General features: G+C 39.2%; 28 protein-coding genes, 1 long non-coding RNA gene and 1 pseudogene across 73 annotated transcripts; 17 read left to right on the forward strand and 13 right to left on the reverse strand.

Annotated features, from left to right (window-relative positions):
- Positions 1-1704: 1704 nt before the first annotated feature.
- Positions 1705-6889, forward strand: LOC122401611. Its single transcript, XM_043403847.1, has 3 exons — positions 1705-2022; positions 5486-5719; positions 6069-6889. Exons 1-3 carry the CDS (start codon positions 1962-1964, stop codon positions 6299-6301), a joined length of 528 nt encoding a protein of 175 aa, XP_043259782.1. The 5' UTR covers positions 1705-1961; the 3' UTR covers positions 6302-6889.
- A 5333-nt stretch (positions 6890-12222) lies between these two features.
- Positions 12223-17491, forward strand: LOC122401577. The gene is made up of 3 exons (XM_043403795.1): positions 12223-12577; positions 14121-14279; positions 16043-17491. The coding sequence occupies exons 1-3, from the start codon at positions 12517-12519 to the stop codon at positions 16282-16284; spliced, it is 462 nt and encodes a 153-aa protein (XP_043259730.1). The 5' UTR covers positions 12223-12516; the 3' UTR covers positions 16285-17491.
- Positions 17492-18260: 769 nt separating this feature from the next.
- LOC122401607 (protein spaetzle 3) lies at positions 18261-36159 on the reverse strand. 2 transcript variants are annotated; one of them, XM_043403838.1, is made up of 7 exons: positions 36019-36159; positions 33607-34090; positions 30781-31012; positions 20230-20354; positions 19667-19960; positions 19242-19367; positions 18261-18838 (listed from the first exon to the last, which is right to left on the reverse strand). In XM_043403838.1, the coding sequence occupies exons 2-7, from the start codon at positions 34074-34076 to the stop codon at positions 18646-18648; spliced, it is 1440 nt and encodes a 479-aa protein (XP_043259773.1). In that variant the 5' UTR covers positions 34077-34090; positions 36019-36159; the 3' UTR covers positions 18261-18645. The 2 variants fall into 2 exon arrangements, with proteins under 2 accessions (XP_043259773.1, XP_043259774.1); XM_043403839.1 differs by lacking the exon at positions 36019-36159 and adding an exon at positions 34197-34234.
- Positions 36160-40510: 4351 nt separating this feature from the next.
- On the forward strand, positions 40511-42076 carry LOC122401588 (annotated as a pseudogene).
- Positions 42077-46234: 4158 nt separating this feature from the next.
- Positions 46235-48499, reverse strand: LOC122401628. The gene has a single exon (XM_043403866.1). It carries the CDS (start codon positions 48371-48373, stop codon positions 46877-46879), a length of 1497 nt encoding a protein of 498 aa, XP_043259801.1. The 5' UTR covers positions 48374-48499; the 3' UTR covers positions 46235-46876.
- On the reverse strand, positions 48491-52029 carry LOC122401627 (ring canal kelch homolog). Its single transcript, XM_043403865.1, has 9 exons — positions 51655-52029; positions 51368-51514; positions 50762-51166; positions 50434-50687; positions 50111-50338; positions 49859-50031; positions 49647-49787; positions 49135-49390; positions 48491-48681 (listed from the first exon to the last, which is right to left on the reverse strand). Exons 1-9 carry the CDS (start codon positions 51723-51725, stop codon positions 48491-48493), a joined length of 1866 nt encoding a protein of 621 aa, XP_043259800.1. The 5' UTR covers positions 51726-52029.
- A 1042-nt stretch (positions 52030-53071) lies between these two features.
- LOC122401629 (dual 3',5'-cyclic-AMP and -GMP phosphodiesterase 11) lies at positions 53072-147787 on the forward strand. Of its 2 annotated transcripts, XM_043403868.1 has the most exons (16): positions 53072-53476; positions 88889-88993; positions 139270-139510; positions 140384-140756; positions 141254-141652; positions 142597-142845; positions 143547-143657; positions 143804-143901; positions 144007-144070; positions 144237-144472; positions 144545-144644; positions 144820-145074; positions 145428-145537; positions 145749-146154; positions 146511-146594; positions 146925-147787. In XM_043403868.1, exons 3-16 carry the CDS (start codon positions 139302-139304, stop codon positions 147096-147098), a joined length of 2868 nt encoding a protein of 955 aa, XP_043259803.1. In that variant the 5' UTR covers positions 53072-53476; positions 88889-88993; positions 139270-139301; the 3' UTR covers positions 147099-147787. The 2 variants fall into 2 exon arrangements, with proteins under 2 accessions (XP_043259803.1, XP_043259802.1); XM_043403867.1 differs by lacking the exons at positions 53072-53476; positions 88889-88993 and adding an exon at positions 98815-101954.
- A 12989-nt stretch (positions 147788-160776) lies between these two features.
- On the forward strand, positions 160777-193319 carry LOC122401659 (probable G-protein coupled receptor CG31760). Of its 7 annotated transcripts, none has more exons than XM_043403926.1 (19): positions 160777-160956; positions 174757-174914; positions 177510-177677; positions 177849-178053; positions 183452-183686; positions 186215-186349; positions 186858-187008; positions 187408-187540; positions 187616-187748; positions 188650-188803; positions 188883-188992; positions 189142-189356; positions 190121-190259; positions 190337-190442; positions 190579-190722; positions 190804-190986; positions 191346-191777; positions 191958-192003; positions 192499-193319. In XM_043403926.1, exons 3-17 carry the CDS (start codon positions 177531-177533, stop codon positions 191754-191756), a joined length of 2601 nt encoding a protein of 866 aa, XP_043259861.1. In that variant the 5' UTR covers positions 160777-160956; positions 174757-174914; positions 177510-177530; the 3' UTR covers positions 191757-191777; positions 191958-192003; positions 192499-193319. The 7 variants fall into 7 exon arrangements, with proteins under 7 accessions (XP_043259861.1, XP_043259865.1, XP_043259867.1 ...); XM_043403930.1 differs by having other exon boundaries at positions 191349-191777; XM_043403932.1 differs by having other exon boundaries at positions 186257-186349.
- Positions 193320-202667: 9348 nt separating this feature from the next.
- Positions 202668-222109, reverse strand: LOC122401610 (protein tramtrack, beta isoform-like). Of its 4 annotated transcripts, none has more exons than XM_043403846.1 (6): positions 221308-222109; positions 211539-211779; positions 210573-210964; positions 208664-208882; positions 207627-208016; positions 202668-207078 (listed from the first exon to the last, which is right to left on the reverse strand). In XM_043403846.1, the coding sequence occupies exons 2-6, from the start codon at positions 211756-211758 to the stop codon at positions 206815-206817; spliced, it is 1485 nt and encodes a 494-aa protein (XP_043259781.1). In that variant the 5' UTR covers positions 211759-211779; positions 221308-222109; the 3' UTR covers positions 202668-206814. The 4 variants fall into 4 exon arrangements, with proteins under 4 accessions (XP_043259781.1, XP_043259778.1, XP_043259779.1 ...); XM_043403843.1 differs by lacking the exon at positions 221308-222109 and adding an exon at positions 220085-220184 and having other exon boundaries at positions 208613-208882; XM_043403844.1 differs by lacking the exon at positions 221308-222109 and adding an exon at positions 214200-214266 and having other exon boundaries at positions 208613-208882.
- Positions 222110-223988: 1879 nt separating this feature from the next.
- LOC122401613 (protein downstream neighbor of son homolog) lies at positions 223989-226442 on the reverse strand. The gene is made up of 7 exons (XM_043403849.1): positions 226306-226442; positions 225439-226071; positions 225027-225355; positions 224747-224967; positions 224486-224689; positions 224241-224427; positions 223989-224164 (listed from the first exon to the last, which is right to left on the reverse strand). The coding sequence occupies exons 2-7, from the start codon at positions 226068-226070 to the stop codon at positions 223989-223991; spliced, it is 1749 nt and encodes a 582-aa protein (XP_043259784.1). The 5' UTR covers position 226071; positions 226306-226442.
- Positions 226443-228860: 2418 nt separating this feature from the next.
- Positions 228861-330319, reverse strand: LOC122401596 (lachesin-like). The gene is made up of 9 exons (XM_043403821.1): positions 329568-330319; positions 259846-259958; positions 253927-254215; positions 243540-243701; positions 235242-235391; positions 231457-231607; positions 230968-231116; positions 229543-229602; positions 228861-229426 (listed from the first exon to the last, which is right to left on the reverse strand). The coding sequence occupies exons 1-9, from the start codon at positions 329722-329724 to the stop codon at positions 229299-229301; spliced, it is 1359 nt and encodes a 452-aa protein (XP_043259756.1). The 5' UTR covers positions 329725-330319; the 3' UTR covers positions 228861-229298.
- Positions 330320-376551: 46232 nt separating this feature from the next.
- On the reverse strand, positions 376552-403623 carry LOC122401566 (serine/threonine-protein kinase mig-15). 11 transcript variants are annotated; one of them, XM_043403773.1, is made up of 21 exons: positions 402978-403623; positions 401955-402020; positions 398861-398917; positions 398744-398788; positions 398380-398662; positions 398053-398264; positions 397723-397951; positions 397387-397647; positions 397075-397253; positions 396558-396578; positions 395611-395796; positions 395229-395332; positions 394530-394609; positions 394187-394260; positions 392491-393276; positions 385965-386114; positions 381274-381487; positions 380943-381163; positions 380549-380866; positions 379964-380263; positions 376552-379886 (listed from the first exon to the last, which is right to left on the reverse strand). In XM_043403773.1, the coding sequence occupies exons 1-21, from the start codon at positions 403041-403043 to the stop codon at positions 379803-379805; spliced, it is 3936 nt and encodes a 1311-aa protein (XP_043259708.1). In that variant the 5' UTR covers positions 403044-403623; the 3' UTR covers positions 376552-379802. The 11 variants fall into 11 exon arrangements, with proteins under 11 accessions (XP_043259708.1, XP_043259713.1, XP_043259712.1 ...); XM_043403778.1 differs by having other exon boundaries at positions 376553-379886; positions 395611-395748; positions 397075-397256; positions 402978-403622; XM_043403777.1 differs by having other exon boundaries at positions 376553-379886; positions 381274-381442; positions 397075-397256; positions 402978-403622.
- Positions 403624-404115: 492 nt separating this feature from the next.
- On the reverse strand, positions 404116-411845 carry LOC122401564 (PHD finger protein 20). Of its 4 annotated transcripts, XM_043403766.1 has the most exons (15): positions 411282-411845; positions 410391-410907; positions 410162-410296; positions 409924-409950; positions 409179-409279; positions 408950-409035; positions 408073-408478; positions 407587-407988; positions 406624-407349; positions 406343-406474; positions 406103-406186; positions 405447-405870; positions 404969-405369; positions 404662-404898; positions 404116-404589 (listed from the first exon to the last, which is right to left on the reverse strand). In XM_043403766.1, the coding sequence occupies exons 1-15, from the start codon at positions 411616-411618 to the stop codon at positions 404465-404467; spliced, it is 4140 nt and encodes a 1379-aa protein (XP_043259701.1). In that variant the 5' UTR covers positions 411619-411845; the 3' UTR covers positions 404116-404464. The 4 variants fall into 4 exon arrangements, with proteins under 4 accessions (XP_043259701.1, XP_043259702.1, XP_043259703.1 ...); XM_043403767.1 differs by lacking the exon at positions 409924-409950; XM_043403768.1 differs by lacking the exon at positions 406103-406186.
- Positions 411846-414087: 2242 nt separating this feature from the next.
- On the forward strand, positions 414088-424901 carry LOC122401589. The gene is made up of 17 exons (XM_043403812.1): positions 414088-414320; positions 414401-414510; positions 414614-414796; positions 414863-414990; positions 415077-415257; positions 415472-415607; positions 415694-415841; positions 416081-416357; positions 416464-416612; positions 421839-422019; positions 422075-422223; positions 422450-422758; positions 422822-422924; positions 422985-423271; positions 423371-423709; positions 423837-424218; positions 424307-424901. The coding sequence occupies exons 1-17, from the start codon at positions 414248-414250 to the stop codon at positions 424589-424591; spliced, it is 3420 nt and encodes a 1139-aa protein (XP_043259747.1). The 5' UTR covers positions 414088-414247; the 3' UTR covers positions 424592-424901.
- On the reverse strand, positions 416899-425981 carry LOC122401598 (peroxisomal acyl-coenzyme A oxidase 3-like). 4 transcript variants are annotated; one of them, XM_043403827.1, is made up of 13 exons: positions 425910-425981; positions 425578-425715; positions 419860-420006; positions 419672-419794; positions 419442-419600; positions 419187-419334; positions 418819-419109; positions 418582-418745; positions 418267-418510; positions 417830-418063; positions 417596-417750; positions 417229-417522; positions 416899-417056 (listed from the first exon to the last, which is right to left on the reverse strand). In XM_043403827.1, the coding sequence occupies exons 3-13, from the start codon at positions 419983-419985 to the stop codon at positions 416964-416966; spliced, it is 2031 nt and encodes a 676-aa protein (XP_043259762.1). In that variant the 5' UTR covers positions 419986-420006; positions 425578-425715; positions 425910-425981; the 3' UTR covers positions 416899-416963. The 4 variants fall into 4 exon arrangements, with proteins under 4 accessions (XP_043259762.1, XP_043259763.1, XP_043259764.1 ...); XM_043403828.1 differs by lacking the exon at positions 425910-425981 and having other exon boundaries at positions 425578-425783; XM_043403829.1 differs by lacking the exons at positions 425578-425715; positions 425910-425981 and adding an exon at positions 420518-420539.
- Positions 425982-426151: 170 nt separating this feature from the next.
- LOC122401601 lies at positions 426152-437019 on the forward strand. The gene is made up of 5 exons (XR_006259447.1): positions 426152-426288; positions 426487-426760; positions 426887-427054; positions 435419-435577; positions 436913-437019. It is a non-coding gene; the product is annotated as an uncharacterized LOC122401601 (long non-coding RNA).
- LOC122401597 (furin-like protease 2) lies at positions 432325-884058 on the reverse strand. Of its 5 annotated transcripts, none has more exons than XM_043403823.1 (18): positions 883987-884058; positions 873931-874024; positions 872974-873851; positions 857080-857581; positions 449825-449929; positions 447033-447236; positions 444077-444371; positions 441394-441566; positions 439753-440418; positions 438796-439012; positions 436821-437286; positions 435388-435575; positions 434858-435106; positions 434197-434665; positions 433533-433732; positions 433125-433406; positions 432788-433005; positions 432325-432678 (listed from the first exon to the last, which is right to left on the reverse strand). In XM_043403823.1, exons 4-18 carry the CDS (start codon positions 857260-857262, stop codon positions 432571-432573), a joined length of 4023 nt encoding a protein of 1340 aa, XP_043259758.1. In that variant the 5' UTR covers positions 857263-857581; positions 872974-873851; positions 873931-874024; positions 883987-884058; the 3' UTR covers positions 432325-432570. The 5 variants fall into 5 exon arrangements, with proteins under 5 accessions (XP_043259758.1, XP_043259759.1, XP_043259757.1 ...); XM_043403824.1 differs by lacking the exon at positions 883987-884058 and having other exon boundaries at positions 436821-437092; positions 437207-437286; positions 873931-874067; XM_043403822.1 differs by lacking the exon at positions 883987-884058 and having other exon boundaries at positions 873931-874067.
- LOC122401600 (40S ribosomal protein S17) lies at positions 874253-875207 on the forward strand. Its single transcript, XM_043403833.1, has 3 exons — positions 874253-874332; positions 874627-874778; positions 874898-875207. The coding sequence occupies exons 1-3, from the start codon at positions 874330-874332 to the stop codon at positions 875136-875138; spliced, it is 396 nt and encodes a 131-aa protein (XP_043259768.1). The 5' UTR covers positions 874253-874329; the 3' UTR covers positions 875139-875207.
- Positions 876133-885536, forward strand: LOC122401599 (ubiquitin carboxyl-terminal hydrolase 3-like). The gene is made up of 6 exons (XM_043403832.1): positions 876133-876622; positions 880206-880353; positions 881932-882724; positions 882933-883175; positions 883250-883443; positions 884004-885536. The coding sequence occupies exons 1-6, from the start codon at positions 876532-876534 to the stop codon at positions 884164-884166; spliced, it is 1632 nt and encodes a 543-aa protein (XP_043259767.1). The 5' UTR covers positions 876133-876531; the 3' UTR covers positions 884167-885536.
- Positions 885537-928541: 43005 nt separating this feature from the next.
- Positions 928542-929765, reverse strand: LOC122401621 (fork head domain-containing protein FD4-like). Its single transcript, XM_043403858.1, has one exon. The coding sequence runs from the start codon at positions 929763-929765 to the stop codon at positions 928542-928544; it is 1224 nt and encodes a 407-aa protein (XP_043259793.1).
- An 11292-nt stretch (positions 929766-941057) lies between these two features.
- On the forward strand, positions 941058-943189 carry LOC122401590 (mitochondrial import inner membrane translocase subunit Tim17-A-like). The gene is made up of 2 exons (XM_043403814.1): positions 941058-941150; positions 942695-943189. Exons 1-2 carry the CDS (start codon positions 941058-941060, stop codon positions 943187-943189), a joined length of 588 nt encoding a protein of 195 aa, XP_043259749.1.
- Positions 943190-959560: 16371 nt separating this feature from the next.
- On the forward strand, positions 959561-974152 carry LOC122401658. 2 transcript variants are annotated; one of them, XM_043403924.1, is made up of 6 exons: positions 959561-959663; positions 964642-964719; positions 967568-967904; positions 968002-968158; positions 968234-968591; positions 968675-974152. In XM_043403924.1, exons 3-6 carry the CDS (start codon positions 967568-967570, stop codon positions 970865-970867), a joined length of 3045 nt encoding a protein of 1014 aa, XP_043259859.1. In that variant the 5' UTR covers positions 959561-959663; positions 964642-964719; the 3' UTR covers positions 970868-974152. The 2 variants fall into 2 exon arrangements, with proteins under 2 accessions (XP_043259859.1, XP_043259860.1); XM_043403925.1 differs by lacking the exon at positions 959561-959663 and adding an exon at positions 959713-959842.
- A 1660-nt stretch (positions 974153-975812) lies between these two features.
- Positions 975813-991450, forward strand: LOC122401656 (GTPase-activating Rap/Ran-GAP domain-like protein 3). 4 transcript variants are annotated; one of them, XM_043403917.1, is made up of 17 exons: positions 975813-976432; positions 984857-984923; positions 985444-985527; positions 986165-986246; positions 986366-986484; positions 986716-986780; positions 986853-986919; positions 986987-987089; positions 987156-987254; positions 987400-987612; positions 987730-988001; positions 988184-988469; positions 988553-988998; positions 989060-989396; positions 989466-989552; positions 989983-990252; positions 990386-991450. In XM_043403917.1, the coding sequence occupies exons 1-17, from the start codon at positions 976185-976187 to the stop codon at positions 990631-990633; spliced, it is 3093 nt and encodes a 1030-aa protein (XP_043259852.1). In that variant the 5' UTR covers positions 975813-976184; the 3' UTR covers positions 990634-991450. The 4 variants fall into 4 exon arrangements, with proteins under 4 accessions (XP_043259852.1, XP_043259850.1, XP_043259851.1 ...); XM_043403915.1 differs by lacking the exon at positions 975813-976432 and adding an exon at positions 983625-983987; XM_043403916.1 differs by lacking the exon at positions 975813-976432 and adding an exon at positions 983625-983987 and having other exon boundaries at positions 988223-988469.
- A 3924-nt stretch (positions 991451-995374) lies between these two features.
- On the forward strand, positions 995375-1015918 carry LOC122401648 (nuclear hormone receptor FTZ-F1 beta). The gene is made up of 8 exons (XM_043403897.1): positions 995375-995784; positions 1007054-1007602; positions 1007800-1008224; positions 1008367-1008729; positions 1008854-1009535; positions 1009885-1010762; positions 1011003-1011293; positions 1011554-1015918. The coding sequence occupies exons 2-7, from the start codon at positions 1007263-1007265 to the stop codon at positions 1011267-1011269; spliced, it is 2955 nt and encodes a 984-aa protein (XP_043259832.1). The 5' UTR covers positions 995375-995784; positions 1007054-1007262; the 3' UTR covers positions 1011270-1011293; positions 1011554-1015918.
- An 807-nt stretch (positions 1015919-1016725) lies between these two features.
- LOC122401649 (V-type proton ATPase subunit H) lies at positions 1016726-1024666 on the forward strand. Of its 6 annotated transcripts, none has more exons than XM_043403902.1 (11): positions 1016726-1016876; positions 1017199-1017280; positions 1017441-1017630; positions 1017711-1017929; positions 1020649-1020744; positions 1021110-1021315; positions 1021384-1021468; positions 1021525-1021931; positions 1022018-1022131; positions 1022225-1022342; positions 1024533-1024666. In XM_043403902.1, the coding sequence occupies exons 1-10, from the start codon at positions 1016813-1016815 to the stop codon at positions 1022316-1022318; spliced, it is 1557 nt and encodes a 518-aa protein (XP_043259837.1). In that variant the 5' UTR covers positions 1016726-1016812; the 3' UTR covers positions 1022319-1022342; positions 1024533-1024666. The 6 variants fall into 6 exon arrangements, with proteins under 6 accessions (XP_043259837.1, XP_043259834.1, XP_043259835.1 ...); XM_043403899.1 differs by lacking the exon at positions 1024533-1024666 and adding an exon at positions 1022833-1022943; XM_043403900.1 differs by lacking the exon at positions 1024533-1024666 and adding an exon at positions 1022488-1022627.
- On the reverse strand, positions 1022694-1027431 carry LOC122401647 (DNA-directed RNA polymerase I subunit RPA2). Its single transcript, XM_043403896.1, has 15 exons — positions 1027354-1027431; positions 1026937-1027269; positions 1026613-1026852; positions 1026213-1026535; positions 1025613-1025872; positions 1025288-1025530; positions 1024941-1025218; positions 1024674-1024871; positions 1024496-1024603; positions 1024252-1024428; positions 1023963-1024177; positions 1023745-1023883; positions 1023259-1023669; positions 1023023-1023187; positions 1022694-1022944 (listed from the first exon to the last, which is right to left on the reverse strand). Exons 1-15 carry the CDS (start codon positions 1027420-1027422, stop codon positions 1022735-1022737), a joined length of 3369 nt encoding a protein of 1122 aa, XP_043259831.1. The 5' UTR covers positions 1027423-1027431; the 3' UTR covers positions 1022694-1022734.
- A 788-nt stretch (positions 1027432-1028219) lies between these two features.
- On the forward strand, positions 1028220-1039871 carry LOC122401645 (CD109 antigen-like). Of its 4 annotated transcripts, none has more exons than XM_043403890.1 (29): positions 1028228-1028286; positions 1029295-1029617; positions 1031576-1031651; positions 1031785-1031977; positions 1032050-1032274; positions 1032369-1032619; positions 1032814-1032972; positions 1033052-1033223; positions 1033305-1033496; positions 1033585-1033686; positions 1033830-1033963; positions 1034057-1034177; positions 1034257-1034400; positions 1034482-1034601; positions 1034680-1034734; positions 1035553-1035775; positions 1036324-1036441; positions 1036520-1036706; positions 1036798-1036958; positions 1037067-1037205; positions 1037324-1037442; positions 1037530-1037669; positions 1037748-1037967; positions 1038046-1038423; positions 1038496-1038648; positions 1038708-1038883; positions 1038961-1039132; positions 1039240-1039342; positions 1039474-1039871. In XM_043403890.1, exons 3-29 carry the CDS (start codon positions 1031587-1031589, stop codon positions 1039674-1039676), a joined length of 4425 nt encoding a protein of 1474 aa, XP_043259825.1. In that variant the 5' UTR covers positions 1028228-1028286; positions 1029295-1029617; positions 1031576-1031586; the 3' UTR covers positions 1039677-1039871. The 4 variants fall into 4 exon arrangements, with proteins under 4 accessions (XP_043259828.1, XP_043259825.1, XP_043259829.1 ...); XM_043403894.1 differs by lacking the exon at positions 1035553-1035775 and adding an exon at positions 1034982-1035117 and having other exon boundaries at positions 1039474-1039870; XM_043403893.1 differs by lacking the exon at positions 1029295-1029617 and having other exon boundaries at positions 1028220-1028286.
- A 1883-nt stretch (positions 1039872-1041754) lies between these two features.
- Positions 1041755-1043819, reverse strand: LOC122401642 (transmembrane protein 43 homolog). The gene is made up of 6 exons (XM_043403888.1): positions 1043603-1043819; positions 1043200-1043382; positions 1042896-1043128; positions 1042521-1042821; positions 1042253-1042458; positions 1041755-1042190 (listed from the first exon to the last, which is right to left on the reverse strand). The coding sequence occupies exons 1-6, from the start codon at positions 1043615-1043617 to the stop codon at positions 1041908-1041910; spliced, it is 1221 nt and encodes a 406-aa protein (XP_043259823.1). The 5' UTR covers positions 1043618-1043819; the 3' UTR covers positions 1041755-1041907.
- A 678-nt stretch (positions 1043820-1044497) lies between these two features.
- Positions 1044498-1047213, forward strand: LOC122401640 (thiamine transporter 2-like). 2 transcript variants are annotated; one of them, XM_043403886.1, is made up of 6 exons: positions 1044498-1044786; positions 1044992-1045395; positions 1045572-1045979; positions 1046346-1046538; positions 1046625-1046763; positions 1046829-1047213. In XM_043403886.1, exons 1-6 carry the CDS (start codon positions 1044779-1044781, stop codon positions 1047009-1047011), a joined length of 1335 nt encoding a protein of 444 aa, XP_043259821.1. In that variant the 5' UTR covers positions 1044498-1044778; the 3' UTR covers positions 1047012-1047213. The 2 variants fall into 2 exon arrangements, with proteins under 2 accessions (XP_043259821.1, XP_043259820.1); XM_043403885.1 differs by having other exon boundaries at positions 1045011-1045395.
- Positions 1047214-1055457: 8244 nt separating this feature from the next.
- On the forward strand, positions 1055458-1063884 carry LOC122401641 (serine protease inhibitor 88Ea-like). The gene is made up of 4 exons (XM_043403887.1): positions 1055458-1055882; positions 1060619-1060972; positions 1061368-1061743; positions 1062853-1063884. The coding sequence occupies exons 1-4, from the start codon at positions 1055868-1055870 to the stop codon at positions 1063449-1063451; spliced, it is 1344 nt and encodes a 447-aa protein (XP_043259822.1). The 5' UTR covers positions 1055458-1055867; the 3' UTR covers positions 1063452-1063884.
- Positions 1063885-1153433: the final 89549 nt, after the last annotated feature.

The following is a 1153433-nucleotide window of genomic DNA, read 5'->3' on the forward strand; positions in this document are numbered from 1 at the left end:
TTTTTAATGCGCATTAATAGGCTTCTGTAAGGCTGACAGAGAGATCATAGTAGAATTCAAAAAATTGCCGCTTCATTTAAATTACGATATCTCGAAAACGGAAAGTCGGATCGTCAAAAACCAAAAACCGTTTTAAAGGGGAGGCCTTGCCCTTTCTAACAGTGTCTCAATTTTGAAAAAAACACTAGCAGTTTCGGAACTACATGCGTGTAAATTTTAACTATTTTTAATACGTATTGTTAGATTTTTAAGACAGTGGAAATAGAAGATTCTCCCCTTTCATCTTTCCTATATATTTCCTATTTTCATTGGAAGCTAACCAGACTTTTATATCGAATTTTATCCGATTTGTTACAAAAAAATATGAATCGTTCAACCGGTTAGGTGACCGGACAGACTAGATATTTTTTTCAGAAAACAAACAGTAAGAACAGAAGTGAATATTGAAAAATGGCAGTAAAATAACATTGTATGTTAAAAATTTAAAAAACGATCATTCGACCGGTCGTGGAAGGTGCAGTGTTAAATACCTAAAATAAACTGCACTTTGTAAATAGTATGGTTTAAATTAAATGTGGTTTCTGGCACTGAAAGCTTGATATCTCAGCGAATAATTGCAAAGTCGCTTCTAAGATTGGGATTTAAATTTTAAAAACTCTAATTGTTCCTTAGCCTCGGGCCTGAAGACCTTAATTCGGCACTGCTCCAGGATACAAATAACACACCTGGCATCAATGCGCGAATCTAAGTTCTAAATATAATGTTACTATAGAATCTATTCGTCGTATATTGCATAACAATCGGATATATCCATACCATATTACTCGCGTGCAGAAAATCTTCTGAAAAACGACAATGCTCAGCGAACGAATTTTTTATTTCATGGCGTGACGAATCTTCTACACGAGATGACGTTTTTGAGATCTATAATATGCATTGATGGTCAATCGAACGTCTTTGTATTTCAAGAAAGATGTGCCATTTCGTGGACTGAATCAATAGATAATCAAATTGTAGGACGTATTATACTTTATCCAACCAAATCAATCTGTTATATTAAACATCCTCTGTGATACAGTAAATGTAAACAGCCACAAAATTCTAAATGATTTGCAATACCGTACATTTGTGTAAAAGGATCAATATTCCCATATGTCGAGATGTATAGTTTAGATTCGAACGGAGGGAAACTTCGCGGCGTTCTCGGGGGAGCGTTTAGCCTTATCTGACCCAAGATAGGAGGCCGAGCAGGAGATAATTCTACATGGAAGAAACAAATCGAGAATAAAGAATAAAATTTCAGGAAATCGAGTTTCAAAATCTATCGTCCACGCAATAAAGTACAAATTTTTAAATTCAATCATCTCGAAAACGAAGCGTTATTTTAAAAAATTCTATTCCTCGTTTTCGACTTATTTCCCCCTGTAGAATTATCATTAACGCTTTTTATTATTTATAAAGCGAGTTACGATGATAGAAAGAAGGGACAAAGCGCGTAGATTGGGGCTCGTTGCGATTCTAGGCAGCAGGGAGCCGCGCGTGAAACGTAAAATTAGTACGTTTCAGAAAATTGGCGACCATTCTGACGGCGTGTTTTCAAGCGCGGAACGTAAACACGTATAGAGGGAGTTCGTGAAATACGGTGGGACGGTGAACGCGCCGCGTTGATCCGCACCCAACGATCCAGCGAGAGATTCACCAAGCGGGCGAAATCTACGCGCCTTGCGCGAGTACGCGAGCCGCGTTGGCGGGGGTGAGAAACGTTACGGTGGAAATAGGAGAGGAGTGGCGTGGTGAGTGGCGAATCTCGCAATCTCGTACTCGCGATCAGGCCGTGGACTCGACGACAACCCTTCACGGAGCCAGTGCTTTGCTCTCCGTCACGCATCGCAGTCGCGTTCCGTTCGCCGACCACGAATTTATTCCGACGAAAAGGGAAACCGTCGCACGCAACCGCCAGCATGAATCGAAGGATCCCAGTGCTAATCGTCGGTTTCGCGCTCGTCTTGGTAGTTCGTTCAGGTGAATATTCTATGAATACGCTTTCCGCGCAGAGAATGACCAAACGCGGATAGCTTTTCTTCCCTCTTAAATTTTGTTTTTCTTTCTCACGTTCAGTGAGATATTAGTGAAAGCGAAAAAGAAAGTTTGCTCTCCTAGAGTGACGAAATTATCAGGTTCGATTATCAGTGATTTTACCAACTGTCAAAGTGACACGAAGAGTGTTTTTTTTTTTTAAATTTTTTAGACTCGTAGTAGGTTATTTTCGATTATCAATTTCGTTGAGTTTTCGATGTTTTGTACGAACAATGGTTCTTTGATGAAATGAACTCAGCGCCACTTTGAACGTAAACACGAAAGCGCACGAGGGGTCAGAGGGTGTAATACACGTATGTAATTGGAAGTCCCAGTGTATGTCGGAGAGAATTGCACGTTTAAGCAGGACAAAGTAAAAGATTTTACGCAAATAATAAAATGGATTCCCGAGTATTAATTATAATGTTATTGTAGTTGTACTTTTTATTTTACGTACGAATTCGATTGCTGGGAACATTTTTCGGTCGAACATTTTTACGTCTGTTCCCGAGAAAAAGTTATCCGCGAAACGAGTTGAAATAACTGCAACAAGTTACCCACCGTCCGACATAGCAAATGCATTACTACTTTCGTTCCAGTGAAACTTACGGCATTTTCGCTATCGTAATAATTTTCACTCTTGAGCGACCAAAGATATATTCCCCTATTCATTTTCATATATTTCGAACATGTATTTTGTAAAATTTCATAGAAATATAGTTCAAATTTACTACTTTAACTACGATTAGCAATTTCTACTTGTTTTCAGTAACATTTGCCTTTGCATTTATAATACATCTTAGATTTTGTTGAACTAGTGAAATTTAGTTTTTTTAAATATAGTTTAACATTTATTTAACGTTGATTACTTGTTGTCAATATACTGGAATTAATCACAGTTTTTAATTTTTAAATATATCTGTTTTAGTAACTACTGTATATATTATTATGATACAATTTGACGTTTGCTCGATACACTTTAGTAAACTGTAAGGACGTTTCGATATTATACTTGCTGATTGCCCGATTAGGATCGTGGGTAGTGATGTCTGTAATTTTGAAGATCATTGAAATTTTCGGTCGTTTTCGAATAGCTTCAAAACAGAAGAATAGTAGGTTAACTGCAGTTTGTCGAACTGCGATTGGCTGAAGCTTACCAGCGTGAGTAGCGTCTCGACTCGCGGCGCCACGACGCCGCGACCCAAATAATAACTACGCACTGTGGCTCTCCAACGTAAGAGAGTACTTCCACAGAAAAATCTTCGATCACGATATACGTAAATTAACCTCCTCAAGGACGATTTTTTTTTCTTTTTTTGGACCTATTTATTATTTACAGTAACTATAATTATAAAAAAAAAACGTCCACATATGTGGCCAAGGGCGTGAAGAGGTTAAACTAAACTGTTCGATACGGCATATAAAATAATATATTTCATGTTGTCTTTGAAGATATCAAAAAAGAAATTAAGCTTATTTACATTTTGCAGGCGTTAGTTTCGAAAAAACGTTCGTGCAACAATTTTCTGCCTTCGTTATAACCAACAATGATAATTACGAAACTAGTTTTGACCTCCAACCCCCGAGTGGATCTTACGGAACTCTAGAACTCCGTTGAGCACCCTTTGAAAAAAGCTGCTTAAAATGATCGTCACGTCGGAAATAAAAATCACGTAACGACCCAAATTTCTCTGCGCTCTTTTTAAAATTTCGCCTCAGAACGTGTAGGTACGCGTCATAAAATATAAAAGATCGCAATAAAGTTCGTGTTTCGATGCATGACTGAAAAATCATCAGGTTCGTTCAAATTAAATTTCTTTCTCGCCACCGACGATGACTTAACATAATTTCGATAAAAATACTCTCAATCTCGATTTACGTTTCCTTTGGTGAACATCTGTCTTCTTTCTTCCCGGGCATCCTCGAGTTTTTAAAGCTGATTTCATTTCACGTCGAGGAACACGAAGATTTCTTGCGATACTTTGGTAAACAGTACTTTTCGAAACATATAAATTGCGCTCGTTTCTTATATCGTTTATAGTTTTCGTAGAGTTGGGAACTGTTCGAAGCAATTTACGCTCGTATTGTGGCAAGAGCATCTTGGGACGTTCCGCGCGTTACCTTTCACCATAATTTCCGAGTTTGGTAGCAAACTCTGCAACAGCACTCTTCGAACGTCCAAGTCTTTTTGCTGCTGTCTTCGATCGTAATTCTTTTTTTCTCTCGAAAAGTTGTTTCTCACATTTCTGGATAAAACTATCGCAATCAACGATGCTAACTATTACCGAAACAAAATAAAAAGTAACCTACCGTGAGTAATAATAAATATAAAAAAAGAAAACGGTGTTTATATTCATATTAATATGAAATAAGCAACGGATTAAAGAATGAAATTGAACATTTTATTTGTTAACGTTCTCGATTTTTCTGTTGCGTCGTTGTACATAGATATACGTTATAATGCATATCTGTATTCAGCATAGAGCGAAAAGAGACGCTGGGAAGTTACTCGCGACCATAAACATTCTTACGACGCGAAAGCACACTCCATTGGTTAGTTAGAATTATGTGATGGTCGAAAGGGACACGGCGTCGTGGGGGCGTCTACCAGGCGCCAGAGGGAACAGATTATTTACTTCTTTCGGGGAACTTCCGTGATAAGCTGTTATAAAATATTACCACGAATCGTTTAAAATACCGTCCTTTGAAAATTTGTTACAATTATAAAGGTGTATACTAATTTTAGTATCTTCAATTTTCGAGCAACTTTTTAATCGTGATAGAGTGATAAAACCGAGAAATAGTTCCGCCCTAATATTCAATTGTATCCTCTCATCGCGATAACTCGACGGGCACTGAGAACGGAATAATTTAGTAAGCCTGGTAGGATGGAAATTATGCCACTGACAACGTGTACAAGCACAAGAAGCGGTAAAAATAATGAATTCTGGAGAGATATATTAGCCAAGTCATAGCAGTGTGTACGAATACGAGAATGAAAAACTTCCTTTTCGCACGTACGACTTATTTTTATCGCGAATAGTCGTTATTCTTTTTTGTTCCAACTTGCCCCCTATTTTGATCGTAATTACTGCTATCGTACGAACAATTTGGATATAAAAATTTCAGCAAGAACATTTTTTTATTTATTTTGCGACCGGCCAATGACTTGGTTCCCAATATTGTTTACTATTTAATATGAAATTCTTTACAAGACAAATTATATTTGGCTTACGGAAGTAATTTCAATTTAAATAAACGTATTTTAAAAGTTTTCCGTTCGACGGAATTTTTTAAACCGTCGCGTCAAAGTTAAATCGTTCTCCCGTGATATTAATGCAATATCGACACGTTGTTTCTGCTAGCGTGAATGTCGAAACACGTTACGCTAGGATCTTTCATTTTTCAGACGAAAAATTGAAGTGCTACATGTGCACTTCGCTCACGAACGAGGGCTGTGACACTGATCCAAAAGCACACGACATCAAACCTGTCGAATGTACTATGAAGAATATGGTCGACTGGCAACTGAACGTTCAACAGTATGGAGCTTTAAGCGCAATATCTCGCATTTTCGAGGTCGACAATTCGCAGCAGTACCAGACTGCTGCGCCAATGGCCTGCGCGAAGATGGTTCTTATGGGTAAATTTTTAATCAAATCGTTCACGGTGGACGAATTTAAACAAAATTCTCGATGTTTTCGTAATTTACGCTTCCAACCCAATACCGTTTATATTAATTTGATCAAACGTTTCTGCGTTGCTTTATACAAGATCTCTAAGTACATACTAACATCATCAGTCCTTTTATTTACCAAAATGTAACATTCCATATCACGATTAAATACAAAATTCATCGATCGATCCATCCATTAAGATTACATTTAGTATTTCACACGTTGCTCACGCATCTTTGCCGCTCAACGAGAGTCGAGAGACGAGGCTTATCGTCCGACAAACATCGTTAAACGCTCGAATCTTTCTGTTATCAGTGGACAAACAGGAGGTCACGGTGAGGAACTGCCAGACAGCGAAGACGGAGACCATCGATCCGTGCAGAGCGATACAAGGAAAGTTTTCCTCCGACTTGTACCGTCTGGAGCACTGCGATCTTTGCACGCACGACGCCTGCAACAGTTCGGTCGCCATTTCCGCCAGGATTTTCCTCGTTCTATTGTCGTTGGTCGGGTCTGTAATTTTCGGCGGTCTTTACAATAGAGCGTAACCCTCCGCTAACGTGTACACAGATTTAATTGCGATCGAATACGCGTTACGATCGTTCCACAGCGCATTCTAAAACTCGAACACCATATACACATTGTTCATCGATGTTCCATGTTGTGTCATGTTCACAAAACTGCACGCGGCGGACAACCCTTGCGTTACGAAACCGGAAATCGAGATCGAGTTCCAACATTTGCCGTTGTTGTTCTATAAAATTTTTTAATTCTTCGGTGAATCGGGCCACGTTGATATTTTTTTTCTTTTTTTTTGTACGCAGCACTTCCGGATCCCTCGGCCGAAAGAACGTTAAACGGATCGTTGAGTCTCCGCGAAATCACGGGGCGGACGGAGCGAAATTTCTGGAGCAAACATTACGGGGGAGTTCGCAACGTAATTTTCTGGCTAATTCCTTCGTTAAATTCGGTTTAGGGCCGTTTATATCTCGCCTCTGCCTCGCCTCGACGCAAAGTGGGACGCGTGAAATAATTAGAAACGGAAATGTGACATTCTGCTCGATTTCGTTTCGGGACTACGGACCGCCGAATTATTGCGTATTCGAATGCTCGATAAATATTATTTCCAATACTGTTCAAACATTCTTGAGCATTCGAACGTTTTTATTATTTTAATAATTTCTCGTTTCAATGATATGTAAATACTGTATCGTTCAAATGATAATGTCGTTTCTTATTTCAATAATATTTTATTGAAATAAAAATATCAAAACACTTTCTTGCGTTTGCAGTAATGTTTGAATAATGATATTTAAGTACTTATTTATGTTCGTAGTGATAATGGAATACTTTCTTGCGCGAATAATATTGTTCGAATATTGAATTATTCGAGCGGTCCAAGGCCCTGTTCGAGACTGAACTCGAAACGAGGTCTATATAGTTGCATACAACGATCAAAACCATTCCCGACGATCGCGTGGCCGCGTTCCCCGCAAATGAAAATTTGAATATTATTGTATTCGTTAAAGTGCATTCGCGAATCGATGGTTCGAACGAGGCTCGACGCTGCAAGCATAAATTTATTAAATACAATTATATGCGTACGTATGTGTGTCGCGCAGACGGGAGGGCTTAACAAATGTGACTTTCGAATGGGAACGTCTGCACAGAGAAATTATGCTATCGAGCTTCTCAAGGACAAATAAAATATTATTACACGAAGATTATAACGAGCAATAAAATGTATATTGAACGATTCCGTCGTATTGTCGTTAAAGCAACATCCAGAATTCCGTGAAAAAGGATTTTTCAAACTACAGGCACAGAAATACTTATAAAACGTATAACACGAATCGTTTAATAAGCCTTCCTATCCTTCTTTAATTTCATTTAAGTAACGCAAAATTAAATTAAGAAAATATTGCTGCTCACTTATATATACATGTATATTGATCACTTGATATCTTTATGTTTATTTTTGTTTGTTTTAAAAAGAAAGCTTCGAAAGCAATGTTATCAGGATATTAATCAGAGTCTATTAATCACACGCAGTATCACTAAGGTGTTTACATATTGTAATTATTAAAACAAGGTAAAGCAAGATCTGAACATTGTTGGAAGCAGTAACGGTGAATACAATTTTTTTTTTTACGCAAACTGTTTCACCGCGATTCGATCGATCCAGTGCAGCACCAACACCCACGATACTTAACACTGTTAACGTTTATATTTCGTTGCATAAACGAAAGGCCATACGTACATTTTCTACAGTGGCATGCTAGTTCTTGCTTTTATTGCGAGAGATAAGATAACAGGTAACGAGGAGATTTGAGACGTAGATCTCAAGGTGGAACCACCATGGTTGGACAGCACAGTTTAACGATAGCGATCATTTTAATGAGTTTCGGTAAGTAGATTTTCTGATTTGTAATTTTTACTACCGCTATCGGACAATTATTACACGAATGTGCCTGATCGTGCAATTTAGTACAATCGTTGAGTGTCTACATTGGTAAATTGTTCGAGATTAATTTCTCCAACTACCTGTAACGTTTGTTAACCGTTTATGTAGCTTACAGACGTTTATTGAAAATATACCGATAAGCTGTTGTAACTAATTTTACTCAGAGAAAAGTTCAAATATAAGATTAAATAATTAACGCAAGATAATATAAACCTTGACACGCTTTTAAAGTATAAATTGATCAAAACGATAAGGAATAAAGTTTCTTAGAGTAAAATCAATAACGTTGGTGTAGTTGTGACGAAAAGAAGAACAGAAAAAAGTGTGTGTTCAAGTAAGTAATAATTAGATTCATTTTATTTATCCTCAAAAATATTCAAATGGCTCGTTAATTAGCCAACCGCAACCAACGTCGTAATTCGATTGTTTTTATTGACCGTTGTAATCCCGTCGATTAACTTCTCAAACAGGTTGATTAAACGATTTCATTTATTACCGAGTAAATTTATTCTGCGATTAATTGGGCTACCGTGACGAATCGGAATACAACAAAGCTCGAGAATTCCTTTAAAAATTCCCCCCAAATTAAACTCTCACAGTAAACACGGCGAATAATTTTTAAAAGATATATTAAACAACGTTATTCTTTTTTAATATTTTCGTACACGATTAAGAACGATGGATACAGCGGCGAATCGCGTTGCAAAGTGGAATTATTATCGCGAAAGACTCTTAATGAGAAAAGTGCCTCCGCTTTGGTTCTTACGGTAACTGTGTCGCATCTGAAGAAAGGGAGGAAACAACTTGTTAAATGTGCCTGGCAAAATGTCCTCTAAGTAACGTTCTTCCGTGTAACGCAGCTTCTTTCGTGAAATTTTAAAGTTATCTCCTCATGTATATAGAAAACAAAACAAATGAATCGAAATGAAATTAGTTGGACGTTAAGAATAAAGTTGGCTAATTCGAAAGGGAAAATATGGCAATGATGAAGGAATTCGTTAGTTTTTGTTCGTTATTTGAAAACCATGCTGTTGGTTAACAGAGTATGCAAGTGGAGGGACCTTATGGTGTTATGGCTGCAACACTGATTTAAGGGATGGCCACACGACGGAGTGCAATGACCCGTACAACCCAACGCCTCGTTTCGACTTAGTTGCTTGTCCTCAAAATGGCAGTCATCATTGTGTCAAAAGCGTCATTCTTTGTGCGTATACTGCATAACTAATAAGAGGAGGGGAGGTACAACTGGGGACGAGCACTTTTACGATGCAACAGAACTCAAAATGGAACAGATATAAAGTTCATTTTCTTTCCAAACGCTATAAACGTTTCGATTTTTTATTTTTTGACAGGTGCTACACGAGGTTAACAAGATTCTACGTATGTAATGAATAATAGACACAAATTTTAGAGCTGTTGCACGGGAATCTTCCCTTTAAATTTGATTTAAATCAAAAAGTGCTCGTCCCGTTTGTATTTTCACACGTAACACTAGATTGCTCCTGCGTGCGATGACCTTTATTACGTACGTGCACGCATCGCGTCCTCGTGCGCGCTTACGCCAACGTCGATTGCATTTGTCCACATACGCGGTAGCCTAATCGTCGGAACGCACAAACGAATTTGAACGAGGCACGTTAACGACAGAAAAATTCCTTGATATTGACGCGAAGCGTATCGAGAACACTGTCGTAAACCGTCGAAGATATAACTGGTCTTGTACAACGTTTCTCAAACTTAACCTTTCCACGAATTCTCTCAATAATAGAACATTTTTTTAAAAACTCATTAAACATCGTTGTAAGATAAAGTCTATCATAAAAATACAGGTCTCTATTTTAAACAAAGTTCAAATAACCTTGAAACTGAGAAACTTTGCTATTTAATATTTAGATTAAAAATTTGTTAATTTTACACCGAATTGCAAATATTTCTTAAAAGAAATGGGCCACTATTTTTTTTTTTTTCATTTCACGGATCACAGAGAGCACGTTTGGAATTCGACCTTAAAATTCCTTGGCGGTCTCAGATCGCGCGATAAGCAACAGCTCTGTTTCTTGCCGTATTAATTTTCGTCGAATTTATAGCTTCGAGTTTTTGCAATTAAAATGTTGCCTTGAAAGTGGCGGGGCTATGAAGCAACTATTTCCTTAATGATGCAGATAGGGACGTCCTGGTGACGGTGCGAGGTTGCGTGCCGTCACGCGAAATCGATGGATACTGCCAGCACGAGGAATATTTTCCCAAGTCCAGCATCATGTGTTCCTTCTGCAACAATTATGCTTGCAACGGTCAAGGATCCTATTATTTATTTATACCGTGGCATTCGATACACCTTTTTCTCTTAATTTCTCTATCAACGTATCTCTTATAATGTTTACCTCCTGCTCTAATCGTTCTTCCAACTGTTTACGAACAAACAACTAAACTACACGTACAACTATTATAAATTACAGTTGTACGTTACATAAATTTCTACACTTTGTTATCCTACTCGTATCATCCAATGCTATAAAGAATTTTGTAAAATGTAACTAATAAAGCTTTTCCTCCGACGAGTGCAAATATTTTTTTTCGTTCGTATATAATAAAAAGAAGGTTAATTTATTATTCGAAGTGGAGCCAAAGCTTGCTACCGCGTTGATGAGGGAAGTTTGTTTTTCAGTTATCGAATCGAAAGGAAAGACGATGACGTCGCGCGGCCGGAAACGGCTGTTGACTTCCAAGGCAGAAATTAAATGGCTTTATGAATGAACAGGGAGACATAGCCCGTTTGATGCAAGCTTCGCGTAGATGGTAGTAACTTTTAACTCGGAATACATTAAAACGTGCGTTCGTGGTTGCACACGTACCCGCGCGTACGTTCGTACGATCGAAGAGAAAGGGTCAAATGCTCGAGTCAATTTGGTAATGCCTTCTGGGGTTAACTGGTCTCCTGACCCCTGGCAAGACCTTCTTAACGAGTCGGCAGGCCTCACTTTGTAATCCTGCGTTTAGAGATCTGTGAGTAACTCGAACGATTGCAAATTCAAATTCAATGATGCGCCATTACATCACTATCCAATTCGAAAGTGCAGACTATTGGAGCAACAATTGAATAAAACTAAAAAAAACAGACAGAGAAGATAGATCGGAGGGAATCGGATTAAACAAATAGATGGTGTTCGATGCAACGATCTCGTAAACAAGGTAGCAGGGAATCCATCTCCGTCGCGTACTCAGTCAGCCAGAACGTCGGTACAGAGTAATGTGATTGAATTTGCAAGAACCGGTAGGAAACGCAAAGATACGAGTTTTGGATACGCTGGATAAAAGAGGATGGTCGGGGGGAAAGACAGGGACCATAAACCACGTTAGAATGATCGAGTCAGGGAGATCGTGGACGATTGGAAAAAGCGTTACGAGTTTCCACTGATATTGTGACTCGTAAACAGTCTGTATAAAATGTGGCTCGTGACTGGCCTCGGCTTCGTCGCGTGTCGCGATCGAAATTTTTGTAACGTGTTCGTTGAGAGTTGCACGATTGGTAATAATGGGACGGAAATAGCATCGGGCGCCATTTTGTACCTGTCATGTAACGAAACGTTCAAAACAATGCGTCAATGACTTTACATTTACTTCGTAGTTACGTGTATATTAGTACGGCAATTTTAATAAAAATAGCTAACGTTCGCGTATTTAGAGAGCAGGGATCATGGTATGTGAAACGTCTGTGCAATTCGAGTGCCCACGTAGACGAAACGAACGCTTACTCTAGTTTTGAGCATATACTCTGGTTTCCACCTCGAAAGATCCCAGAGCGTTCGACGAGCCCGTAATTATTCTAATGAGACCAATGAGGGCCGCGAGTAATGTCGGTCTCTGTCTCTCCCTTCCCCTATCCGCCATTATTGTTTCGTCTCTCGTGTTCTCTCGAAAGCCTCCTTCGGTTGTTTGCTCTTGACTCCTACTTCCTGACAGTTACATCGTCCGCGGAGGGGTTACGGGGTTATTAGGCACGACACGCGTTATTACGTTGGTCCACGTTAGCCGCGTGCCCGAGCGAAGAAACCAGAGAGAGGGAGCCAGGGAAAAAGGAGACTGTGCGTACGCTCTCGGCAAAAAGGGGGTGTTGCCTCTTCAGTATCGTAGTGAACACGTTCCGTGACGCCTGGTCAGCTCCTTTCCGTCTATTTCACCACGACAATTACGTATCGTTTTCTGGCCCATCGAGGAACCGCGTCGTTTGCGATCCGTGTCGACAACGATCGATCGAATTCGATTGGGAAAAGCGTTGAAATCTCCGAGTGACCCGTCAGAATGTCTTCCAGATTCGAGTGGATGCTCCTGGCTCTCGGGCTGGTCGTTCTTGCACGGTCAGGTGAGTCGAAAATCCTGTCCACGTTACGGAGAATACCCCTTGGATGTTCCGTGCGTTTGAAATAAATTTCTCTTTTCGAGTGTGAATAGAATTATCGTTTATTGAGAACTCGCGATCAATGAAGAAGCAACCATCTGAATTCCAACTGGGGATATTCTTTGTAGCTTTTTCGGTGTACATAGAAGTTAGAACGCTGGAATATATATTTTTGTATCGATAATTTCTTGGAAAGCGCAGAATTTTTGCAGAGAATATATTTTTAAATTAATCGAAGAATGAACTGAAAGGTAAATATAGAAAATAGCTGATGATAGTGATGTCTAGACTGCGGATGTTTATGCATTTATGGGGAATTTTAATTCTTAAGAGACTACAGAATGCACTTAATATGCAAAAATATAAGAAATACTTAAAGTAAGATACGAATTATTATATTTAAGGGTTGAGACAATCATCTACAAAGCTCCCATTTTATTAATTCTATTAATAAAAATATGAATTTGCATAAAGATCCGCAGTCTAGTGATGACAATTAACTTTCGTAATCAATTGTAATACAGTCCTTTCGATAATTGACAATTTTAAAATTGTAACTTATAAATGAAATTTTGTTATTACATGCTTCTGTTAATTTCGAGAATATTTAGACATTAGACGTGACTCATTGAATAACCGGTTGCTAGAGCATGAGTAAACCTAAGTACGTAATTTCTTTATTAAAATCTCCATTTGTATTCTCTTACTCAAGTTATTATTCTTTATTGCTGGTTTTATTGTCTCGTTACGTGACATTATTATCATTTTGTCAGACGTATTGTTACCACCTATTGTCATAATTTGCTTAACACCAATAATAATAATTTCCATAACAATTGTCCGAATGCAATCGCGATTAAAATTAATTACAACGATTTTCGTTACGTTTTACACAGTTTTTATATTTATTTCGTACTTGCAAAACAACGAAGATCGTTCGATTGTTGATGCGAAGTAACCAGTTACGTAATTATTGCATTCTTTCGAGTTTCCGTGATTCGCGATAGAGTATAAAATGAGTAATCTTTCAAGAATGAGATAGATTATGATATTATTACAGTTCTCAAGAAACGTGTTCAAACGTTACGTAAGCAATTCTTGCAAAAATTCTATCGCAAGAAACGTGATACAAAAAACTCAATAAACGCAAGTAAAGTATAAATACAAATTAAAAAATAATTTAATCCGATATAAGTATTTCAAATTTTTTGATCATTCTTTCAGTAATTCTTTGACACAGAGTAGTTTTTATTTTAACTAAATATTGTATCATATATTCTATATAAAACATAATTTTTATATTAAACACCTTTTCATGGAACGCACACTTTAATAGTTATTCTGGGTAGACAAGTTACGTAACTCACCCTGTATATTTAATCTTGCACTCGTGTTGTGCTAAATTATATTTTGATTTGTATGCATAATACGACGCGACAGTGATCGTGATTGAAATAGGAATAAGAAAATTATTGTATAAGGAAATAATTCGTAATGCATCCGATAGGTTCGGCTTTAAAATGCTGGGATTGTGCATCCAATATGAACGCTTTGTGCGGTGACCCAATGAATATCACGGAACATCAATCGACTTTTCATACGAAAATATGTGAAAGTGGCTACTTTGAAACATCGAAGCCGATATGCCGAAAAATCGTGAAAAGAGGTAAAAGAATTTACTTTGTAAATATTCAAACGATCAGGAAAGTCAACAAATCCCTTGTTCCCACATTATTTGATGTTGTTTCCTGAAAAATATTACTATTGACTTCGAAGTCCCATTACGATTTCAAATTCCATTATTCTGATGTATAAATCTGTTTACGAATGAAACGTGTATAGAACTTTGTTTATAATATTGTTTATAATAGTTAAGGAATTGTTTTTTTTTTAGATGTATTATGACAATCACTGTTCTTTCTTTCTTTTATTAATTTTTATAACAGATCAAACTCAAGCGGTAAAACTTAGTAAAAAGATTTTTTGTGCATCGATTCCAATCGACTGTGTTTGTTGGAATTTGTTTGCAGCCAAGGTTTCTTGGCATCAGTCATAAAATTAACGATACGCTGCAGGATCGTGAGCAAGATCCTTACGTGTACGATGACGCATTCGTTGCGTGAAATCGTCGCATCACCCCGTGATCATCGTCTTCGAACCGATTGTTGTGGCGCGCAGTGTCGCGCCCGTGAGTCATGGCGCTCGCTCCTTTGCCATAATTGCGATAATCGTCTGCCATCAAGGTTGAAACCACACCCGCGTTAGAGAAAAATCACTCGCCGGTGTAGGCTCATGAATATTGAGGTTAATCGTGTTAACGTGACTGGAATTACGGGATTAACGACGCACGTATTCACGTATGTGGAAACAAAACAAGCGGAATATTACTGCCCACGATACCATTTCAGTCTATTCCATCATCGATTAATTTTATTAAAATCACGCGTTAACGTTCTTTCTATTTTATGGTGTGCCAAGGAGGTCCCCATTGGAACGAATAAATAAATAAATTGTCGGAGTATGCATAATTCAGTTAAGAATAATTATACGACACAAAGGAAAGCAAACGTTTCGCAGTAATTGATGCATAGTGTACTGCAAGAAGATATGCAAAATTTCCTATGCAAAAAAAGGTTTTTTAAAAATGTTTCGTCAAAATTAAATTCAATGAATTATATTTTCCACGAAGAAATTAGAACAGTAATCATGTTTAAAATGTTAATTCAAAGAAAGTGGCTCCAATTACTTGTTGTTTCTACTAATCAGCCATCTTAAGTTACGGAACGATATTTACCTGCGTCGTTCCTCGTTATCGTTCTAGAATTTCTGTAAACGATCGCCGGCGGTGCGTGTGTTTCACATTATTAATCACTATACAAAAGAACCAGGTTTTATTTGCATGCACAATGCCATAATTACTTCCGGAGAATCTTGGTACACTTTGAATCACGAGCGTTACACAACCTGTTGCGCTATATCGTTCAAACAATGCCTTATTCCGGTACAAGCCAGAAACATTGCGTTGCGCAGCCGATTGCGCATTTTAACCGGAAATTGTGAATGGACCATTCCACGCCAACCGAAGATAAGGATTTCCCCGTGTAGGCGATAATTGTCCTGCATTTATTAAACAGGCTCGGTACTGGCAAACCTGCTTCTGAAATGTTATTCGAAACAACTAAACAGATGGTACAAATACAAAAAGAAAATGTGGAAAACTTAATAATATAGCTAGTCGATTTTCTCTGATAAATAGAATCCCAAGAAGAACAGATGCTATCTTGAAAGCAAAAGGCAGTTATACGAAATGCTATCTACGAACCAAATCAAGTCACGCAATTGTTTTTCTATTATTTCGATTGTTAACAGCCTCGTGTTAACGAATGCATGAATCACTTTGCATCGAAACTGACTGATTTTCTTCTCCAGAAAATGGCGAACGAGTGGTAATACGTCAGTGCTCTACTCCGAACGTCGACGAAGCTGACATCACCGACGGTTCCTGCAGCGCAATGGCGATTTCCGGTCGCAGCATGATCGAGTCCTGCCACATCTGCAGCACCGATCTCTGCAACTCGGCGACGAGTGCATCGATCGTGCAGTCTCTTTACATCGCCGCTCTGGCCATCGTCGGTTTCCGTTTCTTCCAACCAAAGTACAACGTTCTTTAATGTCGCGAGTTCCCGTCGCGCGAATAAAAAAAAATCGTGTTCAAAAGGGGCGTGATTTCGAAAGCAGTAAAGGCAAACTGGTCGTTTAGAATCGTCGCGGGTCGAAATCTGTATCACGGAAGTCTCTTTCGCGCCAGTTTTGCGGTGGTTATCGGTTAATAAAGATTGTTACTCCGGCGACGTTATGTTAATAATCGTTTTACAGGGTCGGGACGAACTCGTTAGTGTTTTATAGTTAGGTACCTTGTAAGTTGCGTACTAAGTAGAATCCATTCGAGGCGCGTTTCCTTAGTTACGCTAACGCGTTAAAAGCTTTACTTAATTTAATCCTCCAGACACTTTCGCGAAAAAATTATTCGATACGAGGTGTTTACTTTTGTACCATATTATATATGTATATAGATTTGATACGTGATGACGTGGTTGTACAATAAAGGGAAACTGTTAATTCGGATTGCCTCGTAGTTACGGTAGCCGTGATTCTTTGGCGAACGTCACGTCACGATTCGTTTAATTCTTGGTCGATCAATTGATACGCGTTTAATACCGCACGCTGTTGTAGATAGTAACCCCTTTCCCTCGATTTCGACGCTCTTTTTTATCTGACTGATGGGATCTCTCGGTACTGTACTGTTTCATCAACGTGCAAATTTCGTACAATTTTTAATTCGAACGAAATAAGAAATGCACAATATTTCATTAAAGTAATGAAAGATAAATTACAAACTGTACCATCTAGTCTAAGAATATTTTTAAAATAGAGCCACGAACGAAATTACACATCACGAATTATTGGTGAGGACTAGAATTCTCAAAAATTTTTTTTAAATTTGTTTTAAAAAAATTAGGGGACTGTACTGAGATTTCCCTCGTTCTCTCTTTCTCTTTTTTCTACATTATCTCTTATATTGCGAAATTACTTTAAAAGGCAAAAATAAACGGAAAGTATAGCTTATCAGATATCCGTCCAACGCTTAGGTTAACGTGAAATTTTCTCTAACGATGCTTCGCGGCCAGCGAATGTCTGCGTTTCGTTTCAGTAGCATTTCGTTATAATTGTTTGAAATTCTATTGATCTTTAATGTAGATTAGATTCCTCTCTGCGAACAGTCAATCGCTTCGTTGCTATGTTTTTCTCCCTTAGAATAAAGCACAATCGTCGCGATATGTACTTTGTAAAATTTATTAAATTTATTGTATATCCGAATCGAAACATTTCTTGTCCCCTTTGCGTGTGTCTTTATTTTATTTCCACCTTAGCAAACATTTCCATTCGATTACTTACTTAAAATGTAACAAGATGAATTATAGTTTTATTCGTTGGAATATTATTATTTCTCTTGAAAAATTTTGCAGCTTTTAACGAGCGTGTTTAATTATCATATTTTCTTATTTAAATTGGTTTTCTTCCCATTACGCGTCGACAAAAATGGAAACTTTATTGTGATCCGTTGTGGCAAGGTCAGAACGTTCAAAGATGGCGGTCTCGCGGTTCTTTGTAGCATCAGAATCTCTGCAGAGGTTGCCAGACACGCGGAAGTGCATTCCATTCGATTGCACGCGTGTCTACTTAAATTAAGAAAGAAACAAAAACGACGAGCAAATACAAAGGACGAAATTCGAAGGTTGCGGCGCCGGAGGAGCCTTTTTTCGCCCGTAATTAAATTATGCCACTGAAAGATACCGCCAGACGAGATTTTCCAGTTTCTGACATTGGGATCGTTCGACGCCTCGTTTCACGAAGATTTATACGGTTGTTAAAAATATTTTCGAGGGCGACGAACAAACCGGGGAACTGGAAACAACGTCCTTGGATGGAATTCAGAATTTTTGGGAAAGGTTCGTTTCTCTATTAAGATAAACTAATGATCGATAGTGTGTACTATTGTCGTGGATATTTAGGACAGAAACAAGCAAAATTTTATTCGAATAATTTTATGAACTAACAATATAAAAGAAATATTTATATCAAGGACATGCTAAATAAATGGTAAAAATCTAGAACGGATCGATCGATGATGACTTTTCAACGTCCATCAACGTTTTCTCGATCGTTGTAGCCACTTTAAAGTATAGTCGTAGGATCGATCGGTAAAATTGACTGATAATAGAGGAAAAGTGTAATAATATGACGGCACTGCGACGGATTAGAAAAGCCCTGGAGAGCAACAAACAGTATTTGGGTGAAATTCGATTCCCTTTTTCACGCGCGCACCACTCGAACGGAAATACGAAACTGATCCCCGCGATCCGACGGAAGTTACGTTCGTGCGCGGCACTGCCATCCCCACGGCTACTGCAATTGAATTTCAAATGCAACGATAGAGTCCTAGAAAACACTCGAGCTCCAGAGAAATCATTTCAATTTCGACTACTCGACGTGGAAAATTTGTTGGCGATCGGATCGCATCTGCAGACGCAGCAAGAGGGAAACAGGAACCAGTCCATGAAGATTCCTTTGCAGTCGTTATCGGGGTCGTACGCGAGTAATCTGTGCCATTTGTACTTCTGCTCGCAGCCGCAATCCCCGCTGCAACGGTTCGTTTGCGTTTTTCTGAAACAGAAACGTCACTTTCTGGAGCCTGCGTGTTGTTGTTTCAATTTTTTACACCCAACTCAAGCACAAACATACGTAATACCGTTACAATGTGTTGAAAAATGGACGTACAGGGTGTTCAACATTTACGATAACAGATTTTAGTTTTCTTCCAATTGAATTTTGTAATTCTTCCGTCGGGAAGATGAAAGAAGCAATGTTAGAAGAGAAAACTGCCATGTTTACCACCATTTGAACTCGCAGAAGCTGTTAGCGGGTAAAATAAGGGGAAATAAGTTCGAGAAAAGTTAATTCGACGACATTGGGACTGGTCTTCGAAAGCATTGCGTTGGTCGTAAAAGGGTTGATGCACGTCTGAAGTTTTGTTTGTCCGCGGAGCGATATTCCGAGGTATACTTACGAGCAAACTTCTCGGTGAATGGCCTGTTCAAAGTGCTGCGTATTTACGATGGCACGAATTTTCCCGGCGCTATTGCTGGCCCAGTATGGCGTCACGATTTCCACTTTGGACTCGCACGCGTCCACTCTGAAAAAAACGTTCAACGCTCGATGTTTCGAGATGGAACTTTTCGTGGTGGTACAACTATCATTTTCTCGGGGTGAAAAGCCAACCGAAAATGGGATGATTCTTCGTCGAGAAAATGAACGAATAATTTTGGAAACTTGTTCAGATAAATTGAAGTCTAGAAATGGTCTACGTTAGCTCTGGGTTACGTTTCGTTGGATTTCCAGACTCGAAAGTGCTTTCGTGTGTCTTCGTCGAGTACGACCAGAAAATGGAAGGAAAGTTTTTAAAAAAGTTTTATCATTTGTGTAATCGCGTACCTTCCGCTCTCGTTGTTTCGATTCTTTCCGGGAGACTGTCTAGGATTCCTGGTCTTCCTGACATTACCAAAAAATGAGTCGCCATTAACCTCGATATCCGGATCCAATTCGTCCCGAAAACTAGGACCGCCATCTGGAACGTCGTGTTTCCTAGCTTCCCTGCTTTTTCTTCTTCTGCGCGTTCGATGGCCGGGTTCTCTGGTCGGTGAACCGTATCCCGAGCTCATCTCAAAGTCACCGTACATTCTCTTCATTAACGCTTTATTTTCGTCGATAAAACGTTCTATCCGCTCTCTAAAACCATTTTATTACGTCGATTTTACTACACGCCAGCCGTTCCACGGTCGTTCGCGATGAAAATCGTCCACCGTTTCTCGGTTTAACCATTAATATTAGAAGAACACGCGACGTGCAGAGTGCACCAGTCGAAACTAAACTTTTGGACAAATGTTAAATGGCTTCCAGGGGGGTTCAAATAAGTGTAAAAATATATTGTCCATTAAAACATTGGAACGTAACGTTGGAAAAAATGTATTGCTTGTTATTATACTTAGAATAATTACATTGGGTATGCATTTCCGGCTGTTGGACAGAAGAGCTGATGATATTTTTTAATGCATGGTACACCGCGTATTAAGTCTCCTTTCACTTCAACGCCCAGAGCAACGGAAAGAGCGGTCCAAAGAATCTGCAATGAATAGAAAACATAATTTAACAATTCAATAATTCAAATAAAATTATCAAAATAATCAATAAATGTATTCACAGGTTATACTAGCCACCTCTGTACCTAATGTATACTTATTTTAATTCTATACATTTGTTTTCATCTTTTGATTTCCTGAAACTCAATGGTCGTTAAATGGAACTCAAATTTTTAGAATTTATTTAAAAGCGTATACTGATACATTTTCTATACAAATCACTTCGTAACGATTCAATATATAGAAATACATATTTCATAAGCAATAATCATAGAAATCTCAAAAAAGAAAGAAAAGGTTATGGACAAAAATTCTGCACAAGTCGGGACCCAAACCCACGTTCCACAGGCGTCTGAAACGACCATCCAGCTAACCCAGACAGGATCGTGGGTAGGACAACTCGAGCTTATGGCTTTCCGCGACATTACTATAAGAAAGAATTTCCTCCTTCTGCGTGCAGTCTGTTATTGTTTATTTCAGAAGTCTTTCGGCGCAAAATTCTTAAAAATTCCGAAGCAACCAGAAAATACAGTGACTCGCGAATCGGTTACACTTTATACTCAATTTACTGCACAGAGACACATTTGCGAATTTAAATGTTTGCAAATATTAAAAGTCAAAATTTTACATCGAAAGAATTGATTAGACATTTTTGTTTTCGATCACTCTACGTTGCAGAAGCGATCGAATTTCGCATACCTGTCCTTCAGAGTAGCGCTACGGTCTCGATCGGGAAATGTTTGAAAGTTCAGAGATAGACCGGTAACAAAAGTTACGATATCTTAGTGGAAAATCACGGGACTGTGAAAACGCGAGGCACGCAGGGAAGGTTCCTCGATAAAACGATCCTTGGAGCGGATGAACGATCGATATCGAGCAACCACGCCTCGTCGGAGCCCAAGGCATACGTGACCGTTTCGAACTATATTTGCATTGTACACGCGAGGCGAGCGAATGTGCCAAAGAACGAACGTGCAAGCATACGGAACCTGTACAACCCATCGACGAGAGACGATACCTCGAACCAGGGCCGTAGCAAACAGGGACAAAAGAACGTACAAAGAGACATTCGAGTTTTATGAAACTTGGTACACTGACAGAGCATTGAAAAACATTAAACATGTATTTTTTTGTTGGGTTGATTTTACCTATCGAGTTGCTTTTTCAAAATTTCGTCTACCAATAATGCAAGACAAAGTGATTTTAAATAAATAGAGAAGATACTGTACTGATCGATAAACCAGGAAATGATTAAATTATTACGAAGCGTGTAAATATTTTTATATCTTATTCAACGCGTATTAATTCCATTTATTTCCAATTAGTGGCACGAATTGGAGTGGGACGTCTAATTTGAAAATTGCATCGGGGCGTTGGTAATTCCAACGTTGACCTAGCGAGCATGTGTACCCAATGCAAAGTAAGTTGACGGAGGACACTGTATTCCACTGTTGTCTCTGGCACCAGAACATATAGGCACGGTCCTGCCCTCGGCGAGACATAGGGTTCAATTCCACCTACGCGATATATGAACGATAAGAGGCCCACGCGCACCTATTATTTCGGAAATTATTACTTTACAATTTATGTTTATGTTTATTGGCAATTTCATTCGAAACAGCTATGCAATTCAAGATGAAGTAAAAAATTACAGAGAATTAACAGAGAAGTTTCCTACCATGTGTGTCACGAATACAGGAAACGTGTTTGAAACACCAGTTTGTTCAAGATAAATAAAAAATTAATTTGGAAGATGGGAACAAATAACTCGGTACGATCGACAGTTATAAAAATAGCAAACGATCTGTATTTTTTAAAGAAATTCGACCTCAACAAAATAATAACTTAAACCCCTTCTAATATCGTGTGGACCACTTTGTGCTTTGATTTCGTTAAAATCAATCGATTCGAATCTGATCGATTCGATGCAGAATGGAAGTCTTCACAATCAAACTTTGCTCCACATTTTCGATTCATTTTTGAAGAACGAATTATTTCGTGTACCATGGATTACAGGACACCGTGTATACGATGGGGTTTAGCAACGTTCCCTGGACACCTACGATCGACCGCAAGGACGTTTCCAACGAGGAAACAATCGTTTCGTAGGAAGACTGACACGGCGGTTAACGCTGAACTCAAAAGGAGTAATCGGAATGTGTACGAATGAAAACAACAAACGCGTATCGTAGGATTGTAATTTTTTAATATTTTCTTTCCTCTATTAATAGTCAATTGCTTCGTTTTAAAGAGATGAGTCACGAAATTGATCAGATACTTCTCTTTATTATCTATATTATACTTAAAATGATTTTAAAATTACTGGTTCAGTATTTTAAATTAATAATTAGTTTTAAAATTATTTCTTTATCACGAACTGTTCAATTATACCTGTTTCAACGACGAGCGCATAATTTAAATAGTTTTGATGATAGAACTGTGGATGGAAGAGCGATTTTCATTATTGCAAACTGCCGCAGAGGTCATCGCACAACGTTCGCGGTCAACGTCGGGAACATTCACGTAATTGCGGAATTGCCTATAACCGGAAGTCGGCACCGTTAACGACCGTCGTCCTACACGCGTGTCTCCGTGGCAGCAGACGGTAGGCGTCATTCACCGACTCGACTGAGTCGTATACGCGAGAAAAGTAATGAGCATTGCCCGCCAGAAATGAATCATGCTGCGTGTCCACGCGAGTCAATCGCAATTTCTCGTACGAATTGAATACAAAGATCAACTTGCATGTCACGGGCTTATAACTGAAATAGAGCAACGCTCCCAGTTGCAAATTGTTCCACTCGCGGTACCTAAATTCATTTTTCTTCGTCGAATTTTTACAGTGGACCAAGCTTGTATAGAAACGTCATAATTTACTGTAAAAAAATTCATTCGTTTTATGCATTTTCAGAAACTTCGTTACTATTAGTCAATTTCATCAATTTACTCATGGTATCTCATTTCATTTTTCTTTGTCGAATTTTTATAGTGGATGAATTTCTATAGGGACACCATGATTTACCAAAAAAATTCATTCGTTTTATGCATTTTCAGAAACTTCGTTACTATTAGTCAATTTCATCAATTTACTCATGGTATCTCATTTCATTTTTCTTCGTCGAATTTTTACAGTGGACCAAGCTTGTATAGAAACGTCATAATTTACTGTAAAAAAATTCATTCGTTTTATGCATGTTCAGAAACTTCGTTACTATTAGTCAATTTCATCAATTTACTCATGGTATCTCATTTCATTTTTCTTTGTCGAATTTTTATAGTGGATGAATTTCTATAGGGACACCATGATTTACCAAAAAACTTCATTCGTTCCATACATTTTCAGAAACCTCGTTACTATTAATCAATTTTATCAATTACTCATGGTGTCTCAATTCATTTTTCTTTGTCGAATTTTTATAGTGGATGAATTTCTATAGGGACACCATGATTTACCAAAAAACTTCATTCGTTCCATACATTTTCAGAAACCTCGTTACTATTAATCAATTTTATCAATTTACTCATGGTGTCTCAATTCATTTTTCTTTGTCGAATTTTTATAGTGGATGAATTTCTATAGGGACACCATGATTTACCAAAGAACTTCATTCGTTCCATACATTTTCAGAAACTTCGTTACTATTAATCAATTTCATCAATTTACTCATGGTATCTCATTTCATTTTTCTTTGTCGAATTTTTATAGTGGATGAATTTGTATAGGGACACCATGATTTACCAAAAAACTTCATTTGTTCCATACATTTTCAGAAACTTCGTCAATATTAATCAATTTTATCAATTTACTCATGGTATCTTAATTCACTTTTGTTCGTCGAATTTTTATAGTGGATGAATTTGTATAGGGATGTCATGATTTACCAAAAAACTTTATTCGTTCCATACATTTTCAGGAACTTCGTTACTATTAATCAATTTCATCAATTTACTCATGGTATCTCATTTCATTTTTCTTTGTCGAATTTTTATAGTGGATGAATTTCTATAGGGACACCATGATTTACCAAAGAACTTCATTCGTTCCATACATTTTCAGAAACTTCGTTACTATTAATCAATTTCATCAATTTACTCATGGTATCTTAATTCACTTTTGTTCGTCGAATTTTTATAGTGGATGAATTTGTATAGGGATGTCATGATTTACCAAAAAACTTTATTCGTTCCATACATTTTCAGGAACTTCGTTACTATTAATCAATTTCATCAATTTACTCATGGTATCTCATTTCATTTTTCTTTGTCGAATTTTTATAGTGGATGAATTTCTATAGGGACACCATGATTTACCAAAAAACTTCATTCGTTCCATACATTTTCAGAAACTTCGTTACTATTAATCAATTTCATCAATTTACTCATGGTATCTCATTTCATTTTTCTTTGTCGAATTTTTATAGTGGATGAATTTCTATAGGGACACCATGATTTACCAAAAAACTTCATTCGTTCCATACATTTTCAGAAACTTCGTTACTATTAATCAATTTCATCAATTTACTCATGGTATCTCATTTCATTTTTCTTTGTCGAATTTTTATAGTGGATGAATTTGTATAGGGACACCATGATTTACCAAAAAACTTCATTTGTTCCATACATTTTCAGAAACTTCGTCAATATTAATCAATTTTATCAATTTACTCATGGTATCTTAATTCACTTTTGTTCGTCGAATTTTTATAGTGGATGAATTTGTATAGGGATGTCATGATTTACCAAAAAACTTTATTCGTTCCATACATTTTCAGAAATTTCGTCAATATTAATTCCTTTTTTTTCGTCCAATTTTTATAGTGGATGAATTTGTATAGGGATACCATGATTTACCAAAAAACTTCATTCGTTCCATACATTTTCAGAAACTTCGTTAAAATTAATTAATTTTTCGTCGTCGACAAGCAGTAAATTTCCAGCGTTGGAACTGAAGTCTACAGAGACGAATAGACTTTTTTCGACGAATTCATCCCATTACAATAATCACGGAATGGGTTGAACGATCGTTTGATGGAATTAATATAATCCTGACGATGTCGCAAGAAACAAATGTGACACGTTTCGTTTGACCTCGGTGTTCGGGAATTTTTCGACGGATTAAAAACACACATTTCAGTATACCGCCTATGACCAAACACACATAAGATCGATAAATCTGAAACACATGAAGTAATTTATTTTCATCGAACGTATCACGTGGCCCAGTCTACATATCGTACATTGAAATGATAATAATAATTAAGAATTTTAATATTTTTATCTCCAACTCAACCCTAGGCTAATTCAGACATAAAATTATTTTAAACATATATAGAGAAAAAATCTTCATAATAGTGACCTTGACAACATATTTCAAGGTGATCGAACTTGGTGATGAATCGCTAAAGTAAATAATTACCAAATAACGTTTCGAGCCGTAACTATTTATTAAAACGATTGGAATCCTCTCTGGATCCACGAGACGACGCGTAATCGGTCCCATTGAAAGCGTTCGCGCGATGTTCGAATCGGTTCGACTGAAAATAATCTCGTTAGCCATTACGGATCGTCGATATTCGCGCGAAGACGACAACTACGTACAGCGGCTGGGTGAAAGGAGCAATCATTGGCGCGAAACAGTTCCTAAGCTCGGACCAGAATCGACATTGAACCGATTAAACGATCTCTGGCGCTAATGGAAATCAATGGCCACGCGCGGACGTCTTTCGAAATCGTTCGCGACGCCGTTTTCGATTCCCGTGGCAAATTTACGAGAATACATCCGCGAGCCAGCGACGAATAACCATTTTCCTGCCCCGTGATTTTGGATTCAGGCGCGGTTCGCGGATAGAATAACAAAATGTAGCGCGAGGTTTCGCCGTGAATTATGATGTAACGGATATTTCGTTCGCGACGTAAGAAGTGAAATGTAGCGAAGATTCGGCGATTCAACTAGGTCATATATTCTATTCATCGACGTGTACAGCGCGTTTCATATTTGCAAGACGACTTATTGTTGCCTCCAACCACAATTTCGAATAGGACCTGTACAAGAGACAACCGTGTGTCTCCTGGACTTTCCTTTCGTACGGATCGGGGACATCGGTTCGGAACCGATCCGATGTTTCGATTCTGTTGGTCGTCGTTGTGTCGTAACGCCTTGCAAATCGAACGAACGATTCGATGCGTTCGCGTAAAGTTCACTCGGTCGAAAAATGTTGAAACGCATGCCCGTGTATAGACTGTGTCTGCCACGAGAACCCTTTTGTCGCACGCTGTATTCCCTCGTTAAAACGTCGCGTTCGTACCTCGATAAAACGCGCCGAGCCATCTCCCCCTTTCGATATTTATCTTCGCAAAATCATGTGTGGGACAATTGGATAGTCATAAATAACATTATTATTTGATAGGGAATACCAAGGTGTGTCAATAAAGTTAATCTTTCCACTAGTCCACGAGTTTTCAAGATCAAAATAATGAAATCACTCGTAAAAGACTTTTGTTCATCGCGACCAGGAAGTCTCGAAAAGTAATTCGTTAAAGCTAGCTATAGACTAAATTCAATTTTCATACGTTCCTTTTTACACGAACGGAGCACAATAATTTTATGCGCGTTCATCCTAATGGAGAACCAGGTTTTCTTCAATCGCGTGTGCACGTGCACTGCTTTTACGCAGCATGGCAACGCCATTAATATTAATTTACTTGTCACTTTCTCAAGTGGAATCATTTAAATAGACCAGAAAACGAAACTTTTTATTATGCTAAAACGCGTTATTGCGATTTGCATGCTGTTGCGTGTAATTACGACTGGTCACGCACGATCGACTACACAGGAAACTGGCAATACACTACTGGTCAACAGTATGGCATCGATCCTTACGTTTCAAAACATTCTACAAATCATTTTTATAGAAAAATGTCATAAAACGATCGTGGCTCCTAAACAGGAGTAGCAAAGAACAAACCTAGTAAATTCATTGTGTCTTAAAACACGTTATTAACCCTAAAGTTGGTGATCATTTGAAAATTTATGTAATCCTCTATTAGTTATTATTAATATTATTTTAGTTATTATTTTTAATTTTTTAATTTAGCATTATTTTTTAAATGCTTCAAGGTAAAGTTGATTTCCATTTACCAATTTGGTAAAAATCGACATTAAGTAAAATAATTCACTCGAGATTGAGAGTCTTGAGAGGGAAAGAATATTTGTTACTTAGAAAATTCTTCCATTTTTTTAACGTTGTCCTTTCCTATTTAGAATTCAAGTTGTCCTTCAAGGTAAAGTTGATTTCCATTTACCAATTTGGTAAAAATCAACATTAAGTAAAATAATGCACTCGAGATTAAGAAAAAACAAAATAACTAACTAACTGCAAACAAACTATCTAACTGACAAACTAACTAATTTACTGCAAAATAACTAACAAACGGCAAACGATCTAACTAACTGCAAACTAACTGATTATCTGACAAACTAACTGACTAACTGCAAACTAACAAACTAACCAATTTACTGCAAAATAACGAACTAACTGCAAACTGACTAACTATCTGCATACTAACTAACTGACAAATTGACTAACTAACAGCAATTTAGCTAAATAACTGACAAACTAACTAATATAATGCAAACACACTAACTAACTGACAAACTAAGTAATTAACTGCATACTAACAAACTAACTACAAACTAACTAACTAGCTGACAAACTAACTAGTTTGCTGCAGACTAACTAACTAACTGACAAACTAACTAACTAACTGCAAACTAACTAACTAACTGACAAACTAAGTAATTTACTGCAAACTAACTAACTAACTGCAAACTAACTAACTATCAAACTAACTATCTAACATAGTAACTAATTAACACCAAACTAACTAACTAACTCATATACGAACTAACTAACTGCACACTAAGGAACTAACTGACAAAATAAAGAACTAACTGCAAATAAACTAACTAACTGCAAACAAACTATCTAACTGGCACACTAACTAACTAACTGCAAACTAACTAACGAACTTACAATCTAACTGACTAACTTCAAACTAACTAACTAACTGATAAACTTACTAATTTAATGCAAACTAACTAACTAACTAACTGCAAACTATCTAACTAACTGCAAACTAAGTAACTAACTATCAAACTAACTATCTAACTGACAAACTAACTAATTGCAAACTAACTAACTAACTAACAAACTAACTATTTTACTGCAAACTAACTCTTGATTGCAAACTAGTCTTGAGAGAGAAAGAATATTTGTTAATTAAAAAATTCTCCCATTTTTTTAACGTTGTCCTTCAAGGTAAAGTTGATTTCCATTTACCAATTTTTAAAAATCAACATTAAGTAAAATAATTCACTCGAGATTAAGAGTCTTGAGAGAGAAAGAATATTTGTTACTTAAAAAATTCTTCCATTTTTTTAACGTTGTCCTTTCCTACGTAGAATTCAAGTTGTCTACTTCGCGACGGGTTAGAGCTTTCCGGTGAGGTCAAAAGGTTACCGTTTCAATGCCGGGTGTCCCCGTTGACCCGACGACGGCGGTGTCGTGCCAGGAATTTCCGTCGTCGCGAGAAATAAACGGCGAGAATGGTAAAAGGGAACGCGATCGGGACACCTGGGCGAGCGTAACCGAGGCACCCGGTGCTACAGCTGATCGAGCGTTCGCGAGATCCTAGGGAAGATACTCCCGGGGTCACCGGGAAATGTCAACGCCAGTGATACAGACTTTGAACGTTCCTGTAGCCCCACGGCCGCGTTCGATCACCTTTCGAACGATCCACGAACGCGCGCTATGGTCTTTCAAGTACGAGACTCCGCTCACGACGTATTCGAGGAACATAAATATCCACGGAGAACTCCTGTACCCCAGCTGTCGCTAGATGCCACGATAAACTCAACGACGCGAACTTGGTTTATCCGAACAGGTAACTCGGTTAGTCCGCGGGAACTTTCGGCGAGCAAAACGACGGGGGAAATTAATTCAACGTCGGGAACGAGCACTTCGTTTCGCCTTAAATCCCTATTTTAACCTTTTCTCGCTGACTCGATCCGTCCAACGATCGTTCTTTTTCTTTCTTTTACTTTTCAGTACGGGACAGTAGCGATATCTTTAAAGTGTGAAACAATAGTAGGGATAGAGTAAACAATGATCAAGTTTCACCATACAGCTAAAAAAATCAGTCGATTGTCTAATTAAAAGCTAGTGTTTTCTACAAATTCTAAACTGTACCTCTCAATTTTCGTAATGAAAAAACGCGTGAATGGTATTGTTATATCTTTTGGTAAGCACTTGTTTAATCACTTCCCCTAGTAATTTTGCTTTCTCATTGTTTGGGGTCGCTTGGACGTCTCGATTTCTTTGCTCGGGCCTTTGACGCTGCGAAACAGACACCGATGGAGCTCGAGTAGGAGGTTCTCAGACGCCCAGCGTATTCTCCGGACCTGGCCCCAGGCGATTACCATCTGTTTCGATCGATGCAACACGCTTTGGAAGATACACATTTCCATAATTACGGAGAAGTCGGAAATTGGGTTGCTAAATGGATTGGCTCGGAAGACAGAGAGCGTTCTTTCGTCGTGGAATTCAACTTCTGGCAGAAAAATGGGTAAACGTCGCAACTCTCGAAGGTAAATGCTTTGTTATTGAAATAAACGTTCCACGGAAGGCGAGAAAAAATATATTTTTTAAATTTAATTACAGCTCTACGATATGTTTGGTAAATTCTTTTATTATATGTATCAAATTCCTTTTTTGGCTACCAGTAACTGAAATGAGAGAGATTTCATTTAGAAAACTAACTTTCGGAAGGTTTGTTGAAAATTTTCCGCTGTGATCGTGATCTTGATACACAGGATCCAGACTTGACGAAATCTACTTGTGTATTCTTAGATCGTTGCTTGTGTGCGAATAGCACGGTATACTTTCTACTGACAATTCTTCCGCTCTAACAGCCTATGAGTCACACCATTGTTACTCAGCGTTTGTAAGAATTGCATGTACAAAATAGCATTAAAGAATCCGCAGTGTCACGGCTCTGAACGACTGCAATTGCCGACGGTGCGTATGTGCGTAGAACTTCGAGATAATATCGCACTTCGCGAAGTCGCTTTGCATATATCAAATGCAAATCTCGTGAGTAATTGTTGCTACGTCGCACAGTGGTTCGAAACGAGAAATAACTCTAGTGTTTCCAACGTCCAGGAAATAACTTTTCCTTATTACAGTTTCAATAAAGGAATTCACTAACTGCGGATGTTAAAAAATGTAAGGTATCGCGTTCAATTGATCATTCGCTGAAAGTGAAACTTGCACGAACGTCAGAACGTTTGACGGCGCATAATCAATCGAAATGCAAAGATATCGAAAGTTCTAAATGTCGTTGCGTACTTACCGGTATTTGTACGAACGTGCCATTGTTCAACTGAGGGTAAGAGTACAATGGTACCACGGGAACGGAGCCATTTTTCAAAAAAATTGGTCCTTGAATGGGCGTGACGTGAGCGTCCCTTGGTATCTCTTGGTCGTCGTCGTAATAGTCCTCGAAATCGTCGTCGTAATCCAGGACAGCGTGGACCGAAGTTTTCGTATCCGAACCGCCATCTTGACCGTGAACTCTCGTGAACCTTGGACGAAAAAAAACGATTCGCCATGTAAATTTTTAATTAAAAACAGAAATTTCAGAGATTTTCTTCCAGATTTGGACGAGTTGATTATTCTTACAGAGGTATCGTAATTAAAAGTAAAAATATTACTTCTTTGTGAATTAATAGAGTTGAAATGAAAATTGTTTTCTCGATCGTGAGCGATACGCACGATTAACAACAGTTACGTAATAATGGGCGACGATTAAGGGCGTAAATCACACGCAAAAAGAAGCATTAAAGAGTAAAGAATGTACGGAAGAATTCGAATTTAACATCGACGCAGAAATCGATGGAATACGACGTGACGTACAGTTATCCAGGACGAAAAACGAGACATTAAACGAAGGTCTTTAACGATAATTGTCTGTCATTTGGACAAAAACGACGCCTCGGTGGATGATCGAAGTACATTCGCGCGAAATGACGCGTGACGAAAGAAACGGCATCGTAGAGATCGGTGATATAATTGCCAGCTCGTAGGAATGATCCAGACGTTCGTCAGAAATTCATTAGGAATGCATGACGCGTAAGAAAAAAACCGTTGAACCGATCGTTACATAAATAATTGCTCGATTAACGCTACTGTGCGAACCACTTTCTCTGCTTCGACGATGGAATCATCAAGACACGCGGGAAAACAATTTTTTAGCGGGTAATTAAACGTGTCAAAATAACACAAAAGTAAAAATTGATGTTGCTGACGTTCGAGACTCTTTTAATCCTCGACGAATACGAAGGGTATTTTATTTTTAGTTTTTTTTTCGTTTATTTTTAGTATAATAGTTATTTTCTTTGAAAGCTATAATTCACCCGTTGCGGGTCCAATCTTTGAATCACCTTATCCGAGCAATGGCACACTTTTTGAACGGGAGCTGATTCAATAATGATGACGACATCAAACGCAGATGCGCGTAGTCTTTTGCATCCAAAGAACCGACATGGTATTGCAGAGGAATGCAATTGCTTTCAGAATGGTGGCAAAAGATCATAGATCATCGTGCTTACAATTATGTTTTGTTGTAGTTATCACATCATAAATTAACGTCTTCGAGTGTGCAATATGTCCTGGGATGCGTTGATACAGTGGTTCTTAACCTTTTTTAAGAAATGTCTGACACAGAAAATAAAATATCAATAATTGGCCATTTTGTGTGTTTCATATCGTGGCCAAAGAAAAACATACGAATCTTCTAGATTTATCAGAAAATAATAATAATAAAAGCACAAGTCCTAAATTATTTAATTTTCAGAACATAAAAATCTACGTCATCGTGGGATAGAATTAAAAAAGCAGAGAAAGTTGACTAAAATGGCATACATTAATTCGATTAAGTAAATGAGTTATTAAGAAATAATGAGGTTCCCTAATAGTCCTCACGCGGTCGTCTAAAGGTTAACGTTTACTTTATGATCTTAAAAGCCTTTTTCTACGTTCATTTGAATATATATCCTTGTATCAATTTTTATTTGGAAATCCATTTAGAAAGCCCCAGAAAATTATTGCTTCAGCACCTTTTATTTCTAATAGAATTTTCCTACAAATAGTCAAATAGCTCTACAAAACTCAGTCATATTTACACAGAGACTTTAATGAGAATGAAATTATATACTTCACTGAGATATCGTTGTATATCGGTAAAAAGTAGTTAATTTTGAGCAATTCTTGTTAATAATAACGTGTACTATAGTGTCCTAGAAATGACACCTTTATTGCTAGAAAATTCTGGCCTTCCAACGACTGCGTGCATTTCTAGCGTCTTATTGCCGCGTCCTCGATAACGATTGACGTATCGTAAACCTACGATGCAACGACCATGCAAAATCTACGACAACGGGCCCAACTTCCTGCGTCCTTTCCGTTCGCACGCGACACGATGGGCGACAGTCGTCGTTTTGGGCAGACAGCCACACGAAGGAATTCGAAACACCTATTTGCCAATCGTGTCGCCAACTATTAGACCATTCCATACTTAACAATCGCCTGACAGCATTCTCCAAAACCTTTCGAACGTTTCAACACCCGGGATACTCAAGTTTTCGAACCTCGAAGGCTCCAAAAACTTTACAGACTTCCGTACTCCCGGTAGATCTATCGTTACTTCTCTCATTTATTGTTATTTATATAGAGTTATCCAAATTGAGTGTCACATATTTAAATCGAAATGGAACACATTTCAGGTTTCACTATATTAATGTAAAGTTCACCCAATGAGTTTTAGTTTTGGAGTTTGTTTTACCCAATTTTCTACTACACTATTACATAATTGGGGTTCTATTTCATTAATGGAGGCTACCGTTTGTGACTTTTTGACATAAACTTTACTTTTTAAAAACCCCCATTGGGGACCAGTTGATGTCCCCTCCTCGAGAAATTAGTCGAAAACAAGCTCGAACAGAACTTGAATGTTCATAGTAATTTTCAACAATTCTTACACGATCTTGAACAGTGTAGCATTCCATGAGAATTTGTTTATATTTAGTAATAACGTAGTTTAAATATAACAAAGAAGATAGCAGTGTCAATTGTTGAAAGATGTGACGTTCAATTTGGATAACCCTGTAGAAACGTTTACCCATTCGGTCTCTCAGGATAACTCTCCTGTTCCGGGACTCTGGAGTTCCTGAGATTATCCTGATCCCTCTCCGCCTGGGCTCGTTGTTGCTGCGATTGTTGCAACTGTTGCGACTGCTGGGGCGGCGGTCTCAGTTGCTGTTGCTGTCTCGGCTGAGTCCTCCTGAAATCTTGATTGTAATTCGCGTATCTGGTGTCCTGGGTGGAGGAGAAGGACGTTTGCTCGACGAACGCGTTCGAGCTCTGTCGATTGAACGTCGGTTGATGCTGTCTCTGTTGTTGGTAGCCAGCTGGCGGTATGTACGGCTCATTTTGGAAGGATTCTCGGTCGTTGAAATTTGGGGCGGGCGCAGGCGGAAGTACCGCGTTCAGGCGAAGGTTGTTCGCCGTCGAGTGTCCTCCGTTCTGACCGTAGAAGAACGGCGTGGGCGTCGCCGACTGATACGGCAAGGTGAAATTGACCAGCGACATGTCTACCGTTGCGTCTGCAAACAAAAAAAAATACGCATTGTTCTCGAAGACACGCTGTGAAAATTAGCAAAAAGGACACGGCGCTGTAGAAAGTTTTCTCGGAAATTACCGTACGGATACTTTTTACGCTGTTTGCCTCTCGCGAGGATCTCGTAATTGCAGATACGTGACGAGTGGCGAGGAACGTGTTAAAAGTATGACTGCACGCACGAGGTCTCGAACCGATCGGATTTACGGTTAAAAAAAAATAAAATCGTTAAAGTATCCTGTTTGCACGGGATGCAAAGGTGAAAGTCCCTTTAACGCGTTCGCTACTATTGACGTATGCGTTGCGTTCGGATAATTGCTTTAATAATGCTGCTTGCGCAACTGTTATGTTTTCGTAGCCGACGAAAAAGTTCCGAAAGACAAAGGCGACAGTGACTAATGACGTTTAAGCAAACACGACTGCTCGAGAGAAGTATATTTTTTATAAAAAAAATAAATCCATTGAGAGAAAGAAGGGATAATTGCTTGAGAAACGACGAGTGAATTAAGATGGCGGTCCCAATTAAAGAGATTTTTAAAAAAGTATTAAATTGGGTATATATTAATCTTAATGATTATTTATTATCGAGGTACATCGATACCTGTACAATATTAAATTTAAATATCTATAATTTATAATTTAAATTCTTCCAAAATTATTTAAATGCAGTTCTTCGAAGGAAAACAATCTTAAATATCCATTTTGACCCAAAAGAAAATAAGTATAATTTAAAAGTGAGGAAATGGCGATTAACGGCTCTGTAAAAGAAGTCATCGTACGTGAACGCGTCAGAGATTTGCGCGTGTGTACACCACGTGCCACCGGAAGATATTCATTGAATGCTGAAGCGACGTCGATTGCATCTGTCTACCCGCGTGTCGATAAAATCCGCCCATGGACGAACGAGTTTGGTCGCTCGTCACTTTCGCCCACCGAATTACTTTCTTCGAAGACGTGGTATGTAAAATGTGCTTTCACCGAAAACGAACTCGAGTACCCTCGGCCCCCTCTGCTAAAACGACTGTCTGCCTTATAAAAATCGAAATATCGAGACACCGGTACGATGGTACGTCGAATCTTTTGTTAAAATTTGGGCGAAATACCAATTAATTTCTGTAACTCCTTCGTTTTGGAGTTCTACATCCGGAACGTATGATGTAATTTATCGAGGACGAGATAGTGCTACCAAAATTAAAATTGTGGAGGCATAGTCAGATCGCCACGGTAAAAAGATACTCTCTAAAAACAATTCCTTTTAATTATCAATAATGGAGTCGTCGAGGAACGACGTCGTAAGAAATGGCGAAAAAAGGTCGGTTTACGAGATATTTGAAATTATTATAGCCGTCGAAGATGCTAAAATGCTTCTCCGTTACATTGTACAGATTTCATAGAAACATCAGCATTCGTTTATTGTAATAATTACACAAATTTTCTGGGTTAATATACCGTTATATAAAGTCGTTTAAATTAATTTCGTAGTATTGCTGTAAATTAAAAATTTTAGATACTCGAAATGATTGCTGTGACTTTTCAAACATAATAGTTTCTAAACTAACAGCAAAATTGTTAATAAGAAATTGCAATAATGAAAATTGACCAAAAATATTTTATTTAATAAAAAATCAAGATCTATCTCAATTCATTAAACGAAGCTGTATATTTTTGTATACATTAACCTCCTTAAAATATTATTAAGGATCTTGGGTCGAAAATTGATTAGTTTAGAAGTTATTTTCAGAAAAAGACTACCATAATTGTTTTTGTTTGGGACACTCAAACTGTCGTTAAGGATTGCAAACGTATATAACTAGCGATATCCCCGATTTATCAATCACTCGATCGCTCAACATCCTCGACTTTGTTTATTAGAAAAATTTCATCGACCCTTGTTTTACCAGAGGGTGGACTTACCGGATTCAACGATCCATTCTTCGCGTTATGGTTTACGCGTGGTCTGGACAGATTCGGCGGAAGTCACGGTCACATGCACCGAACCAAAAGTCTCCTCTCTCGCTTTCACTTTCGGTCGAAGCGATCCTCCGGCGGCGAAGACGAAATTTACAAGAAACAACACGAGCACGAGTGGGGGGAAAAAAGAAAAAAATTATACGCGATTCGCGACTCGCAAGATAAGGGCGAATTCGCGGTGCAAACCCGGTCGCCGAGTACGGAACACGTGCTCGTCCGTTGCGCGAAACGCGAGCAGCTCGTTGAAATCACCGGGACGCGTGCGTCACGACGCGCGGAACGCTACGTTGGCGAGCGACAACTGAAAGAGACGCGTTTTAACCGACTGTACAGAATGGGGATAAAGAGAGGTGTCCCTCGATCGTGAAGAGTAGCGTGACCCGCGGGTCTCTCTCTCACTTTCCGCTCCTTCTGTGTTCTACTCCTCTCACACGTTGCCCCCTACCATCGATCCCGATCGTCGCTGTACCCTTTTTCTCTCGAAGGATCGTTCAACGCTTCGCGGATCGACGCAAATTCGATCGAGACTGCCTACTTCACCTCGTGTTTTTCCTACAAATTTTCTTTGGGGACTAAACTCTCAAGCTATCAATTTAAAATACCTTTCTTAACCCTAACACATTGCACCTAGCAGATTATTTTCTCAGATTGGAGTCCTTCAAGTTTGAAGTTCTGTCAAAATTCACCGAACGAAATTTTCTACCCGGTTTACTGAACTGCTGGATTTCAGTTACCCGAACCGTCACACCAGGTACAAATATTTATCAAAAAGAAAACGAGCACGTTTACGTTGTGTTGTTACTAATATCTTGTGTTGTTACTAAAAAAGATTTATGGAAAATTTAAATGTACATAATGTGCAAAAATATAAGAAATACGTAAGATACGAATAATTGTATTTAGGGGTTGAAACAACCCTCTACAGAGCTTCCATTTCGTTAATTCTATTAATAAAAATATTAATTTGCATAAAGATCCACAGTCTATTATATTCGAAGAAGCTTCTAAACTAACTGAAACTAACTACAGTAAAGTTACTCTAACATCAATGTTATCTAGGTATTAATCGAGACGATTTATTAATTTTTATATTACGTATTATTCGAATAAAATTTTAGCTAGCCATGGAGCACTCTTTTAAAATGAAAAAGGCGAAGATCCAGTATCGAACCGTATCGCAACGAGCGATTATTGCGCTTCCATCACGTGGCCACGGTCGTTCTATCCGTCTTTTTTCATTCTCCTGATACTCTTCGAGCGACATTTTTATCGTCTTCGAGGTGCCTTCTCCGCTCGAATCCCTATGTGCACCGCGCTCCGGAACCTTTCATTTCGCTGCACCGTGGAACGTGTATAACTGTATCGAGATCTCCTGGAGGTCCACCTACGTTCACCTTCTTCGTCGGAAGGTACGTACCTTGATCCATGGATCCCCAATGGTCTTTGTTGGCTTCGCGATCTTTTCAGCCTCGTGCGTACCAAGAAGAGTGTTTACAGATTTAAAGTTATGCGATATCCGGTTCTGCTACGTGCAGAGTGTCCCCCTGGATTCTGTAAAAAATTTCCAAACGTAGATGTGGATTTAATTGAAAATTTAAACCTGTGGGACACCTTGTACGTGGAATCGAACGCGACATTCCATGCATAGCTTCTCATTCGCGATCTTCTTACGCGTATGCAATTATTTCTCGGATTATTAAAGATATTTAAACTAATTCGAGAAATGTACAATATTTAGACAGAAATGAGTGAACATTATTGGACAGAACTCGCGTGTTCTTGGTCGTTAGCTATGGTAAACGATACGAATTGAAATCTATTTAACCGTTGCCCGTTATTATTACAAAACCTAGTATAATGTGTGAAACTGTCTGACAGTGAGAAAGTTAACGCGTTGCACATATTTCAAGAGTGCAGTGGAAGTGCTCGAAAGGCTGCGATCCTGTACACGGACCGATATTCGAATGTGAATCACCCTTTCGCAATATTGAACTTTACGTGCAAATGAAAAATTTCAAGACGGATATATGGAATATTGGCAATTTTGAATACTCGTTTGCATGAACCTTCGTGAATCGTGTAACGTAGAAAAGTAAATCGACAGATTAACGACGTAACGAGGCAAATTGTCGAGGACGCGTGTCAGCGAATCGATCAATTTTCATGATCGTTGACGATTTTCGAGAAAGTTTCGAGATCGCGCGGTCGATTTCGGAGCACGAAAGGCACCTCGATAAGGATCGACCGCTGTCGATGACCAAAGAACTTCCTGTCCATTCTTGCTCCACCCACTCGACAAGGACTTTGCCTGCCTAAGGCGTGTCTATTGCAGGAAACTACGAGCGTGCAAACGGAAAAAAACGATCGTTATTCGATCGGGCGTTATCGCGTCGATCTGATAACCATTTAATAACTCGATCGTTATACGAATCCGACGAATAGTAGTTTTTTGCTCGATAAATTGTGCAAGATCGAATACCCAAAATGGCAACAGAGACTGTTTAATTCGAGCCAAGGTAGAATAATACGCAAAGGCTCGTAAAGTGTATCAAAATCGGAGGGGAAGAAACACTCGAACCGATCTGTGCAACGCAAATGTGCGACGTAGTTGCGACATTGCTTCTTAACAATTGAAAGTTGAATTAGCAACCACAGCTGCAGACCACCCTGATCGCGAACGTATACCGTTAAGTCCGCAGTTAGATACGAAGCAACAGATAAATCGGTCTCTCGAGTAATTACACGCGATGGTAATTTGTCTTTGAGGAATTCAATTTCAAAGGTTCGACCGATCGACGATCTCGAAATAGCGCGGATCGAGGGTTTCGAATTTATTAAATTTATTAAACTTGTTAAATTGGTAGTCCAGGAGAGGGTTTTTTTCTTTTCTTCTTTATCTACAATCCTATATTCTAAAAAAATATTGTTTGATGGACATTGTTATTAGGTATTTTAGTTGCAATTAATCGCTGTAGAAATATTCTTTACACCCACCATGACTATTTTGACATTAGAGAACTTTTTACTTATTTTAATGTACAGTAATCTTCCCTATAACACGGTACACTTATAACGCGTTTTCATATTACGCGATTTCATGTCCCTCATATAACACGTGTTTTCTTAAAGTCTATGTATTTCTGAGACAACCCTGTAGAGCCAGTGGCGCCGTAGGGGGTGACTTTGGATATTTTAGGATAGAGAATTGTATTGCATTCACGTTTGTTTATTCGACGTGTCTATTTGTGTCAGAACTTGATTGACAATTACGCCGGGGGGCATCGGAAACCTCCGATGCGTTGAAGTGGAACAGAATCTGGAAAAGGTTGGGGAACACTGCCGCGGAGTGTGGAGTGTTGGCTTTGTAGATGTTGAGGTAGCAACAATGCGGCAATAAAACACGGTCGTGAATGTAGTATGCGTCAAGTGCATCGAAAACGCTCGAACCAGGAACGTGCACGCCGCGTGAATGGACACACGCCAGTGAACCCAAAGAAAAGGCTGACAATGAAAGGGGGTCAGATCTATGCCACACGCGCAATACGGAATAATTTTTCCCTGTTTACTTCTGAACTTCCTATTGTCGATTCGATGAACAATTAAATCCGCGATAAAGCCGGATAAAATCGAACGATCCGGGGTTGCGTGGCGCGAGAAACGAGAAAACGAATGACCGTGTTGCTCGGTGACTTCTGAGACGCCGGTAATTAATTTCATAAATATTTAATATTTGCTCGATGATGACGACGGAATAAGTGTGAATTAACCGACAAGATGGAAAGAAAGGGGAGCTCATAAACTTTTGTATTTTAAGCTTTTAAAAAATAAACTTCTATCTTTAATATATAGTTTCGAATTACAGTATTCGAACGACTAGAATGTTAAATGATTCAAGTAGTCCCAACTATATGGCAACCAAAGTGTGGTGACAGTAAAATTGATCGAAAATTACGCAACCGATACTGCCATTTCTTCCGCTATTTAACGCGATAAAATCGTGCGATATAAACCGGTATTATGAAAAGTGTCAACAATATCGATCTATACGTTTCTTGCGCAACGTATTTTATATTGTAGCCAAGGTTTCGTTATTTTTACGTTCCCGTGCCGTGAACTCTGCAGCCAAGAGTCGCGTGAGTGGACCACAAGTTTGCATTGATACATAAACGACTTGTCGAAAGGATACCTAACCACGTACGAGCGTCAGAGTTATAAACGATATATCCTTCAATTAGGAGTAACGTATCATTACGAACCGTTGAATTTAACCTATTAACAGCTATTCCAAGGAGAACTTTTTGCTTTTCTTTTATGCTTTAACGTGCACCTCTACGCAATAAAAGCGTATTATCATTATATTATTCTCGTTGGAAGATATTTGCATTATAGCAATGTTAATTGTTATTTGATTAAACTCGATAGAGTTCAGATACTTATGGACGGTAGTGTACATACATACGTCTCGCGGTTTCTTCTGCAATCAACAATAAGCGAACGGTTGCAATTGTTGCAATATAGTACGAGAGGAACACGTGCATGCACCTTTCTCTACCCTTGGAAAAAGGAAGCCTCAGAACGGGATTGAGAATTATTGCGAGCACTTTCCAAGTAAGCAAAACGCGAATGCAGCAGTGGGTTTACCACACTTTTCACGAGAACGCACGTCAGTGCTAAAAAATCAATATTTATTATTGAATCTACGAAAGTACGTCAACACAGTTTGCATTTTTATTTTTGCGTTAAAATCCACCAACGTGAAAAAATGCAGAAATTTTCCGTTCGAATCGATAAAACTGAATCTGAAATGCAAATTTCGAGAGAAATGAATCATCGATTTTCATGTGTATCGCGGATCCCGGAGTTTCCCGGTTTAGCTGCCCTATCCCGGTACAATTAACCGGTCGCCGGTGCATAGTAAACGCAGCCGGAACCAGAGCCTCATTAAAAGCGAATAAAAAAGAAAAAAGGCGCGCACGTGGCACAACGGCTGAAGATTTCGTAATTCCTTCGTAACACGTTACACTTGCACGACAATTCCGTGATTCACGCATGGTTATGCACGCGTAACGGTAGCGATAAATTATTATCCTACACCTATACGATCTTTTATTATCCTTCGCTGGGTGATTTTAATGAATGCATAAGGATCCTTATAACTCTTCCATCCCGCGATCGCCGATTCGCGGATGAAAGGAATACTGCCGTGCGATATACAGTATTGGCCAAAAGAAAGCTCGAAAACCGAACGTTATCAATTCTACGATTTTTCAAGAAGGAATTACATTTCACAACAATGATACATCGACTTTATTAGACGATACGAAATAAAAAAATTAAAGCGAAAGAGTACAGATATGGTCATAACGCTCGCCATTTTGTACTTAATATGACTGTTTCGCCGAGTTTTATTACAACTCCCATTTTCGATCCTCATCAATCAACTAAAAAAGATATATAATGTTAATTTTATTAAAGTAATTAACCAAAATGCTACCATGTTGTATAGACGATTGTTTTGCGAAAGGTAACGTTGAAAGTTCACATTTTTGTACTAAAGGGAACCGAAGTTTATCGAGCAAGCAAACTAAGTTCGATAGCATTCTGTGAAAGTTGAGCAGAAAATAATAGTGTGGCGCCGTAGGGACTTCGTGAAAAAAAACGTTGTGGCGGTCAACGCGTCAACGGCCATCAACTTCCGTTGAACCGTACACGGACAGCCACGATCGATCCTCCGGCTACCATTCTGTTATTTTCTCCTTTGTTTGCGTCTATTCATAGTAAATCGTTCAAGTATTTTTTTTTTTTCGTCTATTTCAAACCGATCGGAATTCGAAGGTGACAAGCACAGGACCAACGCCCACATACTTCGAGTATCGTTCCGGCCATCGATCATAATAAATTAGCGATTCTGACGCAACAATGTTCTGCGTCCTTTTTGCTGCAAATATCAAACGTCCGCGGTACAGGAAGTACAGTGTTCGATCGTAGACGCGCTCGATGAACTTTATTCGCTTTCTACCCTTTCCAAACAACACGATCGATAAATATTTGATCCGGTAAATTTGCTCTTCGAAGTGCGTGCGTGTACATCTCCGTGCATCAAAAGCTCATTCCTCCGTCGTCTGTTTTTCCATGCACGTACGAGGACAGGCAACTTCGATGTCTTAAAATTCCTAATAGTATTATAAATATCAACTATACTGAACGATGCAACTAAATACAAAATTAAGTCGTTGGGTTTAAAAGGTGTGCAAACGTAGCTAAGGTAGAACTAAATTTCTTGTTGCTTTTTATAAATGTATATATTCGCACGTTGAACTCCTATCGCTGAAAAAAGGAATACACGCGGAATAAATTCGACAAAACCAGCGAAGTAAGGTTCGTAATTCTCGCGAGTGTATCTGGCCGTGAGGACCACGCCCGTGATACTTGAATACCCGCGGTGTCAAGATAAGTTCCTACGAACGTGTGCTGGTACTTTGCGGCGGCGGGAACACAATGGCGTTTATCGTCGCTCCAGCATTTACATTGCTCGTGCAACAACGTGAAATATTTGTCGTTCCTGCGGGTCGTGTTCGTTGTCGGCGCGCGAAAAGACAATCGTCCCGAGGATGGCCGTGGCAAACTCGTTTTCGAGCAAATATGCGCGTTCCCAAAGTATTTCTAACGCCAACCCGTGCTAACAAGGAGAGAGCAAGGCCTTCGGGTCACCGATTTTATTGAAGCTCTGCACGTTTGTGGATCTAGTGTTCATAAATATACAGCATTATGGGGACACGTAACCAACGAAGAGATAAGGGTTCAGTTTTTTAACCGTTTGTTTCTCAATGTGTATTCGAGCATTGGCCTATATACAAACTATTTTTCAAAACGTCATCGACCTCTTGGGGGAAACTTTGTCATTTTTGCGAATTTTTCTTTAATATTTTAGGGGCTCGTTCTTAAACCCCTAAGCATTGAAAAGAGGGTTCTTTTTTTTAACCGTTCCTTTCTCAACGTGTATTCGAGCATTGTCCTATATACAAACTATTTTTCTAAATTTTCTAAACGTCATCAACCTTTTGGGGGAAACTATGTCATTTTTGCGAATTTTTTTTTAATATTTTAGGGCCTCGTTCTTAAAATCCCAAGCATTGAAAAGAGGGTTCATTTTTTTAACCGTTTGTTTTTCAACGTGTACTCGAGCATTGGACTATACACAAACTATTTTTCTAACTCTAAATTTTCTAAACGTCATCGACCTCTTGGGGGAAACTTTGTCATTTTTGCGAATTTTTCTTTAATATTTTAGGGCCTCGTTCATAACCCTTTGCACTCCTTTGTCGAGTTCCACTCGACATTTTTTCAGGTCCAAACCAAAGAGATATCACACACTTGAAAATTACAAAATATAACGATAGTGTAAATAAAACAGATATTTAATTGAATTTGTTTGTTCCTTTATTTGTTTAAACTGCCCTACTTTTTAGTTAACATTTTCAAATGAAACACTCAAAAGCGTTGGGAGCTGCTGGTAACAAAATTCAAATATAATTCAGAGTGCAAAGGGTTAAAACCCCAAGCATTGAAAAGAGATAAAAAAAGAATTTCAATTTTTTCAATCCGTCACAGCGGTTTCTTCCCTTAACAAAGGGGTGAATAACTTCTCCACCGGAAGCCACATTCCCCCACTACCAGCCAAACGATTCTTCCGCCATCATGTTCCATGTTAATATCACCGCTTGAACGGAACAGGAAAGTAGAAGAAGGAGTCACAATTTATTCGCGAGTCACCACACCTGCACTAAAAACATCATTAATAATCAATATTATATCATTTCATTTACTGAAACGTAATAGAATTTTTATAAATTTCTCTTAAATATAATATAACTTTACAAAATCAAACTATTACTAGATTCAAATGTTTATCATAATACTGACCGTTTATTTATTTTTATTATATAATATGTGCAAAACTTGATCAGCTAATTTAACATAATAATACTCTATCAAAGATTAACCCTTTGCACTCGAGGGCTCCGGAGCGGAGCCATTTAAAAGTCTTCAAACTCGAGGACTCCACTATGGAGACAATGCAAATAATTTTCAGTTCATAACATAAGGAGAAAGACAAATAATAATAATAATTTTATAATTTTTTGTTTTTTTATATATCATAACATTTGTATCTATAATTAATTAAAAAAATAATAACATACAACGATGACTTTTCTTTTAATGCGCATATCACTTATTTATTATGTAAATATGATCTTTTCACTAAAATTGCTTCGAGTTGCTGGTAATATGAATGAAAAAAAACTTCGAGTGCAAAGGGTTAAAGATCCTACCCAATTGTTACAAAAATATTCGAACGTAACACAGAAATAAAAATTTGCGCATCGTGTATAATGTTTGTGCTTTTAATATTCAGTGGCATAACCGTTTTCTTTTCTCACGCGTTTCAGTTACTTAGCCTCATCTTTTGCATCACTGAGCAATGACATTACTTTCACTTCCGGTCGGTGATACACTTTTCCCATACGCAATTATTTCATTGCACCTTAACGATCACGATACTCTGTTTTGAAACATTTGGAAAATGCCACGTTAAAAAACAACGCGTATAGTAGAAAGACAAAAGACAAAGAATTATTAATAGACTCGATAGAAAGATAGTACAGAGATTTAACGACACGAATGTGTGCACTGCAACAACATGCTGATATTAGGGCCATTATACCACCAAAGTGATAGCTGTTGGCCTTCGCTCATGGGGGAGTGATCAACTTTTCTCAAAGTGGGCATAAGTGTATCGATAGTAGAGGCATTTCCTCTTGCAAAAGCGTTACGAGGTACATAATTGTGTTGCGGCTCGAAACCGACACAAAGCCCGCCATTTACGTGCTAATAAATTATTATCAGCTAATACCGACGGATTAACGGGCATTTTTATTCAACGTTTCGGGTCATAAAAATAATCACAACTCGTAAACCCGTGAGAAATAAAACATGTAAATAAGTAACACTTGGGAATTTTTGTATTTATAGAAATTCTTACAGACGAAGACCGCCCGGAAATATCCGACAAAATGGCTACACAGTCTAAGTGAAACACGAAGACAACGATGCCTCTGATTAAAATCTCGATACTCGAGTCGTCTGGAAAAAAGGACAATCTTTGCATAAGATCCTCTACGGTAACATTTTTTTATTCGGTTGAACATTGTTCAGAGTGTATATAATACGAACTAGTAAATACAAAAAATAAATATACATTTCGCAAATCCATCGAGTTCCATCGAACTAGCCTAACGCATGCCTTCTTAGAATTTAGACAGGTGGCTCGAAACATTCCGTTCTGTCGTAAATCTTACGTACGGATTAATTCCTAAGTCATAACGTGTGTAAGGATATGTTCGTATCTGTCCTTATAAGTTCGAGCACTACGCTTCGCTTCAAACAACCGAGTCTATTTAAATTATCGATCGGAACAAAGATCATTATATATTTGTACAATTCATGAGTTCGAGATTAGAATTGTAGAAAAATGAAATATTCTATCTACGAGCCGAAACATTATAAGGACAATTTAATACTGACTAATAGTATACACGCACAGTGTTTAAATATTACAAGTTAACATTGTATTTCGTTCTCCGCGACGTGAATCGCGTGCATGAATGGAGCGTGGTTGCTATACTCGTGTCAAAATCAATCGACCACTCAAGAACGTTATTTTGACTCTCAATTTGGAAAGATGGGGTTCGAAGTCCTTGGTGACCTTAAGCGGTCAGTTCATTTTGAACCGATAGTAGTATTTAATGTCGTTCACAAAGGATAGTTGCTACTAACTTGTATTTACAATAATTAACACGTTTTGAACGAAAACTTGTCGTAATTCGATATATACACAATCGCTGTTAAAAAAAATGATAAATCTCAAACGTTTCGTAAAACCGACGAATACTGCTTTTAATATTTGTCATGCAACTATTTTGTAAAAAAACATATTTATCTTTTATCTTGTTTAGAGATCTTTATTACTAAAATTGCAAAAATATGCTAGAAACAATGATGAATCAGTGATGAATTATAAAAATTACAATTTCTATACATCTTATATTGTTATTCGATAGAACACACATCTCCTAAAGTTAGTCTATGATACACGTAGTCTCTTATAACGATAATTAACAGGATAAATTGGCGACTTTTCGTACCGTATATTAAAACAATCGATAATTATTGTAAAAGAATAAAAAAATCATTAGTTCAAATAGTTTCTAAGTTTCTTCGAAGTATTAAATTATTCGTACGCTTAATCGAAACCATACTTACAAACGTATGACCGTAATTCGTGTTTATTTAACCTTCAAGTATATTATATCTGTGAATATCAGAGCACATATAAAGCGATCTTATTGTCAATACATGCACGAACTCTTCTTAAATATTTACGATGCCTCTAAAAAAATCGTTTCAATCTCATCGGGGCTCAGAAATTATTTGTCTGTCGATTTTCAATTCATTCCGTAAGAAACTATATATATTCGTCGTTATATAAAAAAAAAACAAACAATTCAACGTAGTATCGTCGATACAACTTGTCTATCGCGTATGGAGAAGTATATATTATTTTATCAAATATCACAAATTGCAACAATTTTATTATCGTATTTTCGTTAAAAATAAAGGGACACGGATATTGAGTCCAGTATTGTTCAAAGAGTCTCGATACAGAAATATCATTGGCGTTCGAATAATAAAACATCGATATCTGATGACTGCATTTAGGTTAGGTTAAACCCCCTCGAGTTTAAGCTTCGTCGCTATCACTATCGTGCTGGTTACGGGATTCTTCTTCCATCGCGGGAACGGCGTCCATATTCCTGTCAAAATTATTAGGATTCCAAGATGGCAACCATTTGTTGACGACCCACCAGTGCACGGATAGTCTGCTGTGGTTGCATTCCGCTCTCTCGCACCTGCCGAAAAACTGGCAAATGCCAGCCACGCTTCCGCTCTGGTTTCTGATGCACGAATCGTCGCACGTGTGTTGTCGCTCGGTGGCGCGATTAGCAGAGCAAACGGAAGCGCGCGAAGTGGAAGGATTGTTCGGGGAGAACATCGGTCTGACGTTCGAGGACGTACCAGGCTCGTTGGCTACGGACGCAGACGCAGACGCAGACGCGTTCGACGTGGAAGCACCAGGTTCCACGCTGTTTCCTCCGTTGGCCGCATTCCCAAGAGCCGAGACACAAGGTCTGCCAATGTGGATTGTAGCGTAAAGCGGATTGTTAACCGACGGTCCAGATCTGTTGATCCAATCGAGATATCTACCGACTTGGGTGGTAGAATTACAGTTGGCCAGAACCTTGCATCTGCAAGAACAATTGCTAGGATTTCTACAGTGGCATTCCATCCTCCAGGGTTCGGCAGATCGACAGGAAGTAACGGGCAGTTTCACGTAGGAGTATTCACCGCGACAAAAGGGGCACCTGCAGTTCCTCGGCAACTGATATATATAATGTCTAGAATTGCCAGCCAGTCCATCCTGATAGCGTAGTCGGTTGTGTAGATTATGGCAATGTTGGCACAAATACCTACTGTCCAAGTGTCTGCAGAACGAACACATGCAACTGTAACCAAGCGGGTAAACGGTACGTCCGGTGGACGCATAAGCAATGTTTTCGGTGGAGAAACAGTTGCGGCCCAGTCTGCCCAACCGATTCTGACAGAATTGACTGGACAATCGGGACGAGTCCAGATATATTTGCCTCGGTTGATCGTATTGATTCGAGCTTCTGGGCTCCACGTCGTTCAAGAAATTCGGCACGGCGATGTGATTCAAAATATGATATTTGTAGCAACGAGAATACATTCTGTTGGCGCAAGAATAACGATCGTCTATTCTCTCGTACGTGTGGTCGCCTAGGTTGTTCTGATTCTGTGCCACGGGCTCGTTGCGACCAACTTCCCGGTTGTCCGCGTTCTCGTCGTCGTCGTCGTTGTCCAATCTCTCGTAAATATTTTCCTCGGGCTCTTGCGGTTGTCGGTTCCGATTATAATTACGAACGATGTCCACCGGATTTTGATAATTTGGATTTAGGTTAGGGTACACCTGTACCGAGCCACCGAGTCGATTTTGAAAGGCCCGCGAACCACGGCTCACGTTCTGATAACTGTCGTCCCTCTCTTGGTTGCTTCTGTTTTGATTCATGACCACGGCTGCCAGCTCTCCGTTCTCGTACCTTTGGCACACGCAACGCGGCCCTTGACAATTGTGACCAACGCCGCGATATTGCTGAAGCATATTCTGATCTTGATTCTGGACTTGCACACCGCTGGGCCCGGATTCCCGTGTTTGATCCGACGTCTCGGCACTCGGGTCCGTGTTCTGCTCCGTCACATGCCCAGCGGATTGCAATCCTCACATCGATGTCGTAGACGGCATTGGCTTGTCGATTATCGCTACCCCAGCATAGCTACGGCCAATTCCCATGCAAGTTTGAAGCGTCGTCCAGGTGTCGGTCCTCGGCGAATACACTTCGACGGATGCCAGACTCGACACACCGTCGTCGCCCCCCACCACGTACAGAAGTCCATTTAGCGCGACAACGCCTATCAAGAAAATATTTATCTCCTTTACAATTTACAAATCACAGTAACTGCATTCTTTAATATGCAGGATCTTAACGCTCCAACGAGTGCACAATAGGTTATGTATCCACTACGCACCTATGCTTTCACCAATGTGCATTCACGTGTCGCGATATGTGGACGCGTGCTTTAATTGAGATTTAAACAGCGCGCCCGAAAGTCGGATCTATGAATTTCAACTATCGATATCTCGAACACTAAATTCCGAATAGCAAAATGGTAACGGACTTTTCGATTCATATTCCTTTGGATGATTTCGCATATTCGGTAGGTTACATACATTATATCACGAATAAATAGAATAACTGTCGTACTATTCGAACGGAAATAAAATCGTAATAATTGACTACGAGAGAAAATAATTGCATTTTCAGACGTGACGGTTGAATTTTAAATAAAAACACAATTAGTTACCTGCATTTCTGCGGCAAAGAGCCATGTCGTTGACCGGACTCCATTGATTGCTATCTGGATTAAAAGCTTCCACACTTTTCCTAACCAAAGGACCATCATGACCTCCCACAGCATACAGAATCCCATCCAAAACGCCAACACCGGCGCCGCTGCGACGTGCAGACATATCAGGTACTGGTTTCCATTGATCTTTCTCCGGATTGTAACACTCGACGCTGGAAAGACATTGTCGCGATGCTCCGTCGTAACCGCCAACCTGTAGAGACACAGTTTTATATTTTGAACATCGCAATATAAATTTTTCAAGATATTCCAGATTTTTACAGCCTGGGAATTTCAAATTAATATTATATCACGTTTCCGGGTGTAATTTTTATTTTACCAACACTCCGACCAGCTTTATCAGAGATTAGTTTATCTGATAACGTACTACTACGGTTCACACCCGGGACCTTCGAACAATATTGTCTGTAGATTCTCAAAATTTTTAGAAATTATATTATCAAGCTTACCGCGTATAGTAATCCTTTAACGACACCGACACCAACGCTACTTCTACGCGTCGACATCGGAGCTATTACTCTCCATTCGTGAGTCCTTGGATCGTACACTTCGGCAGAATTTAGACCAGTTGAACCGTCGAATCCACCGACCTATTTTTCATACGTAAATATTTAACGATAAAATTATAGAAGAAAATAAAGTTTTATAATATCAAACGTACCGCGTAAATGCAATTTCCAAGAACAGCCACACCAAGCGTGGATCTTCTTGCTTCCATTTCTGGACAAGGTGACCACTGATCGGTAGCTGCGTCGTATATGTCGACTGTACGTACTCTGAGAGATCCATTAAATCCACCAACAGCATACACTCGTCCAGCAAGGACGGATAAACCTTTAGAATATAACATAATGCTATGTAATGCATAGTTGTATGTTATAATAGTTTAATTGAAAATGCGAGTATTACTCACCAGCTCTACAACGACGCGTAGGTAATTCCGATACCTGGTACCATTTTTCTTCCTTAAAATCGTAACATTCGACGCTTCTAATTGCTTTTGGTGCTTGTCCACCAACCACTAACAACACTTTAGGTAATCCCCTTGGTTGTCTAGGTTTTGTACGAGGTGTTTTAAACAATGACTTTTGTTCTCCTTTAAGTAAATGATACTTCAGAGCTTCGATCAAGAAATCCTTACCTGGATATATTATTAACAGAAATACCATTTTTAATTCTCTTACGTTAAATCATGGCACACATATGACATATAAGGGCATATGTTTGATCATTTACATTGTAAGTTTGCTTTAAGAAGCGGTTCTTCTTCCACACGTTGTACTAAATATTCCTGCGATAGCAAAGGTAAACGCACATGTTCCATTAACTGAGCTAAATGAGCTTGTCTCTTCTCCAAATCATGATGTACCCAAGATATCACACATTCAAATACTTTTTCTTCCGAGGGTACCATTAAACGATCACTGCAAATTAATTTGGCAACTTGCTGTGGTGCTAATGTTAAAAATTCATCGCCATCCACCACTTCCCTATATTTAATAATAAAACTTTTACTATCAAGACAAATATATCGACGAATAGAGATAAAAATGTCTTGGCTTACGAAAAATGTTGTTCTATGTAACTATCCGCGTGTGACAACAATTCTAAACAACCATGGAGATCGGCAAATGCACGAATTCCTAGGCAATTTGATGGGTGTAACTGAGCTTGCAAAAAGTCACAACACGCATCACGTACGTCAGTCAATTGCAAAAGATTTGCTGCAGGTAACAGCACTTGTACATTATCTTCGGTCACATGTACTTCTGCAGAATATACATAATCTACCAGTAACTCTAGTGCAGAGTAATCTACACCTTGCAATGTTATTCTTTCTTGATCTCGTTCTTCAAAACTTGTAAACATAGCATAAAAATAAGGACTACAGGCAGCAAGAACCATTTTATGCGCAGGTACTTCCATACCTCCATCCGCTACCAAAATTACGTCGCACAACAAATTTTTCCTGTTGAACGATTACTTTACTTAATATCATATTTCTAACATTAACATTATTAATCTAGATGATCCAAAAAGAGACTAGTAACACAGTTCTCTCTGTTTTGGACATGTACACGTTACATATTCGTGACAGAATAATTTTTCATTTTAAAATAAAATAAGATATTTACAAGATAACAAAAGAGTTATATCTTTCATTTCATACTTTCGCATTTCATTGATAACATCAAAGGCCTGATTTGTATGATGATGATTTCTATAAGGTGGTTTGTCCCTTCCACTTTCTCGGGGTACATGTTTCTGCGAACTCTCATCCAAAGAATTCTGACTAGCATATCGAAGTAGCAAGCAACTGAAAGGAAACAAAGCATATATGTTTATTAATTATCGATATTGTGTAAATCGTACAATTAAAACTTTCAAATATACTGCAAAATCGATAAAAATTAAGTAAAGTAAAATAAATTAATTTCATATAATATAGAACCTCACCTTCCCTTGTTTTCAGAATTATCGGTATTATTCGAGGAATTTTGTACCTGACCCTGTCCCGCCGACTCCATTTCGATTGATTGGCAAAGCCTTTGCAAACGCCGGTTAATATGTTTCAATTCAATTTGAATTAATAATACTGAAAGTCGTTTGACTTATTTGTTTGCATAAACATCCTTTCACTACAGATATCAGCTGTGCGAAAGAAACGAAAATGACGCTACCGACTTCACGTTATCCGTCAGATGCGTTGCGGTGTTACAACGATAAACGCGCTGTTTGATATTGAATCGAAAAAATGAAACAAAAGTTTTGTAACGAACACTGTAAACTACATAAATGCCAATGATAATACTTTGCCAATGTGGGTAGAGACTACACGATACGATGTTTCTTTCTTATTTGATTTCCGAACGTCATTTATTCTTTCTCGCTGCTTTCGTTACACACGTCGCTACTGACACCTGCTGGATATCATACGAGTTATTCTGTCCCTTTAAATATTAATTTAGTATCTGTTTTTGACGTATCATTGCATTGTTTAGTGCTTAAGTGCAACAAGTACTCGCTAGAATTTAAAACTAGTCATTCTGTGTAGTTTTTAGAAATTGCTAGAGTTGCAATAAGAACTTCACAAGTAATTAATTATGTTCGATTCATACATATAGACATACATCTCTGGTTCAATAATTTTGAAAAGCACTTGAACTTGTTTGAAAAATTAAATTTAATCGATGAAAGTCATTAGAAAAAACGTATTTAACTTTACGTGAATTCATTCCATATTTTGTTAGCTTGTTGGCAAGATTTTAGTTTCATTTTTACATTCCACACAAAACTTTAAATGTTCCGCGTAAAATACTTCCAAAGCTGTTCGAGCAATTTAATTCTCACGCTAGAATCTAATGCCTACGTACTAGTTACATAAGAGCTTGTAACGTATTTCGTCGCGAAGCAAAGTACAAACTTATGTCATCGTTCTACAGTATACCTACGTGTCTCGTACTGTAAAATGTAGCACGAGAATTTTAACTACATAGTCAGAAAATTTCATTGCGCTATTCGCGTTCATCCATTTAACCTAACTTACTACGTCATTTGTATATTTACATTGAGTTTTAACTCCTTGACGCATATAACATTTGCAGCGAGTACAAATTATTAAACATAATACATTATTATATAAAATGGAGTTTGTAGCACTATAAAATAGCGCAAAATTGAAATATATTTACACAAATGTAATGGGGTTCAATAGGGGGCAAATACATATATTAATAATGTTGCTAATATGTTATCAACGTTGCAGCAATATTCCTGAAACGGTCTGTGTCGTGTAAGTCAATGAATTATTCCAAAATTACGAAGTTTCGGGCATTCAAGTGACAGGTGTTCTCGGATGGCACGTCTTTGGAATTAGAAGTGTTTCGAAGTTCGGGGCGCCAGGTGTCGCGGTTTCAGTGCTGGCCAATAGGCGCGATACCGCTCGTCAGTCATCCGGCAGCCCGCTGTGGAAGCGTTTCGTCGCGCCACGATTGGCGTCGATGCGTTCTCATTCAATTTTTTCGTTCTCATTCTCGCCTTCGTGCCGCGAGAATCGGCGCGTCTCGAATTTCGAAATTCGAACTACCGCGAGGACGAACCTGTACGCGCAGTGTATGGTCGACCGGGCACCACCGACGCAGGAGAAAATACCGAGAAACCGAGGAAGAAGGAATTTCGCGTTGATCGTGAAAGTCGATCCGGTCTTCCTGACGCAGAATCCTATCGGCGAGGAGCAGCTTCTACACCGTAACTTTCCTCGATTTCGTTTCTTCGAAAGGTATGTCGATTTCAAGCAACACGTCCTTATTGCGATCTCTCGGTTCCTTTGTTTACTTTGTGTTCGAGGTGCAACGCACTTCCTCGTGCTCTCTCGCGGCTTTCAGTTAAGGCTGGTTATTTCTTATCAAATTTTTCAATACTCGATTATTTCTGCGATTCCAATATTCGGCGATTATCATTAGAATACTCGAACTGGCTGGATGGTAAAACCGTGAAGTACAAGTAAATTGCTATATTTATTAACGTTATATTCTTCGTCTACGATCGGTCTCGATCACACGCGATTCTCTATTTGCTGTGCGTTGCACCTGACCACGATTAAAATAGTAATCGTAATTTTGTGTACGTAGTTGTGGCTAAGTAATCCACAAATAAATTTTTATACGTATGTAAAATTGGAGTACACGAATAGTCGAATAATAATGTTTCGAAATTAATTCCTAATTCGAGTATTTTTAGAAATATTCATGTTCGCTTTAGTTCGTCATTTGACACTGAGAAATACGAAAACTGTATAGCTGGACGCTGGAAAAATATATCGTTCACGAATGGTGCCCCGTTGCTTCTATTTGAATTTATACAGTTGACACTTATGTGTTCCAATCGATTTCTACTATTTTTCATCGGCGATTAATCGACTGAAACGAACGTGATAATTCTCAATTGCGTACGATTCCGATACGACGATGGCCGTGAGACGTGCTGGTTGCAAATATATGTGTGCACGATGTGCGTGTGTGTGTGTATGTTTTTTTTTAAACGCAACTCGGGGAACTTCGATTCGCTTTGCACTTTTGTGGAACTACACGTGGTTCGAAGTTGCATCGCGCGGAGAGCAGCGCTATCTCTTGGAACCTGGAGTTTATTTTATTTGCACTCTTCGTCGCTATAACCGAGCATCTATTATCATAGTATTCCGAGTATGTTCTCGTTTCCCTAATGCACGTTGCTTAAAAGGAACCTCGAAAGTTATTCGTTGCTATATTAGAGGCTTCTTCTAGAAACTTAAACGTTTCGACATTCCTCTACGGTGCTCTTCAGGTTTACGAAATGAAACCGACAAGCTCGTAGCAGAAACATATCGATTATTGTTTATGGATTATAGTCGGTACAAATTATTTTCTAACAGTGCATCGCGTTTTAACGTTGTTTTTGTAAATTATTAATAATAACAGTTTCCTCTGCACGCAGTAGAACTGCACGGTCCAAGCAAACGATGCTTTCTGACTTTAAATGCAGATGTTTCGCGGAAGCTGTTATCGCTTAACGATACAACCGAGAGATTATGGATAAATTTTTATCTATTCGTCGATCGGCATTGAAAAGATCCATAATTGCTTCTCGCGAGGATCTTCGTTTGCAAAACGTACACAATTCGAAGACCATTTATAAAATGCAAATTCAGTGAATTGTAAGTTATAAATATTTTCTTCACTGACACTGTGCAACTATAAATCAAGTTCTCCGGCTATAAACATGAACTGTGAATCACGTTCTTTAAAGAAGAAATAACTCAAATTGTGTATCCTGAGACTATTTATTATTATAACGTTTACGATCACAGTGAGTGCTTTCTGCAGAAATGATATTTCAAATTCTAGGAATCAAAAACATTGTTTCTGAAGGGGTTTATAGTGATCAAAAACATTAAAATAAATACTGCAACGCTACACGGTTTTTAAACTTTATTCTTATTTAATAATGGAGTACTCTAATTTTGGAAATTTGTTCGTAGCATGTAATATCTGGAAAGTATATAATGTATTAACTGCGGAGTACCTAACCTTAGTAACGCCTACCTAAATTATTTATAGGAAAATGACGTATTATCGGTATTCCATTCCATGCATAATTATTGGAGTCGTTCTTCTTTGACACTAGAACTACCAAACCAGTCAAAATGACCCATTTGTAATTTCAAATAAAACCTGTAAAAAATTTACTTACCTGAATTTTTGAAAGTTTACTGTTATTTTCTATATGAGAATGAATAAACACTTATTTCTATTGCATCATACTTTTTTTCATATGTCTATCGTTTTAATTTCTTTGGTTCAAATAAACACACTATAATTGTCGATAGTGCTGGTGATAATCTTGTGGTTTCAAAAAAAATTATTAAATAATAAAAAAAAAATTAATTTTAAAATTAAAACGGCGTCTAAAGTTTCAGTCGATTCAAAAATATTGTTTTACGTTTCCGTGATCGTAGATACGGTCGAATATATTGCGCGATTATTTTTGCAAGACTCGAAACCCAATTAAAGATATATGCAAGTCTCGTCTTGATCGTGAGTCGGTTAAAAATAAATTAAGCGATATCGGTCTGCGATTGAAATTAACCGTTAGCTTAATTGTATTTGAAACTGAAACCCACGACATTAAAAAAAAAAAATTGACTCATTTATCTCGTTTCGTAATTACTTTAAAAGTACGTATTACTCGTTCCAGTTTCATCGATTACACTTTTACCTCTCGCGTTATCTCAACCAAGTTATCTGACATTTCAAAATATACGTGTTTTAAGATACAGTGTGTACATACAACATAACCGTTGACTTGCCTCGCCAAATCGCAGGTACTCCAAATTCGCGAAAATCGTTAAATCGTTAAAGCACAGTAAATGTATTCTTCGATAGTTTCGCTCCGTTCGTTTCTCTTTTTCTGAACATTTTCCTTGTCAATATTTATAAAGCTAAAAATACGCGTGCTGACGAGCTGGGTTGGGACTATTTCTCGAGTTTTCCGTGTTCGAATATTCGAATAATGAGTTGAATATTCGGCGAACATAATTGAATCAGTGAGTTCGAAAACGGAGCAAGTTTGGAAACCATATTTGAAAATGGCTAGTTTTGGAGTTGTATTGTTCTTAATAGTGAAACACTGGAAGGTTGAATTATTTAAATACTTCCAACTCCAGTGAATAAAAAAAATAGATCTTTAACACTAGAACTATCGACAATTATAGTGTGTTTATTTGTACCAAGAAAATTGAAACGATAGGTGCGTGAAGAAATGTATAATGCAATGGAAATAAGTGTTTATTCATTTTCATATAGAAAATTACGGTAAATTTCCAAAAATTCGAGTAAATTTTTTACAGGTTTTATTTGAAATTACAAATGGGTCATTTTGACTGGTTTGGTAGTTCTAGTGTTAAGATACGAAGAATACGTAACACGCATACGTAATTGATCGGGATTTCTTACTGGTACCTTGCAGTCTGCGCGATAATAATTAATCACGTGTCTCTTACAATCTCGATCCATGTAACGTGTAAACATTTTCGAGCAAATTATGATCGATTTAGTTAATTCAACTTCGGAATTATACATTGTATAAATCACAACGTAAATAGTAGAGTAATTTGTTTATCAATGATTTTTGGTATTCTTTCGATTTTATTCTACAAATTGGATCAACTGTTATAGGTAAACAAAAAACGAGGAACTACGTTATTAACATTTTTATTATTATACACTTTGTAGTGTGCATTTCAGACGAATATTTTGTATTTGTACAGGTTGTATTACCTAATTCGATCATTTTAGAAAAATCTAATTGTTTGTTTGGGAGGGGCAAATGCCCCATAGAAATCATTTGTTCATTCAACACCTCGTTGGTGTAATTCCGCAATGTGTATGAGAAGACTGCTAACGAATTCGACAAAATACCTGGAATATTTGAAAGATTGTGAAACTCTGTGACGTAACATTTGCAGGCTTGTATTTGGGCCGAAGGTGGCCATTTGAGCGCTTCCCGCGAAGGTAAACAACTGGACGTTGTTGGAGGACAAAAATATTCATGGTCGATTACGATCGAAGTTCAAAAATCACAGACGATCGTTGCTTATTACTCTGTTAATGTAATCGAACGATCGAGCCAGATAAAAAGGTGTTGTCGTATAACGCGTGATTTCTGCAAGCGAATTATCGAAAAACAAAATCAGATATTTCGTCCACGGATTCAACGAATTATTTCGTTCGTAATCGTTTCAAAATTCCGAATCGATATTTGTTACGGGAAGCTTCGTTACACTTTGGGATTAAAATGTTATTGTTTTACAAATAAAAGCTATCGGTGAGTTTCGTTTGGTGCCAAGTACAGCGGTGTTGGATACGTTTAGCGGATCCATGGAACTGAAATTTATATAACGTATACCTGTGCAGCTATTCCATTTTTAGCAGGACGATCAAAATGAGAATTTGCAGAGTGGAAATAGACGTAGTCGTGGAACGATGAAACGCGCCGACAGCGAGGAAGAACGTGTTCCTGGTGTATGTGCACCATTGTTACAAGTGCAAGGTTACACGCAACGTGCATTGTGTATCTGGACGATTATTTCCCCACTGTAAACGATCGACGATTCGCTGTTTGCACAATATGAACGGTTCTTTCCAGACTGTCGCCTTTCGGTTTCAAGTTTCGACTAACGTCAAAATCGCGCGAGTAACGTTTTTATCGCGACGATGCACGTAATCAGCCGCGTAAACCACATTCCAACGCGTGCATTTGCATCTTCGAATTTATCCATACGCGAATTTCTTCGATTCACCACTTAAACGCAGGGGAAATTGGTCTAATTCATAATTTTAAAATAATAATCGCTCGTCTTTGTGTCCAACCTCGTAACAATGGACGATACTCAAGCAAGGTAAATTAATACTTGTAGTTCGTGTAAATGGTTAAATTTAATTTCATTGAACAGAGAAACGTTCTTGGTGATATTTATATTTCAAATATTTACACGTGAAGTGTAATATTAACCAAAATGGAGGGTTGATTCATATTGTATTTTGGTAATAGAACAATTAGAAAATGCTGTTTGCAAGAATAACTCGAAGAGAATGCACGATTGGTGGTTTTGATACTAACCAAAATGGAGGGTTGATTCATATTGCATTTTGGTAACAGAACAATTAGAAAATACTGTTTGCAGGAATAACTCGAGAGAATGTACGATTGGTGGTTTTGGTTAAAAATTAGATCAACCGTGGATGGGAAAATTGACGAAGATATTTCGAAAAAAGCTATTTCGTCGCTCGCGAATTTGCTTCACGCGTTTACCTCTATTTTAGCAAACTGGCATTTTTATGCACGTTTCAAATCTATTATATTATATATTAAAATTCAAAGAGGCAGAAATATGATTGCTGTACTCTACATTGACGTCAGGTACACGCGTTACGATAAAATGGCATGTAACAATGATAAAACAACGTCACTCGAAGGAAGGGAGGGCTGAGAACATCGTTAGATACTATTATCGATATCCTTTATGCGATTAATCAGCTTTAATTTCCAAGGGAGTGACGTCATGATTCTGTTTAAGTTACCTCGACTCGGAATTAACGTAATCTGATTTTCGCTGCTGGATAAAACGATAAGACATCTCGCTAAATTTTCATAGACACATTTATCAGTAGATTCGAGAGGAAGAGAACCAAAATCAAAATAATTGTTAAAAGATATTTGAACAATAGACAAAGTTATCATAGTGAAAAAGCCTTGCAGAATTGTATTGGAACGTTGCCAAAAAAAAGCTATTTAAATAAATAAAACAAGCAGGTTTGACAGGATATAATCGTAATGGATAGATCGAAATAGAAAATGTCAAGGAAAATCAGCTCGATTCGTGTCGCCTGATATTTTTTCGATTCCTTATTTATTCATCTACATCAGTCACTAAATGTATCATAATATTTGTATTAGCATGAATTGTGCCATACTCGCGTTTACCTTGCAATTAAGCCGCAATTAAATCGTATTTATTCATTTTTCATGTCACACGGTCCCCGAAGCTAAACTGTAAATCTGTCAATATACTATTTAACAGAATGGATTTTAATACGTTATCATTTTTATCTCGTCTAAAAAATTTCTAACAAAAATGAAAGAAATCTGTTCCCTCGACTCCCCGTGTATCGATATAATCTTTTAAACTTCGTAAACTCTACGGTAGTTCTATCGCTGATAAGACACTCGAGTCAATTTGTTGTAAAAATCTATTGTGTATATCTGTTCGAGTACTCTTATTTAACTGGCTAAAAATTGTGAATAAAAATGATAGATGATTTTCTTGGCAAGGGGACGTGAAAATTGAATAAAATATAAATCGAGTGTATTTTACGTGTTAAAAAACTTGACGAATCATCGGTACAGTGTCGTCCTCGACGTGGTTCGGTGACCACGAAACCATCGGAAACGAAAGTCGGACGATTTGATTTACGACGCCACTGTGAAATTTCTAATACGTATACGTACTTACGTGCGATGCGTGCAGACGACGAAATCCGACACTTTAGGTGGTTGCACGTATTTGGCAAAAAACCAGTGGCGTAAACGAATATTCTGGTACCCTGTGAATTGATACAATGATTATTTAGAAAAGTAACAATTACAGCAGGGAACATTAATATAAAATACATCGCATATTTCTATATTTTCTATGTTTAAAAGAAGATTTTCGTGGTCTATATTCTTGTCCAACATTAATGTTTCCAAAGAACAGTGTTTGGTGTTTCGTCGACGCATCGCACGAATACATTATCGGTATCTATTTGCGATTACATAAATTCTGTTTTTGTTTGCATAATCTAAGGCAACCGTACCAAACGGAATCCATTCGTGTCAACACAAGCATATTCCACGAGCAAAGTTACAAACTTGAGAAAATGGTATACATTTCTGGAAACGTACAGTTATCATTATGGTTGATTTGTAATATCCACGGCTGATGGTCTTGTGGAATGAAGAGAATTCGAAGAAACAGCATTTTCAGAATATTTAATTAACAATTTAGAAGTCGATACCCATTGCAAATCTAATACAGAAATGTAAGTGTGAAGAAGAAGGAAAAGATGGAGGGTAAATCAACCCATAGTGTCGTTTCCAAATTGATCCTTTATTATAGTCTAGCCATTAGGAGAAACCGTAATTCGATAAAATCACGAGAAGAAACCTGCGTGGGTCACATATTAGCATACATATTCCCTCCACTGATACCAATCCACTCCATTACTCTGAAGGAGAGGAAAGTTGGTCCGGAGTGGCAATGATCAGAAACAAAGGATGATTCTGATTCTTTTCAATATCTCGCCTCTGAACGATGCTCTGTTCTCTAAATCTCGTTTGATTTATGTGTATGTGATAAATAGACTGCGGATCTTCATGCAAATTCATATTTTTGTTAATAAAATTAATGAAATTGGAGCTTTGTAGAGGGTTGTCTCAACCCCTAGATATAATAATTCGTACCTTATTTTAAGTATTTCTTATATTCTTGCATATTAACTAAATTCTGTAGTTTTTTGAAAATTAAAATTTCCCATAAATGCATAAACATCCGCAGTCTAGTGTTAAATTATTTATTTGTTTATTTATTCACGGCATTAGTAAAGAAAGGGATACGAGTATAGAATATAGTTACATAACAAAAATAAAAAAAAAAACTTGTTAAAAAATAAAATGTTATGAGGTATGAGACTGACTGTGAATAATTACAAGATGCCAAGTAAAGAACATTTAAATGACAGAATTGCATGATTAAAAACATCGATCAAACCATGTGCAGTATTAATGATAAATTAATGATAAATTCACCACAGCTAAGTACAGTAAAACTACTAAAAGAAAATTTATACCACTCTGCTGCCAAAATCTATTTCGAAAACAATCATTTTAGGCCTCAATATCCCCTCGAGTAATATTGTATCATTACGGGGCCTTTCTACTTTGTGGGATTATAAAAATTGTATTTTTTTGTGCATTTTCTTTTAGTTTGTTCCTTTTAGTATGTTTCCTTTGCGTATGTGATAACAAAAAAACTATTCAAGATATCAACATGAAATTTATACAGTATCTTTAGAACTGGTCTTCCTATAGCATGCACTAGGATAATTGCGATATATGCAATACTTTTTCATTTATTAACAAAAAAGCAACCGAATATATGAAAATATTCAGTATTTTTTCTTAAAATAGCTTCTATTTTGCTTTTTTTTGTTTTTTTGAAAAGATCCTAGTTCATGCTATAACCACACTCATCTATATTAAGAATATCTTTGATTTTTGGATTTCGGATAACTTGTTTGCAAGATATCACATACGAAATCGGGCGCCGTTCGTAAAAATTGTTGTTTGTTGATCAACAAAAACAGCGTAATCAATAGATATTATGTGTTGCAAAAATTCGTAAATATAGCTAAATATGTAATAAATGTATGTACAAAACCCGGAATTAATCGCTCTTTAGTAGCCCGCAAAAAAAAATCACAAAGAAACACGTATTTTTCATGACTACAAGGTAGAATGGCCCCTTAAGAGCGGCCATATTGGTTTTGATCCTGGATGGTCAACGTCACTGAAACGAACCAAAGAAGTTTCCAATGATTAATAGTTAACGATCGCGTTTCGATACGATGGAAATTCTAACGAACGTGTTTGATTTTGGTGAATCATTGTACGCCGACAACGACACCGTCGAACACGGAAACTCGGTGGCAGAAGGTGAGTGGACGAGTGCAGCGAACTCGTGGTAAAGGCACTTTAGATAATACTGGATAGGACGCGTATCGTTATCAGTCGTCGTCGCGGTCGTTATCGGGCGAATTCGGGGCCGAAAGTTCCGTGTAATCGCGTTTATGAACAGCTCGAAAACATCGCCGTGGCCACGCATCCGTTTCTTTTCTGCGCGCCACTTCGGTTTCCTTTCCTGCCGGAAACGCACAGTGGCCCGTTTATTGCACAGGAAATTCGCCCCGGGTGCACGGTATAAATGAATGCATTGACTTCGCCCGTTCCATGTTTCGATTGTGGATCGCGGACGCGAGCAGCTGATAAAATTGGCGATCCCCGGCTCGGTGCACCTTTCTTGGCCGGATCGATCAGTGAGTCATCTTTTCAAATTCATTATCGAGTTTCCTGTCGCGTCCGGTTATGTCGGTCGACCGACGAATGGCCATTGAATTCTCGACGTCACGGAAATTCCATATGTCGTGTCGCTACGTCAGATCGTAATTAGCAATCGAGCCGTGCCGTACCGCGGCTCATTATAATAATCGAAAGAAAAACGGCGCTTATGAATATACAGGCTCTTTCACGACGAATGCAAATAAAACAATGAGATAGGAACGCGCGTAGATTCTATTTTTACGCGGTTTTCTTTATGTTGCATCGACCTTAGGATGCGAAATGCTGTTTGAAATCTGCGATGTGCCTCGAGAGCTAAACGAATTTTGATTTCGATGGGGTATTTCTATTAAAATAGAAATTTATCTTAAACGATACAGTCATTTTTATTATGTGAAAATAGCAACATTTTTATAAATATTTTATTATTGTTTAGGATATTACGTTTGCCTAACCGTTTAATTATTAAAAAGTCAGAGGAAAAATACTGATGTATATCAGATGGTAAAACGTTTCAGAATTTCTTCGTTGTATTTTTATCGCGAATATGTATAATAATTCTTATACATGTATTATGGTTTAAATTGTCGAAATAAAATATTGTACTTCGTTACGAACTTTGAAAATAAAAACGTTTGGTAAAGTAACTAGCAGAGACTCAGATATTAGCTTCCTAGCGGATTTCGAAATTATTATAGCGTCTTTGAGCGTCCGCTTCGCGCAGCTGCACACGCTATCAAGCGTCTCAGGTGAAAATGGGAAAAAGGGTAATCTTTTGAAGCGGCACAAATCCGCCAAGTAGGGTGTTCGCACACTTTTTTCTCTCAAACAAAGAGGTTGGTACGGCGTAAAAGTAGGAGCGTGATTCACTGTAAATTCCATGATCGTAGAGGTGATCTTGGGTAGGAAATAGCGTACGTCGACAATTTTTTTTACGTACAGTAGTTTGATAATGTCATTTAGATCGTGGAAGCGTACTTGCGAGCTTGCATAACACTCGTCATTTTACCAACGACGCAATGCAGTAGATAGCAATTTTTATTTCACTGTGAGATCGATGTGGTCTGAGCCAGAAACGGGGAAAAATTCTTATTTGTCTCAATAAATTGCTACACGTTCGATCGGTTATCTATTATACAAATAGAATTGTATCCGTTTCTCTAGTTGCTTGATTCTGTGATTGCAAATATTCGAATTATAAAAATTTCAAAAATCTTAAATACAATAGACGAGAACAACCGAATGAAATTTTATTTTACACGAACGTGCAGATTTTTAATTAGATATTGCTAATTTTCAATCGTTTCGACTTTAAATCAAGGATCGAATCGTCGATACAATAGAATTGCATTCGCAAAAGGGGAGGTTGAACAAGGTTGGGAACCGCTGGCTTAGACAATTAAACCATCATCGCTAATAACCACCTAGGCGCAGTGTATGCGACGTTAAACATATACTGCTCGAAGCAAAAAAGAAAAATGGAAAAAAGTATTCGTCGATCAACGAGCCGAACGCGGAAGTTTCCGGAAAAATATTATCCCAGAACAAATGCTGTTTACTCGGAGTGTGTGTTCCCTCGCGTTTATTGTGCTCATTGTAAATTACGATTGCCTATTATGTTCTGCAAATTACCGGTCGTAGAATAGTTATCCGCGAGCAGTCGCTTTAATGCAAAGTTACTTGGTATCGATCGGCTCGCCGGTTTCAGTGTGCAGAAATGCTCATTCGAGGCACTCGTAACTTCCTCGGTAATGATCCCGAGTGATTATCGATATATCCGCAAACTTGTTCCCGGTGTAATTGTACGCTTATATAATTTCTGGCGTTTACGGTGCTAAACAAATAATGGCTCGCGGGTAGTCTCGCGAAAATTGCTACGCGCGCAAGCTGGAAATTTCGTGTTTCATCGTGACATTTCTCAGAGTTCGCGATCGGAACGAACGGATACACGGCTGATTAACCACTCGTACAAAGCCACTACACGAGATTTCCTCGAGAATTTCCTTCGCCGCTCTGTTTCAATTTCCTTTGTTCCGGGAGCGAATCCTCGCCGATATTAAAATCGAAACTAATTCGCGATATTAGCTCGTGGTTTCAAACGTTCCTTTTAAACTTATTAAGAAACGTTTGCTTCGACGTGGAAAACAAATTAAATATTCAAGTATGGAAATTCAAATTCAAATTAAAACTCAGTTGACTGAATTTTACCCTTAATTTAAGGGGCCATTCTACCTTGTAGCCGCGAAAAATACATGTTTCTTTGTGATTTTTTTTTGCGGGCTATTAAAGAGCGATTAATTCCAGGTTTTGTAGATACATTTATTATATATTTAGCTATGTTTATGAATTTTTGCAACGCAGAATATCTATTGATTACGCTGTTTTTCTTGATCGACGAACAACAGTTTTTACGAACGACGCTCGATTGCGTATGTGATATCTTGCGAACAAGTTATCCGAAATCCAAAAACCAACGATATTTTTAATATAGATGAGTGTGGTTAGAGTTCGCTGCACTCATCCACTCACCTTCTGCCATCGAGTTTCCGTGTTCGACGATGTCGCTGTTGGCGTACAATGATTCAACAAAATCAAACACGTTCGTTAGAATTTTCATCGTATCGAAACGCGATCGTTGTCTATTAATCATTGGAAACTTCTTTGGTTCGTTCCAGTGACGTTGACCATCCAGGAGCAAAACCAATATGGCCGCTCTTAAGGGGCGATTCTACCTTGTAGGCGCGAAAAATACATGTTTCTTTGTGATTTTTTTTTGCGGGCTATTAAAGAGCGATTAATTCCAGGTTTTGTAGATACATTTATTATATATTTAGCTATGTTTATGAATTTTTGCAACACAGAATATCTATTGATTACGCTGTTTTTCTTGATCGACGAACAACAGTTTTTACGAACGACGCTCGATTGCGTATGTGATATCTTGCGAACAAGTTATCCGAAATCCAAAAACCAAAGATATTCTTAATATAGATGAGTGTGGTTGTAGCATGAACTAGGATTTTTTCAAAAAAACAAAAAATAGCAAAATTGCAGCTGTTTTACGAAAAAATACTGAATATTTTCATATATTCGGTTGCTTTTTTTGTTAATAAAAGAAAAAGTATTGCATATATCGCAATTATCCTAGTTCATGCTACAGGGAGATCAGTTCTAAAGATACTGTATAAATTTCATGTTGATATATTGAATAGTTTTTTAGTTATCACATACGCGGTGCAGACAAATGTAGTTTCGAGAAAAACAGTTTTAACACTAAATTTACGAGCATTGATCGCTCGTATATTTATTGATACTTTTCATGTGGACGATAACCTTAAAATACAATTTTTCTTTTCATTGCATCAAACAAATGCAACATAAGTTGTTAAAAAATAATATTTAGCCGTTCTGCAATTTTAAATATGGAATTTGACATCCGTGAAATTGACGGCTTCCGTAAATCTAGTGTTAAAGTTTCACGTTCATTTGTTATACCTGCGCGTGGTACATTTCAGCAGGCTATAACTTCGTCAGTTTTCCGAATTTCAATTTAATATTTGGTAGATATATTTTCGAGGCTATATACTGAAAGACACTGCAAAAAAAATTCGATTTTTTAAATCGCACAAAGTAGAAAGGCCCCTTAATAATTGCGTTTGTACAGTGGCATTCATAGTGGAAATATCAAATATATGGAAGTTAATAATTCGATTGCTTGATGATTTAAATAGAAACTAATTCGCGATATTAGTTCGAGGTAATTGCGTACTAAGTAAATTTAATTCAATTACTCATCATTTACTTTGAAGAATCAAAGCAACAATAAACGATGATTATAATTTTGGATGATTTTAAGATTGAACATATGAAAATCGTGTAGTTGTATCAAAAATCGACAAATGATAAAAAAAATCATACTAAATCTTGGCCCATGTGTCCCATTAGCTATTAGTAAATCATTATTTCATTCTGGGTATATTTGTATAAAACCACTTTTTACCGCGTTTGACGTGCAATGGTCCCACTGTGCGTCGTGGAAAACAAATTAAATATTCTAGTATGAAAATTCAAATTCAAATTAAAACTCAGTTAACTGAATTTTACCCTTAATTTAATACTTGCGTTTATACAGTGGCATTCATAGTGGAAATATCAAATATATGGAAGTTAATAATTCGATTGCTTGACGATTTAAATCGAAACTAATTCGCGATATTGGCTCGTGGTTTCAAACTAATTAAGAAACGTTTGCCTCGACGTGGAAAACAAATGAAATATTCTAGAACATATGAAAATTCAACTTAAAATGCAGCTAACAGAATTTTACCCGTAATTTAATAATTACATTTATACAGTGGCATTTGCAGTGGAAATTTCGAATATAGTTAATAATTCGAATGCTTGACGATTTAAATCAAAACTAATTCGTGATATTGGTTCGTGGTTTCAAACTAATTAAGAAACGTTTGTCTCGACGTGGAAAATAAATGAAATATTCTAGAACATAATTCATAAATTCAAATTAAAATGCAGTTAACAGAATTTTACCCTTAATTTAATAATTGCATTTATACAGTGTCATTTGTAGTGGAAATTTCGAATATAGTTAAAAATTCGATTGCTTGACCGTTTAAATACTCGTACGATCGAAACGAGGAAATTCGTAGTATTTTAATGGCGCGATGCGTACGCGTTGTTGGGAATGGGAAGATCTCGATCAGAAATTTCGTATTCGTTCGGCACGTAGGGAATCTCCCTTTTACGTGAAAAGGAGTCCAGCGCATGCAGAGTGTTTACTGTTTAGTCGTCGTTGTGGAGAAATCAGTGAAACAGGGAGAGCGAGAGGGAAAGAGAAACGGGAGGAAACAGAGGCGACCGAGAGCGGCGCCAATGAGTCTTATTCATTATGTATGATGACGTTTTTCTTTCTCCGGGCAGTGTTCTCTCTCGTTTTATTCGCGCGAGTGTCTCGAGTCGATAAATCAATCAGCCTGAAGATCGATCAGTTCTGGCAAATGGACGTGTACCCGCGATAAAATGTGGGAACGCGACACAGTCACGTATCTTTGGGATGCAAAAAACGCGGTGCACGTTGCATCCTCTCTGGATGACTTTATACCGTCGTCCGCCGGCACTCTGTCGCGATTTTACAGACTAAGGGCCAATTCACACCAGCGACCAAAAATCAAATCGATCGAAAAGGTAAAAAAGGATCTTCTTTTTCAAAAATACCATTCTCGTTTCCTTTCTCTCAATAGTAAATAAAACGTGTAATTTTAATTATGTGCTTGTGTCTAACACCTAGACAAATGCAGATTTTAAAATCTAAATTTTTCATTTTGTATTCGCGATAAACAACATCCGATAATCGATGTTTTCCTGTTTTCGTTTTCGATCGAACTACGTATGCACATCGAGACCTGATAAATCAACGTGTTCGATCGTTTCTGCCATTAGTATAAAAGACATGAGCGTTAGAAGTTATGCGCCATGCGTGGTAGAACGTATCAGGCGTGACTGGAGAACTATTTCGAGGAAAGTTTCCCCGAAAATATCGGTGAAACCCGGAAGCGTATATTCTTGTTATTCTATCCTATTTTCATTCTACCCTCCATCTTTTACGATTTACGATCTTATACAAATTTTTTCTTGTTAAGTATAGAATTAGTCGATTCTCTAGTTCTTCCTCTGAACCGCTGTTAAAACCTGAAATGAAGCGTTTTTTTGCAATTTGTTTTTTTGGATGGATGGAAAAGTAAGAGGATAATAATATTCAAGAATGTTATTAACCATGTCGTTAAGTGTTAAAAAAATATTCATTCAAAAATAGTGCAAAATGACGACGCTGGAGCCATTCTCGTGATGCATGTTTTGAATTTGAGGCACGCAGTGTAACTGACGCAAATTTGTATCTGGAAAAAAACAAAAAATTTTCTCTCAATCTACATAGCTAGAGAAATACGTAGGGGATCTTCGATAACTTAATTTTAACATTATTTATTGACAAACGATTGCCCCATTTTTGTACGAAATTGAACTTTCTACTTCAAATGCTCGCCAATCACACAAAAATTACTGTTTCAAAAATCCCCTACGTATTTCTCTATCTATACTCATGTAGATCAAGAGAAAATTTTTTGTTTTTTTCCAGGTACAAATCTACGTCAAATTCAAAACGCGCCTCGTGAGAATGGCTTCACCATCGTTATTTTACAATATTTTTTTTTAATACTTAACAACATGGTTGATAACATTCTTGAATATTATTATCCTCTTATTTTTGCATCTATCTAAAAAAAAATCGCAAAAAAACGCTTTATTTCAGGTTTCTACAGTGGTCTTACCCCTTAAATAGAAAGATGGGAGGAGAGAAAATGGTGGGAAATGTGGAACGATCGATTTATTTCTATCATTTGTATTTTTCGAAACCTCGTCAACGAATAATTTTAAATAAGTAAAACCAAGAAATTAACTTTTTTACAATGTCTGCAGAAGGTTCGAAAAATGTATAAAATTGACGAGGGTTAAGAACCATCTTTGGAGGATAATCGCTCAAAAAAGTCGTCGGTTGACAGTGTGTATTGACGGAAGACAAACCTCCGGACATTCGTAATGGATAACCGTCGGAAGTGGTGCTATCGGTTTCCCTGTTAGCATAAGTTCGGGCCAACAAAAGAACACGACACTTGCCACGAAATTCTTCGTTACGGTTGACGGTTCATAGACGAAATGATCGATCGTAATAATGGATAAGCGAGGCGACGTCTCGATTTACATGATCGTCAAATCGATTAAGCAGCTGGGAAGGGGGAATAGCCGATAAACGTATGGGACTGATGGCTAGTACTCTAATTAATTGCGTTGTAATTTCAAGAGAACATGTGTAGAAGAAACACGCCAGGTCACGTTGGCACGTAAGTTCGCAGTTAGGCAGTTTTCCGTACAGCAAAGTATAGATCTTGTCGGGGATAAACGCGTTCAGCGAAGTCTATTTACATAATTCGAACTGTTTTATCGTTTATTCGCACGAAGCGATCAAAGTTTTGTTTTTTCAATATTTTTGAATAACATTTGCTCCCTATAGGATGTATCAAACTCATACTATTAAAAAAAAAAACAGAATAGCATATATTAGGTGTAAAATAATTTAATGATGTAATTAAATGTAAAAATCAGCTAGTAGATTTTTTAGTAGACTTAATATTGTAAAAGATAAGCTTCATGGCTCCTTTTAATATTTGTTACGTGAAGTGTGTGTCAAGCTTTCGAAATTCAACGAGAAGGGAAATCGATAGTAAACTCGGTAAGTGGAAATTTGTCGTCGTCGAGGTCTGTTTTAGCGAAAAGTCGATGGTCACGAAAAATATTCTCCGACGAAAGGAGACGAAAATTTGAAGATAGGTGGTCACGGAGACGAAAGTCACAGGTAGATGGAACCGGCGCGAGAAAGTTCAATTCTCTTTTGGGATGGAAACGTGGGCTGCAAGGTGGATCGTTTATTGCCTGTATTCCGAACACATCGTTGTTTTTCCCCGTATCGTAAACGATGGGGAAAGATCGACTCGAATAACCCATTCATAATTTTACTATTCACAGAACAAATATAAAGGGTGTTCGGCCACTCCTGGGAATAATTTTAATGGAAGATTTTAGGGGCCAAAATGAAACGAAAATCAAGAATACCAATTTGTTGACGGAGGCTTCCTCAAAAAGTTATTAACAATTACATTAAAAAATTTCAAATCGCTCTGGAAAAATTATTTTCGATTGCGGGGGTCAATTACAATCATTTTTGGTCATTACACATACCTCCGAAATCCTATCCACTTTCGAGAAAAAAATTCGAGAAGGTATGAAATTTTTTGACGGAAAAAAAAGTTTCAAATCGTTCTGGAAAAATTATTTTCGGTTGCAGGGATCAATTACAATCATTTTTGATGAATAGACATACCCTCGAAATCCTACCCATTTTCGAGAAAAAAATTCGAGAAGGTGTGAAATTTTTCAACGGAAAAAAAAGATTTCAAACCGTTTTGGAAAAATTATTTCCGATTGCAGGGTTCAATTATAATCATTTTTGGTGAACAGACATACCTCCGAAATCTTGCGCATTTTCGAGAAAAAAATTCGAGAAGGTGTGAAATTTTTTGACGGAAAAAAACAGTTTCAAATCGTTCTGGAAAAATTATTTTCTGTTGCGGGGGTCAATTACAATCATTTTTTGTGAATAGACATACTCTCGAAATCCTGCCCACTTTCTAGAAAAAAATTCGAGAAGGTGTGAAACTTTTTGACGGAAAAAAAAAGTTTCAAATCGTTTTGGAAAAATTATTTTCGGTTGCAGGGTTCAATTATAATCATTTTTGGTGAATAGACATACCCCCGAAATCTTGCGCATTTTCCAGAAAAAAATTCAGTACAGGCGAAACTTTAAACGTTAATAACTTTTTAACGAAGCCTCCATCAATAAATTGGTATTCTTGATTTTCGTCATTTTGGCCTCTAGAATCTCCCATTAAAATTTTTCCCAGGGGTGGTCGAACATCCTTTATATTAAAAATATTTTAAAAATTTAAATGTTCTGCAAATGTGAACAAATTTCATTGACAAATCACTTTAACTAAAGATAAGAAATTTACTTGTTTTATATTCAAATAGAATACGTGAAATCGTTTTCGAATTCTACTACAAGTTTTGCCAATATCGTTCTGGCCGCACGTGGGTGAGCTTCACCGAAGTTCCTTCGCTCGTGATGTTTGTTTTTCCAGCAAAGCTGCATTTAATCTGCCAAGTTGTCGACCGTAGATGTCAGCTGCAATAGTTTGGCTCGGTTTAAAAAGTTCGAAATGAATCGCGTCTACCACCGTCGAGCAGCGTCTGTAGTTGCATTAATGTTTTTAAACTCGTATTGCAACGAAATGAAATTTGTCGACATACGAGCCGGTTATTATGAAATTGGTCTAAGTCACGAATCCAAAACAATTGAGATTTTCATTCAGTATCGTATCGTATCGACTATATTTCATTATTACGAAAGAATTTCTCTCAGACTTTATTTTATCAAAGCTTTTTACGAAATTGTCATTTTCTTTATCTGCTGCATTTCTGTGTTTATTTTTATAGTGGCGTAGAACATTGTTTTCTCTATACAAAACGTAATTTTATCAGAAATAGTACGATATTTTTTTTCTCGGCCAAGAAATAGAACAAAAATAGTGATATTTCGAAATAGACGAAAAAGAATTTAATCTCATCGGGAAAGATATTTCACAATTGCGCGGTGGGAAGTTTAAATGAAAGCTGCAACGTGGCTCTGCTCTTTAGCGAAAAGTTTTAAAAGAATTACAAGATAAGAGCACCTCATCGTTTAAGATTAATTTAATTAAACTACGTTTTAATGAAGAAAGAGCGGAGAAAACCTCCTTCGGGGGAAAGAAAGTTAGGGCAACGGCATTTCTAGACGACAGTGACGATAATTTGCGAGGAATTTCAAAACCCCGTGTTTGAAATTCTCATAAGGAAAAAAAAAAATATTAAAATAAAAAATAAAGTAGACTCGTAAAGCGTTAATACAATAAAATTGTTATACTTTTATTTTAAAGGTTGCAGGGGTCAATTACGATCATTTTTTATGAATACACATATCTTCGAAATCCTATCCACTTTCTAGAAAAAAATTTGAGAAGGTGTGACATTTTTTGACGGAAAAAAAAGTTTCAAATCGTTCTGGAAAAATTATTTTCGGTTGCAGCGGTCAATTACAATCATTTTTGGTGAACAGACATACCCCCGAAATCCTACCCACTTTCTAGAAAAAAATTCGAGGTGTGAAATTTTTTGACGGAAAAAAAAAATTTCAAATCGTTCTGGAAAAATTATTTTCGGTTGCAGCGGTCAATTACAATCATTTTTGGTGAACAGACATACCCCCGAAATCCTACCCACTTTCTAGAAAAAAATTCGTAAAGCGTTAATGCAATAAAATTGTTATTTATTTTAAAGGATAACACGTTTTCGCGTTGGTCTCATTACCAATTACGTTTATCCGTCAATAAACGGACAGCTCGAACGATTATCTACGTGCAACGCACATTATCTACATCAACTATTCCTGTGATATACTCGCGTGCTTCAACTGCGTGTTATTTGCAAAACGAAGGCGTTATTTGTCGGAAGGAGGATCGATACGGTAGTGTCAATAAGTAACTATGTTGCTCTACTTTGTTCCTCTGGGTTTTCCGTTCCACGGTGATCGAAATAGTGGCCAGTTCCTTCGTTTTCTTTCGTCCATTCTTTCTCCAATCACATTATTTTCCCGATCGTTAGCCATTCCCTTGGAACACTTTTTAGATTCAAAATGGGGCTCGTAATAAATCACGTTATATACGTTGCATGTCCAATTTCAGTGTGTAACCAAATTACTTGTTATTCGAATCGAAACTGATTTTCCCTCTGTTTTATTCCCTCTTTTATCTTTATCGTATTTTTCATATTTTTCTCCACTCATTACCAGACAAACTTCTAGGTGCTTATCTGTTTTTATTAATATTATTGGGTAAGGACAGGATTGCATTTGCGTTTGAATATGTATTATTTTTATTTTTTTCATCTTTGTAAATTTTGTTTTTGGTTTAAACTCTAAAATCGTTTTAATTGGTACGATTTTTTCAACCCATTTGTAAATGGAAATTAATTAAATTTGTAAATTTAAAGTAAAAATATAGATAAATTTCATTTTCATGTAATTTTATTCGATAAACAATTTTGTTTCTGACAAAAATAATTGCTTATTGGAAAGGGAAGCTTGTGTTGGAAATTGTTTTAAAAGGGCTCTACAGTATCGAAACGTCGAATTACCTTCCCTTTACGTAATTTCACGTGTCAAACAAAAAACAAGCAATTATATAATTTAATCATAACTTGTTACATATTAATTCCAATAAAACCTGTTTCGTTTGGAATGCGTTGCACTCAACGAGGTTCGCAAAACCTCATTTAGAACATTTTACTTTTGTTGTGCCGTGTATTTACCAAGATATCAAGTTGACCCTGAATTTTTTAAACAGTACCGTGAGTGTGTGTTTTTTTTTTCCACTGCGTTACAGTCGATAAGAACATGAATTCAATGGCCTCTAACAAATTGACCTTGATGGGACTTCGATAAGTTGTAACAAACGATAAGCAAAGAGAGCTAATCGTTATTTTTTAAAACCCCCCAGATCGATTCACAAGCATAAGAGTTAGCGATATAATAATGAAGATAGTTTCTCTTTTCTTTTCTAAGGAGCAACTGTTTTGTCAAAAACTAAAATATTGTTACATTAACAAACCTTTTTAAAAATGAAATTTGTGTATACTTACATTTTTAGTTAAAAAAATAATATCAAATTGTCCTATTCGAAATAAACAAAACGTCTAACTGTGCTATTTCGTAGTGAAATTTAATTACAATTTAATGGACGACTTCCATGTTACGATAAAGTAAAACCTCGATCACTGCAGGAAATCGTAGCTAAGAATTCTTGCAATAATCGAGGTAATCAATAGAACGAATAACACAGTCCATTTCCACTGCTATATCCGACATTACTTGTTTAGCAAACGATGAGTTTCGAGCGATTTACGGAACAATGCAAGCAGCTCACGATCAATTGCAATTGGTCCACGATAAGTTTCAAATGATCCACAACAAGTGTCAAGTGATCCACGATAAACTGCGATTCATAAACAATGAGTTTCTAGCGTCGCGTGGCATGTTTCGAGCCACTGAGTTGAGAACATTATATGTTTAGTTGATTTTTACGTTCCGACGAAAAGTATAGGCTACTTAATTTGCATGTGGGAGTTTCTCTTAACGAACCGGTATTTTCTCACGGTCAGCTCTACGCTGCCTTATCTCGTTCAAGAAACCAAAACAATGTTAGAGTTTCTATTGCTCGAAGATAACGAGACAGACTTTCAACAAATCGTAGAATTTTTCATTCTCATCCAAATCTGAATTTTATAATACCGTATTCCCGGTAGAATTTTACTTGAATTTTTATATTAATTTGTAAATTTTTTATTTCATATCGTCGTTAATTTTAAAAGCTAGCTTGCTATCGTTATTATTATTTATTAAAAACTAGCACTCGAGTGAAAGCTTTTTTATTTGAACATTACTGTTTCAAATAATTTCGTAATATTTATTTGCTATTTTCTGTTTCTAATATCTACTGACTTGTTCGAATGATCGATACTGTTAAATCAGTACAGTTAGAGTAGGCGAGTTATCATTTTTTGATAAAGGATAACAACGTCCTGTAGTTTCGGAGAACACCGCTGGGGCGCGTTACCTGTCGACTGTCAGAGAACGAAAAATTGTCCGCCAACCTGCGCTGATAATGCAGATCTCTCTGGCTCGAAATTTAAATTAGTTTCCGTTGATGTTTATCTCGCCTATGCAACGTAAACTAAAACGCACTAAATATTGATAATTGCAACCTGTACTCTAATTTTCAATTATAACTCGTGCATTCTCTAAATATTAATAAGTAAAAGATAACACGAAACGCAACAGCGAGAATGGATCATTGCCTTATCGATCACTTTTGTACATGTCAGGGATTTCGTTCAAATTGAAATACGTTGCAGTTTACGCGATATTAGGTGTGGGGTTAAGTCATAATTTTGCTGTTTTCGAAATCGTTCAAAAAACACGCGACCTCAAAATTGGTAGTTTTTAATTTTTTTTTCATATTTCTAGTTTTTATAGCAAACGATTGCCTTTTTGGACAATTTTTAATTAATTTCTATACTGTGGTGTTCAAATAACGGTATTTGAAATGGTGAAATTTGTAGGTAATACAGTTTGAATATTTAAATAATCGATGATTTATTCGTAGCGTTCGAGTACGTAGGAAATATTGGAGCATTAAATTATTCGAATAGTCGCAGTTCCGAGCGTAGACGCAAAGCGAAAAACGATCGGGTCGCGGTTGGTTTCACCCTCGGTAGCCTTCCAGGATAGTCATTTCATGGCACGTGGAGAGGGAACAAACCGTAGTATTTCTTTACGGGGGTTTTATATAGCGTGTAGACTATATAGACTGTACAGTACGATACACACGGTCGTGTGACGGAGAATAGCTTGCCGCGTAGTCTAGACTGTCGCGTTGCAGCCAGGGGCGGCTCAACCATCGACACCCTGCATAATAATGCACCGAGATATAATTAACCTTACACTGGACTTCTATAATTAGCTGCCTTCCTGTCTTCGACTGTAACTCGAATATCAATGCAAGGGCGAATAAAAATTCTTGCAAATAATTTCACTTCCCTTGAAATTTAATTTTTCGCCTCGTCTATACACGATGCAAAATATGGTCAGAGTTAATTTTACAAAATACCTTCCATTTTCTAAAATCTAAGAAGCCCTTTTTCATTAAACCCTTTTTCATCCTTTTTTAATTAAAAAAAGAACGAATATAGTCGATTTATTCCATTCAGTTATCTTCGAGTTCGAGCTCTGACAAAGCGTGTATTGCGTTTGAAAAAAGAATCTCGCTCGCATTGGAGGCAGTTGGTCATACGTTTCGATAATAACAGTCGTTTCTCGGCGATATTTATGTTCATCGTTTATACATGCATCGTAGCGCCGAGTCATCCGATCCGTAACTGCATCGTCGTTCATAACTTTCCAACGTTCGTCTCATTATGCAAGACGCAACAATGTAACTGGCAGCGGGTGAGATAGCAAGATACCTCTTTGTGGGCCTACATATCCCAGTAAATCATTATTCTTGCAGATTATTCTTCAAACATGCAGAATTATTCATCCGTAATGTAAATGTAGATTGCAACAGCGCGAACATATCGTAAAATAGGCTTTGGAGAACTGGATGTTGCGTTCTACAACACGATTTATATTATAAACCATAACAAGCTTTGTACGAACGATTCAGTATTTTCTTTGCAAGTACATCGACAACTAAGTGTTTTCGGAACGGTGACCAACGATTTTGCAAATATTTATTCAGGGGGGAACGTACTTTAAAATAGCATTTTCTAAAGCAGAACGGGGGTGTGTACACTAATGACCGCTTAAGTGACCACGAATCTGGTCCGCTCACATGACCAACGTCATCCCCACCATTTCTCGCGTACGACAGTGTGGACTGTAGCAAAATTTTACTAGACACCAGTTTATCAGTAGAACCAGGAAATAAATGAAAAAATACAGTGGTTACGCCTATGAAAACACACGAAAGCATCGAGAGATCACGAACGATCGTTACGTCAATGGGTCCAAATGCAGCATCCTTAAAAAAAACTTACTACGCGCTGCGGTTAAACGTTTTTCTCTGTCGGCACTTTTTTTCTATCGCTCATACTAGCTTCAGCTTTTTCCTTAATCTTTTTCCTCGTCGCCGTAGTAGTACTCGTGCGTATTTTTTTAGGAATTTATGTTCATTCACTCGAACTTTGAACGGCACGTGAATTTTTACGTCGCGTTCGACGAACCGTTCCCAGAGCCATTTTATCGGGACTTTTGAAATTGTTTACATTTTTCGCGGCCCGCCCGAAAATTCCGCGCGACTCGAAACCGTGCTATAAATTTTTTCCCGTCGAGCTCGAACGCCGTGTCCCTTTAACGCCACCCGTGAAGTACAACCGTTAGTCTTCTAGCTGGTTCAACGATTATTTTTGTTTTCCCTGCGTACCATATGTACCTATGAAATATTACGCGATAAAGTGGCTCACTGTACAAAGTTAACGTCAATCTGTACTTTAGTTATCTCTTTATCGTTTCTCTCTATAAACCCTAGCATTATCAATCATACTGTATTGTTTGACTGACAGTCGCGCTAGAGATGTTGATTTACGAGGAACCAGTTGCGCTCGGATATCGCGGTACAAAATCGTTGCGGATTAACCGAACCTGAAATCCGTTACGTTCATTGAATATCGAGTGCAAAAATTCGACCGTAATTTTGGTAAGCCAAAACTCCACAAATATCTATGTAAAACATTTAAGGGAACTTTACATTTTATGCAGGGTGTTCGACAACCCCTGGGAAAAGTTTTAATGGGGGATTCTAGAGGCCAAAATAAGACGAAAATCAAGAATACTAATTTGTTGATGGAGACTTCCTTAAAAAGTTATTAACGTTCAAAGTTCCGTCTGTACTAAATTTTTTGCTCGAAAATGCGCAGGATTTCGGGGGTATGTCTATTGACCAAAAATGATTGTAATTGACCCCTGCAACCAAAAATAATTTTTTTAGAACGATTTGAAATTTTTTAACTTTTTCTAAAAATTTCACACTTTCTCGAATTTTTTTCTAGAAAGTAGGTAGGATTTCGGGGGTATGTCTATTGACCAAAAATTAGTGTAATTGACCTCTGCAACCGAAAATAATTTTTTTAGAACGATTTAAGAAATTTTTGTTTTCGCTGAAAAAAGACACCTATCTGAATTTTTTTCTCGAAAGTGCGTAGGAATTCGAGGGTGTGTCTACTCACTAAAAATGCTTATAATTGACCCCCGCAACCAAAAATAATTTTTTCAGAACGATTTGAAATTGTTGAATTTAATTGTTAATAACTTTTCAACGAAGCCTCCATCAACAAATTGGTATTCTTGATTTTCGCCTTATTTTGGCCTCTAGAATCTCCCATAAAAATTTTTCCCAGGGTTAGCCGAACGTCATGTATAATTTAAAAATATAAGAAACTCTCGTGAAGCTCTGCATCGAAATACTACATTCTTGTAGTGGTCAAAAATGCTATTAGATAGTTTAAACGAGGAAAATCAAAATTTTGAAGCGTTAGAATTGCTGATAGATTTCCAACGCGAAGAAAATTCAACTACAAGTGGGACCGTATAATTCCAATTGAAAAAGAATATTTTAAATTTCGAATACAATTGCAAGGTTAAAAATTGCAGGGATTCTTTCTATTTCCCTTTATCGTACGACATATTAGTTTAAACAAAGAATCTCTTCCTCTCGTTACGCTAAACACTGCGACGAAGTGAATTGGAAAAATCGACGATGCTGACTCGTTGGAAAGAACAGACACAATAAAGTGAACTGGAAGTTTCGCAAGAATAGAAACTGTCCACGAAAAAGACGTCGATCGAACGCTGCACTTCCTGGTTGAATCGTTTAGAAGCATGTGTGAAAGAGAGTGCTCAGTACCGGAAGTCGTGAATTCACGACAATTCAGTCATCCGTGTTTCTTTGTGAAAGTGCACAACGGTAAATAACGTAATTATTAATTATTTCCTAGTCCATTTTGCGCAGACCTCTTCTTACTAAAAATTGTCTCTGTTTCACTGTTCCCTTTTCGAATCAGTGTTTGCTCGATTCTCTCAGAGACGAGACTTGGTAACGGACTGGTAGGAATCAATCGAGTCCTTGTTAATGCAGTCTCTCTGTGGTCGTACATTTGCTCAACTCTGATTGACTGGTTTTAGTTCGAATCGCGTGGGGCGACCTTAACGTCGATGCAAATACAATTTCGAACGATGCGTCGTTCCTTGCTGGGCAAACCTAACGTTTGCACAATCCCGTTCGCAATTGTAACGAAGACTGACCGCGAATCTGCGTTGATCCTTTCGTGCGTACAGCCGGGGGATCAGTTGTGCATCAGAGCGTATTGACAAAAGGAATAGTAACACCATTCACGCGTTTTTTCATTACAAAAATTGAGAAACATAGTAGTTTAGAATTTGTACGATACACGAGACAACTTGATCATTGTTTATTCTATCCCTACTATCGTTTCGCACTTTACAGAAATCGCTACTGTCCTGTTTTAGGGGAACTCCTCCTAATGTAAAATAATCACTCTCTCTCGATTCTATTAAAATTGCTTGAGATGAAGAAACAGCTAGCTCGAGCCTTCTTTAGGAGCGAAAGATTCGATTGGAGGAATTCCCTGTCGCGGAGACCGTTACTCAGGTTCGCGAAGTTTCCCCCAATCCTCTCGAGGGAATAATAATTTTTGCCGCTCGGTCGATTCCTAGCATTTCCTGCCACCCCCGGTTCCGTTTTCCCCCTTAAATTATGAGCATTCTCGTTACGGGGGAATTCCGCGTACTTTAAAACGAGATCATTAGCGCGGGTTCGAGACGGTGTCGTGTGTAAGTACACGGGTATTCCGTGCGTTTGAAAGGAACGGTGTAGCGTTTCGTAACGAACGGTTCGTCACACTCGCGGCGTCGGTTGTGCAACTCGTTACACGAAACAAACTAATTAATAATAATTGCAGCCCTGATTATCAACGCCGGGACCCCGCGATCTTTTCAGCCGCGACACGACCAGCGTACGCGTCATCGAGCGAGCCGGTTTTTCGCGAACGACCGTGCCGAGGGGAAGATTAGCGAACATCCGCGGCAACGGATTGTTATTTCAGCTGTAATTACACGGAAACGTGCAATTTCAGGTAGACCATTACTTTCTAGACGTCCGTGCCCGATGCTCTGTTCCTTGCACTCGACCGCGACGAAAAGTCCCCAGTGCGGTGAACGACCGAAACAAGTTGAATTTCAGGTCGATGATTTTACTCAGTTTTGGGGATCAAGTTCAACGTGTACGGCTGTTTCAATGTTTTTGTACGATTAAACGTCTTTGATGATATTTTGTGTGGAAAACTTATCAGTTCGTGGGTTCGAGAACGATTATTGGATTATGATGTTTGACCAGTTCCCAACTACCACCTACTCTTTTGCACTCTGTATTGAACAAGTCTTGATGCCCTCATGTGGAAGTGAAACGAGTGAATTGCTCCACGCAAAGCTACCATCAAAGTACTGGCCTAGGAATAGGAGAATCAGTTTAAATGGAGGTTTTTAAACTGCTAGAAGCTAGAAAGTCTCTCTTCAGATTCAGAGTACCAAGATTTGCGTCTATAATCTCAAAGATTCAAAGATTTCTAAGCATGGATACTCACTCCTTGGCTCCACCAACTGCCACAGTCTAAGATCAAGAACTATTAGCTCTTTCAAGGTTTCCCACATCATCGATGTACCTGTCGACTCATCTTAACTCGAAGTTGACTGCTCCAAAGAAGCTTCACTGTTTGAATTCTGGTCGAGTCTGATTCTCATCACTTCCAGGTCATCCAATCCACCAGTAACGGATAAACGGTTACTTGTCTTCGTTATTGGAAATCTTCGTCAGTGTCTTCTGTCTTCGAACATGACTGACTGATAATAAGAACGTTCAAAGAGCAACAAGAGCATACAGCGTATTAGCAACGACAGAGTATAGATTATCACTCTTTACTCTATTCCGCGTATCCTATCTTGTAAACCCAGCAGTTGTTGCTCGACATACTCGCGACACGCTCGGCCCCGTCGCTAGAAGCGATAATTAAATGTTAGCAGAACGAATGTCTCGGGTGCAGTGCAATTAACCGTCACCGGGTAACGCCGCTTTCACCCGAATAGCAACAAAACGCAGACGCTTTTATTGTCGGGTGAAAGCAGTCGGTTCGCCAGAGTTTTTGCAACTTTAATTTTGCAACGTCGCCGGCGTTTCGTTTTTTCCCCCCTCCCCTCGTTAACGTCGTTTCTGGACGGACGACAAGTCGGCGGCGATAATTGATATTACGACGATAAATAATAGTCGATCGCGAGCAGATCACGGCTCGAGATCGTTCCCCGTTAGGTTTATTGATAATCGGTACCCGGTGGATCGCGTACAACCTGTCCCGATCGCAGACGACTCGTTGGGGAGTTCTTTTGCTCGCGTGCGCGAATCCGCCGCGGAACACGAGCCGCTTCGTAACGAGTCGTCTCTAATCTATCGGTAATTTAACAGTCCCGATAAGAGTTTTAACGCGACCGATTCGATGAATATTTATCGGGTACTTTGCGCGGCGAGATGGCGACAGCGAAAGCGAAAGGGAAAACCCGAAGCACCTATCAGCGAGATAAGAAACCTGAGAACTTGTCGAGCCGTCGGGAACGCAAACCGAAAACTGGATGCGCGATCTAGCACCGCGTCGATCCGCGTACCCCGTCGCTTTCGATAACTGACGTAGAAAAAATTTCATTCGCAGATGATGGAATAAAAATGTCGGGGGACCCGCTCGTAAGCTTCTGTTCACGTTCACTTGAAATCCATGGACTTTTCAGTTATTCGAGCAAATCCAGTAAGACGTTTCCTTGAAGTTAATTTGAGTTAATGTGTGGTATTTTCTTCCTTGAATGTCCAGGTTTATTCACTCTACCTTAATTCGTATATTGGTGATTTGCAATAAGTAAAAAGAAAATTTGTTTTTTATGAATCGAGTCGTTGAAACTGGAAGTCAATGTTTTCATACATTGACATATTCAAAGGTATTTATACAAATTAAATACAAAATTTATCGATAGTCTACGTTGATACGTTGGAGATACGGCTGTCGTGTGATCAGCGAGGTGCAGCTGCATTGGGCGCGGTTGAGTCCCGCAGTACTTTTGGGATTGGTGACCGCTCCGGAAAAAAACCACCACGTATTGTGTTGATATTTGTATACTGTGTTTATATTATTATTGAAGCTCACTATCCGGTTTGTAATTAGCCTAATTACTAGCTCATTATTAATAAAAAAAACTAAATTTATAAATAGAAGTAAATAAAATGGTAATAAACAACTAATTACTAGCTCATTATTAATAAAAAAAACTAAATTTATAAATAGAAGTAAATAAAATGGTAATAAACAACATTTGGTTATAAAAATAAATTGAAAAGTAAATTTCGATGTTCCCACCATAGTACAAAATGGTGTAAAATAGTTTGATTACATTTGATTGTGTTCGTAGGTCTTGTAAAATCACAGTTAATATTTGGCAATAATAAAGTTTTTGAGGTTTTCAATTGAAAGGTAAATTTCGATATTCCCACCATAGTAATGCAAGATGGTATAAACTAGTTTGATTATATTTGATTTGTGTTCGTAATTCTTGTAAAATCACAGTAGATAATAAAGTTGAGTAATTTGTTTGAAACTGGTCACGATACGAAAGTGGAAAAATTCATAGTTGGCGCCCACGCATTCACGGGGTTCGAGGTATCGGGTCGATCATGCAAAATGTATGTAAAACAACCGATGGCAATCCCTGTTGGTACCTTCCTATTTTGGATGAACCGATTTTCTCCGTTCGAGAGTGGCGTGTTTAAGTAGACACGCGGAGCAGCGTGCACATTCGTGAATAAGCTAGTGTCAAGGTCTCGTTTGACGATGAATCGTTTTACGTCGCGGCGCTGATCGTTGAGCATGGTAATGGCAATGGTAATGGCCGAATCTTGTCCTCCATTGTTGGCTTCTCAAGCCTTTTGAATTCGTCGAATAACGACTGATACGCAGCCACGCGGATACAGCGTGTATCGCTTTCGCCTCGATGGCTAGCGACGCGCGTTTGTTTCGCGTAGAATTCGGTATTCTACGACGACGCCGCGCGTCAAATTAATCTCGCGTGATCGATGAAGAACGATCAATGATTTTACGTGCAACGTACACAAAATTGCATCACTTTGTTTTGGTAACAAAACAAAAATTCGAGATACGTAAAGTACAACAATGTCTGAGATTTTTTAACATCGCTGATGAGTACAGAAATCGGTATTTTTGCTTTCAACGAAATATTGGAATTATTTGTGTCACCCACTCTTTGGTAAATTTAAAATTCACGAACGGAATGATTAAAAAATAGAAAATTGTCGAATTTGTAACATGAAATAATAACGACAGAGCGTGAAAATTTAAAATAATTGTATCGTTACGCTTTAAAAATATAATTTACGCCGCGTTCGAGTGCCAGGAATTACGACGACGTTCCATCCGGTTTTTCTCGAAAAATCCAACGCTACACGAGCAACGAGCATTCAGCCGTCATAAGTTCTTTCCAGGAAGTAACCCAGAGTCGTGTCACGTTGCTTGCGAAATTGCTTGTCGGCTCGTTGAAGTTTCGCTCGAAACTTCTTTATTAGAATTTTTCACGGAAGCAAAATTTTACTCGTCGTAATTTATTCCTCGCGATTCGTTCCAGGTACCGATTGCTCAATTACGAAACTGACACTTTGCAAGGAAAATCTTCGAAATGACGTTCCCCAACAGCGATACTTCCGAAACTTTCTGTCGTACGAATCACACTGGACCATTTGCTGCATTAACATTGGTACAAATTGCTCGTTGGGACTTATTCATAGGGGTTCCAGATATTTCGTTAAAACCAAAACACTTAAAATTTTATATTGTGCTTTGACGAGACCTATTCTAGAATATGGCAGTATAATTTGGTCTGCTTATCACAAAACGTACATAAATGACATTGAGAGAGTTCAACACAAATTTCTTCGTATCGTTGCTAGACATAGTGGGAGACCCATGCCTCTCGAGTCTCATAATTATGATAACTTATTAATACTAACCTCCAAACACTGCATAGTAGAAGAAGAATTGCAGATATCATGTTTGTAAGTAAACTAATCAAACTTTTGGGTCATATTTCGTGTTCAACAATTATTCAATTGTTTCCTTTGTATATACCATCTAGATATTTAAGAAATCACTTTTTATTTTCTCAGAATTGTGTAAATAGAATGATTACTAATGCAAATTTTGTACACACTAAAACAGATTTAATTGAACAATCCATTGGAAAGTCTAAGATTATCCTTGCAACATATTGTAAATTAATTTATTTTGTTACATTCACTAAGCGATAATGTTTGACTATGTAAATCCACATCTGTAGTTTCTTGCATATTACATCTTTGTACTAAAGGGTTTAATACCCGTTAATAAATGAATGAATAAATGAAAAATTTTAATAAAAGCAAAACAGTTGAAAAAATACTAAAGTATAAAAAAAGAAGGTCGTTAAGCTATATTCGCGTTACAACGTTTAATAAAAGTACCGAGGTTTTAAATGGAATTTATCTCGAAGTTGTCAGTTACGCGTGTGTCCGAATTTCCGTCCATTCCGCGGTAACAAAAGCTCTCGTGAATCCGTCGTAGCCACGAAATGGGGAAATATCATCTCGAAGGACGCCAGTTAGCGTCTACCTGCGCTTCCTCGTAATCAGGAACTATTCGTTCGGTCAGTACATCCTGCCTCGAACGGCGAACTCTGCGGAGTCGATGCCGAAAATAGGATTCTCGGCCACCAGCCGGTAATTTCAATTGCGGCCATTAGCTTGATGAACTCGGCAACTGGACCCGGAATCGTAGGACGTTCGCGTTTTCGAACGATCGTATTATACTTGGGGGAACAAATATAGGCGATCTCGTAAAAGCAACAAACCACCAAGATAGTAATACGCCATTGATTGCGGCTCGTCGTTAATTCAGGGACGGTTTAGAAACATTCTTTTAGACGGAAATAGGCAAAAAAGAACGTTTCGAACAACGCATAAAGGATGAGGAATTTTATGTGACTTTTATTATTAGGTACTTTATATGTCTTTCAACAGGTTGAGTTATACAAAATTCATTTAGTAATTTTATCTATCGATCTCAAATATATGAGGACAACAATAATCCTTATTGGCGCCATGAGCAACGTAAAACACGCGCGACAGTCAACGCGTCAGCTAAGAAGCTCGAGCTATAGCGAGTTTTCTCGCAGTTCCGGCGTCGACCACCAGGGGTCCCTCTGCTCGTAAGTAGATCGGTACTATTTATTCCGGAAAGTGTGCTCGTCTGCCGCGGCGAGGCACCGCGAGGTCAAAGCACAAGCTCGACATCGATATCGTGTCCCGGAGACGGCAAGTTGGCAGACGTGGGAGGATGGTCGGATGAGAAATCGTGTCGAGGCACGCACATCCGCTCTTCGTTTCCACTTAATACTCGTCGCGGAACCGGGCGTAGCGAATTCGCCCGATAGTTCCACCTTCTTCCTAGTCCAGGTCGCGTCCTCGTCGTTCACCCTCTTCGGCCCTCGATCGAACTGGACGCGACGCGTCGACGATCGCCATGGCAGTCGGTCGACAGGGTCGTTGCCGGATCGGTCGTGACTCCGGGAGGAGGCTCTTCTGCATCTGCACCTGCAGCTACACCGCGGCCTCGAGTCCCGACAACGACGATAATATTCACTCTTTTCGTAAGTCCCGTTATCACGACGTCGGTGTCTTCTTCGCTCGGTGTCTCGCGCGCGTTTCGGCGTAACGGTGCCCCGATAGATTTTTCGCGCGCGTACGCGTAATCGCTGGCCTCCGCGATGCAAATTGAGTTTTTGCCGGCTCGTACGGATCCGCAGGGAATCTCATAACGCGTGGAATCAGCCTCGATGGCGAACAGGAACGAAATATGTCTGCGCAAACGTGTGCTCCGAAACTTTGCACGTTTGCAGTATCATAGGTGTGGATATTCGATGGTTATTGCGATATTAAAATTGTTCTATCGTCGATTTTTATGCGTAACTTTTTTAAAAAAATGCAGAATTTTATTCATCGAAGCGTTTGATTGCAATTTATTGCGTGGACTTTGCTGCGGTTCCGCGAGATCCTGGAAATTTTTTTTCCAGGTCGTACCGCTAACATCCGAAGACCGTAATCGAGTTTCTGATACCGCAGAACTGGAAACCATAAATGTTTCGTTGATAAACGACGTAACCTACATGCGCCGAGCGATTCGTTCGATGCGTGTTTCTTGGAAGTACGCTTTCCTGCGCTTCGGTGGAAAGATTATAATAATAATTCCGATACACGAATTTGTGTAATTAATTTCAAAATGTATTGTTCGAGTGAAAGTACCAAGATCGATAGAAGCGTTATTAGTTGGATGAAAAGGTATTAAAAACGAGAGATAGGAGGCAGCGATCACGGGGTATATTATAACAGGAAATTATGTCTCGAGGTGGCTGTGGCCAGTTTATAATCGAATTTCTTTCGACTCGAGATAACGCGTACGGAACAATGGAGGTTAACGATTTTTATTCGTTCGAGTAATATATCGCAGTTATAGTGCGGTTTACGACAATCTTAAGCTACAACCGCGGATAATTACGCGATTAGTTTTGTGTACATTCGCCGTAGGTAATCACAGCGGCTTTACTCTCTGCATCGTATTTATCGCTCGCGAAGCTGCACCTGCATCACGCTGGACCGCACGTTGAGACCAATCTCCTACGAAGCATGATAGCAGCCATTCCACACAGAGATTGGTCTCAAGTTTCTTCTGTCAAAACTTCACGGGCACACGGCAACAGCTCCAACTTTCCACTTATCGCCTCCACCACAATTATTCTCGTCTATGTTCTACTCCAGAACGCCGCGAGTTTGTCAATATCGGTTACAAAACGAAAGAGAAAAAGCCACTTAATCCCTTAACGCTCATATTTTTCGGGTTAACCAAGAATGATCAGTTTTCTTTATTGGATTTGTTTCTAAAAATGCGGTTTTTATTAATTACAATGTTGTATCCAACGTATAATTTGAACGAAAACAAATATCATCATCCCTTAAACCATTAGATTAAACAAATATCGTTTTTCAAAGCAGTCAGACTCGGGCATGAATGTTAAGGGATTAAGAAACGACAACACTTTGTCGTTTGACCCTCGATTTTTTAACTCGTTATTTTTGTGAGCTAGTGAGACTATAAAAATCACGAGATGGTAAATTATCGTCACTGTGACAAATTTTGTGTCAGTCGGTCAAGGAGCTTGACCTACAGTTTTGAGAAAAATAATTAAATAAATGGGAAACTGTTTCACGACTAGTTTCGTCATCGACGTTCTGGCCTCAAAAAATAATCCACGAAAGGAAAATACGCGGTTATTACCGTAATAACCGTGTACGTGGCTTGTTCGAAAAGCAACGAGACTGCTCGCCATGTAACTCGGATTGATAGTCGAAAACCAAATAAACTACGATCCGCGAGTTTCATTAAAGTATTCATGGTGTATATATATTAATCAATTCGGCTGATGCAGAGTTATTGGTAAATAAATAACAGTATCTCGTACGAGCGCGTCGTAAAACATAAAACTTCAAAAAAATGGAGCAACGGCGCGCTATAAAATTTTGAGCGAAACGCAAGGAAGGTGCTTTCGAAACTTATAAAAGGTTGAAATAGATGTGTAGAGAGGAAACATTGTCACGCGAACAAGTTTATCGATGTCATAAAGCGTTAGGAGAAGGACGAGGAATTGCTGAAGGCGAACCACGTTCTGGAAAACCAGTTACAAACGCGAACGCATGAAAATGCCTGGACAGTAAAATTTCTGTTCTAGTTTGACGAAAAATTGCTTCTGAATTAATGTATTCGTCGGTTAATTGAAATGTACAGAAATAATTTAGCTCGAGAATATATTTCTATGCGAATTAAAATTTATAGAAATGCTGGAACATACTGCTAGAATCGAGGGTTAAATAAGCGAATGGGGGGTAAGGTTGAGTTGGAATCAACGTTGGCGCTTGTAAAACGATATTTGTTACGTAACCACCGTCGAATTTATCGATGAATTTTAAAGACAGCGCCACGACGCTTTATGTATTTTGTTTATCGTCTACAGCTGCGGGACGATAAGAAAAAAATTCGGTAACACGATCGCGGTGCCATCGAAAATGAATCGCTAATCTTCACGGTAGACCACCGGTGTCACGGCGATTATCGATGGTTCATTAAAGCGAATGTCAGACGACGTAATCCAACACATTGTCTCGTGTCCCGTTTCACTATCAAGAATGATAAACGGATAATCGTTGCATACGAAGCGCGGCTGCACCCGTTTGTCTCTGCCGGATCACTTTTCATAATACGGTAGAGGAAAATGTGGGTCGGACGACGCTGTTAGAGAAAAACAAAAAACAAAGAAATATGGAAGCTGCTGTTGCAAGATTCGAACAAACGATTGTTATTTCTCAACGTGAAGTAATTTTCTTGCAATTATTGTCAGCGTACGATCACTTTAAAATAAATACATTCTGTTAAGGGGTGGTTAATTTGAATGCATAATATTAAAAGACACGATGTTTTTTTATTTCGATTGCGTTACTGACGTGAGATTTGTTATAGTCTGTTCAAAGTCGTCCTCGAGTGTAATTACAGGGTGTTGGATTATTAATAAATAATTACCAGTGAGAAACACTGTCGATTGTCTGCATACGAAGACCGTATTGGCACCATCGGGCCTAAGGGCCTGGGTCTGTTTGTCGTCGATGGCCAGGAAAATAAACATGATGCAGGCAATGGTTTCCTTCCTTTTTAAGTGGACGCCAGATTTTCTTTTAGGGGATCTGAGCGTCGCCTCACTTCTTGATCAGTTTTAACAGAGTAAAGACGTCCATCCAAACCACAGAATAAAGTTTCATTTTTACTTACAAAGTGTACTGCTTTTTCACCCAATTCCAATACAGGGTGAATCTCGTTGGTTGTTTTCTTTCGAACGAGAACGAATCAATGGTTTATTAAATGCGTAGGTGTTTGATTTATCAGGGCGTATTTTGTTACGACCGGCGGGGAGAAAAAGTTATCGGTGGTTTAATCGCATACGACAATGAATTTTCTTTTGTTTCAGGTACGCGGAACGCAGTCAAGCTGGCTGCCTCCGCCGGTAACCCCTCCGCTGCCGTCGCCGCCTCCGCGCATCCTCCTGTGCTTTGGAGCTCGCGCAGGAAGCCGGGTGAGTCCACCATTAATCTACTATCACAGCCCCTAGGGCACCACGCAATTCTCCATTTTCAATCGACACGATCCTACCCCGTAAACCACGATTTTTAATATTTTCCACAACGCAACGAATCTTGCGATCGACGCAAAACTTGCGACATCCACCATATACCGGATGCCACGAGATCTCGAATATCCACCGATTATAATTTTAATCATATCCAACATACTATCGAGCACCATGTACTAAACGTTTTATATTTCAAATTAGAATTCAATACATCGTTTAATCACAGACAAGGTATACAGGTAGACCTTACATTCAATGTATTTTTCCAACAGGTTACAGAAATGAACACAAGAGGAAGTGAGACAGAGAATGAAATTACACAAATTCTATTGTTTTTTAACAGAATGAAAGCTGTGCATACGCGTTGTTCCCATTTTGAAACATTAAAATCCTCCAATCCGTCCATACGCATGAAATTTTGCAGGAACATTTACTGATCTCACAATATACGTTCGGTACAGAATTTTTTTCTCGAAAGCGCGTAGGATTTCGAGGATATGTCTATTCACTAAAAATGATTGTAATTGCCCCCCGTAGCTAAAAATAATTTTTTCAAAATGATTTAAAATTCTTTTTTGGAAGCGTCGTTATCGTGTTCTAAATTAAATGGCGGTGCTCCCTTATCCAGTCCTCTGTTACTTTTTAATCTAAAGCTCGCGAAAATGTTTTCCACTTTGTGGATCCACCAACATGGTAGAATTATAAGGACATTTCGAATCTCTGCTTTACTGTCCGCACGACAATTGTTAAAGGATTCGACCATGATTTCTCTTATTGCACAAACAGATCCTGGTTGTACTTCGTTCGAAGTTGAAATTGAAGCTAACGTACGCGCGAACCTTTGGCACTTTGGCCTTCCCGCGCATCTGGCAGGGCTGGGGACGCGTACCATGCAATTGCCCCGAGGGTTAATTTCTCCGCGACCTACTAATTCGATACGAGTCGCGCTCGTTTGACCCGCGCTTATTGTCCCCGGTCAGTCAATTCTGAACCTCCGGGTAGAGGTCTTTTGGGATTGCAGCACGAAACGCTCGAATATTTTATATGGTTTAATAATAGAGCCCACGAAGGTACCGATTCGCGGGTGACGTCATTGGGGCAGCTTATGCGCGTTTCGAGCATAATTGTCGCGGTTTTGATGAAAGCTCCGGTTAAACCAGATCTCGTAATTACTTTGTTACACAGAACGTTTTGGTTCGCTGAAACGAGCGAACGCCGCACCGTATTATTGGAATTTCATGGCGAGTGGAAAGCCAAATGTGTGTGCAAGCACCGACACGCAACGTCTGCACGTATAATTACTGCTCGATGTCCAGAGATGGTTATTAATTTGAACGATAACTTTGGATTTTTTCCATCGATACTCGATGGGAGGACCTCGGTTTGAGAAACGCTGAATGACAGTATAATCTGCGAAGGATGATCGATCGCGATACGAGGAGATCGCCGTGACCTTATCGAGTCGAGCAATAAAATGAAATTAAGACGCGTTCGCGCGGCATTGACATCGTTGACAATGCCAACGGGGCAGGTCCGATTTTAAGCACGCTACGGATCTTTTCTTTCTTTCTCCCGCCTTTTCTTCTCCTTTCGTCTTCCGTTATATCTCGCGTTCCAAACGAGTTATTATTACTTTGGCCCGTACGTGGGCCGAGAGCGGAAGGTCGCAACCTCCGTGAATTAGCGGCGTCCTAATTGACGTATCCGTTGGAGCGTTTTCAGCTCGAAGAAGCGCAGCTGCGAGGATCAAAGTCGGCGGCAGAGGAAGGATCTCGTTGATGGCGAAAACGTGGAACAAGGAATTCCGACGGTTTCACCTAGGCACGACAGGACGTTGTTTCGATCTCGAGGGGATGAAGTTCCGGAAAGGGGTTGAAAGATGAAAATATTAACCCGAGGAAGTGTTTCGCGCTTTAAAACTTTCATTTATTACACGACGTCTGCAACGAAACGTAATTTCAAGCGCGGCGATTTATGGTCTCGCGTCGTCGTTCCGAAAGTAATTGCATTCTTCGCCGATAGCGTGCTCGTTCCTTTGGACACAACAAATTTCACACGTTTTGTTTTTTTTTCGTTTTTTTTACGCGCGTACCGGTAACCCGTCGAACGTTTCGCGATAAAACTTTTATCCTCGAACGTCTCGGGGATCGCGTTTCGAAACGCCGCGATCGTTGGCAGCGCGGTGGTTCGTACGCGGCTTTTGTTCGAAATTGTTTCGTTTCACGGCGGCGACGTCAAAGTCCCGCGTTGGAAGAAGCGATCATTAATAGCCGGCCGGAGAGATGCAACGTCTGCGAAAGTTAAGAAACGAAATGTGACTCACGGACGCGAAGTGCGAATGGACGGATGGCAGCGAGACGGGGGAGAAAACGATCCGCGGGTTAATTACGAGATCGTTGCTAAGAGAATTCCTTAGCGACTACCTGGACGGTTAGAGAGTTGCGACTGCCGGTCATGAGGTAATGGTCGTGAAACGCGCGACTTTAGAGGAGAAATCTTCTCCTTTTCTATCTTACTCTTTCGTCTTGGCACCTCGAACGCGCGCATTAAATCGGGGAATAGAATTATTCCATATTAGAAATTATTACCGAGTTTGGACACTACGGAGGGAAAAACGGAATAGAAATTGGGGGAAATTTTAATCCAGAATGGACGAAAATGCTATTGATTATTAGGAGGTTATCTTTTTTTTTTTATTATTGCACCACTAAATTTACGATCAATTCCATTGGAGAATTTTTAGTAAATATGTTAAATATTATATAATAATTATTAAAATATATTAAATATTATTTTTTAACAACTTATGTTGAATTTGATTGATGCACTGGTGTGAATACATATTCTAATTAAAAGAAAAATCGTATTGTAAGGTAATCGTCAACATGGAAAGTATCAATAAATATACGTGCGATCAATGCCCGTAAATCTAGTGTTAAATAGTGTACTGGTGAATATATGGGGTGAAATATTAAATTAAATAAGAAGGGTGAAAAGAAAAGGGAATTTCCAACAAATCCAAAAAAATTTCTCACAAAGTATAGAATATTTTCAGAATTCTTTCCTTATTTTTTAAACGTTGTTTCTTTTCAAAATTTGCTTTTTATTTAAATACAGTATTAGATATCATTGCACGCTTCGTCGTGGTGGAACTGTTGGCAAGTTTGTCCACTTTTTTCCTGCTTTGCGTAGCCGTCGAGGAAGGACGTGCAAGAGGTTGTGTTAATGCATCGTTTCCTGAAACATGAGGTAATTCTCGATCTGCAGCCGACGTTTCTCGTACGACTGGGCAACGACGCCCGCGTGTCCAGCCGTTTTTCATTATTCCAGTCGTCAAAAGCGACGACATCCGCGACAATGTAATAAATTACGTCATTCCGGTTCCCCGCTCATTCTTCGCGTACTCGGAACTCTTTTCAATTTTATATTGCTAGTCGTTAGTCGTCAATGCTGGTACACAGAAAAATGGTTGGAGTCAAACTATCAATATCTCAGTTTTTAATCCGCAAAATTACAGTTTCTCGAATAGACTCTGCAATTAGAGCCTCCGTTACGAATGTTCGTCAGCCAGCGAGAATCGTTCGAATTTCCCGCGGGGGCCCAAATTCAATTTTTCGAACTTTAATATTTGAACTGACATCGAAACGATCAGATATATATAGTATTACAAAGGCAAACCATTTTAAGTGAAATTTAAAAATTTCTCATTATATCTCCGTATGTACATTTTATATCCACACGTATCCCATTAAAATTGTTACAAACTACTTGCAAAATCTAACTCAACCGTGACGAAGAAGGCCCACCCATAAGTCACCCCCAAAATAGCCGTCGCCCAGACGCGGCGTTGAACGCGTTAAACGTGTATAATTTTCTTTATTTATATCGTATGATTCAAAGGTAAGGCACTCGGATTTAAATCTCGATTTAAATCTTGGAGGTCCACGACAAAAAAAAAAAATGATTTAAAGGTTCGAAATATTATTGCAAGCGTTTCCGTTGATGAAATGCTGCGTCGGAGATAGCAACGGACTGTTGATCGGTGCACGGGCACGATACCTCGAACGCTAACTCATCAGTTACATAATCCGACAGACTCGTGTAGGTACGCGACTGGGAACCACCTGGCAGGTTATGTGTGTGCACGTACATCGTGCGCTTACCGCGCGAAAACGTGACAGACTATATAGTCGATCGGTCGTCTTTCTCTTTCTTCGTTTCTCTAGCGTTGTTTTTCGTCGGATTTTCCATCCTTTGCCCGCGAACGATCGGTTTCGTCGATCCCTCGCGCTCGTACGGCCAAGAAGACGCAGAAACGTCGCGCGCGTGGCCGATATCACGATTCTTTACGAGCTACTTGTTCCTCGCGGTATCGTCATCCACCTTCTTGGTGTCTCTCGAGGTGACTTCGTTCTTGTCCGCGATATCCGTTCGATCCGTACGACGTCGATGCTTCGGGAACGTCTTCGTTGCCATAACACGCGCGACCAGCGACGATAACGTTTGGCTTACGGGGCACATCTATTATTTTTCTTGACACGACCGCTCTCGTTGCCACGGAAAGGAATACAGTATTTCACCGACTCGCTTGTAACGAATTTCGAAAAATATGTATCCGGTCGTTTATACGCTAAATATTTTGCACGTAAAGGTTTACGTATCGAATTAATTTTTGCTCGTGAAAAGTATATTTTTTTACTTCGAAGATCTAACAATTCCAAAACTTGGTGATACATAAGGCATATGTAAGGTTATTTTAAGGGATAGAAATTGATCCTAAAATATTTGGCTATTTTTAATTCTACTGTAATTCGCGAACTGCACAAGAGAGATATTTTCAAATAAAAGTTACTTTTTTAAGCTTTGAAACCAATCGAATGGGTTTGAAATCTCTAGTACGAATGACTGACTTACTCGAGATTACGGTTTAACACATGGAGATACGTACGTATGTATAAAATGAGACACGCCTCTGATTAATCTTTAGCGTGTCCTCGATGTGTCTGCAGGTTGTCTGGAGCTATTGTTGAATCATACTTTGAACACCAGCAACGTTCTCGTAAACCCTTCCGCTGTCGATCAGGATGGATCACCTTCTAATCAGAATCATTGTTCTCAAAATCTTTGTGCCGTTTTTTACACGGTTGCAAAATAATTATCAGTTTAAACTATTTTCATCGTGACGTTTCATGCAACTGGGAAAAGCTGTATCCCTGTAACGGTTAGAAATGCAACAAAATTTCATTCGTTTCATTTATTTCTATGCGTCTGTATTTATAGAATCGTATTTGTATACCGTAGTGAAAATAATTGAAGATTTTTAATTAAAATAGTAATTTTAGTTGTAAAATAATTACACGTTCGCAGTCTGCGACACGGTAGCAAAATGCAAATTGGCTCCTGTGCCAACATGTGTTTAGCATGCTTGCTCCACATAGTTTACAACTTAATTTTATACAACACTCGACGCCCAGCGAACAAAAATATTTAAAATTACTTTCACGCGCCCTAAAAGTCTTCCTTGTTCGATACAATTTATTTGACACGTTCGAACATTGTTCGTTCGCGAAGTTTTCGGCCGATTGGCTAAAATAAAATGATGCACCGTCACGCGTAAACCGCTTGTGACGTACACCTAATGGAACTTCTTTCAGTAACTCGTGCAATTGATTACTCAAGAAATTTACATAAGCTTGACCTGTTAATCTCCTATCAGGAAAAACAGGTTCGATTACATTATCGCCAATTATCGCTGTCCGTACATTTACACTGATTTGTTGTTTGTGACTTGATCGAAAAATGGTGATTTTTTTTTTGTATCTTAATGGCGAGTATCATGAAAGTTGATTATTTGTTTGTAGCAAATTCAGTCTTTGTCGGTGAATGAAATAGTGGAAAATGTCGATCGACGGTAGACGTCCGCAATAATCAAGTTAAATTAACTTAATTTCTTATTTACGACAATTCGGTGGCGAATAACGTATAAAAACAAGCGTTTCTCTGTTAATCTAAAAATATAATAATTTAAGAATGCATGGCAGTATCGACAGGACCCAGTGAATTCAAATTAATCGCGTTAAAATAAAATCTGATAGCAATTCTCTTCTCCAAAACTTCTCTAATCGCTTCGATCGTGCTTGTTGAGCGTGTCGTTGGATGTAACGAGTTATAAATTCGACACTGTAGTGTTTTGTATCTGTATATGAGCACAAACACACTTACTCTATTATATGTTACTATAATAGAGCCGCGTTGTGGTGACTTACGCACGGTTAAAAATAATGGAGTCTCGAAAATTGGTTTAAACTGCTTATTAGGGCTGTGGCTCGAATACGGAAGTGGATGGACAACAGTGGTTCGCTATAAATTAAACGTGAATAACTATGAATGGGGGAAAAAATATTGTTTCTTATGAATTGAGTTGTTTTTTAAACTGGTCTATTCTTTGTTCATACGTTGATATATTTAGGGGTTTAAATTAGGGAGGAAAGTTGTCGAGGGTGGCTCGTTGGAGACATGGGTTCTCGAGTGGTCAGCACATGGAAAACAAATACAAAACCACTACATGTGTTTCAGAATAAATGCTTACGGGTAATGTTAAATAGAATCAGCTATGAAAGAATCATAATTCTTCATGAAGCATCAGAATTTAAACATCCTTCAATTATTTTCATAGATAGATACTTTTTAACACTTTCTGACACTTTTAGATGTGTCTTTGTAACGTTAATATTTTGCAAAACATTATTTGATGTGAAATAGCTAAAATGTGACCTACGCCACTATGTCTCTCAACCCACCATTTTCGAAACAGTGGAATAAGTCCATCTCACTCCAGAACTTAACCATCCTCCAATTTTTATATACAGACATTTCATAAGACGTTTCTAAGCTTGTAGAAATATAACTTTAATATGTATCTGAATTTTTTAAAACAACGAACGCAAAGCATCCGCCATACGGTACCAACGAACATGTTCCTAATCGCTTAATAGGTTTAGTGCGTTAAAGTGTTTATAAATTTAGTGAAATAATTGTATATTAGCGGTCAGGGACGTGGTAGGAAGGTGAGAAACGAATTTGACGCGGCTGTCCTGCGCAGCAGCCACGGCCAGCTAACCCTCAAATGGCGTTTGACCCGGTCCAACCGTGTCTGGTAGCCGGAGATGGTTCGAACGTACGCCTAGGGATTATTTCTGGTGCGTGAAACGGTCGAGCTACATTCGATTTCGCTCGTACGCGTACACGGGACGCGCTCGTTAACCCAGAAAAATCGACTTGGCTTGTAAGCGATCCGCGGGCGACTCTTCCTCTTGTCGCGCGCGCTCGTTCGCGAAAGGTCAGAAGATTTCGCAGGCCAGAATCGCGGCACTTCTGTCGCGAGGGCACTCGACGGGATGACTAATCGTCGGTGACATTATTTCGGCCCACGATGGCGCGGGATTTGTTGGTTAGAATTCATTGAAAACTCTCGGTCCCGCGCGTCCGCAGTGTTTGTTTCGTCACGCGTAAGTAAGCGTCCAATTAACTCGCCCACGCGGGGCGGCGCAATTTGCTTGAAACGCGCGGCGCGAGCGGAAGAAGGAAAAGGAAAGAGACTCGCATAGAAAAAAAACCCGTTATTAACTCGTTAAATTGATATTTACGAATCGCCTCGATATCTTTGCTAATTTCGAGAAACTGATCCGCGGTCGACTAATTGAACGGGTTGTCGGCGAAATTTTCGTTACAATCGATGTTATTTATTTACTTGTTGAACGGCTCGACGGTTTCAAACGTTCCGCGAGCATTAATATTCGAATGCTCGACTGGACAAATATTTAACTACGGTTGAAGGAAGAATGTTTCGACGAGGTCGTCGCTTAACAAAGTTATAAAAATTTCTCCGATTCTGTAGTGAAATCACGCTCGTTTACGCAACGAAGTACAAACGTAAAATTTAATTGTGCTTGAGAGAAACGCGTACACACGTTTCACCGGGCGACAATTACGGATTTCCTGGATGGAAAGAAGTGGCGAAAGGTCGATTGTCGAAGCAAATTGGTCGTCTTTATTCTTGAGAATCTACGGTGGACCGAAACACTCGATCTAGAAACGAATGTACGGTTGCAGGCTCGAGTCTTGCTCGTAAACCTCGTTCATTGCGTTGACAATTTGTACGTCACTTAGTCAAATAGTTTAATATTCTAATGTAGAAGTGTCCAGGTACTTGAAAATACAAGTCGAGTTCAGGCAATTTTTAATATCCAAGCAAACTTGATTGGGCGAAGTTAGATCCTGTTTGGACTTATTTTGACAATTCTCTTAAAAAGATATAATAAATTGTATCGACAGTGCATTGACTATGATGACCAGCATGGTTCTCAAAATTATACAGGGTGTTCGGTCACCCCAAAATAAGACGAAAATCAAGAATACCAATTTGTTGATGGAGGCTTCGTTAAAAAGTTATTAACGTTTAAAGTTCCACCCTTACTGAATTTTTTTCTCCAAAATGCGCAAGATTTCAGGGGTATATCTATTCGCCAAAAATGATTGCAATTGACCCCTGCAACCGAAAATAATTTTTCCATAACGATTTTGAAATTTTTTTTCCGTCGAAAAATTTCACACCTTCTCGAATTTTTATCTAGAAAGTGGGTAGGATTTCGAGAGTATGTCTATTCACAAAAAATGATTGTAATTGACCCCCGCAACAGAAAATAATTTTTCCAGAACGATTTAAAATTTTTGAATTTAATTCTTAATAACTTTTTAACGAAGCTTTCATTAACAAATTGGTATTCTTGATTTTCGTCTTATTTTGGTCTCCAGAATCCTCCATTAAAATTTTTCCCAGGGGTGGTCGAACACCGTGTATAGTAAAAGTGTAATACTGTTAAAAGAAACGAGCCATTTACGACGCGAGAGATCAAATTAATGTAAAGAAAAAGAAGGAAAAAAAAAGGTGAAGGCGGAATGCGTATTTACGAACGTGCATTTAGATAAAACGTACTGATATCACGATCACGTAATGCGAATTTTAGTTAGAATTGGCGAACCGTTTATCGAGTGCGTTAGCGAAAAGATAAAATCTTGGTGTACGTACAACGTTGGCGATAACTCGTTAAAATATTAATTCGCGGAATAAAATAATTCGCGTCTAATTGTGAGGTTATCGTTCAATAAAATTAACAATGAGAACACGTTATTGTCGCACGAACAAACGCGAGTGCACATTGCACCGAGAAGTTCTTAAGTTACTTGGACGCCACCGTAATCGTCGATTGCATATTACTCGACATCACGTGGTTATGCAGATTATCTCGCGCCACGCGTCTTTCGTTTTCCATTGAATCACGGTTTCGTGAACCGCGGTCGTAAACGTTAGACGAAATATTCGCGGAAAAACAACGTGCGTGCCAACCGCTGTAAGCTACGAGATCGTGGAATCGTAGAGACCGGAATATTCAGCACGCATCGTGGGAAAATACGAGAGTAGATTTGGAAATGAGGAATTTCGTGATATCGCTGGAAACGACATTAGCGCGTATCTTATGAGATAGCCTTTTCAAAGTACAGTCCACGGTCCATTTACGGGCTCTATGGACTTTTCTATGGTGCGCCAAATCGACGCGATCGAACGGTCACGCTCGATTTTCCCGAGAATTTACACAATCTCTGGCAAAAAGCTTTCGATCGTACGCGTAAAAATAAAGTTTACGAACAGTTATACTCTCGAATTGTAAAATATTATTACACGTAATTGTAACTCGTCTAAAATGTCTCTAAGAAACTATGGCTAACTACTAATATAGTTAAGTGTTTCTATCTCGTACCATTTTCTCGTTAAAAGGTACGCGGTGGGTTTCAACGCAAGACGAACCTCGAATGGTGATCATCGTCGATACTTGTACATCTATCGAGGAGGTTCGGTATACGATTCGAGCACTCGTCGCGCGTTTTTCGTGGAAAGAGAACAGAGTATAGTCAGCTCGAATCCGTCTCGTTTCTACCACCAGCATCGTCTCTCGCGTATACTTACGTAAATGGACGAATGACCGCGTGGTTATCAGACGAAAGCCGATGTAAGCACATACTCGACGGCCAACGAAACAGATAACAATTTTTATCTGACCACCCGTCTTCGAACCATCATTCTCTTTCGCCTTCGGGACGCCAATACACTTTGCCATTTCGTCGGTAGCCTGATTTTCAGCTTTCTACCGCGACACGGTATCCGGAAGCTCGTACACGCTTCTAATCGGTATACTTTTTATCGCGTAATTATACACGTATCCATACGTTCTCGTTAGAAAAACCGCAAAAACATTTTCTCGAGAGTTGCTTCGATATATGGACGCAATATTAAGTAGGCGAGTAGTCAAGCAGGCGATATATTTTGCAAGCTTAAAAATGGAAGATACACGCAACGTATCAAAGCCAACAACAATGTCTTTAAATGGAGCTCTTTCGTATACGCGAGAATCTCCTTACAAGGAACGTCGTGCAAGCGTTATACTCCAATTTTGATGAAACTTGGTATAACGACAGAACATTAAAATATATTAAACACGTATTTCTTTTCAGATATTCGTGTGTAGGGGGTGTTTTCCACCCTCCAAATATATCTCGGAGGCCAATGCAGGTAGAACAAAATATTCAAAATAAGAAACGTATGGTTTTTCGTGGGCAATAAGATGGTGTAAATGAAAATATCGAAAAGTCATAGGTGGCTCTACTGTTTTTGCTTTTGCAAATATTTTTCATCAGATTTCTCTTAACTGGCAATTAATCAAATTAATCGACAGACACTTTTCCAATTTTAGAGTTTGCATAATAATGAGAAAAATATAAAATTTTATTACACACTTGCACATCTAATCCCTTCTCCCTAAATACGAATATATGCCAGTTATACCAAGTTTCATCAAAATCGGAGTACAACGCTGGAGTAACGTTCCTTATTAGCAGATAAATAAATACGCATTTTGCAAGAAAAAAAAAAAAAAAAAGAAAGAGAGGTTGAAAATTTCTCGTTGTTGCCCGAGACTACCGGTACCTGCCATTTCGCGTTCTTTGTTGCGTCCGCCTTTGTCTCCAAATCTTCTGTTTGTTCTCTCTTTCTCCGATTCGTAACGTTCCCCTCCCGTTTCAACTCGCGGTTTCTAAAATCTTTCTTCCTCCTCGTCGACTGTGAAATCTTCCCTCTCTCGATCTTGCACTCTTTCTGCCTAGCCGCAGCTGTTTCCGTCTGTTATCTCCCTCTCTCTCTCTGACTGTCTCGTACTCCCCTCCCCCCCCTCGACCCTCTGCTCGGCTCCCCCCTTCAGCAACCTCGCTCGGTTCGAGCCCGCAAGAGAGTAACTCGACTCGACTCGGCAGTCGCGGTTAAACTCGCGCGGGAGACGTTTCGCGCGTGATTTGTGCGACGCGTGCATTATTCATACGCGACCGTTGTGGAAAAAAAGTGTCGCTTCCGTCGTAACGGTCAGCTTTTTCGTTCGAACACCATACCGTGGTTCGTTGCTGGCGCGAAACTACGAAACAGGCGCGAACTTGATCGAGATCGGATCGCCTTGCACGCAACCGCGTCCACATCGAATATCAGCGAACTGTTTACTACGCGCCATCGAGCAAACGGTCGGGATCTCGCCGCGATAAAAGATGCTCCGACAGATATTCGCGACGCGGGTTCCGCCATAGCGCACACGCTACGGTATCCGTCGAGCCTCGCGCGATCTCTCGACGTTGATCGATGCCCGTTCGATCTCGAATCGAAGTCTGGTGACACAGAAGAGAAGGTAAACAAGAGGCGCGTGAGCGCGCGCGCGCAACCGCGAATGCACGTTTCGTGAAATCGTGCCGGATGTCGGGTGACATCGATCGACCGGGTCCACGAAATCGAACCGTCGGAAGAAGACACGGCTCTTTTCTCTTTCGGATGGAAAAAAGCCTCCACGCCGGGCGGAGGGGGATGCTCCGTAAATCAGAGCTTCCCGTTCGTACCCTTTGTCGGATAATAATTCGACCGGAAACGGAGTAGCGCGGTACAGTTTCGAAGTCAGCTGTTCGAGCACGGTCGATGGTTCTGCGAAACGATTTTACGAACGCGATCAAGTAGCGTGTTCGAACGATCGTCGAAGAGACGGAGGATTCTGCGAGGTGTTGATAATTAGTGCCACGTCTACGATAGAACGGTTCGATCGGTCGTTGAACATTCTCTACGACTAACGATCGTCGCCGCGATGAACGAGTGACGCGCGTCGAGGGAGGCGCGCAGTTATCGGATGGATCAGCGGGACGTCGGTTTCCGTCGGTCTCCGTTGAAGTCTCCGTCGCGGACGGTTAGTCGTCGCCGCGGCCACGTGGGTGTCGTAGCGAATTTGCGTCGAGAAATCCGACCGCGTACGTGGGAGCGATCGTAGGAAACGGGTTCGTTCGTCGTGCGAATTCCACGGCGGGCCGGAAGTGACGAGAACGACCGCTTCCTCGAGAGACGCGACGTCGACGTTTCCCTGCGAGGCGAGTCGCGCTCCAGGCCGACCGCACCGGACCCCCGGGTACCCGGACTCCCGGCGACCCGTTGCCTCGACGTACGACAAAACAGGAGGGGGAGGAGGACGGAGGAAACGGCAGAACGAGGAACGAGGATGACGCGGTCGCGGTGTGGAATCGCGGCCTGTCGGCCGACCGAGTGTCCCGCGAGACGCGCGATCGGTCCTTGAAGGACGCCGTTTTCGCGTCCCCGGAGGATGAATTGTTCTCGAAACGACGTGTTCCGCGCGAAACGAGCCACGCTCGGTTCTTACACGACGACGATATTGGTTATGTACGTGATTGCTCCACTTCATCGAGGCGCCTCGCCACGGTCAGCGCACGATTATGCAGCTGAAGAAAGCGATGCTTAAGATATTCGATCAATGTGAGTCGACAATTTTTACGTTCCTTTCCCCCCGTTCTTTCCACCGGCTACCTCTCTCTCTTCTCTCGTCTCTTCGTTTGGTTTTTTTTTTATTTTCGTTTTTTTCGTCACGGATTATTGTTTCCCGCCTGACCGCGTTAAAACCGATTTCTGACGGGTGAAAGTTCCACCGGGAGTTTCGCTCGACTGTCGCGTTTTCTACGTACGCCGGCGAGGTATCGTTCGTGATAAACGACCGTGGAATAGGACTTATTCGAGGGGGGAAACCACCACGACTGCTGAAAATAAAGGCAATTTTCAAGAATTTTTTGGCTGTAATCATGAAACTTTTTCGGAATAATATTTCATGTTTTGGAAAGTATGTTTCTTGAACTATTTCATGTAAAAATTTCGTATGCAAATATTAATTATTACGGCCGTGATAGGAACCAGCGTGTGAAAAATTTGTTGGAAACTAGCAGACGTGTAATTTTTCACTGAAAGTTGTGAAACAAGAGGGAATTTTCTTAAACTATTGAATTTACTACCTTTCATCTAGAATAAAAAATCGAATTACATTTTGTTCGTAATAGTACTAAGCGTTATTTGGAATAGGACTTATTTGAGGGGGGGAAACCACTATGACGCTTGAAAATAAAGGCAATTTTCAAGAATTTTTTGAGTGTGATCATGAAACTTTTTCCGAATAATGCTTTATGTTTCCAAAAGTATGTTTCTTGAACTATTTCTTGTAAAAATTTCGTATGCAAATATTAATTATTACAGCCGTGATAGGAACCAGCGTGGGAGGCCTCCAAAAATTTGTTGGAAACGGGGCAGACGTGTAATTTTTTACTGCGAGTTGTGAAACAAGAAATCAGGCAATTTTCTTAAACTAGTGAATTTAGTACCTTTGATCTGGAATAAAAAATCCAATGACATTTTGTTCGTAATAGTACTACATGTCATGTGAACTAAAATCCTCCTTAAAAAATGCAAAATTGTCGAAGATACACGGCCCTGAACACAAAAAAATGATTCTTGCAGTAAACTTCTAATTTAATTATGCAACATAGTTTAAATAGTAGCACTATTATGAACAAAATATTTTTTATTCTAGATTAAAGGTCAACATAAGGAATAACATTTATTATTTCATCCAAAGTCGTTAAAACGTAACGAAAAAAAAATATCTGTATCTTGAAATGTTAAACAATATATGTGGAAACTGACGAAAAGTTTCATCAGAGCCTTATGCTTTCAAAAAATTGTCAGATATCTTCACCCCTAAATATCAGACTATTTTATAAATATTCGAAAATAACGAAATAGGTATACCAGCGTTCGAATATCGTTATACGAAGCCGTCTGTATAATAATTATTATTGAATCATCGGTCGATCGTTAAAAAGAGCACGATGGAACTTGGCGAATTCGAGAACTATAATTCCGTTAAGAAACACGTGGGAGAGAGTTCGGAATCAACTGTTAAGACTAATGACGTTAAAATCATAGTCTACTCCGTGTTTTTGCGTCATGTGTATATCGTGTTTATTTTTTTCTTCACTAACAGGTATCATGTTCGATAATTTTTTGCTGCTGAAACGTCGTACTTGAAGATCGACCTAATTCGAAAGCTATGATCGAGAGACCAAGGTTCGCGAGAATCAATATTTCATATGGATTTTTCTTTTTCGGACAATTAACTTGTTCGAATGACTGGAAACGGTGCCATTTGTCACATATATTAATTTCGAATAACGAGTTTAGCCTAATTTTACTTATCGCTGTGCTTCGTATATCTGCGTAATTAATGACCCGAATTCAGACGGAACGTAAATCGCCGCGTTTTCTCGTTAAGGCCACGCCGATTATTATTTTATTCATAAACGCGGGCCTGAATTTTTCACCGCGCCCCGGACGTTTTATATTCTTTTCTCTCTCTCCTTGTTAACACAGTATTCCACAACGACCAGAAAGAATCTGATCGGGACAACGTAATACGAAACTTGCACAGTGCGTGCCGTTCGCACATTAATAATGGGTATCTGAAAACGTGTGCTGCTAATTGCTGTAAAAGTAAAGTAACTAGTCCTGAAGTTGGAAAGTGGTGAGAGTACTGTGTAATTAGCCACGTATCTTGTCTTGGGGAGGTATTATTAGCGACATTAAAAATGTAATTATCGATTAAAAATCTTCGAGGCACGGTGTATTACAAGGATGGCTCCGAGTACACGAGACAAAGTGAATCTAATATTTTTAAAAATGAATTAACCCAGTAAAACTTCGAGATATTATTTATATTCTTTGATACGTATTACATTTCCATTCTGTTTTTTCGTCAAAGGTCAGAAATTAAAGTGAAAATTGTTTATAATAACTATGATATTTAACAGCATAAAAGTCTCACGCTATTCTTATTACGTTCGTATGGTATCGATAAATCCTTCGTTTTAATAATAGCTTGGTGTCTATGTGACATTGGATCGACTAACTTCGTACACTTATCCATTAGCCCTTGAAACCATAGCTTCGTGATTTCTTGAAATAATTCATTTTTATTAGCGAGCAACCGTGAACCCAACAGTCGTTTTATGTAATCCCATAGACGTAGCATGGCAGTGTTTCTCCAACTCCGTTTTCTCACAGATCATCCAAAGTGGAATTAAATCTTTATCTTATCAATCAAATTTTAAACTGTTTCAAAGAACGTGTACAATACTCTAGATAGATCTAAATAGTTTCAGATTTGTTTAGATTTTGTATGATGACGTTAAAACGTGGATCAAAGATAGCCTTTTTAACGTTTTAATAAAAATATGCTTTTGTATTTTGGCACTATGTTCTAGTATATTCTACTGTTTAGAGCAATATTGTAATAATTATAACGTGTTATGATACAGTCCATCGTGCTTTTTTCCATTTGTTGGGTTATTATTTATGGTAACTTGTGTAAATCTGAAGTTTCTTAACTCTTGCCCGTAAGTGTATATCAACGCCGCGCTCGAATAATAAATTATTCGTGTAATCTCGGCTGTGGAACGAAGTAATACTTACGCGGAGCACACTGTTCGAAGCTGCGCTCTTATCTCGCGCCTATCGTTTCCTCAATTTCCTCTCTCCGGAAGGCGAAATCTAGCCGGGTCAGTGGAATGAGCCGCGACGGAGGCTGCATTCCTCAAAGCAGCGATTTCCAAACTTTTTGGTAGCATTCCCCTGTAGAAAAACGAGAATTTACACTCTGCACTGCGAATACGTAACGCGTACATAAATATAGAATCGCAAAAATCCGCATCCCGTAACGTATTCCAGTAATTTCCTTAAACTAAAACACAGTCGAGAGGAGCGTTTATTAAACGAAATAAATGAAATGTTTAAAATTATAAGGTAATGGGTATCGAAAGAAGGTCATGTTACAGGTCGTTGAACTTGCCTTGGTGTCGATTGCAACGTCTCATTGTAACAAACAGGTGTTGATATGGAGAAAATGATGACCATAGAATAACCTTTTGGACGACTTCGAAGGGATCTTTTTTAAAGTTGTAAATCAGGATCATCTCTCGATAATATTTTTCCAAGTCAATTGAAAGTAACTGATTGTATATTGAAAATAGTACATTTCGTTGTGTCAGTTAGCAATTGTCTAAACAAGTAATTATAAATTGCATAGTAAATGTCTTACGCGCAAAACGAAGTGTTTAAACACGCGTAATAACAACACGAAAAGTAAATAAAAATGATTAACGCTTTAATGGCCACACGTATCACGCGAAGACCCGTTGTTCGTAGTGATATTGTAGACGAAAGTGAGATACACGAAGATGCTAGGAATATTATTATAAGGAATTATAAATGTATGATGAAATGGTGGCTGATACAGTAGATCACGCAAAGGTGACAGTGGCCAAAGTCTGCTAGCTCACAAACTCACGTGTTCGTGACAGCGGCCGTCAAAGTGTTAAAAAATTTATTTTGTATTCCCAAAGGATAGTTGAGTAAACCACGAAAATGAATTGTAGCGCTGGGTGTAACGTTTGCTTAAAAAAAATTAACAAATACGGTTAAATTTTGCAAACGTTTACGCGAGACTGCCCCCTTGAGCGTCACGCGATCTTAGAGAATGTACGATAAGCGAATAACCGTCGAACAGGTACGCTATCGATAGGTCGATGCGCGATCGAACGGGCAATAAATCGAATCGCGGAGGTGCAGGAGCGTCGTCGTCCCCGCGCGAGAAAAAAGGAGAAAGAAAGCACGCGTCAGCGTCGTCGTCGCGTACCGATTGAAAAGTTTCGTGCGTTCGAGCGGAGGAACGGAGGCGTATCACGGCCCGCTGGAAATGCAGCAGCTTGCTCGAATGTCACGTACGAAAGTATTGTATTTCGTATAACCGTTTCTTCCCCCGCGCGGAACGACCGCCTCGTGTGCAATAAAACGCGCGCGCGGCGCATGGACGAGCGTTTCTGAGCGGACGAGGCGCGTGCACACGAGGGACTTTTCAGCTGGCACGCATGCGTGCGTAACGTGATTCCTTCGTGCACAGCATGGGCCCCATTAATGGCCCCCAGGTCGTAATAGCGTAATAGCTCGACAGGTTACCAGAAGGTATCACGAATACCCATAATCCCTTTCGGATAACTCGCTCCCCCGTTACGACTTCGAGATTAGCTGGTCGCGACCAACCTTCCAGGCCCATCTTAACTTTTCCACCGTCCTACCAACGCGTGCCAATTTCGACGATTTCAGCCGCCATTTTTTCCATCGATTCCCATATAAGATCTTGAACGGGGAAATATTAAAAAGTAATATGTGTTTCATACGTTCGATAGCTATTTATCTTTTAAACTTTTTAAATTTCATTGCAATGAAAATAAATTTGTTGTTGTTAACTATTTCTTTAACATTGTATTAAAGAATAAGATTTATAGCATCTTGGCAAAAGAATTACATAGGTAAAGGTTTTTTGTATTGTTGAAGTACAAAGTTTACATGTATAACTTGTATTTTAAGGACAAAATGATTTAAATATGTTTGTTTGTTAAACATGCTACAAGTTTCAGGGCGATAAGACGCACGAAATTTTATCAGCTTTGAATGTCTATACAGGGTGTTCGGCTACCTCTGGGAAAAATGTTAATGGAAAATTCTAGAAGCCAAAAGAAGACGAAAATCAAGAATACCAATTTGTAGATGGAGGCTTCGTTAAAAAGTTATTAACGTTTAAAGTTCCGCCCGTACTGAATTTTTTTCTCGAAAATGCGCAGGATTTCGGGGGTACGCCTATTCACCAAAAATAATTATAATTGACCCCTGCAACCGAAAATAATTTTTTTAGAACGATTTGAAATTTTTTTTTTCGCTGAAAAATGTAGGCACCTATTTGAATTTTTTTCTCGAAAGTGCGTAGGAATTCGAGGTTACGCCTATTCACCAAAAATGATTATAATTGACCCCCGCAACCAAAAATAATTTTTTCTGAATGATTGGAAATTTTTTAATTTAATTTTTTAATAACTTTTTAACGAAGCCTCAGTGAAGAAATTGATATTCTTGATTTTCGCCTTATTTTGGCCTCTGGAATCTCCCATTAAAATTTTTCCCAGGGGTCGCCGAACACCCTGTTGCATATCAGTAACCGCTCTTTATATTTAAAAATTTCAAGCGGCATTTGATGCTCTGATACGTATACAATAAATGTGTCATAGGGCAAGGAGCTCATTTATATTTCAAAAATTGAAGATTTTTAAAAAAATAACAGTTATTGAACTAACGAACGATCGAGAATAGGGTTTTAGCTGCTCCAAGCGACGTGTAGTGCCAGATAAAAATTGTTCTATAACAAAATAAGGCGATATAGGGTTTCATATTTCCTTCGAAATCTCCTCGAGATGTTCTTTTGATCTTGCGCGATGCTTTCGTATTCGTTATTCGAACTCCCAACGTACGAACTCAATCGGATTTAGGTCAGGTGATTGTGAGAAAGTGGCTAACGTAAGGGGAATATTATACAGGGGCCAGTGATGCACTATCAAAACATATGTATGTAATTTAAATCACTGTTCCGGTTAAAAATTATAGGTATTTTCTGATCCCAATTCGTTGACATTTACTTGCAAATATACAGTGACGAACATATACTTACAAACATACCAATAATCATATTTTCATTGTCTTTATTATGGTATCAACAATGATTATACTCATACGTTTGAAGTATACTCCAACTAGACAAATTTTGATCCAGAATACTTCTTGATATTACAATTTATGCATACCGTATGATTATACAGACCTTCTCATTTTTATTTTGAATTTTTATCGATTCCTCCTTGCCTTGCAACGCATAAAAACAAATAAAAGATCGTACGATGCATTAAAAGTTTTAGAAACTTTAGAAGATTGGTTAATTAAGGGGTTGCTGCAATTATACCTTCTTTTATCATTCTTTTCGAGTCATCTTTAATTCCCCCCAGAATGTTCGTAAGCCGCTGCTCCGCGACGAGAGACAAAAGCGATAATAAAATACTAAGTAGGTTTGTTTGAAGCGAAACTTTTAGCAAGTATTATATAAGCTATGCACTGATAGGTTCCTTTAAAGTATACCCTTGCTGATAATATTCAGTTGCACCAAAGTTCTAAGCACTTTTGAAAACATTGCTGAAAGTCTTCTAATGAGAGGCTGTTGAGCTCCCCGGGCACGTTCGCATTAATTGCGCCAACGTCATCAAATATTCTTCCTTTCAGCTCAATTTTGATTCTGGGGAATAGAAGGAAGTCATGAGAGGGAGCTAGATCAGGGGAATACGGAGTTAGAAATTCGAAAAGACGTTGCACAAAGATTTTCGGTCAAACGACAATAAACAATGATCCTTTGTAAAGTTTTTTATAAACTCAATTAAAATCCATATTATTCGAGATAGTTTCAGTCCACGTTACACACCTACTGTAACAAAAACGTGCACATTAAGAAACCAGATATTTTCATCAAAACCAAGCAACGAATAACAGATAACAATACGAAACAACAAATCATTTATTCCGCGAAGTTGCGAACGAAACGTTTAATCGAAAATGCATTTATTAACCTTTCGAAATACTCGGTGGAACAGTGTTGCTCGAAAACCAATTAAAATAATTTAATACGAAAATTTCTCGCAATGTCTTCTGTAAGGGCACAACTATAGATAAACTTTGTTCAAACGACTTGCATCGTTCGATTTACGCAGTTAGTCTGTGTTTACGTTTAAGAGAAGGCACGACTGCGAAGAAAAGTGAGTTATCTACGTTCGCGCGAGATAAAATTATTTTCCTGCGTAAACGCGGCGAGAGCTATCGAAATATCGGTAAAACTTGCATTTCTCCACAGTGAGGAATATAATAAAAAAAAGTATGAATATTCTAGTTAACCACAGTTCACCCTCTCATACGTAAATAGATAAACAGAGGTTCGACTCGAGCGAAGGTATTCCAACGTGGTGGGGATTGCTCGTGGTCATATAAGCGGACAGATTCGCGGTCACTTAAGCGGACACTACTGTACTGACAATAAGAAAGCAACGATATATACTAAGGGAAGCGAGAAAACGTTGTTTTGCTGGTTGTTACTAGTTATTTACTAGACCGTGCGTATCGCGTGATTTTTACTTTGGTCGCGACGCTCCCGGAAACGTTTCAATTTCTATTCGCGACTCCGTCTGCCGGAAGAGTCGTCATTTTCGTCTGCAGCAACGATGCACCGTCGTTTATCATTTCGCGGCGAAGAACAAAATATTTGCTCCCTGTCAACAGAGCCGACGAGTTCCCCAACAATCGATGCACAATTGCGATCTCGTCTCGCTTTTCGGCCCGATTCCGTGACGATTCGGTAAACAATTCGATCGTTCGTAACATAGTTTTCGCACGTTCGTTTCTCGATTCGTTCCCTCGCGAAGAGAGCTCGACGAAGCTCGAATTAAACGGTTCTGTTGCGCGTGTTTGATCTCACGATCCTCGAACCTAACTAATTTATCGTTGGCAAGTATACTCGTGGAGCAGTTTTCGATGCTTTGAAAAGAACGTCGAGGCTTTTTGAATACGTTTGCTATCAGTACAGTCTTCTAGGTGATTTTCACAATATATAATAATTAAAAAAAGATTAATTATGCATACGCGTGATGTGCTTCGATGACGATGGGTCAATAGTTTGATTGACCTAGAAGTTCAATGTTCTCGAACAATTTCGATGCAATATATGCAATTTAAAGCAACTATTTTCACTTGTATATTCTCCGGGCTATAATGAAATTTCAAAATTAATCTTGGAGCGACAACTAAGATGCGTAATTAGGGGAGGGAATGCCGCATTCGTAATTGGGCACGCGGCGATATTTCATAATCTTCCAAGTTACGCTCAAGGTGGAACGATACGCTAAAAAGGAATGAAATAACTCGAATAGTATCAAAATACACACGATAACGGATACATAATATTTATTCGTACGCATAACGATAACATCCTGTCAATTACGAGTGTCTCATTTAATCCATATCTTTTTACAACAGATTGGTTTTATGTTTTTACAACTTCGAGTGGAATGCAAACATTTTTTGTTTGCCTCTGCTTTAACTTTCACAATTTCGTGCATAATCGACCCAATTGCAACGATCGATCACTGGACAAAATCACAAATTTATTTCTTGTTTGTTTACTCGCAAAAATAATAAAAAGTTGAATAAAAGGAGAGATATTCTTAAATATATTCTCGTAATTGCTTCGAAATGTTTAAAAATTGTTTTTGTTTAGATTATCGAATGCACGATTTGAGTGCCATGTAAATCGAGGATTTAGGAGTATCGACGAACGATTGCTGGTCAAAATCGTAATAAAGTACAGTGGCGAGGTCTCGGTGCTTCGCGTAATCGATGTTGTTACGCAATGGTATAGCGACGGTTACCTTGGGCAATACAAATACGCGACGTTATTCGTCTAGAATGCTGGTTGTCTCAACGACCAATCACGTGTGACTACGGACGTAAATTTTCAAACGTTGTGCACGCAGCGTCTTATGGTTTTTCATTAACGTTATCGTCGGGCTCGTTGTTGCGTTATTTAATTCAGCGCGATACGAGCAACCGAACCGTACGGAACGATAAGACCGATCGATGCGTGTCGATCGAACCTTTCGCTTATTTTAATTCAAATTTATCATTTAGTCGCACGAACCCACGGAATTTCTTTCCTCCGTAATATCGTGAAACATTAATACTTAGTCGTACGAATAAAACTTTTAATATTTAAACAGTCCAATATCAGTACAAATAAGGAAAGTAAAAGTGTAAATAATTGTCGTTCCGCGTATCGTGGATGAAACGATTTTTAATCAAATTGTCAAATAATTGAGAATATATTTCGGTAGAATTATTCAGGAAAAAATTCTGCACGTTATTTTTACTGTTTTAAATATACGAACACTGGTGACATCTTCGTACATTAGTCGATTATCAGGTGCATACAGATAAAAAGTAGGAGTGAGTCAAGATTGAAAAATGTCCGGATCGATGATTCCCAGAAGATGATCAATAATAATCTCCATGGATTATAAATATGTATACATGAATATTCTCTTACTTCATCGTTTCGATTTCTGGCTCCTTCGCAAACAACAGATTTTTAATTTACGGTAGACAGTGTACAGCGATACGAGATAATTTTATTACAGAATATAATAACACAGCAATTACAGAATTATTTATACTGGTGGTTGTATTGTTCTCAACGAAAACAGTTGCCCCTCGAACAACACGGTTTTTTTCTCGTAATTTAATTAAATAACTAAGGATTCCTCCTCGAGCACTTCCTGCAACGTTGAACTTTACATAGAATACATTATAAAATACGTTACTAAAATTAGATAGTTTTAGAAATCTGCTCAACACCCACGTGCAAGGCATTTAGGTGTTTCACATTGTCGAATCAAGATAAGAAACTCACATTACCTTACGAAATGAGTTATGTTCCATCCCGCAAAACAACGAGCATTGTAATCACAGAGTAGTTCTTTCGAACTGAAAAATCTTTCGCGCATTGGCCTGCAGCGAGTACAAGCTGCTAGATACAATTCGAGTTCGTCCTGTAATTTCGATGTACCGTTGTCTACCGTTCTTACTCGCAGAACAATATGATCGTAAACCGTCACCAGCGCTAGACACTGTCTCATACTTCTTGGAATTAGCCACTTTAATTAACGCAGAAGTTTCCGTTAGAAATCTTCGTTCCGGAAGAGACACCTCCCTCTTCTCCTAGGACTTTGGTTTAAGAAATTTCCCCAGGAATTCACTGTTCAAAATGCATTTCAGTTTTAGAAGCACGAGAAATTAAAAACTACAAATTCTGACGTTTAAAACGAAACAGATTTTTCTTCCGTTTTTCAACTCGAGGCACTTGGAAACATCGAGAAACGCGTAAACGATATATCTCTTCGCCTTTACGTTCGAGGGAATAAAATAAAAACTGCGAGGAACAACAATTCGTTCGTGATCCGCAGCATGCGTTCCGACAGTAGCTATGATTCATTGTCGAAGCGCGGAATAAATTTAAATTCGCAATTTCGAGAACGCTCTTTCGTCGAACGTTCCTCGAAATTACGATCTTTCGGCGCGACGAGGAGTCTGAAAATCGAAACGCTCGTTGTATCCGGCGTGTACGATTTTGGATCGCGGTAAACATTTAATCTTAATTTCGGGTCCATATGCCCTGATAATCTGGAAACGTTCCAACTGTTTTGTAATTCCAAATTTTGGATCGTTCACGGAAATCGCTGACCGTAGATTCTGTACACGTAGATCGATCTACGTTTCGCAGGTGATACGATATTGAAGAATGGCCGACGAAGGACAATAAATAATCGGAGAATGGGATTCCATCTCGCTGGGGGGCTCCGGTCTGATCGTTCTTTGCTTCCTGAGGACTCCCGTATTCTTTCTTGGGAGTCGTGTTCCTTTTTCTCGCGAACTAGTTCGACGATTTGGAAACCGACCAAAGAAGTTCGACGCTGGAAGATTTCATAGAGCGTCCCGCGGATCAGAAAAGTTGCCTCTATCTTGTTATTTCCGAGACGCGTCTCGGATTTCGAACTTACGAAAGTTGCGCGCAAGAAACATTGTGAAACGCAAACTGAATTATTCTTCTTTTATTAATTGGTATTTCGTGACAAATTGGTCCGTTTCAGGGGCTCTTAGAGAGGAAGTATCCTTATAAATTATGTAGATCAATTTTGAATTGTCGTAAATCGATTAAATTTACCAGGAATTAAATAATAAAGAAATAACGCAAACGATTAACAAACATCAGTTTTACGTTATAATTTACGTGATTTCGCGATGTCGGTTCGTTCTTATTCTGAATTTGCTAAGTGTCCGGCGGCTTAAGGACGAGAGTGTACATATGGAATATTGATCATCTTCTAGGAATCATCGATTTCGCTCGGTGCAACGGTTCATCGATATACGTGATCCGATAATCGGTGATGAGGGTGTGTAATATTTAAGAGGTTATTTCACCGAGGGAATTTGTAACAATACTATACGCCTAATCGAAACGCATTTATTTCCCATAAATAATACATACGGATAAGCTTTCAAAAAATATTTTTTGTACTTGCATTGAACGGTGGAAAAGAGAATTATTCTTATATCTACTCTAACGGAGTATGGGAACGAATCGAGTCTTTGTAGCAATTTCCGTGGGCGTGGTGTTACTCGATTATTATGAATGATTATAGTTTCAACGCGTTCAATGGGCCAGAAAATAGTTGTTCCTCCAACTAGTAGCGCCGCCAGTGGAGAAACGACGAAACACAACTACTATATGCGCAATAGATCTCTCGCGCAGATATAGTAGTCGTGTTTCATCGTTTCTCCGCTCGCGGCGGTAGTAGTAGGGAGGGCAACTATTTTCTAACTTATTGGTACACGGAAGGGCATCGAATCACGAGGTTAGGCTTAGATTCTAATAATCGAGTCAAATATATCAGTAACCATCGGTAATCACGTTATGCAACTATGTATTCCTGGTTAGAATAATAATATTTAATGGAGTTCTCAACTATTCGAATATCTATAAAATATTCGAGTAGTCACTTGAAATTGTCATGTCCTTCGAGGGCATCCTTGGGCCACGAATATTTATTTAAATCACAGCGTGGAAATGATATGATTTTTAATAGATAAACGAAGTATTTGGTATTTTATTATATTCCCAGTGACATTGGCGTTACTTAGAACCGTCGAAGCAGTAGTTTATTTCTGGTAAACGTTTCTAAAGAAGCATCGTATGTTCGAGGCATCGTGAACATCGCGACATGGCGTGAATAGGAAGTCGAGTGTCGGACACCAGTAACCGACGAGCCACCGAACCGAACGTGTTAATGTTTCACCCCTAACTGGTATCCTGAAGTATTCCAACATTTCTCAATTACCGACCTAAATATCATACGTTCCAGTATTTGCTAAAGTATTGCTAATAACGAACCCACAAAAAGGTTTCAAGCGATCGTTTATATCAACCCTTAAAGGTTCAATATTATTAAAATATATATATATATATTAAATGGATCGTTAAGGGTTAATTGCAAAAGTAACCGATGGAAACCATGCATACAATACACAATAAAACATTTTCCACAAACACACCGAGTTCCAATATCACCCAAATTTCACCACGAATATTTCGAACGTTCCCAATGTTTATAAAAATGTTATTATCCACGATAGAAATAGTATCGAGTTGCCGTGTCTCCCGTTAATTTTTCAAGCCTGCACTCTGGGGTAGTCGGGGGTGGAAACGTCGATAAGTCGTCGAGATGAACAGAATCGGTTTTGTCGAAGGCGTGGGAAGATATCGAAGTTTCGTAAACGATCGCGAAATTGATCGGTCGGGGATCGGTGTCGTCGTAAAAATTCGCGACACGCGGTGCAATTTCAACCCTCTCGCGGCTCCGTAGCGCTGATTTACGGTCCCCGCGTGCTGGCGGCGCGGTATGGAATTCGGTTCCGCGGAATTTTCGCATCGCGGAGAGAAATCGGGAGCGTTTGCGAGCGGAGGGAACGCGGTTGACCCGGAGTTAAACGAGAAAGCCAGCAGCCCGGTGCTTGCGAAGCTTACGAGCAGCTTACGCACGCACACCGACTGTCGACCGAGTTTAATATAGCCGCGTGTCGTGCCGCGTTCTCCTCTTGCATACCGAAAGTGGACCTCGACGACGGGCCACCGGGACTCCTGCCTTTACTTCGTCCGTGCTCTACGCGTTTATTTTTCCCTTGTCGATTCCGTCGTGCTAGACGGTACGTCGGCGTTGGAATTAAAACGGGAGATGTCTCGGTACGATGTCGCGCCTATGCGAACCAGATGCGTTTCACGCCGTGATTTTACCGCGGAGACGCCTCGGGACAACCCGTGGCTCGTTGACCAATCGTAAAAATTCAACAAAATATCGTTCGCACCGATAAATTCACGGACTTTGGACGCCCGGGTTTCGAGCAAACTTTTTCTGAAATTAATTAGAGTCGTGTTCGAGCGTTCGTGCGAATTGACTTTGTTCATAAAGATATTTAATTCTGAAGCTTCGTCGAATTGGAAGGCGCGGTTATCGGTAAAGGATCGAAAAAAATCTCGAACAGTGCAATAGCCGTGATCCTTCGATCCTTCTACGAGGGTTTACATCTTTTTTCTCGTAAAAAATTCTATTTTTGTGAAAATTATCACACATACGTTATTCAGTTACAATTTTTAAGTTATATGTGTCTGCAGAAGCATTTATAATTCTCAATCCTAATGTAAACAGTGGAGTGTTTATTTTCTCAATTCGAAGAAATAAGGATTATTGCATATGTTTTATCTGCAACTAATTCTTCTACGAATAAACGATAACGTTGCTCGTTTTCAACGAATTTGCAATTCACACCCAGATATAAAAGTTCGATTTCGAAGAATTTTTATTCCAAAGTGTCAGGTCGGATCAACGTTTCCGCGAGGTTTCATCAAAATCAGAGAGTTTGACAGTTCTGCATTGTTTCCCTGTTTCCCAGGCGCGGTTAACCGTTATTAAAACTTAATTTCATAACACGACGCGTAGATGGTTTCGTACCCGTGTTGCTTTTTAGTCGCGTTCCGTCGCAGTCTGCATTCTCAGCAGGACTCTACATTTTACGGGTAAACTTATTATTCCTCGCGACGGCGCGATTCGATAAGACTGAAAGGAATTTCAAAGACACGCGTTGAAAGTCCACGCTGAGAATGTTTAGAATACTAATTGCAGGCTTGAATGAAAATTCCATCGCAACGTGAACAAACGCGGCCTCGCGTTTCCGCCACTCTTTCTACAAATGTACGTATTCCGGGGTTCGTTTGCAGTAAAACTGTTTTTTCTTCTTTTTTTAAAACAGAGATTACGGGAGCTGTCCCTGTGCCGTTTCGCGCGAATGTAACATTGTTAAGAACCGAATTACAATAACGGTCTCGACGAGTTGCATGAAACTACGATTTAATTAAAATTAGGCAAATAGAAAGAGCTCGTGCAGTAAATAAAATTGTATATCAGTATGCACGATGACTATGTATTTAACAAATATCTTGGCGCCACGTTTCCGTAACCTCCCGACGACGCCGCTCCGGATCACCGGTAGGCCGTTGTGATAACTCTCGTGTTAGACAGCGCACGATTGCACGAGCAAAAAGAAACGAAAAAGAGGAAAGACAAACATGCACGCTCCAAGAAATGTATAACGGCACCGCCTTGTCGACAACGACACCCGTTTAGCGAGCAAACCGAGCATCAAAATTACGTTATTTATATCGCAAGTTTGACATTTCGACGATATTAATTTATCGCTCAGATTTTTGCATACCACGGTTATTTAACGAGCAAGAAGGCGAACTCTTTGGTCCAGATAACGTTGAAACGAGGATTCCTATACTCTTAACATCATTATTGGGTCTATCAATTTTTTTGTTCGCCGTGGTGGTGGTCACTGAGTAGACAAGGAGTATCGAGTTTAGTTTAACAAATAATTCGATTTCTTCTCTTCTCATTTCTTTTTTTAACAAAAGTTATGGTATTCAAAAATCAAAGTGTTACTGGTGGTTCCAGTTTTCTATAATGATACGAATGATGTTAGATCTAGAAATGCAAAAAAAAAGAAAGATGGAGACCGGAAAGAGGAACGACGCATAAAATTTCTGGATTCGGTTTCCGGCGCGCGCCATTTAAATGTCAGATTACCGTGCGCATGCATATGCACGCAGTCGTACGAGAGAAACGCGAGTGGATGCAATGCTCGCATACGTTGTACCGTTAACGGTAAGCGATCTAATACATTTTCAAGGTTCTCAAACGCATATTTTCGCCGATCTCATAGAACGTCTAACGCGCCAAAAATTACAACCGCCTTTTACTTTCACGTTCTTATTATACAAATGATACATAACCATACTATGCGTGTTACTTTTACGCGTGGAAACTTATCGAAACACTTGGCACGATTAATCGCGATAGCGTTCGGATACCATTGATAGTGGGTGGTCACGGGTAAGCATACGAATGACGTGTGCGTTTAATACCGTGCTTACTTTAGAATGGCAAATATAGCACTACTCGATAGGGTTTCAGATAGATACGTTAGGTTAACGGGGAACGGACAAGACGTTCGATCAATTTTCTGGCGAACGAACTGTAGGTAAAAATAATAAACAGATTCCAACGCTGCGAACCAGCCGTTTAAGCTTGAAAATCATTTCGTTAAAATGATTGGTAACAGTATGGTAGAAATGTCATATTTTTAGTAAATTATATTCTTTATATATACTTATTGATATTGACACGATTCTTCAGTAGGCAGCTAGAAAAATTAATTCTCAAGATTGCATGTCGAAGACAATAAATCTAGATAGGGGTCTTGAATTTTAACGAGACTGTAAAACTAAGTTCTATATCAAATTGCAAGTATGCTAGTTTCCAATTGTCTAAAAACAAAGTATTTCGTGGACAATTTGAGGGGTTTGAACTGGGTTCTGGCAGTCGATGCGTATTTATACAGGATGTTCAGCCACCCTTGGGAAAAATTTTAATGGGAGATTCTGGAGGCAAAAATAAGACGAAAATCAAGAATACTAATTTGTTGATGGAAGTTTCGTTAAAAAGTTATTAACGTTTAAAGTTCCGCTCGTTCTGAATTTTTTTCTAGAAAGAGGGTAGGATTTCGGGGGTATGTGTATTGACCAAAAATGATTGTAATTGATCTCCGCATCCAAAAATAATTTTTCCAGAACGATTTGAAATTTTTTAATTTTTTCTAAAAATTTCACATATTCGCGAATTTTTTTCTAGAAAATGGATAGGATTTCGGGGGTATGTCTATTCACCAAAAATGATTGTAATTGACCCCCGTAACTGAGAATAATTTTTCCAGAACGATTTGAAATTTTTTTTTTCCATTGAAAAATTTTACACCTTCTCAAATTTTTTTATCAAAAATGGGTAGGATTTCGAGGATATGTCTAATGACCAAAAGTGATTGTAATTGACCCCCGCAACCGAAAATAATTTTTCCAGAACGATTTGAAATCTTTTTTTTCCGGCGAAAAATTTCACACCTTCTCGAATTTTTTTCTCAAAAATGGGTAGGATTTCGAGGATATGTCTAATGACCAAAAATGATTGTAATTAATCCCTGCATGCGACAATAATTTTTCCAGAACGATTTGCAATTTTAAATTTAATTGTTAATAACTTTTTAATGAAGGCTCAGTTAAGAAATTGGTATCCTTGATTTTTGTCTTATTTTAGCCTCTAGAATCTCCCATTAAAATTTTTCCCAGCGTTGGCCGACAAAGTATGTGACAAAAGACAGTTGTGCATAGAAACGCTAAAATCAGTATTGCAACTTAACAATACAAGTGATAATGTACAAATATACATAACATGCGACAAATAATGCTTTGAGATCGTCAGTGAAAGTGATTTGTCACCTTTGTTGGCCGCTAGAATATTTTCACGAGTCGGTCAAGTGATTTTGGGGGGTGGACGAGCGTCCCCAGGTTTCTGTATGATCCGGTGTATCGTTAAGGGTTGAAAGCAGAGTCCACGCGAGACGATAGCGGAAAGAAATTGGTCAATTTGCGACGCGTTGGCAGGATTCGAATGGCAGAACGCTCCGCCACTCGAACGAACGCTTTCTTCTCGAATCGTCTCGTTTCGATTTGCTTCGATTCTGCATTTGGCCGGGCGTCGTGAGCGTGCACGCACGACTACGTACGCGGACAGCGAATCACAGGCAGAAAGAGATTATGTTAGTCGATAGTACGGCAGCTGCTCAGCTGGCTACCAGTGACGTACGAAAGGGGGCTTTGACGCACGGTAGCCACTCCGGAAAAACAGAGACCGCCAAAGAAGAAGACTCGCGTAGTCGACCGTAGGAAGTCGCGAATACGGAACCGATGGAGGAACGGAGGACTCAAGGGAGCAACAGTGAAGAAATTTAACAGGCGAGCAGGAAAGATACAGAGTCACGCGAAAAATTTCTCAATTGAATCGTACTCGAAGGAAACTTGGTGATTTTAAAAAAATGATCACCGAGCAAAACTTGAAGATTTGAGAGTGAATATTGAAGGCGATAAGATGCAAAATCAGGGAAGACTGGAAACGTAGGATTTAATTGAAGAGATGAAAAGGAAAATGCATAGTCAAGCTCTCTCGAAAATGAATAAAAACAACGCACGACAATTTGTTTGCAATGTTTATCCGATCAACTGGTTAGTCAAGATCTCATTTGTTCAACTCGAAATACGATGGTAGGATTCAAATTTAAAAATTTGCATTTGTCCATTGCAACTTACGAAGATCTAACTTTGCTATCATATGAAACGAGACGATTTTAAAAAAATAAAATGTTTTATGAGATTTCGATGGAAGGAGTTCGTGTAACTTAGTAAGAAGCGTGGAACGGATGTATGGTATAGTTTTTCATTTACGAGCTTTCGAAAAGGTCCTCGTTTTTCCGTGTTCGAGCTAGAATAGCCCCTTTTAATCGAGACATAGCGGCCTGGTCGGAGGAAGGAGGTAACGAGTCAAAGAAACGGACAAGAAGGGAGCAAGATACGAAAAAACGGTAGCACTGAACTTGACACGACGACGAAGTACCGTGGCCTTTGCGGGAGAAGAAGAGGACCGGTACTACCGGGGCCACGAAGAGGAGGGGTGGAGACGTTGAGGGCGACCGGTCGAAAAGCAGGTTTTTCGGTGGCCTGTTCGTATAAATTCGAAGGTTGGGTGGGGGGCCCCCAACGGATACGAAAAGAGATCGACGCACGAGACGCAATAAATCCTCCTTCGTCCGTTCGTTCCGCTTTTCTGTCCTTTCCAATCCCTTCGACCTTGGCGTGATCGCAGTTATACGATCGACGTTGGGAATTAACATGACGCGACCCAACTTCCGGGTCCTAGGCAGCTTCTTCCAGGAAATACACAACCGATTCCTGCGGTCCAAAACGATCAAATTCTCGTCACGATCGTACAATTTTCTCTGCAGAATTTATTATTTAGATATTAATCTAATCTTTTGTTCGTTAAACAAGTTCAACACTTCGGAATGCTTTCGTTGACATGTGGACTTAATGTAAACTTGTTATTTATATATTTTATTTTATTTCATATCAAAGTAATATGACAACTGAGAACCATGTTGCAACGTATAGTGTACATTGGGCAAAATCGAAATATGGAAATGGTAATAACGTGACGTTGCCGGATTTTGAAATTGGAATTTATGTATTCATTTCTTTAGTTTTGAAAACCAGAAGAATGAAACAAAGAACGTAACGTGCTGTTTTTATCGATTTCTTTGGCGCAAAATTCAAAGTATTCGGGTGCTCGATAATTTTTTCTACGTTGTACGAGAATATATGAATGCATGAATTCGAAGCAGAGTATTATCCAACGGTATAAGCGAGAAAAATCTCAAATTTAATCGATATTCCCGTATAACAAACAAAATCAGGCTCGAATGGCTTTTTTCTGAAAATTCTCGAGCGTTAAATAAATTCAACGATCGGATTTAAATTCGTCGTGATAAAATCTATGAGAGTCGAGGGAGCAATTACATGGATAAAGGTCGTTAGAAAATGTTCAGCGTAGATTCTCAAGGCAAACCTGGAAGAAGTAGAATGGAATACGGAAGGAAAGATGTTGAGAGTAAGAAGGGTGTGCATAATTTATGAAGAAAAAAGTAGGTCGACGAATAAAAACAGAACAAACAGTAATAGGGTAATGCAAGCGGTCGTGGACTTGACACGAAATTAACTTGATAAAATCTTTAACGGGCCAGATAGTTGTTTGTACCATTTTTAAGTTTGAAACAGGCCATTCGAATAATTTGCTTACTTTTGACGATAGTAAAAATGTATTATTATCACGGTACACAACAAATTTATCATTTTTAATAATTTATAATTTGTTGTACCACTTCAACATTTTACACCGTCGATATTGTCCAGATCCACCGTCCGTACGTGCAATTATTTTCATCGACAGTGTTTTCGTACGAATATCGAATAAAAATAATGAAATATTAAAAAAATAATAGGTCAAACTTGCCGAAAACAAAACGATTTTACATTTGCAGGCCAAGAGCATACATTGTCGTCCCCCAATAAAGAACGAACGTGTAATCATTATGCGTTACGTTTGCCTTTGTAGTCGATACCTTTGGGCATGAGACATTGGCTTCGCAGCTCACATTAGCAGCGATTAAGATTTTATTACCAGCCATTGAGTACCTACGAAGTGGTATACCACCTTGGAGACTAAAAACGGGTTAATATTTGGGTATTGGTTTTCAAGGATGTCTAATAAGAAAGTTGTGGACTGTTAAACAAACAAAATGGGTCTCTTTGAGGAATGGGGTCTGTGACTGCAGCTTCCTGTAGCATTAGAAATTTATTGCGAAGAAAGTATCGAACTAAGTATTTTCAAATTTCCACAGAACCAGAACTATCGAAACTATCCTAAATATACTAACTCTATATGTAACCCTCGTGCAATCTTCGGGTCTTTTCTGACCCAAGACGTCCTTATATATTCAAAAACAGCAGTTATGGACAAGACTATACTGAAATTTATTTTTGTTTATAAAAACAACCCTCATCTGGGTAAACATACTATCAATTACATGAGTTTTTAAGCAATCAATGGTCGAAAAAGACCCATCAAACGGTTCCAAGTGGTGATCCTGTACCTCGTTCCTCGTTCTCTGTTTCGATACAGTTCGCGAAGGGTTAATTCCAATCGTTGGATCGAGAGGGTCAGGAAAATGCGCGGCAGAACGCAGACAGCAAGAAACCGATTCCTCGGGGCAACGAAACAGCATGTGTATAAGAGGCAATTGATGGACCTAGTGTGCACGCACGAGAAAAAGAAGTCGGTTATGCGAGGTTGGCGCGATTACGCGGCGCATCGTACTCGAATCGTTCGAGGCACGCACACGTGAGTACCGCGGGTACCTACGATACACGGTGAAAAACATGGTTGCGCGAGCACGTCTGCACTTTCCTGCGAAGCAGCCAGTCGAGCAAGGCGAGCCGATGCGAGGCGAGTTGTGTTGGTAGAACAGATAGGTCAGCTTGGCGCCACCAGGCCGAGGCGAACCGAGTGAAGGCCGGTCGGTTGCATGCTCTTGTTGCTGGCTTACTGTTCTTCGATACCCAGCCACCGCTATCAGCCGAACCCGCGCATTGTCACTGTCACTGAAACGAACCGCGACGGACTAATGTTTCATTTAGCTCCCGAAACTCCATATTTCGAACGCCCAAATTGTTCTGTTCGCCAAAATTCCGCATTCGGAGGACAACGTTGCAATCTTTTCGGGTTCTTCTTCAGCATCTGAGAAGTGCTACCAAGTGAGACGTTTTTACCACCAGATGTTTTATTATTTAAATATGATACCAATTGTTGAAACTCTGCATACCCACGAGTTTTCGTAGAACTCATTTTTATAGCACCCTTGCAATTCAAGAGTCATATCTATATTTCGACTGCCAGAACCCAGACCAAACGCATCAAATTGTCCACGAACACACTACTTTGTTTTTAGACAATTGGAAACTAGTATACCTGCAATTTCAATCGCTCAAATTGGTTCGCCAAAATTCCCCATTCAGAGGACAACGTTGCAATCTTTCCGAGTTGTTCTTCAACATCTGAGAAGGTCTTTAACACTTTGCTACCAATTGAGACGTTTTTGCCACCAGACGTTTTATTATTTAAATATGATACCAATTGTTGAAACTCTGCATACCCACGAGTTTTCGTAGAACTCATTTTTATAGCACCCTTGCAATTCAAGAGTCATATCTATATTTCGACTGCCAGAACCCAGACCAAACGCATCAAATTGTCCACGAACACACTACTTTGTTTTTAGACAATTGGAAACTAGTATACCTGCAATTTCAATCACTCAAATTGGTTCGCCAAAATTCCCCATTCAGAGGACAACGTTGCTATCTTTTCGGGTTGTTCTTCAACATCTGAGAAGGTCTTTAACACTTTGCTACCAAGTGTGACGTTTTTGCCACCAGACGTTTTATTATTTAAATATGATACCAATTGTTGAAACTCTGCATACCCGCGAGTTTTCGTAGAACTCATTTTTATAGCACCCTTGCAATTCAAGAGTCATATCTATATTTCGACTACCAGAACCCAGACCAAACCCATCCAATTATCCACGAAGACACTACCTTGTTTTTAGACGATTGGAAACTAGTATACCTGCAATTTCAATCACTCAAATTGGTTTGTTCGCCAAAATTCCCCATTCGGAGGACAACGTTGCAATCTTTTCGGATTGTTCTTTAACATCTGAGAAGATCTTTAACACTTTGCTACCAAGTGAGATCCACCAGACGTTTTATTACTTAAATATGATACCATTTGTTGAAACTTTGCATCACGTGTGTTCTCTGAATCTGAGAACGAGTCACAGTCAGGGGACGAGGGTTGCACAGTTGGTAGAAAAATTTTGTTAGAGTAGTGGTGCTATCAAATATGGGCGGGCCTTATCAAGTCTCACGGTTTTCGAATATGTGGACTTGGTGCGTAGGAACATTCCGTTATATGCTCCATTCGCTCTTACACCCCATAGGACACGATCAGCGTCGATCCCGCCCTCTCAATCGTACGCCATGATCACCATTTGCTTCGCTTCGATGTTCGACCATCGTGAAATTAACAGCGTTAATTAAACGGTGCTTCGGTCCAAAGTTGATTCACAAAAGTTCCATAACAATAGTTTCAAAATTCAACACACTATAACTTACAACTTTTTTTTTTTAAATCAATCACTCCTACAGGTAAATTCTAAACTATCAAAAAATGAATTGTTCGAAGATTGGCAAGATTTGAACTCTAACAAAAACAATGTTCCGTAGTAGACTGATGCACAGTGCCAAAGACACCGGAAGCGCTGCCACCACGTGGAGTTGCTACGTTGAAGAGGAACGATCATTGTTGTTATTCTCGAGGAAATCGACGCGATCAGGCTGGGCAACCGCGCTGGTGGAACAGATAGGTCAGCTTGGCGCCACCAAGCCGAGTCGCGGTGAACGAAGGCCGCTCGGTTGCACGCTTTTGCTGTTACTTTACTATTCCTTGCCACTCAACACCGGCAGCACCATAATGCGACCGGCACTGTCATCATTAGCGGTAACGGGCAGTGCTTGGATTCCACGCAACCGACCGACGAATCCGACGATCGCGTTAAAAGTCCACCGAGAATAACGATCTAGAGACGTCCGCCATTTTAGTTTCTTTTTTAACCCCTCGACGCACAACTTAATACCAAATAATTTTGTTTAAATTTGCTCGTACAAGGAATGGCCACGAAAAAGAATATTTTATATTTTAAAAGAATGTAAAAATGTTCGTGAATGTAAAAATGTGTTGATCTTAATATAATAAGACTCGATGACGAGTGAACAGCCTCGTGATTGTGAAACTTGACAACTTGTAACGAGTCAGACTCGTCATTGTAGGGTAAAGGGTTAAACATGAAACAGGAAAGTGTCCTTTGGTATATTGAAACTACTCAATCCCAAAAATGTATATTAAAACATTTTAACCAGTTGAAACTCATTGTAATTTATCCCTTTGATTTGGTTCTGACAGCAAATCCATACAAGAGTCTGTTCTCCAAGAAATTCATTCTGTTTAGTACTTACAATGAAGACTTAATCTGGTAATCAATCTATTAAAATGACCCAGAGGCAATTCTGAAAGATTCATTATAATATCTCGGGAAGCATTATTCAAAAATTGAGCTTCTAAAACATAGGCGTGTAGAGATTAAAAACGAACCCTTGTTTGTTCAATTTTGATCTAAATATAATTAAAAAAATAATTCATTTTATATATCACATATAAAACCGAATTCAAATTCGACCTAAAATTTGTAGAAATAATTTAATTACAAGATTTTAAGAATGAAATTGAACAAAATAGAATTTTTAAAAGCATTCTTCTGTACTCGTAAACAAATCTACAAGGTACACTTTGTTCTAACGAGTTCGAATTTATTTACGCGATATTTTATCGATCAAATCCGAACGGAAGAGCAAGGTTAACATCCTCCTTTGTATTGGTAATTAGTGAATGAAATTTGCTCGTCCGCGTTCGTACCCCGGTCAGACGAATCCAAACGTATTTGAGAGCGTTTATATTACGAACAAATAAATCTTTCGCGTACTCTTAAAACGTCGCGTGTACGTACACGTACGTATTCGTCATCGACCGTTATCGAAATCGTAATTCCCTCTATTCATCTTCATTAAGTTCGACGTGTTCGTGCACTCGCGACGCACCAACAGCACCGTGTCGAGCCGAACATGCGAACGAGCTCGTCGCGGAATGTGTTCGTGGCTGTAGGATCTGTAAAACAGTGTGCTCCATTAATTGTGACTAACGCGCATCTCCGTTATTAATTACGATTAGCGATCGGTTGCATTAACCTCGCTGCATATATTCCTCGTCGCGCGGAAACCACCGAACGTGCCTTCCACTGTGCAACAATGTTTGATCTATAAATTGGCGCAAGAACAACCGACTGGTTTCCCTTTTCAATTAATTAATTATCTGTACGCGTACGGTGCACAATCAAGATTCTCGATTTATATATTTTACGTGCAAATTCATCGTTTTATGATTTAATTTCTTTTAAGTAAGCATGATTGATGGACGTTGTAGTTCTATTTATTTACAGAATTTTGTTTACAAACTACATTCTTCCCTGTCTTCCCTGAGTATTTAGAGTATAATAAAGATTCTAATACCTTGTCGATACCCATGAAAATACCGGTTTGTTAAGAAAAACTTCCATATGCAAATTAAGTAGCAAGTAGTAAAGTTTCATCCGAATTCGACAGAAACAGTAGAAGTTATAGCGAAATCACAAACATACAGACTTTGAATTCTATATTAATAATAATAAATATCAAATACGACTAATAAAATGATTTTCGATTTCAGTGGAAATTCTTCTGTCTGAATTGCTTGAAGCAGTTTCTTCGATATATAAATTATCACCGTTAAACAAATACAACGATTTTAATTGTGGTTATTATTCAACGCAAACACTGTCGTATTTGGAAAACGAACATTAGAGATGTTTCTGTTTCCTTTCAATCTACGATAGAACAATATATATACACGATGGAGTACTTTTGTTTATAAATTAGCAAACGACGATGATAATGGAATTTTTGCACAGAGATTTTTACCGTCGACGATAATGAATCATAAATCCTATCTATCGGTTTGTTTATCGGTTCTTTGCTAACACTGTCTTCGTTCTGTGTCATGGAAAGTTACGGGATCGCGTAATGCAACGATGTATAATATCTCATTAAAAAGTTGTTCACCCGTTCGCTGGTTCGAGTACATGGACATTTGAGTTTTCACTTCCTTCTGGCGCTGACCGTAATAAACGATACGCGAGTTTGTATATATTAATGGGAAAGTTGTCTGCTTTTCTCGATAAAACACGTCGCTAGAAGTGAACAGAATGTTTATGCTAGTCAGGGGGAGGGGGGAGAATAAATTTAATTTGACTGACGGTCAAGTGTTACCAATTGCTGTCGCGATTAACTTCGGATCGTTAAACATTTTTTAACAAATTTTTTCTAGCCATCCCGCGAACAGTCTTTCGTGTAAAACAAATCTCATTTAAAAATGAGTCGACTTTTTTATCTAAATTGCAAACAAATGTCTTTGAAACGATAAAAGTGACATTTAATAAAATTAAGATTCCAAGATTTCGCTGTAGGATATTATAATTTATGCACAGCACATCATCGTTAATAATCACGTTATTTCGTTAGATTCTCGACACTTATTATAAAGAAAAATATTGTAATACTTGCTAATTTTGGTCGTGCAAGTAATCGTTTATTCATTAACACGTAAGTGCTAAGGTTTTAAATGTGTTAAAATGTTTTAATTTTTTGTTTCGGTCAGTCGCTATATCTTATTATCACTCGATTGTTATTTGCTTAAATTATTCAACTTGATGAATATTAACATTATCCACAAATTAAAAATTTCTAAATTCCACTAAATTGCTGATTTCTATTATTATGTTTGTTTTTTCCGATATCAAATGAAAATAAAGCAACTTTTCACGTTTAATGAAAGTCACTTCTGAAGTTTGAAGCAGTTCGTCTCCGAGTCGATTACGGCGCAAAATGTTTCGATTTTATGGGCAAGAAAACCACTGGTTCGTCATAAACATTTTTACTATTCGTCGTCTGCCCCATTACACACCATCTTGGATTATTTCCAAAACTATTACCGCAGGTGGTCGGTGGCAATTGCATGATAATGAAGTGGAGCGCTAATCGACGTTTATTTTGAATCGCGGAAACCGTAGAAATGAAATTCTCCTAGGCAGAAAGCAGCTTTGGTTGTGCAATCAATTTGTTCGACTTAATATGCTTGCCAGTTTCTCGCCGCGGCTCGTTTCCGCTGAACAATTTGGTCATTGACGCTAAGATCGTCTAATGCAAACGTCACGTCGCATAATTGTCAAAATGCGAGACAGAGGGTAAGAGACCATAAAACAAAAAATAAAACCATGCACAGTAGCGGTGCACAACCATTTCTATTATTATTAATATAAAATAAAATAATATTTTCGATGGATTTTCTGTGTAAGGGCTGAGGGACGCAACCTTAGACGCTCTTTAAAAAATAGAAAATCATTGATAATAATTACGAATCGTGAAAAGAAACTAAACGAATCATCGTTTCAGATTCCATACTTAAAGTTGCAAATTATTTGTTAGCAATTTATATTGAATTTCATGGTCAGGTTAAATAAATTAAGTAACACTTAAACTTGAATTGCTGCACTTTCAACTATAAATCGAGCATTCTGGTCATACTCCGTCGTAAACAGGAACTGTTTGCGTTTCGGAGGACGAATTTCCGGGGGCCATGTTTATGCAATCATCCTCCATCCTCGAGATAAGTAGAGTGCACTTTAAAAGTCCGTAGGAATATTTTTTTTTCTTTCGTTGTGCGCGACGCGAGGCAGCAAACGCGTTAAACGTTCAATTTATAGATGACGCCACCGCGGCCCCAGCGTCGTGACAAAATGGCGCGCGAAGTACCGCGTAGGAAATTTGGAAATGGCCGAGGCATTACGCGTACGCGGAACACGAGTAATTCGATCAATAAATATTGAACTTTGTACGCGAGCAATGCGACGCAGACCGTCCTCGGCGATGCGACCGTACGATGAATGACGTTACACGGTTTTCCTCTGATGTGCAATATCCGCTTGCGTTCGTACGTGCGCGCTGTGCGTGCACCACGCGCGTGCAAAGAGAAGCAGAGGGGGGAAAAAAGTGTACGCGCGACAAGATATTCCGATTATTGTTCCTGCAGTTCCACAGCAACTTACGCTTGGGGGGCTACTCGTCGAATAATACTCGAATATGATACGGTTACACGATCGTTCGAATATTAAAATATTTGAATGCAATTTGAGTACCAAATAAAAATAATTTATATTGTTTGCAAGATTTAAAAGAGCATTTGCAAAATCCTTAACCAGTTAACTGTGGCACGCTCGTTTGAGAGCGCGCACCGTTTTGTGTCGCCAGAATCGAGCCATGACGAGTATACTCGTCAATCACAGAGTAAGTTGCGCTGGTAAGATATTGGATCAAAAAGATGGGTTTATTTTATAAAATTGACAATTTTATTAGTAATATTTACTTATTTGTTTAACATACACATATATTACATACATATTAAACTAAACACGCAATAAAAACCCACTCGATAGCTAGATATCTTCGGGCCAGTAGGTATCAATAGGCTCAGCGCCTGGTCGGTGTCACGCATTTGTCCCATGACTGACCATACCTGAAGGAACCCTATTATAAATCAACTTTCTGACTTTTGCCTTTGCCCCTTTTAGGCTAACATCTAAAAAACGTTATCATTGCACATAAATAAATTCGTTATGCGAACTGGTAAGCTGTTTCAGCCGGTGCATACGGGGATGCATAAGTTCATCTCAAATTATTTATATTTTTTATTTGCTTGTTTTATTCCGCCATGGCCTCAAAATATTCTAAACATCTTGAAATTTAAGAATATGTTTTGTTTTTCTCAAAAATTACAATTTAAATAGTCAATGGTAACTACTTTATAGGCATGACGAGTATACTCGTCAATACACAAAATCGTGCCACTTCTCCATGACGAGTATACTCGTCAATCACAGTTAACTGGTTAAAGGAATATAATTCTTTTTAAAAATTGACGAAATTATAATGACGTTTAAAGAAGTAAAGAAGCCCTCAAGAATGGAGTATGTAATAAATCTGTAATATGTGTAAATGCAAATAGTAACTGTAGTTACTGACCTTTCGAGTCGAATCAATTTTAATGAGAATCGAATAAAAAGAAAAGTAATTTCCAAGTTCATAAATATTGTAATATAGCTATATTCCGATGGATGAGCTGTTAAATCCACTTACCCGAACAAGAACTCCGTGCGAACGAGAAAAGTTTTAATTAGCGGGGATAATCGGTTCGAGCCTGCCCGGTTATAAGAACTGCACGTTCCCCGTTTAGTTCGCGTAAATGAAGTTTTACCGTACTAGGTAGCAACGCCATCTGGCGATTCGATCGTGCGACGATTGCGAAAAAGTCACGTGGCTGTGATCGGTGTCACCGGGTATACACGTGCGTCCGACAGACTTTTGCAATCGGGAAAAACGCCCGTCCGTTAACACCCCGCTGATTAAGAATTACGTTGTCGAATGTTTACAAATGCGTGGCCTTCGATCGTTGTGTAGATTGTCGATCTACTAATCTTGATCGTTCGATAAAAATGATTAATAATTTTACAACTCGGAAAGCCCCAGAGTTCCAAACAATGGTATTAGGAGGCTCTCGTACGTTGATTTTACCCGCGCAATATATCATTTTATTCAAGATTTATCGATAACCTCGACAATACGTACTTTCGATGATCGAATTCGTGAAACGTAGAACTTCAGGCGGTAATTCTTTTCTTTTCTTTTTTTACGCGTGAAAATGCCAAGACACGAGTTTTTAAAATAGAAAAAGTTCCAAGCTGCTCGAAAATTCTATTTCAATATACAGGGTGTTCGGCCACCCCTGGGAAAAATTTTAATAGAAGATTCTGGAGGCCAAAATAAGACGAAAATCAAGAATAAATCAAGATTAACGTTTAAAGTTCCGTATTGAATTTTTTTCTCGAAAATGTGCAGGATTTTGGGGGTATGCCTGTCAACCAAAAATGATTATAATTGACCCTCGCAACCGAAAGTAATTTTTTCAGAACGATTAAAAAATTTTTCTTTTTCGCAGCTACCCCACCTTGTCGATTTTTCTTAAAAATTCGTTTTTCATTTTTAATAAATTTGTTCGATGTTCTACGGAAATTTTGTTTAGTACTTTTTTGTAGGTACCCGCGAGCTCTACTTTAGAAAATAGTTTCATTTAAATATATTCACTATTGTAGGAGTTATGGCTGTTTGAAAATTGGACCATTTTTATGGGGTTTTTCTCAATTTACGTGGTCCAGGATCAACTTTTTCAATATTGTTAGAATTTATACATATTCTTCACTAAAATACGCGTTGTTTGCCGTTTGAAACATTCAAATCCTCCAATCCGTTCAGACGTTATGACATTTTAAAGATTCGCATGAAATTTTCGAGAAGCCTCACATTAGATTTTCGGTAAGGAATTTTTTCTCTCGAAAATGTGTTTGATTTCGGGGGTATGTGTAATGACCAAAAATGATTGTAATCGACCGTTGCAACCGAAAATAATTTTTTTAAAACGATTTGAAATCTTTTAATTTTGTTGAAGAATTTCATATCTTCTCGAATTTTTTTCTCGAAAGTGAGTAGGATTTCAGAGGGATCTGTATTCACCAAAAATTATTGTGATTAACCCCACTAGTTAAAAATAATTTTTTTAGAACGATTTGAAATTTTTCTTTTGTCGAAAAATTTCAGCACCTACTCGAATTTTTTTCTCGAAAATGCGTAGAAATTCTGGGGTATGTCTAATCACCAAAAATGCTTCTAATTGTCCCCCAAAACCAAATATAATTTTTTCAGAAATTTTTTCAATAATTTGAAATTTTTTAATAACTTTTTAACGAAGCCTCGGTCCAGAAATTGATATTTTTGATTTTCGTCTTATTTTGGCCTCTAGAATCCCAAGGGTGACCGAACACCCTGTGTAACGATAGGATTGTTTCAATTATATTTTCCCTCCTCTGTATTTTTAGCAATTTTAATTTTTCGTCGGTTGAAAAATATCCCACCGCGTGTACCATAGTATCGAAAAAAAGGTGGAAGATTTTTTAACCCTCCACGCGTTGAAGAGTCGAAACGACGGAAGAAAGGAATCGCGACCATTACAGTATTGACTGCAGCGTCAGCGGAGTCGTCGAAACTCGTGGAAAAATACGGACACAGCTTACCGGGTAAAATTCCTACGTGGCTGGCTTGTCTCCACTGCAAAAAAAGTCCCATGCTAATTCAGCGTTGAACGCTCGGTCTCATAACGGATGAGTTAGCACGCTTCATGATTCTCCGCAACGTCGAGCACTGGATCCCGATTATACCGCGAGGGGGATGTACCGGCGGTAATAAACTTCCATGGTCTTTGTATCGGACCAAACCGACCACCAGCATAATTCTTCTCTCCTTTTTCTTTTTCCTCTGGAAATTTCGAAATTCGTAAATACGATTTAAATGGGCTTGCGTTGTAGCGGTTTCCAAAGTTTCGAGGACCGTCTCCGTCCATCGTTAAAGGGTATAGCCGAATAAGGGGGTCAAATGTGCCCTTGAACGAAATGTGACATACGATAGATCCATCGATAGAGCATCAAGAAAAAACGTTCTGTGCCAAATTTTAACCCTCTATCTTGTTTGGAAGGGTAGTTATTGAGAAAATTCGGATTAACGAATTTCTGCCTATTTCCCCTATTTAATCGAGTAGAAAAATTATGAAAAAAATCTGGTGCATTGCGACTATTGAGATACGTGTTTGAGAATTTTTTCCGATTTTTCAATTTCAAATCCTAGGTGTGAAAAATTAAAAACGCAAAAAAACGCAGAAAAATACCGATTTCGTATTGAAGCTTTCGAGACACTAGATTTATATAATTACTGTAAATGCATATTGTCATTGGTTATGTCCCTGAATTTTTTCAGATTTTTTGGCAGGGTGCGCCGTAGTAGCAAAAATGAAAAACCGATTTTTTCGGCGTTTTTCGCGTGAAAAAGCAACTTATACTTTGAATTTTTGTATTCCCTTTAATAGATAATTATATTCTGTGGTTTTAAAACATTTCCATGTTGAGTAAAACAGTGTATACAAGAAGAAAAGCAAAAATAAGTCAAGAAAAAAAACGTGCTATGCGCGTTGTATTCAGAAGTATCAGCATTATTTCCAAGAGCTGCGATGGTGCAGTAAGATGCTTGGCTGCGAAACTGCTGCAAACTTTTTGACGCGCGTTCGCGCCCTGCTACGGTACATTTTTTTTTATTATATTAATTTTTTATTTTCAATTTCTAACTAAACGACAATGAAAAACTATTAGTTTATTAATATTTAAAAAATATTTTTACCTAAAATATACGCAAAAACAATTATGGAGCAGTTTCTATTCCATCATTTCTCTAGTCGTATATTTGCTTAAATACCCTACTGTTTCATTTTTTCTACGTTAAATGAATATACGTACTTAGTTTTAAAATCGCATACCTTTAATAACTTTGAATAGTGGAAGAAGATTTCTTCAATAAAAAGAACATTAGCAGTCTTTGCATATAGTTACGGATATCATGATGACAAGATTTATGATGTGCAAGGTTTATGAATGTTTACGTCTATTGGCAGTCTAAATTACTTATTTTAGACGAGAAATTGTTCTCTTATTATCCATTTCCGTTACACATGTCCACATTTCAACAAAGGCGAATATATGTACCGTCAAAAATAAGTGCTAGCTGGTCTGTTATATTATACAACTGTTTAGCAATAAGGGACCTTTCATTTTCTATTAAATGTTGACGAGAAAAAGCCGCGACTCCGAAATGATATGGTAAAATATCTTTTTCAAACGAGTTCCTAACTGCTTTACAAAAATCGGATACCTGTTGTTCGCGCTCTAACCCAAAAATTGAAGCTATCATACTATTCGAATTTCCAGTACGCAATTTAAATAAAAAGACAACAATAGTCTGTGTCACAGCTCGTTTTTCCGTATTTCTCATGGACTTCATCATTTCTCTAAGTTGAATTAGATTTTCCCAAGTTAATCCCGTGAATATTTTAAGACGTTCTTCTGATAATATAAAATCACCTATTTTATCTTTAATACTAGAATCACTACTAACTGCAAGGTATTCGAGTAAGAGAAATAAGTAATTTAGACTGCCAATAGACGTAAACATTCATAAACCTTGCACATCATAAATCTTGTCATCATAAATCTTGTCATCATGATATCCGTAACTATATGCAAAGACTGCTAATGTTCTTTTTATTGAAGAAATCTTCTTCCACTATTCAAAGTTATTAAAGGTATGCGATTTTAAAACTAAGTACGTATATTCATTTAACGTAGAAAAAATGAAACAGTAGGGTATTTAAGCAAATATACGACTAGAGAAATGATGGAATAGAAACTGCTCCATAATTGTTTTTGCGTATATTTTAGGTAAAAATATTTTTTAAATATTAATAAACTAATAGTTTTTCATTGTCGTTTAGTTAGAAATTGAAAATAAAAAATTAATATAATAAAAAAAAATGTACCGTAGCAGGGCGCGAACGCGCGTCAAAAAGTTTGCAGCAGTTTCGCAGCCAAGCATCTTACTCACTGCACCATCGCAGCTCTTGGAAATAATGCTGATACTTCTGAATACAACGCGCATAGCACGTTTTTTTTCTTGACTTATTTTTGCTTTTCTTCTTGTATACACTGTTTTACTCAACATGGAAATGTTTAAAACCACAGAATATAATTATCTATTAAAGGGAATACAAAAATTCAAAGTATAAGTTGCTTTTTCACGCGAAAAACGCCGAAAAAATCGGTTTTTCATTTTTGCTACTACGGCGCACCCTGCCAAAAAATCTGAAAAAATTCAGGGACATAACCAATGACAATATGCATTTACAGTAATTATATAAATCTAGTGTCTCGAAAGCTTCAATACGAAATCGGTATTTTTCTGCGTTTTTTTGCGTTTTTAATTTTTCACACCTAGGATTTGAAATCGAAAAATCGGAAAAAATTCTCAAACACGTATCTCAATAGTCGCAATGCACCAGATTTTTTTCATAATTTTTCTACTCGATTAAATAGGGGAAATAGGCAGAAATTCGTTAATCCGAATTTTCTCAATAACTACCCTTCCAAACAAGATAGAGGGTTAAAATTTGGCACAGAACGTTTTTTCTTGTTGCTCTATCGATGGATCTATCGTATGTCACATTTCGTTCAAGGGCACATTTAACCCCCTTATTCGGCTATACCCTTTAGTTTCGCGAAGTTGTTCGCTGGTTTCGCACGAATTCTGTTAGCTGCACAGAACACTGACCAGATTTTTCATGATCATAAAACGAAATTATAAAATGAATACGTGCCTTCATATATGTTGATTTATCAACGTATTAAACGAAGAGCAACTATGCGTTTATTCTATATCGCGAATATGAATTGTAAATAGGGGTGATACTATTTGTCAAAATTTTAGTAGAAACATTTCGTCGGGTCTGCCACGAAAGGAAACTTATTCACACTCGATTATTAGATAAATTTGCCAGTCGATAATCGACCAAAGACAAGGTGTAATATTTAACTGATTTGTGCCTAAAGTAAAAATTTGAGGCATTGTGAAAAGTGTAAATTTCAATATTTGGACAAGTCCGATGTTAACGTTGAACGAAACTGTCGCCTCTAGGACGTAAATAATACTGATTACTTTATCAACAAAGATTCTCTATGTATGCACAAGTTCTGTATCCGGCAAACAAATCACTCGATCGGTTCATTTTCCATACGAAATACTTGACGAAGTAATAGTGTCACTTCGAAATAGTGTGTCACGGTGAAAATTAATTTAAAAATAATTAAAATTCCTCGAACGACTTCTCCACGTTACTGTTTGAACATTGTCGTAACAATTTTAACTAGTAAACGAGGTTACACTGGGATCGCCAGATTTGTGTGTTCGAGAAGATGTTGGTCCGTTGCACACGGCGATGTTAACGAAGAATTTTCTGTTATATAACGCTCCTCACCAATTAAATTTTGTACCGCAATCTGCAGTTCTGAATTCTATAGAGGGACGGATATAACGAGCAAAGGTACCCTCGACACTAGATTTACGGAACTCAGATTTCATACTTAAAAGTACAGGATTTATAAATGCTATTCATTAGCAGTTTATACATAGAAAAATAAAAAAGTCTTCGATGCAATTTCTTCATTCTCGATTCTCATATTTTAGCAAGTAGTCAAATACCCCGTACATTTACAAACTATTAAAATAATGCTCCGTTTTTAAATTGTACAGTGATCTCCACACAGATTCAAATCAAATCATCAAATCGTGCTACTCGACGCGCAACTGGAACCCACGTGCGTTTGACAGCTGCGCAAGACAGATGCGCAGTATCACTGTGTCATCAACCGGCAGGACTAATCACTCGAGTTTTCCAAAATATCTAACTCATATGCACACTTAAACTTTTAAATCGTTACCCATACATTTCGAACATAATCTATAATAAATACCATACAAGAATCATTAATCGTGATTGACAAACGTAACGTACATCGAACGAAGAAATTATTCTCGTACGAACTAACGATCACTGAGTGAAAATGGAATGTACGAGCGAGAAGATATCGTTCACAGTCAATTTTTTCAAGATCTTCTCGCAGCAGTAACGTTTCTTCCCCAGTAAATATTGCGTTTACTCTCATAATCGTACCATATTATGTTTGCTGTTTAAGAAGAAAAATTAATTTTATCGATAATACTATACCGCCGCCTTTATCTAAAACGCATATCATTATCTACAATCGTTATCGCGAATCGTTATCAGCACTGTTGATGTTCCTTCGAGCGATCGTAAACATTCTACAGTCGAGAGAGAGGCACCCGGGTGATCCAACTTCCGAGACTTCTGTCTGCAACGCAAGACCTTTTCGAACGACTCCTGGACGCGCGTCGAATGGCAAATAATCGTTTATATAAATGATCGATTGTCCAGGAACGATAGAATACATTAACTGCGTACGCAAACCATCGAAGGCAACGTAATTTGCATCTCTCGCCCGTACGCCATATTGTAAACACAATAATGCTAATGATCCGTGCGTGAATTCGAGAAAACAAAGAAAATTATCATTAACTTTCGCTGTTAAATCCTCTGTTCAAGGCTGAAATTTCGCCCAGAGTGTCTGTTTCTTTAATCATCGTCGCTGTTATATCGTACAACGCATCATTAAATTGCGTGATAAACATTTTTAGAACCTTAAGAATGTTTCGAAGGTTGATAACTCGAAGCTGATTGACTTTTAAAACAGCATACAGCTGGATTAGAGAATTAAGGAGGGTCCTGATATAAACAATGACCGTCATGGGTGGGCGCCAAATGACTTCAAGTCACGAAACACAAATAAATTGAGGAAAATCGAGAATCATAAATAAGGAAATAGTGGGGACGCTATGTGCCAACGTGAACCTTAAGAATGTTTCCAAGGTTGATAACTCGAAGCTAATTGACTTTTAAACAGCATACAGCTGGATTAGAAAATTAAGGGCGGGTCCTGACATAAACAATGACCGTCATGGGTGGGCGCCAAGCGACTTCAAGTCACGTAGCTATCGAGTGTCATGCGATCGATTGTCTAAAGTACTCTTGGACGTTTTGAGAGAGTGCTTTACTTGCAATCTTTCAATCCCAGATAAGCATTACGTAAGGAATTCGTGCGAGTCCCAAAGTTTGCTTTCTCAAAACTAGAGTCTCGCATGAGAAAACGTTACGCCAGATTTTCGATTTGCTTTTAAACTTAAAATCGTTCCATTTCGGATTTCGCCAGTCACGACGGAACACACGGTATATTACAAGAAGAAACAATCGCCCGTGATCGAACTAATTGATCGTGGAAACAGATTGAGTCACAGACATTGCTCTCCTGTTATCGAACCGTGAAATCCCTCCATACACGTTGCGTTTTCCGATGTTGGTACGACTCTTTAGCGAGGCCTCTGACTAACTGCGTACAACGACACGCTTGGGTATTTGTCAAAGAACGACGAAAAGAACGCTTAAAAGTTTCAGGCCTATCTTTCCTTGCGAAGCTACCTCGTAGCTGCGCGTACAGTTGCTCGCGAAAGTATCGAAACGCTCGACTACCGAACTGTTAATAAATAAAATACACGCTTTGAAATCGAAGAAATTAAGGTTTGAGAGCTGGTGAATTTAGGAAAACTTACATATTAAAAAATAAAATAATACAAATATTCAGTTCTATAGAGAATAATGTAATGTAAACATAGGCACAGAGCATCAAAAGTCGACTGAATATAATTAATGCTAAGCGCGGTGGAACTGAATATTAACGTACAATAATATAGAAATAATTCATTGTAAAATAACCCCATGAAAATTGAATTTTCCTCTAATTTTTCCCATCCTTCGGTTAGAATATTATTTCGAAAGCTCGAGTTTAGAACGCGTCTTTTATTTGTTAAGAATTTCGCGAGTAACGGTATCTGTACTTACGTGTCTCGCTGACTGGGCAAACTTCGAGAGTCACGAGACGTGTAACTACTTAAACGTATGTGCGCCGGAGCGTTTTGTCTTCCACTTTCTTCTTTCCTCCCCGCGGAACATTATGAAATTCTTTGATGACTAATATACGATTACCAAACTTCTTTCCTTTCAAAGGAGCCTGACGATGCACGACTTGCTCGCGAACTTTCCCGATATTGGTGCTCTCAGCATTTTCCTCGCGAAGGTTTCAGAAGAAAATGAAAAAGAGAGAAGCTCCGTCTATTACGAAACATTAGAAATGGAACTTTTTATAATCGGTTTTTAAGGTTCTCGTTCTCGGTATAATTAGCTATTTTCATCGCGAAGTTTCTTGTCGTGTATAAACTAATGCGCATTTAAGCACGACGAACGGTTCTTATTATGACCCGCTCTAATCGTTGAAACAGGCTTCAATTACTCGGCAGTTTATTACATTAGTACATAATTAGTTTGGTCGGACTGTTCAAACGATTAAGAGCGTCGCTTTTAAGGCAGGATCTGCTAGATCAGCCCTAGCGAAAAAGCTGACTATCAAATCTAGGATGAAAAGGCCCGATAATATTATTTCTTGTACCAAGAATATTAAGTATTTATTACCAAATTACGAACTGATTTATTTCGTTCTCTATTTTGTAAATTCAATTTTCTGAATTTTTTTGGCTATCGAAGGTGCAAAGTCCGAATTGAATAATTCCAAGGAAACAACATCGCCTTAAAATAAAACATTATTCACATCGAACTCGAATCTTGTGTTCAACGGTAATAGTAACAAAATTTCGTGAACTACTGTGCGTACATAAATATTTAACGTGGACGAGGATTCACGAAGTTAAAAAATTCGAGATTTTGATTTGTAATCGGCGAATCGAGACGTATAATTCTGTTTAATAACGAGTCGTTTGTCCGTCAAGTAGGTCTGCACTTGCGGAGCATCGAGGAGCCGAGGATGACGGCGGAGACGGCAGCTCCTTGTGTACAGGGGGTGCAAGGGGTGCAGAACGTAATGGCAGGACAGGGCACGTTGCAACAGGTGCAAGATGGAAAGTCCTCCGGCGGTTACTATTCCTCGACTTCCGCCATGTACAATCCGGAATACGCCCGCATGGAAGCCTGGCTCGACGAACATCCTGATTTCGTCAACGATTACTTTCTCAGGTTGTTATCACGACTAATACCGCGACTTTTGTTACGCGAAATTATGTATATTACTCGACCAGCCCGATAAAATAATCCTAAAAACCGTTTGGTAAGCACCGTGCAGCGATAAGCTCGTAAGGTCACCCGACGTGAATCGTAACATTTTCTCCAAACAAAATTTTAAGAACGTTTTGTTCCTTCTAACGATTTTTTCTTTCTTGCAAGCACGATCTCCAGGCCCCTCGATCCAATACGTTGCATTAGGGCGCTCGACAGCTGCGCATATCGAATTTACAAGCGGAACTAACCTATCTACGTGCGATGAATTCCGTGAATCGTTATGAAATAACAATGCTTTGCGATATAGCTGCGTCAATTAATTAATACTACAGTCGATTCTACGCGCGTGTTCCAAGAACGGTCGCAATTACATCCAATTCTCTAGTATTCCGTATCGGGCGATTAAAACCAATCAACTTTCATCCCATTCGGCGCGTTCGATCGAATCTCACTACCGACTTTTATTATTCGTTGTTTCTGCGGTGAATATTGCATATCAAATTTGCCATTTTGTTTATATCGTACTCTTCCTTCATTCAATAAAAAATAGTTGCTTTACTTTACTACGTAGAAGAAAGTAATATTCGGTTAACGATGATATGACCTATATGCCAAATGGTCTACACGCAATTTGTATATTATATTCGTCCACAACTATATAAAATTTAAAATTTCCCAACAATAAATTTACATTTCTGAACGTGTCTGAGCAATATAGGGTTTTACGCGGGAAAATTTAAACCAAGCTAACTTCGAGGACGTTTCAGTACTAATTTTCTACGAGGACGAGCGCAGGGACGAATTGACAGTCGTATGATTTTCCATCGACAGGAAAGTGACGAGACAGACCGTCGACATGTGGCTAGTGTCGCACGCGACGCCGACGTCCTCGTCGAGCAGCTGCGTGGAGCTGTCGAGCCCGATCCACGCGGGTGGCGGATCCTCTTCCGGTCGGGGCGGTTCCGGCGGTTCCGGCGCCACGACGCCCGTTCGCAAAATTTCTGCCCACGAGTTCGAGCGCGGCGGTCTGTTGAAACCGATCGTCAACACGATCGACGGGACGCCGACGTTCCTGAGCGTCTCGCCGGGCGATTCGGGCCAGCCAGGAAGCCAACCAGTCGGTTCCGGAAACTCTGGCAGACCCCAAAGGCGATCGAGACACGAACTGAGGCATCTCGATGAAACGGATCTTATCTTCGAATTGGTACGATCTCTCGATCAGACTTACCATTAATCACGATAATCGAGTTGTACATGATCGTATGATTTTTCTCTAATGGTTACACTATCTGACGAAATATTTGATTGCTCAATGCAACATTCAATTTTTCAAATTAAGATCCCTTTTGGGATCTTAGATTTTCTGTTGGATTACTATGCAAATTGCATACGAAATATCAGCTCCTATCTAAAATTTAATTTAATTCCTATTTAATTGAGGTGATCTTGACAAAGAAAATATTTTCTTTTGGAATACTATGCAAATTGCATACGAAATATCAGCTCCTATCTAAAATTTAATTGAGGTGATCTTGACAGAGAAAATATTTTTTTGCAATTTTTCTTTTGGGATACTATATAAATTGCACACGAAATATTTACTATCTCCTATTTAAGTCCCGTTTGTGGGACGTAGATGTGATTGTGTGAAAAGTTGTGACCGTAAGAGGGGTAGTTCCTGATCAATCGGTTTAACCGTAGGTCAAGGATATCTGTAACGAGCTGGACGTGAGGTCCTTGTGTCACAAGATCTTGCAGAACGTAAGCACCCTGCTACACGCCGATCGTGGTTCCCTGTTTCTCGTTCAAGGGGAGAGGGGTGGCGGTTGCATGCCCTCCTCGCAAAATCACGACTCTTCGTCGGGCAACCCCGGCAGCATCCTGAGTCCGGGTAAAACGGGCAACGGGCGCTCCGAGCGACGCGAAAAGGGATATTATTCTAGAAGCAGATGCCTGGTCTCGAAGCTATTCGACGTGTGCTCGAGATCGACGCTGATCGAGATGGAGAAAAAGGACGAGATCAAAATTCCCTGGGGCACGGGAATCGTCGGATACGTCGCCGAGAGCGGGGAACCTGTCAACATACCGGATGCTTACAAGGCAAGGATCCGTTGGTCTTTTTAATTTTCATTTCTACGGTTCGTTTTTTGCTCGAGATATTGTTTGGAACAACGGTTCTTTATCGTTTCTCTTCCCCGCGTCCTATTTGATCAATGTATCGTCGAGCATCACTTTATAAGTGTCTAGTACAGATCGAATAATTTTAGCTCGAAAGCATTAACATGCTTTGACATTTCCTTGTTAAATGTTGCTAAGATCGTTGTATAAATAGTACAGTAAATTATGGCGACATTGCCAATTCGTGTTCAGAGTCTGCTAAATCGGCTCCTCTATATTTAAACGAAATATCACGAATCGCAAATAGTTATTGGCTAAACAACAGTTTATGGATACGCTCGGGATCAGTTCGCAATATATAAATAATAGGTTGCAGTACGTCGAACGCTAAAAATAATTGATAGGAGAAGAAGCAAATAATTGAATTATTACGAGTAATGGATTTTGTTCTCGATCGTTCTCGGGAACCTCGATAGTTCTGTTCTTTAGTTAGTCGAACAAAAGATGAGTTTAAGTGTACTCGAACTTGCCTCGAACTTATTTCGTTAAAATTTCGAACTTCCGAGTATCGAAGAAGTTCACTTACGATTAATTGCTGATCGACAGCCCAATTTCAATTACAAACTTTAAATAGGTTTTCGATAGACGTTGTTTCCCGACATTTTCGACGAATTGTAAATTCAAATGTCCTATATGAGAATTCTTATTCTTATTTTGTAAATAACGTCATCGTTGGGACTCTTGCAAGTTTTTAATATCTCAAATGATAAACGAACGTAAGAAAGATTTACGAGGAATGTAAATTAAAATAAAATTTTAGTAACAATATTATATCTAACGTTTTAGGCGCGCCATTTTGGTCTCAAGACGGTTTTAAAGCGATTCGAGAGTCCACGTTTGTTAAAAAAATGTTTTTATGGTTGCAGGATTCGAGGTTCAACCGTGAAATCGACGCGTTAACCGGATACAGAACTCGAGCCCTTTTGTGCATGCCAATAAAAGACTGCAATGGGGATGTCATTGGGGTTGCGCAAGTGATCAACAAACTCGGCGGCGAAGGTCAGTTCACGGCGCAAGACGAGAAAGTTTTCGCTGGATATTTGCAATTCTGCGGAATTGGCCTGAGGAACGCGCAACTTTACGAGAAAAGTCAATTAGAAGTGAAAAGGAATCAGGTTAGTAGACGAATGAAATTCCAAACATACGTTAGATCGTGATAAGTGCTATTACGCAATCTCAACGTGCTGGGTAAGTAGAAACACGTTCAAACGTATAAAAAATTAAAGTAACAAAAAGAAAAATCCATCCACCACGGAATATTTGCGAAAGATTTTTAAGTTAACAGCATCGTAGACATATAGTATCTTCTTTAATCAAATTCAAGTCTTTAGTCATTTAAATTTGAAAGGAATATAATAAAGCACAACTGCCAATCTGCTGTATACATTTTGTAAGAAGAGTTTAAGAAATTATTTTGAAGGTAACAGATGGTCTCCGGCGACCCTCTTCGATGGCACACGTTTAATGAATATGCAAATGAGAATCAAAACAAAGTTTCTTATACATATATATACTAACTTTTAAAGTTCTTTGTTACTTCTTATTCAGCTAATAATACAATAAGTCCCGTGTATTTACATATTCATTAAATTTATACCCCCGAAGAGAACCGAAGAAGTTGGCCGAAAAGTTGGTCTGCAATTCGGTTATTCTAATTCGCCAAAGAACATTTCAACTCTCGAACTCTTTAACTCCCGATTCTTAACTGTACGATTCCAGTTTGTAATCGATTTGCACGTTGAGAAAAAAGTTAAAGTTATTTACTCAACGTTCGATCGGTAAAAGACTCCGAACATGCATCGATTCATTATTGCAGGTTCTCCTGGATTTGGCTAGAATGATTTTCGAGGAACAGAGCACGATAGAACACATGGTGTTGAGGATTTTAACGCACACTCAGTCCCTGATACAGTGTCTACGAGTACAGGTATGTCGTTTTTCTTCCGGGGTTTCCAGCCTCTAAAAACTTCGGCACTATATATTATTGTAGCAACAAAACGACTCAGGCGATGCAAACTCGCGTGGTCAGTATCATGCGATGATGATGCATGTAATAGGAAATATTCTCTTCAGGTTCTCCTAGTGCACAAAGCGTCGAAGGGCAGTTTCTCACGAGTCTTTGACTTCGAGGCGAACGACCTCGCTGGCGAGGATTCCGATTCTCGCACTAGGTGAATGAAGTTTGTAATTACGTTCTTGTTTTTCTTCATTCAATTACCATCAATAATTCGATTTCCTCGGAAACCTTACATGTGTATTCGGTTTTGTTCACGCAGTCCATTCGAGAGCAGATTCCCTATAAATGTCGGTATCACCGGTTACGTTGCTACGACTGGTGAGGTGAGCAACATTGATTAACAATAGTTTCAAACTTTTTTTTTGTTTTGTTTCTTTTTCTTTTTCTTTTTTCTATATTCCCAGTTTCGTTATTAATGGAATTATATAACGTAACGCGACGTTTAGTCACGGTATTACGATGAACCGCGCCGTGCTGAATTTTTCGTAGACGGTGAACATACCGAACGCCTACGAGGATCCAAGATTCGACCCTTCGGTGGATGATGGTACCGGTTTCAAACATCGCACCATTCTCTGCATGCCCATCAAGAACTCGTCGGGTCAGATCATCGGCGTCATCCAACTGATCAATAAGTTCGACGACCTCGCCTTCACGAAGAACGACGAGAATTTCGTCGAGGCGTTTGCTATTTTCTGCGGCATGGGCATTCACAATACGCACATGTGAGTGTACGACGCGAAACGGCGGTGACGTTTCGTCGTTTCGAGCGAGTTTTCATTTCTTCTTGCCAACAGGTACGAGAAGGCTGTGATAGCGATGGCCAAACAAAGCGTCACGTTAGAAGTGCTGAGTTATCACGCTTCCGCTTCGTTGGAGGACGCACAAAGACTGAGGGTTGGTTTCGCTTTCGAGACGATCGTTATTATTAATCTTATTTCATTAAATAATGCATTGATACGTATACTTTGTTCTTTAGACATTCAAAATGTACAATATATTTAGTCAGACGATTTGAGTCTACTCTTCAAATTGCTTTTTTATTTGAGTCTTTTCTTGATTCTGATTTCAGGGCTTAAGAGTGCCTTCGTCGGCGCATTTTCAGCTACACGATTTTAAATTCGACGACATTCACATGGAGGACGTCGAGACGCTGACGGCGTGTCTCAGAATGTTTTTGGATCTCGATTTCGTCGAACGGTTCCACATCGATTACGATGTGTTGTGCCGTTGGCTTCTTAGCGTGAAGAAAAATTATCGGAACGTCATCTACCATAATTGGCGCCACGCTTTCAACGTTGCGCAAATGATGTTCGCGATTTTGACCGTGAGCACATTTTTTAGCGAATAAATTGCGTCTAAGGTGTCCCCCGAGTCAAACGATCGAGCTGTGATAATTTATTAAAATAATTTCAATAAAAGTTAATTTCATGACTAGAGCTAAATAAGCACGATACGTCCATCTTTGTTGATCAAATCAAAATTTCAAATAGTTAATAGAACTAGAATGAGGATTAAATAATATAGTAATACAGCAAACCAATTGTTAATTTAATTGTTTTCGTACAATTTTATCTTATTTGCATTTATAAAACACGCTGTTATCAGTTCTATCGTTCATCTTGAGGATACCCTTGTAGAAAAGTGTCGAAAATAAGCAACAAGATTGTTACGTTTCAGGCCACGCAGTGGTGGAAAATTTTTGGGGAGATCGAGTGTCTTGCATTAATCATCGCTTGCTTGTGTCACGATCTGGATCACCGAGGCACAAACAACTCCTTCCAAATCAAGTGAGTAAACATTTGATATTTGACGATAATCTAAACTTGAATCCTAAAAATTCTGAACTCATTATCATCGACGCGTTATCCACGTAAGTGGTATTGATTTTGTTATGTTTAAAGCGAATTGTGTCACGAATTCGTGAAGTGAAAAGATCAAAGCACGACGAGTGCGTGAAAAATAGAAATTTTTTATTAGAAACGAATCTGATGCTTGCAGAGCATCCTCGCCGCTGGCACAGCTTTACTCGACATCGACGATGGAGCATCATCATTTCGATCAGTGTCTGATGATTTTAAGTAGCCAAGGGAATCAAATTTTATCGAACCTGTCCCCGGAGGAATATTCACGCGTGGTAAAAGTTCTCGAAGAAGCGATCCTCTCTACGGACCTGGCGGTTTACTTTAGGAAAAGAGGGGCTTTCCTTAGTTTGGCGCATGGCGGTGGCTACAATTGGGCTTACAGTGATCATCGAGAACTGTTGAGAGGAATGTTAATGACCGTCTGTGATTTAGCTGCTATAACTAAACCGTGGGATGTCGAAAAGAGAGTGGCGGAATTAGTCAGCAGTGAATTCTTTGAACAAGGGGACATTGAAAGGCGGACTCTTAATATTACCCCCATTGTAAGTATTACAGAAATCTGGATATATAATCATAGTGTACAGCAATAGCTGGATAATAAGTAAATTGATGAAAGTAATAATTATATTCGAGTGTTGAGATATTCAAAGTTTGTTCGTAGCATTCGAATATTTGTAAAATTCAGTCTCATTTGTAGTCGTACCAATAATATGTGATAAAAAAGAATTGAGTTTCTATCAGCAACGTACCAACTATTACAACCTTAACATTATTTCTTGTATTAATATTGCTTTTGTCTTTTCCTTTGAAATATACGGTTTAAATGTTGTATATATGTACATACAAATGCAATCGTCTAGAACCAGAAAATAACAACACTACTCCTTTGGTATTGCAGGACATTATGAACCGAGAAAAAGAGGATCAACTGCCTATGATGCAAGTTGGTTTCATCGATTCAATCTGCCTTCCCATTTACGAGGTAACTTTCTACGATATCGACAATAGAAAAGTGTTACTGAAATCGTATTTGTTTAAATTAAGATCATTCGATGATTTCAATATCCGATCGATTCATAAGTATTTGAATGCTATGAATAAATTTTGAATATACTGTTCAAGCACGAGGAATATTCAACGTAGTTTTCTTACTCCGAAATATTTATCTCGAGTCGAAGCGTCGATGCAGATAAAACGTTTATCTCTCTCAGAACCAAATCTACATTGATCCTACTCTGTTTGTAAATAAAATTCGAGCAGAGGAACAGCGATTGTACGTTTTAAATTCCGTGTACGTTCTCTTTTTGCGCAGGCATTCGCTTTATTGTCGGATAAATTGGAGCCGTTGGTCGATGGCGTCAGAAAGAATAAACAGCATTGGTTGGAGATCGCGGAGTTCAAGTGTAAGACAGACAATTGCACGAATCACGACAGGATGCCGTCGATATCCGACAACGAAGAGACCAGTGAGCAGGCGGACCAATAGTCATTATTACAAAACGCGATACAAGCAAGTAGAGAAAATATATTGGGATAGGTGTTGTTTCACCTGTTCGCGGGACGAAGAACGCTGCTCCGTGAAATCTGGAACGTTCTGCAACTTCGTCTCGATACTAGGTATTACAAGCATTGCGAGTTAATTTATTAATTTATATTAATCACTACGGAACATTGTCGGTACCAATGAGATGCGATTATAATTGCGGTTAGGAGTTCTTCAGATACGTTCACGAACGTTTCAGATTCCGATGGGTCGCGAGTAACGTCCACGAAGCGCACCCTCCGTTTTCGTGTAATTTATTTCACACGCTAAACTTATAAAACGACAAGACTGAAAATCTGACACAAATGTTCTTAAGTTTTTTTCTTATAGCAGTAATAATCGACTGCCGTATCATAACATGTCCAGTAAGTCTTTAACGAGGTTTCATGTTTGTATCTTTATTGAATTCAATTTACTTCATTCCCCCTGAGATCATAGGATCACGTTCATTTTTGGATATTAAAGGTCTTTCCACGCCTATCGATTGAAATTGTTTATGGCTTTTGAGCGGATAATCGCTACAAAAGCTTAATACAACTGAAATATTTGAAAAGACAATATAATTTACTATTTTAATTTTACCAATATAAAGGGTGTTCGGCCACACCTGCGAAAAATTTTAATGGGAGATTCTGGAGGTAAAAATAAGACGAAAATCAAGAATGCCAATTTGTTGATTGAGATTTCGTTAAAAAGTTATTAACGTTTAAAGTTCCGCCCGTACTGAATTTTTTTCTGGAAAGAGGGTAGGATTTCGGGGGTAGGTCTATTCACCAAAAATTATTGTAATTGACGTCCGCAACCGAAAATAATTTTTCCAAATCGATTTGAAATTTTTTTTTCGCCGAAAAATGTCAGTACGTATTCAAATTTTTTTCTCGAAAATGGTTAGGATTTCGGAGGTATGTCTATTCACGAAAAATTATTGTAATTGGCTCCACTAGTTAAAAATAATTTTTTTAGAATAATTTGAAATTTTTTTTTCGCCGAAAAATTTCAGTACCTGCTCGAATTTTTTTCTCGAAAATGGTTAGGATTTCGGGGGTATGTCTATTCACCAAAAATTATTGTGATTGATCCCACTAATTAAAAATCTCTCAATCAATAAATTAGCATCCTTGATTTTCGTCTTATTTATAACACCCTATAACACCCCAAAAACGATAAATATTGCCAGACTTATATGCGTATCAATGTACTTTCTTGGTGCATATGCTACAATATTCGCGTCAAAAACCATAAAGAATTTGTTTGAAAGACTGCCTTGTACATCCAATAATTTTCCAGATAATCGTCGTATCGCCCCTCGACTCGAGTTACCACATCTACAAAGAATACGTAGAGCTTTTTCCACTCTACGAGCCTGCAATTTCATAAAAATCGAAAGGGGAAGTAGTGCACTTGGTGGACGTTGCTCGTCAGTCTCGATTGTTCATGAGTTCTGTACTCGCATGACTCGCGGTTCACATTTAGCGCGAATAAATTATTACTCGATCAATTCGAACGTCTTAAAGAAGAATATCGCGGTCGACGAGATTATCCTGTGAATTTTACGTTCGTCGTTGAATGCACAGGAGACCCGAAGAGACCGAAGACGATTAGTTTAAGACGATCGGGAAGCTTCGTCCTCTCTTTGGAAATAAAATAGATCAACCCAGAGATGCTACTCTTGTACCTGATCGTATTGTACGTATACTTACTATGGCAGAAACTTTGATATCGAGAGAGGACGAAGAAGAAGGGACGAAAGAGTACGTGAAATTCGAAGGGAATCGCGAACCTGATCTTCCTAGCATAGAAGCTCCTCGTTACGAATTGAAGACTCGTGGCTGGTCGTGTCTTGAGCATACTTATTCAAATTTTTATTATCAAATCTTTTTGTAAGAGTCAACGTTTGGAAAACACGTAAAATGATAGTATACTAGAATTTATTTTTAATCTAATAATAGAGAAATACTCTTTTTCGATTCATGAGTATTTTCTCTGTTAGTGGCGATAATTCATCGTTTTCCTCTTAACTACAATTATTATCTATGCAAATGACTATAAATTCTTTACTTTTGCTGAATTTTAATCAAAAGAAGTTAACGGTCAATTAAAGAACAATGTTTCAACAAGAAATGTTTCTTCCATCTAATGTTCCTCTGTTTTATACACAATATAAGCTCCTAATAGCTTTTCTGTAATATGGTATGCAGTACGATGTTGATAAAGACTTACAAAGTTTCCAGTTTATATCTGCAGGGGTTGAAACTGCTCTACATTCTGCCACGATAATATCTTTCCAATATTCTTCTCATCTAAGCTTCTTGATGAACCGTGAAGTTCTATTTCTCTCTCTCTTGATTCAAAGTCCTACAAACAGGCGGGCATCTTCCATTTGATTCTCAAACTCTTGCTCTAAATATTGATTCAATTAGTTTTGTTTGTAGAGCAAAGTATTCCACCATCAACATATAGTTTGGATATTGTTTCAATGTCTTCAGTTACTGAGTAGTAAGTACATGATCTTGTCATAATCTTTTGTAGTTTACAGATTCTATTCCAGCCATCCTGGTAACCTTCAGGTTGTTTCATACATGATCAAATGGCTCCATGATACTCTTCGTCTATTCTCGATGGAATTATTAACCTCCCGTTAGCGTGGAACCTTTTCCACGTATTTTAGTAGCTTCAAAAGGTAACTGTCTAATACCATTCACGATATCCAGAAGATCGTTCGATCCTAATGTCGCTATCGTATAAAATTTCCATCTTTGATTTGTCTTTTGCGAGGGTGGGTAAATTGGTTAACAGTTTCTCAGCCATTTCTTATAAACACTTTTGACCACTGTCGCAAAATTATCTGTACAACTTCTTCAGCACAATTTTGAACTGGGTTCGTGGCCTCTTGGGTTTTATGTATTTAGACAAACAACTTAAATTTATTATAACATACAGGGATAATACACGTGGCGTCTGTGGAACAATAGGAAAAGCGAAGTAGACGCGCGGAAGTGCGCGCTAGTTGTAGTTATAGCGGAAACGAGCCCATAGTAGATGGCGCTGTTTAAAATTGTGAGAAGGATCATTATTTTCAACAAACAGTATCTGTTTAATTACAGAATTAATTCCAAATGGCTGAGTTTCTACAGTAATTTTGTTATTTGACACTATAGCCCGGTCTTCAATCAACGAGTCAGAGAATTCCCGAACAATTACGTATGTGTAAGTTAAGGGTAGTTAGCTATGTCTTGGAATCGCGTTTTGCACCGGAAGTTCTCTCCATTGTACGAACTCGTACAAACAGGAATCGAATCATGCGTGTAATTAGATAATGTATTCGTAAACCAAAGTGTACGTTTATACATCAAGGTTAATCGTGATCTTTGTTATTCGATACGGCAATGAGTTTAATTGTCTGTTGTAACGTGCTAATTAGTTGTTAGAAACAACGGGAGCAAATGAGAATATCTATGTACGTTGTGTATCTTGCTTTTTATTACTCTGAACGTTTCGTAATATCGTTTGGATTCGGATGATCGTTCTCCTCTTCGCACAAGGCTGTTTCTTCGGAATACGGAAAACAAGATTCAGTAAAGGTTCGGGAAGAGAAATTGTTCCTTTTACAATCACGCTGAATGTTGCTTAAAATTGTCAAGAAAACAAATGATAAACATATCATTCTTTTAAATGTCGTAGTTTTGCGGTTTGTCGATAATTTGTATAAGTGATTGTACGATAGTTATAATTAACAATCGGTTTGAGTAAAGAATTTAAGTATTATAAAAATTTGTAAAAATATTAAGAATCGTGGATATCGTTTTATATCGTTTAAAAATTACTTGCTTCTTTCGAAAACGTTTCTCGATTTCGTTGATCTTTTCGGTGCCGAGGTTCGAACGATTGGCACGCATCGCGTGCGGAATCTTGATAGTCGCGTTTGTTGGACGTACGCGCGGAACGCCCATGGGCGTTCAACGCACGGACCATACCGATACTTTTACACGCGTTTCTAAATAGCTACTGCACCGAAGAGATTAAACGATACATCGACTTATCGACTATGCTTGAAGCGGAGACTTGGCTTTGCGAAGACGGAAAAGCAGTCAGGCATTCGTCCGCGTGTGATCGTTACTTGTAATAATAGTCCGTATCTTGCGTATGTTCCTTTTAATCCTTCAAGAGTCTTTTTCATTTTTAATTATCGAATCGTCTCCTGTCAATTTTATTGATTCCATGGACGGGAGATACGGTGTAAGAAGTGTGATAAAAAAATGTCTGTGTGCGTGTGTCGCCGTTGTGGGTGAATGGTGCGAGGCAAGAAAGCGTTACAAGTGTACAGTTATCGTGTAAATTATTGATACGTCAAAATGAAAATGTTTAGCGTGTATGTCGTTTACCTTTACGATTAGCATATAGTATGAGAGTCATATATTATACCGAACAATATCTAATATATTAAAGCGAGACTAAATTATGTGATATATGTATTGTCTTTCATTTATTTTACTCACCAGCTTTTCTATCTTATCCTCAGCATATACCTAAATCCTATCCTACAATTAATGATCTCGAATCTCAATTAATTATGTTGCCAGTTCGAACAAAATCTCTATTATTATTATTAAATCGTAATCGTCGATCGTGAAGTCTATTGAATTTTTTCCCAACAAACGCAAAGTAATATTTTATTCGTTCGTTTTCTATTTCACCGAAGCGCTAAGCTGTTCTAAGAGTTTCGGTCCGTCGTTTAATCGAGGCGGCTAACTGCATTTTAAACGACGCTTTAAGAGGCCGATGACTCATTGCCAGAGAATACACGATCGCAGAAGAGGCCGGATCAATAGTTGACAAATTGTATTTTGCAATATAGGTCAATCGGCGACGGACAACGACAACATGGTGTTGCAAGCTGACCTCGACGGACCTTGATTACCACTGCCAAATCCATCATGAAAAACGGCCAATAAATAACAATGTTCGCGTCCGGAACAAATTACACGCGTCTTCGTGTCGCGTTGCATTTTGAAGGCTTAGTATGCCGTGCAAATACCTTCTCGTTGCCAAAACTTTCATTCAACGAAACAGTTTCGTCCTTATAGTAAACTTTTACTAAAAGAAATAACACAACGGTGTTTACATCGACTGTGGAATTATTTGTAAAATTGAAATTGTAAACAGTTTCTATTCGTGTTCCATTAAAAGATATTTAGTCCCTATTTTTTAGATATTTATTTTTCCTCCGTTGCTCGAAACTTTTATCTAAAATAAAAATTTTGCTAGTTTCAGGTATCGAGATTCAGGAAATTATCGAGGTAACCAATCCATCAAGGACCTCTAGTTACACGGTATAGCCACTACCTATGATTACTGCTACCTGTTACTTCTACCTCCAACTTCATTCGTTGCTAAGTGATCATTCCTTCCACTTGTCAACATACTGCAACGAACGTAGTTCTCGTGCAATTAGTGATTGTGCTCGAGAATCCTATCACGAGATTTCTTGAGATTTCCAAACGATATTTCGTCCCTGTTTCTCGATGAAATTATGCGCACGCTTAAACAGGTTGTCCATTCGGTAGACTTTGGAATATTTTAAATAACAAAAAATTACAATACACACACGCAAACATCGTTGGAAAATACTAGTAGGTATTGATACTTCGTTCATAATATATCTTTTCACGTCTGGATCACTGATTCAATTACGTCTAAGATAAAATATTACGAAGCCATTCGAGTAATACATACGTGTTTTATTTACATATCGTATTTAAAATTGTACAGTCATATCGTTCGTAGAAACATTTTCGAGCGAGTACATAGGCGCGCAGCGAAGAAGAAGGAAATGGTGGACGGAAGGAACGCGTCATTCTTGTTTAATGGTCCGTTCGAATTTCAGATTTCGTAGAACGTTTAACGTGAATTCGTTTCCGGCTTTGACCAGACGATCGTGAACATCGCAGTGTCTCAGGTGCTGTACGGTCTCCCCGTTTACTTTAAAGACCACATCACCGGCTTTCACGCCAGCTTGATCTGCCAAGCCTCCAAGAGCCACCTTTGCAAAAGAAAAGAAAATACACTTCGATACATCGTACCACGACAGCACACAGGCTTCTCGATACGAAACTTTTCGACTAATTCGTTTCAATATCATTGCAGGGAAATTGAGTCAGAGGATTCGCCTTAACCTCCCCGAATCTACTCCCCGATTGCCCACAATTATCAACTCTCTGGACGCTCTATCACCGAGGAAAGGTACTCGAACGACCCAATCTTGACTCCAAGTTCGTTCTAAGACGTTTTCTCTTGGGTCTCTTCTATCAAACCCGGAAGCATTCGAACGTTTCTGTATTCGTGTTACTATTTTTAGCGAGATAAAAAGTAGAGAAGGCGTCGAAGCGAACCAAGGACAATGGCCAGAGCTTGGCTGCAAAGAGAAATCACGAGAGCGCGGCATCGTTTCATCTGCGATTCGATTAATAACTTTGTTTTTTTTTTTCCTTTTTTTCCTTCCTTTCAGATCGATATTCGGCCAGACCGACCGTAGTTTCAGGATTCAGGCCGCACGGGAAACGGGGTCACGCGATCCGATACGAGTGCAGCGGCGATAAAAATCTCTAAAGCGGAAAATCCGAATATTTCATGGGACAATTTTTCGGTGCACGCGAAATTACCGCCGCGCCCCGCCGTTTCGAATTCAAAACGAAAACGTGCCCGGGCGTCGGCGGCGAAACGTTCCCTTACTTTCACGGCAATCGAATTCCAATATGGAGGAGGAAAAGGACAGTTCGATAACGTGTCTTCGGTGTGTTATCCCTCGTTGGCCGAGAAATGACCAGAAAAACTGGCTGAAAAACGAGGTAAGTTATAGATTCTTTTTTTCTACGAAGACAAAAGTGTATGTTTATCCACTACTAATCAAATTTTTTGCAAATGTTCGAAAGTATATTTTGTGGATATTTTTATATTTAGGATTCTAATGATATTCGAGTGTCTGCTGTTAACATTAATATATTTTTAATAGAGATTTCAAGGGGAATCGATATATTTTTTCGACTACTTGGGCTATAAAGAGTTTTGAAGAAGTTTCTATGGAAACAGAGGGTTCTCGTTTGAAAGGGGTTTTACAGGTTGACGATGGACTCGATTGATAAGGCTGATTCAGCAGTGCCTTAGGCGCGATTAGATGTTTTGAACGAGTCCTATATGACAGAATCGTTTGTTTATTGAACCTGAGAGAATAATTATTTTCAATATCGACACGTAATTATTAAACGTCTACGTTTGTTAGTTCTTCGAGTCTTTCTCGGTTATCTCTTTATGTACGATCTTTATATCCTGTATTTTACTTTTATATGTATATACAATACCTGCATATGCATGGAATGTATATACTGTTGAATTACATTATTTCCTTTTTAATACGTGCAATATATCTGTACGTAATATATTTTTAATATAATATATATATACTATATACGTTACCCTGACAACGGTTAAGGGAAAGCAGAAATCAACCCCTCCAGACAGACGAAAGCCCCAAGGTTGGTTGTCACTTCTCGAGAGTTTTACGACAACTTCCATAGTAGAGATTAAATGACTGGGAAAAGGATACTGAAAACAGAGATACCAATTTCATTTAATAATTGCAATAAAAAATATATTCCTTACAGATACAATAATGTAGTTTTAACGAAGGTTCGGGCTACAGTTTACAAAAAGACTGTAAAAGCGTTGACACATTAAAAATAATTTCGTTGGAACAATCTTCTTTAACATTGTCACGATTTTTCTGCAGTACTTTTCTTAACTTTTCCCTCGAATTTATGGCAGTTTCTCGAATTTTTAGGAAGGATTCGTCCCATAAATTTTCGATGGGATTCAGGTCAGGTGTTGGCGGAGGTGGGCGTTTGTAAAGCGGTATAACAAAAATTCTTGCGCAGTCCGTGATTTCTGGTTTGATAGTCCCGATAAGACTCGAATCTTTTTCTGACCCTTCGTATTAGCAATAATCTTGATCAGAGGGGCCATTGGTATTCCAGTACCTGCTTCTCAAATTTTTGATCGTTTGATTTCTATCCCCGTCGATTGTAAATAAATCCAGAAATTCGTCTCCCCTTATTATTTCTATCTGACGTCCCGCTGCAGTTTAAAAATTAAATCAGCATCGATCGTATATCGTATGTTATTCAGCCAATCGTCGTTCCGTTTCGATTTCAACATTAAAATCGTCAACTGTTTTTTCTCAGTATTACATTCGTCTTTCTTCGAGTATCAGCTGCCAAATTATTTCACTTGACAAAAAGAGTCCATTTTAAGCACCGTCTTCTTATGTATCATAAATCGAATTTTGCACCTCGCGTAGTTAGTATACTTCAGACGCACTTTCGTCGGATTTCTGCTTCTCGAAAAATTAATTCCGTCTCGCACGAGTGCTTTCTGTTGTCCTCCGATGGGAACACGTAGAACGACAAAGAGGGAATTCCCTTTACTCACCCTAAGTAGATCGGCGATCCGAAGAATTCCTCGAATTTCGTCGGAACAGGATGAACTCCCGGGAAGCTCGATCGGGCAGCGAGCAAGAGATCGCGGGAACAGATATCCGTCGATAGCGTGCTCGGCATTTAACGACGAGCGCGTGCACGAAAGTAAACGACGGCCAATGTCCGAACATTGATCATGACTTCGCGCGCTTCATCAATGCCGACGCTATTCTAGAGCGAACGCTTCAGGTACAATACCTTGGCCGTCCACGAATTTTCATCTATAGACGCGCATTACCCTACATACCATTCGAAACGCAGCGTGCAACGCAAGGCTGCGTGGTAACGTGCCCCTGAAACGAGGCAAACTTCCTATACAGACCGCCTCGTAACATTGGCGTCGAACTATGACCGGGATTCGTCGAATTATTTCTTCGTCGAACGTCCAAATACTTTCAGACGGCCAAGTGGTTGCACCAAACGAGCGGTACCTTCGCGAATTTTTTACAGAAAATGTGTGCGTTTGCTTGAAACGATCCATTCACCATGTACGAAGTATTTCTTGCACTTTTGAAAACAATTTTTTTTAAGCGGCCATGTTTATTTATAACGGAAACAATGGCGTCATTATGAGTCATGTTGTTGCACACGATAACTCGAGAACTGATCGACGAAACTTAATGAAAGTGCATATATTCTCGATAACATTTGAGACGTTTAATAATTGTTTGTGTATGTTATTTTCTCTATTATTAGGAAAAAATATTAGCTTTTTAACGATCTTGTACAGAGGCAGTAAAGCTCGCAAATAATTGTCAAGTTGCTTTCAGAAATGTTGACATTTATTTAATATGTCATATGACGCGCGAAAACGAGCAAACTTTCCTATAACGTGATACTTATTGCCTCTTTGAATTTTCGGAGATAATTAGAGCATCATTGAGTAGTCCCATCGCGTCTTAGGTACAGCATCTCATTAAAATACTGAAGTATGCGAGTACCCAATATTTATTTTTAAGAAGCAGCCGTATAAAGTGGAGCATGGCACATTTCGTCGATCAAATTAACGAGAGAATTCGTGTTTTTTATAGACAGTGGCTGGGTGAAGCAGATATCATTTAATCCTACGTACTCCAGGTCGTTAGATAATTTAAACATTGGTGATTGGTGATTTTTGATATTCGTTATTGAAGGTTCCTCAGGATTCTTGTAACTATATCCATACTTCTTAAACGTACGTATAAAATTTCTGAAAAACATTTTTGGCTACAAATTATATTTTCGGTAAGGAATTTTTTTCTCAAAAACGCGTAGGATTTCGAGGGTATATCTCTTCACCCAAAATGATTTTAATTGACTTCTGCAACCAAAAATAATTTTTTTAGAACGATTTGAAATTTTTGAAAAATTTGTCCACCTTGAATTTTTTTCTCAAAATCGCGTAGGAATTCGAGGGTATGTCTCTTCACCAAAAATGCTAGTAATTGACCTCCGTAGCCAAAAATAATTTTTTCGGAATGATTTCAAATTTTTTATTCCCCCAAAAATTTCTCTACCTTTACTCTTTAAATAATCTTTCACATTCGAGTAAGAAATTCAACTAATCGATATCGATAAGAACAACTTAATTTTAAATTAATTAAAATAAAGTAATACGTTTTTCTTTACAAACTTCGAATGTAATTGTTCCCTCCTCTTCTGTTAAAAGTATTCCTTCAAGAAAGTTTGTAAATTACTAGTAGTTAAATTTTCATTTTTAATTAGAAGAGCACGCCTAAGCGTCCCATTTAATTTCGTTTAAAGGCGAAGACTGCGGTGCCGGCTTCGAACAGTGTTTTTTTCGCACTCGAACGAACGAAACAGGATGGAACCAACGTCATCGCGCCGGATAAACTTTGCTCAGAAATTATTTCACGGGGCGGAAATCATAGAAAGTTCTGATGCAATTAGAGCCGGCAATTGTTTCTTAGGGGCTACGCGAGCACTCTTCGCTTTCGTCTTTCATCTTCGCGGGGAACTGTAAAAGCTACGAATACCGAGCACCCTTAAGAGTAAACAGTGCTTGGGCGAGCAAGTCGGTTCTACTTCTACAGAGAGTGGAACATTAAAAATAGCACGCCCGTACGAAATTGTTATCATTGGTACGACCGACGTTTGCATCGTTTGCCAATAGATAATGCAGTAAATTAATTCTGTCGTTTTTTCAAAACGCTTTAAATACGAAGCTCGGAATGTTCCACCCCTGTATTTGGGGCTCGACCCCATCGAAAAGTATTCGTAACCGTCACGACCGATAAGAATTATTCTCGTCCCTTCGTCCTTAATCGTACATATCGGATAGACAAAGCCAGGGGATCGAAGGCTGCGAGATTTATCGTCCCCGTCCTTCGTTTCTTTTTACCCCCGAAGGAAAGTGGAGCCGATCGATGAATACAATTCGTACGAGCTATTGCATCTGGGGCTATTGATTTGAACTGGTTATCCGAGAATATCCGGGTGTCCGAGTGCCCGTGAGATATACGAGAAGACAAAGACTTGTTGGACACGCTGTTGAGAACTCGGGCGAACTGTTCCGCGAGGGGTACCACGAGGTAATTGGGAACACTTCTCGCCTCCAGCTATGGATTTCCCTTAGTCCGGCACCGGTGGTTGTACGCCACCAAGGAGCAGAAATTCTGAGACCCCGAGTATCGCTTAATTGCGTGCATCGCGAATATCGGGACGCGAGCCAATAAGGAAGCCTCCTATCCTTCGGTGAATATTTTTTTGTTTGCTACCAACCGGTGCTTAAACACTCGAGAGTCCTGTATCTGTTTTATCAGATGTAATCCGATAGAGTGGAACTACGTACTCAAACTGGATATCAACGGATAAACGCGTGGGTGCTATCTATATTAGGACCCGGAACTATTCGAATAATTCAACCGATCGCCACCGCGCGTCACATATTTCGTGACAAGGGGGTTAATCCCCTGCAATTGAGTGACGAGTCTGACGAGTTATATTAGGTCGTGTGTTCCGAGTTTTGTACTGGAACAATATTTTAAACATGTAAATGGAATTTTATGAAAATGTTGTTCGATGCTTATCATTAAAACATTGACATTTTGAAATTGTTTAGCCAGTAATGGGCCTGGAGTTGTATTTTATTTTTTATAAATAGACTGCTGATCTTTGTGGAAATTCATATGTTTGTTAATGGAATTAATGAAATGGGAGCTTTGTAGAGGGTTGTATCGACCCCTACATATAATAATTCGTGTCTTTAAGTATTTTTTATATTTTTGCATATTATTTTGCATATCAAGTTCTTGATGCCAAGTTTCACAATTATGAGGCCACTCGCCATCGAGTCTCATATATTAAAATCAACACACTTTTATTCGTAAAACAAATCTATTATATTGTACTATTATAGTATACAGGGTGTTCTAGAGGCCAAAATAAGACGAAAATCAAGAATATTAATTTCTTGACTGAGGCTTTATTAAAAACTTATTAAAAAATTAAATTAAAAAGTTTCAAATCATTCTGAAAAAATTATTTTTAACTAGTAGGGTCAATCACAATAATTTTTGGTGAATACAGATACCTCCGAAATCTTACTCACTTTCGAGAAAAAAATTCGAGAAGATATGAAATTCTTCAACAAAATTAAAAAATTTCAAATCGTTCTAAAAAAATTATTTTTGGGCGTGGAGCTCAATTACAATCATGTTTTGTCAATACACATACCCTCGATATCCTACACACTTTCGAGAAAAAAATTCTTTAACAAAAATCTAATGCGAGACCAGAAATGCTCCCCTGAAATTTCATACGAATCTTTAAAATGTCATAACTCCTGAACGGATTGGAGGATTTTAATATTTCAAAAAGCATTCGATGCGTATTTTAGTGAAGAATATACAGAAATTCTAAAATTTTTGGGAAAGTTATTTCTTGACTCCACCAAATGAGAAAAACCCCATAAAAATGGTCCAATTTTCAAACAGCCATAACTCCTACAATAGTGAATATATTTCAATGAAACTTTTTTCTGAATTAGAGCTCATTGGTACCTATAAAAAAGTATTAGACTACTTTTCTGTAAGGCGTCAAACAAAATGACTAAAAATCAGAAACCGACAGGGGGTAGGTGCCTAAATTTTTCGACAAAATTAAAAAATTTCAAATCCTTCTAAAAAAATTATTTTCGGTTGCGGAGGTCAATTACAATAATTTTTGGTGAATAGACCTACCCCCGAAATCCTACCCTCTTTCTAGAAAAAAATTCATTACGAGCAGAACTTTAAACGTTAATAACTTTTTAACGAAGCCTCCATCAACAAATTGATATTCTTGATTTTCGTCTTATTTTGGCCTCTACAATCTCCCATTAAAATTTTTTTAAACATTCTGTATATTGTACAAGTTTGAAAAATGATTTGAACTTAAATCGTATATCAAGGGGTTTAGTGCATTTTGTGATCTTTTATATAATATCCACAGTCCACTTATAAGATTCGGTTTTATTACATGCTAATAAAAATATTCGTGCAATCAGGCTCAAAAATTTCATTCTTGGACCAGTGTAGATTCCAAACTTCGAGTTTTGACACAATAACTATTTCATTCAAATTTCTACGAATGATGTTGATATATTTAAAATTTCGATATCTCCTGAATTAACAAATTTTGTTTGCCCTCTATTAAATTACAAATTTTATCTACGTCTAATATTAGGTCGTCCCATAATTTACAATAAACATACCACGAAATTTTCTTCGACTTCTCGTCAGAGTTTCGCGTAGCCCTAAAAATTCGAGAATTAATTTCTTTAGCTCCACAGTGAGTCAAAGCGTCGTGGTTCGCGAGGGATTTTGGTTCGTCGTTGAGGAATACAAATTTAAATAAAAATCCTGTTGCATTTGATTGTTTAAAATATTGGAGATCGTTCCAGTTCCGTTCCGACGGACGGGTCCACGAGTAACGGTGGAGAAAAAGCACATCGTAGGCTCGGTACGCGCGCGGTGCAGAGCCTGTATCCGTGGTGGATTTCCTCGAGTGGAGGCAAAGTTTGATTTTGCGGAGGGCGCACGCCCCGCTCCCAGCTGCACAACCGACTGGTCTTTAAGCAGTCACGAACGAGCCTTCGTTCGTCGCAGCCGCAGGAGACGTCGCGATCCTATTTTTCCTCCGTCGTTCCTCTCGTTTCCCCAGTGTCTGAAAGACTATACAGGCTCGTACGCGAATTACGCGTGTGTCTCCTCGAGCGTTCAGTGCCAGTGCTCGTCGCCACGCACCTGTCGAGATCCTTTTTTTGGGGGAGTGGAGGACCAGGGCTGTCTCACGTAAGTCCGCGCACACTATTGCTCGACGATGTTTTCGGAGCTAGCGAGGGTTGGACCGTCGACTGCTTAATTGACCGAGAAACGAGGCGATACATCCAAGGACGCGCGAGTTTATTATAAATTTCCGGATTCGGGGCTCTGGGGCCGCCAGGTTAGCAGCGAATCGCGGCCCAGTTCGACGGGGTAGCTCGCGATTCGCGTTTCGAACAGATTTTAACGCTACCCCCGTTGGGCAAAGGTTTGAAAATTGGAGCTTGTTTGCACGGGATTGATACGTAAAGTTGTTTGAGGAAAGGTGATGGAAGTTGACGATATTCAGCGAGGACGTGTCTGTCCTCGCGAGAAGCGATGATCGATGGAATAGAATGTTGCACGATCTTTGTGGAATAAAAGATAAAGTGGACACGATGGGAGAACAGAATGTGGGAATTGTAGTAAATCGTTTCGACCGTACCGGTGGTGTTGCTAAGTGAGCATTTTGTGGTTGTTGGACGATCGTTTGTCGCTCGAGATCATTTTCTAAATCTGTACCTATGCATCGATTAACGCGAGATTAAGTATAAATATATGGGAGTTTCGTGTGTTCGGTAGTTGCTACTAATCTCGACGCGATCCTGGGAATTATTGGGGGACTAAACTGGGGAAAAGCTTATGGTTCGTACGATTGTTTGCCCCCAGGAATCTCGATACGCGTAAAACTAGTTTTACGGACCGTTCGTTAATTAGACAAAGCGATTAAACAGTAAGAACGTTACAGGGAGCAACAAAGTTTGCAGGTTTGATATTTATCGGCCATCGTAAAACAACTCTGTCGAATTTCATGTGTAATGCGTGTGGCATTAATAATAACACCGAAGTTTTTGTACTGGGTCTGTTCGATGGTGCGTAAATCCATTTTGATCGGTTGTAATATACAGGACACCGTGACTAATGTGACATTAGCTCGTGGATGTCTATTTGATTGCATGGTCAACGATCCAAAGGTTGTAAACGTGTTCGATATCGTCTGTCTACGTCTGCCTAAGTGCATTTAAATATTAATTAGAAATTATTCAAACGAATGTCATCGTTTCTGCACAATGTGAACGTTTCCTTTTGTTATTTATCAGCTTTCCAGTGATATCAGAAATATTTACAGTACGCGTATATAAACATATATAGTGTGTTTGGCGTAATGGTCGTCACGATTTTCCAAACACACTTTATATCATAAATAATAACATAGAGTGCATATTTGAAATTTAATTAAATCCTTTATTATTGTGATTTTGAAACAAATCGCCTGCAAGAAATCAATATGCAACTATTTTACCGTATCTTTTTTCCAGAAAGCAAACATAATACGATAGTGGCTCGAGTGTCACCATATAATATTTCCTTCCAGTTTCTTTCCCTCGGTAACTTGCTTAGAAAGTCGATCTCGGATGTAACAATGTTCTCTATTAGAGGGTAAGACAACCATTAACGAACTCCAGTGATACTTTGCGACCCAGTGTAAACAGTAAACATACACTGTCGCAGACGCAGCTCCTTGTACATGGCGCGTAATCGTATTATTATCGAACAGTTATTAAGTGCTCGAATTGCTTGCTGCTTCCTCCAAGCAAAGTCTCGATCTTTTCCCTAAATTTCGATACGTGGAAGCCAATTAATCTCGAGAGTCGAGGGTCGAACGAAAAAAATCAAAATTGTGTCTGTTACCTAAGAGCAAACAAAATTTATTCCTTTAAATTCGATTTACGAATGCTGGTTTCAGTCAAAACAATTTATTGATACCTTTCATGTTGACGATTACCTTAAAATATGATTTTTCTTTTAATTAGACTATGTATTCGTGCCATTGCATCAAACAAATTCAACATGAGTTGTTAAAAAATAATATTTACGCGTTCTGCAATTTTAAATATGGAATCTGACATCCGTAAAATTGACGACTTCCGTAAATCTAGTGATAGTAATATATAAAGATTTGTGTTTATATCGCACTGTTGAAAAAATCGAGTAAAATCAGAAATTAAGAATATGATAATTAGAAATTACGACGCGTGCCAATGATTTGCAGCTGTTATCGAGTAAATATCGCATCGTAGAATATTGATGGTTCTGGGTCGGAGTGCACCGGGCGGTCAAAGGGCTGAAGAATCATATTAATCGTTCTATGTTCCCGCCGTACCTATCGATGGTTATTACGCGTGTGTTATTTTCCCCCCCACCCTGGCGGGTTTAAATATACAGTGGAACTCGACTCGATAAAAATTTGTTCAGTTCGTTCGGTAGTTGATATTTGGATTTTTCATCTCGTATCAAAGCACTTTACTAAAAGCGAATTTAATTTCGCTAACACTTCGCTCAGCTTTAAAATTTAATCCCGGATGCAGCAGCAACCAATCGCAAAAATATAGTTTTCGACGCGGTGCTGAAATAATACTGATTGCTGGAAACGTCGTTTGCTATTCCCCGTTTCTTTATTTACGTTTCGACGTTTCGAACCAGAATTGTTGCATCTCGAAAGAGCTGTTTCAAAAGTAGAATTTCCACGTACACTTTATTGTTAGTCTAATCAATACGTAAACAACAGTCTGAAATTCGTGTTAATGTTAATTTGTATGTGTTCCTATTAATTAAAAAAGTAGAAAAGGAAATCTAAGAAAGTTTCGTAGGACTTGTACTACTGTAAATAATATTTGTACACATATGTGTGTACATAGTGACGAGAAGGTTGTCTGAAAACTAAGATTGTAGCGTTAAAAGTTTGGAAACGAACCGGTTCGCGTAATTGAGTCCAATTCACGTGCAAGGATTAAGCTCCGGGGTGGCTTTAATGCAACAAAGTGACTAATCCTTGTAATTTTAGTGTGGTTGGGAAAAGAGTTTCGAAAATCCCCTTTAATCTCCAAATCCTTTTAAATATTGTCCGTCCATGTTCCAATATCGTTAAAAAAATTCTACGTAAGGATCGAGGAACAAGCTGATCGGATCGAGCAAAAGTTGTGAATTATTATTTGTTTGTCGATGATTAGAAACAGACTGTAAAAATTATTTTGACAAAAAGTTACGTTAAACGTTCAAATTCACGGTTTACGGAAACGAGTTCGAATAAAATTTGTTCGACTTCGTCTACGAAAGAACGAAAGGAATGACGTTTAAAATATTTCAACCAGACATTTCGAATAAAGTCGAGCACGTCTTTGGAACGAAAACAGACATTCGTGTCTTCTTTATATGCACTGTGGCTTTAGGTGAAGATAATGAACAGAATTTTAAAAAAAGGCTTACCCCGTTCTTGTATGCAGCCCTTGATTGTCAACAGGCCGATATTCATCGAGGGTCGTTCTATCCGGTCTATCGATTTTTCCTGAAATCCGTTGTTGACCTTAATAGCTGGCTGTCGACGCTATTTCATTCCAGCTTGTCTTTGAACGGCCAGGATTTCTTCAAACGCATTGGACACGAACATTTTTCATACGAGTAAAATGATCCCGGACGTTCATATGAAATACCAAACGTCGCGACGCGCATTTCGCGAATTGTTCCACAGTTATTCGAACCAGACCCAATTCGACAAAAATATAACAAAATAACCTTGAATTAAAAAAGTAAAATTGACATTGAAATCTCTGAAAGACTGTCAAAAAATTATTATTATTTTTGTTATCAAAATTTTGTTGCATCTCTGAAAATAACTTGTAATAACTTGGTATTGCCTCGCTCGGTACAGAGAAATTTTAATAATGCAAGGAATAATTTTTGTGTACGTGTATATTTCTAATCTAAATTTAAATTATATTCCACACGTCAGAAGCATGTCAATGTTTAAAATTATTTTCGTTGTATTTTTCCTACGTGAACATTTTTTGCAGAATTTATTTCGTTATCGTTTACGTTTGCAAATGAATGTTAAATATTTGGGAGTTTGTTGGGCAAAAAATAATTACGTCGAATTTTCTAATGATTTTATCCCTCGGAAAATGGAAGTTAATAAGGATCTTCGTTAATTATCTGCGCTCGGTTCTGGGATGAAATTAGAAATTGTTACGCCATCGTGTATCGAATTAATTACGATACACATAGCTAAGTTCAATACGTGTAATCGATTGCCGGGGCAATCCATATGGTCGTGAAACTGCTAAATTGAATAAAGGAAAAATACTGACGATGAGAAGCAATATGTAACGAACAGTGGAAAATTTATTAAGGAGCTTATAGTATTAATTTTTAATATATAATAAATTTTCTAAAGTTGGATACTTTTTCGCCTCCATTACGGAAGAGTTCCCTGATGGTGATCTTATTAAAAATTAAGACTGTTCGAACCACCCGTGCCAACAATATTGACGATATCGATCAACAAGTTTGGCACATTTTTATAGAACAGACTGGAATTCGACGATAAACTTTTTAATTTTCAAATCAATTCGAACGCAAATACATTTGTCGTAGAGCTTCGCGAAAAAGCGCGATCTTAATCAGAAGGAAGATCGAGAACGTGCACTGATTCACGGTTAATCTCGAGGTATCCATTCACGTGGCCATCAGGATTCTCAACGAAATCTGAGGAAAACTCGAGACGCTACAAATTCTTACCAACTACTTGAATACGGAGAAAAGTTTGATACTTCACGACACGACACTTTAATACTATTTTAATCAAAGGACAATGTTTCGTGAATAGATTGCAATATTTATACTACTATTAATGGTTTCTTCTTGCAATGAATTATATTTCATTTAATTCTGTATTTATTAATAGAAAATATAATTGTCTCTATGACTGATTTAAAACACATTTTAGAATTTTATAAATATATTGGAAGACTAGCAAGAGATATCCATTTTTGTCTTGAGATAAAAATATAGAAATATGATACTACTTTAATACTACATTAATTAAAGGACAATGTTTCGTGAATAGATTGCAATATTTATACTACTATTAATGGTTTCTTCTTGCAATGAATTATATTTCATTTAACTCTGTATTTATTAATAGAAAATATAATTGTCTCTATGACTGATTTATAACACATTTTAGAATTTTATAAATATATTGGAAGACTAGCAAGAGATATCCATTTTTGTCTTGAGATAAAAATATAGAAATATGATACTACTTTAATACTACATTAATTAAAGGACAATGTTTCGTGAATAGATTGCAATATTTATACTACTATTAATGGTTTCTTCTTGCAATGAATTATATTTCATTTAACTCTGTATTTATTAATAGAAAATATAATTGTCTCTATGACTGATTTAAAACACATTTTAGAATTTTATAAATATATTGGAAGACTAGCAAGAGATATCCATTTTTGTCTTGAGATAAAAATATAGAAATATGATACTACTTTAATACTACATTAATTAAAGGACAATGTTTCGTGAATAGATTGCAATATTTATACTACTATTAATGGTTTCTTCTTGCAATGAATAATATTTCATTTAACTCTGTATTTATTATAGAAGATTAATAATAAAAATAAATTAGATTAATAATATTAAAAATAAATAATAATTGCCCCTAAGATTGATTTGTAACATATTTTAGAATTTTCTAAATATATTGGAAGACCAGCAGGTGATATCCATTTTTATCTTGAGATAAAAATACAGAAATATGATAATTGAAATTTTTAAATATTTTTCGCCAAAGTAGAAATTTTTTTCGAAATATTTTTCGATTACATCGTAGTCTTTGCATATTGGCCAACATTTGGTCGAACTACCATAATTGCAATTCGAAAAATTAAAGGTAGCGTATGGTAACATTTCGTTTTGGGGGGTTGTATATTGTTTGCCCCTATAATGTTGACATTGGACGTGAACTCGATAGAAATACAGCGACCCCACGCTGGCTGCCAATTTGTGGAACGCCAGTTCAATAGTTAGGCGATGTACTGAAACGGTAAAAGAACAACGACCACCCTGCTGCGATCAGAAGTCCATTTTCAGCATTAAGTGTATCGAAACTTCGTGGGACGCATCGAATTGCCTCGAGGTCCTGGATGCTACCCGATAGTCGCTCTGTATTAGATCAAATACGATAGGTGACCACAATTTCGCCAACGTTTAAAGCGTTTTATAATATTAAACACCCATTCAGTGAAACTATCAATTATTTCATCGAGTTTAGGATCTCACCCCTGGAAGAAACTATACAAAATGGGATTTTTAATTAATTTAAAAGAAAAATGCTAAAGAAAACTCTGTGAGTTTATCTGTCAAAGAGGGGTTGATAGTCCTATTAGCGAATTTGCATACAAGTTATACGAGATTTAAAAAATACTGTGCTCAACACACGTAAAAAGTATAATTATGTAAATTCTTACAAATCTCTCGTTGTATTTTTAATTTTAGAAAATAGCCTTTTTCTATTTCTTGTTTTTTAAAGGTTTCACGCTTCTTGCACGGCGCGTTTCTTCGTTTTTCTCTCAGTGTGTGGCAACGTACCGAGTATATAGTACCTACTGAATAACCAACTCTACAAACAGCAAAGAGTTAAGATGCTTAATATTTTATGGTATTACCAACGTCGTTACGCTGCAACAGTTTACACGTCGTTTTAAAGCCGATGCAGTAACTCTAAGTCTCTTTTCCAACGGGCTTGAAGTTATTACATCGATATTATAACTTTGTCGTAAAATAGCGTTTACATGGCATCTAATGTCGCGCATTGATCTGGAACAGTGCTTCTCAATCTCCTTGAAACGCGATCCAAAATTACGCGATGGTATTTTAATTGTACGTAATATTATAAGTGATGTTCAAGATTTCATTAATTATATTAGAAACAGTGATTTCGTTCCACTCGAATAAGAATCGTGTCGTCGTCGTGGGAATGATAGAGTAAGAACGATGGTTTATTACGAAATTTTAATCAGTTTTACTTTATCGAGTTTACGTTATATTGGATAAAATACTGCAACCGCCTATATCCCTTTTATTTTTCAAATATATCGATATCCGTCGAGGGTATTTTTCGAACAAATTAGCGTATCAAGTTTCGCGATATCCATCGTCGATAATATTTTACAGCGCGGTTTTGTAACGGAAAAAGCAAACGAGCTGCTCGGGGGCCGCGAAGTACGCGGCAATAATCAGTTTATATCGCAAAGCAGCTTGTCACTGTATTCGTGTCCAGCAGTAAATTTGCGTGACTAGGCCACGTTTCGCTCAATCGTAACTTAATTGAGGCAGACAGTACAAGTAGCCGTATTACTAGCTAGCGCTCAATTTGCGCCACCCAAGTTCCACAGTTTCTTTCTTTCTTTCTTTTCCCGTCGCGCCTAATCTTCATGGACCTCCAAAAATAGAAATTAAACGAGGATAAGTGTCTCACTCCTTGGAGAAATCAGCGAAATATTTTAACCGTTTTATCAAAATAGAAATGATATATGGAACAATTGACCTACCAAAGATAAGATTTAAAATAACAAAATTCGAATATTATGAATATCCAGTTACTAGATCATAAAATATTCCAATTTGAACAGTATTCAAAAGACATTCTCAGACTTCTGTGAGTCGAAGCTGAGATAAAATGAAAAATGTTTCGAGTCGCAGAAGTTTATCGAGATTCCAATGTACGGAAGTTAAAAAGTAAGCAAAATTGCGGCTCATAAAGGAACCTGAGGAAAACGAATGCAGTTACAACTGTAAGTTCGTTAAGCCCGTAGATTCCATACTTTCTTCCCGTTCTTAAGATTAAAGTCGTTTCAACTGTTGGAAAGTGATTATTGGCACCGACAGATGACTAAACCGACTTATTGCGATTAACAACTTCGGTAATTTTGGTTGCCTTAAAATTCTCCTGAATTTCTGTACTCCAAAATTATTTGTACAAGTAGTGCAAAGTAACAAGAATGCAAATCGTTCGAATTTTGAATCGTAATGTGGAATCGAATGTTCGAGAATTGGAACACCTTCGTATAATTACTTCGTCGACTGGAATTGGTTTTGTCTGTCTGACTTTCGAATCGTAAGTACAGTAATATCCTTCAGACCGTTACAAATTTTGTCCCCCAGGTTGTTAGAAAGTTAACCCTTCCTGGAACTATTCGTGTTATCAAATGCACCAAACAGTGAGGAAAATTCTTATCTAGACAAAAATGTCGAATAACGAATAAAAGATAAATAAAGTAATTAAATTTAAAATATAAGTTACTGTAAAGTTCCTACAGTTTGAAAAAAATTGCCATGAAACTGGTGTGTTCGCTAACTCGCTGCACTCGTTGATTTTACAGCAAAAATCTACATAGTAGAAGTTTTAGAAAACCTTTTTGGGGCATACAAATATTCGATAGAATCGATAGCAACCGGTGTACACTTTCTGCCTTTAATAATGTACGAAGTTTTGTTTATTTGTGTACTTGCACCACATCGGATAATTCGTTTAAAAATTTATAGTTTTCCTAATTTCTCGTACGATATTATGATAATATATTTAGTAAATACAATCTGAAAGTTCAATCAAATATAGCTGCCAGTATATTGTAGTTTTCTGTTTACTTGTCGAGGTAATTGAACACTGTTGACATATCGATCGTGCATTTTGCGTGACATGCAGTGCACGGTTTATCGACTTATTCAAGATATAAAATAATTGTTTATGTAGCCTAGATGATGCGGTATAAATTAAATAAACATCGTGGTCGATAAAAAATGGTCACATAGTTTTCAGCGGATGGAAAATAAAATGACTTGTAAACAATTTGAATATCCAGCATCGAGAGGCACACGGAAATTGAGGAAACAAAGTGGAAAGGACAAGGGAGAGGAAAAAGCGCGCAACGTAAGAAGCGAGGGAAGGCTGAAACGCGTCGAGAAAATGGCATTACATGCCGTGGAAGGGAAGAAAATGCGTTCATCGCATAAAATATCACAGAAAAAGAAAATAGGTTAAATCGAGTAGCGAGAAAACAGGAAGCGTGAGTGAAATGCAGTAGGCTGAGAGGAAAATGGCGCAAGAAGACCCCGGGGAAGGATAGATAAAGAAGCGCTTGAGACGCGATACGGGATTATTGGAGCAGAAATGGTGCGTGCGAGATGCGTAGGAGTGGACGAGACAAAGGATCAAAAGATAAAAAACCGACGCGAATAAACGCGAAGTTACACGTGAAAACAAACAACGTATTAAACGGAATTAAGCTCCCCGTTGATAGGTTTTTTTTCGATTCTCGGCGCGGCGTTGTGCGCGGAAATCCCGCTATCACATTTGCGTGAACGCCTTTCGGCGTTTTCCGCACGAGATGAGATTAAAATTGCGATGGGACTGTTCGATGGATGTTCGAATGTTATTCTAGTACTGTCATTCGAATATTATTACGTGATTTGAATAAATCAGTGATGTATTTAAAAATAGAAAAAATTTTAATTAACCGAGTTCGATTATTGGGTACGCGCACTGTCCAAAGATAAGGTGGTTAGCCTGTTTATTTATAGTATGATCCACTTCTTATAGGTTTAGCCTTCTCGGGTTTATAGGAAGGAGATTATGCTACCAATCAGACCCGATGACCAACTCATCGTTGCACAGCAGTTATAACCATGCATTTCTTTCGTGTAATCGATCGAGTAGGCAATTAGTGGCGACAGTCTTCTCTTTCAAGCCAATCTGTCGAGGCATGACCCAATCTGCGACAGCAATCTTTTAGATGTGACCATCAGCGGAGCCACTAATAAGCTGCTTCGTTTTTGTCGTTAAATACGTAGGGTATTTCTAAACTTTCCTTTTCAATTATTCAAATTATATCCAACGTGTATTTATAGCTCGACGTTTCCTTCAGATTCCTATAATAATTTTTTTATTTGAAATGCTTACTTAGATAAAAATTTTTCCCGTCTCTGACTATGTTTTTTCACCCATCAAACAGGGTCTTATGGTGTTACAAAAAATATGAAAATATTTTGACTAAAGTTAAAAGTATTTATATGAAAAAATTGCTTCGCAAGCACACAGTGCCGGACAAATAAAATTAACGTCTCGTCTACGGGCGAACAAATTTTTTGAAACCCAATATGGACGTAGCGGCGAACAAAAATCTAATTTACGAAAGACTCTAAAAATTCGTGTCCGTTGTTGGCGAATGAAATTTGCAACGGGTCTAATCACCGAATCGTTTAAAAGCTGGTTAAATAGCAATTTTTATCTCAAGCTGAGACCCAGCCACACGTAAACCGTCGAACGAGGAACGCGAACGGAATGCAACGGGGGCGAGCGAAACAGAATGACAGCGAGCGAGACTCGCATTAGACGCTCTCGTTGGCAGAAATATCAAAGGGATGTCGTCCGGGTATCACTGTCATACCAGAAACGCGAAATAAAAACTCCCGTACCGATATAGCCCCCAGAAATTCGTAAATAAGTAGACGAATGAAAAAACTGCGACGCGACGGTCGAGCCCTTAGTCGTGCACAGGGGTTGAAAACGGCTATAGCATCGAAATAAACATTACGACTGTTACGGACGTATTGGTTCTGGTTTAATTCATATCACATCGGTTCCTGTAACTGTTCGATAATTATTGACATCGTCTTTTCCTACCCCAAGAAAAATATTTATTTGGAGACGAACGCAATTAATGTTTTCCTTTCCCCGACGGTGTATTTTTGTTTATTTATATCATATTTGCTCTCGAAGATCGCGTATAGCGGAACAGAGGGTCGAAGGTGTCATTACCAAGAAACGGCGGCGATCTTGAAACATTAACGCGTCGTGTTCTTTGCAATTACAACATTTTCAATGAGCCGACGGTGAAGGAGACACAAAGCGGAGTGGTTGCCCCACCCCGTGCACGAAACGCTTACAATTTAAAGCGTCGTTCCGGAGGTCAGAAGGGAAAGGATGCTGGTAGCGAGGCGGGCAAGTCAAAAGAAAAATAGAAAACAGGGTGGCGGGATGAAAATGGAGGGAAAGTAGCACGATGTGCAACAGAGATACAGAGATGCCACGAGCAAGGGAGGAGAGACAGAGGAGAAGAGGCAGGGAAGTACGATCTGGGGGTGGCTGGTTGTGCCGGTTGCTGCATCGATCGCCCCTAGTGCGCTGTAGAGCTGTCCTTGTGCGAACGATGCGACCTCCGTTCCTGAAAAATATTATAAGTCCCGATAACGAGCCATTATTTCAATTAGTCGGTCCTTTATTTCTTTCGTTTCGCTGATAAAACGCGGTCCCTGCGCATCTGCGCCCCTCGAAACGGACACTACGGTGCACAGGGGGATGATTATAGGGGAAGGCAGGGTGAAATCGATCGCGTTTTTGTTGCGTGAAAAAAAAAATCTCAGGGCTAACAAGATTTTACGAAGCATGAGCCAGTCTCGAGCGAGCCTCGCACAATCGGAAAATTGAGACTCAGAAAACACATTATCGAGGAAAATAAGATGTTCTTTATGAACTGTTTGAAACCTTGTGGAACTTAGTGTACACGGAATATCGTTATTTCAGCGTAGATTAAACTTTTGATTTGAAATTTATAGCTCGTTAAAAAATATACGTGATTTTCTTCCCCCGAAGTTGAGCGCTGTGAAATTGAGAACGACGATTTCAATTTAATAAACGTGGTATTTCGTGTTTACGCGCGACACGAAATATCGTCGAGTTTGTTATTGTTTCCCGAAATTCAAGTTTCGAGATCGCTGGAATGGCATGTACAGAGCAAGATCGTTGATATGATTTTAATATTGGCGGAACGTCGCGGAAATTGCAAACAAGCGGCACGGCGATATCACGGAAGATACCTAAACGTCGTCGCGAGATATGTACGTATGGTTGTCAGGGACATTTATCGAGGAATGTCAACCGAGTACCATCAGATACAGAGAAACGTCGCAGTTAGTAATTCAGAATCCTAATATTAGCACCAATTTCTCATAACAAAAAATACTCCAAACCATATAAAAGTTCAAGAATACTGAGATAATATTGAAGTTTCGATTAAAATTCGGATAACATAGACCTTTTGGATCAACGAGAGGAAAGCTGAAATTAATTTCCTCGACGTTTACTTTCGAGAATAAGGAATTGCAAGGTTTTCACTATCTCAGATTATTTTAACATTTGCATAAATTTTTACCAAGAATGCAGAAGTAATGCTAGTCCCAGCGTGTCAATAAATTTCCACAGGCACGCTGAAAAGAGTCTGGCAGTAAGGTAGCAAAAGTTGGGCAGAATTTTGTTCGAATAATAGATGACGTTGCTTGGAATATTTAAAAAGCTCGGTAGGGAAAGGAATTTCATTCGTTGGCCGCTATTTTCGAAAATTCACGAGTATGTTTTCTTACTTGATATTATTCTAATAGTTTCAACCCTGCTCGAAACTTTGTAAATCCGGCTTCATTGAGACAGGAATAAAACCATTAAGAATGTAACTAGAACTGCGTTTAAAACTCCTCGACACGACGAATCAAGTTATGTTCCCTGTAATGGAATAATTTCCATAATTCTTTATTTATATCTTCTTTGACTCGGTACGCTTTGCATGCTTCCCTCGCAATCAATGGGCAAGGTTCTCACGATAAAGGTCTATTTGATGAACATTCCTCGACACAGGACCTCGAACTACTTTCGTTGCCCTCAGGAATCCTGACCGTGACCAAGCTCACTATAAAATGGTCTTGTGTCCCGTTGCCTATTGCATATTTAAAATTTTTCGATATAAACAGAAGACGTCTCGTTTTACTCCTCGAGACTCATTTGTAAAGAGTAAATAATTTTATGATATAAAAGTTATTTACACAGAATTTATTTCAAATTAAATTCTGCCCCCATTGCTTATATGCATGTTTGTACGCTGGTCTTTATAAATATTGTGTTTGATTTTGTTTGGTCGTCCAGCAAAATATTCTGGAAATACCAGTTTGCCAGGTCCACGTTGCTCGTCGCGTGGCAAATAAAACTATTTCGACGCTGCAACGAAACTAAATGTTTTTTTAAATAAAGTAGCCCGTGATTGGATCTTTTGAGAGTCCCTCTGTGATTCGTATTGCGACGAAAATGCGCTACGCGGTGAATTCCCTCTTCGTTTGCGCTTTGCAAACCGTCGAAATGGAGTTATCGTTAATTACGGTACCATCAAGAATTCGACGAACATTTAATAAAACAAGCATCGACGTCATCGAATCGTTGAAATTTAATAACTTTTATCAAGTAATCCTGTGAAGATCGATTAATATCGAATACAATGATTACTAGTATTTATTTTGTTCGATTTTAGTTTTCAGTGATCCCTAATTGAAGTGAAGCCTATTATTCTCTGAAACTGGTAACAAAATTTGTCGACGACAATGTAGACAACGACGAAAAATTAAAAAGCAAGTTAATCAGGAAAATTGATTAAATTGCAGTACCTTTATCGTTAATTACGGTACCATCAAGAATTCGACGAACATTTAATAAATTTACAAGCATCGACGTCATCGAATCGTTGAAATTTAATAACTTTTATCAAGTAATCCTGTGAAGATCGATTAATATCGAATACAATGATTACTAGTATTTATTTTGTTCGATTTTAGTTTTCAGTGATCCCTAATTGAAGTGAAGCCTATTATTCTCTGAAACTGGTAACAAAATTTGTCGACGACAATGTAGACAACGACGAAAAATTAAGAAGCAAGTTAATCAGGAAAATTGATTAAATTGCAGTACCTTTACCTTAAAGTGGACAGGTGTCCACTCAATTTTGCCCCTGACTGTAATTTAAAAGTCATTTTAGCTGGTCATCTTAAGTGCCCTCTCTCCCGTAATAATTCATAAAAGTATAAAAAAAAAATACCCTTTTCTTCTCGTTTTAACAGGACCGTTTCTTCGCCATGAATGATCGCTGAAAGTGGCAGATAATCAAGGCAAAGTAAAAGAACCATCGCGCAAAATGTCGAGAATATTGGAGGGAGTGGATGAACGCCCCATGGACCCGGGGCTCAAACTCGGCACCACTTGAATGCGAAAGAAAAAGGTTGGTTCGAACGTGATATGGAACTTTTAATACCGTTAAGTAACCACGTACATATCTATATTAAAACTTGCGTTAGAGTGTTTGTGTCGCTATCTTTGCACGGATCCGCTTGGGATCGTAAAGCTCAAGATTATCCTTCTCGGGGGCCTCGACCAAGACGATCGTCCATTAAATTAATGCAGACCATATAAAAAAAAATAGAGTGTATCTAAGGTTCTACGCGACCGTGGATCTGACGAATCGCGTCGATTGTCTGCTGTCTTAAAAATTAAACTAACGAGGAACCTTCGCGAACGGTCAGGCTTCGATTTTGGTGAAACTTTGTACACTTGTAAAACAGCCAAAAATAATCGATACGTATTTTTTTTAGCTACTGTAACTCGAGTTTAAGGGATGAATCCACCCCTTGAAGTTTTGGCCGGAAACGGCTGTCTCGAAAACGGAGAAACGGAATTTTTAAATATTATCTACCAATGGATTTGGAATAAAATGTTCGTCATTTCAATAAAAGGAAAAATTGTATTTTGTTCAATTTTTTAACACCATGTTATTGTACATAAAAAAACATTAATAATATTTTCGAATGTCTTTCCGTTTTCGAGATAGCCGTTTCGAGCGAAAACTTCAAGGGGTGGTTTCACCCCTTAAGCTCGAGTTATCGTAGCTAAAAAATGAATTTTGGTTTTCATCAAAATCGAAGCCTTTCCTTGTAAGAAACATTTGAAAAAGAGCAATTTCGTTTATCAGATATCCAATCTGTAACGTCACAGAGAATTCTAACATCTTTCAGTCGATCTTTAAAAAATCTGTGATTTGTAAATTTGCATTTTTTCCCAGCTACCGTTCAGTTTTGCAATCGTGATTAGAATGTAACAAAGATTTAAAGTGAGAGGTTTAGAGAAAATTTGTATTATAGAATATTTAGGGTCATCACATATAATTTTCCTCTACGACATTTTAGGTATCATCGCGTCTAATAACGAGATCGTAATTTTCACCCTTCGAGCTTGCACCGTCACGAAATTCGTAATTAATTTATGAATCACGAAACTGTCCAAAATATAATCTCGTACAGTATAGACGAGACTGTTTAATTTGCCTGTAACACGAACGTAAATAATTTTTAATTATTACGAATGCTACCCTGTCGATGAGCCACCCTCGTGCAACGAACACATTGTACGCACGAGGCGATCCTGGTCACGATGGGAACAGCACACATAATTAATACGTGCCATCCACGTCCTTCCTCGTACGACTGTCGGAAGTAATTAATCAGAAAATTGCTTGGAAGGGTGAAAGAAACAAATCATTAAACCGATGTTACAAAGTAAAATTATGCTTATTTCAAAGGGTTTATTATCGATCGTTAAATAGTTTTTTTCCGTAAAAGAAATTATCTTCAAAACATTCTACGATCACGATACTCATCAATGTTCATTCTGTGTTCTTTGAATCGGAATAGCTTTTTCGAAATTTTCCGCGACACTTGCGTTCCTTATAGGTCGTAAAATGGAAAGATCGATACGATCGATTCTTTCTGAAAGCAGGCAAACGAAGGTCGTACCACGGAATCACTTCATAAAAACGCAGATATCCGTAATCGAGTGTTTACACAACTGGTGGATGCACCGTTTTATTGCTGCACTTGGAATTGCCTCCGCGTTATGGAAACGTTTAAACGCATTATTGCAATTTGTTCGTCGCGTTCTACGAGTCCGTATTGCACGGTGATATATCCCGTCTATCTCGTGAAAATTGCATCTATATTTTTGGAAGATTGACATATTTATTTGTACATAAAAAATGTATAAATCGAACACGCAGGTATAATAACTGTGTTCGTTATAAATTCTCCACGTTGATTAAATAACTATAGTATCTCGATTCTTTTGGGTGTACAGATGCACGTATCGTATGTGGTAGAGTGGAAACACACGCGTGAGTTCGTGGGATCCGACTGACACGAAACGTCAGGAAGACATCCGACAATGTCGAGCCACGAATCTCACCTAACTCAGACATGTACAACAGCACGTTAGGAGAGTTGCCTTAATTGAACAGTCGCCGATGTTACATCAGTATTGTAATTTGGGATTTGGGGAAAATTTGTCTAATTTAATTGGCAACACATGCTCTCTACCTACGAGCAAACCAGAGACGAGAAAGTATTCTCAAGCAATAGAAATAATCGTTACATTAAAACTGTGATATTTTATCGAGGTTGCATTATTTAGTTGAGTTGCTTAGGTTTTATCGTAAAATGTTCACTGCAGATACGATACAGAAACCAAGTGAATAAATGCTTAATTAAACAAATTTCTTAAACGAACTGGAATATTTTTCTCATATCAAAATCCAGACAGTTGTTACTTAAATTGCAACACGAAGGACTTGGAGAAAAGCTAACTGTGTCTAATGTTGTGTTTAATATCATTTTATTTGACGATGAATGGTTCGAATATAAAACACCATTGTTTAAATCGTTTTTAAATCGCTTGTATACGAGACGATGTCAAACAGAGAAATAGTATTTCACGGATGGTATCGCAAATCGATAGTAACTAAATTGATACGAACATGTTTGCCTCCAAGTACAAATGAGCAGGACGCGGGATGGGCAAATCTTGGCTCTTGGTCCTGTTTCCTGCGACGATGACGACAATGACAATGATGGCGTACTTCACCGTAACGACGGCCACTCCAACCTCGGCGTCGTCCCTCTCGACAACCACCAACAACGACGTTGTCGATACGAAAAAGGTAAATATCCGCTCCGATTGAAATTTCAATCAATTTTCCCTCGTCGAGACTAAATAATAATTATTCTTCAAAGAATCCCTAAAATGCTGCTATCCAAAGATTTCGTTCAAACGTTCGTTTTCAAGGGAGACACGTATTGTAATATTTTGAATAAAATGCTTTGCTTTAAAGTTGGATATCGAGGAAGCGTTGGATGTGATAGAAGCGGCGTCGACCGGATCATTGGGGGAATACTGTGCCGCGACTGCTGGATTTAAGTCTTTGCCAGCTGCTGCAGCCCTTGATCCACGACGTTACGACACTGCACGCCAGAAAGCCGACATGACTGCTCTGACGCTCCAAAATTCTGGCACTATCGGACCATCGAGGCACAACGGTGAGTCGGGAATAACGATCTGGAAATTGCAACGCGAACGAAACAGGTTTTAATCAAAGAACACTCGAATCTGCAAACTGTCAACGCAATTAACGAATACGTAGCGATTTTATTATTTGGAAGAGCTTGTTTTTTTATTCCTCCGAAAGCTGTTTCGACGAGAAACGTCTGAAACGTTTCCATCGAGTTTACCCGTGCAGAATCGATATCCAATCGTACGCGTATCGCGTACAAGTCGCCCAAAACTACCCCAAGGACTATATCCTTGTTCTTTGAGCTACGCTGGGATCGTTCGAGTAATTATTTCTGGGAATTAATGGGGAGAAAATGATCGTATCAAGGTATCTGAAGAAACTAGGTCTCTTCTGTCACAGTAGAGATCAGAGGGGCCTTAAGTAACGACCGAAACGCGAGAATCTTAGAATAAAAGTAACGACTGGGGGAGATAGACGGCTTACAGCCCTAGACATTCAGGCAAATATGAATACTGCTCCGGAAACTCCATTATCCGCGAGCACGGTGAAGGGTAGATTAGCAGCTGCTGGATTGCATGGTCGAATCGTAGCACGGAAACCGCTCTCGAGACGTGCTCACAGTGGCCGGAGGAGCACGAAAATTAAACGTTTGAAACGTGGAGAAATGTTTTACGGACCGACGAGACTAAGTTCCAATTGTTTGAAAAATTCTGAATCGTTAATGGAGGCTCGATTCTCGAGGCAACGATAATTAGAGACAAACTCGTGGTCGAATCGGTTTCGTTCGACGATTCTTACGGCGCAGGAAAGTTAGAAAATTTACGTATAATACTTTGCGCGTATACATATTCATTTTATGGAATATTTTCATTCCGAGAACATTTCAGAATAGGTTTCTGTATACGTATTCTCTTTCATGTCGGAATTAATATGCCCTCCATATTCATTTATGCCGTGATCGGAGTCAGCAACGGGATTGGTGGACGGGAGAGCTGTAGAAGCTACGTCTAGGGGTACAATTTTATTCAAATAATAGACAACGAACGAGAAATCAATGTACAGCAATTTATTTGTTCGATCGGTTCGTTGAATTTTTATTCCCGAATAGTGAAATATTTTATTTTATCAAAGATCAGACACTCAGAATGGATCAACTATACAGGGTGTCTCAGCGTCAGAAAGGAGGTGATTTTGCATGAAGAAACAAATTTAAAATAGAGAATAAAATTATTTCATTTGAGATTTCGTTGTCCAGAAAATCAACTTTGAATATTCACCTGAGTATAGCTATGGCTTAGATAAAGAGATTTCGATACTTTTATTATGTTCTTTGTACTTCTGTACACTCATGTTGACATGATTTCCTGAGCACGTATCGTAATTTTATTTGTTGTCTTAGTATGTTATTCAATTATGACTAATCATGTTAAAACAGACGAGTATAAGAAGACTGTTTTATGCACTCCTCAATTAAAAGCGAGAATCATTTGGCATTTGAAGAATTGAAGATACAGAATACGTTAGAATCCATTAGTTCATACAAATCTAATTTAGAGAGTTGTATGTGTAGCACGATGAGCAATTTTTAACAATTTTTGTATGTATTAAGTTAGTTTAACAGGTTGACTGCCAGACCAAACGCCTCAAATTGTCTACGAAAACGATACTCTTTTTGGACAATTGAAAACTAGAAACAATTTGTCGTGGAACTGATCTTTACAGGCTCTTTAAAATTTAAGTGTCCAATTAAGATTTACTTTTTTTTAACATCTAATCTTAAGAAATCATTGTTTTACCTTATCAGTGAAAATTTGTAGCACCCATATATGACAGTCAATGTGTTAATAAGTAAATTGCATGACTCATTTTCATTTAAATCTACTTTAAATCCATAAACAGAGGTAACACAGTACATCATGTTGATACTAATGATATTGGTGCTTATTGTATCGAGATCAATTCACAATTGATTTTCTCGACAACGAAAACTTAAATGAAAAAATTTCATTCTTTATTTTCTCATCTAGAATCACTCTTTCCGATGCAAGGACACCCTGTATATTTAACTAATTTTTTAACAACGTTAGTGCCATTGAACTGTTGAATATTTTGTGTTTTTCACATAAATTTCTTAGGAATTGTCAATTGCATCCCCAAAACACTGAAAACGTGTATTTATACGACACCATCTTGACTGGAAAACGATTTCTTCTGGGTATTTTCGTTTTAAATCGAGTTAATCTGACACTTTTTCCGCGCGAGCAACATGTGCCATACTCGCTTATCCCGAGCGAATGTATCGCGAGCCCCGTGCTCGCCAAATAATTTACATATCACGGTTCTTTCCTGCACCTGTTGCACGTCAATCCGTGCCAAAGTTTTACCTTTTTTCTAATTTATTCGGGTCACTACGTCTTGCACTTAACTAAAATACATATTAATTTTTAATCCGCCCCCAGCAACGCGTTCCAACGTCAGCCAAACCATACGAGACGAAGCTTTTTCGCTTCAGATTTACTCTGCTTCGTATTAAATTTTATTCGACCATTCAGAAAAACTTTATTGGTCTAATTATCCATCGTGTCAAAGAAACTGGTATTTAAAATGTGGGAAAATGGTCAAAATGATGTTCATTAACGTCGAGAACGATAAAAGATTCCCTGGGACACTTAAGGTGCTCGAGTTAAGCAAAAGACAGCCCTTAAAGCTCCACGCGAAACGAAGATCGTGAATAAATTACTTATCCCTGCATTATTACGCTCTTCCGCGAAAGCTCATCGTTTCGTGATTCTTTCTCGCGGAAATTTCCCGTGCACTTTTCGAAAGTCGTCGCGGGTAATGACAAACGGTGTTCGAAAATGGCAGAAATCTCCTTCGATGTTATCGAATTCACGTTCGTTCCGCGGCAATCCACTGGGCAGACGTAAAATCGATTTTACCAATAATCTGCGCGTGATGACGAACCACATTGTCAACAGTCCAATTTGTACAGGGCCTGGTATATCATCGCCTAACCGAATTCCATCGGCTGAAATGGTAACGAGAATATGCGCGCCATAGGGACGCATCGATCGTAGTTGCACAGCTTGGCAGTTACACGTGCAGCCTAATATTGCAAACGGCTCGTAAATTGTTCCAAACGCACGCCAACGAACGGTTCGACTCTAAACAAATCCATTTGCAAACTAGACAACTCTCATTCAACGGTTTAAAAACATATAAGCGTTGCTAGCTCGTCGATTCCAAATGTTTAACACGACTGCCAGACCAAATCCCTTCAAATTGTCTACGAAAACTATACTCTTTTCTTGGACAGTTGGAAGAAAATGTAAAGGGTATAGCCGAATAAGGGGGTCAAATGTGCCCCCAAACCGAATGGAACGAGCCACGGGTCATTCGATAGCAAAAAAAAAATAACCCCTGTGTGCAAATTTTTAACTTGAAATCTCGACCGTGGGGGTAGTAATGGGGTGAAAACGAAAATCATGTTTTTGAATTATTTCTCTTGACCTATTGAGTAAAAAAATGTAAAAAAATTCAGAGACATTTTGGGTACCGGGGCACATACTTTGGGAGATTTTCAGATTTTTTGATTGAAGAACCAGGTAGTGAAAAATAAAAAACAGCAAAAAATGCCGAAAAATGCCGATTACGTATTGAAGGAGGCCCGGAACTACTTTTATACTTTTACAGTAAACAGGTATTACTATTACTATTATTCTCAATTTTTTTCAGATTTTTCATTTTGGTGCGCCGCAGTAAAAAAAAATAAAAACCGAGTTTTTCCGCATTTTCTGCGTATTAGAGTAACTTACACGTTGAATTTTTATGCATCCTTCAATATATAAGTGTTTTGTAGACTGTTTAATGTTTCTACACTAAGCAGAATTACATGACAATTGAAACAAATAAAATAAAGCCAACCATTGGGTGTATATATCCTAAAAAATCAACGATATTTTCAACGGCGTCGATGGCGCAGCGTTAGAGTGTCCGACTGCTGAACCGCTGGAAGTTTTTTACCGTAGGTTCGAGTCTCTCTTCTGGACTTAGTATTTTTTTTTCTTCATTATTTTTTTTTTCAAATTCTAACTATATAACAATGCTTTATATTTATTTATAAATGTTCTGATAGCATTTTACAAATATTTTAACCTGAAATATGTATAAATATAGTCTTCAAGTGTTTTTTGCGTTTTTATTTTTTTTGTTAACCACGATTATTGTTTAACATCTCTTACACTGAAATTAATGTGAAATGTTAGTTTTCAAATCTCTTACCTTTGACTATTGTGAATGGATCGGAGCAGAAAATTGTACATTGGCTTACTATTACTTCTTCTCGCCCTTCGATCAAGCAGATCTTTCCTTCTCGTTCTCTTTCTTTGATAAATATGAATGTTTGCTGCGGCTTTAGTATCTAACGTCCAGAAGAGAGACTCGAACCTACGGTAAAAAACTTCCAGCGATTCAGCAGTCGGACACTCTAACGCTGCGCCGTCGACGCCGTTGAAAATATCGTTGATTTTTTAGGATATATACACCCAATGGTTGGCTTTATTTTATTTGTTTCAATTGTCATGTAATTCTGCTTAGTGTAGAAACATTAAACAGTCTACAAAACACTTATATATTGAAGGATGCATAAAAATTCAACGTGTAAGTTACTCTAATACGCAGAAAATGCGGAAAAACTCGGTTTTTATTTTTTTTCACTGCGGCGCACCAAAATGAAAAATCTGAAAAAAATTGAGAATAATAGTAATAGTAATACCTGTTTACTGTAAAAGTATAAAAGTAGTTCCGGGCCTCCTTCAATACGTAATCGGCATTTTTCGGCATTTTTTGCTGTTTTTTATTTTTCACTACCTGGTTCTTCAATCAAAAAATCTGAAAATCTCCCAAAGTATGTGCCCCGGTACCCGAAATGTCTCTGAATTTTTTTACATTTTTTTACTCAATAGGTCAAGAGAAATAATTCAAAAACATGATTTTCGTTTTCACCCCATTACTACCCCCACGGTCGAGATTTCAAGTTAAAAATTTGCACACAGGGGTTATTTTTTTTTTTGCTATCGAATGACCCGTGGCTCGTTCCATTCGGTTTGGGGGCACATTTGACCCCCTTATTCGGCTATACCCTTTGGTACACACGTTGTTAACCCCTTAACGATCATGCCCGAGTCTGACTGCTTTGAAAAACAATATTTGTTTAATCCAACGGTTTAAGGGATGATAATATTTGTTTTCCTTCAAATTATACGTTAGATACAACATTGTAATTAAAAAAACCATATTTTTAGAAACAAATCCAATAAACAAAACTGATCATTGTTGGTTAACCCGAAAAATATGAGCGTTAAGGGGTTTGATTTGTACAATTTGTGGAAATTGAAAAGTGGCTTATATGGAAGATTGGTTAGTGTTTTTAGATGCTTTGGCGAAGTCTCTGCTGATGTCGGTGAACGACGCCGTGGAGACGAGGGTGATCGCGCTGAACATGTCCACGGGGACTGTGATCAACGCGGTTCGGTTGGAAAGGAGCCCAGGTAGCGTCGGTGAACCCTCAAAGGTCGAGAGCCACGAGCTCCAGCCAGGATCTACACCTGATCCAACTTTACCGTGGTTCGAGAATGCGGGTGCCACCACGGGGTTAAGGTTCGATTAATCTGTCACGTCGTTTTCAACATCCGATGCACATCGGTGTGTCAAATGCACCCTCTCATAATATTCTGCATGCGCCACATCTTTCGAGCTATAATACCTCGAGAAAGCGACTCTTCGCATTCAATACTCTGATCGATTCGAAAAGTCACTGATTCTTCGGAGAAATGCAGGACAAATTCAACTTTCGATATCTGTTTGTTCGACGTTTAAAAAATCGATGAAACATCACTTCTTTTTAATGTACAATGGTATCAAGAGTACAGAGTTTCGTGTGTTTATTAAAGATCTCGACTCTTCGTATTTTTGAGCTTTCTACGATAAAATATATTTTGTCAAGAGAGAATCGTGAAACGTTAACAGAAATTTTTGCAGAATTTAATATTTCTTGTCTGCATGGTGATAATTTGAAGCATGTTGCGATGTTGGCAAAAATATCGTGTTTTTTACGTTACTGCAAATAAAACAGAGCACTAGAAGGAAATCTATTATCTTTGGTATCGTATGAAATAACAATAGTGGAACAATATAAAATGCTTCTGAGTAAAATAAATATCGAAACTGTCGTGAAAAGTTACTATAAACCAAGTCTCATACTTTTAGTCGGTTTTTATTAACAAATGGTTACATATTCGCACGTTGCTTTTTAAACGACAACCACCTGCACGCACGCATACGTACTATAGTTAGGACAAAATCAATTCATCGCTCGAAGCCACTAAAGCAGTGGTTTCCAAACTATACAAGATTTCCAATGTTTTATAATTTTCTTTTGTTTTATAATATTATAAACAGTGGTCCACATAAGACAGAACACCTGAACGATATTCTTACTATTAATTTTACCAGTAATAAAAAAATATACTGTACTTGTCATTGTAAATACATAATTTCCATCCATATGTTTACGTAGTGATTTATTTTAAGTTTTATTAATCGATATACTCAAAGTATAAACTTCCTTTACTATCGTTGTGTTTCCTGATTTTTTCTATAATCTGACATTAATCACTCTCGATATATTTTACCTTTTTAGGTATTCTGATCAACAGTCTGTTTTTTCACAAACGTGTAGATTGTTGCCCCCTGTCTTTTGAACGACAAAATACGGTGCATGTTTGGCGCGATTCACAGTGGGGGAAAATAACCTTGAGCGATCAATTGAGTTTTATCCGACTGTATGAAACACCTTTCTGTTCTGCACATCACCCTTCATACATGATTTTTATTTTCCCTTCCCGGTAAAAAGACGATTTCTACATGGTGGATGATTAACCATTTCGCTGCTCAATTAATCATAGGTTAAGCCTTTGTGACTCGAGCATCGTGTTTGATATTATTATTTTTGATTAAATTGCTATTATTATTTTAACGAAACGCGTTAATTGCTGTTTTCGTTCAAACAGACGCGATATCTCTTCGAAGTATATAACTTTCGTTGGAGCACAGCAACGACCAGCATTTTTACCGGGAGGAGAGCATTTTTTAGGCGCTCCACGATCATTCATCATCCTTCATCATCCCGTACGAGCGTCAAGTCATAGAAACTCGATTCGCGAAAATGCAGAAACGGTGCGCGATTTCAGGTTTGGCCTTCAAATTCGACGGAAAAGTCGCGGTCATTCTGAACGTCGTAACGTCTGAATGTTTCAAAGTTCGAAGATTTACGACAACGTTACTAACGATCAAAATATAGTCGAATTTGATCAACTTTACATCCGTTTGTCTTAGAAAAAATAAGACAATAAATAATTTTAACAGAGTACTCGCCGTGTCACCGTGGCAATTACGCTAATAAATAATCGTAAATCATCCTGTTGGGTAATTACGATCGAGAGAGTCAGCAACAAAGTGTTCTACGCACGGAACACGAACATGATTTTCAGTTTGAAAGGGGATATAAACGCTTAAACAGACATCCGCGATAATCAATACGCTATCGGTGTACCCTTAGAAGCTTTTTAATATACATATATCAACGTACATGTGAGAATATTTATAGCGTGCATCGTAGAACTGTCGAATACAGTGTAGAACGATTATTCCGGGCACGAATACGTAAAATATATACAGTTTGGGTGAACTCCTATCGACTGTTAATATTTATTAAAACGAACAAGAATTCTGACCACATTTTAGGCGTAATATATTTTAAATTTCGACGAGGAAGGCCTGAATCTATGGTCGAAACATTTATTAAAAATTCTAATATGCTTCGTGCACGGTGGTTTGCCAGCTCGAGCTTTGATTTTAATCAACCTACGGGGAATTAATACGTTCGCGTTAATATGTGGCCCGTGCTATTTAACGGGTAGCTAAATCCTCGAACGTGGATGCATTCAGACGATAATTGCGAACGCGTTGGAAACTCGATTAATTTTCGTCTATCGAATGACCGTGAAGTGCCACAGGACCACGAAATTTAAGGGAAGGCAACTTATATTGATGGTTGCACGAATCTCGCGTGCGCCAAAAGGTCGAAGTTTCTATGGCGGTTTTGTGGCGTTTGCGTGTTATCCCAGGTCACCGAAATTCATGCAGTCACCGGCGATTGAATCCTACAGGGGTTGGTGGACCATCCCGTATTTCTCTTGCAAAAGTCATCGCTGGTTGATCTCCTACAGCGTTAATATACTACCACTGGACTCACGACACGGGTTTGTAAACATTCTATTCACGATAAATTAAAATAATACGATTCCCGATCGCATCCCGAGAGCAATCTCCCGTTTATCAAATACATTTAGGAAAATGCGTTTACCAGGGATTAATAAAATTACTCTTCGCGTTATTCGTTTAAGCGACGAACTTCCGATAAACTTCGATATTTTATCGCTCCTGGCTGAGAAGTTAGGCGAATTTTCCTTTCCCTATATTCGCCGCCAAATGGCCGTTGTTAATACCTTTAGTTCGTTACTGAAAGTTCGACTCGCAAACTCTAAAGCCAGGGTAAAATTTAACTGCGTTTAAAGCAAGCTTCGCCGACGAATCCATCAGCGTCGCCATGACCTGAACGCTAACTTTTACTTTTTGTTAACCTTCCCGCTCGGTGTTCCAAAAACGTGGAATCGTTTACTTGAAAATTTAAACCAATGCAAAGAGCGAAGAAAAAGTATTTTGTGTTTCCGTCACGACAAATGGTAACAAGATTGCAATTTGTTGAAGGGTTCGAGAATTTTTAAGCGTGGACATCGACATTAGCGGATTAGAAGTGAACCAGTGCGACGTATCGTCGCAAGATACCGACAATGAAGCGCTAAACAATCAAATAGCATCTTTTAAAGGGACGCACAAGTGTCATAATGACACTACACAGGTAACTATTGCACAGGAAATTTCTAAAAGAACATATTCCAATTGTAATTAATCGTGGATCACAGTGTATTTGTAAATTTGAATTAATTCCAATACTCGAAGTTAAACTCTAAAACGAGCACACTAGACAAATTTTATATAATAACTATTTAATAGAAAAATTCAAACGAGCTTGAGAATAATAAAATAGTATTATCGTTTTCATAACCACTATTTACTCTATTTTTTAGTTATTACTCCCCTTCTTAGTTCTTCTAGGGGCATATATTAATTTCAGAATCCGTATAATTTGCATTACGTTTATTACACAGACCCCTAAGCTTCCTAAGCCTCGACTGTATGGATCATGCATATTTAAACGGTTCAAATGGTTTTGGTACGATTTTGGTATGGTTTTCAGTGCGAATATCAAAGTCCATATAATGTCGGTGTCGGTGGTAGATGGGCAAAGGGTGCATATGTATGTAAATGTCGAAAGGGCTATTACAGCACGAGTCAACATCGATCTGGTTTTGATGGGATTCTCGTTGAAGGTCAGTGGCGAACATTCTGCTATGGGAATTACATTCGTAACGTTCTCTAACTCACGCAGGGCGTAAATGTTTCAGCCGCCTGGAAAGAAATGCAAGAAAACGTAAGCGATTCTTACGCAAAGGTGTTTCATTGCTTGCGTTGCGCACCCGGCTGCGCTAAGTGCAAAGGACCCGAGCCTTGCTTGGCCACGTACAACTGGCCGTTTAGGTACGAGTGAAATGGAGAAATATTTTTTAATCGTTCTAAATATCTCCTCTTTGCGACATTTATCTATTGCGAATTTGAAAGATTCGAGTATCTCGCATAATTGAAATTTAACCCTTTGCACTTGGTTGTACTCTGTTTGGGAACATCTTAAATTCAGTGAACGACGTATTGTACGACAGAATAAATAAATAATTAGAAAACATCAACTGATGGTACGTAAGCTTTCATGCTTCTTTGCAACAAAATAAAATTCTATAAAAAGTTCTCCTTTTATGTAACATAATACTTGTACGTTCAAATAGAAAAAAATGACCAATTATTATAGCGTTACTCATTCCAATTATCGAAAATTGTTTCAAACGTTGTCGTATAAAAGAGAAATGTAAGGCGTGAAAGTTTGTTTTTCCTTTTTTCGATCGAATAAAATAATCGTTTCCAATGATATACAATTTAATTTGAGGTGTAGTATTAGGTAATAAGAGAAAAGTATCCGAGTGCAAAAGGTTAAAAATACTCTGCCTTTTAACTGAACGAAATAACTGAAGAATATTTCTTTCAACGAATAGACTTATGAATCGTCTTTTAAGGGGGAATTCTTATTAAGAAGCTGATTAATTAGGTAATTATTCAAATTTCTCTTAACGAAAAGTTTTAAACGTATTCTTCAGTTAGATAGTTAGGATGGGTCCACACGACCGAATACCTTGAATTCTTAATTTCGAAGACAAACGACAATAATGATCTTCCAGAAGAATGTGCAAAATATATTCGTGCATTCACGTTACATTGAATTCGTTAAATAAAATAAATACAGCCCTCTGTGCAAATTTCGTTAATTTCCGAAATACAAAATTGTGAATTCATTTCAGGCTTTGCCAACTAATCGAACCTGTGTTTTCAGAATCACCCTTCTATCGTTTTCTATTTTCTGTGTGTTCGGTACCATCATCCTCGTGGCCTATATGTATAAACACCGCAAGCTCAAAGTGTTCAAGGTTGCTTCGCCGATATTCCTGTCCATCACACTTTTAGGTTGTGCAATTATGTACCTCGAGGTACGTATAACATTTCTTATCACTACTCTTGCATCGAGAACAATAACATAACGAAATCGTCGTTTCATATTTCGTTCAGATGGCCGCCATATTTCCCGTATTGGACATGTACTCCTGCATCGCCACGAAATGGACGAGACACCTCGGTTTCTGCATCTCTTACACGGCGTTGTTGATGAAAACGTGGCGGTAATTTTGAATTTGATATTATCAAAATTCATATTAACGACCCCCGTTTTAATACGCCATCCACTGTATTGAATTTGCTATTTTTAGTTCGAACCTCGAAGCATGATTTGCTCAGAAATTAAAATTTAAAGAAAATCTTTTCCCCGCAGAGTTTCCCTCACGTACCGTGTGAAAAGCGCGCACAAGGTCAAACTCACGGACAAACAGCTGCTGCAATGGATGGTCCCGATATTATTAGTGATGTTAATATACCTTGGCACGTGGACGTTAAGTGCGCCGCCATCCGCCGAGGTGATAGCCGACAACTATGGTCTCAAGTTTTATCAATGTTCGTTCAATTGGTGGGACCATAGTTTAGCAATCGGTAATGATACTTTACAAATTACACAACGATATTAACACTAAACCAACCACGAAAAAACTCGGAAATATGTAGCAAAGATGAAAGGAGAGAATCTTCAATGTCTCACAACAGACTTAGAACGCGTGTTATACAGTTCCGAAACTACTATTGTTTTATTAGTAATTGAACTATTGTTAGAAGCGGTAAAGTCTCCCCTTTAAAATGGCTTTTGGTTTTTGTCGATCGGACTTTTCGTTTTCGAGATATCGCAATTTATGTGAAAGGTAATTTTTTCAATTCGACTATCTCTGTCTTTGTCTAGCGGAGTCGGACCTCTTTGTCTTACGTACGTGACTGTCGTGACCCAGTTCCGGCGTAGTATTTCCAAGAATTTACTACGCACTGTTTACTATCGACGCGCGCGAGATCAATGAACTCGCGCGAGCGCAACTTTGAAACGTAAACAAACCTTATCTCCGAAACTAGCCACCGCATCGACTTGAAACTAAAATCGCTATATCTCCAGAACTAATAAAGCTATCGACTCGTACGAACGCTCATTTTAAAGGGCATTTCATCCCCTATCCGATGACCATATCAACTATTATTTTTTATGCTGTCTTCTGTGTTTGTTTTAACATTTACTTTAACATTATATACCTAAAGAATATTTAGCAATTCCTACTGGTCATTTGACTGATCATGGTAGGAATAGATATAACGAAGTGTCGGTAGGTTTAGTGTTAACGAAAGAAATCGTAATTTTAATCGACACGTTCTTACAGGAGAGATTATGTTCCTTGCGTGGGGCATCAAAGTGTGTTACAACGTCCGCAACGCAGAGAGTCTCTTCAACGAGGCCCGTTTAATAAGCTATGCAATTTACAACATAGCTGCTGTGAATATAACCATGATAGCCATTCAGTATGAATTTTCATTTCTGAAATATTCAACCCCGACGTTGTCAGTTTAAAATGTAATATTGCTTCGTTTCTTTGCAGCCTTTTCATTTTCCCTCACGCTGGGCCAGATATCAAGTATTTACTGGGCTTCCTGCGCACGCAACTTTCCACTTCCGTAACTGTGTTTCTCGTGTTCGGGCCCAAGGTAACCCATATCGCTTTAATAAATTTTCTATTCGATAAAGAACACCGTCTTCTTTATTGTTAAAATTTCAAACACACATTTGTAGGAGTCGTGTACTGTTTAAGTAAATATTCGAATATATTTTGCATGATTTCAGGTAATTCGAGTTTTACGAGGCCATGGAGATCAATGGGATAGTCGTGCTAGGGCTCGTGGCATTACAGCGAGCTTCTCGTTAAATGGAACAGGTCTGGTACCAGAGGAAACCACAGACTTGATTCAAGAAAATGAAGAACTTAAGGTGATTAAATTATCTGTTGTTTGATTTCCCTATATTTATCTTAAATAAACTGGTATTCCAAACGTGCTGGCGCTTCTGTAGGAGGAAATCCAGAAGCTAGCGGCGCAGATCGAATTCATGAAAATCGTTCACATGGAGATGTACAATCGTCACATAAAACCGAAAGCTGGCGGGTACTTTAGTACTCACGGCCACGGTCACGTCCATCCGTCCTCGGCGCAGAGTCCCATTGCCAAGAGTTCAACGGCCAGTTTTATATTGAAAGTATGTACCTAAGCTGCTCTAACCCAGACGCGTTTAAGGTAAATGTTCCAGTGATCGGATACGTCCCTGCTGTAAATATTTATTGATATCAAGCTTTCCATAAACATAAAAAAAAGTTAATTAATTAAAAAGAGTCATTATTACCAAAAAAAAAAAGCGAGGTAGCGTTGGGTCAGCGAGCAGGACAACTAGCTGGTAATCCAAAGATCGCGGGTTCGAAACCTCCAGTGTGTGTCCAAATTTTTCTTTAATATTAAAATAATGATAATTTCCCAACCACTGGGACGTTTACTTAATTTTCCGTGTAATCTGTTCCACGGTGAGAACATATTGAAAATACAGTGAAGTAAATTATTGAGCAGACAGCCGTGGAGCGAGGAGCGAGCGCGGCCGCGGCTGCCGCGGTCGAGGATTCGACTTTTCCTTCCGGGAGCTTGCACAGGGCACGCAGGATGGAGATCCTGAAGGAACGGAAAGCAGAGAGGGAGAGGGAACGAGAACGTGAAAGGGAGAAGGAAAGGGACAGGGAAAAGGAAAAGGAAAAAGAAAAGGAGAAGGAGAAGGAAAGAGAAAAGGAAAAGGACAAGGAAAAGGAAAAGCAGAAGGGGAAGGAACAAGAGAAGGAAAAGGAGCAGCAACAGATTGAAAAGGTGGAAGAGTCGAAGCAGGAAAAGCAGGAAAAGCAGGAGGAAAAGGAAAAGGAGAAGGAAGTGGAGAAGCTAGAGAAAACGCAACAAAAAAATGCAGAACCAAGCGGAGAAAACGTCTGACTAGTACTACATAGCAAAGAGGTGAGACGATTTGCTTGTTGCTCAGGTCGAAGGAAAAATCAACGTTCCCCGTCATAAAGGAATCGATTCTTCCTTCAGCCTTGCAACAATTATTTAGAATGATATAACAGAAAAATCGTAGGTTAAGAAAACATCTGTGAAACAAACATTCATGCGGTTATCGGTTTTTATCCTTTTTAGAATCTTGGGTCTTTAAAGTGATTCTTTTCCTACTACTGATTACTGGGTACGTTATATGCATCGTTCAGAATGATTAAAGCTTCTTGTCCCAAGTAGTAGCAGTATTAACATAGATATACAGGGTGTTAAAAAATAAATACTTAGTAGGTACTGATGTAGCACTAGTCGATCCCTAGACTCGAATCCTCTGGATTTCTTTTTTAGGATTGAACATGCATGTGTATACCAAACACGGAAAGAATATTTGAAAGTGTACGTCCATTCGTGGGTGTCGACATTCTTGTATCGAGATGAAAGGCAAACACAGCGAATGTCTTTACAAATGTGAAACCAAAGTTCTGCTTTTTATTTTTGTAGGATTGATTAAGTATTGTTTTTTCGTTTCAGCGAGCACTACAAGCCCCATAAAACCTTAGACCCTTTCTTTCAACACCCTGTATAATACATGACACACGAAATAATACTGAGCAATATTAACAAACAAAAGTTTGTAATTTAGATATATTTATAATAACGATGTTTATATTATTATCGTTCGCAGATATGGTTGTGACGAATGCAGCGCGGTAAGAAGAATGGAAGAAACCAGGGGTGTGCAAATCGTGCGAATAAAAAACATAAAAGGAGAAGTAAAATTAAATTTACTTTCGTAAACGTTATACCGAGATGTCCATTACGAAGAAACGACAAGGATCGTACATACTAGCTATCGCAGTTATTATCCTGGTGATTCGCGTCGAGGAAATCGTAAATTAGACGTTATTTCTAACTCCTACTAGAGGCAGCTTATAGTTCGTTGTTTTGCAAAATCAATTATTTTGGTACGTTATTTTTTAACGAACAATTAACTGACAGAGGAGAAGGAATTCTTAAATATAATTATGGCGTCCGGTACGTTCCAATGAATGCTTTAACGATACGTGCCATTTTTTTAATTAATTACGACAAACAAGAACGGAGAAAACCAAAGGTTGTAATAGTAACTGTTATTTTACAGTCCGGTTAATGTATTGCTTTTCGTCGTTAAAGGCACAAGTTGAGTGTTCGTTTCTTTCGTAAAAAGACGTCTAGATAAATGTTTCTAAATCCATTTGTTACGAAATTTCTATCGTTAACGCGCGGAGCTTTTTGACACAATTGTAAATAAATATTTGTCGGTGCTGTACACGGTAACATTCGAATAATGTAAAACTCCGAAGGTGATGGAGCTTTTCTCGCTCTATGTCCCGTTACGATATGAGTCAGTGTAGCTTAATCATTTTTTATGTTACAGAACATAGTCTCCGGAAGTATATAATTCGTACAAAGAAACGTATGGAATACTTTAAAAAATAATTCACGAGTCTTATAGTTTTCCAAGGTCGTCTTAATTCCAAGAATACATTAATTTCTTGACTTTCTTATACAGGGTGTCTGGCCAACCCTGAAAAAAATTTTAATGAGAGATTCTAGAGGCCAAAATAAGAGGAAAATCAAGAATACCAATTTGTTAATTGAGGCTTCGTTAAAAAGTTATTAACAAAATTATTGCTAAAAAATTATTAATAAAATTTTCCCACATACACAAATTTTGTTCTCGAAAGTGGTTAGGATTTCGGAGGTATGTCTATCCACCAAAAATAATTGCAATTGATCCCCGCAATTGAAAATAATTTTTTCAGAACGATTTGAGATTTTTTATTTGTCGAAAAATTTGTCCATCTACACGAATTTTTTTCTAGAAAATGGTTAGGAATTCCAGGGTATGTCTATTCACCAAAAATAATTGCAATTGATCCCCGCAATTGAAAGTAATTTTTCCAGAACGATTTGAGATTTTTTAATTTTGTCGAAGAATTTGCCCACCTAGACGAATTTTTTTCTCGAAAGTGGTTAGGATTTCGGAGGTATGTCTATTCACCAAAAATTATTGTAATTGCCCCCACTAGTTAAAAATAATTTTTTTAGAACGATTTGAAATTTTTTAATTTTGTTGAACAATTTCATATCTTCGCGAATTTTTTTCTCGAAAGTGAGTAAGATTTCGGAGGTATCTGTATTCACTAAAAATTATTGTGATTGTCCTCACTAGTTAAAAATAATTTTTGTAGAACGATTTGAAATTTTTTAATTTTGTTGAACAATTTCATATCTTCTCGAATTTTTTTCTCGAAAGTGAGTAGGATTTCAGGGTTACGTGTACTCACCAAAAATGATTGTAATTGAGCCCCACAACCAACAATAATTTTTTCAGAATAATTTGAAATTTTTTAATTTAATTTTTTAATAACTTTTTAATGAAGCCTCAATCAACAAATTGCTATTCTCGATTTTCGTCTTATTTTGGCCTCCAGATTCTCCCATTCAAATTTTTCCCAGAGATGGCCTAACATCCTGTATAGAATACTCTGCTTTTCTTTACAGATATTATAGCTGTTGCAAAATGGAATTAAATAACCTAAGATGTCACAATCGCGAGCAAACTTTGAACCCAAATTAATAGTATATTCAACGTTCGGTTGTTGTTCTAATGAAATACGGTGCACAAAGCGAGCCCAAAGCCGGGCTGGGTCTATTGGTCGAATTTTTCTGCAGACTCAAACCTACGAATAATTCGAATATTTTGTGCACGATCGAGTGTATGAATATAATGTAGTATTCAAATAGAGTACTTTCTTACTCGAATAGTAATATTCAAATATACAAATATTCGAGTACTCAAACATTTGAGTAAATACATTCGAATAACAAGAAGTTTAGTCGTAACGTTCGAATACCAATAAAATATTCGAATAGTCCCAGCCCTAAACGAAGGCCATTCTCACCTTGGAGCGCACTAGACGATGAATTACGTTATAAATAATTTCATCCTCGAGCGATGTCTCCTGCGCATGCGTGAATCCTACGTGAACCTGCGTGGACGAATGAAAATCATATCACAGTACGTGTAAGGATTGCAATTATCAATTATACACTTTATCGATAGCGTTACTTAACCCTTTACTTGGCAACTGTTCCGAAAGCACAACAGTTGCTTCGCGACGTCACGGTGGCGCTCGAACGAAAGGAACATTAACAAAAAATATTTTATGCGCTCGAAAACCGATCGACTTGTTGCACTTGCATGCGTCGAATCAAACGTGTGCTTTTTATGCCGCACCAAATAAAATTCAAGGAATTCCCCTTTCTGTACCAAAGATGCAGGAGAACTGAAAGCAAATCTGAAAGTACTCGTCCCAATTAACGCGACACGTTGGCGCGAATCCATTTACAAGCAATAGTTCCGACTAAAGGGTTAAATATTGTACGTCGAACACAATCTGAAATAATCTCGAGAAACGATTGGGACGGTATCGACGATCAAATCTGTCGACCTGCTGTAATCCTCGTCGACCTTCGAAATAAAAATCACTCGAAAACAGGAATTACCGTACCGACGACAGTCACGAATCAATGGTACAAGGATCGGTTCAGCAGTGAAAATTAATTCGTATCAACGGCCATTTTCTACGCGAGAGATACTTGTTTCACTTTCTCAACGTCCCTTTCCGTCGAACGACAGAAATTTTTTCTACAATTCCCGCGACTCTTCGCTTTCTATTTTCGCCTCGATCGCGACACGAGAAACGAAACGCAATGATTTCGCCTACTTTTTACACGCCCGAACGGACAAACATCGCGAACGACGTTCGAACTGAAAGTAAACAATGCAATTCGATCCGGATTCACTCGATTTGCTTTCGATATTATTATTTACACGTACGGAATTTATGTCGATGTAAACTAGGGGTGCACGGTGGGAGGGGGGAGGGGGAGGGAGGTACGCGACAGTTGAAAGTACATAAAGACTAAGAAAAAAAATCGTTGTATCGCACAAAGTATCGATAAGTAACGAGCACGTAAAGCATTTTATTATATGATTGGAGCGTAAAATTAAATTGGAAATACGTCATAAAGAAACGCGCATTTTATACGACAATAAGATAAAATCTAAGATATTTTCTCGTTACTGATAATTCAAGGAGCTCACGATTCGTCATCGCCGGAACAATTCGTTGTGGGAAGCTTTCGTTCCGATCACTGAGAGGTTTCGCGAACCGTTGTTTAAATAACGACGCGCCCGTTGCGAAAAATTTGTTAGGTGCTCCTGTGTGTGGCAACTTTGTACTTTTATATCGTCCAAGTTGAACGAATCGTTGCTATTGTTTGGGATTAAATTGTACATAACGCGGTACGTTATAAATAATATAAAAAAAGAAACGTACTGTTCACGTAAATACACGATACGATCGAGTTTGTTTTTTATAGAATCGGTTTTGCAATATTTCTGAACAGATGAAACGAAGTTATTATGAATTCGCGGACAAAATTGCTACACGGAGGGGTTAATTGTTAAATAATGATAAATAGTAATCATATATCATGTTAAAACGTACGCTAGAATCTCGCAATGTTCAACATTATTCGTACGAGCCTGTCGAACTTAAAAAACATGTATAGATCGAGAGCAACGACCGGACGATCGATCGTTGCGATCGTTATATCGCGAATCAATTTACATACCAAACTACTCGACATCATTTTAGAAGTTCACGTTCTCGATGTGGATGTCATTACAATAGGGCGACCGATCGCGGCCAACAAATATCGCTGTCTGTGTCTAAGGTATTTATCGTATACATCGTCATTGTTAAATATGTGACTAACCGACGCGCGTAAATACGTCACCTGTAATTAAGGTAATCTCTGTCGAAGTCAATCGATATAACGGAAAGAACGTTTTTCTATTTTCCTTGGTCGTATTCTCATTTGAAATCAACATCTCACGATCTCAGACGCAATTCGTGGCAAAGTACTTTCGGAACAGAGTGGTCAAATTCGCCTACTTTTGGCGATAGAGAAACATACGTTGTTTCAAAAGGACAAGCATTTTGGCAAACAATTTTTATTAAGATATTTTTTAAAATGGGACTACGATCACGATTACTTTCATCTTATTTCAAACGAGCATCTTGTATACGTATAATGGTATGATCGACTATTTTTCAGCAATAATTTATCAGAATTTACGCGCACGAAACGCGACCGAAGGAAAATGGAAAGAAATGTCAGTGTTTGGGGATCGTCTCGATCGAGTTTGTCCCGAGATGTAGAAATAATTTGCAATGCAAATGCTAGCTGCGTTTGCCCGCGAGCTCGAAGTAGTTTCACAGTAGGGTCATTCCATGCGAAATCGGACACTTTTCGGAGTACCATGTCGGATTTTGTTCTACTTTGAATATGTTGTAGTCTTTAGTGATATATAAACGTATCTCGAAGGATTTTTAAAAATTTTAAAAATTGTTGGTTTTACATCTGTTTGAAATATAGAGCTCACTTTTTTTCAATAAATAATAGCTGCTAAAGTAAGGAAGTTATAAAAATGAAATTTTAGGTACTTGTAGCAGACCCATGGGAGTATCAAATAAAAATTATTTCAATTAAAAAAAAAATTTTTTTAACTATTTATTTTGCAATTGTTTACAACAAATGTCATTTTTTTATAGCGGGGACATATTTAAAAATCTGAAAAAAAATGGGCATATAGTCCTGTTTGTCCCCTTCACGGACCAAGTTTTAAAAATACGGACACTTTAAAATTGGCCTTATAAAAATTAATTGAATGGAACGCTGCGTCGCGTAGTGACATGCTGGCTCGACCGGCCAAGTCGCGCAGTGCCTGCAACCGCCAAGCGCCTATACCTGCTATTGTTATACATAGGGTGTTGGACTGCTGGAAAATGTAACAGTTATTGGACACTCACTCTTTGTCAATGACACTTAGCATTATACACATTTATGTTGTCAATATTCAATGGGATAGGATGTTCAATGTTCTAGTGGGATAGGATATGATGGGATGTGATGGGATTAGGTTCTGGTTAAGAAATAATGGTTGGATTGTACCAATGATCATCTACCGGATTAAATTGTTTGTTATAAAATTACTTACCTCATAACAGCTACAACTGTTGATTTTTCACTGTCTGAATAAATTCGGGCAGTTAAATGCGTTACTTCTTTAGTTGGTGTAAATAAGTGAAAATTGTGTGTTCCACAGATTGTTGTAGCCAGTCCACGCCTTTCCAGCAAGAATTCCGAATGTTTCTTATATTCTTCTGTTGAGCTGAATTGCAAATGTATGTTTTTAATATTGGCAGTTGCCCAATCAAATAATTTTTGTGGTGTCGTTATCTGGTCTTCCAACGGTCTTTGTAAACTAGCTCGAGCAGCAAGACGTTTTAAAGAACCACCAGTACCATTTCATGCATTTTTGCCATGCGATGTTGCAAAGTAATGCCATTCGGCGTTGATTCCAAAGTCTTCAAAATGGAAATTGAGAATTAATAAATTATATTTATTTTTGTACTGTGATGATGCTCCGTTAGAAAAATATTTGATTTCCTTGATAGTTGTGCCATGTGTTTCCTTCAAAAATTCCACTAATTTCTTCTGGTATAAATGGACTGCAGTGCTGTCATGTTGGAGACAATCCGAAATAATTACAAAGTTTTCATGGTTTAAACAAATATCCACCTGATAATATGCAATGAATGTGTGTATTGTCGCCTGTTTGTTGGACCAATGATAATTTTGGATTTCGTCTTGGATAGCGAAGGAATAATTTTCCGCAAAATCGCCGACGACAACAAATTCATCAGGTCCTACATTTTCTTTAGAATATTTAAAAAAGCTGCTTTGACTTCTTGCAATAAAATCGTGAATTTGCAACTTTGGTAATCGGATTTCTAATTCATCTACAAACTGTGTTGCTGTTAAAAATGTACATTTTGAATTCAACTCAAAAGAAGAATATAAGGAACATTCGGAATTCTTGCTGGAAAGGCGTGGACTGGCTACAACAATCTGTGGAACACACAATTTTCACTTATTTACACCAACTAAAGAAGTAACGCATTTAACTGCCCGAATTTTTTCAGACAGTGAAAAATCAACAATTGTAGCTGTTATGAGGTAAGTAATTTTATAACAAACAATTTAATCCGGTAGATGATCATTGGTACAATCCAACCATTATTTCTTAACCAGAACCTAATCCCATCACATCCCATCATATCCTATCCCACTAGAACATTGAACATCCTATCCCATTGAATATTGACAACATAAATGTGTATAATGCTAAGTGTCATTGACAAAGAGTGAGTGTCCAATAACTGTTACATTTTCCAGCAGTCCAACACCCTATGTATAACAATAGCAGGTATAGCCGCTTGGCGGTTGCAGGCACTGCGCGACTTGGCCGGTCGAGCCAGCATGTCACGACGCGACGCAGCGTTCCATTCAATTAATTTTTATAAGGCCAATTTTAAAGTGTCCGTATTTTTAAAACTTGGTCCGTGAAGGGGACAAACAGGACTATATGCCCATTTTTTTTCAGATTTTTAAATATGTCCCCGCTATAAAAAAATGACATTTGTTGTAAACAATTGCAAAATAAATAGTTAAAAAAATTTTTTTTTTAATTGAAATAATTTTTATTTGATACTCCCATGGGTCTGCTACAAGTACCTAAAATTTCATTTTTATAACTTCCTTACTTTAGCAGCTATTATTTATTGAAAAAAAGTGAGCTCTATATTTCAAACAGATGTAAAACCAACAATTTTTAAAATTTTTAAAAATCCTTCGAGATACGTTTATATATCACTAAAGACTACAACATATTCAAAGTAGAACAAAATCCGACATGGTACTCCGAAAAGTGTCCCATTTCGCATGGAATGACCCAGTAGGGAAACATTAATCGAGAGTAGCCAAGTTGTTGCTTAAGACATTTAGGATAGACTTAACGCTAAAGTTGGTCGAATCGATAAAAAGCTTCCAGCGAAGAACAAACGAATTCGAGATGCAAAGTATTCAAATATCGAATTCACTAGGACTGAAACTACTTGTAGAATTGTTCTATATTCGAACGTTTCAACGATTCGAATACTAGACTGAAAATTGTTCGAATATTTCGAATCGCGTGGCGTGGAACGAAGTTCTTTAATTTGGAAAAGATAATTTCAATTAGTTTATTGCTCCTTTGATAATACGTGATAAGATTAGTTGGTTGGACCTCGTAAAGAAGCTTAATTTAAGCCACAGCGAAATATTCGAAAAATAATATTCGAACAGTGATATTTGAAGATTTAAATATTCGAAGTTTATCCGTAACGTTCGAATACCTGCACAATATTCAAATAATCCTAACCCTAGTTAATACGTGAATGATAAACTACAGAAATAGAAAAAAGGAGAAGCTTCTTGCAAGATACTGGGTGGGCCAAGAACACATCAGGCAAAGTACTTAATTACACGCGTACTCGATGAATTTTCGAAATCGATTTTATCGAGAACGAAGCTACGTGTAAAATGATATTCCACATTCTCGACTTACGAATTTTGGCCCACTCTATATAAGTACTTCGTTGGGACTACTCGAACTTTTCTATATCCGGATATTCGAACATCGTGTATACTTCGAATATCATTCAAATATTTTATACTATAAATCATACGTAAACAGCTGTGCATACTAAATTTGTGTATGTTTATACAGGGTGTTTGGCCATCCCTGGGAAAAATTTTAATGGAAGATTCTACAGGCCAAAATAAGACGAAAATCAAGAATGCTAATTTGTTGATTGAGATTTCGTTAAACGGTTATTAACGTTTAAAGTTCCGTTCGTACTGAATTTTCTTCTAGAAAATGGGTAGGATTTCTGGGGTACGTCTATTCACCAAAAATTATTGTAATTGACCTCCGCAACCAAAAATAATTTTTTTAGAAAGATATGACATTTTTTAATTTTGTTGAAGAATTTCATATCTTCTCGAATTTTGTTCTCGAAAGTGAGTAGGATTTCGGAGGTATCTGCATTCACCAAAAATGATTGCAATTGACTCCTGCAATCGAAAATAATTTTTCCAGAGTGATTTGAAACTTTTCAATTTTACCGAAAAATTTTGGCACCTACACCCTTGTCGATTTTCCTTAAAAATTAGTTTTTCATTTTTAATAAATTTGTTTGACACTCTACGGGAAAGTTGTCTAATACTTTTTTGTAGGTACCCATGGGCTCTGCTTCAGAAAAAAGTTTCATTGAAATATATTCACTATTGTGGGAGTTATGGCTGTTTGAAAATTGGACCATTTTTATGGAGTTTTTCTCATTTTGTGGAGTCAAGGAATAACTTTTCCAAAAATTTTAGAATTTCTACATATTCTTCACTAAAATATGCGTCGTTTGCTTTTTGAAACATTAAAATCTTTCAATCCGTTCAGGAGTTATGACATTTTAAAGATTTTTCAGGGGAGCATTTCTAGCCTCACATTAGATTTTTGTTAAAGAATTTTTTTCTCGAAAGTGCGTGGGTTTCGGGGGTATGTCTATTCACCAAAAATGCTTGTAATTGACCCCTGTAACTAAATATAATTTTTTTAGTATGATTTGAAATTTTTTCATTTCGTCTAAAAATTTCAGTATCTACTCGAATTTTTTTCTCGAAAGTGGGTAGGATTTCAGGGTTACGTATATTCACAAAAAATGATTGTAATTGAGCCCCGCAACCAAAAATAATTTTTTCAGAATAATTTGAAATTTTTTAATTTAATTTTTTAATAACTTTTTAATGAAGCCTCAATCAACAAATTGCTATTCTCGATTTTCGTCTTATTTTGGCCTCTAGAATTTCCCATTAAAATGTATACAACTGTATTTGTATGTATTTATATGAGCGTAGATTATTAATCGTCGTTTAGGAACAACGACAAGATGCATTGTTTAACTCTGCGCTAGAATTATTTTCTCAATTTGTTCTTGGTCTCCTCTGATTTAATTTGTTCTTGTTTGAATATCTCAGGCCAGGACAAATTGTACGCAATTATTTTAAACGCAAATTTTCATTACAAAAAATTTGTTACAATTATTTATATTTTGTTGAATGTGTAGTTTCATACACTTTCTTTTCAAACGACGATATTCGAATACTTAAATACAAATATTAGACGATTCGAGTAGTCTCCAGCCTTGTTCGATACTTGTCGCAGAAAATGGCAAAGTTTCAAAGCAGTCGCGAGTTCATCGATTCCTCCATGAAAATGTAAGTAAAATCTAGACGATAGTAATAAATCGAAGAGGATGAAAGGTATCTGCATGAATTCAGGTAAAAAAGTAAGATCCTATCCGCTAGAGAGTCGTACGCAATCTATTCTTTTGTCAACTAGAACGTTCGTTAAAGTTATCCGCGCCGTGTTCTGTGGTGCAACTATGTAAATTGCAATCAATAGACAGAAAATGGAGTGGAAGACGAGAAACAATGCTTTCGATGTTGCCGTTGTAACTCGACATAATAATGTTAGTGGAAAAAAAAAGGAAACCTTTCAAAGCGAAACTGTGTCATGAAACATATATATTATATATAACCGGTTCATCGAAAGATCGCGTTCGATGATCGATTCTATAACCGACATCTCTCGAGGCCGATTTCGATCTCAGACGATCCTTCGTTCGTGATTCCTTGCTACTGGCATCGGAAGTGTCGAAACTAATTGTAAGATACGTTTTGGCATTACGTAAATCGCGATGAAGTATATGATTATGCTGAACGGAGAAAACAATCCGCCACGTTCTCACCTGACACCTACAAAAAGTCTGTGTATAAGCGAAACCTAATTTGTAAAGATGTAATGTATATGTAATTTGTAAAGATATAATGTACAATGTAACATATAATGTCGATGAATATAATGATAACTGCGATTAACGTGAAAGAAAGGAAGGCCCTTTAGTCTCAACTAATTTCCAATTTTCTTTGCTTGCTAACTCTTTAACACCAGAGTTTCATTTTGTTATTCGTTAACAACGAACAATAAGAAAAGGTACCAATTAAAGAAGACGTTGATTTTACAGTTTATTTACACAGGCTACACAATTTACACTATGAGAGATATGAAGACTCGCATGCGACCATTCTGGACGCTCTAAAAGATTGCACGAAATTCACTTGCAGCTTGCCGTGGCAGATCAAATCATCGTATCATTGAAAAAATTGCACATCGCCATGACGGAAGTTATAATATAACGCTGTATAGGTCGTGTAACAAGAACTTAACGAAACAAAATATAGTTTGTACAACAACAACAACAATGTTACAGAAAAAACACGATTCGCGTGGCACTTACGCGTACTATGCAAATATACGCTTATGTTATTCTAGAAACCGAACAGAACTGCTCGTAAACGTAATCGAAATTGATAATTCGATAAAACACAAAACATTCGATCCGTCGATTCGATGGAATCGATTCGATTTTCGTCCCCTGCACGCCATCGTCGACGAAGATGGGAAAAATTCTCAAATAAAAATAATTATCCGAAGTGCACAATGAAATATCTCGCAACGATTAAATAAAATTTTAACAGTTCGCTGTTATTTATTATTCTGATAAAATTTTACCCATCTCCGGAAACACGTACGATAGAAATTGAATTAAAAAAAAAAGAAATTAAAGAAAAAGGATACTTTTAATTTTTAAAAGCAGCGTTATAAAATTGTTGGCGTGCAAGGGATTTAATTATAGAATCATAAATTCTTTCTTTAAAGAAATAAAAATTGAGAATCGATTCCGAGAAAACAACGACGTGATTACCAATAATAGCGAAAACGAAAATCAGCAAACGTAAATACGTTGTTCGATGCTTGGAGCATCGAATCGTTTCGTTCCTTTAGAATCGATGATTACGGGCTACTTATAAAATCGCAAAGGAAAACAAGAACATCGAGAGCATTAGTCAACCAGGGATGGTACAAGAAGCTATGCTGTTCGTAGAAAAAGAAAGGAAACCGTATCAACGAACGTTCGTTTGCGCAAACGACGGCACACGAACGCGATACACGCGTATGCTGATTCTTTCGTTTTTTTTTTTTATACGACAGGCACGCACACTTACGTACAGGTATACTCTAATATTTGGACATTTGTACTTGACGTATTTTCAATCGCGTGTATAACAAAATATTCGAAGCTACATTTCTTTCTTGGCTCCGAGGATCGTTGAGCCGCTTTATACGCGGGTATAGTTTGCACTGTCGTGCATCCGGACTGCACGGTTTTCGTAGTAACAAACGTGGTATAACCATGACACGAAATTAGCTTCAAGATCATGACTGTCTTACGTTCACCTACTGCACGAAGATGTAAAGATTACCCCCAGAGGAATTAAAAAATAAACAATTAACGTGGACTTGACTATTTAGGTTACTATTGTATCAAAATATTAATCAACAAATTATAAAAAAGTTTCAAAAATATTCTTTCACTTCTGAATCGCTACTCCTATTGCTCAATTAAAATAGAAGTAAAAACATAACAAAGTAAGTAAAAACCATCGTCTAGGAGAGAAACCATTACTTTCGTTTCTTATTTATTATCAACCAATAGTGAAATAATTTTTTCTTCGATGATTCTGATCTCTGAATCTGAACTCCATTCAGGGGCAATCCTTCCAACTTCCTGCTATAGAAATTCGAGAAGAAACGGAGATACGCTACTCGTCCGATAAAATATAGTCGAACATTCGAAGTTATTTAGGCGTACAAGTAATTCGAATATTTATTAGGTCCACGTTTAAATCTGCTCGTTAAAAAACACGAACCAGCTTCGTTAGCTAGTCGAAAGAAGTAACTTGGACTCGATGAAAGTTTGTTCGAAATACAGCAGAAACTCCATTGCCCGATTCGTCGTTATCCGAATTCTCTAAATGAAACTTCAGTTGTACATTCAGTGGCAAGATCTCGTGTAGTTACCTAATATTTTTAGCTACTATAGTATATACAATAATGGGGTCATGGCGGATGCGTGTAGTACTAACGTTCATGATAACGCAAGATATGGTGTCAGTAGTACAGAAATGTTTCTAACATTTTCTATATGTTCCAAATGAGTTTTTAAACTTTTAAAATATCAAAATATTTTAATCTAAAATTGTTTACTTTTATAACAAATCATTCTACAAAAATTTATGCAATTTAACAATCAAACGATTAAATTAAAAAAAATACATTTCCTTCCTACGCATCAATTGCGTACTTTTATGTATTATTTATATATATATAAATCTTTTCATTTTCTTCAAAACAGTGAACTTTCTGTTATACGAACATTTTAATCGCGTCTACCTATTCGGGCAACGAAGGTTCTGCCATACTTATAGTATTGCAAAGTTTTTCAAGTAAATTTCGATACAGGAGATAACATTATCGGTTAATAGAACCGACCCAAGTATCAACAGAGTATAAGTTTGCATCAACATACATCCTATATTAAATAATGCGCGAAGAATGTCACGCGGAAGAAGTCCATAATTTAAGCTTTGGTCAGTCGAGTAGTTTCACAATGCAAACCATACCACCAGTCTTCAAGCTAAAGTAATTTGGTCGAGTTTTCAACGTAAAGTTCCTTTCCCTAATCTTATCGTTCGACATAAATTTCGTCCGTACGACGGTGGATCGTAGTATACTTCGATTTATCAGTAGGCTAAATAGTCGTCACGGACTTTTTATCATTTCTCTATATGGCCTGTCTTCACCCTCAATTACTTAGTTAATACGTAATAACATGGGTGCCTCAGGTACTCTTTCGAACGAATTCGCGTCGAATCTACAACAAGGATGTCTTGAACCTCAATAAATAAATAAATACCAGAACCGTGATAGAATCGATCACAAAGTTGTTCCGCATCTCCGGCCAGGTCGAATGGAGATGACGCGAAACGAGGGGTCTCTCAAACGAAAATCGAAAGAATTATAGTATCTCCGTTGAAGATCACTTACGCTGAGCAAGCAATCGTTGATGTAATTGAATTATTACGACATCATCGAATAATTTCATTCGTTTACGTTCGATGCGCTAAGACGTATAAAAATTTATTTCGTTTCATTTATTTATAAAGTTCACTTCTGTTTCAAACCCGTTGAATACCGTGAATTCTGTCGGACATTGAATCGATGATCCGAGTAAATTGTTCTATCGTAAATCACGTACGTAAATGAAATCAGTTTCCAAGTTCCAGCGAAATCTGTTTTACGATAACCGTACAAGGTATAGTGTAACCTCGTGGTGTAATTCCTCGTGAAAAGAAAAAGTAACAAATTTTACGTTAAATTGCTTCGTGCTAAGACAGGAGATTTGAATAGTCAGGTATTCAAATGATATTTTCGAAGCGAGTTTACATTATTTCGTACCTCCGACTAGATTTTCACGAGAAATTGTCTCGTTCGTGCCACGACTTACGCCCTACCCTGTATAGTTCGTTCGACTACTCGTTCGTACGTTCATATCGAGAACTCGACTCCGAAACAGTAGTTTATAATTAGCATCGCCGATAGCTAAAATATTTCTACTACGAGTTCACGGACAGTCATTCTATAAACTTTTACTTATTGTTACAATTCATTATAATCGTACGAATTTCGATACCTACGATCAAAGGAACCACATCTTAAATCTCAAACGATAAATATCCAGAGGCAACAAACCGAATCCCAAAATATTATCAATTAACGAATATACCGAGGTTAATCGATCTCCAGCCCACAAAAATATCCAATTCTATAATATTCAGCGCGGATATTTGGACGATGTATTCCTCTGTGCCGTTAAAAACTGTCACCCGTTATAGCGACTAAAAAAAATTCAGAAAAAAGTACCTGGATCGCGTCATCGATCGAAGAAAGTTCGACATTTTCCCGCATTCTCTAAACACGAGTTACGGTAGATACTCTCGCTCGTAGACAAACGCTTCTTCCGGAGTTATCGAAGGTAATCGATTAAACGTTATCGTCTTGGCCATTTCCGCTCTGATCGCCGTAATTATCCTTATCCTTGTCCGTGTCTGTATCCATGTCCTTCTCTATATCCTCGTCCCTCTCGTCGGCGCCATCTTCTTTCCGACTTTCCACCTTCTCCTCTTTAACGTTGGCCGTGTAATCGTCGCTTTTATCCGTCGAATTCGCCGAATGAGATTTGTTCAGTAACGAACTGAATTCACCGAATTTCAATATTTCCTCCATGGCCGATTGTTCCAAGTTTACCTGCCGCAAGCACGTAAATTCTCGTTTAATTACATTTATCTTGCCTCCACTGAGCTATGGCCTCTCAAAGGCTCGTTTCGTTTATTCAAAATACTAATAATCATTCGTTACGATCCTCCTTTTTGCAAACACCATAACTCACATTTTCTATACAGCTCATGGCAGCGGTGGATAAAAATAGAATGACTGACAAACAGGACCGGATCAAGACCGACCGATGCACCCTTTAATTGCTTAAATTGAATAAGAGTTCTTTTCATTGCAGTTACATCAAGATACCAGGGGCCATTACATCCAAAACTAGCTTAACTTATAGAGTTGAAGATATATGGGCCCTTCGATGCTACAACGATATTTATGGATACTTTAGTAATATTTTATTTTTTTTTGTGACTCTGTAAACAGCACTGGGAAAACTCTATGGTGCCCCAATGTGCTTATTTTGCTTATCGGTCGATCGAGTCCTGGTAATGGGGAACAGGACCTCGAAAGAAACCTTGTATTGACAAAATTACTTACAGAAACCCTTTCTGTACAATAATATCTACCTTTCGCGGTCTGCCTCTCTTCCCTTTGCCAGATGGAGCCACAGTCGGTTGGCAACTCGTACTCGACATGCTGCTCTTCCTCTTCGGCCATTGCATGTGCGAGTCCACGTGCTGTTTCAGCTTGTCCTGCCTGGCGAACATCTTGGGACAAATGCTGCAGGCGAATGGCCTCTCGCCCGTGTGGACCCTCCTGTGTCTAGCTAAATGAGAAGCCCTCGTGAACGCGAGAGTGCAAAGGTCGCAGGAGAAGGGTTTGTATTGCGCCCTCTCGGATTTAACCAGTATGGGCCTAGTCTCCTTTCCATCGTTCAGTCCTGTCCTCTTCGAGGGACCGTCGCTCTTTTTCTTCAACGATAACCTAGAGCTCTCGTCCGCGCTCTTCGACGAGTCCTACAAGTAGAAAAGAGAGTATAACGCGAACGGTAGGCTGCAAGGACGACGGTTATGAACTTACAAGAACGATCGAAAGGATTAATACGACGCTTGGTGAAGCAATGTTAGGCGAATCGGACATTAATGTTGGTAGAAGTTAATATGTAGCTCACACGTTTCTATTTCTTTCACGAGGAAACGAAGGAACTCTTGGACACCGATGCACAGGAAACCTTGCATCAACGTTCATATTTTGTCTTTGATGGAAAAGCAACCCCTTATACTATTTTATTTATCTTAAATTGCAACAAATAGTTCATCTTTGAGAGATTTTTATTTTTAGTTTGCTTCGAAATATCTTTTGTAATTTAAAAGTTGTATTATGAATAAAACGAGTGATTCTGATATAGAGGGTGGCTTCTGCCTTCCACTAAAAAAGTAGCAATCACGATGGTTCTTTAATTATTTCGAATGAACGTTTCTGCAATGTTTCACAGAGATCAGAGTCTGACAGTTCACGAGTCCTCCCTTATCGAATCAACGTGTGCATTCGTGGAGGACGGATGTTAAAATACAGATGAGGATCAATCTCAATTGTGACCATCATTTCGTACCAGACTCTCTGCTCGTTCTTGTAAGTCGTCGTTCATCTCAATGTCCGGTACCGTGGGATCTGTGGATCTGTTGTTGAAATTCGATTCGAATTTAATCGCATTTGGCAAATCCTCGTAGCTTTCATCCCTTGCGGAGTCGCCTCTCGAGGCCGCGCGTTCCTTCGATTTGTATTCCATTGACTCACTGCTCCTCGAGGTACGTCCGACCGAGACTCTTTTCTGGCCTTTGAATCTGGTTTCCCTTTGGAAAATTGGCGGTGGCATGCGCCTCTAAACGATTCAGAGACATTTAGAAAACTGATACACGTACCACCGATCGAATATTAAATTAACTCTTTGCTCTGGAATTCGTTACAGCCGCCTCTAACTCTGAACGAATTTTCTTACCATATACCAACGAACTTGCAACACGGTAGAATAATGTTTGGTAAAACAACGTCACCTTACTATGTTTTCTATGAAATCGAACTTCTAATCAATTCTTTTCTATTTAAAAAAAGATGTTTTGGCGTAAACATTTTTAACGCGAAATATCGAACGATATTTTAAACTATTAAATTGGCCATCGACCGCAGATTCTGCAGCGGAAGGATTAACATCAACGGAACGCGGAGTATTGAAATTAGTAAAACTAAAAACTTTTTTATGAAAACTTAACTAGTTCATCCGTGTCACGTACATTTTGGACTAACTTCCGTTAATTGAACTAAACTTACGATTCTATGCACCGGGGCCGGGAACTTTTCAAGACGCGTCGCTGCTCCCAGTGATCAAAGGGGACGAAACGAGCTCGTGTTTTTTTTTTTTTTCTTACCTCGGTCTTGATTAATTATTAGACGACGTCGAGAGGGGACGATAAAACGAATGGAAAAAACGTCTCGATTAAGTCGGCGCTTCTCGTTCGCTTTCAAAGAAAGTTCAACTATGTGTCGCCTTATGAATACTTGCGGATCCTCAGCGATCGGCAGAAACAACGAGGTTACGCTTCGACACAGATTTCCTATTTCAAACGAAATCGAACATCCAACATAGTGAGACGATGGTTTTCGAAAAAATGTCGAAAAACCAGCCTCCTGTTTGTTACTTTTGAGAACTCGAAGCTTCAGAGCTTGAAAATGACTGACTTTAAAGAATATTGCTAAAATAATCCTAAAAGACTTTTGTGTTTACTTTTTTTCAAGCATAAAAAATAACGCGCAAAACTTATGAAACGACTTAATAATATAGCTTCTCGCGTTTCCCAGTGGCTACCAGGTTATTCCGGAAGCGCAGTCGTATCTTATCGCAGTTTAAAAAAGTAGAAAGCCTCGTTTATGCTGCGTGCACAAGGATGTGAAAATAAATATATTATCGCGAGCAATACTATCATCTTTTGGCGAGTAGAGAATGCTCGTTGAGATTCTGTTGTCACCACAGTTATTCGTGCAATAAAAAATTAAAAATTTATATAAGGGTCCCTGTAAATACGTGTGCACGGTTCGTTAGATGCACTGCTTCGAAATGTCCCCGGGTCGATCGAACATCGCAGAAAGGGAGAAATTGTTAACGCAGGAATCATCTTCCCCGTTACGTGACTAGCTTTATTTACAGTATTTGCACGAAATTTCCACCTCCGGTTTGTACACACTATTGCAGTCTATTATTATCATTTAACACGATGGTGCTCCGCCTCATTATGTATTAATAGCCTCGATGCAGCTAAACGATACGTTCCCAAATCGATGAATAGGGCGTGGTGGAACAATAAATTGGTTAACAAGGTCGCTGTACTTGACATCGCTAGATTATTTGGGGACAGGGGCGGATCTACCATGGACCTAATAAAGCTTCAACCTCGGAACCCTGCGTGGAGGGGCCCCCCAAGAGTCCCAAGAGTCCCTTATTTGTCTCTTTTCATTTACGTTCTCGGAAAGAGTTAATGCTACTTTTAATTCCGCTCGATCAGTTTGTTCCAACTTACGATTTGCGTTTCCGAAGTTCGCAGGGGTTCGTCCAATGAGTCCTCGTGTCCATCGATCACCATAGGATCGTCCTCCACCTCGATTTCTTCCACTCTGATGTGTTCCTCCAACGATTCCACGGAAGACTGTTTCGGTAAGTAAGGAATGACCGACGGTTCCTTCATGTATTCGGTCGTGTGGACCCTGGTCTCTATGTGACGCCATTGCATTCGCGTCTCGACTCTGGTGTATGGGCTACGGTTGTTCTCTTGGCTCCTCTGGTCGCCCGAAAGGCCACGGACTTCTAGATCCGTCGCGGTCTTTATCAACGAAGGCAAATGTTCCTCCGCGACATCGATGGAACCTCGATACATGAAGTCCAGAAGACACTCCATTTCCTCCACCGCCACGCCTGTTATTTGAAATTCATTACACGATTATAAACATCCTCTGCTACTTGGTAACACTTTTGTATTTCGAACGACCAAACGATCTTTGGGGAATTTGAAAATTTATTTCTAGAGATTATCGTTGGCGTTGGCCTTTTTACAATTTGATGAAGTCCTTTACGTCTTTAAGTCCTTACATTTTGAAATACAAACTGCTTCTTCTTCTTACTTGAGGCGTTCAAGTCTTAAGGTAAGACAAAAATAAGGCCACCGAAAATACTTTTGGGCACCTCACCGTTACACTCTAAATCTATTCCGACACATTTCGTTACAATCTGTTAAATTGTTGCGTATGAAAATAACTCAAACGCGTAACGTTGTTTACAATCTTGTAACCATGATTAATATCAGATATATCAATTCAAAATTAGCTGGAAACGATGAGACAGATGTTTCATCCATTGTTTTGATCTAGTACAGTTATGTAACGCTCAGAGGTAAATAAGCTGGTATAACGTAATCGGCTCTGATAGACAGTTTTATAAATAGCTTCGTATTAGATCCTTAGTGTGGATTTATTAGGAACTATTAACTCACCTTTTAAAATAAGAATCGGCTGCTCGCCATAATGTTCTTTGAAAACTCTTTCGAAGTAAGGACTGCACGCTGCCAAGACTAATCTGTGTGCTCTCAGCATGCCACCCTGACAAGCTAAGGTCGTGTCAGTTAAGGAACCACTTTTGTACAGCCCCTCGAACAATCCGGACAAGTTCGCCAGGTGATTGTTCCAAGTAAGATTGAACGTCTTCTCGCCCATTCTTACAGTAATTCGGGTCACCTTTGGCAAAAATACAATCGATTTAGCTACTCGAAGCAGCGAATTAAACCATATTTATTAAAAATATCGATCGTGATCTGTTTACGAGGTAACGAAACGTTCATAGGGGTGGTTCGCCCCGTATAAAGTTCGACGAAACGAACGGCCAAATATTTTTCATTGCTCGTTGGTACATATATTTTTCAATTGTTTCACTTGCATCGATCGCGCGTTTCTATGCGGAACAGCAAAATCGACCTGCGACACACCCAGCTTTGGACCCCTGCGGTTTCACCACCGCACAACGTTTTTGGGTCGATATAAATAAATACACGAATCTTTCGGCAACGTACGCTAAAACGACGCGAATACGATATATTTATTTACAATTTAATTCTTTTTAAAAGAAAAATCGACTTTTTTTACCCTTAACGCGTTGACTGTCGCGGGGGTCACTGGTGACCGGCGCTTCAAGCGTCAAAAGACGCTTGTAATAAATGAGAATTTATTGTACAGTAGATTTTTGAATAACGTCATTGTCATTAGAAACAGTTTGAGAACCCCTTTTGCAATGCATGTCTGTCAGAATGTATAATTTTGCAAAATTGTTAATATCATGGTACAAGAAACAACGTTCAAATAAAATAACATATACAGTGGCTCACGAAAGTGTTCGAACGCATGCAAGAAATAAATGAAACGAAAGAGATATTTATGTTAGAGTTCAGTTTCGAAGATAACATCTTAATAGCTATTAGACACAAGTATCAGGATAATATGTGCAAAATTTCAACTCAATCCAACAGTGTATATAGAAATTAAGAAGCATTTATTATACAAACGTACTGCATGAGGGTCACGAAAGTGTTCGAACGCCTGGAATTTATTGAAGTAAACATTGTTTTGCTTCAAAATATGTAAACATTTGTAAGTTGATTCCGTCTCTAGGCATCCTATGGTAAATTGTATGTCGTTAGTTGTCGATTATCGTGTGTTCAGTGACAATGAATTCAAAGAGAACAGAAACGCAAATATGCGAAAGGGAAATTATAGTGAGGATACACAAAGATGGAAAATCGTATCGAGAAATAGCTAAGTGTGTAGGTAAAAGTGTGTCTACAGTCCACTATATTATAAAAAAGTTAAAAACTGAAGGTACAGTGATAAACAAACAGCGTGCAGGCCGGCCGAGCAAGTTAAGTGCAAGGGAACAGAAGATTGTTGTTCGCGAAATTAAAAAAGATCCGACTATTTCGGCAACAAGACTTGCTCAAATGGTTAGTGAGGATCTTGGAAAAATTGTTCACCCTGAATTATGCCGCAGAATACTGCGGAAAAATAATTTTAGTGGTAGAGTACCAAGGAAGAAGCCATTCATCGGTAAAGCGAATAAAGCTAAACGATTAAAGTTTGCAAAAGAATACGAAAGTAAAGATTGTAACTTTTGGAACAGAGTTATTTTTTCCGACGAAAGTAAATTTAACATATTTGGGTCGGATGGACAGCGATATGTGTGGAGAAAACCGAATACAGAAATGAATATGAGAAATTTACGCCCAACTGTGAAACACGGAGGAGGTTCGGTTATGGTTTGGGGGTGTATGGCAGCAAGCGGGGTAGGAAATCTTGTATTTATAGACGGTATTCCAGACAAGGCCAAATATTGACATATTTTAAAAGACAATTTAAAAGAAAGTGCTGTCAAATTAGGCCTGTTAGAAAATTTTTACTTTCAGCAAGATAACGACCTAAGTACAAAGCCAAGATTGTGCAAGAGTGGCTATTATATAATACACCACATATGCTGCATACACTAGCTCAAAGCCCAGACATGAACCCCATCGAGCATTTGTAGGCCGAAATCGGTAGAAGATTAAAAAACCACAATATTTCATCAAAGGATGGATTAAAACAAAAAATATTATAAATATGGAATTCCATTGAACCCACAGTGACGGAAAACTTGGTGCACAGCATGGGACGACGTCTAAGTGAAGTAATTAAGGCAAAAGGAGGTCCAACCAAATACTAACATAGCGAAAAATGTAAATTATTTCTTCCGTTCGAACACTTTCGTGACCCTCATGCAGTACGTTTGTATAATAAATGCTTCTTAATTTCTATATACACTGTTGGATTGAGTTGAAATTTTGCACATATTATCCTGATACTTGTGTCTAATAGCTATTAAGATGTTATCTTCGAAACTGAACTCTAACATAAATATCTCTTTCGTTTCATTTATTTCTTGCATGCGTTCGAACACTTTCGTGAGCCACTGTACCAGCGATGTGTAGTAATCAACGATGGTATATTTTCTACCTTACCTATAATTGTTACATCATAATTGAAACACACAGTGATACCGGCGAAACGTCACCGTAATTGACACGTTACGTACAATTATTCTAATCGTCTACGTCGAGATGTGCATATAATACCTGACAGCCAACGATTGCACGCAAGTCGCAGAACTTGATGCCGCTGTGTAAACATCCGAATATGATGATCGTCTAACTACTTTTGGACGGTGTTTGAAGTAGAGCTTCGTGTCAACTTAACTACTTTATTACTAACGGGGATAATTACCCAGATGTTAGATTAGTTTTGAAAGAAATAACAGCTGGAAGCACTTGGAAATCAGTGTGAACGTTTGATAGTCATTGGATAAGTAATGCCAGTCTGTCAGGAGCAGTTTCAATGGATACAAATGACTGTTTCTTTCAGTAATTTGTAGAGAGGAGACACGAGTCTCAATTTCGATAAAACTTTTCTCGATCTTTCTTTGCTTCTCCACATAAATATTGTTAATATTGGATTATTAATAAATAACAGAGAAACACTGCATACGAAGACCGTATTGGTACCATTGGGCCTTGGGGGCCTGGGACTGTTTTGTCGTAGAGGGCCAGGGAAACAAGCATGGTACAGGCAATGGTTTCTTTCTTCTTTAAATGGACGGCGGATTTTCCTTTCGGGGATCTAAGCGTCACCTCACTTCTCGTTATGTTTCACTTTTAAATTATGAGAGAGTACTGCTTTTTCACCCACCCCCAATAGTTAATAAGGGGCTGTTCAGAACTGTACAAATTCTACTGAAAAAATAGAAGAATTGGGGAGCTTGATAGTCGTGCCCCAAAACAGAACTCTCCTACTAATGCTTTCCAAAAATAATATGTAACATTTCAGGATTATTCGATAATAATAATTTACCAAAGTTCGAATTTAATACCAGAGAAAGGGTGCTTCATAAATAGTCCCAAAGGACAAGCTACCATGGTAATTACTCCAAGTTTACCCCCTTCCCACCTGCGATAATTTCTCGGTGTACTCGGCCAGATTTGCGGAACACTACGAGAACGTTAAATGGAAAATTCGCCAACGTGATTACAAGGATGCCGTATTCGACGAGGCTGTATAATGTACGAAGGAAAAGAAAGAAACAGAAGGGGGGTGGATATGGGGGCAGGAGTTAGCCAAATACGTACGAACACGATGCTGGGGGCGGAAGGGGGGGGGTGGTTGTACATACACGAGCAGGGGGTGAAAAGCAGAACGAAGAAGGGCAGAGCGATTCGGCGATGATCATGCGCAGACGCAATATCTAGGCCCGATCCATAATTTCGTTGGTGGACCCCATCACGCATTACCAAAGGGCTTTACGTTCGCGTACCGACTGCACGCACCCTTTTTTTCCTACGGTTTCACGGCAGCTACGTCACTGCCGAGAGGGGGGGAGATAGGAACCACGAAAATCGACGACTATCGGAAGAGGACCCCCCTCGTGACGTCGCGGAGCCGTCTTGACGCTGATCGTCGCACGGGATCGCTTGATGGAAAAAGCACGCGTCGTTTCCCGGCCACGTGGAACACTGTAAGTGTGGACGGAAACGATATCGTGATGGGGGCGTCACGAAATTGCTTCGAATTCCCCCCTACTATTAGATGCGCGGCTTAAATTTATGAATCCCGTTTTCAAGTTCTGTCGTCGAACGAAACTTCGAGCCAGTTCGCACCGGAGAGGGGCACAACGCTTTATTCGAACGATAAATTATTTATTCGATTTGTTCTTATTCCCCCCATTACGAAAGATTTCGATTTATAATACAAATTCGAATTTTCACTTAACGCGGTTGTTCATCTATTTGTTACTTGAAAATTGGTCTGTGGAAGGTGTACTGGAACCAAAATGGCTTCCGTAAATCTAGTGTTAACGTTACGGAGAAGACAAATTAATTAATTTGAGAATTTCTGAATTATTGTATAGAAATTTTGGGTCTCTATTTTCTGCAGTAACCATGTACTCTACCGTATCTCTGACAAACAATTCCCTCGTTAAGTTTCTTTCCCGCGTTGCGTAACATGTAAACTTTCGTAAGACCGAATAACGTAGTAAATAAACACGTAACATATCTTTCAGGAATCCATTTCCATATATCTTTGAGGAAATGTCAGATAAGACGATGTGTACCCTGGGTATTTATTTGTATCTTATTGCTGACTTTTGTGAGATCGATTTCGCGTGTGCAAACGTTGCCGTCGTTTTGTAAAATCGTAGTTGATCCTAACCGTTTTAATCCGTGTATTAAAAAGGAGTACAAAGTAAAATAAGTCTTTATTAGAACGCCCAGTTACCGGTTAATTCTCTGCGGTCCAATGATACCATTTAAACGGTCGCGGAAAAAGCAAGGTAATTTAGATTCGAAGTTGGAACTTTGCAATTCTGAACTTTGAGATTATAATTTTACTGCCGGACAACTTGCGCGCCGAAGGTGAACAGAAAAGACGAGAAAGAAAAATTACGTTGCTAGGTGACGACGAACGTTTCGCTTCGAGGTTAAATTTTGTACTTTGATACGCGAATCAAAAATGGCTGCTACGTCGTGTTTGAATAAAGTTACCGAGTTAAAGACGGAGGACAGAATTGCTCTCTCGCGTGGATCGAGTTTTAAACGATACGATTCGACATTCTTTTCAAATGTATGATCTTTTATTAAAAGATATTTAAAATTTTCTCTACATGTATATCATAGAGGTCTGGGTTAGCTACGATCAAAAAATCCCATAAACAAACGACAATTAGATGTAAATGAAAGTGTGTTCAATTTAATACGTTTACCGATTTACTCCATGTGAAAAATATGGTTGTAACGCATCGAGAGTAAACGCGATAACAAAGTATGTTTCGTCCAAATAAAAATGTCCACGCTCTGTACGAATTGATGAAGATCAATTGTTATTTAATTTGTCGTCGTAAGGATTATAGTTCATCGTCGCAATCAACCATAATCGTTCGCTTTAATTAAGGTTGCAGCTTCAAGATCAATGTCCTCTGTATAAATAAAAAGGTCGCGGTTGCATTCGAGAATACGCGTAGCGAAATTTTCGACGCGCCGCGCTCGATAACTTAATTCCTTTGTGATACAAAGTTTGTACAGACACGCAGGGAATTTCTATACCAATTGTAATTTATCGTCGCCGTTGCAGAGCGCTGGGAAGCATTAAAGGGACAGGATTTATTCAATTTTACCAAAGTATCGGTTACAGTCGAGTTAAACCAGTTTGATTTACGTTCGCTCGGCCCGTTCAAAATTCTCTAGACACGAATCGCGATAAGGGGTAATCTCGGTGGCTGAGAATTCGTTTTAATAATAAAAATAAATGCTCCCACGCTTGAAGGTTAAAAGATATCGCGATACGTTTCGTTCCGAGTCACAATTCAATGCACAACGGTCACGTATTTACGAAAGATAAATAGAAAAGATACACTATCGCGAATCGAACGACTATTACCAAAAAATACAATAAACAAAGTAAAACTAGTTGTTTATCGCGTCGATTCATTCCCAAGGGTATTTCAAATATTGATAGGCGCAGGGTTACGTAACGTTTCGTAACTATTTCCACAAAACGCCACAACATTGCCCAACTTATTCTTGTGGTTTCATGTTTTTCTTTACCTCATTATACTCGCGAAATGTTCCTGAAACCTTATTCTACCGCCGTTAAACGCATATAGATTGTTCCATTAGTTAAATGATGAACGTTACTCAATGATATAATTGGAACGTAAAACGTTACCGAGACTGTTTACATAAGCATCGGAGAGAAAAATATAATAATCTTTACCATTAGACGTTCCATTATGTCGTTTTTCTTTCTTACAGTACAATAGTGTTGTACGATTACGTTTCTCATCGTGGCAGGAAAAAGGAGCTTATTTCGATGTCGCCTTCTTACCGCGTGCAGGTAACATAAAACGTCTGAATTTTTCATTCCAACACGAATCGTGTTCCTACATATCGTAACATAAACTTTATATATATTTTATTTATGTTATCGTTCGATTTTCTTTACCATATATTGGATGTCAGAGTCGAGATTAGAGTTAGTCGAGATGGTGCTTCGATTACATTTAGCGCCAGTAATCCAAGCTCTCGATTGTTGTCGTTAATATAAACATTCTAGCAAACGGTACGAGGAAACGACTTTGAAAGGTGACGCAAGAGCACGCTGATACATTTGGCAGATTGGAATGCCGCGACTTCGACGCTGATACAAGCCGACTGTTGTCAATCATAATTTGACATTGCTCTCGCTATCGCGCAGAGGAGGCGGATCTTTCGACGTCGCTAGGACGCCCATCGACGTTATGGGTCACAATGCTACGAGGAGCTTAACGAGCGTACCTCCACGTGGGAGGCTACGCGATGCTTTATTTCTGAAAATCAATTCCTCGCCTCGGCGGAGGCCACAGTCTCGAAATCTCAACGAGACAAGGTCCTTTCTTCGTTACCGTTGTTCTTCCGCGTATGTAAATCCTTTACGGCGTTTGCTCGATCTCGTTACGTTCGAACCGATGCTAATACTGGAATAATGCGGAGCAAAATTACGTCGAAGCCGCGGCGACGATATAATTTATGGCAGTACGCTCAACGTGACACGTGCGGAGGCCAAAGCGAAGAGACACACGCAGGTGAAGCGAAGTAAATACAGGCCGAGATGAGCGTCGCTGTAGAAGTATAATTGATGCGTTATGCTAGGTCTGCACTTGAGAGTTTTACTCTTGAGAGTTGGTATAGGGAATAAAAGCTCTTTCACACGGGCAACCGTGGCATGCCTACGTATTGGCATTTATTCAATATTTCCCTGTACATTGTCGTACAATGCACCTGACTTACGAGCTCTGTAACGATCCGCGGCGTAATGTTAATCTAACAGTGCCGCGGTTTTGATAAAGAAATGATCGATACGAAATGTACGCGATCATCGTTACAGATATGTGTACGCAACGGAGATAAAGTTATCAGAAACCGTGGTGCACGGCCGATATTAAAAACAGACACTCCTGACACAAACTCCAATGTAATTCGACGTCGATGAATGGTCTTTTGTTTGAAACTCAAAGTCCCTGCGTGAAAACTGAAACAAATATTATGACAAATGTAGTTTGGATTTAAATAATAATAACGTAAGTTAGCAGTCACATGATGAATAATAACTTAAAGAATTTTTCTGAAATTGATACATATTTAGGATCAATTATCGGGCCGTAAATTGTATATACGGTGTTATCGAAACAACGATCTAAGTAAAAGAAATTGATTTCGTTTACCACGTATTATCGTCCTCGGTGTTGCTTTGTTCTATGCAGCATTATTGCTCGCATACGTGCGTACAATGCACAGCAACCAAGGTATGAAATAACGTTTCTAATAAAAGACTCTTATTACTTGTAAGATTCCCGAAGGCAAGCTTCATTCACACTCGAATGTCGCAGCTATCTTCGAACGTACCATCTGTGTCCTCGTGTAAGTAAAATAAACGTACAAGCTCTATCCACTCGACAAGCGACCAAAATAACAGCGTAAGGACCGCACATTTTATTGGTATTGAATTTTCTTAACCTTCCATCACCCACGTAAAATATTCACAAATTCTACTTTCCTTAAAAGTTTCAAACAGAAGGAAATTAAATATTTCTCTCTCTTCTACTTCTTCTTAAATTTCCAAGCAACGGGAAAAAAAGTTTACAACTTTGGAAACAGAACGCTTCTTTTGTCGTCGTTTACAGCAGGAATAAAAATGGGACATTGGATAATTCTATTTTGTTAAATGTACTTCTGTTTGCTCCAATTACCGACTCCAATTCCCAACAGCGTGAAAACGAAAAACGAAATCTCGCGATACAGTGCATTTCGTATTTATTTTACTTTCGAACCAATAATACGTCTTTATTTTGCCAAGATTGTGTACGAAAAAGGAAAACAAAATAATCTATGGAAATAATAATAAGTATACGTTCGGTACAAAATTAAAAACCTACACGCCGTTATTAACCTAAAATCTAATTAAACGAAACGTGTGACGGAAACGATTAGTAAAAGAACCGCGAAAAATGACGAATTTTTCCAAATGACGTATCGAGGTCGCTTATTCGCGTGACTAAGATATCCAAGAATGCGCAAGATCTCCCGTGGCTGGTTAGAGCGCTCTAGAACATCGAAGATCAAGAGAGCAGAGTTGGTTTAAACCGTGTGTGCTTCGTCCCAGCGTCGACTCTATTAATACCCGCGCCTCGTCGTCGCGCCTTAAAAACGTACGCATCGATATAGAGACGTATGTATGTACAGACGTGGCGGACCTTTGGTGAAAAATCGTCTCGCTCCCGATTGAGGTAAGCAAACGTAAAAGAAACCGACGCGTTCGACAGTTCTACGAATCTATTTTCACGGGAACGACGGGGGAACAAGCGAGAAGAGGAAATAAATCAGCGAGCGAATGAAAAATGTTATCTGCGACGGGAAGGAAGACTCGGGTAACATTCCGAGAATCGTTCGTGCTATCGAAACGAAAACACGGAAAAACTGGTGTCGCGTCAGTCGTAAACGAGGCGGTCGTAAACGTCGAAAGGCAGACACAGCTGGCTCGATTTCAATTAGACCGGCGCGAAGAGTCACGAACTACGCTGTATTGTAAAACGAAATACAGTAAAACCGTTTCTACGTCGAGCAGCGCGTTATCGCAGCAACGCCCGCGAACGAGAAGCGTAAAACGGACGAGAGACCGAGAAAATAAGGTGCTACTGTTCCGAGCAGTACACATCGTGCATGTACGAGTGCAATTCGCAGTCAATTACACGACCGGCATTTCCATCGCGAGGCTATCGAGAACGAATTAATGGTATCGTCGCCATCGGTCCAATTTAGGAACACCGGGTTATCATCGTAAACAGAACGAGGAAAAGGCAGGCACTGTTGCAGTTCCAACGGAACAGCCCACAGATGTCGTACGAGGTCTTAAGTCCGATACGAGTCAGCGCAAATACCCAATCGTCGCTTTAAACGGCGTCGTGCTTCGCGGTAACAAATTTTCACGCGAACACGAAGGTAAATACGTCGCGGGATTACCATGCACGGGCTCCCGATCGAACCTCCGAGCCCAGAAATCGGATATTTCCGCCGCAGGTGAACGCACGTCTGTGAACCTGACTTTCACCGCGCCACGATTACACCCTAGGCGAAAGCCATTTCCCCCAAAATCACTCACCTTTTATTTGTCCAATGGTAAATGTTTATAAAAAAAAAAGTCTCGACGTCACGGGGCCACCGGGATCAACCAGTGAGCACGATCCGAAAACGGGGTAGCCGAACGTGCACCGTGTCAACGTTTCTTGTTCCTTCCGCACGTCCACCGTACACCCTTTCTGCCCCCCAGAACAGCGAGTCTCGAGCGATAACGCGCACCGACGAGAAAAGCGAACGTGAACGTAGAGCGAGTGGACGATCGAGCAAACGAGCTGGGCACACTCTGCAAGGGGCACGCGCGTGCTGGGGCTCCCTCGACCGAGTCGCGACTGATATCATTTCCAGCGGGGGACTGTGGGGTCGGCAGCCAGAACCCCACCAGGGGGTCTTCATGCAACCCCCACACGGTGTCGTAGTAGTCGTGTTCGCCGTCGTGGTTGTGGCTCGTTGTCGTCGTGGCTCCACCGTTGCTGGTCTCTCGAAACCCCCTTCGCACGCACGGGGAATAAGGGACCAGGATGTGTACGCGTATCATGGGGAGAGACTTCTCTGTCTCGCTTTCTACGTATCTCTCTTGCTCCTTCGCGCCATGATCCTACGTACGTCTTTCACTCTTGCTCTCACGGTTTCTATCCCCGTTCTACCCACACTTTTACCGCTCGCTTCTCCGTTCCACGACGAGCCTCTCTTTCCATCCGAATTCCCGTCCTTGTTTCGCTCGTCGCGCTACACCAAAACGTCTGTCCTCTCGTCATTCTCTTTCTAACCTAACTGTTCCAAGTGTACAACACACACGCGCGCGCGACACAGTCGTAGACTCCCCCTCCCCCTGCATTCGTTGGCACCCTCCCTGGCCGCGAACCCCTTACCGCCCGCGTACCCAGCAGCTTTATCCACCCTGAACCCTCCCGTTTACAAGGGGTTGCTTCTCGGTAGCCTGATCGGACGTTCGCGAGAAGAAGGGACCTTCTCTTTTGCCCCTCCGCGCCGTCCTTACCCTGCTTTTTTTCGCATTTCAGGTTCGACATTGTTTTATTTTCGAGAGAAATTTTATCCAACGCGTGAAATCTCGGAATCGCGCTTCGAGGCGTTTGAATTCAGCGCCCTAAAAATATTTCGAACATCATTGGTACGAATAACAGCTGTAATCCGCTTTAGAAGATGTTAATGCTTTCTTAAATTAAAATTTTAATTATACAGAAATTTGTTAATAATTCACCTTCGTTATAATTTACAAGAATTAAAAGTAAAGTTTTAAAATTTAAACTCTATCTACGATACGTCATCATGATTGTTTCGAGATACAATCAATTCGACTTCTCGATCTTGTTCGTGTTCATTCACTTTATTCTCGATTCGTAGCAAAGGCTCTACCGTTCAACCATCTTTTTGAACGATATCGGCCACAATAGTATCGCAAAGGAATCTTGGCTCCTCGGTCGGGAAAGCCCAATTTTCAAATGGAAACCTGAGAAAATTCCTGATACGAAAGTATCGCTCTAAGCAAGGCCCGAGGGGGCAATATTACCAGTGCATTGTTCGACGACGAAAAGTGAACTCGCATAAAAGACCTTGGAACATGAAACTGCTCGTTGAAGAGTGTCGCAATACGATGAGCACAGACTGCAACGGGTACTGACGTAATCATCACATGGGTACGTGTATATTTATGACCGTGCTCGGTGTAGATACACGTGTGCACGCGAATCGTAATAGATCGTACTACTCCAATTCATACCGCGTCAACAAAGTTTTTTAGAAGCTGTTTCTTACATCGGGTAGACACGATAATTTGCAATTTTAATTTGAAACTGGAAAATTTTATTTACTTGGCCGAGGAACATAATCGTAATTAATCCGACGTTCGTTAAAGAAATATGAGAAAAATTCGTTCTTACAATAAACTGATTGTTCGCGTACGAGGTGACCGGCCGACGATTCGGGGGCAGTGAGCGAATATCGATTCGTTATTTTTAGGGGCAGTCCATCCGTGGACCCCACCTTCGCCACTGGCGAGTTCGAAAATTTATCTTTAATGAATTTTCGTTATGCATACTTTTCGCGTGCTTGGTTTGTTTCATTAAAATTTAGGCGACAAAGGAAACTAAAATTAAAAGAACGAACGATGGATGTTAACAAATTTTATTTATAATTTCGGTATAAATTTCATTTAATTTTCGAACGATATAAAACACCTTCGAAATATTTAACAATAAGTATCAGAGTTATTGTCACAAATAACGAACACGTGTATCGTCTACCGGAGCAATACAAATAATAATGTTTTGTGATTACACCAAAAATAAGGCAAACATGATTTATTTCATTACTTTCCTAGAATCTATGTTAGTACCTCATTATTATTGTTCCGAAGGAAAAACTAAACTTCGGGTTACTGTTTAGTATTGAATATACTCAAGAACTTGTCACAATGCATTGTCATAACATATAAAAAAATATCGATAATTATGATGCCGATAATAATTAATTATAATGATGATAATAATACTTAAATATATACTTGATTTCATTTAATTACGTTAGCGATACTTTTAATCTGTAAAAAAATATTATGCAAATAGCACTGATTGTTAAATAAATAATGTCGTCATTGTGTTCAAACTTTCTATAAAAATAATTCTTAAATTAAGTTTCAAGCATTACCGTTTAAAATATTACTAATAAAATTAATAAAACTTTTTGTCAAGACCACGTATACAAATTATTCGAAAATTTAATATTTTCTAAAATTTGAATATGTGTTGAATCTGGGCTGCAAAAATGTTTTAATAATTCGTCGTTGAATCCGCAATCGCTCAAATTCTCTTTACCGAATACATTTGGTGGCTTCTTGGTCGCATTTTCTGATTCTGTTCCTTCTGTAAAATCACGAACTTGGTGCTCGTATTATTATCACACAAGTGATCGTAAATATAGAAAAAAAAAACAATTTACCGAGTCCATCTTTTGCTGCTGAAAATGGAGTTGTTGTGTATAATTGAGCACAGCTTGCAGAAAATTGTTCTAACTGACTAGATTTCATTAAAGAGCAAAGAGAAGGTAATACATGCGGTAAAAGGGCTCCTTTCAGTTCCAACGAAAAATACCTTTCGTTCTCTACGCGTACTATGCTCTCTTTAACCTTTAAAATGTAAAAGTAGCTTGCATTTTGTATTATATAAGTAGACTTAAATACATACCTTAATTGGTTTTAATGTAGCACCATGAAAAGCTATGGGTGCTAAAAGAGTTGGTGGCACTCCAGCTAAAGGGCCAGTTATTGTAATAGCAGATTTACAGTTAATTAGAAAATTAAATAAACCTTGTGCCTCTACTCCTTTGACGAAAATAAGAGAGTGTTTCAAATTGTCTACTTCAGTTTCTTTTTCTAACGTCATTCGCACCTACAATAAAATGTCGTAAGCGATCAAATACGAACAAATAAAGTATTACAGTATTACCTGAGAATTACTAATTCTAAGGATTTCGGAATTTTCAACTCCTAAACTCTGTAACCATTCATCTTGCGTTTCATCCTCGTCGTCCTCGGGAGTTTCGTTTTCTACGTTCTTTGATTGTGTTGTGGAACATGATGTAGTAGAATCCAAGGTTTCACACCCTGAATCAGTTGTACCTGATCTCCTTTTAAAATCCTTACTAAGAGGCATTGAATATTCTATTTCTAAAAAAAATTATAAAATATTATAAATGTTCACGCAACTTACCTGACTTCTTATGTACCTTCTTGTTTTAACAATTGTCGAAAACCCCGTGTAGTAGGAGTCAAAAATGCATGAGCTTCGGATATTCCACAAATTCCGCCGGCACGAAATAATACAGTAAAGTTATTTGCACAAACATAAAAGTATGGACATTGTTGAGCTCTTAATAAATGGAAGAGCGACCTAAAGCTCTCGCTCCAGTCTTTATATAAAGCATCTCTGACAAGTACATTATTCATTATTGACAAATTACTCGTTAAGTTAGCACCCACTTTGCCAGCAGAGCGAGGAAATAATTCTAACCATGGTAACGAAGGATGTTGCCATGTTAAACAACATTTGTGCAGCCTATCCAAAACAAATTTTTTTTAATTATTATTCGAATAAATATTTCTACTAAATTAGAATGCGCAAAACATTGTAAAAGGCACCTTGCATTTGGACTAGTATCTAAGGTTGAATGTTGTTCACTGATATCCAAACATCTTACAAAACCAGTCGTACCAGAAGCTTCTTCGCTAGTTTTTAATTTAGAATTCCATGGGAATGGTTTTGGAGACATAAATCTCATTTTGGTCTTTAAAGTCCAGTCTACCGGAATATATTTTTCACCTTTTGGTGTTTCTAGATTTGGAACAGTCTTGTTTCCTTCTAACTTTGAAAGTACATTACAAAATGTCAAAGGAGAGTCAGCTATCGAATTTTCTACCGTTTCTTTTTTTGGAGCTTGAATTTTCAATAATTCAAACAATGTATTATCACTACTAGTTTCTAGGTCTGAGGATGATATAGCAATTCTTTTATTTGTTTCTTCTTGCGCAAAAGGATTTTTACGTTTTTCAGTTACATAGTTACTAGAATTAAGGTTGCATTTCTTAGGTACAAATGTAGATTCCAATTGCAAAATTTCTCTATTAATAGGTATGTTGTTTATGCGTGCTTGAAGCGCACGCTTTTTCACTTTTAAGCGATGTAACTGCATTACTTGATCCGGCCTCTTCCATTCCGATGCGTGTAAATTTTCTGGATCCGTCATTGGCGAGTGTAGAATAGGTTTCGACATGCTGGTATTATAAAAAACAGAGATAACATTTTGAATAATACAACGAAAGGATAACAGTAATATTTCCATAGAAATGTAAACTTTTATGACAGTTATCATTTATCATTTCAAAAATTTTCTTTACGGTTTGGAATGATAGGTTAAAGTTCCAAATCATTTAAATTTCGCACAATTTAAAAGTTCCAAACATTTTTCACCAATATTTACAGAAAATCATACATTCAATGATACACACCGTTATTTAAAATGTTGTTATCATATCGGGTTGTCAGTCAAATAAACTTTTTTTAACCCGCCAATAAAAGTAAGATGCACGTACACCGTACACCAATGTTATTAGATCGGGCACCGGGTGCATCCAGAGATGCCAGAAAAGCACCGTCGGGTGCAACTCACAAATGCCAAATACGCGTACGTGAGCTCGTGGAGTTTCGGAAAGTCGACAAAGGCAAACTGACGCATGCCCTCTTTCTCGATTCTCCGAAGCTGCCCGAAGTAATTTCGGGCCATCTCGTGGGAGTCGAGAGAGGAAGGCTCATTTGCCTTCTCGCACTTGAACAACTGAAATTCGACCTCACGTCGACGCCATACGATTCCAAGTCTCGACTGGCCAGGTATTTTTTATTTTCCGACCTCTGTATGTAGACGAACATAAGCAAGGTACTATAATGAAATGATCTGGCATGTGTGAGTAGGGCACCAAGGTGCTTTTCTGGCACCTCTGATCATGTGTACGTACGTGAACTCGTAAAGTTTCGTAGAGTCGAGGAAGATGAACTGACACTCGTCCTCTTCCTTGACTCACCGAAGATGTGGCACTTTCGTTAATTTCGAAGAGTAAAGAAAGAAGACAAATGTCGCGTCAACGCTATACGATTTCGAATCTCGATTTATTTCATGTAAGCGAACTGTCTGTACCAAGTAAAAAATTCATATTAAAATGCCAATGTTATCTTTTACAGATTTGATGGCTCCATTGAAATTAAAAGGCAATTTATTATACTGTGTATAATTATCTGTTGGTAACGTCGCTCGAAGCAGTCTCTCGGAGAGAGCGCGGTAGGTGCTGCCATTCCAGCGGGTATGTACTTCCAGAAATAAAATTTTATACCAGGAAACAGTGTAAGCTTTAAATTCTTTGCACACCACCGACGCCACTACGAATACAACCATAAATAGAGAAATACTTATTTTGAAACTCAACTATCTGCGATTTCATAGATCTTGTTTTCATTTGTTTATGCAAGATGCTATTTCAAACTAGGCTCTGTAGACTTTCAAGGGTCTAAGGAAGATGTAAAAGAAATGCGATAATTTCTAACATATTAAAATTTGGTTATTCAAGGGTTTTTCCATATAACAAATAAATAGTATTATTTTTCTATTGATATTTAAAACTTTTTATAATAGCAGCTATTTCATAATCTATATTAGAAAATAGTACATAAAATAAATTTCTGGTTAATCTTTCTTTCTCTCCGTAATACACTCGGTGTACAATCTTTGCTACCCAAAGTTAATTAAAATTAAACAGACCCATCCGTACTCCAGCATGGAAAAGTAAATTGAAGAAAAGCAAACTTTATTTTATATGTAAATAGATACAAGCATACTAAATTTATGCAAAGATGCGGGCAAGTTTACTTAACCGCGTATCTATGATACTGTGTAACTCGAGCACTCGTTGCATCAGTAATTGATGACTTAAATAAGTACAACGAGTGCTTAACAAATAATGAGAAGATGGGGAAGTTCTTTCCATAGGAATATGATAGGACTGGGTTAATAGATAAATACTTTTCCGTTTGGATGAGCGTATTACGTTCAAATATTCTTCATAGTCGCACAAGTTACAACACTCGTGGTTAGACTAATTGGTAAGTCAGGACTCCTGGAGCGTAGCTGGCCGCATATGGCATCATTGATGGCCACAGAGGGGGGCAAAGGGTTTGAGTCACATGCATTCCCATGTTAAAGAAGACTATTGCTTGTTTAAATTTCGTTAATTTTTTATTTAGTGATTCTAGTTTAATAGCACTCAAAAACTATTTCTCAGATTAAAATTATTTGCATATGTGACTCTATTGCAAGTTTTCGTTTGTTCTTCATGGACCATTATACTTTGATTTTCAACTATTGAAAATGTACGCACTTACCTCGTAGTTTTGGACTCGTCTTCCGCAATGTTTCGGCAACACGTTTAATATCTCCGTAACATTTGTCGTGTTATGGCACTGCAAAAGGATCGCAGCACCTCGTTCGTACTACTTAAAACTTCCTCGGCAGGAACGAACACGTGCACAAGTTTCGACTGTAATTACCATACTGACAAACAGAAACTAAGAGACCAAGAAACTCCCATCCTCGGTGAAGCAGGAACCAATCCAAGTGGATAGGGTGAATTGGAACCCAGATTCCGACGCTTAATCATTCCAACGGTTAATGCAATCGACAAAGAATGAGCTACTAAACGCGTTACAAAGAAGTTTCATTCGTAGTGGATTAATCTGCAAATATAATCGATGCAATCTTCCTATTGCCGTTATCTGAAATTTTAGAAAATCGTCATCAGTTAATACTTCTGATTCGACTGATATTTAAGAATTTTATGACGAGGGATGTAGAAATGATTGACGACAGGTAGCGTACAACGTTTGATCTCATACTTTTATTTCGAAACATCGAGTTCCCTGACATCTAAACGTCCGTAACGCTTATACCAATGACAAAACGATCGTGACTTAATATTATTGACGACTTGTCAAGCATCGTTAGGAAGGGCCAAGCTGCTCGCGCGCTTCCGGTTCTTGTCTCTATCAGTCGCGCGTCGATCCGACGATCGATGCCCAACCAAACGGATTTAAACGGGCGCGTACATTGACAACATTCATTGATCTAAAAATGTTTTCGACACTCGGAAGTAGGGAAGGGGAAAATAGGAAGATGTAGAGAACGCGAGCCTCCGATTTATTTTATTTTTTCTCTTCGTTTTGTATCGTTTTTTTTGGTTCGCCGTTTCAACATTCATACGCACGTTCAAACGATCCCGTTGCTCTTTACAGGCAAGATCGCTCTTCCATTCCCCGCGTGCACGTTCGCGATCACGCGCACACCTGGATCTCTCCATACACACGCATACATACACAAGCATTCTCGCATCAATTCTTGTCCTTTGGCACAAAGTTATCCGGCACTCAGCTTAGCGGTAACCAACAGCGTATGCCTTCTTCACCGCGGCCAGAGAAACACCGGTATGAAGAGAAACATCAACACGATATGCGACAATTTGTTGCTATATCCCATGAACCCTCTGCTGCCGTTGTTAGCACCTGAACTTTGTGCGGCCTCGGCTAAACCTAAACGAACAATTCAATTTTACGTTTATCGTTTCCACTCGTCTTCTGACGTTACGATCCTCCGGCGATCGTTCTTCTCGTACTTTTATAGCGGAACGCGAATGATTTCCACTTACCACCGATGATGGACACTTGATTCTTGCCACGCGACGTTCCGTCGAAGCCGATCTTAATTACTGTGAACAGACCACGGTGAAAATCAGTCACTGAAATTATAGAATAACCGTAAAACAAAATCACGAGCAGCGGTGGAATCATCTCGGTTAATTAGCCGCTTCGATCGAGTACAAAATCAAGTTCAACGCGTCAAATCGGTTTCTAGCAGTTGTTGATGCAACGATAATGTGGTACGGCCGATATTGGCGTAGCTATAATATTCGATGGACCGAACTGCGACTCATTCTGCTATCTCTTGCTATTTGCCGAATACTGGGCCCTGGGTTTGTAGTAACTGCAGTCAATACAGTAATCGTATCATCATTTGTTACGAACTTCCTTCCGTTTCGTGGTCCGTAACAGGAACAATATAATAATTATGATATTCAAAATCCGCTTCCCTCGCGAAAACGTGTCGCAACTTTCACTCAAATTATCATTCTTTAAAATACTGGTCCAGCTCTACGTGTAGATTTTTTATCCGAACAAGAAGTTAGCCCATCTCTGCTAGTTGACATTCTCAAACTGACCGTTCTCAAATCCCTATTCGCGCTGCAGGAACACCGATAACTATCTGTTGTGCTGTCGAACTAAGCTAACCGACAAACTAACTGGAATAATCAACATTCGCGTAATCGACGGAAACAATGTTTGCAAATAGACTTGGACCACTACGGATGCGGTCTCCGTTTAAAGCGATTATCGTTTCGTGTTAAATTTCTCTGGAAACTGTTTTTCGTTCTGACTCTTTAACCGCGAGAAACGTAAAGAAACATTTCGTACGAACGTTGTTGGAAACTGGACGTGCTATTCAGAGCTCCGAACTTTGTGTGTCAGTCTGTTGAAGAATGTGATGAGACAAACCCCCCTCGCCCGTCCTCCTGAGAGGTTCGACAGTGGTAGCGGGCTCAAACTGGATCAAATTGCTTCGAATCTTTGAGGTCAGATTCGAATCCAGACGGTCCTCAAAGTCTTGATCGGTCTTAAAGTCTTGATAGGTCTTGGAGTTTCTATTGGTCTTAAAAGTTTCGGTCGGTCTTCAAATAAATGAATGCATTCATAGAATCATAAAGATTCCTATTAAATTTTGTTCCCAGAAATCCATTAAACGCACTTCGGCAGCTGTTGCACAAGGCTAGGCCATCTAACTCTAATGTGAATATTTTTAATAAATTTTTTATAAAAGAATTCTCTGATTCTCTAATCTTCGAAACTTTCAATATGCACGTACGAAGAATTCAAGTCCAATCAAGACCTCACGAATGGATTTGAATAAAGAAATTATACTGATATTAGCAGCATGACTTCGTTCTGACTTTTTGGAGCGTAACAGTCGTCGAACTTCCCTCGTAAGTGCTTTCCTAACGAGGTTCCACAGAACTTACCGTACAGCCTTAAAGTGCCATCGGCCATCCCAAGACTGTTCTTCGACACGCATTTGTAGCTGCCCGTATCCTGTTCGGTAAATCCTTTGATTAACAGCGTCATCAGAACTGTGTATCCGGATCGTTCTTCTCGCACGTTATACTTCTGCCTGTGCAATCCAATGGCAATAAGTCTCGCTAACTATCGAGAAACAGATCAACATTTAACCCTCGTACGACTACCACTCCGATCGTTTCGACCCTAAGCTTGCGGAATGTCAGACTTCGCTACTCGATACACGATACTTTAGTCCTCTAACGACATTAAAGCCACGATATTAATTATTCTCAATTATATCCCAAAGAAAATGTTCAGTTACTTGTTTAGACCTCGTTGAAATCTCGTATGTATTTATATAATTTGTGTAATATTTACGAAAGATAAATACAATAGGAAAAATTAAGCTTCGTCCGTTCGAGGGTTAAAATTAAGATTGGGGATTGTCTCACCCGTCGATCAGCAATTCATCCTCTGACCCTCGTCGGTTCTTCACCCAGTAATTAACAGTATTTGGAAATGCCTCGACGTAACACTCCAACTGCACGTTCGTGCCCAAAGGTGCTCCCAACAGCTGATTAGGTGCTTTGACGACAGGTGCAACTGTGAAAGCGGTTTCAAATTAATTGCCCGATTTATCGCAATACACACGGTCCACCAAGATTTTGATTAATGTTCTGCCCCGTAGAATATAGACACCTATAATTTGTCGCAATTACATATCCTCTGTGCACGGTTTTCTCAACAGTGGGTATGTGTGATTTAATGCAACAATTAATCCAACGGTTGCAAATGTTTGAACTTTAACGAGCGTATGTGAATAGTTAACCCTTAGAACCCCCGTGTGCTGGGATTGCCTTTGGCTAAGTTGTAACGATACTATTTTGGGATGGAAAATTATTTGGAAATCCCTACGTTTTCATTTGATGATAATAAAGGTAAAATTTGGAAAGAACATTCTTTGGAAATATATCTCACACGATAAATTCTTAAAAAATTGTAGATATTAGGTTGTTAGGATGTTCTAAGGTTAACATAGACGGATAGAGGATGTTACGGTTTTCTTTCAAGTTTCATCCATTTTCCGTCATATTGCATTTCCGTTGAAAGAACCCTGTATATAGAAAATATCGATGAAAATGTTTTGCACATTTATGAAAACATTGGAAACGTGGAAAGAGGATTTAGCTTGAAACGACAAGTTCATAGAATAAATGAAAAATGACTGGAGAGCCAAAGCAGCGAGGATACGGTTTCGCTGTTAGTCGATACCGTCATATTTACGAACACGCGAGGTTTGTTTGTCAACGGAAGCTTGATGTGGCTCGTTACCCTCGTTGTCTTTATATAATCGTGTTTTCGCAACTCCACTATTTTTATCGTTGAACAGGCAACATTCTAAAGAAATACAATGCCGCTTGTTGATTAAAACACAACAATTTAAACGATTTATGGATTACGATGGGATTCGCGTAGATTCAAAAATTAAATCTGTCCTCACAGAGGGCTTAGATATTTTCAAACTAATCTTATCATTCATCGTAGTCTCTAAATAGAATTCATAATTGTTGCACTATCTGTCGTTTTTTTTTTAATATTTAGAGTATTCTACGAAGTTATTCCAAAGCGAACTTTTTATTTAGATGGAAAAGTTGATACGAGTAAAACGCGTATCGTGATTTTTATAACCAGAAAAAAAAATATCCACGCGAATCCCATTCTAATATTTTTTAAAATTCCGACAGAACGATAAACTATTTTGTAGTCGATTTATGATTTGTCGAACTCGCTGTTACGAATTCGCGAAGTGTATAATACGTTTTTTTATTCCTTCGAAAAGTTCGACAACTTTTGGAACACCGGGCATTAATATTTCAACGGGCATGTAATAACGATTATAGTTTCATACAGGCTTCCCCGCTGGAATACACATTCGGAAATCAATACTTCCGGTTCTGGTATTACATTTGCCAGCGTCGTTAAAAGTATGGCCACTGTTAAAATAGAGCGACGTGCGCGATTATTAGCTCCCGCGTGCCGGTACAAAACTATGAAATATGTAATGCGTAAACGAGAACCTGACCGTAATCAATTCTCAGCCAATATCTATTGTGTTCGAATAATTGATGCTGATTAATCGTTATGTACGCAAATCGCTGCGGATCGACACAAATTATTTTATATTCGAACGAACGCGGCTCCCAACAGTATCGAAATATTCTGTACAGTGACATAATGAAATAAATATCTGACGTGCAACATCCGCGAAGTTTTCGTGTCAATTTTTAGGGAAGTATTTGCAAAATTTAAGAATACAATTATCTTCCAACGTTTCACCATGTTCAAATAATTTTGCTTAATGATGAATTAAAATACGATTTTTCTTTTAATTAGAATATGTATTAATGCCATTGCATCAATCAAATTCAACATAAGTTGTTAAAGAATAATATTTACGCGTTTTGCAATTTTAAATATGGAACCAGATATCCGTCAAATTGACGGCTTCCGTAAAATTCCTTTCACATTTTTAGCTTTTTATAAATTCACTTACAAATATTTAATTTCTAAGATACTACGTGTCTGAAATAGTTGAAACTAGTAAAAACTAGCTGTTAGAGTCAGACAAAAAAATTGGAAATGTTTAAAATGATCTGAATCTCGAGTTTCCAATATGCTTTCGCGAATTTCTACTTGTTTCGTCAGAGCAAACGAAGTTACTGAATGAATTAAATATTCCTGCACCTGGTCGAAGCCTGATATCTCGTCAGAAAGGCTCCCAACGTTCCCGTGGACGTAATCTTTGCCGATGTGTATTCCAATCAATTATCTTTTCCCAAGCATTGTTAAAATTCAGACCAAGTTTCCATTCTATTCCGCCGTCTATTGTTCGCGGTTAAAGGTACGAAAGCGTTTCTGTCTCGGGTATAAACGTTATTGCGCCGAGCGATAAATTCGCGAACAACCTGCTGCGCTTTTTCTCCATCGTTCGCTTTAATTCGCCGCGATTGCGGCCGATAAGTAATCTAAAATCTCTTTCGTTGCATCGCGACGCGACGAAGCGAAGACACGAGCACGAGCTCGAGTGGTTCTTCCGAAAATGAGATCTAGCACGCTGACATCGGTCCGCCGGATCGCGGAAAGGACACAGCGTCTACTCTCCCGCTATCTCTTTCCACCCAAATCGCTTTAATTCATGGTAATAGATCGATCGATTGTTTTCGACTTACAAAGGGAACTTCCCGGGTGTAACTCTCACTTTTGAACGAGCTTTCGCGACGCGATGCTCTTTGAAACATTGGGTCGTTAAGAAACTCTTGCAACAATAGTATCGAAACTCTTGTTGAAACAATTACCACGATTATCTATCGTGTGTCTCTATCAGAATGTGATACTCTGACAGAATAAGAGCACAGTATATTGTAACAAAAAAATGCAAAATGGAAGAGAACGAAAAATATAGAAACTGATGATAGTTTTCGAGATATTTAACGTTAAAAATTAGGCACGAATTTATTTTCTAAAGCACGACTATGCATCACTGCGACGTAAAATTAATTTTATAACTCGTGACTCGAGCAACAAGATAAACGCCATCCGGGGAAAATTCTCGAACGACGCTCGAATCTAGGCTAAAATCGGCCCAGCAAGCAAAGCGTCTTATACACGACGATGCTCTCATCTTCAAAGTAGAGTCATACTTTGGACGATACACGTGCACCTGAGCTTTAACGTTAAATTAAAACATGAAGAACGCTTAAGCATTAATTAAAAGGAATTTTAAATTTGTTGGTAATTCGAGCAAACCGGCGATGTACTGGTTTGAGGAATTACGTACACGTGCATATGCTTTTGACGGTTTCGACCTACATCGCGGAGTCGAGCGCTGCGACGAGGCTTTCGTGGGTCAGAGTAGACCCAAGCACGGTTAACAAACGCGTTGATGTAAAATATCTACTTAAATTATTTGATCCTTTTTCGAAAGAGAATTTCGCGGGAACTTTGAAAGTAAATCGTAAGTCGCTGGTTGCTGGAATGCTCGGTGAAAACTGGCTCGATCTTGGCGGTTCACCGACAACGACAGAGACCGTAAAAGCCGGGCGGCCGCGTCAACGGCCGTAGCGATTCGTCACCGTGGAGCGTAGTGTTACGTCAACGACGGATACCGTCGCGTTTTGTCGTCGACGGGAGCCTTTCTGCTGGATACAATCAGGGATTAGGAGGGAAACGAGCTTACAATTCACGGCGAGTGTCACTCGCTTGCTAACTGCGGGCGGCACGTCGTTGCTGGCGATGCAGAGATATGCCCCCATTTGTCGCCTCTCGACGCGATGGAATTGCAGCAGCGAACCGTTGTAGGTGTCGTACTTCTCGAAAGTGCTACCACCTGTGTGCAGAGAAAACGTATTCTATCTTAGATATTTTCTTGCAAGTCGAACGCCCAAAAGCCATGCTACGGGGGTGGATCGAGCATCCAAATATATTTTTCAATCTTCTTTCGCGCGATTTTGAAAAATTCAAGATAACACAAGATGTACGAGAATGGGATAAATTCGAGTCTCACCACAGATCAATGACGAATATTTTAACTTCACTAAACAGATTCTACGTAAAGGTCAGCATTAAAGTTTAAGGTTTAAAGCCTGCTCGAATTTCTCTTGGCTCTGATACCGAACAACATCGTGTAACGGCTTGAATTATACTCGAAACCGCGAAGAACTTTCTAAATTGTACTTCGAATCTACCGTACTTTACAATTAGTTTTTAATTGCACCGGTATCGTTCGCTGGAGGCACGAGCAACGTAAACAAGTCTCAGTCTCATTAATTTCAAGCAGAGAGAAGTCAACCGGATGGACGATCAAATTAGGCCGTTCATTCATATTCCCCGTTATTTTCAACGTCATTTAGCGCAACAAGTTACTTTAGATTGAACGAGTAATTAGCTTTGAAGATCTGGATGTGACGTTAATGCACACACGATAGCTGGCTCAACTATTTACAGTAACTGAAACACATTCAATTATTCATTGTCACGTGCCAGTTAATGGAAATTACCTCAGATGGTGCTACAAATTGTCTACCGTGAAATATTTAATCGTCGGAAGTGCTCCCGGCATCATGCAATCGATCCGGCGCATTTTAAAATTATCCCTAGCTTTGCTTCAATCACGTGACTGGAAACAAGGAACGTGAATACGAAGATGTATCAAATTTAAAATGTATTTTATCGTTTTCATACCCGTGAAATATTTTTGAATGAAATCGAATTTCGTTGTTTGTTGTCTATAAAAATCCCAGCCGCGCGTAAATTCTTTCCTTCGGAGGGGGTGTAGTTGAAAACGTTGGGGAGCCAGTGCTGCGCGGGGTCGTTAAATCGGTTCAGGGACGTCAGTTTTCGAAATTGGATACATTTCTCGAGCGTTCCACGCGCGGTAGGCAACAAGTGAAAATAGAATTATTAAATGAAAGCAACGCAAGCCGAGAGCGCTCGAGTGGCAAGCCGTAGCAGCGGCGCAGGATAAAAGATTGCCTACGGAGGGTGACGAAATGGGAAGAACATATCTCGGGACAAGAAGTTACAACTTTCGTGGACGGGGCTCCGATCTAAACGAATCCACGGTGGAACTTTTAACCAGGTCGAAACCGCAGACTAATGCGATTGAACGAAGAAACTGCCTTCGAAGTAGAATGGGGAAAGCGAAGGCACGCCGCGCGTGAAACAAGGGAGAACCGAACAGAGGGGGCCGGGGAAAGGGGAGGGAAGTGGGATGGAGAAAGTCGAAAGCTCGATGCACACAACGTTGTAAGCGAAAGAAAAGATGAGAAGATATATGCTTAATTCACTACTTAGGTAGCTAACGAGTTCCTTAAGTGAGCGAACGCTAACGAGTTTGCAAAGCTCGTAAGAAAAGCGCTATCGTCGGTTGGAACAGTAACGGAAGATGCATGCGAGAGATGGTTTTCAGGCTTCAAAAGAAACGCACCGATATAGACAGCGTTTGCAAGAAACCCTGCACAATTTACACTTTGCTAATTCTTGCTTATTGGCAGTCAGGTTACGCCACTTTCGATTAGCGGGACGCTTTACAATTGTTTTTGCGCGACAAAGGAAATTTGTAACCTGAATCCTTCGAAAGTTACTTTCACCTTCGTCAGAGTCAAATTATTTAAATCACGTTTTCATTAAACTTTGAAGAAACGCATAATTATCCACGATGGAAATAAACTTTCTTCGTTGTATAAAGTTTGTCTTTTAAAGCGTGTTTACCTGGGCGAGCTATATTTTAGGTGATTCTAGATGTCAAAATAATTTTTGTTTGAGAGGGTGTTTTGGCTATTATTTGAGGACTGTTTGAGGAGCATTTTCTTTACTCGTTCGTAGCACTTTTTAGTCGTTTTAGCGCGTGAATTTTAAGTGTTTACATGCATTCTTTAAACGCCACGGATACTGTTGAGGAACAACGAATCTCATATTATTTTCCAGGTAAGCACGAGTGCACCTCGATTAACGGGAATTCGATTTAACGGTACCTCGATTATCCGCGGTTCTATTATCCGAGATCTCTATTGTTCGATGCATCAAAGCTGTGGTATTACGAGATTATGTTATACGATGCGCTTGTTTATAAATAATGTTCATTGTTTCTAAAACGATTCACCGTCGCATCATTCGATCGAGTTCAACGATGGACCCGTTATTAAATTCCACCGAAACTGCCAAGATACGAGAATTCTTAACGATACAAAGAACGTTGATTATAATTTACGAGATAAAAACAAAGGACTAACGGTTATCGTAACGCGGAATTAAATTTACGGAAACGTCGGGCGCTTTTCGAGCGTTCGAAGATCCGATTACTTTTTCTATTGCTTAATTTTACAGCTTGATATCCGGGGAATATGTTCGGTAAGTCTGATGGCAATATTCCAAAAATTGGCCGAGATACAGACCACAATCACGGCGAAAGTGCCGGGGAAAATAGAGATAGACGGCGTGCTCGAAATGTTTGCGAGCGCTGAGGAGTTGCACGGCTCGGAATATAAAACGTACATCGGGGACAGGCATACCGGAACATCCAAAGCTTTATTAGAACAGGGCCAGGAAGTGCAGGGAAAAAGAGCAGCCTCGATCACGGAACAGAACGGGTGCGAGAATCGGAGACTCGAGTAACCGAATAACGATATCGGAGAAGGTAGCAATTTCTAAACACCTAAAAAGATCAACTCAAATTGTGGATAGTTCTAAAATGTTCAAAAACAAGGTTTCGATTTCGTGGAGTCAATTCGAGAGGCAGTGATCGTCTCTGTCAGCAAGGTCGTCGATGGAGAAGCAAGTTTTCGTAAATAATTATCTGCTATAACACGGAACGGTTGATCGAAGCGCCATTGTACCGTTAAAGAACCGCGATTAATCATTCTAATGAAACCACACTCACGTTCGCCCCATTAATCCTCGAGCACGGACACGTCTACTCGTGTATTCAAGTAAATCTTAATGGCGGTCTCCGGCGACGACAATCGTTAACTACCACGGACGAGGAAAAATACCTACATTCAAAAAGACAAATACGCTCAGCTTTGAGCGTTTCAGCCGCATCTGAGAGTACGAAGGGAGGGTGAGGCGAGGGGGGCGTATGCGCGCGGCGGCGCAACTACGTCGACCAAAGTTTTGCCAACTCCGGGCCTCTGCAGCAGAAACTACACCACCCTGTTACCCGCGATGTACGTGCAAACACAGTTGCAGCGTAACAGCGTGCTCCGGTGTACTTCCTCCCTTGGTTTTCTGAGTGTAAGCCCCGGCGGTTGGTACCACGTGTCGCTACGGTCATACGTACACGGCCTTAAGTCCCGTCGCGGTTGTGTGCGTGAACGCAAGATACCATGAAGAGAATTCTCATCCTCTGTTTCTTTACACGGCGCACCCGCTATTCCTGTCTTCGAGTTCAAAAGGTGAAACTTGTTTCAACGACCCGCCTCGTTATACCCACTCTACCCGTGTTCTTACGCCCAATCTGTGTGCTCACGTCCGAAAATTTCACGGCTCTTGACTTTCCACTCTCTCCCAGCCTTGGTAACCTACGGTACACGTATTATCGATAGCGAAAGGGATTAACTTTTACCTGCCAATCGAATTAACGTAACCAATTTTATCGACCACGATCCTCCGCACCTTTTTCTTTTGGGAAACGAAAATGAAAGTTATTTGGGTTCGATTCATTGATATGACTTCATTGTACTACGTTGTATATTATATCAAACGTACAACAAACTCATATCTGTGCGTGGAAAGTCACTAGTAAAATGATTTCGCGCGGAACAACCGGTGAAACCGGGGTTCACATCCACGGAAAATATTGTCCCCGCGTGCGGTTGGACGCGGAAAGAAAAATCCATTTCACGGCTGCGGAAGCTCGATCGATCGGTAACTGGAACGATCGTGGACCACAATCGACCTAATTTATTTAACAGAAAACGTATTTTCTTTCGTCGCGATAACGCCCGGCCGCGAGCAGTGAATTCCACGGTACAAAAAATTTCTCATCTAAAAATTCACTTTCCTTGCTCCTCCGACGTGTCCTCATCGTATTATTACTTATTCAGAAGTTTGCAAAACCACTTCTCCGGAATGGAGTTCAGAAGTATTGACGGTGCAGTCAGAACGTGCTCGATTGAATTCTTTTCATAAAAAATCAATGAACTTTTATGAAAGATTGATGGAAAAATTAGTAGATAATTCGTTGTAGACTACGAACGATTAACGATCAACGAATTTATTTCATTATAATGAATTTAGTCCCGAACAGAGTAAGTTTTTATTTAGTAAATATAATTTTCTTCTGGACAGTCCAACAGTACCGTTTTATTTGATATTTTCGCGACACGATTGTTCCTTCTTTGGAATACATTTGACAAACAACGTTTCACCGGTGAAACGAATATTATTATTTTCTTTTTAATTTGATATTCTTGTGTACGCCGAGAACAACAGGCGTCGACCGCGAGAGCTGGCGGGTAAAACAACGATGGACGAGATTAATATTTCCATACATTTAAATCCAACTTTATCGTACAGAATGCGCCGAAACTATGTTTCAAGCGTGGAAATTCTGTAACGTGTAAATGTAAATGCAACGCGCACACAATCGTACCCCGCCCGAAATTTTACGGTGAACAAATGTTACAATTACGTAGCTCGCTTCGGTAAACAGCGACTGAAATTTTATGCGAGCCCGTCTTTGTAGAAATGTTGCAAATCTCGCGTACAGAATACGAAGGCTCCCTTCCTAGTTAATTAACGGAATAAGGTTAATAGACGCGGTATGAAAAATCCCTGAAATATAAAAAGAAACGTGACGGGACTATGTAAACGAAACTTTCACATGTTACGTTAAGAAAAAAGAAAAAAAAAAAGAAGAAATTTTTCCGAGCGCTTTTCCACTGACGCAATTCCGGTACGAACGTTTCTTTCATTCGATGCGACGGAGGGTGGAAATCATATTTTCCCGTAACGCTGTAAGTGGATTTTACAACACTAATTATATCAGAACCGCAGGAATTTCGCAGCTTTCATGCTTCTGTTTTGTGTAAAGTGGATACTATGCAATTATTTAATCCACGGCCGGGCAAGAAAAGAAACGGAACGTAACATAGTAACGCGCCTTTAAGCACTACTGCGATATACCAACGAGTAGTTTCCTCGCTGTACAGTTTTCATTTTAACGAAAGATTCGACCTACATTTCAAACTGGCGAATTTCATTTTATTTTCCCCAATCGATTTCACGATTTTTCTAAGACCAGTGCAAGAAACGAGGCTCTCGTTTGATCGTCGAAGTTGCATTAAATCGAGACTCCACTTTCTTTCGCTACACTGTTTCGAAATACTGTATCTTAAAATGGAGCTACATATTTTGATCAGTCGTGACCTCGGAAACGAAGAAAAAAGAACTCTGCGGGGAAGTGATTCGATGCTTTTGCAAACGTCCGACCGCGAAAAGATGGTTCCAATCGCCATTCGCGATCTTTTATGGGAACAAGCGTCCGATGAATAAGATTTCAAGGCGTCCCGATTCGTAGGAGCTCGACTTCCACGGAAGCGAAATTCGTACGATGGAATTTTAATCCAGACTTTCGACATGCTCCTTTCCAGCGGGCTCGTTTCCTTGTCGGTTCTGCTATGAATTACGTCCTGGCCCGTGGAGCCATATTATTATAGTAAATCCCTCCTCTTTACGCGAAGAGAACTTCAACATAACTAGGATATTAGGGCCGCCTAATTACCCTATTAATACCGAATTAATGTAGGGTCATATAGCGGTGAATAGCGAATATTCTTTGGTAGTTACGACAACGAACAACCCGGTAGTTAAACTTTGAACGACATGCATACCATCTAGCATTAATTAACGACGGATCATACACATGTACAGACAACCTATGTTTGTACTAACGAAAACTACCATTCAACTTTAACCATACGACGTTTGCCTTACCTTCGAGTCTTCAACTTTATGAATGAAATTACAATTTTTCGTCGTTTAAGGGTGTTTGCAATTTTTATAGAACTGGTACTTTCTTAAAAAAGATTAGACCAATTATTTAACTTCATTGCAAATATTTTAAACGAAGATTAAAGAATAATCATAGGAATATTTTCGTAAATATATTTTAGCATTTATGGTGTATTTCTTTTACATTTGACATCTATATTGTCACAAGCACGTGCCCTAAAGTGAACAAGTGAAATTAACAATCAGCCTTCGTTGAATCTATGCCAACGTAAACACACATATCTATGAATACGAAATCAATAAAATTTATCTTGAGAAAAAAAAATTAGTACTACTAATTACCAGTTACGTACCAAAGGTTTACTGCTGTATAATGGAAAAAGCAATTACCTACCTGAAGGGCGTAAAAGTTTCGAGCGAATAGAACGTACAGATTCTTCAACAGCGAGTGCTCGTAGAATGCTGTAAATTTACTATTAAAGTGTATATTGCGATACACGGTACGGCGGACGGGTATTATTAAATACGTGCAGATAAATAACGTAATATTACGGGGGCTGACCTGAAAATATTTCACACTTTGACGGTGAAAATATTATTGTTACAAGTTTATAAAGCCATATGTTCGAATATAGAATTTCGTAAAATAACACGTGGCAAAGCGGGACAACTAAAATAGGAGGTAATATTCAGCGCGACAGCAAACGTTGGTACACAGTTTCGATATTAAGAGCGTAAAGTACTACTGGAAACGTACGATTTTAAGTACACTCAATTCTCGTTTTCACGCGGTTTTCGATTCCGGTGCATGATCCAGAAAAAAAAAATGAATCGATCCTCGTTTTTTTTTGTACGAATTTTTTGCTTTCGACGCAATCGTGAAACTCAAGCTGTTTGAGAATATTTTCAATCGATGCTTTTTATGGTTTGACCTTTGGGCACTTTAAATTGTTATTTAGTGTGAAATTTAAATGTCTAAATAGATAGATTAAAAAACATACAAAACGTCTTAGACTTGGAGTCTTACTCACACGAATGAATGAAACAATAAATCGAGTAATGTATAAATCTATGTGAAATGTTTAACAAAAGGTGTTCTCGCGAAATAATATTAGACAGTTTCTCTTTTATTTAATTTCGAAAAGCTATTAAAAATGTCAGGTTACGCGTCTTTAAATAAGGTAATTTGATCGTCATCAATTTACGTGTAATTTTCGAGTGTCGAAAAACAGAGGTCGAGATCTCGTTGATGTTAAATAATATAATTCGGATAGCTCTTTAAAATCAATGGATTTAAATTGTTTGTACTCCGAGTCTATCCAATCGGTTCGAAAAGAGCAAAAACTCTTGTCGCATTTATTTGGTAGAATAGTATTACAAGTATCCTTTTCCACGAATTGTAAAATACCTTGTTACTTTATAAAAGGCGAAACACAGTAAATTAATTAATAGATTGCAGAGTAAAAATTAAAAATTATGGGAACAACGAGTAAAATGATTTATGTAAAAATTGTGAACCGATTCGACTTGAAATCTGGCGCCAAACCACCGTTGGAAAAGATTAAAATTCACGGTTAAATTACATAAAGAAGCATACGGGAATCGACGAGGAGAAATTCTTTTTTTTTCTTCGTGAGAATTTCTACATTACCATAAACGATACGTTTTTTTGTTGGTACAGTATTCTTTGTTACGCAACTGCCGTGCAAAATGAAAAGAATAACGTAGAAGAAATCACAGATGCTGGTCATATCACATTCCGCTATCGACGTCCAGCGACATAAAGCATCAAAGCAGCGATTACTGGTTATAAGTATTGTAATAAAGCTCCGTTCGCGTAGCACGGCGGCGTAAGTGAAGGAGAAAAACTGAGGGGGTGGTGACGGGGACACGAACAAAGGCAGTAACGGGTAGCAAACGAAATTAAACCACCGCCGTCGTCTCTCCGCCTTTTTTACGAAGCAGCGAGTGAAAGAGGTCTGTCCGCGGAGATATCCACGAGTTTTATAGTGTCATTATGTACCGGCAGAAGAGGCCCTTATAAGAATGGGTTCTCCGTCTTCCCTTCGCCAGGACACTCTTGGGGTTGGTCTTCCCGTCGCACTGCAGCTCAGAGTCGCGTTGTCGCATTCCGAGACTGCCAAGTCGGCGCTGGTATCACCCCCGGAAACGATATCCGGTGAAACTGTCGGACAAACAATGATAAAAGGATAACGGTCACTCACGATCAAAATTACCATCTAACGAAATACGTTCGTTCGCACAAATCGTACTTATAGTTATACGAGACAACTTTCCTAACGGGGGTTATTCTACTATGGGACCTTAGAACGAAATTCAGAGAATACGGCCGGTTTTACAGCCCAATTCGACTCAATCGTAACTTGGCCCTCCGTCGACCGACAAAAACTGGGGCAGTTGCACCTAAAAAGCGGAAGGAAAACATCTAACGTCTAAAATCTTATATAGTCGGTATATAAAATACAAAAATCAAACAAAATTGAAACCTTAGAATATTAAAACAATTATGGAAATAATATTTCTAAGTTAAAATGCGTATTAAGCGAATGAGATCGACGCTCGAGCCTCGATAATTACTGTCAGAATTAGTTTTACCTTTGTTTGGCGCCTCGTTTCATCGTCGTTATTCGTTTCACCGGGCTGATCAAAAGATACCTTAGGCTCTCTGAGGGAGAACACGATCTCCGAGGCTGTTTTTCATACCGCGCGAACAGGGTGTAAACTACTTCTGACAGGATCTTACGAAATAAGGAGCATGTGTAACGGATACTCGTTGAAACTGTTCTTGAAGTTTTCCCAGCGAAAACTTTCGAGGCCTTTGTACGTTCCTGGAGCTTTCCCGGATAATTGATCAATAAGGTAAGTACGCTAATTATACTTTAGATACAGTTTCGCTATCTTGTGACAGTGAGATCTCTTAAATACGAGGGTTGGAATGATTTGCAACTGAATATTTCAGGTTGAACGTCTCTCTCTCTCTCTCTGAGAGTTGCATTTTCCATTTTGTAAAACGCTGGGTTAATTGTCCAATTTCTATTCTATCGTCAATGGTGAAATATCTCTGCATCCTATGTTAGACGACTGTAGTGCAATAATGCCCATATTTCTGTTGCTCGCTTGGGACTCTCTGGATGGACATGGAACTGATTCTGTTCCACGAACCACCACTCGGGGTCGAGAGTATGAAACGGAGACCAGAGTGGGATACGGTTACATGCTGCTTAAATAATAACTCGCAAGGGACCGTCGCGAAGAGATAATCGGCGCTTTTAAGGCAACAGTAGCAATTAGTACGAAACCTATTTGCTCGAACATCGAGGAAATCAAAACTATAAAAGGTTAAAAGGCAGGGTAAAAGTTAAAATATGAAATGTGTATTACTCAGCTACGTAAAAAGTGTTTAGACAAATTCATTTATTTAATCAGAAGAATATTAATAAGTTTTATTTAATTGCGTAGAGAACTCTTTCTAAAATAACAATATATTTAGCTCGCTTAAAATAGACTTCGATTCCGACAATTCCCTTGCGAACTTTGTGTCTCGCAAACTTTCGCGAACTTATCATGAAAACTCTGTCGATTTTCCGACCATACTGCAGTTTTAAACTTTCGACACGCTCGTGTCACGTGCTACCAAGCACCCTGATCACGGGGTGCATTCTTAGAATTCATTCACTCCCTTCTCGCAGCCGATATAAACACAGGGTGTTCGGCCACCCCTGGGAAAAATTGTAATGGGAGATTCTAGAGGCCAAAATAGGACGAAAATCAAGAATACCAATTTGTTGATGGAGGCCATGTTAAAAAGTTATTAACGTTTAAAGTTCCGCCAGTATTGAATTTTTTTCTAAAAAATCTGCAGGAATTCGTGGGTATGTGTATTGACAAAAAATGATTGTAATTGACCCATGCAACCAAAAATAATTTTTTTAGAACGATTTGAAATTTTTTAATTTTGTTGAAGAATTTCATAACTTCTCGAATTTTTTTCTCGTAAGTGAGTAGAAATTCGTAGGTATCTGTATTCACCAAAAATGATTGCAATTGACCCCCACAACCAAAAATAATTTTTTTAGAACAATTTGAAATTTCTTAATTTTGTCGAAAAATTTCATACCTTCTCGATTTTTTTCTAGAATGTGGGTAGGATTTCGGGGGTATGTCTATTCACCAAAAATGATTATAATTGACCCCCGAAACCAAAAATGATTTTTTCAGAATGATTTAAAATTTTTTAATAACCTTTTAACTAAGCCTCAGACAAGAAATTGATATTTTTGATTTACATCTTATTTTGGCCTCTAGAATCTCCCATCAAAATTATCCCAGGGATAGTCGAACACCCTGTATAATAAGTAGAGCTGGTTAAGATTAAAAGAAGAAATAAAATATTAAAGTAGAAGCGTAATTTCGACAAACAAACTATTTCTGGTACGGCAATCCGAAGATTAAAATGAAATATTTAATTCTAATTTTCTAATTATATTTCTAATAAAATAATTTAGAAATGTACGAAAAATGAACATTTCTAATTAAGGAGTCGCGCTCGATGGCCACGGACGTTAATAATTTGCGCCCGTTGGAAATATTAGAACGAACAAATATTTTTCTCGCGCACGTTCGTATATACTTGAACGAAATCGCAGGAAAATAATTCACGCGGTGCAATTATAAAACTGTCATCCGCACGCGTTTCTTTGTGAAATCCAAATAATTTAATTTCGAGCTGAAATAAATTGAACTTGTCGTTGCATCGCTAAGAATTAACGATATCAAATGGATGACTGCTGCTCTAAATCCTTGCTTACTTACATTCGATATTGGCTAACCGGACACGTTTAATTCTTTTATTGACGACCTATTAATTCGCACTATATACGTGAGGACTGCCGTGTCCGCCATTATTTCAACTCTTGGAAATAAAAGCACATAACCCCTGTCGATATTTCTTAAAAATTCGTTTCTGATTTTTAATCAATTTGTTTGATGGCGTGTGGAAATGTATAATACTTCTTTATAAGTATCCATGAGCTCTACTTCATAAATAAATTTCATTGAAATATAGTAGTTATGATCGTTTGAAAAGTAGACCACTTTTACGTGATTTTCTCATTTTACGTGGTTAAGACACAACTTTTCCAACATTCTTAGAATTTGTACATATTCTACACTAAAATACGCGTTGTTTGCATTTTAAAACTTTAAAATCCTCCAATCCGTTCAGGAGTTATGATATTTTAAACATACGCATGAAATGTCAGGCCAGAGATTATGTCTTTAGTAATGAATTTTTTTCTCGAAAGTGAGTAGGATTACGGGGATATATGTATTGACCAAAAATGATTGTGATTGACCTCTGCAATTGAAAATAATTTTTCCAGAATGATTTAAAATTTTTCAATTTCGCCGGAAAATTCAGGCACCTAACTCCCGACACTCGACAAGGAAAATTCAATTTAATTCAAATATTAAAGACTATTCTGGTCTATGGGATTTAGAAAATCGATTGTTAGATTATTACATTTTCTTAAAGTTTAGAGTCTTGGAAATATGGCGGTAAAATATAAAAGCGACGTTCGTAAAATGGCCACAGATACGGAGGTTTGAAGGCTTAGTAGCTATAAAGTTTATAGAGATATATCCTGAGCTTTTTTTTACTTCCTCAGGTATCAAAACACACGTTATTTGCGAAAAATATCAGAGATATTCCTTTCGAGGTATCTTGTGTCCACGGATCGAATATAGCAAATTAGAGAATAGTAAAAAACTATACTTTTTCTTTGTACGAACCAAAATTCAAAGTTAGTTTATAAATCAATCTAGTCGCGAATTGAATTTGCCAAAGAGAAAATTGTCAAAGATCGCTTCGAAAAGGCTCGTTTCGGCCCTTTGACTCCCTTAAAATATTCGAAAGATCGTTCCATAAGTACAACCCCTGTCAGGGGGCATCGTAATTAGGTGGCCTTTAATGTTTAGTCGGTATAATTAAACGCGATTTAGGGTCTGGGAGATAGGAACAGAGCAAGAAATTGCTAATGTCCAAGAACGTCGGGAACATAATAATTATCCTTCCCAAGAACGCCCCTCGATAATAAGTCCCTTGGTGGAAAGAAAAGAGGAACGATGAGGGGGTGGGGTAAAAAGAGAAAGATGTACGCTCGTTATAATAGATTACGTTCCACAAAAAGTATTGAATGTAACGTTCCATATAAATGCAAATGGTGTACGGGATTCAGAAAAAGGTGGACAGAAATTGATAAATGATTCATGCTTGCGTGTAAGAATAAAAGATGTATCTAGTCCTGACGTAAATTTGGTTACCAATCGTTCGCGATTCTTCCGTTACAAGTATCGGAGTATCGCGAAAAAAATTTAAAAAAAAAAAACACATTTTTATAAAGAAATTGTAAATCAATTAAATCGATCGAATAATGATTTAATTATGATAAAATTAAATAAAGCGAGATATCGTAATTCTCGCTTTCCATATTGTAATTTTTTAATCATAATCACGATAATTATTTTTATATTCTTCTCTTTTCATAGATTCGTATTAATACAATTTCATTTTTAAGCAAGGACCCGAAACGAAATGTGAAACATTTGTTCTATTTAGCTCGTTGAGACCTAACCTTTTATTTCATTCTGTCTTGGAAGCATATCAATAATTTAATCAATTTATCGTTTCGGGAACATTTCACGTTTATTAAAGGAAGAAATGGCACTTTAACTTGGAACTGCGAGTATTAATACTTCTTTGCATGTATTCATTTCCTTAATCACGGCGGATAACGTAGTCGAGATTATATCAAATATGTCTATTCAACAACACGTCGTATTTAATTATTCAACGCCCTGTCCTGACAATGAAACCTTATTATACTTTAATGCTCGGGGCAGAATCTGTCTCGTAACCGCGGACAGAAGTTTATCCAATTGCATCGACCATTTTACCGACGATAATTAACTACAAACAGTATTGCAGCTAGGTTTGCCAAACGAAATATTTGATTTAGAAACGCGCACGGTGTTCGAAAACAAATTCACCAATTTTTCGATCGCTCCATTCCGCACACGAGTAACCCAGTTTTCTTGAAGCTCTAAACACCCGTAATTTTATTCTGGACAACGTACAATTACTTATAATAATTAAGACGCGTATAATGATAAAAAAAAAACCAATAAAATATAATAGGATTAAATGTAAAAATAGTAGGTTTATCGCCAGGGGAATATCATCGTCTCTCTGGACGTTTGAATCGTGTTCACAATTCCAAGTATTTACGAAACAGTCAACGTGTTAATCTGCGTAACGGACAGGAAAAGAATGCCCATGTCTGTGTAATTACCGTAAAACGGCGTTTAAAAGAGAATAATGTTTCCTGGCCGAGTGCTTTACTGAAACCTCTGTTATCAGAAGGACGCGTCGACGAATGAATGGCATGGGTTCAGAATAATATTGACCATGAGCAGAGTGATGTCATTTTCGCGAATGAGCCTCCGCTGTGGACACTGCTTCTTGAATGGAAATCTTAATTTTCCTACAAAATTGCAGTGATCTACAAGAAATGTCACTCGACGTTTACGTAAGATAATTTGTTTACTCGTCACTGGCTTTGCAGCAACCTTTGTTCCATTCAGTTACATTCTATTTTCTAACCCAAACCTTGAAAAAATGTTTTCCCTGTAAGAGGGATCATGGTTAAAATAACGACAAATAGCTGGCATCCAGTGGCTAAATTGAACCGGCGACTCCCAGCCAAATGGAATAAATTTGAATATTTGATCTTTATTAACACCAATCTTACATAGTTCGTGTACTGTATAAACAGAACCCAACGATGGTTCATGTTTGTGGTTGTTTCAATTCCCACGGTCCCGCCACTCTGTACGCGTTTACTGGCACTTCCAAGTATCTCACGATCAAATTATACGAAATGGGTTCGTTATGCAAAAATAGTTTGCTCGCGATTGTGTGGATCGTACGTTTCGAAAATCTAACGATCGAAAACACTCAGCCGTAAGTACGTCCGTTCGGAGACACCGTGTATTATGCTGTATGCGTCAGAAGACGGCCAAACCAGAATCGCGAACACAGATAGACAAATAGATGGATGGATTTGTTGGCAGAGGCCCAATGACTCTGCTCTTGCTTTGTTTTCAGGCATGGAAGTCGTGTCTCGCGAACCACCGCAGAGAAATATTTCTCTCGCGACTTCGAGAGAAGGAGATCGGGGGTTTTCCTTAGAACGGAGAACAATGCGGCATAGCATGAGCCTATGACGGGCCGTAATGCGCGGAAAAACGAATCCTGCTGATTGCGTTATTAAATTCCCCGTCAGGAAATCGCTACCGTCCCTCCCGGGAGATTATTTCAGTTAAGAGTCCACTCAGCTCTTTCGATTGTTGATCCGGTAGCAGTTTGATGAGCCTCTCGCAATATGGAAAAAAGCAATATTTGTACAGCGTACTCGAGGATCGTTCCACGGCGCGGAAATATCACGGGTTTCCTCAAGCTCGGATGATAGAAAAATATGGCTACGGGGTACCGGTTACTTTCTCGTAAAATGTTATACGTATAACGAGCGCGCGTGTTTGTACGTCGAAAACCAGGAATCGCCGGATCTGGATCTGGATCTCGGCTCTCGCGATTATTACATGTATTTTTAAGCGACACGTCAAGTTTCGCCAGTTTATCCGAGGTTTCGAGAACGTACAACGCGCGCGAACAATTTTTCAAAATATCGATTATTTGTCTATTAAAATGATAGCTTTTTCAAATTACAAACGAAACCTAAAATTTATATTTTCGTTTCTTGCATCGAAGTCTGTAATTCAAATTTTAGTTTGCTCCAACGTAGGCGCGCCTCGATGGGAATTTCGAAGCTTGCATTGTAAAAAGTTATCAATGGTCTGAAATTCGGTAATTGGGGGGTATACGAGTGCCCGTGTGTACATTTCAGAGATTTTCGATGCTACGAACGATATTCCGGAACTCGAAAGTCCGTGAGAAGCACAGAAATGGCATTATACGATGAAATGTACGGTAGAAAAAGCTTCGGTAAATTGGTTGGGAGCACGGTAGTAAACGCTGCAATTTATTCGCGTTCCGTATGCATCTAGTTCGGTGTAGTCTACTTACGAGGGAAGATTTCAAACACGGAAATTCGAAAAATGATGAAGCTCCGGGAACGTGCACGTACAGAGTATTTTGATAAGTAATACTGTCTATTATTTCGCTGCTCGAATTCCCCCCGAAGAGATGAAATCGAGCTTCGAAATTTGAACCGTATATCCTTTTATCGTGTATGGATGTACGTTGACTTTTACTTTGCTTTATATATTAGTTGTTTATTTTCTGATATCTGATGTTATTCAATTTTCCAAAAGATAAATTCGAATTTCTAACAGCGGAAATGAATATTTCAGTGTATAATTAAAATTCTAATTTTATTTTAAAATGTAAGGCAAATGAATAGAACTGTTTCTTTGGTTCGAACGTGTAAAGGTAATGAGCATTAAAATTCAGGGCAACAACAACCGTAATATTCAGACGCAAGTACATGGAATAATTTGTACCACGTCAACGTTACACCATGTATACACACTTCCCGTTTGCTTATTATCTATTTGGCTGCCTCCGTGTTTGTACCATGAAGTAAATACCTCATACGTTACAACGATACATGGCTTTCATAATATTTCATAAGTATTCTGTTTCTCTGGGGTAAATTCTGTTTGGTATTATAACTCAGCTCGTCTTACATTTTTCTTCCTTCTTACGTAAATCTTAAATATCTTCGTTTCGTGTAAATGTGTTTCTCCAATTTCATATCAAACAAAACTATATTTATTATGATACATATTGCAGAGAAGTCACGCTCCAGCAGGTTTATAGTTCTATTAATGTTCAACAATTATTTATACGACTACAGATAATTTATAACGTACACAAGTATATTGTTACCATAACTATCTCGGTTTTGTGGCCGCTGCTTTGAAACATTAACCTGCGGTACTGCTCTGAAACATTAACCTGAATATCTGTGCATATCTCTACATATAATTACCCTTAATGATTATGGTGCTCTTCAATGAAATGTTTCGAGCAAAAAAATTTGTTACACCACGTGCAGCGTACGGACAATGTAACTATCGTATTATGGATTACAAACATTATTCGCTCGGAGAGAATTTTCAGTTTCCATTGTCTTTGATCAGTCCAACAACGTGTATTAAAAATAGTTAAACTTTCCACGCGTACAATTCCGAAATTACTAATGCTTTATCCATAATTGAGCCACTGTTAGAAGAGGCAAGGCCTCCCCTTTAAAATGGTTTTTGGTTTGTGTCGATCGGACTTTCCGCTTAGGAGATATCATCGTGTAAAGAAAAGCGTAATTTTTAAAATTCCGCTCTCCGCCTTACGAAAGCCCATTAACGCGTATTAAAAATAGTCGAACTTTCGACGCGTGTAATTCCTAAACTACTAGTGTTTTATTAGAAATTGAACTATTGTTAGAAGCGGTAAGGTCTCCCCTTTAAAATGGTTTTTAGTTTTTGTCGATCGGACTTTCCGTTTTCGAGATATCGCAATTTATGTAAAAGGTAATTTTTTTAAATTCGACTATCTCTGTCTCCGTCTTACGCGTCGGGCCTCTCGCTCTCTCAGGCACGTGAGTCGCGACAGTCGTGATTGAGTGACGTCACGTTTACTATTTACTACGATCACGCGACGCCAATGGCCTCGCGACGTAAACAATGAAACGTAAACAAACGCTTCGAACCCTTATATCTCCGGAACTAGCCACCGCATCGACTCGAAATTAAAATCATCATATCTCCGGAGCTAATAAAGCTATCGACTCGTACAAACGCTCATTTTAAAGGGCATTTTATACTCTATCGGATGAATATAACAACTATTATAATTTATGCCGTCTTCTATGTTTATTTTGAAATTTACTTTGACTCTACACACCCAAAAAATTTTCAGCAATTCCTACTGGTCATTTAACCGGTACATAAAGTGTGAATTTGAAATTTTTGACTAACTATTAGTAAACGACAAAATTTTCTTTCCCTTCCACAGAGACTCGCCTATCATTCGTTTACTTATCACTGGAATATTTTTACTTTTTAGTAATGCTAATATTCGTTGAACAGTCGCGAGAGATCTGCTTTAAGTACGTTTTCGAATAGAAAAAGTTTGACGCGTAAGAAAGTTTGAAGAGCTCTGGAAGTAACGATTGGCAATAGGGTAAAACGGGGTATTCATTGTTTAAGTACTTTCGAAGATTCACCCACGGAAGGATTTAACGAACGAGTAACCGGTCATCGAGAATTTCTCCGAGCTTCGACGGGGACGATTTAATGTCGCCGCGATTCGAACTACGCTCGTGCTCGAATAGAAAGATGAAATGCCCGATTACCATATTAACCCGCTGTCACTCCGTAGGGTAACATTTATTACAGCGACCGCTAATTGCTGTTATATTTCATCGTGGGCGCAATCTATGTATAATTTGTACGATTTAAAATCTGTCCGATCGTATTGCGCGCAATTACCAACGTGAAAAATCGAGGAACGGCCTGTACCGTTCGTAAACTAAAAACTGAATACGAATTTGTCAAATTGATAATGCCGGGTGTCGTTCGCTAAATCATAAAGCTTTATGCCCCCGACGCCGGGCGACGTATGCGTCCCCGGGATCTCTCGACGTGTAAAATGTAAATTTAGAACGCGAATAGAAATTTTTAAAATAGATATCTCCGGTGTCGTTTGGTAAATCACGAATAATTCACGGAACGTTCCGTGCCGCGATGCGTTTTCAAATAATTTTATCGAACGTGAAATATAAATTTCAAACAAGCGAGAATAAATTTTTGAAACTGAAAACCTTTGATACCATTTTGCAATATTCCATGATGATTTATAGAACGTATCCTGCAGTTTTGTATTTCTTGCAATTTCTCAAAATTTCCAATAGAGATTGTCGCTCGGATGGAAAATTTTTATTAAAAATTTTGATTAAAAAAAAATAGCAATAGTAACTTGTACTATATTTTTTTAAATCGCCTATCATCATTATATCCTAATGCAGACTAGCTAAATACCTGCACGATTTTTACTGTGATACTTGTTGCATCTCTAACCTCGACAACGTGGTCAACACATAATCTCTTTACCTGACTGTGAATATTCTTTCACAATTGTGTTCACAAAAAATTGTTAGGCACACTGAAAGTTGATAAGTAAGAAAAAAAATCATCATCGATCTCTCCTAATGTTTCCAACCAGGATATCTTGAGATAAAAATAATTTTTTTCTCCGATATTCGTGTTGGTTCGAACGATATAAAATTATGGTGGATAAGAAGTGTCCTTACCGAGTATGTCCAGACATCCGATTTCGGATATCATCGGGCTGGTGTTAATTTGGCACATATAACAATCCCTATCCGACTCCTTTAAATTACGAATGTGGAGCCGCCACGTGCCGTTGACGACTTCCTCCGTGGCTTGGCTGCTTCCTGTCACCCCCAAGGCGTTACCGGATACCGCACCGGACCCGGAACTTCCGTCGGTCTCGTACGAGACCGAGATACGTGCATTATGCGTTACCGTCCTCATGTGGATCGAGAGAATCGTCTGGTCCGAGGCACGTAGCCAGCCAACCTGGAAAATCCATTGTCATTTCTCTGGCCTTGCTGTGTCCAACGACCGACTCGTTACCGCGACAGAAATTTCCATGTAGTTGCTCAGATAGCCTTAACGATTCCTCAAAGCATCCCCTCGAAAACGACGAGATTTTCGTTCCAATAAATATTCGCGGGGATATTTGAAATCTGATTCGCGGGAAATTGGTAGCTTTAAAGTTTCGTACCTAACGTGGGGAAATGAAAGGAGGGTGGAAAGTCAGACTCGAGCAATGGTCGGTAGTCGGGTGGATCAAAAGGGTATGATCGAATTGGAGCTATCTGGATTCACTTAACATAGAAAAGAGAACATTATATGTCACTTGTAAAGGGTACTCCAAGCAGACGCCGTCATACATACGTAACCAACCTTGCTCTTTGATGAAGAGGCAAGGAATAGGAATGGCCTAATATGCTCCGACAGCCAACCATGTCTCCGAGCAGTGCAAAAGTGTAGCTTCTGGTCAAAGTTAGTAACGAACTCTGCGGATCATGGATGTCTGGCCTTTTGGTTTATCTAGGCCGCCCTGAGCTAACAGAAATTGTTCTATACTGCATATCAAATATACCGTCTGGTCCGGATTAAGTGTTGCAGGTTCTTTTTTCAGAAATTTAGCTATCGAATTTTTTCTTTTAACAACTAATCGTCTCGTTTGTAATAAATTATGCTGTAGAAAGATTTTAAAAAATAGAAGGTGGTATTATTTGTTTGTTGTTTGGCTAGCTGTTATCAAATTGAATAATATTTGTATGGCGAACAGAATCTAAACAGATTAGAATTAACTTGCATTTTCTATGTTTATATACTCTCTAACTATTCTTAAATATTTAGAGTGACTTGAATATCAATCGATTTTCAATAACCTCGTAACTAAAATTTAGTTATATATTACATGCGTCGAATGATATAATCTAAAATCTAAAATACTCAGTAACTTATTTCTACTTAATTTACGTATTTATTCGAATATACGAGTGAAACTAGGTCGAGAAAATTAAGCACACGTTGCACTAGTGAATAGTAATAATTGGCAATAATTGAATCCAACCTGTTATTCTTGATAGGATATTAACGCGTCACTCTTACGTCGATTTATTCGGTAATTAATTAAACGAACTATTGGAATAAGCTCCATTCGATATTGTACAAACTGTAAGAAATTGTTTAGAAAACTAGATTGTAATAAACTACATATATTTTTCAATTTTCTTTCTTATAGTCAGTTTGTTCTAATGTATAATTTAATGCTCGTATCTTAAATATGTTACAATTTTTCTATTTTTAATTCAGACCAACTAATTATTCCGATAAGCAGGAAGTCAGGCAGGAGATGGTTCGTACGTGGCTTCGTTTTTGATAAAATCAATAATCTATTCATTATGAATAGATTTATCTTTATTTCGAGCTATAAAAGGTTTAGCGTTTCAATCGACTGATAAATATTGATAAACGCTAATTGACTCGCATGCTTTTTGTGACCATTAATAAGTAAAAAACATACAGATATTATATTCTGCGAAGAAGCATACATTTTTAGTGATTATAACAATTTGTGTAAATTAATTTTTATAGTACCTCTTCATTGGTTATTATTTTTACCTTTGTTCGTGTTTCTAAATATTGTCAACGGTTTGGTAAGGAGAGAAAGATCAGTGGAAGAAATTGATGATCGTATTGGGTCAGACATTTTGATTCCGTAAGGCCTGCGACCGAAGAAAAGGCTGATCTTTGTTTTTCTTTATGGATTTTCTCTGTCAATCAAACAGTGCTTTAACAGAAACTTGGAAATTGATTTCCTTGGAATGTTATTTCAAAACGAACCTTTCGAAACGAGGCTACGTACGACAAAATCTTATTCCACATTTTCGACTGGTTTCCACCCACTTCCACAGCCTCCAAACGTCCCGTACATTCGATACGAAACTTCGTTCGTTTAGCAAAGGGTAAAAGAAACTTTACCCGTAGAATCGAAGGGAAATAAATAAGAAAACTCCTATAATTAATCGCACGATATAAGAAAGAACGTTTCCAACTATCATGAATTATTGCTCGGCGAATCGAGCACGAGCGCAACGAAAACAACAATCGAATGGATCGTAAAGTGGAACCGGCTCGTTTGCTCGTTCGTTGTCACTTTTCTTCCCCGTATGGGCGGAGACGAACAAGGTACGCCTCGGCGGGAAAAAAAGAGAAAAATCGAAAGGCAGAAAGTTCAGAACGCGATGAGAAATAAGCTACTCCTTTATCCCGAGTAAATTGCAATCTAGTTATTCCCACGGCACCGAAGCTGAAAAACGAAATTAAAGTAAAACATCGTTCGTGAGTTTGGCTAGTATTTTCTCCCAGAAAAGATCCCTGGAAACTATTTGGACTCGACGGAGGCCGAGCTTATCTTAATCCATCCCTGCCTGCCAAGCTGCCTTGAGTGGCTTTCTATAGACCGAATATTTCATCTCGGTGGATACTTTACGGTAGGACCTGTCGCTAGAGAAAATGTGTCTCCTTCGTCTCCTACTTTCGCCACAATCTCCCCCACCCTATCACCCCTTTCTTTTTCTCCTTCGCCCCCTTACTCTTCACTGTGCTGTTCGAACCACCTCCCCTTCTCGTTCATCCTTCATCCTTGGAATATACAGGGTGTATCCTAGCAGGACTCACTTTGTCGGTGGATTGGGAACACGAAGAATATAAAAAAACAACAAGTTCCAATAAACATATGCTCTATTCGATTCGAGTTTAGTTGCACTTTAGACACCCGAAGGGCTGTTACTGTGATTTTCCCGACTGCTGAGTTTGATCTAAAGGCTCTACGTACGGAAGAGGACTCTCAACTGGTAGACAGGATCCTCTAGAATAGCCTTTACGAAGGTCCTCTAGCGGATTTGGGACGGAAAGTCACAATACCGGTGCTCTCAAGACCAAGAATATAAATTTCTACGAAGAGCAAATCGATTTAATTCATTTTTAAACCTCCCTCTATTGCACGATATTGCAATAAATATAGTTTAGTCACTGGGAACGACTGCTATCAAGATTTATCTCGATGCTGAGTTTAATGTAATGGCTCTGCACATTTTTCAACTAATACGTCTAAATCGTTGGGAAAAATCCTGGGTCATTTGAGCCCCGTGAAGGATTTAAACAACCCTCAAAGAAAATTCAGTTGTTATCTTTGACGTGTCAAGAGTGTATTGCAATAAGAATATCGTATTGTGGCCAAATTGTGAGCAAATCGATTTAATTCATTTTTAAACCTCCCTCTATTGCACGATATTGCAATAAATATAGTTTAGTCACTGGGAACGACTGCTATCAAGATTTATCTCGATGCTGAGTTTAATGTAATGGCTCTGCACATTTTTCAACTAATACGTCTAAATCGTTGGGAAAAATCCTGGGTCATTTGAGCCCCGTGAAGGATTTAAACAACCCTCAAAGAAAATTCAGTTGTTATCTTTGACGTGTCAAGAGTGTATTGCAATAAGAATATCGTATTGTGGCCAAATTGTGAGCAAATCGATTTAATTAATTTTTCAATCCTCCCTCTATTGCACGATATTACAATAAATATAGTTTAGTCACTGGGAACGACTGCTATCAAGATTTATCTCGCTGCTGAGTTTAATATAATGGCTCTGCACATTTTTTAATTAATACGTCTAAATCGTTGGGAAAAATCCTGGGTCATTTGAGCCCCGTGAAGGCTTTAAACAACCCTCAAAGAAAATTCAGTTGTTATCTTTGACATTCCAAGAGTGTATTTCAATAAGAATTGTGGCCACGAGGATACACCTTGTATAGATTCCGATCGGAAAACTTATAACTAAATATAGCCATCGTTGAGGGGAAGGCTGCTCCCGGTCGGATTAGGACGGAGAAGCAGCTGAAATGGGGAAGAATTTTCCGCAAACACGTATACAAACGCAGAACCGGAATGCGGACGAAATTACTCTTCCTTCCGTTTCCTTTCCTGTTTTTCTTTTCGCGTGGCGTGTGAGCGATTTAAGTCGAATCGACCGCGATCCGTTTGACTTTCGCGCGATTGCGCGACCACGTACCCGTTGTACATATGAAGATTAAAGAGCTCCTCTATTCTGGTCGTAATAAAAAAGTCATTTTATTCTCTTGAAAGCTCAGGCGTTAGAAATGTATTGAAACTTGTGAATTTTTTAAATTTGCTCCGAACGTTTGGGTCAGTCGAGTTTTCAATCATTTGGAAGAATATTGGATGCAATAATTTGGACTTGCATTAATTTCTCTGGAACGAATTCCTAATGAAAATTTTTGTTTCGAAGGAATTTGATCGTCTGTAGATTTGCTTGGTTTTATTTTTTACAATCTGATTTTTTTCGCTACTACGTGGCCTCGTGATTGTCGTAGGAAGATTAAGTGATCGTTGATGTTAGGGAATGCGAGGTGGAGAGGAACAAAGAGCAGGGAAAGCGTCAATTTTTCGGTTCCTGGTGATTCAATTTCGCCGCGTATCTGTCACCATCAAATACTTGAGTGGCGTTTTTTAATCGTTTCCCTTGTTTGCCCGCGTCGATCGAAATGCCGCGCGAGATTACCGATCGCCCAATATTGTTGGACTCCTTCGCGTTAAAAGTTTGCTTTCGAAATCGCGGCGGATGAAAATCCATTTTAGGAGACGAATATTCAATTACCTTTCCCGTCGCACGAATCGAATAAAAACATAGTGAAAAAGTTTTCGATCGCAGCGTGCCCCTGCCTTAATCCCTAAATGCAGATTTTTCCAAAGAATTCATTAAAAATTATTTTATTCACTTGTAAAAGTTCTGTTTTCCTTCTATGTTTTTTTTTTTTATTTCAAACAGTAGATTCGTTTGCTATATGTATTTGATAAGGTTTAGGTCAGTTGATGGAGTTGACCACGAAAAGACTATCTCACTATTTTTACGGTGTGTTTCGGATTATTGTCACGTTGGGAAACCCAATTAGGCGGCATAGTTCTCTTTGTATGTGACAGAATATTTTCCTTCACTTTATTCTTATAGCCACCACTTTTCATGATGCCGTCAATTAGTGCTAAGGGTCCAACCCCTCGTGCAGATAATGCACCCTAAACCATCGCGTTCCCTTCATCGTGTTTAACTATTGGAACTCGTTCGTATTCTCAACATATAAAAGAGCTAAGAAAATAAATCGATACTTTTCCCACACAAAGATATTTACTAATAATAATTACCCATTTCCATATTTATTTCATTCGATCCATACGATGATGAATAAATACTCTGTTACGTGTATTATATTAGCAATAAATAGTTAAGCGATACCCAAAAAAGTTACCATTTTTGGATTAATATTTTCATAAAATATAAAACATGTACTGTTCAATTTTATCGACATTTCACACTTTTCGTTTAAATAAGAATAAAGAAGACCGAATTGGCCGAGGCTGAATTATTAAATACACTTTCCCAGTATCTCGAAATCTAAATTATTAAATAAAGTTTCACGGTGCTCAAATGCGGATAGTCGTGAATTATTCAAGTCTCATATCTACATGCAGCGACACTGGCAAATATATGGAAATCTCATCGTCGTATTTAATTTCGATTCGTACTGACAATTTCCTACTTTGTTACCTTGTATTTTCCTATGTTGCGAACGCTGCACGAAAAAACGACATCGCGGCTAATCGCGGCTGTCTGATTGCCAACCGGGGAGATGAATACTGGTACTGTGGCAGAACTCGAATCTGTAAAAAAATAACACAGACGTTAGTCGAGTTTCTTAAACAGAAACACATTCATTTTCCTCGAATTTCTCAAAAATTAAAACGGAATTAATTTCATTTGTCTAGGGGCTAATCTTCAGTTTTATCATTATTCCATACACGAACGTATGGTACTACTGCAGGAAAAATTTATTATGAACAGAGGAATATACTAATAACAAGTAAAAATTATTATCGAAATTATACCTGTAATACAAGACGGATTATTCGCAATATTTTTGCTCGAATTTCTCAAAAATTAAAATGGGATTAATTTCATTTGTCTAGAGACTAATCTTCAGTTTTATCATTATTTCATACACAAACGTATGGTACTACTGCAGGAAAAATGTATTATGAACAGAGGAATATACTAATAACAAGTAAAAATTATTATCGAAATTCTACCTGTAATACAAGGCGGATTATTCGCAATATTGGATAAAATATCACTTGTAATGCGTAAGGTAAATACATACAGTTTAATGAGGATCAAATATACACGTACGTATACATATGTGTACACGTAACCAACAAAAGAACAACAGGGGAATCTATCCCCTGATCTGTACTAATAAGTGGATTATAACGAGTTAAAGTACGCAATATCAGAGTTGCGGTAAACTTCGGCAAAGAGTTAAGAAACTTCGTAATTTGGTTATGGGTGAAATTGTGAATCGAGATACATAGTCGAAACCTCTGCTGAAATTTTTATTCTCAACACTGTGTTCCTCCTGTTCGCGTTAACGTAGTTAGTTGTTATTCAATATTTATCGAATCCTTGGGAAAACTCAATTTCTTACTATCTAATACAGTAGTTACTCAGAGATGTATTAAACGTCTACAAAAGCGTGTTTATCGTAGACTTGACTCAAATGCATTTTAATCCCAAATGTTTCAAAATATTTTGGAAGACGTTTAAAAGAAATTCATTTACATTTAACGTGAATCGTTATAGTTAACCCTTTGCACTCCTATGTCGAATGTAACTCGACAGCAGTTTTCATCTGAGAAGCTCCTTCGTCGAGTCCCACTCGATCTTTTTTCAAGTTCAAACCAAAGACATACACTTGAAAATTACAAAATACAGCAATAGTGTAAATAAAACAGATATTCGATTGAATTTATTTGTTCCTCTGTTTGTTTAAATTGCTCTATTTTTTAGTTAACGTAAATTTCAAATAAAACAAAATTGAAATATAATTCGGAGTGCAAAGGGTTAAATTAGTAGTATATTGGTTAATTTTGAAAAATGACGTGAACATAATAAATAATAACACAAATCTACCGTGATTATATTACAAAATATTAATTTCTGTGATAGTGATAAAATAAAGAGAAATATACAACACTGTTTCTACAAAATAATCGGACGTTTAAAAGAAATTCATTTGCATTTAACGTGAATCGTTTTAGTTAAATTAGTAGTATATTGGTTAATTTTAAAAAATGACGTATACATAATAAATAATAATACAAATCTATCGTGATTATATTACGAAATATTAATTTCTGTGATAGTGATGAAATAAAGAGAAATATACAACACTGTTGATACAAAATAATCGGACGGTAATTAAAAGTATCTGAAATAAAGCATTAATATGCGGAGTTTATTGAAAAAATTTGTACCGAACAGCTTTCTTTGGAGGTAATGGTAGTAATTAAAAGTATCTAAAATAAAGGGTTAATATGTAGACTTCGATTGAATAAAATCGAATAGCTTTCTTTGGAGGTAGTGGTAATGGTAGTAATTAAAAGTATCTAAAATAAAGGATTAATATGTACAGTTTATTGACTAAATTTGTACCGAACAGCTTTCTTTATTTCGTTTGGATTCTTTCGAAGCAGTCGATCTCTCAAGTTCCGGGGGCTCGATCATTCGAGTAACGCTCGAGTAGTGTGTTTGCGAGTGGTTGAACAGCCCCTGGGTAGGCATCGCCTAAAGCCCAACCGGAAGGGTGCATGGTTTATGTCGAGTCCCCATTCAGAGCAGTCATGAATTCACCCGAAAGCGAAACACCGTCAGTCTATCTGACTTCGAAACATTCTTAAAACACGTTGACTCTGCCTTGCACGCGAGCACTTCCGTGTGCTGAAACGATGACAGACCAAACGTCAGATGGGCACGAGAGAGGAGGCACACGTTTATTAAAGCCGCTAAATCGCTGCATCGACACGTCCCCCGTCTTTTCGCAACGTGGGAAAATATTTCCCGAGCGTTAACGGGACAGCGGGACATTTCTCTTATCTCGTTCGCTTCGGGCCGAGATTTTTCCGTCTTCCGCTCGCGCACCTCCATTTCTATGTGTCTCCATCCGCCAGCGCCTTCACGTTTCCACCATTTCTTTTCTCTCGTCGAGCGGGCGGGTTGTGTTTCATTCTTTCAATCCTTTTTCCTGGAACGACGATATCCTTCCTTGGCATTCGAGTGCCGGAAAACTCGACCCGACGCGAATATTATTCGAATTGCTTAGGCGACTTTAATATCCCCGGGCGTGTTGTCGGATGACAAACGGAGGATATCAAACTATACGGTCTATTTACACTCGGTCAAAGACCGGGTCCGTTCGTTCCTCTAATAACCACTCCAGCCAACCAGTTAAACAATTTATGTTTTACCAGAAAATGTAATAAACTACGGAATATCTGCCATTAGAAAAATATAAAAACTTCCAGCGTGTTTCTACATCAATTCTGTCAAAAAATACAAATAAAAGAACTTGATTTTTCACAGTGGTTTATTTAAGTCGTCGAGGATAAAGTTAAGATAGGACTAGGTACATATTTTTATTGATATTAATGCCTTGTTATATACTTAAATTTTATGAGAAGTTACTACGTTCTCACAATGGCGCTCAATGCGAATTTTGCATGTCTATCATTATACTTTTCACAAGAAACACAAATTTTTCTTCTGCTCAATGACGTAAATAATTTGTCACCTTATTTTCAGCAAATAAATTCTTTTTTTACAGGTATGTAAAGTAACACAAATTGCTATTGAAAAATCTCCAATTTTCTCAAACACCAGAAACATTTTCTAACGAAATTGGAACCAATTCTTACCGTTCCATTTTGACTAGCAAATCTTCTTAATTATGATTGGTCCCGTGGCAAAGATTTAAATCGTGCACCCGCGGTTTGGAGCAACCCCGTGACATTGAAACGTCGTACGTTCAGCGATGGCGGAACCCACGGGCACCGGAAACGATACGACGCTATTCGTTCTTTTCTCCGGTGTCGTGTTTCCTCGAGTGAAAGACCTTCTGTTTTTACAGCCGTTTCCAATTGCGCGGCTTTCTAGCTCGCCCTGCGTTACATTTTTTTCTTTTTTTCACTCCCACTCTCGCCCTTCCACTTTCGTTTATTCCCGCACACGGGACTTTCGCGAGCTGTTTTTCCCCCTTCATTCGTCGTTACTCGTTTCTCGCGCTACTCGGTCGGATAGCGGAGAACCACTCTCGACCTAAGTAATATCTAAATTGTTTCCGTGGTTTTAATCTTTTTGACTCCCCCCGAGGACGAATTGGGTGAAATTAGGAGACCAGGGGGAGCTTGATACGTCCCATAGCATTTTTCACGATTAATTTCTTTTTTCATACTCGAAGACTATTCGAACAAATTAGTTTTCGAATAGTAACATTTTTCTTATATTCAAAAGTTGAATCTTTCATAACAATATACCTATTCTTTCTTAATATTAAGCGGATAGTATAGCTAAATAAAAATAAAATGCTCAGTGTGAAGGATGAAATTTAGAATGTTTCAAATTATAATTATATTGGCAGACCGAACATGATTAACCAGCTGTGCTCTAAAGGCTATTTCCCTCCGTACACGATTGATGCTTTCCTTTTTCAACCACTTATACCTCCTATGATGGTTATATTTAAAGTCCTTAAGAAACATGATTTTCATTTGTAATTTCATTCTACGTATTGTATAAGTAGCAACTAAGTTCACTATCTCATGTATTTTATTTTGTAAATTCTTTTCTTTTTTTCTATGTAAACTTGTGATAATAATTCCGTAAGGGGTTACAGCGTAATAAATAAAAAAAAAAATAAAAATTATTCAGATTGAAATATTTACCACGTGACATTCAAACCAATTTATAAATACTCCTATTAGTCTCGTTTTTAACGTTAAGTAGACAGTATAACTAAATAAAAATAAATTGCTCGGTGTGAAGGTCGAGATTTAAAATGCTCCAAATTATAATTATTCAGATTATTATCTTTCTCTGGTTCGTTGAAATATTTACCACGTGACACTCAAACCAATTTATAAATATACCTATCGTTTCTTAATATTAAACTGATAGCCTAGCTAAATAAAAAGTAAAATGCTTGGGGTGAAGAACGAGATTTAAAATGTTTCAAATAATAATTATTCAGATTATCATGCACTAATCGCGTCTTAATCGTCGAGACGTCGCGTGCCGTTTGGACCCAGTTTGAAATTAATTTAAGCATCCCCGTTCGCGACGTACGTATTTCTAGCTGTCTCTCGCCCCTCTTCCACCCCTCTCCTGGCACCGTCCTTCCGGGCCAGTAAAAGTCACATCCGATGTAGGCGATATCGAAATTGCCTCCGCGGAATTTAACGTTACTCGTGCTCCTGCGGGACAAATCGTCGCGGAAATGAAACGGACTGCCCGATTAGAAAAGTACCAGAGCACGTCGTTCGTCATCGCTCGGGGAAGAAAACGAACGCCATCGCGGCGGAACGTAGAGCGGCGGGCATTCGTTACCGAAACGATGAGATTTGTTATTACGCGACAACTGGTCGTTCCGGAAGCATCGAAACAATCGACGCGTAAATTCGTTCTCGTTCGTTCGCGTTTCTGGCGTGTCAAGTACACCGGAAATCGAATATGGCGGGGTCGACAAAGGACTTTGCATCGATACGTTCACCTCTCTGCTTGATACGTAATCGTTTTGGAATTATAGTTTCGTTTCGAGTTCGAGTCTCACATTAAAAAAATTGTTTTCCATTTTATTTCAGAATTTGTTTCGTAAGATTCAACCTAATGTAACTGTTTATATTAAAAACTACGCAGGATTTCGATATTTTCATTTACTCCAAAATCAGTGTAATTAACCAGAGCTCGCGAATTGAGAAAATAAATCCGTGCCGCAGGTTTATCATTTTATTTCACAGGTTGACTGCAACATCATGCATATATGTATGACACTAATGTTCCGGTTACCGTGGCTTCATCTTTAAAGCATGACATTCAGATACGAATAACTTTGTGTAGAAATCTAACGGGGGTCTGAAAGTATTCAGGAATATATCGGGTCAAAGGTGTAAATTACGAAATTATCTAGAACAGTGTCCAGCGACAGTGCGCGGAAAATTGTTTTCGTAAAATTAAAAGATTGAAATATACGTCTCGCGGGCGATATTAATTCGTCGTCTAACGATTTAAGACTCCGCGATGTAACACAATACATATTCATTAACGCCTATCCCCGTGCAACGCGCTCGCGTTATAAGGAAGGTGATTAACCGGTTAACGCTCGTGTCCAAGTACACGGCGCATACATATATTGAATTTTCCGATAATCCCGGGGTTAAGCTGGGAATTTGAAAATACCGCCGATGCCAGAGCCACGGGGACAAACAGAAATTAGAGCAACAAAAGAATTTATATCAACGGCGCAAAGAAAGAATCGCAAAAAACCGTACGTACGATCGTCCGTACAGTTTTCATTATAAGGGAACACGTGAACCATTAATAGGGGCTCGTTTGTCAGAAAATTTCGTCGATTAATCCCCAGAGCGAGAGTATAATTGAGAACTTTTCTTATCCCGCCATTGTTACCGCGAGTTACGTTACAGCTGCCATTTTAGCGTTACGTGGAATTGCACGCAACGCCCGGGAAGGGAATTAACGCCGCGGCGAGAGTTTGTTCAACGTTACTTTCAGTAAAGAATGGGTTTAGGAATGGGCGAATGGGATGATCGAAGGCGGAAAATTGCGAGATATAGGTGGTGGGGGGGATGATTGATTGTTTTCCGTTGGTAATCCACGGGCAGCCGCGAGACGCAAAAAAAGGGAGAGGAAGAGGGGCCAAAGTACATTATTATTCGATCTGCTCGAGACTTGTCAAAGTAACCGGGTACCGGGGAATGAGGATGTCTGAAAAATAATAAGGCCAACGTTTTCTCGTCTGGTAGCAAAACGATCCGGTGATACGTGTCGTCGATAGAGTTGATGTTAATTGCGGTATCATTACGAAAATCGGCGACGCGTAACGACTGTCCCATTTCCTCTTCGACGGCCCGGAGGCCTCGTGGCAACACCTACAACCGCGTCGAGTTCATGTAAGGAAGATAAATGTGTACCTTTACGAAAAACATACCATTCGAATCGATTTTACCATTAAAGTAATCAGGTCTTCGGCCGGGACGCAGATGTTATCGATACCCGCGGCCGCCATTGGGAATAAATACCGACCAGCACTTTAATTAATTTTTTCCACTCGACGTATTAGATTAATTTTCATATGCTTTCACGGGTATCGCGGTCGAGCTTGAAACCTCGATGTTGTACCCGACTGAATTAACCGGGCTGGGGAATACTGATTGGGAAATGTTAATATTATTTCAGAACACCCTAAGTGAAACTTTTCAAGACGCGTGTCGAAAGGGAGAAAAAACTCATCGATGTTTCGGTTACGACGAGATATATCGAAAATGTATGTGTGTGTTGGGGGACATAAAAATTTCCAAATTTCATTCTCTGCGAGTTCGGTTATATTCGTTCTCGTTCTAAATGCATTTTTAAGCGAGATACGCGGACGTTTCTTCGAATCTTGTTGGAAATTGCTTTGCTTCGAGCGATATAAAGTGTTACAGGTTTTTATACTTTTGAAGCAAATTAGACTTTTACAAAAATATAACACAGGATCGATAGTTCTTTTCTAAATATTTCTTGTTTATTTACAATGCCAAAGAAATGATTGTAGTTTTATTTAAAATTGTATTTTATGTTTATGATCCAATGATTATATCCATTTTTATATTTTAGACGATCCCAAAGCTTCGATCTGACAAAGTCAATTTGACGGATGTTAGATTCCATATTTAAAATTGCAGAACGCGTAAATAATACTTTTTAACAACTTATGTTGACTTCGTTTGATGCAATGGCATGAATACATATTCTAATAAAACGAAAAATCGTATTTTAAGGTAATCGTCAACATGAAAGGTATCAATAAATATACGTGCGATCAATGCCCGTAAATCTAGTGTTAAAAATCGCAGTATTCGAAAAAGAGTCGTTTAAATTGTATTTTTTCGACAGATCGTCAATAAATCGTTGGATACAGGTAGTTATTTGTTACTTGTTTACAATGCCAAAGAAGTGACTACAGTTTTATTTAAAATTGTATTTTATGTTTATAATCCAATAATTATATAATAGTTATATCGCAAATTGTTTCTTTGCGACTGAGAGTGAATAAATCGTTGGATGCCAAAGAAGTAACTACAGTTTTATTTAAAATTGTATTTTATGTTTATAAGCCAATAATTATATCCACTTTTATATTTGAGACGATCCCAAAGCGTCGATCTGACAAAGTCTTCGTTTAACACTAGATTTACGGATACCATCTATTTGACAGCTGTTAGATTCCATATTTAAAATTGGAGAACACGTAAATAATACTTTTTAACAACTTATGTTGACTTCGTTTGATGCAATGGCATGAATACATATTCTAATAAAAAAAAATAATCGTATTTTAAGGTAATCGTCAACATGAAAAGTATCAATAAATATACGTGCGATCAATGTCCGTAGATCTAGTGTTAAAAATCGCAGTATTCGAAAAAGAGTCGTTTAAATCGTTTCTTTCCGCCTGAGCGTGAATAAATCGTCGGATACGTGTAGTTTTCTACAGTAATGGCGAGTGTCCGTGGGTCAACATTAGAAAGTAACAGGATCCCCAGGTCTCGAAGCAGCCGATCAAAGATTACCGCCATTACGACTAACGGGGGGGTGGGTTAGGTAGTATCAGCTACAAGAGATTCATTTTTCACGAGGGTTGGAAAAAAGGCGGCCATATCGTCCTTAATCATTGAAACGATCCCCCGGTACACGGCGTCGCACCTTTACCAACGACTCTCAGCCCGTGTCTCCTTCATATTATTTTTTTTTTTCTATTTTCTGAAATGCGGACAAGGGACAGGAAGGCTACACGAACGCCGTTGACTATATAAGAAGGAGGGGGGGGAAAGGGAAGACGGGAATGATGGGGGAGAAAAGTTTAGGTCGGTGGGGCAGAAGGAAATCCCCTTTCGGGAATTCCTTGTTTCCGACCTCGATCGATTTTTTCCCTCGTGAGCTGCAGCCCGACGTAGCTACACATCTTCTGCTCGGAATGAGATCGGTCCTGAAGGCAGAATATGAATACGGGACTGCGCGAAATGAACGGCATATGCGCCTGTGTTCCACGAAAACTCGAAATTATTACCGGTCTTAGCAACGCGCCAGAAAATACATCGAAATCATCTCTCACTATCCTCCCAGTATCATTCTCAATTTTTCTTCGAGCAATTATTATTGCTGTACGTCGTTTCCTAACCTTTTCCACGAGAACTCGAAAGTATCAGTGTTTGGGGGTGCATAAAAAAACATTCCACGTTTCAAAATTTTTTACAAATCGAAAAAGTTTTTAAATTTAATTTTTAGAGATCGTTTATTGTTTTCTTTCTAAGTATGTAAACGTAAAGAGAAAAGCGCAGAATATTTTTAATTTTTAGTTAAAGCGAACCGTGATTTTGAAGACCCGTGGATACACCCACACAGGGTCGGAGGATTTTACGTGAAGCGTTTTGCTGATTGCAAAAATCTAGGATTACGTGACGATCAGGGCGGCAGTCTTTTACCTGTTGCAATCGATTGGATTCCGGGATAAACGCGTAAGGGGCGAACGAAGGGGGACAGAGACTCGTGGAGGGCGCGGAGAAAAAAAAAAAAAAATTAGTCACGTGCCTGTTATGTATGCGCGGCAACGATATCTGGCGCATTCTACCAATTTCTGAACAAATGAGTAAGGGAAGCCGTGACGATTTTAAATACAATACTCCCTTAAATGAAACCGGTACGTGACTGGGTTCCTCTCCTCTTCTCTCGCGAAGGTATAATTTTATGACGCTGCAGCACGGGGGGGAGTTTGTGACAAGAAACTGGAATCCAGCTACGAAATTATCGGGCTACCACGTTTAAGTAATACGTGATTGTAAAATTCGCGTGGAAAGGCGCACGGAAATTTACAGAAATTCAGACTGTTATCGTCGACCTAAGAATTCACTGCTAAATGCAACCGGTGTGGGTACACCGAAGCTACAGAAAATGCTTTTGGATGTATTTTGGTCTTAATTAAGGTTGAATTTTTAAAAAATGTTATTTTAAATGTATTTCATTCTTGTCGCATTGAGAACGTTACTGAATTTTTAATAACACGTAGAAACTAGTTGATCATGATGCTTTCGTATTTATCAAGGTTTTCTTTATTTAGTGAGTTTATTCTGAATGATTTTTTTTGTACACTCCGTATATGTTCAATCTTGGGCCATCGATTTTAGCACATCCTGTATAGGGATTCGGTGACGTCCTCGGTTACACTGCTATCAGAATTCACATGGTTCAGCAATAACAGTCGCCATTACAGCGGACCCTTGCATTAATCAAAATGTCAAACCCCAGAATTCGTATGATTAAAGATGTTTCGCTATATGACGCAAAAGGCAAATGTAACATCGACTGGGAAATGGTGGACGCTAAAAAATGGAGGCAAAAAATTGAATATTTGATCGTAGAGCCCCAAAAAACCTCAAGTCGAATAAAATATTGAATACAATTGCTTTGAAAAGCTAAATGAATGTGCTTAAAGAGTAACGAATTTTCAGTTTCAATTATCCTGAAAAGTACATTTCATATATTTAAAGAATAACGTAGGTTCCACGTTTTGGAAATTGATAGAAACAAAATTACCTTAAACGCGACAGTGGCTTTGAATTTTGTCTGCGTTCGAAGCAGACATTTCCATGCGTCCAATATATATTATTTGCTTCGAAAGGAAGCAAGAATGGAAGATAATATACGGCAATGGTCGTGCAGGAAAGTTTCATTCGCGTGCGCAATTACCTGGGCGAATACGAGACTCGCAAAACTTCGCGTCGAATTCTGTATAACTCGAGATTGCAGTTATTGTTATGATTATTGTTATTATTACTATTAGCATTATTATTGTTTCAAGTATCCAGCGACAAACGTAACGAAAATACGCGTACGTGCCATTTTTATGGCGTACAAACATTTCGATAGAGAAACATAAACGTGGCCCCTGAAACATTTCGACGGGACTTAAGATAAAAATAAAATTTTTTCTTTCGATAATAACTGTGTATCTATAGTATCACAGATTAAATTCTTTTAACGTCAGTTTTGTAAATTACAACCGATCTCAAACTTGAACAGTCTTCTACTTATTCTGTGCATAATTGTCTTAGTTTACATTGCTTGTTAGCTACATTAATTAAATGATTCGCTTTGATTTGGTTCACTGTTAAAAATTCAGTTTGAATATATCTGTTCTATAATTACTTGCATACATATTGGAATGTACTTTTTTATATACGTTTTATATGCACTACAATTATGTACAAAAGCCAGAATGCATTAGCTTTTAGAATTTTCGTAATTATCGTGATCATTCCCATCCATTAGTTGCAATCTTTCCCATTCTCTTCTAACTGTACAATTTCATGTTTACCATTTGTGTTACAAATTTAAAAAAAATTATATAAAAATAGTTATTAGTTTGAATTTTAACTATTCATAAACACACCTCCCGACCCCTAGATTCATCCCTTGGCTGTAGGATCTCTTTTCGATGATAAAACACTCCATTACGAAACGTTTTATCCTCGAAATTAGCCAGCAACGTTTTTTATTTTTCAAACTAGCGAGCCATTCGCGTCCAGACCGTTCGTTTCCGGCGGTATTGTATTTATTAAGCTCGAAAGCGTCCGTAAGCTCGTTAAAGGAGCTCTCGATGAACTGCGCGCGAACCAACGCATTCAGGAACTTCCGGAATTCGTTGTACAAGCTACGTATCGAGGTACACGGAACGCGTTTGATTTATGATCTTCACGGTTGCTCTCTCGATTTGGGCACCGATCGAACTTTTCGTTTCGTTGTTTGCAACGGTCGAAAATTCTTGCCAGGATCGCGATGTTTCGCGCAACGATCGAAACAGTCCAACGGGAAGGGATCCCACATACACGGACCATCTTCATTACCTATGGTCGCTACCAACCAGTTTATATCCTCTCTAACCTGATTCCTTGCTAAGTGAACCCTTCCACAATAATGATCTACCAGCGAACGCGATGTAACCAGCGAGATTCTCGTGCAATAATCGGGGTTCTGATCTACGTGGAATTTTCCACGTAAATGGATACCACCTATCGCCAGTTTTCCTAACATCAAGACTAATGAAAAGAGTTACACGAATCTAAATATTATAGAAATTCTCCGTTCGAAATTTTATACGCAGATAAGAATTCTACTCGTCTCTGGTTCGAACAACATTGTTGCAATAAATGCACGAAATGGATTCCATTCGAAGATTGCCAACCGCAACGTAAATGCAACCATACCGGCCCGGTCGAAGGTCACATCCCCGCGAGACGACATCGTTTACCGTCGGTTTCACGCAGAACAGAAAAATTCCTACATATTTGTTCCCTCGGTATTTTCCTTTTCTCCCGCGTACACCCAGGAACCGTTTTCCTCCCGCGTGTCTCTTTCACCGTTCCGTTGCATTCTTTCACCCGCCGGACATTTTTCTCCAGAGAACACTAAAGAATATCGTGTATCAGGAAACACCAACCATATCGCAAAGTATGATGAAGCAGAACGCTACATATTGTTGCCGGAGTACATCTCGGACCGATAAAACACGTGTACTGTTATCTCCTTCAAAATGTTATAAGATTTCCTCTCTCGAAACATATATTTATAATTATATTACGAATCTGTTATATTGATAGAGAACATTTTGTCGAGTTAGTGTTTTTTACGTTTAAATTTCCCGCGGTTAATTCACGAACTAAGACGAAGATTTTACTAAAAATAGTAAAAGTTTACACACGTGCAGTTTCGAAACTACTAGTGCTTTATCCAAAATTGAACCATTGTTAGAAGCGGCAGGGCTTTCCCTTTAAAATGGTTTTTGGTTTTTGTCGATCGGACTTCCTGTTTTCGAGATATCGCAATTTATGTAAAAGGTAATTTTTTTAATTCGACTATATCTGTCTCCGTCTTACGCGTCGGACCTCTCGCTCTCTCAGGCACGTGAGTCGCGACAGTCGTGACTGAGTGACGTCACGTTTACTATTTACTACGATCACGCGACGCCAATGGCCTCGCGACGTAAACAATGAAACGTAAACAAACGCTTCGAACCCTTATATCTCCGGAACTAGCCACCGCATCGACTCGAAACTAAAATCGTCATATCTCCGGAACTAATAACGCTATCGACTCGTACAAACGCTCATTTTAAAGGGCTTTTCATCCTCTATCCAATGACCATATCAACTATTATTTTTTATGCTGTCTTCTGTGTTTATTTTCACATTTACTTTGACTCTACACACCCAAAGTATTTTCAGTAATTCCTACTGGTCATTTAATCGATCATGATAGGAACATATACACATAAAGTGTCGATTTAGTGTTAATGTGTCACATCATGGCGGGGCAGTGGGAATTCAATAAAACAGGTATTTCTACTCGTATCAATGTTCGAGTTGCACTTTGTCGGAATCTTTTTTCAGCTTCTTTTTATCGGAAGTCAAAGGGAGAATTCCATCGGGTTTTGTCGGGAAACCAGTTCGCGTGAAACGCACCTCTTGATGCATCCGATCTCCCGCAGCAAAATTCGTTCTCCACTCCACAGGTGCGGGTAATTCGAAACTCATTGTAATCCCGAGAAATCCATCCGACGTGTCCATTTTACGCTCGACGCTGCGCGGTAACGGAGGTAAACATCTGAGCATCGAGCATGTTCGATGGCAGTCAGACCAAATTATCGCAAGGGGTTTACAGTCAGGATTTAATTACCCGACTGGCCGAATGGGATGATCTTCTTACGACGTCATTGCTGCTTTTACTGCTCCCGTGTCCCACGAAAACCGAGAGAAACTTCGAACTCTGACGAATACCTGTTGCAAACTAGGATCGTTTGATCGTTCAAACGCGTATATATGTATAGGGTGGACACAATTCTCTTTTAGTTTTATTTCATCGTTTTAACTTTCCGCCTCGCGATCGAGACGAATTTCTAAATAACGTTTTAGCTGAGAAAAATATTTTTTTAATTGCGTAGAAGGTGTAAGAAAATATGTAACAAACATTTAATCGCACTCTTTTTACGTTGAACGAAAAGATCAAGAGCAAATTTCGTATCGTAGTATTGATTTTCATTTTTATTTACTCTGCAGAATTTGCTAACTGTTATTGAAAGTGACGAAGAACGTAATTGCGTACCTGCGGGAACAATGAAAATGTATAAAAGCACAAGTGAACGAGATTTTTAATATAAAAGGTTCATTGCTTTATATTTATATTCCGTAACATAAATCTCTACTTTTTGTGTTTTCATATTGTTTCGCCCTTCGATACAAAAGATTTATTTTTAGTATTATCGTAATTAAAATAATATGTATACGCTCGTAACGTTATATTCGGCTTCGCGATTTTCCGCGGAAATGCGGATAAAGAGGCCGTAGTAACGGTTTTTGTTGAAATAAATTTAGCCAATATTAGTATCGTCGTGCCAATCGGTGCAACAATTTCTCTGATTTACCGTGCATTTTTCTGTTTTCGAACTTCCGATAAATTTTGTTATTTGTTTTGACACGTATTCCTCTTATTGGTTCAAATTTGGTTAGCTATACAATTAATGTCCATTTTCATTGGAATTTTACACTTCGAACTCTGTTATTCTTTGATCAATTGTTTTTACATTTTACGTTTGATTTTCATTTAGTACAATTAGTATTTGTAACTATGTTTTCATACTATGTGTTACGAGGTATGAAACAATTCTTTCACGCTCGGAATAATCTAGAATTTGTAAATTTTTGGGTTCAGTTTAGCTGACAGAAGTGCTCGACGAATAATACGGAACGTATTGTGGACATCGAGCTGATCCGAGCAGCGTAGTGACTACGTTGAGCGATCCCAGGCAAGGAATACGACCCTAATCGGCGAACGTGTGTCGAGGACAGATAAGAAAGACGTCCGAAATCGCGAACGTATATCCAGTATGGGGAGAGAAGACATCTCTAGTGGCGGACGAGCGTGTGCTAGGGCGAGCTATTGCGCAGAGTCGGTAGAAAGGTCTCTCATTCTGTGTATTTGTTGCGAGCCTTGTGTCGGCGGCTATAAATTGCACTTTTATTATCTCTTTTCTTTCCATTTATCTGTCCTGCCCTTTCGCTACTGCAGTGTCCGGTCGAAAAGCGCCCATGCAGCACCTGACGCTAGTAGCACGCGGCCACGTAAATAAAGCAGCAATTTAACATCCTCAGGAACAAATTACTTTGTTCGAACGGAACAAAAATCCAAACTGTTATTGACCTGTCATATTCGTCTCCACCGTAGCAGGATTCAACAGCGCCTTGGACAATAATTTCCAAGCCCCACACTAATATACAAATAACTTTTCCATCGTGACGTTAAAATTATTTAACACGTCGATTGTCAGAACAAGTATGATTATCTAGAAAACTTAAATATATTGATTTTAATTTTCTCGTTAAAATTCATAAAATTTATTTTTTCAATCTGAAAGTGACAAAGGAAATGTAATTAAAATGATTAAAATGCAATCTAATACAGGATGGGGAGGAAATCAAACGATTCAATTTCTTATACACGTTTTAATGTTTCCATTAATTTTTGTACGCGGATATGGGAATTAAATTCCTTTTAAATCGCGAATAAATTTATTTTTATTCCGTTGATGGGGTATTCAGTTTTTTTCAAGTTTAATTATAAAACGCTTCGCCCGCATCAAACAGCACATAATCCATTCCAGTGGGGTCTGCTGTAACCCCGCGCGCCTACTGAAGGGTTAATACCCATAGGATTACCCAAACTCTCGTATTGCCTATAATATCGCGAGTTATACGATGTATGTAGACTTTTACGACTAGCTGCATGGAATTGCGGATAATATAGTTATAGAGTTTATTCTATGAAATAAAAAAAAACGTAGTACGACTGGAACAGCTAATATCGTAGATATATCTTGTGTAGCGAGGTTGCATGGACAATATGAATTTTATTTGTATTCCTCGAGCATATAATCTGACGTAAACTAATTATGCTCGTTTTATTGGTTCTATATATTTGACTATTAGTGTCTCGAGCACCTTAAACGTTTCTTAATCAACGCCCCTCGCATACTCTGAAATTACTTAGGGGTAAAAATAGTTCCCTTTTCTTTCCTTCGCTGAAGTTGGGGGATTCACGATGACTCAGGTCATAGTGGAAGTCGGAACCGTTCGACTGGCTGAGTGTCTTGGTGCCAAATAGGCTCGTGAGCGCTCATGCAGTTTACCAATCGAACGTCCAGAGTCTGGGAGCAGGCACTGTTAGCTCGTCTAACCGGAGTCAACTGACATCTTTGCCAGGAACGTCCCCCTTTATACGGTTTTTGGTAGAGTCCACCGCCTAATCGATGTTTCCCGGGCGCCGCGTACGGGGTTTTATTGCCCTCCATACTTGGCGGGTCCCGGGCTGCGTCGTTTGCCTCGCACTATACCCCTGTTTATAAAAATAGCACTGCTCGCCGCATATTTTGCAAATTAACGCGCCGCGGGTCTCGCCTTTCGGTCGTTGTGGTCGCAAAAAAAAATACACAAAATAGATATTTCGGTCATTATCGACGCCATATTCGTCATCACTAAGATATACATATACGCGTTGAAATCGTTAAAATTCTTCGATTTAGTGAAAGAATTCGGAAGCCACTGGATTCGGTTGCTCGATCGAGTAACAATTTGGGAGACAAACACAAAATATACGATTAAAATCGATGCTTTGGAAAGCTGTTAACCGAATTCTGATAGATTCTTCAATTATTATCGACGCCACATTCGTCATCACTAATTGTAAGATATATACGCGTTGAAATCATTAAAATTTATTATTAAAAATATAATGAGGGATTCTACAGGCCAAACTAAGACGAAAATCAAGAATACCAATTTGTTGACGGAGCCTTCGTTAAAAAGTTACCACAAAGTTACAACAATTAAATACAAAAATTTCAAATCGTTCTGGAAAAATTATTTTCGGTTACGGAGGTTAATTACAATCATATGTGGTGAATACACATACCTCCGAAATCCTATCCCCTTTCGAGAAAAAAAATCGGGTAGGTGAAATTTTTCAACGAAAAAGAAAACTTTCAAATCGTTCTGGAAAAATTATTTTCGGTTGCGGGGGTTAATTACAATCATATGTGGTGAATACACATACCTCCGAAATCCTATCCCCTTTCGAGAAAAAAAATCGGGTAGGTGAAATTTTTCAACGAAAAAGAAGACTTTCAAATCGTTCTGTAAAAATTATTTTTGGTTGCGGAGGTTAATTACAATCATATGTGGTGAATACACATACCTCCGAAATCCTATCCCCTTTCGAGAAAAAAAATCGGGTAGGTGAAATTCTTCAACAAAATTAAAAAATTTCAAATTTTTCTAAAAAAATTATTTTTGGATGTGGGGCTCAATTGCAATCATCTTTTGTCAATGCACATACCCTCGATATCCTACGCACTTTCAAGAAAGAAATTCCTTACCGAAAATATCGTGTGAGGCCAAAAATGGTTCCTGAAAATTTCATGCATATCTTTAAAACATCATAACTACTGAACGGATTGGAGGATTTTAATGTTTCAAAAAGCAATCAACGCGTATTTTAGTGAAGAATATGTAGAAATTCTAAAAATTTTGGAAAAGTTAATCCTTGACTCCACAAAATGAGAAAAACTCCATAAAAATGGTCCAATTTTCAAACAGCCATAACTCCTACAATAGTGAATATATTTCAATGAAACTTTTTTCTGAATTAGAGCTCATTGGTACCTATAAAAAAGTATTAGACTACTTTTCTGTAGGGCGTCAAACAAAATTACTAAAAATCAGAAACGAATTTTTAAGGAAAATCGACAGGGTAGGTGCCTAAATTTTTCGGCAAAATTGAAAAGTTTCAAATCACTCTGGAAAAATTATTTTCGATTGCAGGGGTCAATTGCAATAATTTTTGGTGAATACAGATACCCCCAAAATCCTATCCATTTTCTAGAAAAAAATTCGGGAAGGTGTGAAATTTTTCGACGGAAAAAGAAAATTTCAAATCGATCTGGAAAAATTATTTTCGGTTGCGGGGGTCAATTACAATCATTTTTGGTGAATAGACATACCCCCGAAATCCTGCGCATTTTCGAGAAAAAAATTCAGTATGGGCGGATTTTTAAACGTTAATAACTTTTTAACAAAGCCTCCATCAACAAATTGGTATTCTTGATTTTCGTCTTATTTTGGCCTCTAGAATACCCCATTAAAATTTTTCCTAGGGATAGCCGAACACCCTGTATACGTGTTGAAATTATTAAAGTTTATTATTAAAATTGTTACTCGATTCTAACAGCGATTTAGTGAATGAATTCGGAAGCCACTGAGTTTGGTTGTTCGATCGAGTAACGATTTCATAGATAAACACAAAATATACGATTTAAGTCGATTTAAGTGCTTCGAAAAGCTGTTTTCGTAGATAAATTTTTACGCTCCTCCCAAAACACAGTCGCGCACTTGCGTATTCGGAGTGAATTTAATTTAAAACGATACCAAGCGTTTAATGAAGTTATAGCGTCGCCTCGCTAGCGCAATTTTCACATTACTTTCGGGTACTTGTTAGATCACGTGGGTGAGCAAGTCCGTGTATATATTACGAGGAGAAACTTTAACGATCTGCTATTTTCATTTATTGTTACTTTCAGTATTATCATTGTACATTAACTGGATAATCCTTTAGTCATGGTAGACAATAATGATAGGCACTATGTCACGATATAATCCTCGTTGACCTGATTTAGACAATCCTGTGCTATTGTAATGATAACCGTAAGCTATTCAATATTTTCTCAGCTTCGTGCGACCAATTTAAAAAAAATAGAAAATCGTTTGCAATAGCTTCGTGGAGTTTAACATTATTTCTCAATACAGACTAAATTAATTTATTGAAATATATCATACATTATATAAAAACGCCGTGATAACGTAGCTGGGAAATTCTCGAATAATTTATCTAACATTCCGTGTTAAAATATTTGATTTATTCTTTACACGATACTTTAATTCGTAGCTCGAAATGTCTTAATTTACAGTTTCATGAATGTTACACTAGAAATGTATGTTGCTCGAATTCAATACTTTCCATGCTCGCAAATGGAAAAGTAAAAAATAGTCTTAATTAGTACAGTCTCATTGTTCCGGACTACACGTGTATTCATTGTTGTCATTTTCGATTTACACCAAACGTGAAATACTGTACACGACTGCGAATGTTCGAGCTTCGAAAGAGTACGAACAACCGAGTGAAAAATTTACCACCAGCCATTTTAATTAATACCTCTTTTATCACGCCGTGTATAATAGGTACGATGCGTTGATCACCGCGTGAAAATTTTGCTACAATAATACGCGGCGGACGGTTTTGCAAAATTAACTATCGTACGAAAAAATCGATTTCCACAGCAAACGAAACGTTGGCCGTTAGAGTGTATGAAAATAAATTGTATTTTTTTTTTTTATTTCGCGGTCGAAGCTCTTGACGGAACAAAATTATTTTACAATCGCCGCCTGTGTATATTCGTTTTTAACAGCTCCGAGCACTCTGTAGAATTTATGCACCATGACAATTATCCGCGCGTGCAATTTATGCGCTACATGTTTTGGTATATTTATGACCGATTTAGCAAAACTTCCTCACATTTGCCCGTGAATTTTCTACACGTTTCGGGCTCCGTTGTACGAAATTTCGTGTACGTTGACGCATAAACTGCCGGCGACCAACGCTGTCGTACCAGCGAGTTATGCGTCAAACGCGAACAGATTAAATTCTACGCCTATTTACGCCGCATAACGTGGACTCCCGCAAAAGTGAAAAAAAAAAACATTTTCTCTCGAAGTTCGAGGAACACAAATCGTTTTGCGATAATTACGATACACGGGCCACGAACCCGGTTAATCTGAAATTCTATTGCATCGTATGCGTGTGCATTTATTTTACGAGCAATTGTATCTCGGTGCGTGCCATTCGTAATATCTTATTTTACATAGCAGAATCGCGTTGGTAAGTCCATTTCCGAGTAAAGTAATTTATGTACGAATTAAAACGACCGATAAAAACTGGTTAACGCGTTGACTGCCACGTCGTCCATACAGGGACGATAAAAATTTCTATCAAAGAGCTAGAATTTAATGAAAATAAACGTAGTCGGGATTTTAAATTCCTCTCGAATCGTCTGGAAACAAAATGTTGATTTTATGGTGAATTTTACGGATTTGGTCTGACAGTGAACGCGTTGAGAAGACTGTTGTGCACGTACACAGCTTGCGTACGACAATTCGTATCGCGACGATAGCGGGATAATACTCTGAGCAGATGGAATACTCTCTAGTAGGTTCTTCCTGTTGAAAGTACTCAAAACACACGCTCCACCGCGTCAGGACCACACTATGTTCTTAACACTAAAACGACCAGTTGAATGCACGCCTAATTTTACGACATTTGTCAATTTAACGGTTGCTCGAGGTAATGTTTTAATTTTCGATCGCGAAGATATTTATTATCGAAGATCTCTGTCCTTATTAAGATAAAAATATTTGATATTGACGCGTCTAATAATTTTTTTGTTAAAAAACGTGAAACATCATTTTTGAAGTCCAAATTGGACAGACTTTGTAGCGATCGAATATCGCGTTCGTTCGATAATCACACTAGAAGCCGATATCTATTTTATCGAAAAGCTAGTTTCGTTGATTGGGCCTTCGTTCGACGGTGCTTTTAGAATTTTTTAGAATTTTTACTTCCGCGCGTATCTATGTTCGAGAGTAGGTCAACATTCATCATTCGAATGCAATATTTTTAACATTTCGGCCACCGATCGACGGGCACGGGTTGTTAATCCCTTAAAAATCATGACAAATATTTGAGCTCTATATTTACATTTTCTACGTATCAATAAACGCTACTTTTCGAAAGTATTCCATCCTGCCTCGAGTGCAACAAATATTTATATTTATAAAAAAAAATATATAATTGCAAGCTGAAAGCTCGAATTAAAAAGTTTATTCGGTTTTGGAAATGGAGAATTTCGGAATTTTACTCGAACTTGTTTAAATTTCTACGAGCTGGGTGTTGAAAAATTTTATAGAGTATTACTTTTCTGATTGATCGAATTTCACCCCTCCTAGCTGAACCCCCGGAGTCATCCCTAACGTTATCATTATTTACTCAGCGAGAGCGAGTTGTTGGCGACACAGATAAAGCACAAACCTGGGATTGAATTTCACGCGGTGGAGAAAATTAAATTTTTTATATTTTGCATCTTTCTATCGAAAAACACTTCCGTTGCTCGCTGTTTTTACAGAATAAATATCTCCGCAGTATTTAAAAATTTATTCGACTCTCACTATACGGTTTTCCAAAAACTTAAGGGACCTTTCTACTTTGTGGGATTTAACACTAAAACTACCGACAATTATAGTTTGTTGATTTTTATCAAGGAAATTGAAACGATAAGTACGTGAAGAAATGTACAATGCAATGGAAATAAGTGTTTATATATTCTCTTATAGAAAATTACGATAAATTTTCAAAAATTCAGTCGAGTAAATTTTTTACAAGTTTTATTAGAAATTACGAATGGGTCATTTTGACTGGTTTGGTAGTTCTAGTGTTAAAAAATCAATTTTTTTTGCATTTTCTTTTAGTATATAGTCACGAAAATATATCTACCAAATATTAAATTGAAATTCTGAAAATCTAACGAAGCTATAGTCTGCTGAAATGTATCGCGCGCAGGTATAACAATTGGACATTAAACTTTAAGTTGTTTTTTTACTTTGTGGGGTTTAAAAAATTGAATTTTTTTTGTATTTTCTTTTAGTATGTAGTCTCGAAAATATATCTACCAAATATTAAATTGAAATTCTGAAAATCTAACGAAGCTATAGTCTGCTGAAATGTATCGCGCGCAGGTATAAGAATTGGACATTAAACTTTAAGTTGTTTTTTTACTTTGTGGGGTTTAAAAAATTGATTTTTTTCGCGTTTTCTTTTAGTATATAGTCACGAAAATATATCTACCAAATATTAAATTGAAATTCTGAAAATCTAACGAAGCTATAGTCTGCTGAAATGTATCGCGCGCAGGTATAACAATTGAACATTAAACTTTAAGTTGTTTTTTTACTTTGTGGGGTTTAAAAAATTGAATTTTTTTTTGTATTTTCTTTTAGCATGTAGTCTCTAAAATATATCTACCAAATATTAAATTGAAATTTGTAAAACTAACGATGCTATAGTCTGCTGAAATGTACCACGCGCAGGTACAACAATTAGACATTAAACTTTAAGTTATTTTTTTACTTTGTGGGGTTTAAAAAATTGATTTTTTTCGCGTTTTCTTTTAGTATATAGTCACGAAAATATATCTACCAAATATTAAATTGAAATTCTGAAAATCTAACGAAGCTATAGTCTGCTGAAATGTATCGCGCGCAGGTATAACAATTGAACATTAAACTTTAAGTTGTTTTTTTACTTTGTGGGGTTTAAAAAATTGAATTTTTTTTTGTATTTTCTTTTAGTATGTAGTCACGAAAATATATCTACCAAATATTAAATTGAAATTCTGAAAATCTAACGAAGCTATAGTCTGCTGAAATGTACCACGTGCAGGTATAACAATTTGATGTGAAACTTTAAAGCTATTTTTCTGGAACATTTTTCGACACTGCATATGTGTTTAGAACTGGTCTCCCTGTAGCATGAACTAGGATAATTGCGATATATGCAATACTTTTTCTTTTATTAACAAAAAAGCAACCAAATATGTGAAAATATTCAGTATTTTTTCGTAAAATAGCTGCCATTTTGCCATTTTTTGTTTTTTTTTTAAGTAGTTTATGCTAGTAGTTCTTGCTATAACCACACTCATCTATATTAAGAATATCGTTGGTTTTTGGATTTCGGATAATTTGTTCGCAAGCTATCACATACAAACAGCGTAATCAATAGATATTATGAATTGAAAAAAATTGGAAAAAGTAGCTAAATATATAATAAACGTATCTACAAAACTCGAAATTAATCGCTCTTTAGTAGCCCGCAAAAAAAATCACAAAGAAACAAGGTAGAATGGCCCCTCAAATTAAAAACAGGATTATTTGTACCAAAAAGAGAAAATTAAAATTTGAACGAAAAAACATATCAATACGTACAGTATCCCTATGTTAAAACTGCAATTTGTAAATATGATTTTCGATAATTTTATTCCTATTAACAGATTACATTGCTACACGAAGCACTCTCAAAAGTAAAACTAAAACACAAGCATAATTGACCCAACAATTTTGCTAAAATTAATAAGCACTGTGGTTGAATTTCGAACGGATATACGAACCGAATTAATCTCACGTATCTCGACTTTTGTACCTCGACTTGTTCTCAATGTTGCTAGTTTCCTACGCGAGGGAACGATCGATCATCGCGAGTACATGAAACAAGATCGACAGGCAAAACCTCTTTCGAGTGTTTGCCCCGTAAATGATTTGTTGGGGCTAGATTTCGCATTCGTGCGAACGTAACGACGCGCGAAGGTACGAAAAAAGGAAAAAATCTGGGGTGTAACGAGCGCGTTCGAAGGTACGAAGGTGCAACGGAAACTGCGGAGAACAGTATAAGAACAATAGAATACCAGCGAAGCACGAAACCGCTGAAAGAGTGAAAGACGCTCCGAAGCTACGTGACAAGAAACGAAAATTTTCTCCCGATCAGCTAAAAGGATCCCGCGCTGCCGGGGAAATTGAAACCTGTAAGCGATTACGTTTCCGTTTCTTCTTTTCCTTTTTTTTTTCTTTCGCCCGGACAGATTTATTTCGCGAACGAAATTTCTTCCGCGGCCGGGGAAAGGAGCGACGGAAGAATACGCAGCATTCTATGTGCATTCGGCCGAAAATCGACGGGAGAAACCAACCGGCAGTGCCCCGGAACAAAAAGCGTAGAGAATGTCGCAGAAACAATGGCGGACTGTAAAGAAGCAAAGCAGCGAACAGACGATTCTGTGTGGTTTGATTTAAAAGCTGAAAACGTGGAAGTTCGTTCGAAGGGTCTCTGTACGCACGAGAAAATCGACGACCGCGACTAAAAGGAATCTACAGGTGCACGACAACAAAATCCTTTGTGCGACTCTTTTCTCCGTCCCTCGCTGTTGTCGTTTCACCGCGAGGGGTGAATCTATAACAGGGGTGCACAACTTGAATCTTCTCGCGAACCGAATAAATCGTAATCGTAACTCCACAACAGTGAACCACTGTCTTTTAATAGTTTGCTTCGTCGAAAGAAAAATAACACCCGATATACAATATTCCCCGCGTGAGTGAAGCAATTTCCATTACACCTCTGATCAAGCAAACTTTATTCTGAATGAGGAACGAAGAATGAAAAATAAGAGATTTATTAGCGAATATAGAATAAAAATTAGAATTATTATCAATTATTCAATATTTCGTATTTTAAAAATTTTATATTTTTGTTGTATGCTCAATAAATTAGTATATACAATATTTTCCTCGTGAGTGAAGCAATTTCCATTGCAGCTCTGATCAAGCAAACTTTATTCTGAATGAGGAACGAAGAATGAAAAATAAGAGATTTATTAGCGAATATAGAATAAAAATTAGAATTATTATCAATTATTGAGTAGATGTTTCGTATTTTTAAAATTTTATATTTTTGTTGTATGCTCAGTAAATTAGTATATTTGATGAATGTTTCGGTACACAATGGATACAATGGATAGCGTAAGACAATCCAAGTTAGATTGACAGAATTTGCTTCGTCAGCTCGGGTTCCTCTGCTCTGATCGGTTAGGTTACGATGCATTGTCGACAGGTCTACCAACCTCGACGTTTCGAGGGAAACTGAGAATGTCGTTTTTTTTATTTTTGGATATTATAATACATCGAAGCAATCTTGAATTTTCTAAACGTATTTATGATATAAAACTACCTGCGGATATCTATGGTCCACAAAGTGAAAAGTCTAATGAAAATAACGTTATAAAAAACAATATTTGTATCTTGAAGTGTTAAAGAATATATATAGAAAGTGGCGAAAGGTTTCAACAAACCCTTATGCTGTAAAGAAATTGTCAAATATGGCTTTTCGTTTTACCATTTTACATGAGTCTCCCTTCATAAATTTGAATTTATGTTTTATTTAAATTATATTTAAAGCTTGGAAAATTCCCATTGGGTGTTACTTTGAACATAAGAAGATACTAAAAATACATTTTTATTAACATTGGTATACTGATTGATCAGAAAAAAATTAACAAAAATTTCGATCTTAATGGAGATCAATAATTCCAAACTTTTGGTCTCTAATAGTGTCCGGATTGGAGAAGCTGGTATACCGTGTTCGCTATAAATTATTTCCTGTGCAGATAGTTGGAAATTCACGAGTGTGCGTAGCTCCGAATATCCATTATTTGGAGTTGTTGACGAGTGTTGCATAATTAACGGAATCGAAAACCTTCTGGAAATCGATGTGTATAACGTCGACTTGTTATATTAATAACTTCCAATCTAAACACGCCTATATTGGATCCCATTGAAACGACTGTCACTGATTTCACCCGACCAGAATTCGCCGATACCAGTTTTGACCGACTGTAGTATTAACCAACGACATTATTAATCAACGTCAGCAATAATGATCGAGATATATCTTCCCTACTCTTCTCGTTTCCAGCCCCCTCGTCCATGCAAGCACACAATAAAGTTTCCTTAAATAAGATAATTGCAAACGATTTAATTTAATCATGCTCAACTGTTTTAAAATCACAGCATGTTGTACAGTGCGTATACAGGGTGTTCAGCCAATCCTGGGAAAAATTTTAATGAGGGGTTCTAGAGGACAAAATAAGAATAAATTCAAAAATTTCAAACCGTTCTGGAAAAATTATTTTCGGTTGCAGGGATCAATTACAATCATTTTTGGTCATTACACATACCCCCAAAATCCTATCCATTTTCTAGAAAAAAATTCGAGTAGGTGTAAAATTTTTCGGCGAACAAAAAATTTCAAATCGTTCTAAAAAAATTATCTTCAGTTGCAGGGGTCAATTACAATCATTTTAGGTGAATAGACATAGCCCCGAAATCCTACCCATTTTGAAGAAAAAAATTCGAAAAGGTGTGAAATTTTTTGACGGGAAAAAAAAATTTCAAATCGATCTGGAAAAATTATTTTCGGTTGCGGGGGTCAATTATAATCATTTTTTGTCATTACACATACCCCCGAAATCCTATGCATTTTCGAGAAAAAAATTCAGTATGGGCGGAATTTTAAACGTTAATAACTTTTTAACAAAGCCTCCATCTACAAATTGGTATTCTTGATTTTCGTCTTATTTTGGCCTCTAGAATCCCCCATTAAAATTTTTCCCAGGGTTGACCGAACACCCTGTATATGAAAAGCTGTTTCAACCCCTAAATATAATAATTCCTATCTTACTTCAAATATTTCTTGTATTTTCGAGAATTAAAATTTCCCACGAATATATTATGCAATTATAACTGATCGTGTTTGAAAAGGGTTAATGACTCGGTTGTCGCGGAATCGCTCGATGACTGAAAACAATTCGCGATTCGAAAAGTTCGTCGGAAGGACTTTTTAAAAAAAAAGAGGTCTCTGTACGATTTTCTGGTCGGTTTGAAACGCAACTCGGCCTAAGCTACAGTCGAGTGGCCAAGCTCGCATGTGCGCGGAAAATAAGAGTTTTCCCCGGAATTGTTGGCCGGTCAGTAAATACAGAGCTAACCCGTAAATAACTTTAACCGCACTAAACAGCGCGGCCGTCAAAAGCCGACCCTAAAACTTTTTTCCGCGAAAAATGAAGCTGTCGGAAATATTTTACGTTTCCCCGTTCCACGGCGGATTTTCATCCAGCTTTTCAGATTTAAGAAACGGGGGGATTCTCGTTTACCGGTACGCGAATATCTTATTAATATTCGAGAGCTTACGTTTTAGAATCGACCCCTTCCAGGCTGGGGCGGGGGGGAAAAAATGGAATTTATTAAATCTCGATAATATTCTTTTTCCCGTGCTCGTTATGGATCGACCATTATAACGACGGTCGATCTTCGACATCTTTTTAACGAACCTCGAGTAGGAAATAATCAGGAAGTCGAAACGACCACCCTATATAATTGCAGAAACCGGATACGACACCGAGGCGACTCTCCCCGAACGAAGAAACGTTCAGGATTATCCCTTTTACGGATCAGCCCTCCCGAAGTTTCACAAGTGATCCGTGTTACGTGGAAGAGAACCGGAGGTAATATGGCCGTAGTTGAGTTTATTCTCCTTGCAATCATCGCGTCTAACTCGATTATCACGGGGAAGAGTCGCCTACACTTCGTCACTTGCTACGGTTTATCTTGTATATGGTACTAATTCGTACGCAAATTCGTAGTAAGAAATCTAGCTTGACTTTTTGAAACACCTATTATCCCACGATGAAATTTATTGGAAATAGGTGGTGGAATAAAAAAAACAATTAGGACGATATAACTTTTAACTAAGCTTAGAAACACTTGGAAGGCACGTCTGCACGGTTTGAAAGAAACATACAGAATGAAAAGGTCCTATACTTTGTCTAAACAAGCCAAGTAAGGGACACAGCTGCACCCTCTTGTATCGAAACGCGAAACGCAACATACGCGTCGATGGTTTTTGTCACACAAAGAAAACTTTCTCTTTTAAAAGAGAAAAACTAACAAAATTAATTTATTATGGGACTCTTTTAATGGATATTAATGTCACAACAGAGAGAAGAAATAACTGGAAGCTTCTTCAGGACACTTTGATAAAGTTATTAAGGACGTCGTTTTGAGCACCTTTTCAAGACGTCAGCCACCGAATTCTGATAGATTTTTCGATCATTATCGATGCCATATTCGTCATCACTAATTGTAAGATATATACGCGTTGAAATCGTTAAAATTTATTATTAAAATTCTTAGTCGATTCTAACAACGATTTAGTGAAAGAATTCGGAAGCCACTGGATTCGGTTGCTCGATCGAGTAACAATTTGAGAGACAAACACAAAATATACGATTAAAATCGATGCTTTGGAAAGCTGTTAACCGAATTCTGATAGATTCTTCAATTATTATCGACGCCATATTTGTCATCACTAAGATATATAAGCGTTGAATACGTTAAAATTTATTATTAAAAATTTAATGAGGGATTCTACAGGCCAAAATAAGACGAAAATCAAGAATACCAATTTGTTGATAGAGGTTTCGTTAAAAAGTTAACACAAAGTTACAACAATTAAATTCAAAAATTTCAAATCGTTCTGGAAAAATTATTATCGGTTGCGGGAATCAATTATAATCATTTTTGGTGAACAGACATACCCCCGAATTCCTACCCACTTTCTAGAAAAAATTCGAGAAAGTGTAAAATTATTCGACCGAAAAAAAAAATTTCAAATCGAACTGGAAAAATTATTTCCGGTTGCTGGTGTTAATTACAATCATTTTAGGTCAATAGACATACCCTCGAAATCCTACCCACTTTCTAGAAAAAAATTCGAGAAGGTGTGAAATTATTCGACGGAAAAAATGAATTCCAAATCGATCTGGAAAAATTATTTTCGGTTGCAGGGGTCAATTACAATCATTTTTGGTCATTACAGTTACCCCCGAAATCCTACGCGCTTTCGAGAAAAAAATTCCTTACCGAAAATCTAGTGTGAGGCCAAAAATTGGTCATAACTCCTGAACGGATTGGAGGATTTTAATGTTTCAAAAAGCAATCAACGCGTATTTTAGTGAAGAATATGTAGAAATTCTGAAAAAAACAATTAGGACGATATAACTTTTAACTAAGCTTAGAAACACTTGGAAGGCACGTCTGCACGGTTTGAAAGAAACATACAGAATGAAATGGTCCTATACTTTGTCTAAACAAGCCAAGTAAGGGACACAGCTGCACCCTCTTGTATCTCGAAACGCGAAACGCAACATACGCGTCGATGGTTTTTGTCACACAAAGAAAACTTTCTCTTTTAAAAGAGAAAAACTAACAAAATTAATTTATTATGGGACTCTTTTAATGGATATTAATGTCACAACAGAGAGAAGAAATAACTGGAAGCTTCTTCAGGACAGTTTAATAAAGTTATTAAGGACGTCGTTTTGAGCACCTTTTCAAAAATTTAGCACGCAAAATATTTTAGGCTTCCACGGTTGAAGCTTCCATATAAATAAAAGTTACGTCCTATGGGAAAAGTGTTCCAACGTTTTGCCAGCTACTTCAGCGACCAAACGACACATTGACACTGACGTGTGTCGCGGTAGTTTAGATCTATTTAAGTTACCTGTGTTCATGTCATGGATCATTGGTCACCGATCACGGAACTCGTGTCATGGGTCACCTATACTACTATATCGCGGTCATAACGTCGATTAAAGGTTAACTTGCAAAAGTTTCATCGCGGATCCACTAACAAACAATAAATTAGTTATATCGTTTCTATTTTGCAATTTCATTTTGATAATGTACCTATATGTAAGAAAGTTCAAAAGTTTCGAAAAGTCACCTAATCTGCGTACGTATGTAATTATTACAATCTTCATGAGTGATAATAAATAATTTTTTGAAAATACTTCAGCCGAGAGAAACAGTATATTTTTATGATTTTTCTATCGATGAACACAACAAGACACTTTCGTTAAAACTATGCAATATTAAATGAATTTTAGAAGATGTTTCGTGAGTAAATAATCAAGTTGTGCAACAACGAGTCTAGACACGTCCCATTGTCCGAGAATTTTCGTCGGGTCCGCGTGTCGACGGGCCGGCTAAACGTAAACCCTTAATTAGTTTTCAGCGCGTGGCCTTAATTAATCCACGCGATTGAAAGGAAATTCGAAATCAAAGGAGTGCAGCTTGTAACTTGTTTATTGAATTCCTACGTCGTACTGCGGCTAAATGCGAGAGAATGTTTAAACTCGCAGAAGTGAATTAAGAGTATCGAGTAACCGAAGGAAGTTTCAGAGTTTCAAGAAATTAGCAAAGTTTGCACCGCGAACGGCCCCCCGCCGCACCCCCTTGAAACCCCAGATCCTCGTCGAACCTGAGAGATATCGCGGTTCCGTGCTTCCAAATAAGGCCAACTCGAGGCAGATAAAATTTCCTTGTTGCCTACTGCGCACGGAGTACCTGTACGAATGTAATATTTTCTCCAATTACAGCCTGTGGAATATATTAGCCTTACGGTCGTGCATGATACGCTGCTTGATATGCAATGTCGGTCAGCTACTTAAAACCGTTATATAAACGCGTTCGTTGTCATCGTATATGTGCGACAACAATGAAATATTTACGCTCGAATGGTGGAGAAAAATCATTTCTTCAAAGTATCTTTAGAACGAAACAGTTTTACGTTAATAGTTGATTGAACATGTATAGATTTTCTTTTTACTGTTTGTTCATTGCTTCGAAATAGCTGATCTACAAATCGTCGTTTGTAATTTTTTTACTTTTTTTATATTAAACGAGGAGTACAATTATTTTTGGCTTATACCTAACTTAACACATTGAGGATTTTTGGAACAGTATTGCTTCTTTTAAATTGTGCAATGTTTAATGCATTAAAAAATGTTTACATGTTGTTGGTGCGGTGATCAATGTATTAATATATTTAATTTTCATTGCATTTTTCAATTACGAATTTAATGGAACGTATCGTTATACAATTTTCAATGTACAAATGAATTTCACGAGTGAAAAATGAAATGTTCGAACGCGTTTGTTTCGCAAAATATGAAAATAGAAAGTCGGTGCGAGTGATTTCACCATTCGCTATTCAGTACTGCGCGAGGACCAACTAAGCTGTGCAAACTGCATATTCAGTAGGAGTACTATTATACCGATCAAACTAATTAGAAGAGCACTTCTCAACTGACTTTGCTGGTTAGAAATCTCTGGCACGTTAAATACTGCTACAGGTACTATATCAGTGCCCTGGAATAATGACTCGAGCCACGCGAGCTTCAAATTCGGTATGATTAAATTCGAAGTTGATTCCCGGTAAATAAACAATGCGTAAGCGGGCAATTGGACGCGAATATTGACATTTTGGCGAACGCGTACGATTGCGATCATGTTCGAGCCTTTGCCTTTTTCTAATCGATTTTAGTTCACTTCTTGCGCTTAACGGTCTAAGCTGGTTTACGAGAAGATAATCATCAACGACAAAAAATACGAAACGCAATTGCAGAAAACGGAAACAGTGGGAACATACTTTCCACGGTATAATATTATTAATTGGAACGTGTTAACGAGTTGACAGGAACTGCTTCCATTAACACGTGCCGTGATATTGAAATTATAACCTGAAAATTATTACCCTGGACGTACACACAAATGAATATTCAAACTAACCGAAATTCACTAACGACGAACAATGAAACGGCACTTTCGCTATCGAATGTAAACCGAAATTATATAAGTACCCGCGCATTCGTTAATTAAATTAGTGAACACGTTTACTGACTTTACGCTTTAACGGTAACGTATACGCGAAATGTTGTTGAAAACAAGGCAGATACAATTAATACTCGATAACTCATTAGCAATCCGAGACACGAAGGAAGGAATTTTTTGACTTTCATTTTTTTTCTCCTAGCTTCCTTGACTCGATCACCAAATCTAAATCTCGCTATTAGAAGCGTTCCTTTTATTTCCCATCCTTCTCTGTGCAAGCTATCAGCCCCAATTTTACATTCTTTCATATACGCGCAAAGTACGACGATTTTCGGCGCGAAATTAATATTTACGAATATATATAACCCGTTCCACTCGTCTCCACTCTTTTCCCACCTCGTTCTCGAAGTACTCGAGGCACTCGTAAAACGAATAAAAATTGTAGCGCGGCGCAACGCCGGATAAACGTTTCCTTCCTCTTTTTTTTTTTTTTACTGCTTTTCTCCGATAACTGGAACTCATTCAGCTCTTCTGTCGAGAGTTCACTAATATGTATAGGCTCCACTAAATTATTGGCCGGGGAAACTCGAGTAGATAAACGCAGCGCAGAATCAGTAATTGGAAAAAAAAACAAACCAAAAAGGTAAACGAGGTAAACAGGGTGAGCACGTTTGAAATTGAGCAGTGGCATGTGAAAATAAAATTCGTCCGTTCCCCCGGATCTGTTATTATATGTAGGGAACTATATATTACGCGAACTGCCGGATGAATTTCTGTTTCATTGACATTCGCATTTAAAACATACACGGTATCTTCGCTAAACGTTTCATCCAATTAATTCCAAACTTTCGATACTGTCAGTCATAGAGTTGTTTCGTACCCTTTGAATTTTTAATTTAAAACGACCTGTAACAGATAACTCGTGTTATAAATTATATAACAGCTATCCTTAAAATCTTGTACCTCGTCTGCTCCGAAAATATTTTTTTAATTTCATGTTAGCCTTTTGTGTATCATCTATTCGATGTTTGTTATCGTTCAAAAGAGAATCGATAAATATGTTTCATCATCCACTCCTCGTGTTTGGCTTTACATTTCTCACGTCGTGCTTTGCTGAATTTCGCATCGTGCACGTTATAACGCGACCATCTGAATTAAATAATACAATAGAGCAAGCTTTCATCCGACGACGGATCTTGCTTCCGTGACGTCTGAATTTCAAATAAAAATGTTTTCATTATACGACGTTTCTTTCAGAATCGCTTAACCTTTGTACCAAACTCTGTTTCGCGTTTCACCGAACACGGCAAAATAGATATTCTCAACGTAGTATAATGCAGTGAAATAATTATTTTAGAATTTCGTAGCAGGTATCGAGATATGAAATATGTTATGAATTCTGCAATAATGGTTCGAATACAAGAGTTCACGGATCGCGGATATTTTTGCGACCAGCTGTACATCGAGAGCACGCATCAATCGTTGGAACCGCATTTCAACGCGAAGCAAACACAGTTTTTCATAAATATTAAATGACTTTGTTATTTCGAGGCACAGGGGGATCCTTGCACCTGTGCGCGGCAATGCATAACGTTCGATGTACATATGTGCAAAAATTAAAAACTTTGCGTTCGTTCCGCGGGACTGATGCACCGCGTGCGGGTAAATATTTTACGTACGCTGGTGTAGGCGTGTAAATTCGCGGGACCAGCGTACGTTTATAAAACGGATGTTTATTTCGACATCACGTTTTATGGAAGTTTTCAGAGTATGCTACGACCGAAAAAAAGAAAGAACCATGAAATACAGCTGCACGGATCTACGCGTTACAACGCCTGGTATCGGAAAGACGTAAAATTATTACGAATATTTCCGTTTTCTTCGAACGTACTCGTTGTGTAAAATATACTGCGCGTAGCCGTGGAATCTGTTCGATTTTAGGGCCAATCGCGTGTACGTGTATTTTTTTTTTTTTTTTTTTTATGAAAATTCATAGGGGGAAAGACAGGTTAAATGGTATTGAACGATCATTGAACGTCGAATTATCTGTTTGCACGCGCGGGAAGTAACAATAAATAAACCGATCGAGGCTATTGCAAATAATATCTTAATTACACACTCTGCTAAGCGTACGCGGTCCTATAAAGGGAAATCTTGTGAATGTAGAATATAATAAAGCAGCTAATGAATGCTCGTATTATAAATAATGAAATAACTTTTGATTCGCGATTAAATCATATATTAATTTCAAACGCGTTTCTACGTTTAATCATCGTCAAGCATAAATGATCCGATCGCAGTGTACAGAATGAACATTTGTACGGTTATCTGTGCAAAAACAAGCTTAATGGATTATCAGAATGGCGCACTTTTAATGAAATTGTTTTTACGATTTCGTTCCATTTTTCTGTGAAGTATTTTTCGGCGTACGTGATAATTTTTAAATTTAAATTTACGATCATTCATGCCAATTTATTTACTTACCGGTAATAACTGATTTAATCTCGATCGTAGCTACGATTCTATTATCGTCGAACAATAAATAAATTGGCTAGAACGACTGTCAATTTTAAAATTTATTTAAAACATGTACGAGCCGAAGAATTTATCAATTTCAGTATCGAAAGTAAGTTTCTTGTTTGTCGTTGGTAAATAAAAGGGACGAAGGAATTACATTGTTTCTAAGCATGAAAGGCAAAGCTTGATCCTCGTCATTCTGGTCTCTAACAACTGCGCAGACACTCCAAATACGCTACTCTGCAAACACTTCCAAACACTTCGCATCAATTAACAGCGGAATAAGGGCGAAAAATGTGTGGAACACTGTGAAAAGGTTTGCGTGGACAAACACGGCTGCGAGTCATTAATTGATGCGGAAGCTTCGAGGAGATTAACGATCGCGAAAGCGCGTTTCGTGCTTTTCAGAGGAAGCTGCTTCCTTTCCTGAGAAATAAAAGGTACGCTTTACAACAGGGATTCTGAAGCGTAACCCAAACCCGATTCGGTCCTCGGCATCGCAGTGTAACCCCGTCTAACCCGCTTTTGCAACGGATTACTCTATAGCTGACTCGCTTTTTCGAAAGTTGTTATTTACGAAAATATTCTGGCTAATAATTACACAAACATATTTGTATACAAGATTCATTTTCAATTACATAAACAATCTATGATCCAGCTGAAAGTTCTTTGGGTGCGCAGAGTCAAAGTAAATTTCAAAATAAACACAGAAGACGGCATAAATTATAATAGTTGTTATATTCATTGGATAGGGGATGAAATGCTCTTTAAAATGAGCGTTCGTACGAGTCGATAGCGTTATTAGTTCCGGAGATATGACGATTTTAGTTTCGAGTCGATGCGGTGGCTAGTTCCGGAGATATAAGGGTTCGAAGCGTTTGTTTACCTTTCATTGGGGCCATTGACCTCGCGTGGTCGTAGTAAATAGTAAACGTGACGTCACTCAGTCACGACAGTCGCGACTCACGTGCCTGAGAGAGCGAGAGGTCCGACGCGTAAGACGGAGACAGAGATAGTCGAATTAAAAAAATTACCTTTTACATAAATTACGATATCTCCGAAACGGTAAGTCGGATCGACAAAAACCAAAAACCATTTTAAAGGGGAGGCCTTACCCCTTTCAACAATCGCTTAATTATTGATAAAGCATTAGTAGTTTCTGAACTGCACGCGTGTAAACTTGAACTATTTTTAATGCACTTTTAGATTGTCATAAGACAGTGGAAACTTCAAGCTACAGTGTTTTTCACCTTTCATAGTAATTCTATTACTAATCTTTCGTGTCTCTATTCGCGAGGGTAACAAAAATTGGAGTTACGATATGTCGTTAGGAAACGTCCTCGTGAATCAGTACAGGAGGACTCTAGGTTGGATCATCGGATCTTGAAACCCTTCCACTCTATTCGCCGCAGCTAATTGCCTCCTCCGTGAGAGCCCTTAAATCAGCAATTAGCAGTTCTCTGGTCCTGATCAAGAAATCTAACTATTTTGATCGACCGTGTCGTCGCGCAAAGGATCAAACGTGCGCCGATAGCGTCTGTGTCTACTCGTTCCCATCTCCGACGACAAATTAATGGCGGTGAAGAAGATTTAGGTCTGGGCAAGATTTGGAATTAAGAGATATCCGGTTGCTTCCTATGTTTACACCAGTGGCGCGCAACCTTCTTTGCCCGGAGGCCTAAATAAACTAATACGGGCGACGCTGGAGGTCCAATCCGTGTCTTTCCTGTTTATCCAGGCTAGAAAAATAATTTTAAAACTCTGCACTGAAGATGAAAAGGGTCAGTACACGGATTATACTCCGTGATTGCAACACTTTTAAATTATGTTACTTCCCAAACATGAAGAGCATTTCGAAGCACACAACTCTTAGATGGATAATTCTTTCAAGACTGGTAAAACATCTTGAAACAGTAAATAAAATGCTTCTTTTGTATCAATTTATAAGTACAAAATCACGAACGAAGGAAATTAAGTTTCAGGTATAACAATAAGTACATCTTCGTATCATTTGCAAAAAAAAATTTTAATCTCCTTTCAATCTTTATTTCACGAGGCCAATAAACTTAACGAAAGAGCGAATTTAACTCGAAGGCTGAACTTTGTACATCCCTGTTCTACACAGAGTTTAATTGAAATTGGTAGTCAAACTTTAGAAGCGGAGTCTGCTTATCTTAAGTCCAACAAAAGATTATACAAACATGGATCTGAAGATTTCCAATTCTCAGATACACGGAAACTGCTCGATAAAAGTTCAGATTTCGAGGAGAATTCGAGTTTCACGGATTTTAAAATCCAGCTTCGATCGATCCCTAATTATTACTGATTGCGAATTCGAAATAAGAATAAGTAGCTTCCCTGTCTGTACGATAGCAATTTCCATAAAAGAAAGTTTGAACGAATCTTTGTATTTATAATTTTCGAGATAGAAAGATGAAACCTTGCAAAGTAATTTCGTCGCTTAAACCGGAGTCTGTACAGGTAAAAACTATCGGCTGTTTATTTTCGTCCGCGCTACGAACCAGCGAAGTTTTGTCAAAATTGGCGTCGGACAGTTGGCGAATATTTCTTATCCGATGAAAAAGATACTAAAAACCTTCGTCGTTCGCGCCGTCGTAATTTACTTCCCGTTGAATTACAGAGGTAGACGAAAGAAAAGTTCCAGTTTGAGAGAAGGCAAAAGCAGATAAGCGCGATCTTGATTTATTAGCTGGAAAACTTGGAAGAAACGATGACAAGACCAGGGACCAAAAATAACGGTTTTCTTAAAAATTTCTACAAAAAAAAAGGAAGTTGTTTACTTCCTAAATTAAGACGAACAGTTGTTATTCGCAACAGAAATTTTTGTTGCATTTATAGAGCAAAGGTGGTTCCTCCCAAGCAATCTCAAGATTAATAAAGCTCGAATATCGGTGAATAAATATCCTTTAAAGAAACCAATTGTCACGTTCTCCTATTAGAAATCTGTTCGGGTTTTCGTGGATCGATTATCGGAAAATTCGTTTATCGGGAATGTTTTGTCACGCTATTGTTCTCGATAATCGATGTTCTACTCTACTAAATGTCGAAGAAGGCAGACAAGAAAGCAAAAGAATGCCGTCAGTTAATGAAAGTTATATATTTCCAGGATTTAAAGAGAAGTACGTCGAGAAACGAAAACGAAATCACAGACGCCCTACGAGCGGTTGTAGCCATATTTTATTCAATCGACGAAGAAAACGGAAAGAGGAAAGAGGAAAGCGCATACAGGCTAACAGATTCCGTATAAGCGCGCGTTTTAAATAGGCGAACGCAATACGTATAATTTGTCGATCCAACGCACCATGGACTGTTCGTACAGTTGCGTACGAAATGTTTCACGACCATCGAATAAAAAGCAAAAACGTGTAGCGCGAAAATACGTGCCGTAAAATTCGCATTAAACAACAAAATAACAACAATATACGCGCAAGAGGTGGAACGAAATGTTCTGTCGCGTAGCGCGCGAGAAAAATATAACTCCGTTGGGCAGAAAGATCGAATAAGACTTTGGAACAAAAACGAGCTCGTCAATCACTTCTGCCGAACGATTTTTACGAAACTGAAAATAACCGAACAATGCTTCATAGAAATGTGAATAATTCATGATTACTGGCTCCAAGTAAATTCTAAGCGATTTCGACGTCGACGATCGTTTAGACATTTGAAACGCGTCCATAAAGTACACACAGGAAGAATTTACACGATATGTACTGAAAAATCAAACTAAAATTTATGTTGATATACAGAGTGTTCCGCCACTGCTGGGAAAAATTTTAATGGGGGATTCTAGAAGCCAAAATAAGACGAAAATCAAGAATACCAATTTGTTCATGGAGGCTTCGTTAAAAAGTTATTAACAATTAAATTCAAAAACTTCAAATCGTTCTAAAAAAATTATCTTCAGTTTCAGGACTCAATTACAATAATTTTTGGTCATTACACATACCCCCGAAATCCTTTGCACTTTCTAGAAAAAAATTCGAGAAGGTGTGAAATTTTTCGACGGAAAAACAAAATTTCAAATCGATCTGGAAAAATTATTTTCGGTTGCGGGGGTCAATTACAACTATTTTTGGTGAATAGATATACGCCCGAAATTTTTCGCATTTTCGAGAAAAAAATTCAGTACTGACGGAACTTTAAACGTTAATAACTTTTTAACAAAGCCTCCATCAACAAATTTGTATTTTTGATTTTCGTCTTATTTTGGCCTCTAGAGTCTCCCAAATATTTTTCCCAGGGGTCACTGAACACACTGTATAACATATCAAATGACAACTAAATAGTTATTTTCACGTCTAAAAATTTCACGTTACGAAACTATAAACCTTAACAGGACTGAGCGATGAAAAATCATGATTTTCAAATTAAGAAGAGCACGTGATTCGCTTCTGTTTACGATCGTGGATAAATTCGCCTAGAATTTGAGAGGTTAGTGATACTATTCGCTAAAGGGCGTTTCTCCTTTGACTCCGTTGCGTTAAAATACGTTGAAAACAAATTCGTGCGGCGTGGTAATTAATCGCGAATTTCCGGTATAAATTTAATCACGAAGTTTCGTCAGTCGCGGGGCCAGAGTATCAGGTAAGTGTCTTTTTAAGGTGCCGTAAAGGCCAAAGCGACGAGTGAACTTAAAGATATGGAGTAGAGGATGCCAGCACCTTAATCTTTCCTAAGGAAAAGTTTCTCTCGTCGCAAATCTTCCCTCGCACTTCGTCTTTTACTCCCACCGTGCCGTCACCCCGGGGGAATACAGGAACGAGCGTGTAAATCAGGAAACATTCGACTTTTTAAACAGATTACGCTCTTTTCAAGGGGGCCAGGAGTATACCGTTTCGCGAGTCCTCCATCGTGTTCGAGAAACTGAAAGATTTTCTTTAATGGCGCACATATTTCCACTTCACACTTCTCGGCACGTTTAATTCTTCGATCCTTTATTTCTTGTCTCGAAAACCGATAAAAACAAACTTCGAGGCGAACGGAGGCTCTTGAAATTTTCTTGACATTTTCTTTAAATTTCTGTGCCTGAATCGCTCAAGCTTTTATTCAACCGTGCTTTACAATTGATATATTTGATCATGGAAACGTAATTCCCGTTATCGTAGGGGTACGTAAATACAAAATTTTAGTTTAGCGGCGCGGAGTAAGAATTAATACGTATTCACAGATTTGAACATTCAGATAACAATAATATTTTATTCAATAATTCTATATACACAGCCATATGACTACAGCGGGGACGAAAGGATTAATAATGCGTATTGGGCGTACAAATCCGATATTGGCGATCCAAAGCCAATACTCGTTTTGCATTATTCATAATGTTACATTGCTCGATTTATCAGTACTTAAACTTATCCCTCATTCAAAATTACGATACGATTAAATCTTCGTTTTTAAAATCTCCACCGTCGTTTGCTTAGAAAATCGAGACTGTTTAATGCTTGTTCGGGAACCTTTGAAAATCATGTTCCGTAATTTCGTTAATATCAGATTGTTTCGGGATCGGGAACTTTCCGTGTCAGAAAACTTGGTGGCGACCAGATTTCCAATAGTTAGTCACGCAGCTGCCAAGAGACAATCTGTACACCCGGAAGCATTTGGGTTACCGTCGGTTGGAAATTATTAAACAATAAGAGGGGCACTCTGCCCTCGGTTAGCAACAGTCAGTTTTCGAACCACACGGACATCGAACAGTTTAAGGGACCGATTAAGCTCCATTAATTAGTTAGCTTTGGCAAATCGAACGCAAAGTCTCTTCAAAGAGCTCTGATTATTACAAAATCATATTGGGGACTTTTTCAACACTATTTTAGGAATAATTCAGTGCTCGAGAATTGTTTATTCATCTTTGACGGACTTTAAAAGAACCATAGATACATTTGGAATAATTTGTATATACAACAGTTATAGAAAGCTCTGACTACTTATCTTCCCAAGAAGAAACTCCGTGACAACTGACTGTCAGCTGAAAGTTCCTTTGCTAATTACGTTTGACACTTCTGCGTTCGCCAGCAACTGGCCGCAAACGACCGTATTTCAGTTTGTTATAAATATCATAGTGCTCGACTAATCTCGATCGAATATCCGACTGACATTTAATAGCAAACTGATGAACAATTCAACAGGTATAGACAGCAGTATACGATCAATTGCCATGACTGCACCGATACTCATAGGTTTTCCATTACGGTATTTTTATGTATTTTAAGGGAAAGATCGAAGTGGTTCGATCGAAGTCGGTGCGATAACGAATCCCCAACTTTATACTTTACGCGAAATACCGGTGTTACACGGAACAGGGGATTTAAAGTTTCATAAGAATAAAAGTACTATCGAATGAGATAAGCCAGTGGGATCTGGAATTTCATTATTTTAAGCAGCCATTGTAATATGCAAAGCCTGAAACAGCCTTAAAGGAGGGATTAGGAGGGATAGTCTGCTATGCGCTCCTCATAAACTCGGCATACCGGTCACTTCATACCAGGTACTCTAAAGTACCAAGTACCTAACCCAAACTTCCCTCGACTACTAGTATTTTGCACGGTAATTCTACGCGAGGCCATCTTTTCCAAGAAGCATTATATTTTACCGGAGTTCTCAAATTTTCTCAAGTTTACATTACGTTACGACCACAACTCCCACACACACGCGCTACTTAACCGTATCAACTTTCAATTTTATGTAGTAAAGACTTTTCTAAACACGTGGTGTACACAATACGTTTTCCAGCTTCCTTCTTTCGCGAGATTCGAAATTTATTTCTACTATAAATGAATAGTATACTAGTATTTAGTAATACTTTTCTCAAATAAACAATTATGGTGCATTTATTTGTACATTTGTATATTTTTGAGCTTCCTTCTTTGGCGAGATTCGAAATTTATTTGCACTATAAATGAATAGTATGATAGTATTTAGTAATACTTTTTAAATTTCTCAAATAAATAATCATGGTGCATTTGTATATTTTTGAACTTCCTTCTTTCGAAGAGATTCGAAATTTATTTGTACTATACATGAGTAGTATAATAGTATATAGTAATACTTTTTAAATTTCTCAAATAATCAATTATGGTGGATTTATTTGTACATTTGTATATTTTCGAGCTTCCTTCTTTCGCGAGATTCGAAATTTATTTGCACTATAAATAAATAGTATAATAATATTTAGTAATAATTTTCAAAAATCCAGTGAACTTTCTATAATTTTTATTAGGAATTGCGAACGATCGATTTCGACCTCTTCAAACGTTAACATCGCTGATAAATATAAAATCGGAGGCGAGAGGATTTCGTCGTTAGAAAATCTCCGGGCGACAGGTTAAAAGTAATCCGTACTTGTTCGATGGAGAAAACGAAGGGAAGAAGTCGTAGATAGGGAAATCCTTCTAAAACGGGCGGTACCTCGGAGGATTTCTCAATTACCAGAATGGAATGTGTGATGAACTGAAGAACCGAGATGCCAGAAGGACGGATGAGCGAGCGAACCGAAAGTAGAGAAGTGACAAGCAGCCCGACGGGATTTTAAGCTCAAGACGTCACGAGAGTTTAGTGAAACGGTTAAAGGAGCGACCTAACGAGAAGTCCCTTTGTCCCAAAGGATAACCTTCCTCTCCATTAACCGGTCCACGCGATAGAGTCTCTGATGTATCCGAGAATCCCTTAAGAACGAATTAGCCGAATCCTACCTTAGATCAAGCCTCGCTGCTACATCCGGGACCGGTTCCACGGTCATCCAATGAATAATTTTAACCCCGAGCGTCTTTGATCTTTAATGTCCTCGCGAGCGTTATTATTCGCGACTATCGGGGGGCGCAATAACATCGATGCGACGCAGAAAATTACAAGAACGTCGAGCGGGAGTAACGGTCCCGCGGGACATTAACGATCTTGTTAAATTGTACTTCAAGGAATACTCGTCCTCGTGACGTCTTTCGCGGCGCTCGTTAAACTTCTTAACTAGATTCTTACAACTATTACAATCGCGAGACTTTATTTGCAGAAAAGGTACACCACGATGAGCACTCCGTGCAAACGTGCAACGGGGAAACGTCGATATTCTCTCCCGATAACGAAATTTTTTTTCGCTCGACGTCTCTGCGATCGAAACTTTGAATTTTTATGTTTTCTCATCTTGCGGATCGGTGAAATTTAATCCAAGTTTAACGATTGTGTATAGAACGATGGGCTTCTTTTTTATTTCGAACCCTTCGAGGAAATTAACTAGAGAGAGAGATGGAACAATCAACGGAGCTCGGATTGCATAACGAAATAAAAATTTTTTTGCTTCTTATTGTGTTTTTGTGAAAAATATTTCGAACAGAATTTTAATCGTGCTTGTCGATTTCTGAAAAGTTCACGACTACGTTGAATTAAAAATAGGTCGTACTAATTTCATAATTGAGTTAACGTCGCTTCATAATAGATGGTTAAAAATTTGTTGTGTGAAATATAATATTGAATTTGGAAAACAAAAGGTAACCTTTCAGCCTAGTTTATTAAAAATTTTAATGGTAGATTCTAGAGGTCAAAATAAGACGAAAATCAAGAATATCAATTTCTTTTTGTCGGCGAAAAAAAAATTTCAAATCGTTCTAAAAAAATTATCTTCAGTTGCAGGGGCCAATTACAATCATTTTTGGTCAATAGACATACCCTCGAAATCCTATCCCCTTACGAGAAAAAAATTCGAGTAGGTGTAAAATTTTTCTGCGAAAAGAAAATTTCAAATCGTTCTAAAAAAATTATCTTCAGTTGCAGGGGTCAATTATAATTATTTTTAGTCAATAGTCATACCCTCGAAATCCTACTCCTTTTCGAGAAAAAAATTCGAGAAGGTGTGAAATTTTTCGATGGGAAAAACAAATTTCAAATCGATCTAAAAAAATTACCTTCAGTTTCGAACTTCAATTACAAACATTTTTGGTCAATAGATATACCCTCGAAATTCTACCCTCATTCTAGAAAAAATTCGAGAAGATGTGAATTTTTCGACGGAAAAAAAAAATTTCAAATTGATCTGGAAAAATTATTTTCAATTGCGGGTGTCAATTACAGTCATTTTTTATCAATAGACATACCCTCGAAATCCTACCTCCTTTCGAGAAAAAATTTGAATATGTGTAAAATTTTTCGATGAAAAAAAAATTTCAAATCGTTCTAAAAAAATTATCTTAAGTTGCAGGGGTCAATTACAATCATTTTTGGTCAATAGACACACCCTCGAAATCCTACCCCCTTTCGGGGAAAAAAATACTTTACCGAAAATATACTGTATGACCGGAAATTTTTCTATAATTTTTTAACGATGCCTCAATCAACAAATTAATATCCTTGATTTTCGTCTTATTTTAACCTCTAGAATTTCCCATTAAAATTGTTTCCAAGGGTGGCCTGTGTATAAAAAGTGATGAAGAACAGTAACGATAAATGTAAAGTATATTATGGTCCATCAACAAGAAGCTCGACGAGTAAATGCGAGTGTAAGATAATAGGGTCGCAGGGAGTTCGCGTGGAGAAGCGTTGAACGGTTCTTTCCATTAATCCATCCACGTGGTGTAGCCATCGGACCTATCAGAGAGTCCTTGAAGAAGGAATTAGGCAGGTCTCGGAGTAAACGTCCGGAGATTATCGCGGAGCACGGAAACATCAGATAAGGACGTGCATCTGTCCTCTATTTCAACTATTTCGAGCTTCCCCGGATTCCGTATTTTCCCGTCTCGCCGTAACTTTTCCGCTCTCTTTTGTTCATTTTCTTCCATTTTACCCGGCTACTTTCCCCGTTACCTCGGTTGTTTATACAAGCTATCTTACAGTTTCTGTTGTATCGCGTTCTAATCGACGTATGACTTCTCACCCGCAAACATTGCATCGATCGGGCATTTTTATTTATTTTTATTTTTCGTTCAACGTCTTCGTCACTCGAAACGCAAAGGCAAACGCAGACGTTCCTTCGTAAATATTTTACATGAATAAAGTAAAGGACGATAAGATATTCCGAACGCTGATTTTACCAAACTATTTCCAAAATTGAAACATGTGGTATTTAGTAGATTCAGTCGTCGCAAATAGCTTTCCCCGTTCTGCAGATAAATTTATAGATCCCTGCAGGGTGATATTATGAATTTTGAACTACTCTGCCTAATATAACGTATCAAATACCGTAGAATTGCGTTGTCAAAGAGGAATCTTTGATACTCTTGTTTTCTTTTTGCTACTTTGTCTCTGAGCTTCGTTTCATGCTGCTTATTGTGCCCCGTTTCTTTCATCCTCAGCTTACTTTATTTTATTTTATTTTATTGTACCTCACTCTCTTCTTTCTTATTCTATAATTATTTTTAATATTCTTGAAGTTGATAAAATAATATCCAGTTTTTGTATCCACGTGTACACCTTGTACTATTTACATGATTCTAATTTCTTAAAATTCACAAATGTAATAAAATGAATTAGAGAAAGAAAGATATTTCAAGACATTATATGACATTTGGTTAATACCAGTTAATATCTCCATCGACATTCAACCATTGTATCGGTACCAATTCATTTCTAGGTCAACGTCCAACTAATTGCATCCCCCTCAATGCAGCCCTTCAGCTTCGGTTCTAAATTCGAGTCGCTCCATTACCGAGTCATTTTGTCAACATCTGTCCCAATTGTTCAATTTCCAACGGATCGTACGAAACGAGTGAAAAAAAAAAAGAGATAATATAAAATTCGTTGTGGAAAAAAGTCTTTTAAAAATTTCTCTCTCGCGCGATCGAGCAGCATTAAAATGTACGGAGAGAAATTGGCGAATCCTCCATCGGAGACAAAGAGGGAACAATGTAAGCCCGTTTAACGGTATACGGTCTCTCAAGCTCGTCTCTCTTTTTTCCTATTTTCGCACCCTTTTTGCTCCCGCAGTGTCGGTTTTCTCTACAATCGCAACGTTTTCGAACAATTTTCTCTCTCTTCTCCCTCCTTGTCGCGGTGGCTGAAGATCGTCGTTCGCTGGCGCAAAAATTCACCATCTCCAGCGATCCAACCCCCCCTCGTGCGGGAACGCGGGAGAGAGGGGCGCCATTATATTTTCCGCTCGAATAAACGCAGGCATCCGTCTAAGCGGCTCCCGGAGCCAAGGGGACAGCACGAAAGAAGACACGAAATTAATTTTGATGCTGTCAGTTTCACCTCACCCCTCCCCCCTTCCCCCCTGAAGCGTGGCTCAGTTATAATTTACTATCGTGCCGAGTGCTAAGCGAACGGCTAAGGTCGATGAAAGTACGAATCGGAGTGCAGTATTTTAAACTGACCTGGATTCCCTCTGCCTCGCCGATGGAACGGGCACCTTCATTTGATGGCCCCGGCGTTTACAAGTGACTAATGGAAAACTTAAATGAATGAAAACTGACAACCGGGCTAAGAGTAATTCAGTTTCCAAAGTGTATGTAGCGCCGAGACAACGAGATACCGTGCATCGAGTAATTTATTTGGACATTATTAATGGGCACCCGGAGCTTACAGTCTCCGAGAAACGACTTGATACCGAGCAATTGATAATGCAACAATGACATTTTAACGTTAACTCTACGGAGACCTCGGCTAGCTCGTTTTCAGATTACGTGAAGTCTGAAAATAAGATGTCGGACACGAGGATGTTTATCACGAGTTCGGTAAGGTAGTTCCAACGATAGGTGGACCGTTTATTTTGAAAGTGGCGTAAGTCCATTTTCTTTTGTTTCGAGAAAATTAAAGGTTAACATATCTGTTAATTGAAAAATTTAGGCAAATTATATGAATCTGGCAATGTTTCTACTGTTTTATCAATATGTAATTTGGTTGTATAAATTTGTTTTAGGCGTATTTTACTAAACTGATGTATACTTACGGGCTGCAAATGGACTTACACCACTTTCAAAATTAGACAATTGTAAAACTCGTTTAATTTCAATTTTGAAAAATCAAATATCACTTAAAATATACTTCATGTTAATCCAATTTTGTTTACAAATAATGACTCGACGTAAAATAGAAGTAATATTTTTAATTTTAGACGCTAATTACATTGTAATAAAAATAAAAATAAAAATTGTTCGAAAAAACTCTCGACTTGGTCGTTCATTTTTAGATTATGTGAAGTTTAAAAATAAGATGTCGGACACGTTAACGTTTGCTAAAAGTTTGATAAGGTACTTTTGACGATAAATATATGAAGAATTTTAAATATTATATAACGGAACGAAAAATAAAAATTGTTCGAAAGAACTCTCGACTTGGTCGTTCATTTTTAGATTATGTGAAGTTTAAAAATGAGATGTCAGACACGTTAACGTTTGTTTCGAGTTTGGTAAGGTAGTTTCGACGATGAATATATGTGGAATTTTAAATATTATATAACGAAAAGAAAAGAAAAATAAAAATTGTCCGAACGAATGAACATCGTAAATTTTTACACGTTTGCTCTATCGATTATTTATTATTCGAAGGTTTGCCTCGCATCTGTTGACTATTAACGTATTATCGACTGCCAGCTCAATTACTTTACCACTGTCTACACTTCGTAAACCCCGGCACAAATCTCGGACATAAATCCAATAAGGTATGTTTGAAATGAAATGGAAAAAACGAATCAGAAAGCAGTATGTATCGAGGAAAACTAAAATGAAGAACGTACTTTTACAAGATTGGACTAATATCGATCCAGACTGTCCTAAAGAAGCGGTTCGCTCGACCATTAGAAAGGCTGAAAGGGTTTTCGAAATGGAATTAACAAGGTATTAATAAAAAATTTGTTTTCCACTTTACGTGGATATTATTGATATTATTTTGTGAATAATTGATACGTGGAATTTGCGATGCGACGTTTGTCGTAAATATTTCGATGACATTTATTAATTTACTGAATGAGTAGCCCCGCGAAGGGACGAAAATAGACGAGTGATCGTAAACACTCGTTCGATCGAGTCTATCCCGATATAATTTGCTAAACCCGTTGGAACAATTTTAATCGCGCACGGGGAAACGGCGCGGGCCAACAATCAATCATGGCGAAAGTCACAATTAGACGCGCGAGATCGATGGCCGCTGTAAATTCATAAACGTCACTCTAAATGCGACGAATTTTAACACTGACTGTTAGAAACGACAACGAAACGGCCGGGCAATTTTTGTCCACAGTCGTTGCTGTACGGATCACGCGCGATTTTCAATGATTTAGTGTCGTCCTCTCGCTAGAAATTAATACCCAAACACAAACACAGTTTACTCGTACGAACATACAGAATGATTTCGAAATTAGAAACGAACAAAAAGGGCATATTCAGTGATTGTTAAACCGATCGAAAGGTACGAGAAAATTAAATATAGAATAAAAATTGTTTCGCAGGGGACCTTATTTTTGAGAAAATTTACTCTAAAAATTCATCCGGTGCGCGATAAAGCAAGTAGAAAGAGCGAGTAATGGACAAACGCGACGAATTGTATTCAATCGCACGCGTATCCGACGAATTTTCAAATTCAATTATCCCGAAACTGGCGCATTGTACCGAAAAATTTTTATCTCGCATTCTTTACCTTTCTTTTTTTTAGAATCGTCCTCTTCCCAATTGTACCATAATTGCTGGGTCAGTCACTATTATCAAAAATTGTATCTTATTCTGTTTTTATTCTTTTATATAAACTACGGTCACATTACCCCAACTTCTATGCACTTAAGGAAAAAAGAAAACTAAATTTTTAAAATGTCTTATATAGAAATTTCGTGAATTTCTAATGAAAATTCTAAAAAATTAACTCGACTGGATTTTCGCAAATTTACCTATAAAAGACTGAATAAAAATTTATTCTCATCTGTCCTTTCGATGTCTTCGGTATAAATAAATAATCGTTAGTTCCAGCGTCGAAGAAAAATATTCCATCAGCGGTCCATTTGTCTGTTCATATCGTTTCGCGAGTGGAAAAGTTTTCAATATTTCGAGGCCTCGAGTCGAGCCACCGTGTTGCGAAACGTGCAAAACGGATACAGGTTCGCGGGGATCGGTCCCGCGATAATGCTCGTCGTTATCGTCGCTGCAAATAGACCGACGCAATGAGGCTTTTCTAAAATTTCAGTGACAACGTAACCCAAATCAGTCAGTACTGCAATCGCGTGGGCGATGCCGATGGCTGTGAATCGCGGAGGAAGGGGCGACAGACGATCGCGGGACGACGAGAGGGAGAAAGAAGCAACGAAGAGAAAGGAAAGGAACGTGGAAAGGCAGAGCGTGTACGAGGGAGGAACGTTGCATATACGAGGGAGAGAGAAAAGACGGGGGAAAAAGTGGGAACACCTCGGGGCGAAACATCACGTTCGACCTCATATGGAACCAGAAAGTTGTATGCCGCGCAAAACAGTCTCGAACCAATTTTTTTTTTGCAACCCTTCCTTCCGCCAACCCCTCGTCCTGCCTCTACCTTGTTCCAAATATATATTTTCCATTGCTACCGTGACAACTTATGGACGAGCATCGAAACGAGCATGTACTCGATCGTGTTTGACTGTTTTCGTTTATGGTCTGGGATCGATATTATAGAACGGAGTCTGGAAAAATCCGATTAACTTTTAAATAAACAGAAAACTCATTCTGAACAAGTTTTTCTTATTGTATAACCTGCGCGTTGGTTTACGAGATATTTGAATTTGCAATTTAATTTTATTCATTGTTTTTATAAACGCTTTAATATGGATAAATACAACGTCCAGGCAGCGTTTGTTGGCGATTTGAACGCTGAATAAAGAGTGTCGACGAAAGTCGGTGTCAATAATATAATTGAATTTCAAAATAACAGTTCGTAGGGACGGTATAATTAATCGAAAAACACCACGCAACGCGTTTCCAATCAGTTTTAATCATTATGAATTTTCGGTGTTAATTTTTGTAACAAACGAACCCCCCGGAACTCATTATTATTAAAATCGATGGGATGATTACACTTTCGGCGTGAAAATTTTCGATTAATTATGAACATTGGAGTAGCGACGGTCTATACGCGCGTCTCGTCGTTAAAATATTTGAATAAAATTCGATAACTAATCTATCGTAAGTTAATAAAGTAAAGAAAATTTATTCCGGCGGAATTTGAATTTGGGTCAAAAAATTGGCACGCAGCCTACGCTGCCATTACGCTACGAACGCTTTTGTTGAAACAGTACGGTTACTAGCCCATACTGACCAACCGGAATTTCCTAAATTTTTATCCCTTTTATCTCTTTTTTTTGCCAAAAGTTTATGAACATATTCGGCTAATATTATATCTACGGTTTCTATAGATACAGAACCACCGACGCGGTATCAATTTCATCGAAATCGGTGTTCTTTTACGAACAATGACCAAACCCGCATTTATTCGCGACACAGATTCGATTCAACTCAGCCGAGTTATCAAATACGACAGTTCGCGAGAAATAGTCACCGCAGTAGACGCGTTAGAAATAAACGCTAGAAAGCATTGGTTATTCATTCGTATCAAATATTTCAACGCTTAATTTCGTAAAGACGATGAAAATTCTATCGGTTAATAATTCATCGCTGATAACGTATTCGATTTCCATCCGATATAACAGCTCCTTGATTAAATATAACGCGCGTAATGTAAATGGAGAAATAACGCGTATAATTTATTTTACGAAACAACGAACGATTTTATTCTAGCAAAGATATCGGTGATCATTCTTAATTTCATTCGCATTCTATTTCGACATTATCGATCCGGAGAAAATGCACGCTAATATAGAACGTAATTATCCGTAAATTTTGCCGCAACGAAACGCTCATCGCGTGTTTATCGCTACGCGTGGGATTAGGCTTCACTCGTTATTTGCAGTTACGTACACGGTCGCAAAATGCTTGTGCAACACACGCCGTTATTTAATAACAACGGCGACACATTTGGTGCATTCGTTGCTACCGGATACACTTTACACGAAAATACAATTATGAGAAATTTGTGATTTTTACCTTTCGAACACCGTGTTTTTCTTTGGCTATATTTACACACGTAATAAAATAAAAAAGTTGAAAATTAAACAATCTACCATGAGAATACTATTTATACGTTTGGTTGAAAAGTTCTATGAATTAGAATATGTGCAGAGGGGTTGCAAATTGCCAGTACTTGCAGTTCGCGATTCAGTCGTTAAGGGTCAAAAGTTCAAGTTCTTACGCTAAGAGCTAAAATTAATATTGAACGAACTAGTCTATATTCACCCTCTAAAATATTCTCGAAAGGTTACAAGTAAAGGCGGTAGCGCAAGAACACCAGCGCGAAATTTTTAGAGCGGTTACGTAAATTTCCTATAAGCTTCGTACTACTTGGATCGAGCAGGTATACGCAAAGTTTCACGTGTCCTTCGTTCGGGACGTTGGCTCGCGTTTCTTCCGACAGCTTTCAAAATCTGGCGCTCGTGCGAGTCTATGGGTACGTCAATCGCTATCGAGAATGGTGGCGGTACTGATACCATTAGGGATCGATGATAGCAATTCAATAACGCGGTACTTAACCGTTTGACCTCGTCGATTGCTTCGACAACGAACCAAACGAACAATGTTCGAAAACGATCCACCCTTCAATCTGAAACGTTCTTTCAAATTTAAATGTAATCATACTTCCATTTTCAATTTTAATATCTTTAATATAGGAAGTTTTCGAGGAACTTGAATTATACTTCTACTAATTTAAAAGTTCAATTTATTAACGCATGAATTAATTGTAATTAACTACGAGTTTGTCTTCTCAAGCTCGCTATAAAATAATTAATTTTTTAGGTCTTTAAAAGGCACAGTGAAAATGTTTGTGTTTCCAAAATAGAGAAACTCTCGTGTGCTCGTCGATCACGTTGTCGTAGATTTTTCTATTTTCAGGAAGCAGAGAACGCGATTGTACGTAAATCCGAAATAAATGAAACCTGTCGGTGGATTTGTACTTTTTCTTTCGCCTAGTTGCTCCGTTTTGCACGTCCCGCGTCCGATACAATTCAATGCAAATTGAATTATTGTGCACAATGGCTACAATAGACGTCGACAAACCAGCAACCGGGGCGGTAAAGAATTTTAACGACTCGCATGATCACTCTTAAGCGTGCCAATTTTTCAAGAAGTCTAATTACACAAAATCAAGGAAATAATCTATTTCTGTTTTCATTATTAATTTACCAGTTTAAAACTAGCTTCGTTCGCTCGTTTATTAAATTATTAAACTATTGGACTTTGTTTCGAGAAGTTGTTATATTACAGCACCAAATTCTCAAGCTCATAGTTTCGGATATAATACAAATTAATTTAAGTAATAAAATGATCGAATCTCCTAGAAATTCCAGTTGTCATTTCGTTATAATTTAATTCAATTTCACGGGGCAGCCGTATTATGCACCGTGCTTGAAAAGTACGCGTCGTCGTCTCCTCGTTTTAACGACACAACGTAGGTACACACTTTTAAAATAGGTCTACGCAGCCACCACGGGCTTTGTATGCGTAACAACAATCAGCAAATTGAAGTCGGGAGATATAAACACCAACCAGGGCTGTTGTCTTGCTCGCTAATTGAATTCCAGGCGTCCATTGTTTACCCCCGTAATATTGACAAATACAAAACAAAAAAGGTTGCACGTGGCTGCAGAAGGGAGAACAGCTTTTGCGTGTGGTTTTTAATATGTGCGGTGTGGTTTGGAATATTTCAACACGCGGAATCAAACACTGTTGTTTAACGGGTACACCAAAAAGAAAAAATTAATTGAAATTTCTTGACTCCTATCAACTTTCTCTCAAATTGGCAGAAGTAGTACAACGTAAGAGAAAACGGTTCCCCCTTAAAAAAGGTGGCTATATCGCGGGCAAAAGTTTAAAGATATTTAAGCAAAGCCAGAGCGCCGGATTCAAATAACACCGTGTCGAAACTTCGCGGCGATTGATTTAATCGAAAACTTGTCGGGGAACGCACTGAATTCCCAATACTGTTCGTACCGCCGGTACCATTACTAATGAATCATTTCCAACTTTGAACACAACGGCGAACGGGAACATAGACGAATGTTCCAGTTACCATTGCCGATCGTACAATTTCGCTGGCTGGGGGAAAAAAAAGAAAAATATATGATCGATCGACGACGGGGGTCCGCGGCGCGCTCAGAACGACGAAAATAAATTTGGCAAACGGTCCATTTCCCTCGAGGAACCCGAGATATTCATACTACGGGTGGGTCCCGCGTTCAAGTTTTCTTAATAACGGAATCTGGAATCCCATATGCTTTGGCGAAGTATGCACAACCACCGTTCGTGCAATTCCTGCCTCTGCGATTTGCCGCGCGACAAGCGACTTTGAACCGTATGAAACTTCTTCGCCACGATTTTCATTATACAAACTGACCCGGTTCGGGGTAGCAGACGTTTCATTAGACGTTCTCTTAAAAACGTTCGAAAATTTTCATAACTCGCGATCCTTAAAACGGGACCAACCGAAACGATTTACTTTTGTAAAACGATTCTACCCCGATGGCAACAAAAAAATTAATCAAACCGAGGATCTCGAGTTATTTTTCATACGACGACGTCACTCTGACATGATATTATAGAATGAGCCCGGGGCTAAGGGCTGGAATATTATCGAAATTGCTGGTTATATCGAAAAAGACTTCGTGGTTGTAATTAATATTTATATACGTGGATGGTATTTAAATATCGAATTTTGTTTGGTACAGAATTTTTATGAGAAAGTATCGAGTAACGTTTTGGGAGATATTTTAATTTAAACGTCGCTAAGTATAACTTTTCTTGCGTGGAGGGGGCAAGTAACTTGGTTTAACGGGACTTGGACGAGTTCTGCACAAGGGAATAGAAACACATCGACGAGCAGGGTCAAAGTGATTGTTCGCCCAAAGTCGATATTTTCTTCGACGTTCCGGGAGCTCTCAATCAATTAAAGCGTGGCGTTGTTTCATTATATGAAACCCTGTAATATAATACTTATCCGTGAGCTGTACTACGTGCTGTTTCCCAGTCTTGTGCTACATCCAAGGGAATTACTTTCAAAGCCAAAAGGTTGGTTCCTCGAAAACCCATAAAAACACAATATACATGTTTATTTTTTAATCATCTGTAATAGAATCGAAGATATTGAAAAACTGAAAAGAACAGAACGACCTAAATCTAAGTAAACATGGAGACAAGACTTTTCTAATAATAACTTAAGGGAGGATACTCATGTAAAAGAAAAGAAGTGATATTTTACAATTTTTTTACAGCATAAGGGTTTGATTAAATTTTTTGTCATTCTCTGTATATAATATATTCTTTGACATTTCAAGATACAAATATTTTGTTTTCGTTACGTTTTATCGACTTTGGATGAAATAATAAATGTTATTCCTTAAGTCGTCGTTAGCATTTTTTTCCTTTGATCTAGAATAAAAAATCGAAACACATTTTGTTCATAATAGTACTACGTGTCGTATGAACTAAAATCCTCCTTAAAAAATGTAAAATTATCGAAGATACACGGCTCTGAACACAAAATAATGATTCTTGCATCAAATTTCTAATTTAATGATGCAATAAACATAATTTAAATAATTATTATTATGAAGAATGTTACTTCATACGACACGTAGTATTATTATAAACAAAATGTGTTTCGATTTTTTATTCTAGATCAAAAGAAAAAAATGTTAACGACGACGTGAGGAATAACGTTTAAAGTCGATAAAACGTGACGAAAAAAAAATATTTGTATCCTCAAATGTTAAAGAATACACGTGGAAAGTGGCAAAAAGTTACATAAAAACCTTATACTGTAAAAAAATTACCAAATATCGCTTCTCGTTTTACCATTTTACGCGAGTCTCCCCGCTTATTAAATGCGTTAGATAGCTGCATAACGATTCTTGCATATTTTATGATACAAATTCCTGAAGATCGCCGGAGGAATGACGCGTGGAACGAGAATGGCGGGAAAGGTGATCGAGCACGATATTCGATAAATGAAATCTCTTCGACGAAGTTTCAATTAACCGAATTGGCCCGATGGAATTGTTCGTCTCGAGTGAATTTTATCCGAGGGAAATCAGGCCTCCGCCGGGTCGCGCGGCACGTGCATTTTCAATTTAAAAAAGAAATCGATGTCGCTAAATTCGAAGCCGCGGGTAATTAAATTTCACGGGCATATTTGCCCTCGTAGTAATTTGCCCGGGTTTATTTGCTCGGTCGCTCTCTTGCAGAGACGCGTATTATTCTACGTACACAACCGTGCGCGGTACGCGTTAACACAATAACTGTCTCACCAGTCAGTCATTTCATTCGGCAATCTATATTTTGAGGTTAGAACGTAATCGGGGCCGGAACGTGATCGGAAACGTTGTTTCGACATTTTATTGGATATAATTTGATTGCTTTCATCGATCATTTCTACAGGTACGATCGAGCTCCGACACGGCTTGATTCACTCGACGCGATCGATCACTAAATATCACCTATTTACTTTTAAATTACTCTAAATAACAATATATAATTTGATTACTTTCGTTGATCATTAAATCCATTCGTTTTTAGATAACTTCAAATAATAAATAAGCATAAGTCGTGACTATACGAGAACAACTATAATACAAGTTTCTTTTTTTGCCCCCCTCCCCATGCATTAGTTTCTTTTTCTTTAGCTTTAGGTTCGCGTAAAAATGCTCACGAACTACTATGCGATCACTAAATATTACCTAGTTACTTTTAAATTACTTTAAACAACAATATATAATTTGATTGCTTTCGTTGATCATTAAACAATCTCCATTCGTTTTTAAATAACTTTAAATAATAAATAAGCATAAGCCGTGACTATACGAGAACAACTATAATACAAGTTTCTTTTTTTGTCCCCCTCCCCATGCATTAGTTTCTTTTTCTTTAGCTTTAGGTTCGCGTAAAAGTGCTCACGAACTGCTATGCAATCACTATATGTTACCTATTTATTTTTAAATTACTCTAAATAACAATATATAATTTGATTACTTTCGTTGATCATTAAATCCATTCGTTTTTAGATAACTTCAAATAATAAATAAGCATAAGTCGTGACTATGCGAGAACAACTATAATACAAATTTCTCTTTTTACCCCCATTCCATGCATTAGTTTCTTTGCCTTTGGCTTTAGGTTCGCGTAAAAATGCTTATTCCTTCCATGAATCATACTGAAGAGGATCTAAACGTCGAGTAGAAAGATTATGTTAACGAACTACGCGAACACTACATTCTCGATCTAATTTTTTAAACGCAACCACGCGTTACGCGTTTAAATATTTTAGTCGACTCGAACGTAATTATGTCCTTTCCTTGGTTAGAAAATTCCTTCGAGTTTAATTGTCATTTTGTTGGTACGGAATTGCGCGGTTAATACGGCACGTTTTATATCGCGCTAAAAGAAACCTACTTTACGTATAGAGTATGAATAATGCAAATGCTGGAAGAAACGCACGGAGTAAAAAAAGAAAAAAAGTGGGGGGGGGGAAAAAAAATAATGCAAAGGGAAACGTAAATCTCAAGCCTGATGAAACACAGAAACTCGCAACAGCGTGTAATATAAGACCTTTTCTTCCTCTCCTATCTTTTCGTTCTCGTTCTCAAAGGGTGAGGGGCATAAAATTGTTACGAGAACTCCGCGGAAGTGTTGCTTTATTAGTTTCGAGATATTAAAAAATATATATTCGCGCGAAATTCACAATAGCCCGGGACATCCTTGTCAAACCGAGAAGTTTGGAATTCCTTGTAACTTAGCTCATCGCCCGGAAAACTTTCCCTCCCCCTCCCCACCCCCCATCTCCCTCTCGAACGAAGAAACGAAGTCAGCCGACGTAAAATTATGCGATTTGTCCGGAATGCCGGTAGTAAATTCGAAAACGGATAGAGTTTTGCTCGCGGAGGTGCAAAGTTCGCGCCTTCGGGACGCTCCCCGGGAAATATTCCTCGTTCCCTGAACCGTGATACAACTTCCAAGTATAAATAATTAATTTACGTTTGTCTGAGCTGCGGCGATATTGCTTAACGAGCGACGAAACGGTTCAAAGGAAACGGCGAAGCAACGGAATTCGACGAGCAACGATACAACAATGCGCGTCACGAATTTTTTCTCTAGAATTTTCTCTTTTTTTTCGACTCGTTCGCTATAAAACATTTAAATATTAAATTGCCCGAACGGTTTCACGGACGGTCGGGGGCTTAATATCTCGTCTCGTCTCGTATTAGAAAGTCGCAGGAAACGCGAAGATGTACTTTCCGCGACTTATTGTGTTGACGGTGGGACTTAAACGTCCGTCGGAAACTTCAATAAAATTTTCCCGACGGAATTAATAAAGCGAAACTGATTACCAGAGGGGTACACAGAATCCGCGTTATCTTTAACGTGCAATCCCGCGAACAAGGTCCTTTTGTATGTAGGTGGACCGTAATATCGAGCGATATTAAATTTCCTCGCGAAGATTCTCATTAAACAGTCGATCTTCAATCGCGAATTAGTCGATACTGGGACGTGGAAAAGATTTGTATGCAGATCGCGACGTTGAACAACGACGACGGATTTCAGAGATGCAGATAGCTGATTCGGGATACCGTATCGCGAATAGTAATTAAATTCAATTTTAATTCGCGTAGATATTGATTACCGGTAGCGACCACTGATCGGTTGATTATCACAATCAGACGGAACTCGAGGAAGCTGATGGATTCTGGTAAATTAAACTTTCCGCAGTAAGGAGCCCCGGTTCCCGGCGAACAAAACTTCCCTCGATCGACGAACTTCTGGCACTACGCGCGCCCGGGAAATTTCCGATTTTTTCGCGAAAAAGAGAGAAAAAAAAAGACGCGACGGAGTCTGGCCGCGCGACACAAATAAATTTGACAACCTCGACTGCTCCTGCCCCTCTTCCTCCCTTCGTTTGCAGCGTTCCCAGGGACCTCGGAAAATTCATATCGACGATCAACGCCCAAAGTTTTCTCAAGTGGTTCCCCTACTGTGGACGTACGTACGTACGAGAAGCGATATTTAGAAAATTTTTCTTTTTTTAAGACATCGAGTTAATAATAAATTCAAATTGATGGGTTTAATTCGTGATAGTTGTACTGGCTTTTGGCTGGATTGTATAAAATATGTTAGATTTATATTATAGAGATTATAGAGCAAGTGTGTTATCCAAATTTAAAGATGTTAAATGGAATTCATCGTACGATGAAATTTGTAAATTTATTTAAGGGTTAAACATGAAGACTATGAAAATTATAAACGAGTACTGTGATAAAACGCTAGATGTAGATTTTCATCTATTTTGATAGAAGCTATTTCTTCGTTGTGATACATGAGAAATGATTAATATGGTTTACAATTTTTTATATACAATTTACACGTAGGTACGTACGATCCAAACGTGACTATCCTGTTAGAGGGAGCATATGCAGCTTAAATGATAATTAAAAGTTAAAAATGATACAGTAACCACTCATATTGATCATGGTCCAGTAAAAGGAATAATGTTGCATAGACAAAATCTATTTCTTCGTTGTAATACGTAACAAATTGCTAATACAGACGAAGATTGTTCCATCAATTTAACACTAGAACTACCAAACCAGTCAAAATGACCCATTCGTAATTTCTAATAAAACTTGTAAAAAATTTACTCGACTGAATTTTTGAAAATTTATCGTAATTTTCTATAAGAGAATATATAAACACTTATTTCCATTGCATTATATATTTCTTCGCGTATCTGTCGGTTCAATTTCTTTGGTACAAATAAACACACTGTAATTGTCGGTAGTTCTAGTGTTAAAATAGAAGTAATTTACAATTTTTTATGTACGATTTACACGTTGGTACGTACGATTCAAGCATGACTATCCTATTAGTGGAAGCATATAAAGTTTAAAAATGACACTGTAACCACTCTTATCGACCATGGTCGAGTAAAAGGATCAATGTTGCATCAATAGAAGCTATTTCTTATGTTTCATATAGACAAAGGTTATTCCATCAATTTACAACTTTTTATACATGATTTACACGTAAGTACGTACGATCCGAACGCGACTATCCTGTTAGAGGGAGCATATGCAGATTAAATGATAATTAAAAGTTAAAAATGATACAGTAACCACTCATACTGATCATACCAGTAAAAGGACCATAGGATAAAGGTTACATAGACAAAATGTATTTCTTCGTTGTAAAACGTAACAAATTACTAATACAGACGAAGATTGTTCCATCAATTTAAAATAGAAGTAATTTACAATTTTTTATACATGATTTACACGTAGGTACGTACGATCAAAACGCGACTATCCTGTTAGTGGAAGCATATAAAGATTAAAAATGATATAGTAACCACTCATATTGATCATGGTCCAGTAAAAGGACTAATGTTAAAATAGAAGTAATTTACAATTTTTTATACATGATTTACACGTAGGTACGTACGATCAAAATGCGACTATCCTGTTAGTGGAAGCACATAAAGTTTAAAAATGACACTGCAACCACTCCTATCGACCATGGCCCAGCAAAAGGACTAATGTTGCATCGACAAAGGCTGGAAATAAATTTGTCGACCCCGAATAAAACTCGCCGTCCAATTTCTACAGCCGCGAGTTATCGTCGTGAAATCTGGAAAAATTCATACCGCCGTCCAGCGGGGAAGTTTTCTTAATAACGAATCCCGAATTCCGGCTGTTCCTCGAAGTAGGTCGCGTTGCACGCGATTTCCCGCGGTTACGTCGCGCGCTTAGCCCTCTTTTCCGGTGCCCCTTCGCCGTCGTTCGCAGCCTCTTCAATCCTGTACCATCGTCGCTTCCAGCAGCGATTTCTGTAACGCGGCAAGATAAACCGCTGTCTTACCATGCAACTTGTTCGCGCGCGCGCGAAGTTGCACGCGTTTAGAAATGCTCGAGAAAAGAGAGACGCTGCGCGCTTCCCTCGCGTATGGAAAAACGACCGGGGAAAAAATACATATTACATGCGACCTGCGACTGTGCGCTGGTCGAATGAAAAGGGGGATGTGTCCCCGCGTGTAGAACGACCGCCAGGCGTGTTTCAGTTTTGCATGCGATTTGGGAATTCGCTGGGAAATATTCCGCCGCGCCCCGTTTGTCGAAGAAAGCAACACGTAGTGCCCCGGCCATTTGTAATTAACATTGTCGCGACTACGTTGAATTTTGAATGCACCCTCTACGCCTTCCGCGAAAACAACGACACGAACTTATTAGTCGCTTTGTACTCGACGGCGTGAAAACATTTAATAATAAGAACGAGTCAAAGGGTATAGCCGAATAAGGGGGTCAAATGTGCCCCCAAACCGAATGGAACGAGCCACGGGTCATTCGATAGCAAAAAAAAAATAACCCCTGTGTGCAAATTTTTAACTTGAAATCTCGACCGTGGGGGTAGTAATGGGGTGAAAACGAAAATCATGTTTTTGAATTATTTCTCTTGACCTATTGAGTAAAAAAATGTAAAAAAATTCAGAGACATTTCGGGTACCGGGGCACATACTTTGGGAGATTTTCAGATTTTTTGATTGAAGAACCAGGTAGTGAAAAATAAAAAACAGCAAAAAATGCCGAAAAATGCCGATTACGTATTGAAGGAGGCCCGGAACTACTTTTATACTTTTACAGTAAACAGGTATTACTATTACTATTACTCTCAATTTTTTTCAGATTTTTCATTTTGGTGCGCCGCAGTGAAAAAAAATAAAAACCGAGTTTTTCCTCGTTTTCTGCGTATTAGAGTAACTTACACGTTGAATTTTTATGCATCCTTCAATATATAAGTGTTTTGTAGACTGTTTAATGTTTCTACACTAAGCAGAATTACATGACAATTGAAACAAATAAAATAAAGCCACCCATTGGGTTTATATATCCTAAAAAATCAACGATATTTTCAACGGCGTCGATGGCGCAGCGTTAGAGTGTCCGAATGCTGAACCGCTGGAAGTTTTTTTACCGTAGGTTCGAGTCTCTCTTCTGGACTTAGTATTTTTTTTTTCAAATTCTAACTATATAACAATGCTTTATATTTATTTATAAATGTTCTGATAGCATTTTACAAATATTTTAACCTGAAATATGTATAAATATAGTCTTGAAGTGTTTTTTGCGTTTTTATTTTTTTTGTTAACCACGATTATTGTTTAACATCTCTTACACTGAAATTAATGTGAAATGTTAGTTTTCAAATCTCTTACCTTTGACTATTGTGAATGGATCGGAGCAGAAGATTGTACATTGGCTTACTATTACTTCTTCTCGCCCTTCGATCAAGCAGATCTTTCCTTCTCGTTCTCTTTCTTTGATAAATATGAATGTTTGCTGCGGCTTTAGTATCTAACGTAGACATGTAAGGGCCATTCCACGCCAAATCTATTAACCCACTCTCTGCCAATGATACTTTTTTCTAATAAACCCATTTTTAAGTACCAGTTTGATCGTTTCATGCTTATTTTTGAATGAAGTATCATTGCTCGATGGAAACCACGGGGAAAAATGATTAATTGTCCTACCTGCGTTACGAAGGAAATAAAGGTTCGTTGGGTGAGGGCCCAGACCGTTCAGGTCAATGGGTGATTGTCGCGTTCGGGTTTCACAATGTATTTTTTAATTACTCAGTTCAAGCTACTGTATGCGATGGGATTTATACATAATTACTTGGCATGGTCCGTAGAGGTTGGTCCTACAAGTGTTTTCATTATCTTTAAAACCAGCAGTAAGGAAAGGATAATAACCCTTACATGTCTACGTTAGATACTAAAGCCGCAGCAAACATTCATATTTATCAAAGAAAGAGAACGAGAAGGAAAGATCTGCTTGATCGAAGGGCGAGAAGAAGTAATAGTAAGCCAATGTACAATCTTCTGCTCCGATCCATTCACAATAGTCAAAGGTAAGAGATTTGAAAACTAACATTTCACATTAATTTCAGTGTAAGAGATGTTAAACAATAATCGTGGTTAACAAAAAAAATAAAAACGCAAAAAACACTTCAAGACTATATTTATACATATTTCAGGTTAAAATATTTGTAAAATGCTATCAGAACATTTATAAATAAATATAAAGCATTGTTATATAGTTAGAATTTGAAAAAAAAAATACTAAGTCCAGAAGAGAGACTCGAACCTACGGTAAAAAAACTTCCAGCGGTTCAGCATTCGGACACTCTAACGCTGCGCCATCGACGCCGTTGAAAATATCGTTGATTTTTTAGGATATATAAACCCAATGGGTGGCTTTATTTTATTTGTTTCAATTGTCATGTAATTCTGCTTAGTGTAGAAACATTAAACAGTCTACAAAACACTTATATATTGAAGGATGCATAAAAATTCAACGTGTAAGTTACTCTAATACGCAGAAAACGAGGAAAAACTCGGTTTTTATTTTTTTTCACTGCGGCGCACCAAAATGAAAAATCTGAAAAAAATTGAGAGTAATAGTAATAGTAATACCTGTTTACTGTAAAAGTATAAAAGTAGTTCCGGGCCTCCTTCAATACGTAATCGGCATTTTTCGGCATTTTTTGCTGTTTTTTATTTTTCACTACCTGGTTCTTCAATCAAAAAATCTGAAAATCTCCCAAAGTATGTGCCCCGGTACCCGAAATGTCTCTGAATTTTTTTACATTTTTTTACTCAATAGGTCAAGAGAAATAATTCAAAAACATGATTTTCGTTTTCACCCCATTACTACCCCCACGGTCGAGATTTCAAGTTAAAAATTTGCACACAGGGGTTATTTTTTTTTTGCTATCGAATGACCCGTGGCTCGTTCCATTCGGTTTGGGGGCACATTTGACCCCCTTATTCGGCTATACCCTTTAGTGATAATAAAAGAAAATATTGTACGCGGAAAAAAGTTGTGGACTTTGCTACAATATTAGCTCTGTCAAAACGTACCATTTTACAAAATAGGAAATTTTGCATTTTACGAATGCATTCAATAGTTTTCCACGTTGAAACATAGAAATAATTTTTATGGAAAAGAAAGTGGGTTTGAACAGGGGATACAAAATCAACGAAAAAGGTTCATATTGATATACAAACATAGACAATACAACTCATTCTACCGAAACTCGTATTATATTACTACGAACGTGGTTGTTTCAGTAATTGTGTACTGTTACTACTGACTGCAAACTATCACTTGTGTAATCAGTGAATGTTGATTTAAATTGTAGTTTGGTTCCATTGCATTTCATTACTTAGCGATTGTTTAAAGTTTCTAGTGTTTACTATTTTCGTTTTGGCGAACGTATGTATATTTATTTCGTTTCGAAAATCGTGAAATTTTTTTGCCCAACGTTTCAGAGTTACACTTCTATTTCAATTAGTTTATTCGTTGTTTTTGCTATAACCTCTCCAACTGAAACAATTACTTTCGCAATGGACCGAATTGGTCTAGTTGTTTCGGTTGTCTGCTCGGAGACATTAAAACGGTCATTGACGACGAGTAGCTGGAGTACACTTTCGCTAGAAAATGAGAACTGAAAACGTTAAAGTACACATTTACTTATAAAATTAGCGAAAGTAAACGCTCGACAGAAAGTATGTATGTACATATACTAACCATCCACTTTCACGGTAACATACACAACGCTCGAGAACTTCTTGCTATCTCTCGACCTTGTTGACTATTCTGTTTCTCCAGTCAACCTGGTTCATTTTCTCGAGAAAAGCGCTTGATAATTCGTTAATTTTTATTTTTACTATATATGCATTTATATTAAGAGGACGATACAATTATATTGATTTGAAAAGACTAGAAAAATAATAATCGACTGTTCGAATTCACTGAATTCTCACTTTTATACATATTTTGATAATTGTTTATTTAGTTAGGGTATGGAACGAGGGAGCCAAAAATTTCGACAAACGGTGTCTTTGTAGAAGAAGTCTATGACACCATGGCTGCGAGGTTCCATTCAGACGGAATGTGGCCATTTTAAGCACTTCCTATAAAAGTAAGCAGCTATACTGGAGCACGAGAATGACTATAACTCGGGAAAAAGGTTAAATAGGACACATGTTTATATGAACTTTTTTCATTGTCTTTATATCCTTTGTCCAACATTGAAGCAGAAACCGCACGTTATGAAACACCTTACGTGGATTTCGCATTTAATTGTTTCTATTTTAACAAATTTAATGCATCGAATTTATTTTTAGAATTAACAAATGTATTCAAAAGATATTCAATTTCTTTCAACGTCACTTTCTTTTTTTTTTTTTATTGAATGCTGTATAACCCTCTACAGGATTATTAGCAATGCATATAAATGCGTAATACAATTAGGCTATATACCTACATTGAGATTATCTGAATACACTTATCAATAACAAATTATAAATTACAGAAAATCAGCAACTGATTTAGATTAAATATATATACAATGTTTCTCTAGGAATTTAAAAATAACCATTAGCGAGGAGATACTTGGTCGAAAAAGAAAAGTGTTATTCAACGTCACTTGACGACGACATAATTTCAATAATAAATAATAAATAACGGCTCACATCGAATCCGTTATAGTCCACGTAATTCCCGCTTACGAGTGTCAATTTTGACATCGATTCACGCGAAAGCAGTCGCAAGCTCGATCCTAACTACCCCCGATTCGAAATAAAAATTGCTACCCTGCTTTCAAGTGGTCAATTAGCGATCCCCATTGTGTCACTCGAAAGTGGAACTTACTGTGTATAATATAAAATAACGCGAACGCTCTCCGTAATTAGGTCCTCGTTTTTTTATTTCCTTCCGCGCGACACTGCCGCTCGAAAGCGTTTGATCGTTCGTCCGATGCGGTCAAAATTTATATTTACTTAACAGTCGTCCACGTAAATCCAAATACGCTTTTATTAGAAATATTTACTTTCGTGAAAACAGCAGAGAATATAAAACATGATTTTTTTCGTACGATACTTTCGAGAAAATTAATTCTTACATTCGTAGGATACGACTTAGCGAACGCGTCTGATCATTACTCGTTATTTCCACTTGCATAGAATTATTAAACACTTATTTTGGTATAATAATATATTATTTATTTCTCGTTGATATTATTGTGTTTAACTAGTTACAATCAGTTGAAATACATAATATTGAATCAACACCAATGCTTATGAACACGAAAACAAGTGAAAATATCGAGCAATGGGGAGAGACGTTAAGTAAGTCATACTTTCTCGCGTATCCAGCGAATTTTCAACGTCAGTTACTTTGGAAAAGTGTATTATTATTGCAATTTATAGAAAATTAACATTGAATATTCTCAGATGCTCTTAATTACAGTCGAACGAATCTCGATGCAGGGACCATTATTTAATTTCCCATTTACGTACAACCGTATTGACACGATGTCGTATGCACTTGATACAGTGTCATAACCTATTGTCTTATTATGCTATTATCTTTTGGTTTCGACTACCAGTTTCCATCAATCCGTCACAGTGATAAGATACAGCAGTCGAGAATACGTGAATATGCTTCTTGCATTGGGTTGCGTGTAGTGGTCACGCATCTATCGAAGGAATCAACATCGTATATGATATTAATGGTCCATATCGAGATCCACGACACGTTCAACCACGACATAATTTCGGAGAGTATTGAAAGTCGAATCTCTTAAAAACAAGGTCTCGTAACAGAAAAATTGTATTTTCCAAAGAAAGTAATAAATACTACCGATAGTGTCCTTATTATTCAATTACAAAATTCACAGAACTTCGAACACAACATTTCATCGCGGAGAAGAGGCTACAAGACATAACAGTAGATTTTCTCAACGGAATTGTTTAACTCCGCGTCCAGTTTCTGCTTAATTACCGAACTGGATGCAGAAGTTGTACAAAGAATAAAATAAACGAGCATAAATACGAGCAGATCCGCGCAGTTCAGGGAACGGATAAATAGGATATGCAACCAATAAGACCTGCCTAGTAAGAACTTGAACTGCTACTGAAAACTTTACAATAGGACTTCTCGAATCGACTTTGAGAAACCTAGTTTTCCGTAAAAGTTTCTTGACAAGTTAACTTTCCTTTAGTATTGCCTTCTCGCGTATATATTAATCGTAGGATTAGATGGGACACTTTTGTTGGAATGTGCTTTTAGCTCGATTTCGAGTACAGTCGACGTAGCAAGCTTCCCGATTACATCTTGATCCCTGTATTTTAGACTTACTTTTGTACGGAGAACACGTCCTTTATACAACTACATAATATTTTCTTTCCTCTAAAAAATTCTGTAGTAATTCTTTCTGTCAACGATTCGATTTAGAAAATCTACGGTAACTAAAATCGTTAATTATAAAAATGTCAATCTGTGATATATTTATTGATATCTTTCATGTTGACGGTTACCTTACAATGTGATTTTTTTTTTAATTAGAATTCATGCCATTGCATCCATCAAATTCAACATAAGTTGTTAAAAAGTATTATTTACGCGTTCTGCAATTTTAAATATGGAATCAAACATCCGTAAAATAGACAGGTTCCGTAAATCTAGCGTTAAATTCGAGAATATTGCAAAAGTATCGAATTTTAAATCTTAATAACTGGACGAGTGGAAGTTCGATAAATCGAAAACGATTAAAGAGCGAGACAAAGCGTAAGAGTAAAAGTAGACGAGGCGAAACGAGTATCCCCGCGACGAGATCATGAATGAAAAAGATCTATTAACGCGGGGACCGGATCGCGTAGAGCCGAAGACAATAGAAGGGTCGCAGCTGTGAACGAAGAACAACGTCTCCAGACTTTGAAAGAGACTGTGAAAGCTGTCGCCAAGGTTACACGGTGCTCCGTACTAATCACTCCTCCGCGACAAACTAAAAAGACAAACGGAACAAAGAGTCGCTTAGTTATGAATTGGAATGTCCCCGAGTACGCGTCGCAGCCGCCGACTGTCGTCTATTTCGTTGGCCGCGGAAACGGTAAAGCGCGTGCAGCCGACAGAGATACAAGCGGACGATGTAAATCGCGCCCGGGGTTTACGCGTTCTCGAAACAGGAAGCGGAAAAGGGGAGTGGAGGACGGCGGGGAAAAATAAAAATAAGCGTAGACAAAAAGATGTTCGAGGGGGTGCTAAACTACGCGAAATACGGTAAGCAGCCGCGGCACATGGCTACCGTTCTCGCTGCTCGACGATAGAAAAAACTGTACCGGGGCTGTGAAACGTCTTTTTTGCCGGAGGGCAGGAAACGACGAGAGGTTCAACGATCGCCCCCGGCGAGGAGTACATTTTGGGTCTTTTTTTCGGGGCGCCGGTTGACCTTACGTATTAAGGGGCGAGAGTTCGAATCATTCGTTAAGCCGCGCGTTTACGTGGATCATGACACTTCCACGGCTCGCAATTTTCCGCGCGCTTTTTCTTTCCGCCGTGGCCGCTATTTGCTCTTAATTAACGGCGAACCCCGCGCCGGTTTTCCTTCCCCGACGAAATGCAACGTAGTACGTCCGCTCGTTCCGCTGCCCGTTTACCGGACCGATCGTTACGTTTCCACCGATCCAAGATTAGGGCAGCTAATTGCCGCGCGGTTCCCTCCGTTCGAATATTCCAACGGTTCGGTGGATTCGAACGTTCCCGTTATCTTGGCGTATTCTTCGCGGCGCCGGTTCGGGACCTCGGGTCGCCGACTTAACCTTTAATTACTCGCGCGGGCAGGTCATTGCAATCTCCGAGTATTGTACGTGTAAATCGCGCCTGGTGATGTCAACTTCCGGTGCGGCTGCCTAAATCCACCATTGTGGAACCATTATGTATGTCTAAAACGTTCTTGAGAACTGTGTAATACTTGATACAAATTGATAGTTAGAAAGTCTTATGATAGTCACTTTTTGTAGGTTTTTCGTTCCCTTAATATGTGTTTATGAATAATAATAATTTTAAAAAATGTTTTAAATAAATCTCGGAGAGAATTAAATTCTGTGTAAAATGATACACGAGTATCATTAGATACGCAACTCTATCTCCTCTGCGAGAGAAAAATCTGAATAAAATATGTGTTTCCTCTCGTTCTTTCAGCAAGTAATAACTCTGATACGAAGTTTTATTTTTGGCTATAGAATTAACTCCTGGAGGGATTAACATTATTAAACATTCTCTATATATACTGTTGCAATAGGGGATGCTGATGTCGATATCTTTGGAAGATAATATCGTGATAAGACTTTGAATAAGCATAATTTCGATTCTCAAGTTGAATCCACATAAGACTAAGCAACGGGTGATTTCACGTGTAAAAATATGTAGGAAAGTAAAGAAAGTTTCCCAGAAAATTGATTTTGAAAAATGATCTGGTAAACGTACAATAGAATACGACTTGGACGTCAGCGCAAGTAGAAATAATGATTAATGGTCAGACGCGCCAGGCAAATCTTCGAACTCGATTGTCTCGAAAACGAAGTCTCCAAGGGAAGAAAATCATTTCTTATCTTTCGACCATCTCGACACGTAAACTTTTATAAATATTTTTACCCCTCAAGTATTTTTTATTTACCCAAAAAATGATTCCTCAAAAGTCCATTCATTTTTCAATATTATTCTCTCCCTTGTGCATCTATAATTACTTTATATTGAATTTTCACTGATTCTAGACTACCAAGACTGAATCTATATTCCATATTAATTACTGAAGCTGATTTTCAAAATATTTCTGCCTTTTTTTAAACCATTATTCACTAAAAAAACGCATAAGACAATCCTGTCGATAATAAAATCGGTTGTTTCAATTACTTTCTGGGAAATGGAACACTATTTTCTCTCATCTGTCCGATTAATGATTTACACTACTTTCCTTAGGGCTGGAACTACTTTTCCCAATCAAACAACATTCAAATACAAATATCCAGATGCTTAATGGTTACGCAGCAATTTTGGAATACTCGAACAGTATTTCCAGCATTCGAATACCCGCAAAGTATGTGAATATTAAATTATTCGAGCAGAGCCCCATCCCTGTTTAGGATACGCTCGATTTTGTCAAACGTGTTTCTTTGTGTCGCGCGCGCTGTAACGCGCGTATTAATTCGATGAAACGCACGTTCCCTGCACGTTTCGAATATGAATCGTGTATGGTTGGCGAACATAGCACGTAATACGTTACGCGAAAAACAATTGCGGCCTGATGTTTTGATGCGGAGGGTAGGATGTTCGTTGCGAGGCAAGTGTAAACCGCGGCGGTATAAATAGGAATTTTTAGCCCTGTTTTACACGCTAGCCCATTGAAGCGTTGTCGAATTGGTTTAGGTGCGATAGACATTCACGGGTGGTGTGTCAAAAATTTGTTTTTTAGCTGTCGATACGCGTTATCGTGCACGGCCCGCGCGCGTACTCGGTACTCGCGAGTTATAGGCGACTTTTCACTGGGAACGAAAGTGTTCCGCTTGTTACGACAAAAAATAGACGTCCCTAACGCGAACAACATCTTCAAAGTTCGGTCTTACGATTACAATAACGATCACAATGTCGTGCTTGCGTTTCTTGTGTCGCGTTCCGTGGTTCGGAAAAAGTGGAGATCTTGAAACATTTAATGCTAGAGTTTATTTATGCGAGATCCCAACGTGGACGCAGGTTACGAGCCCTAATGGTTCAAGGTATGCGAAGATCGATCCTGAAACACGTAGTACTAGAGTCTATCTACTCTAATAAGAAGTTATTCTGACGTAAGCCCACGTTGAGGAAGGGAGAAGACACTGGAATGTGTAATACCATTTATTTATGTAGAAATTGAACCTGTACCAACGTGGGGTTACACATTTTAATGGTCAACGAAAAGAAAACATCGGTCTTGGAATACCCTTGGAATACCTCGAGTTTATTTACTTACGCGAGAACCTATCTAGCGCTGTTTATTTGCCTGGGCAAGGATATTTGCTTGTTTCGATGTGAGCCTAGCTTAAAGATCCTAACGCTCAGAGAAAATAGACCGTTTAGGAAACACACGATTCCAGAATTTATTCATATGTTTATAAAAAAGGGGATAAAACTATCAGTTTTATGATTCTAGTATTTCTTGGACCACCGTACGATTTATGTTAAAAATTTATGTTTGTTTAAATCACCAAGAACCTAACACTAACGATCCAAGAAAAATCTGTGCCGGAGCACCTTAATCTTTCTCGTGTTTATTTACTGGAACAAGTACCTGTAATAACGTAGACACATGTTACAGGGCCTAATGATCCAGGAAAGGAAGATCGATCCTGGAACATCGATCACCGCGCGAGAGCAGGACCCGGGGTCATTCTTTCTCGGGACGGCGAACACAGCAGATTTTAGAAAGCGATTTGTTGTACTAATATACGAGACACGTTCGTGAAATTTCGATCCCCAACACTTGTACTTTTTCTCTTTTATCGTTCGACCGTGAAAGCCTCCAAAACAGTTGCAAATTTGTGCATGCGATACGCTAACTTTAATTTCTATTAATAATAGCCTCTATATTTGGCCTTTTATCTAAACATCTCTCGTGGTGGTAATTTTTAAACGTATTTTTACCCTAACGATATTTCATTAAATAAAATGGAAAATGAAATTTTAATTTACTTCCTTCCTTCGTAATCGTTCGATTACACATGCGACGATCGAGATTTTTTATTTTCACCGCCTATCACGACCGACGCATACATTCCCTTTTATGCGTTTTCATCACGCTATTAAAACTGCACGAATATCTTAAAACAATCTCTCACGTGGCGATTAATAACAGCTCTAACGCTACGTTATCATGCGCTGATAGATCGTTGATCCACGTCAATCAATCCGCCCCCGAGCAACGGTGTCTATTAAATACAACGACGTCCAACAATTTACAGGTAATATCTCTCTCTCCAACAAAAAAAAAAAAAAAAACCGAGATAAAGTTTAGTATTATCGTACGAACAAATGCGAAATGATCATCGTTTAAAATAAATCCACGTCGAACGAATTTAATCCTGTGTCGCTCGCGTGACTCCGTAGCACGGAATTACTCGCGCGGTACGGCTCCACGCACCGACGAAACACGGACCTATTTACACTCTCGTTCCTGCCAAAATTAACAATCAAAATAAACTCATTTCCAAAAAAGAAAAAAACGAACTTGATTCGCAACTTACCCTGTCGATGGTTCGCAGCGCGGTCAGCATCGTGTCCACTCGCGTGTCCCATGCTGTCGAATCCAAGAAACATCAACAGAAACGTCAGCAAACCGATCATCGAGATCGTCCTCGATGCGTGAACGGCACGACCGGTCATTCCTGCTTGTCGTTTCATTAGACGATGATCGACCCGGATAAGTGAAACGTCGTGAAACTCGTGGTGCAAGCACACGTTACTCTCGCGGGATGATTATCAGCGTTCGATTTCTCGTTTCTATCGCAGATCTGTCTTCGATTAACGCACCTGATGCCGCTCGGAGCGCCTTCTGCGTGCGAGGCACGTGCTCCGAGCAGTCCCCGGCCAAACGACTGCGTTCATCTCCGCTTCTTGTTCCTCTTCGGCCTCTTCTTCCCTTACCGCTGATCGGCTGCGTTCTCCTCCCCCTCTCCGCTCTGGTAACGTTAACGATCACACAAGCGTGGAATCTCTATCGGGATGCCTCTCTCCGTGAATGCACTGGCTCCGCGCGAACGTCCCCGAAGACCGATCCTCGTCACCGTTTTGCAAAGTCCGGCCTCGAGTTCGGGCCAACAAAAAAAAAATACCCCGTTCCAAAGTCCGTGGAACTTTCAAGGGCAACCGACACTCGAAAATACGTAACTCGCACGTATCGATAGGAAGAGGGTCCACGACGAGCTCTCACCCCCCGAGGCTGGTCCTGGTCCCTCTGTCCCGGGCCGTAGACTGTCTGCTGCCTGGAAATCCTCGGTGTACGGAGTATGCTCCTGCTTTCACCTCCACCTCCACCGTCCATCTACAACCCCACCTCCGAAGGCACCACTTCCACCCACCGCCACTCGCCGCCGATAAACTTCCTACGGGCACCCTCCGACATCCACCTCCCTCGCTTCTCTCTACCCTCTGCCGCCTGCAGCCCGCACCAGGAACCGTCTACCGGTCGGCGCTTGCGCCTAGCGAACTGTGCCCTGATGCCCGGGCATTGCTGCTGCCACTGCTGGTACCTCTGCTGCTTTCTCGTACCTTCACAAATCTCTCCTCCTCCGCCCCAACCATCGCTTCGACCACCCCCTAAAAGGGGGCTGCCTCTTTCTCTCTATCCGATGGATCTCTTTCTCTTGCTCTCTGCGCGCTCTCGGGGTTCTTCTTCGCCATCCCCCTTTTTCTTCCTTCGTTTCTTTCTCTGTCGGTGTGTGTCTATGCCTCGACTCACCATCCCCGCCGCCCCCACCGTCGACCCTCCCCCTCGCGCTCACCCCCGCGCGTTCTCGTCTTTCTCCTTCCTAAGCTACGTAGGTGGAAGCCTTCTTCCCTAGCCTTCGTCTCTCCTCGAACTCGTGCTGTTTGAGTTCCTGTTTCTTTCTTCGTTACAGCTGCTCGGTCGACCGGCTCTCGCCGCATCCCTGTTACCTGCTGGATGTCCCTGGTACCAGGTAACGAGTTTCGTTCCAGCGACTTCCGGGCCATCGTAATCGCTGACATGGCGTGCCTATGATACCCGGTTAATTTTCATCGCGTCACGTACAAAAGCAGAGGATACGTTTCGGGCTCCAGTCCTGGCTAGAAACGAAAGAGGAATATAGAGAGATCGTATGTTTGTGCGTTTATGGGGAATTTTTATTCGAGAAAAACTAGAGAATGCTGTTAATCCGTCCCATAAAATGACGAGTCCGGCATGTCGCAAGTTCTTTATATTTAATATTCTATATATTAAAATCAATACATTTTTACGTTCACGAGGTTTTCGCGGAACGAATCTTTTTCGTGGCCATTCTACGAACAAATTTAAACAAAATCGAATAGTTTGAAGTATTATTTGGAATCGAATCGTTCGTCAAAGGGTTAATATACAAAAATATAAGAATTATTACCCTCTACAAAGCAATTAATTCTATTAATCTATGAATTTGCTTAAAAATTAAGAGGATTACTATTAACTTCCTTTGTTCTACCGATATACAAAATTATCGAGTAATTTGAAATATCAGAAATCTCAGTAACGAATTGCCTGGTCTGTGTAAATGTAATAAAAGGAGAATTAGAGAATGTTTTTTCTTTTCATTTATGATATACGTAACTTTGAACGTCGGAAATTATTGACGAGTCAATTTATCTTTCCTGGAAAATGTATCAATCCACACGTTACCGAATCAACGGTATCGCGTATCGAAAATTTACATTTCATGAATTCGATAATTTCCGGGTAGGGATCCACGGAAGAAAAATTTTAAACAATTTAGAAACAAATTGTTTGTCGATCTTTTCGTACGAACGCAGAGAAGGACGCGAAGCTAAAAAAAGGAGGGGAACGATCGCGAAAATATGCGTGAAAGTAGAAAAGGGAACAATTTGTTTTTAATTTACGGATACGTGTAATTGTCATTTCAAACGTCGAAAATTGTTAACAAACCAATTTAGTTTTTCTAAAGGATTTAATATTCGACGTGCCGTGTCTGCGTGTCGTTTATCTGTACAAGTAATTTTAACATCGACGCGACTAATTGTTTACGAGAATTGAAGATGACTTCAAAGTTCCGCGAAAATTTGTGCTATCGCTTTGTGCGGCGGCGTTTTACGATATAAGAGTAATTAATTGCTCATTGAGTGCGAATCCAGTAAAGGTAACAAACAAATTAGAGAAACAACGTCGGTTTAAATATTTCGAACTTGAACCGTTTGGGGCCATTTCAACGTTATTAAGGTTAAAGAAAGAAAACAGAAGAAAAAAAATCAGCCTACGTCTGATAATTACATTAAATATATTTCCTTGACATAGCTAACCTCGATCATACCTATTTCTGATTCTGAACTAAATTTATTTCCTTACAACATATAGAGACCCAATTCTAACAACGTCTGTTCTAACTTTAAATTTATTTTAGAAAGGAGTTGCAAAACGTTGTTCATTATTTAAAGTGTCATTGTGTTGACGAGGTATTTATAAATTTTTCCATTGAGAGAAAGATCCTATGCAAGAAGGCGTGATTAAATATAAAAATGCTTATTAATCGACGTCCCAAGTAGGACGATCGTAATTGTCTTTTGTTATATCGTTGATCAATCTCTGTCCTTTTCTCTGCGGCGTCGCGGTTAGATAGCCTGTTCTGTTTCTAGACACGAGATAACGAGTTTCGTTGCGACAATTCCACGCATCCAGGAGAAGATCACGACCTACTGCTAGGAAGCTACGCGACGAGTACGAAGAAGGTAAGTCGGAGCGGTCTGGGTTGACATTATGAGAATACGGGAGGCGGAATTTAGAATGATGGAAGTGATTGTTCGAAAATTACGAGGTACGATCCCCTGCCCTCGTTAGTAAGTTCAAAAGTCCACGATATGTAACACGAGCTACGAAGGGAGGATAATTGACCTTGAGTTACCTCGATAAGGGGTATTCTGCTTAGTTATTTGAACGACGCTCTTAACGTAACTATTGCAGACGTTCCTCCGAGACCATCCGTGTAAACGTTTATTCAAATTCTTGTTTCTCGCCAATATACGTTTAAATAGTTTTTAAAAACAGATTGGATACATTTTTACCCGAAACGGATGCATTAAAACATGTCTGAAATAAGCTTGGAACGTGTACGGAATATACATTCGTGGAATGTGCGTTGGAAATTTCAAAAATAGTATAATGACATTTTCCATATTTAACACAGATAAAAAATATAGATATCGGTTTAAGTTAAGATATCTCTGAGAAAAGAAATAGTCGAGTTTTAAAGCTTGAAACTTCTTTAATATAAATTGAACATGTACGGAATATACGTATATGGAATGAGCGTTGGAAATTTCAAAAATAGTATAATGACCTTTTCCATGTTTAACACACATAAAAAATATAGATATCACTTTAAATTAAGATATCTCTGAGAAAAGAAATAGATCGAGTTTTAAAGCTTGATACTCCTTTAATATAAATTGAAGACAAAATTGTTTTAATTCCGTAAATAAGCTCAAAGTTGCGGTTTTAAACGATTTGGTACGATCCGCCTGGGAAAACATCGTCCGAGAAATTACTCAATAGGATTAGTAATCCGAGGCTTCGAGCTTTCAAATGTTATTTTGTAATGGTTATTTTTTGTACAAATTTCTAACTTCGTTATTTTTCAGGCAATTATATCCTTTAATTTATGGGAAAAATTACATTCCCACTTTTCTTATGGTTCGTAATGATTTATATTCTCGGGACTGAAGTCTGCAAGCAATCTTAAGAATCGATCCCACGGATGTTCAGTGAGTTTTAAATCGAGAAATTGCCAATCGAAGTATTTGAAATTCGGGCTTCCACTACCATTATTTTGTTATCTTTAAAATTAAATATTTCCTACATTATTTTATAATATATTAACGCTGGGTAGTATTCATATATTATGAATATTATTTCACCCATCATACAACCCGAATAATATTTTTTGCCATAATTATAAGAGTTGTAGAGAAGTACCTCGCGTGTAATATTTCGTTTGACCCTTTTCAAACCCATGTTTTGACGTCCAAATATTTCAACTCGGCTTCCATCGGACCAAAATTCCTCTGTACAATTTTCATACTTTTTTTGCCAATTTTAATCACCAATGCATTCTTCCGTAAATGGTAGTTCTTTGACTAAGCTTCGATCTTTTCGTTCCAGCTTTCCTTAACATCCGCTGAACTTTTGTTTGTTTGCAAAACAGCTTTATGCGGTGAACCTCGCCCTTTCATCCTGCTTGGTATACCTCTCTATGTAAATTTTACTCTTTTTGTTTCTATTTGCTTAATAAAGTTGTTAAAAAAAAAATTCCTTCTACTTAATATGCAAATTATTAAAAGCTCTTAGAGCTCTCTATATCAGCGCAGAATTATCAGCTCTAAGAAATTCATTTCTGCATTTTATAAATTAAAACAATTAAATTGGTCGATTCTATTTCAAAGATATTAAGCGTTCTATTCGATAGAACTAATTGAAAGGAGCAACTTTTATTCGGAAAATTTGTTGTCTATCTTTTAGAAATTTGCAAAACAAGTGTTTTCATGCTCACGCGAGATATTGTTTTACAATCGAAAAGAGGATGGCCCATCCTAGGAGAATACGTCGAGTGAAATATGTTTTATGAACGTACGTAAGTTGTGCGTATCATATTTTCCGAGTTATAGAAAATTGAAGGAAACACTCGGTGCCCGTCTTTTGCTTCAGTGCCTGATAGAATCACCATCTTTACCTCATCCAATATTTACAAACAATCTTGTTATCTTTGAGGTATAGCATCAGACAGTCCGCGTACGCGCCAATCTAACGGTGTTCTAGAATTGATGAAACGACTAAATAAACTTATAGCGAAATGGTGGACATATATTTAATGTATGGCGTCGTCTATACCAGGAGTGTTCTACGAGTCGTAGTGGTTTCGAACCGTACAGCCTTTCTTCTATCGATTGATACCTCGGAGAACTTGGTAATTCAACTTCCGAATTAAAGTTCGAATTAATAGAATATTTTATAGACATTGGGAATACTTCAAATAATCGAGTATCTCAATATTATTATTATCATCGTTGTTTCACGTTTCCCATCTATGCGGTTTAGAAGTGAAATTTTAATCTTATCAAATGTGAAAATTTAACTGATAAATAATATGTCGCGCTGCTGGCTAAGGTTAGAATCTTGGAATCATCAGTAAAAGGCTTTCTAACAGGCCCTGCCTTAGACGACTGGAATATTGTCGAGCGCTTGTGAGAGCGCGAGCCCTCTGGTGGCGAGCATGGGAAGCAACGCCACAAATATAGAAATAGATCGCGCAAAGATGTGTATTTTCATTAGCAAATAAAGTTTGTTCCTTCGAGATTAGTTGTTCGCGTTGAATGCATGCAAAGAATGATGGGGATTATTCCGTTTCTTGAATTCAAAAAATTGTTACTATAAACGAGGATTACTGTATATATACCATAGCAGACGGACAGTTCTATATTTATTCGTCGACTGTTAATATTGACGTTCGATCCATTTCATCGTCTGAGAGTTACGTGGCCAGAAAATAAATAATATATCGGTTAGAGTTAAACAATGATTATTCTTTAAAAAAAGATGAGAATGTCCTTATTAGCGCCATCTATTGGGTTCCATAGGAGGCATTTTTATTATTCACTTTTATTTTATTATGTACATGTAGCTAAAAATAAATTTTGTAATCCGAAAAATTTCTGAAATTATTGGAGCCAAGCAGCTTAAATAACGTCGTAATTTTAACAAACAAAATGGAATATTCGTTATGAAGAAAAAAAGTGCATTTGTACTTTGCATCGCATCGGTGCGTCTCTGTAAATATTTCACCGTAACGTCATATCTCTCGCATTAACCTTATCAATGTAAATAAATTATAGATTAATAACGCGGGTGTCATTTTATTCGATAATGAAGCACATGATATTTCTCCTCGTTAATAAAACAATATGTAATGGAAAATGCATTTTTAATTTCCGTCTGATCCTGAAGAGAATACTCGGGGGCGTTGTAAATCGAAAATGTAACATTTTCCACCATTGAATACATTTCCGTGGAACAACAACCGCAAATACCTTCATTTAATAAAGTTTAATAATGATATTCTTCATTTGTATTAATGATGCGACCCTACATAGCACGAAACGATATTAGCGTTACGTGTCGCAAAACCGACAAACTCTTTTCGCCAGTGTCAAATTGCACGCGAGGAAAGGCTATTAATTAAAAATTAAACTGAAAAAGTACGCCGAACTACGAAGTTTAATTCACTTTTTAATCGCGCGGAACAAAATAACAACTTCGTTCGGAAATTCATTCGAATTGTTCTGGTGAATGGTAATGATGCAATTTCAATATAAATACGGATGAAAACGTTATAAATGTGATAACAATGCTTGTAATATTTAGACGGTAGAAAATGAAATATTAAACTTACGTAAATTGGGATATAAGAGAGGAAATCTTTTATCTATATAAAATTGAAAGAACCATATGCATATTATTTTATAATCTACTATTTAACTCTACGAGCACCAATAATAAATTCTAGAGACTACCAAAGTGTTCCATGATTTTAGAGAAATTTATCTGCATTATTATAAGAATCTAACGATTCCATCTTATCGTAGAAAGGATGAAAACCACGAGTTCGATCATTTCTCCATAATCATCCGTGCATTGTGTTTTCGTCCGTTAATATTCGATCGGAACAATCGAAAGGAATATTAACTCGTTAAATAGCGCCTTTCAACGACGCTTGCACGCGTAAGAGTGAATTTATGCAAACATAATTCGCTTAAAAAAATGCATCCCCTTCCTTCCAGCAGCCTGTCGGATTATTTCGGAAAGTAAATTTAGAATTTATTCCGGGAATCATAATACGCGTTACGTAATTATAGAAATAACCAAGCGAACAGAATTAAATCGCGTTTTTGCGTATATCACGCGCAGTCTCGTTCCCAGTTACGTTGCAAAAAGAAAAAGTAACAAAGAAGGAAGAGAGAAAGAAAAAAAAAATTACTTAAGCTAAATGAATTCAGATACACAAACGGGGAAACGTTAACAAGTGTATAGTACGAATATGCTTATATCCCGTGCTTGCAGTCGACAAACGGAACGGGGGAATGCCAGGAGAACGAGAAACGGAGATAAATGCATCGTAGCCAGGTCGGATATCAATTCATAATAAGGCACTAATTGCAAGCCGTTTCATGCGTTTGAAATTCATTCTTGCAGGGATTATACGTGTATCGGGATATGTGTGCGCCTTCGGTGCTTGTAAATTAAGTCCAGGTTCACGGAACAATAACTCATCTTTGCACCCAATGATTTAGTATCGCCAGGCTTCGTTCGCGGACTCGGTGCACCGTGCAGACGTTTCGTACTTCAACGTCAACCTCGCGTATGCGACAATTTCCAAAGCATTGACGTTTATAATTTATTCCGCGGATATATTTTCTATTTATTTTTCCGACGTAAAATCACCGTCGAACGATGGGTAATGTATTTGGAATATTTTAATATCATCATTACACGCGATGCAAATAATGTTTACGCGTGAAAGAATACAATTGAACGCGAGAAAAATACGAATTTAAATAACTGTGCAATAAATTTACCACGAGCGTATGTGTGATAGTTCGGGGCTCGTTCTTAAAAATCTTGCTGCTGCTCGACAAACTTTCGACACTGCTGGTTTAATTGTTTCGTGACACTGGCAGTGTTTGGCCTTTCGGAAGGAACAACTTAAGACTGCTACTGGAGAGACGTCAGAAATTGCTGTTTTGGCTGAAGTAGCGAACGCTTTCCAGATGAATTGTCGACAAATTGAACATCGTTTTGGTGTTCCGGGGACAAGTGTTTTGACAAATACTTCCTCGTCAGAAATTCAAACTGTTTCATATTTATTTGCACGAGAAATTTCATGGTTTCGGGATTCAAAATTGCGTTAATAACATAATTTTTGGATAAGGACTCGTACACGTATACGATTGTCTTCGAAATGAAAGATACAATTCGTTGTATTAAATGAATACGGTGGAATTTTTAAAACTTTCTTCGAACATCTCACCTCCAATACACCAGAAATGAATTTTCCTCGAAACGTTTCTCTCAAACTTAAGTTAGCAAAGTTAAGTTTTTTACTATTCCAGGAACCTTCGAAGCTACGTTCGAGTCGGAGTTTTCGCGATATTTCCTTGCGCGTGGCGGGAATATTGTCCGAAAAAGTGGAAAACTTACAGCATGTATGATTCCTATTCGGTCACTAGCTTAGAAACTCGATAGTTTGATTAATATTAATCTTGTATCCAAGGCGCCTTGTTTCTCGCTCTTCGGCAGTATCTGGCTCGTTCGAATCGTTCAATTCCTCGAACACCAACTTCCCTCGGCCGACACTGTGCGTCGTACCGTCAACAACGTCCCCATAACCACAACACGAGCAACGCTAACAAGATGTCTCCGTCTGATTTACTCGTGAGTGACAATGAGAGACGTCGGTACAATACCAATCACACTTGATCGATTAAATTGTCTTCGACAATAAACGTACGCATTTGCAAAAGTCCTCGTTACGAATCACTCAAATCCTCCCACTCGCCAAAGAATCCCCTCCAAAATTATCCTATTTGCATATCTGCACATTCACATTGTCAATTTTAAAAATCTTAGATAAACATCCAAGTATATCGACGAATTTTGGAGGACAGAAAATATTGCAATGACATTTGGACTGAAAGAATCACTGAGTTGAGTGATGGAAGAAATAAAAATCCTCCCTCATCAAGAATTTTCCCATTTGTACATTTATATATTTACAAATTGGAAATGTGCAAAGCATTTCATTCATAATTCTCGGAACTGATAATCCGAAAAATTAAACCCCTTTGCCAAGATTCCGCGACAGTAAAGAGCTTTGTTTCGATTAATTCCCGGCGAAACTTTCCCCGTTTTAATAAGCGTCGAACTTCTCTATTCGCGGTTTAACGGCCGCGAGAAATTGCACGCCACCGTTCGTGCACGCAATATCGTTTCTTGTCAATTTCTACTTTCGTCTAGAAGCAGAGAGATTCCCGTGCTTTATGGGCGGTTGTCTGGTATCGGACCGGGCGAACCGCTGTTTGCGCGAATGAAAAGACGCTCGCCTTATAATGGAGGCAAAAAAAGATCCCCGTCGCGGACAAAAGGGAAGAATTAAAAGAGATGCGTTAAAATATTAAACCGACAGCGTGGCTCGGTGAAAGAATAGTGGGAGGAAGAGGTGGGGGAGTGAAACAACGTTTCGCGAGTAGCAACATAAACGATTCAAAAGGGAGACCCGGGTATAAACGGAGAGCGTGTATTAACTCATAACGCGAGCGTTAATTCCGAAACGCTTCGCGGTTGAATTTCCTTCTCGTAACAATCGTGTATTCCGATATGTTTGTATCTCGACCAATCGTAAACTCGATTACGTATTCGCATAATACAACGAGCATATAATTAACAGAGGTCGGGGGCGAAGGCCGGCAACGGCGAAACGTGTGAAAGTAATTAATTGCGCCTGTCACGCGTGACGAGGAAACAGACCAATTAACCTTCAGCCGTTCACCAGCCAAGGCAAAAGTGTTTAATTTCTAATTGTTTCCCACGCGCTTAATAGCCGCGTCAATATTCGATACCTCGCCGTTAACGAGTTTCGTTAACGACGCGCCGCGACGCTCGATTGGTTGGTCGATATGCTGGTTATTACGACGTTTATCGTGCTAAATGCTTTTTTCCGCCCGTCTCCGATCCGCGTTTTCTTTCCCACGTGTCCCTGCAGTCCGAAGCGCTTGTAAAATTAACGCGTTTATCGAGTCCTAACAACGAAACGATAAACGTTCTCGATCCTTAAGGGGACGAGGCAATTGCTTCGAAATAGTCTTCTTTGATTTCAGCGTCACCGACAATCCTGAATATTCTGTTTATGTTAAAATAGAACTGCTATACTTAGAAAAAATCCAAGTTTCCTTACGTTACTTTAAGGGGGAAGTCTCGTGTGAATGATAGAAAATTGAACCATTTTTCTTAATTTTTTTTTAGGAAATGTTACATCTGACGATGTGATTCTTTTTTGCAGTTTACTTAGCTATCTTTTGGGAATATAAGGTAATTTTTTTATTAATTTTTATTAACTTTTAATGTTGTTTAATGTTTAATGTTACTGGCGTAGGTGATTGCAGCTTTTAAGGTTGACTAAATCGAAAAAATCAAAAAGATTTTTATTCGGTAGGTTTACAGTTATCGTCCGTACCAAAATAATTAATTTATGTCGCAAATTGACAAAATGGTGGAAGCTTGAAGTAAAATTTGCAAAATTTCGACGTTTCTTTTGCAACTTTTTAATAAAAAGGATTTGATAAACTCTTTATAACAATTTGATTTTGGTAAGGGCGAGAACTGTTAGTATGTAGAACAACGTGTAAAAATTTCAAAGCAATCGAACGTATAGTTTTTGAGATTTTATCTACGCCAGTTAAGAAAGTAACGTTTCGAGAGAAACGCATTTAAAGTCTGCAAGATCAAACTCATCAATCTCAGCTCCATATAGAATTCCTTCCAGAATATTGCCACTTAGATGAAAAAAAACGCTCAAATTTCAACTTTTAGCAGATGTCTCTTGACCCTGTCGTAAACATTTCGAAACAGTAATTTCTGGGCTGTAATTACCACGAGGGCTATACAAAAAATGTTCTACAACCCACAATACTTGACATTTATCTCTCAAAATTTAACAGTACATTCTTAAATATATATAATTTCAAAAAATGAAGTGAAAAAAAATTGATTAAAAACGGAAATAGAATTAAAATGAATTGATTTTGTTACTGTCTTAGTTCTTTTGAAGGTGGCTTTTATCTACAAAAGGGTCATGTTTAGTAATTTTTCCTTGTTTAAATCATTCGGTGGTTCATTTCCATGTTTTCCGGGTATATTTATTCATCCTCCCAATTTGCATGCACAGTTTTTAAAGGGAAAATAGACGATAAATTAGATTGTTAGGATCGGGCTAGTTTCTCGTCACCGTGCAGAGAAATATTCATTCGAACGATCGAGCTGAAGGAATTAATGCATTTTGACAGCACGAGAACGGTACAAAAGTAATTATTTCGCTGGGATGTTCGAACGACAAATTCCATTTGAAATTTTTAAACTGTTCTATATTGTGATTAACACTTTGTTGGCTTTCGAAAGTCGCGCAGATAGGATCCCCGCGAGACCAGGACTAGACCAAATAAGATATTTCAGGCTTTCACGGTTCGTGTCCTTCGAGAAAAGTGTTCCGATGTTTCGCCAATATTGCAGCTACCTTCTTTAGGGATCAAATGTCACGTTGGAAACTGTGTGTGCGTATAATTCGGGTCTATTTAAGGTGCCTGTGCTTATGCCACGGATCATTGGTTACCAATCACCAAGCTCATGTCATGGGTCACTGGTCGCCAATCAGAGATGTTTCAATTATTCAGCTGAATATGATACAAACTCTACGATTGGTAACCAATGACCCATGACATGAGCACAGGCACCTTAAGTACACTCAAACTACACGAAACACATCAATATCAATATATTTGATCAAAAAACACAAATTGAGAACTCAATACAATTAAGTTAGTTTATTTTTTTTGTAAATTTCCCATTCGATGCTTTAAACTCGATACGAATAGTATCATTGTGCCTCCTGCATTCTATATTAGAATCTTTTCATTTTTAATTTAGTAATTAAGCACAATGATACTATTCATATCGGGTTTAAAGCATCGAATGGGAAATTTAAAAAAAAATAAATTGATTTAATTGTATTGAGTTCTCAATTGATGTGTTTCGTGCAGTTTGAGTCTACTTAAGGGGTTGTTCGATGTTATTTCGTTGGCTCCAATTGCCTTTTTAATTAATAAATTAAAAATGTAACAGTCTTCGAAACTGTATTATCCTTATTGGAAATACTGAGAGGCAATTGGAGCCAACGAAATAACATCGAACAACCCCTGCTTTGGCATTACATACAAAATAATAATAAAATATATACGGAGTGCGTACGCGAACAAGAAGAGAGGTACGGATAAAAATTACAAATCTATGCAAATAAAAGCAACCGCGATATTTACATGAAAGCCTCGTTTGTTGCGTCTCGTTGACAACTGGAACGTCAGTTAGCAACGAGTTGGCGAGGGACAGGAACAGAAATTATAGGGAAAAAGAGAATGACTAGCTTCGGGTTAAGAAGGATGTTGTACTTACTATGAGTAAGGGGAATACGGACAGCGTTTGCTTATTATTAGTCGCTCTGATTATAACCGTCTCGCGAGGGGAAATTGTATTTTACGCGAAAACATTACTCCTCTATAACCTGAATCATGTTTGACTTGCGAAAATAATTAATTAACTTATAATTGATATACAATTAAAGGATAAACATGAGATATAAATTGAAAGGTAAACTAAAATTAACACAAATTTCCAACTGTATCCTGGTAAAATATTTATCTAGGAAAATGTAAATAATGGGTGACTCAAATAAACTATTCTTATTTAGTCTCTAAGAAAGCAAAGAATAATAGAAATTCGTTATATATAAAAATAGAAATTAATTTTCTAGTTTCTCGTTATTAAATTTCAATTAACACTTTCCAACTGTATCCTGATAAAATATTTATCCACAAAAATGTAAATAATGGGCGACTCAAATAAATTACTTTTAGTTTGTTTCTAAAAAAGAAAAGAATAAAAGAAATTCGTTATACATGAAAATAGAAATTAATTTTCTTGTTTTTTGTTATTAAATTTCAATTAACACAAATTTCCAACTGTATCCTGGTAAAATATTTATCAACAAAAATGTGAATAATGGGTGACTCCAATAAACTATTTTTATTTAGTCTCTAAAAAAGAAAAGACAAAAGAAATTCGTTACATGAGAATATAAATTAATTTTCTAGTTTTTCGTTATTAAATTTCAATTAACACAAATTTCCAACTGAATCCTGGTAAAATATTTATCCACAAAAATGTAATAATTATATATTATATAATTATTATTATACAGGGTGTTCGGCCACCTCTAGCAAAAATTTTAATGGGCGATAGTAGAGGCCAAAATAAGACGAAAATCAAGAATACTAATTTGTTGGTGGAAGCTTCGTTAAAAAGTTATTAACGTTTAAAGTGCCGCTCTTACTGAATTTTTTTCTCGAAAATGCGCAAGATTTCGGGGGTATGTCTATTCACCAAAAATGACTGTAATTGAACCCTACAACCGAAAATAATTTTTCTACAACGATTTGCAATTTTTTAATTTTCTCGAATAATTTCACACCTTCTCTACTTTTTTTCTCGAAAGTGGGCAGGATTTCGTGGGTATGTCTAATGACAAAAACTGATTGTAATTGACCCCCGCAACCGAAAATAATTTTTCCACAACGATTTGCAATTTTTTTTCTCCGTTTAAAAATTTAGGCACCTAATTGGATTTTCAGTAAGGAATTTTTTTCTCGAAAGTGCGTACGATTTCGGAGGTATGTGTAATGATAAAAAATGATTGTAATTGATCCCCGCAACCGAAAATAATTTTTTTAAAACGATTTGAAAAATTTTTTTTCGCCGAAAAATTTCAGCACCTACTCGATTTTTTTTCTCGAAAGTAGATAGGATTTCGGAGGTATGTGTACTCACCAAAAATGATTGTAGTTGACCCCCGCAACCGAAAATAATTTCTCCAGAACGATTTGAAATTTTTGAATTTAATTGTTAATAACTTTTTAACGAAGCTTCCATCAACAAATTAGTATTCTTGATTTTCGTCTTATTTTGGCCTCTACTATCGCTCATTAAAATTTTTGCTAGAGGTGGCCGAACACCCTGTATAATATAATATAATATAATATGTGACTCAATCACATAATGGGTGACTCAAATAAACTATTTTTATTTTGTCCCTAAAAAAGCATAGAATAAAAGAAATTCGTTATATGAAAATAGAAATTAATTTTCTAGTTTCTCGTTATTAAAATTTAAATTTTAGCACAGCGAACGAAAATAGAGCTTGAGAACAAAAAATAACGTTGAAGAACTTTGGTGCGGGTCATGGTACGAACTTTTCCAGCGCAGAATGGAACTTGGTTTAAATTATGGTCGATGCACAACGTCTAATGGTACGTTAATTTGCTGGGAATGTCCACAGAATCGAACGGAGAAGCTTCAATTTCGCTAAATTTATTACCAGGGAGCTCACTTCAGTTCCAATTTTCAAATGGAGTACACGGTCTGTTCAAAGATCCCAATGACAGGCACGACACATGCAAGACGTTCTCTAATTATTTAATTAATAATGCGCGCAACGTCCAGCCGAGTTTGCCAGCCAGTAGAATCGAAACGAGGTTTACATAGGATCGTCGAGTGGGTCCATCGTCGTCGACAACGACAACGAGCTCTCCATTTCCGTCCGTAGGTAATCACGATAGGGAACCCGCGCAAGGTATACGGCTTAAAGCGAACACCTTGCCGATAGTTAATTATTGCCGAGCAGAACTGATTTGCAAGTACGTCGTTTATAATCCACTTAAGTTCTAATCGAATCCTGACCGGACCCGCCAACAAGAGACAATCGAATCCTACGATCCGCCGCGAATCGAACCCCGTGGATCGAATGCACTTACTTGTTCCGTTTATAGTATACCGCTCTTATGAAAACCGACGATCGCTTTCCGTGGATGATATTCCATTGTACAGCGCCGTGGGACAAATCGATACCACACTTTATACACTTTCCCACAAAAGTGTTCCGCCCAAAAGTTTTCGACCTCGTCCACGCGACGTTGGGCGACAAGACCCTCGCGCTTTGAAACTAAAACAATCAATTCTCACGGCGAAACGTTAAATAAATTTGAACGAGATCCGTGAATTTCAACGAGATTACGGAACTAAGAAGACAAATTTTAATTCACGTACGTAGCTTGCGGTCTAAAGATACGTATATTCGGTTAAAAAAAAAAAAAAGTGTTCTTAACGATTCCGCTCAAAAGTTATTTTCCACGGAAATTTTGACGACGAATTCGACCAATTTAGCTTGTCTCGTTCGACTTGCTTTCGAAGATAAATGTATTCAACGATTAAACCGGATCACTCTGTATATGAAATGGCTAAATATGGAGAACAATTTTTGGCCTTACATTGCATGTGCGTTGGGAACAGATTTTTCGTGACGGCACGATACGTGCTGCAAAAGCCCCGCTTTGGAGTATGCAATTTCATGCGAGAATGGATAGGAGTGTACAAAAACACGTCAGGTGGAATTCGTTTTGATATCGTTACCGCGAAAGGAGTCTTTGTCGTTGCTTGTTCTTCGTTTTTCCCCTCGAAAAGCTCTCAGCCCTTTAAAGCACATAATTCCCGACGAGCGTAATTGAATAACCGAATCCAACAAGACGGACGCGTCGAACTCATTCTCTGCAAAATTATTTTCCGTTAAAACAATCCAAAACAAAACGATAATTTTCACCCAATGATTAATATATAAAAAGACATGCATGAAAAAATATTGTCCGATGCAGAACATTATTTTATAAACTCAACTACCAGATAATCTGACTTATCGATCGCTAAATAAAAGGATATTAAACTCCTTTTATTATCATCAAAGTATTCGAGCAGATAATTTTGTGGCTGCCTGTAATTCGCCAATATAATCTCGAACAGCCCCTGCAGCGGGGTTTTATAAACGACGAACGATGACTTTTAAGAACAATTGATGAGGGAGGACGGAAAAAAACTCTGTATTATATTCATGAAACGGAGAATATCGAAGGAAAAAAAGTCAACACACTGGCGGAAGCAGTCTGAGAGAATTGAAAATAGTTCAGTGGCCAATTACGGTTGGAATTTTTACGGACGATTTAACGCCGCTTACCTTCGTCTTGCGAGCGGGTTTCCATGGTGCTCCCCTCCTCCCCCCCTTTGGAAATCAACAAAGAAAGCAGAAAGAAGCGGAGGGCAGGAAATAAAAGAGAGAGACAGGAAAAATTAGCTCGGGATCCCGTGGAAATCTCGTGTCCTGATATTTGCATGTGATCTCTCACCGCGGGATTCAGCAAGAAGGAACGAGCTTCGCGGGAACGGAGAGAAATGCCAAGGTCCGTCGACCTTCCCTTTTTCGTTCATTTTTGTAGCTAAATTTGCTCGAAAGTGGCAGAAAATGCACCGATATCGAAACCGTATAAATTGCAGGGTAAACCACCCCTGGCAAGTTGCGGAGTTTTTGTACAGGGAACTGTAAAAATTAAAGGTGAAAAACACGAAAACTCCGGAGGGAAACCGGGAGATTTAGTACGCGTGTTTAGCAACGAAATTTTGTACGCTAAAATGGCTGTTCTGGGTAGCTACACGGTACCAAAACGTGCGAGAATCACAGGAAAACTGCTGAAAAAACGAGTAAACAACTTAGAAAAGTGTGCAACAGAGATATTTACCCTAGTAAAGTAGAACGAATTAATCCAACACAGAGGAGATCTCGAACAATTTTTGTACTACCGAAAAATTGACTAATAAAATACTTCAGAATATATACGGCTATAGTCTTTACACTAGCAAGCAATATTAATCTGAGGAATCATAAAGCATCGCGGGAAGGAAAAATACAAAGAAGATTCGCCTTCGAGCCACCAGTAATTTCTCGGGAATAAAATGAACGAAACATAGCGAATTAATGCTCGACTCTAACCGTTATGTTATTATCTGTCTCTGCAAAATACCTACGAATATTGTAAGAGAGATATTAAAAAGGTTGCTCGAGGACGAAGCAAGGAGGAAAACGAATCCCAGAACTTTTGTATAATGTGCGTACCTAAGTTCCTTACTGTCGGCTTCATATTGCCTTTATATTACGGTAAGATATAAATTAGATCGACATTGCTCGTGGAACATAAAGAACTCTCCCTCAAACAGTAGCATAAAAAAAAAGGAAAGTAAAATGAAAATTAATTTGAAGCTTGAGAGAACCTTTCGCTTTAAAATGACTATGTAAACTCTTACAGTGGAAGTTAAATGGATCTATACGTTCGCAGAGAATGCTGAAAGGAGAATAGAATATCCTGTCTTTTGTGTGCACCTAAAGAGATCCGTGCAACAATCTTTCTTTATCGCATAGAACTGAAATAGGATTCTCGGAAAACGGATTTGACATTTTATACGATCTACACATTTTTTTATCTGTTTTTACAAATAATACCGAGGCTGTTTGCATCGATCGACAAGTTCGAATATATGAATCGCAGTCGACGCGATTGAAACAGTGATACGAGAACAAGAATACAGCGAATTGGGCCCTGTAACGGATAGGTGTACCAAACAATCGTAAACAAATTTATCAGGTACAAAATGTGGCTGAAATTACGGGATGAATACTCGAGATAATTGTTATGGTTGTAAGCATATAGGACTTCGCGATTAGTGTCGATAAAATGCGAGGTACGATCGAAAATATTGAGGAACTTAGAAAGAAATATTTTTCACTTTCTCATTTATTTTTACGCGAAGAATCGCCTCCTTTTTATTTGTATTCCCACCTTGTGCGTGCCATGATCTGAGACATTAACAATAAACCTATCGAGACTGATCAAATGACTATTAGGAAATGTTGAAACTTCTTTGGGTGCATAGTGCCAAAGTAAATGTTAAAATAAACATAGAAGACAACATAAATAATAATAGTTGATATGGTCATCGGATAGGGGATGAAATGCCCTTTAAAATGAGCGTTCGTACGAGTCGATAGCTTCATTAGTTCCGGAGATATAGCGATTTTAGTTTCAAGTCGATCGGATGGCTAGTTTCGGAGATAGGGTTTGTTTACATTTCGTTGTGCGCTCGCGAGTTCATTGATCTCGCGCGCGCGACAATAGTAAACAGTGCGTAGTAAGTAAGTTCTTGGAAATACTACGACTTCCTGGTCACGTGACTGTCTCGACTCACGCGCGAGAGAGAGCAACGACGCGACGCGTCAGACGGAGACAGAGATAGTCGAATTAAAAAAATTACCCCTTTACATAAATTACGATATCTCGAAAACGGAAAGTCGGATCGTCAAAAACCAAAAACCATTTCAAAGAGGAAGGATTACCGCTTCCTGCAATGGCTTAATAAATTATTAAAACACTAGTAGTTTCGGAGCCGCACGCGTCTAAAGTTTTTAGTACTTTTAATACGCGTTAATAGGCTTGCGTAAGGCGGACCGTCAGGCGTAGCGGAATTTTAAAAATTACGATTGTCTTTACACGACGATATCTCGAAAACGGAAAGTCGGTTCGCCAAAAACCAAAAACCATTTTAAAGGGGAAGGTTTACCGCTTCCAACGATAGCTCAATAATTATTAAAATACTAGTAGTTTCGGAACACCACGCGTCTAAAGTTTTTAGTACTTTTAATACGCGTTAATAGGCTTACGTAAGACGGAGAATGGAATTTTAAAAATTATCCTTTCATTTAAATTACGATATCTCCAAAACGGAAAGTCGAATCTATATAAACAAAAAACCATTTTAAAGAGGAAACTTAACCGCTTCTAACGATAGCTCATTTATGGATAAAACGCTGGTAGTTTTAGAACTACACATGTCTAAACTTCGACTATTTTTAATGTGCAGTTAGACTGTTCTAAAACAGTGGAAACTGAATATTCTCTCCTTTCATATTTGCTATTTATTCCTCGTTATGGCAATGGACATTGCATCCCTGTATTTCTGTCATTTCATACTAGTATCAAAGTTTGGATCATGCGGTCGTTGAACGTGGTGGCAGAGCATTTCGCCAGAATCTCTGTTAAACGAAAATTCACAGTATCAGTCAACTAACCGTCCATTGAAACATTCTTCAATGGTTTTGCGTGGAGGTATTCACAGTGTCTATCACGCTATCGTCTGACGGCCTCTTTGAAGAATATTTTGATGGACAGTCGACGTGCGGTTATCTGAAGAATACCGTGAATCTAGATTTATCGTGCGTTACAAAATAAAGTTAGATTCACACCAACCTTTGGGTAACCACACGTCGACTGTCCGTCAAAGAGATCAGCAGACGAAACCTGTGGCGGGCAGTGCGAATACCTCCACGCGAATCCCATTGAAAAATATTTGCATGGACGGTTGGCTGACTGATAGTATGAATTCGCCTTTAACGGAGGTTCTGATGAAACGCGGCAACGTTTCGGTGACCGAATGATCTACGATACTCGTAGCAACACGAATTAATCAAGTTTTCGGCGAAGGAAATTCAAACGATTTTATTAATAATTTCGACGAGGATAAGGAAAAACGAAACTTTAAGATTTTCTTGTTAATAGAACCTGATCAACTGAAATAGTTACTTAATGTTAAATGAACTGTAAATTAACTACAATGAATATGAGTCGTTTAATCTCACCGATTACGATTAATACTTTTCGTTATTGTTTAAAAAAACGAGCGCATTTAGAGCACGACATAAATTAAAGTAAAAATCGTAAAAAACAGAGGAAACATTAGAGACAGTAAGATGTATTATTATTATACGGTATTCGATGATGATCGATCGTAAAACTTTAGTGTCACAAAGAACGAACGGAAGGGAACGGAAAATGAAAGATGCAGACAAAGAAGGGAAGAAATCAATTTGATTCCATGGCGCATCTGCTGTCGGGAATTTGCATGTAAATTCTTGTCTGAAGATTTAAGAGAAACAGACATTTTCCAGCGGAAGGGAAATATAGTTCGATCCTCGGCCACACGCGTGCCAATCGAATATTTTTCTAGATTGTGAATTACATGTAAGAAGTGTACAACTCTGAGGAAGTTCTTCGCGTATATTTATCAATAAACATCAATGGGAACACGTAACGCAAAGGGGGAAAGTAACGTCTCGAAATACAGAGAAGGAAAAACTAGGCGTGATTCCGCGCTGAACGCAAGCATCTAAAATTTGCATGTAAATTCTTACCGCGGTATTTACGAGAAAGAGACATCGTTGAAAGGGATAGAGGGAAAAGGAAAAAATGCAGCTCGTTCTCTCTTTCCGTGCACGTGCCACTAGAATATACGAGAAAATACCAGGGAAAGAGGGAGCTTTACAAAATGACATAAAAGTGTCGTGTGATTTTTGTGATTGAGAACGGGAATCCTATTAGAATATTGGAAAGATAGAAATTTCCTGGAGTACACTATCGATTCCCCAGACGGATTACCAATTTACGAATTACCATTTTCATATTTATTAATCGTATGGAATAATGGTCGCGAATTATCCGCGATAATATACACGACGTTTCTCGTTTTTCGATCAAGAGCATCTCGAATATCTCTGTTTCTTTTAAATATAGAGAAAAATCACGATTGTAAGAAATAATAATTAAATGTATTTTATTCCCAAGAAAAATTAATTTCTGGGCAGAACTTTAGGCGGAATACAAACAAGTGGAGATTGGAGACAGCTCGACTTCGTACTGGGATCTTGCATCTCGAAATTTGCACAGATATTTGCTTTGTAATATTTATGGAAGAGGGACAATATTAGCATCGAGTAATGAAAAAGTAGAAACATACATCCTTTACCTGCACATATATATATTGTCCGTCTTCCTTGCTAATTTTTTTTTATTCAATTTTGAAATTATGACGACGATGAATAGAAAAGAAGAATCAAAGGTGAGAAAATGATCAATGTACAAAAGTAAGATGGAATGGTGCTTTCGAAGTTCCAATATCTCGAAACGAGAAAATGTTAGACTTTGAAGGAAAATATAGTTTAAACTGTCTTTGATAAATATATGCATATTTAAAGAAGAAAAATATCGGCAATAAATATAAAATAGCAAACATGTAAGGACGGAAAATTCAGAAATCCAATTCACCAAGCATCGTCTCAAAGCCCTTCGCACAAAATGTAGCCTTCCGAAATTTCCATATGAATTCTTAGCTTAGAATTTAAGAGAAGGCGAAGGCTGGAGCAACCAAGAGTGATGGGATAGAATCCTGACCTCGTTTCTGCGCGTCTATCACATGCTTACAATAATTTCCCAACTATACGCCTAAGAAAAGAGATTCTGACAATAATTAAATGAACAGCCGTCGATTCGAGTTTTAACCAGAACTTGTTACCCCGTCTTTTACATCGTGGAAAACAAGACCGAGTAGAAACGTAAGATTTCGCAGCAATTTTGTAAATTATAAAGCAGCGAGAATAATATTTATTAAATTTTTATTCAAACGTGTTATCTCTAGCTGGTTAGCCTCTTGATAAAACGCAACATTTGAAAATATACAGTGGCTCGTAACCGAATCTACATGAAAAAATAAGTCGAAAATATGGAGTACCATTTTTTCGTACGAAACTGTCGAACAAATCGACGTTGAAGATTTATCGAGCGCATGCAGCTCGTTTTTGTTGCGTTCGTATTCATAAACATTACAAATGTCGTGTTATCGTTTCCGATCCCGACTCTCAGTCTCTGTTATTCCATCGATGTGTCTATAGTTTCATCTGCCCTACGGAATTCCGTTCGATTCGCGTTTATTTCGTAATGACTCTTCGAGTAGCCAAAGCTATCCCTTCGAAAGGACTCAAGTGAAATGCAGAAATGTAAAGGATCAAAAATACGAATACTTTCGTGGGCAAACGGCGATAAGACGCTGTTCGAATCGCGTTTAATTCGATACCAGTCGCCACGACGGACGAGAAACGTGTGTAATACGGTGGAAGGTTGCCACTGGCCAGCAACGCGAGAACGAACTCGAATTTTAAAGAACGCTACTCCGCCCGAGTAAAAGGTGTCCCCCTTTCAAGAAGCGGAACAATCTCTGAAGCAGAAACTCACCCGCCCACCGACTCCAGAACCGCAAGAGCAGTTGATCGCTACTGGAGACCAAGGCGGGTTTGTCGTCTTCGCTCGGCCTGACAGTGAGTTCCAATCTTCGATTTATCGACAACCGTCGACGCGAGATTCGACCGCCGCGATCGATTTTAAACTCCCCCCCTCTAAACTTCTTTTCGCCCGTCTTTCGTTCTTCGTCACCTCTTCACAAACACTCCGCGCAGTTTTACCCAAGAACTAGATTCGCAAAACGAGGCTTTCCACCAAAGCTTTCATTGAGATTCCTTCCGCCAACTTGCCTCGAAAAATACGCGACTCTCTCGCTATAATGATACCTACTCGACGGAAACGCGTTCGAGTTTAATATTTCTTTCAATTAACAACACATTCAATGAATAAAATTTTTGTACGAAACGATAATTCAAAATTTCAATTCTACCATGTTCATCGAAGATACCCGAGCTTTCGAATATTTACATTTTGATGAACTAAAATTTGATTGATTCTGAGTACAGGCATTCTTCGAAATAAATACCGAATGCAAGTGACCTTTATAATGTTGCTACGCCCACACTTTCAGCGAGCTTTACGATTGTCTTCTTTTCATATTCAACGATCCAATATATCCTAGCGAGGTATAAGAATAAGCCCAAAACACCCTGGTACGGGATAAGAATAGAAGTATCCTGAATTTTGAAGAATATCCGGGTTCGGTAAGAATGGGCTCCCCTCCTTTTGAGGATCGAAACAAGCTTTACGGCTCAAGCTTCCCTTTTTGAACGACTTCACTTCCGATCATCGATCGAAATCTCTCGGATAAACCGAGCCTGTTTTGTAGGCCGCTATTGGCTGAATGTTTTGTCGTTCGAATAAGAATCGGCCATTCGAACGCAGGAAACGAGCATCGATTAATTAATGGAGACTTCCGAATGACCAACAGGTCTCGTTCCAAGAAGTTACGAACTTTATAAATTCGATAATACCAAAGGAAATTAGAGGAAGAATACAGAGTGAGCTTAACTGATATAACCAAAGTAAAGTTACAATTCATTGTTAATTTGCTCGACTAAAATGTTTTCACCGATCCGATCGATTCTTTTAATTTCTTGTAATTGTTTCCAAATTTATCAACTTCGATGCTATCATATCTGGATAAAATTCGATGCAAAACGATAAATAAGAATTCGTGAAACACCCCGATGCAGGGGACAAATTTATGCATTAAAACTGTAGTCCTTAGAATACGAAGTGATAGAACCTAAAAATATTGCGAGACCGTGGGGACAAGAGGATCGAGCTGAATCGTAAAGGATGCTCCGCTCCCTGTTAAGGGAAAAGACTTTTCGAGGATCGGGACTGGCATTAAGGATTCTAACATTCAACCCAACTCATTGACTGCGCGAAAAAGCTGATTGCACGGAAAAAACCAAGGTAAGTTTGTTTTCGTCGGTCGCTTAAGAGCGACGCTAGAATTATTCCAATATTTTTCTTTCCATTCTAGTGCTGTGGATATAAAATTTGAACGCTCGAATCTCGAATATCAAACGAACGTAAAAGCTTTGCAAACAAATGACCAGCCCAAAAATATTATAATTGCACTTCGAGAAGGAATACCGTCATTCATACTTTTATTTTTTTCGCGATAATTCTCTGGCATCTTATACTTTCTATACTCGTTTCTCCTGCGTCTTTCCTTTCAATACCACCATTTAACGTATCCTCTCTTTTCATCCCATACTTTCACCCGGTATTCGCGTTCTCGTTTTACCTATTCATTCTTTGTATCCTCCCCCGTTTCTTTCTTTTTTCGATTCACAATACGTTCCTTCTTCCTCCGCCTTTCGTCCCTTCGTCTCCTTAAACCTTTTCCCAATTGTCTTGCTGTGGCTTTCAACAACCACCAGAAGGAAGCTTCCACTTTCTTCGCGATCTTCGAACAATCTCCCCTTTCGGAATTTTGATGCGAACTCACCCCGGGAATTTAGAAAGCTCCTGTAAGTTTCCAACAGCACTTTTACCCCGACCGATTCCGATGGAATTTACGAAATCTCGATAGAAGTCGGGACCAATTACTACTATTTATTCGTACACGAGCCAGTACGGAACGATAAACATCGAACAAACCCTTTTTTTTTTTATTAAAACGCTGTAATTTCGTATTATTCCGACAAACTTGATATACGCGATAAAATAAAAACCAATACGGTCGGCTGTTCAACAACGCGGGTTCGAAAAACGTAGGCTCGATCGTACGCAGATTTTTTTTATTTTTTTTATTTGGTAACAATTTTCGTTGGACAAAACTGTCAACAAGTTGAAAACAGATGTACATAACTTTGCAAGGTTTTACGACCGCCGGTAGAACTCCAAACGTTCTACTTGGATTTCGTCGATTTTATTTTTCGCAACAAACTAGTTTAAATAAACTAATCGCCGTGACCTGGTTTCTACCGCTATATCGAGGGATTTTATCGAAGAAGTCGCTGCTACAGGCGGGTCACCCAACGTCCCAAGACGTAACACTATCTTCAAGCATCTGTTCGAAGTCATGTTGAATATTAATAGATTGAGACGCTTTGGGATGTTGTTTCTTGTGTGTTTGAATATTAAATCATTTCTCTGTATAGAACTCTGCCAAAGTGCACAGTGAATTTCTACTCGAGGGCGCGAAACGTTAACGTTTGTTCGTTCGAATCCAATTTTATTACGTTAAAAAGTTCGATGTCAATACCTCTACCAACACATTTTATTATATTTTATAAATCGGTCAGATATTTAAATAATTCGATTGCCTACTTTGTAGTACTTTGCCTATCCTAAACATTGTTTTTAAAAACGGCGTTTAGACTATTCCACTCCTGAATATCTAATCTAATCTAATACTCCTGGCTATTATTAACATTCGCTTTTCCCTAACCCATATATCGGTCAGAATAGTTCTTCCTGAGAGTCCCTGACCCATATATAGGTCAGGACAGCTTTGACTCAGGAGCCTTATCGCCTCCCGGGACGTATGAGTGACAACGATTCCTGCTGATGGGAAAAGTGAACGCTGTAAGTATATGCAATGTCATTTGCATTCGTCACTGATCTGTCTTTCCGGTTGATTTTCGTTTCGAGCCGCAAGCTGGCGATAAAACAGCAAGTTGGACAAACCACTCGCGCTGAAAGAGATCGTTGATCCGCTCCCGCAGTTTGTAAAACACAAATTTAAATCCAATTTGGCGACGAGTTTATATTACTACGGTTTTGGTAAACGGTCGAAGCTACCTCAAACATCATAGCGATCGTGACAATCGAACGTCCAGCGTGCGTAAAATTAAAGCACCGTTGTCGGGTGCGTTAATGGGAATTTGTTCAGCGGGCATGCAATCAAGAGAAAGTGCGGGTCACAGCTGCGGAAAAATTCAATTACAATTCTTTCTGCTTCATTATCGTAATTAATTAAAATCGATTTGCACGCTCGTTACAGCTGATCGATCGACCCTTGGTTATTTCTAGGTAAGCGCATTTAATCGCATTGTCCGGTCACGTGATAATCAGCGTCTCAATTACACTTAATTGGCGTGCCAGCTGAAAAGTACTCCGTCCAGTGCACTTACTTTACGTCGATACAACTCCACGATCTTCGTTCAACGGGGGATGAAAATTAGCAATGCAGCTTTCAGACGTGTTGAATATTTTAAAGGACGAGGAAACGATTGTAACGAAATTATCACGTTGGAACGACAACGCGTCTTCTCTTATTTCCGATTTATTCGTGGAAACATACTCGACGCGGAGACAGTAGCGCGAGAGTCGATTCGAGGATGGTTAAAAATAGGAACTTTGAGAATTCCTTAAATTTCAATCGTTACGAGCGATTTTTGTTTCTAAATTTTCGGGGGAAAAAGATTTCGAATTCGTTCGTAGCTCCGGGCACGCATGGTTGCGATTTCAATCGAACGGAAAAAAAAGGGGAACAATATTTTTCGAAATTTTTATGAAATTGTTTGAACTCCGTTTCCATTTGCCTCCCTTTGCGTTTCTTGTTTCGAAAATCGAATACTTTTTTTTTTTTGGTAACAGATTTACTTCGTATTTCGAGCTTTTCAGTTTGCATTCGAATTCGCAACAATCCGATTCGCGTGTATCACTTCGACGTAAATTCATCTGTCTGCAGATAACAATTCCGAAACAAATCAACGGTGACGGATTTTCTGATGGCGCTGTTCTGTGACGGATACACCGTGAGCGCGATCTGCCTCGCTGAAGTAACTGCCAATTCCGACGAAACATCGTACATTCCGTATCGTCCCCCGAGAAAATATTTCCGACGGTATTAAAAACACGTTGCATTTTATCTATTATGCAACTTTTGATCGCGTTCAACGACGCGGAACGCATACCCCGACGATTGAAAATTTCCCGTTTCTCTTAGTGGACCAGAAACATTACAAAAATTCTTTTGGGATTCGTCAAAATAAATTATCATTCGCTCGATCATTCTATTTCGCTATTTGCATCGACGCTTTTTCGTAATTGAAGTGACAGTGTCGCGAGTTGTTGGATTCGTCTTGACCTGGGCTATCAGAAGACCTCGAAAAATAATATAAGGTGTGACAGACTACGTGAAAAACGCAAACGCAAGTGAGATCAAATTACTTGTACCTGTCTCTGATAAGTGTCACGATTCTGACGCAAAGGACGCTTTGACAGGATTCATTGTATACAGTTTTCCCAACGCGATGGTATGATTGGATGGGTGCACACCTGGGTACATGATGAGGGATGAAACGAACAGATGACAGGTAAGAGCGAGAGCAGGGAGGAGAGCGTTGAGAATGGCGATGAGGCCAAGAGAAGAGGGGGGGAGGTGAGATTGCGAGGAGTTGCTGGGAGAAAATTAAAAGGAGAACGAATGATCGGTTGAAGGGGGACGGAGGGAGGGAAAGCTTCTATGAGCAGCGTCGAAAGCAGAGGGAAGGGAAAAGGAGGTTATGGAAATGGAGGGACAAAGAAATACAAGAATAGGGGAGGGAGGTTAGGATTAAGAGGGTAGAGGGTAGCACTACGTAACATAAAAACGCAGAGGGTTTTCGAAGGAGAGGAACGGAAAGTTGATAACGAGATTTAGACAGAGTATCGGGTGAGCGAGGAAATACGTACAGAAAACGTGGAAATTAGCTAGACTGTAGGAATAGTTGATAAGTAGAATATTCTCTAAAATGAATTTTTTTGTCCAGATCCCTTTCCAATTCTCTCACTGTATGTTAACAAGTCTTGCACGTCAATGGAAACCGAAAGATCAAATGGCTATCGGTTTCTTTGCAAGGGTTTTCTTTCATCTTGGCAAAGTTGATCGTCTCTAAGATTGAGATAGAAGTATAAATTAAAACGATGGGCAATTTCAATGGGTTGATTCAATAGGGGAATTCATTTCGCGAGCAATACCCTAATCGAAGGATTCGCGATCGGAGAACGATACTACGAATAGAAAGAAGCCTTTTGGAAAATGGTCCTTTTCAACCACGTCGACGAGATTGTGGTCGTGGAAGTTTTGTCGAAGATTCTTGGAGACGTTTATAACAATTCTAGACTCGTCAGGTTCGAGGTATAACGTATATTAAGACGATTTTAAATATATTTGTTCAATATTTTACTTTTTTTGTGAATTAAATGAGCGAGAACGAACAGTGGTAATGGTAAATTTTAATGGAGAAACATTTTATTTCAATTAGACCTCGTCCGAGTTATGATTTCAGTCTCGATGCGGTAGCAACAAGTCGCACGAAATATTTTTCAAAACATTTCGTTTCGTTTTCACTATTAAAATTGTATATTCCTTTGGAATGCTTTCAAGATCTACGCGCGCGAGCGCTCGCGAGCAAATTGGCGCCTTCGGTGCGCGTTGACCCATTAAGGGAACCTTTTTCAAGTGCCTCGAGTGTGCTCTGCACCGCGCATTGCTTGCGCGGAAACGAAGCTTAACCACAGCTTAACCTTAAACATCGTTAAATGAAAAGCCAAACGCGTAATTTTAAGCTTTCTCATTAACACTGTATATAATTGTCACTCTTATATTTTATTGTTATTATTGCCAGTAATTATTACGTTGCACGTACATCGTCGCTCGCTCTATTTACCTCTACTTTCCTCTCTTTTCCTCATTTTCAATATTCTATTTCATAGTGCATACGATCTTGGTACAATAAAAACAATTATTTAAAAAGGTTGCATCCAATATTTGTACCACATTCATACAAGAATTCTGCTGCATTTGATATTATCAAAATTAGATTTCAACAATTGCACTTCTAAACACGAAAACTAATTACAGATCGCACTATAATAACAACTGTGGAAACGCATTCAATAAATGAGGTAATTGTATTAATATCAGCTATTTATCAACGCAATCCAATTACGAGCTCCCTTTACGCGCGCGACCTAATTCAAATGAAAATTTTTACATGTTTCTATTGTTCGCGATTATATAGAAAAAACACACCAGAGAAGAAAGTTAAACTGTTTGACGAGGCGAATACACTGACGAAATAAAATTTTTATGAAAACTATATTTTTGAAATTTCAAGATTATTTTTTTAAAACGAAGTTCTACATTTTTGTCAACATTGTTATTTACAAAAAACGAGCCAACAACGCTTCTCAATTTCCTCTATATGTATAAGACTCCCACGTGTATGTACGTGTCCTAACGAAGTCCAATAATTTTCATTAGAAGAAGCTGACCATCCGATTAAAATAAATTTAAATGCAAACTTAATTGTTTCTTCGTGTATGGATACTAATGGAGTAACCTTTACCGGGGGTGCATCGAGGCAGCGTTCCCTTCTTTATTATGGAAAACTCGAAAATGGAATCACAATGGCGCAGTACGTATTTCCGTTCCGGGCGCGAAGTCTGGACGGAAAAAAAAAGCGACGACAAAAACAAATAGACAGATACGTGTGGTTAGTTCCAGCTAAAGTTAGCAAATCTCTGGCATTGGTTCGATCGATATCGAGAATTAAATTACCTGGTAATTTATAAGTTTCCAACTACCGCAATTATCGGTTGAATCAGTCTCACCCGACGTTAATCGAAATTCAGAGTAACTCTTAATTAACCTAAATGTACTCCCGCGCAAATCGATGTCGAAAATTTAGTTTCTACGGTAAATTCTATGCGTGAAATTAGCTATCCTTATCGAAACGATATAAACTCTACTTTGGATACAATATTTATGCACTTCGGGTTAATCGACGCGTAATAAACCTCGACGTAGCCGCCATTAAACGATTCCGGTAAATATTTCTATTTGCAGATAGTTCATTAACGAGCCAATGATTTTTGCACGTAAACTCTCGTCGGAAAAAAATGGCGAGATCTGGTCCCTAAATCTCTAGTATTTTAAATCCAGAATTGAGGTTCTCCGAGAACACCGAATGCTGTACTATTTAACGAGATCACTGTAAGTTGAACGAGTTCTATCACGATTCTAGAAATAATGCACGCACGCATAGTTAACCCGAATCGAATTGACCTGAAAATCATGCAAATCGTTTCCTTTAACCATAACTTCGTTACGCGAGGAAAGAATAAACGTTGGGAAAGTATCGTACGTCGGAGTGGATTTAACCCAATCCATGAACGATTTTCAATCGACAATCGCTCGGGTACGTGCCTCGTCCAAACACGGCGGAAAAGAACGGGTGAACCGGGGCTGAAAATGGAATATAGAAACTGTACGGCCATCGTGACTTCCGCGGTGGCTCGAACCGAGTAGTTGAGTGGCTTTATCAGGCCTCGTTACTGAGCTAAATCCATGGCACGAGTGGAGGAACATTCTCGTGACGGACGTAAAACCCGAAATGAACTTCCTCGCTTACGGGGATTGCCGTTTTGGCCCGCGAAAGAGGGGCAAGTGGGCTGCCTGGTCCAACCGCCGAATACATACAATATACAGGCGTGTCCCATTTTAATCTCCAAGTGTACCTCAACTGCTATCGATCATAACAGTCGCTGATTCGAAACGATAAAAATAATGCGAAATATCGCGACGACGAAGAACTTCGACCCCCTTGGGAGTTGCGATTCATAGTTTACGAAGTTCCGTTGTAATCATCGCTGGGGGTCTGCGTCGGTGAGCACTTCACTTCCTGGCAGGTGCTATGTGTTCGAGGATTAGTTCAGGATGTGGGACTAGTCTAAATGTATCCACGTTCCAAGGTCTGAGGCACAGTGCCGAGGGCTACGCGACTCCAGAGATGTTAAACAATCGAGTTTCAAAACCCTTTGAGGTACCTGTACTCTCCTTGAGTATACGGACTTGACCGGATATAGGGGACTGCTCGCAGTAATTACATCACTTATGCTGTATCGTTATTAAACCTGATAACACTCACAAGTAACACTACCCAAGTGATACTCACCGATTTGAATAAAATTTAACACACTTATTAAACTCCGAAAAATATTAAATACGTGTTTTTTTGTTTCGGCTAAATACGCTTTTTAGGGGTAGAAAGCACCCCTCAACCTCTGGAGATGGAAACGTTTGTGGCTAATTATTTCTTAAAGGATACAGTTTCTGAAACAAGTACTAGATCCAGAGTTGTATAGTTCAGAGTGATGCTCTTGATGGTGTCCTTGAAATTGACCTTCAAGTCGATTTTCAAGGTCAATTAAATTTGGAAATAATAAGTCGGACTGACCGGATTTAGCAGTTGCCGGACCTTGAACGCATCCTGTATTTATAATCAGTAATTTTATGCGATGACTCTAATCTGTCTTCAGAATTGATTTGTTGCGTTATTTTCCCAAAAAAGGAACAATCAGACGGTATGGGAAAATAGGCTCATAGAATAAATATGAAGGAGAAAAAAAGTTTTGTAAGTAACTTCGGAATAGAAGTAAAGATAAGAAAACATGAAATGTCACTCTAATTGTAAATTGAACGTTACATTCATGCTATATTAGAAATTTTCATTTTTTTTTAACAGATTTCGAAAAGGGGGAGGTTACTATACAGGGTGTTCGGCTACCTATAGTAAAAATTTTAATGAGCGATAGTAGAGGCCAACATAAGACGAAAATCAAGAATACCAATTTGTTTATGGAGGCTTCGTTAAAAAGTTATTAACGTTTAAAGTTCCGCTCGTACTGAATTTTTTTCTCGAAAATGCGCAAGATTTCGGGGATATGTCCATTCACCAAAAATTATTGTAATTGATCCCCGCAACCGAAAATAATTTTTCCAGAATGAAAATATAATTTGAAAATATAGACAAGGATAATTAAGAAGTAAAAATCCTTACAATTCCTGCGGGAACAACTGGCTTCATTCAACCATTGGATGTCTACGTATTCAGACCGTGGAAAAACTTCCTGAAACAATTATCGGACTTAATTCTCTTATACAATTATAATATTAACCTACATTTGAGGAATAACATCCTCAAAATTCAATCATTAATCCACACTCAATTTTCGTCACCCCGATTCCAAAACATGATTAAATATGCCTGGTGGAAAAGTGGATATATTCAAGAAAAACCAGATAGATGTGAAACGCCTGTCGATTTCTGTTTAAAGAATTGCGGTACAGTCTGCAAAATCTGCAATAACATTGCAGTAATAAAATGTGCGTGGTGTACTAACTCTCTGTGTATGGAGCATTTTTTTGCCATAGAAGATACAGCTATTCCTCATTATTGTCATGAATATAAAGAATAATGCCAATTACCATGGAATTTATATTCATAGACATATGTGAAAAGAAATTATGAAATCGCCTTCACTGGCTGGATCTCGATCACACATCTTACCTTATTTGAATGAATAATCAACTTTTAATTTCTTTATTAATCGAATTATTACTACTCTTGCCTTAATTGGTTGAATCAATAAACAATTTTAAATTACAGAAACTTGTTTCATTTACAAACCACCAATGCTCTGGCAATGAATGTAAAATTTTACGCTCTATCGATTCTCGGGGTGAAAAGCAAAATACTCCCTTTGATAAACGAAATGATTTTCAAATGACCTTGAAAATCGACCTCAAGGTCGATTTCAAGGACGCCATCAAGTGTATCACTTTAAACTGTACAACTCTGGATCTAGTACTTTTTACAGAAACTGTAATCTTTAAAAAATAATTAGCCACAAACGTTTCCATCTCCAGAGGTTGCGGGGTACTTTCTACCCCTAAAAAGCGTATTTAGCCGAAACAAAAAAACACGTATTTAATATTTTTCGGTGTTTAATAAGTACGTCAAATTTCATTCAAATCAGTGAGTATCAGTTGGGTAGGTTTGTCAGTCTACAGGAAAATGTGAGTCGCGAGACAATCGAAATTGACATTACAAAAAAAAATATTAAATATAGTCGTGATGCAAGGCTCTCTAAATGCAACCAATTTTACAGAGTTCAAAAACATTTGGATCGATAAACTAAATTGTTTGCCACGACCGAAATTTCAGTTGTTCGTACGTCTTCAAACCACTGAAAACAGTGTTGGAGGTCAAGATTAAAAATTACTTTTCAGAATCATCTTACATTCGATCCTCTCAAAATCGTTTCGAAAATGAATCAAGGAGCTAAATCGTCGGACAGGATGGAAATTTCACTTGTCCGAACGTCTTCGAACCACTGAAAACAGTGTTGGAGGTCAAGATTAAAAATGACTTTTCAGAATCGTCTTACATTCGATCCTCTCAAAATCGTTTCGAAAATGAATCAACGAGCTAAATCGTCAGATACGACGGAAATTTCACTCGTTCGAACGTCTTCGAACTACTGAGAACAGTGTTTGAGATCAAGATTTAAAATACAACATCGTATCTTCTTATATTCGTCTTCTATTCGAACCTTAAATTTCTCCCGAGACGCAAAGTTGTTTACCTCGATGCACGGTTTTTACGAATCGCTTGGTGCAATTTCCAAGGTCTCTCTAAACAAACCGTTCCCCGCAGAACCGTGTTTCGCTAAGGGCTTATCAGTACGCTTATCTACGCGCAAAGTCTATAAACTTTTCCATAGCAGGAGTCTCACGGCCGTGTGTTTGTGTTTCACCGCACACATTGCTTACCTGCACAACGTACCGTGCAAACGTATTTCTGCGTACAACGTCCCTCTATTCTCGCGCGTCGCGCGAAAGTACACGGCCGCCATTGTGGAGGATATATATCCGCTGCGATCCGTTGTGTTAAATGTACCCACATGCGCGTGGATGAACCGAATTCGAGTGTTACGGGAGGGGGCTACAAAGGGGATAGAAGGACGACGTCACGCTTCGACTGACTCTCCGTGAGATTGCACACCGTGACCAACAAACTACCACGGTTTACGTGCTGTAACTCGTGCGAAGAACGAACTCGAAAAGGTGGGGGAACGCTGGAGAAAGCCGAAGAAAATAAAGAAAACCGAAAAGAATGGGGCAGCTACGTGCGAACAGGGGCTAGTAAGGCGGATGTCGAAAGGAGTCGAAAGGAGAATCGAAGAACGAGAAAGGGGTGGAAAATATGACGCCTCGTGGCTTCCGGTTATAGAAATTTTAGACGAAAGACCATGACTTTGCAACGTTAATACTTTCTATCAGAGCTACGTCAATTAATTCTGCCAAAAATGTTGAGAACACCGATCCATTAGTATTTAACGACTAACAATAATTCGACGTTGTTATTAAACCTAGCAGACTATATTCCTTTGTTTTCCCGGGTAATCGTCCGTCTTGGTTATGCGGCTGCATAAGTGACAGAACACGAGTCGTTAGGTTTCTTAATCATTGTTCCGATAATTTGAGTGCTTCTTCTGGCACTCCGCGGGCTCGCATCCAGAGCCATTACCTTTTCTCGTTCTCGTCAACGATCTTGCAAGCAATTTTTCTTATGGAAATGCCAGGCCGTATGCCGATTATTTAAAATTATTCCTGAAATTTAGACGACGAGACCGACGCTCAAATGCTCCAATTCGATTTACATAAACTCGAAACCTGGTACAGAGTCAATAACCTCGAACCGAACGTATCCAAGTGCCCTGTAATGAGATTCTTCCGTAATCTACCCCTACGCCATCGTTGCCATATCCTTTATACAATGCACGTAAACATTAATATTATTTTTAGACGTGGAATAACAAATTTCTTAAGAACGATCCGTAGATTTATTCGAACAAATTAAATAACGGGAAATCGTGAGGAATTCTCTCGAGCGTCGCACCGAATGCAACAGAGAACGTTCTTTGCGTATTTCTTTGATAATAAGAACCGTCGATGATTAAAATAATTCAAGTACCGATAGCCATTGTCGCGGTGGATGAAAAATTTATTTCGCGGAAAAGGAAAGAATGCAGCGTACGGGAGGACCGTAAAATGGAAATACTAAAACGGAAAGCAGAGAACGATTACGATGCTTGTCCTATCTGCACGGTGGTCCGCACTACAATGGTAGAAATGCTTTCGCGGTCTCTTAGGGGGACCCGTGTCGAAACCGTTCCACGTCGAGTTCCTTTCTGTATTACACGGTTTATCAGAGAAGCCAACCTCGGCCAAGGATGGGACGCATTCACAACCGACACTGGACTCGGGGAACCATCGATCGATCGATGGATTTTACTTCTTCGTCTCCTCGACTAACCGAAACGTGCCTTTTGTACCGAAGAAAACGTGTACCCGATCGGCCCGCGCGACATGTACTCGAACAAAGCTCGATTTATCGATTTTACGTCCATTCGATTTTCTTATCTCCCTTCCACACTAATAACACCCTTTGCATGGGGCGACGCTTAATCAAAAACGAAAAAAGAGGGATTAACGCGACGGTCCAATCGAACGTACAATTTCACGTGAGAATTCTGACGAAAATATTTAGACCCTTATAACTTTCTGCAGAGACAAAGTTTTGGACAAAGTTTTGGTAAAATTTTTTTACAACACGATCGCCCACGAGCCTAATCCCAAAATCACCTCTCCATTGTTCTGATCATTTGCACTGATAATATGAATTGTAACATTTATCGCATTATTCATGCAATTCGTAATGTTTCATTTTTTACATATAAAATGAAACAATGTAATAAATGTTCGAATATATATTATTAGCGAAAGTTTCTACGGGCAGGTAACAGCGTGTGTGTACATTTTAATGCTAAAATTCGAACAATGAAGTAACGAAAAACAAACCATATTAACTAAAATCCAGCAGTCACGAACGTAGCAAAATTGATGATAACATGCAGTGGCTTTTGAAATAACGTTTAGTTTGACGATATAACATGAAAATGTCGTATAAACTTGTACGGAAAAACCACGTGAAAGTACAGTACATTTGTTAATGCAACAGTGATCAAACCATAAAAACCCGAAAGAAATATATCTACGGAAACGGGCGGTTTCTTTGGTTTTGAATTGTTAATCGACTTTTCGTACTGTTCTTTCATCAGAAAATGGAACGTGTCCTCGTTATCTCGCGCGTATTATTGCGCTATGCACAAGAATACACCGAAACAACCTAAACGTATCAACGACAAAACAAACGAACATTTAGCACACAATCAGAGCGGTGAGAAATAGCTTTGAAAATGGAATGAAGCCACATAATGTGAACTGGAATGGCTGCTATTTGAAGCTACGACTGTACTGCGACGAAATCAAGTAAATATGCAGTTTTGAAGACTTGATGCAATATCCTCGACACAATGACATTTAGAAATGGCAGTAGGGCATTGCAGGAAGCATTAAAAATTGTTATTACTAAGCATCCTGTCGATAAAAATTAAATAACTTTGACCGTAGTTTCGATTCTCCTCGTAATTAAATTTCGAAGTATCTGTATACAAAGCTAAAGTAATATTAACAAACGTAAACACGTACGTATGTATGTGCAATTCTTATACAAAATTTTCAATGGAAAATTGGTCGAAAAATTTCATTCGGTTCCTCTCGTAACAAGTTCCACGTTTCCACCTTCAGCCATAAATTAGTCTCGTAAGTTGTGAAATGTTTCCCAACGTTTGGAACATTTTCGAAACATTCACAGGCGTGTCTTCGACCAACAGCGCTGGGAATTAGGATGCAGATGGTAACGCACACTCTGTACGAAACTCGGGAACGGCACACGGGCAGAAGAAGAAAAGCAATATCGTGCGTAATGACAGGAACTGATGAGAGAAAAAGGAAGGTGGCGAGGAAAGTTAAGGCGGAAGAAAATACTTTTGGAGCGTCTTAACGCGCCGCGCCGCGTACGTATTCTGAATTTTCGAGAGGGCCAACGCGCGCACGGAACGCGCGTTACGGTTTCTTCTACCAACATCCGGCATGAATTTAGTTCTTGAAAGGACACGATACTAAGAGGAAGAAACGGAAGAAGAGACGTCAGAACTGCAAGGGAGTAGTAGCACGGGGAACGAGCACGGGAAGAAGGAAGAGAGGAGGGCAGCTGATGGCTTGACGATATCTCGGACTCTCGAAACTTACCAGATAGACGAACTCCGTGAAACTTTCCTGCCGCTTTCCTGCTCCGGCTCCATGATAGTTAAAAGTTTGCACGGGGGTTGGTGTTGATCTACTTCACCTGCGCTCGGATTAATCGTGATTCCGTATAACGGAGTGACTTAAGGGACCGCCGGCTGCAATGTAGAAACGATGGCATAAGGTAAATTGAAATAAAAAGAAAATAGAACCGAGATAAACCGACCGTCCACGCGTTCGAATTCACGATACTCACCGGCACCGGCTGGGCCAATCACTGAATCATTAATTTCAGCACTCCAAAGTCTCGAACAGTCGCGTTCGAGTCCTCCGGAAGAGTCGGAGATGTCCTGCAACATACACTATTTTTTAAGTAATAAGAAACAAAGTTTCATGAAAGTATATTGGTAAATATTAGAAACCTACAGATTTCTTCTATAATTCCTGTTGATGCAATTGTGTTCGGTAGAAACGTTCGAAATTTTCCCTGATATATCGAACGAATGCTAATGAACGACGAATTAAATCTAAGAGCGTGCTGCAGCAGTATCGCTGTGAAAGAAAAAAAGAAAGAAGGTTAACCGTGCTCGCGAAAAGTTCGGGTTCATTATACCGGGGGCTCGTTTCCAGCATAAGACATTATCAGAAATCGGATGTTTATCTGGAGTGCAGGGGCGAAAGTAAGCTAATCCTCCTGTTTATATCTCGGAATTGAGCAGCCGCCCAAAGAAAATATACAATGGTAACGAAAGAAATTAGTGTGTTCTTGCCGTGGACTATCTAACTAAGGGAGGGAGTAAAAAGAATTGGAACCGAGTGGACGGAGGGTAAGGCGGGCGAGAAAATTATAGTACAGAATTAGAGATAGATAGATGAAGAGAGAGAGAGTGAGAGAGAGAGCGGGATTAAGGTTGTTGGGAGGCGAGGAAGGACGAAACGGTATACTGGGTTAAATTCATTTGCATGGCCCCCTCGTGTCTCTTTCGAACTGCAATACAAGTCATTGGGTTCCCCGGTGTCAACGGGCATGTACACACCTGTGTTTGTGCCAGTTTGCGCGTGTGTGTGTTCGCGAGGCTAGTTGGTTTTTCCGGTCGACGTAAAAGGAACCTGGGCGGGCCCCTAAGAGAGGCACATCGGCTAATCCGATTCCGTCTGTGTGCGACCGGCTCGCGTCTACTTCTCTTTCTCTTACGTCCGCCGTTTTTATTCCGTTTCCTTCACGTGTACAATCGTCCCGTCCTTCTTCCACCCGACGAATTTTCCCCGTCCGTCGAACGGCGCAGAATTTATTTTCCCCGTACAGAGAGCTCGAGACCTGCCGGGGATTTAAGCATGCCTGCTAAGATCTCCGTCTTTCCTCTCTTTTTCTCCCTCTCGTCTTCGATTTTCTTCTCTGCTTTTTGTTCGCGCCTCTTGCTCATTCTTGCCCACGCTTCCCCGATGCCAACGAAACTATAAAACGCAGAGAAACGACGTCAAGCACGAATCCAAGCAGTATCCTCCATTGATTTTTACGGGAATAAAATTATTTGTTCCGATTCGTCGCAATTGCTATAGACATTGTAGAATCATTTTACCGGAGTAATAACGTTTGACCAATTATTTTAGGAATCTCCAGTACAACATGTTATAACGTACTGATATCTGACCATCGTGGCCACCACCTTGGCTTAGTCATGCACAATTAATAACAGCCGAACTCGCCCACCCGTTATTAATGTCGTTCGGTATTCTAATTGAAGTCGAGGCTATCGATTTCTGGATTAATACTAATTACATATCATGAGAAACAAAGCGCGGTACCCTCGCCGAATCGCGCCAAGACAATGAAATCGTGTTATTGTAATTAATTAAAAGATTACTATGTGCAAATTCGTGGGCTGTAAGATCCGTCTCTTCTGTAGAATACATCGTTGGTCTCTTCGTGGTGTTTGGAATATCTGGAAAATATTAAAATAACGTTAATATTATCAAAAATAAAGAGCAAATTTTGCACTGGACACCTCATAAGTATCCTTTGTCAGCAGGACCATTTAAAAAGGGTCCTGAATAACTGGATTTGGTAATCATTGGTGTCCCGTGCGAATAAAGTTCTATCCGTGGTAACGTTTCATAATTGAAAATGTAAATAAACGCCGCAGTCACGCACTTTGGGCAACAAAACGACCAAGCAAGAGTCAAGTGGATAGAAAAGGGGAAGTAGCGGATAAATCCAAAGGAACGAAGGATCAGAGAGGAAAAACGAAAAGGGAACATTGCGACGCTTCGATTGCGCCTGGCTGCTTCGACGTTCTCCAAGCGGCTTGACGAGCGATTTCTTTGACTGGCTGGAAGCTTATGAACGAGCAACGAGGAAATGCAGTCGACATTACCCAATATCAAAGGTGAACGAACAAAAATGAACTTTGAACGAAAGTGTAGTTTGGCAGAGACAGTCGCCAGTGTGTACACTGGAAAGGCTAACGACGGAGCAATTTGTTTTCGTTAAATTAGCTGTCGTCTAAGTATCTGAACTGTGGCTCAAAGAACGTTTCGGTAAGTACGTGCACTCGACTCGGTACCACAGTCACTTTTCTTTGAATTCGAATACGGTTTATTTACAAATTCGCTAACAATGGAATAATCTAAGCTGAATATAAAAGTAACAATCAAATTGGGGGTGACTACCAAAATTCCCTAAGTCCGTTGTTTTTGTAAGGCGAATAAAGAGTGAAATTAATTTATACTATCGGTAAATGTTGCGAATCAGAGAAAGAAATTGTTTATTGCGAGACGCGTAAAACTCGAGGCGGAATTGATAAAATATACGATAGTATGTACGATCCCGTTGCAAGTATTGGATAGCAAAAGTCGTAAACGAGTAGCGTGGAGCAGAAGCAAGAGATTGGCATCAAAAGAAGCTGGGAAAACGGAGGGAAAGGTGATAGGGAGGAACAGGAGGATGATTCCGGGGAGACGTAAAGGCGAGAGGAAGACTTTGCGAGCAGAACTACTAGCAGATGGATGAGGAGGAACGTGAAAAGAGGTACGGGGGATAAAGGAAAAAGGGAAGCGGAAGGTGAGCCCGAGAATGAGGAGTTAGAATCGATTCGAGTGTTTCGTGTACGTAGGGGATGCAACGTTCCGCGTTCGGCTGTGATCCCTCAATCGGAAACGACGCAATTTACATGAGGAATCGGAGTAAGGCGTCTCAAATGTAAGTAGCTAAGCTACAGACACGTACATAATTTCGATATCGACCGATCGATATGTGCCACGGGGTCCTACGTATCGTTCTGTTTACAGATCTTCTCGGGAGTCGACTAGCGGCGGAAACGCTTAAAGGGATTCAAAGGAACCGGGGCGCCCTGAACTTCCATAAAAATAAATCCATCGTTCCGCTGTAATTTCCATTTTCGATTATAAATAGCATTGCGATCACATTGTTTAAACGTTTGCTTAATTAAAGCAGAGTGAGAGCCGACGTATATCATTCCGAAAACGATAGAGGAATTTGCTACGAGGTATTGGTGTCGCGAAAGGATGGAATTTATATCCGAACAAGTAATGAAAATAGCTTTGACACAGATGCGGAGATTGTTCACGTTGTACCGCGGAGAAAAATGCGATCGTATCGATAGATCGATATAAAGTACCGCTACATATTTCCTTCTTTCCTTCGTATCAATATACCCCCCTCGAAAAACGAGTTGTAAACATAGTTATTGGAATTATCGAGCGACACACCGTGGCGTGTCTCACAGACACCGGCTTTGATTTCAGCAGCTTCCGCGCTCGCTAAATTCGAGTAAAGAGAACACCGAAGCTTCAAGGTTTAATTTTGTCGGGTGTGCCTATCAAACGACGAAACATCAACGAACCTACGGGGCATAACCATACGATATATGCTCTGCCCGAAATGGATGCGGAGCCGTTAGCATCCGGATAAATCGAGTACACGGGGGGTCAAGGAATATCATACTTTGCAGCGCGATCGTTGTATCGCGCAATAAACGAATTAGCGTTCCTTCCATCGATAACGAGGTCGTTCCAACGAAAAGTTGAATCGACCAAACGGTTTGAATATGTATGGAAGACGTAGATTTATAGAGCGCCGGTATCGTTATCGGCGAACTTGCATGTTAATATAACGTGTACGCGTCGGAATGGTCGAGCAAGCGGCGCAGAAACGTCACAGGAAGTATCCTATCTACCAGCGGGGGCGACCGATCGGCAGATACCATCATTGTTAAGTAACAATCGGCCGAACGGTAACGTCGAATAATATTAAGTTACGAATTCCGCTGGGTAATGCCGCACTGACAGTGAAAATCGATTTCCGCAACAACTAGTTTCTACTTCGTATTTCCCCTTCGACCGAAGCCCAGTCCAACCTCGATTCGTACGAGGCTCCCCTGCCACTGTACAAACTCGACGACCCCCTTTTTCCTGCGCAGTCGGCCGGGATTCCTGCCGTTTCGGCTCATAAAAGAGTAAAGTCTTCGTGATTCGTTAATTGCAACGACGACAAGAAGAGGGACCCCCCTCGGTTCGAGACCATACCGCGAAATCGATAGACATTTCCCTGATTTCCGACGAAAGGAAAACGCTCGACGAATTTCAGTTTCATTAATTTCGCAGATCTCGCCGAGGGTCCTGCAACACGCCACTTGAACATTGTCGTCGACCGAACAAGTGCCCACTTGAAAATTCCAATCACACCCGTTACCGATCAGATCCGAGAAAAAGAACATTTTCTTCGCGACATTTAATCGGAACTATTCGATGAATCCAAATCGGGGAGAAGAGTCTGCTACCATCGAACTAGGAGATTCTCGGACTGTGTACCGTCGCGTCCGGAGGAAACGCAACGGAGCAATTACGCCCCCGCTCGTGCTAAAATGTCCATTTTTTGATCGTTACAATTTCGTTGCGCGATGGTGCAAATTTTTCTTACGTCTCTGGATAATAATCTCCAAGGACTAATTTTAGCGCTGGACGCGGCTCCAGCTCCGTCCATTGTCGTTCCGGCGGGATGTTTAATTGATTAAAAGTAATTTTCATCACCGTGTACGTATCTTTTCCGGTGGTAGTTTTCTCAGGTGAAATTAAACGTGGAAATTCTTCAGTGATGTCGAAGCAAGAATTCGTTCCTCTAAAAAAAAAAATAGCAAGTTGTGTCGAGATTATATTTGCGAAGAAAGAAAAAAAATTTGGAAAAATAAGTTTTAAAAAATACCTATGCAATTCGCGGTAAAATTAAAATTGTTGATTACGTTCCTGGTAACATTTATGAAGACTTTACTTGCACCATTCTGTATCTTTCTTCTTCGTAGATTAAACATTAGGAAAATGTGTACATTGATATGAAATTTCGATTCTCTGACATGCTAGAGATGAATAGTTCACATCGGATGATGGATCCATTTGGGGTAACTGCAGTTGGTTTGGACATCGCGTTACAGAAATGCAGGATAATTTAACAGCTTAAGATAGATTGCTAAAGAAAGTGCCCGGGGTGCTAATAAAATTGAAGAAAGAATTTTCTTGCATCGCCGTTTCAATATTGTGAACAGAGGGATTACAAGCGTTGCAATAATATAAGGTGCTTTTAAACGATACAACCTGAAATATTCTGACATTATTTAGAACAGTAATTCCGTAGAATAGCACAAAGGAATCAAGGTGAGAGGATGAGATTCAACAAATTATTACATCATGATATCTAAAAACTAAAAATGTCCATTAAAAACTCGACAGTTTATGTTATTTGTTGTAACGTAGAAACGCGTACATATACTCGACATCGTTTAAACAGTTTGTACAATGATATATGAATGTGCATTGCAAAATGCAGAGTAAAAGCGATACAGCGTTTGCGTTACGCTTTTGTCGGCCATTTGGTTATCCGATAAATGCACTATTCAGATCATACATCGACGTGTCAGTTGAAGCTCGAAAAGGGCATAATTCGTTGAAAATACTGACTCCGTTTCTGACCTCATAATATAAATTTATAAGTACTATTAATCATTATCTTTCCTAATATCGTTAAAATACTAAAGTACGTATTTCATGGATCAATCTAACAAAATATTCTCCCACTTCTTATATCCAGAGTTATTTATTTAACATAAATATTCTAACAAGTTATTCTGCACAGTAACTCTAAACGTACGTTACACACAACATTCAGTGAGCGATATTTGTGTACACGAGCGAGAGAAGTACGATCGAGAGCTCTTTACATATGCGACCAAGGATGTACACACATAAGCGTCGATTTGTGTGCACGGGCGCTATATTTCGCCGATAACGATATTGACAGTGATTAGAACATTCGATTAGAACTGCATCGTACCAGCGAAATCGATTGTTATTTCTGCCCACGATGTGTTCATTCCTTGGAACTTCGGTTGAATTTATTAGGTATACGTACGTTCTTGCAACAATAAGTGATTTTTCTTTCTTAACCATCCGCACACGTTCGAACGAAAACAAGATAAGAGCAACGGCACTCCTCACCCCCCCTGCGGTACGAACAATAGATATCACGATTGCATCAGCAAAACTTCAAATCGATCTCGACGGACAAGGCTTTCAACGAGGGAATAAGGCAAAAGGGCCAAGACGACGAAAAGGAAAGAGCGTACGGGCAGAGCCAGAAAATTGTAGGTAGGAACGTGGGAACCGAAAGAATCGAAAAGAATTCGGAGGAAGAACAAAGATGATAAAATGTCGACAGGAGCGTGCAATCAATCAAGGATACGTACAGTCAAGGTCACGTTTCGAGCCTCGAACGTACATAAAAATTTATCACAAAAAAATTAAAACAAAGAATAATCATTAATTTAAAATTAAACATCTGTAGGTTTTTCTACCATTTCTGTCCAATCTCTATGAACGACGCGCCAATGCAATATTTTGTCGGCCACAAGAGATTAGGTGATTGCGACGCGGAGCAATAATGTGTTAACACAATATTTACGAGCTCCTCTTGTATCTCAACTCGAAGGGGCTAATGCCGCGTGAAAGAAGGGATTAGACCGGAATTTATGAAAAAGAACGAGCACGGGTCAAAGAATCGAGAAGAGGGACGGAAAACGGAGGCTCGGATGAAAGAAAGTTACGACTGACAATTTGCAGACGCGTGGACAGCAAGAATGGCGGATCGAGGGGTCTTCGATGAGGCTATAGAAAAGCACGGACGAGCATCAGGAGTAAGTAGAAGAGCAAAGGATACCTCCACAGGTGAAAAGAAAGGCAGTGGCAGTTACAGCGATGGGTGATAGCGGCGTGGGATATCGATGGTGGTGAGTTAAGGTTAGGTTCAAGTGTGTGCAGAAGCGAGGCAGGACGCTACTCGTTTGCAGGATACCGACGGCGTGTGTGCCAACGATGGTGAACGCGCCCGGACATCGATACAGCTCCGCCGCCACTTTGCCCCTGATCCTCTCTGACCCTCTCTGATTCCCGCCACCCTCTTGCACACGCACGTATATACACCACAATCACAGTCTCGTATACTCGTTCGCGTACCATTAACTCCAGCAACAGAACCTACCTCTATCTTGTTCTGTCTCTGCTTCATCCATATTCGTTTACCTTTCTCTCTAACTGTCTCTGTCACCAGCGCACGGTAAACGAGCGTGCCGTGCACCTTCTCCTTTCGCCTTCTGTTTCTCGATAGCTCCGTCGATCTGCTATCTTTCCCAGTTACTTGTCCCTTAATCCGTGTGTTGATCAAAATGTTCACGATCGTTAAAAAACCGGGGTTTCCGGGTGTTCCAAGTGTTCTGTTTTCATCGATCAAAAGCATAGGGATTTCTTCTTGTTATTTATATATTTGAGAATTTTGAGAGCGACTGGCACACCTAAAACAATTTTTTACCAGATTATTAATACTCCAATTACTGTCAGGACAAAAGACTCAACTACTGTACTCAAACTCGACAATACTACATGCTTCTACAAATGAAAACGTATTATACAGAGTGTTCGACCACCCCTGGGAAAAATTTTAATGGGAGATTCTGGAGGTAAAAATAAGACGAAAATCAAGAATGCCAATATGTTGATTGAGACTTCGTTAAAAAGTTATTAACGTTTAAAGTTACGCCTGTAGAACGGCAACCTGCGAACAGTTGCGTACACGCGACAGTGGTTCTCACTCAAAAAACTGTAAGACTGTCGATGAGTCAGTAAGTAGAGTTTCTCATGCTGAGTAAGGACCACTATCGCATGCGCGCAGATTGCCGTTCTACAGGCGTAACTTTAAACGTTAATAACTTTTTAACGAAGCCTCCATCAACAAATTGACATTCTTAATTTTCGTCTTATTTTTACCTCCAGAATCTCCCATTAAAATGTCTCCCAGGGGTGGTCGAACACCCTGTATACTGTAGTGTTACAAATACAATGTATAATGGCTTTGTTTCGAGCCGTTTAATACACAACGTCGTTACTTTCTACGAGTATCTGCGTAAGTACGCTTGGAAAATAGATGTATAGGGAACTGCTTACAGCAGTGGCGAACCAATGCAGTAATCCGTTGTTGTACTCTCTTTATACGTGTCATACAGAAATTCACTGTATAATAGCGATACGCCGATATTCCAGGAAACTCCCCGAGCATCGTTATCTCCGCGAGCATGGATTTTCTATCCTATGATCGTTTAATATCCCTCAAGTGCCTATATAACTGGTACTCGTGGCTCATTGTCCTGAATAAACGGCAGATCGAACGTGGTTTCGACGTAAGCTTCGGTAATTCGATCCGGCGACTTTGTACGTCAACTCGTTAAGCCGTCTTAAAGCATTGTTTTAGGTGGATAGAGCGACGGCTTTTCGGTTCGTAACCGCAACTTACTTTCAACCTCGCTGCACCACACGGAATTCTTTCGATTTTCATCGTTTTTTATTACAAAGAAGCACGATTTACGCCTAGCAGTCGTATCACAATAATGTATTTGATGAATTTCAGACTGGTTGGTTTTGAAATTGTTTTACGAATAAATACCCACCTGGAGCACTTGTAGACACCCACTGGAATGTAGAAGAATATGCACTTACAACCACCTAAAGAAAAAGTAGAAAAAAGATCATAAAATAATCAACTTTTATTAAAACTTTGGGGTTCCATATAATGTAACTAAACTCAGTGAAAACTGAACAAGAAACGAAGAAAATACTTTCTTTTTTTATTTATCCCATTATCCAGGGTACAGAATACAGAACCAATATACGACGTAACCAGATCCTTTTGGGTAATACGAACTAGTGTAATATAAATCTGAAATTCAACAAGCAGTGTTGAAAACAAATTGTATGAATGCATATTTTAAATATATACTCACATTTTATCCTAGACGACGGAGTGCAAAACCAATAAATAGTCTTGTTTACTATTGTGAGCTGAGACGTTGGTAGTCGGTACGGTCGCGGGAGTAAAATGAGCAATGGCTTGCTCTGCTTGTCCCTACCTTTGACGCTTTCGAAACCTCCAAACATGACAGACGTTTATATAGTAGACTTCTAATATCTTCTAAATACGAAAATCCTACAAATATGATTATTTTCAATTATGTCTCATAAAATTGAGCGAGGCACAAATATGAAAAGATGAATTTACTTTTCTCCGAGAAAATAACAACGTTCCACTACGGATGGTTATTTCCGGCAGAGACCCGAGAGTTTCGTAAACGGCAAAGTAGACAGAGAGGTCGGAAATTGGTAAACGATTAAACCCAGCTGCATTTGCGTAATGCACACAAAGCATTCAGAGATTTTATCGTTCAGGAAATACGTGTACGGACCGTAGATAGATATCTGAGAGTCCGTGAACTTGCACGTAGAAATTTTAAATATTCATTGCATATACATTAAACTAAAATAAATATCGTAGAAATTGCAAGCTTTCTCAGCTAAACTGTTGATATAGAAGAGAAACGTAGAAGTTTGAGGTATTTGAAAACTTTCAGATGCTGATAGTTGTACTTTGCTAAGGCTTCGTTGAAATCCAAAATTCTCTAGCGATATCCTTCTTAAGAAACACATTTTTTCAAACACCTGAAAACACAGAACTCTTAACAATTATTTTTTTTTTATTTCGATGACAAACAGTATATGTATCCACGTATCTATATATATAAGTTGCGATAGGACGACGAAGAAATGACTGCCGCATCAATTACAAATTGTCTGTATATTTGACTTTACTAATAATAATGATAGTAGTAATCTTAATCATTATAATCATAATACACCGCATGATGATGGTCATAATGACATACGGATAGATATAATAATCGCAATCATAAACTACAGCAATAATAATTATTATAATATTAAGAAATCATCACTACCATCTTTGGGAAATAATGTGCAAGACGATCAAGTAAAGATAATGGATGGAACATAGAAGTACGCAAAGGAACCGAAAGAGACGAAGGAATAAGAAAAATTCTTGCACAAAAAATTAATTCGTGAATCTGTTTAAGATAGTAATTAGTATTACTGTTATAATATTAGAGTTCGTGTCATTCGTAAATAATCGTCCATACTTGTAGTTCATTCGCCGAATATTCTCCCTCTCTTTTATTCACACACGCGCGCGCACTCGAAGCTCGCTTCTTGATCTAGGTTCTTTTTTTTTTTCTTCTATTTCAGCAGAATAGAAATCTTTTTCTCATTCAAAAAACAGTCTTTCATTGCACTTGTAGGACGTCCTCCTCTTTGCACCTACTTGAACCGAATCTATTTTACTACGTCTTACCGTTCAAAATATTGCAAATTATTATAGCATCTGTAAATTAACCATTCTATTTTAATATATCCGTAAAAAGCTTTGAAACGCATGCTTGAGAACAAATGAGCATGTCGTATTATCCGTTTATCACATATCACGTCATATATTTATATACAAATAAATAAATGAGTGCACATCACGTATTTATTTAAAAAATTCGAAAATCACTTTCGTTAACGTATTATTGCTACAAATTTCTTACTCCTTATTTCCAACGATATACGGACAAACATGTATTCGATAAGTTTTTTTGGTATAAAAAAGAGAAAATGTGACTTGTAATTCGTACTCAAAAATTATTCAACAATTTTCTACAACTAATTGTTCATGATTGTACAACATTTTAAATTGCAAATATGAACTATTTTTGTCTAATATACATGGTACAATACGCAATTCATAATATATTTAAAATTTACATGAATCGTAAAAACACAATTATAGGGAGCATATGGCCTTGAAAAATGCAATTTAAATTGGATTATTATTACAATGCAAAATATCTTGAGAAATATCTTCAGACTATATGTTGAACAGTTCAAACTAAAATTATATTTAGCAGAAAGTTCTGTGAAAATCTTACGACCATTCATAGTAGTATGTGTTGCTAAATAGTAAATAAGTCAGAACGTTAACAACTTCTTCAAATACGCTAGAATTTGTTCCTATGCTCTGTTTTAGTTATAAATCTCGCGAGTCAAATCTAGTCAGTCATAAGATAGTCCAACACAATCGGCAAGACTATTCTATTACGAGTTAAGTTTTAATGCATTGATATGCGAAATTATAAATTTTTTTTTGATTCGCATACGTCATTAAATGAATAAGAAGTAGGAAGAGGAAGACCATCCTTTTCCTGTGCGCATTGCCTTATCAAGTTATAAATTCTTTATAAAAGCTGAAGGCGTTTTTGCGTTCGCCTACATTAATCGTCAAGAATAAACGACGCCATGACTATACCAGTACGAACATCTTTCGCAAAGAAGAAAGTGTAAAATAAACGTACGATATATACTTGTAAATACCTTAAAAATGAAAATGTTTTTTTTTTTTTTGCATTCTTATCATTATACGTGTCAAAAAATCTTAATATAAATCTATTAATTGTAATAATGCAATTTATCCGACGCCATGCATTATATCGCCATATCATCATCGTCATCTCGAATTGCAGGAATCAACGTATAAGTCCTTTGACTACTATGAACTATACAATTAATAACATCAGCAATTATTCCCCTCATCTTTAATTTCAGTTCACCGCTATTTTCTTTCGATACCTTGTCATCAAAGAAAGAAAAGAAACGAACGAACATTCTTCACTCAGAAGACTCTCCTAACGAAAACATCATGCGATAACATACGTAATTACAATTAACTGTATTCCATGGAAGCGATCACTTTCAAATAAATTGAAATTACGTCCAATGCCTTTATAAAAAAATACAAGATTCAATGGAAAATAATTTTAAAAAACATACACTGTACATTCTCCATTAATCTCGCTTTCACTCACGTGCGCGCGCTTTCTCTATAATATCTTTTTCAGTGCAAAACGCAAACATTCATTCATATCATATTTTGCACGCGCGTCTGTGCTTGGAGCAACCAAGACATTTAATGTAGTTACTGTTATGATAAAAAAGTTTAGTCACTTATTAAAAACTTATTTCGGAAGGTCTTCTTGTTTATACAAATCAAATCATCGATATTGCGCAAGTCCTTGCGTCTACAATAACAATACGGTACAACGATATTGTCACGATTCGCTGGCAATTAGTCATCTACGCGTACTTGGCCAAGAAATTATTGTTTCGCATTAAAAATTGGATTTAACACGACCAATTCATTATTACTTTTAAAATGTCATACTGTTTTAATGCTTTCTCGCGAAATTGACAAACCTTCCAAGACTTAAGATCAAATACATAGTGTTGAAAATACTCGGGCAATGATAAAATGATAATAGATCTTATCAAAAAAGTGTAACTGAATTTTGTGCATATACTTCGATCCTACTTTATATTCTCTTTTATGAAAAGGGACATCGGTGTGAGGAAGGAACCATCGTTTAAAAAAATCTACGTGCGTTTTCACACGCTAAACTGTATTACGAATAATAAACGGTTAAAAAAGCACAGAAATTTCTTTACAAGAAGATTTACAAATATCAGTGTCCCTTGTGTACTCTGCAAAAATTGTTGAAAAATTCTGTCGGGATTCCTCGCCATAGGTTACGTTTTCCTGAATTAATGTATAATTACTCGAGCAAAAATGTTGATACAGACCATAATGATCTTGCCGAAGGAAACGATGATGGTCGTGGTGGTGATGGTGATGGTACTGATGATGATGTCGATGACGATAACAATGTCATTGGCGGAGCCGGTGACGGTGACGATGACGATGATGGTGACGATGCCGATGATGATGATAGCGACAATGTTGACGACAATGGCGAAGATGACGACGGCGACTATAATAAAATTGAGAATGATATTGACTCCGCTGAAAACATTTTCTGTTTTCCATGGCGTTGTTTAATCTTGGCAGTGAAGAACGAGTTATCAAAGATATATATCCTGATACACGCAATAGATTTTGTATCATTATACGCGAAGATAATGTTGGGGCCAGATTTGGCCACATTCGGGATCACCAGTTAGCCATGCCAGGTTTATTTAATGTCATGAAGTAAATCTGGCACGAACTTCCGCCTTTTGCTGACGAGAAAAATACCTGGAAATAATAATAAGACAATGCAAAAATGCATATAAAATACATAAATTAACTTGAACGTGTCAATCTGCACAAACCTTATCATTACGCTCGCAAAGGAACTTGAGCCGTTGAGCTTTCTTGTGCATGAATACACCATCGAGGTGACCACTTTCTACGCTCCTAATCTCAATCGCTTTATTGCCCCAGCCCATTATTTGTCCTGTACCAATATAGGCAACACTCGTGGGCATTTCACCCCATTGAAGGACCATCGTCTTGGAAACTCTACCATAAGTGTTCACATATACACCTTCGTTATCATAGCACAACAGTAGCTGCATTCCATTACTGTTGGGTAATGCGACAATGCAATGTGGACAAATAGGACCCTGAGTCTATAATTGAAATAGTCATTTTTACTGTTAGCGCGTGGCATCAGTAACTATTTCAACCCTTTGCACTCCACATCGTGAGTTCAATCAGGGTCGTCAAAAGTCCAAGAAAAAATACCGGTGTCAAAAATATCCATCTTTGTTGACTTGTCACTTATTGCACAACTCAATCTATTATACAGATCAATTTAAAATTCAAGTTTCATTTAAAACAGACAAAAGAATACTTGATTTTTAAAACTCTCGGAGTGCAAAGGGTTTACGATCTTATCGTTGATACGCCCTTACATGTTTTGGTAGATAAATATCGTAAACCGTTGCAGAATCCAAATCAACAGCGTGAAAGCCATCAGCGCTGCCATAGATGACTTTCAATCGTGTACCTTCCTCTATGGTAAGATCCACGAGAAGTGGTCTGTGCGCTAGTTCGCCGAACGATTTGAAAGCCATGAATTTATGATAAGGTTTCGGTGCCCATGCATAAATTTCTATGGAGTCCTTCAGCGCGATAACGAGAAACTTTATTCTCTCGTATTTGACTATTTTGAAGTGTACCGCCCCTTGGAGATCGCCAACGTTGATCCAACCGTTACGTCGTTCCACTTGCTGTGTAACGTACAGGGTTCAACGCGTTAAACCTATTTTAACAAGTACCATATCGTTCGAAAAATGCAATACTTACGTCGCTGTGTCCGTCAGTTCGTAAAATCTTGCTCTTGAGCCACGAAAGATAATACACTCGTACCCGGTTCTTCTTTCCGCTAATTGTGACCAAAATGTTTTGACCCTCGAGGACCTCCATTTGTTGAAATCGTCTTCTACTTATCAACTGATAAACTTTACCCTGACCACTTCTATCTAGCAGCATAAGGCCATTCTCGGTGCCAATTAATAGATTTACTCCTGTAACAATTTAAATGGGCAACATTTTTAGTTTTGCAAAGTATATGCAAGAAAAATAAGGTAACACGCCTGCGTTGCTTAGGAATTGTACACTTTTGTGATGTACCTACCCCACAGTGCAGCGCAGAGTATTTCGCTGTTGAAACGTTTTTTATATTTGCGTATTTCGGGCGTGTCGGATGCCAGGTCGTGGCTGGTCGGCGTTACGTTAACGTTCACGTGAGATTCCCTCCTGGCCGGACCAGCTCCGAATCCAAACGTGAGAAAAGATCTCTGCTTCTGTTGAAGCGCAAACGGAGGTGGTGATTTAACCGCTTGCCGATACTGCAACAAAATTTATTTTAAGATTCGGCTCCGACAAAAACGGAGCGACATAAATTGTACCGTCGAGGAGATGTGTATGTTACTGTAACTAACAATACGAAAACAACCAAAGTATTATGACTGATAGGTAGTAGTGGAACGGTTTAAGAAGAAATTAGAAGAAACAACAAAATGTACAGAGGAACATGCAATGGAAGAAAGTACAAGATTCGTAAAAAAAAAATTTAGAAAGTGTAAAAGAATTTTTGCGTCAAACGGTAAAGTGATATGCACATTACATACACCGCAAACAAATATTGCATAAACATAAAAACTTTCAAGTGACAAACGTAAATTCGCAAGCCGAGGCACAGTAATTTAACAAAGAGTCTAGGATACATTTTACAAAGAACAAACGTAATATGCATGTATCAACGCTAATATGCTTCTGATTTTTATTTTTTTTTTTTTTGTTATTAAATCTAAGTGATGAACAAACGATCATGAATTTTTCATGAAATTTATATTTTTCTTGTTCCTACGTAATTGCCGAGTATAAGAAATCATTAAAGTTGAAAAGAAGGGGATGCATGTGTGCGAATTTCTCTCTCACTCTCCCTTTCTCTCTTGTATCTGTCGCATGTGTGAGCTAATAAAAGCAGTATAATTGCGATCGTGCTGAGAACTTTTCGTTTATACCAAAGAAAGAGCCTAGAAACCAAAAGGAGGGTAGAAAGATTTTGCATACAGAAATATATGGCATTCATCGTGCTGCACACGAGAATAAAACGAGAAGAAACCAAACGTTAAGAGAAAAAGAAAGGATATTATTTGTGTTTTCTTTCGTCTGTACACGATAGGAACATTCTGGTAAGAAGGAAACAGAAGCGACACTGAATTATAAATGGATAAATGAATACTTACATTGCAATTAGTATTGGGATTGGAATGGTCAGTAGAAAGGGTCCTGCCCTTCGGATTAGAGCTCCCACGTGTCCCACAACACACAACAGAATCCTGAATTAGTCACGCTGACAACCGAATGTGACCGCTTTGCGCGGATTCTCGCGTAAATATAAAGGGGCACGATACGTAACAATTTATTATTAAACAACCGTTTTCGATGCATGGATTAAAATTATCCGAGCACACGGAAAGATTCTTTCTGTAGCAGGGCGAATATATTTGAATCGGTCCGATCGAACGATCTCAGTAGCTCGAATTAATTAAAAGTTTCGCATAATTCAATTGTCCAAGTAATTGAACACGTTTAACCGAAATAATGGATTCCTAATTTCCTCGAGCTACCAGAAAGATATTTACATTAATACAATCTGATACATTGGAGACCTTAAATTAGTATAGAACTACATAAATGTCCTTTTATGTAGCTTGACAAATTTGAATTGTTTTGATTCAAGTTCTTCAAGTATGTCAACTATTCAAATTATTTTGGACATCTATAAAAAAACAAAAATATTACTATTCTCATTTTTAACGTTTCATGTTTATAGATTTTTATTTAGTTGTAAGGACCAAAATTGTAATTGGAAACGTTATTAATAAATATCAAGCTTGCAGAAATTATGAATTTTCATAATTGTTCACATAATTATGTTGTGGTAAAAAACATGAATGAAATTGAATGATGAGACTATTCCTCTGTCTTAGTTGACACACTAACCAAAGAAGACAATCAAAACGAAAGTATATATTACTTTCCATGTCTGTCAACAGAGATAATCCAACTATCTAATCTCGAAATAAAGAAAAACCATGTTTTTTCTAATGATGAAATGAGGATCACGTGAAAGGAATAAACCAACGAGTGAAAGAGGTACACTTTTGAGATATTACTAGACCACCACAATACAAAATCTATCTAGTATCTATCAAAAGAAAAACTAAAAGTCAATAGAGAATATTTTTATTCTCTGAAGTGATGCTTCGACACTATTATACTCATTGGAAATCTAAAAATGAAGTGGTTCCGTGCGTCCTTTTATTAACATTAATTTTTGATGCAAATGATCAGTACTTTACCTAGAAAATAATATGTACAAAAAAGACATTGTGCCACTCTAATGATTTTAATTTTATCGTTTTGTTGTCTTCGAACCTTTCTTCCTATTGTGAAGTACCACACTATGGAAATGTACAAAAATGTACATTCTATATTCTACAGATTATGTTTTCTTATCTTTGCAATACTGTCTACATATTGACACGTACCATGTATAATAATTACTTTTTAAGAAGTTTCCTATTTATTCGTAAATTATTTTCCTTAAAACTACTAGAACACTACGTGTCTACGTAATATATAATTCAGATTTGCTGCACTAAAACAACAATTACAAGTACCGTGAACTGAGTACCATGTTCGCTTCAACAAGTTATCAGACGTAGAAAACTATAAGCAAAGCATTCACAAGGTACTGACACAAAGCAAAAGGCGTCCTATGTGCAAACCCTCAAACTTGACAACGTAAATCGTTATGTTTGCTTCACGTTGCTATTACATTACATTTCTTATCGCCGGTGTTATCGAAAGCGATTGCAAATACGTAAACCGTGTCCGTTCAAGTTCGTGGGTTAACACAGTAACATACACGTACATATCTACGCACGTATTTATTGGCTCCGTTCTTCGAACCGTTGCTTTTTACCATGCTTGTATTTCGTTTCCTAAATGCTTTTTCTATTCGTTATTTTTTGCGCTTATTCAATTCATACTCGACCAATGGAACAGGTCATTTGCACTGTACAAACAATAAAGAGTTTAATAACGAGTATTAAACCGATAAACGCAGCCAATAATTGAGAATAGATCATGACGTTTAGGAAATCCGTATCTCGATAAAAACACATATTTAAATATATCGAGTGCCACGAAGAAAGAAAAATGGTCTGGGAAAGGGTGTATTGTTGGAAAGAGAAATGTGCACTCGCACGCACTATTGAAGTTCTGTCATGGAAAGATTGCAATACTGTTATTAACACGTTCGGTGCCGCGAGAATCATGACAATCTGTTATTAATTACTTTATGCACTTGCGCTCTCGTTGTAACTGATATCAATATGAAAACATTTAATTGCTCAACAGTGTATTCCGTATTTACGTCTGTAGCTCATGTTAGTAATCATGTTCATAAATTCCCAGAAACGCCTATACAGGGTGTTCGGCAACCTTGGGAAAAATTTTAATGGGGGAATCTAAAGGCCAAAATAAGACGAAAATCAAGAATACCAATTTGTTGATGGAGGCTTTGTTAAAAAGTTATTAATCTTTAAAGTTCCGCTCGTATTGAATTTTTTTCTCGAAAATGCGCAGGATTTCGGGGATATGTCTGTTCACCAAAAATGATTGTAATTGACCCCCACAACCGAAAATAATTTTTTTAGAACGATTTGAAAAAAGTTTTTTCCGCCGAAAAATTTCAGCACCTACACCCTTATCGATTTTTCTTAAAAACTTGTTTTTCATTTTTAATAAATTTGTTTGACGCTCTACAGAAAAGTTGTCTAATACTTTTTTGTAGGTAGCCATAAGCTCAACTTCAGAAAAAAGTTTCATTGAAATATATTTATTATTGTAAGAGTTATGGCTGTTTGAAAATTTGACCATTTTTATGGGGTTTTTTTCTTATTTTACGGGGTCAAGGATCAATTTTTCGAATATTTTTAGAATTTCTACATATTCTCCACCAAAATACGCGTTGTTTGCCATTCGAAACATTAAAATCGTCCAATCCGTTCAGAAGTTATGATGATTTAAAGGTACACATGAAATTTCAGGGACATAAACCAATATATGGTCAGACATTAGATTTTCGGTAAAGAATTTTTTTTCTCGAAAGTGCGTAGGATATCGAGGGTATATGTATTGACAAAAAATGATTGTAATTGAGCCCCACACTCAAAAATAATTTTTTTAGAACGATTTGAAATTTTTTAATTTTGTTGAAGAATTTCATATCTTTTCGAATTTTTTTCTCGAAACTGAGTAGGATTTCGGAGGTATCTGTATTCACCAATAATGATTGCAATTTACCCTTGCAATCGAAAATAATTTTTCCAGAGTGATTTGAAACTTTTCAATTTTGCTGAAAAATTTCGTACCTTCTCGATTTTTTTCTAGAATGTGGGTAGGATTTCGGGGGTATGTCTATTTACCAAAAATGATTATAATTGACCCCCGCAACTAAAAATAATTTTTCCAGAACGATTTGAATTTTTTTAATTTAATTGTTAATAACTTTTTAACGAAGCCTCAAATGAAAAATTGATATTCTTGATTTTCGTCTTATTTTGGCCTCTACAATCTCCCATTAAAATTTTTCCCTGGGGTGGCCGAACACCCTGTATAAGTTCAACGACACCGACCATCAATGATTCACGTGGCGCCAAACATGTTAAACATGATTAGATGTATGCGAATACGCGCACTGGCGTCTACGGTCGAAAACAAAGTGAACAATGTTGATGCATATCTAACCTCCTCGCTGGTTGACTTGTCCTGTCGTTGACTCGGGGACGAAGTGAGAAGATCCGGCAGAACAGAGCTTGGCCGTGACCCTGGCGATGAGTCTGACCTCTGGAAATCACCTCCGCCGCCGCCTCTTGGCCGATCGCCACCTTCTCGGTTCTGCAAAACAATCGTTCGACAATTAATGGGATTGCCAGTGCGACAAACAGGTGCCAAACATAAAAGGTAACAAGAACTGCTAAAGGATGAAGACCTGAACTTTTTCATACTGTAACCTGTGGCCAAGAAACGAAACGACGAAGTAGCACGTACACTTCCCAAATACATATTTTGCGCAAGCACGATTTCTTCTTTGACCGTTCTGTTTTCAATTCACCTCATTGATAATAGTATAGATTCAGATATCATTTGCTCTTTCGATTATATCTAACAACAATTGGAAACATAAGAGTTAATTATTTGTTAGCTACGTTTCAGTCATCAGGTTGCACAGTCCTCAATTATACGCAAATCTTGAATTAAACACATAGATTAATAAATATGAAATAAAAATTTCAAACAATGTGAGTATTGACAGTGTTTACGTTTCGTTCAACGTGATGATCGAAACTGTAGCTGGTAAATAATTAGCCGTACGTTTCCTGTTGTTTCTCGATATAACAAAAGACAATTCTAACATCGCGTAAGAATTATATACATGTTTTAAATAGCCAACTTCTTATTACTTACATAAATTCAGGCCTTGATACCATAGAACAGATTAAAATTAAGTAAATAAGTCGTAAGAGGACAAATCGAAAACTCGTGTAAAGGAACACAAGACGGAAATGGAGGGAGTACGATGAAACGAAGGAGTACGAGGAACTGGACATTAGAATAGCATTGGAGAACAAAAAAAAAACTCAAGCAAGGTATGAACAAACGCAAAAAAGAAACCGAAGAATGGTGCAAAAAAGCAATTAAAAGAATAATTACCGAACAAAATTTAAATAACGCGATCAAGTTTAACACGCCTATACCTATATCGGTAATAAGCCTAAGAAAAATTTTGGACGTTTGTTTTTCGCATACGCATACGGTAAAGAAACAACTTATACTTAAATACACAATACGATGCAAAACATAAATGAAATGAGCGCATGCAAAATGTGGATTAATTAACAAAAAGAAAAAAAAAAGATCGCTTCAACTTTCGTTTCGTCAGTCTACTACGCAAAACATATAATGATACAAACATTCGAAAGTAACAACGGATGCAGATTATTATGTAACTTGAGACTCAAGTTCTATTTTACGTTTATAACATTGGGGAAACGTGCAACATTGTAAAATATAAAATATCTTACGCAAGTATCGCATTGTACATCGACTTATATAAACGCACCAGTCTGCGACGGCTACATTCATAGTTCAAACCTTTCGCATTACATTCTGTTTTAGAATTTCCTCGAACGATCAGTACTCTACTACCGTCCATGTATCATTCTGTTGTAAAAATGTACTCGAACGAAACGAAAGTAGTGACTTTGACTGGGTTGGTTGCAATCAAGATAGCAAGGAACAGATAACTATTTTTTTTTTAAGTAATATTATTAACGTTACCAGTAAGAATTATGTCTGCTTAGACTTAAAGGAGAGTTATTCGAAAATTATCCACGATAGTCCGTTGCGACAAACGATATTAAAAATACATGTGATCTTCGATCGAAAGTGCTGAAAATGCCGTTGTGATCATTCGTCACCGCATACTTAAAAAAAAAATTAACTACGCACAATGTTTCAATAAATAAACAATACGGAACAAGCGCAACTGAAGGTACATGTCTATTATATATCTTAACACAAACAATTCTACTTTCAAGCATCAGTTTCTAACACAAGTATGAAAATGTTCAGCTTTTTTTTTTATCATACAGTAATTTTAAGAATAAAAAAAAAGACACAAATTAGCAATTCGTACCATGACCAAAGGTACACACATATTAAAGCATGCCTGGCACATGCTGCGATATGGCAATACAAGTAATACGTCACACACATTGTGCACGCTATAAGCGTCATGCAAAACAATGAATTTCGGTCATAGTATACAACTCCGTACGCTCTCGCGAAAGGAGAGGATCCAACAGTAATCGTTGATTGCTCTGTGTACATATTATATATGTATATACATATACATATACATACACATACACGTGTATACATAAATATAAATATACATATAATATGTTATATATTTATATATAATCCCTTTTATCTCAATATAGCTCTTTTCGACGTTATCCTGGGTTCTACTGTCGCACTTCTTTTCCTTTCTATACTCTATTTCTCCGTGAGTATTTATTTCCGTAGACATGTTACTCACTTTGAACGTTCTTCATTCATGGCCGTGCAATTTTCAAGCAGATGATATTAAAATCTGGTTAACACAGGACACACGCACACACTCCGTATCGATAATCAATCGTTTCCATTTTTATTTCCTTTTCTCTCTCATAAGATGTAAGAATTTCAGTCGATATAAAAAGTGCGCCTGAGAAAGTAGCTTCATGAAAGATCACGAGGGGATTATGAGATGATCCGCGTCAATGCGAAGTCGTTGTTTCTTCTCAAACACGAGACCAGAAAACTTTTGAACAAACATGCATTAGATAAGGCTATCAGATTAATCACACACCTATCGTTTGTGTAAACATAGAAGTCATGGTGAACAGTCGTGTAGAGGTATTACAAAGCAACCATTAGTACGTCACAACAATATTGTTAAACACCAAAGAAAAAGCGTGTCGATCTTCTCAGAATTTGAATCAAAGATTTGTGCATACAACAACTTTTAATAGAAACTCAATATTTGCATTGGTATAAATGTTATTTAATAAAAAAAAAAAAAAGAATAAAAATTTCAAAGCAGTTGTACTACATTCATCTCTACGTGAATTAATTCATTCCAGACAAATTGACTTTGGACTCTTCTATAACAAGGAGTGACAAATCGTTAGTATACACACAATGTTTTAAAATGAAGGAACAATCCAAAACACACAAATTCCTATCTGAAGAAAAATTGAAAAGTCCTTTATCTATTTTTCAATCCTTCTTTTCTTGTGATCTCGATAAAGGACGTTTCAATCTTTTTGCATGAGAAATTTCTATATCTCGGATCGTCCCATCGTTTTGAAACAACCCTGCATGTACCATCCACCCACACACGCATCTGCACGCACAGATACACGCAAGGAAGCTATCGAGTAATGTTGAGATACAAGCACACGTAAAATTCAGCAAAAGTGTTAGTCTAAAAATGAATTCTCATGATCGTTCTCGCGCCGGTCACTTTAACATCACAAAGTGTCTTACGCAGAAATGTTTTACGATCGAATCTGAAATCTGATTGTTCTGTTACCGGTACCCGGTTAACGGAACGAATGCATGCCACTTTGGTTGCTCTGTTTACGTTAAACGGTAAAGAAGCTTTACTGGAATTATCGCTGAACCTGCGTAGAGATCCGTGACGTGAACGTAACGGGTACGACATCATATGAGACACACTTTCACAAATCTTTAACCGCTCATTTCTCGAGTCCCGCGATGTTTTGTTGCGATGATCGCAGCAACACTAGCAGTTTTCCCCTCATACGATGGTGTTACGTAGAAACAAGACGAATATCCTCAAAGAAATTCCATGCGGTTAATCCTCCTCTTAGGCTCGGAATTCGAAATGACGATAAATGTTGTCGTAGAAGTAATGTCTGACATTTTCTGCATAGAAAGTAATATGCATCACTCGAAAGGATGGAGAGGATTAGTGCCAGAAGAAACGGAATTTGTAGCGATAGTATTAGAAAACGATAGCGATGTAACAAAAGGTTAGCGGTTGTGGTGATGATTATGTAGTAGCAATCGCACGTTCGATCTATGCCTTCGGTTAACGGAAATTAGGATTCCTGGAAGTGAGGACACCTGATTCGCGTAAGTTGACGACCTTGAAGAGGGCATATACACCTAGAAGATTGAAAAAAAAAAAAAAATTGAAGTTAATAAAAAACTAACGAAGTTATACGGTGCTCTATTTGACTATAATAAACATGACAATATCAAAATTTATAAACATCTAATAAACGAATAATCAATTTACTCTTACAATATGTACTTGTAAACAACCAAAATCCTGAATTTCTATATTTAATTGTTTAGCCACGATAAAATTGTAAACAATTACCTATACTTTTTATAAGTGTATATGACCCCTTAAATTATTATAACCCGTACATTCTACCAAAACCTGCTTCAAACCAGCTGAAACAACATGTTCTTTGAACTTAACGTCGGTAGATCAACCCCTTCGTTCCTACACTTGAATATAAGAAATGTAATTTCTTTTTTTGATACGTATCAATTTGTTTAAAACTATAACGAAGTTGTATAAAAAAAAAGTAGCATTGTAAGTAACGTCGAGACGAATTCAACGATCAATTGTTACTATTTTTCAAAATATCAAAATATTGATATTTCATATTACGGTCAACAATTTGCATAACCAAATGTTCCTACACGACAGTCTATCCATATTTTATTAAAAAAAGAATATATTAAGTTTTAATCTGTTACTTAAATAAAGAAAGTGATCCTCCATTTTTTGATGTAGGAAAAGAAGATGTATTCCTCTTCAAAGGAAACACAAACTTTTTTTCTACATCAAGAAATAAAGATTATCAATTCAGACCACTAATATTTTATAAATGAATTGTTCATCATTGTAAAATACGCAACTTTCATATCTATGGGGGATACAAGTACGTATAAAGCATTCGAACAATGCTAGCCTTGATCAGAAGTCGTTATTAGGATCTATCATTTTTCTGGGTTGTAACTTAAAAGAGCCTCACCTTTCCCAATTAGTATCGAAACTCAAAGATAATTCGTTAGTAATAGTAATTTAGTATTAGTGATAATGGTAATAGTACTAGTAACAATAATAGTGACAGCAGCTATTAAAGTAGTAGTAATAATGGCAATAATAATAGTAATGATAAAATAATACGTCGGTATATAAGTTTAAAAAAAAAAATGTTAAACCTTTGCAGGTCACTTTTTAACACGATATTTATATCACGATAACTACACAATATTTTTAAACATCTTATTGATCGAGCTATATTTATAAAACGGGACAAAAAATATACTCTATTCCTCCACATTTCATTCTTTCGAAAGATAGAAATTATGTTTTCTGTCCTGTGTTATGTATATTCATTTACATCAATAATTTATGGGGGGCTTGAAATCATAAATGCATTTCCCCATACACGCGACTATGTAGCTCTTTGTGAGAAATTGTTGAGTAATTTGTCATGTGTGTTCATATTACAACTGACTACACAAAAATGAACCTGCTAATGCAGGCACATTATCGTCGTCAGCAAAAAGTCAAATTGGATCCAGTGATGAATAGAATGCGAAAATATTAAAGGCAGTAAAGTGTTAAATATTAGCAAAAAGTAATAAACAAAGAATAAAGTAAATGTTATTTGAAATTATTCACTATGCGATAGCGTGTCGTTCTCGTTTTATAAGTTTCTGTTCACAATGTAGTGGAAAAAATGTGCAAGAATAGTTTTGTTAATTGTGTAAAAATTTCCCCATCCTTACTCCGAATAATAACAAAACATACTATTAGTAATAACGAGTCGTTGTTGATACTATACCAAAGTATAAATTAATGATATACCAACATTTCTCTATGAATCTTTATGCAACTCTGTCTCAAGGAACGATCTAGTAAAATAGAAGAGAAGATAATAGTAATACTGATAATAGAATAATACTGATAGCACTAATAGTCATGTATCGTTCCTACTCATATCTGTAAATGTTAAAGAAAATAATGAAGACAAGGTATAGGAAATTGGGAAATGCGCCTAAAATTCGAGCGTAGCTGACTAGCTTTCTATATTGATTTTTGTATGCTGTTAGATATCGGAATATGGATGTAAGAGTTCGGTGGGAAAAATGTCTGTCAATATTCTTTTTGAATATGTTAAAAATTCACACAAGTACGAATACTAAATTTATGTTCAATTGCCTATCCAAAGACTTCAAATGAGATTTTCTTCTTAGTACATCTTTCAACTTGCATTTTACTTTTCTACTGTACTGTATACATATATTATGATATTTAAAACGATATAAAGATATGAAATGATATAAAGAATTATTCAGCCTGGATTTCACAGAAATCTACATCGAACCATACAGTAAATTCATCTGCAACACGTTAACTATGTATTTAATTGCACAAATTCATCGAGTCACAAATTTGAGCTTATTTGTAAAGAAATGACGCGTGGTTTACTAAAATAGATACACTGAGAAAGTATATCAATATATCGACAGACATCTGGGGATGCACGGATGTCGTGGAATTTGAAATTGATGAAGATACAGACCGAAGGTATAGACAAAAGGTAACGTGGTAGGTATTTCTCAGGCAAGCACACAGGCAGGGCTGATAAGGGGAAGGGGGGCGGGGACTGACCTGAGTGACAATGGGGCTGTACTCGCTAGCCGTTGTACTGGCCGTAGATTTAATAGTTCCTGCTTCGTCAACTGCGGCAGAAACCGCATCTGATGGTCTACAACTGCGTCTCCTCGTTGTGTCATCTTTATCGCGTCCAAAGTCGAACCTTCTGGTCCCGTGTCTCCTAACGATCTCGCTCTCTGTCTTTTCTCTTCTAGGCCTCTGAAGACCATCACAGTCGAAAGAGAAGTCTGTAAGAACCGGTTCGCCGGTACTGACAGCATTGCCCTTTTTACCAGCGATACCGGCAACGCTTATCTCACTTCCGCGGCGATTGCCACTTGCGAATATACTCGACCTTGAAGAATCCGACTTCTGTAAATATGCAGAGTGTCTCGCGGAAGGAAAAAAATCTGAATTCTCACGGCGAAAAGCACGTGCAAAAGCGCTGGACGTATTGCCAAGCTTCGAATCGCTTTCTTGTCGCCTGTGCGCCGGCTTTAACTGCTGTTGCTGTTTCTGATGATGCTGCGGTTCTTGCTGATGGTTTTCGTACTTCCTACGCGACAACTGTTGCTGTCTCTTCAACGTTCTCTCGGTAGACGACGAAGAGAGATCCTCGCTACCGGACTTATTCGTATCGGCCGCCTCTTGCGGATGTTCTTGTTTCATCTTATCCAACCTTTCGTTAAAACCCTGGAAGAAGCGGGTGAAATCCCACTCCTTCAGGAGAAGCTGCTCGTCTGCCTCGGAGCGCCGGTTGCTGCTAGCCGCTGCGCGATCGTCTGACATCTGACTAAGTTTCTAAAGAGCGCGCACGAGAATAATAATATGGTAACAAAAAAAAAAAAAAAAATAACACAAAAGCGAGAAAAAGAAATGCGTGCGGCGATACATAACGTGAGGTAGCTGTGATGGCAGTGCAATGCAATAATTAAGTTAATGTAATTGCATTTGCAACGGTGGCGATGCTATAACCAATAAAGTGAGCAATAAAGTTGCGTAATAACTTTGATATTATACAGTTATTATCTCTGGTATTGTTTCTTTCTTGAGCAAAAACCTATTCGTTTACGGATTATAGCGAAACAATACTTTTGTACGTTCGCGAATACATGTTTCCCGTTCTTTGTAACAAACTTTTGTTCTTCGTTTATTGTTTTAACATTTCATAGAGATTTCACCACCGTAGCAACAGTACCTATGATGACACATACTCGTCAGTTGTATACAACTGTGTGGAAATGTACCGTGTAACAGCAAATGTACAGACAACGCACCATGGTGCCTCGTAATTGCACAAGATTCAATTACAACAAGAATTTGTAATGAATACACATAGGTGAACAAATATTACTGACTTATCTCTGGTTACCAATAAGCACACAATATAGATACATAAAATGAACAAATATATATAATGCAATCGCTTGTATTCCCTTCCCTTCTTTCGTTCGTAATTAAATCGGATCTTAATGTTAAGAAGACTTACGAAACGGAAAAAGTAAAGAAAAATACAACGACTGCTCTATCGAAACATAATTAAATAACATAAGAGAGGAGGTTACATTCAGTCAGTACATGGAGATATCGATTCATGTCGTTATTAAGAAATGTAAATAAATCTCACATAACATTCAAAAAACGATAGTATCAGAATGAGACTAAAACAGTGGACCTCTGCTTGCATTATATACACGAATAGAGTACTTACCCGTTTCATGACTAGTGTACGATCTGATTCTTCCTCATCAGGCGTTGGCGGAAGTGGTCGATTTGGTGCACCGCCTAAAGAGAACATTTGCAATTTAACATCTCGAATAAACTCATTGATAAGTTATAGCAGAATGCACGTCAAGTCAAATACACGATTTGTTCCAAAAGTAACCAAACTTTAAATTAATTAAAATCGTTTAATTACTGAAAATTGAAGAGCAACAGAAAGTTGCGAAAAACTAAAGAAGAAAAAAAATAAAAATTCATTTTCATATCGAGCGTGATGTATTTGTATCCAGAAGAGAAAAAATTCCTGTTTCATGTCCTACCTTTAGACTTACCTTGGTGGTGTGAGTTCTGAACATTATGCGAAGACATCGACGACGGATCTGTAGATGGTCTGAAAGGAGAAAATTCGGGTCTGCAGCAACGGATATAGAAATGTGGAGACACGTGATGGCGTACGAAGAATACGGAATGCGTTGCGTACGTTGTGTGGCGATGCGACGAAGACGTCAATGCGAAGCGATATGTTGAAGCGTAATGAAAGATGAAACGAAATGACATTAGTATGATTAATTTAAGAACCACATGTAGAAAACATGTTTACAATGATAACTATGGAATACTCTTCCTTCGAGTATCGTATTAAATGTTTATTTTTAATTGAATATTAAATTAGTGATTTCTGGGTCTCTGGGTGTTAATGTAAGGAAACTTTTCCCAATAACTATTAGAACAGTAACCGAACGGAAGACGTAATTCTTTTTTAGTACATTAGAGTTAATTAAAAGATTAATTAAATGTGCATGATCTCGCAAAGGGCACAGCAGACATTTTTGCAATTCTAGATGGTTCTCTTCAAAGTACAGTAACACTTGTTTGAAATATTTTGTAGTTTAATTAACAAATAATTAACATACGTATTCAGCGGAAATTCGTAACGAACATTTAATATTATTTTCCCAGAGACCAACATAAAAGAAGTTTATAATTCAATTAATTACAGTGAATGTTTGACAACTCAAATTTCTACTCACAAAGGTTTCGGTGGGTCGCTTGCAAGCAGAGTACCATCGTTCCTCACATTGTTTCCACCTGCATCTTCGAGATCGTCGTCGCTATCACTTTCAACAGACAAAGCCTGTAGCAAATGTATTTATTTTTATTTAAACAACACACTGTAAAATGAAACGCATTAACAATTACATACACTCTGATTTAACTTCGAAATACTGCACATGTTTTACACGAAGAAAAAACAAATACATAGTAAAAATACATAATAAACAACGGATTAAACAATTGTGTAAAAGAAAGGGTTATTTACTTTAGGAGAAACTTCTCGAAATTGACGAGATGTTCTCTAAAATAAATATTTACCAAAGAAAGGAAAAAAAGTCCTGTAATTGTAACACTTACTTGATCAAGAATACTAGAAGACTGCGGCATCTGTTTGTTGTTTTGATCGTTACTGCTTGCCGGTTGAACAGAGTTCAATGTTGATGATGCAGCAGGGCCCTTATGCTGTCTGTTTGGCCTTGGCGGGGCCTCTGGGCCCTGTGACACACCAAGCTCGTTGAGTTGAGCGGCCAGCATGTCCAAGTCCTACCACCCACACGCACACACGCACAACCCCGTTAGTCACTGTTTCGAGACACCTCCAAAAATGTTCTAAAAGCCACCACCGAACAACAGCCAGGCAAGGCGAAACGAGAAAAATTGTGGCAGAAAAAACAGAATCTGTCACTTAAGTGACGTTATTGACACTCAAATGTTGATCAGTATTGTAGAAATGATCATGATCATGAATAACATATCCGATGTGGTAGACATTAATTGATATAAACTTGTATAAAACGCTTAAATGCACGTTTATACAATATCGAAGTCATGAAAGTATATCATAGTCTCTAGTAAGTAGATCAAGTTCGATATACATTAGAATCTGATAAAACTATAAGGAGTACATTTCTCAAAACATGGAGAAACATGTTGTGTTTACACATCTAAATGCTGTATAATTGTACCAAAGTGAGAACATACATTCAGGTGATTTTAGTGAAGCATACCAAAATGTAATATTGTGCTCAAGCGATAACACTGAGAAAATGGTGATGGATGAACTTGTTAGACAGAAACTTTAAAAATCGATTAGTATTCTGCGTGAAATTAAAACAAGCGAATTGCATGTGGTAAAATGAAATGATTGCTCTACGGCTTATGTAGAGTGATTGTTTCGTAAATTACCTGTACACATAATTTGCAATGTTACGTGTAAAAAGAGAAGTGAGTGTGATTGATCGTATGTTTAAATTCAAGGTTAAGAATGTAACATGTAGAGAAAAAATTAAGTGTTGTGTTCTTACCTCCGGCCTCCTTGGCGGCAGCTACGGTACGTGTGAACATGGAAAAAAAAATAAAAACCGAATAATTTCAAATTCGAGTGCTAGGCGCGCGCGCGTGCATTGTTTCTTTTTTTTGTCGTGGGTGTAGGTGTGTGTACGTGTGTCTGAGCGCACTAAGAAATAATTGTGCGTCTGTACTTGCGCGTCTATAAACGTGCATGTCATAATGGCAAAATAGAACGAAATTTCGCGTGCAATCTCAAGTATAAGAATACAGCAAAAAAGGAGACACAAGAGTTTATACATAACAAAATGTATTACACAGAAGTGAGTTGGATCAGTGAGAGATAGCAAGATGGCAAAGTAAAACAAAACTAGCATTTGCCTTTCTACAATTGTCATAATCCAATGTAGTTTTCAGACTACATATATTAGTTTTTTTATTGGCACAAGGTAAAATGCCGAAGAGAAGTTACGATATGAAAGACAGAAACAGATATAGAGTTTCTTCGCGTAAACAACAGTGAAAGAGGCCTACCATTGGTTTAAACACGTGACTGTTTCTTTGAGAGGCGGATTGTCCACCAGAGCTTCCACTACCGCTGACAGCAACGGGTGGTTGATGATTGGAAGGCGGCGTAGAAACTTTATGCGGTTGTCGTGGATCGTCTCTGGGTGTCGGTGGTAATGGCCGAGACGGTGGTTGAGGATCTGGAACTACTATAAAACACGGAAAAGGAATTGTAAGAAATTCACGATAAACAGTAAACTGTTTCGTTGCAATAATTTTAAGAACAGTTTCATTTAGGGCAAAAGAGCAAATAGATACTAGATACACTATTAGACGCACCGATTAGTCTGTGAGGAATGGCAGGTCGTGCAGGTGGCCCTGGTTCAGGTATATCTCTTTGAGATCTGCCACTCGGTTTTTCCTTAGCAGCAGGTGGTTGAGGAACTACTTCTTGTGTTAGAGTCCTACCCTCCTGAATTTGCTGGAAATTTCTACGCAATGTATCGCCACCAGGAGCTTGAACGATAGACGACGGTTCGCCAGCCAATGCTGGCTCATCTTCTTCATTCTCGCTTCCGCTGTATCGATAATCGTCCCTTTCTACGACAACGAGGAAAGAATATAATGATAACTCGTTTAAAAATTCTTCGTTAGATCTCTCGCAATTTTTCGTACCTTTTTCTTGTTTACGTTTTTTACAACGATCAATATGATCTTTGAGTTGTATCCTGACTTGTCGTTCGGTTGGTTGGTCCCGGATAAAAGGATGTTTAAGAAGCTGTTCCGTATACGGTCGTTGATGATAATCTTTTACTAGCACTGTTTCGATAAAACCGTGGAATTTCTTTGCCCATTTTTTCGACTTCAGTCTCGGTGGCGGGTTACGTGGGATCAGAAATAAAGCCTTTTGTGCGAATAAAAACGATAATCAAACATTTTCATCTTTATATACAATAGCAATAACATACCGTGGAAAAAGAATTCGCAAAAATTTTAAATAGTTACCCGCATCGGATGGAGGTCACAAAGCGGAGGTTGTGATTCAGCCATTTCTAAAGCAGTGATACCGAGTGACCAAAGATCACTTCTATTGTCATATGTGGCATCCGGATTTTCATCGCAGGCTATGACTTCTGGAGCCATCCAATACGGTGTTCCAATAAATGTATTTCTTCTACCTATTGTCCTGTCTAACTGTGCACTAACGCCAAAATCAACTGTAATACAAAATACCGATTTAATAATTCATGGTTTACTAATACAAGTATCCACATCATAGACCATTAAAACATGATCAAAATGATATATATTATGTAAGAAAAAATATTGCACCTAGCTTAACTTCAGCATTATCGGTTAACAGGACATTCTGCCCTTTGATATCCCTGTGAATAACTTTATTGCTATGAAGATAACTAAGTCCCCTCAATATTTCTCGTGATATATAAGCAATCCATTCCTCTTTTAAACTCTGGCCCTTTGTTGACTTGACAAGATCCGTAACGGAGCCAGCTCCGCAATACTCCATAACCAACCATAACTGATCATCTTTTCCAGGTGATGACTTCTTCACGAAGGCACCATAATACGTTGCTATATTTCTGTGGTTCGAATACTGCAACAGGAACGACGAATATCATTTTATTTTCAACGCGACGTTTTTCTACTCGAAAACGATTTAAGTACCAATACACACCCGTTTTAATACATTTATTTCTAATTTGATTTCTTCCTCTTCATCCTGAAATAAACAAAATTACATTATAAGCAAATAATAATCGGTACTAGTAATTACAAATTATAATCAACTCACTTCTGTAACATCCATAACTTTAATGGCTGCCAACTGACCGGTCTTGGTATGTCGACCCTAAAAAATAGAAAATTATGTCGTTATCATAAATAACGGCAGTGCGCCACAACGTAATATTCAATGATTCGATCACACGGAAATGAAGTTTATTTCGATTTTTCGTATAATCGGGGACTTAAATACCGATTGCACGGGCACAAGTTAATCGATATCTCGTTAAGTCTTGAATTTTAGACCCACATTGCTCGATACTTTATTACTTACTTTTACATACTCTTTCCAATAGCAGAGTCGAATTTTATACATTATGAGTAAAAAATTTAAAATGACCTTCGCAACTCGATAAAAAAAGGGAATGTAAGTACGTGGCGCGTTATCTTCCTTCAAGATTACGTGATCTCCGATAGAGAGTTATTTCCCGCTGGATGTTCTCCATTTGCGGTATGCGTTCAATTGGTCGATGTATTCTTTGTGCCATCTTGCCCAGAAATGCTGTTTCACCCTTTGTATACGTTGCCACATTGACAATCTATTAACGTCTATTTGCAGCAAATCTTTCTCCGGCATGCTCATTAATGAATCACCTATTATGAGATGTGCAGGAGTCGAGGCGTTTGTGTCATTAGGATCGGATGAAATAGGAGTTACTGGCCGGGAGTTTAATATCGCCTTGATCTTAATTATATACGTACTTAACCGCTCGTACGTGAATGATTAACAACAGACCGAATCAAACGATGTTTGAACGATTTTACAAGAGCCTTCCATGAACCATCGTTTCGCAGGATTTCTACAGATTTGATCGGCGCTACGCGTGATTTTCATGCAACTAATCGAACTATGATTAGGCCATCGGGGCTACGTGATCGAACACATACGCATGCGCCATATGTTTTCTCACTGGCATCGTAAAATCCATCAGAACATCTGATCCACTTTATCAAACGAACGATACGATTCCTTAATTTTTTCTTTTCAACATTTATCGCAGACGAATCTAATGAATCGCTCAAAGAGCTTCGGATACGCGTTAATTGCGCTTTCGCGTATGTGCATCGACATTTGAGATTTTTAATTTCTTCTGCGATGATTTCTCAACGATGTTAACGAAAAGGATTTATGCACGAGGATTGAGATAGAGAGCGTACTAAGATTCAGATTACCAAGCGTCGATATACCAACAACTTTCATCGGATATGCTGCGATGATTAATGCAAAAATCTGGATTTCCGTTTAGATGCCAGTCGAAGGAATCTGGATGTAGCAATTCCCCAAACTACTGCCTCGTGGTTCATTTCCAATGGTATCGCGGTGACTCTGCGTCACGACTCAGGTGTTCACACCGGAAATCGACAATGCAATATTGCCAGGAATTGTCACGGATCATATAAGCGCTTGTGAACCGTCAGAATGAAATATCACTTGGACGAATAATTCGTTATCCCTTCGGTCGTCCCGAAGAGAGTCTGTGTCCAATATTACTCGATGACATCGTTGAATTCCACGTGGATGAGGAGTTGCTACTCTCCAAATTGATTCAGAGGAGGTATGTGGCTCATAGTTGCGTTTCTTCTTCTGGCGGAATGCGTGGAACTCTTTGCTGATATCCGGCTCGGATGGCCAAAATGTTTTATACAAACTCACGTTATTTTCCATCTTACGCGAATCGATTGTAAAAATAAAATTTTACGATCTATGGTTTTAGATCTTGGTATTTCTTTAAAAGTTTTTTTTTGTAAAAGTTTTGCTGTATCAGTGCTTGGTATCACAGTTGCCCAAAAGAAGTTCGCCATGGGCGTGACCAAGGTCGTGGAAGGAAGTATTAATGTTTGATTGATTTGCAAGGTTGTATGGTGGGAAAGTTACATATTTATTTCAACATGACATTGATTTTTGTTAAGTTAAAAGCAAAACTGAAGTTTAGTGTTTGATGGGCTATATGATCGCGTATCGTTAAATCTCAAAAAATGATTTTTACATTAAAAGGTCAAGGTCAGTTTGACCTTTTCAAATGACACAACAGTATACCACACTATGACCTTGAAACGACTTTGAACTCAAAAATGTTGTAGAAATGTAGTATTAATGATCCATGTTCTATGATACAGAGCCTCACTCTGTGTATTAGGATTTTCGTTGTTGCTATAATTAGGCTGCCTTGATCTGTGTTTACTTTCATTGCTTCCCATGTTACATATATGTTTATCACATAGGCTTCAATATCATCAGTAATTTATTATACCATAGATTCAATCAGTTTATTAGCAGTATTACTAATTTCAGGATTAAAGCATATATCTATGAAAGATGTTTCATTTTTTTCTGGTTGATATTCTCAATCTTTTATATACACAACTGTTTTTCAATGGTTGTCCATTTAAGGACAACTTTGTTAAGAATGTTTTCAAGGTGAATCACAGTCTCCTTTAATCTCAACTTCAGATGAGACTAGATACTTTTTAATCCTTGTACTCGACTAATATGAGAATGTGTCTGTGTACATGAATAAAAGTACATATATGTACAAATATTGTTTACACATTTCATACTACACAATGTGCTCATGTGTATTACTAGAAAACTCTGTATATGCACATTGTAATAATCAAAGGCAAAAATTGTAAAAGTATAGAAGTATCAAAGAATTATTAGATTATTAAATTGTACCATAAATAATAGAAAGCATGTGTAATTATAACTCATTAGATACAAAAATGTTAAACATGTAAACTGGAAGTCATCCTAAGTCTACACAACAAGGATTAAATAAATAAATAATAATAAATATACAACATTATATATAACATTCATTATAAAGTAATTAATACTTCTATAGATTGCTTTTCTGCTGATTCCCACAAGTTCAATAAATACCAAAAATTAGAACTTTCAGAATCACAGACTAATTCAGTGGAATTATTACCATAGATTGTTATCATCATTATCATTTATTCAAAATTTATCAAAACACATTTCACTGTTAAAATAATTTCATTTTCCCTATTATTAAATTGTTAACTTCCTATTAAACATTACTAACAAAATGAAGGAACAATACTCATAAATTCAGTATTAATAAAATTTATGCACTTACTTTATAAACTTGACCGTATGTTCCATTACCAACTACTTCAATCAGCTCAAAGATACCTGCAGGTTCCTATAACATGAAAATACAAATTCATTTCTGAAATATAATGTATGTGCATAAGATATTATAATGTACATAGACCTAGCATATATATTATTATACGTAGTATATTATAATACACAGTTAGGCACACACACATATTTATACAAATCCAAACTTCTGAAACATTAATATTCATAGAAAAATATATATAAAAGAAAGTGCATTTAAATCCTATCTTTATTATTTTGTCATAAATTCATGCATTTTGTAACATTCTTAATAAATTATATAAATATGGAATCCATTAATATTATACTGAAATAGACATTAATGAATAAAATGTTGTAATTAAAAGTGACAGAAGTTTTAATGATTGCATTTCTGATAGAAAATAATGCATCAAATACAATCATTTTTCTTAAATCTATAAAAAAGTTTTGGTAAATACAGTATACACATAGTCTTCAAAATGAACAATGAAACTTTAATAACTATGTACAATATGTTCTATATATGACATGACAACTATTAAAACAAATTTACGAAAGTTACTGATAAATCTGTAATTCCCATGATTTCAATGATGCTCGTTCTTAATATAATTATACCTATTTAAGAATGGATATTTTAAACAAAAATTGTACGCTATAGTACCTATTTAGAATATTATACGTCAACGAGTTTAACGATGTATATATAAATCACTTCCGAAATGATTGTCAGTAAAATATAAAGCACATCCGCAACGTGTACAGGTTTTTCCATTTTATCAAACACAATATTAATGACAGAAAAATTCAAGGAGAACTTCTCCCTCCCGTTGTTCTACCGAGAAGAAATAGTCATCGTCTGTCTTACGAGGTTAATTACCGAACATTAGACTTATTTAAAGTGCACGAAGAACTGCCGTATTCAGAGTCATCGGGTATCAAATATAAAATCCCTATACGACAAGATGAATGAAAGTAATACATATTTACGTACCTTCAAAGCGTTTAGATCAATGTCGTCGAGCGAACAGTTGACGCTCGGTGCCAAATTATGCGCCATCTTGATACACCACTTGCGCTCCTCGCGTTATCTCTTGTATTAGAGCTCGCAGAATTCGCCGTCTATCCTTTTTTCTACGTCTCCCGTTGTTGTTCACGTTCTGGCTCTCGATACAAGCAGGACCAAAAATGCAGAGGTGGTGAAAGAGAAATGTATCTTCCCACAATTACACTGTCATGAAACACTATGATCACAAGTGATAATTCTTGTTTAAACGATCCAGCGATATTTTTATGGAAATTTAACCGAGAATAGTCCAGAGAGAGAAGAAACGCGCGTGGCAATAGCACATGGCGTACGGGAACTCTTAACGATCAACGATGAATCAATTCACCAATTAAATTCGAAAACCATGTAGACCTCCATCACGTTTTTTCTGGATTTTTCATAAAATATAGTCACGTCAGTTACGCATAATCACAAACAACTTATTGCCCGGTCACAGCGCCAAGCGCTGGATAGTATCGTCATAACGGAAGCGGCAGAACCGAGCCGAGCCCAAACACAACGGCAACGGCCGTTCTACGTCCTGTCTTACTGCTTACTGCACGCCTCTTTTCTCCCCCCTTACCACTCTCTCGTCTCGCTTTATCTTCTTCGTTCTTAAGCGTGCGCACACATATTTTTCTTTTCTCTCTTCTTTATGCAGAACAAATATTTTCACCGTCTTTGTTTTTCGTGCGCTGCGAGATTGCACACCGCTACTCCTTGACGTCACCGGCCGGGCTAGACCATGATGGCGGCGAGTTTCCCCTTCCTAATTTTCTTATAGTTAGGTATATAAAGCGAACCAAAAATCAACTTTGTCGTTACTACGTTAAATTCTCTGATTGAAAACAAACGTGTTAATACATACTGTTTTCATTCTATGTGCAATTTAAAATCTTTTTAAACACGATTACATATTTTTTTAAGTATGATCACGCGTATATAAAAATGACTGATTACCGGTTTCATATATATTTTTTTTTCACAATAAACTAAATAATCAAATATTAATAAAGACAATAAATTTATTCTCATAAATAAATATATTTTATAAAAACAATACTATCGTTTCTAACTTCCCGTTGCGTTACATTTGTTTTTTTTTACGCACCTGGTTTCCTTCATTTACATGAAAGACGCCTACATGTTATTACAACGAATTTTGTTGTAATAATAACATAATTATAAATAATATTATAATGAATTCAGTCGTAATTTATACTTAAATAGAATTAAATATCGTTTTATAGTACAGTAACTTATTATTCACATTCTATAACCGTAACTATGAATTATGTATATTCGCTATATGTACACTATAAAATACGACCGTATGACATTTGCTATTGTGGATTTTAAATAAAAATAGATTTTAATAAAAAATAGATTGTATTGATCTAACTCGTGTAAAAAATTTTCACGAGCATAGTTATTTAACACAAAGCAGCTAATTTTCGAACTATATTTAAATCTCGAAGAAGCATTTGAACTGTTTGTTTAGTTCGAGGCTGAACATCTGGGATAGGTACAACATCTTCAGGATCCATGGCTTCTAATGCTGCAAGAATATATTAAACATTAAACATCGATTTCTGACATATGCAATGTACAAACGAAGAAATGTACACACCGCAAACTTGTGCTTCAATGGATGTTAATTTTGCGTCTATGTGATTTTGAAAATGCTCTATATGTTCTAATAATCGCATTCGACATTCTCCTGGATCAATTGGTGCTTCTGGTTGCGGTATAAAAGGCTGTAATGTTGATATTTCGTGCTCATTTAATTCTTCGTGGATTTGATTCGCTGATATAGTTGTTTCAGATACATCGTTATCGGACACATCCGTTTGATTTGATAATAAATCTATATATGAAAAATGTAAAATCATATTTTTTCCTGTTATTAAGAAAACATAATTTACGCCCTTTGTTACCTGTATCTACTTTCTCGTCCGAGGTTACTGAAGTGTTACACTTCTCCCCTGAAGTAGTACTTTTTGTGAGAGCATTGAGAAGAATGTGACTCTTATTTTGATTCGTTGAATCTTCTTTCTTAGAGAGAACTTTAGATTCATCGTTAGTTGTATTATCTTCTTCCAAAATTTTCATTAATTCTGAATCCGAAGCTATTGATTTTTCATCATGATCATCTTTTACGGTAAACTTGGTTTCCGTCTTTACTTCAACTCTACGAGATGCATCAGTTACGGTGTCCACAGAATCGTTCGTTACTTTCGTGATTTCTATAATTGGTATTGGCGTTACGTCTGGTTTTTGTATTTCCATCTTCTCCCAGTTTTTTGCCCAAAGATATAATTTTGGATGATCTTTTTTTCTACAATGTACATTTTTTTAGTTTTAGTAACAGTTCCATGTTCTGCAATTCATTTGCAACAGTATTCTAATACTTACTGAGCTACGTTAACTTTTATTCTCAAACTGTGCAGTACTTGTTGTATCTGCAAGAGAGCTGCAACTAAATCATAAGAACGCTTTAACATAGCTGTCCTTTGATTAATTGTATATTGATTTTTTGTTCGGTTAGGTAATGTGGGTAGTTTGCCCTCCTTCATCCAATCTTGATCGTGAAAATACATTTTGGATGGTCGCTGTCGATATGGATTCCGACAAATATAACAAACATATTTTTCGGGAACATCTTTTTCTTTCTCTATTGCATTACAATGACCATGTTGCCAACACAGACAAAGATCACATTGTATCATTAAGCCGTCTTCTTCCATAAATCCACAGGTACAATTTATTATTTCTTCTCTACGTAGTTGTTCCACCTTTATCATTTCACCGTTAATCATCATCATAATTCCTTCATTTTCTAAAAATACAATTTATGTATTGTCAGAAAGAAGGAACTTTATCTTATTAATAAAACCAGAATACATATGTAAATATTTCTTCTAATTCAAAACATTATGAAACATATATTATTGAAATATTAAGCATAAGAAAACAAACAAGTTCTAAATACAAAATCATTGAGCGATATAAATCAATATTTAATAAAACGAAATTAAGAAAAAGATACAAAAAAAAAATAAAGAATATACCTTCCCCATCATTATTTGTATCTCTTTTAGTAATCTCCCCTTTCGAGGGATCATCTTTTTCAAGATGAGAATCGTTTAGTTGACCTAAAGCATAATGAAATAATAAAATAGTAAGCTATTACGTGTTTTACACTGAAGAGAAATTAATGATTTATAAATACACAAAATTAAAAGATATAACAAATATATTACAAAACTATTTACACTGAAATTTATATACCGATCATTAAAAAAACTTACTACTTTGACTATTTTCATCGCTTCTTGAATCTGATTTTCGACGACTATATCTATACACAAGCGTTGTCGGTCCTTCAGTATCCATAGCACTGTCGTCTAGATCGCCATAATCATCTGTAATGTCTTGCATACCTATTATAAAGTAATAATTATTGCGAAATAGTTCCCTTAACCACTGGCGTATAAGAATCAACGAAGTAAAATAATTATAGCACACATTTCTTTATACAGTGAATTAAATGAATTTTACAATAATTTAAAAATACCAAATGTATTATTACCGTGTCGCCTTTTACCCCTACTTGGAACGTCGGAACTATACTCTGATAATTGTCGTTTTCTTTGACCTTTCATTCTATCGATGTGAATACTCTCATCCAACGATTTCGATCTATCGATTCTCTGTATTTCTGACGACGTAGTCGGCCTCACTGGAAGAAGAGTTTTAATACCACTTTGCGTTTTTTCTTCTCTAATTTTCATATCAAATAATGTTCCAGGTGACATTGCACACGAATCTTCTCGTTTTTTCTCATTTTCATCATCCATATCTATACTATGACTAGAAACGGGAGAAATTCTTTCTATCTTAACCTCTTCTGCTTGTACTTCGTTACATTGCTCTATTTGGTCCAATTCGTCCTCTACTTCTGAGACTGTTGGCAAAACTATTGGAGATGCAGGTTGAGTAGAACTTGTTACTGATAGCGATGCAGCATAAAGTGGTTTATCTTGAATAGACTTTTTCTTTGCTAATTTATTATATTTTTCTAATGAATTATTTGATTTTCTCGGAATAATATCATCGATAGATTCTCCAATTGTTCTCGCGTAAGCCAAGTCCGCAACATTTGGAGTAGATCCCAAAAATTTTGAATATTCCGGATGATAATGTTTTATGTGCATTTGTAAAAGATTTTCCTTCCTAAATGTTTTATTACATCCTTGTTTCGGACATTTGTAAGCACTATCCTCCATTTCTACACGTAACCCGCCAATAAAAACAGCTGTTTGAAAATAAAAAAAACCGGCCTTGTTAATGATAAAGAAAGAATTTATACAATGATATTTTTCAGATGCAGCTGCCCACTAAAATCTATTTATTTTAAATTATAATATTTCCGAAACTTTTTGCTAACACTTACAATAAATTGCTCCTAATGTAGATAAGCATGAAAAAGTAAGAAGCCTAATAAAGTAATTAACATATTGAAATAATAAAAAGAAGGAATGTAAAATCTCACCGCCATCCGTAATTGACGTTGTTGGTGCAGGTACTACGGTTGTAACTGATGTATTTGCTGATATAAGCAACGAATCCATTACTGGTGTTGTCTTTGTTTTCGGTAATAAGGTCTTAATTTTTTTGGGTACATCTGTGACAATTTCTTGTTTTAATTTATGCCCATAGCTTCTCTTTTTTCGATGAATACAAAAATCAAATTTTTCTGGATCGAAGTCAAATTGTCCCTGATTTTCCATGAAAGCCCTGATATCATTTCGCGACCTGAACTTCTTCCCGCTTGATTTATGGAGAAATAAGACATCCCATTTGCCCGCGGATGTACCAGCTTTTCTTTGAGTAAAATGTTTCTGCCATCCAGGCGGTAATCTTTTATCCGCGACTATTATTGAGCGACGTGGTCCTATAAACACATTCATGTATGTTCACAAAAATGTGCAACTTACATTTACACCTTAAATAAAATCTTTTATTTTGTTCAATATACCATCATTTCCATCTACTATATAAGATTCAGTGCCCTGAGGCTCTCCATCTATCCATTCAGGTCCTACATCTTCCTCCTGGTCTATTTCATATTTATTAGATATTTCTTTCTTATTCTTTTTTACATAAGTTTTCACTTTTGATACGTTAGTATCAAATCCTCGCAACAAATCTGTGCCTGGATCATAACATGGACCAAACAAAGTACCATCTAAATCAATTTTATTTTCTTGAAAGCAATCACCATTTTCATTCATTACGACTCCTTCCTTTTTTGTTAATTTATCTGCTTCATTTTTTAACCGTTTACGAGAGTGTGTATGAAACAACTCCATTACTATATGCTTCCGTTTCTTATCTCTTCTTTCTTGTTTACTTCCTATGTACTCTTCAGTTTGAGACAGTTGCTATTAAAATAAACTTCTACTTTATATTCCATACTATTATTTCTACTAAAAGTTAATGCCATAATTCAGTTTCCAAACTATTATTGTAATTACAACATAATTTATCATATTGAATCTTTATATTTCAATTACCATGAAAATCACAACATTAAAATTATATAAATTATAAAGAAAAAAAAAATTCATTTAAGCTTATAAATTGTGAAAGTTCATAATGCTATGAAATACTTCAGTAATAAATATTAAAACATTTGTAAAATACATTTCTAATTACTTTTATGATAATTGCAAGTCCATGAAAAAATGACTTTTAATGAATACTTTGTTCACTATTTAAATTAATAAATCAAATCAACTTTGTTTATATTTTAAAACATTGTAAAAGTAACGTACAAAAAAAATGATTAAACATAATTTGTTAAATCTTATATTAATGATAGTACAACATAACCTCACAAACTAAATTTATACCTTTGTGGATGTTGCAGCGATTTTTGTCATTTTTGACGATTTAACAGTTTTTGTGTATCCATCGTCAAACAGTACATCGTATCTATCTGTAAAAATAATTAATTTTACATTAAAAAAGCACTAGTCGTCGATTAAAAAATATCCTGCCAGAAGTAAGAAATGTCAAACTAGTAATGTAGGGAACAGTCTGTTTCTTTCACACGTACATAGTTAAGGTTAGGTCGCTTACCATTTCCTAACACCGCATTTACTTTCGCTGGATATTTTCTCCCGTCGGCCCACGTAGCGAGAATCCTTTCTCCCACTGAAAAACCTTTCATTTTCGTTTCCCTAAAGGTATTAAATCTTTTCATTATCATTCGCGAAAATATTTTGTCAGCCATTATGATAAATATTAAATAAAAACATTAAAGAAACAATTTTTTTCTGTAACCAATAATTTTGTTTCATGAAATGAAATTGCTTTGCAAAAATAAGGTATTTACAAAATTTTAACATACACATATTCTATTTTATATTTCGTTTTTCCAGATGTATGACGTTAATACCAATTATATGTATTATACTTTGTTTTTTGCTACTATAAAAAGGGAACCCAATAAAAAAAATGGCTCTTCAAAAACTCTTCTTACATTTACATTGAATTAACTATTATATTAATATATTTCATGAAAAAAATAGTTTGAACATCTCAATTTGCGTGTATATGTGCATGGATAGTTTTATACATATAAATAATTTGAAAATAAAATGTAGGTTACTATGTAAACAAAATCATTTTTGTTTCTATTTTAAATAGTTTGACAAATATTTCTTTCGTAACTAAATATGATAGAAATGCACAGATTTAAATACAAAGGTAAGAAAAGAACAGAGCTTTTTAAAATCCTATAAAGAACAAAATAGTTTAGCAAAGTTTACCCTTAAAGATACAAATTTTTCACTCATTTGATAATTATGCAATACCTACTTACGGAGATGGTAGATCCCAAGTTTGTTCGCTTTAAAAAAAATAAATAAATAAATAAAAAAAAGAAGAAACAACACACAATCAAGTTATAGAAAGTATACCTTAACTTATAAAATAAATTAGTCTACAAAACATTTCTATTGGAATCTTTTTATTACTTTCTTTCTTTTTATCAAGTTAAATAACTTTATTCAGATTTTCACAAATTAATATGATTAGTAAATCCTTAACTGTCTACTCACTTTGACTGTGATTGTAACACACGTAATCTAGAACTATCCATAGGTATCCATTCGTCAAATCTTGAGCTCCACTTGTCAAAATGTATCAAGACTTCTCTTTCTTCCCAATCAGTTTCAACTACTTTAGCCGAATACCTACAACATAAGAACAACAATCATTTATACAATCTGCTTTCGATATTTATGAAAAAGAAACATAATTAAATTATCAATTACTAATGATACTTACCATTTTTCATTGAAATCTTTTGCTTCTAATTTAGCTCCAGGAAAAAACGTTAATCCATCACGATTTAATATCTTTGCCTTTAAGTCTTCTGATTTACCAAATGTTTTCTCATCTTCTATTTTAATATGTTTTAACTCTTCTTTAATAGCCAATTCTTTGTGTATATGTTTCATTGCTACATCTGATTCTACAATTCCTAATTGAACAGCCATAGTATTTACTTCCATTTCTAAATTTTCATGTATTTCTTTCTTTATGGAAGACATAGTTTCTACTTTTGCAGTTAAAGCTTTGCAGTCGTTATCAACTATTTCTGTTGGGTCTATCAAGTTGAGAATGGCAGCAGACGAATCCGGTTGAGAAGAGCATATTTCTTCACAGCTACCTGATTTTGGTGTTCTTGCTTCAGATAATTGCGGCAAAATAGATTGTTCTAAGTTTAAAATTTCAGAATTAATAAGATCTAGATCTTCCTGTGCATACGAAGTTGATGATTTCACAGACATAATCACGGGATCTGTAAAAACAAACCTAAACATCAAGTAATTGAAAAGTTAAAAAAAAAAATAAATATATTTGAGTGACAATATTTTCGATTAGTTTAATGTTTAATAAACTCCGTTAAGTAAAAAATGAAAATTTTTTCTATGAGCACATGTGCATAAGTGTACACTCATAAATTGGTAAATTTAAAAATACCGCGTGTAAATGGAACACGATGTATGATACTAAATAGAAACAGTCAATAAGAAAGCAAGGTAGGATACAAGGAAGGTAAGAAAGTGGTTTGTAGATGTACAGAATACTCTAACAGAGTCTTTGTATTTGACAATACTGTGTACTTCCTTTGTAAAGAATAAAGAGTATCGAATTTATATATGCTGTACGTACCCGGATGATTATCATAATCTGCAAAAACCGATGGAACACTGCCTTTACGTAGAAGTAACTTATGCCCCTTAGCGGCTTCGTAATCAGCTCGTTTAAAATGTCTATGGCAGACAACCTGACCCGGTGAAGGTTTGAAACTCGCTTCAAATCCACCACTGGTCAACCACCTGCTCCTTAGAGCAATATCCTTTGGAAATTTATGAAGCGGTAACCCCTTAGCACGCGCTTCTTGTACATCAGCCTCGCAGCTACGCACACAACATTTGCGCGCCATTCTCATCGCCCCCACAGGCGGTATTCTTTTACCACGCGACCGCGGTATACGCCGCCGCTTCATTTACACCGGTACTACATAGCAACGTATCACAAGAAAACATTTGCCAAGTTACGCGTCGTAAGAATAAGATGTGGCCGCAAGACGAACAAATTGCGTGCTCGATTGCCTTGACACGCACCCTTCTGACTTGGAAGAAACTCGAATACTTAGTCGATTTGTAACGTTCACAAAACCACTAGAATCACTGATGCAACTACGGACACCGTACTAATCGATTCACACGTTCAAGCAACGTCGACTCGAATGTATTTCGATGTCGCTGCGAGAAATCGAGTATATACGCATAAGTTACTCATTAAATAAATTTCTGGTCATATAGCGCCCTCTTTTGATTTTCATGAAAACAAACTTATATATTTTACAATAGCGAAACATTAATATGTCTTCTATTTATGTTATTGCATAATAATATATTCGTTAAACTATAATACTTTTCATATTATACTAATTTATTCTTGATAAAAGTATTGAAACACGTAACTGAAATACAAAATTTCAAATAAAACAGTTTTGCATAGGTATTTCGACCAATGAAAATATGAACTCAAATAAACAAAACCACGTGATTGCGACAGAATCAATTATTGGCCCGCTATTGGTCCGCTGTGTCTGGCCAGGAATATATTGTACAATAGATACGACGAATAGTCGATAATTATGTAATAAATATATTTTATTTGATATCTTTATGTATTTTCTCTTATTGATTATTATACATAAATAGTAACTTATATAACTTCTGTATTTATTCGAAAAACAGCTTTTTAGTTTTATCTCAAACCACGTGACCCTATTTGACTAACTTTTCTTTTCTTTGAACAAAATATAATTGAACTCTTTAACTATACTACGCTCAACACTGACTTCATGTAAATAAAACCACATAGTTGCAAGAGAAAATTTCATTGATCTGCTGTGTTTTTAACCAGGATTATATCATGGTTCGACCTTAAGACTATATATATGTAATATATATATATGTATATATATATATAATACGCAATTACTGCGCAATTAATCTAAATATATAACTTTTATTTAAAAAAAACAACTAATCAACGCTAACTTCCATTAACTAAAGTCCACAAGTTCTAGATAGTTCACACCACCCTGAGTTAAGTTCCCTTCCTCGATGATGTTGCGCGTCCGGCGGCGTATTTCCGAAACTTCGTAGGGAATGCGGCGGGGAACGCTGCCCGTGGAGTGCTAAGGCACTCTGCTCCTTGGACGCGGGAGTTTCAAACGGAGATCGCTAGATAAGGAAAATAATAAATGGATACAACGATTTTAACACACGTAAATAGAACTTTAATTATTCAATAAAGGAATATAAAACAAAACAACCAAGATTTCGCAGGAATCTTGTAACCCGTTCGTACACTTCCGCTCTCTTAATTCAAGATGCTTCTCTCTTTGCCGATTCAACTCTATTAACTAACTCAAATAATACAAGTACGATCTCGCTTATGTTACAATGCTACGTCCGTTCACTTTCGATCTCCGGATTCAAGTGTCGCTCTCCGTTCGGTCGAGGCCCAGCCCACACGTAGGCCCCTCCAGACCGTCCCTTCCTTTATTCGGGCCTGGCGCAAAACTCTCGCACGCGCGTTCCTCGGCATACCCCCCGATCCCTCGAGAACGGTCCTCTACGGCACGTGGCCGTTATCGGCTTTTGCACGCAGCTCGTTTCCGGCAATCGATAGCGCACGGCCCAAGTTCCTGGAATTACACACCTAGGAGAAGGGATCAAAGGGGAGCTCACGACTATCCAAACATCCGTCTCCAATAAATTATTGGCTAATCTATAACCCGAAGTGAAGTCATTAAAAGAATCTCTAACTACTTTTAAACCGTAGAATTGGCGCGGACTCCACCTTGTCTCCCTTTCCTATTACATTCGTGTAATCTGATTTAAACCTCGCGCCCCCCAGAGCTTCTGCTACACGGCGCCAGGCGGCGGCCGCAACAATGAATACCATTAAAAAATAAAGGAAAGTTTCCTGAATATCTCTAGGTATATGTGGTTATTAAGTTTTTGATTCTGAATTTCTGAAACGTTGTGAAACTTGTTGCGAATGATTATCAAAGTTTGAAAAAGTGCTGAAGTACAAAGGTAGTCGATAAGTAGCATTTTGAAGAAAAGTTCGTTAACCAGCACGAAATCTATAATGTATATGTTAACATATATATGTAGATAATAGAAAGATAATATGTAATCCCTTTAATGTTTTAATTAAATAAATATGAATATAAATTACGTATATTATTACTTCTGCAATGAGTATCAAAAATGGCTCGGTTACCCAGCCCATTTTTTTTACCTTATTAATTAGTACCGAAAAGGTTAACGGAAATTTCAATATTAATTTTGTACACCAGGTTTCATTTTTAAACACTGTTCTAAACAATGTTGAAGTTTCATGTGCTTTTCGAATTAATTTATTTATAAAAATAAGGTAAACATAAAACAGTAACAGTAAAGTAACAAAGGCGACTGTATAATATGTATTTGTTGTAAACGAAAAGGAAGATTCACCATGATGATCTAAAACATCTAAATATCTATTTTCTAATGTTTCATTCAAAATTTTAGGACTACATTGAGTAATCTATATTTATTTTAAGGACAATGTCTTTCACACATATTGTATATACAATACTTTTTGTATTATGTCTTGGTAAGGCAGACACAAATAGTTTAAGTAAGTTGTGTCTGTTTTTTTCAAAAAGATAATTGTATAATTTTGTATAAATGAGGTATATGTACCATGTTTCCATGTAGATCCTAGCGACATAGTAATTGTGATATTAAGTCAAAAGGAAGGCTATCATGCAGCACATGCTGATATTTTAAAGAAGGGTATTTTGGAACAGTCTGATATCCTTGATAAAGTATGTGTAATACATACGTATTTTATATTTATGTTATTTGAACAACTTTTTATCACATTCCACCAATGTTTAGTATATTAAATATAATTTATCTTTATATTAGGATCCACCAAAAATTTTATTGTCTCATGAATTAAATATTAATGGGTCGTGGACAATAATACCATTACTAAATCATTTATTAGATACATATTCAACTTCAAGGTGGTTTTTCTTTTGTCTGGAGAACACTGTAATTAGACTGAGTAAACTGTTGAGTACTTTGTCTAAATACAAGGAGAATAAAGTATGTTATTACAACACGAAATGTATTAATTTTATGAGCAATTATTTTAGCAATTTCTTATTGTAGAATATATGGATTGGTCATGCACTGTATGATCATGAACCAACTATCATACATCATTTTGCAGACCACAAAAAATTTAAATATCCACATATTGCATCAGGTTTTGCAATAACATCAACTTTGGGAAACAGGTACATTACACAAGAATACTTTATCACATATTTTGTGCTTTATACGTTTTATTTGAATAATGAACATGAAATGTTTTCTTTTTCAGTTTAGTGAAAAAAATTGATGAAGGTGAAAGACCCAAAGATGACTTTTCAATCGATGCATCATATGAGTTTGCATCTTTTGTTTTAAAAGTCGATAAAGGGGTACGATTAACGCATGCATCTGAACTGTGTATTGTATCCAGTACAAATTGTGCCACGTATCCAAGATATTTTCATCCATGTGTAAGTCAATATTTTTATATACACTATTTATAGAGCTTGTCAATTTAGAAAAAATCTAGCAAATGACCAAAATATAATAGAACAAGAGAACTATATCAAATATGGTTCTATCAAAATGATCACTTAAATAAACAGTGATATTATGTTATATGAAATCTTTTCTAAGTTACTGAATTATATTATTCTACTGAATATTATGTTATTCTAAACGAAGCTTTCGTCCGTGTCTTCCGAAAACGTATATTTTGCTGTAAAAACCTGTGCAAAATATCACGTCGAGAGGGTTTCAGTTATTAAGAAGACATGGGCAAAATATACTAAAAACATCAGATATTTTAGCGACGTTACTGGTACGATAAATTTTATTATACGGCTAATTAAACAATGTGTTGCGTGTATTGATCATTGTTAAGTGATGTGCCTTTTTCTAGTATAGACAAACATTTACCCGAAGCTTTCGTTGTGCCAAACACAACACACGGACACTGTGAAAAGACTTATAATATTCTAGTAGAGGTGGACAAAATATTAGAGAAAAAAGATTTGAGTTGGTTGATAATTAGCGACGACGATACAATTTTTAGGTAAATTATTTCGTTATGTAGCACGTAGGGCGAATTCTTCGTGCAAAATTATATCGAAAGTTTGAAATGAAATTTTTCAATATGTCCCAAAGAGTTGATTCAAGTACAGAAAGATGCAGTTCTATTGAGAAAAACGCATTTGCACTCTTTAGTGCTCTTTAAACTATTCCTGTTGCGAGACTCGATTTATATATCAAACAATGTACGATTTTAATAGCATATTGTTTATTTAATATTAGCGTAGCGCGGTTGTTACGTTTACTGACATGCTACAACCCAAAAACACCAATTGCAATTGGGGAACGATACGGTTTCCGATTGTGGGATAATCTTTATGGGTACGAATACCTAACGAGCGGGGCTGGTCTTGCCTTGTCCAGATCTTTAGTTCGTGAAATGATACAACCAGGCAGGTGTGATTGTCCAACATCTACAACCCCGGATGATATGTATCTGTTTGGTATATGTTTAGCACGAATTGGAGTACAACCTGTACATTCACCATTGTTCCATCAAGTACGTCGTAATTATTGATAGACGTGATAGATTGTGTTACGATTATAAAATTACACAAAAGATGGGACCACGGAAAATATTTTGTAGCATAATATAATTTTTACAGGCGCGTCCTTTAGATTATGCAACTGCCTATCTTGCTTCGCAAGAACCTGTATCTTTCCACAAGTTTTGGATGCTTGAGCCAGAAACGGTTTACGACGAATGGTTCGCAGAAGCAGACAAATCGTTAATCACAAGTAAAACACACACGGAGTTATGATGTCAGTTACGATGTTGATACGTTATTATATAATCAGTACTTAATAACAGTACTGTACGGGGTATTTTAATTTAGACGTCAATTTTTTTTTTTTAAGATTCTAGACTAGAATACCCCCTTAAGAATACAAAAAAAAAATACGATTATTCGGAAGTAGTACTAAACAATGCAAATAAAAGCATTTATTTTACCTTACTTTCTCGAGGCTGTCGCGCGCGGACTAAGACTTTTTATAAATTTTGTACGAACGTTATAGTAAAATAGTTTTTTATTGTCCCGATGTATCGATATAACATAAAAATATTAAAAATATAATAAAAAAATTAATTATACGTATATACATGTTATAAATTCGATCGTATTATTTCTTTCCACCATGATGGCCGTTCGAAGTTTTCTTTGTCTTTGAAAATCCACTCTTTGATATGTTTATACACCTATGTAGAAAATAATATTAGCAAACGAGCGGATTAACACATTGACTGTCAGACAATATTTACATTAATTTTTATAGCTGAATTCTTTCATGTATTTATCATTTATAATAATATAATAGATAAATGTCAATCGATGTGTTAAACAATGAAAGATAAATAGATATCAACGTACCTCGCCATCGGCCATTCCTAACGGTGAATTTAGGATAAAATCTGGTGGCGCCAAAACATCGACTAGAGCCACAGCTTCTGGAACCAATTCTCTGCACAAGGTCACGATGCCTTCTCGTACTAAGTTATCCATGTTACTTTTAGGCGTTGCATAACCACCCGCATAAAAGTCCCCTAATCTCTTTTCCACTGCAACTGCTCCGTAAAGTGAACACAATTTTGTTAACACATTGCGCTCCTCTGGTCTCCACGCGGAATTCCGTGTGGACTCTATGAAGTATTCCATTATGGAATGCTGCAAAATAAATCCCAATGAAACATATCAGATATACAGCAGACAGTTTCTGATGCTGAGAATAAAATATTACCTGTCCATACAATAGAGACGAAGTCTGCGCGAAGAATACTTGCGTATTGTTTCTAATTTCGAAATCATTAAAACCTTTGCTTCTTAAATTTTGTACGTGTTCGTGCGTTCTTTTTAAGTAGTAGCATATTAGCCATTTGCAGGATAAAGATAAATCTGTAGGGAATAAATCATAGCGAGCATAGCATTGAGAAATCTCTGATAAACGTTTGGAAAAGTACAGATGGTTACGTACTTTCTGGTTTTAACGTTTCATGAATTGTCGTACAAGAGAATTTTTGCAGTAAAATGTCTTTGGCATCGTTTAGGAAATCTATTGACCTAAGAGGACAATTTATGGGCTTTCCATTGAGCATGTTCGACCATTGGTTCAGCAACCAATTACTGGATTGTTGAATTAATACGTTGTTCTCTCCCTCGTAGGTACAGTTTGCATCGTTTTCAGCTCTTAAATCACCCAGACGCGACACTAGCAACGATAAGTAAAAACTAAATGACGTAACAGACTCGTAAAATGTTTTAGAGTATAACCGAGCTAGGAGCGATTCTACGCGAAAAAATAAGTCGGAAACAAAATTCAAATTTTTTCATTCGAGCTACCCGAACTGTTAGAAGAATTACCACTGTCTATTGTTCATAACAGTAACTATATTTGTTTCATGGTTTACATACTTTTCAAGTATCCGTGCCCGCCGCAGGATTCTCTGCAATCCTGAATAATATCTCTGCTAGTCCATGAACACAGCGGTTTGGACGCAGAAGACAATGCATGAATTTCCATACCTTCGCTATCGATCTGATCATGGTTTTCCGGATTCACGAGTTTCATTTGAAACTCAAACATCTGTTGCACAAATTTGGCGGAAAATATTTTTATCGCGTACGTCTCCGCCAAGTGAGGGAACAGTCGCCATTGCTGCACGATTACATTAAAGTTTTATTATTTCGTTTTATTTGCCGGGCTTTTAATACGACGCGTTTAAATACCTGCGCTTGATATTCGATAACCGGCCATTCCTCGGATTCTGACGGTCCAAATTGTTTCCTTACCGCGCAATAACGAATAGCGATAACTATAGCAACGGAGGCTAAATTTGCGCATATAGACGTGATCGTGACTCGGCCAGAAGACAATGCACCCAACGACGCGCCTACACGAATTAAAATCAATTTTTACAATAAAACTACGAATCGACCGGCACACTTTTCGTTTCGGATTCTCACCAAATCTTTTGTTTTTATTCTTTACGGCCGACACGTAATTTCCATCCTCCGTGACTTCTGCCGTTCGATTCAACAAAGAATTACGAGGGATACGGTAGTTATTGAACATTATGAATCCATTGTCCACGCCGTTCATCGCTATTTTTTCACCCATATCGCCGACAGTAACGCCGGGTAGAGGCATATGTGTCTCTGGATTACGGATAGGCACGATGAAAGTGTGAAGGCCATGATTTCTACCATCCGGCGTGATCAATTGTGCAAAGACGACAGAGTGCGTTGCAGTTTTTCCTAAAGATATCAAACTTACTTTGCTCGTCCGAAAACGTTACTTGGCGCGCTATAAAGATTAGTTTCATTCTATTCACCTAAACCACCGGCCCAACATTTAGCAGCTTCAAAGTCGGGGGAGTGTAAAATGAAGCTTTTTGAATTCGGATCGTACGTTGCCGTGGTTCTTATGCCTTTTGCGTTTGTTCCGTGGGATATCTCCGTTAACGCGAAACAGCACATGTACTGAAGGAAATAGCGTTAGGCGTTATGCGGTAGACGAAATTTCTTCAGGATTCTTCGGTCGAAAAATGGCAAACGCGATTAACAGATTCACTTTCCTGCGTGCTTACCTTCCCATCTTCAATCTTCTCTGCGACGTCATACTGATCTTTAGAACCTAAAGCGATAAATGTGGTTGGCACCAGGCCTTGCATTATACCTACTTTAATCGGTATCGAGGCGTCATATTGGAAGAGAATATTGAACCAGTGCATATGGGTGATTGGATTCTGTAAAAAACTTGCATACAATCGAAACCTTAATATTTCCTTAATCAGTAATAATGATAATAACTATTTACTGTAATATTGTTATCTCTCAGCGCCCTGATTCGAGCATTGCAAAGCTTTCGTTCCTCGTCCAACGTATGACAAACGCGTCTTTGAAATATCGGTGATTTTTTAATAAAATCCCACAGACTGTTCTGAAATTATACCGGATTGATACCGAAGATTATCTACGATTATAATGGAATCGTTTATGACGTACCTGATAGTACACAAACTCCTCTCCTTCTAAATTGAGTTTTAGTAATTTCCAGTCGAACGTTGCACGTTTTCTGTAAGAATCCAACCGACCCTTCGGAAAGTCAGCGATCAGAGATTTCATCTTCATCGAGTTTATGTTTCGGAATACCTACACATTAAAGCTAACGTAAAATTAACGCAGATATTAATGTTCTGATTGACAAGACTCGTCGCGGAGTTTGGACCGATTTTATCGCGAATTCGATAAGAGATACGAAAAAAAAGCAGTAGAGAGAAAAGTTTTACTTTTTCCATGAGAATAAAAAATAAAGCCGAATGGTTACAGCGGAACGCGAGTTAGTTATTCATTACTGTAACAATGGAGAAAGTTGTAGTGAAATTTCAAAAATTGTTGGCGGAAACAAGAGTACGATTCAGTGTATAATTAAAAGTTAAAAAAAATACGATCGTGTATCGAACAAACTAAAAATAATATCGGGCAAAAAGTTGAATGCACGAAACGAACGGTGTACCAAAATTGGCAGATGAAATTTCAAAATATTTTTTATAAAAATAAGCGAATCTACTGCCAGAAGAAAGAATTATTGTTAATAATATGGAATATTATTTGTTTCTTTCTAAGAATGATTTTTTTCTTATCGTAAAAAACTTTTTTTAACCGTTACGAAGTAGCAGCTTATTCGAAAGTATACTGAATACTATGTGTATCAGTCTATTTAGTTTGCATCGAAAGTTCGTTCACGTATGCATAATACATAAACTGATAATGGACGCGACTTAACGAACTCGTCACTTCATTAATAGTCGATTAATTTGAGGAAAGCGATGTATCATCAGAGTTTTATCTAACAATATTTACTGAACCCTTTTCATTCAGTTTCCTCATCCTGTTTCATAAGTCCATGATAATCATCGTGTCTAAGTACTCATTTGATAGTAGTTTCGCTTATTCGTATATCTAAATATTTTTCAATTTTATCTACTAATTAGCTGGTCGGTTAAGAGAGATTCAACTGTAATTTATTCCTGACTCCTTATTTATTTTCATAATCCGTGTAAAATGAAACTATGTTAAGGGGCCATTCTATCTTGTTGGCAAAATACATGTTTCTTTGTGATTTTTTTTGCGGGCTATTAAAGAGCAATTAATTTCCGGATGTTGTAGATACATTTATTATATATTTAGCTATATTTACGAATTTTTGCAACGCATAATATCTATTGATTACGCTGTCTTTGTTGATCAACAAACAACAAGAAAAATGTAGTTTCACGTCCAGTTGTTATACCTGCGCGCGGTACATTTCACCAGGCTATACCTTCGTTAGTTTTTCAAATTTCAATTTAATATTTGGTAGACATATTTTCGAGACTACATACTAAAAGAAAATGCAAAAAAAAATTCAATTTTTTAAACCCCACAAAGTAGAAAGGCAACTTAAAGTTTAACGTCCAATTATACCTGCGCGTGGTACATTACAGCAGGCTATAACTTCATTAGTTTTCAGAATTTCATACCAAAAGAAAACGTAAAAAAAGAAATTCGATTTTTTAAATCCCACAAAGTAGAAAGGCCCCGTAAGTTACACGATAAAGTATTCAACGGGTCGTAAGGTCGTTTTACAATTTGAAATAAGAATGAATATGACCCATGACCTCCTCGAAACTTACACGAACGATACCATTAAACTCCATTGTATTATTGATTGCATCGCTTATGCGACTTAATTTGCCTGGAAACGAGATTCCTAAATAATTCCATTTACTCAATCGATAGAACAAATTAAAAAGGTCATCGAGAGTCGATACATATTGGGGCACGTTGCCTCAAAAGTTTTATTCGAGTCTGAACAATGATCCTCGTTGTTCTGTTCCTTCAAATCGCCTTCGTGTTTGGGATAAGGTACTGTCAACCATAAAATCTGTCTTAAAATCGTCGTAACAAAGAACGTTTAGTTAACTGGAATTTTTATTGTACAGTGGATTCCATAGAGAGTATCAATGCGCGAGAAACGACGAAAACTTGAAATCCGTCATCGAAAAGATAATAGAAGAAATCATGGAGAAATCTAGTTGCATTGTTTTTCTAACCGATTCTACTTATCGAACGCTCGTGGACATTCCCCGCGTCCAGGGTTCTTCATTTGTATCCAAATACGAGGTAAGGCTAATTCAAATGTTATGCAAATTCTTCCTATATAAGCGTTTATTTATAGATAATACTGCGCGACAATGAGCAATTTTCCAGACCGAGAAAACGAATTAAAAAAATTTTAATCGACAGCAAAATGATCGGTTGCAACGCGTACGTTATACTGATCGCCAATGGTTTCTTGGCGTCTGAATTTTTGCTATATACAGAAAGGTGTATAAACAGTATTACTATTTATTAATATACGATATTTAGTTAACAGAATTAGCTATTTGGTGAACCTTTTTAGGATTGTTGTGCAATTGTTCTAAATTCGGATTTATCTTTCTCTTGTTTTAATACGTGGAGAAACACTCAGCTTAACTAAGTGTAATTAAAATACGGTGATATGAATTTATGCTAACAAACAAAGAAATCTATCATCGTTTCTCGGTTTTAGCGAACGTCTGATCAACACTCGAGGGCTGTTCCTGTTCTTATACGATTACCGTCTGTTTCAACCAAATTTGCATCACATATGGAACAGAATAATCAACGTGGTTTTCGTGCGTCAATACGACGCGTACAATCATCGATCCGGGGAAAAAGTATACAATGAAAAAATCGATCTTGACACTGTCTACTTCCCAGCTATCAGGAAGACATTTACTGCGACTAAATGCATAGACACTTGGTATCGAGGAAAATTGCGCCACGGTACCAATCATTTCATAGAGAAAATAAGAAATCTACAAAAGAAGAGCTTACGGTTAGCGTGAAAAAAATTAATTGCAATTTCAAGACGTTGTTAAAGCTTTCACTTCAATTTTAGAATTGCTGTTTTCGAGCACATCCCGGCAGTGACGGAGAAATCAAGAGCTTATTATGATAATCGACCGAGCGAAAGAACGGAAGCTCTGGGAATAGAATTCGAAGTATGTACTGTACGAAACATTTATCGTTCCACGTTTCGTATCGGTAATAGTTAATTTCAGTTGATACAGATTATATCGAAGGCGATGAACTTCAAACCAAAGTACTATATGCCACCGAACATAACTTCCGAGAAATGGGGTGTCAAGAGTGACAATCAAACGTACACGGGTCTCATAAGCGAGGCCGTAGAAGGGAAAGCTGCGTTTTATTTGGGCGATTTGCATTACACGTTGCGTCATTTGAATTATTTTGATTTAACTATACCGTACAACACGGAATGTCTCACTTTTCTAACGCCAGAATCACTGACTGAAAATTCATGGAAACTTCTGATACTTCCGTTCAAGTACGAGAGTAAACAGAAATTAATTGTTTCTATAATTGTAAATGTTTGTACAGCGCTACAGATATAAATGTAACAAAAATATATTTATTTTTTTTTCAGATTGTACACTTGGATCGCGATTATCTTCACTTTACTTTTTGGAAGCGTTGCAGTTTACTTCTTATCACTGTCCTACAAGAAACATATAATTTTTTACAACAATAAAACGTGCATTCAGACTAAGTCGACGAAGAAGAACATTAAGGGACTGTATTTGTTTACAGAAATACAAAATAGTATGTTATATACTTATAGCATGCTGTTTCAAGTTTCTTTACCCAAATTGCCAAACCCTTGGGCCGTACGAGTATTTATTGCGTGGTGGTGGATTTATAGTATTCTGGTTGCAGTGGCCTATCGCGCTAGCATGACTGCCGCCCTTGCAAATCCAGTAACCAGGTAAAAATTAATTTTTAACATATTCGGGGATGAGAGAAAGAAGGTGAACGCGAACGTCTTTACATTTTTTTTTTGAAACAACCACTGGTCAATTGAACTAATGAAATCGATTATAACTTCCATATAGAGTTACCATCGATACATTGGCTCAACTTGCGAAGAGTTCGATCGGAGTTGGAGGATGGAACGAAGACAGTAAAGATTTCTTCCTAATATCGTCGGATCTCAGTAGTCAAAAAATTGGTGGTAAGTTTCAATTCGTCAAAAACGAGGAAGAAGCTATCGAGAAAGTTGTAAATGGATCATTCTGTTACTACGAGAACTCTTATTTGCTTCGGCATGCTCGCGTAAAAAGGCAAATAATCAAGGAACAAGAGAAGGAAAATAAAACTACAGAGAATTTATGGTTGAAACATAATCTACACATCATGGAGGAATGTGCTATTAAAATGCCCATAGCTATTGGCATGGAAAAGAATTCGCCGTTAAAACCACGCGTCGATGCTTTGGTACATTTTATTTTTTATTAAGAATTATAATAAAATTAAAAAATGAGATTATTTAACACCAATGTTTTTTTATATAAAATGGATCCAGGTAAGGCATGCAATAGAAACTGGTTTGGTCGAGAAATGGTTAAGCGATGTTACGGAATGGTCGAAAATAACGGAGACACGACAAGAAACCAAATCTGAAAAAGCATTGGTTAACCTTCACAAACTTCAAGGTGCTTTCATTGCTATCGCGACAGGTTATATGTTAGCTTTCGTAGTATTAATAGGAGAAATTTTATACTGGAAACATGTTGTTTTGAAGGATCCAAAGTTCGACAAATATCATTTGGATGTATTCTATAATATTCCTGTTAATCCTAAAATCTAAGCAAATAATTCAAATGACACTCTGTTCTATAATGTCCAAATTCATGTAATATGTTTCTGTTTCAAAGAGTGAAGCAAAACAGTGCATGAAGGAAGTATCTTTCGATAGAATGAGCTTGTTCATAAATGCTAATGTAAGATGCAAATGTACTCTTCATTGAAGACAGAGTATAACATCTGGTACTTTCTTGTCTTTGATGATATAAATTATTCTAATACAAAGCACCATCAATGTAATATATTGGAATTGGATCCAACAGAGCTTTTTCAATATCCGATTGGAAAATTATATATTCTAATGGTGAATAAACTTTTAATCCCAAAGTCACAATAACAACGAAAATATTAATTTCGAATTTCATGTAATAACACAAACAGTGCCAAATAAATAATCCTGGCTGAAATGTCTAGTATCTTCAAAGATTTGCATCAAGTTAGGTTAGGTTTTCGCCAATTTTAAAACAATTATGTCTCGAGTCACAGGTAAGTCCAATAAAAAGCAATTACATATACGGATACAACACAACAAAATTAACGTTATGTGTTCTGTGAATTTATCATACGTTTTTATACATGTCGAACGCCCTTGAAGGTTATTCTTAACATTTGTTCAAATTATGTAAGGATTACAAATATTTGACAGTTTGATTTTTAATTTTTTATAGTATTCCTAATGATATTAACGTTACTTAGCAATTTACGAGTATTAGAGTTTATTAACGGTAAATATTTTAAGATTCGTGTGTCACCAGTGACCGACACGGCCTAAACAGAATGATTAAGTGATACCGGTATCAATTGCGGTACTTAACATGTCAAAAATGACCTTTTAAAAGACGTAAAGCTAGACTAGAATTCTTATAACAAGTTTCATTTGTTTATAGATTATATACGCGTAATCAACGTAACTACTGCAATATAGTTAGTATTTACGAACATATCTAAGAATTCATAAGTCGTTTCTATAATAATGCAAAAATTACGTACCAAATTACAAGTAGAACTGTATGTATTCTTCTTCTGTTATTTATGTCACTTACAATGAAACAGTTACTGATGCTATAAATCACTTGACGGAAGCATTATAACACGTCAAACGTACGTCCTTTTACTTCGTAAAAATTTCTATAAATCACAACAAAAACGAGATCTATCTTATGTAAACCAAACGTCATTTGCTACAACTAAATAACATCCTAAATATATTTCTCTTTTTATTGTTCTACTCGATCTTTTTATATATTTTTTCTTATCGACTTTTTCATTACAGAACTGTAATTATTGTACGTAAATCGTAATTCTATAAGATAAATACATACCGATTTAAAATTTATATTCATTATTCGTTAATAAAATTTGCTTAATTTTGTTGAAAGTATTAACTCTGAAAGTGAAATATTAAAGAACATAAATCTGGATAGAATGTATAAATTTTGATAAGGCTATAGAGATAGATATTATAACAAATTTTAAATTACGTAGTTTTTAATTGTCTAAAAATTAAATTTTAGCCTCGTAGAAAATTTTACAGGTATTTGCCTGGCAATCAACGTGTTACAACGTTAGATGGCGAATCATAGCAACGCTTTTAGTAATATAATTAGTGAAATTTTACAAGTTAAAAGCTACGAGCAGTATGCTTTGCTGAATCACGAACACAATACGCAACCAACAATACTTGATCTCCACGATCAACAGGTAGGTGTCACGACTAAAACGAAGTTTGTAAATTTTTGTACACTATTCTCTTACTGTACACTTAAAATAATACAAGAATTATATAAAACTATGTTTTGTTATACAAGTATACCACGAAATAACAAACTTTAACGTGTGTACTTTCTTTCTTTTTATTTCTATCTATATATTGTTTTTCGTTCCATATGCATCGGTTAGATGTCGCCCTGATGCAGTTCATAAAGAAGGCGGCTGTGGAGTCGCCACGGACTCTCAAAAACAAACCGGTGTACCGTAGTTGTTACGAATTAGCGTGGTCGCAAGTTTCTTCTGCCATCAAAACGTCGATTTTGCGTATAGTGTGAACAAGTATTTACAAAGGGACTCGACTTTCGGTGTGAGGTTGGCCTGTTAACGATTCTACGACACAATCCACGATTTTTCCTGAGAACCGCCAGTTGAGGTTGTTTTTGTTATGAACACGAGGCTCTGGGTAGGTAACCGTACTAAGCTGTGCTTGTTGAGAGATGGTAATTCATTGTCGCGTTGAACATGAGCACATAATGGTAAGTGAATAAAGTAAATAAAGTTCTTATCTGCGTCTGTTTATGTCACTTAGCTTGTTTCGGCAGTCGATACGTATTTCTTTTGGAAAGAAGATCTCTACACGTAACAGCGTGACAGACCACAGACGAGGTATATGAATAAACCTTTTACGTCGCTGATGACTTCGCTGATGACTCCTACTAGGCGACATCGTCGCCCGGGTGCTTGAATTCTACAGTTGGTGAGTCGCATGCTATTTTATTTCCTCTGGTCCCCAACCATGTTGTAGGATGAAATATCCGAATCAACACGGGTGACCAGTTGTATACTTAGTATTTTTGGCGAATATAGTGATCGCGGGTATTTTTTGTACCCAAGCGTAGGAACATATACATATATGCCTACATAGGTCGGAAAGTAAAAAATGTCTGGGCATTCGAGATTATGCGAGTTCGAATTTCAGCTGTGTTGAGAGCAATAAGGATAGACTCACATTCGCCGCCTTTCTCGAATCCTCGAAGCTATACTTTTGCAATCCCTCCCATAGTCAACTCACATGTATTTACGCACACATTCAGCTGGCTGCCCATTAATACTAATTCAGTGCCTAGTTTCTCAACTGACCGCCATCCATGAGGAGAGGCCGCTAAAATCACCTCCGAATTTTCAGGTCGGTATGGCAGTCAGATTCGGCCGCGAAAGTCCATAAGGTGAAAGGTCTATTCATGTACCTCGTCTGTGTGACAGACTTTGCAGTTGTTATCTAGTGTCCGTGAGTACTATTCTCATTAAAACGTAATACCAATTTTAGTAATTATTTAATAGGCGTACGAAAATTAAATAGAACAAATGAATATATACATATATAGGTTGGTTACGGTGTTATTAGCCACAGATTTTCAAGTGAATCTACGGTCGACATAATACTTTCAGCAGCATACATTCTTCTTTCCCAAGAGTTTTGAAAACCACAATCTTAATCTGTTCCAAGAATGGAATCTTAAAACGTAATACGTAATATGTAATAGGCGTTCGAAAATTAAATAGAACAAATGAATATATACATATATAGGTTGGTTACGGTGTTATTAGCCACAGATTTTCAAGTGAATCTACGGTCGACATAATACTTTCAGCAGCATACATTCTTCTTTCCCAAGAGTTTTGAAAACCACAATCTTAATCCGTTCCAAGAACGGAATCGTAAAACGTGTCCGTGTCTCCGATCTGCGCGAAATTCTTGCAATTGAAATGCAATTGTAAAAAAATATACATGAATTCCGAGTTCATTCGATAAGAACGAGCATTCCGGAAGTCATACTTTCGGCGAAAGAATTTAAACGGCCGCATTATCGTACATGCGGCCAATAATACTCCGCAACCTTTTACCGCTAACTTCTGTAACGTGCACGGGAGCTTGAATGCTCGCCGCTTTTATTGCCCCCCGTGCTTATTTCGTATCTCCTAAAGTTGTTTTCGATTTGATCGCATTCGCTTCCTTCCCCGTCCCCGTTTTTGCTTGCTGCAAATTCCGTGGTGCTCTTTCGAGTCGTTTCCGTTCGATACTGCCCTAATAAAGCGCATAATTTTCCTTTTACGCGAGCCCGTCTTATCGGGTTCTACGTTTTATACCGCATAATCGAATATTAGGAGGAAACGGAGGATAAAATTTTAGAACGTGTAGGAAGTGCTTCGCGAATATCGATGGTACATATGACTTTGGTTCAATGGATTTGGACTTGCAATTAGACTGCGGATCTTTGTGCAAATTCATATTTTTATTAATAAAATTAATGAAATGGGGGCTTCGTAGAGGCTTGTCTCAACCCCTAAGTATTTCTTATATTTTTGCATACTAAATGGATTCTGTAGTTTTTCGAGAATTAAAATTTCCCATAAATGCATAAACATTGACTTTCAATTTCATATTATTTAGATTGAATCATGGTAACTTTATTTCTTTTATACTTAGAAAGATTCCTCTTTTTGTATCACTATATTATAAATACATAATAGACACGTTTATAATAATTCGTTTTTTATATTATCCGTGAACATTTTTCATCCGTTTCAATTGTCAAATAATTGTTTCATTTATATCACTACATTATAAATACATAATAGACACATTCGTAATAATTTTTCTTTTATATCAACCATAAGCATTTTTCATCTGTTTCAACCGCAAAATAATTGTTTCATTATTCGAATTTAGAACATTAAGCTATGGAAAAGTAATTGAGAATTTTGTAGATCGACATTTTTTGGTTCAAACTAATTTCTTCTCGCTTTGATCCTTCAAAAATTGTAAAAAAACGGTACAGAGAATTATCGCGCGTGTTATAATTACAGAGATAACGCGATAAAACCGCTGCACATGCTGAAGGGAGATTTACCTTCGCGAATTTACGATATCCGCTTACGTTACGACATCCAGACTGATAAAAGTAGGGCCGAGCGAATTATCGTTTGCCAAATTTATCGGTTATACCGTTATCTCGATCGGTATATCGTCACAGCCTGTATCACGACCGCGTTTCGAGTAACTTTATCGCTATTTGTTCCGTCATTGTGTCGTTTTTCAGTGTTAAAACGTATTATCTAGAAGCAAGCAAGCGCCAGAGACTCGAAGAATAAAAGTCAAGATTATCGAGGCACCAAGAGGCTTTTTATTGCTCGAATAACATAGTGAATAGAGTATCGTTGGGCTCAGACGATCGTTCTTGCAAAACTGTTCGCGATTTCTCCACTTATGCGGATTTTTCGTTCCTCGATTAAACGAAAGGACCATAATCTTTACTGAATTTAATCTTTAATGAAATTGTTTGATCAACTTTGTTAATTTTGCGAAGTAATATCCTAGATTGGAATACTCCTCGAAGCGTCAAATTCGACGTTTTGTTCCGAGCGAAGATAGGGTAATGATTAATGCACGAAGATATTTTCCGTGCAATGACGAAATACTGGTAAAATCTAGCAGACGGTGAACCCATGACGGCACACGATAAATCATGGCTTTGCTAGCAGTATAATCCTCGATTTTTCACTCGTTTCAACAGCTTCTTCATGCATTGGAAAACGCAAAGAAGGGCTGCGTCTTCCCTTCGGTAAGATTCGATAAATCACGATTTTTATCATATTTCAATTCCGGTAGCATACGACACACTTGAAAAATTACGTGTTTCGCGAGCTAGCAGAAAATTAATTCGCGAACGTCGAATGAATAGGAGATTTCACGGCGGGCCGGGATTTCGTATCCACGGCTCAAAGTCCAGATAAATCTTCGCGAGTAACGAACTATCGCGTGTTCGTATCGTTTATAATATTTGTTTGCTTCGTGAGAAAATTTTCGTTAGAAATGGTATCTCTTCCATTTTTTTCCCCAAACTATCACCAAAATCCCAGATAAGAACTTACCGATAGAAAAATTTCAAAGAATACAATTGAATATTGATGATAGCTTGAACAAAAAAATTCATAAATATCGGTTACTTTTGGAGCTGTTACGCGAGAATCCCCTCTTCAGTAATTGTTGGAAGCTGGTTACTTACCTTGACCGGCGATCGTCGCAGTAGGATGATTAGAACGGCTCTGTAAGAAGATAGTTACGCAAGAGAGACTTAATTTGTGGGAATAGAAATGTTATACAATTTAATAATAATATTTCAATGGGAACACGAACTCAGAATATATTTAAACGCCTGAGTATGTGTATATATAGATATATATATATATGTATATGTATATGTATACATATATTTATAATCGCGTTCATCATAAAAGTACAATAATAGCTTTATATCAAATCACGAGGAGAAATTCAATATTCACACGGTAGGCGCGGACAGTAGCTCTTAAAGGTACCGATTTACCGAGGACTGTTTTCGTGTGTTCTATTTTTTTTTTTTCGCGTCATATGTTTCTTCGTTTTATCCAACGGTCCAATTGCTTATGTAAACGTTAACGTTTGGTATTTTTTTTCATTTCTACAACAAACAATACGAACGAAGCGAAGGATCAACGCGGAAAAAATACACTATGTTACTAAACAAAACAAAAAAATACATTGACGATGCAGCAATAACAACAAACAGTTAGAAAAAAAAAAATGCAGTTGGCTGTCGACTGGTTGAAAATGACGGAATGACTGATAACACGCGCCGGATTATCTGGAAATCATTGTTGGTTTTCGTATCTCACGGGTCGGGTGGGGTGGGTGGGGGATTGATGTCGTTTCGTTGCACGAAAACGAAGCTGTACAAACCTTCTCGCGGAGAATAGAAATTCTCGGTTCGCTTCTATTTTCTATCGGTTTCATTCTCTCTTTCGTCGTTAAGCTTCCTATTTACTTCTTTCGTCTGCCCCCCTTCCTTTATACGTTTCCGCCCGCCGTCGTCGCGAATTCATAATCGCCGTGTTGTTCGCGTAAATATTTTACAATGACACTTTATTATAATATGCACTTGTTGTTACAATTCAACTGGTCCATAATTCAAATCAACACATCGAGGCGACTACAAAATTCGACGATACACGTTACGAGTAAAAATTTCTCGGATCACCCGATCGAGCAGTCGATTTCGACCTTCGAGTTTTTTTATTGACAATGATCAGGGGTCGAGCAGGTTCTGGAAACGACCGTTTCAAATATCTTCGAAACTGTGGATGAGATTGGAACATTTTCGGGACTAAAATTGAACGGTTTCGAGGTTCTATAAACGTCTTTTTAAATGGAATCATATATTTTTTAATACACCATTTAATACACAGTGGAAAATAATCGGTTCGGAAGATATTTGAATGTAAACATTGAAGCTTTTAATGGCTTTTTGGCGATATTGATAATTGCACGATCCTAAACACAGGAATGAGCTAATTAAATGTTGTCATAGTGCGATCTGTCTGAATTTCCAAATTTCGTTTTCTCGAAAACGAGGCCGCAAAGAAATAAATTGTTGTCAACGATATTATCGATGTATCGTTAGGTGTCGTTAGGATATCGATGATCGATAGCAACGCCTTCAGGTTAAAGGGAACGTTGGCGTCGGGGGTTGAGGCGAGAAAAAGGGCAGACGGAAGAGCGGTGTCAAAGGGCGTTATAAATCAGGCACTTTATAATGTCCGTCACCCTTTTTGTTCTTGTTAACTTCCCATTAAAGTTATTACACACTAGTGCATGCGCACTCGAAAGAATCAGCGACGCGCCTAACCGTTAATAAAAAGTATACCTAAACACCTCGTTCACCGCCATTCACACGACGCGCACACGCAACCGCACTATCAATAAAGTGAACAACAGTCACGCTTCTCTCCCGTACAGTGCGCCCAATAAACAAAAAAAAAATAAAAATAAAGAGTCTTTACTATCACGTTTTGAACGAATTTTCTTGTTCCATTGTCCCCTTTCCGTTTTAATTCCTAGTCATTTCTCTTCACCACTCCCGTTTCTTCCCCCGGATTCCTTCTCTTCCTCCAATCGTGTACTTATATTTTGCTCTATCTTTTTTTCCCCCGTTTTTCTTTTTGTCTTCTTTTTATCGTGTGTGAGTATGTTTTTTTTCTTTTTTTTTTGTGTTGTTGTTCCTTTGATCTCGAACCACTCTGGATCTGAACGGAGCGCAGCTGTTCTCGGCTCTAACCGTCACACGTTTCTAATACCACGCAAACACATGATCTATCGTGATCGAGACTCGGGGTCGACCTTCGTCAAACTTTTCGACGATAGGTCCTGTCATTGGTTGGCTCGATTTAATGGGTCTAGGTCATCAGCTCCGTTGTGTCGTCCGCGTCAACGTCGTCCGGAGGTTCCACCCCCATAGCCAACTGCGTGTAACCCTTGTTCGCTTCCCTTCTTCTCGACATGGCCTGCGAATACAATTATTGTTTCGTTTTATTAACGCGGTAGTCAGACTCGTCATTGCACGAGGAGGGTCTAACATCCCAATTTCACACTAAGTTTCGCGCCGTATCGTACCTGAAGCGCGATGAATATTGTTGCAAACAGAGCTACCGACACCAGACAAATGGCGACGGCTATGGTTGTAGTCGCCGTTATGGCCAGCGACGCTGAATCATTTTTGTCAGTCACTCCCTCGTAATTCGCGTACACTTCCGAAATGGCAGTGTCGGCCGAGGCAAACTCTGTTCCAGGTACTCTTCTTTTACCAGCCGGTGAGCTGTTCCTGCAGCCACCTAAAATTGTCAAAAAAAAAAAAAGGAAAAGGAAAAACAGAAACGCTCATAGAAACTTTGCAATTCTTCGACCTTCAAACTCTATGTAATCATTGTGAAGTTATGGTGTATTATCTTACCACTTTCCGGGTCGCACAGACAGCATTCTTCCGCTTGCGGACCCTTCTCGGTGCCCGTGCAACAAGGCACGCACTGGTTGTTGAGTTTGTCCAGGTGCAACGGCGGCGTACAGGCCGCGCAACTGAATTTACCAGGCCCGGTGCACCTTCGACAATCGGTGTGGCAATTCTTGCAAAGTTGCGTCAAAGAGTCGTAATACTGTGCACCCAGACACTCCATACACAATCCACCCTCTAGCATCGAGTGTGGTGGACAGGAAGTGCATTCCAATGGCCCCTCGCCTGTAACGCATTCGATTATTACAAATATTTTACTTTTTCTATTGGAAAGGCTATTCTCGTAGGTTGTTCTCGTAGAAATTTCGTATTACTAAAAGGGTTACACGTGGAACGTATGACGCTCTTTACCTTTGCACGTGCGACAGTAGTGGTGACACTTCTGGCATCCGAAGTTGGACTTGAAGAATCCCTCGGGACACTCCGGGTGACACTCTCCCGCTGCCAGTTGCCAACCTCGAGGACACGTTACGCACTGATCCCTTCTAGGCCCGGAACACGTGTTACACGACAAGTAACATTTGGCACATTGACCCCTATCGCTGTAATACCTGCTCGAACAAAGAATTACTTCTCTCGATTAGAATTATTACTCTCGATAACATTTTCTGATACAACAAATACACTGTCGTAACCAGACTGCGGACATCTATGCGAATTCATATTTTTATTAATGAAATGGGAGCTTCGTAGAGGGTTGCCCCCCTAAATGTAATAATTCGTATCTTATTTCAAGTCTTTCGTATATTTTTGCATATTGAGTGCATACTATACTTTTTTGAGAATTAAAAGCCACTTTAATTCTCAAGTAGACTCTCAATTTCAACTGAATTATTTCACTTAATGTTGAGTTTTACCAAATTGGTAAATGAAAATCAACTTTCCTCTAAAATTATATTACACAATATTAGTTTAAACTCGTGGAGGGCCTCGATAATCCACTTAAGGGTTAAAATGTTCAGTTTTGATATGTTCGTGTTATATTCTGCGTTTTGAATAAAAGAAAAACACTCACCCTCGAGCGCAAGACGACCTGCATTCTCCGCTTTGCAGCTGCAATCCGTCCTGGCAGGCGGTGCAGTTCAATCGGGACACGCAAGTCTTGCAAGTATGCAAACAAGGCACACAAACGGGTCTCGTCGGCTGCGCCGTGGAATAATAACCGTCGTCGCATTGGTAGACGCAACGTTTCCCCTGTAGCAGCAGGGAATTTTGACAGGAGATGCAATAGTCCTCCGTAGGACCCGCGCAAGTCCTGCACGACGTATGGCACGGTTTGCACAGTTCGTTATCGTAATATTGTGAGGTTTCGCACCGATCGCGGTGCTCCGGGGCACACAATCCCTCTTCGTTCAAATTCCAACCGTCGATGCAGCTCGTGCAAATCGATGTCGTGCAAGTCGCGCATCCTGGGGGACACGGCATGCATTCTCGTCGCCTTCTGTCCGCGCTGTATCCGGCTGGACAAGCCGCCAGACACGTTCCTACCGGTTAGAAAAAGCAATTATTATGCACAAATCCACTGTTGAGCCTCGTCATTGGGTCCACTTTGACCCCGAATCTGAATTTTATTATTTTACTTTTACTTTCGTCCAGCTGGAAAACAGTATTTTTCTGAATAATCGTAACAATTTGGTAAATTGCTCTCGTAGCGTTATTTTTTCGTGTTTGCGTACCGTTCAGGGCGCACAATCCTGGTTTACAGGTGATGCATTGGTTCTCGGCGGTGCCGTTGCAAGTCTCGCACGTAGAATGACACGTCGCGCAGCTATAGTCCTGCGTCTCGTACGTGTCGAGGGGACAGGCCGCGTAACACTTGTTCTTGAACATAACCAGATGATGCTCGCAACTGGTGCATTTGTCCGGCCTGTCTTGGCAACCGGCGCAATTCGCCTCGCAAGGCACGCACGTGCTGTTCTCCGAGTCTGAAAACACGAAAGCGTCTCGTCTAACCTTTGACCCCCTCGAATCGAAGCGATCGATCGTCGGGATCGACACTTTCACTGTCTACGGTGTGTCCGTTTCGTTTCGCATGCTACAAAAGCAATTTAACACCCACCACGACTACGTTTTTATGAAAATAATCGTACAGGGTTATTGGATTGAATCTTCTGTTTGTAAACGAAGAAGACAGTGTTCGATCGTTGGTGTAACAGATAGAATAATCGAATATGCTCTCATTATTAGATTTATTCGTTTCACTTACTCTCGTAATATCCTTCTGGACATTGTTGCAGACATACTGCTAAATCGGTGACGCGAAGATGAGCGGGCGCGCAGGACAGACAAGAGTCCTGGCCAGCTCCTGCGCAAATTTCGCAGGACTCGTGGCAGGGCCAGCAGACTCCACCTTGATTCGGGAAGCTCCTCGGAGGGCATCGACTCACGCAAGTACTGTAAGTGCAGTTTCGTAAATAAAAACTACTCTCCACTACAACAGAGTTAGGGAAACTTTATTCGCGAATAACAAGTACGAATTTTCGAGATCGTTATTCGAGAACAAAATTTGCCCACCTCTGACTCCAATCTTTATTTTTACCGTTTGATCGATTATTAGTTGAATATCAGTAGTTTGCAACGATTAATATTTAAATTTTCATTTATATCTGTAAATATTTTGTTAAATGTAAATATCGTTCCGGGGCAGTTTTTTTTATCCATCAGGAAAAAAGGTATCAAAGCCTTTTGTTGTATTTTTATGTAAAAAGTATCACTCTAAATAACGGTCTGCGGCAAATGGTTGCGACACGCGATGAATATGGTGCAATGTATCGTGAAACGAAATAAATCGCAACAGCGACGGTTAGTAAGTTTTCAAGGTTTAGCAGTGCTTTTTTTGGGGAATTTAAAATGACATCTTTATTTTAAAAAAAAAGTACTGTATTCAGCGTTTCATACTCTATGCAAAAATCGAAGCGTGGAGGCTGCTACAGCTAAAGCATCATTACCGCTAAATGTACGTTAAAACTAAATATTTAAATATTTACACGGTATAATGGAGATGTTTCGGATTAAAGGTTCGCAAAAATACGAATCAATATGGTATAAATACTTACTGTGCTGTGAATAATTATAAACCCAAACATATTTTTCCATGTGCAAGGGAAAAAATTTATAGACAACTTATAATTTAAATCTTGAAATATTCGTTCGTCTAAAGCAATTGGAATTTAGTAAATGGGATTACATAATTGTTTTTTTTGAAAGGGGTATAAGTCCATTTTCTGTAATCTATGAAACGAAATAATAGTCGCTAGAAGATCGCAAAAAGTAGCATTTCGTTGCTTGAAATATTTACAAAATAACTGGAAAACACGTGACAGCATACATTGACGAGTACACCGATAAAAATCGAAATATAAAAATGGCAATATGGTGCCTGAAAATTGTCTAATTTTTTGGAAACAAACGTAGACATTACTGATCATATGCACACATAATACAGAGGCTTAAGTATCTTAAACAAGTTTTAACACAACACAGACTGTGCCAACACTTTTCTTCTGATAAAAATCTCTTATCGCCTACACTTACTGTTATTACTAACCGATCGTTCGTTTCACCTGGTTTTTGCACGCACAATTTAAAAGTTTGAGCAAGTAAAGTTAAGCACAGGAAAGAGTAGAAGGGATCGCTTACTTGTCGAGTCGATAGTTTTTGCATGCGATGCATTGCGTGGGTCCGTTTCCGTAGCAACCCTGAGAATCGCACTGTGGATCACAGTCGTGTAGAATTTTTCTAGTGGTGTCGAGGGAGTCGTCGCCGACTTGCGACGAGGACGACGGGGAATCGAAAGCCGACGACGTATCACCGGGAAGTCGATTGGTCAGGATGGGGGCCGACGAGCCGTCCAGGCTGGCCACGGACGCCTGGATGTTGGAACCAGCGCCAACGTACGGGCCCTGGTAGCCCTGAAAGGTAGACGAAGGAAAGAAGTCGACGTCGCCGCGATGGCCCAGTGCTATTAGTTCATCGTCTACTGTGAATGGGTATTGCACGGAGGCGTACGAAGAATGCGCTTGTACCGGGTTAAATTGACGTGTTCGTATCCTGATGGGATTCGTCGCGGTTCCGTAAAAGATCAGCTGCCACTTCTTTAGGATCCCTGTAACAACAGATGTCACAAGCAAGAATAAACAAAACAGTCCTTTCGTATTACACAGGGCAAGCTAGTTTTCTGAAGGGCCACATACTATACAGGACCACCTAACTCGACCAATTTATTTCATAACTAATAGTTTTATTTGTCGTTGGAATCTACTTTTGCTTCTCACTATTAGAGGAACTTTTTAGCAACCTTTTAATCCTCTACGATACGCCATTCTTTGGGAAACGTAAATACCACGACACAGAACCAATTTCATTAAGTATCAGAATATTATATTTTGAACATCGTCGATACGTTCCATTAATTTTGTATATCCGCGTTAAGAAAAAACAAGTTTTGTCTACTCGTTCGCCATTTTTATCCTGTTACATAGTTGCACGATGATGCGAACGCGAATTACACCCGATCCCTGAAAAAATAAATATCAAATTAAAAAAAAGAACGTTTAATCGATACCCGGTACGTATTTCGAAACCCTCCAACCTGTGTATAACATAACATTGATAACTACATTTATTGTAATTGTTATTACAAGTTTTAGTCGACAGAGTGTTATTTCAATTGTTAGAACGTATTGTTACAGCTTGCATAGTTATGAGAACATAGAATTATTTGGAAAAAGAATTTTCAATCAAGAAATAAAGAACGTAAGATCAATTTAAATATTCGCGATGTATCAATTGACACTATTCGAAATAAATTTCGCCCAGGTCTGAAGAATTCAAAACCGATCTAGAAATAATGATATCGTTCTTGAAAAAAACGTTAACCGCAAAAGAACGGAAAAAGAAAGTTCCGTGACAAAAGAGTAAAGGTGTGAACCTAACCCAGATACATTACGCGAACTCCTGTACCCAACAGCCAGCTTTCCAGTGTATAGAAACACAATTTGGTCGCTTGTATCCAGCAAAAGGGTATCACTTAACGGACCACTCGAGTGTGTCTCGAGTACCTCGCTGTATTTGCTTCATACACCATAGCGTGTACTCGGAGGAAGGAATATAATGAGATACACTCGAGTTACACTCAAGTGTTATGTAAAGCGATATCCTTGAAAGTCCCCGACCGCCAAATGTTTTTCGTCGCTCGTTATAGGATTTCACTTATCCGGGACACTTAACCCTCTTCGTGCGTTACTTACAAGGAGAATGTCAGACCCGATCCCCACCGATTTTAATGACACGTTACAGGCTTGTAGATTCGTATATACAACAATCGTAACCGAGACTATAGCCGTAGATGGTCAGTTAGTTATGAAAAAAATTTGGAAAAATCGCTTAGTCAGATATATTCTAGTAATGGATACATTCAAGGATTTCGAAGCCTAGAATTCTGTTTTCATTTCTTTTAGTCCACAAATTTTTAGAGTGTTATTTAGACACGTGTAAATAAATCTTGTAAATTAGAAAAGATTGCTCAAAGATTGTTTACGATTACTAGAATACCTCCTCAAGCGACGATCAGACAGTCGAGATTTTCGCGGTGTAAAAGAGCGTCAAGACTTGCCTGGCGAGTTGACGTGACGATTTCCGGCGTTAATGATCTGCAACGTCCATCGACCGTCCGCTTTCTCGCCCCAGAAGTGCACGCTGAGGAAGGGCCAGTCGTCGAAGTTTGAGCTGAGAATGTCCCGCGGTCTCTCGAACAGCAAAGTCGATGTAGTGCCCATCGGCGAAGTCAACAGTAATCTCAAATTTCCTCGCGGGAAGAACCTTAACGAAACCTGCGCGAGAAATGTTTGACGTCTTCTTAAAAAATGTTTGTCGTTTCTCGGGGGGGAGGGGGGAGAAGCGTCTGTCAACACCTCGGCGGCTGACAGTACGATAACATTATTCTTTTTAGCCTTTATGGACTTACGTTTCTCTTCTCTTTTTATGCTTCTTTGTCGAGTCGATAACGGAGTTTTTTTTTTATACACGGTGACCCCTAATGGACGGTAAATTCACTCTTCGTCGGAGGGCGAGTCGAAAATGTTGTCGCGGGAGACATTAAAATTTTGACCGTAGTAAAAAATAGTATCAATATTTGGTACAAAGATTATTTATAGACACGTAGTTCTCTATGCTGACAGAGAGAGTACAGGACCTTTGGATCACCGATTTCATTGAGATTTTGAGCGCTACCTCATTTACAAATGTATAAGGTTAGATCGAATATTGGGTATCCTATGGTATATGTTTGTAAATGCGGTAGCAAGATCTACTAGTGCTCAAAATCTCAACGAAATCGGTGACCCGAAGGTCCTGCATTCTCCTTGTGAGTAGACTACAAAATAAAGACTCTGAAAAAAGTGGTCAATTCTCCTATTACTAGCCACTACAAGACATTTTTCTCCATCCTAAATCTTGGAAAAATTGATGAAAATTGATCATTCCTCGGTTTGAATACCTTCCTGAGTGGTGCAATACAGGGAACTTTTATCGGGGTAGGAAGTAGCGATCATTAACGAGGGACGATTGTTACCTTGCACTGCACGTGTTCCAAGAACCGAACCTCGTTGAAGGACCCTGCGCAACCGGTGACGTCCATGTAGACGCTGAGCGTGTAACCGTAGGTCGGATCGATGCGTCTCTCCTCGTTGATCTCGTCGGACTTGCAGATATGTTGAGGCGGCACGTTGGTCCACTGCTCGGCGAGGCTGACCATGGCCCCGGCGTCCATCAGCCCGTAACCGAATTTGTGGGATACCTTCCTCTTCACCCCGTTCAGTATCCATCCGGGCTCCTTCTCGAGGGGCCCGGATCTCGAGGTGAGGACCACCAGGTATTGCATGTCCCTCCAGGTGAGGCTCGGGTTCGCCTCGAGGGCCAGGGCGGCGATCCCCGCCGCCAGTGGCGCCGACGCCGAGGTTCCGGTGTGTTCGACCGTGCAAATATGATCAGGTCGCAACTTGGCGTCCATGTCCACCGTCGCGACGCTCTTGTCGTTGCCCGGCGTCCCCGAGGAGTAAGTCGAGGCGAGGGTGGAGCTGCATTCCTCGAGGTACCACGGCTTGTAGCCGCCTTGCGTGGCGCTCGATATGGACAGGGTGAAAATGCTGTTCGTGTAGCCGTCGCAGTTGCAGGAGTCCGTATGACGGCCCCCGTTGCCCGACGCCCACACGAAGATCGAGCCCTTTCCCTTTCGACCCTTCGCAGCGTTTATTTAAACAGCGTTAGTGCCACGAACCGGTCCTGCTCTGAGGGCTGGTTTCTTACAAATATTTGTAGCTCGGTCGCGATCAATGGCCACCGTTCTTGCATCGACTTTTACCTTTGCCCGAGACGTTTGCGCGACGTGTTTTGCGTAAATTTGGATTTTCCGATCTAGACGAGCCTCCGCGGGGGAAACCACGGCGAAACTTTGGATAACTTTTTATTTTCTCGGTTATCTCGATTTACGGAGGAAATAGAAGAGGTTTTGAATTTGTGTTATACACGAATCTGGTAGATTTCTTTATCGGTTAAAATGTTTTTATAAAATGGTTGGTTTTACTGACGATAGCAAGATGAATAATGTTTTACTTTATCAGATTCACAAAAATTGGTCCATTGTAAACAGTTAAATTGTTCTCGAAATAACCTTGACTTCAGACGGAATATTTTCTTGCAACCTGTTCTCTCATACTTGTTTAAGTTTCGGAAATACCTCGATCGATCAATTTCTGCGAATCACCCCGTATAGAAATACGAGAGGAAAACTTTGGTAACACGCGTAGCACTTTGAGGCGTGTTTTCATTCCATCAGATTGGATTTCTTCGGGAACGGAATGGCTTTTTATAAGTATATTTTTATATTCTTTTACAAACAAGTTCCCCAATATAATCTCGTCGAAATCGGAATGTTTAGATTGGCAAACTACTTTTTATTGGTGTTCTTAAAGGAACTCTGATCGAGATTTAATTTAACGCGTACCAGGAATATCCCGGAACACATTTAACACGCTTGTTCACGTTCAAAACTTACTTCGTCTAAATCCATGAAACAATTAAGTATGCAGTCAATGAGTTAAATAAGAATGGGATACATTGGTTTGCTCGAGACACGCCGGAAGTTGTAGCGAACAAGATCCTCGCGGAGACAGAGAAATCAGATAGAAAAATTGAAGTGAGTTATGCAACTTACGCTTGTGACGCCATAAATAAACGCCCTTCTGGCAAGAGCGCCAGGACCGTCGACAGTTTTACCATCGTCCTCGGGGCCCCATGAAGCGCTATATATATCGATGTGATCAGGATTCAATCCCAGTGCTCTGGCTTCGACGGCATCGTTTACCGGGCCATCGAGCATTCGCACGCCTGAGAACACGGAAGGTATGAGCGTCAGATAGCTTTCCTTCTCGTTGCAAATGCGTCGTGATTTTCACGAGAACCTCAGCTTCTAAGTGGTTCAAACTTTTTAAGACTATGGAGATTCGTATCGTTTCCAAAAAGCCAAGTGTCCCCATTAGCGACCCCTTACTTATTACACTGATGGACAAATCTCAAATTCGAAGTAAATACGACACAAAAGCCAAAACCTGCAATTTTTTATTATTCAACTATCAAAACTATCACTCTCAAATCTATACAGATTTTCCAGATGCAATTTAAGATATTCGAGACCGTCGAGATTCGTATCTTCAAAGTCTTGAAAGCTCAGAAATATTTTAAAGCCGAGATTGGAACAGGCGATCGGTATCCAGAGGCATGGCGGAACTCTTTAAATCGTACGCGGATCGTTAACACGCATTTTAATGAAAACGAGCCTGTAAAATTATCGGAACTCGATATTCCGACGAGAAACAGTCCGCTGGTGGAACGACTTATAAGGATCCCCACTCCGGGGCTCGCACATGATTGACGTTTTAATAATTGTCACGGTAAAGGGAAAATTGAAAATAAAAATGAACCGATAGGAAGAACGTCGCGACGGAGATTAAGTTGTCGACGCGCAATTAAACGGCGCGAATGGAACGAAAGAGCGATGATTGAAATTTGTTGAAAGCAATGGGAGAATTAATAATTCCGAAGTAGGAAAGCGGTGGCTAAATACGCACGGGAAGCTATTAAGTTTCGTATTCGGTTATGCCGCGGAAAGGAAAGAAAAATTGTTCGCGTTACCGACCGGACCTATAATTACCAAATCATTGACCCTTCGTACTTTGTTAACAGACTGTGGATGTTTATGCACCTATAATATGTTGAAATATGAAAAATACGACTATACAGGGTGTTTGGCCACTCTTAGAAAAAATTTTAATGGTAGATTCTAGTCAAAATAAGACGAAAATCAAGAATATCAATTTCTTGACTGAGGCTTCATTAAAAAGTTATTAAAAAATTAAATTGAAAAATTTCAAATCACTCTGAAAAATTATATTTAGTTACAGGGATCAATTACAAGCATTTTTGGTGAATACACATACCTCGAAATCCTACCCACTTTCGAGAAAATAATTCGAGAAAGGGTGAAATTTTTCGACAAGATTAACAAATTTCAAATCGTTCTGGAAAAATTATTTTCGGTTACAGGGGTCAATTACAATAATTTTTGATGAATAGACCTACCCCCGAAATCCTACCCACTTTCTAGAAAAAAATTCAGTACGGGCGGAACGTTAAACATTAATAACCTTTTAACGAACCCCCCGTCAACAAATTAGTGTTCTTGATTTTCGTCTTATTTTGGCCTCTAGAATCTCATATTAAAATTTTTTCCAGGGGTGGTCGAACACCCTGTATATACAAAGAGTATATCAGTCATAGAGTTCGTGGTTATAATTTAAGTTATAATGAACCACAAGAATTTATTCTATATTAGAGAAATTTTAGCAACTTGTGATAAGTAAAATCAATAATATTCGATAGTTAGATGGTATACTTGTTATTGCATAATGTTCCTAATAACCCTAGAATTATTTAAAAAATATTTAAAAGAATCGTTGCGAGTTTGGAGCGCCGGTCACCAGTGACCACCATGCTAGTCAACCATTCACTGAAATATGAAAAAAATATTGATTAATCCATCTCAGAGCGTTAGATAACAAACAATGTTCGTTTCAAGTTTAACCGAATATTAATGGAATTTTTAAAGTTCAAACGAGTTTCAAGTAGCTTTCAAGCAGTTGAAAGCAAGTCGAGAACTACTTTCAGATTTTTTTAACTAGCTCTAACGCAGTTATAATTAAGAAATTACCGAGTTAAATTAAACAACGTTGCACGTCGTTTCGAAATAATTTTACACCGCCTCGTTAGAAATGTTTAACGCGTTTACAAAATCCTGGGACCGTATTGTTGTAATGCGTCGCGTTGCTAACGAAAATATAAAACAGTGCACGATAGTTTGCAATGGACCGTAATTAATGCGATTGAACCAGCGCGTAATTATATTAACATGGTTTAATGAATATGTCATTGTGAGGTAGTAACGTGCTTAAACGAAGTAATTACAGAAACAGTCTAGTGTGATATTTACTTACTCGAATAAATACATTATCGTTACACCCTTCTTTTACGCAGCGAAAGCGTTCGAGTAAAACAAAATCGTGTAAAATATGTCATACGAACACTGATCGATAGAAATCTGTAAAACTTGTTTCGGAGGATGCAAACTGTACGAAGACTAATTTAAAACATAGAAATTAAAATATAAAATTATTGCAGTATCTAACGGTATAGCTTATTATCGAATCAATGCAATAAAGCGACGGAAAAGAATTGTTTCGGTAATTTATACTCGTTATTTTTGATAAAAAATTTGATTTCCTTCGTATTGGTTGTAACAGTTACGGTGTCTGTCGGTCGTTGGAAAGATCGCAATTTCTTACCGCCGATGCTGGCGTTGTAGGCGACGCCGACGCCGCAGTATTGGTTGAAAGCGACTGCAGCTACCTCGCCGGCGCATCGGGTTCCATGCTTGTTGTCACCGTTGTCCCTTGGCATCGGGTCGTTGTCGTTGCCGTTGATATCCCAGCTGGCCTGGTGATCGTAATTCAACGCCAGGTCCGGATGATTCGTTTGTATGCCGTCGTCGAGGATCGACACGACAACACCCTTCCCGGTGTAACCCTTCTGCCACGCCGGGCCAAGATTCATATCGTAACCATCCTTCGCCCCTCCGTTCTGCGCATAAACCGTTACGCGATCAGATAAACGATCGAGAGCTTTCAAAAATTGTAAAATCATTTTTCTTTTCATTCGAGAGCTCCGTACTAAAATATTTTCATGTTAGTCCAATCAAATTAAATTAATCGTTAAGCATCACGCTTATAGAATCGTTGCTCGTGAAATATTCTTGACAAATCCAATCTTTTACGACGGAGTTTTCCGTCACGACGCTTATAATCGCTCGATCATCGCGAAACGTCTCTACTCGAATGTTTACGCTCGCATCGTAAATTCGTACGAACAACGAGCGGCGATGAGAACGTATCCTCGATGGCCATTCGTCACTCGAGCACGCATTTTATTAAAATCATCTCGAAAAGTTCCAACAGTATCGTAGAATAATTTATTGATCCGACGGCCGCGCGGAGGGATTTATTGTTATTGCTGGAGTTCCACGCGTCGAAGGAATCGCGTCACGTTGGTGTGCGCTTATTAAAGGGGTTAATTAATTTCGACCACTGCGAACACGATGTCTCATTTTTATGGAAATGTTCCTGTAACATTTATATTTTTAGGCATTCTTTGTTATTTTGCAAACAGAAAACCGTAGACTGTTTTGCATTGGGATTTTTTCCAAGTAAAAATAATAAAAATTGCATAAAAATCCATTTAAGAAAAAGTATCTTCGCTAGAAAGTGCATAGTTATGGTACAAATCACGGAGAAATCAAAATTTCGATAAATAAACAAATGGTGGAACTTCGAAGTTCATATTTGTAAAGTGAATAAATATATCAGCGAAATTTCAGTGCAAAGCAGCTTATCTATCATTAAAAAGAAAATAAAAAGGCCTGGAAATTGCATGCCTAGACCGGAAATTCTCCCTTAATCGGCCTTTCAATAGAGGAAGTCGAACCTTTCTCGCGCCCTGTTGTACATAATTCTCTACGCGTCGCCTCGAACGATCATTTTCGGGTATAGACAACGGCGATCGCTGCTCTTGTCGTTTCTAGGATTAACGGCGGAACAAGATATACGAGCACGGTATTAATAATGAGATGTTTTTCATTCGCAAACAGGATTTTGGGCTCGAAACAAGCACGCCCTTCGGGATAATCCCACTGTACGCGTACGTCTGTCGTATCGTTATTCGATGATTTAGTCGTTTAAAGCGTTGATACTTAACGAACCGTACAATCGCACGAGCAATTGGGTATGAGTGGACGTTCTCGAATGACGAACGACCGTTTAATCGCTCTGCTGGAAGCAGATTTTCCAAAAATAGTTTCGATACTAAAACAGACCTCGTTATAATCGGAATGTTGCGATCGAATTTTCTTCTCTCACGATCTGAAATTTGCTTACAACTTATTTACCAATATTTCGATAATCGAAACTCGTTTATTAATTATTTATACAAGTGCAAACTCGATAAAAGTCTGGTTAAGTGAGGCCAGTAAATAATCGTTGTTCTTTTATATAAAAATAGGAAAAAAGTTTCCAATTGTAAACGTCTAAAATTGTAGGTTTTAGAATATTAATAAAAGTAGTACAGGAACAATGTTCCGACGGAGAAAAGCATTCTTCAAAAATTCATTCACCGTGCCGCAGTAATATGTTCGATAAAAATTCACGTTAAAAAGGACTTCCTTTGTCGCTTCATTTAATTTCCTATTTTATTGTCAATATTCGATCGCGAGCGCAAAGCCAACCCTTTCAGAGACAACGTCCTGTACTTAAATAAGGTAACGCGAATTTTTAGGTTCCGTTTCAAATATTCAACCGCGAGCTGAACATTTTATCTGACGTTGAGCACGGTAAAATATTCAAACCCGCGTTGTCTAAAAGTGGGTGACACCTGTTTCCGTTCGACGTCGTAAAAAAAAGAATAATGAAACAATTACTATAGAGGAGAATTCACGATTGTCCGATTTTTAGTGCCCGTGCTAAATTTTACCACCGAATAAAAGAAAAAAAATGCATGAGGAAATCTTAAAAGAAACCGAGTTCGGTCCAAGTACAGTACCGAGCAAAAATGTAAGACACTTTTTGGGTGATCATTTCTTAGAGGATGTTTCTGTCGTGTGTGATATACAACATGTGGGAAATGAATTCTACACAAGAAGACAATAACAAAAATTCATATTACCTTCATAATAGGTGTTCTGTTTAAAGTGTGTACATATCTTTACACTTTAGATTGAGTCTATGATTGATTTCTGTGTTTTGTACGATGGTGGAATAGAAGATTGTAATCGTGTGGGTGGGGTTCTGTGACTTGTTGTTAGATTCTTAGAAAAACGTCGATAGCCATTGCGATGTAACATCGCCACTGTCCCAAATTCACAAATTACCGTCTGATTTGCACGTGGTACGAAACTTTTGAACGGCTGTGTCCCGCTGAAACCTTCACGTGGCCGTCAATGTGTTATTCAGTCACGTGTGGCTATCGATCGTAATTCCCGCAGACGTCGATTCGAGACGACACGTACACCGTCCAAGTGCGAGTAAAATCGGGAGGAATCGAAATGGCACAAAATGGTAGGAACTGGATCCCGAATACGTTATAACCGTTATCGGATGTCATTAAGTCCGCCGGCGTCGGTGATGCAGTCGCATCACGTATGTAGTTCGTTTTGGTTGGTTCGAAGGCAGTAGAATCGAAAGGCCCACTTACCAGGTACCACTGTTCCTTGAAGAGCGGATCCGTGAACAGGTTCTGGAAGGGTATTCCTCTATTTCTTTGACGATGGTACGAGGCTTGTCGGGGTTGTGGGCCAAACTCGTCGAAAAACGATGGATAATCGCCGAACGCGTACGACGTGGGTGCGAAGTCCCTTTTCTTGCGCTTCTTCTCGTGCTGCTGCTGGAACCATCGCACCTGGAACAACAATAGTGTCTCTCTAAACAATAGACACTCGTATTTGTGACAAAATACGACTATACGCTCTTTAATCGTCTAACTGATGAGACATTACTATTTAACCCTTTTCACTCGGAGACTTTTCTTTGACCATCTACTGCTAACTCAACTACACTTTCATACGAAATATTTTTTTTTAAAACAGTAATATCGTTGTGTTCTCTTCAGAGGGGACAGCCGAGTGCAAAGCGTTAATGAGCGCCAAATCGAACTTAGTATTTCAGAAACTGTTAAATACCCGTGGCTGAAATTTTATATTCACCATTTATTCTTCCTCCCCTCCGAATCCTCGAAATTTCATGTCGATCGATCGCGGATGCCATTCGGAAGAACAGCCAAAAACGTAACCCGTTCGCGGTCACTTTTCGCGGCCGGATGGATCTTGGAACGATCCCTGTACGCGGGCGAGATCGGTCCGCGATTTATCGTGGAATATTCACGAGCGAATCGTCGACGAAACGAAAATTTCGCGAGTACGGATTTTCCCGTATGGCGCCTTGTAAATTGTGCCATCAACGAGAAACGTTTTCGCGGCCGGGCTTCGACTCGGCCGAGCGTGAAACGCGCGACGCCTCGGTCATCGTTTCATTCATATCGTCGAACAGACTCGACGTTAAAGCCTCACGGATGGGAAATTCACGGGCCTTGCACTCTGGCCAGCCTCCAAAATCCCTAGGCTCGTCCGCGTTCCGCGTCGATAAGTGTCACGGCCGTGCACGCCACGTGCGTCGCGACGCACGGTGCCGCGGATAACCGGAAAACGCGATAAAAAACCACGCTCGACGATTCCGCGTTTTTTCGTTCACCCTTTGCGGTACCGAGACATTTTTGTTATTTCATTTCTGCGGATGACAATTCCTCTATTCCCCGCTTATACGAGCGCACGAAAGTATTCGAACGACTATATTTATATAAATAAAATGCACATGGAATTAAAACGAACATCGCATCGAGGAGCTCGATAATTTCTTATTAGTTTAGCATCGTTAATGAATTGCTTCGAAAGAGTCTATTAGCGATTGGTTTCTAGAACACTGACACTTTTATTTTAAACAAAAATTCCTAGTGACTTTTTTATCATTCTCTGTGCTTTTACACGTATTCTCTGGCCTTTAGCTTCTTTTAGGGTATTTGTCGAAGAAACCTTTTGAGTCTAGTTTTATCGAAAGTTGAGGTGCTTTATCGCCGAGAAAAGACAGCAGCCTGGAAAGATGGGTCAAGCACAATATTATCTCCGAAAACAGGGTGATAGTCTTCCGTGTTTTTGCTTGCAGTGAAAGCTTCTATCGGAAGTCTCGAATGGTTACTTGACGAATACATTATTCGTTCCATGTACTAAATATTATTTATTATGTATATCGATCTTATCAAAATTCTAATCACAAATTAAATTACATAGTTGAAGCCACACATCAATATTTTTTATTACTATATTTAATTATAAGTTTTGCTGTGTAAAACATTAGTTTGTGCTAATTGACGAAACGTTGGCGTGTTTAAAACTCGACCAATGAACGTACATACACTTACGATAAAATCTCTGCAATCTAATCAGATTTACCGTCAAATAGCAAATCATTTAACGTCATTACACGCTTGACTTATAATAACTTCTGTCACGCGTTGGCAATTTGCGTGACACGCGCGCGCAACCCCTTTTAAATTAGATATTTCACTTAACGGGATGTAATTTTGTGGCAGTCAAACGCTTGTCGATCACTGGGACCGAGCACGCACATTCGCGGAAATTCTGCTTGTCAGAATGAATCATTGCTTCCTGAATATTTTATGATTATTGATCTGGGAAATGGTAAACTATAATAGAAGTTCGTTTCAATCGTTTTTTGTCAAATTTGCTTTACATTTTACGCAATTTTACACAACTGAAAACTCCTTCGTCAGAATTTCATTAATTCTTTAAAGTAGTTGTTGGTTCATAATTGGATTCTACAATAGTTAATTTGTATGTGACGCTTTGTACATACAAGAACAGTTGACAGGTGTTTGCAACGCAAGGCATTCAAATATCGCAACCTTGCTAATTAATAGTTTACTTTGTATTGCCAATTAATATTGTTTCCTTGCTTTTAACGTACAAATGATTATTACACGTGTGTGCAAATTTCGTTTAGACTACGATAGAATTTCAATTTTAACAAAAATGATACCTAACGTGGAAAGCATACAAATCAAGTTCAGTCTTCAGAAAGATCTTTTAAATATAAAAAATGTAGAGTTACGCGTCTAATATTTTTGTCCACCAGTGTGTAATTGTTCACGGTGTCGTGCTCTTGTTGAATTACACCAGCACACGTACGACATTATGTAACTGCGTGAGTTCGTCGTTTGTTTCAAGAAGCACCGGTGCCATTATTCGTGAACGGTAGAAAATTAGAATGCCAAGTAAACAATGCGCGTTGCACCATAACAGACACCGTGAAATTACGTGGCTTCTGTGTTTTGCACCTGTGCCTGGGCTTTGCATTTGCCGTTAGAGTTTGATGAGCGCGCCTTAACCCTCAGACACCGAAGATGGAATCACTTACCCGCGGTTCATCCCTTAGCGTCTTATGGTGCGATTCGCTGGTGGAGAGGGATCTCTTGTGAAGTCGTTTGTCAGCAAACAGGAAGTACTCCTTCAGTGCTCCAATCTGCAAATAAACAGAAGCTCCTGTTAATTTCTTGCTTTCCACGTGCGCCAATTTTTGAACAGTATTATCGTAACGCCGCTACAATTTTACTTGGACGGTTCGAGACGTTTATATATAATTGAAATATTAATGTTCCATATTTAAAAACACTTGCAAGAGTATCTACTACAATTATGGTTATTGTACCACGGACTTTTTAAAAAGAAAAGAAAGTTCGAAATTTACCGTTTGCAAATACACAGAGCAGATTATATTTATTTTTGCCTTTCGTTTCCAATCGAACATCGAATATATGTTTTGCCGACGCGTTAAAATATTTCTAATATTCCGTTCTTCTTGAGCGTTCTTCCGCGCGCGTATCGCCGCTTGCATTATTTGCGAATGCATTTCAAATGTTTCCCGCGATTCCGTACCAATTAATGCCAGACTGCAAACCCGGTAATTTTCCACGCGAGAGACATTTGAATATTTTAATAGCCGGATAGTAATTCGGCGAATCGAAACAATTTCGAATTATATTGCGACGTTGACGGCATCGCTGTCACCTCATTAATTCTGAATCGACTTTAAAGAAGCTTTCGAGACAACTGTCGAAAATTCACGCTGCTCGATGAAACGTCGATAATTTGTGCAAATTTCACGAGCGTCGATTTGTGGAAATTCCTTCTACGTTTGATTTTTGGTTGTTTAACATAAAACGACAGCAGAAGCATCGGAAAGAAATATTTTAGAAATTTTCCCTGTTCGACGGGGGAAGTTTTTTTTGGGCGAGAAACGACTCCAAAATACGTTCAAATTGAAGACATACAAAGATATTTACCGAGACTTCCCGATGCGAAAACTGTTCCGCTTCTTAGATGGAATATCGTACAAATATTTGCAAGGGAAGTTTACTTTCGGAGACATCTGATAAATCTTGCTAGTTCCCCTTCGAAGCAATATTCTATCAGTTATGAAATACTTGAGCAGTTAGATTTATGGATGACCGTAAGGAAGTGTTCGTGGAATATTCTCCGCGGCTTTGTAATTCTGTTACACTCTACCAGTGAATTATTTGCCAATAAAGTTGTCGATATTTGTCGACGACCCTCCAAAAATGATCGCGCAAAGAAGATAATGTTCGTTCACCTGAACGAGGTCTTCGTAGAAACAAACAGTCGTTGAGTTTAAATTTAATAAATCGTGGAGGTGAAAGTTTCGAGGTAATTATTCCCAAACACGGTTAAGTTTCGTATCAAGGGATTTTAAAAAATTTACCATACGTGTTTACTTTGTTTCCTTTTAATATTTTCGCAAATTAAACACCTCAGTCTGCATCTTTCTGTAGAAACTGTACGCTCCGTAATGTGTTAACAAGAAAAATAATAGAAAAATACGTAACAAAATTTTAAAGAGCCAGGAAAATAACGAGCGTGCATAAAAATATAAAAATTGTGAAAAAAGTCAGAGAAACGTGTAATTTAGTTTCAAGAGTCAAAAACTATTTCTCGCGTTACGTTTTTTCACGCGTGTAATAAAACTAACTGAAATTACACTCCTGTTCGTTTAAATTTTGCCTCGCGATACAGTAGGCTGCACGTCCACTTCTTGTTTACCCTGTTACCATTCCGTAGCATTAAATTCGTCGTCGGGTGCGTGGTAAGTAAGTATGTACAACAGTACATATTAATCCAGCGGAGATTAGAAGCCCAGGCAAAATCAATTGGCCGCTCAAGGCAACCGAAGGACTATCCCCGCCATAACATTTACCCAATGTTACCTAAATCCGCGCAAATATGTCTCAAAGCGTAGATGGGGGACAAAGCCTCTTAAGTGGTTCCAGCTATAAACAGCACTGTCTTAAACCAAACATCTATTTTCCTAAACCAGAAACGTAATAGAGATATGTTGCTGAAATCGTTAAACCTGGTTTGTTGAGTGTCGGTACCGCGAAGATGAAGCTGATGCGATTACCAACGCTGTGGTATAATGTGAGATGTTGCGGCCATGCATTGTCCTAAATTAATGCGATAGACCTGCGTCGGGAAGATAGAGATATGTTAGGCGCGAGTAGAAGGAGGAATAATCTAGATGTACGGTTTTCAACTCTACGTTACGAAAATTACAACATAATTAACAATAAACGTCCAACAATACCATCGTGCCACTGAATTTTGGTGTTTGAATCGTGCATGCTCGACTAACTTAAAATTTATCCAAATGTCTAACAAAAATGTCAACTCTTTTACCTTTCTCGTTATTTTTCTCGTTATCAGATTACAAACTGTTATCGTTCGTTTAGGTTCGTTGGAAATCCTTTTCTCGCTCGATACGTAATATTTTCAAGTCTCTATTTGATAAGAAAATAGATCTGGAAGTAATAACCTTTTGCTACCTTTGAGAAAATGCAGAAGAAACGAGATTCTTATTACATCGCTGTAATTTTGCTATGTATTGGTTCAACCTACAATCGTTTGGAGCGTCGTCATAATCGTTACTGTAAGCCCGGAAAATGGCGGAGGGTCGGTCGAGGAAGCAGGAAGAAAAATGGAAAACGAGGGAAAAGATAAGGGCGCGGAAAAGGCAGGAAAGGAAAAGGAAAGAATTTGAATTTCCCTTATCTTGCGATTTTTACAGACTTTGATAGGGCACGTTTCGCTGGTAATGCTACGATATAGTTTCAATTCCGGAAGATTCGTTGGCACGTTTCCGTGTATCGCAGATAATTTTTACATCCAACCTTCGATGCTTTCTCATCATGAGAGATTTTTGAAATACGTTATTTGAACAATAATCTATTTCGAAATGCACTTAATGAATCATAATAAATTTTCAACGACACGTAGATCGCGAAAGCGTTCGTCGCGTTCCTCAATGGATCCTAATGGTACGTTTGAGGGATCTCGAGGTTTGTTTGCGACTTTCTTAAGTAGCAAAATAGGGAATATCATATGGAATAGTACTTTAAAAGGTATATCCATTCTCTTTTCCGCTAGTGGTTCGAGAACTCAATATTATTGACTACGGAACAAAAGACAACAATGAAAATGTCTTGTATCAACATTCGTATTCCTCGACAAGTGTCTATCCTATTTGAAACGTAGTTGGTCGAGGACATTCCTCTTTACTTCCGGGTTCGAGTGCTTCCTTTGTAGCGCGTCATATTTACTCGACCGGTAACATTCTAAGAACCGAAGATCGTATTGGGAACCAATAAAAAGTTTTATAAATATCTAGTCCAATTTTCGAGGAGGCTTGACTCTAAAATATTCGGTGAGCCGCGAAAAAATCGAGCATTTTGGCCAAAATAAATGATAACTTTGAATAATAGGTTCACTCATTACGCGTGGGATAATATTAACTGTTTTATATCGAAAATATGCATCTTGCAATAGATCTAGTAAATCCAGAAAAATTCTGTTCCCTGATATAGGGAAACTGGTGCATACTGTAAATGTTTCGTGATTTGCAGATATTTCTAAACATTTAAATCGGATCTACGGATTCGTTAGAGCTCGGTAACTAACATGTTGGTCGTTTACCTCGGCTATGGATTACAGCTTCATTCTCTTTGTTCCTCAAACTAACAATGCAGTCGGAATTATTGATTATTCGTTAGCTTGATTGTCCGAGCCCGATATCCTCTCTCCTAATTCATTTTCAGATTTCCTTCTGCTGAATATTATATAATTCCGAATAAATAAGTTCTCCAACGTTTAGAGAGACCATTTACCGTTTACTGTAACCGGGAATTTACCAGATTGTCAAATTTAACAAGAAAATCATTCAATATTTATTTCTTTGCAATAGTTGAAACTCGAACAAAGCAACTTCTTTAACACTAGAAATATTTTCACAAATTCAATAAAAATTGATTGAATTCACCACAGAAATATAATCACAGTTAATATAGTAACAGTTGGAATTTTTTCGTAATAGCTGTTCGAACTTAGATATATGTATAACAGTTCAGAACCAATTATTTTCGTAACCGTTTGGACCGTTTCGCTGTTTAGAAACGAACGAGATACTTTTATTCTTTATTTGCGAATAAAATTTGCCCGACCCTGTTCTTGCGGTCGGAGTTTAACCGGCCTGGCTTAGAGCGGTTTCGATGGGACTTGGCTAGTTACGGGGTCGAAGTCGTTACACGTTTTTGCACGACCGGATCGATTCGGTGGCGGGCTCGAAGTAAAAAGCTAACCCAATATACCGTGGCCGTTGCAAGTTGCCGGCTTGATTTCCCAACGTGCACGGGAATCCGTTTCACGAGTGAACGCAGCCTCTGACAAAACGCCGATATTGTTTACGCTTCGACACGTTGATTTAAGGCACTTCGGGTACGCGGGGCTCTCCTCGAATCTTCGAATCTCGGTGGCTTTTCGGCAACGACCATCCACGCCTCGACGACCAGGTAATCTCGGACGGATATTCGCGCTGGAGGAAGACGTCCGTCGAAAGAACGGAACGGGGACAATAAAAGCGGGGGAAATAAAAGACGGACGAAGGACGCGGTATAAAGCGACCGGGGGAAAATTGTAGAAAACGAAAAGAGCCGGGCAGAGAGTAAAAGAGAAGCTTATAATTTCGACGATATACAGTTCCTCTCGCCGAGTGTTCCCGTCGGTTTTAAAAGAAACTTTTCGCGACAAATTCTCGGGAAGTCAGGGACGGCACAAATTGGGCAAATTTTATTCGCGAACAACGAATAAATGTTTTAGATTCTTCCGTCGACTGGCTTCTGCTGGTTCACATTTAAAATAAAACGTAAATGGAACAGCAGAATTTGGCAAATTTTATTTGAATATATATGTTTAAGTTTGACCAAAACGTTCGAAATATATTTGTGTTGTACCATTGGTAACTCGAAAGCATGACATAAAAGATCACATAAAAATAGTCCACAGAAAGAAAGTTCAATCCCCTCCAATTCTAAAATATTCCCTTTAGTTTAAAAAATTTAAAAAATTTTTCTATTCACTTTTTCTATTCAGCGTCGAAACCACGCAAGACCTGCTTTCGATAACTAAACGCATCGGTCTTCGGGACCGAAAAACGGTGTCGATCGCGACCAAAGGTGGTTGTATTTAGAGAGAGAACAAAAGCAAAAATACGGTGTTCTGTTCGCGATTCTTTGAAACGTTTCGGGGCGTATCGATTACCGGGTCGCCGCGTTTCGTTCGAAGGATCATGATTCCGGTCGATATCGAATCTGTCGTTGTTGATATTTTTACTTTTAGTGACACGCTTTGCCGCGCTGGTGGTCGCGGTTCTATGCTCCCGTATCGACAGAAGTGACCTATCACGAGCGCCTCTTCGAAACAACAATACCGTGGGACAGTTTGCGTTTGTCGTTTATTGCATCCATTGTTGCAGCTGGTGTACGCTTATGAATCGCACGGCCTTAATTGAAAAATATACACACGGTGCCCTATTTCAGGCATAACCGTCAATCGGACGTTTTCCCATTCGGAAATAAGCAGAGAGTAACATTCGTTCGCACGATCGAACAAGATCGCCGTAAGTAGAAATACCACGTATTGATCAGACACCGAGCCAAGCGATACGGTCAGAGTTGGGCACATTCGCGATCAACGAATATAAATTTTGCATTAACTCTTTTACGACAACTACATTCAAAATACAATACAAAAATTAAATACAAAATACAAGTATAAAATACAAAAATTAGTTCACGAACGAATCTAAAATCAAATTTGGCTGGCTCCGACATCTTTGTTATGTCCACCAGAGGATTTTTCGAACGCAAGTCAAAATTATTGCCAATCTCATTCACAAAAATCAATGAGTTTCCAGTAATCACGAATCTTAATATTTTCTATTAATTTTCCTCGGTGAAAAGCCGTACCGGGGCTCTAGTGGCGCTAGTTATAGGTCGCCCTGTAGATCGAAGATATCGATCGTGTCCGCCATAACAGGATAAAGGACGAAAACGACAAAGCATTCGAAGGCATCCGCAAAATTTACTTAATTTTCGACGATAACGAAGCGTTTGTCGGCAACAACTTCGTCATCGGTTCGCGTTTAATTCGAAACCGCGATCGTCGGTTTTCCCTCTCCGCAATGCTGAACACGTAGTACCGATATCATGGCCTCACCCTCTTCGTCGGACCGGATATAGGCAACGGATGCCCAGCATTCGCGTTTCTCCAACCGCGTGGCTCGATACATCGAGAAACGAGGAGCGTGCTGACTGCCTGGAATAAAACCGTACCTCTGCGTTGATCGGTAGACCATCCCCTGCATGTTCCATGCGAAAACACAAACGCCACGGACTGGCGTAAAGCTGGATCCACACTTGCAAGCTGAACATGTTTGGGGTATCGTTGTTTGGACTTCCAAACCTGTGTTTACGGTAGGATCGCCCGATTCGCGGCTCTTTTCATTGTTTCCTACCATCTGCAAGTAGGAGATTACGGCCAAAGAAGTTGCTTTATTGCCGTGGAAATTTCCACATCCGACGATCGCGTACACATTTTCTTTAATCGTCGTAACTCGAAAACTTTGGAGTATAGGATGTGTGTTTAGATACGCGTTGATTCGTGGACGTATATTTATGAATCGCCCTGTATATCCAGGGATTTTAAAAGATAAGAAAAGCGTACGCTAATCATTTTCCAGACTTATTTATCATATTTGCATAAAAGTTTTCACCCTTTGATGGAAAAATTGCATTCGCGACTTACTCGTGACGAGTGAATATTTTAGAGCGTAAAAAATTCTTTAATGGCGGAAACAGATGGTACCGTGTCAGAGGAATACAGCGGATGATTAATTACATCTCAACGTCGGTCATGAGTCATTTTTTCGAGCGACGATGCGGTCAGACACTATCTTGTAACCTTTGATTCCCGCGGAAGGTGAAATTGAACTTACTAATTGGAATCTTTCTGTTTCCATAGAATAATTTTAGATCGAAACCGATATTTTCGAGTGAAATTATGTTCAAACGTCGAAAGAATGAAATTACGACAGATTAATAATTATCCTCTTTTGTCCATTTCTTGCTATTTTTATACGATTATTGCGCAGGTTCGAGCGACTGTTTACAGAGCAAACACGAAATCAAAGAAATCTATGAACAATGAAACGTTGAATAGTAACGCGATCGGAATTGAAAGGTTTTTGCGACTGGGGGAATGTTGTAGCAGAACAAATGACATTGCAATGAAAAAAAAACCGTACAAATTATATTATTCCTTTTTCAATGCCGCTATTACTGTATCAGTATAGCGTTCCAGTTTCGCTTCCTGTTTTAATTCCGTTTTGACGTTGCAAAAATATAACAGTCGCGATAAGAAGAATGCAATATATTAGTGTAAATAAAATGGTAATCTCACAAGCGCACTAACTCAGTTAGTTAGCTTTGCCTTTTATTATTTATGGCGCGCGATTTATTTGGACGGAGGTTTTATTTAACCTTTTCTTTTAAAAGTTTCGTGTGGATAGAAATTTTTGCTATCTCCGGCGAGTATCCAGTTATTTGCAGAAACCGATCGCGTCAAGAGCCTCGACTACGAAACTGACACAAAATCTCGAAAATATATTTCTGCTCGCGACTGCTCGGATAACCAAGGCTTTTAAAATCTCGAATCGAGATTCGAGTATCGAAGCTTCGCAGAATTCCGAATCAACATAACGCTGACCTTTTATCTACGAAAATTCTTTTTTATAGTCACGTACAACTGGGTCAAAAAATTTCAAATAACAAATATATGCAAGTTAAGTTAATCCTTGAATAAAAGTACAAACATTGTTCGATCGAATGAAGGTCTAGAATACCTCAAGCGAAAACGAATTTAATTTTTACTTATAATTTTAGTTTTAGTTCGACTTCGTCATCCTGTTTTCGATCGAAAGTGGATACTTTAAGGAGCCACCCAGTGCGTTCCAAGCTTGTCCGCGAATTTCAGCGAAGCCATCCGAGTACCTTATGGCGCCTCGCTTAAGTGTACGGTACTTAACGGAAATTCTGTTCCCATCCTCAGGCCTTAAACTCCAAGCTATTGTGGGCCTCTCGAATTACCTTAATTCGGTCCTGTCCTAGGACGATAATGCAGGTAAAGCGTCTAGGCGAAGGACGCCAGCTAACCAACAGACCGATGACCCATGGTATGCTGGAGGTTATCGTAAGGCATTCTTGGCTGGTTTGATTTAGTAGTTCCTCCCTAGTTGTGGTAACTTACCCCGTTATCTGTTACGGTATCCACCCTATATTCACGTCTCCCCACTTGGACTCGTTTTCCACCTACACTCCATAAGTTGAGGGGTTGTGGTATCCTTGAAAATCTTCTAGCACGATCAAATATCTTTGTCTCCAATAGATCATTTTCAAGTAGCATAGATGCAATCTGGGGTGTCCCTCAATTTTCTCTCCTTTTCATTACATTCGTTAATATGTGAGGAAATTATTTATTTAATCCTTCTCTAGTAAGTTTAGAATGACTTTCAGTTTGTTTGAGTTAACATAAAAGAGGGTGTCGAAATCCACTCAGTGTACTAATTATTTTACGAAACAATTGTACAAACTGAGTAGAACTCCCCAGAATTTTTCGAACGAAACGAAGGAAAATGGACTTACTATCTGTCCACTTTTATTATAATAACGATATTCGTTAAAAAGTTAGTGAAACCTAAGTGTTACACGAATTACGAACACTTTGTATACCATGTTTAAGCGTCCTACGCACGCGTTGTACACAACTACGAGCGCCTGAGCACCGGTTTCTGCAGTTAATATAATAATAACTGGGTTACAAATTTAAGTGACAGCATAAGGCGATCATGTTCGTTCGCGTTCGTTGTAACAGACTAGAGGGAACGATGAAAGTAACGATACTTGTGCCGTTATCGTGGCACAAAGACCGGAGGGCTTACTTTATAATGAGTTAATGCATTTTTCGCTGCGCTTATTAACACGAATGGCATTATGGCGTGACCGCGTGAAACTTAATATCCGCAACGAGAACATTTTTCTACGCGGGAAAGGTTAATTCGCGTTAAAATCGTTCATAAATATTACTATCCGCGAACAGACGACGTACGTTAATTATTATTTACGGTTTGTTTACAGGAGCAATGCTTTCTTCGATTTTCGGTTCTCGGTACACTGTTGGTAAATAAGAATATTGTGTTTCCTAAATCGTAAATTAATAATTAAATCTAGTGTTTGGTTTTGATTGAAATGCTAAATATTCTATTATCACGACCCTACAGGGACCAGAACCATGTATTTTCACACTTCGTGCGACGTGTAAGTCTCGCATGACATGGTTCCTTGTGTAACCTCTGTGTTATACGGTGGTCTGCTGTTTTAGAACGAATGTAAACAAGCTGTTCCGACATGGTCTCGGGTAAAAACTCTCCAGGAATTACAGAAACGAGTAGACAATACATGCAATTGAATTTGAAATCAGCCAGGACTGTTCGAACGCGAGCGACAGTCAATGATGCACTGTATCGACGCGCGTGTGGATGTGTGTGGTCAAATAAAACCACTTCGAACACCTACTACAGAGTATTGCAATAACTTAAAGTGGTCTCCGAAGCCTGAGCGAGAGAAACGCGTGTCCGACAAATTTTCGAATTCAATTATCTCAACAATCAAGTATCGCACGAAAAAGTGGTAAAATTAATCTCTTCTGGGTTGAACCAAGATTACTGGGACATCAACCATATCATGGAAAATAATTTACAAAGTATAGTTATGAGAAAAACGCGTTAAACGTTATTTAACAAAATATAAAACATTCTTAGGAGACAAAGAAAGAGAAAAGCGTGCATTGAAAAGCTTCGTACATTTTTTAAATGCTTCTACACGCTTGGTTTTAGCGTATAGGAAATCCAGTATTGTTAGAAGCTTTTATTTCAAATAATAGGGATTGTTTCTCAAAAATGGATAATCTGCGACGTATACCTTTATTGCCTTTTCTTTCCGTTTCACCGAGCAGGATTACAATTTTGTAGAACAGTTTCGATTCTGTTAAAGTATCGTTATTTCTACTCGTCGCATCGAATTAATTAATTTTTAGATATTCCAGAATCTCCACTAATACCTTCGACCGCGAATTCTTGGGGATTTCGTTTTCTCTGCCGTTACGGTTTTACTATACAGTCGTTAAATATAATTTTGAACGTTTTCATGGACCGAGAATAGTTACTCCATCGTTGAACGCGCGTAAGATTTAGCCCGTGCAAGACAAACATGTCTAGTACTAAATATTTTCGTATCCTGTCGCTCTATTTTACTGACTGCTCCATATCCTGTCTCGATTGCGTTAGAGCACGTGAAAGTTGTGTGTCTAAAATGGAAGATGACGCAGGTTAGCCCCTGGGAGCACGCCGAACCAGAATTTGATATATGAAAGACAGTTCTAACTGGAGTTGCTCTCGCAGTTCATTTCTTCGCATTTCGTGGCTTCGAATATCGATAAAAATGTAAGACAAAAGGTATTTCAGTAAAATCGGCAGACCAATGAATAAAAACGCAATTACTCGGGTTATAAAATTATTCATCCGAGGTACAGAATCTTTTTGAAACTTTTGATCGAATTCAAACGAATTCGTTAGAAGGTTTAATAGACTATTACGATAATGCATTTATTGTTAATCAGAGATGACGACTGAATCCAAATAATAAATCTGATGAGACCATCTTTCGTCCCTTTGCGGATAAACCGAGGAAGATCGAGAAGCATTTCATCCTTTTAGATCTTCTCCTCGCCATCGGGTAAACTCCTTACCGTTGAAGTAAATGAGAACTATGGAAATAAAATAACCGTAAATACTTTACTTATGTTCGTTTACGACTAAATGCAAGGAATCGAATGCTCTGCTCATTTATGTCTTCGCTAAAAAAGGGATTTCAAATAAGAACGATCAAATCGAGTAGTGGTTCTTTACCTTTCCTTTCTGCGGGATCCTTCTTCACAATTTAATGGAACTCGAGGGCCATTTTCCACAAAATAACGTTCTTAAATATTAATTAAATCAATCAATAAATTGTGCAACGAAAATAAATATCAACAATTTCCATGAGCAAAATGGCGGATCCCCCCCAGTTATAATATTTATTTTCGTTCCCCTTGGAATTTTTGGTTGATTTAATTAAAATAATAAAAAAAGGAACAAAACCTCAGGTTTGGAAAGGAATGTATATTGCGATTTCCGCCCAAACGGGTCCAATATGAAAGGGTCGATTTATTCAGCGACGATCCTTTCAAAAATTTCTGGAACGACATATCCAGGGAACATTTTTCCACGAAAAGTGTTCCAGCCGGAAAAAATGTTCTTTCCAGTTAAATTACAGGGAATATAAAATTCTCCTGGCGGGCGTACATTCGGCAAATAACCTGCTCGATTACGAAATGGACCTGCCATTATTTTCTATACCATTAAAATATTTACGTAACGCTCCTTTTAGATTTACGGCTAAAATATTTTCGCTGTTTAATAGAAACGAAGCACATACGTAACTGCTTTATAGAGGCGATAACTTTTGATACCGATACGTTCGATAGGTTCGGTCTACTCGTTCAAGAGTAAGATGGCTTTAAAATAGGCAAACATGATTCGAAAACAAGTTTCTTTCGATTTTATTGTACAACGATCGTGAATCTATCAAAACCTTCAATAGTTCCAAGCTTCGAATCACAAGACACGTGTCAGAATTGCGTCAGGAATTATAATTAAAAACTGTCAAATGTGTGTCTTATTAAATATCAAAACTCTCTAAAAAACGTAGCCAGACAGTGTTTTATCGCTTCTGCAATAACAAGTGAAAAGATGGCGGATCCGTGGATTCGTATAACGAAAAACCGTCGAGGCGTAACTACTTCTCTCCGTACGAACAGAAAATATCGATCAGCCACGTAACAAATAAGCTGACGATGAGTTCTGTTTCGAATCGGCGAAATCCGAACCGCACGAAGAGACCAGATAAGCAGTCTAAGAGGAAACGGTTAGAATTGCTGGGAAAGAGGGCACCGGAAGCGGCTGAAAGGGAAGAGGAAAGGAAATTGCGGTTCGAGAATTCGAGATACCCGCTCCAGACTTCGCGCTGCACTCGCGATTATGTTCGCGAATAATACAGTGACGTATCGAAGCTCGATCCTCCGCAGACCCGGGTCTGTTTCGACCCACCTCGTATCGGAATTGAAGAACACATTATTTCGCGTCAGATCATTTTATAAGTTTATTTAATACAAAATTGAAGTACGGAACAATTTTTAATAATCGGTTGTTGATTCATTCTCAATTTTTTCTGATTCATAACTGCTATTTGTAACTCTTAGCGACAATCAGAACGTTGCATACAAACGTCGTTTATAAAACAGATATTTGTCTCTCGTACGGCAGATTTCGCACTTGCATCGGACAAAGAGCCGCGCATCCGTTGTGCAAAAACTCCCCGCGAAACCGTGAGCACTTAATTTGTTAAAAGTATTGAATGCTGCTGGAAAAAAGGCGCGTCCCTTGCTAACGATCCCCCATTCTCTTCGTCTGTCTTTCACCGCACGAGCGTACGGGATCTAATGACCGGAAATGCACGGCTGCTCGAAGACGCACATCTTATTCCGCGGGGTAAGTTCCTTTCTTCGTCGAGGGCGAACGCCGCGAATTGAAAGTCGTGCGCGAGAAGACGGGTCGTAAAAATGTTTCCAGCTGTCGCATAAAGGGCGTGGTCATTAAACGCGCGCATGTACATTTTCCACGGGGAAAGTAGGCGGCGGTGCTAGCGAGAAAACTTGGGCGAGAGAGGAGTAACGTTTTCTTTTGATATTTCATTTCCAGACAAAGAAACATTTTAACGGACCCCCGGCAGCCGAGCAGAAACACGGAAACGACATTAGGCCGCGCGTGTGCGTATGTACACAGAATATTGTGTCGCTGCTGCCTCGCGTTTGTCTCCTATTTCCGCGCGAGCGTAGTGTGTATGATTTTATACGGCCTGGAACAGAACCTCCGGGGCGAAAGTTTGTAAAAAGGGTAAAAACCGGTTGAAAATTGTGAAACGGGACCGTGCTAATTCCACGATAAACCCCTTTTTATTTAGGAAACTGGAACTGGGTGTAATTGGACCGGCAATTAGGGCCGCGTTCTGGTCCGGAAGTTTGAAACAATCGTTTTCTTTACGTATCCGACGAATTTATTGCTTCCCCCACTTTCAATTTCTTTTAATGTTTCGTTGGTGCTTGGCGTTGAAGTTGACGGAGCTTTTGATTAGTAAATATATACAATAAATCTGCAGAATGAAAGTTTAAATTAACAGTCTTCGACTTGTCGAAGTTTTATTAAAACGTTTCCACGCACCTAGTATTATTGCAAAAAGCCCCGATGAAATGTTTCACGAAATAAACAAACGAACAAATTCAGAAAAGAGCGAAAAATAAAGCGATGTCGTTCCGTTCGTGTCGGTGTAGTAAGCAATAAACTGCAACGCGGCATCGTGTAATTAATTACTCGTTCCCTCTGTCGAATGGAAACGAAATGCCTCGAAACGTTGTCGCCGATTGTCTGAATTTAATTAAAAATAAATTACCGGCCTGTTCTTCCATTACTTCGGCGTATCCTTTGATATCGCCAAAGACCTCCTGCTTTTCGCGACTGTTACGTCCCCGATTCGAATTTTCCCGCGCGATTCCACGTCGGAGAGCCATCAGACGCAAAACCGTGCGTAATCCGTCGCACACGTTCCTATTTGATCTGCTTCCGCGCGGCGGGTAATTCCATAAATCAGAGAAACTCGGTTAGAACGAAATTGCGAGCATTTGACTACTTTTGGACATTCCACAGATTCTTCGGATTGAAACAAGCTCAAACACGACGTAAATCAGACCACGATCGATCATAAAAATGATATTGTTTTGTTTCTATCTTTGCCTGTTTCTATAGATTGAAATTAGAAATAAACAAAACGCAGGAGAAAAATACTGATAATGTAATATGATAAAAAATGTTTTGAATCGGTTAGGATCCCTTATCATCTGATAACTTTTGATGTATATTGTATGTAAATAAGAATAAATAAATTAGTCTTCCGTGCTGTCATCCGTCCGTCGTACGAACTCAATAATTCTTTCGTCTCTGGTATCGATTTTAATTAAAGCGAATCGATATTTCTAGCAGCACGTCGAATGAAGTTTCCGTTGACTGGAGATTGGCTGTCTCGTATGATTGTTCGCACGACGATTCATCTTGTATACCTGAAAGCAAGGGAGACGCGCTCGTTTACGCGGAAACGGTCATTCCGTTCCTTTCCAGCGGAGTATCTTTTCACGTAGCTCCTCCATTTTGCGAATCGTATCCTCGTAATTACGTCCCCGTGTATGGTAAAGATGAAAAAGAAGCTAAACAATCTCTGTTTCAAGATTTTTAAAGAAATACCATAGCAAAGAGGACTTGAAAATTTATTTACATTGGAATACCCCTTTAAAGTGACTTTCTTTAATTTTTATAATTTTTACTTGAAAAAAATACTGTGTGTTCTCGAAACGCCAGTAAATAGAAAGCAGTGTACGGTTTTCCTTTTAAAAAATAGCAAAGAAAGCCTAAAAATTGCACGTCTAGAAACGCCCCCGCATTGTCCAGCGTCTAATTATCTTTTCAGTACGAAGCGATGGTTCCAGCGTGCGTTTTAGCGTTTCATCCGGGTTTAATCGCTTTCCAGCCATTTTCCGGCCATCGTACAATGTCCACTTTTTGCCGCGCGTCACTATTTGTTTCAGAAATGGATTATTTTCATTGCACGCTGGCAACGAGTTGCAAATTCCACGCCGCGTTATGGTTCGCGCGTTTATGGAACTTTTTCCCATTCACCATCAGTTTCAAATGATCGGCAACGATTGTTTTTTATGCGTTGAGTGCACCTGCAGCATCCTTCGTCGATTGACGCCGATCAGCCCCGACTTGCCTCGTCAAAACACCATTTTACACCGGGGATTTTCGACTTCGTTTTACTCGGTCTTTCGGTGGAAAATCACCTTCGTCGACATTTTTCGTTCGCTTCGCTGTTTCTTCTTGCCACGCTTTATTTATATTATCCGTTTTTTAACTCGAAGTTAGTTTACAGTTTCTCCAGTAAGAACATTACGGTAAATCATGCCTTACTCTGCTTTCTATTATTTTAACAACATAACAGTCGACAATTTTCGATTTACAATTACGACGTGTAAGGTAAATCGAGAACAGTGATATTATCTGTAGTAACAGCATTGATAAATAAAAAGTTGGCGTTAAATTATATATAAATTTTTTCCCCCAAAAGAATCGAACGCAACCGCTCTCAAAATAAACGGTCCACCCATCGGAGTCACGTTTCCCTCGAGGTTTTTGATGTTTGTACGCGTCGAGGAATTCCATTTTGCATTTCGCGATCCGTGTTCAGCATGTATAGCATATTCGGCCGCGACGAACTAGCAACCCCCAAACTAAATCCAAGTTCTTGACGCCGGTTAGCAACAAATAATTCATTCTGTCTTACAGACGGATTAGGTGTTACGAACTTTAATAATAAACTTCCACGGTATTACGACGGTACGGATCCCTAACCAGAGTCTGTTCTTCGTCGACTCGAACGTGAATGTTGGACTTGGATTGCTAATCCTTGTTTATGATGACCTAAGAGCTCACGGTGACTCGTGCTGCTTGTCTTCCAAAATGTTTCCAAAGGACTGTCCCCCTTGGAAACTTCCACTTCGAGACCTAGTTTTCCTATTTTTCTCGCGACCGTATAATAAACGTCCTCGCCTTGTAGGAGCCACTCGTTTGTATAACAAACTTACGTAGCAGTGTTATAAATAAAAAAAGTTAATATATTTCTGCAAGTTTCTCAGAGGTTCTTTATCACGAGCTGAAATGAAACGAGAACGTTCACTTTTAACTATTTCTGAAGCAGATATCTTTGAATTATTTAAAATTTTTTGTAAAACTAGTATCGAGTTGGATCGCAAAATATTTTCGCCATGCGTCAGCTTTTCAAACAAGTTAATTTGTATAAAAACTGCGTTTATAATGGACATTGCGTGTTTACAAAATCGTTATGTTTGCTCGCACGTTTCACCTTGAAATTTTAACAAACACGTCCGCGACTATTAGAGAGGAAATTGAGTAAGCGTTTAAACGACTCCAGGTACAAACTGGATCCATTGGAGCGTTCGTGCGTAACAACAAACCAACTGCAACGTTTAATAGAGCGCGACGCGTTCGACATGTTTTATAGGCCACGTCTAGCAATCTTTAACGACGCGACGCTTGATTTGTATTTCGATATCAGATAACCCGGCCTCCAATAACGCTCGACAGAGCTTGCAACGGGTGAAAGGTTACAAACTAGGACGACGAATAGGCGAATAAAATTTCCGAAACACGAAAGTAACCGGCGATTTTCAATCGAAAACGTGGAACCTTGTAACTGTAGTTTGTCCCGCTTCGAAAACCAATTTCGAACTATCATTTTCTCCTTTCTCGCCTCTCTCTTTCTTTCACGAAAGAGGCATCATTTTCGCTGGTATTAATACTTTAACAAATTCCTGGATACCGAAGGAAATGTTGAATTTTTTTTATTCTAAAAGAAGGGTAGCTTTTAAATTAGGCATTTCATATGTATCGTTTGCTCTAGTTGTCGCACATTAGAAAAAATATAATACTTTGATTTTTCTTTCGCATTTATAAGATCGTAAAAAGAATATAACTGGTTCCAACGCTTTAATTAGAAACTATTCGTTCGCCAGTGGGTTGTAAGAAAGCGTGCGTGTTGGTGGGCGATCCGAGTGAACAGTATTAATAAAGAAATCTGTAAAAACGGAGGGAAAGTTTCGCGTATCCCCTAACGGAATATAATGTTTCAATTTCCGTGAAATCCCGGCGATCGATCGTAAAAAGCGATCGTGCGACCCAGATCTTGTCGGGTGACCCGATACGGAATGAAATCGGTTGCTCCGCTCCCCGGTGCCACGGCCGGTCTCTTTCGAAGTCGCATCAAATTGAGCGCGAGCGAACAAATGGCAGAACGGAGCGAGGAATCGTGAAGCAAAGTCGGCGGGGAAGGCTAAAGTAAATAGATAAAGGACGAACTCAATCGCAGAGACGGTATCCGGGACGACGTCGGCCGATCAGTCTTCGTCGTCGCGCTCGTATACTCGAACGTAACGGAGTACATTATGTGTGCTACCGGTACATAGGTATGGCGCATGATATATGTACGTTCGACGCAGGACGGTCTCGAGTAACTGCTGAGGTAATCGTTCCAAATGATTCGGAATCCCTCAAGTATCTTCCGGCGGAGCTCCGAGGCCCGCACCGTTCTGATCCTTTTGCCATCCCTCGAGTTTAAGCGTGCCGCGAGCACTTCTATCTGCATGGATTTTCATGCGAGGTAACCTTGTCGGGAGGGGGGTTACGGTTGCATACGTTCCGCCATATTTCGAGACCTTTTGCTCGCCCGTCTCTCACCGATCGGTTCGACGCGAAGAATTTACGGCTGGATCCCATTTTTCGAGCATCAGATTTTTTCCTTTTTGAGACACAGCGTCGAATCGAACTGTTAAGAGTGACTATAAACTACGTATTAACGTCGATAATATACGTTGACGAATCATGAAGAAAAAAACTGTTTCCCTAAATTGGGCATACTTAGTGCTTTAACTAGATACAGAAAATTTACAAATTACGTCGAAATTTTCATTGGATAGAGGATATAGTTAGTTCCGGAGAAAAGAATTGTCCTGTATATAAATTTAAATTCATTCTCAATTAAATAAGCAATTTATAATCCAGTTTCAAAGTAAATTGCAAAATAAACATAGAATACAGAGTAAAAAATAATACTTGTTATGTGCATCGGATAGAGGATAAAATGCCCTTTAAAATGAGCGTTCGAACCAGTCGATAGCGTTATTAGTTCCGGAGATATGACGATTTTAGTTTCAAGTCGATGCGGTGGCTAGTTCCGGAGATATAAGGGTCCGAAGTCTTTGTTTACGTTTCATTGACGCGAGGTGAATGAACTCGCGCGCGCGTAGATAGTAAACAATGCGTAGTAAATTCTTGGAAATACTACGACTTCCGCGTCACGCGACTGTCTCGACTCACGCGCGAGAGAGAGCAACGACGCGACGCGTCAGACGGAGACAGAGATAGTCGAATTAAGAAAAATACCCTTTTACATAAATTACGATATCTCGAAAACGGAAAGTCGAATCGCCAAAAACCAAAAACCATTTCAAAGAGGAAGGTTTACCGCTTCCAACGATGGCTCAATAATTAATAAAACACTAGTAGTTTTGGAACTGCAAGTAATTAAAGTTTTAGTAATTTCAATACGCGTTAGTAGCCTGTTTTAACATGGAAAGAGCCATACTAGAACTTTCAAAAAATTACTCCTTCATTTAAATTACGATATCTCGAAAACGGAAAGTCGGATCGTCAAAAACCAAAAGCCATTTTAAAGGGGAGGCTTTGCCGCTTCTAACAGTGGCTGAATTTTGGATAAAACACTAGTAGTTTTGTAACTACACGCCTCTAAAGTTTAGCTATTTTTAATACGCGTTGTTAGACTGTTGTAAGACAGTGGTTGAAGATTCTCTGCTTTTATTTTTTATACCAAATTTTGTCCGGGTTTTTTACAAAAAAATGTAAACCGTTCAACCTGTTAGGTAGTTTTCGCAAAAAACAAACAATAAGAATACAAATGAATATTGAAAAATTGTACGTTTACTACAAGAAATTCTAAACGATTTTTAAAAAACGGTCATTTGATCGTAGTAGGTTTAGTGTTAATATCGCTCCCTCTTAATTATAAATTTGCACGGAACTCCAGCGAACGGGTATTGAATTTTAGGCGGGGGTGGAAAAAAAGCAATTCGACCCGATCTCCTCCATAACAATTTCGCTCCTCGTTGCCGATTCTCCAAGATTCGAGAATATCCCGCGCGGTATTCAGATAGTTCCGCAGGCCGCGAAAACAATTGGAAAGCGGCGTGGAATCGCTTAGGTCGGATTCGGGTGGACAGTTTTTCCCGTTCCTCGTTCTTTTTTCATTCTCGTTTTCGGCTTTGAGCGAAAATACGAGGCTGTCGAACCCGCGATCGCGGAGAAACGTTCGTCGAATCCGGAACTGGTCGACCAATAAAAATTTACGACGAATCCTTGATAACCCCGGGGTACTCTCGTAAATGGAAACGCGGTTTCCAGCGTTAAGCGAGGTTCGTGATGTTTTTTACGCGGTCCACGTGTCTAACGTTGCCCGCGACCGCCAACTAACGCTCGCTGCATTCTTTCCGCACTATTTCATCCCAACCGAGCGTGAATCGTAAAAAATAGAAATTGATTTCTGTCGTAGCCCTCCTCCCCCCATCCTTTGTAGGATCAACTTTCTGTCTAACGAGATCTATGGATCCGAAATGGCCTATTCGAACAGTGATTCCTAATCCAGAATCCACGAACTTTTTATCTGTTTTATACTTCCATAGCTATTGAACTAAAATAGATTACGAAGATAAATTAGCCGTGCTCTAAATTGAAGAATTGAATTTCGACCCATCGGTTGCGGAAACGAATAATTAAATATTGAACTGGCCGACGACAAGCCAGCTGATCACGTTTAAGATGGTCGATCTTGGGGCTTATAACCCCCAAGAGAATTTAATCAGAAATCCCCCCGGTTTGCCTGTGACGCATCTATAATTCCTGTATTTGAGCGGTTTGCCATTAACGCGTCAAATGGAAACTATAGCAGCTCGTGCGAGAAATCGCATTTACGACTCTTGGCCGAAAAATAAATCGAAGCGATTCACAGTGCAATTAAAGATTCATAGAAACGAATACGTCGCTCTCTCAACAACTTTACAAAACTTAGGTAATAAAATTATTTTCGAAATTTTTTCAAAGCATGTTATATCCTCCGTATTTTTCAACGTTACACAACGCATTTTCAAGATAAGTAACTACTATAAGAAGACTTTAGATACGTCGAGTTGTCCGTTTCCCCGACGACTCGTTGGAACAAGAAGATAATCGAAACAGACAAGAAAATTGCCGCGATACGCGAGCTCGAATGTCCGTTTCCTTAACAGACGGTCGTATTTATATATAATGTTCGCATCAAATCCTTGTTTTCCGTTTCGTTTACCGGAAATTGATTTTCGATCTCGCATTCTGGAAGTGACACGCATCGTGAGCATCGCTCGTCTTCGTTGGAGGGGGGGCGGGCGGGCGCCTCTCGAAGGAAATTGTCTGCCGTGCACCCGAAGCTATATCGTTTTATCTTGTATGCTCGCAGCGAGCTTATTCACGCGTGGCCCTTCAAGAATTCTCGATTCGCGGCTCAGCCCCTTCCATCTTTAAAAACGACGCAGGAGAAAACCGGGGCTGGTTCTCACAAAATTTAAATTTTTATTTTTGACACAGTATCTGGTAGCTTGGTCACTGAATATAATAATAATAAACAACTCCATGGCTCCATTCGTCTTACGAATTTAGGCTCTGATTAAAAGGGAAACGTCGACGCGACGCGTTTCGATTAGAAATGTGTGTCAAAAATCCCCGTAGATCTAACGTCGTGGATCAATTTCCGCTCCGTTTCACGAGCCCGTCCGAATAACGACGATTTGGAAATAGTTGCTTGTAATACTCCCAGCCATTGCCGTAGAATTTCCATCACAAGCTCCTAACGCAAACAGCATGTGTACGTACTCGCGTTTGCTTCGTGATAGCTTGGCTGATAGAAACAGACCAACGGTAGACGTAACAGACACTACGATCGAGGCCAGAGTGTAAACATTACCACTGTTTATCAACATGAAAGCTCGAGCAGAAGTAACAATTTCCAGGAAATTCATCAACACGTTGATTGCCGTGTCAGCGTTTCGGGTTTAAGAACATCCGTAACGCAAAAATACAGCCGCCAGCAAAATTAAAGCACCGATAATTATATTGGCCGATAGCAAATATTCTAGTCCCCGTTTTGTAATTACGAAAGTGGAAGTCACATTAAAATGTTGGCTACTGTTCTCCTGGCACACTGCAACACGCGATTTGTATATTCTCTTTTATCTTACTGTCTACTGTACTTTAGCACCTATCGTTCTCTGTCATCAAGCTAGCAGTAAATAGCAAACTCCAAATCAGTTAAATGCTACAAATATGTACTACATATAATGAAAGTCGAGAAATTACAAAATAGAAACGAACTATTTGAAATGTCACAACAGAAGTAAAGACATTTAAAACTTTTTGAACATTTAATTTTCGTCGATATTAAAAATAACGACATATGTATCGTCCCTTCTTCTATGCATTGGTTAAGTAATATATTACGTATTGTATTTCATACTGAAATTATAAATAAGGTTTGCACAAGTACCGTAAGTTAGAATCGCGTTTACAGAAGGGCGAATAATTAAATTTGTTTGCGGCAGTTTACTGAACCGTTCGTTCCTAATTAAGGAGTCGTCGAAGAGGCGAAAGAAGTCTTTTGCGAGGGGGTAAGAAGTTTCCAGGGATACCAACAAAATGACCGCAACTTCCTTACGAATTCCTTTTGCTTTGTGATCGAGGGACTCGCGGGCGCATGAAATTCTTAGGGGAGAATGAAATCTCCTTCTCTCTCTTTACCAATTGCGAGCCGCGGCCCTTTCCGGCCCTTTCTTCTGTCCAATTGTCAGGAAGATCAAGGTATATTTCTTTGACAACATTGGATTTCGGTTTTAATTGCCGGAAGATTCAAAGTAAATAATTATAACGCCCGGTACACGTTGCGTAATTATTTTAATTATTAACTGTGTTCGTTAACGGGTTAGGTCAGGGATCGATAACCTGCAGTCGAACGGAGGATCATGATTGGCTAGGTACGAAAGCGTTGCTGGTAAATGTTACTAAATTTTTCAATTCTTCCGAAAGTTATTATACGAGAGTAGTTTAACTGTTATTTGATATATCGATAAGTCTGCGAAAGACATTGTGAGAACCAAGACAGAGTTCCGTTTATAGCCGTAATAACACCGGGCATTTTCAATGATAATTAAACGACGGTAAAGTGCAACGTTTATAAATACTTTAAACCATTCTTCAGTTTCAATTCATTGCGCTTTCAACTCTACTTTCATTTTGTACTCTTTACTTTCTTAGCTTTACTTGCTCTCAGACTTTTATAAACTTTAATAAACCCTGTCATCGACCCCACGGGCGCGTTCAGAGCAGTGTTTCTCAACGTGGGGCCCACGTCCCACAGGGGAGGCAATTTTAAATATTTTGGGGGTTCATTGGAAAATTATATCGCACTCATTTTTTTCATTTCTTTTTATCTATATTATACTTTCTCAGAACGTGATTTTGAATATTGTATTAACACCTTGACTGCCACGTCACCCATATATGGGTGACAGGAATTATCATTATGATACTAGAAAAATTAATTCTCAAATTAAGACGTTCAGGGAAATAAGTTTAGAATAGAATTTATAAATTTCAACAAGGTTACGATAATAACTGCTGAAACAAATTTTAGGTTATGTAGCTTACAATGGTCTAAAATCAACATTTCACTTTTGCAGAATATTATACGGTTTTGATCTGGCAGTGAACGTGTTAAGAGAGGGGGAGACATATGTATTTCAAATATCGATGATCAACCAAGACTATTACCACACTGTAAATAATAACAATAATAAAAGCGATACGCCAAGGGGGGATGGCGGAGATGAAAAGGGTAGAAAGAAAAGGGTGGCGAGAGGTATCAAAGCTCGTCCACGTATGGAAATCTATCTCAGTAGAGGGCACGGGGGTGCAATTCCGCCGGGCTCGGAGGGCAATCGTATGAAAATGAATTTAATTATTAGAATAGCCGGGACCGTTGGTCGAGCGTTCTTGGGACACGAGGTACCTATTAAATTTCGCGTCCGAAATCTACCCCGGGTGCACTGGAACCGCCGCCCCCCTCCCTCCCCCACTATCGTTTGCCGGTCTCCGGGGCACCGAGGAATATGAGGGGGCCCGCGGGAAATCTTCCATCGTCTCGATGGTTGAATACGAGCGGGCATGCGCTACCACGGATGCAACGAGATAACAAGGACGAGGCGGAGATTGCTTCATTAGCTGAAACGCGTAATTGCACCGTCTATTTGCCCTTACGCTTATCGCCGGGGAAAATGTTTGCGCAAAGGACGCTCATAATTCGTTCATCGTACTCCGGACGAACGCAGCACGGCTTTTTGAATAGACTCGCCATGGGTGTTGCAAGGGGTGGAGAGGGGGCGGAGGGGGGAGGGGGTTGACTGAGTTTCGTCCACGCTTTCAACCGGTAGAAAAAGCAAACTTTCTCGCTGACGGGATCGCCGATTGATTTTGTCGACGAAATGAATATTTTCGTCCGGGAAATGGGCGAGCGCGATCGTTGGTTGGAATAACTGAAAAAAATCGTACAGAAATTGGAAGACCGACGTATTAATTTTCCGCTATCGGGAACAGTCGATCTTCGTTGATCTTTCATCCGCGGAACTGGGAAAAATTTGGGGCTGAGAAACGCTGAGGAAACGTATGGCTTATCGTAGCTTAAAATGCTCGTCGATGTACGTAGATTTTAATACTGTTTGGAGTTTCTATTGATTTAATTTGTTCAGTATCAAAAATAGTGCTGAAAATTTATTTGATTTTTGTCATTGTTTGGTAACTAAGAGTATCCAGTATTAGGATTGCATTCTAAAGGAAGTTGTTTAGAAAAATCAAAGAATCTAATCCCAGGCGTAGAACGGCAGTGATTCGCATCCGAATCCGTATTGTGAGGGCGTGCGAAATCTGCCTGTTACGGGACTGGGGCGACAGTAGTGCTAATTACAAGTGTCGAGGGATTATGTGGAAGAGATTAACTGAGATGTTCGGGTGTAAGGTGTCTAGGAACGCAAGCAGGCGTTGAAGTGGCTGAGTGGCGGCTTTCAGTGTGTGTGTGATTCTATGTGTACGTGTGCGAGAGTGAGAGTCCTTAAGGATGGTCAGTAGAGGGAACGGTGCAGTCTGTTAGGGTTCATCTAGAGTCGAGTCAAGCCTTGAATCCAGCCACTTAAAGGCACACTCCCACTTGATTCGATTCTTCTAACAAAAGAGGGTTGGCCAAAATGACAGATACTTATCAGAATATTTGATGTAGCTTAAATAGTTGACAGTACGACATTATAAGAGACGATAAAAGCGTTTGCTCGAATTTTTGAATTCGAAATCCGAGGAAAGAATTAGTCTACCTAGAATTTTGACTTGCCATAGAACTAGGTTTGAAGAACCCTGGTAACGCAGTGCCATAGTAGCAACGATAAAGTGATGATCGTCTAGCAGATTTTGCACGGATGGATTATCGACCGCATCGATGGAGCGTTATCCTTGCCAAAATGGATTATTGGAAATTACTGGAGACCTCCTATATCGACTGTAACCATTACCACGAAGCAACCACTTACGCGCTCCATCGAGAACCGACTGATAGCGCGGAACAGTTGGTTAAGATTGACGTTCGATCGCAATGGACACTCGCAAACTTTACAGTACGACAAACAGGGATGGATTACATTTGCTTGCAAACTTTTCAATGGCATTGTCTTCTTTCGAATTATCCTGTTCCTTTTTATTTGCAGTTTTATTGTCGAGGAACAAAATATTCTTTTCTCTAACGTGTGCTCGGTTTGTAGAACCTTCCACGATATTTCAGATTAACGTTAGCGAAAGATTGAAAGGAGAATTCATAAGCTGTTCGACTTTGAAAGTTCGATATTCCGTCTCGTCGATGCAGTCAGTCAGAACTCAACAATGAAAATCACTCCTTTAGCGGAAGTAAATTGGCTCGTTTTTTTGGTATCACGCGATAAGACGAGCAGAATGCAACGCAACATCGCGCGTGACAACGCGGAGAATCGTATTCCTTCGCGACGACGATCACAATGAAAGCCTAAGCTTCGAGAATACGTTTAAGGGCGACAGAATTTCATACGCCTATATTGCTCGAACATTCGCGGAGTTAAGATCTCCGTTCGAAAGGCTTTCTCGTAAATCGTGCATCGTTCGATATACCCCACGCGAGAAACGCAATAAAACGGAATAAAATATATATTCCATCCATTGGAGAAGTTTAAGGACGATTTGAACAAAAAAATTATGAAAGAAATAAAATTTCTCAACGATCCCGTGTACCTGTCGATCTCCATAAAATTTGGAAACAGACTCGCGTCTGCTTGTTAGGGAGATATTTTATTTCGTCGAGACGAAGTAAAGAAATCTGTAAAATCAATCCATGAGACGTCAAAGCGAGTATCTTCGACTGGTATATTTGGAATTGTCTCTTAGACACAGGTAGAATGTTCCGTTCGCGGTCTTCCCTTTGTAGTTTGTGCGCTCACATCTGGCTGAGGTTATACAGTTGCTGTGTAATGCACAGAAAACGTTTGTCTCATTTGCTTATGCACACAAAGGCCCTGCGTATAAAACCGCACGCGTGTACCCGGCGGAAATGCGAATACGGAAAGGAGGTGAAATCGTAACCCGACGTGGATTGTTACTAGTGCTCTGGAACGCAACACCACGTTCAATTAAAGCGAAATGAAATTCCGGTTTCGAAGCTACGATAGTCGCTTGTTACGTCGTCGACAACCTCCCCTCACGCGTGGATTCGATCTTCGTAACGACGTTAAAGTAACTGGGAATTATGTGGCCGATTAAACGTTTAAGCGCTCTCGTCCGTAAAACGTTTGCGAATTTAAAACGTCGTGAGAAATAATTTTACCGGGCACCGTTTGCATCGTACGTTTACTTAGGGTCCCAAATTTATTTCTTACTCTTCTACAGAAATCTCGTTTTGCAGCATAATTATTCCACGAAACATTGTTGACTAACGTTACAGCGTCGGCGATACTGTGTACAGTGACAGGTCTTTTGCATCGCGTAGTCCACATAACATTGAAAGGATTAAGTGGTATGCACTGCAACAATGACAATGGGATTAAAGGAGTTGCAATTTAAACGACGGATTTACGTTAAACCGTCGTATTTGTAACTAAGCTGCGTCTACATCTGATTAATTCGTCACGATACTGTATACAATGCTAGATGTATCCGTAATATACAACAGGATATGAAGTTGCTCTTAGGGCCTAAGTACGAACGATTAAACTCGACTGATTTGCTAGACGTTATGGTTCCACAGATAAATGGAATTAACTTGATCGTTGCATACGTAAATCAGTTGGATGTTTGAGGCTCTCAAGAATCGATCGAGCAGTATTAATTCGGGTCACAAACTGTGGTCCAAGGACCAAATATGATAAAAAAAAGTCTATTTGGACCATCTTTTAAACCTTCAGTACCATTCGAAGATCGGGAAAACGGAACAAATGAGAACCCCAGGCAGAAATTTATCAACGTCGTGAATAAAATAAATTAATAATATATTAATTTCGAGGATCACGCTTATTAAATTTCATACCCAAAAATTGGGTAGCTCTTACTATCACGCGCGCAAGGTAAATGATTGTTACGAATGCAAGGTGCGTTTTGCAATTTAAATTTCGTCGATAAACGACGCTACATTACATTTACAAAATCGACGATAAATTAGCAACGAATGTACTGGAAGCATCAATCGAAAATTCATTTCATTTAATACAAATTACATTCACCGATTGCGCGTGCACGTTTAAATCGTCGAAATGATAATTCATGATTCGTTTCTGTCGCGATTTATGAATGATACCGGACACCACACGAACATCTTCGTTTGTAAATAAATTGTTTTTTCCCCCCGTTCGATCGTAACAGTCTATATGATTTTTTGTCGACAAGCTCGTCTAAAAATAAACTATTGTTTACGAAGAAAGAAAATACGTGTCAGGTTTATTAGCAGCGAAGACGAGCTTTGGCTTCTTACATCGCTCCTGTAGCCATGAGCTTTTATACGGTATAATAAAGACGATATTGTTATTACCTATGGGCAAGATTTCTGCTTCTTCTTCTTTATAGCGAGCTCTAGGATTCCTCCGAGTAACAGTAAAAACGAATCATTGGTCATTTCTAGCGTGCACCTGGTCCTCGAACGAAGAATCCCAGGTTATGATGGTTGCAGGGGAATAGAAACTCCTGGAAAAGTCTTTTCCAGTCATCGTCCCCGATTTCACGATAGTATTCGAAAGTATCGAGTGTCAAAGCTTTTTTCGAGTCTCGTGTCCATCGTTGATCATAGTTAGAAACGTATAAATGGACTTGGAATTGTCACAATGCCTGACAGTCGATCCAACTATTTTAACCAAAATTTTAGACACATTTCCAGCCCCCATTTAGCGGACAAAACAAAATCTCAGGTTTCGAGTTTAGGTTAAAACTCCCGAATACTTATTTATTTGAAAAAGATTTCAAGGACCTTGATCGTTAGATGTTTAAGGTATATAATACGTCTAAAAGTTTTACGGCACGATTCCAACCTCAGCCGGGTATAATACATAAAATATCATTTTATGCCCTGGTAGACTATTACTTAATAAACTCCTGAAACAGTGTTTTACGTTTCGCCATATTTCACGAGCAATCTCCAGTTAATAACGACACTAATATCCCGTTGAAAATCTATAAACGCTTCAGGTTGTATACAACCGAGCGTCGCATATTTCTGAAGAGCATTTTTACTGCAAAACGAACGCGAGACAACGCTCTCATCAAACTGCCAATAAATATGCACCTGACGTTCATACGCGCGCGGATGTCCGATCGAAATTCGATCCTCATCCGAACATTCGCGTTGTCCCTAGTTGGCAGAGTTCCTGTCGCGGGGATGGAAGAAATAAAATTCAGGACGCGCCAATGGGATTTATGCAAAATCGGGATTGCTCCACAACCTCCATTATCCTGGCTTCTACGGTGGCTAGATGGAACACAGCTAGCGACAAAACACACGCACAGGAGGTTAATTGGTGCCGATAGATCGCCGCGGGTATTTGTTAACAAACACCCATACACACCCCGGCGGAAAAACGGTGTCGTTTCAATACAAAATAATTTTGTAAAAACGGATTCCCGAAACAGACGAGCCACTGATGAGTCCTTCAGCTATTGGTCGCGTACGGCTGATCGATCTTCTCTCCCTATGCATTAATTTCGTCCTTTTTTTTTTCTACGCGTTTGCAGCCATGAAATTCATCGACATTCATTCGAATCGAGTACTTGGTATTAATCCGTAAAACATTCGATAATTTTTTCAGTGTCTGAATAATTCAACCATTTAAATTCTTTCAAATGTTTCGAACATTAAACTTTAATTCAGTGGAATTGTTCGATAAACCGACCTCCGTTTGAATATTTTCAAATTGTTCGATTTACTTCAATTTTGTCGCTTTATGGTCATCTGAATACCTGAATTTGTTCGATCAATTTGGAACCGTTCGAAGAATTCTGTTCGAATTCTTTCAAGTTCGAGGAACAAGTTCTGCTCGAGGAGCACACATCCGATGACCTCGAGCCGACTTACTCGAAAGTTTCGACTACTCAAATAACTGTAACTAATTGCGAGTGTCTACCGAGTGACATTCGCATTGAGTCCCACGTCGATTTTGATGAAACTTCGCAGTTCCATAGAGCAGCTGTATATAATGGTCACGTATTTGTTTAACTCCAGTAACCCAAGTTCAGGGGACGAAATTACCCGTTCGAAGTTTCCACTGATATTATCTCGAAAACTATCGGGGTTACGAACAAGTTTCTCAGACGAATATTCTTTTGTAAACATTTTTCCCACTTCGTCTATTGCTTTCTATCGTTTCAAGTTCGTCCACGAAGAAAGTCGATGACGACTTTCTGGCCTCAAGCGGCGCATATTCAACGATTACGATCTCTAATGTCAAATCGTTGTCAGGGGTTAGTTTCCATCCGTTGAATGGCGTAATTGAAACGGCGCGAAACGACCGCAAAAGTGTTAACGGTTACAAACGATTTACAATTCGCAAAGGACAGGACACGGGGCCAGGACCGTTAAAGGGCGAACCGGACGAAACGAAACTCGTAAGTGGAATATGTGCTTGGTAGTCGGACGGTGTCGCCGACGGGGCGGCCAACCGAACGGTCGCGATCCATTTTGCGTTTCCGTCGGGGGAAAATCAACCAGCCGGTTCTCGCGAGTTTCGCCCGGACTCGTGTCACCGACATTAATGTTCATGAGGGCGCGAAATGGCGCGATCTAATTGAGAAACTCCGGGCGCAATCCCATAGCTCGCGGCATCCTCAGAAAATCGACTAACGAACGCCTGGGAGCAAACAAGAGACACTGTCGAGCCAACAAGCCATCGGACAAACGCTTTTTGTCCTGTAATTTCACAATACGTATTATACGCGTCGAATTTTCCATCGCATTAGGAATTAAATTCGCCCGTTCCAACCAAATGAGAAACCTAATCCGCGAGTTAGATCATCCTGTTCCAAGCACAGTGTATATCGTAACGAATATAAAATTCAATTAAAGACAACACGACGAAAATTCATCTCACGCTTCAGTATCGTCATTAAATTATTTTCTAAATGTTTTGCACGATTTGAAAATATCTGAGTTTATATTATCAAGATAGATTGAAAATAAAGCTGATGTCTATCGATCTTGATTGAGAACTGTTAAGTTTCTTCCTAAATACTCGAATAGCGTTTCGAAACTGCGACCGATGGCCGTAATATGGGAAGAGGAACCGTTAAAAAGGAGAAGTTACCGCATCATTTTCATTGTTCAGGGATCGTTGCCGCGCACTCCGGCAGGAAACCGAGCGTAGATCCCATCCAGCAGGTCTGGCTCGTTCCTTGGTCCCGTTTCCTCATTTTTATCCCGGGACCTTTTCCTCCTTTCGATTTTATTTCCCTTCCATATCACGACGACGTTCGGAGAACCATTCTGCGCGCGAATTCGCGAGAGTTAATGCCCCCCTCCCCGCGTGCCTTCCGTTCCCCTCGCGATTTATAATCCCGGGCTACGTTTCGGCCACGGAAGCGATATTATACAAGAACAGCCGACGAGGTACGTTTATCCAACTTGGACGAAAGTTAAACGGGAACCCCGCCTGGCCCCGTTTCGAATCTCCCTGCAAACATTCGATCCTGGGATTCGACGTTGGCTCTGGTGAAACATTAATTCCCGGTTAATTTAAAAGTGACCGAAATCGAGAAACGGCGAACTTTCGGGGGAATTAAAAGTCACCAGGGTACGAGTCTTCGAGCAAGAGGGACTTTGATTGCGCTGGAATTCTCTTAGGTACCTAGATGGTCCGTCAACGTTTTCGATTTTGGACCGAAACTGCACAAACTTTCAGCGTGTAAAGGTTAGTTGTTTAGTTTTAACGTTTTTGCTACGAAGAAAACTGTTTTGGATCCACCGAGACTCGCGTCTCATTTATTTATGGGAAAGGGTTCGAACAGAAACGGTTTGAAAAAGTTAAAGTAAATTGCTAATGAACAGCGATACAAAGCTTTCCATGCAAATTGAAATTGCTTGAATAAGGAAACAATCTTCTAATGTATGAAATATTGACAGTGTTTTACCTCCCCCAGTATTCTTGATTTTTCAACGATTTTCCCGCGATTTGAAATCCTAGATACTTCCTATCTGCGTTTTGGTCTAATCGACAGATCCGCCCATTGGTCGTAACGAAATCGATGAAAAGTCCCTTCCATGTATTCCAATTATCCGCGATTATGCGAATCCATCGAATGTTCCACGTTCTTTCTCCTTTGCCACGGTCTGGTCTCATTGTTGGTATCCTGCCGGTACGCTTTGAGCCGTTACATTACATTATGAAAAAGAATTTCATTAAAAGTAACGTTAAGCCCGAATGCTCCGGTACTTTCCGCGAAACCTTTAGATCAAAGCAGCAAATGGCAGGATTTAAATGTTGCATTAATTAATCAAGAACTAGCTCCGTCCGACCGTTGATCCGCTGTAGTCTGACTTGCTGATACGTTTCCCTGTACAATTTAATAATTAAAATTTCAATAAGGGCGCCGGTGCTTCCAAATAAAATTCCCAGAATTTTTCTACAGACACATTTTCCTGTGCAATATAATAATCAAAAATAACAAAACCATGAAATAGTCTGAACAAAGCACGTAGTTTATAAATATTCAGAATCCTATCTTGTTTCGTGTATCCAAATGAAAACAAAAAGCTTCTTATACAGGGTATTTCACCTAACTTGACCACCTTAAATATATCGCTTATTTTGTATGATAGAAAAAAATGTCAAGGGGAGAAAGTATTCTGTTCGAAGGCGCCAATACGGTGATGGATCGAATTTTTTTTTCAAGGTCATTTTTTTCGAGATTTCAAGGTCATCGTATTTTTTTTAAATGGGACCACATATTTTCGCTACAACAGTCTTATAGCTTATAAAAAGACGAATCCAACGATGTGCGATATGTTGACCTTCACGTGACCTTTAGCGACGGAATTATGAAATGTTTGTCAGTAACTTCAGTACGCGTTCGGAGACGGTAAATGAAGGAATTTCAATTTCATTGAAACAGTGTACCGTGTAATTGTCTCTGGTGCTTATAAATAGATATTCATATTCTCCTTTCAACGGTTGAAGTATGTTTACAAGCATTATTATTGTAAGAGGGGAATGACCGAAGCGGTTCAATAGCGCGTTGTCAAAAAGCCGCGACGTACACAACAAGTTGCGGTATCGATAGCAGTGTAATAAGATTCTTCATCATGTACACTACAACAGAAAAAGTTGAAATGATTTTATGATCGCCGGATCTTACGCCACTTGATTTCTTTCTGTGGGGGCACCTAAAAAATACAGTTTACAATGATATTCCCACAACAGCAGAAAACGTGCGACAAAGGATTCTACATGCATGTAGATCAATTACTGTAGAACAACTGAAAAATGTTCAACAAGAATTTATTTACCGCCTCCAAAAATGTATCCAGGTTCATGGTGCACATTTTGAACACCTTCTAAAATAAACATTTAATTTAAGACTGTTTCAATGAAATTGAAATTCCTTCATTTACCGTCTCCGAACGCGTACTGAAGTTACTGACAAACATTTCATAATTCCGTCGCTAAAGGTCACGTGAAGGTCAACATATCGCACATCGTTGGATTCGTCTTTTTATAAGCTATAAGACTGTTGTAGCGAAAATATGTGGTCCCATTTTAAAAAAATACGATGACCTTGAAATCTCGAAAAAATGACCTTGAAAAAAAAATTCGATCCATCACCGTATTGGCGCCTTCGAACAGAATACTTTCTCCCCTTGACATTTTTTTCTATCATACAAAATAAGCGATATATTTAAGGTGGTCAAGTTAGGTGAAATACCCTGTATACAAAATGTAACGAATCTTTATGACTTTATAATTATTCGCAGGATGTTTCCAAATTATATTTAAATGAAATAACACCGTAACGTCGATGTCGTAACGTGTCTGAAAGAGGAATGCAATTTTTCGAGACAGGATTTTAAACAAATCCGGTTCGCGTTCGCGTATACGAAAACTTTTAATTTGCACCGAGCACTAATTAAGGGGAAAGTAATACCTCATTACTCGTTCAACAAATTGTATTGAAACGTACGTATTGCGCGTGGAACCGGAAAGTTTCGTGAAAATCTTAATGATCTTCCGTGTTAACGTCGCTTTTTACGATTCTTTTCTAATATTAATAATACGTCAACATTATTCTACAAGAATGTTCGGGTAGTTCGTTCGCTTCCATTTTGTTTTAGATTCTTCGATACTAAAATTTTGCAGTCGGTCTCCAACGATAGTACAACACCCCCCAAAAATTGAAATCCAATGAAAATCCAATATTTTCCCAGCGCGTATGTTGTTTCGATCGAATCAAACTCAAATGAAATTAGTTTTTTTTCCTCCCCCCCGCCCGCTGCTCGATTCAATTTCTGTCAACTGTCACACGCATCGACTCAAACGTATCGCGTCAAAATCTCGTAACAACGTTACCGTGCATATTGCCACACAATATTGTTTTTCTTATTAATTAACACGACGTCGTGCTTTTATTTTTTACGTACATCACGCTTCGATAACTAAACTGCAACATTTATCAACGTTGTTTTAATGGGGAGACAAATTCGTTCCGATAACGTTGGTCAACAGGGAATATTTATTCGTCTAGGTAATTAATTGCAGTTCCTGTCCATTAATTACGAAATGAAAGTCAAATTAAATCATTGGCTCCAGTTTTTGTGTAACAAAAACTAAGAGTGGAAATTAATATTTCATGGTTAAAATAAAACTTATTTTTCAATACCATTCTTTTTTCTATTATTCATAACATCGATCAAATAGATTTAATATAAAAATACACCTATTTAATTTCAGAATGCACGTGAATACATTCCTTCCGAACCATTCAAGAATAAAAGTTCCGTTAAAAATTTTGGCGAAACTTTCCATCCAGGATTTTGGTGCCATAATACGCAGGACGAAGCAGACGGGTAAATATTAACACAATGGCTCAGCTCATTTTCCAAATAAATTGTACAACTTTTTACGTCACGCATCTTGCACATTCTCTTAAATTATAAATTCAGGAATACGTTGGTCCTCGAGAGACCGTGACACCAGGATTGATCATTCTTCGCCTGGCGGCAACAAAACAGCATTTCTGTTTTCGCCAACGTGTAACGACACAGCAATCCCGTGTCTTGGTTTTTCTCCGCGGTCCTTGGAGAAATCTCTATGCTATTTTCTAATGGATGATCCTATTTAGTCGCGGCAGTCTTTGCAACGTATTTACAGGGCTGTTTACGCTACGCGCACTTACTTACGCTGAACTTATATTTTACGACCGTTATCTGCGCGAGGTTTGCTACTTCCAGCTTATTTCATCCATCGTAACATTAATTACAACTCGATTCGTATTTCATAGCAACGTATGAATTACGCTCGAGGACTAAGGGCAAACGTTCATCCTCGTCGCGAAAGAATTTTCTTTTCATTCAAGAAATTCCAATCTATCTTGAGATTGCCTTGCGTCGCGTTCCAAATTAACCCATTTGCATACTTAGCATGATCGGAAAGCTGTTCTTGTAAATTGTACAAATTCCAGGCAAATTAAATATACGTGCGTAATAGAGCAAGATTAAAAATTCCCCATCGAACGAATTTGAACGTCGAAGGAAGCATCTCGAGACGCGTGGAAGTGAGAAAAAGTAGCATTTCGCGTAACCTGTTCCTCGTTGCGTTAAAACGCTCCTAATATTCGAACAATAGGATCGAGAAACCTTAGTTGTCTCTTCGTGGCGTGTAAAGCGAAAACGAGTACGTGGAGGCTTTGAATGCGCGTATCCATGTGTCACTAATCCGCCATGAATGAAGGTTAACACGCTCCCAATCCGAGGAACGAAATGTACGGGACTTGACATAGAGAATAAAGGACCTTATTCCCGTCCAGACGATACTCGTTCTTCGGCCGTGATGGCCACCATTTTCCTTGCCGCGAGATCCCTGAAAGATCTCCGTGCGCCCGTTCTGCCCACACTTTCAACAAAACCGACTTTCTTATTGTCAGCGAGAAGCCTCGAAATCACGACGATAACAAAGCCGCCACGGGTTTTCTGGCACGCCGCTTTGAATGGACCGGGCATGCTTGAAAAATTCGAGCAAACAAATCACCCCATTGTTCCCAAAGTATTCGAAAACAGCCGGTATTAAACTGTACGCCACGGCGGTTCAAAGTCTGATGGATTTCGTATTTTTTTTCCACTCGTCGAATTAACTGATTCGCGTGTTGGTAATTCGGAGTGACGCATTCGCCCCTAAATAGGAAAATCGCGATTATAAATACGCAGCCTACTATGCAAAATTACATCTAAGACTTCAACGATCACAGAGATCTAGGAATAAAATAAGCAGACAGATTCTTATTCCATAGTAGATATTTTTATTTTATTATAATTTCAATTATTCATATGTGATTCGTTTTTAAAAAGAAGCAAGTTGCTCTGTTTTTGGCAAATTTTTCAAATCAAGAGTTTCGTATATTCAATGTTTACACTATAAATAAATTGGAGTAGAGAGATTGTTCGTAAGAATTGGTAGACAGAATTGCGATACGAGAGGAAGTAGAATTTTTGAAAATTCTTCAAATCTGGAAACAAGAGAGTAATAAGTTGCAAAGGGAGGAAAAGAGCCAGGAAATTTTAACAAGCCTCGGGGTTGGAAGAACAAAGTCGGAGGCATATCTTATCGAGTGACTTATGGGTATTTGTGAGTTCGAGTATAGTAGTTCTCCGAGGTAAGGTGAAGTTTTGGATGTCAAAACTTTATAGGTTAGACAGGAGAGACGAGGGTATTCAGCGTTGCTTCATAGAGAATCAGTCCGAGAGACGTAGAATAAGTTGTTCTTGTGGAAATGCAAATTATGAACGAACTTTGTTTAACATTTTAACTTTATTAGTACTACTAGAACATCAAGAGACACAATTGTATTCTCGTCTAATGAATACTACGAAGAGTCAAGAAAACTAATTATCTGCTACTGACTTAAATATTAAGAAACTAAGAGTGTAAGATCAGGTGTCGGAAGGTCCTAACTTCAAGTATTGAAACTGAGAATACTGTAACAGAGCATATTCTCGATATGAGATATAAAAATACACAAAAATGCTCTTCTGTGGGGTCTACAAAATTTCCCCTTTTAGTTGAAAGATTATTCATTTTTGTGATTAAGGTCTTAGGGGCTAAGATCGTCTACTTGTACGAGGGGTGCAAATTTGCGTAATTAGCCGGCGAAATCGAAAAGGATGAGGTGGCGGAAAAAGGGCGGGTCGTAGTGACTTCGAGTCGCGATAATTACGCAGTTATTTCGGCGATGGTGTCGGTAATCACGGCGACGACGACGCAAAGGATAAACGATAGCTCGACGCCATTTAGAGCCGAATGTCGCGGAATGGAAATCCGTCGGAGAACCAAAGACAGAGTACGGTCGACTCGTAATGGAGAAAATGAGGCTGTTAACGGCGGTCTTGCGACGCTCTCAAAGACATTACTAATAATTTCGATGTCGAAGCTACGGGAGTTTGCGCCGTACTGTTTAGTTACGTGTCGTTTTCAAAAAGGCTAAATCTATCTCGAGCCTCGTCGAGGATTCTGCAATTTCAAATATGCAAAGACAGACTTATCGTACGATATTTGGAATACGAGTTCGCAATATTCATTCTCTAGAATATTTAATTTAAAAAAATTTTTTCCATAATCACCCTCTGCTCCAAATAACGTAACACCCTGTATCGCTTCATCGAACCAACTTACTAGAAAAGAAATTTTGATTGGTATCTAGCGACGAGGGAGTATAATTATTATTTTGCGAGAGATCGGAGGAAAATACAGTCTCCGATAGTTTGGCTGGCGCCCTTAGACGGTCGTTAGACCCCCAGCGATGCGTTTCTCGACACGGCGGAGGAAAAGGCACGGGGACGAGGAACGGAATAAAAGGCAGCTTCGATTACTTTCGCCGTACACCGGTATAATTAAAATCTCTAATTACCGATGCGACGAAACTGGCGCGACACGGGGCTCCCGGGCGCGGCGAAGAAATCGCGACGGGGGCGAATCAACGGGGACGCGACGGATGGGGTAGAATTACTTTGGCCCGCGGGGTAGGGGCTGGAGGAACGGAAGGGAGAAGAGAAATTAGCGCAAATTACCGGGAATTATTACGTAATGGAATTTATCTCGGTCGTACGGCCGCCGATGGGCTGTAGCGTGACCTGACAGTCCAATCGTTCCGGTTCACCGGTCGCTCATCAGCCATTTTTCTACGCGTGCGTGTGCAATTCCGCCGTTCGAATCGACTCGTCGACCGACCGAACGATTCCCGGGCAAGAGCGAGAGAGAAAAAATTCCAAACCGCGCGCGCGGTTCGTTTAACGCGCAAACGAGGGAATCATATCGGTGGAAAACAAGCTCTTCCTGGTCGACGGATCGGGACACGACAACTATTGTTGGCGGTTCCCAGCCCGTTCTATCCGTCGTAATGTCAAGAAATAAATTAACCCCCCAAGGTTCGATGGTTCGGGACCGGTGGCAACGCCATTTTTACCCGCAGAGTTGTCGAGGACTGATGGCGCTTCTCGAAGTACACTGTTCCCGCGTTAAATGCGTTGCTCGGGACGAGGTTTCCCACTAACAGTGTCGAGATAGAAGCAATGCAATCTATTGTACTCGAAACTGTCGTCAGCGTACCTTTGTGCCGGGAACTATCATTAGGAATTATAAATTTCTCGAGTTTCAAACTATCCTACACTCTACTTGATTTATTATTTTGATATCGACGTTCAAAGTTACGTGAAATTCTTGGTTTCAAACGTTACATATCGTTGTCCAGTATCTCGCTGTCTCCCAGTTCGTCCTCCTTGCAGAGCGGGGATTTGCATTTCAGAGAGCACGAATCTCATCTAGAAAATGCTCGTCTCGTTTTGGCTGACTAGGTATCAAAACAAGGAAGCGCAACCATGTAAACATTCGTATCGCGTAAAAGATAACGAGTCTAGCGTGAATCGTACGGTTTAAATAAATAACGGAACACGAACTTCTGAATTATTTATCCCGCCACGTCATTGTATTATCCCCGGTTTATTCTTGTCGTATCTCGGCGATTACTGGAGCACGTCTGGCTTCGTTCGTTGCACCCGTTTTTATTATTCCCGTTTATTAATATTTTCTTGTCGGTTGTCGTAGCTACTCCTGCAATGCGGTCGCTTCTAAAATCTCGTTTCTTCTCCCGTAACCCTTCGCCGTACTCGCAGATACGGCCGCGGGTGTCTGCCGCACGGTTGCATTTAAATCTTCGCGCGCTCAGACGAATGGTACTCGAATAGCACGTATGATCATTCCACGTATTCTATTGTCAAAATTACCATATCGAACCCATTCTGTATGTATTTATTATGCGAGCCTGTATCGAATGCTTATTGCTCAGTACTTGATAAATCGCTTGGCACTAGATCCCGCGGGGAAACTTGGATTTTCTTCCATAATGTGAACGCCTCGATTCGTCAGAACGACGAATTACAATACGTCGCGTTGTGGTTCAAATCAGGAAGAAACTTAAATATTTTTTATTGCAATTTCACTTAGGATAATGGCCAGAATTAATAACACAGATTATGTTGATTATCCAGCGGAAAATTCAGCTTTGAAATTCCTTCGAGTATATTATAAAATTTATTTTATCAAGGAACCTGAAGTTGATGGAGGTTGTTTTGATTAGCAAAGCATATAACGAGTTTAAATTGAAAATTGCCTGGTACACAAAACGTTTATTCGTCGCAATTAGCAGAGACTAAAAACAACCGGTCGATATGGATTCGTATCGTTCTTTTTGTCGCGATAGAGTCCGGCCTCAAAAACTAGTTCGAGATCGATTAATTTAGCCGGCGAAAAAGAGCAACGACGACGACGGGAAAGATAAGCGTGCGGTTTTGGGACCACCGGGAGCGACCACGGAATCCGATATAGGTAGCCATTACAGGGTAATTCCCGGGGGGAAAAAAAAAAGATTTGCATAATCGTGTCGAACAATAAAAAGTAATTACGCGAGAAATTAGAAGACGAGAATGGGGAAGTCAAATTGCTGTCTAATAGCACACGACTCTTTGAATTTTTCAAAATTTGTCAAAGTGCTCGATCGACATTAAACTTTCTACACGTAAAATATTTTTCCTTAATAATTACCCTCTGGATATAAAATAATTTATGTGCCACCAATTGTAGCTCTTTTTGATGCAAAAAATTGCAGAATATTACTCGAACCTGTGTAAATAAACCTTCTAAATTTGACTGCGAACGATGTTATAGATTGCACGTAAAAAATTCCCAAATAATGCTCCCGTTAATCGATTCAGCCATTTACCGCGCGAATACTTCGATAATTGATTCTACGCATCCCGCAATATATTGCAGCGACGTTTTATAACGACGAATTAGAAAATAATAATTCGGTGGAAGGAACATTAACGAAGCAGTAAACAAATTGAAATGCGCTTAAAAATGCGTTATTTTTACCGTACGAGCGGCGGGGAAAACGCGAAATCGCGTTACACGTTTAATTGAATTTGAAATTCACAGAATTAATCTAATTTGTAACGAGTGGTAGCTCTGATGTAAGGTCACGCAAAGTGCTCGTGCGTTCCCCTGAAGCAAATAGATTTACTCCATGCAGCGTTATGTCATATTAATTCTGTGCCTTTCATTCCGCGGCCCGAAGAGCCATTTATTCGTGAATAAGACTTATTTACGCGCGTGAATCCCCTGCCCTTCTCTGTGACAGCTTTTAATTATTCGCCCCTTCCGCGAGGAAGAATCCGGTATTAAAGAAGTCATACACCCCCTTTTTCGTTAAAATAACTTCACACGCTGAAAGGTACGCGTGTTTTGGTTAACGCGAAAAATATTTTAACCAACGTCTGTACAAAAACTCGCGAGAATTTATACCAGCCACGTCAAACGCGCGATTCATTTAATTTTCTGGCCTACCAAACCTCCCTATTCATTGTTTGCGTATTATCTGTAGGTAGCTGTTAATTATATTAATAGTTGCAATATACGTACAAAATTCTATGAAGTCTTCTTGTCCCTCGATTAAAATCAACCAGTTTTATTTAAAATTAAAATTCGAATTTTATATATTCTTTCGTACGTTTTAATTGAAAATACTGTAGCTATTTGAAATATTCATTAAGAAGAATAGACTTCGAATTATAAACAAAAAGACATGTTTTCGATAAACAAGTAAATATAATTTTTGTCTAATTTCTTTGGATGTTGTACACAGTATTTATTTATTTTACAAATTTTTGTTCGATCAACTATGAGTGAAACGCAAGCTTTATCAAAAGGTATGAAATAATAGCATTTAAAGTGAAATTTTATTGTTAACGTATTACGAACCTTCTGCAAATAAATCCCTTTGCTTATATTCATGAAAATTATTGTTTTCATTACAATTCTGCAAACGTTCCGTTGGGGGTTGGTACAATTGAAAAAACGGCCTTTAAAGTATCTTTGACTATGGTGAAATAATTGGCTGGCAACACGCAAGCAAAATGCAAATTGGCCCTCGAGCAGAAATGTGTTGGCAGGCACGACTTAAACAATTAAATATTTTATAAATGGGATACGGTTGTTGCTGCACCGTAAACGTTGTGCAAATATAATAAGCATGGTAAACAGTTTGTAGACTATATTATTTAAAATCACAATCGATGCATACTGGGAAGATTTCAAAAATCTGAATACATATATTTTCGGTAAAGAATTTTTTTCTCAAAAGTGTGTAGGATTTCGCGAATATGTCTAATGACCAAAAATTCTTGTAATTGACCCCTGCAACTAAATATAATTTTTTTAGTATGATTTGAAATTTTTTAATTTCGTCTAAAAATGTCAGTACCTACTCGAATTTTTATCTCGAAAGTGGGTAGGAATTCAGGGGTATGTCTATTCACCAAAAATTCTTGCAATTGACCCCTGTAACTAAATATAATTTTTTTAGTATGGTTTCAAAATTTTTAATTTCGTCTAAAAATTTCAGTACCTACTCGATTTTTTTCTCGAAAGTGGGTAGGATTTCAGGGGTATGTCTATTCACCAAAAATAATTGCAATTGACCCCTGCAACCAAAAATAATTTTTTTAGAACGATTTGAAATTTTTTAATTTCGCCGGAAAATTCCATGTAATTTCGAGGAAACATTTCTGGTCACACGTTACATGGATACGTAACTTCAGAGTCACGCTAGATTATAAAGGGTTAACAATTCCCAAGGGAGTCTGTATCATCGATAAAAGAGGAATTAGCGTCTATTTGAATTCCACCTGAATTAACTTTCTCGTTTGACGAACTTTGTCGACTCGTCGTAGCCTTGACCTTTGGCGTTTTAATAAGCACAAATTGCGGGGACAGTCTCTTCGGAGAATCGTTGGTGTCGTAGAAGGAGGAGACAACGCGGGCCTTGCAGACGAGCGACATAATGGCCGCGCGATTAACGCCAGGCACAGTGCGTATAAACGGGGCTACCACCGATCGAATATTAACGAGCGCTATTATTAACGTCCGACTTCCTATCACGGAATTGAACCGAGTCTCCGCGCGTGGACGCTGCCATGGGTGTTAACCTCTGTTGATGCATTGGGGCCGCGTTCCTGGCGCATGGCTGCCGGTTTAATCGCTCCTATTCTCGGGAAATTAGATATTGACACGCTCAGACTCCAACGGGGGAAGACTCCACGAGCCACCGGACGCACATTTTGATGAAATTTTGCGGATACCTTCGTCGGTTCACCCTAAACGACCACGCTCTATTTCGTCGATACGATACACTGTGTTTCATCGCCGTGCATCCCCTGTTTTTGGCGATTTTTGGCAATTTTGGCGATTCTTTTCTGAAGAAACCGCGAGACTTTTTAATGCAACAGTTGGGAGAGCACTTGGAATTTTTTATTCGATAAAAAACAATAACGATTCGTCTCTGTTAATTTTTTGAGAAAAGCTCTCGTTGGAGAATTTAATATTTTGGTTGTTATATTTAAAATCAAATTGTCAGGTTAGGCCTGACATTTGTGCAACGTTCGAGCTAATTGTCGGTGCTCCGGTAATTAACCGCGCGTGGAAACGAGAGTCTATATCACACATTCGCTCCCATCGAGGGGGTTAAAGTCTAAAAGTTAAAGTGTTTCGAAATTCAAAGTATAAAAGCGTTGAAATTCGTTCCTCGAAGCAATTCTACGTCCGCGGGCTCATGGAGTTCGAGCCTCGGAAGTTTTAATTATTCTGAATCTGAAACTACAAGTTTAAGGGCTTAATCAAGCCTGCGATCCAGAGAGATGTTTGAAGACTCGACTAATTCCAATTTTACAACTGGTCTTGCGCTAATGAATGATAATGATTCGGAATAACGTAACAAACGACGCAACGTAAATGGAAAAATTTCCATGTCGAAGAATCCTTAAGAAATTAATAGTCGTTTTTGGGAAAGATTCTCGAATTTTACTTGGATTGTCTTTTAATACTCAACTTCACAAAATTTGAAATATTTCAAAAAGTTTGGATTTGAGGTAGAAGTTTCGTTCAGAGCAAATTTTATTCTCGAACAACGAATAGAAATGGCAGATTCACTCTAAACGCTAAACTAATTTTTTTTAGTAGATTCTAATTGATAAATGAATTTATGCATACATCGTATATTAAAAACGATGCTGAAACTGTTTCAGTAGTTAGATATTGTGAGAAACAGCTAGTTGTCAATTAGTCATCAAACACTCCTGAAGCAATCTAGCTCTTGAACAGTGAGTACTAAGTTATAATTGAAGGTAATCAAGCTTCAGTCGGTAGAAGGGGGCAATCAGGTTCCATCAATCTTCAGTTCGTCTTAATCGAACCGGTGTCAATCGGTTTGGATAGCAATCAGGCTAAATTGCACTGTTATTATCTGTTGTGTGTTAAATATGCTGGATAGGATCTTTATAACGTATCAATTTAATTTTAACACTTGAAATAGGTGTCTAAAAATGATCGAAATCAATTCTTTATCATATCTTTCAAAACAAGTAAAATCTGTGTTTTTCGTTTTAAATAGAGATTAGAAATTCTTCATAATGAAATTAAATTTTATAAATAATTTATAAATAACACAAATTATGAAACATCGAGTGCTCAAATTTTCAACGATTGCATTATAGTGAAATTCTACAATTTATTATTGATTTATGAAAATATCAAATATTACCAAACCGCTAATATCCAATTATAATTCAATTATTGTTCTATAAAAGTATAATTGCTCTACCAATAGGAAAATAAAACACACTGTTCTTTTCTACAGTAGCGATTGCGTAAAGGAATAATTAAGTTAACAATTTTAATTTTACAGAAATCGTTTCTTTCGTGGTTCTTTATAAAATTCTGTAACTTCCAAGCGTGGATTTGCGATTTGGAATGGCAAACGTTCGACTTTCTAATTAATTAAGGTCAAATGTCTTGCAACGAGTAACTGCGCTACAGACACACGATGTCAAATCTATTATTGGAAATAACATTAGCCCGTGCTTTTGTAAGCTTCAACGCAGCAATAGAGGGCCAATTAATTTTGTTGAGCTGGCCACACATTTCACGTTGAATTAATTACAATTGCAGTCCGGTTCCAACCATATTAAACAGTTCTGCAACGAGACTGCAAGCCATGAAAACGAATGACAGTCAAACGGAGACGGAGACCACAACGCAAGCTATGCTAACCCGAATTACTCAAAATTTTCGCCGTGTTTATACTAGCTACCCCCTAATTGTTATAACCAAATTGAAAAAAATCGTAAAATAAATTTCGTCGATAACTATTGCAAGTGATCGAAACAAAATTTCTGTCATTGATGATATTGGCAAAATTTGTATATTATAATTGAAATGATAAAAATCGATGTTTTCAAATCACGCGTTCCCATTTTTTAATTCCTTTGCATTTTATGGCTGGAATCTTTGTCTCAAACAATGATTAAGTTTTAGTTAACGATACTTTCTATCCAAATTTTTGTTCCCCGGTTTAATACCGTAAAAGGCGACCTAACGGTCCACGAGATGCTATTATCGTAATACATAATCATAACATTTGCAAGGGAGACACATGCTCGTGCACAAATATTTTCCATCGGAGCACGAAACGTGTCCTTTATATTTGCGTTACTTTGTAAATAAGCTGATATCCTTCGCAAATACAACGTTCCTCAAGGAAACTCCAAAGTCGCAGCAGCGTATGGACTAAAATAACGTGAAGCAGAAATAGAAGGGCATATAAATGTTTCACCCGGAGTTACTGGCAGCGTGCAGGTAAATAAAATGTACGAAGAATAAGAGGCCGTATCGAAATATGTCACGCGTTACTTTAAAATCGCTCAACCGTCGCCTAAAGTAATTAACGGAAACAATTACTTCACAGTACACTTCGACGCGTCACTTTGATTCTATTTTAATGAAAAATAGTCTTTATTTAAACAAAACTCCACTAGCTTTCTCTGTTTGAACCTATTATTTGCTATAATCCTATTATATGCTCTTAAAATAATCTCTCGAACGAATAGCGAACAATGAACTATTTTTGTCAGTAAAACGAAGACGTAGGAAATTATAAATAAAGTTTCAGAGTTCAGTTCATCATCGAATCGTTAAATTCCCAGTTTAAATATCTTTTGCCACGAATTTAGGAGATCCGTTCGTTCCTAATTAATTACGTTCATAACTACACATCGTATTACACAATTTCATATCATACACCGTATTATGATCGTGCTTCACAATTAATCAAATTAATTAATATACGGCTGCAGCGATGCTACACAACAAGAGACAATGTTGATGCAAATCTTTGTGTAGGTTGTTAGTAATTCTCGGCCAACTAACACCAGCACGCTTACCGATTTTTGAGAAAATTGTTTATATTTAATGAGTCAATTTTTCCTGTTTGGCTTTCTACTAAATGTTTCAACCGGAAGTTAATCAATAAATCGAGCAGAAATTACCAGCAGTGGAAATTGACTAGAATTTTTCTAAGATTTTCACAACGTTAGAGTATTTTATTTCTTTGTTTACACAAAATATATAGCAAACTCGATGCACCATGATAAAATTGAAAGATAGCCAAGTACATAAGAAATCGATGTGGCTAAAAATTAACACGAATGTCGAGAATGCGTGTGCTAAGGTCAAGAAAAAAAATGATTACATCGAACGTATTTTTCGCGATAAAAATTGAACGATCGCGTGAATTTTTTTCATCGTCAACTTGCACGCGGAAACAGCGTGCGACTGTGCGTCGTTACGGATCATTTGCCATTTCATCGGACCGGAAATTTCCGGGATCCAACGGCGCGATCGTTTCCGAACGAATACTGGTCACCGGTGGACTTCGTTTCCCGGGGCAGGTCGATGTAATTCCGTCGAGATTGCGGTTAAATTTCATTTGTTTCGCTGGCGGCGGGAATTTCGGGACGGGAATTTTTCCCGTGTTCTTTGAACTGTCGGAGGTGTTCGCAGTGATAGGAATGTCGCGTTCGCGGGGAAAATCGTTCCGACTCGGTGATTGGAAAACGGGTTTAAACGAGCGACCGCGTCGCCCCGATATTAATGTGGGATATTAAGGGGGGACCGGTGGGTATCGATGGAATTCGACGGACCGTGTCAAGGACTCGTTCGCGGAATCCCGTGTGGGTTGCACGTATGCCACCACCCCCGACCGCCATCGACCACTATTTACGGAGATAAAACGATTCGACAAATGCGCTTGTTACTGTCAATTTCTCGAATCCCGATGTTTTTCTACCGCCGTCTGCGCGCCATTTTCCTAGCCACTGGGACCGAACCACCCCTTTACCTTCCCCTTGCGGATTCCTTTGCGCGTCGTTCGATTTAATTCCACCCCTTCCTGGGGATTTATCTTGTTTGTATTTTATTTGACGCGACGCGACGGCTCGGTATTGACTCAGCTTGAAACGCTTTACCAGTTGCAGCAAGAAGGTTCCATTTTTTATTTACCATGGATATCTAATACGGGTAAAAGAAAAATCTGTTTAGTGCAAGCAAGTCCAAATATATATTGGCGATTTATTGCAAATTTTTGACAAGGATAACGTCATATCTTGATGTTTACCTAAACTTCGAACATGCTTTCCCCCATTTAATTTGTGAATTTCACTACTCTAACAGTCCAAACCTAAAAATGTTATTTATATCTTGGCCGTCACTTTAATTTCTTTGCCTTCAATTTCCGGCCCATAAACTTCACTGTTCTCCACAATTGTGAACAAAATGTTAAGCGAGACATCGTCAGTTTAGAGTGAACAATTGACAAGAAAGAGAGAGAGAGAGAGGGAGAGAGAGGAGGGGGTTAAGGACGAGTATCCCATCCGATATCGCCCTTTCCTCAATTTTCAAATTGGTAAAAAGCAGGGGAGGTCGACGCCTCGGAAGGATGAAAGTGACGACAAAAAAAGGGACCAGAGAGAAAGGGTGGTTTTAGCCGCTGACCCCGTAATGAATAACCCGGAAGAGCCTTCGGGCTTCGACCGAGATCGGACCCTCTCCTCGAATGCGGACCGTCCGTTCTTTTCGAGCGAAGCGATCGAGCGACAGAGATACAGGAAAGTACGAGAGAGAGAAAGGAACGAACAGTAGGGTAGGGGTAATGGTCCACAAATCACAATGCGGAAGGATAAAAAGTTTGCCTCGGAAGAACGGGAATAATAAATCTTTGAATATCTTTAAATAGGGGAAGTAAAGACCTCGGTGGACCATGATTTATATCTCCATTTCGTTAATTGCGATCCGATCGTGCCTGTGCGTGGACATTTTACTCGATTATGGTCCCCGCCACTAAATAATCTGGACCAAAGCACGATGGTCAATTTAATTTTTCGGGAAATCGATGTGTCAGAGATACCTTTGATTCACGGAACCAGTCAATTCGACAGATTTTAGGTACCAATAAATATTATTTACTGTACACTGCTTCCTCTAATCGTTTGTTCCTACCAGTCGCCATCGAGTCTTTCTTGTTTATTTCAACGGCAGATTTTAGCATTTCGTTCTCATTAATTCCCTGAAAAGATTCAATAAAGAAGTTCGTTCGTGGAATTGAAAAATATTCTTTGTGGATTTTAATGTCAATAATACTTAGAAAAGTTTAATAAACGAGTGTAAGCGACGGTTGGCAGTCTACAAATAATGCGTTCGTTTATAAATTCATGTTCCCGAGAAAATTGTTTTTACAAACGCGTTTTCGCTGTTATTTAATCACGTGCGTTTTAATTTACTACTCGAAGTATTTTAATAATTCAACTTCATGAACTTTTGACTTCTGTTCGAATCGTCGAAAAGAGGGAATTATAAATAAATTTTGGCCCAAAAGTGAGCTATATGATATTGTTAATTCATTTTTTATGAATAATATTTTTTCCTTCTTTTAAGTCGAATCACGTGGAAGAAAGATTTATCCGTCGTCCATCGTCGCGGACGTCGGTGATCAAGTTTTATTTTTCCGTTCGAGTTCCGGGGAAAATCGAGGTCGAGGAAATATCCTTCGAGCGTCGAAGGCGCCATCGTGCCCTTTTCTTTCACCCTTTCCTACAATTCCATTAATGCGAAGCGTTGAAAAATGCAAGAATAAATTGGCACTCCAGTTAATTATATTTTTATTTTCCGATACTTGGTCTTCGATCACAATACTCGCCCTTACGAACTTTCCATTTCTTATTCGAGTTTTCACTCGAAGATTTATATCAGAACGGTATCGGATTTTACGATGCAAATGTAGCAATCAAGGATTTGCGATTAAAAATGTTGCCAAAAACATAATACATCGTTTATAAACATCGTGAGAAACCTTTTTGCATGTAGAAATTGAAATTAAGGTTACTTTAAATGGAGAGCAAGTAGTACGACTCAAGATAAAGTCAGAACATTCGCTTGTTTTATTATCAGACGATTTCTAACGATATTAACAATGTTTAAATAATAAATATGTGTTCTCCAAAATAGATTCACAGCTTTATTATTGGAAATAAATTATTTACTTAATCGTAATATCGGTTAACTTTTTTTTAGATAGATTAATGATTATTGAATTCGATCTTCGATAACAACGACTGTGATTATTTCTCATACCCGCTAATTATGATCAATACCATGATTTTACATTAGTAATAATTTTTAAGGTTACTTTTTGCCTCCAATTAGAACCAATTCCATTTACGTGCGTTTTAGGGATCGGAAAAGCACGAGTAGCATGATCTCGATGTCGGTGAAGTAGATGCAGAAAAAGAGAAGGAAAGAAAATGGAGGGTGACCAATCTTTTCAGCGTCGATACGAGCAACGGAAGACGTTTACTCGATTAATGTCGAGAGAGACTTAACGAGGTCAATTTCTAAATTAGACAGCGTGGCAATCCGGGGTAAAGCACGGCTGAGGCAATCGTATTTCCCGCGTCGGACGCTTCGATCAATCGACGGGAAGGATCGCATCGATTCGATCCATTTAAATTTGCAAACCGATAGGCGGCCTGAAAACCGCATGTCTGAATACACGCCCATGCTGTTTTCGGTTTTGACGAGATTTTTAATCACGATTTTAATTACGCGGCTCGGCTTTCAAATACTTTTTACGGGTTCGGTATAATTAACGCATACGGACTGAAACACATATACTATGGTCGAGGTTAGGTTTCAATAACCAACCATTTTACGAACCTTGCATTCACTGATTTTACGTACATTTCGTTTTTACAAGTTCCGCGCTATAAATTAATTCTATATGGTTCTTTCTCAAATTGATATATTATTTTCCCTGGAAAACTAGGATTCTGGCAGTTTTCTGGAAATCTCGGGACGGGCCTCCGTCGAAACAGGGAAACGAAAGACAGTTTATCGTTTCGTGACAAAGACGAACCATTATACGCGCGACTGTTTTCTCACTTGAATGTTCGCGCGCTAATTGCGTTTAAAGAAATGGCTTTAACTGGATTTCGGTCCAAGTTTTAACTCGAGACTACTCGAGGCAAGGACTCGCCCTGTAACGCGGTTACTTCGAGGGAATGAAAAATTAAACTGCAGAACCATCACCATCCCCGGGAGAAACTAAATTAATTTCTGTTCACTCTTTCGCTCTCTGGTCTTTAAAAGAGTTCTCGCCCTGTGATCCGCAACTTTACTTTCCCGTTGACACAGCGTCGCGAACTTCAAACGCGGGAGTGTGTTTTCCGTATGAAATTGCAAATGAAATTGTTGAAATATAACGTTGCCCCGGCGCTGTGTAAAACACGGCCAAGCACGGTGCCGGGCGGTGCTTATGAAAGCTGCAACGCACTCCACGGGGCCAGCGATCGACTCTATTTTTGCTCGAACCAATCATAATAATCGCAGTCATCGAGTAATCGCATTATTCGCGACCTTTCGGGATGAAACAATTAAAATATTCAAATGCCATATTTGAAAACTGATTGGAAAATTTATTAAAAATTACACTATCTCAGATTTATTCAAATAATGTTACAAGGCTATTTTTAAGTTATATCTCCACGTACAAAAGCTGTAAATCAAATTGGGGCAAGAAGAAAATTCCAATTTTTTAACCAATTTTCAAGTTTTATTCGATACTGTTTCTATTTTCCCCATATTTCAGGTCAACTTTAATTAAAAAAAAAACTCGTTTCTATGATTTCGATACAAAGCGGACCAATTTTTCTCCCAAATTGAATCTTCTTTGGCAAAACGAAATCTTCGTCGAGCGTTCTACTTTCGCAGTGTTTGTCCAGCGTACGGAGTGAACGGGTTCCGATAATTGTGGTAATTGCCTCCAACAATCCCCGTGCCTTCTTATTCATCGAATTCCTAAAGTTCATCGCGGAAAACAGGGGAGGATTAAAACCTCATCGAATCCCCGATACGGCGTGGGCGCGTGTATCGTTCGGAATTCCAGAACGCGTCAGACCGGGAAAAGCATTTTCCTTTAGGCAGGATTTATCGAGTTTTGGTGCTTCAAAAGCCACGCGTGATACGATGAATTCTTCTCGTTGCCGCAACGCCGGGGGAAATTAATTTAAATCTCGTCGACGACGCTCCGCGTTCGGGGTCAAGCACTCGGACCATTTTTTGTGTGTTTCGACGATGAACCGTTAAACATTCGCGTTTCGCCCTTTCCCCGATGGATCGAAGGGCACCTTTCTTTAATCAGCCTTTGTCCCTTCCCCACTTCGCCGGAATTCGCTACAAAGCGGAATCCATCTCTTCTCTGTGTCTTTCAATTTCTACCCCTAGTGTTTGTATCCGTTCTATCTGCACTCGTCTCCTCTGTGTCCAATCTTTGGAGACGGAATACAATCCCGTCGCTGAACGGGTTGAATTGCTCTGGATAATTTAATTTTCTCTCTTTGACGACACATCGACGCCCCTAACGAACGGAGATGACGTTTCTAATCTACGAGATTCGAGGCGCGATAATAAAAACTTTCGAACGTCTGGGGTTATGCAAATTTGGCATTGCGTCTTTAACCCTTTCACGGGGCTGCAAACGTTGTAAAAATACTTTCATCTCGTGTACGCTTCTTAATAAATGTATCTTTTCGTAAATTTTGTTGAAAATTCAAGTTATTCCTATCAAACGGGACTAATTACTTACGTTCCATTCGAGGAGTGGAGATTAACTGATACATGAAAGTTCTCGGTTCTCGTTACTGCAAATACGTCTAACTTCCCAATAGTTTCGTACACGAAAGAACGTCCAAGTTCTCTATCGCGGTCAGTGGATTGGGAAACTAACAGAACGAACGCGGAGAAACTTTTCCCGCGAAGACACACCCCGTCTGAAATTACCAGCGGAATATTACGAGTGGAGGAGATTTAGTCGATTCTGGAATTGAAGAATCCTCGAAGCGCTGTTTTTATACGCCCTTTCCGCGACAAAACGGTCGCGAAGTATTTCGAACGGAAGCGACGACAGGACGGGGCGAAAATTAAAAAATGGATTCGCAATTTCCGGTCGGTGGGCAGGACGCTCGACCGCGTGGCTGTAGCAAGACGAGAAAATCAAAAATCGGAGATTGATCGCGGTTGTCGCGTTTTGAGTCGTCGACAAAACCGGAAGCTCCAGAGAGGAAAGGTAATCCAGGGAAGTTGAGTGGCCGGTACTGTTCGATAGTGCACCGCATACATTTCGTAACTTTCCGTTTTACACGGCGAATCACGATCCATTTCCGCCAGGATGAAACGCTTCCTTTCGTCCTCTGACGCGAGCAGGTACTCTGAAAACTGTTATAACCGAAATGGATAAAAATCGCGGGATGGTAATCGTTTGCACGGTTAAAATGTTTTTGGTCACGAACAACGATTAAAAATGAATTTCGACGGGATTTACGGTGAAAATAAAAACCTCTCTTGTTACACATTGGCAGGAAATTAAAAACAACAGAGCTTACGTTTCGACGGGAAGAAATCGTTCCGTGAATAATTTAAAATGCAAGCTGAAAGCAAATTTGACATATTTCGATCGGCCGGATGTACATTGACAGTTTACATTCGACGATTAAATTGGAACGGGATTGATGCGGGGAGAATAGTAAATACATATAATATATTTGCAATGGGATCGGGGATAAATCTAAATATTTACGGTGGTGTTGCGAATAAATATAAATATTTACTTTGAACGAGAACGTTAAACAAACGTTTTCATTTTCGACGAGCTGACGAAGTATCGTGTCACCGTAAGATCTATAGAATAATTCTGAATGAAATTGGCAAAAATTAAAGAATTTTCTCTGTCAACGTTATAATATTTCAAATATATATAATAAAAAAGAGAGTATGGAAGCTTGCATCGTGGTTAAAAATGACCCGACAGATAGTCGATTAAAAATAACGGTTAGTCGAATAGATCGCGGGATCTATGGCGATCCGTTCTCGAGTTTCCTGGGGCGTCGAGCGTAAATCCATTGGTTCGATCCTCGAGGTATATCCAGGAGGGGATAAAAATTTCGTTACGGAATGCCAGCTACGTAGAGACTATAAACTTCGATGAAAGACGGAGCCGGCTAAGATCTGGCCGTGTCTCTCGCGGATTATTCGTTCTTAATTCCTGCCGCTGAAAGCACTTCCCGGACGGCCGCTCTGCACATCCATTCAATTCCCTTCGAGCGAGTGTTTCACAATAAACCTCGCGGATTTATTTATCGCTTTGAGCCCGGCCTGGAAACTAAGAGCGTTTCTTTGAAATCGAACAACACCGTGGCCTCCCGCGATGCTCTCTTGACAGTCTGGAAAGATAGACACGTAAATCCCATTCCATTAGAATGAGGAGGGACGCCGAGGCGGAACAGGGGGGGAGGGGGGAAAGCGAAGAGCAATAAGGACGCTGACCGACGGGGGCCGGGGAAAATGGAACCGTAATAAAAAGCACGCTCGTTCGTCTGAGAATCTTCGCCGTTTTCATCCCCTGGGCCTTCTAAACAACGAACTTAGGCCAAGGCGAGTAGCTCGTGCAATACCCTGAATTTACCGAACCTTGGAAAATAGATTACATTTAAAAATTAAAAATAAAATTCTTTTATACCCTTCGAGGAAAATTATTTCGAAAATTGATCGAGTTCAGAACGTGGGTTTCAAGTTTATTAATGTAATATTCAATTTGGTGATTTTAGCTAGTTTCCGACGAAGCGAAAAAGGGGTGGAACCCGGGGGTGTTTGTAACGGTCGTTAATTTGTTTACCCGAGCCGAAACACGAAAAAACCATATATTTAGTAACGCTCCTAATTAAAATACATAATTCAGTCTGTCGGAAGAGAAAGAGATCACGCGTTGATACATATTTATGACCCAATTATGTCTACGGCGACCGGTCGAGCGTGAAGCGTACCGCGCGCCACCCTTCCGGTGAGTTAATTTCGAAAAAAACCGGTATGTACACCGTGAAGGAAACAGAGCGGCAAATTACTTCTTGCCGCGTTTAATTCGCGAGGTATCGCACGATACACAATAAACCCGCTTCCCGAACGGGCCACGAATCTAAACGTTCGCCAGAAAAGGATTTTTATCGAAATTCGATCCGAAACAGGCGAGGCCGCCTCGAAAACACGGGTCGTGGCCGCCTGGGCTGCGAAATCTAAAATATCTCTATCCTTTCTATAAACGATTGTTTCATCCAAAAATCAGAGAAAGATTATATTTTATTTAAAATATAATTGATCAAATACGGGGTTAGAATATTTTTCTGTAACACTGTATTTTGAAAATCGTTTAAATCATGAGCAGATATAAATACTATTGGATATTATAGGATATATTCAAAACGACATTCGTATAACGATAAACATTTATTAGTAATCACGTCTCGCTGTAGCGGTTGTTAGGACGCTGTTTGTTGTTTTTAAACATATTGGATATTCCTGAATTCTTTTATACATCCACAGGTACAATAACGTCTATTTAACATTAGTCGTTTCAATTTTATATTGTATTTATAGGATTTCCAACAGATACGTTTAAAAAAATATATTCTTTACAAAAAAAGAGCGGTCTTTTAAAACCATTTGCTTGTATTTCAAAATATAGAGCAAATTGCTAAATACAGTAGTCGTTCTATTTAAAAAAAAAACATAGATGGTCTCAAAACCTCTAAAATTATGACCTCAAAAAGAGTTATGCATTCATCGTAATATTTGCCTCTTAAAAAAAAATGTATATCTACCTTCGTTACTTTACTCTATCGCTAAAAATAAATTAGATGTTTAATTCTGCAACGTTTTATGATGCCCGTGACTAGAATTGTTATTGAAAATGTATTTCGTTCGCGCGTCGAAGAAATTATCGCGTAACGGCGAAAATGTTTTATCATGTCGTCGACCTCCAACCCCGTTTATGTATCAGAAATGTATCACGAGCCAACGATGGCGCTGGATCAGCGATTCATGCACTCAAAGTATTTGCAATATCCCTACGTCCTTCCCACGGCGATTACTTTCTCGATTTATGGCCGTATAAACTCTCTATAGAAAATTTTCAAGAAGCATACCTTTGCCACTTGGCCCCGGATGATCGATCATAACCGCAGCTACGAAATGGTTTCGTAAAATGACGGAATTCTTGATGGACTTTTTAAAGTAAACATCTCTCTTCGGATATAAAAGCGTTAGAACTCTCCGGGAGCATAGACTTTATTATTTATAAACTTCTATCCGTGGTCGCTTCTAAGAAATCAAAAGTATTTATCAGTAAATAATATTAGCATCTATCGTTTCTAAAAATCTATTCATCCCAGATTTTATGAAGATAAAAAATATAAAAAATTTCGGATAAGTACATTTTCCCAATATACTTGTCTCCGTGGAAACTTTTATGGGTTTACGTTAGCTATACGCGATTTTCATTCTCCGAACTCGTACACTGTCATAAGGCGTGGTATAACGGATTCATCAACGTTTAATCCCATAGTCCATTAAATGTTTAATCTTAAAATATTTTAACGCGCATCACCGGAAGGTAAAGTCACCTTATTTCGCATACATTACAAAAATTCATAAAAGGTCGGACTCCCCATCTTTCGTATAACATTAATTCAAATATCTTGCAGTTGCGCGCCTGAGATACCTACATTATTAAATACTTTCACTTTGCTATTTAATATCTAGGGAAATGTTATCAAAATGTACAGTTTCGTGCAGGAAAAAGTTACAAGCTTAATTCTTTAAGTAGTCCAACTCGATATATTTGGCAAAAATATTGAATAGAAGAGTTCCTTAGTTTAGATGAGGAAAATATATTTTATTTCTTATTCGTTGAAACGTTTTAAAGGTTACTTAACACGTTGACTGCCAGACTAAAATCCTAAAATTGTTTACAAGACCAAAACTTTGAGTTTAGTCAATTGTAAACTACACAATTTAAAAGTTGTCCTAGTAGTTATGTTCGTAACTTCATTAAAATTTATGAAGCCTATTAAAATTTATTTTCTTTAACATTTCAACTTGAGAATAAATTGTTTTAGTTCCACTGTTAAAAGTTCTGTCACCCATATATGGGTGACGTGACAGTCAAAGTGTTAAAGGGTAGCTTTGTCTTTTCAAAGTGGAGATCGAAAGATTCTTATTCCAAGGACGAGAATTAATGAAATACATTTATACAGATATTTAATATATCTTCGCAAGAAGGGATTGTTTTCTAAATACTTTGATTTAAAGTATCCTGCACGTATATTTTGTGCGAGGCAAAGCAAGTTACACGACCTCCAAAGAACCCTAGGGATGCACGATAGCGCACACGCTTCCTCGACGTCGATGCTTTCTAAACGCTTGAAAAATCGCCTAAACCCTTTGGGGAACGGGTCTCCTCGGAAAGAGCGTCCAAATGTCGTTAAACTGTCGTAGATTGCCTAGATTTTAGGTCGCGCCACTATTCTACAAGCAGTCGAGTCGCTGTCGATTGAAAGACAATTGACATTTCATCATCGAATTTGTCTCAAAGTGAATTTGTTAGGATAGATTAGAAAATTAGCGTGTTAGACAACGTATCGATAAAATTTGTCCAATCAAATCATCCGTTACCAAAAGAATTTATCGAGAAACGAATGTTCCAAGCTCGAATTAATATTGATCGTCGCTAAATGGTATCGTTTTCACGGGTGATTTCACTTTCTGGATATTACTTCCAATACGAAAATCTTGGTCTTACTGAAAAAAACGCGGTGATCCAACGAACCGTTAAACATCCAATAAAGGTTCGCGTTCGGGGTTGTTCGAATTTCCGCGGCTTTCACACTCTGTGCGTGGTTGCTGGCATTTTAAATCCACCACGCATGATTAAATTATACGAAAAAGGTCTGATACCCTTTGTGGAAAAAGTGGCTTGGCCGTAAATGTACCGAACGCTCCGAGTGGATAACGATCCGGTGCATCGAAGACTTCGCTGCGAACGGAAACAGCGAAATCGTTGCGTTTCTTCGAGGGAATGGCCGCCATCTTAGTCGATGTTATTTCGATAGAAATTTAGCCAGACTGCGGAGAAAAAGCTTCGAGGAAAAGGCGTGTCTGAGGGGGTAGTCTGGCGCTTTAGAATTCGATTTTTTGTTGTTACTATCGATTCAATTTTACTGTTCGTTGTGTTTATTTCATTATTTTAATCACATTATTTTTTTGGTGTATTATGCGAGGGTGGAGTTAGGGATTTCCTATAGCAATGGAATGGAGGTGCATATTACAATTTTCCTTTAAGCAATTGCGTTAAGTGCGTGCGTCTGACAGACGTCTGCTCCAGAAACAGTCTAGACACATACGCAATGCTGATTGGTCAGTCAGCAATAAGGCCGAAGGCTAGACCATAACATGCGTATACACGCGAACATAACTGTGGAAATCGTGTGCAAACGTGCGTGGAATCCAATCTATTAAATTTGTTAAAAATAGCAAAACACAAGCAACAGAGTGAGGGAGGATATTTTATTTCATTCGAAATACATTCAGTACTCTGTTTTATTTCTGTGAAATTTAAAGATGTCTTCCTCCACCCTCGAAACTAACGATATCCCTGTGGAACAGAAAGAATTAATTTGTCAAATATAGACGTTGAAGGAAATAAGTACTAAATTTTAGGTCGAGTCATGATTATTAAAATCGAAGTTTTGGTTCGACGGTGAACGTGTCGAGTCGTTGTTAATTTTTTTTTTCATCGAAGTGTTAATTCGCTGTTCATTTCCGGATGCAAATGTTAAACCAATCGACATTGACTGGAAATGTCGAATTAAGCGTGCCCATTGTCCGAGACCTCAGCCAACGAAAGGGTTAATCGGATTCCCGGATATCCCCATTTGCATTTACCTTGCCAGTCTATCGGAAAGTTACATTTCTCGAACAATTAGAGCGATATCAAATCCACGTGTCTCCGATCGAGCAGATAACGATATTCCCCGAGCGTTCTCCAGGGCCGTCTCGTTGCCAAGTGGAATCGATAATTCATCGAAGCCTTTGAGGCGGTTTTATCTCTCGGTTCCCCCGGACGGAAGAAAAAAGGGAATATAAGAGAACTCTCGACGTTCGGCGGTAATAAAACAAAAAGGAAGAACGGGAGAAAGAAAATGACGAGCACTGATATCAAAGGAGGGGGGAGGGGGGGGGGAGAAAAAGAGGAGAAAGAGCATTCGTCTGGTATCAAAAGGGAAAGGACGAGACAGGGGGGGGGGCGAAGGGACAGCCGGAAATAGAGAAAGGGAAGAGAGACGGACGCGAGGAAAACAGTACTTTGAGGCATCCCGTGATCCCGAAGGAGCCGGGGCTCGATTAGCAGAACCATTACTTCCGTGGAACGAGCTTCATTCCCTGGAAACCGGAAGTTACGATGACAGAGACGCCGTCTTCGTATGCTATCGGGTCCTTTCACCTTTTGCTCTTCCTCTGTTTCACCGCGCCCGGCGGAACGTGTTTCAGACTTCGTAGCAACTTCGATATCGTTGTGGAAGTGGCGACGTTGAACGACTGGCGAACAACCGGGCAACGGGAATAACGAGCCCCAGGAGCGATCTCGTTACGTCGTCGAGTCGATTTTAAAGCTGCACGGTTCGAAACGGAAAGTATCGTCGGACGGCTGAGAAGAATGCCTCCGGAAGGGCACGCTCGGGCCAAATAATTCTGCCCATACCATTACAGAACACACGGACCATTTCGATCGGTACAATCGGATCGCCTACAGTTACTTGTTAAATATTCGCGGTTGAATTTACTCCCTGGGATTCTGTTAAGTTTGAAATTAGAGAAATTGACCTGCAGCTGTCGATATCAACAAAGTTGTATAATGAGTTTAGAATGCACTTTGATTCCAGAGTTCGAAGTAATAAAATTATGTATCGACGAATGAAAATTTTCTTTGAAAAACAGAAAAAGAATTTTTGAAATAAACATAAAACTACTTCCATTAAAAAATTGAATCGAGAAATGTCCGCGTAGCTTCTGTTAAGCAGTTACCAAAATTCAAACCCACCAAATTTTCCATCTAATTTTCACGCGATTGGTGGTCGATCAGCGGTCAAAATTGCAATCACGTTTACCGGCACGTACAGACGTATTATCGGAGCAAATTTCGTTGAAATCGGCGCGAGTCACGTCTGACGTTTTTCCTCGTCAACGAGCAATGGCGTCGGTCGCCTGGAGCCTCGTTCCAGATCAAACCGATGCGTGCGATACGCAACGACTCTCCACGGATTTCTCTTCCAACGCTCTCTGGTCATGCTTTAAACGAAACTGTATTCGATTCCGGCCGTACCGTTACGATACGCGGCACAATGGACCCATTAAGGGACACCAAAAACACGTTCCGTTTCGCTCGGTCCATTATCGGAGATTGTCTCTTCGACGGTGCGTCTGGCGTACGTGGATCGTCCGCGCCAGTGTGCACGTGTGTTTTTTAATTCAGTTCCCTTGTCTGAGGCGGCAAAAGAACCACCGATATGAATACGCCGCGCGTCGAGCTTTTTTCCACCCCCCTCCCCCCTGTCCAGAATCTGGCAAAAAGAACCCGGGCACTGATGGATGGCAGAAAAATCTGTTAGCGTTCCAGCGAGGCGTTTCGCGAGTGCCTGCGATCGGTTTCGGGGAAACCAACACCATCCTGGCCACTATCGAACGTTCACGCTAATTTTTCCACGGAAAACGGGCGAAAAAGTATACTTTCGATGCTCTCCAATCGTCAAATTTATTTACGACGAATGTTTCAATCGATTGTAACTCGTCTTCGAAGTTGTTCACGGTTTCAAGATGGTCTCCGTCCAAAAATTGAAATTTAATGTATAGAATACAATATCTTTCCTTAAAATTGAATCCTTTTTCTCTTTACGACGCCATTACGGCAGAAAGTTTGATGAAGATAAATGTTATAGACTCGACGAGGATAATTAATTAGTGAACTGAATAGTTTCGTAATAAATAAATATCAATGTATCAGGGTCTAGGATCGCCAGAGAATGTCTCGGCAGAGCGAGGAGAATGAAAATCGAAAGGAACGAGTCCGGGTCCGTCCGGCAACGCGTTTCTCTGAACGTGAGCTCAACTCGTTAATTAACAGGACAATGGAGAGCTATCGAATCGGCGTTTCTTTCTTTTTAACTTTCGAACAGTTTCACAATGCCCGGGCCTCTCCGACATCTTTGTTCCTATTTAATTCGTCCCGGCCGTAGGAACACGATTCAAACGTTTCGCTCGCCGGTCGCTACAACGTCAAGTGGATATCAAATATTTCCGCGGCCCGTGCTTGCAGTCGAACGAAACGAGTCAAGAATTAATGGCTCATGTATCGTTCTTATTCCGGGTTCATTTAACTTCGCAACGTGATTCGAACAAAGTGGAATAGCACGGGCATAGAGAGCGCCGATGGAAATCACGTAATAGCCCCCGACGAGCGTAATTTATTGTTAGGGAATGAAGTGCCTTCCGTTATTGAACCGGGCCGCACTTCTGCCCGCGTATCGGTGTTAAATCACCGAGGGTAAACGTTCCCAGCTGTGGATTAAGGAGAAAGTTGCGATTCTACACCAGTGGTTCTTAACCTCTCCCTTCCACGAACCTCCATTATCAATCTAACGAAGCTTACGAATCCCTAAAAACCTAAAAATATTTTTCAACCCATTTTAAAAATTCTGAGTGACACAATTCGTTATCTAGGATCAAAGCTTGCATAGGTCGCTTCGTAAGACGAGGATAAATTGGAGATGCATTTTTACTAAGCAGGAATTACCGAGCAGATTATTAGAATGCCTTTATTTTCTGCTTCCGTATGAATCTAATTTCTTCTTCGGAAAGGAGACAATCTTCGCGGAAGGTAGAAAGTGGTTCCGCTTAAACTGCGGAAAGAATTAGTTGCGGGTAATCCAGAACATTCAAAGCTACGTACATAAACCACTTCTCTCTGGTACTTAGCATAGTCTACTCCGGCTGGATTACGATTCTTCCACGGTTTGTCACGCGATAAGAACGGGCGCGGCGTCAAAACATTTTCTTCCATTATTCCACGAACCGCGCCAAGGATGCATGGGGCTCTTTAAAGCGAGCCAACTGGTTCGTTTTTAACGCTGGATTTACGAAAACCGACGATTAGCGTTTCAATTCCCCGCACTCCGAGTCTCAGAGGTCGTAAATATTATTTTATAACGATATTAGAGCCAGGGAGAATCTAACTTGTACTTAAAGTAGGGAAATATCGTAGAATTTGAAGATAGTTAGACTTTAGGAACGTTTCTGGATTTCAAAGATTTCCATTCGTTTCTCCTTAATTGTTTCGCGCGTGCTTCAACGAGCAGGACCACAATGAGTGGTTTCAATCCAGAACCTGACTTTCACCCACTTACATAATAGGTTTCCACCGATGCTCATTCGTGCAAATGATGTAGCCAGATTATAGTCATTAGTTCTGGCTCTATCAATCCTTTGCGGTTCTACATCGAATCTGCCTCGAATAAAACCACATTGACTAATTCAAATGAAACATTAATAATTATTCAGCCTGTAGGTAAACGAAAACTTCTAATATTTGTACCTGATACGCCGAAAGTGTCGAATAAATGTTTCTAGAAAGTCAATTTTTAAAATTCAGTGGCACAGGTCCGACCATGATTGGTTATTTCTACTTGCATCGCGACCTAAAACCATTAGTAGTAAGCTATTTTAATCTATTTACCGTCGATCTTACTATTTTCTGATTACTCGGATCAAGTTGCAATTTGCAATCAATAATATACCCGCCATTAATGATCAGAAACGTTGACGCAAGTGGAAATAACAACTAATGGTCGGACATATCAGCCAATTCGAATTCAATCACGCGCGCGGAATTTCGAGATTAATTTCACGAATCTGCAAATGAATCCTGTTAGTAGATTATAGAAATAAAAAATTTCGAGTGATTTTATGTAAAAAAGAAAATAAATAAAAATGTAGAATAAAATATTCAAGTATATTAAATAGGTTAGTTACAGGAACAGAAATAGGCTACAAATATTATACCTCGTTCAATATTTATAGTCACTCGTTATTTCGGATCATTTACTAAATGATAATGAAACAGGAGAATTAATTAAAATACTCAGAAAAGATAGAATCATTTGCAAATAATGATTATTAATTCAACCCTGTACAAGTTGTTATGCAACTTCATTCTCGTTACCGTTTTGCATATTTTCTATTCAATACGTCTTATTAAAGCAAAGTCCGGTAACTATATTGTGTCATTTAATAATTCCTCTAATGAAAGAAAAAATTACCTATGTAATTAGCTCGTTAGTGGAAATTGGATTAATTATAAACTCACGTTCCGAGCATTAATTATCGTTGAAGCATTTGGATGGAAGAGCTGATTCCATCTTTAAGCGTATTAGCCTACTTTACCCTTCGTGTCACGTAAAACTCATACAAGAGAGATAGTGAAATCTAAATCAGCGTTTGATCTCTTAATACCGTGACGCATAAAACATTCCAGCAACACACAAAGCAGATATTTCTATTTTCGACCGTTAAACGCGACAATGTCGATACATCGTTGTCATTCAAAATATTCATAGGGCGATCGGAACGTAGGATTGCTTTTGAAAATAAATACAAGATGCGGAGTAAAATTTTTGCCGCGCGACGATTCGTTTTCAGATTCGTGAAATCGAGTTTAAAAAATTTCGCGTGCGATCCAGTACAAATTGGTCGACGGGTCCGACCAATATTTGTTATTTCTACTGACGTTGACGTTTCTAAACACAGGTGGCAGGGTATATTATCGATTAAAAATTAAAACTTGGCCCGAGTAGTCGGAAAATAGTAAGAGTGATAAGGAATAGATTAAAATAGCGCTGTTAATGTTTCCAGAGTTTCGATGCAAGTAGAAATAACCAATACTGGTCAGACCTATTTCTTAAAACGAATCGATGCTGTCCCTTGAATTTTAATAATTGATTTTCTGGGTATATTTCGGTTTCTGTTTACGCTATTTCCTTTATTTTTGGAATACCTTTCTGAATTTATTTATTATAAATAAATATTGATGGACTGATAGGAGACTCTGCATTAAATTTGATATGACGTATAACGTTTTTCTAAATATACTTAACGTGTATATTTTTGTTTTAAAAGTACTATTGTTGTTCAAGATTTTATTTATCGAAATGATCTACTTTTTAATGATTTTCTGTATCGCTTACTTCTGTTATATTTTTTCTGTAATTATGATGTTAATTAAGAGGAGCGTTAACCGTGGAAATTTTTAAAGATACTGCAGAAAATCGCAGATTTTTTAAATCTTCATTGAAGACCGATTCGTGATCGATTTTCCAGAGTAGATAAACTACCGAGCCGCGAAGATCCAGGAACGAGCCGACGATTTAACGGTTCCGTATTCGTAAACACGTGATTTAACATAGCCGTTAATTACCGAACAAAGGAATTTCAATTTAAACTGTTGAGCGTGACATATTATTCCACTTCATCGTCTACGCTATTGCAAAGGCAACTTGGCTCACCTCGCGACCCAAGATCGTAAATACTCCCAGCAATTCAAAAATTTCATTGTATCGAGTACAATAGACACAGATTCACGTACACATGTACGTCCAACCCAGTCAATTCTTTATTTTGTATTTTTTTAAAAGATTTTCGGATCAATTTTTCGTACAATTACAGGATTACAGGATTTTATGGATTTTTATTTTCGTTTTGCATCGTGTATCATAGAAAAATAGAATTAATACTCCGTGAACGATACAATAAAAAAAAAATACAAGGGATTGGACGCTGTTCCAACAGTGTATCCAATATAATAAAAAAACTGTGTGAATTTAAAAAATATCTGTTGGATCAAGGTAGGTGAAAGAAATTAGTCGATTTGTGTCATTTTTCGACAAATCCACGAATCTTTCGACGATTGGATAGAAATTCGAAGTCCCTCCGGTGAGAATTTTGTCCCTGGAAGGCGAATTGAAATCTCACCGGATCCGGGACGAGTTCTTTTTTCCCTCGTAGGAGTTCCAGTGAAATACGCAGCCGCGTCTTTCGCGAGGACCGATATGACCGATCGATTATCTCTCGACAGATATATTAGACAGCCGTTTCCTCGAGGATTCCGGGCTCTGTCGGTGAATGTGTACGGCATCAATTGACGTGACGGAGTGGTGTGGTACATAAATTGAACGAAAACCAACAACGTCCGTCAGCCACGGGCCGGAGGAGTCGCGCACGGCCGGTGAATTATGGACTCGTTTTTCCGATGTTATTCGCGAGTGCGATTATGATGACATGCCCGACGCGACCCGGCCCGCTTCCCTCTGTGTGTTTTATGGCCTAAATGCGAAAGGATTGTCACCCGGGGTATTCACGGCATACAAATCATCGTACGGCCAATTCGACTGCCAGACTAGCGGATGTCGATTGCGTTCGCGAATGATCCTGACACTCTTCATCCACCCCCACGCGCGCGGTTGACTTTCGGAAAACAAGGTCGACGACCAGAGACTTCTTCGTTCCAGCAACTCCTTGGAAATTAAATCTATTTCGTCGCAATTACGATTTAAAATAACATTCAGTCGACGATGACACGTTCTCATCGCCGAATATTACAATGAAACGTTGCAGCCAGTAATTACGTGAAATAATGCGAACGAAGAACTTTTTCTCGGACATTATATTCATTATCCCTGTTCTAAAACGTGAATAGCGTTCGTCGACAGACGAGAGCTCGCCGTTCCGCTGCGATAAATCGACTAACAAGGGAAGTTCACGAAATTGTGGAAATTTTTGAAACATTGTGTGCAAACAGAGTACTTCGCCCGTAACGCGGAGTCGTTTTTCGTTCGCGCCATGATACGGTTTCGAGAGGTGAAATTATTTATTTCTTCTCGCGGAATCTCTTGGAAGCGATCGGGGGTGGTAAAAGAAAGTTTGAAAGTTTAATTTTTAACTGTACGAAACAACAGGCTAATCATTTTTAAGGATACAGTTATGCTCTGAACTGAAAGATGACGACATTTCGATCTTCGACGATTTCTTTCAGCTTTTATGTTCGAAAAAGGTAGAAAGACACCTTCGATTTGAATTATTCGTGTTCCAACTCGAATTAAAAAAAGAAGAAAAGAATTCATGGAATTGCAACTCTTTCGAACGAAGAATTTATTTACCAAGTCCGTCAAATTACAGTCCTCGAAAGACATTTATCCGAAGACCAAGTTAAATTAGCGATTTATACATTCCACTCATCGACAAGAACTGCTTTATTCGAACGAAAGATCGCAAACAGCGAGGGTACAAATGGAGATCCATCAGGCTTGTGTTGACCTTAATTTCGACGTTATTTGTCAAAATTTTCGGAGTTTCCAGCCTCCGTTCGTACACGGTAATCCGATTTGCATAGATTCGTGGACGGTTCGGTACGAGGAAATTTGCTGGACGCGTTCTGCCTTCTAATTTGCACGCACTTACGATCGAGCGTGAAGTCCCAAAGGCTTCTCGATATCACGGTAATTGTAAAGGGCACGACAAAGTTCATCAGCGACACAGTTACTCGCCGTCGCGCGACATTAATAACAATATCCCTCTTCGCATCAGGATTAATAGCCATTCAGCGCGCTTTAAATTACCGTTTACCGAGCACGCGACCGCTTTATCGCGGTTCATACTTAACGACTTTTAGCGGCGCGACGCCGACGTTATAAATGGCGACCGACCGTGTCCTTCCCTCGCGAATTGCACGCGTCTGGGTGCTCGATAAGAATGCGAATTACGGGCGTCGACGATGTCCGCTAATTTCGATCGCGTCTCCTTTTGCACGGATCGACGAGCGATCCTGTTGCTCTTTGATCCACCAAAAGTGGGTTAATTATTCGCTGATTTTAAATGTTTTCGATAACGAATAATGATCACAAAGCACGAAACAAATTTATTTTGGTATCTTGCAACAGTTTTAATTCTACCTTTTCTATTTGAAATCGTGAATCAGTAATTCTAATAAATTTCACTAAAAATGTATAAAAGAAGTTTATACTTATCACGAAAATTCAGAAGCTGATTTTTCACTTTTCCCCACGAGTCAGACTCACCTGAAACAGAAAATAATTATCACCAATTAGGGGTGAATACGCCATGGGTTTATTCTTGGTTCGTACATGAATAGTTAGAAAGAAGTACTGGAGTTTTCGGTTAATGATTTTCTTTAAATTGTTGCAATGTTATTTTCGATCCAGGGGGATGAAAAGAAGGGCCCGTGGATCGCGTGGCGACGCATCAGGTGGCATTGTCGCAAACATCCCCATACCCCCGGTCTCTCGTTCGCGAGACGAAGGTATTTTTACGACAGAAGTCTTAAAATCGCGGTAAGCCAAGTCATCGAGGGTTGTTCTTCTGAAGGGGGTGCTTGGCTGCGCAACATGGACCGGTTGGTGCTCAGCAAATAAATTAGAGTAATTCCCCGCGCCGTGGGACGAAGGGTAAACTTGAGTGGGGAAACGAACTTCTGTCGGCAAAGAGACAATAAAGTAGCTACGGGGGTGGGGGTTTATGGACAATCAGCGAGAAAGAGGATTTACGTTTTCGCTTAAGGGGGTGACCTCGTTGGCGAACGGGAAAAGAATCTGTTCTATTTTTCCCCCCGACTATCGGGCGAATAAGTTCAGATTTAAATCTAAAATTTCGACAATTTTTCATCGATTTTCGGTAGAACGCTTTACATAGTTGCGTCATTAACACGTTGACTGCCAATTTAGAACGATAAAATTGTTTACGAGACCAAAACTTTGATTTTAGACAATTGTAAACTACATAACTTAAAACTTATCGTAGTACTTATTTTCATAATTTCAGTAAAATTTATGAAGCTTATTAAAATTTATTTTCTTTAACATTTCAACTTTAGAATTAATTGTTTTAGTTCCACTGGCAGTCAAAGTGTTAAGCAAACACACAAATATCAATTTTAATAATTCGCATATCTCGTCGTACATTTCTTCACTTTGCAAAGCTTTCTATACAAACCATTTTTTAATTTATCCAAATTAAAGTTTCTGGTAAATTTGTTTGAGTTTATATTCTTTACAAACAAAGAAAAGTTTGAAGTTTAAATTTCTCGAATTTCCGCGAGTTTTAAGATTTCCCAGCGGTCGATTCCAGTCTGAGTTCGCTATTGTTAGCTAATATATGTTTGCTCGTTTATCGAACAAGCTCATAGAAGACCATGGCGACGTAGTAGGTTCGCAAGACGCGGGAATTTTAACGACTGGGAGTAATCGTTACCTCGAAAACATTCTCACAAACAAGTACAATTTGTTCGCTGGATACGACCGGTTCAGTAAATGGCAACGTAAAGTGTCGTACCTTTTACGATACCATTAAAGTATTGATAACGATCGCGTACCAGAGAGGAAACCCGCGCGAGCACCTGTTATATTCCGCGAGACAACAGTATGCAAAGAACCGCGATGCTCCGTTGCAATACCACACGAATTTTCCTCCGCGTATTTTGTCGTTTATTGCGGGGCTTATTGAAAGCAGGATTCACGGTACACGCGTTCGTAACAATAACGCTTGTATCTTATTTTTCGAGAGCGTCTGGGGAAAGGAAAGTTTAATAACAATGACAATACGACGTCCCTGTGCCGGAATTCTACGAAACGAAAATGCAAATTTATTAAATAAAATACCGGGCGAACCGCGTACAGCTTAATTCATTCTATCACAAATTTTCAACAAATTTTATTATACTAAATTTCACTGAGAAAAGCTAATTGGAATAACATTTTAATTTAATTTGGTATTATTGAATACCTATTCTACATATAGAAAATTCTTTTTTTTCACAGGATATGAATATGATTTAATACTTTCTGGGTTACGAAGAAACGAACCTGGATATCGTTTCGTTTTAATTACTGCCAGACGGGGAATATGCTATGATCGAGTATTTTTTTTTTTTTTTGGCTGCTATTAAAGGTACACAGGAAGTAAGAATCGAGGATCCTCGAAATACTGTTTCCATACGCGATCGGTGCACAATTTGGCAGCCAATGATTCTGAAAGCTTCGTCGTGTATTTCGACAATTTCGCCAAGTTTCGACCGGTTCGCTTTCATTCGAAAAGTGGATGAAATTTTCTTTTTAGTTTCGTCGTGCCTGCGTATGAAAGCTTCGTAAGCGAACCGACTAATTTAAATGTGTAACGAGTTCAATTTCATTTTCCGTCCGGGACGTAGCAAGATGTTAGAGAAAATAGCTTCTGTCGAATTAGTTCCTTAATATCTTCGGAGGGAAACGACGTCCGGGCTAAGGCGATTGGAGGTATAAAAGAAAATAATTACTGTAAATAGTATTTCTTTCGTCGGAGGAAACTCGTTTCGTCGTACGGTAATAACAAAAACGATCGAACGAGAATATATTAATGATTCGAAACTTTCAGTTTCGAGACAAATACACGTTACTCCTCGCTGAATTCATTTAATTTATTTCATGTTTATCTTTCGTGTAGAAACAAATCGGAAAAGGAAAGCGCAGATATGTAACGTATGTTCGCATAATAATTGTTACACAACCACTATGGAATTGTTACGAGTAATCCATAAATCTTTTAAAATTATTTCAACCTCTAGAAAATCCAAATGTGCTCAAAGATGTTTAGTTAGAAATTCCTGAGATTTGAATTCAGAAAAATAATTTCGGCTGAGTTTGTCGGTCGAAGGCGGAGGAAAATCGTTGGAAAATTGAAATATGGTTAATTTTTATGGTCTCCTGCGCGGCGTGTCGCGAGAAACGGGCAATTAGTTCGCTAAATCGAGAGACGTCGGGACCGTAGCGACGCGTCGCGACCTCGGAGAGTGCGTAAATTAACACGGGTATAACTCGAGGACGCGTTACCGGAAGTGGATGGCTCGCACACGTATGGAATCCCGAAGCTACGTCGTAATTTTCTCGTCTCCGTGTTCGCGTACGTGTGTGTGTGTTGCACGTCAGCAGCCACGGAAGCGAAAGTTCCGCGTCTCGGGTGCACCAGCCTGCGTGGGTGGTCCTCGTCGACGTGCAAACGTACAGCACCGCCTTTCGCGGTTCGCCCACCCTCAACTTTATGGATTTCGGGGACACACAGTGCCGTGAATAATCATAAACTCCGACCGTTTTCTTGCTTTCAGTCTTCGGTGTGTCTGAGAAACGACGAGTGCCAAGATGTACAGTTTACAGTCGAATAATGCAAATAATTAACCGTTGACAAAACGTTATGGTTCAAACTTGAGCATTTCGAAAACTAACAATTAACGAATCTCATTAGCTTTTGCCATTTTACTTTTTATTAAGAGACTTTATTTCAGTTTTTATTGTCAATTTTTCGAATTTCTCAGTCTCTCCAAAGAGTGCTTTCGAGATTCAAATTTTGGAGAAAGTCCAAATATATTTGATCGGAAGTGACCAGATTGTCGTATCTTATGGCGTTCCCTGGGAAAGTGCGTGTTTATGAATTATGCTCGTCCGTATGCTTCCGACCGAGAAAAGGGAAAAACGTTTTCACCTACTTTAATATTTCAGACACATTACTCGGTTATTGCGAAGCCGGAGCTTGTGTTTCCCTTTTTTTTTCTCCCCTCCGCGGTGATTTACGAGAAAATTCTGGAACAACGGATTACAATTTCTGTATAAGATATGCACAAAGTAAACTATGCAAATGTATTACGTTTCCAATGTACAGTGCGTGTTCACAGTTTCATCGGGTAATTTTCATAAATGCTGGCTGTTAAAATTTTCAAATTATTACTATTGTTTCTGAGACCATTTAACTGCGCCACTAGTAGCTCGAGGAACACGGTCGTCGAGTGAAATCATGTTCAGAGATTGAAATAGTAAGAAGTAAAATAAACTGTAAAATTCGTGCAAATTATAAATCGAATTGAAATGTTCGATCGTTTCAAGAGACTTGTTAATTGAATAATAATCCAAAATTTTACGAACTGGAATTTCCGAAGGTAGAAAAATATTAGTATAAATATCATTTCCCATCTTCAATGAGCAAACGAAAAGAGAATATCGTAAGTATAATGCTTATTGATGTTTTCGTTTCATTGCAGTTTCTTTCGTATTTTCTGCGTTTCGAAACGCAGGAACATTTGGATATCTTCCAGCGACGAGAAGGTGAATGGAAAGGAGAAACGCATCGATAAAATAGGCAACGCAATAACACATTGAAACGCCATAACGTACAAGTGCCTCCACGTTGATACGATACGCGTTACTCATCTAACCATTTCTCCTTTCATATCTGCTCCTCGAAATATAATACAGAAGCTCCTATTGTGTCGAAGATCGTCTGGAAATATGGGAATGTTACAGTAAAATGTAATTATCACAAATGTTGCAAGAAAATAATTGTTCCTCCACTCGAGCAAGCAATCTATTACAACAATAATATCATCATCGGTTGTTAAGAAGATAGAAAATTGGAGTCGGAAACAGATAACGTGGAATGTAAATGGGGTCGGTCGAAGATGAGAAATCAGATTGGGACGACAAAGACCGTGGAATTCGTGATCAGGGGATTCCCAACAGTGTTAAAGACTATAGTCTGCTGGACCGTCCGTGGGAGGCACGTGATCCCAAACATTGGCCAGGAGCCAAAACTAATTACAACGACCATGGTTCCCTCTTTCTTACTATCTAACGGAGCCAACCGTCGACAACCATCTTCTACGCCTCTAGTTAGCGTTCGTAACTGATTAGGGTCCTAATACGATCGTGAATTATTCGCCACTATCGAGTCCGGGATCTTCCACTCCGCGACAGTAATCCTCAACCCATTTGCATCGTACGAATCTACGTAAAAATATTTTTTAAACTGTTGCAAACTTAATGCTTTAGAGATTTATTTTTGGTCATTTGTTTCGGGTAAAAGTTTAATGATTTTGGAGAGTACATAATGCAAATTTTTTAAATGAATGTGTAGGTCAATTTTATTTTTTTAAATGGAGTCATATACAGTGGCGGCCAGTTACTTAAGACCGCTGGGTAGTTAAGAAAATAAATAGTGCTAATATTTTATTCATTGCATTTTTCGTATACTAAACTCATACGAAATATATTTTGAAGTATGTTATACCATAATATCGCAATAATTTTATTTACAATACTATTAGCTACAAATATTTTTAACATTTTCTCAGATTAGGTCGTTATGACAGCGAACAACTACTTAAGACCAAATCAGACTAATACTATAAACACAGGTAAAATTAATGAAACTTGTTAATTGCAGAAAAATAAAACTTAGCAAATAGTTAGGGAACGCGATGCACCGAAATTTATCGGGGCATTATTTGCGCTCGCTGCCAGAAGACAAACATAGTTAAGGAACTGGAAGACATAATTAGAATTTCCGCAAGCGGGGATATTAATCCTGGCTACCGGGGAGCGTCGATCAATTCTCTTGGATTATTAATCGCGGAACCGAGTTTTGTTGGCGAACGTCGCTTCGTGTAACCCGCGATCGTAAACAAGAAAACGGTGTTCCCAATTGGACGCGCGGAAATCGCTCTTCCGCACGGATTTCAAAAGGTTCTGAAAATAATGGAGCTGGTTTGTGACCTCTGATATAATATCGATTGAAATTTTTTATTTGCTTCTGAATGATTGAAAAAAAAATAAATCGTCGAAAACTCGTAAGTAATCGTCAATCGCTGATTGAAGAAATTAAATGGAATCGAAATACTATTTTATCATATTAGTTCATCATTATCGAAGAGCATTCATATACGATTTTAATATCGTTATAAAATGAATTTCAGTGACAATTATTGATACGATTGAATTACTACTGTTATTATTAGACTTCGGATGTTTATGCATTTATGGTAAATTTTTGAAAAACTACAGAATGCACTTAAAAATGTAAGATACGAATTATTATATTTAGAGGTTGAGACAGCCCTCTACCAAGCTTCCATTTCGTTCATTCTATTAATAAAAATATGAATTTGTATATAGATTCTCAGTCTAGTCATAACAGTCTGCTTCACCTATTTCAGTCAGTCGTCGATTAAGTTTTTACCCATCATTTGTCCAAAACGAAGTAATCCGGCTCGATAAAAGCTTCCATTTCATTTATCGCGTTTATGTTACAAACGAAATAAATCCGTCGAACCGATAACAATGTTTCTGGTTCGACGTGATTTTTAAAGCGTTCGGTGATCAATTCCATCGAAGGGATATTGAATCGAACCCAGGATTCCGCATTTATCCCGAGATTTACTTTCGTCCCTGTCCAAGGTTACGTCACAACGTAATAGAAGACCCATCGAGATCCATCGGATTTCGACGATCTTCGAATCTCCTGTCGGTTCGGTCGACCGTACATGACGTCCTTGCCAGATTTCGCCATGGTTCTATAAATGGATATGGATGGATACGGGTCTAACCGCCGATGGATAAAAGTACCCATCGGCCTTCGCTGCCTGCGCTGAGACAAGTTATAAGAGCAATAAATTCACGCTCTTCCATCCTATTGGTACAAGGCCATCCAAAAATCTCATAAACTGGCCAACCAAGATCACCATCATTTATCCGCCTCTCTTTTCAGGGTTAGCTTAATCTTACAAGGAGAAGTCTCGTGCCTGAAACTTTCACGTTTTTACGAAAAGTACCATCCAGACTTATGTAGTTCGTACATTGACAATAACAGTTAAATTCAACTTTTAGAAAAAAAATATATTCGAAGGTCAGTCAAAAATATATCATATTTAACATGCGACTGAAAAATGGACTTCTCCTTGTTAGATCCAGATTATTTAGAACATGATTCGATCAAAAGAAACATAAAACGTAAACTATATCTCCTTCAAATTTACTTCTTCTAACATTTTAACCAGCGAATTAATTGTTTCAGATCCACGACTGAAGACTCCAGTCACCCATCGATGACGATGACAGTCAAGGTGTTGACCACACTGGTACCAAAATGGCGTCTGTAAAAAGTAAGTTTGCATTCTCGGTCTAGGCGCCAAAAGAATTCGTAAACCTTGATAGTCAGTCTGGGGAATTTAGTTTGCAGAGTAGAAATAGTAGATCGTAGAGGTTCGAGTAAAGACGTCCGAAAGACGTTGCGGCGCAGACGCGACGCGTATATCGAAGGCAGGGAGGGTGAAGAGACAGGGAAGTCGTAGGGGTTTGCAGTCCGTACGGGCGATGTAAATTTACGGGGTGACGGTGGACATGGAGACCGAGCGCATAATTCACCCCCGACGCATACGTGCCCGGCCGTTTACTCTTCCGTGTGTGCACACGTTCCCGCGTCCTCTCCACGCAGAAACCGCACGCACGTGCGTGACCGACAATGAGGAGCTGGGCTGGGCTACTGCAAGGCCAAGCTGCGTACTCGCGGCAACGGGCCAGGCATTAGGCCTCTGATTTATTATCCACGACGGACCGAGTTTGCGAAACGCTCTTTGCACGTTGACGCCTCGACGATCCAACGAATTCAGCCTCCAGCTCGCGGGTACAACAAAAAATAAAACGTAAAATCACAACTGGCGCAGATTTTACCGATATTTTGCAGGATTGTACATTCGCGGGTGCAACAGCCCTGACCGGAGTTATAACCGTAGATGGCCAGTTAGGTAAAAGGTAAACAAATGTGGAATTTGAAAAAATCCCTGAATCGGTTTCGACAATTTTCATCTTCCATTTGTTGGTTATTTGATACCTTGCAGGCTTGTGGATTCGTGTCCAATAATTCTAAACGTAGATATAGTCATAGATGGTCAGTTATTTAACACTAAACCTACCGCGACCGGTTGAACGATTTTTATTTTTTTTGTAAACAATTGGGCCAAATTTCGTACCAAATTCTGATTAGTTTCCGATTTAAATAGGAAATATATGTATAGCAAAGACGAAAGGAGAGAATCTACAGTTTCCATTGTCTTAGAACAGTCTAACAACGGGTATTAAAAATAGTTAAAGTTTAGACGCATGCAGTTTCGAAACTACTCATGTTTTCTGCATAACTGAGCCACCATTGAAAGCGGTAAACCTTCCCCTTTAAAATGATTTTTGGTTTTTGACGATCGGACTTTCCGTTCTCGAGATATCGTAATTTATGTAAAAGGTAATTCTTTTTAATCCGACTATCTCACTGTCCGTCGCATGTACAATAGCCTATTCACGCCTATTAAAAATGCTAAAACTTTCGACGCGTGCAGTTCCGAAACTACTAGTGTTTTTGCCATAATTGAGGCATTGTTAGCGGAGGTGAACCTTCCTCTTTAAAATGGCTTTTGGTTTTTGACGATCGGACTTCCCGTTTTCGAGATATCGTAATTTATGTAAAAGGTAATTTTTTTAATTCGACTATCTCCGTCTTCGTCTAGCGGAGTCGGACCTCCTTGTCGCACGTGCGTCGTGCTGACCTAGCCCGCGTACGTGACTGTCGTGACCCAGTTTCGGCGTAGTATTTCCAAGAATTTACTACGCACTGTTTACTATCGACGCGCGCGCGGTATCAATGAACTTGCGACCGCACAACGAAACGTAAACAAACCCTATCTCCGAAACTAGCCATCCGATCGACTTGAAACTAAAATCGCTATATCTCCGGAACTAATAAAGCTATCGACTCGTACAAACGCTCATTTTAAAGGGCATTTCATCCCCTATCCGATGACCATATCAACTATTATTATTTATGTTGTCTTCTATATTTATTTTAACATTTACTTTGACTCTACATATCCAAAGAAGTTTCAGTAATTCCTACTGATCGTACGATTAGTGTACGATAAAACTGGAACAGAAATTGTTTATTTAATTGAAAATTAATTTAAATACAGGATTGTTGTTTTCTCCAGACTAACTACGGTATCGATTTGAAACAAAATTCGTTTTCAATGCTTATTTTACTAATATCAATATTAATACAGAATTTACATGCCAATGATTAATATAGAAAAATATATACGACATAGAATGCTATTTCACTGCTACAGTAAGCGTTGTTTTTGGTGTTTGCAACGAACAATCGAACATTGTAATTTAAACAAATCGTCGTCGGTTCGATTCGCGGGACTCTTCGCCCCGCAAAACGATTAATAAAACACGGCGTGGAAAGTTCGTTGAAACAATTTCGGAGCACGCCGGGATGAAAACAGCCGGAAACTTTTTGCACGGACCGGAATAATGAGCCATATGTTTCCGACGTATTACTCTGTACATTTACAATTACGGCGGACGAGTTCAATTACAACTTTCGAACACGTGGCATCGGGCCCACGATTCAGTTTTACTACCGCGGAAGAGGAGTTTCTATTGTCGCGGATGACTATTGTTATCAATGTGACCAGAGGGTTAACGTGTTTCCGAGTTCACCGCAATTCTGTAATATCGAGTGCGAGTCGCAATTGTGCAGTACAATTGTTTCCCTGGCGCCTCTACATGTCCAATTTCCGTGTCAAGACTTCGAGCGTGCGATCGCGTTAACGGGTAAATCATAAATGCATACGTGACGTGCACGGTGGCCAAATAAAGCCCATTCTCAAGCACCAAGAATGGAAATGTTAGGAAAGAACAATGTTTCCACGTCTTCTTTAATGGGATAAAGAATACCGGATGCATTGCTTCTATGCAACGATGCAATGTTTCTTGTTTAAGCGATCGATAATTAGCATTGATAAGCAAAATGGCCAAAAAGTTTTGTATTCAATTCTTTTAGACTTAATAGCACAAAGTTCACTGTTTAAAATAAATAAATATACCAATAAACGCCGAGAAAAATTGAAGAACTACAGTAGAATTTGTATTATACAATTTAAACAGCTTTCTCAAGGGATCTCATGTAAAGTCAGTATAAACGCATGACCTTTGTATAATTTTTTCAAACACACATTCATAAAGTGCAAAAAATAATTTTCCTTTTATCGTGAGAGTGAATTTAATGCAATTTTTATAATCCTTCGAAAAGATTGAAAATGAATAGTCCACGCTGGGGTTATACCAATTAAAAAGAAAAACGAAGTATGAAAAGTATTATAAATTGAAAAACCCGTGGAAAATTTTCATTATTTCCGGGGGGGGAAACGGCGTAATCGAATCGATGGCTGGAACAAGCTGAACGGAGAAACAATGTACCGAGCATTTATGCACCGGGAGTCGTTCAAATTGAAGTCTTTGCAACAATAGCAATGCACTTGTTCATATCGATTCGCGGTTTTCGAGCGCAGAACGCCGGAGGAGTTCGGCTCCCATTGATTTCGACAACTTTTGTTGGTAGTTACCGTCGCCCGCGACGAAACTGCCGTTTATAGCGCGTGACCGTGCTACAGGGATGTTTTATCCCAATATAGAAATTCGCATGCAAACGACGCGAATTGCGATACTATTCAGCCGCAAAGAGAATTACAGCGAGCCTTGGCTCGATTGTCTTCGGTAAGCCTGGGATCAACGGCGCACGAACAACCGTATAATTAAACGTATGGCACAATGCATAATAAGTCCCTTACGCTATTGTAACCGAAGGCTCATTCAACGCAACTTGCGCTGTAACTTTCGATCGAGATTACCGTGACGGCTATTCGAACGATACGCTGGAAAAATTCCTTGCTGTCCACTGTTGGGCAAAATTCTACGTTCTGCGTGTTGGATATTATAGGATATATTCAAAGCAACATTCGTATAACGATAAATATCTATTAGTAATCAACTAATCACGCCTCGCTGTAGCGGTTGTTTCGACGCTGTCTGTTGTTTTTAAACATATACGTATCTAAATTCTGGATATTCCTGAATTCTTTTATACATCCACAGGTACAATAACGCCTATTTAACATTAGTCGTTTCAGTTTTGTATTGTATTAGGTCGACCCATATGTTCGTGCCGAGTTTTCTACTGCAACTTGAAGTAATATTTCAAACATATGATGGAATTTTATGAAAAATAGTAAACCTCTTCTCGTTCAACAACTCCTTCCCCTTCTTTTGGCAAAGCCATTGTATCGTCGCTCCAAAACTTGGTGGATATTTTATTCAAATTTAGTTTAACGCTTTTCATTAAAACGTTGACATTTTCAAATTGTTTATCCACTAATAAGCCTGGAGATTGTTATATTTTATATCTTATAAGATTCGGTTTTATTATATGTTAACAGAAATATTTACGCAATCAGGACCTGCACGATTAAGAAAATTTTGTTCCATAAGCTAGTGTGGATTCCAAACTTCCGAACTTTGACACAATATCTATTTGTTTCAAATTTCTATGAATTGTTGATGTTACTATGTTTGAAATTTCATAAATCACCACAACTGACAAATTTTCTTTGTTTTTTATTAGATTACAAATTTTATCCTCATCAATTTCAGAATATTGAACGGCACGAACTTATGGGACAACCTAATATTTATAGGATTTCCAACACTGCGATTTATAATCGAAACTATTATCCGTTTGCAGGATCAACGATACATCGAAAAATACTATCGAAATCGATGTTCGCGTTGCCCGCTGAATTATTACGATTATTTGTAAAAATATCTACAGAAAATTAATCGTGTATCGCGCGGGAGGGAAATTCGAATCGCGACGAGTAATATTAATATCGACTGCGGGACAGGAATTAAAATCACTGGGGGCGAGCGAAGATTTCGTTCCGGGGGAATTCAATTAGCTGGAAAAAGTAAAACGAGAAAGTAAAAAGTTGATGAAAAGTGAATGCAAATATTCGATCCTGTATTAGTAGATCCGCGAACGTACGAGTGAAACGTACACAAAACTATTTCATCGAGTATAAATTACGAATACCAAATCTGTGGAATATTCCATCGATACATCGTGGCTATAGATATTCTTTGCAGCACATACAATTATTCGTCGCAATATTAATTAAATGGTACCGTTGATATTGATATACATCGGTCTAGAGATTTTTCAATCTTCTTCTGCCATTATTACTGCGTTACTTTTTTACCTGATTCAATTTTTGTTACCTAATATTTTTAAAATCTCGGAATTCTCTTTCACGTTATGCGTTGAACTTAATTAATTAGTTCTGTGTTGTCTCGGTAAATTAATTAGTTACCCCGACACAATTTTTTCTGGATTTATTACAGTAATGGTCATTTCTTGGAAACGATTCTTTTCAATCGACTACTTTCACTATTTACAATATTCGAGGATCTATTTTTTATTTATTTGTGAACTCTTAGTACCAAACACGTATAAATACGTGTGCAAAATAAAAGCTTCGTAGGTTTATTAATTTTCCCTCGATTAATTCCCAAAAATTGAAAACATCTTGCGTGTTCTCACCCTGAAAATCGTTTTATCGCCGGTTGAAGTGTATTTGCGCCTAATTTGAGATCTTTTTTAATTTTCGTGTGCTTTAACGCTCTATGCAATTCTACGGTCACACGTTTCTTTGCAGTAACATCCGAATGTCCTCCGGTTTGCGAGGCTCGTATTCTCCTGTACTTGCGTTTGCAATTCAAGGTTTTTAGCACCCGACGCGTATTTCCCCTCGCCGGTAATAAAACAGCAGTTCAGAGGGGTGTAGTCGCATTCGCTTCTCGCCGCCGCGCCGGAAGGATAACAACTACGCGCAGGATCGTGAGGGCCGAGGAACAGAGGGCAGTTTCTGCCTCTGCCGCGACATTTGCAAAGGAAATTAAACGATTCCGCCCTATTTAGCCGAATGCGACTCCTAACGAGTTTGTTTACGCTCTCGCGTGCCCGCACTTTCTATTTTCTTGTGCACGTATGTTTGATCCTCTTCCCCAACGCCCTTAAAGGAATTGGAAAGGAAAATAACAAACAGCAACAAAACTCCAACGAACGCTAAAACATTTTCTCTCTCGATAATTACTTTTTTATACTTTGGTAACAAAGTTATTTCGAAGAGGAATCCACGTGTGGACAAGTTTTCAAAATTTTTCAAAAAAAAGATTGTTGTTTCGTCTATAATAGAATTTCGGAATATTTCTGGTGAAAGTTGGTTATTTCGAATACAGAATTAAATATTCCATGAAATACAATAAAATTACGTAGCTGTATGGCAAAAATGGGAAAACACGATTTTAAAGTTACGTGGAATTTAGTTGCTTTTTGGATAGTTTTCATGCCTTCAAACAAGTTTCAATACGTTTGTTTTACCCATTCCTATTTCTTTGTCCTCCAAAAATATTTTTTACAAAGGACGATGATAAAAAATGGAATATCAGCTAACATTTTGACCGTTTCAATCCCTTTTATAACAACTTTCTCATCCAAAAAAGACGACGTGTAACCAGTTTGATAATTTTTCAACGTTCTTTATTTTATCATTTCGGTCCTGTGGCCATTTTTACACGCGATATGGGACGTTGCCCACACGCGTACCCTTTTTTAAGTAGCGAGAAATCCGTTCTCCTAATTAGAAAAATTCCATTACGTGCTTACGTAATTTCGTGTAATTATGCAATCAGTAAGAGACATAATAAGATACGACTAATTAGAAAGACGCGGGAAGGTGGTCCTGTTGCGTCCTATGATCTGTTCTTAAAACGAAGCAGATCGCGTTACCGTCTACTGAAGTGGCAAAAGTAAACTTTCCACCTCGCAGCGGACAACTAATCTTAACGTTAACAAGAACACGCGTTGTTTTGCATCACCTGGCCTGGCCTGATACCCAACACGTACACGCAATTAACAAGATCGCAGTAATAGCGAAACTTCGCGAGCCTCGTTGCGCGTATGAGGACATTGATCATGAAGTTTCTTCGTAAATACTAATCGTTCTTTGTTTAAGTGCTCCGAAAACTCGAGGACCAAAGTTTCCGAAACTTAGGTTGACGCTACGAGAGCCTCGCGTTTGCATTTCCCTTTATCCAACACGAATTTCCATTATTTTATTATTTGTTCGATCAATTGAACATTACCATATCATCATATTCGAGAATAAAATTTGAACGTTATCGATGTTATTAATTTTGAGAAAACACGTTGTAACCGTACACTTTAACTAACCTGATATCGCGAACCCGATTCGCAGTTTGCAAGATCGTTTTCAGCTGAAATTTAGTCGAAGCAACCAAAGTTATTCAAGAAGTAACAAACAATCTCGGCGTAGTTCAAATTACGCAGCACGGTATCTTGCTTCCAACAAGAACGTTAACATCTAAAGTTAATCAAACTGTTACGATATTCGGTTGGTCGTTTCCGTAATTCTATCCATCTCTGCTACCCTTAAAATTTGTTTAAATCAACAACGAGCAAAGATTTCACACGTTTCAGATCCCATATTCGTCATTAATTTCTTTTACAAAATAACGTTCGAATTTCTACATTTCATTTTAAAGTTATTGTTCGAGATCCCACGAGTTCCACTTAGTTTTTAAGCGAAGTTATCAACTGTTTGGCAATTTTCCCAGTGAAATTTGTTACAAATAATTTGTTGGAACCTATGGGTGCTCTATTAATTCCATCGTATTCTCTTTCGACGTGTTTTCTTCGGCGATTTTTCGCAGCTTCAACGGGAAACAAACGACGGTTCACCCGGTTTCTTTTTTCAATTTTCTAACCGGCTGGTGGATGTTGCGAGGCTGTTATAGTACGGTTCTGTATGTTTGCACGATTCATCGATGTCCGCGCCGGCTACGCTACACAATGGTTGCTTAATCCCGACGTTCCATCAAACTCCTGCGTGCAGAGCTCGCGATCTCCCCGGCGAAGGTTAAAGCTTTCGAGGGCTTACAAGTTACGGGAGGAGGTTACGTAATCAATCGACCTGGTATCTATCTCTTAAGAGACAATGGTTCCTCGAACAATCTCCTGGATCGATTGGGGGATTGTCGTCGAAAGGACAAGCGGGCCCGCGTTTCGCATCCGGATCTCGTCAAGTTATTTGCTCACACCGGGGCGACGTGCTCGACTTCCGGTCAAAGTTATGGACCGGTTACGCGCCTAACCCGATCAGATCGAAACCCATGTTTTCCTCCATAGCCATGAAACCCATTTGCATCGTCCAGGATGCATCAAACCCATCAAAGTGGCCAACAAAAATTGATATACAGACTCAAACTTCGTTTTATATATTTACTGTACGAAGAATGCAACGAACCAATCAAAGTAGACAACAAAAATTGATATAGAGTCTTAGACTAATTTATTTTTATACAGGGGCCAAAATAAGACGAAAATCAAGAATACCAATTTGTTCATAGAGGCTTCGTTAAAACGAGGTATACAAGTAGAATAAATTAACAAAGTTAGGATAAATTCTGAAATTACAAATCGTTTTGGAAAAATTATTTTCGGTTGCGGGAGTCAATTAAAATCATTTTTGGTGAATAGACATACCCCCAAAATCCTACCCATTTTCTAGAAAAAAATTCGAGAATGTGACATTTTTCGACGGAAAAAAATTTTTCAAATCGTTCTAAAAAAATTATTTTCGGTTGCGAGGTTCAATTACAATCATTTTTGGTCATTACACATACCCTCGAAATTCTACCCACTTTCGAAAAAAAAATTCGAGTAGGTACTGAAATTTTTAGACGAAATTAAAAAATTTCAAATCATACTAAAAAAATTATATTTAGTTACAGGGGTCAATTACAAGAATTTTTAGTCATTAGACATACCTTCGAAATCCTATTCACTTTCTAGAAAAAAATTCAGTACGGGCGGAACTTTAAACGTTAATAACTTTTTAACGAACCCTCCATCAATAAATTGGTATTCTTGAGTTTCGTCTTATTTTGGCCTCTAGAACCCCCCATTAAAATTTTTCCCAGGGTTGACCGAACACTCTGTATATTTCCTCTTTGAAGAACAAACGAATGAAAGTAGGCAACAAAAATTGATACACAGTTTCAGACAAGTTTCCGTTGTTTCTCGATCGAATATTTGCTCTACGAAGAATCCAGCAACACCATAAAAGATTAAACGAACGTTGAAGCAAGGATCAAGGTAAGAACAAACGTTAAAGTCGAGTTTAAAATTTGGGAAAAGCCAGAGCCCGAGGTTAAATGCTCGAAACGTTGGTGGAAGTTTATGGGTTTAATTGTATGTCTCGTAAGTATGCAAATATTTAAAGGGTATGGACGCCTCGGGGATGACCCAGTGGATTTGAATAACTAGGAACTGCCAGACGCGAACTCATCGCTATCGATTTGAATTTGAAATTGCGAATGATGGGCGGTGGAATTTAACGACGGCGGAAATCTAATTTGCGAAGTTTTAATTAAAAATTTGATCAAACGGAGAATCTGTGCTCGATTTGTAACGCACTCGTTAGCCAATGGTCAAGAAAGGGTTTGCCAAGCAAAGGGTCGAGTAAAACTGTTGAAATTTCCCGCTGGTTCCGATACGGTAATTTTTTACGTAACACTTTTTCTTATTCAGCGACATAGAATATACCGACAAAGATTAGTTTTTAAATCTTGGAATATTCTGTATATTATTGTTAGTCTAACAACTTAGTTTGATTGAAGTTCACGGGTTAATAAAATTCGAGAAAAATTGCTGACAAGTAATATTTATGTGTAGACTAGGGATCTTTATGCAAAGTCATATTTTTGTTAATAAAATTAACGAAATCGAAGACAACTTTCTTTGTAGAGAGTGTCTTGCTTTAAGTATTTCTTATATTTTTGCCTAATAAGTGCATTCCATAGTTTTTCAAGAATGTATGCATTTATGGGAAAGTTTTATTCTTGAAAGTCTATTTACGAGTTCTGCAACGGTAAGAATAGAATATTGGTCGAATTGAGGAGTTTCATGGATCCAGCGTTAACGAGTTGAGATGATAAAAGAGAGCCACGTGGAAGATTGATGCATGATCGATCGAAGGATGTTGTTAGGGGGTGCAACATCCACGCCGGTTGACCCACGAGCTGGACCAGAAAGAGGGGTAGCCAGACAGATTGGTGGGTATTCTTGGCATTACGATGTCACGGCGACGTTCAATTAGCGTTCGTTAGGCGGCCCCAGCCACGGAGTAGTCCTCAACGAGAGAGTAATTAACGGTATTAGTCGAACGAGCACGATCGAGAGAAGTCTCTCGCTCGTTGGAAGTCGAATAATGGAGCTTACGCTAGCAATACCGGTAAGCCACTTATAACTGGCCTCGTGGCAACCCATTTAAACAGTCCGTACCACAGTGGGACGCGTTTGTAATGCGTACGACAGACCAGATTCGCCTTCTGTATTTTTAAATTCAACCGACCATTTCGTGTATTTTTTATCCGGTTTTTCTTCGTTTTCTGGCTCCTGTTACGTTGGTTCCCGTTAAAACTGAAAACGCGATTGTTCTACGGCGCAAAAAAACGAAACATCAGCAGCGTTTCCCTTCCTCCTAGTGCAACAGCATAATGTGAACGTACAGTTCGAAAAAACAATCGATGCAATTTTCTTATTTTTTCCACTTTCAACGGTATTATAATTCGATGCTCGATTTAAAGTTTACTTGGACGTAGAGCGAGATCAGCGCGCCGCGCTCTAAGTAATATAACACCGTAATAATGTACTAAAGTAAAAAGAATGTGATTTCATGGTAATCCTCGGCACGTGTTTCGAAAGCTTCCAGCCGGTCAGCATACGTGTAACTTCTCATAACATGCAAATTCTTAGATCGTTGCAAGCAAATTTAAAACAACAAGGAACACACGTAGTACAAGTTAGCTGAATTTAAACGACGTCGTACAATATTTCGAGACTTCTTCATTCCTTGGTAGAATCTCGATATTATAAATAGAAAATAGAATTTCAACAAATAATATAAACGAATAAATATAAAAATAATAGGTGATAATCGATGGATAAAATAAATATAGTCGAGAGTGATTTTCGTATTACTAAAAATGGGAGACATTTGGGTGGTCAGATTCGTTTTAAACGACCTGACACTGCATAACGTTGACTTTGAGGCGTGCACGTAATTATAACGGAACCGGACAACGTCTACGCACATTTCCCTCTCGTCCTTCTTTCCGGAGTATAGTCACGAGAAAATTTACCGACTGGAGATATTCGAGTCAGAAGAACGACGAAGCTGTGGTTGTTCAAATTGGATTCGGCGGTGGTGCGGTGCATACCTTCCAAATTACATTCCAGAAATGTGACGTCGGAAAGGGACGCGTCCATTTTTCTTTTTGTTTTTTTCCTCCTCCTGTTCCCGCGACGTCGCAATCATGATATTTCCGTAAACGTATGAATGGTATCGAAACAAACGGAACAGGACCGTGGAATAAACACGTCTAAATAATTCTAATATTTCAATATAAAGCAGTATTTCAATTCACTATAAATTGATCAAATGAACAACCTCTGGTCAATTGAAATTCTTTATTTATTAAATATCAAAGCCATAAACGAAAATTAATTTTCCAACTGTCCATGATGGAGATGATGAAGAAGTCATCGAGTTTGACTTGGGGATTTTTTTCTGATAAAAAATCGTCAAGCGCTGAGCTCGTTGATCCTCCGCTCATCTCGATCACAATAAGAGACAAGCGAAAACGTTTGATGTTAGAGAGAAGGATTGAGGGAATTAGAAGCTACGCGAGGGAACTTCCAGGTATAGGGACTGATGGAAAGCCATTTAGTGGCCAATGAGGGAGGTGATGCCACAATCATACTGCTAACTGCCACTTCTAGCCACAAAGTAGACATAACTGCCACTCGCAACAACCAAATGAATATAATTTCGCCGTCTGAACGGAGCACAAAGTTTAGAAAACGTTTAATACAATCCATGAACTAATTACTCGAAGCGAAAACCGACAGAAAAGAATTCTTTCTGAGACTGATCTTTAACGAGAAACATGGATTTTAAAAGGATTGTAGAAACTTCTTCTCCATATCTTCGTTCATTTATGTATATACACAGCGACGAAGAAACATGCACTGTTTCGGAGGGGATATTTCACCCTTTGAAGCAGGATTCTACGGAAATGAAAAACGGATCCAAGATCCATCTTGTTTTCTCTGTCCTGCCCACATCCATTTCCCCTGTTTAACGAGTTCCTTAACTCACCTTACACTTAATCACCTTGCTTTCCACTGTCTGATCCCAATCTGGATCGTCTACACGCGTGGATAACGTAACCCCGTCGCGAACATAAACGCCCCCGCGAACGGAACCCCTCCAACTATAACACAGGAGTATTTACGATGAGTTTTGTTGCAGTTCTGCGTCATTTGTCGATATTTTCTTGTCGTGTTAAACCATGTTGCGCGTTAAAGTTATGCACTATGTACAGTTCCCTTCGATCCGGAGATTGCTAACCTGTTCGAAGCTAAATATGGAGGCACTCTAATCTAAACGTGAAGACACAGATTTTTTAGATTTTATAATAGCAAGAAAAAGTTTTCGATCTCACGCAATCATGTGTAATTTATGAAGAATATTGTTGTTTTTAAATCGTAAAATATTGTCATGCACAGTTGATATTGATGGAATACAGGAGTTTAATAGTAAAATAAAACTTTAATTTGCTATCAAGAGTTTTCGATCCTGTATTGGCTTCTCTTTTAAAGCACTGACTAGAGTTACTGTAACTTCAACAATTTTTTATATTTCTGTGTACAAAAAATTGTGGATACTCTTGAAGCACAGAAATAAAAGTAAGGGTTCAAAGCGACCAAAAGAAAAAACATCCCCCTTCAAAAAAAAATTCTAAGAATCATCCTTATTAGTGTTACTGTAACTCCTACAATTTTTAATATTTCTGTACATAAAAAATTGTGAATACTCCTGAAGCACAGAACTAAAAGTAAGGGTTCAAAGCGACCAAAAGAAAAAATATCCCCCTTCAACAAAAAATTCTAAGAATCATCATTTTAATTGTGTAAACACTTCTCTTTTGAGGGCTCCACTAAAGTTACTGTAACTCCTACAATTTTGAATATTTTTGTACGAAAAAAATTGTGAATACTCTTGAAGCCCAGGGCTAAAAATAAGGGTTCAAATCTACCAAAAGAAAAAATATCCTCCTTCGACAAAAAATTCTAAGAACCACCCCTTCAATTGTGTATACACTTCTCTTTCGAAGCCTTCACTAGATTTACCGTAACTCCTACAATATTGAATATTTTTGTACCAAAAAAATTGTGAATACTCTTGAAGTCCAGAGCTAAAAATAAGGGTTTAAATCGACCAAAAGAAAAAATATCCTCCTTCGACAAAAAATTCTAAGAATCCTTAATTCGTGATACATTTAGTGGGAAACGGGGACGAGAAGAAAGCTGGTCCACCTATCGTGGACAAATTGAAACATCGTGGGTGGATAGTTGTCACGGTTTTGTCAGCTTCTCTTCGGTTTCCTTTCCATCGATCGTATCGCGGCAAAGCATCGCCGGTCCCCGGCTCGGATTCTAGACGCCGACGTATCGCTTTGCTCGAGTGCTGCTCGAGCGAAAAAGCCGCGCGACTCGCATGAAAGAATCGTTCAAAACGTGCTTTGCCGCTTGAACACGTATCTATGGCCGTGTGTTGCGCGAGAGCCCCGAACACACCCGGGAGCAAATACGTATATCCACGTTTGGCGTGCTCTTCCCTTTGCCTTCGCGGGCCGATGTCGCGTGTATGCCGGTGACGTTTTGCAAGCCAACGGTATGCGACCTACCGAAGGAATCCTACGATCTCCACGTTCGTTTCCGGGAGGATGTTGTGTCGCATACCGCGCGACAGCGATCGATACAGCCCGATTCCTTTGAAAAACTAACACTGTCGGCTCGTGAACGTTCACCAAGCCAATGTTCATAACGCTGGATCCTTGGAAAATATTTTATAATCCATCAATTGAACGAACCACGCGAAGAAAACATTCGAGAAACCGAGTGAACAGTATTGTATCCGGAATGAAGGCTGAGGATCGCCATGCATTTCTGACAATTACGATTTCCCTGAAAAACTAACAGTGACGACTCGTAAACGTTCACCAAGCCAATGTTCATAACTTTGGATGCTTGGAAAATATTTTATAATCCATCAATTGAACGAACCACGCGAAGAAAACATTCGAAAAAGCGGGTGAACAGTGGTGTATCCAGAATGAAGGCTAAGAGTCCCCATTCATTTCTGACCATTACGATTTCCCATGAAAAACTAATATTGTTGGCTCGTGAACGTTCACCAAGCCAGTGTTCATAACTTTGGATGCTTGGAAAATATTTTATAAACCATCACTTGAACGAACCACGTGAAGAAAACAGTCGAGAAAGCAAATAAACAGAGTTGTATCAGGAATAAAGGCTGAGAGTCGCCATTTCAGACCATTATTTACTTAAATATCAAGTAACATAATATCGATTCCGATGTACAGTAACTGAAACCGATACAGTTTTAACTTTCTTTCGATTCTTGCAACCCTCGAAAGAAATCAAAGTTTATCGATGTTTATCAAATAAAGGCGACGCGAGATTGCAAATAAAATTTTATATTGGCGAACTTTGATTTTATTCCGCCATTATTTCACTGGAAGGGATGTTGGAACACTTTATTTTCTCGCTACAGTTTTCAATAATTTAATAAGAATTCCAAGCAACGCGTGGGAAATAGTTTGCAGAAAATTTCGTTGTTTCGTGTGACAAAAACGCGGCGAAGCAACGGTGAAATCATGAATGCACGTCGTATCCAAAGTACCTTATCGTGCACGAGGCTGATGACGCGAGATAGTTGAATTATTTATAGCGACAACTTTCGAAGTTATTTGGCCGATACGAGCCACGGTAATTAAGCGTTTTTCGTCGATATTATTAATGACGGACAACGCAGTAAGAATGCGGTAAGAAATTACAACGTCGAAGGATATTAATCATAGCAACGTTCTGAGGCTTTTGTGCCTGTGTGTGTGAGTAGTTTGAAAACTGAAAGATAATACAAAGAATAGAAAGTTAAATCGAAACGAGTAGCCAGAGTAGAAACAATTTACAACGTTAGAATATATTATATGTGTAGTTTGGAAACTCAAAGATAATGCAAAGAATAGAAAGTTAAATTGAAAGGAGTAGCGATGGTAGAAACAATTTACAACGTCAGAATATATTATACGCGTAGTTTGGAAGCTCCAAGGCGATACAAAAATGGAGGATAAATCGAAAGAAAAAGAAGTTTGGGAATAGCGTAACGTAATATGAACACTTTGCTACTTTAGTGATTTGGAACTCTTAGATATACTTCGGCCGAGAGTTACTCCGTTCTGGTATCTTGTTCATCACCACCTTTGGAAATTGAACGAAAAGTTCTACCGATCACAAGAACCGTTCAAATTTGCAAGTTTCGATCTACCTACGTCGAGTTTACCCTCTGCTAAGTTTCTAACCCGCAAATGGGTCCGTAGTCTTCTTCGAAGAAGTCGAAGTTTCTAATTTCGTGCATCCACTGTCGAAAGTTGTAAACAAAATCTCTAAAAGCCCCGCCAGGTCGCTTGGTACAAGCTATTATCGAACGTTCGAAGAACTATGCTTTAGGTTACCAATCATTAGATTAAGTCTAGTACCGGGAATGACAAATTTTTTGGCGTTGACAATAAAATATAAAATTCTCTTAAAAAATTGTAAATAATCAACTTAACGTTCAAAGATACAAAGACAACCCATCAGGGCTTCTACGTTCGAAACTAAAATCTATACAAGGAATATGTAAGTCACGTAACCTGTTGCGAGTTAATATTATGCAAATACTTCTTCGCAACAACGTGTAAAATTTCTTCTAATTTGCATAATACAGACGTTGTAATAATAATATTTAACATTACTTTGACGCAACTCGAATTACGTCCTCCTACAAATTTAATACGAAACTTTAAACAAGGAAATAAACAGCGAACTTCTCGTGTATTTCACAGCGTCGCTCGAAAAATAGAATTTTTGCTTATTTTAATTTTAACGAACTCGGAGAATCGTTGACAATACTTGGAATAGACTGTGATCAAAGAAAAATCTTCAAAGAAAAAGAAGAGACAATTTCGATTTTTAAAACAATGGTTGTTGCGTTTAAACGACGCTCGTCGTCGACCTCCAAATTTTTTCGCCGTTACGTTGCCTGAAATCATGCGCGACAGCTCGTATTCGATGCATGTTTCCTTGGAGTTTGGCGGAAATCGGGAAACGTCAGTTTTGCTCTTGCAGGGAAGCCGGAAGTTGGCTGACACAGACGTAATGAGACACGAGTGTCGCAGTGTTACTCGTGACGAGCACGCATAACACAACATCCACACCCTGTTTTCGTCGGCGGGCGGTTCGTTTGCAAAGTTCAAACTCGCCGTACCCTCTGCTAAATTCTATTCGATTAAAACCGTCTCTGTAATATTCGATGCAACCATAGTTGTCGCGCATTCCTTCGCGAATACTTGCAATCATATTGTCGCTGCACATTTTATTCCACGCGTTAATGACATTTACAAATTAAAATATTATACATTTTCTAAAAGACCATTGGATGATCGTAAACGTGTGAAATGTATTGGGACCAAGAATAGCATAGTCACACATGTGAATATATACAGGGTGTTCGGCCACCTCTAGCAAAAATTTTAATGAGCGATAGTAGAGGCCAAAATAAGACGAAAATCAAGAATACTAATTTGTTGATGGAAGCTTCGTTAAAAAGTTATTAACAATTAAATTCAAAAATTTCAAATCGTTCTGGAAAAATTATTTTCGGTTGCGGGGGTCAACTACAATCATTTTTGGTGAGTACACATACCTCCGAAATCTTATCTACTTTCGAGAAAAAAAATCGAGTAGGTGCTGAAATTTTTCGGCGAAAAAAATTTTTTCAAATCGTTCTAAAAAAATTATTTTCGGTTGCGGGGATCAATTACAATCATTTTTTATCATTACACATACCTCCGAAATTGTACGCACTTTCGAGAAAAAAATTCCTTACTGAAAATCCAATTAGGTGCCTAAATTTTTCAACGGAGAAAAAAAATTGCAAATCGTTGTGGAAAAATTATTTTCGGTTGCGGGGGTCAATTACAATCAGTTTTTGTCATTAGACATACCCACGAAATCCTGCCCACTTTCGAGAAAAAAAATAGAGAAGGTGTGAAATTATTCGAGAAAATTAAAAAATTGCAAATCGTTGTGGAAAAATTATTTTCGGTTGTAGGGTTCAATTACAGTCATTTTTGGTGAATAGACATACCCCCGAAATCTTGCGCATTTTCGAGAAAAAAATTCAGTAAGGGCGGCACTTTAAACGTTAATAACTTTTTAACGAAGTTTCCATCAACAAATTGGTATTCTTGATTTTCGTCTTATTTTGGCCTCTACTATCGCTCATTAAAATTTTTGCTACAGGTGGCCGAACACCCTGTATAGGGTATTCGGCCACCCCAGGAAAAAATTTTAATGAGAAACTTTAGAGGAAATATTCTCCACTAAAAAACGCGTTGTTTGCCGTTTGAAACATTAAAATCGTCCAATCCGTTCAGAAGTTATGATGATTTAAACATTAGGCATGCAATTTTCAGGCAACAAAAATCATATTTTCGATTAGGAATTTTTTTCTCGAAAACGCATAGGAATTCGAGGGTATGTCTCTTCACCAAAAATAATTGTATTTAACATCTACAACCAAAAATAATTTTTCCAGAACGATTTGAAATTTTTTAATTTTGTCAACAAAGTCCACCTACTCGAATTTTTTTCTCGAAAATACGTAGGATTTTGGGGGTATGTTTATTCATAAAAAATGATTGTAATTGATCCTTGCAATCGAAAATAATTTTTTCAGAATGATTTAAAACTTTTCAATTTCGCCGAAAAATGAAGGCACCCCTTGTCGATTTTTCTTAGAACTTCGTTTTTCATTTTCACTAAATTTATTTGACGCGCTACGGAAAAGTTGTTTAGTACTTTTTTGTAGGTATCCACAAGCTTTACTTTACTACTAAATTTCATTGAAATATATTCACTATTGTAAGAGTTATGGCCATTTGAATATTGGACCACTTTTATGGGGTTTTTCTCACTTTACGGGGTCAAGGAACAACTTTCCAAATATTCTTGGAATTTCTACATATTCTCCATTAAAATACGCGTTGTTTGCTTTTTGAAACATTAAAATCCTCCAATCCGTTCAGAAGTTATGATGCTTTAAACATACGCATGAAATTTCAGTGAAACATATCAATGGTATAGTCAGACATGTAATTTTCGGTGATGTATTTTTTTCCCGAAAGTGTGTAGAAATTCGAGGGTATGTGTAATGACCAAAAATGATTGTAATTGATCCCTGCAGCCAAAAATAATTTTTTTAGAACGATTTGAAATTTTGTAATTTAGCCAAAAAACAGCACCTACTCGAATTTTTTTCTCGAAAGTGCGTAGGATTTCAGAGGTATGTCTATTCACAAAAAATGATTGTAATTGATCCCTGCATCTAAAAATAATTTTTCCAAAATGATTTCAAATTTCAGAATTTATCCTAACTTTGTTAATTTATTCTACTTGTATACCTCGTTTGTGATTCGTATTCGAAGTCGTTTAAAATAATATTCACATAACTAATAACATCTGAAAAACAATCGATAGATTTATTTGTAGAGATAAGACTTTTTCAAGGAGTGCAACGAATGTTATAAAATACGAGAAAAAATAAAGCACAGAAACGAGTCTTACGACTTCAGGGTAATTTTGGAACGTATGGCCGACGGCAAATAATTGGTGTGCATTGCTCCATCGTTTCGAAACGATTGGAAACGTGCAGTAACTTGCAACGAAAATCGGATAACTGAAAAACCGTAGGAACTTATAGACCAACCCCCAATACATATGGCCAATTTCCTGTTACGGGTGGTTACAGCGCGGAAGTAGTTCGGAGAGGATTCGCGTGATTTCCGACAATTTGCGTGTTAAACTGCAGGGAACTCGTAGATGTCTTTCGGAACGTGCCGTTGAACGTTTTCATTACCTTTTGCGATCGGCGTCGATACCAGCCAGGAATTGCGCCGCGCGATCGACGGGGTTCAGAGTGCACGACACTTCCGTAAAGTATAAAGTATCGACCGCGGTAACTTCCGACTCCTTGTTTCGGCGTACTTGGGAACTGTAAAGGGCATTATCAACTTCTTAAATCGGTCCTCGAGAATGATATATACGCCAAGTTCGACGTAGCGTTCGCTACGCCAATGGGTTCGTTCGGAATGCGAAAAGAAAAGATGGCTCCAGCCACAAGAGCTTCTGTTTTTATTGTCCGCTTTAGTACGATCTGTCGTATGATATTTAACGCTGATCGTGGCAATTGAGATAGCAGTTTCTTGTTGTGTCGAAGTTTGTCGGAAGCTACGAAATGTTCCACCGCGTTCGTGGACCTAAAGTGTCCAATCAACGGGTGTCATGGCTGCTAAACAGAAACGCTAGATTCGGTTTCGTTTGTTGTGGCGGACGTGGGCAGGGAAAGTAATTCCATCTAAGCCGAACAAATCGTAATTTGGCGGTTTAAGGTTCGCCGGAAACGTGAAATAGAAAGGTCCCTGAAACATAACAGTTTCCTGCTTAATCCTCTGTTTTTTCGTCGCTGGCTTAATGGAATCTTTTGTTGGTTGTAATTAACCCTCTGCGGATCTACGGGTCCATTTAAACCCATGCAAACCACTGTAACAGGGTTTCTCAATCTTTAGAATTCAATTATATCATAATTTCTTTTTTAATATAATTAAAACGTATCTACGTATCTCTATTTTGAAATTTATCTTATTTAAATGTTTATGTATATTTCGTGAATACAACGTGCAAGAATAAATATGATAAAAAAATAGGACGTCTTGAAATGTATTTAAAATTACGGAGCAATCAATTTTCGTTATTGAGTATTTGTATTCGTACTCGCGACTGCTTTAATTTAAAAGGAATTCGTTATTTTCTATGACGTATTGCTACCGTGTTGGTAATTTATCAATTATGGTTTCGTACGTGTCGCGTGACCCGAATGAAAAATATTCTTCGGGTGCAGAATGTGGTATCATTTCGTTTTGAATGTGAAAGATGAGGCAATTCTGCCTTGTATAAGTTCTGGAATAGTTTATTGCACTTTGACACGCGATAAGATCATATTCTTCCGATTTACAAGAGCTAGTTTAGTTTCCATTAATATTTCTTTCCGACGATGCCGTTCTTCGGTGACAGTTTTATTGCGATCCAACGACTCGTAATATACGAGACTGGCAAATACAATATTTATCTTTGTTAAATAGGAACACTAATTGCTTTAACCAAAGTAAAGAACGGTATTCAGTTCTTGGAACTATTGAAACTATTATTGGAGTAAAAAAGTTGTAAGTTTCATCGTGTTTCAACCCCCATTTCAGAAACAGAATTCAACCTCCAACAAAGACAATTTTCTCGTAGATAACCATCCCCGTCGCGTATTAGAACTGTAATATTCTTCAAGGTAAAATTTCTTCCAGTCCATCGACCTTGTCTATTAGAAGATCCGTCGTCCCGCAGAGGAAGATTATGAAGAAGAAACTGTACTTTATCCGTTCGTTTTATCCGTTGATTCGTCTTCTTCTCGAGCAGAAATTACTTTATCTCTTTCTTTCAAACCTCCCCTATGTCTAACTAGAGAAAGCAATCACGATGAAACAGCGATCGCTAAGTAAGATTTTTCTGTTCATCGATTCTTCAGCGAGAAGCATTAACTATCGTCGGGAGTCCTACTTTTCTTTCCTCGTTTACGGGACGATGGTTTTATATTCCCTGGAAACGTCATCGCGTACATCAATCTCCCCCTTAACGACCCTCGTTTTCCTGGTGATCGGGTCTTTGACGTCGTCGTAGGAAAAAGGTAAAATCCCCCTATCGATCCTCGAATTAAGAACGATGGTGGGCATGAAATCAGCAGATGTAGCAGTGTCCAAGAACTGACGCGATCGTTATCCCGAAAGACTGATCCAGAATGTAATCAATCAGAATAATGAACCCATATATCGAACATACCCGATCGGTGTCTCCTTTCATCAACATTTATAATCCAGTTTGCTCCTTAAAAATTGCTTGCAAGGAAGAATGAAATACAACAAATCGTTTTAAAAAATTATTTTAACCGCCATAATTTCGAACCAACTCGAATATATTTTATTTACAAGAGGAAAATTGGAGAGTTTGTGTATCAGGGGGTTAATTGGTCCTCGAAACTGTGGCGTAATCGAACGTGAAAAATGTTGCACTTACGGATCGAACGACCCGTGTAAAATCGATCACTTTCGATCGATGGTTGTGTTCGACTCCTAATATCCGGGATGCGTATCGGAAACAAATTCGCGAAAAAAGCATTACAGGCGCTCGTTAAGCGCTTAATTGGACGTACGTGCCCAATAGGAACACACGGTGGCGACAGTGTGTCTCACGGGTGAAACTGCCGTGGAAAAAAAAAAAAATAATTATGGACGTGCGGCTTAATGAGTGGCGTGTTAACGTCACGCGCTCGCATTTTTTCAAATTGACGGAAATTCCGACCAGAAAATTGATATTGGGTCCTTCGTTTCGCCCGGCTACAATGGCCTGACCACAATACGTACGATTTTTTATCACGCTTGACAATCGACGGGTTAATAATTTTCTCTTCGATATTTTCCCGATATTCTCGATGTTTACATCCGCGGTTGATCCTTCAATCTTTCGAACCTTACAGGTATTTATTAACTATTTGCCCCGGAACAAAGCGTGGCGTAAATTTGATAATACAGCCCAGATTCCAGAATTTAATTGCAGGTCTGCCATGCGGTTTCTACGCGGTAATAATAGAATTATTAGAACGAAACCGTGTTACAACTGTAATTTGAAATTTCGAACTTCATGAATAACATCGTTCGTGTTTATACTTTAATCACCGATAGCAGTTAATTTGGCGATTGTTCCAACGAACGTAGATTCTAGGGCCTTACAACCCCCCTAAGAGGATTTGAAAGAAAATCCGGTCGATTAGCCCGCGATCTGGACCGTTTGGAAAAAGAATTATGATAGGTAATTAATTTTGCACCTCCGCGTAATAGATGTTTATACCCTGGACACTGAATTTGCATTTTATTTCAACGATTACACGATTTTTCAATGTTCTACAACCCACTGATGCTTTACGACTTATTTGTTTTATTTTTGCATATGTTTCGATAACTTTTATAATCGCTAGTATTTTCTATTGAAAAAAATCGCCACTCTAAAAGGTTCCACGGTTTCTTCGGGGGGAAAAATGACCAAAAAAATTGCTTTTTTCCATAAGAATCGAACAAAGTCGATGTTACGGTCTGACACGAAACATTTTGTGTTTTCCCGTTCGTATATTGACATAAACGCCGATCGATCCGATGAAATTTTCAGAGCGTGACCGAGCCAATCGCGCGGAACGGTCGAGGATAACGAGACGAAGAAGGAAAAAGTCTGTCTTTGGAAAAATGTTTAGTTCCTAGGTTGCGTAACGCTCAGCTAAATGCGAAGAGAGGATTCTCGCTATCCTCGAGGGAGTTATCGCGTGTTTAATTACTTTCTCAAGGATGCCTTCGCAGGACTATAATTTCCATCTACGGTAATAGTGCGTGTTCACCTTATATAACTCTATTACACGTCCGTTTCTTTTTAATCTACCTTACGGGCAATTCGTTTTTATATGCTCGATTTATCGTTGCGCCTTGCGTAACAAGTTCCTCTGATTACAACGATCCTGTCGTCGGTGGAAAACGGCTGCAATTAACTCGCGAAGAAAATTACGTTTCCTTATTATAGACTCCTCGGAGTTTTCTATCGATATCGATATCGTTACGCTGTTCTTTGTAAATAATACAATTAGTGCCTTCGTTCAAATATTTCGATTCCCATCCAAGAAAAATGTAAATTTCACCCGTCGTTGGAGTGTTTTTTCCAGGCAAATAACGCCCCGACGGTCGAGCAAAATCGATCGTAATTAAAATATCCTCGCTTAATTTCGTTCCGATCTCCGTCGATTTCCGGCCGTCCGTTTTCACCGCTTTCACGATCGGTCGCGACGGATCGCTGATCGCGGAAATGAACATTTTTCGGTCAATGAAAGACCGAAAGACTTCTTTGATCTTCGTAATTAAAACGCGACACAGCCGCGCGCCGCTTCCGCCTTGATAATATAACCGCGTCGCGACGCCGGGCGCGCACATCTCCGGGTCCGTTCTGTCTCCCTGATATATTCGACGAGAATTTCAAACGGCTCTGCTTTTCCCCCGTCGACTCAATTTCTATCCCGTAGGCAAGAGACATTATTATCAAGCGGCGGTGCCGTCGCTCGATTAATGATTCACGCGACGGAATACATACGTATTTAATAACGTCTGCCTCGCGGTCCTTTTTCCTTCGCAGACGTCTACCGACGCGAGCAACGGGTCCAATCCGGAGCCAGAAACTCTTTCAAACTCTCCCCCAACGTTCAGTTTTTTTTTTTTTTTTTTATATTTTCCTCGCCAGACAACCTTTAACCCCGTCGTTTTCAACCGCGTGATTTTCCAACTGCGTGTAAACGCGTATTACGCTGATCGCGTAAATTTATGGCGCGTATAGTTGAACATCGATTTTCCGGATCTTTCAGGGAGACAATTAGTTTTCGTAATCAATTTTGTAGACATTTGGTCCGAGAAGTCTTTTCCTTTTATAATACATCAAATTTTTGTATCCTCGAAATTAAATGTGAGAATTGTGACAGCTTATTTTGTAGGGGGAAGAATGGTTGATCGAGTACTTGTGAGAGAGACAGGTTGAGCGTAGCCCTCTGCTGGCGTGCGTGGGAAGTGTCACAGAATATTTTCTAGAAACGTTGGGTTGCAGATTAAGTCGTCTCGAAACTATGTTTAGTCGGTTCTATGTGATAAATTCTCTCTTCCGCGTATTTTTACGGAAGAATTCAGCGTGCGAATTATTAAATGTGAGAAAATATAAACCAGACATACAGTAAAAATCCCATTAATAAATAACCGACCTGCTAAACTTGATGTCTATCAATTTTGACGTAATAAAATAATTCTGGACGATAAACGTATCACAAAAAGCTGGAAGATTTGAACCCCAAAGCCTCGCGTTGGCAATTGTGCCGGCAATATTGCCAATGGAGCGTAGACAAATGCACGAACGGGAATAACTCGAGAAGAAAGGCGTGAAAATCGGCAGAAAGTTCCTTCGAAGCCTGAAATGCGACTATAAACGGAAAGTGTCGTCGAAAAAGAAACAAATCCTATTGAACGGGCTCGTAGACGTATTATTTCGTAAATCTTAACGCGGGCGTCGACCACGCGCACAGAGAGAAGAGAATGTCCCTAAAAAAGGGGAGAAATACGCGCATAAAATGGGGAAAAGATTGTTGCGTCAGACTTTCGATAGCACGGAGGAAAAGAGACCGGCGGAACCGTTCCGAGGAAACGTATTAGTGAAGCGTACGTGCAGAGAGATCGGCGAGCACAATTATGCAAAGCGTGGGCTCATTTTAAATGTAGAAACGCCAAGTACCATTTATGGCACCAGCACCGGGAAACGCTGGCCGCATGCTCGATCTTATACACGCGCGGCCATAGTTTCGCCGTGTATACGGGCGTGCTTTTTCATGGAAATTCCTCCTACGATCACGAAATTATTCAGTAGCACCGTCGACGATCTAAGTACGAAGCTTAAGCCTCGGTGTTTAAAGAAGTTTGTTAAGTAAGGGTAACGTAATCGCCGACGGTTTTCGACCATAACGATCTCCGCCCGAGCCTCGCATGCGAATGTTGATTTTACTGCCGCCGTCTCTGATACAGAAGCCTCCCCGCCGAAAGCTTTCGACCGTGTTAAAGACATTGAATTAAACCGAGTTTACGAAACGGGGCCCCGGAACTACGCTGTTTCTGAAAATAGCAGGTTCGGTAAGGAAACTACAACGATTCCTAATTTCCGGTACCAGGCGATACTCCTCATCGATGGAAAACGAGTACAAAACGAGTACAAACGGGGACCATAACTATTAAAATCAAAATAGAAACAAGTTGTAAGATAACAGTTTGTGGCGTTGCCTCCCATGCTCGCCGCCAGAGGGATCGCGCTCTCACAAGCGCTCGACCGACCCCTCGGTTGCTATACAATATAAATTCCTCAAACAACTTCCTAAATTGGGATGTTGTGATGGACATTCGTGGGAATTTTGGTCATGTGCACTGGAGCGCATGATTTATGATTTTTTTTACAAAGATTTATGATTTTTTAAATTTTCGAGTGCCCAAACTTTTTCCCAAATTATTTGCTTTTTGCCAGTCAAATAAAAAAAAGAAATTTCATAAAATTAAATATTTCACAGTGATAAATGCCAAACTTTTATTTTCGATTGAATAAATGTCACGGGTAAACTGCTATTGGGTTGATCTGATTGGTTATTTATCGTTGCAATAAAATTTTGCCCATCCCTCTTCATTAATAACTGACATGCTTTTTAATGTAAATGTAGTACTACAATTTTTAAATGGGAGATACTCCCTCCTTTTTCAGGAGATTAATATTGGACGTAATTCGTTGAGTAACGTGGCTTTAAATGTAAGAGATAATCTCCAAAGAAAGGTGAAATATTTAAATATTCTTATACGGATTCTGCATGTCGTAATTTTGTAATTCTATTTTTCAAAAAATTCGTTTTCCTCTTTCACATTTATGATATATTAATGTACTTCAATATTCTTTAGTTTTTTTCGTTTAAAATTAACGAGTATAAGGATTACATATTTAATTACCATGTACGTTGATCCTCTAAGAGACCGTACTCACCTGAAACAAGAGAAAATGGAAGGTTAGTTTTAATTTTTAATTTAAAACTATATAGGCATGCATAAATATATCCCTAACGTTAATCTTCGTTCCAAAATTCCGAAATAATTAATAGTGTTTACTTTTGGCATTAATTCCATACGCTCCGTTGGCGTTTACATTAATTATATTTATTAATTCGTTCGATATTCTTCCCTTATCTGGCTGTCACACGCGGACACGTGCAGAAACTTCCTCCTGCCAGTCGCACGTGTTATTGATTGTATCTGCAGTCTGGCAATAGGACAAGGTTACGGTACACGACTCTCTAATTTAATCAGTATAATTAGTCCCATAGATCAAGTTATGGCTAACGTACGTCACTACCTAAATTACAAGAGTATTGTTTGAATCTAGGCTAGTCCATCTCCATTCAAACACGGGATAATTAAACTTTGGATTCTCATTGATCGACTCTTACATCGTGTAACAATTAATATTTGAAACAATTATCTGAGAAACCCTAACCGTGAAAGGGGCAAAATGCAGATATCATTCAACGTGTCAACAGTATCGTTGTAAATAAAAGTAGAAGCCACAATATAACGTATACGTGGCTAAAGATTTTTCAATTCAATACAGAACGAGTTAACAAAATGCTATCGTTTCGATCATAAAAATTAAAGACGCGAAAGTTTAGCCGACCAGTTGCGGTCTCTATAAATGTTTAACGCTTTGATAGAAGCTAAAAGTCTATCGACAGCAGAAGTGAATTTGATCGACGACGAAGTGTGTCTGGCCTGGTGGTTTCGAAGATAGAATTTCATTACCGGGTGAACTTCCAACATTGTCGGCAAGTTTTTAAGAAAGTTTCATGCACTCTATCCTGCAGACCGCGCGAGACGAACTCTGAACGACGTGCAAACCGATATCAAGCGGAAGGTAAAAACTTGATTCACCTCCCCCGAGAATTCATCGATGCGAACGTGACAGAACAAGGACCTTGAGAACAACAAAGAATCACTTTTGTTCGTGTTATCGTCTAAAAAGAAACCAAACAATATTTAAACCCAATACACGGCCACTGGGATGAAATTCTCTGATAACTAAAATGGCATAAATAACGTGTATGCTTCTTCATTTGTGACCATCTGCCAATTTGTAAGGTAGTTTCAATCATCACACTTTCTTCGACTCCAACCCTTGTTTGTACCATTTCATTTTACTCATGATACGTCGGTTTTATTCGGAATTAATTTGTCGCGAGACAGCCAATCGCATACCATCACCGCGTTTGAAGCGAAATTTACAATCACGCGAAATTCTTTGAATTGCGGTATACTCGTCGGAACACTTCCTTTATCCCTCGTTTTCCCGCGTAAGCGTGCATCCGAAGAAATTCTTCTCCCTTCTATCCCGCTGTCGGGCCAATTTTAATTAAACTGTCGGAATCGAACCGGTAGCGATTCCCGCGTAATTAACGTAAAGGAAAAAGAATCGGCCTCGCGAATCATTGAACCAGGATTTTAACGCGGAGTTCCCGCTCGCCGGATACTAATTTCAATCAGTTAGGCCGAACTCGATAACCGAACCCTGACGAAACTTATATCAGACGGTAATTTAAAAGTGATCGTTTCAACCGATGTTAACTGGAACTTCACGATCATTTCGATTGGTCTTCGTTCGAGCAATTAATAGTAAATAATCTAAATGACGATTGAAACGTAACGTGAGGTCACTAACAATGACAATTACGTCACGGAAGAATGCAAAGACCAAAGAATATCTCGTACAGCAGCAGCACAGGTTGACTAACGATTTCGAACGTGTGATGTGCAATATCGTTTGCTCGAAGCCTCTCGAAAAGGGAACCTTCGCGTATTCCGCGGCAAGAATTTCAAGTATCGCAAAAAGAAGAGATCCGCGCCACTGTATGGATTCGTCGACGCGCAAAAATATAACGGTCGCCCTGAATGGCAAAGCTCCGCGGTATAAAGATCTCTGTCGATGCTCGAGCAATAGGGAAACTTTCCGGCGCAAGATTTCGTGCTTTTTACTTTGTCCCGGTTCCGAACGTGGCCCTTTCACGAGAAATTGCGAACAAACGCGACTCGTGATACCCGCAGACGGGATCGATCCGTTTCGCTCATTTGTCCCACATGTTTTTGCGATCATCCCTCGCCGCGGAAGCGGAAACGTCGCTTACCACGGCTCGTTTTGCACCGTTGCTTCGCTAAATATGGCGAATTAAGGCGATCTTCGAGCCGCTGGTTTTTAACCGAGCCTTTCACTATCGCGTCCCATTTTTCGCCTCCGGAGACCACGATTCAGCCGTTGCGCGATTGATCGTGACTTCTCGAACGTTTCAAAGTCGATTTTCAGTTTCTGCACTTCGTGCTCGTGGTAATTGGTCTGGTAATCGCCTGGTTTCGTTGAAAAGCAAACGAGTTTTCATTTGCTCGACGATGGTGACATCGACTGAAACGGTTCTGTCTTTGTTGCGTATCGAATCTTGACACGTATTTCGCTCGCGTTAATTGCAAGTCGAGAGCATGTTGCAGTATGCTTAAATCTGGAAGTTCCTTTTAAAAATAACAGTTGTTTTATCAATATTGTCAAAACAGAAATTTTTTCGGAACAAGTCCTCGATTTAATAATTAGTAGCCAGTAGAAGCTGATTGCGTACGTCTAGTTAAAAATGTAACGATTTTGTTAACTCCCAGCATCGAAATTGAACGCGAAAGTAATTGCCTCGGAGCATCCCTAATGTATTGCATCGCATTGCACGACTTCCGGCAGAACACGCGGATATTCCGCTCTCGAGGTGCAGCAGTTTTTGACAGGGATACTAGCCTACGCTCGCAAACTAACCGTTTTATTCAGAAATTCAGCTACGCGGGACTTCTGACCGTTCCGAACGCCGACAATGAAACTCAAAGTAAGTACGGCACAATTCGAAGCACGTGAAACTAAATTAAACTGTTTTGCCAGTTGTAACGTTCCGTCTGTGGAAACATTCGTTTTGCGCAATCTTTCGACAACTTTAAAACATAAACAACGTTAATTTACGGAACGTTTGTATGAAACCGAGGTGGGCGTAATGTCCTTCTTCCCGGGGATTGAATTTTCCGGCAATGTAACTGACTAAAACGATATTTCGTTGCCAGGAAGACAAATTTCACAGTTTCGACCTTTTATTACGTTTCAAAATATGAAAATATACACTCAATTATAGACACGAATCGAAACAAAATTTGTTAAATAATGATTCTAAATTAAATACATTATTACTTCGTGTACGACGATGTATTTCTGTTTGCAATTGTATTTATTAAGTTCCACCATCGTCTTGAATACTTCTAGTAGGATACAGATAAATAAATAAAATGTTTACTTCTTTTATACACTAACAAGTGTATTGCAGCGATTCAAACGAAATCATAAGGCGCGCCAAGTATATCGATGATGGCGCTGCAATCGATTCCCGCTTTCTGACACTTTCCAATATGGCGTCAGGGCTACTACGCCGAACACGTGCCTTTCCTGGATTTCGTTCTTTCTTTCTATTCTTTGTGCATTATTTAAATGCATCGGTGTTCAAGTGTTTAGTTAAACAAATTATACGCATTCGATCGACCTAACTGATGATACAAGGAGAGAGTTTTACTTCTCAGCATGGTAAATACACAAGCAACATATACGATATTGTTCTTTACCGAAATCGGAATAATTACAGAAAGATACAAATTCAGAATGAAAATATTAGATGATATGTCCGTTCTTTACAAGATTATTAACATTACGGAACTCGTTAATTTAACGTGTTTCAGACTTCATACTTAAAATCGGAAGATTGCCAGTGTTTACAGGACAAGACACCTACAATAAGGTTAGGAATAAGATTGTTTCGACGAATACGACGAAGCAAGAGGTAAAAGATTTTGAGAAAAGGTCTTGTTGGTGAGTGAATATATTATTGTCACGTGTGATCCTATAATTTATCCTATAACTCGTGTCATTGTGTATACGTAAACTTTTATTTCGAAAATTGTCGATTTTCGGTAAACGAACGAACGAGAAATGAATATCGCAGAATAAAGTATAGCGTGTCGTATATTGCGCGATACGAGGATTATAATATTTTTGCAATTTATCGAGAGAACGGATTTTCACTCGACAAAGCGACCAATCGCGTGTACCTCGCTAATTTCGACCGTGTTTTCCTTGGAGCCGCTTTAAAACCTAACAGTTCGTCACTGGGAAAAATACTAACGATGTTTTGCTCCCAAAGTCGACTTTATGTGGAGGAAAACGACTAGATTCTTGTCAAATGCACCGTGTAATCACAGAAATTAATTGCGGGCTCTTTCGAGCATCGTGAAATTATTTCACGGAGTACCAAATTACAGTGGACGGTTGAACGAGTCGCGATTTATTTTAAATGCTATAAAACAACACGGGGGACAAAGAGAAGCATAACTGCGACCACGATTTAAATTGCTTCGCCAAAGAAATCGCGAGCGATTTTTATCCGATGCTCGTGCCTGTACATTTTTCATTTCAAACCCTAAATAATCCTGAATTTCATTCATCCTGCGTACGAAGATTGAACAATTCAGCTACATAGCGAAATGTCGTATTTGCAAGTCGCGGTAACAGGAAACATTATTTGTGTTGTTAGTAGGTCGAAAAATAGCCAACGCCGTGTCAACCATATTCGAATCGGTGAGGAAAAATGTGAAATACCTCCCGATCGAAAAGATACGTTTAAAAGATGCAGTCAGCTCTGGGATTGAAATCAAAACGTTCGAGCTACTTGAATAATCAAGTACTTGGTTTGGAAAAATTAATTTTTATCTTGGTTCGAATTTCAAGTATTCGAACAGCACCACTTCTTTTTTTCCTGTATCTGACAGTCAACGGTCTTAAGTACTTAGCACTCCAGAAACGTTTTAAAAGGCTTTCCAATAAAGTTGTTTTTCTAGCAGACAGTTGTGAAAGACTACCTGCAATTAACGTGAAAGCATGCAGTGGAATTTTTTTATTCCAGCATTGCAAATGAATTGGATCGGTTGTCCTTCTAAACGATCCGCGTAATTCGTTCTTCCATGAAAATGTTTTATGGCTGCGAGCGAACGGCGATAATTATTTATTTTTTCAATTCGCGTGCCCGCTTTCGACGGTCGAGTAATGATTTGGACGTTCGAGGTAATATTTCGCGCGCGAAACGTTGGAAAATTTCTGTCGAGGGCCATTATTGTTCGAAGTTGAGCATCGTCGTCTCTTTGTTTCCTCTTCGAACCATAATGTTTTCGCGACGAGCGCGCTGAAAATACAAACGCGAGCGACGATCGAGAAGCAAAAAAGTTCGAATCCACACGCAAATCGAGATGCAAACCGTTCGCGCGCAACTGGATACCCTCCCCAAAAAATATACAGGGTGCATAGTAACGTGTGGGACACACTTCAGCTGCGAATTGAGGACGCGAAAACAATGGTGAAAGTTCGTATTAAATGGTATACCCAAGTTATAGCTGTGTATTTCAGTAATCTTTAGCACGGTACACTGTCTTGTATTTTAGTGATAATTTGTTGAGTATATTGAATCGATTCTTACCATTTTAAGTTTCATTTTAAACACGGACCGTGGTGTTATATTTTATACAGGGTGTTCAGCCAACCCTGGGAAAAATTTTAATGGTGGATTCTAGAGGCCAAAATAAGACGAAAATCAAGAATACTAATTTGTTGGTGGAGGCTTCGTTAAAAAGTTATTAACGCTTAAAGTTTCGCCCGTACTGAATTTTTTTTCTGGAAAATGTGCAGGATATCGGGGGTATGTCTATTGACCAAAAATGATTGTAATTGACCCCCGCAACCGAAAATAATTTTTTCAGAACAATTTGAAACTTTTTTTTTCGACGAATTTAGGCACCTGTCGATTTTTCTTAAATATTCGTTTTTGATTTTTAGTAATTTTCTTTGACGCCCTACAGAAAAGTTGTCTAATGCTTTTTTGTAGGTACCTATGAGCTCTACCTCAGAAAAAAGTTTCATTAAAATATATTTACTATTGTAGGAGTTATGGTTGTTTGAAAATTGGACCATTTTTATGGGTTTTTTTTTTCATTTTGCGGTGTCAAGGAATAACGTTTTCAATATTGTTAGAATGTATACATATTCTCCACCAAAATACGCATTGTTTGCCGTTTGGAACATTAAAATCGTCCAATCCGTTCAGAAGTTATGACGTTTTAAAGATACGCATGAAATTTCAGGGAAACAAACCAATATATGGTCAGACATTAGATTTTCGGTAAGGAATTTTTTTCTCGAAAATGCGTAGGAATTCGGGGGTATGTGTAATGACTAAAAATGATTATTATCGACTCCAGCAACTAGAATAATTTTTTTAGAACGATTTGAAATTTTTTTCTCGTCGAAAAATTTCAGCATCTAACCGATTTTTTTTCTCGAAAGTGGGTAGAATTTCGAGGGTATGTCTAATGGCCAAAAATGATTGTAATTGACCCCCGCAACCGAAAATAATTTTTCCAGAACGATTTGAAATTTTTGAATTTAATTGTTAATAATTTTTTAACGAAGCCTCCACCAACAAATTGGTATTCTTGATTTTTGTCTTATTTTGGCCTCTAGAATCCACTATTAAAATTTTTCCCAGGGGTGGCCGAATATCCTGTAATTCCCTTATTAATATCTGGTCAGTTAACTCCTTAGGAGATATTTAAGCGTTAAAAATTTCATGTTATAAATGTGATGCAACATTGTATGTAACCTAGGGACAAATCCAATAAAAAACGTAAGCATTAAGAGGCTGAGCCATGAGGGTCGATGGCCCTTCCCTGGGTCATTTTGGACCCTCAGTACCGATAAAGATCGTATCGAACGAGCGTTACATTGTTTACGCGCCCAGACTATTGAACGACGCCTATAAGACGGAGATTAAATGTGACCCAGGGTGTACCAGCTTAGGGTTAAAGGGTGTATCGTTGGACTGGTCATTAGTTAACACGGTAATCCGGCTTCGACTGTGGTACAAGAATGGGTACTGTTTGGGAACGAAGATAAAATAGAACACGTTCGAACGAAACGGTTTTCCCATTGATTTTGTATCCTCCGGATCCATCGTATCGTTGAAGTGGGCCCCACATGTTACGATACACCCTGTATAGAGATGTAATTCCACTCTGGCGTCGTTCCCGGCGCGGTGCGTATGGAAATTCGCGACAATCCTCGAAGCGTCGTCGTGCGTTGCAGGATAGTGGGCGTGGAGTCGGTCGGAAATACTGGGAAATACGACAAACCGACGAAGCAATAAGACCGTTCCGCTCGCAGCCAGTAAGTTATAACGTCCGCGGCGTATTTCATACCTACAAATTGCTACGAGCATACGCAGCTATCTGCCGCGCGGACAGGTGGACGATGAGAAAGCGCGAATGGCAGATTTGCAAACGTCGTACGGTAAAAATAAAGTACCAATTACGAAAGCCCCCACGTCGATCTTCGACGAATCGTACAGTCAGTCATTCGAAAATTTCTTTTAAAGAATCGAGCATAGCGATCAAAGTTGAAGTACCTAATGTGTTTCTCTTTCAACCAAGTTACATCTCCTTTAATCGTTCTATTATTTAAATTTCTAAATTTGTAACAGGAAAGAGATCAGAGTTTTCATTTCTCGAAACGTTTAAATCTACAGTTTCGTAACCCTGAAAATCACGTATGTAACTTCGAGACGAGGGTTTGGTCCTGCAGTAATTAACCGTGGCAATTTAGTTTGTCGATGCTCGACCAGAAACCTGTATTTAAATTCCCAGGTCTGAAATTGTTAAAAGGTTCGCGTATCGATATTCCGGCCGTGCAATTTTGCGCAAAAGACAAGAGTAATTTGATTTGCAGATTGTTAATTTGATTTCGAGCCGAATGGAGCGGAAAGAGGAAAATATGGCGCGCTCGACGTGAGATTTGAAATGTACGCATAAAGAAATTGCGTTTGCCAAATCCTACCAATGTACAGCGCATTCCATTGAGATAGAGAAACGTGGTTCGAAAGTTGAATCTAATAACAGTGGGAACGTACCTCGTATGTAAATGTAAAGGAGAAGTAAATTTCCCTTTACCCAAATGCAATCATTTCGTGCCTTTCGTTTAATGCGAAATGAATTCCATTTGATAGAACGTTCGCGTTCGTAATTGCTACATTGAAACGCGAATTTCGAAGCTCATTTTCACGATCCTACAATAAATCCATTTCGATTACTTATCCCAAGGTATACAAAAGAAATTTAAATTCGAGTGTGTATGTTTAGGTGTATTTAGTTTATCATCACGACGACAATAATTATAATGCAATTATAGATGAATAAATATTCGACATAAATTGCTGTACGATGCTTTTATCCATTATCTATTATTCGAATACAGTGTTGCTCGTTTCTGTCACTCTGTACTTAACGCATTTAAAAATAAATTTAAATTAAGGTCGATACAAGGAATTTATATTATTGATGGACATTTAAGAATTACTCTGAAAAGAATATACATTAATGTTTAAAATCGTGAAGTGCTTTCTGTAATTATGCGGCGATTTTTCGAGAATAATATCAATTTTCAACATCGATTGATAATGGTGGCTGGAAGTGGTGCCAGAACTCGAGTTTTCGAGTGCTTCACGAGGAATCTAATGGGGTAGTTGGGGAAATATCTAAAAAATGAGGGGCAGAGGGCGTTGACAGTCTCTCCTACCAGCATTACCATTACTTCCACTTCGCGGAATCACTGCCAAGTTGTAGATCCCGAAATGGAATAAGAGTAGGAGAACGCGGAATGGAAGAACTGTAGAATCAGGTAGAAACTTTTGCAACTGGCCAATTATCCTCCCAAAGGATTTTGAGATGTTCGAGCTAAGAAAGAAACGATACGACGATATCGTGGTAGCAAGGACAAAATTAAAAATTATGCGTATAAAAATTCATCGTTATTCTTTTGGTTACGTGGTATAAATGGCGTCTAGGCATTTCCTGTTGATGTTCGCGCGTTTAAGCAATCGTAAAAACGATTACATTGTCGAAGCCGCGAACAACAACTCTCATGAGCGAATTCGGACGTTGCACGAAATTCTGCTCCGGAAAGTTTCAGTCATTTCCATAACATCCGGCTGGATGCAGGGTCGGTCCGAGAATTTTATGCAAACGAATTACAGCTACGATGACGTCCTTTGAAAGATTTCGGATGCCAGCGACGTAGCGCGAAAGCACATTATGGAAGCATGACGATCCAGAGACACGCCGACGCTCAAAAGCAGGCACTGTTGCGACCAGAATGAAGAGTAAAAATCGTAGGGTAATGATTATTCATTCAATTAGAATGTTTTTGGGTTACGAGCAGCGATTACAAATGATAATCATTATTGATGAGGGACATTAATCATACAGAGTATCGAATATTCAAAACAAACAGATGTGAAAATATATTGATGCATCTATAATGGTCACGCAAATAATTTTACGACGATATCTGGATGTATTTAATTAACAAATCATTCGCATCGTCCTTCAATTTTATCCTCAAGCTAAATAATGAAAGCAAACAATTTGAAATTGATTTGTCACCGGGCGGAGAATTTATAGAGAGGTGAAAATTATTTACATTTTTGACGGGTGTACTTTTTACCAGAACAATCCAAAATTGATTTGTCACGCGGCGGAGAATTTACAGAGAAACGAAAAATATTTCGGTGTTGTTTTTGGTCGTTCTTCGTTTTTCTTTCTGTTTGTATTTTTTTTACCGAAACAATTTAATTCGTCGTAGGGCGGCAAATTTACAGAGAATTTTACCGGAAATTTATTTCAGGTTATCTTTAATCGTTCGTCGTTTTTCTTCTCGATCGTTTTAACTTTTCGTTAATTCGAGATCGTGGATCGCGGAGTTTGAGAATTCCTCCAGACTGCGACAATCCATTTCAGAATCGATGGATGTACTTTTAGAATTTATCAGCGCGATTTCATTCGATCGTCCCCTGTCACGTGCACACAGGGATTGAAATTTTTCGTTGTCGGCGGGGAGGCAGAAAAGACACAGTAGCCGTCGATACATCGAACTCCGCGCATTCTTTTTCTTCAGAGGACGGTTTTACGTAAAGTAACGTCTTCCACGTTCAACGTAACCAATTCGGAGAAGCCCGACCTTTCTTCGACAATTTTTCCTCCGGGGCAACAGTTCCTTTTCCGCCTCAACCCGACTGGAAAAGCTCGCGACGATTTCACCTTTGCTCGCCTTTCAACTTTCGCTACTTAATTACAGTGGAAGCCATTTGCCCGCGTACGAGTCATATTTTAATTTATTTAACTTTCGTGTCTCATCTAAAACGATCTAGAATTGTATATATTAAGTTTTGACCATCGTCTTCAATATTCCTAGTAAAATATAGATACATAAATAAAACGTTTACTTCTTTTATACGCTAACAAGCATATTGCTGCGATTCAAAAGAAATCATAAGGTGCGCCAAACTTTTCTGAATTTCTTTCTTTCTATTCCTTGTACGTTATTTAATTGCATAGGTGTTCAAGTGTCTAGTTAAACAAATTCCATACTGAGGGTTGCAAATCTTTAAAATGAAAGGGAAGAAAGGGAGATTGCTAGTGTTTACGAGATAAGATTATTGCTTGAAATTAATGAAAATGTCACTGTTCTGTGGATTAGACAAACAACTGGAAGGTAGGAGATTGTTTCGAATAATACGACGAAGCAACAGGAGGTAAACAAATTTAAGGAAACATCGTTACATTGTTACGTGTGGTCTTACAATTCTTGTGTTACTGTTTATACATAAAATTTGTATTCTGATAAAACAACTCTACAACCAGCAACTCAGGTGTGCGTGTTTTAGAAGATACAATTTAATTAACAGGATATTTTTAAGAAGTTGCTTCGTCAAACCAGGCAAACTTCAGTCCACGTTTACATTATTCCTGCATCTCTCTTATCGAAGTTTTGTTTTTCATTAACATTCGAATCGTCCGTAGGCGAGTTACCTCAATTATAAGTTGCTGGGAAAGGCAACCGAGGACCTGGTATCTAAACAAATTTTAAGCTTTCTTTTTGCCAGGAAGAATAAAGTAAACGTAACTGTTTGCGAGCAAACAAGACTTATTCTTATTCCAATTATGCCTCCGTTTCTGTTCGAAGTAATAATTCTTCCATTTTATAACATTGCACGAATTTTTCACGGGCAAGTTACGAAGCATTGAAAACAACTAGTTGCGTAATAACGTTAATAAAACAAGTAGAGCAGCGAGATAAATTAAGGATACTTTCTAACGACCGCCACGATTCCAAAAAAGTATCATAATCATATATCGCCGTCTAACGTTAATTAATCGAACGTCGGCGTAGTTTAATGCCGGCGATCTAATAATACGTGAATTTATACTCTGGAACGGAGGTATATTCCTAAATAATACGCCACTTTCCCTCTCGGTTAACAAACTCGTATTCGCCGCGTTCGAAAATTTCATTTGTATCCCAAAATTCACTATCGCCACGAAGTGGATGCAATTTCAACTAATGCAACGGTTCGTTCGTTCGATAGAAGTTTTCAGGTTCCATTAAATAATACCGTTATTTCCGTTTTGAAACGTTTCTGACGATATTTGTCTCGAATTGCTATCATTTTATAAATTTCACAAAATATTTTGCGACTCTGTTGCTTTTACGAATTCGACTTTGAAATTTTGGTAGATTATCTTAAAACGCTGTACATTTTGTTTACGAGGTAATGCAATAACAGCCGACTAGACAAAGTCGCCGCGAAACCGAAGCAAAGCTGATGGTCGTTTAGGTTCCCGTTCGTTATCCTTGACAGTTCAATTCCAGAATGTGAAGAAAGTATCAGAGACTGACAAATGTTCTTTCTACTCGTAATTTAATTCCGGCTAAGTAGGTCAGACGTTACGCACAAAAGGTGGAACGTGGAATTCGGATTGACGAAGGAAACGTTTCGTAAGTCGTAATTTGCTACGATGGGCTTCTTAAGTACGTTACGTAAACTATAGCGGCATTGTAATATCCATGCGTAACTTATAGTTTTCTTTTTACTTATTGCGTTCTTCCGGCCAGAGATAAATTACCCACACAAAACACTGCAGGAATTGAACGCCAGAAGGACAGCGTGATATAATAATCACACGCAAACACACAACATCTGCTATTGACACAAACAAATACGAACACAGACAGGTGCCATTATTAATACTTCTCAATTAACATGAACGTGATTATTGTCTCTTATGATCATATAGAAACTTGTTACGTAAGCAACATAGCAACAGTACTTGAAAAAGTATAGCGAAGAACTACTCTACTGACGAAAATTACAAATAAATGATTTCTTTTTATTCGTAGACATTTGTAATTTTTAATTTTCACGAGAAAAATACCAGTTTTAATTTATACTTTCAATTGGAGATGAGATATTCTGTATACAGGGTGTTTGGTCACCTCTGGGAAAAATTTTAATGAAGGATTCTAGAGGCTTCGTTAAAAAGTTATTAACAATTAAATTCAAAAATTTCAAATCGTTCTGGAAAAATTATTTTCGGTTGCGGGATGTTAATTACAATCATTTTTGGTCATTAGACATACCCTCGAAATCCTACTCACTTTCGAGAAAAAAATTCGAGAAGGTGTGAAATTTTTCGACAAAATTAAAAAATTTCAAATCGTTCTGGAAAAATTATTTTCGATTGCAGGGGCCAATTACAACCATTTTTTGTAATTACACATACCCTCGAAATCCTACTCTCTTTCGAGAAAAAAATTCGAGAAGGTGTGACATTTTTCGACAAAATTCAATAATTTCCAATCGTTCTGGAAAAATTATTTCCAGTTGCGAGGGTCAATTACAATCATTTTTGGCCATTAAACGTACCCTCAAAATCCTATCCACTTTCGAGAAAAAAATTCGAGTAGGTACTGAAATTTTTAGACGAAATTAAAATATTTCAAATCATACTAAATAAATTATATTTAGTTACAGGGGTCAATTACAAGAATTTTTGATCATTAGACATACCCTCGAAATCCTACTCACTTTCTGGAAAAAAATTCAGTACGAGCGGAACTTTAAACGTTAATAAGTTTCTAACGAATCCTCCATCAACAAATTAGTATTCTTGATTTTCATCTTATTTTGGCCCCTAGAATCTCCCATTAAAATTTTTCCCAGGGTCGAACACCCTGTATATTGCATTCTAATTAATCTGCAACGAATAAAAATAAAACGGCTGCATATTGCAGTCTCGTGGAACCGATCTGTCGGAGGTTTTCCAAATGGCGTCCGTCGTTAGGAAAATATTTGCAGCAGCAGCCATTACACTTCGCGACGTCTGTTCACGAAGCGTTGATGTTTCGTAAATGGTGGAATATCATAATTTCTCATCGAATTTCACACGACCGACAAATTGCAGGACATCGGTCAGTGAATGTACACGTAACGCCGACGTAGAAAAATTACGAAATTCGGACGGAATTTAAATACGCCTGGGCGACACGTATTAATGGTCGTGGAGCAAGTCTCCATCGAACTGGCACCGGGTAGAATTCAGGAAAGAACCGGAGATCTACATTGACGGCCGCTGTCACGCGTGCGTGACTTCGCCAGTTATCAAATTACGACACCGCCACGCGTTCGTAATTTTGCTGTCTCGAGTCGCGATGTCGTCATTTATCCAACTTATCGAATTTTTCGGGTTCCAGTTTCACGTCCCACGCTCATTGCAATTTACAGTTTCTTACAATGATCCATCATCTTTACGTGACTTTAAGCCAGAGAGTTCTTTCGAAACGTTCATCGTTAAAAATAGTTCTCGATTTATACTAGTGTATGCAAATTTACGATGATGTCTGACGGGATATGTGAATTAATAAAATTGGCGTTTGCTCGTTTATTTAGTGCCCGAGTTATACACGGTAAATATTTGAATATTTATGACGCGTCGAATTTAAAAAATCTCGCGTCGAAAAATAAGTTGGAAACTTTCTTCGTGCAGGAGCTCTCGTTTATCAAAAGAAATAAATTTTATAAAGTTTATTGAACTTTACAAATTGTTTAATGCGTGAGTTCCGGCCTCGTGGAAGGTTCGATGGAGTTAATGGAGACTTTGGAGTTCGATGATTAATATTGTTAACGAATCGCTACAAAGTGCCGTTGTTTCGTAACATTGATGGGGCCCACAAAGACTCGACACGAATATTACGTAAACAGAACAGGGAAATTTGCAGGCCAGTCCTAATGTTGTATTACGTTGGCTGGTACACGTGTGCTGAAAACCCGATAACGAACGTTATTTGTTCGCACGCTTAATGACCATTACGATAATTACCGGTTTAAACGGTACATTGAACGGAAAACGGCCATCGTTGATGCGTCAATACATATGTATATTCGCAGGAGGACGATATTAAGTGATCGTAAATGTACGATAGCGAGTTCAGATAAATAATTTTCGTCATTAACGAGACCCCTCGCGAGCCACGCGAAATGAAATCTATTCGCGTTCGATGACACTTCGTTCGCCGACCATCATTGTTTTTCTTTCACTTTCACGCGCGTAAATAATGTTCAATAATTTACTGCATTTCCATCACCGTGAATCGTATTGACAAGATTTTTTTTATGCGCACCATATCAGTTATACTTTGGGGGTGGGCTATAAACTCTGCCCTGGGAATTATTTTTAATTCGACGATGGAGCTGGCGTGCATTAAATGTCGCTGTGCTCCGACCATAAAACAACCATACTAGATCCTAGAAACGCGAATCGACATCGTGTCGGATTCACCCGGGCCGCGATAGCATTTTAATTGGCTTTCCATTGTATTTCGAGTTCGTAAAACATCTCGTATTTCGATCACTCTTCGATCCCGGGAACGCATGATCGCGTTTCACGGATAGGCCATATACATTTATTTCCGGAAACTGGATCCCTTTCGGCGGTTCTACGCGGCGCCGGAATATAGCGTTCGCGTGCTCGACGCTCTCTGCCATCTTTCCACGGTTCGCTTAATCGAGTTACGAGACACGCTGGTACGCGACCCGTAATCTCGTTATGCGACCGAATGATTTCACTCGTAAAAACGACGGGTCGCGTGGGCGTGAAGCACCGACGAAGAAGACCGACGCGTTTTTATTATTAATCCGGCCCGCCATAACGTTATACCCGGTGCGGCCGTTACGGATAAAAGGAATTTCCGTTGTAACCGCCTTACTTCTACTTCCGTTACGTTCTGCGCACGCGTTTCCTTGCGCGGAATAATTTTTCAACGGCTTCGTGGAAAATTCAGTGGAAATTCACGATTACCGACAAAGACTGGTTTGTTCTACAAATTCATTATCGTTTCTCTGTAAATTGAACACATAATAACAGTAAATTGTATGTGGTATGCGTAGAAAAAATAAATAAATAAGAAAGTAAAAGAAATGGAAATTATAGGATAATTAATTTTTGATGTTTAAAAGTTTGTAAGAAAGTGATGGTACCAAACCAGAAAAACAGTTTTATTATTTTCTGGAATCTTTTGCTTCTTGGTAGTCTTTAACCCCACGAGTGGAATATACGAAATTTCGAATATATTAGAAGCATAAATATGACGTTTAGATTATCATGGGCGCTGATCTTCGATCGTACGGATTCCCTTAAATTGTACAGACGTAGACTCGCCCATATAGGCGAAATCTACAAGTTCAGTGTTTGACTTACCGGTTAGTACAGTTAGCTGGAAGTTAATCGGACTTAAATATACGCAAGTTTTACGCAAGTCAACACTTTATCTCGGTCAACAGTCAGTTTTCGAAGTTAAATGTTACCTCGGTGCGACAGGTAGACGTGCCCCTTTGTTCGAGTTACAGGGCGTCACAGTAACCGTGGTACAAACAGAGAGCGATTCTACGTGAAGATCTACGAACATACCTTGCACACTTATCTACTGTCTGGTATAACAGCGCCCAGTGGCATTGAAAGTAATGTACAGTGTGATTCCACGCAAAAGAGTAAGTCGAAAGAGAAGAATAACATTTTTCGAATCGGGGTCTCGCTTTCGAGATAATTGAATTTGAAAATTTGTCAAATACGATTCCACGCGTCTGGCCATATATCGTTATTTCTACTTGCGCCGATAGTCGAGTAATACTCGGTGAATTTTCAGGTTTAGATATTCGCGCTAAAATATGTATAGGTACCTACTCTCTATGTAAACTGAAACTTAGGTGAAAAAGTAAGTCGTAAATGTAGAATAACATTTTTTCGTATAACTCTGTTTCCAAGATATATGGATTTGAAAATTTCAATTCTATATGCCTGGCGCGTCCGACCATAACTCGCTGCTTCTACTTATGCCGTCCAAATCGTACTCTATTTGCCCCACGAATATTTGAAGTCGATTTTTTCGAAAATAAAGTCTCACCTGAAAAGGATTTATTCCCTATTCTCGACTTATTTTTATTTTTTAATATGATACCAGAACCCTTAGTGTGTTAAACAGAATTTAGTGTAAACGTAAACGATATAATTATTCGATAAAATAATTTCATGTTTTACTAGAGCAATATCAAAATTATTTCAATGTATTAATTTCACTTCAAATCCACATATGTATGTATCAATTTAAAGTACACATTGTATTTAATAATTGGAAAATCAAATAAATGTTAAAATTAACTGCAATGCTCATCCGTTTCAGTTAATTTTTAATTCTGTGTTAATAAATATTTGGCATTGTTAAATATAAAGTCCGTTTTTCATAGATAATCAGGACTGAAGGAATTATTGAAATAAATGTTACTCTTTCTTTCTATTCTTTGCTGGGTTTGATTTATTCAGTGTTCAAATTTAGAATTTCCGTATAGTTTATTTAATTCTGTTCATCCAGGCGCGGTATTACCCGTTTAACTCGACCACTTATTATAACAAATATTTCTACCGAGCAGTTGTGAATTTCATATCGTATTAAAAGTATGATCAAACTGCGCCCGACATCCTGTCGTCGTAATTACGTTGATACATGTTTTAATTTAAATTTAAATCAAAGTTTAAATTTAAGTGATAGAAGCGATGTACCGTGCTTCGCACGCTTCCTGCGGCATAATTAAAAAAATCTTGTTCCGTTTTTATATCCCGCTCATCGTTCCTAATTATTACGTAATTAATTATACGCTTTCTATTTATTTAAAAGCGACGCGATATTTCAATAAGTATTTCAATATTATGCGTCTATCCGTATTGAATTTTATTAAACACAACGATGTCAATATTAAAATGACGAGCAACGTTTAGTGGCACGACTAATTCGAAATTAATGCAAATTGATTCTCGATCATATAAAACTGGTAGATTGCAACTGACGAATTTCGAAATAACTTCTATTTCGTTGAATATCGAACTAACGCGGAAATAAAAGTAACACGAAAGCGACACGGTTCGACGTGAACGATTTCACAGGGTATTCGATACGAAATGATCGAACGCTATTTTCGTTGCCGCCGTCGTGTTCGATGCAATTTTCAGAACAACGTGAATTTCATTCCGCGCATCGTTCGTACGGGCATCATACCTGAACTACTTAAAATCATATACTATTATAGCTTTCTTCTCTAAGAACTCCCTCGAATGTTTGACAGTCCACGTTTATCGATTTCCAAATATAAAAAAAAGAACTGCGACGTGACCCTTCTGTTATTCTATTAGGCAGCGAATAGGCACAAGAGCGAGCCCAAAGGGTTAACCGTTATCACGGAGGCTAATAAGCTACTCGTCGATGGGATTAATTCGCGGCAACAGAAAAAACTTTGATTGGATTATCGAAGGTTGAACGTGACGGGTTGGTGCATCGCGACGCAAAGGATCGTTCGATCGAGCGAAAATTGCGGAATTGCCCCTCCAATCTGGTCGCAATCCCTGCCTTCGGAGATGGTGTTTTACGAAGAAAAGGGTGTCCCCCTCCCTCCCTCATCCCTTCTCCAGGTTGTCGTGACTACACCGGGGCTTCCAAGAGGTCGAAGGTGAAACGAAAGAAGACAGAGCAACAGGCGCCGGGGGATATCGACTTCCCGTGAAAATGGCGAGAGAAAGAGGGTCAGGGTGAAGGACGGAGAAGTGGACGATGAAAAGAGAAGGCGTACTACGAGGGTAGCGATTGAACTTCGTGTTGAATCAAGGTTCGATGCTCATCACCGGGGGAGAACGATATCTGGAAGTATAGTCAGTCTTCTGGGCTATCTTCGGAGCGTAGCGCGACAGAAACTTTTATCGACGTACTTATCTGACCTTATGCGACTGCCGAATAGCTTACTCCTTTCCTTCTCGCGTTATCGGCAATTCTACACGCGACGATACCATATTTCGTACACAGGGCGTTCCCTGTATTGTCTGGGGAATCGATTCATCGATACAAAACATTTTTAGAAACGTGTATTCGATCTATGCTTTTTGTATCTCCTTTGGTAGTTGTGTATTCAGTGATAGTAGAACGTACGTCGATGCTACCTGGGTCTTGTAAGTTTTCTTTGCAGCCTTATATAAGTTGCTTCTAAGTTTTATCAATAACAGGTACCACGACAATTTTGTAGCCTGCTATCTCTGTAAGTAATAATTATTCAAGTGCTTCTGAATATACTTCAATACGGTGGTATATCCTAATTAAGAAATATTTAATCCAGTGTACGCTTCTGTAAGCTTCTTTATTGTTTTAGACACCCTGTACGAGCAGAGGGGCTCTCCGTGTTTCGTTGCTTTCGATGACGGGGGATTTCGACTGACCAGGATGACAAGAGTTATTGATGATCGTCGAAATAGATTCGAACGAGTTCCACTCGGTCCCGCGGCTAAAGTAGAGTTCCGAGCCGAGATTTCGAGACCCTCCACGGTCCGGGGCGAGGACGTCTTCAAAGTAATAGTTATTCCTCGGAGGGATGGCGCCCTCTTTTTGGTAGGATCTACAGAACCTGTTGCTCTTCTGGCTGAGGGGCATGTAGCTTTCTCCGTGGGAGCATGTCGATCATACGTAACCGAAGGGTTCTCGCTGATAAAAGCACAGGGGCGATGTATAATCCCCGTGTTGGAAGCGAAGTTACCAGGCGCCGAAAGTTGCCTCGAAAACAAAGAAAGTTACGGAAGTTGAATCGTGTTCGTTTCAGCGAACGGATGTATCGAACAGCGAGCAAAAGCTTGGAAATAAATTTAGTGGATTTCTCGATAAGATATTTTTCTCGAGATTAAAGGAATTCGTGTCTCAACCACCATACTGCTTGAACGCTTCGATCATGTTTTTAACCCTTTGCACTCCGAATTATATTTCAATTTTGTTACCAGCAGCTCCCAACGCCTTTAAGTGTTTTATTTGAAATTTACCTGTTAAAATATCTGTTTTATTTACACTGTTGTTGTATTTTGTAATTTTCAAGTGTACGATATCTCTTTGGTTTGGACTTGAAAAAATGTCGAGTGGGACTTGACGAAGGAGCTCCTGAGATAAAACTTGACGTCGAATCACACTCGACATAGGAGTGCAAAGGGTTAAAAGAAAGTTGATTCTCTCTGAAAACATAGACTCTTCAGAAAATGATAAATACATAATAAAATGAAAAACAGAAAATCTAAACCCGTTTTCTGGGAATAGAAAACTTAGGAATACAGAGAGAATAGTTCAGAAAATTAAAACAGTCGCGTGGGAGGGAGTGAAGTTACCGTAAGAGAAAATCTAGAGGATTTCCATCAGGGAACAGTGATAATTCACCGAGTCGGATGTCAGACGAACTCCACGACGCTAATCCAATAGAACGGATTATCTCGTTCGAAACCGAAACAGACCGTCCGCGCGACGAAGACACGCGATCATCGGTGACGTTGAAAATCATCCCGGTTAATGGCATATAATAACCACGCGGACGTCATCGTGCCAACCGTACGATTCCCTCTGGCCGTATCGATCGCTGGATCGCCGAAATTTCTCGATTAATTGGAACGAATACGCGGTGAACGGTTTATGCCGCGAACCTGTTGCTTCCCCCGTCGAGCCTTCCGCCATTATTCGACGAGGTGGTGGGAGTCGTTTGCCTGCTCGATTGCTCGAATATAGTTGCACGCCTACCAATCGGATGTTCGCCGCCCCGAATCGCGGCGGAGCGACAAAGGATTCCGTTGGCAGTTTATTGCACGGCGAGTTAAGTGCGTCGCGACGCGCGACAAATGCAGGTAAACGCCGTCGGTACGGAACCGTTCTCGCCCAGAGGCGCGGCGTTCATTCCGCAACGATGCACCCGGATCGATAGTTGTCACCTTAATTGACTCTTCGACGCTCACCGTTTTGCTCAAGTGCACACATAGTCATCGCGTTCAGGCGGATTCGGATCATTGTCGTCGATTTTGCGGCCGTGAAATCGAAACGGATAGCAGGCCATTGTGTGCCCCAGACGGCTCGATGCCACGTATTGCCTTGGCATCCAGACTGTTTGCAGTTAATTACACACCCACCACGTTTGCGTTATGCGTCCGATGCTTCGAGCAACCTTGCACAATTTTTTCTCGGTCGAGAAATGCTTGAAACTTAAGGAGAAAAACCACTGTGATGGGTTTGAAAAAATCGAAAGTTTTGTTTTTACCTCTTTTCAATGTTTGGGGGTTTTAAGAATGTCTCCTCACTAAAATATTAAAGTAGAATTTGCAAAAATGACAAAGTCAGTCCAAGGAAAAAGGATACACAGGGTGTTCAACCACCCCCTAGGAAAATTAAAAAAAAAAGTTATTAAACAATTTCAAATCATTCTGGAAAAATTGTTTTCGATTGCAGGGGTCAATTGCAATCATTTTTGGTGAATACACATACCCCTGAAATCCTACTCACTTTCGATACAAAAATTCGAGTAGGTACTGAAATTTTTAGACGAAATTAAAAAATTTCAAATCATACTAAAAAAATTATATTTAGTTACAGAGGTCAATTACAAGAATTTTTGGTCATTAGACATACCCTCGAAATCCTACGCATTTTCGAGAAAAAAATTCAGTACGGGCGGAATTTTAAACGTTAATAACTTTTTAACGAAGTCTCCATCAACAAATTAGTATTCTTCATTTTCGTCTTATTTTGGCCTCTAGAATCTCCCATTAAAATTTTTCTCAGGGTTGGCCGAACACATTTCAGTCCTGAAATAGATGTTCTTTAAAAAGTTTTTAAACTTCAACGTTATTACACAACAGTATTTACAGTAGATTTACAGTAGTTTACAGTAGAAGATATTGGTAGATAATCGATTCTTTCTTTTTTATTTCATTTTGTTAAAGTATGTCGGTGACTTCGACAATTTTCCGTATTAATATTTTCGATATTTCTACCCACTTGATTTACTAGAAGAAAATGTATAATGTTTTAATAAAAAACTTCGAAATCTTCTATATTTGTTACGTTTACGTTTGTAAGTTTATTAGAACTTTGAATGGTGAACATAATATTTTAAAACAATTTTCCCACCTTTCAATCATAGAATACAGGATCGTGCCGCAACGTGGAATCCGTTAAATGTATCTCATTGCGTTTCGAGAGTGAATTCCGTCACATCTAGCCTATACTTTGCATATTTCATTGAAATTATATACAGATACATATTGCAACATATTCCATTAGCATATGCAGAATACATGTATATTACTGTTCACGGAATAAAATTTCAGAAATGCATTCAAATTTATACAATATAAATTCCATGTATCGTAGGTATAAAATAGTCGAATACCAAAGTATGAAAGTGCTTATTGAAATATACAATTTCGTTTTCCGGTGAAATATTTTTAATACCTCTTTTATGGGTCGTACCTCTGTTCTGGGGCTCGTTTACAAATCTACAGAGTTCTGTGAATCACGAGTTTAAATTAATATTGATAGAAAATAAAATTAGTAAGGAAAAGAGTGCGCGGGATAAAATAATAAAGTGAATAGAAATGATATGATCGAAATTGTGGGAAGCTGAGCTGCCGATTCGTGGAGCAAAGGTTGGGGTTTATGCTCGAAGCAGATTTAACAGATCATCCGCTCGAGGATATCTTGTTTTGGGGTTGCCTAACAAAGGGAACTCGCGCAGTTATTGCACAGGACGAAATATGATACGGCATCAAAGGGTTACGCGATCTTGAAGCCGTTCTTTGACCCGCGTACGCGGTTTCTATAAAAGACGATGACACTCGAACCGGCGAGTACGTTGCGGCTATTGAATTTCTTAGCATTCGCGATCTCTTGCATGATTCCACGTCGCTCCGACGCGTTCCAGGAACACCGTTGCTCCCAGTGGTGACAATTATTGCTGCTATATCGCGTTTCCTTACCAAATATCCGATTCGTATAATTCGATACGGTTTGACACCGCATCGTCGCCGATATCGGTTACTTCCATCCAATCTTGGAGCAACAATACTTTGTGATCCTCGATCGAGGGGTTGTTGGGCTCTCCAAACCTCCAAGAATTCTATCTTTCACAACGATCGCAAACTCGAGTTTATTCGGTGGTACGAGAACGCGATTAGACACTTCAGAAAGAAAAAGTCTAATGGTTAATTTTTTCTTCTGCTTTCCAAATAAATCTGATACGATTCGATGTCGCGAAAATTAATGTTTCGATATCACCAGAAATTTGTTTTGTTTTATTTTGTAACACGAGAATTTATTGTTGCGCCGATTTATTGTTCACGCGAATCAATCGCGCGAAACTACACACAGTGTTTCCCGTTTCTAGGAAACAATTTTGCCCCGTGTAAATAAAAACAGTACCCAGTGCTTTTTTTTAACCGTGCAACTACATGTTGACAAAGGCAAGCAAAATTTTATTCGAATAACCACAAATAATCCCAATAAAACCAACCGTTTATCGTGCAGTGAAAATGTTATTTGTCGTGGAATATTTAATTTCGTAATTGAAATTTTCGCATTTGTTTAACGAGTATCTTTGTCCGTTCGGTTTACAAAATATTTTCCGTTTCTGTCGTTCGCCACGGAAAATTAAAAGTCACTTTTCTCGTTGTGTCTTCGTATTGCTGGAGGATCGGAAAATTCGCTCAATGGAAATGAATCCAAACGCGACGTCGTTCGGTCTGATTTTAATTATACATTTTTCAAAGGCCTGTAGAAACCATTCAATTATTTATAAGTGAAAATAGCTCGACAAGACCAGATTGACGGGCTTCGAAATAATACATTATTTAATTCTAATGAAATTACATTAAAGAGTTAATATAATAATATTGCAACTGGATTAATATTAGTTTTAGTATTTCCAAGAAAATTAATATTATTTTTTATGATTAACTATCGGAGTAATCGATCAGTTCGAGCAAAATTAGCTGCTCCGGGCTAACGGACACCCTCGAATATGGGATATTTCTGGGGTATTTCTTCGTGTGACGTTCGCGGGAATCTAGCATGTCCGTTACAGCTGGCGTCGCAAGTTATAAACTCACGAAGCACGTGAATGTGAAAAACGTGATGTTAGAGAGTTGCTGCGTAATGACGTGTCTTCAAAGCATGTCGCCGCAAACGAAATTAGATTTTCTAGAACAAGACTAGATACACGGCATTACGAAATTTTTTATATAAAAAAAAGAAAGTTAACTTTCCAGCGAACCTCTAAACGACATATGTTTACGTATCATTTTTTTTTCTCGTTCAGAGCAAAAGAATACGCTGGAAATTTTAACCGTTAAAGCTGGAACACTTTGCACATATTACGGAATAAAATTTTTGTCAGACTTTCGAAAATTCCACAGCATAATATATATTTCAGTGTCATTGTTCGAATTGAGATATCTTTCAACTCCAAAAAAATATAACACATATCAATTATAAATACAGATAGTATCGATAGGTATTAAATTCTCGAGAGATTGCAATTCATCGCGGCGTAATTCATTTCGTCGTAACGTCAAACGTTTTTAAAGTATCACGTTCCGAATAAATAACAACAAGCGCCGAAACAACGGTAAATTTTGCGCAACGGAATTTTATATGATTTCGGATAAAAGAGCTCAAGTGAAATTTATCAACAGCTTGCCAATAGCTTCGCGTTATATTTCGTCAGACGCGAAATTCGTATTTCATTTTAATTAATGCGTCGGAAATCGCTCGAAAATTGCGCGCGACGTTCGAAACGTTTCGGAATTTATTGTAGCTTTGTAAAAAAAAAATAATAAAAAAAAAAAAAAAAAGTAATATACGATGCGTATTGTTTTTGTGTAAAACTGTTCGGTGGCGGCTCGTTAACCAAAGGGAGAATAATTCAAAGTAACCGAAGTAAACGCGTTTAACCGTGTCAACACAAATTGCAGGAGCGAACGTCACCGGCTTCAACAAACGTATCGTAAAGCTGTAAAATCGCGATTTCAACCGACATTGCTTTGTACGCCAAATGGAAAATATGTACACCGAATGTTAATTAAAATCGCTCTTCCACGCATGATGCCTCGATTGTACTCTAAAATTTCGATTTCAATGAGATCAGCCAAACGAAATACAAGCTTCGTTTTTTTATTTTTAGCTTTATTTTCTATGACATGACAGTTTCGACAGTTGTTAACAAATGATCAATAACGTATAAACCGAACCGTAACAGATGCTAATGCTAATGAGATTCTGTTGCAGCAATGTTTCGTCAAACATACCTTTTTCATACACCATTTCGAATGTCATTCACCTTCGAAAGAGATTGTGAAAATGAAGAATTTATATATATTTTAATGATTTTAATGATTTTAATGATTTTGGTAGTTACAGACAATTCGCAGTTCCAGTTTAATGAATTTACTAAATTCTGCGTTCGACGCGTTTCGAATCTTCTTAAATTTTAATAAATAACGAAATTAATGAATTTATAAAACGCGATGCGAAACTTATGAATTTTTATAGAATCATTAAATTTGCGCACCTATAAAATATTGACTATAAAATTTGTTAATGACTGAAACAGTATGTGAATGTATTAAAAGATTTATGCGGAATTTAAAGATTAAAATTAATTTTATAATTTTTATTTGTTCATTTCTGGTAACATGTTTGAGAAACTTTTGTCTCGAACGCTTCTCTCGAAAATAGGAATTTGTTTTCGAAGTATTTCGACCGTAAGTCTTTAAAGGAACACCCTGTACGCGTTGGTATGAAAACTATTAAAATGAAAGTTTCAGGAAAATCTCGAAGAACGGCTAGAAATCATGATACAAAGGGTAAGTTGAATTTTTATTACGTCCAGCACGAGTATGGGAGCCATGACAGCGTAAGTAGCGGGAGACCGAAAGATGTAGGACGCAGGACTTTTCTACTTTCCCGGTTATCCCTTTTAGCTCTGTATTCTCTATACAGGGTGACCCACTGAATACCGCCACCCGAAACAACATTCGATCCCGTTGGTATTCGAGAAAACCTAACAAAATACGAAGCTTTAAAAGCAGCATCTGTAAATATTTTACTATTGCAACTTTCGTGTTCCAGCAGACATTCCTATCCTAGTTGATTAGTTTTCACTCGAAAAATATTAGAATTTAATTTTGGCAAAATAAGCAGTCCACAAACTTAGAATATCCTTAAATAAGTTTTCATACAAAAGTGTTTTAAATGTCTGAAAGTTGCTTTCATAAATTCATCAGTGTCTTTCTCTATAAATATTTATAGATCTTCTGATAAGTATAGAAATGAAACGAATTTATGTGGATTTTATTTTTAATTTCTTTTTATAGAAATTGCGGCTGGCTCGAGATAAAAAATAAATAAATAAGTAAAACCAACGGGTTGAAGATTGTTTCTGGCAAACCACCCTATACGTTGCCAAGAACCGTGCACTTTGCTCGAAGCATGGCAGCCACCTTCATCCCCTAAGATGCTTAGTTTACGATGCATCACCTATCCATGATTTTCGCGTCGAAAAATCGAGCATTAGGACACACCCTCGGTCCCCGAAAATTCTATAACCTTCTCCGGGAACGAGGTGTCTAGGGGAAAAACGCTGTCACGTTGGAAATTTTCCGGCGAACGGGGAATTTGTGGCTGCAACCGCGAAACGGAAATAGGATGAATTCTGTCCTCGCGGGAGAGCTTATATCGAAAGCTGATTCAACTCTGTAAATTCGCCGCGCGAACAATCTGTGGGAAATTAACGATCCGTGATCAATTATTTTCATTTCTGAGAAAAAGTAAATCAAAGTAAACCCAATAGTTGACGAGTTTAAATTATCTCTGTCAACTCTTAACGAATAAAAAATAAATGGAGTTGTATTTCCCTTTGAAAAAGGTTTGCGTCGAATATTTTCTATTCATATAGAAAATTCTTATGGAGGTTAATAATAAAGTTGCACTTTACGGGATTATAACACTTGCACGAAGAATATGTGACTGGAGGATTTCGTTAAATCGTTCACATTTCCTTGTAAAAGGTTTTCTATTCTCACTCGGGACGCGATCGGTTCTCAGATCATAGGATCGCTATCCGGAATAGATATTTTATATTTTCCCCATAAAAATTCTAATAATACGCTCGGGTATAAATCGCAGAATAAAATAAGATTGTAAAATAAAGAAGTTTCATTTAAATTTGAAACTTTACGGGACATAAAATTTTCACACTTCTCGCGGAACGAAGTAAAATTTCGTGGAAACTTATATTAAGTAAGTTCCTCTATATATATATATTTTTTTTTTTATTACCCTGAAACTTCCCCGTGTAATCTGGGCTGTAATTTAACGCGCATCTAGAATAAAAAAAAAAAGAAAAAAGTTAGTTTATCAGGAAGCCCCGCGCGTAACTTTACCGCTCAACAAGAAGTGACGTTTTGAATAAATAAAGTCGTTAGAAGCGGAACAGCAGTTATGGAAATAGGTTAATCCGAACGTTTCGAGCTACGAAGTTTTAAACAATGCTACATTCACCGACAGAGATGCACACGGCGACTGGCAGCTAGGGATTCGATAAAAATAATGAAAAAGAGGTCGGGAAAGTACGTCTGCTGTTCCTTTATGCATTATGAAACTTTGGAATTTACATCGTAATACGTGGAACGGTCTTCATCTCGGCGTATCATTTTTTAAATCGTGGCGCTGCTTTGCTGGGGGTAGGAACTCAATGGAATCTTGTAGGAGGGCAGAAAAGGAAAGAAAGGGGTGTGTTTCGTCAGGGCCTTCTAGTGGGGATTTACCTCAGTAAGGTTTTCTAGCAGGCCCTGTCTTAGACGTCTGGGATATTGGGAAGTCGTTCGAAGAATGACCAGAGGGTGGTGAGATGGGGGGTGACGCCACAAAATAAAAGATATCCTGTCGGAAGAAGGATAAGTAGGGTCTGTGGCGCTGCTTTGCTGGGGGTAGGAACTCAATGGAATCTTGTAGGAGGGCAAAAACGGAAAGAAAGGGGTGTGTTTCGTCAGGCCCTTCTAGTGGGGATTTTCCTCAGTAAGGTTTTCTAGCAGGCCCTGTCTTAGATGACTGGGATATTGGGAAGTCGTTCGAAGAATGACCAGAGGTTGGTGAGATGGGGGGTGACGCCACAAAATAAAAGATATCCTGTCGGAAGAAGGATAACTAGGGTCTGTGGCGCTGCTTTGCTAGGGGTAGGAACTCAATGGAATCTTGTAGGAGGGCAAAAACGGAAAGAAAGGGGTGTGTTTCGTCAGGCCCTTCTAGTGGGGATTTTCCTCAGTAAGGTTTTCTAGCAGGCCCTGTCTTAGATGACTGGGATATTGGGAAGTCGTTCGAAGAATGACCAGAGGTTGGTGAGATGGGGGGTGACGCCACAAAATAAAAGATATCCTGTCGGAAGAAGGATAAGTAGGGTCAGTGCTCAGCATTGCTGGCGGTTTGGATCTCGTGAGAATCGTAGGAGGACAGAAAAGGAAAGGAGGGGCCTGCTAGTGGACTCATCAGTAAGGCTTTCTAGCAGGCCCTGCCTTAGACAACTGGGATATTTGGAAGTTTTCTTTTTTTTTTTTTATCTCGTTCTCCTGTTTTCTCTGCAGTACCTTGGACTAGCGCCCTATAACCTGCACTTAAAATGTTTGTTAATGTCTGTAATGTTTATGAGGATATATTATTGTGGTTTTCCTTGGCTTAGAGCTCGAGAGAAAAGTTTCAAAAACCTCGTTCACATGTATCATGTAATGAGTGTGGTGCTGTGGACGGTTAGTTGATGAAGGATATTAGGAAGTCGTTCGAGGAATGTATACATATATTTAGCAACCGAGGGGTCGGTCGAGCGCTTGTGAGAGCGCGAGTCCTCTGGTGGCGAGCATGGGAGGCGACGCCACAGGTCCATTTTATTTACTTCCTTCCCTTTCTTTTTTTTTCTCGCCCCCTCTAAAGTTTCGAATTATGGTACCAAGATTGTGACCAGATTTCGTCATCGTTGTACAAAGCATTAATAATTTTTCCATCCGGATAAAGCTAACGTTGTAAGTTAAAACGAACTTCGGGGTACTTCGATTACACGACCGCGTACTAAGTTTCCAATATGAAGTTTTCCTGTTATGGCGTAGTAATTGCTTTTTGTAACGAGACCCTTAAAGAACAGATGCTTCATAACCATGGTATTAAAGAAATTGATTGGAAGAGTAAAACGGTAGATTTCACGGCTGATATACCGATCGAACCCGTTGAAACTTAATCTGGCGTTATACGAGAGCTAACAAAAATCCACTCCGACCTCGGGCATTCGGTATTAACACTAAATTTCCGGGAAACCGTCAATTTCGCGAGTTTCGGATTTCATATTTAGTGTGTACAATTGCCGTATTATTGTTACACGCGGCGGTATTGTACACTTTTAAAATTCATTTCGTCGAAAAGGGAGAACGTTTTTTATTTTTTTTATTTCGGGGATGTAGATTTTGCGTAAATAAATTTTCATTCCGCCGGTTATGATTTAACATTCCGTTATTGAAATAAAAGGCTCAGTGTTAATCAAACCCGGTCGAACCGAATAGCAAATTGAATTGTAATCAGGCATTCGTATAGCGAGATTCGTATTTGCTCGCGATAAATGGAATTGCGTTTATTTTTTTATATATGTACGCCCCGGAGCTTGTGTCTTCAAAATTAAACAATTTTCCGTTTATTCTATCTCCTGTGCCTCGAACATTCTCTCGCGTTCGTAAACCCGCGCGTATGATATTTAACACAACTAATTCCGTCAATTACTACTTACGCGTTTGTTTCCTTAACACGTACAAACGAATATTTTATAATACCGAAAGAAATAAAAATATCAACGGAATCACATTTCCCACTTTTAACGATATTACTGATACATCAATAAAGTATCGATAATCGATAGTTCCAATTCTACAACGAAGGATGAATTACCTATTCAATCTCGGTTCCCAAACAACGAATTTTTGTTCGCCATAGTTCGCGTTAGATTTGCTGAAAGCTAATACCAGATACTTTTCGGTATAACATTTCATTCCCAGTGCGATTAACGCGCATAAAATAAGATTTATTCCGAGATATCCTGGCTGGTTAGGCGCACAGCGTTGCAAACAATTCCGAAACGCGATAAATTATTTTAACAGAAGCCTCGTAAATCACCGTGGAAAGAGAATCGTATCTACGGGCATCGACTCGAAAAATTAATTTTTTCCCCTACCCCCGTGTAAATTAAAGCACAGTATGCTCCCTCATTATTCTGGCATCGATACCGGCGGCAGAGAAAGGGCCAAAGTGGATGGAAAAAGCAGAGTTTCCCGTGCGTTACCGCATCAAACGATTAATCAGCCGCAGACCCGGCGTCTATCGGCAAAAACTTAGGCTCCGTTTTTACAACTATATCTTGGCGCATCTTCGACGATTTTATTCCTAACGCGAGAGACCGCCGGAGTTCATTAGTTCGTTCTTTCGTGGCGCTTCGTCTCTGTTAACGTATCCATAGGGTGTATCAAGAAACTGGGTCTTAGATTCTCAATTACGGGGAAAAAATTAGTTGATAATATAAAATCAGGATATTTAAAATGAACAAACTTGTTGGAAACAAGTTATATGAATAACTTGAATATTATTATAATTGTCTGACAAGTTTAGGTTTTTAGATACAACTAAACACATATACAGGGTGTTCGACTACACCTGGGAAAAATTTTACTGACAAATTCTAGAGGCCAAAATAAGACGAAAATCAAGAATACCAATTTGTTGATGGAAGCTTTGTTAAAAAGTTATTAACGTTTAAAGTTTCGCCCAAAAGGAATTTTTTTCTCGAAAATGCGCAGGATTTCGGGGATATGTCTATTCACCAAAAATGATTGCAATTGTCCCCCGCAACTAAAAATAATTTTTTCAGAACGATTTGGAATTTTTTAATTTTGCCGAATAATTTGTCCACTTTCCTGAATTTTTTTCTCGAAAATGCATCGGATTTCGGGGGTATGTCTATTCACCAAAAATGATTGTAATTGATCCCCGCAACCGAAAATAATTTTTCCAAAACGATTTGAAATTATTTTTTCCGTTGAAAAATTTAGACACCTACCTCTGTCGATTTTTCTTAAAAATTCGTTTTTCATTTTTAATAAATTTGGTTGTCGCTGTACAGAAAAGTTGTTTAATACTATTTTGTAGGTATCCATGGACTCTACTTCTCCCCAAAATTTCAATGAAATATATTCACTATTGTAGGAGTTATGACCGTCTGAATATTGAACCACTTTTATGGGGGTTTTCTCACTTTACGGGGTTAAGGAACAACTTTTCGAAAATTCTTAAAATTTCCACATAATCTTCACCAAAATACGCGTTGTTTGCCGTTTGAAACATTAAAATCCTCCAATCCGTTCAGAAGTTATGACGTTTTAAATATACGCATGAAATTTCAGGGAAACAAACCAATATATGGTCAGACATTATATTTTCGGAAATGAATTTTTTTCTCGAAAATGCGTAGGATTTCGGGGGTATGTCTATTCACCAAAAATGATTATAATTGATCCTTGCAACCGCTAATAATTTTTTTAGAACGATTTGAAATTTTTTTTTCGCCGAAAAATTTCAGCATCCACCCGATTTTTTTTCTCAAAAATGGATAGAATTTCGGAGGTATGTGTATTCACCAAAAATTATTGTAATTGACCCCCGTACTCAAAAATAATTTTTCCAGAACGATTTGAAATTTTTTAATTTAATTGTTAATAACTTTTTTAACGAGGCCTAAATCAAGAAACTGATATTCTTTATTTTCGTCTTATTTTAGCCTCTAGAATCCCTCATTAAAATTTTTCCCAGGGTTGGCCGAACACTCTGTATATAATTATAAATTTCATATTTCACGTTTAAAAGAATGATTAGTTTTCACGATAAATAATCATTTTGTTATAATTTAGGAGCGAACCGCGGCGCAATTTTATTCGTGGGTATTATCATTTATCATCGATAGCGTTAGTTCGACAAAAATGTAAATTGAATGCCTCGGCGTTGCGGAAAGCCATCTTCACTCTAGTTCCCTCGGAATAAACGAAATTGGAGTTTGATAAACATGTTTTCGATAAAAATTTCCGATTAAAAACATACCTGGGCTTTCCGACCCCTTCCTCCCTATTTTTTTTACGACAATTACGCCTCCCTTTATTTACCTTTCTGTTTCCTCCCGCAACATTTTCCGCCCGTTTCACCGTTTCCTTTTACTATTGTTTTTGTTCGTATTTTCTGTTTTTATTCCACTGTTTTTTTTTCAATAACCCCCCCCCTTTTTTGTAAATAACCTGTTATTGCGAAAGTTTAGTTACGTTTGGTCGATTTATAGAGTTATTTATTATACCCCTCGTTCCCTCAAAAAATCGTGGAGCATTAAATATCATTTTCATTACACAAATCAAATATTTCATAGAATATCATTTTACGTGGAATAAAAAATCGATTTTTTCGAAGGTTCACAGTAGAATTCACCGCGAAGGGCGGACAAAATCTGCATCTGAGGGGACGTTAAATTAAAATAAATCTTGCCAGCTGAGAATTTATTATCTACGCGTGGTGTAATTTTAGGAAAATTCAATAGCTAGAAAGTTTCGACTGCAAACGAACGAGGTGCGGGTGGAAATCATATTAAAGAGATATATCGTGCATAAGAGTGCGCTGCAGGGAATATGTTCGAAAAATGTTAAATTGAACCGTCGAAGCAATTGTATTTCAAACTTCCACGACGATTTATGTATGTATCATGATGTTTTTGCTGCGTTTCGCGCAGAGATGTAATAGTTACTGCAAACAACAGTTATTCCAAAAATGTACAGATCGAATGAGAATTAATTTTCATTTTTTAATTCTGCCATTCTTGCAAGAACCAGGCCCTAACTCGCCAGAAAATCGTGTTTTACGACGGAAAAGTAGGAACTGGGATAGAGGAACGAGTTAGACATAACGAGCAACCCACTTCGAAACGAAGCAAGGGAACTGTCCGTCGTTTTTCGCGGCCTCGATCGTACACGAAGGTGCTGAACCAAGAAAAATAAGCAGCGTGAATCGCGTGCGAAATTCTCGTTCCGCTTCAGTGATTATCGCCGAACTCGGGGGAAGAACAAAGGATAAGAACGATCTGGGACAAATCAGAACTTCCACCGTCAGGGGAAAAATATTTGCTGACCAAAATATGTTCGGAGTACGAAAATAACGGTTGTACCAAAAATTTCTGCGAAAAGAACCATCAATAACAAGTTGCGTGGGTGGATGTTCGGAACGTATTTATTATATAACTGTATAACGTTGGTAAAAACTATTTTACAGGAAATCGATACAATAACAATGATTTGCCACACACGTCGCTCATTCGTTCACTCTTCAATCACAAAGTATACAAACTATTTAGACCATTCACTCGTGTCAAACTCATCTCTTAAAATATCACTCACTTCATATCTATGACAACCAGTACCACAAGTTGTTCTTTACTTTAGTTGCATAAGCATAACCGAAGAAAATTTGTTGGAAAACAGTATGATTAAAAAACTGTCGATTTCCAAACTTTTTGGTTCATGTAATCTTGGTTAAAATATTTTTCGCGTTAGATCGAGCAAATTTTTTGCTTCACGTTGCGTTTTACATACAGTGGTTCACGAAAGTGTTCGAACGCATGCAAGAAATAAATGAAACGAAAAAGATATTTATGTTAGAGTTCAGTTTCGAAGATAACATCTTAATAGCTATTAGACACAAGTATCAGGATAATATGTGCAAAATTTTAACTCAATCCAACAGTGTATATTGAAATTAAGAAGCATTTATTATACAAACGTACTGCATGAGGGTCACGAAAGTGTTCGAACGGAAGAAATAATTTACATTTTTCACTACGTTAGTATTTGGTTGGACCTCCTTTTGCCTTAATTACTACACTTAGACGTCGTCCCATGCTGTGCACCAAGTTCTCTGTCACTGTGGATTTAATGGAATTCCATATTTGTAATATTTTTGGTTTTAATCCATCCTTTGATGAAATATTGTGGTTTTTTAATCTTCTACCGATTTCGGCCCACAAATGCTCGATGGGGTTCATGTCTGGGCTTTGAGCTGGTGTATGCAGCATATATGGTGTATTATATAATAGCCACTCTTGCACAATCTTGGCTTTGTGCTTAGGGTCGTTATCTTGCTGAAAATAAAAATTTTCTAACAGGCCTAATTTGACAGCACTTTCTTTTAAATTGTCTTTTAAAATATGTAAATATTTGGCCTTGTCTAGAATACCGTCTATAAATACAAGATTTCCTACCCCACTTGCTGCCATACACCCCCAAATCATAACCGAACCTCCTCCGTGTTTCACAGTTGGGCGTAAATTTCTCATATTCATTTCCGTATTCGGTTTTCTCCACACATATCGCTGTCCATCCGACCCAAATATGTTAAATTTACTTTCGTCGGAGAAAATAACTCTGTTCCAAAAGTTACAATCTTTACTTTCGTATTCTTTTGCAAACTTTAATCGTTTAGCTTTATTCGCTTTACCGATGAATGGCTTCTTCCTTGGTACTCTACCATTAAAATTATTTTTCCGCAGTATTCTGCGGCATAATTCGGGGTGAACAATTTTTCCAAAATCCTCACTAACCACTTGAGCAAGTCTTGTTGCCGAAATAGTCGGATCTTTTTTAATTTCGCGAACAACAATCTTCTGATCCCTTGCACTTACCTTGCTCGGCCGGCCTGCACGTTGTTTGTTTATCACTTTTCCTTCAGTTTTTAACTTTTTTATAATATAGTGGACTGTGGACACACTTCTACCTACACACTTAGCTACTTCTCGATACGATTTTCCATCTTTGTGCATCCTCACTATAATTTCCCTTTCGCATATTTGCGTTTCTGTTCTCTTTGAATTCATTGTCACTGAACACACGATAATCGACAACTAACGACATAGAATTTACCATGCGATGCCTAGAGACGGAATCAACTTACAAATGTTTACATATTTTGAAGCAAAACAATGTTTACTTTAATAAATTCCACGCGTTCGAACATTTTCGTGACCCTCATGCAGTACGTTTGTAAAATAAATGCTTCTTAATTTCAATATACACTGTTGGATTGAGTTGAAATTTTGCACATATTATCCTGATACTTGTGTCTAATAGCTATTATGATGTTATCTTCGAAACTGAACTCTAACATAAATATCTCTTTCGTTTCATTTATTTCTTGCATGCGTTCGAACACTTTCGTGGGCCACTGTACGTTTCCCCCGTAAGTCGATTACTATAAATCGAACGTTACGATAATATTACAGAGGAATCCAACATTCGACACGAATGAACTCCGATTCAAGATCGAAGCAATTCGCCTGAATATACGTCGGCGGAAAATTCTTCCTCGTAATTTAATAACGGTTCGCCCCCGGAAAGGAGTAAATGCGACGAGAGGAACAAAAAATATTTGTGGCGCGCGTGGTAGCAATATGATTAATGAACGCATTATTCCGAAATGTCTTAAGAAATTTTAAAGTGATGATTTCTGGCTTTGGGATAAAGAGCGGAAAAGAAGGTTAATTAAGATTAATGGCATTGACACACCAGGCGTTCCTTGAAAATGATCCATACGATGCGAGATATTAAACCACAGACGAGGTATACGAGTAGTTTTTTTGGCCCATTTATATGGGGTTTTTTTCACTTTACGGAGTGAAGGAGCAACTTTTCGAACATTCTTAGAAGTTCCACATAATCTTCACCAAAATACGCGTTGTTTGCCGTTTGAAACATTAAAATCCTCCAATCCGTTCAGAAGTTATGACGTTTTAAAGATACGCATGAAATTTTCAGGGAAACAAACCAATATATGGTCAGACATTATATTTTCGGAAATGAATTTTTTTTTCGAAAATGCGTAGGATTCCGGGGGTATGTCTGTTCACCAAAAATGATTGTAATTGATCCTTGCAACCGCAAATAATTTTTCCAGAACGATTTGAAATTTTTTAATTTTGTCAACAAAGTCCACTTACTCGAATTTTTTTCTCAAAAATTCGTAGGATTTCGGGGGTATGTCTATTCACCAAAAATGGCTATAATTGATCCTTGCAACCGAAAATAATTTTTTTAGAACGATTTGAAATTTTTTTTTTCGCCGAAAAATTTCAGCAATATCCCTCTGTCGATTATTCTTAAAAATTCGTTTTTGATTTTTAATAAATTTATTTGACGCGCTACGGAAAAGTTGTTTAGTACTTTTTTGTAGGTACCCATGAGCTCTGCTTCACTACTAAATTTCATTGAAATATATTCACTATTGTAGGAGTTATGGCCGTTTGAATATTGGACCACTTTTATGTGGTTTTTCTCATTTTGCCGATGTCAAGGAATAACGTTTTCAATATTGTTAGAATGTATACATATTCTCCACCAAAATACGCGTTATTTGCCGTTTTAAACATTAAAATCCTCCAATCCGTTCAGAAGTTATGACGTTTTAAAGATACGCATGAAATTTCAGGGAAACAAACCAATATATGGTCAGACATTATATTTTCGGAAATGAATTTTTTTCTCGAAAGTGCGTAGGATTTCGAGGGTATGTGTATCGACCAAAAATGATTGTAATTGATTCCTGCAATTAAAAATAATTTCTTTCAGAACGATTTGATATTTTTTAATTTCGTCGAAAAGTTTGTCCACCTACCCCTTCATATCATGTTGATAACTTAAAAAATTGACGTTGCTTGAGGGGTTGTATGAAACGTACAAATACGTTTGACGTTACGGTAACGCCAGGAGAGCCATGGCTTTGAACGAGAACTGAACAGATAGTAATGACGTAGATATTGGAAAATATACAGCGATTGAATGTCGGCGTAGAAATCAGTCGGTGTTGCAGAGCGTGAACGTCGATGTAGAAACGCGTGGCTGAGGGCTGAGGGATGTGCAATGGGTTTTAAGGACTTTGAACGCGGGATAGAGAGCGATGAAATAGGGGATGGAAGTTCCATGAAGGACACGGAAGCTAGGATAACGTCAAGTTCGCGCGAATGATACAGCGTTTACGGGAATGAGCGACGCAGTGTTTGCAAATGAGAAGCCAAGCGTAGATTAGAGCGGGCACATTACGTAAAACGACCAACCGGAGCAAAACTACTCCCGGCCATCATGGTTTGCTACGAATTCGACCATGCATCCATTCAACGAGATTCTTTAACAAATTTTGCCCGGGGAACTCAACGTATTTCGAAACTTAAAACCAAGATGGAAGTTCGAACACACATTCGTGAATGCGAATTAATACGAGATTAATTTCTATAATATAATACTTTTGAATACTTCTAAAACTAAAATTGTGGAATATCAGTGCATATTCAAATGGAACATTTACCTTTTATTTACAAAAGTTTGCCCATTCGACCCTAGAAACACGAAATGGACTTTCATCGGGTTTCGAAACGTTATTCCAAGAAGATTGAATTATTCTTCGATCGACTGCGAACTCGACGAATTTTAGCAACGAAGGCACGTTTGAATATCGTGAAAAAAACAGAAACGTATCGAAATTTCAGCGAGATGGTAAACGTTATTCGAGGAGCTGTTCGATTTGGTATGAAATGGCCTCTTAGTGTTTTCCCATCGGGGTCTACCCTCGCGCCAAGAATTTATCGTTCCTCCGCACATCGGGCGTCAACGTAAATCGTGCTTCAATGACCCAAAATAAACTTTGCCGGGCGAACACCGAACGCTCGGTGTCTACCGCACCGCGGCCATAATTTAGTGCTAACCAATATCGCTAACCAAGGAGCGGCTCAAAATTGCGTTCCGCAGATAACGCGACAATTTGTAAGCTTTCTCGAAATTCTTCCGCTATCACGGGCCCCGCAACACTCGTTATCCTAATCTGTCCCGTGTCTGTTATCGTTCCTTTCCCTCTTCCGGCGCGTTAAACTTTAATCGCGCGGAAAACAAGTAATATACTACCCGATAAACCCTTCAGAATTCGCGTAAAACAGATTGGTACGTTTCGAATACTTTTTCAGATAACGTTGTTTGAACACCACTTCCTGTAATAAACTCAGCCATGTAACGGAGTTCGTTCTAAAAAGATAAACGGTCGTTCGCTTATTACAAAACACGGGGAAGAATCGGAGACAGATAAAAATGTCGGAAAAGTTTATTCAGAAAGTTGACAACGGATCTCGTAGCAAGATTATTTCTTGCTCGTAAGCGATCTTTTATTCGGGATTGAATCCCGCCAGGAGACAATTCAGGTTTATCCAAGAAATCAGCTTCCATTTAACCGAAGATGCATTTTGCTCGTGGATCAGTTCAGTCAATTAATATTCAGAATGCACGAATTTTATACCAATAACGAGCAATTAAGCTTAAGTGCGCATTTATACGACCGATACGCCAAACAACGAGCCATTCATTTGGACGAAGTGACAAATAAACAGATTATTTCGAATGAATGTTGCAGGCATTCGTTCGAACCATTATACTTCATAAAATACGGTGTTCCCCAAACAATTATTTCGTTTCAGGCAATTATTTACCGAAGCTGTCTTGACGATAATCAGAGTTTATATCTTGTTAGCGAATAAATTTTTCCTCTCAAATAAAGTGGAGTTTTGCAACAATTGGACATGATGGTTGTATGATTTTTATTCAATTTTTAACCTGCGATTTCAGGAATTTTTAAAAATCGAATGCGATGAAATCAATTGCTTTCATTTCTGTCGCGTAAAGGGATGATCGATCATTTTATTCATCAACGTTCTACGATACATAATTCAAGAACAGATCTGATGTGACGACATTGTTTTAACTTACGAATCCCCGAGCGGAATTAATAATAAAAAATCTGAATTTAACAATGGTGAAAAATTAGATCCGAGAAGGTCCAAGTTGTCGCTATTTACGTAAAGAAGACACGTTGCTCGAATTCCACCGTATCTTTTCGCGATCTGGGGAGGGAGGATTCTCGCCTATTTACATCGGAATCGTTTCTCCTTTCGCGTTTCGCGTCTTGTCGTTGGTCTCCATCGCATCGTCGAGAACGATACTAATGGCCGAGCCACAGGTACAAAGGTTTCCGTACACGTCGCGGGGCCCGGAGAGAGGAAAGAATGCGACGTAAAAGGTACACTTCCGCGGAAGTTTCCCTCGGGAAGACGACGGTCGCCATTACGTGTTCCAGACGTAACATCGTTTTCTTCTCTCTCTCGCTCTCCTCCCCCCCTGCTGGTCGTTGCTTTCCTTGTTCCTTCTCGCATGCAATTTTCTGCATCCGTCGGAATTTTACGACTGCGAGAGGTTACAAGGGTAATGCGTTTTCTTTTTTTCATTACTGTTTTTTGCGTCCCGGACAAGAGGAGGACAGAAACGCGAGAAAGAGACGCGCGATAATTACGGCTGGCTCGGTGCGTGGAAAACGGACGTTGAAGTATCATTCGGCCCGGTTAATGCGCCCAGATACACTTTTATTTGAGAAAAATTAAGGCGACGGCCTCCCGTTTTCCGCTCTCTGTTCCGCTCGCCCCTTTTATGCCCTCCTCGCGACGAGGGTGCTTCGTTCTACGCGTTTAGACGCCGTTTCCACTCCCCGTTCAAATTGTTTGCTCGTTGGGGGAACTTGGGGGAGAGACCTATGGAACTCTCACTGATTCTTAGCGGTTCGAGGGATGACTAAATTCAATATTCGCGAAATCTTTTTAGAATGGTCCTGAAACATTCGGGGTGGATGAAATCACCTCGAATATCTTGCTCACATCTTTCAACGTATATTATCGTAGCCCGTGCATGCGTTATTTAATTTAAGTTGACAACAAACGATTTTAAATCGTCGAGTGCTTCTTCGCGTGGAATTAAAGCCATTCAAACGTTTTGACAAATTTTTTTAATAACACCAGACGTCTGACAAATTCTGCGGGCGAACGAGCTTCCACGAGACGATCGTCTATTCTGCCGAAAATATTCAGTCATTGGACGCTGGTTGTTATTTTTTAATTACAACGTGCGCGTCCTCCGAAAAGTCTAAAAGCACACAACAAAAATAACAAAGTCTCGGTCGTTAAACAATGGGTTAGGAGTTTTTGAATAGCCAGCTCGATTGAAAAAAGTTGATTTCGACACGCTTGAAATTTGAATCGAGCCTGTTGAAAATATCTCACGGAACACAGGCTGCCCGCGTCGGGCGTATCCGAACCAATTAAAACGCAAGTCCGAGTCGCGACTGCAAAGGACGAAATCCTATCGGTTTTATTGGAAATCCCCTAACGCTCTTATAACACAGATAGATCGATACGCGTCAACGGATGCCGGGACGAGCGAGGTTTAATCAGTTTTCATACGGTCCTGAAAGAGGCCAGACTCCCCCCGGGGCGGCGGTTAAGTTGCTCCGATGAAAGTTTCAGCGCCTAATACATAACCGTACGCGCGGGCACACGTCGCGTATTTCAGTTTCCTCCCCCCTCCGTTTAACCCTCTTAGCTACGGTGGCAGCCGACAAGAGGGATGGTTGCTCAGAAACGAGCGAAATTTAACGGAGCAGCGCCTCGAGTTGTCTGCTCGGACGAAAAAAGGGGTGGAAAACTGGTCGCGGTTGCCAGATCCGGGGTGATTCCGTTAACTATCGCGCGTAAAGATCTCCTATGACTCGATTGGTCGCGGGACAGGGTGGAAACCGACGCCGGGGGTGGTTTTCCCCGACATCGATCTATGCAAAGCGCGTGAACCGTGGGCGGTGGAAGTGTACACGAGCGAATAAAATATGTATATACGCCGGCGGTGCAACCCTGAGGGGAGGGAGGGGGGAGGCTTTAGCCGCGACGCCGTCGAGGTGAACTTTCAGCCGTCTTACGGGGGGTGGGGGGGCGGACGTGGGCTTTCCAACAGGCTTCCATGCCGAAAGACTGGGGCAGAGGCGGCTCGAAAGCGCGCCCGACGAGTTTCGAACTCTTAACTGGAAGAGGCCCGGCCGATCGACCAGCCGCGAAAAGGAGTTTCCCCGCGAAACTCGCTAGACCGGAAGCATCGATCGCTGTCCTCGTGGAGAAAAACGTTTACGAGAACGAGAGGCGTCTACGCGAGTTCGGAGCCGCGGGAAACTTTCAACGAGCCTCCGTGCATCGGGCCTCGGGATTAACGAAAAGGCACGTTCGACGTCTTTCGAGCACTTCCTGCCATCCCCGACACCGCCGTTTTCTCGATAAACTCGATACTTGATAATACCCCTATGGTATCGATCGTCTTTTATAGATCTGCTACACTGTTCTCTCGTTAACGGCACAGACTTTTAGATCTGGTTCGAATTTTCCGATTAACTCTTGGAGAGTGTACACTGTGAGTTATGTACCCTGTAAGAATCTTGCAACCGTGTCCCATACTCTCGACCCTGGGTGCCGGTAGTCGCTTTTAGAGCCCAACGACTTGGAAATAAGCGGTGTCGCAGGGCAGAATTGGTTCCGTGTCCTTCAAAACAGCACTCCTCGGTCCCGCGCGAGTCACGGGAATACGTATGTATGCACATTAATGTGTCTCGTTACTTTTTAACGCGTCGCACAGTGTGTCGCGTAAATGGGAATTCAGAACAAAAATCGTAGCTTCTAAACTAGTCAATTTTCGACCTAAGACCTTTTACACTTTTTTAAAGAGAATACAAAGATGCATCAAGTGATGCACAAAAATTATACATTTTTGTTAAAAAAAATTGAATCGACCTTGATTTTTTGTTGCACAAAAATTGTTTTGCTAATTTCTACTATTGCAATTTCTTGTCGAGTGATTGCTGTGTAACTTTTGTTCGAAAAGTTTTTTGATTGGCTTGGAGGAAGTGCCTGAAATATCGTAGCGATCATTTCGAGTATATGGGTGTTCTGGAGAGAAAATCAAAACTTTGCATCTATCTAACGTTTTTCCTTTATTCCTTTTTAATTAAAATATAAAATAGTTACAGATACAATTTCTTATCTTGTAAATAAATAAAAGAACATTTTTTATTAGATTAATTCTGATTCTGATTCGGAGCAGGTACCAGTAATTCTCTGTTTCGCGTTAAATTAAAGTTTAATGTGCTCTAAATTAATATGCAAAAAATCATCGAGGTATTTTTTGGTATTTTTTTTTAAACTCAAATCAAAGTTGATAAACATTTAACATAAAAAATTGGGACCAATTGTTAATATTGTAGAAAGATTGTTTAGCAGTTTGGAAGGTACTATAATAGTGTACACAACTTGCAAAAATCAAATTAAAAACATAATTATTCGGTAAATGACACATGTTTAAGAAAATGCACCGAAAATTGCAATAAATTTCTGACATCATTTTCCACAACAAATTGGTAAATTCAGTGAAAGATAGTGTTAAAATCTACGTTTCTTTATTAACATTTTGAGATATAAGAATTTATAAAACATGGACTTTAGATTTCGGCTTTTGTCGATTGCTGAGCACACTGTGCATCGTTTGCTTCTCGAAATAAGAATATTACAAAACATATTGCACTTTCTACGTGTTACCCTGGCAGTGAAACCCTCACAGTAGACCACATCCTATACCAGTGCAGAAGAACCGAACCCCAAAGACAGAAATATAGTATAAAACCGGACACAGTTCTTACAGCTCAGGCCCACATAAGTGACACTTTAAAATTCCTCAAAGAAACAAACATGTATAATCAAATATGGCGCGCAAGTACGCATCCGCCGCCAATGACGTAAAAAACACAAAGAAGAAGAAGAAGAAGAAGATTTTTACAGTACATTTCGCATACCCATTATCGTGCATAAATATTTGGCCATTCGGTGAAATCGAATTTGATCCGCCAAGTACCGGCTCAAAGTACGATTCTTTTACCAATTAATGGAGGACGTCTGATTCGATACGTTCGTTTGTAACGTGAAACCGACCGGTAACGAGATAAACGTTGCGCGTCTTGATCAAACCGAATCCGCGCGATTTCGTTGAACGCCGTGGAGGAACTGACGTAGGCAACCGCGAGATCCACCGATGTTATTTTAAACGATTTAAAATCTCCGGTTGGCTGAAGAACGAGTAGCCAGGCGGCGGGAGGGGATGGAAAAACGTCAATTACGATGGTATGGAAACGGTTCGGAGCCGCGGCGCTCGGCTAATTTGGCCAGAGCGATCCCTTTCACGGGCGAAGCTGAAACCACCGGTTTCCCGGAAATTTTCTGTGATTTACGGTCGTTGCGCGGCGGCCACGGGTTCCCGGTTCGTTTCCCCCGCGCCGTCTTCCTATTTACACGGCTGGAAACTATTTACGAACGCGAGAAAATTCGTTCAACGTTCGGCGATAAACGGTAAAAGTCGCGGAGTGGCGATGAAGAACGAAAGGGGTCGGAAAGACGGATAATAAGAGAGAACGAGGGGGAGGGGCGGTGAAACGACGAAAAAAGAAAATAAATAAGGTTTGAAACGGGACGTGCCCGGGTCGTGTTCATGAAGGTGTACATAGGACGTGTGTCGAATGCAAAATGGAGGCGTACAACGAGCGGGGAACGTCTGTCCGTCCGCGTTAATTGGTTTCCTTCGGTTGGCCTCGTTCCTTCCGCGAGTGAAAAGATCCTACGTAATGGATACGCCCTCTTTTCTCCTTTTTTCGTGTCCTCCTCCCCCCCACTCTCGGTTACTCGATTCCATGGGTGCTCGCGAGGCGAGAGATCTGGCTGGAAATAAGTTTCGTCCGTTATACAGTTCTGGTCCGAACGTGTCATTAACGGCGGTCGCCGCGAACGGACCACGAACCCCATCATCTAATTGAAAATTGAACCGAAGAACGACGCGCGTATCCTCCTACGCCGAGTCGACGTGAAAGAAAGGAGAATGAAAGCCCGGGGTTCGAAGAATAGGCTAATTCACCTACGTCCGAGAGGGAATTATCGGTGGAAATTAACGGACCCTCGGGGTCGAAACGAGTTACGCGATTCCGGCGGGGAAATTGGCTCCAGGCATTATTCTAGGCTCGACCTCTTCTTCCTTCGATCATTTTTACAGTCAAATTTACCAGTATAACTTGACCACCTTAAATATTATACTCATATTTCGTAATTAAATATTACTTATAATTTACACAATTTTTTATGCACCGAAACATTAATTTCGTCTCTTTTAAGTACAATTTAATTTAACGATTCCTTTGGGGAAATTGGCTCCAGGCATTATTCTAGGCTCGATCTCTTCTTCCTTCGATCATTTTTACAGTCAACTGTACCAGTATAACTTGACCACCTTAAATATTATACTCATATTTCGTAATTAAATATTGCTTATAATTTACACAATTTTCTACGCACCGAAACTTTACTTTTGTCTCTTTTAAGTACAATTTAATTTAACGATTCCTTTGGGGAAATTGGCTCCAGGCATTATTCTAGGCTCGATCATTTTTACAGTCAACTTTACCGAAATACCTTTGTAATTAAATATTATTTATAAATTACTCAACTTTCCACGCGACGGAATATTAACACTAGAATTATTGACAATTATGGTGTGTTTAATTGTACCAAAGAAATTAAAACTATAGATATTTGAAGCAATTTGTAATGCAATGGAAATAAATGTTTGTTCATTCCCTTATAGAAAGCCACGGTAAATTTGCAAAAATTTAGTCGAGTAAATCTTTTACAATTTTTGTTAGAAATTACGAATGGGTCATTTTTACCACTTTGGTAGTTCTGTTAGTAGTGTTAATTTTGTCTCTTTCGAGTAGAATTTAATTTAACAAATACCTTGTTGACAGCTGTCGTTATAATTCAAGCTAGTAGCAATATTCATTACATAATATAGTATTTTTCAAACCTCGTCGAATAGTTTCTCGAGGATCCCGTATTTATGTAATGGTTGGCTTTATATAATTTGTTTCAATTGTTATGTAATTCTGCTTAGTATAGACACATAAAAAAGTCTACAAAACACTCATATATTGAAGAATGCATAAAAATTCAACGTGTAAGTTACTCTAATACGCAGAAAATGAGAAAAAAATCGGTTTTTATTTTTATTTCACTGCGGTCCATCAAAATGAAAAATCTGATAAAAATTGAGAATAATAGTAATAGCAATACCTGTTTGCTGTAAAAGTATAAAAGTAGTTCAGGACCTCCTTTAACGCGTAATTGACATTTTTCGGCATTTTTTGCGGTTTTTTATTTTTTACTACCTGGTTCTTCAATAAAAAAATCTGATAATCTCCCAAAATATGTGCCCCGGTACCCGAAATGTCTCTGAATTTTTTTACTCAATAAGTTAAGAGAAATTGTACAAAAACATGATTTTCGTTTTCACCCTATTACTACCTCCAAGGTCGAGATTCCTAGTTAAAAATTGGCACACAGGGTTTTTTTTCGTTCAATTCGATTTTGGGGGCACATTTGACCCCCTTACTCGGCTATACCCTTTGCAAAAATTTAGTCGAGTAGATCTTTTACAATTTTTATTAGAAATTACGAATGGGTCATTTTGACCACTTTGGTAGTTCTGTTAGTAGTGTTAATTTTGTCTCTTTCAAGTACAATTTAATTTAACAAATACCTTGTCGATAGCCGTCGTTGGATATAATTCAGGGTAGTAGCCAATATTCATTACATAATATTTTTCAAAACCTCGTAGTCCTCGAAGGGTTAATTTAGTTCCGTAACAGTTTCTCGAGGATCCCGTCGATCGTTTTATTCCTCGAGAAATATCGCTTAGCCAGCGGCCAACGGGGGCGTCCCCTGAAAAATTCAACGGTCGTCCGAGGCGGCAGTTGAGAATCTACGCGAGTCGAGTGACGCGCGTGTGTACAGAGCCCCGTCGAAACAATGGAGTCGCTCGTACGCGGGCAGACGTCTCAAGCTGCCTTCCGCGGCGCCAGTTTTCGAACGTATAACGCCGGCGGAATGGGCGAACATCAGGCAACCCTCCTCCGAGCCGCGCGAATACATGCTGCGAGCGTGACAATCCAATTCGTTCGAGCTAAAAGCTTCATAGTCCGCGCCCTGGTCCGTCCTGAATATTCGGAATTGCAATTAGAGCAGCTTGCTCGTGTGATCTCTCCGCGTCTCGCGAGCGCGTACCTTATTGCACGGACCACTGTTTTCCGACGTAGCCGCGTAATCCTGATACAATATGAATGGTAAGTAAGGGATACAACGGTATTATCGCGGCCGGGTAACGCGAGCATTTGAATAACGGGCTAACGCCGCCCTACCGCCGACCACCGCCCGCCTACGCAACGAAACGAACTCGCTATGAATATATACTTTACGCAAATTTCTCTGTTGTTGGATTCCCGGGGTGTGGAATTAAGTTCAACGCTTTTAAAATCTAATAGCGGTTTGTTCCAGCGAGCGTGGCGTGGAAAAAATATTCCTTTCGTTGAAAGAATCGGGAGAAGAGTTCAAAGTTTCGACGATGTCTACGACCGATATTGTTTCCTATGGTCGTACGCGTCTCTTCAAACAGCGAAACTTTGCTCTCAGAACTTTTTTGATACGGTGATAAATACCGGAGATATTTGGGAGTTTTGTTTCTCGAGATTCGCCCTATAGAAAACTTCAAACTATACAATAGTAATTTTAAATGCAGAAATGAGTTTACCACAGATTACATAAGTGATAATTAGACGAATTAATGAACTAGTACAAAATGAAAGAAAAGAAAATTGTTGCACTTGGAATGTGTCGTAACGAAGGGGTTGCTTTTACTTTTACAGTTGACAGTTCACTGGACTTACGAGACAGAGACAGATCGTAAACAGTTTCGAAAAGGTTCTGTCATTATGTTGAGAGTATTGACTAACCAACCCTTCGACCTTTGTCTCCATGGAAAAGAGTAGCGTACTTATGCTATGCAGACTTCTCAAGATCCCTGATTGGAGTCCTTGAAAGGCACAGGAAGACGGAAATTAAAATGAGTCTTTCACAGTTTGCCAATTACTAACATATCAGTAAATATGAAATATTCCAATAAAAAAATTTACATAGTAACAGAAACCTGTAAATACGTGTTTTGATCAGTGAAAGATCAAGATAACCTCTTTGAGCTCATTTTCAGCGCCAAATTACGACCCTTTGAGTCGTATCTTTAAACGTGGAGACAAATAATAATAGAGGGGGGGATCAAATCTGGAAAATGGGGAGAGTGAGCTGTCCAAAACCGCACGCGTAAAATGCAGCCTGGAAAACACACGACCCCCGTGTGTGTAGTCGTAGAGAAACCGGAAACCGAGGGTCAATAGACCTCGTCTGTTCTCAACAACGGCTGCAAACGATCTTTCTGGTTGTACGATTTCAGTCTCGAACGGAAAATGAATGAAATGATTCTAAATACCAGGCGAAGTTAACCGAAAACCTCGCCAATGAGACCCGCATGAAATGCCATTTAATTTTCATAACGATTCGTTTCGAAGTTTCGAACCCGGAAACTAATTATTGTTTAAATTTATCGGGTACTCAATCTCTGCGCTTTTAGAATTTTTTTTTCAATTTTAGTGTCGAAACGCTTGATTGGTATACATAACTTTACATATTTAAAATCGAGTGACCTACGCGCCAAAGTGATTAACTCTTTCGTCTTTTTTTTAATTTTAGTGTCAAAGCACTTGATCGACAATATTTTATATTTAAAATTTTCCTAATAATTTTATTCGACACTATAAAGTGACAACATAATGTATATTCTTTGGAAATTTAAATTTCTTTTTGTCATGCATTTCAATAACTGGAAACTTTGAAAGTATGACTTTGGCAGAAAAATATTTTTTTTAGTACTTTTTGTTGCGGTAAAAACCTCTCCATCCTTACAATGTATGGCGTCTGGGTTTGTCGCCAGGTCGAGCGTTCCTGGAAACAAGTTGACTGTCGGTTTTTCGTTTTACGTTTGTAGGCTGCCGTTGTTCGACAGTTGGAAGCAATACGTCGGCTAGGACAGGACGCATGTAAAGTCCTGGGTTATTTTTCCTTTTGTACACTCAAATATACAGGGTATTTCACCTAACTTGACCACCTTAAATATATCGCTTATTTTGTATGATAGAAAAAAAAGTCAAGGGGAGAAAGTATTCTGTTCGAAGGCGCCAATACGGTGATGGATCGAATTTTTTTTTCAAGGTCATTTTTTTCGAGATTTCAAGGTCATCGTATTTTTTTTAAATGGGACCACATATTTTCGCTACAACAGTCTTATAGCTTATAAAGAGACGAATCCAACGATGTGCGATATGTTGACCTTCACGTGACCTTTAGCGAAGGAATTATGAAATGTTTGTCAGTAACTTCAGTACGCGTTCGGAGACGGTAAATGAAGGAATTTCAATTTCATTGAAACAGTCTTAAATTAAATGTTTATTTTAGAAGGTGTTCAAAATGTGCACCATGAACCTGGATACATTTTTGGAGGCGGTAAATAAATTCTTGCTGAACATTTTTCAGTTGTTCTACAGTAATTGATCTACATGTATGTAGAATCCTTTGTCGCATGTTTTCTGCTGTTGTGGGGATATCATTGTAAATGTATTTTTTAGGTGCCCCCACAGAAAGAAATCAAGTGGCGTAAGATCCGGCGATCATAAAATCATTTCCACTTTTTCTGCTGTAGTGTACATGATGAAGAATCTTATTACACTGCTATCGATACCGCAACTTGTTGTGTACGTCGCGGCTTTTTGACAACGCGCTATTGACCCGCTTCGGTCATTCCCCTCTTACAATAATAATGCTTGTAAACATACTTCAACCGTTGAAAGGAGAATATGAATATCTATTTATAAGCACCAGAAACAATTACACGGTACACTGTTTCAATGAAATTGAAATTCCTTCATTTACCGTCTCCGAACGCGTACTGAAGTTACTGACAAACATTTCATAATTCCTTCGCTAAAGGTCACGTGAAGGTCAACATATCGCACATCGTTGGATTCGTCTTTTTATAAGCTATAAGACTGTTGTAGCGAAAATATGTGGTCCCATTTAAAAAAAATACGATGACCTTGAAATCTCGAAAAAAATGACCTTGAAAAAAAAATTCGATCCATCACCGTATTGGCGCCTTCGAACAGAATACTTTCTCCCCTTGACTTTTTTTTCTATCATACAAAATAAGCGATATATTTAAGGTGGTCAAGTTAGGTGAAATACCCTGTATATAATAATCAAATATACATAAGTTTTTCGGAGAACTGGGCCTGTCATTAAACTAAAACCTGCTTCCATGTAATTACAACAATACCCTCAACACTTTTGATACCGTAGAAAGTGCATAGAAAATATTAACAACGGATCGTACATTTCTCTTGGATTCGTTGTTAGAAATGATTCGCATAAATGAAAATATTGACTATGTGGGTGGTTCAGACGCAAGGGAACAGGTAGCACGAGTGCGTGTTGCAGGCGTGAGAATATTAACAGCGTAGTGCGACTGAAGAGCGTTGTAATGGATGGTTAACCTGTTCGTTAGTCGATTGAGAGTCATAGTTGTAGTTAGAGACTTAGCGAGAAAGTTTATTACAGGGTTTCCGGAGGGCGGAAGAGGGAATTGTGTAACGAGTGAAAAAGAGTTAAAAACTCGAAGTTACAGAGCTTCGAAAGAGTTCGAGTTTAAGAGTTATCGTTCAACGCGTTTCGCCAGTCGCGTGTTAAATTCGTTTATATAAATATTGAAAGAGAGCCCCTTCCGCTAATTAATCGAATTAGCGATCCTACGATAAGAGTGCCAGATTTGCAAGGGGCGATAATCAAGTTTAACGAAATTCACAACGAACGTAGCTCTCAAACATTTGACCAAAGTTGGCTACGCGTAAAGTAACAACAATTAAAGAGCAACAGTGAAATACACGAGACACGGGGAATATCGTCTTACGAATGTATTCTAATACCTCGGTCCATTGTTCGAAACCAGAATTGATTAAAAAATTCTTGAGAAATATGTTCCCCCCGCTATGAATGAAGAAGAACACTGTGCTTATGAAATAGCTCGCATTCTTACATGCGAAATATGTTATGGTTACGGTATGTGGGGATTGTTTGGAAATTTTTCGAGCTAATATGATTCCGTTTCCCCCGATGGGTATCCGTATCGTCGGTTGGGCGTTTCAAAAATTTCGCAACACCGGAAAGCCCCCCGTTTTGACGCGGCTTTTGTCGCATTGAATTATATCTTATCCCGAAAGCGTTGCCTGCTACGCGTTCCGGTGGTTTGATTTTCGTCGCGGTCGTGGAGCGTTTTTATTTGGAAAAACCGATCCGCAGAGCCGTGGAAACGCGCGCGAACTAACTGGAACGGATGGCCGACGATAACTCAGACCGCAAAGGTTTAAAAGCAAATCGGGAAGTGGCGCAATGTGCATTGATTCGTACACCACAGGCGCGTAAGGGGCCACCGGTATGCCCGTACATTCCCTAGGTACGCGTATCGATCATTCCTGGAGGTGTCCCCGTTATTGTGTGACGCCGGTTTTCGAAATTGACCAGAACGGGTACAACTGAGGAACGCGAATCCCATGCACACGCATTCATCGAGCCCTCTCTTTTATCGAATACGGGCACAAATATTCCCAATCTACCGCGAACTTAATATTTCACCGATTTATTCACGATTTGTTCGAACTTAATATTTCAACGATTTTATAATAATAGGAAAAATGAAATATCTCTGAGGCAAAATTAACGTTAGAATTACCCCTTGCAATGACGACTTTTGACACTAGATTTACGGGCATTGTTCGCTCGTATAGGTATTTATTGATACCGATTTATGCGATTTATTCACGATTTATTCGAACTTAATATTTCAACGATTTTATAATAATAGGAAAAATGAAATATCTCTGAGGCAAAATTAACGTTAGAATTACCCCTTGCAATGACGACTTTTTACACTAGATTTACGGGCATTGATCGCACGTATATTTATTGATACCGATTTATGCGATTTATTCACGATTTATTCGAACTTAATATTTCAACGATTTGATAATAATGGGAAAAATAAAATATCACTGGGGCAAAATTAACGTTAGAATTACCCCTTGCAATGACGACTTTTGACACTAGATTTACGGGCATTGATCGCACGTATATTTATTGATACCGATTTATGAGATTTATTCACGATTTATTCGAACTTAATATTTCAACGATTTGATAATAATGGGAAAAATAAAATATCTTTGAGGCAAAATTAACGTTAGAATTACCCCTTGCAATAACGACTTTTGACACTAGATTTACGGGCATTGTTCGCTCGTATATTTATTGATACCGATTTATGCGATTTATTCACGATTTATTCGAACTTAATATTTCAACGATTTGATAATAATGGGAAAAATAAAATATCTTTGAGGCAAAATTAACATTAGAATTACCCCCTTGCAATGACGACTTTTGACACTAGATTTACGGGCATTGATCGTACGTATATTCATTGATACCTTTCATGTTGACGATTACCTTAAAATACGATTTTTCTTTTAATTAGAATATGTATTTATGCCATTGCATCAATCAAATTCAATATAAGTTGTTAAAAAATAATATTTACGTGTTCTGCAATTTTAAATATGGAATCTGACATTTCGTAAATCTAGTGTTAATAAGCTGAAACAACGGTTATATTCGTTATTTATTTCTTTTCATATATTCTAATCATTGCATTATCTGCCTAATGTATATACAAAAACTCATTTTGAGTATTTGTTAAAATAAGTTTTCTTCGTCGTAGTCGTATACTAATTGTATTTATTCTAAAATACTTTTGAATGTTTGTAACCTAGATTTATCTATTTGGAAATTTATCAAAAATAATGCCACGACTGATATTCCAACAATGTCAAAAAAAAACACCTAGAAAGGAGTTTGAAGGGATTATTAAGCTCGAACAACGGTTATATTCTTTATTTATTTCCTTTCATATATTCTAATCATTCATTATCTAATGTATATACAAAAACTCATTTTGAACATTTGTTAAAATAAATTCTCTTCGTCATAGTCGTATACTAATCACATTTATACTCAAATATTTTTGAATATTTGTAACCTAAATTTATCTATTTGGAAATTTATCAAAAATAATGCCACGACTGCTATCCAACAATGTCAAAAAAAAACATCTAGAAAGGGATTATTAAGCTGGAAGAACGGTTATATTCTTTATTTATTTCCTTTCACATATTCTAATCATTCATTATCTGCCTAATGTATATACAAAAACTCATTTTGTGTATTTGTTAAAATAAATTCTTTTCGTCGTAGTCGTATACTAATTGCATTTATTCTCAAATATTTTTTAATATTGGTAACCTAGATTTATCTATTTGGAAATCTATCAAAAATAATGCCACGAGTGATATTCCAATAATGTCAAAAAAACCATCTAGAAAGGAGTTTGAAGGGATTATAAAATCGGGGGAGAAATGGAACGAATTAAAGCGAGGAAACGTCACGAGTATCAAGTTTCTCAGCTACTTGACTTACTTTATTTACAGGCCACGCTTGGAATTACCGCCTTCAGCTCCTAAACGCTGTTGCAGTCTGTTATTACCACCTAACAAGATGGCACTCCGCCTCATTATGCTTTAATAGCGTGGAGGTGGCTAAACGATGCGTCCCCAAATCGAAGGATCGGGCGTGGTGCACTGATAAATTGCCTGACGAGGTCACCGAACCTAACACCGCTCTCATAAAATATCATTTATAAAATCCAAATACCAAACATCTCCTTACATTTCTCCATCCCCCTCAAGATCAACAGATTTGCGAAAATATTTTAATAATAATCCCAAAGTTCTTTTTTGCCCCCCCCCCCTTCCCCCCAAGGGAGGCAATTAGCCAGTTGCTGGATCGAGACAATCGAGGCGCGAGGGGTTAAAAATGAGCAAAGCGACGAATAAAACGTCGCCACGGGCCTGCTCGCGTGTCTGCCACCGTTTAGTAATTATTTTAAATGTCACACATTACAGACACACCGTGTATATCCATGGCTGGGATTCTCTTTTGTTTCCAGTTCCTTTCAGTGCGACGCCGCGGCTTGGGAACGTTTCGAAACAATTGTCGCCTTACCTTGAACAGCGTGCGCGAACGTTGACGTGCATGGTTTCCAGATTCGGTTCCCGATAATTATTATTATTATCCTGCCAAGCGAAGTATGACGGCGCTGTCCCACTTACGCCAAACATATCCCAGAGAACGAAAGGGAGCTATGTATAGCGTTACGGATTGCTGTCGGCCTTGCATCGCGGCCGACTGCTCGCCATTCTGATTACCGATTAGCCTAACCCGGGCAGGATTATTCCGTGTCGCTTGTCCAGCGTGATCCATTGCCAATTAAACGGAAAGAAACAACCGCGAGGCGATTCTTTCGTAATTCCTCCACTCGAATGATGGATGATGCCTCGGGTGAAGCTTAGGTGAAAAGCTTATGAAAATAATAAAATTCTGTCACGAAGAACCCAAACGTCGTTATTAATCCACATTCGGTTTCAACGGTATATCCATTACCTCCATTTGTTGATTGTAATAATAGAATTTAATCTTATTGTCAATGCAACTATAATATTGTCTATAAACAATCCATATATACTTATTTTACAATATTGAACTGACTGGACTCAAAAATGTGTGTATCGTTATCAACGTTCATGATGATTATAATTTTTATTTAGAAGTGAAACCTAATTTGGGTTAAGCGAGAAAACTTGAAAAAAATTACGAGAAATGATTTTAAGAAATATTGACTTTGGGTTATTTCGTAATTGCTGGCACAATTATTTGCTCTGTCGCGAGCAATAAAACACAGAATGTTTGTTGCACTGCAAAAAATCGGTTACGTGTGCGCGCAGCGGTGAAAAACGAGTTTCAGAAAGAAAAACAAAGAACCGAATGAAAAAATCCACCCAAATATTGTATAGCAGATTAAATACTACCGCTACAGAATAGATTACATAGTTTTTTGTAACCAGAATAAAACAATTCTCTTTCCCCCGCGCCTAAAGATATGAATTTTTTACAAACCGAGAGATACCGGCACCGCAACATCTCGTTAATTAATTTCTGTTCTGCTCTTCGCGGAGATTAATTCTAAGAATTTCTTTTCCGCGTGGAAAGCAAACTCTAAATGAAATTTCGTTCTGTACGAAATTATTGTTACGCTGGATCCAGCAAACTAGCACGTTGTTGAGAAGAAAAGGACTTCAATATTCGAAAAATGTTTAATAATTCTTCCCCGAGCTAATTACCTTTTCAGTTGCATACTTACGAATCGAACGTTTCGTTTTTCGTTGTTTTCGGTTCGAACGATAAACAACCGGTGATCAGAAACGCGAAGCAAATCTTATTTTCAGCTGACGCGATAAAATTTGTTTCTATTCCCCCCCCCAAATCGGTGGTAACTCGATTTGAGTGTGGTTTTGGTGTGGTAATTGTTAGTGGAGATAGTTTTTTAGCGGTGTACAGTGTCGAACGAATTTACAACTCGTCACGTAAACCGCACGCCCAACGCGATTAATACTTGGAAAACCAGTAACCAAATATTACTGGCATAATATCGTGTTTTAATATTAATCAAGTGATATATTTCTGTCGTTTCCCGTTATATTCGATGAAACGAAACACCGCGGAAGATATTTTAAACGACGTTCGAATATTTTACGATATTTCTCATTGATATATTCCGATATTCGGATAGAGACATTATCGAAAATCGCCGCGGGATGAAATTAGAATAAAACGGGATTATTACTCGGTTTTTGCTACGTTCGGTTAGGTTTTGTTCCGTGACGGAAAAGAAGTCGTTTCATCTTGTCGCGTGCCAGCTTAATATTGCACGATACGCCGTGTACGAATATCAACAAGATCGCGATGAACTATTATTTATTAACAGGTATAACCCTATAGGATTAAGAATTTCTCGAGTTCGTGCGAAGGGTTAGTTATTTTTTCATCAGATAGCTATAGCAATTCGTGCAGGTACGTATTTCTCATATGTTTATTCGACAGAAAACGTTTATTCTCATTTAATCAGTTGTGTATTTTTCTTATTATCTGCGACAGTATATCACTTTAGAAGCCCGTTCTGAACACCTTCACGAAATAGGGGTTGATAAATCTGATGCAAAACACTCGGGCATTTTCCCACGAGTGTTTCTCGAACTGTTTTAATTACCCAACACTTCTTATCTTGTAACATATTTATGAAACGTTTGTATTAATTTATAGGTAACTGTTTCTTTACATGTTATTATTTTCTAATTTATTTAATCTCGCCTACATCGATTTTGAAGCTCAGAATTTCTGAAAAAGCTTTAAATATAATTCACTGATTGCTTTGACTATTTTATGAAACTTAGGTGTCATTTATAATCATAGAATAACGCTTTTTGTATAATTCTTCGTTTCCAAGATGAACGAATTAAAAAATTTGTGGGGGCACGATTTTGCGTGTCTGACTATAATCGCTATTTCTACTTAATATCGACTTTCTTAGAAACAAGGCCTAAAATATGTGTTACTCTTCCATTATCTCTTTAACCCTGTCCACGAATTTTTTTATGTAATTCTTTGTTTCCAAGATAAATGGATTCGAAAATGTAAATTCCATATGCTTGGTCTGTCTGACCATTACTCGTTGCTTCTACTTGCGCTGTTCAAATCGTACTCCATTTGCCCCACGACTATTTAAAATTGATTTCTTTGAGAACAATATCTCGTACGAAAAAAATTTATTCCATATTTTCAACTTATTTTTATTTTTATTTTATTTTGAATAAAACATCCTGTATGATAAAAAGAATTTGTATCTTTTTGCCAGGTTAAAATTTACGATCGATATTAACATTACTTACCCTCTATCATTCGCCAGGGATTTACGCTAGAATTTACTCTGTACCCACCTGCAACAAACACAAACAATATAATTAAAACACCTGTTTTGTTATGTTTTACTAGAATAACATCAGAATTATTTCAACTTATCAATTTTACTTTTTGTTAAATATAAAGTACACTTTAAACAGATATTTTGAAAGGACTGGGATTATCGAAAGAAGGAATGATACGAACGCAAATGATCGAAGCAAACGCGAGATAAAATTATTTTAAAAGACGACGAGGAATTAAGGGTGGCGTTTTAATATTTCAAAAACGCCAACACGTTGTTCCAGTCAGGCGTTCAGTGAAAATATTACTATACTAAGTACGTAGCATTTCTTGCATCCTGGAAACGCGTTCTTGCATATTGGATACATCACAGGCACTCGCTTCTTTCCGTTCCACGCGAACTTAATATTGTGCGACTGCTCCCGTTGAATACCAACAAGCTCCCACGTAAATTATTTATTCACGGAAGCAACTGTATACAATTTTAAACTAGATGTAGCCTGCTTCGGTTTTCTCGCAATTGTTTGGTTTTAGATCCTCGCGCAACTGTTGCACTTGATATGCAACTGATCTGCATGATTAAATTGCACCTGGCTTTGAGACGATCGGGGATGGGAGTAGCATTAAATTTGAATAGACGAGTCGGTTGTTTACCCAAAAGTTTTTAATTTTCAACCAACTAAAAATATTCGATAATTTCGAGGACACCAGATTCGGTATAAAAAATGTTTCCAGTCAACGATCATAAGTGACTGAAATTTTTTTCATAGTTCCTCGAACTAAACTCGACTCGATAAGCTGGCTTAAATTATAAAAATTTATTAATGATACAATTTTTGGGGGGCATCACGAGGAGATTTCAATGGTCGAGAAGCGAGGTACACTGTGCACGAATCGATACGCCGTGACTTCTCGCGTTATTATCTAAACGAAGAATATCAATTTCCCGTGAAATCAGCATTTACGCGATACGCATGGAAATTCTAGCCGATGGTTTCGGTGTAGTTTCTGGCGCACGGCAAGCAAGACAGACAGCCGCGGGAACGAGAGGCCGACAACGTTGACGTTGACGATGATGTTAACAGCACCGATGGCAACAGCACAACATCGATAACGCGGATCGATCTCTTATACCCGGAAGAATGAAATATATATAACGCGAAACGCCGCGCGGGAATTGATAAACGCGAGGTATAGAACCGTGGCATATTTAGGTGTTCTATTCACCGCAACTGGAGTACCTAGTCAGCGTTCGAGGCACGATCCACGTGGTGCAAACAAGTTTCAGTTAAATGTCACCATGTATCTTAGGATTAGACAGATTCTATATCGATACGTCCGCCCAGCGAGCGTTTATGCATTATGGCGCTGCCTATGGGATCCTTAAATGCGTCGAGTCGAGTAAATAGAAATTGGACCAGACACACCTTCGTGATATTCGAGCCTTGCAACCCCATTAAAAAAAAAAAAAATTACGAACTTAAAATTTCTGATATTGGTCTTCAAAAATGCATTGACTTATGAAAATAATTTTATAGTTAATTTACAGAAATTGTGTATTGTTTGCTTTGAGAATATTCCAGTCACGAATACCTGGTCGAAAATAGCCTGTATCCACTTGGGAATTGAGTAATTGTTCTTGTCTATAAATCCTTGGTATTCGAGTAAAAATGGCACCGTTACGAAACGTTTCTCCGTGCTAGAACGGGTATGTCAGCGAGTTCGAAAGGTAGGTAGTTATAGTGATCTAGGCGTGGACGTACGCGAGTCTATGGAGGTCAGTTCGCCTCGCGACAGTCGCCAGAGAGTCTAGATCTTATTTAGAATGCGAATACCTTCCCGAGGAAGGTAGTTATCCATAGAATTCAATGTCGTCGGTTGATAAATAATCCAACGGTTCGGATCCTAATTCCAAATCGATTTCCCATCGAGGGCTCTGTGTCTCGCAGCGGTGGATGCACCGGTTATCAGAACGTGCAACACTCGCGAATCTGATACATTCATCCTCTGCAGAAATGTTGCACGAAAGCCCCCTGTCTAGAAGAAGCTCCCATAACTCATCGTTCCTTTTCGACCTCGAGCTTCCAACGGTTGCAGCATTATAGAGTCTCTTTCGTAGTATAATAAGCTGCCAGATTTACTATTTTCCCTCTTCAAACCTTGTCTCTGTGTCAAAATTAGCCCCCTTCCTTACTGATATCAAAGCAACTCGTAATCTTGCTCTTTAAAACAAGTTTTGGATGAACTTTTTACCAACTGGATGACTTCTCAGCTTTGAAAATTATGATTTGAGAACTCGTGTCTCCTAAATTGTATCTCGATTTTCTTACATTTTGGTTATAACACAGTCTCTGATTGCTACGAATAGACCGTTGCAATCCAATGATCGTTGAATAATCGCGTTTATCATTGTTCTCGAAGAACCAACGAAGCTCTGACTTTTTCGAGTCGGTCAAAGAGCCGCGAGAGCGACGTTCCCGGGACCGCCATCTTCTTCTTCTGCTTCTCCAACTGTCTGGCGTCGTTTCCGATTGCCCGGCGCGAAGTGTTTCTTCAGTCATAAATTCGTCTCTCCATCTCGCCTTTTGTTTTCCTTTTTACGCGTGTCGTGGAAAACGATGATACTTTATTTCTTTGCTCTTTTACGGGCCCTGCAATTAATTACTTAAGCTTCCCTTTTCTAATTTTCCCTCCCCAAGAACTCGAGTTTTCCTTCTCGCGGGATAGCGAGCCGTAATCGTAATCATCGAAAAGTTGAAGCAGCTTTGGAAGCTTTTTCAAAGCACCGTAGGCTCAAAGAATAAATCTCATCGGAATCGAAGCTATCGATCGAATTTTATTACGAACAGACTAATTACTTGGGCGAGCCAGATGTTCCTTTAACGTTAGATCTTCAGATTCCAACGATACGAATCTGTATCCTATTTGAAAGAAAAATCACAAATTTTCGAACAGAAAAAGTGATTCCTTTGTTTCGATTATAATTTTAAAAGTAGAATCATCCTTCTGTCGGGTCGTATGGCTGTTCCGTGCACATCCTGTGTAAGAGATGAGGGTTAATTCGAGTCGCTGCGTATCGACAATCAATTTGTAACGACTCTATATTACATCGTCGTAACCCCGTAGCCTCGACGGGCCAACCGTGAAGCGGCATTTGCATTTACCCGAGCAAATTTCGAACAATCTTATCCGATCCACCCTAACACCGACCGTTCGTTCTCATTCGTGTCACGAATCGAATCGAATCGAAACCGAAGACCCGAAGAAAGGAAAATAATAATCTTCTCTTCCAATTCCCGGGGAGGTCCCGCGAAGTGTGCTACTTACCAAAAGAATTTTGCTATAACCGGGAGTGTTCGGAACTTGGTCGACGGGGGAAAATGAAAATAAGGGCGCAAGAACGGGAGACGGCGGGAAAAAAGAAGTACGCGGAGTTAACGGGGGAGGAGGAGCGTCGGAGTACAAGGGAAAAGTTTCCCTTGCACTGCTTGGGGGAGGGCGAAATGACAACGAAGGGATGAACGAAACGGCCACCACCGAGGAAGAAAAAACCCCAGCAAAAAGATCGACGGACTCGGGGGGTGAGCAAGGACCAGTGTTTTCCAACGTGACGGACAGTTTTTAATATTTGGGGAGGTGTGAATAGACAATTCCATTCGTATAAGGGATATGTGCTTGAAGTGGCCATAAATTCCTTTACAATTTCTCTTTACATCTTCAAACAGACTTATGTAGATCAATCGTTCCGAACAACTGTGGCGAAGCTTCCTGTACTCGCCACTAGACGGCTACGCTGGACCTTTCTCTCTCGCAAGTACTCGATCGATCAGCTATTCCTTGCAATTTAAGATTCGAACCAACCATTTTTTAAACATTCGTATTACCAACTAAGTATACCAGCTGGTTCCAGCGACAAGAGGACATCGAAATTTTCGAGGCGTTGAAACTGTGATGTCGGACCAAAGAAGAGGAATTCTGAGCAAATTAAGAAAAAGATAATCAAGAAAGAAGGCATCCACGAGTCTCTGAGGTGTTGCAGCCGGAGTATACGGTCAGAATATATAAGTCAAAGAAGAGAAATGCTGGGCAAAGGTTGGAGCATGAACAGAGGGAGGACAAAGAAGTGAAAATCCAAATCTTTGAGGCGTTAAAGTGGGAGTATGTGGTCCGAAAAAAAGCTGAGAGAAACACAGAGGTATATAAGACCGAAGAAGAGAGAAATTCCGGGGCGAATGAAGGCGCGAGCAGCGGGCAAAAGAAGAAGGCAACACTTGACGCGGAGTTTCTCTTAGCATAGCTGCCGCCTTTTCAAACTCATTTTTCGCATAACCCTCGCACGCCACGGCGTTTCGTGCACGTCAGACCATAGCGTTCCATGCAACGGCGCGCTACCCGGGGCTGCCCTGAAAGCTTCAGAAAAGGGAAGTCTAGCGATTTTTCTTTTATTAAGAGTCCGCGCCGCCTTGGATGCAACGATTTACAGTCGCTTCGCGCGTTTTTTTCTTCGTCTCCTCTTCCTCCACTCTGCCGGATGAAGAGACTCGTAGACGGTCTTTTCTTTTCGCTCTTATACTTCGCCGCGACTGCTACCCCCACTCTGCTTCCTCTCGCGAGAAACCTTAATCATGCCCGGAAAGCCACGAAACACGGTGTACGTAATACAAGTTGGACGTGACGGATCGTTGTTGTCGGCGTCGGTCTCCGTCGTTGTCTCCTTTCCTTATTCTAACCGCGAGTCAGGTACGGCTGACGAGAACTTGCGTGCGCGTAAAAATGAAATTTTATGTAATTCAAGTAAATGATAGACAAACGAGATCGAACACTTGGTTGGTGACTTGGATATTAATTGACAAAGCTGCTCGAAATCGGCGACTCTCTCGAGCTATCCAATATTCGAATGCATAATTCTTGTAAAAATGAAATTTTATGTAATTCAAGTAAATGATAGATAAGCGAGATCGAGCACTTGGTTGGTGACTTGGATATTAATTGACATAGCTGCTCTAAATTGGCGACTTTCTGGAGCTATCGAACATTCGAATGTATAATTTTTGTAAAAATAAAATTTTATATAATTCAAGCGAATAGTAAGTAAATGAAATCGAATACTTGTTAGTGACTTAGATATTAATTGGGAAGGTTGTTCTAAATTAACGACGCTGAAGAACGACTCTTTGGGGCTATCGAACATGAGATGGACCGAATGCATAATTCTCGTAAAAATGAAATTTGATATAATTCAAGTGAATAGTAAATAAACGAGATCGAGTACTTTTTGGTGACTTAGATATTAATTGGGAAGACTACTCTAAATTGAGGACGCTGAGAAACCTCTCTTTAGAACTATCAAACATTCGAATGCATAATTCTCGTAAAAATGAAATTTGATATAATTCAAGTGAACAATGAATAAACGAGAATACTTCTTGGTGACTCAAATATATAATTGAGAAGGCTGCTCTAAATTGAGGACGGTGAGAAACGCCTCTGTGGAGGTATCGAAGATTCGATGCGTAAGTTGCATAATTCTAAATGAAATTCGTTAGTGTTCCGCGTCCGCCATTTCGGGGGATTGTTTTCCCACGAACGTACACAATTAATCAGGCGGCAGGTGTGTACCGACGTGTCGATTCGCGAGGCCTCCGGGTCGTTTAGGAAGCGGAAGGCACATAGGCGACTGGTAGAGAAATTATTTAGCGCCGTCAGATGACGGCGATTAGCAATTCTCTTGCTCCCGGGTTGTGCCAATGACGCGACTCTGTGTAATCCTCCACCAAGTAAATGCGTCGTATTCACTGAGAGAATCTCTACGCATTTCCGACGCGCAACAGGGACCGACAATGCGATGTGTGTCAATTCGATTTCAGTCGCGTAAATGAAGATCATTAGTGGAGTTGAAACGTAGCCAGCCGTTTCCACTGCTAGCTCGCAGATTCGATCGTTTCAGGCGACGTTCCTTTCCTCCGGCTCTACTTATTTTTCGCGAGAAAGACTGTCCTTGTGCAACCGGGGGAAAAATGATATTTCTAAAATGGCTCGTGACGGATCGTGACAAAAATCGTGAAAGAAGAAAATTATGTTACGAACGAATGCTTTGACCAGAACTATTTGGGAGTGTTAAAATTTATGTGCCAGTCCATTTAAAAATGTCCCGACTCGTTAGTGTGCCTGCGAGCGGTTTGCCCGTGCATCACATAAAAGGTCCCAGAGAACTTTGAAACTATCGTAAAAGAATTTTGACACAATTCATAGCGTTTATCGAAGAAAGTTTCCTGATACTTTACATGGCTCACCCCGGATAACCTTATATTCTTCGACCCCGGTCTACCGTCACCCTGCGTCACTTTCTGCTTCTCACTTCGTTAATAAAAAGCTATATCGAAGTTTCGTTTAGTTCGTAAGATAAATCGCTGTAAATTATTTTGTCTAAAATATTGAATGCACCTCGCAAAATTACACACAAAAGAAATCTACTAATAACAAAATTTCAAGTTGGTTAAAGTTGTAGCGTTATAGAAAATAATTGCAATCATAACACAACGAATTTATTAGTTTCTTTATTCAATATCTTCGATGGAAGTGACTGGAGCATTTTGGAATTTCCATCATGGCAGTATTTGCTCATTGAAACGACACTGTACGCTATTACTGTCGCCCATTTTGTAGTCTGTGTACCTAACCTATTTCCAAGCATCGAAGATTCAAAGTTTTCGATAAATATTTATCCCATTATTACATAAAACACGTGCAATGTTTGCGGTGTGCAATTCGTTTTCATTTATAAAAAAAATGCATCGTAAATGCATCTTCATAAATCAATGTCTCTATGCATAAATGGAAGTACGGACTATTAATTTTCATAAATTAATCGAATACTAGGAAATAAGAAAAACATGCGATTTTATGAAACAAATGAAACAATGAATTTTCGTTTTGTTAAATATTATTGTAAATTTACCATTTTTGCCAGAAATCGTAAATGCATCTTTATAAATCAATGTCTGTATGTATAAGTGGAAGTACGGACTATTAATTTTCATAAATTAATCGAATACTAGGAAATAAGAAAAACCTACTATTTTATGAAACAATGAATTTTCGTTTTATTAAATATTATTATAAAGTTAACATTTTTGCCAGAAATGTGTTGTTCTCAGATTCAGCTTCGAAAAATTAGATTAAGTCCGAAGCCCGCCATTTTTTTGCGCGTTTAATGCATACCCCTGACAATTTTTCCGTAAAAACAATTATCCGCTGTCGCTGAACCGGAATAACGACGATTCTATATGCAACGGTGAATTGAAAGAACGACCGAAACAAAGTCGCCCGATCAAATAATGAATCGTAATTGAATCCAGTACAAAGAACAACGCGCCTTCGGGCTGCGGGGCACAAAGAAGTTCTCTCCCGGGTCGTTCGTTCCCAAAGAAAATTTCATGACGCGGCAGTAATTAAAACACGGGCCGCTCGAACTGACAAGTAAGTCAGCCGTTAAACTGGTTCTCGAGTGCTTATTGTAAGCGATGAAAATTAAAGATCGTGGAAACGACACGGCACTTGGCGAACAATGGCCCCCCGATGCCAGAATAGGAAACGGCTGGCCGCGCTCCGGGCATTCGATACGAAGAAAAATGGCGCCCCGCGTCCATTAACCCGAGAGAGCCCTCGACCAGTTCACTCGCGTGTTACTCTTATACTAATAATCCTGACGGGGGATCGCCATAATTATCGACCTTCGATGCACCGACACAGACGAGCTGCACGAGCATATCTTACATCCAATGTATTTTTATACCATTTTTCTGGTACTTTATACCCCCATTATCATTTAAAAAATTTTAAAATTTTTAAATATTCACCACCAACATACGCGTTCTTTGCATTTTGAAACATTGAAATCCTTCAATCCGTTCGTGAGTTATGTTTTAAACACACGCATGAAATTTCAGGGGAATCAGACATGGGTGGTCAGACATTGTATTTTCGGCGAGGAATTTTTTTCTCGAAAGTGCGTGGGAATTTGGGGGTATGTCTATTCACCAAAAATGATTATAATAGACCCCTCCAACCAGAAATAATTTTTTTGGAACAATTTAAAATTTTTGAAAAATTTCTCCACCTTCCTGAATTTTTTTCTCGAAAACGCGTAGGAATTCGAGGGTATGTCTCTTCACCAAAACTAAATGTAATCGACCCCCGGAGTCGAAAATAATTTTTTCAGAACTACTTGAAATTTTCATTTTCGCCGAAAAATTAGGTACTACCTCCCATGTCGATTTTGTTTAAAAATTCGTTTTTCTTTTTTAATAAATTTGATTGATGCTGTATGGAATTGTTCTTTCTATAAATTGGTATACGTCTCCTTCAAACTTACGCTCAGACTTAGTTAGCCGCTCATTTTTTACCTGTTTAAGTTCAGCATCTAAAGCTGCGTTTCAAGATTTCTATTCCCGAGCTGTTTTGCCCCGAAAGAAACAATCTGAATTAATTTTAAACGAAATGAAATCAATGGCACGTGATTCAGTTTCCAATCCCATATCTATTTCCACCGTACGCAATATAAGCTGATTAGCTAATTGACTAACTACTGGAAACGTGATTGCTTCCGGGTGGTCTGACTGATCGATGAGGGATGATAGATACATGAATCTGTTATCTGACTGGGAGGTATTTTCAAAGATCTTTCATCGAGCCCTTCCCCGGAAAACGAGTACAATAATATTTCAATTTCAATCACAATTTGCGTACCGATAGTGCAGATAGTTTCACGTATCAACGTTATTCAAATAATTCGATAGCGGAGTAAATATTTAATGAAAACGGTTCAAAGAAATAAAAATGAAGGACAAAATTATGACAGAACCAATCACAGGGAATATAACGTTGATTAGACAGTCGGAGCAAACTTTAACCTCAAACCGATTTTCATAAATTAAAAAAATACCCCAAAATATAAACAGAACTTAAGCCCAACTTAATTGTAGTCTGCAATAAAGTTTCTTGTAGTCGATTAGAGGGGTCTGGTCCAGATGTGAACACGTTTCTCCGACGATCTCGCACCCTCGAACAATTACCTGTTACACGAACGAGTCCCGTCGTCGAATCACCGAATCAAAACACAAGTCCTCGTTCCGCTTCGGTATTCAAGACCTTCGAGACAACAGTTCCATTCGAGCGTGGCCCCCAAGGTTGACCGAGGTGGCGACGATAAAGGGTGGCGAGCGACGGTGTTCGGTAGATCGAAATATCGCGGCCAGCCGACGGAAGGGGACGCGTGTGCCGGAAACAAACGAGCCTCGGAGCCCCTGGTGGTGGGTGGGGTTTCTTACGATGCTGTTAAATTAAATTACATGCAGTCGCCACGCAGTCACGAGGACACACTTGGCACGAGCACCGAGTTGCCTCCATGCATAATGCATACGGTATTTTGCTACAGTAGACGCGACTTCAACCTCTGCCCTCCTTTTCCGCGCTCGGTTCTGCGAATTCGCGAGACGTGCTGGAACCGGCGGAGTTCGAAGGTACCCGTGGCCTCCTGGAAGGTAGAGCCCACCTCCAGGAGTCGTCACGGCCTTCCCCGCAATCCTCGTTCGTCACGGAGGGCGAAGGGAAGGCCGAAGGGTCGCTAATAGAACCGCAAACACCGCCGATTCCGAGAGAAGGGTGAGAAATTTTTCTCCGTGGAAGGAAAGGGACGCGGTGTCCGGGAGTCAGGAATTCTGGTTACAGTGGATTCCCGGAGGAAAGTAAACCGGGGATTTTCAGGGGGCGATCTTTTCGTCCGGGAGGAATTAGGTTTACGGGGGCTTCTATCGTTTTGGGAGGCTTGGAAGAGATATTTCGAGCACTAATGCTGATAGTTGCATCGGAATTTTAGGTGGAACAGCTTGGTAAAATTTGTTCTTAACCTGCTACCGGTTAGATTTAGCTTGTTAGCTTGCATTTGCCTTCTCGCTCTTGAACAACTGAAATCTGACCGTCAACGGCATACGATTTGGAATCTCGACTGGTCAGGCATTTTTATTTTCCGAGTTATGTAGGCGCACATAAGCATAGTACCATAATGACAAAAATATTCTCTTTCGGGCCTTTCTTGGTATCGGCTAGCTCCTGCTAGTCTCCGCTGACCATTGCTGACAAAAGTAGAGAACTCCTGACAACTTCTGACATCATATAGCGACTGTTACTAGCTAATGCTGATTACTGCTGGCCCCTGTTTGCTTCTGCTAGTCTCTGCTGGTCTCTGCTTGCCACTGTTTGCCATTGTTGACTACCCCTGATGCTTTTGACAACGTATAACGATTACTACTTGCTACTGCTTGCCCCTGTTGGTCCTTGCTGGTCTCTGCTGGTCTCTGCTGGCCTCTTCTTGTCTCTGCATGCCTCTGCTGGCCTCTGCTGGCCCCTGCTGGCCCCTGCTGACCTTTGTTGACAACTTTTGACATGATATATAAAAAATTCTTTGTTTTCTCATCATTTTTTTGTTTCTTCTTCAAATCATGCCCTTAGTTATAAGAAACTGTCTTTCCGCTTAAAACTGGATTCCCAAAGTGCTCAGAACATTCCCAAAATGCTGGTGACCTTGACCCACTTCTGAAACTGGGTCAAGGCCAAACCCAAATTTCCAAAGTGTTCGGAATTTTTCCAAAATGCTGACGGCCCTGCAAAGAGGTGGTACATATCTTATAACTAACAATAAGAGAATGATTTGGACGAATGATAGGGACGAATTTTCGTCGCTGACCAAACGTGCCCTTCCAAGTGTTTCAAGTAAAGACAAAGTTTAGTTTAAAAAGTATTTGAACCGTATGTTTTATTTTTATTCCACCACCTGTTTCCAAATACTTTGATGTTGTCAACTATTTCACCAACCAACGGTAGTAATTTTTGTTAATTATAATCTCCTCACTCTCGGTACCGCGTCTCCTTTTCAAAACGTCGAGTGAACCAGTGGGAGGAACTGGTCGCTGAAAGTCAACCGTGCATATTTTGGCGAACGTTAACCACGCATCGCGCCGCGGTTTGCGGAATCAGCATGCACGAGTGATTACATCAGAACGCAGGATGCCGGGTGGCATCGAAATGGCCGGGGTTCGCAAAGATCCGTGGCAACCCGTGCGCGGGGGGGAGGTGATTAATCGCGGCGGAGACGCGATATTGGTTTTCGACGCACGTCGCGTCGTCGGCCGTGGCAGCGCGAAAGATACCTCGATTATCCGCGCATCGCGGCCCAGGCGTACGCCCCCCCATGCTTCGGAGATACAACACGAACGCTGACAACGGCCCGAGCCGCGAATAAAAGCAAATCCCGACAATCCAATCGCAAATTCAGGCACGTACGCGCGCCGCTGATGGTCGTAATCGAGCGAAATTTGCAATTACAGCGCCTATAATGCAACTACGTCACAATATCCCCGTAACGCATAACGATACGGTTATGTTTCCCGCGCGCGCTACAACCCGCAGGGTGTTTTTGGTACCAGTAACCTGACGCCGTTGCGGAACCCGCGTTATCGGCCGCGGCTAAGCCCGGCCCGGAAGTTGCCTGTGTAAACCTGGCGATTAAAGGTTACTACGAAACGCGGACCGACGATTCATTCCGCCGGGCCACGGAAATAACGATACCCTGACCCACCCGGCGAACGCGGATGAAGCGATAACGGGCTAACAAACTTTATTTCCACTCCGTGCCGTTTCGCGGCGATACACAAAGGTACCGGAAAACGGTCCAACCCCTCGCGACGCTGGGAGATTTTTATCTAGCGGCCGTTCATCCCGGGAATCATTACTGTTGTTATCTTTACTGGGAGACCGTTTCCGCGTTGGAGTCGCGAACGACAGAACTCGCGAATCGCTTCGTGGAAACGTTTCGACGAGATTCCCGTGGGATTTTCTCGCGTTAAACGCCATTTTCCTCCGACCTAACGTCAATTGGTTTTAGTAATAATAGACGTGTCAGAAAAATGGAAATTAATGACGCAGGCCATGTGTTTCCTCTTAAAGGGGAATCGGTCAGGGTACTTGGTAAAAGAAGGGCCAAGGGTGCCCTCACGACCCTGATTTTCTGTCTGAGTACAGAATTGTATTGGCTCTTGCTGTGGCTAGTCGCAAAATACAGAATTTTAGAACATCCACGTCAATTTTATTCAAACGCCCAACCCCTAGTCTGAGCAAAATCTCATTTTTCTTACAGACTTTTCTTAAATCATTAGTAGTCACTAATGCTGAACAAAATAAAGATTTTGGAGAAGGTTGCACGAATATTGAAACAGTTTGCGTTTCAAGGTAGGAGTAAAAAAAGGGTTTCCGTCGAGCATCGAAGGTCCCGGACAATAAGCAAGATCACGATGATCGACCGTGAACGATCGTGTTTCGCGAAGTTCTCGGTTTGTAATGGAATTACCAGTCCGTTCCCGTTCGATCCCGTTTCCGTCGGCGAACGAAAAACAGTTCGGATAAGAATCGAATCGGATAAGAGCGCGAGGACGGCTTTTCGGGGTAGAAATAAACCAGGCGGTTGCAGCTCTGTGCGCGAAACTTTGCGTCGCTACCCTTCCTTCTCGGACAGCCACCGGCTGCACACGACCGCCCCTGTTCCCTGTAACCAACCCCCTCCTCCCTCTCGCTCTGGATGCCCAGAAATCCCTTGAAACTCCAAGTAAGTTTCGCGTAAACTCAATTTTCACAGCGAGGGACTACTCGCCCAGCGTTCTACTCCCGGTGTCTGAGAACCGCGAACGCATACTGTTCGTGACTGGAATCGTTCCGCTCGTTCGGTTTAGCATAATTCAAGACAGCCACGGCACTTTATCTCCCTTAAATCGCATCATCGAGCAAGCGGCATTTTCAATCACCGAATGTACACTTTGCCGACGAACCTATTCGACCCACTCGACGTTTTAGGGAAATTTGCTGGGAATAAAACACGTTGCAAAAAGTTTACACTCCGCTGTATCGTCGCGAAATTCACGGAGCATGTTCTTGTCTATGCGTCACGAAATATTCTCAGTAAAATTGTTATAAACTATCGAAATAAATTTGCCTTGCTGGTACTTGTCGTTAGGGAACACGAAACTTCAGTCACTTGTAATCGTTATTTATATCTGAAAACATATCCTATAATTTGTTTTTATTATGATTATAATCAAGCTTTCTTTCTTGAGTAATAGTTCCAACTTTTGTATTTTACTTGAAAATGAAATCGAGTTCTCGTAGCAGAGTTACAGCGTTAACGTTTAGAGTTAACTCGAAACGGAAGCAGAGTGAGTTTGGTAGTCGAAGGTTTACTAAATAGCTTCTTATTTATAAAAGTGTACAATTTCATTGAAGCCTCGGCTCCAAGTAGTATAAGCGCTCTTGGATCCGGCCGCGAACTGTGCTATAAAGCGGTTTTTGGTACACCGCCGGATCCATCGTGGTAAATTCAAACGAAACGTCTGAATAACCTCGGTTAAGTGCGTGCCTGAATAACGTCAGTCGAGTACGAGTTCGCCCGAATGGCACGAAAAACGAAAACTCGGCTTTGTTTCTCGCTCATCGGCGCTCGAGGATTTTGTCTGCTCGCGAACGATCGCTTTGGAGTTATTTGCACACCCGGAAGATCGTTCCCCCCGATATTTAAAAAGATTATAATTAATCACGCACGGTTTGTAAACACGCCTTTCAAACAGACCCCGAGCAAATTTTATTTGCAACGAAAATAGGAATTAACTACTTTGGTTACTTTTCAAACATTTTGATGAAAGAGGCCGTTGAAATATATTCGGAGCAAGAGTAATACTATTAATTATAATTCTTGCGATTTGTTCCCGTTAAGAGCGAAACAGAGGAAAATATCCTTGTTGCTGGATAGAGTATTACAGCCTCGAGTTATGGATACATGAATCCTCATTTCACATGAATTACTGAAACAGAAAATCCTTTCCACTACGACATACGTACACGGTTTGCGGACCGCCGTTGACTAAGTAGCTTTTGGTTCGTTTTCGTGAGTTATACGCGACCTTAAATTCTAGAATCCCATTTTTAACGCCTTAAATACTCGCGTGTCTGGATAAAGTGGATACGAGAGCACGATTATGTGTATATGTATTTCTGAACGACCCGTGTCGAGCGATGGATCGTCCCCGGTACAGTAATATTTTTCCTCCGGTATATAAAACAACGCTACTCGGAAAAATACTGCTCGAAAAATTTGGCAATTAAAAGATTAACAATGCACCGGCGAAAATCACTTCAACCCGAAACTAAACAGCTCCACAGCGACAGTTAAACGGGTCGTGTGATTTGTATTTATCGATGGAGTTAGTCGAATAAGCGATTCCCCGACTTCCCGGCTACCGGATAAATTATTTTTATTTTTCAAACGTTGTTCGATTTTTTAAACTGCATTCTTATCCCTATTTTATCTGCTAAATTTCACTTCGATGTTTTAATTCCGTGCTCTCAGTGCCCATACCGTCACACATTCGTCTTGCGTTTCCTCCTTCGTCCCCATCCGGTTCACTCTTACCGGTTTCATCTTCATTTACATCTCAGTTCCCCTCCGACCGACGATAAAAGAAAGATTAATGTTCGCGGTACGTTGCTCGGTAATGTTTCCAGGTATGTAATATCTTCTTCGACGTACGAGGAAGCTCTGGAACAGTTACTCGTAAAATTTCAGCAGCGGGTCCAATTTTCGATGGAGAAGAATCTTGCATCGAATGTTATTAACAGCGCAATTTTACCCTCTTTGGGGCCAAAACCTGTTTACACTTAGATGCAAATTATTTTTAATTTTTTTCTTTTGTAATTTTGTAACAGCACCGACTGCATGGTCTTTGGCTGTTGTTTACATGTATTATATAATCCTTGTATTATTTTTCTTACTTTGTTTTTTTGTTATTTTCTCTGTTATATTCGTTATTCTGCAAAATGTCAGTATTTTCCTTATGTTGTTTATATAATTGTTTAGTGCTTGGTGTAGTGGCCTTTTCATTTGTAATCTGTTCATCAGTCTATTGTGAGCTGGACAGCCTTCTATTATGTGTTTAATTGAGATTGTTGTTTTACATGTCGGGCACTTAGGCGGTTCTTTATTCTCGAATAAATGGTTATGGGTTAGTTGTGTATGTCCTATCCTGAGTCTTGTTAGTATTGTTTTTTCTTTCCTGTTTAGTGTGATTTTTGTTTCCCATTTTTCCACTGTTGATTTTATTAATTTTAGCTGCGTAATTGTTGTGTTCCATTCTTCTTGCCATTTCTGGAGCAGGGTTTGTTTTGTGTGTCTATTAATGCCGTGTAGCCTTATTGGGCGTAGATTACTATCTGTAGATCTTGTTTTTTCGTTCGCTAATGTGTCCGCTTTTTCATTTCCCTTGATTACTGGTATGGCTTGGGATCCACACAAAAATAATCACCTTTTGCTATATTTCTAGGTTTGCTATGGTTGTTTTTATAAGTTGTAATAATGCGTCATGTGATTCCGATGCTTTGATTGCCATTATTCTTAATTTATCGAAGAAATTTTATCCAGCTTAGAATAGAATTTCTAGCTGAAATTTAAGATAGTACCTTTTGACACTTAGTAAAAATATTTTTCAGTCATTCAAGTTGTTTAATCCGAACTCGAATGGGTATCGATTCGAATATTGAAAGATTGCACGTGGTGTGCCTAAACGAAAGTTCGAAGGACCACCCCTTTTTCAGGGGACCAACGGGACTAATTGTAGTTTGTGTTATATTTAAACTCAACAAGAATACACACGTGATCAAGTTATACAGAGACTGTGTTGGAAGACTAGCGATCGATCTGATAGTTGAAATGGTAAGAGAAGTGGTTTGGTTCTATGTTAAAACCCAAGCGCTTGGATGTAAAATCGATTAATAAAATTCTAACTTTGCCCATGCTGGCCTTGATAAAAAACGAATCGAAGCCCAAAACACAAGTATTTGTTTTCATTTCACTTTCCTGCCTTTTCATTCGATTCAGTGCCAAGTACACGTTCCTCTCGAAGACCATGCAGAGTTTAAAACAATTAACTCGACAAAAGTGATCGTTGCCTCCAAGAATACGCGGAGAAATTAGCGAATAGCATGCTAAAAAATGCGTATGACGGATAAGAAACGGAGACTGAGCATCGTACCGATAAGAATGCATCGTGGCACGAAGGCGCAGGAAATGAACGCGATTTTATTTAATTATAATCGACCGTTTGGAAGTTACGGGGCGCACGGACTCGTTGGACAGGCGTCGTTGATTTTCTCGCGAGCCTAAACGAACAAGTACGGCCCGTTTCCCACGATAACGAGCCGGCGCACTTTTCGGGCTACCCGGCTACTCTTTCCCTGCACTTTAACCCCTCCCCAGGTGCAGTCTAGGTAACCCGTTTTCAGCCGGTTCTTCGCGCCGACACTTCGTTAACCGCGCGAAATGTTTCCCGGGGTCCGTGCAGACGGCACATTTCCCTTCGCCTGGCAAGTATAAAATGTCTCGCGTTTCGACGAGCTGCATTACGGCTCCTGGAAGTGTCGCGTACACGTGGCTACATTAATTAACCCTTTGCGGACGAATGCCGTCAAATGAGCGACGCTCGTGTCTTTGCTCGCGGGGCTCGAAAGTCGACGCGCTACGGCGGCGAACAAATAATTTCGTTGCTTCGAATAAGAAAATTACAGATTCCGGGCACGCTCGAATTAATTAGGCCGCGATTCAGTCGTGTGGAACTTGTACACGCGGTGTCACGGTAATCGATGCACGAATCGAAAACTGATTGCGCGAAAACACAGCTAGAAATAGAAGGGAGACTCGCGATGGTGGCGAGCAATTTTATATTTCGAGTCTCGAGGATGAGTCTCGTTTGGAAACGATCGAATTAATGGTGGGATTCCGAAGACAATTGTTTTTCTGGTGCTTCGTCATTAATTTCACGCCAACCTTTCTGTTATATTTCCCACGAGTTCTTTTTGGGGAACGATTTCAGATTTTCGTTTTGTGAGAGCGGTAACCTAGTTCGGGAACGATGGTTTGAATTAATGGTGAATTGTTCTGGAGGTGATTTTTTTTGTAATGTTTTCTCATTGATTTCACAGCTAGTTCTTGTAACCTTCTAACAAGAAAATGAGGGTCAAGTGTGTTAGATTCGTTGTTTCATTCGGAATACCAAACTTACTTATCGCCACGAACGTATTAACGTGTTGCTCGAAAATATAAATGCAAACGCGGGCGTTTGAAGTTTTAAAAACGGTTTATTAACATGGTTACGTAACGTGTTTCGTATAATTCGAACGGTGCATCTGGTTGAAAAAGGCTTGAAAAACCTGAGTGGAAAATTGATCAGATAGAGGGGATTTCGAGGGATTAATTTTGTTCCATGTAATAAACTTCCTGAATTACATGAATGTACCGAAATGTTAGCAATTCGCATGGAAATTATACAAATGAATGCGTAACAATTATTAATAACGACTTCTAGGTGAATGTGAATAACAATTATCATTTTATTCGAGGACATGTAATGCCTGTAACGTTCGAACGCAGCATGGTTCACTCTGATGGACAAACCGTTTCGAGCTGTTTCACTCGGTACCATTCGTCGCGCCGTAATTCGACAATTTTAAATTAATTTTACAAATATTCCTATTGCAGGAATGCTTGCGGGAGAAAGTCGATTCGCTCGTAAATCGTTTTCGTGCCGCTGAACGCGAATGAAAATACGGTAAATTAGAATATCGAGTTACATTAATTTTTAACCAGTGACAGTTTGTACAGTTCGCTAAAACAGTGATGAATTGCACACTTTGGAGGTTTACGAATTCAACGAGGACTATTTTCGTGTATTAAAAGTACTGAAACTTTAGACGCGTGCAGTTCCAAAACTACTAGTGTTATATTAAAAATTGAGCCATCGTTAGAAGTGGTAAAGCTTCCCCTTTAAAATGCTTTTTGAATTTTGCCGATCGGACTTTCCGTTTTCGAGATATCACAATTTATGTAAAAGGTAATTTTTCTTAATTCGACTATCGCTGTCTCCGTCTGACGCGTCGCGTCGGAGCTCCTTGTCGCACGTTGACCCACTGACCGTGTGACCGAGTGACGTAATGTTTACTATTTACTACGGTCACGTGAGTTCATTCATCTTGCGACGTAAACAAACGTAAACAAACCCTTCGGACTCACGCGATCGACTTGAAACTAAAATCGCCATATCTCCGGAACTAATAAAGCTATCGACTCGTACAAACGCTCGTTTTAAAGGGCATTTCATCCCCTATCCAACTACCACATCAACTATTCTAATTTATGCTGTGTTCTATGTTTATTTTGCGATTTGCTATGACGCTTCTGATGCATTTACACTGATCTCACAAAAAAATGTTTGGAATAAAAGTTGACGAGTATTCCGAGAAGAACAAATCGCGATAATAAAAATTTCGAAACGCGTATTCGAACGATTGTTTTAACCACTGTTACGTGTACCCTGCCGGTGATAAATGAATCGTCGGCGGGTCGAACGCGTCGCGACGCCCTGTGCCTGTCCGAAACTTTCACGGTATCGTTGCGCGGTCGATCCACTTCCGGCGTCTAGCTAAATTCCATCGAAAATTGCGAACTCTCCAAGAGCACCGGCGGAGGTGGAACGAAAACAGTTCCGCCTCGGTTCGAAAATTCTTTTGCAACTATGCGGGGACCGTTCCGGTCGTTCGAGATCTTCGATGGCGGAGGTGAATCGGAATCGCTTTATCCGAGCAAATGGATCGCGATCTCGCTATGCGCGCGCCACGGGCTTAAGATTCTGGAACAATCGGATCGTTCGCCCCGCCCACTTCCGCTCGTCTCTGGTTTTCTCGAGCAATTACGAGCCCCGGGACGGGGTAATTAAACGAAACGTTCTAGATAATCAGATGGCTTCGAGGGGAATCTTGAGATTTCGAGTCGCTTTCGAACACAACATCCGTTTGCTTTACTTTTTTCTCTCGAGTTGCGCTCTTTGCCTTCGTTTAATGCGACGCTTTGCATCGACAACTGTTTTCTTTTCTTTATTGCGCCATTTGGAGAGAAATAAAAAAATAGTTTCGAATAAATGTTCACCTGTGATTTAGAATACTTTCTCTTTTGAGAACCGTTGATTTGGATAAACTTTCGTTCGTTATTCGTTGTGGGGCCAAAAATATGGCCAATCGTGGATGATCGGTGGTCGCATGGACCGTCGACGAGTCGTATGAAAATGAGATTTCGGTCGGTTGTTTTCGCGCTCTCGCTCGCTCGGGACGAGTAATTATCAGGTTGTCGCTCACAGGGACTCCGTGTTGAAACCGTTCGAAAGAATGGACGGATGTACGGACGGATGGATGGATGAATAGATGGAAGTGACGGACTTGGGTGTCGCGGAGAGGGTTGTTGCTAACAAGGGGGTTCGCATCGTTTCGTTCAATAGAAAAACGATGAATCGAGGCAAGAGTTCTGCCACACCATAACGAGCTTCGCCGTCGTATTTCCGCCTGTGGGTATATATATATTTTTTTTAATTAGGCATGGGTCCCCTTTAACATCGCCAGCCTCTCGTTGGGCGAATCTCTTCGGTAAAATACAGTGTCTCGAGCCACGTTGAGACTTCGACTCGAATATTATTTAATGTATCTCGATGATGGATTTCGAATGTTTTCGAAACGTCAACGACGTGGCGCGTGGGTGCCCGGACCGCGTCGTGTTTTCGGCGCGATGTAATTTACTCATAATAATTGATGCTGGAAGAACGAAGCCTGTATTATTAATAAAGAGGTACGCTCGAAATGAGCGACTCTAATTAATGTCGAGGCTGGCGATAAATTTGTTATGACACGTTTTTGATTGCAACCTGCGACGTTATAAATAATATTTGCGCGCGGTTGACATTATTGGACACCGTGTGCCATTTTTTAATCGACGCTCGCTAAATTATTTCCCTCGTACGCTGTTTCTGCGGTATGTTTAACGCCAAATTGATTGCACAGATTTCTACTGAAACTCGTCGCCTTGACGGTTCTTTTAATTATGGTACTCTGGATCACCCAACTCGACTTAATTATTTTCGTGAATGGGGTGGAATTGGGGGCGAAAAAATTCTTGTACACCTTGTATACTCGTATAAGTAAAATTAATCACGTTCGATAATGTTTGTAAGTTCTGTAGCATATTTTCGGCATATTAATAAAATGTTTCACGAAGCTTTTAAGTATGGTAATTTTAGTATAATTTTGTAAACGGTTAACTTTGTACAAATTTCGACAAATCATCGTTCCTGAAGCAGACAAAACTCGGAATGGTTTTCCTAATTAGTCGAAATTATTTTTTTTTCCTCCCCTCCCTCTTCATTGCGGGGGAGTACATTGTCTAATATTCCAGCGGCGAATTTCGTGAGACGGATACGTTTCAGCGGGTAGTCTGGAATCCTGCGGTTACCTTAACCGCGGACACGATTAATCCTAGCGAAACTAATTCGCACCGCTGAGTTTGCCTTATTTCGAAGTAAGCACTCGAAGAAGAACGGTTGAAAACAAATAATTAATTCCGCGCCATTGTCTGCGGGCTCCTTTTTAAAATACGCGCGCAATTAGCACGATGGGAGCATTTGTTCTGTATGCTTCGGAGCATTCGAATATTTTATCAAATTTTCTTAAACTTTGATCACCAAAACACTGTTTATTTATTTCATTTATACAGGGTGTTCGACCATCCCTGGGAAAAATTTACATGAGCGATTCTGGAGGCCAAAATAAGACGAAAATCAAGAATACCAATTTGTTGATGGAGGCTTCGTTAAAAAGTTATTAACAATTAATTTCAAAAATTTCAAATCGTACTGGAAAAATTATTTTCGGTTCCGGGGGTCAATTACAATAATTTTTGGTGAATAGACATATCCCCGAAATCCTAGGCAGTTTCGAGAAAAAAATTCGAGAAGGTGTGAAATTTTTCGACGGAAAAAAAAATTTCAAATCGTTCTGGAAAAATTATTTTCGGTTGCGGGGGTCAATTACAATAATTTTTGGTGAATAGACATACCCCCGAAATTCTGCGCATTTTCGAGAAAAAAATTCAGTACGAGCGGAACTTTAAACGTTAATAACTTTTTAACAAAGCCTCCATCGACAAATTGGTATTCTTGATTTTCGTCTTATTTTGGCATCTAGAATCCCCTATTACAATTTTTTCCAGGTGTGGCTGAACACCCTGTATGTATCATTGATCTATATAAAACAAAATTTATTTATTCTATTTCAACGTATTAATATTGTAAAACAAATTTGTTTTATTTTATTACCGTGTATTTTTTGATTAATATAAAGCAACACTGGCTTATTTAATTTCAACAAAATTCATTTATTCGGTTTCTATAATCGATTTATTTAATTTCTGTGTATTTTTATTGATATTCTACCTCTTACCAAATTTGAGAAGTAACTCGTTCCAAAAGATCCTGTCAATCGACGCCAGACACTTGATAAAATATTTGTTATCGCGACTCGAAAGCTAATTTAAAAGTTTCAGAGTAACAGACACATTTCATCCAGAAAAGGACTGTCCTCGTTTTAATTCCAAGGTTCTAAACTATTTTGGAACCGATGTGAATAGCCGGTGGATCCAGTTGGCGACTAATAATTAGGTTGAAATGGATTAAAAGATAGTAACAAAGTGGTCCTTTTTACTTCGCGATGAATAATGACAGTGTCATTCGCCAGAAAATTCGGCTACGAAGGCGGTGACGTTTCTTTTTATTCCCCATGGAAAATGCTATTTCCTCCCTTCCTAATAAGGCGAACGAAGGAAGGAAGACGGGAAAGTTTTACGCGAAAAATTTCAGCGTAGATTCGAACAATTCGAAAATTAATTAGTAACCCGTCCTCATAATTTATTTCTCGGTTGGAATATTATTTAACTTTATTACATTTTTGTATCCTCGCTACTGAACTAAATTTTCGTGCTTTTTAAAAATTATCAAACAATGAAATTTACTTACTGTTCTAACCAACAGAAACGATAAAACTGACTATTCCTAAAATATAGATCATAATTCCCCTCCCCCTCCACCCACACGGGGCACGCAGCATGGTTCTTTTCATAGTATTTCATCAGTTCCGAAGGTTGTGTGTTCAGAACTCGCATAAAAGTAGCAGTAATTGTTAGGTTTTAAATTTATAGCTTCGTAACAGTTTCTAACGACCGTTTTCTTTCCACGGCGTCCGCTAGGAAAATAAACATAAATTGAATGCAAGCGTATTCAATCATTCGGGGGTATTTTTTCCGCCAGGCGTAAGGGAAATTTATTTGACCGTTCCTCGTTCTCCGTCGAATACACGGGCGCGATATTAGGCGGTCCGTATAAATAAATTAACCGACGGCGGCCGAGTGGCATCGCCCGGAATATTCCCCAAGAAAGGAGGATATACGCGTCGAATAAGGAGGAAAGATTAATCGCAGTCGGTGGCCGGATATCCCCTCGAACCACCGGGGTGGAACGAATACCACAGGATCGACCCAGCTATCCGGGCTAATAGGGTTAAATACTAAATACCAAACGCGCGCACATCATCTTAGCCTCTCGAAAAACTGACCAAACCGGCTCGAAACTATATAACAACAGCCATCAACCGCGGTGGAATATCTGGGACTCCGTTTGGACAGGAAATTAACATGGAACCAACGCGCAAAACCGAAAACTGAAAGCATCGAAACGTGAAACGTATCTGTGAACTACCCTCGAAGAAACAAGCTTGGTACGAACGAACAAATTGTGTATAAATGTGGAGTGAAATCGATTTGGACTTATGGAATCGATGGTAAGTTTTTAAATGGGCACGTTGACCTGCAATTTTTGGGACTTTCTTAGTTTTCTTAAAAGAAAATCGTAGACTACGTTTCATTGAGATTGTATGCATATATTTTTCAATCTTTTGAGCACTCACGGTATTTTTTTCAAGCAAAAGTAATATAAATTGTGCGAGCTATAGATCATTGAAGAAAGTCCCTTTAAGAAGGTTAAGTTTCATTGATCTACAGGGTGTTCGGCTATCCCTGGGAAAAATTTTAATGGGGGATTATAGAGGCCAAAATAAGACGAAATTCAAGAATACCAATTTGTTGATGGAGGTTTGGTTAAAAAGTTATTAATGTTTAAAGTTCCGCCCTTACTGAATTTTTTTCTCGAAAATGCGCAGGACTTCGGGGGTATGTGTAATCACCAAAAATGATTGTAATTGACCCCTGCAATCGGAAATAAATTTTCCAGAACAATTTGAAATTTTTCTTTATCGTCGAAAAATTTCACACATTCTCGAATATTTTTCTAAAAAGTGGGTAGAATTTCGGGGGTATGTGTGATGACCAAAAATGATTGTAATTGACCCCTGCAACTGTTAATAATTTTTTTAGAATGATTTGAAAAATTTTTTTTTGCCGAAAAATTTCAGCACATACCCGAGTTTTTTTCTCGAAAATGGATAGGATTTCGGAAGTATGTGTATTCACCAAAAATGATTGTAATTGACCCTTCTAAATAAATATAATTTTTTTAGTATGATTTTAAATATTTTAATTCCGTCTAAAAATTTCAGTTCCTACTCGACTTTTTTTCTCGAAAGTGAGTAGAATTTCGGAGGTATGTGTATTCACCAAAAGTGATTGTAATTGACTCCAGCAACCGAAAATAATTTTTTCAGAACGATTTGAAATTTTTGAATTTAATTGTTAATAACATTTTAACGGAGCCTCGATCAACAAATTGGTATTCTTGATTTTCGTCTTATTTTGGTCTCTAGAATCCCCCATTAAAATTTTTCCCTGAGATAGCCGAATACCCTGTATAAATGTGGAGTGAAGTCAATTTGGACTTATGTGGTATTTGGACTTTATTATTTTTTTAAAAGAAAACCGTAGACTACGTTGCATTGAGATTGTAAGCATATATTTTTCAATCTTATAAGCACACACGGTATTTTTTTCAAGTGACAGTAATACAAATTGTGCGAGCTATGGATCATTGAAGAAATCCCCTTTAAGAAGGTTAAGTTTCATTGATATATTTTATATTTCGATATTGTTGGACGCTTTAAGAATTTGTAATTGTAATTACGAGTCATTAGGCCTTACTTTAAACCTTTTAAAGTAAGGTCGTTTTACGATAATAAAGGTCACTAAACCGTGCAAAATTTTCCTCTGCAAATTTGTTGTATCTCCTGGAATATGCGTCAAAGGAGCATGAGGGATGTCATTCACAGTGTGAACCTACCCTCGCCGTTAATAGCTTGGGAAATCGAAGGCCCAAAGTCGCGAAAATTACGAACGGCGAATATAGATTATGTCGTGATAATCGCATGCTGGTGCGTCGTCGTTTCCATAAGGAACAACGATTACAAATAGAATACGAATTTTTTGAAGTTATTTCGTTCATCCGTTAAACTCGTTAAGAAATATATACCCGAGATACATTTATTTTCTCCTTTTACGTTTTGTAAATTTATGTTATAGCACAGCATCTCCGCTCTAGCACGACTTTGTATCTTATAACGCGGAACGCATCCCTCGGATTTGTATCATTTCTAAGTTTCGTTCAACACGGTTTCTATATAGCGCAGCACTCCGAAAACATGGTTTCGATATAACACGAAACGCGTTCCCCTGATTTATATCTCTACGCTTTGCTCAACGCGTCTTCGATACGAAACAAGAGGAGAATAAACTGCAACGCAATTTAAAATTCTTTCAAAATTGTGTATACGCAAATATTTCATATTTTTATCGAGGAAGGAAAGTAATATTTTATTTCATGCAAAATGCTGTATTTTAAAATCTTAGATCTTTGACCCTTGTTACAACACTTTTCACTCTTCTGAAGTGTGTTCGAGGAAACGGAGAAAAACGAGTGTGTGCCAAAGTAGGGTGTGAAAGAGTATATGAAAGAAAATGGATGAAAAGAAAGAATTAACGCGAAGGGAGGGGGAGCAAGGAACGAGATGCAAATTAGAGGGGCTTTGTTAGGCCGCTGTAATAATCTGTATTAAAGAACGTTCTTCGACGAGGAGGCGAAAAATGCGGGTAGTTTTTACCCCATTAATAACGAGAAACTCTCAAATAGCGACTATATTAATACCAGGGGCGTAAAAAGCACCGAGCCCTTTTTGTTGTACTTTGTTAATACAGTAGAGGTTTACGACAAAACGTTCTATTAATATTCGGACGCATCGTTATTTTTGTATTTGCTGGGGAATACACTATTTCTTGGCAATAGTGAAATTTAATTGCACAATAAATTTCTAACACAAAACTCTGCTGTGTATTATAGCTCGAAACTACATAAACAATTTTTTTTCTTCACGTATTTACATCCTCGTTTATATCTATCTTTTATAACATTGTTTTCATTAAACTTATCGTTATACTTTTGGTTAAAAAAAAAATAAGAATTCTAATATTTTCTAGAAAATTTTAAAATATTTTTCATTTCAAACGAATCGTAGCTTGTGTATTTTACGAAAACATGAGCAATCTCCAGAATTTTAAGATTCTATGAATTTTGAGTGTCGAACAACACGCATCGATTACCGTAGAATCCAACGACAATGTAATTCTATAAAATTTTTATGAAAATATCCAACCCTGGTTACTTTCTTTCGATGATTTCAATTTTATATTACGCTGTTTTGATCCGGTAGATCTCGGGGCTCGTGGTGACCAAAACTGTAACGTTTGTGGTCGTTCCAGTCGTGGCTGGAGAAAATTAGTCGCGTTAGCGGTTATAGAAAATTAGCAGTGGATCGCGATTATAGAAAAATCACCGCTACCTGCGGTTACCGAGCAATTAGTCGTACTTATGGTTACCGAAAGATTACGGTTGCTTGCGGTTAACGCGCGAAGGGGCGAACCTTGCAACCATTGCAATAAGTCAAGAAACGCATCGAGAATCGTCCCATTTATCATCGACCACGATATACTTATATCAAAACTTTTCAATTTTCTGTTTTTTAAATCTGACAATCGATAAATATTAAAAAATTATTTTTCACAATTTGAAGCTGACTTCTTGTACCCTTAAAAAAAATTCCACCCACATTAATTATACTTTCTCTACGAAAAAGAAATTTATAAATACTTTTAGAGTCGTTACACGAGAATCTCCCCTTTAATGGAAATCGTGTAAAAGGGTCGGACGTACGCGACTAACGAAGGATAACGAATTTCCACCCGGTGAAAATTGTCTTATCAGACCCGCTGAACGTTTTCCACCCTGCGAAGGGAGTTTCTGGCGGAAAGAAACCCTAAAAAAACCGTCTACGGGGCGCACGAAAAAGCGAGAAAGACAGACGCGGATACAGCGCGCACGTTTATCGGTCTTCCATGTCGGCCAACAATACTCGGACTTTGTATCCGAGCGATTGAAATATCGGGTGGCGTCAGGCATCCTGAAAAACCGCGGTGTGCGATCAGCATTCGTGCAAAAGAAAATATTTATGTACATGTGCGCGAGCCCGGGAAAAGTTTTATCAATTTTCCAGCGATAGCATAGAAACTCCATTGGGCACGGTCGCTGGGAAGATCATACGGCTTCGTTGATTTATCGGTGGATTTTCCAACTCCTCCGCGCCTTAATTATTAATCCTTGAAAACGTGTTTGCCGCCCCCAACCCCCTCGGTAACGCGCCTGCGTGTCAACAGCCGGACTCGTCGAAACTCGTCGCGGACCGGGAAACAAAATCGGTGTTTGCTGTCCGACGATAAATTATCTTCCTGACGTGATTCCGCGTCGATTCCGCGCCGGTAGCCTAATTCAAAGCACGCTGAATATTTCAACTTCCGCGTAGCCGTGTGTCAACTACCCACCCACCCCCCATCCCACCCCCTGTTCTAACGGTCTTTTCATTTGCCATTCGTTGATTTATTCGCCCCGGACCCCGTGGACTTCGAACTCTTACACGCCCGCTGGCCGTTTATTTATTGAAAGCTGCCCGTTCGTTGTCCAACGCGCGAATGGAAAATATTCGAGAAAATACCGGCGTTATTTCTGCATTCGGTTTAACCCCTCGCGTCGATAACCAGCTAACCTTCTCCATATTTCAGCCTTTTCTCTTCGCGGACCGTCGAATCGTTCCGGATTATTATTCTTCGGGGCAATTCCGCGACACAGGGGGGGGGGGGGACACTTTCGACCGCCGGGAGTTCAAATATTTTTGCACGCCCTGCTTGACGATAGATTCACGGGATATTGATTCGTGATTAATTGCTTTAAGAGTGTCTCCTGTTTCTGAATTTTTTTTTGTACAGATGACATGAGACTAAGGGGTAGTTTTTTAGGTCTATTGTAAGTAAAATTAATTTCATGTAAATATTAGTCTCAATTATTTGGTAAATAATGTATGTATTGTTGGATGACCAATAGGCCAAATATCGATACGTCATCGTCTGTTAGTCACAAGGCTCGTTAGTCACTAGGTCTAAGGGTCCTCCTCCCCCACTATTGCAGGGCCCAGGGGCTCAGAGTTGCACAAGAAGTCTGCGAGTGTTAACGCCTTGTCCAAGAGGCAAATTCCATTACAAATTCCGTTATTCTTCATAGTTGAGTTCGGCGTGAGTTCTACGTAAATGAATAAACTCTTGTAATACAAAAGGAGCATTACTTGACCACCCAGATTCCAACAGTATCACAAAGATCTTTAATACATAAAACTTAAGTGCATAATAGTTATACTACTTTGATTTACTGTTATTTCTGTTGGTTCGTTGCCTGGTTATAGACAAAACTAAGAAATACAGATATTGTAATTAAAAGAAATAACATGTGGATTTGCTTAAAACTTGATCTGAATGCTCATTGATACACTTATTTTGCATTAAAGTTTCCTAATTTCCGTAAATGGATCTAGAAACTTCAAATGTAACATGTAAGTACGTAATTATTATCTTATCACTGAACCGTCGCAATGGTGTAAATACGCCTAAATATCGGTATGGGTGTTGCTATGAAGGTTTTTTGGGACGTTAATTACGAAAATGGTATCAATTTTGAAATGTAAAATGGCGACATGATATAAAATTAAAACTCTATAGAGGTGAATGAGGGCTTAAAAGGTTTAATGGAGAAACAATATATATTTCAACAATACATAGATAAGAAAGTGAACTTTATTTGTATGTCGTGGCCTAATGCTTATTTTTCTAAGTGAACATGGCGAAGTGTCTAGAGAATATGTGTTTCATGGTCGAGAGAGTGACCGAACGTTGCGTCTAACAGGTAGTATGGATCAAGGATCGAGAGTATTGAGATAAATGTGAGTTGCAAGACGTGCCTAAGTGAGAAAAGAAAGAGAGAATATAGCGTCGTCGTTGTGTAAATAAATACATTTTTGTCCATTTTACTGACACAACACTCTCATAACATTTTCAATATTAAAATAAAAATTTGTAACAGCGAAGGTGCAAGTTCCTTATCGATAGTTGCAAACGTTCGTAATCTACGGTCTTCACGAGAGCACCGGAACGGTTGTAGGTCTAATTCGAGGGAAAGAACCGGAAGAAGGGAACCGTTTATGCGCAGAAACGGCGGAGGTTCGCCGCGAGATAAGAAGAATAAGTTCGTAAGAGGATAGGCGGAATGCATCGGGTCGGCGCTGAAATCGAGTGGCTGTTTTCCAGGATTCAATTTAGATCCGCAAATTCAACGCGTGGGATTCAATTTCATTAAGTCAAACCAAAACCGAACGCTCGTACGCGAACACGGTTTCAGGTATTTCAGTCTTACGGAGAAACTACGAACCCGTGGGAGGGAGGGGGGGTGGGAGTGTTTAATTGTTGAAATTCACGGGTAGACGGTTGCATAATTCGGCGTGTTTTCACGGGGGAAAAGAAATCCGCGGGCGTCGTTGGAGTCGCGGCGAAAATTCATGGAGATGCGGACGAAGTTCGTTTGAGAAACTTCCGTTAACACCGAGCGTTCGCGGAACTTAAGCGCGGATTTTCGGGCGGAAAGCTGCGAGCGAGATTTGCATATCCCGCGCCCACCCTCTCCCTCCCCCGCGGATAAGACTGATACGAAATAGCGCGTTATATGTGCAAATAGGACGATAAGCTGCTGATGTTTTGTCTCCGCGTTCCCTGGGCCAACTGTCGTTCCTTACTCTTCCCTGACACTGACTGACGCACCCCCGTTCCACCGACTTTTATCCACGATCTCGACCAACGTTTTCGGACGAGTCACCCGAACATCACGAATTTCGTTACAATTCCTTTTTTCAATTTTATTCGCATCCTTTTAAGGCCATTTCTTCAGCTGAATCGTGACTGAGATCAACGAGTAATCGCTCCTGCATGCTTCTGCTGCAATTAGGAAACTGTAAACTTTGGTAATTAAAGGTTACACTGTGGACTTTCAAGTTCTCGATTAATTATTTTACTATTTTAAGTCTACTTTTATATTGGTGGATTGTATCGTGAATTTTGTCAATGTCGTTAATTATTATTCGATTTTTTCTGGCATTTTAGAATTGTTTTCTAACAATAAATAGGGTACTATTTAGTACTATGAATTTTGTTAACGTCGTCAATTATTTTTCGATTTTTTTCTGGTATTTTAGAATTTTTTTCTAACAATAAATAGGGTACTATCTAGTATTATGAATTTTATCAATGTCGTCAATTATTATTCGATTTTTTTCTGGCATTTTAGAATTTTTTTTTAACAATAAATAGGGTATTATTTAGTACTATGATCTTTGTAAACGTCGTTAATTTTTTTTCGATTTTTTTCTGGTATTATAGAATTTTTTTCTAACAATAAATAGGGTACTATTTAGTACTATGAATTTTGTCAACGTCGTCAATTATTTTTCGATTTTTTTCTGGTATTTTAGAATTTTTTTCTAACAATAAACAGGGTACTATTTAGTACTATGAATTCTGTCAACTTCGTGCATTATTTTTCGATTTTTTTGTGGAATTTTAGAATTTTTTTCTAACAATAAATAGGGTCCTATTTAGTCCGAAATATTTTTTCCCAGAAGAATTCTTCAACATCGTAGTAGTTTTATTTTCTTCCATTTTTCTCAACAGAAAACCTTATTCCAATCTTATGAAATTTAAGGATAAAATTCCCATCAGTATTGAGACACTTTGTACAAAATTTCTCGTCATTTAATTATAAACCTGCCATCAATTGTCTCTAGAAAGTAATCAAAAAAATAAACAGAACAAGTGTTTCAATTTACAATTATACACACTGTGTATGGTACGAATACCTTTGGAAGTGATTGTAAATATCCTTTTCCGATTTAGATCCGTCATCGATCGAAGCTGTTCGCAGTGCAATGGGGGCTGGCAGTTAGCCATAAAATGGACGCCATATATATTTCAGGGTACAATAAAATGCGTGACAATAACTGTCGCCGGACGTCGCGTCGGTGGAAACAGAAATCGTCAGGTAGGACGATCTCTTGCGGATGGAGAGGCGTCGTCGTCGGCGTCGTCGGCGTCGTTGCTTTCGTCGTCCCTTGGGAACAGGTACGAAAGTCCAAGCACGAAGTGCATTTCCTTGTAGAACACTCGTTGATGACGAACAGGAAAAAGATACGTTCGTGTGCACGCGTGCGTGTGTCGGCGTGTGTGTCGTCGGGGCGGCGAGTTAACTTTCGAAAGCTTCATTCGGAGGTCGAATGTCTCGGCGCGACGATATTCGGAAATGCGGGGACGCTGAGTGTTTTCTAAGGAGCTATTAAATCGAGCGGAGATGTTCGAGAGAACGGGTTCTTCCGGAGCATCTTCGCCTTTAAAACAATTATCGGCGCTAATGCGATCCTTTGTTACGCCATTCCACGAGGCAATCGTTTAATTTAGGAGCAAACAAGGCAAGAATTAATATTCAATCTGCCAATTTTTCCGTATTTTTATGTGACAATTTTAACGTGCATTTTGTAAGCAGTCAAGTTGGATTTTGAGTATCAAAAATTCTAGTGGGAGATTCTAGAGGCCAAAATAAGACGAAAATCAAGGATACTAATTTGTTGATTGAGGCTTCGTTAAAAAGTTATAGAAACATTTCCGGCCACACAGTATATTTTCGGTAACGAATTTTTTTCTCGAAAGTACGTAGGATTTCGAGGGTATGTGTATTCACCAAAAATGGTTGTATTTGACCCCAGAACCTAGAAATAATTTTTCCAGAACGATTCGAAATTGTTTAATTTCGCCGAAAAATTTGTCCACCTTCCTGAATTTTTTTCTCGAAAGTACGTAGGAATTCGAGGGTATGTATATTCACCAAAAATGGTTGTATCTGACCCCAGATCCTAGAAATAATTTTTCCAGAACGATTCGAAATTTTTTTTTCGCCGAAAAATGTAGGCACCGACCTCCTTTCTTTGAAATTCGTTTTTAATTTTTATTAATTTTGTTTGACGCTCTACAGAAAAGTAGTCTAATACTTTTTTGTAGATACCCATGAGCATTACATAAGAAAAAAATTTCATTGAAATATATTTACTATTTTAAGGAGTAACGGTCGTTTGAAAATTGGACCATTTTTATGGGGTTTTTCTCATTTTCCGGGGTCAAGGAGCAACTTCTCGAATATTTTTGGAATTTCTACATAATCTTCACCAAAATACGCGTTATTTGGCGTTTGAAACATTATAATTCTCCAAACCGTTCAGGAGTTATGACATTTTAAAGATTCACATGAAATTTCAGGGAAACATATCAATATATGGTCAGACATTACATTTTCGGTAAAGAATTATTTCTCGAAAGTGTGTAGAATTTCGAGGGTATGTCTATTCACCAAAAATGATTGTAATTGACCTCTGCAACTAAAAATAATTTTTTTAGAACGATTTGAAATTTTTTAATTTCGCCAAAAAACAGCACCTACTCGAATTTTTTTCTTGAAAGTGCGTAGGATTTCGGGGGTATGTCTATTCACCAAAAATGATTGTAATTGACACCCAGAACCGAAAATAATTTTTTCGTGAATGATTTGGAATTTTTTAATAACATTTTAACGATGCCTCAGTCAACAAATTGATATTCTTGATTTTCGCGCTCTAGAGTCTCCAATTTTTCCATAGGGATGGCTGAACTCCTTGTATATTCCTGCTGACTCAAAGATACGATGGTTTTGTTCCAGCAGAGTTACAGTTACAATGTACAATTAATATCAGAACCGTCGAAGTGGTCAAAATATTTCTAATAATTTCTAATAAAAATTATACAAAATTTACTCGATCGAAGTATTCATTGTTTTAATTTCTGCAATACAAATGAATACATAATAACTTTCAAAAGTTCCAGTGTTGATTGCCCAAAAGTTTCAACCCACTGAAAAATGGCGCTCTTTGAAAGGTTCCCACCCGATTGTAACTCGTCCTGAAATTTTGTCAGAGTTCCAAAAAGATTTGAACTTCGTTTGCAAAATCTTTTAACGCGTGACGTTGGATACAACGTGTTTCTTTAAAATGGAATCGATTTCTTTGCCCAGGGCCGTTTCTAAATTGTAATTCAAAGAGTCTGACGCCTGATGCGCGTCGCGACAATGATAAAAAACGACAGAGGTTCGTTCTACGGGGAAACCTTCAGACACCCGAGACCCTTAGAATCTCAGGGACTTCCGAAATTTCCGGAAACCCTGTATCGTTCCAAGCATTGGTTCGAGTTCCACGAGTCCGGTGTCTCTGTATCGTCTTCCACGGGTCTGAAGATCTCGATATCGGGTGTCCACGATTCCAGAGCGGTTTCCAAGGCGTCCCACGGGTCCGAAGACGTCGGTATCGGGTACCATAAGGTCACCGGTACCGTCAAAGAACGAATATTTCGAAAAAAGATTGCACCGGTGTCCGATGGCGCGCGATGCCACGGTTTGCAAACCCAGAAAGAGGCCAACGACCCTTTAAACCGGTGATCGGCAAACCGTAAAGCGGTACAGAGTTAAATCGAACTTTATAACCCCCATTTAGTATTTCATTTCCTTTCGTGGAGTTTAATATCGCGGATTTAGTCGCGTCGAAACATATTTCCATGGAAATTGCCCCTCCTCAGAAACGAAGCTAATGGCTCCTAAAAACACCGACCAAAAATAACGGCGGTTCTAAAAATCTATACGAAAAAAATTGTTTCTTCTGGATGGATAATAATCATTATATTTTTCCTCGGCTGCTGATAATAGGTATCGACGAGAAAAATTATTATTTTCATCGTTCGTAACCATATGATCCTCGATGGAAATATTTTTCAAAAGTTTTGTGTTTCATTATAGTCGAAAATACAATTTTAACTCTCGGTTTAAATTTCTGGTAAACAATATCGACAACGCTACGTAATATTTTAAATACAAACTAGGGCATTTTCTTTTCTAACAACTTTTCATCCCCCAAAATTCACGTTATTTGTTAAAAACGCTCGTCGATCAGAGAATGGACGAAAAGCGTCGAGAGAAAATAATCGGTAATTTCTTGAACGTATTCGGTGGCGGTTGTACGGCGCATAAATCTCCTTGAATATTAATAAGGAGCCCGTGTCCAGGTTAGTTTAAGGGAAGAAGGCGTTAAAGAGTCGTATAAATGAATTTCATTAGCAGCTCGTTTTCATACGCAAGCCAGTGGACAAAATGTACATCGTCCGGTTAAATTTCATAAAAAGGATTCCCCGTCGTCGCGGTAAGCGGAAGTCAAAGAAGAATATCATTAACGTTGCAACAATTTTTGTTCTCGTTGGGAAATTCAACGACTCGTGTCACACGGCCGAGGAAAATTAACCGTACGTCCTATGTAGCTCGAAACGACAGAACGGGTGCAATTTAATCCGAGAAAATCAATTTCGAACCCAATGGAAGGTAATAAAATAACGAGGATCGCATTTTTAAAAAGTTTTCAATTGCATTTCGTTTCAAAACAAACGAGCTCGTTTTCAATGAATTTTGTTTGGTCGAAGCGACAGAATCTCCTAGTTCGCGTTTGTACCGTTAATTTTGGGTCGTCCTGTACGTCGCGGAGGATGTTGAGAAACAGTGAAAGGTGTTGGGGATAACTTCGCGACAACCTGACAGAGAATACACAGTTCCCAAACTGTGTTTATCGAAAGAGTTATTGCAACAGGGAACTCTGTAACTTGGAAACAAGGTCGAATTACGCATATATTTATATGAACTTATTTCATTGCTTTTAAGTGGTAAATTCATCCCTGAAGAGGGACCCACATATTACCCTGCATATTGGATAGTTCGTATAAACTGTTATACCCAGTGGTCTGAAACCACTTGGGATATTAACGTGTGCTTTCTTATATTATACGATACGGGCCAGCCATCTGTGTACGTCTTATACGAGGTTTAATTTTAAGACATCCCCGGGGGAAAGGGGAGCTAACTCATCCTGCCATATTCTGTTAGCAGGAAATTATTAAAACGTAAATTAGAATGATAACGCTGGTGAATTCCTTGCTCAAGCGATCGAGTTTCTGTTATCGCTCTAATTACGAAAGTGAAAGTGAAATAAAAATTTCCAGATTTTCAGAAATTCCAACTGTAAATGGATCAATCGATTCAAGGCAAAAAGATCATTAAAAAGTACTTTTTATCCAGTACATCGAAGCAAGTCGATTTTGCGAACTGTATCATTTCTGGACTCAATGTATCGACAACTCTCGCAGAAAAATTCCTCCGCGTTTGTCCGTGCAACAAAGTGTAACACTATTTTTTGCGATCCATGGTGGAATCTATCCGGCAGAGATGTGCTCTGAAAATGAACTCTCGCGGATGGTGGTAAAAAATATTCCATCAAAAAAGGTACATAGGACGACCGTGTTCCCAAAGTAGGTGGAATATCGCGTGTACGTATACAGACTGTCCCAGGATTTTTCCAGTCACTATGCTCCGGCATCGTTCGTCTAAAAAGTTACTTGATTGACATTTTTCGCAACGTACAACAGACGCCATACGACGACTTTGGAATCATAAATTCAAGTCTACGTGTACGCACCAATATTTAGAGTTACTCATTTTTCTCGTATATTTTGGATTCGTTGTGTTTTGGCCTACTTAAATTTGTGCGAGTAATTTAGGGGTTGCTTAGAGAAGCAAAGATAGTATATTGTTCGTTAACACTTTATTTACAAGAAATCAAGCTGGTAGCTGACGAGAATCTTAGACTCTACTCTGACTGAGCGTTGAATGCTATCTGATTGACTGAGTTGCTGTTATTTTGTGGAAAGGGTGAGATGGGTGAATTCTTATTGGTCGGTTGTGACGAGGGTCGATCAGGAATGATCTTGAGGCTTAAATGTTTAAACATTTTGGGGAAATTTTGGTCGTTTAACTAGCAGGTAATGTTTATTAGGGTAGTTAGCACGTGATGTGTAACTGTCGAGGAACTCTAGGTTTATGGGGATGGTTTTGGTCGCGAAAATACATGATTGACGTAGCCCTAAAAATTCTCAATTGCTGCAAACTTTGCCAGCTACTTGTGTTGGGCTCAAATGCTCCTTGTAACCGAATGCCCCGTTCTTAACACTTTGACGGCCGCTGTCACGTATATGTGACTCTGAGAGCCAGCAGACTTTGGCCGCTGTCACGTACGCGTGATCTACTGTATCAGTTACCATTTCATCATACATTCAATTTATTACGTTTGTTGATGTTACATTTATAATTCATAGCATATTCGTGTATCTCACTTTGGTCTACAATATCAGTAATGATGGACAACGGTTATCGCGTGATACGTGCGGCCATTAAAGTGTTAAAATATTTCGCTTCGCGACACACGTTGGGTGCATTCGACAAATCCAGCAATTGACAGATAATGTAAAAAATATTTTTAAAACAGCGTCAGTGATTGTTTCGAAGATTTTGTCCAAGTGACGAGGCATTAGTTTCTGTTACAATAGCAGATAAAATAATACCAAGTACAGAAACAACGTCTACCGAGGAAGAACGAAAATTATTCCGAGGCAACGAGCTCTGAGGCAAATTGAGACTTTGTCGACCGAGTGTACCATAATACAATATTAATAGAACCGCTCGGTAATAACATTAGGAGGCCCGTAGTGGCAGAAAATTATTAGAAATTATTATGGAACAATACCGCCCAAGGGGGCGCGAGCATATCTTTGCTTCGAGAATTAATTTCCACCGTTCCATCGAGAATTCAACGCTCGGAGTTTTGCAATTTAATCGGGTCGGCTTTACGGAAAATCGATCCATTACAATATTGTTCTCAGCGCCTTGTTACAAGAAGATTCGATGCACTTTGGTCCGCATAATCATCTCCGTTAAGAAAAACCTCGAGTCCCCCATTTAACTGGAACTTTTAAAAAACATATTTTTTGTCGGTGAATTTGAGATTTTTATTTTCCTCTTATTTCTATTTAATTTTTAAAAGTTTCTTATTCGTGGCCGTTGAAATAGCCGCCCGAGGAAACGTTCAGTTTTGCGTTAACGGAACGATGGAAATTAAGTCCAATTTTTTCCCCCAGCGGCGAGGAACAAGAATCCACTGGTTTCCTATGAGTAAATTTTTAACTTCCGGGTAAAAACGTGGCTCGCGGTTCCGCGGATATCGCCGTGATAAAATCAGCTCCGTAGCACACCGTGAATGTACTTATCGTTTACATAATTGAGTTCTTATTAAGCAATTTAAGTACTAAGCCCCGGCGCTCGATAGGATCTTTCCGCGAATCGCGAACAGATAAGCCGAACGCGGGGACGCCGGGGTAAAAAAATTAAACGCGGTATACGGATTAAATAAATTTCCATAGAAATGAACGCGGGGCTCTCGGAACGGGGCCAAGTTGGTTCGAGAAACGAAAATCATACGTAACGGTGCGATTGTAACAACTCATTTTCGGGATCCAATTTTAACGAAAATAATGAACGCAATAAAATGGACATTCCGCGGGATGGAATCGTTCCTCTTGAGTCTCAATTACGCTTTCATAATTATTCGCGATCTCCATTGTTGTCAGAACTATTACACATTCGTTAATAACGTTTGGTATCGATATCGGTTACAAGAATAATGTACGCGTGTGAAATTATTTGAAGAGAATTTTCGTATCTGTGTATAATTTTCGATATTTTTGGTATTAATTTCGGTGGAAAATATCTGTTATAAATACGATGTGTTGAACATGCAAACGCGCCCTATCTTTCTTTCTGGGTATGGTTGGGCTGCTGCCCTCACCCCTTTTATGGCTTTTAGTCTCTCCTTGGATTGTCTTGGTCTCACCACGTGTCGTAGTGCTGTATTTTATTTTATAAACAAATCTTGCATTTTGTCTTTTACTTAACACTTTGACTGCCACGTCACCCATATATGGGTGACAGAACTTTTAACAGTGAAAGTGGAACAATTAATTCTCAAGTTGAAATGTTAAAGAAAATAAATTTTAATGAGGTTACGAAAGTAACTACTACGACTACTTTTAAGTTGTGTAATTTACAATTGCCTAAAATCGAAGTTTCAGTCTCGTAAACAATTTTAGGATTTTAGACTGGCAGTCAACGTGTTAATCTGGGTGAAGAACGTTGCTTGAACCTACAAACCAATACGATGTAAAAAATCTCACAGGAATAAATGCAGAGGATTGTCAAAATTGAATATTGCAAAAATAATATAATGGAAAAGATCTCCATTTGCAAAATCTGTCTGCTTCTAACAATAAATGTGCCATTCTTAGGTATAAAAAACGAAAATTAAAAAAATAGAAACAAAGATTTATTTTTCTAGCGTAACGTGTTTCGATTAATTTTCTATATAGAAATAAGTATAGAATGTGGCTCCTATGATTATAAATATTGAATAGAATTGTTGTGGATGTTCTCGAGACATACATACAATAAAAATTACCAAGAATCAATATAAAAAATTGCGATCCAAGGGTGGATAAACCCCGTACACGGCGGACTCGTCACGCGGTTAATTCCTCAGACGACAAAAGATACCGGAAACTGCCACCGCAGACGGTCGGGGAGCATTGAATAAAGAAGACAACAGGAGCCAACAAAGTGAAACAGCACGGCGTAACGAGAAACAGGGAATCATATCCAGAAAGGTGGGAGGGGCGGGAGGATCGCGTCGCGAGACAGCCGGAGTCGTTGAATAATCCGAAACTTCTGTCTGCGAGAGGAGGATCGCGGAATTGGTCGAGAAGGAAGCTGGAAAAGAGGGTAGGGAAAGCTTAAAGGTGTGGATGCGAGAAGAGGGTGAGAAAGCCATTCGGTTACGGAGCAAGTTTACGGGAAGGGGGAGGGTGGACTAAAGCCTGGTCCGTAGTCGTCTCCGATCGTCACAGAAAGTCTATAGCAAATCCGTCGACGGGAATGGTAAGACCGAAACCAACTTCCGTCGGTTTTCCCCTCGTAAATTAACTGCCAGTTACTAGATCGTTCGCTCGTGGCCATGAAATTTTAATGGCGAATCCTGCATACCCCAGGCATTCGAACTGTGTAATCCTTGTCTCCGCGGAAGTAGATCGGACGGCAGTCGACGAATGGATAAAGCTGGGTGAAGAAAACCGGGGAAAACTTGGGTAGCAAAGCGTACGGAACAGTTGTTTCCCAACGACGATTAATGGCGACACGTTTACATCCTTCTTTATTCCCTTTGCGCCGTTTTCAATCGCTGTGTCCGCGGAGCTTCGGAATCAAATATTACCCGCTCGATCTCTCTTGTTCTGCTCGATAAACAGAGCATCGATGAAGAGGAGTCGCTTGGAAATCTCTGAATTACGGAAGAGATTGATAGAGATTTTCTAATCTTAATAGAAACTTAAATTAATATTCTCATATAAAATATGTCAATTTATGTAATCCTCGATTAGTTCATTATTTTTTAAATGCTTTGAAGAATAGTTGATTTTCATTTGCTAATTTAGTAAAAATAATTCAGTTCAGAGCCAATTTGAGGGTTGATTGATAAAATGCTCGTCTCGATTCGACGAATACAGTTTTTCGCGTTCGAATTTAGAGCTGTTCGACAGTTTCTAGAGGAGCTGTTCTAATTAGGAACACCCACGCGTCGATACATCGTATCATTGATCGTCACGCGTGTTCGCACACTCTCGGCTGATTTGCAATTGCATTGCATGCATTGTCTGCGCGTTCCAGCAATTCCCGAAGAGTCTACAGGGCCAGAATACAGTATCGATTTTAACCGAATGCCCAAAAACGAAGTCGTTTGAACCAACCAACGTAATTCGTATTGCAAACCACTCTCGTTGGATTAGAAACAGAAGAATCTGTGATCCATATTTATTAACCCTTTGAATGCTACAGGCGTATATATACGCTTTCACAAGTCTATCAATATATACGAAAGACGTAAATATACGCCCTCACGTATCCATCAATATATGGACCGCTTATTTTGAAAGTGGTGTAAGTCCATTTTTGAAAAAAATGAGATATCACGTAATTCATGCTTAATTTAATGTAAATTTTTTATGTATAACCAATCCATGTTTAATTTCTTAAAAAAATTCCCATGTTTTGTACAATTTAAAATTGGTCGGTAAATGAAATTGATTGAATGAAATGAAAAAAAGAATTTTCTGTACACACCACAGGATTATTATGATGTAATAACACAATGTAGAAATCATGATAAATTCATTTTACATGAAATGAAACGAGAGAATTTCGTTTCAATAAAAAATCTTCAAAATGCGATTAAAAAACAGATAAGAAAAAACACTAATGGAGAACAGGTAAATTGGTTGCAAATATGTTGGATGAGGTTTCTCAAAAGTGTACCATACACTATTTTATATAAAACATCGATGAAGGACAAAGAATTTAAAACTATAAATTTATTACCTACACGTAAACAAAATTGGATTAATATGAAGTATATTTTAAGTGATATTTGATTTTTCAATATTGAAATTAAACAATTTTTACAATTGTCTAATTTTGAAAGTGGTGTAAGTCCATTTGCAGCTCGTAAGTATACATCAGTTTAGTAAAATACGTCTAAAACAAATTTATATAACCAAATTACATATTGATGAAACAGTAGAAACATTGCCAGATTTCATATAATTTGAGTAAATTTTTCAATTAACCTTTAATTTTCTCGAAACAAGAGAAAATGGAGTTACACCACTTTCAAAATAAACGGTCCATATACGAAAAGCGTAAATTTACGCCCTCAGCATTTTTTTTTACTATAACACCTTTTACTGTTTTACCAATTGATTCGATATGGAATTGGATACAAATTGGATATTTTAATTTATTTGCATTTATTATTTTTTTAACCCGTAAGAATGGTCTTTTAAATCTCCGGGTACTTTTTTGGTCACCAGTCGCAGAGACAGGCATGTGACGATCGCGCCATCTATGTTGATGGATTCTTCCTAGGACTCGCTGCAGTCAAAAGGTTAACAAACTGTACAGCGAATTTTTGCACTTTAACACTTCTTCGATCCATTTTTTGCAGTGAAAAGTGTCACGCGAGCCCTCCGCTTGCAAATATCGCGCAACGAGCGAAACTTTCGTGCATTAATCGAGGTTGTACCGCATCCCCGACGCAAATTCGCATAAGAAGCGAGGCAATACCGAACGAAAACAACTCGTAACGAGCATTCATTTTGCTCGCGGCCCGGAAGCTATTAACGTTTGCTCGCTACATTGTTTAAAATTAATTTCCGCGTCTCGTTTCCTCCGTTGTCGAATAAATTAAACAACTCATTGCTCCGGTAGCGAACAGCATCGATTATGGGAAGAGTTACAACCGCGAGGAATATATTTTCTCCACCCGATAACAGCCCATCGAATGCTAGTACTATTAATTCAACCGCGTAAAAAAACCGTCGATGGAATTACCGCGACAAATAAGTTTGTTTGTTTATCGTCCGCGACCCTTTCGATTTGTCGCGCCCCAAAACGATTTTACTGACAACTGTGACGTTTGAGATTTTTAGGATTCAAGAATTCCTCTCTCGATAAACTCTAAATAGAAGTATTAAAATTTCGATGATCCAATATTTATAGAACGATTAAAATTCTGGTAAGAGAATTTTTTATCGATGAGGGGCTCGAAACGCAGCGTTAATTTTCGTGGAATTTACGAGGGATTACATTGAACCCACGCACACCAATTTCGATGAAATTTATGCGAGAGATAGTTTTCGAAAAAATATTTGACGCGTGTAATTTTTTTATCGGCTGGAATCCACTTTGAAACGGGTGACATTTTGGAATATTTCCGGAACTAGGCGCGGATGGTTTTTCCCGGAATTGTGCATATTTGCGAAGGATTCAATCGCGTAAGAAGATTTAAAAAAAAAAAAAAACACTTGCAAACGGTGTACGGAAAATTCGAATTTTTTAATTAATTTCTTTCCATCCTTTCGAAGTAAACGTCGATAAAAAAAAGCATACGCGCGGAATGTTTGTTGGGAAACAATCTCGCCCCATAAATTTTGTCAAAATCGACGTCCGCGGGGCTCTATATTCCCCCTTTGTTGGCAAATTTGCGGAACAACTAAAAATATTCCGCGCATATTGTTTTTCCTATCGGCGCAGATTTATGGTGATCGCGTGAAAACAAGCCTCAAGAGGGATGAAAAATATATTCGGTCGAATATCTCGAAAACTATTAAGTTTTAACGGCAGATCTACGCTGCAACATTGTGGCGTTTCAACTATGCGAACGATCGATCCTCTCGAGTATCGTTTTGTTCGCGATTTTTTGATGGAACGAATAAAGTATTCACGAGCGTTAAAATGAAAATTTTACAATGTATCTTTACGGTGCAAACAATAGTAAGAGATACTTCTTAAATTAACGATTGAACGAAATTAAAAATTAGTATTTCCTTCGAAAGCTCGCGAAAAGAACAAAGCAATTGTCTGGTCTAGCAAGTGGTGCATGGAAAACTGAGTGTCTAATTGGCGTCATTAAGTTCCCTGGTAGAATTCCACCGGAAATTATTCTTTACTCTCTTGCTGGGAAAGGGAAGAGGTAAACCTCTGCTTTGTAAAAACTTTAACAAAGGATGTGTTATTTTCAATTACGCTCGACGGTGGTGAAAGAAACCTTCATCTTTGTGTTCACATTTTATACAGTCCTCCCCCACGGAATTCACAGTCTCCTTTGTGACTCAAACGTGCATTTACAGCCCCAAAGCGGGCTCAAGAGGGAGATAAACAGCAACCGTTAAAGTGTTCGATCAATTTCAAATTTTTGTAGCAACTTAATTCAATTTTCAAAATCATTCTAATATCATTTTCTTAAAAATTTAATATATTGCTTGTTAATAGATCAATCATTGTTATTCATTTATAAACTTCCATTAAAACTAACTGTACAAATGTTTCTGTTAAATTTAGAGATATCTCGGATGATCGTTTGATTAATGGGAATTTGTATGACAGAGATCCAAGTGTACTTTCAATTAGATAACTTAGAACCACTTTCGCGTTGAATCCAATCTTGACGGGGCCTGAGAAATTGGTCGAAACGTGTATTACGTGGGACGAGCCGAAAGCCTGAAATATCACGTTCGTTAATGAAAACACGTTCGCATTTCAATTAAAACGATTGTAAACGAAGCGACGCTGAAATATACCCGTGTCTATTGTTAATGCTGGAAACGCTTCTCCGCGGCGCTTTGTAGTATTTGCAGACGCCACCACAATGGCGCAAGTATTGTTTAAAATGAAAGGAAGAAGGAAAATGAAAAAGTTTGCGCTGCTTTCTAAGGAAAGCCTGCCTCCCCGTACGGTCGATTTTTATCGATAAAATCTACTTCTAGCAAAACTTCTTTTAAACTCATCGATTTCTTTATTATTGTTAGCTTCAGTTAGCAAGAATTCTATAAAATGAATTAGAAATAATTTCTCGAATAACTAAAAAAATTCAATAATCCTCAAAAAATATCGTGACAGATAATCTCCGTATAAAAATGACAATTATTTCATTTCAAATAAAACGTGCCCAAGCCTCGTCTGAAAATGCCAAAATTGTCGAACGATATTCTATTTTTGTATCTTATTATTAAATTAAAAAATATTTCGAGGCAACAGGAGAACGGAAGTCGAGTTTGAAATCTCGTTCCCCCGACGAGGATTGAATAATTCATCAGCAACGTTGCTATTGTAGAAAAAAATATAATAGCTAGATTCCGGGGGAGAATAATTTGCACAAATAATTTGAAATAAAATAATCTCCTTAACGTTTAGGAGACCTACGGAAGCGTGCTTGAACCGTAAATGAGAATAACCGTGCTCCATAGCAAGACAATAATTTAATTTTGCACGGCTCTTAATATAACAAATTCATGATGTTTCCGAGCGAACAGTTGTGCTCTTCAAGTCGTGTCGTGACCCCGAGTGTTCCATTCAACGGCAGCTTCCGTTTAATGACCACGTAACAGAAATTTGTTGCAGAGCTTGTAAGAGCTCTTAGCTTCCTTATACGTTCCTTTAAGCATTTTAAGAGACCATTTTACGGCTACTTGGTATTTCAGGCTAGTCATATTCCGTTAAGAATATCTCACGCACTTACGTTTAAGAGACCCGGGGATAATAAGCATCTTTCTTAGCGAGCAGCGCCAACAATGGTCGAGTTCATTCATAAACGAGTCACAAGGAAACGCAAAGGAGTTCTCACGGCGCTGTTTCACTACACTTTTCCCAACGCGACTTAATAGCGCTTGTCTCGTCGTTACGATGCTGAATCGTGCCTCGTTTTTCCGACCAGAGATAATCATTCCTCAATTTTCGACACAGTTTCCATACAAGTTGGGGAGCAAAGCTTCCATTAACTTCGCCAGAAAAGGGACTTTACTCCTAATTACTTACATACACTTGCTGACTTGAATAGAAAAGTTGTGAAAGTTCTGAACTTGACATCTTATAGAGTCTGACTTCTTTTTAGAAAGTGACTAAAGGCCGCAATGTCAACGAGATTAATATACAGTATTTGATAACTCTATTTTATTGCAACATAAGTCTATTAGCTGAAGCATCGTTCCTCGTAGACAAACTGAAACTTGACGATGTCGTATCCAGTTGCAATGGGATTTCTTTTCTTGGAGTGTACAAATTAGTTTTCGCGTGATCTGGTTGCGTAGAGTAGTCGATAAACCGTAGTACAGTATCCCGAAACCGATAGATCCGCAGGGAACAAGAGATGGCTGACTAAATAACAAGCGCGGGATTATGGCCGCGAGGCTCGAATCTCTACTTCGCTGATCTTGACGCTTGTACACGTTGAAACAGACGCGAATATGCACTCACGAACGAGAGTTAAGAAGCACTGGCTATACATCTCAATATTCCCGGTTATAACCACATTTTCCAACTTTTTATTTACTAAATTTCTTTTATTTAAAGTCGATTGTTCCACCCTATTAAAAGTCATCGTTTTGTGTATTGTAGTTCACTTCTTGTATTCATAAACGAGAGTTAACAAGCACAGGCTATACATTTGAATATTCCCAGTTATAACCTTGCTTTTTAGCTTTTTATTTACTAAATTTCTTTTACTTATACTTGATTGTTTCATTCTGTTAAAAATCATCGTAAATTCGTACATTCTAGTATACTTGTTGCAATTATAGTTTTTCAGATTTTAAAGATTATGATGGTCAATAAATTAAACAAAAATATCTGAAACCCGTTGTTCGGTAATTCCTTATTAAATTGTATCTAATTCGACGTTTGGAACTAATTTTACAAGACATTGAGAATAAAACTCACGTTTCCTAACCTCGATGCTCCAAAATGGCCGCCTCCAGAGTGTTATATTCAATGTTCTATTGAATTTTATCCCTATTTTGTAGAATTTTTGAAAGCATCATACAAGGTACTATTATTCCAAGTATAGCAAACATAAAACTAACGTCTACTAACCCGGTTCTACAAAATGGTCGCCTCCAGAGTCTAACATTCAATGTCCTCTTAAATCTTAATCTTACTTTGTAGAATTTTTGAAAGCATCATACAAGGTACTATTATTTCAAGTACATCAAAAATAAAACTAACGTCTCCTAACCCGGTTCTCCAAAATGGTCGCCTCCAGAGTCTAACATTCAATGTCCTCTTAAATCTTAACCATACTTTGCAAAATTTTTCAAAACATCATATGAGATACTATTATTCCAAGTACAGAAAAAATAAAACGTTTCCTAATCTCGATGCTCCAAAATGGCGGTCCACAGAGCGTCACCATATTCGTTGCCCTATCAAATCCTACCCCAATTTGCATAACGACTTTCGAAAGCATTTCACAAGCTGCTAACTGTCATACCGAGTATCGTAAAAATAGTTTTCGACGAAGATCGAGTAATTAGGTTTCCCCGTACGATCGTAAGAAAGATACGAGCGCGGGTGGCGCGATGACTTCGTCTCCGTAACCTCGGTCGAAGCTACTTCACCAACTGAAACAGGGAAATGGTTTCGGGGGCTCTTTCGTAGTCTGCAAACAACGAGCAAGTTTCACGAAACCATCGCGAAAGAACTCCACGCTCTCTGTCCCCCCCTCTCCCCTAGGATCTAACGATCACTTTCCACGACTTCATTTTGAAGGACCGATTACGAAGAGTTCGGAAGTAGGAAAAGGAAATTCCGCCGCGACATGACAACGCCAGAACTCGCACCTCACTACCGAAAGGGTAATTGCGAACTTGGCTCTCCGAAGACTCTGCCCTATCCCTTGCACGGTCCAAACTTGGCACAGGATTCTACATTTTCGCAGAATTGAAGGACTGCGTCGTAGAGATCCGTTTTACCGGAATCGAGAGAAGAAACTGAACGGGAGTTGTTTCGAAAAAACAAAGCCTCGACTTCTTTTCCGAGAAACTCGTTAGGAAGCGTGACAATTTTTGAAGATTTTTTTCAGAGCTTAAAAATAATAATAATCATTTCGGAGCTCGGGGTAGAAATTTGAAAGAAATTCTTCTTTGACGAGGGAGAAATTGGCCCTAAAAGGTTTTTACCTCGCGTACGCGAACAAGAGAACTATTTAGGTCTTGCGTGAACGTTCCGCGATACGGAGCGAGCCGGATACATACGTGGAAAACTTTCCTCCCGGTGTTTCGCGAATAAATTCCCGTTCGAGCCTAAAAGGTTCCGTATCCCCTCGTAACACATTTATGTCAATGGCTGAGGAAATTCCGTAGCCCCGGTTACGTTATTTATGACACGGATTATCGGAATAGCCCCGTTTCTTCGCTTGTTATTCGCGTCCCATGCGACTTCTGCCCGATAAATACAGCGCTATGAATTAATCGACCGGTTCGTAAGGGATTATTTCAATCTCCATTATTCGTCAGCCACCAAAGTAGACCCGGGATTCGTGAATTCTGCGAATTCAGCGGTTTCTCCCTCAATGGCGATCAATCGACCATTGTTGATCGAAAATGCGAACGATAATGCTTTGTTGCTACGGTTTATTACAATTTGCCTTCAGTCGATTTTATCGAGTCGAGTCTCGGAAGATACACGACGAGACTAAAGTTAAAGAACACCTTAAAAAGAATTTCAAGCACGAGTAACGAACTGGAACGAAATTAATAAAAGCAATGATAGTTTTAAAAAATCAGGAAAAGTGAATAGTTTAAATTATTTGTAAACTTGTTAAATTTTATTGTGCAAAGTAAATACTAGTATTCCGTGATTTCGAGTATTGTAATCGAGCATATACACAACTGGAACGAAGGATATAGCGCATAGAGAAATATGAAACATAATACTATTGACTATATTTCCAATAAACTGCAGTCAGATTTGAAATAGATTTGAAACAGTATCGAAATCTGCAGGATTGTTGGAGTCCGCTTTAAGCCTCCATTCGATACAATATTGCGCGGGATGGACGTCGATGAAAACACTGAAATCGAATTGTTAATATAGAACCATTACTTTTAAATCAAACTCCTTGTGTCGTGTAGCAAAAAATCGTTACTGTGGTACGTCGTTGTAAAACGATCAAACCTACACGATATTCCAATAATCTATTATTATTACATATTCCATTAATCATAGTGCAACCGAAATACGAGTGATTTTTCACACAAAAAACAAGTCGGAAATGTCTTCCATTACCGAAGAAAGACCACTTTGAAAATCTGTAAAATTCAGTAAAATACTTTAATTTAATAAAAAAAAAATGATTCGAATAAATAATAGCACGCGTTGGCGAATACGGATAAAAAGTTCGTTTCGACTGCCCTCAGACGTCCGCCACTAATTTGCCGGAAACCTTTTTGCCACAGGAAGAACAGCATTTGCTTAGCTGTGGTGGCCACTTAAATTATCGACATGGATAGAGTACGGTTCTGCTCTTTTACCGTGGCAAGTTGACAAAGTAGCGGAGGGCGTAAGGAAGTTTAATCGAGGAATCGTAAGAGAGTAGACAAGTTTTTCCCCGGGTACACGGACCGAAGATCGTCCCGGGTAATGAAGTTGCAAATCGAAGCAGGACAGAGTGGAAATACCGCGCTGGCCTCGAGGAGTTTGCTCCGGAGACCGAGCAAAACTTTTTACCGTTCGCCTAGCCACCGGGAGTTTCTACTTTGCATACCATCGCCCTAAACGTCTTCCTCTCGTCTGACCCCCTCCCCACTTGCTCGTAATTTCGGCACGTTAGGAATTTCCGAAGAACGAATCGAAGGGCGAAACTCTCGGTGCGTTTCGTACGACGCTCGTTTCTTATCCCGAGGTCGAGCATTCTGGCGTAAAACTCCGCTCGTGTGGAATATTGTTGCATTCAGGGTGCGTGGTATCCATGGGGAACGGTAAACAGCAACGAATAATCGTTCTATTCGCGTTTATAAACGTCGTTTTACTCTTTCGTAGCTGGATTGGCATGGGAACTGTGACGATAGTTCCCATGCTCGCTGGTAGAGGGCTACGCTGGACTTTTCTCTCTCACGAGTGCTCGATCTATTTTTATATGGAGTGTTCAGGCCTGGGGGAAATTTTAATAGGAGATTCTAGAGGCCAAAATAAGACGAAAATCAAGAATACCAATTTGTTGATTGAGGCTTCGTTAAAAAGTTATTAATATTTAAATTTGCAATTTGCTAGTGGTTCTCACTCACGAAACTGTAAGGTTATCGATACGTCAGTAAGTAGAGTGAGAATCACTACTGCAGGCGAAACTTTAAACGTTAATAAGTTTTTAACGAAGCCTCAATAAACAAATTGGTATTCTTGATTTTCGCCTTATTTTGGTCTCGAAAATTACAATTTTATATGACTGGATAAATGTACTATCTACATACGAAGTGATAAGAACGAGAAATATGATCACAGATCTCTGGTTACACATTACATTTGCGGGAAAGAATTTTTTTCTCGAAAGTGCGTAGGATTTTGAAGATATGTCTATTCACCAAAGATGATTGTAATTGACTCCCAAAACTGAGAATAATTTTTTTAGAACGATTTGAAATTTTTTTTTTTCGTCGAAAAATTTAGGCACCTTCTATTATAGTTGTACTCTCCTCGACTGGTTCTCAACCCCAATTTAATTACAAATCATTTCTCAAACGTGTAAAGAAAGAAGGATATTGGTAATTTGGAATATCGAAGTATTTAAAAAGCTACTAACGTTGAAACTTTGGAGAAATGATCGAAGGAGAATTTGTGTCAGAAATAACAAGTTTTAAATGCGCGTTAATTTGTTGACAGAAGACGTGGAAAATATTGAACAGCGAATAGAGAACGTAGGTTTCGTAGCTAGAAATATCGGGGGCGAGGAAATCGTAGCAGAATGCTGACGTGTAGGAGTTAGGGGTTTCGAAACACGGATGAATAGTGGATTGGGACGGTTGGATGTAGTTGGGAACGGGTGGGATGGGTGTGAATTGATGGGTGTCATTTTTCCCGCCGAAACTCTCACGGAATTACTTTCTTACGAGCATCCGTACCCCCGTCAAATACAATATCTGCCCGAAAGGAAACCGAACACATGTTTTAGAAAAATTATTGCCTCTCTCGCAACTTAATCAAACTTGTCTCGTTCGAAGTAATCCTCTTCATCATTGATGGATCGCGCCAGTCGTTGTTTCCAGCTCTGCGAGACTCCTACCAAATTTTCTTTCATACCTTTCTAGCCGCTTGAAATCTACGATCTTTTCGAGGGTGGATTTCAACTTCAGAAACGAGGAACAACGTCTGCAGCTGGAGAACCCATAGTCTTTGTGTTTTGTCAAGAAATCACGACTCAGAGAATATGATCAGGTATACTAGGAAAATTTATTTACATTCGTCAGAAAGACAAGTAATTTAATTTTTAATTACACACATATAACGCCAAATATTTTGCAAAATACACTCAGTTCGAATACCATCCAAACGCTACGAATTCCGAGCAAAGTAATAGATCAAAAAAAGTAAATATCAATCCTTTCGAAGTGGCTCCCTCCAGTTCATCGATGCTCCGAACGAACAAAGAATTCGTTCCCTCGCGTCGAAACGTCGCTGGTAGTCTCGCTAATGGTCATCAAGGTTTATTAAGCGTCGCAAAAGGGAAAAGAAAAAAATGAATCAGTTAGCCAGCGCGAGCAGATACGTATCTCGCGCCCAATTTAAGGGTCCTGGACTCATGCAGTACGACGGTATTTAAATCATTGCCAGCCATTGAACTAATCCACTCGTTTGCAACTTCGGGGAACCGTTCCGCGATCTATCATAACGCTGGTCGGTCCTGTGCTCTGAATTATAAACTTTTCGACCATACATCACCGGGGTGTTGTTAGCGTTGCGCTGTAAGTGACATACGTTCGCGGTGTTTGTTTTTCTTGACCCAAATTACGCCGACGGACGGCGCGCGGTCCATTTAACTCGTTAAGACCTCTCCGGTGTTAATTACCGACTGGCCGACCGGACAAATATGAATCTCCGTTGGTCCCCTCGCGGCGCTTTATCCACGAAATGTAAGCGCGGCTCGGAGCTCGCCGATAACGCGCCACGAATCGCAACTGTTTATTCCCGGCGGTTAATGGTGGCCTCAAAATTCCGTAATCGAGCCTTCGTTCCATTAATCGCGAGCGAAAACAGCTGTGCTCGGTTAACTGCACGGATTTCGCACCGGATAACTGGTGAAAGTACCGTCCCCCCACCACTGGTCACGTTAATTCGACGAGAGCGACATCTGGTTGCTCGAACTTGGAACTATTACCGATACTGTGACTGTCGAAGAATATTATAACGTTATTTGAGATTTATAATTTTATGTAGTACGTAAGAAGTAAATTAAATTTTATATTTCCTCGAAATTGCACAGGCTGGCCCAGTTGCTAAAATTATTCTCTGTACCGGAATGTTTAGAGAGGATCATCCTCGCCCTTAGTTACCAGGTGAAATGGAAGTCGGACACGGCACGAAATTGACCTTTGAACTGGAAATTTTACCGCACTTACGTGTAACGAAGATAGTAACTCGCTTTGCTGGATTAGTGTAACAACAAACTGATTATAACAGAAGGCTGATTATCATATTTCGAAGCCTCGCGTTCGTTCACAAGATGTAACGATTGAATTATGAGATTACACAAACGACAATAATCCTTGCATAAGCTATTGCAAACTGTTCTAAAATTAATAATAGATCGTTTTGTTTCTACGAAATTATAAATCGTTCCATGTTGAATTAATGTAACGTTAATCGAAAATCAGAGTTAAAATGACCAAAAATTATTCTTGCATCTCAATCTCGTTTCTAGTATTCTTAGAAATCTTCCATCATTCTATCGATCGCATGCGTTTGATCTCGCGCCTTCGTCATTAATAGCGATTGACGTATCACGAAGCTATAACACGCACAGTGGGGGAGGGAGGGGCCTAATTAGTGATGGAACCAATCAATCCAATGTCATATCCATTTAGGTTGATACGTATCAATTCCCAAGAATCGTGCCACGTTAGACAGGTATTCGAGTAAGTTATCGTCGCTGCCATAAAACGAATTTGCAACGTTCTCGACCCCCTCGCGACATGATAATAATTTGCTCCCGATCGACGAGCACTTCTCTTATTGATAATTTCGTGGAAAATAAAACCGCGATCCGGGACAGACTTTTATCGCCGCCGGAACCGTTTAAAATCCATTTCGTTCGATTTGTCTCTTGGCAAGGATTTTCCGGCGCTCTGATTTACCCAAGGCCGAACGGTTTTAAAAATTCAACCACGGCCAGAAACACATTTCTCACACATACACTTTGCATTAGCCATAATTTCTGGGCCGCGGTAACGGAGACAGAGTGGGCGATGTGGTTTGGCTCCTGGAACTATTCGCGGAAGGTACTGATTTAGGTACTGGAAAATCTTTTATGGAATTATCACCGCCATAACTCGATTCCATGACAATTCCCAACGAATTACTCGAACTGCAAAATTGAATACTCAATGGAATAATCTCGATCAGTACCAACTCTATTACGAAACGCTTGTGTGACCAACAATATCGAACTGTAATTCATTTACTTATTATCTCCAACGATATAAGCGAGAAAATAATTTTTTTAAATTAGTTAATAACTGATCGGTGAAAGACATGTTGAATCTTTTCCCGAAATTGATCAGTTTCGATACGCTTCATCAGCAATTTTGGTACATAAGAAGAGCATCGGAGGACTTTGGCAGATTAGCAACAAAATTATAGTTGGAAACGTCACTGTATCTCTTGTTGAAATCAATAAACACCAAATACGAAGCCATTAGTTTCCTCCATAGAAGGTGGTTCTACGAGTTGTATCTATCTAGAGTAACGAACAAATGCCTAAAAATACTGTCGAGCGTGCCATAAACAGGTATCGCGAGATTGAAAGTGTCCCGCGAGTGAGAAGGATGGCTGGGATAGTGCTTTGTACCGTGCAGTTTGCACGATTCGATAGCGTTTAAGTAAAATCGTCCAATCGATTCTGAAACGGGACAGTCCACACTCTGGAAACTGTTGCGGAACTCTCATTTGAGACTGTCGCCAACGTTTTGCCGAATCGTCGACCCGTGAACGGCCCGACGGCCATTTGTACGACCGGCAAATTATTTCGTCGATTCCATCGAACCCTCCTACGGGTGGCATTACCCACAATATTTCTTCCCCCGCGCGATCCATCACCTGGAAATTCGGAACGCGCACGGTTTTAAATCGTATTAAGGGGCCAACGAACAAAACCCTTTCTTTAGGACGTGGTAACTTAGTTATAAGAATGCACAATGTCAATGAATTCCTCTACCTCTCTGTCAACTTTAATTTTAATTTATAAAAAAGGTGAACTTGGGCACGAAATGAAAATTAATTCCACTCATGAGTTAATTGTATCGAATGGAGCCAATGGAACTTCTAATTCTATTTTCAAACATTTGAGACATTGGTTGTCTTACTATAAGAATCTGTCGATGAGTTTCTCCTATATGCTTACCTTATTTTTAATTTCAAAAAAAATTGTATTTCGTTCCATTCATGAATTAATTGCATCGAATGGAGCACAGAAAAACCAAATGACCTATTTAATTCTACTTTGAAACATTTGAGACATTGGTTATCTTATTATAAGAATCTGTCGATGAGTTCCACCTATGTTTACCTTATTTTTAATTTAAACAAAATTGTATTTTGTTCCATTCATGAATTAATTGCACAGAAAAAACAAATGACCTATTTAATTCTACTTCGAAACATTTGACACATTGGTTATCTTACTATAAGAATCAGTCGATGGGTTACCCCTATGTTTATCATATTCTTAATTTAAAAAAAATTGTATTTCGTTCCACCTCGTGAATTAGTCGTGTCGAGCAGCGTCGCGAAATAAAGTAATATTAATCTTGCAAGAGACGGGGGGAAAAAGGAAAGTGAGCCCCCAACTATGGCGGTTTCCGGTTTCTTGTCTCCCTTCCGTCGTTCCTGTAATACGTAGCCCGTATCGGCGTTTCAATTAAATAGCTGTCATCTATCCAGGCACTCGTATTTTCGCGGCCGTGGCAAATGCCTGGCTGTCGATTGCTTCCTTGCGTCTTGTCGACACCCACGGTGAGAAATTGTCGCGAAATGTAATTCGGAATTCGTCAGCCGTTCGCGCGTATAGTTGGCGCGAGAGCACAAAGGGTACTGGGGGACTTTTGTCACCGCTGATTGATTAAGCGATCGCGGAAGATGACGTCCAATCGCGTCCGGTGTGTTTTACCTTTTTTTTCCACCGACGCATGATTGCCTAGGAATTCGACGATCGATCTGTTGGAAAAAGATATATATTTTTCGTCGCCCCAGATTCACCTCGCGTCGGTATTAATCTTTGTTTCGAGACTTAATTGGCATCGTGCGTTTAAAATAACTGGAAAGCGTCGTTTTTATTTCGTGCAATTTTTGCTGGAATGATAAAATAAATTTTGGTCGTTGGGGTTCTATGCTATTTATTCTGAAATCTAGTTTTCTCTCGGTAGTTGTATCGATTAGTGTAGGTGGAAGGTAATGGGAACAGTATGCTTCTGGTTCACCGAGAGGAGCGTTTAAAATACGAAGGAGCCACGTTCGAATCCAATAGAAGACGATCCCGAGCATGTAAGTTGAGTTAATAACGATTTTAATATCAAAGGACTGAAATAGAAGATATCAGACGCTTGGGGCTCGATATACAAAACCCCAGAGACTCGTAGGTTCCAATACTAGCCACTTTGAACTTGTGGGTTAAGGAGTTATTGTACTAGACCTTTTCAACTAGTCGATCACAATCTATCTATTTAAATCAGACTAAAAGAGCAACAGGAATCAATTTTTTTAACTGCTACGTTCAAATAATCCAAGTTTTGATTCAGACTATAGTTATATTTCAGTACGAAGCGTTTCTCAAACGAGAGATTCGAATTCCTCGTGCAAAAAGAGATCGAAAAGTCCTTTACCATTTCTCAATACGAGGCTTCGTTTCCGAGATACTGGCGGTTAAAATCGATCGACTCGTGGCGCGCGCCATATGTATTCTCCGCTCCCAGCTGACCGCGCGCATGCGCAAACGCGATTCTCGCGCGATAACTGCTCGTATCTCAGCAACGAGGCCTCTGTTCACAAAACTGCAAAGGACTTTTCGAATTCTTTTCGCATAACGTACAAAGTACAACACGAAAAAATCTGATAAGTATGAAAACTCGACTCATTATAATTCTTGGGGATAACGGAGGGTTTACAAATGCTCAAGTTACGAAATAACAATAAATCAGTTTTCTTTCGACAGCAAGGTATATAAATTGGGAGTTTCGGAGTAATTTTACAGTTGCGACGCGTAGCTGTGTGGACGAACGAATAAGTAGAAAGGAGGATCGCACGGATCCGGGTGATAACCAGCTTTTTCCTAACACAATATGGAAAATTAACAAAGAAGAATAGCCCGTGGAGGTTCGTTTGTCAAGCAGATTGGGGTAACAGTGCCAGATGGCATGGCCAGGCCGCAAAACATCCCCCGTGCCGAATGTCACGTTGATAAATGCGAATTTCGAATATGATTTAACACCGGGAGGAAAGTATGAGCTAAAAGAGCAGGAGGAGACTGTCGGGAACTACATTAACTTTCGATATACGGCGGGGCAACCGAGTTCCGTTTCATAGATTAATAACGTCCCTTCGCGTTTCCTCGGAAGTCGCCCCGGTACGCCGATAACGATGCATGCCAAGAAACCTGATATACGGTGTGCATTCATATCGGTAATTACAATTACTATCCATCACCGATTAAACTCTGTAACGCAAAGCAGTATTTCTTTAAATAAATTACGCGAGATCGGGTTTACAGAATTATTTGAATATTTTGCAACGACTACAGTTACCGTTTTGATTAAATTTTATTTTAATATTCGTAGCAAATAGCCGCGCAACGCGTCGTCGAGATAGATAAAAATGGACGCCTTCCAGAAAGTGTTATCTGAAATAACTTGGTGATTCTGTTCCGCGAAAGTTTGGACAGATAATTTAAACTTATTCCTCGTTCCATCGATCTGTTTCGAAGTTTACGATATACATGATAAATATAATAATGTAAATGGTGGAAAAATCTATGATAAATGCATCGCCAGACGTTCTCGTGATTAATTGCGGCGAACTTTCGTGCCGGGAAATTTAAACAAAAATAGTCGTGTTTTCTGAATCACTGACTTTCAAACTTTCTGGGAGACCTTCTGAAGGAGAAAAAAATTTCTAGACTCAAGATAAAAATATATTATTATGGTTGTTTAATTTCAATCACCTAAACATTCTTTTTGTTTCGATTGAAATTATCGTGATAATAATTATTACGTAAAGGATTGTAGAAAAAGTTAATTTTGTGGTAAGTGAGAATGCTAGCAATCATACTCTGATATGTTTCAGAAATTGTTTGTCGAGTGCAAAAATTATTGCATCGGGTCGCAATATACAAACGTTTTCGATGTTATTTGCTGAAGCGCACAATATTGTAGGATATTAAAGGCAGAAAGGGCGGAATCGATATCTCGATCGTGTATCGACACGGTATCGATCGTGTCGAGAATTCGTACGGCACGAGAACGTTTTAAAATTTGATTTGCAATAACATTTTGCATACGCGTTTTTGTTGTAAAAGCCTCGGTAAACGATACATTGTAAAACGTCATTCTAAGTCCAGGCCATCCAACGTATGCGCTTGTTTCGCTGGAATCGCTCCAGTTGTTTCGATAGAACTATGACGATCTGTATAGATAAACACAAAAGTACACTACGATATATAAACACAAGGTATAAACGGAACGCGTGAACGGAACAGTAAAATAACGAAAACATAGACGAGAAACTGGAGAATGATTTAATCTAGTCAGGTATACTGACACATGTGTGTTTTTTTCCCGTATTCGAAATATTGCAACTAGAAAACTAAAACTATTAAAACTGGGAGTGAATATGGATCGGCGTCGATTTCGATTTTCCGCGTTGAACCCCGAATTATTTCGTCGAGAAAAAACGGGACGAGTGATAAATATTTCGAACGTTTAATAAGGAGAATTATGGTCACGTGCAGGAAATTCTTGACAATGCGATATAATAACGCGCCTGTTACGGCATTACTGAAATATATGAGCAGGAAAATCAGATTTGCGCTTTGGAAATTATGCACGCGTCACGCATCGAAATAACACAATAATTATATCTTACGCGTTGCTCGTTCGCAATGTTGCATAGATTTTCAATGGTATTTAATGACGTTTATCAGCTTTGCTTCGCGTCGGGGATCATCGATGTTTATACCCTCCAAGAGATATCGCGAACGCGAAATATAATAAACGAAATTTATTTTACGCGTCAATATTTAACGCGTTGGTGTATATTATCGCATTTATAATTAACGTTGCGTGTCACTCTCGTAAAAAGAACGTTCTTTGCTCGAACCAGATGCTCATCGAGATCTGTAATATAAATAACATTTCTATCTAAAATATAAAAATCAACTTTCATTCGGAAAACAATAAATTTTGGGACTTTGTGTGTTTGTAACTTTCCACTCCCATCGTTTTCAAATAAATTTCGTTTCTGATTTTTTATTCATCATCCATGCCCACTGTACGCTACACCAAGCGTATCAAGGGCTAGATAAAGTAGTTAAAAATGGGAGTTTCAGGGAATTTAACGAAAAAGTAGAGAGCCAGAAGTTTTTCTCAATTTCCCTACACGCTCTCGAGATAACGGACGCCATGGAGGACGTCTCGCGAAATTCTTGCGCCTACGGGGTAACTGCATTTCGCCCGTCTCTTCGACGTAAGTCGGGTTAGGGAACTTTCCTCTTTCTTGCCCGGAAGTTTGCGCCCGGGAATGGTAGGTCTAGAACTCGCGTTTTGGCAAAGCCTCGGACCCATTGGACGTTAGAGCGGCTCGTTCGCGGGTACGATGAGTCGATCCTGGCTGGAATCCACGGCGGCGTGCATCGTCCCGCGCCTCCGGGAACAGGAAGAAGCTTGGAGAACCTTCCAACGGTTAGAGTTTTAAACCCCGGGCTCCCTGGATGGGGGGAAACTTACTTCGGAATAATCGCGACGCCCGGGTGGCAAAATTTACAACGCCCGTTTCCCTCGTCGTTGAATCGACCCGCGACAAATCGTACGCGGGTTAACCATTTTTACGAATTTCATCCGCGACGTTCCATCGAATCTCCTTCGACGTTTAGAGGAATCTTCATAAACTCGAATAACAGTTTATAAGATTTATGGAAAATTGAAAATAATGAATTCAATTTCTTTGGTCACTTTCTTCAATTTTGTAAGGCGACACATTCTTGAATCTTGATATTTGTGCTACTTCGACACTCTAAACGAATTTTATCCAAGATACATCAACGCTGCTTCGACACTTCAACCAATCTTAATAAACTCGAATAACAGTTTATTCAATTTATAGCAAATTGATAATATAATTCGGGTTTTACGTCGCATCGACCTACGGAAAATTGAAAATATTGAATTCAATTTCTTTGGTCACTTTGTTCGATTTTATGAAGTGACACAATCTTGAATCCTGATATTTGTGCTACTTCAACAGTTCATCGAATGATCATTAACTCAAGTAACAGATTATTTAATTTATATAAAGTTACAAATAATGAATTCAATTTTTCTGTTCATTTTCTTCAATTTTGTGAAGTGACACAATCTTGAATCCTCACATTTGTGCTGCTTCAACAGTTCATCGAATGATCATTAGCTCAAGTAACAGATTATTTAATTTATGAAAAATTGAAAATAATGAATTCAATTTCTCTGCTATCTTCAATTTTGTAAGATGACACATTCTTGAATCTTGATATTTGTGCTACTTTGACACTCCAAACGAATTTTATCCACGATATTCCCCCCATCAACGCTGCTTCGACACTTCAACGAATCTTCATAAACTCGAATAACAGTTTATTCAATTTATGGAAAATTCAAAATAATGAATTCAATTTCTCTGTTCTCTTCAATTTTGTAAGGCGTCACATTCTTGGATCTTGATATTTGTGCTACTTCAACAGTTCATCGAATGATCATTAACTCAAGTAACAGATTATTTAATTTATATAAAGTTACAAATAATGAATTCAATTTTTCTGTTCATTTTCTTCAATTTTGTGAGGTGACACAATCTTGAATCCTGACATTTGTGCTACTTCAACAGTTCATCGAATGATCATTAACTCAAGTAACAGATTATTTAATTTATGAAATATTGAAAATAATGAATTCAATTTCTCTGCTCTCTTCAATTTTGTAATGTGACACATTCTTGGATCTTGATATTTGTGCTACTTCGACACTCCAAACGAATTTTATCCACGATATTCTCCCCCATCAACGCTGCTTCGACACTTCAACGAATCTTCATAAACTCGAATAACAGTTTATTCAATTTATAGAAAATTGGAAATAATGATTTCAATTTCTCTGTTCCCTTTCTTCAATTTTGTAAAGTGACACATTCTTGGATCTTGATATTTGTGCTATTTCGACACTCCAAACGAATTTTATTCGCGATATTCCCCCCTCCTCCATCAACACTTCAACGAATGATCATGAACTCAAGTAACAGATTATTTAATTTATATAAAATTAAAAATAACAAATTCACTTTCTCTGCTCTCTTTCTTCAATTTTTTAAAGTACACCATTCTCGAAACCTGACATTTTCAAAATATTTTCCCAATATTCTTGAGAATCTATAGTAAATATTTCGTAATCAAACATATTGCCTTTTTCCCCACATTCAGTTTCATACAGCCAACCAAACGAAAAATCACATTGTTATTATAAAAAATTCCTTGAAAAGTGAAGCTTTATATCCACGTTGCAGGGAAGCTTCCTTAAAAATTCGCTGTGAAATATATCGTCGAGACAATTAAAATATTTTTGTCGAATATTCTAAGGAATCTATAATCAATATTTCGTAACGAAACATTGCTTTTTCCCCCCACAATTTATTTGTGTAGAACCAAACAAGCGAAAGACCGTTATAATAAAAAATTACGTGATAAGCTCTGCATCCTCGTAGCAGGGAAGCTCGCGATTCCTTAAAAATTCGCCGTGTAATATTTCGTCGGGATAATTTATCGCGGTTCGTCGAGAAGTTAGAAGAGGAATTCTAATAAAGTAAGAGCGGCGAAAGTGAAAATGGTATCGCGAGGGGAATAGAGAGTATTGTGTTCTCCATTCAGCGCACACCTCGATGCAGCACCGTTACGCGCGATATCAACGCACATCAGACACGAGTGCATATTCCAGGGACGCGAATGGCACGCGCGATACGAGAACGAAGCGAGGCGAAATTGCCGGGGCACAGTTATCGGTAAATTAGCATTTTGCCGAGAATTATCGGTAAATTCAACGCGGAACAGACGCGTAGCAGAGGCAACGACTCTGTATCCAATTAGCGTGCTACCCAAAAATGATCAGCGCCTGATTTGTCGGGACGACCGGAGGGAAATATCGCGGCCCGTACACTGCCACGGATTTATTATTCCCCCCTAATTGCCTGACCCCATCACCACCAGCGTCCCAGAATTTTTATTGCCCCCCTATACAACAATTGTGGGAGGACTCCACGAAAATCAGAAAATCTTGCCCCAAGAATCATAATAATACTCACGTAATACAGTGAAAATTGATCGATAAGAATTACGAACAGTATGGTTTATAATAATGTAGGAGATTTGTATTGAATATTTGTGCCACGCTGTAGTTTTGTTCAATGTTAATTTATTTGCAAAAGGGTTGAAAGTGTTTTGTTGAAGAAAGAAGGGGTTACTAGGGACAGCGAGACAACAGAGAGTGAGAAACGAGTGATTGTGAAAGACGGACGTGATTTTAATTTGTGTTGTCAATTAATGTGATTTTAGTTTGTGTTGCTAATTATTAATTTCTGTGTTCCAAATTTGTTTATTATAATTATATGATTTGTACATTTGTTCCTTAAATAAATCCTCTTCGTTAAATCCTACAATAAGGTTGTTAGAATTTCTCAATGCTATATTTTTGGGAACCTTTCTATAATAATGTTTTAGTATTCGACGAGACACCATCAGTTTTAAGCACGCTACTGCTCAGAATCGAGACCATACGACCAGTCGACGAAGCAAGCATTTGCAAACTTGTACATATTATAATATTTATCCTCAATTAACATCGTGCAAAATTGCACCACTCTTGACAAAGATTAACAACCTTCTTCTGAATTGCCTCGGTGAATCTGAAAAGAATTTTCTGCTACGCCCATTCCACTTATCGAATCGAAATTTCCATATTTAAAATTATAAATTTAATAAAATTTAGCTACCCTAAGATATGTGAGTAAAATTGACAAAAATGTATTTATTCAAACAACGACGACACTATACAAAAGATACGAACGATAAAACCCACTGATAAAATCGAGTACGATTTTTCCTCTTTGTTCTCTCGGTTAGACACGTGTTCCAGCTCACATTTGTTTTGACACTCTCTCTCTCTCGATCCTTGATTCGTACTGCCTGTTAGGCACAACGTTCGGTCGCTCACGCTCTCGACCATGAAACACATATTCTCTAGATACATCGCCATGCTCACTTACAAAAATAAACACTAGGCCACGACATACAAATAAAGTTCACTTTCTTATCTATGATAACCATATTACCACAAGATAGACCATCTTACATCTCTGATTAAACTGTGAAGGACAGAGTGACATAATTCCTTCACAGTTTAATCAGAGATGTAAGATGGTCTATCTTAGGGTAGCTAAATTTTATTAAATTTATAATTTTAAATATGGAAATTGCGATTCGATAAGTGGAATGGGCATAGCAGAAAATTCTTTTCAGATTCACCGAGGCAATTCAGAAGAAGGTTGTTAATCTTTGTCAAGAGTGGTGCAATTTTGCACGATGTTAATTGAGGATAAATATTATAATATGTACAAGTTAGTAAGTGTCAGAAAAAAAAAAATAAAAAATGTGAACAAGTTGTAATAATCGAAAATCGTATTCCTGATATCTCGTCGATGATCGATACGAAGCACAACTGATAAACGTTATTAAATACCACTGAAATCCATGCAGCATCGCGAATGAATAACATGTATAATCATTGTGTTATTCAAATGAAAATTGCAAGATTTTAACGCGATGTAACTGAAAAATGAATTTTCCTGTAAGATAAACTCGAATAAAAATAATCCTATTAGCGTTTCCCAAACGTAAGTTCTATCTCCGTGAACACGGGTTTCTTTCGCTCCTTTATCTCGGCCACTTTTCGCGTTCGAGTTCGGGTTTTTATCTGCCAGCAGGATTCTCCAACTTCCCGCCCTTCCTGTTTATCCTTTTATCCGCGCACGGAGGAGGCATTAGAACCGTTCCCCGCGCCTGCACGCCTGTCTATCGGTCGCGTTTAAATAACCAGAGATAACGCACGACCTACTTCACGCAACAGAGAGCACCGGTGATCCTTCCAAGACATCCTTTCGGTCAAGGATTTACGCGCTCGAACGTATCGCGAGAACTTGCGTAAGGAAGATTGTTGCCAGACTCTCCGATCCCTTTCCACGTCCGTTCGCGATCGGAGATAGAAATTGCTCGACCGAAACCCTGGGAAAAATTTTAATAAAGGATTCTAGAGGCCAAAATAAGACGAAAATCAAGAATTTCACATCGTTCTGGAAAAATTATTTTTGAATGCTGGGGTCAATTACAATTATTTTTGGTGAATACACATACCTCCGAAATCCTAACCATTTTCGAGAAAAAAAATCGGGTAGGTGCTGAAATTTTTTTGCGGGAAAAAAAATGTCAAATTGATCTGGAAAAATTACTTTCGGTTGTGGGGGTCAATTATAATCATTTTTTGTCATTACACATACCCTCGAAATCATACGCGTTTTCGAGAAAAAGATTCCTTACCGAAAATCTAATTAGGTGCCTTTTTTCAATGGAAAAAAAAATTTCAAATCATACTGAAGAAATAATATTTAGTTGCAGGGGTAAATTACAAGTATTTTTGGTGAATAGACATACCTCCGAAATCCTAACCACTTTCGAGAAAAAAAATCGGGTAGGTGCTGAAATCTTTCGGCGAAAAAAAAATTTTTCTAATCGTTCTAATAAAATTATTTTCGATTGCGGGGGTCAATTACAATCATTTTTGGTCATTATACATACCCTCGAAATTTTACGCGTTTTCGAGAAAAAAATTCCTTACCGACAATCTAATTAGGTGCCCAAAAAAAAAATTTCAAATCATACTGAAGAAATTATATTTAGTTACAGCGGTCAATTACAAGTATTTTTGGCGAATAAACGTACCCCAAAATCCTGCGCACTTTCGAGAAAAAAAATTCTTTACCGAAAATCTAATGTAAGGTCAGAAATGCTTCCCTGAAATTTCATGTGAATCTTTAAAATGTCATAACTCTTGAACGGATTGGAGGATTTTAATGTTTCAAACGGCAAACAACGCGTATTTTAGTGGAGAATACGTAGAAATTCTAATAATATTGAAAAAGTTGTTCCTTGACACCGTAAAGTGAGACAAACCCCCTAAAACTGGTCCAATTTTCAAATGACTATAACTCCTACAATAGTAAAGGTATCTCATTGAAATTTTTTTCTGAAGCAGAGCCCACGGGTACCTGCAAAAAAAGTATTAGTCAACTTTTCTGTAGAGCGTCAAACAAAATTAATAAAAATCAAAAACGAATTTCTAAGAAAAATCAACAGGGGGTGCTTTTCGGCGAAAAAAAAAATTTTTGAATCGTTCTGGAAAAATTATTTCTAGGTTCTGAGGTCAAATATAACCATTTTTGGTGAATACACATACCCTCGAACTTCTATGTATTTTCGAGAAAAAAATTCAGGAAGGTGGACAAATGTTTCGGCGAAATTAAAAAATTTCGAATCGTTCTGGAAAAATTATTTCTAGGTTCTGGGGTCAAATACAACCTTTTTTGGTGAATATACTATAAATAATACTGTAAATAAATCTGTGGGGGTTCTTGAATTAATACAGAATTAATACGAATTTTAAAAATATTGAAACCCTCTCAGTGGTTTAAAATTACAGTATTATTAGACAGTAAAAAATTAATGACGAAGTAAATTTAGAAAATTCAAATCGAACGCGAGATTTCAAATCTTTTTGAATTTTTTAATTGGAGTTAGTCGAATTGTAACATTTTAGTTACCAATATGCGAGGGTTAATTTTAGTTTTGGGGGCTGTAACAGCAAAACTGGAAACTGTAACCGGAAGTCGGAGTTTCTTCTTGTTTCCAGAAAACGATTGACGTATCGCGAAACACCGGGAACGCCAGATTTCGGAGTTTGGGCTTAGGGTAACCGGTTAAGTTTCCGTGAAATTAAGGGCGCGAGCAACGTTCCCGCGTTGCATGTTCCTCGCAGCAGCCTGGCGTATGCAAAATTAATAACCGCCCAAAGAGTCCTCATTGACATTCCAGCGCCAACCCCCCACCCTAGGCCTGCGACCCTTCAAAATCGTTTCGGAGGGAGAAATTAGAAACCTCTGCGTAGGAAATTCCTGCTGGTAACATGCTAGTCTCGGAATTCCGAACTTTTCGATCCTTCAAACTACACGGACACGAACTCTGAACCTCCAACCCACTTCGCAGCTTCGAATTTATATCGTTTCATGCGAATGCAGAAGTCAAATCGATCGTATTCGAACAGTATCAATTATTAGAGTTACTCGTATTAAAATAAAAAAAGTTTCGTTTAAATATATGTGTATTAATTCTAAAAAAAATTAATTTTATTTCCATGCCTTTTGAAATAATTTTATCGTCTGAAATTACCACAGAAAATTTAATCGAAGAATTAGAGTGGATAGAGCTTTTATGAATATTTGTGGAACGTTTGCTTCTGACGCCTCGCATAATCGGATTCACGAATTTCGCGGGAAGTAACAGTTTAGTATAAATCAGTCGCAGAGTTCAGTCCTGCGGATATTACGTGCACGGGTATCAAGGAAATCAATTTCATCGTTTAGATCTTATCAGCGGCTATCAGCAAAGATAGGAACATATTGCCCGTCTTTGGCGATTTACGACTGCATCGCTAACGATCTATTATCGGATACGAAGGGTTGCGCAGGACTATACGTCTTTCAAATAAGTGGCACTGCCCATTTACTATCGTCATTCACACGTCATTCGTTTAATTATTATATAATCTTAATCGCGAAGATTATCTAAATCACGAGTGGAATCATTTTAGTCGATCGACGTCGATTCGAAAAGAAAAATACTTGAGCTTCGAGCTCTGTTTATGGGTGACAATGAACGAATAGAAATTCAAATTTGAGATATTTATAAATTTTTGTGAGAAGCAAGAACACTTGCTAGTTTTAATAAAAAAGATTCTTACTTTATTTATGGAAATGCAAGTCGACTTACCAAAATAAATCAATGGAAATTCAAATTTTAAGTGTTCATTAATTTTTGTGAGAAGCAACACATTTCTAATTCTCTTGGATAATTGCCTTGAAGTTTCCAGTAATAAAGAAAATTAATAACTCTGTTACGAGCGGAGGAGTAAGAGAAACAAGAGAGATCCAGCTGTAATTAGCGATTATGTTCGACGATTCTCGAAACTTTTTAATAAATTTCCTTTTCTAGGCGGTCTCACGGATGTCCAATTAGTTGCAAAAAAATTTCGATTGGAAGTTGCAGTAGTCGATCTCCTGATAACTGAAACGAGTGTCGCTCGACCGGAAAATTTAATATTCATTAGAAAAATCGTGTCAGGCTTGCATGGGGATTTTCCAATAAAAGCCATAGAATTTTCAATCGTTGAACAGATTTGGGAGAAACACAGTTTGCCAACGCGTTGATTTATTAACATTTATTAACAAAGTCATTCGATTTCATCATTTTAAAACTCGAACAACAACTAGACGCCATTAAATTTTTTATTAAGTCAAGTTCATTACAACAGGCCACAAACCACTGAAAAAATATTAATTCTACATACAGGATGTTCGGCCACACCTGGCGAAAAATTTAATGGGGGATTCTAGAGGTCAAAATAAGACGAAAATCAAGAATACCAATTTGTTGATGGAGGCTTCGTTAAAAAGTTATTAACAATTAAATTCAAAATATTCAAATCGTTCTGAAAAAATTATTTTCGGTTGTGGGGGTCAATTACAATAATTTTTGGTTAATAGACATACCTTCGAAATCCTACTCACTTTCGAGAAAAAAATTCGAGTATGGACTGAAATTTTTAGACGAAATTAAAATATTTAAAATCATACTAAAAAAATTATATTTAGTTACAAGGGTCAATTACAATCATTTTTGGTCATTACACATACCTCCGAAATCCTACGCACTTTTGAGGAAAAAATTCGAGAATGTGTGAAATTTTTCGACGGGGAAAAAAATTTCAAATCGTTCTGGAAAAATTATTTTCTGTTTTGGGGCTCAATTACAATCATTTTTGGTGAATAGACATACCCCCGAAATCCTACCCACTTTCTAGAAAAAAATTCGAGAATGTGTGAAATTTCTCGACGGAAAACAAAAAATTTCAAAACATTCTGAAAAAATTATTTTCTGTTGCGAGGGTCAATTACAATCATTTTTGGTGAATATACATACCCCCGAAATCCTGCGCATTTTCGAGTAAAAAATTCAGTACGAGCGCAACTTTAAACGTTAATAACTTTTTAACAAAACCTCCATCAACAAATTGGTATTCTTGATTTTCGTCTTATTTTGGGATGACTGAACACCCTGTATATCATTTCACTCAAAATTACATTTCATCTGAATTACTTGGAATTTGAAACGTTCAATAATTTTCCAACAAACGTAAACATAAAAGATATTGCGATACAATAGTAAATATTTAGACGCTACAAATATTCTTAGTGTATTTTTTGATTAATTTTCTTTTTTAAATGATCGTTCAAGTATGATCACGTTGTGTAATCGAAGATTTCGCGGCGCAGTATCGAAACTGGGGTGAAAATAAAATAACGATCAGCCGATTATCTTTAGCGGTTTTCATTTTACTTCGACCGGAAGTTCTATCGCTGTTATTGGAAAACCGGGGGGTTGGCTTACGTCGATCGGCTTTCGGCGGTAAATTTTCGCGCTAGAAAATAACGGAAACACGCGTCGGTGTGTTCCAAGGGTTGAAGACCCCCCCTGTAGAGTTGCTCGTTCGTTTCCTCGTCGGCTTAGACTCACCTGAAACAGAAAGATAACGCCCGGAATTAATTATGCAGCCGAGGGCACGGACAGGCGATGGGGGTTTCGGGAACGGTTCGGTTGTTATCGTCGGATTACCAAATTATTCGCTATCAATTACAGGGATTTATCGCGATCGCGATCAAATATTAATCCCTCGAGGGGCTCGAGATTTAACCTTCGTTCGACTAGGACGTTTTATATGGCGGATCATACAAATAACGGCCGGTCGAAATGGAATAAAACGATGCAATCCCGGCACGGTCCAGCGTGGAGCGTTATTGAATTCGGCATTAACACTTTCCTCGATGGGCGAAACGTTAAAGTCTTGTTTCACTCGATAATTATGTGTTAACACTATTCCTACCACGACTGGTCAAATTACCGTTTTTAAAATTTCGTTTAGAATTTTCCATATACAATGTAATTGTATCGCCTTTAAACTTCACCACTTTTCCTAAAATATACATATGTATAATACTTTTCTCAATATTTTACTTATACTTCTTTTACTTTTACTTGTACTTATACTTATACTTCTTTTTTTATTGTTTATTTTCTAAGAAGAATTTGTAGTCTGTCTTACCTACCACGACTGGTCATTTTACCGATTGAACGATTTATATCTTTTTGTAACAGTATTATCTCGAAGACTCAATTCCGAAACTATGAAGTCGTTAGAAACGAAAGATAGTGCAGGCGTGGCTGAAAAGTGCCTTCCAGAGACTGCTTTAGGATGAAGTGGTCCAAAACCTCGGATTTTCTTACACCATCTTATCTATTACAACTGTAAAATAATTAAAATCATAACCGAGAAGGATGCCCTAGACGTCTTCTCACGAATTCAAATCAGTAAAGTCTCGTGATTCGAACAGAGAGCATCAAAACGTAAAAGTTGCCTCGATCATATTACTTTATATTTTTATTCTATCATTTAATAAAAGAAACTATATTTTTATACTGTAAACTTGGCTATTATCTTCATTCTATATTAAAAAACATAACTTGTCATTTGTCATAGTGTTAACGATCTTCGAGTGATCCTAATTCCACCAGTGATTTTTGGCTCGAGCAACGAAGTTACCAATCATACAGAATGTAATTTGGAACACAGAAGTACGTTCGACGAAGAATTTTATTCGATTATCGCACGGTGTAGAATTTTTATAACAGTTGTACGGTTATGTTCTCGCGGATTGAATTTCGGTAATTAGGTGAGCAAAATTGCCGATTTCTGGCATAACGATTTTTCAATAAAAGAGTTAACTTCCCGCGCCCCGAACGCGACAGAAATTAATTTAAACGTAAGCGAAACGAGCGGGGAATAAAATGACGTCGAACGAATTAACTTCGAAATTGAATGACGCCGATAATGGAATCGCGAGGCTAAAACTGCGGGGAAATAAAATGAGGTTTTTCGGCCACGGTTACGTCATCGAACCTGGCCTAACCAATTGTAAAATTATACTTATATATTTAAGAAACGAATTTTTGAAACGCCTGAAACGTTGCATAATTCTTTTTAAATTCCATTGAAGATCTTAGAACTAAAAATTTGCTAGAAATTGAAAATGACCCCTGGAGAAAGAAATTAAGAAACCCTGTTCTAAATTCGATAGTCCATCGAGTATATAAAGATCGTTCGCAGAGATAATTAATAAACTTACTAACGAGTACAAATGACCCCGGGCCACGTACGCAGTACACATGTACTTTATGCTTGACAGAGTTTTGCAATTAGTGATAACCGTTGGTCCGATAACGTTAGCTTTCGCCGATAATATCGATTCCGTTCGCGTCTACGTATTAATCATTCTTTAAATAATACATTAAGATCATTCCCCACGCGATTCTACACCATCTGGACTTTTAAAAAACGAATTTTTTTTTAAATATCGAATTTTCCAAAGTCGACTGAAAAATGTAGCACGTTCAATTTGAAAGTTTCGAAGGGTTCGATGGGGAAACAAATATTCGTAGAACATAGGGGTTGAAAAATTGATTTTTGGTTACGAAACGACCACCATGCAACGGGTGATTACTTTAAAAGAGACTATCAGCGATCAGCTTACATCGACTAAAAGTTTCCCTCTCGACAAAACTTCCTGGCAGTTTTCTATCCTATTTCGCAGCATAGCAATTTTCTTCTTAACTGGGTTTGCAGAATCTGTCGATGGGGATGGATTCTGGATGTCTGTTACGGAAGGGTAACGAATAAAGAATTTACATAGCGTTGGTTAGAACGGTATAATGTTTATTTAGAAACCGACTCTCTTCCCGGAACTCCATTTTACGGAGAGGGTGGGGTAAAAATCAACCCACGGAATATTCGTTTGTTTTTTATTTTATTATTATAATTTACTAAAATGAATGTGAAGTGTTGGCAAAGTGAAATGTGGACGAAGAAACGATAACTATCGTGAATTTGGTAGCGATTATTTGGAGCTTAGTGATACGTGATTCGCCCTTCGATTTCCTGATGGAGAAAGACCGACGTTTCCGTCGGGAAAAAGCGCCCGCGGAACATTTCCGCTAATTAAAATGGCCGATTTCTAGAACCTACCGCGCCGATTGTCGACTCTGACTCGCCGGAATGACGTTTCACGATTCTATTGTTCCCCGAGTGAAAAGGCACGTTGGAAATATCCTTTTCGCTCGAACGATAACCCTCGAACGTCTTCACCGTGGAACAAAACAAAATGGAGCTGGCCTATCATGTTCTCAACACCCGCCATGAGCGTAGAAACGACAAAGTTTCGATATAAATTTTTTATAACTGGATAAACAACTCGCAGGAAAAATTCGAGAATCATTTCTGTGTTTAATAACACGCAAAGCAATTTTAAAACAATTTGATGCAATTATTTGTTCGAACGATTAAAGCTACGAACAATGAACGTTGTATAAATTATAATGATTGACAACTTTAATCTCGCGAAACACACATTACGTCGAGTGATTTAATAGCGTGTAAAAGAGGATTTTTGCATATTGTTTTTCGACGAAGGATTAAAGCAAACTCAAGAGTATTCGCGTATTAATGTAACGCAAAATACTAATTTATTTCGGCCTCCTTTCTCCGTGGCGAACGAACTCATTAACGCCGGATTAAATCGTATTTTACTTGTTTCGAACAATTTTTCGGCATTATCTTTTATGTGATGCACTATGCAATTATTTTCTATATGGAGCTTCACGCAATTATCCTCTTTACAAAGTTCCATGGGATTATGACAAAACGATGGCAGTAATTGTACCTCTCATGTTAGATATATGTACTCTCGTTCTTTTCTTTCTCGCGATATTGTTGTAACAATTTCAAGTGCTATATTAATCCCGTACAACTATGTTAATTTTGTGGATCGAATCTTTTGGGAGAATTTATACCGGACAGAAGAATCGTGGATCTTATTTCCCCTCTCGTAATATTGTTCATCTTGACGTTTTTAAGGTTATAAATATGGTGTTTCAAAATAGGGGAACAAGACGAAGGATTAGAATTTTCTCCATAAAAAGAAACCAAAAAGTTCTTTACCGTTTCGTAATCCAAGGCTTCGTTTTCGAGTTACAATTAGTTAAACTCTTCATGTGGAGAGTGTCATTAATTCGCGCCGGTGGCGCCACACGATCAGCTGACTGGAACAAAATGATCGACTTTAATTGCTCCTATCTCGGAAACAAAGCTTCGTATTGCAAAACGGTAAAGGACTTTTCGATTTATTTTTGCACGAGAGACCTGTATATTACTAAAACCTGACGTGATTACGTCTACTTATCCGAACCAGAACTGTGGTTATCCGAACGAAAGGTTAAAAATAGTGGAAATTGGTCCCACGTTAGGCTCGTGTAAATGCAGTTCTACCGTAATGAGACTCCATTAAGTATCTTAGAAGAAAAAATACACTATGCGTTCAACAGTTTCTAACATTAAGAGAAGAAGGAAGTCATCAATCGTTCTGGACAGCTGAATATAGACTAGCGATAGACTAATCCTGGAAACGATCGATTTTTTTTTGCAGCATCCTGATCGTTTCCGTCGGGCAACAAATCGATTATATAACTTTTCTGCGATGCAAGTAATCACGCGATACAAATTACTTAAACCCAACGATATCAATAGTAAAATCTAAAATGTTAAGTAGTTTCCCCTCCGTTGTACAATGTGTTCTGCGACTATTTAAATGCTCGGTGGCCTATTGTTGCGACAACCGTTAGGAACGATTCCCCACTCCGTTTCTCGATAGGCCAACACCATTACACTCAAACGCCGTTTGTTCCAATAAAATGTCGTGTTCCGGAACAACGAGCGTCGAATTTGCGTGTACAATTCGACGTTCCCGCGATCCCTTGTTTTTTTCTAATTTCGCGGCCCGTGATATTCTCCGTACATCGTGCCAGTTTGTCAAAAAAACTGCTCCCTGACACGAATACTCGAAAGCCCGTCGAGAGAACTTCAGTTCGATCGCGTACGCTTGCTATGCACGACAGCGGGACGCGTGCATGTGCATAAGCGTGGACAGGGTCGGATGCAATCGACCAGACTCCCCGGATCCTTTCGTGACTCGATGACATTTGTCGTCGATCTCGAGTAGACGTATCTTTTCGTTCGAGATTACTTTGTTCCGTTGGACGACTCACTGGATTTCACGCGTCTTTCCACGTCTGAGGTGTCCTTTTAATCGAACAAAAAGTACAATTTCTAATTACGAGAGAGACGACTGTAATCTCTAAAAACTTCCGCAGATTTCTTACTAAAAATCGTATTGGAAAATTTTATAACGGAGTTTAATACCATTTTATATCGAAAATTCTATCCTGAACCAGTTTCTTTCGTCGCTGGAAAATTCTAATCGCGTCACTGTATCAGAATCAGGAAGCTATCGCTGTCTGCGTCAAAGGAAGTGCCCTAAAAGTCCAAATGGAATTCATCGTCGCTGCTTTCGAGTGTGTCATTAAGACACAGTCTACAAAACTGAAAGACCCAGATATCTGGGTCACTTCTGGCTCCAAGATTTCCGGACGAACGGTTCGGTGTGTCGCTTTGAAGTTTTCGATCGCTAACGCGAGACTCGTTCCCTGTTATTCCATTGGATTCGACGGATAAATTAATTTGTTTTATATCGAATCGCGTGCTTTCGTACTGGATTTATTTAATTTCAAATAATTTACTCGAAAATAACGTTTTGACAGCAATTCGAAGCTGGTTTATAGATCTTTCTTTGTTCCATTTTGCGCGCGTTAAAAATGAAAATGACAAAGAGCGTCGAATTTTGAAAATTTTCACAGCGGTCGATAAAGACACGCGCGCTGAAAATTTCCTTCAAATTTGATGCCAGATCGATCGACCGGAGCTGGAAATATCGTGGAAAATATTTGGAAAAATGTGGTTTCGAGAAAATCGCATTTGAAGTTTTACATTCGAATTTATATCCGTCTATAACTTCGTTAGTTTTTCGAATTCAGCAATATCCATCGGTAGAAATATTGTCGGGGGCATGTACTTTCAGAAAATAAAAAAAGAATCGATTTTTCCAAGATTCTAGATGAAACATTAATTTCAGAATGGAATTATCTCTTTACCAAACCTAACTCGGTCGATTATATTTGGTTTAGCTCTCGAAACGAAGCATTATAATGGAAAATTTTATTTCACGTACACAACTTTATTACGTTGTACCGCGAATAACGAAAGACTCTGTGTAACAGCACACTCAAATAATCGTTTGGAATCGGAGCTTTCCGCGCTTATTACGTGTACTGATAGTAATTCGTAATATTTTCACGCGAAATACAAATGTTGGGCGACCAAATGGTCGATAAACGATAATTTATTCTCTGTCGCTAAATACCGCGGTTATTTGTCAGAAACAATTATTGTTCCGACGTTTGCGCTAGAAAGATATTTAATGTAACAACAGAAAATTATTGTTCCCACAAAATACACTGCAATTAGTGGAAATTGTTCGTCGCGTTGCTGCGGAGCATCGTAAACACGCCGATCGCATTAAAACCATCGTCATCCTACGCTATTATGGGTTCAGTATTTTCTACAATGATCGAGAAATCCGAGGACAATGGTAGAAATTTATTAATCACTAATTTTTATATATCTTTAATTTTAAACGGAATAAAATTCGATATTACATTCGGTTAGCTTACGATGTATACATATAGCATTAAAAGAGAGAATCTTCAGCTTCCATTGCTTTGGAACAGTGTTAAAACGCGTATTAAAAATAGGAAAAGTTTACCCGCGTGCAGCTTCGAAACTACCAGTGTTACATTAATTATTAAGCCATCGTTGGAAGCGGTAAACCTTCCTTTTTAAAATGGTTTTTGGTTTTTGGCGATCCGACTTTCCGTTTTCGAGATATCGTCGTGTAAAGACAATCGTAATTTTTAAAATTCCGCTACGCCTGACGGTCCGCCTTACGCAAGCCTATTAGCGCGTATTAAAAGTACTAAGAACTTTAGACGCGTGCAGTTCCGAAACTACTATTGCTTTATCAAAAATTGAGCGATTGTTAGAAGCGGTAAAGCTTCCCCTTTAAAATGCTTTTTGAATTTTGACGATCGGACTTTCCGTTCTCGAGATATCGTAATTTATGTAAAGGGGTATTTTTCTTAATTCGACTATCTCTGTCTCCGTCTGACGCGTCGCGTTGGACCTCTCTCTCGCGCGTGAGTCGAGACAGTCACGTGACCAGGAAGTCGTAGTATTTCCAAGAATTTACTACGCACTGTTTACTATCGACGCGCGCGCGAGTTCATTCACCCGCGTCAATGAAACGTAAACAAAGGCTTCGAACCCTTATATCTCCGTAACTAGCCACCGCATCGACTTGAAACTAAAATCGCTATATCTCCGGTACTAATTACGCTATCGAGTGGTTCGAACGCTCATTTTAAAGAGCATTTTATCCCCTATCCGATGCACATAACAAGTATTATTTTTTATGCTGTCTTCTATGTTTATTTTGCAATTTACTTTGACTCTACACAACCAAAGATGTTTCAACAATTCCTATCGATTATACGACTGGTGTGCGATAAAACTGGACCATAAATTGTTTATTAATTGAAAATTAATTTAAATACAGGATTTTTTACCCTGTCTTCTATGTTTAGTTCACAATTTACTTTGACTCTACACATCCAAAGATGTTTCAGCAATTCCTATCGATTATAAGACTGGTGTACGACGAAACTGGATTATAAATTGCTTATTTAATGTATAATGTATGTTCACGTAATTACTGTGCTAGCATTTATTTTAAATTAGAGGGAACATTCACAGTTGTCACTCACGAGCAACGTCGACTAATTCTCCTTCCTTGTTGTACTTTTTAATAGATTCGAGACAAGTCGGGAACTAATCACGCAACAAGACAGAAACACGGCGCGCCCTGTATGTACAAATATACATATGTAAAGCCTCCAATTGAATACGGACGTTTCTACAAAACTATGTATGCAGAAAGGAAATCTAAATTTTAAAAGAGCAGGAAGCAATTATCCCATTAGGAACAAACTGATTTATAAGTGAACATTATTCAAACGTACCACAGCCATTAAAATAACTAATAGGAAACAGTCTGTCAAAAAGGACTGACTGTAACGACCAGTTACACGGTCAGGTAATCTTTACAATAAATGCGAGCAATTTAGCAGTGCATTGTAAAATTTTTTGTTTCCCTTTTTTAAAACACTGTACACCGCGATGCTGGACGAATCGTATCGATCGAGAAATAAACAAGAAGGAATACTTTCTCGCGAGCAAATGAATTTTTTTGTTGCAAACATTATGCAAATGTCGGCAAACGAAGATTAATTATTCCGGTGGTGGGGAAACGGTGAGAAAATATAGTTCGAAAGCTTTTGTCGTGTTTAAACCTTCGTGAAGCTTCTTGTAACGCGTGTGTAGTATTAAATTAATCGTGGAACAAGCACGAAAACGATGTTGCTGGAAAGAAGACGTCGAGACCGTGGAAAAAACCGAGCCCCGTGCTTTTTGCAAATAATCGAAACGAACATCAAAAAAATGGAGGGGGGAGGGAAGGGCATTAGGAAAAACGGGGACGTAAAGACTTCGTGCATTAAGGTTAACGAATCGGAAGCACGCACTGGGGAATAGTAGAAACTGGCGAGATAAGAACCGCCGGATGTGCATGGTTTATGACACTTCCGTTCGGGACGAGACAGTTTCGCCTAATGTCCTTCGTCATTGCTCGCGATACCGTTTTTAAATATTCGCGCGTGTCTTTAACTATTTCTCTGATAGCGTGTCGGCCGAAACACGCGTCGCGTTTACATCGTGCAGAGGAAATGCAACGGTCTCTGGAACCTTGGAGAACGTAACAACACACGGGAGACAGACGACAGAATTTTTCACGGAGGAGAATTTTCATGATTCATGATAAAACTACGTAAAATATTTTTAAAATATCGAATCTTTCGTTATTCAACAATATCAAGCTTGAGAACTTGGTATATAATTTGCAATTTTTTCGAGACGATAAAAGAGACACGACTATACAGATCAGATAAAATCGACCATGTATATGCTGTTAAATACAAAATAACCCCCGTTGTATACCTCGAGTGCAAAATTAAAAATTTTAATGGGGGATACTAGAGGCCAAAATAAGACGAAAATCAAGAATACTAATTTGTTGATGGAGGCTCTGTTAAAAAATTATTAACGTTTAAAGTTCCGACCAAACTGAATTTTTTCCCCGAAAATGCGCAGGATTTCGAGGGTATGTCTATTCACCAAAAATGATTGTAATTGACCCCCACAACCGAAAATAATTTTTCCAGAACGATCTGAATTTTTTGTTTTCCGTCGAGAAATTTCACACATTCTCGAATTTTTTTCTAGAAAGTGGGTAGGATTTCGGGGGTATATCTATTCACCAAACATGATTGTAATTGACTCCCGCAACCGAAAATAATTTTTCCAGAACGATTTAAATGTTTTGTTTTCCGTCGAAAAATTTCAGCACCTACCCGATTTTTTTCCTCGAAAGTGGATAGGAATTCGGGGGTATGTCTATTCACCAAAAATGATTATAATTGACCCCCGCAACCGAAAATAATTTTTCCAGAACGATTTGAAACTCTTGATTGTCGTCTTATTTTGGCCTCTAGAATCGCCCATTAAAATTTTTCCCAGGGTTGGCCGAACACCCTGTATTTATGATTTGTACCGACCATGAATAGGGTTTGAATAAATCTTGTTGCAAATATGGTTTTAGAATTCTTGGAAATATGGTCGAATTTGGCGCGTAAAAATTTGAAAGACGCGAACCGTCAACGAGAATGCAAATTTCTGGACTTTGTGGAGGAAACCCGCGTACCTTGTCACACACGACGTGCAGGTCCGCAATGCAGAAGGTTCCAGGAAAATTGGGCACAGGGTCTACACATCTATCCGGGCCACTGCTGCAAGTGTCACGCGGAGGATTTATGATACGTCAATCGCTATTGGGGGCGAAGTAGTAAGACGCTAGAAGCGCGCGTGATCACCAGCAACGTGAAAATATCGTGCCAATAAAGCACCTTTCAAACTTTCAATTCTTTATTCCGGTGAATAATGCATACACAGCAAAGTTGCTGAAATCGTACCTGTATTTTCGATTCAGCCAAACGTCGCTTTTGACGGGGTGGAATCGTCAGGTTGGATATCTTGCTCCAAACTGTTCGATCATAACTTAATTCCCACTTCAATTAGAATTGAACTTTGAACGTTAAATTATTTCACAGCAAGTAATTTTAAATGGACCTAGTTATTTTCTGTGATCGAACGCTGACAGATAATTGTAATTATAAATCACTTTCTCGACCTCGAATCACTGACACTTGTTGATAGAAAAGAATTTCTAAAACCGTCACAAATGGGATTTTATAAATTATTTCACACTGATACGAGATTTTTAACATCGTTTCATTTCAGACTATTTCTCTATACGAATTCGATTAGTTAATCATTGGTGAAGATTTCTCACTGTGAAATGTTAATAAAAATTTGTGTGGTCAAGTATGCAGAAATCCACGCCTCGTGGATGGTAATTAAATTTTCTACAGCTTTCCTGCTACCTGGACTTTCAGAGTGTCAGAAGTCTGGTTGCTTCCCGGTTGTCCGTATGATTTATCAACAATCCGTGTGTTTTAAACCTACCCTGGTTCGCCTATTCTACGATGGTGGACGGAGTTTCGATAACGATGTGGAATTTCCTCGAGGAACCGAATCTTGCGTCCAACCGCAACGTTTCCCAATAATCGTTAAACTAATTTCTATCTTACCCTTTGGAACACCAGGGTTTGTGACACGCCCGCTGTCGAGAACGAGAGAAACAAAGACTCCAAACTTCAACAGTTACTCCTTGATCCTCCACTTTGGTCAAATACGTAGCGGTTGCAATCGGAAACCGTTCTTTGAGAATCGAGAAACTGCTCGATTTTGCAATTTATTTTGACAGTAGAACGTCTCCCCCATCGAGTACAAGAATAATAAAAATTCTTTTTATTGAGTTACAGGAGAGAAAAATGTTTTTCGTTGGCAGTTTCCATTTTTCTATTTTACTCTGAAAGTTACCGTACAACGTTCTCAGAATTGTGTAAATAGAATGATTAGTAATGCAAATATTGTACACACTAAATCAGATTTAATTGAACAATATTGTAAATTAATTTATTTTGTTACATTCACTAAGCGATAATGTTTGACTATGTAAAGACACATCTGTAGTTCCTTGCATATTACATCTTTGTACTAAAGGGTTTAATACCCGTTAATAAATGAATAATAATAATAATAATAATAAAACGCTTTAATTTGGAAACTAATTTTAAATATAAATTTTGAAAGGGTTCTTTCGGTGGGAACAGCGTTAAAATTGCAATTTCTCGTCGATCGAGTGTCGCGACTGTTTTTGCCGGACTATCTGGTGTTAACGATACATTAGATTCAATTTGCTGCGAAGCACCCGGTACATGAGAATTTATTGGTTCGACGGTAGGCGTATCTGCGGAGATGCACTCCGGTTTGATCAATGGATCCGTGTCCCAACATATCCGAGGGACACGTACGAATAGTCTCGTTTAGTGATTTATGCCGCCGCCATGACGCAGCGAAAAGGATGCGTGAACACTGAAAACCAGGAGATATCGTGCACGTATTTATTCCGACTTTTACGGGGCGTCCTTAAAAATGAACAGTGTTTAAAAACCGTGATCGTTCGTGGACTTCGAACACCATTTATCGTTGCCTGACGATTTTCGCGCGACTTCGAAATAACTACCAAATCATTTTACTACAAACTGAAGATAATTTAAAGATTTCTGAAATCAAATTTTTTTTGGAAAATAAGAAATACAATTTCACCGAGCACCGTTTTTACAATGGAAGCGATTAAGGTCGTCAAATATTCTCCTAGGATTACAAGTTGGATGATTCTCGTTTTAAATCCTTTTCATTTGGACAGTATTAGCGAAAAGCGGTTCTTAGTATTTGTTAAATTTCTGCGCAGATTATTCCATGTTTAACGTTAAACTTGATGCACTCCCTCTGTTCTTTTACTCGATCCATTATGGCGGCGATCAATACTGCATACACTCCGCGACAGAAAGGTTCGCTAATTTTTATTTATTTAACTCGCAGCCTTTACAGAATTCTTTGCCTTTCAGAGGTTGTATTTAACATTATAAATATTCCATTTATTGGTTAAAATTATTCATTTGCAGCTCTTACAATTCTAAAAGAGAATTTCTTTATTTCACGACGTTAAATTAATTACAGAATTCGTGGAGAGTGATAAATTTTTAATAAAATTTTGATCAATGTACCTCCCTTTTGAAGCGATAAATCGATTAATGATATTCACAGCGGCGATGAACAGATCTTTTGGAATTTATATTGCCCGACAAACGTTTGTTTTAACTTCCGTAGGTGGCTTCGGATAGTTTTAATTCGTTCGAGTAAATCGCAGCGCGTTAAATCCGTGTTTACAGCCGTTTCAAACAAACGCGGGGGAGGTTTGCGCGAAGTGGCGGCGAGCTGTAAAGTTCGCGTATTATAGTTTCCGTGTGTGGATGGGTATATCCGCATACTTTCGTTCTTGTTGTTCGGGAAATTTTTGATGCAACACTTGTACACCGCGTACAAGGCGAGTTTCGAAACATAACGACTTCAAAATAACTCGTAAATTATTTTTTATAGAACGGATACACGCTGGTGAGATCAATTTTCCGTTACTTTCTCATCTAAACGTAATTGAGAGAATTTTATTCTCGATTTAGAAACATACTTCGTGCAAAGTCAACTTCGAAACGAGATTACCGTGTATCAAACATTTTGATCCCTTCTCAGTCTAAAATTACGGTAAATACAATGGTTGAATATCAGTTAATTCAATTTGCAAACTAGCTTTATTAGTGTCGCGAGAAAATAGCTGCAGAAGTATCATTAAACTGTGTTTCAATTAAAAGTTTCGTTTTCAAGTTTCCACCGTTTCTAGTAACATTCATCCGCATCATTTTGGTACACGGGAACCAACGTAAGGACATTAAATAGTTCAAACATTCAGCATATGGGGGATATCAAAATTAAATATAAAAATCCAGACTTTGTAGTTCGAAAAGAAGCTTACTCAAAGGAAAATTACTGGCGAAAATTTCACTCTATTTATTAGTGCAGAATGATCAAAACAAGAGATTCTATAAATTATTTTTGTCTCTCACAAAAATGTCGAGTACAGAGCCACCGTTTGGCGAGAATAGTTTCCTTAAAACGTTCGTAAACGAAAAGAAATCAAAGTCCAATCAGGTTGGCGTGGTTCGTTCGTCGTTATAACGTATTCGACGATCGGAATTCGTCAATTACCCGCGCGAATGTAGATAGGTCAGCAATTTGAACGTGACGTCAGGTAAAGTGGTGGAAATTTATGCACTCGCCTAATAGTTTGAATTCGTATTTGAATTGAATGCGGGAAACGCCGAGTACGTTTATTACGTTTATTACGATTGTAAGTTGTTTCTAATTCGGAATCGAGATCGCTAGCAATATACACGCCAGTTATGTTTCACCGCGGCGCGTACGATTGCAATAACAAATTGCGTTAAGTGCTTTCCGTTTAATATTTGTGTCACGGTTTCGTCCTCGCTGATAATTCACGTTTCCGCGAAAACGCGGGGATTTGATCGACAAACAATGCAATCTACTTCTTTTCTGGAACAAAATAAATGAATTAAATGTTCCTAGAAAATAGAAACGACGAAGCAAACGAAGTTGCAATGGATTAGCCGAATATTTATTTCATATTTTATCATTTTGACGCATATAATTGCGTTTAAAATTTCATGGATCGTGTTCTTTCTATTTTTTTCATATTTTATATGTTACGTTGAATTTAAACAAATATTCTATCGTTTCCATCGAGAGTAGAACGATTTTTCCAGCGACTTGGTCAATTCGTTGTCACTGTCGTGTCTCATGAATTTCGTCACGCTTTTATTTGCACGCATCTGATTGTACCAAATATTTGGCGGCAAAACGTTTCCGCCGTTCGCTGGCGTTTCTTTTTGTCCCCTGTTCCTCTGCATTTGCTAACGCGGAAGCCATGCATTTCGTCGATAAATTCGTTAGTCGTGAAAGAACGAGCGAACCGATGCAGCACTCTCGTTCGAACGAAAACGAATCGCTGCTTGTATTTCTTCAAATTTCTTGCCTCGTTTCTTCCTTTGCTTGGACGTTTCCCTATTAGGTTAGCTCGATAACAATCGGAGGGGGGCTAAATTCACAGCGGCCCATTCTTGTATCTGTCCCTGAGGTATTGTGTTTCTCGCGGTAGTTGTTTATTTACTTATTTACCAGACAAACCCTTTTACCGGGGAAAACGACAGACGTTAAATAATGGAACAACTCCCGCAATTTTCATTATTTTCTATTGAAAAAATTCACGGATATCCTCTGAAGATGAATAAAGAAACGTGCTGAATCTCTGCAGGGAAAAATTTCACAGTACTCTTGCAAAAAATGTACGAAGAAAGGTTATTTTCTCAAACGAATTTGTGAAAGATTTTATTGGATGATTTGTAGCTCGTAAGATTTTTGTTATTTTTGCTTGAAATAAATACCGAGTATACTCGAAACACTGATAAATATATATACGAAATCCTAATATAAATCAATCTACGGTTTTCTTTTTAAAAAATAACAAAGACAGCCTAATACCTGTATGTCTGAACTAAAATATAACTTTAAATGGACTTTATTGGATGATCTGTAGCTTGGGCAATTTTCATTATTTTTGCTCGAAATAAATACCGAGTATACTCAAAACACTAATAAATATATACACGAAATCTCAATACAAATCAATCTAAGGTTCTCTTTCTAAAAAATTGTAAAGGCAACCTGAAACCTGAATGTCTGAACTAAAATACAACTTTAAATGGACTTTATTGGATGATCTGTAGCTTGGGCAATTTTCATTATTTTTGCTGAAAATAAATATCAAGTATGCTCAAAACACTAGTAAATATATATACGAAATCTCAATATAAATGAATCTACGGTTTTCTTTTTAAAAAATAACAAAGACAGCCTAAAATCTGAATGTCTGAACTAAAATACAACTTTAAATGGACTTTATTGGATGATCTGTAGCTTGGGCAATTTTCATTATTTTTGCTGAAAATAAATATCAAGTATGCTCAAAACACTAGTAAATATATATACGAAATCTCAATATAAATGAATCTACGGTTTTCTTTTTAAAAAATAACAAAGACAGCCTAAAACCTGAATGTCTGAACTAAAATACAACTTTAAATGGACTTTATTGGATAATCTGTAGCTTGGGCAATTTTCATTATTTTTGCTCGAAATAAATATCAAGTATGCTCAAAACACTGACAAATATATACACGAAATCTCAAAACAAATCAATGTAAGGTTCTCTTTCTAAAAAATTGTAAAGGCAGCCTAAAACCTGTATGTCTAAACTAGAATACCATTTTAAAGAGACTTTATTGGGTGATTTGTAGCTCGTGCAATTTTCATTATTTTTGCTGAAAATAAATATCAAGTATGCTCAAAACACTAGTAAATATATATACGAAATCTCAATATAAATGAATCTACGGTTTTCTTTTTAAAAAATAACAAAGACAGCCTAAAACTTGTATGCCTGAATTAAAATACAACTTTAAATGGACTTTATTGGGTGACCTATAGCTTGGGCAATTTTCATTATTTTTGCTCGAAATAAATACCGAGTATACTCAATACACTAATAAATATATACACGGGATCTCAATATAATTCAATCTACGGTTTTCATTTTAAAAAATAACAAAGGCAGCCTAGAACCTGTAATACAACTTTAAATGGACTTTATTTGGATGATCTGTAGCTTGGGCAATTTTCATTATTTTTGCTTAAAATAAATACCGAGTATACTCAATACACTAATAAATATACACACGGGATCTTAATATAAATCACTCAACAGTTCTCTTTCTAAAAAAATAACATAAATAGCTATTACTTTCTCAATCTCGTGCTTAATAGGGAGGACGATCATTTGCAGGTAACGCATCCTCCGGGCGTGAAAGAGTACATAAATAAAGTTTGATCGCCGAAGAAAAGCATAGTTGCGATATTTCACGCGGCGGCGTCATAAAAGACCGTCGAAAAAAAAAGGGAAGAATAAAGACGAACACCAACGGTCTGTAAAAAATGAGTAGCCGTACATTCTCTATAAAGTTTCAGTTTTACGACTGATAAAAATTGATAAATTATCGCACCGCGGAATGAGGAACGTTATAAATTATCAGTTGGTAAAATTGTGTTGCGGTGAATCAGCCGCGTTGCCCGTTGGCTGTCGGATAGGGCTGCGAAAATGCGGTCGTGCCACGCTACTTCCTCAGTGTCTTTCATTTTATCTCGTCAGAGAACAATTCATGATTTCATTAGAGTCCGGGACGTTTCTTTTCCCGTCGCTGAAGAAGTTCCTTGGGAGGGGGGAGTGGAAGTAAGGCCAGGTAATTCAGACCCGGGAAGAACACGAAGCTGATCGAATGAATTTAGATTGAACTTTCCATCCCGAGCTCCACTTTTTCTCCAATTTACGAGCAAGTGGGCGCATTGAGAGAATACATAACGATTGATTTATTAATTCATTTTGCACGGTTGTTTCGAGGTCGTATTATAATCTAAATGACTTCCGGGACGAAGCACTTTGCCCACACTGCAAGATTTCATTCGCAATTTTGATCAGAAATGGAACGATGTGCCTGTTTGAGTCCATCAAACGCCCTCGAACCGCATCAAGTTTGCTTCAGATAATTTTTTAATAAAATTCTGAGTGGTTCGCTCGATTCAGTCAGAATCAGACGAACGGATCACGGTTTAGAAATTAGTTTGCGTCGTGTTGCGTTAGTGTCATCCTTTGTTGCGAGCGTCTTCGTCCCCGTCGACAGGGAGTCCAAAATTTGATGATCGTTCGTTGATAGTTTCGAAGGATTCGCGCGGTTCGTAACTAACCGATCAGAACGAACAGAAGATAGAACGATGAAGTATCCATGTGTTCATCCGGCGGTAGAGACCGGGACGATTCGAGACATTGAACGAAGTTGCTGCTCAAGTTTGTTGGTAGACAATCTGCGAGTTTCCAGTTTACATCTAGGAAATCGATATCACGAATTCGATGCAGTAGTTTCGAGGAACTATTGTTTACCTTGCCGGAAACAACCTTGTCCCTTATTCTCCGCCTCTGTCAACGTTGTATCGATTTGTCATTTCGCTCCTCCCGCGAATTCCTGCCATTTAAAAAGTTTTTTCAAACTTTTCACCTTCGTTTTACGCCAAGAACACACGGGTTATTCGAAAAACGTTTAAAATCCGAGTATCAAACATCTTCAAACGACTTCGCGCGTTGTTACACAATTACAAAGCAGAGATTTAGTAATTTTTCGAGGTAAGACAATATTTGTGCAATTTTATTCAGCTTCGGGAAATAAATATCGATAAAAAAAAATTTTTAGTATCGCGACGCGAACCGAGTTTTTCTCGTATTAAATTCGGATCCGACGTGGCGCATCAAAGTACAGCGTGTAATTTCTGACGAAATAACTCGTCGATGGAGTCGAGAATTTCATCGCGTCCGTTTTTATTAAAACGGAATCCCGTTTTGATACGGTTTTCGATTTGGCACATGGAATCGGGGGATGCGAGCAGTCGCTAATTTAATTACGTCGCCGCATTTATGTACGCGTACGAACCCCGGGCCGGTTTTAAATTCGTGTTATTAACTCGGCAAACCAGCACGATTAATTTGATTACACTGTGCTTCATAGCTGAGGATAATCGCGCATGCACAGACCAAAGTGTACGTTCGAGCTATTGTCTCATTTGTCCTGGAAATCACACAGATTTCGGGTCACGCTATTCCCGATTAATTAATTAATCTTTTCGATCCGGTTCGAATCTAGTCCCCAAAGAAATCTGATATGCACGACACAGAAATATTTGATCGATTTCGATCGTAAGACGGTTCGTTGAATTTTTAGAGGAAATCATTCCCCTATAATAACCCGAGAATAGCAATTAGCAGATTGGATTTTCCATGAATGTTGTACCAAAACTATTAAGCAGTATATGTTGGATGACCAACACGAACGTACAAACACCACTTCAGATCAGCATTACATTACTCATCCAAACCTCGTACCCTTCCTGAGTCACACTACCCCTTGACCATCGTCCCTGCCTCTACCTATTTCCAGTGATAGTATATAAAAGCTTGCAATACTGAAAAACCGGCAGAAAGAGTCTAGTATTTAGTCTACCTAATAGTTGTACGAGTTTCTTCCTAAATAAAGTATTGTCAATTCTATTGGTATCCAACATATAATTAATCGAATTGAAAACAGCCGTGGTATTGTAAACCATTTGTAACAAATTTTAATGGGAGATTCTAGAAGCCAAAATAAGACGAAAATCGAGAATATCAATTTCTTGACTGAGGCTTCGTTAAAAAGTTATTAACAATTAAATTAAATAATTTCAAATTGTTCTAAAAAAATTATTTTTGATTGCAGGAGTCAATTACAATCATTTTTGGTCATTACACATATTCACGAAATCCTACACATTTTCGAGAAAAAAATTCCTTACCGAAAATCTAATTAACTGCCTTGTCGACGAAAGAATTTCAAATCGTTCTGGAAAAATTATTTTTGATTGCAGGGGTCAATTATAATCATTTTTGGTGAATAGATATACCCCCGAAATCTTACCAACTTTCTAGAAAAAAATTCGAGAAGGTGTGAAATTTTTCGACAAAATTAAAAAATTTCAAATTGTTCTAAAAAAATTATTTTTGGTTGCAGAGGTAAATTACAATCATTTTTGGTCATTGCACATATTCCCGAAATCCTACGCATTTTCGAGAAAAAAATTCTTTACTGAAAATCTAATTAGCTGCCTAAATTTTTCGACAAAAAAAAATTTCAAATCGTTCTGGAAAAATTATTTTTGGTTGCAGGGGTCAATTACAATCATTTTTGGCGAATACACATATTCCCAAAATCTTGCGCATTTTCGAGAAAAAAATTCAGTATGGTCGGAATTTTAAAGGTTAATAACTTTTTAACGAAGCCTCCATCAAAAAATTGGTATTCTTGATTTTCGTCTTATTTTGGCCTCTAGAATCCCCCATTAAAATTTTTCCCAGGGGTGGCCGAACACCCTGAATATATTCGATTCGAGTACCGTTTTACGTTTCTTTTTAATGTGAAATTTTCGATTTGTCATTTAAGAATGGGCAAGTTGGTAATTGTAAGGAGTACAAGTTCGCGTAACATCGTGCGCAATTTAAAGTTTATTCTGCTATTTAATTCCCATGGAAGATTCGACGCAGCGCGGCGGTGTTTTCCCAAAGAATGAATCGAAATAAGTGCATTGTTAAAAACTTTGACGCAACATTGTACTACGGGCCGGGGGTATAATTTTGCGCGTGTGTACGTGGCACGGAGAGCACCGGGCGTACAATAATTTTCAAAGTGGAAGAAACTTTTAGCGAAGTGGAACTCGAAAAAGTTTAAGAGTTTCCGAGTGGGATCTCTGCATATCTTTGAACGAGCCAAAAGTCTTCTACGGAATGTCCTGTTCTCTCGGTTACGTTGGATACCATTCACCGTGGAGTACGTTTTTAAAAATATAAGCAGTTTTGTTCGGGCACTTGGAACGTTTCTCCATCAACCACCGAGTTACACAAATAATCGAACATCTCAAATACAATATTATTTCGTGGAGTATTTCCTTTTTTTAAATCTCGATTTTCGAAGCGAAAGGAAACAATTCCTCTTCCATTTAATTTACAATATAATTCCCATCGGTGGTAATAATTGCTTCCTAAAAAAAGAACGTTTTTCCATACGAAATATTAATTATCGTAAGTACCGCGATGACAAATGGCGAAAAATTTTCGTAAAATATACCCGCACGTTTGATTCATTATATTCGAACAATACTGCGTTTTAATTAGGGAACGCTTTTAGTATTTATTGCTGGAAAATAATTTCAATTATAAATTACTGCTTCTGCGTTTCGTGTGCAAACATGATACACACCTGTAATGAGTTTTAGTAACCTGATATTTACTTAAACACGCGATAGTAGAAATTTGTTATACGCGTACAATTTATTTTTGACACAATAATTATTTTCTTTCCGCCTTCTAATATTTCACGATATTCCATGAATGACCGTAGATTGAAATAAAGTTATTTGACTGAGTAACACTATCGATCAAACTATTTTTAAATTAATATTGAAACAGAAATTCAAAAAATTCTGAGAAATCACGGATACGTATTCTTTTTAAGACCTTAAATGTAACTATTTTTATTATCGATGTATAGTTCGGTCCACGATATAGCGAGCTCGTAAACTCGAGTAGGTGTCAAAGTTTACAGGTTTCAGCTCCAAAAACAAGTGAATTGACAGAAATACGAGCAGCTAAGGGCCTTAGACTATTATCGCCATTTTTAGAGGTATCGTAACAGGTAAAGGTCTTATTCAAGTCTTCAACACGTTCACAGCCAGATCAAAACCGTGTAATATTCTGCAAAAGTAACATTTTGATTTTAGACCATTGTAAGCTACATAACCTAAAATTTCAGTACTTATTCTTGTAACCTTGTTAAAATTTATAATTTCTATTCAAAGTTATTTTTATCAACGTCTTAACTTGAGAATTCATTTTTCTGGTATCATAATGGTAAATCCTGTCACCCATATATGGTCAAAGTGTTAATATCTTAATTTACCTGTTTATAATATATGCATGTAGAAAATGAAAAAAAGTAGTGCAGTTATGGACACAAAAAGACATTCAGAAAGACACCCTCAAGCAAGAAGTCGGTCCTAACCCTCAAAAGAGTTTAGTTTACGACCTCGCTATATCGTGGCCCCCAACAATATACTATTCGATCAAGACCATTGAAAGTTCACTATAATATCGAAGTAACGTGAACAAGTATATTCGTAATAATTTAGATTTCTTAGGAGCAAAATGTTCGAAGGTAAATTGGTGTTTAACACTAGAAAGACTGAAACTTAATATATACCTATATTGCCCAAAAGTACTACTTTAGCTTGTCGAGAAACTGCAACTTATCAAGTATACGCCCAAATCAACAATTTATCATATACTTGTATGTTCATCATAATCATCATAATCATGTCATGTAAGAAATTTACTCGATTCAATAATAAGAGTCATTTGATTATTTAAAATTTCCCAAGCAGTCAAAATGACTGCTTTTGGGCAATATAGGTATAACACACATATACCGGAAATGAAGGAGGGGAGAGGTAACTACAATTATTAATAAACGCATTTATATGTTGTACAAAAAGTCATAATTGTTTTTCTAATTGAAATTAAAAAGCAGTCAAAATGACTTCCTTGGGCAATCTAGTGTTAAGGAATGTTACGATTTTTCCATCATGGCGGATCAGCCAATCCAGGATCAAAAGCATCGCGTCTTCCAGTGCGTACGTGGCAGTGGAATCGTTTGAACCGAGTGTACACACTAACTGGAATCCTATTTCCGATGGATTAACATCCGCATTCGTGTGTTTGCGTTCCACGCGATTCCTTTGCTCCGCATCGCGTACGAGTTAATGCATCCCTTGATACGTACGTGGAAGTTGTACCCTTTGCCGGATCGGTGTCCCCGCGAATCTTCCCCTGTTTGACTTTCCCGAGCCCGTCCATTCGTTCATCCGGCAAAACTATTTTCACCGAGTGCCTTTGAAAGCAAAGAACTCCTCGCCAACGAATACAGTCCACTCGGGATTCTTCCACTCGTCCCTTTTGTCTCGAAAACGAGTGGAAGTATCTACTTACATCTTTTCCACATTTTCTTCCTCTTCCTACCCTTTTTCTTCTTCACGGTCTTCGAGAGGAATTTTAAGCAAGGGAGGACCTGTCTCTCTTCTCGAGAGCCTCGTTGAAATTATCGTGGTTAATTAAACTGTCGAACAGAAAATTTCTATGGGTTTTTTTTCGACAGGGAGTCCTTCGTTCATAATACATTTCGCGTTTGGCCTTTTAATTCAATACCCTTTATTCCTGCTAAATTTTAAGCGATACAGAATTAAAAGAAAAGTATTTCGATATAATGGTCTTTTATTTTTTTTGTTTTCGACGATGGGAATTATTTTTCGATTAGACTGTGCTTTATCGTTGGCAATAATGAAATTTTTGGTTCCGCACCACCGACGACAAACATCGATAATGCGAAAGGAGTAATCGTTACAACGAAATAAATTTCTCTCGTCGATGGGGATACACAGTTAATTGGCAATGTTATCGTGCCGTGTTGACCGGTTGTTTTTGGCACGAATCGAATGGAACGGATCTGACAAACATGCGGTTCCAACAAAATGGCGCGACGTGTCACTCAGCCGCCGAAACAATCAATTCACCGAAGCGAGAATTCAACGAAATGATCATTTCAAGGAGCTAAATTTCTTGGAACGATTCTCTGGTACCATTTGAAATCTTTATTTTGTGATAACGATCCACAAAATTTCGAACCAATTTGTGTAAAAAGAAAGTCATGGAAAATTAATTTAACGAAATTAGGATCTGAATCGACCCACCTCTCGAACCGTACTTTTCCAACGTCGATCGATAAATTTTAATTAACCATTTGCAGATTGTAACGCGTGTTGGGAGATCAAGTATCGATAAATATCGCGCTATCACTCGTTCGTAGTCGTACTGTGTGCGTTATAATTAATCTTAATATTTGCGATTAATATGTAGAATTCATCAGCGTTCGACTGTACGAATTACCGTAGCATTTCGCATCAAAGCCACGGGATTGATGTTAATGCATCCGACTGGGGATCGTTGACCGCTATCAAAATAATTTTCTTTTAATCGCCTGTAATTCTGCGCCGCTTTGGTGGATCGAAACTCTGCGAAGGAGAATAAAGGCAACGGAGAAAAATTGGATAGAACGAAAGAAACAACCGTGAAATGGAACATCCAATAAAGAAAAGATATCATTTCAAATTATGATATCAAATATTGCGGACATATTTAGTACGGTAAATCGAGTTAAATAATGAAACACGAAATGTAAATCTAGACTCTCAAAACGAAATAAAAACCATAAAAAGTAGAGGACTCGTATTGAAATAATTTTCTTTTAATTCTGTATCGCTTTGACGAATCGAAATTCCGCGTGTCGCTTTAATAGAACAGGAATAAAGGTATTGCAGAGAAATCGGAGAAAATGAAAGATGTGGAACGGAATATCCGATAAAGAAGAGATACTATTATTTTAAATTTTAATATCAAATCTCTAACACAGTATTATAAACGTAGAACCTAAAAAACATAGAAATTTTCTGGAAGCCGCCATATTGACTTCGAGAGTTACGAATTTAAGTGAATAACATTGAAATGATCGAACAATCTTGTTTGTTTTTCTTTGCACTCTGAACTATGATAGACACCATGTGTTTTATCATAAAAAAATGATTTTCCTGATCTCGAGACGCAGATGCTACTTTTGAAAATGAAACAAGCATTCATTTTTTAAATAGCTAATCATCTTTCGACCATTTAATCCCGATAGATCCCCATTGTACGCGCAAGAGTAGAATCAGGGTGAAAATACACGTTTCCATTTGAAAAAAATGGCGCACTTGTAAAATGCTCACGCGTCGCTGCACTTAGGAAGAAAAATATGGTCCTGGAAATGTGGTCCTCTTTGAATCGTTCGCCTCTCTCTAATATTTTTGTCTAATTGCAATCTGAAAAGAGCCGCGGCTCGTCCCAGTTACCCGTGCTACCCTATATAGAATAAAATTTCAGTAGTTTTTAAAATTTTTTCAAGCTTCTCAATTTTCGACGACTTTTCGGTTTTACTGCCGTTGATGGAAACTTTTTAACGGATGGTTTTTAGCCCAAATAAAATACCGCCAGTATTTCATTTCGCTGCATCAGATAATCTGAGAATCTCTGCTATAAATAGTCGAAGATTAAAGAATTGTAAAATTCAAATGGTGGTCCATTCGTGACTTTGGAAAAAGATATTGAACAATTGTTCGAAAAACTATTTGAAGAATGAATTTATATTGTACAAACTCCGTATTCGTATAAATTGGTTTATAAATTTCTTTAAAATCGTTATCGTGTGTTTCCTCGCCTGGCGATGGAAATTATGATGTACCTACGTGTATTTGCTGCACGATGGATCGAATAGTACTTTGTTCGTCTCGAAATACGCGTGGTGTACGTAAAGGCACGAACTATATTCCGTAAAGTCAACAGTCTCCCTCGTTTTCATCGCCTTTTACGTGACACTTTAACGGAACACGGTAACGACGTTACCACCGCGCAGGGCAAAAGACAACTAACTCGATTCGGTAGACAAACCCAAGTTCATCTTGATTTGCACCTCCAGGTCGGGACACTACGAGGAAAACAAGCTTTGTACCCGGTCCGTAGTCGAGAAATCTAAACAATTCGACGCGAACTGCGATCTTCGTGCATGTCTAAACTATCGATCCTCCCGGCAGGTCATGCTCGAATTAATAATTTGCTCACAGAATTTAAGAATTACAATTTCTACTTCTTATTCATAAATTTCACAAAAGTCCATACAGTGGAGCTTCGCTTGTTGCATTCATTGGGGACTAAAAATGCAGAGATCGAGGCTCCTGCAAGTAACGGGGTAACCGATCGTTTGACTTCGAATTTAACAATTTGCTTTCAAACGTTAAGAGTTACAATCTCTCTTTACTTTGTGTTCATTTTCACTAAAGTCCATACAATGGAGCCTCGCTTGTTGCATTCATTGGGGGCCAAAAATGCAGAAATCGAGGCTTCTGCAAGTAACGGGGTAACCAATCGTTTGACTTCGAATTTAACAATTTGCTTTCAGACGTTAAGAGTTACAATCTCTGTTTACTTTTCATTCATAAATTTCACAAAAGTCCATACAGTGAAGCCTCGCTTGTTGCATTCATTGGGGGCCAAAAATGCAGAAATCGGCGCTCCTGCAAGTAACGTGGTAACCGATCGTTTAACTTCGAATTTAACAATTTGCTTTCAAACGTTAAGAGTTACAATCTCTCTTTACTTTGTGTTCATTTTCACTAAAGTCCATACAGTGGAGCCTCGCTTGTTGCATTCATTGGGGCCAAAAATGCAGAAATCGAGGCTTCTGCAAGTAACGGGGTAACCAATCGTTTGACTTCGAATTTAACAATTTGCTTTCAGACGTTAAGAGTTACAATCTCTGTTTACTTTTATTCATAAATTTCACAAAAGTCCATACAGTGGAGCCTCGCTTGTTGCATTCATTGGGGACTAAAAATGCAGAGATTGAGGCTCCTGCAAGTAACGGGGTAACCAATCGTTTGACTTCGAATTTAACAATTTGCTTTCAAACGTTAAGAGTTACAATCTCTCTTTACTTTGTGTTCATTTTCACTAAAGTCCATACAATGGAGCATCGCTTGTTGCATTCATTGGGGACTAAAAATGCAAAAATCGAGGATCGAGAAACGGGGAAAGCAATCACACGGGCTGACCAACATTTTCCCTACGTATGTACCTCCTAAACTAATATCGTCGATCATTGTTTGTCTTCGTGCAATCCCTATCACGAGTTACCAGAGTGCAGAGAACGAGGTTCTTGATGCAATAATCGAGGCTCCACTGTAGCGAGCTCTAACCACCCAAGTACCAAATATTTATATTTTTTAGAGTTTGTATAATCTCGAATACGATGTGTAACGTCGTATTTTACCAATATAATTTTAGTTACAAGTGTTTGCATAAATATATATATCTTTCTTTTTTTTTCTATTGTTAAAAATAGAGTTTGCCCGTCCATCAGGTAGCATGATACTTCCCCCCCTTCGTATAACAGGATAGATTATGATTTTCATTCTAGAACACACTGAGGTAAATTCGATCGTAAAATATCCCCCGATAGGAATCAATATTCGCACCGCACGCTGCGTTTGTACAACAAATATCGATCCTCGCAACCCCCGGTGCAACGACAGCTTTTTCGCGTTTCCACGGATCCGGAAAAATCACTCGACATTCCGAGCACCCTATACAAAATTAAAGGGCGCGTGAGCATTGCAGTGTACACGGACGTTTGAATCTCCCATTGAGTCGTAGGCGCGAACCAATTCTAGGAGATTTTACGCGGCTGCCAGCGCTGGATCCCGTGTACTACATCGAATCGAGAACGATTTACAAAGCCTCCACCTTCCGCACCGTTGGCCCAACGGGCAATCTTCTCTGTTCCCCCCCACCCACTGTTCTACCCCCTCGTTGGAAAATGAAAATTTACCTCGAGCGTACGTTTACGCGCAGGGTTAATAAAATAGTAATGAGCCGTCGGAGGTTAGGGCGCGGAGCGCGGTTTCGTCAGCGAATTCCAAACGGTATAATTTCCGTTCACTCGGATTATATGTACACCATAATCACTGCTCCCCTCCAACGTTTTAATCGCCAGGCGCGAACGAGCTGTCGATTTCCCGATATATGCCAGAGCTTCTCAAAACTCCCAGTTCGTTAAGTGTTTTTTGCAAATTTTTTTCCAACCAGCCAATTTTTTTCAGCCCGTTTGAATTCGAACCAATTTTCAGCCTCATGTTCCAGGAGCATGGACAATTTTTTGTGGGACGATATATTAAAAATTAGGTGAGCTACAATGAATTTAGTGAAGACTGCTTTTATTTGAATTTTATTGTTGCGTGTTCCAATTCGAGATTTGTTTAATTTCTATTAAAGGAAGACATTTATTCATTCCGTTTGAATTCAGGCTATCTTTCAGCCCCATGTTCCAGGAACATCCACAATTTTTTCTGAGTCAAAATATTAAAAATTAGGAGAGTTAGAATGAATTCAGTGAGGACTACTTTTATTGGAATTTTATTGCTTGGTGTTCCAATTCGAGATTTGTTTAATTTTTATTAAGGGAGAACAATTTTTCATTCCATTTGAATTCAGACTATCCTTCGACCCCATGTTGCAGGAACATACACAATTTTTTCTGAGTCAAAATATTAAAAATTATGAGAGTTACAATGAATTCAGTGAAGACTTTTTATTTGTATTCTATTGTTTCGTGTTCCAATTCGAGATTTGTTTAATTTTTATTGAAGGAGAATAATTTTTTATTCCTTTTGAATTCAGACTATCCTTCAACCCCATGATCCAGGAACGTCCACAATTTTTTCTGAGTGAAAATATTAAAAATTATGAGAATTACAATGAATTCAGGGAAGACAGTTTATTTAATTTTCGTCTTGTTGAATTTGTAAAATTACAAGCTTGCATATTGCTATTGATTTATAATTACAATTTTTCCAGAGCCAGAAATATTAATAATTACGGTTCGATGTTTTCTCTTCCCTGGAAATTCGAATTACCGAAAATCGTAGTTGTTTTTCGATTAATTTCCGTTCTGGCGTGCATTACAACACGCTCCAAATAATTTTTAGACTTTTATAGGGCTTTTGGACCCTCGTTCGGGCTACCAGCTTGAGAACCGCTGACACGCGGGAATAAATTCGGAGGCTCTGTTTCCCTCTGCCACTCTCATCGTTATTTCCACGAGCCATTGCAACCGATGCTGTCGTTGCGCAAATTAAACCTGCAAGGGCAACGAATTGCACCTGCAGTTTCGACACTCAGAAATTAGGTTATTACTGAACGTTGCGTCACGAATTAATTAAACGCACGAGCGTCACGAAGACGATCTCGTTTCGACGCTACGTTTATTACTTGCGAAACACGACCGAAGATTTTTAATCCCCGGCGCACACACCTGTCGATGAAACAACAATTTTATTTTACAAATCGTTCACCTCCACGAAACACTACTCACAGAAATTTCAGTTCTTCAAATCAAGTTAATTCTGCATTCAAATTTATTTAATGCTCACAAAGGGGAACCATTAAATAAATTATTATCATCATGGAATCAACATTAGTAATTCACGAATACGTAAACACGAAAATTCTATCAGAAACCTTGCACCGAAATGCGAAAATTTATTTAATCCACACAAAGATGGACCTTTAAATAAATTACTATCATCATATAATCAACGTTAATTATTTTGCAGATACCTAAACACGAAAATTCCTTCAGAAATCTTGCACCGAAATGCGAAAATTTATTTAATACAAAGGGGAACCGTTAAATAAATTACTATCATTAGTAATTTACGAATAAGTAAACACAAAAATTCCATCAGAAACCTTGCACCGAAATGCAATAATTTACTTAATGCACACAAAGGGGAACCTTTAAATAAATTATTATCATCATGTAATCAACATTAGTAATTTACGAATACGTAAACACAAAAATTCCACCAGAAACCTTGCACCGAAATGTGAAATAATTTTCCCTTTTGGCCCAAAATGGCCTCTCATTTCATCGAATAAATAAATACCAACCAGAAAGAAAAACGAATCCCCCAAAAAATGGAAGAGTCGCAAAAATCGTAATCGCGATAAAAAGGGTTGGATCCCGTCAAATGGTAAGCAAACTATTTATTATTTAATCTGGTTCGAATAACCGTTAACGAGCCGCCGTTGGAGAGATGAAACGTACCGTAGCGAACATTCTTCGAGCTACCTCGAAATTCAATGATTTACTGGATAGATTCGGGGGTTGGTGTTACATGGACCCTTTGCCACCCTCATTATCCTTTTCCATGGGCCGTCGCAGTCGATGCTACAGGGCAAATACTCGAATTTGGACACGATTGCGGGTTTCACACGAACTCGTTACACACATACACATGTTATCTCGCCGCTGGAGCACGTACGCCTTCACCCCCCCCCCCTTTGCTCGTTCCAGTGGCGTCGTTTGATCCTCCCCTGCATCCGGGCTTTCTGTACCCTTTCCTGCCTTTTATCGGCCCGTTTCGCCTAATCCTTTCGTCATCTTTCACGCCGACGAATCGACGTCTGGCTTCGGCCACCTCGGTCAGCCTGGTGGAAACATCGCTGTCGCGTTGGCAGCCCTTCGTTCGATCTCCCATCTGTCGAACCATCGGAATTCCCAACGCTGTTCTCGCTTTATACGAGAACCGCATGTCGTGGCTGGAAAACCACCCTGAGCTCTACTATTTTTATTCGTTTTTTCTCCCGTAACCCACGAGAATGCAAGAAAATTAAAATCTTGCGAAAATAGTCGTTCACGTGGAACTTTGGACAAATTCACATCTTTATCGAGTTCGAAAAAGACGAGTAATTCGAAGATTATGAACTAGAATCATCCCTTCAACCCCTTGACGTACAATAACGTATCTCGTTATAATTCTTGATCTCAAATTTCACAATCATAACACTACTGGTCATTCAAGTTTTATATACATTTAAACAAAATTAAATATTATACGTTTCTAAATATTATATGGAATTAAATCGTAAGGGGTTAAGTATGAGGTGGCTGAAACGAATTAAATAAGAGATTGGAGATTCTTTAAAAGAGTCTTCGATTAGAAATAAAGTATCGGCCTCTGTTAATTATCAGAGCTCATTTTAACGGAAGTCAAGCACGCGAAAAGCAACGTTTTCAGATTTGTTTGCACGGATGCTCCGGGTTTATGCGAATCGAGTGGCTCTTTGAGAAACCTTTTTTAGAATCGTTAACCAGTCGCTGCGAGAGAGCAACAGGCTTGTAAAACCACTGAAACATGGCGCCTTTCGGGGACCAACGGATCCATAAACCTGAGTAGTCGAGTATTTGAATGAATGTCTAGTGGACAGGGATCTGGTAAACAGATGCTTTGTACGAGAGTCTGCAAATTATTCCTTTCGACGTTACACTGTTGATTGAATAACACTGTTTAAACAAAAACGTGACATCAGGTGTCTCGAATAATGTCTCCAATTTTGAATTCAAATGTAAACTAAAAATACTGTACAATAATTCGTACGAAATAACACTGATTACTAGACTGCGATCTTCATGCAGATTCATATTTTTATTAATAAAATTAATGAAATTGGAGCTTTGTAGAGGGTTGTCTCAACCCCTGGATATAATAATTTGTACCTTACTTGAAGTATTTCTTATATTCTTGCATATTATCTAAATTCTGTAGCTTTTTGAAAATTAAAGTTTCCCATAAATGCATAAACATCCGCAGTCTACTGATTACATTTAAATTATATTAAATTCAGAGGTCAAGTTAAATCTGTGCAGAAACGTTTAACAAAAAATGTAAACCTTTTCCCCCACCGGAAGACAATTCCTTTCGTCGTCCATTAACTTTTTAAGATCTCGAAGTTGCAAACATTGTCGGTGGTAATGGAGTTGTACGAAACGTTATATTCGAGTTGATGGAATACTACCGGTTTAAACGGATTATTCAACTCGTTAACCGATGGAAGACGAGTAAACTCGTCGCGCCTGAGAATGTCTTCGCGCAAAACGAGTTAATTCGAAAGTTTAACAATTGCAATCCTATAAAAGTAAATGGCCCGAGTCTTATCGTCGCCGCAAAGACACCGGGCGCTCGAACTGCAATATTAAACAAATATTTCCGCGTGGAGAATACAGGGAATCGGTTTGGAAATAATAAAGCGGACGAAAAACATCAATGGAAACGCGAACCAACGTTCGGAACGCGTTCTTCTCTCAGTTTTTTTAATTGTTCGGTCGAACAATTAAAACGGCTCTGATTGGTGGCCAGTGACCCATGAGATAGGCTCAGTGATTGGTAACCAATGATCCATGATACGAGTACAGGCACATTAAACAGACTCAAACCACACGACACGCGTCCATGCGTGTGTTGTTTCACCGACAAAGAAGTTCGGTGCAATTTTAACAAAATTTCAACCACAAAGATAATTTAGCTGCACTTCGGGGAGATATTTTTCAAGCTTCGTTCGATTAAAATATTTCATTGGATTTCTTATTATCGTTGAATTAAATTAAAGAATGTTAGCAAACATGGAAAAAGATAGACAGCACGTGAAGGTTGTTCGATTCGAGGGCTTTGTAACCAGCAACGCGTATGAATGAAAAGAAAGGGGGGAAAAAGGTGGACGGGAAAAATGATTGCAACGATTCCGGATAAAAACTTTCCGAAGTTTTCCTTTACGCTGTAATTGGTGTCTGTCTTCGTTCTTTCGAAGTACCTGCTGAAGGTGGAGAGGAACAATGGCAGCGAAACTTGGTCGGATTATCCTTTTCTTCGCCCACGCATTTCATTGTTTACGACCGACTCCGGCTGTCATTAGTAAATTTCAATTTAATTTTCCCCCGGTGCGGTTCTTTCCCGCTGTTAAACTAGGCTACAGCTCCGATAACTATCGTTCAACGTGACGCAAGTAACGTTCGACGTAATGTAAATGCCGATAAGAAATATTAATACAATTTAAACAAGATATTAATAAAATTAAAGTACCAATAAATCGTACCCAAATAAATCTAAATGGACGATAATAAATATTTAGATACGGATATATGTATATGAAGGTATGAATGTATAGATTTTACATTTTGCGTAGTATGAATCATTCTGTGAAATGCATAACAAATATTAGGGCAGTGATGTTAATGGTAATCCTGAAATAATTTGAAGTATTACACGTATGTTGATCAAAAATTTCATATAATTCGATATTAATAAAGAGGTGCAAAATATGTGTCATCAATCTTTATTTATGTTCTATACCAGCTAGTTTTATAGTATAAAAATAAATAAATTCTCGTCTACCTTTGATTTTCATTGAAATAACTGGAATGAAATTTCGCGTACCGAGGAAGGTATCATAAATTTGAAAAATTTGTAAAGTTTCGTCCGTTTCTGCATTATATCGTTCCACTGCGGTCAATGAACCGAGAAATTGCTCGAAACGAATTTCCATCTGAAAATGAAAACCAAGCTCGCGGAAAGAATACCTTTTATAAAACACAGAATGTATATTCCCCCGTACTCGTTATCGTTTTCTACTAAAATGTAAAATTAAAATTCCTAAAACGAAGATGACCCGGATTCGAATCCGAACCGTGGGCGTGCTCATCTGCATTTCAAGCACGGACTAATTTAGTTTTTTCCGCGTGCCACGCTCGACGAACAAATTCTTTAAACATTAGGACGTTACCGTGGACATGTAAACGTAATTTTACGTAATTTCGCCTGCAACCACAACCGTATCGACTCGAGCAACAAGAAAATACGTGCTTTAAACTCCTATTCACTATCTGAAACCTATTTTCCATGATTTAAAACATTTTCAATTAGAATTGTGAAACGTGTGCTTCGAAAATATTTATTAGAAATAAATAAGTCGAATTTACACTCTAAAATTACGCTCCATTTTGTTAAGGGCTTAAATTACAGCAAAAACCGCTTTCTTAAACGTTGATATTTGCGTAACCATTCCAAGCATTGAAATTTTGATGGAAAATTAAATCTTCGCGGGAATTTAATTTAAATTCATTCGAATGCGATTAAAATTTATTTCATAATTACTCGATGCTCAATAATCTTTTCCCCGGCGTCAAACACAAATTTCCATAAAGACTTTCCCTCTCTAGTGACTCTACAAACGATTCCTCAGTGTTTTTGCATCGTATTTTTTACAAAATCTTCGAATAACAGTTCGAAACAGGTGTAATTCCTGATCCGAATAAAAGTACCATAAATCTGGCGAAAAGAAAGAGTATCGGGAGATCGCGTTTCCCAAAATTCCCGCGAAACGTATACGTTTAAAGTCAATATTTAATATTCGTGAAAGATGCACGATAGAAAATTGCAACGTATAAATTCGAAACGAATGGATTCTCTATTTTCCGGCCGAATTCATCTCTCGGGCTCTACGTTTCGTCTCGTAAAATATGCACCGCTCTCGCCGGGCTCTTTTTAAACCGCACGTTCGTAACACACTGGGCGGCACGGAGGGGGAGGGGGGAGAAAAAAAAAGAAAAATAGGTTCGACCAAAGCCGTGTAACAAACCCCGATTCTTTCAGCGACAGTCGGTTGGTCGCGCGAAATTTCGTTTGCAGTTTTCCGGGATTGACAGTGATGGATTCTGTTTCCTTTGTTTCCGGCGGTATCGCGTTTTGCGATCCGACCACGACGAACGTTTCGTCATTTGCAAGGTGATCTACGCGATCTGGCAATTGCCTAATTCGGAAGATGAGCGCGAACCACGCTGAATGGAGCCATTACGCGGTGGACGCGGCGAAAAGTCGTTTTCAAACGATCGCTGTCCCGTAATTCCTTGATCTTAAATTTGGTAAACGTGTCGTACTACATGTGTACTTAAATTATATTATAATATGTAATTTTATGTAATTTAAGTTTATGTATGTATGTGTGAGAGAGTTTTGGGGATGTTCGTTCCAATTTGTTAAGAAGAAACTGGACGAGAAATTATCAAATTTGCGAGAAATACAGGATACTAGATGCAACGTGTGTTACTGTAGGTGATTGTTTGATCTTGATTGCCCAAACAAACTTGATTACGTCTTCTTTAATAATTGAATGATCAAGTCTCACATGCTTTCACACTTTACATAAACGACCAAGTTTGTTCAAACACGCGAGCACATCGAATTTTGTAATTTAAATTTATGTATGTATGTGTATGTATGTGTGAGAGAGTTTGGGGGTGTTTGTTCCAATTTCACAAGAAGAAAATGGACCAAAAATCATAAAATTCATGAGAAATATAATATACTCGATAATACTCGATGCAACGTGTGTTACTGTAGGTGATTGTTTGATCTTGATTGCCCAAACAAACTTGATTACGTCTTCTTTAATAATTGAATGATCAAGTCTCACATGCTTTCACACTTTACATAAACGACCAAGTTTGTTCAAACACGCGAGCACATCGAATTTTGTAATTTAAATTTATGTATGTATGTGTGAGAGAGTTTGGGGATGTTTGTTCCAATTTCACAAGAAGAAACTGGACGAGAAATTATAAAATTCCTGAGAAATATACTGTCCTCGATAATACTCGATGAAACGTGTGTTACTGTATGTGATTGTTTGATCTTGATTGCGCAAACAAACTTGATTACGTATTCCTTAATATTTGAATAATAAACTCTCACATGCTTTCACACTTTGTGTAAACGATTTGTTCAAACATTTGAACACATCCAAGTTTGGTCAAGTTTGATCAAACATTCAAGCTACTTGGTCAAACATATTTCGTTTGACAGAATGAATTTTGTTTTGGTTTGAATTTCAAGTACTCGAACAGCATGGAAAAGGGAGGACGGACTCAAACATACGTTCAAACAGTGCAAAATGAGATATAAATATAGGACTTCGGTCGAAAAATGTTTTTTTTTACAGCGTTTAGCGCGTAATGGACCAGCTGTGCGACGCGTCGCGACGCGGCCGTGTAATCCGGTGTGTCGTGGTTTGTATCGCGGTGCGTCGCGTGACTCTTCGTGCGTCTTTTGACGTGTGATTCGCGGTTTAACCGACGCATCGCCATCGTGCGTTCGAGCGGCGTGTTCGATGAACATTTACAACCGTGTGGCGGTGTCTATGGCCACACTGATCAAACGTGTGGAGGGTCGGTTATTTAGAACGCACAGCGTATACATTCGGCGAAATTTTCACCGTTCAGTGCAATACATGCCCCTTTGTATCGAATGATATTGCAAAAAGTGAGCACTTCTCGATTATACAGAGTGTGAAATTTTTTAATTTTGATGAATTTTTTTCTCAAAAGTGCGTAGGAATTCGAGAATATGTCTATTCACCAAAAATCATTATAATTGAACTCTTCAACTGAAAATAATTTTTTCAGAACGTTTTGAAATTTTTTAATTTCGCCGAAAAATTTGTCCACGTTCCTGAATTTTTTTCTCGAAAATGCGTAGAATTTCGACGGTATGTGTATTCACCAAAAATTATTGTAATTGAACCTCACAGCCAAGAATAATTTTTTTAGAACGATTTGAAATTTTTTAATTTTTGCCGAAAAATTTGTCCACATTTGTAATATTTTTAAGAGTTTCGCAACGATAAGATCAAAAATCCCCCATCTGGATCTGCCTAGCGAGAAACGCGATTAATTTCCGTGATCTATGAAGGCTGTCGGGAATTCCGAAGACGGGGAGCGTAAAACTCGAAGCGTAAAGTTGGTCAGAGTCTATAAACTGCTCGGGAAAGTATTTCGGTTGCCAAATTTATCAAGTACAATGCACGATACATCACCCGAAACGCAAGAAAAGAAATTTACGGCGGTTTTTTCAGCGACAGACGACAAATACCTCCGGGGGAAACAACAGCCTGGACCTAATGCCTCGCGCGATATTAAAAGTTTCACCGTGCTCGTAAAGATCGAGGCTGGTACAGGCGTTATTCTTTCGACTTTATCGTCGAATTTTGGTAAACGCGGCCCGGACCGGCGATATTCGACGACCTGACGAGATTACGCGGATACGTAATCGAAGGTAACACTTCCACGTTGGACGTCTTAGAAATTTCTTCGGTGGCTTCGATCGATTCGACGCTACCCCCCAGCTGCGACCATTAACTGCGGAAAAGAACCCAGGCGACCATTATTCGCGGATCGTTAGGTGCAAATTGAACACCGTGACGATTTCGAGACCCGAGCCGCGCTTTCTTCGAGCTTGAATCACGTTAATTTACCCCAACCGCGTCCGTGGGACCCAACACCACGTCACACGCGTGGGCGTTAGTCTAACTAGCGATTGTGCTCCGGAGAATCTTGTCTCGGAGAATTCTACGGATTCTTTAACAAATTTCCGTTCTCGTTTCACGGTCTACCGAGAACAGAATTCACCAGCCCGTGATTCTCGATTCTATTTCTTTTTTTTTTATTTATCATGGGACAAAAATATAAGAGACATTTCTTCGATCGAGACAGAGGAGTTCTCGTGGGTGGAGAAAAATTTTATCGAAGTTGAAATTGTTCAGAATGGAGCATTTCTGGTATTTTTCATGACACGAATCTCGGAATTTTCGTCGTCATTTTTAATTTTAACGTGCATTGTGTGATATTCAAATAAACTTGAATTAAAAAATCTCGTTTAGGGGACTCTGAATGGCTCTGTAATAGATTTATTTATTTTAGAATAGAGACCGATGGACAGCATTTTTAAATACAGTGTAAAATCTGTTTAATAAAGTTTATTATATTATTTCTGTCTTTCTCTCTCGAAAATCGACCCAGATTCGGTTCGTTATCGAGCGAGACACGCCCAATTAAAAGGTCGACGATTGGAAACAACAATGCAAGGTATCATTTGCAATTCATGCAATAGAAAGTGACCGTAACAGACGCCAGGAGTACGCGAAGCGTGCTCGAAAGTCTGTAGTATGTTACGTAAACTGACATTTTATTACGGTTTCGACGTTGCCCGTATTGATACTAAAACTACCAAACAATTGCAAACTACGTACTCTAGAACTGTAGAATAGAAAATAAAAGATTCACAAATCTCGTACAAAATTTCTTTGGACGTCTAAACTTGAAATTTGAATGTTTAGCTCCTTATAATTTAAATTTCATTAAAACCCATCAATCTTATTATTTAGACACTGACTGAAAGTACCAAACAATTGAAAACTACGTATTCACAAAATAAAAAATAGAAGATTCACAAATCACATACAAATTTGTTTTTTTGGACGTCTCAACTTGAAATTTGAGTTTTTAGGTCTTCATAATTTAAATCTCATTAAAATTCATAAATCTTATTATTTAGGCACTGACATATATACATATATACTCACAAAATAAAAACTAAAAAATTCACAAATCTTACAGGAATTTATTTCTGTGTCTGAACCTAAAATTCAATTTTTTAGATCCTCGTAATTTAAATCTCATCAAAATCCATAAATTTTATTATTTAGACACTGACTGAAACTACCAAACAATTGAAAACTATGTACTCACAAAATAAAAAATAAAAGATTCACAAATCACATACAAATTTGTTTCTTTGGATGTCTCGACTTGAAATTTGATTGTTTAGGTCCTCATAATTCAAATCTCATTAAAATCCATAAATCTCATTCTTTGGACACTGATACTAAAACTACCAAACAATTGCAAACTGCATATACAAGGTGTTCGTGGAAAAAATTGTAATGGGGGATTTTAGAGGCCAAAATAAGACGAAAATCAAGAATACCAATTTGTTGATGAAGGCTTCGTTAAAAAGTTATTAACAATTAATATCAAAAATTTCAAATCGTTCTGGAAAAATTATTTTCGGTTGCGGGGGTCAATTACAATCATTTTTGGCGAATACACATACCTCTGAAATCCTATCCACTTTTGAGAAAAAAACTCGGGTATGTGCTGAAATTTTTCGGCAAAAAAAAATTTTTCAAATCGTTCTAAAAAAATTATTTTCGATTACGGGGGTGAATTACAATCATTTTTGGTCATTACACATACCCCCGAAATCCTACCCACTTTCTAGAAAAAAATTCGAGAAAGTGTGAAATTTTTCGACGGAAAAAGAAAATTTCAAATCGTTTTGGAAAAATTATTTTCGATTGCAGGATTCAATTACAATAATTTTTGGTGAATAGACATACCCCCGAAATCCTACCCACTTTTGAGAAAAAAATTCGAGTAGGTACTGAAATTTTTGGACGAAATTAAAAAATTTCAAATCATACTAAAAAAATTATATTTAGTTACAGGAGTCAATTACAAGAATTTTTGGTCATTGGATATACCCTAGAAATCCTACGCATTTTCGAGAAAAATATTCAATATGGGCGGAACTTTAAATGTTAATAACTTTTTAATAAAGCCTCCGTCAACAAATTGGTATTCTTGATTTTCGTCTTATTTTGACCTCTAGAATCTCCCATTAAAATTTTTCCCAGGGCTACCCGAACACCCTTTATACTCACAAAATAAAAACAAAAAAATTCACAAATCTTAAAGGACTTTATTTCTGTATCTGAACCTAAAATTCAATTTTTTAGATCCTCGTAATTTAAATCTCATTAAGATTCATGAATCCTATTTTCTGTACTCTACTCGACAATTTTTCCCACGGTAAAATTACCCTGGTCGTTCATATATGGCGGACGCGAAAATAAAAACAGACTGTCTTTTCCAAGCTGTCAAGCTGACAATTTGGGTCAGGCTGAAATTTCGATATTGGACCATCGAAGAGTTGTTCCGTAGATTTGTATCCGCGTTGTTATCTGATTATTTTATCGCGTTCGTCAATTTGCACGGATTAACGTCGATCGTCGAACAGACGGAAAGGTGGACGGAGAGATTTCGCGAAATATCAATCAACGACCGACATTTGTAACATTCCGTGGTCCGCGTCGAGTCAACAGAAGGGACGTTCCGCAAACTAGTTAACAGTACACCGGTCAAATGATTTCGTTCGCTCGATGGACCGTACGATATCGCCTATGTACGTGTAGCAAAATTGGCTTCGTAGATATTGAAAACCCGGACGATCGTTGACCGATTTCAGCACGGTACCTCCCCCGTTTCACGATCCTTAGAAACCGAGCGTAGCTTGAAACGAAACGGTTCGGAAGGACGCGAAATCAAAGAGAAATTCAGCTTGTTCGTACCTCGTGCGGAACATTTCTCGTCGGTTCGTTGACCAATGTTCCCGACAGGTACTTTGCTACCTAATACCTCACGGATATGCGATTCGAGGAAACTATCAGCGATCGGAAAGGTGGCCTCCAGTTTGCTCGACCAATAAAAGTCAACGGATTATCTTTTCGTTCACGACGCGTGGAAATGAACGATTTATTATAGAAAAATCGCTGGATCGACGTAACTCTTATCAACGTGATGAATAAACTTGTCTCGAGGCGCTCTATCAGAATGTGAATAACAAACTCTGTAACGAATGGGAATCGCCTAATCACCCACTGTGTAATTATCCACGTATTTTCAGACATGCTGGTAGCACATCTACCGGTTAAGTTCAATGGACTGTGTTCTGTTCAACTCATGCGTGCTGTTCAAATAACTGTTACGACGATAGTGATCGGGTATAATTGACCCGAAATTAAAATCAGATCGAATATCCTTGAGCACTCTTACGTAACAACTGAAGATTTTTTTCACGCGATTATCTAAACGAATTCGTATTAATTCCTATGTATTTATGGAAATTTTCTATTTTTTTGAATGTATACAAATGAACCTGTTGGATAAAGAATTGTTATCATTTATGCAAAGTGACGTATTAGAAAGAAACGTAAGTTACGGCTGTGAGTTATTTTCACCGCGTGTTTTACTATTTAAAAATAATTTTGAACAGAGTTTATGAAGCGCAGTTTAATTTTACAATCAGTACGTGTTTACCGAAAGCGGGGAACGCTTTGACAAAGACAATTATTCGAACAGTATTGTAGGAGATCGAATGTATGACTGCGCTGTAAGTGTGTATATACTCTAATTTATTATTATACTAAATACTAGGTATACATTGATCTGCACAATAGTTTTCCGCACAATGTTCTTTCCGCGCTGGCTTTACCTCTCCGTTCTTTTTCCTCGACTCGCCACTATTCGACTGCGCTTGTCGCGACGACTCTCATGTTCTTTTCTTCTAATTCTTAAAACTAAACCCTAACCCGAGTTTTCCTGGTAGGGGAACGCCGACCCATGCGGCCTTGCCAGGCCGCGTCTGGAAAACGTCGGCCCAAGTGGCCCGGTCATAAACTACGTAAAAACTGACCTGAGCTAAACTAAAACTACGCTATTATGTCCTTATGTCTATCTTACCAACTAACGTCCTCTTTCTCCCATACATTCACACTCCTACAGTATGTTTAAGGAAGCTCCGAGATTTTATTAAAACGATGCTTCGAAATTCCTTTCCCAGAATTCATTAATTTCCTTTGTGGCAAACTTGTTAAACGGCAAAACGAAACTTTAAATGAAATGTAGCATACAGGATAGAACAAAAGACATCAATGTATACCAATTGCTCTAAATATGATTAGCCCCACTAAGTAACCCAACTGTGGTCACTAACCGGGGAGGATACCGGAAGTATACTTCAAGCGATTCCCGGTATCCTCCCAAATCGTGCGGAAGGGTCACCGTGGGGTTTTTAGTGGGTAGGTCCCGCGCCCGTTATAATGGGCGCGGGGAATCCCACACACCCCTCCCGCCTCTCCCCAAAGAGGTGGGAGGGAGTCTTTCGAAGATTTTCCCCACGAAAACTGTGGTCACTAATAACCTAAAACGCTCAATAAAAAAAAAAAAAGAAAAAGAATGCGTTTTATAGGATAGACCAATAAATTTGTTTTTTCTTATAATATTACACAGTGGCTCGATTCACAGATCCTTTTCGCACGGGCCTCGTACATCAACTCGACTCTTGGCTGCGCGCGTCGAAATCGCGCCGCTCTTCGCGACACTCACTCACACACATAGACACACACAGGCCCCTTCAACTGATATCCTGCCTGACATACAACATATAGCAGTTCACATTTTCTGAAACAGCGAAAAAAGTTCTTTACACAATATTAATTTATAAACAAAGAGCATCGTCTACGATTGTTGACAGTTGCAATAAATATTCGTCCATATTGTAGAAACGAAGGTATTCGAACGAGCGTATTAATTTTGTTTGAAATTAATTTCGAGTTATTTTCGAATATCTGGAAATTCAGAAATATTAATAACGCGACTATTAGACAAGGTGCTTTTCAAATAATAACGCACGTAGAAAATCAACCATTCGATGCATTAAAAATAGTATTACATATAAAAGACCAGGACAAAAATTCATTTTACCTGATTATAAGAAAAATTAATATTTATAACGAGTTTTCCAAACGATATATAATAATTCGTTTCTTTTCGTTCGAATACTTCCCGCTGAAAACGAATATTTGTACGCAGCTGGCGAAACAGCGAACGAACGTTACCGAAATAATTTTCCCACCGGAAATCCGTCATACGTCGGAATCTAATACAGCCTAATCGTGCCCCGAATTCCTCCCACAACGCGTAACTATCTCGAAACGAGGAAAGCGTGTATAGCGCGATAAGGCCTATCGCGAATCTCTCCGTGAAAATTTTACCGCTTCGCTATCTGGATGAAAAATAAAAAATGATAAAAAAAAAAAAATAGAAAAAATAGGTCGCACTTCGTAAATCGCACCTCGCGGATCCCCGGCGCTGTAAAACATATACGGGAAATGTGTATCGGCCCTGGAATTTACGCGGTCGGCAATTAACGTTATTCTCCCGCCGGCCAAGATAAAATAATTGTCCCGATAGTCAACGCGTCGTATTTTTGCTTCGGTTCGTGACGGCCACCACGGAATTAATGGCACCTGAAACGCAGCCGCGGTCATTAATTTTCTTCGCCCGCAAAAAGGCGGAAAAGTCAACGACACAGCGTCATACCGCGCGTATTTGTTCCACGACAACCGTATTTTTATTCCTAGCCAAGAAACGTTCCCCCCAAATTTGTATTACCAATCCTCTGCTGCCTTGTAAATGTTTCTTCGAGAAATTTGAATCGTTGGAATTATTATTGTTCGAGTTGAAGACATAGTAAAATGTAAAATACGATTTTTATCGTTTCAGTAATGTACAAAGTGATGATTTTTGCACAATTTTTAAATTAAAGAAAGTCTGCTTTTTCGGATATAGAATGTTTTCAAGAAGAAAATTCCCGGAGAACGCCATTTTTGTCAATTTCTAACAGAGCAAGATTCTTTAAAATATTGAAGTAATAAACGATCGATATAAAATTTTGGAATATCTCAGTGGTTGAAAATTTAATTTGTTATTTCCAACCCTGAAAATTTGTCATTGACAAAAATTTTATTATCCTCCAAGATGAAGACATAGTGAAATATAAAGCACGATTTTCGTCGCTTTAGTAATGTACAACCTGATGATATTTGCATATTTTTAAATTAAAGAAACTCTACTCTTTCGAATAAAGAATATTTTTGGGAAGAAAATTCCCAGAAAACGCCATTTTTGTCAGCTCCTAATAGAGCAAGATTCTATAAAATATTGAAGTAATAAACGATCGATATAAAATTTTGGAATATCTCAGAGTAGTTGAAAATTTAATTTCTTATTTCCAACCCTGAAAATTTGTCATTGACAAAAATGTTATTATCCTGCAAAATGAAGACATAGTAAAATATAAAGCACGATTTTCGTCGTTTCAGTAATGTGCAAAGTGATGATTTTTGCATAATTTTGAATTAAAGAAAGTCTACCCTTTCGTATAAAGAATATTTTTGGGAAGACAATTACTGGAGAACGCCATTTTTGTCAACTTCTAACAGAGCAAGATTCTGTAAAATATTGAAGTAATAAACGATCGATATAAAATTTTGGAATATTTCAGAGTGGTTGAAAATTTAATTTGTTATTTCCAACCCTGAAAATTTGAATTTTCATTTCCAACCCTCTGTAACCTTGAGAATATTCGAAAAATTTGAATCCAGGGGGAAAAATCATTCACAAAAATTTGATTATCCTTCGAGTTGAAGACATAGTAAAATATAAAGCACGATTTTGTAATAATATAAATTTTGTAATAATGTGCAAAATGGTGATTTTTGCATATTTTTAAATTAAAGAAAGTCTGCTTTTTCGGGAAGAAAATTCCCAAAGAACGCCATTTTTGTCAACTTCTAACAGAGCAGAATTCTTTAAAATATTGAAGTAATAAAAAATCGATATAAAATTTTGGAATATCTCAGAGTGGAGCAAGGGTAGTTAAAAATTTGATTTGTTATTTCCAACCCTGAAAATTTGAATTGTCATTTCCAACCGTCTGTAGTCTTGAGAATATTTATTCGAAAAATTTGCATCCTGGGGGAAAAATTCACTCACAAAAATTTTATTATACTTCGAGATGAAGACATAGTAAAATATTAAGCACAATTTTTATCGCTTTCGTAATGTGCAAAGTGATGATTTTTGCACAATTTTTAAATTAATTAAAGTCTACTCTTTCGTATAAAGAATATTTTCGGGAAGAAAATTTCTAAAGAACGCCATTTTTGTCAACTTTTAACAGAGCAAGATTCTTTAAAATATAGAAGTAACAAACGATCGATATAAAATTTTGGAACATCTCAGATTGGAGCGAGAGTGGTTGAAAATTTGTGTTTTAACGAAATTCGCGTAGCAATTTGTAGGATGTACGTAGACGTCTCGTTGTCTCGGTTTCTTATTGTTACCTTTGAAGTCGATCGACGACCATAATCCGCAGGAAAATGTCGCGAAGGTAGGGACGATGCAGAATGATGCCAGGCATCGATCCTCGATATGGGCCATATCTGTCCTATTACCTCAGGAACTCGAACGATTTTCGAAATCTGTAGGTGATATCCGACGATTTGGCGTAAAGCGAAACCGCGATAAAGCGGATATACTCCGGCCGTTTTCGACGTAGAATGGAACCGAGTGATTTAGACCTTCTATAACTCGTTATGGTTTCTAGATCTCATTCCAGATTCGCGATCTCTCGCGGACTAATTTCGTTTGCCAGCATTTTATGGCCGGGGGGGAGAATTTTCGAGCCACGGTTCAACCAGGGATTGCAAATTTACTCGCTTTTTCAATTACCGCTAAATCCATAAAACTTTCCGTCGGATCCATAAAAACGTTAACCCTTTCGAAACTCGCGTTAACGTACGACGAATAGGAACGAAAATTGATACTCTCAGACGCTTTGTTGTACAGTTGGTACAGTTTTTGTCGAACGAAGAGAGTCGTGAAATTGTGACGATTGTTTTCTGGGACGAGAAAAGATCCAATTATGATCGAGTTAAAAATAGATCGACAAAAGTTATTTAATATGCATATATTAGGTGTACAAAGTTGAATTGTTCCATCAAAGTATTTTATAACAAATCGATATGCTCTTGCAGCATTTTTCCCTTGTTGGAATTCGTAAAGAATGCAGTGTCGGATATGCACCTTATCTGTCGCCCATTTTCGACTCCACTGAATCGAATACATTTGAAGGTTATATTGGGCCTTTCGCCAAACTATCTTTTGTTTTAACTAGCTATATATCAACACTATATGACCGCAAAAGAACGCGAAAATCTATCGACTTTAAACTTGATTTTTCAATTGCTTAAGATAATTTGGATCATTCATTTGTACACCTAATTTTCTTTGAAGGATATCGTTAATTGTCAATAAACGAGAAAGTATCAATAAACGATAGGCACTGAGAGACAGATCGAAACTATTATTCCCTGAAATCGCCCGATATTTCGTGACAAGATTTTGGTTTGGAATAATAACAGCGGTGTGTCCACGGTAAATAGAACGCTATGATATTATTGACTATGTGTTTGATGCCCCTTGATCGAGCACCGAACGTGCGCCGCATGTCTAATACTGCTTTCTCCGATGTTTAAACGTGTTCTACATGTTTAGATGTGTAGGAAGGAAAAATAACCGACCAATCGAGTTTGATGAAACGGGACTCGAAGCCGGATCTTCCGTTTAATGGACAACTCTGCCAAATGAGCTATCCAGGCCGTCGACAGGCACATCCTTTCTAAACATAATAATCGAAAATGATTGCTCTACGGATGTCTCTTCCATTTAGAAATGGAAATAATTTCCGGGATCTAATACACCGTGCAGATTGCTTTTAATTGCCTCTGACTCACACGACGACTGGGTATTTTAATAATTTCAAAGAGTGATCTCTATAAAACAATTACTATCAACCCCTCACTGTAATCTGAATCTGAAGTCGACGCTTGAGGAGCGAAATTACTGAAATAATTAGCATAGGGTTGACTTGACCTGCGGGGATTAGGGACAGAACCGATCTCGAAAACGATAACTCGGTCAATTGATGTTAGAGAAACGCGAAACATCTTGAACGATCATCTATGGAAAATGTAATATTCGCAATTCCACTTTAAAGCAACACTTGACCGAATTCGAGCGCTTAGGTATTCCTCCTCCATTTTAGCGAGCTTCTCTTTGTGATATTCTATCGCGACGTATACTCGTTTCTCAGGTACTTAAGTCAATTTTGTACAAATTCTGGGGGCTTTATGAAACCGTTGGCGACATTACGACCAGCGCTCTAACAATCTGTGATGCCTGCGAGCGTGTTTGTGTGTAATCAGCGGTGGCTGCAAATAACAGAATGTTTCAACGTTCTTCTCTCCAAAATTATCCTCGCAAATTTTTCTCTTCTAATCTATCGACACTGAAACAAAAAATAACCAATAACATTGCACGTCGACAATTTCAAAACACACAAAATTTGTATCGTACTCATTTCTAAAAATTACTAACCTTCTAGGATAAACAGAATTCGATGAAATTAATTTTGTATAAATTTTAGTAAAAGAAGCACAAAAAAAAATGGAAATTTTTTAAAGGATTGAGACTCGGATACATCTTACGAAATTAATTTTGCTGCATCTTGGAAAGAAGAAAGAACTTGTCAGCATTCTGAAAAAAGACAGTAAACAAACGAGTCCAGTCTTCGGAACCCGGAAGAGGCTCAAATCGAAAAGTAAAGAAATTATGACGCTGGCGAGGTAAACAACGTTTCATCCAGGAATTGTTTCGCCGTTGCTCGTCGAACGATCCCCGCGTAATACTTCGTTTCTCTTCTCGCCTCGAGATCTCGATGAGTTAGCACGCTCGATAAATCGTGGAAATTCGCGACGAGGAACGCTCGTTCCGCTTACTTTCTCCGCGTGCGTGCAGCCTGCATAAATGCGATCGCATAGAAAGTGAAAACACGCGTCCGCGAAGCGGTAGAATTTGTTTTAACCCGTTCCGCCGATTCCTCGTCGGTGTATAAATCAAAGAAAGCGATTAAGAGCCCGCAACGTTCGCCAACAGCACGAGAAACTGAGCCCGCTTCCGAGCTCGGGTAAAAAACTGATCCAACAGGAACCTTTGCTCGCACCTAATCACGCCTGACCGGTAACGGGTTGGTCCTGATGAAATATTTCTAGCCTTTCGACAGCTCAGTTCGCGAGAAAACAAGATTATTGATTTGCCTAAAGATTATTAAACTGAAGATTTTTGGGGGGATTTTATTTTGTCATTTAATCATGAAAAATTGTTGATCTCTTCTTTATGAAATGTAATAAAGACCAAGCAACGTGTTAAAAAAGATCGACTCTAAATATTCACCTAGCATGCAGTAGAATATAAGTAGAATGAGTGGTCGATGGTCAGACGCGCCAAATCGTATTCGATCGCAAGCGTATCTAATAAGTTATATTCTAAAATGTGGAACGAAGTCTTTAAAATCGAACAAATTTTTTCACGTGGAATCGACCTGTGTAATTTCTGATTAACCAGCAGGAAGGATTGTTATCGCAAAATTTTTCGCCGAATTACCTGGTGCATCCACCGGGCACAGTATTGACATTTCCTCCGAGGACACTGTATATACAAGGTGTTCCATTTCAATCTTCCAACGCGATTACTTTCCAAACTTTTGGTTAATCAAACAAACGTTTCAAATGAAATTTACTCTGTTTCGAAGGGGGCATCTTTCTACTCGACACCGCTCCTGCTCCAAATGACGGTGCTTTCGAGATATCTGGGTCATCCGTGGATCCTTCTTCTCGAATTTCATACAATAACAAACACGGCTATGTATAATGCACGTCGTTCCATTTGGAAAACAGAACAAAAATAACGTATCTTTGTTTTCACGTGACTTTCGCGCATCCAATGATTTTCAACTTACGATTTACAACGGCGGAGGGGAACGAAATGATGGCTATTTCGCAAACGATGTTGATCCAATTAATTTCAGACAACGACAGAACGTCAAACGGAACGTACCAAAGCGACGAATTATTTTCATGTATTGCGACAAATGAAAATCAGATATTTCTCGTACTTTATTATACAATGACGGGTAATGGATTCCGACCGTCCCCGTTTATTCTTCCGGTTAATATGACTGTAACGACAAACAGCGTCGACGATGGCTCGTAATCGATTGCCTATAATATATATGAGTACCGGTATGCAACGTGCATTACAATTACGATTAAATGCATTTCGGATAAACCACTGCGCCGGTATGCACGAACGAAACTTCATCGTGGTATCAATGTATACGCGGTTACGTTGAAAAGTAACTCGTAATTAACTAGTTCGCTGTTACAAAACACGCCCTAACATCGTAACGCCATTTTGGAGTTGCTCTCCAACGGGGAACTTTAGTCGTTGAAAATTAACCCTAGGTTTGTTGATAATTATGGGAATACTTGCGTGCAATTAATTAACGCGATCGAAAGTAAAACGCAACGAAACCGTCGAAAGTGATTATTTTGGTCGAGATACGGGTCTAAGAAAATATTTCTAAGTTAAAGAAGACCAGTTCGAGCCCCGAGGGGAACGCAAAAACTTCTTTGAAACTGATAATAATCGTATTAACGATGCAGATTGAAAGGGTCTATGATCGAGTTTGCCTCGAAACGAAGTGGATTTACCGTAATCTCGAGCTTTCCTGAAGCGACTGGATGAAACGCACGTGACAGTTCCTTTCTTCCCGAGACAAGAGGGTTAATTTAATGCGGTAATCAAAGCTCTCGGCCGAATCCAAAATGAGTGGGCCACCCGATCGATGCTCTAATATAAGGGAAACGTGTCTCGAAAGACTCTCGGTCGTACGTGCTGTCTTTCGCCGTCGTCCTCGTTTCCTTCCGGGGGCGAGGTTATCACGTAAGATATTACGGACCACGAAGGCGAAGGAAAAGGGACGCAGAGAACCGGAAGAGGTGGCAAAGAGACCGTTACCTGTGTCCATCCCCTAGGAAGCGTCAACTTCACCTCCGACTGACCATTTATGCTCTCCCCGTTTCGACCACTTGACCGCAAAATAATTCCCACGATTGCTTGTTTCGTACGAAAGCTCCTTCAAAAATCAAACGAACCTTACCCAAAACTCGTCTATGCAATTACAATTCACCCCACTGTGACTCAAAACAGATTTAGGAGGTCTTCTATGATGGGAAAAACCGAACCACCAATTTGTAATCTATGCAACGACCAACCATCTAGTATAGGAATGTAGAAGATAGTCCAAAGACAAAAATACAAGATAACAGCATTTTGAAGTTGAAATATCGATTTTTTCTTGTTTCTAACTTTAACAAACTAAACAAAAATAGAAAGAATTATCATTTTGACTTTATTGTAGTACGGGCTATAAGGGCACGTGTATTGAAGGCACACGCCAAATTTGAACGAAATTCAGAGAAGATAGTTTTGAGAAAAACACATTTTAACAGGTAAAGCTCGACCGAGTAATATGTATACCTTCCTTAATTTTAAGAATTCTAAAACTATAAAAATGCAAGTAAAAATCGAATTTTTTGGCGATTGACCCTTAAGTCACGAATATAAATTTCAAAATGACAAGAACAGAGTATCATCGTCGACGAAATATTTTCTATCGAACGTAAAGAATTGTTGCAGCGTAATAGTAAATTCATAAAGCCAGCGGATATAGAGTCACACCTTTTATAAACAATCAAGGCTTTTGCTTATAACCAAGTGCCCCTAAGGCGGCTATTTAAATAATAAAATCACTTCAAATCTGCATGGCCCTCCAAATCCAGTCGCTCTATGACTTTACTACCTGCAATAACATCAACAACCGGTGCCAGATGTTTTATGACCAGCCTCAGGTACCGCGCAAAACATCTGGGCACCAAGCGGTGGCCCGAGCCCGTAGCCTCTCGCGGAAAAACCCGGGCCCGCAAAAATGATTAAAAACCACCGTTATATGCCGCCTCCCACCGACCAACTTCGCCGCCAAAATGATTGGTCGGCGTATTTACCATAAGAACCAGTCAGCAACTGATACCTCCTCCCATGGTCTTGGGTACGCCCATGGCGAGGTTAGCTCTTTGGGCGACCTTGGCCCAAAGAGCAGATTGAGTCAAAACATCAAATAAGCAGCACCGAGAATAACACCGAACACTACCAAGCAGACCAAAGACTTCATCTGGCGGATATCACATATTGGAGCCTCCAAGCATATCCCCCTAAATAGTCGCACAATATTAAGTTGGCGTGCGACATTGTGCTACTGCGCAAAACAAGAATAATGCATAGCCCGCAGAGTTCTAGATGACCAATCGAAAACATCCAGCGCACGAATGATTAGACAATTTCGGCCAATACGAGGCCATATAGTCATTCTTCCCGGTGAAAACATCCGAACGGTCGATGGGTAAACGAAGTCCGACTTCCTTTCGACTTTACTCGCAACGGCCGACGGTTTTTCCTATCCCCGGTTTCCGTCGACGCGGTTATTCTGTTGGGACAACGAACCTCGCGAAGGGGGAGGGAAGAGAAAAGGAGCCGGGCTTAGGTCGGCAGAAACCGCCGCGAAAAATAACCTATACGTCGCGACACCGCGGCACTGACTCATCGCATTTTTACGACGCGCTCATAGCTCGCTGACGGCCAAATATCTCGTCCCGCGCTGAACGGAGGCATTCGTTATTCCGCATCTCGAAACGCTTCGTGTCGCGAAAAGGAATCGATTCGTTCACCCACAACCGGATTTCCGGCTGAGATTCGAACCGAAACCCGGAATCTGGGTTTCTCAGTTCACAGAAGGGTTAACCCGGTTACGCCATTTTGATTTACGCAAGTGGCTTCGCGCGGTGGATCCCTATTCCGGTCAAAAACTGCGAATATCTGTGCAGGTTTTATATTTAGAAGCAATTTTCTTCTGAAGGAGGTCTAATTCTGATAGGACCACCCGTTAGATAGGATAGGATAGGATCACCTGATCAGAAAGCCTCCGTACCCATAAAATAAAAGGATTCGTTAACACTGACAAAGGAGTGGTGCAGCGTTGGGTCAGTGAGTAGGGTGACTGACTTGTAATCCGAAGATCGTGGGTTCGAAACCCGGAGTCCGTGATCCCGTTTTTTCTGCGATTTCTACAAATACAAATGTGTTACATATGGGTTTATTTATAGTATTTGTGGGTTAACCCGAATAAAACCCCATTCTTTATAGTGGGTTTATTATTATAGTACTGTGGCTAACCCATGGATACTCTTACAACCCTTGTGAAACCCGAACTATCGTTGTAACACGGTTTCTTTTCCTGGATGTAAGATACAGAAATGTGTTATCCAAAGACAGAAACACTCTATAAAACTGAATCATTAATAATAATAATGAAAGAAGTTCCCAACCAAGAAGATACAATCAAACTATAAAACCCATCCATCCATCTTTCAGTATGGCTGCTGCTTCAAATCCAGGGGAGTTCTAACCCTCAATTTTCTAAGATAATAATATAAAGTCGATCATGTAAAACACAACTCTGTATCAGACCCTGATATTATAGATTGAATTCCCATACCAGATCCTAAAAAAATAAAATTAAGTTGAAATTCAATATCGATAACGAGCAGAGAATCGCTTAATCAATGCCCGAATGAACGCATTAATCGATGTTCCCGCAACTTTATACACGTACAGGCGTTGGGAAGCAAACGGCTACTTAATCAACGAGCCCCGACAGGAAGACAATTATACGCTTTCGTATAATCACCAAATTACACGGAAACAAATCATGGAAATAACCATGATTTCCGACGGGATAACCAAACACTTTCCGAACCGTAGTTTACATTCACGAGGGACCCCGCGCAATAATTGAATATAGCGCACCCGCGAACGACTTGCTTCAGAAATTTCCATTAAACGTTTCCGCGCCAAGATGGAGGAGAGGCGAACGGAAAACGCGACGAGGGCAAGAAGGGAAAAAGGCGTTGTTCGAAAATGCCGCGGTCGTTTCTTCGTCTCGCTTCTGGCTACGGGCGTCGAATTTCAACGAGGAACAAGAAATCCTCGCGATCCGATATCGTTGTTCCTCGGCCGATTTCCCGGGCGATCGAGTATTAAAGCTTCGTAATTCGATGGAAACGATGACGTTGTATCGCTTATTCCGCCATCTTTGATCAAGCACAACCATTACAAAACCATAAAATTAAAAAATTCAATATTTGCTATTTGTCAAAATAGAAGGAGTTTTATGAAACCAATTACTTATTACTTGTAACTTCTGCTGTTATTAAATTGGAGAATGATGACAAATGTATAAAATTAACTACGTTCCACGAAAGAAGGGTTCGAAGGATAATCGTGGAGTCGCAAATTAGACATTCGAGGGCGCCAAGGAACCTGGAATTCATTCATCGCAGTCTCACGAACAGGAATTCCTGGACAGCTTTATACCGCAAGTCCTATCAGGGGGTTCTTTCACCCATTGTTTATCACGATTTCCAGGAATTCCGGAACAATACTCGCGGAAAAAATTAAAAAACATCTCCTTTCCGCGAAACGACTCGCTTTTACGGCACAGGGAATCGTTAACGATGGAAAAATCTTCAGCATTGTGGGGAGCGCATTCAATCACACAGAGCATAGTAAAGTCAATCGCAAATAAACAGTCGCTGGCAAACAGTTGCGAACAGTCACAGACAGTCCTACCCAAACATTAGTAGAGTCAGCGACAAACATCGAAGTTTACCTCGAGTAGATCTCGACGGGTCTCACGGACGGTATAATGAATAATATTGTTTTTGTTAATCAAAACGAGAGAATATCCGAACAATTTTCGATCGACGAGCAAATATTTATTCTATACATGAACGATAAAACTATCCTTTTGCGTGGATGTATAATTCTAATGTGTGTGTCGAGGTTGTGTTTGACGCGCGCGGTATGTGTGGTATTTGATGTGTGTGGCACGTGTGGTATTTGTATGGTTGTGCGTGGCACGTGTACAACTGTGACGACCGAAGCAAAGGTTTACAGCAGATACGTTGTTAACGTGTATCGTTAATGAGTCGTGAAATTAGAACAAAAACCGGGATTCCCAGCCATCGAACATAACATATCGTTCTAATATTTCGAAAGTTTTACCCCCATAAATAAATAAACGATTATGGGGGAAAGAAGTCCGAGCGAGCGTCGGTGCTCAAAGGTTTCTATTTCTAATTCTTTCTCTGGCAATCGCGTCGTTCTTTTTTCAACGGTAACGTCGTTCCCCGAGGAAATGGGAATTTCTTTTACCTTTTCGTTCGACGGCGCGGAATTAAAAAGGCAAAAAAAAGTGATCTTACCGTAGTTACGCGCATCTTGTGTCGCCGTCGACGTCGATAAACTTCATCGAGGGTTTCGCTTCTTTTATTCCCACCGATCGACGAGACATTCTCCTACGCATTCGCTCGTACAAACAACGCGACGGAATCTAGATGCTCGATTGCACCGCGAACGTATACTTTTCCCCCCGTTCAGAAAAACCATCCATTGTCTCTCAAAACTTCGATTTTTCGGTACGATTGGCACCCGCGGGGCGTAACATTTCGTTAGAAAACAATAAACGCGTTAATGGCGAGCTTGGACAGGGATAAAGGAATTACTTAGAACGTTCTGACAACAGATTATTCGTCGAACCTGCCAACAATAGGAGTCCTGATTGGAGCCCCCAGGGATAGTAATCGTATCAGATTGAACTAAAATTTATTGTAAGTCCAGGTGGAAGGGTAACGTATACAGCTGTTTACAATTGATTCTTTTCCTAAACGAGGTAACAAGTATCGTGATGTGTAATTTTCTACATAATAGTTATGTTTCAGTTTCAATCAAGTAGATTATTGTGAATCATAAATTTCATTTTGTGGATCCAGGTAGTGTAATATACATATACAGCTATCGACCTCACATACAGGGTGTCCCAGCATCGGTGGTACAACCGGAGAGGAGGTGATTCTACGTGAAAAAACAAATTGAAAATAAAGAATAAAATTATTTCATTTGAGATTTCATTGTCCAGAAAATCCACTGTGAATATTCAATAGATGTCGATACAGGCTTTTATTATGTTTTCTGTACTTCTGTACACTCATGTTGACATGATTTCCTGAGCATCATCATTTTATTTGTTGTCTTAGTATGCTATTATCTTTAATTTTGTCTAATCATGGTCCCCGTATTTAACGCTCCTTGATTTGTATCTATGGAGTCATGTTAAAACAAACGAGTATAAGAAGAATTTAGCATTTGAAGAATTAAAGATACAGAATATATTAGGAGCCATTAGTTCATACAAATCTAATTTAGAAAATTGTATGTGTAGCACGATGAGCAATTTTTAACAATTTTTGTATCTATCAAGTTAGTTTAATGAGTAAATTACATGCCTTATTTTCATTTAAATCTACTTTAAATCCATAAACAGAAGTAAAATAGTACGTCATGTTGATACTAATGATATTGGTAATATTTGTATCGAGATCAATTCACAATTGAATTTCTTGACAACGAACCCTCAAATGAAAAAATTTTATTCTGTTTTTTCATTTAGAATCGCCCTCTTTCCGCTTGTACCACCGATTCTGGGACACCCTGTATACAGTCTTTGATTCTTTTCTCGAATAAGTCAAAGAATATTGTCAAATGTTTATTGAAAAATACGTTTCTTTGTGATCTTTTCAAAAAAACAAAAAATCGCAAAATGGTAGCTATTTTACGAAAAAATACTGAATATTTTCATATATTCGGCTGCTTTTTTGTTAATAAAAGAAAAAGTATTGCATATATCGCAATTATCCTAGTTCATGCTATAGGGAGACCAGTTCTAAAGATACTGTATAAATTTCATGCTGATATCTTGAATAGTTTTTTTGTTATCACATACGCGGTGCCGAAAAATGTAGTTTCGAGAAAAACAGCTTTAAAGTTTCACGTACATTTCAGCAGGCTATACCTTCGTTAGTTTTCCGAATTTCAACTTAATATGAGGTAGACATATTTTCGAGACTACATACTAAAAGAAAATGCAAAAAAAAATTAAATTTTTTAAATCCTACAAAGTAGAAAGGCCTCTTAAGTAAATATTGCGCAAAAGGGTATATGTCCCTTAATATTTGTAATTTTTTCGATGAAAACGATCAATCAACGGGTCAAGTGACCTGTACAGGTTGCGTTCGATGAGCAAATCCGAGACGATCGGTCGCAGATGCGAACGCAAAGCCGAGAAAACATAATCGCGACGTTCCTTCTCGAGATGTCGTTCGTTCCCCGGAGGAATACGGAGGAAAAGTCGATATCCGTGGGTAGGGCACGTTCGTGCGACCGCGGGAACACGTGTACGTACACGTTGAGCGTGAAATAAATGGAAGAGGGATGAAAGCGTGAGGGGACGAAGAACGAAGGGATCGGAAACGATGGATAGGACAGGAAACGGCGATAAAAAGAGACGCGAGTCGGGGCGGGAAAGAATGAAATACACGGAGATCCGAAGGGGGTGGTTGACGGGTGAAACGAAGCCTGGGCGCACGTTCGACTTCAATTACCAGCCCGGATTCTACGGTTTCGGGGTCGTCCGTTATGCCGGGATTAATTAAAATTGAATATCCCGTTGAAATTTAATTGCGCGATCAAAGCGAGACACCGCACCACTCGAACGAAACAACGGGCCAATACCTGACCCTGCCACGGGGGGATAATCGACGCGATTGTCGGCGTCAAGCCTGATACGCGTGGCCTCCCGGTCGATTTGTTAGCTTTTAAGCGCTCTTACGTACGCTCGATAATATGCGGAATAATTTGATAACGTTCCACGGGCTAACGTTGTTGCACGTCGCGAGCACGCGTCCGCGTTCACGTGCACCGCATTCGAATCGACCGACGAAAATGCTGGGGATTCAACCTCCCCCTTTCGCGCATCTCGCGATTACAAGCCAGCTTTTACACTGCTGGGACAAAAATATTAGACGCGTGTTTTATTAGGAGGTAAAATTCTGATAGGACCACTCGTTATATTACTATTGTGGAATAAACAAAGCAGAAATGGTGTCGGAGTTATGAATGTGTGGGATCAGAGAGCCTCCGTACCCATAAAATAAAAGGATTCGTTAGCACTGACAAAGAAGTGGTGCAGCGTTGGGTCAGCGAGTAAGGTGACTGACCAGTAATCCAAAAATCGTGGGTTCGAAACCCCCGGAGTCCGTGGTTCTGTTTTTTCTGCGATTTCTACAAATACAAATGTGTTACATATGGGGTTTGTTTGTACTATTTGTGTGGGTTAACCCGGATAAAACACCAATATTTATAGTGGAGTTTATTATTATAGTACTGTGGCTAACCCAGAGATACTCTTACAACCCTTGTCAAACCTGAACTATTGTAACCCTGGTTGCTTTTCCTGGATGTAAGATACAGAAATGTATTATCCAACGACGAAAAAGAATATTGCTTATTGTTCCAGAAACACTCGAGAAGCAATACGAAAAACAACTGAATCCGTTAATAATAATAATGAAGAAGTTCCAACCAAGAAGATACAATAAAGTAAAACCCAATTACTTATCTTTCAGTATGGCTGCTGCTTCAAATCCAGGGGGGAACCCTTCTCAGTTTTCTAGATAATAATATAAAGTCGATCATGTAAAACACAACTGTATCAGATCCTGACACTATAAATTGAATTCCCATAAAAGAACCTAAAAAAATAAAATTAAGTTGAAATTCAATGGACGCATTAACCGATCGCGCGTGTTACTGTATTCTCTGTATAGATAGAGACCGGTAAGAATAATAGTTTTAAACACTTTCCGTGTGGGGAATCTTGCAAAAATAGAAGTTGTTAAATGTAGGAAAGTGAAACGAGGAACTTTGGATAAATTCACATCTTTATCGAGTCCACTATTTTCGAGTTACGGAATGATACGGGGAAAAAGGCGTAATTCAAAGATTCTGGATTAGAATCATCCTTTAACCCCTTAAATTCTTTATGTCAAGTTACACAATCACGAGACTCTGATCATTCAAATCTTATATATTAAAATCAACACATTTTTACATTCACGAGGTATTCGTAAAACAAATCTATTCCGTTTCCTAGCCATTCTTTGTGAAACGGAGATCTTTGGACAAATTCACATCTTTATCGAGCTTGCTATTTTCGAGTTACGGAATGATACGGGGAAAAAGGCATAATTCGAAGATTCTGGATTAGAATCATCCCTTAGCCCCTTAAATTCTTGATGTCAAGTTTCACAATCATGGGGCTCTGGTCATTCAAATCTTATATATTAAAATTTACACATTTTTACATTCACGAGGTATTCGTAAAACAAATATATTCTATTAAAACAAAATTATATAGTATACATTTGAAAAATTACATTAAATCGTACGTCAATGGGTTAAGAAGATGAATGTACACACTGAAAAATGTAAACAAATATCGTATGAAGACATACGAGACGTTGGGGGTAGTATTATAAGTACTCGACAAAGATATAATTAAGGAGGTCTGTGTTTTCATAATTATAAGGGATGTACGAGCAAATCAAATACAAAAACAAAGCTTGAAAGATTCCAGAATAATGTCTACAATAATAATTAATATTTTTATGTGAAATTTTTACAAGAAATTCAAGAAATTTATTAAAAAAAGTTTCAAAGTTGCTCCCAAAAAATTCTTGAAAATTGTTCATATTCAGCCCCGTCACAGTGGTTTTCCCCCCTTAAAGAAGATATTTGCATGTATTTTAGAAACAACCATAACACTCCGTGGGAATATCGCGGTACGGTCGCTCTCGAAATATTATCGAAATCCGAAAGCTGGATAGCTTGGCGAGGTCCTGGAGCGAAGGGTGAAATCTCTGGACTTTGCCGGTTAATACGATATTTCTCTTATGATCTTTCCCGGCGGCAAGAATCGGCCGATAAATATTTGAAACAGCGAGAGGGAATTTTCTGCTCCGTTTCGCCCCGGCTACGTTCGCCCGATTGTTGTTCGTTCGCGTGTTTCCCACCCCCCGCGCGGCCCGTACACGGCAACGAGGGATGTTAAATATGTTAACAGTCCCTGAAACAACATTGGTTTACGGGGGCAAAAAATTCATTCGCGAAAGCCACCCCCGGAAAAATCGCTGCCACGCACGCGACGGGAGAGGACGTTTTTCTAACGAAATCTATAAATCAGACGTAAAAAGGGTGCTTTTATGGCTACGGGAGAACCGTTCGCGACGCATACACGGTGTTGCGTTTGTACCTCGCGAAACGAGACGGGACAACAAACGAACAGTTGGCAATTTTTATTCATCGACCGTTAACATTCACGTTTGGACGTTCGCTTTTGTAAAACCGGATTGAGTAATTAAATTAGACGGAAATAATGAGAACTGACTCAGGTAAGATTGACATAATTTGATCTCAAATAGGATTATATAATACTTAGTCCAATAAGGTGAGACGGTGGAAAGATTGTTTTATTTTCGTATACTGTTAATGCGAGTGTAAGAAAAATTGTTTGCTCATAGTAATATATAATATTTGAACCCTCTCAATAAACGAGATATTTAAGATGCCTAAGTTTGACAAAATACCCTGTATAGTGTTTACTGGACGCGAATGCGTGACTGTTAAATGGCGTCCAGCACGTGAAAATCTCCAGTTAGGACAGATACGCGTATTTCAAATCAAGTTGAAAGCCGATGCTTTACCCGATCAATGTTTGTACTTCAAAAACTGTGATGTATCGCCAATAAATTTCAATCGGTTTTCGAACCCTCGAGTGCAAAGCCTGTGTATAAACGGTGAACTCGACGATACATTAAAAATAGTAAGTGATTTCCCGGCACAAAGAGCTATATTAACCCCCTGCGTTGCCATTTAAATGGCGATCGTGCGAAATTGTTCATTCCTCGACCTTTCCATTCCTAATTTTAGTACCAAAATACCGAATGACAACGTGGAGCCTTAACATAAAATTAACTTTGTCGATATCTCATTTTCTTTTGGTCCATCGTGGAAACTCAGGGTACAAAATATTTAAGGGGAAATTCTGGTGTGAATTTTTCTAAGTTTAGAAATTTTTTACAAAAAGAAGGAGATAAAATTTCCATCAAAAATCAGTATAAAATTTCTGATTTAATCTTCCTTGATCCAGAAGAGAAAAAGTATTCTCGACACAATTCCATCTAAAGAAAGTGGCAGACAGTTGGATAATTGTCTATATCGGCACTGTTGATACAGATATGTTATATATAGATAAATAATTGATTGGTAGAAGGGGGGCATAAACGTCAGTCTTCTGAATCGAATAACCTGGTTCGAAAACAAATGAAGAAAACGAAATGACCAGTCTATTCCAGTGAACGAAGAACACTATTAGCCAACTGATTAATATAACTGACATTTACGAATTTTCTCCTTTTTTTTATATTGTTCTTAATATTTGATTGTGAAATTTCAAAAGTGAACGTGCAATTTAAATAAAAAGATCCACCACCACGCGACGTTTTAATCTGTTCGAAAAGGAAAACAGCACACCTGTTCGGTGCACTGGAGGAGTCGGGTTTATGACACGGATGTGATTTCTTCTCTACTTCGGAGATTAATAAATTCTATCTTATTTCGCTCGTCGTTAGTTGGCGCGTTTACGACCGAGGAAATTACAAATTCTAATTATACTTCGAAGCTTCTTGTTTCGTTCCGTTGCCAATGGCAGTGAACGTATCGCGGAAGCGATAGAAAAATCTGCGAAGTCGTTTGAAATTTGCATCGTCGGAATTAGATGCTTGTTTATTTCGTACGGGGATACGAAAACTTTGGGAAATTGCCAACAAAAACTTTTTGGGGAAATCGAACGAACCTCGTCATTTAAAATCTGTTTCTTTTTCCTTGGCGCGTGCTCCTTCCATTTTGGCAGTTTTTAAACATTTCAGACGCTGAGTTAGTTACGTGTTGCGAAATTGTTCGCGTTGGAACGCCACTGCGTGTCAAAATAAAGGCGATACGACGCGTCGAAAACTTTTGAGATCGGGGAAATTAGGAAAGAGCATAAGACAGTGGACGACGCCACTCGTGTTTGCGGCCTCGACGTCAACATCCAGGTAATTGAGTTAATCTGGATGTAATTACGCGAAAAAGGGAGGTCGTCCGTTTCGTTGAATGAAAGCTCGAGACTTTGCACGAACTTTCTTCGAGCAATATCATCGTAATATCGAAATCTCCTCGCTGAGAAGTTTGACTTAGAAAGTTCGGTCGCCGCGGATATTCGGCTGCAAGGAAATATATGGCCGAGCAAAACAAATAACTAGAGAAGTCTACCATCCCTTAAAGCACTTTTTCAACGAGTCTCCCCCTCAAACTTAACATCCTGATAAATATAAACAGTTACAATATCGAAAAGAGTCGTTTTCTCACCCCCTTACGAGTCGACATCGGAGATATATCGATGACTGTAATTTTTTGGATTTAGAGAGAAAAGATCTCCAAACTGTCTGAATAATTCAATGGGTCAGCACTCATCCAGAAAACGAGAGGACTCAGAGTCGAGTTCCAATCTAGCAAATCACATAATCAATACTTTTCCAATCTACGGAGACTCTGCATAGTTTTCATTTTTCTGTATTTTGTATAAATCAAACAATAAGTGTACTGTGTGACAATTGAGTGGAATATTATTTTCAAAATGGAGAACATTGTATCAAACGACAGACCTTTTTGTAATTTTTTAACACGATTGCTTTGGACATCTTCCTTTCGCGATAGAAAAATGATGGATTTTAATCGAATCGCGTCGCACTTTTATCGCAATTTAAATTTCTATCTATATAATTGGACCGTTAATCACGGGAAAATTTTATCCGCAAATAACGAGTGCGGATTCGTTCGTAATCGAATATTCGTTTGCAGAAAATTTATTTGTTAATCAGAATCCATTAAACCAATGTTAACGCGAGCGTAGCTACAAGGGGGAAAATTGACTTATGCATTAAAATTTTGATTCGTAATTCTACGATAAAATTTGTCCAACGCTCGGTATTACTTCCAGCGAAGTTATCTTAATGGGGCTTTCTACCTCGGGTTGGAAAATCGATTTTTTCACTTTTTCGCCAAGTTTCAAGCATTAAGAGTGCGTTCGAAAAGTTTGAGAGTCAGAATCCAACAAATTGAGACCTGTAGAGCCGTTTTATACACTTAGGAACCTAACTTGAAACTTTGGAACGTTTTTCGAACGACCAAGACACTTCAGAAAATAATACATATGCAAAAAGATATTTAGGAGGATAGAATAGTCAATAATATTTTTTAATTATCAAAAAGCAAATATTCTGTGCCCAGGAAAGGATTTTTTCTATTCATAAAGCAGCCAATTTGAAACTAATTGGGATTTCCTGATGCTTATGAGATGGATTTGCATGCGTACACAACAATTTTTTTATTTTTTTTATTTTATTTTGAAGAATATTTTTTCTGAACACTCTCGGTCCAATTTTCAGAATTTCGAATATTTTTAATCAAAAATTTACAAGTAGTGGAAGGGAGAACGAATAAATGTGAATACAGAAACGTTCTACCAGATTAAATTAAACTGTTTCTTTTCTGGCCAATAACCTAAAAGTTCAGGGAATACTGATCCCTGCAGTTAATAGAAGCGAGTGAATCAAAGTTTTCATTAATTTTCTCTCGATTGTCCTAGTTAATTAATGTTTGGAATACGCGAATACTATACCACCTAACGGCCACAGGTTCTCCAAAATGGTCGCGCTGCGGGCTCAGCAAGCCTCGTTCTGTATAGTGGTCGGAAATGTTCCCATATTTGGGGAACCATTTCAATCACAGTGTTTAACCACTTAATTTCCCTTATGCTCGAAATCAAATTTTATTGGCTCATTTAATGCTATCACACGGGACAAATATTCCACTAAACAACACACTATACATTCGCCTATCTTTCGTAGAACTCTAGAACAAGCTCCACCATCTGGAATAGAATTTTTCCAAATTTTCATGTGTGTCTAAACACCACGGATTTTTCGCTGGAAAATATTTATTTAAACACTTAATTTCCCTTATGCTCGAAATCAAATTTTATTGGCTCATTTAATACTACCACTCGGGACAAAAATTCCACTAAACAGCACACTATACACTCGCCTATCTCTCGTAGAAATCTAGGACAAGCTCCGCCATCTTGAATAGAATTTTTCCAAATTTTCATGTGTGTCTAAACACCACGAATTTTTCGCTCGAAAATATTTATTTAAACCCTTAATTTCCCTTATACTCGAAATCAAATTTTATTGGCTCATTTAATGCTATCACATGGAATAAAAATTTCACTAAACAACACACTATACATTCGCCTATCTCTCGTAGAACTCTAGAACAAGCTCCACCATCTTGAATAGAATTTTTTCAAATTTTCTTGTGTGTCTAAACACCACGGATTTTTCGCTCGAAAATATTTATTTAAACACTACCCTCACGATATCCTTTCAATAGACTTCCATAATTTCCTCCCATTTTGGCAGTAACAGCTGATACTCGAGGACCGGGAATTTCGGTGGAATTTAACAGAATTTAATCGACGATCAAATGATTTTGTTAACTTTTCAGAATCCAGCGTGGTTAAAAGACGAGTGACGTTCGCGGTGGCGGGATTTTCGATGGCAATCGTTGATGAAAAGGTCGGAACGGGGTGGAATGGAGCGAGCAGAGGGGCATTTTGTCGAAATCGTCGCGCGCGCGGAAAGAGTCGTCGGGGCCAACTCTCAAATAACTCCGAATCCCGATGAACTATCCGCAAGTGTAATAGATCAAAGAGCTCCCGCGACACTGTTCGATCCATCTCGCATTTGCAGGTCGTTTGTACATCGGAGCGCATAATACACACACGCGTAGAATATATATATGAAGGGTGGGGGGAGAGGGGGTTGGGGAGTGTTCCGTTTGACCGCGTTCAAACAACGGTTGACTATCGTAAGCCACGTTTGCTCGTTCGCGTTTGCCCCGCGTTCACAGAGATTCGACGCAAATTATGCCATTTCCGGGCACCCCCTGCAACCACCGATCCTCTATTCTATTGCTTCTTCCATTCATCGCCGTTTCCTGTTCCCTCTTATTCTCGCGGTTAATTAATCGCGCGAGAATCGATCGACATCATCCGTGTATTTACCCTCCCCCGAGGCGTGACGACGAATTCGGAACGATTCGACTCGCGCTCGTGACAACGAATATCATACTGATCGTTTTCGGGATTAGGAGATGGGAACAACCTGAATAATGTTGTTTGACCGGACGATGACGGTGAATTGTTAATTTCGAACGACGACAGACGCGCCTGGAACTTGATCGTACGATTCTGAGCTTTGACACAATTTTCTACGTTGTTCTCAACGCGTTCGAGATTCGCGATAAATTGTACATCCACTTGATCATTAATAGTTGCTAACCTAATTGGAAATTCGTACGGTAAAATATGTATAATAATTGGTCAACATTAGGCAAATATAATAAATGCTGTGTTAGGTAAACGGTGTTTCTATACATGTCCTATGTCTTCTGGTCTCTAATATCTCTTATAATAGTAACAAAAAGAAATAAGAACGAGGCAACGATTTTTCCTTCGACCATTCCGTAACTTGAAAATTGAAGTTCTTGCTTTTTTCTGCGTGCGAAGCAGAAGAGTCTGTTTGGCGTTTAAAAGGAGGGAAATCGATTGGTTCCTCTATTCGAAGATTACTTTTCCCCGCGGCTTCGTTTCAACTATATTTCTCCAATTGCTTTCAGAGTAACGAGCTCGACGATCCAAAATATACAGATTAAAATTTATCGAGCCGTGCATCTGCGGCTACCGCGAATCTCGTTTGATTACGAGTCATCCATTGCTCTCTCGCTCTCCGTTTCAACCTGTCCCAACAAGATCCAAGCGCGTTTTCTCGGGCAGCATTCGCGCGCATGAGGTTTATATCGCGTGTACATAATCGCGATGGCCATTGACTGAACCTGTTAATAGTCACGGGCTTGACGAGGCGCATAGCCGCGAGTTTCCACCTCGAAATACGCCCGACGACAAATGTTAACGAGGGATAATCGGAACGCCTAATTGAAACGTCGGATCGTCCTTCCGATCGAAGACCTTGCACAGGGCTGCGGCTAAAGGAAACTGTGCAAACTGTGGTCTTGATAAACGTCGACAAACGTTAATTGGATAATATTATTTTACAAATAATTAAATACGAAATTTATTTCTGTGGAGTGTGTAATTTGTAATATAATATTCGTTCAAAAATGAATCTAAGCATGTTAAACACTGTACAAGTATTTTGAAGTAGGTACCTTTTCTTAAAAATGAATATATTTTTATTTACAGACTATACTATTAACACTGCCACGTTACAAAGAATGGAGTACTAGAAGAACAATTTTGAAAGAAATAAAATCCTGATGGGATTCATAAATTCTAACAAAGTTACTTTAAATTATGGTGCAAATGTCTGAGAGCAAAATTAAATCGGAAAAAAATATTCTGCAAGATCGTAACCACGCTAAGAGACCCAGAGTAGGATTTTAAAGATATGGAGAAACGTATTGTAGCGGCCGGCGACAGGTAAGAAAGAGACTTCCTCGCCGCCGGGCCGAGCGACAAGGATGAGTGTGAAAAACAATTGAATGCGCGAATGTATGTATGTGAGTGAATGTCTGGCCGCATGGGCCCAGTCTAGAGCGAATCATCGCAGCGCATAGTACAATAAAATATTTCCTAAATTTAAACGGCATTTTTACTTCCGCGATCCCATAGTATCTTTAACGCTAAACCTACCGACACTTCATGTACACCCATTTCTACCATGCCCGGTCTAATGTCCAAATCAATACCATAGTTAGTTCCAGGGAAACCCATTGTTTACGAAACAATGCTCACTAGTAATTACGCAAACGTCCTGTATTAAATTTACAGTAATTTTGAATTAAACAAACAATTTATAACCCAGTTTTATCGCACATCAGTCGTGTAATCAATAGGAGTTGCTGAAACTTCTTTGAGTATGTAATGTCAAAGTAAATTGCAAAATAAACATAGAAGACAGGGTAAAAAATAATAATTGTTATGGTCATCGAATAGAGGATAAAATGCCCTTTATAATGAGCGTTCGAACCAGTGGATAGCTTTATTAGTCCGGGAGATATGGCGATTTTAGTTTCAAGTCGATGCGGTGGCTAGTTACGGAGCTATAAGGGTTCGAAACCTTTGTTTACGTTTCATCGTGACACCTGCGCGCGGTCAATGACCGCACATGATCGTAGTATATAGTAAACATTACATCACTCGATCAGTGGGTCAACGTGCGAGAAGGAGGTCCCGCGCGACGCGTCAGACGAAGACAGAGATAGTCAAATTAGGAAAAATACCCTTTTACATAAATTGCGATATCTCGAAAACGGAAAGTCGGATCGTCAAAAACCAAAACCCGTTTTAAAGGGGAAACTTTACTGCTTCTAACAATCGCTCAATTTTTGATAAAGCAATAGTAGTTTCGGAACTGCACGCGTCTAAAGTTTTTAGTACTTTTAATACGCGCTAATAGGCTTACGTAGGCGGACCGTCAGGCGTAGCGGAATTTTAAAAATTTCGATTGTCTTTACACGGCGATATCTCGAAAACGGAAAGTCGGATCGCCAAAAACCAAAAACCATTTTAAAGAGGAAGGTTAACCGCTTCCAACGATGGCTTAATAATTAATATAACACTAGTAGTTTAGAAACTGCATGCGCGTAAACTTTTACTATTTTTAATACGCGCTGTAACACTGTTCCAAGACAGTGGAAACTGAAAATAATGAAAATGGTGGTAAAATAGTATGTCAGAACTTCCAAACGAGATGTGAAAAATATTCGTTCGACCAGTTGCGGTAGGTTCAGTGTTAAAGTTGTTTTAGAACCGTTTCAATGGCCTTGGTTGCTAGAAACACGACGCGGAAAAGTTCCCCATTGGCTGCGCCCGTGCGTTTCGAATAATTTGTAATCCACGGTTCTCGTTTAGGATGAAACCCAGCGGGATCACTCGCAGCGCAAGGAAGAGACCTCGATGTAATCGTGATTACAGCCATCGGTTAACAATGAGTCTCCGCGAGGGTGCAGTCATCAGAACGCTTCGAACAATGGCGTGCCGAAGCGTAAATGCATCCCAGCCGGTCGTTGTTAATAATGCACGCCCATCCCCCTGTACTTTTACAATTATTCCCGCGCAAACTAACGGAGTGCACGGCTACGGATAACTCGCGATTAACAAGCTGTGTAAGAGCATAGTTAAAAGTTCAAGGCGCTCGTAGGGATGATTAATTAATCGGAGATAATCGCGTCCGGCCAACGAAGGATCGTCCGCGAATTTCGATGCGCCAAAAACACGCGAAACGCCCATAAATCGAGCCCACGGCGAACGAAACGTGAAACCGGCGTTTGGAAAAAATGTTGTTTGCCTTCTCGATTTTTTCCCAGCGATGGTAAGCAACCCGACGACTTCGAGCAGAAGTTTCCAGAGACGTTCCGCGTTAATTATGGCGTTAGACATCCGTGGAACTTTCGAGCCAGCAACTTGTAATTAGTAGTAATCGACGGTGATTCTCTTTGAACGAGTATAGAGATCCGGAATGTGTATTTAAACTTTACTTTACTTTTATGGTACGATAAAATAAACTTTATTATTATGTTCTGTTCTAAGTGCAATTTCTAGTCGATCATACTTGGTAGATTTTTGGAGGAACTTTAAACTGACAATCTGATATATTGATCTTCGAAATGGAACAAAATGTGAGCCTTCGTTTGGGTTCAAAGGGGCTAATATTATGGTATGCAAACTCTTATGTAAGTTGATCTATATTTGTTATTTTCGACGAATTGGACATTGGTTGCTAACACATGTCGAAATTCCACAGGGACCGAGTTCTGAAAAGGGTACTGAGCACTTTCGATTACGTTACTTCCAAAGTATGATAAAGTCACGTGAACGGGGGGAACCGAGTCTGGAGAGAATCCAAGTCCAACGCAGTGACCTTGAAGAGCCCAATTCCCTCCGTCTCTATTATAGGATTTGTTTCGATCCAATAAACCGATTCCTTTCTCCTTACAATATTCTATTTACCAAACACTGGAGTCCAACGTTGACCATTACGCCTCGTCGCCACGGCAAACAATTTGGAGAGATCCAATCCCGCGTACGGTCGCACTTTTACTGTGCAGAGATCGTAAGTTGCCGTCTGCTCGACGAGTTTCTCGTCGCGGGGCGAAGGGATTGGTCGACGGGTAGCCCCACCCCGCTCGATCCCCGCTTTTGGATTCTTAGCGATCGTTCTGTGTCTCTTCTTCGTGATCTACTGTGAATAATTGTACAGTAAATCGTGTTTCTAAATTCTGTACTTTATTCAAACAGAAATTAGAAAAATCGTGTATTTTCATAAGATGGCAACAGACAACTAAAAATTAAAAATTGTTTTCTTTGAAAATTTAAAATTCCAAGCAGGTGGAAAAATTATAAACTCACTGGTCAGTTTTGTTACACTTTCGTTTATTTAGTGAACTTTCCTTGATTCTTGATTTACTTCTATTATTTAATTGAGCTATTTAAAGTTTCATTCAGAACTTTAGAATATCCCCAATTTCTCGATTTTTAATTTAGTCTGTGACTGAGTAATTTAAGTATATATTACGTTCATTTGATCGACAATATTTTTTAGAGGATATAAGGATATCTCAATTTGACATTAGTTTAATATTAATGCACTGCTTTCTGTAAGTACACAGTATTTTAATATTTCTCCCGATATCACATCCGGCGAATGACCTCTTTCAAACGTTGAGACACGTTGCAAATAATTCAGAAAAAATATTCCGTTCCAATATCGCTCTATCTCATTCTTTGGTCGCCGTTTGATTTATATTTCCTTTGAAGCCACGGTCGTCTTTTTAATTTCTCGGACTAATTTATCCCCATGAATATTCCATCGAAGATCCGGAGATTAGAATAAGCAATACAATGTGGGCTTCGCGTATCTTCAATTTTACTTAAACTTAAATATTATATACATAAAAATTCCTAACGTTTCACCATAAATAAAATAAAATCCCAAACTGAGCACCGAAGGAGGCGAAAAGATATTTTCAAGTTTTCTACGTACGTACTAAGACCGCCATTTTTTATTTCAAGGATCTCCAGGATTCCTATTCAAAATACTGCAGAAAATTCAAAGTTGTCCCGATATTGTTGCGTCTGCCGAAAGATTCAAATACGGTCGACTCCGAGTCCCAAGTCGGAGAGACGAGCAGAACGCGAAAGAGGCGGGTGGAGGGGGGGAGGGGGAGGGGAAGGGAAGAAGAGATCGGTAGAGAAAAGAAAAATGGCAGAAAAATCAAGACCAGGAGATGGGAACGCGGAGGAACAGCCCAGAGCGGTCCGCGGCTACGTCGTCCGTTCGTCGTCGGCGATATGCATCGCACACGTTTCTGATGTCCTCCGCTTTTTCCCCGGGGTGACGCCCGCAGGTAATCGTTATCGATCTCGCAAATAATACCAGACATGTACGAAGCGACGTACCCGTTCGCATAACGAGGCTGGGATGTGCACGACTACTTGTCTTCCCTGCGGCGTTCGACTGTCCCCTTGTTTCTAGCCTCCGAGCAGCCCGTATCCACGCGCATACGTGACCTGGATATCGCTACGACTTAAAGAGAAGTTACACGGCTCTCGCGGCGGTGTTAGGGCAATTCGAACCCCCGTCGATCGTCCTCCCTACCCAGGATCCCCTCCTAATCGCGTGACAAATATCCTTGCGCTGACCGGCCACCATAAACACATCTACGAAAACTCAAAATCGATGGAACTTATCATTTCAAAGCTAGACAAAATTTTTATGAGAAATATATTTGATAGATTGATGGGTGGAATCTATGGTGGGATCTATTAGGATCTAATAGGTCCAGAAGATCAAAATAATGATAACAATTTGTATAGTCATGCACATATGTGTACTATCAGACCTTATTTTTGCGTCATAGTCTCTTCTCATAGGTGTTAAAAATGAACATAATCCTGAAGGAATGAAGAAAACCTTCAATTTTTTAAATGGAATATGTCATATATTCCTTCAAGATGTTCAACATGACTTCCTTGTGCACGAAAAAACGTATATAGATAGATTGATGGGTGGGATCTATTAGGATCCAATAGGTACAGAAGTTCAAAATAATCATAACAATTTGTATAGTCATGTATGTGACCTATCAGACCTTATTTTTGCGTCATAGTCTCTTCTCATAGGTGTTCAAAATGAACATAAGCCCGAAGAAAGGAAGAAAACCTTCAATTTTTTAAATGGAATATGTCATATATTCTTTCAAGGTGTTCAACATGACTTCCTTGTGCATGAAAACACATGCTTGTATTTTGGTTTTTTAAATAATTTGTATCTGTAGGTCAAGTCATATTAATAAGAAACATTATAACTAGACTGCGGATGTTTATGCATTTATGGGAAATTTTAATTTTCAAAAAACTACAGAATTTAGTTAATATGCAAGAATATAAGAAATACTTAAAGTAAGGTACGAATTATTATATCTAGGGGTTGAGACAACCCTCTACAAAGCTCCAATTTCATTAATTTTATTAATAAAAATATGAATTTGCACGAAGATCCGCAGTCTAATTATAACAGTATTAGGTCCCAATTTTTACACACTAACAGCCAGTACTCCAACGTTCCAATGCAATTTCCACATTTTAGTCAGCTTGTTAAAGTTTGGGCGATTGAGACCCAGGGTCGAACGATCGTCGTCCGTCTCCAGGATTCCTTCCTAATCGCGTGACAAATATCCCTACGCTCACCGTGTAACATAAAGAGAAACACCTGCTACCTGGTGCAGCCATGAAAACTTGGAAACGATGGAACGTACCGGCGATACGTTCTGGTCTTAGAGTACAGAGCGTAACGATAGTTGTAGCTTCGCTGGGCTAACGATTCTGGGGATTTGAGGTGCACCGGCGGATTCGAGAGACGGGGAAGAACCTTTTAGTGGAATCTCGTGGACCAGTGGTGTCAAATTCATGGCCCGCGAGACCCTGGAACCGACGGTTCTTAAGCTTTCTTTTCCGCGAATCTCGTTCTGACCTTCTAACGTTACGAACCTTTTCTATGCAATGTTCCTCGAGCTCGTAGACAAGTCATTCTTGAAAATCAAGTTTACGAGAAATATCAAAATCCTTGGAGGCTTTTTTAGGGTATCAGATCAGCTTTCAGTTTAAAACAGTTACTATTTGAAAAATTTGTTTCTTGAAATAATTTTCTCGGTGGTTAAACTCTAATAGAGTCCTCGAAAAATATTATTTGAACGCTGATATTGGGCAATAGAAATCCACAAATACTTTTCAATGGTCAGAATTCGATTCGTGGAAATCGCATGAAAAACATTCGAAGCGTCGCGTTAATTTGTTCTTGTTATTTACATATACTCGGTTTCACCGCTCACGCGTGTGTTTCGTATAACTTGCTATTAAATTACAACTCCTTCAACTGTATGCCTCTCGAGATATTAATTTACCAAAAGAGCAGAGGCTCGGTTAAAGTGAAAATATAGTTTGCGATTTATGGCGCGATAATTCCAGCGGAACTAAATCCGACAGTGAACGTAAAATTGGAGTTTCCGCTAACTGGTGTATTTTTTGCTCGGTTTATAATTAACTGGTAAATATAACCTAAGCTCGAGTCGCTAATTGGCATCTGATATGTTGCATCGGGACTCTGGATTTATAATCCACTTCTTGTTATCTTCTGAAAATCTATAATAGAAATCTAATAATATCCGTCGCTTTCGTATGGTGTAAAAATATTTTATTCAAGTCTGGTGATTGAAGAACAAGACGATGGTTCGAGAGTAATTTCAGAATAATTACAAAATGGTTCACGTTTTTGGAGAGAGAACAAATTAACTTGCAATATTAAGATACACGGGTTCCTCTTAAAATACGCGAAGATCGAACGCATGAAAAAATCCGCAAACTAAGCCATACCTTGTTAAATGAGACCAAACAGCAGACCAAGAGTTCTGTCTTCATTTATCAAAGAAAGATAAATGAAAGAGATTAATCTTTTCCAAATTTTAGACCTATCTATTCTATCATAAACTGAGTAGTTCTGTCTTCATTCGTCCAAGAAAAATAAATGAAAAAGATTAATCTTTTCGAAATTCTGGGTCTATCTATCCTCAAATCGGCCCATACCTTGCCAAACAAGACCAAACAGCAATCACGTTTGTTAATATCGACGTTTGATCCGTTTACTTAAAGAAAAATAAATGGAAAAAATTAATCTCTTCGAAATTCTAGATTTGTCTATCCTCAAACCAACCCACACCTTGTCAAACAAGACCAAACAGCAGACATGTAAATCTGTCTTCATTCGTCCAAGAAAAATAAATGAAAAAGATTAATCTTTTCGAAATTTTAGGTCAATCAATCCTCAAACCGACCCATACCTTGCCAAACAAGACCAAACAGCAATCACGTTTGTTAATATCGACGTTTGACCCGTTTACTTAAAGAAAAACAAATGGAAAAAATTAATCTCTTCGAAATTCTAGATTTGTCTATCCCCAAACTAACCCAAACCCTGTCAAACAAGACCAAACAGCAGACATATTGTTCTGTCTTCGATAATATCGACGTTCGACCCATTTATTTAAAGAAAAATAAATGGAAAAAATTAATCTCTTCGAAATTCTAGATTTGTCTATCCCCAAACTAACCCAAACCTTGTCAAACAAGACCAAACAGCAGACATATTGTTCTGTCTTCGATAATATCGACGTTCGACCCATTTATTTGAAGAAAAATAAATGGAAAAAATTAATCTCTTCGAAATTCTAGATTTGTCTATCCTCAAACCAACCCACACCTTGTCAAACAAGACCAAACCCAGACCTAACCCAGTACTAAACCGGACCTAATCCAGACCTAACCCAAACCTAACCCAGACCTAACCCAGAACTAACCCAGAACTAACTCGGACCTAACCCAGACCTAACCCAAACCTAACCCAGACCTAACCCAGATCTAACCCAGATCTAACCAGTCAGCAAACACATTGTTCTGTCTTCGTTAATATCGACGTTCGACCCGTTTATTTAAAGAAAAATAAATAGAAAAAATGAATCTCTTCAAAATTCTAGATTTGCCTATCCTCAAACCAACCCACACCTTGTCAAACAAGACCAAACAACAGACATACAGTTCAGTCTTTATCGACGGCCAATTCCGTCCTCGTTCATCGACCATTAATATCGACGTTCGTTTAATCGCGTTTGGCTTTGCTTGCCGTCTCATCTCGTTGTACAAGGTATGATCGTCGCGAGTATGGCGAAGGAACCTTGTTTTCTGCCGGGCCTATCGCGAGCCGGTTACTTATCGTTACCGGTGGTCGCATTAAAACCGGCTCGTCGCGGAAATAATTCGCCAAGTTGCATTAACATTTACGAGCATCCGGAATAAACCGCAATAAAGGGTAGAGCAACGTAAGTTGCAGCGGGTGGTGGGTGGTAGGGGGGAGGCAACAATAGGAAGATAGGAACGGGAAACGGACGTCGCAAAGCAAACTTTTCCGCGGATAAAAATCTAAAAGTGGCCGAGGGCACTCGAGGCCGGCCGAGGCCGTACGAGAAAATTGCGTTCGGTCGGCGGCGAAGATGCTTGGCTATCGTGCCCGTATTATCGCGTCGTGCTTCACTTTAAATGACTGCATTACGGGCGATACTCGGGCAACTTGCGCTACCAAACCGCTGCGAGCCACGAAACGGGTTGCAGACCGGGGGTAGGAGGGGGGTGGGGGAGGTGGAAAAAAGCGCGGTAACTGCGAGAAGTCCGCGATAAATCAGAACCAACCCACGAACGCCGCTCCGAGACGAGAACTGGGGGCCCCTGCGGCCGCCATTTTCCTCGTTGACCATCGAAATGGCGGATCCCACGACGAACGATCGCCGAACATCTTTATGATACTCGTTTGTATAAGTTTCGCGATGCGCTGGTCGTCGAGTGTCGCCTTAGACGTATCTGTCGGGAACGCTTCCTCGGGAATCGCGATTTTATGGTTGTTTTATAGCTGTTTGTACTTAACGAAGACTTCGAGGACCTTGCACCAGCGAGGCATAAAATGTATCGGTCGATTTGTGTAAGATTCTACGCGGATTACGCGAACCTTCCGGCGAACGACTTTCCAAACATTCGACGACCTGGTCCTGTAGAACGACATCCGGTCGCCATCGAGGAGAACCGGAAACTCGGCGGTTGTACTCGGTATCTTACGTAGTTTCCCTCGCGAATTGTAGCTAGTCATTAGTAGACACAATGGCGAACAAAACTGCAAGTTTATCTCATTTTTTTGTTTATAATTTACCATTATCATGTGAGACGTAGAGGGTTGTCTTTGATAATTTTTTTAATTCTTAGACTATGCACTTCTGAAATTAACAATTCATTGTGTAATGCATAAACTTATTTACAGCACAGACTGAAAAATATTCATGACGATTCTCTTTTTTTTTACATCCAACGTTTTCCACGGTGCAATATTATTCAACCAGCGTGCAGAAAGTTGGTTCGGCTCGCGGCAAAGTGTGTCATAAACTACAACAAGTGACATTCGTTGTTTCGAAAGTTTTTTCCTTACAATGAATGTCGCCGGTGATCTGAATAAATGGAAATCTGACGGTGGGATGGCTGGAGGAGTAAGATGGATGTTGTAAAATTCCCCCGGCCAAAACCGTGCAGCTTTTTTTCGTGCGTTTCTTGCATCCGATCGTGTTCGAGGATCCTTTTCGATTCACGAGCTCCACCGGACTTCGATCACCTCGAAATATTTTGTCAATGCTAATAGAGTCCGACACCTTAGGTTAACGCGCGATAGTAACTCTCAGGGAGTTTTCTCACGCTCGTTCACAGAGAAACTAATTGTCGTTAAGGAGATGGGAGGTTATAGAAATTAATGGACATCAAGTTGCCGCTTCAATATTGAATTCGACACAGTAATTCGAAGGCACTCTGTTTCATAGAATGGAGTTATGGAAACTAATGGTAGTTACATTGATGTATCAATATTTAGCAGACATGCGATAGGTCTACTGCAGTCTACCAGCCATTTGCAGAATGAAACTATAGAAACTTGATTCTACGATAGTTCTCATCCCACCTCAAGTATTACATCAAAATTCAATAATAATATTCTCATTTGCACTCATGAACACACAGGACACCTTAAGAAATTAATGATATTTAATAATATGTGTTTTATAATCCCATTTTTCCTTACATGCCCCAATTCGTAAACACATATTCACGGTGCAAAACTATAGAAATTTAATTCTCCAATAGTTCTCATCCCGCCTTAAGTATTACATCAAAATTCAATAATAATATTCTCATTTGTACTCGTGAACACACAGGACACCTTAAGAAATTAAACGATGATATCTAACAATATGTTTTTCTTAAGGGCAACAAAATAGTACTCGTATGGATACCGGGACACGTAGGCATTCCAGGAAATGAAAAAGCCGAGCAGGTAGCAAAACAAGTAGCCAACTCACCAATTAACTACCAAAATATCCCCACCAAAGAGGATTTAATTAAATTTAATTAAAGAAATCAGAACCAAGCTAAAATGCCAGTGGGAATTTGAGTAGAAAAACACAGCTCCATCACACATCAAAAATATAGATGACTCCTTTTTTACAGAAAACAAAGCAACTACTTGAACTAGAAAAGAGCAAACTGCTATAACCCGAATAAGAATTGGACACTCCAAAATCTCCCACTCATACTTATTATCAAAGGAACCCATCCCTGCAACACAACAATTACAACGGACCATCTAATTCTTGACTGCCCAAAATGGAATACTCTTCGCCGTAAACACAAGCTGGAATCACAACTTAAAGAAAACCTCGCCAACAAAAAAGCTACACAACCTACTGGGATTCATAAAAAAAAAACAAAATTAATTGACAAAATATAAGAAAAAAACCATCAAATAAAAAAAAAATATTTTTCTTGTATTTCACTAGAACATAACTATAATCCCATTTTTCCTTAGGTGCCCCAATTAGTAAACATATATTCACAGCGCATGAAAGAGTCGATCGAAAGTTTCCCGAGGATCAAACGCATTCTAAGACCGATCCGTCCACGTCAGCGGCACACGAGTCATTTTTAAAACATTAAGGCGGACTTTTAATAACGCCCGTCGCGCGTGAAACGAATTCAGCCACCCGGGGTGTTGGGGGTCATCGGGTGAATTAAATCCGTGCAGTTTTTTTCATTTAGGCCGAGGCTATTGCCGCGATGGGGGGGCGCACGAGACCCGTAAATCTTCCGGTGTAAACGTACAATGTAGTCGTTTAAAGTGAGGCATAACGCGATAATGCGGTACTATATACTAGACGTAGCCAGCCGGCGGCCACTTCCTTCGAGCAAATGCAATTTTCCTGCGGAGCCGAGTAGCGGCCCTTTAAATTGCCGCCGCAGGAAAGTTCAACCCGCGCCATCCGTTTCTTCAACTTTACACAATTACCGTGAGCTCGCGAGGCCGGGATCTATTCCAGCGTACCGGCGACGAGAATTTTATCATTCCAGATGTTAGAACACGCCCAAAGCTTAAGGGGGTAGTCTCATCTAGAACAGAGCCTCGCAACTTTTTAATGGCGTCGGACCGCACCGGGACAATAACCCCCCCACACTAGCTAACCAACAGGCCAGGACCTTATAGGGTCAACCGATCTTTCTCCTGGAACCTTTCACGCTATGGACTCCTTCCTATTATTCACCAAAATTCACCCTCGAATTTCAGTCGAGTAAGCGGAACATTTTCATGGGAAACCGGAACGGAATTTGGCGGGAAGTTTGTTATTAGCTCGCGAGGAACATTGTCAGTATTTTGTTTCTTGATATCGAGAATGGAAATTGCTGCATTCAATTTTAAAATGGAATTTACGTAGAAATATTTTTACGAAGAATGGAAACACATTAACTAAATTTCAAAGCGAAGGAACGATGGAGGAACGAGCGTTTTAGTCGTTTATTAATGGTGAATATTATCAATATTTTGTATCGTGATATCGAGAATACTGTTGAGAATGAAAATTGCTGCACTCAATTTTAAAATGGAATTTACTGTAAAAATATTTTTAAAGCTTCGAATGAAATTTGTACGCACGGTTGAAGAATGGAAACGCATTAACTAATTTTCAAATCGAAGGAACGAAGGTTTCAGTCGTTTATGAATGGTAAATATTATCAATATTTTGTATTTTGATATCGAGAATATTGTTGAGAATGAAAATTGCTGCACTCAATTTTAAAATGGAATTTACGTAGAAATATTTTTACGAAAAATGGAAACGCATTAACTAAATTTCAAAACGAAGGAACGAGTGTTTCAGTCGTTTATGAATGGTGAATATTATCAATATTTTGTATTTTGATATCGAGAATATTGTTGAGAATGAAAATTGCTGCACTCAATTTTAAAATGGAATTTACGTAGAAATATTTTTACGAAAAATGGAAACGCATTAACTAAATTTCAAAACGAAGGAACGAGTGTTTCAGTCGTTTATGAATGGTGAATATTATCAATATTTTGCATTTACTATAAAAATATTTTTAGCGTGTCGAATGAATATTATAAAAGGTTTGCATTATTTGACACGCATTTTGCACGCACAGTTGAAGAGTGGAAACGCATTGACTAAATTTCAAAGCGAAGAAACGAGCATTCCGGTCGTTTATCAATGGTCGAATCGTAGATACTATGATTACACGTATAGATCAAAAAGCAAAAGAATGTTATAGAACCGAAGCAAATAAAGCGCGAAAACCAGCGAAACGCGTGGAACTGAATGTATTTTTGGAGATTGAGCTGACAAATGGTCGTGTTTGGGAATCACGCAAAAACAAGAGAGATCTATGGAAAGGAAAAACTGTCTATCCGCGACAAATTTATCGAGCATCTACGTCTCGCTACAGATTCGCGAATATTTTACGATCTCTGCGATCATTCGATGATTCCTAAACACCAACACAAAGAAAAATCAACTTGCCCCATATATTAACACCCAATTTCAAGAAAACAAAGAGCAGATTTTTATCTAAAAGTTTCGAATCACGAATGAAAGAGAAACTTTTTATCCGTCGTTCGATCGATTAAAATTACAAGCTGAAACACGCAACCGAAATATTGAAACTCTGTTCGTTTATAGAAAGTACCAACCAGCAAGTGTAATCAAGTTTTTTCCAAATTATCTTTTCCTATCCAAACTTTTGGAATTTTCACCGCGATTATTCACCATTTACAATCGACTATTTTTCTTTTTTTTTTTAAACACAGTACGCGTAACTCCGAACGCATTTGCGAGTTTCCATTAACGAAACAATATCACGATGTTTGTTGCGGAAATATTTTCTCTGGAACTTTTAACTCCAGATCTGCGTTTCATTTTTATCCGTTCGTCGCGGAGAGCTAATTTCAATTTTCATTTTATGCACGCTCGGTGGCGGATACGGGAAGAGAAGTGGCTGTAAGGCAAACAACTTTTCAAACGAACCGATTAAACCATCAATTTCATACAGCGGCGATTTATCAACGATTTCTGTTCGCGAAAACGCTCCTATGGACGATATTCATGGATTCCGCTGCTTGAATCCGGGGCGAAGAAGATCGCTTGAATAGGGGGAATACTGTGACGCCCGGTATTCCTCGATCGAGAAACCAAACAGTAATCACAACCTGATTCCCAGCATCCTGCATCGTCGACGTCTTAACTGAATTACAGACGACGATGAACGCGACGCATTCAATTAGGGCTCGTCCCACTTAGTTGCGCTTCTGTATCTCCGGCGTTCGAAAATACGGAACACGGTCGAGTAATACCGCGATATCGTTATTCGAACTAATAAGAAGCCACGAAGATCTGCTGAACAGATAGTTAACAGGATCATTAACACTAGAACTATCAAATCAAAATCAAAATGACTCACTTGTAATTTCTAATAAAGCCTGTAAAAAATTTACTCGACTGAATTTTTCGTAATTTTCTATAAGAGAATGAATAAACACTTATTTCCATTGCATTATACATTTCTTCACGCACCTGTCGTTTCAATTGCCTTGGTACAAATAAACACACTATAATTGTCGGTAGTTCTAGTGCTAAAAAAGGAAGAAAATAAAAGAGTTTTAATTATCGAGCTTCCTATTTCTAATATTTACGTACAAAATTAATTTACATGGAATTGTAAAATTTTTTTTTAATGTTTATTGTACAGATTTTAATCCGTACAAAATTGTTTTGGTTCTTCTATGACCAGTAAAACGAGACATTTGTCTCATTCTTTGCTTAACAGAAAAGTCGAAACAAAATTTCTAATAAAACCTGTAAAAAATTTACTCGACTGAATTTTTGGAAATTTACCGTAATTTAAAAAGAGAATGAATAAACACTTATTTCCATTGCATTATACATTTCTTCACGCGCCTGTCGTTTCAATTTCCTTGGTACAAATAAACACACTATAATTGTCGGTAGTTTTAATGTTAAAAGGAAAATTCATATTTTAACGGGTTAAATTGATATTTTTATTAATGAAATTAACGAAATGGGAACTTTGTAAAGCTGGAAGCTTGTCAACCCCTGAATATAATAATTTGTATTTCCCATATTTTTGATCATTAAATGCATTAAAATTTCCACTAAATGCATAAACATCCACAGTCTACTGATAAATATACAATACAAGTACACTGTCATAACCAGACTGCGTATTTTTATTAATAGAATTAACGGAATGGGAGCTTCGTGGAGGATAGTCTTAACCCCCAAATATAATAATTGGTATCTTACGTATTTTTTATATTTTTGCACACAAAGTTCATTCTGTAGCATTTTGGGAATTAAAATTTCCCATAAATGTATAAACATAATTACTCTACCAATAAATACACAATTTCTCTAAACACGTGTCCCATTTCAGTTCGCTTTCGACGCGTAGCGAGTTTCTCATTCAACTAAATCTGCTTATCCTCGCAAGAGGTGCTCAAAATCCTATATAAACACAAACCACGAAATGTTTCGCTACTAATAAGTAGAATCAGGGGATAGATAACAACGCTTGCTCTTCAAATCATTTTTCAAGATTCTCAAAGAACTCTGGAACCTGTCCTTCACACATTCATCGTACCAGGAATGATATCTACGAGATTAGTCCTGCATTATCGTTCGACAGGAGGCACTAAGTCGTTTTAACAAGGATAAGGACTGGCCACACAAGTCTAACACACGCCTACCTATTGGAGAAGAAAAACCCACCAATGTGCAACACCTGCCAGACTGTTAATTCGATTGAGTATATCACTACCTCTTACCCGAGATACCAATGGGGAAAAACATTCTACCAAATTGATGGAAACTCCAAACAAGTAACCAGGACTCCAGACTCTTGCTCAAGAGTACTAAAATTTCTTAAACATAGAAACATATTTCATTTAATTTAACTTAATCTCTGTGTCTAGCGTACCTTACATTTCTATGTTAAGCGTATAAAATTTTTTCGTTTTATATAACCTGGTATTGTGGTTGCTAATGACCCTAATGGGTTGATGCAACAGTAAAAATTAAATAAAAAAAAAACAACGCTTACGAAATCTTTGGATCTCACTGTACTCCTCGAGCACACGATCAAGCGTAAAAACGGTGTCAAAGAATATCTCACGGTTCAGAAACCGAAATTGCAACCCGTTTCCCAAGCAGTCATCATCGTGGATGGTCCCGTGGGGACTCGAGGGAGTTGCCCAGATCGCTTTCCCCGTCGTCTGTCGTTAAATTCGACCCGGGTGGCAGTTAACGCGACGCGCGGGGTATCCATCTCCGCGGATGTTTCCGCGATTCGAAAATAGAGTTCGCGGTCGAATAATGGTATAATAGGTGGGCGAGACATCGCGGGTGCCGGCAACGACGATGCCCGGGAACCAGCCATTTTCGCTCGGTCGCGGGTTTCGAACAGCCCCCGTGGAAACGCATTACAGGCCGGAAGGGAAGCCCCGGCCACCGCGGGCAATAATCCAGATCTGATTCACGCGCGACCGTGTCGCGTATCAGCGTACGATTCGCGCTGTCGCTCGTACATTATTGTCGCATTTCGCGAGCCACGGGAATTACATTTCCAACCCGGGGACGAAAGCTCCGGGCGACGCGGTCAAACGACTCCGTGGGATAACCCCCCGCAGGAGAAACCGGGGGCGCAATTTATCGAACGTCCGTCGAACCGGAACGCGCAGATTGCCATTCCTCAAGATTGAGTCGAGCCGCGAAATTGCATCGCGTCTACCCAAATAGTCGATATCCTTGCCCGAATCGGGAATACCTTGAATCTTCGGCTCGTAATTGGATACGTAAACGCTTTCGGACACTCCCGGAAACCGCCCCCCGCCCCCCCCAACGTTTCGAATTGTTCCGACCGTACTTTGATCGCCCGACTTGGACCTTGCTTAATTACCGCAAATCGGACCATTCGTCGCACAAACATCCAAACGTCTCCAAACGCGATCGAACTGCAATCTCACCCCCCCCCCCCCTCCTCTCTTTGCATTGCACAATTTTTTATTCAAATTTTAATAGTCGATATTTCTGAGAGACGAGTAACACTACTATTTTTTATTCATTTTATTTATTTCTGTAGGTCGTTTGTACTACATAGAATGTGAAGTATACGGGGGTGTTCAGCCACCCATGGGAAAAATTTTAGAGGCCAAAATAAGACGAAAATCAAAAATACCAAATGTTGATGGAGGCTTCGTTAAAAAGTTATTAACGTTTAAAGTTCTGCCCGTAATGAATTTTTTTCCCGAAAATGCGCAAGATTTCGGGGGTATGTCTATTCACCAAGAATGATTGTAATTGTCCCCCACAACCGAAAATAATTTTTCTAAAATGATTTGAAATTTTTTTATTCCGTCGAAAAATTTCACACATTCTCGAATTTTTATCTAGAAAGTGGGTAGGATTTCGGGGGTATGTCTATTCACCAAAAATGATTGTAATTGTCCCCCACAACCGAAAATAATTTTTCCAAAATGATTTGAAATTTTTTTATTCCGTCGAAAAATTTCACACATTCTCGAATTTTTATCTAGAAAGCGGGTAGGATTTCGGGGGTATGTCTATTCACCAAAAATGATTGTAATTGGCCCCCGCAACCGAAAATAATTTTTTGTAAACGATTTGAAAAATTTTTTTCCGTCGTAAAATTTCACACCTTCTCGAATTTTTTTCTAGAAAGTAGGTAGGATTTCGGGGGTATGTCTATTCACGAAAAATGATTGTAATTGACCCCCGCAATCAGAAATAATTTTTCGAGAACGATTTGAAATTTTTGAATTTAATTGTTAATAACTTTTTAACGGAGCCTCCATCAACAAATTGGTATTCTCGATTTTCGTCTTATTTTGGCATCTAGAATCCTCCATTAAAATTTTTCCCAGGGGTGGCCGAACATCCTGTATAGGTCCACCTAAATGTGTCAAATTTTTGGGGTACAAAAAATATTTCGTGTGGAATTTGAATAATATGATAAAACTATTGCATTGCAAAAAAAAATTTTTATCCCCACAATTCGAAGTAAATTCCCTGTACAGGGGATGATCGATCTAAATATCTCCCCTGATTAGGGGGGTACAGAAAATATTTTGTATGCTATTTGAATGGTTTGAAAGAACCATCGTATTGCAGAAAATATATTTTGTAACCCCACAATTACAGATTTTTAGGAGGACGATCCTATACAGGGAATTTACCTACACCAGTATTTTAAGATTTACATTGAATCATATGAGTTTACGATTTCTATTTCTTTTAAAAATTGTATCATTTACCCCCACAATTAGAGATATTTAAGTGGACCATCCTGTACAGGGAATTTACCTATACCAGTGTCTTAAGTTTTATATTGAATCATATACGATTTCTATATCGATATGCAAGTAGAAAAGTTTCGCCATCGTGGTTTCGACGCGTTCGAAGAACCAACGGAAAGTGGTCTCGTTAATAAAGGTAAAAGATTGCCTCTCGAAATGTTTACGGATAAAGGGTGTCGCGTCTGGTAACGGGCCCTTTCACGAAAAAGGTTTAATTACTTGCCTCACCAGGTTAACTGTATGAGGTGCTGAAACTTGGTGTCCAAACGTTGCGACGCTAAAGTTTTACGCCGGAGTAGTAATTTCAAGTTGTAGGAATTTTCTCTTGAGAACTGTTTTAACTTCGCGAGCCTCGCAAACCCCGGGATAGGAAGCTCGCTGAATTTCGGACGGGGAGAATATTATGGTTGCGTATATCATAGCAGCACCGTTGAAACGCTGCATCAAACATTTACGTATCGATAAAGGTCGATATTTTTTTTCATGTTGTGAAAAATTGCAGTTTGGACGAAATTAATTGGGAAATGATTCGAGAACTGTTTCTATTTTTCACTTTCATTGAATAACTTTTAAACGAAGTGATGTAACGTTAACGCTCGTGACGTGACCCACATGTGGACCAGGATAGATTCCCACTTAGAAATCCGTGACATATATGTGGATTAGAATAGCTTTGACTCCGGGAGCCTTATCGCTTCCTGGGACATGTCAGTGACAGGCTTTCCTGCATATGTGAACAGGGAACGTGTTAATTACAAGAGGGCCCTAGCGTTAAGCGATTAGGGCAACGTCTAACTAGGAAGGCAGAGTCACTTGGCTATTAAGATCAAATTTCGATTTCAAAATTCGCGCCTAAACTCGTCAACCTTTAACATTTAATCGATTTCTTTTTTATTTGTGGAGTTAACTTTAATCTGAAGACGTAAACACCTTCGAAGTTCAAAAATTCTGTTTCTGCGGTTGACGAATCGGACAGTAAGACTCGCGACGCATCGCTCCGGAATGAATCATCGAACGCCTAACGAAGTTAACCGCGTCTAGGGACACTTTGCAAATGGACGTAGTTTGTACTCGGGGATCCGAAACAGAACCAAATATAGTAAACTTCGGAACTCTTCTGATCCGACGAACTAACCCACTTCTCACACGTTCTGCATTCTGAACTATCATAGATGCATCGCAGACTCGCGTCACGTATTCACTATTCGTAGCGAGAATGGGCTTAAAGAGTACCATAAGCTAATGGAAATGCTCGTCGACTCTCTCTGTGGATAATCTTGCCTATAGATAGCGCGACAAAGTGTCACACCGCGTAAATATATTTTAATTATATCTTACTCTCATTCAAAATCGAAAGCAGGGCAATCTCGTCCCTGCACTTTATCTTTTTCTAATCTTTTACTAAAATAAGACTCTTCGTGATACTTTCGTTAACAAATAAATCTTATTTTGAATTGCTGCATTTGTGAGTTTCAGAGGGTTAAAACTACCCTTAAAAATAACCAACTTTCTCAGCGAACCAAACGTTGAGAGAGGAGGATCATTCGGTTGCAGTGAATTTTCGTTGAAAAAAGGAGGACCGATGACATCCGAGGATACGAAAATTTCCATGTTTAAAGCTACTTTCGCGCAGGAAGGATGATAGTTGAATTTAATTGGGCGAGTGTACACAGGAAACGGGCTAACGGATTACGAATTCATACGTTCCAGCTCTAAGAATGTATCCGCAGCGTGCAACGTCAGCCCCCCCCCCCAAACTTTGCATCTCTGAATTATGTGCCGCAAGAGTGTTTCGCAGGATGATATTAAACCTATTTGGAGATGTGAAACACGAAGGTATAGCCGGCAATGCGATTCCGCCTGTAATATATTCACCGCGCCGAAACTAACTTCTGCCGGACCCCTGAAACGTTTATAACAAAGCTATTCAATTTATATGTACTTGTAGCAGTCGCCTTCGCGGAATTAAGCAGCCGAAATCTAATTATCTTGATGATAAATTGTAAGCGGATTCGAACCGACAAAATATTATATAATTCATCGTCGATCTTGTTACTTACGTTTTCTACTGTTTTACCAAACATTCGACGACGACTGTTTACGGCTAATTTTATTTAACGACGAATCTTGAATCTTTTATTCGCTATCCCAAAAAAAGGAAATCTGAATGGAACGAAATTAATAGGCTGTCGTTAAATAAAAACAAAAATTATTTGTCGTCAAATAAATTGCAATGGTAAAAATGTTCCAGAATAGGTAAATTCTTTTCTTAACACTAGATTTATCGGGCATTGATCACACGTATATTTATTGATACCTTTCATATTGACGATTACCTTACAATACGATTTTTCTTTTAATTAGAATATGTGTTCATTGCATCAATCAAATTCAACATGAGTTGTTAAAAAATTATATTTACGCGTTCTGCAATATTAAATATAGTGTTAAATAACCTTGCGTATTTTACTCGATGAAAAGTGATAAATAGGAATGGTAAAAATGCCTAAGAATTGAGATCTTTTTTAAAAATAACGAATTGAAGATATACGTACGACGTATCTTGACTCGTGTTGCGAATAAGTTGAGTTTAAAAGATGTGTGAGCGTCCAGAGACAACCGGAAATTGTGGTCAGGCAATGGTAATCTGTCCAAGTGGATTTATAAACGCGTGGAAAGGTAGGAACGATCGACGAATCTCAAAGACGATAAATTCGAAGGGTGAAAATACGAGTCGGTTATCAGCGAATGACACAACTCGGACTTTCGGCATTTAACGTGGCGGTGCCGTCGATAATCCGGCGCTATAAAATGGACGCCAGCGGATGGGATTCCGGCGAATCTACGTATCACCGAATCACGATAGGAAAGATCGACGACGGTTGCTCGTTGGAAAACCCCGAACACGGTCTCGTATCGCCCTCCGAATGTGTCTCGATGACCAAGACGATAAAATGGGAGGGAAAATATAAACGCCTTGAACGTCGATGTCGGGAAAGTCTTCGGCGAATCTATTACGAGAGGCGATCGTTCGGGGATGAAAAATCTGGCTGTTGTCCCGAGACCGAACGACGTCAAATCGTCGATCGTTCCACGTATCGATCATGTTTCTTGACGGAACTATGGAAATGGAAACAATTGAAAGGGATCGTTCACGATGTAAAACGTGGAGATGGGAAATTTCAGATTTTACAATCTCGAAACGTGGTCAAGAGATAGAATATTTAAAATTTTATTTTTTTCGTGCAAATAGAAAATTTATTTGTAATTATGTGGTATACTGGGTTAAACGTAACTTTTGATATGCCATATAAAACACTTTTACAAAAAAAGATGATCTGTGATAGAGGGTCAGAAATTTGTCCTCGAAAGTTCACGCGAATGTTTAAAAAATCATAACTCCCGAACGAATCGATGAATTTCAATGTTTCAAAATGCAAAGGACAGGTATTTTGGTGAAGAATATGTAGAAATTCCAAAACTTTTCGAAAAGTTATTCCTTAACCCCGTGAAATGAGAAAACCCCCATAAAACTGGTCCAATTTTCAAATGACTATAACTCCTACAATAGTGAATACATTTGAATCAAACTTTTTTCTAAAGTAGAGTTCACGGGTACCTACAAAAAAGTATTAGACAACTTTTCCGTAGAGCGTCAAAGGAATTTATTAAAAATGAAAAACGAATTTTTAAGAAAAATCGACAGGGGGGTTTTTTCGACAAAAAAAAAATTTCAAATCGTTCTAAAAAAATTATTCTTGGCTGTGGGGGTCAATTACAATAATTTTTAGTGGATACTCATACCCTCGAAATCCTATGCATTTTCGAGAAAAAAATTCAGGAAGGTGGACAAGTTTTTCGACGAAATTGAAAAATTTCAAATCGTTCTGAAAAAATTATTTTTAGTTGCAGGGGCCAATTACAATCATATTTGGTGGATACTTATACCCCCGAAATCCTACACACTTTCTAGAAAAAAATTCGAGAAGTTGTGAAATTTTTCGACGGTAAAAAATATTTCAAATTGTTCTGGAAAAATTGTTTTCTGCTGCAGGGGTCAGTTACAATCATATTTGGTGGATATACATACCCCCGAATTCCTACGTACTTTCGATAAAAAAAATTCTTTACCTAAATTATAAATAAAATTAATCTCTTCGATCTCCTTTCTAACAATATTTAGCAACTCCTGAGAACTTGCATAGTTGCAGCCTCTCAAGATGGAGCGTTAACTAAAACAAACAGGCGTTAACGCGTTAATCAGTGTTTCGCTTTACCCTGTACACGACGCATTAACGAAAACACTTTGCTTTTAACGCACTAATCTCCGCCTGTTAAATATTTTACCGTAATAAATATTATACCTTCGCGCCAACGGGAACAACGCACCAAAACTTAGTACCATTTTTCTCACAATGGAGTTCCGGCGTTCTCAAACATCTTGTCAAAAGGAAAGATCGCGGTTCGTACGATTACAAAATAAAAGCAACTTTTACGAACGAACATGACACGATGTTTCGGTTAACGATAACTGTAAGAAACGATGCTCAGGCACAATTCAAGCAGGGTTTTATAAAGAGTTTTCTGGCAAATGTCTTCCAACATTTGGTGAACGGACGTCTCGTTTTTCGCAGCGACAGTCGGTCGCCTTCGAGAAAATACGAGACAATAGCCTTGCTTGAAGTTTCACTTAAGACATTTTCCAGGCCTGAAAGTTAGAAAGTTTCTACCATCTCTGCTCGTTTCCTCATTGCACCACCTACGAAATCTCGACCAATAACGACACGGATTTCTAATACTCCGATCACTTTCGTTGGCTGATAGCAAACTCACAAGTCAGATCCACGAGGAATCAATTTTTAAAATCGTCCAAAGTTTCGAGAGGAAAATATTCAAAAACTGTTTTAATTAATACGTCTTTCGTTTGTCTTTGCTTTTAAATCATTTAAACCATCCTGCAGAGGGTTGCACAGTATTTAAATTGAACAACCTAATGAATGTGTAACGATTCGAAAGCTACTCGATGTCACATCGAATAAGATTTTCACGAGTCTGTATAAAAGGTGTACGAGCGAAGAAATTTGAACGCGGACGTCATTTTATTTTTTAACGTTTCAATTTATTATGTGTCATCAGTTTTCGAGTCGAGGTCATATTGGTTTTTAAAGTAGTCTAGACGTCCACTTCGAGCAACATTGACCGGGTCAAGTAAAATTTAAATAACCAGCGATACGTTCGAGCGTAATTTCGAATATTGCTAAACTTTACGACTCCGATAAGATACTACCGATTTAACAATAACAGCTTGACCTTTTTACAAGTCGTTGCCATTATCGCGACAGACACGACCTAATTTGGTAATCAGGATCACCTGGTTTTAAAAATCTGTAAAAACCAAGACGAGCACGCCTGAGAATAAAATGAATATCTGAAAATTTTCCCAACGTAGCTTAATATTTTAACACATTTTTATACTTTCATAAATTTAATTTGAAGAAAATTCAAATAATAAATTTTCATTTTCGTCCGGTGTCTTTGATTTTAAAAAATTATGAATGGTCCGAAATCCGCGAATTTCACTGGCCAGAGAACGCGTTATAACCCAATTATTATAATCGTGGGACCACTTTGAAACCTCGATCGAGGCTGGGGGATATTATGTAGAAAAAGACGATTATCTTTTACGAGTATTAATTCGAAGCGTTAACACTCAATAAAACCGCGACACGGAAGAGGGAAATTGCTCGGTGAACACGGTAGGCGAATTATTAAATTCATTATTCCAATAGCTGCGCGGGGTTGGCATCCACACGCTTGTCACGTGTTCGCGCGCGTGTTGGCTTATTCTGTAGGCTTAATCTGCAGGCAATCCGTTCTGAAATAAGCGTCTACGTGAGCCCGTGTATACGCGAATACCCAACGTCGATGTCGACGGGGACCAACCGGTATGATGGCCGGCTGACACGTGCATTTAACGCCGACGGTTTGCATCGGTCGCTGATAAGCTCGACTTAAATGCATAGAATTCGTTCACAAGGCGCGCCACCTTTATCGTTCACAGCTATTTTCTTTACTAATCGAGAGAAACTCAATTTTCCTAAAAAGGCACAAGCTGAACGTAGAAAAAAACAGTGAAAAGATAACGATAACAACATTGTCGAAATTTTTTATTTTTTTTTTGAGTGGGACCTTCGTTAGTATATTCATGACGTTTTCCTGATTAAAATGAGACCAAACATGATATACTTTTGGATCGACGACTACCGTTCACTTATCCGGGCGAAATGACTCGCAGTTATCCGAGTATCGCTGTATCTTGAAAAAAATACACTTTTCTCGTGGTCTGGAAGAACAGTCTTTTGTGTGGAAGACTTTTGCTATTAAATAGATTTTTAATAATGTTCGAATGTAAAAGTATTCGTAAGGGAACTTTTTAAATGTGAGAAACGAGCTTCACGATGGATTGCATTTTGAAAACATTTGCGAGCGGATAAAACTGCTATCAGCCACGAGAGTTCGTGTATAACCTTAATAATAGTAGACTGAATTCGGAGTGTACTTGACCACGTTGAAAGGACACACAAGAGTCGTCGGTTTGGACGATCGTATACGTCAGGAAACCATTGTTTTCGTCAAAAAGTCGTAAAATAGAGCTCGAGTGGGCAAAGAGTCATAAAAATCGAACGGTAGGAGTCCTTTGAATCGATGAATTCGAATACCCGGTATTTGGGTCGCGCCAAAGAACATTTGATCCGCAGAAGAAACGTAATCGTACTGTACCAATGTATAGACCCCCAACTGTCGTAACCAAAATGGAATAAAATCTTAGGATAATAATTATTCGTTCAATTTAAATATTATTTGGGGTCCAATTCGATTGAAAATAATTTTTTTTAGAAAACTAAATATATTTCAAGATTTACTCGTTAAATGAATATTGGCTCCCTTGGTGGACCTAGATACGCGCAAAAAAATTATTAGAATTTATATTGTATCGAGGGCGAGCAGAACATTTTTCGATCGCGTGTTTACGGTTGTTATTTTCATTCGATCGTACGCAAAATCTATAAAATCGGCCAAGAAATCCTAATTGGCGTTCCAGTAAACCTACGTTTAAGTATCCGAGGTTCTCCAAGGACGCAGTTGAAGCGTAACAAGAGAGCGGGTGTTCTACTTTCGGAGATAGTTTCCAGACGTGTTTACCAGGTGTTTGACTCCCAGAGACGGTCAACCATTGGAGAACAAAATGATAAATCCGTACTGACGTCATCCGTGGCCAGAGTATGACTTTACTCCGATCGATGCTAAACATTAAATCTTCTTTGCAACCACTCCCTTAAAACTCCTGAATTTTGTTCTGCTTTCGAATACTATCAGAGTTACTTTTATCCAAATAAAAGAAGTTATCCATATAATATGGATTTTAGGACGATTTTCACGAAACTTTCACCCACTGTCTTGACATTAATGACCGCAATTTAATGAAGTTAGGCAGTTCGTCGTGTTTAATTTCACTTTCGATCGATGACGCAACTATTATAAAATGATGCAAAATTATTGTTTTCGAAACAAAATGAAACGGAGCACGATTTGTTCGTGGGAACGCGACGTTCTTACGAATAGGGAGAGGCATCGTTTTCACCGAAAGAAAAAGATGCAATTTATAAACCGTCGATAGCTAGTAATCACCGTTACAATCGGTTGCGCCCGGATTTCCATGCAACGAGCGCTGACATTTATCGTCGGGTGCTACAGCGTCGGCCGCACTTTCGGAACAGCAAAAATTCGACAGAACGCGGCGTACATCAGCTTACAGATACATGCAGATCGAATTTCCATCGGAAACTATCTGGTTTTATTGTGTTTTTCGCCGATCCGACGACTTGTCCGCATCAAAATTTTACCAACCGACACAGTCTGCTACGATCTAATTCGCAGCGTGCTGCTAGTTTCGAATTTACTAGGGAATCCATTTTGTCGCGTTTCAGTCCTGCCATTCATGCACCATCCTGGGGAAAAGAACCAATAAGTGATAATTTTTTGTTTTAATTACTCTTTCACCCATAATCCTATAAGCTATTTCAACTATTTCATTCTTATCAACTTTCTTGAAATGCTAAAAACAGAGATAGAAAATGACAAAACTCATGTTTCTTAAATTGAATTGCATGATTTCATAAGTTTCACCCGTAACTCTCCTAACAATTATTTTTCCACTCTGGTTATAGCAGAGTCCCTAGAGCAGACGTTTTACCCGACCGAAAGTTACATCATCGTCGATCGTCGCCGCGATTAAAGTGACAAAATGGTGGCTGTAACTTTGTTCCAGAAGCCACGTCCAGAAGTTAGAGCGTTGACCGTTTCTCTGCTCGAAGAAAATCGAGCAAAAGGTAACCGAGCTGGCTAAAAAATTTGATTACCGCGATGAAGCAATTCTGCTTTTATTGCCTTTGAATTTTACACACCCTCATCTCCCTAATTGCTCGAATTTCGCCAGTAGAGCGACTATGGAACGCAATCTCTCGAAATTGCGTACGAACAAAAGAAAAAAAAAAGGAAAACCATATCGCGAAAGACGTTGACGAATCGATCGCGACATAATCGGGGATATGGATCGTGAAATCTCCGCCCCCCAAAAGTCCGGAGGCACTTTTCCAAGTATTTCGGCAACAACTTCCGGCGAAAGAATTCGCGGAAGAATCCGAACCGATATGACAGCGTTAAATTGATTGCGTTGTTCAATCTCGGTCAATCACTTTACGAATTCTTTCTTCGTTTCGTCCCTTCCCGTCGAACTCATCTTTTCCCGAGGATCAATTTCCACTTTCGCGGATGTATCGCGCGGGGAAAGAAAGAACAATGTTTTCTGTTCCAGGCGTCGAGATAAAACAAAAAATTTTTATCACGTTTTCCAGCGCATACGCTTTCACTCGTTAAAAACGTATGAATCCGTTTTATTCGTTATTCGCGTATAAAATTTACCCGACTCCATCCCGAAACGAGTCGACGTTACGTTTCTGGCGTCGAGCGCGAGTGCTTTAACTCGTTAAAAAAGAATTAATTCGTTAAGCTGGTGTCGCGTTTATACACGAAGCAATAACGACGCGAAACGGTGTCCGAATATTAATGCGAATTACTATAAATTTCAGTGTGTCGTTAGGCAGGTCAGTTTCAATGAGCACGCGGACCCATTCGCGATAATGCACGCGCGTCGTCGGGGTATGGTTTTTTGCGAGATTTTTGCAAAACCGCCGGTCCGCTGACGCGACGCATTATTATACCCGTAAAAGAATACCAACACCGCCGCCCCCGGGGGCCATTTATTCACAATGGACTAATTAATTTTGAGGGGCACTTAAATTGCCCATTGTGCTCGCGACACTCCCGCTTCTTGCTCGACGTTTCTTTTTGTTAACAAACTAACGGTCAAGGTTTCGCTCGTTCAACTTAATTTTAACTCGCTTCGGGGGGAAAATAATTGCCACTTTTTCGTGGAAGAAAACAATCACTCGATAAATATTTGTCTCGAGTACTTGAGTCATTGATTAAGCGGAGACTTTGATTACTCACGTATGCAGCAGCTGCGTTCCTTAAAAGATGTCTACTACGCACCTGAAACAGAAAAAGGAAAGTGAGAACATGCACGTGTATAACATTCGTTCGAATTAAATATAAGAAATATCGAGTTGAAATAGAATTTTCGGTTGAGGAATATGAATGTAAAAAACTGTGTAGATGATCAGTGTTATTAGATTTTCCGTTTGCGTCGTAGCGGACGTACCAAGCGAGAGGAAATCGCGCGGAGCAAAATTTTCAGTTTTTCGACGTAAAGAAACGCCTACGAGATCCGTCTGGGATTTCGTGGCGCAGATTTTTGCAATTAAAACTCCTGGAGGCTTCCGGATGAAAGCCGTGTCCCACTGAAAAATAACTCCGTGGTTTCGCGTTGCAAACCTGTTTCGTCAAAAGTCTGGGTACAGCGACTGTAATTCTAGGAATATTTTGGGATGCTTGCCGCGAAAGAATATGGTCTACGAAATTTATGAAATTATACAACCTACTTAAAAATATGTTCAAACTATTTATTTTATTTTTATTATATTTTTATTAATATTATTAACATAATGAACCTTGACAGGGTCGATTTCGAGACCCCACGCAAATGTTGTATACAAATTGTTGCTTTCTAACGCGATATAAACAAAATATTTTAAAAAAATTCCTGATTGGACTCAAAAAAGTCGACTCTTATTTTCGTAAAATTGGGTTAGTGGGCGACAAACGCCCACGAAAGAGACTGTTGCTTGCGGGATAAGAGGGCGCAAAAACGGACGTGGATACGCGTTAACGAAGAATAATGTCGGAACGTTCGTTTGCAAATTACGTCGATCCTTTCGAACGGCTCCGTGGTCTATCTTCGACGTTATACGTTCTCATGAAAATCGTATGAATCGCGAAAGACAAGCGGAATCGTTATCTCGCCGCGTAGCGGAACCGATATCGGTGAACTTTTTTAGATAGATATTAGGGCGACACGTAACGCGGATAGGATGATTCGTTCGGTGAAAAAATCCCTGGTGATTGGAAGCACTCTGTTTCTAGCCTGTCGCGGCTGATCCCACCGGTCGTAGCGTTATCGTCGTACGTTCGTCTTCCTGAAGTCCGAAATCCCCAGCGGAGAGGACGGGCGCTCGTTCACGCTAAAAGGATCGGTCCTCGTTCATTGGCAGCGACGCGTAGTAAAATAGATTAGATCGAAAATAAATCCGCATGCTTTAGCCAACCCGGCCGGATAACCGTCCAACGATTATCGAATGATTGTTATTTTAGCGTAGAGCTAACCGATTTTTCACGTGTCTCGTTTGTTCAGAACGTATCGCGATCCAGAATTTAAAGAACATCGATTTCTTTATATTTTTTTTTGTTTAATTCGGGTTTTACGTCGCATCGACAGGTCATTAGTGACTATTAGGATCTGTTTGAAATGTTGATGTCCTTTAGGTAGTTTAGGCTAATATGTGTTTCTTTGTCGTCGGAACTTCTGTCACTGTTAATTAGGTATTCATGTGTAAGTTTGCAGTGACCAGTCCTAAGCCTGGTCATGATTATCCTGTTTTTGCTTCTCATATTGTTGCTAGGCATTATTTGGAAGAAGTTGTGGTATCGCTTCCCATGCTCGCCACCAGAGGGGTCGCGCACTCACAAGCGCTCGACCCACCTCTCAGTTGTTACATATACTTCCCAATATCCCAGTTGTCTAAGGCCTGCTAGAAAGCCTTACTAATGACTCCACTAGCAGGCCCCTCCTTTCCTTTTCTGTCCTCCTACGAATATCACGAGTTCCTATCCTCAGCGAAACAGCGCCACAAAGTCGTGTGTTTTTATTTTCTTAGATGCAATCAATATTTTATTCCATGTTTGTTGTTCGATATAACATAATGCAACGATGAGGTCTTGGTGTGAAACTTGTCTACCGATATTATCTGATGGAAGTGCTGTTGCTTCTATAGCAACTGTCTCGCCTGTCTCGTTTCCTTTGATGCCTTGGCCGTTATTGATGAAGTCTGTATAGATATAATGGATGTTTAGAATGACTTCATGTTTGGTTTCGCGGTTTACATTTGCTATTGCCATGAGTACACTCATTGAGTCGGTGAAAATGAAGTTTGGACATTGTGGTTTCATATGTGGTTAAGCGCTTCAAGAACTGCTCAGGCTTCTGCTATAAAATTTGATGATGTTATTCTTTATATTTTATTTCTCTTTCAACGCACCATTTGTTTTGGTTCGTAAAAATACTAATATTATAGAGGTTTGAATAAAATATTATTCGACAAAATAAGCCGTTGCTTAATGCTACGATCACTCGTTTTATGGCGTTTTATTAATTCCTTTGAATCGTTAAATTATTTGTTTATTTTTCAACTTGATCGCTGTGCTTTTTCGTTCGAAAGGCGGAGCAGCGGCCATTTTCGCGTGGCGGGAACGAAAACGGCGCGTAGGTGGCGATTTGACGCCCGGAACTGATCTTGGATAAGCCTGGCCTGGTCCAACTCTGACGTTCGCTTGGATTTACGATACGACGGAACTTCAAGGTATCCAAGTTTCTAATTAGACTCCAGACTTTTCCGGGACGAAAATGAGCGAAACGCCAACATCTAAGTTCTCAAAAATCCTTCATCCAATAAGGAGGGTCCTTCGGGTCACAGATTTAGATCAAACGTTGCTCGTGGATCTACTCGTCCTGTTCACGAAAATATATCGTCACAGAAACACTTAATTGTTTTTTAAATATTCCGTTGATTGATCAAGTATTTCGAATCGATGCAAGCTTAAGAATTTTTTCTTGTTTCGGTGAAAACACACAATTTTAAATAAATTGTAAGCAAAATATCTTACTAAAAAATAGATAATTGTTAATAGAAAAATACATTAAATAATATTTGTAAAACTGAATGATGGAATATTATTTTTTTTCTCATTACAATTTGATTTTAAGATATTATTAAGGACGTATAAGGTTTTATTCGTTTGTTTACTCGATGCTCCGGCCGCGACAATGAGGCCATCGAAGCAAGTTATGCTTCCTGTTTTATTTCTTTCGAAGTGTTTAATTACAGAGGCGGCTAGCTGCTTTCCGCGCGTTTGTTCTCCGTTTCGAGCGAATGGGGTTCGAGTGCGGAATGGGGGTTAAAATATTAAAATTGTAATTTGCAGGTACGGTTACCATGATGTAGCTTATTTAAATTCATTTCGTATTTTGTTACGGACGCGTAATTTCCTTGATCAATTATGAATTTCCTGTAGAAGCATTAAAGACTACGATATTTATGGAAACGTTGTAAGAAATTTAAATTACTTGGAATTACTATTTCATACGCTCGAGAGATGACTTCGAACACCAATAATGCTTCGTATAATGTTAGCAAACGAAAACTCTCAAAATGGCGCAAACGAAGCCAAATCATTGCATGCCGATTTCACGATGAAAAGAAATACCTGCTCTCGCTAGTTTTTAAAAATAACAATCCGATACTTAAGTCTGATAAGTTCAAATACCTCCAGCAAAGATTAACCTGGAAACACCAGCTACTGTGTCGACGAAAACAAGTTGCTCCTACACAAAATCATATTAAAACCAGTTTGGACATTCGACTCTGTGCACTGAGTCAACCAATGTAAACTTAACACAAAGATTCCGATCGAAAACCTTGCATGCTATATTACATCAGCTAATACACGATCAAAGATCCAAACATATGCTTTCACAAGGTTCCCAACTCCCTGATCAAGAATCTTGCAAATATTATCAATGTAAACTTAACACGAAAATTCCGATCGAAAACCTTGCGTACTATATTACATCAGCTAATACACTGTGGCGTTGTCTCCCATGCTCGTCACCAGAGGGGTCGCGTTCTCACAAGCGCTCGACCGACTTCCCAATATCCCAGTCGTCTAAGAGATTCACAAAAATCCAAACATATGCTTTCACGAGGTTCCCCAACACTCTGATCAAGAATCTTGGAAATATCATCAATGTAAACTTAACACAAAGATTCTGATCGAAAACCTTGCGTACTATATTACATCAGCTAATACACTGTGGCGTTGTCTCCCATGCTCGTCACCAGAGGGGTCGCGCTCTCACAAGCGCTCGACCGACTTCCCAATATCCCAGTCGTCTAAGAGATTCACAAAAATCCAAACATATGCTTTCACGAGGTTCCCCAACACTCTGATCAAGAATCTTGGAAATATCATCAATGTAAACTTAACACAAAGATTCTGATCGAAAACCTTGCGTACTATATTACATCAGCTAATACACTGTGGCGTTGTCTCCCATGCTCGTCACCAGAGGGGTCGCGCTCTCACAAGCGCTCGACCGACTTCCCAATATCCCAGTCGTCTAAGAGATTCACAAAAATCCAAACATATGCTTTCACAAGGTTCCCCAACACTCTGATCAAGAATCTTGGAAATATCATCAATGTAAACTTAACACAAAGATTCTGATCGAAAACCTTGCGTACTATATTACATCAGCTAATACACTGTGGCGTTGTCTCCCATGCTCGTCACCAGAGGGGTCGCGTTCTCACAAGCGCTCGACCGACTTCCCAATATCCCAGTCGTCTAAGAGATTCACAAAAATCCAAACATATGCTTTCACGAGGTTCCCCAACACTCTGATCAAGAATCTTGGAAATATCATCAATGTAAACTTAACACAAAGATTCTGATCGAAAACCTTGCGTACTATATTACATCAGCTAATACACTGTGGCGTTGTCTCCCATGCTCGTCACCAGAGGGGTCGCGTTCTCACAAGCGCTCGACCGACTTCCCAATATCCCAGTCGTCTAAGAGATTCACAAAAATCCAAACATATGCTTTCACGAGGTTCCCCAACACTCTGATCAAGAATCTTGGAAATATCATCAATGTAAACTTAACACAAAGATTCTGATCGAAAACCTTGCGTACTATATTACATCAGCTAATACACTGTGGCGTTGTCTCCCATGCTCGTCACCAGAGGGGTCGCGCTCTCACAAGCGCTCGACCGACTTCCCAATATCCCAGTTGTCTAAGAGATTCACAAAAATCCAAACATATGCTTTCACAAGGTTCCCCAACACTCTGATCAAGAATTTTGGAAATATCATCAATGTAAACTTAACACAAAGATTCTGATCGAAAACCTTGCGTACTATATTACATCAGCTAATACACTGTGGCGTTGTCTCCCATGCTCGTCACCAGAGGGATCGCGTTCTCACAAGCGCTCGACCGACTTCCCAATATCCCAGTCGTCTAAGAGATTCACAAAAATCCAAACATATGCTTTCACGAGGTTCCCCAACACTCTGATCAAGAATCTTGGAAATATCATCAATGTAAACTTAACACAAAGATTCTGATCGAAAACCTTGCGTACTATATTACATCAGCTAATACACTGTGGCGTTGTCTCCCATGCTCGTCACCAGAGGGGTCGCGCTCTCACAAGCGCTCGACCGACTTCCCAATATCCCAGTTGTCTAAGAGATTCACAAAAATCCAAACATATGCTTTCACAAGGTTCCCCAACACTCTGATCAAGAATTTTGGAAATATCATCAATGTAAACTTAACACAAAGATTCTGATCGAAAACCTTGCGTACTATATTACATCAGCTAATACACTGTGGCGTTGTCTCCCATGCTCGTCACCAGAGGGGTCGCGCTCTCACAAGCGCTCGACCGACTTCCCAATATCCCAGTCGTCTAAGAGATTCACAAAAATCCAAACATATGCTTTCACGAGGTTCCCCAACACTCTGATCAAGAATCTTGGAAATATCATCAATGTAAACTTAACACAAAGATTCTGATCGAAAACCTTGCGTACTATATTACATCAGCTAATACACTGTGGCGTTGTCTCCCATGCTCGTCACCAGAGGGGTCGCGTTCTCACAAGCGCTCGACCGACTTCCCAATATCCCAGTCGTCTAAGAGATTCACAAAAATCCAAACATATGCTTTCACGAGGTTCCCCAACACTCTGATCAAGAATCTTGGAAATATCATCAATGTAAACTTAACACAAAGATTCTGATCGAAAACCTTGCGTACTATATTACATCAGCTAATACACTGTGGCGTTGTCTCCCATGCTCGTCACCAGAGGGGTCGCGCTCTCACAAGCGCTCGACCGACTTCCCAATATCCCAGTTGTCTAAGAGATTCACAAAAATCCAAACATATGCTTTCACAAGGTTCCCCAACACTCTGATCAAGAATTTTGGAAATATCATCAATGTAAACTTAACACAAAGATTCTGATCGAAAACCTTGCGTACTATATTACATCAGCTAATACACTGTGGCGTTGTCTCCCATGCTCGTCACCAGAGGGATCGCGTTCTCACAAGCGCTCGACCGACTTCCCAATATCCCAGTCGTCTAAGAGATTCACAAAAATCCAAACATATGCTTTCACGAGGTTCCCCAACACTCTGATCAAGAATCTTGGAAATATCATCAATGTAAACTTAACACAAAGATTCTGATCGAAAACCTTGCGTACTATATTACATCAGCTAATACACTGTGGCGTTGTCTCCCATGCTCGTCACCAGAGGGGTCGCGCTCTCACAAGCGCTCGACCGACTTCCCAATATCCCAGTTGTCTAAGAGATTCACAAAAATCCAAACATATGCTTTCACAAGGTTCCCCAACACTCTGATCAAGAATTTTGGAAATATCATCAATGTAAACTTAACACAAAGATTCTGATCGAAAACCTTGCGTACTATATTACATCAGCTAATACACTGTGGCGTTGTCTCCCATGCTCGTCACCAGAGGGATCGCGTTCTCACAAGCGCTCGACCGACTTCCCAATATCCCAGTCGTCTAAGAGATTCACAAAAATCCAAACATATGCTTTCACGAGGTTCCCCAACACTCTGATCAAGAATCTTGGAAATATCATCAATGTAAACTTAACACAAAGATTCTGATCGAAAACCTTGCGTACTATATTACATCAGCTAATACACTGTGGCGTTGTCTCCCATGCTCGTCACCAGAGGGGTCGCGCTCTCACAAGCGCTCGACCGACTTCCCAATATCCCAGTCGTCTAAGAGATTCACAAAAATCCAAACATATGCTTTCACGAGGTTCCCCAACACTCTGATCAAGAATCTTGGAAATATCATCAATGTAAACTTAACACAAAGATTCTGATCGAAAACCTTGCATACTATATTGCATCAGCTAATACACGATTCAAAGATTTGCTTCCACGATATTCCCAACACTCTGATCCAAGAATCGTGCAAATCTTATAACGTCTGAAGATCGTAACAATGCACAGATGCATAGATAATAGCGCAACTATAGATTCGCGGATTGTAAGGAGCTTCTTAGTGAATGAGAATTAAAAGGTTGCCTTTCGGAGATTCGACTTGGACTCTCTGTTCGCAGGTAATCCGATATGCCGACGTTTTGCCGGTTCCACGGAGGTGGATATTCCATCCAGACGCAACGCAGACCGCAATCCGCACAAAGGGAATTAATACCAACGTCAGACGCGAATCCGTCTTCAAGCGAGATTTGACGCCTGTGCACTGGCAGGCGAGCCTTTGCGTTTGCCTTCGCGCGTTTCGCCCGAAATTATACGTATACACGCGCAACCGACCGAGCTATGACGCAGAGGAGGAGAGTACGGCTTGATTCCGCAGCTGGTAGCAATTAGCACCACAGAACACCGTTGCCCCGTACTTTGCATTCGTATGCATGGAAGGCAAATCGTCGACGTCGGAACCCGACTCTACGTGCCTCCCGATTCGTGGAACCCACCCAATTCCTGCGACTTTGCTTCCCCCGACACCCGATCGCTTCGAAATCCAATTGGTTGCGTTAAACAAAAATATCGAAAACATCCCCTCTCGTGGGTCCTTTTCTTCCCTTTGGACGAACACCTGAATCGAAACTCCTGAACCTTGCGTAACACCCTGTACATAAATTTATCTGTATCGAGGCTCTTCTTGTCTAAGCTAGATTTATGGACAATGATATTTATCTTGTAACAAACGATTTTTCGTAGATTTTTCAGTCTTTGAGCGACCAGTGTTCAGTGCAATCGCATTTCTTCGTTTTCCTATTGTTATCATTAGTATGGTATCATGCATTATTTAATTTATCCACGCTAAACTCCGTAGATATCTCAATGGACCAGTTTCAGAAACAATTTTTGTTCATTTATAGCGAGTGGGTGTATACTTTTTCCCGCGTCTCGTTAATAGTTTTGGGAAGGGATTAACCCGTGTCGATGAAACCCAGAAGTGAAACGGACGGCGTATCTTGAGCGGAGGTGGAGTAAAGTTTTTTTCCACGAAACGAGTGAAATCTGCTAGGCGAAGAGGCCCCTCCGTTGGCTGGATAAATGTGCAATTCTCGTCGAGGGTCGTGACGGCTCATTGCTCCTGAAGCATTATCCACTAATCCGGAAGGCTGAGGCTCCACTTTTAGTGGCGTTTTGTTGTTTAATCGCGCGCAGTCAGGACGGAGAGACGGGGTCTGAGCGACTCGATTAAACTTATGAAAAAGTTCACGATCTCCTGAAACACCCTCGGACAGCTATCTACGGGGGGATCGCGAAGTCTCTCGGAAGACGGAAGATGGAGAATTTTCCATTGATTTCGTTCAGTCCGGATAACATCGGACCGGATCTCATTCCCCTTGGTCTTCTCTTCGACTACGACCATCGATCCGCGCGAGACGAAAATTCGTCCTCGTCATTCTCCGCTCCCGTTTTCACGAACTAATTAAACACACACCTGATCACGGTTTTCTTTTCGCCTGTACGTGTGTGGCGGCATTTATCGTCGCCCCGACCAGTGTTATCTGGATTTTTCCACTTGGAAAGTCGTCTCATTTAACATTAAATCTACCACGTTTGATCGAACGATTTATATTTTCTTTTTTGTTAAAAACCGGACAAAATTTGGTGTCACATTCTGGTTATCCTTCAGTGTAAAAGAAAGGAGGGAATCTTCAGTTTTCACTGTCTTAGAACAGTCTAACAACGCGTATTAAAAATAGTTAAAATTTAGACGCGTGCAGTTCCCAAAGTACTAGTGTTTTATCTATAATTAAGACACTGTTAGAAGCAGTAAAGCTTCCTCTTTGAAATTGTTGAGAATAGATATATTTTCAATGTCTAGCATTGCGATTTTTCCCTGCTCGACGTCGACCCAGGTCGGGTAATAAAACCCATAGGTCTGCCGATCATTTGGCGACGCCTATAAAGCCGGGCTTTTTCTCCGTTTGGAGTTAGTTGTGCGACAACCCTGACCGCGGAGAAAGTCTCTCACTTAGATTTTCGCCTCCGTGTCTTGTAATATCCATTATTATACTTTTCAATAAACCATTTTTTCTTCTGCATGTAAGCGGTTGAGTTCAATCTTTCATAACGATAGATCCTCAACAGAAATGGTTTTTGGTTTTTGGCGATCCGACTTTCCGTTTTCGAGATATCGTAATTTATATGAAGGGATAGATTTTACTATTTACTGTTTGCTACGATCACGTGAGGTCATTGGCCTCGCGCAGATGTCAACAATGAAAGGTAAACAAACTTCGAACCCTTATATCTCCGGAACTAATTTCACCATCGACTTGAATAAACACTTATGTTAAAGGGCTTTTCATCCTCTATCTGAAGAGTGCATCAACTATCATAATTTATGTTACCTTCTATGTATGCTTCGTTATTTACTTTGACTCTGTACACCCAAAGAAGTTTCTCTGAAACCAACCATGATATCGACTTGAAACAAATGTATTAAATTACTCGGTGCATTGCAAGCTCCATGAGTTACAAATATATCAAATTTAGCGTTTATTTAAAATTCTTAAATTCATTGAACTTTCTATTATTTAAGTTCTTCTATTTTCTATCGTATTTTATCCAAGTTTTTCAATATACTCGGAAATGATTGTTGCAGGAAAACCTTTCTCCAAACAAATATTCACAATTCTGACTTTTCCAAAATAATAACAAAATTTAATGTGACATAAATCGACAGATAAATTTCAATGGAAATGGACTTAAAAAATGCAGATAATGGGTGACTTCGGAGTCACGTTGATTTAGGAGGTGATTAAATATTTTCCGAAAATCAAATCGCGCATCGATTATTCATACGGTATGCGGGGAAACGCAGAAAAATATTTTTTCCTCCCTTGACTTTTCAATAATTTGAGAATGAAAGGGTTAATTAACGGACGGCCCCCTCCCCCCACCCGGTACATAAATTTGTTGATTGTGAATTGCAAAACGGTCACGAGTTTATATATCTCTTGATGCATCGTGTCCGCGTAAACACAGAGTGCGGATAATTTTGCATTTGTATGCATGGCGAAAAATCGATGTTGTATTTAAATACCGTGTTTTTCGCAGTTCCGTTTTAAACGGACGTTGGAATAAATTCCGGCCAGAAACGAGTTACAAAGTTCCCGGGGCAAATGTTCTTCCGACGCCCGTAGATATTAAGAAAACGAGCAGTTGTCCGGTCCGGACATCCGAACAGTTTGCCAGTTTGAATTTCCGTTCGCCGAAATCACTACTCGCCCCTTTAATTAGATAATTATATCAAGCCGGCTCGAGCACGATCGAAGAAAAACAACGGACGAATGTTTTCGATAATCAATTAATTCGTTTATTTATACGTTTAAGAGGCGTTCATTCGTTATTCATTGATTTTAAAATCCGACGCGCGAACTTGACGCGTTCAACGAGAATTTATATTCGCAAATTGACAAGTTTCTATGCCCAGAGAGAAACAATTAAACCGTCAAATGGGAAGCTAAAAGCGAGGCACTAAATCGGTTATCTATTTCCGGTTTAGTCACCGTTGTACCCAGCAGATGAAACTTAATTGAGTTAACTATAAATAAGACACATTATCGTGTTACTATGACGTATCTGTCACAAGCGAAATATACTTAGCTCGTGCCTAGCAGAGTATATTTGTCCCGTGCTATTACAAAACCAGTTATTGTGTGAAGCGTTATGAAACATATTTATAAAACTTTTGCAACAATTTTAACTCCCGTCGACTGAAACTACTTCAACAGAAGTTATCGGTTAGCGAAACCGTGCCGCAAACTGAGTCTAATTTTTAGGATTCTGGGAGCGGGTACGTTTAAAATTAAATTCGTATTTGATATCAATATCGGAAAGTTTCGCTATATTTCGTCGAATGAAATTGTATCGAAGAATCTTATTTAAAATTAAACCGTTTGCAGATTTAATAAACTTAGTAAAAATTATTGTCTATACTTGGGTTAAATTTAAACTTCTACTAAATATTACTTACGATATTAATATTAGAAAGTTCGTATTGTACTCTTCGTCTTATTTGAAATAATTTAAAGGAAACGATAACCATAGCAATGAGGGATTAAATTTAAATTTATACTGAATATTATTTATGATATCAGACAGTTCGTATTGCATTGTTTGTCTTATTTGAGATCGTTTAAAGGAAACGGTCTATAGTTTAATAAGACAGTATAGGGTTAATTAACTTGGTAAGGATTATTTGCATGAGCAAGAGAACGCGTATACTTGGGGAAATAAGTATAGACGGATCGTTAATACAATGGGGGATGAAGCTGGCGGAGCACTCGAATGCTAGGAGTCAAGGGCTCGCGGAGGAATTCTGTATACCTTTTGGATAAACAGCACGTTAAATATCTGGGTACACCGATGGGGTCGCGACCCGCGCGCAGCCCCGTAATGAATGGCGAAAAACACATTCGGCGGTTTGTACCCTCGAGAGTATTGCTTTACATACCGCTCGAGTGTGCCTAGAGTAGTTCATTATATTCCCGCCAGCCGGTATACATGTGCACGCGCTCGGGAAACACGGATGACAACATGCATTTGGGGAAAAGGGTCAATTGGGGGCGAATCGTGAGACGGAATGTTTGGGAAAATTGAAAGAACAAAAGGGGGGGACCCGGTATATTCTAAAATTGCATCAGCCGGTGTTTCTCAAGATATTTCTAGGATTTCGTTACGCGAACCCTTTTATTTTCGAGCCCCTCGTCGGCTGAGAACGTATCGACGTTGTTTTTCGGTTTTAATTTTCTGAGAATTTCCCGGCGCCTAATCACCGAGCACGAAACCATCGCGAAACGACCAAAACCTTACACTGTTTCGCTAAAACAGCCCCGGACAATATGTCACGAATTATCAAAATGGCGGCTGAATGAAGCCGGTGTTCCACAATGGCTCGCGAAACAATGGGGCTGCCGATTCAAGGCCCGGCCCTCTAACAAATTCAGAGAACGAAAAGTTAATTATACGCTCGATAAAAAGAAACCTGGATGAAGTTACGTTACACGGGTAGGAACATTGAACGTTCCATGGAATTATACTTTCGTTTGTTTCCCGTGAAGGTTGTTTACTTTTCATTCGTTGTTCGAATTAAGAACTATCGTTGAACCAAGTCCATATATTTCTTCATTTTTTCACGGGCTTATAGAACAGTCAAACTCAGAAGAATCGTGACTCGATAGAAATGGGAATTTGCAACGATTTCAAAAACACGAAACTTTGGAACACAATTTTAAAAATACAAAGATGGATCGAAACCAACTGTTCCAGCGGGAAATTTGAACGGTGTTCGACGTATTCGAAAGAGAAACACAGGAACGATCGAGTGCTGTCGAGGCAAAACAACGGTTTCTACAGAGTCCTCTGCTTCGTCCCCGAATCTGCAAGCAATTTCGGCGCCGAAATTGAAATCTCAATCGGGATTCGTTCAGCTGTTTACACTCGCCGAGCGATCGAATTCATAAATACAGGTTCATTGCGGTTAAGTACCCCGCACTTTCGTTTATATCCCCGGATCCCACTTGAATCTAAATCGACCGGCGAAGTTCACTCGACTACCGTCTGCTCGTTCGGCAAACACAAAAGGAGAGAAAGGGGGAGGGAATCACGGAAGACGTCTCGAAAAGTGGATAGAGGAGGATTGTTCTAAGTGGCGAAAGGTTTCGCGGTAGACGCGAGGGTACTTTCGATTAAACGGATAATTAGCCTCGGGAGATGGATGGGTATAATTCCCTCCGAGACTCGGGGCCAATTTTATGGACAACCGACCGCGAAATTGTCAGTCCCGTTCGCAAACACACCGGTGGCAAAATTTTTCTGTAACCGTGGCTGATCCGTTAAAATAACGTTTTCATTGAATGCTGCGTAACCTTCTAGAGAGTTATTAACAAAGCACGTGAAATATTACATGGGAGTAATAATACAGAGAAAAATATACAGTTTAGAGAGGTGGATAAGAAAGGCAAATTAATAACTGCGGCCATTGCCAGATGATATAATTAGGTTCTTGGTCGGGATAGCCACAGCTGCATCTACGATCGGATGCAAGGCTAATTAACGATTCGTTCGTGACCGTCGAAAGTTTTATTCGAGTCAGTATTTATTCCGTGCAAATATTCTTTTAAAGATAATCATTCCTTTCGATTTTTCCTTACACGCTAATGAGCTCTAATTTTTGTACTATTCTTTATGGGTAGTTAGACGTACTTAGGTTTTTTTAACTGTTTGTTTGTGCGGCCTTCTTGGCAACGAAGAAGATAAATAATATATAAGATTGGATATATTTAAAAATATTGAGAAGATAATACAATATTGAAGGTATAAATTAAATTACTAAAATAAGGGTGATCGATATATGTAAATAGTTGAATAATTTTGTTTCATTTAAAGTATTGAATGCTCATTTTATAAAAGATTCACATTTTCGTGGCAGTGAAAATTTTTTAGCTTTCGGTATGAATTGAAATCGAATCAGGCAAGAGATGCCAAGTGAAAAAGAAGTACCACAATTTATACCGTTAAAAAAATCTTTCAGAAACCGAACCCCGGGCATCGCTTCTGTCGATCATCGCGACGAAATTGATCAGCTTTGTTGTTTGTCTAGAATAACGAAAATATGATATCGACTCGTTCGGTTGCTTTTATTGACGCGGCACAAACAATGGGGACTGAGAAATTTTATGAAATAAAAATGGCGCCGCTATTGAAACGAAAAATATTGATTTCGACCGTTTCGAGTCTGGTCTTTTACAGATTGACACAGCAAACGCAAATTTCATTTAACGCTGCGTTCGCCAAAGGTATCGAACCGCTCGTTTCCGTTATTCATCATACGTCGTAACAATTATTACTCATTTTCTGTACATCTCGTTTTCGTTACTTTCAGCGAAATATTGGGAATTCTATTTAAAAAAATTGGACGTAATCTTCGTATCTTGATAAAAATGGAGGATAATTAAAAAGTGATGTTCTCTCAGGAACCACACAATTCGAATCAATTTTTCATTGGACGCTTCACAAATTGTTAAATATCTATTATATCTTATATCTAATTGTATCTATGGGTAATTTTAATTCTCAAGAAATTACAGAATGCACTTAATATGCAAAAATATAAGAAATACTTAAAGTAAGATACGAATTATTATATTTAAGGGTTGAGACAATCATCTACAAAGCTCCCATTTTATTAATTCTATTAATAAAAATATGAATTTGCATAAAGATCCGCAGTCTAGTCATAATAAAATAATTTATATGCAATTGTTTGCCATGGAATTTAAAATTTTGTTTTCTAAATTTCATCACGTAAATATGCATTTAACACTAGAACTACCGACAATTATAGTGTGTTTATTTGTACCAAGGAAGTTGAAACGATAGGTGCGTGAAGAAATGTATAATGCAATGGAAATAAGTATTTATTCATTCTCTTATAGAAAATTATAAATTTTTAAAAATTCAGTCGAGTAAATTTTTTACAGATTTTATTAGAAATTACTAATGGGTCATTTTGACTCGTTTGGTAGTTCTAGTGTTAAACAGTTAGGGGTAGTTTATCTCTCAATTAAGATAGCTGATGACTAACAGGGGGGTATTGAGGGGGATTTCAAACCCTAAAACACGAAAATGTATAAAAAATAAAAAACAAAGGAACTCAAAATATATAATCATTCACCCTGAAACCTCGAGGAAGAATTCAACAAATATCAGTGAATATTTAAAGTATGTTAAAAGCCCAAGTTCCACGATACAAAGCTCCCTCTGAAAAGCGTTTCCACGAATTCGACGCTTTCGAAGAGCGAGACAGCGGAGCTTTTAAGCACGCGTAAAAATGCTTATCGATGGTTACGCGCGCGGGGCGGGAAGGCAAAGCGCTAAGAAACGTCGCGCGAACCGGAAACCGTGCCTTTGACTCTGACGGCGAACGAGTAGCCTTTACGATCTTCTCGTTTGACCGGCGTTGGAATCGATTTTTCTGGACCCCGGAATGAGAACAGCCGTAAGTGGAACGACATCGTTGAAACAAGCTTAGGGAGTCATTGATGTCGCAACATCTCCCGGCAATTCCCTGCGAGCGTATTGCCCTTTTGGAATATTGGCGCAGTTTATGTCACAAGAGCGGATCCGCGTCGATTACACCAGCAACTGTGGCCCGATGGAAGAGGCATGAGAGGGGGAGGGTAGGGGAGAGTTGCACACGCGAATCTGCTTATCGAAGTTCATCGTTTCCCCGATCGCGCGTTACACGCACAAACGCACACGCAGCCAGAACCGGAGGGATCCTCATTAGTGGATACATCCGAACCCGTGGAATAGTTTACTGCGAATTATCCAATACCGTGGCCGGGCCTCGTCGTAATCCACCTAATAAACGTCATCCTTGAACACGAGCACCGTTGCCTGCGTTCGTTACAAGATCGGTATTTCCTCCGGCTCCCTGTAACCCCCGACGGATCCATAGATCCGTCAATAACAATCGTTCTTCACGCCCGTCAGCTGTCGCTAATGTCATTTGCCTAGCCGCGATACTCTCGTTAAGCCTGTTAGAAGCTGTTTCGCATGGGAGGAGTTAAGCCCGTTCCGCGGGGAAACGAGATGAGACTCTAATACCGTGTACGCCGGAAATTGACTTCTTGCTGCGATCGGCACGAATGTTATTGCACGAGATTCGTTTGTTCGGCGACAAATCATTCTGCAATCCGGTAAAACGTAAACCCCCCCGGGGACGCTTTGCGTTTACCTTTACGAGCCATACTACGTCTTTGCACTCGGGTATAAATCGTTGGAACCGAAACTATAGAATAATTTCAAATCGAAGGTTTCAAAGTAAAAATTGTAAGAGTAGAATTGGGAATATAAAAATTGATAGGTAGAAGGAAGGTTATAGAGAATTTAAAAGAAATTTGCGGTTACCTTTACGAGCCTTTCTACGCCTTTGCACTCGGGTATAAATCATTGGAAACGAAACTATAGAATAATTTCAAATCGTAGATTTCAAAGTAAAAATTGTAAAAGTAGAATTGGGAAAATAAAAATTGATAAGTAGAAGGAAAGTTATAGAGAATTTAAAAGAAATTTGCGTTTACCTTTACGAGCCTTTCTACGCCTTTGCATTCGGGTATAAATCGTTCGAATCGAAACTATAGAATAATATGAAATCGAAGTTCGAAACTAAAAATTGTAAGAGTAAAATTCAGAAAATAAAAATTGATAAGTAGAAGGAAAATTATAGAGAATATAAAAAAAATTTCGATGAAGGGAAGCAACATTCGGGTGCAGACCGCTCGAAATCGAAGATTTAAAAGTGAATATTGTAAAAGTAAAATTCGGAAAATAAAATTGATAAGTAGAAGGAAGATTATGGAGAATAGAATTTTCCTAGGAAATATAAACTCTGGACGCTTTGTATGTTCCTTTTGAGTCTTTCTACGCCTCTGCATTCGGGTGCAAATCGTTAGAATCGAAACTATAGTATGATTTCAAATCGAAGGTTTCAATGTAAAAATTGTAAGAGTAGAATTAGGAAAATAAAAATTGATAAGTAGAAGGAAGATTATAGAGAATTTAAAAGAAATTTCGATGGAACACGATTGGATGAAAGCAGCTCGAAATCGAAGGTTTAAAAGTGAATATTATAAAATCAAAATTCAAAAAATTAAAATTGATAATTAGAAGTAAGATTATGGAGAATAGAATTTTTCCAGAAAACGTAAACTCTGAACGCTTTGTGTGTCCCTTTTGAGTCTTTCTACGCCTCTGCATTCGGGTGCAAATAGTTCTAATCGAAACTATAGAATAAACTAAAAATTGCAAGAGTAAAATTCAGAAAATAAAAATTGATAAGCACAAGAAAAGCCATGGAGAATGTAAAAAAAATTTTGATCGACTACGGTCGGAAGATGCAGAAGTCTAGAATTTTTCCTGGTAAAAAGTTTGATTGGCGCGATGTTCGTCTAGGCAGAAAACAAAACTTACCGCGAGAAAACTCGTCCTATTAGGAGCATTCTTGGCACTCGAAGAAGCCGGGCCTATCGAGAGCGATTTCGAGTGGGGTCACCGTTCGCAAAAGTTCGAAATCTCGATCTAACTTTATGAAGTGCGGCGCCAGCCTCGCTGGCAGTTCGTGCCAGTGGCATCACGTTCGACGGCTGCCTAGCCCGGGAAACTCGCCCCTAATTTTACTCCCTCACTCTCTCTCTCTCTCTCTCTCTCTCTCTCTCTCTGTCTCTCTCTCTCTCTCTCTCTCTCTCTTCGACTCTTCGAAACTGTCGGGACGATTTGCTTCCACCCGTAAAAACAGTTTACGTTCGTTACAAGTTGACGGCGCCACGGAAGATTTCATCGGAAGCAATCGAGTTTAATGGTTTCTCGCGGCGATTACGCGCCGCGGCGCCCCCGTCCTCGAGAGCAATATTTCCCGCGCGAGGATCCCCCATTGTTACTTCTTTCTTCTCTTTTTTTATTCGATAACATATATTTAATTGTATTTATTCTGAATAATGATTACCAGAGTCATGATTACCAAATGATTATCAAATGAGAGCTTTATAGAGGATCGCCTCAACCCCTAAATATAATAATTCGTATCTTACGTATTTCTCATATTCTTGCACATTAAGTGCACTCTGTGGTATTTTGAGAATTAAAATTTCCCATAAAACTAACGATTACTGACTAAATTGTTACGTTACATATAATATCGTCGAATTTTTCTGCCAGTAATGTGGCAAAACGCGCGATTGGAAAGTTTCACTGATATTTAGCGATTGTGGAATCGGGGACGACCATTTTGCTAATTGGTCAGTCCTGAAACGCGGGACTGATTATAATGACCGCTTCTTGAGGATATCTTCGGCAAAGAAATATGCACTGGAGCCCCGATGATTGCACGAGAACCTCGTTCGTTGCATTGTGTCGACGAGTGGAAGGGATGCATGGAACCTCGATTCTTGCAGAAATTTCTCGCCCCTTCTCTGCAACTATCGAGGTTCTATCGTACATACAAATGGAGAACTTGGAGAAGCTGTACTGTGCTTAATCTTGTAGAAAAATGAATTTTTTAAATTTTGCAATTCGAAGCTTCGTTTCGTTACAGTATATTCTGTTCCGGGTATTGTTTCCTGATCGGCTTACGGTTAATTACTAAATCGGTTCGTTGTAGCAATTACTATATCCCAAATACTAATTAGCGAAAGCTATTAATTGTTACAAACAAAGTAGGTATTCGCATAATCGAAAAGCGGAATCTATTAAAATCGAACGCAATGAATCAGTGCCCGTTCAACGAGAGATACGACTTCCTCTTAATTAATAATCATATTTATCTTTATCGAGCGTAGATTCCACGAGTATCGTAAATATTTCTGCAAAATACCGATTCGAGAGGATATTAGCAATAATCGATACACATCAATTTACCTTACTCATTTTAACCGGAACAGGACCAATATATCGTCGAGGGCGTTTATAACTCTGCCGACCATGTTGAAACGAACTGATCGAAACGAAAGTTTCCTTCGATAATAATCCTAAAATCGTTCATACGTACTAGGCAATATTCCCAAATTAATTATATAAGATGCTAAAAAATTCAACAAAAATACAGAACTTTTTGGGAATGAGATTTTCAAAAGAATATTTCTCTACAAACGATATAAATGTAGGATCATACGGACCATGGAATGACAAAACACGTTGATATTTTGAAGAATGAATATATTTAACAATAACGAAATAAACGATTACAGAATTACAGAAATACAGAAATGCCTTGAACTACGCTTCTCCACGTCTCGACGAGAACTGACTTATGCCGAACGTTTCTCGACCTCGTCAACTCGTCCGTTATTGCGACGCCACGGTATCGCTCGGGCCACCTGGGTCCGCGCGAGTCCTTTTTAGTCCCGCCGCCAGACATTAAACGCTGCCGCCGAACGCTCGCGGAACGAAAGCACACGGAAACGACACAGCCGCGCCCGAGAGCTTATCCTTTACGCACGGCCCTATGATTCTCTCTCCTCTCTCTCGAATCATTCTAGACACGCACTGAATCCACATAAATATAATTGCTATAATTAGTCTCAAGGAAAATTAATTGAGACGTTCGTACGTACGAGGCAATATTCCCAAATTAATTATATAAGATGCTAAAAAATTCAACGAAAATACAGAACATTTTAGAAATGAGATTTTCAAAAGAATATTTCTCTATATAGTTGCTATAGTTGTGCACCTTTAGACAATTTATTCTAACATTTAGTCTCAATAAAAGTTATCTTTGCCCTTTCATAACAATTATAATGACTTTCTTTTCACTGTAAGACTGCTACTAATATTAAGAAAGCAATAATTAAAACTTCCGAGTTCCTAAGAGACATCCTGCGATCCGCGAAAGTTGGATTCGGCCATTCCAGGAAGAACGAAAGAAGAAAATGGAAGCCGTGGTGTCGTGATTGTTACGGGGATGCAACGTCGCGAAGCGTAGGAGGACTCGTAGGTAAAAACACTTAGGGGACCCAGGGTGGAGAAGAGTTTTCGAGTCGACGGTGACGCTGGGTCGGCCGTCGGGCTCCGCGGCCGCTTTTTCGGGAAGACAAAAGTGCTTTTAATGCTTTAACGAGCGGCGCTGAACTATTGTTCCCCTATTCGCGGCCTCCCTTCGCGACGAGTCAATGCCGTAAACGTTTTTACCCTTCTCTTCTGCCCGTCGTCTTTTCCTTTGGCAACTTATTTTCCCGTCCCCGTTTCCTTTTTCCCCGTCGCGGCACACCCGGTCGACGCGTGGCTCGCATTAGGCGACAATTTCACCCGAACTGGGCCACCGGTTAACGTTAACGAAACAATTTCGTATCGCTCGTACAACTGCGACTACCCGTTCTATCTCGTTTTCTATATTCGTTCCCCTTTTTCCCCACTGGCCTGACATTTTCAGCCTCCGACGTGTAATTGCAGGGGAGCAATTTATACGCCGGAATACAGTAATCCGGGGATCTTAATTCTTCGAACCGCGATTGTCCACGACCCTTACGCGTCTTTCATTTCCAAACGCCGCTTTTTCGCGGAATGAAAGGGCTCACGGCCATTAGAGCCACGTCGATCAAATCGGGGATTCGAGTGTGCACTCTTGCGCAAAAAAGATTGCACGACTGTGTTCTCCAATAAAGTTTCAATTATTCTTACTGTATTCCCACAATTCCGTGGAATAACTTTTTCTGTCAAAGTGATATTTCATGTAAAAAATTATGAGAAACGTCTATTTGTCCAGTCGGTAAGAGTAGAGACGATCTTACAACGAGTGAAACCCAGCGATCGTACAAAGGATCTCTGCAACAACGTATTAAAAATTGATCGTAAACCGAGTTTGTCAATTTTGTGATTTCAAACGATAGGAAATCTCGCGCGTGGCAAAGCGCAGGTGTTATTTTTATATCGCGAGACACTCGAGGGGGTGTTCAAAGGGACGAATCCGCTAATGAGAACGTAGAATCTCGCAACATCACTCACTGAACTGCGAGCGCCGCGGTTTTCGCGTTATCGCGATACATTCCTCGAGTGTGATCGTACTCGTATCGATAAATTCGCACAAACGCGTAAATGAAAATGCAGCGGCCGCGACAAAGGTCGCTCGACGGCAGCGTGTCGTTTACCCGGTTTCATTAGCATAGTCGTGACAATGCAATCGCGCGTCAATCGTCGCGCTTTACGCGACAGAAATTTTCATTAAATTTATATGGTGACACGATCGAGGTAATTAATGGCCAGACTCGTCGAAAGTGCGCCAAGTCAAAGTAAACGCGAGGACCGTTAACCCAGCGACGAGAAAGAAATCGAACGTGGAAAAGGATATGCTCGAATGTAACCAGCGAAAATTCAACGCCGCGAAGATGAAAAGAAAACTACGTCTTTATGGGCGTCTTAAACCAGACCAGTGTATTATCAATATTTCATTAGACGTCGCGACGCTCCTCTTCCTATTTTTAACCCTTCGCGTGCGGGACGTCTTTCGCCTGGTTTTACTTTCGGTTGGAACCTTGGAATTATGGTCTTGTAGGAACACTTTCAATGTTAGTATCATATCGAAACCAACAGCGTGGAAAACTAGTTAGACTGGCAAATTTTTTTTCGACTTTTCTGTTAAGCAAAGAATGAGACAAATTTCTCGATTTACTGGTAATAAAACAATTTTTCTTGGATTAAAATCTGTACAATAAACATTGAAAACAAATTTTACAATTCCATGTAAATTAATTTTGTACGTAAATATTAGAAATAGGAAGCTCGATAATTAAAACTGCTTCATTTTCTTCCTTTTTTAACACTAGATTTACCGACAATTATAGTGTGTTTATTTGTATCAAGGAAATTGAAACGATAAGTGCGTGAAGAAATAAGTGTTTATTCATTCTCTTATAGAAAATTATAAATTTCCAAAAATTCAGTGGAGTAAATTTTTTACAGGTTTTATTAGAAATTACGAATAGGTCATTTTGACTGATTTGGTAGTTCTAGTGTTAATTGTTATTTTTTCTAGTTCTAGGCGGTTTTTTAAATTGAATGAAAAAGTGTCGTATCGTTAAAGTGCACATAAGTTTTAAATTAATATTTTCCCAAACCGAGAAATTCGAGAAACCCGACGACAGCAAAACGGCGAAACGCGTTGCATCGACCCTGCCCCGAATGTGCAGCGAACCTAAACCGTCCATTTAAGACGGAAAGAAATGTTATTGCGAGTTCTTTCCTAGGCGAAGCAAAAACGCCGAGGAACGGAAGATCAGGCAAATCGATACACAAGAACGGCGGGAAATATTTCTAAAACTTTTCACGTTGAACAGTTGGCCTTTCGTACTTGTCAAATGTCTCTCGACATCGCGGCGACCTAGACAAATAGCTCTACCATGTGCAGCGCACGTATAATACTTCGTTTTTATTAAACTGACCCGTCATTTTTCACGCGATACGCTCGGTCGGGAATTCTCAACCTTCTTGCAAGCACGGGCGCCGACCGTGCCGTGAAATAAATGTTTTCGAACCTTTCTTTCCCCTCTAACAGTCAGTTATTCAAAGTCAAAATTGATCCGTGTATTATAGTTGCATTATAAATATACCGGGCGAAATTTATCGCCACGGATTTCCAGGAACAGATTGTTCCCCGATACGTAAATCTGTTTGCCGATCGAAACGAACTTCCCGGGCGAAACTACCGCTGAAAATGTGTCGGGAACAAATGTTGCTTTTCGAGATTCTTTCGTTGTTAGCGAAAACTACCTTTGAAAATTAAATTGATTGAAAAAGAGAAAAAGAAAAGAAATTCACGGTTAGCAGCGACACGTATAATTTGAGTTCTTTAAGAAACAAATTAATAGCGAATAAAGGATATCGAACGGAACATAGAATTGTGAAAATTGACCAGAATTGTCACGAGGCAAATTTAAAGATTCATCGAAGTTAGAATTTGAATTTACGTTACGCCATTCTGCGCGGATAGAGTAATTTCAGTAAATTTGTTTAGGTATGTCTGGAGTGATCTACCGGCACGCCTTTGTTGAGGCATTAGCTAGTGCATTGCAGCGGAAGGACACGGGGGCTGTATAACAGCCATAACTTGCGGCCTTCTAAGCCATCAGATCCATAAACCCAAATTACCAAGTATCAGACCATTTCATAAGTCACTGCATATTTCATGGTGCGAACTTGGTAAGAAGAGGGAGCAATTTAAGGATGGGTAAACATAGACCAATTAGTTTAAACTTTGCCACACGCGATACAAACTGTTTACTTCATGAATTTTTTAGCGTTATAATAGCGTTTAACAGTGTTATAGGTTCTCCTTTACTATACTTTTCTTGAAAAAAATCCAGAGTCATGGACATCGTAAAAAGCGACTATGTTTGGGAGGATCCAGTGCCACCAATTTGATCTCTTTCTGGCCAAAAAATTTGGAAATGTTCTTCCAGCTCCTATAAATAAACCTTGTAAATTTGACATCAAAAGGTTTCATAGTTTCTTTGCAAAAAATTCCCAAGGAATCACAGAATTTTCACTGCATCTATTTCCAACAAAATTTAAAAGTTATTAGTGTTGAGAACATTCCGTATCGCTGTACGATAAGTTTAATTATTATACGCGTTATCCGTTTCTGTAATTCTGTAAATTGTCTGATATGAAGGTTGCTAATATGAATTTTTGGGGACACATGAATCTCTATTTGCATAGGCGAAACAATGAGGCTTATGCTGCGTCTCTGAGGGTGTCGAGCGGAATAACGATGCAAATTACTGGGGTTCCGGCAGTCCCACACTTTATTACGGCGCAATTAGGCATGCGATGTTAACGAAGAACGAGGAGAATACCAGTTATATAATTCCCGTGACCGTCGTAACCTGGAAATTCTTGAACAGTCGATGGCCACGCGACGTATTTTTATAGTTAATCGCAGACCTGTGTTCAGGAATCCCATAGCCACCGTTTCTTTGGAAGCATCGAGCCTTTCACTGGGCGCCAAAGTGACTGTAAACGAGATTAATCTAGAAATCCAGAGGCATACAGATTTAAAAGTTTATTAAAAATTTCTGTTAATACAAGTTATAAAAATTATTTATTCTAACGATGCTGGTACAATTTTGTAACACGTGCAATTATGGATTTTGATTAAAAATTGTTGGAAATGTTTCTCATTCTTATGTTGTCAAACATGCACCTATTAGAGGTTTTTCTTCTACCTCGTTGGCAGGCGTGCGCGCCGTCTGTTTTTTGTTTTAGTATGGTGGTACTATGTGTGCAACGTGGCGTTTTCCTGAGATATAATAAAGTAACCTGAAATACATGTGTCGTTCGTTGTCTAATCCTATAACCTTTGCTACAGGTTATGGGCCCAGAAACGTGCAAGAACGAAGTTAAGTAAAGTGAAAAGTAAATTTCGAGTGCGCACAGCTGGAAACAGCGAAATACGCGACGCGAAAGTGACGACACACGACAATCGCGACCGAGGGAACACGTGGCGCGTGCAGTAACCTTCCTGTTTCGGCGGAAAACGTTACGAAGCCGTACACGCGATAAGAATTAAAAATGAATCAAACAGTGAGAATCGAACCACTCGGAAAAGAAAATTTCGATACGTGGAAGATACAAATTCAGGCGTTGCTAATAAAAAATGACGCTTGGGGTTATGTTAGTGGCGCCATTACGCGTACTGAACAGAACGCAGCGGCGTGGGATATAGCCGATGCGAAGGCAAAAGCCGACGTAGTATTGTCGATGAGCCCGTCAGAAGTTAAGCAAATCAAAGATTGCAAAAGATCAAGAGATGTATGGGAAAAATTGCACGCAGTATACGAGTCCAAAGGACCCGCCCGAAAAGCAATGCTGTTAAAGCGTCTTATTCTACACAAGATGCGCGACGACGACAGCATGAATGACCATTTGAGAAATTTTTTCGACGTTGTGGACAAATTAGAAGACATGGAATTAAAAATCGTCGACGATTTGCTCACAATCCTGCTGCTATATAGCATCCCAGATTCTTACGAAAGTTTCAGAATAGCGATTGAAACGCAGGAAAGATTACCAACACCTGAAGCACTGAAAATCAAGCTTTTAGAAGAATCGGAAGCGAGAACGCGTGGCGAGCCGAATGCAAACGACGCGATGTTCGCACGCAAGAGCTTCGGCAGCTCGAATAACGCGAAACGAGAATCGAGACAATTTCCGCGAAGAGAAAATAAAGAACGCGTAACAAAAGAAACGTATGAACAGTTCCGATTCAAGTGCCATAATTGTGGTATAGTAGGGCATAAAGCCAGAGACTGTAGGTTTCGTGTAAATAAAGAAAAATCCGGAAAATCTCGACAGAGTGCATCACGTGGCGAAGTGTCCATATACGCGGAAACGGCGTGCGGGGTTAAAAGTCGCGAAGGACGTTGGTGCCTCGATTCGGGTGCCTCATCACATATGTGCGCGGACAAAGAAAAATTTAAAGGAACGTTCGAATCGGACAATAGAACATTAAATCTCGCGAGTGTTGATTCAACGAAAATAACCGGTATCGGAACGGTTAAAATGCACGTAAGCAAAGAATTAACTGCAAAACTAGAAGAAACTCTTTTCGTGCCCGCGTTGCGCTCGAACCTACTTTCCGTCGGAAAGATGACCGATCGTGGTTTTATCGTAACCTTCACGAAAAACGGTGCAGTTGTAAAAAATCCTAATACCGGAAAAGAAATAATGCGTGCGAATAGGGAAGCAGGACTGTATTACGTTAGCGAATCCCGCGATATCGCGTCCGTTGCAGTTTCCAGTACAACGTTGCGAGAGTGGCACGAACGTTTCGGCCACCTAAATGAATCCGATTTAAAAAGTTTGGTACGTGAAAACAAAGTTCGCGGAATGACCATCTCGAATGAGGGGGGGCCAAATATCTGCGAAGTATGTGTGAAGTGCAAGCAAACGCGAGCACCGTTCCAAAAGTCAATTTTGTCGAGGGATACTGATACCTTGGAAATAATCCACACGGACATTTGTGGCCCTATGCGTGTAAAATCTCACAGCGGATCAAGATATTTCGCCACATTCATCGACGACGCGTCAAGGTGGTGCGAAATCCATTTCCTAAAGGAACGAAGCGAAATTTTGGAAAAATTTAAAATATTTAAGAACTCCGTGGAAAAACGTACAGGTAAGAAAATAAAAATTCTTAGGTCTGACAACGGTACGGAATACAGAAGCAATACCTTCGAGAAATTCTTGAGAGACGAAGGAATTGAACACCAACTGTCGGTAGAATACACCCCGGAACAAAACGGCGTCGCCGAGCGTAAAAACAGGACGCTGGTAGAAATGGCGCGTTGCATGATTAGTCAATCCGGGCTTTCTCCAACTTTTTGGGCTGAAGCAATTTTAACAGCAGTTTACATCAGAAATAGATGCCCATCGCGTAGCATCGATGGAAAAACGCCATACGCTATTTGGCATGGAGTATGTCCAAATGTACAACATTTACGCACGTTCGGAACAAAAGTATATGTATTGGACAAGCGACCAGGAAAAGGAAAATTTGATCCAAGGTCAAAATGTGGAATTCTAATTGGATACTCCACGCAGTCGAAGGCGTATAGGATTTGGGATCCTGAAAAGAAACAAGTTTTTCGAAGTCGCGACGTGCGGTTCATAGAAACTCCTCGTAAGGTAGAAAATATAAATAATTTTGTAGAAGAAACTGACTGCGAGGAAGTAACAAAACAAAAATCAAGCGATTTGGAGTTTGTGCTGTCAAATGAACATGCTCAAGACCATGAATCGAACGAAGTTTTGGATGCACCACGTTTACGTCCAGGTCGAGGACGCCCTCAACTTCTGAGAACGGGCAGAAGGGGTCGACCGAGAAAAATCTGGAGAATGGTAGCTGAAGAAGGGCGAAACATACCCGAAGGCAACAGAGAACAAAATGTCGAAGAAAGTATGCCCGAAGAAACTGAAGATGAAGATCCCGAAGAGGAACCTACGTATGAGAGAGTCGAAGAGGACGATAGAAACGAAAATGCAAGCATGATCAATCTCGACGATCCGAAAGATGCTAGAGAAGCACTCGCATCGACCGATGCTGAGGAATGGAAACAGGCCATGTTGACTGAATATGAAGCTCTATTGAAAAACAGCACATGGACAGTAGTCGATCGTCCAAGAAACGGGAAAATAATAAAATCAAAGTGGGTTCTGCGCACAAAGTACAAGCCAAACGGCATGATAGAACGAAGAAAGGCTAGATTGGTAGTAAAAGGATGCTCGCAACGAGCAGGCGTGGATTACGAAGAAACGTTCGCACCAGTCGCGAGAGCAAAATCTATAAGATTTATGATGGCGATTGCAGTTGAACTCGGACTGGAGGTACATCAGCTGGATTTTGTTAGTGCATACCTCAACGGTGATATTCAAGAGAGAATTTATATGGATATCCCAGAAGGGCTGATAGAAATTTTACCCAGAAGCGAAGCATCAAAGTATACGCCAAACAAAGTTTGCCTAATCAAAAAGGCACTGTACGGCCTGAAGCAGTCAGGACGTCAATGGTATTTGAAATTAGACGAAAGGCTTCGAGATATGGGTTTGGAGCCGCTATCATGCGATCCCTGCATGTATTCACGGAAACAGGGAAAGGACGTAACAATCGTCACAGTTTATGTCGACGATCTAATCGTGGCGTCTAACAATCCAAGTAAAATATTAAAACTGAAGCGAGAATTATCGAACTTTTTCGAAATGAAAGATTTGGGCAAGATACACTACTGCTTAGGTACAGAGTTCCATCAATCGAAAGACAAAAATGAAATTACTCTGACGCAAAGAAAGTATACCAAAAATGTGTTAAAAAGATTCCACATGGAGAACTGCAAGCCCGTCACAACTCCGATTGATCCAAGTGTAAAATTATTGAAGGAAATATCGGATGAAGAAAAGAAAGAAGCCAAACCCTTACCGTACCAAAATCTAATTGGATCTCTGATGTACTTGGCCACATTCACTCGTCCAGACATCGCACACGCCGTCAGTATGTTAAGCCAATTCAATCAAAATTATGGAGTGCAACATTGGAAGGCGGCAAAACGCGTATTACGCTATTTAAAAGGTACTCAAAATTATGGTCTACTCTACAAGAAAACAAGGGCGCCCCTCGTCGGCTACGCTGACGCCGATTGGGCTGGAAATAATAATGATAGAAGATCCTATACCGGATACACTTTTGTACTAGCTGGAGCATCAATCAGCTGGGAATCCCGTAAGCAACGGACTGTTGCAATGTCCACGACAGAAGCCGAGTACGTGGCGCTCTCAGAAAGCACAAAGGAGGCAATTTACCTGAGAAGATTCATGAGCGAAATTTTTGGAGAACAAGAAGCGGTGGTCATCTACAACGATAACCAGAGTGCGGGTTGTCTAATTAAAAACCCGATGTATCATAATCGTACAAAACACATTGACATAAAACACCATTTCGTACGTGAAGCGGCCGAGAGAGAAGAAATCAGGGTTCACTATCGGCCAACGGAGGAAATGCCTGCAGACGCGTTAACGAAGGGTCTGTCAGCACCGAAGCATAAAAAATGCCTTGAACATTTTGGAGTACGAGAAATAAACGAATATTTGTCCTAACGTTTCGGATGCATGTTTGAGGGAGAGTGTTGGAAATGTTTCTCATTCTTATGTTGTCAAACATGCACCTATTAGAGGTTTTTCTTCTACCTCGTTGGCAGGCGTGCGCGCCGTCTTTTTTTGTTTTTAGTATGGTGGTACTATGTGTGCAACGTGGCGTTTTCCTGAGATATAATAAAGTAACCTGAAATACATGTGTCGTTCGTTGTCTAATCCTATAACCTTTGCTACAAAAATACTATATGGAACGAATTTCAATTGACGTAAACAATACAGAGGGGTGAATATTTAATTCAATTTTTCGAATGGACATTTTATTTATTTAATTTAATTTCTTTCGTTTACCTTCCACTTGAGTTGTAATACAAATAAAATAACATAAAAATTGTGTTTTGTATTACTAGCAGCACCGTTATATTTCTATGTCTAATCGAACCTTATTTCTAGCGAAACCTTACTTATCTCCAATAGCTCCAATTTCTACCAGCATGGTTGTCAATTACTTACAAAAAGATAGGGCTTGATAGTTAAACGGACGGAGAAGAAAATACCCAGACGCGGTAAATAAATATGTAAATGGCCTGAGGCGAGAGTTGGCCTTGCAAACGGTTGGAATTCTTCCATTTTTAAATGGAAAAGGTGTAAATTCAAATTTATTCGTCGGCGAAGGTTTTCATCTAATTTAATCGGTTCTTGCAACACGCCCTTTTAAGGGTAATGAGTCGCGGATCCTTGGAATTGTAAATGGTAATTTCCAGGAGACTACTGCCACTAGACGCGTGTTGCGTCGCAAATTAGATAGGCAAGGGTCCTGTGAAGACATTCACGCCTCGGGCTTACCTTTATTGCCTTCGAAACATCCTAACCCGAGATTCTTGGACGGTTGTGAACTTCGTGTGCATTCCAGAACCCGGGTCGTTCGAGCAATTAAGTTCGTAAGCCGATTTTCGAGGATCCCCGATCGATACTTGCACGACAAACAACGAAAAGCATTTTCCATTTCGAAGACACCATAAACGATTCGAAAAATTCCTTGCTCCACGCTCGGTTTTGTTTTTTAACTGTAAATTACGGTACAGATGCAATTTTTTGAAGCGACTTTATTACTACGAACGTAAAAAGTTTCTTGGAAATGTTTACTATCGCAGTTTTTTCGAGTAACTTTCGTTGAAAAAAGTATATTATCTGATTTAGCTACGTAATTTAAGTGCAAAGTCTCATAACATTTTTATTAATTTTCGTACAAACATACGCGATGTAAATTCCACGTTTCTGTAATTTTCATACATTTTTGTAATTTTATAAAATGCATGGAGTCCCAACTTTTTACTGCTCGTTCATTCATTCCTTATAAATTTTTAATTAGAATGCATAATGTAAAATATTGTTCGTTCGAGCATTTCATGAATTTACAAGTGTAGGAAAAATTGCGAAGATTTTAATATTTATATGCTTTGTACGTCTATAATAAATGTATGAGAAATTGAAAATTGCCAAGGATTAAGCCGAATTAATAGAATTAAAGAACATTTAGTCGCATAAAAAGTTATTCTGATAATAAATCGCTGTTATTCGTTAATAACACTCAGTTTAGCCTCTATATTGGAATAAAATTTTAAGAGACATTTATCAAACATAAAAAATGCACGAAAGCTGCTCAGCGATATTAATTAAAAAAGCAGAAAACGGGATCAGAAATTTAGAAAACAGTTCTGTCTCTCGATGAAAACAAATCCAATGTTTCTGGTTCCGACGGGAGATAAAGGACGTGGAAAAAGTGGCGCGAGAACTAGAATTAAAATATACGACTTCAATCGCAAAACATGGAGATGAATCGGTGATGGTTTGGGTATCATTGGCAGCAGCTGCCCTAGGAAGTTCAGCTTTCACTGGCGCCATTTATAAATCTGCCGATTTATTTGGAACTCCGTTAAAAAAGAATTCCGGAAAAATTGCACCCCGTGAAATAATCAATTCGAAAACTATTATTATAATAACGTAGTGGAATAATTTTTTCTATAACATACAATCTCTATTAAGGGGCCATTCTACCTTGTAGGCACGAAAAATACATGTTTCTGTGTGATTTTTTTTGCGGGCTATTAAAGAGCGATTAATTCCGTGTTTTGTAGATACATTTATTATATATTTAGCTATACTTACGAATTTTTGCAACGCATAATATCCATTGATTACGCTGTTTTTGTTGATCAACGAACAACAGTTTTTAGGAACGGCGCCTGACTGCGTATGTGCAAAAACCAACGATATTTTTAATATAGATGAGTGTGGTTATAGCACTAACTGGGATCTTTTCAAAAGTACAAAAAATGGCAAAATGGCAGCTATTTTACGAAAAAATACTGAATATTTTCATATATTCGGCTGCCTTTTTGTTAATAAAAGAAAAAGTATTGCATATATCGCAATTATCCTAGTTCATGCTATAGGGAGACTAGTTCTAAAGATACTGTATAAATTTCCCGTTGATATCTTGAATTGTTTTTCTGTTATCGCATACGCAGTGCCGAAAAATGTAGTTTCGAGAAAAACAGCTTTAAACTTTCACGTCCAGTTGTTGCAGGCTATAACTTCGTTAGTTTTCCGAATTTCAATTTAATATTTGGTAGATATATTTTGGAGACTACATACTAAAAGACAATGCAAAAAAAAAATTCGGTTTTTAAAATCCCACAAGGTAGAAAGGCCCCTTAAGACTCTATTAATTATTCGGAACACTAAAGTTCTCAAATACTTAATGCAAAATAAATAAGACTATACCGGTATTCGGACGATTATGTTAGATGTTAAAGAAAATAAATTCAATGATAAATTGTGTATGCTAGTTTCCAATTGTCTAAAAATAAAGTTTTGTGGTGGACAATTTGAAACTGTGGGTCCGCGATAAGTGAAAGGTGAAAGGAATGAGGGTGTGATTGGTGCCTATGCCCCCACTCTACAGACAACTGACCAATGGCCAGTGGCGATGGGCGGAGCAAGCTAGGGACTCCCCTCCTCCTTGTGCCAACTTCTCGCGTACACACAGTATCTTTTCAAAACAAAGAGACGATAATCGAGAGATAGAATGGCGGATTTAAAATCGCCACAACCAAGGTTTCGAGGGGTTGTTTAAAAGTTCCGTAGCGGGGATATTATTGTCGGATATCGGGGCACCGAAAAATGTCGGTCCACGGAGGCGAGTAATTCCCAGGCGGCAATAGCGAGGCTGCCTGGGCGTATCGGCCTCCCTTAATGCATTTACAGCATCGCGACCATAAAACCGAGCACTAAGGGGTTAAACCGGGGCAGCGTATCGCTTTCCGAGGGCCACCTTTACCGATTCCCAAGAGAAACAGCCGAGGCAGCCCCGACGCTCGTTGTCGGTTAAGAGCTCAGGTGGTTTCGCCGGTGCACGCGTGGCTCGAGGGTCTCGTTTAAGGCGAGGCGAACTTCCCTACGGCAGAAGGTCGAACCGGCTTGTGGACTTCGGGCGAGATCGGTTTACCGCGCTCGATACTCCCACGCTCGTAACGGGGCGACGCAAACCGGAAAACGAGCGAGCACCGCCACCCCTTATGGCCGTCGAACGTTCTAGCCTCCCACGACTCTTCTCTTCGTCTTCTCGGCCCACGCGACGGCCTTGTGCGTGCACACCAAGAGACATCGACGCTCGAAATTTACTCGTTCCAACTGTCCACGAACTTAACCGCAAACGGAGACGAGCCAGACTAACATTGGATCGTTTCTATTCCTCGTGAAAATAAATGTCGCCGTTTCAAACGCTTCCCACTACTGTGTTAAACTCCATATTAATTGTAAACCTTTCGAAATTTATTCGATCGCTGGATTGGAGAACTAGTGCTTTTAATTTTACAATCTCAGATCCTCCATAGAATTTGCTTGAATTCTTTTAAATAACTCCACGGGAAAAAGGTCGAGGCTCGAATAGGGTGAACAGGGTGGCTAATGTTTAGTGAAATACAATTATTGTTTTTCAATAAAACGTCAAACGAGAGGAGGGGAAATTATGATTTCGTGAGCTACTATGCACAGAAGGAATATAGCGAATATGAAAAAGTATTTTAGAGAAAATAAGAACACTAACATTAGGACAGTTAGAAAAAAGTATTTGGAAAATTTTATACGACGAATTAGGTTTCAGCATTTATTCCTGTTTATTACACTTTTGAGTATCGTTTGCAATCCGGTTGAAAATGTTCGTTTTCATCGAAGTTCTATCGTTAAAGAGAGGAAAAATGCCGACTATTATTTCCGGTGAACTTCGTTAAAAATATTTTCACTGCGGCTCGAAGGAAGCAAGAAACAGAGAAGTTGAAGAAATAACGAACTGGCGGGAAGACAAAAGAGGAAAAACAAGGAACACTATGAAAACTACGAAAGCAAAAAAAGAAAGTATTGAAAAAAGCTTCGGCGAAAAGGAATCGCTGCACAAAGAGTCGAAAAAGTGTTACGTGCTCCTGTTCGAGCAGTTAAAATTTTGATGAAATACTCGTCCAAGAATCCTTTGAAAATGAGAGGCAGGAACAACGCCCCTCCACCCCCCAGGAGAGCCAGTGTCGAAAATTCCCTCCTGTCGGAAATGTGTAACTGACAAGCCATGAAAAAAATATTACGTTGTTATATTTTCACGTATGAAAATAAACATTTTCCCCGGGAAAAAATCTCTTCTAAAGAGTGGCCTCGCCAACTGATCCCAACGCAAAAAATATTGTAGCTAACGGGGCAACAAAAGCCACGGAACATCGAAACGTCTCGTTTTCAATTAAACTTTCCCAAGGTTTCCATTAAAATTTTCTTTTTGTCGTAGGAAGATTCATAATTTTACAAATTTATATTCTTATTAATAGAATTAATGAAATGTGAGCTTTGTAAGCTGTCACAACCCCTAAATATAATAATTCGTATCTGACTGTAATTTTTTGAAAATTAAAATTTGAAAAGTGAAACATAAAAATTGAATTGCTCGTTCAGACCTTTGACAATTTTTCGTTTTATTGTTTGAGACATTGAAAATCTCAAAGTCCTGTCTCAACCCCTAAATATAATAATTCGTATCTGAGTATTTCTTATATTTTCCCCTACTGAGTGCATTTTGTAATTTGTTGAAAATTTAAATTTCCCATAAATATCCGCAGTCTAGTCATTAAATTTAGTAAACCTAGGTTTAGGAGTGAAATATAAGAATCGAATAGCTCGTCCAAGTCCGTGATGGTTCTTGGTTTTGCTGTTCGAGACATTGAAAATCTCAAAGTTCTGTAGATATTGTCCGGGACTGTATAGGTCCTGCAGGGTCCTTTCGTCCTGTTTCCCCGGTTGCTGTGCACGACCAGTCTCTGTTGACTGTCCAGCGACAGCCAAGGCTTACCGTGGCTCGGTTAGTTTCGAGGTTGGTTAGTTTAGGCGTATGTAGCCCGGCGTCGTAGCGGTTCCATGGCCACACGAACCTCGTCTACCGCAGCTATTTGCTCCGGGAAACGAGACGCTTGTTTCATAAGCGAGACAGGACCGTCCCCGTGGGATGGGAAATTTTGGGGGTTCGAGGGATTCCCGCGACTCGAAAGGGGGGGGATGTGATGAATGTCGAGGAATTGCTCGCTGAGCCTTTGCGGGGATCCACTGCCCCGTTCGAACAACTACGAGGGAATTGCGGGGGTCGTTGAACCCACAAAGAAATTTAGTCTAATCAGGGGATTCCAATTTAGAAAATCAACCCCTTGCACTTCACGAGTCTGACTCCTGATGAAAATTTTGTCAAAACATGAGTATCACGAGTCGAACTCGTAAATATCGATATTCCGTCGATCGACATATCGTGTTTCAAGCTTCGATATTATGGGTTAGGCACGGTTTCTTCCAAATTTCAGAGTAATACAAGGGGTTAAGTAACTTTAATTTCTTCAAAAAAAAGGCTCACACCTGAGATATGCTGGATATGCTTTTTAGAATTAAACAAATTATTCATCTTCAGATTCTACGTCAGAAATGTGGCAATACAACAATGTGAAGAAGACCACAAATCATACAAAGAAGTTATGTTTCACACGAGTGGCCTTTACCTTGCATTTAATTGATCAAACGCTTCCCTTTAATAGCTTTTTATTTAATCTAGCTCTAATTGCAAACTGTAAATAGATAAAAGTGATTGTAAAAAGATAATTATAAACGTGTTCGAACAAAAATCATTTACCCTAGTTCTGATTCCTCTTCCTACCCAACGAAATATTTATTTTTGTTTCCGAAATCTGTTTGCATATTTTTCTGCGTTTCCTGTGAACGCAGCAGCCTAATTACCACGCGAATCGACAGGAATGTTCGATAATTGACAGAGCTTCCAGAAAACTGTACAGGAAATTATTAAGCTTCGTTCGAAGCCCCGACGAACGAGCGTTTCAATGTAGACGAAACGCCTTGTAATATAATAATGAACGGAATCATCGCGTGTAACGGGTGCACAATAAGTTGGTAATCGTCGGACGTATTCGACCGTACGGGGTCGATCGAAACGTTACCGAGTATGTAATCGGTCGGGGGTTGACTCTTGGACGGGGACCGTCGACGCAAGAAAATCGAACGTAAGTTATCGGAGCGCGATCCAGTTATTTTTGCGAGCAGCATGTAGGTCGCAATGACCTATGTGTCACACGCTAAATTAAACTTCCACGACCGGTGAAAATTATACGGCGAAACTTCGACTAACAACTTCGGAGTTTAGTGTGGATATCTCACTTGTTATCTGCCGAACTTTTTACAAGGCTGCTTCGAAGCTGACTTTCCTACGCTTCTTACCGGTCTGCTCGACGAGTTATAGAAACTACGGACCAGCTGAAATAATGTACACGCAACTTTTCTTTGGGACCCTGTGTTGGGGAGCAAATTAATTTTCTGATCGTCCATCTTTAAATAGTTTGTTTTCGTTCCCAAATTGTTCCACTTTTGAAGAATCGAGGCTTCCAATTTTACTCGTCGTGTATTCACGAATTATTAAAAAGTCAAATAAAATAGTTAAGAATCTCACTGGTCTGATCTATAATCTAATTAATAACCAAGCCCATGAAACGTTTACAACATTTACATTTGCGTCAAAGCAGTTCGAGCGAATAAATAACAATTAGTGCTTTTCGTCGTGAGCAATTTCCACGCGAGCCGTCATATTCCTATTCGTTCAATCATGGCTGTCTTTGATCAATCAGCCCTTAGAGCCATTCCCTATGTTTACGTTAGTTACAGGAAGCGTCAGAGGCGAACTTAATCTACCGTACGGGTAGGTGAGACCTCAGCTGCCAGCTTTAAAAATTAATTCAGATCCTGTCTCGCTTCCCGTCCGGCTTGTCGCCATACTTCTTTCAGAACGACCACTCTTGGACCTTTCCCGACCAGTAGATAAGGTTTCCTAAGATTTACTATGAAACACGAACGCGACTTCATGGAAAAGAAACAGGAAACACGAAATATTTCACGGGACGTCGTGTAAATTGATTTTATGATTTGACACTGATTCAACTTTAAGAATTTATTTCAATGGATGGTAGGAAACTGTTAGTCGATAGTTTCCTGAAACGGTCAGAATTTCTTGCGATGAAAATACTGCTGTAAATCCGGAGACACTGTTAGAACCGAAATGGACGAATATCGTATTGGTTCGATGCATTTTGGTTACTGGAATAAATTTCATCGATAATAGTTGCAACAATTAAATACAATGTCACTTATAATCGTTTTTCGTAAGAAATAATTCGTTATTCTATTTCGATTGAAGTCCCTGATTAGAAGAAATTAACGTAATTTTATACGCGTTAAAAATGTTTTTGTTTATTGGTAGACTGAGGGTTTGGACTTAATTATACCATAGATTAAAATTTGCTTGCAAAAATATCAATAGATAGAATTCAAGTAGAAATATCGACTAATGGTCAGACGCGCCCGGGAAATCGCATTCACTCGCACGAGAATCGATTAATTTTGAAATTCAATTATTTTAGAAACGATTCAGATACTTTATTTCACATTCACGACCTATTTTGTCAAGTAGAATCGCCGAGGAAGTGATTTTCCTGTTACGTCTGACCAATAATCAGTATTTCTACTTGTTTTCTATCCAAAGTCCGTTCTCTCGAATACGAAGCCCCGAACGAACAAACTTTACTTCCAGTTTTCGATTTAAAACTAAATTTTACACGAAAAAATTCTATAATAACGAGAAAATTAAAAGAAACTTCAGTTTCGAAAGTAGGAAGTGCAGTTTCGTGTCCAACCCGGCGTTGTAAACAATATTATCGTCGAGCAGACGCACCTAATCATTATCGCTGTCGTCGAGCCTGCACCGTTCTATTATGTCAGTTTCATCGCAGTTACCTTGATAGTCTGTCCAATGTTGCAACGACTTCATCTATATTATTTGCTGTTGATTCTAGCTCGTTTCCATCGATTTCATGCGTCGCAAAGTGGAGTGCCGGACGTTCCACCCTTTATTATAGAACGTCACTATCGAAACCGCATTATTACATCAGCATTATCACAGTCCCCGTGCCACGATATGCTGCGCAATGTTGCAACCGGCTTTATCCATGTTATTTGCCGATGATTCTAGCTCATTTGCTTCGATTTCATGCAACAGAAGCTCCCCCTTGAACGGTTCGACCGTGCATCGCAGAACTTTATTCAAAAAATTTTATTACCACGGCTAGATCATTGCGTGGACAGTGTTTCCTTTTTATAATCTTCGAAATATTCCCCGTACGTACGTTTTATGTTCCGTTTCGGTTGTTATTCGAGGGGAATAAATGCTCGCGAAACGGACGGTGTAACGGAGGAGAACCCGGTGCCGCGTTTTTGCGAATAATTCGAAAAAAAAAAAAAATTTCCATGAAACGCGCTCTCTACAATACCTCAACGCATAATACGATGCAAGGAATCGCGATCCTTCTGCACGGAAAATTCTTTTCCGCTTCGACAACATTTCAACGACGTCGGAAATGCGTCCTTCGCGGAACGCTTTATCGGATTGGAAAACTGCTCGTCCAAGCATAAGCGGTAAAAAGCGTATATGGCCGTAGGCGTGGTTTTAAAAGAAACTCCCACGAAATTGAATCTCCGCCACGAAATAATCGCCTCTTGGTTACATGCTCCCTCGAACGAATCCGATACCGTTTAATTTCGAAAAACGGGAGGCCAACTAAAATATTCCCCCCTTTAGATCTGGGTTATTTTTAAAGCATCAAACTTGTGTACTAAAGAGTATTTGAGACAGTGTGATGTGTATAGCAAGGGGGAAGTCCCAAAATTGTGTCGGTAAAATTGGAAAATAATTCCAGCGTGTATATTGTACTTACAATAAAAATAAATATAAAGTAGAAATGAGTAACGGTGTGATCGAACGATATGTGATTTTTAGAGTATTTTAACTGAAATGTGTCAGAACTATATGATGTGTATAGCAAGGGGAAGATCCCAAAATTGTGTCAGTAAAATTAGAAAGTAATTCCAGTGTGTATATTGCATTTGCAATAAATTTAATAAACATAGACCAGAAATGAGTAACGGTGTGATCGAACGATGTGTGATTTTTAGAGTATGTTAAATGTGTCAGAACTATATGATGTGTATAGCAAGGGAGAAGTCCCGAAATTGTGTCAGTAAAAATATAAAATAATTCGATCGTGTATACCGTGTGTATTTACAATAAATTATTCCTGTGACTCGAGTCGATTTATTCCGATTAAAAGGAACGCTGACGATGAATTTGACGCGTTCGATACGAAATAAATAATCGCGACGATGGCAGAGTATACTTTGACTCGGGGAAGAGCAATCGAAAAGTAACGTGGGAAACTATCCCGGGGCGTGCTGTTCTTTCACGGAAACGCTCTTGAGCACAAGGGCTTAGGTTGCCAAGGCTTGCTGCGTGGGAGTACGGATTCTGGGAGCTCAACCATCCACGCTTCGGTCCGGACTTGGCACTCGGTGACTATTTTTTATTCCCTGGTTTGAAAAATGTTTCGCGTGGAAACCGATGTTTCGACGACCGCCCCTCTAAGGCGGCTATTAAACCGCGTACAACGATCGCGGCTACCATTTTGACCCAGATAAAACTGTTTCCGTACTTTTCGTTCAAGTCTCATCGATTGTATATTACAAAGAGATGGATATCCACTATTATCTATAGCAAAAAAAATTAACCATTCATGTGGTGCCAAATATAAAAACAAGTTCAGCAACAAATAATTTAAAGTTATATGGAAGATTCTGGAGGCCAAAATAAGACGAAAATCAAGAATATCAATTTGTTGATGGAGGCTTTGTTAAAAAGTTATTAACGTTTAAAATTCCGCTCGTACTGAATTTTTTTCTCGAGAACGTGCAGGATTTCGGGGGTATGTCTGTTCACAAAAAATGATTGTAATTGACCCCGGGAACCGAAAATAATTTTTCCGAAAAGATTAAAAATTTTTTTTTTCCGTCAAAAAATTTCACTTTCTTCAATTTTTTTCTAGAAAGTGGGTAGATTTTCGGGGGTATGTTTGTTCACGAAAAATGATTGTAATTGACCCCCGAAACCGAAAATAATTTTTCTGAAACGATTTGAAATTTTTTTTTCCGTCAAAAAATTTCAATTTCTTCAATTTTTTTCTAGAATGTGCGTAGGATTTCGAGGATATGTCTGTTCACCAAAAATTATTGTAATTGACCCTTGCAACCGAAAATAATTTTCCGAAATGATTTGAAATTTTTTTTTTCCGTTAAAAAATTTCACACTTTCTCGAATTTTTTTCTAAAAAGTGGGTAGGATTTCGAGAGTATATGTAATGACCAAAAATGATTGTAATGGACCCCCGCAACCGAAAAAAATTTTTCCAGAACGATTTGAAATTTTTGAATTTAATTATTAATAACTTTTTAACAAAGCCTCCATCAACAAATTGGTATTCTTCATTTTCGTCTTATTTTGGTCTCTAAAATCTCCAATTAAAATTTCTCCCAGAGGTGGTCGAACACCCTGTATAGACATAAAGTCCAATGTGTGATACTGATATTACAGAAATATTATTTTTATAGCAATGAAAGCCTGTAGAATTGGAAATTAGGAATTCAGAATATTTAAAATCCTACAAAATTACAAATATGACCAGTAAAAATATTTCCAAAACCATGTTTGGATGCGTTATACCCATGTGTGTATAATCTTTACCGGATAATCGACGAGTTACTATCTGGTTCCAGCGAACCACGAACTATCGCCACTATCCACCTCGAAGTGCCAACGATTATTACCATTATCCAACTCCAAGCGCCACAGATTGCTAGTAATCGGTTGGTTAGATGCACTGCCTCGTCGAACGACACTGTTTCTTCGAATTAGTCCCAAAAGAAATTGAATCTATCCTTTCGTGACTTACCATAATAAATGCTCAATATCCTCTTCGTTTATAGCACATTTGACAAAATAATTCTAACAAGATTATCGATAGTCTTGAAATTATTTAAATTATTATTCTGTATTATACTAGTGCCAAAAATCTTAAAATTCTCATTGAATTCTTCTTCGTTTAAGAAGATTCTGTTCAAGACTGACACGGGTAAATCAGGCGTGTGGTTCAGTATGTCTAGGACAGTGGTGCACAAAGTTGGCCAATCAGGTCGTTTCAAGTTTATTCGAACCGTAAAATAATTGTCGATTTAAAAAACAAAGTTAAGAACAATCTCAAAGATCCATAGAAAAATTGTGGGGGATGCAGTTTATAAATTACCATTAATACTCACTAAACTCGCAGAATATACGAAACATGCTCGAGAATTTCTAGAATACGAAAAATCAATCGACTTTTTGTCATTTTTACGTACAGATTTGAAACAGAGATTTGAAGATACAGTTTTAACATACAATTTAGATTTGATAAAATCGGTTCAGCAACAAAGGAAACAAGGAATCAGCGCGTCACTGTCCACGGAAGGACGTGGATCGAGGAAATTGTTAGTCGCTGATTAATTCGAACGAATTAATGGAATCGAAATAAACGCGAGGCGACGTTAATTGCAGGAAAGCGACCGTTTTCCGCGGTGAACGTTCCAACCTGAGAGTCCGGGATCGAGTAACAAGGTTTGTGTCAATGACAACGATAGGAACACAAGGGGAAAAAGCGTGCCGTGACAAACTCGTCGGCAAAAAGCCAACAGTCGGTATAGCGATCGCGCTGTAAACAGGAACAAGTAAACGGGAGCATGTGTGGAACATTGGCCGAGCCAGAGGAATCGGACGTGCCATTCGCGACAAATTCCTCGTGCCTTCGCCATTTTACAAATACCTTTCCCCTTTTTATTTTTCACGCTCAAGCTCACCTCTGCCTTGCACATAAATATTTATAGAAAATATAATGCAATGTTTCGTTTCTCTGGATCTTATTTGAAGCGACTCTCTAAATTACTTCTCGTTGCTTGACTTTCAAACGAAACGATTTTTTAGTTGAATTTATTTTTATTAAATCTTTGTTTTTTCAGAGGACTTAAAAAAATCACAAAGTAAACAGTTGCACGATCAAACAAAGGGAAAAGACAATTCATTGAATTATTATATTTATTTATAATTGAAATTTATATTGTCGTACTGGAAGAACGTTTAGAAAGAGTGAGTCAACATTGAACGAAGTATTATAGCTTAGAAACGGACGTTCGTGAACAAATCTACGGAGGGAAACGGGCTAAAAAATTCTGTATGAACAGAGATTATGCAAATGGTGGTTTCTCGATCATAGAACAACCCCACTTCTAACTTACAAGGAGAGTTTACGACCCGAGCGAACGCTTTGTGAACAGGACGAAGTTGAAATTGCAGAGACCGATGAATATAAACAGAGTTGGGGACAAACTTTACGCGCGAATAACGAATACAAATTTTAGATTCGATCGTAAACTAACTTCCGTTTCCCACCGATCACTCTTAAATTCTACCAATTTCCCGCGCAACATTTTCCTATCGAATATAACAGCATCTTTCGTCTTGTCTCTATTAAATCAGATAAGGTGAAAATTAAGTTACGTTCTGAACCTGGTTTTCCACGGTTCTATAAACAAAAAATAAAAGAATTCCTAAAATTAGGCTTGATGCACGTTGTTCACTCGAAATGGAAAGATGTTAACTTCAAAGCGAAGCAAGAGTGCTTTAAGACTATTTCTATCTCGGTTTTAGGCACAGCTATATCGGTCAAAAGGTGTCTTTTTAAACATAAAATACAGAAATTTTGTCAAATTGTAATTTTTCCTTTATAACAGAAGCAAAATGATTTCTTTCAAATCCTATAAATTAGTCTTTTGCTTTCCACTATTCCTCGATTATTATCAAAATTCTTGACATTTTCATTCAGAATAATGGTATTCAAGGGGTCAAGATTTGGTCGTTCAACCTCTGATGATGCTCCTTGATGATACAGAGAATTTTGAGCGAGCCCATAATTCTAGGTCTTTAACCCCCCAGCGTGGAGCGTCCAGGGGGTAGATCTGATGCTTCTGATCTCCAAGGATCATGGCTGTGCGGGCTCAAAAGACCCCTAGGTGTTGCAATGAAAGAAAATTCGAAAGAAATCAGGACCAGACGCATTTCAGGCAAACAGTGGCCTCCTTAAATAGAATATAAACATTGCTTTCTAAGAGGGGATACGAGCTTCACCCCTCTCTACAGAAAGCCCAGAGGATAAATTTAGCATCTGTGATCTCAGGATCATGATCGTAAGGGCCCAACAGAATAAAAATAGACAAAAATCAGGACCAGACGCATTCGAGGCGAGCAAAGGACCCGTTTAAATGGAATATAAACATTGCTTTCTAAGAAGGGATACGACTTCACCCCTCTCTATAGGAAGTCCAGAGGATAAATTTAGCATCTGTGATCTCTGGATCATGCTCGTATGGGCCCAACAGAATAAAAATTGGAAGAAATCAGGACCAGACGCATTCGAGGCAGGCAAAGGCCCCGTTTAAATAGAATATAAACATTGGTTTCGAACGTGGGTGGAACGCGCGCAACGAACCATAGTTCGCGCTCCTCCGTGCGCGTCGTCTCATAAAAATCGACCCTTTTCATAGGTTCCCCGGTCGCAGCCACGTAAACGCGGTATTCCTTTTCTGTTTTTTTTTCTTTTTTTTTTATCATCGCGAACATCATGAAAGTTGCAGAGCACGCCGGGTACCGTGTCTCCAACGACTGGGACCGTTTCAAGATTCGTGCTAAGAGGGCGGACGAAACGAGCGTACGCGAAACTGGAGCGCATCGCGTGTGTCCCGGCATAGTCGCGCGAACCAATTATAGAATACGCCCGCTCCGGCGAGACGCTTTCAGGATGAAGTCGAAACGAATCCGTTGAATAATTCCAGGGAAAAGCGCGCGACGCACTCGCGGCCAGAACCACTCGGCGATCGTCAAATCCTTTTACGGCGCGCGCGTTACCAAAACAAAGCGACAACCGGAAATTCGGAAACAGGCGGGCGCGTTCAACTCGGAAGCAGAAACACCCATCGAAATCATCGATCTTTGTGGCTTTTCGGCTGGCAAACGAAGCGTGGTTATTTAAATTTTGCGATGCTATTTTTGTGCAACGTATCGAGAACACAGAGGTGCCACGATATTGAAAAATATGGTTCCTCGTACGCTGGAAATTGTTAATTTCTGTTTCTACAAATACAATAGATAAAATGGTGTTATGCCAAATCCATCGAAAGTCGATTCAAGATTCACTTATAGTAATAAAATGCATCCATAAATTACTCTAAGAAAAAGGGCGATTTTAATTCTCCAAAATGGCTCCATAAAATTGCAGTCAATAAAGTGATTTTTAATTTCAAATTACAATTTTAAATTACGAGCATCAATTATTCCAAGAGAAAGGGAAATTTCTCAAAAACGGATCTCAGAAAGTAGCAGCCAATCGGAGCGAATTCTCGTAGTGCAAAGGGTTAAATGAATCGAGTCCCATCGCGCTGAACCACGTTGCGTGACCTGGTTCAATTTATCGATCGTAAATAAAATGTGTCAGCTTAAATAAATAATAATTACGTGCCACGAAAGGAAAAGCGTGACTGTTCCTCGGAGGGAGAAAAGTTGGAAAACGATATTTACGACGGCGAATAAATTGCAATTAGTTCGTAGGAAATGGCCAGCCGTATCGAAGGTACGAATAACTATTCGAAGGTGAAAAGGCTTTTGTTAGACACAGTGATGAAGTAGCAAAGAGGTTGTGGGTGCTCGTGCCGATTCATACGCGCCGATTCGTTTCAGTCCTTTTTCCACGGTTCGTTTTAAAGACCCGTAATTAGGTTCGTAAGCTTTAGCCGGGCACTTATAGCCGGCGACCGAGAGCTCTAACGCGGTTACGTCAAATTAGAACGTTAAATTGGAACGTACGGGTGCACCGTAAGTCCTGGCCCCGATACACAGTTAGCGCACGAAAACGGGTAAGGGACAGGGAACACCGAAATAGCGCAACGTCCAATAGACGCACGCGAACGTCTATACATAAACGCGACAGCGCAGCATGTGCCAAGTGAAAGCGATTCGCTTGTGTAATTTGCAACACGTTGCTGGACCATGACTGGCCTCGCACACGGCGCACCCGCCCTCCTGCTATAATAAACCAATTTAATCCTTAACTGGCACCGTGGGATATTTTAACGTCCGCGCTTTTCTAAAAATAACGGGCTCGTTCGATCATCGGTAAAATATAAAAGCTTCTTTCATCGTGTAAGATAGAAAACTAAACGATTCTGCGTGTAAAATCGAGTCGAAAATGTGGAAAGAAATTTTTTCGTAGCGCCTTCCGTTGTCGAGAAAAACGACTTTGAAAATGCGAAGATCGCGGCGCGTGGGAGTCAATTGTTAGCTTCCAGGCACCGGGTATATGTCTAACGTAACCATATTTTCTATATTATAGATCACAGTCCATAATAAAATTCGTTACTCGCGAAATAACTGTGCTGTCACCTGCGCCGCAATCTTCAAAGTTATTTCTCTCGACAACGGAAGGTCGTATAGAAAAAATTTTACTCTACATTTTTTACTTCTTTTTTCACGAACAATCGCCTACGAATTGTTGATTTTAAATTTGTTTGTAATTACTGTGAAATAAATGAGAATGCAACAAAATAAGCTACCCTGTTAAGTGATCGTTGATCAAGGGGCATTTCTGACCAAGAAACAGTACGGTGAACGAATTAAGAAACGACGGGCAGTAAACTAGAATGACAGGCGTGTCCCGTGATCGTCCCGCGCGCAGCAACAGATCCATTTTCAAAAAGTATCGAGGAGGGATTGCCGTCGGAATAAATCACGGCGTAAAAACGTCAAACGAACGATCTCCCTTAAATCACTCGATCGTTACGAAAAGACTTCACTGTACTTTCGGAATTCATACAAACGACGCCGATATCTTATCGTGCCGGGCACGTACAGTTTCACTATAAAACCGGCGATTGCACTTTAACCGCCAGTCATTCTCATTTACCTGGATCATTAAGGAAACCATAGCCGGAAGGCACGATATGTCTCGACCCTCCCTTACCAACAAATGCCTCGTAATAATAAGTACTATTGCAAATATACAGGATTCACCTAACTTAACTCGGTTATTTTTTTTTTTATCATGGACAATGGGATTTCGAGGTTCCTTCAAGGTGACAAATTCTCCATTTTTATGGACACTGACATTTATAAAATTTGACACAATTGCTAACATCGTATTACGACAATAACCAAAATGGAACATCGTACATAGTTCTGTTAAAAGGGCTGAAATCCTATTATGCAACTTGTCATTTCGATGTCCCGTCGCGCAGCAGCCATTTTTGATTGAAATTTTAACCCAGCCTCTAGTTCTCGCCAAGTCTTCGTAATCGGCTCGGTAACTTTCGAACAAGTTCCAAGTACTTTTCGTATTCGTCACACTCGACTTATGAAAACTAATTGATGTCATTCGCCGATGGCGCGACGACGCGTAACTCGAGCAACTTTCCCATAAACGCGTGCTAATTGACTGGTGGATGTCGACGATCCGTAAATTTGACGGTTATTAATTTCCAAATAATAAGCCACGTTCCAGCAATAAGCAAACACCGATTAAAAATCGTCGTTACGGGAAAATTTCCAACTAGTAAACAACTTTTATTTCCCCCCGGCTCGAAATCCATAATAATTACAGGGCAGAAAATTGCGTCTACCAACGTTGCAAATGTAAGTTCAACGAAAAAGATATAAAGGTTGATCAGGATTTTTCCAGTTATTAAAACATAAATATTTTTCTCTAAATAACGATATCCATCGTGACCGACGCGAATCGATGACAAAGCCGTTGTTTGTTGTTTTTATTTTTCTTCGAAAAGGTAAGGTAACGCTTGATTGCGATGAGAAGTTAATAAAGTGCTGGAACCAGCATCGTTACGATACACCGTTGCACTTTCTGCACGAGAACATTAACGAGATGGTGTAATGGAAGCCAGCACGTCTCAGAAAAATATGGTCGTCCGTTTATCGTGATAACGCCAGCCTTCCCCCCTCTGGCATAGCTTTTCTCATCCTATTTTCTCGGGAGTCGGTGAGGCGCTTAAAAACATTGCCGTAGCACGGCTCGCTAGAAATGCAATTTCGAAAATGATACGCGCACCTCGGTTCGTTTATCATTCGTTACGCTCGTAAATATCGCTTAATCGAATGATACTTCAAACAAAGTTCGAAGCGGCCAAAGCCTGGCGCGAATATCCGCCAGGAAATTGAGTTTCTTCGAAACGCGTACGCGTCCGACCTCCGTTATCCAAACTTGTAGCTGGATCCTTCGGACGACAGAATTTCTGAATAACCCGTGATTCCACTATCCTATACTTGGAATCGAATCCCACGGAAATCGATTACGAACACGGTGAAACAATTTAAACAGACAATTATTATTCAAACTTAAAAAAATTTCTTATTTCGTACTCCCAACGACAGTAGTGTCGTTCGATATTTCACAAAATTCTCTAATTTCGAAATAACTACATTCTTACATTTGGGTTCCAATCATGGAGACACCATTTTAATCGTAGCTTCTAAAATATTGCGAATTTTAATGCAAAAATTTATGTATATTCTTTGAAAATCTTGCTTTAAAAAAATTCCAAAGAGCCTGTAAAGTATTGTAGAGTCTTTTAATAAAAAGCGAGTTGCAATCCGATGCACCGAAGCTGACGAACGAAGCTCAGGTAAATAAAGCTGTCGATACGGTTTGCTTTCTACGTTTGCCGTGAGTTATGCCTCGACTCACTAATGCAGACACTGTACGTATCGGTAAGAAACGAACGAGGGATCGATACCGAATTTTCACAAATCCGTTTATGTGCTCTCGATCACGGGCATATCAGGTGCAGCAGGGATCGATAGTTCCCCGGGATGGGCGTATAGTTCAACAGACACGTGGCTTAGGGATTTTCAAAGTGATCCGGACGATACACCGTTTGAGGAAATAGTTAACCTTAATCAGGAAGAACGGATGGACGCTTCCCAAAAGGGAAATTAACAGAGTCGAGCACTCCCACTATCACTGGTACTCCTCGACGCGTCTTTTCACACTATTTTCACAGGAGGAAAATAATTATTTGAATGGTTCTCCGGGCGAAAGAATTTATATTGCATTTCGTAAACTTTAGAAATTCGAGAAGCTTTCTTTTATTTAGTACTTTTGATACGAGACGAGGAAAGAAACTTTCGAAGATCTAAAACGGATCTTAGAGCCTAGAAATCGTTTGTTTTCTTCGCTGATTGCGTCAGAGCGGTAAAAAGAAAGATTACACGCGCGGGCGAGCTTCTTTTTTTATTTACAGCTTGGTGTCAGGATGAATAATACAAATACGCCTGAAACTAGACAACCTACATTTCGTGATTTACGGTTATCATACGAATAAAATACTGCATTATACAAGACATCCACTTCCCTGAATTGTGGATTCAAGCAATGTAAATTTATTTACAGCCCAGTAGTTTATGGTCTTTTACTGACGTACACTTCACTGTAATATTGATTTTCTGTGCACGAGCGTCCCTCCACCATGAAAATAAAAATATGCAACTCGAGCATTAGAGTATCAAACATTTCCGTACCACTCAAAGTGACAGAATTCTGTAAATATTATTTGTTACGTATACGTTGAGTTTGATCAATGGTAACTGTTGTAGTTTTTGGTTTGTTATAAGTAAATTTATTTAACACAGTTTGCACAAAGAGTCGCTGGTGTGTTTACAACTCGACTGACGAAACGAAAGTGAGCGAGGAAGAGTACAGAGCCGGAAATCGGAATCTTGTAATAACGCAAAGGTCACGTGACACATTATGTAGAATTTATATACATTGCTAAGAGATGTCACGATTAGTATGATTTACAACAGTAACGATACGAATATCTATCCTAGTTAAAAGAGAAATCAGATTTTAATGTGTCGAATAGCGAATATGTGCAATTATGGAAAATGAATTATTACATACATTTACGAGCCCCTGAAGAGTTTTTCATGGAGTTGATTTTCTCCAGCTCGGTTTTAGGGAGTGAAAACATGTGTTGAGGAACACTGGATTAAAGTGTAGCGAGGCAAAGTAGCGTGCAATAAGCTACAAGCAGAAAGTATGCGACTGAAACATTTATTTCGTTTTCAAAGGTTATTTTTCTCCGGAGATTTCATCGCGCATTCTGCAGACAATAGCGTGCGCCGTAAATGCATGAAATTCCAACGCATTTGCGACAAATATACTATCGCTAATAAAAAATTGGATCATCGTTTTTATAAACGAATATCGTTGTATCTGATAAAAAATAACCCACGCGTTTATTTCATTTCGAACGATGAATGCAACGTTACATCTATAATCTAATTTCCAGCTGGTCGAACGATTACTCAAAATCGGTCAGAGAACCGCAATTTAGCATACGCGCAGAGACTCGCGTAATTCTGATTTTCAGAACGAATTTCGGGGATCTCCCGGTCCCCGGCCATCGGCCTAAATATGCCAGCCCGGAAATGATATTCTCTCGAAAGAACGACTCCTCCTCCGCTGCAAAGGACGAAGGCTCAAAGGAACTGTGACCGAGATCACGAATGGGAATAGTAATTAACGACTGGCAACGTTCGTTAGACGATGCTCCTCGAAAGGAAAGAAAGCAAAAGCAACAGAACTCCGCGCGACTAACGGGTCCTCGCTTTTGTGCGCGATTCCAGTAATTCGATGATCATATTAGAACTTTTCCCAGATTTCCACGGCCCTTCCAATTCGTTTACCCGGCTGTCCCCCGGATCAAATGCAATCACGGGCCGGGGCAAAAGAAAATCGGGACTGATTTGTTACCGTTGGAAAGGCGATTCAAAGCTACGACGACCGACTCGGACCCGGGATTAAGATACAAAAGCTCCCCGTTTCATGTGGGCGTCTTTATCTTACGCTTACGGGACGCCATTTTGGCAAAGTTTACCTGTAATCTAAAAGTAATATACTTGAAACATTGTTAGTGATAATTAGACTGCGGATTTTTACGTGAATTCATATTTTTTTCGCAAGTTCTTGATGTCCAGTTTCACAATTATGAGACCACTCATCATCGAGTCTTACAAATTAAAATCAACGTATTTTTACATTGACGAGGTATTCGTAAAACAAATCTAATTTTTTTTCATGCTCATTCTTTGTACGAACTTTAAACAAAATTATATAGTATACGTTTGAAAAATGATTTGGAATTAAATCGTGAGTCAAGGGGTTAATAGAATTGATCAAAGCTTCAACCCCTAAATATAATAATTCGTATCTTACTTTAAGTGTTTCTTATATTTTTGCATACGAAGTGTATTCTGTAGTTTTTTTAGAATTAAATTTTCCCATAAATGCATAAACATCCGTAGTCTATACAGGGTGTTCGGCTACCTCTGGGAAAAATTTTAATAGGGGATTCTAGAGGCCAAAATAAGACGAAAATCAAGAATACCAATTTGTTGATGGAGGCTTCGTTAAAAAATTATTAACGTTTAAAGTTCCGCCCGTAATGAATTTTTTTCTCGAAAATGCGGAAGATTTCAGGGGTATGTCTATTCACCAACAATGATTGTAATTGACCCCCACAACCGAAAATAATTTTTTCAGAACGATTTGAAACTTCTTTTTCATCGAAAAATTTAAGGACCCCTGTCGATTTTTCTTAAAAATTCGTTTCAGATTTTTAGTAATTTTTTTTGACGCCCTACAGAAAAGTAGGTACCTACATATTAGCTCCACTTCAGAAAAAAGTTTCATTAAGATATATTCACTATTGTAGGAGTTATGGTTGTTTGAATATCGGACCATTTTTATGGGGTTTTTCTCATTTTGCAGGGTCAAGAAACAACTTTTTTAATATTATTAGACTGTATACATATTCTTCACTAAAATACGCGTTGTTTGCCGTTTCAAACATTAAAATCGTCCAATCCGTTCAGAAGTTATGTCGTTTTAAAGATACGCATGAAATTTCAGGGTAACATTTCTAGCCTCACATTAGATTTTCGGTAAGGAATTTTTTTCTCGAAAATGCATAGGAATTCGAACGTATGTGTAATGACCAAAAATGATTATTATCGACAGCAACCAGAATAATTTTTTTAAAACGATTTGAAATTTTTTTCCCGTCAAAAAATTTCACACCTTCTCGAATTTTTTTCTAGAAAGTGGGTAAGATTTCGGGGGTATGTCTATTCACCCAAAATGATTGTAATTGACCCCCGCAACCGAAAATAATTTTTCCAAAACGATTTGAAATTTTTTTTTCCGTCGAAAAATTTCACACCTTCTTGAATTTTTTTCTAGAAAGTGGGTAGGATTTCGGTGGTATGTCTATTCACCAAAAATGATTGTAATTGACCCCCACAACCGAAAATAATTTTTCCAAAACGATTTGAAATTTTTTTTTCCGTCGAAAAATTTCACACCTTCTCGAATTTTTTTCTAGAAAGTGGGTAAGATTTCGGGGGTATGTCTATTCACCCAAAATGATTGTAATTGACCCCCGCAACCGAAAATAATTTTTCCAAAACGATTTAAAATTTTTGAATTTAATTGTTAATAACTTTTTAACGACGCCTCCATCAACAAATTGGTATTCCTAATTTTCGTCTTATTTTGGCCTCTAGAATCCCCCATTAAAATTTTTCCCAGAGGTGACCGATCACCCTAATTACTGATTACTGATGTTATTTAATTTTTAACAAATAATTGAATTATGTGTGTATCGATGAAATTTGCTCTGGAACCGGTAAATTTGTAACAATATATTAAACAGTATTAAATTGTATATTATGATTTACCTTTAATTTTGACAAATGAATCGAAGAAAAATAAAACGCGCGACTTTCGGTTTCAACTTCGAAAGGCGTCCACGATTGTTCAGACGTTGCACGCGTTAATACGACATAAATAATATAACGGGTGTTTTGTCATTTCGTCGCGAGCGGTAAAAACGTTGCCCGTTTCCGAACAACGGCTCGCCTCGAATGCTTTCTCGGTTCATGCGAAAAAGATGCCCACGGAACGGTCGAGATCGGTGCCAAGTTTCCAGCTTCTTTCAGTCACCGGAGCCAATGCGTTCGCCGGGAAATATGTTCGTTAGCGTTTCCTTTTCCTACGCGGTCTTTGAGGGAAGAAAAATTCGATACGACGGGAGCTCCGGATCCGAGGAAAGTCGCTATTCTGCTTTCGAGAGAAAAAACATTGCCCGTAGGATTGCGGAGGGTCGAGAATAATCTTAACCCCGGCGTTACCCTCTATCCCAGACTCGCTGGTGCTCGCCGGATTGCTTCCAGAGCACGGCCTACTTCCGGAAAGCACACCCCGAAGGAAAGTTCGAACCCCCGCTAACTGCGGTCATTACCTTGAACGAACATTTTCTGAAAATGCCTTCGAACTCGAAAGCGGCTCGCAAATATTAACAGATACGTGCCAAGTTTTCCTTGACCTACTGCAAATAACATCCGTAGGTAAACCACCGATGGCTAGCTACCTTGCAAACTGTTCGATTCAACCGCCTCATCCCCCTCCAAAAACCGTTTCCAGGTTTCGCGGAACGCGTATAAACAGTCTGTGAAACGTTCGATTTTTTAACCCTTTATTAGCGGATTTTTATTAATAGAATCAAAGAAATGAGAGCTTTACAGAGGGTTGTCTCGATTTGTATCTTACTCTAAGTGTTTCTTATATTTTTGCATATTAATTTATTCACTTTTCAGCAAATGAAAAACGATATTTTTATTATAATGTTTCGTAAATTCTAATAAAATGAAAAACGATATTTTTATTATAATGTTTCGTAAATTCTAATAAAATGAAAAACGATATTTTTATTATAATGTTTCGTAAATTCTAATAAAATTTTTCCATCGTAAACGAGATTACGTGCACCGTAAATTCTTACTGATTCGCGGTGGTATTTTTCTGCCGATCTTGCTCATATTATTTACAGAAGAAACATTTGCGTCCATAACAGCATAACAGGAACGATATTTATAGACATAGTGTATCTGTTATTTCTGCGTTTCATAACGAATTCCAAAATACACCTAACCGCCGTGTAAACATAATTTTGTATGCAATGAAGTAACGGAACGTGAACGTTACAATTTTATGAAATACGAACCAGCAAAATTGCGAATTTTAGCTTTTTTATTTGGACAAATTGCACCTGACGTTTGTGAAAAATATAATGGAAATCAAGTTTACTAAGATTATGAATCTAAGCATTTTTAAATGATCAATTCTTTTTAATTAGCAATTTTCTCAACGATTCGAAGCATTTTTGTTAAACCGTGAAATAGAGTTGGAACGAAAATGTTCCGTGTATGAATTTTAGTATTTTAGTACGTATGTATGAAACATAGAATAATTAAGATATTTTGAACAACGCGGACGATCCTTTCTGGCAGCAGATATTAATAATAAAAATAAAATGTAAATGTGACGGGGGAAAATGAACAAAAACGAAATTTAAATATACAGAACACGAATGGGATACAATTTTAAAACGTGTTACGGAGAAAGGTTGCTGGTAGCGAAATTAAAGGATTTATGTTCACGTAAAAATGGAGAATAATGTATTTTATGTTGTTCGGAGTGAAGTACGCATTTGACAAAAAGGGCAATGCGTGTTGAAAGCGAAACGCGCATTTTATGAAAATGGTGAAACGGCCCTATCGCTCGGAGGCACGAAACCGGAATTATTTTGGTTAATTCATACTCAGATTTTTGAATACTCAGAAACTAAATTCGCATTGGACGTGATAAACGATTTTGCCAAAAAAAGAGCTAAAACATACGTTGGGTTTGGAATAATGTAAATACATTCGTATCTCTTACATTTTTTTTTTTTATTATGAGAAATGGGTTGATAAAATATTTTCTGCCTGTGATCGTAAACGAAACAAATCCGGCTCTGCTTATAGGCAAATAAACATATATCGGTATGTTTGTAAACCGGTATGACGTCGTATCCGTATTTTCATACCTTAGTGTCTAGAATGGTTCCCAAACGAACCGGAAAATATCGCTGTAACATCGATATTTTGCATTTCGTTATAAATAAGTACCTTATCGAACTATTCGCTCACCGGAAAATCTATACGGATTAACTGTAAAAGTAAAATAAGCATCCGGTCGAATCGAAGAAAGAATTGAAATAGTTGGAAAAGTTCTATAAACCCCGACTCACTGCCACTCGTATTACAGCATTAGAAATGTATGATTTTCCTATCTTACAAAGCAAACAGAAAATTCTGAAAAACCAGCGTATTCGATGCGTCAGCCGATAAATTGCGCTGTTTGTGTAAAATTCGGTAATTATTCAGGCAATTAATTCTTTTATTAGTCAAGGCTCGAGAAAACCGTCGAATCGAAAAGTTTTCACAGTCTCTTTGCCTCCCATTACCGCGAAAAACTCCCGTCACGGGTGATTCGTTCATTATTTTCCTTCGTATTTTGCTTGTCTTTAATCCGTGCTACAATTATCGCGAATCCAACTGTTTCGATCCACGTTCTTCCTCGATATTTATAAATTTCTAGACGTTCCCAGTTTCGATATAACAAACAGGACGAGTTTCGAACGATACGAACTAATTCAACGAGTGTAGAATTACGGTAGAAATTTTTTAACGTGTATTGTTACGTGTATTATTACGTGTCTTAATTTTACTATTGTAGTACGTATGTATAAAACATGGAATAATTAAGATATTTTTAACAACGCGGGCGATCCTTTCTGGTAACAGATATTAATAATAAAAATAAAATGTAAAAGTGCGTTTGAATCTCCAGTTTTTAGCGAACATCGAAGCCCCTATTAATCGAACTGCACCGTCCCTCCTCGAATAAAGAGGCTTTCAGTGTATTTCAGCGGGGAGAATCGTCGAATTAGCCGATAATAGGTAAAAGGAAGAATGGGTGGTCTCCTTCCGGAAATAAGAAAATGTTTCGTAACAGGCTCGATACGTGGACACGAGAAAAAAGACCGAGACTAATGAAACACGCCATCGAGTAAACGGTGGATGCAAGAATCGCAAGCCGTGGATGGGGCGGAAGAAAGAAACAATATCGTTTGAAGGATCGATGAGAGAGTTTCTGTGGCAACGGGAATTTGTTCCTGTTGTTTGCACTCGCGTGTAATTCTACCGATGTCTCCGGGAACCGTGAGCCTCGATGATTTCTCATGCTACGAAAGATTGCACATTTTCGATTAGAAGAAGTCCCGGCAAATCCCATTTTCGATAAATTCTCCGTTACTTTCAGCCCGCGTTCGTACAGTCGCACAACGATTAAAAACTTTTTAGCCAAAAACTGATTGTGAGAATTCTTGCAAAATTCACCGAGAAAATTTTTATTTTTATTCACAAATGTGGAAGATATTATATTTGAAAATAGTGAAGACTGAGAATTCTAGCAAAATTCACCGAAAAAATTTTATTTTGTTCATCATTTACAAATGTGGAAGATATTATATTTGAAAATAGTCGAGACTAAGAATTCTTGCAAAATTCACACGAGAAAATTTTATTTTATTATTAATTCACAAATGTATGAGATATTATATTTGAAAATAGTGGAGATTGAGAATTCTAGCAAAATTCATCGAGAAAATTTTATTGACTTTTATTCGCAAATGTGTTTGATATTTGAGAATAGTGAAGACTGAGAATTCTTGTAGAATTTTAATTCACGAATGTGTGAGTAAGACACCACGTTTGAAATATAGTGGAGATTGAGAATTCTTGTAAAATCAACCGAGAAAATTTTATTTTATTAATAATTCACAAATGTATGAGATATTATATTTGAAAATAGTGAAGACTGCGAATTCTTGTGAAATTCACTGAGAAAATTTTATTTTATTAATAATTCACAAATGTATGAGATATTATATTTGAAAATAGTGAAGACTGCGAATTCTTGTGAAATTCACTGAGAAAATTTTATTTTATTAATAATTCACAAATGTATGAGATATTATATTTGAAAATAGTGAAAACTGAGAATTCTAGCAAAATTCACTGAGAAAATTTTATTTTATTAATAATTCACAAATATATGGGATATTATATTTGAAAATAGTAAAGACTGAGAATTCTTGTAGAATTCACCCAGAAAAGTTTGCTTTATTTTAATTCACGAACGTGGGAGTATTTGCAGAGCTTAAAAAATTTTCAAATCACGTCACGGACGAAGAGTGCATATTTGCTATAGGCAATTAGCGATTGGAGCGATATTTCTAATGAAATTTCGTACGTACGAGGTAGCCCGACGTTCGCGTAGCTTCCGATACATATCAAAGCACAGAGGTATTGCGAGAAACAGAAATGCTCTCGAGATAAAACGCGGAATTTGCCGTGCGCACACGTACAAGGTTCTCGAACACAGTCGCGCCCTTATCACAGGATAACATGGTAAATGAATAAAACTCCAATCTTCAGTTTTCACTGGCAAAGTAGGCGCCGGAAAAGAGATCAGTGCCGCGAGCGAACGCCGGTAGAGCCAAAGGGAACGCCAAAATAGACGGGAGGAAACGGATAAAGAGAAAGTACGAACGGAAGGAGAAATGGATAAGAAAAACGAATATAAGAAAGGATCAAACAGGAAACAAAGGAAGTGAAAGACGGTCCCGTGACGCGGGGATCGATACATTCGCCTTTATCGTGCGCTTGCTCTTCGACTCATGCTACGAAACACATCGACAAAGTGCGAGCTGCGCGCCCAGAAGCCGATCCCACGGTCGTCGATTCTAATCTCGAGCGAGCTTTCATCCCCCTTCTTATACCTGAATAATCTCTTCCCCGTCAGAATACCTATCCCCACTCCGCGAGTCATCGTCTCGACCTTTCAACCGGAAATGACGAGTTTACTCGTCATGCAACTTCAAAGATACGCCCGAATTTAACAAACTACCCTCTCAAAATTCCTCTCGAACACGTTTCTTCGACCCTCATTCGTGAATCAAAAATGTACTTTACATTCTTTCCTTAACATATGTTCTTTAAGAGAAGATTAAATTTAAAAATATCAGTTTTCAAGCTCTTAGTAATTCTCAGTTAGTGAAACTTCAGTCCAACCACAGAACGAAATATGATAACGACTTTGTCACGATATATAGGTAATTTGGAATAGTAGAATTCTAATTTACTTTCTGATTTTTTTAATAGAATTGGCATGAAAAATTTTGACATATTTTAACTATGTTCGACATTTGTATCAAGTTTCATTTTTACAGTCAATCGTTTTTCTATATAGCATCACGGAGGATTAAAGAATCTGCGCAAAGTTCGGTGTGAAAACAAAATAAAATATTCTAGCGTCGATGGAAATATCAGAGGAGACTTTAGGAACGCTTCGAGTCCAGAAATTGTCTGAGGGTTGAAAAATTAATATCGTCGAGTGGACGGACAAGAAGCATCGATAGTTTATTTTTCACCTCACGCATAATGGAAATGAAAGACGCGGAAAACCGAGAAACGAGGATAAGGAAGCCACCCTGTAGCAGTGACGGAGTACAATAACACAATCGTCGGCGTTGATCGAGTAGATCGCATCTATCAGAACATCCCCCGCCGCGAAAATGTGGGAAGAAGCGCCGTGGAAAAAACTTTTTATCATCGTTTGGATTATTGGGATAATTCGCACGGAGAAACGAAGGATCGGGGGCGCCGCTAAAATATAGAAGATAATTCGTTTTCGCCGTGGATATCACTGAGGGGGAGGGGGATTTTTGTCAAAAAATTGGTCATCGTTCGTCTGTTCCTCCGCTATTGAGAGCCGGTGGTCGACATTTTTCAGAATGTATCACGGCCACGGAACAAAAGCCACGCCTGACAATGTGTTATTTGCAATAAAGTATGCGGCGTGCGCGGAAAAAAATTCGACACGGACCGAGATGCCATTGTTCCGCCAAAGTTCGCGCGATACTCCGTGTTTTCGAAGTTATCGAACGGTTCCGAATAGTATAATTTTAATATTTCACTAACGATTATCTATCGGTCGACAGTCGAACCACGAGAGGCTTTTTTTTTATTTGCTTCCAATAGTTTTGTTGGCTGGTTGAAAGCGCCTCGGTAAATTTTACACCCCGGTAAATTATATCAAGGCCAACACTTTATCTCGTAAAAAATGTACAAACTTTGTCGACGTCGATTTCCAAAGATCCCGAAAGAACGATTTTTCCATCTCGCGACAACACGCACTCTATTCTGTTCTAATCTAATTAGAGCCCGTTGCAGCCAAGAACCTTTGACACGATCGTGCTTTACGTTGCAGAGTTGCAATCGATAGCATCTACATTTTAATAGAATCGTCAACGAGGAGATTGAGTGGCAGGAGTCTTCAAAGCCCGAACAAGCAACGGGACTAGGCAAGACGCGAAAGAGAACGAAATTACTCGACCATCCGGCAAACGTTACACCTTCGAAAGTATCCCGAGCGACGGTACGGGATTAACTTTCGCCCAGGCCCCCGGTGAGCCGATTTTAAGACGCTTTCAGGAACGCGATGGCTGAAACGAGGCATCGGAAAATCCAAAGATGCTTCCACTCGCGCCCGGTCAACTTTTGACGAGATATTCCGCTCCTGGCGCGGTCCTTAAAACCCGTATTCCCCGATCCTTCTTGAACACGAACGGCCGCGCGAGAAACTCGCTCGCCAACTCGTCCCCGTCTTCGCGAAAACTCGAGGCGAAGGACCGTGATACTACTTGTAAATTAGTCGAGTACGCGTCTACGCTAGACACGACCGAGATCCCCCGTTTTCCCAAGGAAACTTCCTTCGCGGAGGATTTTCATAAATGTCAAAGGTCGAACAGCTGCGGAACAACCCCCGCTACCACCGAAATCCCTGAAACTTCCGAACGACCATTTTTTCTGTCATTATGGACTTCGTTAGAAGAGTGAAAACTAAAATGTAGACTCGTTTTAACTAATTGCGAATATAAAACTACACTGTACAGTTTTTCTACTGGTAATTCAAAAGGTATTGCTGTTCGAAGACACCTGAGGCTACTACGGAAACTAATTTCGATATTGAGAGAACATTACATTTTTATAACTTTAAATTAGCAGTTTTTATAACTTTAAATTAGTAGTTTTAAGGCACAAGTCCCTTAGAGGAGAAGAAAGTGCTTACAGGATTTTTAACTCGATTTGAATTTTAAGTACAGCGAGTAACGAAACTATTCGATGTTCTGTAATTTAATTATTCCGGTTCGTTGTGCTTATAGAAATGCTCCAGGAGTGATTCTGTATATCGTTCGAACGGCTAGGGACTTTATTTGTAACTAGCTTTTATAATAGATATTGGAAATAGATATTGTTTCTCCATAAAAACTTTTAAGCCCCCATTCAAGTTCTTTGTGCCTATCAAATGCTCCAAGACTAGCGACTTCAGTTGTAATAAACGTCCTTTATAACAAATATACAACTAATTGTGAATATAAAACTACACTATATATTTTTTCTACTAGTATTCAAAAGGTATTGCTGTTCGAAAGCACCTGAGACTATTACGGAAACTAATTTCGATATTGAGAGAACATTAAATTTTTATAACTTTTAAATTGGTAGTTTTAAGGCACAAGTCCCTTAGAGGAGAAGAAAGTGCGTACAGGATTTTTAACTCGATTTGAATTTCAAGCACAGCAAGTAACGAAACTATTCGATGTCCTGTAACTTAATTATTCCAGTTCGTTGTGCTTATGGGAGTGCTCCAGGAGTGATTCTGTATATCGTTCAAACGACTGGGGACTTTATTTGTAACTAGCTTTTATAATAGATATTGTTTCTCCATAAAACCTTTTAAGCCCCCATTCACCTCTCTAGAGTTTTAATTTTATGTCGTGTCGCCATCTTACATTTCAAAATTGATACCATTTTCGTAATTAACGTCCCAAAAGACCTTCATAACGACATCCATACCGATATTTAGGCGTATTTACACAATTGCAACGGTTTAGTGATAAGATAATAATTACGTACTTACATGTTAAATTTGAAGTTTCTGGATCCATTTACGGAAATAAGGCAACTTTAATGCGAAATAAGTGTATCAATGAGCATTCAGACCAAGTATCAGGTAAATCCGACCACGAACAAAAAATGTCCCATATAAACGTTGCAACCCCCTTTTTCACCCCTTCAGAGGTTGAATTTTTTAAAATGCCGAAATAGGTGTTTGATTAATTATATCAAAGAGCATTAAGACCAAGTTTCAAATAAATTCGATCACAACTAAAGTATTCCTCATACAAACGTTGCAACCCCTTTTTCACCTCTTCAGAGGTTGAATTTTTTAAAATGCCGAAATAGGTGTTTGATTAATTATATCAAAGAGCATTAAGACCAAGTTTCAAATAAATTCGACCACAAATAAAGTATTCCTCATACAAACGTTGCAACCCCTTTTTCACCCCTTCAGAGGTTGAATTTTTTTAAATGCCGAAATAGGTGTTTGATTAATTATATCAAAGAGCATTAAGACCAAGTTTCAAATAAATTCGATCACAACTAAAGTATTCCTCATACAAACGTTGCAACCCCTTTTTCACCTCTTCAGAGGTTGAATTTTTTAAAATGCCGAAATAGGTGTTTGATTAATTATATCAAAGAGCATTAAGACCAAGTTTGAAGCAAATCCGACCACAAATAAAATATTCCTCATACAAACGTTGCAACCCCTTTCCGCCCCCTTAGGGGTTGAGTTTCGGAATATTCTTTCTTATTCCATGTATACATCATAGAGGAAACCTCTTTGCACAACTTCAGCTTTTTATGTCCAAGGGCTTAGGCTGGGCGTTGATGAGTCAGTGAGTCAGACCTTTCATTTTATATATGTATAATAAAATAAAAAGAAGATAGATAAACGTTCTTTGTTTGGATGGACTGAAAACTTACGAGCAACTGTTAAACGCGGCGTAGGAAGTGTTTTTGTCTTGTTAGGGTTAAAAAAAAATTTTAATGCTTAAAAAATGGATATTCGTAGGACGGGCGGGGGTGTAATTGGTGCCTGGCAAGCCCCCCTTTATGCGCGGCCGCCTCTCGCTATTCATCCACGTCGGAAACGCCTACAGTGTGCCATTAAAAGGGTAAAAAAACACCAAACACCGTAAGCCTGCCACCGCCAAAGTTCTCGTTTGAAAAATATCGGAGTTCCTTCGATTACTATGGCAACCGTCCGTCGAATTCCTTTTCGTCGGCAAAGATCGACCATAAATTAAAAACTATCGGTTTTGCCCGGCCACTGCCGAGAGAACATTTTTAATCACTAAATTTTTAACCAACTAATCTCGTTCCCCGGCCCTTTCGAAATGTAGTTAATTATTCTGTCAGTGGAGGGTATTTAAATTTTCGAAACAAATTCTAAAAGGATCGAAATTTGTGTATTTGTGATTTCTCTCTGAATCGATAAAATTTTGTTTGGGCGTTTCGAATGTTTTGACGGTAGATCTGACCTTCTGAACTTTTCCAAGAAGATCGACCTAAGAAACGTAACCTTGTTCTCTATCGTAATGACCCAGATTTCCGCTTTGATTCATGCAAGTCGTTTAAGAAAAACTCTTAGTGTGTATTAACGAGCAAGCTGATACTAATTAAATCATTCGCGTCGTTGTAACGACACGATGCACTATAAGGTCGTTCTATCGAGTGACATCGAAAAAGTGAATCGATAATTATCTATAAAGGGCGATTCTAGTCAATTATAATATAATATTATCGTTTTACAATAAATTTTACCTTTTTAAGAATTTAGAATCGATTCATATACCGATTCTTTCGTCAACGGCGTTAACGAGTTTTATTATTTATATCCTGACCCGAGTTACAACGAATTAGCAGGGACTATGAAAGACGCTAAGGCTGCTGTAAACTTGAAAACCGACGGTGTAACATCTTACATAACGCTCCACGGCGGTTGCAGGCGATCGGGGAATATGGATGAAGTAGAAGTTCCAGAGTTTTCAAACTTCCCACGAGTTTGCCTTTAACTTTTGCTTTTAATGAATACTTGATCGTGATGCATCGCCTAATACTCGGGATTTAATAGAATGTAGCGGGCACGAGACTTTATAAAAAATGAGGAATCAATTTTACTAAACCGGAAGGTGATCGAAAGAAAGCGTCGAACGTATTCTTACAAAATTTCTCATCTAGTTTTCAAAGGTTACTCTATTTTTTAGACGAATTGCTTTATTTTCGTGCATATATTTCGTAAACAAAGGAGTGAAAAAAGCCAATCTTCGTTTAAGGGGCCTTTCTACCTTGTGGGATTAAAAAATCGATATTTTTTTTTTTGCATTTTCCTTTAGTATGTAGTCTCGAAAATATGTCTACCAAATATTAAATTGAAATTCGGAAACCTAACGAAGTTATAGCCTGCTGAAATGTACCGCGCGTAGGTATAACAACTAGACGTGAAACTTTAAAGTTGTTTTTCTCGAAACTACATCTTTCGGCACTGCGTGCGTGATAACTAAAAAACTATTCAAGATATCAACATCAAATTTATACAGTATCTTCAGAACTGGTCTCCCTATAGCATGAACTAGGATAATTGCGATATATGCAATACTTTTTCTTTTATTAACAAAAAAGCAACCAAATATATGAAAATATTCAGTATTTTTTCGTAAAATAGCTGCCATTTTGCCATTTTTTGTTTTTTTGAAAAGATCCTAGTTCATGCTATAACCACACTCATCTATATTAAGAATATCGTTGGTTTTAGGATTTCGAATAACTTGTTCGCAAGATATCACGTACGCAGTCGGGTGCCGTTCGTAAAAACTGTTGTTTGATGATCAACAAAAACAGCGTAATCAATAGATATTATGCGTTGCAAAAATTCGTAAATATAGCTAAATATATAATAAATGTATCTACAAAATCCGGAATTAATCGCTCTTTAATAACCCGCAAAAAAAAATCACAAAGAAACACGTATTTTTCATGCCTACAAGGTAGAATGGCCCCTTAAGAAAAATGATAACTCAAAGTGTTATCACATTCTGTATGTATCGAGGATAAATGTATTATTCTAAGGAGCGATAAAGAATGTTTAGAATGCGAGGGAAATTCGTTTTTTCGGTGAAAGTTTCCCCCTTAACGCGAAGTTTAAATAAGAAACTGAAAATACCTAGGACATAGTCGTCGTTTAAACGTCAAAGTAAATGTAGCGTGGATGGAAAAACATTATGTCAGTCGTCTTTGAATAGCTGATCCGCTCCGTATTCCGAGCCACGATGACCTCTTTCCCTTAAACCGTTACGTTGCCAATTTTAGATATTGCTGTGTAGTGGCTTATAATGAAGCAACATTTCGGTTTAACGATGGGTTACGTTACTTCCGAACATTAACATTCTTTCTCGCTTTCGAAACACTGTACAGACATTCGTAAATTGGACCAATAGTTAATTCCATTGCCCCTTAAGAACAGATTAAAATTTATTACAGACTGGTCCACTGAGCTATTCGTATGGAAGAACAAATTCTTTAAAAAAAAATTTTTATACGCGATACTTTCGATGCAACGCTATTTAAAAGACTATTTTATTTCAGAAACAATGATTAGAACGGCTGTTCTACCCCGAAAGGTAGAATAAATCATTGCCAAGAAACCGATCGGTTTCGTGGAGGTTGAGTTATTCGATTCTTCCATTATCTGAAAATTTCCTTACTCGTACAGTCATGTTCCGCTATTAACCCCAATAATTGTAGTTCTAGCCGTACCCTTTCTGATTTCTGATCGACAGCTTCCGTCGAAGCGATGCAATCTAAATTTATCGATAATTTCCTTCCCGGTAATTTCATCCGTTCTACGTTTTGTCTTCCACGATCATATTTTCGTGGTATCGGAAATTCCATAAATCGATCGGACAGTTCGAAAGTTTCGATCAAGAAATTTAGCCAAAAAAAACATTTCCCCTATCGTTATTTTAACAATGTATATCGCCTCTCATATTTGTATTTTAATTCAAATTTTACCAAAAAACGACAAGGCAAAGTGGAACGTTTTCAAAAATTGAATTTTTCGTCCGGAAAAAACAGTATTCCTTGGTTACTCGGTAGAATAAATATCACGCAACTTGCTTTACAATTACACCATTAAAACCGTTTTAAAAAAAATGAAATCAAAAATACGAGAAAATATGTATCCACGTTTCGCTGGAAAACTGTTCTCCAACTGGAGATTCCAAGCAAATTCTACCAATACGCGATGTTGCATATCGTGTTTCGTTTACCGAATCATTTCACCGTTCGTCGCGGATGTTTCTGTACTATGTATTTCTAACAGGTTTCTTATCGCGAACGAAAGTTCTACTACCGTTCGCGAGAGCGTCGTTTCACTTTTGTCGAGCGAGATCCATCGCGTTTGCAGGTGGAAAATCCTGGCCAGTCCGCGAGCACAAACGTCGAGCAAGATTACAGACGAGATTATCGCGAGTCTCGTTGGAATTCACAGACACGACATTTAACTCGTCGAATATGTACGACGTTAAATCTCCGCGGCGCGGCGTGGTGTAACTTCGACACTCCGGATGCAAACCGGACACAGACACACGCCGTGGAAACGGCCGTGTAGGTGTGCGATCACGAAAGCCTTGATTACCAGGGACTACGATCGAGACAGTTATGCCAGTTACCTACGATCCAACACCCAAGTAAGGAACGCATACACAACCGAAGTTTCTCCCTGGCTACACGTACAAACGGTCCAGGGTCTATTGGAACAACATTGACGTCGTCGACCTAAGCCCGGAATTGACACTTTGCTCAGACCTTCGATGAAACGGTTCAATTTAACTTGGTAACCGGTCCAAATGGTACATCTTCGACGATCGCTTGGTTATTCTTACCCTTTGATGGGAATTGATCGTTCTTCCCTTTGTTGGACCAACGTTGCGTTCACCTTGCTAATTCGAACCGTCGCACAGTGGTTCAGATTGAAAAACCGTGTGCCATTTCCTTAAAAAATCGACTATCACATATCGATATTTGATAAGTGTATACTGTTTCTTAAATGCCCAGCAGTCTCGAAAATGAAGATATTTATACAATTTGATATAGTTTTTTAGTAGCAATGACGACTTAAAGTCGAATTTTTTGTGGATAGTGTCTTTCATTAGAAAAATTGCATTTTTTCTTTCAGGAGTTCTGATGTTCCTATTCAATATTTTCCTGTTTTCTTTCTTTTAAAGTAAAGAGCATTCTTCCATGATAGAAAACCGCTCCTTACATTAATGATTACCGTATAGAATGTACTGGAAAAGTAATGCTCAATGAAATATAACAAATTTTTCAAATTTCTTGCAATTGACAGGGATTATCTTTTAAGTCCCAAAGAATCCCGCGTTTTAACAAATTGGAATATTCTCGGCACACCTTCCTCTAAATAATCATGAAAGAGTTGATTCCCCCCTCGTCCCACTGCTCAAATTATTAATGCTTAAAGTTATTAACGTTGGACGCTGTATCGCACCAATTAATGAAATTCTACGTGGAGAGAAAACAGGAAAACAATATAGGTTAGGTGTTTTGAACACGTTGACAAAACAAAAGAATGTGCTAACAATAAAAATGCCTTACCGAAAAATTAATTAGGTGCCTAAATTTTTCGACGAAAAAAAAAATTTCAAATCGTTCTGAAAAAATTATGTTCGGTTGCGAGGGTCAATTACAAAGATTTTTGGTGAATAGACATACCCCCGGAATCCTACCCACTTTCTAGAAAAAAATTCGAGAATGTGTGAAATTTTTTGACGGAAAAAAAAAAATTTCAAATCGTTTTGGAAAAATTATTTTCGGTTGCGGGGGTCAATTACAATAATTTTTGGTAAATAGACATATTCCCGAAATCTTGCGCATTTTCGAGAAAAAAATTCAGTACGAGTGGAACTTTAAACGTTAATAACTTTTTAACGAAGCCTCAGTTGGGCAATTGGTATTCTTGATTTTCGACTTATTTTGGCCTCTACTATCGCTCATTAAAATTTTTACCATTAGTAGCCGAACACCCTGTATATAGATTGATAAAGATTGATAACAACAAAAACAACAATTGTGATACAATTTTTCTTTAACCTATCCATAGCTTAGCATTTCAAACTTATCTGGTTCAAGTTGCATGCTAATATCACATACGGTTTAAAAGTTATACAAAAAAGGCACACGATTTTCTAATCTGAACCACTGTGCGTCGGTTCTCCTATCAAAATTCCACGATCTTTAACAGCAAATGTCATTTTTTAATCGCACTATAATGTAATGATTAATTATCCGTGCAAGAAAATTAATAAAATCCTACTCGTGGACTGTTCGAATAAATAGAAAATTCTTTAGTAGTAATTTGATGGTAATTCATACTGCAAGATCACTTACGTGTCCACCTTGGCTCTCGATGCATTTCCACATACCTGAAACAGAAAAATAAATAGTATGTAAAACTAACTTCGAGGGCATCTTTGAACACGCGAATGTTCAATTTGACCAAATTTAAAGCCACCAAGAAATTAAGTTCGCGATAAACCTGGAACGATAAGGCCGAGTGTAGGGCAATTACAGGTTCTATTAGGACCGATAGGCGTGGCAGGCGGTACAAGAACCCCAGAAACAGATGGACGGTGAGAAAGGTGTAAAAGAAACCAGAACAGTGGCTGCGGGCGAACAAAGACGGTGTGCTTCTTCGTCGGTGACATCGCGAGAATCCAGGACGCGCAATTTCAAGCAACGACGGAGAGTTAAGGCCACCGGTTCTTTGACGAGAGTGACAAACGAAATGCACGAGACGCGTCGAGCAAAAGGGGGGTAAGCAACCGAGAGAAATAAGAACAAAAAGAGGGAGACCAACGGGAGAGGGGTAGATGAAAATATGGAGGGAATAATGCCCGTGATAAAGATAAAGACCACCCCCCGCCCTTCCCCCTAGAACGCATCAAAGTTCGAAACTCGCGAAAGGAAATTGAGGATTGCATCCTGGCGAATTTCAAAGCCGAACAGACAAAGCTAATTGCACTCGAGGTTCCTCGCGTAATACGGCAAATTAAGAAGCCAGAAGTTTCCGAGCACCGTGTTCTTAACTGGTGTGATGTACGCTTGATGACACGGATTCGGGTCGCGCGACAGTTAACGGCCGCCATTGCGCCCGAAACGCGACCAAAAACTGTTCGAAACCGCCGTGGATCAAAGAAAAAATAGATTTTTATATGCAACTTATTTTACAAAGAGTACGAAGTAAAAAATTGTCAATATTTCGTGCAGTTATATATTTTCGTTACAGAGACAATTTTTAGAAACGGATCTTTACACTCGCGAGGTTGTGACGTGGACGCGGAGCACGATTATTCCGCCAATTATGAAACGGAATGGCTGGAGCTATCGGGCGAACCGACTTTGTCGCTCGAAAACGAGAATTACTGTATTTTAATATCTCCGACTAAGTAAAATTTTGCATACGCTGAATATTCCCGTACATTTTATACTGCATAATCTAATTTGCGACAGAATTGGGTTATAACGTGCATCGGGGGATCGATGTACACTGGAAGGTGAATGGAACGAGAATAATATGGACCATTGCCAGAAGAACAAAAACTCACGGGTGTGATGCGAATAATTCGATCGAACACGCGTCGAAGTCCAAGCATTTTTCAAACACGGCAATTCTCCGCTCTAAATCGCGTATTTTTTAAATATTAATAATCAGCTGCAGCTCGTATGAATTTCCGTAGGATCGAAATATAAATAGCCAAGCAAACTTTTGCTTTGTCGTTTCCCTGGCCCAATTAGACGCGAATAATAAAGAGCTTTGTTACGAAGGATAAGGATTACTATTGAAAATGTGTTGGCCATGGCATAATCCGTTGCAGAAACGCGGGAATAAATACGAAATCCCGACCGAGAGTTTCGTTTTATACCCCCTCCGATGCTCGCGGAGAATGATTACGCGCGTGTACGCAAAAAGGCACGGGCGTTTAATGATGCTAATTGCGAGATCCAACACTGAATTAAGCTGTCCTTTTTCCCGCGCGTTAACGGTCGCGAGCGGCGCGATAACGAACGAAATCGATCCTTTCAAATTACACCGACGCCCCGGCGTTCTCAATTTACCGTAATGGTTTGATCCCCCGGATAGTCGATCGCCAATAGGAACTTATCGCCCTTGATATTCCTAATTGACGAACGTGTAAACGGCCACGCGGGACGTACGCGCGTTTCAAAAACCGTTCGCCCGGGAACCGCGAATAAAAATCACCCGTAATCGAGCTTTTTATTCGTCCGCGGCGCCCAACGAGGCAAGCAATTTGCGTTTCTTCCTCTCCGTGTCTCCTCTAAACGGTTTTCTTTAACGACCAACTGATTTCCCGCTAACTTTCCGCCCGCTATAACCCTCCAAATCGTGTATACGTTTACCCAGATTCCCTTCAACCCCTAATGCTACCATCGTCATCCCCAAACAATCGCGTCAGATATGTTTTTAAAAAAATCGATAACGTAAATTCTGTAAATAAAATTTGAAGCTTGGCGTAACTTGTTCTTTCGATAAATAAAAGATGGTTCTATTTATAACCGAAGAAAGGAAAATGTCGAACACTGAAATAACAAACTGGAGAACGCTAGGTAAACGAAATGAAGCGTCCATGTTCCCGAAGTATTATACAGGGTGTTCGGCCACCCTTGAGACCAAAATAAGACGAAAATCAAGGATACTAATTTGTTGATTGAGGCTTCGTTAAAAAGTTATAGAAATATTTCCGCTTACACAGTATATTTTCGGTAAGGAATTTTTTTCTCGAAAATGCGTAAAATTACGGGGTTATGTGTATTCACCAAAAATGAGTGTAATGGACCCCTGCAAATAAAAATAATTTTTATAGAACGATTCGAAATTTTTTTTCCGCCGAAAAAATTAGGCACATACTCGAATTTTTTTCTTGAAAATGCGTAGGAATTCGAGGGTATGTCTATTCACCAAAAATGAGTGTAATGGACCCTTGCAAATAAAAATAATTTTTATAGAACGATTCGAAATTTTTTTTTCGCCAAAAAATTTAGGCACATACTCGAATTTTTTTCTCGAAAATGCGCAAGATTTCGAGGGTATGTCTATTCACCAAAAATGATAGTAATTAACCCCCGTAATTGAAAATAATTTTTCGGTGAATGATTTGAAATTTTTAATAACATTTTAACGAAGCCTCAATCAACAAGTTGATATTCTTGATTTTCCTCTTATTTTGGCCTCTAGAATCTCCCATTAAAATTTTTTTTCATCGTTGGAATCATAAACTTTGATGAAAGCGAAGATTCGTGATGAACTATTAACGTGCAACCGTGCGGATCATAATTAAAAGAAAAGTCGCAACATGGCGAATTTCGCTGAATATACGAGCAATCAATGTCCCAGTAAATTTAGCGTTAGAGGCGTTTGGTCCCCATTCGAGGAGCATAAATCCGCGCTAAGCAATCGAGTGTCTAAATAAACGCGCGTCGAGATAACGAAGGTCTCATGAAAATTCGATGGACGGTGCAGCGAAACAACGCGCGAACCGCGACGAGGAGATAAATTATGCTTCGTAGATGCGAGGAGTCGCGCCGGAAGCTCCGCCGTTGAAAAGAACAAATGGAAGAAGGACAGCCAGGCAACGAGACCGTCGAGGAAACGACTTCTTCTAGACCCTCTCCATTCCGCAAATTTATGCGAGCCTTGGCACCGATTCCCAGCCGCTGTCCAGGGATTATGCCATCGACGCGCGGGCAAACTTTTACACCTAAACCGTTCCTCGACGCGTGGATTTTTTATTTTTACAATCCGACTGTCGTTAAAATACACAACGTTTAAGATGTTTTGATCGAACTTTGCCTTCTTGTGAAACACTCGACTCTGTGGAAGAAGATTCAGAGTTTCTTTGACGGTCCAAGGGTTGGTAAATTAACCCTTCTTCGACTAAAAACGCACCCTGTGTGGGCAGTTCCTTCCCATCAAAATACAGGGAAATTGTTATTACTTGGAAACTCTATAATGAGTCAATTTGATCTTTAGTCTATGATACTAAGTCGAGTTTCTGGCGTCTAATACGTCGAACGAAGTTAAAAGATACAATAGGAGTTATGAGAGCTATGACGAGAGTAAACCTTTCTAATTTTACGAAAAAAGGTTTCAGAGACCACTCTCAATGGTTGCCTGTACACCAGAGCTGAATCGACTATGTACAATTAAATATTACTATAGGATCGAAGAGGCCGCCATTTTGAACTTAATATCTCATCAGTTGAGCAATTAAAATCGAAAGAATCAATCTTATCGAAAGAAACACACGAAATATTTAACTTTATTCATAATCAACAGTCAATCACTATTAATGAGTGACGTTCGTATAGTTTCCAAGTGTGTTCCATCGAATCTCTCTGACAGCTTCCATTTCTCAAATATTGAATTCCAACGACTGTCAGATCATCAGTGGTTTTACCAAACAAATCGAAAATCGCTGGCAAACGATCGAATCGTAAACCGTATGGCGGAAGATTCCTAAGCGAGGGTGGATGATTCGATGGCGCTTAGGGCATCGGTTGGCATTGATCCGGTCCTGTTTTACACCCTGTCGCCGCGAGTGAATGGAACGATACCCAGGGCAGAATTTACGAGCGAACCGAAATAAATCATAGTGCGTGTGCGCCGCCATCTTATCGTTATCGTCGATCGACACGGCTTGTTTTATCGGCCTCGGGTAGGATCGTTTCGCGTGCATAGGTAGCCAGGCCGGTTTCGAGGGCGATGTTCGGCGAGACGAGGTGCATCCAGGCGATTCACGTGCTCGTATATACCGGGAAAGCCGGATAAACCGACGGAACGAGTACCCGGGTTCCCTGAGAATGTCGGAAACGATACCACTCAGGAGTTGATTAATCTTGTAAAGCGTACCTTTTCCCCCCTCCGCGAGCGTCTACAGGCAGATTCCCTTTAAGTGGCAGCGCTGTTTTTGCCCGAGAAATTTAGTCGATCAAAAGCTTTGATAGCTGATCTATTACCCCTTCTGTTCTGTTCGAACTAAACTTTGTTTTATGTTAACCGAGGCGTTTGCAAAATAAAAGTTTAAAGGGAGAGGCCACGGTGGGAGAATAAAAATTTTTTGCTGAATCTATAGGAAAAAGGTAAATACTGTTAACAGTATATTTTACATTTTATATTTGCCCTGTACATAAAAATAGATCGAATTGGATAACTAAAACGACCAACGATGATTCGTGCTCGGTGTGATTTCTTGCAACGCGTCAATAAAATATCCTTGTTTTCTAAATCGTGGTTCTCCTGTGTCCTCGTGTAATGGGCCATTTACTTTATCTTCGCTTTCCGTTGTTGTTTCCTTACTGTTTTCCTCTTTCGTTGAAAAATTACGCATTCAGGAATAAATCACTCGTCGACGTCGCGTATAACTCTCCCGATATTCAGAATCTTAAATCTTCGGTGGTAGCTCCGACAAAATTTCAGGCATAAATATAAATAACATTCTCTAGAATATATACCGCCCGTGTATTCTGAATTAGTTTTCGCGCGAGAACGCCGGGCGTAGCCCATAAAATGGCTTCACCGACGAACTTAATTACGAGCAAATTAACGGAAAAAATGCACGCATTGTGCCAGAAAACTTTCCCCGTACGCGTACCAGAATTTCTTGATGAATGCATTGTTATGGCGCAAGATATTTACAAGCATCGTTCTCTGCTGTAACATTACGCGCATGCGCATGCAAAGTTAATGGAATAATTAAAATTAAAAAATTAAACGCAACGATTCATTGCTTAATAATTGGCACCACAAGCCTAGAAGATAAATAATTACTAGACTGCGAATCTTTATGCAAATTCACATTTTTATTAATAGAATTAATGAAACGGAAGCTTCGTAGAAGGCTGTCTCAACCCCTAAATATAATAATTCGTATCTTACTTTAAGTATTTCTTATATTTTTGCATATTAAATGCGTTCTGTAGATTTTTGAGGATTAAAATTTCTCATAAATGCATAAACATCCGCAGTCTAATAATTACACTAAAATCAGAGTCAACGAAAATAAATAACATTCTGTTCAAGTATGAAAGCAGTATGTTAAGTGTTCCTTCCAGACCAGTGTTTCTCAATGTTTTTCATAATTTAAGCTTCAAAATTCGCAACTGAGCATTTACTAAAAGCCAAACTCACGCCACAGTGAACACAGTGGGTCTTTGAATGTTTTTTAAATATTTCCTTCCTTTCGTTCAGGAAAAGTTGAATGCAGAGAATCTTCGCGAGGGAATCTTTTACAAAAATGATTGCATCTAAGAATAACCGATCCACAGGTTGGTAACCACTGCTTTGGACGTTCAAACAGTGACAGCTTCTCTTCGCACATATTTAAACTCACGCGCCAAGAGTCATCAACAGGTGGCTCGCTCTACTTACTTCCGGCTCACTCGACGATCACTTCACCGCACTTCCGTATTTACGTTCGCGCGTTTTACATACTTTTTAGATTTAGTTAACATCCGTCCCGATCTAATTTTAACATTATTCACGATCGTTTCTGAATCAGTATTTCTACGAATTGTTCATAACTTCAAATCGTACTAAAAAAGATTTAATTTTGCTTAGTTCTTCGTTAAATTCAGAAACTATTGTATCCTCCAGTAAAAAAAAAAGAGTAATAATTATCTACGTATCCTCGAATTTTCCGAGATATCTTGAATATTAATGAAAATATGACGATTAATCGCGACGAGGAATCAACGATTATATAATAAATTGATTAATGGAGGAAGACAAAACCACCAGACGCCTAACAGCCGGTTATGAAATCTCGTAGTGTTACGTGACGACGACTAATGCGTCGACATCAATCAGATTATGTTATCGACACATGGCTGACACACAGCCCGCCCTTATTGTTACACGTTCCCAGTCGAAATTTTGGAATATTTATCCACGTGTCTATTCGTTTGTAATGCGCGGCGCCTGTTCGTGTAATTGTTTATTAATCTATCCGCTCGCTAATACGAATTTATGCCGCCGCGAAATTCGAAAACACGTCGCATTTGCTATGCTAATTTCGGAAGTAATAACCGATCGCTCGCATGCCAATGAGATTTGTGGGATAACAACGAGGGAATACGTGCGCCAGGGAACAAGAGAGACCGATGTACACCTTAATTATTCTACCAGACTACCCCGTTTCACGCTAATTATCACGGAACACGTTCCATCCTGGACTCCGCAACGCCCCACCCCGTAAAAAAAAAATGGCCCTCGCGGTTTTAAGAAGCTACCTAACCGTCTACCATAAATTACTTAGAGACTTGGTCGAATTTTTTGGGCAAGAGAAAATACATTAATCCCCCCTATAACACGGTACTCTTATAACGCGATTTCATGTCCCTCGTATAACACGTGTTTTCCCCCAAATAACGCGGTGATTTCTCACGTTATATTTCTGTACTGTGAAATTTGTAATGATTTGTACAGTTCATAATCAATTTCGCGTTCGTTGTTTTTTAGTTAGGTATATATAAGTTTTTTATTTAAAATGTTCTTAGTTTAGCATATATTTCGTTCATAACATAGTTTTTCCTTAATATTCGATTTAAACCCCCTTTAACGAGAAAAGTTAAACGTGAATCATTTGTACATAACGCGTTATACGGGGTCATACGAGCGCGTTGTAGGGATTACTGAACCTACTCGGACCCTCCGTACAAGCAAAAGTCTTAAAATCAACGAATAATTGAGCTTACACCACTTTCAAAATAAAAAATTATATATACAAATCAAATTTCAATCGCACGAATAACAAGCTGACACCAAATGATCTGTAAATTTTGTCCACACATGGAGTTGCTTTCGAACAGAGTCGTTCGTTCCGAAGTTACGAAGAATGTACAAATACGGGTTCGGTTTATAATTATTCACAGCGCTGTACGTGAATGAGATTCGTCGTGACAACATTACCGTCGTCTCGTCCCAGATTCGTTCAAAGAGAAACACGTGATCGACCTGTTGGTAACCTCGCCGTAAATAGCTATTTCAATTCCTATCACGTTCATTCGAACCACCCGAAAAGGCAGATGCTTTTATGGGTCGCGGTAATCTACCGTGATGAAGAAAATCTTCCGTGCGCTTTTCAGTTAAAAATTTTCTTTCATTTCGTGCGCCCCCCGGCCACATATTCCCTCGCCGCGAGATAAGATCCGTGGCGATCCCTTAGAAATGGCGCTTTCAATTAGATCCAGAAGATCACCGGCGCGAGCCAATTTATCAATATTGTTACGACCGAAAGAAACATCGCGCCGGTGTAATTACACAATTTTACGAAGACGAAGTAGCGATTGCTGTAAAAGCCAACCTCGTTAGTACTTGTACCGTTGTGTTTGATAAATGATTAAAAGTATCGTTCGCGGTGATAAACGAGGGTACGAGAGACCTTCGACTTGAACGTTGCATAATATCAAGTGTACGCGTAATTTATTCGTGTTGTTCTCGATAGTCTCAAAGAACAGAAATTGATAAATTTCGTCGATCTTATATTGTGACATTAAAATTTTAAAAAGTAAACTTTGAACTATTATCAAAGAAAAATTATTAAAATTTTAAGAACTGTGATTCTTCGAGATTTCAAGAGGAATTATTAAACACAGTGTTATGGATTACATATTATAGATTGAATTTTCACGAGAATACAATTTGTACTATGCGTAACAGAAAGTCGAACTTTGGCGAAGACTGGAATCGTTATATAGTAACAACAAAGGAATACGCAGAGTAGAATTTATGCCCTGGATATCGTGATGAAAGCAGCATTTTTACATGCATATGAACTCACGAATGAATAGAATTTCGAAACGAATAATCAAAGGGTACGCAGCGTGGATCGATAAATCGATGGCGGATCGTTAACAAATAGAATACCACTCGTTTTCACGAACTACTCGAAAAATCAAACGGGATATCGCGTCGTGAAAGTAAAATCCCGTAATTGAATGCTCTGCGTATTCGTTGCAACATGCTCGCAATACTTGGTCCGCATATTTTTAGAAACGCGTGCACACGAAAATCCATTAAATTCGACTTTGACGAAAGTTCCCAATACGCGCCGGAAACGTGTTTTGCGGGGATTCGTCGACCAAAGCAGAACGAAATTTTCGTAATTATCGGTCGTTTGCATTAATTTTTTACCGTCGAAACACAGTCTTTGCCATTCGTCTCCATAGCTGATTTATCCCCACTTAAATACGATGAAAACTCATCAATATTCCGTTTATTCTGATCTTCGATAATAAATTTATACGGACTTTTGAGAAATTTTCGCAACACAATTATCTCGAAACTAATTTTCGGATTTACTCGAAAACTCTATTCCGCGAGGCATTTCGCATGGAAAATTAATCAACGTATTTCCAATCGAAGGATTCGTTTGCCGATCGACGAAATAAATTACATGCTATTTCATTTTTATGAAAATAACTACGTAGAACTCGTTTTCGCCCAGTTTGCACTGATTTTTAAACGCTGAAATGATCGTTTCGGGATCGCGTTTCAGAATTTTTAATCGAAATAACGAAACTACATCGCGTCCATCGTTCTATTGGAAAAGTGACTTCGGTTTTGGACAGTGCTAAGATAAACAGTTTCCAATTACTCGCTGGTAACTGTCCACGATGAATTCGTTTTGTCAACACGTGGATCCATGTTTATAGAAGCCTTAACTTTGTTAACGGAAAGTTGTCAGCCGGGCGATTTTAGCGATTCGACGCGGAACACGACAAAGTTTGTTTTCGGTACGAGCTTGTAAAAGGCGTAAATCGCGACTATTTGGGGGAAAAATATTTGTGATGCGTTTGAAACGTACGTACTTTGCGAAGTTTCGACGATAAACCTCGATGCGGTCGTTGACCACGTTTAGAAAGAAATTATCCCCAAAAAGTTAGCTGACTCGAACCGTATGGCGTTGGAAAAAGTTGCATTTATTTCGCGACGGAGTCTGTAGAGCTCTCATAATCGTCGACGCGGTTCTTTTATTCGAATCGATCCATCAAGAGGGGCAGTTAAATTGTTGCCAGGATTTATCTCGAGCGACGCTGCCCGGAAACGGACGTTAAATAAGTCTCGTAATAAAGCACAACGACGGGGGCCCTTGACTTTGTAGTTCACCTGAAACACGCTCGTAAATTTACGCGATCGTAGGGACAAGTGTCGTTATTCCGACAGGTGCGTCAAATTTACTTGCCGCTTAAAACCTCGCTGCTAAATGACCGACATACGTCTGACTTTCCAGACGTTGCTACGTTGCAATTTGTTACGGAGTTTAGCTCGAAATTAGGCGATCCGGCGACGCCGAACAAACGCCTGAACAACTGCGCTTACGTCGGGGAAACTTTTCGCCAAACAACCGTGTCCATCAACCTCGAATCGTCCGATTAAAAGATTTACCGAAAATAAACAGTTGGAAAATGTCGTCGATGGATTAAAAAAATAGAGACGACGTATACTTGGAACGTTTGAGGATAGAGAAACGTAGAGAAATATTCTGAAAATTTCAATGGCCACTGGAGACAGTTTTAAATCGCTCGCTATTTTATATACAGTTTCAGGAACGAAAATTATATTTATAAAGTATCACAGGACTTTGTAAAGATAAAGAATTTTTATTAAATATGAAAAATTGTAATACGAAGGAACTCGTTTAAAAAAGTCTCTGAATAATCGATCAAACTTATATTTTGATAATTTTTAAGAGGGCCAGTCACGTCAAGGAACAACATAAATTATATTCATAGTCTTGACCGCTTCCTTTGAGCAGTTCGACGAACCCTGGGCATAGATCTTATGCCAACAAAATTATACGAGAAATTATAACAGACGGTTGGTGTTTCCAGAGAGCTTTATTTCGAAAGCTGTTACAACAGCATGGAACGACGTACAGAATCGCTTAACGAGATTATCTTGGTTTTCCACCCATCGCTGACTTCCCGTACAAGAAGGCGACTTTTGTTTCCGGCTCGCCGATCGCGGATTTCAGAAAACGCAATAAATAATCGGAAGGGAGAAAAAATAACACATACCACGATTGTTATTCCTTAAAATAAAGTAAAATTGAAAGTAAAGTCAAGAAACAACACGATTGAATAATAACCTTGCATAAAAATCATGCTATTTAAGGGCACAGGGAAATTTTCGGTGAGACGAAAGAACTTAAACAAAGTGATATAAATTTCCGATCGATGGCAGCGCGGGAAAATCGAGTCGGATCGAGAAACATTTTTATTTCGACAGTGTAAAAAGCCTCGGGAGCCACCCGGGGGAAGAGTGCACCCTCGTCTCGCGATACGCGTCGTAGGAGGGACTGTCGGATTTATGCTTTCTTCACAATTTCCGCCGGTCCTTTCACGTAGACAGACCGAGGAAAATCAGTTTCCTTCCGCGCCGTCGGTTCTTGTCTGAATGTTTTCGCCGTGAAAATGTGTTGCTTCCTCTTTTTTTTCTACCTATTCAATCCCATTTTTACCTCCCTCGAATTAAACGCGAAATCCTCCACCCTTCCGAAGATATCGCGAGACGACGGCGGATCGTTTCAACTTTTTCACGTGCAATATATTAACGATAAAATTCATTTTTCGGCGGTTGAAACGATCCTTTCGTTCGTTGCTTGAAACCTAGATTTATTCAAAATGCACCAACGTTCTTAAACGCCCTCTCTTTTAGTAAAATCTAGATTCTAAGAGCGTTAGAAACATTTGTTTCTCCGCAAGAAATTCCTGAATCAACAAAAGTAATTTGACGCGAGTGAAGAGAGCTGTTCGTCAGACTTTTTAAATAAAGAGTCTGGTAGATCAAACATCGAGACTAACCTGGAAACATCGACTTCGACCAGATAAAAACAGAGTTTAGAAAAGTGTGCTTGGCTACTGGAGGCTTTCTTGATTGAAACATTACTGTAAACCACAAATAAAACTTCAGGATTCTTTTTTAACACTAACGAGTGCAGCGTTGTATATCAAAGGGTTGAAAGAATGGAAGAATTTTGTAGCATCAATCGAAGTAAACGTTCGCCTCGAACGATCGAAGGACTGCCTGGGCAAGGATTTTTGTCACGAATGGAACAACCGTTCTTCGTTACGGGGGGTCCAAATTGATCATGCTCGTAGGATTCTCAGGGCCCTCCCCCGTAAATCTCTTAAGTCGTTAACCCTTAAACGACGGACCATTCGCGAGAAAGTGGACGCTCGGGGGCTGGACTCCGTTTCTGCCGCTTAGAACTCTCTTGCTTTGAATTATACAGGGCAACGCAGAAATAGGTGGTCCGACTTTGGTGCTGTGTTCCACTCTTTTCTAAAGATGGAAAAAGGTCATGTCAACACGGATCCAGAAACTCTTCCCTTCCAACACATAAATACCGTTTAGTTTACGAGCGTTTTAGGAATCCTCGGTAATATCTTAACCCTGGAACGGCGAAGATTAGGTCTTTCTAGACTCGACCTTGTAATATCGAGCTCTGTTTATATTCGAGGGGGATAAATAATGTAAGTTAAATTAGAATAAAATAATTTTTACGTCAGAACTTCGTATTAACGTTATTACGTTATGAGACAAATGGGATTAATAAGGATTAATTTGTACATGAATATAAAATAAAGATAAAGGAACAGGATATTAAAATTGAGAAGATTTTAACGAAATAAACCTGCAATGTATTTTAATTATTTTTGTAATGTTTAGAAAGAATATTGACTGTAGGACTTGTTAATAATCTAAATTCACGGTTCAGTACTTCGATCTCGAGAGTTTAGTGTGATTGTAAAGGCAGCAAAATGGTCACGTATGTACAGTTCTATTGAAATGACCGACATGCGTTTCACGTATGGCCTTGCCAATGGAAATCAATGCAAAGCACGTCGATTCTATCAAGAACATTTTCCACAGCGTAGATTTTGGATCGTGGAATGTTTTTCCCCCCATTCACAGATAGCTACATATTAATTATATCAATTCCAGGACGAAGTCATCCTCTGTTTCCACGATATTTTTATATGGGTCACAAGTGGCCCGAAAATAAATCATTGGCAAAAACGTCTGGTTTCCAGAATTAAAAAATGAGTATTCTTTTTGCCAAACCCAGTGTTGTATCCTGATATTCTCGATTTATCTGTACACGAGAAGTTTTAAAATTCCAATCAGGCTTCGGGAGATTTGAAATTTTGTTCTACTCTCGATATACAGAGAACGCTCTTCGAAAATTCACGAGAACGCCAAAACTTCGGTCAAAGCCGAATTACGTCATCGCGACACGATTTTTCCAAATTGGGGACGTGTGCATCGCATCATAGCTCGCTCCAGGCATCAGGTTCGCTCGGGACGCGCACGAAATTCAAAATATTCCGCTTGCAAAACAGTTGTGGGGAACCGAGATCTTCTTTTAATAATGAAATCTGCTTTTTTAACTCCCATTAGGAATTTTTTGCTAAGAAACCACAACACCTTTTGCAGTCAATCCTTTGTCACAGAAAAATTAACGAGAAATATTAAACAAATTACGATACACCAAACGATCAATACTTTCTTAATATAATTTTGTAATATCATAGGTAATTGTGATTAATAGAAATATTAACCGTATATTTTACGTTTTCTACGAGCTACTAAACATTTAATTTTGAAATATTATAAAGTTTAATACCATGAAATTTGACCGTTTCAACGGATTTGTTGAAGTTCTAACGAAAAAGCCAAGCGTGACAATATGCAGATTCGGAAACAACATTTGCCCAAATCAGATTTGGTCTGAACGAATCCGAATCCTACCAGAACTCCACCAGATTGCGACAAATTTGTGGCATATGCTGGTACATTAATCGAATGCAAAGGAATTTCAGTGAAGACCGGGAAATCGTAATTCCCCGTAGAATCAATATTCGCCGAGCGTGAAAGTTCACCGGTAGAATGGATTCAGAGGGCGTGTTTGGAGACGGGATTGCACCGAAAGAGCAACCGGGTCGCACGAGACGCAGCGTGCAAAACCATAAATACAACCTTGACACAAGAGGTTTCTAGTTATACTTTAATTTAATAGCAATTTGTATCCAGGAGGAACGGAACGCAGTCACCTGAGTGATTCATTGATAGCTGTTGAGCAGAGAAATAACACGTATAGTATGGATCGTGGGGGGACCTTCCATTAGTCGAATTAGCATGATGCATAAGAGGATGTCGAATAATAGTACGCTAACTGTTTTGACGCTGCAACTACCGAAGTGGGCTCGTTCGTAGATTCTAATAAAAAATTGTGAAAAAATGTAAATCACACGTGGATCTTTCCAAGGACTAGTAAACTTCGTTTTCGATGTCTAATATCGTCGAATTGTTGTTCCACGAAGGCGATCAAGGCTTTTCCGAGGTTCGTTTAATAATGCAAGGCTGAATGAACATCTGTGTTGGGCGTGCATTCTGCTTTCTACTGTCTACGTTCTACTTTAATTTAGTGAACAATAAACTGATTCGCTAAGCCTCTGCGTCATGTATTATGAATCGCGGCTGTCCAATAATAAACGCGAACTTTCGGCGTTGGTGGCGAATCGCGAATGTTTTGGAATAATTCGAAAATGCTGTCTCCAACAAAGTGCAACGATTTAATAGTTTCATAGGTGTAATAGCACAGGAATATAATGAAAATGACGATGAGGGCCTTCTTTGATATTCAAAAAAGTTTTACTAATCAAAATGTTGAGCAACACTAAAATTTTATTTGAAATTTCAATCTCATCGAAATATTACCGAATATTTTTCGTATTTTTGGTAGTTCAAAGCAAGTTGAAATATTTAATAATGCCGGGGCATAAAATTTAAAAATATTTGTTGCGGCAGTGGCTATGTTATACTCTGCTTTAAATTCATCGTACATACTATCATGAATATGCATCTCTTACCTTCGCCGTTATTCTGAAAGCCAGCGAGAAAACACTTCTTGCTTAATTATAGAGACTGATATGTATACTACGACGCTCGCATGAATAACATACCAAATTGATTCCTTCGAACAAATTTTAAAAGCTAATTCGTTAGTTTGCAATTGTAAATAGCACACGACGTCTTAAAATTATCTGAATCCGCGGAAATACTATCTTTTCTCGAATATGTGATAAGCTTTTCATAATACGGGAGCTGCTGCATTTCTGTTTACCGTAATATTAATATTAATATTATTTCTGACTTAACTATTTGAGGCTATAATTTCGTGAGATTTGCACTAGGAAATTAAATCATGGCCCAAACTATAACATTTAACTTGACAATATGGGTAATTAGGTTTAATAAGCGATCTTAACGTGCCACCGTATTAATCATCTTTGTAACTGATCTTCCGAAATAATTATTTCCCTAACTTAAATATCTGGACACCATCCTGATTATGGTCGTAACGCTTGAAACACTCGTTTGCAACAGAAAACCGGTTATTATTCACACTGCTTATGTATTCTCTTTTTCTGGTAATTAATCTCCTTAATCTCCTGGTTACAATCAGGTATATAATTTAGTACAATTTATAATTCTGTTTCTGTCTAGTCTTATTAATAATCGTTAGACTGAAGTTTATGTGATATTGTGTGTTTGGTTTACTGGAGTTGCTGAGGAAACGAAATACTCAAAATTATATAGCGCCAAAGTGAGAATTGCAATATCAAAGTTGCTGACCGTAGAATTTTACTTGAGAATCTTTCGGGCAAAACGAGAATCTAATCTCATAAATGTTAATGTTTCTACACAAATTCTAAAACTATCTCGGAAACTACTTACCGGAGAAAAATACGAAAAGCAAACTCGGTCGACTTTTCGTAGGAAAATTGTTAATTTATTAATTCTCGTTAAACAAAGTCCAGATTACTTCCTCCTCGTCCCGCGAGAAGATTGTCCGCGCGCGCAAGAACGCGTGGAGCCCGCGTTTCGCGGAAATTGAGAAATTGGGTGAAAACTAATTTAGACCGACGGAAATTCAGCAGCCGTGTACGCGGAATCGAGTTTTTCTCGTCGATATAGATATAAATATCGGTAAAAGGTCGGTTGCTTCGGCGTAACATCCTGCCCGGTTAACGAGAGTCAGAACTTAATTGAGAATTTGCGGTCGATCACGCAACCCCCCACCCCTCCCCCTCTTACATCCGCGGGGAATAAAAACGAGCGTACGTGATGGGGAAGTCGGACCAACGAACTGTAAGAAAAGGCACTCGAGAGGTTTCAAACGTTTCGTCGACGGATGGATATCCAAGGCTCTCCTTTATTCCGGGTATTCGCGACTTGAATTATTTACCCAGCAGCTTTCTCGAGAGTACGCGCAAACAGCGGGGAAGACGTGTTTCCACCATCGACTCACGATCCGACGTTTTCGGGGAAAACAAAACGGATGTCCGTGAAAGATGCCTCCCCCGCGCCAGGATTTCACCGCCTTACTTCCGCCAATGAAATCATTTTTTCCGTTTAATTTAAAGAAAGGATTTCGTCCGCTTTATCCGATAAACCAAGGATCAGCAAACTCTTTCAAAAACGGCGAGCTTCGCGGACCGGGGAGCAATGGCGAGAAGATTAAGCTCGTTGTGGGGAGGGGAGGAGGCCAAGAGAAATTATTTTTTATTTACATTCTGATAGAGTCTTTGGAGAGGAGTGACCTGCGAATAAAGGTCATTCAAGGCTAGACAAAAGGTCAAATGTATCGACTTCTCTGCTTATTGGATAATATTGTTAATATTATTGCTTTGCAAGGATGATAATGTCATTATTAAATATTTCGTTTTCAACGATCGAAGATCTTCGTTTCGTACAAGATCTCGTATCATTTTGATCGAAAGGATGATTTCAGATCATCGAAAAAAGTCGAAGTTGTGTATAAGCAAATATTCAATGTGGAAATAGATGGAGTTTTATTAAATTTTATTGTATCGACTGTGAATTTGAAAATCGTTGTTCGAAAGTGATTCTTCTTGAAAGGACGACCATCTCGCGTGAATAAAAATCAAATGTAGGTCGTAAAAGGCGTCGATTGTTCGATGAAAACAAAACGACGGGATCCTTTGTTCCGGTTACCCCGATCCACGACTCCACGAGCGAAGTAAGATGGCGGCAGCCGGATGAAGGAAGTGAAAGTCATTTTCAGAAACTCGAGACTTGCTCTCGCGATCGAACCGCGTATACATATGGTAATAGAAACTGGCGACGTCGGGCATAGAAAATCCGCGAACGACGTTCAACAATTATACAACTATGCGCTGCAAAGTCGATAATGGCGACCGAACTTTGGTTCGAGCAACGCCTGAATTATCGTCGCAAGTAATTTTCCCGTATAATTGATTTAAACTTCTACTTTCGCCCGTGCGTTGCAAGCAGCCTGCAGTTAAATTGCGCGGAAATAATTACAACTCGCGGAGCGCTGGCGAAACGGTTCGCCATATTTTGATATTTTCGTCGTGAGCTCTTTAAACGTTCGATGACGGCAAGAACAAGGACGCCGATATTCGCAAACAAACACGAAACGCGCCGTATATTTTCACGTTTTAAACACTGTACAAAGAAACGACAAAATTCATTAAATTAGTGAGTCCAAAGAATCACGTGTAAATATATCGAGCATGCTTTACGTTGGACTGCACCGAAAAGCATCGACGACTGAAACTGATAAATTTAAAATACAAAAACGAAAAAGCTTCAAAGGAAGCGAAACACGCCTGTCGCGACGTACGCTTTAATTTCGAAAGGATTTGCACTCTCTCTCCGTCCTTCGTCCCATTGTTCGCGTGCAATTAAAAACGACACGAACAAGAATAATTAATAATTTCAAAGCGCGACCTGGCGCATTACGATTACGATATAAAATCCAGTGCGCGTAATTTATCTCCCGGTAACTCGTTAAAAAGCGTTACGGGTACAAATCTAAATGAGAAACTACTGGAAATATAAAACTTCTCAAACGTTACACTCGGGAACGGGAAGAAACTCAAATACGAAAACCGAAAGGAATTATGCCGCCGCGGCATTAATCCGACGCATAAATTTCCGAATGCAGTTTATGTTTAAAGTAATGGCGGTTGCATAATGCGATCAAACGAACGAGTTGTTTCAATTTACTGTCGAAATTATTTACCAAATGGAGACTGCGTTGCAACAGAGGCCATTTTCCTAGACTTTTCTTAACTCTAATTCTTTCAAGCAAATTGTTTTCTCTGAATAAAGGCTACTGGCTATTAAAATTAATTTGTATTTCTTCGTTTTTGGTCTCGCGTCGTTCTCAAAATAAACAGGCCATGTTTCAAGTGCTTCTGAACATCTTCGAATCGATCTCCCGATATCTTTCGAAGTTTCTGATGTTGTTTCGTCGCGTTGACAACTTTCCTCGATACTTTGGCGAACAAGTTGAACGATATCTACTGGCACAGTGTAAGCTACAGACGTCGCGTGGAAAAATCCATTGGATCCGAATCTAAAGATCCGGGTGATCTCGCGATAGGACACCGCAAACAATCCTTGTGCTAGATCTATGCATAAATCTTCGCGTATTTAACTATACGAACCGTTAGACTAATGCAAACATCCATAAACATAGACTAGATCGAGCCACAAGATTGGTGATTTGTATATTTCACCTTCTATAAAAGGTGCAAGCATGTTTGCAATAAGAAAATTAATGTTACACAGCCTGCTATTTACTGTAAATAAAAACCTATTTTGTATTTTACATATTTTACACAATTTTTTATGTACCTTCGATTTTTTAAGTGATAAATGCTTCTCTTTAAATCTCGATAAAGTTTGAAATTCCGTATTCTGTTCCTTCCATTACGAAAATCAAGTTTCCATCCCTTCGAAAAAGTGATCTGAAAATTGCTTGAACCGTCAGTGCGATTTTATCGTCCGTAGATTTTGAAGAGCTTCTAAATGGCGTCGAGCGGAATGATAGAGATAGGATGGTTGCAAGAATGTAGAACTTGGGTCACGCGATTGTTTGGAGAATAATGCATAACGAACAGCCCATACCCGCACCACATGCAAATTGTACACTTCACCCATAGTGATTTGCCTTCGCGAGTGGGTTTCTACGCGTGGTTATTGCAGATTTGTGTTGCTAATCAGTAAACTGTGTGCAAACGCATATTTTAATAGAAGATAGATAGAAAAGCGAGACTCGAATTGAAATCTGTTTTTTGTTCCTGTGGGAAGAAGGCTAACAACGTATTTTTTATTTTGCATATTTTGCGTAATATTCATCGTATAAAAAAATATTTTTGACAAAAGCTGATTGATTTTCAATGCTATATACAATATTTGCATTAAATTTGTTGAATTTTTTTCCAAGGAAACTATACAACTTTTTGCAATCACAGGGTTTCTAGACTCGACGAGATTAGGATCGGGTGATTAGGATGGCTAAACTCATTTGTAGCAAAACCATCCTCCAAAACGAAGATCGTATTTTTTGATCGTTAAACCAGGAAAAGAAAACTAGTCTGTTTGGGGCTGGAATTCCTACTCATTACTCCATAAAACATTTTTCCAGAATTTCGAAGTACAATTCTCATGCTTCTTAGCTCACTGTGGGCGTTTCCTTTTATTCCGAGATCTCAGGAGTGGTTTCCGCGCTGCATTTCAACCGTGCAATCCAGCAGCTGCTAATCTACATTTTACCGCGCTCACGGATAATGAAGTTTCCACGAGTAGTATTCATATTTAGCTGTATTTCTCGAGTAGTCTATCTCTCTCTTAGACGGCGCTCCTATTCTACGATCCCTTGCTTTGGGCCCGTTGAATTAAGCCTTTCCGGTTTCTCGGAAGATCCAAAATCGTACAATATTCCGCGAGACCAAAACTTTGATTTCAAACTTTGAATCGAATGGAACACGATTAAATTAAACTTCTTTTCTTTTTTTATTTTTTTTTCAATACGAATTTTTTCATTTACGAATAATTTACAAACTTTCCACGTATTCGATCTGAATATATTTTTATTTCAGGTCCAATACATAATTTTATTGTATTTATTTGGTGTACCGTACAACCACGTGGCACGAACGCGTAAGTCATAACGATTGACCGTGGTCTCGATCGTAACGTTGCATAACAATTAACTGGCTAACGAAGAAACAAAACACTACGACGGTTAAAGTGCAATAGAATAATTTAGAATGCAAGAACCGTATAATCCGGCGAAGCAGCCAGACAGAAAAGCCATAAAATATTACTGTTTGCAGACGGTCCATAGAAAGACAAAATCCCCTAATCGACTCGCTAAATGCATCGGAACAATACACTGTACTATTTTTTATTTTCTTCAGAATTAAATTATTTTAAAAAACGTGGATTTTAACGTCTCTGAGTTTTATATTCTGATCAGTGACCTTCTTTTTTTCCTAGACTGAAAGCAACAACAATTTAATGAAATTTATAATTTTCTGTTGCTTTCAGTGCCTCTTTAAGAGTATTATCAAGGGATTTGCCAAGTTTTTCCGCTGAAAATGAGACTGAGCACGACTTTGCTCGACCTAACCAGCACCCTTCGGTGCTCCCATCGCAAGTCAAGCACGTGTTTGCTCCCACAGAGTTCCTGGAAGCCGATTATTTAACAAATAATATTTTAGTTGCATGCATAACAAAACTTCGGCAACAATAGCGGAGTCGACCGATAATAGGATACGAATGTCGGTGTTCGACTACAAAAATTTGAGGAAAAATCGCAGGAAATATCAGACATACCTCTGGAAATTATTCCTCTGCTTCGATGTCGACCAAAACGAGCAAAATGATTTAAACAAAGGAATATTTACAAAATATGAATATTTATGAAAAGATTGATTGGCTGATGTTAAAAGAACAGGTCGAAGTTTCTAAAATACTTTCTGTACAGACTAAAAATAATACCAGAAAAAAGGCAACAATTTCGTAACAACATTACTGGTTTTATCTTTATTTCCGAACACTCTCCATATATTACCTCTCCGGTTTCATGAATTGATTACGGTCCCAAATCTCTACTCGTACCTGAATTCGTAAAAATAGCACGACTCATTAAAAAGATAATATTGCAAACGCGTCCCCAGGTACGACTAAAAACGAAAAATATTAAAAAGTGTTATCCCAACGTGCCCGCCGATAACCATGGCGGCTCCCCAGAGACCAAGATCGTCCATTTTGAAAATCGCAAACTTTCGCATCGACCATCGCAATTCCTATATCTCTTTGACCGTTTCGATACACGATATCTCACGATCGAAATTTGAGAAACCCCATTCTACTTATTCGTATTTTCTTACCGGGTGTCCCAGTTTCCTGGGACACCCTGTTGTACGCGCGAATGGTCCCTGTGGGACGAATTGTCTCGTTACGACACAGTCCCTCGCGCCAAGAAAGACAACCGCAGTCGTGGCCAGCGATTAACGGGGCGGGAAAGAGATTGGAAACACGAGTGACGGAGATACAAGAAACAAGAAACGAAGGGAAAAACAAAAGAGTTCGGAGTATGACGAACGCGAGGAAAAAGCTCGTAGAGCGGAGCCCCGGAACAAGAACAACAAAGAGAACGAAGAGCGAGTAAGGGGGAAATGGAACACGGTCGAACGGAGAGGGAAAAGTGGAACGAGAACCAGGAAGAGACGGGGGGAGCAGAGAGGGGGAGGGGAAATGAAACAGAAATCGAGAGTAGAGTCCGGAGGGGGGGAAATGGAACGAAAGAAGGGAAAGTAGGGAAGGAGAATGGAAGGAAACGTCGGTAGTAGACACTGTAGACGGTAAGTCCCTGGGCAGATTTTCTTTTTCTTTCGCCACGAGCAACGGGAGCCTCGCTTAAGGGTGTATTCCCATTCGCAAGCAGAAAGAGGCGTTCGTTAGATTATTTTTTTACAGGATAATTTGATATTCTTATGCACGATTGAATTGGAGTACGATTTGAAAAAGGTTTCTATGTATTTGGAATTTTAAGTTCATGCCCTTTGGTTATGATATTAATTGTTTGACAATTCGCAATTAAAGAAGTGATTTTATTAAATTCTGAATCTTATGAACTTGGTCAAGGTACGAAGATTAGCAATACAACTGTTAAATATTTATGTCCTTCGAAAATAAACTCTTATCTAGTGCCCTGTTCGTCTTATCTCTTATTTTAAATTGCGTACAGTTAATTTAAACAAGCTCGTTGTGTAGACAAGTGTGAATGCATAATGTATCTTGTCGCAAAGAGATACTTGCAACAACACTGTAGCTAATAATGTGGTGTTACTATGAAAAGTATGAAACATCGAAAATCGCCATATAACAAAATTTATATCATAGAAAAAATAATATAAAACTTCGAATCGTACAGGATTGCTACTATCGTTAAACAATAAAACTTCAAAAAGTGTAAATATCGTTGATGATAGGTTAAAAACAGTAATTTACAAATCCATATTTTAACCATTCAAGATGTAGATATCATTTTTATATAATTAGAAAGTAAAAAATATTTGTTCTACGCTATTAAGTAACAAGAGTAGCTTCTTACTTTCTGATTATGTAAAAATGTTATACTTCTACATGTGTATTTTTGTTTCCAGCTGAATTAAAGGAAGGCAAAAAGGTAAATCGAAGAGAAAAAAATTGAGAATCGCTGATTTAAACTGTAATCTCTGTTCTAAAATAAATAGAGAACTATCCCACAATTAATAGAAGATGGCGGTAAATTAAAATGGTTAAAAAGAAATTGATTTCTTTGCAAGCTGCAAATAAGAATAACCCCTTAATTCGTAGCTCGATCGCATCTGTAGCAGCCGCAACGGTATATCGCCGGTAAACGGGTTCTGTTGGTTCCGAGGTTACCGGTTTCCAGCCACCAGCATATACGGGGCCCCGTTCACGCAACGAACGGGCCCCGCCAGAGCCACGTCACGCGGAGAGCTGGTTTGTTTCTCCTCGCGAGAGGAACTCGACGAGGCTCGTAGAAATTTTTGCTCGGGAACTCGGTGATGTCGGACTGGCTAACGGGATTCGCGGATACAGTCTCTTTTAGTTAACGACCGTATCCGGAAGAAACCCACCGGTTCTCGCATCTCTACCTTATCATCCTGTTTACTTTCATTTTATTACTTTTCACCATGCCTAGCAATCACGCTTATCTTACTCCGCCGTATTAACCCTCCACGTACACCGTTTTAGGCGTTCAAAACATTCTTCTTCAGGTTCGAACTTCAATATATCGAGGGAATAAATTTAGAATTTTGGGGTCTGTTCAAAATCAAAATTTAGAAATTAAGAAACTGAAGGCTCTTCGAGGAATAGTAATTTAAGTAGAGGTATAACAGTAAAAAATTGTAAAATGCAATTTTAGAGGAATTAAATATTTAAATGTTAAATCGAGGACAAATTGAAAACTAAACTAGGTTCCGAACGAAGCTTAAATATTAAATTTAATTTCTCAAAATTAACTCGTGTCGAGGTCGAACGAAAAAAATTGTCCAACTTGGTCGTTTACGTTTCTGAATGCAAAATAATTGGTCGTCGTTTTTGTACAGTGTTATTTATTAACTACGTATATTCTGCTTATACAGCTGATACCGCTTTGCTTCAGTTTCTCTATTATTAGTATCACGTTAGATTATGTTAATCCTCTCATTAGCTTATATATTACCTTGATCTACATACTTAACTAGTATACAAATGTTTTTTGCCTCTAAAGAACCGTACTTTATTTTTCTTTGCTAGTAATCTTCATTCCACGTTACGAATGAATTAACATTGTAAAAAAATTGTTTAATCAACAATAATTTACATCGAGGAAAACTTAATTCCTGTTCATCGAGTTCAAAGAAATATTCATGATTTTGTTCCGTGGTTTATTAAAACGAATTTACATATTCGTTGCATCAATTTTATGCATTTGTCTGCTATTCTTATTCCCGTTTTTGGATTTATTTTTACACCCAACGCGAGTTTATCGTGGCATAAAATAGAGACACCTACACGAAACACAATTGTCGCACATTATTATTTAGGTATTGTGCGACCAGCTATAACAGTTGCCATTAGCCTAACCACGTCCTCTGACTTTCTACTCACTCCGTGTGGGTCACCGCAGCCGAACTTGCTTTAAAAGTTTGCTCCGTGCGTTGTATAATACGAGACTGTAAGCACATTACAATAAAGACGATAAGTTAACGTACAAAATCACTATGGAACGAAACGACTACTTCCGTGAATACATTTTTCAAGAATACACTCTCTTGCAACTTGAAAAGGACTGATTTAAATATTTCTATAATCATTTTCAGATTCTTCTTCTTAAAATCGAAAAAGATATCTTTAAATTACAATTCAACACAGCAACGCGCGCTTAAATTTCCATAAAATCGTAACCCCCTAAATTTCCACGACCCACCCCTCGGAAATACCAAGCTTGCCATCTGCCCCTATCGACAAGATTCAAGCTCACGAATACTCAACTTTAAAAACTGGTTTCGATTAACGGTCTAAAGAGTAGTCGAAACCGCAAGGAAAACATTGATATCGATTCTGTTCGCAAGCCAGTCGGAGAATTTTCATCCGATAAAATCATAGCGCAGCATAACATCATAAATTTGCACTGGAAAGCGTAACAATATTAGCTTTAACTATATCACGCGATTTCTTGATATTGCGTTTACACATGTTCGTGCATACATGTTACGCCTAACTTATAAACCTGCAAATCTATGTGCATACCTTAAGGCAGGCTTTCTAATTGTTAATCGTCTCTGACTTCGTCGCAATTAATTAAAAATAACAAATTACACGCAGCTTCGTACGGGGGAACGAGCTAGAGTTTACTCGAGTGCTGTTCTGTGCATCTAATTAACGCATGCGACCAGTTATTAGTATTCGATCGTATAATTTTTGCCGGATGTAGAGTATAATTTGAATTACAGAGGGTTAAACGGTTTCGCAGGGGGTTGGGAGTTCTGCAAGATGATCTATTTCCAGGTCGACTTACAACAGTTCGTAACGAAGAAATAGTTACTCAAGTTCGTGAACAATTCTCGTTGATCTGCGTTTAATTATTCGAGAGATCGCTGATAAGATAAATACCTTCTAAGGTTCCTACCGAAGTAATCCTAACCGAAGATCTCGGAACGACGCTCTTTCCATTCAGGAACTTCTTGGAGAAACAGATTCAGAACCATCCCACCTGGTTCCTAGATTTTGGTCCCTATTGCTCAAAATCACAATCAAACTAAACAGAAGATTCGATGACACACACGGAAGAGAAATTTACCATTCTTAATTTGTCTTCAATTTACTCGAACTTGCGATTGCTTTCGTCTCACATTGTTTTCTGCACAAATCTTGTATACCATCCCTGGTCGTAGGGCCACGGTACCAATAACTCGCGAATTATTGGATATAACATGGACGATAACGGGGTCACGGGACCCCATAACGACAACCCTGGGGTCTCAGAACGCCGTAGCAACGACCTCGAGGTTATGGGATGCGATGTCGATGACCTGACGCTTTCAGGGCACGACAGTAACGACCACAGAGTTGTGGGTCGCGACACAGATATTTCTGGGAGCCATGGGATTCCATGTAGATTGTAGAATTATGGAACTCCGGTACGAGCGATCTTGGATCCCGTAGAATTCGATACAGAAACCACCCTTGGAATATTTTTACAACCGTGAAATTTGGGAATCTAATTCGAAGCATAGAAAGTCTTCGTCTTGAAAATTTTAATAATCGATGACTTTAGGGTTCGAAGTTTGCAAGTTTCGAATACTCTGTCCCCGACCACTTTTAATTTGAATTTCTAGAACATCCAGGACCCATTTTGACGAATGATTTCAGGGTTTCCTGACACCTTGCATTTACTGTCGTGAAAACGATTGTCACGGATCCTTCTCTTGGTCTTCTCGTCGGTATCGACAGGACCCCGAGTCCCTCGACTCTCATAACCGTCGTGTACAATCCCAATTCGTGAAACGAGACCCAACAAGGTGCGCGGTTTCTGGAGGTCGATGTCCTCGGTATCCGGTTTCGCGAATCCGACGTTCCCCGAGGTACACGACCCCTGGAGCCTGGACCACCGAAAGGAATTTTATCGAAGGGTAGAAACACTCATTTGGGGCCCTTCCTCCATTGGCAATCTTGTTCTTACGATTTTATCTCATTCGTACGATATTAGGTAAAATCTTCAACGGTATTTTTACAAGGTCAAACTATCGAAGCATTCCATTTTTCACGTGCAAACTAAGAGATTCGAGAGGACTAAAAAGATTCGTGAATTTCGTGGAGTTTAACGAAAGAAAGGGCGTTTCGGTTGAAAATGGCGTTACCCATCATCGCGTGAGTGCTTGTCAGGCGCAAGGAAAGCAAAAGAGTACGGAGGAAGTGCTAAGATTTCGCTGTCTACTTCGAAGACTAAAATAATTTCGTCAGTATTACAGGCGGATGTTTTACGATCGTCTCGGGACCGAAGGTAAATGGCTTCTGCGCGCATTTCTTGCGAAAAGAGAGTAGAAGAAAGCGAGACAACTTCTCTTCGGGCAGGAAATATAGTAACTTTCCGTCGGTCTGTAGCCGTCGGTGAGTACATAGCTGGAAAATATAAAGTATGAGCCGCGGCTCACGCTCGGAAATATAGACGAACAAGTATGCCCGGCGCATACCTGGCCAACACCCACATCCAGTCACGTGAGAAACACCCCGGGAACCTTATGCGAAATCCTTTCTCCGCGAATGGCCTCGCCTTAATATTGCATCGAGCCAACTTTTTTGGACCGAACCACCGGCGACGCAGACACGTTCCCGACCTATATACTCGCGGCGACGATCGAAACACGTTTAAATCGATTCCCGCGCCTCCAACGACCGTATCGAATGCCTCCGCGCTCTACGAGAATCGACGATCGAACGCTGTGGCCAAACAAGCATCGAAACAGACCTCGTAGACGATAATCGAACTTTCAAATTAGTTTCAAGGCACATGCCGAGAAAAGATGTTTATCGTTTGCACCCTTTCTATTCAAAGTTCCGCGAAATCACGTTCTTAAATATCGAATCGATAAATCCTGACTCGCCCCTCCTTTCCTTTTCTGCCCTCCTACGAAATTCTCCCGAGATTCTTCCCTCAGCCAGCAGCGTCACAATGTCAATGTAACTATTTGGTAATTTACGTAATCCTCCATTAGTTCAATAATCGTTTAAATGCTCTAAGGGAATGTTTCCATTTACCATTTACCAGTTGCACCAAACCAGATGAAAACTCACACAGTCGTCAAATGATCGTTTAGACGAATCGATTCGGTAATTGATAAATGGAGTTTTTGCTTTCGATTAACAGCTATTTCTCACTTGGACATACCGAGTTCGTTCGTTTTCGAAGATGGTGGGAAAAGGTAAGTTCTATCGATGATCTGGCAATCTCCGTTCCCCCGGGAACCAATGTTTCAGAGTTAGCGCTCTTTGCGACGTACAAAGAACTTATTGCATAGCCGATGCCTGAGGAAGACTGATAACGGGGGGCACAAAGCGCACGCGGACGCGGAATTCGTTCTAACGCTTCATCGAATAACGTTACGGCCCGTCCGCGGCCATTGTTGTCGTTACATAATGAATACGATCGCGGTTTATTTGCTGGTTGTCGCTTAGGAGAAAGTGGGAATGTTGATACACGCGTAGTTTACAATGGAGAACGCGAATACGCGCGCGCTCGGGGCTTTTGTGTCCCCGTTGTCGCGAAACTAACGTTCTTCTTATTTTTATTTTTTATGACGCAACGGATGCGGAACGGTTTGCTGAACCCGCAGCGAACGTCTACTCTTGTCACTTCCACGCAATTTTGACGTGGAATTATATTTAAATTTCTGCTCGCCAAGATCCGCGAAAGGAAATTTCCAATTTAACCCTTTATAGTCAAAATTGTTTCTTCTTCGAGAAAATTATGAGACCATTAGCGAACACTGATAACGAGATTGAAATTGAATTAATTTAAAAAATATATCCACCCTTGAGTGAGATGTAAAATAATTTAAAAACAAAACGATTTATCAAAGGTTCCAAAAATAAAAAATCTATAGTACTCCTATTTAAAAGCCGCTATTTTTCAATGGTCAATTATATTTTTGTAAGTCTTCTGTTATAAAAGAACGGTCTTACAATATATTTGGACAATAATCAAATATACTGCTACTCCGTCAATATTCAGCGATCATTCGCGGAATACGAATTAGCTACATTCACTTTTCACGTGGCTCGTCTTTGTTCCAACGAATATTTGCATATAAAGGGAAACCGTAAGCCCCGCTAGGCGACGCCGTACCCATCTCAAGCAGAAGTCGAGAAACTTATTCCGAGAAGGGTCAGAACGTTTAAACTTTGGGCCTCGCGCGTCAAGAATGGATCACGTACAGATTATAGAGAAAGCAAACGACACGTCCGCGCCTTCGAATCGACGATCTGTCGATCTTCTTCGACCGTTTTCTAACGATCCAGCGTTTTTAACAGTTTGAAGGTAATAAATTGAAAACCTAGTGGAGGATTTTCAAGGCAAAAGTATCAGAGCGAAACTGCGAACGAATGAACAACGAACGCCGCAACAAAGATGTGATTTATAGATCCCGCGACTTTTAGGTGGCGATAACCGGTTCGGTCGAAGGTGGGTAACGTCGTTCGAAAAGTTGTAAAATTTTTTTAAACCCGTTGTGTCGATGTAAAATTTCGTTCGGAGTCCACCAGAACGCAACCGTTACAGCCGGAAGTAAAAGTTTTATTGCTTCCCGGCGGCGAAAAGTATGCAATACATGTAAAAGATAAACAGAAGGAACATTTTTCGATAGACTTTATATCCGTCATCGATTTAACGAAAGGTTACAAAGGGTAACCGTGATTTCTCAACGGCCTTTCACAGTACAATAGAACTCCATTTATTGGAGTTATAGACGCCTTTTACTGTTAAAAAAAAAATAATTAAATTTCTCAAAAAATGAACAGTGAGGTTTAACTTTCGTAAAAGAATAATTCAAGCTCGAATTTTCTGTCGTGAAAATTTGAAACCCAGATCTACAACTTACAATTAGATTATTTTGTACGAGGAAATATCTTTCGTATCGTACACTAATTTTGTTAACCTGTATAGTAACAACTAAACGAAACAACGAGTAAAGTTACGAGTTTACGTGTACGGATTAATCGATAAAAGATAAAATGGGCAAGTTGTAATTTTTACAGCGACTTAAACTGCGAATTCCTGCCTGAGAAAAAAAGGCTGCTCTTATCGAGACCACCGCGTAACTATTAAAAACACTTTCGACTGTGAAATGGCTACAATGTCCTGGAAGTTTCTGTAATACACGATATCGCGATAGGACGAACATTAAACTCGAATCACGCGAAAGTAAAACCGCTCGGAGACCCATTAGCAAACTATGTCAATCCGAAACGATAGCCATAAAAGTTTTATAATGAATTTGATTGCCACGATAAGACGGCGAGGGGGAATTTAACGCGAGCGTGGTCTTCGAATTATACGTTTAATTGCAAATTGTTAGGTTATTGCCACTTGACGGTAATTCTAACGGCGGAAGTTCTTGTAATTTCCTACTCGTCCTGACATTTTTCACTATTCCATGTACAATCCACGTGGACCACGATATCGTGTTTATCAGCGTGTTCGATTCACAAAAGATATTTACAAACGAAATAAATTGATCGAAACGCGAATTATTATGAACGTGAACATCGCGATAGCCTTACGTAAGCATGATTTCTTAGCTTCACTTTCTAAATAAAAAAGCGTTTTATTTAAATTTGTATCTCTCGAAATAATTGTATACGATTGAAATAAAATTATAAACGCATCTTTTTCACAGGAGATAGTGAATTACGACGTCGACACGAGGCGAAAGTTTCGAGAACCCCCCCCCCCCATTCTATTCGAAGCCAGAAGTTCTTGAAAGTCTTGAAAAATCTTGAGACTTAATAGGTTTAACGAATTTCAATGTTCTTCAAAGTTCCCGGGAGAGCCTCAAAAGTCTTAAATGTTTCAGCATATTTGTAAGTCTCGAAGTACTTGGAGGCTTTAAGAGTCTTCCGAATAAAATTATTAATTATTACGTGCAGTTATTTCCTGTGTATTTGCCACTGTTCTCTTCTTCGATGCTTAAATTCGCTGAGCCCTGGTAAATCTTTTCGGGACCGATCGAAGCCTCCCACAGTAATTCTCCAGTCTCGAATAATATTTCAACGCGATCGAGCCTCTCGCGTCGCAAGGACTTTGGTCGAAATACTGTTTACGATAACGTCTGATGGTTTTTGTCAACGCTACGCAAGGCCAAGAGTTTTTCCTCTTATCAGTAATTGTTTTTCTTGGAACGGTACGTGCCTGGACGCATGATATAAACAAACCTTCGCTACGGTCCTTGGTAACTCGAATCTCAAGGAAACGAGCTTCCAATTATAGAGTTTTACTACAAATTTCTGTGTTTCTATATTGTCTATATTTAAAAGGAAAATATGTATATTTTATATGTTCCACATGGCATATGTCATCTACAGAATTTAACCAGTTAACTGTAGCGATCAAGCAATGACGGGTATAGTCGTCAAATACAGAGTATGTGTACAATCAATTCTTTAGTAAAATTTCTTCCCTTTTTTGAAAAAACGATTCCCTGCGACTAATTGAGAAACCAAAAATAACGATTATAATTATGTGTATATTTCATATATCCCACATGGCATATGTCATCTACAGAATTTAACCAGTTAACTGTGGCGATCAAGCAATGGCGGGTATAGTCGTCGAACACAGAGTATGTGTAATATAAAATTAGGTTGTAATAAACTGACTTTTATTGTTTTTATTTATTTACTTAAATTAACATATTTTGCATATGAACGAAAAAAAAACATGAAAAATCAATTTCTTACTTTAACTTGTTAGAGAATGGTGTTGAGCAAAGCATGGTACAATGCATAATGAATATAAGAATCCGTAATTGCTTCTGTGATGACTAATAAAAGACAACGATACATTTACGAAAACTAATTCGCAGTATATGCGGTTTTTTTTATAATTTTTATTAGCTTGTTTCATTTCGTCTTGACCTCTAAACATAATTTAGTTTTCGCCAAAATTACAATTTAAATATAAAATTGTAACAAAATTTTACGCATGCCATAGTCGTCAAACACACTTAACTGGTTAAGAGTCTATTTTCGAATCTCGCTTATTCGATCATATATTCAAAGAAAGATGAAGTAATCGTTATAAGAAACGATGAAAGAGTGGAATTGCAGAGTACGCGAAGCGATACACCGAAAAATCGGAAGGTCTCTTGGGGTCAAAACGAAGCTCTTTCGCGGTCGAAATTAGCAGGAGCGTGCGTGCGACGCGCATAAATTGATTTCGTAAATAAATATGGGTATCATTAATCACTCTTCCCCGGGAGTCTAGATTATGTGGTTCCATTTATCCGAGCTGCCGCGGTACCGATCAAACCAGTTAATCAACGTTCCACCGTAGTTTAGCACTGTGACACATTAAACGCATTATAACTTGACATTTATATCGCGTTTGTTAAACGAACGTTACTCGCTGGTACTGTTCTAACTATAACAAGAAAAAAAGACTCCGGATAGTCTTATCTGCGGTTACGAAACGACACGGACGCGACATCTGTTGAGTAATCGAGGACACAAACACGTTCCTAGAAGATTCGACGAAAAATAAATTGATTTCTTTCCGCAAACATTTTTTAATAATTTCGAGTCGTGGAAAGACGATGTTCGAAAAATTGGCAACGTTAAAAAACTTTGAACGAAATTTTGTATATTTGTTTTTGAAGCTGGTTGAAATTCGTGGTTTATATTTTCTATAATTTTGTGTCTCGCGTAATTTTCTATCCTGCTTCGCGCATTGATTCGTTGACTTATCCACGGTGAAACTTTTTCGAGCGGAGGAAAACATGTTTCATTTGTCCCCAAAGAGGGCTAAGCTGTTGTACGTGAAACGTAAAAACCAATAATAAAGGTTCGTCCATCATCCTCTTACGTCAACGTTCCACAACCCAAAGGTTTCTTCTTAATTAACGTTTCTTTTTAACGGATAAACGTTGCGCTTTGGCTAAATTGCTTAGCGTTCGGAAGCAAACTATAATCCATATTCGCCGGAGTTGAATTTTATTCGCGAACGAGAAATAGAAATTTTTCAATTAAAATATTTTAGACGAGGAATGAATTATAAATTTGTCACTGTGCTGTCGAGAAATTCAACTTGCGAACTAAGATCAAAGAACTGTCCGTATCTATTGCAACGTTCGCATAACCTACCGGGAGTGTGGTCAGCAGAACTCAGAAATGCATTCCTGCTAATCGAAGTCACACTTACGTTACTGTTATCACGATACGTCTTATCGGTGCAACTACAATATAGAAAAATGCATATCATTCTAATTAGAAGAAATGGTCGCCGTTTCTTGAAGAATATTGAAAATAATTGAGAAGGGATATCAACCACAATGAAAATAAATACTGTATATGCGTATGTGATGAATAAACATATCCAGAAAATTTCGATACAAAATAATGTACTTGATATTAAAACAAAAAATTCAGAGAACGAACGTTTAAGCAGTAAGAACGTTTAATGCCCCCTTAGCATTAGAACTACCGACAATTATGGTGTATTTATTTGTAAATTTAGAATTCTCTTATGGAAAAGTATGATAAATTTTCAAAAGTCCAGTCGAGTGAATTTTTTAGAATTTTTGTTAGAAATTACGAATCGTTTTGAATGGTTTGGTAGTTCTAGCGTTAGTAAGATTCGACACCCATTGTCCTGTGGGTGGTAGATGTCTGATACTTTCGAGCTTTGCTATTTAGAAGAAATGGCCACCGTTTCTTGAAGGACATTGTAAACAATTGAGAATCATTGAGAAGGGATATCAACCACAATATTCAATATTTTCGGATGAAAAAAAATACTGTACATGCGTATGAGACGAATAAACATATCCAGAAAATTTCGATACAAAAATACTGTACTTGATATTAAAAAAAAAATCAGTTGACAAACGTTTAGGCAGTAAGAACGTTTAATGCCCCCTTAGCATTAGAACTACCGACAATTATGGTGTATTTATTTGTAAATTTAGAATTCTCTTATGGAAAAGTATGATAAATTTTCAAAAGTCCAGTCGAGTGAATTTTTTAGAATTTTTGTTAGAAATTACGAATCGTTTTGAATGGTTTGGTAGTTCTAGCGTTAGTAAGATTCGACACCCATTGTCCTGTGGGTGGTAGATGTCTGGTACTTTGGGGCCTTGCTAGGTAAACGGAGTCTTGTAACGAACGAATCGGCGGAAATTTGCATTAAATCATGCACAGAAATCCACTCACCTGTCCATAGTTGTCGAATCCATATTTCGTGGCAATCTCGGCGGCAGCTTCCGGCCCATCCGGCACGTGAACCGCAAATTGATTGGTGTAGATTGGCGTGGATCGCAGGCGTGGTACAGGTTCCGATTTCACGAGGGCACCGATCACCATCAGAACACACAACAAGCTCGCTTTGACGATCATCTCGTCGACGGGAAGTGACGAAGAATATATATTCTGGGTACACTGATGTTCTGCCGATCACCGTTCGCGGTTCAAATTTTACCGACGCGACGCGATCCCGACGTACGAAAACCAAATCGCCCGTTAAATCCGACCCGTTTCGCGAATTTTCATTTAATTCCCGTATACCATCGCCGCGAACATACCAACCCGAACGATCGACGGGGAAACGAAAAGAAGAAAGAAATGAGAAAAACAAGGATCGAGGAACGCGAGTCGAGGCTGAGACGCGAAAGCTCGAAACGGCACTGCGAAATTTCGATCACCCTGGTCGCCTTATCTGTAACAGAGAAAAAAAGAAACCACGTCATTGGCTGAAGTAAACCAATCCGGCGTCGCTATAGTCCTTCAGGTGTGGCGGCTGTAATTATCGAGAGGATTTCCCTCGTTCTCCAAATATGGTTCACAAATAAACTGGGCTACAAGTTTCTATCTTTTCTCTAGTATTATTCTTGGCGACGCTAGTTTTCGATTTTCGTTTAAATGTTACTTGAATCATTGTTTCACCACGATATTACGAGTTTCTAGCCGGAACTAACCTACAAGTGACTAATCAATGGACGAAAAAGCAAAAATTGATTTCTGACGTGGACCTATGATGTATGATATGTGTAGAATGATATCTGCATCGTTTGGTGCAGGTATTAGGAACTTACATCCATTATTTTCCCCCATAGTAAATTCTATTTATTATTTTACAGCATTCCTAGTCAAAGTAGCGTCGTTTCTAAGATAATTATTCACAGTCTAAAAACTAATCGTCTTGTCAAAATCCTTGGTTCTAGGGCAAAGGGTCTAGCCGAATAAAAATGGTAAAAGTGCCCCCAAACCAAATTGAACGGAGTTAATACCACTCAATAGGTGGTTAGAAAAGACCCCTTTAAAATATTTTCGAATTTTTTATGAATCGAATTTACATCCAAAAATTCTGAAAAAATTCTCGAATATGTACATCAATCGATAGAATAACCATGATTTTTTTCATAATTTTTAATTGACCAGAACGGGAGATATTAAGAATAAACCAAAAAATGATTTTCACCCTGTAATTACCCCTGTAGAAGAGACACCGGGTTGAAACTCTGTGAAAAGGGGTTTTTTCGAACCACCTATCGAGTGGTATTAACTCCGTTCAATTTAGTTTTAGGGCACTTTTACCATGCTTAAACTATCGACTAACGAAACATTTTTTCGTAACTCAATAATTTTGTAATATTTTCAAATTAAAAAAATAGGTATACCAGAACAAGTTCAGGTCTTTCGATCGAAGGAACGTTGCCTGAAAAGGCCTGAAAAGTGACGAGAAAAAAAATAGCCAAATACTATCGATAGGTTGAAAGTTATCGGCGAGTCTCGAACATAATCGCTCGTAGAATCCCTAAGTTGCCGGCGTTGGGGGTTTGCCAAGCGAACCGATAAAAAAAGAACGAATTTTAACAGACTTCGCTTATCCTTTTGTTTCCGTTCAATTTCCTTGGTAAAACGATTGCCCGGGCGCATAATGCGCATCAATATTGCTGCGCCATTGAGTCACAACCGGGCGGGCAATTACTCGCGGAGCCATCGGGAAAATGTCGACTCAAAAACTGAAAACCGATAAAATCCTTCTTCCGTAGTTTCGCTTGTGTCAAGTTCGGAAAAACGTGCACGGAAACTTTTAATAAAATCAAAAGCTTCCGCGCGCAGCGGACTTCGCCATCCGCGCCACATAAAGGCGAAGAGCGTGCTCGGGAAGGATTTCGAAAACCGTATTAAAGTCATCGATGAAATTCTTTCGATTCTACGGACCTCTGCAGAATCCAACTCGACGAGCGCCCGATGAGTCATCGGAAATAACACGTTTATACGTCGCTGGTGGAATCAGAAACGAAGAAGATTACGCCATCTTAAATTCTACCATCAGCATGTCTCGTTCTTGTACGAAAAAATAAAATTTATCCTGAAAATTTCTACGAAAAGAATGGTAAACAAAATGTTGTTCGAGCTGTTGGAGTCAAGAATAACGAAGGATAGTAAAATAAAATTGTCTGATTAACAAACTGTTAATTTTGTCTTCTCTGTTTCTGATAAAAATAAAAATTGTCTATTATCCGAATAATTTTCATTTTCTACTGTAAATGCATGGCTCTGCGGGGGAAACTTTTTAAATGGCGGTGTAAAAAATGGGCCACTGTCCGTTGCCAAAGGGTTAATCGTCCGTGGAGAAAGGATCGCATTCGGCTGGTAATTTCGGTATCGGGTTTTGACGCGGTGGGTGTTTAGGTTAGATACGTCTTATCGAGGCAACTTTTTTTCTGATGGATGTTTGCTAAATTGCACCGAAGTTGCTCCGTAATTAGAACAGAAATATCGTGCAGCTGTTCCTCGGTGGCTTACTTCACGCGACACTCTTGCACGTTCCCCGCGTAATTACAATCGACTCGGTGTTTTTATTCGGTCCCAGCGTGCCTACGATATTTTTTTGCACCTCCCCCTTGCCCCCCTGCCACCCTCCCACGGTATCATGAACTTTCCAATTTGTAGGTTCTCGGAACCTCTTCTTTCGGACGCGACGATGTCAGAGGCTATCTGGAGAAAGATTGATGGAATTTAATTGGTCACACTGGCAATTTATTTTATCGAGAGGAACGGTCGGCTTTCTTCTTTCTAAAATCTTCTTCGCTTTCTACTTAATTTTTCGACTAATAATAGTATTCCCCTTAATGCGTCGTACGGAGTGAACTCGTGGACCAAACTGTTTTGAACGAAAGTAGAAGATACGAATCCAAGAAAATTCTACAGGGTTTAGTGATTCTACTTCTGAATGTAAAGAATAAAGAAAAATCTTTTAATTTTAATTGTTTCATTTCGTTAATACTACAAGGATTATAGATTAAATTTCAAACATTTTTAATAAAATTTGTACCAGGAAACGAAGTGGAATATCTCGTATTCCGAGTAAATAGTTCCATTTTCATCTGGATTTTCATTTGATATATAATAGCGATGCATTGTATAAATATAAGTACCAATAAAATTCATAAAATGACAATTTTACAAATTGTTTGAAGGTATAATAAATCCAGAATACGATGCTTTTTTCGCCTAAAGATTTTCGTTACTCTTTAATGCAGGTAATGAATTTTTCCAGGAAAGTTCGTTTTATCAGCGCTTTCTCGTGCAAATAAAACCGAATTTACTTAAGAGCAACTAAATGGAATTAATATCTATCGTTTTCGACTCGTTTCATCAAGTAATCTTATTTTAATACTACGAATTTACCAGTTTTTATGAACTCCATTGTACAATCGATTCTTTAATAAAATTTCTCCTCTTTTTTGAAAATCAATTCCCTGTGATTAATCAAGAAACGAAATATGACGATTATAATTAATGATATTTCCATTCAATAATTACCGTATTCAAATTGTTAGTATACTAATCTCCGATCTGCAAAGTGAATGAATATATAATTGATTCCATTTTAAGATTAGAAATCGATAATAGCAATAATTAATCCCGATGAATATTTCAAATCCTTTCGATATAATGAATCGATTGAATACTATATCTATGCGATTAAATCATTATTATCTTCGAAAGTACGTCCTAGTGCATTTCCACAATTGAATTTCCTTCCACGAATAAAGCAGATATTTATTTTAATAATTGTTCGTTTACGTGAAATCGATAAATAAGTCTGCCATAATATTTTCATTCTCTTAAACCGGTACTAGAAACGCTCTTCCTCGAGCGTGCGTCGTGTCTACGTAAGAAAATTCTCAAGTAGGCGCGAACAAGTATCGAAGGACGATCATTATCGATGCACCAGCGAACCGGCGCGAATGGAATCGGTTAGGATTGCCGGGGGAACCGGGCGAAATTTGACGGAATTTGTCCCCGAATTCGGATGTGACTCGACGAAACTGTCGGGTACCGATCGATGATCTAATTTCGATCGCGAACTCCATTCAAACAACCCTATATTCGCGGAAGTTCGGCAAGTAGCTACGAGTTCTGGGCAAAAGGAGAAGTCGATGGCGGCCCCGTATTGTCGATAGTTACCAAACGAGCGAAAGCCCGATCGAGTTCTACGCGGGTGGCTTCGAGTTAACTGGATTCGCTCGCGAAATTGCTATTACGCGCAACAGTTTAGCAGGGAAATTGGAGCGACGCGTGAAAGATGCGTTTTCCATCCTTCTTTTCGCTGCCTCCCGCCTGGGCGAACAGAGGAACCACTAATTTCATCTTTCCGTCAACTCGCTAGGCGCCATTTGCGAATCGGTAGCCAAAGGAATTCGCGAAAATTGGCCATTTCCCAAAACTCGAACTAAATTTTCCTACAAATATTTGGGACATCGAATTACTGTTAATTGAGTTTAAAATATACAATGGAACCTCTGAGTCTCTGTTATCCAAACTGAGGTAGTTTCAGTTATCCGAACAAGTGTTTTGTATACAGGGTTCGGCCACACCTGGGAAAAATTTTAATGGGAGATTTTAGAGGCCAAAATAAGACGAAAATCAAGAATACCAATTTGTTGATGGAGGCTTTGTTAAAACGTTATTAATGTTTTAAAGTTCCGCCCGTACTGAATTTTTTTCTCGAAAATGCGCAGAATTTCCGGGGTATGTGTATTCACCAAAAATGATTGTAATTAACCCCCGCAACCGAAAATAATTTTTCCAGAACGATATGAAATTTTTTTTTTTGTTAAAAAATTTCAGCCCCTACCCGATTTTTTTTCTCGAAAGTGGATAGGATTTCGGGGGTATGTCTATTCACCAAAAATGATTGTAATTGATCCCCGCAACCGAAAATAATTTTTCCAGAACGATTTGAAATTTTTGAATTTAATTGTTAATAACTTTCTACCGAAGCCTCCATCAACAAATTGGTATTCTTGATTTTCGTCTTATTTTGGCCTCTAAAATCTCCCATTAAAATTTTTCCTAGAGGTGGCCGAACACCCTGTATACATTGCTTGTATGTACACACATAATTTATTCCAAAATATATATCTAATTAACTTCCACCTTATATAATTAAAAAATAAAAATAATGGACTGGTGAATCAGAATACGTGTGAATTAAGTCCATTCGCTGAGAGAGACAAATTAATAATAAACAATCTTTTTCTGGTAGATTGCATCTACGATCGTAGGAATTACTACCCAAACGCTGAGAACCGAATTTCGATTGTTGTTTTACTGTAATTGAGGCATATTTTTCCTCGATGGCTACTTTAATCGGAGTTATCAAGGTCATCGATGTTTCTTTAAATAGATCTACATATTGTAGTATTTCTGTCTGCCCGGAGTACAGACGGCCGCGATAACGTATATGGAATTAGACTACGAAGAAGTGCTCGCGTCCCTTATCGCTCTGACGAGCAATTAACAGCCATAAGCACGAAAATAGTCGCGCAGATTATTTAAAATCGGTAGAGTACATTGGTGATTAATCGACGAACTCGTTCGCGGTGTAAATGTATTTATATTCAGGGCACAACGTACACTAATCACGGTTCCCATCTCTAATTTGGTAACAGTAATTAAACGTCAAATAAATATTCTACAGTCTATAATTGCTTCTATCGTATGCAATGTAAATTGCTAGAAAAATAATATTTATGATTTCTATAAATTTACGAGCATGGAAATCTCAAATTTATGGGCTTCCTATAGATCTGGGATTAAATGTTATTCGTAGCTATTGGAAGCAGAAAAGATAAAAAAGATGCTGTCTATTTTGTCGTTTTGAAGATTTCTAGAAATTTTAAACCACGAAATAATTGCTAGGGACCTGAAATCTAGAGAATACACTGGGGGTGGTTGAATTGTGTGAACCCCCGCGCGTGAAATGCAGTCTGGGGAACACACGAGTCCGTAAAATGGCGCGTTGTTTAAAAGCAGGACACCAAGGGTCAATAGACCCCGTCTGTCCTCAACAACAGCTGCACGTGATCTTTCTAGTAGTTGTGCATAACGGATTCCCATGGCTATAGTTTTGTACGGAAGCAATCGATTCGAAATACTTTCCGCGTACCAAAAAATTACGACCATCCTTGCACCGTTCCAGAGAATTTCTTAATCCACGAATCTCGTGTTTTATATCTTCCATTGTGCGTTATTACAATATTCTTAAAGAGGATCACCCGTAGAGATAATACATAATTTCACCAACGTAGTATAGTTCGAATCGCGATGAAAATTGTAGCATATCCGCCTCGCGTGTAAGCTACAAAGCATTCTCTGAAAGTGATTATAAGAACAGCGAGTTATGCACTATTTCTTCGAGATAGATATTTCTTTGATAACGTGAACCTTCTGTAACGTTAAACATCCACACATCGAAGTAGCATAATGCAAATGTAATGAAGGATATAACACGAGCTATAGAGCGCAACTTAATTAAAACTGGAAGTGCAATGTTATTATCTCGTTTATCTTCTGCTCTATATCGAAGTATAATAATAAACAGATCGATGTTTTCCCTCCCCCAATAAGCAAAAATTGCGACGATATAATACTAGCAGTTATATTACATTTTATAAATGTTTTCGAACGAATAAATAATTAATATACTTTTCTGTGTAAGTAATTCCAATATTATTGCAAGGAATATATTTGTTATTTAAACAAAAAGGGAGCAACGAGACGAGTTCGACCGTACAATATGTCGGATTATGCGTACCAACCCTTCTAACTAAATATTTTCTTTACGACTCAAACTCTCCTTGCACCATTTGGACCATGCATTCCTGAATCCTGATTCAAATCCCGAAATTATGTATCCCATCTAATCTAAATTTCAAGACTACTTAAAAAATCTTACAGAAACGATATTAAAATTTTGAGAAATTCCAATGACTTCGAAACATAAGTTCTACCAAAATCTACCCTTAAAGTTTCATTTTCTATCGTTTATAATCGAACAATTTTAGGTAAAACGTATTTGAAATTAACTCTTGCCTTTACGTTTGTCTGTGTTACGAATAAAAGAGATTCGAAGCCCAGAATTTAAACAAAATCAAATTTAATAGTGCTTCTTAGTACAAAAAGCAACGGAAATATTTTGAGATGCCGAGCACACGAGTATCTCATGCATAATTCGGTGAATTATAATAAAGTAAAACAAAGATGCTAATTATTATTATATCGTATAATTAGAATATACGAGCATTTTTTTTTGCCGTCGTCGCGTACACGGGGAAAAATTATGCAACGGAGAAATTACACAAATTACGAAAGTATGACCCGAAACGAAGCGGGATTATAATATTTTCCCCCGAACGATTCGACGTCGCGTTACAATTTATTCCGTGTAGAAGCTGGTTAACGAGTTAAATTCGAAACGGATACCACGCAAAAATAGAGAAGATCGATACTTGTTTGATGGCGGTGCAAATGTTGCCACTACACAGGAAACGGCGGGCAATGTCGCGGCAGAATCTTCCAATTTTCAAGCAATTAAGCACCGGTAATTTTCTACCCATTTGCAGCGACAAGATGAAATTCTATGGAACGTCGCCACAAACTGATAGTAAACAAAAAAAATTCTATCTGTGATAAAAGAGCGTGAAGAAATAGGGGACCAAGAGGAACAATCGAACAGATTTATCGAAATAAAACTTTCGAAAACGAATAAAATTTAAGTAAAATAGTTGATAAAACTTCACCATTCGATTTTCATGTAATTGAGAATTTCTTCTCACGAAATAAGGGTAAAACACGGTATAATGCAACATAATATATTAACTGGAATTTGATCCGAGACAATTAATAAATAAAATTTCGACAACACGACTCGAGACGATAAATAATATTTATAAATACTTATACTGCGTAACTGACGCACATAATCACGGTCACCGGTGTTACGTGACGAATATGAAATTGAAAAATAAAATATAAAATATTGCGTCTTTGACTGCCTTGCCTTGAAATTTTTAGTGAGATTGAATCTGAAGAACAAGTGCAATAAAAGAGCACAATACTGTTTATGGATAAATTAATGTAATCGTTGGGGAGTCGAAATACCCCAGGATACCCCGCAGTCGAGGCTTAAATTCTCGTAAAGGTTTTGGATTAGGGTTTGACGATGCTCGGAAGTACTGTCTTTGTTTCCCGAAGTACTCATAGGAGATTCGAATCTATCTCGTTTAAAGTTCGAATCTAATCGATCGGGATTAGTGATAAGGCTGGTTCAATCTGTGATATCCAAGCAATTCGGGACCAAAGCACTTAATAGGAATCGTCGAAAGATACCTAAATTTCGGCCACTTAACCCCTGGTCCGAATCTCAATTTCAAAATTTCGTATTTCTATACAAACACTCTGACTTTTTGCATATTTTCCGATGAGTTGAGTTTATTCTGATTATAATTCGTTTGAAAGAACAGACCAAAGCTCTTAACGCGTACCAAACATAAATACGTAGTTTCTTAACGAATTGTCTGCTTCGTAATTCTCTTAAATAAACGGGCTGCGTGTAAAAATGTTAATTTTCAGAATTTCACAGTATGAAAACATTGATCCAAAACAGTGCTTCGCAACCTTTTCAAAGCGTGACCCGAATAGCGTGGGCAGTTCTTTGCAACCGTCAAATTTTTAATGAAAATGTCCAATGTTATGAATAGATACTTGATATTACACGAAGCATCGCGTTTTAATGTTTAAATTCGTGGATCTCGAGACACAGGTCACAGGCAATAAACGTTCGAAAATCATCTACGTTTCTTTTTCTATTTAAATTTAGTAGAATGGATAATTCAATTTACGTTCAAATTACATTTTTAATCATTTTGTCTTGTTATCGATAGAAGATGACATCCTGCAGAAAAGTTTGCACAAAAGCATACTTTGATTTACAAAAAGAAACTACGTTGTAATTCAAAGTCTGCAGGCCTCGAAAATGTCGATTCGAAACGAGACATCGAAAGTATGTCGCTGATTAAGAATATCGAGACTCTCGAACGTCTCGAGAACTTGAATCTCGATTTGGGTTATGCTGTACAGGATCACGGTCTCGTGACTATAATATCTTATTTCAAATTCGTACGTAAAAATGCTAATTCTGCAAATAATAACCTCGTTCGTTTAACCATTACGATATTACGAATCGAGAAACGCTTTTTACTGCTTGTTTGAATATGAAAGGAAAAAAGAATAGTACAGTAATCCCCCCTATAACACGATAGATCGGTTCCACGTTATAGGAAAACGAAAATGCTCGTACAACGCGCTCGTATGACCCCGTATAACGCGTTATGTACAAATGATTCACGTTTAACTTTTCTCGTTAAAGGGGGTTTAAATCGAATATCAAGGAAAAACTATGTTATGAACGAAATATGTGCGTTTTATTAAAATCAAACTAAGAACATTTTAAATAAAAAAAATCAGAAATATAACATGGGGAATCCCCGCGTTATATGGGGGAAAACACGTGTTATACGAGGGACATGAAATCGCGTTATAAGTGTACCGTGTTATAAGGGGGATTACTGTACTTTTAACATCGAGGAATCATCGATTCGAAGAATTTGTGTAATTTTTAATTTTTCGTCGATCTCCAGCCGTTTCGAAAAGATAATGTTGTTTGGGTGACGATCAAAGAGATTTAGCGTCTTTCGTGTCTCAAAGGATGACGGAATTCTGCAAGGAAGTATATAACGTACGATGTAACGGGATAAGAGATAAATAAGTGAGATAAAATGCGCAAGTAAACCTGTCGCCGGCATCGCGATAAATTTTCTAACAACGAGACAGCTTAAAAATGCAATGAATAAAAATGGCGCGCAACCCGCCGGTAAACGTTAAAATAAAAATGGTTACGTAAAAGCAAATTACGAGTAAAAATGCATCAAAGTGTGTTACATCGTGCGGGGTAAAAAAAAAAAAAAAAAAAGGCGGTACGATATTCCAAAGGAAGTTTTTGTTCAAAGACTTTCCGCGAAATAAACGCATTTGTAATTCCACGGGCTCCGTTACGGTGCAAAATAAAAACTACCCGGGACACGGCCATACTGCGAATAGCTAAATCCAGGTGGCAACGCAACGTCCAGCGTACAAAGTATTCAAAAAAGAAATACATATTGCATACCCGATAAATTAGCAAAGCGTTGAAACCAAATGAAAAATGCGAAGAATTTATTCCGAACAGTTTGACGACTCTGTTTCGGGACTACATTTAATTTTATATTTAATTATATAAAAGGACTGACTCTGCCAAACGAAGGGACACCAAATCCAAAAATACTGCATTCTCGATAAGGTAACAAAGCGATGGAATTAAACGAAGAGTACAAAGAATTTATTCGGATAAATTATCGACTCTGTTTACTGCAAGTTTGGACTTTTTGGTTGGAAAGAGTTGATTTTGGCAATCGAAAGGATGGCAAGAAATATTCATTCGCTCGTGGACGATAAATTCAATTTTTCCAGATGGTTGTCGTAACCTAGTTCCAAGGTAACTGACATATTTAATCAATGTGGAGTACTGCAGCCCAGAAAAGGTATGTCATATTTTGGCACGCCCTATATAACGCGTTTCAGCGTCACGTGCATCTGCGAACAACTGTCTTGCGTACTGAATTCAATTACCGATGACACGAGTACTCACCAGGAAGACGCTGATGACGACAACATCGAACAAACACACGTCTGGACGGCTCGGTGACAACTATACTAATGAATACGCGACCCACGAATAACGATCTATACGCCTCGTTTACGTACGCGAATAATGAGCGAACAACTAGGTCGGTTTCTTCGATGTTTCAACCCTTGCTCTATTCGTTGTAAACATTGCGGATTATTGACTATTTTCAAGTGAAAAAATTCGTCTATTTTAAATAACAATTTTCATCATCTTGTGTTTTCCTCTTTGGGTTCATTTAACATTGAAAACAGAGTAATCGTACCGAACGATTAACATTGTCGACCATCTTCTTCCTAGTAATTTTCAGAATAGCGTCGTTTAACCTAGTTTCTACAATAAAAATGGACGAATAATCAAGTGTTTCTTACGTCTTTGTGTTGCAATGATTTCACTTACTTAACCCTAACCGCTAGGAACAGCTGTGCTAACATTTCCATTCATTCTGACAACTCGGTGTACCAGTTACGCTGTTATTAACCTATAGCATGTAAATTTTAAATTAATAAACCGACGGTGGAATTTAATATTTTCCACGGAACGAAAGTAATCCTAAATAATTCTTGAAACACTCTGTTTTTAATTAACGAATTGACGGTACGAAACTTTGAAATGTACTCGAGGGAGATTGAAATTGTTTGACGAAGAAAAATGTTGAAATACTTAAACTAGAAATTTAAACTAAAGGTGCATCGATTTATTTTAACAAAAAGTAGAGATCAACGTATTATAAAACTAAATTATTCTTCTTCTGCGACGATTAATTCCCTTAAATTTTACTGAGCCTTTCAAGACTGCTCGATGTTTTCAAAGAACGCCTAATCTTGAATAATAGTTGACTCTTTGCGCGACTAAATGGCTTAACAATTTGCATTACAAAGAACGAAACGTTCATCGGCGTGACTGCGTTAATAGTTACTTTTACATAAAGACTGTTAAGTAACATATATGAGTAACAAATATCTTTATGTAACGTTTAAAAAAAACTTGGAAATTTTCTAAATATCTATTTAATTTGTGTAGTATAACAATGGTACATTTTGTAGGCTTTACAGAATAGAATTAAATGAAACTTTTCGCTTATTTTAAATAGTACATTGAGAAACTATATTTGTTTCAATTTGGGAAGTCCAGAGACGAAAGAATATTTAATATAGTAAATATAACACCACGTTAGGACTTCTATTAACCGTGATTATTATTCAGGGATCTCTCGATCATGTATCAAAACTGAGACAGTGTAAATTCATCGTTTGTGAAATGATTCTTTCTGGATTCAAACATTAAAATTCAATATTGCCATTCATACGCTAAAAATCTTCGACGAATTATAAAATCCTACGCTTCGCTAATTTTTGAATACTTTTGCAAAGTTTTCTGCGTAAATAAATAAAATTTTACCAGATTGTCGTGCCTACGAAGTTGCTCGTTTTCCTTTTCGGAGCAGATTCGTTGCGCGGATTCGATATCTCGATTACTATCAATTCCACAGAAAATTTGTATACAACAAAAATGTTTCCAAATTCAATTTGCAATAACTTTCATTTTACACGTTTCTGTGGTAAACGCAACGGTAACAGAGATATCGTAGATTTATAGTTGGCGCCTCCCCTACAGCTACGAATAACAAACAAGAATTTTTCAACGTTAAAAACAGACAGAGTTACATTTTGTTCGACTCCATATAAAATTGTGTCTAAGAGCGATTTGTATAATAAATCTTATTATAAACGATATAAGGAAATTCCAGTCGAACGAATGACGTAACCGAGATATGAAATTTGTTATCTTTTCCTTGGACTGCATTTACGTAGGATACAGAAGAGTATTTCCTGATTACCAATACAGGAAAGATAGAAAACGTATTTTGCAACAAATTAGACTCGTTCCAGTTTTTCCCCACAAACTTCCAATTTTCAGCGCCCATTTTAGAAAACCTGTATCGATAGAAATTGTTTTATCCGTCACAAATCACAGATGTTGCATCTTGAATCAACGCTGACAATATTGCTTTTCACCAATCGCGTGGCGCTTCAATCAAAAGAGTCGATACTGTTTCTCGCCTGACTATTAATACTGAAAACTGTTGTTAAACGCGTTTTTTTCGAACCGTTCTACACATGTGGCATTTTAGAATAAATTCCCATTTTCAGCGTCCATTCAGCGAAACGATCATCAAATTGGATGAAATCTACGCAAGTTCGAAACTGTAATTCTTTTTCGAAGACTTAGCTCTAACTTACACTATACTAAATTCTGACTTTGTCTCCCCTTCTCCTTCCTTGTCGCGTCTTGTCCTCCAAAATAAAATAGAGCAGAAATAACAGAAAATTCCCATTTCTCAAACGAAATGAACAAAATTCTTTACACGTCGACTAACACGTTTACTCCGTTGATTATGCAGGGTGTTCTAGAGGTCAAACTAGGACGAAAATCAAGAATACCAATTTGTTGATGGAGGCTTCGTTAAAAAGTTATTAACATTTAAAGTTCCACTCGTACTGAATTTTTTTCTCGAAAGTAGGTAGGAATTCGGGGGTATGTCTATTCACCAAAAATGATTGTAATTGACCCCCGCAACCAAAAATAATTTTTCCAAAACGATTTGAAATTTTTTTTCCCGTCGAAAAATTTCACACTTTCTCGAATTTTTTTCTAGAGAGTGGGTAGGATTTCGGGGGTATGTATATTCGCCAAAAATGATTGTAATTGACCCCCGCAACCGAAAATAATTTTTTTAGAACGATTTGAAATTTTTTAATTTAATTTCTTAATAACTTCTTAACTTACTAACGAAGCCTCAGTCAAGAAATTGATAATCTTGACTTTCGTCTTATTTTGGTCTCTAAAATCTCCCATTAAAATTTTTCCCATGGGTCGAACACCCTATATAAATCTTATTAAACTTTTGCAATAATCAACCAGTGTGCATCGTTTTCTGATCGGTATAAGACGTATTTTCCGATATGACGCAACAATTTCGATCATAAGACAGTCGCCACGAATGAAAGAGTTACTTATTCTCGAGAAAAATTATATCCTATGTATCGCGTGTCGCGTTCGTGGAAAGACAACATTACACGCGAACGAAACAAGGGGGAAAAATGGCGGGAATCGTCACGAAACGCTGTAGCAATGTGTTCCGTGAACATAACGCGATACCGTAATTAGTTTCGAGGCGGCGAAGAGCGTTAATTGTGGCTAAAAGGTTTTTCAAGCCCACATGATTAAAACGGCAACGCGACGTTTCTTTGATGATACCGTGCACACGCCACGCACATACAATAACGAACATAAGTATCGACAAGAACAGTAATGAAAGAAAATCATTGCAAACGTTTCATTTCTACGATAACAAGGAACATAAAATTCGAGCTAAATGAAATCAAATTATGTCGTTCACATTCTGCGATATGGAATTTTATTATATCTCTGTATAAATTGAAAATTAAACTTCCAACGTTTATAGAAACATACAGAATTGTATAAAGCAACAGAATTAGGCACACGATAATGTTTCGAACCAAACTGAGGAAACTGGAGGCAGTTACACATAACGCCCAGGAAGAGACGTTAGGAAGATCACTATAATTGTAAGCGTAGCTCGTAACAGCAGATGTTGTCGGGTCTAGTGATACTAAAATTATAATTTCCCCATTTCCGTGAGTCATTAGAAATAATCGAAAAATAGAGGAGTATCATTTTAACTTTGTGCAATAAGAGAAGTTACCAATAAGCTACGATTTCAGGAATTAATAAAACGTTAACTGCCTTATAAAGTATAAAAGTGTTAGGATCTCGTGTTATCTGGGAACATGACCAAATGCATATGCAAAAGTTTCACTACTATTGATCCATAATTATACGAAATACTTTACACCGAATATCGATCTGAAAACAACGGCCGAATGAGAACACCCTCTTAAGAAGTCTCGTTAAGCACGTGTTTAACCCAACCTCAACTGGGTTTTTTAAGAATCTTAAAACTCCCTACGAACGTAAATAACAACGACTTTCTAAGCGTCTATGTCAAAGATATGACGTAAATTTACACGTACTTTTTATTTTGTTTATCAAATAAAAACGGAAAAGTAAAGTATAAGGATTCCAATCAGAGTGAAAGGGCGAGGTTCACGGAATGAATCGACAAAATTCAACTCTGAAAAGGCAAAGTTACAGACACAAATACGGAACAAAGAGTTTTTACAGTTTTCTTCGACCCCTTAATGTACAGACAACAATAAGAAAATTATGAAAAAGAATTTATTAAGGACAACTACTGACCGTTGGTTAAATACTGAAAAAACGAATAGGAGATGATGTTGTTTATTTAGTCTACCTATAAACAATAAATAGTGTTAAGAAAGCAATGTATATGCATTAATATATCATTGTTTCGTTGGCTAGAGCGAACAAACTGTGAAATTGACCCTATCCATATATGTCACGGTGGGTGTTGAGGAGTCAACGTTAGAAAACAGATTATTCGCGTTACCGTGAATTAAACGACAAACAGAATCGGAGAGAGTTTGAAACTAGTATCGGCATTAGTATAGTGTGAAAGACTTTTCACACTCGCTGTACATCGCCGCTCGCGACTGGCTCAAATTATACGCTAACGTCAGTCGCTGCTTTCACAGCTTTTTTATTACAACGGCGACGAAGCAACGCACTCCTGGTGTACTATTCGCACGCGAATCGCGATCGGCGTGTATTTTCGATGAAAGTGAAAGAATGGGGATCAACGACCCCTCCAGTCGTCACGCAGAAGTGTCCCGACGAGCGTTTCCGTTTAAACGGTTTAAAGGCTCGTGTTAAAGGTTCCAGATTCACCGAGAATGCACCTAACGCGCGAGTTAAGAGTTTCACGAGAGGAGAAAGTCGCCATGGAGCACGAGGACGGGATGTCAGCTGACAGAAACAAAGACACGTACCGATATCGGGGCGCGACGACGTAAAAGTGACAGGTTGTTCGCTAGTAACCACGTAACCACTTTGTTTCGTCGCGATAAATAATAAATCGCTCTTACCTGTTAAGTATCACGGCCGGGATGGGGGGGATTTCCAGTTGGTCGGTGAAATTCCAGCGATCTACGACACGGTTGTCACAGACTTTGGCACACGATGCACACAGAACGACTATGTTTTGGCAGCGGTTAGCGGCATGTTCTTCCCGGGCACGAGGTCTTCAAAAGGTTAAACCGACGCTGACATGTGCGCGACGGAGAACACACGACGGGGCACCCGCGCACAACTATTCCGAAGTAAATTGTCAAAAGAGACCGAAGTTACGAGCCGAGCTACCACCGATCGTCCCAACCACTACAGACCAAGTGTAGCACCGCACTGACTGCTCTCGCCGTTCACCAAGGCGATAAACAAACTCGTCGCTTCTCCCTCGCGAGTCTGCCCTCCTTCTCGCTATCCGTTCTCCTTCTTCATCGCGTTTCCCGTCTTTCTCGAACGGCCAAACACCGCTACCGTGTGCGGTTGAACGAAATCTCGGTCTCTCTCGCGCCGAGGGGTTCGCAATATAACACGATCTCGCTCTCATCGCCCTAACCTTGTCACTCCAGGTCCTTCTCTCTCTCGCTCCTCCCTTTTCCTATTCACGGCACAGTGCTGCCACCACACATTTCCCCCCACTACTGCGTCGCGGACCACTTGCACCCTGTCACCTAGCGTTCCCGATTTTCTGACATTTTACGGATGCTCCGTCGGAATTGAACGATGGCTGGTGATCGAAAGCGCTCGCACTTTCAAAGAAACCGAATGTCACTCGCGGAACATAAAATGGAAACCTGTTTAAGCGTGCTCCGTCGCGTCGCGGAGCAAAGCGCGACATGTTTTGAGTCACTGACGTTCCATACTGCTTTGCGTATCGTACCAATGTCGCTGGTGCCACCTTCTGTAATCAATCATCGCATAACATCATTTACAAATAACTATATTATACATTTTTTCAAGTTAGGAATTACTATTGTTACCTAAATCTGCCGATATTTGATGATTTCCAAAAGAAATATTATTTGCGGTTAGGTCTGAACGGGTATACCAACGTCTGATTATGTTCTGTATTATCTAGATAAACAGATATTTTATAACACGATTAGATTATTTTTAGTGTCAACTGGTAAGAAATTATTCTTTATCGCGTGAATTTAAACATTATTAAACAATCTTACGCCTTACTTTTTATTCTTTTGCAATTACCACCAGTATATAAATGATACTTCTGGGAATGGAATCTACAGATGTCTCTGGCGTCGCAATTCGACGAAACCAGTAATATCATTTTCTATATGGCCGCTCTTGTTGATGGTTCCATGTGGCGGTAGTGTCTCTCTTCCATTTTGGTTTATGTCTTTTCCGCCACACTTACCATCATGGTGCGTACAATTTGAAATATTCTAACAATAATCGGGAAATATCGTTGCGATCCATCGTTACACATAAAAACGAATCGTATAGAAAAATATTAACAAATGTATTAAACGCAATAGTTAAAACATTAACTCCTGGAACGTGTTATAATAGTTGGCTATTTACTTTCAAAAATTAAGGTTATGTGCGAGTGTTGCTAGTGTTTTTGGATCATTTTTTGTACACGCGACCGAGGAATTGAAAATCTAGTTTAATGTAAAAGACACGTAAGTATGAAATCCTATTATTTATGATTCCAGAGTCGCGTTAGGACTAAGACGATCAAGAAGGCTGCGAAGCTTATAATCGAGAAATATTACACTCGATTAACCATGGATTTCCACACGAATAAAAGGATATGTGAAGAAATTGCTATTATTCCAAGTAAATCTCTGCGAAACAAAATCGCTGGGTAATATACTTTTCAAAAATATATGATTATCGTGAAAATAACAACATAGTATTACTGGTGAGAAAATGTTGAAATTAAGATAACATCTGATTTTGTTTGCTTCAATATTTGTTCAACAGATTTGTTACACACTTGATGAAGCGTCTTAGACACAGTCAGGTTCGTGGCATTTCCATCAAACTGCAAGAAGAGGAGCGTGAACGCAGAGACAACTATGTTCCTGAAGTCTCTGCTCTAGAACACGATATCATCGAAGTTGACCCAGAAACTAAGGAAATGTTACAGATGCTTGGATTCAATAATATCCCTGGTCTTCAACTAACTCAATCTCAACTACAGCCATATAGCAGACGTTCTTAAAATATTTGTATTAAATAAGACTGTTGGCATTGCATTTTTTAATAAAACTGCAAGCTGACTTTCTAAACATTTCATGTTCTTTTTATAGATTATTTCTACCACGTTAATTTTCATATGATCGTATAATTTGTTTATTCGTTTGTTACTAGCACCAGAGTAATTATTTTCCGAAATGCAATTACAGACAAGTACGTTACTTAAAAAGTTGCCACAACATCGGAAGTTTTAGTACGATGTGAAATTACATCGTAAAGTATAATATCGGAAAACTCTTGCGGTATATAAAAGAAGACGTCAATGTGCGCATGCGTGAAAGTCGGCCATTTTAATCGAAGCACGGGAAAAAGTTTACATGCGTTCTATACTGCTTCTCATTGTTAAATGGATTGCAGATGCAAACGTCATTAGATTTTTACAATATCATTTAGTCCCGTAGCATTAATTAATATATGGTACCCTTTATCGCGGTACTGACTTCGTCGATTCGTTAGAAATAATGGAATTAAAAGTCGATATAATCTTGGAAGGTTTTAATTAAAAATGTCTGCCATTTTTATGTAGAATAAATTTCCACACTCCTTTCCGTTTTCTTTCCGAAGATTCGAAACATCCAAGTATCGCGGTATTAATTCTGATATCGAATTTCTCGTGGATATTTTTGCAACTATCGAGATGAGGGCTTGTCGACTGGAGTTTGCTACGTTAAATATTTCGCAAGAGCTCGTTCCGCGTCCGGATTATGGTGAAACGCATCTCCCTTAGGCGCCCACACGATGAAGTCGGACCTGGCTGACTTGTTCAGAGGCTGCGCGACCTAGCACGATCCAAGGCTAGGTGGCCTAGCACAACCTGGCCGACGGAGCGAAGTTCGGAAGAAAGAGTGAGAGAAACGAAGAGAGTAGTTGTAATCGCACGCCTGCCTGCGAATGTTGGAACTCTCGGGAGCAGGGAGGAGAGACTGTAGAACCGGCGAGTCAGTCGACTATTAGTGGTCTGTGACTCTGGAGGTAGCCCGACCACCGCAGAACCGAGCCCGACGCAGCTCGGTTGCGTTCGGTCGGTAGTCGGGGCCAGTCGGGCGCTCCACTGCTCTTTTCGGTCTGCTCGTTTTCCTCAGTCCGTCGTCGTTGCGCATCGAGATCAGTTGCATCCTTTCTTTTTCGTTAAGAACAACGAATCGTACCCTTTTCGCGCTATGTGACGGATATTACGGGGCACCGAGCGTACCCCGACTTCTGTATATCATTCCCACCCCATCCTGCTGCCTGCTACTACTCTCCTTTGCCCAAAGAGAGAGAGAGAAAGAACACGTTGTAAACGCAGGCACGTACATACGCAGGCACTCGCCGAAGAAGGGGCCACGAGGGCCCCGTGGAATCGTGCCTAGGAAAACATGGAGTGTCCACATCTTGCTCAAAGCGTCCAATTCGGTGGTAACGACGTAGAAGCAAGCTGTACAAAGGATCTACCGTTCGTCTGTGCAGGTAGGAGCCCACAAAAACCCAGACCTTTATTCTTACAGCAGTTTCAAGGAGGAGCTTGTGTCCGAGGCTGAACCTGGGTCTCTGTCTCTCTGTTCCTCGACCGATCCTTTCTTCGCAGGTTCGGTTCTATTTCGTGCATCGTTCTCGCTGGGCTCGATCTCGATCTTTCCTTCGCTCTATTGTCTCCCATTTTCTTTACTCTCTTTTCTTTTGCGTTCTTTATCCGTTCTCTTTCTCCGTTCCTCGCATTGCTTTTTCTCTCTTTACCTCTCGTGACCGAGGCCCCGGCCGTTCCTCTCGCGGCCTTGAGCCGTCGTCGTAGCCGACAAGACGAGGCGAACCATTTCTATTTCCCTCTAGAAAGTAACGCATATTTGAAAAAGATACGATGTGTACGGTTTTGTTTTCACAGTTGATACACGGTATGGATGATATGTGCTCGGTTGGACGCACGACTCTACGTGTCGTTCGTATGTATCGCGGATCGAAGTCATCGTGCGATTATATACGTGTCTCTTCGCGATATAGGCGCGAGTGTGTCTGTGCGTTCGTGTGCGCGAATATGAGCAAGTTGCACGCGCGGGTGCGGCCGTACGTGAAAGTCCACTCCTTGACGCATACGTATACGTGCAATAGTTGGTGTATGTGTTTCCGTTCATGGGTGTTCTCTACGGACCGACGAGAGCGCCGTGGACGTGCGCTGTGCATCGTCCTGCTGGGAGTTCTCAGTATGCGGCGCGGCCGTCATTGGAAAATCAATACCAGACGGCACTAATCAGCTGGCCTGAGATCTGTCATTAGAACTCGCCAGATAAACGTGTTCGTCGTTCCTGGACGTTCCCCGTTTTTACTTCTCCATTTTTTTCTCCTCCTCCCCTGTTTCCGCTCGACGACTTGCCTCCGCGTTTCCTCGACGAGCATTTGAAAAATCGTTGGAAAAATGTCAGCCTCGTACGCCACGGTTCTTCCCTTATTTCCGATCTGTGCTTTCTCCTCCTTCGTAGACAGCTTTCATCCTTTTTCTTTGCAGAACCTCTAGTACTATATTTATCCGAAATATGCGCAATACCTTTATTGCTCCCCTCGAAGTCCTTCCTTTCCTTGCCCCAGGCCTCCGGGTACAAATATTCGCGAACTCATCGATTATTAATTTTTTAATCGAGATTCGATTGCGTTTGGTAATCGATGTCGGGCTGCAGCGACCTCTTACGGTCGAACCCCCGAAAGAAGAAGCATTTTACGAGTCGTTCGACGCCAAACGAATTCTCCCTTTGATTTTTAACGTTCGGAACAGAGGCGTACATGTCCATCTTATCCAACGACACGCTCGCGAGGAGAGAGAGAGAGAGAGAGAAAGAGAGAGAAAGAGGAAAGTGTCTGGAGTGGGGGAACAGAGGAACGAGACAAATAGTCAAGGAGAGAGTCGTAGAGCATTTCAGAAGCGTACTCTAGCAGCAATAAGTCAGACGGATGATTTTTGCGAACGTTTGATTGCCCAACTCGCGACGCGTTATGTGCGATTTCCGGACTTCTCGTCGGACGGTCCACGGGCGAAATACGCTCCAAACAATTCCCCGTCGTTGCTCGTCGTCCGTGGCCGTTACTCTCGAGAGATCGTTCACGCTCGACGAATCGCAACGTATCCAAGTCGCAAGATCAATTTAAATATCCCCGTGGTCTAGCGAGTTGCGACGCTGGTAAGAATTACCAAGCCGCTCGCAGGAGAAAAATCGTCCCTCGTGGGCTATAAAAGAACCCCATGTTCCACACCTTCCCCTCTCCCTCTACAACTTTTCCTGCGCTCTGCAAGCTGGTTCGGGTACGACGTTGCAAAATCGATAACGGCGTCGTTGCTAATCGGATGCCTCGATACGAGTGACATCGCTTCAACGAATTTTTTACATCCGTTCCTTTTTCACGAACCGTGGACCGGGTTCTGGGTGTCGTCGGGTTCCCCTATATCTATCTCGTTGCGCGGACAATGCATCGCGAAATTCTTCCGACGACGCAAAAGTGCAGTAGGCGTGGCGAATCGAATCGTTCGTTACCAGGCCGGAAAGAGATGGAAAGATGACCCGACGGAGCCAAAGGAGCGAAGGAGAGACGCGTTCTTGTTTCACTGTTGTCAGTTATCCTTTGACATTCGTTTTTTTCTTCGCCTTTCACGACGACGGAATCTCGATACGACGATTTGAAATTCGAATCTCATCTAAATGCTGTACATTAACGATTGCTGCGTGCGACTGTAAAAACGTACGCTGCACCGTTTCGATCTTCCAAAAATACAGCCAGACGTCTCGCGCGGAAGTTAAATTCTAAATTACTGCATCGATACAGTGCAAACGTTTTCATTCTTATCTATTCTCTAATCAATTGTTATACAGTTCAAGTTTTAAACACTTTTTTTCTTCCAGGGTAAAGAAATATTCCTTCGGTTCGATAGTGAATAACACCTTTTTTATTTTTGAGAGAACTCGTGCATTTTGTCTAATATGTAACAATTCAAAATAGCATAGAATTTTCTGCGTATTCTCGCACAGCTCGAGGACTATTAATCTTATCGACATACTTTATCGACGTGTGCAGTACGTTCAGATTTCCACGATACTATTAGATCGAAGTGCTTTCGAAAGAATTTAAAACCGAACCATTTCTTGCGCTCGATTGTGAAACAAACGCGTGTACACCTCGAAGCGACCTTCCAGAGGATCGGGTTACAGTTCGCACTTTTCGTGCGGGCAACCGACGTCTCAATTTTCATGTAGTCGTACCTTTTTCGCTAGAACCTTCGCGTCTTTTTCTACCGCTCCGTGCACCGTTTATTTCGCCAACTAAAAATAGTTTTACATCGCGCAACGCAAGATATGAACATTTGGAAATCATTAGGAACATCCATATTGTACAGAGTACGAGACATTTTTGCGAGATCCATTTTCACCGACTTCCTCCATCTTGATTGAAACGTGCCCCCGGGAATGAGATCAGTTTACCCAACCAAGACTTTTTTTTAGCTTCGAACTGTCTGAAAAACGCGTGTAGTGGAAAAAATCGAGCATGCAAAATCTCGAACCCGATGGAAGCGCGAGACATTTTGCGATTGATCGACTGCGAAGGGGGTGTGTCGAACAGCCTTCCATCCATTCACCCTGGTTTTACGCGCTCTCTTGAGAATTACGTAAGCCGAGACGAGCCAAAATGATGGTGCACCGCTTCGGAACTCGCTTTATTTCGTAACGATCGAACGTCTTTCGTGCCGCGTTTGTTTATCGAATATTCCAAACTGTACATCGCGGACGGATATTTATTAAAACGATGCCACTATGTATAAACGTATTCCACAATTTTTCAAACAATCCGGCGAATGCAACGATATTAACTTAAATATTCCCACTTTTGCAGTTACGATGTATACAAATAATCAGTATTGTTTCTAATACTATCGAAAGGTAAGGAGGTCTTCCCATTAAGCGTCACCGTTTTTAGAGCAATCTTTGGTATAAAATATTTATTATTATTGTAGACTGTGTATATGTATTGGACCATGTTTAGAGACGACACGAATAAATTTTGTTGTTGTTAATAGTGTGTGGCACCGAGAAAAGTACGTGGCTCTGTCTCTACTGTGGGGACGTTCACTGTGGACGATATGTGTCTGGCCATGCGTTACAGCATCACGAACAAAATACTCAACATTGCGTTTGCATCGACTGTGAGAACCTGGCAGTATTCTGGTGAGTCTTTCGTTTCTGCTAATTATTAACTTTGCATATTTCTTTCTTTCGACCATCTTTGCAAAATCCACTTGCGACTCAATCTTTAACTTCGTAAACTTGTCTTTCACTCGATTTATTCCTAGCTATTGGTACCCTGTTGTGGAATATTTCCACCCACCACGGGTGGATCCAGGAGGTGGAGGGTGATATTTGTAAATATTTTTCAACCCTCTTCTGCACGATTTGTAATCTATCTATTAATATTTTAGTCATTTATGCAAGTGTATACTCGAAAACATAGAATGTTATGTAAGGTGACTAATAAATATATTTCTTTAAGATTTCGTAACACTGTGAGGAGCGGGTGGTCTTCTAAATCCACCCCCGAGTGACACGTCAGTGACACTGTTCTATTATGGTTTGGTGATTGATTTTGCACCATGGAGTCAAAACACATGGGTCATTTTTAACCCGTCTCTTACATAACGATTATGCACAGCCAAACAGTCTCTTGTATTCTCCGTTTTCAAGAAATTCGACTTTAAACATTCGTCGGTTACGCATGTTGAGATTATGCCTCGATTTAACGAATCTCGCTGTAAATTACCGTCTCGGCTCAAGATTTGTATTTATAAACATTACCGGTGTCACGAATTGTTTCGTATCGTGCTGTCTTACTTTCCTCGTCGCTTCGGCCATCGCGATCTCCTTACTTAACGTTTATTTACCGAGTCACGTTACATGAATTATCTATTTCGAAGAAGCTACTAAGGTCGAGCGATCGAAAGAGAAATTAATTTAGCGTTCGATGAATTAAAACAGCTGGAATTGTGTATTCGGACAGAATGGCGGACATTTTCAACCATTTCTTACACAATAAAACTTATCGAGCGTGAATGTTCCGTTTGCCTGCGTATCCTTGTTTATTCGGTACAATAAACGTAAACCTAAGCCGAGATAGTAATCTACAAAGAGGTTCGTTAAGTCGAGACATAATCAAGTGCTCGCGTACTAGGCAAATATGCAAACGCGACTTCCTCGAAAACTAAACCTCGTCTAAAAAACAAGGTTTCGAACGAGTACACATTCTTAAGCAGAAAACATATTTTATAGATTGTTTTAATAAAATTTACGAAAATCAGTAAATTGTTTTCTCCTTGGTATTCGAGCATTATTTCTTTAATGCTCGAGTCAACTTTGGCTGTTTACATTCTTTATACGAATGCGGCTCAGAATTATTATCGGTATCAAACAATGATAAATACTCGTTGCCACGATAAAATACTTCACACTGCATTATGTTTTTATGAAAATATCGTGTCTCTGTCGGCTGAGAATAATCAAGTGTATAACATAGTATGTTTGTAATTAAATAATCTTCGATTTACGTGTTGTTCAAAACACAGATTCGAAAATTCGCACACACGACACTCATACTTGAAAGCGTCGTTTCCTCTAGAATTCCAAACGATGAACAGAATAATTGCACGATGGCGTCCCGAGTCCCTGCTGCAATTAAACGCTCGAGGACTATGATAAACCCGCGTTCGGTAAGCCCGGAACAAAATGATCGTACGAAAAAATGTGTGTTTTCAGTTACATATGCGACGAGTATGTCGTTAACGACACGACGAACGGTCAAATCGAGAAGATACGTCGAGTCATCTTCCGCAAGGATGAACACAAAGAGAACGAGGAGAATTGGAACACGTCACCGTCTACGACGCCGTCCTCGAGGAGAGAGAACAGCGACAACGACAACGACGCGGATGCCCTGTGGAAAGCGGAAGTGGTCGTGAGGAACCTTCGACCGAGAACGGCACGGAAGAGGCTACATTCGCTGGACGGCACGAGTGGGGACAATCGGCCGGCGACCAAGCGTAGGAGCTCAAAGATAACCAAAGAGAAGAAGGTCGTCGGCCTAAGAAATCTCGGTAACACCTGTTTCATGAACGTGGTGTTGCAATCGTTCAACAACATCAGCCACTTTTGCGAGTACCTAACGCAGATGCCGTGCCTCGAGGGCATACCTTTCGACGAATCGCCCACGCACAGGGGACGCATCGTCGCGCCCGGACGCGCGAAAGAGCTGAGCATGAGCGACGCCCTGCTCGCCGAGGAGCTGAGGAAGGTGCTTCTGGGATTGAACCTGGGCGGCTCGAACGGGCAGGCGATCTCGCCCGAGTGTCTTTTCCTGGTCATCTGGAAGGTCGTGCCCAGATTTCGTGGCTACCAACAGCAGGACGCGCACGAGTTTCTCACCTACATGCTCGACAGACTGCACACCGAGCTGTTGCAATTGCTTCCCAGATTGGGACACGAGCCCCTCGGTTTGCGGGGCAAGCAGAGCATCGTCACGGCCGTGTTCGGGGGCACCCTCCTTAGCGTGGTAAGTCCCGCCGTCATCGTTCCTCGGAGAGAGATTCTCGAATGTTTCGTACCTCGTATTGCCGGTTGCATTTTTATTATTCCAATTACGAAACGACCGGGTGGGAGTGTCTATTTCTCAAATGAACGTTCTTTTTTGGAAAGTCATTTTATTCATTTTCTTCTTGGGAGAAGCGCGGACGAATTATGGATCGCGTTTCCTCGCGCAGGTCCATTGCATGAACTGCCGTACAGATTCCAAGACGCACGAGCCCTTCCAGGATCTATCGCTGGACATACCGGACCGGCTGCAAAGACGAACGAAAGAACGGGAGGAGGTATGCAGTCTCACCTACAGTCTATCCAGATTCTTCAAAGACGAAGAACTGGCCGACAGCGAACTGTACTTTTGCGACAATTGTATGGGGAAGCAAAGGTCCACCAAGAGGTTCTGGATACACAGGCTGCCTAATGTTAGTAGTTCATCCCGGATAATGTAACGAAACTACTTTCCCGTGCACGCGATACTATTATGTACTTGTTCTAGGTGTTGTGCCTTCACATTAAAAGATTTAGGTGGTGCAATTCTTATCGCTCCAAGGTGGACACGCAAGTGGATTTCCCCATGAAATCGCTCGACATGTCGGCATTTACGGTACGTGGCATGAGTGGAACAAAGCTGGGCGCTTCGAACAGCCACCTGTACGACTTGGCTGCTGTTATAGTGCACCACGGTTCTGGGTACGTTGTTTATTTTACTTACTCTCGACCAGTCCCCGGTGGAACCAACGAGAATCTTGCCCTTTCGACGCGTTCATTCCTTCTTAACTGGCAATATTTTTCACTGTTATGGATTCAGTAAGAATATATTTCCTTGGGGGAAGCAAACTCATTCGGTCCGATCAATAATGCACCAAACGACTGGTTCTTCTAGTCGAGGTTGTTTGTTCTGGAACTTTGATCGAGCATGTAGAACCATAGGCGTGTTTAAATTAATATGAAGTGCGTTCAAGACTGATACTAATAATAACGACAGAATAAACTATGCCACAACTGTCATAAACCTTGCACAACTTCTACAATTACCATTTCATGTTCTATACCTTGCAAGAAGGTATCAAAGATTCAAATACACGGTTGCCTATTTAAATTTAAGACCACCATAATAATATGTAGGCGTAAATCAATATTCCAGAAAGTATTCAACGCTCTCGTAGGTACTGTAGTTGTTACATATCTGTCCGTTATATCGAGCAACGATGGTATTCTTTCGATTATACGTACCGAATTGTTTGTTTTAGTGCTGGAACTGGACATTACACTGCCTTCGCCGTTCACGATGGACAATGGTTTCACTTTAACGATAGCTCCGTACGACCGGCGACCACGGACGCGGTCGCCAAGTGCAAACCGTATATTCTGTTCTACGTGCGAAAAGAGTTTTCCATTCCACCCCCATTGTGACGTCATTTCCCCAGCCAGTCCCGTCCTGATGGCACGAGCTTCGACGACGATGACGATGAGCGAGCAAAGAAATGATGATGACCCCAACACGGATGTTGTACGGTACCAGCGAACGGGCCAAAACTGAAGAACCAGGAAACACGCTATCTCGAGGTTTCTGAAAGAGGAAGGAAGAAAACTTGACCCATCTGTTCCAAACGAATAATTGTGTAGCATTGTTAAGTAGTATTGTATATAAAAAATTATGTTTCCGTTGCGACAAACGATAGAATGAATTTCGAGGGCGCAGCATGCTACGGATACTTGCATTTACCGGAACCGGATAATAGAAATTTACGATTTCCTGTCTGCTCGACATCGTATAGCAATTCGTCGCGACTAGCACGATATACGAGCACATTTTTGGAAATCGAGTTTACCCTTTCCGTCGTTCGAAGCGAATACTAATTGTCCGCAAACTGGACGACAGCTTTTGTTTTATTTTGTACGGCGTCCCACTTAACTTTTCTTTGCAATGTCACGGCGAAAAGAGATTTTTCGCGAAAGTTACACGTTTATTTTAATCTGGGTGGACGTGTCTTTATTGGTTACAGTTCGAAGTTCATTTACTATCCCATTATAAGTCACAGAATTGTGGTCAAAGTGTAATACAATAACAAGAAGCTCAATATTCGAAAAGGTTTATACTCTGCTAGGTTCCCTGTCAAAATACATTTAGAAATCTTTGCAATTAACCTGTATTTATTAGTTACGATTCAAGGTCATTTAGTATCCCATTTAGATACAATTATCTTAGAAATAATAAAGATAAGCTCGATATTCTTATTTATCAAGAACGTGGATGAAATGCAAAAAGGGTTTCTACTCTGCAAGATACATGACAAGGTGTGAAAAAGTTATGTTTGTGACAAGCCGGTTGTAGCCTCTCGATACCTACGTGTGTCTGATCGATTCGGAAAATTAGAGAAATAACTTTACATACATACGTACTTACGTACGTCCTTCGGCCATATTGATCGATAACCAACTTTATAGGTTGGTGTGCCGAGTGACTGTGTTTTTCTCGTTCGTTATCATTAATATCGACTGGAAATTACTTTTTAAACACAGAAAGTATGACATAGGATAGAGATACTTGAACTAAATTAATTAAAATTAACATTTCGGAGTTTACATAACAAAATTGCAAGATCACCGATAGTTTAATTTATTTAGATGCAATAATGCGATTAATCGAATCGAAGGGTCACGCCGAGCTATCGGATATCGATACAAGACACAATATAGGATAACTTCCGTGTCACCTCGACACTTTCACCCAGAACGGAAGCATTACAATGCTGCTGCAACTCGTTCACAAGATATTAAAAGTAGACAAATTATTTCCAACGAAGAAGTTAAGTGGGGGGGGGGAGCCTGCGTGTTCAGTTCGGTTAATTTTAATTTCTTCTGGAACTTTATGGACGCAGCTAGGGGGTTATAAGATATTTAATCATTTGAATGGTAGACCTTGTACGGTAGACAAAAATACCATTACCGGATCGTCTGTTTGTGCCGTGAACATGTAGGGGCATACCGCGGACTAAGCTTCCTCTCCTTTTTTAGAAACGGTCGGAGGGAGAAAAAAAAAGAGTACTCGAGGCGGATCGCGGAAACGCGTTGCCTTTAGCGTTGATTTTCTTTATGCTCGTTTTCGCCGGTGTCTCGGTGGTCGTTGACCACCTCCCTTCATCGAATCGATTAAAGCTCCTCCGGGCCGTGTAGCGGAATAACGCGTAACGCGTACCTCGTATATAGTTTTAACGCGAAAACGACTGGTCTTCTCGGTAGATAGATTTTTTCTAGGCTTAGCGCGAACATCGTTATTTCAAGGGAGCTGGTAAACGAAAATACCATATAGAGCCAACCACTCTTGTTACTTCGGAAAAAACATGTTACCTTATTCCTTGGATACTTAACACTCGACGACACACACGTATCGCGAAAAACACAATTTACATATACACGGATCGTTTACATGTGTGTGTTTACAAAATACACGTATGCATGCATGTATGTATACAAAACACGTTCTCTCTTTTTCCCTTTTTCCCACGATTCTCAACGGCTCGGCGACTCTTATGTGATTATTTAAAGACTTATTTTTTCTATAATGGTAACGATAATAACGATAATAAGTTAAAGCGTAGCGAAGAAACGTTGTATTAAGGCGATAAACACTCGATAATGCGCATCTTCGGTAAAAGACTCACTCGTATGAAAAAAAAAGGAAAAAAAAAAGTAAAAAGATGGAAGCAAGCGTGCAACACTATTATTGAGAATAAATGAGATATGTACGAACGACGTATAAATAAAAAATATGAACGACGACATACGCTTTATTTATTACGACTCGTGTTGGTGGTTTTTGAATATAGATTTTGCTGGCGAGTATCCATAATTTTATTGGTAAAACTGGGGAACAGTTTTGATCATACAAATTGTATTTTTAACGTAATCGATGATGGAAGTTTGGCTGGAAGACTCGTTAAAATAGGTACCATCGTAATTCTACAAATGTATGTACAAATAAAAACCTTTGGATAAAGGTAAGGACGAAAGCTTAAAGTTAGCATGATTGATTTCAATGTCTATGTACAGTATCTCTCGATGTTATGTCTATGAAATGAAGTGGGAAACCATCATCCCTTTCTTTTCTTCAGCGATAAACGAAATCTCTTCTTCAACGACGACACGCTACCGCTTCGATTTACCCGCGATCGATACTTGGGAATCGATCCAAACGAGATGGGTATAATCATTCGATAAAATCGCAAACACAAACAACCGTTTTCCTCATTTCTATTCGTTCTGGAATCTTCAAAATTTCTACGTTTAATCGGTGCTTTATCCACATTCTCGTCGATCTCTTTCGACAACGCGCCTAAGGGACTCCCACGAAATTTCACGCGATTTCGTTTCCGTTCACCTTGGCTCGATTTATCGGTTGGTAAGAACGATCTGGCTGATGTTTCCGGTGTTCCCCGCGCGCTTTTTACGAAGAACACCGAATAGGGATCCCCCCTTATTTTACATTCATCCGGGCTTTTTGAAATTTCTGTAAGAAAATTAATCGATTACGCGATTAACGTCAATTGATCATTGAAATTAATTGTAACAAAATGAAACATTTCATAACGAACGAATTTTAACTTATCGATCGAGTACACATTTTATAGGTTATCTATTATTTAAATAAAAGTTTAGCGACCTTCATACCTGAAATGCATAGAATTTTATAATTTCTATAAAAATTGAGATATTTTAATGAATGTAAAACAAAAATGAACCTTCCTGATTTAGTCGCCATATTTCATTTCCTACATAGAACAATGGTGTCCATTATATTTAAATAAATGATAGAAAAAAACTTGTGAAATTATTGACGAATATTTTAGAAAGCCCTATTTTCTACTCATAAGCTATTGTTGTCAAAACGTTAAGGTATAGTCGTAACAATTACCATCGACTTGTTCGAGTCCTCGATCCCACAGCAGATCGTCACGATCTCCTAGATCCCGTTGTTCGCTAGAATGCTGAGGATCCTGGGTACCAGATCCATCATTGGGAGATTTGTCACCAGGAATCGTCGAGGATTCTTCGTCAGGCGCATCGTCATCGATCGCGCGCCTCTTCTCGAACATATTTTCATACACCTTGAACCTCTTCATCAAAGAGGACTCCGAGTCACTGTTCCCCGCGGATTCCTCGCGATAATCACGATTCTCGTAGATGACGCTCGTAGCTTTCGTATCTTTTCCAATTTCGTCCCGTTTCTTTGGCTTCCTCAACCTGGCTGAGAATTTTTGGACCAGTCCCCTCATTCCCGACGATCGAGCTCGATCTTCCCGCTCGCTGTAAGCCGCGTAGATCATATCCTCGACCGTGTCCGACAATCCAGATCCGGCCAGTCTGGTTATGCTAGGATGCATGCCCAACTTGTAGGTTCTCTCCAGAGAATCCTCGTCCAGGCTCTCGAATCCAGTGCTCTTGAACTTCATCGACGCGGCGCTGGTCTTCTCCGATATGGTGAACGGGAATCGGTCCTGGCTTTTCCTGAACCTCGGCGAGTCCCTTCGTAACTTGGGCATCGAAGAATATGGCTGAGAGAACGACGGAATCTCGTACTTTTCCGTGGCGCAAGCGGAGGTCTCAGACTGCACAACCTTCGTCTGCTCCGAGCAAATGTTCCGTCGAAAGTGCTCAGCCGCCATTTTCTCCAAAGAAAACCGGACCCTGTCCGTCGTTTTAGTGTTCCTGGCTTCCAGGGTCAGACTCGAAGACTGGAATTGCGATTTGCTTGGACAGAGACCGTCTCCGATTCGATCCTGAAGCTTGGGCCTGGCCAGCTCTGTAGTCTTCTCGCAAACGTCACCCTGGTGAGCAACGTTTAGGTATTTTCTCTTCGTAGAATCAGCAGAGTTGGTTCCCAGCTCGAAGTTATCAGGATTCATGGCTTCTTTCGCGGATAGGGGTTTGCCTATTGGCTCGCTGGGGTTCCAATCCTCCTTTTCGTCTTCTTTCGCCAGTTGCTCAATCGAAGACTGTTCGCTGACACCCAGGTTGCCACTGTTCCTTGAATTCCGCGTTTCCTCTTTGGATTCGCTTCGATCGTCGCTGTTCGTACGCGTTTGCAAAGAGTCGGAGCCGTTTTTCGATAAAACGTGCGTTCTTCCAGAACTGTGCGACGTGTTCTCGCTAACGGACTCTAGGAACCTGTGATTCTCGAAGAAAGACAGTTTCTCGGATCCCTGTGGAGTATTTCTCAACGTCTCTTCGGTAGAACCTGATTGTTCTATGAGTTTGTTCACGATCGGAGAAACTCTGTTCCTGTCGCTCACCTTCACAGGTATTTTAGAACGCAGGCTAAAAAAGGATCTGGTGGAGGCGTTCGACTTCTGCGGTTTTGGGTTCAAACTTCCGTCGCTGGCGTTGTTTTCGGAAGATTCTGGCTTCGAAACGGTGTTGCTGTCGCCACGGGACAAGCTGTACAGCGAACCATCGTTCGTTCGTTGCGCTAGAGACACGTTCGACAACGCTGCTATCAAATCGTTTGCGTTTATAGGCTTCTCCGAACGAGTCACAGCGACTGGCGAGTTTAAAACTAGAGTTGGAACGTTTGCGTACTCCCTTTGATTAGAATCGCTAAAGTCTCGGTCGTCTTTGGCGGACAATCGCGAAGAGATTATCTCTGATGATGGAGACCTGATCTCTTTGGTACTCCCACGATCGGTGAACCGTTTGGATGGAATCGATTTAAAGTTTGGAGAATTCGCGTTCGACGAGCAGAGTTCCGGAGAATTTCCATATTTCGAGCTACAGGATACAGTTTCTGAGGATTGCAAACCTCCTTTCGCGGGGAGAAAACCTCCTGAAGGAGACTTAGTCTCTTTGGTGCTCTCGTGATCCGTGAATCGTTTGGATGGAGTCGATCTGAAGATCGGAGAATCCGTTTTTGGCGAGCAGAGTTCCGGAGAATGTCCATATCTGGCACCCCAAGAGATAGTTTCTGAGGATTGCAAACCCTTTTTCGAGAGAAGAAATCCTCCTGGCGGAGACCTGATCTCTTTGGTACTTTCACGATCGATGAATCGTTTGGACGGAGTCGATTTAAAGATCGGAGAATCCGTTTTTGGCGAGCAGAGTTCCGGAGAATTTCTAAACCTCGATCCCCAAAATACAGTCTCCGGCGATTGCAAACCGGAAGAAAGACTCGCAGGCGTGGAGGACGCAGTCTCCTGTTTATTTACGAGACGTTCATCGTTTGTTGCTTCCCCCTCGTGGTAGATTTTCAGGTACTTTCGCGGGGTTTCTTCCTCAAAGTTAGTGACACTATAGTGCTCAACTTCCATCGAATCCGTGTTAGGAATCGTTCCAAATACAGAAGACTGGAAATTCTGTTTCTCGTAACGAGTGTCGTTTCTAGCAGTGAAAAATGTTTGGCTAACATTTTTGGGAGAATTGTCTTTCGCGTATCGAAGGGAGTCGCTTCTGGGCGTCTTCAGGCACCTGTAGAAAGACATAGGCGTCGACGTTAAGTGGTCCGAATTCTCAGCGTCTTTTCTCGCAGAAATATTGGGTAACTTCTCGACGAAGTTCTCGTTCGAATCCTCCCGCGGGAATAAACTGTTCAAGATACTCTTTCTGGACGAGACTGGAGTCTCGTTGGACGGTCCACCAAATATGGAAGTGGTGACCACCATTGGGGGATCGGTTCTCCAAATGGAACCGGTTTCATCCGTGGTTTCTGGCTCGCTTCCGGAGCTAAGATTCTGTAGAATCACGCCAGAATGGGGTCTGTATCCGCCGAACTTGGTCGGTCGAGCGTTGGTTCGGGTCAGGGTGGCCGAAGAGAGCGATCGTAACTCGATTCTGTCGATCTGTGAATTTCTTTCCGACCTGGAGGAATCGTTAAGATCGTCTACGCGAGCTATAGCGGTCTGAGACCTTCCTGACAGCGGGGAATACCGATTAGAGTACTTTTTGGGCATCTCGACTACCGAAGGTGACGACTGTCCGGAGTTTCCCTCCGCCATTGGTTTGTTCTCGACTATGGTTGTTGTAGCGGAGACTCTGTCGTTGTTAGGGTTATTTTTCGACCCGGATCCATCGTCTTCCGTAGGCTGTGAAACACCCATCGTTCGATTTCTTGTGTTCTCCAATTGTTTCTTGGCTCTTCTGCGCGCCCGGGCGCTTAGTTTCGATGAAGATGATTGCGAGTCTTGATCCTCTCTCTCTTCTCTCTCGTCGCTTTCCTCGATGCGATTCGTAATGCCTTGCAAGTAGAGATCTCGTTTTCTGGAAAGACGACGGCTGATATCGCGACTCCCAAGCTGCACCGTCTGATTCGAGGGCAGACCCTGGAGTCGTTTTCTCAAATCGGAAGGAGAACTTCCCCCGGAACTGCTGTCGTCTTTCAAAGACTTTTCTTCTTCCTCTTCGTCGAACGAGTGATCTGCACCATCAGGGTTACGTCCACTGTTTATTCGTTAAGCATTTAAAGTCGGACGTTAAAATAATGATCGTGACACTCGCTGTAGGGTTCAAAATTACTTTAAAATTGAACATGAATGGTAAACTTCGACGAGGGAAGCAATTAATTGGCACAATGTCAGAGGTTATGAGGCAGATGACACCGTAAATTGACATTTCATTAATTCGTCACGTTCGATTATTCGAACATTAATTAATTAGAAGTGTAAATAATTTTTTAATACGTGTTCGAGCAATCTTATTGTTTTTCTTTTATTCTGTCCGAAACATTAATAGTGTATTATAAATAGTTAAATGTAACGGTGAATAATGAGAGGAAAAAGAGACAGAAGGAATAAATTCGTACCAGCGAGAAAAGGCAAGGAACTATGTGTTTTTATATCGGTGTTCTCTAGAGTTCTGTCTTCGTTTTTTGACATATCGAGTCCATAAGAAACTGTGGATCGTTTTCGGAAGGTTAGCAGAACGTTTAGATTTACGTTTTACACAACATCCCGCGAGGAAACATAAGAACACGTTTATTGCATCGAAACAACTAGACTACGAACGTTTCCGATTTAATTTCGTCCTTCAGGGGCCTCTTGCATAATATTTGATTAATTATTAGCGAATTTAATTCGGTGAACCACTATAATATTTTAATAACTTTTCTTTATTCTGGGTTGTAACAGTTAGGATCCCTAGTTTATTCTGTGCTCTGAGGCGACACTGGAACATTACCAGCGCCTGATAATACAGGAATCTGCTATATCCAAGATCTAGTGTAAATTACAAAAGTAACTAGACTTATTAAATGTTGGTAACACAACAATTTTTCAGGAACTATTTAATTTAAAATAATTAAAGAATCCAATCTGCATTGTCCTCTGACGCTAATATGCCAAATAATTCAGTTGAAAAATGAAAATATTAAAATACACAGTTTCCTTTCCATCTCTAATTATTTCCCAAAGAATGTTATAATATTATTTTAAAATTCATCCGGAATAACGTCGCTTTCGTATCGACAGATGTCAGCAGAGATTCTCGGGAACTACCGGGGGGAGGGGGGGGGCGTTTCTGTGTGGTACAGTCAACCCTCGTGCAACACGGTAAAAAATACCCCATTATAAGGGATTAGAGATTATTAAGAATTTCATCGAATGATAAATCTATTGTTTTATTTTGTCAATTATAGTAGATACATTTATCGTGTCGACAACGTGCAAAAGCCTCTATAACTTCTGTCTGCCAGAATATAAATCTCTGTCGTACGAACGCGAGATATCCGTTTTCTTCTGGGTTATATCGTTGTGGGAATTCGTTGGCCGAGGGTTAATTAATAAAATTAGAAAGTATCGCGCAAGAAGATCAGACCAATGGACGATTTCCATAATGCACCGGGCACGAAAGCAACTGCGGACGCGCTTAACGCATCTATCTGATACTTATGTTAATGGACGCATCGGTTAAAGGAACTAGCTAATGGCAACCAGTCACGATTATCTTGATGAGCCAGCTCCGGCTTTCGCGGCGTATTTCTTTATACACAACGGGCCGACTTCGCTCTTTATTATTATACAAAAACATACTCGCATCTCCGCGGACATCCTGCGCAACGAAATCTGCAATTAGGGCGGCACAAAGACGTGGATTGAAAATAGCTTCGTTTCTGTTTCGTCATTAAAATTAATCGAAGTTTAGTTTATTTGCGCTGGAACATTGACCCATTACCAGCCAACGTTATATTAATGCAACATCAATTTATTTCCAATTTTCTTTCCTTTCAATTCGTGTCGTCGAACTTTGCTTTGAACCTTATTGCTGTAAAATGGAATTCCAAGGTTTGGTCTCGATAATCTTTTTAGTTTGGTCTTGTAGTATTACGAGTAAACAGAAAATGGAACGAATTACAGAGAAGAATGTGATGTAAGTTACTAAAATATGAGAACAATAAAAACTATTTTGAAACACATCTGGGTCGTCTGTGACCCAACGATACCAACTCGAGGATCAACGTTCAATTTTGAGCTTCCGTCTGCGTTTCAAGATCCGAATGGACAATGAACGGATGTGGAAGGAACGGGCGGTGGAAAAATGGCCGCAATTCGTAGCGAATGATCGAAGGATTCTGAGGACGGGAACACTTGAAACTAAACTAAAGTATCCGTCGCGGAAGGAGAGAGTATATCTTGTCCGGCGCGGTTGCTGGCAAGTCCCATGGCAAAGAGGAAAGTCTACCTAACGAGGGAGCCAAGAACAGCTTACTTGGCGGAGGCAGACCATTTTCGAAAGTTCGCCGAGTTGTGTAACAAACTTTACTCGGGATTGGTTGCCCGAAGGGACGGGTGGGGCTGCCGGAAACGCTCGAGCGGGAGGGCTAGAGAGCGCTAGAGAAAATGAGAGACTAGATAAAGGAGGACTGTGAAAGTGACAGAGACAACATGACAGGGACGGGGACGAGACGGTGTGGCGTAGCGTGGTGTGGTGCGACGGCGAGCAGAGGAGGGAGGGAACCAACGAGAAGAGATCCTCAGAGAGAAGAGATTCAGTTAGGATTCTATATAACCGATCCACCGTTATACGTCGGACGAAATACGTGCAACTTCGTAATGATAAGCGATACGAGGATGCCTCTGGGAGCCAGTCTTGGGAGGGAAAAAAGAGGAAGGAACGAAATTTCGTCGGGACTTGGACGTGTATAGCGATTGGGCTCCGAATCTCGGCTTTGAAACCGTTCCGGGAGTTTTTGAGACTATGAAGATTCGAAGCTTGGAACTCTCGAAAGTCTTCCATGCCTTGGGTGTCGAAGGTCTGGATAGATTTAGGGGTGTCGACTGGTATCGTGGATTATTCCAACCCCCCACGTTGTACTAAGGAAAACTGATGTCGGTTGTAACACTAACTATCTCAGGTATCAAGGTATTAATATAAAACGACATTTGTGAGGAAATAACTTTTCAGTATCCAAAACTTTTCTTGCTACTCTAAAATTGTGATTGAATTCTCTTTTAGCAAGTATAATTCTTCTGTTTCGTTTTAAATCTTTAATGTGAAAGATTCAAGGTGTTCGAAATCCCCGATCGCTGGGTGCGAATCGATCGCGAAGACGGCTGGAACCGCTTGGCTCTGTTCGATGCCGATAGCGATCGGGGAAAAAAAGTTGCACCAACGATAAGTGTATTAACCTTTTAACGGCGGCGCGGTGAATCGCGTTTCTTACTCTTCACTTTTGCCGAACGATGGTTTATTTGGCACTGGCGAAAAATGTTTGTTGGCGGGAGCAAAAAGGTTTGACGGAGTTGTAGTTGATCGTTGATGAGCGCGGGATTAGCGATGTGATTTATGCCTACGGCGTTTTAATAACTTACGTGTCAGGCGTACCAAACACATTTCTTTCCCTTTTCGATACTAGATTCACGGATGCTGACTGCTAGCATATTTTTATTGGAACCCGTCGTGTTGACTCTTGCGGTAAAATATGGTTTTTAAAATGAAAGAATACCAGTTTGCAAATAAATATCTAAGTTCATAAATCATAGAATAAAATCACGAAAAACATTAATTATATAATCATCGAACGGGACGTAATTAAACTTTTGAAGAAAATGAAGTTATAAAAAAATAAATATCTCTACCGTAAAATTCACCGTCTCGAACGAAACTCGGGCAACTGGATACTTAATTTTAAACCAATACGTAGCATCTTTCAGCCCTGACAAACTTAATTTTTCGACTCCCGCTGACTAAGCATTTATCGTCCAGTTTGGTGAACACTATACCTCGCGAACCCTTTCTTTCTAACGCCGCGTAGAACGTCGAGGAAGTTGATCCCTCGTCACTGGGGCCATCCGAACGTATCGAACAAAACGTGTCTAACGTCAGGTTCGTTTTCGACGGGGGCAACAGAGCCACCGGCGGGGCCCCCTCTACCCTGAGGAAGCCCAGGGTTCCCTCGAGGCGCGGAAGATACAAAAGGAGTGACAGGAACACCGGAATTCGTAGGATCCACGGATCGATATTTTCGTGTATTTGTTCTGGTGCCGCGTTATCCGTGGGCGGCATCTCTCGCTGAGGCCAGTTCTGTCGATACGTGAACCAGTATAGCCGGTATAGGTCGCGTAACACACCGGCCGAAACAACATGGCCGCGGGTGGATCTCCATAACGAGCCTGGTGACTTGCACATTCGACCCAGAACGCATTAGCCGTATTTGCATTTAATTGCCGGTTGTTTGTTTGACGTCCGCGCGACCGACGGAATTAGGAACGTTGGGGAACCGACTGCAGGCGCATTCTGCGCTCTGTGATCTGCATCGGGCTACGCTACCCAAGGAACGCTCGCCATTCTTTTTCTTTTCCATCGGTCGCGAGACTTCCGGCCGGTTTCACGGAAACTTCTAACGAACCGTTCGCTCGCCCCCTTTTCGACTCTTCCTTGGCGCAGCGCTGGCTCCATTGTCTTTCAGGCCAGTTCAACGTCAGATTTACTGTTTCATCGAACCTGGTTGTTGTCGTTGTCATTAAAGTGTAATTTAATCTCAATTTGGTCTCCGATTGTTCGATGAAACCGATTGTTCGGTTTTGGGGTAGAGTGCACCGCAGTCGAAGGGTGGAGGACTTTTTGTGCTTGGGTACTTCAAAATAAGAAATATGGCGATTACAATTGAAAGTTCTATTTCCATTAAAGTACCCAACATAATCTAACATTATAGAAACACGTAAGAATACCATTTGCTCGAAACTAATAACTCCTTACTAACATACAATAGTATCCAACAATAAGTAAAGTAACCTTCCACTCATCGAAGTCTCACAACTAGTTCCGAAGCGTCATTGTATTCTATTTACCAGCCAGTAACGGGGATGCTCGCCTTAGTAATGAAAAGAAACTGTCTTTCAGTCGCAGTAGGCAAAAAGTACCGTCCAGGGGACAAGCCGTGGAGCGTGTGGAGCAATTAGGCTGATCGTAGCTCCATCCCCCAATCGGCGGTGGCCGCGAATAACACGAAAAAGTCCCGCGAGGCGGAATCACGGGTCCCGGGGCTTTTGAAGCTCGGATATTACAATTTCTTCTTACAAGATCAACGGGATAAAGGCAGAGTCTCGGAGGACATTGAATCGCGGGCCTATTAGATCCTCGCGATCGGCAGGGTAAACCTGTGCAACGACAGACGCAAGGATCAGGCCAGGGTCTTCCTTTTTACGAGTTCAACGCGCAGCACACTCGAATATCCGTGTATAGCCGGTTAGAGGAGAAGGGATGGTGCCGGGGTTGTATAGAGCCCGGTCCTGATGTGTGGGGTTGAGGGTGAAACGTGCAGGTTCGCGTACGTCGATCCACATTATGGACCGCGCACGTATATTACCGGGTCAGGATACACGAAGCCGCGGCGTATCGTGCAGAATAGACCAGCGGATTACGGGTTATACACAGTCTGCGGGATTTGAGGGATGTATAGAATCATGTATCCGAGCGGACGAAGTGTGTGCGTGACGCGCAAGCGCCCTGCCGTGCAAGACTCGATTACGGAAGCTAGGAAGAAGCCATCTCGGAAATCCCGGGGGAGACTGATTCTCATTGCTCCGGGAGCTTGCCCCCAGACGTATCATTGAAAAATCGAAACGAAAGATCCCCCCAGATCGCTGCTTTTGCGTTCTCGATCGGAATGCCTGCGATTTTCAACTTGGCTCCCGCCTCTATTCCCGCCAAGAACGCTTCTCTTTGGTCGCGCTCGAATCTCTATTTTAACACTCGGTGATCGTTGCTGATCTTTCGGGACGAACCTATCGTTAAAAATACTAGATCTTCGTACCGTGACTCTTAATACGTGTCTTGTAACAGTTACGAAACGTAAGCTGTCGAAACATATGCCGTGAAACATGGTCAGCCTTCCTCGCCAGGCCACGTGACGCCAGGCTTAATAGAATGAGATCTCTGTCATGATTTCGTAGGGTGCTCATACACCTTGACAAATGACGTTCGATCGTTCGAGTATCAAGATTTCTCTACATTGTGCCCGCCACGTGCCGCTACGCTCGAATCTATAGCATTTATTTAAGCAAATTACACGAGCGCCCGTGAATGAATTTTCACAGATCACCGACGCGAATTACGTTGGTCTCGCTGGAGATGATCGGCGAAGCTTGATCGAGACACGATCGTTAATTGCTGGGAAATTTATGTCAAATTTTACTGTCCTGTTACTTAAAGTTTACTCAAGACGATCACAGCATGATCCTCAAATCTGTTTAACGACAAAATATACTTTCGGTACAGAATTTTTTTCTGAAAGGTGCGTAGGATTTCGAGGGTACCGCTATTCACCAAAAATGATTGTAATTGACCTCCGCAATCGAAAATAATTTTTTTACAATGATTTGAAATTTTTTAATTTCGACGAAAAATTTGTCCACTTAATGATTTTTTTTCTCGAAAGAGGACAGGATTTTGGGGGTATGTGTATTCACCGAAAATGTTCTGTGAAAGCGTTATATATGGCGTGTCAAATGTGTTTAACTAAGACTTCCACATAATTACCTCATAATGTTGTACTTCTTATTTCGCTAATGACTCGAAGGAAGTATTAAAAAATGGAGAAAAATCCGCAAGATCCAGAGTCACATATATGTTTATCGAGTTAATTGTCGTAAAAATAATGCTGCTACGATAGACTACTGCCCAAGGGAGGAGAGGTCGATGGGTTGGGCAATGGTTGGCCTCTGTATCTTCCTCGGAGAACAAAGGTACGTGTTTGTGTTTGCGTATGTGCATGCGCGCGTTTCAAAGTGCGATGAAAAGAGGAGGGCAACGGAGGGAAGAACGCCGGGGTCCAACAAAATGCTCCACCGTCGCTTTGTACACATTTGCATACCGCGTTTCGCGTGTGCGTGGCGACGTGTGAAATCCGACTTCCTTCGCTCGGCCTCCGCGCGCCTCTAGACTTCGTTCAACTTCTAATCTCGCGCCACCCGGTGCCCCGGGACACCCCCGTACGGTTTGTTAGGTGCGGCGAATCGAACGGTTTCGGGCTTGTTTCGCGGAAACGTTGCAGATAAAGCGAACCTCCGGGTGGAACTTGGATCCGCCAACGGTCGGGTTTTCATAAGCCAGGGAATAACGGCTGGCAAAATGTTCCAGACACTTTGTACACATTTGCATACCGCGGCCCCGTTTACGCGCGGCATACGTAATTTAGCCCTTGCTCTCCTCCATTGACGGTTTTGCATTTGCCAAATACGTGTAATGCTACCGGCAAAGCGCTCTGCCGACGAACGAGCATCATGGCGGACCATCATTGAATCGTTTATCGCCCCCTAACGTTCCTTTCTTCGTCGACTCTTTGCATCGACCATCTTTATGGGATTTAATCATCTTATTAGAGCCCATAATATTAAACTTCTCCTCGATATTAACTACACCGCTTGAGAGGCTCGCAGAAGGAGTCGTGATCGCGAAAAATCGTTGGCGTTTCATCCTTTGTGCCCAACGGCAGGACCTTTCGACGTCGTTATCGCGATTCGCCGCAAAAGCGCATCCGACGAAACAAGGAAATTAAGTTGTCCCCGGCTGTCTTTTCGAGAGGCCGCCCCGACGATCAGGATGCCGGGGGTGCACGAAGCGAGAGGGTGGCTTAGCATCGACATCTTCCGGTTCCGAGAGGAACTCCCTAACGAGCCCAGAGGGGGTTGGGGTGGGGGCGTTTAGAGACGCTCCACAGGAATGAAAACGACGGCGGACAGAAACGGAAACAATTAAATGCTCGCGCTCGAGTGGTCGCATTGTTCCGTCTCCTGGGCTCTCGCGACCGCTCGCGATTTGCTGGATCTCTACGAGCACGTTCAATCGAACCGCGTCGAAATCCACCCTCGACTCCGGCCATTCGCGTGCGCGTTTATTGGACCCGTGCGATGCCGTTCTCTGAGGGTCGCGTCGGGTAAACTAATCTACCTTGAGGAATACGAAAGGATTCGGTCTTCGACGCTATATAGATCCACGGAACTCGTTAATTTCATCGGACACTATAACTTACAGAACTTGTAAATAGAACAATATGAGAGGCAAGGTGTCCAAATATCGTCCCACTGAAATTTTCTAGTTCACGTTCGTAAATTAATATACACAAAAGGATGAACCAAGTTACCACATAGTAGCCTCAGTTAGGAGGATTGGTGCAAAAGTCACATAAAATTGTTTTCGTTTCATCCTCTTTTCTTCTTTCATATTGTTTGAAAATTGATGAAACGATGACCAGGGGATGAAATTAAGTGTACCCTATGATCTTTTCTGTATTTGTAAGGGTTGCGTTTAGTATTTCGTGAGCATAACGGGGACCGGTGTTGTGCGACAGACTGTATGTTAGCGGCACGGAGGCAACGAAAGTCGTCGTCTACGGCTTATGAATAAAATATTATTTTTCGCGCCGCGAAACACGTCGGTCGCTCGGTCGGCGCCATTTCGGGGCACGGAGCGTCGTTTACGGTGGACGCACGGCGAGCGTCTAGCACCTCCGGTTGCGATTAAAGAGGACTTTATGCGGTAAAACAGCAGCTAATTGGGTTACTTAGGCGGGAGTGATATACGAAACTACGTCGTTGCACGAAACCTCGGCCGTGCGCGATGGAGACAATTAAACGGGGACGGTTTTTAAACTTTCCTCGGGGATGCAATTGTGCCGAGGAAGTCGAAAATTAGAGTTTCTTTCAGGGGACAACTGGGCGTTATTCGCCTCCGGAATTTGAAATCCATCATAGTAACATTCCCGCCAGTAGATTCGAGTGAAACTTGCTAAAAAATACTTTCTATGTTTGAAAATAGCACCTAGAATCTAAGAATTAACATACCATGAATTAGAAGCGTAATTAACTAGATGCATTCAGGGTTGGTATGAAAGAGAGTAGAATCTCATAAGATGAACAAAAATTCAAAAAGAAATGATTTGCAAGATGAACGAAATGCTAAGCCCAAGAGTTGTTAATTTACTTTTCCCTGCTGTACGGTTGGAAAGTTCCACGGTAGGCAATAAATAGTAAAACATTGAAACGGGAATTCGATGTGTACGGTAACAATTCATCAACCAACTCGTTAAATTTCCCGTTACAATGAGAATACTTCCGTTGTACCTTGAAACAATTATCGCTGAATCATAATATAACGCGATTAAGAGGGAAATTTTTTCCTGGAAAGCGACGGTCTAATTTCATCTGGCAGTAGCTGTTCTCGTTTTTCGCGAAGCAATCGCCTAGACGCGATGGAAAGAGGCTGCTCGCAGAAAGGGGCAAATAACGTCGTTAGGAACGACTAATGGAAGACCCGCGAAAATTATTGCTCAAACGTAGCGTATTTATCGCGTCCGCCATATCTCTCTGCGCACCCTACAAGCCTGTGCAGCGTGTAATGTATTTTAAAAGCGTGCCTTCCGAGGGTGGCGTCAAAAGCCGATATAAAATATGATCAAATAAAGCGAGTGGGAATTTAATTCGCCGGGCTCTTTCTCCGGCATCACGGCAGCCTCGCTCCGTGTAGGAAATTGCGTGAAAACCTTCGTTCCGCGTGCTCACGGACACCCCTAATTCACAGCCGCAAATCAACCCCCGCACGCTTTCGGATACACCTGTTTTCGACGCAGCAAAAATTTCTATCGATCTCCCTGACGTTCAGCCTTTCATATTTTTACCAAAAGAGTCATTTAAATTTTGATCGATGCAAATTCTGACGCTAGAAATCGATAAAACTGTTATATAGTAATCTATCTGTACAAGCATACCGGTACTTTCATAGCTAGGTTCCGATTTCGCTTTTAGTTTTATCCGGTACACAGAGAGGGGAGAGCTTGAAACAACCCCATCTGGATTATTTGCCTATTTTTGGCGAATCGAAGAAACGCATTCGTTCAGTATTGGTAGGAAAGAATTTATCTTAAAATTTTAAATTAAATATTGCCTGCCTTTTAAAATAATTTCTGACGCTTCTTTTCTTGTTACAAAGTGTAAACCAGATATTCAAGGCGATCAAGTTATTCACCCTGTACTGCGTCGGTTCTCTTATTTCCGATGAGTTGCAAATACAACTAAACAGGTATCAAACTTCGTAAAATTCACGGACATTGACACGGTAGTCGTACGTCTCGAATCGAAGACGTTCGACGATTAGATACGAGAGCATCGATTCCCAATGTAAATGTGCCCGATAGTATCGAAACTCGTTTCAATTTTGTCCCTGTATCGCCGGTCACCGGTGACCAACGTAGCAAATGATAATTTCTAGAATGACTTCCGCCCAGATGGACTGCCGTGGTTGTTCAAAGAGTTCGCAAATTAAGATCTTATCCGTTTCGCCGCGTACAAGAGAATTAAACAGAAAACCCGCGTTGCGTTTAATTCAGAAGATTATAATCGCCAGTGGAATTAATTAAAAATAAATTACAAGTCGGTTAGAAATGCGTGGGGTCAGTTCGAGACAACTATAGCCGTACGAAAGATGAAATATGTATGACACGCTATCGGTCGTATCTGCGATATTTTCAGTACAGGGAAGGTGTAAAGCGCTGTTAGGCGTTCCTTTAATTAATTCTTTTATTACGATTGTAAGGATACCAGATACACGATAATAAAAACGAATAAAACAAGATGTACATAAGTCAGAAGCAACGCTTATCTAAAATGCTGCTATTACAACCTAACCTATCCTCGTTCGACGCAAAATTACGATCACGATTACACAGGGTGATTCAAAAGTGACGACTCAAAGTTCACGATAATCGATAAATTGGTAAATTTTGGTCACGTTTACCCGATTTACCGATTTCAAGTGTCTGCTCAAGTAACTGCTCTTCGAGTCCAAGAACGATACCAAAAGTCGAAGGTACGTTCTCGACAAAGGGTTTGGTACCGAACGATCGACGACGTTTCTTCAATTAACACCGTTCGAAGATAGGTCCCAGCGTACGGGTCGCTGAAAAATTACAGAGATTTCAGGCACCAGGTGGTTTTCGAACCCGTTAGCCGTTCCCAGAGTCGTCGAAAGGATTTTCCTTTGGCCTTCGTCGTTGGCTGAGTAGCAGCTCGTGAAAAGGGAGCAAAAACGATCGTCTCTGGCCGTGCTAAACGCGAGCTGGTTCCACAGAGAGTCGGCGTCGGTACGCGAGAGTGCGCGACGAAGGCAAATGCGAAAAAGGGAGATAGCGTGCGAGTAAACGCGTGTACGTGCGCGGTTGTGCGCGCGTGTGCGTGCCTAGGCGCGTGTGTTCGGCGAGGATGCCTGCATGGCAGGTTAATACAGTACCGCGTAGAGTGGAGGGTGGCTGCTGATGTAATTTTTGCCCGTTTGATGTCTTTAATGGAATCAGGCGCGTATCTAGCAGGCGCCACTCAATTTACAGGGTGCGACTAATGGCTGCCGAGAGGTAGACACGGACCGACGAATGCTACGGCTACCCTTCCGTGCTTCGTTCGGTCACTCGGCTTCGTCCATACCTGTCATCCTCCACTATTTCGATTCCCTTCTGCTTTAGATATTCATATTTGCCTTCCCGCGATCGTCTTCTCGTTTTAATTCAGGCACACTTTTCTCCGCCGTGTGTTTTAACCAATGGGGTTTGCTCCAACGCTAAGAATGTCCCTAGTCGACTCGTCAAAGATTGATTCTCCTCTTTTGAATCTTAAAGTTTCAAAGTTCAATTCAGAATAGGTTGACTATAATCTAGTGAGCCTGAGAGATCAAAAGGAAAGTTCAGAAGATGATATTGTGAAAAATACTATGCAATACTATTTTTGTGTCCTTGGGGTCTAATTACCGTGTTGTACGGGGGGATGGTAGTGTCGATACAGCCTGTAAAAGGAGGAGAAACTAGACGAAGCTGTGAATCTAGCTGCCCGGAAGAGTCTTAGGAGGAAGAAAGTCCCTCGCGAAGACCGGTCCGTAAAATATATTATGTTCCCGCTCATCATCGCGCTATTCTTCGCGAGCGATCGCGCGGAATGATAGGACAGCAACGAGTGAGTGTATTTAGTCGAACGCTTCGACCTAAATGTTTGACATTAGCGAACGGGCATGGGAGCCAACGGGGGTAGGTGCCCTTTCGCCCCCGGCGGAACGTCCCTGCCCTCGAAATGCGTTTTCACGCCAATTTGTCTCTCCGGAAGCTTTCACGAGTCTTTACGCTTCCCTCTCGATGGTCGCGTTTCTGGATGTAGCCACGCACCAGCGCAACATTTTCTCCTCTGCTCTGCGAGCCAGGACCGGATCGCTGCCAACGGAGGCCCCAAGCACGGCCCAACACCCTTTAACACCCGAACAGTTTCATTTTTTCGGTCTGACACGTCAAGAATGATTGTTGGATTTATTTCCAGGCAAAGTTGAAAACATATCATTGGGCCTCTTCAATATAATAATAATGGTACTGGTATTATTTTTGATGGGCTTTGTACGTGCTTGATTTGCTTATGGTTGATTCAGTCCTGGCGTACACGCATGGACAATGGCGTCGAATGGATCCCCGGCCAGAAACTCTCTACTTTTGCACCTCTTTTTCGGTTTGCACTCGATTTTTCGTGCTTTGTTGCTTTCAGAGCTGCAAAGTTTCAAGCGTGCTGCAAAATTGACGTTCTGTTTATTCAACTTTCTGAACTCTTCTCTTTTGATCGCCAATGTCCATTAGCCCCCTGACGATTTAAGTCGTTTTTCGGACGTGTTCACTTTTGTTTAAAGATCGTACTTTCGATGCTTACAATACGACACACCCTGTACGCAAACCATAACTTATGGATTACCGAAGCAGAAAAATAGAATTTTTTATGTTTTTCACTTTATCATTAGAAGACAGCTTTAATTGAATCTACGGGGTTCTTACGATGAAAATGATAACGAGCGTGTACATGTTTGATTGACTTTAATTAGATAAGGAATATATAACGGGCGTAGGGCAAGGAAGCCGGCCAACGACCAAACGTAACTGTATTCTCTTAGTGTTTTATACTTTCTTCCCCAATTTTTATCATTTTAGATACGAGCATTTGGTTGCTCGTAAGTGTCGTGAACGAAAATTTGATCGAGGCAGATAGTTTTGGCTCTCGAAAGACGAATCCTGAGCAGACGGAGTTCAGCGTAAGCTAATCGCATTAATCGCGCGAAACCATAACGGTTTCTTAATATTATAGATACACCGTATTCAGCGAGGATGATAGTTGAGTGGAACCCGGGATTCGACGGGTGGCGCGTGTGTATAATAACGAGAAGAAACCCAGAGGAGCTTTATTTCCCTCGGGAGCTTAAAAGGCCGCTCGAAGCCCATTCGGTGAGGCGAGCAAGAGCAAAGACGCGGAAGATCATATCGAAGCAGATAATTGGTCGGTGATCCTCTCTCGAAACCCTAGGCATCTCGCTCTGTTGCTCGGTCGAGTCTCGACGTTCGACTCGTTTCATCGGTCGGGGAGGGGCAAGGGGGGACACCAGAAATCCATGGATTGCTTTAATTAAAAGCAATCTAAGGCAGTCTTTTTCTTCTTTCTTACGCGCGGAGGAACAAAATTGCTTCAAATCTGATTACCCACTGTCGGACCACGCTCCAAGCGCGCGCTGTTTGATATTAAAAAGGCCCGCACGAACCGGGAGGATTGTTTTAATCATTGCTCATTTCTTCCATCGAGTTGAGCTTGTTCCTTAAACAATTACCAAGATTAATCCTTTTCGGAGCGGGATTTATATTTCTGGAGCAGAACGATTCCCGTGATATAGTCTATTTTATTTTAAAGAAGTGATCGATCCAACGGTAAACTTTATACGTAAAAAAGAAGAATACGAACAATCTTCGTAATAATTGGTATTTGTTTTTTCCATTTTACATTCCGTTTCATCAAACAGGAATATAATCGTCTTAGTGATTAATCCATGAATGATCTCTCCAGCTTCTTTCCGTTCATTGCAAACTATCTTCTCTATTTCTCCGACGATCTTTCCAACCTTTCTCCGCGTCACGGAGTAAATTTTTCTTTCTTCGACGCGGTCAAAGTGCCAGTTTTGATCACTATCTTACGTTATCCGCCGACACCGCTGCTTACGAGCTTCTTTTCTCTTCTCCGTCCGATTTGACGAGCTTTCGACGTTGCAACTCGACCGGCGGGACGAGGCCTGTAATCACCCGCCAGTGCCGCCGTCATGATAGAACGTCATCCTCGTACACACCGTGCCTCTCTTCGCGCAATGCTGCGCCAACGGCCCATTCAGAGGCGAATTTTAATAATTACGTTAATAATTTCCTTGTTTCCAACCCGCTCGCACGCTGACTTTCCGAGATATTTCGTTCGACGTTGCTCGATCCTTCGCGCTGTTCAGTTTTACTTTGGGTCTTTCGACTCAGTTTCCAGCGGTATTACAACATCGCTTGTTGGGGCTAATTAAAACGTTGAGAATTAACAAACTTATCATCCATCCTTGTTCCTTGACACTAGATTCACGACAGACAATTTGACGAGTTTCAAATACATGTCTTCCTCTGCCTTTGGCTACTTCAAGATTCTAACATGGTTGAACAATAAATGTTACAATGTGGGAGCCAAGAATTAATTTGTAGAACAAATACAATCCTCCGATACTTATAGAGACGTCAACTTATTATGCGGGACGTCCAACGCCGAAACGTTGAATTTCTTCGAGTATGATTGTATCCTAATCTTCGAACTTATCGATCCCGCGTCAAGGGCTACGTGTTTAATTCCGAACGCTCGTTCGTTCCAGTGGTTACTTCCACGTTAGAATATTTGAAATAACTTCACTGTACGTGCCAGTGTCCCTGAAGAGGTTAAAATAACCTCTTCCACGCGTACGAGAATCGTTCCTCGCGCCGGGCCGTCAAAGTTTACACTTGTAAAGAGAAAACGAAAGGGAACGATACGACGTGGCTTGCGTATACGGCACTCGAGCGACTCAAAAACTCGTGGAAGACAGGGATGACCGAAAGAAGGGACATAGAGGTTGGACAAGGACGACGAGGAAGTAAAAGAGAACTGGCCGTGGCCGGAGTAGTAGGAGGACCCCGCGAAGGATAAACCCCGCGGAACGCTAGAGGGGGTGAAGAGAAAAGACGAAGCCGGAGACCGAAAGAAAGCAAGAAGAATGAAGAAGGGAGGCTTCGAGACTCTGAGCAGGCAGGATAAATAAACGCAGCGCGCCGCCCTCTCATCTTGGACACCTCTATTTCGCCGCTATTCGAGACGCAAGTCATCCTCCGTCTCCGACCATGGATACGACGAAGAAAAAGAGACGCTGGCCCGGGAGACAGGGAGCAGGGGGAAGGGAAAATGAAGAGGAGCGAGCCATCTTCTTCACCTTTCCGTTACCCTCTATGGCTGCTCGTCATTAACCTTTTCCCCGATGATATCGACAGTACACTGCCAGCCAGAAGTAACAGAACACCGGGTTACACTAAATTGGGAACCTCAGATGACCATCTTTGTGTACATTGACTCTGTACAGGTTCATACAGTCAAAATAAGTTTGTCGCCTCAAGTTAATCGCTTTCGTTTCTCAAAGTTTCGATACTGTCATAGTCACCCTGTCATCTTCAGTCGTAGGAAACATCTAACGTGTATAAAACCCTTAGAAATCTATATCTTGAGACGAGACGTTTCATTCCTTGGGCGTTTGTTTTTGTTTGCTATCTCGTCTCGTTGGACAAAATATAGATTCTGTTCAAATAAAAATCAACCCTTTGCGAACGAGGATATGCTGGACAATATATGGGGTTCTCTTATAAGGATTATGGGATTATGGGGAATACTTTCGTGCCTTTCGAAAGTATCTTTATTAAAAGAACTTTCCACGTGCCGAAGACTGAGGATAGGATTCGTTAGGACCCTCATCTTTGTCACTGTAAACATCCTGGTTCTCAGTCCTGGAACCCAAACACTAAGAACTAGCTCTCCTAACGAGAGATTAATTTTTGTAAATAAACTCCATGTTGGACGTGTGTTAATCCAATATTAGATAGAGATTTAAATTCTCATAGTTGTTGGAGTAAGTATATTAAATAAACGAAAGAAAGAAAATTACAAGCACATATGCTGGAAGTATTAAAGCGAAGGTGTGACTGTAATACATGCAGTACTATTATAAAGTGAAAATCATAGTGATTTCACTCGCTGTTAGGACTGACCTCAAGACCTGCTTTCAATCTCTAGGCTGTGAAAGGACCAGAGAAAATTCATCGGAGAAAGGAAACAGGAAGTGCATACAGCAACACGATAAAGCCTCGAGCATATCGACACGTTTAATAGAATCTCGTCTAAAATTAGAACTTGAAATCTTATCGGTGGTAGTAGGAATACACTTTCGCGAGTATAGTTGGGCGCGCGTCACAAAATTATCCGTCGAACGGCCCCGGTGGTTATCTTCGCGCGATTTAGAGGGGTGAGGGGGGGACAGGTATGTCACATTAAAATCATAGATCGTTGAAATTCGCCTTTTATCATTCACCGCGAGCCCGTATCGGCGCGCAGCATTTGGAATACGATTCGGTTGGCGGCAAGTCGAAAAAGGACGAGTCACCCTGCGGTGGAGCCGGTATCACTCGTCGCCGCAGTTGGTAAGGCCGTATTCCGGCTCTCTCACCGGCAACAATAGGCCAATAGCGAGCCGATAATGAGCGACCATTGTCACGGAGCTGTACCCACACACGGGGATCAGTCACGACCCCCGTGAGAGACCGGGCGTCATTACAGGTAATCGCGCAAATCACCCGCGAACCGCCCTATGTGCCACGATCCAGAAAATCCGGATGGTCCTGGGACAACTTACGCGTCTTTCGACCTATCGTTTCCCATTTTTCCTCGTTGCCGTTTCCAACCACGCGCCCACGACAAGGTCATTCCGAGAGAAACACGCCATTTTTTTTTACTGCAGCCTCGAAACATCGATCAAAGACTCACGAAACTACTCCAACGCTACTTATTAAAACTTTAAATAATGTAACTGTTATAAGATGCAAGTATCGAGATCGTATATATAAATTTGAAATAATATTTGTAGAAATTACGGTACATTAATCGCAAAGGTGTGCTGAAACAGACTGGAGATTAAATGAGTGAATGTTTTTGTACACAAACTGAAAACGGTGATCTAAAAAATCGAAAACGCAACTACGCGAGGGCGAATTTATATTAAAATTGCACGAAGATGGAAATCTGCCCTTTCCGCCATAAAAGTCGATGGATAAAACTTCCGGGGACCAATAGCACTTTCATAAATTGAGCGTTAATTATTAAACGAGCAACTTAAGTTGATTTTCCAAGGTAAAAAGGGTAGCGTTTAAAATATAAAATATAAGTTTCCGAAGGTATTAATCTTCGGTTTTTATAATAGATTCCAAGAGAAATGAATGTTTTAATTGTCTTGGTAATTCATGGTGACCGACCAGAAATAGTATCGCGACGGTTACACCAATTTCCAGGACAATTTTTCGCACTCTCCGTTCCGTAAATAACTTCAATCGCGGAGGCAATTTCGGCCATTGTACAACTTATCTCGAATCTCGAGCATTTAGGGGTAGGACGAGGGAGGCACGGAGGTGCCGGGAAAGTTAGGAAATTAGCAAAACCGGATGGAGTACTTCTTTTCCTGTCGTTCCGCTGGCGAAATGAGGTTTGTTTGGTGGGTCACCTCTTTTAGATTTTAAGAGCGATTTATTGTTCCGCAAAGCCGATTACGCTTTAATCCCGGAGGCCCCGTTCCGAGTGCAGGTCATTCTTTATTACGAAGCCAAAAGCTCCCGGGTTAGGACTGCGTCGAACATGCGACAGGTACCCGTCTCGTGACCTTTCGATACTCGTTCGCATTACAAACATCTAAGACGCCGCTTATGGCGACTCGACAGGTGCTTTACCGTCGTTACTCCAGATTTACGTCGGAAATTTTAAACCCCTAGCGTTCCTCGAAACTCTGGTAATTGTCTGCTTCGAGAATTATATTTCTTGCTACCTCGAAGAATCGTAAAATAATAGTAACTCCCCTTCTCGAATGAACAAAGTATTAAAAATTATATTCGATTTCCCTGCTGATACGTCCACGATTTTCCAACCTGACAACGAGTATTTTATTCGATAAAACACTAAATAGAATACTCTAAAAGGGAAGTAAAGTAATAAATTTGAGGGATCTTCGTCCAAACGACCCTCCAAGATCGCAGGTCAAAGGCGATAAGTTTTTCAGGATAGTTTGCGACGGAGAGCCATCTTTAAACGGCACCGGGGGTGGTTGCCCGTCTTTGCGAACGATTAACATTCCGTTTCGGGGTGCAGCTTCACCGAGAAAAACCAAGAAAAATAATTTCCCGTCTCATCGGGGCCACCGTGGCCTGTCCCTGTAACCTCCCTCTTCGCCAACCCCTTGACGCCTCCGCCCCGGCTGGTGCAGCCAGAAAAGCAAGCAGAAAACGTAGGCAGAAAGCTGAAACCCGATGGGCGCAGCCAGGACGCGCTAAAACATGCAAAATCATGCAAATTGCGTTCGTTCGAACACCCTCCGCCTCCACCTACATCGGGTTCCTCCGCGTTTTACCGATCCTCCTCGTCTCTGTCGCTCTTTCTCTCTTTTTCTCCGTTTTTCCTCGCCCCTGTCTATCTTTCTTCTGCTTCTTCGTCCCCCGCTCCTCTTCGCCCCTCTTCTTCGGCAGCCCCTCGTGCGAGTGCCAGCGTCAAAAATGTTTCGACGATTGCGTGCCACGGCGTTTGTTCCTTTATTTTTGCCGAGGGGTGGAATACCAGCCTGGGCGGGGCCGCTGCCCCCGGGACACAAAGGGGGGTGAAACTTCGCCCGCCATATTTATGTCTCTGCCGAGTGGGAAACGAAAAAAGTCCGGAAAATCGTTGTTGAGGCATTCAAACCTTTTTCCATTCTTGGCTGTCATCGCGGACGCAAAACCATCACGGTCGATCGAAGGGTTGCCAATCGCTTTACAACTCTGTTTAGGGATGTAGATCGACGTGCTCGATTATCGCACGAAGAAATTTAGTATCTTCGACGCTCGTTATTTCCATCGATGATCTCTGAGGGTTGGTAAACTATTTTTCTGAAGGGCTAGAAACTACATACTTTTCGTCTTTCAAAGACAAGAGACTGAAATTATATGTATATAACATATTTATTAGTGGGAAGAATGGAATTCTTTACTTCTGGATAATGTTACATTTAATTGTGCTTCAAAGTTTGCGTTCCCTACGAACGTATGAATTCTGTTAGAATATTACTTCGATATTTTTGTTTTCGCGTATCATTACATTATAGACCAATTAATTCCAGTTGTAGGTTTGGCAAAAGCTCTTCTGTGATACAATTAGACGGATTTTGATGAAAGAAATATAGCAGAGTTTCTGTACTTAATTTGCTTTTCAAAATGATTCGCGTATTTCCAACGAAGAAAATTTCAGCGACGAAATTTGTAAAAATGTTCTCCGAGTCATCAAAGTCGCCCGGGCTTCCTTCGCTTTCAGTCCGGTGGGCCGTTCATCCGCTATTTTTCGCATTTTCCGCAGTTTTTCCGAGCTTTGGTAATCCTAAAGAGGGATTCTACGAGTCCGCGTAATCCGGCTGCTGTTCGCTAATGAAATTGAAAAAAGATAAAAACAGAAAGGAAAAAAGAGGAGGTCCCGATGGACCAAAATAATAGAAAAGGGGGAAAAAGACAGGTAAAGAAAAAAAATGGAAGAGTCGACGCCGAAAGGATTTGTCGCGGCGTTGATTAAAACCGCGACGAAGTATGGCTGCATTTGACGAACAGCGAATTTACCACCGATGCAAGTACAGTCGATACGCGTGGATGTGTACGCGCGCGTTCATTTGCTGCGCAACCTTTTTTCTCTCCCCTCTTTCCCGGCCGTAAAAGAAACGGAATGGCAAATTCCTGAGAGTACAGCCGCGATTATAATTGAACGCGCATCATCCTTCATGCATAAAGGATATATTTAATATAGAGCCACCTCTCGCGGACCTGCATATCTTCATTATCGGATTAATTAAAATTATTAATTAAAGCCTCTTTCGGTCGATCCTATCGGAGCGACAGCATCTCTCAGTGGCGATTCGTTCGTCTTTGTTACCGATAGCTTTGAAAATAAAGTAATTGTTAACGATTTCTTCATTTTATAAATTGATACTAGAACTACCAAAGCAGTCAAAATTACCCATTCGTAATTTCTAATAAGACTTGTACAAAACTTATTCGACCGAATTTTTGAAAGTTTACTGTAATTATCTATAAGAGAATGAATATACAGTTATTTCCATTGCATCATATATTTTTTCATGTATCTATCGTTTTAACTTCTTTGGTACAAATAAATTCACTATGATTGTCGGTAGTTCTAGTATTAAGGATCAAGAATCGACGAAAGAGGAATAAAAGTCTTGGAATGTTTATCTATGGAACGTTACGTACAAAATTGAGAAGCTAAATTTATCAATTTGCTGTCGATGAACTTTCAAAAATCGCATTGAAGATGAACGATCAATGTAGAATGCTCGCTTAGTGCTCGTTTGCAATGTTCACCTATTTTGCAAGTACTCAAAATAGAGGCTAAGAATGAGACTGTGAGACAGCTTCATGCTCAGGCCTCTCACAAGAGCACCAAATATTTTGCACAATTTTATACTGATTCTACAACTCCTTGGTTCACTCGAAAAGCACTTCCTAGGGATTTTATTTGTTTTAACAACAGATTACGTTCTAACCACTTTCAACTAGCTGTCTCACTTTTCCGAATCAATCTTGCACCAGACACAAGGTATCAATGTAATTATCTGAAGGCTATTTCCCTTCGTACACGATTGATGCTTTCCTTTTCCAACCACTTATACCTCCTACGATGGTTATATTTAAATTCCTTAAAAAACATGATCTTCACTTGTAATTTCATTCTACGTATTGTATAAGTAGCAACTAAGTTCACTGTCTCATCAACTTAATTTTGTAAATTTTTTTTTTCTATGTAAACATGTGCTAATAATCCCGTAGAGGGTTACAGCATAATAAATAAAAAAAAAATGTTCGCCTATATTTGGACACAACAGTCGATGCTGGATCGAAAGCCCCAAAAAAGGAGACGGTTTCGAGAGTATTGACGAAACATGGAAAATCGTTTCGAGTGGTGTTTACGATGCTCGAAGAGACCATTCCGTGCTGAACGTGGACGCGTAGAAGCAAACCGACCAGGATGAAATACCGTTTCGAAACCGAGTAGAACCTCCCGACTCATCGCGCAAAATTACCCAGTCGAGTGGGTTCCATCTCGTCGAATTAGTTGAAATTTTCTTTTCGTCCCATTGTACCAGTCCCCGATCTGACACTGATATAAGCCTGCTTCGGGCCTCGCACAAAAGGGATATACGCGGCTAGAAATATCTTCTGCCGGTCCGTAGAATCCGTGCTTGTGTTTCTCCGAATAAAAATAACAGCCGAACAATATTGTCAATGATTCGACGTTATTGCCTGCGGTCCTGCGTCTTTTATTCGCGCGTTGCTATCATTTACGACGTATAATTATGATATTATCGGCTCTTTTAATTCCCAACTCGACCGAACGCCTCCGTCTATTTTTCTATCATTAGCCTCGAAATTGCGGACGACCATAATTACTCTTTTTCGTGAACGCTAGACGCTTTTAGAATATACAGTTCTAGAATCTAAAAAGTAGCCAGGAGTCAAGGGTTGCTCAAAGGCAAACTACTAAAACATTTAATGTCCGTCGTTGAAATTTATTCTTCAGGTTTTCCGATTCGTCCAAATGTTCGAACCCAGCCCTTTTACGCGTCTGGTGTAACTAAATCTTTCCATCGAGAAAAGCGACAGGATTATGCAGTTTTAAGGGCCGCGCCAGATCTTCTTAGAGATCCTTACGGTTGGTTAGCTCCGTCAACGCTGATCCTTCTTAACAACGCGACGGAAGCCAAATCTGGTTTAATCTCTTCGTTTCCGCTTTTCACGATTTTTCACCGAGAGTAACGCGAAACTATAGCACAATTCCGATGCAGGAATATAAACTATATCGTTTCTTTCAATAATATAGAAAATTCTAGATGTTAAAATGAGAAATATTACAATACATGCTAGCTATGTACAGAGTTTTTCTTCCTGAGAAAAATCATTAATTAATTATTTGTATTTTAATATTTAAGAGCACGTGAAAATCGAAGTCGGGCAATTCGTGTCCTTTGTTGAAATCTGCTGGCGATCGGTGAACTTGTAGAAATTATTACCGATACGTCTCCTTATTATCGTCCCACGGGGTGACTCATGAATCTGAAGTGTGGACACTCCATTACGCGGCGGTAGCACCCATGAAAACGATGGACAAACGGACCATTTCGACACGCTTGTGTGCCCACGTATCCACGGATCCCCGACCATATTTTTCAGACGTTCGTAACCCGTACGCGCGCAATCTGGAACCATTTCGCCACACTCTGCTCTTTGACCCGTCCCCGGAAAGTTCAACAAGATCCCAGCGACCGACCAACTCCTCGTACATGCGCATTATTGGACGGGGCCTTGCTCGTGTGTGCTCTGAATACAACCAGCTTGGTGGATCGTTTACAAAAACTTCGACGTTCGTCCACTCGAGCGGTTTCGGCGATTCGGAAGCATTTACTAATTAACATACCTTCGTACCTATTCGTATTCAAGGATACGACCGCGGTGAAACGTGAGGAACTCGAACGTTGTAAAATTGTATAAACACGGTGCAAAGTTTGTCAAAATTGATCACACGTGACTCTAAAACCACTCTAAAATCTTCGATTTCTATATGTTGCTGTTAAAATCTCATTTTTACTTAATAACTCAGATATTCCTCTGTCTCTAAGTACAATAGTTTTTAAATAATTCCATATCAAATTCAAAGCGACCATCGATCTCCTCCGCTTCGATCTCCGTTTATTTTATTCACCGTGAACGTCAAATGCAGCATCTTTTATTGTAAATGGCAAACTACTGGAGCACTTACCCTGTAAATATTTACGAACCCTTTGACGAAAGCTTCCTATTCAGCGAGCCGGCCCATTAAGCTTCCTCGAGTCTGCAAATATTACGGTGCCCGGTTAAATCACGCCCTAAACACCCCGGCGAATTTGTACATAATTTTCGCCGTTCCATCCCCGGACGATGCGGCCCTCATTGTTTCAACTTCCGTCGACGCGTAGACGGAGGAGCGTCGGGAGAATCGAAGCCAGGTCGGTGGCGAGTAATCGTGACCGATTCCGAGGGGGGTGGACGGGGGTGCAATTAGTATGCAGGGACGTATCCGCAAGCGTTTATTTTACAAAGACCAGCAAATAGGTTCGCCCGTGGGGGCCTTCCATGCCAACACCCCCGCGTACTTTCCGGAAATAGTACGCTCGGTCGACGAACAGGCTACCGTAGCAAATTTTTCAAAACATCTAAATCCAAACGATGCGTCGATACTCGCGAATATTATCGATTACTAAGAAAAGCCAAGCATTGCATGTCCAAACATATAAATTAATATGTAAGACTATTTTTTTGTAATTTAGTTCCTTCTTCTTCGATTTTATGTTATTAAGAATACCAATAATTTAATTTAACCATCATTACAGAAACAATCGAAGAATCAGTCGAGGAAGAACGATTGAATTTGGAAAATGATGGAAAATAAAAATTTGAAAAGGTATTTCCTGCCATCTTGGGTATAAATAGCGCTAAGATTGGCTTTCTTAAAGTTCGAGGGATTTTGTGGCACCGTGTGGACCGGGTGTAATTGGCAATGTCGTTGCAAACTGTTGGGACACCGGACTGGCGCAGAATTCGAGCGGCGTCGACGCCGACGCCGACGTCCTGGCGTTCTATCGTTCAAAGGGCAAGGCCTACAGGACGAGGAGGGACGCGGATCGTGGGAGAAAGAGCGTGGAACGGGATGAAACGGGAGACAGAGTCAGGGGCGGTGCATGTCGGGAGCAAACTACAGCCGCCATCTTGCACGTGAACGGAATTTCTAAGGGATACTGCGTTGGAGGACCGACTGGCACGATCAAGACGTCGCGGAGTTCGCGTCCTTTCGATCCTGCGCGTCTCTGTGATTCGGATTTTCTGCCCGAGATAACACCGACGACCCGCGTAAATATTACGACCCCGGATCGGTTATCCAGAACATTAACGTCGCTTATTTCGATACCGATAAACTGTAAAAAATGACAAAAAATAATTTTTCTGTATCGTGTGTTCGCAAATTTTAAAATTTAAATTAACGAGGGTCCAAGAAGATCGGGGATCGAACGAGTAAGAAATCGACAATTTTTATTAAAAATTGTCACCTTCGTTTCGTTTTTCTTTAAGCCATCTACAGACGTGTTTCCTCGAAACAATAGTTAAACGACATCCCCTCGGAGGACCTGCGCGCGTATGTCCTTACACACTGGCGGCGATTAGCATTGGGTCCACGTAGACTCTCCCTAAACACTATACCCTATTTAGGCTAACTTGGTAATCACCGAGGGATTGCTAATCGCTAGGGGAGCTGCCGTTTCCTCTTGCACGCCAGCCTGCGGGTAATTACAGGACCGGTGACGTTGAATAAAGTCATTAGATTTTTTTTTTGTTCGGTACCGCGGATCGCACACGCCGGAGAACATCGGCGAACCTTTCGTTTGACTGGCGTAAAGACGTTAATATTAATTACCGACGGCCTGCAGCTTAGGTCGCAAATGTCACTGGGCAGAGAAGAAAGAGACAAGTATAAAAATATGATCACTGCATCTGCAAAGACAGCAGGTGCGAATGTACGCACGACTTGTCGCTTCGTTACGACACGGTGACACGACATTTAAAGCTCAAGACAAGAGAAACGATCGATCTGCTGGCCGGATGAGAAATTTATTTATTATTGTACCGGCGAAAATCTATAATATATTTAGACTCTCGTGAATTTTTCTCAAATTATATGTGAATCGAGAGTATTAAAGAAAACAAATCCAACGATGCAAAGCATTCTCGCTGTTGCAATTAACAATGTATTGCACCAAGTTAATAGGAACCATTTAGAAGATTTCGAGTATCACGGAACACTACTCTCCCGTGACAGTGCAATGACATCGCGTTGATTAATTATGCTTCGTGCAACAGCACGAGCAATCAGTATCGATCGAGAAATGCCAGACGGGAAATCTGATCTAATCGCGAGCGAATTTCATCATGTTAAATAACATTTAAATATCCTTTTTTTTGCAAAAACGCTCTGTCAATATCTGTACTATAATCTATACCAAGCACTTTTACAGGTTTCCTTAAGTGGCTACCTTGATTTTCGAATTCTCTGCAACTTGCTTAAGTATTTATCAAAATATTTGGCTCGTTTGCTTTTTCTCTGTTATTTTCAATTTTCCAAGTGAAAACGCGGACTGGCGAACGTTTGAACGGGTTAATTTCTTCCGTTAAAGTGGGAAAGTTCAAAGAATGGCTCAGGGCACAAAGTAGCCAGATCGTAATACGCGTATTAGTGGTCTAAATGCTCGTTGCCCGGGTGGTCCCCAGGGAGCGGAGGGTAAAATTTTGCCCGGAGGCTCGGTAACCAACTTCCCCCGGGGAAACGATCAGCACCTCGTTTCGAAATCAGACTATCGAGTTTCGTAGACCAACCGGGCAAAACTAACGTCTTACTTAAAAAACGAAGCTTGACGGTTGGAAACATTTACACAAATTAAACTCGATCTCCAGAGTTTCCCAATTACTTGGTACTCATCAACCATAACGCCTACTACTTGCCATAATTGTGATCCTGCTCTAAATAATCAGTTGACTCCGATTATATGAACTGTTTGTTATTCGTTGAGTTTCCCCGTGATTGAATATAATAATTGCAAGGTTCGCGAAGCTGGTCCCGATCTTGGATAGTTCCATCCAGGTTTCAAGCGAACCAGAGGAAATTGCTGGCCGTTAGCGTGTGGCTCGCGAGAAGAAAGAGGGTGGTGGCTCCGCGAGGTTGAGGCTGTCGTCGCCAAGGTTCGAGAATCGACTTTTTACGCTCGATCGAAACAGCACGGGCTGCGACGTCACCGGTAAAGCGTTTTCGGTGCAACAGGCAGGAAGCAAAGGAGCAAGAGGCAAAAGGTAAAAGGCAAGAGTCGCGGATGGGTTTTCAAGAAACGTCGTCGATGTTTGCCGCGGCCAAAGTGGTCTCGAGTGGCGTCCATTAGCCGGGCACGCGGTTGCGTTCGACCTCTCTCGCCGCTCTGCGTGTGGAAAAGTACACGCTCGAGGGGCAAAGAAAGCCGTGCGTGTGCAAAGAAATACCGTGGAAGACACCTCGATTGCATGGCTACCGGGAGCCGCACGGCAAACACAGCCAGAAGCACAGGACCTACGAGGACCGTGTGCATATATATCGTACAAGTGGCGTTCTTGTCTTTTGCTCGCTTTTTGAAACGTCTCGAGTATCGCGCACCCGTCGTTAGAGCACCGGATAGATGTCCCACAGAAATCCGAACTCCTTCACTCGTTGCGAGATCGACCTCCCCTTTCCTCCTCGATGTCTCCCTTATTCGATAGATTCGACTTGGACTGAGACGAAACACAGGGTTAAGTTCGAAAAATTATCATTACTCGACTCTGTATCATCTGGTGGCACGTAGACTTATTTTCGACAATTAACCCTTTGCCATACAATGAAGTGATTCACAATTATGAGGCCATTCACTCGTCACGAGATCGACCTCCCCTTTCCTCCTCACTATCTCCCTTATTCGATAGATTCGACTTGGACTGAGACAAAACACAGGGTTAGGTTCGAAAAATTATCATTACTCGACTCTGTATCATCTGGTGGCACGTAGACTTATTTTTGCCAATTAACCCCTTGCCATACAATGAAGTGATTCACAATTATGAGGCCATTCGCTCGTCACCTAGTCTTATAAATTAAAATCAACAAATTTAAACAGAATCAAATAGTATATGTTTGAAAAATTACTTGGAATTAAATCGTAAGTCAAGAGGTTAACACTGTTAAAAAAATGTATGCACAGAGGTATCAACCCATCAAATAAAGGATTGTTATTGTTATGATACAGTGGTTCCTCGACTTAGTTTTTTAAGCGCGAAGAGCTTGGGGTGTTAATAAATTGTTCATGGGTAGGAGGAATGTTTAAAACTAACTTTTTATCGCGTTTATGTGAATCTAATGGCCCCGCTGAGCGACGATACGAATTTTCCTCGGTCAGGTTCGAGAAGTGGGCACTCGCGTGGTATTCGAGGGCACTCGATTGGGCACCGTACTTAAGGGTGTAACCGAGCGCATGATCGAACCACAGTCGCGGTGACTCGGCCCGTCGAGGACTCTCTTCTTGGTCTCGGGGAATAAATCGGAAACAAATTCGACGTGGAAGGGCTCGGGGGGTAGGGACCACCGAGGGGGTCACCACGGATTGTCTCCTACGACATAATGAGATTCGACCGTGCGTGAAGCCTAACGGGCTGGATTCAAAGTGGCCCGTAGAAAGCGTCTCGAGAGGGCCACACGCCGCAGGTCGATTGTCCCCGACGCCTCTATGCAGCCTGAATTTCGAATTCCCGTAAACACCCCAGTGTATTAAGATGCCTACGTGTTCTGGCGCTGCGCGGAGACGGTGCACGATTGGACATTCGACGATGGGAGGGGGAAACGCTTGACGCGTCGCGAGAGCTTCGAAACTTTCCTAAATATCGATAAAATGAATTACGTGACTTTTAAATATTCGAACGAGCCAACTAAAAATATTGAGCTCGATGTAAATTAAGTGTGTAACAAGAATTTCAGTGACCCGTAGAGTAGAACTTCGATTAATACACGAAACCACACTGCTTTAACGCGCAGAAATCGAAATAAATGAATGAAATCGATTTTTCTTTCAAAATGGGGCGTATTGTATAGTCTCGGTCCATATTTGAATCGCCGCGGTGGCAGTTGAAAAATCGTGCAGTTTCGGACGAAGCATTAGCGCGGCAACGATAATACTAGGAATAAAAGTTTGGCAAATTTGAAAACCGCTTTGCCTGCACGCAGGATACACGACGACGCATTGTCGCGATGGCAGCAAATGCGCGTTTCGAATTGAGCGCCGGCCATTGATTGATTCGAGCAATCCAACACGCCGGATACAAATAAATAATGGCGTCGATACTGGTACGCTTGGAATTCGCCGGCTGCAAAATAGCCGAATCCTCGCAAAACACGGCCGCGCTTCATAATGCGAATGTCGCTGGAAAATATTTGGTAACAGTTATGTTTCGCGTGGCTGGGATAGCCATTGAATTTACCGATATTCTACGATTCCGCTCAAACGTATAGTATTAACCTCATTATTATTATCAAACGACATTATTATGCATGTAAACAGGGAAGCCTGGGATCAATAGCGATGCTTTGACTTTGGAATACTATAACCAAAAAACTATTACGCGTGGAAGAATATTTTTTTTATGAAAATATTGCCTGATCGTTTCACGGTATTCGTTCTTAACAATTTTTCTGTACGTTAAGTAAGACGCGAGTTATTAATTAGAGAAAGTGTTACAACCGTCCTTTATCCTATTTATCGTCCAAGAAATCTAATTATTTATCAAATTCTTCTTCCTATATGTATCGAGGCAACCTGCAAGAGTTCCGAGTTTATGCATTTCCCGGTGGAATCGAATTTACAATGAGAGTTTCTTACTTTTTACAATACGCATGAGCGATAACGCTTCGCGCGATCTACATATGCGGGCGATGAAATTGGCGACTGTAAGATAATTCACGCAGTTTCGCTCCACGCCATTGCTGAACCCGATTTTCCCCGTGTAGAGGAAATTTAGCATGAAACTATTGTTATGAAATTATGGCTAGCCCCGGTATAGCAACGGCTTATGAAAATAGAGTTTATTACGCGTGTATGTACGCGTGACCGTGTAACAAAACAGCCGAAACTTGTATTTGGCTTTTCGTGTAGCTTAAAATATAACATCGATACGGAAATTCATTTTTCAAAGTTTGCTTCCTTCTGCAAATGCAACGTTTACTATTCCTTGATCGAAATCACGTTACCGTGTTAATTTATATTAATATTACTATGCTGGAATGCTCTGTCACTTCTTCAATACGTAATTTGTTATTTTTATAATATTTCCGGTTTCGATATTAGGTGAAATTGCTCAATGAAAATATGCTCTCTTTATCAGAGGGTTTGTCCCGTAAATAAATAAATATATACACTTATGTTCGACGCCTCCGTTTCACGAATTTGATTGTTCGGACGCGATTACTGCAATGCCGGTTGCCTCCTTTGAAAACTCTCACGTCGAATCGTGAAATTAGATTTGGTTCGAGGGCCGATCAAAGAAATTCGTCCAGCCTGCGGAGAGAAATTAGTTCGAGACGAACGAGCGATAATAAAGTGGTTTGCAACAGTCGTGCTCCGTGAAATGTTTTTCGATCCATTGTCGCCGTCGTTTGGCGTATTTGTATTTCGCGAAGGAATATATTCGAAGAGCAGCTGGTGTCGCCGCGGGATCCGGTCCGGGACTCCCCGTGCGATTCTCTCGGAAGTCCGGAATGGGCCGATTGTTCGGAGGTATCGAGGCCAACGGAATCGTTCTGGAGGAAAAATAATTGCGCGAAATTCGAACGTTAATGCGCACGCGCGACAAAAGCGACCGCGCCACGAGTGAACGCGACGCTCGTTTCGCGCTTCGACGCGTCCAATTAACAATATTGTGATTTGATGGCAGACGTGTTGAACATAAACGTTAGATTGCTGCAGTCGGTTGCCCCGTTCCCACTACCAGTTATCTGCCTCGAAATGGTCTTCCACGCATACGTTATCAAGGTGGTAAATCTAGACGTGCAATTTTTAGGCCTTCGTTTCTTTTATCGTTTCTAAAGAAATCCATTGTGTTGGGATTCTGCAGATATATTCAGCAAAATTACGAGTATACACGAATTATATTGCACGATCATCGAAGAGAGGCTAATGTAAGGTAATAGGGAAGGAAAAAAGAAAATAATAAGTATATCTCGAGGACACTTGGTATCCTACTCTATTTTTCCTTCGCGCCCCAGCGTTTACATTTTCCTTTTCGGTTTCCGTTTCATCGAACGTGGACGTTGGCTCACGTGCACCGGAAACGCGTAAGTAGGCAGATGAGGGAGTCTCGTGTTGCTCCCGATTCGAGGGAATCGCGATTTATTTGTCGATCCTCGGACGGGACCGATCCTAAAAATACATCGCAGGGACATCGACGTCCAACAATGGCCACTATAAATGGATTATTAGGCGTTAGAATCGCGCGCAACACCTGACACGATTGCCAAGGAGGGCCCGGGGGTTCGGATACTCGCACTTAGGCCAGCATTCCGAAGGGCCTCCGTCCGCAACGAACAACGAGGGAGATCCCATTTTACGTGTTCTGTCTGCCACTCGAAGGATCGGCTAATATTTTACCTGCGCCGCGGGACAAAAGTGTTGACCGAGGCCTTCGCCACCGAATCCCACGGAAAACCGGTGTGTCCGGGATATCTGACCGGGAATCAAGCTCAAACGCCTTCCATCCATTCCACATTCAACGACAAATCTCCTTCAAACTGTACCAATTTTATAATCTTTGTAAAAATTTATCCGACGCGTCGCTTTAATACCATTTCAATCGACAGTACTTCAACTAACGTAACTCGTATCTCGTGAACTGAAGATCTCTTTGTATAGTAATAAACAATCCTAGTTCTGTACCCTCTGCATATTATGATCGTGTTTATGTTTAAATATTTCTAAAATTATTCCGAACACTTGCCCGGCGGAAAGTAAGTTGACTTTAACGAGTTCTGATTTTAGGTTTGTGTGTGACTATGTAGTGTGTCGAACATTCGAGGATCAAGCGTGACCAAAAAAAGAAAAATTTCTAAACTAAAAATGGAAGAGCAAACTAAAATACCATTGACTCTATATAAGCAAAACATTTGGTAATTATCTGGCTCCCAAATAGAATATATTCCAACTTCCTAATAACGAAGAAAAACCTAAAGACTTCCTCTCACCAAATAAGAAATTCTTTTTAACTAGTAAATATTGCTTTGAAATATCAAGTCAGAACATTCTAATTTTCCTCGATTTGTCTAACTCTCGATGATCCAAGAACCGGACCACGTGACCGATCGAGAATTGAATGGTCGAGCAAAGGGTTAAACACACCAGGTGTCGCAATATTTACGTCGACGGAAGGGGTTAATCTCTGCGTGGAGTGTTTCGACTCTGTCAAGCATCACGGCACGCAATTCATTGTATTCGGGCGTGGATACATCCTTGGGACCGGTCCAGGACCGATCCTAATCTGCGCAGCCGCAAATCCATTTTGCGAGTGTAACAACTATCGAGGTAACAAGATCACCGAGCCGATTCTCCGCTCCCCCTTCCTCTGCAGCATCTGCGATCGACCGCTACCAACCCCGACACCACTATACCATACAACCACGCATCCGGTGTGCATGACGCTGCATCGTAGCCAGTTTCGGACACATTTACACGCGTCCTGCCCACGGCTGGCATCATCGGTTATGTACATGTATATGCATGACGCGTTGCGAGCGTGTACCAAACAACGCGGACAAGCTCGATCCCTCAATCTGATCTAAATGCAACCCCTGGCAGAAAGTTTACAATCATACGCATTAATACCACTAGTATTTCTAATCGTAAAATTTCTGCTCGTGAACGAATAGTGGGATCCAAATGTCTCTGAACGATACAGTTAGAAACATGTTCAACGAAATTTCTATTAATCTAAACGATCGAAAACTTGTTGCCAGGGGGTTGTACGTCCGGTGAAAATTCGAAAAGGGATTTCCAGGGAAAGGGATATCGTGGCCGCGATCTGGTCGCGAATTTGACCCGTTCCGTCGCTAGAGAAACTTTGAGGGACGTGAAAATAGAGCAGAACCGACACTCTCCTTCCTGTTTGTCGCGATCCTGCGGGAATTTCTTTGCACCGAGGCATTAACGATCGCCGCGATCTAAATCCTCGATGGCGAGCGTATCTACGCTTGGCTAGCTGTACGGGGAAACAAATTTCGGTGGGTCTTTGTTCGATTTCAATATGGTTGCAATAATGGTATCGAGTTTTTGTTGCGTGCACTTAGGGAATCGCTCGATAAAACTGCCAATCACGATTGTATTCGGGATGGTGTACGCGGAGAGTGGTGTACGTTCGATTTTTAGCTCTTTTAGTGTCTGAAAAGGATACTGTGGTTATTATACGCCCATTATGCACGTTTACAATGTACCAAACCTGACGGAAAGCATTCGATCGTAAAAGTACGAGAATCGTTTAAGGATATTGCAATGTTCGTAATCTCGGATGCTATTAAATGTATCAGAATAGTAGATGGGTTTGATGCTTAATAAATATACTAAAAAATGTTTAAATGTTTCCTCAACGATTTATAAAAACGTTAAAACACATCGACTTCTTTTGCAATGCTGCAATTTGCAATGGCTACACATGCGAGGATGATTTCGATCTATCATCCCGGGATAAAAGGTTACCGAAGGACCGTGTTGTTCGAAGGATGTCGACGCTCGATCCATCTTTGAGTTCGTGATCTCGTTCGAAACGGCGTTGCCGCGTCATTATTTGTTAAATATTCGAAAACTTGGAACGATAGTTCGCTTAGTGGGTTTGGAACAACAAACCAGAACGGAGTTTGCATAGCTCGAATGGGCCATCGAGCAAGCAAACGCCGCTCTGACTGTTTTTCTAACACCCTGCTTGGGAAGCAGACTTCTAGCCTCTTTCTGGGAACCCCGATCGTACGAGAAGGATCGCGCGATCCACGTCAACGCGAAAATTCCTTCATCCTCGGAGCCTGTGGCGACTACCAGAGATGGTAAGAATTTTACTCGAATAATAAACGACGTAGGAAACGTATAATTTAAGTTGCAGAAAATAAATTTTGATAGAATTCATGAATTCCGGATCTGTTAAAAAATTTTTCCCTCGTATAAATAATATTTGATGACAATTTGTATTTACTCCTGTTCTATGGACACTATTTACCATCCTTTGCTGTTCATTGTTTGTTCGTAATCGTGTACGTAATTATTTGTCAGTGTTCTTAAATCGAGAACCATCGTAGTCGAGAACCATCCTGTGTTTGTGTCGTTTACATCGTCGGAAGCAATATTTAACAAATTGCTTTCGTTCCCGTCGTTGGGTTTCCCTCCTCTGTTGCGGCGCAGTACCATCGAAGATTAAGTTGACGCTCGCAATTCGATCGTTTAAGGCTTCATTTGATGAACCGGGAGACAATGGAACACTTTGTGATAGAATCCGGAAAATCTTGCATTGTTGTCGCCGAAGCACACGATCGTACGAAAGTCATACAGAAGGGCGGTTTAATTTTCTATTCGCGACAGCTTTCGCGTAATTCCGCAAAATTCTAATCCTCGTGCCCCGTTTGCAACGGTGGACGAAATTTCTACCGTGAATAGTTAAAAGGGCGGACGAAAGTAAATTGAGAATTATCCTATAATTTATTTACAAAGACCGCTGTTTATCGGGTCGTAATCGTACGGTTGATAGATTCGTGGTACGCTAATGTTAGGATCTGATTAAATATGGTTCCCATTGTAAGCGAAACAGGGAAGAAACGTTCGAGGAAAACAGATTATCCGATTACCGACGGATTTGTCTTATGGATTTCCAAGCAACATCCTTGGGACAAGTGTGTTTCCCATTAGGGCAGATTTGCTGGCAGAATTATTTGCGACAAACAAATCGAACGGTGTTAAACGGTAACCAGGTGGAAAAGTCTTGGATAAGCGTCGGGGACACGATTTTCCAACGAGGAAATTTACGAAAACGCGACAACGAACGTGAAATTAAATGTTTGATCCGGTCACAAGTTTGAAGTACGAAGTTATTTTATTTTTTTGAGCTAATTTTTCTATTTATAATCGTTTCAAACGTCGTTCCTCGCTATCTGTCCTATTTGTATGCTAAAATATTTTGGCATACGATTTCTAATATTCTAATCCTGTTATCGAAGCCCGAAGACTGACAGGATTATCTAAAAAGACGCGTTACGATGTACAACGACTAAAAGTACAAGCAAATGAATGATCGATTAGCGATGACTCCGCAGAATGGAACTCGAAACGCTGAAGGAATATCTATGTTTTTTAAATATATGCAAAATTTCGATTACGACACAATAATATTTATTATATTCAACGTATTTGTAGCGCTCGTCGTTTGAATAACAAATTGAGAATGTCTACTGGAAACTGTTGCAAAATTCAGCATTCACATATTGCAGTTTCAACTGCAATAAAGATAAAATATCGAAAACAATATGCAATATGAAGGCTGAATAGGCTAAAGACTGTGTTGACATTTTTTACGATGGATTTCTGGTAATTTTTGCCAATTTCTGAGATTAAGACAAATAATAAAACGACAAGTATGCTGTCTGAATCACGTTTTATCTGCCTTTCCAAACCTATGTTTAGATTGTTAATAGCTTGAATGTTGAAACTGGACTCGCGAGAAGTGTAGCGGAACTGACGAAGACGATGAAGTGTATATTTGCAATTACTATGATTAAAAGTAAGAAACCACCGAAGAGCACAAAAATCACGAACGCTTCATTAAAACTTCTGACCATACGATATTACCTATCTTCCTTATTTTAATGTAAATTACACTATTTAACACTTGAACATATTTAAACATTAAAATCAAGCCTTTCTGCGTTGAATTTAAATCGATTAATATCGGTTTTCATAGATTTGACTAGCTTTTGAAAACTCTATTTCGCAATATCATAACTAATAACTAAATAAATACTACTATATATTGTAAAACACATCTTACACTGTATCCTCGTACAGAACAAGCAAACTTAATCTATTTAATCTACTATCTAATCCATCGAGTCCTAGATCTGAATTTTTATTGTTTGCTGCTATTTCCCGATGGAATTTGTATCCGCCAACCATAAACTGTAAAACTTTCTACATATTTTGCGCGCAGGAAATCTTGAAGAATTCTCGCGTGCAATAACTAATGGGCACGGCAGAATGTTTGTTATCGGGGCAAACAATATTCTCGGTCTCCTCACGTTTTCCATCTGTGCGCAAATCCACACGGAATGTTTGTGTCAACTTCTACATTTTTCTGCGCTTCGTGGAAGTCGTTGAAACAGTCAGAAATATAGCTGAGGTATTCGTGTCAAGAGTACCACCGTGCAATCGTATATCGAAGCATCCGTCAACACGCTAACCTCGTTATCATACTCGATCGAACACATCTCTAAACCGATTTAACGGGTTTAATAACGCTAGATCTAGAGGGTTTCATATATTTTAGATTTTAGTATCGGTGTAAGTCGTGTTCAGAATTATTACTTTTATCAGGAAGTAATTTTTCAGTAAGCAAACTTAGTTAAAATGTGTTATATAAGCTTTACTTACCAACGTTACTTCACAACTTCGTGTTTTCTATTTTTCTTCACTAGATTTACGTGCATTGATTGCACATATTATTATTGAAACCTGTCATGTTGGCGGTTACATTAAAATACGGGTTCTCTAAATCTAGTGTTAAAATTCGAGATTATCTACCAAGTTAAAATATTTAAAAGCGAAAAAAGCGAGTTTGTTTAAATTCCCTTATTAGATACTATTTTTTCAAACTGTTGATGTTTTTTTTATTATTGTTACTGCGATTTGAAACAAATTGAAGTTCTTCACACTGAATTATTTAAATTTTCCTCGTCATCTCAACAACAAAAAGACACTAAACTCGAATTTAGAAGGAGAAACTAATGAAAACTAACAATAGAAACAAACAATACTATTGCCTTAAGTGTATAGACTGGTTTAGCTCTAGTAAATCAAATGAAAAATGGATGCAATATATTAGAGTGCAAGGATTGGGCACACGAAGAGTGCATTAAACAACACGATGCAAGTAGACGGTGTTTTCATGGAAATTTGTCGTCCAGCGAATATCTTAAATTTCTTTTAATTGCCATGGTTCATTCGACAAACGACGTATGCGCAAAACGGAGCAGGTAAACAGTGAGAAAGATCGAAGAAGCTCGTGGGAACAGAAACTTTATTCAATTTCAATTGTACCTAGCGCGGCATTACCACGCTGAGAATCCAAACAGGTCGACGACATTTTATTACGTGTTAGTGATCTTTAAAAAATGGTGTCTTACTTGCTTACAGGACGACCGTATCACGATCTCCGCGTACCGAGGTGTGTAATACCGTGATACATTTCAATTATACGTAAGCACGTATATATCGATACATATACATACATACATACATACAGAAGGTCAAGGGCTCGCGCAGAATATATCTTCGTGCACGTTCTTGTACCGTTCGGAAACGGTACACGGATGATAATAAAGATGAGCTATATTAAACTTTAAACTATTTTATATTACACTTTGAACAAGCCGGGTTCGCTTCAGTCTGGTGACCCCCACGAGTTTTCGTAAGGACGACGCGATCGTCTTGCGGCTCTCCCTCTCTCCCTCTCTCTCTCTCTCTCTCTCTCTCTCTCTCTCTCTCTCTCTCTCTCTCTCTCTCTCTCTCTCTCTCTCTCTCTCTCTCTCTCTCTCTCTCTCTCTCTTTTATTTACACGAATCTCCAAACTCGCGGGTAGAATCCCACGATTGGCACCGCCGATATCGATTACCACATCGGTATCGCGAATAAATACACCGAGACACCGGCCTCAAACAAACTGGTCCGTCCCACCGCAAAACGTACCGACTTCCGATTGGCGGAACGCGAGGATTCGACGCCGCGAGCTCATTGGCGACGGCTCCGGCGCGTTCCGGGCAGCCGCGAACGTGTTCTTTCGAGGTCAGCGGTTAACCTTTCACGGCTTGAAATCTCTTCCAACGGGCCCAGAAAAGTTCCTCCGCGAGCTCTTTTACCCAGAACGTAGCCGCGAAAGGCTAACCCTTAAGGATCGTCAAAATGCACCCGGCGCGTTTCAGGTGGAATTCTACCCCTGAATTCCAGGGAACATACATACATTCCTTATACATTTATTTATATAGTACACATATATTCTTTCCCTAACACATGTTGCACGATACATGGGACTCGAGGGAACCGAGGATCTCGTTGCTCGGCGCCAGAGTTCACTTCGTCAACGAATCTCGCACTGTCGTTTAGGTCCGAGGTAAACGTTGGATTGGCATATCGGAGCAACTCGATAATTTTGGCACTAGTTGGCACCAACTAGCAACGGAACGAGAGGAATTTCCCTAGGTCGAGCCACCATTGTCACTTCGACAACGACGGATCCGGAACACTTGGCGCGGGTTCCTTAGGGCCCATTAGACGCTGGACCCGTTACTCGAGGCGGCGGACACGTAGTAACTCCTGACTTGCAAATGATTGTGGATATGTAACCCAGCTAACTGGGGACTGGAGTTCTGAATGCCCTGGTTGGTCCAGTGGCCGTCGGACGAGATGACTTTGGCGTCCGGACTGGCCGACGGCGTGTTCGGCGAGGGTAGAGCGTTCGTTTCGGCGACCACGTCCACGTCCACGTCCTCCTCGTCCTGGTCGGGCTCCTGTAGATCGTGGAGCTCGTCCTCGCTGCAGCTGAACCTCCTCGACTTGACCGGCCTGAGATCGGACTCGATTTGGTGCTGGTCGTCCGGCGCTAGGAGGGACGCCACGTCGAACTGCCTCTTTCTCGCCGGTTGGAACGACGATTGTCGCAGAGATTGGCTCTGGAACTGCTGTTGGCTTTGTTGTTGTTGCTGCTGTTGCTGGTGATGGGGATGATGGTGATGGGGCGTCCATATGCCGGGTATGGGCTGCGAGGCAACGGGTCCGAGGGTCGCCGGCGGGGGCGGCGTGGCTGGCAGAGGCGGAGGACTCGGACTGTCCGGTTCCTCGTCGACCGCCAACCCCATGTGCCTGCGTACCTTCCTCTGAGCCTTGCGTCTGCGAAAGTCTCCCCGTCGGAAGTCCTCGAGATTCGCGGGGTGGATCGCCCAATAGTGGCCCTTTCCGTTCGCGCTTCTGCCAGACTTCACGAAGCAATCGTTCAGAGAGAGATTATGCCTGATGGAGTTCCGCCAGCCGGGACCGCGAGTACGAAAGTATGGATAGTGCTCGAGGATGTGCTGATAAATGTCAGAGAGGACCAGCTTCTTTTCCGGGGAGGACAAGATCGCCATGGCGATCAGACCGATGTAGCTGTGCTGGGGCTTCGGTTCTTCCGGTATTCGCTGATGATGAGGATGCAACAGAGCCATGGACAGAGCCAATCTGCTGGGGTAGCCCGCGGCGGCGGCCGCCGGGTAGAGAGGCAACGGCGCCGGGAATCCGGGACTCATCGCCAGGTGAGTTGTAGCACTGGACGGCGGATGACCGACCCCCGGATGCTGGGGATGCAGTTGCTGGGCCAGTCTTAACCTCTCCGCCATCGCGTAATGGTACAATTGGAGTCGGTAGTGTTCGAGGCCGGGCAGGAAGCCGGCCATAGGGTTGCCCAGACCGACGGCCAGCGGCTCCTTCGCCGGGGGTGGACTCTCGTTGCTGCACATGATTTCTGTCTGAACCTGGCTCCCGTTCGGATCTCCCGACGGGTCGTAAGGATCGATCACTATGGCTTGGCTTTTACACAAGTTTCACATTAAACTTCACGATCTGTTTCCTCGAGGCATTCGTCGACGATCGCGGGGTTGGTCTGCGTCACTGATCGCGCGAACTGTCGATGGGGTTAACGAAACGAAATTACAGATTGCCTCGTAGCGGCGATCGATCGCGGACCTCGATGTTTTCCAACGGTTTTCAGGCTGTTTGTCACGATGCGCTTCGTGCGACCGACTGGTCATGATTTACGATTCGGCCGTCTGCCAGGAGCACCGATGGCTTCTCCCCACTAGATCCTCGGGGAGAAACGGCAGGCTCCGCCCGTTTACCCAGAACGGTGTACGGGTTTCAGCCGGGAAACCAGAACCCGTGTACCGATTCTCCGACCAATAAGCACCGAGAGGGCGGCCGAAGATGGAACCCTCTGCCATCCGCCACACCTACCACGATGGATATTGATCCTGCATTCCGTAATCTACCACCCGGGGGCGGTGGTGGTGACGGCGTCGCCTTGTCATGGTGCTGGCTAACGCTGTCGTTGTCTCTTATCTGGCCGGCTACAAAGCTCGATATCATACCCGATCCGTACACCGGGAGGACCACCAATGCGTTTCCTCTTTCGTCCGGGAATAGGCGACGAGATGTTTCCGGCTAGTGTCGACTCGTTTCGAGGATCGCTGACCAAAAGGTACTCCGTTCTGGCTCATTTGTTTCCTCCGTAGATGATGAATTATGCTTCGCGCGTTCCTCTTCTTCTTTATACTTCAACTCGCATTCGTTAGATTCTGTTATTTACTTCGCCGTCTTTGAGAAATTTTAAATGCTGCGATAAATTCTTTCGAACGATCGGTATTGAGACGGTCAAAATGATTGGTTTTGTCATTTATAATAGTGATTTTCAGTAGGGTAGATGGGATCACGTATATTGCAAGTATACTCGAACCTCTAAATATTTTGTTTGTTTAAAGTAATAGCACGTAAAAAACAAATAACACTTGTTTTATATACTTCTACTGTATTTTGGAGTATGCTTTGGAGTATGCTTTGGAGTATACTTCCATATTTTCCAATTGCTTGGAAAACTAAATGCTTTGTCAAATTCCGGAAGTAAATAGACCACCAATAGCCACATTAGCACTCAAAAAAACATGTTCTGATTATTTTATTAACAATCCCCTAAAACTGAAGAAGCAAACATGTTTCATAAATTGTTAAATTACCAAATAAGGAAATGAGATCAAATAACTTATCTTTTATACTGTTTTAGCCACAATATCCTACACTTTATCCACTAATACACTGTTTTCATCATTTATTTCATAACAATGGTTTCTTCTATCCTTTAGTTACTAATACCTTAGTGAAATTATTCAGTTTACGGTATTATTTTATATGCACCGGGTGTTTTATGCGATAAATAGCTATTTAACAGTGATTTTAAGCAACTAATCAACAAATGATCATTCCTTGTTTGTTTTTTACAATTAACACAGTCTAATGATTTTATTCGAAAGGTACGAGTAGAACAATCTTATATAAACAATCCTGATTCATCAAATTGTAAACTTTAACCTATCTTTATGGATCGTTTAAGGAATTCTTTTAATAAAATTCATTCTTAGTTTAACAGCAACCAAGAAGAGTATTTACGAGAGTAGTTACGTTATAAATCATGCTACAAATTAATAAGATAAAGTAAATGTACTTAATCTTAACATTAACCCAGTAATCGACACTTTCAATTAATTTCATCGATACGATTTTGGTACAAACATCGTGTTTTCTATTTTTAGTAAATTATACGCTTTATATTTATTGATAGACAGCACTGTAATCATTATGTTACGCATGACAACGTAATAAGATTGTAAAAAATGTAACGGGTAAGGCTTGCGACACAACTGAGAAGTTCAGATGCGAAAGCAGCACTATTTGACTCTAGAGAGTGAATTTTACAAATAAATTGTAAATGAGCAATTATTATACTTCCCCTTACAATTTTTAAACACTTTCGTATCGATATGAAGATGACTAAATTGTTTCTAATCTAATTCTTAGACATTGGTGGCACGTTCTTTATCAATTTAAACGCAAAATAAACTAAAAGATACTGTTCTGTTCCGTAATTCATCAAATTCTCTATATTCGCGTATTAAAATGTAGGCAAATACCCCAAATTTTCTGTTGTTCTTTAAAGTGATGATCGTTGACAAAATATGTTGATAATTGAGATGTTTCGCCTATTCTTTTCTCGAATACTTTTTGAAAGGCATTCTTGCCCTGGTTGAGAACCCATATTCAAAGACAATAAAAATGATTATTTAATCCTGTATAGATCAAACACAAAATTGAAATATCGTAAGAACCCTACATCAACCTACAAGAAATTTATTCATCGCTTTACTCGTCAGAATGATACAATGTTTGACCACCATATTTGTTCTTAAAGAAAAATTCGGTATTTTCAGAACACATCGACTAGTCTCACTAAACATGCTGGCACAAAAATCGCACAATTTTGTCTTCTTATTTCATATGCAAGCAGAGTATCAGTGGTACTATTTTTTGCAGAAAATTTGAATCGTTGGACCGTTTTCGACCAAAGTTTCTCGACTCCAGCGTGCACGCGGACGATCCCCGTTAATGACTATAAAAAAGAAACCAAGTCTCCGGGTCGGCAGTCAGTTAGGGGTAGTTCCGTAGGGGAGGTACGAGAAATTTCCACAGTTCTTCCCTCCGGGTAGCGTGCAACAGCGAGCCTCTTTCAACAGAATCCTTTTCGTCCTTGCTCGATTCGCGAACAAAAGGAAAAGAGACCGGCCTCGCATTTATATGGAGGCGCCGCCCTGCAACTATTTGTAAGCATCCGCCATGCTGGTTTCATATCTGCCGTTTCGGCTTGCACAAAAACACTATTTTTCAGACCGGCCCCAGCTGCAATATGGCGTTTACGAACGCTGGCTGCGTGCATCGACTCCGATTGCAATTGTTGCGTTTCATTGCAAATAACAGCCTCCGCGCCCCACCACGACCCTCGTCGCTGGTTCGTCGTCCCTTCTCCCCTACAGATCGACCCCTACCCCTCTCCGTTCCAGTCGTTCTTCCGTTTCTGTGTACCCGTCCGCGGAAATACAACGTTGCCTAGTATCAATCGGCACGAACGTGTTCGTCGAATGTAATCGCGATATTCTCGTACCTACATCTCGTTTAAAGTTCACGGTGTCGATAGAAGCCTTCAACCTTTCACCGATCGAACCAATCGCCCCAACACCGTCCACAGACCTCACAAATCGCTTATAAAACTCTACAAGTATTGGACAAAACCTGGACCACTACCAGTTTTGAGACACAAGTCCGTTCACACTTTCTTCAGTGGAACTTTTCAGTCGTAGTAATTCAAAAAGATGCACGAAACTAATATACGAACGTTTTAAAGATATAGATCGCGCGAACGGAAAGAGGATCACGCAAAACTGGAGCTCGAAATGAAAAGCTCTGGAAATCGTTCGGAAAACCGACGACCGTTTTAAATTTTTTTCCCGATGAACCGGTAACTCTATATTCGGTCCGATCAGATACGATTGCTGGGCCAGGACGAGTATAATGAGGCGTTAGGTGTCTCGCGACGAGCTCGTGGATAAGATCGGTTCTCGGGGGTGGCCAGTAGTCAGGGAAACGGCAATGGCGACCGCGCGAAATCGGTCTCGAGCCTGTCAAAACACAATAAAACGCGATCAAAGGAAGAATCGGTGGTCGGTTTCTCTGGTCGGGATCCACGTAACCCACGACCGCTTGTAAATGTGTACACTACCACCGAATCGTGCATATACAGGGTGTTCTACTGATCGTACATTTCTCATGCAAATGCAAGTCGAATGTGTGGGATAAAATTAGTTCGTAACTAACTCCAATATTTCGGAGTATCTTCGTACAACGGATTCGATTAAAATGTTTTGACAGCTACCTCGTGAAGTTAATTCTATTAAAATGTTGGCCACAATGGTACCCAAAGTTATTCCGTTCGATAACAAAATGTCGTGCAAAAAGATTTTATTTTACGTTCTATCGACTGTTTTCGCGCGAACAATCTACTTTTCGGTTGTGCAATGATTACTGGGACACCCTGTATATATATACACACAGGTATGTATGTATATAGATACCGGTCCATTGTGCGGCGTCGCTAAAATGCTCTTCTCGCGCCGAATAATGGCGATAATTGTGACGAAATGGAGCGTCATTGTGGGGAAAAAAGGTACCGTAATCGAGGGTGGCGGTGCGCCGAGTAAGTGGCAGATGCATGGCCCTCGATTGACAGCTTCTCCGATTTCTTTCTTCGAGCCCCACGCTCTGCCTTCCTTCGTTAACCTCTCCCTACCACCCTTCATCGTTTAACATCATCGTTTTGCTCGTGTTTAGTCGCTATCGAGCAATTGGTTCCATGTTTGCGCGTAGCTTCTCACGCGACCGAGGAGATAGAACAAGAAATGTATAGGGCGATTCTCCAGTCGGTAGACTTGGAAGGAATCCTAATAAATTCGTATCATCGATTGGACGTAAATAAATATTACAGATAGTAATATATGTACCGGACTTTATAAGTTACAAGCTATCAAGTTAATACGTGTAAGGGGCTTGAGGGAACGATCGAAGCTTCTGGCAATAGATTTTATTGCTCATAACCTCGTCAAATCGAGAAGCGTTAATCTCTGCTTTCCCGATACTCTCCGGTAATCCGGAGGCAGAACAGATACTCCGATGGCTAACTTTGATGGCGAGGTTAATAAATGTCGCGGCGAGGCAACCGGCAACTTTGAAACCCGAACGGTCGAGTTCCGTGCAGCCGGACTGCACAAGGTATCTGTTAGTTTTGATACTTCCAAATACACTCCTAATCGGTTTTCAAACTCTCTAAACGCTCGCGAACGTAGGGATCCGATAAACCAAACTTCAAGATTTCGCGTTGACGAAACGGGTCCCGAAATCCTACGAAATCCACTGACCGCATAAATCGGATTTAATACTGTCAAATTTCCTCCAAACACGTCACACGATTTTTCTATCATTTTCTGGGAAAAATCAAATCTATATATCGCGAACATTCTTGTAGCGTTTCTAAATAAGTTACCGTTCCGACGGAAGTATGATTCCGTACCAAACTGCAAGAGCAATTTGGAAACGTGTATTAATAAAATCAAGCAAATGTCCATTAGCGAAACTAGAATTGTTTCATGCCGGATTTGCTAGTTGGACTTCAGTAATTAGTGTCCTTTATCCAGTCTTTGATGCGATTAAATGTTATACCGATATGCACATCCATTTTCCGGTTTGCAGAGGAATTATGGACAGGAAGATATTGGACCTTATTAAACCCCTCCATACCTTGCTCTATCGCCAATTTGCGCCACTCACGATTACTATAATATAACTTTCTATTCTGAAATTCAGACTTCGATATTCTTTTACGAACACGCGTTGCTTTTTTTCATTCACGATAATATCACAATTGGTGATATTAACATCGATATCAACATATTTCAAGCGCGTAAACATCCGTAGTCTAGCGATTCGAACGGGACGGGTATTAGCATCGCGATTAATTGCCACGGTCCTGATATCTGGGTGTTTCGTCGAACCGTTTCGAGGAAAGGTAGACCCAAATGGCGTCGACGTTTCTGCGGCTGCATGCACTGTACATACAAACGTGACGAACGTATGTATCCATTAAATTCTCCCCGGCTTTCCCGCGCAGAGAGAAAGAGCATTTAACAACGATGCTTTATGCATATTCTAACGAGCTTGCAATCAACTGGTACTAAACATTAGCAGGGCTTCTGGGACTCGGTCCTTCTGACCCCCTTTGTAACGAGGCACCGGTTGCAGAGGCGGGAACAAGAAGGAACACCAGTGGTTGGAGAGCAAAGGAAGGTACCAACCAAAGGAAGAGAAACACTATAGAACGTAGACAAGGCCGAAGAGAGAAGGTCCATTAGCTTTGACGCTTCTCTCAAAGGGATGCTCCCGTTTTAGCGACGTGTACCATCCTGTTTCCTAAGCATCCCTTTTACGCTGCGACGTTATTGCACCGGGGTAGGAAAATATCGTTTCCGCGAAGCTCGGCGCCATCCTCCGCTTAAATATTCATAATTTATAAACTCTATCGTCCCGTCGGAGTTTCCCCCCGTTCCCACCGCTCGAGATTTCAGCAACTTTCTTTCACAACCAATGCCAGCAATGCCTCAATTTTCTGCACAGCAGATAGAACCGTCTCTATTTCGTATTACAACGTTCAGAGGTTAGATGTATTATTCAAAATACAGAATATCGTAAATAACAGTGTGAGCATGTATATAAACAATTAGTTTAACAATTAGAAAAAATGTTGAACACAAATTTGAACGAAGATATTACAAAATTTCGTCGGGAATGGTTCCAGCCAGCAAAAGGGGGCATCGATTGTGGCAGTTCGTTTTCAAGTCGGTGAGGTGACGAGTGCTCTCGAAAAGGGGATGGTCGCGAGTAACGACAAAATAACGAATTGCCACTCGAAAGCGGAAGCGAGCCTCGACGGGGCGCCATTTGTGTTTACAGCGGCGGTCCTTCGAGTTTAACGAAGCATGATAGACTCTTCGGGGATGAACGACGGTCCGCGAGGCGTCGAGACACCCGGATTGTGGTCGCCGATGTCGAAAAGAAAACGGGCCAATGGCACGAGGGGAGGGGAAGGTCGAAACGAAAATTTAGTCATTGTGAAGAGGCTCGCGTTGCCGCGTGGGCGCGTCGGAACCGTAGCGGAAGTCCTCGAGATCTCCGGAGTGCACCTTCTTGATTCCGGTCGCGGTCCAGTCTGCGGCCGAAACGTGACCGTTTGGCCGTGTAACAGGATTAGAGGGGGATAGATTAAATTCGAGATATTTGGCTCGACCGTTTCTACCCCTCTCTTTCTCCCTTTCGGTTTCTTGCGTCCTCTGCGACCGCAACAGTAGGATTTACGCCAATATTTTTGGTATTTAGCCTTTGTTGCCGGACAGCGGCCATTGTCGCGCGAAACGATGGGCGTGGAGTTGCAGCTTGAAAGGGAACCGGCCACCTTCTTTCCTTTCTACGTCTCTTTTCGGCGACAAAAGGACCCCGTGGCCCCGATACTTAATTCGCCGCGTTCGACTGACTCTCGAATTTGCCACGCTTCTGTCATCCCTTTTCTCCGCTAACCGTCGACTAATTGGTCGACGTTCATTTTTACAGTGAATGACGGTTTCACAATGATTCGATAAAACGATGACACCGTGTACACTAAGAGACCAGGGTCAATAGTAACACGTGTTAAATAGTTTAGGATCTATCGTAACGATTATCGTAAATATTGAACATACGATACAATACTATAATTGAAGTACATATATCCATGTATCAACAATACAATTAAGAACCCTACGAAAAATTGTTAGGAACATCCACCGCGAGCTTCGTCGAAATGTTTCGAATATAAAATATTAAATTCGTTAGAAGGAAGGTATGCTTCGATCTAGGATCGAAGAGACTGCAAAGAGGGGTGGAAAAAATGGACGATAGTTCTCTAGATATAGCACGTCGATCGGCGATTCTGAATACAAGATCAAAGCCGCGGTGCGATGATGGTTAACGTCCAAATGTCGCCAACGACAGCGAAGTTTCGGATGAATATTTCAGGATAACCGCCGTCGATGGGATCCTGTTGATGCTGCAATCCCCCCATGTTGTTCCCGCAAAGAGCATTTGTGTAATCTATCAGTACGTCCGGGACTTTTAGGGATGAAACCCTTTTGTCGCTTGCGCGAGGTGCTTAAGCGGTTGGTTAAGTTGGAAATGGGGTGCTGACGACGTGCACACGCAAATCACACTGAAGGGGGTTTCGATCTAGCCGACAAAGAAAAAGAAAATTGTTATTAGGCACCATTGTGTACTGGTAGTTATTAATCGTTAACGTTAAGAAAACTTTTCCTGAAGAATTTCGAGGTTTGAGATTCACGGGAAACTGTCTGGTTAAAAACGAAGCTAGACATGTACGATTAAACGATCGTTTTGGTACGAGCAACAATCCAATATCGCTTTCACGTATGACGTTGCAGTTCTCAGATCGAACGAAAGCCATCGGGACCCACGAAACTGTTGTTCCTGCAGAGTTAGGATGCCAGAGCATCGGTCTCTGGCCAGCAAAGAGAGCTCCACTGTGGCTCGTATTTAGAGAACCTACGAAAACACTCGAGCTGTTGCGACAGCCGTCCACAACCGTGTCTATGTTTCAGATTGTTCCAGCCATTGTATCCTCCCGGCGGTCCGTTAATAATAACGTGTATTTATCTCGAGAGTGTCATGATTCTTTCGAACCTCTCCATTCATCGGGTCCGGCGAATCTCCTCTTGAGAATCGGAACGTGTCATGCCCGGAAAACTCGACTATGTAAATTACTGCGCGTTGTAAATCAAATGTTACACTATCGAATCTATTTTCTGTGTTAAAGTAACTCGAAAGACTGGAAATCTCGATTCTAAACATGAAATACGAAGACTACCCCTCGATATTACCAAGTCCTTTAAAACAAAGGGTTTCAGATACTTTTCTTTAAAATAGACACCGTATTGGTACAAATCTAAGAATTTATGGTGATTTTTACAATGTATTGGATTTTTGTGTTTCTTTCGTTGAGACTTGAAATTTAAACAAAAAATGAATTCGATCCGACAACTTTGAAATTTTAAAATTTAAAGTCATTTTTTTCAAAAATGGCTGGCCATAAACGTCTAGTGTTTTACAGATTACATGTTTTACAGATGGACATCAGCCCCTACAACTCTGCCTTTGGTTCAAATCCCAGGTTGACAGGTCGTGACCTTCCCTTGTAAGATGGAATGTTTTATTTCAACTATTTCAAGATTAAAATGTAATTTATCTTGTGGGTTCGAATAAAATTTGCCAAAAATAGAAAACTGTCCTACACGAAATAAAACGAAAGAGCTGCGTCACCGTGAACGACTCGTGCGGGAAACAATAATAAAAAGCAACGGAACCGAGAAAAGACCAATGAGGGTCGATAAGGAGCATGATCGGTGTATGGTAGATATCTTGATATCGCGATCGAAGGACATTGATATTATCGAGGCAGCTGTCGCGTGCCGTGGCGGTCCTCAATAGCGGCGGTCGTCTCCTGGTCGAAGTCGACAACAAAGGGGATCCCCTGTTTAGTTAATCGTTCTCCATAATGGAAACTGAAAGGGGTCCTACTACGAGTCGCGTTGTAACGTTAAATATGTACATGCGAGCGGACATATCGCAGGGTGCAAGCAAACCGTGCATAGTGTTCTTTGTAATAGAACGCCGACCGCGGATCACGAGATTAAAACTGTAGAAAGTTTCGTGATTAAACGGGTGATGAGTTTAGTCAAATGGAAGAAAGGTTGCCCGACCAAACAGTTGGTTTGCGATACGTTGGGTTTCTAATCGTCCTTACCGACTAAACTTGTCTACGAATTGAATGGAGAGAAATCGAAACGACGCAATTAATATATGAAACTTTAGTGACAGCGAACGTTTCGATGGAAATATGGAATACGACCGTGCATCTGCGTGCCAAGTACGGTTTGGCAGCTGTAAAAATTAACCAACGATACAAAGAATCCGAGGGAAACGGTTGTGTGGACGTTTGTCGTGCTCGCGCTCTTCGGGTTGGTGTTTCGTATAAAAGTGCGGGGACAGGTAGACTTTGCGCGAAAGCGGATTGGATTAGGATTTGGCAGAAAGGGCGGTGGAGTAGGTCGAACCCAATTTGCATGCCATAAACCACGTCGGTTCGTGAGATTGGATTTTAAAAGAGTAACGAAGAACCTGCTGAGGCCAACGTGTACAACTTTTCCTTCCACGGTCGACTCTTACGCGGTATAGTCCATTTTGTTTACATTTTCTACCCTAAAAGGTGCTTCTTATCAAAGGCAGACAAAATTCTTCTCTAGGCTAAATAAGAACGTTTCTTCGAAATTTTTAGACGAAAAAATTTAGTAATTTTCAAGAATGATCCATAAAAAAGTCCTTTTACGACACTGATTCTGATTCTGATTCTGTTCAATTAGAAAATAGTCAACGTTGTTGTTCGAACCGGTCGTTTCTGAAAATACTATGGAGCATTCTCGGGGGACAGTGATAAGGAGACAAATTCGTGGACAGATGTACGAACATGTGTTTCGACGTGGCGCTAAATAGGTGGTAACACTCGACGGGTTTATTCGTTCTGTCACCAGACCCGACGTGGCATGAAACTGCACACTTATTTCTCGTATTACACCCACGTACTATTGGGTAATCATCGTATAATAGCCGAATAATAATTTCTGCGCGGAGGGTCGCCGCGACCAGTAGTAGGATAAATAAGAAAGGAGCCCGTAGGCTAGGGGACCAATATGGGCGCCTTAAACGCGGAACAGCACCCCCTTGCTACACCAGAGGCTATCTAACCCCACAGCGATGTTTATTATTCACTTAGGATGCTCACCGGTCTATTTGTTCCCGGCTGAGCTCGAGAAGATCGACTTACCCCTTCAAAAGGGCGACAAACCAACGAGCAAGTGTCGAAAATATCGTATATCGCCTTCGTTCGAACGATTCTGAATTTCGTTTCCAACTAAACTCCATTTTGCGTAAGATCATGCAAATCTGCCTTGTAAGAAGAAATATCTTTTTTATTTACGAATGGAAGTTCATCGACAATGAATAGTAGAACAAAACTGTAAACACGACGCATTTATCCCTCGTTGTTCGTAATTATCGATAAAACTAATTAATTCTCGAATACATTTGCCTGGCTTCCATTCATTAACAACGGTTATTAAAGGGTCGAAAGCACAGCCAAAAGCAAATAACGTTAATTTCCAATGATTTCGTCGAAAACAAGCTGTTCCGACCACCCTGTACACGAATAGTTATCGAATCGACGGAACGCAACAAAAATGACACGTTGTAAACTTCGTGTAATTAGCGTCGCAACAGTCACGTTCAGATGGTTTATATAAATATACATAACGCCGTTATTTTTTATTTTTAAACAAATATTCAGAGGACACATTTCGTCGCTGCTTCGCGATTAATTAACGTGAAATCATGAGTCAGGGATACGTCCGTGGACGCGACTGAAACAATTCCGTGCAACAGTTCGATTATGCCATTTACCAGACCGAAGAAAACCTGCAATTAACGAGCCAGCAGGATTCTACGAAATGGAATATAATCGCGAGCCCTGTCCCTGGAGGATAGTGGATGATTGCGGGGGCGCGTTCACTATGGGCACCATTTGCGGATCACTCTTTCAGGTGAGTCGTCTATAGGCGTACAAAATGACAAAACTAGTCAACAGCGACGAGTATACACTTTTGGAAAGCCAGGGATGATAAAAAGGATTGTAATTCGCAGAATTTGTAATATTTTTACTTGTCAAAAATAGTATGAGTGCTCAAAATATAAATCAATATACAGGGTGTTTGGTCACCCCTAGGAAAAATTGTAATGGGAGATTCAACGGGCCAAAATAGGACGAAAATCAAGAATACCAAGAGATGCCAAGTAAAGAACGTTTAAATGATGTTAATTGAATGATTAGAAACATTGATCAAAGATGAATGAACAAACGATTATAAGAGTTATACAGGGTGTAAAACCATTCAATATTTATAGGGTATATACATTGTACTGAGTAAAAAAGCTTTAGTAAACATAGATCGAAAGGTCAACCGTTTCTGAGATATAAACATTTTTGTTTGCTATTATCATAATTGACTTGCTACTGAATTTACGATGTTTACGGAAGATTTTCCACGTGTCCACCTTCCATTTCTACACACGCTTGGGATCTTCTTTTTACAGAGTCGCGAACTCTCTCGAAAATTTCACATTTCTGTCGAATTGTTTGACAAGAATGGTGGATTCGGTTACGTAATTCTTCTAAGTCATTTATCGGAGAGGAAGTAGGCTTTTTAAATATCGCCATAAGAAGGAGTCCAAAGGGTTTAAATCGGGGGATCGAGGAGGCCATGCAACTGGTCCACCACGTATAAATGGTCTCTCATATTACGCACAAAATGAGGTGGCACCCCATCATGCATGTACCACATCGATAATCTTTCTGCTAAAGGCATACCATAGAAGTAAAGAGGTAATGTATTCACCAAGAAGTTGAAACAAGCAACTAAGTCAATCGTGATACTAGCAAACAAAAATGATTATATCTCAAAAACGGTTGACCTTTCGACCTATGTTTACTAAAGCTTCTTTGCTCAGTATAGTGTATCCTATATACCATACAAATATTGGAATGGTTTTTTTTAAACACCGTGTAGAAGCCATAAAGCGTTCGATGGTGCTCTACGTAAAATAATTCAGAACAACGTAGTATCCCGGAATGAACATTAAATCTAAACAAGATCAGACCATTGACTACCCTGTTAACAAAGAGTAGGCTTCTTTTCCGCGATGTTCACGTGTGGTTAATTTCGTCAGAACGTAATCGTAATTGTGAGAATATCTAGGCACAGGACCACCGCTATGATTGCTCAGTACAGTGTATCCTATATACCATATAAATATTGAATGGTTTTTTTTAACACCCTCTAGACACCTTAAAGCGTTCGATGATGCTCCACGTAAAATAATTCAGAACGACGTAGTGTCCCGGAAGGAACATTAAATCTAAACGAGACCAGACCATTGACTACCCTGTTAACAAAGAGTAGGCTTCTTTTCCGCGATGTTCACGTGTGGTCAATTGCGTCAGAACGTAATCGTAATTGTGAGAATATTTAGGCACAGGACCATCGCTATGAATGCAATATCGTGTATTGGGTGTTGTTTCTGGTTGTAGAGCGTTATTGGATTCCGAAACGCGCCGTCGGGGATCAAGAGGAGGCTCGGCGGAGGGCTGATGGCGGTGAAGAACCGAGCGCCTCAAGTGGCCGGGAACTTCGCCGTTTGGGGTGGTCTTTTCTCCGCGATCGAGTGCACCTTGATACGATGTCGTTCGAAGGACGATCCGTGGAACTCGATACTGAGCGGGGCTCTGACCGGCGGCGTCCTGGCTGCCAGGACAGGGATCCCGTCGATGATAGGAAGCGCCACGGTCGGAGGTATCTTCCTGGCGCTCGTCGAGGGATTCGGTATCATGGCCACGCGACTTCACGCGGACACCTTCGCCCAGGACATGCATATGTTCGACGTGGAGAACCTACCGGAGTTCAACGGGCTCTCGCCGAGGACGAGGGTGGGTTACGGCGGGGCACCGATCGCGGAAGAGATCCCACCCAGACAGATAAACGGTACCAACGGCATGGACGTTGACAGAATCGCCAAAGGCAGATGAGACTCTCGTTTGTCGGTGAATTTTAGTGAATTTTGCGACCCTCTAAGCTCCGTGCCACGCATGGAACAGAGATTGTAATTGTACTTTTTTGTGAATTTATTTTGTGAAAGAAACTGTCTTTACAAATTCCTGTCGTTTTCTCGCATTCTGATAAAATTACATCGACACCCATTGGCAGTCATTGGGTAGTGAAAATTAAATCGGTAATACACGGAGATTTTATTCGCAAATAATACAAATCTTAGATTCGTAAATTCGATTATTTAGCTAAACCGATATTCTGACGAGCAAAAGCGTAGCTAGAAGCTAGTTTACGAGAGAATCTAACGTTTCTATTCGCGTATTTAAGAATAAAATTTACTCAAATCCGACTGACGGTAAGGAGTATAAAAAGACTCGAAAGTTTATAACATTATAAGGACGTTGTGGAGGAATTTACTTGTACCTTGATATTAATATCCTTTCAATTTTGAATAAACTGTTGTTTGGAAAGTAGTGGTTTATTTTGAGGTTCCCCAAAAAGCTTTTGCATAGTGCAAAACGAAAACACGGTTGACAAACTGTTAATTCAACAGCGATGCCTTTCGATTGCTAATTGATCGACATTCTCGGATGTTCAGAAAAGCCTCTGTTCGATTCGAATCGCGAGAAAGGACGTACGGTCGGAAAAGGCTGACCAGCGGACGATTGTCCAGCGTTCCATTATTCCCGCTGTCCCCGTATCGACGACGAGGAACACAGATCCCAAAGATAACGCGGCGGACTCTCGATGGCTCGAGAAATCGTTTATTTCGCAAGGTGGTAATGACTGTTTTGACAGCGGCTCGCGCTCGTACCATCGTGGACAATCCCGTAGGTACTACCTTCGGCTCCGACCGCCATTGTTGCCGACACCAGATTAGAATCAATATTTACACTCAAGCCCGTGTAAGCTGCGGATTACCGAAGGCTTAGCCGATCCCTCCCAACCCTTTCTCGATTGAGTCAGCACAGTCAGTGGCCTCTCGAAAAATCTGCCGAAAAGCTTTGGCCCACTCGAGCCCTCAAAAATACGTCGCCTACTCACGAAAAATCGTTTTTCAATATAAAAAAACCATACAGGGTGTTCGTCTCGAAACTAATCTTAGAAACACACCTCTCCTTCCTGACTGTTTACGCATTTATGGGAAATTTTAATTCTCAAGAAACTACAGAATGCACTTAATATATGCAAAAATATAAGAAATACATACGTAAGATACGAATTAGTATACAGGGTGTTCGGCTACACCTGGGAAAAATTTTAATGGGAGATTCTAGAGGCCAAAATAAGACGAAAATCAAGAATACCAATTTGTTGATTTGGGGTTCGTTAAAAAGTTATTAACGTTTAAAGTTCCGCCTGTTGATAGTGGTTCTCACTCGACATGAGAAACTCTACTTAGTGACGTATCGACAGACTTAGAGTCTTCTGAGTAAGCACCACTATCTCTCTCAAAGCGCCGTTCTACAGGCAGAACTTTAAACGTTAATAACTTTTTAACCAAGCCTCAGTCAACAAACTAATATTCTTGATTTTTTCCTTATTTTGGTCCCTAGAATCTCCCATTAAAATTTTTCAAACTTCCTTTATATCTAGGGAGAAGAGTCTTGAGTACTCGACCCCTGAATATAATCTGATCTAATCTGTTACTTGACCATTTCTCTTCCACGATCGCTACGACAGGGTAGAAAGTATGAATTTTGATTCTGGCCCTCGAACAGGGGGTTCCTTCGTCGATTCTTTGCGTGGCTGAGGGCCACGCGAAAGAGACACACACGGGGGGAACCCCCGGCCAATTCAGGGGTGCTCGACTGCTCTTGATAGGTATTTAGTTGGGGCGAGCATTGAACGACGACAATGAGAACTCAATCGTTATTGTACCTCATTGGCGCGAACCGAACGACGATTAAGGGCGCGTGGTACACGTGAAAAGCTTCCATGGGAGATCCGTCGATGGCGTGGATAATTCGGAATTGGATCACCGTGGCCGTTCTGGGAATCTGGGGATCGTTCTGTCGAGCGTGATACTGGAGAGTTTCGTTCACTCGTGCTCGAAGTTAAAAGTTTCTAAGCATCGTTGCGAAAAACTGTGGTAATTCTTGGAACTGTCGCTTCAAGAGGATACGTCCTTACGATCGAATATACTTTTGGAATCAAGATAATATCGTTTAAGTAACTATCCCTGACGATCCACAGCGTGGGAGGCTGCTCGTTTAGATACACTAACAATTAATACTGTAACGCAGAACAGAGATCAAGTGAAATAAATTAGATTGAATAATCAATTTTTTCTATCGCTTTAAATTGCACAAGGGAAAATGAATTCATTGACTCGAGGGTTCACTGCTCTGGTTTATCCAAGTGCGATTTTTTAATTATTTCGAGTAGTGCTAAATATAGCACTTCAACATGTCACGCTCCAGGGAGACAACTTCCGAGTATTGTGTCATTTGTACGTGTCATAAGGCTATGGTTTTGGTAAGTAGATCGTACAAACCATGCCCTCTAGCGTCTCCATGGAAGCATGACAAATCCCCCACGAGCAGTTACCGACAAAGTAGAATGAGACTGCTAACCAGACGAGGTACACGAGTAGATTCGCAACGTTACCAACACCCCATAAAACGCAATCATAGCACCACAGACGAAGTATATGAATAGACCTTTCACGTAATGTAATTTTTCGGCCGGAGTTTCTGGGGTCCCGGGACCCCATTACCATTTTCGTGTCACTCGCAACGTTATCAACAGATCCAGAAATTAACACAAGAGGAAGTGAGACAGAAAATAAAATTACATAAATTTTATTATTTTTGAACGGAATTAAAGCTGTTGGGTCCATCATTGGACATTAATCGATTAATTTCATTGGAATAACCAATCGATTGAGATTATTTAAAGATTTCAAACACTAATATACAATAAATTACAACCGACATGAAACAAAGAAATACGACAAGATATTTTCTTCTTGGTGTCTTCGTCACTCCCACGATGTTTTCCTGAAACAAAAACTCATATCCAATAAAATATATACTCATATAAAACAAATAAATATGAAAAAATATTTCTTCTTGGTGTCTTGATTAATCCCACGATGTTTCCCTGAAACATAAATCAGACAATAAATAAAATTGTACAAAGAAACTAACTACATCAAGCTACTTCAAACTACAACAGAGTGGCACATATGGGGATGAAGTTAGACGTTTTAAATATCGCAACACTACGGGGCAACAACGCGATAAATCAACAATCACAACGCTAATTTATAATAGAAAAAATTCCAAACGGGACTTGTAAGAATAAAAGCAACCCGCGAATGGTAATTATTCGCAACACTACCCTGAAAAGGAAACGCGAAAAACAGTGATTCGCAACTCTACAAGCAAACGCGATTATTGGATATTCGCAACTCTATGTATATCATAACCGCGAGTTATGGGGACGGATGGCTGGCATGTATGGTGCAATCATGTACCATCAGGTACATGCATACGTGAGCGAGTCAGAGAAATAAACTAACTACAACTATAGACGAGTTAAGTGACAAAGTAGTAACAGGAATGACTTTCCATTCTCATCCGAGGATGAAGATGAAAAGCCATTTGTTGCAGCCCACTCTTGAGACAGTTTGTCAGGGCCTTTTCTTTCTTCGGCGGTCCTGCCAATGCCTGAAACTTACTTAAGACCGGGCTCGAGATTTTGTGCAATACGTAGTCTTCCAACAATATACGAATTGTTGCAAGAGCATACGTGGTGAATCTCGAGCGGTACGAACGTTTCGAAAGGGACCTAATCCCGACCGCGAGCGCGAGAGAGCGACTTTAAGAGTCGCGCGATTCGAGGAGTCGAAAATAAAGCCGAAACAAACAGCACAAGTGCACCGTTTGAATCAGCAACATTTCTACTCTCGAAATCGTAACTACAGGAACAGAACTGCCACGCGAAAACGCGCCTACCCGATGTATAACTAATGTGGACAGTCCTGCCCTGACCCTACCTACTTAGGTTTAAACACACACACCAGAGAATAAGTTACCTACCTACCTAACCCTATATTTAAAAAAATGCAAAACTCAGTCTCTCAAACAAACACTCCACGGTTCTCATTCTCAATGTCCGGGCGCGACCTAAACTAGAGAGGACTCCCCGGGGTTCCTCCGACACCCGGACACAACCTCATTCATACTCTAATTGTGTACGTACCAGTTTTTGCAGTGGACTGACAAAGCTAGTGCCCATTGCGTACTTTTATTATTTATGTAAAACATTTTAATATATCTGATATAGTCTTTATTAAAATATACTCTATACATATATGATTATATAAGATTGAAAAGCTAATTCATTATGCATTTTACAATATTATCGACGTGTATGCAATACGAACAATTGCCAAGTAAATAATAACTATAAGTTTAATATTATTATTGTGATTGTTATGAATCTAATGTCAAAAAATACTGTATCTGAATTGTGATGAACTTTTGATACGATGCACTTCCACAACCTAACCACAAACACACATATGTGGACAGTACATCGTGCACGAGACACTAGCATTGTCAGTCGCACAGATAAATTATTATTATAAATGTTACAAACTAAGTCATCGTGCCCCGTTGCCTTCGCTCGTGCAAATAACACTTGGGCATGTGCATGAACTTAGGCAACGAACACGGGAAAGTATCCTGAAAATCCTGACTAAAACAACTGGTTATTAATAATTAACTAAACGGTATCTATTCTCAGTTAAAATGACTCGACTTGTTATATGTAATATATCAACAGCAGAGTACGTTAATATTGAAAGATATTATTATTCAAGAAAAATTTGTGATTGAAATTTAATTGTTCAAAATGTAAGACTTTAATAAAGATTTCATGATAAAATAATTTACTTTGCAAATTGAAATAAATTTGTTAAATTATTATTCAAAATATTCAAATAACCTTGGTCGATTCTGTCGTCAAAGTAAATTTAAAAAAAAATAAAATTAACATGCATGTTCCTTTGAGTTGAAAATCGACCAGTCGCGAAACGCCTTCTTGCAAATAAAATACATCATATGATGTATTAATTAATAAAACGAATATTTAATAATTATATTAATGATGTAAGATATTTTACTCAATCATATGATTAATATAATGTTTTCACATTATATTAATTCATATTCTACTCAATTATTTAATTCATATAAAGATAATAAACATATTTCATATATTTTATCAAAATTGTGTAATAATCATATTGTATAATATTTATTGATAACATTAAAAAACGCGAGTGCAAGAAGACCCTAGCCTGCACTAAAAAAATATAACTCATGGGTATTTTTCATTCCCGCGGTCACTTAACTCGTCAAAAATACCAAGTATACAACTGGTCACCCGTGTTGATTCGGATATTTCATCCTACAACATGGTTGGGGACCAGAGGAAACAAAATAGCATGCGACTCACCAACTGTAGAATTCAAGCACCCGGGCGACGATGTTGCCTAGTAGGAGTCATCAGCGAAGTCATCAGCGACGTTAGAAACGAAGTCAGCATCAAGGTCAGCAGCGAGATCATCGTCGAGTTTCTCTGGATCCACAAGTACGATGATGAGATGTCAGGATCCTTTAGAAAGAAAGAGTAAATGTTTTTACGAAAAGGTTTCTACCGTATTTGAAAACTTGATGGCAAATTTAGATCAAACAATTTTTTTAAGCGCACTCGGAACAAAATACGAAGAATACTTACATTTTTCGCACGTGGGCATCGCCAAATACTCTTTTTCGTATAGATACAGGTTTCCTGTCGAAACGTGTTCACAAACTCTCAAAGCATTATGGCGTCGCGGCTATAGCGTGACCGTAGTTTGACAGCGGTTGAGAGTCTCATGTGGTTGAATTGTAATTACGAGCTGCCACAGAAATAAAACACAAATTTGTTAACAGACACTTATTAATATTGGATAAATGCATCGATGGATAATGACGAAAAGAAGAGAACCGATTAAAAATGAAAAATACGTTTGACCGTAGTTGAGCGTCCCGTGTTTGAATTGTAATTACGGACTCTTACAGAAATAAAACACAAATTTGTTAATATGCACTTATTAATATTGTATAATTGCATCGATGGAGAATGACGAGGAGAATAGAAATGGTTAAAAATAAAAAATACGTACCTAATTAGACGCGAAGCTGTCAACGTACTTCTCACACCACTTTCCAGACGAAGAATGACGAACAGGATCGGTCACGTCTCTCGCGCGAGGAGTGGGGAGTGGGGTGAGGGAGTCACGTAGTCCGTCTCGACTCTTGATGTGTATCTTCGAAATAAAGGTTAAACCTTATATCTCGAAGAACTGAAAATAAATAAAATTAAGACATGAAGAAAATAAAATTAATATAAAAAGATATCAAACAAACAATTAATTAATGATTTATAATCTTTATATGCTTGTGACGTCACAATGAGTAACAGCCAATCACAGGCGCTGCTTGAATATCGAATATCGATGTTAATCGACGCATAAATAGCTAGATCGATTGAAATATATTAATTATCACTATTTTAATAAAAGCTTTTCATATAAATTGTGTGAATACAACAGTAGACAAATAATATGTATAAAATATACAAAATATTCATGTTTCACGATGTTTTTCTTTTGTGTCAAAGGACTCCCACTGAATACTGTTCCTGTCTGTTACTCGTCTGTACCTATTTCTAGTGTATTCCATAATATTCTTTAAAAATAATTTTATTCTTACCATTGTTAGCATTCCTAAGCCAAGGACAATGATGCGATACGTTTCTTATCTTTTAAAAGCTCGGTCAGGTTGTGTTTACATTCTCGGACGCCGGCCTCTCGACTTCACCTTGGAGATGGACTCATGAATTCCTGAACTGCGTGACACTAACACTGTTGTTTTATGCGTCTATACTATGCATTGTCTGTGCCCTTAATCCCTGTGTTACGAAAAAATATCGCGTTCGGCGTCTACCTCACACTTCGTTTATGCCTGTAGAAGACTTCTTACCAAACTGCGTCAAGTTCAATGTTATCGACACCGCGTCAAAGACGGTTGGGTATCTAGTGAAAATTAAAATAAATATCTTTAGAAAGTTTAGTAGAAACAAAAGAAACTTTTATATGAAAAACTGATTGAAATTTAGATTGAAAGTTAATACTTACGCATTATATAGTTATAATTAATATATTTCAATTGATCTAGTTATATATGCAACCAATAACAGATCGATATTAGATGAGCCAATGACAGCTTCTCATTGTGACGTCACAAGCATATAAAGATTATAAATCATTAATTAATTGTTTGTTTGATATCTTTTTATATTAATTTTATTTTCTTCATGTCTTAATTTTATTTATTTTCAGTTCTTCGAGATATAAGGTTTAACCTTTATTTCGAAGATACACATCAAGAGTCGAGACGGACTACGTGACTCCCTCACCCCACTCCCCACTCCTCGCGCGAGAGACGTGACCGATCCTGTTCGTCATTCTTCGTCTGGAAAGTGGTGTGAGAAGTACGTTGACAGCTTCGCGTCTAATTAGGTACGTATTTTTTATTTTTAACCATTTCTATTCTCCTCGTCATTCTCCATCGATGCAATTATACAATATTAATAAGTGCATATTAACAAATTTGTGTTTTATTTCTGTAAGAGTCCGTAATTACAATTCAAACACGGGACGCTCAACTACGGTCAAACGTATTTTTCATTTTTAATCGGTTCTCTTCTTTTCGTCATTATCCATCGATGCATTTATCCAATATTAATAAGTGTCTGTTAACAAATTTGTGTTTTATTTCTGTGGCAGCTCGTAATTACAATTCAACCACATGAGACTCTCAACCGCTGTCAAACTACGGTCACGCTATAGCCGCGACGCCATAATGCTTTGAGAGTTTGTGAACACGTTTCGACAGGAAACCTGTATCTATACGAAAAAGAGTATTTGGCGATGCCCACGTGCGAAAAATGTAAGTATTCTTCGTATTTTGTTCCGAGTGCGCTTAAAAAAAATTGTTTGATCTAAATTTGCCATCAAGTTTTCAAATACGGTAGAAACCTTTTCGTAAAAACATTTACTCTTTCTTTCTAAAGGATCCTGACATCTCATCATCGTACTTGTGGATCCAGAGAAACTCGACGATGATCTCGCTGCTGACCTTGATGCTGACTTCGTTTCTAACGTCGCTGATGACTTCGCTGATGACTCCTACTAGGCAACATCGTCGCCCGGGTGCTTGAATTCTACAGTTGGTGAGTCGCATGCTATTTTGTTTCCTCTGGTCCCCAACCATGTTGTAGGATGAAATATCCGAATCAACACGGGTGACCAGTTGTATACTTGGTATTTTTGACGAGTTAAGTGACCGCGGGAATGAAAAATACCCATGAGTTATATTTTTTTAGTGCAGGCTAGGGTCTTCTTGCACTCGCGTTTTTTAATGTTATCAATAAATATTACACAATATGATTATTACACAATTTTGATAAAATATATGAAATATGTTTATTATCTTTATATGAATTAAATAATTGAGTAGAATATGAATTAATATAATGTGAAAACATTATATTAATCATATGATTGAGTAAAATATCTTACATCATTAATATAATTATTAAATATTCGTTTTATTAATTAATACATCATATGATGTATTTTATTTGCAAGAAGGCGTTTCGCGACTGGTCGATTTTCAACTCAAAGGAACATGCATGTTAATTTTATTTTTTTTTAAATTTACTTTGACGACAGAATCGACCAAGGTTATTTGAATATTTTGAATAATAATTTAACAAATTTATTTCAATTTGCAAAGTAAATTATTTTATCATGAAATCTTTATTAAAGTCTTACATTTTGAACAATTAAATTTCAATCACAAATTTTTCTTGAATAATAATATCTTTCAATATTAACGTACTCTGCTGTTGATATATTACATATAACAAGTCGAGTCATTTTAACTGAGAATAGATACCGTTTAGTTAATTATTAATAACCAGTTGTTTTAGTCAGGATTTTCAGGATACTTTCCCGTGTTCGTTGCCTAAGTTCATGCACATGCCCAAGTGTTATTTGCACGAGCGAAGGCAACGGGGCACGATGACTTAGTTTGTAACATTTATAATAATAATTTATCTGTGCGACTGACAATGCTAGTGTCTCGTGCACGATGTACTGTCCACATATGTGTGTTTGTGGTTAGGTTGTGGAAGTGCATCGTATCAAAAGTTCATCACAATTCAGATACAGTATTTTTTGACATTAGATTCATAACAATCACAATAATAATATTAAACTTATAGTTATTATTTACTTGGCAATTGTTCGTATTGCATACACGTCGATAATATTGTAAAATGCATAATGAATTAGCTTTTCAATCTTATATAATCATATATGTATAGAGTATATTTTAATAAAGACTATATCAGATATATTAAAATGTTTTACATAAATAATAAAAGTACGCAATGGGCACTAGCTTTGTCAGTCCACTGCAAAAACTGGTACGTACACAATTAGAGTATGAATGAGGTTGTGTCCGGGTGTCGGAGGAACCCCGGGGAGTCCTCTCTAGTTTAGGTCGCGCCCGGACATTGAGAATGAGAACCGTGGAGTGTTTGTTTGAGAGACTGAGTTTTGCATTTTTTTAAATATAGGGTTAGGTAGGTAGGTAACTTATTCTCTGGTGTGTGTGTTTAAACCTAAGTAGGTAGGGTCAGGGCAGGACTGTCCACATTAGTTATACATCGGGTAGGCGCGTTTTCGCGTGGCAGTTCTGTTCCTGTAGTTACGATTTCGAGAGTAGAAATGTTGCTGATTCAAACGGTGCACTTGTGCTGTTTGTTTCGGCTTTATTTTCGACTCCTCGAATCGCGCGACTCTTAAAGTCGCTCTCTCGCGCTCGCGGTCGGGATTAGGTCCCTTTCGAAACGTTCGTACCGCTCGAGATTCACCACGTATGCTCTTGCAACAATTCGTATATTGTTGGAAGACTACGTATTGCACAAAATCTCGAGCCCGGTCTTAAGTAAGTTTCAGGCATTGGCAGGACCGCCGAAGAAAGAAAAGGCCCTGACAAACTGTCTCAAGAGTGGGCTGCAACAAATGGCTTTTCATCTTCATCCTCGGATGAGAATGGAAAGTCATTCCTGTTACTACTTTGTCACTTAACTCGTCTATAGTTGTAGTTAGTTTATTTCTCTGACTCGCTCACGTATGCATGTACCTGATGGTACATGATTGCACCATACATGCCAGCCATCCGTCCCCATAACTCGCGGTTATGATATACATAGAGTTGCGAATATCCAATAATCGCGTTTGCTTGTAGAGTTGCGAATCACTGTTTTTCGCGTTTCCTTTTCAGGGTAGTGTTGCGCCTTGACACGATACGCGATTGGTTTTTTGCAAACTTAGGTACCGAATGTTTGCTTAAAAATAGCGTTGCGAATTATTGATAAACGTGATTGCTCGTAGCGTTGCGAAATACTATTTTTCGCGTTTGCTTTTCAGGGTAGTGTTGCGAACAATCACGATTCGCGTTGCTTCTTTACTCTTATATATATAATAATGGATGTCAACCGCGTTTGTAATTTTCACGTTATAAATTAGCGTTGCGATCTTGATTAATCGTGCGATTTTTTATTTAGCGTTGCGATATTTTCAATGCCCAAATTCTACCCCAATTGTAGTACTAGTAGTAGTTAGTTTATTTTGTGGCCAGTACATGTCTATGTACCAATAGCCCCTGATTAAAGTTAGAGTTGCGAATAATATACAATGTTCGCGTTTGCTCGTAAAGTTGCGAATAAATATTTATCGCGTTGATATATTAGTGCTGCGAATAAATACGATTCGTGATTGTCTTTATGCAAACCTAGGAACCGGGCGTTTGCTTTAAAAATAGCGTTGCGAATTTTTAGTAAACGCAATTGCGAATTAGAGTTGCGAATTACTATTTTTCGCGTTTGCTTTTCAGGGTAGTGTTGCGAATAATTACCATTCGCGGGTTGCTTTTATTCTTACAAGTCCCGTTTGGAATTTTTTCTATTATAAATTAGCGTTGCGATTGTTGATTTATCGCGTTGTTGCCCCGTAGTGTTGCGATATTTAAAACGTCTAACTTCATCCCCATATGTGCCACTCTGTTGTAGTTTGAAGTAGCTTGATGTAGTTAGTTTCTTTGTACAATTTTATTTATTGTCTGATTTATGTTTCAGGGAAACATCGTGGGATTAATCAAGACACCAAGAAGAAATATTTTTTCATATTTATTTGTTTTATATGAGTATATATTTTATTGGATATGAGTTTTTGTTTCAGAAAAACATCGTGGGAGTGACGAAGACACCAAGAAGAAAATATCTTGTCGTATTTCTTTGTTTCATGTCGATTATATTTATTGTATATGAGTGTATGTTTTAGAAAAACATCGTGGGATTGATGAAGACACCAAGAAGAAAATATTTCCTTCATGTTTCTACAGATTGCGTTGGAATATACGTACAAATGTATATAGATTATAAGATAAAAAAGCGTTCTCCTGCCGTTTATTAAATATTACCGAAACGTGTGCGTAAATTTAAGTGGGAATGATTAATATTAAGATACATATTAGTATTCTAATATGCAAGGTCCATACGTGCAGTTGCAGATTTCTGGTTGGATCTTCAGGATCCTTTCTTCGTTTTGTACGAGTGTCTTGTTAGGCACTGTCATAATGCAAGTATTTATTTCAGAAGGAACAATTAATAATAAAGTACATATTGATAATTTAGTAATCAGGATTCATACGTGCAGTTGCACATTTCAATTTCGTTTTTAGAAAACATGTGTATCGTCTCACATGTATTGACATTTTGTTAGGTTCTTCATCTCTTGATTGGGCAGTTCTTTTAAGAACTCTCCTTTTCTAGCTCGTTTCTAACTTTTCGATAGCTTCTCCCTTAGATAGGTATTCGAATTTCTCGCCAAAGGAAGGGTGGTTGGGGCGAGGCTAGGGTGGGTCTCCAGTCGCAGCAACCTCCACGTGGTGAGACCCGGGTCATATTAATTACTATGTAATTAATATAATTATTAATATAATTATTAATTACATAGCAAATAATATGAGCTAATGGCTGCGATCTTCTTATAGTTCCACATACATTCTTCGTCCTGGTGTGCGGTCTAATAACACTGATTTCGAGTCGCAAATACGTTTTTACCGAGTTAGTTTTTAAATAAATAATATATTATAATTTAAAATAAAAAATAGAGGATTTACGGTGTATTTATCAATGAGATCCTTATTTGTTCTGAAACAAGTATGTTTGCTTGCGGGGGTCAAGTATAATCATATTAGGTGAAAAAATACCCCTGAAATCCTTCCCAGTTTCGAGAAAAACATTCCAAAAGATATTGAAATTTTTGATGAAATTAAATGTTATTTTATTACAATTTTTTTTTGAATCAGAGCTTGAAATACATCCTCATTCCTGCTTTCACCACAGACGAGTTATACGAGTAGACTTTACACCTTATGGACTTTCGCGGCCGAATCTGACTGCCATACCGACCTGAAAATTCGGAGCTGATTTTAGCGGCCTCTTCTCATGGATGGCGGTCAGTTGAGAAACTATTCTCAGAATTAGTATTGATACGCAACAGGTGTAGTGTTGCGTAAATACATGTGAGTTGACTATGGTAGGGATTGAAATTCATTTCTGAATCCGTTGGTAAAGTTGCGAGTGACACGAAAATGGTAATGGGGCTCTGGAGCCCCAGAAAAATTGGATAAAAGGTCTACTCGTATACCTCGTCTGTGGTACCACGAAAATAATAAAAAGAAATGAGATTATGACTATTAGAAGCGACTATTTAGACGATTCTCAACAAAGTATAATACTAGGTTGTTCAAAATTGACAACAAGTCATAGAAAACGATGGAACGACGATACGATTTCCTTATAATTAACATTGTCCGAACATAGTAATTCTCGAAGCTATTGTTAGTATCGATACAATCGATGTGGGATTGTTTAAATCGAAGTTCCTTTAACGAAACATGAAATTTAAAGTAATAACACCGAGAAAAACGTTTCTGGTGGACGGAATTTCTGCTCCGCCCTGTGCAAATACAATTGAACGCAGGCAAGTGGCAAACCCGAGAAAAGAAGATCGGGAGGCTGTGGTGTGCGCGTTGCCATATTCGGAAGTGCGACGAAGGGGAGCAACCGGTCGGTTGGTCCCTCCGACGCGATGCTCGCGAAACTGCCTCCTTGAAAAGAAGACGGCGGTGAACGCGTTCCTCCTGCGTAATCTCGCCGAAAGTATTTACATATTGGCATTTAAAGGACCCTTTATATCCTTTCACTGTCCACATATTTCCCCGTGTCGATTACGTTTTGGTATCGTTACTACATTTGGATCCTGTTATGCTAATTACCTTCGATCGATCTCTACTTCCCGTCTTTTCTTTGCATCGTCTAAGGTTAAGAACAAATTGACTAATTTCTAACGCATCGGGCTTAATACTGCCGCGCTCGATATTCGCTACAATTAGTTCGAGACACCAGTTACGCATCGACGATACTCCACGTTAAATCGCATCGGTTATGGGGAGAAAGTATTCAAGAAATTAATTATTTTGCAATAAAGAATAACGCTGGTCCGCGTGCATCGGAACGCGCAGCAGGCTCGGATGAGTCGATCGAATGGAATCGAACGAAAAAACGAGCCGAGGAACAGGTAGACGAGCAGCAGGGAATCGTTGTTGCGCGTTAAGTAGCTTAAATTTATTAAAACTACGAGAGAAAAGAAAGTGTTGTGGAAAGAAAAGAGAAGAAAAGTTTGGGCGTGGGTGTCTCAAGGTCTTCCGCTCGCCTTTTACGGCCATATGTAAAACCGGACATAGAGAGCCGCGGCAATGAACGAGACAGAGACGGATTACTATCGTGGAACAGAGACGAACAAACGAAGCATGTTTCGGTTGTTTGCACCTTTGCGTATTTTCGCTCCGTCCAAGTAACTATAACAATTTTCACGATTCGACGGAGTTGCTAATGCCGTTTACGTATTGCATGCGTCTATGTTAAACACGCTTCTTTGGAACGAGGCCAAACGACTAAAAGTTAACTCGTTTAGTACCAAGAGTGCGATTATTCAACTCCGTCACGTGATTCTTTCGCTCGGTTCGATCCTACATAGAGAAGTCGACGACTGATTGAGTACATTCGGACACCTTCTGCGTGCATATATTTTTGAATAAACCAATTAAAGAGAAAATCTTTGCCTTGAGATTCATTTCTTCGCTGCTCGCTACACGGACCCCCGTATAAACGGTCCAAGGAGAACTCGCTCTCTCCAAGTCTTCCATCGACAGAGGCGTTACCAGGGATGCATTGCTACAAAAATAATATACGCTCGTCGATTAATAAGATCCCAGGCTAATGCTACAGCACGACATCACGCGTCGCGTTGATTCACTGGCAAATATATCGACGACGATCTGATTTAACGCGTCTACGCAAACCATTCCAACCGCAAGCGATTACCTAACGTTTTTTTTTTCGCTTGGAAAGATAAATAATTTCAACGCGTCGACCAACCGTGCATGTCTCCACGATGACTCGTAAACCACTATTGAGTACAACTATCACGTAACTCGAACAAGCGACTAACAAATGCACGCGAATGACGATTGAAAATTTGTATCTCACTAAAAAAGTCTACACGAGTATATCATCAAAAGTTTTGTAAGGGGAACCTGGTCTATTATAGTTTTTCGTAAAATTCCATTGTATATTTCAAATATTGCTCGCAGTGCAGAACTTGAGCCGTTTATTTTGAAAGTGGCCCTAACTCCATTTTTCAATTTTTTCCGGTTACCATGGTTACATGTACAACTTCATGATATTTATCAGTAAAGCATTTCAGGTTGCTTATATTCCGAGCAAATACGATAATTCGTGACACATAAGTTTTCAGAGTTAGTTGAATAATTAAACCTTGTAGTTTGAAAGTGACCTAACTCCATTTATACTTAAATCAAGATATTTAATGTTTACATGTACGTTTGGGATGAAACTATTGCATCCAGAGGTGCTCAAGAAATTGTTTCATGCATCCTAAAACATGTTAAAAATTTAAGAAGTGAAAGACACATTATAGCTTACAGTGACATGTGCGCCGGGCAAAATAGAAACATTAAAGTAGCTTTAATGTGGTTAAAAATTGTCCAAACTTTGGAAAATAATGTGGAAATCATAGATCACAAATTTTTAATATCAGGACATTCGTTTTTACCAAATGATAGAGATTTTGGCGTGGTAGAAATGTCATTAAAAAAAAAGAGACAAGAAAATTTTCTATCAACAAAATTATTCGAAGACGCAATTTTTAAAAGGGTAAAGAATTCTGATGGAGAATCAATAAACTGGTTAAAAATATGTTGGATGCGTTTCGTCAGAAATGAACCGTATAAAATTTTCTATAAGACATCAAGAATGAGAATGAAAATTTTAAAGTCCTGAATTTATTACCACGTCGGGGTAGACCAAGAAAGTTTGAAAATATTGTATCGACACCACTGTATAAAAATATCAAACAAATTACAACAGCAAAATTCAAGGACATAACTGACCTATTACGATATATACCACCGGAACATCATGATTTCTTCAAATCCCTTTCACACGCACAAAATGTAGATGAGTAGTAAATTGTTTTGTAATAAATTTATGTTTGTAATTTTGTACGTTATATAGTTAAAAAATGTTTTGAATGGCATAAATTATGTTTCCAAAGTGTTTTAAAGATATGTAAAATAAATTCAGTATTGTTTTTTTTTCAATTTGAAGCATCTTAAATTATGTTGAATGGACTTGAGCACCTTCAAATTTTATAATGAATCTGGTTGTTAATTTTGAAAGTGGCCTAACTACATTCTTGATAAGAAAAGGCATATTATTCACTTAATAATTGCCACTATTTTAATAGGAACTATAAATTTAACACCCTTAGAGACACTTAAGCAGTATGACTCATTAGTATCCTATACGTATATTTTTAAATTCATTGAAACGCAAACATTTAAATATCTCGATTTGAAGATAAATGGACTTAGGCCACTTTAAAAATAAACGGCTCTCTTATGGGACGACCTAATACATAGAGCAGAGCGAGAGAATAGGTAGCGTAGCTCGAGGTCCCGCAGCGCGACATAAGGCCAGGCTACGCACTCGAAGGCGTAAATAGGTGGGTGGCTGGGTAGGCAGGAAGGATAGCCGTAAGAACGCGAGTGGCACTAAGATACACAGTACACGCGAGGCCGCGAGCTGTGCACGCCACGGAAAGAGAGGGAACGGAACCGAGCCGAGCCGAGCCGAGCAGCTCGGTCTGTTAAGAGGTCTCTCCTGTCGCAGGTAAAACGCCGCCTCTGGAAAGTGAGTTCAGTCGCGGCCGCGCGATCGCGTTGGATGATATTTACCTGCGCGTGCAAGTTGGGAATCAGGAGCGTACCGTCGCGTTGGCTCCGAGAACCTCGAGTGCCTCGAGACCGTATTCCTCGCACTGTTAGCTGCGTGCTAGCTACCCGTACAAGGTAGGACCAAACTACCTTTTTTCCACGCGTGATCATCGCCGGACTCGCCGCTATTGTACAAGATCAACCTCGTTTTTCGTTGGGCAGCGCGTCCATCGTTGTTCGCCCAATTCCACGCTCGGTTAACGAACGTACAGAAGCATCGAACACAAAGACGAACGATTCGAAAGACACGGGCGTGAGACGCGAATCGATTCCCGCTGGTCGCTATAAAAATACTCGGTGATCTGCGTGGATGACGGCATTGCGGGGAAACACCCACTCGGTTCGCGAATGTTGGCCGAACATTCCTCGAGGCGTACGATATCCACGAGTCCTCGTGCTACCAGCACTTTTTCTATTGCCCGCTCGGGTGCGTGGCTTTTTAACTCGTCGTACTCCTGGCGCGAATTCACGCTCGTTACGCTTGTCCCGCGTGAAACGGGATTTTTCGTAACGCGCGATCGGAGCCGTCCGTGAAAGTACTCGGATTACGTATCAACGTTAATTACTTTCACTCGTCGGTACGGAGGAACCACGCAAAAGGATCGAGAGTGGCTACGCCACTGGGCTTTACTTGCTTCGCGACCGAATCGGTGAATAATCCCTACGTGTACGGCTATTATACGGAACACGAGACGAAGGGAGGTCCCTGGGATTTCGCAGCTTCTACATTTCGGCCGCAAAACGACGAAACCGCGCGGATAAACGACCCGGCTACGAGTCCCGCCCCCCGTCGAAAACCGGTCCTGCTCGCCGCTGCCAGCCGATTTTGCCTGGCGAACACGCGATCGCCATCTTGGATCCGCCGGGGATGACGTCATTGGTACAAGGCACGGTCGCTTGCTCAATTCTAGCTGCAACTAGAGATGGAAACAGAGGCCGTATCGCAACGTGCATCCAATGCTAACGCTTCACGGAACGGCCCCGTTGATATTTCTTCCAGCTTTCTTCGACTTTACCGAACATTCAAGGGCTTCGGTTCACGACGATCGTGCTCCTCGCGAAACGAATCCTAACGCGCGGTAAACAGTGGGATGCTCGTTGCTCGAGGTCCCGCGCCTATGCATTTTCAGTAAATTTTACACGATAACTGGTTACATTTTTCTGCACCAACGATCGCTCCAAGGATAAACAAGGAGTTCTTTTACAGTCACTCGTGTTGTCTCGTCGTTCGTTTTACCGTTTTACAATTTTCGTCGTACCTACATATAGACGAACGGTACATTATTGTCGTTCGTAGGAAAGCGTTTTGCCAGCTTCGTTCCGTTTTACTTACACAATTATCGACACGATTTCTTTTCCCCGACCGAGAGCAACGAAATATGTACTTTGTGTACTCGACCGTTAACTCTAACGATATTATTCTACTATACGAGCAATGGTAGAAACGCGTTCGCGAGGAAAAGAGGACAATAATACATCACCTGGAGGATCGTTAATAAAAGAAACGGCCGAGTAACGTCGACGACGAGCAATGGTCAAAAGCCGTGACCACAGTGAATCGAACAACGCACATCTGCGTGCGTGCGTGCAGCCGTGACAGCGATCTTAAGCGATCTTGTTGGAATCCAAGTCGTGCAACTTGCTGTCTGTCTACTCCATAAACGAGAGTTCCGTGGAACAAGTTTAGGGCATATTTTGAATGCTTCGAGCAACGCCTCGCCTTGCCTCGCCTCGAGCATCTTTCGCGCGCATGCATCTGGTCAAAGTACGCGAAATGTTTCGTGCAACGGTACGTAACAGCTTTTTCGCCCCAACTTGCCCAGTTCCACGTAATTTTCCCTTTCGAGTTTTGGGGGACCCAGTCATTTATATATATTTGTATGAAATTTTACTAGGTAAAAAATACAATTCTATATTTATTGCAAACTTCTTATGATACGAGGCTACCGACAGTCAACGTTCAACCGTGCAAAAGATTCGATCTTGAAACGCGAACGCCAGAGTTTCATAATGGATAAACGCTCGACTCTTCCTCTTAATTACTGTTCCGTTCGATATTCTTTCCACATGGTAAAAGTTTATCTGCGCAACATCCATCGCAAACATCGCCGAAACACGCAAAGTAAAACCGTGACCGACAAATCTTCGGAAAAGCTTCGAGCTCGCACTACCGTTTGGAACTGTGTTGCTGAAAGTAATTACAGGATTTCGCACTCAACTGACTATATCGTTCGGTACGTTATTTAATTCTTCCATCTTTAATTGCGGTGCAATTAAACAGTACATTAATAGTATGCGCATACCTAAATTTCCGTAATGCTCGTACGAAATTAGCAAAACCTTAGACCGGTCTTTAAAAGCGAACTAAATTAATGATCTCTCGACGGAAACAGTTATATACTTTTACGTAAGAAACAACGAGCTGTACATCCACCTTTTTACAGTCCGAACGCGTGCATCTACGTTCGTTCGCAATGAGACTCGCTGACCGAGTGGTTAGTAATATTTGCCGGTCGAATGGCCATTGATTTGTATTTGGAAATTGGTAGCTTGGGTTTGTATAATACATATTAAGCGGAGTTTGGCGTGCAAGGGCACAGCCCCATGCACGAGCCAGAGTTTCGCGTGTGCGTGGCCAGTGAAAGTAAAGTGTTTGCGCAATCTGACGACGTTGTCTCGTTCGTATACTTACTGGTACTGGTACTGGTACTGGTTCGACTTTAAAGGCTCGATGCTTGTCTTCTAGACTTTCAACCAACGTGCTGCGTGTTAACGTCACTCTTGTCACGCTCGCCGCGTTTGTTTTTCCATCGAATCGATATTTTCTTCGACGGTACTTCCTCTCTTACGCGCGGATCCGAATCCCCTGCTTTACCGGTTCACGACAAAAGCTCTCTCTGTATTAGCGACAAACCAAACAAAACAAAATTATTAACACGGTGAATGAACAAGTGCAGCTCGTCTAAGACGTTTAAATCTCGAATGAACTTATATTTGCAATGGTTGCCGGCGGTGGCCCCATTACGGTAACATATTCAACGTCAGGTGTAAATGATCTACAGAGCGTTCTACCGATACTAAAAAGTGCACGCTTGAGAAACAGATATTCCATTTTATAAATTCTAATTTTCACCCATTTTGTTCGACGAAATCTGTCGTTTACATCGGTATGGAATTTATACCAAGGACAAGATGCACCGACCTCTAGCACCGAAGAGAAACAATCGTGTGGGAGCAGTCTCGTAACATGACATTCCACGTTGAATCGCGAATTGCGAATTACGGACACGTACTCAGCTCCTACACGAAAAATACATGTATAACCGATGCGTTAAGCTGATTTGGAGGCTTGGAACGTGATCGACAACATGATTATTTCTTTCAGTTGTGTGCTATTTAGTACCTGCTCGACGCGACGCCTCTCTCTTCAGGGGCGCGTTATAAGTACCTTCATGGGCTCCGAGACACAGTGGAATTTGGGGGTTCTCTCTATACAAAAAAAGAACAGAATTTCTTGGCAACGTTTAAAATTTCATTTTTACCAACGAATCATCGGAAATAACATTGAAACAATTTGCAACAAACGATCGGTTGCCGGTCAATTGCACATCACAGTTTGTTTCATCTTCGATATTTCTAAAAACGAGAATTTATGTTTCTTGCAGTCTTTTTTCACTAGTTTCTTATAGCGTTTAAAGGTTTGACTGCAGACGATGGACAGTGATATTGCGGTTTTACGATTTGCTCGATCGTCGACGTTAAATGTAAGCCAAAAGTGAAGTCAACCGATCAAACCAGCAGAATAAAAATCTTTCAGTTACCACAAGACGCGTAAAGTCTTGGTTACATTCTAAGAGATAGAAGATGCACGGAATTTCGGTAAATATAGGCGTGTAAAAAGGAAGGTGGAGCTGAAATTCTGCTTTTAAAACCTCGTTTCATCGTGTAACGTTTTACATTATTATGTAAGAAAGACGTTAATGATTCGAAAGTACGCAGAAAGTGAAGGCAGAACGATGAAGGAGAAGAGGTCATTACCTTCGCTGTCTGGAGAATTTGTTTCTTTGCTCGATTGTCATCGTTTCAAATTTTTAAGAACCTTACAATTTTCCATTGCATACAATCGTTTATTTAAACCGTGAACCTCGCAACGTTACCATTTCTGTTTAAGAACAGTGCTATCTATAGGTAATTCGAAGCCTTGGAAGTTTCAAAAACGAACGAACCTGACGCCTTTGACATTTTAAGAATCGCGAAAGTCTCGGTGACGTGTTCGAGATCTCGGAAAACTTGCCCAAATCGTTCGTTCGTGTGTATTTTTGTTCAGAGTTTCAACACGAATTTCACTTTAGCGTTCGTACGAAACTTTATTTTCAAGGATCTCCGAGTAACATTCTCAACGTTTAAATTTCCGTCGAAAGCTTCGCGATATTTTAAACAATATTCTCGTGTTCTCTTCTCGAGAGGAAAATCCCGAAACCAAGAATGAAAATAATTATGCAATCTTGAACGTACGGATAAAAAGAAAAAGATGAAATCGACCAACAAAGATTATGTTGTTCTATTTAGAGAAGAGATTCAAATACGACTCTTTACAGGCGAATTATTATTTGTTTACGGAACTATCCATCGTTTCTGGACAAAAGGTAAATAATATAATATAGAATTCGAAAGAATCGGTCGAGGCCTTTGCGAGAAGAGAGCGTACGCGTGTATGCGTGACAGGAAACAGTCGAGGTCGATACATACAGCGTCCATTCTTCGTATCGCTAAGTTATCTAACGATTTGCGAATAAAAAGAGAATAAGAAGCGATCAGGCAAATTCGAAAATCCACGCTCGATGCTAATTAAACTGCTTTCTTGTAATTTACAGATCGCCGGCATGCGATTGTTATAGCAGACGAGAATCGAGGGACAAGGGGAAGAGATCTGAAACGTTTCAACGATCAACGTAAGTTGAACGAAACCTATCCAAACACTTTGCTGCACAGAATAGCATGATTCCTATTTTTTTTTTATTGTTCTCTAATCATTTAACGATTCGATCGCTATTTATAGCTGTATGTCGGTCACACTTGCTGTACACATTCTATTACGTTCTCCTAGTCGGATCGAGATAAAATCACCCACCATACTCGTCGAATTTTGTGACTTTTATCGACCTTGCGATTAAATTCCAGTTTTCGTGTTTGTTTTCAACGAAAGCGTTCGACACGAATATCTTCTTAATCTCGTCCAACGAACGACGACGACGGCGAATCCCATAAATAAATGCCTTTTCGATGGTATCGTAATTGGAGAAGGTCAAGCGAATAGCTAAAACGTAGATACTGGTTCGTTACTGGTTCTGTGTAGAGCGAACGAACATTACCTCGGCATCTAACGGTGCGAGTGCATCGAAGCGTGCCAGAACTTTCCTTCGCGGTCCTCCAGGTATCACGGTACGCAACGAACAGAGGCTTTCGGATAAGTCACCAACTATCAACCCGCTGTTGTCATCGTCTCTGTCGTCTGACCTCCGCTGGAACCTAACGCGGAACAAGAAATTTCATCCTTTAACGATGCTCTGTGGTTCTTAGAGCGATGGGTCTACGTTTACAGAACGATAACGAACACCAACCATCAACCACTTGTTAGACGTACTTGATTTAAAGTAAACCACTATTCCCTGTTTAACGAACAAACTTGGAACATTGGTCTGTACATTGGTAAATACATCAACGCCATAAATTCCATCCATCGAGAATTTCATTTGCAATCATTAATGAGTGGTCGTTTTTTAACAATGGATATTGTCTATTTTGCAATGCACTTATAGAACGTGTCAAAGCATAACGTTGACGTGGTGCAAATACCGAATGGTCTGCTCTGCTCGACCCGTCGTACCGCTACCGGACACTTGGTCTCGTCTGTAGGGAACTGTGAAACCAGTAGTTCACAGCAATATACCTGCGAGGCTAGATATTAGATTTACATCTACCAACATTAGTCAAGAGACTAGAGGAAGGACCAGAAGCGTTTTATCAAACTGACCCACAGTGTTGCAACGTCTCGAGGGCAACATATTGGTTCGATAACTGACATGTCATGACTCCGTGCAGATGTACCGTAAATAGGATTCAAAGAATGCGCGACGGCCATTGGCTGAAATTTCCTGGGATTTTCGCGCATTAGTATTCCACGAATACGACAGAGATGCGATAGAATTTCGTAGTGGACGGGGTTGCACGCAATTCTTGGCAGCAACATTCTATTACATCCTAACGACTTTAAACGTAACTAACGATTGATCCATCGGACACGAGAGTTCACAGACATACTCTTGTTGCAATTTTCGACCCAGGTTGGGAATTTCTTAGTTCGAGTTCTGATTGAAAATCTTGGACACGTTAGAATATATTTGATAAACGTTTCTTCTAAGTTTCCCTCTCGTGAATCGTACGCCTATGCATTCGTTGGCAACGTCGCCACGTCCCTGCTTAATTATATCAACGGCTATTTATGCGCACGTTATCAACTATCTGTGCATTTTTAAATAATCAAAGACAATGCAAATAACGGTCGTAAGCAACGCACGGTCTGTTTCGTATGGAAATTGCATTTTCACCTATCGATCTACATCCACTTAACGGCTGTAATCGGATCTAGGAGTGGGATTTCAATCCCGATGAAAACAATAATTCTCTTTAACACGTCAGAAATTTTGTACTTCTACATCGATTGCGTGATCCAGGTTGGTTATTGTTATCTTATGCGACAAATACCGTCTTTTTTTGCCAAACATTGGCGTAGGAACTAGCAACGCGATAGAAATTACGTCGAGCAACTATGCTCGGCGTTGCTCGGAAGCCGTGAACGGTGAACGTCGACTGACAATGAGAATTCCACCCGCAAACATTACAATCCGATCCGACGTTCAAGTTTGCTATTCGCCACGGCTATTTACGTATCCAAGAGAGACACAACACATCGGCGAACAGTCTCCGTCGTTCCAGTTATTGCTCCAGGTCCGGTTGTGCCTGGCGTTCTTACCTTGCACGCTAGTTTTGTGCAGCTTCGATCCGGGCACAGGAACAAAGCGGTTCGAACTCACGCCTTTCAAAATAACACCGTCGACGTTATCGTCGGTTACGACCGAAGCTGGCTACGTCGATGGGAAACAACTTTCCCGAGTATCGGTTTAGAACGTATCAAAAATTTAATGGTCTAAACGTCCAACCACCCACAAACCGTGTCCTCGTAGATCCGCGTTGCAGAACCAAATATGTACCGTGTTTAAAAACGAAAAGCACTTTACCATTCGGCGATTCGAGGCTCCGTTTGTCGAGATACGAGCAGAATTAAAGTTTGCTAATGTCAGTTCCGGTATTGTAGGGAGATCGATTGAAATTCCAGTGACGTCAGAGGTAGGAAAGGGAAGTTGGTCGATGATGCACGTGCAGTTCAGCGAGCCATGACTGTACGTATGTGGCTTAATAACTAAATTTTAAGCGATACCGTTTGCGTTGACAAATGACAAAGATAGCGTCTAAAATATTCAAGCGAACGCGAACACGAACACGAACACGTGCAACACAAACGATCCGTCTGACAACTGCTGGAAGCACGGTATAGTAGCGACCAATCTTCACACTTATGGTGTACTAGACACCAAACTTTCTACCTCTGTCGACTTACAGAATGAAACAATTTTTATGCTACCACTTTACGACAAATGATTTCGAGGAATGAAAACGTGGAAACGGAATTCTTATATTCCATATGGAACGAATACCTCATTCTGCCTTTCTTTTCGCCAGATGCTGTCCAAGTTGCTGGCCGTGCTCTGCACAGCACTTCCGTTGGTGCTGTCGCAGAGCAATTATGCGTCGCACGGTAACAGCATCGAGTATCAGCCCGGTTTGCCACCCAGTACGGTCCTCGACGGGAAGGTGACCAAACTGGACGACATCTCGTCGATGATATTTCTGAACCGCACGAAGGCGTACCTGAATTGCAGCCAGGGTAGCATGCACGTCGAGCTGAAGTTCGAGGAACCGTTTTATGGTGTCGCCTACGCCGATTTCGATCGTAACAGCGCCTGCATATTCAAAGGACGCGGAGCAACCAGTGCTAAGTTGGAACTACCTCTAAAAGGTACGTGAAATATTCTTGCTCGAGATTTACAGAGTCCGGTTCCATTGACTTGTTCGATAGAAGCAAACCTACAACACTGTGTCTATTAATGTTACAGGATGTGGCACGAGGCAGGATCCTCAACGCGTTTTCACCAATAATGTTGTAGTTCGTTTTCATCCGGGCCTCGAAATGGACGGCGACGAAGTTATCACGATAGTCTGCAGATATCCTCCTCCCGTTGTGCAAGCAGCACCCGCGCCTCCTGCTAGCGTGTAAATATACAACAAGAAATAACTATAGCCTATCTTTTGATACAGCTAAGAAACTTATTTGTCGTGTACCTACAGGCTGGCTACCGCGACTCCCGCTCCGTTGGCCGAACCACCCCTAAAAGGATTTCAGATTTTGCTGATCATCTGCGCGATCCTGTTCCTGTCGTTGCTCCTGCTGGGTCTGGGCTGCTCGTACATGTGCTTGAAACGCAGAAACGTTCGCGTCATCCATCGTCATCCGTTCGGCAGCAGCTCTGGCTCCGAGATAACCAAACTCTCCACGTCGTCTCTAAGCAACATCACCATGTTCGAGGGTCTGAAAATACCTAGGGCTCACGCCCTTCTTCACGCACCTCCGTCCACTACGGGCAGCGACGCCAATTTGATGATCGATCATTCCTTACCTAGCGATTACCCCAGCGAAAGTTCAGAGGTGAGTTCACTTGCTGATGAATTACACCGACTAGTAATGGTGGAGAGTTATTTGAGTGTTTAATTTGGAATGTTTGTTCACAGGTGGACGAAGAACCTTCGCTGCCTGTATCTTCGGCCGGCTCGTACGACAACAAGGCGTTCATTCACCACGAAACTCATCAACGACAAGAAATACGCACCAACAGTTCCCTGTATTCGGAGACGGTGGCTGCCGAAGTAGAAACGTCGTCCATGACAGCGGCGAACGCTTCGAGAACCGCGATACCTCGACACATGATGGCCATGCCGCTAGAGCCAAAGTTCGACGTGCAAATGCGAGTGAAAAGAGCTCCGCCGCCCCCGCCCAGCCCTCTGTCTCTCTTGTCGGAATCCGACGTGGCAAGCGTTGCCTTGGAAAGAAACCTGACCACGATCCTAGAGAAGGAAGAGTCCAGCCTTACTCGCGGTCTGGAGAGTCCAGCCGGTAGAATGACGACCTTCTCCTACGTTCCGGATCATCATGGACCACCACCGGGAGGAGCCTCTTCCGGCTCGACGATATCCCGCCAGCAAACGCCGCCCGTTTACTCGAGGATTCTGAGGAAACAGGCAGAAAGAGAGACGACCACGACCAGCACCAGCCTCGTACAAGAACGAATTCCCTCTCCCGCGGATTCCCCGGTCGAACAACCGCCTCTTCTTCAACACCACGAGATTCGCAGACCGAGATCCTTGACTTCCCTGAACACCGAATTAACGGAGACGCGTTCCCTCACCGAAGTGACCGACCACACTCATGCCAAGTACAAAGTGGCCAGTATCCTCGCGCCGACGCCGCCGCCGCCCCCGCCTATCGTTCCAACGGCCACGACGACTCACACGGCTATACAACACCGCGAACATAGGCTGTTCCGCGAAGAGGCGACGGAACCGCTGGTCGAGCCTCAGGTGGTCGCCCCAAGGCGTCCAGAGATCACGACGCACGAAGTAGACGACGTGTTCTTGAAAACGGTGACGGAGAAGAAGACGATCGAGGACGTGGAGCGTCATCGTCGCCAGGTGACCGAGTACAGAACCAGACCACAGCCGCCGCCCGACCCGAAATGGGACGTCACCATCAGGAACTATCCGCAAGAGAACCTGCCGCCACCCCCGCCGGAGTGGGAGAACTTCTCCGACATCAGTTCCACTTCCAATCTGACTATCACGAACGAAACTAACGGAATCCAAGTAGACGTCGACGCCCCGTTGGACGAGGAGCCCGACATCAACATCGAGCCAACGTACACGGCTCGCGCCGAGATACCTTGCAGACTGGCTCCGTCGTCGCGTCGTTCGATCGACGAGACCGACGCCGACTGGTTCACCAGGCTGTCCCGCGTCTTGGACCCGCGTTACACCACCGAACTGACCGAACACGAACGCGCCAGATGGCGGGAGATCATTACGACGGACAGCACCCTGAGGACGCTGTTGACCGAAGCTGTCGTCAAAGAGGACTACGAGCTGATACGCAAAGACGCCAGATACACCAATCTCTTCCCACCGGCGAAATGGGACGTGATCATTCGAATCCTGGGACCCCATTCGACGCAAGCCGGGTCCACGTCGTCGTCCAATCACGGAAAGAATCACGGACAGAGATACAAGAGGTCGAAATCGTCCGAGTGGGACACCAGGTCCAGGAGATCGTCGCTGCCGACTCTGTACGAGTACGAGAGCGACGGAGGCAGCTCTGCTCGTAGCCAGGGCCACCGGTTGCAGATCTCGCAGTCGGCCACGGCGATGGGTCAACCGAGCCGATTGCGCAGATTAGGCTCGAGTCACAGAGGCGCGGGCGGTAGCAGCGAAGTGGACGTCAGGTCGATGTCCGAGATGACGGTCAGAGATTTCGTCAGAGTGGACCGCGACGACCTGACGAGTCTGAGCTCGTTCGAGGGCGCCGACTCGTTGGTCAGGTCCCTCAGTCAGCCTAGCTTAGCCAGAAGCGGTTCGGAGTTCACCGAGCACTGGGGTATACCGTCGGGGATGCTCGACCTACCACCGTGGGCGGCGGAGGACGCGGAACAGGGGACCAGTTCCGTCGAAACTACGCCCAGAGTCGTCAGAAGAAACGATCGTTTGGATGTTGTCGCTTCGTTCGAGGATCGCAGACAACCGCCGGTTGGGCCAAGCTCCTCGACGACCAGATCGAGTCGCTACATGGAAAGAGAGCTGACCAGCGTACGCGTGTCCGAGAGTCAACGAACCACCAACTGGTTCCACGACGATTCTGAGCCAGAGATGCAAATCTGAGCTGCCAATTTTCTTCACAAGTGTCTTTTCATTACGCTCTTCTCGTTTCGTTGTTACCACGATCGAGCCAGAACACGAGTCGCTTTCGATAGCTACATTCCGACAAGCATATTTATTCTTTAAACTCTCTTCTGTATTCGCTTCATACCTATATACCTTTTCTTTTTTTTCTATTTTTTTTTTTTAACCAAGTTGTTAACTAAAACACCAGTTCGATGGCCAACTGTCTCACTGCCTGGTTGCAAGAACAATTCGTTAACGTTCACTGCCTGTTTCTTCCTCGCGCCCGGCAGACCAAAATCGAAAGATGAAAGACGAAAGTCTGCCTTTTCGCTGGGAGCAGCGTCTCTACAAACGTCCAACGAATATTTCTATACGACTCAACGCGTCGACCACCATATTTTATACGTTCCAAGCCGCGATTCAAAACGGTTGCTTTCGACGATGCCATACGAGGGACAGTTTTCCTCGAGTACGCCAACGAACAGAAATGTTTACGGACGTACCCGACAACTAGCGATTAACGTTAGTAATTTCATCGTTTCGTTCCAGCCAATAACAAAGCTTAATGTTTGGAAGACATTAATCGACACTAACACACGGCAGTCGATGCGTTGAAAAACGATAGCCATTCTCTACACTCGCCACTCGAAATATAATAGAAGAAAGTCGTGTTCGATAACAGGTATTCGCGGCTTTAACGAACGAGTGGGACTGTAGATTATAGCAAAGGTATCGAATTAACCATAAATTAATAATTCGCTCCAAGCAAGTTAAAGGGTAATGTTTACAATTAACCACGCAACAAATTATTTTTCCTAACGATCGACGAATGGCCGGACGTCCATTCACCATGACTTTTTGGAGCGGTATTTAACACGTTCGCTACCAACCTTACCACGGTTCTTTCATTCCGCGTTGTTTTCGAGTTTCAATTTCGCCTCATTATCAATTCTTTTTACTCGATAAACGATAGACTCGCAATTCTCTCGGATATAAGCTCGGTTAATAAACAAGCAAAGGGAAACGAGCCACAGAGAACACGAAAAGTTGATGCTCGAGCATGAACCATCCAAGAGACCCAACAAAAGTTACAATTTCTTCCAATTAACTGCAACAGTACTACATCGCAACCCTCTATTATTTCTGCTTGGATTACTGCAACATCCTACGGAAAAGGAACTTCGTAACAGTATGTAGTTCGAAAAGAAAACCATCCGGAATAATAGACAGAAAAAGAGAAACAGAATAATAGTCATTACCTATCCCGGCCTTATTACACTCTGCGTAAATAATACCCTTATTCTTCTTGACGGTCGTATGTTACCTCTGTCTCTATACTGATTACCTTCCCAGAGGCAACAGCGAGCTTCTTGACTATTTGAACTAGAAAACAATGGGAATAACAAGGGTAAACCGAGTTAACGAAAGTGTTAAATATTCGGTCGGTAGTACCGCTGCCTGCGATAATAGTCTATTTAAATACGTAACGAAACATACGGTGCTGGGTTATACGCTTCAAACAATAGCTAAATAGGATTGACTCCCTTCTTCAAGACGTACGTTAATCTTCTCAGAGTTAAATGTATCCTATATGCAGAGTGTGTGTTGCTGGTTCGGAGAGATATCGACCAGCGCAGCGCGACGTGCACGCGAATAACTAGTTTGTTCGCAACCATCTACTTATACACAGGATATCTCGCAACGCGTGCTCGTAACAACTTCCTGAGCCAAAAATAACACAACTTTAGAAACAAATATACCGAACAAGTGTATGTTCCTTCGGTTATCGACGGTCAAAATCCAATCGACGTGCAACGTACAACGAATCGAAAGCGCTTCTCGTTCTTTTGAACGGGAAACGTCCGCGAACCGTTCGATACCAACGTCGATGAAACTTTCCACTTTTACCGGAGCAGCCAAGAATAAGAAACACGTATTTTTTTCTAACTGCGTAAACTCAAGTTTAAGGGGTAAAACTACCCTTCAAAGTTTCAACCCTCTAATGCTATCTTGGAAATTATCGTTGAAGGTATATGCAACTGGCGTGTACGAAAGATTAATAAGAAAATAAAACGAACGCTTATACGACATTTAATTCTTAGACTTTTTATAAAGACGAGACAGTGAGATATTTTTATACTGTATTTACAATGGGATTGTAAAAGTTTTTATTTTATTCGAAAATGATATTATAAACGAGTAATTGTAACGATCTCCAAGACTGATAACCAATTTTCGCGAAATTCGACTTTTATAATAAAGTAAACGTGTCATGAATTCATTACGATCAGCGCGATACATCTGCAACTACTTTTGTGGAATTAATGTAAAATGGGTTCGAATTGATTTGTAAAATGTACATATAGTAAATAATAATAATGCACGTGAATCGTACCACAGGTATATTACGAATTGGCTTCCTTTTTTTTAGCTGCTGGTTTCATCCCTTAAACTTGACTCGAAATCAGCAACATTTCGCGAATGTTTCTTTCATGTTTAAAGACACTCGCTGAACGTAACATCTTTTTTTATTATTTCACGTCCTACGTATAGCTTGGATCGTTGGTATCGATAACTGAACAAATCGTAGTTCGAGTTATGCCGAAATCACTCAAAACTGTTTTATTTGTGATTCTGAGCTTACGGTTTAAAATGTATCCTATTTGAATCTTTCCACGAATTTTACGAAACAGTTTGCCATTTATACAAACGTTTTAAACTAAATTCGCTACGTTTGTATATATAACAAACAAAAATTTATTTCCTTGATTTAAACAGTTATTCGGGCAAAAGCTATATTCGTTCAATGTCAAGTATCATTTAATGGTACAAATTAATGTTTATTCAACAAATGGGTAGGTGCTTGAAAAACTCAAGTATCAGAGATAAAAAATTTGTAAAATAGCTACACCTAAAGTAATTAGGCTGACCATGAGGTATTCTACTGGAAATAGATTGGCTTTAGTCCGAAACACTCGTTTAACTGATCAATAGTTTCACAACTAACCGCGTGGAAAGATTAAAATGGGACATCCTATATATATATATATATATATACATATATATATAAATGTATTAACAAAGAGTAATCGTTCCCATGGAATAATTTTCCGTCCAATCAACGTTTTCCAAGCCAAGAATGTTGTATGCTTTTTTTTTACAAAAGATGGCGGCAAGCCGACGTTTTAAATTTTACTGTAATATTTTTTACCGTTGCGTAAAACTAACGAAGAGGTCTTAAAAATGTACAGGATCTCTAACAACAACAAAAATGCATCTCCTTCCAACGTTAGACCGAAATGATTGTTCAGGTCCATGCATGAAAAGACTATTAAAATTGTCAAACAAACAATGGCTTTTCTCAATTTCACACACCTCTAAACCAATATACGTAGGAAAATGAACTGAAAATTACAACCGATTTTCGATATTATTCGACTTAATATCAAACGACGGATTTCAAACGTTATCCAAATAAAAAAAACAGTGTCGTAAAAAACGAAGGAAAATGGCTGATTCGAATGTTCTGATCGAGGAAAATTCGACAAACGGTCCAGTTTCAGCCCTGAACGCTTCGACCCGAAGGACGGTGTTGTTTTTTGAAAAACAAGTTCTCGCGAAGCTGCGTTTCTCCGATCGGCGCGACGCATGCGTTTTTCCACGCGGCGCGTCGCGTCGCGGCGCTTTTGCCCATCGCGGAACAATCTTGGCCCTGAATCGAGCAGTCTTCAACGAACGACTCACTGTTCGTTCGCGTCCATTTGCGATTTCTCGTAGTCTCGTTGTTACCATAGAGCTCCGACTACCTGTCGAGAACGCGTTAACGTCCAAACATTTATCGTTAACGTAAAAGTCACACGGTGAGAAGCAACACGACTTTCCGATCATTTGGTCTCGACTGTCTTTCGACTAAATACAACGGGTTCTTCGTTTACAAATTACGCTCGTTTGGAGTTCAAGGACAGCTGACCGCTTAGACTCCGCAACGAAGCAAGTCGATGGATGTTTCGGTACCGAAACTTATCGACTTTAACGTTTCAAGGTAATTGCAGTACCGAACGGAGAATTTGGAAAATCGAATCTCCTCGACAAAAGTGCCAGCCGTGAACGTAATTCTCGTGCCGATACAACTTTCAGTTCCGGGAATCGAATGTGATGGAAGAAACGGATCGTCGACGGGATGGAATAAGAGATTGCAACAAGTTCTTGATGAATGAAATTAACGAGTTGGCGGCCTCTGTGGAACGCACGTGGCCAGTGGAATTCGTTCGATGGGGAGTCGATTTTTAACGAAGCTAGTAACAGAACGATCTTAAAATCCTAATTGGTTTTAACGAGGTTCGTATTACAAAAAAATGCAATAAAGCAATCTTATTCGATTCAAAAGGACACAACATGTTATAGTATACGAATTTGTTGGTAGTTCAAAGGCATCTATATATTTTTTAAGGGTACTAGGTACACTATGTGCCAAAATTGAAGAATCATAAATCGTATATCGAAAACTTGTCGATATTTATAAAATTTATAAAATAATTCCAAAGCCTTGGTGCGCGGTGAGGAGGTCCATGCCCGTTTAAGTTCTGTTTAATCAGCACGCGAACGCACAAAAGGACGCTCGGTTTCGTTTAATCGAACCAAGACCACGACGGCGACACGCCGAGGAATCGAAGCGTTCGAAACTCGCGCGAATCGATCTCGGATCAGTGGAGCACGTAGTTGAAAAGAGGGTTATCGGCCGGGTAAAAAGTCCGATGATCAGAGGATCGGTGAAACGCGATGGTGGGGTTGCTAAGGTACGACGGTTGCGTCCAGTTATGGTGGCGAACAACGCTGGATGGTGGGGTTGAAAGGTGGCGCAGTCATTTATGGTTGCCGGTTCATCCGACAGTTCAGTGTACATCCGCCCGACAACGGCAAAAAGCTCGCGAGCCGCACGAACGTACGATCGAGTTTCGACTTCGGATACAGTTTGTTACGGTTGGAATTCCGACATGGAGAAACAAGTTAAACGGAGAACAGAAAGAGTTCGATCGATGAACGACGCCGTTTCCGATCTTCCGATCACGCTTTTCGAACGTGGACCGGTCACGACGGCTTAAGAAACAGAATTTTAGTGCGACGGTGAACGTAGAACAGTTTCGACGGATGCTCGTTGCCGATTTCGATTTCGATTTCAATTTCGATTTCGATCGATCAATTTTAAACGGAATCTTTGAAACATGTGTTCGTTGTCAAAGTTGAACCCGAAACTCGGTTCGACTTATACTCGAGCGTGAAAGGACCACTTGGAAAAATTCAAATCTCGAATAAGATGCAAGAGGTATCGTTCGGGGACAAAATGTTGGCGTCGAAGATGAACTCGCTGAGGAGGTCGACGAATCAGTCGACCAGGGAGGGCACGTCTGGCAGAAGGCACGCGCTAACTGGTATCAATTCCAAGAGTATGAGAAACGTTCTCCACGCGACCACCGCACCGGGTTCACCCCTTCGACACAGATCCAAATACGAGCTGAGAAGCATCAGCCTGGAGGGCACCAAAGTTTTACCATGGACGGCGCGGTAAGTCCAAATTCTATCCTCGATTCTAATTCCCTATTGGCACTATCATCGAGATGCACTAAAAGATAAGAGACCAGAATTTAGGAAAAGATTCTTATTCAAGCTTCGGCCCAACCACCGATCACTGCGCGATCCAAACCTTCCTATCAATTTTTTCGTTTCATCAAAAACATTTGTTCGTCGTTAATTTCGTTGTACAACTATATTATACAGTAAATTTGCGTGAAAGGTTTAAAAAGATATGTAGATTAGAAGTAAAATGATTGAGAAATCCTTAGAATTGTAAAATCCTATCGCAGGGTCGAATTAATCAGGAAAAAGTAACAAGGTGCTCGGGGTAAGAAAGTATCTCAGTGTCACACGTTCACGAGTAACCCATCCAGCGATAACAACAAACTCCAAGCTTTCTATTTTAATATGAAATCGAACGTTTCCCCGGCTATCTGGCCTATATCGATCTTCTTCCGATAATCGCTGACTATTCGCGATCGAGCGGACGCATAAGGCTTCATTGGCTGTCGGCGCGGCGCGACGACGTATCGGATTTTGACGCTCGCCTCCTCTTTATAATTAACTCTTTTGCTATCGGGCTGACCGGAGTCTCGACCGTCGGTTTCCCTTTTGTGCCGCGTAGATCAATTTCGATCACATGCTCGGCCAAGTGGAAATCGACCGCGGCGCATCTCTCGGCTGCGGACAGAGGGAAGAGATCGGGGGCCGAACGGGACGACGCCGGACGACACGAAATAGCAAAGAAGCAGGGGAGACGCGAGAGGAATAACAACAACACGCCGGAATATCGTTGAAACCCAAGCTACACGGAGGGGACGGGCGTAACAAGCTTTCAGATAATCGGGAGACACTGATCAACATCAAACAATACAAGGAATAACAGATCAAAAGGGAAAAGTAGAGGAGAACGTTTTGTCCTGGACCTGATACTGGACCGATAGACCCTAACAGGCCCTGCCTTGGTCCCTGGGATATTCGATGCACACACTTGTGAGAGAGCAACTTCCTTTAGTTCTGATCTTGAGTGGTCTTGAGAATACGCTGCTCGCGAGGATACGACTCAAAGAACATTAACGATCGCACTCGATCACCTATGTGCAAGACACAAACTACCAGTCACAGGATTCTCTTGGACGATACAAATATTATCGCCAAGGTAGAAGAGTACCTTCCAGAGAAGCGTCGAGATACTCAAACACCCTAACAGCACCAACATTTTTGTCCCGTTGCTCCACTGACCAATTAAAAAGTAATTTGATCGGTGACCAATGAACCGAAACACGAACAACGAGCAATGATCCGGAACATGGGCAATCCTCTTTGCACAGAAATAACCCAAGTCATCGACTTGTGCCTAAATAATTAGATGAGTCCGTTTAAAAAAAAAGAAACATGCGTTTAAGAAAGAAATGGTACCGCGGTACAGGAGTAGTCATCCAACCGTGTCAAGTCGATTTTTCGAGTCGTTTGGATAAAATTAGCAAACTGTTCGAATTATGTATGTGCGTATATCCGAGTTGTTCGTAAGGACCAAACCGCTCTCGGCTCGAATATTTCCAGTTGAAAAACCCTCGTTTCGCGTTTCACGTTTCCCGAGTATGCACTCGGAGCAACTCTAATGTATAATGCACGCGCGCACAAAAACGCGAGAGAACTAGACCGTTTCCGATTACTTTGTCCCGTGAACATATCGAGAATTGCGTCATCTCGATGGCCCGCGTCCGTAGGCACCTATGCACATCTATCGACCTTGTATTCTATAACAAAACTTCCATAGACGCGAGGCTAAATAACGATTCAGCTTTTCTACCAACCTGTCGCAACGCCTGTTTTTTTACAGGACCCCTACATTTTTTTAAACACAACATATGTATACCTCTTATCGAACCAAATAACATTTACTTCAACCGGTTTCCTTTTTTATTATGCATGGTTAAAGCTACCATAAAATTCAAAGGAAATCGCGAATACTTTCTACGCGTCCATTTTTTACATATTTTAAGAGTTTTCTTGATATTTTAATTTTTATAATATATCTATAGATCTATCCAATGCGTTTTCGTATCGTGTGGCGCGGAAGGTTATCTCTATACCATTAATGATCGCGCCACATGCGACGTTACCAATCCAGAAAGAATATGACTGCAGCGCTAGAGAAACTACACGTGTCGCTTTTACCGGTCGTTAATTATTTTGAACATAATTCAAATCGGGGTTGACGTATAAAAATGAAATAGTAGTTGCAATGCTACTCAAAAACGGTATAGTCGTCTTCTTACTATTTTGGTGCCAAAGTCAACATTATTGATTCCAAGTCGAATAGGATTGCAGCGCTATTAGCCATGAGAATTCAAACTAAATCTAGCGGGAGTTATCTCATCGATTGGAATCTTGAGAAACATAGCTATACAAGATCACAACAGATTAGCTCGTATCATTTACTATGTAATTAATAATTGTATTACCCACTTATGGGTTACTTTAATAGACGCGAGACTGTCGACACGTCTTGCTACGCAGAGTCCCAGCGGACAAATGACGATTTCGTACTCCGTACCATCAGTCGTCGCGTCTACACTTATGCAACGGATGGGGAAGGGTTCCTCTTTCGATTTTCGAAGGGTAGTTTACATCCTGTATCTTGAGCAACTTTGTTGGCACTCTTAATAAAAGTAAGTCAGCCATGACAGTTTTCGGGCACATCTTTTAGTGGTTGCCAACATACATGTACATACCTACTCGTAGCAAATCAGATAACATTTTATCGAACTCTGCTCGTCGGTGGTGTCGCACGAACCGAAATCCTGTTAAATTATAATTCCTACCGCGTGCAGCAACATGATCTGCTTGGAGAGTTTGTCGGTTACGTTGCACGTGACGCTAAAATGATAATTGATTTCTAAAGCTCGAGCAATGTGAAAACATCTGTGTTTTCTACCCGTTACGTCATGCAAGGACTTTGCGAAATTCGAGTACCAGGACGGGACGATTCAGAGAAGCGGCGAGTTTATCAGTTCGAGTTCCTCGTATGTAAAACAATTCGCGATACACCGTCTGAGTCAACGAACGAATCCCGAGTACTTCCACGGCTAATTTTAAGGATCTCGTCTATTTTTCGGTTTCGCAGCTGCGAAAGTGCGGATAAGTCCGACAGATATTGCCGACCGTAAATTTAACGCAACCCTCTCATGCTGCATTGATTTTCCAATACAAGAAACTTCAAGTTTTCAAGCTTGTTATTCTTCGGTTATGAAGGCAATGACATACCGAGCTTATACGAAAAAGTAATTACGAGACATTGAAATAAACCGTTTTAAAAATCAAAAATAGGTGTTAAACGTAGCATATAGCTAGTTCAAAACGGTAAAAAATGAAAAGAATAGAGAGAAGGAACCGTTGGAAGAAAGGATCGGGTGTCGAAAATATAGAAAGGGGCAATCGGTAAAGTAAACAAAACGAGGGCTGCCTGGTGAAAAGATTAAAGTGCTCGAACAGAGAAGAAGAAAGTGGCGGGTTTCCAGAACGTAAATTGAAAATACAAAGGAAGAAATTAAGAGGCTAGAATTAGGTAAATCGAAAGGAAAAAGATCAGCCTAGGGTACGAATAAGAAGAAGGGTATACAGTATTGTCTCTATAGAAGCGACGCTCTCGGGGCTCAACGCTCGGCTATATCGTGGACGAGAAACGATTCTTGATACTTTGTTGACGCCTACTGGAGGCGGCGAGTATAGAAAAGAACAGCGAGCATATGACAAAGAGGGGCTGAGCGGCCGAGCATCGCCGAATTTGCTATCGCTTCCTTCGCTTCGGGTCGGCTGTAACGAAACACAGGCGATGTTTATGCGAGCCTATACGAAATCGGTGTTATAATTCTGACTTCTACCTCTCTTGGTAGAGGTCGCAGAATGAAATACTGATTCTGTTATAGGCTCGCGTAAACATCGCCTGTGTTTCGATACAGCCGACGTGGAGTCACTTGAGCGATGCATGCCTTTGATTTCTTATTGCGTTAGTAAATAGGACCTAAATTGTATATCGTATTTGGTGTCATTTTAATCAGAAAAGTGTCACGAATATGTTGATGAAGTTTGAAAAAAGGAAGAACAAAAATAAAGATGAATTTCGTTGTTGATTTAATATTGTATATGTACTAGTTAAATCGTGTCATAACTTCAGTACATATATGTATGTATCGATCGTTTACTGCAATAGTGATATAACCCGAAAAGATATACATAACTTGCGAATTTAAACTGTTTAACCAACTTATTTTACTCTGAGTTGTCTCACGATTTCGGCAAATAAATGATAGGTCAATTAAATTACAATTCCTTTTTTCAGATGAGGATACACTTTAAAGAAAGGTCAAATGTATATTATAATTTATGAAAAACAATAATAAAAATTATGTTGTACTTGATCTTAGTTAAATCAGAAAACTGTCACAGACATGTTAAAAGTTTCAAAACAAGAAAACGAAAAATAAAAAATTTGTATTATTGCACTAGTGTTGCCTTAGTAATTTGAGCCCGTATCGTATGACAATGTTCGACGACCGACTGTCAAACGCGCCGCTATCTTGGGGAACCGCCCATAGGAAGGCATACTCGCCGATACAGCGAGTGCTTAGTTTTAACGGTACGCAGTGGGGATAAGTAGAGGGGATATGATATTTGCCTATATCGTGGACGAGTTCCGAGCTTATATAGAGAAAATACTGTATGTATTTAAGGCGCGGGTCTAACAATACGTTGAAAGGCGAAGGAAGAGCGAAAACGTCTGGTTTGAAGCTGATAAAGGGTGAAACGAGACACCAGACGAGTCCAAGTTAGAAAAGCAACGCTACAGTAAGACAGAAAACGTCGGTGAAACGAACCGTCGGCGCAGAGGGGGGCTGAAAAGAGAGCCAATGAGCTCGACGACGCGGCGCCAGTCGTGGAGTCGCCGTGTTACTACCAGTACTTGCTCTCTCGCCGTGGGTTGCCGTGTCCTCATTCGAAAAGGGTCGTGTCCTGCCACCGCCACCGCCACCGCCACCGCCACCGCCACCGTCAGTAGGGGTTGCAGACCCGAGGCAAACCCATCGCTCGTTGCTTTTCTCCTCCTTTGCTCCTCGTTAATCGATATATTCTCTGGATCTTTCAGATCAACCGTTCGATAATACCGCTAATCGTGCCTTCTATTTTCTTCCTATTTCGCTTTACTTTTTTTTTTCTTTTTGTTTATACGTTCGGTAAACTGTTCGATCTCCCATTGCAATTGGGGTCGTGGTCCGGACTTGATCTGTACTCGTAAAAACGGTGGCTGTGTCTTTCGGCGAAAACACTTGGATCGATCGTTTGTTGCTGTTGTTGATCGACGATTGGACGCTTGATTCGAACTAGTGTGGAAAAACTGCTCCCGCCGGAGCTATGTACAACGGTGAACTGTTTGGTTGGATCTTCTTTGGCGACTGTGGACGGGATGCCGTAAGAGGGTGCACCTTTTTCAAAAATTGAATGCTAAATTATCGTCTCAAGGTTCCTCAAGGTTTTAATTTTGTCCATGGCTTGAGAAACTTACTCTATAAATTAGCTTTTTCTTTCTTTCCATTAAGTCTTCGCTCTTTGACTTGAATAACGATAATAGCCGTACTTCATCCAACGAATATTTGTCGAAAAATAAAACTTGACTTTTTATTTTTCGACCTATAAGAAAGAAAAATGTATTTGTTAGAAGGAGGTACGTGTCTCGCGACGAAAACAATTCTATGTCGATGCTCTCTATTAAATTATCGCCAGTATCAGTTTCACGGCGCCTGATAAATCAGGGTGAAGGAAACTGTAGCCACGGCGAACAAAGGACATTGTATTTCTTTTTGTTTCTGAACTTCTTCCACAAAAGACCAAAACCAGTATCGGTAAAGCCCTAGGTACAGTTGAAAGGGAAATCACGCATACATGCATACTTCACACGTATAAGCAGGGACAAAGAAATAGAAATATAATGGTTTAAGTTCAAACGTGATAGAGATCGAAATAATATTTTAGTCCTTTGTTCTTTAATTACAAAGAGACAAAGTTTTACTCTTCATACTCTTCTTTATTATCACGTATCTTTCAACCAGTATGAATTTAGTTAGAATATTAAAAATATTAGTTAAAAAAATTCGGTAATTATTATCGGTTTTTACTGTTGTTGTCGATGATATTCGGAAGGGTTGTGGAGACCCCCGAAACTCGATAACTCAGTCAATGATATCGATACATACGTACATATGTATAGTAATGTCGTGGATTGAGTACCATCTGAGGAAGAACACGCTTAAATGAGTAGTACAAAGACAGAATAAAAATAAAAGACAAAAGAACATTTTCATGCATGTAGTACGCATTGCAGCGTGGTTAGTTTTTCTTTACAAATATATCTAAAACATAAATTGCACGATAGAAGGTTACAGTAACCAGACACCGCACGCTACAAACAAATGCCATATGCAAACCTTAGATATTCATATCGCGAACATAAGAACGCGCGTATATAAGAAAACTAGTTTTGTTCTCTACAGAACGTATAAATACTTGTCCACCCATGTAGATAAGTCGTCCAAATAAACTTTTATCCGTAGAAAAATGTATTCGTGACTTAGACATCTAGATTATTCGTTATCTAGATGAAAGTGTGCTGAATACTTGAAAGCTGCTAATATATTCTTTACTTATTCAGGTATTGAATATGAAATTATAATACATTTGGCATTCACCGACGAAACGACTGAAAAACATCTGTGCATTCTGTATTCAACGTTGACGTTACGAAACATCGCTTCACTGAACATAACGTTGCTTCTTCTGTATATGTTCTTCCTCTAAAAAATCTTATTTTACTATATTCATATCTCATCTACTGCAATAACAGCATTTTCTTTAGTATCGTGTTTCCCCTTTCGCTTATTCGATATTTTAAGCAAAGCAATTTAGAATGGTAGCAAATGTCCCGTTCCTAACTTGGTATTTAAAGACAAAGTATTGTAGTACCATTATTTGAATATGCAACTGCCGAATAAACGACGTCGTAAAATAGTTTTGTCGTTGGTGACGAAATTTCACGGCCAAATACCTGCGACTCGTGTCAGCTGGCTGTGGTGCGCGTACAGGGTACCAAACTCGTTGAAAAGAAATGTCGTCGTGTATTTAAAGTCCCAGAGAGCGATCTGAAACGCGAAGAACAACGCTCGAAGATGTTGTGTTTGGACATAAAATTGGTCTCCCGGTTGCGGGGAGTTTCACTGACGAGTGGCTCGTCGTCTACAAGCGTGTCACCGGTCCCCTCTACGGCGACCTCGACCTCATCGACGACCGGCTCTACAGAGAAGTGCAAACGAAGCAAAGGAAGAAGAGAGAGCACTGGAAATGGGAACTCGTTGACGGAAAGCGACAGCGAAGAGGATACGTTGCCCGTCGGTCAAGAGATGATCCAGAGAAATAGATCCAGATCAGTTTGCGTGTCCGCGCTGCCATCATCGCAATTGAGACATCTGCATCGACGGGCCAGTCATCACGTGTACGTTGCTTGATATTATTTAACTTCAAAGTGACGGAGTAAAACATTTGCTACTCACGTACAATTCATATTCCTGTCGTAGATTCCGTCACAAGTATGTACGTATATCGAACCGTTGCAAATGAAACAACCCATCTCTTCGTGTATGCGTACAGGACGTAAGCTTGTACCCTTGACTTAAAATTTTAAGAATTGTCACGTTCTAGCTGAAACTCGTTTGTATATCTCGTAATGGACGTTTCTTCAGAAGTCATTTACACGATTGGTTCTCCATAATTTAAACGCATATCGATTTCTATCGATGTAGGGTTCCCTCGATGACGTCATATTCAACAAGTTGCTCGATGCTTACCACCTTTTTCCGTTACGATAATTGTTGGCTTTTCAACTGACGAACGAATGTCAGGTTTCTTGTTTCTGTCCTATAAATTTCGAAAAGGAAAAGTGATGATAGGTTAAAAAAGTAACGGTGGAAAAGGTGGTTCGAACGAAGAGAGTACGAGGGTTGGTTGGTGAGCAGACTCGAGCGCCACTTTGCCTGTTAGGCTATTATATTTCCTTTGTTGTATGTAGAAATATGTTATATCATAAACTCTCATTCATGATGCTTCCTACGAAGTACATACTTGCGTTACAAAGATCATGCATCTTCTTTCCGAGGTTCTAATTCGGTTCTAACTTGGTCCCGATTTCTAATGGCGCTTAGTCCTCGATACATACGTAAGACATGTTTTACGGTTTCCGGCAACAGATTCGATACTTGTAAACGCTATGCGATAAAAAGAAGACATTTGTTGGCAGAAGCTTGGAAGGAATACAGTATTTTATATTTTACTGTCTTCGATCCTCGAATTTGTACGATGTTCCAGGTCTACCACGGACACAATTTCCAGACGAGGAGTTCTTTCCAGGCGATATTATGGCAGCGTGGAAATGGTAAGAGTCTTTGATAAATGTTAATATTACATTTTTACGAATTGCTTAAAGAATTTGAATTGTCGGTCTATAAGTTTCGTGTGTATTTTTACGTAATACCAAGTCGACGATTGCTTTACCTTACATCAGTGTTTCTTAAACTGTGGTCTGTGAAATCTTGGTATACATACATATCGTTATCATATGTGAACATATGTATAAAGAATATGCAAAGTGCGCCAAAATTTAAATTATAATAATAGCAAATGGGTATACGTTAAAAATACGATTGTTTATATCGCATGAAATCAAAGTTTGGAAAAAACTGAGCTTCAACAAACTGTATCATCGAGAAAAACGGATACAGAAGCGAGGAACAATAAAAGTTAATTACCAAAGAGCGGTGAAAACGGGTCGCGAAATAGGGTTCGTTTTTCCGGCTATCTGTGCATAAACGTAGCCACTCTGAAACTGGAACACGGCCTCTCGAAAGACGCGATTTCCACGGCTTCTAATGTATCGCTTCGAAATCGTTTTTTAGCTGCCGCAGATCGAGCAAGATGGCTCGGATAATGGGAGAAGATTTCGGGTCGAGAATGGCGATTCCCCCGGCGAGAAAGAGGAAGTAAGAAACATGTAATTACGTCTCTTTGCATGCCATCTATTGTTGCCTGTATTCCTCCGTCTCTACAGGCTATTAAAAAACAAGTTTAGAAAGTACAGCAATTGTAAATCACAAACGACAATTGTTACACCGAATTTAAAAACATTGAAACAGTAGGTCGGAATGTGTCAATAAAAAATCCATATAGAGTGTGTTCGACCAACCCTGGGAAAAATTTTAATGGGAGATTGTAGAGGCCGAAATAAGACGAAAATCAAGAATATCAAAAGTTATTAACAATTAAATTAAAAAATTTCAAATCGTTCTGGAAAAATTATTTTCGATTTTGGGGGTGAATTACAATCATTTTTGGTAAATAGACATACCCCCAAAATCCTGCGCATTTTCGAGAAAAAAATTCAGTACGGCCAGAACTTTAAATATTAATAACTTTTTAACGAAGCCTCAATCAACAAATTGGTATTCTTGATTTTCATTTTATTTTGGCCTCTAGAATGTCCCATTAAAATTTTACCCAGGGGTGGTCGAACACTCTGTATGTTTTACCGTGTTTATCGCGCTCTTTCCAACTTTACGTTTTCGCGGTTTCGTTATCTAATAAGTTAGACCGTATCGAATTGATTTTCAACTTGTTCAGATGTTCGGTTCACCGAGTACACCGATATTGGAAAATCCCGAGTACCAAACGCGTTGGTACTTCAAGTACTTTCTCGGAAAACGTGAGTAAAACGCACTCTAACATTTTTAACAATTTGCAACGTAGGTCTGAGTAGGTCGTTCGATAACAGGAACGACGAATCATATATTTTTATATTTTACTTGACCCTTGCCCCCCCAGTACACCAGAATTATGTTGCTGTGGATCAAGAAAGGAACCCTTTGTTCTTATCGGTTGCAACGAGCGAAGTCGGTGACCAAAGTGTGCCGCATTACAGAGTGATATTCTGGAGAAAAACCGTGAGTTTTCTACATTTCGCCCAGTGGAATTCTCTGATCCTTGATACATCATTTTTTGTTAACCCCCCATTCTATTAAAAATCCTATTAAAAAAGACACTTACTTGGATCTGATATTTCTTAATCGCTTGAAAATAATTTCACGCTATGTTTATCTTACTTTTGTACACCCTTTAATGAAAATCGATTATGGCGGCTTAAAGTAAAGTAAATAAAAGAGCACGCAATTTAGGGCGCCCAGAAGATATCGCTGCCGTACTCCGCAAACAAGACGCTGACAATCAGGCAAATCCTGAGGTAAATATCCTCGTGTCTTGGATCGAAAGCCAGTAGCGTAATATGATTCGTGACCGGCAATTCAAATTTCAGTAACTTCTTCGGGCTGGAGAAGCTCGACAAAGCACCGCGCGAAATTTTCTCGCCGGAGATACAAAAGGTAAGTTCCGGACGTCCGTTTAAGCGTAAAAACGATCAGAATCTACGTAGAAACTTTCGCGTTGTAGGATTTACTACTGTTGGAGGAGCAAGAGGGCTCGGTAAACTTCAAATTCGGCGTGATATACGCGAAGATGGGACAAACAACCGACGACGAAATGCTGTCCAATGGTAAATCGATTAAAGCTTGAACTTTTGCGTAAATATTTTCGCTAATATGTGAACGTCCATTTACAGAAGAGGGTAGTCCAAGTTTCCAAAATTTCCTCGAGATACTGGGCGAGAGAATACAGCTGAAGAATTGGGACAAATACCGGGGTGGCCTGGACGTCAAAGGTGCTTTTCAATTAGAGAAAGAAAATTATTTTCTTAGTATTTATTGCTTTGGTATATTTGTAGCAGCTTTTGAATAAAAGTAAACGTAAAATATTCCCATCTTCGTCGATTTTCGTGCATCATCTTTGTCGACAAAAATGTTTAGGTGACATGACCGGAAAAGAAAGTTACTATACGGTGTACGCGGGACACGAAGTTATGTATCACGTGAGCACGATGCTTCCTTATTCAAAAGACAACCCGCAACAGCTGGAGAGAAAGCGTCATATCGGCAACGACATCGTTAATATCGTTTATACCGACGATCCTGAAGCTATAGACGTTTTCAACCCGAATTGCATCAGGAGCCAATTTACGCGTGAGTTGTTTCAACATTCGTACGGGGGCATTCGAAATGTTATTTTACCCCAACAAGCGTTAAAATGCGAATACACTTTGGCTTTTACGAAAACGTTGGTTTTGTTTGTTATTACAGACGTGTTTGCTGTGGTATCGACCGAAGACAACGGGAAAGGTTGGCGCGTGGCTATCTATTGCGACGAAAGCGTTCCTTTATTTGGGCCCAGTCTACCCTGTCCACCTGTGTTCGAGGACCCGTACACCCTGAGGGAATTTCTCCTTGTTAAGCTGATTAACGGCGAGAAGGCCACATTCAACACTCCGACGTTTTCACGGAAACGGGAGAGAACGCTGGATGCTCTTCTGCGCGATATGTATCAAGAACACACGCAGGAGAGCAAGAGCAACGTAAGTTTATCTAGAGAGCGTGCCTGTCCGGCTCCAAAGTTTCCTTAGCAGCGAGAAAAGACCGTTTCAATTCTAGCCAGAGTAATGAGAGAAATATAAAAATAAAAAGTTAGCTTCGGTTGTGTATTGGCATGGCGTTCCCCCACTCCCCCGTGGAAAAGAATTCGATCGAATTTCCGCAGAGTATGTTAAACCGACGAGCTTTGTCGGATGTGGTGGAGGCTCCAGGTCGACGTCACGAGGAAACGCGTGCCGTGGAGATGGTGCGCGTCGGCCAGGCCTTAAAATTAGAAGCGATCGTGCGCGGGCTAGCGCCAACCTCATTGGCTACAGCCGGTCCTTTGAAGCCTAGACCATGGGAACCGAGATGCATATATCCGGACTTCCCCCACGAAGTCGTATGCGGGGACGTTTGGTTGGACAACAAGGTGATCCTCGCTACCGAGAACGGGACTTTTCTGATAGAAGGTGAGAGGAAATTTGCGACCGTCGTTGCCCCCGTGTCAAGAAAAGGAAATGAACACCGTTGCGCGATCCGCTTACCGTTCCAGACAATCTGTCGCACAGGCTAATTTTCGACGAGTCCGTGCAGATCAAGCAGCTGAACGTGGTGGAACAACACGGCATACTGTTGTTCCGCGCCGGTGACAAGGGCAAAGAGAGCAACGTCTACGTGTTCCGTTTAAGGGAGTACGAGAGCAACACGAGCAACAGATCGACGGAGGTGCTGAACGAACACGAGGACGATCTGGATTGCGAGGACAACGGGGACGAAGACGAGGCGGACGACGACGTCGATGAAAACGAGGATACCGATTACGACAATTTTACCAGGGCCACTGCAAAATTTAAGCCTATAATTCGCCCGCAGGGCCGTCATCGCGTACGTCCTCTGGCCGTTAGAGGACGAGCGCACATAAAGGAAAGAAAGCTACCGAGAACACGGGGCTGCCATTTGTACACCACCACCATGCCTGGTGGTTCTCACCTGCGTATGGTACGTCGACCACGCTACCTTACTCTATTGTTCGAGCTATCATCGTTCGAATTTGTTGCAGTGCGTGGCGGTTGGTCGACGTTTGACGGTTCTACAATGGAAACACAGCACTGCTTGGACCGCGTGGTGTGCCGCGGCCGACACGGACACGGTCGACGGTTTTCTCACGTTGAAGGAATTCAGTGCCAGCGAAGCTCCGTCGATGCTGACGATAATCGAGACCACGGACTCGATCAACGAATGGACGCTTTGCTGCGGCGTTCGTCATCATTTCGAGCTGATCTCCGCGACTGGAAGTACGAGGATCCTTCATATCGAGGGAACACCGAAGCCGCACTTGGTAGCAGCTTTGGATCTTTGCGAAGACGAGGAGCCAGAATTGCTGCTTTGTTACAATAGTTAGTAACGCGTTTCTTTGAACGCCTTTCTCGATCCATCAGCTTTTAACGCGTATATCTCGCCTCTAGACACGTGCCATTTTCAAAAGCTGGCGGAGGAGAGCACCGTACCGACGGAGTTCGATTTCAACTGGAATTCCGTGCCAGCAGCGATAGGTAAAGCAGCTTTCATCTACTCTTGGCGCTTCTGACAAAAAGGGGGTCGATAAAATTGGTACGGGACACCAGATATAGACCCGTGTCGACTGTATTTATATGAGATGGTCCAAAACGCAGGACACTTTTTTTTATTTTCACATTATTATCTTTAAAAAGTTATTAGTTAAATGTTTAAATGTTACAACTAATATAATTTAATTCTGTACCCTTGCATACCTACACACAGTGGAAAGCTATGCCAAATTCACTTTCTAACCGATTGTGTAATGCATATTAATTTATTGTAAGCTGACAAATGTTTACGATTGTTACTCTTATTTCGTTCCTCGGAGTAAATATCGCAGTATTTTATACTGATGAATGGTTTACGATTCTGTAGGTTCTAGTGCGTGTCCTAACGCGCGTTTAAATTAAAATGAATTTTTAGCTTGTGCCTTCCCTTATGTGATTGCCTTTACCAACGACACCATGGAGATTCGGTTGATAATAAACGGAAATCTGGTGCACACGATGGCTATGCCAAATCTGAACCTGATCACGTCGAAACAGGACATTTACTTCACGACAACGGCCCCGGAATTCCTGCCGGGGAAATGCGAAAGAATTCGACTCGACGCGAAACCTTTGGACAAAGAAGAACCGGTTTCCAGTCCGCCTCCTTTCGCACAGTCTTCGTCCTCTCGATCTAACCCGCAAAGTATGTACGCTCGTTGAAGAGAAATCATAATTTTCCTATTTCTATTTCTGTAACCTGGCCGATTTCGTAATTCACGCAACGCTGCCTGTAAAGAAACACGACTCTTCGAAACGAATATCCTTTCCTTTCACAGACAGCCAGAACGATTGGAAGCCGATAAGGATCTATCAGATACCGTTGCAAACGTTATCTAGAAGCACCCTGTCGACCTGCGCCCAAAGGCGATGCCCGAGCCCGGCCGAACCGGAAGTCATCTCCGCGCCCCCGACGACCGACAGAAGTTTCCTCACCGTCGAGCCTCACAGGGCGTTGAGCAGATCCTGTAGCAGCAGCCCAACCCCAACACCTACGAACCTGATGCCACCGCAATTAAGAAAATAAATCGATTCGCGGCGATATCGTGTCGAAGGTCGTACGACGTATTGCAGGTACCTGACGCCTTGGATCTCGGTAAGATCGATCAAGGAAATAGTAACCGGGTATGACGCGTCGCGTCGCGTCGTATCCGGCTCCGCGCTATGCTCCGCGCCAATCGTAGCTAGATTTACTGCCGTTGCAACAGCGATCAAGATATTTGCTATAGATGTAACCGCATGTGCATCAAGTGACCTTGACGTCTTTAATAATGCAAAAACGGTTGAGTTGTATTAAATAGAAATACTTCCCTTCGGAAACGGATCGCCCCGTTCATTGGAGATTCGTCGATGCTAATTTCATTACCAGACTTCCGGAAATCCTGATCGAAACGATAAAGAAATTCGAATTAAAAATTGTTATCAAACGAATCATCAAAGTTTCGCGAAAAATTAAAGATGATCAAATATAAATAATAATGAAGGTAAAATACGAAGAAAGCTCTATTTACTTTTTAGAAATCTTCGTCTATTGGGCTGTGCTGCGTATACAGTTATTTTTAAAAGAATTCGTAACTACGTCGATCGTTCCCTCTAGAATACTCTGGCAACTGTATCGGCAAGTCATGTATAATATGACCACGTGTACATATAAAAGTAATTAATAAAATGTATACCATCGTTGATAACGGTCCCGCTGCAAAGTTGCTCACGCCGTTAAATCGCTTTGCGATCGATCCTATTTTATTCAGAGTTATTCCGTTTCTACGCGTATGTATCCATTCTAAATAAAATAAAAATACCACAAGGGTTGTAACATCACGAATGTGTATTAACCGCTAATACGGAACCGCAAATTTAAACAAAAGGGTTTCTGCACTCTTAAACTGTATTTTATGAAATGAAACTTTTATTCTTAAATCTTGTAAAGTGACCTACAATTAAAGTTCTTTCAAATTTCAACATCATTCTGCATCACGACCCTTTTTCGTTCTTATTATAATTTGCGATTTTGCTATTATTCTTATTTTGTTTATACTTTATAGTGAAAGCGGACTAACTCACAAATTTTTCTATTCACTATTTGTTTAAAACACATTTTCGATCGTCGTTTATTGACCAAAGTGATCGCATCTACTAAACCTCGACCTATTTTTATGTCAAAGTACCACCAGGGGCCAAATAGTGGTGACCAGAGGGCCATCAAAAACGGAAATCGGAGTTGGAATTGCTCCTGTGATCATTTTTCCAATTCTTGGAAAAGAAGGTCTCCAAGATTTTTTTTAATACCAGGTAGTAATATTTTTTTATTATTTAAATAGCTCGTATCAAACAAAGTAACATTTATTTGTACAATTTTTCTTTATTTTTATTGTGCATTATTACGACAAATTTATTTTCCAGCCCCATTTGCATAATTTGGCCTGTACTTCAAACAGCTGTAAAAACAATTATCAAAATTGTTTAAAAAGGCTACAACGTATCCAAGTTTCAGCTAAATCCGTGATCTTGCATCAAAAAAAATATCCGATTGTCGCGTGGAATGACCCAATTACTCGAATAACTTCGGTAAGAACGAGCGAATCGATATAATCGTCACGGTGGAAAGGACTAGCTCACGTTTCCTGAAACGCGTTCAAACGGGCTCGAATCAAACGCATTCCGTGACTTTTTTGCCTCGCTGCCGAGAATTATAGATGCCAATCGCTGTCAAGCGGAGCTAAAGCAAAATGCTTGGCGACCCCGGTCAGTCTCGAGCATTGAACCATGATGATTTACGTTTACTTGGCTTGTACCACTATCAACGAAGCGTTGTAATATGATAGCTAGATTTTTATTTACCTCCTGTATTAAGTGTGCAACATTATCATACTGAAATGCAAGTTCCTTCTTGCAACGAAAAATTGCCATCATATCTACTAATTCGTTCGAACAACGTAGAGCAGTTATAAATCAAACGCGCAGGAATTCATTACTTTTTCATTCGTAGACCACTTTTTTCCGGCTATAGTGTCACACCTCGTACTACACATTCTTATCGGTATAAAATTACTGATTACTGGCACCTACCGATTGAAACAATCCTCTCAAGTTAAATTATTTTATCGAAATTTTGATTCTTAATTGGTGCCCGTATGTACATTGCATACATTCAACATTTGTAAATTACATTATTTTAAATTGTACCATTGTGATATCCCAGATGGCTGCATAACCATAGAAATTAATTATTAAATAATTAATCGATCATGGATCGGTTATTCAAACGGAAAACAACAGCACTATCAACAAGCTATACTCGTAGTGAGTTTCCTTTATATTCGTTTATAGTCTATGCGCAATAGCGAGTCTCCAAGATCAGCTAGCAAAGACGAAGCGTCGTAACCGGAATTTCGATTGTTCGTGGTCGATCGCTTGGCGCTTGTTACCGTGCGTCGTATCGATATACGCGAGAAACTCGTTTAACCTCAATATTCGTGAGTTTATTAAGAGAATAAATAACGAGATTTCGTCCGTGATGTGAACCTATCTGCTTTCACCGGTAATAATTTGGAAAATCAGAGATCGGATTAAACAAATCATTTGTGAGTTAAACAATGAAAAGCCGTTTGATCGTGTAGTGTTCGTGTTGAATCCGTAGCTGCGTCGCGTCGTTCCTTTAAGACGTTAATGCTGCAATGCATCAAATTAATCGTGCCACTTATTCGCATATTTACACTTCGAATTCGTAATGCGGCAATCTTTAAACGGTTATGCAGAGTTTAATTATGTTAATTTACGATCGATCGCGTCAAGTATTTTAGAGCCACGGATCAAACGTGCAATGTTCGTCCTGGAATCCCTTGTGTATCCGTGTTTCGACACTCAAACTTTATTACTCGATCTAATTGAAAATAAATATATGATTCTTCGTAATTATACAATACAATGTAACTGTTTGTTTCAAACGTAGGTTATTAAAGAAAGATATATGAATTAATATTAATGAAAATTAGGTTATTATTCGGAATAGAGGCTACCTATTTCAATGATTCTTTAAATATGTTATCCAGGAAAACATTCTCGACAACTTTGCCCAGTACACGCGATCGCCGGTCAATCTTAGTTTCCGAGATGTACGAGCTACAGATCTAATTGATCTAATTGTGATCCTATACCTGTATTCTGCTCAGAACATAAAATAAAACTAAATTAACTACTCGGGTATTCAAACTTTCGAAATTTTACATTCGTGGATCCCAAGTTAAGAACCACAGCAATAGAATTTCAAATAAGTTAAATTGATTACTAAAACTCTGATTATACTGAAAAAATGTCTTCACATTTGCCCTACGTGTTTCACGAGCAGAGATATTTCAGCTGAAAAGTTGAAATTGCCAAAAAACATGATTAAGAAACGTTATCGTCAACGACTAGACTTCGCGATGTTTTCACATATTTCACGCTAGATGGCGTAGCGATCCGATTTCGACCGGTATATGCTATTTCTCTACAGATTTGTATTTTATCGTTTAAACCCTTTTCTCCTACAAAAGCACTGCTATCGTAAAATTGCACCAACTCTGATGGAAATGATTACACACTTAAATCTAATAAAACATATATGGAATGAATAGACCGGTAATTTAAAAAAGTGAAGGGTGTTGAAAATTTCATTTTTTTATTCTTTAAATAATGAAAAAATGGGGTTATCTAGCTTTGGCAATAACTTGAATGTATCCTTGATACGTCCTGTATCCTGTATATTTGAACGTTCCATATTAACAGTAACATAACCATGTGTGAGTTCGTTTCTAGTTATGGCGACGTTGCATAAACGTCTGTGGAAAGACACGATCGTCCAACTTAAATATAATGTTATTAAAATATGGTTAAAACAAAATTTTTCTAGTGGAAAACATGCAATTTATTCGAGTTTATGAACAGAAGAAAATAACTAGTAACAGTTAGGTATGTATAATAGTATTCCGAAAGCGTAGTCGACCAACGAGAATCTAGTATGTACACATTCGATTTAGTGGCAATGCTTTGGTTGGATTAAATTGTACGTTCGCTGTACTGAAAGATCAATGCGATTTGTTTGTTTCAATAATTAACAAATAAAGTTTTTAGAGCAAAGAAAATTAGTACATTATCTTTAATTTATTGTTGAATAATTAATTTTATTTAAATTAGTATGTGGTTCGTTTTATCTTGCCCCATGGATCTACGTACTCGGTCAGGAGTTCGGTTTTAATATTTTTGCGTGAACGGACCGCCACTGAACTACAATCGTGTACTTGCTCGAATTATACATTGATATGTACAACGCGTAGAATATCAAACGGTTTTAAAAGTGTAAAAGAAATAATTGCTATTATCATTAAAGGATTCTAAAGGAGATATCTCAACCTTTTCGTCACATCGATAATTAAATAAGAAAATTAAATTATATTCTCGTTTAAAGAAGAATGTATTCAAATGCCGAAATATCCATTATCTCGTTAAATACATTCGTTATTACTTTTCTATACTACACCGTTTTCGTTAATTCGATGAGTAAAACGATAGAGAAAAGTTAGTTAAGAGAATCCTGTTTAGTTTCTGTTTGAAAATTATTTTTCAAGTATCGTTTCAAATCAATTTCGTCCAGATTCGTTATATTAATATACATCGACGTGCGCCAATGTCGACCATCTGGTGGCGATGCACTGTACTAGTGGCACTGGCTCCGCACACGAGTATAGAAAGAGAAAAAGAGAGAAAGAGAGACACAGGTACGAGAGGAGGTTGTGGTGTGAGGTAGCCACCAGTCAACAGCGGAGACGGAGACGAAGACGAAGACGAAGACTGAGACGGAGACGGAGACAGAGAGTTCGAGGTAGCCCGTGCCTGTAGCTGCCTGTGGCTTGTTGTAACTCGTTGTAACGTGACGCGAAGGTGTGCCAAGCTCTTTCGGGTGCCTGTTACTCCGTCCGAAGACGCCCGATCACTAGTCTACCGTAGTGTCGCGTATTGAAAGTGTCGATAGTGTTGTGATCTATCGGCCTGTCCACCCTCGTGTGTCAACGAAAAAACTGTACCAGCAACGTACATCGCCGTGGAAAACTGTCAAGAGTGTCGTGTCCCAGACGCTGCCTTCGAATACGAAAAATTCGGATGATCTTTGTCGCGGTCGTCGTATCGCACAGAACATAAGGTAACAAACATGACGCACGGAAGTAGAGAAAAAACGATGATAATGTCTAAAATCGGTTGCTCGAGTACACGAACGTTGCGCGTACAGAGGTTATGTTTCCCGATGACCCCTCGACTCGCTCCTCCTTTTCCTCGTTATCCCCTTTCCTTGTATCGTTCTCTTTCTCTCTTCTCTCCTGCCTTGCCTCCCACTTCTTCCCGCGTCTCCCTCTTTTTTTTTCTTTCTTTTCTTTTGCTCCTTTTTCCGTGAACGTTTCCCGACCGATGGAAAACCGTTCTCAAGTTTTATCGGACACTCGGAACTCGCGATACCTCGATAACCGAACGGAACGTGGAATTTCGATCGGGAACTCGATCGGTTGTAAATCGGTAGAATCTATCTCCGCTTTCAGCGTCTCTCCCTTTTGTCTCTCTATCTCCTTCCTCTTTCTCTTTCTCTTTCTCGTCCGCGAGCCGCCGAGGCACTTGCACATGCACGCTTGCACACCAACGTATTCCGCTTCTTTCCTGAAAGACCGTGTCGTAGCCTTTCTCGTGGTAACGAGTTTCGTAACCTCCCTCAATACGAGAGTCACGAACTATCAGCTGTCAGCCTCCGTAGTTGTACCACCTGTCCGAAAGTCAATTTCCTCTCCCTTTCTGTACTTTGCGTTTACTGTTCGCTGCTGCTGCTACCGGCCGCATCTACTTTTCGTTGGACATAAAAATGATAGTACGGTACGACACAAATTTTTCATGATTTAGCGATATATGTTCGGAACACAAAGAAACGCGACGTAAACGGACGCGTTTGCGAACGTGGCGAGGTAATCGGGAGCAAGCAACAAGCGATGCTAACCGAGTTGAACAGTCATGTTGATATTTCGGCGCGCAGGCTTTCTGGCTTGACAGCGTGACCGGCCTTGAGCCCCTCCGCGTCCTCCTCTTACACCCTTCACCTCCATCCCTACCATCGAACTAATACACGATATACATACACTGCAAATCAGTGCTCCTCAACGCAGGATGTTTGTGCCTGGGAGATTTTCTTCGATCGCTCGCATCAACTTCTTTCTCTGCCTGCATATGGACGTTTCGTCTTCCGAGCGAACCCGTTAACACGTTCCGTGCCACGTGTACCACCGGTGGTGCACGTTAAACTTGATCTTCAGGCCACGTGTACCACCGGTGGTACACTCAGACATATTTATTAAATGCACTGAAAATATATGTTCATGACAAATTTAATTCTGTAAAAAAATATTTCTACTAAAAGATTGAGACATTATACAAAATGCAGTATAGAACAAAGCACATACGTTTGTTCAATTGTTATATTTACAATAATTAATAATTACATGTAATGGTTGATTTTGTTAAAGCAAGAGATACATAAAAGCATTTTGTTTATAGCAAGAACTGCAACGTTGTCTAGCTGTCTTCGCTTTGCCCTCTTGCTTTTTAATTTCATGTTGTTTTCTAGAGTTTGACGCAATTTCAGAAGACGAGTTGTTGTTTTCATCCTCACAGTAACACAAATAATTGGCTAATCGTTTTCGAAATTCTACTATTGATATAGGATTCCGTTGCTGAGTATTATATAATATCCAAGCATTTACAACTGATGTGTTTGAGAGAAGCTCAAATGCTACTTTTTTATACCATTTGACAGTTTTGCGTAGTGAACTACTGTATGCTATCATTTGATTAGAAATGTCAACGGAACTCTTGGCTTCATTGTAATCAATCACAAGTTTCGGTTTTGCAATATCATATCCTTTTTTTCTGACAATAGCCGTCTCTATTATTTAAAACAAATTCGAATGCAGCAAGTTCTGTACTAGTCGAAATGTTTCGAACAGACTGACTTTTACAATCAAACTGATCGCAGCGCCAAGTGTACCACAAGTGGTACACGACAGGATAACTACTCTAATCAAGGTAACTGCTTATCGATTGACGATATAATGAGACATTGTGTGATAATATATCAATCTTTAGTCGAAATATCAAATGGCCTGAACGACAAGTCAGGCAAAAAGGGCTTGGCACGGAACGCGTTAAACAGAGTCGACGAATTATCTCGTCGTTAAACACGTGTCCGTGTCCTGTGCCCGTGCTCGTGTTCGTGTCCCGTGTACGACAAATTTTAACATACTACCAAAGTTTCACTCTTCTACGTGTTCAAGAAACGATAATACGTCGTTTCATTTTTATTCCCAGACAAATTACAACCATGTTAGATCATTTAGTTGCAACGATAAATGCATTCTCGTCGAAACGTTATCCTGACGTTATCAAATCGAAGGTCGAACACGGAATCTAGCACGTAGACGCGTTATCTCTGATCCAGGAACTTCAAACCGAACGAAAGTCCGACATTTTACCTACGAGACGCATCGAACTAAATTGAAATTCAAGTTGATCGATGGAAATCAGTATTTAGTCAATTTACCTTATCGATATTTAACACCTGGAAACAGTAAAAGCAACAAACGATAGTACAAAGCAGTAAAATAACAGTTCACTTTCAGAAAAGCTAACAGTTTTTATATAGATTTATCAGTTGTTTTATCTTGTCGAAGGTCCCACTATTTTTATTCTACTATCTCATTTTCTTTTCAGAACGTAGTTTATACGTATGAATCACTAGATCGATTAGACGTGTTTTTCTTTATAATCATTTACTTACTATTACTATTTCTTATTTAATTTACTCCTTATTTTGATATGTAATAGAATCCGGACGGTTTGTTGAATCTGATCTTTTAATTCGTGTCACATATTTTCAATCGTATTTAAATCATAAATACTCTGGGGTAATTATACAACAACCACTCCCTTAGATCCACTGATTCATCCTTTGGTTTAGGATTTTTAGTACGGGGTATATTCTAATTTAAAAACTCTTGCTTGAAAAATACTGTTTTTACAAACGTATTTAGTAACAGAGAAAAAAGTTTCAAGTTATCCTTGGTTGATAACAACTCTGTTATAATTTATTTTGGGCGACACCTGTCGGTATAAAGTTTACACATAACCGACTGTATCAAAACGCGGAAATTGCGTAGTCAGTCACAGAGTAGTCGTCGATCGGTGTGTATTATTGTATTTACGTTGTCCTATATTAATATTTTTTAATCATTAGAAATCAGGCAGGGAACCAACAATAGCGTTCAGGAAGAAGCTGATATAAATACTGTCGTACTTTAATGTTACTGGCGGCAAGAAATGTAGTCAGAGCTGCAGACAATATTTGTTAGAAAAAGGGCGGGCTCTATGTTTCAGTCTGACGTTTTATAAAACCCTTTAACAGCGTAGGCATCACATATTTATCGATAAAGGTCCCATAACGTTTATTCTAGAATGGGACGAAATTAACGTCGTTTTGTTACTGGTTGTATGTCGCTAGACATTAACATAACCTAACAAAATTCGAGAGATATTTTTTCCATGGAATATGATAAAAGGTATTTATGATGAGAAGTGTTGTTTCAAAGGTAATAAGTGGTTGTTGTCATTAGTCGAAGCCGAGCGGAATATGCAGGTAAAAGCCGTGAGCATTGGCGGCGACGGGTCTGTCTGTCCGTCCACGACACTGCCTCTCGTGGTAATCGCTACTCGAGATTGCGCAAGCTTCTTGATCTTATCACGACCGCAGAATGTATACATTACACGTGCATATACGACTGACACGCATGTACGTGCAACGCAAATTGCGTGTAGTATGTGCGCGTATACGAACGAAGAAACGTCGTTGAAGTAGGTATGTATACATATAGGGTGTGTGAAGAAACTTGGCGCCATATTTGAATAAGTTTTGATAAACATAGGTTATAATTTAGTTTGGTCGACACCCGCTGGGGTTCGGAGACAAGGTCCTGAGTTTTAGTAACACTTCATCGATAGAAAAATCATGCCTTATTTCTATGTATCTAGATCGCGGGTCGTTTGACTTTATTTATTTAATTCTTCCATCAAGTTTGGTGGAATAAGATATTCGAATGCTCTTTTGCTTTGGGCTCACCGCATACGTGCAGCACACGGTAATAGAAAAAATAGTAATGCGATATGACAATGTACAGGTAGAATGTAACGTAAATAACTAGGCGAGCACATGTGCACGTTACGTAGAGAATTGTATGTCGCGTGAATGTCTCAAGTCGTGCATATGCAGTCCCACACTCTGCACGTGAAAAGAGAGAAAAAAAAAGAGACAGGGAGAAAGAGTGTGTAGTGGAAACTCCCTAGATCCTTGAGACACGGATAGGCCTAGTGCGACTTATGAATATTGATGAACCTTTCTCGACGTACTGACCCGGCCCGGCCCGACCGCACCTCGATCGTTCGTCGTTCCTACTCAACAACGATCTTCCTCTCTTCTTCCTCCTGTCCCTCTTGAACGAATCTTTCCAAACTCGACGTCTTCTCGATTACACGTTTATTCACGTTTCATCTAACCCATCGTCGAATCGACGCAATTATCTCAAGCGTAGAAACGAGTAGAAAAATGTTCAAACGAATTGACATTTATCGTTCGTGGTGTTAACGAAATATTTTCGCGTACAAAGTTTGCAACGCGTGGTAATTAACGTTAAGATAAACAAGATACATAAATATAAACGTTGATACGCAAGTACCGAGTGTGTTCGTATCAACAAACCTTTCGAACAGAAAAACCGACATCGCTCGCTCGGTGCGTGCCCACGGTATCGCGAGAGTGCAAGACCTGAGAAGTTACGAGCGTGCAGTTCGTATAAGAAAACGTGTGCATACTCGGGGACCGACTCACCGCATGTGTATGCAACTCTGTCCTGTTCTAAAAAAAAATATCTCGCGCTCCATTCTAACACGCAGTGGAAAACAGTTTAATTCAAGGCTTTGATCTAGAATTACTGTAGCTGTTGTAAATACGCGAACATTGCATTCTAAAGGTCGTCGAATAAAACAAGTTTGCGACGAGTTAAGTAAGATGATCGGTACGCGTATCTGCGACAAAACTCTGCGTTCAACTTAATTTTTCTATAAATAATATCGGTAGGCTCGATCACAGGTCTTTTGGTTCTGTCATTCTGGGATACACGTATCGGAATGCTGCATTAGGCAATACGTTGTACATTAACCTCTTAATAATTACTAGCGTTCATTGTTGCCAATGTTGCTAGATATCAACATTCTGTAACTATGCTGATTTTAAGGAAACTTGATTGTCTTTCGGTTCTGTCATTCGGAGATCGAAATGCTGCATTAGGCAATACGTCGTACATTAATCTCTTAATAGTTACTAGTTTATTGTTACCAATGCTTATCGTTGGGATTAAGTTCGATTTCTATTAAACGTAACGACATTACGATCGACAGCGAGCGGTATCGTAGGCATCCACAGGTCACATATTCCTCTTCGTCCCACTACTATTTCTTGGCACGCGCTGACTCTCCGTACCACCGAACACCGTGCATCGATCTATGTTTAACGTTGCCTTAGAAATCTCGTACGGTCTTGAAAATGTCACTTAAAACGATAGGTAACAACAAGTAATGCCAAAAATAAAAAATATTTAAAAATACTCGAATAACACGTAGAAGACGTCGATTATAAGAAATATATTGAGAACCACTTGGCGTAGCTGCGAGAGGCCGAGTGGAAGAGTAGGGATACCCGCTCGCCTTTGCACGTATCTACAATGCTACTCTCGACTTTAATAGGGTTCTATTTGGTGATTAAAATGCTCACATTTATTATCGATCATCGAATCATCGTATTAAAGACGCTTTAAGATAATTGTCCATTATAGGGAATAAAAACAAAAAGGAGGTTATGTCTCGATCGTAAGCGAGTATAAATATGTATCCTGCAACGTCGACACGGGAGTTTGTCGCGTTATGAGAATTTCGATCCACGGCATCGAAAGGAACGACAGCCTCGCTGGCAATCGATTGTTTTCTATCGCGAATGGTACTGTTATCTGAGCGCAGAACCAATCCCGACGCGATCTCGTTGGGGCAGGCGAAAACAAAATGCGGGCAGTGTCTATAGGAGACGGTAGCTGCCTGTTGCAGCCGGTCCAGGACCGAACCGGTTTTCGATGCTGCTCAAAAATGTCCCTCGACCGGCTATAATAATTTTAATTGACACCCAGACCAGACCACTGAGTATCCCCGACCGACGTGTAGATATATACGTACAGGTTGGCTCGTATAAGGTGTCATATCCGGCAAATGAAAAAGGAACATTCTTGATACTTTTTGCATACTCGTTAATAAATACGGTAACTCCTTCCATCGTGTCACGATTTTCACCTTTCGTTCTGTCACAAACTTATCCCCCGCCAGTTCCTGGAACTTTGCGCCTTCGAGAGCGAGCCACGGCGTTATCTCCAAGACGCGACCGAGGGTGTTTCAGGTTACTAATGAGTTACCAACGATCGCCTATTAACTATATCTGACTCAATTTCATTGTGTCCCGGTTGCTTTTACTATTCCCAATCTTGTTTCCAGTGTAAACCTCGCGCCGAGGGGTAGATAAGAACAGATTGAATTTCGCTAACCGCGAATTTTCATTCTGTTGCCGTCCCTAGTCCCCCGAGCCAGTGACACAACGAAAAAGTTTATCGCCACGCTTGTCTACTTATTTTATGTAAGCGTTAACGGCGTTCCCGGTTCTTTGTCGCTTATTACATAATTGGAAAGAAAAACGTCGCTACGAAAATAAAATTAAGATATACATTTTGAATATAATACGTTTTTTATTGTCCTTCTCAATGAATACGGTGTAGCATATTCGTAACCGCGTACAGTTACAGAATCACGCGTGTGAAGTTACGTGAATACATTGATGAGATATTACACGTATGCACGGTTGGGTCTGCTCAGGCCCACTGGCCTGGGTGAAAGGAAAACTGGCGTCTACCTTGTAAGCGAAACAAAGAGAGAAAGATTTTACATCGAAGCGAGTATTTTTCGTACCTATGTATGCAACGGTGGAAACAAGGAAAGCTTCCATGGAATACCTACGCATATTCACCGTGCAATGGACGGCCGTACGAACTAATATTACGTACTAGGTGCGGATATCGGTCGGTCGTGGAAAAAGTAAGAAAATCCGCGACACGCAAACAACGCGGAAGAATTTTTAGACAACGTCCCCTCTTTGTGCCGTTTCCAAACTATGTATAAAATAAACAAAGTGTACGATTAATTTTTGTCGGTACTTGATAGCAGAGTCTGATGTCTGTTACGTTCATTTATCTTCCGTTAATATCGTTTTAGAAAGTGGAGACCGTTTCCTAGTGGAAACGACCTCTCGCAATGGCTGATACGCGGGTCTTTCTACGAAACACGCTTTATTTGATAATTAAAATCTTTAGGGTCTGACCAACCACTCAAAAATTATAAATACCGATGGTGACCGTCCCCTGACGTACAATAAAATATTTGTGAAAGTATCTGATATTGGTAAAAGTGAAGAATCTTGAGAAGTAAATTGTTCACTGCTGCTGAAGGGAAAATGGTAAATGGTCTCAAAGATCGTAGGTATTGTATATGTAACTGTGCAGATCGTATACGTATCGCATACATAAATCAGTCTTATCTCCTAACCCGTGACTGATACTTTAAAAACATCAACGATACATTTATAAACGGTTATGTGATACATAAAAAATATTAGGAACATTGGTGATGTGAAAAATTAACGAACGACACGAGTAAATGTTTCCAAAACCATTTTGAATTGATTTCCATCTCTAATTAATGTACTTTTAGCGTTTCTAATGTGTGTGTTTTTCAAAAGAAATAAAGTAATCCATATTGCCACCTTCTGTTTTGCCGACATTGCAGCTGCCTTCGAGAGTCGAACGTCACACTAATTATTGGCGCGTTTAATGTGCTTTAAGTTTATTTAAAATATCAATTGATGTTTTGAATATAGAATCGAGAAATTAAAACACTTAGAAGAGCGTGTTGCGGATGAGGTTTAAATAGTAACCAGTATCCATATTGGTGTCATTATGGTGCTTGATTATTTCTAAAAATTTCCTCCATTTTCTGAGAAAGTAGCCTTATCTGTTTTCATCCCTGAAATCGTGTCGACGTTATAGCCTGACCGAGTTTCATGAAACACACTGTATACAACACGCTCAAAATAGAGCCGGCGTGTACTCGTAAGGTCATCGATCCCTCTTCCGCGTCACCTGCCATGCCTACACCTACTATCAAGGCATGTACATAATAGCATCGCGCGACAGATGAGTAGAAAATAGGTATATACACTGAAACAAACAAAAATCATTTTCCGATAAAGTATAATTCTGTTGTGTGACACTAATGATGAAAAACAGAGTTGGGTAAAATTTTCTTGAAACGTGTATTAATATGAGGCTTGAACAAATATTCAAGCAACGAAATGAAATTGTCGTTTAATTTTAATTTATTTGAGTTTAAACAGATGAACCGCTTCTTTTTCTTACAATGAAGATTCACACCGTCACACGTCGCCTAATGAGAACGGAATGACCTGCGAGATATCGATATCGATACGCTTCCCACGTTATTAGCCATTAGAACACTGCCCATCGAATACATAATTCTTTTCATAGCTATAGGTTCTCTTCGATCCGATAAAATTCGAGACAAATCGTTTCTAACTGCAAACGATTAAAACATCGATATCGTTAGCATAGAATTCTATCTCGATCAAGATTCACCCGTCACGCTTGAAACTGCGAATCGTTGAATACATTGAATAATTTTTGCGCCCATAAACAACGATGTGAGCCGTAACATTGTCACTTTTCGAAATCGTTTTATTCTTTCCATTATCGAGTTAATGCAGCTTGCCGTTGAGCGATGTCGTTGACCTGTAGCTATTCGTAACACGTTTCGATATACCCGGAGACCCAAGATGAATTTCGTAATTGTCCCGGACGTAGCGATATTTATAAATGATTTCTAGACAATCTCGATTAATTACGAGAGCCAACGTTCGAATCAATTGATACGTAGAGGTGATGTTGGGTGGTTAAAGTTACCTCCAACCTCGAACCATGTGAAAGAATCGTACGTGGAAATGGTTTGTGGAGTTTCCGAAGAAAGCAAAGCGCGAAGCCTACATTTGTCCACGCACACGAAAAAGAGCGATCTAGGTGCATTGTGGCGGATGGCATGCATGGCGTGGCGTGGCGTGGCATGGCGTGGCGTGGCGTGGCCGGTGTGCTGGATCAGAGTAGGGAGAAAAGACCTTGAGTCGCGTCACGTGACTTCGAAGGTATATACATCGGAGTTGGGTAGGGCGGTTGCAGAGGGCCTTGACCTTACCGTCGGCGCGGCGCGGCGTCGCAGCCGTAGTTGTAGCTACCAACGTCGTGGCCTCTACAAACCTCCGGGAGAACAGAGCAATACAGCTGCACGACGCTTGATGTTCGTATAATTATGCCCACTCGCGAACAGTTCTCGTTGCAACTTTTTAACCAATTTATTCGCGTAAAGGGTTCGAGTAATTTGTAACGTTATCCCAACCGAAAATCATACTCACATACATACGATTTCAATAAAATTGTTTATTAGGTTGCATCGTTCGACTGGCTGATTTATCTTGAGCTTTGAACGAAACAAGAATTCGAGAACATTTAATTTTAGATAAATTGTACTCGAAACGTCTCGACTCGTGTACAGAATGATCTACCTAATGGTTATTAGCGAGGCCATAAGACAGTATCTCTTTCTTTCCCTGGCATTTCTTGGATCAATTTTCTTCTCGATCTTTCAACTTCATCGAGAGATAACGCTCTTTAAATCGATAAGGGGAACTGAAATCCTCCGTTGTAAGCAAAGTTTCAAGACCCTCTGATTTTGTTTCAAGCGTCTTGAGAATCTCCGCGAATGTTTGGATTTTTGTGAATTGTTCGGAATATACTTGTCAAAAGGGAGAAAGCTTTGGATATGATTTCTGTGTACGATTGCGAAGGTCGTTAATCTTCACGGCAGGCAGCTCGCCTGTCTGCAGAAAAGTGTTTCCTCGTCGCAGGCATACTGTACATACCTACGTAGTACATTTGAATGCGCGTATAACGGGGAAAATAATAAAAACGAGCACTCGAGTCCCAATGACCTTGAAAAAAAAAAAACATAAAATGCTTACGCGATAACGCTAACAAATCCCTACCAATTATCAATAATTTTGAAGTATGTTGCCAAGGTCAACATTTTTTGCTACTTTATCCTATGCAACCACTGCTCGATTTTAGTTTTCGAAAGTACAGAGCAGTGCCATGTTAACACTAAAATATAGCGGGATGTACTGAAAAATTCCCCAGTGATCGCGTTGTTTGCTGCAATTTTCCTACTTCTTTGAAGCGTAGTCGACGGAACAACATAGTTGTAGATCGTAAAAGTCACTTGGTCGTAACAGAGTTCCGCTGTCCTCTGGAAATAATAATTAACTAACACGGCTAACGCGTCGCGTAGGTGTAACGGACAGGGGTTACGATTTTGTACCGGTTTTTTCCTGCTCGGTGTGTTATACCGCGTTGCGTGATCAATTATAAACAAAAGATGGGAATGTGAAGCGCGTTTACGTTTGCGCATGAAGGTCAATCGGTGGTTCTGCGAGACCGGAAGTGGACCGGCCTTGCGGGATGACCGTCAGCGCACACTAGCGGAACTTGGATGTGTGCAGCCGCTTCCACAGGCTCTTTTCGAACACTCGGTAAATGCGGCGCGGCGGCGCAACCACGATACTATTCCTTGCGATGCCGTCTTGTTGCAACTTGGCATTTTTCCATTGCAATTATTATTTCATAGTTGACCCTTGTGCAGTGGCTGGTGCAGCGATGTCGTAAAGATCCGCGCTCCGCAGCACGGGGTTACAAAAATATCGCGTAGTCGCGAAGTAGTTAAACTGAGGGTACAGGTAAAGTAAAAGATCTCGCACTTGGAGGTTCAAGATGCAGACGAGATGCTGTAGAGTTCTCCAAGTATATGATCTTTAAAAGAATTAAAAGGATCCTTAATTTGAACAACAATCTGTAAAATACAATAAATGTACAACTATTTGAATGGCTCGATACTTGTACAGCTGAAACAGCGGGATCCAATCCAGTGTCCTGATTCCATTATCCCACTGCACATAGCGAATATTAGAAATAATAATCAACACTAGTATTGACTCTTTCACCTTATACATTCCGTATAGAACGACGTTTCGATCCAATCCTAGATCTAAAAAAATGTTTGCGTTAGAATTATACGTGAATGATAAAAGATTTTAACGAGACATGATCCTCTGGTTGCAGGACACAATCGCGTCGCTTGATGTTCCATGCTCGATGCTCGAATTGGAACAAACGTGAGAAACAGATAGACCAAGCCGAAAGTTGACAGACGAATCGTGGAAACCAGTTACCTGAACCAGAGAAGTTGTTCCCAAGATGTCGCAGGGTTTCGCGACTATCCAGAGGGTCCGAGTCGTGTCACGAACGTGCGACGGGATAAGCAGCTGAGGATGTCGGAGCAAAACGGGCCCAGCGAGGGCCCAGGACCGGGCCCGGGGCCAAGTCCTGGCTGGTGGCCGGCTTCGCAGTCTTGGAAAACAAACTCCGGCGCGGCTGTTTGTTCGTCCAGCGGTTCCGCTGCTCCAGACAACTCCACCTCCGTCTCTGCATCCTGCACCACCTCTACCTCCTCTTTGGCAACTACTACTTCGGCCACTGCCTCGTCGAGCTGCTGTTCCTCGACTCCTAGCGGACACTCGTGTACGATCACCGCGGCTCGTTCCACGGAAACGGGAAAGAACGTTTCCGTCACTACGATTAATGTGCCGCCCAATCAGGACATACACGACGGTAATTGATCGAACAATGTTTTCCTGGTTACTTTCAACCTTTAAACGATCCAACATACTATTCCTATCGCCTCGTATATTTAAACGCAAAACAAACTCGCGCGAAACGAACGTTAAAAGTCGTCGCATACATATACATAACAGCGTGTATCTTCCCCAAAAAAACAGAGAGCCGAAGATGACTGTTGAATATTCCAGGCAAGGGTATCTGCAAGTATCTTGCCGGGCAAAACGGCGTGACGGTGTCCGTAGTTTCGAGCTGTGGTTCCGTGCTGGACTGCGGGAACACGAACGTTGTGTCGACGACAGGAATCGGCACCAGCACCGGCTCGCACAGCATCGGCATCGGGATTGGGGTCGGTGTCTTGGCCCAAAAGACAGAGAACGACGCCGAAGATAGCGATGGCGAGATAAGCAAGATCGATTTCCGGGGGGTGAATTTACGCACGAAAAAAAAGCGCGACGTGTTGGGCAGCGGCGAGAAAATCGGCGACGGCGACGTTGAAGATGGAAATGGTTGTTACGACGGAAACGATACGTCTCATCAACAGCCAGAGAGACCGATGTCGTGGGAAGGAGAACTTTCCGACCAGGAAATGTCTTCCAACACGATCACGAACCAAGTAAGTGCTGCTTAAGCGCGATCCTGTTTATAAAATTACTAATTAGTTTTTTGTAGAAGATTTATATACACGGTTTCATTGGACATTGGTTTCGTTCTCCTTTTCGCCACTACGATGGCTGTTATTGAGATCTTTTCCGTAGGACATGCACGAGGAGACGTCGATGGAAGGTGTCCAAGTATGCGGCGCGAGTCCCAGTCCTGTGGAGCAGAAGTTTCTCATTAAACCGGAGCCAGACTTCGGGTCCAGTCCGGGATTCGGGCTAGGTTCCTTCCACGATACAGGGTTATCTCTGGCCCACGGTCAGCAGATGCAACAGCAACAGCAGCAACAGCAACAGCAACAACAACAACGGAACATCGAGAGCCTCGAACAGACACAACAAAGCGATTTGCCTCTTCTCGTGGGGAACCTACTTGGTGGCTACAACAGCTCAACCCCAAATCATAGTCCTGTGTTAAATCCGAGGCACCATTTGACCAAGCATAGCCACACGAGATCGCAGGTGAGATCGATGTGCAACCGTATCGATGAACCTTATTTGCTCTCAGTTGTACAGCTCTGATCAATTAATAGCGGTTGTCGGTAAATGTGTAATTCGTTTCTTTTTTTGTTATTCGTCTCTTCAGGTGCCGTCTCCTGATTCCGCAATTCACTCTGCGTATAGCGTGTTTAGCTCGCCAACGCAGAGTCCCCATGCAGCTCGACACTCTGCTCTAGGAGCAGGAAGTCCAGTCCCGTCTTCGTCGCTTTCTCTCTCCCGTCACAGCTTCAACAACTCGACCTCGTCGTTATCGTTGTCGCTATCGCATTCGCTCTCGAGAAACAATTCAGACGCCTCGAGCAGCTGTTACAGCTACGGTTCTCTTAGTCCACCCACGCATTCACCCGTCCAGCAGCCAAGACATCCGCAGCATCATCAGCACCAAGTAGCCCAAGGAAGTCCGCTTCATCTACCAGCAACGGCCTCCGCTGCCGTTGCGCATCATTATTCTCCTTCCGCGCCTGGTTCCGAGCTCTCCCCCGAAGGACATGCTACTGCAGACGATCAGGAAGACTGTCGAATACCCTCGGCACCTTCTGGTATTTCCACCAGACAGCAGCTGATCAATAGTCCCTGTCCAATTTGCGGAGACAAGATCAGCGGTTTCCATTACGGAATTTTCTCTTGCGAGTCTTGCAAAGGATTCTTTAAACGCACCGTCCAGAATCGGAAGAATTATGTGTGCCTTAGAGGCGCGGGCTGTCCGGTCACTGTCGCCACCAGGAAGAAGTGCCCAGCCTGCCGTTTCGACAAGTGCCTCAACATGGGTACGTTTAGATAATTAATACACGTTCGCTACCCCTACCCTTGTTACCCGTCCAGGGCCTACTTGGCTGACATATAAAGCCCATAAGAATCCGCGTCATCCAACTTCGTTGATAGATTACATTGCCCGCTTCTAAGTGATGCCTTTAATTATCCGATCGGGAATGAATTTACTAAGTATTAGGAAAGTTACAAAAGTATTTAAATATTATGAAAATAACATAGCAGACTTATCAAAAAGAAAATTATTAGACGTAAAGTTATTTCTCAACACAAAACATTGACTACGTAGCTTGTATTAGAAAACTGTGACTTGCTGGGACTCGCGCCTAAATACGGTATCTCTAACAGGTATGAAGCTGGAGGCGATTAGGGAGGATCGTACCAGAGGTGGAAGAAGTACCTATCAGTGTACCTACACTCTTCCAGCGAGCCTCGTTGGTAGTCCAGCGTGCAGTATGACTAGCGACAAGCTAGCTGCAAGTGGAAATTGCAGTCCAGCTCCAGCTGGTAGCGAGCATCATTACTCCATCAGGCATCACTCGAATCACTCGCACAAGATGCAAGTAGTGCCGCAACTTCTACAGGATATCATGGATGTGGAGCACTTGTGGCACTACAACGATAATGATCGTATGTCTGGGATAAAAACTGAAGGAACAAACGTTGCCAGAAGTAACGATGCTATGTTATTGGGCGTCGGGTCTGGGGCCGGAAACGACGGTGGGCCAGGTATCGAATGTTCCTCGAACGGTACCACAGGAAATGGAAATCTCAGCAATACTCGGAGAGATAACAGGCCGTGCTCCACTATTCCTGGCGTCACCAACGAACAACGCAGTGCGCCTGTCAACAGCAGTCCCCAAATGACTAATAATACAAATGGCAATCCGACCCAACATCCTGATTTTCTTTCAAATCTCTGCAACATTGCTGATCATCGGCTTTACAAAATAGTCAAGTGGTGCAAGAGTTTACCGCTGTTCAAAAACATATCGATCGACGATCAAATATGTCTACTGATTAATTCCTGGTGCGAGTTACTGCTCTTCTCGTGTTGTTTTCGTAGCATGAGCACTCCCGGTGAAATTAGAGTATCTCTCGGCAAGTCGATTACTTTGGAACAGGCTAGACAACTTGGTTTAGCGACATGCATCGAGAGAATGCTCGCATTTACTAACAATCTGAGAAGGCTCAGAGTCGATCAGTATGAATACGTAGCAATGAAGGTAATTATTTTCGAATAAATTGCACTGAACATCCTTTTTTTCTTTAAAAGAGTATTTTATTTCTTATCGGTTATAATTTAAACAATCAACAAATTCGTCATATATTTTAAGTTTTTCATCCAAGAAGAGTTTAATATTAAACAATTTCTATGATTTTTATGAGAGGAAATATTGTAATACATATGTTAACATAATTAATCAGTTTTATATTGTTCCCTCATAAATTTCTGTTACATGAAGGTAATAGTGCTGTTGACCTCGGACACGAGTGAACTAAAGGAACCTGAAAAGGTTAGAGCCTCCCAGGAAAAGGCTTTACAAGCATTGCAACAGTACACCATAGCGAGGTACCCGGAAATGCCTGCTAAGTTCGGCGAACTGCTATTGAGAATTCCAGATTTGCAAAGAACATGCCAGGCGGGAAAAGAATTATTAAGTGCAAAACGTGCTGAAGGAGAAGGCAGCTCATTTAATTTGTTAATGGAACTGTTGAGAGGAGATCACTGAATTGTCACGACAATTAATAATGCCGTAAGTTTGCTAATAAACATATTATGCAGTATGTATCCTTATAAGACGGACATATTTTAGAGACTGATTCATAGCACAATAAGAAAGATTCATGAATCACTGAATAGCAGTTTGTAAACGTTTATTCGATTGCAGCATTACTCGTATACATGAAATCCATATTTACCATTCCTCGATTTAAATAACTTTCTATTATCACTTAGATGACGAACAATTATAAAACTAAGTTTTTAGGTCGGGTCTTTTTTTTCTTTTTTCAGATTCCATGCTTATAGGGTCCATAAGCTTAAGGAATCGGATATATTATAGAATCAAGAAGAAAAAATTTAGAAAGAAACTACAAACATTATAGTCCATCGTACGTTAGTTCTCGGTGAAGGGACTACATTCTTATAGAACTGATTAGAGATGGGCTATCTGCTTTATGCAAAAAGCAGATGAGAAATAACGTTTCCATCTATATTTTTTTCTTCTTTTTTTCTTATTAAAATGCTTCCACGCAGGTGTTGTATAATCCAAGCCTGCCTTGAAACACACGAATTTCGAAGCGGCCTATGGTATGCTCGAAATGTTCATCATAGATATTTCTATGCATAAGAGACTGAAAGTATAATTAAAGGAGGGATGCAGAGCATTTACTTTTACAATAATAACGATGTACAGTGAGAGCGAGCAAGAGAGAAAGCGAGAGAGCGAGAGAGAGAGAGAGCGCGAGAGAGAGAGAGAGCGAGAGAGCGAGAGAGAGAGGGTATCAAATAGCATAAAAATGCAAAATTTTATTACATAACATTCGATCTATTCAAATGAATGGCGAATACAGAGTTTTACCCTTAATGATTAATATAATGATAAAACAACCAGTATTTTGTATTGTTCTGCGCTTACTTAAGAATAAGACACTAAATGTTGTCTTATATCCCGGTAATGAAAGTGTACTTAAAATATGAGTCGACCAATTGTTTACTTATAGAACAGTTAATCATATAATAATTACACTGTCCAACACGAATTTTATTTCGCAATTACTACAGGGTAAGCCTTGTGAAGTTTCTCGTCCTAAACACGAATAAGGAATCAGAATTCCTCTGAAATTCCATAAGAGTCACCCAGTAAATATTGCAAAATATAAGAATGGCTTTTATTTGTTAGACAGTGTTATTAGTTAATAACGTCTACCTTGCATATTATCAGTGGAATATTATGGTTTTTATCTGTTACACAAATACATTTTGTGTGCTCTGTAAATGTTTTAATGGCGCACCAACGACGGATGAAAAATGTGTTATGTTGGTAAACATAAATTTTTGTTAAATACCGCAAAAAATGCTTGCGACGTTTTTTTTGTAAATAAATTTTATTTTAAAACATTTGTTTATAAAAGAAATTGAAAAAACTTTGATAAAAGTGGTGTTTATTTGTTGTAAAATTTCGTGTTTATTCTATTCTTGAAAGACTAAGATGATTTAAATTCAGTTTAACAAGTTTACGTTAAAAGTCCGTATTTTTTTTTTGTAATGAAGTTAGAATGTTAGAACCGGTGATCAGAAATTTATTTTACAAACAAATGTAAGTGAAAAATTGTTTGAAAACACACAAAGAAAAAGTACTGCGCTTTAGTCATATACTGGTGCAATTTTTAAATTCAAATAAATGCACAAATTTTTATTAAAAATCAATTACAGTATGGAGCTGGAGTCTCTAGTTTAGAAATAAGAATACTCATCTCTGTCGTTGGTACTTTAATGAGACTGTCATATCGACGCATTATTCTTTTTATTAAAGCAACAATTACATCTCTTTCGAATCATTGGTAAAAATGTTACAACACGCAATACTTAATCTGTAATGTAATTTATAAGAATCGTCTTCCCATTTTTATACCAGGTCTTTTTATATAAAAGTAGTAAATCGATCTTTCATCGTACACAGAGTATTCATTAAATACAATGAAAAGCACATTTCCATTAGTAATAATAATACAAATTTGCTTATTTTTCAAAATGAATTGTAAAATTTTCAAATCAAAATCTAAATATTCGTACAAGTGGAATATCATATCTACTGTTCCGCAAAGCGTCAAATAAACAACTGCAGTTGTGTAATTATCGATACTTATTCCCACGAATGCCTACGTGATTTCAGTTCGATATAATAATCGACAAATCGTTAGTTTTTAATGGAATTTTTAATAAAGGAATTCTTTGCTTGTCACTTTTAATGAGACACTCTGTGTAAGCATACATATCGTATGCATAGAGCAGCATATAATAATACAAGGTTCCGTTTATTAAGTCGAGTTTCCCGAATAAGTATCAAATTCTGTACGCTTAAATTTGGAACGCATTAATATGTTAGCCGTTTAGTATGTTGCATACTCTTCAAATTTCAATATTTAAGCATACTGGGGAACAAATTCAATAACAATCTAATTCAGGATGAATGTATTTGAAAGCTGTAGAAGAAAAGTAATTCTATACTATTCAATTATATATGATGTTTCTTTTTTGCAGTAGACAGGTTTCTTATTCTCCTTCTTTTAAGGAAATCTTACTAAATAGTTTTTGCTAAGTATTATAAAGTAAACAGAATTAAAATACGACGTTCAATTATAAGCATAACTTTGATAATTGAGTTTGTCTCTATTCAAAAAAATTCTTTTGGTACTGTCATTATAATTATTTAAAGAGAAAGTAAAGAGTATATTACGTTGAAAAATATATAAGATTTTACAGCAAATTGTAGATGCACCGTCAAACGTGAAACGAAATTTTTAGAAGCTATCTATGGGAAATTCTTCTGTTCAAAGTAGTATTACTAGCACAGTAATTAGTCGAGTATTATAAAAACTGAAATATTTGTGCCTTCGATAAAATTTAGTACTTTAACCCTTTCATAAAACTTTGTCATAAAATTTGTGATGCAACGTGGAAGCAAAGAGGTCTAAATAAAGAAACGAGTAGAAATAATGTAAATATTTTATATAGAGTTAATAATCGACAGTCTGATTAAGATTAATAATAAAAAAAAACTTGCGAAAAGTTCATCGAAGCTTCGATAAGCTTCAAGAATTGAAAATACCATCGAAATCAGCGCATTTTTCATCGATGCAGGAAAACTTTTTTGTCGAGGAAATTAATGTTGGATCGATCGTTGCTTTTAACTTCCATTTTTTAAATTGATCAAAAACTCGATGAAATTTAGATAATAGCGAATGGCACCGATGCGGCACATCTAATTACTCTATACATATTTTCAACAGTCGTATATGCTCATATTATATACGTAGAGAAAAAAATAATGAAACAACCTTCTTTTTCTTCTATTCAGTTGAATATAAATAAACTGGCAATAATCGATAACTTGAATAGTGAGAAAAATAAAATCTAGCAAGTATTCTTGAGGATTCGTGATCGAGCAAAACATTTTGAGGAAAGATATCGAATTACTTTTACCTTTAATTAGTGCTGCGTTTATTTGGCTTTGGATTTAATTTCGAAAATAAGTAACAGTTAATGATTGTATGCAGAAATTAAGTAGAAGCAAGTTTAAATCAACAATTAGGCGGCATCGATTAAAAGTTAAGGAAATACGAAGTAAATAATACTGTAAATACAGAGAAGAAGAATATTTTGTTGCAATGAGTGTGTGGAAAATAAATAAGAAAGAAAGACCGAGCAATCGATCGATCGAATAAACGGGCGAGAGAGAGAGAGAGAGAGAGAGAGAGAGAGAAAGAGAAAGAGAAAGAGAGAATGAGAAAATAAGAATACGTAGTATCGATTAAAACGGAAGAGCACGAAATACATTTCTAAAGAAATTAATAATTCGCCTTGTTAGAAGATGACTAATTTGCGTATGATAACAAAAAATGAACGTTTGCAAAATATCTGTAATTCAATCAACGATCGCTTAATCGACTTTACTCGACATTCGCATAACTGTGATTGTGACACAGAGTTTGGTTTAACTGCTGTATTCAATTTGATGCTTGATCAAGATATAATATGCATAGTCTTCCGGTTACAAGAATATGGTCTTCATACATAAATTCTTAATGTTTAATCGTATAATAACAGAGAAAAAAATTTATCAAGACTTTTTCGCCAATCATGACAATATTTGTATAATGCTGTGGAATCTATAATATATATTAATCGAAGAGCTTAAATACAACAAATTGTAACAATAACTAATAGAAACGTGCGCGTACGCGCATACCCACACACATGTTAAAATGAAAGAGATCGAACTCTAGAAATAATGTTATAGATATTTGCCTATAGTTTTTCTAATCGGTGCATTATTCAATGCAACGGATATATTTATAAACGATGTAAAAATGTTAACAAATTTTGTATTGCTTACGATGAACTGACTTGAATTAATTTTGTTTTACTGCAAAAATTATTCCGCATAATTGTTTATAATTCCTTTCTTTTTAATGACGAGCAAACGTTTCTTGTATTTTCAGCACAAGTACATTGCAAAATCATTATTGTTAAAAGTATTCAATTGTCAAGTTAGTTGATCGGAAAAAGACAGGTTGCGCTAATGTAATCCAAGGATATTTCATACTTCCAACATAGAAAGATGGCTATTTAAACGCAATTAGAAGGTAGTTTTATACATACAACATGATTATTACAAAATAAACAAATTTTTATAAACTATTGTTTTCTTAACCTCTGCTTCTACAAGATTATTTTACGCTTGTAATAATAAAAGAACAACAGTATAGTTTTTAAGACATTAATATAAAAATAATTACATATACAAGGTGCTATTTTAATTTCTCCATTAAAATATCTCTGAAACTATAGAGAAATGTTTAATACTAAAGTGTAGATCTTTGGCAATATGCAAGGACTCTATTCGTAGGCATTTTGTCCGGAATTAAATTTTTATCAATTAGTTTTGGAAGTGATAATATTTATGACGTCATAAAGAATGATAGAAGTTAAGGAATTAATGGAAAGGTAAATAAAAAGCATTTAAAATACTAATTTTGATTCATTATTGGTATAAATGTACGTTTCACAAATGTTAATATTAAATATAGTTTATAAATATTTACATTAAAATATAAAGAAATAGTGTCAGAATTGTTAAGAAATACAATTTTAAAAATAAAAATATATTGAGGTTGAATGATAAAAATTGTGATAATCATTTGATTTTCATTGTTTTAGAAATAATTATTGTATCTTTCATTAGGTGTAAAACAGAAGTGTTAAGGTTCTATGTAATAACAGGAAAGTGCATTAAACAATAGGTTTATACTGTAATGCATATTTGTACTCTCAATCTGTTGTATTGCGTTAGCTAGGAATATTTATATTTTATATCACCAAAAAAACATATATGTAACTAGGGATTGTTTGTGCGTACTTTTAAGCGAGGTTGGTTATCGGTTGGTCTTGTGACACCATACAGTTAAAGAGAAGTGTAAGGTGCAAGTATCGGAACCTTAATTTTTGAACAAAGTTTTTATTAAAATACGCAAAGTTTAAAGAACGATAATGGATATGGTGGGCCGCACGAACATTAAAGATATGATACCGGCTTTACCGGATGAGAAAATTGGTAAACATTTTGAAATATAATTTTTTGTTAATATGACAGTGCCCCTCCCAATATTGTCAGTGTTTATATACCTTTAAAAAACACGAATATCATCATTTTCCTTCTTTCCTCTTCTTTACATTTATGTATTGTAAAAGTAGTGAATTTGTCATGGTACAAAAGTTCGTTTATTAATTCAAGGTAGTAACTATATGTATACTTTGAATACATTTTGTAAAAAACGTTTTTTTTCTTTTACATCGCGGCAAAAAAAGATTTATTTGTTTGTTATTATTATCAATACTATTAATGATTTATAACAATAATATTGGAAACATTTTAGATATGTTAGCGGCTACAAGTATTCTTCAACAACAAGCAGCTGACATTAGAACTCAACGAATTACTTGGCATACATATTTACAGTAAGAAGTTTCAGTATTGATTTTAGTACAGTAACATTATAAAAATTAAAATTTTTAGTTGTATTAAAAATATTTAGATTTTGAAGTATAGCATTTGTACTATAAGTTTTTCTTTGTATATAGGGTAAATTAGTTGTACATAATATTTAATATTTTATAGTTCTCAAATGATGTCAAAGGAAGACCATGATTTCATAGTTGCTTTTGATACCAATGACGCCAGCGTGCGAGAAAAAAAGCTAAAAGAAGATCCACATCAAGCTGCTAAAACTTTTCTTAATTTACTTGGTCATGTATCAAAAGATCAGACTATTCAGTATATTCTTACAATGATCGATGATATGCTTCAGGTACATAAAATTATTTATTATAAGGTAATGTACAACCTATGTCAATTAAATGTTTCTAAATAGTTGTATTTTAATATTAGGAAGATCGTAGTCGTGTAGAAATTTTCCAAGAACATTCAAATCGTAAACGGGAATCAGTTTGGGGACCTTTCTTGAACTTATTGAACAGACAAGATGGATTTATAATGAATATGACATCACGAATTATAGCTAAACTTGCTTGTTGGAGTCATGATTTAATGGAAAAAACAGATCTCCAATTTTATTTGACATGGCTTAAAGATCAGCTGAAACTCAGTGTAAGTTCAAAAAAACATGATTATTTACGTGTATGAATTAACCTTTTTGGTACAATGAGCAGACTTTTTATAATTTTGTGTAGCGTATTGTGTTTTAAATTATTCGTTCGTAATTTATATTCACGCACAAAAGAAATTACAGTAGTGCCCACTTAACTGACCACGCTCGGGACCGACCGAGGTCACTTATGTGGGCATGGTTACTTCTCACAATTCAACGGAGATAAGAAAAGAGGATAAGTGCGAGTGAGATACAATAGCTGGCACCCGAAACCATATACCTACATATATACAATGTATCGATAACGACCGGCGTCAAGTTACGCTCGATGTTCGAAGCCGCTTGCCTTCTAAAGCCGCGTCCCCACTGGGTCGGCATTTGCCGTTCGGCACGGCCGATCGGCAAAAGCCGAGAATTGCGTCTACACTGCGTCCGCATCTGTCATCTAGCACGGCCGATCGGCACCCTAAGTACTTCTCGGCAAAGCCAAACACTGCATCGTCTTGGATAGCATGGCTTGAAAAGCCGAACGGCATGCCGACGAGTCGATCGGCACGATGTCGGTAACCATCAAAAGAGATCGTGCCAAGACACGAGAGCACGAAAGTTTCATGTCAATTTCGTTCCAAAACCATCATCGAGATACAAAGATACAGGAACTTTAAACGTTAATAACTTTTTAACAAAGCCTCCATCAACAAATTGGTATTCTTTCGCGATCGAACGGAAAATTTCACAGCGCGACGATTGCTACCTCCAGTTCTGAAAGGCCCAGGCAGCGCCATAAAGCCTCGTCTTGTAACCAAATATGGTCATAGGCGAAAGATTTTTTCCTCGTACCCATATTTTTGCATAGTCGATAGCCTTTCGTTCCATTCAACGACGGAATTTTCCGCAACCCCCACTAACTGTTCATCCCCTGCACTAGTCGACGAAGTTAGTGTTCCGTTTGATTAGCTCAGGTTTTTACGCTTTTTTATGTTGCCAGATTTGGAACCGTTACTTCGTCGCGAAAGTCCTCGAATATTCCGCATCTGGCAAATTTTGTTGTAAAATAATTTAGTGCTTTGTCGAAACGAAAGCGCTAGGCCCGAGTTGACCAGCGAAGGGCTATATTGTTCCGCGGGTGGTACGGTCTTCAAGGCCAAACGTCGCACAATGTGACAAGTATATGGGAGTTCGGGACAAAATTAATAACTCCTAAACTATTCAATTTTCGACTTAAGGCCTCTATACTTTTTTTAAGAGGATACAAAGATGCATCGATTTATGACCAAAAAAATACAATTTTACAAAAAAAATTAAGGTGATCTTAACAAGTAATAAGTAACAATAACAGTAACAAGTTTCTTAACGGCAATGAAAAGATTAATTGTTTTTATTGCCCACCTATGACATCGTGGCAAAGGTGGAGCGATTTATAAATTATAAATACATACAGTTTGTATAGCAATTATTCTATGTGGTTTCGACAATAGTGGTACTCGTCGGAAAACAAAAATCAAGAATATCAATTTCTTGACTGAGGCTTCGTTAAAAAGTTATTAAAAAATTCTACGATACGGTCTTTTCTACGATACGTTTGCTTTAACGGTTGTACGAATTAGCTTTTCTACGATTTAATTCAACGGTTTTACGGATTGGTCGATGTTTCCGGAGCCCGTTTCTTCCTCCGATACGCGATTTTGGGGGTGTCAACCGAATTTGGTATTAACTTTTAGCTCGACCGATTGGTCATCGACTAAGGGAAGGAGGACCCATTTTCACACCCCGTTTGGGAGGAAAACTCTTTCCTCATACCTGAACGTGGTGGAGGAAGACTTCCAGGTCACCCCCAGAACGAGGGTGCCCGAGGTTTTCTCCCCAAGTCGAAGGCTACGTTAATTTATCGAAGAAAAAACGGGACTCCGGATTAGGACGCGACGAGTGGCCGCGCGTGTTTAACAGCTGTTTTATGGCTATATTGTTCCACGAGTTGGCTCGTGGTCACTGTACATTTTTTGTGTACTGAAATGGCTTTGCCGCGGTGCATAGCAGTGGCACGGCCGTGCCGCCTTGTGCCGCCTTTTGCCGAACGCTGTGCCGATCGGCAAATGCCGAGCCGTGCCGACCCAGTGGGGACGCAGCTTAAGAATTAATGGGGATAACCCATGGTTATGTGGACACTACTGTAATACTTAGAATAATTTTGTGGGCAAGATTTCTACATATTCTGAATGGAATTGAAATGATACAGCCATCGAGCATAGTCGACATCCGTACCAAAATGGTTAAAATTTTATGCGCTTTTTATTTGTCGCTTTGCTTTCATTTTTATATAATATATTTATGTGTGTGCACAATATGGGTAATGGTTTGTTCTCATTATGTATACGATCAAATGTATTATATGTATAGTTACACAAGTTTTATACAACATACTTCAGAAATCTGTTTCAAGGATATATTTCTTTGAAAAGTTACATGTTATTGTATGTGAAATCATACTTATGCTTTCTGTATATCTTCCATGTATACACGTTTGTACAGTTGTACAAAGAACAATGTAAACCGGCTACTAAATTTTAAGGACGACTAACAATAGAACAGAAATTTAAGTGTGTCGCTACTTACCATACAGCAGGTCCATGTTGCTTGATGCAAAGTAAAGAATATACGAAAAATGTTTTTAAATTATGTGATTATTTGAAAATATGAACAAGTCACGCCGGATTTTAGTTTGATGCTCTTCAGGACACAGGCTTGCATGGGGGAGTAGAGCAAGGCAACGGTACGGACAGGGAGGCGACTGAACTACACGAACAAATAAATCCGGTTGGTCTTATATCTAATTGTTGACACGAAAATATAACACAACTAAATTATTTTGAGCCAATCTCAAATATAAAACACAACCATGCGATATAAATTATTTAATATTAAACAATAAATTTTAATTCAAATACAGAGGGAACAGTTTAATAAGTTCGTATGTAATTATACTATATAAAAATGTTCTCGTAAGTATACAAAATTACTCTTGATTGAGAAGTAAATAATTCAATGCAGCGTATATATATATATTAATTAGATATTTTAAATGCGTTATTTCACTTTTCTTGTGCGCACACATAATTCTAATCCCTTTCCTCATACAGGTATATTTTTTAAGTATCATAAATTTCGCTGTTTTTATATAGAATAATGAGTATATTCAGTCTGTGGCACGCTGTTTGCAAATGATGCTTCGCATAGACGAGTATCGTTTTGCATTTGTATCCGTTGATGGAATTTCTACCTTGCTGAGTGTATTGACAGGCAGAGTAAATTTTCAAGTACAATACCAACTTATATTTTGCTTATGGGTACTTACCTTTAATCCACTACTCGCTGAGAAGATGAACAAGTACGTATGTCGTGTCTAATTCGTGGGAAGATATTATGTAAATCTAACATTGAATTTGTACATTTTAGATTTAATGTCATACCTATCTTAGCAGATATATTAAGTGATTCTGTTAAGGAGAAAGTTACACGTATTATTTTGGCAGTATTTAGGGTAAGTTAGATAATCGAAATATTCACTTTTTATTATTTATTTTCGATATTTCGTAGAATCTCATCGAAAAAGTAGAGGATGGACAAGTTGCTAAAGAACACTGTATCGCTATGGTACAGTGCAAAGTATTAAAACAATTGTCAATACTGGGGCAACGTAAATTCGACGACGAAGATATTACCGGCGATATTGAATTCTTAAACGATAAGTTACAAGCGTCTGTTCAGGATTTAAGTTCCTTCGACGAGTATTCGACCGAAGTAAAATCTGGACGCCTTGAATGGTCTCCTGTTCACAAATCTGGCAAATTCTGGCGAGAAAACGCTAATCGTCTTAACGAGAAGAATTACGAACTGCTGCGTATTTTGGTTCATTTATTGGAAACTAGTAAGGATCCCCTAGTACTCAGTGTCGCTAGCTTTGATGTGGGAGAATATGTAAGGCACTATCCGCGTGGTAAACAGTATGTTTTGACGAAATTGTTCTATTTACAATTATTTTTTACACATTGCTATTTATTATTCAATATGGGTCTGAAAATTGTTTCAGTATAATTGAACAGCTTGGAGGCAAGCAACGAGTGATGCAACTTCTGGGTCACGAAGATCCTAATGTGAGATACGAAGCCCTTCTTGCGGTTCAGAAACTTATGGTGCATAATTGGTACGTGACTTAGATACACACTATTCTAATAAAATTCTCTTGATTTTAATAATCGTGATTTTCAAATACTGATACGAGGGATTTCATTCATAGGGAGTATTTAGGAAAACAATTGGAAAAAGAACAAACTGGAACATCGAGTGCTCCAGGAACTAAACCTGGTGCGCAAGTCCCAGCAAAGGCTTAGATGATTTTCATAAGCTTCCTAATTGTAAGTTTAGCTTGAAATCTATACATTTTATTTTTTCTGTATTACCTTAAAACGATCTATTTTCATTGCACGCAGAGATTGGTATAACAACTGCTTCTTTCCAATTACAATGTACTTCGTAACTACATTTGACTTTGCATTCCAGTGCAGTTACATGTACAATAGATACGAGAAATGTTTCCGAATAAATTCGACTCGTTCGACATCTTAGATATACAGATCAAAATATGTACATAATCGTCATACATTGTTGTCGTCTTGATAGTGAGGCGAATGTGTTTATAGAGTAATGTTAATGGAATTTATAATTACAATATTTAATGGAATGTTAGAAAAAATAAAGTATTATTAATGGAGAATAATGTAAAAATATATACATTCCAATGTTCTCTTTATTTCTCCGCAAATGTTAGTTTCACATTAATATTACAAGACGTCAATTGCGTTACGAGGTATCGAAAGATGTACGGTATATCAACTTCCCTTACAGATTTGTCATCACCGCAAAGACGACATCTTCTTCTGTCATCTAATCTTGACACGTTCACAGACATTTCTATTACCGGACCCAACAATGTCCCACATTTCTGACATACCGAAGTCTAAAATGTTAACATTGCCATTAATTAGATATCTTATTAAAAGCAGAAAAATGCGAATTCGAAAGTATTCGAACCTACCGTAGTCTTATCTGAACAGTGAAAAAGACGGTCTTGAAGTAGAAACGAACAGCCATGAGATATCAACGAATCTCGTTCCATTTCCCCAAATCGCACACCACCACCTCTTCGTCTACCTTTTATAGGTTGTCTCGTAAGAATGTCGATTGGACCCGTGCTTCTAACCTACAAAAAATGCACAATTTTAAAAGCAAACCGTAGAATAATACCAGAAATTTATATTTACATCAACCAACCTGCCACTTGTCGGAAACCATGTGCCGCAATCGTTGATAATGTACAACTCCAAAGAAAATATCGGCTGTCATTTCCCTTCCATCTATACCCGAATACATTCTTTCGGTTCCATTATAATTATAACCGCCACGTTCTAATAATTTTCCAAAATATTCAATCGCGGTTTCATTCTCATTAAATCGAAAGGACGTTGCATCATGCACCAAACCGTGTATGGCTGCTGATTTTCCAGCCATCACTTCAATCATCATAGCTATTGTCATACGACTTGGAAAACCATGTGGATTGAATACGATATCAGGAATTAAACCAGTTTCTGTAAACGGTAAATCCTCCGCTGGCCACTTTTGCGAGCAAATACCTTTTTGACCTGCTCTTGAAGCAAATTTATCTCCAACGTTTGGATTACGCTAAATGTTAAATATTAATTAGTAACTGTAACACGCATTGGCTTATAAGATGTTACAAAATTATATTCTACTAACGGTAATGCGAAAGGTAATGCAAGCTCTACGTGGAATATGGCCATGCAAAGTGCCACAGAGTTTTACATTGTCAACATGAGCATCCTCTTTGCCATGATATTTACCAGTAATATACGTTGATTGATCAGCATCATAGTAACTGTTCAGGTGTTAACATTTAACATAAAATGAATTAACAATTTTTGCTCGGAATGTCGAGGGTATTATAAATAACTTACCAATAGTAGATATCACCTTCCTTAATAACAGTACCTATCATAGGAAGACCGTCAGTGTCCAATTTTTCTGCAAGTTCAGGTTTATCTGGATTTCGTGCAAAATAACTTTTTTGATCTTTCAAATCGACAAATTCGGATTTGTAAATCGTTCCATGCGCGAAACCTCTATCGTACGCTGCTTTATTTATAATCATCGCGTCTTCCATATCGTATCCCTATAAGTGTACATATCATATTACGTAAATACATACTTTATTTCTACATACATTTTACTTCATTTTTTACTCACTGTATAAGAAACAACAGCAACTATTGCATTAGTACCCATAGGAAAATCATCAAGATTAATCTTGTCATAATGTACAGGTCGAAAGAATGGTGTTGCTGGTGTTTGCAATCTATATAATTTAGTTTCGGATTGTAATTGCCATGTATGACACGGAGTACCCATTGTTTGTTTACCCATCTGAAAAATAGCGAAATTAAATTTCTAGAAAATTCTCAAGTAAAAGAAAATTTGTAAAATATCTCACTTGACACTGATACATATTTCGTGGACTTTGATTACAGTCTGGCATTGGGATAAGATTTGCTAAGTTGCTTAAGAACGCCGTTTTTGACAATTCCTGGTGCGACGTCAACTGTAATTATAAATTGAATGGGAATGTGAAGAGCAATATGTAAAAGGCTTAAGAGGAAATGATATATTACTCCATCATAGGCTTCCTCGGGCGTCACGCAGATATCTAAATAAATCTGTTCAAATGTTCCTATATATTCAATTTTTTTAGCAGCCAGATTCATTACTGGTCTCATCATACGAGCTGGATTCGTAAACAAATATAATCCTGGATACTGGGCTGGGACATTCTTCTTTGGCACCAATGCTATTTCCATCGTGTACGGAACCTAAAAACAACTTAAGAGTAACACAATCTAAATTAATTACTCGATCGAAAAAACTCATGGTATCATTACCTCTTTTCCTTTTATTTTAAGTAATCTCAATTTGTCCGTCACTCTAGTAATTATATTGTCACCTATTAGTCCAATCAACTTCCCATCTAACATTACAACATATGAGTCTTTCCAACTGTCAGCAATCAATAATGGAATCATTCCAAGGTCCATTAATATAACAGGAATGTTGGATTTTAATTTTGGATCTGGGTGTTTTGTAATGATGCAATTCATTGTTAAGTGATTTAGAAGGCCGCAAGGTGCACCATCGGGCGTATGCACAGGGCAAATAAAACCTATATTTTAATAATTAATAAATTATCATTAATTATATCTAATCATAATTCAAATAAATAAACTATTACCCCATGCGTCTGGCAATAACTGTCTAGCTTCGGTAGTCCTCATTTCTTGAAAGAATGAACCTCTATGTATTGCACGAAAATGGCTCATATAACGCATTCTGTTAATATTTTCAGCGATAATCGTAAGACCTGTAGTTTGCATCAGTCCTAAACCAGTTGGCGACTTTAAATTTCCAGTCGATATAAAATTTTCCATCTGCGATTCAAGCGAGTTTCCATGTTTCATTACGTTTAACATTTCCTCTGTACCGATAAAAAAAAATAAATAAATCTATTTAACGTCCAGAATATGAAAAATCTGTAGATTAGGATTTGAAATACTTACGCACGCTTAAAATGTATCTATTACCCGCACTTCTCGCGCGCTTTAAGATGCCAATTTTAAGACCAATCAGCCAAGCATATAGCTTTTCTTTCAGTACTTGTAAATACAAATGTCCACCGAGTAGGCATTCCTGCATCATTACAGCATCAGCTCCTTCGACAGCACACTTATTATTTGCAAGAGCAAATAGTTTTTTTGTCATAAAAACAAGTAAATAAAATTTATCCAATGGTTTGTTAAGGTGAATCGCTATGCAGTGTCTGGAAATAATATATATGAACTATATACGATAACATGTACAGTAGTGCCCACTTAAGTGTCCGCGCTCGGGACCGGCCGCGGTCACTTAAGTGGGCATGGTCACTTCTCAGAATTCAACGGAGATAAGGAAAGAAGATAAGTGCGAGTAAGATACAATAGCTGGTACCCGAAACCATATACCCACATATATACAATTTATCGATAACGACCGGCGTCAAGTTACGCTCGATACGCTTGTTCGCGATGTTCGAAGCCGCTTGGCTTCCAAGAATTGGTGGGGATAGCTGCGGACTCTTAAGTGGACACTACTGTATTTACTAATATGTTCAGTGAACTTACTTAATAATAAAGTCACAAACATCAATGTCTGTAGCATCTTGAGGCAATTCGGAAAACTTTATTCTAAACATCCTTCCTATGTAAGCTTTGCATTCTTCGTGACTATGTAAATCTTGCATGTGTATCGCTCGTAGCATATTTAGGATACAACCTTTATAATACAGATCATCCTCACAAGTAGCTGTTAATGCATTGTAAATAAAAATGTCAGAAACATCGACCAAACACTTTAACATCAGGATTAGTGGAACATAGTATAGTATCTTCTTATATGTGAACATTAACTTTGCAGAACCATCGGTTACATAATGTAAAGTATTGTTCTGTAAAACATATAGTTTTATAGTATCATAGTTTAAGTTATAGAAAATATTAGATGTTTAGTAGACAAAATACATACAGTTGCAGTGTTATCATCACGTACACATCTTAGAAGTAAACCAAGATCACTAAATTGAATACCACGAGCTTTCCATCCTGATCTTCTAATAGCAATAGGATAATTTCTTCTTGTCATTAATAGCATTCTTATAATTCTTTCAAGTCCTTTGACTATAAAGTATCCACCCCACTCTTGTTCATGTTCTCCATGGCTAACTAACTCACTTGGACTCATTTTACTCAAATGACATCGATTAGACTACAACATCAAATGTGAATTTTAGTTAGTGCCTGAGTAAAATCTCGCTGTGTTGATGCTGGTTCATAGGACATTGTTTCATACCTTAATCATAATCGGTGTCTCTCCTAGATCCCGTTCTAGAGCCTCTTGTACTTTGTCATTGATGGACCAACCCAATTTAGCTGTTATCTTTCCTTTATAAGTATATCCTCGCTGTCTACATTCACTAGGATAAATCTTATAGCTTTTTACTCCGATTGTACCAGTTGGAACAGTAGGTTGATGAATAGATACATCATCGACCCACAGGGCAACTTTGTCTCCATTTGGAAGATAAATATAAACATGTGGATTATCCCGAACGGCCTCAGAGAGGCCATCTTCTAACATATAATTAAAGGAATCTACATGTGGAGAACCTAAACTCTGCAATAACTAAAATATACAAATAATTTAGTTCGACCTAACATTTCCAAAAAAACCAAAACTTGAGGTTAATTTAAAAATATCAATATTTACAGGATTTTGCTTTTCGGGCGGTTTACCGAAATTTTCAGACGTGTTTGTTAATTTCGGCTCAATCAACATTTTTGTACCGTTTAAAAATATGAAAGACCTTGCGTATAATTTAAACGATCCACGCTGCTCAATGCCCGGTCTTATGACACTGTAGAATGCACATGCATAGCATAGAATATAGAGTTCAAAACATTTATTTCACCTCACGTGAATCACGTGGAGAATTTCAACCATAGGTATAATAATTATCATAGATAGGTATGTTTCAGAATTTTAATAGTGATAAGTAAGGAAACTTGAAGTAGATTTTGCTAGTTATGAGTAAGTGCCTCTAACGACCAAAATTTGGATTAATAGTTATAATATCGATTACGATTCTTGAACGTGGTGCATATCGATCAATGTTCTTAGTGTTCAATGTGTTCGTCGCGTGCAGTCGCGCGCTCATCTGACTAGGTTTCAAACAACACAGACTGGAAATCGTACATAATGAATTTCAAGCCTTATATCTCGGTAACAAAGCCTTGAGTCGAAAAACGGTTAAAAAGTTTTCGATTTAAGCCTGTATGATACATTAATCCTAAGAGAGAAGATCCCACATTTTCAGTAATAGTCTGTGTAGCACATGGCTGGGACATTCCGGTAATAGTTTACGTTGGCGCGAAACAACACAACGTTATTTAAAAAGTAGCCAAGTATACTGATTAAAATGGTAAGCGAGTCAGTGAAGGTCGTATGCCGTTTTCTGACAACTCAACTGGGAGTGTTTTAAGAGTGACAAAGAAATATTCGCCTTGTTTTTCAACTCCTCGAAGCTGTGCATTAGTGTGTGTAAGTGGAGGGGCAATTTCCTGATGGAACCAGTCTGCTGTCTGACGTTTATGTCGTTGCATCGTCGAGTCCATACTCCTGCATTGAGAAAGCGGCAATCATGTAAGTAAATGCATACATACATGGAAATACATGCGAAGGAGAAGTCGACCAAGCAGTAATATATTACGAAGCGATATAATGCGACTCTACTTCTATATTCATAACAAATTTGATTGAAAACTACTTTAATCATGTTACACACGGGCGTTGACATCATTGTCAATCTGTTTAAATATGTCGCATATTTTACGCATTATTAAACGTTACTTATATAAATTAAAATCTAATCTTCCCGCGAAACAATATTTTATTTATTACTATTTCATTATTAATATTATTATTCTATGATGTGTGTGTAAAAAATCAAACGTTCATGATAATAAGGTATTTAACGATGTATTTATAACATGGGTTCATCAGGAAAATATTCATCATTTATTTAATAATATAAAAATTTGGGTAGGTACTAAACATATATTAAGAATTATATGACAGCTTTCTTTAATAATACATCGTTAAATATGACACACATTAAACTATGTCAGATGTTTACGCGAAAACTGACCATGAGATCCGGCGAACGACTTTTTTGGTATTAAGAATACCCAGCCAGTGGTTTACAAGTCTTTTAATATTTTGTACAAAAATCAATGGATTATTACTTGTTGATTGGTAAAAAATTTAATTTTCCAACAATGACAAATAGAAAAGACCTGCTTCTTATCTTAAGCTGGCATGTTTTTTTACTAGGACATTTAGTACATTGAAAAATATCAAGATTCCACTAAAACCCAGTAACGTACAGTAGATTTAATAAAATGTTGAAAATGTCGAAATTTCAATAAGTTTTACAACAAGAATTGTGGTATATTACTGAAAAATCCAACGACGCAATGTTGTTACTGTAAGGTATTTATAAATGTTAAATACATATGTATTTTCTCGTTTCATTGTCAATATAAAGTAATACCGTACAATCTCAATAAATTGTAAATTAAAGATGATGACATCGTTCGTAACCGTTGGCATGGGTTTAATTGTAAGTTGTGCATTGGGATTAATTTGTAGAAATCCGTGTAAACTAACAGCCGGAGTTTACAGCAGGGGTACTCCACTGGTTTGTTACTCCTGTAACGGTAAAAGCGTGACAGATACAGTAGAAGCAAACAGGCAGGAGGAAGGGAAATCGTGCGCTGCTCGGTTTCTTGGATGGATGATTGGTGGTATTCGTTAGTATTCGTCTAACTGTTGCATCGAAAGCTTAGTGACTTCACGTTTTATATTCCTGTCTGCGATTTTTCGAAAGAAAAGTACAACTCGCGGTCGCATGCGACCAGCGAAACTGACACACGACGTCCTAAAACGTATCACGAAACAGGTTGTTTGACGAGGTGAGTCATCGTCCATGATTATTTTGCGAGATGACGCGACTTACCGTTGATCTTCGCGTTATATACAAGTCGAGAATTGAGTTCGAATTATTGCCGAGGATACGCATAATAAAAAAAATAACAGATCATCGGAAGCTTTTTCTTTTTTAATTGGCCACGGGATAGTTGATATTTTCTGGATTTACAGTTTTATTAGAAAATCGACACGAATCTTAACGGCAAACCGGGATTTGAGAACTGGCAGAATGTAAACTTCTGTCGTGCTACTTTCTAATTAACAAGCACATTCCACCGACCAGACGATTTTCAAAACTAACCATTAACTAATTTATTTCTCGCTTAAAGTAATATTTTTTTACTTAAAAAGTAACACATTAATTTCTATTTTTATACGTCCGGCAAAAAGAATTAATAATATAATGAAATTACTAGTAAAACATGTTTTGGAATAATCGGTGGTAATTATTTCAAACGCATTGAATGAAAATCTAGTAATATTACAGTCGATTTTGAACATCATAAACTTTTTAATATATTCCAAGTCTCTTAAATTAAAAAATTTTTCTTATCTGTAACAGTTGCTTAATTTAAAAATAGTCTTGTACGTAATTTGCAATATTTCATATTATATTACAAAAAGCAATTATTTCATTATTAATATACAAAAAGTAACGATTTAAAAATAACCCTAAATGTCGTTTAATCACCTATTGTTGATGTATACCATGCAAATTGTCAAGTAGTTGTAAATGAAAAACACTGAGCCCAATTTTGAAATGCACGTAACGATCGAGCGTTGTAATTGTTGATTCATTGATGACCAAATATGACGAAGATTCGATGCCTCGCAAACTTTTCTTCAAGGCTTGTAATTACATAATATCAAACTACAATGTTGTATTATACGCGACAAATGTTTCTAGGAATTATAAACAAAAAAAATAAATTAGTCGTTGCATAATGTTTGGGTAATAATACGATGTATTTAAATCATAATGCAATTGTATAATTGAACGCTCGTAGGTGTTCACCGTGCATGATATACTGTTGTCCATATAAATTCATAGCGTGAAACAAGTTTTTTTATTATTAATGCTATGAACATTTCACATTTTATTCTGTTTATGACAAAAATAATTGATATTTATGTGTTTGTATTAGAAAGTACTTACTATATACATTGGTCCCCCAATAATGGTTATTTATTTACGATCGATAAAATATTTACCTGCTTTTGGTGTTAAAATTTTAACAAAAGTTATTATGCAATTACTGTACTATACGTAATGGTAAATGACTGTAGTCCAGTTTAGTTGAGGAAAGATTAATTACTTTTTAGAATTCAGAAATGTTAAAAATAGATTTTAAAAAATAATCTATTGAATAGTTTGAACAACAAAAACTGACTGAATATGACCTATTTTTTTACTCAACAAGATAGAAATTCTCCTTGGTATTAATAAAATAAATGTAAAATAAACAATTTGTAACATAAACGCAGCATACATCGAGCGGCCGATGTACGTATAATGTTTAAGCGATGATGATGAAACAAGTTTGAAAATTTATAATATTCAAGAGAATTTCGTAGAACATGATCATGCGACAAAATAATTGCCATTTACATACATATATCGTATATCTTAGATTATCTTATTTCAACATCTTTCGTTGTATAATAGACAATAATTGTGTACCATACAATTATTATATAATATGTTGTATATTATCGCAATATTATTACATGGTAAATGAATTAATATACTAATCATTTATAATTTAATTTATTTATAAATTTATTTAATTTATTTATAAATTATTTATTTATTTATAAATTAAATTATTGAATTAGTGAAGTAAAAGTTACAAAATTATAGTTATATTATATTATTATGTCAGGGACAAATGCAGAGTAAATTTTTTTATATAAATTAATTACAACAATATGTATTTTACAGAAGCTATAAAAATGAATTGGCAGTGGTTTCATTTTTTTTTTCTATCCTGCATAGTTACAAACATATTTGCAGAACCGTAAGTATATATTCACATACATATATTTGCTTTATTTATTTTAATAGATTAATATTTTAAGAACCAAATATTAGATATTATGTTATTATCTTCACCATTGTTTCATAAAGAAATACTTCTTTAATTTTTAAAGGTATTATAGTATAATTGCTCCAAAGGTGGTTAGACCTAATTCAGAATATCACGTAGCAGTTAGTACTACTGGTATATCAACAACATCAACGATATACATAGAATTGAATGGATTTCTTGATAATGGAGATACATTCAATGTTTCACAAATTACACGCGTACAGCCGTATTTTACAAGAACGATACAGCTGGAGGTAAATTAACATTTTGGACATTTCTTCATAATAAAAGTAGTTTCCATTTGCTAATTATCTTTAAAATTTTAGATTGGCGACATCGTACCTGGCAAGTACGAATTAATCGCGCGTGGCCTAGCAGGAATCGAATTTTCAGATTCAAAGCCAGTTGAATACATTCATAAAAGTTACTCTGTTTTCATTCAAACTGACAGAGCAATTTATAAACCTGGCAACAAGGTCATGTTTAGATGCATTTTGTTGAATTCTAGACTTAGACCTACACTCGCAAGATTAATAGATATTTACATTATGGTAAATATATTTGGATAAATGCCATTAAATTAAACTAGTTTGATTTACTTTGCTTATAACAATGCATTATATACTATGTATAAAATTTGTATAGGATGGAAAAGGAAATAGAATTAAACAGTGGATCCGCCCACCTGTAACACATGGTATCTTTAATGGAGAAATTGAATTATCCGAATCACCAGTTTTAGGCACTTGGAAAATCACTGCCAATATCGGTGATCAAATTTTTGAAAAAGACTTTGAAGTTGCCGAATACGTCCTTCCCAATTTTGAAGTAACTATTGATGCCCCTAAACACTTCACATTCAAAGACTCGAAAATTGTTGCAACAGTTTATGCCAAGTAAGCAAATCTTAGCAATTAGATAAATTTGTATTCTTTTGTTTGAGCTTTTTGGAAACGTGTCTAAGATTGTATCTAGAATTCCTATTCTCCACGACTGTAGCAGAGACTTTGATGTTATTTAATGTTCATATCTTAATATTCTCATTAAAAATTTGACCAAAATTATTCATTTTAAAGTGCAAATCATTTAGGTATACTTATGGCAAGCCAGTGAAAGGTGAGGTAACAATTACAGCTTATCCTGATATTTTCTCTGGTGTTATTCAACCAATTTATCAACAACCTGTGCGGAAAGTAATTCCTATCGACGGGAAAGTGACGGTCGATTTTGACATTCAATCTGAACTTAAGTATGTGTTATTCTATAATATAATATTCATCATTTTTTTAAGCAAAAATATATCTTAACACGGTATATATTTTCTATAGATTAACAGATGACTATGAAAGGCCAGTTATGATTGATGTTGTAGTGGAGGAATCTTTAACTGGTAGAAGACAAAATACTTCTATGCAAATAACATTACACAAGTACAAATATACGATGGACTTGATAAAAACATCAGAATATTATAAACCTAATTTGAAGTATACAGCGTTCGTACGTGCACAGAATCATATTCTAATCGAATAAATTTCAATTTTCGTACAAGGTTGTTTTATAAAAACAAACATTTTATAGATAAAATTAACATACCACGATGGAACACCGGTTCGGGATAAAACAAATCCTGTTACGATAATGTATGGGTATACTTATAATCAATCTGCATACACCAATATTACCGGTATGCTGGATGAAAATGGAATGGTAAAATTAGATTTCTATCCACCGAAAAGCACAGATAATATTTCACTTCCCTTAAATATTGAGGTAAATTATAAATAATAGAAGTACTGTTAACAGTGATTAATAAATTATAAATTAATGTTATTTAATGAAAGAACATTGTTACAAATAGGCACAATATCTGAATCTTCACGAGTGGTTTCCCTCTACAAACCAAGCCATGTCTCTGAATAATGAATATATACAAGTTATTTTAAAAACTGAAAACCCCATGGTATGATTTTTTAATTTCTTTACATACAGGGTGTATGCGTTATGCTCCGTTATTATTAAATCTCAAAGTATGCTTTTTACATAAAAAAGTTAAGGTCAACCTGTATATTAATATTGATATTAAAAATGTTATTTCCGTCTAAGGTCAATCAAGACGTCGAAATGGAAGTAAATTCCACTGTACCGCTGAAATATATTAGTTACGAAATATTTGGGCGTGGTGATATATTAGATGCTGGTTCAATATATGTACAAAATAAATATACGACAACATTTAAGTAAATATTTATGAATTTTTAAACATAGAATTATTTAGTTTCTTTCTTAATTACTTGCATAGTCTGGAACAATAAATAAATTTTTTATTTCAGGTTTTTGGCAACATATGTTATGGCTCCTACTGTGCATGTTATTGTATATTATGTAGGAAATGATGGAGAAATTATTGCAGATGCTCTGGATGTTGAACTCGAGGGAATACTTCAGAATTTTGTAAGTTAATCTAAAAAATTTGGTAACAATAAAACATAATTAATAAACGTGATTATTGATTTTATACTTGTTATTTAAGGTCGACATTGAAGTAGCACCTGAAGAAGTTGAGCCAGGAGAAAAAGTAAATTTAATTATTACTACAAAACCGAATTCATATGTTGGACTACTAGGTGTGGATCAAAGATCTATTTTGCTTAAGTCTGGTAACGATATTTCGTTCGTAAGTCATTTTTTAACGATTTCATGAATTTAAGTCTTGCCGAAAGTATCGATCGTTGTAACGTATTTTGATTATGTGCAGGAACAAGTATACAAAGAGTTAAAATCATATGATATAGTACAGAAATCACCGTACATAGACTCAATTTTTGATCGATATCTATGGAGCCCTGGATCGGCTACAGCAAAGGAAGCGTTTAGCGTAAATAAATCAGTATTTTTTTTTTAATATTTTATCTGTTTTTTGCTAAAAATGTTGATCTGTATATTTATTTATTAGGAGAGCGGTGCTATTATAATAACAAATGGATATGTTCATGAAAATGTTGCAATTCGTAAGTAAACTCGAACAAGTTTTTACTTGGCTTATTAAGTTGGTTACTAATATTAATTTACACTCTCCATTATACGTGATCCTGAAGATTTTTCTGATGTAGTAACATAGTCCATAATTTTTTGACTCATCATAACGTAGCATGAAAGTAATATCCTCAAGCCCAGCATTCCATATAATAGTTACTATCAGTTCTTGAACTGATCAGACAAGGTATTTATCATTTAACAAAGCTTATGTCTGTATAGTATACTACAGGTCTGGTTTAGAGGGCGCCTTTTCAACTGCTGTTGGAAGTTCAAGTTCAGTTGTATTGCCATCAGAGAAGATGAAAGTACGCAAGAATTTCCCTGAAACTTGGCTTTGGCAAACGCTTGATGCTGGGTAATGCCATTGAAATTTTTACCGGCTAATAATATTCGTTAATGTGTAACTTGTTAAGTACATAGAAATATTACTTTAATACTACGTACTAACCGTTTTAAATCACGTACTACACTATGTTTTACTGTTTATAAAATTACCGATATTTATTAGGTGGAGAATATGTGTTTAGCTTTACGTAACTAACGCTACAAGGTAACGGCTTTATTACAATTCATTTTTTCTCTCTGCAATTTACTCTCCTAATAATACTAAAAAGTAGAAATCACTATTGTTCGTTCCTAAGAGTTATAAAAATCACAGAAAAAATTTATCTTCTCAACGTATTCTGAATAGAATTTAAAGAGAAATATATTTTTCTAGTAGCGTTATATTATTCTTTGATATTTCGTTGGTCGATTTGATATAATTACAATATATAGAATTGGATTGCAGGACAACCGGGAATACTGGATGGTAGAATAACAGGCTCGCCTCATGGGGCATCCACACTTCGACCAGACCTTGGTCCACCTGTTACGCACAAACTAGCAACAAGACCACCACTGGCAGGTCCTTATGCCTTCTCTCGCATCCCACCTCCTGTCTGGAATAAGCCCCGTGTTTTCCTAATGCATGACATTTTAAACACCTGGCTTTTTACAAACTTCTCTTCAGGGTATTTATCTTATATACTTTCAGTTTACAAAGCTTTATATACACGCTTTAAGTAAGTACTTTAATGAATAACGTTTATGTAATTATCGCTTTGTTTTTGTACAGAACGTTTCTGTGTAAATTAAAGCTCTGGGATGTTGTTTTGGGTGTTTATAATACGACTGGTACACATAGTCAGCGATTATATATAACATATCGTTGCTATTTTCTTTGCATTTTACATTGCATCATAATTTTATATTGTATTTTCAATCATTCATTCTTGCATACTGTTACAAAGTAAATTGCTTAGTTTTAATAAGGTGATTGAATTTCTGTAAAATATGACTATTATCAACATTATTTTATATGTAGAATTTATTTATGAACAAATTTATTGCGGTAATAGCAAATTTCTTATAATATTAGCCAACTCTTAGATTAATTACGATATATAAATTTCCTTTTTTTAATAAGTTAAATTGTATGTTTGCTATAAATCGTATCGCTTCTAAATATAAAAAAAAAATTTAATTTCAACAAACAAATAAGTATACACGTTAAAACTAGGTATGACGGAAAGAACGAACTGAAAAGAAATGTACCTGATTCAATCACATCGTGGGTGCTAACTGCATTTTCTGTAAATGACGTTCATGGACTGGGTCTTATAGAAGAGCCGCGAAAGGTAATTACAAAATGATATGCTAAAGTTAATTACAAATAATAATGTGAATTATAACAAGAGAAATTGATCTCTTTACAGTTAAAGGTTTTTAGGCCATTTTTTATTGCTATGGATCTCCCTTATTCTGTAATTCGAGGAGAGATTGTTGCGATCCAAATCATAGTATTTAATTACATGAGCAAAAGCGTAACGGCTGAAGTTTTGCTAACACACGAGGGCCAATTCGATTTTGCAGAAATTTCCAACGAAGTTCACGATGTACCAAGTAAGATTTAAATAGACAAATTTTATAATTTAAAAATAACTTGTAGAATTTATGTTATAGAACAGACGTGAATCGTATTTAAATATTTCAGAATTGGAGTTGTACCGTAAAAAGAAAGTAGACGTGAAAGCTAATTCTAGTGCTAGTGTATCTTTCATGATAATTCCAAGAGATTTGGGATACATTACAATCAAAGCAACCGCAAATAGTGTATTAGCTGGCGATAGTGTTGAACATAAACTGTTTGTTAAAGTAACGTGTTTCATATTGTTTTATCTATTGTTGATCGAAAATAACATTTAATTTTTGTTTATTAATATTCATACACACACACCTATATATATGTATATATATACATAGGCTGAAGGGGAAACACAGTATGTAAACAAAGCATCTTTCTTGGATCTTAGAAGTGCCGCCACCGTATCGACCAATTTTACTATTGATATACCTAAAAATGTTGTGCCAGGTTCTGAACACGTTGAAATCTCTGCAGTAGGTAAGTCTTCCCACTATTAACATTTTTAATTGTAATAAATTAACTATTGTGTATTTATTTGTCATTTTAATCCGATTACAAGCGAAAAGCGCTGATCGTTAAATTATATTTCTATTAGGCGATATTTTGGGCCCAAGTATTTTAAATTTGGCAAATTTAATTAAGATACCGTTTGGTTGCGGAGAACAGAATATGTTGAATTTTGTTCCAAATATAATGGTATTAAATTATCTGAAAGTAAGTGAATGTATAATGGAAAAAGAAAACAAAATGTATAGTTTGTTTACTGATAGAGAATCAATTAGTGGGAAAATTTATTTTCAGAATACAAACCAATTAACGCAAGCAGTGCAAGGTAAAGCTTTAAAGTATATGGAAATAGGCTATCAACGGGAGTTGACTTACAGGCACGATGATGGGTCGTTTAGTGCATTTGGCATGTCAGATAGTAATGGAAGCACATGGTATGCTTACCTGTTTACTTGTTACGTTCATAAATATTACAATATCTTTCGTTATATTATAATTCTGTTTTTCATTAGGCTTACTGCATTTGTAGCAAAGGCTTTTAATCAGGCTGTAGAATACATTCCGATTGAAAATAGAATAATAGATGAAGCTTTTCAGTGGTTAGCGAATAATCAGGCTCCAAATGGAAGCTTCCCGGAAGTAGGGAAGGTCAGTCATCGCGACATGCAAGGTGGAGCTGCAAAAGGTCTTGCATTGACAGCGTTTACTCTTATTGCTTTTCTAGAAAATACAGTGAGTTCAATTAATACTAATTTAAGATTATGAAAATAATAAACTCGATATCAATTTTTTTAATTTTTTTTTTTACAGAATGCTAACGGAAAATACAGAAATACAATAAATAAAGGAATTGATTACATTATCCGTAACATGAATGACCTAGATGATACGTATGCTTTGAGTATCTGCACATATGCCTTAAATTTGGCGAAACATCCATACGAGAATACCGCATTTAATTTATTAGAATCTAAGGCCATGACGAAAGAAGATCTTAAATGGTGGAGTAAACCTATTCCAAAAGATGATAAAAATCCATGGTACTCCTTACCACGACCCGTTGACGTCGAAATGACATCCTACACTTTGTTGACTTATTTAAGACGTAATGCCGTCACTGATTCTATACCTATAATGAAATGGCTTGTGAAACAAAGAAATGCCGAAGGCGGTTTTGCATCCACGCAGGTGAATATTATAACAACAAATACCAAATGATACAAATATAATGCTCGAATAATTCATTGATACAATTTCTAGGATACAGTAATTGGAATACAAGCCTTAGCAAAATTAGGTGAAAAACTAGCATCGAAGAATAATTCTATATCGATAACGTTTATGTACGAGGGTGGTGGACAGAGTCATATGAATATAAATCCTGATAATTCTATGATACTTCAGAAACAAGTCGTAAGTTTAAATTATGCGCTTTGCGCCGAATAATGTTCCTAATATTTCTAAATCTTTAGCTACCTAGAAAAGTACGGTTGGTTAATATAACAGCCGTTGGGAATGGATTCGCTTTGGTTCAAATTTCATTTCAATATAATTTGAACGTGACTGGAGCATGGCCGCTCTTTACATTGGACCCTCAAGTTGACAAAAACTCCAATGCCAATCACTTACAACTTTCTATTTGTTCTGGGTATGAGTTTATTTGAAGTTTCAAAAATATCGCTTACAATTATGTTATTTACTCGATACCTTGATTTTTTATAATAGATTTGTCCCAACTAAAGAAGCAAATGAAAGTAATATGGTTGTGATGGAAGTTAGTTTGCCGTCTGGTTTCACGGTGGATAGAGATTCGCTACCTAGTCTCGAGGTATCGCAAAACGTGAAACGTGTAGAAACCAAAAATGGAGATACAGTAGTAATATTATATTTCGACAAGGTATATAGAACAAAAAATATAGAATATATCAAAACATGCAAATTTCTTATACGAAGAAAAATTAATTTAGGTACGCCGTTTTTAAACATCAAAATTTGAATTTACAGATGGATAGACAAGAATATTGCCCTACAGTATCTGCATTCAGAACGCACAAAGTAGCAAAACAGAAACCAGTACCAGTTTCCATATATGACTATTACGATTCGTGTAAGTTATTCGACTGCTAAACAAAAATTGTTAATTTATAATATTTATAACAACTCTAAAGTAATATACTACTATGAATTATTGAACTGTTGAAATTCACTTCTTTAATGCTTGAGTAATTTCTTTTTCAGCAAGAAGAGCAAGAGTATTTTATGAACCGCAGAAAGCAACACTTTGCGATATATGCGAAAACGAGGACTGTGAAGATTTATGCGTTTCACAATTTGGTAAACGAAAGCATTCTCTGCAATCATCGGCTTCATACTTACCTACTTGCGTGTATCTACAGTTATTACTTTCACTCTTTTGCATTCAATACTTTAAATACTTGTAATTATAGCTTTCCAAAAATGATGTATAGCTTCATTAAAAAGTACAATAGAATTTCGTGTACACAGAAACTTGCAACCAAAGTACAGCATATGCAAGAATAATTATTTAACATTTAAGTAAACTAATATTAAACCTTTCAATTCGATGATTGAAAATTCTTAATTCCGCATTAAATAACATTTAAATACATTAGAAACTACTGTATATTGACAAATTAAGTATAAACCAATTTTTATTGTATATTGATACTTCTTATGTTACAGTAAATATACCTAGTTGTTATTTATAGCATGTTAATTTATATTTGTTTATTTATTTATAATTAGCTTAAATAAAAAAATATGAATTCTTTTACCTAAATTTTCCTTCAGTAATAAGACTTTCAAACGGTTCTATCCGAAGATTAAATATATATTTCTTATGCTTATATCAATGAACAATTAAGATCATAGTGCATATTTACCATGCTTTTTATTTACATTCCCCTATGCCTTTCCCATTTATTTCTTAATTTTTATAAATTTTGAAGTTCAATAATCCCTTATAATTATTCCAAATATAATTCATGTAATTGATTAGTTATAAACGATTACTAGAAGCGGTATCGACTTTGTAGTAACACCATTTATCATCTACTTTCTAAATCCTCTATTTCCTACTTCCACTTGTCTCCTGTTCCTTACTCCAGCTACTCCCCTCCTTTCTACTCTTTTAACTCCTCCCCCTCATCTTCTCCTTTTCCCCTCTTAACTCTCCCGCAACCCTAACCTCGCTTCCAGCAGTCGTTTACAACTAAAATTAAAGTTAACATTACCCTAATACAAAAGAAAATGAAACTAAAATAACACAACTTAATCTCTAGTCTTCATTACTAATTATCACTTACCACATTAGAAACATTCTTCTCTCCCTCTTAACTATCGCGACCCGACTCCTCCATCCATCTTCTTTTCTTTCTTCACAAATCCTTCCCTACCTTCGCTATTTCCTTCTTCAACCTCCCTCGCAATTCCTCTCTCACCAGGTTATACAAACCACACTGAAACACACACACCTTCCGCCTCTAATCATCCCTTTCCTTGCCAATGACCCTATTACATTATAATGATTTGCCCTTAGGCTGGAGACTAGCATAATAACTCCCCTATTCATCCAGGGTAGGTGTTTCAATATTGCGCTAAAAAGTGCATTAAAATAATGTCGCCATCTAATATCAGGGATTCGTACTGCTAAAATCGTACCAGGATCACAGAATGTTGGAGGGGGTATCCGGAGTAGAGGTTCCCCCACTCCTGTTACTCCTGATACGCAGTACCTTGATTATTCTTTAATAACTCCTTCTCTGTGATTAAAATATGAACTTTTAGAATTGGAGAATACAGTATAGACCCTTGGCAACATTCAAGGATAGTTATTATAACCATTCCAATATCGGAAGTCAACACATTCACGGCTGTATTACTGTCAACTTTAATCGATAAATTATCAAGTAAGTTTACAATAATATACATATATTTTCGCTATTAGGGAACCAAGAAGGCATCCGTGGCAACATTCAAGGACCGATTTTGCTACGCTCCTTGCTCTAATTAATTAGTTATTAGCTATAGGCTATAGATCTTTAAGGTGTCGCGTTAAAAGGTTAGAAACAGTGTGTCGACTTCTGATATTCGTTAATAACTATTTAATGAGACATGAAATGGTTATAAAAACTATCCTTCAATGTTGTCAAGGGTCTATACTATATTCTTCAATTCTAAAAGTTCATACTTAAACCCAGAGAAGGAGTTATTAATGAATAATCAGGAGTAGCAGGAGTAGGGGTACCTCTACTCCGGATACCTCCTCTAACATTCTGTGATCCTGGCACGATTTTAGCAGTACGAATCCCTGATATTAGATGGCGATACTTTGGCACTTTTTAACGCAATATTGAAGCATCTACCGCTTCTAGTAATCGTTTATAACTAATTAATTACATGAATAATATTTGGAATCGTTATTGAACTTCAGAATTTATGAAAATTAGGAAATAAATGAGAAAGGCATAGGGGAATGTAAATAAGAAGATATGGTAAATATGTACTATGATTTTAATTTTTTATTAGTATAAGCATAAGGGGATTTGTACTTGTTATAAGACTAGTTAAAAATAATATATAAAGCATAATGAAAACTTTTTTTATAAATTATTGTATGTACATACATAAATTGTAATTTCTTAACTAAAATTCATAATCTTCTGTAGGTGTCACGTTGTTGCGATTGAGATCCCGATGTTAATGTTGAATAGATGAATGGTAAAATTGATGTTAATGCTAGGCAAAGACCTATTACCGGTCGATACCATACCCAAGCAAAACCAATCACTAACATACTGATAGACATAGATACTGACATTGTTATTGATTCAATTGCAATAATTCCGCATAAGAATGCTGAATTCAAAATTACTGTTCTCAGTATATTTGCTAAGCACGTTGCTGCCAAAAACAAAACTAACCAGCCAAGACCTCTGAAATAAATTCAAGAAAGTTAAAAGATATTAAAGAGCACTTTTCCATAAGGGGATCTTACCTAATACTCCATGTACGCCAGTAATTGTGTACATGTTCTAAATGAAACATTTGGTCTACAGACACTTTATGTTTTCTCTGAAGTAAAATTTCTTCACCGTGAGATGTAAGATATGGTACAATAGTCCCTTTTTGTAACATACCAACTACAGAGTAAATTTCTCCCCCTTTTCCTGCATAGGAGAACTGTATACGTATATCTCCTACCTATCAACAAATATAATGATTCTTTAACATTTGTTAAATATTTAGTCATACTAAAACTATACCTGGGGATTCCATAAATCGGAACTATGGTAGTATAAACCAGAATGCATTTTGATATCTTTACGCTCGGGTCTTTCATCGCTGGTAACTTCTATAAAATCATTAAATTTTTTTTTTAATTCAGTCCCAAGGGTGAACACTCCAATTTTAGCTTCGTCTGCAATTTGTACTTGACTTTTAAAGGGCATTTCTTTTGGATTCTCATGACCAGTTCTAATGTAAAAACCGTCAGAATCTATAAGTTTATCCTTCCATTCTGTCGTATAATAATAATGCTTGTGTTCATCTGCCACCCCACCGAAACTGATATCCAATAATTGTTATAATTATTATAGAGGAAATGGTGAATTGTTTGTTTCCTTGCTTTATTAAATTACCTTTGATCTTCCTCTATCTCGATCCACTGATACATCTGAACTCTTCGTTTCAGTTTTATACTTGAAACAATTACTCCGTAGTCAGGTTCTGTTAATGGTTCTGATATATCCAACGGACCAGATAAATAAATTAAACGTCCTTCGTACTCAGGTAATAATTTTATCGAGTTTGGAAATACTGCTACATTATGTAAAGCTTCGTCTAAAGAATTTGCTACTTTTACTGCTCTTCCCTGTAATATTGTAAACGTACCTTGATAATACAAATTCTTTCAGTTTGATAAGATTTAGCATATCTACAAACCTCGTTCCAAAATAGAAGACACATGCCAGTTGCAAACATAATGAGTCCAATGATAGCAGTAAGCCATGATTCTCTAAATTGTTCGGAAACTGTCATTGGAGTATTTATAGGAGCAGGCTGTCTTCCATTGGCTAAATTCTGATGAATTGGTTCAGCATTCACCCTCTGAGGTTGACCATTTTGCTAAAAATATTATACTGCTCTTATCTAAATTATACTTTAATATTTTTGATGATTGGTTATGTATAAAAATATAGCTGTTTAGGTAGTACATACGAAGTATACAATCTATATTTAATTAAATACTATATAATATATATTATATTATTTCAAACAAAGGTTCAGAACATATTCATAGATAATTAACTATTTACACGATATGATAAGACATTTTTATGCTTACATTTGCGCGATACATTTTAATAGATCACATTATACAACGTGACAACGCTTAACTTGCCCACTGAAACTGGTATTGTCTAAAGTAACATTTTATATATAATTTTAGATCAGTCTTATTTCAATGTGCATATTTCAATCGCATTTCGTTCACGAACAACTATGTTCAAAATTAAACTATGAATATTGTCCAATCAATTGCACGCATTGTATATACAGTGCGGTACAAAAGTGTAGGCACGATTCAGTATTCGATATAAAACCGATTATAATTATGAGGAGAAAAGATAACAAACATTTTAATCTTATGGTAACATTGCTTTATCGTTAAAAAAAAAGTATAAAAAGAATGATTAGTGTTTATGAATGCTATACATTTATATTGAAATAGTATTACATATTATGTCAGTTACACCTGTACGAAAATATTGTTAGTTTTAAGAAAAACAAAATGCATTTCTTTGTAATCCCTTTGTATCATTGAAATAATACTTATTATATGTAAGAGAATTCACAATATGTTCAAGAACCATAATTTTTACAGCAATGCAATTAACAAAATAAATATAACATAGTAAACAACGAATGCAAAGAAAAAAATCGTTGTTATTAAAGATTGCAGCACAATTGAATAAAAAATACGAAAATGTAGTTAATTCTTTAATGAACTGATAATTTCTTAAATAAATTCCAATTTCAGTAGTGACATATTTTATTGTATGCAACTGCATCCATTTTCGTTTGTTGCAACGTTGATGACGCTGTAAATCACGTGCAGGTGCATTGAGAAATTATAATAAATGGCGTTGATTGAATCAGAATGTAGCTAGGGGGTAGGGGTAGGGGCTTGATTCTTCTCGCTACGCGAGGAGTGGGGGAGCAGTGCCGCAGCCGCAGCCCGCAGCATTCGCTGTTCAGGCCTCGTGATGTGAGGACGCTTCCGTGAAATAGTTATCGGTTCATTGTCAGAAACGTGTGATGTAACAAAAACATTTAAAGAATGTTAACAGGACAAAATCCGAGAACAAGAAAGAAAAGAAGAGGCACATGTAAAACGTTATTAACATGAGGTGGATAACTATTTCATTTATTTTGTGTGTATTTGGATGCTTCAAAGAGTTCAGGCCTTCGGAATCTTTTGTGACTGATTATTTAACCGGACCGTGGAAAAATTTTACAGATGCACAAGTAAGTAAAAGTTTTAATATATGTTTAAAATATAAATATTGTCAGTTTAACTCTGGCTGTCAGCGTGCCTATACAAAAACTGCTATTGGCCAATGCAATGGTCCTGTGTGTTTACATTCAGATTATCTAGATTGCATAGATGGGCCTAGCAGCCAAAGGATTAAACATCATACAGTATATATAAATTTTGTTAAATTTCTTACAGAAGTACAATAATTTTTCAGGTTAACCAAGAAATTTTTCCTATTTCTACGTATTCTTATTTTGCAACTTTAATTGTTATATTCTTAATAACAGACTTTGTACGATATAAGCCCATCATTATTTTGTGCGGCTTTTCTGGAATTATCACTTATCTTCTAATTATATTTGGGCAAAATGTTTTACTTATGCAAATTATGGAATTCTTTTATGGATTGTTTCTTTCGACCGAGGTAGCATACTATACGTATATTTATGCTAAAGTTGACAGGAAGCATTATCAAGAAGTAACCAGCCACACAAAAGCAGCATCTCTTGTTGGACGTTGTATGGCTGGTGTTATTGCACAAGTAACAATTTCTTTAGATGTGTTAGATTATCATCAACAAAATTATATCACAATATCGGGTATTTATTTTTATACAACTAAAAATCTTGATATAATAAGAATAATAATATTAGAAAGTAGTTTGTTTTATTCAAATTATTAGGTTCTAAACATTTTTTAAATTTGCAAGCAACATATGTTTAATCTATTTAAAAAAATTTACATCTTTTCACATAAAATAAATTCTATTTTATAGCTATTATATTGGCAACGATATGGGCATTTTTTTTGCCTTCTGTTGGCCAATCTATTTATTTTCATGCAAAGAATGAAAACCATATTTTGATAACAAATAACAATGTGACAATAGCATTGGAACAACAAAGTCACATATCACATACACCTGAACAGCATATCGGGTATACCTCTGTTAAAACAGATAATTTATTGATACAAAAAGTAAGACAGGCCTATATTTTATTATGGAAAGATTGTTTACAAGCATATTCAAATGGTCATGTTGTAAAATGGTCACTATGGTGGGCCTTTTCAACTTGCGGATTTTTACAAATTAGTAGTTATATACAATTACTTTGGCGAACTGCAGTTTCCTCTGGAGATAATGTCTATAATGGAGCTGTAGATGCTCTTTATACCATTATAGGTGAGCAAATATTGTAAATACAATTTGATTTTTTACTTTACATTGCAGAGCTATATATGTACACCATAAATAATTAATTGCTTCTTTAAGCTCTCAATACTTTATTTGTACAAAGATATCAATGCTAGATAACTAATGTACAATTTTAAATGATAACAGCATGATTCAGCAATAATTAGCTGGATATTTCCGTATCTAAAACTTGTAGTTTTCTAAATCAGAGATATGCGTACTGAGTTCAAAATTTATTCTTGATAAGAATTGAGTTGAAATAGAAGCTTCTATGTAATATTATATTATTGCATGTATTACCATTGTGTAATTATATTTGATAAATACAGGCATAATTCTGATTTTTATTATTAGGTGCAATCACTGTATTTTGTATAGGAAAAGTACCACTTAACTGGTCCTTATTAGGGGATATAATAGTATCACTTATGTCATTTGTGGAAGGTGCATTGTTAGTATTCTCTTCATACAGTTACAGTATTTGGTTATTATATGTTTCTTATATATTATTTGGAATCATTTATCAAACAATGGTTACTGTTGCAAGGTACATATCATTTTAAATCCAATTATTTCCTTTTATTACAATATAATTCCATAGACTTTGTATGAGATTATATGCATAATTTACAGCTTTGAGGTTGCAAAATGTATATCAGAGGACAGTTATGGTTTAATATTTGGTATAAATACCTTTTTTGCACTGTTACTACAGAGTGTACTAACAGCTATAGTAGTAAATGGAAATTTGGGATTAGCTCTGAGATCTCAGGTAGGATTAACCAGTTGGGTATTTACTTAGAATTTTAAATTTTCTATCCTGTATCTTTTTTCTAGTACATTATCTATGGTGGTTATTTCATTGTGATAGGAATGCTGTACACAATAATGGGCATATTTAATATTGTACAGCATTCTAAAAGTGGTATGAAGTTTAAAATATGGGTGAAGGAGGAGAGTGTCATAAAAGAAATACATCCTAAAGATGATAGAACAGCTGTGAAAATGACAAAGCTGTAGTTGGAACTACAGTTTTTTAGAAATCTAATTAAATAACAATTTGTACCTTTTAAAAGTATAAAAGCCATATGTAGCTATAGAATAGCCATAAAATGATCGTTTATTAAGTATTTAATTAATATATTTTTTTAGAAAGTTTTAAGAATTTGTAACATATTTTAAACAGTTCCTTATTATTTATTTTGATATTCACACCATTCAATTTGCATCCATTAGAGTAAATGTTTTTTTGAACAAATAATAGTAGGTACTCTGTTATTCTTTTACGTTATTGTAAATTAGACAAACCAAAGTTGTAAATATTATTACTATTGTCATTGGTATTGTTACATAAAAAAAATATATTGATTTTGTTATTAAATATGACTTTATTTTATAAGCAATATCAGTCCAAATACTCCTTTGACAATATTCAATTATCTGGCTTCTGTGGTAATTAATAGTAATCTTATTTTATCCAAAACAGGTTCCCTACATTTCTAGAATATAAAAGATTTTTTTTTACGTTAAAACTACTTTTCCTCGTATATAATTTGCTCACGTTGTTATTATTATTTCCTTGAATTGTTTGAAAACGCTTACGGATGAAAACGTTTGAAATAGACATCTTCCCAGTTCGCGACGTGGATTTGCATTTTTATCGAAATGTTTGAACAACTTCCACCATACCGCACAATCTTGAATGCTCTGTTTGAATTCCTGGCTGATATTGTCCAATGTGTCGTTTCGCATTATAGACGCAATGGATTTCATTGATTCGTCCTCAATTATTTTCGAAAACATACAAGGATAATCGTCACAATCGTTAATGTTGACGTGCAATTTGTCAAGTAAGGCAGTGTCTTTCAAACAAATTTTTAATATCTACACGAGTGATTATTGTAACGAATAAAAATGTATTTTAATATATTCTCAGGTAATAAAAAAAATGCATACGATCGGTAGTAAAATTTTTTTTACCAAGTTTGGCGAAACCAATACAGGATATGTTTCGAAGAGGCTCGTGTCTAATTGATCAACATCTGTATTTATATTGGTGTTTTCTTTACCGGTTATACTTGATATTTCAGAAGCACGATCATCGTTTCTCAATAATATTAACGGTATACCTATATCAACATCACATAGTGTCTTCGATAAATTATTTAAATAGTAATGAAATTATCATACCTAGTAGTAGCGTTATCATTATGAAACTATTTTAAGAGTAATAGTTTTTGTTGAGGGGTCACAGTAATTCGTGGATGCTGTCAAAATTTTATCTACTATTGAATTGTGTAATTCATCGATAAGATAATGACACGAGTAAGCTGAATGTAATAAAAGACATTCTCAGAAACATTTGCGTCATTCACCAAAAATTGTAAAAACAATAAAATCTATATCATAGTAATCTATGCGCTTATAATTAAATTCTACTTCAGCCAAAAGACAAGACAAGAGAAATGTGAGTTGTTTATTAAATGAGGAATGCTTAATTTAAAATGGCGCGATGAAAATATACTTTTACAGTTGTTAAACTTTGATAATGAACGTGTTGGTAGTTAATAAAAGATAAATGATATTTTATTAGTTAGTCGTAGAATAAAAATCAGCGTTTTGAATCGTAGAATCAAGTTATATTAATTTTTTAACCGCATCGAGAACAACAGATTCACAAGCTTTCGCAGCTTGTCGCGTTAAACAGGACCCGATCTCTTCGAGACGGGTCAACTCTAATCGATCTTCCGCTATGGGGTACTCTTCTATATTGGCACGGTGTTTTCTCGTCATTGTTAACTGTAATCGATCGAGTTCAGTTTCTTCCTCGGGAGTTAAAGGTTCTGGAAAATAATCGCGATATGGAATTACTGGATAAATAAAACGATTCCTTTCTTTTATATTTGTTACTAATACATTTTTTAAGGGTACCAATGCACCTTTTTTTTTTAATTGGTCAAACAACATGTTTGTTACGATATTTTTAAGAAGTCGAATAGCGAAAGTCTCGTCTAAACAATGATACCAGCGACAGAATATTTACTTTTATTTTCAAGTTCCGTTATTTTGTTCATTAGCGATCGTCGAATGGCTTTCATTTCCTTAGCAGCTTGTCTAGCTTTCTTCAATTCTTCGTCCAGTTCGTTTTCTTTTTTCTTTCTCGAACGTTTTCGAGCAGCCTTCGAGTCACGCGAGCGTCGATGTTTTTTCAAGTACCGTTTCCTCCTGCTTTTTACCTTTAATTGAAAACTTATCGATAAGCATTAAAAGTAAAACATTCTGTGTTATTTATGAGCGAAATATTGGTATTCAATTTCGCTTATCTGTACTTGTTTAACATCTACGCAGTGTATTTATCTGTACTTATTAATCGGCTCACGTGACTGCTTAAACGCATGCGAATTAATCGTTTCTCTTGAACGCGTCTGTATATTTGCCAGAGTTTACCGCAAATCTCAGTTCCACGAAGTAGCTTCGATCTTAAGCCGCGATCGGAAAGATCTTGAAACGAGGAAACGATTTTCCCCATGTTGAAATCGTCTTGTCCACCACCCTGGTTATAAAACAAAGTTGATATACAAATTACAATGAGATAACAATATTTATTTCGTCGATTTTTACGTAACTTTCTGGAAAGCAATGGTACTTGGAAAATATTTCTATCGCACGAACTAAGGCTCGAGTAAAAATACTATTTATTCTGGGACCGTGTTGGTGATTATAGTTGTAATTTATGATGAAGTTTTCAGTGCCTTCCTGTTTTTCATATTACGAAATACCGCGCTCGTCGACATGCCGGCCTTGTCATTTATTTCCCTGTTTTTATTCCAGTTAACTCTGGCAAACCATTCCTTTTGATTTTTAATAGTTTGTGCCAAATCAAACCGTTTTCGTTTGTAATCACAAATTCAATGGAAGAGCGCCAGAAAATACAATTTTTCTTTCATTTGTTACGCAACTCTTTGATCAGCGAAATATTTTTGTTAGAGGCAAATTGTTAAAATAACAAGTTTGTGTACTCTTTCATACACATTTAGCAATTTAATGTTACCTTTTGACGATATTTTTTACTCTGAAAATTTTTTTAAATTTTACAAAGGAAGTTATCTAGATGTGAATATTTTTGTAAAACGACGAGGCAAATTGTTGAAATAACAAGTTTGTGTACATCGTAGTAAATACTCTTTCATACACATTTAGCAAATTTAATGTTACCTTTTGACGATATTTTTTACTTCGAAAATTTTTAAAAATTTTACAAAGGAAGTTATCTGGATAAATTATTTGAAAGAAAGAACATGGTAGATCGACGTGTTAATTTTTACAATAGTTCAATATATTAATTGCTAAAGTTACGACGGGACTGGAGTGTAATTATTTAGTTTGTACCAATTCGATGAACGTGCAATCCCAATCGATTCCATCGTGTTGGCATTGCATGGTCGCCTTTTCTATTTCCTCGGAAATCTCGATGTATTTCATGCAGTACGCGAGTACCCAGTTGCGAGGTATGTCGATCACAGGTAAGACTCGCCATACCTTCGCCGTGATATCGTCCAATATTTTTAGCGACGTTCTGTCACTGAAGCTGGGGAATTCTGTGGGCGACAGTTCCGTTCCCCGAAACTCTTTCTCTTTGGTAAGATCCTGTCGCTGAGGTCATCGTAAAAAATATCACTTATGCTTTTCGAAGGTTCGTTCGATAATTATGTCTCTTGGAAACGAAATTGATCGACTCCATAGATTTAAATTAGTATTTCGTACCTGCTGCAAAACGATGCAAGGATCGAACGTTGATTAAAAAATTGAGAAATTTGTAAAAATTGGAGTCGATCGGTTTGGTCTCCCAGAGGACCAGTTGATAAACGACTATTAATAAGTATTAACATGTGACTTTTTCGTAGGCTCGTTGGCCTTGGTTGCCTTGGTCAAAGTGGGATTGAACATGATCGTACAAACCAAGATATATTCGACTCCTAGTAAGTGCTTCAGCATTGGTTAGCAGAGTTCATGGGAAATTTTCTATCATCGTACGTGACGCTGGGCTTCGAAACATTTTTTGTAGCGTGGAGTTTAGTAGACTACTTATACAAAATGTAGCTTTATTATCTTATATTAACTAGACGAAAATTCGCTAGACTCGTTTGATCATCGTATTGCGATTAGGTTACGAATTATCGGGCTGAAAGATTATTCGACTGGCTGGCCATGAATTTGGCAATTGTTCGTGTTCGTACACGACTCGATCGCGATAACGGATTTCGTTCAAAATAATTGAAAAATTGTAGGAGAAATATTTAAAATGATGGAAAGAATGCGGCGATGTAGGAAAATTATTATAAGAGAACTGATCTCACAAATGAAACGTAACGTCTTCGGTCTATAAGCGTTCCTTTATTGTTCAATTTAGACCTAGTTAACAGTTCGATAAGGTTACACATAACTACCTGTTACTCACCGGAGTTCGGGAACCATTGCATATGTTAGGCAAAAACACAACTTTTGTGCAGAAACACAAATTTTAAAAAACGGTTTAACGCTTACAAAATATATAATTTTTATAAATTCATAGTATTCATGTCCATTTATAGTAGAATCAGGTTCAATAAATAACAACTGTTTTTACTGTATCTTGTGCAATTTTCTCTTGAAAAATTAATAAGAATTATCTATCTTTAGATTAATTATTGGTCGAAGCGTATCCTTGGATCGATACGCATAGTATGCAAGAACTATCGATCGACTCGTGTCAGGTTTCAAGAATATCAGAAAGAGGAATTTCCTACTAGATGCCACGATAGCAAAATCGTCAAACTGATGATAATAAAGTGCAAAAATATTAGCACAAGTAGCAGTGACAGCAAATTTAATGCAATGGCAACGTTTCCATTTTTATTACTATACTTAAATTTAGTGCGTAATCTGCATAATTCACAGAAAAAAATTCAGTAAGATTTGCCGTTTTTTAATTCGATCAACTGACGCTTCGGTCTGTGAATTCAGGAAATAATACAAAATGGTTTATATAAAAACGACTGGTATTATGTAGCCTTATCACGAAAGATAGCATCTAAATAAGTTTCTTGAAAGTAAAAATCTTAGAAATATTCAAATAAAATGTCGGTCTTATGCGAACTGTATTATCGACCTGGTAAAAAACCAGTGGTTTCCGAGCGACCTCTTCGCTCAAAGAACGGCGATCTTGGGAACTACGGTCAATTGATCTACCGAAATCGGTAATTTTATTACTAACAATTTTGTCCAATATTTAAAGGTACCATTTTAAATTCGTGGCCATTAGCTCGGTGTTACCCATGATAAAAAAGTTTTTCTTCGTTTTGTTCGTAAGAATATAAGAGTCGAACGTAAAATTATTTCTTTCTCACAGTTAGAATTTTATTTAATATTTAATTTACGCCTCTTCTATACAGAAAAATTATTGTCGAGGACTAAAAGTGCTAAATTTGAATTCCAGTGTAATAGAAAAAAGCATTCTACGCATCGTCTGTTTTATACCTCCAGTGATGTTAGTCACTGGTGGTCAATAGTGTTACCATTCGTCAACTATAATAATCAAGAGGTCAGGGATCTTAGTACTTACTACTCATTAACTTTGATGATATAATTGATTGATAAAAGTAAACGAGGACATCGAAGAATCTTTGATTCTTTCTATTCCTCCTTTTCTTCAGAGCAAGTGTTTTGATCGATGATGGACCAGTGTAACCCCGGTGTAAATTCGAATCGTGTAAACATATTTTATCAACATTCTTCTGGGAAACGTTTCAATGATCTTCTTGAACTCATTCAAATTCCAGATAATTTAAATTTATGTCAAGCCGACGTACTTTCCCAGATAAATCCATTCATTCAAAGATCAACGCGGATTGTAGTGACGATAAATTCCGGGAATATGATGGCCGTTGATTGTAAGAAAAATAACAAACGAAAGGAAAGTTGCGAGAACTGCATCTCGACTCTACAATCGAACACATCTTAGATCATTATGAATCTTAAGACACTATTATAGGTAATAAACACTTTATATTATTCCAAATTCTCATTTTATAAGTTGATGATAAACAAAGTGATATTAAATGCAAAATTTGAGATGAAATAATGAGTTATTTGTTTAAAATTTTGCATAATACATAATCTCGACTTGTAAGGCAACAGTTGTGACAAAGAGTCGTATTTCCTTCAGTCAAGTTCAGGAAGAATGAGCACCGTGTTTGGAATAATAAAGATCCCGTGTGTGGAATTAAGAAGACGAGTTCCAAACACATTATTTAAATACAAAAATTGGCAAACCCTCGCGTTTCTCTTGTTCGCGTTGAAAATTTAATGTTTTAATCAAAATTAAAATTATATATGTCAGAACCACGTGGCTGGTATCGACGCGTCCATTATTAAAGAAATTACAATTTGGCGAAACGAACCTTTTGTATTATTACAACTAGACTGACAAGTGTTCTAATTGGATAAGTTTTAATCGCCTCTGACAATCGTGAAATGGAAAATGTCATCGAGTATCTAGATTAGACTAATGTGTGCTTTGTATCTGCAAATGGCGCCGATGTCACGATATGCGTATTGATTTTTTGCCGACGTTTGAACAGATAAATAAGAACAAATATAAACGATGGCACGTATCATTTATCGTCGTTCGTTTTGTTAAGGTCACATAATGAGAAAAAATAATTTATATTAGATAAAGAGCAAAACTTCAGTTTCGTACTAGCAGCCATTTTTATTAACGTCTGAAACGTCTTAAACGCAAGTAATTCCTAGAATATTAGACGTCATTGACGTTTCATCAAAACAATTATGAAAATTTGCGGTGCGACTTATATCGAAGCACTCTGTGATGCTTTTAGCTGCATAGTAAATGTATTCAGGTATAATCCGAGAAACAATGATCACCTTTGAATTCCGCAAAATGAATACAATCGTGTGTAGCCTTACATTACATAATCCACGGTTGAGTTTCAATGTTTCACTCGATATAGCTAATTGGCTACAACAGCAAGGCGTTGTAAAACTATTATGGAAATTCCACACTCGTTACCTATTCGAGATTACCATTTAGCCATTTTTAAAAGCAAGTCTTTCTCAACTTTTTAGTTAAACAAACTTTCGCGTAGATAAGCTATTCAGGATATAATTTCGACCTTTTCTATCAAACATTCAAGAATTCCTAAAGAAAACCATTTAAATAATTTCTCGAGAACAAGTTGCTATTTCAAGTTTCAGAACCGGCCGTGCATGATTTACACACTTGTACCTATTAAATAAAAATGATGCTTCAATGTTTATCGTGCAACGTTGAAATTATCGAGGATTTTATCTTTCCGATGCGTAAATGCACTTTAATATCAATTCTGCTTCAACAAAAGGCAATTTGTAGAATTCCAAGGTAGGAATTAAACTCGGTGGGTCAAAAGTGGGTAGAAAACCGCAGGGCAAGAGTGTTTGAATCATAAATTAAGACGCAAGCATCTCTTAATTGGCCTCCGCGTTTTTTAAGCGTTGTTCTCTTAAATTGCTCGTTGTACCGTTTGACCCGTCAATTATTCCGATCTGGCCAGCGAGCTTCTTTTCGATTCGCTTTCTCTGGCGATCGGCCAACGTCGTAAAAGTGAACTCGCCTGTTATTCACGGCGATGGTCAAAATCCGGAAGAGCGGAGAGAAACGCTCGTGCATCCAAATTGCGTCGATACGACGCGAAAATGCGATTCATTTTCGATTATCGGTGGTGGGAATGGTATCGAATCGATACTATCGATACTACGACTGAGATACTTTGACAATGGCGTCACGAAGTGTTCGTAATCCGGGATTTTTAATTTTTAACGGAGAATGGACAACTTGTAAGATAATTTAAAAATTCCTTTATATCGATATATCAATCACCGAATTTTAAGAACTGTTGAAGTATATTTTTATTCTTGCCCGCGGGAACATTTTGTTTTCTTTCGTATTGGCGTCTTTTAAAAAGTTTAGACACTACCGATCTAAATTGTGCATGGAAGAAGACGCGATACAATCGGTCGTTGACACCAGGTCCTCTAAAAGAGGAATTTTATCAGGGTTAGATTTCTCCTAGCCCCTTCTCTACTCCATTAGTCATTCTGTTTTTATTCACTATGGATTTATGCCACGAGCCATAACACAAAATGTGAATGTCGGTGTTCACACAGTACAGGGTGTCTCATAACATCCACGCAGCTATCTACGAAACCAACGATGTCCCAAAAAATACTTTGCTTCATGAGATTTCAAAGACACTTTGACTGTTACTTTGAGATCCCAGGAAATTCCCTATTCCTCTTCGTCAGCTCCTGAACCCTCTGGATCCTCGTCTCGAGGGGTCCACTATCGACATTCGTTAGTTTCGAAGTAGCATGAACGAGGACTCGAGCACGTACTTTTCTTGCGTCTGTTTTAGGAGTTTCGTGATCACAGATTTCGGCCATGCTTCAAGGATTTTGACCCAGCGCGCGATCGTGCGTACGTGCGTACGCCGCGAACTGTATCAACGATTTCCAATCGTGACGCGCGTCGCGTCCCCTCCCCGCCGTCCTCGTTTGGGATTTCCTGACAATGAAGCTATTACGACCGGGCATTTCCACTATCGTAGAATCAACATCGGGCTCGGCTGGAAAGGATTCGTGCCCGATGAGTAGACGCGACACCCGACTCCCCGAGTAAAACCGTGGTGGGGAACCGGTCGTGAAGCCAGTTACTCGCTGGCATCTCGGCGTTACTTTTCCATCGTGCATTCAGTTCAGCTTCGTTGCGAGCAATAACCGGACGTTTTTTCGTGTCGAGGAAACATCGCAAACAGAAGGATCGAAACGCGTGGATCAGCTACGATGCGTCTACAACCGGTGAGTGGCGTCGATTTCTTTCGATCTCTTTCCTCCGACGCGTTGGAACCAGAGATGGCCGAAATTCTTCTACCCAAACGAAAGTTAGCAAAACAAAACGCGCAAAATGTATAGAATACATCGAATAACAATTAAAACGAAAGGTTTATTCGAACATTGTTTTGTCCATCTCTGTATCGAACGCGTTGTTTACGTACAGCGTTAGCGGGAACGTTTGCGTACGCATCCGAAACGACGTTGCAGTTAGATAAATTAGTAACAGTTATATAAAATGTTTTCACAATTGCGAGATAATCCAGCGATTTTATATTGCAGTTTGTTATTTTCGACGTGGAGTACGATCGAACTCGCTGTGTCAGCGACGATTAGTTAAATAATTGTTTTCAATTCCCGGTTGAAATAATAAAAAGGTTGTGAACGAAAGATGGACGATATATTTACATATTTAAATATTTGTGTTAACGTCTCTGCTTGAGCTGAAGCAATATTATTCGATAATGAACACAGATGTTCCTGTTGATGATTTCACCTTGATGTTCCTCGAACTTTTCGTACGACAACACGAACTATTCTATGGCAATAAAAATCATGGCCTTTCGCTCGTTACGGCCGTGATCTTGCCACATCCGTGCCCATTATAATCCAGTTTAGAGCTTGCCTTTTTTATTTGCTTCGATTTTGTTATTCGTTGGTAAATATTGAAGAATCATCAAAACTCCACGCCTCCCTCCTCTTGATCTATAGGCGTCAACTATTAATATTATGCTGACAGAAAAACATGTCTAATTAGTCGTCGATGACAATCGTTTCGCAGAGTTTCAAGCGTTTCCTACGATCCGCGAAGATTATTTTCGGTGCACGACCCTTGGCTATCTTGGTACCAGGAAAATAAACCGTGATAGCTTATCGCGTTGCATGTATTTTCTCATTTTTTAACGTTAATCTTATCCTCGGAGATGGGCAAAATTTTATTCGAACGATAATTAACAAATACAATCAACGGATTCACGATTTACTCGATTGAACAGATTTCTATTTATTCTATAAACAAATTGACAATTTGAAAAATGAATCAAACGTAAAAATTGGATACTATAATGCTTGTATTATTATTCTATTCACCTGAATATCTTCGTCATTCGCAAAACATTCCAAATAAGAATTTCGTCCATCTCGATCGCGATTTTCCAGCGCGAAAACAGTAAAACGTTTCGCGCGTCGCTTTATGTCAGAGATTTCGCGGACCGTGAAGAACAGTTTTAGAACTTCCTGTGATTTTCATTGCTTTTAAGAGAGCGATAACGCGACGATGTCGTGAAATTCTCATCCGCGAAGACTTCGAACGTTGGTCGCGTCGCGAAGGCTACGTTCGAACGGTGGCTAATCGTTTGCCGATGATTAGATTTTAATTTCAGTTTTTGTGTATAGCTGACGAATGGTGTAGCGACCGATTACGCATCTCGTACGTGTTTCATTTGCTAAGCCGGACACGTACGTGCGCGAAGAATTCACTTGTCACGCCACGGTCGTTTCTGACGGCATTGGCGGATATTCGGCGCGATCTTCCGAACGCTGGTTATCTGGAAAATTATGCGAAACCTATTATACGCTGTTTCGAAGCTCCTTCGACAAAATAACAAACGCTCGTCGCGTGAAACAGCGTTCAAACAAGATGCTAACAAGCGTAGTCGGAGCTAATTATTTTGCACGCAAACGTGTCGACTCTTAATTTAAAAGCAGTCTAATTGCATATATTGCTTGTTATATTTACAGTAAACATGGTTGAAACAAGCTTATTTTTAGATAAACGCGTCGATTATTAATTTGGGCGCTCTTTAGCTTACAATATCTCAATATATGGTCAGTATAAATTAGATACAAGTGTACTATTTTGCTTTTTTGTTTGACAATTTAACTTCTGTTCGATATAAAATAGTTTTTTTGCTAGTCATCGGTCGATTATCGAGCCACTCATATAAATGAACTTTTATCATAAGCATACAAATACAGTTGTACGTAAACGTATTCACACACTGTAGCTTGTTTGTTTATTTTATACATTAGTGTATGGCAAGTACAATCCACGCTGCTTAGAATCGAAAAATGCACACGCGTTAAATGTTCCTTATCAACGTAAATATGTTGTATAATATCTTAACGGAAAATGTGCTGTTGAAATTGAGAGTCAGCGAAGAAAAAAAATGTTAAGGGAAGTTGCAGAGATAATTCTCGCTCGATAGTGTCAAATCAAAGTGTCAAGCGTTTGAATATACAATTTATAGATAAAATTGAATGTTGTCAAACGAAGAACTGGATAGTTTCGTACGAAATTACGTAAAATCCGTTCTGTTATTTGCATAAGGGGATACCAAAGTGGAATAATCAACCGAGTTTCTCACGCGTCCGGGTCATCCTATCAGGAACAAACGTAAAGGCGCGGTGGTTTTCTCTTGCTTTCGTCACACGAAACCCGTCACACGTTAATTTCAGACAAGAAAGTCGGACTCTATGATGTCACGGTGTGGCCGTTACTTTCACCTGTCCCGATGTTTGGTTTTCTTTCGATCGCGGATCAGAAATTTTTTGCCGAATTCCTCGTCGTGACGCAAATACCCCCGTACATCCACGTAGACATTTTTATATTTAATAAAATATCAAATTTGTCAAGTTACGTTTGACATAAATAGGGATACGCAACGGAAGTCTAAGTTCCATAATTATGTCATGTTCGTTGCAATAAAATTCCACGTAAAGCAAGCGCACAAATAAAGTAGTCTAATTTATAATAAATCGTAGCTTTTCAAGAACAAGAACACTTATTATTATTGTATCTAGCTTTTTTAAAAGAATTGTTCAACTTGAATACTATCGATGTTTACGTTTAAAAAAAGCACTTTCCATACTAGATACTAGAGTTATTTCAAAATAGATTATTTGTCAAATAACTCTGGAAGTTAATTTCAAAACAGTACATTTCGAAAATTTGTCAAAACTCCCGGGTATTCTACGAATATCGACTCGTTTTCGTACAGTATAGATAACGTTCTAATCTTCCAATTTGCAATTCGTAGATCTAAAAAAAAGCTCGTCCGGTGCCAAAATACTCACGTGGCTCTATTGTAATCGCGCAACGCCTAGTTATAGTAATCAGACCGTGACTCCTGCACGGAATAAAAAATGTCGCGGACAGCGATGATGTGTATAGTGAATTCGTTCGCCGGTATCGGCGTCGACCTCGCGCGCAGCGTGATCTCGAAACACGCATAAATTACTATCAGAGGTCACGGCCGCGCCGGTGACCGAAATGAAGCCGATTGCAAAATCCTGACGCTGTACGAGAGCCGCTCTTGTTATTGTTTCGTTCTTAATTTCTTTTTCCTCGTATCTACTCGGCTCGAGAGCATCTCGTCGCTTTCTCTGGACGTCGATGAGAAAGTCCTCTCTTCGAAACCGGCTCCCCAGTTGCTCCTCCTCCGATCGATACGTTATCAATGAAACAATATTTTCCCCGTATCAGAAAATTATCGTTCCGTGCCATTTCAGCGACGCAGAGTCGGGGAATATAACAACGCGGCTCGCGAAAGTAACTTTTAATAATGAAAATTCAATATTTGCTCTATTTGGCATCGTAGATACAATCGTTTAGCCGAGCACGATCGTTGGACTTTCTACATCATAACAAACTATGTTTGTGACGATAAAATATAATTGTTAAGGAGACCTAGACACTTCTGAAATAACATTATTTGCAGTCTTTCGGATTATTTGTTTGAAAATAAATTACTTCAAACAGTTATTTTTTACTTTTATTTCGATTTGCTCAGGTCTCTTATTAAATTACGACCTCTTTATAGGTATGATTCTTTTTAGGCTTTGTGAAAATATATTAACTCATAATGCTTTTGTAGATTATATTAATTAATATTTGTACGCATTGTAGCAAGAATGGTAGTAGTTAATGACTAGCATAGGGCCAAAGAGGGATTTCTCTATCGTAAACATTTCTCAGATCTTTATGGCTCCGTGCAACACTTGCCATGCGATGCACGCCATTGCGAAATTCACTGTTAGGTCTGGGCGATGGTTTGCATTTATTTGGGACGCATTGTTCCACATTTGCGCCCGATTTTAAATCGCGTAGCGCGCGGCTCGCACTTTCGAATTTTCTTCGCACGGTTCGCGCGCGGCATAACCGCGATTATGTTGCCAATCAAGCCGTAACGGTGGGTCGCGGAAGATGGAAATGTCGTTTACTCGCGGGTATTTTGTAACATTACAGGAAATCGCTCGAGACGTCTCCTGGATGTTTTTTTTTTAAAAGGTGCAATTTATTTTTGCGCAAGTTCTGCATGCGTTCCGGTCGACGCGAGTTTCATCCGCGTTTCGCTTCGCCGAGAGTCTTCGATTCGTAATTGTTATTAATTTTCTTGCGTGTCGGGTCGTAAAATGATCGATAGCCATTCTTCGACTCGACGGTTCAGGTTGTGAAACTTCACCGATTAAAATACTGGTTGCTGACTAAACGTCGCTCGCTTTTAATAGTTAATCTTCGCGATACGATCGACGTGGTTCGTCTTAATTTTATTGAACATTTTCCACAGTTTTCCCAGCGGACATCGAATTCTAAAGAACGCTTTTTTTTGGTGTATTTTGTCAGAATAAAATTTACATTAAAATTATATTTTTATTAGTTTTTGTCAAATCAATTCCTCCAACTAATCGTTCTATTTTTTTAGGCAATGTCGGTGATACCAGCGCTGTTTATGCTGAGCAGCGTCACGGCGCAATGTCTCACCGGCGACGACAATCCTGCGATGATGAATCCAGGCTCGAAGAAGGCGTTGACTGACGCTCGATTCGGTTTCGCCCTGGAGAGTCTGAAAAAAACGGCGATGATCGAGTCGCGCGACAACATATTCTTCAGTCCTCACAGTATTCATCAGGCTCTGACCCTGGCGTACTTTGGCGCTCGCGGTACCACCGAGGAGTCCTTAAGGAAAGCCTTGCATATCCCGAACGATCTGTCCAAGGTCGATGTGCAGCGATACTACGCTTACGAGAAATCCCTCAGGCAACAACTCGAATCTCAGGTAAGAAGACTCTCGTTGCTCTATGGGTTGCGTCATCAACAAAGTCGATCGACGATTCCAAGGCGAGCCACGTAATCCGACAACCGGATGTAAAATTCTTTGATATACCGCTATTCGAATATTATTAATCAAATAAGCAAGTATTCGTATCTTTATTCACGGGATGCAAATGAAAAATTACAAAATTGCGTTTGGAGGCTTATTAACTTTTAATCGAGACAAACTTTGTGACAATTTGTTTTTATACAGAGAAACGCTTCTTAACCGTGTTGAAATTTGATATCATTTTGTAATTGTTTAAATTAAAATTAGGGTCTATCCAATGGTACTTTCGAATCGAATAACATAGAGAAATGTAACATGCCACCACAATTGATTTCTCACTCTTCGTTTAGGGTAATTCATCGGGCACAGGCGAATACACGTCGGCAAACAGATTGTGGATAACGGACACGCGAAAAGTGCGAGAATGTATGTTGGACTTTTTCGGCGATCAGCTGGAGAAGACCGATTTCCACAGCAATCCATCAGCAGCTCGCGATCGCATCAACGATTGGGTCAGCAACACGACGAAGGGACAGATCCGTGACCTTCTTTCCCCGGACAGTATAACCGAGGACACTGATCTAGTTTTGGCGAACGCAGTTTACTTCAAACGCCTCTGGCAGAGTCGTTTCGATCCTGCCGAGTCCAAGAAAGATCTGTTCTACAGCTCTGGCTCACAGAATTCCATGGTGACGTTCATGCGGCAAAAGGGGACCTTCAATCATCGTAAGTCGAATGGTTACAATCATAGTCATAAAATATCACAATAGAATCGCCATCGTTTGAATTTTAGACATCTCAAACGCCCTTAAACGATTTAAAACGCTCTCGAAAACGAATTTCGGGCCAACTCAATAACAAAAAGTACTGGCTATACCCAGTATACAAATTTAAACTTATTTCCAATTAAATAGACAATCTATAATTCAGGGTTCATCGCGTACCGGTTAAATAATCAATAGAAATTGCCGGAGCTGTTTTGGGTAAATAGCGTCAAATTAGACTTTAAAATAAACATAGAAGATAGCATATATAATAATAGTTGGTATAGTCGTCGAGTAGAGGGTGAAGAGCCCTTTAGAATGAAATTTGTTTCAAGTCGATATCGCATTTAGTTCCGGAGATATTAGGTTTCGAAGCATTTGAATGCATTTCATTGATAGGTACGGGACCCTCCAAATTCTGGGAAATGCGTACGCACTTGTAGTAAACAGAGAATACGGGCAAGCACTATGCGCAACTGATCACTGCGCAGGCCATGTGATTGGGGTAGGTTAGCACGATGCATCTGCGAGAAAGAGGTTAGACGCGTTAGACGGAGACAGGGATAGTCGGATTACAAAAATTACGATATCTTCAAAACGGGAAGTCGGATCGACAAAATCCAAAAGCCATTTTAAAGGGGAGGCTTTACCGCTTCTAACAGTGGCTCAATAATGGATAAAACACTAGTAGTTTCGAAACTCCACTCGTCTAAAGTTAGAGTACTTTCAATTCACGTTTCTAGACTGTTTATTAAAACAATTCGGATAATTTGGTAGGTAATAATCCTGTTAAATGTTTTCGAGGGTAGAGCCTCAAATATCATATTTGTTGAAGGTTTTAGCCAAGATAAAAGATGGTCAAACAGAAACTATATTCAAAATATGGTACCAACTACGAATTATAAAATGAATTTGTCAATTTATATTCAATTTACTGTTAAAAGGTTTCAAGTAAAGATCACTACAACGTCATCTAAAGAATCTACACATTTTCGTCATTTACCAAGAAGTCCAAGAGATCCGAGGGAGGGGGTGAATTTTGGTTCTTTAAACACCGTGTTTTCTTTGCAGTGATTTCCGAGATACTTGGCGCGCATGTACTGGAGCTTCCTTACAAGGGCGAGGATGTATCGATGTTCGTGATGCTCCCTCCGTTCGCCACCGCGAGGGCCGTGAACGGCGCCGACGGTGCCGACGGGGATGGCGTTCGTCAACTGATCGAACGTATTTCCACCGACGAGGGTTCCGCGGAGCTTCGTCATATTCTAAATTACGGTGTCCCAGCACGGGACGTGGAGGTCTTCCTGCCGCGATTCGAGATCGAGAGGGAGCTTCCGTTGGGCACGTTGCTTAACGCGTTGGGCGCGGGAGAGTTGATGGTTCCGAACGCGGCCGATCTCCGGGGATTCCTCGAAGACGGGGAGAAACCGTTGCACCTGGGCGACGCGGTTCACCGCGCGCGAATCGAAGTCACCGAAGAGGGCACCACCGCAGCAGCCGCGACCGCCTTGTTCATGTTCCGTTCGGGCAGGCCGCTGCAGCCCGCCATTTTTAACGCGAATCACCCGTTCCTCTACTTGATCTACGACAAACCGATGCGCACGATCCTCTTCAGCGGGATCTATCGCGCGCCCAATCCGCCGCAGAACAACGCGCAGACTGGCGCTTAATATGTTTGAGTCAGCGTGATTTTCGTCGTTCCTCGTTTGCCCTTTGTGTGTTCCGAAGCGAGTGCAAGGTGGAAGCGTGCGAGAGCTTTGTGTGCACGTGTATCGTAGTCCTCTCGGAAGAAAAGCTATGGAAGTTAGGCGACCAGGCACCGATCTATCGATCGGGGCACCATTTCGGTTTGGACGCGTGATGTTTTTGTCAGTGACGGTTGGTGAACGTTTATAGCGACGATAGAGGTACTTTATTCAGGCTTTTATTTCATTTTTTTCCTGCAATTGTGGGCTTGAAAATGTTATACTCTGTATTCCACTGGATTATTTCCTCGTTATTCATTTTCAAATTAAATGGGGGAAAAAGAAAGATATTAACCCTGACGATAATGATAATAAAGGCTATAACAACGTTAATGTCACTAATTTGCGTTCTTGTTATGGAAAAAATAAGTATGAACTTTAATTTTATTTCTTCGTCTCTGAAGATGAAAGGATGCCCCGGGTCCATGATAAATTGATCACAATTTGCACTCGACGTCAGGGATCTTGATAATTCATCTTTGTTTTAGTTTCGTTAGGGTTTGAAACTCTTTTGCAAATATTTGTTATGGATGTATTAACTTTGAAGATTCTTTATGAATTGTTTCTAATCGTAAAAATTGTTTATAAGTTTACAAAGTATCGATCGATTCTCTGTAAACTGATTAAGAGTTCGTGAACGTGTCTTAAATTTTTTAATTCGTTCCGAGTTTGTTATAAATTGATACATTTTTTAGAAACGTACAAATTTGACATTTTGTTATATATTTATAAATATCTTTAAATTCATTAGTATTATCATATTCTATAAATTTCTTACGACGTTATGAACTTGACAAACGTTTTGTAAGTTTATCAGCGTCGTATTAATTGTCACGATCATTTGTTAGAAATAAATGAATTTCGAAGCTTACGAAACAGGTTAGTACGATAGAACGTATTACGTAAATTGGTTAAAAATAATCAATCGATACCTTAATTCCCTTAATAATCTATCTTGCTCTGGATGCCAAACATTTAAAAACGTTTTGGCTCGTTCGTAACACGCAACCAATGAATCAGGCGTGAGCGAACATGTTCATCCGAGTTGGACAACATTATCGAGAGTGGTTTGTGTGTTGGATGCGTGACAAGTTCAGAAACTGGCATGATCGTTTGGTTAGAGCAGAAAAGGAGGAAACCTTCTGGATTCTGAATAATTATAGAAACGCTCATTGACGTACGATTGTCGTAATAAACCATTTATTATTAAACATTTCCCTCTGTTTGTGACCATCTTAAGAAACGTACAAATCGATATCTATACTTAAAAGGAAGGCATAAATAATACGACGAGAAAATTATCGAACGGAAAGAAATTTTTGTATGTTTAGACTAGTCGAAATATAAAATAAAGACGATGACGATCGTTGCTTGTAAAATGAAAGAATGTAGTGCAATGTAAGTGTAAGACGTCATAAAATTAACGATAAGTAAATCATTTATAGTCACGAACGTTTAGGAAGTTTCCCTTTCCTTTCGAAGAGACTCGTGGTTAGAGGTTAAACGTTAGATAAAAATTAAATTTCAATAAGAAAAAGTAAGAAATCTTAGTATTTATTCTTCGACAGAAAAGAAAAGAAAAATTTACCTCTAAATTATACCTTTAATTCCCACAAAAATTTGTGATATTTCACCGATATGGTTTGGGAAGCATTACTGTAAACGTTGATCGGTGCTTTGTAATAAATAAAAGCCCAATAAATTGAAAGGTGAATATCAGTATTTCGGTATAGCTTCGTTGGCATAATATTGATATAAAAATCGGTACGTTTCCTTGATCGACGAACAATAAATCAGACTCGACCGGCAAGTAGCGCCTCCGTCGGTCGCGTTTGGAAGCGGCGCTGGGTCCTCGGGGCCCGCGGTCCCATTCACCGGCGGTCTGACGTCATCGGGGCCCGCCGAGGTCCCCGATGAACGTTCGCGCGCGCGCGGCTGTCGACCGTTAGCCGGTAGTGTCCGCAGAACTCGATCCTACGGGGCAGAATCTGACATCTGGTTGCGTCACGCGTCGATACAAGCGAACGGGCACACGGACGCTCGTTCGCGAATGAACGAACGGCTCTCTCGGGGCCTGCCGACGCCGGGGATCATCCGAGTCCTGTGTCTGGCAGTCCTTGACGCAGGCCTCGATCTCGCCGAGAGATGAGCAAACCCGAGATCCGTGAGAGATTCGACGCGCTTCCTCGATGGAACGACTCCGTCGACCAGTTTGATCGCTCGCGAACGGTATTGCGCTTACTACGGAATCTTCGTCGATCGATCTCCGCGCTAGGCTTCGTTTTCTTTTTTTATTTTTCTCCTTCTGCCTCTTCGCTTCATCCTGGACGGGCTTATCGCCCTACCAACGAAGACGCAAGTTTTCTCGCTGTCGAGGAAGCCGAGCGAAGGTCATCCTCGTCGATCGCGTTTCCGCGACGGTTCGACGGATCGTCGTCGGGCTTATCGAAGCGGCTCGGTCGGTTTTCTCTTCTATTTTTATCCGGCGCGTTGACGCGAGATGCGATTCCGATTAACGGACGCCGGAAACCACGCAAACCGGGTTACTCGTAACGTTGTTACTATTAAATTGTAACTTTTCTTTTTACAAATTTTTAAAATCTAATAAATTCTTTTTTCCAACGTATCGCGTACGTATAATGCTCATCGAATCACACCACTTTAGTATATTGATTTTTCTATGTTCCATCGTATAAGATCAAAGAGTTTGCTTTAAGTGCTGTGTGAGAAATGAAATAGAGTGCTCTAAATTCTAATTTAGTTACCGTCGAAGCTGGAGCCTGAAATGATTTTCACTGACATTTTGGATATGAAATAAACGGCAATTTGCCCCGAAATTGTTGATACGTTTAAAATTCTAAAATAGATAATTCACATAGACGCCGAAGGTTTCTGAAATCGAACTACAATTACTTCCCTCTACGGAGAGGGGAAAAAATATGTCTTTGATTCACCGCCTTTCCAGCAACTATACCTTAAGTGGCTATTTCACCGTAGCAAGATTAATCTTGTCGAATAAATTTGTCACTCGATAGGTGAACGTTCAATCGCGATTATCTTACCGGTAATTACGCGTGCATTGACTCAATGCATACACTCGAACTGCCGCTCGGACATTTTGTTCATTCATCCTCGATGGCAAAGTATGCTGTTACCGCGTCGACATTCTCGAATGGATTTTTGGATCATTTTTCTGAAAAACGACTTTCTAAATGCCTGAAAATTTTCAAATTTAAATGAAACAAACACCGCCATGAAGACGTTACGACGAATATAAAACTGCTAATTACACATCGCGTCAGCGTCTGGACAAATGTTAATGATCTCGAAGTACGTCGGGGGCGGAAGATCATCGAGTAACTTCGATCCATGATTACGGGTTGCTAGTCGCATCTAGTTCTGAAGTTCCAGGCATTCAAATGCAAAAGAAATATAATTGGCAGCTACAAATTTTACTTCGATGTCAGAAATGTTTATTCGTCATTATTGTTTTGATCTTAGACCCAGACCTAACCTAGACCACTACTTTTTGCTACGGAGCACTTATGAACCTCTCTCCTTTGGCACACTTTAACACCACTGAAATCGTCGAGGTCGTTAACATTGTAAATAATGACCATACAAATTTTAATTTTCAACCGTCGATGAAATTCGATCTGGCGCGCGGGAAGCGTCGTTCCCGGTGGTTTTTCTTCGCGTAATCGCCGCGCAGTGGTACGAATCGCGAAAAGAAAGATGCAAAATCATCGTGCTAATCAGGCTATCATTTTTCATTACAAAAGTGATGAATCTCGCCGATATTTTCTAAATAATATATAGGATTGCAAATAATACAAGGAAATATACATTAACTCTTCGTAATCTACATTTTTTAAGTCTAATTTAATTCTACTACAAATATGTTTTACGATATCTTATATAAGAGTGGGTACAATTAAAAATTTACCTTTCAATTTATATACCATCGTTTACTAATAATTTCGATCATAGAGGTTTGAATTATTTGATCGACAGTATGGATATTGAATTTTGTTGTTCTTTTTTAAATCCTGCAGTCACAAATATGTCGATAAACCGCGGCAACAGCGCGCGAACAATTCTTGTCCCCGTCGTCCTTGCAATCGTACGATTCCCGCGCAAAGACACGTGACGCGTTACCTCGTGTTTTTCATAAATCCGATTTCTGGGTTACCGATCCCTTCGAGGGATTAACAAATGGGTCCGGCACGACCGGCCGTTTATGAGTAATCTCGCGCGATCCAGCGTCCAGATAACGTTCAATTTGAAAAAGCATCCGCTCTAACGATCGCCAGATAAAATTCTAACGGAGCCTCGGCGTTGATCGGGCAACCTTGACAGTCTCGGTAAACGTGGAAACATTGTTAAGGTTTCCCTAGATACTTTCACTTTCCTTCCTCCTTTTTCGCGGCAAGTGCACAAGCCCGTTGCAAAGATCAGCGAACACGTGCTTCCACGCTTAGACGATCTAACGGTAAACCCAAGTGATTTCGTTTCCATCGAAATCGGTTCCGGTCTCGACCGTTACTGACCCTCCTTTTCGCTTGCTACAGGGTGTTCCTGATCGTTATGATCGCTATCGTTCGATTACCAGTTCTCTTTCGCTAATTAAGAAATCTCCTCGATAAACTTTCAACGTCCTTTTAACCTTACCGTTCCTCTCGAGTTTATACGCCCTAAATCGCGTATCGTTCAGTTATAAAATATATAACGTGTCGTTTCTATACAGGGATATTCCAAAATCGTGGTTGCACCGAAAAGGCGACGAAAATATAAAATTTCCTTCCCCCATTTTCAGAGGGGTCTCACAATATTGTAATTGGTCTTTCTTGTGGCACGTATAGTTCTTTGGATATTTGCAATTTTTATTTCAAAAAATCTCTATAACGTGTCGTTTCTATACAGGGTTATTCCAAAATCCTGGTTGCACCGAAAAGGCGACGAAAATATAAAATTTCTTTCCCCCATTTTCAGAGGGATCTCACAATATTGTAATTGGTCTTTCTTGTGGCACGTATAGTTCTTTGGATATTTGCAATTTTTATTTCAAAAAATTTCTATAACGTGTCGTTTCTATACAGGGATATTCCAAAATCGTGGTTACACCCAAAAGGCGACGAAAATATAAAATTTCCTTTCCCCATTTTCAGAGGGGTCTCACAATATTGTAATTGGTCTTTCTTGTGGCACGGCTAGTTCTTTGGATATTTGCAATTTTTATTTAAAAAAATCTCTATAACGTGTCGTTTCTATACAAGTTTATTCCAAAATCGTGGTTGCACTGATAAGGCGACGAAACTATAAAATTTTTTGCCCCCCATTCGTGATCAGCATCTTTCGAAATTTGTATGTTGGAGTTTTCACGTCGATCGAAGGGTATCTTGAGATTTTTGCCAGCTTTTTCATGATTTCCACGAGCGTGGCGAGCGGTCCCAGCGCCGTCGAAGCGTTAAAGAGCCTAATTATCGGTCGCACGGTCCGGCCCAGCCAGTTTCCCATGGAATTCTGTCGCTGCTCGCGGGTTTCCTTACGGAGTCGAAATTCTAGCGTGTCGAGGTATCGTATTCACAAGCAGCGTGTATTAATGGACGCGCGGCCACGGTGCTACGCTGGTGCACGTGCAACACATAAACCACTTCCTTGACAAGACCCAGTTTCGACGTCTTTCGCGCACGTCGGTGCTTAATTATACCAAAGGAGCACTTACACGGGCGCAGGACGACAGGAAAGAGGAGGAAAAAAGAACGAGCGGGGACTTCCTTTTCGTTTTATATTCGCGCTACCGATAATTGGTGTCGGTGATTTTTGCGACAACCAGTTTTCTCCGAAACGTGACACCTATTTATCAGTTTTTATTATTTCTCGCTTTGGCAATAAGTGATATTCGCGTTTAATTTAATGTAATGCAACGTGAAGGGTTGTCTTTTTCTCCCGACCAAAAAGTTGAACAAATTATTTCTCCATGAATCGACAGTTCGTAATTGAAAATTCTGAAAAATTCTGAGTAGGGTAAGAGTCAGATAATTAATTTTGTAAAAATTAAAAAACACATATTCAATTATAACAAATTTTTTAAAACGAGATTTAAGTCTTTCGTTACATATGTAGGCAATCGATTCTAGAATTTTGATCGTTGGAAATGGTTTTTTCAGGGCGTAAAAGAGATTAAAGCGGCAAGTGGCGTTCGGTGTCGCGAACTCGGTCGGCGTAGCTGTTCTTAACGAAATGTCGCAGCCCGCGCCGCTGTCCGGGAGTACTAAATACTTAGACGTCAGCGTCCGTCGAGCAGACCCCGGCAGGTATGTGCCAAAGAACGATTACGACGCGGTCCGGAGAGCAGCCATGCGCGTCAAAAAGTCTTTGTCGCAGTTCTCGAAGCTGTAACAGGCCGACATTTTTTTCCCGCCGCGGTCGTCGGTGCCCGCGTAACTTCCACGAATCCCCGCGAACTACGACAATTACCGTCGTCGTCGTAAAAAAGAAGCACGCCCGGTGGCGAGAGACTTTCGAAATTGAATTATAACCTAGATACGACGGGGCTGATCCGCGAGAGGATGCAATTAGCGACGATTAAATTTATTCGATTGAGAAACGCGCGGGTTGCGCAAGGACGCCGAGCGTCCGCCGGAGATTAGGTCCGTTTTGACCTATATTGCCACACATCGGGAACGGGAAACGAGAAATTGCGACGCAAATTCGAAACGCGTGCGCTCGGAGGGGCGATCAATCCACCGCGGCCGCATACCTTCCGCTCATCGTCTTTCCAGTTCTGCACAGTACTTGAATTACGAGCTTGCGTTCCTCCGTCTCGTCGGTACGAATTAAATTACGGGCATTAATTCGCGGAATCACCGAAGTGTGGATTTCGTTTCCAGGGGGAGGCTCGCGGTGCTCTTGTCTTCGAACGTATAACGCGAGAATGGATATAAATTGAACGGTGTATCGCGACGGTCCCGATAACAAGAACTCTTGATTGCGCCGGAGAAACGGGAAGCGCTGTAATTGACGCGAAACAGAGACTTCTGTAAACGGAGCAACAAAACGTTTACAGCGATACTCGATTCCACTGTTTCTTGATTAGTTATTTTCTTCGATCGTATCGACGGCGGATCGAAACGTCGAAATTTCAGGCCGATGAAAATAGGTGCAACGATCGAGAACGTTATTCCTTTTTTTTTTTTTATAATTAAAATACTCTTATTCGTCGTTCAACCCTTTTGCATTCGTTGCTCGAAGGGTCAATTCAAATGATTGTTTCTTTCAAATTATTTTAATTCGAAGGCAAGCACGTGGTGTTCGTTTCTATTCTGTTCGAATCGACGAAACGATTCGGAGCTACGGTCGGAACTTTCTTGCACTTTCACGCGGTCAGATAAATCGGTCTCGGCGGCGAGAAAAAAAAAAAATATTAACAAGTCAAATTACGGCAAGCGATTTTCCGACGATCGTACCAACGGGATAGAACAACGGATATCGTTCCTTTGACGGTTGAGTTATAACGCGCGTCTCATCCACGAGACGTTGCATCGTGATAAGAGAAACAAGGTTGATTTCCACGGCCAAGATGCAACTGGGTTATTTACTCGCAGTTCCGTTTCCAGATAATCGCCTCTTCGTCTTTATGGCATCTCGCTGAACGTCCATTAGAATATGCATCGAGTCTGACAGCTTCTCGTAAAACCGAACGAGAATGTTCCGAACGATGTGTATATCTTTCCCTCGCGCCCAGAACCCGGGCACTTTTAAAATAACGCTGCGAGAAACATTATTTCGAACGACGTGTAATCTTATTTCACTGTTATTTTATTTCTTCCGACGAAATTACGTTGTCCCTGTACAACGATTTTCAAAATAATAATTTGACCGGAGTAACGACGTGGTAATTGCTCTCGAAAGCAATCGACGAGTCCCGAATAATTCGCAGGATTTTCTTTGTAATACTTCACTGTTATTATTTCCAAACAACTCCAAATATTTACGTCTATAATTTGATTTTAAATGAAATTGTACCAGGTCAGTTATTTCAAACTTTATTCCAACTATTTATCTATTATTTAAAATAGTACAATTACTCTATTGTTTATAATGGATGTAACACCGTAAGAAATAGGGGTCTCTAACATTATTTCGAACAGTTGTATCTTATTTACGCGCGATTCCCTGTACTCTTCGAATCCCGATGAAAATCTTCAATTTCCAAGAAATCTCTCGTCTTTACGATCTTTCGTGTTTACGGCGCTCGCCATGAGATTCGTTTATAGTTTCGTCGGTAATTATACGACGCGCGATTGATAAATCATCGAAAGCCGAGCTTAATTGGCCGAGAACAGAGGGGGAGGGGGGAAATGATAATTGTCAACCGCGGAGCGAACGCAGACGTCCGCGGAATGCTTTAATAACTTCTTCGCGGACCATTGTGCCTGGTTCCCGTTACGCTAATTACAAACAGCATAGTAAAATTGTGGTGCCGGCATTAAACGGAATTAAAATTCAATATTCACCGTTCCATTAGCTGCGATGTGCAATCACGGGGGCCCGCTACTGCTCGCTAAAATAATTACCGCCTCTGCGCATATTTATTACGAAGACAATATCCGGAATAACGGTGGTTACGATGAATCGACAAGATTGGCGCGAAGTTCGACGCCTAACAGAGAACATCGGGCCGGCGTGCACGACACGTTCAATTTTTCTTCGTTACATATCGCTGCGAAACGAATTAATACCGGCCTCTATCTCGTTTCTCAAATTAGAACCGCGACGCGGCTACCGTATTAAATCACGATTATTTTTTCTTTCCATAACTGTTTGTTCGAAGGGGCCACAAAATGGATGGTTCTTACCGGCGCGTTCCTATCCGTAAAGATTCACCACCGGAACGTTAAGGTGCATTAATCACTGTCTATATGCTTTCGCGGGAATAATGACGCTGCCTATGCTTCTATTAACTGTTTTTGATGTAGATAAAGCTGGTGTTCGTTTTTAAATGTACTCGACCGAGACGCGCCAACAGTGACAAGCGAATATCCGCGAACGAGTTAAGGATATTGGAAAACCTTAATACGTTTCTACGCCGGTGGAACAAACTACGATCATTTGCAGAAAATGCGATGGGAAACTCGTAAGAGAAATGGCTGTTTCGTAGATAAAAATATACGCGAAATAATACGTTTCGTTTAACGTTGTACGATCCATTATCGTGGCAACGAGAATTTTACGATTTATTAAACCTGGCTGCTTCGCAGACAGCGGTACGATGTCAAGGGCTAGTTCTGCGTCACGATAACGCAACACTGCATGTGGCAATACAGATCTCGAAAAAAAATCACAACAATGGGGCTACGAGGTTCCTTCTCCATTCTTCATCCGTCTTGCTCACCCGGACTCTACAGATTGCCATCTGTTTAGAAGTCGCGAGAAATTTCCTAACAACGGACGGATAAGCTAAAAAATTACGGAAAATTCAATGGTAATATTCGAATAGGAATACATTCTATTCGAACAGTTCCAGCCCCAATTTTGTATCCACGTTTCTCACCACAGTTTCCTACCATTACTTCGAATCGATTTCAATAGCGTAACCGGACGATTCAGAGTTGCAATAGCGCTCGATGATGGAATTTACAGATCTCTGGAGGCAACAGGAGACCCGGTCATCGGAACGAATCGGATGGAATCGTTATTCGAAAGGATCATTGGTTACTGTTTTTCGATAAACCGTCGACGGTTTCGCTTCGATAGGCGCCGATACCTTGCGCCCCGTGAGATACGCGTAATTTGATTATCGTATTCCGGGCTGCTGTCGAGAAATCGTTCGAACGTAAAACGAAGAACAAACATCGAGATAATAGGGTCGATAATGGACGCTAAACGGTCGAGAAAAACGCGCGGCGTATGGTATTTAACGATAAGCAAATGGTACATACCTTTAACAGCTGTTCCGCTAATGATAGTCGGCCGTACACGCTTCGGAGTAAATCCGCGTCGTTTTTATAATTGCACGTTCATTTACGAACTCGCGCTTGTTTCGCGATCCGATGAGTCCGATAAAGTCTCGCGCGGACGCGCGTGAGCGCCACGAGATCGCTGCCGCTTTGTTCCTGTCCCGTTCTGGGAACATCTACTCGACGATATTAAAGAAATTTGTCGAACTTATCCACGCATGATCCTCTTTACAATTTTCGATATTTCGAGCAACTTCTTCCTTCGAACGAATCGACGACAGGCTTCAGTTTTCGAGATATTTTTGCAAAATAGTTGATCTAGGAAACCCCAAAACTTCGTTTATTTACTTTAATCAATGATTCTTTAGGGCGTTTATAGCTTCGGGGGACAAGGAAAACAAAATCTGTGGTCAAGCAGCGGTGAAGTCACGTATACGTGAGAACGGCTGTCAGAAGCCTTGCCCATAGATTTCGTTCACTTTCAAATACGTTACGAAGACCTTTTCCTCGGTGAAATTGTCACGAATGTATATATTTCTCGTTTCTTCGAAAATTTAAGATAACGTAGCGCTAATTAATTTAAAAAAAAAAAACGACAAATTTTATTACATTTCGAATAAACCGTTCGGACGAGGAGCAACGAAACGCAACGGTAACGAGCATCGACGATATAAAACGTTGCTCGTAAAGCGACTCCGGGCACTAAATATCGCTTATGTCGGCCCGATTACGGCGGCTTACTCGGAACCGACAATGAATATTTACTCACAGTCGTCATCGGCTGATTTCATAAATCCACGCTCGCTCGGCTGGTCCGTGTTCTCACCTGTTCGACGCTAAATACGAATATTATCGAACGGTGTCGCGGTGTCTTTAGATTCGTAGATAAAGCCCGCGTTTTTGTTCGCGCCGGGCTGATTTGCATTCTGAGCAGAAACCGTGATACGCCGCGACAAGCCACGGACCGGCCATTTATCTGTTCAGGGCACAGCTCCTGACCGAACATAATCCTGCGTCCTGCACCCGTAATTACGTTTACAACGGAGGCGCGCGCGTACGTGCTGGTTTGTAAATTTTTAACGTTTCGTAATTATACGGCTGTAGCCAACTCACGACCAATCTAATGTTACATTTAGCCGGACAGCCTTCCACTCGCGCTGAACGAGCCCGCACGTCTGCGGAAAGCCTTGATCCGATATCGCAACACTCATTGGACGCACGGGCTCTTATCTCCGGTATTAATTCGATAACAGACACGCGGCGAAAGTCGTTTGTCTTCGCGAAATCTGCCCTATTTGTTACTTGGACCCATCGAGAGGACCTGGTAGCGAAACTGCTCCAAAATAATTTATTTGTATCTTAAAAAGCGAGAAAACTTCGTTTTAGTTTCTAGTAGACTTTTATAGACTATGAAAAGTAGAGAATATGAGATACGAATAACGTCATGTGAGGTGGTAAGTTGGTGATTGCTATTGGGCAGACCCGTCATGGACGTCGTTCGTAATCCGAAGTATTGAAAATTGAACGATTATAGCTATCGTTTACTCTAAAGCCATCAAATTAAACTTTGTACGTTTTGTTGCAACGATAAGAAGCATAATCGCTTCGCACACGGTATATCATTATGATTGGTACCAACTGTTAGTTTCTAAAGATCGATTTAACGTCTCGTTAGTTTTGTATGAATAACAGAACATGCGATTCCGTGAAGTTTTAGTCGGCAAGCAAAGTAAATAAACGCGACACAAAACGTACCCAACGGAATTATTTACTTTAAATGATCGTTCATTCTGGAGTTGGCAATTATTTATAAAATATTGCTAATAAGACGAAACGGGTCTAAGTATCTCGCGTGCAATTAGGAAATTGCTTTCGATGTTCGCGATTCTTTTCCCTGGAATAAAATATTAAGCAATTTAATTTTATATTCTGGTAATTATATACAACGCAGTACATAAGCATTTTTTATGTATATCTAAATATACATATATTGAGTATCATACGCTCGGTATGTGTGGGGAAGAGCTGGATTGACTGGTAATCAACGTGCTTCGTTTTACGGAATAATGATACGTTCCGCTGTATTTATCTTGGACTTATACCGTTGTTTATTTTACTTCCGACTGCGTTATCCAATAGCTATCTCCTGGAATTAGAATATCTTCCGTCTAATTTACAGCTAATGAAATCTTTAAATAGCAAGGTATATAGGTGAAACTCGAATATTTCTATTTCCATTTAGAATTTCTAGAAATTTTCTTCGCGATATTTTCTTAAAATAAATGCTTCCATCTTTGAAATTTTACACATCACAAACATATTATACAGGCTCCAATAAAAATGTCCCATTCGACCTCGTTTCCATGCCACAGCCACGTTCAGTCGCTGTCGCAGGAAATGTTATTAAAACTATTTCTTCCGGTCGTTAGTTGTTTTGCCTTCGTTTCAGATCACTCGTACTTACGAAAGTTTTCGTCGTTAGATAATGTTACGGACAGCCGAGTGTAACGATTATTCAAATTCAATCCCGTAGCTTTCAAAAGACATGCAAGATTGTTTAACACGTTCGCCGCGTTGTCTCTTTTCTTTTAGACTTTCATATTTATCTAGACGAGTCATTTACACTTCGGATTAGATATATCTAAGTCGGGATAAATAGAAATTAACAGAGATGCATGTGTCACGATACTTTCCAATAAATCTCTTTGATACTAACCGAAGAAAGCAATTTCACAAATGAAACAACATTCTCGATAATTGAATAAACTAAAACGTAGATGTCATTACGACTTTGCAAGCCTCGTCGATAAAAATTCAACAAAATTTGTATCGTGCAAATGAACGATAACGATACGACTTTAATATTTATCGTAGATAGCCAAAGCAAGTATTTTGTTTATTTCACAGTCTATATTCGAACATCGAATGAAACGTTATTTCCGTTCCGGTTTTAGCTCGTTGCGGCCAATAAAAAATTAAAAGATCGAAGCCTTACACCGAAACTTTCGTCACGAACTCCGGGGAGCAGAACCATGGTCCCCCGGACGCATAATCGGGCGCGGTAGCGAGACTAGATCGACATCGTGTAAAATACACGGCCTCGTGAATAATTAATCCCGGCCGGTCGTCTAGTAAATTGCAACGATTGCGAAACATTGGGAAATTTCTAGACATAGTTATTATCTGAAAATCGTCGACCGCTTGTCATCCTAACGCCGTGCTCAACACGTTCGCCTATCGCGATATCTGCGTTCACACACACTTCGAACCTTCTTCGCGTGCCAAGAACTATTTTCGTAATTTTACTATTTTCATCGAAACTTCGAACGTCGAAGAGTCGAAGCAGAGTCTAAAATCCGTCCATAGATAACCTTCTCCCTTTCGTACTTACTTCCCTAATTTTCTGCTATTTTGATCAAAGTTTTAACGAATGTAAACGAGTCCAAAATCCATCCATAGACGATCACTGCATTTTCCATCTATTTGGCTACGTTTTGTCGGCGTTTTTGGGCAGTTGAGGCACGTGTCCTCGGGGTCCACGCGCGGCCACCGGGATAAAGCGACCGAGGAGCATATAATATCTGCTACCGTGCGTAAAAAGCGACCCGTCGACAGGTTTTCGCAACCGTTCGGGCCAACGGACAATGAGAAACGACGCGGAAGGTGTCTTCCTCTGGCTTCCACGCGCGAGGACACCTGGTCGAGCGCGCTTCTCCGTCCAGGAATTTTCACGAGCCACTCTCGAATCCTCGCGGGCGTTAATATATGTCGTAAACACTTGGCCGCGAAGCGCATCCATTATTCGCGCTTAATACCGACCCTCCACGGTACCTGGACGTATATTGAAATCGACAGTACGGGACACGCTTGTAACATGCGCTTAACTGCGCACTGAAATTGCCGGTTGCGCGCGAAAAGGGTCCATCGGTTGATTTATCACGGTCGCCATATTTTTCGGTGATTTTTGCCGCCTTTCGCGCGTCGTCCGTACTCGTCGAACCGCAGAAGCTAGAACACTTTATCAAAGCCACGGGCGCAAAGATCTTTCGTTGAATAATTGGCACGATTATCCGTTGGTAATTATGATCGTCGATAAAAGTATAGGGTCGTTGTATAACCGGTTATAGGTTCGATGCAGACACGTTAAACGAATGTAGAGCTTCGTTCCAGGTTTACTAATGGACTCGCGAGCAAGGCGCGACAGACCCTACCTTGATCTATTAACTGCTAACTTCTATACGAAATTTTATAGACGTTACTTGTTCTTCAAGGATACGCTTACGTGTACACGAATGTAGTCACTGAAATTGCAAATAGTATTTATATTTAACGTTATAACGTATCAAGATATTTCGAACGAAGCGATTGAAATAATAGAAATATATATATTACATCTGAAGAGAATACGTAGCTTCAGAAAATGTGTTTTCATAAAAAATTGATATTATCGTGGGGCACGGAAACGATCGTTGCAACCAGTTTGAACGCCACCTGCGTCGTATTTCAATCTTCGTTCGGAAGTTCTTTAAATCCAACGACGTGCAGATCCATACTAACTGTCAGTGGGCAAACCAAATAATACACTCAGTCACGGAGCATTGTGTTGTAATCAAAGATCGAGGAGACAGAAACGACGCAACAATTGTACAGGTTAAGAATGATCCAATTTCTCTAAGTCGTCGATGAATCGAACTAAATATATTGTACGGAGGAAGAAAAGCCGATCCTGGAAGGGATTGCGAACCGTATTGGGTCAGACGTTTCAGTCAGCCTTTACAGAGCAAAATTTACTCGAACCTCTGCACATTCTACTTTCTCGTCGATCCGTGTAATGGATATCTCGTTGTTGGAGTAAATTACCCATCTTGATAAACGTTATCTCAACTATCAAACGCTTGTATAGAGACTGATAATTTTCCTACTTACTACTTACTGCGACGTTGATCTTAATGTCAAGCCAATTCATTTCAATCCTAAGTGTTATTGTTTTATCAGGAAAATGTGATAACAGTAATCCTAAAGGCCGTAATTCTATAACGATTTATAGAACAGGGGATATTAAAATTCTCTTTTGAAAACAAGTACTGAATTTTTGATCTTAACGATTGCATTCGATTTTCTTATCCACCTTTCTAAGTCTAGATATTATTCAACTGTTTACAGCGATATTCGGCTGTTCGGTACTAACAGAAAGCTCGATGAACAATTATTTCTGGAAACGATTCGTGTCCATCGTACAAAAAGCCGCGCTGACGGCGATTTCTGCATCAGATAGGAACGGGAACCGGGGCTGCGTAATTTTGGAGAACATTTGGCGACCGATAATCGCCTCTCCCGGGAGAAACTGAGGTTATAAATAAATATGGTCCCTTTTCTCGTTTTGTTTCTCCATCTTGCCAGCGCTCCCGTCTCGTTTCGATTTCTTTCCCCGCCGTTATTCGCGAGCACACGACTCAATCACTGTTTCCTTTTAATTAGTCGTCGCCAATTAACGCGTCATTAAAATTTTACGTTAACACGCGTTAATCGTTCCATGGGAATTTCTATCCGCGATCGATCCGCCGCACATTCGGAACATTCGGAACGACGACGACCGTCGAGTAAATTTCACGTTGGACGAGTTTACGGTTTATAAATCGACCCTTTATTCGCCCAACGGTTCACGAAACTGGAACACGACGTATATTTATTCTGATCGAAATTCGAGGGAATATTTAAAAAATGGCAAACGATTCGAAGACGAGATTTTATGTACGTGTTTGTCTTGTAATTTTAATTTTAATTTTCGTTTATTGGGGTCCGATTTTTCAAATTACAAGTCATTTCCATCGAGTCTTGACACTGTCGTCGATACGTAATAAAGAATTGTAGGTCTGGTACATTTACTACGCCTATATTCCCGAATGTTTTGAACTATTGGACGCATAGAAGTGACATATCGCCGTCACACGAACCGTAACACACAACCCGTTCCACGACGAAGCGAACACCGTCAAAAGAAACCTACGCGACCGGGCAATATAAATTCTAATATAATTATAAAAGAGACGACAAATCACCGGCCATTACCGACCAGCCACAGAATTTACGATAGTCTGACCCCACTGTTTGTCCGATTGTCGTAGATTACGAGGGCAGCGACGATAATAATGGTAAGAAACGTTCGAGGGGGCGACAGGAGTGCGAGGCGCGTTTCCTTCGAGACTTGTCGGCGGCTTAATTGAGAAATAACAGTCGACTTTTTTGCCGGTCCCTTCTCAGACCCCTAATTTCATTTCGCTTTTCGACGTACCGCCACCGATCTGACGCACGCTGATCGAAAATCCCAGAATCCTGATAAACGAAACGTAGGAATCTATCGTCTCTGTAAATTTATAGTCCCCGTGATTCGAGATTTTCGACGATACGTCGAAAGTTTATTTTATTTTATTAGGGAACCTCGTTTTTGAAATCCATTAAAAAATGTGTAAACATATTTATCACCGATGACCGGACCGAAGCTTCAGATTTTATAATTGAAACGATCGTTTACTTTTTCTATTCGTCGTACGAAATTTGTATCTGGATAAGAGTTCGATACAAGTTTTCATTTTTCTTCGTCCGTATACTCGGTGGAACAAATGTAGTGACTGTCATAAACGCAGCGGGGAGCCAATACGATACAGCCATAAATCATCGCTTCAGAACTGTGCCTAGAAAGCCTTTTCACACCTGTGAAAATTTTACTCAGGTGGCTGCGAGCAAGTCTCGCTTCGATGAGACAGATTAGGATATTCCCTAAGGAATAAAATCGTTCGTGCTTAATTTCTAAAATAAACCCTGAAATGAGTATCATTATTTCGCTAACTCGTTCGTCATAGGTCGCGTTGCATTTGTAGCAATTTTATTTAACACAGTGCATGCTTTCAACATGTTTTTTCATACTGCCAAGCACGAGCTTGCTCGTAGGTGATAACGTGTCACCGGACGCCACTTACGAGCACATAATGGATAGTAGTGGGCGTTCGATGGAAGAATAAAAATCAGTATGCATTAGAGAACTGAATGTTCATTCATAAAAAGATAAATAAAAATAACTAGTTATCTCGTAGCTGGCGCCTTTACGAAGATTGACAGTCAACGCGTTAACTACGTGGACGTAAAATGTATTAAATAGGCTAACGGAATATTTTGAATGAGTCATGCACTCGCGAATCTATAGTTCGTACTTCATTCACTTATAATAATTTTCAAACATTTCTGAACATGATAATATATTTAAAGATTATAATTCCAATTAAATTCAAGTAACATATTTTTATAATTTTCTTGGAGTAATATTTTGGAAAATGGGTGTATACTAAATGAATTTCTTACACGCCACTCTCTATTTCTCGAGCCCTTTGGGAATGGAAAACTGGTTTATACGGATATAAAATGAAAAACGATCAGTGTCGCTTACACAGTTACGGACAAAAGTTCAGGAACAACGCATGCAGGTGCATATTCTCAATCATATTCAATAGCGTGATTTTTTATCATTAAGTCGTTCACAGTCTAATGGACTTTTTACTTTTATTAATAGGTATGAAATCATGAGTACTAAACCGTGAAAGGTTTACGAATGTCATTAACATTCACCATAAACTTCAAAATCATAGTTTAATTTTTGTTTACTAAAAGAACCATGGTCATACCTTCGAACTTAAACGAAGACGCTCAAAATGGGCAAAATGGTGTCGGTATGGTATCGTTGCCCCAGGACGCTGAAGTTCCTAGATACGATCCTGATGGTATTACAAGTTTAATAGAAATTAATATCAAACTGTCAACGCGCGGAAGTTCTTCAAACATTGTAGTTAACAGCGCCAATATATAAACAACAGTTACAACGTAACGAACTCCCATGTCCTTACTATTTAACGAGGCATATATTTCTCAATATTTTCATTTCGACTCAACTACCGTCGATAACTTCTATAAATCTAAAGTTTTCTAGCGGTTATTCATTACCGAAAGGAACGTTGGTGGCGTACGTGCCAGGCAAAACACAGAATCGCGTTCAAATTAATCGATCATCTCCGATATTTCCATCGTTCGTTGTTAAGACGGACGAGAAGTTCACGCGACTTTGACGTATAATATAAATTGTTGCGAAACAAGGCGCGACTGAAATTTTTTACATTCCGGTATCGTTCCGGGACACGGATTGACGGGCCGGTGACCCGGCTATTACGCCGTCAACGGATTATTTCGCATTTTTATCGTTCGATTCTCAATTAAGTCGGCCGGCTGTCCACCGGTTACGATCGAACTCTGGCTTTCCATACGCGTCGCACACGCCCATCGTTCGCGGCTGTTTCGCCCTCGTTTCGTTCTCATTTATTACCATTATTGTTATTACAGTCATAATCTCCGCTAGTCAACGAGATATCGTCGTAGGGACAGTTCCGCGCAGACTCGGTGTCGGTGGATAATGGTCTGTGACTTCTCGCGCTCTTTATAATGCAAATTGCGCGAATTCTATCCGCCCCCTCCCCCTCGCCGTTCGCTATACACGGGTACAAGAGTTCTCTGTCTCTTTTCCAGCCACGACGTCGCGTCCACGTCCTCGCAGTTTCTCATTTATCCCCCGTCTCTCTCTCTGTCACGACCTTTTCTCTTTCCCTCTCCGATTCCGTGAGCACGTACGATCGTTCGATCGAGCACGGGGGAAACGAAAGATCGGGCGATCGTAACGAAAAAAAAGCACGTCATGCAACCGTCGATCTCGTATCTGTCCGTAGATAACATCGAATTCCTATGGCGGGCTCACCCACTCTCCGGCGGCAGGCCGGCCAACCTACGAACTACAAATAAACGCCGCCGTTAACGTTTACCCATAAATCAATTTAATCGTGCGTACAGAACGATAGCCATCGCCGTACCTCTAATGTAATCGTCCCAGCGTCGTTGCGCATGCGCGCGTCCGCCGTTTTGTTAACCAACATAACCTAAAATTAGATCGATACGATGATTCATTGTCGAATATAAATAATACGGGAGACCGTTGTTCTGTAATTGAATATATCAAGCATTAATAGGAATGGGGGCTATTGACCAGAATTATTATTGACGATAATTCCATTATATCATGCCTCCCATAAAATACAGCATTAGATTTAAATTTCCCGCGTGACGAATTAAATCGGGGATTACCTTGTAATCTTATTAGGATTGTTACCAACATTGAAATACGCACTTCCAACCGAAAGCCATACAGACATCTTTATCGTTATGAAATCATGCTTCTAACCGACTTGTTCCCTAAAATTAAGATCTTTTTCGTTTTGTTACATTTCTATATTAATAATCGTATATTTCCCCAAAGATTCCAGATCGTATATACATATTTATACTGCAACGCGAATGAACGATGGTAGTCGTATTCCATTATTGCCTCGAGCGCCAAAATACCTAGGCACGGCCCTGCCCACACGTGTCCAATCGATGTCAAGTCCAGTGATCGTGCAAGCCAAAGCAAAAAAAGACCAAACGAAATAAAACGCGAGAAAGAGAAAATTATACTCGCTCATGTAGTTCTCCGTCTAAAAGGGGCCTAACTCGATAACGGTCGATGCTTTTTATACCTTTCATTTACACTTCGATATTTAATTTACAGGCATCGCAAAATATTAGGGATTAAAGGAGCAACGAATTTAATAAACAATTCGTTGTTCGTTTAAAGTGGCGTAACCGGGTTCGTCGTTCCCGCGAATTAGTCGATGTTTAACGTCGCGGCTCGTTCGTCCAGCGATTATTTTATTGCGTAAACGGGATGCAAGAGTCGGTGTACGGTTTTCTTCGCGGTACACGCCGTACGATTATTACGCGGACAAAAAATGATCGATAAGCGAGGCGGATTCGAAGCGCGTACTCGCGAGACCTGGGCACACGACACGCTTTAAGAGCTGTTTATCGCGGTGTAATTTCTTTCTTTTTTTTTGTGCATCGGGCACTCGGCTCGTAATAACGCGAAAAAATTATTGATAAGTAACGTGGTCTCGACGGGCTCGCGCCTTGTAATGTCGAAATCAGGACAACCTGCGAGCCGTTTCTTTCGTAACGGCCGCACGGGAGAAGAAACGGAGGAGTCACGTTGTTCTTGTAAACGAAGACACTGTTACCCCTCGTTTATTAAAGTAACATCGGGAGCAATTTATAAAACGTTTCTGAAATCGAGCCACGAGTAAAATCGTAAACGCGAACGAATACGAAGAGTTAACCGGGTGATTTCAACGCGTGGTTAGAGTACCATCGTCCGGTTGAAACGCTAAACGATATAAAAACAATCGGGCAACGTTGTTACCGTGACCGTGTTTCGAAAACATATAGGAATCGCGGAGCAATCGCTTCAAGTGTTTCAATATTTCATTGGACGTAATATTCAGCAGACAGAATGACGAAATGAAAATTATGTCAGAATATATCGATATTAGTTTCTCATTAATTTTTTGTCGGGGCAGTAGCTGTTCTAAATAGCGATACTAGTAGAATATGACGTATTACACAGACACGCTGTAATTCATTTCGTTCCCGAGCGTCAAAAGATTATTAACAAGTGACTAATGTATAGCGATTTACAATTATGTAATGCGTTTCGCCATCGGGCCGAATGACAATGGAAAATCTTTAACAATTAATAATGGATCTGGTTTTCCTATGGTAGTTGGCTGTCCGAACCCGTAATGCCTCGATATCCAGAGACACCCAGTGTGAGGTCATAAATAATTGCGGTGATAAATTTGCTGGCATTTCGCTGAATTGTTACATCGAAGAAAAATGTTTACTTCTTACGCCGCCTTTATTGCGGGTCACGTTTTCCTCGAGGTCCTGGTTAATCGAGCTTCAAAAGGCTTGTTACGTACCGCGTAATGTTATGCAATTTATACTAGTCTGAAATAACTATCACCGGCGATAAAAAATTTATACAGCCTTCGTTTGTACAAAACTTGTAACAAAAACGCCGTTCTTAGCTTGTCTGCTTTCGAATCCAATTTTCAAAAGTAACGAGAATAAGTAGCCAATAACAGGAATTATTACTTCTTTCCATAGATGTTTATTGATATTACTTTGGTTTAATTTTCCTACTAGGTACGTGCAATTTCTTTTATGGTCGATCGACAAACTTTACATTTTTATTCGCATTACCTGAGCGCGGGTACTCGTCCGACGTATACCTCTAATTAAAACTAATTTCCATTATCGTTAGTGGAGTAATTATATTTATATTTCTTTTCTGGTAATTTAAAACATCAAGGTAGATATTAAGAATTTTCGTTTCTTTTCGAGCTATAAAACAATACATGATTTTTAAATCAGAATTTCCCCGCGTCAGCCTCTCTCCATTCGTCATGGGAGCACTTGTATTGAATTCCTTTGGGTACCAATACGCCTCATTTTTCTTCCTTAATTAATTTCTCCGAAATGTTTTCACTTTAACGAGCTGCAAAAAACAACAGCTTCATTAAGGTTAAGGATGCGCCGTACGCGCAGATTCCTACGGGAGAAACAGTTTGCTGACTTCCGGTTTCGTTTCTGCCGGGTTGCTACGGCGAGTTCGATGGTTTTTGCCATTGTTGCAGCGGAGTGGGTCAGAATTCGTATCGCAACATAAATAACCAACTTCTTAAGTTTGCCTAACAAGCAATATATATTCCGATCTTCCAATTTAATCGGTAGAATTTTTATCAAGGCATCGAAACACAAGGTGAATCGAAACGTTACGTTTAATACAATTTTATGCTTGAACGACTCAATAGAAAGTCTTGATTATTCTCAACAAGCACGGGTCTACATTCCAACGTTAAAGAAATTCGTTATTGAATGTTTCCTTGCTCGGAGTTCCGACAAAAAGTCAGAGAATTAGTTTCGTTGCGTTACGAATTAGTGCTCATAAATATTTTAATAGCTCGCGCTACATGGACGAGCCTCTTTCTTTAAACTCTGACTGAAAATTCACCCGTGAACTGTCGATTGTTGCGTTATTTTATCGTTGGAATCGGGGCTGTCGGGACGGAAAGAACGAAAAGAAAGATTTTTAATCGCGGGCATGCTGGCCAGCGGCGCGAGCAAGAAACGGATTCTTCCTACTTCGCCGGGGGAAACTTCGTTCCGAGCGAAAATTCCTTCGATCGCGGCGAAATGTACGGACAATATCGAGTCACGGAATCCGCGGCAGAGTCACTTTATTCGATCGTGAACATTTCGTTCCTGGAAATTCTGTGCCGTAACGTCGAGTGTCTCTCCCTATTTGTCTTCCGCTTTCTCCACTTTGTTTTATTAATTCGTACGTTTCGATTGCGTTAGGATCGCGAAACGATCGAATTTACAACCCTCTTTGAACTTTATCTCATCCTCCAAACAAGAAACTACTTCTCGGTAAGATCGTTATTACCAATTAATAAACTTCTTCAGGAACGAGTTATCTTACGTCTATAAATTTAATTATAAATTTTTAGAGGTCCTTTAAAATATTCTACCAACTTCGTTCAATTAAAAGTTTAATTATTTAAAAATATACTTTCGAAGTTCCATTTTGACGTTCGAAAAAAAATTATAAAGTAACAGAATATTTTCGAGAGCCTGTCGGATTGCTCGAGCGCATCGTCTGGCAGGTTTCAGCGTTTTTTTTTTCTCAAAACCACGTTTCTCGGAACTGTCAACGCGATATTTCGGTACTACTGGACCGATCGATTTGAAATTTCGTATGTAAATCGGTCTGTTTCCAGCCCCTGGCGGACCAAAGTCGATGTCTTTAAATCTTCTATTTGTTGAATCTTCTCAAAGGCGGACAGATTTGGGATAATAACGAGATCCTTCTTCAAAATGCCACCGTTTCGTGTCGGCGCTAAAAACTTTGCTTGGACGTAACCTGGACCACTAAAATATTTATTACAGCTCGTTGGAGGAATTCAGACAGTAAGCTTAAATGCCAATAAACACACCTATAAAAGTTCCATTAACTGCTCTTTAAAAAAAGTTTAAATAATTACTTAAATAATCTTCTATTTTAATCGATGACATTTATTGAGTCTCGCGAAGAACATTGTTTCTACTGAAAGACAAAAATTGAACGACGATCAAGATGTTGGAAGGATGGTTGAATGTGTACCGACATTGTAACGAAACGGAACTGAAATCGCAACTAAAGACGGGCAATAAGGATCAGTTAACGAGGATAACGTTTACCATTAAACGAGAGCCAAGAGGAAATGCCGCGGAATTCGTCTGGCTGACATGTCGAAAGAAGTTGGGTGTCTTTCATTAACCTTGCGCACAAGTTCTGGGTCGGAGCATTCGAACGAAAGCTGTACTTTCAATACGCTTGCTTGCAAAGTAACCAATTATACGACCGCCTTTGCGTTGACAGTACCGTTCCAGGAACGAGCGACTCTATTGTCAATTTCATATTAATAATATAACAGCCGCGAAAGCCGTACCAAAGTTTCCAATCCTTTCTCTCCGGGAAGGAAGAGAATCGAACGAACGAATAAAATTACGAAAAATATCTACCATTAAAAAATTAGTCTAGGCACTCGATAAAAAATGTATAAATAGCCCCGGCGTTAGTCAGAATGCAATAATTCGGTTAAACGTTCTGAGAACGCCGGACTCTAATTACGCTCGCGAGGTAAATGTTGCACTAAAGCGGTCGAGTTTATATATTTCGAGACGTTAATTAACGATACGGAACAGCGTTATAATAAAGCGATCAAAGCGGACGGTTTCAACCGCCATGACCATCTAATACGTGCGATTTCATCGCGGATAAGATCCCCGAGGACCCGACGTTTTTAATTTAACGCGGTTGATTCGCGTTCGGCCGTCCGCGTCGAAATCACGGGTTTTCGTGCCACGGATTCGAGAAACCGGAGACGTCCACGGGTTGTTGTAGTATGCCAGTTTGTTGCAATTATTCGTGGCAAAAACAGAATATAAGATGAAGGCGGCGATAAGCCGGCGTGTTTTTTGCGATGTTCGAGCGTGCGCGCCACGAGAAGTCCGACTTTCTTATTCCCGTCATCCATTAGTTTTGCTACGTCTATTAAAGTAACGCGACTCGACTGTGCCCGACTCCTCTTCCTCCGCCGGTACGCGCATTAATGAGTAGGTGCACCACGGAGCGGCCTAATCAGCCTGAGATCGACCCGCGAGTCGCTGTCGTATCAAATTGAACGCCGCTATATGAGATTTTTTCTTTTCCACGACGACCGGTTGCTTCCTCCTGACCATTTTCCTCTTCTTCTTCCAGTCGCCACAGGGCGTTCGACTTGCAGAAGCAACCAGAAAATCACCAAAAACCACCTCGAACCTTAACTGGTACCGATACTTTACTGAATTTTCACCTACATACTATAATCGTATTATTACGAGTTGCGATATTGGAAATAAAATGGAAACTCCATTCTCTTTGAAACACAAGTCTATTTGTGGAAAAATTACATTAATTAACGCATACGTCCAACGTTCTAATCCGAACGATTTCAGACGCGGGTACACGGAAACAAGGATCTTTCTCGATCCCTTGGCTCGGAATTATCTTCGTGAACGGAATGTTTCGCATTCCTCGGGTTTCAACGGTCTCTCGCGACGCTAGCGATGGTTGCTCATAGTTTCTCACCGTGTCGTATTTGACGTGGAACGTCGTAAATAATATTCTTAAATTAACCGCTCGTAATTCCGTCTCCCAGCAATATTTCTCGCGCTGAGATTTCAGGGAAACATTTCTGGTCACGAATAATATTTTCAGTGCAGAATTTTTTTTCTCGAAAGTGCGTAGAATTTCGAGGGTATGTCTATTGACCGAAAATGATTGTAATTGACCCCTGCAACCAAACATAATTTTTTTAGAACGATATGAAATTTTTGAAAAATTTGTCCACATTCCTGAATTTTTGTCTCGAAAATGCGTAGGAATTCGAGGGTCTCTTCACCAATAATGATTGTGATTAACCCCCACAACCGAAAATAATTTTTTCAGAACAACTTGAAATTTTTTTTTTTCGTCGAAAAAGTAAGGCACATTTGGACCACGGTTAAAATTGATGCGTTGACCCATCGCAGTTAGCATAAAGTTTCCGGATAGTGAATCGTCGTAATTTCTTATTCGACCTAATAGCTTGAACTTGTATTCATTCGCAGCATCCGAGGGTAGGTTTTACGAAGAGTCTGAGTTTCTCCGATCCGTTACGTGGAGTTCGTGACGAGGATTTACGTGTTTTTAGTCAACGGGCAGAACATAATTGCTACATTACGATCTCCGTTTTCCAGGAGAACGTCTGGACAATGTTACATCGACCCTATAATTACCGACACCGGAGTACGTAAGCGCAGAATGCAAACATAAACGCGCGGTACGAGTAACTGTAAGCGATCGGCGCGTGTCCCTCGAGAGAGAAGACGTTTCTGTCGTCGGTTTATTTGCTTAAAAGATCCCGCGTAGGAGATGCATCGTACGCGTACGCGTACTTTCCTTCCGTGCAATTAAGTGGCCGTAAAATTCAGAGCGACGGCCGCTCCAATTAGGCATAAATAGGCCACGTACGATCACGAATTCGTCGGAAGAAGACGCGCAAGAACGACAGCCGCGATTCCCAGCGTCGCGTTCGCGATGGAAAGACCTAATCTCTCGTCGAAATGGCATCGATCTTTTCGTATTACGGCGGGGAGGAGAGAAAATACTGGCAAGATCGTATGTTTTACGGCAGTTTTATCGTTAACGCTAAACCGGGCGGGTACTTAGGCTTGAGGATGATTTATCGTCGATTTTACTTAAGATACCATTTAGTGCCTTAAGTTTAGCGTATCCGTGGCCGTTAATATTTAGTTTCGTGTTCTCGATAGGTACGTGGTCGTTGCATTATGTAATTTCTTGCGCCGCGTTCGGAGATCTGCCCGTATGGAAACTAGTCTTTCGACTACAGGATCTTTCCTTTAACGCGTGCGTCTGGAATATCTACGTTGCAATGGTACGCGAAGACGGTTCTATTCGAAGAGCAAATATTCCGATAAGCAAACATTTTTATTTACGTTACATTTACAGACATCGAACGCACATACTTTTTATCGAAACTGGTTATTTTAACGGTTGTACTAAAATACGAGTTTTTTTAAAAATCAGGATATCGAGATCGAATTTAATGTTCTCTGCTAACAAAAAATATTCAGAAACACGTTAGCTACTACCGTTTGCTTGAAAAGACGACGAAAATGCTCGAGTCGTACAAAACGAATAACTCTGTCGATGTTCCTTGGATTCGAACGAAACGGAACGCCCTGTAGAAGAGTCGTTAGCAACATAGTGGTTTCGAACCGTGAGAAAATTGGATTGTAATGTGTTAAATTAATAACCAGCTATTTGATATTGTAATTTTCGTTTCTTAATAACACCAGAAATGTATATTAATAAATAAGTACGTCATCCATTAGAAGAACGCATTATTAAATATTTTTTATTTTGGTCTTAAGGTTCCAACTTTTAGTTTTTGCCAGTTAACATTAACAAACGCGTTAAACGGTTAAAAGATACTTGGGAAAGGAGCGTCGAGGTTATCCCCTGTGAGCCTGGTAGAGATAATCAGAAAACGTTTCGCGGAAAACATGAATAGAAAGTCGTAAACGAGTTTAGAAATTTTAAGGAACGGTTATTTACCGCGAAGATGAAAACGAAGATAGGATCGTACAATACCGATCGTATTTATTATTAACGCGATATACATGGTGTATCGACACCGACGTTGCGTTCGCAGACCTCATGAGCGACCGTTGGCGAATTTTTCGCGGCATCCTGGCGCTATTTTGGGTCAACAGGAAGATTCAAGGTTCGCGTGAACGAGACGGAGACAATAACTGTAGATACAAGCTAGATAGCCGGTCATCCGGGAGGGGGGAAAAAGAGTCATTAAGCAAATCATTCTTTGGAACTATGCACGCATGAATTATTCATGCGCCGTTCTTCTCGATAATTCCTCGAAACGAAGGAAAGTGAAACCTTCGGTCAGGTTCATCGGCGTTTCTTTGACGATCGGGCGGACGTCGTCGACGATCCCGCGAATTAAAATTATAAAACGATGTTTGTCGTCCCGTAGTATCGTCGATGAAGCACGATTTTATTCGTTAGACTGTCCATCGAGTCGTTCTCCAGCGATCGAATACGATATTCGGCGAGAACGAATCTCTGATCCATCGTTTCCGTCTTTTGGAGTAAAGAAACTCGTTGTCCGTTTGCACGAGCTTTTGTGTTCCCGTAATTAATTTCATCGAATTCCCGCGATCGCAGAACCGGGCCCCCGCTACGGGGAACTCGACTTAACTAAATCGCGCAACCGTGAAATTACACCGACTCACGCGTTTATTTTTAAACACGCACACGGCGCACTTGTGTCGGTCTAATTTGAATATCAACGATTCGATTGCTTTACCGTTCGGTTGGAAAACACTGTTAATTCACGGCGGAACATCTCAATTGGCAATGGTTCGAGTATTGCGGCCTAACGAGATTTATTTCAAATGGGATCGTAAGTGGCGTACGAATAAGTCGCCATTAAAAAAGCTGTAGGAGAAATCGTTCGCTTTTAAATATTTGTATTCTTTATTTACTCAGCACTATTTTCCCCGATGACGCGTTACCAGATTCTAGGCTCCATCGCGTAATTAAAGTCATCGGATCGTAAACAGGCGGTTGTATCTTATCACCGACACATATTATAACGATAGTATGTTAAAAATGAGGCAGCTTTTGCGAATATTTCTTGAACAGGTGCATATAATTTAAATATAAGTGCTTGTTTATTGCTCAAAAATGTGCAAATAGCAATTCGGTCGCGTTTATGTTTCCCTTTCCTTACGCTGGAAGATGTTATCTGCTAAACGTGTTTCTCTTTCGATAAAAGAAACAATTTCCTGTTTTAACGGAGTGTTTTTCGATACGTGATCGTGTGTCTATAAGTGCTGTTAATAACAGACGTAGAAAGTGCGTTGCAAGGAGAAAATAATGTAAATACTACAACTAAACTATAAATCTAGCAAGTTTAAGATCATCAAAGCTGCCATACCTAAAGTAACTATTTACTGTAACCTTTTTACAGTTTTTAGGAATTTTCCTTACTTTATCAAATTATTATTACAATTTTATTCGTTCATAAACAGAAATGATCCAGGAAACAGGTGGAATTTCAGTCATCGAACAGGACACTACTGCGCGACATAGAAAATTGTTTATCAGAACTTTCTTCCTCCCATTTGATGAATAATATCCTTACATATTCCATGTATCAATATCTATTTCAAGATCCAATGTTAGAAAGTTCGAAGAATCAATTTACCTTGGTACGAAATGTAGTAGATTTGTAATACGTGTTAGGCAATAGATACACGTTCGATAAAATGATATGCCTGTCTTCTGGAGCGGTGTCAAAAAAATCCAGCTTGTTTTCCAGCCCGTTACCCTTTCGTAACCCCCTTAACGGGCGTACTTAGACGCAATCTCGGTCCGAAACACCGACGTGCTCGCAACACGATGTTCTCCCATAGCCGGCGCAATCGTTCCGAGAAACTGAACCGACGAAATAATTACCGGGAGCGATTAATTTCACTGCAGCCATCGTTACGCGATTCCCCCGATCAGACGTGGATAATGGGTCGTAAATCACCGTCGTCCGCTTCGCGATGCCACGCAAAGATTTTCCGCGAGCCTCGTTCCCAGGGGAGAAGAGAAGCATCATCGGTCCCGTGGACTGGCAGCCGTATCAGCCGATTTAATTCATCCTATTAGCACGGCGCAAATGGATTTACGTGAAAACGCGGCTCCGCTCGGAAACGGGTTAGCAGAGAGCCGCGAGGGTTCACTCTTCTTCGTACCGGCAATTTTAATACCTGGCGTATAATACACGGAAAGACCACGCACGTCCACCTTCGAATCAACGAAACATGGAAACCATGTAAAATTCATTTTGTCTTCGGGGCCAATTTGCAGTTTGCTACCATGTCGCGGGGATGTGTAATTATTTTACAACCAGCGTATTTTCACGTCAAGCATGACGGACGGTCGGGGTTTGGTATCGTGGGGCTGCTTGGAACTCGCTGTGGGTTAGCCGCCATTTATCGTGAATTTGATCGTTACTCTAAAATATACTTATTCTATTAAATATTCGTCGAAACGAAAATCCACCAGTTTGACCAATTTCGTTGATAAATTAACACCGTAAGATGTTCTGTGTTTATTCTACGGTCGTTTGGGGGCATTGTCCTTTGAATTTTTCAATAATATAATAAATTTCTCGCGAACCAGTTACGTCTTCTGCAGTCTAATAAAAAAGTTTAGTTCGAAAAAAAAAATAGAAATGTTGAAACGAATAGAGCGTTTTGAATGAAAGATGAAGGTTCGTCGACGCTCGGGGACATCTTTCAGCGTCTCTAACTCATCGCGAACTTTCTTCCCATTTATCGTCCGATCTACACAAATTTTTGCCTCCTCTATCAATCTACGTGTTCCCCGCGGAGACCACCATACTCGCTCGGCGATGTATTTGCATCCAGCCTCGTTGCATCGATGATTTGCACTATCGTAACCTATTACTCGCCCCCTTCACTTCTCCGCCGCCGATACAGAGGGAGAGAAAAGGCAAGGAACGGACGTTTAAGTCGGATTTTCACGCACACAACGACGCCGTCAGCGTCCGTAACCCTTATCGTTTTTACGCCGCGATCGACGACTATGTTACGCCGGCTTGTAATTTATTCCGCGATGTAAATAGGCAAATGCAATGGCCGAACACCGCTGTCAGTGTAACGCTTACAAAAGGCACGAATCGAGAAAAATCAATGGAAAACGCGATGCACCGAAGATCGAGACTTTTGTGCAAAAGTCCCTCCTCCTACTCCTCTTCTATCGTTTAATTTAACGCTTCTGGGGACAGTCATGTTGTACAGATTGTTTAAATCATGCAATTTTTGTTATCCTATTGAAATTCAATGTGTCACGTAAACCGATAGTTTTCGAGATAATTATCTTTCATCGAGGAATTTTCTCTTTAGATCTTTGTCGCTCATTGTTGCCCACGCGAAACGATATTTTAAGAATTATTATAACCCGACAGAAATATACAAATATAAATCATGTTTGAGTTAACTCGATATATCCTGCACCGTGCTAGAGTTCAGCTCCGCGTTAAGAGTTAACCGTAGTGGATTTTATCTCGCACACTTTTCAAGAATGCCGTACATTATGCGTTATGGTTGTATATCTTTTGATGTTGACGTTTCATACTGCTGGACAAGTAGAGTCAAGTATCGTTGCCAGTTGTCGATGCATTTATACGGCACTTACGCGTAACAAGTTGTTTGTTCGGAGTATTCAATATTTCAATGCTGCGAGATAAGGTATCTAGTTATGGAACTGTCGAACAATTTTTCCCATTACACTGTTTATTCGACAAATATATCACGACGGAAAATTTCTTTTCGAGAGAGTCGAATCGGCGAAGAAGCGAAATTATAATACTATTTTTCAAATAATACGGGTGAATGATGGTTGATTTTGTATTTGTTTAATTATTGTTATAGCTTTTTAACAAATAACACGCGTAAATGGTGCATTTACATTGCTAGATGTTAGCGGGCATTGAAATCGTTTGCTATTACCACGCATTGAAATCACTCGCTATTAACACGCATTGAAATCACTCGCGTAGCCACGCATTGAAATCACTCGAGGCGGCGTTTATATTAATGTTACCTTCACAATTTTATTGTACAAAAACTAAACACGCTATCAATTTAAACTTCCTGGTCGTACAGTTTACGCTTTACTTTCTTATAAATGTCAATCTCTCGGTCGTTCTGTTCTTTTTTTTCAAATCGCAACTCCGATGGAAAACGTTCGCGAACCTGTGTTTGCGCGATATTTTTCCATTGGTGTGATTAATAGAGTTGCATGATCAAGTTCGACAACACTGCACTCTGTTTATGTAAACACAATGAGGAGCTGTTTGCTCTGCAGTTTGATTTAGTGCTCTTTGGTATAATCTACTCTGAGAGCTTGTATTTGGAAATTCATATATGACTAGTAGTAAATATAAATAGCTATAAATTAACATTCATGTATTTTACAAATTCGAAGTAGCAACAAATGTTTTCTAAAATATTATTTTTATATGTTTGGGAAAAACTGATAGCACAGACTATGATTCACAGAAATTGTAACAAATCCTAATGCAAGTAGACGAACTTTGTAGATGTTTAAAAAAGTTCTTAATTATTCTTCCCCGAGTATATTAGAGTCACTGGTCTAATTTGAACATCCAATTTTATTAGATATCTCGGTTGAAACGATTACCTAATGAGAATTATCCCCATATGAATGAACGATAGCGGTCAAGATTCGCGGAATCGCAGCCGCGTTACGTCGAATATAATTATTTTCATTATCCGTACGGGTTCTAGGAACAAAAACCGTCGAGCGTCGGGGGAATGAAAATTGCATCGCTCGCGTGTGCGCTTATTAAAGCGCCACGGGTAGACGCGGCGAGCTCGCGCCAGCTTCGGGAGAAAAGTGTTTAGAAATCGTGTCGTTAATTTGATGCTACTCGCATAGTTGGGCACCGGCTATTCGAAAGCGGCAATCGCCGCGGCCGTAAATTTGATTTCAGGAACAATGCAGAAGCCTGGAGGATGCTCCGGTCCGTCCTACTTCTTCTTGGCGCGCGTTTCGTCAGCGTCGTCGTTTTGTACAACGAGCATCGTTCACGTGCGGGGCAATATACGTTTCGCTGTTTGCCGCTTCTAATTGTAAATTCCGCTTAATCCCCCGTACATCTCCTGTTCTTAAAATGGCGGCCATAAAGAGCGAACACCTCCGACGGTCTCTTTACTTCCCTCTCGCCTTGTTCTTCCTCTTACCTTGCAAAGCAGTTGTTTACGACAACAGTTCTTCTTCTTTCTTCCTCTAGGTCGGCGGAGGTACGCTTTTTACTTCTTTCGACGAATTTTCCTATCAAATATATTACGGTGAAACTTGTTTTGGGACTATGAGGTCGCCGATTGTCAATTTGAAATTGGAAATATTAAATTCAGAAACTATATCCACCATATTGGATCCATAGGTTTGTATAGAGCGTTAAAAAGAAATAGATTTCAAGTTTTAAATATATTTTCAAAGGATAGATGCACCATTTTGTATTTATAATCAGCGTCTGCTAAATATGTTACTTTTATTAAAACATACGAGTTCCAGGAACCGCGGTACCGTTGCTCCGAAATATTTTTCTCCGTACTTCGTTTCTCGATTTTTTGCTCGATCGTGTGTTGAATTTTGCGAGCCCAGGTATGCGCTTCCCTCTTCTTCTCATTGAATACAATGAAACTTTCTACTTATTGGGTCGTCTTGAATTTATCTGCCATGTTAAACCTTCAGGATGCAATGCGGATAAAGTTACGCGACGGTGAAACTTTCTTCGCGCCTACTTCAATTTTTTAGCAGTGACTTCTTTAGCCTCGACGACCGATAATTTCAATCGACGTGGCTTCTATTCACGCTCGCGTTCCTTTAGTTTCGAAACAAAATCAGGGTTAGGCATTAATGAAGAAAGTAGCATTTTCAACCTGCCATTACCAGTATATCTAGTAAAAAGAAGATCGATTATTCCGTTTAAGGGCACCGTGTATCGCGTCGTGTTCGCGGACAGTTAAAGTGGGCGCGTCTCCCTGAATCAACGAGTTTTTTGCGAAAAATGTATCAATTTGATTCGATTAGATCCTTTTCGGATCAAAAGTAGGTCTTAATACGAGATTAAAATTTCTGTTTCTTTTTTCCATATAATTTTTTCTGTTTTAGTCCTCCGATGACTCGAATTCTACGTATGTACGTGAGACTGTAGACCAAGGCAATTTTGTCAAATTAAATTATTACCGATAGGAGGTGGTTGAACAGAAGCACAGACGAGATTTGTTTTTCGAGTAACTTTCCAGGTTATTAATTTCCTCGGCGGATTCGCGTGTTCCCTGTTACGCATTGTAAATCCGTAACCGTAAGCCTTGTTTATGTAACGTTTTGACAGCTCGCCGCGCTGCAGAAAAGCGGCGGTCCGACCTTTGCGTATAATTCAGAATCTACAGGATTCAGGAATGTAGGCGACAGCGATCAGAAGTCGACTTCGCGCCGCTGACCGGTGCGACCGGTTGCCGATGATCGAACTTCCCGTTCGCGCTATAGCGGGGCCGACTGTTCTCTATTTTCTGAAAGCGTGGCAGTTTTCTCGAAATAAAGCCGCACGCGAAACAAGGAATTCTCCCCGAGGCTGGGAACCTCTATCGTTCGCCTCGTTCCACTAAATTCTCCATTCATATTTTCATACATCGAATTTAGCGGGTTCTGTTCTGTGCAATTTGCCAAAATTTTACAATCTCGAAGTTACGATTTTATTTTACATCTACCCTTAAACCGTTAAATTCAGCAAGCGTTCTGTTTACGTTTGCATTTCCGTCTGTTCCTATTTGCATAGGGCTTGGTTAACGATGTTTACGAGCTGTTTATCCGAGGTTTCTACGGTTTAACGAACGTACACCGAGCGTTAAGCGGGATCTTACAGTAATTATTACTCTCGAAGGCGTCGACATCGCGACACGTGTCGCTAATCAGAGCGCTCGCGAACGATCTATCCGTGGCGCTCTTATCTATTTACAAGCCAGTTTATCGCGATCTGTCGAAAACGGCGTTCAGCCTCGTATTTTATCGTTCGCCGACAATGTCGCCCTCGCTTCTAATGGTGCTTTGTTGTTCGTTCGCGTGATTTTTCCTCTTCCCGGTGCTTACCGTTAGTTCTCGTGATACGGTAGAACCTCCATTATCCGGACACCGTTTAAACGAACGTTCGGTCGCGCCAGCATCGTTTCACCGAACGTTAAACTATTCGAACTGTGTCGTCCGTGGACGTGGGGGAGTGGCGCACCAATAATAAACAAATCGAAATTAGAGAAATATTCTTGTAAATAGTAGACTTGATCTTTCAGTAAATATTGTTCATTGTATTTTGTGTCTTTTATCCAGAGCAAATTAATTATAAATAAAAATGTCTAGTTGCAATAACGAAAGCTTGTTAGAAAATGTTTCCTAAACTGTTCTCACAACGATACAAATAAGTAGGAGAAAGAGTAGTAGGCAACGTTCAAGGTTTAGACAACAAAAAGGTTTTACAGGAACAGCAGCGAACCGGAAACGGTTCAACCGACCGGAAAACCGCGTTCGAAGCAAGTTAAAGTGTATGCATGTTCGTTTAATTGCAACTTTAATGAATAATCGTTTCAGCGAACGACTCGCGGAGATTCAGTTCGTTTCGTAAACGAGCAGCTGAAAAGGAGAGTGTTGCTAGCGAGAAACGCTTGGAAAAATGATTATATTCTTCGTGTTCCTGTTCCTTCGCTCGCAGCGAGTTTCAATTTTTCAAACGGACGCCGAATCGATTTACGTTGCTCTCTTTCCGAAGTGTTTGATACCTCGATTCTAAGTCGCAGGAACAAGGCACAGCTGTTGCGTGTTTCACTTCCTCTATAAATAACAAATACGACGCAACAAACTGATTAACCGTGTATCTCTTGCAAAGATGATCGATTAATCGTCTGAAAGACGACGCGAACTGTGAATGATGAAATCAGTGATCGATTGTTTGAAATATCGACCGCCGATCCCTTTGATCTTTTCAATAAACATTAATTAAGGACGCTCGGGGGATTATTGAAAAATTACTTAGGATTATTAGCCAGAAATAGGGACAGCCATTTTGTCATTTATTTATTTGTGAAACGTATTCGTTTGAGTAGACAAATTTTTATTTCAATTATAATATTTTGGATGTATATACCAAAGATAAGACGAAGTATTAATATTTTTGACGCTACGTTAAATTTGGAAATAATTTAAAGAATGGAAAAGAGTGAATCAACTTTTTGATCATGCAAATTCACGGTCAACGTGCGGTAACGTCATTGGTCGAGGAACGTGTCGCGGGACTTCCGCGAAACGTCGGAACGATTGAATCGTAAAATTCGATCCGACACTTGGCGAATTATCCGTAACCGGAGAACGTGCAATTACCACGGAGGATCGCTTTCGGACGACTGAATTTTTTGGCCATCAATTGCGGTCACCGTAGCGTGTGAATTTTCGATCCCAATTACCGGCACTTTACGCCTGCCCTTAACAGGTGGCTCGAACTCAACATTCGTGTTCGCATTGTGCGCGGAATTTACACAAAACGCACCTATCGATCCTCTCTGGCGATACATTTCCTCCACGCACATTCTCCAGTCGGGGTCCACTTACACGCACGATTAATATTTCAGTTATTCGGGTGACATATTTTAACATTGTCTCGCGAGTCTTTCTACGAGGTCCACGTTCGTTTTATATTGTTTCCAAAAACAAAAATAAATAAAATCACAAATGTTTCGAAACGTACGAAAGTGTGAAACAGTATCTACACTTAATTGTGTTTTATCGCATACTTTAACATATTCTTACAAACTTAATAAACTTTGATCATCGACGTATGTCCAATCGAGTACACTCTGCAACAGTTTTAATTGCAAGAGAAAAAGTCTGAAATCCGGGACGTTCGGTGGCTTCACCGCTATGGTGCATCAGGATGAATGCGCTGGGTGATTCCTGGGTCGTTTCGAGCGGACCAACAATGTCGTACTCGGATTTCTGGGACACCGCGAGGCACGACCGCGAGACACAAAGCATCGAAATCACCGGGGGGAAACGTCTTCCCGGTAGCTCGGTGAAGTTTTCAATTTCGGAGATAGCGATCGTTGTCCTCGTACGGCTCGTATATCAAACAAGAACATCGGTGAGATCGATCGATCCTCCATGGAAATTCGGCACGGGGGCGTGGCCCTCGCGAAATTATCATTCGATACTCGATAAGCCGCAATTTGCCCTCGTTGGTAGCGGTAATATTCCTCGAGGATGTGCACCGTTGCACGGCGACACGAACGTTATCGTGCCGCGCAAACGCTCGTTAGATCAGGATCGACGATTACGGGAGAATCGAACTCGAAATCTCTGGGGGATCGAAGCCGATAAAGGAACTATGCGGGCCTTATCCGCGTCGAAGGCTGATAAACCATGGAATTAGAGTCGTTTTCGACTATTTTCCCCGATCAGACGCGTTTCTCTGCCGATTACGATCGTTCGTTCGAGTGTCGAGAATAAAAGCGACTCGATCCAGCGAGGTGAGAGGTTAAAGCAAACAGTGACAGCGTCACGAGGGTTCGGGATACCAGCGACAAAGGTGCATCGGTGGCTGCTTCTCGACGGCACCGACCGGCCAAAATAGTTGAAGATTACTATAATCACGGATCGTTTTCGCGGCGGCGTCGCGGAGAACATCGCTGGCGCAATCGCCGGGTGTGCTTCCATGATAAGTGGTCGTGTCTCTGCATCGTGTCAGCTTTCACGGATCGACGCGCGCTAAAAATCCAATCGACGGCTATATCGTAATTGCAGCGAAGACTCTCGTGCCTGTTGTCTATGTTTATGCTATGGGTGCAGTCTGGGTCCCCTCCTTCCACGTCTTTTGCAACGTTTTCTCGGCTCGGTGTTGCGCATCCTAGAACTCTGCCTGGATCGAAATCAATTGGCCAATCATCGGTTATCGTTAACGTTTGATTGCCTCCTTTAATCTACTTCGCGTTTTTACGCGACCTAAGCTATAGGAGGCTTTCTATTTGCTCGGAGGAGACAGATTTGTTAAGTAAAACGAGCCACGATGGAAAAGAAAAACAGAAAATTAAAAATAAATGATTCGTAAGGGTAATAATAATTAATTCAAATTTTTTTTCGGTTTTGCCTGTAATATGTTTGGGTAGAATAGAATTTGAGAAAATTTACCTTTTGCCAGATTAACTTTGCTTTCGACTGGTCGCTGGGTCTCTCGGAATGCGGCTGAAAGTGGACGATGACTCTCGACGAAAGCTGCTGACAAATTACCATAACCGCAATTATGAAGCTTTATCGAAAACCAGTAATCGTTGAACCCCGTGACCTTTTTGGTAATTTAGCGGCTCGACGAATAACGCGATCCGTACGACAGTCGGCTAAATACACGAACGCCGCTTATTACGACTTGTACCCGCTGGAAGTCCACATTCCGCACAATTATTGCAACATCGGCTGTTCTTGGAACCCGCAACGACACGGTAATGAGGATATACGAACAGTTTCGTACGAAACTTTGCCGGGAAACCATAACCGCGGATGAATCGATTCGCAAAAATCTGTTTATCAGTCGTGAAGCGTACTCGTCGTCCACATTTTTTATATAAATTGTAATCCAACGACGATTCGACACAATTTTACATTTATACATTATACTTTAAAAATTTATCATATAAAAGATAATACAGTCACTCATTATTTCCAAAATATTAATCCTGGAATGGCTCACTGGAGGATCTTTTATGTCCACATAGGAGTGCTACATATTTATATAATTTTGTGAAATCTTGCAAGGATATTTTGAAACATTTTTCAAAACGATACAAAATGGACGTTCATAGGGGTTAGAGTAGCTCCAGGAAGATTACGTTTCCACGGATATTTTATTAAAAATACTGGCGTGCATAGATGAATGGGTCCATGTAAAGTTTTTCTGGGAAACGTGGCTGTATCGAAAACCATTACGAATTCCCCGCGAGATCGACTTAAAGCAGTTCTCGTTCGACAGCAAACCGAGGTACTCTAAAATAGATTTCCCCGTGTTGCCGTCGATTAGCATAATATTTTATCGACTCCCGGTGCCGTGGAATATCGTTAATAACGCAGTCACGGATACCGTACCCTTTCGGCATGTCCTTGCGCGTTCGCGGAGCATGCATAAAGCACGCACGTCTCTCGCCTCGCGATTGGTCCGAGCAACGCTCGAGCCCATTGCGTTGCGTTGCCCGGTCCCGACATGCATCTCGCCGACCCGATTTTTACGTCAGGCCGGAATATTTATGCGCTCTCCGACGCCTGTTGCCACCTAGAATAAGTAGGTGGATAATTGCATTTACGTCGAGATCGAGAATAGCCGTTGAAGCGGCCGCGCGAAAAGTTAATCATGCGTTGCCCACAGTTTCGCCTTTTTCCATCGACCGGCACACGGCTGTTTCCCCGTCGATTGCGTTCCGGTCGCCAAGTTCGCATAACTACGGATTACGAATGACAGAAGGAACCATGGTCTTTGCTTAGGATACTTTGCTCCATTCGTTTTCTCTCCCCGAGTACGCGGGGTTCCATTCAATGGAGGACATCTTTGGAATTTTTGACGGAGAAACTGTTTAAGATATTGGTTTGATACTTTGTTGTTTATGTGTATCTTGCTGAGGTACGTGAATTATTTTTTTATTATTTATTGAATTTTATTATTTTATTGAATTATTTTTATGGAAAAGTATGTCATAGTTTTAGAGATGTGAATTGTACAAAGAATTTGAAGAAGAGATCCTATTTTATGTATAGAGTTTTAAGATGCACTATCACACACTGGAATAAATTTTTAAGTTTTTCGAAAAGGTGGAGAAGTAAAATCTCATTAGTAATCAAAATATTTCAAGAAGATCGATTGCGACATCGTAAATAATCGATGCTAACGAGTCTATTGAATTGTCCTTACACCTATGGTCGTGTCGTTTTATTTTACTGGGACGATAAGTGGTACAGTTTAATCACTACCTCAGAAAAGGACCTCGTATCGAACAATGCCTGTCAGTTATCGATGTTCATCGTGGCACGAATGTCAATCGGTTCAAGAAACGAGCAACTCTCAGAACGCAGGACCTAGACGAGAATTCCTAATACTCGAGACGGAATAGGGTTAAAAATTTCAACGACAATGAATGGAAGATGAGTCATGACCATTCACGTAGTTAGTTTTTGTGCACAGTCATAAAAAGAGTACCGCTATTTTGACGAAAGCTAGAAAATCAAGGAACAAATATTAATCGAACATTTCGAATAATCGTCGCAATAAGGCATTTGTTTGTTTCTGAGTTTTGATCGAGATACATTGTAACTGGTCATTATTCAATGGTCATCGATGGTCAACATCAGGTTGAAAGTGAAGGTACACGAATGGTCAAGAGTTTGGTCAATCGAAACAGTTCTTCCATAGATCAAGCTGTCTACTTTGATGTCGCGTCTCCACACCATTTCGTTATTCTGCAAAGTGTCATATGTAGAGCTGTTGATGCCGAAATCCTTCAGTACCCCTGGAACCGTCCAGGGGATCGGGTCTCGCGGGCCTACCTGACCACTACTGACCAGAACTGACCACTGCTGGCCAGAACTGACCACTACTGACCAGAACTGACCACTGGTAAGAGCTATTAAAAAATCCTCTCTCCACTTCTATTTCACTGTTTGATTCCGATTTAATTTTATTCAACTGTCCAACTCCTTTTGTTATATGACAAACTTTTCCTTATTTTACAGCTCATCCCTGACTGACGGCCATTGGTAACTAACTGTCAACAAGTAGTAAGTCCACTCCACTTATTTATACTATTACCACAAAATTTGCTTAGTTATTATGTACGATGCATTGGTTTTAATTCAACTGGATCTGTATATCCAGTTTTATGAATGTTTTCTTCCTCTATTTCTACTTTGGCACTATTTGTTGAATCGATGTGACTGCTTTGATATGTACAACGTTGGTCGAAAGTGATGTGTAATTTAATATTGCGTTGGCTCATGTACAATTCTTGTCTCCATAGTATTTTATGAATTTTAATGACACTCATTGGAATAAGATTTTTACTTTTACGCTATCTCTCATGATCTCATTTTGCTGAGATCTTTTTGTTTGATTTTCAAATATCGCGTTGACTCGTGTACCATTTTTGTCTCTATGCTATTTTATGAATGTCGATGACACTGATTAGAATAAGATTTTTACACATTTTGTTCACATAACATTTTACTGATTTTTTGACATTTTCACTCTTTGTTTTCTTATTATTTCAGAAATTGTCTGTCCTTTTAGCTAGGTAAGACATTGCTCTCAATTTGGCTTCATCTATTTCCTTCTGTCACTTTAGTTTAGTAATATAGTTTCTATGAATATAAAAGATCGATGAAACTTGGTTTCCATCGATCTCTCTTCGGGTCTCCGGTCGCAGCAACCTCCACGCGGTGAGACCTGGTAATCGGTGTTACCCGCGATCGAGTCATTTCTCATTCAATTTTATCGAATCATTTTTCATTTTTCGTCGCGGGTAACAACGAGCTAATGGCTGCGAATTAATTGTGTCTTGATATACCAGAGAAAATTGCACTCCGTAAATTATTGTACGGTTTAACAATACATCGAACATTGAATATATTTACATTAAAAACCTTGGGTTTCTCGTGAAATACAAAATTTCCTGCTATATCAAAGATTTCTACAAACAATAAATTCTCAAACTTTGCTTATTTTTAGACTCTTGTTCAGGGTTAGGTCTGGGTCATTCCTTAATTTCTTATGGAGTACAAAATTTCCTGGCACATCAAAGATCTAGCATTTCTATAAATAAGAAATACCCAAACTTTGCTTATTTTTAGACACTTCTTCAGGGTTAGGTCTGGGTCTCCATATTCCTTAATTTCTTATGGATTACAATATTTCCTGGCACATCAAAGATCTAGCTTTTGTATAAATAAGGAATACCCAAACTTTGCTTATTTTTAGATGTGTGTTCAGGGTTTCATCCAAGTCTCCATATCCCTTAATTTCTCATGGAACAAAAAATGTCCTGGAATACCAAAAATCAACCATTATTCTAAATGACAAATTCTCAAACTTTGCTTATTTTTAGACTCTTGTTCAGGGTTAGGTCTGGGTCATCTCTTAATTTCTTATGGAGTACAAAATTTCCTGGCACATCAAATATCTAGCTTTTGTATAAATAAGGAATACCCAAACTTTGCTTATTTTTAGATGTGTCTTCAGGGTTCCATCCAAGTCTCCATATCCCTTAATTTCACATGCAACAACAAATTTCCTGGTATACCAAAGATCAACCATTATTCTAAATGACAAATTCTCAAACATTGCATGCTTTTAGACGCTTGTTCATGGTTAGGTCTGAGTCTCCATATCCCTTAATTTCTCATGGAACAAAAAATGCCCCGATATACAAAAAATCTAGCATTTCTATACATAAGAAATACCCAAATTTTGCATATTTTTAGATGTGTGTTCAGGGTTCCATCCATGTCTCCATATCCCTTAATTTCACATGCAACAACAAATTTCCTGGTATACCAAAGATCAACCATTATTCTAAATGACAAATTCCCAAACATTGCATGCTTTTAGACGCTTGTTCATGGTTAGGTCTGAGTCTCCATATCCCTTAATTTTTCATGGAACAAAAAATGCCCCGATATACAAAAAATCTAGCATTTCTATACATAAGAAATACCCAAACTTTGCTTATTTTTAGACTCTTGTTCAGGGTTAATCTGAGTCTCCACATCCCTTAATTTCTCATGGAATAAAAAATTTCCTGGTATACCAAAGATCAACCATTATTCTAAATGACAAATTCTCAAACATTGCGTGCTTTTAGACGCTTGTTCATGGTTAGGTCTGAGTCTCCATATCCCTTAATTTCTCATGGAACAAAAAATGCCCCGATATACAAAAAATCTAGCATTTCTATACATAAGAAATACCCAAATTTTGCATATTTTTAGATGTGTGTTCAGGGTTCCATCCATGTCTCCATATCCCTTAATTTCACATGCAACAACAAATTTCCTGGTATACCAAAGATCAACCATTATTCTAAATGACAAATTCCCAAACATTGCATGCTTTTAGACGCTTGTTCATGGTTTCATCCAAGTCCCTGATCCCTTAATTTCCCCATATCTCGATAGAATGGAAATTCTCGAGTTCGATGGTAGGAAAGTGATCGATTCGGCGCGGAATGGCCCTTGGCTCGCGGGGGAATCGGTTTTACGTGATGCAAAGCTCATAGGAATGCACCACGCTGTGGCGTGCATTTCCGTCGACGCCACGAGCACCGACTCGATCGCTGGAACATGACCGGTCGGTGGTGTCACTGGGCGCACGCAAGTTTTACTCTACGTTATGCGCCTCCCGGCCAATTTGTCTTGATTGTGTGCCCGCGAAAGCCGTTAGCATACCGGGCCCCCGATAAATTTCAAGCAGCTGCGAAATCCCACACATGGACCGCCTCTTGTGCGTGTCCGATGGAAGTAGATCAGATTACGCGTTAGATTGTCCGCCGCGAAGCCGGATACCTTCAACCGTACGTGTAATTGTCTTCGATCGGTTCTGTACGACTCGCTAAAGAGCTGTCTAATAGACGTACCGGAGGTAAACGAAGACAACACGGGCCGTAATATTGAAAATGGAAACACGCGCTCGCCAACGCCGCGTGTAAGCGCATAACTTCCATTCGACTTTATTTGTGGTCGCGACGGTAACATCGTAAACTCCGCGGACGTTGTAGCAACTTGGAAATTTCATTTTCACCGCGCCTTGGCTCTTATTGACAAGCTAAAACTATTCGCGGAACGCGACATTTTCATTCGTTCGCGACCAGCGTTTCCCAACCTTCGTTCTGGTTCGAAAAATCGATGTCGGAGCTTATTTAGAAGGTCCGTGTCCAAGATCGCCTTAAAACGCCACGAGAATCGTTTATCAACGATAGAATGTGGATCGAGAGTACATCATTGTGGAAATTAACATTTTCTCGATGTGGAAACGTTCTTTTATCCGCGCGAGCAGCTGTTTCCTAATATGGCACGGTGGTATTATCCGGTTAGATTGTAGTGTTTGTATCTAATATTATGCATAGGAGAATATGAATAGTAAATACTCTCGAGTTACGCGGATTTATACTATGCGGTTATGATCCAACTTACGTCCATACGCGTATTTTCCATGCGTGTTTCCATTTACATATTAAATGAAGTTTTCTTCCTTTCGAGGAAACCTATCTCGGTGTCCTGTAAAATCTATGGCCTGTAAATAAATTCCATCGTTCAAACAATGGGTAAATTCGAAATCTGATTAATGGATACTCGTGTCTTTCGAATTTTTCTTACGGTACGTTTGTACCGAGACTATTTTCACGGCTATTTGGTGGACGATAATTGGATAATTTACGTTGAAAAAGAAGCGTAATCGAGGACGGTGAGAAATTGCTTTTCAACGACGGGCTGAGAAAATTGCTCCTGTTCGCACCTGTTTTCGGAACACCCTGTACAAATGTATTCAGCCGCGGTTGGGTGTACCGGTTTGCTTGGCTTCCGAGTATTCCCCTTGGCCGAAGGAATGATATGCATTATAAATACAATTTCGAGGATCGTTACGCGTCATGCGCACCTTCCGCGAGGCTTTGATGGATCCGCAGATTTATGGCCGGTTATGAGCGCTAATGCGAGTTTCGTGTACCCCGAGTGGACGCCGTGATTTAGTATCTTAATAGAAGACGACTGTGAAATCTGGCTCGATCGTTCCTCGTTCTGCCGCGATAATTAATTCAATTGTGCCGAAACCGCCAAGAATGGATCGTGTGTCGAGAGATCGTTTCGTTGCGAATCTCTTAATTTTCAGTCACGAAATCCTCGTACACCTTTTATTTTCTTCCACCCCCCTTGGTCGCTAACGAGATCGTTATCGATGCTCGTTGCACGATACGAACGGACCAAAAAATAGCGTGATTACAATTTACTCGAGAGTACTATCTCATTAGTAATCCGGACACTTTCTTTGGCAATTTTGGAACTCTTAAATTTCTCTGAGACTTCGTTAAGCGTTGCAACATTACGTCGACGCTCATCAGAGTTGGGCAAATAGTTTACGAATGAATCTAAATAAAATAAAGTTTCTCCAGACGATGCACTTCTTTTTCATCGTACGGACCCCTTTGAAAACTTTTAATTGAAATTATTCCAGCACGAGTTTCTCTATTATAATACAAGAATGCATTTTGTCAAAATGGAGTCCCTCGGTCGCCCCGGCGTTACAACATGTCCATTCGTTACGAGCGTCGACAGCGGTGCAAAATTTTCGCAATTACAGGGCGTAAACAGCGGTTCGTACAAACTGCTTTACTTATCTACAGGCGCTTGTCAAACATTATAAATGACCGCGGGACAGTGGCCCCAACAGACTAGCGCCATACGTCAAACTTCTAATCCAAACGCCGAAATAAAAGCCACGAGTTTTCAGCTATTCCTATTCATCACTGCGGCCGTCGTCGGTCGCCTTATCGGCGGACACGACAAAGTAACAAATATAAAATTAACTTTTAGTCACCGTGAAACATACCGAAACACAATGGCTGCTTGTCCGCTGCGGATAGAATTTTAATTAATATGAGACACAGCGATATTTTTGATGGGCTATAATTCGAGAGGCATTGCATAATAAAAAACTGGGAGTTTTAATCTCGTGAACCTCGTTGTGTATCTTGTGTCTGTCATCTATCACACCGTGATAGGTCTTGGTCTACCCTGTCGTAGGCTATACCACTAAAAAATTCTGAATTCAGACAGTAGTTCCAACATGTATCATACATTTGTTCTCCTATCAGTTTTGATAAACATTAAGATCATTTGGATAAAGTAAAATCACAGAAGTGGTCAAGAATTTATATTCTTAGTAATTACAGAATAATTCACGTTCCTTCCATGGGGGTTTTCAATGTAGCCCCCGCAATTTTCATTATTTTTACTCGAAAAAAATACTGTATATGTCCAAAACATTGCTAAATATATACTCAAAGTTCCAATACAAACCATCGTATGGATTTCGTTTTAAAAAAATAACAAAGGCCAACAAATTGTCTAAATCATAACACTCCCTTATTGCGTCGTAGAGGGGAGTAAAATTCTAATCAGACGTACAAATTTCAACCAACGAATGAAAGACTCTCTGTCCATTACCGATCGAATAAAAATATAAATTACAAATTAAATATTTTGCGCATGAATCGCAAAAATTGATCGATCGAACGAGTTTCTGTAAGTTGGTTTCGCCAGTGTCTTTTGAACAATCTTTGTAAAATTTACCGATCTCCCGTGGATCGAAACGAAAGAGAAAGACGAGACGGTCTCGTTAGCGGCTTCCCACGACCGACATTTTCATCGAAGTCTCGGAAGCCACGCCGGGGACCCGTCGAATGAATATTCAAGGTTCCACCGGATCGGCAGCCGATCCCGATATCTGCTTTGGAAGTCGATTATGCGCGCGGTCACGCATTACGTCGCGTTCAATGCTCGTTACTGCAAAACAGGGAGTGCTATTAATCACCTGTTCCGCGGCCTGTGCAGCCAACGTTCGCCGCGAAAAATCTTCGGAGAGAATTGAAACGTACACCTCTGACACACTTTCTAGGCGCATTGTGCGGCCTGAGTCGATACCGCGGGAGGAAGAATGGGAGGAGGGAGGTGAAAAAAACCGAGAAAATATTTCAGATCCCCGTGGACTACCTGTGGGAACGCGTGTAGCCATTTTTCCTCTTCGATCTTCACCGCCCTTTCGTCGCGTGCACGCAACGCTCGAAAAGGTTCGCTGGGTGGTAAAAAATATTATGCAACGGTCGATTAAGGAAGCATCGTGACGAAATAAATGGAAGACGCGAGAGAAGAACGAGGAAGTCACTTTCGTTCGAAAGTGATTGATAATTCGTGTATAAGGAGCTTACCTTGATTGCCGTCCTTGCGTCGATAGATTCGTCTTCGGATCGAATGATTGCTGTTGACGAGGAGGAATCCGCTGCCAGGTGGCTGGTCAGCTTCCGTGGTAATTCCCGTTGTACGACGTTGGCTCTGAGAATTTACGTAATTTACTCCCCCGCCTGAAATGTCAGATTTTTCCATATCACGATTAATAATCCCAGCCCTAACACAGACAGATTCGAACTCGAATTATGTGAGATTCGAGAAATTAATCATGTTTTAATTCACTCTTTTACCTAACTCCGATCTATCAGTTTACTCTCCTTCGAAATAATAAATTTCAGAGCTACCCTAGACAAATTCGAACTCAAACAACGTAAGATTTATAAAACTTAAATTGATCCCTTTTCAAATACATTTATCATAAGTTAAACGAGTGGCAAGCTCAGACCTAACTCAATCAAAACTCGAATCGCGTAAGATCTTCACAGTCCTCCATTTTAAAATTCTTTTAGAATTCTCTTTTTACAATAAATTTACAAATTCTCTGATAATTGCCAACAATCGAGATATTTGGCTCGAGACACTATTAAACGTAATAACAATTACAGGAATAATATTCGTCACGTATCCTCCACGTTTTTGTCGTTCGCGATTATCGTCGAAGCTGTCAGTTCCCTCGAACATTTTACTAAGCTTCCAAACTATACGACATGATAGTTGATTTCTGTCAGGATATTTTTCCCCGCGCGCAAACGTGTCGTCGCTCGTGCAGAATTTTCCTCTCACGCACCGTAAATTAGGATCGTATGTCGCTCTTCGTTATTGTCGAACTTCAGCGTCACGATCGTTTCTGCGGATTTTCTATCACGATAACTTCGAGGTATAACTAGCTATATTTATGAAAACTTTGTGTCTCGTTCGTTGTCAAGAAACTGTTCCATAAATTTCAAAGAACTTGCAAGTAAAGTGATTTTTATGATAAATAGAAGACGGCTTGAAGGTTTCAAACCCCGTGTTAGCTCAAATTCTCCAACTTTGGGCTTACACCACTATGGCTCTTAACCCACCAATATAAAATTCCAATAATCGCAATAAGGAAATAAAAAATCAAGATTGTGTATAGTCTAGTGGATAAGAAATGTCAGAATGAGGCAGTTAAAATTTTATTTCGGGTGGAATGGAAGCGAGAACAGCAGGGTTAAACCGCGATCGGGGAAAACGGATTGGGGTCTCGAAGCAAAGAGTTTGACTCGTTTCGCGTACACGGGCTGCACACAGAGAAACCGTCAGGCAACTGTAAAATACACCCAATCCCGAAGGCCGTCCACCTTGCGCTTATACCGGGTGTCCCGTGTAACCGGTCTCGTTCCGGTGCCACGGCGATCGTTATCGAATTAACGTTAATGCCTTTACGTAACGCCGTCGGGCCCCGTACTACGTACGCGCTCGTTTCTGTTTTGACTGACACCGGTTCCCGTTCGCGGGGCAACGATTTTCCGTTCTCAGGCTACCGGCCGGACGAAAATCGACCGGTTCGCGCGAACGACAAGTTTCGAGGCGTTTCGCAACGCGCGGATATGGATTTAATTATCGCCTGGCGACCAAACGGGGGCCCCCGGAATTACGACACCTCCGCGGCTGATGATCGATATTTTACGGGCAAAGTATGCCAGAAACGTTCGAACAGCAAGTCAATCTTTACTTCTGGAGCGAACGATTTCCAAGATCCACCAGGAAGGATACAAAATTATCAATATTTTTCTGTTGGACATTTTTTAATTATTTTGGTGTGTGTAGATTTAGTTTCTCATGGTGCAAGCATCATCGAAATTGTTAGGACCGATTTCCTGCTCGTGCCGCGTTACGGATACATGCAATTCACAAAAGCCAGTGACACAATTACCGACGACCCGGTAATCGGCAAGCACAACCTTGGTGTCTCTTTCACGGCTGTAACTGTAACGTGTCAGATCCTGTTTTTCAGCAATTAGGTCAGCCGTACGTTGTGCTCCTCAAGGATCTCCTCTCGATCCTCTTTTATTTATAATAGCGATCCGTGTGAGCGATTTACCGCGCGTTTGTAATAACCGTCAGGCGTATATATATGCTGATGACACTCAATTGGTTAAGATTTATGATCTCCGTTGCGCTGAGTCTGTTAAGTGCGAGATAGAAGATGACCTTCGTATGCTTTCGCGTTGATGCAACTTACACGGTTTGCAATTAAATCCCTCTAAATCCTTCGTGTCGGTCGTCGGCTCTTACTCCACCCCCCCCCCCCTATTTAACTTATCTTTCATTAGTATCTCTCTTGATTTAGCGCTCCTTCCAACGCAACCTTTCCTCCACTGTTTTGACCAGCGACGTTCCTGTATTCTCACGCTATTATTCTCCTCGCGTTTCGTTCGAGCGAAATTCCTCAGAAATTTCTCAAGAAGCCGCGAAAAATTTCTATCACGCTTTTCCAAATTATAAGACCCTCCTGTAGTTACAGTTATCGTCGCGAACGCTACTTTCACTCGTCGAATCTGTTCCAGCGAAGTTTACGGGAGCCATCCTCGTCGTCCTCCGGCTGTAGCTGAATTCCTATCGAGTTCGATAATTGTTTATCATTAGTAGTGATGCACGCGACCAGCAATTCGCGACGGCATTCGGGTGACGCAACGGCGGCCGCGGCGTCGATCTCGATCCTGGATCGCCAGGAAACGCGACGCGCGACTCCCCTCAATGACAGGACAAAAGAGCCCAGATACGAATGAGTTACAGTTACGCGGACACGCAACAGTCGAATTTAATTGCGGCTGCCGAAATCGTGGCCCGGGCTACGCGAACACCGTTATCGCCGCGAAAGAATCGCATAAAACGAGGAGGAAGACTCCTCTGACGCGACGGATCGGCAGTTCGTTTCTTAATCCGCCGTTGGATCTCCACTTCCACGAATTCTCATGCAAACGGTACCGTTACTTTTCCCGCGCGACCCTTCGACCGCCTGAATTCTATGCGAATTTCCGCCATTGTTCGGAAATTCGTTCGGCGAACGGGACAGCCGGGGACCAGTGTCCGCCATTTGCATCGATTTTCGATTCCGTCACGCAAAAATGGCGCCTGGTCGCGAAACTAGAGCTTGAAATCTGTCGTACGTGGTGTTTTACTAAATAAAATACGCAAAGAAGGTTCCAAGCTTCGAATTTTAAGCTCTTAAGCTTAGATTTCCAGTTTTCACATCGCATTTGAGAGATTTCTGAACGCTTTTCAGTTACCAACGGCGTTCGATAGTTGATTTGTTAGCTACAGACCGCGTCCATTTTGTTACGTTGATCCTCCATCGCGGCGTCGATCGCGCGGAATGCACGGGCGATCGTTGAAAATTACCTCCGTTCTTCGGAGATCGAAATGAAATGTCAAGGGCTTCGTTTGCAATTCGATTACCGATGAAAGTTTCATTAACCGTGCAATTACACTCGCGTTCGCGTCGTTCCGTGGCGTTTTTTCGCATAGCTGGCTCTCTTTCGTAACGATAAACATTCAAAGACGCGCGACGGATATTTCAGACCGATCGGTAGCGAAATAAGCGAAAACTTCGGTCGCAATTGGACACGCGGGTGAAACGGGCATTAATCCTTCCGGCATTCTCGTCGTTTCGCGTTTCGACTTTCTTCTGCGAAACGTTTGGTTTCAGAGGGCGTGGGGGTAACAAAAAACAAGAATCCCATCGTTAAAAATTTATTTTATAAAAACATTTATGAATTTTTGAGATATAAAAGCATATCTTTAAATTATAGGAAACGAATTTTTCTATGTTGATTATTTGTTCGTTGATTATTTTAAAATCTTGTTAACCTCTTCGATGACGTGACCCCCTGTTTGCGTTCTGTGTGGCAGCTGTCACACTCGACCAATTGCAAAAAACAATTTTCATTAGGTAATTTATGCTGGCATCAAACCTGTTCTTACAGTAAAAAGATGGAAAATTGAAAGTTAGTAGCGTATGAAAGGAAAATTAACTTTTTACTGATGAAAAGAACTTCTATTATTTATTTTTAAAGGTTCCTTCCGTTGAAACACACGTTTCACAATATCCGTGGAAGCACTAAAAACGGTTCTGATATGGCTGCTTCGGGATAGCATAAAAAGTAGTCGGTCGTAGCCTTTCGAAGGTCCTGTATCGCGTCATACTGCTTTTCTTGCAACGTAGGAAATAAAAAACACTCGTAGAGAGTCAAATCTGGATGCTATTATGGTCGACTAAGCGCTACGGCACCTTTTGAAGTCAAAAAGTAGCACACTCTGATGGCTTCTTGACTCTTTTTGCTTCGTCGTAATTTCTCGACGAGCGCCGTAAAGGTGCTGTCACTTGTGGCTCCACGTTTATTGACACCTCTTTCGTATCTAAATCAGAATGAGCATAGCGATAAATATGGTTCCATCGAAAAGAATACCGTCCTGTTTCAAAACATGACGCTACCAGTTTCGTTTCTATAAAAGAACATCTGATCCGTTCTTTCCAAACCCATACTTGCAAAAGTGCAATTACAATTTCTCTTCGACCGTCTGTTTTCTTAAATACATCGATTCAAGCGTTGTATAACTGAACGATGTAATGAAAAATACCAGGAAACGTATATCAGAGAATTATCTATTCGTTTGATACGTTGATAGCGCAAGCTATTATAGAAATTTACATGCGAATGTTTCTTATCGGCGAATAACGATATATTTTAATTGAATATTATAAAGTACGAGTATAATCGATCGAATCGAAACGCTCGATGATTGCATTACGATAACGATCGTCTCGTTACGCGTGGAACATCAGATGTTTGCGAACGAGATGTAAATTGGGATAGCCATAATGAAATGAGATATCGGATGGTATTTTTTGCAAATCGAAATAACTGTAATGAAATAAGATATCAGTGCAACGGGCATTTCCTGCGGAGTAAATTAAGGCATGAAGGATGGAATTTCCTTTAATGCTTTTCAAATTTCTTCCTTCTATCTCTTAGAACGTAATTTCTATATTATGTATAATGCGATTCATGAATACCGACGGATCAGAAATGAAAACTTAACAGTTACAAAGTGAAGACAGTCTAATGGTTTAACAGTTTGAATATTATTATGGTCCTTAACGATAATGTCCTGTGTATTTCCTACGCTGTGAAACATGCATATGCACGGACTATAATTTTCAGTTATAGCGCAGACGTTGATGGCTGAGTGGCGGCGCAGCGCCAAGTTGTTTCAGCCAATTTGTTTGAATTTCAACGTGGAATACCCCTTGAACAGCATCGGAGCGAAGTAATTGAAGTTTTCCTGAGATTAGTGTCTCTCCATAATGCAGGGGGGACGAGCGAAATGATATATTTGTTTAGAATTTATGTGTCTGGCGAAAGGAAAACGAACGATAAAAGAGAAACGACCGACCGCGGCGTGCGTTATCTTCATCCTGGATCGTCCTTCGAACATTTTGTTACGAACAACGAAAAATAAATAACTTTCGATTTTGCTTTCGTCTTCCATTCTATGTTGGTCGAATAAAATCTTGTAAAGAAATAGTAATTTTTTTGTAATTTATTATCACCATCGTCGTCGTAAGTTTTCATTGACCATGTACAGTGTCTCCACAATGACCTTTAGTGCAACACCTTAGGCGTGCTCTCCCATTGAAATCGAATCGGAATCAAATCTCAATTAATAATTGTCAGCTCGCGACACACGGCCTCGAACGTCGTCAGATCGAACACAACGCTGAAATAGGCTGGAAGCGTGTCTGCCAGTGTGATTTTTTTAGACAGAACGGGGCTAGATTTAGCCGTTGACAGGACGAAAATAGGCGCGTTCCCTCGTCGAACAGCTACCATTGACTCCCTCTTATTTATGAGCGCACGTCGAGTTTTGCCCGTTGTGACATTAGGATGAAATATTACGTATCGACGACCGGGCCCAGTGGGCGGCTGAACGAGAATTCATACGAGGTTACGGTCTTTCGACGTGTCCCATTTTGTTCCGACCGAGGGAAGCCTAAGCCACGTTTTACACGCCTTGCAAACCGAAGTAACGTCTTTCCTCTTTCCCTCGAGTTTCCAAATTAATCAGATTGTCAGTCACAATTCCTACGGATAAATTTCCCAATTTGGGACGCGATAAAACGATCGAGTCGGTATCCGTACGGTAATCGCGACGCCTCGTATAATTTCCAAGCGAGAACGTATCGATTTCAAATAACGTATTACCGATGATTCGTGCTATTTTGCATCGTATAAATCACTCATACTCCGGCGTACCGATCGAAATGATTTGTCAAACTAACGAACCGGACCCTGAAAACGTCGACGTTGAAATAAAGCCTCGTCGATTCGATATAATGGCGATAGGCGCGGCCGATTTAGTACGGAACGCGCGAATATCGAGGAGTCCGCCGCCGCCGCGATCGAGGCAACGATCCACAGGAAAGAAGGAACCTTTCTGCCGTAATTTCCGTGACCCAGCCGCACCGACGCGAGGTCAGATCGATAAATCACTGTCAGGTTCCAGCGATTCGACCATTGATAACGGGACGACAAGGAACAAGGAAGTCTTTCTGCTGAAAGGCGACCGTGCGTTTTCGAGGCTCGTTCTCTAGGACGGAGACGAATTCCACCGAAATCGATCGACGTACGGGGTTCCACCCGCCGATATTCGCGAACAATGATTTGGTCTATCGTGGCGGGTTCGATAGACGTTGAGAGCAGGACGAGTAATCGACAACGGAAGCATCCAGGAAGAGAGTGACAGTACTTTATCCAATTACGGACGCGATCCCCTTCGGAAAGTTCATCCTGATTTATCGACGCTCCCGGCTGGAGGACTTGTTAAAAAAAAAAATAGCAAAAGTAAAAGGAAAAAGATATATAGAACGCGCAACGTCCTGCAAACATGGGTCGTTAAAATTCTTCGGGGCAGCGGAACATTTTGCAAAACGTTACGTCTGCTGTCTATTATTTTTAAATAGAATCAATTACTGGTATAATTAAAAATTGCCAGAACAGTTGTTTGATAAAATCAACGTTAAATAGCCCGTTTACACGACCGACTAGATAGGAAACAGAATTTTCTTTGTTTTAATCTATGTTTTTCGATCGGTAGATTACACGACCCAGTTGCTACGCGCGGAATATTGGGCGCCATTGCTCGGTGATTTTAGAGACACAAGTAATTAAAGTTACCTTGCACTACGAACATTAATCTTTGTCAACTTCTTCTTGCACCGATGTGACCGTAATATTTTGCGCCAGGCATCCGGTACATGGAATTTACCATCGCGGCAAAAATAGAGTGAAATCTGGTTCTTCAGAAAAATTAAAAATACAATGCAAATAAATGTTTATCTTCTTGCATGGAAAACTATAAATTTTCGAAGATCCAGTCGAGTAAATGTTTCATAATTTTGTAGACCGGTATAAAACAAGGAAATACGTCGAACAATGTGTCGGTGAATAAAACATCGAACCAGAATTACTTTACGCCACGGTGGAAGAGCCTTTCAATAGAAGAAAGGATACCACAAGGAAGAAATGCTCTTTGTTCGGATAATGGAGTGCAACGAGCAAGGACTTTCGACGAAAAGTGGTCATCTAGTTTCTGATGAAATTCACGGTTACCTTTTACGCGTTTAGTAGGACAAAATATATCAACAGCAGCGTGGCCGACGTAGGTGAACGCCCCTGACCATCGGGTGTCTCCCCGACTACGGCGAGGGCCTCCTTTTGCTGAGGTAACAGTGACCAACACGAGGAAAGAGAAGAAGCAGCTCTCTCGATCTTCCTTAAGTAGGTCTCGGGAGCGAGGGAAGCGCGAGAAGGAACGACCAGGACGAACGAGGACAACGATAAGAGACGGGATAGATCGTCGCGGAGGAGCGGGCAAAAAGGACAAAAACGAGCAGGTCGGGGAAAAAATCTTGGAAACGTATGAGGAGAGAGGAAGAGGCTCTCTCCTCGGGGCTTCTTCGTCGAACCGTGACCAATAACCATCGCAATCGTCCTGGGATTAACAAGCACCATGCACTCACCTGCGCTCTGGCCCACAACGTCGGTTTCCGCGCCAAGGATCTGACGCCTCGAACCAAGCAAATTCGGGGGGGAAATTATTGGGAACACATGGAACACGATCTCTATCGATTGGGTACTCGTTACAGTTCGTTTCTCTGCTCTGAGAGTTCAAATTTCTAGTCTTTGGAGCAATGCACACTCGTCATTAGATCAGAAGAAGACCCAAGATTTCAGAGAAAACGTGCTTGCAATAATACTTGGAGTCAAGTTTGGGACATTTGAGTACCCTTTCTCTACGATATGAAAAATGTTAAGGAAGTTAGTAATTCTTGGAATAAGAGCTCTATTGACTAGGTGCTACAGTTCGTATCTCTGCTCTGAGAGTTCAAATTTCTAGTCTTTGGAGCAATATACACTCGTCATTAGATCAGAAGAAGACCCAAGATTTAAGAGAAAACGTGCTTGCAGTAGTACTTGAAGTCAAGTTTGGGACAATTGAGTACTCTTTCTCTGCGATATGAAAAATGTTAAGGAAGTTAGTAATTCTTGGAATAAGAGTTCTATTGACTAGGTGCTACAGTTCGTATCTCTGCTCTGAGAGTTCAAATTTCTAGTCTTTGGAGCAATATACACTCGTCATTGCATCAGAAGAAGACCCAAGATTTAAGAGAAAACGTGCTTGCAATAGTACTTGGAGTCAAGTTTGGGACATTTGAGTACCCTTTCTCTACGATATGAAAAATGTTAAGGAAGTTAGTAATTCTTGGAATAAGAGCTCTATTGACTAGGTGCTACAGTTCGTATCTCTGCTCTGAGAGTTCAAATTTCTAGTCTTTGGAGCAATATACACTCGTCATTAGATCAGAAGAAGACCCAAGATTTAAGAGAAAACGTGCTTGCAGTAGTACTTGAAGTCAAGTTTGGGACAATTGAGTACTCTTTCTCTGCGATATGAAAAATGTTAAGGAAGTTAGTAATTCTTGGAATAAGAGTTCTATTGACTAGGTGCTACAGTTCGTATCTCTGCTCTGAGAGTTCAAATTTCTAGTCTTTGGAGCAATATACACTCGTCATTGCATCAGAAGAAGACCCAAGATTTAAGAGAAAACGTGCTTGCAATAGTACTTGGAGTCAAGTTTGGGACATTTGAGTACCCTTTCTTTACGATAAGAAAAATGTTAAGGAAGTTAGTAATTCTTGGAATAAGAGCTCTATTGACTAGGTGCTACAGTTCGTATCTCTGCTCTGAGAGTTCAAATTTCTAGTCTTTGGAACAATATACACTCGTCATTGGATCAGAAGAAGACCCAAGATTTAAGAGAAAACGTTCTTGCAATAGTACTTGGAGTCAAGTTTGGGACATTTGAGTACCCTTTCTTTACGATATGAAAAATGTTAAGGAAGTTAGTAATTCTTGGAATAAGAGCTCTATTGACTAGGTGCTACAGTTCGTATCTCTGCTTTGAGAGTTCAAATTTTTAGTCCTTGTAATAACATTGACTCAAGAAGATGACTCTTTAGAGTTTGGGACATTTAAGTACCCTTTCTCTGTGATATAGAAAACGTTAAGTGATCCAGTAATTCTGGGTCTAAATCTCACGGTAGATAACATGCTTGTGATCCTCAGAGCACAGGTGGTCGTAGACCAAAAAGTCCAACTCACTGATTCTGCTATTGGAAATCCCACCCATTTAGTACAATCTCCTCGATGCTATCTACGATATGAACTAGAAAATTTAGCAAAAACCAAGCCAATTATTTGACTCGACGGCGCTATCAAGTTGCAAAATAAAATTCGAATCAAACGAAAATGCATTCTCCATCGACGAAAGTTTCCAAGAAGCCATTGAAGGATTTCCTAAATTCGATAGTGATGTTTCGATCATCGTTGGCTTTCTCAGCGGGCTAAGATGTTTATTTAAGAGTAATAATTCTCGGTTGTAGCGTCTTGTACATTCCTGGCCAACGATGCAGATAATCCCGCTACGCTTTTACCGTGCCTTATCGATGCAACTGTGTTACGACAGGTGCAAGATGCACCCCGCGTGAAAGGTCGATTTTTGCTGAATATGGGCGCGGTCGCCACGCGATAACGGTTCGATGTCGAGGATATGCTTAATTTCGCGACATTGTGCATCGATAAACGCGTACTGGCATCACAAAATAGTTCTTTTTCTACCTCGAACGACAAAGTAATGTGTTAATGCTAATATCAGGAAATTAGTGTTACTCGGTGAACATTTAGAACGAGATTACAGCCGATTGCAGAGTGCAAATAATATGGAGATTCGATCGCGAGTCAGACTGAAATCACGAATGAAACGTAAATGGAACTTCACCGGTCGATGTTGGCTAGTAAATGGAACACCGATGCTTCCACGATAACCTTTTAATATTCTCCGTTTGGCCTTGCTTTGGCTGAGAATTACGCGATGATGATATCTGTTGTTCGATCTTGTTGTTGAACGTGTTATCTTTTTCTTTGTTTCGTCCGTTTCTAGGTTCACTTTTACACTCTGAACAATCTCGATCGACGTTGGATCGAGACCATCTTGCTCTGCAACAGTCTCTATAAATTATCATGAATTCACAAGGATAGTTTAAATATTTAAAATACTTTTTTATCTGTCGTCTGACAATCCGAAACACTTAGATAGACACTAGTTCGATTCCACGATTATATTTTTACTTCCACGTTTCGAAGTACCCCGATTGCACGATTCGTTCATCGTACAAGGAGTTGTTTATTTAAAATTCTCATCCAAATAAGAACGTTGACCATCTCTGGTCCTCGACCACTAGGCGAAACGAAAGTCGAACTTCGCATGAAATCGACCTCTGAACTGGAAAGTATTCCTGGTACTGATTGTGAGTAATATGTTTTGAGGTTGTTGCCAGTATCCTCGGTGTTCGATGGAAGGACCCTTCGATAACTCAGAGCGAATAACAGCAAACTGATATAACAAAACGATCATCTATCGCGTCTTTAAGAATGACCCAGTTTGCGATGAAGAGGATGCAGTCGGATTTTTCGAGACAGCTAATTCGGCTCGAGTACGAATAGGAGAGCTCATAGGAGAGAGTAACAAGTAAAAGTCAGAGTTCGTATTCAGTTTGCAACAATATGCAAGTCGTCAGAGTTATAATTCAAAGCGTTTTACCAAGTTGGTCTTTAAATATTCGACGTTTCTTGCTGTCAGCCCACAGAAAGCACATCCATCCTTCCATTCAGCCTAACTACCTGTCGGCCTAACATTTCTATACAAGTATGTTGATATAATTCTTTACGCTCGCGCGATATTCCCCATGAAATCCGTCCCGTTTCGCGCGTGAAAACCCATACGAAGCCCCAGGAATGAATCTTCGAGCAGGCAACAATATCGCCAATAACAGTCAGCTCTTCCTTCGAAAGGATCTGGAATCCTTCGGTAATCCGATTTCCAATCCACAAATTATGCACTTTACTACCCTAGAAATTCGTTTCGCCACGTCTGCAACTAATAAAAAAAAACATTCTCCACGCGTTTGCAGTAGAGATGGTCGATCGGACTATCGGGATATCGCGGAGGATCCCTACGTGGACGTTGGAGCTCGATGCTTCGCACCGTAAGAATTTATGGCGGACATAAAACCCATAGGTCGACTAGATACGCTCGAAAGGCAAGATCTTCCTCGTTTTTTACGATCGTCGCGTAATTGCGCGATACTATAACGACGTGGGTCCACTACTCGTCTTTCAATAATTATTCTTCATTAGTAGCAGTCATTAAAACGACAAGTAACTTTTTTCCAGGTTTTCGTTACGTTATCTCTTACAAAAAGGTGGTTACAAAATTATTGAATTCTCCATTTTATGATTTTATAGACGACAGGAAATTTTCAGTTTTTAAATAATTTTATCAGTAGGTCAGGGACTCATTCAAAAGCAAAATATGCACAGAGGAGGCGGTACCAATCAGGGCAAACAAAGTTTAGAGAATTTATGGGTTTCTTTAAAGATTTTCCATTTTCTAATAAACGGTGTAATTGGAAGTTGGCGGAAGATACCTGCAAACGGTCGATCGATTCTGCTTTGTCGGTGACAGGATACGTTTCACACGAGTCGATAAACGCGAAACAACCTAAACGATAGCACTTACGGCGCAGCTCTCCGATAAAAGCTTACTCGTTATGCCCGCGTATACGTATTTACGCGATCTTTAATTAATCAGCACCGAGGATAAATACGAACGCGACCATATCGAATTATTTGTACCGGATCACGGCGCCGCCGCGTTTAACGACGACGGATCCCCATAAAGTGGGTTTCACCGTCGCGAAGCACGTCGATGAAACGCGTAGAAAGTCCGCGATAAGAGATAATGGGACGAAAGTCCCGCGTAAACGATTCGATTTTAGGGAAACGTTCCCACGATTGACTTTGCATCGTTCGTTTTTATTTGGAGAGCCTCGAATGCAATTCTTTCGATACGCGTTTAAATACCTCGCGTATTTGGTAAGGACAAATTCGTTTGGAACGACAACGATCATTCAACGCTGCTAGAAAATAACGTTCGAGCGTTCAACGGTGCGCGAACCTAAATCGTCCCGAGTTGTATCAGAAATCGCCGCGTAGCTTCTTATGTTTCTTCGCTGAACCGGAAGGAGGTTTGTCTCTGCGCCCGTTTATTCCGCATCTCGATGCCCCTTTTGTGTTTGCTCAGCCACGCCTGAGAATCGGGACCGTTCGCAGGAATGAGTAGATCTCCTCTAATCCGTTCGTTTCCATAAGCATAGCACGCGATACGCTCGATATTATTGGCTGCATCATCCATTGGCGTCACTTATCCATTACTTCACCACTCTTGAAACTATTCCTCAACGATTATAACATTTAGCAAATACAATACTCGAGCAATTAAATGATTTTACACGCGATATTAGTCAGTAATTTTAGTTTCTTAACTTCTGAATGATTTTATTCTGTCATCCTTTGTGAAAAGAAGATGCAACGCATAGGATTCTCAAATGGGAAACAGTACTATTTTCGTCTATGATTTCGTTTAGATTTCTTCGAGTTTCTTTCGATGCCTCTGCATTGCACAACCAATATGAAACTACGAATAGAAAGAAAACCGGGGTCTCCCTTCTCTCCCGGGGAATTTCAACGCTCGTCCGTGGAGATTTCGCGACGCCAATGGCGGCGGAATGACTCGACGCGCGGCGGTGATTTCAATCGTTAATAGGAACCGTTTGCAATAAGAATAGTAGTAATAACAACAATAACAAGTACGGTAATGGAAGAGTAACCGGGACGGTAACGACGACACAACGGTGTCCCATTGTACGCGCCTCTGTTTCGATACCAGGCATGAACTGGCCAGAACAATCGGATGGAACACGAGGTGGAATCGATAGTGGTCACACTTTGCTGCTTCGTGTTCTAGCGGCCATCTCGGGGCATTTCTATTCACCGTGCATTTCTTTTCCTTCCAACAGTCTACTCTTTTTGTCCTGCCACTCGGCTTGGGTCACCTAAGCAGCCATGGCCGACCATCCGTTAATACTCCGGGCACCTACAGCCCGCGAAAGAGGCACTAAATCAAACCAATTGTAGTAGCTGCAAGAACGATTTAACTTTATTATTTGTTAAACGTTTCAATCTGTTCTCTGGGCCTTTTCCAGTGTACACATTGCAACTCAATTACTCAGAGAATCTGAGACATCTTCTTCGCCCTTTGACCACTCGATTTAATTAGAAACGTTTGATCCACGTTTACCTAGAATAAAAATAAATAAAGCTCGATGCTTTAACGCAACGAGTTGTTTCTGCGTTTTGTTTTCGCGTTGCAGCGAGCTTTGTGTTCCAAGAATATCAAATACATAATTCCGTTCGACCGTTAATAAGCAATGCTCGATATCTTGCTCACGGCCTTGATCACTAATCTTTAAACGCTATCTTACAGCGCTGGACTGCGTGTTGGAAATTTGTAGTAGCGTTTAAAGTAAGTGTCGAGCGATTCTAATCGAGTAACGGTTGACGTGCACTTGATGTATAGGCTAATAACACCTAAATGTGTCGTAAGGATAAGGTCAATGATAAGGCAGTCGCAGGACAGCATTGAAACGCAGCGCGATCATTTTTAACGCCTTCCGCGAAAACGGGCGAATAAGAGTAGCTAAAAAACGAAAATGGTTGTAACTTGGAGGCAGAATAAAACTGAACGAATACTCTCCGTCCATAAGTCACCGGATACTGGCTTGTCCGGCTCGGCGAATGCAAATTGAGACGCAAGACAGAATTTTCTTACGCGATTTTATTGCCTAGTTTCCCTTATATTTACTTATTACGAGTTATTATGCAAACGAACATGAAACAGATAAGATTTTACATAATTCTGCGTCAATGTGACGTTGCAACTTTCCAGAGAGATTAAACGTAGAAAATAATTAAATATTTCGAAAATAAACAGAGACAAAGTGTTCCATAAAGCAATTTTTTTCTTGAAAATGGTTAGGATTTCGGGGGTATGTGTATTCACCAAAAATGATTGTAATTGACCCCCGCAAACAACAATAATTTTTTCAGGACGCTAGAATCACTTTCGAATTTTCAGTCAGATTGAGCCACGAAAGACCATAAGGTGTAAGGTCTACTCGTATACCTCGTCTGTGATAGAACGAATAGTGGTCCAAATCGCCTCCGTCGATCGTCAGAACCGCGAGGGGAAAGTTTAAAAAACGAATTTGTCGTTGAAACATAAAATATTAAACGATAAAACAGAATGTGATTAGTTTTATCTACGGTGGACTCGTTCTTGTCGCGTTTAGGCCGTGATCTGTATCGCGAGCTAGGCTCGTATCTGTCATGTTCGGGCCGTAATATGGGCCACTTAGTTCGACTCCATGTTTTCAGGCGAGGGGGAGCATGAAGAAAGAGAAAGAGAAGTCAGGCTCCATTTTTCTGCTCGGCCTTCGTGTATTTTCTGCTTTCATTAAGATGTAATTACTACTCTTAACGAAGCCAAATGCTCCTTTAACGACCACCGACCAGGGCATTAACGCGATGGGAGGAAATTGTCTTCATTATACCGGCGAAACACTGTAACAAACTGAAGATACAGTGAAGCTTTTTATCGGGAACTCCGCAAACGCGTAATTTCCATTGGTCATGCTCTCTGAGCGCTGTGTGTTTAAGCGTTACTAGATGCCGATCTTTTCGGTATAGGTCTGAATTTCTCGTTCAATTCGGCCAACCGACGATCACGGCACGAGGGGAGAAAGTATCAAGTCGTGGTTATTATTATTATTACAATTTATTTACATCCAGAGTCTGAAAACTCAATGATTCGGGCGAAGATGGCTCTGTGAAAGCGACGAGTAAATAGTTTTTAAACTACATGTCTCCCCCTTTGATTACACGTGTTTTTGAATAATTACTTTCTACCTTCTACAAATGAAATATTTCATTTTTAAGTTAATAATACACGTTAGCAAAGAATACGCTGCGAGCGGTAAAACCGAATAAACAGAAAGATTAAACAGCGATCCACACATTTTCTATTAATTAATACAGAAAATAATATTATGCAATCGTTTCCTTGGCAATTAAATTAATCTCTCTTTTCAATCGCTGGGAAATACATAAATACTTGACGAACCAACGATGAATTATGATCTCGGTTGCGTATCTCCAAAGCTGTTAAGCAGTCTAGCGAACGATTACACCAGGGGTTAATTACTTTTCAATTTTCTATTTTCCTATATTTTTGAAGAGAATTGCGAGAAAGTAAAGAAACATAAATTTTATAAATTATATCACTCATAGTATATTGAGAATAGAATTGAATCAAAATTGAAAAGTGTAGATAATGGAGGTCAGAGTTACTCCAGGTTAAGAGATGTAAATTCGATAAGAAGCTCGCTAATAATATCGATAACGATTAGTCTCGATGTAAGGTCGATATTGTCGATCGTCTAGATGCTAGAGTCGGATGGTCACGCCTTATATCCACGGCACGCGGATACGTTTTCATTCATAAGTTTGAACAACCTACTGGCGAGTGGATTATCTCGCTTGCATTTGATGCTGGTTAGCATAAATTTTGTTGCGAGGCCAGTTTCAGCGCGCGCTTTTTATTGTGCCGCTTAATGCTCGCTTACGGGACTGGAGGTTGGAATTCACGAGCGAGGAAATACGTTTGGCGAATGATGCAAACGCGCGCACGTGTGGAAAGCAGGGGTTCTTAACCTTCCTGCTCCTTGAATTATTTCGAAAGCCTCGTGGTAAACCTACGAACCAGTTCCCAGGCGGTCGTTCCTTTATTTTGGCCAAATCTACGATATTGCTTGTAATTTTCGGTGTGAAAACATCGATACTCTTATCTTGATCCTCCATGCTTGCGTTGGAACGGTCTACGTATCTTAAATTCTCAGAAGATATCGAGAACTTTGAAATTTTGCGCAAGCAAAATTATTTCCACAGAAAAAACAAACTCTAAGAAATATGTCATGTTCGATATTTTATAAAATATGTTTTGGAACGTTTATGAAATTCGTTGAGGGTTGAATACAAAGTCAGCAGTTTCTAAGTGTTCCTAAGTCGAAGAAAGAGTGAATTTCTCTCGGTTAATCAGTCCCAACGGTTGATTATTTCGCGACGTGGTCGTCCCTCGCGGTGATTTCGTTTGTAATTCACGCGCGTCATGATTCAATCGGCCGTGGGTCCCGCGATCCATCGATAGGCGACGCGTTCTTCCGGTGATTTATTACACGAGCGGAATCGTCCCGTCGAATCTCTTGATTATTTTCCATGTAGTTGTCTCGCGATCAATTCGTCTTCTAATCTAAGCACTTTGTGCTCCGGGCGCCGTAGTGTTCGACCCGTTCCGCGATCCATCCGATCCACGATCCTCCCATGATATTACAAGCGATCCGCGGCGCGAGTTCAGGCCGGCAATCGCGGCGTTTCGCTTTGACCCATTGCTCGTAATTCACTCGGCCGTACCGTCCACTTCATCATCGCTTTCATCGCAATTAGACACCGCGGTAAACTGCTATACAAGCCGCGAAGCGGATCAAACACCATTTAAGGATCATAGGTCTCGGTTGCGCCCGGCACGCGTTTGGATTTCACCCGACGTCGAAATAAGGACAAAGAGGCGACACGCGTCCACTCGAACACCATCACGTCGATCACAACACGGTCCTCTTCGTGAATAAAAACAGAGCTGTTCGAATCTTTTATTATATTGTTAGATCAGGAATGTTAGTTTTGGTACGAGTTTCGCTTTAACGAGACAACGATATTCAGATTTACCGGTTTCACTGTTCTGCGTTGATCTGTCCACATGGTTTATTTATGTAGGGTCAGCTGCCCTGATATGGAATACGTTCCTAATTTGGAACACCGCAATATTGCTATTGGCGATGAATGCAATCGATTACGATTGTCTTTTGTTGCAACTAGAATGCCATAGCAACACGTATTCGTTAAAGAATATTGAAGAAAATATCACAATCTGTGTTTTTGCAATCATCTTTTACCTAATATTATACATAATAAGTGCATCAGCTTTGCGTTAGCTCGGTTATTTCTTCAAATATAGATATAAATATAGCATTCCATGTTACGAGGACCAGAGTGAAAAAAATAAACATTTCCTAAACCGTTGTTATATTTTAAATTTAAAGAGCATACAATTTCTTATAAATTCATAGTGTTTAAGTTTTTTAAAAAAAATGTTTCATATTAGGATAACTGACCCTACATATAAAGCAAGAAAATTTAACATAGTTCAATACTATGACAATAGATATATTATACATATATTGCACTCTATCTTATCGAAATTAACAGGTCATTTACAGTCATTACATTCAATTAATGAATCAGAATTAACGCAGTACTAAAGCAAAGTCCTCGAGCAGTATATTAATATCGAATATTTCCTGAATTATAAAAATAATCATCAATTTGTACTTATTTGTGTACTAAATTTTATCATGGACCGTGAGTATTTTAAAAAGTTCCTACAGCCGAGAGTCGAATTACGAGGATGCTACGGGAGCAGCGTAAATGGGAAAATAATTCCAATCCGTGCATCGCTGACGCATCGGTAATGACCAATGCACCATGATAAATAGTTTTACACGGATTTCTAATCCGGAAAAAAGAACCGTAGAATGTGCCACTTTCGCTCGTGTTAAGATAGCAGACCGCCCACTCGGTGTTTCGCATTTACTTTCGATGTACGGCCGCGCGAATCTCGAAAAAATATTTAAATTTTTGCCGGCTCGAAACTTTCAGAAAGTAGAACAAAAGTCGGGCGAATACTCGAATGGCGATTGGATTGCTCGAATGCGATTCTGATCGTGTTCCCTTTTGCTCTTGGAAGACAATGTTTCTTCTTTTTCTTTCTGCGTTAACGGACAAAATTATACTCTACACGAAATAAATAATATAGGAAAACTGTGACTCGAATCTGATGTTCGATGTTGCTTCAATTAGATTCCACTTTTGACAAGGTAATTGCTCGAAGACATTTAAGGTGTCTTAAAACACAAATTTTGTACGCCTTTTTCCTTTCTACATTAACAGAATTTATTTGCATTCCAAATAAAGTAAACTGTGCTTCCGATGCAGCTTCAACTAGATTTCTCTTTTGATACGGTAATTACTCTAACACATTTTACACGTCTTAAGAGACAAATTTTACCTCTTCTTTTTCTTCCTACGTCAACAGATAAAATTAGACACCAAACAAACTAAATAATACAGGAAAAATGTGATCCGAATCTTATCTTTGATGTAGCTTCGACTAGATTCCTCTTTCGATAAGGTAATTACTCGAAGACAGTTGAGATGTGTTAAGAGACAAAATATATTCTTTTTTCTGTCCACGTCAATAAATCAAATTATAACCAAACAAAGTAAATGAAATAGAAAAAACTGTGATTCAAATCTTATCTCTGACGCAGCTTCAATTAGATTCTTCTTTCGATAGCGTAATTACAGCACAGCATCGAAGATGAATATCTCAAAAACTAGGAGTCCAAGCAACGATAACAGCGTTGCAAGATTCAAATCAGGTTTACGTTGTTATTTCAATTAAATTAAACTTCTGCGCCTAGGCTATACTTACCTCCGGAGTTCTATCAGACCGAATACATTCTACCTGTATTCTCTTTGCATTCGGAAACGAGCGGGAAGAGACAATGTAGCTCCGAGGAGCGTCATTAGTAAGAGAAAATCAACGGCGACACAGCACCGTCGTTCGCCATTTTTTTCACGTGAGACACCTGCGGGGCGCCAGATGCAATCGATATCGAAGCTCGTGACCAATTATAATCGTGCTATCACGAGAGTAGTCGACATGGAAATCGATCCTGGAACGCGAGAGACTCTACCTTTATTAACAAATCGTTCGCATACTCGGGAATCGATCGTTTGAAATTAGTCGATCGTCGTCGATGTATTATCGCTGGAAAATTGGCTCGATATCGTCCCCAGGAAACTCGACCACGAAGATTGCTCCCGATCATCATGGTTATTGGTTTTGATAAAATTATTGCTATTAGGCGATAGCGATCTCGTAAAAGCCGCGATCGGGTTTCTTCAAACTTTCTAGGCCAACGACTTTGGTCCTTCGAGGGGAATTTTCCTGGAGAAAGGAACTCGTGTCAGAAATTTGATTCTTCGATTATGGGGGGAAAAGACTATCTTCTAGTTTTAAGCAGCGTCCAGTGACGAGCTTTGACTCGATTCGAGAGAGAAATTCGGGTAACAGGGGGTTCAATGAGCTCTTTAATACATCGACTATCACATAAAATCCCTCAAATTGTCGTAGAACTTGTTATTAAAACTCAACAGTCCTATCTAGATTCATTTTCTTTAACATCTAATCTTGAGGATTAATTTCTTTAGCTTCTCAGTGAAAAATCGTGTCGTCCACGTGTGGGTGATGTGTCAGTCTATGTTAATTTAAATAAAAAGGATTTTATCAACGTCGCGAGCTTTGATCGTGGAAGAATAAAAGATTCAACTTTCGAATTTCTTACACTATTATTTACCATGTAAAAAATTCGGGCAACAAGGGGTTCAAGGAGCTCTTTAATACATCGACTATCACATAAAATCCCTCAAATTGTCGTAGAACTTGTTATTAAAACTCAACAGTCCTATCTAGATTCATTTTCTTTAACATCTAATCTTGAGGATTAATTTCTTTAGCTTCTCAGTGAAAAATCGTGTCGTCCACGTGTGGGTGATGTGTCAGTCTATGTTAATTTAAATAAAAAGGATTTTATCAACGTCGCGAGCTTTGATCGTGGAAGAATAAAAGATTCAACTTTCGAATTTCTTACACTATTATTTACCATGTAAAAAATTCGGGCAACAAGGGGTTCAAGGAGCTCTTTAATACATCGACTATCACATAAAATCCCTCAAATTGTCGTAGAACTTGTTATTAAAACTCAACAGTCCTATCTAGATTCATTTTCTTTAACATCTAATCTTGAGGATTAATTTCTTTAGCTTCTCAGTGAAAAATCGTGTCGTCCACGTGTGGGTGATGTGTCAGTCTATGTTAATTTAAATAAAAAGGATTTTATCAACGTCGCGAGCTTTGATCGTGGAAGAATAAAAGATTCAACTTTCGAATTTCTTACACTATTATTTACCATGTAAAAAATTCGGGCAACAAGGGGTTCAAGGAGCTCTTTAATACATCGACTATCACATAAAATCCCTCAAATTGTCGTAGAACTTGTTATTAAAACTCAACAGTCCTATCTAGATTCATTTTCTTTAACATCTAATCTTGAGGATTAATTTCTTTAGCTTCTCAGTGAAAAATCGTGTCGTCCACGTGTGGGTGATGTGTCAGTCTATGTTAATTTAAATAAAAAGGATTTTATCAACGTCGCGAACTTTGATCGTGGAAGAATAAAAGATTCAACTTTCGAATTTCTTACACTATTATTTACCATGTAAAAAATTCGGGGCAACAAGGGGTTCAAGGAGCTCTTTAATACATCGACTATCACATAAAATCCCTCAAATTGTCGTAGAACTTGTTATTAAAACTCAACAGTCCTATCTAGATTCATTTTCTTTAACATCTAATCTTGAGGATTAATTTCTTTAGCTTCTCAGTGAAAAATCGTGTCGTCCACGTGTGGGTGATGTGTCAGTCAATATGTTAATTTAAATAAAAAGGATTTTATCAACGTCGCGAACTTTGATCGTGGAAGAATAAAAGATTCAACTTTCGAATCTATTACACTATTATTTATCATGTACGAATTCTCAGAATTATTATAATCGTACGGTTGCATCCCGACACGAGACACTGGAGGATTTTCTATTCGAGTTATTTCAATCGGAAGAACAAGTTTGTCGCCATAAAGCATTCGTATAAACCGCGGAAAGTATAAATAAATTAGCACGAAGTCGCGTTTACGAGACGCGCGAATGTGAAAGAGATGCGTATAATTTGTGATAAAACTTTCGTCGGGCGTCCTTCGTGAACTTTCAATAGAAATAAATTAATGCAAAGCTACGGGCGTGTACCGTTGCCGTGTAAACCGCGATGCATTTATGAATTTTGCCGCTGGACTTGCTCTTTCTCGAGAAAAGGGATATTTTTGCGCGATAAAGTCGCAAGAAACGCGGCGATTAAGTACAGAACGACGCGAATTAATATAATACGAGATCGGAAATTCCATGCAAGAACGTCCAAAGTGAAAATGCGAGGAATCTCTGAATTTTCTCTTGATCTTATTGAAACCGCACGATGGACTGATAGCTGTTAACGAAGTTATGCTTTTTGCATGCTGGAACTAATTCTCGATCGAAAGGTAAAACGATAATTACTCCGAGTGTAGAACATCTTTTTCACTTTCTATAAGGAGCTATTCCGAGAATGATTGAATTTTTTACAGATAAATCTAATTGGTATTCATAACTTTCAAACAATTAAAAATAGATAAGTGTTGTTTTCTGAAACGGTAGCGAAGTATCGCGTGAAACACATAAAATAAATATTTCTACTCGATGGAAGCAATTTATTATACAATTTCTGCAGTGTTCACTCGATTTTGCATACAAATCTAAAGTAAGAAATATCAATCTATTCGATACCAACTAAAATATTTTTCTGGGCGAATTTTTCTAATTTATGTAAATTCAATAATTTTAATATGGCGTACGTGAGAGTCCAATAAAAAAGTTTACCGTTTCAAATGACTAACGTGCAAGATTTCTGCAATTTTCTATGGTACGATGTACAAAATGTCATAACAGCTTACATAGACAGTTTTTGGTTTCTGTATTTTTAAATTCGATGTCATCTCGCGATACTCGAGTGACGCGAGTCGATTATTCGTTCACCTTGTGTTCCGTGCTCTTCTTGGTCGTGTCCTGTGCGAATTAGTCCCTTAGATATGGTCACGGGATCCGTCGAAGCGTGTTTCCTGTCCGTTCATTCGCTCGAGTAATTTAGCTGGATCGAAAAGAACAGGTGAAATTCGGCTACCGACCGACAGCGAAGGAACGAGTTATAAACGCGTATACACCTGTCGTTGATAAAGAAATTAGAAGGGAGGGGGCAGTCGATAATTTATGGCTTCTTCGGACAAGCATTAACCTTTTAACTGCTACGCTCGAGTATACCCGATCGCGCGTAACAATATTATTCTAGCCACTTAAGTTAAAGAAAATACAAGACATATCTGAATTATTTGGACGACTCTGCAAAATTACTTAAGCACAACTATTAAAGCAAGTATACTGTAATTAAATATTATAACGTAACATAATATTGCGACCAATTTATATTATAGGCCGTCCTTCGAACGCTTTTATCTTCTATTTTTTTGCTTCATTCACTTTCCAATGGAACCTCTTTCGCGTCGCCAAAGTAAAAACCGTTGATTAATTCGCCACTGAAAAGATTAAGATACGAGTCGCGCTGGATAAGAAATTGATTTATCCGCCGTAATGAGTTCGATTTCTCACGATCCGATCGATTGCTCTTATTTCTTTCCCAGTGAAATCAGGATAATCCAAATATCACTTTGCGTGTCGTTACAGATCGTTCGAGAGCCCAGCATCGATTATTCGCAGCATCGTTTCCGGAACATTTAATTATTCGAGCAGCGTCGTCCGGATTAGAAGCATTCTACGATCGCATTCGCGAACTTCCAAGACAGAAATTCAATTTAAACATTCAAATTCCTTTTTGTTTTATCGAAAACTTCGTCTCGACCTCGCAAGAGTTTCATTCGTTTTGTTTGGTACTAACAGCTCGTTACAGCGATTGCTCGGACCGAATTCGGAGACGTTGTTCGAAGCAAAGAAGCCCGTAACCGATCGCTAAGGACCCCAGGACATTTTAATTGCGTAGAAAATAAGTTTTAAAACTTTTATGGGGCTCCTTAAATTGAAGCAAAGCGAAGAGTCAATCAGGGATGTCGAATTTCGTTGGGATTAAACGGTTCCTCTCGTGACTCGTAAAGCCTACCGTGTCATTACACGAACGACGTTCTCGGAAGTCAAAATTCAACTCTTCCCTTTTATCGTCTCTCACAGTCTTCGAGGAACCCCTTTTCGCCCAACCGCAGAATTCAATTCATAGAACGGTTGAAAAAATATTTGTCCATCGAAGAAATTCTGTTACTTCGTTCCGTTTCGCAAACGCTCGACGCATCGAAATGATAAATCTCATCGAAAAATCTGTTTATCACGGTTTTAACGCGTGCTTTCGTTATCGCGTAACCTTGTTAAGGCGCAATTTTCCTCCTGGCTCGCAAAATTCATTACACGTCCCGAGCGTTAATAATTCTCCCGTTCCGTTATCACTTATCTTCGCGCCGTTCGTGTACGTGTTTTACTCCTTATTTCGCGGCGATCGCCTCTCGGTTTCAACGTTCCAGCAAAACAGCAGGATTCCATCGCGATATCGGGCCAGAAAATGAAGCTGAATAAGGGCGTGCAACGTTTGTAATTGGTGGCGGCGTGACTCTAAACGATTTATCGATACCGCCGACCCACCCGTGGCCACGAACAAAGCAATAATATATCAGGATAGCCCGTTACACGCGCATCGTGTACCGTTATCAAGGACAATTACGTGACCCGATATATACATCAATGGATGATACGCTCGAATTCGTCTTATTGCACTACTCGTGTTCCGAGTCGAAGAAAATGTTAGGGCAAAGCTAATTTCGATGCACCTGGTCACCGACGCCACCAACACGCTCTATTAATACGATTATTAACGGTGCTCGACACCTGACTGTTCCAATTTATTTATATAAAAAGTAGCACATTTATAGCTTTCGGTAACGCTACTCGATTCGAACGTAATTATGTGCTATTGATGACGTTATTTTTTCTCAAATACAATGCATAGGAAAATGCCTCGATAACTTACTTTATAATAAATTTTAACGTTCTGGGGTCTTTGAAACGACGTCAGATATTTTTTTTTTAATTAATGCGATATTATATTTGGCGAACAAAATTTGGAAATTATTACTTTTGCGACAGCTCTACTCCACATTTGCTTGTAACAGATAAGACCGATGAAACCACTCTATAGCTTCGTTTCAAAACTTTATGAGCCATGAATCCTCAGAAAATTGAAAAATTCTATTCAAAAGAAGATAATTCCAGCGTCGATGGTGTCTTTTAAAAAAACAAAACGTGTTCTAAAATTTGACCCAAATACAATACTTCGACGACTCACGTAGGAGAGTGCAAATTGTCCTCAGGGGCAAAAATGAGTTTGACCCGGTTGTCGGTGGTTTGATCCTAGGGACGGTTACTGTTACTCCTTTCGTGTAACACAATGTCAAGTCGACTTATCTGATCAGAACAAATACTGTTATTGTTTATTGCCGGCACAAAGAAAACGATAACCTCGTCGGTTGTTCTCGCGATCGAGGCGGTCGGAATCTGCTCCCATGGTGAATTATTTCTAGGACACTGTGTATGTATATCTGAAATGAAACGATCGCTTTCGAGGGAAGATCGTCGGGGCTCGGTGACCTTGCACTGTGCGCGTTCGGTATAAGAGGCATGCAATTTTCTCGCGGGCTCGTTTTGTTGCTAATTCAACGGTTAGCGGCGCGAGATTAGTCGGCGATCGTGCCTGGCTTACACGGGCCGAGCATCGGCGCAAGAACTGGGATGCGATTTCTCGAGTCATGGAGGCGCAATTTTATTTTTCCGCGGCGTCGGTGGAATTTAATTGTCGGGAAAATACCGCCGCCAGCGACGAAAAACGAAATCGGCCACCGTTATTTACCGCCATCGGCTGCCATCGACGTCGGGTCGGTAGTTAATTATTTTACAACGGATTAAATCCGCGGTCGAACGACAAAACCTGCGTCCCCTTTTTACCCCGGAAAATTTAAAGAAGATCGATTAATTTACAGAAGACGTCTCTTTGGAGTTGGAGAAATTTTATTCGCGAATTTAACATTTTTAATCATTATTCGTTGTTGAATAAAATTTGCCCAACTCTATTTTGCTTCCTCGACGCTCGATTTATGTTTTTCCCTTTTCATGAAATTAGATAGCCCTTTTGGTAGCTCCGAAAATGACCGCGAAAGCGTCGAACGGAAGTAATAAATGACACGCTGCAACTACAGGCAATGTTATTAATTATAATACAGCGAGCTTTGTACCTAATGATTTTGATACAACATTTTCGTCTTATTCGCAGCCGCAGAATACGCTATCAAAGTTTGTATGGGAACCGGTTGGAAACTCTGCATACTGATTTATGGAAATCATCATCACATCGTATATTTGAAGTTATAAATACGTATGATGGACGACGGGCATGCGAACTATTAACGAAGTATATTTGTTACACTAATGTCTTTATTCCAATAACTTCTTTGTACCCTCGAATCGTTATCGTTTTACCATTGAGATTTCTAATTTCACCTATTCTATGATTCTAAAGATGACTCTGAAGCAATATACGTACCCATTGAATATTTTTTAAGGCGCACAAGTCTTTCGATCTAACGCGAGTTGCACGAAAGAATTCGTTTCCAAATTCTCTTCACGGATCGTTTAATTTATCGCAGAAGACGATTGCGTTCCCAGAGTTAAGATTCCGTAGGCGTAGTCGCGTCGAGAATAAAATACTGTTCGAGAACCATTTTGTTTAATCGCGTTTGCGCATCGTCGGGATGCATCTTCGTATCTATCGTCGGTTCGCAACGTCTTCGTCGTCCCGGCGTGAAACGCCGTCTGGGCGGCGAAGAATGCGTATAATGAAACGAGAAACAACTTCTCAGGGCGTAAAGTAAGGATGTTCAATCAAAGGCACATTAGAACGGTACGGAGGCTGGCGCATCTTAAACGATCCCTGTTGACGGCCGACGAGCAGATTAAAATAACCGGGAACGACGATAGACGTACTTGAGAGACGAGGTCGTCGCTGAACAGAACCTGGCGTTGTATTATTCAACGGTATAATACGATCGTCTCCTCTATTAAATTCGATATGTATATCCGGCCGGCCGTTCTGCGACTCGTACGAGAAACAGCGCGAGCCGACCTTTTGACGCAACGGCTCTAGCTCCCAGGCACAAAAATATTAATGCAGGCATTAGAAAGTTTCGTGCTCGCGAGATCCTCGCCGTCTGTTCGCTGCATACGCCGGGCATGCAACTATACACGTCGTTGCAGCTCAATGCACCGACCGCGGTTGTGCTCTAGCTGTTCGTTTGCATTCTTCTTCCCCTGTGGGTTTTTTTCATTACAACGTGCTTGGACCTCTTTTGTCCGGTACGCGACGCTTTTTGAACGCGGCGACGAGGACTGGTTGCTCGAAATGTGGTCTTAAACTCGAACAGACAGGGGCAAACTTCAGTTTTGAATAATGAATTGAGAAATTGAGAGGTTCAATGCTAAAGAAATCCACTTTGTATAGTCAAGAGCGATGGTAACGCTTTTTAGACGGAGTGACGAGGACAGGTTGCTTGAAACTTGGTTGCAAACTCGAACAGACAGGGGCAAACTTTAGATTTGAATAATAAATTGGGAAATTGAGAGGTTCAATGCTAAAGAAATCCACTTTGTATAGTCGAGAGCAATGGTAACGCTTTTTAGACGGAGTGACGAGGACAGGTTGCTTGAAATTTGGTTGCAAACTCGAACAGACATGGGCAAATTTCATTTTCGAATAACGAATTGAGAAATTGAGAGGTTCAATGCTAAAGAAATCCACTTTGTATAGTCAAGAGCGATGGTAACGCTTTTTAGACGGAGTGACAGGGATAGGTTGCTTGAAACTTGGTTGCAAACTCGAACAGACATGGGCAAACTTCATTTTCGAATAATGAAGTGGGAAATTAAGAGGTTCAATGCTAAAGAAATCCACTTTGTATAGTCAGCAGCGATGGTAACGCGTTTTAGACGGAGTGACGAGGACAGGTTGCTTGAAACGTGGTTGCAAACTCGAGCAGACAAGGGCAAACTTCGGTTTTGAATAATGAATTGGGAAATTGAGTGATTCAGTGGTAAAGAAATTCACACTGTCCAGTCGAACCATACCAATACCGTCTCAAGTTCGATAATTTGAATTCGTCGGTTGCTTAGCATTCAATTATTCTTTTGATCGCGTACAAAAATCGCCAGAGACGATCGTCAATCACGGTACCGCGATTATAAAAGTTCGTGAAAGACGTGGGATTTGTCGTATGTATTATTTAAACGAAATTAACATGGAGGCTCGTGTGCGTCTTTGCGCGGCTGTGGCGAAGACGGATTACATGGATCCTTCGTTCCTCGACTAGATCTCCGTCATTAATTACGTAGATAATTCCACGGAGAAGAAAGATTTATTATTTGATGTATAGCCAATGAGGTACGATAACGAGGAAGCGTAGAATATTTTTCGTTTAGGAGCGATCCGTTGTAGAACACGTTTAAGTAGGACAAACTTCAACATTTTCGGCTACGCGTATACACGCGTGTCGTCAGGTTGTTCGAGTCGATTAATTTCGAGGCAATTCATCAAAGACCAGTGGCAATATGCGCGTCGCTTCGGCTTAGTAAGAATACGTAATGGGGGAACGTTAGAGCCGAAATTTTAAGGAAACGATGGAACGCGAGCGAGTAGAGACTCGTGCCAACGCTAATTTTGTTAATCTAATCAAATTGTAATTAAAAATTGCAGTATAGAAAGACAAGGTCGTATAAAATTTTAAACAGACCTAATTACACCGACTATCCGGGGAAAATGAGCAACATTAATACTTCTCGCATTTTATGGAGTACTGAAATGTTTATTTACGACTTTCCGGTTGTAACTTCTTAATAGCAAATCACGAACGTCTTATCTTCACGGTTTTCGATGCACAGCCTAGATATTTCGGACATCCTCTATCGATGCTCGCGTAAATATTAATTTTTTAGATTACCAGAAGTAGAAACTACTTCCTGAAGCATTCTAAAGTATTCTTTTTGCTGGTAATTCTTCGTAAGATCTCGTTCTACCGAAGAATTTCTACAGCATCGAAACATGTATTCCTTCAGTTACTCTGCAATTTCATTAGTTTTTATATCTTAAAAGAAAATACAATATATATAATGCAGGTTGTATTGAACGATACGGTTAATTCTGAAAGATCGGTTCGAAAATGGCGGGAACGCTTAATTATTACGGCGTACGTTCGATCGTAGCGCATCGACCAGGCGTTGAAATCTCCGTGGTCTATCTTGGTGCATTGCGGGCGCTAATTGCCTTAACGCGGACATAGCTTCGTTATCAATGGAAAACCGATTGCTGGTTACTTTCCGCCGGCTGTGCTTCAAACACCGGCTCCAACCGAGGAATTCTAGGTGCGATATGCGCGTTGGCTCGCTCGATTACCGTATGTACAGAGCCGGTACGATATCGGCCCGTTGCCCCGTTCGATCCCCCCATCGTCGACGATATTTCGTTTCCAACCACGTTCCGTTATACCCCGATGCACTCGTATTCCTGGAATTACGGTCGTATCTTCTCGCGGTCGGCTCGAAATTGCGGGGTATCGATCAAAACCGAGCGGATATCTAATAACGCGGATGCACGTTTTCCTCGCCCTTTGCGTCCCGTTTTGCGCGGAGCCGTGGAGAAAACGCGGCTGTTGCGGCAGCCGACTCCTCGCAGGTGGTAGAACCTCGCATTATCGGGATAACAGGTCGATTAAATGGGATACTGAATAATTTTCGTTAGTTCCTCGTGTGTGTTTTCAAGATACTGTGACTGATAAATCCACAACTGGTTATTTCGAATATTTAGTCTCAGCAGCGTAAGAATCCACGTTATGTGTCTATTCGTTTTCTATAAACGGGCACAAGCCGTTCCAACGTACGCGGATGTAGTTGATATTAAAGTTATTCCACGTTCCACCAACAATTTGTATAATTTAATTTCAGCGGGAAAGTAGCTCGCGATATTAGTCTGAACTTGTTGTTTTTGCAGGAACTGTTTGTGTTGTATTATCGCCAAATAATTCCTTCCATGGGAACGTATTCAGAAATTACGACGCGGATTCAACGATCAGAATTTTGTAAAAGTAACAACTAGTAATTGAAGGTATCGTTATCGTTGAAATTAATTTTACAGGCTAGAAAACGGATTTCTCTCGTATCTTGAATATCTCAGAGCTCGGTGGCAGCACTTTATAGCTCCATTCGGTTCCGTGCTTCGTCAAATAAATTCCTCTGATCGTTTTCGGAATAAAGTTCAAGCAGAAAAGTCGACATTGTATTCCAGCCGATAGTCCGAGGTACTTATGAAACGAATTCCACGATATTGCAACTTTTTCGATCGGCCAATCCCCTGGCAACGAATCCTTTCCCCGGCGCAATCTTTCGAACGAATCTCACCGCGATGCTCCGATACGCATCGATCTCGACCGCCTTCTATTAAGTTGCAATACTGGAGTAGGTACGTTCAACTTCGTCGTGTGGTCTGATCGTTTTTGCAACCTGAGAAATCCGTTTCAAAGTCACTGCTAAGAAACACAAGCACGATCGATAATATTAGATCGATCCGGTTTGACAATGATATCGCCGATCCGCTTCGAGTGGCCCCCTTTATATGGTATAGCGTATTCTAATCTCTTCGTGGCTGTTCTACTACAATTATAAGCGACGATCCGAGCTTTGCAGGTGGCCGTAGACGGCGCATATCTCCCGCGACCTTTGCGGTGAAACGCGGTAGGCGGCCATTGCAAAAAGTACACGGTCGAATAATTGTAACGAGAAAATCCGCATATCCCGCTGGTACTTAGTGGTGCCGACTAATGTTCAGCCGTTAGGCCAACCACGACTTCCTCGAGGTATAAATAAGCTCATGGGCCTGGCAATTCCGTTAGCCCTTTGCGGTCTTACGCCATCTTCAAATTAATAGCCGAACACCGATGGTCGCCATTTTGGTACCGTTTTGGATCATCGTCCAGTCATTTATTGCATGCACAATCTGAAAAATTGAGATTCAGAAAATTTGGAACGAACCTACAGTAACTAGATTAAGAGTAATTGCAAGAAAAGAGTTGATCCTATCGCCATGTTTCATTTTACTTTCAGTACAAATGGATCATGATTTATTTTGTTTCATTATAATTTGAGAGATTATCGTTTTAGTCGAGAGGAGCAACCGAAGTTGGATGGAAAATTGATTTTTAATCGGACCAGTTAACCCAGACCTCGCGGCGTCGTTGGGATATGGGCGCTGCGTGACAGCCAGTGTGTCGACGCACACCTAACCGCCGTAATATATTCATTCGCGCCTGTTAGAGGCGGTCGCTCCCCAGCTGGCGAGAGGATTCGCGATTTTTTCGCGACGGAACGCTGCTTTATCTCCTCGCCCTTAGGCGAAAGAGAGTCGGGATGGGCGTGAAGGAGAAAGAGAGGGGGAGAGTGGCTCGTGCGTGATATCGGTGTGTGATCAAAGCAGTCGAGGTTATTGTGCGGGGTCCCGTGCGCCCACGCTTTTAACGGGGTGGTCGCCTAACACCGGAGGATACAGGGTGACCGGAATGAGACGGCACTCGGGACTCGGATTATTAGAAACGTTCGCTGATTTATAGCTATTGTATTCAGATATGCCAGTTATTTGTGTTCGAACGAGAGGCTCGTCGTGCGATTGGACATGGCGGCTGTGATGGAGTTAGGTGGCTGTCGTACTCACTGCTGATAGATGTACAATCCTTAGAACGGAAGTTGACAATCTTTTGGACGGGGAAACAAATTCTATTATTAACTCAGTTGGACAATTTAGTCAGCATCTATATTTTACTGTCGATTTTCAGAAACCCACTCTTTAAAAAACGATGGCGTCTTAACAAGATTGACAGCATTACAGTATCACAGTGCAGAGAAAAAAGTTCAGAGCGAGTGAATTACGAGGACCTTGAAAGGTCTTTCGAATCGCTTTGATTAATGATATCGATTTAATATAATTAATAGAGTATTGCTTGTATTCTATCGAAAATTACACCGCGTGTTTAAGGCTTGTCAATTAATCAGATTGGAGATCAAAGATCCGATTACGGAGCATGTTATTACGAGGATATTGATATTTAGACCTTCGAATGTATTAATTGCACGAGGATCGCAGACATATCGTTACATTAATTATATTATTAAGAACCGTGACTATTATTATTTTTCGTTGGGTTATTTACCAACGCGTTTAGAGTTCGCAGCACTTCGTTACTGGAGTTTATTGAAAGTGTTTTGCAAGTCGTGGCAAGCACAATTCTTTTCGTCTAATTAATCAATCTGATACCGCTGATAATGTTAGCCATTACTGGCGTTGTTTCGCGAAGTTATAACGAACCGGCAATTAAAATTAAGAGCAACGTTTGGTTTTTATGCTTCTAGGGATTCGAAAATTGACGTGTGCTATTTATTTTGATCTTCTCGTTGCGTAATTTCGTTCTACTTAATAATCAGGTCGGATGAAGACTGGTCTTTCACGTATGCAAAAAGCGTGTCGAGTTGCACAAAATAAGACAAAAGTTTGATTTCCCATGAAAGTTACCGTTTAAACAACATCCTAGAATCTGAGAATGAACATTTATGAACATCGCAACGCTGCTTTTCGTTGTCAATTAAGCCCTAAAATTTATAATACAAAATTATTCTCAGCGACTACTGATATAGTTTAAAGGAATTTAATATACTTATTAATCGCATATAAATAAAATGTAACTGTGCGTTAAATAACATATAACGTTGGCGCGCTATTAATAATTTTACAAAAAAATACGAAACAAGCTGCTAGCGATATATTAACAGCCCACTCAAGGAAGCTACATTTTCCTTTTTGTTTCGTTATTAAAGTTGGACGCTGTAATGCGAAGAAACCGCACTAAAGTCGCGTTTTTACGGTACTACTGTAAGACGCTTTCAACGTTAAGCTACCTTTTACCCTGCTCACCCGCTACATTCTCGAGTGCATTCTGCCTTTTATCCCCGCTAACGCGGACGAAGCTTCTAATAATGACCATTACTATTTGAATACAAAGCCCGGATCGAATGCGTGCATGTTCCCGCGATTCGAGACGTGAATTTTCTCTTCGAAACTACGCGGCTGGATCTTCTTCAATGCAAGTAACTTCGTATTTGGGGTCGTAGATGCACGTACCGATAACGGTGAAACGCTCGTCCCACGAAAATTGGGACGAGGCGAGGCGTGATAATTGCAAGACGTTCGCGATACTCGCTGGATACTTTTATAATATTTTTCAGAGAGCTTGATGAAGTCTAAAGAAATCAGAGAAAAGTGCTAGTGCTTGCTTTTCTTTGATAAAAATATTTTAACTGTATTTCGAAATTAAGGGGGAAGCTATCCCGTGCATCGAACTCGTTTTCTTTCTGGATATATTTATAATATTATAATAATTTCCGTTTCGAACAAATGTTGTAACACAGAGCGAAGAAAGGGGATCAGTGTAAAGTCGGAGGAAATGCCCTCCGTTTCTAATTAAAGTTATCTGAGCGGCGTTGACTCAGGCCTCATGATCTTTCGTCCGCGACGGCGGCAACATAAATTTCCCCAGAACGCAGCTTATATCGACGCAATTAAATCGCGCCACCCTACGCTCCTCCACGCTTCCCACGGCATTTCCATCCAATTTTAAGTAGCCAATGGCGCACCCAGTCAACAAGGTGATTAAGTTCCCTCGGCGTGGCGCGCAAGGACGATAATCGCGTGTTTTCCGACATTTCCAGCAAACCGACGATCGGATTCTAGGACAACGCGTGCCGCCCTGGAACACAATCCGCTCCGTTCTCGACAATTTCTCCCTTTCGATGGATAAAACACACCGAGAAAAACCAGGAAACACAGCGTGAAATCCAAAAAGTGCGATCGAAGAACAAAATATAGACGATTTCGACTTCATTTTGATGTTAATTAAATGGTCCACGAAGCAACGGAAATAAATATTAAACATTTCCAGAAATCTAGCCACTCAATTCCAGCCCTTGAGGTGCAAAAGTGATCGATTCAGCGCGGAACGGCCCCCGTTTACTCGCATTACTCCGCGCGATCAATCATACCGCGAGCATCTAATTCGTTTGCCACTTTAAATTTGCGTTGCGCTAAATCGTTGCGTAACCTGGCTCGACAGTTGTTAAGCTGCTTCAGCTTCGATAAGCTTGCACGTGCAAACACGTGCCCCCCTCTAAGTAGGAGTTATAACATCGCTGAGAGGAAGTTGGAAGCCACGCAAACGTGCCTCGATCCACGGTCCAGCCCCGGAGAAATCTCGAGCACCGTTTTGGCCATTGGCGGATACGGCAAAAATCGACTATTGTGATCGGGAATAAATCATTGCCCGTTGGTCGAACACGGTCGATGGGCGAGAGAACGCGATCGAGGGACGACGGTCAGCATTAAAACGCTTCAGCCAGGATAAATATATCAGGCTGAACGCAACCGCGCGGCGTTGCATTCACAGAGATATCGCTATCTTCGCGGAGGCACCTTCTACGGATGAATATATTTAACCGATACCCGTCCTCTTCCACTTGCTCGCCCGTAATATTCCGCCTTTCGAGCGGATCCGCGGCTGAATATTCATGAGCGGAGCCCCGACCGACCGATCCGCTCGATTCGCCGCGTTTTACTTCGTACGATTTTGACGTTTCCTCGCCTCGGGTAGACGAACGTCCCCCGAGAACCGTACATCGGACCAACACTGGACTCTCGCCTTAATTACGGGATAATTTATCGAACGTTCGACCCCGGGGAAAGGGATGTCACGACGGATAAAATTCATTATAATAAACGAGCCAGGGAATTGCTCGATAGCCGCATCGAAGAGTCAACTAGCTCATCTCAGATGAAATGGATCAATTTTTGCTCTTGCGTTACAGTTCATCTTTTGTCCAGAAATCTCTGATCTGTGTATCGAGCACTTGCGGGAGAGGTAAGACTCGAGCATAGCCCTCTTGTGGCAGAGCGTAGTACTCGTCTCTTTCATAGGACTCTGATTGAGTCTCAACGTTGCTTCCTTCAAGGAGGAACTGTTGAAAGGCGCAATGAAAAAGTTTCGCATACCAAAATTGTCGAGTTAACTTCTTGCATAGCACACGTACATACGTAACAGGGTAACGTTTCAGACGCAATGTTACGCGTATGTAAAGCACAGTGCAAGAAACTTCGAGAAATTCATTAGAAAGTTCATTGATCGTGAATCGGTGGTTCTCACGAATTTTCCTGTTCACGCGCTCGATCATCGATCACGACTCGTGGCCTGTCACTTCGTTCTCCATCATGCACGTTTGATCGACCTTCTTCGAATGTCCTGCACCATTGCCTAACCTTGCTTTCGCTCATGATAGATGAACCATAAACTTCGTACAATTGCCAGTGAATTTCAGCTGGCACAATGGTACTTTACACGGTGAAATCAAATAACCGAATGAACTTTACGATTTACGGTGGGATTGTGTGTCAACGAGATCGTTACAAGTCGCTCTCGTTCGTCGTAAAACAAAGCTAAACGAATCGTGGTTGTCGAATCAAACTTTATCGTTTCTTCCACTGAGCGTTCAAATTTTCAACATTTTCTTCTTCAACCACTAGTCGTCATCAACATCTATCTCGCTACCAAGTTAGATCTAGAGATTCCACGCATAGGAGACTATTTCCAGCTAATTGGTTCGTCCAAAGCAGGATCCGATAGAGTAACCTTATTAAGAACCCCTCTAATAAGGTCTCTAATCAGACCAAATGCAGCTTTGCTTCAATTCAAATTAAAGCAACTAAGTTGAAATTTGTCTCAAATTGTAAGAACAGTAAAAAGTATTGATTTTGGCCATTTTTATGGAATTCAAACGCAGTAGTTTACGCTCTCCGCGACAAAATGATTTCTTCTTGCGCGCGAATCTTCGTTCGTTACTTAACGGGGTTAAGGAACAACTTTTCGAACATTCTTTCAATTTCTACATATTCCTCGCAAAAATACGCGTTGTTTGCCGGTTGAAACATTAAAATCGTCCAATCCGTTCAGAAGTTATAATGATTTAAAGGTACATCTGAAATTTCGGAGACCCATTTCTGGCCTCACATTATATTTTCGGAATTTTTTTTCTCGAAAATGCTTAGGATTTCGAGGGTATGTCTCTTCAACAAAAATAATTGTAATTGACCCCCGCAACCAGAAATAATTTTTCTAGACCGATTTGAAATTTTTCTCCGCGACAAAATGACTTCTTCTTGCGCGTGAATCTTCCCGGAGATTTATGCGCCGTGTAAACCGCGATTTTCGACGAAATTTGTTATTTGAGATTGATTCGTTTCGACTGTTGGTAGTCCGGGCTCACGGACACGTGCACGCTCGCGTGCGAGAAACTCGAATACATAGTTGGTACGGTTTGCTCGACGGTGAAACGAAAGTCGCGATCACGGGGTCAGCGTCCAGGCTTAAATTGACGTGTGTAATGAGCCCGTAAGAAAGTTCGCAGTTTTGTTATTTTTCCAGCGACAGTCGCGGCCGGGGACGTCTGCGCTTGATTAAATTTGCGGCCGAGATCAAGGAGGGATCGCGTTCAGCGTGATTATCGAGAGAAATCTTGTCGGGCCGTGAGCACCGCGGAAATGTAATTGGTTCGACTGTAACTAAAAGCGAGGCCTGTTTTGGGCTGTCTTCATCGAGATTGGAAGTATTCTCACGACGTAAATTTAAACGAACCCCAACTTCCGAAAACGTCTTTATCAATACTTTCCATTCGTACATTTTTTAAACCAAGTGGATGCTAGTTGGCAGTTCTGCGTCGATCGCTGCCTAATCTGCAAGCAGCGAAGGAATTGCGCAACGTTTCATGATTTGGAAGAACTTTTATTTATATACAATGAGATTTTTTTCTCTGCAACGGTAGTGTATTCCATTTATATTAATTTATAGTACTGTTACAAATTATCTCCCGTGACTGTTTATGTGTATTGTAAATTGAAGGATGGGCAATATCGGTAAAAGTTAATATTGGAAAAGGTTGGATCGACTTTTTGGAGCTTGCCAGGACCGATGAAACACGAATTCAAAGTATAATCAATCATTCTTTAAGCAGATGTTATGTTAAATACACGTCGTGACTCGACGTTTCGCACTGACTCCATTTAGGGGCCTCTTCGGGCGTTTTAAAACTCTTTAAAAACATTTTTGGCCGGTTTAAACACTCTTATATTTTACAGTTTTATTTAATCGACTTCGGAAATTCCACAAAATTGTATTTTTTACAGTAAAATTCGAAAAATCCAACGATTAGTTATACTTTTATATTTAAATATATTTGACGATGATCACGATTTTGTCTCAAATTTTCGTTGTTCGTGGAACATTTCGTCGCGTACAAAGGCCAACTTAATAAACAATCAACATATCTTCGAATTTACAAGAATAAAAGTACTGGGTGTCCCGATGTTTCGGTGTGGCTCATCACTTTTTTGCTTTCAGGGATTGCTGTGGTCAATAGCCACTCTCTCTTTCATTCATTCACCAGTCATTCCGGTCCAAGTATCTGCACCGACGCAGATAAACCTGCTCGTATTTTATGGAACATATTTCTTTCATTAATGTATTCCAGCGATTTATTTAAATTCTAAGGGCTCCGCGATCTGGAGCTTAATAATAATAATCAAACGGTCGGTTTTCCGTTGGGTGCAGCCTTGCCTGGCGAACGAGTTGTCAGTGTTTACGGACTGGAAATTCATTTCGTCGCTTTTTCACGCGTTCAGCGAGGATTTCCTCGATCGTATCGTGATCCTCAGAGGCGACGCGACGTTTCCTAACCCGATGACTTCGATAGCCACGTGTTGCAATCTCCGTGATACATCGCGCGCCTGGGAGATTTCAATGCCTGATATATCATGCTCCGCGCGTAGTTGCACCATATTTGCTGCGCGCACGTAACCATTGGCCACATTGTGCGTCTGCATCTTTATCTTCGTAACATGGCAATTTGACAAGCACTGGGAATACAGATATTGGCTGGTCGCTGTGGATGCGTAACAAGTTTTTCTTCTACGCGAGCCCAGGGAACGGTGCTTTCGTCGGTAGACGGGAATAAACATTTTCAACCACCGAACTCAAACTGTTACGTAACAGCTATTTGCACGGCGTACTTCTCCTGGAAACGCTTCGATACTAATTACGTTCAACAGAATTAACTTGGTGCTCGTAACACGATAACGACGAGCACCTATTTTAGTCTCCTCTTTTCTTATAAATCCAATTTCTACGACTCAAATCGAAATATTTTTAATTTAAAATAAAGAAATAAAGCAAATTAGTGTTACCGTAAGGGTAGTACTTGTGGTAATTTAAATTAATTATCGATACGACCCATCGACCAAAATCGTCGCAGCAATTATATTACAGAAATGTTAAGTACGCAGTTATTCAGCTCCTGGTTTCGAGGCAAAGCAATTTATTAGTTGTACGAAATTTATGAATATTAATACACACTTTCTCACTTCACGTAAGTGTTTCAGTATATTCATAACAGGTTCCATTATGTAATAGGAAAAATAACATTACTCGTAAACTGTAACAGAAAATATTTTTAACACAGACTTTCTAAACGGAAATTTCCCTGAATGCACGAGGATGATAATCTTTCTTTTTCACTCTAGATTTCCAATGAAAGAATGCAATAACTTGAAATTGATATTATTGATATTATTCTCTATAAAAATACATTTGATTAAATACAAATATTTCCATGCAGACAACCGGTCGGTCGAAATATTAGTTTACCGCCCTCGGAGTGACTCTGAATATTACATTTCAATTAACACGCGTACAAGAGCATAGAAAGCGTATAAAGCACGACAAAAAAATATCCTTCGTTCACGGTGGAACGAAAGTCACAAATTAAGCCTCGCGATACTTCGCGAAATTTAAAATGGGGGAAAGCGTGTATAACTATACGACAATATATCAACGATTACGATTAAATGGTTTATTTTCCGATTTCATACAATTTGAAAATTTATGGACCGACCTGATATCGAACGTTTTTTGTCGTTTTCCTTTTCTAGAAATCAGGTGGCAACCATTGGGATATTGATTAGTAATGCTTAAACTATTAAACGCGCGAAGTAAAAGATCCTAACGAATGCACATCGCGCGGATCGTAAATTAACAGGGCGCTTCTACCGCGTTCGATTGATCGATGCGAATCGCTGGCAGTATTACTCTGTTACGATTGCGGCCTAGCGGAAATAAACTTACCAAACGAATAAATCATATCCGACGCTCTCGTATCGTTTTGTAACTTGCGTTTTATCCTCGTTGGGTTCTGCGACTTTGTCGATGATTAAAGCGTCTGAGATTCCACGAGCAGATAAAAACGAAACGCGTTAACTGTCGTCGGGGTTTTATCGTGCAGCGTCCGTTCATTCGTCTAATTCAGGTTACTTTAAAGGAACATCACAGGCGTACCTATCAATTACGACACATTTTATTTATTATCGGCCATTTGCTTCTGTCCATCTAGCGGCCTTGCGAAATTGTAACACATAAGTGGACGGAACACGCATTAAGATTCATGATGATATCGCGTTAATCGATGTCTGTTGCAAACTTAATATCTTAACAGCGAAACGCCGCGTTCGGTGCGTTACGAGTCGTAAACTGTTGTATCTGAAATCAGCTCTTCCTGTCGTCGACTCCGTTCGCCGACGCGGCGGTCACCGGTGACCGGCGTCCCCGTACCAAAACTTTCGAAACGAATAATCATCGATCACGATTTAAAATTTGCCTCCCGACTACCCAAAGAATTAATTCTAAAGATACGTGTTCGTCTCGTGCGGGTCGACGACAATTTTGTTGGATGAAATATGATCGAATCACTGAAAAATGGAGTCACGACAGAAAATCATTTAAGCGCTTTCGATAACGTTCCGTTTCTTTTTATTTCCAGTTCTCGTAAATCATGCGTGCGATTTTTTCGGAACCGTGAACCGAGTAATGTACATACGTACTCGCAATACCATAAATTTTCGATTATGCCACTTTGTTTGCGGGCCGAGAAGTGGCACAACCGCAGACGCCGCGAGAAAGAACCGCAACAAATCATCAATCTTAAAACGCCATTCTTAAAACACGTTTCGACAAAGTTGTGAGAGAGATATTTTATCTGCCTTGGCAACTTGAATTGTCAAGGTTAAGGCGGGCATGCTGCAATTACCTACATTTCCCCATAGACTTCGTCCGAAGAAAGGCCCGACAATTGCAACGCAGTTATCCATTATACCCGGAGGCGTATTATATACCAGAAACAAAATAGACAATCGTTCGGGACGTTCGAGAAAATCACAATGTTTCGAAACAATTTCGCGACCATTATTATCTACGCTGACTAAAAAATAACGATAATTTTTCATTTAGGCATTCCATTTCATGTTACCAACAATTTTTCAACATCGATTGTATTTATAAACGTGACATTTTAAATGGTTCGGGGCCCCGTTGGAGATGAATCCGCTACTGATTGCATATCTCTGTCGGTGGAAGACGAAGTTGTCCGCAATTTCTACGTTCTAAATACTGGCTCGGACAATTAAAATTGTTTGTTGTCTCGTGTCAGTCAGAATTGAAAACCTGTATCACTCGGCTGATAAAAACGTCCACTTTCGCGTCGAACGCGAGGCTAGTTTCAATTAATTGAAAAGAGGTTTTGAAAACTTATTATCACGAATTGTTGGATCTGCAGCTGACTTTGTAACAACGCGACTCTCTGTTCCTTGATTATTCATTTGGCAATTAAAAGGCTCCGTCCGCGTCGTAAATGAGGTAAAGCTGTCCGTCGTCAATCACCGTGTTCCCAATTCCTATTTAAATACATCAACAAGCGAATCGACCTGTCAACTTCAATTAGTGCAATTAACTCGACAAGTATCTTCTTTGATATCAGTTAACGATCGACGATGACTTCGATTGCGATAAGGATACCCTGTCCGCGTAGCAAATGTATATTTCCTTCGGGCAAATACACAGCATCCATTGCCAATCTATAATCACTTTCTGGAATAATTGAGTCTATGACAGTGATGCTAATAGAATAGAATTTTATTATTATTATTATTTAATGTCTTTAACACGCGTATGTGAAAAATTATATATGTAAAACTGTTCATAATAAGTAGAAGTTTTGGATGATCGTGAACGTGTAAAATCTATTGGGACCAAGAATAGTATAGTCACATGTGTGAATACATATAGGGTATTCGGCTACCCCAGGAAAAAATTTTAATGGGATACATTAGAGGAAATATTCTCCACTAAAATAGTGTTGTTTGCCGTTTGAAACATTAAAACGGCGTTGTTTGCCGTTTGAAACATTAAAATCGTCCAATCCGTTCAGAAGTTATGATGATTTAAAGGTACGTATGAAATTTCGGAGACCTATTTCTGGCCTCACATTATGATTTCGGTAAGGAATTTTTTTTCTCGAAAATGCGTAGGAATTCGGGGGTATGTGTAACGACCAAAAATGATTATTATCGACCCCAGCAACCAGAATAATTTTTTTGAACGATTTCAAATTTTTTTTTCCGTCGAAAAATTTCACACCTTTTCGAATTTTTTTCTAGAAAGTGGGTAAGATTTCGGGGGTATGTCTAATCACCAAAAATGCTTGTAATTGATCCCCGCAACCAGGAATAATTTTTCCAGAACGATTTGAAATTTTTTAATTTCGCCGAAAAAATTGTCCACGTTCTATTATAGTTATTCGGATAACCGGGTGCCGTATAATGAAGAATAACTTGAGAAATCAGAATAAATCGACTGGGCTTGGATGAAAATTAAATTAAAATCATAGAAACCAAGGTATCTCAAACCTTAACGTTCGAACTATAAAAAAAAGGGAACTTTACGGGGTATAAAGTATCGTCGAGTTATAGATCGATGGTGCAGCAAGGGTTTCGAACGTCGATAAACAAAATCGTAGATTCCCGGCGTCTCCTGGTGAGAAGAAATAAGCTTTTCACGGGGCACATCGTCGAACGGTTCTGTCGTTTACTCTCCCAAAGGTTAATGCAGTGCCGGCAGTAAACTCGCGCGTTCGGATGTCGATGCACGACAGGAATATCATATCGACGACTACCGGTGAGCATCTTCGGGGGTCGAAAAATCCCAGCCGGGCATCTTATCGTTAATTGCCGTTTAGAAAGTGTACCGTTGAACCCAACGCGAGATGGGGATCGGGTTCTAAAAGTGCCAGGAGAAATCTACGTCGCGGTCGGAAAAGTTCGCCAGAAGTCGCGGGGCTGGCGGGCAAAAATTTCGCGGATTAATTTACGCTACCGTTTCGCGGACGGAATTTATTTACGATTCGCGAGCGAGAAACCACGCGTAGTTTCTTGTGTGAAGTCTATGGGGGTCGATAAAGTCGCCGTATTGTAAGTTGACAAACGTTGAACAAGAAATTAAGAAGTTTGAGAAGCACTGTAGTGATCCTGAATGTTGCAAACGGAGGTGCCTTTCCTGTATCATCGCAAAACCGAGGCCGTTTCTTCTGGTGTTTGCGAGCGCCAGAGGCGTTCTTTTAATAAGTTTCCAACGCCTACTTGCATCGACACGGATGCTGATATCCCCGGCTATGCCTTCAACGAGCAACTTTGTGGACGACGGAGGCGCACATACGCGTATGCGAGGAGATTGGACGAAGAGAGAATCACAGTTACGCGGCAAAAAGCAACAGCGGGGAATAAGTCGAAGACAGAGACAGGTGATTCGTAGAAAAAGTAGAGGAAAACGAGGAGAAGAAACGCATTTGGACGCGGAGTCGAACGGAGACAGTCGTATAGATGGACGGCGGATACACGCTGCATGAAAGCGTAGAGAGAAACAGAGTGCAACTTTGTAAAGCGAGCTACTTACGATCCCCTCTGGCGCTAGCGCGATCATACATTAGTGAGACGTTAACCACGGACGTATTTATAGCGAATCTGTGCCTTGGTTCCAGCATTCTGCGCGTTCAAACGATTCCAGGCTATCGACGTTCTGCCCATCGCTCAACTTTCAGTACCAACGACGTTCCGTTATCCATCTTGCGTGACCCCTATCCGTACACCGTCAGCTGACGAGTTTTCCTTGGAAACGCCGGTATAATCAGAGGAAAACTAATTTTCGCTGGGAATTGCAGGCACCGCGAGGAGTTTAAGTTAATTAAAGGTATCTCGTTGACGCGGCCGACCGGTCCATGCCGATCTGATAAATCTCTATAATAAATTACGCGGCTTGAAATGCGTTTGACCCAGTGTGCTCCCATGAATCTTCGAAACACGTGTTAGGCACCGAAAGATACGGGCGATTCGCGATCCCGCCAACCTTCGATCGTTCTTTTGACCGAAATTTATTTTCTTGATCTCGAATCGTTTTGGGAGAGGGAAAAGCTGACACTTTTATCGAGAGTTTCGCACTAGTGACCACTTTGGATACTTCTGACAACGTATAACGATTACGACTGGCTACTGCCAGCCTCTCCAAGCCTCTGCTGGCTTCTGCTATTGTCAGAAATGTTAGTAGTGGTCATCATTGGACAGCATAAGCCCGGAAAAGCAAGAAAACAATACTCTCAGCAATTTAATTGCGTTGTAAACTGTTCGTCATCACTTGCAAAATGTCCATATGTTTGGAGAAGTACCATCCAACTGTGGCGCTACTTCTGCTAGCGGATTCCATCCGGTATGTCTTGCTAGAAGTAAGTGGTGAGGGGGGAAAAAAGCTAAGAGGCTGCCCGCGACTTCCAGATGAAATTAGGCCAGTACGATGATCGAACGAGCAACGTCGCGGATTTCATGCGCGCGATCGACGCTGTTGCGCCGCTGGACCGATCGATTGCGCAACGACGGAATTCATAAATACAGACGTCGGATACTTTCTAGTTGAAAAACTTACTTCCGAGACATCTCGAAGCCGAGAAACACCGGATCGTGGTAATTACGATTATCTTCGGTTGGAACGAGCGCCGGAGGAATCTTGATTACCTTTGTGGATGGCGCGATTGCATGGGGTAATCGAACGATCGCGTTTGATACGTATTGTGACTGCACCGTGAGGGAAGGTTGCCTTATTTGTACACCGGTATAAATTGCATAGCGTTGATGAATAGTTGAAATTAGCGCCATAACGTCGTTTATCTCGCGTGCTCTCCGGAGTTTCCACGGTATTACGATATTTAATCGACTTTCGTGGCTGGAAATCTGTAGAAGATTCATTACACAGAAAAATCTAATTTGCAGAAAATCGATATTAACTCTCGGAGGATGGATCTTGGGTCACTTCTGACCCACGATAAAGCTTAAGCTTTGTCAGTATCTTATTTAAAAAATGTTTTCACCGTATTGCCTAACAAATACGGAATTCGAATCGGTGAAAAATTGAAGAAAATGTCGAAAGTTCAACTTATTTTTCGCGGCGAATGCAATAATATAACAGCTTTGTTGCACGTTTTCGATAGAATCTTCCATGCTCTGGTCTCGCGCTGCGTTCCACGTCCTACTTTATCAGATTTCATAGAAGCGTTTGACATAATTGATTGCAACCTGTTGATTGCCAAATTACACAATTTTAGCCTCACGCAGAGCGCCATAACGTTTCTGCAATCCTACTTTTCTCAACGCACCCAGCACACTGTACTCAATCGTGCTAAACTCTCTCTTTCTATTACTAGGTCGGT

The sequence above is a fragment of the Colletes gigas genome, unplaced genomic scaffold (genome assembly GCF_013123115.1).
Source record: "Colletes gigas isolate AHSC1104 unplaced genomic scaffold, ASM1312311v1 Colletes_gigas_Sc00026, whole genome shotgun sequence".
Taxonomy (NCBI): domain Eukaryota; kingdom Metazoa; phylum Arthropoda; class Insecta; order Hymenoptera; family Colletidae; genus Colletes; species Colletes gigas.

Excerpts from the sequence above, each read along its gene's own strand:
- LOC122401611 (XM_043403847.1), top strand. The coding sequence starts at position 1,962 with ATGAATCGAAGGATCCCAGTGCTAATCGTCGGTTTCGCGCTCGTCTTG. Across the intron at positions 2,023-5,485 it reads CGTCTTGGTAGTTCGTTCAG|ACGAAAAATTGAAGTGCTAC; the intron begins GTGAATATTCTA and ends TTCATTTTTCAG. Across the intron at positions 5,720-6,068 it reads CGCGAAGATGGTTCTTATGG|TGGACAAACAGGAGGTCACG; the intron begins GTAAATTTTTAA and ends TTCTGTTATCAG.
- LOC122401577 (XM_043403795.1), top strand. The coding sequence starts at position 12,517 with ATGTCTTCCAGATTCGAGTGGATGCTCCTGGCTCTCGGGCTGGTCGTT. Across the intron at positions 12,578-14,120 it reads GGTCGTTCTTGCACGGTCAG|GTTCGGCTTTAAAATGCTGG; the intron begins GTGAGTCGAAAA and ends TGCATCCGATAG. Across the intron at positions 14,280-16,042 it reads CCGAAAAATCGTGAAAAGAG|AAAATGGCGAACGAGTGGTA; the intron begins GTAAAAGAATTT and ends TTTCTTCTCCAG.
- LOC122401607 (XM_043403838.1), bottom strand. The coding sequence starts at position 34,076 with ATGTCGCTGGTCAATTTCACCTTGCCGTATCAGTCGGCGACGCCCACG. Across the intron at positions 19,961-20,229 it reads GCCGGAAATGCATACCCAAT|AGAGCGGATAGAACGTTTTA; the intron begins GTAATTATTCTA and ends AAATGGTTTTAG. Across the intron at positions 19,368-19,666 it reads CGAAACAACGAGAGCGGAAG|AGTGGACGCGTGCGAGTCCA; the intron begins GTACGCGATTAC and ends CGTTTTTTTCAG.
- LOC122401628 (XM_043403866.1), bottom strand. The coding sequence starts at position 48,373 with ATGCTTCAGCAATATCGCGGCGTTGGTCACAATTGTCAAGGGCCGCGT.
- LOC122401627 (XM_043403865.1), bottom strand. The coding sequence starts at position 51,725 with ATGGAGTCGGCGGGACAGGGTCAGGTACAAAATTCCTCGAATAATACC. Across the intron at positions 51,167-51,367 it reads GTTATCAATGAAATGCGAAA|GAAAAATTTGTTGTGCGACG; the intron begins GTATGAAATGAA and ends ATCGTTCAACAG. Across the intron at positions 48,682-49,134 it reads TCTTTGCCGCAGAAATGCAG|GCGTTGTCGCGCTAAATGGA; the intron begins GTAACTAATTGT and ends TTTTCTTGATAG.
- LOC122401629 (XM_043403867.1), top strand. The coding sequence starts at position 101,915 with ATGCAGCTGAAGAAAGCGATGCTTAAGATATTCGATCAAT. Across the intron at positions 101,955-139,269 it reads GCTTAAGATATTCGATCAAT|GTCTGCACTTGCGGAGCATC; the intron begins GTGAGTCGACAA and ends TCCGTCAAGTAG. Across the intron at positions 146,595-146,924 it reads TCTGCCTTCCCATTTACGAG|GCATTCGCTTTATTGTCGGA; the intron begins GTAACTTTCTAC and ends CTTTTTGCGCAG.
- LOC122401659 (XM_043403926.1), top strand. The coding sequence starts at position 177,531 with ATGGGCAAATCTTGGCTCTTGGTCCTGTTTCCTGCGACGATGACGACA. Across the intron at positions 177,678-177,848 it reads ACGTTGTCGATACGAAAAAG|TTGGATATCGAGGAAGCGTT; the intron begins GTAAATATCCGC and ends TTTGCTTTAAAG. Across the intron at positions 187,541-187,615 it reads TGATGGGATTCTCGTTGAAG|CCGCCTGGAAAGAAATGCAA; the intron begins GTCAGTGGCGAA and ends TAAATGTTTCAG.
- LOC122401610 (XM_043403843.1), bottom strand. The coding sequence starts at position 211,758 with ATGGGCGAGAAGACGTTCAATCTTACTTGGAACAATCACCTGGCGAAC. Across the intron at positions 210,965-211,538 it reads GCCGATTCTTATTTTAAAAG|GCGTGGCGGTGGAGGAAATG; the intron begins GTGAGTTAATAG and ends TTCAAATAACAG. Across the intron at positions 208,017-208,612 it reads AAGAACGAGCAGAGAGTCTG|GACTCGTCGAAGAGCGCGGA; the intron begins GTACGAAATGAT and ends TTCTACTTGTAG.
- LOC122401613 (XM_043403849.1), bottom strand. The coding sequence starts at position 226,070 with ATGTCGAAACCTATTCTACACTCGCCAATGACGGATCCAGAAAATTTA. Across the intron at positions 225,356-225,438 it reads GATACTAGTCCAAATGCAAG|GCTGCACAAATGTTGTTTAA; the intron begins GTGCCTTTTACA and ends TGTTTTGGATAG. Across the intron at positions 224,165-224,240 it reads AGCAGCAAAAGATGGACTCG|AAGGAACAGAATCAGAAAAT; the intron begins GTAAATTGTTTT and ends GTGATTTTACAG.
- LOC122401596 (XM_043403821.1), bottom strand. The coding sequence starts at position 329,724 with ATGAAACGACAAGCAGGAATGACCGGTCGTGCCGTTCACGCATCGAGG. Across the intron at positions 254,216-259,845 it reads GCAACATAGGAAAATACAAG|GTTGGCTGGCTACGTGCCTC; the intron begins GTAACAAAGTAG and ends TGGATTTTCCAG. Across the intron at positions 243,702-253,926 it reads CGGATGTCTGGACATACTCG|TTTCACCGGATATCGTTTCC; the intron begins GTAAGGACACTT and ends TTTGTCCGACAG.
- LOC122401566 (XM_043403770.1), bottom strand. The coding sequence starts at position 403,043 with ATGGCGCATAATTTGGCACCGAGCGTCAACTGTTCGCTCGACGACATT. Across the intron at positions 398,918-401,954 it reads CATACGGTCAAGTTTATAAA|GGTCGACATACCAAGACCGG; the intron begins GTAAGTGCATAA and ends TCTATTTTTTAG. Across the intron at positions 395,333-395,610 it reads CTTCTAGTATTCTTGATCAA|GCTTTGTCTGTTGAAAGTGA; the intron begins GTAAGTGTTACA and ends CATTTGCTACAG.
- LOC122401564 (XM_043403766.1), bottom strand. The coding sequence starts at position 411,618 with ATGAAGCGGCGGCGTATACCGCGGTCGCGTGGTAAAAGAATACCGCCT. Across the intron at positions 408,479-408,949 it reads TCGCTGCAACATCCACAAAG|CAACTGTCTCAAACTGAAGA; the intron begins GTATAAATTTAG and ends TTATTTTAATAG. Across the intron at positions 407,350-407,586 it reads AACGTCAATTACGGATGGCG|CTGTTTTTATTGGCGGGTTA; the intron begins GTGAGATTTTAC and ends ATTTTCAAACAG.
- LOC122401589 (XM_043403812.1), top strand. The coding sequence starts at position 414,248 with ATGTCTTTCACACATATTGTATATACAATACTTTTTGTATTATGTCTT. Across the intron at positions 414,991-415,076 it reads ACATCAACTTTGGGAAACAG|TTTAGTGAAAAAAATTGATG; the intron begins GTACATTACACA and ends TTTCTTTTTCAG. Across the intron at positions 415,842-416,080 it reads GACGACGATACAATTTTTAG|CGTAGCGCGGTTGTTACGTT; the intron begins GTAAATTATTTC and ends ATTTAATATTAG.
- LOC122401598 (XM_043403827.1), bottom strand. The coding sequence starts at position 419,985 with ATGAAGATGAAATCTCTGATCGCTGACTTTCCGAAGGGTCGGTTGGAT. Across the intron at positions 419,110-419,186 it reads ATGTTGGGCCGGTGGTTTAG|GAAAAACTGCAACGCACTCT; the intron begins GTGAATAGAATG and ends TGATATCTTTAG. Across the intron at positions 417,751-417,829 it reads TGAAACGTTAAAACCAGAAA|ATTTATCTTTATCCTGCAAA; the intron begins GTACGTAACCAT and ends TATTCCCTACAG.
- LOC122401597 (XM_043403823.1), bottom strand. The coding sequence starts at position 857,262 with ATGATCGTCAAAGCGAGCTTGTTGTGTGTTCTGATGGTGATCGGTGCC. Across the intron at positions 434,666-434,857 it reads AGGATTGTGCGCCCTGAACG|GAACGTGTCTGGCGGCTTGT; the intron begins GTACGCAAACAC and ends TCTAACCGGTAG. Across the intron at positions 433,733-434,196 it reads AGGTCGTCTTGCGCTCGAGG|GTATTACAGCGATAGGGGTC; the intron begins GTGAGTGTTTTT and ends TTGTTCGAGCAG.
- LOC122401600 (XM_043403833.1), top strand. Across the intron at positions 874,779-874,897 it reads CTGCGAAACAAAATCGCTGG|ATTTGTTACACACTTGATGA; the intron begins GTAATATACTTT and ends TTTGTTCAACAG.
- LOC122401599 (XM_043403832.1), top strand. The coding sequence starts at position 876,532 with ATGGAGTGTCCACATCTTGCTCAAAGCGTCCAATTCGGTGGTAACGAC. Across the intron at positions 876,623-880,205 it reads TCTACCGTTCGTCTGTGCAG|TGTGTGGCACCGAGAAAAGT; the intron begins GTAGGAGCCCAC and ends TGTTGTTAATAG. Across the intron at positions 883,444-884,003 it reads ATAGTGCACCACGGTTCTGG|TGCTGGAACTGGACATTACA; the intron begins GTACGTTGTTTA and ends TGTTTGTTTTAG.
- LOC122401621 (XM_043403858.1), bottom strand. The coding sequence starts at position 929,765 with ATGTGCAGCAACGAGAGTCCACCCCCGGCGAAGGAGCCGCTGGCCGTC.
- LOC122401590 (XM_043403814.1), top strand. The coding sequence starts at position 941,058 with ATGGAATATAATCGCGAGCCCTGTCCCTGGAGGATAGTGGATGATTGC. Across the intron at positions 941,151-942,694 it reads TTTGCGGATCACTCTTTCAG|AGCGTTATTGGATTCCGAAA; the intron begins GTGAGTCGTCTA and ends TTCTGGTTGTAG.
- LOC122401658 (XM_043403924.1), top strand. The coding sequence starts at position 967,568 with ATGCTGTCCAAGTTGCTGGCCGTGCTCTGCACAGCACTTCCGTTGGTG. Across the intron at positions 968,159-968,233 it reads CCCGCGCCTCCTGCTAGCGT|GCTGGCTACCGCGACTCCCG; the intron begins GTAAATATACAA and ends GTGTACCTACAG. Across the intron at positions 968,592-968,674 it reads ACCCCAGCGAAAGTTCAGAG|GTGGACGAAGAACCTTCGCT; the intron begins GTGAGTTCACTT and ends GTTTGTTCACAG.
- LOC122401656 (XM_043403915.1), top strand. The coding sequence starts at position 983,665 with ATGTTGTGTTTGGACATAAAATTGGTCTCCCGGTTGCGGGGAGTTTCA. Across the intron at positions 986,247-986,365 it reads CAAGTACTTTCTCGGAAAAC|TACACCAGAATTATGTTGCT; the intron begins GTGAGTAAAACG and ends TTGCCCCCCCAG. Across the intron at positions 988,999-989,059 it reads GTGGTTCTCACCTGCGTATG|TGCGTGGCGGTTGGTCGACG; the intron begins GTACGTCGACCA and ends AATTTGTTGCAG.
- LOC122401648 (XM_043403897.1), top strand. The coding sequence starts at position 1,007,263 with ATGTCGGAGCAAAACGGGCCCAGCGAGGGCCCAGGACCGGGCCCGGGG. Across the intron at positions 1,008,730-1,008,853 it reads ATAGCCACACGAGATCGCAG|GTGCCGTCTCCTGATTCCGC; the intron begins GTGAGATCGATG and ends TCGTCTCTTCAG. Across the intron at positions 1,010,763-1,011,002 it reads ATGAATACGTAGCAATGAAG|GTAATAGTGCTGTTGACCTC; the intron begins GTAATTATTTTC and ends TGTTACATGAAG.
- LOC122401649 (XM_043403902.1), top strand. The coding sequence starts at position 1,016,813 with ATGGATATGGTGGGCCGCACGAACATTAAAGATATGATACCGGCTTTA. Across the intron at positions 1,017,281-1,017,440 it reads ACTTGGCATACATATTTACA|TTCTCAAATGATGTCAAAGG; the intron begins GTAAGAAGTTTC and ends AATATTTTATAG. Across the intron at positions 1,021,469-1,021,524 it reads TTATTTTGGCAGTATTTAGG|AATCTCATCGAAAAAGTAGA; the intron begins GTAAGTTAGATA and ends GATATTTCGTAG.
- LOC122401647 (XM_043403896.1), bottom strand. The coding sequence starts at position 1,027,422 with ATGTTGATTGAGCCGAAATTAACAAACACGTCTGAAAATTTCGGTAAA. Across the intron at positions 1,025,531-1,025,612 it reads TAGATACATTTTAAGCGTGC|AGGAAATGTTAAACGTAATG; the intron begins GTAAGTATTTCA and ends TTATCGGTACAG. Across the intron at positions 1,024,872-1,024,940 it reads TTAAAATAAAAGGAAAAGAG|GTTCCGTACACGATGGAAAT; the intron begins GTAATGATACCA and ends AGTTGTTTTTAG.
- LOC122401645 (XM_043403893.1), top strand. The coding sequence starts at position 1,031,587 with ATGAATTGGCAGTGGTTTCATTTTTTTTTTCTATCCTGCATAGTTACA. Across the intron at positions 1,033,687-1,033,829 it reads TAAAAACTGAAAACCCCATG|GTCAATCAAGACGTCGAAAT; the intron begins GTATGATTTTTT and ends TTTCCGTCTAAG. Across the intron at positions 1,034,602-1,034,679 it reads CAGCAAAGGAAGCGTTTAGC|GAGAGCGGTGCTATTATAAT; the intron begins GTAAATAAATCA and ends TTTATTTATTAG.
- LOC122401642 (XM_043403888.1), bottom strand. Across the intron at positions 1,043,129-1,043,199 it reads GTCTTCTATTTTGGAACGAG|GGAAGAGCAGTAAAAGTAGC; the intron begins GTTTGTAGATAT and ends ACAATATTACAG. Across the intron at positions 1,042,822-1,042,895 it reads GAGATAGAGGAAGATCAAAG|TTTCGGTGGGGTGGCAGATG; the intron begins GTAATTTAATAA and ends ATTGGATATCAG.
- LOC122401640 (XM_043403885.1), top strand. The coding sequence starts at position 1,044,664 with ATGAGGTGGATAACTATTTCATTTATTTTGTGTGTATTTGGATGCTTC. Across the intron at positions 1,046,539-1,046,624 it reads ACAATGGTTACTGTTGCAAG|CTTTGAGGTTGCAAAATGTA; the intron begins GTACATATCATT and ends CATAATTTACAG. Across the intron at positions 1,046,764-1,046,828 it reads GATTAGCTCTGAGATCTCAG|TACATTATCTATGGTGGTTA; the intron begins GTAGGATTAACC and ends TCTTTTTTCTAG.
- LOC122401641 (XM_043403887.1), top strand. Across the intron at positions 1,060,973-1,061,367 it reads GGCAACAACTCGAATCTCAG|GGTAATTCATCGGGCACAGG; the intron begins GTAAGAAGACTC and ends CTCTTCGTTTAG. Across the intron at positions 1,061,744-1,062,852 it reads AAAGGGGACCTTCAATCATC|TGATTTCCGAGATACTTGGC; the intron begins GTAAGTCGAATG and ends TTTTCTTTGCAG.